Genomic DNA, 1153433 nt, shown 5'->3' with positions numbered 1-1153433 from the left:
CACCACACAGGGCAAACCCTGTGAAAATTATATTTGGATTAAATGTTAATAACCCCTCTATTTGGAGTAAATAATATACACCACAGGACACTATCACTGGTCTGATGCAGGACAACACAGCGACATGGTAAGGGACTTATTATAGAACACCACTGGACATATGGCAGCAGAGGACACCACCACTGTGACTGGTCACTGGACTGACTGAAGCACAGGACACTACCACTGGTCTGATGCAGGACAACACAGTGTCACTGTAAGGGACTTATTATACATCAGCACTGGATATATGGCAGCAGAGGACACCACCACTGTGACTGATCACTGGGCTGACTGATGCACAGGACACTACCACTGGTCTGATGCAGGACAACACAGTGACACTGTAAGGGACTTATTATACAGCAGCACTGGACATATTGCAGCAGAGGACACCACCACTGTGACTGGTCACTGGACTGACTGATGCACAGGACACTACCACTGGTCTGATGCAGGACAACACAGTGACACTGTAAGGGACTTATTATACATCAGCACTGGACATATGGCAGCAGAGGACACCACCACTGTGACTGATCACTGGACTGACTGATGCAGGACAACACAGATATTTAATTAAACAGCAGCACTGGGCATATGGCAGCAGATGACACCACCACTGTGAATGGACACTGGACTGACTGATGCCCAGGACACTACCACTGGTCTGATGCAGGACAACACAGCAACACTGTAAGGGATTTATACAGCAGCACTGGACATATGGCAGCAGGGGACACCACCACTGTGACTGGTCACTGGACTGACTGATGCAGCTAAGACACTACACTGGACTGAGCAGCACAAGACAGCACTATAATCGCCACCCCACTTTCCCGCCTGCACAGACACTGAGGACCGAAACACGTCCTCTCACTACACTCTCGAGGACTGGAGTGAAAATGGCGGTTACGCGCAGCTCCTTATATGGTATCCAAACCCCGCGAGAATCCGACAGTGGCATGATGACGTTTTGCCTCGTTCTGGTTTCTGAGTGAGGCGGGGAAAACCGAGCTGGGCTCGACTCCGAGCTCGGGATGTGAAGTTTGGCAGGGTTTGGCTCTCTGAGAACCAAACCCGCTCATCTCTAAAGAACACTGGTAATAAAAACAATTATAATTATAAATTTATCATGGAGTAAAATTGAGGTTCTTAGCACAATTTTGGCCAGAGATGGACGCAGGCCCCAAATCAGAGATGGACCCTGGACGGACCTCCTTCAAACTACATTTTTAAATGATACTTTTATTATTAAAAGAAAAAAAATGTTTATAATTTAAAAAATTTATTTCACAAAAAAGAAACAAAGAAATATAACCCACAATATGTCCCTTTAGTATTGCCTCAATCGACAATATGACCCTGCAGTTGAACTATTCCTAAATATGCCCCCAAAATTAGCATTGTCTATATATAATGGGTGCAAGAACTGCACACCCTACGACCATTCACTATATCAGTGCTACAGAAATCAAATGTACAGTATAATGGCGCAGTCACCATTTTACCAAAGATCTGCATACTGTATGTGCAGTACTGAAATCGCTGAGTACTGAGATCGGTGCATGTGCAGCACATTCTGGCACAGTTCCAGAGCTTAGTCGAGAGTAAAGCATGTTCATGCCTTACAAGGGAAGCCTGGGAAGTGGAGCTAGAAAATGGGTTCTCAAACTCGGTCCTCAGGAGTTGGACCCCAAACAGTTTATCCAGCGGTGAGGTCAGTGGCTGGTGAGGCACTACAGCCATAATGTCCAGCGAATCTGCCGATGACCCCTACCGCCGCCGAGTAAATGCCCGCTACTGACCCTGAGTCGATGCCCTGTGCCACCGCCAATGGCTTACAAACTCACCCACCATCAACTGACCCAGCCCTCCGCCACTAATTTGCATCTCAGTCCGATGCCGCCAATGCCCGCTGCCTGCCTGCTCATCATACTTGTGATATATTGTACATTTTTATAGAAAAAAAATAGTGTTTGGGACTGGGAAGGGAGTGGGAGGAGGACATGAATGCAATTTTGTTGTCCAGTACATCCATTAACTTAATGGAAAAGGGTCTGAATGGGTTAAAAAAAAAATGCGTGAGGTCCCCCCTCCTAAGTGTAACCAGCCTCGGGCTCTTTGAGCCGGTCCTGGTTGTTTAAATACTGGGGGAAAATTGGACAGGGGTTCCCCGTATTTAGACAACCAGCACCGGGCTCTTAGTCCGGTCGTGGTTCCAAAAAATACGGGGGACAAAAGACGTAGGGGTCCCCCGTATTTTTGAAACCAGCACCGGGCTCCACTAGCCAGGGACATAATGCCACAACCGGGGGACACATTTACGTGGGTCCCTGCGGCCGTGGCATTACCCCCCCAACTAGTCACCCCTGGCCGGGGTTCCCTGGAGGTGTGGGGACCCCTTAAATGAAGGGGTCCCCCCCTCCAGGCACCCAACGCCAGGGGCGAAGCCCGATGCTGTCCCCAGCACCCCTAGGTGGTGGGTGCCAGGCTGATAGCCATAAGTGTGTAAAAAAAAGAGTATTGTTTTTTGTTGTGGAACTACAAGGCCCAGCAAGCCTCCCCCGCTTGCTGGTACTTGGAGAACCTCAAGTACCAGCATGCGGGGAAATAACGGGCCCGCTGGTACCTGTAGTTCTACAACAACAAAAATACCCAAATAAAAACACAACTCGCACACCGTGACAGTAAAAGTTTATTAAAAACACACTTACACACTCACATATACTTACCTACATCCCACGCCGGTCACGTCCACTTGTCCAGTAGAATCCAATAGGTGGTTCCTGTAAAAATAAAAGAGAGATTACTTACCTACATCCCACGCCGGTCACGTCCACTTGTCCAGTAGAATCCATATTGGAACCAGGCACCTGGAACAAGAATAGAAATAAATACTTACAGGAGAGAGAGAGAGAGAGAGAGTGAGAGAGAGAGAAGTCCCGGTCTCACTCACAGCTCACAGACAGCTCCCGGCCCATTGCTTAGCAACGGGACGCGCCTGGCAACACAAGTCACAGTGCCGCAGGCAGGAAGGAGGCGGCAGCGGCTGGAGGCGGAGGGCCAGGAGGAGAGGTGAGCACTACGGGGACAAGACAACACAAACATACAAGCATAGAACTCACCCCTCACTCCTGCTTCAGGCTCGTCGCTCCAACGCCAGTCACAGCCGCCGGGTCCCGCCGCCTCTTCCCCCTCCAGCGTCGTGTTGGTGATTGGACAGCGGATCCAGCACTGGATCCGCTGCCCAATCACAGGTGCCTCGCTGACATGGGGGTGGTGTCCCTGTCAGCGAGGCACTTGTTTCAGTGCCGCTTTCCTGCTTTGTTTCAATGGGCTTTTACAGCCCAGTGTTTGGCCCCGCCCCCCGCTCTGCCCCGTTCCCATTATCCACGGGAGGCACTGCTATCAGTGCCTCCCAAAGTCATTTAAATGCATCAAATTATTAGAATTAAATAAAGAAGATACTTATGACACAGACTATGTGTCATAAGTATCTTCTTTGTATGATTCTAATAATTAATCACAGGGGAGGCACTGCCTCCTCTGCCTCCCCTGACTGCACGTCCCTGAGTTTATCCTTCCAGGTCTCCTCACAGAATAACCTATGGATCTTTTAAAATGTGTCAGTGAGTATTTAATACACCTGTTCACCTGCTAGGTGACCAGAAAAATTTGAACTTTTTGGGGTCCTGAGGACTGAGTTTGAGAAACTAGTGTCTAGAAAACATTTCCATTATCTGTGACTGTCACTGCATCCAAGGGCGTAGTCACCATAGGTGCAGGCAGTGCAGCTGCTATGGGGCCCAGAGCTGAGAGGGGCCCACCTTCCCTGTCAGAGTTACATGTGTTATATACATTTTTGCCATTGGGTGGTACGTAGGGGTCCTTTCAAACTTTTTCCTTGGGGCCTGCAATATATCTAGGTATGCCCGTGGAACTGCTTATTGTAGTGTGGTATAAAATGAACTGTAGGGCATTATAATGTTATATAATATGAACCGGGCACTGTAATGAGGCACAATATGAACAGGGTGCACTATATATCATAATGTGAATTGGGGGTACTGTGCGGTATATTGTGTACTGGCAGCTCTGAAATGTGACATAGGGTGAACTTAAGCACTACTACGATTCATAAAAGAAATTAGGGCACTACTATGGTTCAGAAAATGAACTAGGATACTATTACAGGGCATAACAACTGCTGCAGAGAAGTGTCTCTCTAGAAGCATTGAAATGGGGACCCTTCAAAATGTTGCTATGGGGCCCACAAAGTTCTGGTTATGCCCCTGACTGCGTCCATACATGTAAGTATCACCTCCTTATCTGCTCTTTGTGGTTTTGAATGATAGCAGCATGCTGTACACCCCATAAATCTTGTTGCCCCATTTGGCAGCACTGGTCAAACAGGTCTTGAGCCAGCCCTGTGACATATATTTATTTTTACATCATTGGGAACTTCCTACAACAGATGGGGACTATGTTAGGTCAGTATGGGGCTGATTCCACCCTCCTCTGAATCTCTGCTGGAACAGATTCCTAATACAGCAATAGTGATCTATAACCGGATGGCATGCAAGCTAGAATTAGATCACTATTATAATGGGCCCTACACATTGGCAGATAACACTGAACGATATGAATGTTCTCCATCATCAATGAATGAGAACTCATTCATATCATTCAGTGTGTAGGCACCAACGATGCACGATGCGTGGCCCAGCACTCGTTCTTCGTTGGTGCCCTGTCGCTTATGCATGCAGGCCAATATGGACAATCTTGTCCATATTAGCATGCACTGCTATGGAGCCGGGTGATGGGGGGAGTGAAGAAACTTCACTCCTCCCGTCACCTCCCCCCCCCCCCCGTCTCTGGGTCGCCCGCCAGCCGCATCGGCCGCCGGGCACCTCAGCGGAACATCGGCGAGTGTGTAGGGCCCTTAAGTCATCTATTCCAGCAGAGATGGACGTGAGACAGAAGGTGCATACACACGTGAGATTCAGGCTAACCCTGATTCTCACTATGCGACAGGAGCTAGGTCGACATCGCAAGCACATAATGACTGTACTTGCGATACTGACTATGTGCGATTTTGGCTAAGTGGCAATTTTGACTATCTTTTCTACGATAGTCAAAATTGACTTGCCTGCACAGTCTATCTAGGCTTGTGATGCCGACCGCGCTGGACTGTGCATCGGCATCGAATCGGGATCGCAAGGTGACTTTCAACTTGCGATCTGCACTAACTTTTCTTACGATGTTGACTATATAGTCAAAATCGTAAGAAAATATCTCACAGTGTGTACACACCATTAGATTAGACCACTTCACACAGATCTGGACTCCTAATATGTAAAAAAAAAAACGTAGAAAGAAAGGAAAAAAAAAAAATACAGTAAAAGACTTTGGTATGACCCCGTGTCTCTCTCAAGCTGGCAAAGCCCACAGAACATACGATACAATACAATACATTTATTGTCATTATCAACAAAAATTGACAACGAAATTCAATTTGTACAACACACCAGATGATGATAAAAAGTTAGGACATATGTATAATTAGCGCACACAATAACACACATGAGAGATGACACATTATTCCCAATGAGTGTTAAACATGCACACAGCAGTTGGAAAGAAGCTATCCCATAGCGATCCTTCACTGATCTAAAACGCATGCCAGGGGGCAACTTTGTAAAAGATAAGCAGATGGATGGCTAGAATCAGACAGTAGCTCTATTTGTCAATCTTGCTGCAAAGAGATCTTTAACAGTCTGCAACTGAATAATTTTACCGGCTGAGTGAACCAAACGCTCCAGCTCTTCTTGCTTGCGGGCAGTACAGTTTCCATACAAGACTATACTTACGTAGCAACGCCCACACCTGCAACTGTAAGATGGCGAAGGAAAATAAGCGTTGGTGTATCTTTCTCCAGCAGGGTCCACAGGTTATCCACAGTATAACAATGGGATATGATGAAGCGACAGTGGATTTGCACCAATCGGTCAAAGCTTTCCGGCCTCCCAGCATGCAATGGGCCTGTCCATATATCCCCGCCTCCTGTCTCAAGCAAGTCAGTTTTTTGTTTGGTGCGGCAGGAGCCGGACCATAATCAGAGGGCTGCTGGTTTTTAGCAGCCCTAAGTTTTCTTGTTTTATTTTTATAGTCTTACTATTTTTCAGAGCAATCTTTCTAAACAGCAACTTATACGTATCTTAGAAAGAGTCACTCCAACAACTCTCCGCCGGGTCGCGACAACGCTTACCCACGAGTACAGTGCTGTTTTGGCGGGCGTCTGTGTCGGATATACTAGCAGGTCCAGCAGACGTTACCAGGCTGTGGCCGGAGCACGGGGAGAAGGTAAGGCATCGGTTCCACTTAGAAGGGGAATACGGACACAGCCGCACTGTTTTGGGAGGAGACTACCAAACAGTCGCTGACGCGGCTGCCACCTCGGGTGCACCAGCACTAGGCCTTAGGGATCATAGGCTCCAGGAATAGTATGAGGCCGCGATCCCTAGGGTTGACGTCAGCAGTGGGGAGTCAGATGCTCTCCCGGATCATGACCAGTTTCCTCCGAGTCTCCCGCCATGAACTGTTTCCTGCTTCCGTCGCATACGCTGTACACGAAGGGGACCCAGTCGCAGCATAGGCGGCTGTGTGACTGGTGCGTCTCTATCTACCTTTTTGAGTATGAATAGTTAGATAAGTGCCTATTGCATATGAGTCTGTATACATTTACTGTTGTTTCTTTCACAATGCGTCTGAATACGGTAGATCTGTTGAAAAATGATGCAGTAATATGTTCTCTACATACTTGAAATGTAGTTGTAGTTGATGATGTGCTGATATTACTTATTATACTAATGTATAACATGTGACTAACTGCTAGTGTGATTGCTGAATTTACTATATTCTGTCAGTTTTGTTCTATTCCGATCCTCAATGCTGGTGCATGGGTAGGTTCGGATTGTATGTCACTTTAAAAAGCTTAAAGTGATTACAGTCACAAATTGTGTAGTACACTGTGGAAGTGTTGATTAAGATTGTAAGCTTGTGAGCAGGGCCTTTCTACCTCTATGTCTGTCTATTTTTACCCAGTTTTGGTCTATTACTGTTGTTCTAATTGTAAAGCGCAACAGAATATGCTGCGCTATATAAGAAACTGTCAATAAATAAATAAACAATAAATTTATCATGTCTAAGAGCGGCAAAGGTGAGGAAGATACACTCACAGCAACACCAACACTCATATCATGTTTGTATTGCAAAGCTGTGTTATCCTCTCAGGATTTGGTTCAGGATGGTTTGTGTGCAAATTGTTTTAGCTTTCACCAGGGGTTCTTGAAAAATGCAAGACAGATTCAGCTGTAGGTTGATCCACCTTAGGCTATGTTTGCATGGGTATGGGTCGTTGGATACACACAACTTAGGTCGACAGTCATTAGGTCGACTATGGACAATAGGTCGACAGGGACAATAGGTCAACATGGTCATTAGGTCGACATGTACCAGGTCGACAGATCAAAAGGTTGACATGGGTTTTTTGACTGTTATTGACTGTTTTTGACTGTTTTTGGCATCGTTTTCTTTGTAAAGTGATGGGGAACCCCTATTAGTGCACCGTGTCTCCTCGCATGGCTCACTTCACTCACCATGCTTCGGACAAGGTAACTTGCTCCACTACCACTTCGCTCAGCACAGGTTACCTTTCCAATATAAAGTATGAAAAAAATCCAAAATATAAAATTGTGAAATCTTGACCTTTTGACCTGTCAACCTAGTACATGTCAACCCAATGACCATGTCGACCTAATGACCATGTCGACCTAATGCATGTCAACCTTCATTGGTCGACCTAATGACTGTCAACCTAAGCGAGTGCAAACGACCGTATCCCGTTTGCACAGACTTTATCTAGTATAGCTGGAAGGATAATTCCTCCAACTCCTGTACCTGGGATAGGTTACACGATTAACCCTTGCATGCAGCTTCCCACTTGTGGTGTATCACTTCCAGCAGCTGCCTCTCAAAAGAAACAGGCTGATAAGCCGGTGGTAAGTAAATCTTCATCCTCACAGGCTACACATGGTTCAGACGAGGATTCATCGGAGGATGAAAGCTCAATTAATTCTACTTCGGCATACGTAGAGGAGGAGAAAGGTCTTAGCTCAGTGGATATAGCTGTGTTAATTAAAGCAATGAAAGCCATTGTATCCTTCAAGGATTCAGCAGAGCCTGTGTTAAAAACCAAGGCACGTGTGTTTAAACATCCCAAAACAGTTAAGACTGAGTTTCCAGGGTCAGATCAGCTGACGGAAATCATGGAAGAGGCTTAGGCTACGCCTAATAAAAAGTTTAGAATTCCTAAGAAATGGAATTCCAATTACCCTCTTCCAGCTGGGGATTGTTTAAAAAGGGAGGTGGCTACTAAAGTAGATACGCATGTGATTCGATTAGTGTTAAATTCTACATTATCTTTGCCTTCAACATCATTAAATGATGTCACGGATAGGAGAGTGGATGGTTTTCTAAAATCCATTTTTTCCCTGTCTGGGGCAGTCATAAGGCCAGCCATGGCTTCAGCTTGGATGTCAAAGGCAGTGGCTGCCTGGGCTGATGCATTGGAGGGGGATTTTTCAATAGCATCTAGAAAGCAAAAATCCCATATAGCACATATAAAACAGGCTGCAATGTTCTTGGAAGAAGCAGCATTGGATATGGGTACTATTGCCTCCAGGGCATCAGCTTCAACAATAGCTGCTCGTAGAGCAGTTTGGCTATGTACGTGGAAAGCTGATTCAGATTCTAAGAAGGTTTTGGAATCTTTGCCCTTTTCTGGAGATATTCTTTTTAATAAAGAATTGACAAATATTTTGGAGTCAGAAGCAGACTCCAAGAAAGTAAAGTTTCCTTCCACATACAATTTCAAACCTAAAGTTCCGGCTTTTCGGTCCTATCAGTCTCAAGGAAAAGCTAAAGGTAAAAGTGATATCAGGCAGTCCCAATACAAAAAAAGTCTGTTAAGACTAAAAAGCATTGGGCTACCACAGGACCGGTTGGTGAAACAGATAAGCCATCAGCCTGATGTGGCGGGCCTCCACCTGGGGGATCCCAGGGTGAGGGGCCGACTTTTTCAATTTGCACAGATCTGGCTGCAGTCTACAACAGATGCCTGCGTGCAGGAAGCGGTATCTCTAGGTTATGTGTTTGCCTTCAAAAAGCACCCTCCTCGAAGGTTTTTTCGTACCAGCCTGTCTCGGGTAGAGAAGAAGGCCAGGGCTTTGTTAGAGGCAGTTCAGAAATTGCTTCAGTCAGGAGTAGTCATTCCAGTTCCTCATGCACAACGAGGACAGGGGTTTTACTCCTGCCTGTTTTTAGTTCAGAAGCCAAATGGGTCATTTCGGCCCATTCTCAATCTCAAGTGCTGAACAAATACATTTGGGTACCTTGGTTTCACATGGAGACTTTACGTTCCATCATTTTGGCCATGGAGCCAGGGGATAATATGGTATCCCTGGATATACAGGATGCTTACCTACATGTTCCTATAGCACTGTCCCATCAGTACTATCTCAGGTTTGCTATCCTCCAACAGCCTTTTCAGTTCCAGGCCCTACCTTATGGGTTAGCCACAGCCCATATAGTATATACCAAGATTATGGTGGTAATGGCAGCTTATCTCCGCCAGCAGGGGATAAGAATTTTTCCATACATCGATGATTGTTTAATCCTGGCACAGTCGCAGGAATTGCTCCTATGTCATCTGCATCAGACAATAATGTGTCTGCAGAAGCATGGGTGGCTCATAATTTGGGCAATTTCGTCTCTGGTTCCGTCAAAGTGGATGACTCACTTGGGGGCTGTACTGGATTCAAGTCTTCAGAGAGTAATGTTACCCCTGAACAAGATATCCAAGGTTCAGTAAAGGATTCAGGACTTGCTACACTGTCAATGGTATCCATTCACGCCGCAATGCATGTGATGGGTTTGATGGTGTCAACATTCGACATGGTGGAGTATGCACAATTCCACTCGAGGCCTCTGCAGCGTCTGATTCTTGCCAAATGGAATGGGTTGCATCAGACGATAAAAACACAGACTATGGTTCTTACAATAGAAATAAGAAGGTCATTAGCCTGGTGACTACAGAAATCCCATCTGGACAAGGGGAGACCCTTTTGGATATCAGATTGGGAAATTCTGATGACAGATGCCAGTCGCCAGGGCTGGGGAGTAGTGTCAGGAAGGTTGTAGTTCCAGGGGCAATGGACCAAGGAAGAAGGTTGCCTGACAATAAATATATTGGAACTTTGGGATTCAGGCAAAGGACATTCTTCGGGAAAACCAGTCCAGATTTGCTCGGACAATGCGATGGCAGTAGCGTACCTCAACCATCAGAGAGGAACTCGCAGCTAAAAAGTGATGACAGAGGTAAGTCACATACTAAAGTGGGCAGAACTTCATCATCCAGCCTTGTCCGCAGTGTCTGTTCTGGGAGTCCTAAACTGGAAAGCGGACTCTCTCAGTCAACACGTCAATCAGGCAAGCGAATGGGCTCTACACCCGGAGGTCTTCCAGACTCTAGTAGACAAGTGGGGGTTGCCAGAGATAGATCTCATGGCATCCCATCTGAACAACAAAGTTCTCACACACGGGTCAAGAACAAAGGATCCCACAGCGATCTTTGTGGATGCTTTTTCGGTGAGATGGGCTTTCATCTGGCTTATGTGTTTCCTCCAATCACCCTATTACCCAGGGTGGTGAGAAAGGTAAAACAAGGGAAAGGTGCCTTGATACTAATAGCTCTGGCTTGGCCTGGAAGGCATTGGTACACAGATCTGCAGAGAATGTCATTGGATGCTCCACTCCTGTTCCCTCAACGTCCAGATCTACTGATGCAGGGTCCTTGTTATCACAGACATCTGGATGAACTGTCTTTGATGGCGTGGGTCTTGAAACCTCTACCCTGAAGTCAAGAGGATTCTCACAACAGGTAATTTACACTATGCTCAGAGCAAGGAAACCCTCCTCAGCTCGCATTTGTCACTGAATATGGCAAACCTATATTCATTGGTGCATTGAATGGAAAATGGACATAAAGTCTGTCAGAGTTTCCAGGGTCTTAGCATTACTTCAGGCAGGAATGGATAAAGGTTTGAAGGAGGCTTCCTTGAGAGTGCAAGTGTCAACATTGACTGTATGGTTCCAAAAGAAAATTGCCAACTTACAGGATGTGTGTATTTTTTTCCATTGCGCATTCATCCTCCTTTTGTTCCTCCTACAGTGCCTTGGGACTTAAGTCTAGTCCTGAAAGCCTTTCAAGTTGCCCCATTTGAACCACTTAATAAAGTGGATCTTAAATGGTTGACAGCTAAAATTCTCTTTCTACTGGCTATGGCATCAGCTAGAAGAGTATCAGATTTAGGGGCATTATCATGTCATTCCCCATTTCTGATTTTTTTTTACCAGATAAAGCAGTTCTCAGAACTAGATCTGGGTATCTTCCGAAGGTGGTGTCTAAATTCCGCCTTAATGAAGAAATTGTAGTCCCGGCTTTCCAGGTACTGAGCCTTTCTACAGGAGATGCATCGCTGGATGTGGTCCGTGCATTAATGTTCTTCGTGGATCGTACCAGTGCCATGAGAAAGGCAGATTATCTTTTCATTCTCTACGGATTTCACAAGAGATGATGGCCGGCTGATAAGCAGACACTGACAAGATGGCTTCAGATGACGATTTCAGAAGCATATTCTCAAGCTGATCTCCCTGTTCCGGCTAATGTCTCTGCTCACTCTATTCGTAAGATTGGTCCATCATTGGCAGCACAATGTGGTGCTTCAGCAGAACAGATATGTAAGGCAGCCACATGGTCTTCCATTAACACATTCATTAGACATTATGCCATGGATACCTTTGCCTCTCATGACGCTGATTTCGGGCGAAGGATTCTCCTGTCCAATCAGGAGCGTCCGCACCAGTAAATTGCTTTGGGATATTCCATTGTTATCCTGTGGCTAACCTGTGGACCCTGCCAGAGAAATATACGTTATGGTAAGAACTTACCGTTGATAATGCTATTTCTCCTAAGTTCACAGGATCCACAGGGATCCCACCCTGACGCACCTGATTTGAGGATCCTTTTACTCACTAACCTCTTCCTTCTTGTACAGAAGGGTTTGCATGTGTGTTCTTATCGCCTGATTAGGGCTATCTATGATGCTCCTGCCTTGAGCTTTGGAATACAACTGATTTGCCTGAGCCAGGAGGCGGGCATATATGGATGGGCCCGTTGCATGCTGGGAGGCCGGAAAGCTTTGAGCAATTGGTGCAAATCCGCTGTCGCTTCATCATATCCCATTGTTATCCTGTGGATCCTGTGGACTTAGGAGAAATACCGTTATCAATGGTAAGTTCTTACCATAACTTATATTTTTAACTATTGCCTTTTTAACTATTTTAACTATCACTTGTGCATGTCTTTCACGGTTTATGTTTTCCCAAACCTCACTTTTTTTCTGTAAACTCCGGGCCCTTTTGCTGCTCCTCCACAATAAAGATTTTTGCACATAGGTGCTTTAAATTATGTGTCCTTTGTTTACGTGTTAAATAATTGGATATTGATTTTCAATTCACTTATTTCTATTTTTCATTTTAGCTGCAATGTGATGCGGGTGAGTGCAAAAATGAGTGGATTCAATTATTTCCTTCTGCATGACAGGTGTCATCCATTACACGTGCCCAGGATAAACTCAGCATAGAGATCTGGTTACTGCTTTTCACGCTGAACTCTGCTCTATAATTATCATTTAGTAATGCCAAATGATTTGGCCACCAGGTGGCACTGTTTTGCTGCTATATAAGAATAGCATGTTTTTACACTGTTACAGTCATTATGGCAGTTTCCAATTGAAACATACTGTATGATAATACAAAAAAGAAGCCTTTATATTATATTGACCAATTCTGTTTGATTGCTGTAAAATAGTGAAAAAATGGGCTCTTAGGATAGTTACCCAGTGGTTTAAAAATAGACAAATAGGCCTTTATGAATATGTAGCTACACATAACACTTACAACTCCTTAAGACTTAAGAAGTGGAGTAGGTAGACAACCTGCTGCATATGCAAATAAATGCACTTCTCCCTTCTCCATGCGTGCGCTAGTAAATTACAGCTAGTAAACTAATGGACAATTAGAAAAAAAAGTATGGTTGGCCCATGAAATTCATAACCAGCACTAGAACTTGGGATGTTCCCTCTAAAGCATTGGTCTTCAACCTGTGGCCCCCCAGCTGCTGTGAACTATACATCCCAGCATGCCCTGCTACAGTTTTGCTATTAAGGCATGATAAAAGTGTGGCAGGGCAAGCTGGGATGTGTAGTTCCACAGCAGCTGGGGTCCACAGGTTGAAGACCCATGCTCTAAAGTGATGGTGCGAAGGGTCCCCTTTTAGACAGACTACACTAGTGACCTGCAGTGCGGTTTTCCATGCTATTTGGAATGGCTGGTAAATGAGGAGACCTGAGGACTCGCTACTATTCTCACAAACCAATAGAGGTTAATTCATGTGTAAAAAAATAAATAAAAAATGTTAGTCTCTTCCATGTATCACCTTGTCCATAAGCTGAAATAAGGAACAGACATGCTGTAGGTACGATTGAAATTAATAAATACAATTTAAATAAAATATTTATTTTCAGTAATCTAATAAAATAAATATTGTATAATATGTCATGTATAAGGGGCCAAATGTAAAAGGAAGAAAGTGCTGAAATGGAGGAGAGCAGTGATGTATTGTCTCTTCATGGGCAGTACTCTAGTTATGAATGTGATGATAGGGAGCAATATAATAAGTGAAGGAAAGATGAGGAAATATATTTTCTTTAGCAAAAATGGCATACGAAGCAGATTATATTACTTACTTAAATTACTTTTGTCAGTCACAATAGCATGGGTTTCTAACAAATGAATATAAAATCATCTTTATGGTGGAAGTTATTGGCAGAGAGAAACAGGCTGTGCTGTTATTGCAAGTTATAGGTAATTGTCATATTTTCCTAATGATCCTTACAAAATGTTCACATACTGTATATTATAATTTGTGGCAGTGTTTCTAACCTATTCATTAAACCAAATAAATATTATGAGCTTTGTGGCATAATGGTTAACATTACTGCCTCACAGGCCTGAGGTCATGAGTTAAATTTCTGACCAAGGCACTATTTGTGTTGAGTTTGTATGTTTTCTATGTGTTTTCATGGGTTTCTTAAGGTGCTCCGGTTTACTCCCACATTCCCAAAAATACCTGTACTGGTAGGTTACAGCACTAGTGTGCAGATGTGTGTAGATGTGGCAGGAATATGGGTTGTAAGTACCACTGTGGCAGGGACTGATGTGAATGACTGAAATATATTCTGTAACAAGCTATATAAAATGTGTGCACTATATATATATATATATATATATATATATATATATATATGATAATAAAAAATAATATTTTGAGGGCTTTTGGGTAAATCTATTTGTAGTTACAGCACTATGGATAGAATGTACAGGATGTACTCCTTTTTAGATAACTGTCGCTATCTGCCTGGTTATAACAGTTGGTGCTTTCTGTTTTTACCTCTTCAGTTGCTGATCAGTGTTCTGCACTGTGGGACTAAAGCATGTGATAACACAAGTTAGTATACAGAGACCAGCCAGACCTAGTTACTTATCAGCCATATGGTGTCCAAGTTAGATCCATAAAAACAACAATATATATAAAGCCGTTCAGTCTGTCACCTTCTCTAAACCAATCTGGTTGTACAATTCCAATCCCTATCTCATGTAGCCAATTTTAGTAATTTTATGATTATGTAAAAATTAAGTCCTCAGTCCTGCTGCTTGGCTTTACAGGCACTCCCAGGGGGAAAATGAGGGATGAAGGAATTTTACCAATTAAGCCTCTTAAATACGAGGTATAAAACTGTAAATATGTCAATATTTGATGTACCACATGGCAGGCAGAGAGACAAGCTGTTACAATTTGGTTTATTCCTTGACCACCAGAGTTTATTATCTGTGGTGAGGAAAATTTTGTTTACAGACATTCATGTCATTCAAAACCGAATACAGGTACTATAGATTAAGGTTCCAGGCCCCTCTAAAAATGAAAGTGTCTTTAACATGGGTGTGGTACAAAATATCTACACCAGACTGTTGACATGGTCTGAAAGTCGACATTCAGAATGTCAACATATGACATTGTGCTTGTCGACAGTCAGATGCCATCTTAATGTTTTTCAGTATTTAAGCCCTAAGCCTGACCATAACCTTACCCTAACCCTAAACCTAACCCTAACAATGACATGTACTGTCAACAATCACAATGTCAACATAATAAATACATACCCATATACATTAAGCAATTTGGTTACCTTTAAGAATAAACATGATGTGGTTACATTTTCATTATGATTTGAATGCAAAGTTCTATTAATGATTAAAAATTTTCTAATTATCATATAACAACCATATCAAGCATGGCCCCATGTAATGAGCAGAGAAATAGTCTATAACCCTGCCACTGATTTTTCTATCTCATGTGACAACAGAGGAGCAGGTTCATTCAGGGCCGGTGCTAGGGTGTTCGGCGCCCCCCTGCAAACTATAAATTTGCGCCCTCCCATATTCCTTTGGCGCGCGCCAGGAAAAGGGGTGTAGTCTCACAAGGGGCATGGCAACACAATAGTACACCCATTTAAAATTACGCCAAAATGTAGCACAATCTTATTTATCTTATACGTAATGCCCCACCCGTAGTAGTAGCGTCCTTATGCATAATGCCCCCCAAGTAGTATTAGCGTCCTTATACATAATGCCTCCCCAGTAGTAGTAGCATCCTTATACGTAATTCCCCCCAGTAGTAGTAGCGTCCTTATACGTAATGCCTCCACCAGTAGTAGTAGCGTCCTGATACGTAGTGCACTCCAAGTATTAGTAGTGTCCTTATACATAATGCCCCCCCAGTAGTAGTAGCGTCCTTATACATAATGCCCCCCCAGTAGTAGTAGCGTCCTTATACGTAATGCCCCCCAGTAGTAGTAGCGTCCTTATACGTAGTGCACTCCAAGTAGTAGTAGCGTGCTTATACGTAGTGCACCCCCAGTAGTAGTAGCGTTCTTATACGTAATGCCCCCCCCCCCCAGTAGTAGTAGTAGCGTCCTTATACGTAATGGCTTCCCCAGTAGTAGTAACATCCTTATACATAATGCCCCCCAGTTTTAGTAGTGTCCTTATACGTAATGCCCCCCAGTGGTAGTAGCATCCTTATACATAATGCCCCCCAGTAGTAGTAGCATCCTTATACATAATGCTCCCCAGTAGTAGTAGCATCCTTACAAGTGATGCCTCCCCAGTAGTAGTAGCGTCGTTATACGTAATGCCCCCCCAGTAGTAGTAGCGTCGTTATACGTAATGACCCCCCTGTAGTGGCGTCCTTATACGTAATGCCCCCCCAGTAGTAGTAGCGTCGTTATACGTAATGCCCCCCTGTAGTGGCATCCTTATACGTAATGCCTCCACCAGTAGTAGTAGCGTCGTTATACGTAATGCCCCCATGTAGTGGCATCCTTATACGTAATGCCTCCACCAGTAGTAGTAGCGTCGTTATACGTAATGCCCCCCCTGTAGTGGCGTCCTTATACGTAATGCCCCCCCAGTAGTAGTAGCGTCGTTATACGTAATTCCCCCCTGTAGTGGCGTCCTTATACGTAATGCCACCCCTGTAGTAGTAGCGTCATTATATGTAATGCCCCCCCTGTAGTTGCGTCCTTACACGTAATGCACCCCCCCAGTAGTAGTGTCCATAAAGCACGTGCGTGCACACACAATTCACACATATAGACGCACACACACACACACACACACACACACACACACACACACACACACACACACACACACACATTTCTCAGTCACCCTCCACTTACCAAAGACACTGTCTCCCTCAGTACAGCACTGCAGCAGCCTGGTCCGTGTAGCTCCGCCCCTTCTGTCCCGTTTAGCTCCGCCCATTCTGGTCCGTGTAGCTCCGCCCCCTCCTTTGCTATGTATCGAGCCACTGACACAGACACACAGGTGAGGGGAGGAGGGGAGGAGTGAGGGGAGGGGGGGAGTGGGCTTTTCATGCTGCCAGCGCCGCACAGCCGCTGGCAGCAGCAGCAGCAGTGGGGACAGGACGGCGCAGCAGGGAAGGGATGCAAAGCAGGGTGGGCGCCTCTCCCTCCCAGCGCCTCCCTGCACTGCATCCCTTCGCTGAGCGGGTAGCGCCGGGCCATACTAATCAGGTAGAATCTTGAAAGAAGTCAGAATGAAATATTTCCAAGAATGTCGACTTTTTTGGGCCTAATTCAGACCTGATCGCTAGGGTGTGTTTTTTGCATCCCTGCGATCAAGTAGAGGCCGCCTACAGGGGGAGGGTATTACTGTACCTTTTTGAAGTTGTGCGATCGCATTCGTTGGCAGAGCTGCACAAACATAAGTTTGTGCAGTCTCTGCACTGCCCAGGACTTACTCAGCCGCTGCAATGATTAGGGCCGGAGCTGACGTCAGAAACCCTCATTCAAAACGTCAGGTCCCATCTACGTTTTTCTGGACACTCCCTAGGAATGGTCTGTTGCCCCCCACAAACGGCCTCTTCCTGTCAATCACCTTGCGATCGCCGGTGTGCTTGTAATTTTCGCACCATTCCATCGCTGACCGGCGATCCCCCTTGCTGCGGTCTGTCGAGCCTGCGCATTGCGGTGCATACTCATGCGCAGTTCAGACTCGATTGCCCGCTGTGCAAAAATGCACAGCAACGATCAGGTCTGAATTTACCCCCTTTGTTTGCAGTGGTAGCCGAATAAATGTGCACCACAGGGTGGTTTATAAATGGAAGGCTGAGCTATTAGAGAACCTCCTCACAAAACTTCATACGCTTGGTACATCATTACTTTTATGTATTTGTTTTCTATTAAATGTGCTATTGCATCGGTAAATTCTGTGGGGGGAATTCAATTCAGCATGATGTGCTGCCAGGCATCGCCATGATCATTGGCTGTGCATGTATCAGCCATTTATGGTTGCCCCGACATCCCAGTTTTTGTACGCACCTCTCTGGGGTTTTATTAGGTGCATTTGGGTTTTGTATGAAGTGGAAGGAACTGTGGTAATTATTAATAAAGAAAATGATTAAGGAATGATTTCAAAACATGTAGCTCTACAAGAGACATACTGTTACAGGCGGCCATTACTATACTGCTCCTTTCCCCCATTATCTCTTTATGTAAACCCATGAAACATAGGTGTAATGAGACATTTGTGGGCCTGATGGCAAAATATTGAAAATGTCCCTATGTACCACCCAAGGATCAAACTGCACATGCACAGGGAAGGTGCCCCACTCCAGCTGCGACCACCATCGCTACTGCACCCCTACTAATATGGTTGATACTTGTTTTGCTGTAAATAAGTCCTACACTTACCCAGGCCAGTCCTATAAGAATTCCATTGCCAGGTCTCTGCTGCCAAGTAGCTTATTTAAAGTATTATCTATGAGTCATTCTGTAAACAAATCAATATGAATGACATTACTAATAAATAGCATGATATCGCTAAGGCATTCAAATATCATTATGCCAGTGCCATCACTAGGGTGACACCTAAATGATGTAACCTGGGAGCAGGTGCTGCGCGGTAACATCACAATGTAGTGCTCGGCTCACAGTCACTGAGGAGGAGCCAGCACGGCAGCACATAGCCTACCTTGTGGTCCCAGTCCCATGAAGATATTGGATTCCCAGGCAGCTCCTGGTTTAGAGGTTCACTGTGTGCTGACTCTGTTACCGGTGCACCTAAGACACAGAGGCACAACCTCCGACATGTGACTTCTGTGCATGCAGGGCTCCACTGCGCTGCTTCTTCTCTTTGGCGTCCTTAGTACATGGACATGCCCCTGAGTGTCCCCAAGTGTGGGTGCCCTATTGCAACCCCAAACTCAACTGTGCCACCACCACAGCATATTCCTCCTCCAGAGGAACTACTATCAACATACAGCAGTAAAAACCATCTTCATTTTTATATATCTGAATTTTCCACCTCTGGTTACACTTATCACACACCAAGAATGTTTGTCTGCAACTGTGATTCTGTCTGCAATGCGTGCTGCTAAATAGATTGCTGAACATACTGTACCCCCCCCCCCCCCCCCCCCTCAAATGTACCATTTTAGCCGGTACAGTACCGTCTTTTTATGGTCTGCACCAGCAAAAACTGGGGCTGTGCCATTTGTAAGGTGATGCAGCATCTGGATTTGAGTAGCAGCACTGCAGGGACATGGACAGGGACAGACGGCTCCCTTCATCCTTCACTGACAGCGCTGCAGCCCTCATGCCCCCTTACCCATGGCTATGCCCTTCTTATCCATGGCAATGCCACCTCTACCCATGGCCATGTAGCTTTTATTGTACTGGTAAATGTTTGAGGGGATGATACTGATGAATACACCTTCCCCTGAGCCAGAGTATGTAGTATTTAAGAACATTATTGACAATGCCTGCAGTCAGTGCCTTGGTTTGCATTTGTTAAGAATGCATTTTAAGGATGTAAATGGAAATATGCAGTTAACACCACAGTTTGAACTGTATTTGGCCTTTAGACTAGTGTAGATTCTAAAATATATTTTTTTTACAAACCCTGCAGCTCAGGATCATTATGTGGCCTCTCCTCACTTCTGCCATGAGAACACCAGGACCCGGCCTACTGATGCCAACACTGGTGCACCCATACACTGGTGCACCACAACAGCCGGCATACCCTGGTTCCAACAGGGTTATCACTACATCCTGTACCTGCTGCATTACTGTTTACCCTGTTTCTACCTTGTTAATAAAGCAGTTCTCTTGTTAAGTCATCTGCCGTATGGACTAGCTTCCATTTGCACACCACTGACATCTACCACTGTAGTGTCTGCTAATACTTTGCAGAGTTGCAGATATGACACAATGACCCTGCCAGTGCCAGTTGCAGTGCCTCTTAAGGTAAATTAATCCACTATGTGATATTGCATGGCAGGGTTGGGGGGGGGAGTGGGGGGGGGGGGGGGGGTCTGTTGGTTAGCAGGTTTTAAAATATAGAGCGGTCAACTTCATTGGTGAAAACCTGCAGAAATTAGTTGCCCTGAGCCCCACAGACCTTAATCCAACCCTGCATGCTTTTGTTGCAGGAGGTCTAAAGGACATATGTAAGGTCTCTACCACCGGAGGCACTGTGCACTTGGCATATTGAACAGCAACGCTCAAATTATGGTCAGTTCACGCTGTATCAACATTAAAATATGTAAATGTAAATACATTTTGGCTGTGCATATAATATTGTAATTTGAAGGTATAACTTTAATTTTGTTAGATAATTATGTCACTACTCTTGTCATTACATTCAGTTATATACAAGAATTATGGTTTATGAGTACAAACAACATTACTAAGGATTCTGTATGGTCTGATGGAGGAGGGGTCAATGGATTGGGATGAAGTGTGTGTGTGTGTGTGTGTGTGTGGGGGGGGGGGGTAACACCTCAAATTACTGCACTGGGTGACATCACCCCCAGTGATGCCACTGCGATTATACTGCTTGTCAAGAAAGAACTAAAAATCAAAACAATTTCCTACAAAATATAATGGCAAATGGCATCTATCTTACTTGCTTACCAACTATATGCAGCAAATATGCCATTAGAGATCTCGATGTACCTCGGGTGCATAGGTGTTGGAACAGAAAGGGGGGCAAAGGGGCAGCTCCCACCGCCAAAATATTTGAGACACGCCAATCATTGTACTGGGACGCAGGTCAGTGTCAGGATGGAGATGATCCCCTTTCCAGTTGCTCCACCTCTTACCTCCACACAACCCCTCTCCGCTCACCTCCAGGGCCCTCCTCCCATCTGCACCCAGATCCAGCCCCTAGTTACTAGTTACTGTGGGCTGGCCTGGTACCTCCTCTGGGAATAGACTTCATCCTTCTTACCTCCCACTTCATACGTTCCTTTCCTCTTCCTCCAGTGACAAACCGTGATAAGCTATCCAGTAGTGAAAGGAGGACATAACCCTTTAGCGAGTTGTTAAATGGGGCCCTATGTACTGTATGTTCTTTTTACCATAAGCTGTAAACATGTGTTACTCATTTCATTTTCTCTTTACCAGAAAGGCAACCATATGATTTTTTAAATCAATCGTATAAGAAGAGATGTATCATATATAGGCCCAGATTTATCAAGCCTAGGAGAGTGACAAAGTACCAGCCAGTCAGCTACTAATTGCCATGATACAGGCTGTGTTTGAAAAATGACAGTTGGGAGCTGATTGGTTGGTATTTTATCACTGTGTAATTTATCACTCTCCAAGGCTTGATAAATCTGGGCCATAGCTTGTACACTGATTGACTAAATGTCTTCAGTTAGAAAATATGACCTTATTTTTTATCTGTGGTACAAGGGCTAGTTGTGTAGCATCCACTGCTCACATAATGTGTTGAAAATTAGGAATGTTATGACACTTCTGCTTTATCCACACATGGGTTTCCTCATCCAATGGCAAATGTGTGTTCTGTCTTCTGTGCAATAAGAATGACCGCAGTACCCACTTGTGCACACAACTAAATGTAAACTGGGACATTCCTGCCGCCACAACTACTGTGGTCTGGAATAATCCAGAAGCACAGAAATGTAACACCACCAACAATTTAGTCAGTGGCTATATTGTTGAAAGGATGCTGACCTTTGACTGTAGGTCATTCTGCATAATGGCCAGAGTTTTCAAGTTGACATGAGGTGGGAGCTTAAATTGTTATATCACCTCTGTCAAGCATCCCAAAGAGGCTTCAGTGCGACCTGTAGACTCACTCCCTAATCCCTATGCCTCACCAAAACTTTTTGTTGGTGCAGCTGCCACTGGCAGTGTCTCTCCTGTGCGTCTTATGCTGTGCTGTATACGTATATGACACAAAAACACACACAGGAAAATATGTTAGGTGTGATGTAATATGTAGAGCAGCAAGGAGAGAGTGTCCTCCCAATCTGTGGTGGATCCAGAAGGGTAGGGTGAGCATTGCACTCATCCCACCCCTATAACACTTCTTCCCAGTCCTTTACTGTTGGCCACTGTACAGCTGCTCAGCCGCAGTGGCACATCATGCAACGAGAGAGAGGAGACTGTTGTTGGTCAGCATCATAAACCTCCCCGGACTCTCCCCAGATCAACACGTAGTGGGGGATGCCGCTGAGTAGCAGCAGTCACCTCTGTCTCCCACATGATGTGCAGCTGCGCTGCTATACAACAGCCAGCAGTAGTGGGCAGGGGAGAAGTGTTAGAGGGGGGAGGGACCGCAATTGCACTGAAGGCTCCTCCCCCCCACAATCTGTACCTGCTCCCTACCTTTCTCTCTGCAGGACTCTGCAGCCCATGGGTAGGTCAGAGTGCCAGTACCTGAAAAGCGGAACTGTTCACCCCAAATTGGTGAAGCTGTGATGACAAGTACAGCTCTAAACCTCATGATTAGCTATTCTCCCCCTATATGTTTAACTAAAGTAACTTATCCCTTATTACCATATGCTAGATTATTGACTTTTAGGGGGGGGATTCAATTTTTTTTTGGGTGCCCGAAAGGAGAAATTCAATTATTCTGCTAATTGGGCGCGAGTGCCACAGGTGCCCATGAGTTGTGCTCAGTGGCGTAACTAGAAATTTTTCTCCCCCAAGCCAAAAAATTCTTCAGCGCCCCCCCCCCCCCCCATGCCCCATAATTAAGAGCAAGAAAGGGCTAAATATGCGCGCGCCTAAGGCGCGCGCCGCAAAAAGGGGCGTGGTTTTGTTGGAATGGGCGTGGTTTCTCATAAAGGGGCGTGGCATTGCAGGAAAAGACTACCTTATACCCCAGTTTTGCAACCTGCACGCCCAGACGTTAGCCACCACAGGAAAGAAAAATAATCCTGATTCATGCCCCTTACATTATTTGTCATTTTTCCTCCTTATAGTAATGCCCAGTATACATTATTCCACATACTGCAATGGCCCTTAGACATTATGCCACACACAATAATGCACATGACACAATATGCACACACCGTAATGCCCCAGACATATTATGCCACACACTGTAATGCCTGTGACACATTATGACAGGAATCGCAATGCCCGTTATACATTATGCTACACACTGCAATGCCCCTGATACATTATAGCACATACAATGCCTGTGACACATTATGACACACACCGCAATGTCCGTGATACATTATGCCACACACTGCAATGCCTGATACATTATAGCACATACAATGCCTGTGACACATTATGCCACACACTGCAATGACCTTGAGACATTATACCACAATGCCCGTGATATAGTATACCATACACCGTAATGCCTGTGACACATACCGCAATGCCCTGCCCGTTATACCCTATGCCACACACCGCAATGCCCGTTATGTATTATGCCACACTGCAATGACCCTGAGACATTATACCACATATCACAATGCCCGCGATATAGTATACCATACACCGTAATGCCTGTGACACATTATGACACACACCGCAATGTCCGTGATACATTATGCCACACACCGTAATGCCCATTACACATTAAGTCCTACAGTAAGGCTTCTAATTACTTTTCAATTACCTGCTCGTTGTCAGGGGTTTCATGCACTGGGTGTCATGCTCGTTGCCAGGGGTTTCATGCTCTTGGTTCCATGCACGGTGCCAGGGGTTTTCATGCTCAGGGTGTCATGCTCGTTGCCAGGGGTTTCATGCACTGGGTGTCATGCTCGTTGCCAGGTGTTTCATGCACTGGGTGTCATGCTCGTTGTCAGGTGTTTCATGCACTGGGTGTCATGCTCGTTGCTAGGAGGTAGTCCTTGTTGCTAGGGCTGTGCTCCCAGTGCCACATATGTCCCCAGTGCCAGATATTCCCCCCCAGTGCCACATATGCCCCCAGTGCCAGATATGCCCCCAGTGCCATATATTCCCCCCCAGTGCCACATATGCCCCCAGTGCCGGATATTCCCCCCCAGTGCCACATATGCCCCCAGTGCCAGATATTCCCCACCAGTGCCAGATATTCCCCCCCGTGCCATATATGCCCCCAGTGCCATATATTCCCCCCCAGTGCCAGATATGCCCCCAGTGCCAGATATCCCCCCCCAGTGCCATATATGCCCCCAGTGCCAGATATTCCCCCAGTGCCAGATATTCCCCCCCAGTGCTATATATGCCCCCAGTGCCAGATATCCCCCCCCCCAGTGCCAGATATTCCCCCAGTGCCAGATATTCCCCCCCAGTGCCATATATGCCCCCAGTGCCAGATATCCCCCCCAGTGCCAGATATCCCCCCCCCAGTGCCAGATATCCCCCCCCCTGCCATATATGCCCCAGTGCCAGATATTCCCCCCCCCCCAGTGCCAGATATTCCCCCAGTGCCAGATATTCCCCCCCAGTGCCATATATGCCCCCAGTGCCAGATATCCCCCCCCCAGTGCCAGATATTCCCCCAGTGCCAGATATTCCCCCCCAGTGCCATATATGCCCCCAGTGCCATATATTCCCCCCCCCCTGTGCCAGATATTCCCCCCCAGTGCCAGATATACCCCAGTGCCAGATAATCCCCCCCCCAGTGCCATATATGCCCCCAGTGCCAGATATCCCCCCCCAGTGCCAGATATTCCCCCAGTGCCAGATATCCCCCCCCCCAGTGCCAGATATCCCCCCCCCAGTGCCAGATATTCCCCCAGTGCCAGATTCCCCCCCCCCAGTGCCAGATATTCCCCCCCAGTGCCAGATAATGCCCGCCACCGCTGCTGCCGCTTGTTGGAGGGACACGGAGGGCACAGCGGCTCCTGTGTCCCTCCTGCATCATCTCCGGCGGCCGCGGGTCTAATAGGGGGAAGTGCCGGTTCGTGAGCCAATTAGAGCTCACGGACGGCACTTCCCCCTATTAGACCCGCGGCCGCCGGAGATGATGCAGGAGGGACACAGGAGACGCACACGCTGTGCCCTCCGTGTCCCTCCAACAAGTGGCGGAGGGAAGGAGAAAGCAGACTGACATGCGGACGCTCGTCCGCATGTCAGTCTGCTGTAAATCAGTGGCGCCCCCGCAGCCCCTCGCCCCCAAGCCACCGCGAGGACTGCGGGGGCAGTAGTTACGCCACTGGTTGTGCTCACACCCTCCTGAGGTGGCAAGCAGAAATCTGCAAAAAGCTGGACTTTTGAAAGCCTGAACGCAGCGCACCTGGGTGGTCATTCCGAGCTGATTGCTAGCTGCTTTCGTTCGCAGCGCCGCGATCAGGCAAAAATCCGGCAGTTCTGCACATGCGTATGCAGCACAATGCACACGCGCGTCGTACTATTACAACGAACGATGTAGTTTCACACAAGGTCTAGCGAAGCTTTTCAGTCGCACTGCTGGCCGCAGAGTGATTGACAGGAAGTGGGTGTTTCTGGGTGTCAACTGACCGTTTTCAGGGAGTGAATGTAAAAACGCAGGAGTGCCAGATAAAAACGCAGGCGTGACTGGTGAAATGTAGGCGTGGCTGGCCGAACGCAGGGCGTGTTTGTGACGTCAAAACAGGAACTAAATAATCTGCAGTGATCGTAAGCTAGGAGTAGGTCTGGAGCTACTCTGAAGCTGCACAAAATTATTTTGTAGCCGCACTGCGATCCTTTCGTTCGCACTTCTGCTAAGCTAAGATACACTCCCAGAGGGCGGCGGCTTATCGTTTGCACGGCTGCTAAAAGCAGCTAGCGAGCGAACAACTCGGAATGAGGGCCCTAGTGTAAAGTGACTAAACCCAGTGCATTTGTGTGTGACATGCGCAAAAAGAACAAATATTTGAATAACACACATGTGACGGGAGATCAGGCGCGAGAGCAGGTGAAAAACAATTGAATCGCTCCCTCTTTACCAAATTACATGCCTATGGGCCTATTTTAGACTTGACCGCAGCAGCAAATTTGTACACTAATGGTCAAAACCATGGGGGTAATTCCAAGTTGATCGCAGCAGTAATTCTGTTAGCAATTGGGCAAAACCATGTGCACTGCAGGGGAGGCAGATATAACATGTGCAGAGAGAGTTAGATTTGGGTGTGGTGTGTTCAATCTGCAATCTAATTTGCAGTGTAAAAATAAAGCAGCCAGTATTTACCCTGCACAGAAATAAAATAACCCACCCAAATCTAACTCTTTCTGCACATGTTATATCTGCCTCCCCTGCAGTGCACATGGTTTTGCCCAACTGCTAAAAAAAATTCCTGCTGCGATCAACTTGGAATTACCCCCCATGTGCACTGCAGGTGGGGCAGATATTAGTGATGAGCGGGTTCGGTTCCTCGGAATCCGAACCCCCCCGAACTTCAGCCTTTTCACACGGGTCCGAGGCAGACTCGGATCTTCCCGCCTTGCTCGGTTAACCCGAGCGCACCCGAACGTCATCATCCCGCTGTCGGATTCTCGCGAGGCTCGGATTCTGTCGCGAGACTCGGATTCTATATAAGGAGCCGCACGTCGCCGCCATTTTCACACGTGCATTGAGATTGATACGGAGAGGACGTGGCTGGCGTCCTCTCCGTTTAGAATAGAAATAAATAGAGAGTGAGAGTGAGACACTTGATTTACTGGAGCTTAGGAGTACTCAGAGAGTGCAGAGTTTACTAGTGACTGACCAGTGACCACCAGTGCAGTTTTATTATTATTTAATATAATCCGTTCTCTGCCTGAAAAAAAACGATACACAGTGACACAGTATACCATATCTGTGCTCAGCCTCAGTGTGCTGCATCATCTATGTATATCTGACTGTGCTGAGTGCTCACTGCTCACACAGCTTAATTGTGGGGGAGACTGGGGAGCGGTTATAGCAGGAGTACATTAACAGTGCACACTTTTGCTGCCAGAGTGCCACTGCCAGTGTGACTGACCAGTGACCACTGACCACCAGTATATTGTGATTGTCTGCCTGAAAAAGTTAAACACTCGTCGTGTGGTGTTTTTATTCTATAAACGCATTCTGCTGACAGTGTCCAGCAGGTCCGTCATTATATAATATATACCTGTCCTGCAGTAGTGATATATATATATTTTTTATATCATTATCATCCAGTCTATATTAGCAGCAGACGCAGTACGGTAGTCCACGGCTGTAGCTACCTCTGTGTCGGCAGTCGCTCGTCCATCCATAATTGTATACCACCTACCTGTGGTGTTTTTTTTTTTTTCTATCTTCTTGATACTAGTAGCTTACTTTAGGAGTCTGCAGTGCTGACAGTGTCCAGCAGGTCCGTCATTATATAATATATACCTGTCCGGCTGCAGTAGTGATATATATATATTTTTTATATCATTATCATCCAGTCTATATTAGCAGCAGACGCAGTACGGTAGTCCACGGCTGTAGCTACCTCTGTGTCGGCAGTCGCTCGTCCATCCATAATTGTATACCACCTACCTGTTGTGTTTTTTTTTCTATCTTCTTGATACTAGTAGCTTACTTTAGGAGTCTGCAGTGCTGACAGTGTCCAGCAGGTCCGTCATTATATAATATATACCTGTCCGGCTGCAGTAGTGATATATATATATTTTTTATATCATTATCATCCAGTCTATATTAGCAGCAGACGCAGTACGGTAGTCCACGGCTGTAGCTACCTCTGTGTCGGCAGTCGCTCGTCCATCCATAATTGTATACCACCTACCTGTTGTGTTTTTTTTTTTTTATCTTCTTGATACTAGTAGCTTACTTTAGGAGTCTGCAGTGCTGACAGTGTCCAGCAGGTCCGTCATTATATAATATATACCTGTCTGGCTGCAGTAGTGATATATATATATTTTTTATATCATTATCATCCAGTCTATATTAGCAGCAGACGCAGTACGGTAGTCCACGGCTGTAGCTACCTCTGTGTCGGCAGTCGCTCGTCCATCCATAATTGTATACCACCTACCTGTTGTGGTTTTTTTTTCTATCTTCTTGATACTAGTAGCTTACTTTAGGAGTCTGCAGTGCTGACAGTGTCCAGCAGGTCCGTCATTATATAATATATACCTGTCCGGCTGCAGTAGTGATATATATATATTTTTTATATCATTATCATCCAGTCTATATTAGCAGCAGACGCAGTATGGTAGTCCACGGCTGTAGCTACCTCTGTGTTGGCAGTTGCTCGTCCATCCATAATTGTATACCACCTACCTGTGGTGTTTTTTTTTTTTCTATCTTCTTGATACTAGTAGCTTACTTTAGGAGTCTGCAGTGCTGACAGTGTCCAGCAGGTCCGTCATTATATAATATATACCTGTCCGGCTGCAGTAGTGATATATATATATTTTTTATATCATTATCATCCAGTCTATATTAGCAGCAGACGCAGTACGGTAGTCCACGGCTGTAGCTACCTCTGTGTCGGCAGTCGCTCGTCCATCCATAATTGTATACCACCTACCTGTTGTGTGGTTTTTTTTTTCTATCTTCTTGATACTAGTAGCTTACTTTAGGAGTCTGCAGTGCTGACAGTGTCCAGCAGGTCCGTCATTATATAATATATACCTGTCTGGCTGCAGTAGTGATATATATATATTTTTTATATCATTATCATCCAGTCTATATTAGCAGCAGACGCAGTACGGTAGTCCACGGCTGTAGCTACCTCTGTGTCGGCAGTCGCTCGTCCATACATAAGTATACTAGTATCCATCCATCTCCATTGTTTACCTGAGGTGCCTTTTAGTTGTGCCTATTAAAATATGGAGAACAAAAATGTTGAGGTTCCAAAAATAGGGAAAGATCAAGATCGACTTCCACCTCGTGCTGAAGCTGCTGCCACTAGTCATGGCCGAGACGATGAAATGCCACCAACGTCGTCTGCCAAGGCCGATACCCAATGTCATAGTACAGTGCATGTAAAATCCAAAACACCAAATATCAGTAAAAAAAGGACTCAAAAATCTAAAATAAAATTGTCGGAGGAGAAGCGTAAACTTGCCAATGTGCCATTTACCACACGGAGTGGCAAGGAACGGCTGAGGCCCTGGCCTATGTTCATGGCTAGTGGTTCAGCTTCACATGAGGATGGAAGCACTCAGCCTCTCGCTAGAAAAATGAAAAGACTCAAGCTGGCAAAAGCACAGCAAAGAACTGTGCGTTCTTCGAAATCACAAATCCACAAGGAGAGTCCAATTGTGTCATTTGCGATGCCTGACCTTCCCAACACTGGACGTGAAGAGCATGCACCTTCCACCATTTGCACGCCTTCTGCAAGTGCTGGAAGGAGCACCCGCAGTCCAGTTCCTGATAGTCAGATTGAAGATGTCAGTGTTGAAGTACACCAGGATGAGGAGGATATGGGTGTTGCTGGCGCTGGGGAGGAAATTGACCAGGAGGATTCTGATGGTGAGGTGGTTTGTTTAAGTCAGGCACCCGGGGAGACACCTGTTGTCCGTGGGAGGAATAGGGCCATTGACATGCCTGGTGAAAATACCAAAAAAATCAGCTCTTCGGTGTGGAAGTATTTCAACAGAAATGCGGACAACATTTGTCAAGCCGTGTGTTGCCTTTGTCAAGCTGTAATAAGTAGGGGTAAGGACGTTAACCACCTTGGAACATCCTCCCTTATACGTCAGCTGCAGCGCATTCATCATAAGTCAGTGACAAGTTCAAAAACTTTGGGCGACAGCGGAAGCAGTCCACTGACCAGTAAATCCCTTCCTCTTGTAACCAAGCTCACGCAAACCACCCCACCAACTCCCTCAGTGTCAATTTCCTCCTTCCCCAGGAATGCCAATAGTCCTGCAGGCCATGTCACTGGCAATTCTGACGAGTCCTCTCCTGCCTGGGATTCCTCCGATGCATCCTTGCGTGTAACGCCTACTGCTGCTGGCGCTGCTGTTGTTGCTGCTGGGAGTCGATGGTCATCCCAGAGGGGAAGTCGTAAGACCACTTTTACTACTTCCACCAAGCAATTGACTGTCCAACAGTCCTTTGCGAGGAAGATGAAATATCACAGCAGTCATCCTGCTGCAAAGCGGATAACTGAGGCCTTGGCATCCTGGGCGGTGAGAAACGTGGTTCCGGTATCCATCATTACTGCAGAGCCAACTAGAGACTTGTTGGAGGTACTGTGTCCCCGGTACCAAATACCATCTAGGTTCTATTTCTCTAGGCAGGCGATACCGAAAATGTACACAGACCTCAGAAAAAGACTCACCAGTGTCCTAAAAAATGCAGTTGTACCCAATGTCCACTTAACCACGGACATGTGGACAAGTGGAGCAGGGCAGGCTCAGGACTATATGACTGTGACAGCCCACTGGGTAGATGTATGGACTCCCGCCGCAAAAACAGCAGCGGCGGCACCAGTAGCAGCATCTCGCAAACGCCAACTCTTTCCTAGGCAGGCTACGCTTTGTATCACCGCTTTCCAGAATACGCACACAGCTGAAAACCTCTTACGGCAACTGAGGAAGATCATCGCGGAATGGCTTACCCCAATTGGACTCTCCTGTGGATTTGTGGCATCGGACAACGCCAGCAATATTGTGTGTGCATTAAATCTGGGCAAATTCCAGCACATCCCATGTTTTGCACATACCTTGAATTTGGTGGTGCAGAATTATTTAAAAAACGAGAGGGGCGTGCAAGAGATGCTGTCGGTGGCCAGAAGAATTGCGGGACACTTTCGGCGTACAGGCACCACGTACAGAAGACTGGAGCACCACCAAAAACGCCTGAACCTGCCCTGCCATCATCTGAAGCAAGAAGTGGTAACGAGGTGGAATTCAACCCTCTATATGCTTCAGAGGTTGGAGGAGCAGCAAAAGGCCATTCAAGCCTATACAACTGAGCACGATATAGGAGGTGGAATGCACCTGTCTCAAGCGCAGTGGAGAATGATTTCAACGTTGTGCAAGGTTCTGCAACCTTTTGAACTTGCCACACGTGAAGTCAGTTCAGACACTGCCAGCCTGAGTCAGGTCATTCCCCTCATCAGGCTTTTGCAGAAGAAGCTGGAGACATTGAAGGAGGAGCTAACACAGAGCGATTCCGCTAGGCATGTGGGACTTGTGGATGGAGCCCTTAATTCGCTTAACAAGGATTCACGGGTGGTCAATCTGTTGAAATCAGAGCACTACATTTTGGCCACCGTGCTCGATCCTAGATTTAAAACCTACCTTGGATCTCTCTTTCCGGCAGACACAAGTCTGCTGGGGTTCAAAGAACTGCTGGTGAGAAAATTGTCAAGTCAAGCGGAACGCGACCTGTCAACATCTCCTCCTTCACATTCTCCCGCAACTGGGGGTGCGAGGAAAAGGCTCAGAATTCCGAGCCCACCCGCTGGCGGTGATGCAGGGCAGTCTGGAGCGACTGCTGATGCTGACATCTGGTCCGGACTGAAGGACCTGACAACGATTACGGACATGTCGTCTACTGTCACTGCATATGATTCTCTCCCCATTGAAAGAATGGTGGAGGATTATATGAGTGACCGCATCCAAGTAGACACGTCAGACAGTCCGTACTTATACTGGCAGGAAAAAGAGGCAATTTGGAGGCCCTTGCACAAACTGGCTTTATTCTACCTAAGTTGCCCTCCCACAAGTGTGTACTCCGAAAGAGTGTTTAGTGCCGCCGCTCACCTTGTCAGCAATCGGCGTACGAGGTTACATCCAGAAAATGTGGAGAAGATGATGTTCATTAAAATGAATTATAATCAATTCCTCCGTGGAGACATTCACCAGCAGCAATTGCCTCCACAAAGTACACAGGGAGCTGAGATGGTGGATTCCAGTGGGGACGAATTGATAATCTGTGAGGAGGGGGATGTACACGGTGATATATCGGAGGATGATGATGAGGTGGACATCTTGCCTCTGTAGAGCCAGTTTGTGCAAGGAGAGATTAATTGCTTCTTTTTTGGTGGGGGTCCAAACCAACCCGTCATTTCAGTCACAGTCGTGTGGCAGACCCTGTCACTGAAATGATGGGTTGGTTAAAGTGTGCATGTCCTGTTTATACAACATAAGGGTGGGTGGGAGGGCCCTAGGACAATTCCATCTTGCACCTCTTTTTTCTTTCATTTTTCTTTGCGTCATGTGCTGTTTGGGGAGTAGTTTTTGGAAGGGCCATCCTGCGTGACACTGCAGTGACACTCCTAGATGGGCCAGGTGTTTGTGTCGGCCACTTGGGTCGCTTATCTTAGTCACACAGCTACCTCATTGCGCCTCTTTTTTTCTTTGCGTCATGTGCTGTTTGGGGGGTGTTTTTTGGAAGGGCCATCCTGCGTGACACTGCAGTGCCACTCCTAGATGGGCCAGGTGTTTGTGTCGGCCAATTGGGTCGCTTATCTTAGTCACACAGCTACCTCATTGCGCCTCTTTTTTTCTTTGCGTCATGTGCTGTTTGGGGGGTGTTTTTTGGAAGGGCCATCCTGCGTGACACTGCAGTGCCACTCCTAGATGGGCCAGGTGTTTGTGTCGGCCACTAGGGTCGCTTATCTTAGTCACACAGCTACCTCATTGCTCATCTTTTTTTTCTTCTTAGCGTCATGTGCTGTTTGGGGAGTAGTTTTTTGAAGGGCCATCCTGCGTGACACTGCAGTGCCACTCCTAGATGGGCCAGGTGTTTGTGTCGGCCACTAGGGTCGCTTAGCTTAGTCACACAGCTACCTCATTGCGCCTCTTTTTTTCTTTGCGTCATGTGCTGTTTGGGGGGTGTTTTTTGGAAGGGCCATCCTGCGTGACACTGCAGTGCCACTCCTAGATGGGCCAGGTGTTTGTGTCGGCCACTAGGGTCACTTAGCTTACTCACACAGCTACCTCATTGCGCCTCTTTTTTTTCTTCTTTGCGTCATGTGCTGTTTGGGGAGTAGTTTTTTGAAGGGCCATCCTGCGTGACACTGCAGTGCCACTCCTAGATGGGCCAGGTGTTTGTGTCGGCCACTAGGGTCGCTTAGCTTACTCACACAGCTACCTCATTGCGCCTCTTTTTTTTCTTCTTTGCGTCATGTGCTGTTTGGGGAGTAGTTTTTTGAAGGGCCATCCTGCGTGACACTGCAGTGCCACTCCTAGATGGGCCAGGTGTTTGTGTCGGCCACTTGGGTCGCTGAGCTTAGTCATCCAGCGACCTCGGTGCAAATTTTAGGACTAAAAATAATATTGTGAGGTGTGAGGTGTTCAGAATAGACTGAAAATGAGTGGAAATTATGGTTATTGAGGTTAATAATACTTTGGGATCAAAATGACCCCCAAATTCTATGATTTAAGCTGTTTTTTAGGGTTTTTTGAAAAAAACACCCGAATCCAAAACACACCCGAATCCGACAAAAAAAATTCGGTGAGGTTTTGCCAAAACGCGTTCGAACCCAAAACACGGCCGCGGAACCGAACCCAAAACCAAAACACAAAACCCGAAAAATTTCCGGTGCTCATCACTAGCAGATATAACATGTGCAGAGAGAGTTAGATTTGGGAGGATTATTTTGTTTCTGTGCAGGGTAAATACTGGCTACTTTATTTTTACACTGCAATTTAGATTTCAGTTTGAACACACCGTACCCAAATCTAACTCTCTCTGCACATGTTTTATCTGTGTCCCCCCCCCCCCCTGCAGTGCACATGGTTCTGCCCATTAGAGAACAAATTTGCTGCTGCGATCAGGTCTGAATTAGGCCCAATGTTTGGTAAGGAGATGTACCCACAATGTCGACATTTAGAATTACAACATTCATGTCGAAATGTGGGTCAACATCTGCAAAATGTTGGAGTTAGGGTTAAAGCTGGGCACTGGGGGGTGTGTTAGTGTTAGTCAGTGGGAGGGATGTTAGGGTTAGGCAATAGGGGGAGGGTTAGAGGTAAGTTATACATATAGAAGTGCAACAGGACATCATAAAGACATCATCGTCAGAGCAGAAATTACTTTTTGCTCCCTATATTTTTTCTCCACTTTTGTTCCCCCTCCACATGTGACAGAGGTGCCCTAGTGGGCCCTTGCTATATTCATCCCAACGCCAGAATATCCATTAGGTAACCTAAATTCCAGTACAGTGACTACAAAAGTCGAAAACTGCCATCTTTCCGACAGACGCCAGCTTTCGACTTTAATTGAATATACCCCAGAGGATCCTTCCCAGCTGCCAGGCATATGCATACAAAATGCAGCTACAGAATTGTATCGGCTAGGAGGGCACATGGCACCCTGCCCCCCCCCCCCCCCGGCCCAGCCCGTCACTGAATGTACCGCAGTTGAACTATTTAGTTACATCATTACACGTTTGGCTCCATTTAGCTTTCTGGTCAAAGACGTTTTCTAATAACGGTGCACGATCACATTCTCACAGAATGTAGAGGAGTTTGCAGAAGCAATCAGGACTACAGTACATAGCCTGCCTTATTCTAGAACATGCAGGAGTGAACAGAGCTTGGTGTTGTAAGGCAGTTCATTCTAAGTACGGAATTTGTTTTGAAAATATATTTTGCTCTGATTAATAAAGTATAAGGGGGTCCTGTAAGTAATTGCATGCATTGTTTATTGATACGTCCAGCCCTAGGAGAGGTCGGGGGTTGGACAGGGTCAAAATTTGTCAAGAGCCAAGATCGTAACCTTTTTCACACTGGATTTGTACAGATTTTGATCGGTGAAACTTATTTGTTTTTAACATTTAGTAAAAAATAGAAATTTTTTTTTATCACGCAACCAGATTAAATTGACATCTACTGCAATGATTGTGACATCTACTGCAAATAAGTATAATAGAAAGATGACTCTTATTGTCAGTAGGATATTTTTAGTGTGTAAAGTATGTTCCAGTATTCTTGAAGATGTAATGTTATATTTAATTATCCAACACATATGACATGCAACATTTAAATATTCATTTATTATTTTTCACAAAACACCATCAGTGATGAAGAAGGAGCCTGAGGACGGTGGCCCAGACAACCTCAGCATAAAGAGACCCTCCCCGCAAGTGGGGAACTAGCTCCTCCAGAAAGAGGAGTCACACCCACTGAAGTTGAAACCACACAACCCTGGAAGAAGTGCCTCACCCCAGCAAGAGGAATCTAAATGATTAGATGAGGAGCCCAAATCCATGCAAGCGGAGACCATTTATTGTACTGTTTATAAGTGAATGTTCACATAATAATTAAATTACAAAAAAAGGTAATTTTATTGTATATACATTTATTGTTCAATTTATTTCTACGTTTATTTGCCAATACTACAGTATGCTGTTTAGACTGGCCAATTAGTAACCAAAAATACAAAATAAAAATGTATTAGAGAAATAATAAGTGTCTTGTAAAAATCGTTTATTGAGGCAATTACATAACTTTTTCTGTATATAATAAATGTATATAATAAATGTACCCTTTGTTTTGCCAGCTTAACAATTATTTACTTTGTTACATTATCAGTACATATACAGAAATTAAGTCTTATCTCATGAGTGACCAAAATCAAAATGTTTTAATCAATCTATGTTTTAGAAGTGTGTATGTTAATGTTTTTTGATATTATGCAAGGTTACAGTAAATTAAGACCAAGACATACAGTATATCATGAGGTTCATTATGTGGATACAAGTGATTGGACATGGAATACAAATAGATCAAAGAGAGTTTATTGATGTCAATACTTTGTAGGTTGACCACGTGCAGTGATTACTGCAAGTACCCTTCTTGGCAAACTGTCCACAAGTTCCAGAGAAACAAGCAGGCAGTGTGTTTTGCCATTCTGCTTTATGTACAGTAACCAACTGTGACACTGATAAAGGTTGAGTTAGCCTAGAATGCTCCAATTCGTCCCGGAGGTTCTCCGTGGGGTTAAAATCTGGGCTCTGAGCTGGACAGTTCTGTACCAAATTTTCTGTATACCAGTCTAGCATCACCCTGGAAACAATGACAGGTGGCATTGTCGTCCTGATAACAACATTCATTGTTTCCGTAGATCTGCCACAATATAGGGAGCACAGGGTTATCGAGAACATCTCTGTACTTTTCAGAGTTAACATGACCATGCACTACAACCAAACCATACCAAACCAACTAAAACAGACCCACAGCATAATGACACCACCTCCATGCTTTCCTGTAGATACTGTACTCTCTGGTGTCAGACGTTCTCCTGGTAATTGCTAAACCCAAACATGTCCATCTGGCCTAAAAAGTGTAAATTGTAATTCGTCACTCCATAACACTTGATGCCATTGTTCCACTGTACAGTTTTTGCACTCTTAACACCATTGTAAGCACTGGGCTGCATTTTTCCTTGTGATTAGAGGTATATGAGCAGCTGATCGCCTATAATATCCAAGTGCATGGGCCTCCCTATAAAGTGTTCTTGTTGAAACTGGCACATTAGTGGCCATTTGGAACTTGTGTGCAATGGTATGCATGGACTGACTCCTGTTCTTTTACAGATCCTTAGTTGCAGTTTGAGGGGTCTTCCAGGGCAAGGTGCATTACTGCAATGACCATTCTTCTTCCATGCATTAATGACAAACGTTACAGTGGCTTTAGGAACCTTCCTAACATCTGCAATGCTTCTCACACTCATACCTCTGATTGAACTGAATATGATGATCCCCTTATCAAGGGGGTAGCTCCTTCCGGCAAGCCATTTTGTTAGCAAATGAGCTAATCAGTGCCCCTCTACCCATTATATACAGTACCTACACAAACACATGTCTGCTGCTGGAGCACACCATTTCACTTGCGCAGGGGCGACCCGACCGATCAGTTTTGTCTACATAGTGTACATTGGGGGTAATTCCAAGTTGATCGCAGCAGGATTTTTGATAGCAACTGGGCAAAACCATGTGCATTGCAGGGGAGGCAGATATAACATGTGCAGAAAGAGTTAGATTTGGGTGGGTTATATTGTTTCTGTGCAAGGTAAATACTGGCTGCTTTATTTTTACATTGCAAATTAGATTGCAGATTGAACACACCACACCCAAATCTAACTCTTTCTGCACATGTTATATCTGCCTCACCTGCAGTGCACATGGTTTTGCCCAGTTGCTATCAAAAATCCTGCTGCGATCAACTTGGAATTACCCCCATTGTGACATTACTCTTCTCATACCCAATCTATCTAACAGAGCTCAGATCCAGGCCCTCCTCACAGAGTAGACCACATTAGCATTGGGCCAGATTTAGGCAAACAAGGAAAAGGAGATGAAAGCATGTTTTTGTTTTTGCATTTTTATCCTCTTGTTATTAATGCTATACTCACACATGTGCAGCCTGGTGGCTGGGCATCAAGGCTGAAACTAGGATTTTTGGCACCCGGGACAAGGCAGTAATTTGACCCCCCCCCCCCAACACTCAATCAAATTACACCACATACTATATCACACATTCGAGCCCCTTAGTCCCAACATCAATATGCCACAGTAGTAATGCCCTTTAGAGCACATTATTTCACACATTATAGCATCCCTTATACATCTTATGTTACACAGGGGATCGGTATGTGATCCCAGCGCACAGGATGCCGGCTGTCAATATACCGACACCGGTATCCCATGTGGCAGAATGCCGGCAAGGGAACTAGTGCAATAAAGCCCTTTGAGGTCTCTCTGCGCTAACCATGCTGCGGGCTCGGTAGCTTTGCTTGCCACAGTTTCTATTCTCACTACATGGGTGTCGTGGACATGGACACCCATAGAGGGTGAATCACCTACCTCACCGGTATTCCAGTGGCGGTATGGTGACCCTAACAATATGTTGGGAAGTTTACCACTGCGCACACAGGGAGCCGCAAAAATTGATTAGTGTATGTGTGTACACCTACCACACCAAATCAGAGCCAGGACACATTGGGATCAGTAGCACCAGTCTTCAGCACAACCAAGAACTCATCGTTAACAAGGATCCCCTGGAGTTTTTGCACTTACCTGATCATTAGAATACCACTTTTAGATTTTAATATCTCTTTATTTTATGGGATCTTTCCCCCCTAAAACTTACAACTTACATCTCTCTTACGCCTAGAAATATTGGAAGTATCTTGGATTCCGCATACAGAAGGGAAGGGGGATAAGCAGAAAAGAAACCTTTATGTGCAAGTTGAAGCAGATCAGACTGTAAGTTTGGTATGTTAGTTATCCATGTGGGTCTACATCACTGGTGGTGTAGAATGATATAGTGCAGGGCCGTAACTACGTGAGTGCCAGGTGTGCCTGGCACACAACGCATTTGCCCTGAGGGCGCAACGACCAGCGGCATGTAATGAGTCAAATTGACTCATTACATGCTGCCTCTGCTGTGTGCGCCGTGCTGGGGAGAGCTGCAGCGGCGGAGTCAGCGGAGAAGGAGGGAGGGGGACTGGAGTTGCAGCAGCCAGGGCCGGATTAACAATGGGGCTGATGAAGCTGCAGCTCCAGGCCCTTCATCAAAATAGGCCTACAGCATTCTGAGGTACTGCTGTAGACAGGAATAGTTTTTTCCTGCTACAGAATACTGCCAGCGCAGCCACCGGAGCCCCCCTTGTCCTGCCAGCACAGATCCCTCCTCGAGTACCCCTCTGGCAGCTCAGCCGGTGGATCACTCCTCTGCCAGCAGCAGCAAGGTGACCTCCTTCCACCAGAGACCTACTTCCTCTGCTAGCACGGCCGCTGGAAAACAACACTTCTCCCCCTTCTGCCAGCATGGCCCACAGAGACTCGATACCTATGCTAGCACTAGCGCAACTGCTGGATCAATTCCCCCCCCCCTGCCAGCGGCAGCGCCGCCGCCGGAGACCTACTTCCTCTGCTAGCGCGCCCGCCGGAACACTCCTCCCCGTTCTGCCAGCGCGGGCCATGGAGACCAGCACAGCCGCCGGAGCACCTCCCTCCTTCCATGGATCAAACACCAGCATAGTCTGTGTGGCAGCGAGTGGGAAACTTAACTTGTCCTTCCTGCGCTGCATAATAGTGTCTTATAGCCTCCTACAGGCTTTGTGAAGCAATATAGGTGCTACGACACCACCCAACATAACTCTAAGGAGGCAGTCCAGCTCAGTTGAAGTAATTGCTGATTGGGTCAGGTAAGTCACAGGCCTGTGTTAATCAGTTGTTGTGATGGTCACACTGTCATCAGGTGGGTGCACACTGGCATCAAATGTGCTCAGAGTGTACTTGGCCATCTGGTAACGAATAGTGGTGTTGATTACTTTTGCCTCAATCGCTCAGTAAGTGTGCTGATAACATATGTGTGGGCGGGGGAGTGTGGCTTAGCGGGACGCACATTCTATTTATTAAACTGATAGGGAGGAACATTATGTTGAAAAACTAAACCAAACATATATGATTATTATTCTACTGAAGGGAGTGCATAATATTAGTAGACTAAAAGGGGCACAGATTATTATTTAGAAAACTATGATGTGTCCTTTGAGAGCTGGCCAGTACCCCAATAGTTTATGTCAATACTTACCCAATGGCTGATCACACCCTGCGGCCCCCTGCTATTGTATTCCCCAGGTGGGCCCGTTATGCCCCAGCGGGTAATTGCTTGGGACCAATATTCTAGCAGATTAATGTTTTGATTTTTATGCTACTGTATGTAATCAGATTTTATGATGCTTTTAAGTAAAGCACCTTCCACCATATCAGTAGTCACACACCTGACATGCTGGTCACAACTGCTGCAGTGGATACAATAGGCCCTTCATAAATTTCAGCTCCAGGCCCATGTGGACCTTAATCTGGCACTGGCAGCAGCGCTATGTAATTAGTAGTAGCGCCGCTGCAGCAGTCCCCTCTCCTTCCGTATTGGCTGCCCGGCGCTGCTGTGAATGCTGGGATGTGGTTCATACATGCCAGCATTCACAGTGGCGTCAGGCAGCCAATACGGAAGGATAGGGGACTGCTGCAGCAGCACCTCTACCAATTACATAGCGCAGCTGCGGCTCCAGTCCCCCTCCCTCCTCCTCCACTGCCTGCACCGATTGGATCTGCCAGCACGAGGAGCGATGGTAAGTATCTCTCTCTCTCTCCCTCTCCCTCTATCTATTCTGAAAAAGGGGGACGCTGTCTGCCGTAATGTGTAAAAAAGGGGATGCTGTCTGCCGTAATGTGTAAAAAGGGGGATGCTGTCTGCCGTAATGTGTAAAAAAGGGGATGCTGTCTGCCGTAATGTGTAAAAAAGGGGACGCTGTCTGCCGTAATGTGTAAAAAAAGGGGAAGCTGTCTGCCATAATGTGTAAAAAGAGGACACTGTCTTCCATAATGTGTAAAAAGGGGGACGTTGTCTGCCGTAATGTGTAAAAAGAGGACGCTGTCTGCCATAATGTGTAAAAAGGGGACGCTGTCTGCCGTAATGTCTAAAAAGAGGACGCTGTCTGCCGCAATGTGTAAAAAAGGGGATGCTGTCGGCCGTAATGTGTAAAAAGGGGGACACTGTCTGCCGTAATGTGTAAAAAAAGGGGAAGCTGTCTGCCATAATGTGTAAAAAGAGGACACTGTCTGCCATAATGTGTAAAAAGGGGGACGCTGTCTGCCGTAATGTGTAAAAAGAGGACGCTGTCTGTCATAATGTGTAAAAAGGGGACGCTGTCTGCCGTAATGTCTAAAAAGAGGACGCTGTCTGCCATAATGTGTAAAAAGGGTGACTGTCTGCTGTAATGTGTAAAAGGGGCTCTACCTGGTGTAGTGGCGCTACTGTGCAGCGTAATTTGAAAAATGGAGACTACTGTGCACTGTAGTATGAATTGGTATTATTTTGTGGCTACGCCCCTCCCCTGTGAAGCCACGCCCCTATTTTTTTTTCACACCTACGGCGCGCACTGCCTTTATCTTGCATGGGGGGGGGGGTGCAAATGCCATTTCTTGCACACAGCGCTAAAATGCCTGGTTACGGCACTGATATAGTGCAACCACGGGTGTTGGTGAACTATAAAAGAAACCTTTATGAATGATTCTCACTTCACTTTGGTGTGAGTACGGTACAATATTCTGCCTATATATTCTACAAGGAAAGACAGCTGTATAGAGAATTCACTTCCTGTATAATTCATTCTGGTTGAAAAAAACATACTTCACTATATTGGCTCTTTGTGTGTTTTTTCATTCTTCTCGAGAGTACGAGTTGGAGAAATCCATGTCGGGAACATCAAGAAAGATCCGGCCATACAGGGGGGACATACACGCGTTGACTCTTATCTACAGAGACAATCTTATATAGAGACTTCATATTTATGAACAATTCAATTATTAACTCTAATTGGTGAGCCCAGAAATATATGGTTGTGTTTTTTTCAATTCCCTAGGTATGGTGAACCTGTTGGGATCCCGGCGTCGGTATTAAGACAGCCGGCTCCCGACGAGTGTTATGCTAACTGCATACCCTGCACAGTAGTAATGCACCATATATACATAATACCACACATTAGTAATACTCTTTTACTCAAGTTCAGAAAATGGGACCATAGGAGAAGGGAGGAGAGAGAGATGGGAGAGAGTAGAAAGAGGGGTGAGGGAGAGACAGAGCGAGGAGGGAGAGAGTAGAAACTATTCCCAGCTAGCAAGAAGTAAAAATGTAGGTGCAAAGTATAATCCAGTACAAAATGTAAAACAATACAATGGGCTTGGTGAAGCTTAAAAAGTGTAATTTATGCCATATAATGTATTGCCGACAACCATGACAAGCAACGAATTTAAAAAGTCAGTATAGAAAACAGGTTGGGAATGAAATGCCGGCGGTCAGAATACCGGGCGTGACGTCCCACTGTTTAGAATGCCGACAGAGGTCGGGAAAGAAGCTAACCTTCTCCCCCGTATCCCCTATCCCTCCCTTACTGCAGCCTAATTCTCCCTTCCCCACAGCCTAACCCTAGCACTCCCCGGTGGTGCCTAACCCTCCCTCCCTGAGGCCTTAAGCTAACCGGATCCCTAGAAAACACCTTCATGACCTAACCAGAATGTGACTGACTTTAGCAGTAATGTATTGTTATCATTATCTTATAGTCTATGTGTTTAGCTAGTAATTAGTGTGAAAGGTTATTGAAAATATGCGATCAATTTTGTTGCATAATTAAAAAAAATAAAACAAACATACAATTGGAACATATACTGTATATCTGTGCATTAACATAATATAGAGCAAGCTCTATTCCATTATGACTTTAAGCCGAGGCATCTGTCCCTTGTCCAGTTTCGATGACCCACCTGCCGTTTATATTAATTGTTGGGGGTCCTCAGTGCAGAGCTCCTCCTTGCTGGCTGCACTAACCTGTTGCACGGTCAGGAAAGGGGGGGGGGGGGGGGGTCAGGGTGTCCTCAGCGCTGAGCTCCTCTCTGCCAGCTGCTCAAACTAGTCACGTGGAGGGGTCCTCAGCGCTGAGCTCCAAGTCGCACTGGTCGGGGTCCACTGCGACGAGCTCCCAGATGCACGGGGGTGTCTTCAGTGCCGAGCTCTCACACACATGGGGGGCACCGAGCTTCAAGTTGCACAGTGGGGGGTCCTCAACAGTGAACTCCCAGGCGCACAGTGCGGGGGATGGAGGGGGTTGGGGGGTTAGTCTTCAGTGCAGAGCTCCCAGTCTCACGCATGGTTCCTCAGCGCTGAGTTCCTCCCTGCTGGCTGCTCCGACAAGTCGCACGGGCGGGTCCTCAGCGCCAATCTACTCTCTGCCGGCTGTGCCCTTGCCGACAAGGCTAATACTGAGCTGGCGGGTGACTGCGGCTGCTTCACCTTGAGATGTCACTCGGCCCCATGTCGCACATCAGCACAGGGAGCCGGAGACAATGGAGAAGTGCCCCCTTTTATTGCAGGAGCCCGGCGGCAACCGACTCCATTGACTCTGGCAGTTCCGCCACCGGATGGGCGCTTATCGGAACTTGTGCCAACTGAAGAGACAGTTGTTATTGCCGCAACATGCGAATATGAGAAATTATAATTAACGTGGAAAAATTACCACATTAATAACCAAATTCTAGCTATCGTTTTCTATTGTATCCTAGAAAATGATAGACAGAATTGGATTAGTTGCTATGAGCAACACCTCCAATTGTCTGTTTTAGAGGCTTTAGTAACTCTACCCCTAAATCTATGTATAAAATCTGTGTTCGGGTGGCACATGTTAACTATTGTGCAGTGCTGGTATCGTCTCTCTGACATACTGCTCTCATACATTTTAAGGGATTGTTTTCACTTGGATGTTTACTGCGGTGATTCCATGACTCTGACCATTGATCTCTGACTACCTGTTCCCACCAGCTGATGGTAGAGCATACTATGAAGACTCAAGCAGACCATCTGCCATAGGGATCAATGATATTCCTAGGAAGCTAGGAACATAATGTGCGATCCAGACATTCAAAACGAGGAGCAAAACCTAAAAGTAAGTGTGAATGAGCCCTAAAGCTGGCAAAGTCAAAGCCTTTCATCACCCACAAACTGTTTAGTTGGTCCAGTATTGCTGGTAGGATATCCTTTGGTGAATATTTAACCAGATAGCATAGCTTCATGATATATTTTCTTATAGTGAGATGTGGGTTGTTTTGTAATTGAGAAAAAGGGAAAAATGTCAGGGACCCACTAAAACAGGGTCCATTCCACGTAATCTCTATTGGGGATTCGACTGGTGTGCTAGGAATATTATAGACCATTTGTCCAAGTGTAAAGTAAATTCAAGTAAAATAATAAATACCAGTCATTATATTTTAAATACTGGCATTTGTATTGCTCTAGCATAATTCCAAATCCTAAATCTAAATCTACATAAATGGGCTAATTTAGACTGGATCGCTGCAGCGATCATAGTCTGAATCTTTTTGTGGAGTGCGCATGCGCAGCGGTCACACTGCACGTGCGCACTCCTGGAGCCCAGTGAGATGCTATGAGCATCTCTGGGCTGTGATCGCCTCTGCCTGATTGACAAGCAGAGGCGGTCGCGGGGTGGGAGGGGGCGTGCCAACGGTGTTATAACGCCGTTGGCAGGGCACAGTCCGAACATCAGAGGTGTGTCTGGACTGTTGGGGGAAGCGGCCCGTGGCGGCTTTGTGATGTCACACGCAGCCGCTACGACCCGGAACGCAGCCAGTAGCTCCCTTCTAGAGCACAGAAGCTGCGCTGGCATGGAGCTACTCATCAGGTACAAAAGCATCACCTATGTGCGATGCTTTTGTACCTGGGCGGGGGGTTAGGGCCTAACATGCGGGGCCAACTAGCCGTGTGCTGGGCGTTCCCCCGCATGTCAGAGTAAATGATCATAGATGTAACTCTGAATTACCCCCAGAGTTGTTACCCGACCTATACCTACTCCAAACAAAGGCTAAATAAACTAGGTTCAATCTCTAAATTGATTCTGTCCTTAATGGTCTAAATTATATTGCTCCTCAGATTATAAGAACTACTCTAATGCAGAATAATTTGTACCAATGGAAATGTCATTACCTTAAAAAAAATTACATTGAACTTTCAGAATCAAAAGTATCTTATTTTTGTGTTTAGATAAGAGGATTTGCAGCCCACTAATGGCCCTCATTCCGAGATGTTCGCTCGCTAGCTGCTTTTAGCAGCATTGCACACGCTAAGCTGCCGCCCTCTGGGAGTGAATCTTAGCTTAGCAGAATTGCGAATAGAAATTTCTTAGCAGTTTCTGAGTAGCTCCAGACTTACTCCTACACTGCGATCAGTTCAGTCAGTTTCGTTCCTGGTTTAACGTCACAAACACACCCAGCGTTCGCCCAGACACTCCCCCGTTTCTTCAGACACTCCCGTGTTTTTCCCAGAAACGCCAGCGTTTTTTCGCACACGCCCAGAAAACGGCCAGTTTCCGCCTAGAAACACCCACTTCCTGTCAATCACACTCCGATCACCAGAACAATGAAAAATCCTCGTTATGCCGTGAGTAAAATACCTAACTTTTGTGTAAAATAACTAAGCGCATGCACTCTGCGAACCTTGCGCATGCGCAGTAAGCGACTAATCGCAATATAGCGAAAATCGGCAACAAGCTAACAACTCGGAATGACCCCCAATGTCTTTAACAAAGCCTTGGAGCTGTGTTTAGTATTTGGGGTTAGTCTAGAGATTAGTGTTCAGGGATAAACATATTAAGGAGATCATTGGTCCTATCAAGTTACCATAAGACGGCTTAAGTGTTGTCATCTGAATTCCATACCAAAAATTCATCAGTTAGAGGTACAGTTACTGTAACAGTGTGTGACAACAGCTGTGATTGGGATGATCACTTCTTATTGTGGAACCTGTTTGTGGTGCTAGATATGAAAGCCGTCAAATCTTCAGGAAATTACATAGAAGTATTGAATAATTAAAAATCGATGTATTTCTAAATTATTCTGGAAATTAGCTTGCTGCCCCACACTTCCACCACTGTATGTGCCGCTGCTGCATGGCATAGCCTGACTCTAGGAGCAGGCTGCTTAAAAGGTGTGCACACATATGGGTATGATATGTCAACATTCATGTCAACATTCACCATGTTGACAAAACAATGTCGACATGTTTGCAATGCCGTTATTGAACATGTAGACAGTGATGAAATGTCGACATGTTAGAATGTCAACATAACGCCCCTGGTGGTCTAGTGGTGACTTAGCTATCTCCCGGGTCCCAGCAGTTTTGTGACTGTCACTTATGGGTTAGACTTATGATCCTCTGGCATTTGGATGAGTAATTCTGCCCTATCCCTAACTCGAATCCCAAGCCCTAACTCTCCCTCTAGTGTCTAACCCTAACCCCTACTCTGCAGCTTAACCTCACCCTTTAGCCCAACCGTAACCCTCCTGCCCGCTGCCTAACCGTATTGTCCGACAGTGTCGACACTTCACCTGTATACACATTGCATGTTGACATTTTAACAATGTCAACATCATAACTGGCAACATTGTGGTGTCAAAATTATGAATTTTTGCATTGTTGTCTACCTTTTGACTACACCCACAGTAGCTTATGCATCTGATCTCTTTACTCATGTTCCACTTTTACCCATGTTGTAAATCATTTATTTTATGTACAGTACTATAAAGGAATTTGCTATTGGGCATCAAACTAGATAACCCTCTCTAATACAGCAGAAGTAACTCTCACATACATGCAAACAATAAGTGATTAGATTTGTTCATAAAAGTATAATATATACCTAAGTAATGAATAAAGGATCAATCAGTATCAGGGGAATGTTTGCAAACATTTAGTCACAAGGATTTCATTAGTGTAAGTGACTGTCATCATCATGATCACCATCATCTGCTATTTGCAGTTGCACCTGACTACCAACAAATAATTCAGCTTTCCTGGGGATAAATGAGTGTAAACACGGTCTTACTGTACTTTGCCCATGCTAGAGCGTCCACACCTACCTGGCCCACGCTAGAGCACCCCTGTTATGCCCATCCAAGCATAGGACACATAAGTTGGGTCACACAAATTCATGACAAATACTCTACACTGACTAACATATTAGGCTACGGCCACACATAGGGGCCAAGCGGGTACAGTTTAGTGGGACCCGTTTGGCCGGAAGGAGAGTGCACATGGGCGCCTATGCAGGTTGGGCCGGACAACGGGATTTCAATGTGAACACATACCACTCCGGAGGAGCTGCGCGTCCCTGTCTGTCAGCGTCTGTGTCTACTGCAGAGGGAAAATGGTGCTGGTGAGCTGCTGGATCATCTCATAGTGAAGGCCCTGCCCCTTCAATGGCGCGCAGTCTTCCCGCTTTTTTTATACTGGCTGAGCTAATCTGGTGCTTAAAATGGAGAGAAAACCGTTTTAAGGCTGTTTTTGCCAGTGTGGGTACTGTGTACAGTGTACTGAGATGCAGCTGGGTACTGTGTCTGGAGACGCATTCCGCACCAGTTAGTAGCCATGCGTCTCCGTACCCGGGACGCTGGCTTAGTACTCACCACTCTTCATTCTTTTGGCCCTGTTAGGGGTGGTGGCGTGCTGTGGGAATGTACGCTCACCGTGGTGGGACTTGCAAATAGTTCCCTCAGGAGCTCAGTGTCCTGTCAGCGGGGAACGAGACCATTAACCCTTCTGGAGATTGGGCCGTTCCCCCGCCTAAGTCCCACGAAGCAGGCAGTCTGGTGCCATCCAGCCCTGTCTGAAAATAACAAACATATAAAATAAATGCAGAAAACTCTTCAGGAGCTTCCATAAGCGTGAGGGAGGATCAAGCCCACACTATCAAATTCTTATAGTGTGTCCTAGTGGACCCATCTATACCCCATGGTATTAAACGGAACACCAGTATCCTCTAGGACGTAAGCGAAAATAATTTACCGGTAGGTAATTAAAATCCTATTTTCAATGTTAAGATGTTTCCTCAAATATCATTGCAGCATACCGTGTAGCGGGTGCCATGCAACTCACGCCCGCTCCTTGCGTTGTAAGTCCCATTATAAGTTGCGTTATAAATGTAACGTCACATTATAATTGTAAAGTGTATACTACTTTCTGTCCACCAGATAGCGCTTTTCCTAAACTGAACAGCGCGTGCCTAAATAGCCAATGGACCCTTCCTAGCGCCGCCTGCTAATTGGCTGACATTTATTGTGACTATAAAGAACCATAAATCCCCTTCTACAGAATACAATTCCATGCTGCCGCCCTGTTCACACTATTCATTTTGTTGTTACATTGTGTACTAAGGTGGTCATTCCTAGTTGTTCGCTCGATAGCAGTTTTTAGCAGCCGTGCAAACTCTATGCCGCCTCCCACTGGGAGTGTATTTTAACTTAGCAGAAGTGTAAACGAAAGGATCGCAGAGCGGCTACAAATTTTTTTGTGCAGTTTCAGAGTGGCTTCAGACCTACTCAGCACTTGCGATCACTTCAGACTATTCAGTTCCTGTTTTGACGTCACGAACACATCCTACGTTCGCCCAGCCACGCCTGCGTTTTTCCTGGCACGCCTGCATTTTTTTTCGAACACTCCCTGAAAATGGTCAGTTGACACCCAGAAACTCCCTCTTCCTGTCAATCACTCTGCGGCCAGCAGAGCGACTGAAAAGCTTTGCTAGACCTTGCGTGAAACTACATTATTCTTTGTAATAGTACGACGCGTGTGCGCATTGCGCCGCATACGCATGCGCAGAAGTGCCCTTTTTGCCTCATCGCTGCGCAGTGACCGAAAGCAGCTAGCGATCAATTCGGAATGACCCCCTAAGTTCTGGATTTTATTAGCATATACAGCTTTATTACCTCAGAGAGCATTTCAGGTTTTGTTGCTATCAAATGGATAGAAACATGTAATCCACTGTACCACTGGTTCCTATCTCATAAATATGACTTCCAGAAGGTCTCCATTGCTGTGCCACTATGCTTGTCGGATTCAATCTGACTTTTTTTTTAAACTGGGCTGCAAATCTGACACAATACATCACATATAAACTAGGGGTACAAAGTCTTACCACAGATGGCTGTGGCCTAGTGAATACAGTTACCAGCTGCAATGCATGTTTGATCCCCTGCGGGGTGTACAATAATAATTTTTTTTAAATGTATATATATATTTTTTTATTCAATAAAGTTATTTGCTACAGTATGTGTTCACACAGTGCGGCTGTGCCGCACTGAGTTACATTGAAATACTGTGTGTCACTGGCCGGATCCTGTTCTGCGGTATCCCACAGAACAAGATCCGTGTGAACACAGAACCCCCCTCCCGGCCAAGCGGGTCCAATTCAACGGGACCTGCTTGGCCGCTATGTGTGGCTGTAGCCTTACTCACACTGCATAAGCTTCATATTTAGGTCTGCAAGGTGAAATGTGAAGAATAAGTTGTACTAATTCTGTGTCTAGTAAAGGTGTCAATAGTAATTTTGGACAAAATAATACAAAATGTTGAGCCTAAATGAAAAGGTCTAGAGAGTCAGCGGCCAGTAGTGAGAGAAAAGAAATGCTAATGTAGCAACTTCGGCTTTTATCAAATAAGCATGGCGATATTTAAAAGATTAAACTAAATAAACAAATAAACTAATATAAAAAATCATCAGACTAGGCATCTAGATGGGCAACTTTGCTCTGTTGTTTTCATCAATTTGTATTTTTTCTGTGTTTCTTTGATAGAGGCAGCCAAATCAGTCCTTTTACTAATGGTAGCAAGTCAATTTCCTTTGTCATTATAGACACCATGCCATTAACCTCCGCTTCAGCTCAGTTGTTTGTGGCCTATGTGTTCTATTGTACACCTTTTGCTGTTCAATTGCATTTGCCAAGCTCATGTTATTTCCTTTAAGTTACATTGAATTATCATCCATTATGTGTATTGCTTGAAATTGGTATTATGTGATATCTGAGCAAAGCTGTGGACAATGTATTGCAAAACTATGGCTAATTATACAAAATGTACTAAATATTACATTTTTAATTCAAGAACATTAATAGGCTTGCTAGGCCCCTTGGAGCAGGGGTTCTCAACAACGGTCCTCAAGGAACACCAACAGTCTAGGTGTTTAGGCTAGCCATACAGTACTTCATCACAGGTGACTCAATTAGCACCTCAGCTATTTTGATTTACCCATATGTGCTCAAGCATGAATATCACTAGAACCTGGACTGTTAGTGAGCCTTGAGGACCTAGGTTGAGAAACCCTTCCTTAGACCATAAGCTGTTAGCTAAAGTATAAATAAATTAAAAACATAACTAGACAAACATATATTATATCTGCATGTAAGAAGCATCTATTTGGAAATCAAGAAACTGACACACAGATAATATTACTTTACAGTATAAACATTACACTTGGTTCTATCTATCTATCCTATTTATTATACTTTCTTTTTAGGGGTTATTAATAACATAAATGCAGAAATATTGGCTTGGTCAGCCATTTTAAAGAAAATTTGCTTCTGCAACAAATTGAATAAGAGGCCGAAAAGCTGGCACTGGCATGTATTCCTAGGGGTATCCGGTCTCTAGGTCGACAAGACTTAGGTCGACACTGTCTAGGTCGACCGCTATTGGTCGACAGTACATAAGCGCTTCCTGCGTGCCGCCAAGTGAGCATGATGAGATTAGATTGAGTAAAACTGAAAATATTGTGTTGGACTGAGAGCATCTGCACAACATGTCTATTTTAATTTTAACCAATGATACTTTCCTTTTAAATCCTTTTAATTTGAACAAATATTGTCCTGCTAGCTAAAACCAAACTGTTGCGCAAACTGGCAAAGTGATAAATATTATTTAAAGGTTAAAAGGGGAATAAAATAACATGAGAAAACAAGTCTTGTATCCATTTCCTGCTAATTTCAAAGGCTTCTCCGACCCTTTCCTCCTACTCATGCTTTCAAAGGCTGCACTACAAATGGGATGGCAGATTCTCGTTCTTAGGAAGTAGATTCCCACATGAGTGTCCTAACATATATCCCAATAAAGTTTTCCACAGCAGGACGCCCCATACTTAATAGGGGAAGGAGCACGGACTAAAGAATTAACACACAAATGTCACATCTTTAAGGTAACTAAGAGGAGCCTCATTACAGCTATAAAAGTGTTAAGCAACTGTAGTATTATTCTGTAAAACAACTGCTTCTCTAGCTGGTGTTTGCCATGAATCATCATCATCATTATTATAACTATATAGTATTTATGATCATTTATATAGTATTTGCTCCTTATCACCACAAGATGGATCTTATCACATATAAATATTGTGCTGTCCAATGAAGCATTTATTTTTGTAGCATATCTGCCCCCCCTGCAGTGCACATTGGAGGTCATTCAGACCCTATCGCACACTGCATTTTTTCGCAGCCGTGTGATCGGGTCTGAACAGTGCATGCGTGTGGCCCACAATACGCAGGCGCGCCGGGCAGTGACGAATCTAACAAAGAAAGCGATCACACCAGCAATCGCAAGAAGATTGACAGGCAGAAGGCGTTCGTGGGCGGCAACTCACTGTTTTCTGGGAGTGTCCGGAAAAACGCAGGCGTGTCCAGCCGTTCTGGAGGAGGATTCCTGACGTTACCACTTGTCTGGATCGTCGCAGCGGCTGAGTAAGTCCTGGGCTGTGCAGAAACTGCACAAACTTTTGTTTGTGCAGCTCGCTGCACAGCCGATTGCACCCCTGCAAAGAATTTACCCCCTTCCCTGTAGGCGGTGACTACCTGGTCGCAGCAGTGCAAAAAATAGCCTGCGTGCGACCAGGTCTGAATTAGGCCCATAGTTTTGCCCAACTGCTAACAAATTTGCTACTGAATTAACTCTGAATTAGGCCCATTGTGGTTAATCTTTTGTGTATATCGTAGTTATACAAAACTAATTTGTCAGAAAATTCAAAACAATGTATGCAGATTTATGATAAATTACAGTATGTACAAAAAAATAAATCACTGACAATTGCAGCTCCACACCACTTGTGCCCATTGTTCAGATAATAAGCCTGCTTTTAATCCAATTATAATTACTTGCATTCATCTGCAAATATAAGCACATACAGTACTTGCCAACTCTCCCTGAATGTTAGGGAGACTCCCTGAAATAGTAGCAATCTCCATGACATTCTGAAGACTCTGGCAATTCCCCTGAATTTACTGTATCCACAATGTGTAGCTGTTTTATACTATGAAACAGAAATCAGAAATATATGCATTCAGTGCTATTTCCCGCATTTGATATAAGGCACAATGATGCCAATGCATACATGCCTCTCATGGCCACTTATCTGGAACCACTTGTTAGTAAAACACAATACATGAACAACATCTGAAATGTATCAGTGCATATGTCAAGTAGATCTTACTGAGCAACAATGCTCAACGAAGTATAAGACCACTTTAACATCACACACTGGGGCCTAATTAATGTTTGTGCAATGTTCACGCAAGTGAGTGATTATTGGCAGACTGCGCATGAGTCAAGGTGCCGCTGCAATCCCGCTTGCAATAAGAATTTCATGGGAAAGTGATCAACAGGTAGTGACCATTTGTATGTGTTAGCGGGGAGTGGTTATCCGGACGTCAGCTGCAGGCTTGTGCAAAAACATGTTGTCTGCGTCTCTACTACCATTTCCAGTTTGCATAGCCATAGGTCAACCCTTAGCCCTGTTTTAACCAGTGGGCTACACTTCCTAAACTTAGTTTACAGAGGGTTCCTCCAGAACCCACTTCAGCTATGGCCACCGCGTATGCATGGTCAGGAGACCGCGCATGCCCAGGTGTCCTAGCACTGAAGTGAACATCAGATATCAGCCATAATCAAATCTTCATTCTTTCACCTGAGGAACATAGCCAGAATAAAGCACTTAATTCCCTCAGAAGATCTGCCAAAAGACATACATGCGTTTGTATCATCTCGATTAGACTATTGTAATGCCCTCTACCTTCGTCTTCCAGCAAAAGAATTGCATCGCTTACAGCTGGTACAAAACACTGCTGCCAGGCCATTAACCAACCAGCCCTGTTCTAGCCACATAACACCCATCCTCTACTCCCTTCACTGGCTGCCTGTAAGATGGCAAATCATCTTCAAGATTGGCTTACTGAGTTTCAAAGTGCTACATGACCAGGGCCCAAGGTACCTGAAGCAGCTACTGACCCCATACTGCCCCACTCGATTACTGTGATCTGTAGATGAAGGACTTTTAGCAGTACCTAGAAACTCCCGTAATTCATCTGGGGGTCAAGCTTTTAGCCATGCGGCGCCAACTCTATGGAACTCACTTCCCGCACAGTGCGAGAGGCCCCAACTATAGAATCCTTCAAAAATAGACTCAAGACTTTCCTGTTTACTCAGCAATTCCATAATGTTCCTTTAGTATTTTCATGCTTCTGTATTTTATGAAAAGCTTTTCTGTGCTTCATTGTTTCTGTACTATATTATACTATGTACCTGTTAAGCGCCTTGAGTCCTATTGGAGAAAGAATGCTATATAAATAAAATTCTTATTAATTATTATTATGATTATTATTATCTGTCCCAGCGTATGCTCCTTTTTACATCTTACATCTTGCCCTTATTTTGGGAGCTAATATCGCGCCCAGATTGAATTGCAAATGCGATTATTGATATTATTTTTTCCTGCAGAGTAAATACTGACTGATTTTGCATGCAGACCACAAATACTGGGCAGTTTTGTTTTTACACAGTAATTTAGATTTGAGTTTAGACATACCCATCCCAAATATAAATCCCTATACACATTTTCTATATGCAAATTACTTTTACATGGTTGCTCATTTTTGGAATATACCTTTTTCTAGTGTCACTCAAATGAATGCTTTTATTGATGGTTATCTATTCTTCAGTCCAGTGGTGTCGGTAGACAATAGCAATGAAATGTTAATGTTATCCTTGTTATCCTTCAAATATAGTTGCAGGTTTCTAGAAAAAGGGCAAAACTTCTTGGAACCAGTGGCCTAATTAATGGTTGTAAGCAATGGCGATTATCAGCAGACTGTGCATGTGCTGCAAACGCAATTTGCATGCTTCAAGTGCAGCTGCAATCTCACTCACAATGAGGATTTCATGGAGAATGAATGACAGGAAGTGACCATTTGGAGGTGTTAATGGGGAGTGGTTGATAAAACGCAGCCGTGTCATGGCCTTTTTTTGCGGTGTGTATCTGCTGCTGTCTGCAAGCCCATACAGTACGTGCAAAAACATGGTTGCTACTGCTGTGTCCAGTCTGCGTAGCCATAGGCAAACCCTTAGCCTTGACGTGCCTCATTTCTTCGTATAGGCTGCGAATGTGTACGCAGTTGCAAAGTTTTTGATGGCTTCGGTGGGCGTCTCTTTTCATTTCTGGATGCCAGCTTTACTTGCTAACAGTAGCAGTTCCATAGGGGTGGTATTTAGTTTGCCAGCTGTTGGGATCCCGGCGCACAGTATACCGGCACTGGAATCTCGACACCCGGCTTACCGACACCTTTTCTCCCTCTTGAGAGTCCACGACCCCCCTGGAGGGAGAATAGATAGCGTGGCACACTATGCGCGCCACCGTGCCCACAGTGTGGTGAGTGCAGCGAGCCAGCAAGGGGCTCATTTGCGCTCGCCCAGCTGTCGGTATGCCAGTGGTCGGGATTCCGGCGCCGGTATGCTGGCCACTGGGATTCCGGCCACCGGCATACCATACTAAAATGGGCTTATAGAGGACTGCCGCGCCCCACTGGTTCTAGCAGTTCCTGGTTTCGAGTGGATTTCGAAACCAGGAACTGCTAGAACCAGTGGGACCACTCTAAAGATACCTTTACATACAAGTCCCCACATTGTCTAGTGTGAGTTGGGTACGCCCACTATTCTTCTTTCCATCTGTTCAATCTGTGTGGGAGTGACCGTGTATGAAAGTATACTGATAGAAGAAAAGATACCTTTATGTGTTTTCACCTTCCTGTATGGATGTGAGTACGGTACGCACTCCCCCACTAGAAGGAATAAATTTAGAGGAGTCAATCTCTTCTCAACAGTCACCTCGTGTAACGCACTCACTACACTATCTATTGTTCTATCTCCTTGTTTCACTCCCGAGGTCAAGAACTATTTAGGACCCTGTTTGGAGGAAGAGGAGAAAAAACACAGTGATCCTAAAGATACCTTTATACAATGGGTACATCACGTTTTCACGTGAGTACGGTACGCACTAAGCAATTGCTATTTCACAAGACCCCTTAAAGATATATAAAGGCCTACGTATAATTTCGCCCGGTCTTTTCTATCTCTCTGTCTCCAACCTTTTGAGGATAAGGCCCATCCTGGTATCCCGGTCGGATGCATAGGAGAAAATACGGGGAACAGATACCAAAGATACCTTTATAGGAGAGGCACATCACGTTTAAACGTGAGTACGGTACGCACAAAGTCATTTTCATTCTAATCTGCTAGGATTGGGACCACTCTAGAGGCACTGTTATACACAGGTCCATTCACTATCCCACCACGCACTCCCTCCATAGAAGAAAAAGGAAATAGACGTCCTTCTTTTACTACGAACTTACTACACTATTAGTTGTCTTTTTCCACTTTTCCCCGAGGATACGTATCTACTGAAGACTCTACTCGGAGAAGTAGGAAGAAAGACAAGAATGAAATTCTAAAGACATTATTATAAGAAGGGTCTATCACGTATTAACGCGAGTACAGGACACAATAGGCCGACGTGCATATTTTTTATGAAGAGGAACTGAGAAATACAACACACTTTTCATCAAAGACTTGGCATCCTAAAACCAATTTCTTGATAGGTATTATTTGATGAGCGCAGACGTGATTTCTCATTTGTTTTGGGCATACCATACTACACCCGTTCCATAGCCTAGAAAATCACAATTGTAATTGCATTTTCGTACAAACATGAAATAGGCCCCAAGTGCATACATATATAAACCTGCACTGCAGTCTGAATTTAAAAATATATAAGTGATATGCTGGAGGAAATTTTATAACTATTTTGTTAATAGTAAACTATCTAACATTTATTACATAACAATATTCACATAAAGAAGTTGTAGAACTATACATCTGTGTTATACAGTAATAAAATCCTACAATAATATTCTTAGGGGCCCATGTAATAATAATCAAAATTGCCTCCATAGACATAAAACACCTACCATGGTGGTAGCCTTCAGGATCAAGTTCTGAAAGGCTTCTTGCTGCTTGGTACATAGGGTCAGACTGCAGTCCCGTTAAGAAAAATGGGGCCCCTGGCACCGCTGCTAGTACCGCCTCTGACCCTGCAGCCCTTTCCCAACACCATCACCCCTCAGTCATAGCAGTCCTCATTTTGGTGCTCCTATGCCTTATATTTTAAATAGGAAAAGTGTGCACATTTGGTGCGCAGCCCAAAAAGGGGCATGTTCTTTTGGGAAGAGGCATGGCCACAGAATAGTACTCCCAATTCAAATTACGCCACACAGTACTGCAACTTTATTCACTTTATATCATGCAATAGTGTCCCTTCTTCACGATACATTACACAGTAGTACCACTTTAACTTATATACGTTACTAATCAAAGTAGTGCCCCTTATTCACATTACATCACACTGAATTGCTCCTTATTTACATTACACCATACCATATTGCTCTTTATTCACATTAGACCACACAGTAGTACCTTTTCTATACATTACGCCACACAGTAGAGCACCTTAGACACATAATGCCACACATTAGTAATTCCTTTATACACATAATACCACACAGTAATGCTCCTTGCCCATATGACACACATTAGTAAAGCCTTTATACACATAATACCACACAGTAATGCAGGCTTGGACTGGCCCACAGGGGTACTGGGGAAACCACCGGTAGGCCCCACTGCCTGGGGGGCCCTCCTTCTCTAGGAATCAGGTTCTAGACTGTGCACTTGAATTATATATTATACATATATTACTTTATACTGCACAGGATTATGATGTATTCTCTACAGTACCTTGCTGTCATTAATCTGGCACATTATCATGCATGCACTAGCATTAATTACTATATAAATTATCAAGCAGTCCAGACCAGGTACTCTATAATGGTTACCCAAACCTCTGTGGTGGCTGGCCACACCCCCTTCAGTGGCTGGCCACACCTCTAATCATGGGCCCCTACCACTGTATACCCCCGGTGGGCCCTTCATGCTCCAGTCCGACACTGCAGTAATGCCTCTTACACATATGACACATATTAGAAATGCATTTGTCACAACTGAGGGTCTGGGCTGACAGGAGGAAGCCTCAGTTGTAGGGGCTGGAATAAACTTAAACCTGGGAGGTTTAATCAGACCCCTGGACATGTAAGTGTAGAGAAGAAGGATCACCCGAAGGTGTGACCATGACAACCAGGATAAAAGTCAATAAAAGCTTTATTAACAAGTTCCGTATTTTACACAGCAGTGGTAAAGAATAAGCAGTGATAAAATTATACAGTTCCTGGATAACTATGAACTTGGCTGGAGCCACAGAGCACTGGTAGGATATGGATCAGATGTTAAAGTCCCATAGATGGATTGTCCTTACCAGGCCTGTCTGTAGTAGTGAAGGTAGCCAAGGAACACGTTAGCAGATGTAATTCTTGGAGCTGGATCACTGTAGCTGTGTATGCTGGATGGGACCAGCCGGATGATGTAAACACGGAGTGGATGCTGGATGGAACCAACCTGGAGATGAAGACACGGAGTGGATGCTGGATGGAACCAGCCAGGTGATGAAGACACGGAGTGGATGCTGCATGATGCTAGGGAGCGTGGAAACAGGAAAGGTGAAAGTGGATACCGGTGGTTAGTGGATACTGCTGGTAAGTAGGAATCCGCTGGAACAACACCGGCGCTTTAAGGAAGCTGCATACTGCTGGAAGCTGGCCGCTGGAAGCAGATGGGTTAATAGCTGGAATAGCCACGGAGGACTGCAGAGTTAGGCTGCACCGCAGGATGGAAAGCAGGTGCGGGTCTCTTAGTGGAGGCTGGAGACAGGAGCTGGAACCTGGAGAAACCACCACAGGAGAGAGAGACTGGAACTAGGTTTGACAACCAAAGCACTGACCATTTCCTGGTTCAGGCACAGGATACTTATACCTGCTGCAAGGCAGGCATTGGCTGATCAATCATGCAGATTCCACAGCGCAGCGGATTGGTGGAGATTGAACATGTGACTGAAACCAACATGGCTGCGCCCATGTTAGTACTTGGAGGGAAAGTTGGTTTTGAAAGCCATGTGGAAACTCAGCAGCAATGGCGGCGCAGGCCGCGGAGGACAGGAGACGCCAGACTGACAACTGCACACTGGGACACATGGATGACAGCGGAGGCCGCGGCAGGCATGAGGCACCACTCTGACAACCTGTATACTGGAACACAGGAACGGCGGCGGAGGCCACGGAGGACGAGAGACGCCATTCAGAGATCAAACATGGCGCCGCTGTGACAGCGTCTCAGAGTGACAGCAGGAAGATGCAGAGTATGGACATCAGCAACACAGATGAGATCCTGCCCTGGAACGCTGAGCCAGCCTCAGGAGACATCTGAAAGGCAAGTAATGGCGTCCCGATACCCGGATCGTGACAGCATTTATACACATAATACCACACAGCAATGCCCCTTATACATATGACACAAATTATTAATGTCCTTTTAAACATAATGCACCTTACACATTATGCCAACTTTTCTTAATGCCCTTATTCACATAATGACACAAATAATGCCCCTTACACATATGTTGCACATTATTAATGTATTTATACACATAACACACATAATGCCCCTTACACATATGCCGAACACTATTGCACAATAAATGTACACTCATACAGCCACTAACACTGTGACCTCTGCCTCTGCTTGGATACAAATGTGTCCTCATACATCTTGCCTCAATATGCCCTGCAGTTCACGTATAACTCTGCTAACAATGTTTGCCTTTTATTGCAGAAAATGTGTCTTATTTTCATTGCTATGTGGCTGTGCGACTGTGGCTGTATCTGCATACAAAAATGCTATGTTGCAGTGATTTCCATGCGTACACTGTAACGTAGCATTTCGTATGCAGATATAGCCACAGTCACACACAGAATAAAGACATACTGCATATCATTTTAATCAGCAGAATCTGCTTGAGCCCCTAGGCTTTTCCAAATGCCTTAGGCATTTGCCTAGTTTCCCTATGCCTAGGGCCGGCTCTCACTGCAGTCTGCAGTTCCAATTAGACTTTTTTGTGAAATCTCTTGCATTAGGCTAATGGTACATAGCAGTGATACATGTAGTTTCTACAGAATTTAATGAAAAATGGACTTGATAAACATGCTCCTAAAGTTCTTACGTAAACCCAGCTGGTGTTAGCAGAAGTAATTATGGCACTAGTACAGACTCTTATACCCCTTTTACCATGCCAGCATAAACACGGGTATTTGCACATGAAGTGCATAACCCGTGTTGCTGTGCGCTGTAAAAAGGCCAGTGACCCAGTATCCCAACTCGGGTAGCTTGCAGGGTTGAACACGGGTTCAACCTGACAAGCGGTGATGTGGAAACGGGAAGCCGGGCCGCATCGACCCGGCTCCCGTTTACAGTGTATGGACAGGCGGCACTTGAAGATCATGTGATCTCCGAGCGCCGCCCCCACTGCATCACCGGCGATGTGCCAGGTTGGAAAGTGCAGTGGGAAAAGGGCCTGAGGCGGGTCGCAGCCGGGTAGCACCCATGTAAGGCTCCTGGCTGCGATCCGCCTTGTTGGTATAAAAGCGGTATTAAAGTGATGGACTAGTTCAGAGCAATTCTTGTAATATGTTAGAGCATTTAAAGTTCAGTATTGGAGAAGTAGAGCAGAAGTTTAAAATGTAGTAGCAGAAGTTAAATGTATTCATATTAAAGTAATCTTATGGAACCACTTGTGTCTCAGTGGAACCTCCAATAGGCATTTGCAGTCCCTCCTGATTTCCAATGCCATAGCCTTTAATCTCAAATGCCGTAATGGATTCAAACAGTTCCAGCCCCTGATGTGCTAAGACTACCTAATAGTACTTTCAGGTCTGGGCACATGGGTAATAGGCATAAGGTTCAGGAGCATTGCCCCAAGTAGATTTATGCCTTCTTGGCTACAGTAGCTAATGCCATCTACAGATGACGTTAGCTGTTGTAGCCTATGGGCTACTTTTAGCAAAAACTCCCCATGAGGGATTTGCTTGTGTGGACAGCAGACTGGATATGCACAGAATGGCTCCCAGCTCCTGAAGTACAAGCGAAAGCATCACATTAACAATCCCTCCACTTTTATACACCGTAGGGACGTGCTTTTTTTGAATATCCAGTTCATGTGGGTGTTTCTTCATACATCACAGCAATCTAGAACCTGATAATAAATATGCAGCATGGTGCTGATATACCCTGCAGTCCGCCAGTGGCGACAGGAACCTATATATATATAATTATGCAGTTAAGGTACTGTTAGGGAATTTCAGCTCAATTGTGTAAGACTACTAGAGCCCAGGAGAAGGTCTTCTGACTATAACAGCCACCCCTTTGGGTTTGATGAACTTAGTGCTTAGGTGGCCACCAGGACTTACACATCTAGCAGTAGGGGCTTACTCAATTTACTGGAGGGTTATTGTCTGGAGTGGTAGCTACATGCAAATGCAGAATGGAATGGAAACAGTTAACAGGAGATTGAATGTGGAATACTAGAAGTGTTCAGGATACTGGAGCAAGGTGGGCAGGGATCTCTCAGCATAGAGATAAGCAGTTTGTGGCTGTGAACTTTACTATAAGAGAGTAATGTTAGGCCGGGAGTGCAGCACAATACTTTAGTACAGGTTAAAAGCAGCTGATTGGCGAGTACACAGATCTGTAACAGAACTTGAATGCAGTACAATACTGTAGCACAATCAGTGGCGTAACTTCATCTTCATTGTTCGGAGGCAGGATAAATGTTGTGTCCCCCCCCTTCAAAAAATTATTTGTATAAACTGACTCCTTGTCCTGACTGAGTGATAACCCCCCTTCCCCTGTGTGAGCCATGCACCCCTCCCCCCCCCCACACACACACACTTCTGTGTGAGTGAAATCACCCTCTTCCTCCTTTTCTGAGCCATGTCCCCCTTCCCAGAGAGACAGAGAGAGGGAGAGAGACGGGGGTGGATGGGGGGGGGGTGGGGGCTGGATAAAGACAGGGACACAGAGTGTCTCCCCTGTGCCGGGAAACTCTAGGTGTGAGAACACAGCCGCCCAGCCACGTAAGGAGGAGCATCAGTGTGTGGCACCCCCGGTGCCCGTCTTCATCACCCAGTGTCCCGCAGAGTGGCAGAAGTTTCCGCGCATCTCACCCTGTGCTGTTCCCTCTTTCTCCCTACTGTTGCACAAATTGCTGAAAAAGTTATTGCTGGGTATGATAGAACACATAATGGATCACAGCGGGCTGTGTATGGGCTGAGTAGTTGCACACTGGTCAGAGTGCCCATGCTGACCCCTGTCCACCAACGAAAATGCCTCCAATGTGCACATAAGCATCAAAACTGATCATGTAGCAATGAAAGAATTTGGCCTGGCCTGATGAATCATGTTTACTTTTATATCATGCGGATGGGCAGGTGTATGTGCGTCATTTACCTGGGGAATAGATGGCACCTGGATGCACTATGGGACGAAGGCAAGCTGGTGGAGGCAGTGTGATACTCTAGGCAATGTTTTGCTAAAACATCTTATGTCCTCGCATTCATGTGGTTATTACTTTGATATGTACCACCTACTGAAACACTGCTGCAGACCAAGTACACCCTTTCATGGCAACACTATTTCCTGATGACACTGGATTCTTCAGCAGGATAATGTGCCATGCCACACAACAAGGTTCTGCAATGGTTTGAGGAACATGACTGAGCGTTCAAGATATTGACTTGGCTTCCGAATTCCCCAGATCTCAGTCTGATCAAGCATCAGTGTGATGTGCAGGGAAAACAAATCTTAAAGCATCTGCGGTTAACACTTTGGTATCAGATAACACAGAATACCATTAGGTCTTGTGTAGTCCATGCCTCAACAAGTCAGAGCTGTTTTGGCAGCATGAGGGCAACCTACTGAAAATTAAGCAGGTGCTTTTAATGTAGCTGAAGGGTGTATACGCTAGATGGTTGTATACTGTAATATGCTGCATTGCTAGTGGAAGCAGTGGCGGTGGATAGGTGCAGGTTAGTGTTGCCGATGGTGCCTAATGGACACCACCTACAGACATGCATTGCTTGTTGGTGCCTGGCACTCACCACTTTTATATAATAATCTGAGGTTTAACCAATCAGGGCAAAGAAGAACTGGATTTACCTTTAAAAACAAAATTAAAACATGTATTCTTGTCACAGCCAAAGCTCCCTACGGGAGTGATGAGTAGGGAATTTGGCTGAAAATAGCATTAGCTACACATTCCATAGCCTGGTAAATCCGATGGAGCCTGCTTCTGCTGTCGGAAATGTGAGGACAATGACAGATATTGATCCCTTCATGCTACATTCAGGGGATCCTTAATATGTGCAGGTACCTCCTGAAAATGGGTGTTTATCCTGCAAAAACTAGTTGAAAAATATGTCCCTTAATGAGAACTGCATTAGGTCTTGTAAAGGCCAAATACAGTACATGCCATTGTAAATATAAGGTTCAATTATCTAGAAAAAACATTAGATCTGTTACCCCAACCGCTGAATTGGATTGGCAGGTGGGCAAATCTTGACGTACAGTACTTCTTATAGAAACTGCCAGCTGTTATAATGGACAAATGCATTAGGGTTTTTAAATCAGTGGACAACTTCATTTGTGGCTTTATTGGACTGGTGCTACCAGCTTGCCAAGCTGCAAAAACTATGTTGTGGATGGACTAACCTTTGGAGACAAGTCCTAAGTGATCAGCGGCACTTTTCCTAATTATTTACCATGGTGGTAGACAACCTTGCAATACTGACAGTATATGTCTTGTCAGCTGCGGAATGGTAAATGAAAGCCTTGGACCAACCGCAGTCACCTGCTTCCCTGGAGATCACATATGAGTTTTTCTCCCATTTACTTTTTAATTGCTTAGTTGATCTATTTATTAAAAATCCAGAATTTCAATATGTGTGTCAGTACAGTGACTCCACTGCTATCCTGCTGTCTTTTTGTCTTTATTATTTGTTATTTTATGCTACAGTATTATGGGCTTTGATATACATGTTCATATATTGTGAATTTGAAACTTAATTTGTTACATTATGCTTCAATAAAAGAAAATTGTTTAAGGGGGAAAAAAATCCAGAATTTAATTTAGTAATAATACCAGCATCTAACTCTGGATCCATCTCTGGAATAACAATATCTGGATATTTTCTTACATTGAATATACAGGGGGAGTGGCTCTAGACTGCACACACTGAGATTTATAGTATTACGCATAGAAAAATTGGATGTAGATGTAGTATGCAATCATTACTACTCAAAATGTAAGTATATATTACAATTAAATATCATATAAGAGGTTGTTAGCATATATTTGGCCAATGATAGGGGCCTGCCCACCACACCTCTTGTCAGGGAAAGTCCCTAACACTCCCCCAGAGGGCACCCTCAAACCAGCCCAGACCAAAAAACCCCATGAGCATCACAGTAATGAAATATAGCAGTGAAGTGTTACAGAGTATCAGGTCTGTGAAAGCAATTACTCAGTGTTGAGAGTGTTACAAGAGCATTCCACATCTATGGAAGGAAACCTGGGACAACCTTGCGCAGCGAAGCTGCGCCCAGCTAAAAAGGTGCATGGCTTATGAAAAAGAGGACATGGCTTCGCAGCGAGCCACGTCCCTGTTTTGGTCACTGAGTTGGCATGCCCTGTGAGCTGCTGGCATGCCCCCAGTTCCTCTGTCTCCCATGAATAGACGCTGTGCACATGCGCACAGTATCTATTGACCACTGCTCTGCCAAGCAGGGCAGAGAGTGACAGGAGAATCCCAACTGCCCCTCTCCCTGCAGGACACTGTCCCATGAACATCGGGACAGTTGGGAGATATGCAAGAGTCAAAAATGTGTTAAAAAATACATGGACAAAAAAACAAAGAAAGAAAGTGATATAAAATGTGAATGTAAGTGTTAAATGGTGACACCCTGAAGTGGCCCAGCCGGAATAGCTCACCCAGCACAGCAGGTATCGCAAGGGGCAGCTCTTATAGCATTGCAATTCTAATTGCACATATGCGATTAGTATCAATGAGATATTTGGTAGTATGTTTCCGCCTTCTTAGTACATCCCAGGCTAGGTATGCTGCTGATTAAGCGCCTGATTCAGAGGTGGACACAGTTGCAGGCATCATTACGGTTTTTCCAGAATCGTGGCTGCGATAACACACAAATGCTAGTTTTACCCTTCCCCTTTTGTACTAGCATGGGTTGGAATGTGCAAGCCCTGAGACGCACACTTTCAGTGAGCATAAACAGTGTAAATACACTAGTGGTTCCAAACAATCCACCATCGGCGCATCATTGCAGTCACCATCAACACTTTCACGAATCTGTGGAAGGTGTAGGGTCCCCTTCTGAGTTCCAGCTAAACATGGCCTCTGTGTGTTACGATCCTGATACTCAGGACAGGGGAGATCTTATGTAGTGAGTCCTGAGCACCAAGACGGAATGCTGGGATTGGGAAATGGGAAGGAAATAGCCCCTAGCACCCTACCTCCGTTGTCTTACCCATGTTATCAATGCACGCCTGAACGACTATGGTTTCTTGGGCCCATGGCAGCCGCGTTTGAAGGGCAGATTAGGTCTGCTCAACTCCGATGCCCCCTCAGGTCTTAAAGAGAGACAAGGCGTGAACTGAGACAGGGTAATAACAAGGGGACCTCTAACTGAAACAACCACGCTAGGGGCTATAAACTACCTAAAAACGAAATGTATGTGCGGCACGCCGCCAAAGGAAAAGAACTACAAAGAAACCACTGTCCACTCCCCCACACGGCACCGCCGAGTTCCGGGGAGGACAGTGAAAGTGGAAACCTCCGCAAATGCACCAATTCACAGTGAAGTAAACACTAAGCGGCATAGGCCGCAACACGCGGCAGAAGCCGCTACTCACGAAACCGGGCGAGAACCCCAGATGACAGAAACAAGTTCGCAAGGACTAGAAGGATTCCCAGGACCGGCTTCGGACCTCCAAATACCAGAGGGCAGGGAGCAAGATCCACCAAACACGGCTGACAGGAACAGAGTTCTGCAAGGCAGGAACAGCATACAAGAAGCTATCACCGACGGGGCTGCAGTGTGCTGGCTCACATAAAAAGGCCCTGCTGGCCAATAACAGGAGGGCCAGCAGGACCAGCCCCCAGACCCTAATTACTAGTTGGCGTGCAGCTGCCCTGCTGCACGAGCAACCTAATTAACTATTCTTAGCAACGGGGAACGCGGTCCACCTGTGGCGTCCCCGTTGCTATGCACCCGGCGGCCCTGCATGCACGGCGTCCTGCGTTGCCAGGGACCCGGCGGCTATCGTGTGCACGGCGTCCTGGCGTTGCTAGGCGCCGTGCGGGGGACAGGGAAGGAGAGAGGCGCGGCAGCCGTAACCGCTGCTCAGTCAGGGCAAGGCCGAAGACCGCCGCGCCTAACAGTACCCCCCCCCCCTTGAGGAGGGGTTAAAGAACCCCTAGAGCCAGGTTTCTGAGGAAACTCCTGAAAGAATATCCTCTTAAGCTTAGGAGCATGTAAATCCTTATCCAACACCCAAGATCTTTCTTCAGGGCCATAACCTTTCCAGTGGACCAAAAAATAGAGCCGACCCCGAGAAAGCTTAGAATCTAAAACCTTCTCCACCAAGAACTCTTGTTGCCCCTGAACATCCACCGGAGATCTACCCTGGGAAGTCCTCCGAGGAAATCTCCTGGAAGAAAAATACTGTTTCAATAGAGAACAGTGAAAAGTATTGCCAATTTTGAGAGATCTCGGCAAGCGTAGCCGAAAAGCAACGGGGTTGACCTTCTTAATGATAAGGAATGGTCCAATAAATTTGGGTCCCAATCTAGCCGAAGGTTGTCGGAGCTTGATGTTGCGAGTTGACAACCATACCTTATCTCCCACCTTAAAAGTGCAAGGACATCGGAGCCTATCAGAAAATTTATTTTCTCGGAAGGCAGCTTTTCTCAAGGCAAGGTGCACCTTTCTCCAAATTGTTCTGAGATGGGAGGTTAAGGTCAACGAGGAGACTGGAGAATGAGGAAAAAAAGAGTTGGCTCTAGGATGAAAGCCAAAGACCGAAAAGAATGGGGACTCCTTGGTGGAAGAATGACAAGAGTTATTATAAGCAAATTCGGCTAAAGGAAGAAATTCAGACCAATCATTCTGGAGTTTGGCCGAATACAACCGTAAATACTGTTTTAATGACTGGTTAACTCGTTCGGTTTGTCCGTTAGATTGTGGATGGTACCCAGATGTTAAAGAGAGTTTCATATTTAATGAGGCACAAAAACGTTTCCAGAAACGAGCAATGAATTGCGGACCCCGATCAGAGACAATATCACTGGGCAACCCATGGAGCCTGAACACATGACGGAGAAACAAGACTGCCAACCCTTGAGCAGAGGGTAATCGGGGAAGAGCAATGAAATGAGCCATCTTACTAAAACGATCTACTACCACCCAAATGACTCGAAATCCGGCTGAAAGAGGAAGGTCCACCACGAAATCCATGGCTATATGTGACCATGGCCTGAGAGGAACGGCTAAAGGTACGAGTTGCCCGATCGGCAATGAACGAGGAACCTTTTGCCGTGCACAAACCTGACAGGAATGGACAAATTCCCTTACATCTTTAGAAAGACTAGGCCACCACACCGAGCGAGAGACTAACTCCAAGGTCTTAGTGATACCTGGATGACCAGAGACTTTGTTAAAACAGTGCTTCTCAGAAATTCAGGGACAAAGAGACGATCAGCAGGAGTAAGTTTAGGAGCCTGCTGTTGAAGCTGGACTAACTGAGTAAATAAATCCTGTGTGACGCCTGCCCGGATGAAAGATGATGGAACTATGGGGGTAGTAGCAGGATGGTTATTGTGAACCGGAAGAAAACAACGTGACAGGGCATCAGCTTTAGTATTTTTGGAACCTGGCCTGAAGGTGATAATAAACCTGAAACGAGTAAAAAACAATGCCCAACGTGCCTGCCGAGCATTAAGCCGTTAAGCTGAATCAATATACTGCAGGTTCTTATGGTCAGTAAACACTGTAATGGTATGCCTAGCTCCAGTGGCGTAAGTTCGCCCCAGTCGCCCGGAGGCATGATAAGTGTTGGTGCCCCCCCCCCCCCCCCCCTCCTACACACACGCCCTTCATATGTAGCTATCCGGCACTCATGTTGAACAGTAGTAGCGTGCTCAGGTGCCTTTCCCAATAGTAATATATATACACATACAAAGTGGACGGCACTCCAAGTCAGTCATCACAATAAAATAGACACCAGCATACCATTATAGCAAATCTACAGTACTCCCTCACCCACTAGCGTGTCACAATGTAGATGCTTTGGCGCAGTGGTGTGCCGATATACAGTATATATATAAACAACACACAAACGCCACTTTCAAGAACAATACAGCAGGGGATTAAGTCCGACTGCCCTGGCGCAGTTAATAACAATCCCCATAATTATAGGGATTGATGAGAAGGGCTCCATGTGTAGGCTACACAACAGCTCTTCTTCCTATTTTAACACCATAAGTACCTGTGTAGCAGCCTATAAAGTGGGTGACCCCCGCATCAGCAGTGTGTGGATGGGCTCCGCAGCAGAATGACGGAAGACGCAGAAATAACTCTGATATCCCGCTCAGTATAGGGGGCACAACGTCCAGTGACTGCTCTCTACACTCTCACATACAGCAGGCAGGGTGGCGGACGTGGAGAATTAAGCAGATGTTCATCACAAGGCTTTCTCTCCTAGCATTAGTCCTGATCACAGTTCAGGGACAAATCATAGGGAAGTGTGGAGGTGGCAGGTCACACTGGAGAAGGAGGAGGTGGATAGCAGCTCCCAGGACTCTAGTCTGCACTCCTTCTCCCCGGCCAGAGGCGAGAACCAGACAGCTGTACTATTGCGAGACCTGTCACATAGAATTTGATGGCAGATAAGAAATACTTGGCCAATGTAGTCTGCCCCTGTACACTCATGTACTAGGGTTAATATTTGTTGGGAGCCAAATAACCTACCTATCCAGAGTACCTGGTGGTAACCACGCCAGCAATGGGAGACTATACAAACTCTACACAGTCAGGGCCATGGCGGGAACAGAACCCATGACCTCAGTGCTGTGATGCATAATGATAACCATTACACCGTCCACACAAAAGGGAGTATGCAAGTCACTGTATTCCATGGACACTAACATACTGCGCACTGATACAGTAAATGATAATACTATATATATATATATATATTCATCTTGTGGTTCAGTACTCACTATTGTATATGCAGTTGCCTGGGTGCCCTTGCTGATAATGATGTATATAAGTGTGGCGTCCTTTCCTTAGATGCTCCCAACACCAGGTGAGAGATACTGCATGGCACTCCAGGACTTATTTAAATCAATAAACTTTTACCGCAATATATCAACGATTCTGGGTTATATATTGCAGTAAAATGTAATTGATTCAAAGACGTCCTGGAGTGCCATGCAGTATCTCTTACCTGGTGTTGGGAGCATCTAGGGATGTCACACTTTGCCTATATCTATATCTATCTATCATCTATCTCTATCTATCTATTTATCTATATATTTTATTTTTTTATAGGACTGTGAGCCTGACACTCCTTTGAGGGTACAATGAATTCTTGCTGTGGTGCCCTCCTTAGGTCAAAGCAACGGTCTCATATAGATGTAGAATTCAGTGGCACTCCACAGACTTCTATACAGTTAATACTCCATACTTTATTTAATTCATGGATTAATTATTTATTATTAATATATTCAAGTCTGTGGAGTGCCACTGAATTCCACATCTCTCTCTCTCTCTCTATACATTTACTTATTCTGGTGCCCCCACAAGAAGTTTTAATATATTGCTGGGAGGTGCTGCACTTAGGATCCCTTCAGTAATGACACACACAGCAGCACCTTTATATAATCAATATTTCAATCTGGTACTATAGATTGTCATCAGGTATGGTATCCTGGTGACAATCTATAGTACCAGATTGAAATATTGATTATATAATGGTGCTGCTGTGTGTGTCATTATTGAAGGGATCCGAAGTGCAGCACCTCCCAGCAATGTATACAATAAGACCCCCACCCCGCGCGCGCGCCCCCCAATCACCGGCTTTCGGCACGCACGATTATGTGACCATCACAAGGAAGGGTAAGTGAGGCTGCCCTGGACCTCCACTTACCCGCAGAGCCGGAGCACACAGCGGCTGGCCGGTGGGATTTTCCCTCAGAACGCTGAGGGTGCTCATGCTGCTACGAGCTCCTCCTCTTCCGGTGACAGGTTCCAGGCTGCGAGTAGCTCCTCCAGTCCTCCTGATCTGCGGGCTCCCCCTGACACTGACACGAAAGCTCCTCTTCAGGAGTCAGGCAGCGGGAGACAGTGTGGAGGAGATGCGCCCCCTTGAGGCCAGGAGCCCGGCGGCAGCCGACTCCACTGCCTCCCAGAGTTCCGCCCCTGCCTAGCTCCCTCCAGCCAATGCCTCCACTCCTCGAAAGCCCATTTAACTGCCAGCAATTCTCGATTACCAACGTCATAGTTGGATTCTGCGGAGGAGAATTTCCTGGACATGAAGGCACAAGGGTGTAATTCCTGAGACTCCGGATCTTCCTGAGATAGGATAGCCCCCACTCCAACCTCTGAGGCATCTACCTCGACTATAAAGGGGAGCTCCGGGTTAGGGTGCCTGAGAACAGGAGCCGAGACAAAGGCCTGCTTTAAGGCCCGAAAGGCAGACTCGGCTGCAGGCGACCAATTGGAAGGGTCCGCTCCTTTTTTAGTCAATGCTACTATAGGAGCGACCAAATCAGAAAAGGTATGAATGAACCGCCTATAATAGTTTGCAAACCCTAAAAAGCGCTGAATTGCTTTTAAATTTGTGGGTTGCGCCCAATTAAGGATGGCCTGGAGTTTTTTCGGTTCCATGAAAAATCCCTGGGGAGAAATAATATACCCCAAGAAGGACACTTCCGTGATGTGAAAATCACATTTCTCTAGTTTTGCGTATAAATGATTCTCCCGTAGTTTTTGAAGAACCAGACGCACATGGGTAATATGTTGTTCCATAGACTCAGAATAAATCAAAATGTCGTCTAAATAAACGACAACGAACTTTCCAAGAAAGTCACGAAGAACATCATTGATGAGGTCTTGAAATACCGCAGGAGCATTTGACAGCCCAAAGGGCATCACCAGGTATTCATAATGACCCGACTGTGTGCTGAAAGCCATCTTCCACTCATCCCCAGATCTTATTCGGATGAGATTGTAAGCTCCTCTAAGATCGATTTTTGAGTAGATAACGGCAGAGCGTAACTGATCAAAAAGTACTGAAATCAAAGGCAAAGGGTAGGTGTTTTTAACAGAAATTTTATTCAGAGCCCGAAAATCAATACATGGGGGTTTATTTACTAAGATTCGTAATTTTCAGAATCATGTTCAAGTTCAATCACGACTGACATCGACAGTGTAAAACTGCAACTTTTTGAATTGATTACGATGGATTTACTAAGCTGTCGTATTCGGGTTTTTCTTTTCTTCCGATGTCGATGTCATTCGTGGTTTTTTACCTATTTTTACGGCAGTGATTAGCAAAACACTGCCGACTTTTTTTACAATCAATCTCGGCCGGATCTGTGTGATCCGTGCTGGGTTTTTTTTTTTTTTTTTAATTAAACACTGTAAAATAATAAAAAAAAATGCGTGGGGTCCCCCCTCCTAAGCATAACCAGCCTCGGGCTCTTTGAGCCGATCCTGGTTGCAGAAATATGGGGAAAAAAATGACAGGGGTTCCCCCATATTTAAGCAACCAGCATCGGGCTCTGCGCCTGGTCCTGGTCCCAAAAATACGGGGGACAAAAAGAGTAGGGGTCCCCCGTATTTTTAAAACCAGCACCGGGCTCCACTAGCTGGACAGATAATGCCACAGCCGGGGGTCACTTTTATATAGTGCCCTGCGGCCGTGGCATCAAAAATCCAACTAGTCACCCCTGGCCGGGGTACCCTGGGGGAGTGGGGACCCCTTCAATCAAGGGGTCCCCCCCCCCAGCCACCCAAGGGCCAGGGGTGAAGCCCGAGGCTGTCCCCCCCCATCCAATGGGCTGCGGATGGGAGGGCTGATAGCCTTTGTTGTAAAAGAAAAGATATTGTTTTTAGTAGCAGTACTACAAGTCCCAGCAAGCCTCCCCCGCATGCTGGTACTTGGAGAACCACAAGTACCAGCATGCGACGGAAAAACGGGCCCGCTGGTACCTGTAGTACTACTACTAAAAAAATACCCAAAAAAAGACAAGACACACACACCGTGAAAGTATAATTTTATTACATACATACACACATACATACATACTTACCTTAAGTTCCCACGCAGGTCGGTCCTCTTCTCCAGTAGAATCCAAGGGGTACCTGTTGAAGAAATTATACTCACGAGATCCAGGGGTCCAGGCTCCTCGGGAAATCCAGGGGTAATCCACGTACTTGCATAAAATAAGAAAACGGAAAGCCGAGCCACGAACTGAAAGGGGCCCCATGTTTTCACATGGGACTCCTTTCCCCGAATACAAGAAACCCACTTTGCCTTCTGGCTAAGTGGGTTTCTTCAGCCAATCAGGGAGCGCCACGTTGTAGCACTCTCCTGATCAGCTGTGTGGTCCTGTCCTCACTGACAGGCAGCACACGGCAGTGTTACAATGTAGCGCCTATGCGCTACATTGTAACCAATGATGGGAACTTTCTGCCCTGCGGTTGACCTAAAGTGACGTCACCGCTGAGCAGAAAGTTCCCATCATTGGTTACAATGTAGCGCATAGGCGCTACATTGTAACACTGCCGTGTGCTGCCTGTCAGTGAGGACAGGACCACACAGCTGATCAGGAGAGTGCTACAACGTGGCGCTCCCTGATTGGCTGAAGAAACCCACTTAGCTAGAAGGCAAAGTGGGTTTCTGGCATTCGGTGAAAGGAGTCCCATGTGAAAACATGGGGCCCCTTTCAGTTCGTGGTCGGGACACCGTTTTTTTATTTTTGGCAAGTACGTGGATTAACCCTGGATTTGCCGAGGAGCCTGGACCCCTGGATCTCGTGAGTATAATTTATTCAACAGGTACCCTTGGATTCTACTGGACAAGAGGACCGACCTGCGTGGGGCCATAGGTAAGTATGTATGTATGTGTGTATGTAAGTAATAAAATTATACTTTCACGGTGTGTGTGTCTTGTATTTTTTTGGGTATTTTTTTAGTGGTAGTACTACAGGTACCAGCGGGCCCGTTTTTCCGCCGCATGCTGGTACTTGTGGTTCTCCAAGTACCAGCATGCGGGGGAGGCTTGCTGGGACTTGTAGCACTGCTACTAAAAACAATATCTTTTCTTTTACTACAAAGGCTATCAGCCCTCCCATCCGCAGCCCATTGGATGGGGGGGGACAGCCTCGGGCTTCACCCCTGGCCCTTGGGTGGCTGGGGGGGGGGACCCCTTGATTGAAGGGGTCCCCACTCCCCCAGGGTACCCCGGCCAGGGGTGACTAGTTGGATTTTTGATGCCACGGCCGCAGGGCACTATATAAAAGTGACCCCCGGCTGTGGCATTATCTGTCCAGCTAGTGGAGCCCGGTGCTGGTTTTAAAAATACGGGGGACCCCTACTCTTTTTGTCCCCCGTATTTTTGGGACCAGGACCAGGCGCAGAGCCCGATGCTGGTTGCTTAAATATGGGGGAACCCCTGTCATTTTTTTCCCCATATTTCTGCAACCAGGATCGGCTCAAAGAGCCCGAGGCTGGTTATGCTTAGGAGGGGGGACCCCACGCAATTTTTTTAGCAAAAATAAGCACTTTCACACCCCTTCCCACTGATATACATGCACGGATCTCATGGATCCCTGCATGCATCTCAAATCACGGATAAAAAAAGCAGGTCTGTTTTTTTTTAGGACTTTTTTACGAGTTGTAATTTTTCACGGCAGTGTTTTGTGTTTTTTTGCTTTGCACTTCTTAGTAAATGACCGAGATTCATACTTAAACAGCCGCGTTTTGACCGATGGTGTATTCATTCGTAATTTTTTACCTGACCTTGCAAAAAATTACGAATGCCCTCATCACTGCCGTGATTAGTGCTTAGTAAATTACCGAGATGACACTTTGATGAAAAAACGGCATCTCGGTCAAAATCGGGAGCTTAGTAAATATACCCCAGGGTCTGAGCGACCCATCTTTTTTCTCAACAAAAAAGAATCCTGCACTCAAAGGAGATTTCGAGGGCCTAATGAAGCCTTTTTTCAGGCTTTCCTGGATATAATTATCCATAGCCGTGGTTTCTGGCCCGGAGAGGGCATATAATCTCCCCTTAGGTAAAGTGGCCCCGGGAACTAAATCTATAGCGCAGTCATAGGACCGATGGGGAGGCAGAACGTCCGCATTACCCATTGGAGAAAACATCAGCAAAATCCTGATATTCCAAAGGAATAAGTTCTGGGGTAACTGCCGCAACCCGGACTGGATGGGAAATACACTCCTTAACACAAAAAGGACCCCATTGGGAAATCTCCCCAGACCGCCATTCTATGGTGGGATTATGAAAGGCAAGCCAGGGGTGACCCAAAACTACTGGAACTGCCGGACAATGTGTAAGGTAAAATTCTATTTCTTCTGAATGTAGGGCCCCCACTGTCAGCAATACTGGAGGTGTGCGGTGAGTAATATCCCCATTGGAAAGCGGACCCCCATCTAAGCCATGCATGGTGATACGTCTATCTAAGGGTATCTGTGGAACGCCTAAAGCCTTAGCCCAAGCTAAATCCATAAAATTTCCTGCAGCTCCACTGTCGACGAAGGCCAGCACCAACGAACTGAGGCTGCCAAAGGAAATCTTTACCGGAACTAATAGAGAATTATTTGAGGAGATTAACTGCAGACCCAAGTGAACCCCCTCACAATTCACTTGGTCAGAGCGTTTCCCGGCTTGTTCGGGCAGTTACGTGCGATATGTCCCTTACCACCACAATACAAACAAAGACCAGAACTTAACCTTCTGGTTCTTTCCTCTGGGGACAGCCGGGAGAGACCCATTTGCATGGGCTCCTCGACGTCCTAAGGAAAAGTATATACACATGGATTAGGCCTAAAAGTTGTTCCTCTTTCAGCCCTCCGCTCTCGGAGACGACGATCAATTTTAATAGCGAGCTCCATGAGTTTGTCTAGAGTCTCAGGAGCGGGGTACTGAAGGAAATTGTCTTTAATAACTTCCGACAAACCGAGGCGAAACTGACTGCGCAGGGCCGGGTCATTCCAGCCACAGTCGTTCGACCAACGGCGAAATTCGGTACAATACACCTCTGCTGGATTTTTGCCTTGCTTAAGGGCACGCAGGTGACTCTCAGCTGATGCTTCTCTATCTGGGTCGTCATATAAGAGACCTAAGGATTTAAAAAAGGCGTCTACTGATAACAAAGCAGCATCATCCGCTCTTAGCCCAAACGCCCAGGTCTGTGGATCACCCTGAAGTAGAGACATCACAATCCCGACCCGCTGAGACTCAGTACCAGAGAAACGGGGCTTTAAACGAAAATAAAGCTTCCAAGCTTCCTTAAAATTAAAAAAATCCTTTCGGTTACCCGAAAAACGGTCAGGTAAATGCATCTTTGGTTCTGGAACCATACTCGGGGAGGCTCGCAAAAGATCTTCCTGCGATCTCACCCGAAGAGTAAGGTCCTGAACCATCTGAGTTAATTCCTGTATTTGGTTAACCAAAAGCTGACTGGGGTTTGGCCCTAAACCTGCCGGATTCATGAGCCCGAATTTCTAGGCCCACCAATACAACGGAAAAAATTAAACCCCCCTTTTTTTTTTATGTGGGCCGATGATTATGTTACGATCCTGATTCTCAGGACAGGGGAGATCTTATGTAGTGAGTCCTGAGCACCAAGACGGAATGCTGGGATTGGGAAATGGGAAGGAAATAGCCCCTAGCACCCTACCTCCGTTGTCTTACCCGTGTTATCAATTCACGCCTGAACGACTATGGTTTCTTGGGCCCATGGCAGCCGCGTTTGAAGGGCGGATTAGGTCTGCCCAACTCCGATGCCCCCTCAGGTCTTAAAGAGAGACAAGACCTGAACTGAGACAGGGTAATAACAAGGGGACCTCTAACTGAAACAACCACGCTAGGGCTATAAACTACCTAAAAACTAAACGTATGTGCGGCACGCCGCCAAAGGAAAAGAAACCACTGTCCACTCCCCCACACGGCACCGCCGAGTTCCGGGGAGGACAGTGAAAGCGGAAACCTCCGCAAATGCACCAATTCACAGTGAAGTAAACACTAAGCGGCATAAGCCGCAACACGCGGCAGAAGCCGCTACTCACGAAACCGGGCGAGAACCCCAGATGACAGAAACAGGTTCGCAAGGACTAGAAGGATTCCCAGGACCGGCTTCGGACCTCCAAAGTACCAGAGGGCAGGGAGCAAGATCCACCAAACACGGCTGACAGGAACAAAGTTCTGCAAGGCAGGAACAGCATACAAGAAGCTATCACCGGCGGGGCTGCAGTGTGCTGGCTCACATAAAAAGGCCCTGCTGGCCAATAACAGGAGGGCCAGCAGGACCAGCCCCCAGACCCTAATTACTAGTTGCCGTGCAGCTGCCCTGCTGCACGAGCAACCTAATTAACTATTCTTAGCAACGGGGAACGCGGTCCACCTGTGGTGTCCCCGTTGCTATGCACCCGGCGGCCCTGCACGCACGACGTCTTGCGTTGCCAGGGACCCGGCGGCTATCGTGCGCGCGGCGTCCTGGCGTTGCTAGGCACCGTGCGGGGAACAGGGAAGGAGAGAGGCGTGGCGGCTGTGACCGCTGCTCAGTCAGGGCACGGCCGAAGACCGCCGCGCCTAACACTGTGGTTGCGGGACTGCATCCTAGAATGCAGCTACTTGCACTGACGTGCCAACAAAACTCACATAGCACCAGTGACGTGTGGTGAGGTGAGGCAGAGCTTTTCCTGTCATACTAACGTATACAGTTTTGACTACATAAAGTATACAAAACATACAAAGACTATAGTAGAAATATCTTCTTTGTTTTATTCTAATAATTGTTATAGTCAAAACTCTGGAGTAAAAAGTCTATGACAGGTGAGGCACATCTCTGATCAAAACTCAGAAAAATTTCCAATAGTATATATTGCTGTACCTTTATATAATGCCCACATGTACCTTTTGTTCATATACTGTATTGTGTGTAAATCTGTCTCTGGTACTAGCCAGTACCTCCCCAGCCATTTACCTCACTGAATATCCCTGCATAACAAACCCATGAGACAGGCTTTTTTTTCATTCACTTCAAGCCACCACCCAGGAATGCCCATGGTTTTGCCTCGCCATTCCTAATGCCGGCAATCTCATATCCCATATGCAACTGTTTTTTTGCGCATACACAATAGCAAATAATCGATCAACAACGGAAACATCGGCATTGTGTTCCCCTCTATGGTACGTGCATTGTATTATCATTCAGTTTATGTATTATGAGCTGCGCTCCTATTAGAGTCATCTAATTTTCCAAATCCTATAGAAAACAAAAGCAGATTAATACAATATCAGAATTTGCGCAGTGAAACAGAAAAAGCTGCCCAGACACACTGTTCAGTGGGGGAAAAAACACCAATTCCCCATGGTACAAAGGAGAAAAAATGGTGAACCGAGTGGAATTCATAAGTTCACTTTGCACTTGCAGTCATCATGTATTGTATGTTTTTATCAATAAATATGTATTTGTGATTTTACACCTATTGCTATTCAGCCAGTTTGTACACCACCCCTCAGGGTATTGCCCCATTTCAGGGGTATTAGGATCCCGCTTTGGGGTCCTTTATACATCCGTACGGATTTAGCGCCAGTGACACTCGGTTCACCATTTTTTCTCCAAATCCTATAGAAACAAAGCATGCACAGTCACACATGTTCACCCATGTTCCTGCACTACCATTTATCTGACCCTCTTATAGAGTAACAATGTATAATTTGAGTGTATGGTCTGAAACTTGCCATTAGAGGAGGGGTGGTGTTCTCAGGTAGTGGGGCCTACAAGGGTGTTCCCCTGTATTCCTGTGGGCCGATCCAACCCTGCATTCTATAAAACTATGTATAAAAAACAGTAAAGAAAAAAAAGGATATTAATTACCTAGGTAAACCCTTTTCTCATAGTCCATAGAGGATACTGAGGTCCACATTAGTACCATGGGGGTCTAGACGGGTCCACTAGGAGCCATAGGCACTTTAAGAATTTGATAGTTTGGGCTGGCTCCTTTCTCTATGCCCTTCCTACCAGACTCAGTCTAGGAAACTGTGCCCAAGGAGACGGACATACTTTGAGAGAAGGATAGAAAAGATAGTGGTGAGATTCCGAACCAGCACACACAAACTAGAGAAAAGCTAAGCTAATCAAACTTTAAACCAGGAACAGTAACCGCTGAACCAACAATACGTAACCAAGTAACAGTGCAGGAAAACTAAGCACTGGGTGAGCTACAAGAAAAGGATTTACCGGTAGGTAATTAAAATCCTATTTTCTCTTATGTCCTAGAGGATGCTGGGGTTCATTTAGTACTATGGGGATGTACCAAAGCTACCAGTATGGGAGGGAGAGTGCTGAGGTTCCTGCAGAACTGATTGACCAAACGTAAGGTCTTCAAAGGCCAAAGTATCGAACTTGTAGAACTTAGCATACGTGTTTGAACCTGACCAAGTAGCTGCTCGGCAGAGCTGTAAAGCTGAGACACCCCGGGCAGCCACCCAGGAAGAACACACTGACCTAGTAGAGTGGGCCTGTACAGATTTTGGACACGGCAACCTGCTGTGGAATAAGCTTGCTGGATAGTAAGCCTGATCCAGCGTGCAAATGTCTGCTTTGAAGCAGGACACACACTTTTATTTGGATCATAGAGAACAAACAGTGAGTCAGATTTTCTGTGACAAGCTGTCCGCTTCACAGAGATCTTCAAAGCCCTCAGAACATCCAAGGACTTTGAAGTAGCAGAGGTGTCGGTAACCACCGGAACCACAATTGGTTGGTTGATATGAAACGCAGACACCACCTTTGGAAGAAATTGCTGACGAGTTCTGAGTTCAGCTCTATCTTCATGAAAAATCAAATAGGGGCTTTTGTGAGACAACGTCCCCAGCTCCAACACGCGCCATGCGATGCCAACAGTGTGACGGCCTTCCATGTAAGAAACTTGACGTCAACATCCTGTAAAGCTCAAACCATTCTGATTGCAGGAACTGCAACACCAGTTGGAGGCACAAAGGGTGGTTGGATATGCAGAACCCCCTTCAAAAATGTCTGAACCTCAGGGAGAGAAGCCAATTGTTTCTGGAAGAAAATGGATAAGGCCAAAATCTGGACTTTTGTGGAGCCCAAACGTAGGCCCACATCCACACCTGACTGCAGAAATAGGAGAAAATGTCCTAGTTGAGATTCCACCACAGGAAATTTTCTGTTCTCACACCAAGAAATGTATTTTTTCCAAATAGGGTGGTAATGTTTAAACGTTACCCCCTTTCTGGCTTGTTTCAGGGTTGGGATAACCCTATCCGGGATCCCTTTCCGGGCTAGAATTTGATGCTCAATCTCCATGCCGTCAAACGTAGCCATGGTAAGTCTTGATAGACGAACCTGTTGTAGAAGGTCCTTGCGAAGAGGTAGAGGCAACGGGTACTCTAGGAGCATCTCCAGTAGATCCGCGTACCAGGCCCTTCTTGGCCAGTCCGGAGCAATGAGAATTGCCTGAACCTTTTCCCTTTTTATTCTTTTGAGAATTTTTGGGATTAATGGAAGTGGTGGAAACACGTACACCATCTAGTAGACCCATGGAGTCACCAGAGCATCCAATGCCACTGCTTGTGGGTCTCTCGACCTGTAACAATACCGCTTGAGCTTCATGTTGAGACGAGAGACCATCATGCCGATTTGTGGCATCCCACACTGACGTGTCAAGCACCTGAACATCTCTGGGTGAAGGCCCCACTCTCCTGGGTGGAGGTCATGTCTGCTGAGGAAGTCTGCTTCCCAGTTGTCTACTCCCAGGATGAAGATTGCCAACAACACCACAGCGTGTCTTTCTGCCCAGAGGAGAATCCTTGTCACCTCTGACATTGCTGCTCTGCTCTTTATTCCTCCCTGTCAGTTTATGTAGGTACCGCCGTCACATTGTCCGACTGAACCTGAATGGCTTGATCTTGAAGAAGTTGTGATGCCTGCAGAAGGTCGTTGCATATGGCCCTTAGTTCCAGAATGTTGATTGGAAGGATGGTTTCCTGACTTGACCATTTTCCTTGGAACTGTTCCCCTTGGGTGACTGCTCCCCAACCTCTGAGGCTTGCGTCTGTGGTTAGAAGAATCCAATTTTGAATCCCGAACCTTCGGCCCTCAGTCAGGTGAGAAGTCTGAAGCCACCACAGAAGAGAAATCCTGGCTTTTGGTGACAGACGGATTCTCTGGTGCATGTGAAGATGCGACCAGGACCATTTGTCCAATAGATCCAGAAGGAAAGGGCCTTACGTAGAAACTTCTGTACTGCAGTGCCTCGTAAGAGGCTACCATCTTCCCCAGGAGTTGAGTGCATACATGCATCGATATCCGGGTTGGTTTTAGAACATCCTGTACCATCGACTGGATTATCAATGCCTTGTCTAAAGGAAGGAATACCTTTTGTGCCTCCGTATCCAGTATCATCCCCAGGAATGGAAGCCTCCATGTTGGTTCCAGATGAGATTTTGGTAGGTTCAGAATCCACCTGTGATCCCGGAGTAGTCGAGTTGAGAGGGCAATGTTGGCCAACAACCTCTCCCTGGTTGGTGCTTTTATCAGCAGATCATCCAGTTATGGTATTATGTTCACTCCTTGTTTGCGCAGGAGAAACATCATCTCTGCCATTACCTTGGTGAAGACCCTCAGTGCCGTAGAGAGGCAAAATGGCAGGGCTGGAACTGGTAGTGACAGTCCTGTAATGCAAACCTTAGATAAGCCTGATGAGGCGGCCAAATCGGAATATGAAGGTATGCATCCTTGATATCTAGAGACACCTGAGATCACCGCTCTCAGAGACTCTGTCTTGAACTTGAACACCCGTAAGTACGGGTTCAACGACTTGAGGTTTAAAATGGGCCTTACTGAACCGTCTGGTTTCGGTACCACCAACAGGTTGGAATAATAACCTTTGTTTTGCAGTTGAAGTGAACTGGAACAATGACCTGAGTTTGCACAAGTATTTTAATTGCTTTCTGTAAAGTCATACTTGCTTCTTGAGAAGTTGGTAAGCCTGATTTGGAGAATCTGTGAGGTGGGAGTTCCTGAAACGCTTGTCTGTATCCCTGGGCGATAAGATCTTTGACCCAGGGATCCTGGCATGATGTTGCCCATATGTGACTGAAATATCTTAAATCGGGCTCCCACCTGCCTGTCTTCTAGGCAGTGCAGACCACCGTCATGCTGAAGGCTTAGAGGAAGCAGAACCGGGTTTCTGTTCCTTTGAACCTGCAGTTGTTGGTTTTCTGGGTTTACCTCTATTGCCTTTGAAGGCCGTAGAAGAACCTTTGGTTTTATTTTTAAATATTGCCATCCGAAAGGACTGCAGCGTTGGAGCCGAGTAGGTTTTTCTAGCTGGGGGAGCTGCGGAAGGAAGGTATGTAGACTTATCTGCCGTAGCCTTGGAAATCCACGTATCTAGTTCAGCTCCAAACAGGGCCTCACCTGTAAATGGTAGGTTTTACACGCCTTTCCTGGACTCCGCGTCCACAGTCCACTGGCGTAGCCATAGGCCCCTGCATGCTGATACAGCCGTGGCGGTATTGCGTGCATTGAGCAATCGTATTTCTTTTATGGCCTCTACCAAAAAATTTGAAGAGGAGGCTGCCCTAGGGACAGGTAAGACTATCTTACATGACAACCTGGATACCGATGCATCAACAATCGGTGGGTTTTCCCATATTTTTTCTATCATTCTGAGGGAAAGGGAAGGATGTGAGTAATCTCTTAGGGATCTGAAACTTTTTATCAGGATTAACCCAGGTCTCCTCAAACAGAGAATTCAATTCTTTTGATGCAGGAAAAGTAGCAGAGGATATCTTTTTTACATTAAAATAAGACACCTCATCCTCCTCTGACACCTTATCAGGAATTTGCAGAACGTCTCTAATAGCTTCTATCAGAGCCTGTATTCCCTGTGACAGAGCTGCGGTCTTCCTGTTTTTTTATACTGGCTGAGGTTTATAATGTGCTTTACAGTGGGTTAGAACCCCTGTAAGTTGCTGTCAGTGTGCGTATTTTGTATTTTAAGGCTTCAGCTCGCCCCTCACAGCGGAACACACATAGTATGCCTCTGAAACCTGGAGCCACAGCCTGCCTGTCAGTGCTGTATCTCCATACCCTTATGCCGCCATCACTGGCGGCTACTCGCTAACCAGGACGCCGGCTTTCTACTCACTACTCTTCTCACTTCTGGCTCTGTTAGGGGTGGCGGCATGATGCAGGAATGTACGCTCGCCGTGGTGGGGCTTGCGAATAGTTACCTCAGGAGCTCAGGGTCCTGTCAGCAGGGAACGGGACAATTAACCCTATGGGAGGTTGGGTCGTTCCCCCCCCCCCCCCCTAAGTCCCACAAAGCAGGCAGTCTGGTGCCAACCAGACCTGCCTGAAAATAACAAATAGAAAAATAAATGAAGAAAATTCTTCAGGAGCTTCCCTAAACGTGACCGGCTCCTCCGGGCACATTTTCTAAACTGAGTCTCGTAGGAGGGGCATAGAGGTAGTAGCCAGCCCACACTATCAAATTCTTAAAGTGCATATGGCTCCTAGTGGACCCATCTATACCCCCATGGTACTAATGTGGACCCCAGTATCCTCTAGGACGTAAGAGAAATTGACATTTTAAGATAATCAACTGGGGAGGGGGCTGCTGGGAGGCTACAGGGGGTGCTAGGAGGTGCTAGAGCTGCTAGTAGATGTAGTTCTCCCTAATTATGCATTTTAACAAATTACAATACACACATTCACAAGATACTTGTAAAAAATTAAAGTGCTAAGTTTCAATTATCTTAAAATGTCAATTTTTTGCTTCTCTAAACCTCGTTCCCAAATGAATCTGCCCCTTAATGTGGCTGGAGTTGACCAAAGTGCAGAATTTATTCTCAGGGACAACTTTACAAGGGTCCTTTCGCATGTCACGTCTAAATAAAATATTTTCATGTCAGGAGGAGAAATTACTAATATCGTCTACAAGAAAATCATAGAAGACGTTAGCTAAAAAAGGCTATTTGCATAAATTCTAAATTGCTCCCATGCGAAGCCATGTCTGGTCACTAGTATTATATATTTATACAATCAGTTTCTGATTTACTATCCAGAAAACTTTAATTTTCTATATAATGTTTTTTTCCCATGTAATACATACAGCAGTTCGATAATCTTTAGGTCGACACTGCCTTTGTCGGAGCCTAATTGCTGGCGCTAGTGTACCGACAATGAGAATATACAACTTAGAAGCATTGTAACAGTGTTGCTAATATTAATTTAAACATGCTTAAAAGTAGCATGTTAAAAGTAGCATGTTTAAAGTTATACCAGTGATACCGGTAAAATACTGTACTTCAAGTAGCATAGTATCCTTATTGGCATAATGGTGATGGCAAAGTGGCTCTGACATATGCAGTATTGAGATGATTGTCGATATTACAACTGCATACCTTTTTCCCATACTTTGACACTAAATAAACTAAACGAATCAAGAACAAGACAGAGTGGCCATATACAGTGGCCATTCTGAACTGTATATATACAACGTTACTTTTCCTGTGTCAGTAAGCAAAAGAATCAGTCAAAATTAAACCCCATGGAGCGCTAGGCGAGATTCTGGTTTGGGGTCTTCATCCTCCAATTCATCTAAGCAAAATCTTTTTTCCAGATAAACTACTGTAAATAATTGCCCCCTCCCCCCCCCCCCCACTCAGACATTAATACCTATCCAACATATTATATATAATACCCCCTTCCAAATACCTTTAATTCTCCGTAAGAAACGTACCTATCTTTTAAAGATGGTGGATGAATGAATATCAGGATAAGGGGGGATTCCAACCCGGATAAGGAGGTGGATACGTTTTTAGGCAGTCACTGGTATCAGTCGGACATAGCAAATGCAGCATGGAAACCACACAAATATAACCAGTTGTTGTAACAAGGGTAGCAGAAGAAACAGCAGAACATAGCTTGGGAGCCTGCAGGGGTGGAAAGTAGGACGGGATGGTCACAACAAATCTTAAAGTTAATTGCCTTCTCCTTAGTTAGTCATGTGGGTCTGGTTGTTGCTTCATCTGTAACTATATACTTCTGAAGAATCTTGGGAGTGAGGCAACATATGCAACACAGTATATGAACACACTAAGGGGGAATGCAATCTGGCTGGCATGCTGGATGCCATGTGCAATAGACTACCATGAATGGCTGCACAGTGCCAGTAACTAGATTCCGCCAGTGAGTGGTAACCATAATGCTCCTCCAGGGAAGACAACCTGTTCTAGTATGAACAAAAATAAAAATAACCTTCACTAGAATAAATAGCAATTTAATCAGTTGAACAAATCCATATTTGAATAATAGATGAGACAAATATTTCTGCCTTTAGCCATTGCTTGGTAAATTATTAGTACCATTTTAAATATAGCTCAACCCCCTTGAACTCATTTTATAGGAAAACTACTAATTCTACTTTATCATTGGTTCACATCATACTAGCCGGGCAAGTAATCATCTTTTTCACAATATCTCCATATGTGGCCCTTTTAAAGGTTAGAGTCACAAGGCCACACCCCTTTTTGACCATGCACACCTTCAAAGCACCCCAGAGTCCTGATTGTCATTTCCAAGATTTTGGGAGGTATGTAACAATGCATAATTTGAGTGCACAGTCTGGAACCTGACCCCTATGGGAGGGGCCCATGGGCTCCTGTACACCTGTGGGCCAGTCTGACCATGGGTGGAGACTGAAACACTTGTTATTATGATCAGTCATCAAATGAATAGAGATTATTTTTTTTTATATATACACTGTACTCACCAGAAGCCACAGTCTTAGTCAGCTGGCAGAGCTGATACAGCCTCAGATAAATTCTCCCATGAGGATGCAGCTGCTGCTGATCTCCACGGGTCAGAGGAGCATGTGATGGTCCATCACATCCTCCTCTGACCCCTCTGCAGTGTCTTGTGGGCTTTACCCAGTAGCTGCTAGTCCCCGTCAGTTGTGTATCATTAGATAATCAGTGTCCTGCGGGTTTTTAAAATTATGTTCTGTGATTACAGAATATAAAGAGAGTTTCAAAAGCAGTTTTAATAGATTACCAACTCCACGATTTGGTATCTAGCAGCAAAATATTGAACAGATAAACAATATTTACTTTCTATAGGCAGGGCTGAAGTTAAATGAAAGCATATACCAGACGGTTTCTTTTTTTTTCTTCTTAAAAACAGCTTTCCACTTTCACAACCTACATTTACTATGTATCGGCCCATGCAAGAGACCAAATCTCTGCATTAATTTCAAATGGGATACATTCAGCATGCCACCGGCTGGGATGCCGACACTTTCAGCATGTCGGTGGAAACGTAAGAATGCCAGGGACTCTTAGGGTTAGGCCACGTGGGAGGGGAAGGGGGGGTTAGGTTTAAGCACCACTGGGGAGGGTTAGGGTTAGGGGGGTGAGGAAGGTAAGTATACTTCCCGAACCCCTGTCAGGATATTGGGGGTTATTCCGATCGGGTATGTCCTGCACAGGCGTGTCGCTGCGGGCAGCGACAAATTGAATGAAGAAAATTGAAAGGAAGAGGCCGGCCGGAGGTGTCAACTCACCGTTTTGAAGGCGTGTCCAGGCAAACGCAGGCGTGTCCAGGCGAAAGCAAGCGTGTTAGCCATTTCCTGGGAGGGCTCCTGACTTCAGCTCAGGACAAGATCATCGCAGCAGGTTAGTCCTGAGCTGTGCAGAAACAGCACAAACTGCACAGCGAATCCCCCCTCCCCTGTAGGCGGCGACTACCTCATCGCAGCAGTGCTAAAAGTAGCTTGCTAGTGATCAGGTCGGAATGAGGGCCATTATTCATTGGGCTGCTGCTGCCGGTCGGTATCCTGAACCCCAGTAAAACGTATCATACCCTTTTTCAAATAGCATTCATTTTTTAAATGCAAAACACACCTGGTATTAACTTAACTTTATTACTGTTTTAATTTGCAAAGTCAAAAACGCTGAAATTCGTCTACTTGCAAATCTAGACTAGCTGCATTAATATTGCAATGTATCATACCAAAATTTGCTGGCATTGTGCCCTAAAGAGTTTGTAGTCAGATTTCTCAGACTTCCAATAATGTAATACTTGTTTAACATTTGCACTGGAAAAAGGCAAGCATAATAAATAAATCAACACTTTTCACAAATTTGAAAAAGCAGGTTTACGTGTTACATTCTGGATAGAAAATAATGCAACTACAGTAGTTCTATTGCACATTGGAGGTGATTCAGACCTGAACACACACAGGCGTTTTTTTGCAGTGCTGCGATCAGGTAGTTGCCGCCTACAGGGGAGGGGGTAAACGCTTTGCAGGTGTGCGATCGCTTGTGCAGAGAGCTGCACAAACAAAAGTTTGTGCAGTCTCTGCACAGCTCAGGACTTACTCAGCCGCTGCAATGATCCGCCCAGGAGCTGACATCAGGAACCCTCCCTACAAACTACTGGGCACACCTGTGTTTTTCCGGACACTGCCAAAAAATGGTCAGTTGACACCTACAGAAGGCCTCTTCCTGTCAATCTTCTTGCGATCCCCAGTGCAATCGCTTTCTTTGTAGATTCCGTTGCTGTCTGGTGATCCCCGTTGCCGGCGCCCAACGCGCCTGCGTATTGCGGTGCATACGCATGCGTAGTTCAGACCCGATTGCACTGCTGCAAAAATAGCTAGCGTGCGATCGGGTCTGAATGACCCCATTGTGTTATTGACTCCACACCAGGTAAATCCAGAAGACTTTGCTTCTGCTATTCTGCATATGTGATGGGCCGCTGAATGCCTAAACCCCTCACAGGAAAAAGGCACCTACAGAACTGCAGGGGTTAATGGACCAGCCGGTTGCTAGGCAACCCAGGCCGGCAGGAGGACCGCAGGGATTGGCTACCCGAAGAGCAGGAGAAGGAAGGGGAAGTTGGCGCCGAGAGTGCAGCGGGGATGGAGAGGAGCAGGAGGACTGTGCGGCTGATGTCAAGAGCCGCCTGCGGGAGACGGAGCCGAGCGCCGCTGACCGCGGCTATAGCGCTAAAGAGCCGCGAGCAGGAGAGCTACCGCCAGAGCCGCCAGTACCGAGTCGCACAGGAGAGAGAGAGAGACGGAGAGTGATGTCACGCCCGGCCGCCAGGCAGAGAAGAAGACCCGCTGCTGCTGGAGGCTGTGCGCCGGGGAGACGGAGAGTCGTGCTGCTGGAGACCCCAGAGGAGACGCTGGAAGCAGAGACCGCAGCTGTGGGTGAGGTCAGGTCAGAAAGGTCTGGGGTAACTGCCAGGGACAGGATTTCCCACACGGGGGAAAATCGCTGCTTACCACTGTCAGGGTGCCGGGAAGTCCACGCAATACAGCCAGCCCTCTCACCCCCTTTCTCTTCCCCTGCTGATTAGTGTAGGGGCCATGTGCCCTCACTGAGTAAACCCTCTCCACAGCAATAGAGACTATATTGAAGGGTGTAACCTGGGATTACCCCGCTACCTCAGCCTTTATCAGCTCAATACCGACACTGTAAGCATTCAAGCCTGCATAGTAACACCTGCCGGCCCAGCGGAGCATCACCAATAACTTCCACCCTTTGTGTTTCTACCGGTACCTATTCATGCACTAGGATCCCACCAGGGATAGTGTTTAAAGTGATCCCAATACCTTGTGTGATTATTAGGCACCTCACATTGGCTTATACTGAACTTCTCTGGATTTTGTATAGGTCCAGAGACTGCCGTTGCTAGACCCACAGCGCCATCTAGTGGCATATTAATATACTGTTTGAACATTCTTGAACCAGGCTTTCTGAACGATGCTTTCGGTATTGATGTTTGGAAAAGCATTCATGTTGATGTGATATGTATATAATGCATTTACTATGTGATACGAGATGATGTGCCTTACCGTAGTGTGCCAGGTTTCCTAACCAGCAACTCAAGTTACTTAAAACAGAGACCACCTGATTGCAGTAAGTCTTTGTTACCGTATCCCACTGTAATTGAACCTTGTGTATCTTGGGGTGTTCAACAGACAAAGAGGAAGGGGGTGCAAATCCCCACCCCTATATTCCCTTCCGCACAATGAAAATTACCTGTAACCATCCCTGAACCTATCTGGTAATAAAATTCAGAGAATTAGTCACAAATGTTTGCAAACACATGTTTAGCTGCTGGCCACTTCACAGCTTCTCTGATACAGCAGTCCTAACCTACATAATAGCAGTGCCCACATAGGGCCATGTAATTTGTCACAGTAGGCCTCATGATAAAACCTATTACTAAAACACTTCCAGACAGAGAGCTAACTTACCCGGGAGCCACCCCCAGGATCTCCCATTGGCACTACAAGGAACAGCATGCCTTCCAAATGCTGCACCCATTCAATGTATCTTGGGGTGTTGTCCGTACTGGGGTATCTCCGTCCTTCTGTCCAAATTCTGTACAGGTGTTCTACACAGATCCTGGCAGGTACCGCGATGAGTGAGGATTGAATGACCAGACGGGTTAAAACAGGATGGACGTGAAACTTCAGTTTTGCCGCTATCATTTCACACTTGGCGTCACGAACAGGATACGAACAAGATGACAGATCTACGGGGGTTCCCGCTACTCCCACATCAGCATCCGGCAGGAGGATGCTACCAGCGTCAGCCGGGCAAAGAAACACAACTAACATGGCAGCATCACCGTTGACTATGCCATAATATTTTGGAGCACCATGGTTACCATCATATGCAGGAAAACAAGTTCCGGGTTCGAGTACATTCAAAGAATTTAAAGACAAGATGTATTCCATGTTCCGCCTGTACCCACTAACCGTAGAACAGAAAATAGAGATCGTGATGGGTCAATTGATGGATTCGGCACTCCGGGAAGTGAAGGCATGGGAAAACAGTGAAAAGAAGACCGTCGAATGCATCTTCAAGAAGCTGGTGACCATATTTGACTGCCAGACCATAGCGGAATTAAAGAGCCGCCTTTATGCGAGGAAACAAAAACCCGACGAATCACTGCAAAACTTCACGCTGGCCCTACAAGAAGCTGCAAAGGCTATACGGGCCCTGGATGAACGAGAAGTCGAAGGGATAGACAAAACATTAACAGACCTGTTTGTGGAAGGGGCAAGAGGAGAGACAATTCGCTCTCAAATGCGCATGGAGAGATGACAGCAACCAGCGAGCTCCTTCCCCGAATTTAAAGAGATGGTGCTGCAGATCCTTGGGAAAAATCAGAGCAATAATGTCGAGAAAGACACGTCTTCAGAGTGGAGTGAAGAGAACAGCTACAGAGAAACCGCGCCGCTCAGGAAGCCAGACGGACTAACCCAAGTAGGAGCGGTCCTCCAGCAAGCGCAAGCCTAAGCCTCCCCGGGACCAGATTATATGGAAACGCTCAATCAGAAGCTGGCGGAGATGACAACAATGAATCTCTCCCGAATGAAACGAAGGATGGATGGGTTCGACAGGGACCAAGATAGGAATAGACGCTGAGAATAACGTCAAGAACGAGGTGGGCGGAATCGTCCTTGCTGGGACATGGTAAGAGAATTTGGCCGAATACCCACCGACCAGTTTGACTCTCAGGGGAGCCCGATATGCAGAGGGTGTCGACAAAGTGGCCATATCGAAAGGAACTGCCCTGCGGCTGCTTTAAACGAGGAACTCCCGAGGCAATGGACCAACCTTCGGGAGAGGAACCAGTAAGTGGTCCACTGCCCCAAGAATGGTCCAGGTATGTCGGAGAGTGCCCGCACCTGAAGATTTGTATCAATGGAATTGAAATGCCAGCTCTGTTGGATACTGGGTCACAAGTCTTCACTATCCGGATCACCGAGTTCCTTCAGCACTGGGACGAAACTGCCATTGTGCCCCCACCAACCACCTGGCTGCATCTGCTGGCCGGCAATGGGCAACCCATAATGTATCAGGGTTACTGGGAAGCGGACACAAAAATTGGAAACGCAACATTGCCCAGGCAATCTTGTCACCACTGCTCCTAACACTCACCTACCTCCCATCATCCTGGGCATGAATGTCTTGAAGAACTGCCCTGATGAGCTAGTGGAAGCCCTTCGGCAGGAGATGCAGATAGCATCCTCGGTGGAGCGGAGAGCCTTGCAACAGACGGTGCACCTGTTGGAGAGGGAGAAGAAATTCACCAACCATCGAGGGGAGGTTGGGAAGGCCTGAATCGCCGACCACCGGTCTATCCTCTTGAGACCGAACTCCGAACATGTAATTTGGAGTAGGGCGAGAATAGGTCCAGGAGGACGAGATTATGAAGCCTTGGTGGAACCCTGTGACTCGGAGGGCCAACAATCCTTCGTGGTGGCGAGAATGCTAGCAAAGGTGGAACATGGAAGAGTGCCAGTACGCATATTGGGCCCAATTCTGAGTTGATCGCAGCAGAAAACTTGTTAGCAGTTGGGCAAAACCATGTGCACTGCAGGGTGGGCATATATAACATGTGTAGAGAGAGTTAGATTTGGGCGGGGCTTGTTCAAACTGAAATCTAAATTGCAGTGTAAAAATAAAGCAGCCAGTATTTACCCTGCACAGAAACAAAAAAACCATCCATATTTAACTCCCTCTGCAAATGTTATATCTGCCACACCTGCAGTGCACATGGTTTTGCCCAACTGCTAAAAAGTTTTCTGCTGTGATCAACTTGGAATTACCCCTCATTGAACCCGCATCCTTATGCTATTAGACTACAGAAGCACTGCCTGGTGGTGAAAATAAGCTCAATTGACTTCCAAGACATTGTGGGCCAGGATGTGACCACAGCTGCCCAAGAGATGGCGACTGAGGGGCCGTCGACAACGGGTCAAGAACCCCCATGGTGGGCTGATATTCAGGTCAGGGACGCAGATACCCCCAACGAACAGAAAGCGGGAGTATTACGAGTGGTGCAGCGGAATGCAGCAGCTTTTAGCCAATACCCATCTGATTTTGGAAGAGCCGACAAAGTGTACCATCATATTCCTACAGGGACGACCCCTCCTATCAAAGAGAGACACCGACCCCTTCCCCCAGCCTTGTACCAGCATGTGAGGAAGATGATAGCGGAGATGAAAGACACAGGAGTTATCAAGGAAAGTCACAGCCCATGGGCAGCCCCGCTAGTGATCGTTAAGAAGGACGGCAGCCTCCGCTTCTGCGTTGATTACCGCAAGCTCAATGCGGCTACCCATAAGGATGCCTACCCGCTTCCTCAGATTGTAGAGTCCTTGATGGCCCTGAAAAATGCTGCATACTTTTCGACCATTGACCTCACCAGTGGATACTGGCAGATTCAGATGGCCCCCAAGGACATGGAAAAAACAGGCTTCACAACGCCGATGGGTCTGTTTGAGTTCGAAAGGATGCCTTTCGGGCTTTGTAACGTGCCCGCCACATTCCAACGCTTCATGGAACACTGTCTCGGACAGCACAACTTCGAAATATTCCTGCTATACCTCGATGACGTAATAATTTTCTCGAAGAGTTACAAGGACCACTTGCAACATCTAGAAGAAGTGTTCCAACAACTGACAAAATGTGGTCTGAAACTTAAGCCAACGAAATGTCACCTGCTCAAACCCAAGGTCTAGTACTTAGGCCACGTCATCAGCATGGAAGGCGTGATGCCCGACCCTGAGAAGGTCCAAGTTGTTCGGGACTGGCCAGTGCCGAAGACCATCAGGGATGTCCGAAGCTACCTCGGGTTCGTGGGCTACTACAGATGCTTCGTGGAGCACTTTGCCAAAGTGGCAGCCCCGTTGCACGAATTGTTGACAGGCCAATCCGGCCACGAGAAGAGGGGATCATCACCAGTGCAGTGGGGCGAAGAACAACAACAGGCCTTCCACCAGTTAAAGACCTCCTTGACAGAAGCCCCGCTATTGGCTTATCCTGATTACGAGCAGCCGTTGCAAGTCTGCACAGACGCCAGCCATCGTGGATTGGGAGCCGTATTGTCCCAGGTGCAGAATGGGTGCGAGAGAGTAATCGCATATGCCAGCAGAGGATTACGCAAAACAGAACGGAATTGCGAGAATTACAGCGCTTTTAAATTGGAACTGCTCGCCCTAGTCTGAGCCGTCACAGAAAAATGTAAACACTATCTCGCTGCTACACCATTTATCATCATGACGGACAACAACCCATTGGCGCACCTGTCCACCGCCTTGCTCGGCACCCTTGAACAGCGATGGGTATCACGGCTCGCCAATTTCCAATATACTGTGTCCTACAGAAGTGGGAAGTCCAACGGCAATGCCGACGCTCTGTCCCGGTTGCCCACCACCGATGTGGCGGAGGAAGGAAGAGATGTTGAGGAAGAAATAGAAGCCCCAGTCTTCAAGACCTCGAGGAAAAGATGGACAGTCACCTCAGATCCATTAGCCGTCATGGACCGACAGCGATCAGATTTGTCCGAAGCCCCTGCTGTAGACTGGGAAGCGATCCAGTGACAGAATCCAGTGCTGAAGGAACTCACAGCCCTCCTCCGACAGAACCACCAGCTGATCCGGGCACAACGTGCGGAAGCGGATCCGGAGCTGGTAAAGTTACTGCGACATCTGAGACAACTTCACCTGAAACAAGGCATCCTAGCACGTACCAGTATTGACCCCGTGACTCACCAGACAGTGGACCAAGTGGTTGTTCCTAGGAAACAAGCAAACTTTCTACTTACCGCCTACCATGACAAATCAGGGCATTTTGGTACACAAAAAATGGAATCCATCTTGCGTACACGGTACTACTGGATAGGCCTGCATGATGACGTAGAACGATGGTGCCGGGACTGTATCCCCTGCAACCTGAAGAGGCACCCGGATGCACATCAGAAGGACCATTTGCACCCCCTCAAGAGTCACCGTCTGCTGCAAATTGTCGCTCTCGACCACATGAAACTAGAGCCCAGCCCAAGCGGACACAACTATGCCTTAACCATGACCGACCACTATAGCAAGCTCTTAGTGGTGGTCCCTGCGAAAGACCTGACTGCCAAGACTACGGCCGAACTATTCCTGAAACACTTTGCCAGGCCCTACGGATATCCCGAGTGTATACTGACTGACCAAGGGCCTGCCTTTGAGTCGCAGCTATTCTACGAACTGTGCTCCTACTATGGCTGCCAGAAAGCAAGAACGACAGCATGCCACCCACAGGGGAATGGTTTGTGCGAGAGAGCTAACCAGACCCTCAATGGGATGCTCAGAAGCCTACCAGCTGGAGACCGTGCCCGTTGGCCGACCTTGTTACCCGAACTTGTCTACCTCTACAATAATGCGGAACATTCCTCCACCAGTTTCACACCATACTAACTTATATTTGGTCGACAAGGTAAACTGCCTCAAGACCTAGAGCTTGCCCCCGCGCCAATGTCTTCTGCCCCTCCACAAACCAACTGGATCCGTGAGCATCAGAGGAGAATTGAAGCAGCCAGAGAGCTGGTGGAGATGCGGATAAGAACCGCCCGACACCGCCAAGAGAAGAATTACAATGCAACATCCATCCTATGCCTCTATACGTGGGTGACCTTGTTTGGAGGAAAAGGAATCACCGCACCAGTAAGTGGGACACCATGTGGGAAAACGCACCCTATGTCGTCGTCAGCATCCCGGGGGGAGAACGGTTCACCTATGAGATCCGCCAAGGTCAAGATGGGCCCGTCAGTGTTGTCTCCAGAGAGCAACTCAAGCCTTACACCTCCGAGGTATCACCAGAAACAGCAAACTCACCTGCGGCAGAAGGGCGGGGATCCCCGGGGGGCATACCCTTACTCAACCCCATGGAGCTCTTACTCTTTATGTGCAGTGAGCTCAGCGTCTCATGACACCCTCGTTCCCATGGTAAATGAGCCCTTAGCGGGTCAGAATCAGCCCAATCCAGTCACTACCCATAGTGAGAACAGAGTCCCGCCCTCCAGGTACAGGGAATAAGCTAATACTTGATCTGTAAATACGTTTGTTTAGAAATGCATATGTATGTTGGTACTCAACTTGGTTATGTTCACCTGTTTACTACTGTTCGCGTCTTGAAAGACTGTGGCCTGGACTTTTAGCATGTGGCCAAATGCGTGAGGACACGCAACCTTCCAGAGGGGGAATATGTGATTGGCCGCTGAATGCCTAAGCCCCTCACAGGAAAAAGGCACCTACAGAACTGCAGGGGTTAATAGCGGCCGGTTGCTAGGCAACCCAGGCCGGCAGGAGGACCGCAGGGATTGGCTACCCGAAGAGCGGGAGAAGGAAGGGGAAGTTGGCGCCGAGAGTGCAGCGGAGATGGAGAGGAGAGGAGCAGGAGGACTGTGCGGCTGATGTCAAGAGCCGCCTGCGGGAGACGGAGCCGAGCACCGCTGACCGCGGCTATTGCGCTAAAGAGCCGCGAGGAGGAAAGCTACCGCCAGAGCCACCAGTGCCGAGTCGCACAAGAGAGAGAGAGAAATGGAGAGTGACGTCACGCCCGCCCGCCGGGCAGAGAAGAAGACCCGCTGCTGCCAGAGGCTGTGCGCCGGGGAGACGGAGAGCCGGGCTGCTGGAGACCCCAGAGGAAACGCTGGAAGCAGAGACCGTAGCTGCGGGTGAGGTCAGATCAGAAAGGTCTGGGGTAACTGCTAGGGACAGGATTTCCCACACGGGGGAAAAGCGCTGCTTACCACTGTCGGGGTGCGGGTAAATCCACGCAGGCAACTGAGACCATCGTGAACCACAGGCAGACGGAGGAACATAGTGTGGGTGGAAAGTACCACTGGAACACAGGTACCCACCCACCCCCTTTCTCTTCCCCTGCTGATTAGTGTAGGGGCCATGTACCCTCACTGAGTAAACCCTCTCCACAGCAATAGAGACTATATTGAAGGGTGTAACCTGGGATTACCCCACTACCTCAGCCTTTATCAGCTCAATACCGACACCATAAGCATTCAAGCCTGCATAGTAACACCTGCCGGCCCAGCGGAGCATCACCAATAACTTCCACCCTTTGTGTTTCTACCGGTACCTATTCATGCACTAGGAACCCCACCAGGGATAGTGTTATTAGGCAGATTATTAGGCGCCTCACATAGGCTTATACTGAACTTCTCCGGATTTTGTATAGGTCCAGAGACTGCCATTGCTAGACCCACAGCGCCATCTAGTGGCATATTAATTTACTGTTTGAATATTCTTGAACCAGGTTTTCTGAACGATGCTTTCAGTATTGATGTTTGGAAAAGCATTCATGTTGATGTGATATGTTTATTATGCATTTACTATGTAATACGAGATGATGTGCCTTACCGTAGTGTGCCAGGTTTCCTAACCAGCAATTCAAGTTACTTAAAACAGAGACCACCTGATTGCAATAAATCTTTGTTACCGTATCCCACTGTAGTGAACATTGTGTATCTTGGGGTGTTGTCCGTACTGGGGTATCTCCGTCCTTCTGCCCAATTTCTGTACAGGTGTTCTACACAAATCCCGGCAGGTACCGCGATGAGTGAGGATTGAACGACCAGATGAGTCGAAACAGGACGGACGTGAAACTTCAGGTACGCCGCTATCATTTCACACATAAAATTGAGCATCATTCAACACCCATTCTTTTCTTTCAAGCACTCTAATTAAATCTAACAGTGTAGGGAATTGAAACGACTGTGTTTGTAAAGATCATGATGCATAAAAGTTTTAAATCAGAATTTCTATTTCTCTTCTATGAAACATTAGTTGATCTTCAAACATTAAAGTATATTCGGTGAGAAAATCCAAGTGCATAAGAAGCAAGTTTTCTGGTCTTGCTAGGATCTTCAAACACAAGATCGGTGACAGCCATAATGCTTCCCACTGTTCTAGTACTCTGGCAACACATTCTTTAAGTGAAAGCCAGCAAGTCTGAGCACTTTTTAGTCGTTCATGGACACGTGCATCAACAAAAACCTGAAATTCACCATTCGTCTGTTGATGCTTAAAACGTTGGCTGGAATAACTTAATACAAACTAAGTTACATCTTCCAAGAAGTTTAAGCTGCAAGATGTTACATTTACCATGGAAATTACAATGCAATGCACTTTCACCTAAACTCATCACGGAATGTGTCACTACAGAAGCCAATAATGTTTTCGCTTGCCGCTTGGTAACTAGTGCACTATGAAAATACTGGTTTTAATTGCCACATATATAGATTTTACCCCTGAGTCAGCTATTTCCACATGATCTAACGCATCACTTTCAACATCAAGGTTATTTTTACAAAAAAGTACACAGTCAAAGATTTTTTTATTTTTATTTTATCAGAAACATCAGTTCTGCCATATATCGCAATAAAATATGCCAGATCTTTACATATAGATTGCAATACTTAGCGCAAGGTGATAATACAGTATATGGCATTGATTGTCTTCAGCTTTATCTTTTTCTGTGTCCTCTTTATTTAATGAATTCTTAAGGAACTTAACAAATGCTCCTACTTTTGCCATAAGTATTTCCTGTGCCACCATAAAACGACACATTCTGGCTTCCAATACTATGCTCTCAGTGTCTGTACCTATTCCCGCTGAATAAATATGTCTAGCTTTGCAAATTAATACTTGATCAAGGTTTCCATGTTTTTCACCTTTTAGGGTTTGTAGGGGCTCAGGCAATTATGCGATTCCTCATTGCTTTGATTACTTTAATTCATTGTCTGACAGAGGTTATCATAACAATAGCCATACTATTTTGGGACAATTACAGAGGGAATACTCCAAAATATCATAATGTTAGGTTCAGGTGAAAACATTTAAGATTTATGTAAAATAAGGAAGAGGAAACTATTATCTAATTTGGAGCACTCCAAACAATAAGGATCAGGAAGGAACTATGACTTATTCTCTAAGGACATTACAGCCTGCAGGACAAATGACATCAATGTAAATGCTTCCAGTCCAACATAATAAAGACAGGAAGTAAATTGGATGTCTTCTGTTTTTTTATGTAATAAAAATCAAGCAAGCAATATCACAATCCTCTACAATAAGCACTATAGTAAATATATTATACTGTAAAGCAGAGGTTCTCAAGTATCCGGACTATAGATCTACACTAAAAAGGTCTACAGTCAATAGGTCTACCACTAATGGTAGACATGCATTAGGTGGACAAGGTCAAAAGGAGGACAAGACAATGGTCGACACACATATGGTAGACACTAGTTTTTTCTTCTTTTTTGTCAACTTTTTCATACTTTACTAATTATGTTGACTACGATTGGGATTAGTAACCTGTGCCAAGTGCAGCAGTAGTGGAGCGAGGCTCGTTGCCCGAAGCATGGTGAGCGATTGTGGTGCACTCATAGGGCTTGTTGTGGCAGGAAAGTGACAAAACACCCCCCCCCCCACCAATTTTTTTTTTAATTGTGTCTATCTTTTTGTGTCAACCATTTACATGTCGACCTTTTGACCCTGTCGACATTTCTTACTGTCTACCTATTCTAGGTCAACCTGTTGTCCCGAACTTTTGACCCTGTCGACCTAATGCATGTCTACCATTAGTGATAGACCTATTGACTGTAGACCTGTTACCTAGCTACAATGTTATTGTTTGAATTGCGACTGTAGTAAGTACAGAAAACCAACTGAACGGTTTAGACAAGACATTTCATTTTATTCTAATTTACCTACTGTGATTTTGTTCAGAGCTGTTACATAATTACCTTCACAAAATATATTATGCATAATAATTTGATAAAACAAGAGAATGATTTAAATGAACATATCAATCTCCCTTGAGAAATGTTATCTAGACTATATAATAAACGGGAACCGGATTGAAAGTCGACAGTAACAAGGTCGACAATGTCTACCTAGAACATGTCGACCTAAAGACCCTGTCGACCTAGACCATGTCGACCTAAAGACCCTGTCGACCTAGACACCCTGTCGACCTAGTTACTGTCAACCAATAGTGGTCGACCTAGACATTGTCGACCTAGTTACTGTCGACTTTCAATACCACACCCATAATAAACACATAGGGGTAAATTCAATTAGGAGTGAGTTTATATTATGAAACCTGTATACATTGCACAAATGTGCGCACCCGAGAAATGCTGGATTCAATTACAAATGGCAATTTGCAATACTAATGGCAAGGTTGCGCAACTTTTCTACAAAATGCAACCTGAGATACAGTATGTGCATGAAAAAGTGGGGAAACCATTCTGGAACCCAAAAAGGTGAGGTGGCAACTGAGACAGCAGGACCATATAAAAGGTTGTTAATGTTCATAAGGAAAATACTGAAGGTTTTTAAAAGGTGTCAAATTATATTTTTGCACATTTTATTAAATATGAAAAATAATGGCAAGCATTTTTTATTAAGTGAAAGTCTTTCCAACATTTTGGAGTACACATATATGTCTGTTTAGTAATGTCTCAGTGTTTATATAGAAGTTTGTCTACAATCTTCAAATTCATCTACAAGTTAAAAAACTCTTGCCCCACATCATTTAAACTATTATTGAGAATTTTAGAGAAATTTGCCCGAAAACTGGTGTGTCTTTATAGCCCACACATGGCTAGTTCTAGCCCTTGTGGTGCCCCGGGCAAAAATAGGGGTGTGGATTCATAAAGGGGCGTGGTCATGTGCCCCCTGTAGAGTTGTGCCCCCTGTAGAGTTGTGCCCCCTGTAGACTTGTGCCCCCGTTTGTGCCCCCTGTAGAGTTGTGCCCCCGTTTGTGCCCCCTGTAGACTTGTACCCCCGTTTGTGCCCCCTGTAGACTTGTACCCCCGTTTGTGCCCACTGTAGACTTGTGCTCCCATTTGTGCCCCCTGTAGAGTTGTGCCCCAATTTGTGCCGCTTGCAAAAAAAAAAAAAAAGAATCCATTAATACTCACCATCCCCGCTCCTGATTCACGACCGCTGCTTACCTCCATCTCTATCTCCGGCCACCGGCGCCGCTCCTCTGATCTATGGGAGAGACGTCATGATGTCTCTCCCATAGCACAGCATAGACACTAGAGGTCAATTATGACCCCTAGTGTCTATGTGCCGCTCCCACAATGCCGTGCGGTGCATCGCGCACCACACAGCTGTGACAGCACAGCACCAGGGGGCACCACCAGTGGCGGATCTTGATATGGTGGCGGCGCCCTCCGGAAGGCAGCGCCCCAGGCAAAAATCCTGTGTGCCCGTAGCAAGATCCGCTACTGAGCCGACACTATGTTATTTAAACCCCTCTAAGTACGTCATTATTCATTATGAGGGGTACACCAGAAGTTCTGTACTGTGTCCTGACATTTTTACTTTATAATAAAGATTTTCCGTGCCTTTTCACCTGCTCAGTGGGGTGTGCACAAACAAATGAGAATTTCCTCTGAATAAGCAATGCAAGTTTGGAATTGAATTGCAAAAGAAATTTGCAGTGTGAGCTTGCTGTAACCAGTTGGGTCCTATGAGTTTACTCGCAGGACCCAACTCACACCTAATTGAATTGATCCTACATAGCAGCAACTTGTTTCTGTCCCTCTATACTGCCGTTTTAGTGCAATATGTGCATATTAAAGCCTGAAAGCTAACAACATATAGTATGTTCTTATACCAAAATCTTTTTCTCTTTTTCCATGGACATATCTCCGCCAGTCATCTCATCTGGTGGAAAAAGAGAAAAAGATTTTGGTATAAGAACATACTATATGTTGGGACAATTCTTAATGCATTGAGTATTCTTTATTTTTAGTTTATGGAGTTGGTGACTCTGTCAGTTGAATCATTGCTGCTTTGAAGTCAGAGTCGTAACTGTGGGAGGCAACGGAGTCGGCTGCCGCCAGGCTCCTGCTTTGAAGGGGAGCACCTCTCCTCTCATTCCATGTTCAGCGACACCATTCAATTATTGACAGCTACCTCTATCTCTTCCGTGGCTAACTCGCCTCCCCCACTAGTCCCTGCACCTTTCAAGTCACAACCTCTTTATTATACAGTAGGTGCACATTTTAAAAGTGTCATATTCAGAATTAGAACCTTTTCACCCCCTTAGGAGTCAAATGTAAAAAAAAATCCCTGCAAATAACTGTCACAGGTTCCATGCAACTTACTGATAGAGCTATTTGCTCCTGTATAGGAAGCATGGGAATTACAGGAGCAAATGCCTCCATCAGTAAGGTGCCTGCTTCCAGTATAACAGGTCATGTGTTCTAATCCTGGGTATGATGCTTGTAAAATAAATGTCAGAGAAATAATCTGCAGTGTGAGTGACTGAGCAGATCTATGTAGTGTGTGGCTGCATATATCTGTCAAGTTGCAATGGTTTTGAATTGAAAAATCTAAGTAGCTTCATATAACTAGAATCTGCAACATTGCTACGCGGAAGGTAATAGGTTGATCAGTAAGGTGTCTACCTTCCATGTAGCAGGTCATGGGTTCTAGTCCTTTGTATGACTGCTAAGAAGTGTGTGTATATATACATACATATGTTTTTCTAGATGTGGGGAGGGGCACCAATATTTATCTTGCCTCCGAGCAACTGGGATAAACTTACGCCACTGTCTGAAGTACTGTGCCAAAGGATTGGTTTTCTGTTTTTTTGTAATTGTATAAGAGAACTATTTTAATTATTATGAGACTGCATTTATACATATAGTGCATCTGGAAATTATTCACAGCGCTTCACTTTTTCCACATTTTGTTATGTTACAGCCGTAATCCAAAATGGAATAAATACATTTTTTCCCTCAAAATTCTACACACAATACCCCATAATGACAACGTGAAAAAAGTTTTTTTGAGATTTTTGCAAATTTATTCAAAATAAAAAAACTAAGAAATCACATGTACATAAATATTCACAGCCTTTGCTTAATACTCCATTCCTCTTTGCAGAATCTCTCAAGCTCCATGAGGTTGTATGGGAAGTGTCAGTGCACAGCCATTTTCAGATCTCTCCAGAGATGTTCAATTGGATTCAAGTCTGGGCTGTGGCAGGGCCACTCAAGGACATTCACAGAGTTGTCCTGATTGGCTCTCAGCCAATCAGCGTCTCCCCATAGTCTACTATGGGCAAGATGGATGCCCCCACAGTGCTAATAGTGCAGCTGCCCACACTGCTGACACTGACACCTGCACTGCCGACACTGCCAATACTGCAAGCACTGTAAAAACTGGCAGCACCCCTGCACTGAGGACAATTCCAGCACTCCCACACTGACAACACTGCCGGCACCACCGCACTGAGGGCACCGCTGGCACCCCTGCACTGGCGACACTGCCGGCACCACTGCATTGAGGAAACCGCTGACACGACTGCACTGCGACACTGCCGGCACCACCGCACTGAGGACACCACTGGCACCCATGCACTGCCAACACTGTGGGCACCACCGCATTGACAACACAGCTGACACCCCTGCTCTGCTGACACTACCGGCACCACCACACTGAGGACACCGCTGGCACCGCTGACATGACGGCATTGCGACACTGCTGGTGCCACCGCATTGAAGACACCGCTGGCACCCCTGCACTGCCAACACTACCGCATTGAGGAAACCACTGACACAACTGCACTGCAACACTGCCGGCACCACCGCACTGAGAACACAGCTGGCACCCATGCACTGCTGAAACTGCTGGCACCACCGCACTGAGGACACCACTGGCACTCATGCATTGCCGACACTGCCGGCATCACTGCATTGAGGACACTGCTTTCACCCGTCCACTGCCGACACTGCTGGTACCACTGCACTGAGGACACCGCTGGCACCCCTGCACTGCCGACACTACCACACTGAGGACACCATTGGCACCCCTGCAATGCCGACTCCACCACACTGAAAACACAGCTGACATCCCCGCACTGAAGACCCTCTTACACAGAAGTGCACTATTGGTGTATCTAACCTGCACTGTATCCGACCTGCACTGTAACCTGTGCTGTATCTAACCCACACTGTATCCGACCCACATTGTATTTGACCTGCACTGAAACCCACGCTGTATCCAACCCGCATTGTATTAGACCCGCACTGTATCCAACCCACACTGTATTTGACCTGCACTATAGATTTTGGAGAGCTGCTTGAAATAAAGGCTGCTTGATCAGGGCTTTACATGGGCACAGAGTGCCAGTCATCAGTGACACAGGCCCCAGGAGGGAGGTACAGACTGGGCACTGAGAATAGGCATGTGCACTTGTGTAGGGTGCATCAATGTCTGCTATTGCTATTTGGTTTCAGGTTTTTTTTCTTTGCTGTTTGGTAACTACTTTAGAGCAATGATATTCTACACACGATTCTCAGGAAATTTCTGTGTTGGATTGTTTTCTATTGATAGTACTTGTGAGTTGGTCTGATTGGTTATTGCTAATACAGTATTAATTTGTAAAACATATTTAAACAGAAAGAACTGCCGTGTGTTTGTGCCGCTGCTCTGTTGCCTAGTTTTGGCCTATGTTGGTGAACAATATTGTGAGCAGTGAGGTGGTCAAAATTTACTGGAAATGAGTGGAAATGAATGATATTGAGGTTAATAATACTATCTATAGGAACAAAAACACCCCCACATTCTGTTATTTTAGCTGTTTTGATGATTTGTTAAAAAATATACAGATCCAAAACCAAAACCTGCAAGGGTGGTTTTGCCAAACCAATCCAGGTCCAAAACACGAAGGAGATCCAGATCCAAAACCAAAACACAAAACCCGAAAAAAGGCCCAGAGCACACCCCTAATATATCTCCATAGGAGAACTGTACACTTTCTTATCGTTGTGCTAGTTGGCATATTGCTCACATTTTACACTTATGTTATAGTGTATACTATATATGATATATGTTTTTGTCTAGTGTGAGTCCTTATTTACTTAAAAATAAAAGTTACGTTTTAATATAATGAAAGGATGTCCCATCAAAAAAAAGTTTTCTTTTCCTTTGTTCTTTCTTTTTCTCTGCATTTTCACTACTCTAGGGAGAACCAGCTACCTTGATATTCAATGTTTATATATGCTTTAGTAAATTGTATTACATTTATCCCAATTCTTACTTTTGATGTGCCCACACAACCTCCCTCTTTATCTATATTTTACACTATGTGAACTGGTGTAATCCCAGCTCATAACGTTATACTCTTACCATTTATATGTGCACAGTTAGGGAAAATTAGTATACGGGCACAGCTTGTACTATGGGCCTAATTCTGAGTTGATCGCAGCATCAAATTTGTTAGCAGTTGGGCAAAACCATGTGCCCTGCAGGAGGGGCAGATATAACATGTGCAGAGAGAGTTAGATTTGGGTGTGGCGTGTTCAAACTGAAATCTAAATTGCAGTGTAAAAATAAAGCAGCCAGTATTTACCCTGCACAGAAACAAAATAACCCACCCAAATCTAAAGGTCCATACGCACTTAACGATAAAATGAGCGACGTCGCTCATTTTCCCCCTCCTTGAGCGACGTTGCTCATTTTATCGTCAAGTGTGTATGCCGCCAGCGACGACTGATGCGCAGCCCCGCGGGTTGGCAATGATCGTCACTGTCGGTAGGGCATGCATGAAGGATGTGGACTGTCGTCCACGACCTTCATGCAGGGCTGGCGGAGACGTGACGTCACTGAGCGATATGAGCGGTCATATCGCTCAGTGTGTACAGGCGACCGCCGACCGGCCGGCCCGGGAGGGGGAAACATTAGACGATGTCGCTCACAGAGCGACATCGTCTAATGTGTACGGACCTTATCTCTCTCTGCACATGTTATATCTGCCCCCCTGCAGTGCACATGGTTTTGCCCAATTGCTAACAAACTTGCTGCTGCGATCAACTCAGAATTACCTCCTATATGTGAGCAGTGGTGAGCACAAAGCATATTTGGTACATTTCAGTATCATATGCACAGACATTGGCATTTCTATAATGGGTGCAATGTGTGCGGTGCACACGTGTCCCTGGGCCTGGGGGGGCCCACACATTGCACCTATTTTAATACTTACCTTACCGGAGTCCAGCGGCCGGCAAAGCCATCGCGGCGGAAATCGCCATAAAAATGGCTGCCGTGCATGCACGGTAACTAAATTGGTCTTCGGATCATGTTTCCGGAGACCTGTGCATGCACAGTAGACTCCAGCACAATGCTGGAGTCTACAGCGCCGTACAGAGGGGGGCCTACCAGGAAGTGTACATTGACCCTCTCCTCTGTTGAAACGCCCCTGTGCACAGTGGTTGTTGTCTTACAGCTCTTGGGTTATGGGTTCCATTCCCGATGAGGACCCTATCTGTATAGAGTTTGCAAGTTGTGTTTGTATGTTTGTGTGGGTTTCCGCAGACTTCTCCAGTTTCCTCCCACACTCCAAAACATTGTGGCAGATTAATTAGCTAATATGGGCCTTAGTGTGTGTTGATTGTGCGCCTCTGTGTTATAGAATTGAGCTTGCTTCAATTGGGGAGGAACTAATGATGAAAATTCTCTGTATGCAGTATATATATATATAAAATCACGACAGCACTCAAAGCCTATGTATATAAAGCAAAAAATGGTGGTGCAAGGCAGCAATAAATATAAAACACTCACTTCTCCAGCATTGCAGAAAAAGTAGACAAGCCAGCACTCACGTGTAGATGAAAGAAAAGCAGGATTTATTCCTTAACCAAACGGCATGGTGAAGTACAGCAAATACAGCAAACACAGCCCGACAGCTGTTTTAACCGACTGGTCTTCCTCAGGGGCTAACCGCACTGTTGTCAGAACTAGTGATGTGCACCTGACATTTTTCGGGTTTTGTGTTTTGGTATTGGGTTCGGTTCCATGGCCGTGTTTTGGGTTCGGACGCGTTTTGGCAAAACCTCACCGAATTTTTTTTGTCGGATTCGGGTGTGTTTTGGATTCGGGTGTTTTTTTCAAAAACCCCTAAAAAACAGCTTAAATCATAGAATTTGGGGGTCATTTTGATCCCATAGTATTATTAACCTCAATAACCATAATTTCCACTAATTTTCAGTCTATTCTGAACACCTCACACCTCACAATATTATTTTTAGTCCTAAAATTTGCACCGAGGTCGCTGGATGGCTAAGCTAAGCGACCCTAGTGGCCGACACAAACACCTGGCCCATCTAGGAGTGGCACTGCAGTGTCACGCAGGATGGCCCTTCAAAAAAATACTCCACAAACAGCACATGACGCAAAGAAAAATGAAAGAAAAAAGAGGTGCAAGATGGAATTGTCCTTGGGCCCTCCCACCCACCCTTATGTTGTAAAAACAGGACATGCACACTTTAACGAACCCATCATTTCAGCGACAGGGTCTGCCACACGACTGTGACTGAAATGACTGGTTGGTTTGGGCCCCCACCAAAAAAGAAGCAATCAATCTCTCCTTGCACAAACTGGCTCTACGGAGGCAAGATGTCCACCTCATCATCATCGTCTGATTCATCACCCCTTTCACTGTGTACATCCCCCTCCTCACAGATTATTAATTCGTCCCCACTGGAATCCACCATCTCAGGTCCCCGTGTACTTTCTGGAGGCAATTGCTGCTGGTGAATGTCTCCATGGAGGAATTGATTATAATTCATTTTAATGAACATCATCTTCTCCACATTTTCTGGAAGTAACCTCGTACGCCGATTGCTGACAAGGTGAGCGGCGGCACTAAACACTCTTTCGGAGTACACACTGGAGGGAGGGCAACTTAGGTAGAATAAAGCCAGTTTGTGCAAGGGCCTCCAAATTGCCTCTTTTTCCTGCCAGTATACGTACAGTCCGTGCCTACTTGGATGCGGTCACTCATATAATCCTCCACCATTCTTTCAATGGTGAGAGAATCATATGCAGTGACAGTAGACGACTTGTCAGTAATCGTTGGCAGGTCCTTCAGTCCAGACCAGATGTCAGCATCAGCAGTCGCTCCAGACTGCCCTGCATCACCGCCAGCGGGTGGGCTCGGAATTCGTAGCCTTTTCCTCGCACCCCCAGTTGCGGGAGAATGTGAAGGAGGAGATGTTGACGGGTCGCGTTCCGCTTGACTTGACAATTTTGTCACCAGCAGGTCTTTGAACCTCTGCAGACTTGTGTCTGCCGTAATGAGAGATCCAAGGTAGGTTTTAAATCTAGGATCGAGCACGGTGGCCAAAATGTAGTGCTCTGATTTCAACAGATTGACCACACGTGAATCCTGGTTAAGCGAATGAAGGGCTCCATCCACAAGTCCCACATGCCTAGCGGAATTGCTCTGTTTTAGCTCCTCCTTCAATGCCTCCAGCTTCTTCTGCAAAAGCCTGATGAGGGGAATGACCTGACTCAGGCTGGCAGTGTCTGAACTGACTTCACGTGTGGCAAGTTCAAAAGGTTGCAGAACCTTGCACAACGTTGAAATCATTCTCCACTGCGCTTGAGACAGGTGCATTCCACCTCCTTTGCCTATATCATGGCCAGATGTATAGGCTTGAATGGCCTTTTGCTGCTCCTCCATCCTCTGAAGCATATAGAGGGTTGAATTCCACCTCGTTACCACCTCTTGCTTCAGATGATGGCAGGGCAGGTTCAGGTGTTTTTGGTGGTGCTCCAGTCTTCTGTACGCGGTGCCTGTACGCCGAAAGTGGCCCGCAATTCTTCTGGCCACCGACAGCATCTCTTGCACGCCCCTGTCGTTTTTTAAATAATTCTGCACTACCAAATTCAAGGTATGTGCAAAACATGGGACGTGCTGGAATTTGCCCAGATGTAATGCACTCACAATATTGCTGGCGTTGTCCGATGTCACAAATCCCCAGGAGAGTCCAATTGGGGTAAGCCATTCTGCGATGATCTTCCTCAGTTGCCGTAAGAGGTTTTCAGCTGTGTGCCTATTCTGGAAAGCGGTGATACAAAGCGTAGCCTGCCTAGGAACGAGTTGGCGTTTGCGAGATGCTGCTACTGGTGCCGCCGCTGCTGTTCTTGTAGCGGGAGGCAATACATCTACCCAGTGGGCTGTCACAGTCATGTAGTCCTGAGTCTGCCCTGCTCCACTTGTCCACATGTCCGTGGTTAAGTGGACATTGGGTACAACTGCATTTTTTAGGACACTGGTGAGTCTTTTTCTGACGTCCGTGTACATTCTCGGTATCGCCTGCCTAGAGAAGTGGAACCTAGATGGTATTTGGTAACGGGGGCACACTACCTCAAGAAATTGTCTAGTTCCCTGTGAACTAACGGCGGATACCGGATGCACGTCTAACACCAACATAGTTGTCAAGGCCTCAGTTATCCGCTTTGCAACAGGATGACTGCTGTGATATTTCATCTTCCTCGCAAAGGACTGTTGGACAGTCAATTGCTTACTGGAAGTAGTACAAGTGGTCTTCCGACTTCCCCTCTGGGATGACGATCGACTCCCAGCAGCAACAACAGCAGCGCCAGCAGCAGTAGGCGTTACACTCAAGGATGCATCGGAGGAATCCCAGGCAGGAGAGGACTCGTCAGACTTGCCAGTGACATGGCCTGCAGGACTATTGGCTTTCCTGGGTAAGGAGGAAATTGACACTGAGGGAGTTGGTGGTGGGGTTTGCGCGAGCTTGGTTACAAGAGGAAGGGATTTACTGGTCAGTGGACTGCTTCCGCTGTCGCCCAAAGTTTTTGAACTTGTCACTGACTTATTATGAATGCGCTGCAGGTGACGTATAAGGGAGGATGTTCCGAGGTGGTTAACGTCCTTACCCCTACTTATTACAGCTTGACAAAGGCAACACACGGCTTGACACCTGTTGTCCGCATTTCTGTTGAAATACTTCCACACTGAAGAGCTGATTTTTTTGGTATTTTCACCAGGCATGTCAATGGCCATATTCCTCCCACGGACAACAGGTGTCTCCCCGGGTGCCTGACTTAAACAAACCACCTCACCATCAGAATCCTCCTTGTCAATTTCCTCCCCAGCGCCAGCAACACCCATATCCTCATCCTGGTGTACTTCAACACTGACATCTTCAATTTCACTATCAGGAACTGGACTGTGGGTGCTCCTTTCAACACTTGCAGGGGGCGTGCAAATGGTGGAAGGCGCAAGCTCTTCCCGTCCAGTGTTGGGAAGGTCAGGCATCGCAACCGACACAATTGGACTCTCCTTTGGGATTTGTGATTTCGAAGAACGCACAGTTCTTTGCTGTGCTTTTGCCGCAAGTCTTTTCTTTTTTCTAGCGAGAGGATGAGTGCTTCCATCCTCATGTGAAGCTGAACCACTAGCCATGAACATAGGCCAGGGCCTCAGCCGTTCCTTGCCGTAAATGGCATATTGTCGTAAATGGCATATTGGCAAGTTTACGCTTCTCCTCAGACGCTTTTAATTTTGATTTTTGGGTTATTTTTTTATTGATCTTTTGTGTTTTGGATTTTACATGCTCTGTACTATGACATTGGGCATCGGCCTTGGCAGACGACGTTGATGGCATTTCATCGTCTCGGCCATGACTAGTGGCAGCAGCTTCAGCACGAGGTGGAAGTGGATCTTGATCTTTCCCTATTTTTTTAACCTCCACATTTTTGTTCTCCATATTTTGCGCACAACTAAAAGCCACCACAGGTATACAATGTAGATGGATGGATAGTATAGTATTATATTACTTATGGACGACGAGTGACGACACAGAGGTAGGTACAGCCGTGGCCTACCGTACTGGTGCTTATATATATAATATACTGTATAACGGACCTGGTGGACACTGTCAGCAGACTGCTAAACTAGGATGAAAAAAAAAAAAACACCACAGGTATACAATGTAGATGGATGGATAGTATAGTATTATATTACTTATGGACGACGAGTGACGACACAGAGGTAGGTACAGCCGTGGCCTACCGTACTGCTGCTTATATATATAATATACTGTATAACGGACCTGGTGGACACTGTCAGCAGACTGCTAAACTAGTATGAAGAAAAAAACAACAACACAAGTATACAATGTAGATGGATGGATAGTATAGTATTATATTACTTATGGACGATGAGTGCACTGACGACACAGAGGTAGGTACAGCCGTGGCCTACCGTACTGCTGCTTATATATATAATATACTGTATAACGGACCTGGTGGACACTGTCAGCAGACTGCTAAACTAGGATGAAGAAAAAAACAACAACACAGGTATACAATGTAGATGGATGGAGAGTATAGTATTATATTACTTATGGACAACGAGTGCACTGACGACACAGAGGTAGGTACAGCCGTGGCCTACCGTACTGCTGCTTATATATATAATATACTGTATAACGGACCTGGTGGACACTGTCAGCAGACTGCTAAACTAGTATGAAGAAAAAAAAAACACCACAGGTATACAATGTAGATGGATGGATAGTATAGTATTATATTACTTATGGACGACGAGTGACGACACAGAGGTAGGTACAGCCGTGGCCTACCGTACTGCTGCTTATATATATAATATACTGTATAACGGACCTGGTGGACACTGTCAGCAGACTGCTAAACTAGGATGAAGAAAAAAACAACAACACAGGTATACAATGTAGATGGATGGATAGTATAGTATTATATTACTTATGGACGACGAGTGCACTGACGACACAGAGGTAGGTACAGCCGTGGCCTACCGTACTGCTGCTTATATATATAATATACTGTATAACGGACCTGGTGGACACTGTCAGCAGACTGCTAAACTAGTATGAAGAAAGAAAAAAAAACAGGAGTGTTTTTCAGGCAGACAAACGTATACTGGACTGGTGGTCACTGTCAGCAAAACTGTGCACTGTACTCCTGCTATAACTGCTCCCTAGTCCCCACAATTAGGCAGTGTGAGCAGAGCAGTGCACTCAGCACAGATATATCATGCAGCAGTGCAGCACACTGAGTGAGCACAGATATGGTGGTCGGAGCGTTTTTTTCAGGCAGAGAAACAAAGGATTAAACTCACTGGTGGTATAATCAAAACCCTGCACTGTACTCCCTAACAGCTGCTCCCCGTCCCCAATCCTCCCCACAATTATAACTAACTAAGTCACTCTGTGTTCTACTATAACGGAGAGGACGCCAGCCACGTCCTCTCCCTATCAATCTCAATGCACGTGTGAAAATGGCAGCGACGCGCGGCTCCTTATATAGAATCCGAGTCTCGCTAGAATCCGACAGCGGGATGATGACGTTCGGGCGCGCTCGGGTTAACCGAGCAAGGCGGGAGGATCCGAGTCGCTTGGACCCGTGTAAGAAAAAGGTGAAGTTCGGGCGGGTCGGATTCCGAGGATCCGAACCCGCTCATCACTAGTCAGAACACGAAATATAAGCCTCAAATGGCACCACAATCAACCCAGCAGCATCAGGACGTGGGCTGAGACAAGTCCGGGCATGTCTAATGCATCCCCTGCTGTCTCCTCCCACTCCATGACACTGGTAACCAAGCTAAACAAACCCGGTGTCATGCATAGCAACGGCTCCGGAGCGTGGCAAAACGTGCGGCGGGTGGTCTCAGCAGCCTGACTAGTAAATGGCATGCTGATAGTGAGGGGAATTGCAAGGATGCTGTATATCAAAACAAAAGTGAATGAAATGAAGTGATGTGTTGTGTTTAAAAAAAGTAAAAGGAATAGTGCTGAAGCTCAGCAGAACAGGGTTCCCTGAAAGTGCCGGCTAGAAAGTGCAAGGTGCAAAAAGCAGGAAGGAATGACAGGTCTAATAGAAATAATAGCAGGTGACACAAGGACAACCCTCAAAACAACCTACTGCAAAGCTATGCCCACTTGTTACGGCGATCAATATAAATAAGAATATATGTGCAAAAAGAATCCAAACTGCCCTATTGAGGAGAAAACCCACAGAATGCACAATGTCCGCTGCCTTGTGGTATTAAGTGAGTGATGTACAGCGCCCAGTATTCACAGATCGTCACCGATACTGGTACTGACTGGGCCCAACACTGCTTAGTTTCCAAGATCAGCCAGAATTGGACGTTTGCAAGTGTGGTATGGCTGTAAATATTACTAGACCAACATATGTTGTCTACCGGGGAATCCCATAGAGGCAGCTGGAATCTGATACTGCTAAATGCAACACCAAAGATGGACAATAAGCTGCACATAGTGAGCAAGAGAGGGTCTGCATGGTGGATGTTGAAAGCGAGGGTGAAAGGAAAGGTGTCACTGCTAGTGAAGTGGGGACCTGTCAGGATCGAGTCTCTAGATATATAAAGACACACGGCGGTGTCTGACAGCACATAGCATGCAAAGAACATCAATGACAGGACACACGGCGGTGTCTAAGAAAATTAAACCAAACAGCGGAATGCAGAGTCCAACAAAAAGTCACTATAATATGTCACAGGAAACAACCTAAACAAAAATCTTCATTGAGGCCAAACGGAGTAAGGCAATTAAGTCTGTGTATCCATTGTAGTTCTCGTTGTAGCAAAATTCTGTCCCAATCACCACCACGTTGTAGGGGCGGTATGTGATCAATGATACAACATTTGAGCTGGTTAACAGTATAATGTGCATCCTTGAAGTGTCTTGCGACCGGTAAGTTAGTAAAGTCTTTTGAGGTGTCTGTAGCAATTAGGCACTTCTTGATAGATGAGCGGTGTTGGCTGAGCCGTTCTTTCATCATTCTACTAGTCTTGCCGACATACAGACGGTTGCATGGGCATATCAAAATGTAAACAACAAATCTACTGTTACAGTCCAGCCCACATTTGATGGAATATTCCCTCCCATCAGTGGGATTTTTGAAGCGATTGCCTATTATCAGAAAAGAGCAATTTGAACATCCTGTACACTTAAATACTCCCGGTGTAAGCCAATTGGACATCTGTCTAGGTTTCCACTGTGAAAAGTCTGTCTTGACCAAAAGGTCCTTGAGATTCGGTCCTCGTCTATAAGCAAATCTTGGTTTTAGAGATAAGTCTTTTTTCAATGTCGGATCACTGGAGATCAAATGCCAATGTTCCCTGATGCGGTTACGTATAAAGGCTGATGCCGTGGTGAACATCCTGGAAAAATTGAGCCTATCCCGATCTTTATTGGTAGGATCAGTTTTCACATGTAGAAGTTCAGTTCTGTTAAATTTCTCAATCCACGATAAAGCATTATTGATTTCATTCTTGGAGTATCCTCTGTCCAAGAATCCCTGGCACATAGATTCCAAAGCTCCTGGTAATTCTGTTGGATTAGAGGTGATTCGTATCACCCTCAGCAGTTGAGAGAAAGGCAAGCCCTTTTTCAAAGGCGCTGGATGAAAACTGGAGTGCAATAAAAGAGTGTTACGGTCAGAGTCCTTACTGTTGATTGAAGTTAGCAATGTATTATTCTCCTTTTTGATGGTCACATCCAAAAAATTAATTTGTGTTTTACTGAAGGTCAAACTGAATCTGATGGTTCCAGGGAGGGCGTTGAGTTCATTGATGAATTCCAAAAGATGTTCTTCACTGCCTTGCCAAATAAAAAATAAATCATCGATGTATCGTACAGAAAATGCTAAAAAGTGACAAAAACGTGAATTACCAATGATGTGCACCTGCTCATATGCTGCCATAAAAATGTTGGCATAAGAGGGCGCCATGTTAGAACCCATGGCGGTCCCTTGTTTCTGCAAGTAGAAACAATTTTCAAAAAGAAAATAATTTTTGTTGAGGATGACATCAATGAGTAACATAAGAAAGGAGACTGGCGGTCCAAAATATGCATCGCTGTTGTTGAGAAGATCTTTGCATGATTCAATACCCTGTATATGGGGGATGTTGGTGTAGAGACTGGGTATGTCCAAAGTGACAAGAAAGGTATCCTCTGTCACACTCTGCACTCCTTCTAATTTCCTCATACAGTCAGAAGTGTCCTCTATATAGCTGGATGTTCTCCTAACCAGTGGTTGTAGATAAAAGTCGACCAATTGGGAAAGGGGCTGACACAGGGACTCTCTGGCCGAGATAATAGGTCGTCCAGGAGGCTGAGTTAGTGATTTGTGTATTTTTGGAAGTGTATACAAAAATGGAATTTTGGGATGTGTGGTGGTCAAAAATTCAGCTGTGCTTTGATTGATATAGCCATTGTTGAGGTCTATTTGTATAATAGAGTCAATCTCTGTTTTGTACACTCCTGTTGGATCGTAAGTGAGTTTCTGATAACACATGGTATCCGAGAGCTGGCTGTTGGCCTCCCATATGTAGTAGTCGTAATCAAGGAGTACGATTCCTCCGCCTTTGTCCGCAGCTCTGATGATTAACTGGGTGTCATTGTGCAATGAGTCAATGGCTTTTCTCTCTCCCAATGTGATGTTGTGATGGTGATGGTTAATTCTTTGGTTGGCGATGTATGGAATGGTATCCCTTTTGAGAACCCTCATAAAAGTGTGTAAAGAAGGGTTTTGTGATGGTGGGTCAAATAGGCTTGGCTTTTTTGGTAAACTTGACTGGTTGGTTGAGGATGTTGATCCTGAATCAAGGTTAGTTCCTGCAAAAAAATCTTTAAGCCAAAGTTGCCTGCAAAATTTGTAAAGATCCACATTCCATTTAAATTCATCCTGTGTTACTGTGGGAACAATGATAGGCCTTTGTTCAGAATGGACAGTTCGTCAGGTGTTAAGGAATGCTGGGACAGATTGAAGACTACCATTTCTAATTGTGTTTTTGTTGTCTTTTCCTTTCTTTTTCTCCCACCTCGACGGGTGGGTACAGCGGGTTTTTTGGCGGTCTTCTATTCCTGGAGGATCTCGGTAAAGATGTAAAGTTTTGGCCAGAGGTAGATGGAGCGTCTGAGTCACTTGCCGAAGTTTGGGACTGGCTGTCAATGTCTGTAAAGGGTTGTATAGGTCTTCTGCCACGTTGGAACTGTGGTTTATATCTTCGGGGTTCACTACGCGAAAGCCAAGGATATACCATGTTATCCTTGTAGTCCAATTCGACCTATTTGTACTTGTTCTTTTTGAACTTCAGCAAATCACCTTTAAATGTATCTATGTTCTTGTTAAACTTGGACAGAAGCTCACTATCTGGGGTTTGGATTGACTTAAATACGTCTGATGCTTCTAATTCGGAGATGTCCTTCCTGATATCATTCAAATCAATGTCTGCCTGTTCAATCACCAGCAGCATTAAGGCAAATGAACACTTATTCAGTATGTTGCACCATCTGGTGCAGAAATCATTGCTATGTCTTCCCAGTGTGGGTTGGTTACGCAACCTGAACCCCCTGGGAATAAATTGCTCTTTATAATATTGCGATAAGGTAAATCCATGGAGTTGAAGTTCAACTTCCCGTTTCTTTAATCTTAGGAGATCACTGATAAACTCCTCCGGGCTGTCAGTGTGAAAGGCCAGTGAATCAGTGTCATCAAAGAGAATGCGTTCTGCATCAGCATCATTAAACTGTAGCACAGATGTAATTTCCTTACTGGTAGACATTGAAAAAAAGAAAAACTATAATGAAAGATATTTGTTTGCTCAGACTAGCACAGGCGTGCTTGGTCACACACCACAAGGCTGTGTATGTGCAAAAAAGATACTGGTAACAAGAAAACAAGAAAAAAATACTGGAAAGTCAATTATTAACCGAGGAGAGAACATGTAAACTCCACGGGGCAGGTGCACATCAAAAAATTGAGTAACAATAGGAAATCACGACAGCACTCAAAGCCTTTGTATATAAAGCAAAAAATGGTGGTGCAAGGCAGCAATAAATATAAAACACTCACTTCTCCAGCGATGCAGAAAAAGTAGACAAGCTAGCACTCACGTGTAGATGAAAGAAAAGCAGGATTTATTCCTTAACCAAACGGCATGGTGAAGTACAGCAAATACAGCAAACACACCCCGACAGCTGTTTCAACCGACTGGTCTTCCTCAGGGGCTACTGTTGTCAGAACACGAAATATAAGCCTCAAATGGCACCACAATCAACCCAGCAGTATCAGGACGTGGGCTGAGACAAGTCCGGGCATGTCTAATGCATCCCCTGCTGTCTCCTCCCACTCCATGACATTGGTAACCAAGCTAAACAAACCCAGTGTCATGCATAGCAACGGCTCCGGAGCATGGAAAACGTAGCAGTGGCCCGACATTGGCAGCATAAGAGGTATAACATACCGTGTAGCCATGGCAGCATCAGTGGGTAGCAGAGTTGCTGTACTACAGAGATGGAATAACAGAATGAATGGGTCAATGCAGTGTACTGAGTGTGGTAGGCTGCCTGTCATGTTTTTGGTGGGGCCACATGACAACACATAAACCAGGCCCCCGCAGACACGTTGGCTTACCAGTAATCTTCCTGGTGAGCCCTATGGCCTTTCCGCCTCTGTGTCATTGGCGCTTCTATCAGGGACGTGCAGTCAGGGGAGGCAGGGGAGGCAGTGCCTCCCCTGTCATTAATGAGTAAAATAATACAAAGAAGATACTTATGACACATAAGTATCTTCTTTATTATTTTACCTATCATTATATATGTTAAAATCACTTTGGGAGGCACCGATCGTGGTGCCTCCCGTAGTGATTAGGAAAAGTATGGGGAGCGGGGGGCGGGCACAGGCGGGCCCTAGCAATGGGCTGGAAAAGCCCATTGAAATAACATGGGAAAGCGGCACCATTAGTGGTGCCGCTTTCCTACAGGGACGTGCTTTCAACCTATGAAAGCACGTCCCTGTGAGTGAGGCCACAGTGATTGGCCAGCGGATCCGTCACTGTATCCGCTGTCAATCACTGTATGGGGCGGCATCGTTACCTGCGGAGGTGCGGCGGCGGAGGTACGGGAAGCGGCAAGCCGGGCGGCGGAGGTACGGGATGCGGAGGTACGGGATGCGGAGAGGCGGGCGGCGGTAGCGGCGGCGGTAGCAGAGTTTTGGCAGCGGAAGCGGTACCCATTTCAAAAATGGCGCCTCAGCGTCATTTTTGAAATTCAAGATGGCCGCCGTGAGCCAATCATGGCTCGCCGCGTCATCACCCCGCCCCCTCCCGCTGACTTATATAAGTCAGCGCGAGGCAGCGGCTGTCAGTCCGACGGCGGAGGAGGAGCGGAGAAGAGCTCCTGAAGACGCCGTGGAAGTCCTGGATGGGCGGCGGCTATGCAAAAGAGCTTAGCAGCCGCCGCCCACCAGGTGAAGATGCTGGAAGTCCTGGGAAGGCGGCGGCCATGCAAAAGAGCTTAAAGGCCGCCGCCTCCCAGGTGAAGACGTCGTGGAAGTCCTGGATGGGCGGCGGCTATGCAAAAGAGCTTAGCAGCCGCCGCCCACCAGGTGAAGACGCCGGAGGAAGACCACAGAAGCCCTGGGGAGGTGGCGCCCTCCCAGGTGAAGACGCCGGAAGCCCTGGGAAGGCGGCGGCCATGCAAAAGAGCTTAAAGGCCGCTGCCCCCAGGTGAAGACCCAGTTTAATAAAGGATTTTTTAAAGAATGTGTTGTGTTTTTTTTTTTATATTTTCTTTACAGGTGGACTACAGGTGCCAGCGGGCCCTTTATGTCCGGGCATGCTGGCACTTGTGGTTCTCCAAGTGCCAGCATGCTGGGGCAGGCTTGCTGGGACCTGTAGGCCACCTGTAAAGAACAATATTACTATTCTTTGCAGGTGGACTACAGGTGCCAGCGGGCCCTATATGTTCGGGCATGCTGGCACTTGTGGTTCTCCAAGTGACAGCATGCTGGGGCAGGCTTGCTGGGATCTGTAGGCCACCTGTAAAGAACAGAACATACAATGAACCCCGCACCCACCGCCACCAGGGGTGCGGGGCATAGCACTGGGCTATCAGCCCAGTGCTGGTTGTTGCTCGGGAGGGGGGACCCCATTTTGATTTTTTGGGGACCCCACTTTCCGAGGAATTCCAGCCCTGGGCTGACTGGTTTGGGGGGTGTTTAATGGCATGGCAGGGGGACCCCACACTGAGTGTCTCCCCTGCTATGGCATTATCCCCCCTGGCTGGTTCTGCCTGGTGCTGGTTTTAGTGGTGTGGGGGGGACTGCACTTTTTTTTTTTTTTTTGGGGGGGGGGGGCGAGTTTTGCTGCAGTGCCTCCCCAGGCCCTGACCTCACCGCACGTCACTGGCTTCTATAAAGGGTGCACACACTGCACGCATATTTTAATACTCACCTATCTGGAGTCCAGCATCGGGCGCTACTCTCGCTGCGAAAATTGCAGCCAAAATGGCCGTGACTCATGTGCAGTAGCCAAATTGTTCTCAGGAACATGGCAGGCGGCATGTTTCCGGAGACCTGCGCATCTGCAGTAGACTCCGCAACATTACCAGAGACTACTGCGCCATGCAGAGATGGGGGCCATCCTGGAGGTGCACACGGGCCTCCTCCTCTGTTAAAGCGCCCCTGCTGTGTGTGTGCGTGTTTGTGTATATATATATATATATATATATATATGGTGTATTAAAAGCATCACGCAATATATCCCAACGTTTTGGGGCTGTCACAACCCTTTGTCAAGGTGAACAACAATGAAACTAGTGAACAATCTTGCCTAAAAACCTGGAGAAGCCCGCCAATTGCTCAGCACCACCCAGAGTCTCATATCCTGGCCTCAGTTCCGGCGCCTTCCAAATGCGTTATTGGCAACGTAGCACCGGGTTGTCATGAAAACACAGACGCCCGGCGCCGCTGTTACAGAACCCCATATGGTAACCCAGATAGATATTAGTGGTTTGGTATTGGCACCAGGGCAGTGGCCACAAAGCGGTTTCTGTATAGATTTATAGACATATAGGAGACACGAGATTCTCTGTGCAAATCATGACTGGTTTGTAAGGGGCCCACTGCGTATATAAGGTGAGTCAAATTGTCATCCACAGTGTCCTGTCCACCCTTGTGAATAGTGCCGTGTTAGATATCAGAGCTTAGGGGGTCATTCCGAGTTGATCGCTCGCTAGCTACTTTTAGCAGCCGTGCAAATGCATAGTTGCCGCCCACAGGGGAGTGTATTTTCGCTTTGCAGAAGGGTGAACGCCTGTGCAGCCGCGCGGCAGCAAACACATTTTGTGCAGAACAAGACCAGCCCTGTAGTTACTTATTCTGTGCAATGATTGCTGCAACGAGTGACATGGTAATGATGTCAGATATCTGCCCAGCAAACGGCCGGCCACTCCTGCGTTTTCCCAAACACTCCCAGAAAACGGTCAGTTGCCACCCAGAAACTCCCACTTCCTGTCAATCTCCTTGCGTTTGGCTGTGCGATTGGAATTGTTGCTAGAACCAGTGCAAAACCACAAAGGACTCCATACCCTTACGACGCGCGTGCGCATTGCAGTGCATACGCATGCGCAGATTATCCATTTTTTCATTGAACGCTACGCAGCGAACAACGGCAGCTAGCGATCAACTCGGAATGACCCCCTAAATCCGATCACTTTCGCTGTGATCAGCCTGTCATATGATTAATCATTGGTGCTAGTGTAATAAGATAATAAAGCAGTGGTTCTCAAACTGTGTTCCGTGGCTCCCTGGGGTGCCCAGGACACTTGCAGGGGTGCCTTGGATTGGTGGTCCAGGACCAATTCAAATTATTTATTGTCAATGTAATAGGCAAAACCAGTGCTGGTGGTTTCCAATCATAAAATATGTGGACAAACAGAAGCAAATCCTGTCCCTCACCACACAACTGACTCTAAAGGCCCATACACACTTGACGATAAAATGAGCGACGTCGTTCATTTCAGCCCTCATCAACGACGTCGCTTATTATATCGTCAAGTGTGTATGCATCCGATGACCACCGATGCGCGGCCCCGCGGGACGTTAACGACCCTCGCTTATCTGTGGAGCATGTATGCTCAATTTCCACTATGGTCGTTACCGACCAGAGACGTCGTTGAAAGTGTATGGTGTGAACGACCAACGACCAAGCCACTGTTCACCAGCCCTGTTCCCAGCTGATTATTTTAATAAACTGTTCAGCTTGGATGCTTCAACGATGAATGGTCTTTGGTCGTTGGAAGTGTGTATGCTCATGTCGTTTGCTCAGCTGTTCAAGGGAAGTTCAAGGGAAGTCGTTAACGACGGTCGTTAACGACGTGTGCATCTTCAAGTGTGTATGGGCCTTTAGGATGACATATAAACTAGAGATGAGCGCCTGAAATTTTTCGGGTTTTGTGTTTTGGTTTTGGGTTCGGTTCCGCGGCCGTGTTTTGGGTTCGAACGCGTTTTGGCAAAACCTCACCGAATTTTTTTTGTCAGATTCGGGTGTGTTTTGGATTCGGGTGTTTTTTTAAAAAAACACTAAAAAACAGCTTAAATCATAGAATTTGGGGGTCATTTTGATCCCATATTATTATTAACCTCAAAAACCATAATTTCCACTCATTTTCAGTCTATTCTGAATACCTCACACCTCACAATATTATTTTTAGTCCTAAAATTTGCACCAAGGTCGCTGGATGACTAAGCTAAGCGACACTAGTGGCCGACACAAACACCTGGCCCATCTAGGAGTGGCACTGCAGTGTCACGCAGGATGTCCCTTCCAAAAAACCCTCCCCAATCAGCACATGACGCAAAGAAAAAAAGAGGCGCAATGAGGTAGCTGACTGTGTGAGTAAGATAAGCGACCCTAGTGGCCGACACAAACACCGGGCCCATTTAGGAGTGGCACTGCAGTGTCACGCAGGATGTCCCTTCCAAAAAACCCTCCCCAATCAGCACATGACGCAAATAAAAAAAGAGGCGCAATGAGGTAGCTGACTGTGTGAGTAAGATTAGCGACCCTAGTGGCCGACACAAACACCGGGCCCATTTAGGAGTGGCACTGCAGTGTCACGCAGGATGTCCCTTCCAAAAAACCCTCCCCAATCAGCACATGACGCAAAGAAAAAAAGAGGCGCAATGAGGTAGCTGACTGTGTGAGTAAGATTAGCGACCCTAGTGGCCGACACAAACACCGGGCCCCTTTAGGAGTGGCACTGCAGTGTCACGCAGGATGTCCCTTCCAAAAAACCCTCCCCAATCAGCACATGACGCAAAGAAAAAAAGAGGCGCAATGAGGTAGCTGACTGTGTGAGTAAGATTAGCGACCCTAGTGGCCGACACAAACACCGGGCCCATTTAGGAGTGGCACTGCAGTGTCACGCAGGATGTCCCTTCCAAAAAACCCTCCCCAATCAGCACATGACGCAAAGAAAAAAAGAGGCGCAATGAGGTAGCTGACTGTGTGAGTAAGATTAGCGACCCTAGTGGCCGACACAAACACCGGGCCCATTTAGGAGTGGCACTGCAGTGTCACGCAGGATGTCCCTTCCAAAAAACCCTCCCCAATCAGCACATGACGCAAAGAAAAAAAGAGGCGCAATGAGGTAGCTGACTGTGTGAGTAAGATTAGCGACCCTAGTGGCCGACACAAACACCGGGCCCATTTAGGAGTGGCACTGCAGTGTCACGCAGGATGTCCCTTCCAAAAAACCCTCCCCAAACAGCACATGACGCAAAGAAAAATAAAAGAAAAAAGAGGTGCAAGATGGAATTGTCCTTGGGCCCTCCCACCCACCCTTATGTTGTATAAACAAAACAGGACATGCACACTTTAACCAACCAATCATTTCAGTGACAGGGTCTGCCACACGACTGTGACTGATATGACGGGTTGGTTTGGACCCCCCCCAAAAAAGAAGCAATTAATCTCTCCTTGCACAAACTGGCTCTACAGAGGCAAGATGTCCACCTCATCATCACCCTCCGATATATCACCGTGTACATCCCCCTCCTCACAGATTATCAATTCGTCCCCACTGGAATCCACCATCTCAGCTCCCTGTGTACTTTGTGGAGGCAATTGCTGCTGGTCAATGTCTCCGCGGAGGAATTGATTATAATTCATTTTAATGAACATCATCTTCTCCACATTTTCTGGATGTAACCTCGTACGCCGATTGCTGACAAGGTGAGCGGCGGCACTAAACACTCTTTCGGAGTACACACTTGTGGGAGGGCAACTTAGGTAGAATAAAGCCAGTTTGTGCAATGGCCTCCAAATTGCCTCTTTTTCCTGCCAGTATAAGTATGGACTGTGTGACGTGCCTACTTGGATGCGGTCACTCATATAATCCTCCACCATTCTTTCAATGGTGAGAGAATCATATGCAGTGACAGTAGACGACATGTCCGTAATCGTTGTCAGGTCCTTCAGTCCGGACCAGATGTCAGCATCAGCAGTCGCTCCAGACTGCCCTGCATCACCGCCAGCGGGTGGGCTCGGAATTCTGAGCCTTTTCCTCGCACCCCCAGTTGCGGGAGAATGTGAAGGAGGAGATGTTGACAGGTCGCGTTCCGCTTGACTTGACAATTTTCTCACCAGCAGGTCTTTCAACCCCAGCAGACTTGTGTCTGCCGGAAAGAGAGATCCAAGGTAGGCTTTAAATCTAGGATCGAGCACGGTGGCCAAAATGTAGTGCTCTGATTTCAACAGATTGACCACCCGTGAATCCTTGTTAAGCGAATTAAGGGCTCCATCCACAAGTCCCACATGCCTAGCGGAATCGCTCCGTGTTAGCTCCTCCTTCAATGTCTCCAGCTTCTTCTGCAAAAGCCTGATGAGGGGAATGACCTGACTCAGGCTGGCAGTGTCTGAACTGACTTCACGTGTGGCAAGTTCAAAGGGCATCAGAACCTTGCACAACGTTGAAATCATTCTCCACTGCGCTTGAGACAGGTGCATTCCACCTCCTATATCGTGCTCAATTGTATAGGCTTGAATGGCCTTTTGCTGCTCCTCCAACCTCTGAAGCATATAGAGGGTTGAATTCCACCTCGTTACCACTTCTTGCTTCAGATGATGGCAGGGCAGGTTCAGTAGTTTTTGGTGGTGCTCCAGTCTTCTGTACGTGGTGCCTGTACGCCGAAAGTGTCCCGCAATTTTTCTGGCCACCGACAGCATCTCTTGCACGCCCCTGTCGTTTTTTAAATAATTCTGCACCACCAAATTCAAGGTATGTGCAAAACATGGGACGTGCTGGAATTTGCCCATATTTAATGCACACACAATATTGCTGGCGTTGTCCGATGCCACAAATCCACAGGAGAGTCCAATTGGGGTAAGCCATTCCGCGATGATCTTCCTCAGTTGCCGTAAGAGGTTTTCAGCTGTGTGCGTATTCTGGAAACCGGTGATACAAAGCGTAGCCTGCCTAGGAAAGAGTTGGCGTTTGCGAGATGCTGCTACTGGTGCCGCCGCTGCTGTTCTTGCGGCGGGAGTCCATACATCTACCCAGTGGGCTGTCACAGTCATATAGTCCTGACCCTGCCCTGCTCCACTTGTCCACATGTCCGTGGTTAAGTGGACATTGGGTACAGCTGCATTTTTTAGGACACTGGTGACTCTTTTTCTGAGGTCTGTGTAAATTTTCGGTATCGCCTGCCTAGAGAAATGGAACCTAGATGGTATTTGGTACCGGGGACACAGTACCTCCAACAAGTCTCTAGTTGGCTCTGCAGTAATGATGGATACCGGAACCACGGTTCTCACCACCCAGGATGCCAAGGCCTCAGTTATCCGCTTTGCAGTAGGATGACTGCTGTGATATTTCATCTTCCTCGCAAAGGACTGTTGGACAGTCAATTGCTTGGTGGAAGTAGTAAAAGTGGTCTTACGACTTCCCCTCTGGGATGACCATCGACTCCCAGCAGCAACAACAGCAGCGCCAGCAGCAGTAGGCGTTACACGCAAGGATGCATCGGAGGAATCCCAGGCAGGAGAGGACTCGTCAGAATTGCCAGTGACATTGCCTGCAGGACTATTGGCATTCCTGGGGAAGGAGGAAATTGACACTGAGGGAGTTGGTGGGGTGGTTTGCGTGAGCTTGGTTACAAGAGGAAGGGATTTACTGGTCAGTGGACTGCTTCCGCTGTCACCCAAAGTTTTTGAACTTGTCACTGACTTATTATGAATGCGCTGCAGGTGACGTATAAGGGAGGATGTTCCGAGGTGGTTAACGTCCTTACCCCTACTTATTACAGCTTGACAAAGGGAACACACGGCTTGACACCTGTTGTCCGCATTTCTGTTGAAATAGTTCCACACCGAAGAGCTGATTTTTTTGGTATTTTCACCAGGCATGTCAACGGCCATATTCCTCCCACGGACAACAGGTGTCTCCCCGGGTGCCTGACTTAAACAAACCACCTCACCATCAGAATCCTCCTGGTCAATTTCCTCCCCAGCGCCAGCAACACCCATATCCTCCTCATCCTGGTGTACTTCAACACTGACATCTTCAATCTGACTATCAGGAACTGGACTGCGGGTGCTCCTTCCAGCACTTGCAGGGGGCGTGCAAATGGTGGAAGGCGCATGCTCTTCACGTCCAGTGTTGGGAAGGTCAGGCATCGCAACCGACACAATTGGACTCTCCTTGTGGATTTGGGATTTCGAAGAACGCACAGTTCTTTGCGGTGCTACTGCTTTTGCCAGCTTGAGTCTTTTCATTTTTCTAGCGAGAGGCTGAGTGCCTCCATCCTCATGTGAAGCTGAACCACTAGCCATGAACATAGGCCAGGGCCTCAGCCGTTCCTTGCCACTCCGTGTGGTAAATGGCATATTGGCAAGTTTACGCTTCTCCTCCGACAATTTTATTTTAGGTTTTGGAGTCCTTTTTTTACTGATATTTGGTGTTTTGGATTTGACATGCTCTGTACTATGACATTGGGCATCGGCCTTGGCAGACGACGTTGCTGGCATTTCATCGTCTCGGCCATGACTAGTGGCAGCAGCTTCAGCACGAGGTGGAAGTGGATCTTGATCTTTCCCTAATTTTGGAACCTCAACATTTTTGTTCTCCATATTTTAATAGGCACAACTAAAAGGCACCTCAGGTAAACAATGGAGATGGATGGATACTAGTATACAATTATGGACGGACTGCCGAGTGCCGACACAGAGGTAGCTACAGCCGTGAACTACCGTACTGTGTCTGCTGCTAATATAGACTGGTTGATAAAGAGATGTCGTAGTATGTATGTATGAAGAAGAAAGAAAAAAAAACCACGGTTAGGTGGTATACAATTATGGACGGACTGCCGAGTGCCGACACAGAGGTAGCCACAGCCGTGAACTACCGTACTGTACTGTGCCTGCTGCTAATATAGACTGGTTGATAAAGAGATGTCGTAGTATGTATGTATAAAGAAGAAAGAAAAAAAAACCACGGTTAGGTGGTATACAATTATGGACGGACTGCCGAGTGCCGACACAGAGGTAGCCACAGCCGTGAACTACCGTACTGTACTGTGTCTGCTGCTAATATAGACTGGTTGATAAAGAGATGTCGTAGTATGTATGTATAAAGAAGAAAGAAAAAAAAACCACGGGTAGGTGGTATACAATTATGGACGGACTGCCGTGTGCCAACACAGAGGTAGCCACAGCCGTGAACTACCGTACTGTACTGTGTCTGCTGCTAATATAGACTGGTTGATAAAGAGATGTCGTAGTATGTATGTATGAAGAAGAAAGAAAAAAAAACCACGGGTAGGTGGTATACAATTATGGACGGACTGCCGAGTGCCGACACAGAGGTAGCCACAGCCGTGAACTACCGTACTGTACTGTGTCTGCTGCTAATATAGACTGGTTGATAAAGAGATGTCGTAGTATGTATGTATGAAGAAGAAAGAAAAAAAAACCACGGTTAGGTGGTATACAATTATGGACGGACTGCCGAGTGCCGACACAGAGGTAGCCACAGCCGTGAACTACCGTACTGTACTGTGTCTGCTGCTAATATAGACTGGTTGATAAAGAGATGTCGTAGTATGTATGTATGAAGAAGAAAGAAAAAAAAACCACGGTTAGGTGGTATACAATTATGGACGGACTGCCGAGTGCCGACACAGAGGTAGCCACAGCCGTGAACTACCGTACTGTACTGTGTCTGCTGCTAATATAGACTGGTTGATAAAGAGATGTCGTAGTATGTATGTATAAAGAAGAAAGAAAAAAAAACCACGGTTAGGTGGTATACAATTATGGACGGACTGCCGAGTGCCGACACAGAGGTAGCCACAGCCGTGAACTACCGTACTGTACTGTGTCTGCTGCTAATATAGACTGGTTGATAAAGAGATGTAGTAGTATGTATGTATAAAGAAGAAAGAAAAAAAAACCACGGGTAGGTGGTATACAATTATGGATGGACTGCCGAGTGCCGACACAGAGGTAGCTACAGCCGTGAACTACCGTACTGTGTCTGCTGCGACTGGATGATAAATAATGATATAAAAAATATATATATATCACTACTGCAGCCGGACAGGTATATATATTATATAATGACGGACCTGCTGGACACTGTCTGTCAGCAGAATGAGTTTTTGATAGAATAAAAAAAAAAACACCACACAAGTGAAGTCACACGACAAGTGTTTAACTTTTTCAGGCAATCACAATATAGTATACTACTAACTATACTGGTGGTCAGTGTGGTCAGGTCACTGGTCAGTCACACTGGCAGTGGCACTCCTGCAGCAAAAGTGTGCACTGTTTAATTTTAATATAATATGTACTCCTGGCTCCTGCTATAACCTATAACTGGCACTGCAGTGCTCCCCAGTCTCCCCCACAATTATAAGCTGTGTGAGCTGAGCACAGTCAGATATATAATATATACATAGATGATGCAGCACACTGGGCTGAGCAGTGCACACAGATATGGTATGTGACTGTCTTGTACTCCTGGCTCCTGCTATAACCTATAACTGGCACTGCAGTGCTCCCCAGTCTCCCCCACAATTATAAGCTGTGTGAGCTGAGCACAGTCAGATATATAATATATACATAGATGATGCAGGCATGCAGCACACTGGGCTGAGCAGTGCACACAGATATGGTATGTGACTGAGTCACTGTGTGTACCGTTTTTTTCAGGCAGAGAACGGATATATTAAATAAAACAACTGCACTGCTGGTGGTCACTGTGGTCAGTCACTAAACTCTGCACTCTCTTCTACAGTATCAGCCTCAGGTCAATCTCTCTCTCTCTCCTAATCTAAATGGAGAGGACGCCAGCCACGTCCTCTCCCTATCAATCTCAATGCACGTGTGAAAATGGCGGCGACGCGCGGCTCCTTATATAGAATCCGAGTCTCGCGAGAATCCGACAGCGTCATGATGACGTTCGGGCGCGCTCGGGTTAACCGAGCAAGGCGGGAAGATCCGAGTCGCTCGGACCCGTGAAAAAAAACATGAAGTTCGTGCGGGTTCGGATTCAGAGAAACCGAACCCGCTCATCTCTAATATAAACACAACTGAATTAATGTAATATTTCTTTTTACATTTCTCAGTAAGAAACTTTTGGCCTAGTGGTGCCATGAAAAAAATTCTGATACTCTAGGGTGCCACGATTCCAAAAAGTTTGGGAACCACTGTAATAAAGTGTTCAATCAAATTACGTGAGTCTTTTAGAAGTAACCTAAATGTGTCAACTGAAGTAAATTAGTGTGTAGTGTCAATAATAAACGTGTGTAAAGAAAAATTAAGTGTTGTGGCCCCAACGGGTAATGTGTCTTGATGTATGAAATATCTCTTGGGGACCCTGTTGGAAAAAACTGTCACTATATGCTGTTACATGTAATATATAGGAATCACTTATGATGTATTACACAGTGTACCCTCCTGGGAGCATATCTGAATGTACATCCACTATCCTGCTTTTGATTCAAAAGTCTCCAAGTGCCACAGTCATCCTTTTTTCTCTAACGTCCTAGTGGATGCTGGGGACTCCGTAAGGACCATGGGGAATAGACGGGCTCCGCAGGAGACTGTGCACTCTAAAGAAAGATTAGGTACTATCTGGTGTGCACTGGCTCCTCCCTCTATGCCCCTCCTCCAGACCTCAGTTAGAATCTGTGCCCGGCCAGAGCTGGGTGCTCCTAGTGGGCTCTCCTGAGCTTACTAGTAAAGAAAGTATTTTGTTAGGTTTTTTATTTTCAGAGAGCTTCTGCTGGCAACAGACTCTCTGCTACGTGGGAATGAGGGGAGAGAAGCAAACCTACTAACTGTGGCTAGGTTGCACTTCTTAGGCTACTGGACACCATTAGCTCCAGAGGGATAGAACATAGGACCCTAACCTTGATCGTCCGTTCCCGGAGCCGCGCCGCCGCCCCCCTCGCAGAGCCAGAAGTACAGAAGCAAAGAAGACTTTGAAATCGACGGCAGAAGACTCCTGTCTTCACTAAAGGTAGCGCACAGCACTGCAGCTGTGCGCCATTGCTCCCACAGCACACCCGCACACTCCAGTCACTGTAGGGTGCAGGGCGCAGGGGGGGGCGCCCTGGGCAGCAATTAAGATACCTGATGGCAAAATACACATATATTCAGTCAGGCACTGTATATAGGTGCGAGCCCCCGCCATTTTTACACATGAGACGCGGGACAGAAGCCCACCGCTGAGGGGGCGGGGCCTTCTTCCTCAGCACACCAGCGCCATTTTCTCTTCACAGCTCCGCTGGAAGGATGCTCCCCAGGCTCTCCCCTGCAGTATACAGGTGCATTAGATAAAAAGGAGAGGGGGGGGGGGGGGGGGGGGGGCACATAAATTTAGGTGCATACATATATAATATAAAAACGGCAGCTACCGGGTAAACACTACAGTACTGTGTAATTTCTGGGTTATATAGCGCTGGGGTGTGTGCTGGCATACTCTCTCTCTGTCTCCCCAAAAAGCCTTTGTGGGGTCCTGTCCTCATTCTGAGCATTCCCTGTGTGTGTGCAGTGTGTCGGTACGCCTGTGTCGACATGTTTGATGAGGAAGGATACGTGGAGGCAGTGCAAGTGCAAACAGATGTGGTGTCGCCCCCGACGGTGCCGACACCGGATTGGATGGATATGTGGAAGGTGTTAAATGATAATAGAAGCTCCTTACATAACAGATTGGATACAGCTGTAGCCTTGGGACGGTCGGGGTCTACACCCATGCCTGCTCCCACAGCGCAGAGGCCGTCAGGGTCTCAAAAGCGCCCAATATCCCAGTTAGTTGACACAGATGTCGACACGGACTCTGATTCCAGTGTCGACGACGATGAGGCAAAATTGCAGCCTAAAATGACTAAGGCTATCCGCTACGTGATTGTGGAAATGAAGGCTGTATTACACATTTCTGAGGAAAATCCTGTCCCTGACAAAAGGATTTATATGTATGGGGAGAAAAAGCAAGAAGTGACTTTTCCCCCGTCACATGAATTGAATGAATTATGTGAAAAAGCGTGGGATTCCCCGGATAGGAAGCAAGTGATTTCCAAAAGATTGCTGATGGCGTATCCTTTCCCGCAAACGGACAGGTTACGCTGGGAATCCTCGCCCAGGGTAGACAAGGCATTGACGCGCTTGTCTAAAAGGGTGGCCCTGCCGTCTCAGGATACGGCTGCCCTTAAGGATCATGCAGATAGAAAGCAGGAAGCTATCCTGAAGTCTGTTTATTCACATTCTGGTACACTGCTGAGGCCTGCCATTGCTTCGGCGTGGATGTGTAGTGCGGTAGCGGCATGGACGGATACTCTGTCTGAGGAGATAGATACCCTGGACAGAGACTCTGTTTTGCTGACCCTGGCGCATATCAAGGACACGGTCCTATATATGCGGGAAGCCCAGAGGGATATTTGCCTGCTGGGTTCTAGGGTAAATGCAATGTCCATCTCTGCCAGAAGGGTCTTATGGACTCGGCAATGGACAGGGGATGCCGACTCAAAAAAGCACATGGATGTTTTACCTTATAAGGGTGAGGAATTGTTTGGGGACGGTCTCTCGGACCTAGTATCCACTGCTACGGCTGGGAAGTCAAATTTCTTGCCTTATGTACCTCCACAACCTAAGAAAGCACCGTATTACCAAATGCAGTCCTTTAGCTCGCAAAAGAGCAAGAAAGTCAGAGGTGCATCCTTTCTTGCCAGAGGCAGGGGTAGAGGAAAAAAGCTGCACCACGCAGCCAGTTCCCAGGAACAAAAGTCCTCCCCGGCTTCCACTAAATCCACCGCATGACGCTGGGGCTGCACAGGCGGAGCCAGGAGCGGTGGGGGCGCGTCTCCGAAATTTCAGCAACCAGTGGGTTCGCTCAGAGGTAGATCATTGGGCTATTTAAATTGTATCTCAGGGATACAAGCTGGAATTCGAAGTGACCCCCCCTCACCGTTACCTAAAATCGGCCTTGCCAGCTTCCCCCATGGAAAGGGAGGTAGTGCTGGCGGCAATTCACAAACTTTTTCTCCAGCAGGTGGTGGTAGAGGTTCCCCCCTTTCAAAGGGGAAGGGGCTACTATTCCACTATGTTTGTGGTACCGAAACCGGACGGTTCGGTCAGACCCATTCTGAATTTAAAATCCCTGAACATCTATCTGAAGAAATTCAAATTCAAAATGGAATCGCTCAGAGCGGTCATTGCAAGCCTGGAAGAGGGGGATTTTATGGTATCTCTGGACATCAAGGATGCTTACTTGCATGTCCCCATTTATCCGCCTCATCAGGAGTACCTCAGGTTTGTGGTACAGGACTGTCATTACCAATTCCAGACGTTGCCGTTTGGCCTGTCCACGGCACCGAGAATTTTTACCAAGGTTATGGCAGAGATGATGGTGCTCCTTCGGAAGCAAGGGGTCAAAATGATCCCATACTTGGACGATCTCCTCATAAAGGCGAGGTCCAGCGTAGCACACTCTCAGGAAGTGTTGCGTCGACACGGTTGGATTCTGAACATCCCAAAGTCGCAGCTGATTCCTACGACGCGTCTGCCCTTCCTGGGCATGATTCTGGACACAGTCCAGATGAAGGTGTTTCTCCCGGAGGAGAAGGCACAGGAGCTCGTGACTCTGGTCAGAGACCTCCTAAAACCAAAACAGGTATCGGTGCATCACTGCACGCGAGTCCTGGGAAAAATGGTGGCGTCATACGTAGCCATTCCATTCGGCAGATTCCATGCGAGGATCTTTCAGTGGGATCTGCTGGACAAGTGCTCCAGATCGCATCTTCAGATGCATCGTCTGATCACCCTGTCCCCCAGGGCCAGGGTGTCTCTTCTGTGGTGGCTGCAAAGTGCCGACCTCCTCGAGGGCCGCAGGTTCGGCATACAGGACTGGGTCCTGGTGACCACGGATGCAAGCCTCCGCGGATGGGGGGCAGTCATTCAGGGAAGAAACTTCCAAGGGTTATGGTCAAGTCAGGAGACTTGTCTGCACATAAATCTGCTGGAACTAAGGGCCATATACAACACCCTGAGTCAAGCGGAGCCTCTGCTTCGAGACCAACCAGTGCTGATTCAGTCAGACAACATCACGGCGGTCGCCCATGTAAACCGCCAGGGCGGCACAAGAAGCAGGGTGGCAATGGCGGAAGCCACAAAGATTCTTCGTTGGGCGGAGAGTCACGTGCTAGCACTGTCAGCAGTGTTCATTTCGGGAGTGGACAACTGGGAAGCAGACTTCCTCAGCAGACACGACCTCCACCCGGGAGAGTGGGGACTTCATCAGGATGTCTTCACGCTGATCGCAGATCGATGGGAACTGCCACAGGTGGACATGATGGCGTCCCACCTCAACAAAAAGCTAAAAAGATATTGCGCCAGGTCAAGGGACCCTCAGGCGATAGCTGTGGACGCACTAGCAACACCGTGGGTGTTCCAGTCGGTCTATGTGTTTCCTCCTCTTCCTCTCATACCCAAGGTGCTGAGAATAGTTAAAAAAAAGAGGAGTGAGAACAATACTCATTGTTCCGGATTGGCCAAGAAGGGGCATTCTGGATGAAGTTATTCCTACGCTGATAAAGGCTAGGAAGGACGTGACAGCAAAACATTATCACCATATATGGCGAAAATATGTTGCTTGGTGTGAGGCCAGAAAGGCCCCTACAGAGGAATTCCAGCTGGGTCGATTCCTGCACTTCCTACAGTCAGGGGTGACTTTGGGCCTAAAATTAGGGTCCATAAAGGTCCAGATTTCGGCCCTATCCATTTTCTTCCAAAAAGAACTGGCTTCACTGCCTGAGGTTCAGACGTTTGTTAAGGGAGTGCTGCATATTCAGCCCCCTTTTGTGCCACCAGTGGCACAATGGGATCTTAATGTGGTGTTGGATTTTCTGAAATCCCACTGGTTTGAGCCACTTAAGACCGTGGAACTAAAGTATCTCACGTGGAAAGTGGTCATGCTGTTGGCCTTAGCATCGGCTAGGCGTGTGTCAGAATTGGCGGCTTTGTCATGTAAAAGCCCCTATCTGATCTTCCATATGGACAGAGCAGAATTGCGGACTCGTCCACAATTTCTGCCAAAGGTGGTGTCATCTTTTCATTTAAACCAACCTATTGTGGTGCCTGCGGCTACTCGTGACTTGGAGGACTCCAAGTTGCTGGACGTAGTCCGGGCTTTGAAGATTTATGTCACCAGAACAGCTGGAGTCAGGAAGACGGACTCGCTGTTTATCCTGTATGCATCCAACAAGCTGGGTGCTCCTGCTTCAAAGCAAACTATTGCTCGCTGGATCTGTAACACGATTCAGCAGGCTCATTCTGCGGCTGGATTGCCGCATCCAAAATCAGTGAAAGCCCATTCCACAAGGAAGGTGGGCTCTTCTTGGGCGGCTGTCCGAGGGGTCTCGGCTTTACAGCTTTGCCGAGCTGCTACTTGGTCGGGATCAAACACATTTGCAAAATTCTATAAGTTTGATACCCTGGCTGAGGAAGACCTTGTGTTTGCCCATTCGGTGCTGCAGAGTCATCCGCACTCTTCCGCCCATTTGGGAGCTTTGGTATAATCCCCATGGTCCTTATGGAGTCCCCAGCATCCACTAGGACGTTAGAGAAAATAAGAATTTACTCACCGGTAATTCTATTTCTCGTAGTCCGTAGTGGATGCTGGGCGCCTGTCCCAAGTGCGGACTTTCTGCAATACGTGTATATAGTTATTGCTTAATAAAGGGTTATTGTTATGAGCCATCCGTTGAGTGAGGCTCGGTTGTTGTTCATACTGTTAACTGGGTAAAAAGTTATCACTAGCTGTACGGTGTGATTGGTGTGGCTGGTATGAGTCTTACCCTGGATTCCAAAATCCTTTCCTTGTAATGTCAGCTCTTCCGGGCACAGTTTCCTTAACTGAGGTCTGGAGGAGGGGCATAGAGGGAGGAGCCAGTGCACACCAGATAGTACCTAATCTTTCTTTAGAGTGCCCAGTCTCCTGCGGAGCCCGTCTATTCCCCATGGTCCTTACGGAGTCCCCAGCATCCACTACGGACTATGAGAAATAGAATTACCGGTGAGTAAATTCTTATTTTATATATATATATATATATATATATATAGATAGATAGATAGATAGATAGATAGATAGATAGATAGATAGATAGATATAGATAGATATACTTAAAATTAATATGTAAAATAACAACAATATGTCAATACTGCTGGACACACTTTGCCTTATATAAAAAGAGAGAAAACAGCCAAGGAGCAGTCGAAACCCTATTGTGGTGGTGTCGCATTGGATTTCTGCACATAGTTTTACTGAACATTTAATAAAATAATTTTTAGTTGCGGTAAAGGCATAATGGTAGAGGAGAAGTTTTTATAGGATCTACTTACTGTGAAAAGGGGCACATGGCCTTCGCTACTCTGCAAAAGGACCTGATTTTAATGGGCCTTTTATTGGGACCATTCTGTACCTTCCAGAAACACTCTGTAAGAAAGAATTTTAAAAATGGGTAAAAAATTAGGAATTGAGTCATACAATAAAACATAGCTTTAAAATTGAAAGGTAAAAGCATTTACATTTAAAAGAAAACTCACTCCTAACTGAATTATGGGCCTAATTCCGAGTTGATAGTAGCCATGCAAAATTTTGCACAGCTACGATCATTTACTCTGACATGCGGGGGGATACCCACCACAGGGATAGTCCGCCCCGCATGTCAGGCCCTAACACCCCCTCCCTCACACACAAGTACAAAAGCATTGCACGGCTGCAATACTTTTGTACTTGAACAGTAGCTCCCTACCTGCGCAGCTCTTGCGCGCTGGCAGGAAGCTACTCGTCGCTGTCCGGGTCGCAGCGGCTGCATGTGACATCACACAGCCACCGCGGGCCGACACTCGCACAGTCCGGGCACGCCTCCAGTTCCCCAACCATGCCCCGTAAATGCCGGACCACCGCCTCCCACCCAGCGACCGCCTCTGCCTGTCAATCAGGCAAGGCAATCGCTATCTGTATGAGAACGCACAGCAGTGATCAGGTCTGAATTAGGCCCTATATTAGGCCCTTTTCTATTATTCTTATTATTATTATTAATAATAATAATAATAATAATAATACTACATGTAGCAGAAAAATATATGTTACGGTAAGAACTTACCGTTGATAACAGTATTTCTCCTAAGTCCACAGGATCCACAGGATAACAATGGGATATGATGAAGCAACAGTGGATTTACACCAATCGGTCAAAGCTTTTCGGGCCTCCCAGCATGCAACGGGCCCGTCCATATATGCCCGCCTCCTTTCTTAGGCAAATCAGTTATATTCCAAAGCTCAAGGCAGGAGCATCATAGATAGCCCTAATCAGGTAATAAGAACACACATGCACACCCTTCCGTACAAGAAGGAAGAGGTTAGTGAGTGAAAGGATCCTCAAATCAGGTGCGTCAGGGTGGGATCCCTGTGGATCCTGTGGACTTAGGAGAAATACCGTTATCAACGGTAAGTTCTTACCATAATGTATATTTCTCCGGCAGGGTCCACAGGTTATGCACAGGATAACAATAAGATTTCCCAAAGCAATTTAGTGGTGGGGACGTGCCTGACTGGACAGGAGAATCCTTCGCCGGAATTCAGCGTCATGAGAGGCAAAGCTATCCAAGGTATAATGTCTAGAGAATGTGTTAATGGAAGACCATGTGGCTGCCTTACAAATCTGTTCTGCTGAAGCACCACGTTGTGCTGCCCATGATGGACCTACTTTACGAGTACAGTGAGCAGAGACATTAGCCGGAACAGGGAGATCAGCCTGAGAATATGCTTCTGAAATCGTCATCCGAAACCATCTTGCCAGTGTCTGCTTATCAGCAGGCCATCCTCTCTTGTGAAATCCGTAGAAAATGAAGACAGAATCTGTCTTTCTGATGGCACAGGTACGATCCACATAGATCCTTAATGCACGGACCACGTCCAGCGATGCATCTCCTGCAGATAGGCCCGGTACCTGGAAAGCAGGGACTACAATTTCTTCATTAAGGTGGAATTTAGACACCACCTTCGGAAGATACCCAGATCAGGTTCTGAGAACTGCTTTATCTGGATAAAAAAATCAGAAATGGGGAATGACATGATAATGCCCCTAAATCTGATACTCTTCTAGCTGACGCCATAGCCAGTAGAAAGAGAACTTTAGCTGTCAACCATTTAAGATCCACTTTATTAGGTGGTTCAAACGGGGCAACTTGAAGGGCTTTCAGCACTAGACTTAAGTCCCAGGCACTGTAGGAGGAACAAAAGGAGGATGAATGCGCAGCATTTCCTGGAAAAAAGTACACACATCCTGTACGTTGGCAATTTTCTTCAAACCTTTATCCATTCCAGCCTGAAGGAATGCTAAGACCCTGGAAACTCTGAAAGACTTAGGGTCCATTTTCCGCACACTGCGCCAATGAATATAGGTTTGCCAAATTCGGAGATAAATGCGAGCTGAGGAAGGTTTCCTTGCTTTGAGCATAGCTTGAATTACCTGTTGTGAGAATCCTCTTGACTTCAGGATAGAGGTTTCAAGAGCCACGCTGTCAAAGACAGTCAATCTAGATGTCTGTGATAACAGGGACCCTGCATCAGTAGATCTGGATGTTGAGGGAGCAAAAGTGGAACATCCATCGACATCCTCTGCAGATCTGTGTACCAATGTCTTCTGGGCCAAGCCAGAGCTATTAGTATCACGGCACCTTTCCCTTGCTTTATCTTTCTCACGACCCTGGGTAATAGGGTGATTGGAGGATACACATAAGCCAGATGAAAATCCCATCTCACCGACCGGGCATCCACAAAGATCACCCTGGGATCCTTTGCTCTTGACCCGTATGTGAGCACTTTCTTGTTCAGCCGGGACACCATGAGATCTATCTCTGGCAACCCCCACTTGTCTAATAGAGTCTGAAAGACCTCCGGGTGTAGAGCCCATACACTTTCTTGAATGGTGTGTCGACTGAGTAAGTCCGCTTCCTAGTTTAGGACTCCCAGAACGAACACTGCGGACAAGGCTGGATGATGAAGTTCTGCCCACTTTAGTATGTGACTTACCTCCTTCATTGCTTTTCGGCTGCGAGTTCCTACCTGATTGTTGAACTACGCTACCACCGTCACATTGTCCAAGCGGATCTGGTCTGGTTTTCCCTGAAGAATGTCCTTTTCCTGAATCAGTGCCATGTATATGGCCCAAAGTTCCAATATATTTATTGGCAGGCAACTTTCTTCCTTGGTCCATTGCCCCTGAAAACACAACCTTCCTGACACTGCTCCCCAGCCCTGGAGACTGGCGTCTGTCATCAGAATTTCCCAAACTGATATCCAAAAGGGTATCCCCTTGTCCAGATGTGATGTTTGTAGCCACCAGGCTAATGACCTCCTTATTTCTATCGTAAGAACCATAGTCTGTGTTTTTATTGTCTGATACAACCATTTCATTTGGCAAGAATCAGACGCTGCAGAGGCCTCGAGTGGAATTGTGCATACTCCACCATGTCGAAAGTTGACACCATCAAACCCATCACGCGCATTGCTGCATGAATGGATACCTTTTGACACTGTAACAAGTCAGGAATCCTTGACTGAACCTTGGATATCTTGTACAGAGGTAAAATTACTCTCTGAAGACCTGAATCCAGTACAGCCCCCAAGTGAGTCATCCGTTGTGACGGAACCAGAGACGATTTTCCCAATTTATGAGCCACCCGTTGTTCTGCAGAAACGTTATTGTCTGTTGAAGATGATGTAAGAGCAATTCCTGTGTCCTTGCCAGGATTAAATGATCATCGAGGTATGGAAATATTCTTATCCCCTGCTGGCAGAGATAAGCTGCCATTACCACCATAATCTTGGTAAATACTCTGGGAGCTGTGGCTAACCCAAAAGCTAGGGCCTGGAACTGAAAATGCTGTTGGAGGATAGCGAACCTGAGATAGCACTGATGGAACAGTGCTATAGGAACATGTAGGTAAGCATCCTGTATATCCAGGGATACCATATAATCCCCTGGCTCCATGGCCAAAATGATGGAACGTAGCGTCTCCATGTGAAACCGAGGTATTCAAATGTATTTGTTCAGTACTTTGAGATTGAGAATAGGCCAAAATGGCCCATTCGGCTCCTGAACTAAAAACAGGTTGGAGTAAAAACCCTGTCCTCGTTGTGTAGGAGGAACTGGAATGACTACTCCTGAGTGAAGCAATTTCTGAACTGCCTCTAACAAAGCCCTGGCCTTCGTCTCTACCTGGTACAAAAAAACCTTCGAGGAGGGTGCTTCTTGAAGGCAAAAACATAACCTAGAGATACTGCTTCCTGCACCCAGGCATCTGTTGTAGACTGCTGTCAGATCTGTGCAAAGTGAAGAAGTCGGCCCCCCACCCTGGGGTCTCCCAGGTGGAGGCCTACCACATCAGGCTGATGGCTTATTATCTATTTTCCCAACCGGTCCTTTGGTAGCTCAATGCTTTTTAGTCTTATCAGACTTGTTGTATTGGGGCTGCTTGCCATCACTTTTTCCTTTATCTTTTCCTTGAGACTGATAGGGCAGAAAAGCCGGAACTTTAGGTTTGAAATTGTATGTGGAAGGAAACTTGACCTTCTTGGAGTCTGCTTCTGACTCAAGAATATCTGTCAATTCTTTACCAAAAATAATATCTCCAGAAAAAGGCAAAGATTCCAAAACCTTCTTAGGTTCTGAATCAGCTTTCCACATACGTAGCCAAACTGCTCTGCGAGCAGCTATTGTTGAAGCTGATGCCCTGGAGGCAATAGTACCCATATCCAATGCTGCTTCTTCCAATAACATTGCAGCCTGTTTTATATGAGCTATATGGGATTTTTGCTCTCTAGAAGCTATTGAAAAATCTCCCTCCAATGCATCAGCCCAGGCGGCCACTGCCTTTGCCATCCAAGCTGAAGCCATGGCTGGCCTTATGACTGCCCCAGACAGGGAAAAAATGTTTTTTAGAAAACCATCTACTCTCCTATCCGTGACATCCTTTAATGATGTTGAAGGCAAACATCCCCTGCTGGTAGAGGATAATTGGAATTCCATTTCTTAGGAATTCTAAACTTCTTATTGAGCGTAGCCCAAGCCTCTTCCATAATTTCCGTCAGCTGATCTGACCCTGGAAACTCAGTCTAAACTGTTTTGGGACATTTAAACCCTGGTTGCCTTGGTTTATAACACAGGCTCTGCTGAATCCTCTAAGGATAGAATGGCTTTCATTGCTTTAATTAACTCAGCTATATCCACTGAGCTGAGACCTTCCTCCTCCTCTTCATATGCCAAAGTAGAATTTATTGAGTTTTAATTTCCGATGAATCCTCATCTGCATCATGTGCATCCTGTGAGGGTGAAGATTTACTTACCACCGTCTTATCAGCTTGTTTCTTTGAGAGGTTGCTGCTGGAAGTGATACCATAGGTGAGGTGCTGCATGTAAGGGTTAATAGTGTAACCTATCCCTGGTACAGGAGTTGGAGGAATTATCCGTTCAGCTACAGTATACTGGATAAAGTCTGTGAAAACATAGCCCAAGGTGGATCCATCTGCACCTGAATCTGCCTTGTATTTTTCATTAACCCCTGGTGAAAGCTAAAACAATTTGCACACAAGCCATCCTGAACCAGATCATGAGAGGATAACACAGCTTTGCAAGACAAACATGATATGAGTGTTGCTGTGCTGTGAGTGTACCTTCCTCACCTTTGCCGCTCTTAGACATGATAAATAATCAACACTTCCATAGTGTACTACACAATTTGTGACTGTAATCACTTTAAACTTCTTAAAGTGACATACAATCCGACCCTACCCATGCACCAGCATTGAGGATTGGAATAAACAAACTGACAGAAATTTAGTAAAGTCAGCAATCACACTAGCAGTCAGTCACATGTTATACATTAGTATAATAAGCAATATGAGCATATCATCAACTACAACTACATTTTAAGTATGTAGGAGAACATATTATTGCATCATGTTTAAACAGATCGAACGTATTCAGATGCAATGCGAAAGAAACAACAGTAAATGTATACAGACTCATATGCAATAGGCACTTATCTAACTACAAAGAAATATAAGTAGGCGCTAGTGTACTGGCTATGAGACAATGATGATATTAATACTGACTGCAGCTTCACTTATTCGAGGTGCTGAGCCTCAAAAAACACTAAAATTATAATAAAAACCACAAAGAGAAGCGCTGTCACTAGAAGTATTAATATATTTTATTAAAATAACCTTAATCACATTATTAAGAATTATAAGAAAACCTAAACATCATGTGACTTTAAAAAATACCTTGGCAGCAAAACATCAATCATTTAAAAATGTAGCAATTCGTATTCCTCACTGAGGACCTCCTTTGGAACAATGTATCAATCTACCCTCTAAATGATATATAGTAACTCTTGTAGTTAAAAGGAATTCCTTAAGATAAGCTCCATGCGTGGGCTAATTGAAACACTTGAGACCATATACTGGTTGAGGGTTTGAGAGTTCATCCGTGGTGCGTATAGGAATTATTCACATTAATATTATCCGCTCAATTATTTGTGAGATCCTTATTAGCCCTTAATTCCCAATGATGCCGTCCAGAATTGACAAGCTTTTCTTAAGGAAGCTTATATTAGCACAATAACAGATTAAGCATACACCGCTATTTGGAAGTCTGTTATTATGCTTAACCCACCTTATGCAGTATGACAACAGTTACTTTATGTCCGTAGAGCGCCGGCTGCCCACTCTTGGATACTGCAATAAGATGAACAGGGCTTGTAGGTGATAATAGATGGAGCGCTCACAATCTCATTCAGAGCGGCATGAACATTCAAACACTATAACGCTCTCTCACCACATTCCATAAGGCTTCGTCAGGAACATGCTGTTGGCTGTCATGAGCTGAATGTCCGTTTGGTGCGGTCAGCCAAGTGCCGAGCAAGTGCTGGGTGAGACACTGAGCGGCGGAGGCCGTCAGGGATGTGCTGCTGGAATCAGTCTCTGTTTGTAATGGTCAGCAGGATGCCGGGCAGAATGTCGGGCAGTGTAACCGGACGGGATGCTTGACGCGTTTTTCAGCCTCAATCCTGGGGCTGTTTCCTCAGAAGTACCTTGATACATTGTTCCAAAGGAGGTCCTCAGTGAGGAATACGAATTGCTACTTATCTAACTATTCGTACTCAAAAGGTAGATAGAGACTTAGGGGGTCATTACGAGTTAATCGTAGCTGTGCTACATTTAGCACAGTTACGATCATGTTTCCAGACATGCGGGGCGCACAGGGCTAGTCCGCCCCGCATGTCAGTGCCCCCCGCACAAATACAAAAGCATCGCACAGAGGCGATGTCTTTGTATCTGTGGAGTAACTCCCGGCCAGAGCAGCTCCTGCGGCTGGCCGGGAGTTGTGTGTCGCTACCGCTGGTCGCAGCGGCTGCGTGAGACGTCACGCAGCCGCAGCGCCATGCCCCCCCCCCAACGGTCCGGCCACGCCTCTGTCTCAGAGGCGATCACTGGGCACCAACGACTGCCATGCGCCGGCGCACTGCGGCGCTGGCGCATGTGCAGTTCCGTCCCGATCGCTGCGCTACGACAAACTGCAGCAAGCGATCGGGTCGGAATGACCCCCTTAGTGCTGTATAACTCGTACTCAGTAGAGTGGGATACAGGGAGACTCACCTCGCTTCCAACACCGATCAATACGTTAGCGAACGCTGAGTGGATCCCGACGCTACTAGTGTACACTGCCACTCCATGAACCTATAGTGAACACAGACGTTCAGTGAACCCGGATGCACCAGTCACACAGCCGCCTATGCTGCGACTGGGTCCAATATGTGTACAGCGTCTGAGATGGAAGCGGGAAACAGTTCTTGGAGGGAGACTCAGAGGAATCTGGTCATGAACAAGGGGAGGGGCAACCAGGGGAGCATCTGACTCCCCACTGCTGACATCAACACTACGGATCGTGGCCTCATTCTATTCCTGGAGCCTCTGAAACCTAAGGCCTAGCGCTGGTGCACCCGAGGTGGCAGCCGCGTCAGTGACCACAGACTGGTAACGTCTGCTGGACCTGCTAGTATATCCGACACAGACACCCGCCGAAACAGCACTGTACTCATGGGTAAGCATTGTCGCAACTCGGCGGAGAGTTGTTGGAGCGACTCTTTCTAAGGTACGTATAAGACGCTGTTTAGAAAGAACACTCGAAAAATATTAAGACTATAAAAATAAAATAAGAAAGCTTAGGGCTGCTAAAAACCAGCAGCCCTCTGACCATGGTCTGGCTTCAGCCGCACCAAACAAAAAACTGATTTGCCTGAGCAAGGAGGCAGAGATATATGGACGGGCCCATTGCATGCTGGGAGGCCAGAAAAGCTTTGACCGATTGGTGCAAATCCGCTGTCGCTTCATCATATCCCATTGCTATCCTGTGGATAACCTGTGGACCATGCCGGAGAAATACATGCAAATCTATAAAAGCAGTAACTTAAGTGGGCTTTCCATGGTCTTATATAGCAGTGATGTGCGGTGAGGTAAATGGTTCAGGAGACACGTCACTGCTATATAGTCACCATTGTCATTGTTATAAAAATATTTATTTCCAGTACTGATAATGCTATTTATTTATTTTTCTACTCTGACCCTGATGTTGTACACTGCTCACTTGCCCGTTTGTGTCTTGTACGGAAACAAGTTGTTGGGTCAACAGTCTGGAGTATCCACTTGGCTCTCCTGCATCCATGATGGAGCTTAATGTGGTACCCTGGCACCTTACAGTTGAAATGCAGCTACAGTGGATCTTCATTCTTCTCAGACAATGACTCCACAAGCTTATCCACCTCAGGCTGTAGAAGAGAGGCTAGCCAGTAAAATTACATAACGTGATATCCCTAATAAATAGAATAAGCAAGTAGATTTATTAAAGCGTCTGTAAGTGGACATACAGTAAGTCATGCAGGACACTGCATGGACACCATACTGATCATCATACATATGGCAAGCAACTTGACACAAATGGAAAATGACAAATACAAGACAGTAGTTTGCAATACATAGTAAATAGGCAATGGGCAATAAATGTTAGGAATAGTAAAATAAGCTTCTTTACCTTAACATCTGCAGCACTTCTTTGGCTGTGACTAGGGAAAATGCAGCTTCTCAATTGCTTCAATACTATAGATTCGAAACACGCAATAACCTTCACAAAAAACACACATAATGAAACAGCACAACAGAATAATACTCAGCACACTAGCAAAAACTCCAGACTGATCATTTACTTTAAAGTGAAACCAATATTTTTTCATTGGTGTACTCTTGCTAGATGGTTACTGCATGTACTTGTAATCTACAGTAGGCAAAAGTAATAGGATTAGCATCTAATTCTGCTCTTTCTTGATTCAATAGCTTTGACTTTCCAGTGATAGGACACAATAAACACAGTTCCACTTCCAGTAGCACAACTATCTTCTGCACTATCTCAGTGCCAAAGTGCACATTAATCAGTTTATAATTCTCTCACAATATGCTAATAGAATCAGTCACTGGTTCAGTAGTAGCTTAAACAGGACATATATCAAACTGTCAGCATATTCAGATCATACTTTCCTACCTGACCCTCTCCATGAGGGAGAAAATGCTCTGTTTCTGGACTTTCCTGGTAATGTATGATTGCCATCACCTGTGGTGAAACACCTTTCTTATCAATTAACTAGCTCACCACAGGTGATGGCAATCATACATTACCAGGAAAGTCCAGGAACAGAGCATTTTCTCCCTCATGGAGAGGGTCAGGTAGGCAAGTATGATTCAGATCTCTTGCTCAGTCTCTTGTAAATGTTAGTTTATCTGTACTTTCAATACACTTTCAATATACTGTACTTTCATTAAGCTCTCAGAATGCTTTCAGTAGGCTTTCAATATGTTTTCTATCTGCTCTCAATAGGCATGCAACAGGGACATCTCGCTGTAACTCACACAGCCTCCACAGATCTCTGCTGCATCCAGTGGCAGACATAAAGAGTAGTGGACCAAAGATGCAACAATATGTAGTGCCCCTCCCTCCCTTTGGCGCATGCCCAAACAATGTGGCCTGGTCTCATTGAGAAGGGGTGTGGCCACACAATAGTATCCCCAACTCAAAGTACACCACCACAGTAGTGCAACCTTATTCACATTACACCAAAAAGAAGTACTGCTTATACACATTACACCACACAGTAGAGCTCTTATAAACTTTATGACACACAGTAGTACTTCATATACACCTTACATTACGAAGTAGTGCTCCCTATACACCTTATGCCACACAGTAGAGTTCCATATACACATTACCCCACACAGTAATTCCCCTTTTGCACATTTCACCACAAAATAATAACCCTTATACACTTTATGCCACACATTTGTGCCCCTTATACACTTTATGCCACACAGTAGAGCTCGTTATACACATTATGCCACAGAGTAATGCCCCTTATAAACATTACACCACACAGTCATGCTCCTTATACATGTTATGCCACACAGCAGTGTTCCTTACACACCTTAAGCCACCCAGTAGTGCTCCTTATGCACATTATGCCACACAGTACCACTCCTTACACATTACACCACACTGTAGTGCTCCTTATACACATTATGCCACCGCTAGTTCCTCCACTGGCTGCATTTCCCCAATGCTGTCATACTGTCCTCCACATCTTAGACTTATGGTGGGTACACACTGGCCGATATATCGGCCATTCTCTTGAACGGCCGATATATTGTGGGTCCGTCGGCCAGTGTGTACAGCTGATATGTCTGTGAACTCTGTTGTTCACAGACGTATCGTGTCGGCCCCATAGCACAGCCGACGGGCAATATATCTACCAATATATTGGCGCATCGCTGTGTGTGTACTGGCGGTCGGCCGACCGCCCGTACACATGCTGCGGCAGCCGGCGGTGACAGCTGAACAGGTCGGGCGTGTGTACACGCCCGCCCAGTTCATGACATCAGTCCCTGATGGATCGGACAGTGTGTATGCTCAACACACTGCCCGATCCGTCCATAAATATATCTGCTGATCAATTGATTGGCAGATATATCTACCAGTGTGTACCCACCTTTACTATGCTGTGGTCTCCGCCGGGTGCTGGGCAGAGATCAGAGAAGCATTGAGCTTCCCTGCAGTTTCTGCACCGATGTTCGGGTTGCGCCATCCTCCATGGAGAAGTGGGAAGCGGAGCTTTTTGATCCTTCATGAATTGCATTCACCATACTAAAGTATGGTGAAGCGATTCAGCCACGGAGCGGACATGCCACTGGAGAAGTCAGGAACTTCTCCACGGTATCCCGCTCTGTGAATAGCCCAAAGCAGGGAAAAGTCCTGTTTTCCGCAAAACAGGGCTTTTCTCTGCTACATGAATAGACCCCTAAATCCTGATATACCTAAGAAAATTATCAACAGAGGAGCTCTAGTACTTTTTGCAACTATCAACATTTAATTCATACTGTGTTGTTAGCCCCTCATTTCATTAGAACTGTACCTTTTTAGGTTTGTGCTACGAGAAATTATGAGGCTTGTCCAAAGCTGATAATGTAAAGATTATGCATTGCCACACATAGGGCTGATCATTAGTTGCATGCTGATGCGACTGCTTTACTGTCTTTTGCAGCAGTTACACCTGCGACTATATGCTAATGCTAATATCAGCCCTTCCCCTGGCATACGTATGAATGTGTAACTGAGATAGCTGCCCACTTTGAGCATCTTTTGACGGTGAAATCTTGCTTGGTGTGTTTTTATTACACCATCAGAATTTGCACTAGTCCTGTGGTAGGTGCAGTTTATCCATCTGAGTATGGCCTCCAATGTAAGCAATTTAACAACAGAGTTCATTACCAATAAATTTCCAATACTTTTCACACATATTATACATAAGCGTCTCAATGACAATTGTGCCTCTATCCATGCACACAGTGTAATATAAGGCCCGTATAATGCAAGCGTTTTTAAGGATGCTCATGAACACACAGTAACACAGCTGCATGCAACCCTGTGAACATCAGCATTGGGTGCAACTTAGAATCAGGTCCATAAAGAGTGTATAACAGAGAATGTAGGTTGAACAATATACATACAAAGCTTCCCATCTGTTTTACCCATTTCGTGACTGTATCCTACCCTATCTGGTAAACCTGTCAGTAGAAAAAGTAACATCACCACAATCCTAAATACCCCCCATACTGTATGGAGGTGGTCACACCCCCTACCATTTTATTGCTCTGGGACCTAGCCCCTTAAGAGCAAGCAATCAGCTGCTAATGAGCTTTCAGAAGTCATTTCCCTCCTGAGTTTTTGTAAATTCCTCTAATTAGATGTCCAGCTACCTCCTATTTTGATGTGATCTCCATGTGGAGCTGCAAAAGGTGTTGATGTTCACACTTTAGTAGTTTCACAAATAAACCATTGCAAACAGATGCTGGAGCACAAGATGTCAAAGTTTTGTATGAAGTCACATTATAATATTTCCTGTCAATCTTTAGCCTTCAGGTTCAAGCACTAACTAATAATGGCTCAACTTATACACTACATATGATAGTTGCCAACTGTCACTGATTTACTATGATGTAATTGTGTCGCAGAATGATACTGGGGCTGATTCAGAGTCATACGCAAAGTGGCCATAGGTGTGGCTTGGAAATTAATGTGGATCTCTGTCCTTATTCAGAGTCAGCTACTGTATATCTATGCAGCTGCATCGTCCTAAACACCCGCGTTTGAAAATATGTCAGCACTATCAACTTGCATTTGAAACAGAGTTATCCGTGGTGCAATAGATCCATTGGAAGTTACCCAGTCAGCCAACTTTAGATTATTCTTACTATTAATAACTCACTGAGGAACCAAAAGTTAACATACCTGTACAATCATGTGTTTCATTCTTTTAAATTTGTCAAAAGCAGTTGCAGTGTCCCCTCACAAATGTTCCACATAAAGACATTGGTAAATGTAATTTCTTATCGTTTAATGCGACCACAATCTAGAGATCAACATTTCAATTTTACTTAGAAATTGTCATCAGGATTTCTAAGTAAAATTGAAACGTTGATCACTAGATTGTGGTCGCATTAAACTTCTTCCACTCGAGTCCCGCACATTGGATATATTGCTTATACCCTCTGGAAAGTGAGGGCACCGGGGGCAGTTACCACTCAACATACTGGAGTGCCAGACCTGATCTACATTTTATATATATATATATATATATATATATATATTACAATTCCTTAGACAAGTTTTACAATTACTGTTTATGGTTAGAAGCAAATATGCCACATTCAGCACATACTAGGCACAGCAAGATAATTTACACCTACTGTTCGTGCTTACTCAGTGATAAAGATCACACTGTGGATAGGTCTGCTGTTCAGTGCAGCTAATTAATATTGACAGTGATGAAACATCTTCAACAGTCTGTGTCTGTCCCTATGCGTATCTCCACTGAATTAGACCAAAGAGGTCTAAGCAGATGGTTTTGATGGAATACCTTTGCTGTATAGTCCAATTGCTGTGCACAATATATGTTATTGTTAGTAGAGTGTCTGTTACATTTCCAGGTAGTACAAATGCAAGTAGTACTAATGCTTCTCTTAGTAAAAGCAATACTGCTGGATGAAAATTTGTAACAACTATACCACATCCCTCCAATTTGGCAATATGCTCTGATAGCGGCCAATCAATGAACATCAATTAAAGTAAATTAAAATAAATAGTAAAGATCAAACTTTTTACTAAACATTTTATAAATTAAAAAAATGTTTTTGTAAAGTGCTCAAATAGTAGCCCTACAGTCTGTGAATAGTTTGAGTGTTTTCATATATAGATGTGGCTGCAGCAGAGATATCACAATCAACTTGATGCTGACAGCTGCTGTATCTTCAGCTAGTAGGAAATAAATGTAATTTACGCATGTTTATGTATGTTTCAGATGCTCAGTCAGATTTAATTGCTTCGATATTTGATAAGACGAGCACTGTTAAATTGAAGGATACTATATGTACTGTTCAGGCACTGATACTGAAAGTACTTTATATAGGGACAGCTTAGCTTACCACCATTTTCTTCAGAATCGGCTCTGCAACCCTTGTTCTCTGGAATCAAATCCTGAAAAGGAGCTTAATCATTACATTGGGGTAATTCAGAGTTGATCGCAGCAGCAAATTTGTTAGCAGAGAGTGGGTGGGTTATATTGTTTCTGTGCAGGGTAAATACTGGCTGCTTTATTTTTACACTGCAATTTAGATTTCAGTTTGAACTCCCAAATCTAACTCTCTCTGCACATGTTATATCTGCCCCCTCTGCAGTGCCCATGGTTTTGTCCAACTGCTAACAAATTTGCTGAGTCCCCTTTTACACATTACGGCAGGTAGAGTCACGAAAGAGAGAGAGAGGAGGGAGAGAAAGATAGGATTGGGAGGGAGAGAGAAAGAAAGGTGGCAGGTAGAGAGAGAGAGAGAGAGAGAGAGAGAGATAGAGAGAGTGGTGCGAAGGAGACAGAGAGAGGGGGGAGAGATGGAAGAGGGTTAGAGATGCTGTGGCTTAATTTACATGAGCTGCGGCAAACAGCAGCAGTGGTGCAAGTAGAAAAAATGTCTTATAGGCACTGTGTGTGTGCGCGCACCAAAAAAAATGGACGTGGCCAAATGCCAATAGGCGGGGGCCAGATACACATATGACCCCAATAGTGCCAGATATACATTGCCCCCACAGTGCCAGATATACATTGCCCCCACAGTGCCAGATATACAATTTCCCCACAGTGCCAGATATACAATGCCCCCACAGTGCCAGATATACATTGCCCACAGTGCCAGATATACATTGCCCACACAGTGCCAGATATACATTGCCCCCACAGTGCCAGATATACATTGTCCCCACAGTGCCAGATATACAATGCCCCCACAGTGCCAGATATACATTGCCCACAGTGCCAGATATACATTGCCCACACAGTGCCAGATATACATTGCCCCCACAGTGCCAGATATACATTGTCCCCACAGTGCCAGATATACAATGCCCCCACAGTGCCAGATATATTTTGCCCCCCTGTGCCAGATATACAATGCCCCACTGTGCCAGATATACAATGCACCCCTGTGCCAGATATACATTGCCCCACTGTGTGCTCATTGCCCCCCCACCCCTTACCACTGGCTCTGTTTCTTCTGTGTGAGGCGAGGAGAGAGCAGCGCCTCCACTGCCCCTCAATTCTCTTTGATGCCCGGTCTCAATCTCCAGCGGCAGCGGCGGCAGGGTCAATCTGAAATGAGGCGCTGGTTCATTAGCCAATCAGAGCTCGCGGACCGGCAGCCAATCAGGAGCTGCGGCTGCCGGTCCGCGAGCTCTGATTGGCTAGCAAACCGGTGCCAGATTGACCCCGCCGCCGCTGGAGAGTGAGACCAGGCATCAAAGAGAATTGAGGGGCAGGAGAGGCACTGCGCTCTCCTCTCCTCACCTGTGGGCGGGATGTACTAACCTCCCCCGCCGCATTATTTGGCTTTTCTCAGCGCTCTTTGGGCGGGATGTACTAACCTCCCCCGCCGTGTTATTTGGCTTTTATCAGCGCTCTTTGTATAATCTTTGTGGCTACTGGTCACCGCACCGCTGCCCGGCGCTAGTTGTTGCTCCCCCATGCTCTCCGTCTTCATTCTCCTCTCTGTCAGCTGCCTGCCAGGAAGCTGTGACAAGTGCGCATGCGCAGCTGACAGGGGGAGCGCAGCGCTAACCAAGCTCTACAGAGAGTGGAGGAATCAGGGGCCGCTGCGGTGATGAAGCGGATGGCAGCAGAGCCGGGCAGCAGAGCGGTGACCAGTAGCCACGAAGATAATTCAAAGAGCCTGAGAAAAGCCAAATAACCCGGCGGGAGAGGTTAGTACATCCCCCCCCGCTGTATGGTGGACGGCCTGGCGGTAGGGCGTACCGGCTGGGAATTTCTTACCGGTACGCCGTAACGCCCCATACCGCCATACTTGCAATGCTGAACAGCAGCCACTAGGCTCCAGTACCTGGAAGTCCCTCTGTAGGAGGGGGTAGAGCACATGGGGGAGAGACATGCACACAGGTACCTATGTAATGGTGGCAATAGTGCACTCACTCCAGCGGCCAGTCAGAGTGGATGCGGATGGTGCGCCCACAGTGCAAATGCGCTGTGTGCTAAGCACCATCCATCCACACCTAGTTACGGCCCTGGCCAAGAGGAGGTGGATTCAGAGGAACGAACACTGAAAGAGCTATTAAATAGATAGGTTGAGATCCAAGAAAGGGCTGTGCTCTGAAGACCTAGGGACTGTAGTGTTTGTATGAGAAGAAAGTGGTCAACAGTTTCAAAAGCAGCATATAGATCAAGTAGAATAAGAAGTGAGTAGTGGACTTTAGCTTTAGTAGTGACCAGATCATTCACTACCTTAGTCAATGATGTTTCTTTGGAGTGTTGGACACGAAAGCCTGACTGAAGTGGGTCTAATAAGTTGTGTGCATTAAGAAAGTGTGTGAGATGAGTGTTGGCAAGTCTCTCAAGCAGCTTGGAAGGGCATGAGAGCTAAGAAAATGAGATTTATGGTAAGAACTTACCGTTGTTAAATCTCTTTCTGAAAGGTAAGTATTAAAATGGGTGCAATGGGTGCGGTCTGGGCCCCCCCTGGACCCAGGGGGCCGTGTGCACCACACCCATTGCACCCATTATAGAAAAACCAATGGGCCAGGGTCTGCTTGTGAGCAGGCCAGCCACGTGCAGTTCTCTTCACGTAGATACGGAGAGCCCATACCACATCCAAAGACCGCTCTTTGGAAGACAAGTCAGGAGGGGCAAAGGCCGGAATCACGATCTCCTGATTAAGGTGTAATGAAGACACCACCATAGGCAAGTACCCAGGACGCGTTCTAAGAACCGCCCGGTCACGGTGAAAAATTAGATATGGGGACCTACAAGACAAGGCACCCAGATCCGACACCCGTCTAGCAGAGGCAATAGCCAGCAGAAACAATACCTTAAGAGAAAGCCACTTAAGGTCTGCAGATTCAAGGGGCTCAAACGAAGACTCTTGCAATGCCTCTAGAACCACCGACAAGTCCCAAGGAGCCACAGGCGGGACATAAGGAGGTTGAATCCACAACACACCCTGAGTGAACGTATGAACATCAGGTAAAGTCGCAATTTTTCTCTGGAACCAAACCGACAAGGCAGAAATATGAACCTTGATGGAGGCCAGATGAAGGCCCAAGTCAAGGCCCTGTTGTAGAAAAGCCAAATAGTTTGGCTGTACTAAACTTGTAAGTGTCATGATTATTAGTGGCACACCAAGCAAAGTAAGAATTCCAGACCCTATGATAAATCAGAGCAGAAGCCGGTTTCCAGGCCTTCAACATAGTTTGAATGACCGCCTCAGAAATTCTCTTGGCCCTCAAGACGGAAGCTTCAAGAGCCACGCCGTCAAAGCCAGCTGGGCCAGATCCTGGTAGACATGAGGGCCCTGAACGAGGAGGTCTGGTCGTTGTGGAAGCAGAAGAGGACGCTCGAACGATAGACCCTGAAGGTCTGAGAACCAGTGCCATCTGGGCCACGCTGGAGCGTTCAGAAGTAGGATTCCTCCTTCTTGCTTGAATTTCCTTAGTACTCTGGGCAGGAGTGACACCAGAGGGAACACGTAGGGCAGCCAAAAGTTCCATGGAATTGCCAGTGCATCCACGAATGCTGCTTGAGGATCCCTTGTCCTTGCTCTGAAGACCGGAACCTTGTGATTGTGTTGAGACGCCATAAGGTCCACATCTGGCAGGCCCCACTTGTCCACTAGGAGTTGAAATACTTCTGGATGGAGGCTCCACACTCCAGCGTGTACGTCCTGATGCCTGAGGAAGTCCGCTTCCCAGTTTAGGACCCCCGGAATGAACACTGCCGATATGGCTGGCAGATGGCATTCTGCTCACTGAAGAATTCTTGATACTTCCCTCATTGCCATGCGGCTGCGAGTGCCGCCTTGATGATTTATGTACGCCACCGTGGTGGCGTTGTCCAATTGTACTTGAACAGGTCTGTTCTGTATTAAATGCTGGGCCAAGTTCAGAGCATTGAACACTGCCCGCCGTTCCAGAATATTTATCGGGAGTAGAGACTTCTCCTTGGTCCACCGATCCCTGAAGGGAGTGTTGCTCCAACACCGCGCCCCAGCCTCTCAGACTGGCATCCGTCGTCAGAAGGACCCAGTTGGAGATCCAGAAGGGACGACCCCTGCTCAATCGTTGGTCCTGAAACCACCAGCTCAGTGACAGACGGACCTCCGGAGACAAGGAGAGCATGTGAGACCTGATGCGGTGAGGCAGGCCATCCCACTTGGCAAGAATCAATTTCTGTAGAGGGCGGGAATGGAATTGAGCGTACTCCACCATGTCAAAAGCCGACACCATGAGACCTAGCACTTGCATCGCTGAATGTATCGACACTTGCAGATGAGATAAGAAGTATCGAATCCTGTCCTGAAGTTTCCTGTCCGCTGGTTGTGAGTGTCTAACAACGCCCCCAGGTCCATCATGCTCTGAGCAGGGACCAGGGAGAATTTCTTCTAGTTGATGAGCCACCCATGGGCTTGCAGAAACTGGACCGTCAGATCCAGATGGCGTAGGAGAATTTCTGGGGAATTCACCAGGATCAACACGTCGTCCAGATACGGCAGGATCCTGACACCTTGAAGGCGGAGTACAGCCGTCATTACCGCCATGACCTTGGTGAAGACTTGCGGAGCCGTGGTCAAACCAAAAGGTAATGCCTGAAATTGGTAATGGAGGTTGCCAACCGCAAACCTCAGGTACTGCTGATGCGACACTGCAATGGGAATATGCAGGTAAGCATCCTGTATGTCCAGGGAGACCATATAATCCCCAGGTTCCAAGGCCAGAACAATAGAGCGAAGAGTTTCCATACGAAACTTGGAGACCCTCACAAATTTGTTCAAGGACTTGAGGTTGAGAATGGGACGAGAGGACCCATTCGGTTTCGGGACTAGGAACAGCGGTGAGTAGTACCCCTTGCCTTTCTGAGCCAGAGGCACCTGTACTACCACTCCTGTGTCCAGGAGAGACTGTACCAGCTAATAAAGACTTTTTGCCTTCACCTGATCCGAAGGGACGTCTGTCAGGGAAAATCGATGAGGGGGACGATTCTTGAAGGATATGGAGTAACCTCGAGTGACGACTTCCCGTACCCAGGCATCGGAAGTGGTCTTCAACCATTTCTGGGTAAATCCAAGAAGTCAGCCCCCCACCCTGGGATCCCCCAGAGGGAGGCCCGCCCCGTCATGCAGCAAGCTTGTCAGTTTTGGAAGCAGAATGACGGGCAGCCCAGGCTCGTTTAGGTTTGGGCTTAGTGGGTTTGAAGTGCGAGCCCGTTTCGGGTACGCCTGACCCTTTGCTTTTCCTGAAGGACGATAGGAGCGAAAGATAGTGCTCTTAGCCTTCGGCACAGAAGGAGCAGTACTAGGTAGACAAGCTGTTTTAGCAGAGGCTAAGTCAGCCACTATCTTATTGAGGTCTTCTCCGAAAAGAATGTCTCCCTTAAAAGGGAGCACCTCCAGGGTTTTCTTAGAGTCTAGATCTACAGACCAGGACCACAACCAGAGAATCCTACTGTATGCCCTTGCTGTCCCTCTCTCTGTCACTTTTCCTGTCCCTCTGTCACTCTCCCTATCACTAAGTCCCTACTGTCACTCTGTCACTCTCCCTGAATTTTGTCTCATTCCATATGGCATAATGTGAATTTCGGCTTATTTTGTGTGCTGTAATGTGAATTTCGTCTCATTCTGTGTGCTATAATGTGAATTTTGCCTCATTCTGTGTGCTATAATGTGAATTTTGGCTCATTCGTTGTGCTATAATGTGAATTTCGGTTCATTGTGTGTGCTATAATGTGAATTTCGGCTCATTCTGTGTGGTGTAATGTGAATTTCGGCTCATTCTGTGTGCTATACTATGAATTTCGGCTCATTCTGTGTGCTATAATGTGAATTTCGGCTCATTCTGTTTACTATAATGTGAATTTCGGCTCATTCCATATGCTATGATGTGAATTTTTCGGGTCATACCGTGTGCTATAATGTGAATTTCGTCTCATACCGTGTGCTATAATGTGAATTTCGGCTCATTCCATGAGCTATAATGTGAATTTCGGCTCATTCCATGTGCTATAATGTGAATTTTCGGCTCATACCGTGTGGTATAATGTGAATTTTTGCCGGCTCATACCGTGTGGTATAATGTGAAAGGGCCACCAGTACTAGATAGGAAAAGGGGTCCTACTATTGTGGTGTATAAGGGGTATATGGTGTGGTAAACTACACGCCCTCTTTTGAGTGACCACGCCCCCTTTTCCAGAGCGCACGTCGAATTACAACCTTCACTTTTCCATACTCCCACTTAAAAATTTCCACTTCAACCACTGTATATACAGTATATATATATATATATATATATAGTATAAATACAGCACTGATCACGCACCCATATCAGTAGCCCCCATCACACCCCCACAACCCTTACGGAAGTACACAATAGGCCCTTCGAAAAATTTCAGCTCCAGGCCCATGAGGACCTTAATCTGGCACTGATCAGAACAACTTTCCTCCAACCATCCAACTGACCAACCGCCCAACTTGTCTGTTCAACTAAAACTGTGCCCCACACACCAACCAATTTTTTTTCATCAGACCAGCCAACAGCCAACTTTTTTAGCACACCATCCAACTTCTCTCCAACTTGTGATGTCACAGTGTCTGCCTGCTTCTGCATGTTTGGAATAAATAATGGGTTGTTTTTTTAAAGAAAAAAACTTTTGCATGTTTTTTTAATAAAACTGGGCAATTTTTTTTTTAAATAACAGTGAAGGATTTGGACAGGGGGCAGGTAACTGTAAGGGCTAGGGGTGCTGGGTAACAAAGGGGGTAGAATACAGGGAGGGGACACTATGGTGCTGTTGCCAGATCTCTTAAATATTTCAAAGCAGCTTTTGCTTCAGCCTGTCTTCAACATGAAATCAAAATGATCCTGGTGATAATAAACAGCACCCCTGTACCTTTTAAGGACGTTTTCATTAGAGATGAGCGGGTTCGGTTTCTCTGAATCCGAACCCGCCAGAACTTCATGTTTTTTTTCACGAGTCCGAGCGACTCGGATCTTCCCGCCTTGCTCGGTTAACCCGAGCGCGCCCGAACGTCATCATGACGCTGTCGGATTCTCGCGAGGCTCGGATTCTATCGCGAGACTCGGATTCTATATAAGGAGCCGCGCGTCGCCGCCATTTTCACACGTGCATTGAGATTGATAGGGAGAGGACGTGGCTGGCGTCCTCTCCGTTTAGACACTTGATTTACTAATTTTGGGGAGCATTAGGAGTACTCAGTAGTGTACAGTGCAGAGTTTTGCTGATAGTGACCAGTGACCACCACTTTTATTTATAATCCGTTCTCTGCCTGAAAAAAGCGATACACAGCACACAGTGACTCAGTCACATACATACCATATCTGTGTGCACTGCTCAGGCTCAGGCCAGTGTGCTGCATCATCTATATATATTATATATCTGTCTGACTGCTCAGCTCACACAGCATATAATTGTGGGGGAGACTGGGGAGCACTACTGCAGTGCCAGTTATAGGTTATAGCAGGAGCCAGGAGTACATAATATTATATTAAAATTAAACAGTGCACACTTTTGCTGCAGGAGTGCCACTGCCAGTGTGACTAGTGACCAGTGACCTGACCACCAGTATATAATATTAGTAGTATACTATCTCTTTATCAACCAGTCTATATTAGCAGCAGACACAGTACAGTGCGGTAGTTCACGGCTGTGGCTACCTCTGTGTCGGCACTCGGCAGCCCGTCCATAATTGTATATACCAGTGACCTAACCGTGGTTTTTTTTTCTTTCTTTATACATACATACTAGTTACGAGTATACTATCTCTTTATCAACCAGTCTATATATTAGCAGCAGACACAGTACAGTGCGGTAGTTCACGGCTGTGGCTACCTCTGTGTCGGCACTCGGCAGCCCGTCCATAATTGTATATACCAGTGACCTAACCGTGGTTTTTTTTTCTTTCTTTATACATACATACTAGTTACGAGTATACTATCTCTTTATCAACCAGTCTATATATTATCAGCAGACACAGTACAGTGCGGTAGTTCACGGCTGTGGCTACCTCTGTGTCGGCACTCGGCAGCCCGTCCATAATTGTATATACCAGTGACCTAACCGTGGTTTTTTTTTCTTTCTTTATACATACATACTAGTTACGAGTATACTATCTCTTTATCAACCAGTCTATATATTAGCAGCAGACACAGTACAGTGCGGTAGTTCACGGCTGTGGCTACCTCTGTGTCGGCACTCGGCAGCCCGTCCATAATTGTATATACCACCTAACCGTGGTTTTTTTTTCTTTCTTTATACATACATACTAGTTACGAGTATACTATCTCTTTATCAACCAGTCTATATATTAGCAGCAGACACAGTACAGTGCGGTAGTTCACGGCTGTGGCTACCTCTGTGTCGGCACTCGGCAGCCCGTCCATAATTGTATATACCAGTGACCTAACCGTGGTTTTTTTTTCTTTCTTTATACATACATACTAGTTACGAGTATACTATCTCTTTATCAACCAGTCTATATATTAGCAGCAGACACAGTACAGTGCGGTAGTTCACGGCTGTGGCTACCTCTGTGTCGGCACTCGGCAGCCCGTCCATAATTGTATATACCAGTGACCTAACCGTGGTTTTTTTTTCTTTCTTTATACATACATACTAGTTACGAGTATACTATCTCTTTATCAACCAGTCTATATATTAGCAGCAGACACAGTACAGTGCGGTAGTTCACGGCTGTGGCTACCTCTGTGTCGGCACTCGGCAGCCCGTCCATAATTGTATACTAGTATCCAATCCATCCATCTCCATTGTTTACCTGAGGTGCCTTTTAGTTGTGCCTATTAAAATATGGAGAACAAAAATGCCACTCCTAGATGGGCCCGGTGTTTGTGTCGGCCACTAGGGTCGCTAATCTTACTCACACAGCTACCTCATTGCGCCTCTTTTTTTCTTTGCGTCATGTGCTGTTTGGGGAGGGTTTTTTGGAAGGGACATCCTGCGTGACACTGCAGTGCCACTCCTAGATGGGCCCGGTGTTTGTGTCGGCCACTAGGGTCGCTTATCTTACTCACACAGCGACCTCGGTGCAAATTTTAGGACTAAAAATAATATTGTGAGGTGTGAGGTATTCAGAATAGACTGAAAATGAGTGTAAATTATGGTTTTTGAGGTTAATAATACTTTGGGATCAAAATGACCCCCAAATTCTATGATTTAAGCTGTTTTTTAGTGTTTTTGGAAAAAAACACCCGAATCCAAAACACACCCGAATCCGACAAAAATAATTCGGTGAGGTTTTGCCAAAACGCGTTCGAACCCAAAACACGGCCGCGGAACCGAACCCAAAACCAAAACACAAAACCCGAAAAATTTCAGGCGCTCATCTCTAGTTTTCATCAGCTGAGTTTACCGTAACTGTAATGTAGGCAACCATGACCTTTTACCCATATAATGGACTTTGAGGACTAAAGACACTAGTTAGTTGGAGCTCTGCATCCTATCAGTTTGTTTATTGGACCCGGCACGTGCTGGACCACCTCAGTATCCACTCCTGCTCAGCCCCACTCTCCTTTCTGGGCAGCCCCGCCCCTCTCTGTTGCCCCTCCCCTCTCAATGGCTGATTTGTGCATTTTTTAAAGTAAAAACATATTAAGCAAAGGAATTTCAAAGGAATTAAACGCAAAATGCAAAACGAGTGGGAAAAAGGGTGTATTCGGGGTAATTTGAGGCCTTTTTATCTTTTAAACCACAAAATGTAATAGTAATTATTGTACCAGTTAAGCTAATTGAAAACTTCAAAATGTTTAATTAGTCACTGGGGTGGGGTGGGGGGGGGGGGGGGGGGGGGGGTTAGCAAGGGGGTTTAAAGCAAGAATTTTTACCTTTAAATTATTTTTCCCACCTTTTCACAACCTCAGGAGGGCACGCAATTGTTTTCTGATTGCTTCAATGCGAGTTTGTAATTGGACTGCAAAATAAATAAGCAAATTTGCAGCTAAAGGACCTAATTCAGAGATGGACGCTATTGCTTCGAATTCAAAATCGGGCGATTATTGGCCACATGCGCATGCGTTATGAATGCAGAGTGCATGTGCTTGTAGAGCAATGCATCCACAAGTAGCGTAGGCTGGAAATACAGCTGCAAAACGTCCACAACTGGAAACTAAGAGAAAAGGGTGAAACAGGATATTAACCAGGGTGTGCCAACATTTGCACTGCATAGGGGTGTATATATCTGTAATGTGGGTTTGCATACATTAATAACTGGCACAGAAGCTGGAGTCAAGCGGGAAGATTTGCAATGCGTTTTCTGAGTAACTCCTGGACGTCCTCTATTTCCTAGCTTCCACAATGCATACTTTCACAATATCGATGTTAGAGAAAGACTGCACGTCGTCTATTAGTGCAAGTAATTTGCCTTTCTAATCAATGTTAATTGGTCTCTTAGCATTGTTTTTTGTCCCGTACTGGTTTTTCGTTTTTATTTCTCTTACGTCCTAGAGGATACTGGGGTCCACATTAGTACCATGGGGTATAGACGGGTCCAGTGGCGGATTTAGTGGGGGCACCAAGGCACGTGCCCCCCCTGTCATTTTAATTGATTTTTTGGATTGACAGCGCCACTGTGCGCACCCGCCCCCGGCACCCGACATGTCCCCCTCCTCCCCTGTCACCTGCTGCTGCTGCTGCTCTGCCCACGTGTGTTCCTCCTCCTGATTGGCTCCCTGGAGAAATGTGACATGTAGTCAGTGCAGAGGAGCCGAGCAGGAGGAGGAGCTTCACAGATCCAGCCCGCCGCCACCGCTGAGGGACAGCGCAACGCCGCCGCCGCTGGGGATCTCTACTACCGATCTGCGGCGTGGTGCTGTGCTCCCCACTGACACCACGCCGTGTACGCTGTGTAGTGAAAGTGTACTACTCACACTCTCACTCTTAGCCGGCGGCGCCGATCCTCCCCTTCCTAATAACCAAAGGGAACCTGGCGCCCGCACGTAATGTGAAGACATCACGCCATCCGCTGCAGCTGTCTTCTCCTGTACCCTTAGGACCTGTACCCGCCGTGCGCTGTCGGCTCCTTCCAGTCCTCGGGTACCAGCCAGTGGGGCAAACCTGCTGTAAGGTATTTGCTACAAAATAATTAGTGCCTTGACTATGATATAATACTACAAGTGCGTGGACTGTAATATAATGCTACAAGTGCCTGTAATATAATGCTACAATGCACTTTATTATAGTCCATGCACTTGTAGAATTATATTATATCCCATGCATTGTAGCATTATATTACAGGCACTTGTAGCATTATATTACAGTCCACGCACTTGTAGTATTATAGTAAATGTGATGCCGGGAGGGAGGGATATTGTCAGGGAATGCTTCATTATTTAGATTATTTTGAATAAGAAAGCATCGTTTTTTGAAAATAGTACGTACAGTAACATCATGTGTATATAATATATAGTATGTACAGTAACATCATGTGTATATAATATATATATTTTTCTTTCCTGAAACAAATGTTTTGTCCCTGTATCTCCACCTCAACCCCCTCACCCTCCCTGTATCTCCACCTCAGTGTCCCTGTCCTCATCCTGTAACTCCCCCCTCAGCGCCCTTACTCTCACCCTCCCTGTATCTCCCCCTCAGCACTCCTACCCTCACCCTCGCTGTATCTCCCCTTCTGCATCTTTACCCTCACCCTCCCTGTAACTCCCCCTCAGAGCACTCACCCTCTCTGTAACTACCCTCAGCGCCCTTACCCTTACCCTCCCCGTATCTCCCCCTCAATGCCCTTACCCTCACCCTTCCTGTGACTCTCACTAAGCATCCTCACCCACTCGATACTCACATTGAGCACTTGACCACACACCCTCACACATTGGTCACACCCACTGAAACTTGGTCATGCCCACTCCACTTCTAACTCCACCCCTCCTTGATAACACAAACACTTATGGTGCTCCCCCCTGTAATTTTTTTCTGGATCCTCCCCTGGACGGGTCCACTAGGAGCCATGGGCACTTTAAGAAATTGATAGTGTGGGCTGGCTTCTCCCTCTATGCCCCTCCTACCAGACTCAGTTTAGAAATTGTGCCCGGAGGAGCCGATCACACTTGGGAAGCTCCTGAAGAGTTTTCTGCATTTATTTTCTTCTTTATTGTTTTCAGGCAGGTCTGGATGGCACCAGACTGCCTGCTTCGTGGGACTTAGGGGGAGGGGGAACGGCCCAACCTCCCTAGGGTTAATGATCCCGCTCCCCGCTGACAGGACACTGAGCTCCTGAGGGTTCTATTCGCAAGCCCCACCATGGAGAGCAAACAGACCTGCAGCACGCCGCCACCCCTAACAGAGCCAGAAGTCAGTAGAGTGGTGAGTAAGTGGCCAGCGTCCCGGTTAGCGGGTCGCTGGCTGTAATGGCGGCACAAGGGTTGGAGCGCAGCGCTGACATGCAGGCTGCGTTCTAGGCTTTAGAGACACTGTAGTGACCGCTGTGAGGGGTGAGCTGATACCACACTGGCAACGCACTACTGGGGTTTTAACCCACTGTAGAAAGGAATAATTACCTCAGCCAGTATAAAAACCCGGGAAGATTGCGCGCCATTAAGGGGGCGGGGCTTCACTCTGAGTGGATCTGGCAGCTCATCATCCCCATTTTCCATCTGCAGATATACACAGGCAGATTGACAGGGAAGTACAGCTCCTCCACAAGGACTCCAGAACACCTCAGCGGTACCAAGGGGTCATAGCGCGGGGGGGGGGGGGAGCAATATTTGGTGTACTAAGCCATATTAAGGGTACTTAGTTTGCGACCCAGCTAAACTGGTTATTTAACATTGTAACATAGTAACATAGTATATGAAGGTTGAAAAAAGACAATTTGTCTATCAAGTTCAACCTATTTGTGGTCTCCTATGCAGGATTATTTTGGTCTAAATTTTGTCTGATGCTGATGTCAGCCGTTGTGTTTTATTCCTCTTTTCTCTAACGTCCTAGAGGATGCTGGGACTCCGTAAGGACCATGGGGATAGACGGGCTCCACACAGGGCCGGATTAACAATGGGGCGGATGGAGCTGCAGCTCCAGGCCCCCCATTGAAAATAGGCCCACAGGCTCCAATTCAATGCAGCCAGTGATGACAGGAAGAAATATTCCTGTCATCACCAGCAGCACAGCTCCCTCACCTCCCAGCTGCTCAGTAACCTCCATCACAAACCAGCTGGGCGAAGCTCCGAGTTCCGACCACGAAACTGGCTGGCTGCACCTGCCTCTGAATCTTCCGAGTCTCCGCCCCCTGACCCGTCCGAGGCTCCGCCCCATACTGCTGAAGCTCCGCCCCCGATGTACTGTAGAACTGGCTTCCTCTTCACCATGTACCCTGTCAGAAGAGCAAGGTAGGTGGTGGGGTGGTGTCAGAACATCAGTACATATATAATGTACAGTAACAGGACAGGGACAATAGGTTAAATAATTATATTATAGAGGAGGAGGCAGGAAGCTCAAGTTATATAAATATATAAAGGGGGGATAGTTTGCATAGGTTAAATAAACATATAAGGGGGAACAGGCCCACAAGTTCAATATAAAGGGGGTCAGGAGGTGCAATTAAAATATAAAAGGGGTAATGTGGTTATAGCGTAAATAAATATATATAACTGGGGCAAGGGACAACATAAATATGTAAGGGCTCATGTGGCATAAATTAATAAAAGCACATCTTAATATCTTATTTAAGATGAGAGTAGCATAAGTAAATATACTAGGGGGGCGGGCACAAGGTAAATAAATACATAGGGGGGAGGTACAAGTTAAATTAATATATAAGAGGGGATGGCACTAGTTTATAAGGGGGTACAGGAGGCACAATTTAAATAAATATAAATGGGGGTGCAGGTAGCAGAAAATTATTATTGGGGGGGCGCAGGGGCAGTCTATGGGGGCTTGCTGCATGTGTTAAGGCCCGTACACACTGGCAGACAGACCCGCGATGTATCGGCTGTTCAAGAGAACGGCCGATATATCGCGGGTCCGTCGGCCAGTGTGTACGACCGATACGTCTGTGAACTCCGTCGTTCACAGACGTATCGCTTCGGGCCCGCAGCACAGCCGACGGCTAATATATCTACCGATATATTGGCGCGTCGCTGTGTGTGTACGGGCGGTCGGCCGACCGCCCGTACACATGCTGCTGCGGTGGCCGGCGGTGATTGACAGCTGAACTGGGCGGGTGTGTGTACACGCCCGCCCAGTTCCTGACGTCAGTCCCCGACAGATCGGGCAGTGTGTATGCTCAACACACTGCCCGATCCGTCCATAGATATATCTGCTGATCAGTTGATCGGCAGATATATCTTTCCAGTGTAAAGCCACCTTAAGACTCATAAGGGGAGATTCAAATGTTTGAAAAGTCAGTTGGGTGTCTGTTTTTTCCTATCTAATAGACAGGACAGACACCCAACTGACTTTTCAAACATTTGAATATCCCCCATAGACTGTGTTTCTTCCACAAGTTTTATGGTGATTTTCTTTAAACCAGGCTGCTGTTGCTGTTGGTTAATGTAGGGTGAGCCTGGTATTGCTTATGTCATAAATGGATTGATAATCTGAAAGTGTATTATAGAGGGGAGGAGCTCTCTCCTATTAAAGGTCATTTATGTGTCATAAAATTATAGATGACTCCATTTATTCACAGCACTGAGGTTGTGGGTTTGATTCCCACCATGTGTCTGTGTGGAGTTTGTATATTCTTCCCTTGTGTGGGTTTCCTCCGGGTACTCCGATTTCCTCCCACAGGTTGTTTCCTGACATAAATTAACCTTTGTGTGTAAGTGTGTGCGTGTACAGTACATGAGGTAGGGAATATAGAGTGTAAGTTCCACTGGGGCCAGGACTGATATGAATGGCCCGATATTCTCTGTAAAGTGCTGCGGAATATGTGTGCGCTATATAAATAACTGATAATGATAATAATAATAATTTTTCTTTGCCAGCAAATGCAGTTCAGTGGTGGTTTTATACAGTGAGATACTAAAATCATTTTATTCTGTGATCTAAGGTGGTCATTCAGAGTTGATCGCTAGCTGCTTTCGTTCGCAGCGCAGCGATCAGGCAAAAAATCGGCACTTCTGCACATGCGTATGCGGCGCAATGCGCACTCGCGTCGTACTATTACAACAAAGGATGTAGTTTCACACAAGGTCTAGCGAAGCTTTTCAGTCGCACTGCTGGCCGCAGAGTGATTGACAGGAAAAGGGCATTTCTGGGTGTCAATTGAACGTTTTCAGGGAGTGAGCGGAAAAACGAAGGCGTGCCAGATAAAAACGCAGGCGTGGCTGGAGAAATGTAGGCGTGGCTGACCGAACGCAGGGCATGTTTGTGACGTCAAAACAGGAACTAAATAGTCTGAAGTGATCGTAAGCTAGGAGTAAGTCTCGAGCTACTCAGAAACTGCACAAAATTATTTTGTAGCCGCTCTGCGATCCTTTCGTTCGCACTTCTGCTAAGCTAAGATAAACTCCCAGTGGGAGGCGGCATAGCGTTTGCACGGCTGCTAAAAGCAGAAGCGAGCGAACAACTCGGAATGACCACCTAAGTAATAGCAGTAAGGTGAATGTGACATATATTAATAATACAATGTAGAGCCATAGTTATTGTTGAAGTGCTGTGATAGGTAGCAATAGCCCACTTTAATCTACACTGCTGCTTGTCACATTTTCGTCTCGCCCTATGGTATTGGCCTGCCCCCTCCCAAGCCTAGAGCACCATAGTATGGAGGGCACAGCCCTGTGCCCTTAGCCATCGGCGGAAAAAATGTTCCAGCCTGTGCTGGACTTATCTTCTAGGTCAGAGGCAGCCTGGGATTCCCTCAGACACTCCTCCCACTCTCCCGTCTCCTCCTTTTTTGCATTGAGCAGGAAAACACACTACAGTGCGAGGTGTGCTGTGTATGATGGCGGGGAGCACAGGCTATGGATTGATAGCTACCCCCCCACCCCAACACTTGTAGTTCAAATAGTCATAAACTGCTCACCTGTACTGTGTCTGGGCATAGAAAGAGTGAATTACCAGAGAAAGACCAATGGTAATGCATTTACCTAATTTGTGTTTCCAGAGTGGGCTTATTTAATAACCAGTATTATAGCATTCCTGCAGACTTTGAAAGAATAGTTTTCAAGGAGCTCCATTTTCTTATTTCCCTTATTTTTCACAGTGGCTGCGCAGCCTGCAGGGGTAGTGTGGGCAGACATGGAAACATGTGAGGAGCAGCTGCAATACCGTAGACCTGCTCTGTCTGGCATTTACTGAACGCTGCAGCTGTAAAGTAAGGTGGGTAAAGGAGGAGAGGACGGGCCAGAAAGTGAGGGATAGCTCAGAGCAATGGAGGAGAGGAGGTGCCGGAGTATGAGGGATAGAGCAGGTGATGGAGGAGAGCATGGGGCTGGAGTGTGAGGGAAGGAGCAGGTGATGGGGGAGAGAAGGTGCCGGAGTATGAGGGATGGAGCAAGTGATGGAGGAGATGGAGGGCTGGAGTATGAGGGAAGGAGCAGGTGATGGAGGAGAAGAGGGGCCGGAGTATGAGGGATGGAGGAGAGGATGGGGCCGGAGTGTGAGAGATAGAGCAGGGTGATGGAGTAGAGGATGGGGCCATAGTGTGAGGGATAGAGCAGGGTGATGGAGGAGAGGATGGGGCCGGAGTATGAGGGAAAGAGCAAGTGATGGAGGAGAGGATGGGGCCGGAGTATGAGGGAAAGAGCAAGTGATGGAGGAGAGGATGGGGCCGGAGTATGAGGGAAGGAGCAGGTGATGGAGGAGAGGAGGGGCCGGAGTGTGAGAGATAGAGCAGGGTGACGGAGGAGGATGGGGCTGGAGTGTGAGGGAAGGAGCAGAGTGATGGAGGAGAGGATGGGGCCGGAGTATGAGGGATGGAGCAGGTAATGGAGGAGAGGATGGGGCTGGAGTGTGAGGGAAGGAGCAGAGTGATGGAGGAGAGGATGGGGCCGGAGTATGAGGGAAGGAGCAGGTGATGGAGGAGAGGATGGGGCTGGAGTGTGAGGGATAGAGCAGGTGATGGGGGAGAGAAGGTGCCGGAGTGTGAGGGATGGAGCAGAGTGAGGAGAGGGGGAGCCAGAATGTGAGGGAAGGAGCAGAGTGATGGAGGAGAGGATGGGGCCAGAGTATGAGGGATGGAGCAGGTAATGGAGGAGAAGATGGGGCTGGAGTGTGAGGGAAGGAGCAGAGTGATGGAGGAGAGGATGGGGCCGGAGTATGAGGGAAGGAGCAGGTGATGGAGGAGAGGATGGGGCTGGAGTGTGAGGGATGGAGCAGGTGATGGGGGAGAGAAGGTGCCGGAGTGTGAGGGATGGAGCAGAGTGAGGAGAGGGGGAGCCAGAATGTGAGGGAAGGAGCAGAGTGATGGTGGAGAGGAGGTGCCGGAGGCCGTAGGGGGGTATGCGGGTAATGAGGCAAAGTCTCAGCTTTAGTACATTTTTATATGCCATCAGACCATCCAGATGCCCCTTACATGCCTTCAGGTGCATTCATATATCCATATATGTCATCACACACTTCCACATGCCCCTTATTGTATATACCATTAACCCAACCCCTGCTCTGTGGAAAGGCTTGTCTTTTTTAAGTGCTGCTTGGATTTCTAAGTGTGAGTTTTAAACAGCAAAAAGGTGAACTCTGATTAATCTCTGTCTATCCATATAGGGCTAGTAATATTGTGAGAGAAAGTTAATCTGAATCTGATTGTTTGTATCTATACTGTTTCTTTTTTGTTTTAATATATCTGTACTGGGTTTTTTTGGAGGGGAAAAAAAAAGTGTGAGGTGAAAAGTCAGAGGGGTTAACTCAGGTGTGAGTAATCAGGAGGAGGAGGGGCTGATTAAAGCAGCTGGCTGAGCCTATATAAGCAGTGATTAGACTCTTTGGAGTGTGCTCTGTGGAAAGGCTTTTCTTTTTTAAGTGCTGCTTGGATTTCTAAGTGTGAGTTTTTAACAGCAAAAAGGTGAACTCTGATTAATCTCTGTCTATCCATATAGGGCTAGTAATATTGTGAGAGAAAGTTAATCTGAATCTGATTGTTTGTATCTATACTGTTTCTTTTTTGTTTTAATATATCTGTACTGGGTTTTTTTGGAGGGAAAAAAAAAGTGTGAGGTGAAAAGCCAGAGGGGTTAACTCAGGTGTGAGTAATCAGGAGGAGGAGGGGCTGATTAAAGCAGCTGGCTGAGCCTATATAAGCAGTGATTAGACTCTTTGGAGCGTGCTCTGTGGAAAGGCTTGTCTTTTTTAAGTGCTGCTTGGATTTCTAAGTGTGAGTTTTAAACAGCAAAAAGGTAAGTTAGAATACAGAAAAAGGTGAGTTTTATAATACACAATCAGGAACACACATTTGCAGTACCATTAAACTTCTGGTGAGGCTGCAAGGGGCTGACCTTGTGAGTGAGTGAGAGGGTCTCTTACTTGGAGTAGCAGAGGGGCTGTGATTGTGCGTGTGTGAGGGGCATTTTTTTTTTTTTTGCAGGAGCTGGAAGCCGAGTGAAAAGGAGGTGCAGTGAGCTGGAACAACTGCATCTGCTAAGTGGAGTATAGGTGCTGCAGGAGAGAGTACTACGGCTGCATAAAAGTGAAGGACCAAGACCCGCACAAAGATAGATAAGTATAAGCCAGCTTAATTATTGTATAAGTGAGATTGTTTGTCTTCTACTTTTTATTTTTGCTGTTTTTTCTTTGAGAGTAACAGGGAGTTAGACCTTACAAACAATATGGGAGGGGCTGTGATTGGGGACCTCACTCAGTGCATGTCGTGCAAGATGTATGCACACCTGGAGCTACCGGCCCAGTGTGATTACATCTGCACGAGGTGTGTGCGAACTGTTGCCCTGGAAGCCCAGGTAACTGATCTAGAGCAAACCGTTACGCGACTGAGGGAGATTCACAATCTCGAGCGTAGTTTAGACAGAACGGTGGAGGAGTTGCGGGAGGGGTCACTGGTAGAACAGGATGATGATCAGGTAGCCAGTTGGGTCACAGTTAGAAGGAAGAAAAAGAGGGGGAGGCTCGACATCTCCGAACTATCAAACCCGAACAAATTTGCCCGATTGGACGAGGAATCGGAGGATGATAGTGAAGAAATGACGTGCCGGAGGAGACTGCTCCCTCTAGCATCCAGAGGAGCGGTCCCTCTGGCGCGGTTGGGATAAAAGATAGAGAGGTACCTAGTCAGATGGTGGTGGTAGGGGATTCTGTCATCAGGAAGGCAGATAGGGCAATCTGCTACCGGGACCGTGATCGCCGTACAGTCTGTTGTCTCCCGGGTGCTCAGGTACGGCACATCGCGGACCGGGTAGATAGATTGTTGGGAGGGGCTGGGAAAGACCCGGCGGTCTTGGTGCACGTTGGCACCAATGACAAAGTTAGCGGAAGGTGGGATGTCCTTAAGAAAGACTATAGGGACTTAGGAAAGAAACTTAAGGCAAGGACATCTAAGGTAATATTCTCGGAATTATTACCCGTGCCACGCGCTAGTCCAGGGAGGCAGAGGGAGATTAGGGAGGTAAATGTGTGGCTTAGGGATTGGTGCAGGAAAGAGGGGTTTGTGTTCCTGGAACACTGGGCGGACTTCTCAGTCAGGCGCCATCTCTTTTGTCGTGACGGATTGCACCTGAATGAGGAGGGGGCAGCGGTGCTGGGGGGAAGGATGGTTAGAAGGTTGGAGGAGATTTTAAACTAGGAGCCTGGGGGGAGGGTTTAGCTAGAAACTACGGGTCATGCAGTGAGAATAGTGGGGATGGCGGTAGTAAACGAAATGGGGGAGAAGTTGGGGGGAGGGTAAGAGCAGGCGGTAAGGTTACTAACATGGGTACTAAAAGAGATTTTACCAAAGCACTAACCAATGACGATTACAGGTCATCATTGCTACATAAGGTGAAAGATGTCCCTAACGCAAGGGAAAATACTTATCTTAGTTGTATGTATGTAAACGCCAGAAGCATTACTGGTAAAAAGGGTGAACTAGAAATACTTGCAGCAAGCAAACAGTATGATATTATAGGCATTACTGAAACTTGGTGGGATGAATCTCATGATTGGACAGTCAATCTGGAGGGCTATACACTGTTTAGGAGAGACAGACTAAATAAAAATGGTGGAGGGGTGTGTCTTTACGTAAAGCCGTTTTTAAAACCTGATATACGGGAAGATATTCAGGAGGGGACTGTAGACACTGTCGAGACATTATGGGTAGAAATTGCATGTGGGGAAAAAGGAATAAAAAAGTTAGTATTGGGTGTATGCTATAGGCCGCCTGGTATCAACGCATCTGATGAAGAATTGTTACTAAAGCAAATTGAAAGAGCAGCAGGAGTAGGAGACATAGTAGTGATTGGAGATTTTAACTATCCAGAGATAAACTGGAAAAACGATTCATGTGGTACTGCTAGGGGAAATATGTTTTTAAACACACTTAATGATAACTACTTAGTCCAACTAATTGAGGAACCAACTAGGTACAATGCAATCTTAGACCTGGTATTAACAAACAATGGGGATTTGGTATCAGGTATTATAGTAGGGGAACCCATAGGAAACAGCGACCACAATATGGTCACATTCAATATCAGTTTCTACAAGCAGCCCTATACTGGCTCAACTAGGACTCTAAACTTTAGCAAAGCAAATTTTGAAAAGATGAGGGTATTTTTCAGGGATATTGAATGGGAAGGTTTGTTTTCAGGAAAAAATACTACGGAGAAATGGGAGGTACTAAAATTCCTGCTAGCTAAAAATACACTCAAATTTATTCCTATGAGTAGCAAAAAAAGGAATAAAAATCATAAACCGATGTGGCTTAACAAAAAGATTAAGGAACTTATGGGCAAGAAAAGGCGAGCATTTAAAAAAATACAAATCTGACGGGGAAGCAGAGTCATTTCAGCACTATAAGGAATGTAACAAAATTTGCAAAAAGGAAATAAGAGCGGCTAAAGTAGAAACTGAAAAACTAATAGCAAAGGAAAGCAAAGCGAATCCCAAAAAATTATTTAAATACATTAATAGCAAGAGATTAAAGAAGGAGAGTATAGGCCCTTTAAAAGACAAGTTGGGAGTCTTAAGCAAAAATGATAATGACATAGCGGACACACTAAATGAGTTTTTTTCAACAGTATTCACTAGAGAGGACCCATTTCAGGGACTGACACACAATCTCAATAATGAGAATATCCCACTGATAGGTACTTATTTAAGCGAGGAAGTAGTCTGTGACCGATTAAAACATTTAAAGATTAATAAATCACCAGGGCCCGATGGTATTCACCCAAGGGTTCTAATGGAGCTTCACTCTGAACTGGCAAAACCGCTATCTTTGATCTTTAAGGATTCAGTTATATCAGGTATCTTAACCATTACTGGTTAAGATACAATTTAATGACACAAACATACAGGCACAAACACCCCTTACTCTCAGATACCACTTACTGATACAGATTCCCCTTACTAACACAGATTCCACTTACTGACACAAATGCACTGACAGAGGCACACTTACTGACACAGGCACGCTAACTGATACAAACACACTTACTGACACAAACAGCCCTTACAGACATAGACACCCTTACTGACACAAACACCCTTACTGACACAGACACCCCTTACTGACACAAACACACTTACATAAACAGACACCCCTTATTGACACGGACATCCACTACAGATAGCACTTACTAACACAGACACCCCTTCCTGATACAGATTCCACTTGCTGACAAACATACTGCCAGTCACACTTACTGACACACTTTTTGACACAGATACCCCTTACTGACAGACACCACTTACTGGCAGGCAGACACACACACACACACACACACACACACACACACCACAGATAAACTTACTGACACAGACACCACTTAAATATGGGAGAGGAGACCCCAGGGCCTGGTGTATGCTGCAACTCGCCGGGTTTTGCACACCTGCTTTGATCTGACATTCATGGAGGCAGGGGCAGATTGGGATGGAAAACCAGCCAGGGACATTTCTGAAGTAGCCCTAAATAGGGGGTAGAGTCTATGAGGGGACGAGGCCCATGTGGACCTTAATCTGGCACTGGCTTCACAGGAGACATGGGCACTTTAAGAAAGAACTTGACTCTGGGTGTGCACTGGCTCCTCCCTCTATGCCCCTCCTCCAGACCTCAGTTTGAGACGGTGCCCAGAGGCAGATGGGTGCACTGCAGGGAGCTCTCCTGAGTTTCCTGCTAAGAAAGTAAAAGAATTCTCAGGGAGTATCCTTTCCCTAATGGGGCCAGGATATGATGGGAATCTTCCCTTAGGGTGTACAAGGCATTGACACGTTTACCCAAAAAGGTAACGCTGACTTTACAGCTATCCTCAGGGATCCTGCAGATAGCATGCAGTAAAAGTACTTTGAAGTCCATTTACACACATTCTGGTACACTATTCAGACCGGCGATTGTGTCGGCATGGGTTTATAGCGCTGTAGCAGCGTAGACAGATATCTTATCAGCGGAGATTGAAACCCTAGATAAGGATACCATGTTATTGTCCCTAGTATATATATATATATATATATATATATATATGTATATATATGTATATATATATAAATAAACGTATATATATTTATATGTAAAAGTTGTTGTCTTATATATATATATATATATATATATATATAAGACATGCCCAAAGAGACGTTAGTCTACTGGGTTCTAGAGTCAACGCTATGTCGATTTCTGCTAGACGTGTCCTGTGGCACATGCAATGGACAGGTGATGCCGACTAAAGGAGGCATATGGAGTTGTTGCCTTACAAGGGTGAGGAATTGTTCGGAGAGGGCCTCTCGGATCTCGTCTCCACGGCTACGGCAGGTAAATCAAATTTTTTGCCATATATTCCTCACAATCTAAGAAAGCGCCTCATTATGAAATGCAGTCCTTTCGTTCCAATAAAAACAAGAGAGCACGTGGTTCGTCCTTTCTTGCCAGAGGTAAGGGCAGAGGGAAAAAGCTGCACAACACAGCTAGTTCCCAGGAACAGAAGTCCTCCCCGGCCTCTGCTAAATCCACCGCATGACGCTGGGGCTCCCCTGAGGGAGTCAGCTCCTGTGGGGGCACGTCTTCGACTGTTCAGCCACGTCTGGGTCCACTCACAGGTAGATTCATGGGCAATAGAAATTGTTTCCCAGGGTTACAAGCTGGAATTCGAAGAAGTGCCTTCTCGCCCGGTTTTCAAATCGGCCCCACCGAAACAACCCCTGGAAAGGGAGATAGTGTTACATGTGATTCAAAAATTGTGTCTGCAACAAGTGGTGGTAGGGGTTCCCCTGCTTCAAAGAGGGCAGGTGTACTACTCAACTCTGTTTGCGGTTCCGAAACCGGACGGTTTGGTCAGACCATTTTAAATTTAAAACCCCTGAACCTTTACTTAAAACGGTTCAAGTTCAAGATGGAATCACTCAGGGCGGTCATCGCCAGCCTAGAAGGGGGAGATTTTTTGGTATCTCTGGACATAAAGGATGCATACCTGCATGTCCCCATATATCCTCCTCATCAGGCGTACCTGAGATTTGCGGTACATGATTGTCATTACCAATTTCAGACGTTGCCGTTTGGGCTTTCCACGGGCCCGAGAATTTTCACCAAGGTAATGGCGGAAATGATGGTGCTCCTGCGCAAGCAGTGTTAGGCGCCGGGGTCCGCTCGTCGGTGCGGCCCGGCGCCTAGCAACCAGGGACGCCGTGCGCGTTCAGCCGCCGGCTCCCTGGCAACGCTAGACGCCGGGCGCACAGAGCCGCTCTGACCTTAGCAACAGGGACGCCACGTTCAGCCGCGTTCCCCGTTGCTGGGTCTGTCCTAAATTATCTGATTATGTGCTGGCCGTGCAGCATGCAAGCTGCACGGCATTTCCATTGATTACCCTGTCTGGATCTTGATTGGAGGGTTCCTGAATAAAGGCACCCTCAGGACTTCTTACAGACGCCGGTGATAGCTTCCTGTTTGCCTGTGTCTGCTACAGAGAGTGTCCAGTCCTGCTCAATCCGGTTGTTCCTGTCCTCAGAGATCCTGTACTCGGAAGTTTGCCATCTATTCCTGGAGTCTGACCGAGCACCTTTAACATCCTGTGGTGTTCGTGAGTCGCGGCTCAGCCGTGTGTTGCGGCTTGTCCGCTTACTGTTTATTATTTAGTTAATTTGTGTTCTGGAGCTTTTGCGGAGGATTCCGCTCCCACAGATCCACTCTGGTATCCAGCGGTGCTGGATAGGAGTAACGGATCAGTGGTTCTTTGGTTGTCCTTTTCCCTGGCGGCTAGTCCGCACATACCTTTGGTTAAAGTTAGTTAGCTTGTAACCCCTGGCCTGGTTGCTTAGTCAGAGGGCCCCTTGTTATCACCCTGTCTCGGATTTCCCTTTGTCTCCCATTAAGACCTGCGGGGGCATCGGGGTTGGGCATACATAATCCGCCCTTCGAACGCGGCTGCCATGGGCTCAAGCAACCATAGTCTCGCAAGGGATTTCTGATAACACGGGCGAGACAACGGAGTTAGGGCGCCAGGGGTTACTAGGCTCTCCTGCTCCCACAACCAGCATATCTTCCCAGTACTCAGACCTCTGCCATAAGATCTCTTCTGGTCTGGAGTACGGGAATCATAACATTATCACCGGCCCAAACAAAAGAAAAAATTTAAATTAACAGGAGTTAATTTTTTCACTTATTCAGTTGGGAGATTTTGTCGGCCTCATGAATCCCGCCGGTATTGGGCCAAATCCTGGCCAGCTTCTAGTTAGTCAGATTCAAGAACTTACTCAGATGGTTCAGGATCTGTCCCTCCGGGTGAGGTCACAGGAAGATCTGTTACGGACTTCCCCGAGGGTCATCCCTGAACCAAAAATGCATCTGCCTGACCGTTTTTCTGGGGATAGAAAACAGTTTTTTAATTTTAAAGAGTCTTGTAAACTTTATTTTCGTTTAAGACCAGTCTCCTCAGGTACGGAGGCTCAGCGGGTTGGAATTATTATTTCTCTGCTTCAGGGGGATCCTCAGATCTGGGCTTTTGGTTTAAAGACAGACGATCCGGCCTTATCGTCTGTAGACGCCTTTTTAAAATCTTTAGGGCTATTGTATGACGACCCTGATAGAGAGGCGTCCGCTGAGAGTCAGTTGCGTGCTCTTAGACAGGGTAGGAATCCCGCAGAGAATTATTGTACGGAGTTTCGCCGTTGGTCGAACGACTGTGGATGGAATGACCCAGCCCTGCGCAGTCAGTTTCGCCTCGGCTTATCTGAATCTATAAAAGACAGTCTCCTTCAGTATCCCGCTCCTGAGACTCTCGATAAACTCATGGAGCTCTCTATTAAGATAGATCGTCGGCTCAGAGAGCGGAGGGCTGAAAAAGGGGCATCTGTCGGGTCTTCTCCTTGTGTGCTTTCCATTCCTGTAGACATGGAGGAGCCTATGCAGATAGGTCTCTCCAAATTGTCTCCTGAAGAAAGAACCAGGAGGCAAAATTCTGGTCTTTGTTTATACTGTGGAGGTAAGGGACATTTTGCCCGTAGTTGTCCGAACAAATCGGGAAACTTCCTGACCAAGTGAGTTGTGAGGGGGTTCACTTTGGTCTGCAGCTCATCTCCTCAAATAATTCACTGTTAGTTCCTGCTAAAGTTTCCTTTGGCAGCCTCTGTTCCTCGGTCTCTGCTTTTGTGGACAGTGGAGCTGCAGGGAACTTTATGGATTTAACATGGGCCAAGGCCTTAGGTATCCCTCAGTTAACCTTGGGTAGGTGTGTCACCATGCATGGTTTAGATGGGAGTCCCTTGTCCAATGGGGTTATTTCTCTAGGTACACCTCCTGTTTTACTCTCGGTGGGTGCCCTGCATTCTGAAAAGATTGAGTTTTTCCTTACTCATTGTCCAGCAGTTCCTGTGGTTCTGGGTCACCCTTGGCTGGCCTTTCATAATCCCATCATTGATTGGCAGTCGGGGGAGATCTTACAATGGGGTACCATCTGTAGTAAAGAATGTATTACGCTTCCTATCCGAGTAGCTGCCGCCGTTCCTGCACCCATTCCTGAGGAATATCAGGATTTTGTCGACGTGTTTTCCAAGGGCAATGCGGATATTCTGCCTCCCCATAGGCCTTACGATTGTGCCATTGAGCTAATTCCTGGTGCCACGTTGCCTAAAGGAAGGTTATATGCATTGTCTGGTCCTGAAACTGTGGCCATGAATGAGTATGTGAAAGAAAGCCTTGGGAAAGGGTTTATCAGGCCATCTAAATCCCCATTAAGTGCAGGTTTCTTCTTCGTAGAGAAGAAGGATGGTTCACTCAGACCCTGCATTGACTTTAGAGCTTTGAATAAAATCTCAGTAAAGAATACTTACCCTCTGCCGCTGATCTCTGTCCTCTTTGATCAGCTACGTTCGGCTGTGATTTTTTCCAAAATTGACCTTAGAGGAGCATATAACCTCATCAGAATCAAGTCAGGGGATGAGTGGAAAACGGCATTCAGTACTCAATCAGGCCACTATGAGTATCTGGTTATGCCATTCGGCCTGTCAAACGCTCCGGCAGTTTTCCAGGATCTCATTAATGATGTGCTCCGTGAATTTCTTGGAAGATTCGTTGTAGTCTACTTAGACGATATTTTGATATATTCTGACTCTGAAGAACAACATGTTACCCAGGTGCGTCAGGTGCTAAAGAAATTACGTGAAAATCACCTATATGCCAAACTGGAGAAGTGTGAATTTCATGTCACGGAGGTATCCTTTTTAGGGTACATTATTTCCCCTCGGGGATTCCGTATGGAACCGAAGAAGCTCCAAGCCATCCTTAGTTGGGCGCAACCCACCAATTTAAAAGCAATTCAGCGCTTTTTAGGGTTTGCAAACTACTATAGAAGATTTATTCACTCTTTCTCTGACCTAGTTGCTCCCATTGTGGCACTTACTAAGAAGGGAGCAGATCCTACCAATTGGTCATGTGAAGCTGAGTTATCTTTTCAGGCCTTGAAACAAGCCTTTGTCTCAGCCCCTGTCCTTAGACATCCCAACCCAGAATTGCCTTTCATTGTTGAGGTTGATACCTCGGAGGTTGGAGTAGGGGCTATCCTTTCTCAGAAGGATCCAGATTCCCTTGAATTACATCCTTGTGCCTTTATGTCCAGGAAATTCTCATCTGCAGAATCCAACTACGATGTTGGTAACCGGGAATTGCTGGCTATTAAATGGGCTTTCGAGGAGTGGAGGCATTGGCTTGAAGGAGCGACCCATACCATTTCAGTTTTGACTGATCACAAAAATCTTCAATACATTGAATCTGCCAAACGACTGAATGCCCGGCAGGCTCGTTGGGCTTTATTTTTTACTCGTTTCAAATTCATTATCACCTTCAGGCCAGGTTCCAAGAATACTAAGGCAGATGCCCTGTCACGCAGTTTTCTTCCAGTTCAAGACAACAGTCCTGTTACTCCCATACTTCCGTCTTCAGTCATTCGGGCAGGCCTCACACAGGATGTATTTACCCAGTTAAAGCTGCTTCAACATCAAGCTCCTGGAAATACTCCTGCTGGTCGTCTTTTTGTCCCTGAGTTTTTGAGAGCTACTGTTTTGGCGGAGTTTCATGATAGCAAGGTTGCCGGGCATCCGGGAATCGCTAAGACTTTGGAATTAGTCTCCCGCTCAGTATGGTGGCCTGGTCTTTCCAAAGACATTAAAGAGTTTGTTTTTTCTTGTCAGGTCTGTGCACAGCATAAAGTTCCCCGTTCTTTGCCTATAGGTCAACTTATGCCCTTGAATGTTCCCCTTAGGCCATGGTCGCATATCTCCATGGATTTTGTGGTGGACCTCCCTCTGTCAGCCGGATGCCGAGTCATATGGGTGGTAGTGGACCGTTTTAGCAAGATGGCCCATTTCATTGCTCTTCCCCGATTGCCATCTGCCCAGGGATTGGCAGTCTTGTTCCTCCGCCATGTTTTCAGACTCCATGGCTTACCCACTGATATTGTCTCTGACAGGGGTCTTCTTCCATTGGCGGAGTTTGCTTATAATAATGCCTGTCATTCCTCCACCAATGTGTCTCCATTTTTTGCAGTTTTTGGTTTTCACCCCAGAGCTAATTCATTTTTTCAACATTCCTCTGTCTCCTCTCTGGCCCTGACCTCTCATCTTAAACTTATTTGGAAAAAAGTGCACCTGGCTCTCAGAAAAGCAGCATTCCGGGAAAAAAGATTTTCTGACAGACTCCGGCGGCCGTGCACTTTTAAAGTAGGAGACAGGGTGTGGTTGTCGACTCGCAACATTAAACTCCGACAAACCTCAGCCAGATTGGGTCCTAGATTTATTGGACCATTTCTCATTATCAAAAAAGTCAATCCAGTTGCTTTCCGGTTACGCTTACCAAAAACTTTACGGATCGGAAATACCTTCCATTGCTCATTGCTTAAACCTTATGTTTCGTCCAGTAGATTTCCTCGTAGAATATCTCAGGGGAGATCTCCAGTAAATGTACAGGGTCAGCAGGAGTTCTTGGTGGAGAAGGTTCTCGATTCCAAGTTGTCCCGGGGTCGGCTTTATTTTTTGGTACATTGGAGAGGTTATGGGCCAGAGGAAAGGTCTTGGGTCCTGGATGAGGACCTTCATGCCCCAAGGCTCAAAAGGGCATTTTTTCGAGAATTTCCTCAGAAACCTGGCTTTAGGGGTTCCTTGACCCCTCCTTGACCCCTCCTCAAGGGGGGGGTACTGTTAGGCGCCGGGGTCCGCTCGTCGGTGCGGCCCGGCGCCTAGCAACCAGGGACGCCGTGCGCGTTCAGCCGCCGGCTCCCTGGCAACGCTAGACGCCGGGCGCACAGAGCCGCTCTGACCTTAGCAACAGGGACGCCACGTTCAGCCGCGTTCCCCGTTGCTGGGTCTGTCCTAAATTATCTGATTATGTGCTGGCCGTGCAGCATGCAAGCTGCACGGCATTTCCATTGATTACCCTGTCTGGATCTTGATTGGAGGGTTCCTGAATAAAGGCACCCTCAGGACTTCTTACAGACGCCGGTGATAGCTTCCTGTTTGCCTGTGTCTGCTACAGAGAGTGTCCAGTCCTGCTCAATCCGGTTGTTCCTGTCCTCAGAGATCCTGTACTCGGAAGTTTGCCATCTATTCCTGGAGTCTGACCGAGCACCTTTAACATCCTGTGGTGTTCGTGAGTCGCGGCTCAGCCGTGTGTTGCGGCTTGTCCGCTTACTGTTTATTATTTAGTTAATTTGTGTTCTGGAGCTTTTGCGGAGGATTCCGCTCCCACAGATCCACTCTGGTATCCAGCGGTGCTGGATAGGAGTAACGGATCAGTGGTTCTTTGGTTGTCCTTTTCCCTGGCGGCTAGTCCGCACATACCTTTGGTTAAAGTTAGTTAGCTTGTAACCCCTGGCCTGGTTGCTTAGTCAGAGGGCCCCTTGTTATCACCCTGTCTCGGATTTCCCTTTGTCTCCCATTAAGACCTGCGGGGGCATCGGGGTTGGGCAGACATAATCCGCCCTTCGAACGCGGCTGCCATGGGCTCAAGCAACCATAGTCTCGCAAGGGATTTCTGATAACACGGGCGAGACAACGGAGTTAGGGCGCCAGGGGTTACTAGGCTCTCCTGCTCCCACAACCAGCATATCTTCCCAGTACTCAGACCTCTGCCATAAGATCTCTTCTGGTCTGGAGTACGGGAATCATAACAAGCAGGGTGTCACAATTATCCCGTACTTGGACGATCTTCTCATAAAAGCGAGATCACGGGAGAAGTTGCTGAGCAGCGTATCACTTTCACTGAATGTGTTACAGCGACACGGCTGGATTCTCAATATTCCAAAGTCGCAGCTGAATCCTACAACACGTCTGCCCTTCTTGGGCATGATTCTGGACACAGACCAGAAAAGGGTTTTTCTTCCGAAGGGAAAAGCGCAGGAACTCATGACTCTAGTCATGAACTTGTTGAAACCAAAACAACATCATTGCACTCAAGTTCTGGGAAAGATGGTGGCAACATACAAAGCCATTCCATATGGCAAGGGCCTTCCAATGGGACCTGTTGGACAAATGGTCCGGGTCGTATCTGCAATTGCGTCAGCGGATAACCCTGTCCCCCAGGGCCAGAGTATCTCTCCTCTGGTGGCTAAATAGTGCTCACCTTCTAGAGGGCCGCAGGTTCGGCATTCAGGACTGGATCCTGGTGACCACGGACGCGAGCCTCCGAGGTTGGGGAGCGGTTGCACAGGGAAGAAATTTCCAAGGACTTTGGTCAAGTCAAGAGACTTGTCTTCACATCAACATCCTGGAACTAAGGGCCATATACAACTCCCTACGTCAAGCGGAGATCTTACTTCGCAATCGACCAGTTCTGATCCAGTCAGACAACATCACTGCAGTAGCTCATGTAAACCGCCAAGGCGGCACAAGGAGCAGAGTGGCAATGGCGGAAGCCACCAGAGTTCTTCGCTGGGCGGAGAATCATGTAAGCGCTCTTTCAGCAGTGTTCATTCCGGGAATGGGCAACTGGGAAGCAGACTTCCTCAGCAGACACGCTCTGCATTCGGGAGAGGGGGGACTTCATCAGGAAGTCTTCACGCAGTTTGCAAGTCGGTGGGGACTACCCCAAATACACATGATGGCATCCCGTCTCAACAAAAAGCTACAAAGGTATTGCGCCAGGTCAAGAGACCCTCAGGCGGTAGCTGTGGACGCCCTAGTGACACCGTGGGTGTTCCAGTCGGTATATGTGTTTCCTCCTCTCCCTCTCATACCCAAGTTGTTGAGGATAATAAGAAAAAGAGGAGTGAGAACAATTCTCATTGTTCCAGATTGGCCACGAAGGACCTGGTATCTGGATCTGCAAGAAATGCTCACAGAAGATCCGTGGCCTCTTCCTCTAAGGCAGGACTTGTTACAACAAGGTCTCTGTCTGTTCCAAGACTTACCGCGGCTGCGTTTGACGGCATGACGGTTGAACGCCGGATCCTAGTGGAAAAAGGTATTCCGGATGAGGTCATTCCTACGCTAATAAAGGCTAGGAAGGACGTGACATCTAAACATTATCACCGAATATGGAGAAAATATGTTTCTTGGTGTGAGGCCAGGAATGCTCCTACGGAAGAATTCCACCTGGGCCGTTTTCTTCACTTCCTACAAACTGGAGTGAATTTGGACCTAAAATTAGGCTCCTTTAAAAGTTCAGATTTTGGCCTTATCCATTTTCTTTCAGAAGGAATTGGCCTCATTACCTGAAGTACAGACTTTTATGAAGGGTGTACTGCATATTCAGCCTTCTTTTGTACCTCCGGTGGAGCCTTGGGACCTTAATGTGGTGTTAAGTTTCCTTAAGTCTCATTGGTGTGAACCACTTAAGACAGTGGAGTTGAAATATCTCACCTGGAAGGTGGTCAATGAACCAAACTATTGTCGTGCCGGTGGCTACACGTGACTTGGAGGATTCCGAGTACCTGGATGTGGTCAGGGCTTTGAAAATGTACGTGGACCGAACGGCTAGGATCAGTAAAACAGAAGCACTGGTCGTCCTGTATGCAGCCAACAAAGTTGGCGGCCCTGCTTCAAAGCAGACTATTGGTCGCTGGATCTGTAATACGATTCAGCAGGCGCAATCTACGGCAGGATTGCAGTTACAAAAATCGGTTAAGGCCCCTTCAACTAGGAAGGTGGGCTCTTCTTGGGCGGCTGCCCGAGGGGTCTCGGCACTACAGCTGTGCCAAGCTGCTACTTGGTCGGGTTCAAACACCTTTGCAAAATTCTATAAGTTTGATACCCTGGCTGAGGAGGACCTCCTGTTTGCGTAATCAGTGCTGCAGAGTCATCCGCACTCTCCCGCCCGTTTGGGAGCTTTGGTATAATCCCCATGGTCCTTACTGAGTCCCAGCATCCTCTAGGACGTTAGAGAAAATAAGATTTTAAACCTACCGGTAAATCTATTTCTCGTAGTCCGTAGAGGATGCTGGGCGCCCGTCCCAAGTGCGGACTACTTCTGCAAGACTTGTATATAGTTATTGCTTACATAAGGGTTATGTTATAGCTCATCGGTCCTGGACTGATATTATATGGTTGCTTTCATACTGTTAACTTGGTAGTTTATCACGAGTTATATGGTGTGATTGGTGTGGCTGGTATGAATCTTGCCCTTGGATTAACAAAAATCCTTTCCTCGTACTGTCCATCTCCTCTGGGCACAGTTTCTCTAACTGAGGTCTGGAGGAGGGGCATAGAGGGAGGAGCCAGTGCACACCCAGAGTCAAGTTCTTTCTTAAAGTGCCCATGTCTCCTGTGGAGCCCGTCTATCCCCATGGTCCTTACGGAGTCCCAGCATCCTCTACGGACTACGAGAAATAGATTTACCGGTAGGTTTAAAATCTTATTTTCAAAGTAACTATAGTGCGTGACTACTCACCATAACCCTGGATATCCTTATCCATTAGGAATTTATCTAACTCATTCCTAAAGTTGTTGACTGAGTCCGCCATTACAACTACCTCAAGCAGAGAATTCCAAACACGTATTATCCTTACTGTGAAAAAACCTTTACGCCGCATTGTGCGGAATCTCCTCTCCTCTAACCTAAGCGAGTGTCCACGTGTCCTCTGTGCTGATCTTACCAAAAACAGGTCCCGCGCAAGCTCTGTGTATTGTCCCCTTTTATATTTGTAGATGTTGATTGTGTCCCCTCTTAGTCTCCTCTTTTCCAGTGTAAACATGCCTAGCCTTGCAAGCCTTTCCTCATCTTCCAGCGTCTCCATGCCCTTAATTAGTTTGGTCGCCCGCCTCTGAACCTTTTCTAGCTCCAGGATATCCTTTTTGTAGTATGGTGCCCAAAATTGCACACAGTATTCAAGATGTGGCCTCACTAGTGATTTATATAATGGGAGTATAACACTCTCGTCCCTTGCATCAATTCCCCATTTTATGGATGCTAATATCTTAATAGCCTTCTTTGCTGCAATCCTACTTTGGGTACTGCTGCTTAGTTTGCTATCTATGTAAAACCTAAGTCCTTTTCCAATACAGAATCTCCTAATATTACCCCATTTAGTATGTAGGTGTAATTTTTGTTTTTGCTACCACAGTGCATTACCTTACACTTGACTGTATTGAAATGCATTCTCCATTTGGCTGCCCATGCTTCTAGTTTAACTAAGTCGAAGAGACTCAGCATCCCCCTTCGTATTTATAACCTTACATAATTTGGTATAGTATGCAAAAATTGACACCATGCTCTCTAGACCTACTGTTAGGTCGTTAATGAAAATGTTGAACAATAGTGGTCCTAGTACAGACCCTTGTGGCACACCACTTAGCACTTCAGTCCAATTTGAAAATGATCCATTAACCACAACGCGCTGCTCCCTATTATCTAACCAATTTCTGACCCAAGTGCATATTGTGCTCCCTAGCCCTGTTTCTTTGTAGCTTATAGATAAGTTGCATGTATGGTACTGTGTCAAAAGCTTTGGTAAAGTCTAAAAAGATTACATCCACCTCCTTCCCTGATCAAGGTTCGCAATTACTGTTTCATAAAAGCCAAGTAAATTGGTTTGACATGATCTGCCCTTCACAAATCCATGTTGATTACTTTTAATGACCTTATTGACTTCAAGGAACTTCTGAATACTATCCCTTAGAATACCTTCCAATACTTTCCCCACTATAGATGTAAGACTAACTGATCTATAAGTACCCAGTTCAGCTTTACTTCCCTTTTTGAATATTGGCACAACTTCCACTATACGCCAGTCTTTGGGAACCATACCTGATATAACTTAGTCTTTAAAGGTCAAAAATAGCGGTCTTGCAAGTTCAGAGTGAAGCTCCATTAGAAACCTTGGGTGAATTCCATCGGGACCCGGTGACTTATTAATCTTTAAATTTTTTAGTCGGTCACAGACTACCTCCTCACTTAAATAGGCATTTATCAGTGGGACATTATCATTATTGAGATTGTGTGTTAGTCCCTGAATTTGGTCTTCTCTTGTAAATACCATTGAAAAAACTCATTTAGTTTGTCCGCTATGTCATTATAATTTTTGACTAAGACTCCCAACTTGTCTTTTAAAGGGCTTATACTCTCCTTCTTTAATCTCTTGCTGTTGATGTATTTAAAGAATTTTTGGGGATCCGCTTTGCTTTCCTTTGCTACTAGTTTTTCAGTTTCTACTTTAGCCGCTCTTATTTCTTTTAAATCTATTTAGCTATAGGGGCGCTGTAGCTGGCTCCATTATACTCTGTGTCTCCTTAGGAGGGCTCTGTGTGAGTTAATTGTGTTTTTAACTTGTTTCCAGTGTGTGTGGGTCCTGCACATTCCTGATAAGGTATCAGAGGACGAGGAGGAATCTTATTTTAATGTGAAATAGAAATCCTCAGCTACTTTCCCTGCATCTAAGGAATTAAATTCCCTATTTGAAGCAACTTGGGTAAATCCTGACAACAAGTTTCAGGTCCCAAAACAGTTACTCACATCCTTCCCGTTTCCTCAGGATGATAGGAAAAAGTGGGAAAACCCACCGATAGTTGACGCATCGGTTTCTAGGCTGTCTCGTAAGATAGTTTTACCTGTTCCTGGGGCAGCTTCCTTGAAGGATGCTGCAGACTGCAAGATTGAGACCACTCTCAAATCTCTGTACACAGCTGCGGGGGTGGCCCAGAGACCCACTATAGCTTGTGCATGGATCTCTAGGGGCATTTCAAAGTGGTCAGGTAATCTAATTAACGGGTTAGATTTCTTATCCAGGGGGGAGATAATTTTATTCCTACAACATATACAGGATTCTGCTAACGTTATGGTGGAGGGCATATATTAAATTGGTTTACTCAATGCACACACCACTGCCATGGCAGTGTCAGCACGCAGGGGCTTGTGGCTACGCCAGTGGACTGCAGATGCGGATTTCAGGAAAGGCGTGGAAAGCCTACCTTTCACAGGTGAAGCCCTTTTTGGAGATGAACTGGATCCGTGGATATCCAAGGTTATGCCGGGTAAGTCTACATACCTTCCTTCCGCAGCTCCCCCAGCTAGAAAATCCTACACTGCTCCAACTCTGCAGTCCTTTCGGATAGCGAAGTTTAAAAGCAAAACCAAAGATTGTTCTATGGCCTTCAAAGGCAATAGAGGTAAACCCAGAAAACAAGCATCTGAAGGTTCACAGGAACAGAACCACGGTTCTGCTTCCTCTAAGCCTTCAGCATGACGGTGGTCCGCACTGCCTGGAAGACAGGCAGGTGGGAGCCTGTTTGAGATTCTTCAGTCACATATGGGCATGGTCATGTCAGGATCCCTGGGTCAAAGATCTTATAGCCCAGGGCTACAGACTTGAGTTTCAGGAACTCCCTCCTCACAGATTCTTCAAATCAGGCTTACCAGCTTCTCAAGAAGCAAGTATGACTTTACATGAAGCAATTCAAAAACTGGTACAGACTCAGGTCATTGTTACAGTTCCACTTCAACTGCAAAACCAGGGTTATTATTCCAACCTGTTTGTAGTTCCGAAACCGGATGGTTCAGTAAGGCCCATTTTAAATCTCAAGTGTTGAATCAGTATTACGGGTGTTCAGGTTCAAGATGGAGTTTCTGAGAGCGGTGATCTCAGGTCTGGAAGAGGGGGAATTCTTGGTGTCTCTGGATATCAAGGATGCATACCTTCATATTCCGATTTGGCCGCCTCATCAGGCTTGTCTAAGGTTTGCCTTACAGGACTGCCACTACCAGTTCCAGGCCCTGCCATTTGGCCTCTCTGCGGCACCGAGGGTGTTCATCAAGGTAATGGCAGAAATTGTTTCTCCTCCGCAAACAGGGATAAACATAATACCATACCTGGACGATCTGCTGATAAAAGCTCCATCCAGGGAGTGGTTGTTAGTCAACATTGCCCTCTCAACCTGACTACTCCAGGATCACGGGTGAATTCTGAACCTACCAAAATCTCATCTGGAACAAACACGGAGGCTTCCGTTCCTAGGGATGATACTGGATACGGAGGCACAAAAGGTATTCCTTCCGTTGGAAAAGGCATTGGTAATCCAGTCAATGGTGCAGGATGTTCTGAGACAAACCCGGATATCGGTGCATCTATGCATTTGCCTTCTGGGAAAGATGGTAGCCGCTTACGAGGCACTGCAGTACGGAAGGTTTCACGCAAGGCCCTTCCAGCTGGATCTGTTGGACAAATGGTCCTGGTCGCATCTTCACAAGCACCAGAGGATCTGTCTGTCGCCAAAAGCCAAGATTTTTCTTTTGTGGTGGCTTCAAACTTCTCACCTGACCGAGGCCGAAGGTTCAGGATTCAAAATTGGATTCTGCTAACCACAGATGCAAGCCTCAGAGGTTGGGGAGCAGTCACCCAGGGGGAACAGTTCCAAGGAAAATGGTCATGTCAGGAAGCCATTCTTGCAATCAACATTCTGGAACTAAGGGCCATATACAATGTCCTTCTACAGGCATCACATCTTCTTAAAGATCAAGCGATTCAGGTTCAGTCAGACAATGTGACGGCAGTAACGTACATAAACCGACAAGGCGGAACGAAGAGCAGGGCAGCAGTGTCAGAGGTAACAAGGATTCTCCTCTGGGCGGAAAAATATGCTGTGGCGTTGTCCGTGATCTTCATTCCGGGAGTAGAAAACTGGGAAGCAGACTTCCTCAGCAGACATGACCTCTACCCAGGAGAGTGAGGCCTTCACCCGGAGGTGTTCGAGTACTTGACACATCGGTGGGGAATGCAACAAAAACCACATGATGGCCTCTCGTCTCAACAAGAAGCTTAAGCCGTATTGTTCCAGGTCGAGGGATGCTCTGGTGACTCCATGGGTCTACCAGATGGTGTACATGTTTCCACCACTCCCATTGATCCCAAAGATTCTCAAAAGAATAAAAAGGGAAAAGGTTCAAGAAATTCTCATTGCTCCGGACTGGCCAAGAGGGGCTTGGTGTGCGGATCTACTGGAGATGCTCCTAGAGGACCCGTGGCCTCTACCTCTTCACGAGGACCTTCTCCAACAGGGGCCATTCATCTATCAAGACTTACCACGGCTACGTTTGACGGCATGGAGGTTGAGCATCAAATTCTAGCCCAGAAAGGGATCCCGGATACGGTTATTCCAACCCTGATCCAAGACAGAAAGGGGGTAACGTCTAAACAAAAAAATATGTCTCTTGGTGTAAGAACAGGAAATTTTCTGCGGTGGAATTTCAACTAGGACGTTTTCTCCTTTTTCTGCAGTCAGGTGTGAATATGGTTCTACGTTTGGGCTCCATAAAAGTCCAGATGTCGGCCTTATCCATTTTCTTCCAGAAACAATTGGCCTCTCTCCCTGAGGTTCAGACATTTTTTGAAGAGGGTTTTACACATCCAACCGCACTTTGTGCCTCCTACGGCACCTTGGGATCTCAACATGGTGTTACAGTTCCTTCAATTGGAATGGTTTGAGCCTTTACAGGACATTGACGTGGAAGGCCGTCACGCTGTTGGCCTTGGCTTCTGCGAGGCGTGTGTCGGAGCTGGGGGCATTGTCTTACAAAAGCCCCTGTTTGATTTTTCATGAAGATAGGGCTGAGCTCAGAACAGTCAGCAATTTCTTCCAAAGGTGGTGTCGATGTTATATCAACCAACCTATTGTGTTTCCAGTGGTTACCGACACCTCTGCTACTTCAAAGTCCTTGGATGTTGTGAGAGCTTTGAAGATCTCTTTGAAGCGGACAGCTCGTCATAGAAAATCTGACTCGCTGTTTGTTCTCTATGATCCCAATAAAATTGTGTGCCCTGCTTCAAAGCAGACAATTGCATGCTGGATTACTATCCAGCATGCTTATTCCGCGGCAGGTTGCCGTGTCCAAAATCTGTACAGGCCCAATCTACTAGGTTGGTGGGTTCTTCCTGGGCGGCTGCCCGGGGTGTCTCGGCTTTACAACTCTGCCGAGCAGCTACTTGGTCAGGTTCGAACACGTTTTCCAAGTTCTACAAGTTCGATACTTTGGCCTCTGAGAAACTTCAGTTTGGTAAATCAGTTCTGCAGGAACCTCAGCACTCTCCCACCCAGTTTGGGAGCTTTGGTACATCCCCATGGTACTAATGTGGACCCCAGTATCCTCTAGGACAGGGGTGAGGAACCTCAGGCCCGCGGGCCGTATAAGGCTCGCAAAGCCACTTGATCCGGCCCGGCCAGGCTCACCTAATTGAGGGAGATGCTGGGCGCCCGCTGAGATTTTGTTACCAGCGGGCGCCCGGCTCCTTCTCCTCACTCCTGAGCTTGCGCTTCCGGCTCAGGCAGTGTACATGTACGGCTCTTTGGCGCTATGGGAGAGATGTCAGGCGGAGAGCAGAGGTCCGGAAGCAGGAGCGGGGCTGGGGAGTATTGTGGGTTTTTTTTCTTTCAATGTGTGTGTGTAAGCAGCGCTACTAGGGAGGCATATCTAATGGGGCATAACAACTGACTGGATGCATATCTAATGGGGCAGAACAACTGACTGGGGGCATATCTAATGGGGCATAACAACTTACTGGGGGCATATCTAATGAGGCATAACAAGTGACTGGGGGTATATCTACTGGGGCATAATAACTGACTGGGGACATAACTACTGACTTGGGGCATAACTACTGGGGGCAGGCTCATTTTTAAGTTGATAATTTTTGTATGGCCCCGAAGGATTTTATAAATATCCAAATGGCCCTTGGTAGAAAAAAGGTTCCCCACCCCTGCTCTAGGACGTAAGAGAAAATAGGATTTTAATTACCTACCACTAAATCCTTTTCTCGTAGTCCGTATAGGATACTGGGCACCCGCCAGTGCTTCGTTTCTTCCTGAACTGTTACTTGGTTAAGTATTGTGGGTTCAGCGGTTGCTGTTCCAAGTTTAAAGTTTGGTTAGCTTGGCTTTCCTCTAGTTTGTGTGTGCTGGTTCGGAATCGCACCGCTATCCTCTTGTATCCTTCTCTCAAAGTATGTCCGTCTCCTCGGGCACAGTTTCTTAGACTGAGTCTGGTAGGAGGGGCATAGAGGGAGGAGCCAGCCCACACTTTCAATTTCTTAAAGTGCCCATGGCTCCTAGTGGCCCCGTCTATACCCCATGGTAGTAATGTGGACCCCAGTATCCTCTAGGGACTATGAGAAAAGGATAGGTAATTAAAATCCTATTTTTACAATTGCTGCAATTAAAAATGGTAAACGAGAAACATTTTAAACACATCTGCTTAATTATCTCATCATACTTTTGCATTATGTTATTTTCTGATGTGGATTTTCTAACCATGGGGTATATTGACTAAAATTTCGTGTTTGTCCGATTTGTGTTTTTATTTCTAAGTCCCAACACGGGAATTTACCAAGCACAAATCTCAGCAGTGTTGGTGCAATTCGTAATGGTTTTCCCAGCTAAGTTCAGAAATACGAATGAATAGACCATCGGTCAAACGCGGCTGTTTGTTCATACAACACGGGAATTTACTATTTATCCGTATTTGGGTGTTAGTCTCTGAATGCTCAAGTGCGGGTGTATTTTTTTGCGAATCATTAAAAACAGCAGCAAAAAAATAGACCTGTGTTTTCCAGGCGAGTTTGGATAATCATTCACGGATCAGTGAGATCTGTGCATGGTTATCTATGGGAAAGGGTCTGTTTAGTGTAAAAATTGAAAAAAAAAATTGCGTGGGGTCCCCCCTCCTAAGCATAACCAGCCTCGGGCTCTTTGAGCCGGTCCTGGTTGTAAAAATACAGGGAAAAAATTGACAGGGGTTCCCCCATATTTTAACAACCAGCACAGGGCTCTGCGCCTGGTCCTGGTGCAAAAAATACGGGGGACAAAAGACGTAGGGGTCTCCCGTATTTTTTCCACCAGCACCGGGCTCCACTAGTCAGAGAGATAATGCCACAGCCGGGGGACACTTTTATATTGGTCCCGGCAGCCCTGGCATTAAATCACCAACTAGTCACCCCTGGCCGGGGTACCCTGGAGGAGTGGGGACCCCTTAAATCAAGGGGTCCCCCACTCCAGCCACCCAAGGGCCAGGGGTGAAGCCCGAGGCTGTCCCCCCCCCCCCATCCAAGGGTGGCGGATGGGAGGCTGATAGCCTTTTGTGTAAAAAAAAAATATTGTTTTTTGTAGCAGAACTACAAGTCCCAGCAAGCCTCCCCGCAAGCTGGTACTTGGAGAACCACAAATACCAGCATGCGGGGGGGGAAACGGGTCCTCTGGTACCTGTAGTTCTACTACAAAAAACAATGGTGGTCATTCCGAGTTCTTCGCTAACCTAATTAGAATGTCTGACTTGCAAATGCATGTTTCTTAATAAGATGCATTTATCTTTGAAAAAGTTACCTTTTCCATACATAGGGCCTAATTCAGATTGGATCACAGTAAGAGATTCAACTGCAATAATTGCTAAAAGGATGCGTGCGCATGTGCAGTGGACATCCTGCGCATGCGCCCACATTCTCTGCGGGGGGCTGCAGAAAATGCGATCACTTCTGCCTGTCAATCAGGCAGAGGCGGTTGCAGGGCGGCAACGATCCATTTCCTAGGCAGAAACGGGGCATTGCGGGGGGGGGGGGGGGGGTGCAAACGGGAGCGGCGTTTTAGAAACGGGGGCAATTCTAAAAAATTTTATTTGACTTTGTGTCACTATGTGTTAATTTGTTAATATTTTCAAATTTACAGTATATTGTTTATAAAAAAATGTGTTGGTGGTTTTTATTTCTATCTATCTATCTATCTATCTATCTATCTATCTATCTATCTATCTATCTATCTAATGTGTAGTGAAACATTTGTGTACAGAACAATTAAGGCATCAGACAACTAATTTGTTTTGTTTGATGCCTTAATTGTTTAATTCAATAGTATTACTACATTAAATAGTTAAATTGGGCGCTAATCAACTAGTGGGGCAGACAACAGAAGGAAAAATGGATAGTAAGCGGTACCAATGTTTTGTGAAATGCGTATCCAACTAATGCCGCCGCAAAGCCTCCCCTTCACCTTCCGTAGTTCCCTTCTTTATTCTGTATTTTTGTTACAGTAATAAGTTGCGGATAGGGGCATGTATTATGTGCATATGCAAATGTTGCAGAGATACGCAATTTTCTCAGCAATAGCATTCAACTCTGAATAACAGACAAACATCTGTTAAAATATATTTTTGACTAATATTGTTTTGATATTTTTATACAGATATTCATAGGAGAATTACCTGTGTTATATCATGCATATCATGCATATATCAATCTATGAGGGGGGGTATCCAATTACCCGCGGTCGATGACCATGGGTAATTGTATAGCTGGGGACTATTCTATTAGCCCCCGATACGGCCGGATAACCCCCTCATGCCGGCACTTATCACAGAATAGGCTAATCCGCGATAAGGGTCTGCCAGAGCTACAATAACATATGGATCCCATGTGTTTTAGCACAATCACGGATCTGTTTTCAGAAGATGAAAATGGACCATAATTGGTTAATGTGATAATGACCATCGGTCATTAATCACGATATCCATCCGGAGTTAATTGGATACCCCCCTATTTATAATAAATCTATATACAATAAGCATTTGTAACCCATTCCTTTGTAGATACACATACTGTATGTTCTGTTTATTTATACAGATGTTTAGCTTACCTTGAATATTCATTACCAGTAAGATGTAAGACTTAACAGTCTCTGTTTTTTCATTCCTATAGGCCAGGCATTCACAACCTCAGTCCTCAAGGCACACTAACAGTCCAGGTTTTAGTGATATCCATGCTTGAGCACAGATGACATAATTAGTACGGCACATATGCAGGGTTGGACACGGGTTAGACACGCTGGAAGGAGGTTGTGTAAATAGGTTAGCCGGGTCAGCCGACCCGGCACCCATTTACAGCATGGCAAACCTCTAGTACCGCAGTGTCCGGCGGGCGTTCGGGAGGCTGGGGGTCACGGCGCACGCTGTCTATGCAGACAGCGGCGCCATGCTGGTTGCCATGCTGCGGCTGGAGACATGGCACATGCTGTCTATGCAGACAGCAGCGCCATGTCTGGTGCCTGGAAGCGCCGGAGGCTGGGGGCAGCACAGCAGCTTCCAGATTGCTGTGCTTGCCTCCGGCGAGACGCTCCGGAGTCCCGATCTGCATTGTGGGCCGGCGCTTGGGGATGACATCATCTCTAAGCGCCAGCCCACAAGACACAGCACCAGGGTGCAGTGTAAACGGTGCCGATCTGGGAATATCCCGGATCGGCACTGCAGTGAAATGGGGGGAGTCCCGGGTCTGACCCGGCTTGGAACCGTGTTCCCAATCCTTGGTCAGACCCGGGATTTTGGTGTAAAAGGGGTATTAGTGTCAGAGACGTGCAGTCAGGGGAGGCAGTGCCTCCCCTGTCATAGTAATTAAAATAATAAAAAAAGATATTTATAACTAGAGATGAGCGGGTTCGGGTCTAAGAGAACCAAACCGTACCGAACTTCACCATTCGAGTCCGGTTCCGAGCCAGGCTCGGGTTTTCCCGCCTGACTCAGAAACCAGAACGAGGCAAAACGTCATCATCCGGCTGTCGGATTCTCGCGGGATTTGGATTCCATATAAGGAGCCGCGCGTCCCCGCCATTTTCACTCCAGCATTGGAGAGTGTACAGAGAGGATGTGTCTGCGTTCTCTCAGTGTCCTCAGTGTCCATGGCTTGTGCTGAATCTGTGCTTCTGTCCTCTGCTGCCACATGTCCAGTGCTGTCCAGTGGTGCTGTGTTGTGCTGCATCAGTTCAGTGGTGGTGTATTGTACTGCATTAGTCACAGTGGTGGTGTCCTTTGCTGCCATATGTCCAGGGTTGCTGTATAATAAGTCCCTTACAGTGTTGCTGTGTTGTCCTGCATCAGACTAGTGGTAGTGTCCTGGGCATCAGTCAGTCCAGTGACCATTAACAGTGGTGCAGTGCCGTAACTAGGCATTTTAGCGCTGTGTGCAAGAAACGGCATTAGCCCCCCCCCCCCCCACCCATGTAAGACAGGGGCAGTGCGCGCCGCAGGCGTGCAAAAAATATATAGGGGCGTGGCTTCATGGGAAGGGGCGTGGCCACAAAATAATACCAATTCATACTACGGTGCACAGTAGTCTCCATTATTCAAATTACGCTACAGAGCCCCTTTTATACATTACGGCAGACAGCGACCCCTTTTTACACAGTACGGCAGACAGCGACCCCTTTTTACACAGTACGGCAGACAGCGACCCCTTTTTACACAGTATGGCAGACAGCGACCCCTTTTTACACAGTATGGCAGACAGCGACCCCTTTTTACACAGTATGGCAGACAGCGACCCCTTTTTACACAGTATGGCAGACAGCGACCCCTTTTTACACAGTACAGCAGACAGCGACCCCTTTTTACACAGTATGGCAGACAGTGGCCCCTTTTTACACAGTACGGCAGACAGTGGCCCCTTTTTACACAGTACGGCAGACAGCGACCCCTTTTTACACAGTATGGCAGACAGCGACCCCTTTTTACACAGTATGGCAGACAGCGACCCCTTTTTACACAGTATGGCAGACAGAGACCCCTTTTTACACAGTACGGCAGACAGCGACCCCTTTTTACACAGTATGGCAGACAGTGGCCCCTTTTTACACAGTACGGCAGACAGTGGCCCCTTTTTACACAGTACGGCAGACCGCGTCCCCCTTTTTACACATTGTGGCAGACAGCGTCCTCTTGGTAGTGTCCTGCTCCTCCATGAACGCACAGCCACTCCATCTTCCTGCAGACTGACCCACCGCCAGGTACAGCAGCAGCAGCTTCACAGTCCCCTGCAGGCAGACCAATCAGCAGCAGCAGCGGCGGTGGGTGAGGGGACACAGACTCTGCCGCCGCCAGCGGGAGTAGGAACACAGGCAGCGCCGGCTGCCAGCGGGACACAGGCGGCGTCGCCGCCAGCGGAACACAAGCGGCGCTGCCAGCAGGAGTAGGGACACACGCAGCGCTGCACGCTGTAGTGGACACAGGCGGCGCTGCACAAGGGACACAGCCGGCGCCAGCAGCAGCAGCAGTGAGTCTGGCTGTGGGCTGTGCAGAATGCAGATAGCGGCCGTGCGGGTGTGTTGCAAGATGGTGCGCCTGTAGTGCATTTGCGCTGTGGGCAAGGCACCATCGGCACACACCTAGTTACGGCCCTGCAGTGGTGATGTTCTCTGTTGCCATATGCCCAGTGCTGCTGTATAATTATCTGTGTTGTCCTGCATCAGATCAGTGGTAGTGCCCTGGGCATCAGTCAGTCTGATGACCATTCACAGTGGTGGTGTCCTCTGCTGCCATATGTCCAGTGCTGCTGTATAATAAGTCCCTTACAGTGTTGCTGTGTTATCCTGCATCAGACCAGTGGTAGTGTCCTGGCCATCAGTCATTCCAGTGACCAGGCAGTCACAGTGGTATACGTTGTTGCTATATGTCCACTGCTGCCGTATAATAATAACAACAGCAAGTCCCTCACAGTGTTGCTGTGTTGTCCTGCATCAGACCAGTGGTAGTGTCCTGGCCATCAGTCATTCCAGTGATCAGGTAGTCACGATGGTATACGCTGCTGCTATATGTCCACTTCTACAGTATTATAATAATAATAATAATCAGTGGTCGAAGTGGAAATTTTGAAGTGGGGTAAGGAAAAGTTAAGGATGCAATTATACGTGTGCGGAAGGCGTGCTTGCGCTCCAGAAAAGGGGGCATGGCCACTCAAAAGGGGGCATGTCCAGTGTAGTAGAACCCCTTATACTAACTAGTACTGGTGCCTCTTTCACCTTATAGCACACGGTACGAGACGAAATTCACAATTTAGCACATGGTACGAGCTGAAATTTACATTATAGCACACGGTACGAGCCAAAATTCACATTATAGCACACTGAATAAGCCAAAATTCACATTATAGCACACTGAAAGAGCCGAAATTCACATTATAGCACACAGAATGAGCCGAAATTCACATTATAGCACACGGTATGATCCACAATTCACATTATGCCATACGGTATGATCCGCAATTCACATTATGCCACACGGCATGATCCACAATTCACATTATGCCACACGGCATGATCCACAATTCACATTATGACACACGGCATGATCAACAATTCACATTATGACACACGGTATGATCCACAATTCACATTATGACACACGGTATGATCCACAATTCACATTATGACACACGGTATGATCCAAAATTCACATTATGACACACGGTATGATCCACAATTCACATTATGACACACGGTATGATCCACAATTCACATTATGACACACGGTATGATCCACAATTCACATTATGACACACGGTATGATCCACAATTCACATTATGACACACGGTATGATCCACAATTCACATTATGACACACGGTATGATCCACAATTATGGGAGAGGGAGAGTGACAGCAGGGACATAGGGGCAGTGACAGGGAGAGTGACAGCAGGGACAGTGACAGAGAGAGTGACAGCAGTGACAGGGAGAGTGAGACCCCTACCTATCCCCTATTGATTATAGGCACATTGCCCCAGGGATAGGTTGGAGTGACCTGGGCCTTGCGCCCAGATCACCCTTAATCACCTGAGGGGGGACACTTATTAACTGGGCCTAGCACCCCCTAACTGCGCACAGGCCAGGGGCCTGACTTCACCCACGGGCCTAGCACCCACCTAACATGGGGCCATTTGGGTGACCTGGGCCTAATGCCCAGGGTCACCTTGTTTACCTAAAGGGCCACTCAGAACTAGGGCCTTATGCCCTCTACATGGGGACAGGCCTAATGCCTGAATTAACCCCACGGGCCTAGTGCCCGCCATCTGCGCCACAGGCCTATAGCCTGATTGTGCCCACGGGCCTAGTGCCCGAACCCTGATGGTCTAGGGAGGGGGGTGGACAGGTGCCCTCACCGAGGGCCTACCTGTGCTGGTGGAAGAGGCATCAGGGGGGAGCATTGTTAGCTCTTTTTCTTTCCACCCCTGGTGGCCTCTCCAGCCCTCAGCTTCTGTCTTCTGCTGCTGGCCCATCCTGGCCAGCGGCACCGCCTCTTCTGTCTTCTGCCGCTGGCCTTTCCTGGCCAGTGGAGCCAGCTTCTATCTTCTGCCGCAGGACGTTTTCCTCCTGGAGCGCGTCTTCTGGCCTCTTCCACGGTCACCGGAGCTCTTCGCCGCTCTTCCGCGCGGCCTACTCTCTTCTCCTCGTCCCAGCGGCATCTGACGTCAGATGCTGGGGGTGGGGCCTATGACGCGGTGAGCGCTGATTGGCTCATCGCGGCCTCCTGTGATTGGCCGCCAATCAGTAAGCCACGTTTGGCTCACAGATGGCGCCAATCTTTAAATGCCTCCGCTGCTGCAGCCTCATCGGCACTGGGATCAGACACTTGATCCCAGCACTGTCCGCCACCACGTCCTGTCGGTCCAACAGCGCTGGGGACAGACACACTGCCCCAGCGCTGTCTGCTGCAGAGTCTGCTGCTATTAAACAAAAAACAAACTTCCGGGTCTGTGGAGAAGTGGCGGTATGCCATACCGCCGCATACCGCTCCACTTCGACCACTGATAATAATAATAATAATAATAATAATAATAACAACCACAAGTCCCTCACAGTGTTGCTGTGTTGTGCTGCATCAGACCAGTGGTAGTGTCTTAGCCATCAGTCATTCCAGTGACCAGGCAGTCACAGTGGTATACGATGCTGCTATATGTCCACTGCTGCTGTATTATTATTATTATAATAATAATAATAATAATAATAACAACAACAAGTCCCTTACATTGTTGCTGTGTTGTGCTGAATCACACCAGTGGTAGTGTCCTGGCCATCAGCCATCAGTCATTCCTGTGCCGCATATTGTGTTATATAACTCCAGAAACATAATGGAGAACAAAATTTTGGAGGATAAAATAGGGAAAGATCAAGAACCACTTCCTCCTAGTGCTGAAGCTGCTGCCACTAGCCATGACATAGACGATGAAATGCCAACAACGTTGTCTGCCAAGGGCGATGCCCAATGTAAAATAGTAGAAGGCATGTAAAATCCAAAAAGCCAAAGTTCAGTAAAAAGACCCAAAAAAGAAATTTAAATGGTCTGAGGAGAAACATAAACTTGCCAATATGCCATTTACGACACAGAGTGTTCATGACTAGTGGTTCAGCTTCACATGAAGATGGAAGCCCTCATAACTGAGGCCTTGACACTTGTGTTGGTGTTAGACGTGCGTCCGGTATCCGCCATTAGTGCAGTGGGATTTAGACCATTGAAGGAGGTATTGTGTCCCCAGTACCAAATCCCATCTAGATTCCACTTCACTAGGCAGGCGATAGCGAGATTTTGCCATTTAATTCCAGTGATTTGGACGTATAATTCCAGTGATTTGGACGTATAATTATTAATTACAGTGATCTTGCCAATAAATTCCAGTGATTTGGACATATAATTACAGTGATCTTGACAATTAATTCCAGTGATTTGGACGTATAATTATTAATTCCAGTGATCTTGCCAATTAATTCCAGTGATTTGGACGTATAATTACAGTAATCTTGCCAATTAATTCCAGTGATTTGGACATATAATTACAGTGATTTGGACGTATAATTATTAATTATAGTGATCTTGCCAATTAATTCCAGTGATTTGGACGTATAATTACAGTGATCTTGCCAATTAATGCCAGTGATTTGGATGTATAATTACAGTGATTTGGACATATAATTATTAATTCCAGTGATTTTGCCAATTAATTCCAGTGATTTGGACGTATAATTACGGTGATTTTGCCAATTAATTCCAGTGATTTGGACGTATAATTATTAATTCCAGTGATTTTGGCAATTAATTCCAGTGATTTGGATGTATAATTCCAGTGATCTTGCCAATTAATTCCAGTGATTTGGACGTATAATTACGGTGATTTTGCCAATTAATTCCAGTGATTTGGATGTATAATTATTAATTCCAGTGATTTTGGCAATTAATTCCAGTGATTTGGACGTATAATTCCAGTGATCTTGCCAATTAATTCCAGTGATTTGGACATATAATTCCAGTGATTTTACCAATTAATTCCAGTTGGAATTGTTTGTGTCGCTTGGCTTAGTCATACAGCTACCTCATTGCACCTCTTCGATATCTTTGCATGAGGTGCTGTTTGGGGACTAGTTTTTGAAAAGTGCCATCCTGTGTGACACTGCCGTATGAGTCCATGGGTACTGCTATATTAGTCCTGGGGTACTGCCGTATAAATCCACCAAATGCAGATTTTTTTTAAAGTGACTGGAGCATGCTGGAGATGCTGTCAGTGGACCGAACAATTGCAGACCACTCTCGACAATTGCGGCCCACTCTCGACATTCAGCCATTGCGTGACACTACTTTATGGGCCAGGTGGTTGTGTCACTTAGCTTAGTCATACAGCAACCTCGGTGCACCTTTTTTTTTTCTTTGCATCATGTGCTGTGAGGGGCCTTATTTTTTAAATATCTGCCCTGGTGTCTGCCACTGCAGTGCCACGCCTAGATGGGCCAATTGTTTGTGTCGCTTGGCTTAGTCATACAACTACCTCATTGCAATTCTTTTTCTTCTTTGCATGATTTGCTGTTTGGGGCCTATTTTTTATATCTGCACTCCTGTCTGACACTGCAGTGCCACTCGCTTAGCTTAGTCATCCAGCAACCTCGGCGCAACCTTTTGGCCTCAAAACAATACTGTGAGGTGTTCAGAATAGACTGGAAATGAGTGGAAATGATTGTTGATTTTAGCTGTTTTTATGTTTTTTTTTTCAAAAATCATCCAGGTCCAAAACCAAAACCAAAACTAAAACACAAAAAGGTGGTTTTGGAAAAACCAAGCCAAAACCAAAACACGAAAGTGGAATTAGAACCAAAAACAAAACACAAAACATGAAAAGTGCCAGCCGCACATCTCTATTTATAACACAGAGTCTGTGATAAATATCTTCATTTATTATTTTAACCATTCCCCCCCTAGAAAATCCCTGCATCTTTGGGTGGGAAGCAGCGGGAGACGTGCCTCCCGCTGCTAACATTAAAGTCCGGGCAGCGGGGGGCGGGCAGGGCGAAGCAATGGGCTGTAAAAGCCCATTGAAATTGTATGGGTAAGCGGCACCTATACTGGTGCCTCAATGACAGGGGCGTGCATTCAGCCCACATGAATGCACGCCCCTGTCAGTCCCCCAGATGTGATTTAGCCAGCGGATCCAGTGGATCCGCTGGCCAGCGGGCACATGAGGTGGCGCAACGCGATGGGCATCGTGGCGGCGGGACCCGGCGGGGAAAGGGTGGCTGGCGGTAGACCTGGATCCGAGAGGATCCAGCCTCTGCCAGCCACTCTGCAGAGTTCGGCAGCGGAGAGCGGCTTCCAGTTTCAAAAATGGCGCCTCAGCGTCATTTTTGAAATCCAAGATGGCTGCCACGAGCCAATCACGGCTCGCCACGTCATCATCCCGCCCCCTCAACTGGCTTATATAAGCCAGTGGCGAGGTAGCAGCGGTCAGTCCGGCGGCGGTGAGGGAGCAGTCAAGAGCTCCTGAAGACCTAAGACGCCGGAAGCCACGGGGAGGCTGTCGTCCCCCAGGTGAAGATGCCGGAAGTCCTGGAGTGGGGGTGGCCATGCAAAAGAGCTTAAAGGCCGTCTCCCCCAGGTGAAGGTCCTGCACAATAAAATATTAAAACATCAGGTGTTGTGTTTTTATTTAATATTTTCTTTACAGGCGGACAACGGGGGCCAGCGGGCCCTTAATGTCCGGGCATGCTGGCACTTGTGGTTCTTCAAGTGCCGGCATGCTTGGGCAGGCTTGCTGGGACCTGTAGGCCGACTGTAAAGAACAATATTAGTATGCCATGAACCCCGCATCCACCTCCACCAGGGGTGCCCCATACTGAGTGTCTCCCCTGCTATGGCATTGTCCCCCTGGCTGGTTCAGCCTAGTGCTGGTCTTTGTAAAAGAAGGGGAACCCTATACTGTTTTTTTTTTCGTTTTTTTTTTGGAGGGGAAGGTGAGGTGGCGCCAGTGCCTCACCAGTCACTGCACTCTCCGCACGTCACTGGTTAGTGTGCCTGGAGGGCCAAGGTTGTGAATGCCTGCTATAGGAAACTGGGGACAGGATTACTGCCACTGTTAAAAACATTCATGCTAACTTGTTGCTTGTGTTTTCATGGTAACAAGCCAGCAATATCTGAAATCGCCATATTTACTAAAAGAAACATCTGTTTCATTTACAGACCATTTATGGAAAATCCTACACATAATCAAAATAAGGTATATGCTCCAGGGTCCAAAAATGAACAACTCTTTATGTTCTCTTAGAAAATATATTCTATAGCCAAAATTATTGCTGTTGGCTCCGTTATGTTAGCTTATTACATTTGCAATGTACAGTTATTTACATATAATGTTATTTGTGCATGAACTGAACATGTAATCATGTTTCATATGAAAATTAACAGTCTGAACAACATGAAATAGTCTTCAAGCAGTGCATATTTTCAGGATTTCTTTACATTACTGGCAACTTGAGCAAAACCCAAAAAATAAAATCTGAATTGTCATACATTACAGAAAAAGTTTACATTTACACAAGCAATAGCGATTAGAGGCTTTTGTCTATTGCCTATTGCCTAGTAAGATGTGGAACATTAAAGGACTAAGCTGGAAGATACTGAAGACATACAATGCTTGGGAGCACTGGGGGTCATTCCGAGTTGTTCGCTCGTTATTTTTTTCTCGCAACGGAGCGATTAGTCGCTAATGCGCATGCGCAATGTCCACAGTGCGACTGCGCCAAGTAAATTTGCTATGCAGTTAGGTATTTTACTCACGGCATTACGAGGTTTTTTCTTCGTTCTGGTGATCGTAGTGTGATTGACAGGAAGTGGGTGTTTCTGGGCGGAAACTGGCCGTTTTATGGGTGTGTGTGAAAAAACGCTACCGTTTCTGGGAAAAACGCGGGAGTGGCTGGAGAAACGGAGGAGTGTCTGGGTGAACGCTGGGTGTGTTTGTGATGTCAAACCAGGAACGACACTGACTGAACTGATCGCAGATACCGAGTAAGTCTGGAGCTACTCAGAAACTGCTAAGAAGTGTCTATTCGCAATTCTGCTAATCTTTCGTTCGCAATTTTGATAAGCTAAGATTCACTCCCAGTAGGCGGCGGCATAGCGTGTGCAAAGCTGCTAAAAGCAGCTTGCGAGCGAACAACTCGGAATGACCCCCCCCTATCTTTATATGAGAGAATATCTGTGTACACTATAAATATGGGGCTGATTCAAATAAGGGGCTTTTGCACAGCTAGAGGCTAAAGTGACAGGGGCAGGAGGTTGGAAAGACAAGAGGCTGGCATGACAGGTGGCAGGAGACTGGAGAGACATGGGGCAGGAGGCTGGAAAGACAGGGGACTGGAGTGACATGGGACAGGAGGCTGGAGTTACATAGGCAGGAGGTTGTAGTGGCAGGGGGCAGAAGGCTGGATTGACATGGGGAATGAGGCTGGAAAGACAGGGGGCTGGAGTGACATAGGCAGAAGGAAAGAGTGACAGGGGGCTGGAGTGACATGAGCAGGACAGTGGAATGACAGGGAACAGGAGGCTGTAAAGACAGGAGACTTGAGAGACTGGGGGCAGGAGACTGGTGAGACATGGGGCAGTAGGCTGGAAAGATAGGGGTCACAAGGCAGGAGAGACACAGGGGAAGGAGACTGGAGAGACAAATGGAGCTTGAGTGGACAAAGGGGGCAGGAGGTGGCACATGGGGCACTGTCTGTCCAGGGAGGATCAATTTCTTCAGAGGTTACTCATAGCAGAGAAAGCACCATATAGGTCAGGTGTATTTTTATTTAGTACACACATCTTTTTAGTTTTACCCAGTCCGGGATTGGAGGGGCTCAGCTGGGGTCTGGGTCAGTTGCTGAGGGGGACATTGTTCCCTTTGCGGCATTGCTGAGTGGGACAAATGTCTAATTTATAGCCATGCGGGGAAATGTAATAGGGTGTGAGAACCAGTAAGGGAGAGATTTTGTGAGAGTTCTCCAGTTTTTTTAAGTTGCAATCACTTACATGGCAAAATCAACCTGGTTTGGCCATGTAAAAATGATTGCCACTTTAAAAAACACAGAACTTTCACAAAATCTCTCACTTCCTGATTCTCACACCCTATTACATTCCACCCTGATATCTGATGGGTTTCAGTCTGTCACGTAAAATCTCTCTCTCTCTCTCTCTCTCTATATATATATATATATATATATATATATATATATTACACGGGTCCGAGGCATACTCGGATTCTCCCGTATGGCTCGGTTAACCCGAGCGCGCCCGAACGTCATCATCCCGCTGTCGGATTCTCGCGAGATTCGGATTCTATATAAGCAGCAGCGCGTCGCCGCCATTTTCACTCGTGCATTGGAAATGTTAGGGAGAGGACGTGGCTGGCGTCCTCTCCGTGTATTGTTGATGCAAATATTTGTGCTTGCTTATTGCTTAATTGTGGGGACTGGGGAGCAGCTGTATATTAATAATATAGGAGGAGTACAGTGCAGAGTTTTGCTAATCAGTGACCACCAGTATTATACATTCTTTGCCTGAAAAACGCTCCATATCTGTGCTCAGTGTGCTGCATATATCTGTGCTCACACTGCTTTATTGTGGGGACTGGGGACCAGCAGTATTATATAGGAGGAGAACAGTGCAGAGTTTTGCTGACAGTGACCACCAGTATACGTTGTCTGCCTGAAAAACACTCCATATCTGTGCTCAGTGTGCTGCATATATCTGTGCTCACACTGCTTTAATGTGGGGACTGGGGACCACCAGTATATTATATAGGAGGAGTACAGTGCAGAGTTTTGCTGACAGTGACCACCAGTATACATTGTCTGCCTGAAAAACACTCCATATCTGTGCTCAGTGTGCTGCATATATCTGTGCTCACACTGCTTTATTGTGGGGACTGGGGACCACCAGTATATTATATAGGAGGAGTACAGTGCAGAGTTATGCTGACAGTGACCACCAGTATACGTTGTCTGCCTGAAAAACACTCCATATCTGTGCTCAGTGTGCTTCATATATCTGTGCTCACACTGCTTTATTGTGGGGACTGGGGACCACCAGTATATTATATAGGAGGAGTACAGTGCAAAGTTTTGCTGACAGTGACCACCAGTATACGTTGTCTGCCTGAAAAACACTCCATATCTGTGCTGCTTTGTAGTATATAGTAGGAGTACAGTGCATAATTTTGCTGACCACCAGTATATAATATATAGGAGTACGGTACAGAAGGCCACTGCTGTACCTACCTCTGTGTCGTCAAGTATACTACCCATGCACACCTGTGGTGCATTTAAGTTTTGCACAGTTTGCTGACCACCAGCATATAATATATGGCATTACGGTACAGTAGGCCACTGCTGTACCTACCTCTGTGTCGTCAAGTATACTATCCATCCATACCTGTGGTGCATTTAAGTTTTGCACAGTTTGCTGACCACCAGTATATAATATATAGCATTACGGTACAGTAGGCCACTGCTGTACCTACCTCGGTGTCGTCAAGTATACTATCCATCCATACCTGTGGTGCATTTCAGTTGTGCGCAGTATATATAGTAGTAGGCCATTGCTATTGATACTGGCATATAATTCCACACATCAAAAAATGGAGAACAAAAATGTGGAGGTTAAAATAGGGAAAGATCAAGATCCACTTCCACCTCGTGCTGAAGCTGCTGCCACTAGTCATGGCCGAGACGATGAAATGCCATCAACGTCGTCTGCCAAGGCCGATGCCCAATGTCATAGTAGAGAGCATGTAAAATCCAAAAAACAAAAGTTCAGTAAAATGACCCAAAAATCAAAATTGAAAGCGTCTCATGAGAAGCGTAAACTTGCCAATATGCCATTTACGACACGGAGTGTCAAGGAACGGCTGAGGCCCTGGCCTATGTTCATGGCTAGTGGTTCAGATTCACATGAGGATGGAAGCACTCATCCTCTCGCTAGAAAAATGAAAAGACTTAAGCTGGCAAAAGCACAGCAAAGAACTGTGCGTTCTTCTAAATCACAAATCCCCAAGGAGAGTCCAATTGTGTCGGTTGCGATGCCTGACCTTCCCAACACTGGACAGGAAAAGCTTGCGCCTTCCACCATTTGCACGCCCCCTGCAAGTGCTGGAAGGAGCACCCGCAGTCCAGTTCCTGATAGTCAAATTGAAGATGTCACTGTTGAAGTACACCAGGATGAGGATATGGGTGTTGCTGGCGCTGGGGAGGAAATTGACAAGGAGGATTCTGATGGTGAGGTGGTTTGTTTAAGTCAGGCACCCGGGGAGACACCGGTTGTCCATGGGACGAATATGGCCATTGACATGCCTGGTCAAAATACAAAAAAAAAATCAGCTCTTCAGTGTGGAATTATTTCAATGACAGGGGCGTCCAAGAGATGCTGTTGGTGGCCCGAAGAATTGCGGGCCACTTTCGGCATTCAGCCACCGCGTGCCGAAGACTGGAGCACCACCAAACACTCCTGAACCTGCCCTGCCATCATCTGAAGCAAGAGGTGGTAACGAGGTGGAATTCAACCCTCTATATGTTTCAGAGGATGGAGGAGCAGCAAAAGGCCATTCAAGCCTATACATCTGCCCACGATATAGGCAAAGGAGGGGGAATGCACCTGACAAAAGCGCAGTGGAGAATGATTTCAACGTTGTGCAAGGTTCTGCAACCCTTTGAACTTGCCACACGTGAAGTCAGTTCAGACACTGCCAGCCTGAGTCAGGTCATTCCCCTCATCAGGCTTTTGCAAAAGAAGCTGGAGACATTGAAGGAGGAGCTAAAACAGAGCGATTCCGCTAGGCATGTGGGACTTGTGGATGGAGCCCTTAATTCGCTTAACCAGGATTCACGGGTGGTTAATCTGTTGAAATCAGACCACTACATTTTGGCCACCGTGCTCGATCCTAGATTTAAAACCTACGTTGTATCTCTCTTTCCGGCAGACACAAATCTGCAGAGGTTCAAAGACCTGCTGGTGAGAAAATTGTCAAGTCAAGCGGAACGTGACCCATCAACAGCTCCTCCTTCACATTCTCCCGCAACTAGGGGTGCGAGGAAAAGGCTAAGAATTCCGAGCCCACCCGCTGGCGGTGATGCAGGGCAGTCTGGAGCGAGTGCTGACATCTAGTCCGGACTGAAGGACCTGCCAACGATTACTGACATGTCGTCTACTGTCACTGCATATGATTCTCTCACCATTGAAAGAATGGTGGAGGATTATATGAGTGACCGCATCCAAGTAGGCACGTCAGACAGTCCGTACGTATACTGGCAGGAAAAAGAGGCAATTTGGAGGCCCTTGCACAAACTGGCTTTATTCTACCTAAGTTGCCCTCCCTCCAGTGTGTACTCAAAAAGAGTGTTTAGTGCAGCCGCTCACCTTGTCAGCAATCGGCGTACGAGGTTACTTCCAGAAAATGTGGAGAAGATGATGTTCATCAAAATGAATTATAATCAATTCCTCCGTGGAGACATTCACCAGCAATTGCCTCCAGAAAGTACACAGGGACCTGAGATGGTGATTTCCAGTGGGGACGAATTAATAATCTGTGAGGAGGGGGATGTACACAGTGAAAGGGGTGAGGAATCGGAGGATGATGATGAGGTTGACATCTTGCCTCTGTAGAGCCAGTTTGTGCAAGGAGAGATTGATTGCTTTTTTTTTGGTGGGGGCCCAAACCAACCAGTCATTTTAGTCACAGTCGTGTGGCAGACCCTGTCGCTGAAATGATGGGTTCGTTAAAGTGTGCATGTCCTGTTTATACAACATAAGGGTGGGTGGGAGGGCCCAAGCACAATTCCATCTTGCACCTCTTTATTCTTTCATTTTTGTTTGCATCATGTGCTGTTTGGGGACAATTTTTTTGAAGTGCCATCCTGCCTGACACTGCAGTGCCACTCCTAGATGGGCCAGGTGTTTGTGTCGGCCACTTGTGTCGCTTATCTTAGTCACACAGCGACCTTGCTGCGCCTCTTTTTTTCTTTGCATCATGTGCTGTTTGGGGACAATTTTTTTGAAGTGCCATCCTGCCTGACACTGCAGTGCCACTCCTAGATGGGCCAGGTGTTTGTGTCGGCCACTTGTGTCGCTTAGTGTAGCTAGGGTATTCTTTTAGACAATTTGATATTTGCGCAATCCCAAAAAGCAGCCTATAAGGAAAACACAAACCCTAGGAGTCTCTCTCCAAGGAACTCCAAACAATAGTATGCGAGAAGAAAAGAATTGGGAATGCGTTCCTTCTGGCGCTAGTAAACACACTTCTGCCAGTGAAATCACAACCACAACTTAATTGTGCACAGAACAAAAACAAATGGATAAAGGGTATTCCTTATCTTATATAGATATCCAGACGATTCGTTCTCAGTAGATAGGACTATTCCATTCATAAATTCACATGTGAATAAAAAAGAAGTATCATGTGTAATAAAATTACAACATCTTTAATACAGACATACAATAGTGACATAAAACCGAAAACATGTGAAAACTGGCACAGTCCTTTGTGAAGGAGAGTCAGAATAATTACCAGCAGGTCTGAGTACCAATAAAAGTACTCAAACAAGTTCTTAATAAGTTCCCAATCGCCTCTCCGGAAAAAGCAGACTGGAGCTCGTTCCTGGTAATCGTTCAGCAATCCAGATGTAATAGCAGAGACTGTACTGCAGACCCCTCAATAACCAACGCGTTTCCACCTGCTTTGCTGCAGGTCTTTTTCAAGGTGAGATGAGGGGCAGTCTGTTAGTCCAGAATTTAAATTCCCATTCAACCAATCCTGGTTCTGATCCATTCAATAATCACAGCTGTATGTATTAATCCAATTATCATGGATATGGAGTACCAATAGTAATTGCGTCGTGTCACTTCCGGGATTCTGAGCCAATCGGTTTCTATGGTGACATCCAGGGGCTCCCGCCCTCCATTTCCGCCAACCAGCCCCAGGCACATCTGCCAGCCGTGGCCGGAACTACGTATCCTGTAACCGTTTGAATCCTCCCTGTCCCGCTGCGCCAGCCGGAACCGGAAGTCCCGTCCGTCGACTTCCGCCAACCACGTCTACTTGCTACTTGATTTCACTGGCAGAAGTGTGTTTACTAGCGCCAGAAGGAACGCATTCCCAATTCTTTTCTTCTCGCATACTTGTGTTGCTTAGCTTAGTCACACAGCGACCTTGGTGCAGCTCTTTTTTTCTTTGCATCATGTGCTGTTTGGGGACTATTTTTTTGAAGTGTCATCCTGTCTGACACTGCAGTGCCACTCCTAGATGGGCCAGGTGTTTGTGTCGGCCACTTGGGTCGCTTAGCTTAGCCATCCAGCGACCTCGGTGCAAATTTTAGGACTAAAAATAATATTGTGAGGTGTGAGGTGTTCAGAATAGACTGAAATTGAGTGGAAATTATGGTTATTGAGGTTAATAATACTATGGGATCAAAATGACCCCCAAATTCTATGATTTAAGCTGTTTTTGAGGGTTTTTTGTAAAAAAACACCCGAATCCAAAACACACCCGAATCCGACAAAAAAATTTCAGGGAGGTTTTGCCAAAACGCGTCCGAATCCAAAACACGGCCGCGGAACCGAATCCAAAACCAAAACACAAAACCCGAAAAATTTCCGGTGCACATCACTAATATATATATAATATATATATAGGGATGTGCGGTGAGCGAAATGGCTCAGGAGGCATTGGTTAGCACCAGACCCAGATTTTCACGTAATATATGAGCAAAAGGGTACATGTGGGCAATATCTACAGGTGCAGCAGTATAAACTCCTGCAAATTTGGTGGGTATTGGTCAGAGATGTGCGGAAAAGATAGACCTGCCATAGACTTTTTACTCCTGAGTTTTGGCTATAAAAATGATTAAATCAATACAAAGAAGATTTTTCAAACAAATTCTTTGTATTTTTCATATACTTTATACAGTCAAAACTTTGGCACAAACGTTAGTATGACAGGAAAGGCTCTTCCTTACCTTCCTCACCCCACCGCACATCACAAAATGTATATATATATATATATATATATATATATATATATATACAAAACAGTTCCAAATATTGGAGGGTGCACTCTCACGTCTCAAAAGTATTAGTTTCCAAACATTGTCTTTATTATAAAAGCAGCCTTATAGTCGACGTTTCGGTTCGAAATAGAACCTTTCTCAATGCGACACAGGTATACAGTATATACACACAATGCTGATTCCATTATTTCATAGAGAGAAAAGGTTGTGTATCTATAATAACTGTACTTTCAGTGCAGGTCAATAACCACATCCCAAACATGTAGCAGACATATTCCATCTCGCCATTATGGTCATGTTATCAAGAATTTAGAATGACATGTCCACTGTGTATCAGCATAATCCAAGGGAGATGCAAAAAACAGTCAATTCCATGTAAGTCAGATGGAGATAGGTATGGCACCATGTGACATCTTTCTGGACTGACTTGCATGCCAGTCCAAATCCAACTAGCTTTTACAGTAAATGCTCAAAACCACAGGCCAAAACCTTTGCTGTAGCACTAAAAGCACAAATGAAGCATTAAATATTTTGTTCAAGGCACTGGTGGTGCAACCCATGCCAATTCACAAGTGTATAATACTTGTTAAGGTGGTTTGTAGAGCATGAAGAGATGCACATAACATATTTGGTCTTGACCACTTCTCTATCTATACCCCACAGTGGATTTGAATAAGAGGGACCAGCAGGTGCCTAAATTTTCAAGTTTATTAAATAAAAAAAAAAAGCATCAGATTTGTACTACAAATGACAATTATACAAATCACAAATTGTTTTAGACATTATTTCAATGCAAATAGCATTTTCAAGACTTTGGGGGTCATTCCGAGTTGTTGGCTCGCTAGCAGATTTTAGCAGCATTGCACACGCTAGGCCGCCGCCCTCCGGGAGTGTATCTTAGCTTAGCAGAATTGCGAATGAAAGATTAGCAGAATTGCGAATAGAAAATTCTTAGCAGTTTCTGAGTAGCTCCAGACTTACTCCTACATTGTGATCAGCTCAGCCCGTTTCGTTCCTGGTTTAACGTCACAAACACGCCCTGCTTTCGGCCAGCCACTCCCCCGTTTCTCCAGACACTCCCGCATTTTATCGTGGCATGTCTGCGTTTTTCCGCACACTCCCAGAAAATGGTCAGTTTCCGCCCAGAAGCACCCACTTTCTGTCAATCACACTCCGATCACTTCAACGATGGAAATTCTTTGTTCGGACGTGAGTAAATCTACTAAGTTTTGTGCTAAAATACTAACCGCATGTGCACTGCGTACCATGCGCATGCGCATTTTCGCCTTAATCGCTCCGTTGCGAAAATCGGCAAAGAGCGAACAACTTGGAATGACCCCGTTTATTTAAAAAAAAACTTCAGACAAATAGGGCCTGATTCTGAAGTGGGGTTAAAGCAAAATAGAACAGTAACTTTGCAACTTGAGAAGACCATGCTGCACTGCAGGTGGGGCAGATTTCAAATGTGAAGAGAGATTTGGATTTGACCAAACAAAACTGTCATTAAGCAACTATTCTTATAAAAGCCTACATCTGACTATCTGGTCCAGAGGGCCGATTCAGACCTGATCGCTGTTGTGCGAAATCACACAGCGGCCAATTATCGAACGACTGTGCGTGTGTATGCACCGCAATGCGCAGGCGCAATGCCAAACAGCAACAGAATGGTGTAAAAATTTCCATCGCTAGACGTACGCAAGGTGACTGACAGGAAGCGGACATTTGGAAGTGGCAACTGCCCGTTTTCTGGGAGTGTCAGGGAAAATGCTGGCAATCCCAAGCGTTTTCAGGGAGGGTGTGTGACGTCAGCTCCGGCCCCGAACAGCCTGTTTCTATCGCACAGTAGGAGTAAGTCTTGGGCTGCGCACAAACTGCACAGACTGGAAAAATCATTCAATGGTGAGTGAGTTGTGAACGGATTTGCAGCTGCCTGGTGACGTTTTCACACAGCGTACACGTGCATTCACACACTGGCACTTTGTGGGCGGCAACTATCTGATCGCAGCCCTCTGCAAATTTGCAGAGGGCTGTGACAATGCTAAATTCCCTTGTCGTATAAACAACCCTTTATGAAGTCTAAGAACACTGTACGCTGTTTACTTAAGAAGTACCGTAATGGTACGCTAGTTGCGTAACGATCGCTTAGCCGTAGGCGAGACGCTCAAGCGTCACGTTCGCTCACGGCCCAGTGATCACAAGACACGTTATTGGCTATGACTAGAGTAATGATTCGCTATGGCATAGCGGACGCTCGAGACCACGAGGAGATCACCAGCGGCGCAGACGCTCACAACGCTATACCTTTATGTCTAAACCTTATACCAATGAAATTCACAGAATACCTTAATGTGAGTACAGGGTGTAAGTGCAACCTTGTGTAACCTGACTAACTACAAAGCTGCTTGAGCGTCACCGACGCTCAAGTGAACACTTAACACTATAAGAAATACACAGATACTGGTTTAGGGTCCAAAGCCTATTAACTGTATTATATCTAATATACTCGTAAAAGGGGATAACAGTACAAATGATACACTACAATGTAACAGAGACTTCCTAACCAAAATACAATACTATCTAATACAATACAATACTAGTCTAGGGGAGATGTGAGAGAAAAGAGAAAGGAGAGAGAGAGAGAGAGAGAGAGAGAGAGAGAGATTGGCTCACAGTAAGACAATATGATTACGGAGAGAAACTTACGCACAAGGGTAAACGATCGCATGCGCCTGAACATCCAGCACCCGATTTTCAGCAATGAGAACCGTTGAAGAGTGAGCTGGATGTGGTCGGCCTGTCTATTTATGCCCCACACACAATGCAATCCTACAGTCCCTACAATCCCATTGTCCATTGGACGTCGGAATTCGGCCCTGCATCATAACAAAAGGTCATAGGTTGATTCATACAGGTGGGCTGTGACGATTTCAAACAGCTCAGGTGGGTGGGGAACTAGGTTTCCCGCCGCATACCTGAGTATGAGTAAATAATAGAAATGGACATAAACTTCTTATGTCCATAACTATTCGCACGAGCGATTAATACGCTCCAAACCAACACCGGAATATTGCTATTTAAATACTCTTCCGATGGGTACCAAACACTACTGCATGACTCCTGTTAGACCCTTCCTACGATACAAAGAGGGATTCCTCAGCTCAGGGACATTCTATATTAACCAAACTTTCAGAATCTATCAAAGGGACCATGATCTACAAACTACATTAATTATGAAAATATGTAACGAATGAGTCGCACGCTACGACTACATAAACTCTACCGTAAATACGCATACCGTGCGCCCGCGGGTGCACGCTATTGCGGGTATGCGCCTTCACGGGAGAGCGTACGCATGCGCAGCACGGACCAGTGTGCGGTGCAAATATGGCAACGTGTATAGGGATATTTTTCTGACTTTGACAGTCCACCCTTTGGCAGTCAATAATAACTGCCACCTTCTAAAACATTTCAAAAGGAGAAAAATATATGTCAGGGGTTAATTCATTTCCATGGTTGGGTGAGGGAGGAGAGAGGAGTAGGTGTGAAGAGGGTATGACCTAGTGTGATAGCAGAAGCATGTGTGTATGAGTCCATGTTTGGAGGGTCATGTATCATCGTGCCGTACGTGTTGTAAATCAAGCTTCGAGGTATTGCGAAGTATACATTTGAATTCCTTCTTATCCTGTGGTACAGGTCTGTGGATGGGCTGTCAAACTTTACCGAGCTCTTTTCGGATTTTGAACAAAATGGGGAGCACATTTTAGTTGATGATACATGAATGGGGGAGGTATGTGGTTGCTGATATCTGTGCCTGTATTCCCTATCGTCTATGTGTGTCATTACCTGAGGGTTGTAGAGATGAAGATAAAGAACACTTATGGAAAATGCAATGATATTCTATGTCAGGGAAATGTACATCTGTCGTCGAAGTTGTGTTCGGTATCTGTTGAGAGTCGTCTTCTTTGCGCTGTATTGCTCCTTGGGCATGAGCAAATAGCTTTGTCAGAGCCATCGGATTTACAAAAAAATGTTGGGCTAGCGTGAGTTTAAAAGTACTAGGGAAACTGGGGATCCATGGCAAAGTTCATCAAATGTCCATTTCTCAAGTGGTCAAAACTTCATCTTTGGTGCTTGTCTGTTGTCTGTATAGCGTCTCGTCAACTTCCTCGTCCAAGGGGGTCTTTGTATCTTGGAGAAAAGCAGAAAAACAGGTGAAAGAAACGGACCGTATAATCGCATTTTCATCACATCCTGGTTTCTATCATTGGGTCATAAATCAAATCCAGGTTAATTACAGCTTCCTCACTCCTCAAACTCATCACTCTTGTACTTTGTTTGCACCTCATTAAAGCCTGCCCGCATCTAAATATCAATCCAATAAATATAACAACACCTAAGATACATAGTAGAAACTTTCCAACATCCATTATGACTCCTTGAGCCCAGTCTCCCAAACCGGAGAACCAATTTCGCGGGTTCAACCATGACACCCAACCAGTCAGCTCATTACCTACAGCAGCAAGAGTGAGATTGTGTTTTCGGCGAAATTCCCACTTCAATTGGAGAATGTCGTCCATCTTTTGGTCTATGACCTCTACCGGATCCTCGGTGCTATTTGTGATATACGTGCAACACTTTATGCCGTACTGTGTTGCCAATGTAACACAATATCCGCCTGTTACTGCTGTAAGATAATTAAGAACCATCCTATGCTGAACTAGTTCCGTTTTGTAAGCTTGAAGTTCTCTTCCAGTGTATCTAAACGTGTCATCATACATTTCAGTGATATTATCTAACAAATTGGCGAGTGCGGAAATGTATCTATAATTCATCACTCCCCGAGCGGTACGAGTGAAATCTAACGCTACCAGAACCTGAATCCCGGTGGATTCATGGATAAGATCAGAGGCCGGATGCTCTAACCTTTCTGACAGTTGTCTTTTAACTCGGTGCTCGTAATGAGTGTGAGTATAAGGAGCTTGGGCACCACGGTGTATGTCCTTCATTTTGTCATGTGTAACAGTCATCACTTCAGGCAATACTTTTCCAATATAACACAATCCTTCAGAGTTTGGGGCAAGCCACTTGTACGCCTTTCTCCCGCATATGAAATATGCATCATCGGGGAGAACATATGGGACAGAGAAGGACATTACCATATTACACACCTTCCAGGTGAACTCTCCTGACCCTAATTCTTCCATCTGCTTAATGCACGTATCAGTTTGTACGATATGTGCACAGTATCCTGGTGATACCTCTCCAACTCTAGTAATCCTATTTCCTAAGGTATATCGATACCGGAAAGATTTTCCTCTACTGGCTATGTGGCGTACAAGCTCTGTATCTGTAGGCATTCTATCTGCTCTGTGTGAGAAGGTCATGGTAAGGTTGCTCCATGACACTTCCCAATTTCCCGGCTTACGGGGATTGGAGATATTAAAACATAAGAGGGACCTATCCACATGGTATTGGTGGAGCTTCAAACTAGGAGGGCTGGAGATGTTAAATCTCCGGTCCACCGGTCTCCCACCACTTAGCTCAAGTACCTCCCCTAACGTTAAAGGAAATGGTACTAGCCCTGATTTGCTATGACCCTGAGGTACTTGAGAGCATACCCAACAATCTGTTTGGTTTAACACGTTACCCACTAAGGAGTGATAGTCACTCAATGGGTGCCGGTCTATATGGATATTAAAACTGGATTGGCATTTCTTTATGCATCCATCTTCAACCAGATTATCACAGAGCCTACAGATACAATTTTCTTCAGCTAACAATCCATCACAATTTCTTCTATCGGATCGTTTTCTGATACTCGCCTTTGCTTGTTGGTTTGGTTGATCTTGGAAAACTACGCCTCCATCATCATAATCGGAACCCATTCCAGAACCTCTCTCGACCTCTATGGTACTCCCGCCGGAACAGACTGCTCTGGTCAACATCACGGTTAACATCAAAATCCGGATCACAGTCTCTTGGGGCAAGTCCATCTTTGAGGAGGAAATAGAGAAGAATGAGAAGGGGGAAAAAGAAATTTCAAGGAAGAGGGGATGGGAAGTGGAGAAAAAACAATAAAAGGGAGAGGGGAGTCGACAACTGCTTTCGGTCTTCAAGGCTCAGGTGCCGCCTCAGTCCTCCTGGAACAGACACTCCAGTGATACAACCTCTACCGTCTGTTCCTTATCACGGGACTTCTCTGGATCAGCAACCTTTTTGCAGTGGGATGAATGGACCCAAGTCTCTCTCTCAGCAACCTTCAATGCTGTGGTGCTAGTCAATAAGACCTGGTATGGTCCTTCCCATCTATCAATAAGACAACCTGAGCGTAGAAAATTTCGTATCATTACATAATCCCCAGGTTCAATGTCATGACAATTACTATCTGGTAAATCAGGAATCACCAACTTCAGATTAACATTTTGATTCCTCAACTGTTTACTCATGTTAATCAAGTACTTTACAGTTACTTCATTGTTACATTTCAAATCATCCTGAGGGTTAATCATGACATGCGGTTGTCGACCAAACAGAATTTCAAAAGGGGACAGATTAAGAGGGGACCTGGGAGTGGTTCTGATGCTATACAAAACAATGGGTAAAGCTTCTGGCCACGTCAATCCTGTCTCTGCCATTACTTTACTCAATTTATTTTTAATAGTGCTGTTCACTCTTTCGACCTTCGCGCTCGCCTGTGGACGGTACGGAGTGTGCAGCTTGCTATCAATTCCCATCAACTTACACATTCCTTGAAAGACATCACCTGTAAAATGGGTACCCCTATCACTTTCAATGATTCTAGGGATACCATATCTACATACAAATTCCTGCACAATTTTCTTAGCTGTAAACATAGCGGTATTTGTAGCTGTTGGGAAAGCTTCGACCCAATTCGAGAAAACATCTATACAAACAAGTACATATTTCAAATTTCGACATGGGGGTAATTGAATGAAGTCGATTTGTATTACCTGGAAAGGGCCGCCGGCAGGTGGGATATGGGATGGTTCTGTAGGTATTGCCTTTCCAATATTCTTTCTCAGACAGGTAAGGCATGACATTGCTCTTTTACTCGCATGAGAGGAGAATCCTGGGGCGCACCAGTATGCTCTTACCAATTTGCACATCCCCTCCTTGCCTAGATGAGTCAGCCCATGAGCTGCTTCAGCCAGACATGGAAGGTATGCCCTGGGGGCCACTGGTTTACCATGTCCATCCGTCCAGAGCCCTGAGGACTCCTGGCCATATCCCTTTGCCTTCCAGACTGCTCTTTCCTGTGTGGAACACAAATTCTGCATCTCACACAACTTTTGTGTGTTGATGGTATTAAATACCATCAGTTGTGTGGTGTCTGTCTGTATGGGGGTAGCAGCTGCAAGCTTTGCGGCTTCGTCTGCTCGGCTGTTACCAAGGGATACTGGGTCTTGGCTATATGTATGTGCTTTACATTTGATAACAGCCACTCTGTCGGGTTCCTGTATCGCTGTTAGAAGCCTTTTTATATATGCTGCATGCGCTATCGGTGTACCAGCTGCCGTCATGAAATTTCTGAGGCGCCATAGGGCTCCGAAATCATGTACTACCCCGAAGGCGTATCTAGAGTCGGTGTAGATATTGGCTGACTTACCCTTAGCCAATTCACATGCTCTGGTTAGGGCGACCAGTTCAGCAACCTGGGCTGAGTGAGGTGGGCCTAGTGGTTCCGCTTCTATGGTGTTTTGGTCATCTACGACTGCGTATCCAGTACACAAGTCTCCCGAGTCTGACTGTCTATGACAACTACCGTCAGTGTAGAACGTGAGTTCTGCATCTTCCAGTGGATTGTCACTGATGTCAGGCCTTGCGGTAAAATTTTGGGTCAAATATTCCATACAATCATGTGTATCTTCCTTTGCATTAAATCCTCCTTCCCCATCACTCTCACCTTCCACCCTTTGTGTCTGACCAGGCACACCTGGTAGAAATGTTGCAGGATTTAATGCGCTGCATCTCCTTATGGTGATGTTTACTGGGGCCATTAATGCCAATTCCCATCTTGTAAACCTTGCTGATGAGACGTGTCTGGTTTGGGCAGAATTCAATAAGGCAGATACCGCATGCGGTGTATGGATTGTGAGGTTGTGGCCTAGCACGACATCTTCGCTTTTCGTCACTAGCAATGCTATCGCCGCAACGCTACGCAAGCATGTGGGGAGGGATCGCGCTACCGTGTCTAGCTGGGCGCTGTAGTATGCGACTGGCCTGCTGGCGTCACCGTGTTTTTGGGTTAGTACACCTGCTGCGCACCCAGCACTTTCTGTTCCGTATAGTTCAAAGGGTTTCCCATAGTCTGGCATACCTAGTGCTGGTGCCTGCGTTAGACACTGTTTGAGTCTCTCAAATGCTGTTTCAGATTCGTCTGTATGCGAAATCCGATCAGGTTTGTTTGAGGAGACCATTTCCTGCAAAGGTAGCGCCAATATGGAAAACCCTGGGATCCAATTACGGCAATACCCACACATTCCTAAAAACGTCCTGATCTGTTGCTGGGTTTGTGGCAGTGTCATGTCTCTAATGGCTTGGATTCTATCAGCGGTCAGGTGTCTCAGTCCTTGTGTTAGACAGTGTCCCAAATATTTTACCTTAGTTTGGCATAATTGTAACTTGTCTTTGGAAACCTTGTGACCTGTGTCTGAAAGATGAAACAGGAGCTGTTTCGTATCCTTCAGAGATGCTTCCAGTGAATCTGAACACAGTAATAAATCGTCCACATACTGTATCAATACTGATCCACTGTCTGGTTGGAAAGACTGTAAACAATCATGCAAAGCCTGAGAAAATATACTTGGACTATCTATGAAACCTTGGGGTAACCGAGTCCACGTGTATTGGACTCCTCTGTATGTGAATGCAAACAAATATTGGCTGTCAGGGTGCAGAGGTACCGAAAAGAAAGCGGAGCAGAGGTCAATAACAGTGAAAAATTTGGCAGTGGGAGGAATTTGCATTAGGATGACAGCTGGATTAGGCACTACGGGGAACTGACTCTCAACTATTTTGTTAATCCCCCTTAGATCCTGCACTAGCCTGTAACCCCTCCCCCCACTCTTTTTAACAGGGAAGATGGGACTATTTGCTGTGCTGGACGTTCTTACTAGAATGCCCTGTTGTAGCAAGCGCTCTATTAGGGGAAAAACTCCTAACTCCACCTCTGGCTTCAGAGGATACTGTGGGATTTTTGGAGCTATCCTACCATCTTTTACTTGTACAATTACTGGAGCTACGTTTGCCATTAATCCAGTGTCCTGTCCATCTTTTGTCCAAAGTGACTCTGGTATCTGAGATGTCATCTCTTCTACTTGGGATGGATTCCTATTTGTCATAATGGAATGTGACATTAATTTTGATGGGGAGTCTAACATGTCTCGTACCTCCTGAGCGTGATTCTCAGGTATGTCCAAGAATACACCTTCAGGAGTACAATAAATGACGCAACCCATTTTACATAGTAAGTCTCTACCCAGGAGATTAGTTGGTGCCGATGCAGCCAGCAAAAAGGAATGCTTGGTATGCAAAGGCCCTATTGTAATCTCGGCTGGTTTGCTTACAGGGTAGTGCTGGACTACTCCTGTTACTCCCATGGCTGGAATTGTCCTACCAGTGGTTCTCATGCCCACTGTCGAATTTATCACTGACTTGGCCGCCCCTGTGTCTACAAGAAAGTTTAAAGTTTTACCAGCTACATTGATTGCAATCTCTGGTTCACTTCCAAGACTGGCAATCAACTTAACTGGCTGCAGATTACAGGTATGGCCACACCCCTATTGGGTATGTTGACCTCCCTGAATCCCGCTGGCAGCGACTACTTGTGAGGGGGTTAGCTGGGAACTACCAGAGGCATGCCAATCTCTGTTCGGGGGATATCTTTTTGTTTCCCCTGTATGTGGCTCAAAACTCCGCCTCTGTGGACCCTGCTCCCAATGTCGTGTGTCGTGTCGTTGTCTAGGGGGTTGAAAAGATCTTTGTACACTCTTTGTTCTACATTCTCGTGCATAGTGTCCCGGTCTGTTACAAGAAAAACATGTCATTACACTTGCCTTACCCACAGGATTCGGTGGTACATACGCAGGCTGCCTTGTGGTCAGCGCCTGTATACTTACGGACATCAACTTATCACTTTGCGACTCCCTGTGCCTAGTGATGTTTCTGTCGTGATCAATAGCAGCCTCTCTCAATGTGGACACTGACAGACCTCGCCAACATGGTTGTGTGGTCTGTACCCTAGCTTTTAATGTTTCTTTCAAACCATCCATTAGTACAGATACTGCTACTTCTCGATGGTTTGGGTTGGTCTTAATGTCTTCTATACCAGTGTACTTTGCCATTTCTAATAGTGCCCGGTGAAAATATTCTGTTGCCGTTTCGGACTCCTTTTGCTTAATGGAGAATATCTTGTTCCATTTAACAACGGCTGGGAAATACTCTTTTAGCTGTAAATTTATCCTTTTTACATTATCCTTGTTGTACACGTCTGTAAGCGGTACATCTTTATCCAATGCGCAGTCAACTAAGAATTGAGTTGCGTCGACATTGGAAGGTAAACAAGCTCTTAGCAGTATCTGCCAATCCTTGTTGTTGGGTTCTACAGTGTTACCTAGATCCCTGATGTATTTTTGGCTAGCAACTAAGTCTTTCCTGGGGTCAGGAAATTCGGACACTATTGTTCTTAATTCCATTCGGGAAAATGGAGTGTACATGGCAATGTTCCTTATGGGAGTGGCTCCAGACACATCTGTTTTTCCATTGGGAACTGCTATTACCCTTACAGGAGCAATTCTAACAGCCTCATTCTGCGTAGATTCTACAACTTGTGGTACAATTGTTTCAGTGTAGTGCATGGTGCCGTACTTACCCGTTGACACGACCTCACCTATCCCTCCGCTAGGGGCTTTCACTAATCTCGTGGGTGTCGCTGTGCCTACTGTGGTCTCTGCTATGGTGGCCGCAAGAGAGAGAGCTGAAATTGTTGCCGAATCTTCTTCTTGATCACACTCCTGAGGAAGGTTCAAAACAGGGTACAACTTGCACGGGTTAATAATAGCATGAGTTACTTGGTTAACATCATTTACATTTACAGGGTTACTAAGTGTTTGTGTTTTACAACCCAGTGCGTTTCTCTCCGCAATCAACTTCTCTCCTGCAATGTATGGTGGAGGAGGAGCTGTGGCTATCAGCTTCCTGACTGCCCCAGATCCTGCCGCCAGAGCCAAACCTCTCTGTATCTCACCTTCCTGGTGCCATAACTGTAAATAATCATGATGTTGAATTCGTCTCTTTGTTGATCTTACGAGACATATCCTCCTCCTTAAATTTTGTAACACTTCTGGACTGAAGCTACCTATTCTTGGGAATTTGTCCCTGTCTTGTACAGTCATTCTCTCCCATTCATCACATAAAACCTCTGTGTGACTTCCGTATTTTTCACACATGATGTATCTTGCCGACCCGACTGGTCGGTTCTCTGAATCAACCCGAACCGAGGTTGATCGCCCCCTACCTGAACAACTGGCCCCCATAATCTGCAGGTGTTGCTTATTCCTCCTTGGATCTTTATATCAAGGTTTTCAGCGAACCCTTACAGCAAACCAAATTATTCAAAAATAGGCCGGCGGTGGCGGTTTACCGAGTACCCCACTCACTCGCCCACCTCGACCAATACGACCTGATCACACCGACGTGGTGCTGGCGTACTCGATACAGGGCCCTACCAAAAGAACCTTCGGTTTACTGGAACATATGAGGGTTACCCGCAGGACACTTACTCTTTCCAGTAAAGGTGGGGTTGTTAGATAGTTCCTGAGTGACCAGCGAACTTCCCTTTAAAAATAAAAAATTACACAGATCACGTCAGAATGTACAAATAGCGTTTGTGACCACTTTACTCTAATGGTATTAGGTCAGATTACTAACTACTGCACACAATTACGTGCGGTCCAATCGTTCAGTACATAAGCACTACCTGTTATGTACTGAGAGATTTAATGGAATCGATGTTTCCGGCCGCGATTCCTTCAGCAAGAGCTTATGGCCTATATGGGTTCTGCACCAACACCCCAGGCGTTGTGCCTCTTGTACCTTTATAGCGGACCTCTTTGTCTATTTTACCTGTTACCTTATGACCTCCTGGTCTGTTACCGTCTGTTAATGACCTCCTGGTCTGTTACCTTATGGTCCGCTATACTCTAATGCTCAAATATTATTTAACCAAGGATGCCTCCCTAGCCACCGTATATGTCACTTACACGTGTGTCCCTTGACGAGTACCCGACTTTCCTTTTGGTTCAACCTCTAAGTTATATAAACTTATGTGATAAAAACACACTCACTCAACACATGTACACTTTGTTTCTATATCTATTTCTGCGCAGAAATTGTCTTCAGTCCAACTGTGTTACCAATTAGGAGCAGGATCTGTTAAACTAAATTTCAGATTTTTCCAAAAATAGATTTGCGTTATTTACCGCGTCGCGTTATTTACCGCTGTGCGTTACTTATCGCCTTTGCGCTAATTATCGCTTTGCGCTAATTCAACTTTTCGTGACTTGAGCTACGTGGGCGTAACCAGACGCTACGTTGCGTAATGTACGCTGCGTGCGTCTGCCGTTTGGATTGCGTACGCAAGTCTTTTGTTAGGGACACGTGTACGCAAAACAAAGATCCACCGTAACACAATTTCTACCTTTATCAATGTAGATGATCCCTGATCATCTACCGCACACCACACTGACTGCCTTATCTCCCAGACAAGCCGTGTGTTGGTCTATACTTTAACTATTACCTCTACTATGAAATAACAGCAAATCTCTTTTAGCACTTTCTATCAACTATAAAACTTGGCAAACAGGAATAGTGATATACGAAATTTGAAAAAGAAATGCAGATAAATGTATGCGTGCGTGTATACGCAAGACAGAAGAGAAATAAAACAGTTTTAAAAGACACAAGCGTTTTGTTCTTACTTCCGGTTCCCGGATTCCTTCAGCACTCTTTATCTAAGCGAAGCAGACGCTTATCCCGTCAGCACTGCGAGACAACCTCCCACCCTTTGCTGGGGGGATAATGTCTGCTGATCTACCTAGTGCAGATATAAGAAGGATAGGACGAGTCCCCAATTGACAATGCTAAATTCCCTTGTCGTATAAACAACCCTTTATGAAGTCTAAGAACACTGTACGCTGTTTACTTAAGAAGTACCGTAATGGTACGCTAGTTGCGTAACGATCGCTCAGCCGTAGGCGAGACGCTCAAGCGTCACGTTCGCTCACGGCCCAGTGATCACAAGACACGTTATTGGCTATGACTAGAGTAATGATTCGCTATGGCATAGCGGACGCTCGAGACCACGAGGAGATCACCAGCGGCGCAGACGCTCACAACGCTATACCTTTATGTCTAAACCTTATACCAATGAAATTCACAGAATACCTTAATGTGAGTACAGGGTGTAAGTGCAACCTTGTGTAACCTGACTAACTACAAAGCTGCTTGAGCGTCACCGACGCTCAAGTGAACACTTAACACTATAAGAAATACACAGATACTGGTTTAGGGTCCAAAGCCTATTAACTGTATTATATCTAATATACTCGTAAAAGGGGATAACAGTACAAATGATACACTACAATGTAACAGAGACTTCCTAACCAAAATACAATACTATCTAATACAATACAATACTAGTCTAGGGGAGATGTGAGAGAAAAGAGAAAGGAGAGAGAGAGAGAGAGAGAGAGAGAGAGAGAGATTGGCTCACAGTAAGACAATATGATTACGGAGAGAAACTTACGCACAAGGGTAAACGATCGCATGCGCCTGGACATCCAGCACCCGATTTTCAGCAATGAGAACCGTTAAAGAGTGAGCTGGATGTGGTCGGCCTGCCTATTTATGCCCCAACACACAATGCAATCCTACAGTCCCTACAATCCCATTGTCCATTGGACGTCGGAATTCGGCCCTGCATCATAACAAAAGGTCATAGGTTGATTCATACAGGTGGGCTGTGACGATTTCAAACAGCTCAGGTGGGTGGGGAACTAGGTTTCCCGCCGCATACCTGAGTATGAGTAAATAATAGAAATGGACATAAACTTCTTATGTCCATAACTATTCGCACGAGCGATTAATACGCTCCAAACCAACACCGGAATATTGCTATTTAAATACTCTTCCGATGGGTACCAAACACTACTGCATGACTCCTGTTAGACCCTTCCTACGATACAAAGAGGGATTCCTCAGCTCAGGGACATTCTATATTAACCAAACTTTCAGAATCTATCAAAGGGACCATGATCTACAAACTACATTAATTATGAAAATATGTAACGAATGAGTCGCACGCTACGACTACATAAACTCTACCGTAAATACGCATACCGTGCGCCCGCGGGTGCACGCTATTGCGGGTATGCGCCTTCACGGGAGAGCGTACGCATGCGCAGCACGGACCAGTGTGCGGTGCAAATATGGCAACGTGTATAGGGATATTTTTCTGACTTTGACAGCTGCGATCAGATCTGAATTAGGCCCCAGGCCTCTTCTTCCATGAGGTTATGACATCACATGTGAGGGAACAGAGGGGTTGGTCCAGGGCACATTAGTGCACTGCTACAGCACTGCTTTTATATATACATAAATGTGAAGGTCATAATTGCGAAGTAGAAATGTAGCATTTTTAATCAAAAAAGTTATGCCTCCAAAAGTTGGCACCTATGTCACGTCGCCGACCTGAACCATCCTAGTTATGGCACTGAAACGTAGTTATTTGCTATATAAGGATATTATGTGATACTTAAAAATGCAGTGCTCTGTGAAAGCAAGTAATAGTACACTGATAACAGAACAGGTATATTCTCTGTGAAGCGCTGCGGAATATGTGTGCGCTATATAAATAACTGGTAATAAATAAAAATATTGTTCAAGAGTAAATTTGAGGTAAATTACCCAGCACTAATGATAGGCAGAATATGGGGGAGATGTACTAAGCCTTGGAGAGTGATAAAGTGGCGAGAGATATATTTGGGTAAATGCACTATAATGGCACTTATTGTATAGCTTATACTGCTTCACGTCTTATAGAGGCAAAGCAGGAAACTGTAACCAACAAGATGTGTTAATTAGAGATGAGCGGGTTCGGTTTCTTTGAATCCGAACCCGCACGAACTTCACTTTTTTTTTCACGGGTCCGAGCGACTCGGATCTTCCCGCCTTGCTCGGTTAACCCGAGCGCGCCCGAACGTCATCATGACGCTGTCGGATTCTCGCGAGACTCGGATTCTATATAAGGAGCCGCGCGTCGCCGCCATTTTCACACGTGCATTGAGATTGATAGGGAGAGGACGTGGCTGGCGTCCTCTCCATTTAGATTAGATTTAGAAGAGAGAGAGAGAGAGAGATTGCTGTGATACTGTAGATTAGAAGAGAGTGCAGACAGAGTTTAGTGACTGACGACCACAGTGACCAGTGACCACCAGAGACAGTGCAGTTGTTTGTTTTATTTAATATATCCGTTCTCTGCCTGAAAAAAACGATACACAGTCACACAGTGACTCAGTCTGTGTGCACTGCTCAGCCCAGTGTGCTGCACATCAATGTATTGTATATAAAGCTTATAATTGTGGGGGAGACTGGGGAGCACTGCAGGTTGTTATAGCAGGAGCCAGGAGTACATGATAAATAATATTATATTAAAATTAAACAGTGCACACTTTTGCTGCAGGAGTGCCACTGCCAGTGTGACTAGTGGTGACCAGTGCCTGACCACCAGTATATTAGTAGTATTGTATACTATCTCTTTATCAACCAGTCTATATTAGCAGCAGACACAGTACAGTGCGGTAGTTCACGGCTGTGGCTACCTCTGTGTCGGCACTCGGCAGGCAGTCCGTCCATCCATAATTGTATTATAATATATACCACCTAACCGTGGTTTTTTTTTCATTCTTTATACCGTCGTCATACTAGTTGTTACGAGTATACTACTATCTCTTTATCAACCAGTGTACAGTGCGGTAGTTCACGGCTGTGGCTACCTCTGTGTCGGCACTCGGCAGGCAGTCCGTCCAACCATAATTGTATTATATACCACCTAACCGTGGTTTTTTTTTCATTCTTTATACCGTCGTCATACTAGTTGTTACGAGTATACTACTATCTCTTTATCAACCAGTGTACAGTGCGGTAGTTCACGGCTGTGGCTACCTCTGTGTCGGCACTCGGCAGGCAGTCCGTCCATCCATAATTGTATTATATACCACCTAACCGTGGTTTTTTTATACCACCTAACCGTGGCAGTCCGTCCATAATTGTATACTAGTATCCAATCCATCCATCTCCATTGTTTACCTGAGGTGCCTTTTAGTTCTGCCTATAAAATATGGAGAACAAAAAAGTTGAGGTTCCAAAATTAGGGAAAGATCAAGATCCACTTCCACCTCGTGCTGAAGCTGCTGCCACTAGTCATGGCCGAGACGATGAAATGCCAGCAACGTCGTCTGCCAAGGCCGATGCCCAATGTCATAGTACAGAGCATGTCAAATCCAAAACACCAAATATCAGTAAAAAGCCTCTTTTTTTCTTTGCGTCATGTGCTGTTTGGGGAGGGTTTTTTGGAAGGGACATCCTGCGTGACACTGCAGTGCCACTCCTAGATGGGCCCGGTGTTTGTGTCGGCCACTAGGGTCGCTAATCTTACTCACACAGCTACCTCATTGCGCCTCTTTTTTTCTTTGCGTCATGTGCTGTTTGGGGAGGGTTTTTTGGAAGGGACATCCTGCGTGACACTGCAGTGCCACTCCTAGATGTGCCCGGTGTTTGTGTCGGCCACTAGGGTCGCTAATCTTACTCACACAGCTACCTCATTGCGCCTCTTTTTTTCTTTGCGTCATGTGCTGTTTGGGGAGGGTTTTTTGGAAGGGACATCCTGCGTGACACTGCAGTGCCACTCCTAGATGTGCCCGGTGTTTGTGTCGGCCACTAGGGTCGCTAATCTTACTCACACAGTCAGCTACCTCATTGCGCCTCTTTTTTTCTTTGCGTCATGTGCTGTTTGGGGAGGGTTTTTTGGAAGGGCCATCCTGCGTGACACTGCAGTGCCACTCCTAGATGGGCCCGGTGTTTGTGTCGGCCACTAGGGTCGCTAATCTTACTCACACAGCTACCTCATTGCGCCTCTTTTTTTCTTTGCGTCATGTGCTGTTTGGGGAGGGTTTTTTGGAAGGGACATCCTGCGTGACACTGCAGTGCCACTCCTAGATGGGCCCGGTGTTTGTGTCGGCCACTAGGGTCGCTTATCTTACTCACACAGCGACCTCGGTGCAAATTTTAGGACTAAAAATAATATTGTGAGGTGTGAGGTATTCAGAATAGACTGAAAATGAGTGTAAATTATGGTTTTTGAGGTTAATAATACTTTGGGATCAAAATGACCCCCAAATTCTATGATTTAAGCTGTTTTTTAGTGTTTTTGGAAAAAAACACCCGAATCCAAAACACACCCGAATCCGACAAAAATAATTCGGTGAGGTTTTGCCAAAACGCGTTCGAACCCAAAACACGGCCGCGGAACCGAACCCAAAACCAAAACACAAAACCCGAAAAATTTCAGGCGCTCATCTCTAGTGTTAATATCTCGGCCGCTGTTGTGCTGGAGTGAGAATCCTCTTCCATCGATCCGTGACAGCAGGGCTGCCATCAGAAAAGATTGGACCAACGACTGGCAAATTAGGCAGGGTCCTCCCACCACATATACTGCCCAACAGCTGCTATACACTGCCCCATAGTCACACACACACACACACTGCCCTATGGACACACACACTGCCCCATAGTCACACACACACTGCCCTATGGACACACACACTGCCCCATAGCTACACACACACTGCCCTATGGACACATGTGTGTGCGTCTATGGGGCAGTGTGTGTGTCTATAGGGCAGTGTGTGTGTAGCTATGGGGCAGTGTGCCCCATAGCTACACACACACTGCCCTATAGACACACACACTGCCCCATAGACGCACACACACACACATACACATATTGTCCCAAAGATGGATCAGAACTATGGTTGACCCCTGGCAGCGCAGCCTGGCTGAGCTGTCAGGCTGTCCGCCGTCATTTTTTTAATCATAGTGGATGCGTATGACGTCACGCAGCCGCCATGGAAACGGTCCCGGCCGGTCCCTGTTTGGAACATCTGCCCCCACTACCTGCGACAATAGCCCCCCAATGGCCGCTGCTGTCAATCACACTGCGGCTGCATCCTTCCTGGATGCTGACGCAATGTGCAAGGTTACACATGTGCACTGCGACCAGTGAGCGTGAGCAGACCACACGAATGCAGCCACTGCATCACAGACACATGATTGCGTTTGGGTCTAAATTGGGCCCACAGTCCCATAGACACACACTCAGCACACAGTCCCATAGACACACACACTCAAACACACACACTGTCCCATAGACAGACAGACAGACACACACACACACACACACACACACACACACACAACTGACTAAAGTGTCTCCTTGAGCTCCCCTGCGCACCGGCAGGCAGCCATGGAAGGACTGAGCCTCGGCAACTCCTGATTAGCTGCCGGTCCGCGAGCTCTGATTGGACCACGGCCGGCTCTATAGTCATGATATTGCCGCGGCTCTGTCCCTCTGTGGCTGCTTGCTGGTGTGCAGCTGGCCCGGACCCCGATCCACACTTCTGCCACCCAGGCCCCATCTCAGTCAGGGCCCGGGAATGAAGTCCTGACTGTCCCTCCTTGATGGCAGGGCCTACCTGCCAGCACCACAGCACATCAGCGTAGTGTGTCTTACCTGCCTGTCGGATCCACTGCACATACGCAAGGACTCATAACCATCACAAGATCTTCTGTGTGCAGCGCAGACCACAGCAGCCACTGCAGGTTAGTACACATATCGGCAGGTAATACCTGCCTATGGGGTGTATTCAATGCATGTCGGATCTTTTCCAATGGAAAGGATCCGACAATGCAGTTCTCGACAATGTTAATCTGACTTTTTCTGAAGTCGGATTGCCATTGTCGAAAACAGGGCTAAAAGCTGTCGGATTTGGCCGCAAATCCGACAAAACACGTGGATCCGCGGGTAGTCCACCGATTCACGTGTATTCTGACAAGTCGGAATTGCCGACCTGTCGGAAAAACGCCAGCCCCGTTCAATAAGTCAAATCACAATTCAACCTGAAAAGTCTGAAACTGCTGTCTTTCCGACAAGACGGCAGTTTCCGACAAGAATTGAATACACCCCTATATGTGAAAAAACGATAAACAGCAAAAGTGCGCTTAGCATTTTTTAATACAGCTGAAAGATTTTTTGTCGGTGCTGGCAAACTTGCTAGATGTTTGCAGATAACGTAGAGAAAAGTGATTTTTCTCTATGTAATCTGCTTTCATACATACCTTATAAGTGTCAAAAAAAAACGCTGGTTATAGCGCATTTGACACTTACCAACTCTTACATGTTCACCAGGGCCAGTTCTACACCTTGTGGCGCCCAGTGCGAAAGTTTCCACTGGCGCCCCCCCCCGGCAAAACAATTAGTCACACGTCAAAAAGTAGGGGCGTGGCCAGTAGCGTCCTTGGTGCGGGCAAGCAGTGCCTGCGCCCGGGGCGCTGCGGCCTGGGGGCGCGGCCGTAGTCACCCCGCAGGCACCGTCGCCTTCCCGCACCCCGCTCCCCCGGCTGCAGCAGACGTTGTGGGCTGTGTGGGCGTCCGCTGCAGCCGGCTCCAGGGACAGACACTAGAGGTCAGTATTGACCTCTAGTGTCAGTGCGGCGCTGCTATGGGAGAGCCGGCGGCCAGACGGGGCAGCAGCAGCGGTCGGGAGCGGGGCAGTGGTAAGTATTATTTTTTTTATTTTTGTGTGTGTTTGACTGGGGGCACAGCAACAGGAGGCACAGCAGCAGGGGGCACATCAACAGGAGGCACAACAGCAGGGGGCACAACAGGGGGCACATCAACAGGAGGCACAGCAGCAGGGGCACATCAACAGGAGGCACAGCAGCAGGGGGCACATCAACAGGAGGCACAGCAGCAGGGGGCACAACAGGGGGCACATCAACAGGAGGCACAGCAGCAGGGGGCACATCAACAGGAGGCACAGCAGCAGAGGGCACAACAGGGGGCACATCAACAGGAGGCACAGCAGCATAGGGCACAACAGGAGGCACAGCAGCAGAGGGCACAACTATTGGGGGCACAGCAGCAGAGGGCACAACTATTGGTGGCACAGCGACAGGGTGCACAGCAGCAGAGGGCACAACAGGGGGCACAGCAGCAGAGGGCACAACTATTGGGGCAAAGCAACAGGGGGCACAACTACTGGGGCAAAGCAACAGGGGGCACAGCAACAGAGGGCACAACTACTGGGGGCAAAGCAACAGGGGGCACAACTACTGGGGGCACAGCTACTGGGGGCAAATCAACTGGGGGGCACAACTACTTGGGCATAACTGTGGCCACGCCCCTCACCTATGAAGCCACACCCTTATTTTTGGCGCGCACCTCCAGCGCACACAATTTTTTTTTGCTGCGGGGGGGTGCCAGTGGAAACTTTCGCACTAGGCGCCACAAAGTGTAGAACCGGCCCTGGGCGTGGCCACAGTTATGCCCCCAGATTTGCCCCAAGTAGTTGTGCCCCCCAGTTGATTTGCCCCCAGTAGATTTGCCTCCTGCAGCTGTGCCCCCAATAGTTGTGCCCCCTGTAGCTATGCCCCGTCGCTGTGCCCCCTGTTGTTTTGCCCCCAGTAGTTGTGCCCTCTGTTGCTTTGCCCCAGTAGTTGTGCCCTCTGTTGCGGTGCCCCCTGTTGCTTTGCCCCCGGTAGATTTGCCCCAGTAGTTGTGCCCCCTGTTGCTTTGCCCCCAGGAGTTGTGTCCCCTGTCGCTGTGCCCCCAGTAGTTGTGCCCTCTGCTTCTGTGCCCTCTGTTGTGCCCTCTACTGCTGTGCCCCCAATAGTTGTGCCCTCTGCTGCTGTGCCCCCTGTCAAACACACACAAAAATAAAAAATAAATACTTACCACTACCCCGCTCCTGCTTCCCGACCGGCTGCTGCTGCTGCTCCGTCTGGCCGCCGCGGCTCCTCTCTATGGGAGAGACGTCATGACGTCTCTCCCATAGCAGCACCGCCCAGACACTAGAGGTCAATACTGACCTCTAGTGTCTGTCACTGGAGCCGGCTGCAGTGACGCCCACACAGCCCACGGCATCTGCTGCAGCCGGGGAGCGGGGTGCGGGTAGGTGGCGGTGCCTGCGGGCGAAGGCACTGCTTACCCGCACCAAGAACCTCTCCTGATGTTCACCTAATAGTAACTTGCAACTAGAGATCTGCGGCGGGCACTTTTCGTGTTTTGGTTTTGGTTCTGGTTCCATCCTCGTGTCTTGGAACTGGATTGGTTTTTCCAAAACCACCCTTTTGTGTTTTGGTTTTGGATCTGGATGATTTTTTTTAAAAAATATAAAAACAGCTAAAATCACTGAATTTGGGGGTAATTTTGATTCTATGGTATTATTAACCTCAGTAACATTCATTTCCACTCATTTCCAGTCTATTCTGAACACTGCACACCTCACAATATTGTTTTTAAGCCAAAAGGTTGCACCGAGGTGGCTGTATGACTAAGCTAAGCGACACAAGTGTGCGGCACAAACACCTGGCCCGTGTATGGAGTGGCACTGCAATGGCAGACAGGATGGCAGGTATAAAAAAAATAGGCCCTAAACAGCACATCATGCAAAGAAGAAAAAGAGGTGCAATGAGGTAGCTGTATGACTAAGCTAAGCGACACAAGTGTGTGGCACAAACAACATGGGACGTGGTGGAATTTGCCCAGATGTAATACATGCACAATATTGGTGGCACAGGAGAGCGAACCCCTAAATCACACACACACGGCAAAGCCTGTAAAATTAATTTGGATAATAATAACCCTTTTATTTGGAGCTATTATAATGATATGCAGCACTGGATTTATACAGCAGGATCACTGGAATTATACACCAGTACCACTGGAATTATAAGGCAGGACCACTGGAATTATACGGCAGTACCACTGGACTTATATGGCAGTACCACTGGACATATACGGCAGTATCACTGGACTGGACTTATCGCCAATACCACTGGAATTATATGGCAGGATCACTGCAATTATACGGCAGGATCACTGGACTTATACGGCAGGATCACTGGAATTATATTGAAGGATCATTGGAATTATACGGCAGGATCACTGGACTTATACGCCAGTACAACTGGAATTATACGGCAGGATCACTGGACTTATACGCCAGTACCACTGGAATTATACGGCAGGATCACTGGAATTATATGGCAGTACCACTGGACTTATATGACAGTACCACTGGACATATATGCCAGTATCACTGGACTAGACTTATACACCAGTACCGCTGTACATATACGGCAGTATCAATGGACATATACGGCAGTATCACTGGACATATACGGCAGTACCACTGGACATATACAGTAGCACAGGGACACCACCACTGGACTGATGCAGGACAACACAGCACCACTGCAGTGGACAGGACTTATACAGCAGCACTGGACATATGGCAGCAGAGGACACCACCACTGTGACTGGACTGATGCAGCACAATACACCCCCATTGAACTGATGCAGCACAACACAGCACCACTGGACTGGACGTATACAGCAGCACTGGACATATGGCAGTAGAGAACACTACCACTGTGACTGCACTGATGCAGCACAAGACACTACCACTGGACTGATGCAGCACAACACAGCACCACTGGACTGGACTTATTCAACAGCACTGGACATATGGCAGCAGATGACACCACCACTGTGACTGCACTGATGCAGCACAAGACAGCACCACTGGACTGGACGTATACAGCATCACTGTACATATGGCAGCAGAGGACACCACCACTGTGACTGGACTGATGCAGCACAAGACACTACCACTGGACTGATGCAGCACAACACAGCACCACTGGACTGGACTTATTCAACAGCACTGGACATATGGCAGCAGATGACACCACCACTGTGACTGCACTGATGCAGCACAAGACAGCACCACTGGACTGGACGTATACAGCATCACTGTACATATGGCAGCAGAGGACACCACCACTGTGACTGGACTCATGCAGCACAAGACACCACCACTGGACTGATGCAGCACAACACATCACCACTGGACTGGACGTATACAGCAGCACTGAACATATGGCAGCAGAGGACACCACCACTGTGACTGGTCTGATGCAGCACAAGACACTAACACTGAACTGATGCAGGACACTGAGAACGGAGACACGTCCTCTCTCTACACTCTCCAATGTCGGAGTGAAAATGATGGCGACGCGCGGCGACTTATATGGAATCCAAACCCCGCGATAATCCGACAGCGGGATGATAAAATTTTGCCTCGTACTGGTATCCTAGTCCGGCGGGAAAACCTGAGCCGGATTTGGAGCTGGGCTCTGGTAGTGAAGTTCGGTAGGGTTCGGTTCTCTGAGAACCGAACCCGCTCATCTCTACTTGCAAGCCAATAGTAACTTGCAACAATTCTATGAGACATTTAACATAAATACATTTTTTGAGTTTGACCGGAAAAAAGCACCTAAATACGTTATCTCAGCAACTGTTTGTCACATCTATAACTTCTGTTCTACTTAATTAAGAAAGTTACATTAAGGTGAATTCTTTAAACAACTAAAGGGGGGTACTCACGGAGAGATCCGTGCTTAATTTCTAAGCAATCTGACTAGATTGCTTAGAAATTAAGCACAGATCTGTCCGTGTGTATGCCCCCCGCGTGTCGCTACTAGACTGGCATGCATGCAGGCACAATCTAGTACATCGTTCACTTCACCGCTGTGTGAAGTGAATGCCCCCCTCGCTCAGCACACATCTCCCCATGTGTACCCCCCTTTACTGTACCAATTTGGCACATGAGCAGATAACATGGTGGCTATTTTGGATTTAGTTATCAAAGGGAAAAAATGTTCCACCCTAAACATCAAGGAGCTATTTCTGGCCATAGCACTAAAAATGTAGCACCTCATAGCGAATGATTGTTACAAAAAAGAGCCATATGGCAAATGAGGGAGAGCAAGCTTCCCCTTTAATTGTGTTTCTTACTCATGCATAAAGAGCACAATGCACAAGATGGTAAGAGGAAGAGGCTATATTACATTTGGTGCTACTGTAAGCACTGAGAATGAGTGTGTCCTGAATGTGTGCCTCCCATGTACTTACAATTAGGAAAAGAAGTTGTTATAAAATCCATGCACCAAACAAAATGTAGATGGGAAAGAAAGTAAATATAAATATGCTACCTACAGAGTGATTCTGCCGTGGGCATGCATATACAAAGGGAGAACACTGAATGATTCTGTCACTCAAAACATTTATGTCTTTATCCAGTGTCTTTATCCAGTGGTTGCAACAGATTTGGTGTCTATTTGTCTTGGTTAACTTTCTATATAATATAAAAATATAATTTAATATAAGCAGATCTTGATTCCAGTCCTCGATAGCTATTAATAAGCAATAGTGTAGTTATCTCTGAGTCAGGGATCCATAGAATTACAAAATCTGGGATAATAACAACTTCCTATAATTTGGAAGGGATTCAGTACGATATGCCGGCTGTCGGGATCCCGGCGGGCAGGAGACCAATGCCGGGATCTAACAGCCTGAATACCAACCGATCGCCGCGCTTAGGTCGCCACAGGGTTATATTCACCCTTGGGTGGTGGCGTGGACTACCACCCGAGTGGAGATTCCGGGCGGCAGTCGGAAGTATTCCACCGGGTGTTGGGATTCCAGCATTGGTATCCTGACAGCCGGGATCCCGACAGTCGGCAAATTGACTGCCTCCCTTTGGAAGAGAAGGAATTCTTAGCTAATAATAAGTCAATCTGCTGATTTTCAGAGACTTCTATTGATTGATTGATTGATTGATTGATTGATTAATATTTACAAACTTACAATCTATAGGGAAATAGGCATTGATACACAAGGATAAGTGCAGCATATTGCACATTGGTACTGCCAGATTGCAGACAGAGGTTCTTGTTGAGCTGTATGATCCAGTAACACAGTAATGTTGGGCTGGGGTCAGTGGAATGTGTAAGTGTAGAAAGAGAATATAAGTACAGTTATGTGTGGATGTATAATGGAAGCTAGTATTTAACCATACCTGAAGTTTACCTGAACGTTTCTTCAACTAATACTATATTGTTCTTTGCAGTATTATATATTACTGTTTGTCTTAGGGGATACATATTATAGAGAGAAAAGCCCTATGTATGAAATGGTGGTAACCCCTTTTTCTAAATATTTTGCCAACAGAACGGGTTGTTAATGCTTCTCCAAAATATATTAAAAGGCAGCCTTCAGCTACACTACTGCCATAGGGCCTAATTCAGATCTGATCACACAGCACATTTGTTAGCTAATGGTGATGGGGGGATTCAGACCTGATCGTAGCTGTACTAAATTTAGCACAGCTACAATCATCCACACTGACATGTGGGGGGACGCCCAGCACAGCGCCGATGCTTTTGTACTTGAAGAGTAACTTCCAGCCAGTAACTCCTGCGTGCTGGCAGCGAGTTACTTGTCGTTGTGATGGTCGCAGCGGCTGCATGTGACGTCACGCAGCCGCTGCGGCCCGCCCCCCGCACAGTCCGGCCACGCCTGCATTGGCCGGACCACGCCCACAAAATGCCCCCTCCCACCCAGAAACCACCTCTGCCTGTCAATCAGGCAGAGGCGATCGCTGGGCTACGACAGCCGTCGGCTGTCTGGCATGCGCCAGCTCATGTGCACTTCTGACCTGATTGCTGCGCTCCGATGAATGGCAGCGTGGGATCAGGTCAGAATGACCCCCACATGTGCACTGCAGGGGGGCAGATATAACATGTGCAGAGAGAGTTAGATTTGGGTGTGGTGTGTTCAAACTGAAATCTAAATTGCAGTGTAAAAATAAAGCAGTCAGTATTTACCCTGCACAGAAACAATATAACCCACCCAAATCTAACTCTCTCTGCACGTTATATCTGCCCCACCTGCAGTGCACATGGTTTTGCCCATTAGCTAACAAATTTGCTGCTGCGATCAGATCTGAATTACCCCCATAGCGAGTAATAGCGATGAAGTGTTATCGGTACTAACCAAGGGCATAGCTATTATAGGTGCAGGCAGTACAGCTGCTATGGGGCCCAGAGCTGAGAGGGGCCCATCTTCCCTGTCAAAGCTACATTTGCTACTGTACATACATTTTTCGCCATTGGGAGGTTCCTTGGGGCCTGCTATATATCTAGGTATGCCCCGGGACCTGCTCATTGTAGTGTGGTATAAAATGAACTGTAGGGCATTTTAATGTTATACACTGTATACTGTAATATGAATCGGGGCTCTGTAATGAGGCACAATATGAACGGGGAGCACTATATATAATGTGAATTGGGGGTACTGTGTGGCATAATGTGTACTGTCAGCTCTGAAATGTGACATACAGAACTGTAGGGTGAACTTATTCACTATTATGATTCATAAAAGAAAGTTGGGCACTACTATGGGGCATAACATTAAATAAGCCTCTGCTATGGTTCAGAAAATGAACTACAGTACTGTAGGACACTATTATAGGGCATACAATTAACAACTGCTGCAGAGAAGTGTCTCTCTAGAAGCATTGGTACGGGGGACCCTTCAAAATATTGCTATGGGGCCCACAAAGTTCTGGCTACGCCTACGCCCCTAGCACTAACTAAGTGAGCTTTCTATTGCTTGTACTCTAACACAAACTGCAATCAGAGGATGGCACAGCCCAGTAGCCAGCAAATCCTTGTGCATGCGCCATCTGTTCTGAATGAAATCTTGTGGTTTTGCAACATCTTTTGCATGGCTCCCAGGACCTATTCCATACCACATCATTCTAGGGTGATGAGTTACCTCTTCAGTGACTTCCATTTTAATCCTTTTCAGTTTTGGGGGGTGAATCAAATTAGCTGCAGGATTTGCGGTGCATGGAATAGCTCTGGGTTTCACGCAGATAAAACAACTAACCCATTAATTCCACGTAACATGTGGAATTGATGGATTTCCCTGTGCGTTAATTCCCAGAGGGTGCCTTTTATCACAGACTTTTCCTCACAGCTCCTGAAGTATCCCTCTGTAGTTTAACGCATGAAATAAACCCCAGTAATTGAATCGGCGGCCACAGTTAATTCCCGGCAGTAATTGGATTCCCCCAATGTGTTAACATGTAGGACACCACTTAGCAAGAAAAGCGGTTTGTTAATATATTGACCCTTTATGTCCTTATCTATCAAGCCTAATACATGCTCATGAACAGGGGGGTAAAAGGCAGAACACGGTCAACTTCATGCTTGAGTGTCCCTGATTTTTCTCTTCGTGGCACAGTACAAGTGACATCAGAACTGGAGGACACAAGGGGATGAGACTGCAGAAATACATGGGTGGGGAGGATGGAGAGATGCGGCGTGTAGCAGGAGGTTGAGGCTTCAGAGACAAGAATGGCACTGGATAGACACAGGAGGGCTGAGGCAAAGACTTGTTTGAATGGACTCCATTAAAAAAAATTACTTAGTGGGGTGTCAGCTCGAGCATGTGTAGATGAATCAAAATAGTGGTAACACTGCTCTTATTGCTGCCAGCTAGTATCAACAAGCATCTAAGTATCAATCAAATGCTATGGTAATATTTTCTTACTATGACTGATTATATGTTGCTGTGATAAATGCTGATTCCTTTGTTTGTTTGTTTGTTTGTTTGTTTGTTTGTTTGTTTGTTTCGATAGACTGCATTGCATATTACATCTTACATATTACAACCTGTGTCCCGAGAAAAGACAAACACAGTATTTTAATATTTCCTTCATCTATATATATAAAAGGCAAAAAAGGAGATTGACTCATCATGAAATCTCTTAAACCACAAGGCCTACACACTTGAAACTTGGCAGGTAGCTTCTCCTTAGGTCCCAGGTGCTTGCCATGAACTGGTTTTACGAATGTCACTGCCCATTCACGGAAATTGCCAAAAATGGATGTGTGTATGTATGTATGTATGTATGTATGTAAGTAAGTATGTGTATATGTATGTTCCAGCATAACTCCGGAATGCCTACAGCAATTACACCAAACTTAATACACATATGACTTACAATCTGGGAACAAACACTGTGGGGGTAACACACCCCTAGCGGGGGACAGCAGCACAGAGTATATCAGGAGACAGCATAACTCCGGAATGCCTGGACCAATTTACACCAAACTTGGTACACATAAAACGTACAATCTGGGAACAAATACTGTGGGGGTAAAACACGCCTATCACCCGTAGGGGGGACAGCAGCACAGAGTATATCAGGAGGCAGCATAACTCTGGAATGCCTGGACAAATATACACCAAACTTGGTACACCTATGACTTACAATCTGTAAACAAACACTGTGGGGGAAGACACCCCTAGCACCCCTATGTGTGAGGCAGCAGCACAAAGTATTTTAGAAGACAGCATAACTCTGGAATGCCTGGAGCAATTTACACCAAACTTGGTACACATATGACTTACAAACTGGGAACAAACACTGTGGGAGTAAGAAACCCCTAGCACCCCTAGGGTTGGGACAGCAGCACAGAGTATATCAGGAGACAGCATAACTCCAGAATACTTGGACCATTTTACACCACACTTGGTACACATATGACTTACAATCTGGGAACAAACACTGTGGGAGTAAGACACCCCTAGCACCCCCAGGGGTGAGGCAGCAGCACAGAGTATTTCAGCACACAGCATAACTCTGGAATGCCTGGAGCAATTTACACCAAACTTGGTACACATATGATTTACAATCTGGGAACAAACACTGTGCAGGTAAGACACCCCTACCTCCCTTAGGGGTAAGGCAGGAGCACATCAGCACACAGCATAACTCTGGAATGCATGGTGCAATTTACACAAAACTTGGTGGTACACATATGACTTACAATCTGGGAACAAACACTGTGGGGGTAACACACCCCTGGCCCAGCAGCACAGACTATATCAGGACATGAATGATAGGACTGATGTGAATGGCCAAATATTCTCTTTGTAAAGCGCTGCGGAATATGTGTGCACTATATACCGTATATACTCGAGTATAAGTCGACCCGAATATAAGCCGAGGCACCTAATTCTACCACAAAAACCTGGGAAAACTTATTGACTCGAGTATAAGCCTAGGGTGGGAAATGCAGCTCTAGCCGTACACAGCCCTCAGTGCCAGATATGCCCTCATAGTGCCAGATATGCCCCCACAGTGCTGCCAGATATGCCCCCACAGTGCTGCCAGATATGCCCCCACAGTGCTGCCAGTTATGCCCCCACAGTGCTGCCAGATATGCCCCCACAGTGCTGCCAGATATGCCCCCACAGTGCTGCCAGATATGCCCCCACAGTGCTGCCAGATATGCCCCCACAGTGCTGCCAGATATGCCCCCACAGTGCTGCCAGATATGCCCCCACAGTGCTGCCAGATATGCCCCCACAGTGCTGCCAGATATGCCCCCACAGTGCTGCCAGATATGCCCCCACAGTGCTGCCAGATATGCCCCCACAGTGCTGCCAGTTATGCCCCCACAGTGCTGCCAGTTATGCCCCCACAGTGCTGCCAGATATGCCCCCACAGTGCTGCCAGATATGCCCCCACAGTGCTGCCAGATACGTTCCCTCCCCAAGTGCCAGGTATGCCCCACAGTGCTGTTACTTACCCCTCCGTCGATCCCGCGCTGTCTTCTGGAGGGACACGAAGCACACAGCGTGCGCGGCTCTCCTGTGTCCCTCCTGCATCTTCGGCGGCCGCGGCGGGTCTATTATAGGAAGTGCCGGTTCGTGATCAGAGGTCACGAACGGGTATTTCCTGTAATAGAACCGCCGCTGCTGCCGCCGGAGATGCAGGAGGGACACAGGAGCGCCGCGCGCTGTGCGCTCCATGTCCCTCCTTCACACTGCTCTGCCTCTGCCTGCACTGACTCGAGTATAAGCCGAGGTGGCTTTTTCAGCACAAAAAAAAGTGCTGAAAAAGTCGGCTTATACTCGAGTATATACGGTAAATAACTGGTAATAAATAATAAATAAATAATGATATGTCAGTGATGACATGGCTGCATGTGACAGTGACATGATGTGAGCAGGGGAATGGAGGTAGCATGAACCCACACACTGAAAGTTATATAGTGGAAGTAGTAGGGTCCCCCAGCAGCACAGAGTATATCAGGAGATGCATAATGTGCTGCACTATATAAGAAACTGTAAATAAATCGATAATTTCACAGGAGCACCGACATGATGTGAGGAGGGGAATGGAGGCAGCAAGAAGCCACAGACTGAGAGTTGTATAGAGGGAAGAGCAAGGTACCTTGGGGGAACAAAAAGGGGTCCGGCCACTACACAAAGTAGGTCAAGGAAGCAAGATATGCCTGTTTACTAGATTTCCAACCAACGTGAATTAACAAACACCTATAATTCTAATTTACCATCCTCATGCCGTAGCGAAGCATGGTATTCAGCTAGTAAGCCCATATAATATTGAAGAATTGCAACTCATGCTAAGATGTACCTGTACATTACATGTACATGTATAATTAGTTATCTATGAAAAATCTGAATGCGCAGCTGGATAAAAAAAAAACCCCCATCATTTTCATGGTGTGTGTGTGTGTGGGGGGGGGGGGGGAGGCATGCACTATTGATCTCTAAAATGAATTATATTATGAGAAATATTTAAAACAAAATTCACTTCAGGGCCAACAAATACTAGGCACATGAAGGTTACACAAGGTCTGGACAAGGACACAGGCTTGACAGATGTGTAAACGAGTAGCAGGTTGTGGGGAAGAGCTATTGTCTTCTGAAAAGGACCCTCAAACAGTTTGATGCACACTTTACAATTCAGTGCTGAGAGAGGACTCAATAATCAGTGCAACCTTCCCTAGTCGCCTTTCATCCTAGTTTACCTCCCTCCACATCAAATTCAGAATGCCTAATTTCCTCCCCCGCCTTGCAGTAACAGGTCCTGATGTGTTCACACTAGAGGTCATTTATGATGTGTAAAGGATGTGAACTGCAAATTATTATTTTTATTCACAACAGCACCTTTCTCTTCCTCCTGACATTCTCCTAGGTACATGCCCGCATTGTGGACATTGGAGACACCTTCACAAACTTTATAAAAGTTGAGGTTTGCAGGCATTCAGAAAATCAGGATGAACACTGCACAAGTTCAACCTCCTTCATTAAGCAAACATGAACAGTATTTTATCCAAGTTCTTCTTAGTTTAGCCTCATACAGTATATAATTAATAATCAAAAGTAATGTCTATATCACATGTAGCATCTTTGTGTATCTGAAGTCTATGCTTACAGTGGGCAAAGTATGCTTAGAAATGTGCTTCTCCATTTAAGTGCAAGTGGAAGGTGCAAAATGCACCCCACTAATAACAAGATGAAACCTATTTCCACCAACTCCGATCTGGGGCAAAATGCAAGTGTTTTTGCAGCATGCTAAGGAACGCCAGCAGCAACGGGTAGCCTTCACCCAATTATATTATTGTAATAACAAAGTGATATCTCATTTTCACATGGATCTACAAAACTGGGCGCACCCTTGTCTTCAGTTTATACTTGGTAGGGAGCATCCTTGCTCCAGCCAATTATTCCCATCTGCATCGTTTTGTACCCGACAAATGGCAACATCTTGGCCTACACATCCCTATGTTTTTGTGTTAAAGTAGGTACACTTGCACAATTCAAGATACACGATGCCACCACAGATCATTTTGAACTGCACCTTACCACTGTTGTGCATTGATAATCACTTACTCTGCATCCAGTTACCTTAAAAAGAGAATTTATTTATCATTAGAAATCAAAATTACAAAATTTTAGCTTAATAATCTTTTTCTTTCTCGTTAGTCAAAATAGCAGTACAGACAATGTGACAGAAATCGTTACAGAAATGTATGCACACAAATGTTTTCTCATTGTTTACGGTGCTACAAGTGTATGGGATACTAATAGTTACAGGAAAGTGGACACAACAAGAGTCACATACAGTATACACAAAACACAGGAGGAAAGGGAACCCATAGCTGCTTATTTAAATAGTGCAATATACAAAACAGGTAAACTAGAGACATACAGCTTAAATACACACACACACACACACACACACACACACACACACACACACACACACACGACTGTTATGAGAAACAGTAAGCAAGACATCTTGATATATGAGAAGCAGTTATCCTGGGAACTCCTGTTTCTCTATGCAGAAGCTATAATAAATAGTTGCCATATGCTGTGCACAGATGCTGCCTTGAAAAGCGTGTCCTGTGCAGCGGCCCAGGGTTTCTCAGAGTCAGGTCCTTTATTAAATGATTGGCTCACTGCAATCTGAGCCACAGCCTCGGGTTAGGTAGGCTGCTGTCACTCTTCTGAAAGGGAGCTCACAATACTGAATGCATTTCAAAGAATGGACTCTCTATTTACTTTGTTTCTCCTTTTTTTAGTAGTAGTATTTTTTTTCTCTGTTTGAAATGGTAAACCACATTAATCGCTCTAATACAGTTGGAAAATGTTATACAAAGTGAAGTTTGTGAAGTTGAGGACTTTATCATGTTGACCAAAAGTAGATCAATAACAAAATAAACATGAATATCATTTTTGCTTTTAAATTCTGAAAGTTATACTTACAGGTAGTTCGTATCACTATGTATTTATCATATGTTACATGAATATAAGTACCATGCCACTTTATGCCGCTCTATGACTAACACATGACTAACACATCTACAATTAGAGGAAACTGGAATATACAACTATGGAAATACAGTATGTTGGTTTATTATTATTATTATTATTATTATTATTTATTTACAGTTTCTTGTATAAAGCAGCATATTCCGTTGCACTTTACAATTGTTACTTTAACTTTAATAACTGTTCTGTTCAGTTAAACTGTGTAGCACTCTGTACTGTGTCATTATACCATAAGCTATGCTGAGATGTACTAGGCAACTATATGCTACTCTGTGAATCCACATTTGTTTTGAGAAGCATCCTATTGATCTGTTAGTCAGAAGAATCAAATACATTTATTAAAAAACCCTTGAACTTGAATAATTTCCCCCCATACTATGTCTCTTATTGATTCTTCAATTAGATGTTTTAACTTTGTTTGAGGTTATTATATATATTTGGGGTTGAGCATATTACCATATAGTAATAGTAATATGGTTTTAATCCTAAAAAACACGTACTTCGTATTCTCTCCTGAAGGGAATTTAAATCCAATATTACCAAGGAGTTCTAGACTAAACATGTGAAAGAAGAGTTCCTTGACTGAACTGGAAAGATGAGTCAAGTCCTAAGCAAGCCATGATCAGATAAACAAAAACCTAAATAAGAGACATAGTATATGTGTTTTTCAGGATTAAAACCATATTACTATATGGTAATATGCTCAACCCAAAAAACATATATTAACCTCGAACAAAGGTAAAACATCTCATTGAAGAATCATTCATTCACCCCACTCATGGACAATAGGATAGTAACGAACATGCAATGACCCTTGCCTGCAGCCAATAGCCTTCCCGTTTCTGATGGGAAAGTGCAAAATGTATGCACCCACAATTGAGGCCTGTCAGCTTATTGACAAGAAAGGACATTAATCTTAATAGGCTTTTCAGTAGTCTTCTACTCTATTATATAATTTGGTTAGACACCTCCAGACACTTACAGCTGTGCGTAGCTGCTGTAGTGAAATCAAGGAAGAGGAGATGTGACTATTTTATTCAATTTTAATTCATAATTACTCATAGAAAAAGGTGCAGATTCATTGAGGTCACACTCCTCTAAATTCTAATGCAACAGTTTCCAGATTAGCTGTATGGGGGGAGGGGGCTGATTCCTGACCCCCAAAAAGCACTCTGATAAATTCCCTGGATGATTCTCCCTATATTGCTCCCTACTATAACTACATATAAGATTCTTTGTAAGAAAGACAAATAATTAGTTTTGAAATGACTGTACATTACCATCACCTCCTTATGTGGCAGAAAATGCCATCCCCTCCTTAAGTGACAGAAAGTCCAACATTGTATTATAAAGAGCTCCTTTACAAAGGGAAGGGGGCCCTAATTTGCAGGCCTTAATTAGGTAATGAGGTGCTACTCTGCTTGAGACTTAATACAGTGTACAGAGGGAAAAAGTAGCAGGTGCACTATCTCACACTAGCTCAACCTGTTATAACCAGAGGCATTTAGCATATTCCTGGCCAGGGCTATGAGCTTACCCACCGCATCAAGGTAGCCTCTCATTGGGTAAGTCCCTAACACTAACTATAGGGGTTCAGGTCCAGGGGGCGGGATACCCCAGAGCCACCCAGCCAGACAACCCCAGGGCATCGCAAGAGTGATACAAATAAAGGGTTAAAGAGGTAGGAGCAGCTGCTGCTGCGTGTATGAGTAATGTGAGGAGTAAAAGAAAATGATGTGAAAGTGTTACATATATATAAAACAAACTATAAGTGCCATAGTGTAATTAAATAGTGTAAGGTTGCGATGCCCCAGGGACGTCCAGCCACGGCAGGTACAGGGAGCCTCGCACCCCAGAGAATCCCCCCAATATTGACTGCCATAGTAAACAAAATGTAGGAGTCTTACCTCAGTGTGCTCATTCCACATATGCAGGCCAGAGTGCTAGACTATTCAAAATCAGTGAGGACTTACCCAATGAGAGGCTACCTTGATGCGGTGGGTAAGCTCATAGCCCTGGCCAGGAATATGCTAAACGCCTCTGGTTATTACAGGTTGAGCTAGTGTGAGATAGTGCACCTGCTACTTTTTCCCTCTGTACACTAAAGAGCTCCTTTATGCTGATACCATCTTTCTTTTACACACTTAAGACAGTTCTCCTCTATCCTTTGCAGTGGCGTAAGTTCGTCACAGTCGCCCGGAGGCAAGATAAATATTGGTGCCCCCCTATTTCCTATATTAAGATAAATATATGTATGTATGTGTGCGTGTGCATAACTGCATATATATATATATATATATATATATATATATATTGTATGGAAAGCCCGGCACTCCCACAGCTGGCTACATGCCCTGGTGCCCTCAGAAGGGTATGAACACAGAAGTAAACAAACTCGGCACTCGGGGACTAATAGAAGAATCAATGTATTAAGCAATACAAGATATCCATCAACGTACGGGGAATTCAACCCCTTTCTCAAGATGTGCAAGTGTCAAAAAGAGAGAAAGGGGTTGAATTCCCGAAACGTTGATGGATATCTTGTATTGCTTAATACATTGATTCTTCTATTAGTCCCCGAGTGCCGCAGTTTGTTTATTTCTGTTTATATATAGATAGAGAGATAGAGAGATAGGTGTGTGTGTGTGTGTGTGTGTGTGTGTGCGTGTGCGTGTGCGTGTGCGTGTGTGTGTGTGTGTGTGTGTGTGTGTGGAGTGTTCTAAAAAAAAATTATATACTGTATTTATACATTTAATTGTCTTTTATTTTAAATCACACATTTCTTAGCAGTCATACCCAGGATTAGAACCCATGACCTGTTACACTAACAGCAGACACTTTACTGATGGAGCTATTTGCTCCTGTAGAGTAAGCATGAGAATTCTAACTATATGAAGTTACATGTAATTGTCTGAGAAGTATCTTCATATAGTTAAAATTCTCACATTTCCTATACAGAAGCAAATAGCTCCATCACTTAGGTGCCTGCTTCCAGTGTAATAGGTCGTGGTTTCTAATCCTGGGTGTGATACCTGTGAAATGTGTATTTACAGTATAATAAAAAAGGGTGTGATTTGTAAGGTACAAGACCAGTGAGGAAGTCGGCCACTGAAAAGACAGTGACAGTTATCAATTAACTTAATTCAATGGTGTCACAGAATGGGAGGAGAGGTGCTCCCCTTCAGAGCAGGAGCCTGGCGGCAGATGACTCTGTTGCCTCCCAGAGTTCTGCCTCTGATCCTTTGTCACACATAAGTCTCACATACAGTAAGTCTCTTGACTTTGCATACATGTATATCTCCTGTGAGGTACATTTTTTAAACAAATCAATTTTTTCTACACATCTTTAAGTCAACATTTCCATTTACTTCATTTCAGCTGCCTACCTGAGAAACTTGTCTAGTTCTCTTTCATCCTTCTTAAAGTGAGCTGCTCAAAACGGCAAAGCACATTCAATATGTGGTCCACCTGGTGATACTATGATTTCATCACATGTGGGTATCACTGCCTCCTGATAACTCTCTCACTGGACCAACCACTTCATCTCTACCTTTCTGTGTATGACACCCTTGTGCCTGTCCCCTTCCCACTAGACCGTAAGCAGGGCCTGATTTTCCGATTTCCCCATTCATCTAACCTGTATTCCCTGCATTATATTTAACATGTGTTCTGTTATTCACTGTCCAGCACTGCCAATTTTGTGTCATCCTGCAAACAAATCTTAATAATAATTATAATACCCATATTTATTCATCCCACAATTTTATACACCTTGTTGCACCCACTGCCTGGCACAAATGTATCCAATTTACTTTGTAATTAGCATAGCTTCACTGACTTGATCTATCTTAAGTTTCATCTGTCATATCTCAGCCCTCTAAACTATTTTGTCTGAGTTTTCCTGTAGCAAGTTGCTATCCTGTGTTAATAACCCTACATAGCTTAGTGTCATCAGCAAATATTGGCACTTTATCTTCCAGTGCTAGGCCATCTACTTACCTTGAAAAAGACCCAGGTACGGATTGAAACGCGTTGGTAGGAGGGATTCAGTGGTGTTGAGTTTCTTTCACTTACCAAGAGGGAGCAGAGGTCCAGGGAGCAATTCCGGAGCGCAGACTGGTGGTACATCATTCCTCATACTCCTATAGACGTATGCTAACCAACTTATTACTTCTGGTAATTGACTCAATTCTATCATCACTAACACTGCCCGATGAGTGTCATTTTAAAAGGGAGGACTTCGGTTTTATATTTTACGTATTGCAAATTGCCATCTGGTAATTGTTTTGGTTTTATGATTAAGGATTCCAGAGGGGATCAGGTGCTGGTTTTACGTTTAGGTGTGTTATAAATAAAAATCGTATTATGCTATGCGGCTTTTTCTGTTTTTCCTCTATGAATACATGATATACCTGAGGTGCATTCCTTGTGAAGAAACCTACATGAGGACTACTGTAAGGAGGGGAGACTTATGCTGATTGATTTAAGATTCTGGTAATTGATTGAATTCTACCACAACTGGTGTTGACTCACAGGTGTCATCTTTTAAAAGAGGGCTGTGGCCATAGTATTGAACTCACTCTATCGCCATCTGGTAATGGTCTAGGACTCATTATTTAGGATTCCGGAAGGAATCGTTAATTTTTCAACTTTGTTATACGGAAATTAGAACGTATTACGCTATGTGGTTTTTCTATCTTTCATGATTCATTAATATACTGGAGACACATTCTGCAAGGAATATTGTGGGACGTCCACTGTGAGAAGGAGAGAGGAGAACGACGCAGCTATATACTGCCTTGATTTATGAAGCTAAGGAACGTATTCATCCTTCGCATTATATACCAGCGCCTGTATAGAGATTGCTTATCTTTGATTTACATATATGCATATTTAGGAGTGTGGAGAAATTCTCCTATTAGCAATTTTACAGGGGCGGCTAGTATTCGCGCACATTAGGACACACCAACATCTTCATATAAATAGACTCTAAGATGCCCAGTCACCCTCTGAGGCTGTTCAAGGTGATCTGAGATGCAGCAGTGGATCTGAGAAGCCAGCAGTGGGCGTCCCTATGGCACAAAAATGTAAAATAACGAAGTTCCACTGACCCTCTAACAGATCTCTATGTTGCAAAGTCAGTGGCGCCAAGTCTAAAAAACCTTACTGACAATTGTTTTAACAATGATATATACACGGTCGAATCACATTATTCTGACCACCTCCTACATTTGATGTCGGCAGTGCGTAGCCCATGAAGTACGTCACATGTCATGCGCTGGCTTGGTGGGTATATAAGGTGTGTGATGATAGGCCGTCTGCTCACATATCACTCGTTGCTGTCATGGGTAAAAGGGGCGATTTATCTGAGTTGCAATAAGGAGTGATTATCAGCTTTTGAGCTAAGGGTGGCAGTATTTATAAAACAGCGCAGCTTGTGAACTGTTCGCGTGCTGCTGTGGTGAATGTGTATCGTGACTGAACAAATGGCAGCATTGCGAATAACCATCACGGAAACTACGGAGCACCATGTGCCATTGATGTGATAGGTTAACGATAGCTACGAAGGTGCATGAGGGCCGACTGACACACTACAGTGTATGAACCTGGGGGCTCCAGATGTGTGTGTCTACTCTAAAATGACAGTTCAGCCTGTCTAGCTGCTGTCCGTGCTGCACATGGTGGTTACTCTGGCTATTAGCTGGTGGTCATAGTAATGTGATTTGACAATGTACAATGATATTAGCTGAAATTGAATAGAAAATGCACAAAACTGTAATACTAGTGAGAACAGATTTTATACCGCCATTGATCACCCTCATTAAAGTTTGCATTTCAGGTAGATTTTGTGTATTGTCACTTTCTTCTGGTATTTTTTTTCCTGTATCCCCCTCACCCTCCCCACATCCAGTCTCCATTGCATCCTAATGTGAAACATTGTATTTTAAAGTAAAAAGGTGGCATATGTCTAGCTGGCTGAAAGGTAATATTGGCAGAAGCAATGGAAAGACCGCTCTTTTCTGTGAAGTCAGGGAGTGCAGCTGCTGCAGTGTTAAATCAGGTAACAGCTGGGCTATTACTCTGCTCTGCCTGTGCTGCTGTTGTGCTGCTCTCACTGCTGTTGTGACTCAGAATGCATTTCAATGCTCTCTGGTCAGTGGCACCTCTATTGTGCACCTCTGAAGCGTGCTCAGAGGCTGACACATCAAAGGCAGCACAGGCCACTGTGAAGGGCAGGCAGATCGGATGGCAGGATTATTTTAAATGCACCCTCTATATGGGGGATGGGGGGGGGGGGGGGGGAGCTTTCTTCCTTTACTTTAAACTTTCTGCTGCAACAGAGAATTTAAACCCATTACAGTTTAGTAGTAAGCATCTTAGAGATTATGCCATGAACTGCATGGATAAATATGCCTTTGTTTATACATTCTAGGTAAATAACACAACTAAAGACTTCTGCCTGTGCTTGTAGCACAGTAGCATATCATTATACTAATTTGCTCTGAGTGCAGAATGGTTTGTATTTCACTCGTATATAAGTATGACCACTTGCTGAAGGGATAGAAAGAAAGAAAGAAAGAAAGAAAGAAAGAAAGAAAGAAAGAAAGAAAGAAAGAAAGAAAGAAAGAAAGAAATATAACCAGTTATTAATTTATTTAATTTAGAATCAATGATTTAGCTTTAGTTGCCATTTTACATTAGTTTGTAAACATCATTTTAACTGTAAAAATTAAGTAGCATAAATGTTTACGGTCGTTTTATCCACTGACAAGTTACCTTTTATCCTGACGGTGTCCTATGCAGTATAAAAATCTGCATGCCATAGAAGTTTGATGGACATTCTGACAGTTGTCGTTACTTTTAGATAGGGCAGTACAGATGGTGTAATGGTTAGCATTACTGCCTCACAGCACTGGGGTCATGGGTTTGATTCCACCAACTGTGTGGAGTCTGTATATTCTCCCCGTGCTTGCGTGGGGGTCCTCCAGGTACTCTGGTTTCCTCCCACAATGCAAAAATATACTGGTAGGTTAATTGGCTTACAGCATAATTCACCCTAGCGTCAATGTGTACATGTGGTAGGGAATATAGACTGTAAGCTCCACTGAGGCAGTGACTGATGTGAATGGCCAAATGCTCTCTGTGAAATGCTGCAGAATATGTGTGTGCTGTATAAATAACTGGTAATTAATAAATATAGGACTGTGTTATTGATATGGTAGTGATACCACACTGCAGATATGACTTGTAGTGGCATCTAGTTACAAGGAAGACTTTCAGTAAGTAGTATTGTGCAGACAAGTATGAAAAAACTGTTTTAGAATATGTGGAAGCAATGCACAAAAAGTATAATATTGAAAAACAAATATTCAGATACTGTATATAGGTCCCCTATCCAGAAACCTTTTATCCAGAGACTTCTAAAAAGCAGTACAAAAGGAAAGTAAGTAGGTGTTCTGTCATAATTTCACACACACACACACACACACACACACACACACACACACACACACACACACACACACACACACACACACACACACACACACACACACACACACACACACACGTGCTCAATGGGTAACTCTATTGTAATGTCATTACATAAGGAGTGTAAGAAAGGTAATTTTTATATAATGTACTTGAGCTAAAATTTTATTTCAATACTTTGTGGTTTTTTTCTAAAGCTGGAAAACACTTGTTCAGACAAATTGGTTACCGTAAATCCATTTGATTTAACGATTATGGGCCCGATTCAGACCTGATCGCTGCTGTGCGTTTCTGCACAGCGGGCAATTATCGATAGACTGAGCATGCGTATGCACCGCAACCACACGCACATCACCAAACAACAACAGGCATTGTCGAACCGCACAAACTGGTGCGAAAATTTCAATCGCACAGCCATTCACAAGTTGATTGACAGGAAGAGGCCGTTTGTGGGTGGTAACTGACCATTTTGTGGGAGTGTCAGGTAAAACACAGGCGTTCCCAAGCATTTTCAGGGAGGATATGTGACGTCAGCTCCGGACCCGATCAGCCTGTTCTCATCGCACTGTGGGGGTCATTCCGACCCGATCGCTTGCTGCAGTTTGTCACAGCACAGCGATCGGGTCGGAACTGCGCATGCGCATGCGATCGGGTCGGAACTGCGATTAGCTAGCGATCGTCTTGGAGACAGAGGCGGTTGCTAGGCGGGAGGGGGCTAAATGGCGGCGTTAAGCCGCCGTTTAGGGGGAGCGGTCCGGCCAACGCAGGCGTGGCCGGACCGTTGGGGGGGCGGGCCGCGGCGGCTGCGTGACATCTCACGCAGCCGCTGCGGCCAGCGGGAGCGACGAGCAACTCCCGGCCAGCCGCAGGAGCTGCGCTGGCCGGTAGTTACTCCTCAAATACAAAGGCATCGGGGGGGGGGGGGGGGCGGCACTGACATGCGGGGCGTCCCCCCGCATGTCTGAGTTAACAATCGTAGCTGTGCTAAATTTAGCACAGCTACGATCAACTCGGAATGACCCCCTGTAGGAGTAAGTCCTGGGCTGCGCACAGACTGCAAAGGGGTAAAAACATTTGATGCTGAGTGTGGTGCGAATGGATTTGCAGCTGTCCGCTGACTGAGGGATATTTGTAGCACAGTGTACACATGCGATCGCACACTTGCAAGAGCAAATTTACACTTTCCTTGGGCGGCGACTATCTGAACGCAGGACAACAAAATAAGCAGCCCAGCGATCAGGTCTGAATTAGACTTTATGTCTCAACGACAGTTTTGATCCATTACATATGAAAACTAACAAAAACTGTTTGGTTAAATTTGTGATTGAACCAATTTGTCTGAACGACAATTTTTTTGTCTATTTTCCAGATTACCAGAATTTCATTCCAACCAGCCAGATCTGGCAGAAAAGTTGCCAGATAATTGTATAGTGTATGCCCAGCTTTTAGTAATGCATTTACAAAACTGCCCTTTAAAATATGGTGGGTAAAATAAAAAAAAATTGTGGGTTTTGAAAATCCATTGCTTAGTAAATGTGTCCTTATAGTATGAAACATTTGTTTCTGGTTTTCACAGAGAATACAAAAATACCAAAAGCCTTTGCTTTTTGTTACTTGCATATTGTAAATGGCAAACAACTTGGGTTCTCAGATTTGACTTTTTCAATCAACTTGGGATACTTATGTAACCTAATGTCCAACATGTCAGCCCTCATTTACTGTTTTGTGTGTCAAATATAATTAATAATTACAGGAGAAAATTCCTGATCAGGAATGTAATGGTTCAAAGTTGACAGACATTATAGTGGGGCACAATATTATTATTATTATTATTATTATTATTATCTACAAAATCTAATGAATTGAACATGTATCTTCTAAAATAGTGATACTCTCCATATACAGATTTATTTCTGTATATCAGTCTACTGAACATTAGTATTCCACCATGATAAAAGTGCAGCAACTGGGAGGAGTGCCTCCTGCTCTTAACATTTTTTTAGTTTTTAAACCTATTGCTGTACAATGCCCTTCCTGCTACTCAGCAAAACGTGTGTTAAGGGGATTTACATGACACTATAGGTGGCCGTGCAGAGAAAAAACAGCTTTAAGCTAGATCGATATTACTGTGACAGCTGGAAAATTATCTCTAACAATGCTCCCCAGTCCCAAATTCAAAGGCAATGTCTGCTCCCCTTTGTGTCTTCTAAACCTTTCACCTTTTAAGCGGTGCTGAGGCAAGCCACACTCACAGAAAGACAGCTCCAGGAGCCATTTATTTTACCGCTCAGTTTGTTTAAGTATCTGATAAAATGGCAACTGTGATGTGTTCTACATATACTATCTATAATACATTTATGTACATATGGGTAACACACATGGCTGGACATGGAAACAGCATCTCTAGAAACAGGTAGATTGCAGACAGCCTCTTTCCAGCTCCTTCCCAGATCAAGTGCTGGGCCATGGTTGTAGATGGTTAGGCTTTCTGTACTCTACATATGTGTTTTCTGTTTTCACTAGTTACAAGCTCGTCAAAATGACGGACACCAGGGCTGGATTATAGGTGTGACAGTCACTACTTACATAGGAGGCAAGAGCTGACAGATTTCTAGAAGTCCTGCTGCTGGGAGTTGGGGCTCTGTCATGCTGACTGTGTGTAAGTGTTGGGGTGTAGCGTTAGCTTTCTATATATATAGATGCTGTATATCTGTAAAGGGTTGGGATTCCGGCAGCAGAATGCCAGCAGGGAAGGCCCCTTGCAGGCTCGCTGTGTTTGCCACGCTGCGGGCTCAAGTTCTATTCTCATTCTATGGTTGTCGTGGACACCCACAAGTGGGGATAGTCCCTATTGGTCAGCATGCCGACCATCTGGATTTTCAGGGGGCAGGATGTAGGGGTAGGTATTGTAACTGGCAGTCTCCTGACCACCGGTCACATAACCGCATCCCCTGTAAAGTGCAGGCTATAATGATGGTGCACTATATACACCAGTACTGACACATGTATACTCCCCAGTCCCTGCACTTCTTCCAGCCAGTCTGGGGGTAGAGGACACCAGTAGCCACCAGCAATTGGCTGGAGTGTCTTTGCATGGCCTGTGTGGGGTGTGGGAGGGGTGAGCACAGGACCCCATTCCTCAGCCGCGCTCAGTATATATAAAGCAGCTAAGCCAATTATCTGTTTCCTCTTCACCCGGAACATCTGCAGCTGCAGCACCGACTCCTCCTCCTCCTGGTCACCACCCTGCTCACCCCACACAGGGTCTCACCTCTTCCTGTCAGACTGATTCACCTTCTCCCCGCTGGTAAGTGGTCACACTAGTCCTCGGTGCCTCCGTTCTGAGCGCTGTGGGACTGTGTGGTGGTTCCTGCATCCGTTTCCTGGTTACTGCTGCAACTTGGTGCCAAGTCCCAGGATGGCAAGTAACCTGGGGTTGCAGCATAGTATGTGGAGGGGCGTTTATAGGGGCAGTATATGGCGTATGCGGTTAATTTACCACCTGTCGGGATCCCGCCATTCAGGATTCCGTCAGGCGGCTAAATGCTGGCCATCAGAATCCCAACTGCAGCCACGTATTACCATTTGGTGGTTTGTCCATGCTACGAGTTGGAATATAACCCGTGGCGAGCTAAGCTCACCACCAGGCCCAATATGTGGCAAGTGCAGTGAGCCCATGAGGGGACTCACTGCACTCGCTGCCGGTATGCCGGCTCCCGGGATGCCGCTGTCGGGATACTGACAGCCGGCATCCCAACAGCCGGTATATTGTATGTATTCCATATATGGTAAGGGGTGCAGAATATGAAAGAGGATGGGAGTGCAGTGTATATAGGAGCAGTGTACATAGGGTTTGTGCCTGTGTCCCGAATGGAGCTCTGTTGGGTGCCCTCAAGTGGCTGCCACCGGCCGGTGACTATATTGAAAAAATCTGCATCTCTCTCTCGATCTGTCCCACAACCCTCTCTCTCCTCCCAGTCCCCATCTGCCCCAACCCTCTGCCCACTCTCTTTCTCCCCTAGTCCCTCTCTGCCCCTACCCCACTTTCCACCCCCACAGTCTCTATCTGCCCTACTCTCTCTCTCTCTCTCTCCCCAGCCAACTCTCTCTGTATGCAGCAAGTGTGAAATAGTCAGATCAGTATTGCAGTATTAGTATTAGCAGCAGCAAAGTAGGAGGCTGTAACAGCTCCCTGCAATATGCTTTCACTTTCAGCTGTGAGTCATTTGATCCATGTGGTGGTCCCTAGTGGCTGCCATACACATAACAGTGGTGAGGAGCAGCCTTAGCCTTTTATTATATAGGATTATATACTTTAAAGGGGCACTTGCACTGACTTGAAGCATTAGGCTTATATTAAATATGGCATATTGTGTACTGTAAATTTTAATGTTATTAGGAATCACCACAGTATCGTCATTGTATCATTTATACATGTCATAGAATGACAAGGTGACTTTCAATCAGTGGAGGCTTCAGATGTGGGGCTGCAGTGCAGTCCAAAATTCAAACAGAGGAACCACACCAATTGCCACCTCAAATGCTGCCAAACTTTGCCGGCCGGAACTCATGGGCAGTTGGTGTATCTCCCCTATTTGAATTTTTGGGCCCACATCTGGAACTGCCACTGTTTTTAATATTCTATATATTAAAAGGCTAATTCCGCTCCTCACCTTTCTAGGGGGAATCAAGTGTTCTGCATGCCGACAGCCACTAGATGGCCCCCAATAGAGCAATTCAAGTGTAGCTACGTTCTGGTGCACACAGCCACCAGTGCTGACATTACTGTTATGTTGTTCCGTCATTTTGGCGGGCTGGTAACTAATCTGTAATAATTTGAAATGAGGTGCAAAGGGTAGTATTTATATAACACAGGCACCTAATCACCATCTATGTATATAAAGTTGTTGTCTGATATACAGTAAAATAGTTTGTCACATTTGAGTGAGCATCACACCTAATCTGCATGACACATTCCCCGAACTCCCACATTCATGCTACAGCCACGATAACAAGACTGAAGATGACTGGGAACGGGAAATAAATATAACGGGATGGGAAGGAGTGGGACAGGGTGGAGTGGGGACGGTTGAGATGGCCTGTCAGATGCCATGTCCATTTACTAGTATATTATGTATACTACTGTATGTATGCATATTTAGAGAGAGGGAGCGCAAGAAGGAAATGCACTGAAATAGATACAAAGGAGGTTATTTAATTGTAGGCTATCTCTGCAAAATGCATTGGAACGCTGTTGGTATGGTTGTATACCAGAACTTCACAGCCACGAACATCAAAGAAAATTAGCAATGTTAAACTACCATAGTTCTTGGTGATGGGGGTAATTCCAAGTTGATCGCAGCAGGAATTTTTTTAGCCGTTGGGCAAAACCATGTGCACTGCTGGGGGGGGGGGCAGATATAACATTTGCAGAGAGAGTTAAGGGGGGTACTCACGGAGCGATCGCTGCTTAAAATCTAAGCAATCTGACTAGATTGCTTAGATTTTAAGCACGATCGCTCCGTGTGTAGCCCCCTCAGCGATAGCGATGCGCGGCCCCGCGCATCGCTATCGCTGCTGCTAGATTGACCTGCATGCAGGCCAATCTAGCGGGTTGCTCACTTCACCCGCTGGGTGAAGTGAGCGGCCCCCCGTCTCCCCCCGCACGCTCAGCACAGATCGCGCTGTGCTGAGCGCCGGGAGAGATGTGTGCTGAGCGGTTCGCTCAGCACACATCTCTCTGACATCGGCCAGTGAGTACTGGCCTTTAGATTTGGGTTGGTTATTTTGTTTCTGTGCAGGGTAAATACTGGCTGCTTTATTTTTACACTGCAATTTAGATTGCAGATTGAACTCACCACACCCAAATCTATCTCACTCTGCAAATGTTATATCTGCCCCCCCTGCAGTGCACATGGTTTTGCCCAACTGCTAAAAAATGTCCTGCTGCGATCAACTTGGAATTAGGCCCCATGTGCGCACCCAAACATCGCAGCTGCACATCGCCAAGCCCTGAATTACCCCCAAATACAGGATAAAATATATACAGACTGGAACAAAGACTTATAGAAAACATTAATATTATTTTATTTATTTTGATTTATTTTTTATTAACAACAGTGTCTTCTTTCCACACCACTTCACACATTCTCAAAACTCCACCTTCCTACCAGTGCTTTTTGGTAATATGCCAAAATCAGTGTTCCCTAGCCATCCTGCTACCTTTGCAATAGTATTAGAGACACAGCACAGCTGCTCGCTGCAGCTACCATTTTATAGGGAACCTGCTAATAGGGTTATATATATAATAGAGTTAAGGTTTCTGAGGGCCCCAGGGAACTAACTTGTGGGGAACCCTACCAATAAATCTGTCAATAGCATATGCTGGCAATGTCATTAAAAAGTAAAATGTGTAAATAATCTCAGCAGCACAAATGCAAAAAAACATACTATAGTGTCCCCAGATCACATTTTGCCACACAGAAACCCCAGTGTCGGACTGGGGCATGTAGGGCCCACCGAGGGAATACAATGGTAGGGGCCCATGTTAGGGATGTGGCCAGTCTGCAGAGGGGGTGTGGCCTGCCACCTCATTGGTTTGACTAACCATTAGAGAGTGCAATGTCTGGGCCCCTTCATAAATATATACAGTAAATTCAGCTGCTGCATGCATGAAAATATGCCAGATTAATAACAGCAATGCACTGTAGAAAATACACCATAGTGTAGTATAAGGTAATGTGTATAATGTACACAGTAGCGCCCACCGGTGGTTTCCCCTGTACCCCTGTGGGCCAGTCCAAGCCTGAGAAACCCCAATTCATATGTGTCACAGTACTCCCCATGTTGGTGATGTAGCTATGTGTGGGGGCTCCTATGTGACCACCCCGGCTGCCACATTGTTAATCCAACTCCAGTTATATTTATAATCAGTGCTTTTTGACATATGAGTTTGGAAATTGAGCTATCCTTGTATTATTGCCGTATATTTACCTGAAGATGGATCTACAAAAGATTTTGTGAATAGTGGTTTGCTCGCCATGCTTTGGGCCCGGTGGCGATCTTAGCTGTGGCTTCGCTCGCCGCAGGTTCTATATTGACTCGGTTGGGGACGTGGACCCACCAATTGAGTGGGAATTCCGGTCAGGCTTCGGGAATATGGCTGACAGGATAATGCCAGGATCCCGATAGCCAGCATTTTACCTGCATTCCGTCTAAATTGTGTAGGTATTGTTTTATGTCGCTGCCTGGCTGGTTTTCTATGAACAGTGTGCTGGCTTCAACTTCCTTGTATAGGAGAGTTATTACAAAGAAGCACATGTTTAGTTTCCTTGTGTCTGGATATAAATAAGTTATTTTAGCTGCTGTCCAGAGATTTGTTTTCATGGTGTTACACAACTGAAGGATCCTCTTCTTTGATTAGTCTGTATTCTCCAAACAGCTAGAACACCCCTCCAGCAGGTCTTCTAGCCTATAACAGACGATTTTCCCTTAAGGCGCTATATGCCTACCAGTACTGGGATGCCACCAGGACTTACGCCACTGGAGGTAGTACAACTTAATCAAGACATTAAAACTAAACTAAAAGTCCATAGAAAAGATAACACTGCGGAGAGGAAGGAGGCCTAAAGCATAGGAAATATGTTTGGCATGTTTAGAGTATGAATAAGGAAGAGGATTTTACTGAAGAAAAGGAGGATAAACAATAGACACTAAAACACAGAATTCTCCCAAACTCTGGGCAGCATTCGGTAGAAGGGAGTACATAAAGAATACAAACAGACAATACACTAGAGCAGTGGTTCCCAAACTTTTTGAATCACAGCACCCTAGAGTATTAGAATTTTTTCACGGCACCCCTAGGCCAAAAAAATTAGAAAGCAATATTAAATTAAGTAAATTGCATTTATTTGTAATCCTTCTTTTTTGCTTCTATTTGTCCACATATATATGATTGACAGCCACCAACCCAGGGCACCCCTGCAAGTCTCCCAAAGCACCCCAGGGTGCCACGGCACACAGTTTGAAAACCACTGCACTAGAGAAATAAGTTAGGCCAAGCAACAAAGAGATATTGCCACTGACAGAGGGAGTACTGAAGGTATACAGGTGAGAAAGATAGCAGAGGAAACACAAGACTGTATAGCAAAAAGACAAGTAGTAATATCAGAAATAACAAAAGCAACAAGACAGATTATGCAACTAACACAGAGTTGGATGCTGATAATTATGTAACTGGCACAGAGCTGGATGCAGGATTACTGCTGAGTTGGATGCTGATAGTTATGCAACAGACACAGAACTGGACACAGGAACACTGTAGAGGACAGTAGAAGAATAACTAGACAAAGGAATCCATGGCTAATACTAGAACCTAGAGACAAGGGCTCCGGCTGCAACCAGGAACTATGACCAGCAAGGAGTGAGAGACAGACAACACATATACAGTATAGAAGAAAAGAGCCAATGGGAGTCAAAGCACAGCCAGCCTCCCCTAATTACCAACTCTCTGCAGCTGTGCTGCTGCACATCCACCAGGCTCCTGACTTTCACAAGAAACAGGCTGGAGTCAGGTAACAAAGCATTCCCAACAGGTGTGCTTTTACAGACAGTAGCCAACTTCCAGGCTGCTAGGAGTCAGCAAGAAGCACAAACAGAAATGAGCCGCAGCAGTGACTCATAACAGATAGTCAGCACTTGACTGACTCTGTGCGCTCATGGATTTTCTATACTCAAATTAGAATGGATGGCATAGGAGACAGAGGACCAAGACCAATGAACCATGCAAACCATGGGCCCAAGTTGGGATTCCAAAAGTGGGTTCAAGAACCATATTGTATGGGGGGTCAACATCATTGTGTGCTATGTATATAAAGCAGAAGTTCAGATTGCTTTTGCATTGTTTAGGTTAGATTTAGCTGCAATTAAGACCTCCTGTACAAGCACATAGCAATGGATGGATTGTTTATAGTCACACTAGTGCGCTTATATTAAACAAATGAAGTATGTGAAGTATCTGAAGTCTGTTCTATTTCAAACGCTGGCACTGGAGCAAATTAATTCAAATTTTAGTGCATTATTAGTAATAAGGATCTAGGATAGGATTATAGGTCATGAATGGGCAAACACAAAGGGGAGAAAGACTAGCTCACAAAGGGCGTGACAAGCATCTAACCAGTGGCGGATTTTACCTATGGCTGCAGCCCCCCCCCCCCCCCCAATAAAATCCAAATCCACCACCATGGCTCATGTCAGCGAGCCAGATGCAATCCGTGAGGCTGGCATTTACTTCCTACTGGAAGTTCTACATGCCAGTCACCTGCAGGACAGGCAGTCCCACTGAAAGGTGTTTCTTCCTTCTGGGACTGCCAGACCGGGCTGCGATTAGCAGAAGGCTGGCTTGCTCTAGGATACTGCTTCCTACCTCTCAGCCCTACCCAGCTTCTATGGGCTGTAGCGGATGCAGTCCATGGAAGCGGGGGTTTAGATACAGAGGTGGCTCCTGTCTGGATGGAGGAGGGGGACTGCCGTTGGCAGTCTTTCGCTCAGGCTGGAGAATGGCCAGGCTGTCAGAGGAGCTGACTCTGGAACAGGCAACATACAACTGGCCATGGGAGAAGCAGTCATTCCTCAGATCTACCCCAGCCACTTTCAAACTCTGCCCCTGAGCTTCGTTAATGGTCATGGCATAGCAGACCTTTACCGGGAACTGCAGCCGTTGGAACTGGAAATGGTAGTGTGATGGGATCAGAGGAATTCTTGGATTGATTATGGCGCTGAGGAGAATAATCTGCCTCCTTCTCTGCCCCGTCCCGCCTCTGATGCTGCCCTGCTCAGTGCTGTAAATTCTGGGACAACAAGCTAAGCTCCGCCTGCTGCACGTTAAATATGTAGGGTTTGCAGGGATCAGCTGACTCTATTCCAAAGGGCCCTAGGTCTCCTTGCTTAGCTTCCCGCTCTCCTTACAGCTCCTCCTTTGAGGAAGTAATGAGTCTTTTTTGAATATTTTTGAATATTTGCCACATGCTTTTTCTGGCACTTAGTCTAACCATGGGTATAGGGAGTGCAGCTGTTATGGGGCACAGAAATTGCAGTGACCCGCCTTCCCTGTCAAATGTACACGTGTTATATAAATTTTTCACCATTATGTGGTCCATAGGGACCCTTACAAACTATTGCCTTGGAGCCTACGATGTATCTACCCTGGACCTGCTCATGGTAATGTGGTGTAAAATGAGGCCATTATAATATTGCATAAAATGAACTGGGGCACTGTAATGAGGCACAATATGAAGTAGAGGCACTATAGTGTGGCATAATATGATCTGGGGCACTGTAATGTAACATAATATGAACTAGGGGCACTGTATGTCATAATGTGAGTTGGGGGTACTGAGTAGTGTAAGCAGCCCTACAATGTGACATAATGGGAATTAGTGTCCTACAATGGTTCATAAAATAAATTAGGGAACATACATGGGGCATAACATATACTAGTGCACTACTATTGCTCAGAATATGAAGTAGGACACTATTATGGGGCATAAAATGAACAACTACTGCAAAGAGATGTCGTTCTAGAAGCACTGGGACAGGGGCCCCCTCAAAATGTTTCTACGGGCCCACAAAGTAATGTTTTCTCATATACTGGCAAAGATACAGTATAATTACAGGGCTAAGGGCCGGATTCAGAGATGGATGCAGATCGCTGCATACACAGCCAGATCTGCGTCCATCTCCTCACATGCTGGGGGATCCGCTGCACAGGGAAGGCCACCCAGCATGTGTGACGGGCCGCCTCATGATGCATCTGCAATTAAATTGTGAACGCATCAAACTAAAGGCCCCCATCCATTAGTGCGATATTGCCTGTTTTTACGCGATAGAGACAAATTGCTGAGTCAGATAGCATGAAAAGTGACACATTGCATGTCCTTTTCTTGCAATTGTGATACGATGCGCTTTCCTGTGTGTCTCCCATCGCAATTGCAGATCACACGGGTTGCACGTTATATTTATCTCAATCTCACGGAAATAGGTGCACATCACAGTGCATTAGTTAGATTGCATGAGATAAATCACAAGATAATAATACACTCAGTAGCAAATCGCAATCGCAGGGCTCCTGGGAAGCTCCCGGCCAGATTGCAGGAAAAAAGGATCCAACTCATTGCTGAGATAAATCTCGCCAGTGGATGAGGGCCTTAAGGTTGTCCCCTGGCTGCACTGTCAGATGGTCTGCCTCCATTTTTTTTAACTGGAGTGACTGCGCGTGATGTCACAAAGCTGCCTTGAAAATGGTCACAGCCCCCCCCCCCCCCCCCCAACACCCACCTCTGTCAATCACACTGCGCCTGCATCCTTCCTGGATAATCAGCACCTAACTGCCATATTACAGGCGGTGTTTGAAACATTTCCGTTAGTTGCTGATTGACTGGTACTTTGTCTCTCTCCACTATATCACTCTCCAAGGCTTAGTACATCTGCCCCAGTATGACATAAAAATATAAAATAAAATAGTCAGCAGCATGGTCTGTTAGTGTTTAACATTAGCAGATTTATTTAGGGTAGTATATAAGGTCAAAATGAATGAATATGTGGGGAAAGGACTGTAGTTAACATGACTTAGGGGGTAATTCAGAGTTGATAGCACCAGCAAATTTGTTAGCAGTTGGGCAAAACCATGTGCACTGCAGGGGGGGCAGATATAACATGTACAGAGAGAGTTAGATCTGGGTGGGTTATATTGTTTCTGTGCAGGGTAAATACTGGCTGCTTTATTTTTCCACTGGAATTTAGATTTCAGATTGAACACACCCCACCCAAATCTAACTCTCTCTGTAAATGTTATATCTGCCCCCCGCAGTGCACATGGGCCCTCATTCCGAGTTGTTCGCTCGTTGCCGAGTTTCGCTATATTGTGATTAGTCGCTTACTGCGCATGCGCAAGGTTCGCAGAGCGCATGCGCTTAGTTATTTTACTCAAAAGTTAGGTATTTTACTCACGGCATAACGAGGATTTTTCATCGTTCTGGTGATCGGAGTGGGATTGACAGGAAGTGGGTGTTTCTGGGTGGAAACTGGCCGTTTTATGGGTGTGTGCGGAAAAACGCTGCCGTTTTTGGGAAAAAACGCGGGAGTGGCTGGAGAAACGGGGGAGTGTCTGGGCGAACGCTGGGTGTGTTTGTGACGTCAAACCAGGAACGAAACTGACTGAACTGATCGCAATGTAAGAGTAAGTCTGGAGCTACTCAGAAACTGCTAAGAAATTTCTATTCGCAAATCTGCTAATATTTCGTTCGCAATTCTGCTATGCTAACATACACTCCCAGAGGGCGGCAGCCTAGCGTGTGCAATGCTGCTAAAAGCAGCTAGCGAGCGAACAACTCGGAATGAGGGCCATGGTTTTGCCCAACTGCTAACATATTTGCTGCTGCAATCAACTCTGAATAAGGCCCCTAGTTTTTTTATGTTTAATGTAAAACATTGAGCCTATAAACAAGTAGTATTTAGAGCAGAGGTTCTCAAACGCGGTCCTCAAGGCACCCCAACAGTCCAGATTTTAGTTATATCCATGGCTCAGCATGGATGGTTAGATCAAATTGACTGAGGTGCTAATGAAATCACCTGTGGTCAAGCATGGATAAACGTAAAACCTGGACTGTTGGGGTGCCTTGAGGACTGCGTTTGAGAACCCCTGAATTAGAGTGATGTTCTCAGCATTGAAGATCAGCTAAACCCAAGGTACAATAGCACTACAGGTAATTTGTACAGTGCCGCTACTTAAGGTGCAATGATGAGGGAAATGGCACAACCTCTAGCCCTGCTTAAAGTGCCTGGTGCAACAAAGGGTGCAGGGTCAAAGGAGAAGAGAGGTTAAATTAGAGAGAACTTGCTACTTACAGTCATTATTAATAAAAATATTTAGTAGGGAATTTATACATGTGAAGGAGAAAGGTGGTGCCTCATTGGGCACAAAATAAGACCAATTACAGCATAGCCCATACCTATAGTAAGAGTTCACAGTACACATTTTAAAAAAGGGGTCAAAATTAAAATGTAATTGCATAAGATGACAAGGGGGGAGGGGCGGGGAGCTAATTAATACCACAAAAAACAAACATGAACTCTGCCTTTTCTTTTCTTTTTTGTTATTTGAATAGACATTGGGAATCACAAGTTGGCAAGGCAAATTAGAAAGACCGGTTTTGCCATGCTGTTTTAAAGGAATCCCATCTGCTGTTACGCAAGCCGATGCTTCAGTTGTCTGTGACAACAGTGTAATGAGTAACCCAAATTATTAGAATTTAATTAGCTAATCGAGAGTTCTATCAGCCTAACACCTGCAAGCTTTCATACAGTGAGAATGGGTATAAAGTGCCCAGCTAATTAATTTCTTCTGGCCAAGAGCTGTAAGAGAGAAGACCACTTTCTCACTTTTGCTTTCCCCTTTGCACATTGTTCTGCCGCTGTTTCACTAACCAGCAGATGTTTCTTTCTGTAATAATTTTGCCAACAATATATTTGGATGTATTGTTTGATTTTTAAGCATATGTTGTTTATTTTTAAGTCTTTGCTTGACATATATGATTGCTGTGATAATCATACAAAGTACTGCAGGCAGCCAGTAAGGGAGAGATTTGTTAAAGTTTGAAGAGAGATAAAATACCAACCAATCAGCTTGTAACTGTCAATTTTTAATACACAACCAGTAAAATGACAGAAGCTTACCGGATAGTGCTTCATCTCTCTCCACACTTTGATAAATTTCTCCCTTAGTTTCCTCTTTAAATGAGGGAGAGAAATAAAGAAATATATGACAAACACGTGTGGAAAACACACAGACAGTGGGGTATATTTACTAAGCTCCCGATTTTGACCGAGATGCCGTTTTTTCTTCAAAGTGTCATCTCGGTTAATCTCGGTCATTTACTAAACACTAATCACGGCAGTGATGAGGGCATTCGTAATTTTTTGCAAGTTCAGGTAAAAAATTACGAATGAATACACCATCGGTCAAAACGCGGCTGTTTAAGTATGAATCTCGGTCATTTACTAAGAAGTGCAAAGCCAAAAAAGAACAAACACTGCCGTGAAAAATTACAACTCTTAAAAAAGTGCTAAAAAAAAACAGACCTTTTTTTTTTATTCGTGATTGGATAGGCATGCACGGATCCATGAGATCCGTGCATGTATATCAGTGGGAAGCGGTGGGAAAGTGCTTATTTTTTAAAAAAAAATTGCGTGGGGTCCCCCCTCCTAAGCATAACCAGCCTCGGGCTCTTTGAGCCGATCCTGGTTGCAGAAATATGGGGAAAAAAATGACAGGGGTTCCCCCATATTTAAGCAACCAGCATCGGGCTCTGCGCCTGGTCCTGGTCCCAAAAATACGGGGGACAAAAAGAGTAGGGGTCCCCCGTATTTTTAAAACCAGCACCGGGCTCCACTAGTTGGACAGATAATGCCACAGCCGGGGGTCACTTTTATACAGCGCCCTGCGGCCGTGGCATCAAAAATCCAACTAGTCACCCCTGGCCGGGGTACCCTGGGGGAGTGGGAACCCCTTCAATCAAGGGGTCCCCCCCCCCAGCCACCCAAGGGCCAGGGGTGAAGCCCGAGGCTGTCCCCCCCCATCCAATGGGCTGCGGATGGGAGGGCTGATAGCCTTTGTTGTAAAATGAAAGATATTGTTTTTAGTAGCAGTACTACAAGTCCCAGCAAGCCTCCCCCGCATGCTGGTACTTGGAGAACCACAAGTACCAGCATGCGGCGGAAAAACGGGCCCGCTGGTACCTGTAGTACTACCACTAAAAAAATACCCAAAAAAACACAAGACACACACACCGTGAAAGTATAATTTTATTACATACATACACACATACATACATACATACATACTTACCTTATGTTCCCACGCAGGTCAGTCCTCTTCTCCAGTAGAATCCAAGGGGTACCTGTTGAAGAAATTCTACTCACCAGATCCAGTGGTCCAGGCTCCTCGGCAAATCCAGGGATAATCCACGTACTTGAATAAAACAAAAAAACGGTTGCCCGACCACGAACTGAAAGGTGACCCATGTTTGCACATGGGTCACCTTCCCACGAATGCCAGAAACCCACTTTGACTTCTGGCTAAGTGGGTTTCTTCAGCCAATCAGGGAGTGCCACGTTGTAGCACTCTCCTGATCAGCTGTGTGCTGCTGTCCTCACTGACAGGCAGCACGCGGCAGTGTTAAAATGTAGCGCCTATGCGCTACATTGTAACCAATGATGGGAACTTTGTGCCCTGCGGTTGACCTAAAGTGACGTCACCGCTGAGCAGAAAGTTCCCAGCATTGGTTACAATGGAGCGCATAGGCGCTACATTGTAACACTGCCGTGTGCTGCCTGTCAGTGAGGACAGCAGCACACAGCTGATCAGGAGAGTGCTACAACGTGGCACTCCCTGATTGGCTGAAGAAACCCACTTAGCCAGAAGTCAAAGTGGGTTTCTGGCATTCGTGGGAAGGTGACCCATGTGCAAACATGGGTCACCTTTCAGTTCGTGGTCGGGCAACCGTTTTTTTGTTTTATTCAAGTACGTGGATTATCCCTGGATTTGCCGAGGAGCCTGGACCACTGGATCTGGTGAGTAGAATTTCTTCAACAGGTACCCCTTGGATTCTACTGGAGAAGAGGACCGACCTGCGTGGGAACATAAGGTAAGTATGTATGTATGTGTGTATGTATGTAATAAAATTATACTTTCACGGTGTGTGTGTCTTGTGTTTTTTTGGGTATTTTTTTAGTGGTAGTACTACAGGTACCAGCGGGCCCGTTTTTCCGCCGCATGCTGGTACTTGTGGTTCTCCAAGTACCAGCATGCGGGGGAGGCTTGCTGGGACTTGTAGTACTGCTACTAAAAACAATATCTTTTATTTTACAACAAAGGCTATCAGCCCTCCCATCCGCAGCCCATTGGATGGGGGGGGACAGCCTCGGGCTTCACCCCTGGCCCTTGGGTGGCTGGGGGGGGGGGACCCCTTGATTGAAGGGGTTCCCACTCCCCCAGGGTACCCCGGCCAGGGGTGACTAGTTGGATTTTTGATGCCACGGCCGCAGGGCGCTGTATAAAAGTGACCCCCGGCTGTGGCATTATCTGTCCAGCTAGTGGAGCCCGGTGCTGGTTTTAAAAATACGGGGGACCCCTACTCTTTTTGTCCCCCGTATTTTTGGGACCAGGACCAGGCGCAGAGCCCGATGCTGGTTGCTTAAATATGGGGGAACCCCTGTCATTTTTTTCCCCATATTTCTGCAACCAGGATCGGCTCAAAGAGCCCGAGGCTGGTTATGCTTAGGAGGGGGGACCCCACGCATTTTTTTGGGGGATTTTACATTGTTTAATTAAAAAAAAAAAAAAAAAAAGAACCCCAGCACGGATCACACAGATCCGGCCGAGATTGATTGTAAAAAAAAACGGCAGTGTTTTGCTAATCACTGCCGTAAAATTAGGTAAAAAAAAACGAATGACATCGACATCGGAAGAAAAGAAAAACACGAATACGACAGCTTAGTAAATCCATCGTAATAAATTCAAAAAGTTGCAGTTTTACACTGTCGATGTCATTCGTGATTGAACTTTGACCTATTTTCGGAAATTACGAATGTTAGTAAATGTACCCCATTGTATCAATGTGTAAGTTAGTTTGGGGGAAAAAACTGAAATTCTGGCTGTGTTCATTTGTTGTTTTACTGCTTCATGTAAAAACTTTAGCAGCCATCAAGTTATCATCCAAATACAAAAAATACATTTTGGCAATTAGTATTAGCACAACTAATCTGGAGGAATTTAAACGTTTTAAAAGGGTTTGCTGTAATATAACACCATTAGATGAATTGTTGATGATTACACGTCATCTTTCCAGCTTTCTAGCATTCTAATTTACACAGAACACATATCCATGTTCTAAAAGAAATGTCAGATACAGTACTGAATGGTGGTTGAAAGTAGTTTAAGTTCCTCTCACTTTAAAAATACCTCTTGCAAACAGGGGTGTAGAGAGCACAGGTAGGCCCACCACAGACTGCTACTGCTGACAGGTATGGAGGCGGGGGGTGACAGCGGACTCAGGCCCCTCATCAGGCCTGGGTAATTAGTACCCACTAGGCCCCTCTCTCTGCGGCAGTGCTTGCAAATCCACAAATGAAAAAATTATTCATTTTCATTCTAGAAATTATTGTGTACAGTAAACTAGCAACAGCAATATAAAAATTGGGGGGGGGGGGGGGGGGGGGTTGAATGCTTTGTTATTCAGTGAATCAATATTACATACTGAAACATTTTGAATAAAGCAGAGGTTCCCAATCTTTTTTTAATCATGGCTAGCCTAGAGTATCAGAATTTTTTTCACGGCACCCCTAAACCCAAAGTTTCTTATTGAGAAATTTAGAAACAAATATTACATTAAGTAAATTGTGTTTATATGTCATCCTTATGTTCAATTGTGTGGTGAGGGATAGTATTTGGACAGTATTTGTTTTTGTTTGTCCACATATTTTTTTGATTGACAGCCACCAGCTCTGATTTTGATTATTACATTAACCATAAAAAAATCAGAATTGGTCCTGCACCACCAATACAAGTCACACCTGCAAGTGCCCTGAGGCACCCCAGGGTGCCTAGGAACACAGTTTGAGAACCACTTGGCTAGGGAATTATAAATCATTTTTATACAGCACAATGAATCAAATATAATTTTTTTCCATTTCAAAATATGTGCAACATTGTTTTTTTTGTAAGAAAGCATTCATACATCCAGTGTAACTGATGGCAGTTTATAGATCTTTGTTGGGACAAAGGTCTCTTTGAGACTCAAAATACTGTATTGACTGCAATGAGTGACCTTGTTCATGCACCTCAAATGTTATACAGTACATGTAAACAGAAAATGGTGGAGGGAAACTTTTTAAACACGGTGAGTTTAAAAAAAATGCAATTACAGTTAACATCAAATAAAAAAAGAGGTGGCACAATTTTTTGTTGCAATTTTAATTTATGCCCTTGGGATTGTTAACCCCTTTGCTCTGGAGGTCAATTGTGGTTCGTCGTCCACATAGACCTTACAACTGCTGATCATGAAACCCGCTTGTCATCCACAGCAAAGTACCCATGAGATTAGGCCATTATTCTCTGGTGCACCAACACCACCTTTTTTTTCTTTTTACTTTAAAAGTTTTAAAAAATGTATGGGGAGGGACTTTAAGTTCTTCTATCTCCCCAACCCAGGCAACTAAAGAGATGGGGTACCCATGTTTTGAAAGCGGGGATATTTTGCCTTGTAATCAGTGTGATCACCAGGAAAAACTTCTTGCACTACAGAAAAATCATGGAGTCCAAGGATGCGGGAAAGTCTCAATGAAATCACCCATTTTAGGAAGAGGTGGGTCTCCTTTTTCAAATGATGGATCTCCTTAGTACAGGCATGTCCAAACTGCGGCCCTCCAGCTGTTGTTAAACTACATATCCCAGCATGCCCTGACACAGTTTTGCTGTCAGAGAATGCTAAAGCTGTGTCAGGGCATGCTGGATGTGTAGTTTCTCAACAGCTGGAGGGCCACAGTTTGGACATGCCTGCCTTAGTACTTATTGTCTGGTGGCCTGGTGAACACAAGACACTACTATAATGTGCTACGGAAAATGTATACATATATACATACACATGACTATACATATATTGCACACCCCAAATGCAAACAGTTATATATGTATGCATATATAAATACATAGAAATATATATCTTGAGAAATTCCAACTACATACTAATCACTAATCAGGCAGCTTATCTTGACTGTTGAAGTTGCAGTATACATGTTAATCTAGTAGATAGCGCATCAAGACAAAAAAATACTTACTCCCTCCAATGTCGGCATTTTCAGTATCGGAATGCCGCTGTCGTTCATGTGATCGTTAGCATCCCAACCACCAGCATAACATATGTATTCCCACAATAATAGATGCCACTACTCACTTTGTAAAATTAGTTCCACATCAATAACAGACATCCAAATGAGTGAAGTGGCGGGCAAACGCTAGTATATGAATATAAGGATTGACTGCACTAACTTTTATTTATAATCCAATCTAATCAAGTGATAATTACAGATGTTGCTAATAGCCAAGAATGTCTGTCTCATATTGGCTTACAGTATGTTGTGGACCGCAGCTCCATTTCAGGAAGAAAACTTTTGGATGTCAAGGGGGACATCTGGGTATTCAGAGCCCCCTGACTCCCCCCCCCCCCACCACCACCACCACCATACACACACACACACACACACACACACACACACGCACGCACAAACATGTGCCACTGAAACACAGGCCTGCATTTTTTGTACACTATATGCAGAAAAGACATATTCTGAGGAAAGCATTATTCAGGAAGCAGCATAGAAAGTCTTTTGTCTTCATGCTATTAAGTTTTTCATTCTTTGCTACTTGATTACTTTTACCAATCCTCCATTTTGTCCAAACAAATAATGAAGATGGTGATGTTGGATAGAAGCACATTAATGACATTCATTTACATTTTTTGCAGTTTAGGACATGGTAACTCACAACGACTAAGGTAGGTCTACCTATAGATACAGCCCTGGGATGAAAGGATGAAAGTAAGAGAGTTTAAAAAGTAGGCATAGCACAGAGTACTAATGCAAGATTACTGTTAAACTAATACAGAAAGATTGTGCATGTACTTGCATAAAAAACGTCATGTTTTAAAGCCTTTAAAAAAAAACACACTTCCCTGTAAACTAAAGTAGAAAATCCAAACTTGTAGTTGTCTCCATTGATAATTGAAACAAATTATAACATAATTGTTACATACACATAACCATTTATCTCTAAATCTATATATTTATATCTACAGGTATCTATCTGTCTGTCTGTCTGTCTGTCTGTCTGTCTGTCTATCTATCTATCTAATGTGATTATGTTGATTATGTCCACATCATGAATTAAACTATTATGGAATAAATATTGACAGCGCATTTCACCATTCCTTAACATGGACAGCAGCGTAACCAGAGCAGAAATGTTTACAGGGGCACTAGCCACCCAGTTTCATGTTGTCCTGGTTACAGGACCTCTTCATCAACTCAGCTAACAGATGGTCAGTGAGCAACAGGCAGCATATGTTCCAATAAGCACTGACATTGGCACAGATGGAGGGCGGGCAGTGGGCTGGCCCTGAAACATAACCCTACATTTCCTTCTCTTTGGAGCGTCATTGTTGCAGCTTATACAGGGAAGATTAGCAAGAAAAAGTGAATGGGAGGTATTAGTAAACCGCTGAAGAACTGATTACTTACACTTCACTGTGCAAGATTTTTTTTCTTCTCCTTCTTTCTTTTACTTTTTGTTAAACTCTATTTAACTTAACCAGTCTGCAACACTGTTTACAACGCTGAGCATCACAAAAGGTGGGCTGGCCGGTGCTTCATGTGTACAATGACTGAGACACTCTCACAGAGGCACTAATTATAGATGGAGTTTTCAAACGGGTTGGTTTTTAAACAGACAGACAAATAAAATGGAAGTTGTTCAGCAGAGCTTTTCAGGCATTGTTCCCATAGTTTGGAGAACACCAATCCCTTCAAGGATTCCTGTTTGATAGCCTTGTTTCTTTATAGAGGGATACTGTTTTGCCATGTGTTATACTGCCATGATGCAAGATACTCACTATGCATATAAAATGTATTTTCTATTTTATGTTTCTATTACAACAGTGATGTTTATAAGCCACCAAATGCAGGTCTAAAGTACAGATTATTATAGTCTTGTTTGTGAGGGTCTGCTAATATAGACACATGTAACCCAATGCTTGTGTAGCACTCTGTTATACATCACAATGAAGAAGAAGAATTATGTGGCTAAAACATACCCTATACTTACCTAAATCCAAGGTGTTTTTTTTAATCACACTGCTTGATTTATATATATATATACAGTCCATGTATTCCGGCTCTCCATTGGAAGAAGATAGCTGCTCCGGGTGCCTTTGTAAAACAATTACATACCCATACACTAGACGTGGCACTCCTGGAGTCTTTTGAAATGAAACTCGTCAACAGGCAGTTTAGTAGAACGTTTCATTGCCAATTTTTATTTAGGCATTTTCCTCAGGTTAGATAGATATATAGATATATATGTATATAGATATATATATATATATATATAGATAGATAGATAGATAGATAGATAGATAGATAGATAGATAGATAGATAGATAGATAGATAGATAGATAGATATGGAAAATGCATGGTGCCGGCGGTACCAAGTTGCGGAAGGGGGAGGACACAATGCTCTGTTCCTGCACTTCCTTGCCAGTGGAAGTTGCAGAGCAGTCCATTATTCAAATAGTGGAGCAACATCCATATCGCTGGGTGTGGCTCCCCTTTTTGAATAATGGATAATGGACTGCCCTGCAACTGCTACTGGCAAGGCAGTCCAGCCTCATGGTTCAGGAGATTTTGTGATGAGTCAGTGGTATGTATATATATATATATATATATATATATATATATATATACCGGATATAAGTACTTAACTGACCTATTTCCAATCAGGAGAGGATAGTGTCTCAATTATCAGAGGTTAACCTGTCACTTGAACTAAACATTGCCAAACCTCTCAAAGAGCAATTGGGGGAAAGGAGAGATAGATATTTTGACTCTTAAATGCATTAAAGGAAAGCTTGATAGTCAGCAACTGCTTATCTGCTGTGTAAAGGGTACCGACATCAGTGGCGTGCAGTGAGGTCAGTGGCTGGTGAGGTGTGCAGCCATAATGTCCACTGAGTCCCGCCAGTGTTTCAAACCACCGCCGGGCCAATGCCCACTACTGCTGCCGCTAATGGGCGCTGCCCCTGCCAACGGCCTACAAAATCACCACCATCAACTGCCCGGCCCTCAGCCGCTAATCTGCATCTCAGTCTGATGCTGCCGCCATTGCCCGCAGCCTGCCTGCACATCAAACTTGTGATGAGCGGGCAGCTAATATATTGTCAATTTCTCTTACGTCCTAGAGGATGCTGGGGTTCACATTAGTACCATGGGGTATAGACGGGTCCACCAGGAGCCATTGGCACTTTAAAAGTTTGAGAGTGTGGGCTGGCTCCTCCTTATATGCCCCTCCCACCAGACTCAGTTTAGAAAATGTGCCCGGAGGAGCCGGTCACAGCTAGGGGAGCTCTACAGAGCTTTTCTAGTTAAAGTTATTTTTAGAGTTTATTTTTTTTACAGGAGGCTGTTGGCAACAGCCTGCCTGCAACGAGGGACTAAGGGGGGGAGCAGTGTCCGCCCTGCGGGGTCTGAGCCACTGTCTCCGCTGACTGGACACTGAGCTCCAGAGGGGTCTGATCGTTCTCCGCCACAGGGGACCGTTCGCCCCAGCAGCATGCCGCCAACCCCTTACAGAGCTGAAGAAGTGGTGAGTAAGTCACCGACCCCCCTAGCAAGCGGGGGGCCAGCGTGAAGATGGCGGCAATGGGGAGGGAGAGCAGTATTAACTGCGCTCCTGTGAAGGTTCAGCGGCACATGGTACGGCGCTGTGAGGGACGCCCTGAGCCAGCGCTTACCCCCACACTGGTCCACAAGTCTGTCGGGGTCCGTGGATCTCAGCCAGCAAGTTTTACCTCAGGCCAGTATAATCTATGAAGAGCGGGAAGACAGCACCATTAATAGGGCGGAGCTTCTCCTCAGAGCGGACCCAGCAGCATTCCAGCGCCATTTTCCTGCCTGCACAGCGCTGGATGGAAGAACAGGTCCCTCCACAGCAGCTCCAACTGTCAGTTCCAACTGTCAGTACACGGTACCAGGGGGCTGTAGAAGGGGGAGGGGAGGCTGTAAACCGACTGTGTCTCCTATTAAGGGACACAGTCTGCGCTGACAAGGGGTCTCCCTTTGCTGAAAGCGCTGTGTGTGGGTTGGCTCCGATCTCTGTGTCTCTCTTGCCATTCTTGGGGGGGGAAACTCTGTCTGCCCCCACCTGTGTGTGTGTGGAGTGTTTGATGGTCTCCTTTAGCTATGTCCAGGGACACTGTGTCATATGCTGCAGAGGATTTATCCTCCCAGGATGATCCCATTTCATGTAATCAGGATAGCACCGGTTTAGCACAGATACAAGGGAACCAGAGTGGTTTTCCTCTATAAAATCTTGGATTTCTCAGATTTCTGACAGGGTTGCAAGTAATGAATCTGCAACCCAGGTAGTACAGAGCTCTATGGCAGTATGGCCTGGTTCTGGTACCTCAGGACGCTCCGTTATATACCCCCACAAACGTGCGCTTGTGCATGTCACACAAGACGACACGGATACCGATTCTGACACTACAGATGGTGATGGGCATGTGTTGCGGGGGTCCGCATCTCTTGCAAAGGGGGTGCAATTGTTGATAGAGGCTATCAGGGATGTGTTAAATGTTAATGATACCACACCTGAGCAGGTTGAGGAGGCTTTTTTCACTGAAAATAAAAAAGCCTTGCTAACCTTCCCTGCGTCAAAGGAATTGAATGCTATATTTGAAAAAACATGGGTAAACCCTGAGAAAAAATTACAGATCCCTAAAAGGGTCCAGGTGGCATTTCCTTTCCCTGAGGAGGATAGGAAAAAATGTGAAAAGCCGCCAATTGTTGACGCCTCTGTATCCAGACTCTCAAAGAAGGTGGTTTTACCTATTCCAGGATCTACCGCCTTAAAGAAGCTGGCTGATAGGGGCCATATTATGTCCCACTATTGCTACTGCATGGATTGCAAAGGCAATGTCACAACTGAGGGCTGGTGCTGACCAGGGGGAAGCCTCAGTTGTAGGGGCTGAGGTATATGTGTACCTGGGAGGCAGTACAGGGTTCTTAGATATGCAGGGAACCTTTAGAACAAATGCCCGAAGGCGTGACCAAGACAACGAAGGAAAGTTCAAAGGTTTATTAAACACAGTTCAGAGGAATACTGATGTCTTGGTACAGGTAACAGGAATCACAGTTCAGAGAAATACTTGGGATCGATGACGGAACACCGATGGTGACTTGGAATCTATGACGGAACACCGATGGTTACTTTGGGATCGATGGCGGAACACCAATGGTTACTGGAGATCGATGATGGAACACCGATGGAGACTTGGGATCGATGGCGGAACACCGATGGAGACTTGGGATCGATGGCGGAACACCGATGGAGACTTGGGATCGATGGCGGAACACCGATGGAGACTTGGGATCGATGGCGGAACACCGATGGAGACTTGGGATCGATGGCGGAACACCGATGGAGACTTGGGATCGATGGCGGAACACCGATGGAGACTTGGGATCGATGGCGGAACACCGATGGAGACTTGGGATCGATGGCGGAACACCGATGGAGACTTGGGATCGATGGCGGAACACCGATGGAGACTTGGGATCGATGGCGGAACACCGATGGTGACTTGGGATCGATGGCGGAACACCGATGGTGACTTGGGATCGATGACGGATCACCGATGGTGACTTGCGATCGATGGTGGAACACCGATGGTCACTGGAGATCGATGGTGGAACACCGATGGAGACTTGGGATCGATGGCGGAACACCGATGATTACTGGGGATCGATGGCGGAACACCGATGGTTACTGGCAGGACAGGGCACCGCTGGAAGCTAGAAGCTGGAAGCCGGTCTCAGGTAACTGCCAGTCACAGGATGCAATGATGAGACACTGCAGAGTCAGGCTGTACTGCAGAGAAAGTCCATGGGAGGACTGCACACTGGAATCACTGAAGACAATTGAAGCACTGACCATCTTTCCAGCCCAGGAACAAGATATTTATACCAGCTGGGAAACAGGGATTGGCTGGCTGATTAAGCAGAGTCTAGAGTGCAGCTGCTGGGTAATTAGGTAGAAACCAGAGTGCAGCTGATTGGCTGAAAAGTAACATGTGATGAAAACAAACATGGCTGCGCCCATGTTTGAACTTGGAGGGAAAGACTGTTTGTAACTTGCATGTGAGCTTTAACCATGAAGCTGCCAGAATCACAGTGAAGAGATTTGAGACAATGAGATGCAGCGTGCTGTATGCAGACAGTGCAGATGGAATCCAGGCTTGGAACACTGGGACAGTCTCAGGAGGCATTTGGAAGGTAAATATTGATAAGGAATTACCTGAATCGTGACAGGCAATAGTAAAGTGGTCGGCTACCTTACTTGAGGATTTGGATACGATGGATAGGGATGACGTTGTATTTACATAACATACATGATTCTGCAGGTTTTATGGTAGAATCCATGAAAGGCCTGGGTTCCATTGCTGCGGGAATATCTTCCATGTCTGTTTCAGCTCATCGGGGACTGTGGCTGCGCCAGTGGTCGGCCGACTCGGAATCCAGAAAAAGTGTGGAGTCCCTATACAGGTCAGGCTCTCTTTGGGGAAGCTCTAGATGCGTGGATATCAACTGCTACAGCGGGTAAGTCTCCGTTTCTTTCCTCAGCAGCACCCGCTCCGAAGACATCTTTCTCTTCATCTGCAACGCAGTCCTTTCGGCCTAACAAGCCTAGAAAGGCCAGAACTTCCAATACCTTCTTTAGGGGAGGTCGGGTTAAGTCCAAGAAACCTGCCGTTGCAGGTTCCCAGGAACAGCGTTTTCCAGCGGCCGTGCTAGCAGAGGAAGTAGGTCTCTGGTGGAAGGAGGTCACCTTGCTGCTGCTGGCAGAGGAGTGATCCACCGGCTGAGCTGCCAGAGGGGTACTCGAGGAGGGATCTGTGCTGGCAGGACAAGGGGGGCTCCTGCTTTGGGTACGCCAAAGTCCTCCGCATGACGGTGGACTGCACGCCCTGGTGGTGAGGCCAGTGGGAGCGAGACTGGAATTTCAAAGTCTCCCTCATCATCGCTTTTTCAAGTCAGGCTTGCCAACTCTGGCATTCATTCCGAGTTGTTCGCTCGTTGCCGAATTTCGCTATATTGCGATTAGTCGCTTACTGCGCATGCGCAATGTTCGCAGAGCGCATGCGCTTAGTTATTTTCCTCAAAAGTTAGGTATTTTACTCACGGCATTACAAGGATTTTTCTTCGTTCTGGTGATCGGGGTGTGATTGACAGGAAGTGGGTGTTTCTGGGCAGAAACTGGCCGTTTTATGGGTGTGTGTGAAAAAACGCTGCAGTTTCTGGGAAAAACGCGGGAGTGGCTGGAGAAACGGGGGAGTGCCTGGGCGAACGCTGGGTGTGTTTGTGACGTCAAACCAGGAACGAAACTTACTGAACTTATCGCAGTGGCAGAGTAAGTGTCGAGCTACTCAGAAACTGCTAAGAAATTTCTATTCGCAATTTAGCAAATCTTTCGTTCGCAATTCTGCTAAGCTAAGATACACTCCCAGAGGGCGGCGGCTTAGCGTGTGCAATGCTGCTAAAAGCAGCTAGCGAGCGAACAACTCGGAATGAGGGCCTCTGTTGGAGGACAGCACTGTACTACAAGACGCTGTCCAAAAGCTGGTAGAGGCACAGGTCATTGTGCCAGTACCACCTCACATGCTGAACAGTGGTTACTATTCGAAACTTTTCGTGGTACCAAAACCGGATGGTTCGGTCAGGCCCATTCTGAACCTAAAATCATTGAACCCCTTTCTAAAGGAGTTCAAGTTCAAGATGGGGTCTCTCAGGGCGGTGATATCAGGTCTGGAAGAAGGGGAATTCCTGGTATCCCTGGATATCAAGGATGCGTACCTCCACATTCCGATCTGGCTGCCGCATCAGACTTATCTCCGCTTTGCATTGCTGGACTGTTCCAGGCACTGCCATTCGGCCTCTCCACAGCACCGAGGGTGTTTACCAAGGTGATGGCGGAAATGATGATTCTCCTCCGCAAGCAGGGTGTGAACATCATTCCATATTTGGACGACCTGCTGATAAAGGCATCGTCCAAGGAGAGGCTGCGGCAGTCCATTGTTCTCACAACATGACTGCTCCAGAGTCACGGTTGGATTCTGAACCTTCCAAAGTCACATTTGGAACCAACCCAGAGGTTGTCATTTCTGGGAATGATCCTGGATACGGAAGTGCAGAGGGTGTTTCTTCCACAGGAAAAGGCGTTGGTGATACAAGCCATGGTCCGCGATGTCCTGTAGCCACCCCGGGTGTCGGTTCATCAATGCATTCACCTATTGGGAAAGATGGTGGCTCTCACGAGGCTCTCCGATATGGGAGGTTCCACGCTCGGACCTTCCAACTGGATCTCCTGGACAAGTGGTCGGGATCTCACCTTCACATGCACCAGAGAATTCGTCTGTCGCCAAAGGCCAGGATTTTACTCCTCTGGTGGCTCCAATTGCATCACCTTCTGGAGGAACGCAGGTTCGGGATTCAGGGCTGGGTCCTTTTAACCACGGATGCGAGCCTTCGGGGCTGGGGAGCAGTCACTCAAGGAGTAACCTTCCAAGGACGGTGGTCAAGCCTGGAAGCCGGCCTGCCCATCAACATCCTGGAACTAAGAGCCGTCTACAACGGTCTTCTTCAGGCGGCCCCTCTTCTGAGAATTCGGGCCATTCAAGTGCAGTCGGACAACGTAACAACAGTGGCTTACATAAACCGATAAGGCAGAACGAAGGCAGAGCGGCAATGTCAGAGGTGACAAGAATACTCCTCTGGACAGAAAAGCATGCTTTAGTGCTGTCAGCCATCTTCAGTCCGGCTGTAGCAACTGGGAAGCAGACTTCCTCAGCAGACACGATCTCCATCCAGGAAAGTGGGGACTCCATCTGGAGGTGTTCAAGGAAATAACAGATCTTTGGGGTTTACCCCAAATAGACATGATGGCCTCTCATCTCAACAAGAAGCTTTGACGTTATTGTTCCTGGTCGAGGGACCCATAGGCAGTGGCAGTGGATGCTCTGGTGTCTCCGTGGGTGTTCCAGTCAGTGTACGTGTTTCCACCACTTCCACTCATCCCAAGAATCCTAAAGCTCATAAGGAGAACAAGGGTTCAAGCGATCTTCATTGTCCCAGACTGGCCAAGAAGGGCTTGGTACGCAGACCTTCTGAATCTACTGCAAGAAGAGCCGAGGCCTCTTCCTCTTCGGGAGGACCTGCTGCAGCAGGGGCCGTTCGCCTATCAAGACTTACCGCAGTTACGTATGACGGCATGTAAGTTGAGCGCCTGATTCTTGCTTGGAAGGGCATTCTGAAGAAGGTTATTCCTACCCTCATACAGGCTAGGAAAGGGGTAACGTCTAAACATTACCATCGTATTTGGAAGAAATATGTCTCTTGGAAGTTTCCTACGGTGGAATTTAAACTGGGACGTTTCCTCCTCTTCCTGCAAGCAGGAGCGGATATGGGCCTGAGTTTGGGTTCTGTGAAGGTCCAGATTTCAGCCCTATCCATTTTCATTCAGAAACAATTGGCTGCCCTCCGTTAGTTTCAGACCTTTTTGAAGGGAGTTCTGCATATTCAACCTCCCTTTGTACCGCCTACGGCACATTGGGACCTTGACGTGGTGTTGCAGTTCCTCCAGTCAGATTGGTTTGAACCTCTACAGGAGGGAGAGGTCAAATTTCTTACATGGAAGGCGGTCATTTTGTTGGCATTGGCTTCTGCTAGACGTGTGTCCGAGCTGGGGGCTTTATCCTGTAAAAGCCCTTACTTGATCTTCCATGAAGATAGAGCTGAGCTCCAGACTCGTCAGCAGTTTCTTCCGAAGGTTGTGTCGGCATTTCATATCAACAAAACTATTGTAGTGCCAGTGGCTACTGACTCCTCAATTACCTCAAAGTCCTTGGATGTCGTAAGGGCTCTGAAGATATATGTGAAGAGAACTTCTCGTCATAGAAAGTCGGACTCTCTGTTTGTCCTCTATGATCCCAAGAAAATTGGGTGTCCTGCTTCTAAGCAGACTATTTCTCACTGGATTAGGTTCACTATCCAGCACGCTTATTCTACGGCAGGGCTGCCTTGTACAAAATCTGTTAAGGCCCACTCTACTCGTAAGGTGGAGTCTTCCTGGGAGGCTGCCCGGGGTGTCTTGGCAGTGCAACTTTGCTGATCTGCAACTTGGTCTGGGTCGAACAGGTTTGTAAAGTTTTACACGTTCGATATTTTGGCCTCTGATGATCTGAAGTTCAGTCAATCAGTTCTGCAGGAGCCTCAGCGTTCTCCCTCCCGTTCTGGGAGCTTTGTTACATCCCCATGGTACTAATGTGGACCCCAGCATCCTCTAGGACGTAAGAGAAAATAGGATTTTGGTTACCTACCGGTAAATCCTTTTCTCTTAGTCCGTAGAGGATGCTGGGTGCCCGCCCAGCGCTTCGTTCTCCTGCAAATGTTATTTGGTTCAGTACAACTTCATTTTAGTTGAGTACTGCATTGTTACTTGGTAAGTAATGTTTCAGCTGTTGCTGAGTAGTTCAAGCTAGTTGACTTGACGTGCCTTGTATGTGTGAGCTGGTATGAATCTCACGGGTGGTCTTCAGTTTGCCGGCTGTCGGGATCCCGGCGCACAGTATACCGGCGCCGGAATCCCAACAGCCAGCATACCGACACTTATTCTCCCTCATGGGGGTCCACGACCCCCCTGGAGGGAGAATAAAATAGCGTGGCGCGCGTAGCGCGACACCGTGCCCGCAGCGTGGCAAGCGCAGCGAGCCCACAAGGGGCTCATTTGCGCTCGCCACACTGTCGGTAAGCCGGCGGTCGGGCTCCCGGCCCCGGTATGCTGGTCGCTGGGAGCCTAACCGCCGGCATACCATACTACACCCGAATCTCACCACTATCTGTGTATAATCCTTCTCTCAAAGTATGTTGTCTCCTCGGGCACAGTTTCTTGACTGAGTCTGGTGGGAGGGGCATAGAGGGAGGAGCCAGCCCACACTCTCAAACTCTTAAAGTGCCAATGGCTCCCAGTGGACCCATCTCAACCCCATGGTACTAATGTGGACCCCAGCATCCTCTACGGACTACGAGAAAAGGATTTACGGGAGAGAGAGGTGGAATATGGGGAGATAGGAGAAATATGGAGACTGGAGGAATAGGGGGAGACGATAGAGGAGGAATAGGGGGAGACTGGAGAGATAGGGAGGAGGAGCAGGGGGGCAGACCGGGAGTAGTAGTGGAAAGTGGGGGACAGGATTGGAGTAACAGTAGTGTAGAGTAAGGGGTCAGGCAGGGAATAATAGAAGGGGGGGCAGGATGGGAGTAGTGGTGGGAAGAAGTGGGCTGGAAGGACTTGGCGAAGTTAGAATAAGGTGAAAAAGGATCTCACCTCCTCTTAGACAGCTCCCGGGTCCCAGCCACCATTGCTCCCTCCATGCTGATGGTGATGGTCCCCACAGTGCAGCACAGATATTGAGCACTGATCCGGAGAATAGAACTGAGTCTGACTTGGAGCTGCAAGATACCGCTATGGCCTACTGTACTGTACTACTATATACTGGTGGTCACCACAATGCAGCACTATACTACTATATACTAGTCCCCACAATGCAGCACACTGAGCACAGATATTGAGCTTTTCAGGCAGAGAATGTAGCCATGTCCTCTCCGCTCAATCGACAATGCACGAGTGAAAATGGCGGCGGCGCGCGGCTCTTTATATGGAATCCGAATCTCGCGAGAATCCGACAGCGGGATGATGACATTTTCCCCCGTTCGGGTTTTTCGTGTTAGGCGGGAAGAACCGAGGCTGCCTCAGACCCGTATAAACCACGTGAAGTTCAGGGGGGGTTCGGATCTCGACGAACCGAACCCGCTCATATCTACTATATACCATCCAATGGTGAAAAATATATATAATTGTTAGGCGCCGGGGTCCGCTTGTCTGCGCGGCCCGGCGCCTAGCAACTAGAGACGCCGTGCGCGTACAGCCGCCGGCTCCCTAGCAACGCTAGACGCCGGGCGCGCTGAGCCGCACGGACCCTAGCAACGGGGACGCCACTGGCGGACCGCGTTCCCCGTTGCTAGGCTTTAGGAAATTAAGATATTCACCTGCTCTCTGGCCGTGCAGCAAGGCAGCTGCACGGCATTTATTCTAATCAGCCTTTAGCAGCTGATTGGAGGACTCCTTGTTAAATACACTCCCAGGGCTTCTCACAGACGCCGGTAATAGCTTCCTGCATGCTGCCTTTGTTTGCTGAGAGTCTGTTTCCAGTCCTGCTGTATCCGGTCATTCCAGTCCTCAGAAGTCCGGTATTCGGGAGTTGTCATCTCATCCCAAGAGGTCGTTTGGTTCCCTGGAGTCCTGACTGATCACCGTTTTATATCCAGTGGTGTTCGTGAGTTGCGGCTCTGCCGTGTGTTGCGGCTCAGCCGCTTTACCTTTTATATTTTGTGTTTGGAGCATTTGCGGAGGGTTCCGCTTCCACAAGTCCTCTCTGGTACTCGGCGGTGCTGGGTAGGAGAATTGGACAAGTGGATATTTTGGTTGTCCTTTTCCCTGGCGGTTTCTCCGCACATATTATAGTTTTGAGTTTGCTTAGCCCCTGGCCTGGTTGTTTAGTTAGAGGGCCTCTTGTTATCACCCTGTCTCGGGTTTCCCTTTGTCTCTCATTAAGACCGGGGGGCATCGAAGTTGGGCAGACATAATCCGCCCTTCAAACGCGGCTGCCAAGGGCTCAAGAAACCATAGTCTCGCAGGGGATTTCTGACAACACGGGTGAGACAACAGAGTTAGGGCGCCAGGGGCTATTTTCCTGTCCTGCTCCCTTCCCCAGCATTCCGTTCCAGTGCTCCGGTCCTTGCCATAAGATCTCCTCTGACCAGAGTGCTGGAATCATAACAATAATACTGTACATGCAACTCTGACAGGGAAGGACAGGTGAGCACCTCTCAGCACTGGGCACAGCTGCACTCCCTGCACCTATGGTAGCTACTACGCCCTTGTCTTAGGTAGTACAGTATTCCCTGACATTCCGTTACTGGGTGTCAATTCTTATATTCATAAAATGAAAGTGAGCTATTTTTATATTTTGTTTATCATTTTACATTTTAACTGTGAATGCTGTTTGGTTACACACTGCACTGAGACATACATATATAACATGATAACATTCACAGTGAGTTTTGCTCCGACTAACTAATGTGAAATACGATCAGCCCCTCATTTACATTTGTGCCTTAGGCCACCTTTTCTGTGCCACTGCATAGTCCCCTGCTGTCTTTTGTACAGCATAACACCATTTGTGTATGGTAAATACACTGAAAGGTTTCATCCACAACTGAACCAATGGTTAAATGTTTATATTACAGTATGTGCATAATAAAGTCCTGAAATAAAATTGAATAGAAGTAGATGACATGCAAACTGTGCAGAGTGTTTGGCCTTTATGAAAATCCAATCCTGAAGACACAAGAAAGAGTTCCTTGATTTCTTCTTCATATTCTACATACTGTTATGACAAACCTGTACCTCTTGTGTCTCTCCAATGCAAACATTTAGCATTTTTAGTAAAATGTTACCATAAATTATAAATTATTGTGTAGCAAAATTCTCTTACCATGATACCAGGACACTTGCTTCAATAAGACTTTGTCCTGGCAAATAGCAAAAAATTAAGTGAAAAAATGTAATCACTTTACTCCTGGCTGCAGAGCTTGCTTGCCTACTGCATATCCAACCTAAAACAATGCGACTGCCATAGGTATCAGCGGTCTGCTGCGGTACTCTCATATACTGTAAAATAATCCTGATACATATTGTGGCAATCCTCCAAAATCATCTGTTTTCAGATTATTGACTGCAAAAATACCTTGATAAACAGGTCCCAAAGCATACTTTCCTACCTGACCCTCTCCATGAGGGAGAAAATGCTCTGTTCCTGGGCTTTCCTGGTAATGTATGATTGCCATCACCTGTGGTGAAAGACCTTTCTTATCAATTAACTAGCTCACCACAGGTGATGGCAATCATACATTACCAGGAAAGTCCAGGAACAGAGCATTTTCTCCCTCATGGAGAGGGTCAGGTAGGCAAGTATGTCCCAAAGTCTCCTCTGCACTTTTATATGACATCATTAGGTACAGCCTAACAGCAAATTGTTTTATCATCTCTGCATTTATATTATCTATGCAGATCTCTACATCAAAAACTTGTACAGCAATAATATAAGTTATAGTCAATTCATTTTGAATAGCTTTTTATGACCACAATGTGTTATGATTTCTTCACTATATTTAGGCCCTCATTCAGGTTCTGTCGTTAAATAACAAAAATTGCAGACAGCTGTCTGAGCATTCCCGAAGTCGGCAGCGTGCATGCGTGGACTTCTGCATTGCGATCGCATCCTTCAGGGATTTTATTGACAGCGGCGGGCGTCAAGGGGGCGGCAACTTGGCATTATGGGGGAGTGGTCTGAACAAAGCAGGGATGTCTGGACCGTTTTAGGAGCGGCTGCGTGATGTCACACGCATCCGCTGCAATGTCGAAAATGCTGGTACTGCATCTGTCTACGCAGCCTGGTGGTCAACCTTTATTTCTGATTCTGCAATGGGATCACAATTGATTGGGATTAGCATGCCCTGTGCTGGGCAGCCCCCAGCATGCGATCGGAAGCAGTAGCATATTCTGCTTTTTAGCAGAATCTGCTACTGAATAAGGTCCTTAGTCTATTGTAACTTGCTTTGTTATATAATACATACACAAGGGTTACAAAGCAGCTGTTTTCCTCTGAAATGGCATTTTCTGTGAAATTAATATCTCCTGAGGGATGTCAGATCCTTAGACATAGGCTACAGCCTGCCATGTTAACATGTTCCAATCAGTGTTTTTAGAGCAGAGTTGTAGATAAGAACATTGACTATTTAACAGCGTTAAATAACATGTTAAATAAAACATTAACATGGAATTTCCTGTCTATTTCTATGTTGTTTTTTTTTGTTCTGTTAATGTGCATTCTTTTGTTCCTAGATGGTCACTAATGTTATTTTAACACATTTATGTAACCAATATTGTCTTATGGGATTGGAATGCCCATTGTACTTCCTATGTAAATAAAGTCAACAGGGTTTGGTTGACTCACTTCCCAGTGGCAAAAATTCACACTGAAGTAAGGCTGCCCAATGCCTCTCGTAACCTGCGGTAGTTTCATAAAAGCTATTGCTGGCCATATATTTATATCTACAATTCTCAGGAGCCAGTTCCAATTTGCCTACATATGTGTCACCAGATCATTGGTACATCAAACATTTCTGTACTACAGTGTTTCCCAGCTGCAGTCCTCAGAGAACAATGTATAGCTGGCCGATCCAGCGAGTGACAGGACCCTGCATCAGCAAGCGCATACACTTTCCAATGCAGGATGCCATGATGCATTTCATCAACATGACATCAATAGCTCTGTCTTCTGGTTGACCCTGCAGCAGGGCCAACCAGAAGACATAACTGATGACTGCGGGAGCGCACAAATTGGGCATATACACTGCCTGATATGCCCAATTTGTCTTTACTATTTGCCTGGAAATTATAAATTGGCCCGATATCGGCATAGTGTGTACCATAAATTTCATAGTTGATGCACAAATGCATTCATTACTGGCTGACTCATTTAATAGATCCACAGGTGGAGCTAATTATTTAAATTATGCTTGCAATACATTAGACCAACTTTCCTCCAACCATCCAACCAACCATCCAATTTGCCTGTACAACTAAAGCTATACAATTATCTGGCAGATCAGCCAGATATCAGCTGATCTGCCAGTTAATTTAATTGTACTGTATATTGCCGTGACCAATCAGTGCTGATCCGTTGGGTAGGCATGCTGAAATTTTCCAACATGATCGACTAATTTGTTGCGCAGTGTGGTCTTTACCGACAGATCGACACACTGCACACATACATAACAGTAGTAGGCATGTGTATGGCTTGGTTTGTCCTGCCCCTCTGGCTCTCACTACTATGGTGCTGGTGTAAGTAAAGAGTAAGTAAGAAGAAAAGATCCCCCCAGCTGTCTGCCCTCCCAGCCGGTATCTGTTCTTGCTCCCGGTGTGCAGGGACCTGCAGCAGTGTCTATGTCCCCATCTTCCACCCTCCCATTGGTGTGCATGAGCTGGAGAGGCGAGTTTGGCTGCACACTGTGAGTTTGGCTGCACTCTTCCACTGCGCTGTCATAAGACAGGAAGCACAAGGATGTGATTGGACACAGTGTGAAAAATGAATCGGGAGCCTGGCCTGACACGTCATGCTCCCATTCTGCTAAAAGTACCACTCAATTGTGGGAATAGTGTATGGAACCCTTGCGCTAACGGGATCAGTATGAAATACCTACAGTCAAAATCCTGATTGACCGACGGTCAAACAATTGACCGACGGTCAAAATTTCCGACAAAGTCAAAATACTGACAAGGTCAAAATACCGACATTTAATATACCGACAAGGTCAAAATACAGACATTTAAAATGTCGACAGGTCAGAAAGTTGACACAAGTTTTTCATTGTTTTTGTGTGTGCATGTCGACATAGGTTGACATGGACACTGTTTAAGTGTACTGCGCCCCCTCGCATAGCTCGCTGCACTTACCATGCTTTGGGCATGGTACCTCGCTGCGCTCGGCACACTATTGTATTCCCCCTCCAGGTCCACTGGGGTGGTGAAGTATGAACAAGTCGGTTTCAATATAAAAATCATGAAAACCTCATGTCGACTTTTTGACTTGTCAACATTTTAAATGTCGGTATTTTGACCTTATCTGTATTTTGAATGTCGGTATTTTGACCTTATCTGTATTTTGAATGTCGGTATTTTGACCTTGTTGGTATTTTGAATGTCGGGATTTTGAGCTTGTCAGGATTTTGACCTTCGGTCAATGGTTGTCGGGATTTGATTGTAGGTAAATTGACCGCATCCCACGCTAACAATAAATATATTTGGATGTGTTCCCAAATATGGTGACATATTGACAAATAAATAATATGCATAAAAATGCTGTACACATTAATATGGACATAAAAATATCAAGTCATAAATAATGTGCATAAATCAAAGCTTTTTGCCATTCCATAAATATGCAGTAAAACAATAGTCCTTGTGCAAAGAGAGTCTCTTACAAGTCTTTTAGACAATGTCCTTTCTGTGAGGTGGAATAACTGCTATGGGGTGTATTCAATAGATGTCGGATGCTTTCCGACGGAAAAGATCTGACATCTGAGTATTCGGTGAGTGGCCAAATCCGACAAAACACATAGATCTGCGGCTAATCCGAATTTGACGATTTATCGGAAAGGATTTAATAGGTTGGAACCCCTTCCGACCTAAAAAAGTCGGAAACTGACATCCTTCCAACAAGACAGCAGTTTCCGGCTTCAATTGAATACCCCCTATGTGGTTTGTGTGACCATACCATAATGCTTATCAATCGTGGGCTTTGTAGCAATAATAAGTTTGACACTGTTAAACCTTATTATTATTCAGATGGCAATAGCCCATTGTAGCCTGTGGACTACAGTAGTTCCAGAGGGTTCACCTGGAAGCTAGCTAGCTCCCCATGATGCTAATATACTACTGTACATAGTTCACGGAGGAGGCTCCCTAAAAGATGTTTTACTATGAGTCCCAGCATGCCCTGCACCCTAGAAACTTGCAGGGCATCTGGGATTAGATCCACAACAGCACTTTAGCAACTACAGTAGGTATGTTCCTGGTCATGATGCCCTGCAGTGGTCTTAGTAGTGATTCTATTCTATTTTTTTTTTAACCTATTTGACGAACAGAATGACTACAGCTCCCACAATTCTGAAGGACTAGATAAGAAAAAATGTGATTGGCAGCTGTGATTTGTCCACTGAGATCCCTCTATGCATGCAGCGGCAAGCACAGCAGTCAGTTCACAACAGGTCTGAGGCTCATTTGTCATGCTGACTAGTACTAGTTGTAGGAATACTAGGGTCAGGCCCTCGTCTTGTTTGGGCCCAGGACTCCAGTTCCGACAGTACCCCCATGATGGCAAGCCTGTAGGGAACCCTGATAATAAACTATATTTCGCTAGCAGGAGCTCTTGCACAGATTTTCTACATGTCCCATGTCAACTATGCCTGGAAGCTGGCACCTATACAGGTCCCTGGTCTCAGGAGAAGGGGCGGGGCTAAGTAGTCATCTTAAAGCTGAAGTGCAGGGCTTGCTCCAGGTGGGCTCTGTTGCTGATGAGTAAGGGGCCCTGTAATTGTTAGAGGCACCTGTATAGGTGTGTAGTCTGGGCACATTCATTTTGATAATATACGGGATAGGACGTGTGGACAAATCAGTTACATGCACAAATCCAATAAGTGTCCTGCTTACCTTTATCACTGTTACCAGAGGCACTTTAAGAGAGGAGGGTGCCCATGTGCAGACTCCGATTGTGCCAAAGTCTACTCTGGGAAAACATGGTGCCCACACCTTGTTCCCAAGGACATCTCTATTGAGCATGCACAAATGACTGTACAAGTGCTGTGGAGGCCATTTCCCAGTGATAAATGTAGCTTTGCAGGCAGCTAGCATCGGGCTGAGGGAGCGGTAAGTATAATTAAATGGCATCCATTAGTATAGTGAAATTTGCACCCATTATAGATACACCAGTGACTGTTACTATTATTTTAGGGAGCATGCAAAGCCATAATTAGGTGTGTGCTGCCGCACAGAGCACAAGGCCAGAAGTGACACAGCACAAAGGCTTTGTGTGGGCAGCACCATTGCTGCTCCGCGGCCCTTCTAGCTAGCAGTGTGCATGGAATGCACCCTACATTCAAGATCACTGCAGCAGTGCCACTAGAGCATCCTACAGATGCTCCAAATGGGCAGTCCCTGCTGCCAAACAGGTGTCCTGAGGATGCCCCATTAAGCGCTGTACGTATCGGACCTACACTACACTAACTGCCAGCTGCCACACACACACACACACACACACACACACACACACGCACACGCACACACACACACACACACACACACACACACACACTGGCCCTCATTCTGAGTTGATCACACCAAGCAACTTTTTGCTGCTGGTGCGATCAACTATTCTCTGCCTGTGGCAGGGCCGTAGCTAGGAAGGGGCTAAGGGGGATTTGAAGGGGGCGCCAAGGAGTTACGGAGGAACAGGTTTTTTGTTTTGTTTTTTACCGGCAATCCTGTGCTGCTCCAGTGAGGCAGCAGGCAGCACCCTTGGCAATGTCTCTGACCCACCTGTCTGCCCACAGCTGGCTCCAACGCTGTATGGGTGAGCTCCAGTACCTGGGATCTCTTCTATGCCGGCTACTGTCTTAAACTCTCTTCTTTGCCACGCAGTGCTGCGACTAGCGTGCGGTGCACCGTACAAGCTATACAAGTGCACTGTGCTCTCAGTTAGCAGTATCAAGCTACGCTTTGCCTCCCAGATGGGAGGATTTGGTGTAGCTTATAGGGAGATGTAGTGTAGTGGTGTAGTGTACCATATAGGGTATGTAGTGTAGTAATGTATTGCAGTATATAGGGACATGTAGTGCACTGATGTGGTGTAGCATATAAGGGGATGTAGTGTAGCATATAGGGTATGTAGTGAGGTGCATATGGGCATGTAGTGTAGTGATGTAGTTCAGCATGTAGGGGATGTAGTGCAGTGGATAGGGGAATGTAGTGCAGTGGATAGGGGAATGTAGTGCAGTGATGAAGTGTTATGCTATGGTGCAATGTGCTGGGACACACAGTGGAGCATGTAGTTGAACACGCTGGCAGGGCATGTGATGCATACTGTAGGGCATTTGAGGCACATAGGGGAATATTGTCCAATAGTATCCCCCTTTTTTCAAATTTCCTGGTAATCTGATATTTTAGTCTGACAGAGTTTGTTTTACTTTTTTTTTTTTTGGTGGGGGCGCAAACTATTGCCTTGCCCCGGGTGATGAAAATCCTAGTTTCGGCCATGGCCTATGGGGGAATGTATTTTAGCATAGCAGGGCTGCAATCTCTCAAAACTAGACCAGCCCTGGACATACTTACCCTGCGATGGATCCAGCGATGATGGGCCTGGCTTTGACGTCACTCCTCCACCCTCCGTTTGCCTGGACACGCCTGCAATTTGCTTGCCACTCCCTGAAAACGGCAGCAAACGGTTGGTTGACGCCCCGGAACGCCCTCTTGCTGTCCATCTTCTTTGCGGTCGCGCTGCGACCGCTTTCTTCTCTGTAAGCGCCGTTGCCCGGCGACCCCTGTCGCCGGGCAACATCGCGTGTGCGCACTGCACATGCCGCGCATGCGCATTCTTGACCCATTCGCACCACAACGAATGACCCCCAATCCAGGGCATATACAAATATGGTGGCCCTTGAAAAATGTTATGAATTTTTATTCTTTTTAAGGGGCAGAAATAAAACCTGCACATACATTTGAAATACATGCAATTAACAGTGTCCCTTCCTGGTAATTAGATTTTGATTCTGGAGGATTCCTTCCAGGTATAAAAAGTGTAAATCTACGCTAAATGGTCTGTGCGGTGTAAATGTCTAAGTGCATGATGTTGTATTATATAATGTTACAAAATGGATGAATACTATGGGGTATATTTACTAAGATTCGTAATGTTCAGAATTTGTTTGAAGTTGAAACACGACTGACATCGGTAGTGTGAATTTGCAACTTTTTGTTTTTTTTACGGCTCATTTACTAAGCGTTCGTAATTTATGTTTTCGTATTTTCCGGTGTCGATGTCATTCGTATTTTTTTTAATGTGTTCGCGGCCAACTCTTGTTTTCCCGGCTGAATTTTGTGGGTTTTTTTACGAATTCGTATCTTTAAATTCCACGGCAGTGTTTTTGACCCTTCCCTGTGCGGAGCCTTATTCCGCATGAAGTTGTTGGTGCGACTAATGTGCGGGATTCGGATCGTCCTAGGCCTGATGGTGAGTGTATTTTTACTAATCTGTTATATCTGCATATGTGTTTATGTCTAATTAGTATTTTTCAAATGATATTGTATTGTTAATATATTTTTATGTTCTAAATTGATTATCTTTTTCTGTGTGTTTTTAATATATTTTGTGTTTGTACAGTGAGGTGTTAGGTAGTATTGGGGTTTTTTTTGTGAATTTTGTTTAATGTCTGCTGTTTTTTACTTGTCTTTGTGGCCAATATGTTAGTGTAGATGGCTAAGTATTGTATGTTTTGTTTAAATGTTAAAATATTTTTTTTTAGTTTTTTTTTTTTTTTTTTAAGTAAAAAATACTCATAAATGTAATAATGTAAAATATATGTTAATACATGTGTGTATATTCAGCTGTTGGCCCTGGAAAATTAGACTACTTGGCTATGTTTTTGTCTTTGGAAATGGAACCACATTAGTCTGTTTTCAAAAAATGAACCAAACCATAGTTTCAACATTTATTGTTAGAAACTGTACCCATAATGTTAAACATATGTCCACATCACAAAATGTTGCTGCTTACAAAAGTGCACACTGTAATGAAAGGTCAATGTATCATTTTAACAGTACGAAAGCAAGCCTCCACTTTCAGAACAAAAGCAACACTGTCAAGAGCTGTGGATGCTGGCGATACAGGTAACGCAAAAACGACACCTGTTAATGTGTCCACCACAAAAAAAAAAAAGTATAATGTTTGCAATAATCCATAGGAACTGCAACTTCGCATCACAGTCCACAAAGACGTCCTTCACAGGGGTCTGGCAGCCACACGAGCAGGCCTAGCAAGAGACGTCGTCCTGATGTCGCACCAACACCAGCATTAAGCCCACCCCCACGTCGTATTTCAACTGTGTTGCCTCAGCCACCAGAACACATTTTGGAGAGTACTCAATCACAGGGTCCATATTCCCCTCAGCTGTCTGGTGAGTAAACACAAAACACAAATTACACATCAGCCAAAAAATGTAATAATCATAGTACTTATCCACAGCAGCAAGCACATGGCTTGCAAATTGTTTAAATTCCAAAACCATTTTTTTGATAATTTAAAAATAAAGTGTTCTCTTGCGCCTTACAGTAGTTTTTTATTTATTTTTATTTATTAAATAGTAAAATATTGAGCTTCAGGTAGTTTCACACCCTTTCACAATGGTGATAGAATTCATATTGTCATTTACTGTTTTATATTTTAATGGTTGTACGATATGGCGGGTGACAAATCACTTTTTTTCATGGTGTAAACTTTATTCCTCTGTCTGTTTGTTTCGTAAGTGTGTTATTTGACAAACGTGTCCACTTTTGTTTTAAAGTCATTTTTGACAACATAAAAACCATCACAATTTGACTTTTTGATTGTGTATACGAGTCTAGGTGAACATCCTAATTTGCTATATAAAAATGTTTGACAAACAAGTCTAGAAAGTTAAACTAAATATCAAAATCAACATAATGTAAAAAAAACACTCAAATGTTGTCCCCTTAAACCCCATACAGAACCAGACTTCATGCCCCCGGAAGCCCAGCAGGAATCTGACCAAGAAACATACACCATACAACTGCAAGCAATAGATGTTCACCAACCAAGCACGCCTCAGGAAAGTACCCCGCCACCTCAAATGTCACCACACCCACAATTGAGCCAAACAACCCCACCAACCTGAGCCATCCTTTTGGTCAACATGGAACCAACAACAGGCACAGAATATTGATTGCCTACGCACACACACCCAATACCTAGCCTGTCTGCCCCATCATCTACCGAGACTGTGTAGAAACACAAGCAGGCTCAATGTCCAGCTATGCAAAGTCGCAAACAGTATGGAGCAGATTAGAGCAGATAACAGCCAACTTATTGTTACCTTTCAGCGCATAATGGATGAGCAACACCGACATCAACAGGCCCTCATTCAGTTAATTCAAAGTAATCAAATTATATCAGAAACCATGTCTCGCATCATAGACAACAACACAACAGCCACAACACAACTTACCGCAACCCTGGCAAACCTCAGCCAAAATATTAATTTGTTGGCACAACACCAACAAGGTTCCTGCTCAGGAACCAACACACCTACACAGACCCCAATTTCATCACCAGTTCGAAGATCCAGCCGAACCCGCTCCACTGCCCAAACCAAACCCACGTCAGCCACCAAAGAACAGCCTAAGAAATAGTCCACCCTGCAGCTGGATACACATTGTTGACAAAACTAGGTCTACACAATAGCAGTTATTTGTAATGAAAACACATGTTGTACAGTAATAAATGTGAAAAGTGATTGATGTGCAATGTGTTATGTGTAAAAAACTGTCAGTGTAAGAGCAAATTTCTTAGAGTTAACACTCACATGTGTTGGGAATATTCTAGCATCATCACTAACATGAACGTAAACCACATCACAGCCATAATTATGTTTCAAAAATTTTGAAAGGTTGGTGTTAGTCAATGTATGTATGGCTAATTGGCACACAATACTAAATGTCCATTATGTTGTGCTAATGAGGTAACATTTGAAACACAGCTTTAGAAGAAAGTCGACACACAACAAACACAAACAATAGGCTAAACAATAATGGTTGTTAGTGCATACTAAATTATTATGTAGTATTGTGGCAAACATTACCTTTGAATGTGTTTAAAAAACTTTGAACATTATAAAGACATAATTACTTCCCAAAATTGCTATACAATTAGCTAAGTAACTGATACCCAACAGTTAGACATAAACACATATCAAGCAAATAAACAACACTCAGCTGACTAGCTCAAGAGGGAGCAAGAGCCACATTACTACTGAAAAAACATTGGTGTGCCTTAATTGTTCATACAAAGCACACAGGCAAATTTACTTACCACTAAAATGTGCCAAAATCAGGTCTTGCCTTATCTGCCTCCCTATATCTGTACTCACGGTGTCGTCAGATGTTTCTAACTCCTCTGCTTGCTGACTGTTTTCTTCATCAACATCATCATCTGGCAGATGTTGCTGCAAACACATGTTATGAAGAAAACAGCAGCAGAACACAATCCTAGTCACCTTTAAGGGACTATACAACAAAAGCCCGGCAGACTTATCCAGACACCGAAACCTTGATTTCAGTACACCAAAACATTGTTCTATCACATTCCGCGTAGACGTATGTGCATGATTGTAATTGTGTTCAGCAGGGGAATCAGGGGCGGACAATGGAGTCAGAAGCCAAGAGTAGCAGCCATAACCCCCATCACCTGAAAAACAGAGATTAGCAGCATTGTAAAACATTGATGCACAAACACAGTGCTAACATAATATGCAGGTTGAGGTAAGCACAAAATAAAACACAAATACTTGGTACATACCCATCAGCCAGCCATCCGGCATTTCTCCAGCCTCAAATTTATCAAAGAGAGATGACTGACTGAGGATGAAGGAGTCATGGCAGCCGCCAGGGTAACCCGCAACAACACTCATAATTTTGAGTTTTGCATCACAAACCACCTGGACATTAGTTGATTGGCGAAAATGTCTATTTATATAAATATATTGCCTGCCCCTAGGTGGTCTCAGCTCAACGTGTGTGCAATCTATGGCACCCAGCACATTTGGCATGCCAGCACGGTCATAGAAAGCTACCCTGACTGCATACCACTGAGACTCCTGGGTAGGGAAGCTGATAGAGACATCTATGTGTGGTTCAAATGCATCCAAAACCTGAGTGTACAGTCAAACATATAAGGTGAGTGTCTTAAGCAGTTTGTTCAAATATACTGTTATAAAATCACATTACACAATACAGAAATGGCCCATAGAGGAGTATGTATGGTTTGCCTCACCTGATTTAAATATTTTGAAAAGGTGGGCTGTGAGATTCCTATTACATCGCCTGTCACAGCCTGAAAGCTGCCAGTAGCCATAAAGTGCAACACAGCCAGGAGTTTGTGCAGGCCTGAGACAGAGCGAGAGCGTGCTGTCTCAGGGTCTAGGTCCAGTTTGACTAGGTCATACAGACGGAAAATGTTGGTCCTATTTAGCCTGAACATCTGTATGACCTGGCCATCGGCCAATGCGTTTAAGTTCAAACGCCCCCTAAAAAAACGAGTCCTGCGCAGCCTCCGCGGCACCTGTACATCCTGCTGACCATGTTCACTTTCCTGGCCCTGGTTTCTTGTAGCCGCATGGAGCAGTCTCAGGAATCCCACAGCAAAACCAAATTCACTGCTACACACGGCAGCAGCCATTTCAGAGGGGTTCACTACGGCTGGCCGGCGGTCGGGCTCCCGGCGACCAGCATACCGGCGCCGGGAGGCCGACCGCCGGCTTACCGACAGTGTGGTGAGCGCAAATGAGCCCCTTGCGGGCTCGCTGCGCTCGCCACGCTACGGGCACGGTGGCGCGCTACGCGCGCCACACTATTTTATTCTCCCTCTATGGGGGTCATGGACCCCCACGAGGGAAAGTGTCGGTATGCCGGCTGTCGGGCTCCCGGCGCCGGTATACTGAGCGCCGGGAGCCCGACCGCCGGCATACAGAAGACCACCCATTTCAGAGTGATTTATTTGGCAAATGTGCTGGCCCACCTTTTAAAGGGCCAAAAATGCAGGTGTGATTAATGATGAAGTCGGAACACATGTAAACACGCTTCTCAAAAGCAGGTCTACTTTTTTCCCGTGTTTTTTTACGAATTGTATTTTTTTTACGAGCGCAAATGCTCTTTCTCGGTAGAGATTTCAAATACGAATGCATAGTAAATGACCGAGTTCTATACCTAAACAGCCGTGTTTGACCAATGGTGTATTCATTCGTATTTTTACAACACAGCCGTAATAAAAATACGAATGCCCTCATCACTGCCATGATTTGAGTTTAGTAAATTCCCGAGATGACACTTTGATGAAAAAACACCATCTCGGTCAAAATCGGGAGCTTAGTAAATATACCCATATGTGTATATAAAAATATACATGCAATTCACTATAGACATTCCATGGCCACAGGAACGGATTTTCCACCAGGCCCTATGGGCCTTAGGGGGCCCACTTACTACGCAATTAAAAAATATATCCTGGGATGGGGTAGGCTATAAGGCCATAATTAGAGAGTTCTGCCAGGACAGTTCTGCTCAAAATTACAGTATGGTAGTGGCAGAGCTTGAGCTTCCTGTACAGTGCTTTGTACTCTTAACCAATCACAGGACCTTGTCCTATACACCTCCAGTCAGGACTCAGCACACCCAGCTCAGACTCTTCCTTCACAGCAGCATGGGGCTGAGGATGAGATATACTGACAGCTGTGCAGGAAGCCTGACACATGCAGTATACAGTAGCGAGCTAGACACATGTAATATATAACATATTACAGATGAGCTATGGACAGTGGTCAGGTCACTGAGAATATAGTGATCAGTCTATTTCAGGTGTATGATATCAGTGTGACTTCAGTAGAGTGATCAGTGTGAAATAGTGGTATGATATTAGTGTGGCCTATGCAAAACCGTGCCTTGTATATTATTACTGTTTAAAAAAAAAATCTGAGTTCAGGCAGGAACCTGCACCTCCAGCCAACTTGGACTTCAATACAAATGGAAATGTAAAATTAACAGTACATTTTAAAAATATATTAATATCCTTCAGTTTTAACAGATCAGAAGTCGTCTTTTCAAGCAACTGCCAGCATCGATCCACCAGCTCCATCTACCACCAGTATCAATCCTCCAACTCCATCCACCACCAGTATCGATCCTCCAACTCCATCCACCACCAGTATCAATCCTCCAACTCCATCCACCACCAGTATCAATCCTCCAACTCCATCCATCACCAGTATCAATCCTCCAACTCCATCCACCACCAGCATCGATCCACCAGCTCCATCCACCACCAGTATCAATCCTCCAACTCCATCCATCACCAGTATCAATCCTCCAACTCCATCCACCACCAGCATCAATTTTCCAACTCCATCCATCACCAGTATCAATCCTCCAACTCCAACTCCATCACCAGTATCAATCCTCCAACTCCATCCACCACCAGCATCGATCCACCAGCTCCATCCACCACCAGAATCAATCCTCCAACTCCATCCATCACCAGTATCAATCCTCCAACTCCATCCACCACCAGTATCGATCCACCAGCTTCATCCAACACCAGTATCAATCCTCCAACTCCATCCACCACCAGTATCGATCCACCAGCTCCATCCACCACCAGCATCAATCCTCCAACTCCATCCACCACCAGTATCGATCCTCCAACTCCATCCACCACCAGTATCAATCCTCCAACTCCATCCACCACCAGTATCAATACTCCAACTCCATCCACCAGCAGTATTGATCCACCAGCTCCATCCACCACCAGTATCAATCCTCCAACTCCAACTCCATCCTCCACCAGTATCAATCCTCCAACTCCATCCACCACCAGCATCAATCCTCCAACTCCATCCACCAGCAGTATCGATCCACCAGCTCCATCCATCACAGTATCAATCCTCCAACTCCATCCACCACCAGCATCGATCCACCAGCTCCATCCACTAGCAGTATCAATCCTCCAACTCCATCCATCACCAGTATCAATCCTCCAATGCCATCCACCACCAGCATCGATCCACCAGCTCCATCCACCACCAGTATCAATCCTCCAACTTCATCCATCACCAGTATCAATCCTCCAACTCCATCTACCACCAGCATCGATCCACCAGCTCCATCCATCACCAGTATCAATCCTCCAACTCCATCCACCAGCATCCACATGTTTTAGCATTAAGGTGCTGGTACTGTAGGTCACATAGAAGGCTCAGGAAAAGATTCATTGAGGCAGGACACAGTGATGATATGAGTGACCGTCTAACAGTTCTAATCAACTTCTGAATAAGTGTATGAATGAGTATGATGTGATTGGAATAAGTTTTGCAGCCAAAATGAGGTACTGTAGCTGGACCAATGTTTCTAGGGTGATGCTGAGCAGCTAATGACTGAGGTGCTATGTTGGTGAGGTTGGTAGTCACAACATTATCTGTGAAATGCCTCCAAGACTACAACTAGAAAGCTTTATGCACATCTATCCTGCACTACAGCATATGATGCCTCAACGATATAGGTTCAGCTCCCAGGGCCGACATTTTTACAGTAGTGCCACAACACAGGGGTAATTGTACAGCCAGAGCAGCAAAACAGCACTACACCTTCACCTGTGGAAACGGGTGGTATTCATGTGACCGCCGGTCAGCTGACCGACAGTCACATGACCTCCTCCACCAGCCCGACGGCTCACTATCCCGACGGTCGGCATGCCGACCAACAGGGACTATTTCCACTCGTGGGTGTCCACGACACCCACAGAGTGGGAATAGAACCCGTGGCAACTGCAGGTCGCCACCGAGCCCGCAAGGGGCTTGCTGCACTCGCCCCTCCCCGCCGGGATCCCGGTAAGCTGACCGGCGGTTGCCTGACCGCCGGTCAGCAGTACTACACCCGTGGAAACACCTCTCCTCAACAGCCATCAAATTATGAGGAATTCTAGATTTTTGTTAAAAGTCACAGAAGTTTATAATGTTTGGAAATATGTTTTATGGCCTTTTGATTTATGCAGATAAAATATTTCTAACAGTATAAAACATTGGGCATAATTCAAGGTGGATCACAGTGTGCAATCCAACCGGAATTATTGAGAAAAAGATGCGGGTGCATGCGCAGCGCCTGTCCTGTCAATCAGGCAGAGGTGGTTGCGGGGCAGGGGGGCAGGCAACGTTCCATCTTCAGGGAGGAGACGGAGTGTTGCAGGGGCGGAGCCGGACGAACAGGGCAGTGCGGTGCAAATGGGGGCATGTCGAGGGTATGATCAAGGCAGCTGCGTGACGTCACACGCTGCTGCCGATATCGGGAAGATGGCGGCGGGCATCCTGGGGGCACAGCTAAACTGCACCGGCAGGAGGCTTCCAGAGTTTCTGCTAACAAACAGAAATTGCGATGCTTGTTTAAGGGGGGAGGCTCCAGTCAGCATGCTGGGCAGCCTTGCTCAGTGATGGGCGGCCACCGGCATACGCTCCAAAGGATAGCAAATTCTGCTAATTTGCAATCCTTACTGAATTAGGCCCACTGTCTATATATGTACTTCTGAATTTTCCATATAATCACTTCAATCCACAGCTGAGTACTTTCTGTGTACTTGTGTTGACCTGAACTTTATGTAAATTATTTAAAAACCCCTGTGAATATAATAAAGCTACAGACATTGTAGACAGATAATTGGGCTGTCGGGGGGATAAAAATCTGTCAGTGTATGGCCAAGATGCTAAGCATACACTGTACAATTATCTGGCAGATTTGACTGGTTAGAATGAAAATCTGGTAATGGATTTGAGCAAATGACAATTGACCATTTGCCCCCAAACACTGGTAAATGGACAATAGTCTGTTATTCAGACAAATTGGTTAAATCACAGCTTTAACCAATTTGCATGAACAATAGTTTTTGTCTGTTTTTCAGTGTCGATTATCATGTGCTTTCAGCCAGTACCAGATTTTCATTCCAACCAGCCAGGTGTGGCAGATAGACCCTAGAGCAGTGGTTCCCAAACTGTGTGCCTAGGCACCCTGGAGTGCCTCGGGACACCTTGTAGGAGTGCCTTGGATTGGTGGTCCAGGACCAATTCAAATTATTTTTGGTCAATGTAATAGTCAAATCTAGTGCTGGTGGTGCTAATACTAAAATATGTGGACAAACAGAAGCAAATCTTGTCCCTCACCACACAATTTAACTTATGGATGACATATAAACACAATTTACTATACTTAATATTCTTTCTAAATGTCACTCTCATTAAGAAGCTTTTGTCCTGGAGGTGCCGTGAAAAACAATTCTGATGCTCTAGGGCACCGTGATTCCAAAAAGTTTGGGAACCTCTGTCCTAGAGTCTCAGTGGCTGTAGTCTCACGCTGCATGTGTTGTTGTGCTGGACAGAAATTGTCCTTACGTGTCAGGCAGGACATCGGGGGCTGCAGGCCATAAGGCTACATCACCCAATATTCATATTTAATTATTATACTCATACTCATAGGCAGGTGCACGGTGCCCCAGTCGGTGCTGTTTATATATATATATATATATATATATATATATATATATATGTATAGAGAGAGAGAGAGAGGGGGAGGGAGAGAACTTTTGCTTGTGGCCCACACAACAAGACTTAAGGCCCATACACACTGGGCGATTTTGAGCTAACAGCAGGTCACTTTTGGTGTGTTGAGCTGCTTTCAGTTTAAAGCCGCCCTGTGGGTATGCACAAGCGATGAGCGGTGAGCGCTCATGCGCGCTCCTGCTTCATTGCTGGCGGCCGCCATTCATCTACTGGTATTACCAGTAGATGAACGGTGGGGTGAGCTTCTTTATATAGCGTCCTGCTATGGAAAGCTGCTCACAACCGCTGACATCGCTAGGCAGGGGGGGAGAGCGCTCAGTGTGTATGCACTGTGCGCTTTTCAGCCCAGCGATGTCAGCGATCATCGCTGTGCATACACGCTGGCCAAAAACGCCCAGTGTGTATGCACCTTTAGACCTTGATAATTCAGCCCAGTTGGGATTTTGAGTTTGACATGCCTGATCAACAGTATCTTCAGTACACTGTGAATTGATTGGTGAAAGGAGTTGGCATAATAAATACCCTCTGCCAGTGGCCTATCAATTATTTACAGCTCTGTCCAGTCTGATGTATGAACATCTTTAAATATTAGTAATGTCTGTGCTGCCATACTTCAGTCTACTGGTGAACAGTTACTTAAACTTATTATTAAAAAAGGGGAGTAAGTCAATTGAAAACACTGAAACTGCAGGTCAAGGCTCCTGTGCTGTCTTCCACTGATCCGGGTTCCCGTCACTCTACACTCAGTGTGCCATGCGGGAGCTGGAAGGTGGACTCTGCTAGCTGCCACCTGACAAAAACTGGGCATACCGTACTACAGTAATCAAACTCAAAATAAACTACAGCTCCCGACAGCCCTGTACACTGACACCAGTAACAGCGGCTCCTGCCCACATTCAGCCCTGTCGGCAGCACCCTGGGACCCACTGGGACCTAAGTGATTGCTGTCACAGAGGGAGGGGGTGTTAGGGGCTATTAAAGTGACCATCTTGGCACCCCATCTAATCTGGTACCTGTGGCACGTGCCCCCAATAGTCAGAGGAGTGTAGAGGAGAGTTTAGGCGAGTTGGTGTGTTAGTGGATTTTGCTGTATTCGATATCTGAGTGGTCATATTTGAGTGTAAGTTGTCTTGTTTACTTTGTTTTGTTTTTTTCTAAGTGTGTGTAATATATTAGTTTTGTCCACTCAGTGGTGGTCATTCCGAGTTGTTCGCTCGCTAGCTGCTTTTAGCAGCTTTGCACACGCTAAGCCGCCGCCTACTGGGAGTGAATCTTAGCTTTGCAGAATTGCGAACGAAAGATTCGCATAATTGCGAATAGAAATTTCTTTGCAGTTTCTGAGTAGCCCGGGACTTACTCTGCCACTGCGATCAGTTCAGTCAGTTTCGTTCCTGGTTTGACGTCAAAACACACCCAGCGTTCGCCCAGACACTCCCCCCCGTATCTTCAGACACTCCCGCGTTTTTCCCAGAAACGGCAGCGTTTTTTCGCACACGCCCAGAAAACGGACAGTTTCCGCCCAGAAACACCCACTTCCTGTCAATCACAGTACGATCACCAGAACGATGGAAAATCCTCGTTATGCCGTGAGTAAAATACCTAACTTTTGAGTAAAATAACTAAGCGCATGCGCTCTGCGAACCTTGCGCATGCACAGTAAGCGACTAATCGCAATATAGAGAAAATCGGCAACGAGCGAACAACTCGGAATGACCACCAGTGTTTCTTTTTGTGTGTCTGTGGTGTGTGTTGTTTGCGTAGTGGTAGAGGTGGTTTGTGTTTGTTAGCCTTTTTTTTAATATGTGTTCTGTGGTTGTTTTGTGAGGTGGAGTTGGAGAGGAGTTTATCTAGCAGACAGGGGCGAATTGGCCATTGGGCTCACAGAGAAGATTTCCGGTTGGCCGATGTACATGTGGGGCCTGTTTTGTTTGTTGACATGTGAGGGGTGGTGCTGTTGCCATGGTTACACGGCATACCTCTGGTACTGCCCATGTGAGGCCACTTCTAAAAAAATTTCTAGGGTCCTTTCAGTTCCCAATCTGCCCCTGTCCGACTTTGAAAGAAAGTCCAATGGAATATGCTAGTGCTGCATAAATGTTAATAAATTAATAAATAAATGAGTATAAAGATCAGCGATTTTCAACCGCTGTGCCGCGGCACACTAGTGTGCCGTGAGCGATATCTAGGTGTGCCGCCACCAGTCAGAGATGCTCCCCGCCACTGCCCGCCAGACAGATCCGTTGCCGCCTGCCAACCAGAGAGCCGCCGCCCGCCGCAATCAATAGCCGGCTCGGGCAGCGCTGTGCTGTGTGCACTTCCGCGTGCGTGACCTATGAGTCATGCATGCGGAAGTGCACACTGCACAGCACTGCCTGAGCCGGCTATTGATTGCGGCGGGCGGCAGCTCTCTGGTTGGCCACGTCTCATTCCTGCCTGAAGTGCCTGCTCGCCCGTTCACTGGCCTCTCCACGTCGCATTCCTGCCTGGAGTGCCCGTCCGTCCACTGGCCACTGCAGCTTCTCCATCCATGCTGCCATCACAGCATTACAGCTGCAGGTTTTAAATTTAAAATAAAAAATTTGTTTATTTATGTAAGCAATGTTTGGAATCACTGGGGGGGAGGGGGGGGATGTGAACAGCAGGGATTATTATTGGGGGCAGTGAGTGGAATTACTGGGGGGACAGTGTGTGGTAGAATCACTGGGGGAACAGTGTGTGGCATTATTAAGGAATAGATATGTTTTACTGACAAACGGGATGTTGGCTGTCAGTATACCGACAGCGGCATCCCGTCTGTTTAATTACTGTGGGGGCCAATGTGTTTTTTTTCCCGTGGCGCACTGATGGTGTGCCTTGGCAATTTTAAAATCTTATGAGTGTGTCGCGAGTTGAAAAAGGTTGAAAATCACTGATATAGATGTTACAGCAAATAATTATAAAACCTCTTGGTGTCACTGGGCCTTTCAAACAGCAGTGTAAATTTGAAAGAAATTGTAATACCAAAAGCAATTTTATAAAAAAAAATCCCCACTGTGGGGGCCAAATTGTTTTATTGTTTTCTGGGGGGCCAAAGCGTGTGTGTTTTTTTCCTGTGGGGGTAATGTGTTTTCTTTTTTTCTTGCGTCTGAGTTGCACCACGCATGCATGCATGCAACGCAATGGTGTTTGTACAGAGTTGCAGTACAGAGGCAGACGAGATGTAGTCATGTGACAATCCCAATGGTTGGCATGCCGACCAACAGGGACTTTTCCCACACGTGGGTGTCCATGATACCCATTGTGGGAATAGAACCCGTGGCGACCGCAGGTGGCCATCGAGCTTGCAGTGTGGTGAGCGCAGAGAGCCCGCAAATCCCACAGTCAGCGGGTAGCTGCAAATCCGTTTGCACCTCGCTCAACCATTGAATGATTTTTCTTCTGTGTGCTGTCTATGCGCAGCCCAGGACTTACTCCTACAGTGCAATGAGAACAGGCTGATAGGGAACGGAGCTGACGTCAAACACCTTCCCAGAAAACGCTTGGGAATGCCTGCGTTTTCTCTGACACTCCCAGAAAATGGTCAGTTACCACCCACAAACGGCCTCTTCCTGTCAATCAGCATGCGAATGGCTGTGCGATTGGAATTTTTGCACCAGCCTGTCCCTGACCGGCGATGCCTGTTGTTGTTTGCCGATGTGTATGCGCATTGCAGGGCATATGCACGCGCAGTCTATTGCTGATCGCCCACTGCATAGCAGCGATCAGGTCTGAATCACCCCCCAATGTTTCTTTTGTTGCAGGGAAAGACATATCTATTAGCAGGCAGTGGCGGATCTAGACTTAACTTTTAGGGGGGGCGGTTTAAAAATGATGACTCCTCCCCCTAATCATAGCTCCTCCCACTTAGAAATGCCCCTCTCGTTCGCTTCTAAAATTTCCTATTGTTACCAGTTATTGGAGAGAACCCAGCGCACTGGTGATACAGACTGGCGAATTGCCATTCCTGCATGCATCTGCACATTCGTAGATCACACATGCACAATCATGCAGCCTAGATTTGGGCTCACAGTCCACTTTCAGAGAGGAATTAAAAAAAAAAAAGTGAAATAAATTTACTTTAACAGTTAAAAATGCTTTATATAAATACTAATTTCTTTTAATAGATCCTGTGATGGCATAAGTAATAGGACAACAATGGTACACATTATAGCACACAGTATGAGCTGAAATTCACATTATACCACACAGAATGAAACGAAATTCACATTATAGCACACTGAATGAGCCAAAATTCACATTGTAGCACACTGAATGAGCTGAAATTCACATTATAGCACACTGAATGAGCTGAAATTCACATTATAGCACACTGAATGAGCCGAAATTCACATTGTAGCACACTGAATGAGCCGAAATTCACATTGTAGCACACTGAATGAGCCGAAATTCACATTGTAGCACACGGTATGAGCCGAAATTCACATTATAGCACACTGAATGAGCCGAAATTCACATCATGCCATGGAATGAGACAGCAGGGACATAGGGACAGGGAGAGTGATAAAGGGATAGGGAAGGTGACAGGGAAAGTGACAGAGTGACAGGGAAAGTGACAGAGTGACAGATCTAGACAGCTTACCTACATACAACGAGGCAATTACAGATTTTAGCTCCTCTCTCCGTGCCCGCTCCTCCGCTGCTGTAAAAATGGCGCCAGGCTGCCCCTGAATGAATCCTTGGTATCCACAAATGCCTACTGCGCATGATAGTGTTTGTCATTGCGCATAGGTATCATATCACTGAGGAGGAGGAGCCGGAGCGGCTGAGACAGGGTGTCTATGCTCCCTTCGTGATCAGGACCTGGAAGGTCCTCTCCATGAAGGGAAAATAGACGCTAGCGCTGGGACTGGGGAGGGGAGCCAGGCGCAGCGGAGAAGACAGTGAGTAACACACTGCTTGCTCCGGCCTCCGGCCTCCGCCCCCCTGCACTTACTATTCTCTCAGCGGCAGCGGGTGCGGGCGCGGCGGCTGTGTTAGTGCTGCCGCAGCCCCGCAGGTGCTGGTCATCGTGGTAACCGGACCCGCCGCAATAGGTGTAGGGGGGGGGCGTTCGCCCTTTTCGCCCCTGTCTGTATCCGCCACTGCTAGCAGGTTTCACATTTTATGAAGTGGTTGTATTTAAACATTTTGGGCTACCCTGAGTTAAGCTGTACTTTCACTTTTGCTCATGGTTGTGATATACATTTGCACAGTATATTGATTTTCAAAATATTGATTGGTGTAGCACAGTAACAACAACAGTTTAATGTTTTCCCTGCCCATAAGAAAACAGCAGCCACTGATATTGTACATGTCAGATTTGTATCTGTTATTTCTTTAATACAATTTTATCAAAGTATGAGCTTTGCAGCAAAAATGGACCTGTGTATTTAAAAAAAACATGGGGGAGGGCGGGGGGGGGTTGCCTTGTAAACAATAGTTTTGCCTTGTAAATAATGCCGCTTTAAAAAACCGTCTGAGATTGGCCGGCATCCCGCACCTCTGGCAAACTCAGACCCTATAACATATGCCCCAAGGTTTACATAATCACTGTGCGATTTATTAATATATACATTTTTCTCAATTTTTCACAGCACCACAGCCTCCCATAGTCACCCCACAGGGCAAGCGCAGACTGGGGATGAGGAACAGGCTGGTAAATACACAAAGTCTTTCTCCAGTATACTATGTAAAGATGTTTTTAAGACATTAAAAATTGTTTCCATTGTAGGTCCATCCATTGCTTGGATCCTTTGGGATCTTCAGAGGACAGGGCTGGCCATGCTCACCACATCTGCAAGGTGAGTCTGTGACTATAACAAATACACAATAACATTAAACACTACATAATTTGGCACAACAAAAGCACACACACAACATTTCTCCAGGATACATTATGCTCTTTGGAGGGAAAAGAGGACAGTCAGACTGCTGTACACATTTACACATAGAGCTACTCTAAAGGGGGGTACTCACGAAGCGATCGCTGCTTAAAATCTAAGCAATCTGACTAGATTGCTTAGATTTTAAGCAGCGATCACTCCGTGTGTAGCCCTCACAGTGATAATGATGCGCAGCCCCGCGCATCGCTATCGCTGGTGCTAGATTGGCCTTGCAGGCCAATCTAGCAGGTCACTCATTTCAACCGCTGGGGGAAATGAGCGGCCCCCCCGTCTCCCCCCGCACGCTCAGCACACATCGCGCTGTGCTGCGCGGGGGGAGAGATGTGTGCTGAGCGGTTCGCTCAGCACACATCTCTCCCCAAATCGGCAGGTGAGTACTGGCCTTTAGGCATTCACTTACACAGCAAACTTACGGTGTATACACACTATACGATTCAGTCCAGGAGCAATATCTCATAGTGTTTCCCCTCCCGGCCCGGTGTGGCATGTGTATAATGGACACTACTATGGTGTGGCATGTGTCTTATGGCCACTACTACTACTAACAAGAAACAAGCCTTTGTGAAGGATCATGAATGGGACAGATTCTGTGGTAGGAGTCTTGGTTGTGGGAAATCCGTCCCTAGTCCTGATGTACGATATGGCCAGCTTTACTGAGAAAACGTGTAAAACATGCACTGATAGGAGATACTGAGGACGGGAGCTAGGAACCACTGCTGTACTAGGACTGAGAATCAATGTAATTAAAACACCATGGATGTCATTTCTGAATCATTGTGGCCCACCCAAGTAATAAACCAAATATTAAAATCTGAAATTACCATTAAATGTGAAGTTGTTTTTTTTATATGATTTCTGTTTACTTACGTTTTATTTTTTTTTACCTACTTGCTGTTGGTAGTAATTGCAAATATGCAAGATTGGTTATTAATCATTTTTTTTTTATAAAAAACATAGTACTTGACTAAAAAAGCGTAACACAAATAAAATACCATGCCAAGCGCTTGCTTTATTATATATGCAAGAAGTTACACAAGTCATCCTAATCAAACATAAGCTATTTATCATTTCTTTTTTTCTACCCCTAATTTATGATATCTGATCTAAGATATAGTTAAATACAAGTGTCAGTGGTTATGTGTTGCAGGCTCCTGTAGAGGTTATAAGGCCAGGGTGTTGATGGTTATTCCCAGAGACAGGGAAATCAGTCATGCTTCTTCCTATTGAGCGAGAAACAGATCTATCTGGTGCATGATAGGCAACGACACAGAAACATAATTAGTGTTGACAATCCTTGTCCTGATGGTCTATAAACAGTTAATCTCCCCTCTCATCTCAGGAATGATGTGAAAGATCATCCCACAGTGTGAATTTGCTTATGGGCCATACCAAAGGTGAGAGGATTCTTTAATTCTGCATAGGTCATAAACAAATACACTCTGATCACAAATTATTATTTTACTAAATGCTGATCCACATGTAATCAAAGATAATATTAATATCACGGTCATAGACAGATAAGTGCATGGACTTGTAAATGAGACATTGATGGGCCAAATTTGGCAGATGGACTAGTCTCAGTGGGGGTTATTCAGGTTTGTTAGCAAACCAAAAAAGCACACTAATGGGCAAAACCATGCTGCAGTGCAAGTGAGGCATATGTAACATGTGCAGAGAGAGTTAGATTTGGGTGGGTTATTTTGTTTTATGTGCAGGGTAAATACTGGCTGCTTTATTTTTACACTGCAAATTAGATTTCAGTTTGAACACACCACACCCAAATCTAACTCTCTCTGCACATGTTATATCTCCCCCCCCTGCAGTGCACATGGTTTTATCCAATAGCAAGCCTTTTTGCTTTGCTAACAAACCTGAAAAATGCTCAATGGGGGTAATTCAGATCTGATCGTAGATGTGCTAAATATACGATCATATACATATACAATCAGTTTCTCTGACATGCGGGGGGAAGCCCAGCACAGGGCTAGTCTGCCCCGCATGTCAGGCCCTAGTCCTACCTTCCCCCCCTTCCCCGCAAGGGTGCAAAAGCATCGTACGGCGGCGATGCTTTTGCACCCGCTGAGTAGCTCCCTGCCTGCGCATCTGCCGCCACCCGCCCCCGCAGTGGTCTGGCCACGCCTGAATTGTCTGGACCGTGCCCCAAGAATGGCATTCTAACGCCATTGGCACACCCCCTCCTGCCCCGCGACTGCCTCTGCCTGTCAATCAGGCAGAGGCGATCGCAGCTTTTAGCATCTCACTGGGCTCCTGGGGTGCGCACAAGCAGTGCGCACTCTGCAAAGGGCTTCAGACTACGATTGCTGCAGCAATCAAGTCTCAATTAGGCCCAATGTTCCTTAACTCTCCGATATGTTCAAATTGGTAAAAATATAGATTTATCTGACGATACTGAACTTACAGTATATTTGCATAGGTACACAGACAATAATGTATTAATTAAAATCGGAAACATTTAAAGCTATGTTTAATACATTTATGTTTGTATTTTTTTTAAATACTTTTATATATACAGGAGTTTGTAGTGTCTTAAAAATGTACAGAATGGGTCATGCGCAGGTGCACCACCATTGGAAATGTACACAAGCAAACCATTGCAGGAGCCCCAATATCGGAGATGTTTTCAAATAATCACAGGGGCACCATCAGAGATGCAAATCATCACAGATGCCCTACCATCGGAGATGAGCGCAAACCAGAATTAGAGGAACCACAGTAGCTTCTTACATGTGGTATGTTTTGTCCAATAGAAAATCAGCAGGAAGTGGTAGTCAATTTTTGGATGATTTTTTACCAAATTTTGATCATATTTGCTGTCGTTTTTTAATGGAACTGACAAAAACCAACTGAGTTAAGACTTTTTAAAAATCGGACAATATCAACATTGGTTTTTGTGAGGGTTTTTGTTTTTAAATATATCTTAAATCAACTGTTGGTAAATATTTTGTCCCTGAAACAAGGGACCTAATTCAGATGTGGTTGGAGGTGCTATCGCTGCTTCTTACAAAGAAGGTACTTATATGGTAGTGCAGCAGTAGGCATCACGCATTACTGATCTGAGCTGCATCCAAGGATGCAATATCGGGTTATCTGCGAACTGCGTGATCCATTGTGTCATGCAAGCTGGCTGCCGCAGTATCTGCCAAGAGGCTAGGAAATCGCCATACTCAGATGGAGATCCTGGCTTCATCCCACCCCCGTCCACAACTGGGACTCCTTCACAAAGGGAAAGAGCAGGGCCCAGTAACAAACTCCAATTTGAGATAGAGAATCAAGATTTAAAAATATTGTATTTTGGAAGTTTGATGAATTTATGTACCCATACTAGTATAGGTATGTAGTGTAGCATATAGGGGAATGTAGTGGAGTGATGTAGTGTAGCATATAGGGTATGTAGTGTAGTGGTGAAGTGCAGAGTATAGGGGCATATAGTGTAGTGATGTAGTGTAATGTATGGGGAAACACAGAGGGACATGTAATGGAACATGCTGCTGGGGGGCTATGTGACTGAGATGTTATAGGCATTTTGGGCACACAGGGGGCATGTGGGGAACACACTGCTCAGGCCCAGGGCTGGATTAAGCTTTGCGGGTGCCTGGGGCACTTAAAACAGGGGGGCCCCGGTGGAAAGTGGGGGATGTATATTAGATTGTGCATACCTGCCAACATGTCCCATTTCAGGAGGGGCAAATGCTCTCTACCTGGACTTCCCTCTTAATATATGATTGATGTCACCTGTGTTGATATAGTTAATTGATAAGAAAAGTGTTTCAACACAGGTGGGAGGAACAGATTGTGTATATTAAATTTAACCCAATGGTGTATATTAGTTTTAAACTAATAGTTTAATAATGCTTGGGTACTGTTTATACAGTAGCTCCACCTAATTGAAAGACAACTATTTTATAACATTTTCTTGTACTGGAACAAAACTTAACTTACACACTGGGACAGGACTGAGGAGGACTCTCGTTATGTCTCTCTCTCTAGACCCAAATGGTTTAGTTGAATAAAAGTTTACACAGGACTCAGACACCCAGGCGGGGAGGAGGAGAAGCTGGGATCCCTGTGTCACTTACAGCTCTCTCCACCCTCCTATCTCTCCCCTGGTCAGAAAACTCAGTCGGTAACTAATGAAACATGATATTCCTGTGTCTCTGCCTGCACTGCATACTGTCCTGCTCGCATTCCGGCTCTTGCATTCATAATAATAATAATAATAATTAATAATAATAATAATTTTATTTATATAGCGCTCTTTCTCCAATAGGACCGAAGGCGCTTAACAGATACATAGCATAATATAGTACAGAAAATAATAAAGTACATTTTCATAAAATACAGAAGCATGAAGATACTAAAAGGGACATTATGGAAATGCTTGAGTAAACAGAAAAGTCTTGAGTCTACTTTTAAAGGATTCTATAGTTGGGGCCTCTCGCACTGTGCAGGGAAGTGAGTTCCATAGAGTCGGAGCCGCATGACTAAAAGCTCGACCCCCAGATGAATTACGGTAGATTCTAGGTACTGCTAAAAGTCCTTCGTCTACAGATCGCAATAATCGAGTGGGGCAGTATGGGGTCAGAAGCTGTTTCAGGTACCTTGGGCCTTGGTCATGTAATGCTTTGAAACTCAGTAAGCCAATCTTGAAGATGATTCGCCATCGTACAGGCAGCCAGTGAAGGGAGTAGAGGATGGGTGTTATGTGGCTAGAACGGGGCTGGTTGATTAATAGCCTGGCAGCTGTGTTTTGCACATCACTGTGTGATGATTCAGAGGGAAAGCTAGTGATATTCAGTGTGCTTTGGCCGGGGGGTGGGGGCGAGGGGGGGGGCTGACACAGGGGGGCCCAGGGTACAGTAAGCCCTGCATCCCCCCTTAATCTGGCTATGCTCGGCCCATGTGGTAGAGATACTTAGGGCATTTGGGGCACACAGGGCAATATTGTCCAATAGTATCCCCTTTTTTATAAGTAATTGATAATCATAATAATTAATATTTTAGTGTGATGCGACACCAAATTACTGCCTTCCCCATGGGTTATGAAAATCCTAGTTTCGGTCCTGAGGCTGTGCTGATGCAGTTGAGAGCTGTGCATAACGGAAACCAGTCTGATATCAGATTGATCTCTTGCAACAAAGATAACGCTAGTACAAATGTGCGCTGATAATGATGATGACTATTTTAACAAGCAGATGTATAGAGGCGGTGTCATTACGTAAATGCATACAACACTGTATATGGTTAAATATCCATATTTAGATCTGTGCATGTAATAAGGCCACACTTGTGGCTGATTTGCTTACAAATCTGCATCTGCCACTCTGTGTGATGATACTGAAATATACTGTACTTCGAAATAACACACACACACACACACACACACACACACACACACACACACACACACACACACACACACACACACATATATATATATTAGTAATAATTTCTATATTAGTCAAATACTGTACAATTACTGTACCAATTGTACTGTAAAATACTGTACCAAGACTGCCCAACTGGTGACACCTTGGCAGCTTGATGCAACATTCAGTGGGGTCAATTTAAGTAGGTGTGAGTTGGGTCCTTGTAAGCCATTCTCATGGCATTGATTTTCTAGATGAAATTTGCGTTCTCTTACATCCTAGGGGATACTGGGAATCCATTTAGTACCATGGGGTATAGACAGATCCACTAGGAGCCATGGGCACTATAGAAGTTTGATTGTGTGGGCTGGCTCCTCCCTCTATGCCCCTCCTACCAGGCTCAGTTTAGAAAATGTGCCCGGAGAAGCTGGTCATGCTTATGGAAGCTCCTGCAGAGTTTTCTTCATTTATTTTGAAAGTTTGTTATTTTCAGGCAGTACTGGATGGCACCAGCCTGCCTACTTTGTGGGACTTAGGGGGGGAACGGCCCAACCCCACTAAGGGTTAATGGTCCCGACTCTAGCTCCTGAGGGAATTATTCGCAAGCCCCACCACGGCGAGCGTACATTCCCGCAGCACACCGCCACCCCTAACAGAGCCAGAAGAATAAAGAGTGATGAGGACTAAGCCGGCGTCCCGGTTAGCTGGTTGCCAGCCATTATGGCAGCATGAGGGCACGGCTTCTAAATGGGACGAACGGAGTCTCCTGACTAAGTACACTGTAGTGTACATAGTACCCAGACTGGCACTACAGCCATAAAAGGAGGCTTACTCCATTTTAGGCACACAGACACATAAAGCCAGTATAAAGAAGAGCGGGAAGACCACATGCCATTGAATGGGCGGGGCTTCACTATGAGTGGATCCAGCAGCTCACAAGCGTCATTTTCCCTACTGAAGCTGACACAGATGCTGACTGACAGGGATGCGCAGATCCTCCGGAAAGCCTCCAGTTTACCTCTGAGGTACCAGGGGATTATAGCAGGGGGGGGGGGGGGGGTCATTTCTAGTGTACTAAGTCCCTAATGTAGGCACTTAGTCAGCAACCCAGCTAAGCTTGGCATTAGCAATAAGGGTGCCGTGTGCTGGTTCCATATTCTCTCTGTGTCTCTCTGGAAGGGCTCTTTGTGGGTTATTTGTGCTTTTAACCTTTTCCTGTGTGTGTGCTGTCACTGCTGCAGTATGTCAGGTAAAGAGTGTATTTCATGTAAGGTACAGTGTTCCTATTCTCCAGGAAGTTTACTCGTGTGTACTCAGTGTAGTATCCCTTCTCAGGATAGTGGGGCAGAACCAGCATGGCTGGATTCCGTTAGAGGAATGATTTCCACCATTTCTACAAAATTATCTCGTAATGAGAAGAAGAAGCAATACTTAAGACAGTCTATGGCTGAGTTTTTGAAAAAGGAATCAGTACCCAGACCAGCGTCTCAGTCCTCTACCATTTGTCCGCAAAAACGTACATTGGCCCATATCCTGCATTCTGACTCTGATAATGAAGGGTCAGAAATGGAGGAAGGTGAGGCGCACATAGAGGTAGGGGAGGGTATTCTGTCACATGGTGTAGAGGCTTTAATAGATGCTATCAGAGACATTCTAAATATCCCTGATAAGGTGACAGAGGAGAGTGAGGAATCTTACTTTAATATAAAGAAAAAATCTTCAGCCACTTTTCCTGTGTCACAGGAACTAAATAGAAGAACCATAGATTAATCCAGATAAGAAATTTCAAATTCCTAGATGGTTATCATCTTTTCCTTTTCCTCCTGAGGATAGGAAAAAATGGGAAAATCCACCGATAGTGGATTCGTCAGTCTCCAGGCTCTCACGTAAAATTGTATTGCCTGTCCCTGGTGCAGCCTCCCTAAAAGTTGTGGCTGATCACAAGATTGAGACTACATTCAAATCTTTGTACACTGCTGCTGGGGTAGTCCAGAGACCCACTATAGCATGTGGGTGGATTACACGAGCCATTGTTAAATGGTCGGGTAATTTAATTGAGGGGTTCCTGCAACATATACAAGACTTTATGGTGGAAGTCATAAAGGAGATAGGTTTGCTTAATGCACACACTACAGCTATGGCAGTGTCGGCACGCAGGGGTTTATGGCTACGTCAGTAGACTGCTGATGCGGACTCCAGGAAAGGCCTGCCTTTCACAGGTGAGGCCTCATTTGGAGATGAACTTGACAGATGGATCTCCCGAGCTACTGCGGGTAAGTCCACATACCTACCTTCTACAGCTCCGCCAGCTAGGAAGGCCTACTCAGGACCCAATTTACAGTCCTTTTGGACTGCCAAGTTTAGGGGCAAGGCCAGAGGTTCTTCTACCACCACCAGAGGTGCTAGAGGTAAACCACGCAAACCAGCGCCTGCTGGTTCACAGGAACAGGGCTCAGGTTCTGCTTCCTCAAAACCTTCCACATGACAGTGGACCACGAGGCCTGGAAGACAGGCAGGTGGGACAAACATGCACAAGAATCAAAATGTGGTTTCTGTGCTGACCAGTAAACTGCAGCCACACAGCTTAAAGGAGAACACCTATAAATCTCCACAGGACACTAATGCAAAAAAATAAAACTGTGTGTAGGCGCTGTTCACTTGCAGTATACTGTTCTTAAATCCTTCAATATTCGTGAGTGGTACACCAGGAAACACACCCTCTTAATTAAGAACTTACATTAGGGTTCTCACCCGCAGACCAAACAAGGTATCTTTAACCCCCGATATAATTTCTACAGTATATAATAGAACGGGATAACTTCATAACATATGATCACTTACATATGAATTCTGTCACGCGTTCACATAAGGGTATCTTTAGTAAACAGCTGTCCAGTCTAATGTACGCTCCAAAAAGCTGATGTTTACTATTAAAAGATGATATACAGTAAAATCACGAAGTTTGCAGCACAGCAAGAACAACACTGGGAGTCTGGTGCGGGAACTGGTCTCCACTTGCAGCTAAGTCTGGCTGCAGTCACAGACACAGTATAGATGATATGCAGCTGCAGTCACTACTGAAGTTCATTGCTGATGCTGGTTACAAATAACGGCAGATCTCTAACATGTTTTGGGGATTCCTATCCCATTTATCAAAGAGTGCTGCTTGCTCCAACAGTTCAGGTGGGAGCCCGGCTAAAATTCTTCAGTCACATCTGGACAAAATCGTGCCAGAATCCCTGGGTCATAGACCTTATATCCCAGGGCTACAGACTGGAGTTCCAGGAGCTCCCACCTCACAGATTCTTCAAATCAGGCTTCCCAGTTTAGCAAGAGGCAAGTATAACCTTACAGGACGCCATTCAAAAACTGTTAAAGACCCAGGTCATTGTTCCAGTTCCACCTCATCTACAAAACAAGGGATACTATTCCAGCTTGTTTATAGTACCGAAACTGGACGGTTTGGTACGGCTGATTCTGAACCTCAAGTCATTGAACCCGTACTTACGAGTGTTTAAGTTCAAGATGGAGTCTCTGAGAGGGGTGATCTCAGGTCTGGAGGAGGGGGAATTCCTACTGTCTCTGGATATCAAGGATGCGTACCTTCACATTCCGATCTGGCCGCCTCATCAGGCTTACCTTCGGTTTGCACTGCAGGACTGTCACTAACAGTTCCAGGCCCTGCCATTTGGTCTCTCTACGGCACTGAGGGTGTTTACCAAGGTGATGGCAGAGATGATGATTCTGCTCCGCAAACAAAAAGTGAGCTAAATTCCGTACCTGGACAATCTTCTGATAAAGGCTCCGTCCAGGGAACAGTTGTTGGAGAACATTGGTCTCTCAATCAGACTTCTCCTGGCTCATGGGTAGATTCTGAACCTACCAAAATCTCACCTAGAACGAAGGCAGAGGCTTCATTTCCTGGGAATAATACTGGACACAGAGTCTCAGAAAGTGTTCCTTTCCTTGGAAAAGGCAATGGTAATCCAATCGATGGTCCGTGCCGTCTTGAAGCCGACCCGGATCTCTATGCATCTTTGCATACACCTTCTGGGAAAAATGGTGGCTTCTTACGAAATTCAGTTCGGAAGGTTTTCATGCAAGGCCCTTCCAGCTGGATCTGTTGGACAAAAGGTCCGGATCGCATCTTCACATGCACCAGAGGATTTGTAAGGCACCAAAAGCCAGGATTTCCCTTCTTTGGTGGCTACAGACTTCTCACCTAGTCGAGGGTCGGCGGTTCGGGATTCAGAATTGGATTCTGCTAACCACAGATGCAAGCCTCAGAAGTTGGGGCACGGTCACCCCGGGGGTACAGTTTCAGGGAAGATGGTCAAGTCAGGAAGTCATCCTTCTGATAAACATATTGGAACTCAGGGCTATCTACAATGCCCTTCTGCAGGCCTCATCTCTTCTTCAGAATCAGGCCATTCAGGTCCAGTCGGACAATGTGACGACGGTAACGTACATAAACTGACAGAGCGGAACGAAAAGCAGAGCCGCAAGGTCAGAGGTGTCAAGAATTCTCCTCTGGGTGGAAAAACATGACGTGGCATTGTCGGCAATCTTCATTCCGGGAGTAGACAATTGGGAAGCAGACTTCCTCAGCAGACACGACCTGCACCCGGGGGAATGGGGTCTCCACCCGGTGGTGTTCCAGTTATTAACAAATCGACATGATGGCCTCTCGACTCAACACAAAGCTCAAGCAGTATTGTTCCAGGTCGAGGGACCCACAGGCAGTAGCGGTAAACGCTCTAACTCTGTGGGTCTACCAGCTGGTGTACTTGTTTCATCCCATTCCTCTGATCCCAAGAATTCTAAAAAGAATAAAAAGGGGAAAAGGTTCAAGCAATCCTCATTGCTCCGGACTGGCCATGAAGGGCCTGGTATGCGGATCTTCTATATATGCTAAGCGAAGATCCATGGCCTCTGCCTCTTCGAGAGGATCTTCTGCAACAGGGCCCGTTCATCTACCAAGACTTACCACAGCTATGTTTAACGGCATGGAAGTTGAACGGCTGATTCTAGCCAGGAGAGGGATCCCTGACAAGGTCATCCCGACTATGATCCAAGCCAGAAAGGGGGTAACGTCTAAACATTACCATCGTATTTGGAAGAAATATGTCTCTTGGTGTGAGAGCAGACAATATTCTGTGGTGGAATTTCTTCTGGGATGTTTCCTGATTTTTCTGCAGTCGGGTATAGATGTAGGCCTACGCCTAGGCTCCATTAAATTTCCGATTTCGGCCTTGTCTATTTTCTTTCAGAAACAATTGGCTTCTCTCCCTGAGGTCCAGACATTCTTGAAAGGTGTTCTTCACATCCAAACTCCCGTTGTGCCTCCTACTTAACCTTAAGATCTCAATTTGGTGTTGCAGTTCCTCCAATCAGACTGGTTTGAACCGTTACAGGAGGTGGACGTAAAGTATCTTACGTGGAAGACCGTCACACTGTTGGCCTTGGCTTCAGCAAGACATGTGTCAGAGCTGGGGGCGTTGTCTTACAAGAGCCCCTACTTGATTTTCCATGAGGACAGAGCTGAACTCAAGATTCATCAGCAATTTCTTCCTAAGGTGGTGTCTGCGTTTCATATCAACCAACCTATTGTGGTTCCAGCTGTTATGGACACCTCTGCTACTTCAAAGTCTTTGGATGTCGTTAGGGCTTTGGAGATCTATGTGAAGAAAACAACTCGTCACAGAAAATCGGACTTGCTGTTCGTTCTTTATGATCCCAATAGAATTGGGTGTCCTGCTTTGAAGCAGTCCATTGCACACTGGATCAGGCTCACTATCCAGCATGTTTATTCCACGGCAGGTTTGCCAATTCAAAAATCTGTTCAAGCCCACTCTACTAGGTCGGTGGGTTCCTCTTGGACAGCTGCCCGGGGTGTCTCAGCTTTATAGCTTTGCCGAGCAGCTACTTGGTTGGGTTCGTACATGTTTGCTAAGTTTTACAAGTTTGATACTTTGGCCTCTGAGGACCTTCAGTTTGGTCAAACAGTTCTGCAGGAACCTCAGCACTCTCCCACCCGGATTGGGAGCTTTGGTACTTCCTCATGGTACTAAATGGATTCCCAGTATCCCCTAGGAGGTAAGAGAAAATAGGAATTTAATCCCTTTTCTCCTAGTCCGTAGTGGATACTGGGGTCTTATACTTTAGTACCATGGGGTATAGATCGAGTCCACTGGAACCTGGCACTTTAAAAACTTTTAGTGTGTGCATGTGTGTGTTGACCCCTCCCCTCTATGTCCTTCCTATCAGACTCAGTCTAGGAAACTGTGCCTGAGGAGACAGACATAATCTGAGAGAAGAACGAAACAGCGGTGAGGCAATAAGCCAACACACAACCACAAACGAAAGGAGGGCGCTAACCAGAACAGTGGATAGCAACACCAACCTAACCAGGATAGCACAGCTATCCCAACAACAGAAGAGGACCGCAACATCGGTCCAACCAAAAACTTACACAGGTAAGCAGGAACGAAGCACTGAGGTGGGCGCCCAGTATCCACTACGGACTAGGAGAAAAGGAATTACCGGTAGGTGTTAAATTCCTATATTCTCTTACGTCCTAGTGAATACTGGGGTCTTGTACTTTAGTACTATGGGGAAGTCCCAAAGCTCCCAAATGGGCGGGAAAGTGCTGAGGCCCCTGCAAAACCGCCTGACCAAACTGAAGGTCATCCTTGGCCAAGGTATCGAACCTACAGAATTTAACAAACGTGTTCGAACCAGACAAAGTTGCAGCTCGGCACAATTGTAGGGGTGAGACACCCCGGGCAGCCGCTCAGGAGGACCCCACCGACCTCGTCGAGTGGGCCTGAATAGACGACGGCAAGGGCAGAGCCGCCGAAGTATAGGCCTGTTGAATGGTCAACCTGCACCAACGAGCAATAGATGGCTTAGAAGCTGGCCGACCAATCTTGGAGGCATCATAAAGGACAAACAGCGAGTCAGATTTCCAATGACGGGCCGTCCTTTTGTCATAAATCTTTAGAGCCCTGACCACATCCAAGGACTCAGGGCCCACAGAAGCATCAGACAACACTGGAACCACAATAAGCTGGTTCACATGAAAGGCAGACACCACTTTAGGCAAAAACTGAGGACGGGTCCGAAGTTCCGCGCTGTCTTCATGAAAAATCAAGTAAGGGCTTTTACAGGATAAGGCCCCTAATTCAGAGACACGCCTGGCAGACGCCAATGCCAATAACATCACTGTCTTCCAGGTGAGAAATTTCAACTCCACCCTATGTAAGGGTTCAAACTAGAGATGAGCGGGTTCGGTTCCTCGAGATCCGAACCCCCCCCCCCCGAACTTCACCCATTTTACACGGTTCCGAGGCAGCCTCGGATCTTCCCGCCTTGCTCGGTTAACCAGAACGCTGTCAAAGTCAGAAAAATATCACGCTACACACTGCCATATATGCACCTCATGCGAGTGCCTGCTGCGTGTGCATGAGCCCTCCCGTGCGTGCGCATACTCTCAGTTGCGTGCACCCGCAGGCGCACGGTATGCGCATTTACGGTAGAGTTTGTGTGCGTCTAGCGGGCGACTCAATCGTAACATATTTTATTCATATAATGTATTTTGTAGATTATGGTCCCTTTGATAGAATCTGAAAGTTTAGTTAATGTAGTATGTTCGGGGACAAAGAGATCCCTCTTTGTTTGATACGAAGGGTCAGACAGGGGTTACACAGTGGTGTTTAGTATCCATCGGAAGAGAATATAATTAGCAATATTCCGGTGTTGGTTTGAAGCGGATTAATCGCTCGTGCGTATAGTTATGGACATAAGAAGTTTATGAACATTTACTATATTTGCACTTTATTACCCATGCGGCGGGAAACCCAGTTTCCCACCCACCTAAGCAGTTAGGAATAGTCACAGCCCACCTGTATGAACCAACCTATGACCTTTTGTTATAATGCGAAGACGAATTCCTGTGTCCAATGAACAATAAGAATGTAGGGACCATTGTACTGTATTGTGTGTAATGTATAAAAGGACAAGCCGATCTGGGCCAGCTCTCTACTCTCTTCAACGGTTCTCATTGCTGATAATCGGGAGCTGGATATCCAGAAAGGCGCTTGCGATTGTTTCCCTTGGTGCGTAAGTTCTCTGCAACCATATTGTCTCTTATTTAATGTTATAAGCCATTCTCTCTCTCCTTCCCCCCTGTAAATGTATTTGTATCTGTATTGTATTTTATGTGTAGTGATTCGGTTAGGTATTTTATGTTATCTTGGTAGTGTATAACTTGTATTGTATTATTCTTTTGCAATTGAACGTTCATTCATTTCCTTAAAAGGCGTTAGACCCTTAGACCGGTATTTGAGTGTTTATTATATTGCTAAGGGGTTCTCAGAGCGTCACATACGCTCATACAGCTTTTAAACTAACAAGGTTACACTGTGTTGCATTTACACCTTATCACTGCACAAGGGTTTACAGTATAAGTACATTGTATATGGTATAGTTATAAAGGTTTAACTCTGTGAGCGTCAGCGGCGCTTGTGATCTCCTCGTGGTCTCGAGCGTCCGCTACGCTGATAGCGTATCATTACGTTAGTCGGCAGCCTATAGCGTGCTTGCCTTTACGCTCTAAGCCGTGAGCGAACGTGCCGCTCGTGCGTCTCGTCCACGGCTAAGCGTTCGCTACGCTACGTGCGTACTCTTACGGTATTCCATACGCCAATTGCGTACTGTGTTCTTTAACCTTTTAGAGTGTTTTATACAAGGTATAGAATAGACATTGTCAATTGGGGACTCGCCCGTTCTTCACATATCTGCACTAGGTAATTCCAGCAGACATTATCGGTCAGCAAAAGGCGGGAGGTAATATTCCTCGTACTGCTGACCAGATAAGCGTCTGCTTCGCTTAGTAAGGAGTGCTGAAGGAATCCGGAACCAAAAGGTAGGAAAAGTACGTTATTGTCTTTTAAAACCTGTTTAGTTTCTGTTTTGCGAACGTAAGCAATAAGCATACACATCTGTATTTCTTGTTTAGTATTGTTTTCGTGCCTCATTCTCCTGATTGCCACATACTAGTGATAAACGTGTTGAGACATTTGTTGTTATTAATAGTTAAAAGTAATATTTAAGGGAATAATTGTAAAAGGCACGCACACAATCTCGCCTAGAATACAAGGGAGATTTGAGTGGTGGTCAGTGAAGGATTACTGTTAAAGATCATTCACATTGATAAACGTGTAGTGTGTAACTGTGGACGTACTTGGTCTGTGTACACGTGTCCTTACAAGGGCAGGGCGTACGCATCAAGGGTCGACGCACGGAGCGTGTATTATGCAACGGAGCGTACGGATACGCCCACATGATACAAACCGCACGATAGTATTGTTTAGTAAGCGATAAGGAAGTAACGCGAAAAAAAATAACACAAATCTATCTCAAATCCAAAAGTTTAAAAGTTAAAAGGTAAAGACTTTCTCTGTTGCAATTCTTCTGGGTTAAGCTAATACCGAATGAAAGGATTTCTGCGCAGAAATAAAAATTAAAGTGTACATGTGGTAAGAGTGTGTGTATATATAAGATTTCTCTTTTATTACGGAAGTGGGAACCATAGGCCAGTAGAAAGAGATACACCAGCGAGAGTGATATCGTGGGGTGGCTTGGGAGGCGTCCCTTGTTAGATTCGACACATTAATGAGCAGTAGAGTCTGCTGTACATAACAGACCAGGAGGTCACAGACCAGGAGGTCACAGACCAGGAGGTCACGGACCAGGAGGTCACGGAACAAGAGGTTCAGGTACAGCAGACTAGAAGTAGAGAGCACAACCGAAGAGGGGTTGGTGCGAGACCCATATAGGCCAAAGAAGCTCATCAGCAGAAATTTTCAATTCCACTGATCGTTCCGCACATAAGATTAGTTGCTTGTGTGCAGATACGATTGTACCGCATGTGATTGTGTGCATTGGCGTGTCTTGAATTCAGAAGAACGCTACTTGCACATTGTTAACGTGATTTGTGTAATTTTTTTATTTTAAGGGAAGTAGCCTGATCACTCGGGGACATTCCAACAACCGATACTTGCTGGGGACTGGAAGGTCCAACACGCCCCAGTAAATAAAGGTTCATAGGGGCCCTAGGTTGGGTACAGCAGCTCTGGGAACAGTGATTGCAGTACTGGCCAACGTGGGCGGAGTTAAGTGGGCGGACCTCGAGGCAAAACCCCCACCGCAGCCTTACCCCGGACATTTTGGTTTTCTGTGAGGGTTGCCGGAGACCCTGATTGGAAGTCAGAGGTAGTGAAAGCAACGCCTGCAGAGATGGGGGCCGCTTGTTCAGGTAAGGGGCGATCAACCCTGGTTCAGGTTGATTTGAAACCGATCGATCAGGTCGGCAAGGTCATGTGTGAGAAATCAGACCAAGATGGTCATCACACAGAAATATTATGCAATGAATGGGAAAGGATGACTGTGCATGACGGGGAAAAGTTTCCCCGGGTAGGTAGTTTTAATCCAGAAGTATTACAGAATTTAAGGAGAAGAGTGTGCCTGATTAAATCTTCAAAAAGGCGTATTAGACATTATGATGATTTAAAATTGTGGCAACAGGAAAGTGAAATGCAAAGAAATTTAACTTGCATATCTGACTCTCATCTTGGGAAGAGAGACATGGCAATGGAGAGGATTATGGTTGCAGAGAATGGCGCAATGGTGTACGATAAAAAGGCACTTAGCAACTGTATTATTGATGATAAGACTAATTGTAATAAACGTAACGATGATAATTGTAATACTGTTAAATGTACAACTATTAACCCATGCAAGTTGCACCCCATGTTAAACTTCCCTCAGGATTACAAACAAGAAAGTGAGCCCAGCACGATGTCGGTACCTCTTCCAGAAGCCATCCTACAAGACATCCAGGTGGACGCGACCAAATCGGTAAAGGCAGTAATCAAACCCCCTAACGGAGGGTCAGGTGAGGTCGTGTCCACAGGTACGTACGGTGTTATATATCACGCACAAACAAATGTACCTCATATTGTAGAACCAACACAAGGTGATGTAATTGAATTTAGTCCTGTCAGGGTGATCACAGTCCCCAATGGGAAGACTGACGATCAGGGAAGCATTCCCGTCAAGGACAGTGCAATGCGCCGTCCCTGGTCCCGGATGGAATTGAGAGCAATTATGTCTGAATTCCCTGATCCTAGGAAAGATCTAGTTGCATGTCAGAGATTTATTAAAGAACTAGGAAACTCAACAGAACCCACCAACAAAGATTGGCGGACAGTGCTGAGGGCATGTTTGCCCTCCAGTGTTGACCCTGCGAAATTTATTGCTGATTGTAAATTAAACACAGAGGTACCTCATACGGAGGAACACAATCAGGAATGTATTAAGCAGATCAACCAACAGTTAGCAGTATATTTCCCAGCCATTGCCAAGTGGAACAAAATCCTCTCCATAAGACAAGGAGAAAGGGAAAGTACTTCTGACTACTTCAATTGAGCACTGCAAGTAATGGCTAGAGACACTGGGATCACAGACATCAAAACAAATGCACAGCATAAAGAAGTAGCGGTTAAGTTATTAATGAATGGTTTAAAGGAGGTGTTGAGAACAAGGGTACAGACCACCAACCCAAACTGGAGAAATATCTCGGTGGCTACATTAAGAGAGGCCGTTATTGATCATGATCAGAACATCACCAGACACAGGGAGTCACGGAGTAATAAGCTGATGGCCGTAAGTATACAGGCTCTAACCAAAAGGCCACTCCAGCATAAGCCCCAAACCCCTGCGAGAAATTCAAATGTGGTAGTCTGTTACTATTGTCATAAAGAGGGACACTTTGCAAGAGATTGTAGATCGAGAAAAATACAAAAGTCATATCAACCCCCTAGACATGAATATGAGCAAAGTTATGACACACCAAATTATAATCAGGGATCATATAGGAAGAATTTTGGGCCACACCCATGATATGTAGTCAGGAAAAGGTGATCATTAGGACTGATGGTAAGCCTGAGGTAACGGTTAACAAATTGGGAGGTCATTCCTTGAGGACACAGGAATGACCGGGTAAAATTTGTAATGTATCTGTGAAATGTTTTATTTTTTCCCATCTCTGACGGTCATCAGCAGGACTCAAACATTGCATAGCTACTTGGTCTTTGCAGAAGTCTACCAAACCCCAGCATGACCTACCCGCATCAATGTATCCTGGCCAGATACAAAGGGTGGAGTATGGAGGTGCTGGTGGGAGGGACTGAGCAAGGATACCATTGGACATGTAGATATGACAGCCTGATGATGAACGGCAGATCTGACAATGTTTTAAAATGTTTGAAAAATGTTTTTTTCCTGTTGTTGTTTATTGTTGGTTTATGTAATATATATGTATATGAATTGTTCTCTCTCTCTTTTGTTTTTTTTTTGTTTTCTCTCTTCTCACTCATGTTTTCATGTTTTAAAGATGGTATGTCACACATCAGATAGACAAATGGTGATGCAAGATTTATTCTCCTTACAGAAAGAGCGCTGGTTTGGAAGAAGTATTGTATCACCAGAATGTTCGGTTGGAAGACTGAGAGACAGCACCTTTGAGATGACAGCAGAACAAGAAGAACAACAAGACTAGAGAACTAATTATCGTAACAAGTTTCTCTCCCCCTCAAACTGTTTTTCTGTACCCCCATTACAAATTTCTCCTTTTCTCCTCCTGTAAGATGGACTTGCCCCAAGAGACTGTGATATGGATTTTCCTGTTGACCATGATGTTGACCAGAGCAGTCTGTTTCGGTGAGAGTACCAGTGAGGTCGAGAAAGGATCCAGAAAGGTTCTGATGACAGAGACAGAGGCGTAAATTTCCAATAGCAACACAATCACCGAGCAAAGGCGAGTACCGGAAACGATCTAGCAGCCATGTTATTTGTAAACATTGTGAAGGATTGTTAGCTAAAGAGAACAGCATCTGTAGACACTGTGACAGTATAGTTGAGGATGGGGGTATCAAGAAATGTCAGTCCAGTTTTAATATCCACATGGACCGACATCCATTGAGTGACTATCATTCCTTAGTGGGTAAAGTGTTAAATCAGACAGATTGTTGGGTATGCTCTCAAGTACCTCAAGGCCATAGCAAATCAGGATTAGTGCCCTTCCCTTTAACTATAAGGGAGGTACTTGAGCTAAGTGGTGGGAGGCCGGTGGACAGGAGGTTTAATATCTCCTGTCCTCCTAGTTTGAAGCTCCACCAATATCATGTGGATAGATCCCTAGTATGTTTTAACATTTCCAATCCCCGAAAGCCGGGAAATTGGGAAGTGTCATGGAATAACCAAACCATGACCTTTTCATAATGAGCCGATAGAATGCCTACAGATACAGAACTTATACGCCACATAGCCGGTAGTGGGAAATATTTCCGATATAGGTATACCCTAGGAAGTAGGATCATGAGAGTTGGAGAGGTATCACCAGGATACTGTACACATATCGTACAAACTGATACGTGTACTAAACAGATGGGAGAATTAGGGTTAGGAGATTTCATATGGAAAATGGGTAATATGGTAATGTCCTACTCCGTCCCATATGTTCTCCCCGATGATGCATATTTCATATGCGGGAGGAAGGTGTATAAGTGGCTTGCCCCAAACTCAGAAGGGTTATGTTATATTGGAAAAGTACTGCCTGAGGTAATGACGGTAACACATACAAAAATGAAAGATATTCACCGCAGTGCCCAAGCTCCTTATACTCACACTCATTACGAGCACATCGTTAAACGGCACCTAATAGAAAGAACAGAGCATCCGGCCTCTGACCTGATCAATGAATCCACCGGGATTCAATTCCTAATCGCGTTAGATATCACTCGTACCGCCAGAGGAGTGATAAATTATAAATATATATCTGCGCTTGCAAATTTATTAGACAATATCACTGAAATGTATGATGACACATTCAGGTATACCGGAAGGGAGCTCCAAGCTTATAAAACAGAACTGGTTCTGCATAGGATGATTCTCAATTATCTCACAGCTGTGACAGGCGGGTATTGTGTTACCCTAGCGACTCAGTATGGAATAAAGTGCTGCACATATATTACAAACAGCACCGAGGACCCGGTCGAGGTCATAGACAAAAAGATGGATGACATTTTGCAATTAAAATGGGAGTTCCGAAGGAAACACAATCTCACCCTTGCCGTTGTGGGTAATGAGCTGACCAGTTGGGTGTCATGGTTGAACCCACGAAATTGGTTCTCTGGTTTAGGAGAATGGACTCAAGGAATTATCATGGATGTAGGGAAATTTCTTTTGTGTACTCTGGGTGTCATCATATTGGTCGGTCTGATATTTAGATGCGTTCGGGTTTTAACAAAGTGTAAACGTAGCGCCCGAGTGATGAGTTTAAGAAGTGAAGATACTGTAATAACAACGACTGATTTGGTTTATGACCCAACGATAGGGACAATGGCCCTCATTCCGAGTTGATCGGTCGCAAGGCGAATTTAGCAGAGTTACACACGCTAAGCCGCCGCCTACTGGGAGTGTATCTTAGCATCTTAAAATTGCGACCGATGTATTCGCAATATTGCGCTCACAAACTACTTAGCAGTTTCTGAGTAGCTCCAGACTTACTCTGCCTGTGCGATCAGTTCAGTGCTTGTCGTTCCTGGTTTGACGTCACAAACACACCCAGCGTTCGCCCAACCACTCCCCCGTTTCTCCGGCCACTCCTGCGTTTTTTCCGGAAACGGTAGCGTTTTCAGCCACACTCCCATAAAACGGCCTGTTTCCGCCCAGTAACACCCATTTCCTGTCAATCACATTACGATCGCCGGAGCGATGAAAAAGCCGTGAGTAAAAATACTATCTTCATAGCAAAGATACTTGGCGCAGTCGCAGTGCGAATATTGCGCATGCGCACTAAGCGGAATTTCACTGCGATGCGATTAAAAATACCGAGCGAACGACTCGGAATGAGGGCCAATGTTGTGATGAAAATGTGATTCCACGGTCCGTTTCTTTCACCCGTTTCTCCTTTGTTTTCCTCCAAGGTACAAAGACATCCGCTTGGAAGAAGAATTTGACAACCTTTTACACAGACAACTGATGGACTATGCCATAGACCCCCCATATCCCTAGTACCTTTAATTTTACGCTAGCCCAACGCTTTTTGTAAGTCTATGGACATTGAAAAAGCTTTTTGCACACCGTCTATAGCAAAAGCATCGGGAGACTACAGTCAACATGTACATCGAGACAAGACAAGACAAGACCTCAATCGGCAAATGTATATTAAACTCACATAGTTTATCACTGCATTTACCATAATTGTTCTTTATCTTCATCTCTACAACCTTCAGGTAATAACACACATAGTCGATAGGGAATATAGGCACAGATATCAGCACTCACATATTCCCCCATTCATGTATCATCAACTAAAATGTGCTCCCCCATTTTGTTGCAACCAAAAGCCGAAGAGAGCTCGGTAAAGTTTGACAGCCCATCCACAGACCCGTACCACGGGATAAGAAGGAATTCAAATGTATACTTCGCAATACCTCGAAGCTTGATTTAAAACACGTACGGCACGATGATACATGACCCCCCAAACATGGATTCATACATACATGCTTTTGCTATCTCACTAGGTCATACCCTTTTCCTACCTTCTCCTCTCCTCCCCTACCCAATCATAGAAATGTATTATACATGACATATATTTTTCTCTTTTTGAACTGTTTTAGGAAGTGGCAGTTATTGGTGACTGCCAAAGGGTGGACTGTCAAAGTCAGAAAAATATCACGCTACACACTGCCATATATGCACCTCATGCGAGTGCCTGCTGCGTGTGCATGAGCCCTCCCGTGCGTGCGCATACTCTCAGTTGCGTGCACCCGCAGGCGCACGGTATGCGCATTTATGGTAGAGTTTGTGTGCGTCTAGCGGGCGACTCAATCGTAACATATTTTATTCATATAATGTATTTTGTAGATTATGGTCCCTTTGATAGAATCTGAAAGTTTAGTTAATGTAGTATGTTCGGGGACAAAGAGATCCCTCTTTGTTTGATATGAAGGGTCAGACAGGGGTTACACAGTGGTGTTTAGTATCCATCGGAAGAGAATATAATTAGCAATATTCCGGTGTTGGTTTGAAGCGGATTAATCGCTCGTGCGTATAGTTATGGACATAAGAAGTTTATGAACATTTACTATATTTGCACTTTATTACCCATGCGGCGGGAAACCCAGTTTCCCACCCACCTGAGCAGTTAGGAATAGTCACAGCCCACCTGTATGAACCAACCTATGACCTTTTGTTATAATGCGAAGACGAATTCCTGTGTCCAATGAACAATAAGAATGTAGGGACCATTGTACTGTATTGTGTGTAATGTATAAAAGGACAAGCCGATCTGGGCCAGCTCTCTACTCTCTTCAACGGTTCTCATTGCTGATAATCGGGAGCTGGATATCCAGAAAGGCGCTTGCGATTGTTTCCCCTGGTGCGTAAGTTCTCTGCAACCATAGTGTCTCTTATTTAATGTTATAAGCCATTCTCTCTCTCCTTCCCCCCTGTAAATGTATTTGTATCTGTATTGTATTTTATGTGTAGTGATTCGGTTAGGTATTTTATGTTATCTTGGTAGTGTATAACTTGTATTGTATTATTCTTTTGCAATTGAACGTTCATTCATTTCCTTAAAAGGCGTTAGACCCTTAGACCGGTATTTGAGTGTTTATTATATTGCTAAGGGGTTCTCAGAGCGTCACATACGCTCATACAGCTTTTAAACTAACAAGGTTACACTGTGTTGCATTTACACCTTATCACTGCACAAGGGTTTACAGTATAAGTACATTGTATATGGTATAGTTATAAAGGTTTAACTCTGTGAGCGTCAGCGCCGCTTGTGATCTCCTCGTGGTCTCGAGCGTCCGCTACGCTGATAGCGTATCATTACGTTAGTCGGCAGCCTATAGCGTGCTTGCCTTTACGCTCTAAGCCGTGAGCGAACGTGCCGCTCGTGCGTCTCGTCCACGGCTAAGCGTTCGCTACGCTATGTGCGTACTCTTACGGTATTCCATACGCCAATTGCGTACTGTGTTCTTTAACCTTTTAGAGTGTTTTATACAAGGTATAGAATAGACATTGTCAACGCGCCCGAACGTCATCATCCCGCTGTCGGATTCTCGCGAGATTCGTATGCTATATAAGGAGCCGCGCGTCGCCGCCATTTTCACTCGTGCATTGGAGATTGAACGGAGAGGACGTGACAGTGTTCTCTCCCTGAAAAGCTCCGTAATCTGTGCTCAGTGTGCTGCAAATATCTGTGCTCAGTGTGCTGCAAATAATCTGTGCTCAGTGTGCTGAAAATATCTACGTTCTCTGCCTGAAAACGCTCCATATCTGTGCTCAGTGTGCTGCAAATATCTGATCAGTGTGCTGCATTGTTGGGACTGGGAACCACCAGTATATAATAATTATAGTAGTACAGTACAGTAGGCCATTGCTGTATCTTGCAGCTCTGTGTCACTGCACGTATCCATTCCATATCTGTGCGGCATTTTTGTGAGCAGTATATATAGTATTACAGTGCAGCATTTTGGTGACCCAACAGTATATAGTTGTGTACAGTAGGCCATTGCTGTATCTTGCAGCTCTGTGTCACTGAGTGCACGTATCCATTCCATATCTGTGCGGCATTTTTGTGAGCAGTATATATAGTATTACAGTGCAGCATTTTGGTGACCCAACAGTATATAGTTGTGTACAGTAGGACATTGCTGTATCTTGCAGCTCTGTGTCACTGCACGTATCCATTCCATATCTGTGCAGCATTTTTGTGAGCAGTATATATAGTATTACAGTGCAGCATTTTGGTGACCCAACAGTATATAGTTGTGTAAAGTAGGCCATTGCTGTATCTTGCAGCTCTGTGTCACTGCAAGTATCCATTCCATATCTGTACAGCATTTTTGTGAGCAGTATATATAGTATTACAGTGCAGCATTTTGGTGACCAGCAGTATATAGTTGTGTACAGTAGGCCACTGCTGTATCTTGCAGCTCTGTGTCACTGCACGTATCCATTCCATATCTGTGCGGCATTTTTGTGAGCAGTATATATAGTATTACAGTGCAGTATTTTGGTGACCCAACAGTATATAGTTGTGTACAGTAGGCCATTGCTGTATCTTGCAGCTCTGTGTCACTGCACGTATCCATTCCATATCTGTGCGGCATTTTTGTGAGCAGTATATATAGTATTACAGTGCAGCATTTTGGTGACCCAACAGTATATAGTTGTGTACAGTAGGCCATTGCTGTATCTTGCAGCTCTGTGTCACTGCACGTATCCATTCCATATCTGTGCAGCATTTTTGTGAGCAGTATATATAGTATTACAGTGCAGCATTTTGGTCACCCAACAGTATATAGTTGTGTACAGTAGGCCATGGCTGTATCTTGCAGCTCTGTGTCACTGAGTGCACGTATCCATTCCATATCTGTGCTGAATTTTTGTGAGCAGTATATATAGTATTACAGTGTAGCATTTTGGTGACCCAACAGTATATAGTTGTGTACAGTAGGCCCTTGCTGTATCTTGCAGCTCTGTGTCACTGAGTGCACATATCCATTCCATATCTGTGCTGCATTTTTAGTGAGCAGTATATATAGTATTACAGTGCAGCATTTTGGTGACCCAACAGTATGTAGTTGTGTACAGTAGGCCATTGCTGTATCTTGCAGCTCTGTGTCACTGAGTGCACGTATCCATTCCATATCTGTGCGGCATTTTTGTGAGCAGTATATATAGTATTACAGTGCAGCATTTTGGTGACCCAACAGTATATAGTTGTGTACAGTAGGCCCCTGCTGTATCTTGCAGCTCTGTGTCACTGAGTGCACGTATCCATTCCATATCTGTGCGGCATTTTTGTGAGCAGTATATATAGTATTACAGTGCAGCATTTTGGTGACCCAACAGTATACATATATAGTACAGTACAGTAGGCCATTGCTATTGATATATTACTGGCATATAATTCCACACATTAAAAAATGGAGAACAAAAATGTGGAGGGTAAAATAGGGAAAGATCAAGATCCACTTCCACCTCGTGCTGAAGCTGCTGCCACTAGTCATGGCCGAGATGATGAAATGCCATCAACGTCGTCTGCCAAGTACGATGCCCAATGTCATAGTAGAGAGCATGTAAAATACAAAAAACAAAAGTTCAGTAAAATGACCCAAAAATCTAAATTAAAATTGTCTGAGGAGAAGCGTAAACTTGGCAATATGTCATTTACGACATGGAGTGGCAAGGAACGGCTAAGGCCTTCTCCTATGTTCCTCATGACTAGTGGTTCAGCTTCACATGAGGATGGAAGCACTCATCCTACCGCTGGAAAACTTAAAAGACTTAAGCTGGCAAAAGCACAGCAAAGAACTGTGCATTCTTCTAAATCACAAATCCCCAAGGAGAGTCCAATTGTGTCGGTTGCGATGCCTGACCTTCCCAACACTGGACGGGAAGAGGTGGCGTCTTCCACCATTTGCACGCCCCCTGCAAGTGCTGGAAGGAGCACCCGCAGTCCAGTTCCTGATAGTCAAATTGAAGATGTCACTGTTGAAGTACACCAGGATGAGGAGGATATGGGCGTTGCTGGCGCTGAGGAGGAAATTGATAAGGAGGATTCTGATGGTGAGGTGGTTTGTTTAAGTCAGGCACCCGGGGAGACACCTGTTGTCCGTGGGATGAATATGGCCATTGACATGCCTGGTCAAATTACAAAAAAAATCCCCACTTCGGTGTGGAATTATTTCAACAGAAATGCGGACAACAGGTGTCAAGCCATGTGTTGCCTTTGTCAAGCTGTAATAAGTAGGGGTAAGGACGCTAACCACCTCGGAACATCCTCCCTTATACGTCACTTGGAGCGCATTCATCAGAAGTCATTGACAAGTTCAAAAACTTTGGGTGACAGCGGAAGCAGCCCACTGACAACTAAATCCCTTCCTCTTGTAACCAAGCTCCTGCAAACCACACCACCAACTCCCTCAGTGTCAATTTCCTCATTAGACAGGAAAACCAATAGTCCTGCAGGCCATGTCACTGGCAAGTCTGACGAGTCCTCTCCTGCCTGGGATTCCTCCGATGCATCCTTGAGTGTAACGCCTACTGCTGCTGGAGCTACTGTTGTTGCTGCTGGGAGTTGATCGTCATCCCAGAGGGGAAGTTGGAAGACCACTTGTACTACTTCCAGTAAGCAATTGACTGTCCAACAGTCCTTTGCGAGGAAGATGAAATAACACAGCAGTCATCCTGCTGCAAAGCGGGTAACTCAGGTTTTGGCAGCTGCGTTGGTGTTAAACGTGTGTCCGGTATCCACTGTTAATTCACAGGGAATTAGAGAATTGTTTGAGGTACTGTGTCCCCGGTACCAAATACCATCTAGGTTCCATTTTTCTAGGCAGGCGATACAGAGAATGTACACAGACGTCAGAAAAAGACTCACCAGTGTCCTAAAAATGCAGTTGTACCCAATGTCCACTTAACCACTGACATGTGGAGCAGGGCAGACTCAGGACTATATGACTGTGACAGCCCACTGGGTAGATGTATTGCCTCACGCAGCAAGAACAGCGGCGGCGGCACCAGTAGCAGCATCTCGCAAACGCCAAATCATTCATAGGCAGGCTACGCTTTGTATCACAGCTTTTCATAAGAGGCACACAGCTGACAACCTCTTACGGAAACTGAGGAACATCATCGCAGAATGGCTTACCCCAATTGGACTCTCCTGGGGATTTGTGACATCGGACAACGCCACCAATATTGTGCGTGCATTAAATATGGGCAAATTCCAGCACGTCCCATGTTTTGCACATACATTGAATTTGGTGGTGCAGAATTTTTTTAAAAACGACAGGGGCGTGCAAGAGATGCTGTCAATGGCCCGAAGAATTGCGGGCCACTTTCGGCATTCAGCCACCGCGTGCCAAAGACTGGAGTACCAGCAAACACTCCTGAACTTGCCCCGCCATCAGATGAAGCAAGAGGTGGTAACGAGGTGGAATTCAACCCTCTATATGCTTCAGAGGATGGAGGAGCAGCAAAAGGCCATTCAAGCCTATACATCTGCCTACGATATATGCAAAGGAGGGGGAATGTACCTGACTCAAGCGCAGTGGAGAATGATTTCAATGTTGTGCAAGGTTCTGCAACCCTTTGAACTTGCCACACGTGAAGTCAGTTCAGACACTGCCAGCCTGAGTCAGGTCATTCCCCTCATCAGGCTTTTGCAGAAGAAGCTGGAGAGATTGAGGGAGGAGCTAAAATGGAGCGATTCCGCTAGGCATGTGGGACTTGTGGATGGAGCCCTTAATTTGCTTAACCAGGATTCACGGGTGGTCAATCTGTTGAAATCAGAGCACTACATTTTGGCCACCGTGCTCGATCCTAGGTTTAAAGCCACGTTGTATCTCTCTTTCCGGCAGACACAAGTCTGCAGAGGTTCAAAGACCTGCTGGTGAGACACTTGTTAACTCAAGCGAAACGTGACCCGTCAACAGCTCCTCCTTCACATTCTCCAGCAACTGGGGCTGCAAGGAAAAGGCTAAGCATTCCGAGCCCACCCGCTGGCGGTGATGCAGGGCAGTCTGGAGCGAGTGCTGACATCTGGTCCGGACTGAAGGACCTGCCAACGATTACTGACATGTTGTCTACTGTCACTGCATATGATTCTGTCACCATTGAAAGAATGGTGGAGGATTATATGAGTGACCGCATCCAAGTAGGCACGTCAGACAGTCCGTACGTATACTGGCAGGAAAAAGAGGCAATTTGGAGGCCCTTGCACAAACTGGCTTTATTTTACCTAAGTTGCCCACCCTCCAGTGTGTACCCCAAAAGAGTGTTTAGTGCAGCCGGTCACCTTGTCAACAATCGGCGTACGAGGTTACTTCCAGAAAATGTGGAGAAGATGATGTTCATCAAAATGAAGGGGGGGGGGATGTACACAGTGAAAGGGGTGATGAATCGTACGATGAGGAGGAGGTGGACATCTTGCCTCTGTAGAGCCAGTTTGTGCAAGGAGAGATTGATTGCTTCTTTTTTGGTGGGGGCCCAAACCAACCAGTCATTTCAGCCACAGTCGTGTGGCAGACCCTGTCGCTGAAATGATGGGTTTGTTAAAGTGTGCATGTCCTGTTTATACAACATAAGGGTGGGTGGGAGGGCCCAAGGACAATTCCATCTTGCACCTCTTTTTTCTTTAATTTATCTTTGCATCATGTGATGTTTGGGGCCAATTTTTTTAAGTGCCATCCTGTCTGACACTGCAGTGCCACTCCTAGATGGGCCAGGTGTTTGTGCCGGCCACTTGGGTCCCTTAGCTAAGTCATCCAGCGACCTCGGTGCAAATTTTAGGACTAAAAATAATATTGTGAGGTGTGAGGTGTTCAGAATAGACTGGAAATGAGTGGAAATTATGGTTATTGAGGTTAATAATACTATGGGATCATAATTACCCCAAAATTCTATGATTTAAGCTGTTTTTGAGGGTTTTTTGAAAAAACACACCCGAATCCGAAAGACACCCGAATCCGACAAAAAAATTTCAGGGAGGTTTTGCCAAAAAGCGTCCGAATCCAAAACACGGCCGCGGAACCGAATCCAAAACCAAAACACAAAATGGATGCATATGAAGAACTCCCTTCAGGAAAGTCTGTACTTCTGGTAACAGGGCAAGTTGTTTCTGGAAGAAAATAGAGAGCGCCGAAATCTGGACTTTAATGGAGCCTAGACGTAAGCCCATATCCACTCCCACTTGCAGGAAAAGCAGAAAACAACCAAGTTTAAACTCCACAGGAAAAACCTTTCTACTTTCACACCAGGAAACATACTTTTTCCAGATACTATGATAGTGTTTTGACGTAACCAGCTTCCTGGCCTGGACCATGGTTGAAATAACCTGAGAGGGGAGACCTTTCTTTGCTAGAATCTCCCTCTCAACTTCCAAGCCGTCAAACGTAGCTGCTATAAGTCTGGATAGACGAACTGACCTTGCTGAAGAAGATCGTCTTGGAGCGGCAGAGGCCAGGGATCCCCCAGAGACATGGTCAATAGGTCCGACTACCACGCCCGTCGAGGCCAATCTGGGACAATTAGAATTGCCTGAACGCTTTCCCTTCTTAGTCTTTTGAGAACCCTTAGGATTAGCGGTAGCTGAGGAAACAGTTACACAAACTGGTACATCCACGGTGTCGTCAGCACGTCCACTGCTATAGCCTGCAGTTCCCTCGTTCTGGAACAGTAACAGCATAGCCTCTTGTTGAGTCGAGAAGCCATCAGATCTATCTGTGGACAGCCCCACTGGTGAATTAACTGTTGAAACACCTTGGGACGTAGGCCCCATTCCCCCGGATGGAAGTCGTGTCTGCTGAGGAAGTCCTCTTCCCAGTTGTCCACTCCCAAAATAAATATGGCAGAGATGGCCCTTGCATTCACCTCTGTCCAGAGGAGGATCTTCGACGCCTCTCGCATCGCCGCTCTGCTTCTTGTTCCCCCTTGTCGGTTGATGTCCGGCTGAACCTGGATTGCCTGATCCTTCAGGAGATGAGAAGCCTGCAGAAAAGCATTGTAAACTGCCCTGAGTTCCAGGATGTTTATTGGTAGGGCAGATTCCTGCCATGACCAAATCCCCTGGAACTGGGCCCCTTGGGTTACAGCCCCCCAACCACGGTTGGATATTGAAACTCCTGCCCTCCACCAGGTGAGGAACCTGTATCCACCATAAGAGAGAAATCCGGGCTTGCGGGGACAACGTCACTTCCTGATGAATGTGAAGGTGAGACCCTGACCATTTGTCCAGCAGATCCAGCTGAAATGGTCGGGCATGAAATCTGCCATATTGGATTGCCTCGTAAGTAGCCACCATCTTGCCCAGTAATCGGATGCAAAGATGTATGGATACCTTGCGAAGACCGAGCACCGAGCGAACCATAGCCTGGATAGTCAAGGCTTTGAAACACCTTTTGAGACACAGTATCCAGTATCATTCCCAGGAACTGAAGACGTTGGGTCGGTTCCAGGTGAGGCTTCTGAAAATTTAGGATACACCCATGATCCGTCAGTAGTCGAGTCGTCAGATCGATGCTGTCCAGCAGACGCTCCCTGGATACAGCCTTTATTAGGAGATCGTCCAAGTAGGGGTCTATGTTTACTCCCATCATGCGCAGCTGCAGCATCATCTCCGCCATGACCTTGGTGAAAACCCTCGGAGCTGTGGATTATCCAAATGGGAAGGCCTGAAACTGGAAATGGTCATTCAATATGGTGAACCTGAGGTAAGCCTGATGAGGGTGCCACATGGGAATGTGTAGGTAAGCATCCTTGACATCCAGAGATACCAAGAACTTCCCCTCCTCCAGCGCGGACACCACCACCCGCAGGGATTCCATCTTGAATTTGAATACCCGCAGATACGGGTTTAGAGACTTAAAGTTCAAGATGGGGCGCACCGAACCGTCTGGTTTGGGTACAACAAAAAGACTGGAGTAAAAACCCCGGTTGCGTAACTGAGGAGGTACAGGCACCACCACCCCTGTCTGCAAAAGCTTCTGAATAGCCTCTTGCAAGGTAACTCTTGCTGCGGGTAAAGCTGGTAAGCCCGACTTGAAAAACCTGTGAGGAGGGAGTGTCTGGAATTCCAGCCGGTATCCTTGGGAAATGAAGTCCCTCACCCAAGGATCCCGGTAGGACTCCGCCCACACGTGGGCGAAGTGTTGAAAGCGAGCACCTACATGAAATGCGCATCTCCGCTGGGGCCAACCATCACGCGGAAGGCTTAGAGGCAGGAGATCTGGTGGTCTTGTCCAGGGAGACGCAGGTGCAGGTTTACGGGACTAACCACGAGATCCTCTGGAGGTGGTAGAGGCCCCTCGGCCCCTGCCTCTGAACCTTGCCACATGAAAGGACTGCAAGGAGGGTCCGGTGTAAGAACGTCTAGCAGGCGGCGCAGCCGACGGCAGTTAGGTAGACTTACCCGCCGTAGCCTGGGAGATCCATTTATTTAATTAATCTCCAAACAAGGCATCACCTGTAAAGGGAAGATTTTCTACACCCCTTTTGAAGTCGGCGTCAGCTGACTATTGACGTAACCACAGAGCCCCGTGGTCCGAAACAGCCATAGCAGTAGTGCAGCCATTTATCTTACACAACTCCTTAATAGGTCGCTCATAAAGTTTGCAGCATCCTGTATATGTTGCAGCAGAGTAATGACCTCATCCCAGGGTAGAGAGTCTAAACCTTCAATAACAGTGTCAGACCACCTGATTACCGCCGGAGAAATCCACCCACAAACTATTGTGGGTCGCTGTGCCACGCGCGCTGCTGTATAAATTGCCTTGAGTGTAGTCTCAATCTTATGGTCAGCCGACTCCTTCAGGGATACAGCCCCTGGTACCGGTAGTACTAATTTTTTGGACAGTCTGGATACAGATGTATCGACCGACGTTTTTTTCCCCCATATCTTCTTGTCCTTAGCAGGGAGGGGAAAAGTAGTTAAAAACTACTGAGGGATCTTAAATTTTTTATCAGGGTTTAACCAAGCCTCCATGGCCATGGAGTTTAACTCCTTAGACACAGGAAAAGTTGCTGAGGTCTTTGGTCTAACATTAAAATATATTTACTCATCTGGTTCCGCCTCCTGATCTGGTATGTGGAGGATCTCTCTAATAGTAAAGATGAGAGTCTCCACTCCAGGGGACAGAGAGCTGTCCTCATCCATATCATCATCATCCACATCCGGCTGATCTGAGTCAGAATCAGACTGTAATACCTGAGGCAGTGCGCGTTTATGGGATACCACTAGAGGGGGCTGATAAGCCTTCTTGGCATCTTCAGCCTTAGCCACACAATCAATAGATTGTCTTAGCACCTGTCTCTCTCTTTTAGCAGCCACCAATTCTGAATTTACATTCTGAATCATGCTTTTGAAGCTATCTAGCCAGTCAGGTGCCTGTGAACTGTGTCCCTGTGGTGACAAAGAACATTGTTCACACATGAGTGACCCCGCTGAAGAGGGGGTTGAGTTACAAGCAGTACACATAACCATGTCCACGGACATTTTAGACAACCGTAATACAGCTTAGTCCACTGACTAACACCTCCACACAGACCCTAGAGAGCCCCTGGAGTGACACTGAGGAGCGAACACCAGCACACAGAAACACAACAGCACAAAGTGTTGAAAATAATTAAAACACATAATTGCCGCCAACACTGCATAGGGGACTCGTTAACCATCTATTAGAGGGTGGCTGCTAGCACCTCAGGAGCTCAGTGTCTGGTCAGCTGGGATTACGAACCATTAACCCTCAGGAGGTTGGTTCGGTACCCCGTCTAAGTCCGCCACGAAGCTGGTAGTTTGGTTGCCAACCAGAACTACCTGAAAATAATAAACTTAAAAGAAAAATCTCTGGAGCTCCAGAGAAGTGAACCCGGCTCCTCGGGCACATTTTTCTAAACTGAGTCTGATAGGAAGGGCATAGAGGGGAGGAGCCAGCACACACATACACACACTAAAAGTTTTGAACGTGCCAGGCTCCAGTGGACCCGATCTATACCCCATGGTACTAAAGTACAAGACCCCAGTATCCACTAGGACGTAAGAGAAAATAGGATTTTAATTACCTACCGGTAAATCCTTTTCTCCTAGTCCGTAGGGGATACTGGGTACCCGCCCGGTGCTTTGTTCTTCCTGCTCTGTTACTTGGTTCAGTAATGTTGTTTGGTTCAGCTGTTGCTGTCCCTGTTTGCAAGTTTGGTTAGCATGGCTTTCCCCTTGTTTTGGTTGTGCTGGTTCGAATTCTCACCACTTTCCTTTTTTATGTCCTTCTCTCAAAGTATGTCCGTCTGCTCGGACACAGTTTCCTAGACTGAGTCTGGTAGGAGGGGCATAGAGAGAGGAGCCAGCACACACAATCAAACTTATATAATGCCCATGGCTCCCTAGTGGACCCGTCTATACCCCCATGGTACTAAATGGATTCCCAGTATCCCCTACAGACTATGAGAAAAGGATTTACCGGTAGGTAATTAAAATTAAAAAAAAATTGTGCAAACCCCCTGAACAGGTGAAAAGTGAGAAAAATCTTTTTGCTAATGCACAAATATCAGGACACAGGGCCTAATCTAGACCCGAACGCTGCAACGGCAGCGATCGTAACCTGAAGCCCTTTTGGTTGTGCACATGTGCAGTGGCCACACTGCGCGTGCGCACACAGTGAGATGCGAAAACATCTCACTGCTGCGCTCGCCTCTGCCTGACTGACAGGCAGAGGCTTTCGAGGGGCGGGAGGGCGCATGCCCATGGCGTTAGAACGCAATTGGGGGGGTGCGGTACGGACAACGCAAGTATGTCCGGACCGTTACTGTAGTGGGCTGGGGCGGCTGCATGACATCACACGCTGCGACCGCTGCGACCCAACACATGGCGGGTAGCCACCTGCCAGTGTAGCTAGGCTGCGCAGGCAGGGAGCTACTTGGCGGTTGTGAAAGCATCGCCACCGTGCAATGCTTTCACACCTCTGTGGGGGGGAGGGGGGGCCTGACATTAGGAGCGGATTAGCCCTGTGCTGGGCATCCCCCCGCATGTCAGAGAATCTGATCATAGATGTGCTAAATTTAGCGCATCTACGATCAGGTTTGAATCACCCCCACAGTGCAGAACCTCTGGTGCACCCCTCCAAATGAATAACTTTACACTTGGACGGGTTTAAGTAACATAATTTGGCCATTAAAGACATATCAGTTTTCAGATCAATTCTCTAAAATCATCAATAATGGGAACTTGTAGATGAGAGGTAAAAGAACTTTTTTACATACTTTAATAAAAACACAGAAAAATTACTATACAGACATTTTTCTGTACCCCAAAGGGTTCAGTATGATTTCCTGGAGGCCCACATCAGCGGCATACTGACAGCGGCATCTCGGCCGCTATAATGCCGGAAGCGGGTGATCGCAAAGGGTACCTTTGCGAGCTCGCTGCGCTCACCATGCTGCGGGCTTGGTGGCTTGCTGCACTCGCCACAGGTTCTATTCATATTCTATGGGTGTCATGGACACCCACAAGTGGGAATAGTTCTGTTGGTCCGGTATTACGGCTGCCAGCATTGCAAGCTGTTGGGATTCAGGTGTCGGTATCCTGACCGCAGGGATCCCGACAGCCGGCAAATTAAACTTATACCCCCCAAAGTGCTGGAAAGACGTTAATTTGATGAAAATGTGTGACACCTGTTTGCTATCATCTTTCAACCATTTATAAAAAAAAAAAGTGCAAACATCATCCATTTGACACCTTTTAAAAACCACTAGTACTTTCCTTATGGCCACTAACAGTCTTCTATATGGTCCTGCAATCTCAGTTGTTACCTGTTTGGGGTCCAGAATGGTTTCCCCACTTTTTCATGTACTTCTCCCAGGTTGCAGTTTGTAGAAAAGTCATGCAACCTTGCTATGGCACACCCGAGAATTGGCATTTTTAATTGGATCCTGCAATTCTCAGGTGTGCACATTGCGCGATGTATGCGAGTGACATAATACAAAACTTGTTTTTGCAAATTCGTACCTGATTGGGTTGACTGCAATACGTTTTGTTGGGTTTTCTTTAGCCATGTGTGATCTCTTTTACCTCAGCAGACTTACATCACGATTTAGTAGTTTCAATCCAGCATACACATTTTTATACCATGTATGCAATCATTTGCATCAAAACTCACAAAACGTGCAGTTTATCAGCCAAATGTAATAAGTATTAAGCTACTTAATAATCAGTAAGTAAAAAATAGCTTTACACTTAGTATAACATGCTCAGGGTTGTATATACATGACATGTTTGTTTTTTGGATAAAGGGGACAATACTGTCTGCTTTAGAACAAGTTTTTAAAAGTTATTGTTTAATAATGCAAAATGGAAAACATCAAATCCCATGTATATGCTAAAGAGATTACTTTTTATTTATATGAAGAATCCTAAAATATTGGTAAATTTTCTTATTCTAAAAAATAACTGTAAAATATTAAATAACATATGGGGAAATATAAAAGTGTTTTACAACTGGCAGTCTTACAAATGTTTGAGTTTTCCTTAACAAAGGGCACAGCTGCAAAGATTGTCTTCCCAGAATCTTTGTGTCGATTTGTTGCGCTCTGATCGATCATTATGGCAGGAAACGAAGCTTAAAGAAAGATTAAAGACACACATCTTCTAATCCTCAGGTTGTGTCTGCACCCAGCAGGAGCCAATGAGATTGCATGCATAGTGCATCTAATGACCCCTGCTGAGTGCAGATCATTCTTGCTACAAGATTTGCTTACTGTTAAAGAGACTGATATGATGCTGAAAAAAGTTGTAGCAGGGACTTCTGGGATTTTTATTCTTAATCAACTCTGCTGTGTTAAGTCCTGGTCTAATCTTTTTTTTTCCGAAGAACCAACATAACTAGCGCTGTTGTTCTGATATTGCCCCAAAGACAGATCAGTGTTCTGTTTTTACAGCAAGCAATGTATGTAGATTCTTAAGTGATAGAATCAGTGCCAGATAAAGGTCCACGTGGGCCTGGAGCTGAAATTTAGGAAGTGCTTATTATGGGCCATTGCAGGTAATGTGATCAGCGCCATAGAGAAATTCTTCCAGGTGGGTAGGGAGGTATGGTGATATACTATTCACTGCACTACCTCCCCACACTACATAACTATACTACCTTCCCACACTACATTTCCACACTATATCCTTGCACTACCTCTCCAAACTACTCCCCACACTACATCACTATGCTACCTGCTCACACTACATCTCCAGGGATCAGTATGATTTACCGATGATCGGGATGCTGGCCGTCAGTATACCGACAACAGTATCCTGATCAACAGTATGCCGGACGCTGGGCGAGCGCAAAGAGTCCCCTTGTAGGTCTCCTGCGGGCTCGATGGCTCACCACAGGTTCTATTCCCACTCTATGGGTGTCGTGGAAACCCACGAGTGGGAATAGCCCCTGTTAGCTGGGATTTCGGCTGTTGGCATTGTCAGCGATCAGGATCCCGACGTCGGGATCCTGACCGCCGGGATCCGGACTGCTAGCAACTTGACTGCATACCCATCTCCACACTATACCTCCCACACTACATCACTATGCTACCTCCCCACACTACATCCCTGCAGAATATCACTATGCTACCTCCCCATACTACATCTCCCACCCTCTGCTACACAAAGCAGAGAATCATAGCTTTGTACAGCAGGAGGTTGGGCCACAATAATGCAGTTCACATTTTAGCTCCTAGTTTTTCAATTGACAAAAGAGTGATACTTTCATTAAAAACATCTGTTTTAAGAAATTATTTTTCCTTATGCATATGGATTAGTTCGAAGCTTCTCTCCAGAAAGAAAAACACACAAACAAATTTTCTTTAGGTATGAGAAACCTTAGTAACTACCAATCAACCTCTGACAAGGAACATATCCGGAAATGCTTCCATTCCACTCCACACTGGTATGAAAACCGTATGATCCCATAGAACTCGCCTATCATTATTTGATTGTCCCCTTTGTTTACTCACTTGACACATATTTGCACATATACGCTTCTTATTTAATATATATTATATAATACCATTTATATTAATGTTATCAATATTACCTACATTATGTTAATATAATATGTATATGTATGTGTTTACACATACTTCTTGTAACATTCTTCAGTGATGTGCGTTTTGTATGTTATTTATTCCAATAAAACATTTTTAAAAAATAATAAAAAGATCAATAGAATAATGAGAAATGTGTCCTATAACACAGCTAGAAAACACAAAGATACTTCATAGCACATAACGCATACATACTCAGTAGAAATCCTACACATACACAGATGTGAAAAGATTGTAGACCAATATCTCTGAATCTGGCTTTATATACACAGTATTTACAATAACTAAAATCTTTATCGTTATTCCAGGGGTTGAGGTAAAGGAAAGACATTTTGGGTTTTCTGTATCTCAGGTTATATCAACAGTTCTGCAAACAAGGTACAGTTATCCGTATGAATGTATTTTACTACAAATATACAAAGAAAATATGTGCACTTCACTGGTTAAACACTTGTATTCCATAGCATAAACAGTTTGTGTTTGTTTGGATAATCTGTGCTGTAATCCTAATTGGGTCTAATCCTGCACAGAAAATTTCCTTCTGCAGTGATCCGGAGAGACCTTAGTGACAGTGATGTGCTCTGACACAGCTCTCTCCCAGATCTTGAAAGATCAAGGCGTTCACAATGCACTATCACTGCTACCATCAGAGCAGCTAATGTCCTTAATGGGCCAAATCTCTCTTCTATTAACAGCTGCTGGTGCTATTTATTTTAGGACGAGTGGTACTTTAGTTCTTGTAAAAAAGCAATTACGGGCTTCTTAAATGTTGTTTATATTTCATTTACTGTAAAGTTAAATAGTGCTGACTTGTGGGTTCCCCACACATTGTTTCATTTGCTTGTCTGTGTATCCCAAGGAAGTGGCCACTGCAGGCCATGTTTGTGTGGAAGAAAAGGGCAAGAGAATAGCATGACCCCAACTTTTCAATACCAAACTTAGAAAACAGCTAGTTACATGTATGGATGAATTTTGTCTGTGCTAACACAGTAATACACTTGCTCCAGTTAACTCTATCATTAATCGATCAACCAACCAACAATCATTAAATGCTAGTTTTCAACAAATTATTGACTATCACACTACAACCTGATTTAGAGTATGCTAAAATATTGCAACTTGAAAGTAAATGTATTTATTAAAATGTATTTATATAGCAGCAGCATATTCACATATATCCCTATAATTGCATCCTAACATATATATTTTTAATTACAAAGATTTTTCTATACAAGCATCCCAAAACATTATACTAGTTTGTGGCCTAAACAAAACATACTTTAAGCATATCTTGATGTGGTTGCATTAAACATATGCCAGTTATGAACATCAATTTATTGATGTGACTGCTGTTTTAAGTTAAATCAATAAAGACTTGCTCCTCTCCCCAATATTGTAATGAGAACTAGTACTTTACTCTAATAAACATAATGGGAGTACAAAAATCGTTGGGATTGCCTGCAAAATCGGCAACCAGCACCAATACTGTGTTGGTTACACTATAACGAGATAAACTTATAGCATACTACCCAACATTTGGAAGGTGGCATATGGGACTTTAAGTGGCCCCATGGTATGGGGAGTGACTGTGCATCATGTCCTCATTTTTTCATCACATTGGGGTATGGCCAGTGCTTTCCGAGCTGCTGGGCTGCATCCAGTACTTCTGCAGCACTGCTTTGCGGTAGGTGAGAGAGATCTCCCAGCCATCCCATCCATTCTTCCCATGTGATACTGTGGCAGTCCCACTTTTTGGGATGGTTGGTAGGTCTGTTCTAATGAGTAAGTATTACCCACCCATAAGGTGAACCTAACCTGATCTAGTCAGCCCAAGTCCCACAGGAAATGAGACATTAAAAAGGTGAAATAATGGAAATTTGCATTACGTTTAGGATTGTCCTTCTTTGTATTTTATATTCTATATTACACTCTTTTACTCTAAGTTTAGTTAGGTTTAGACACTGGGGGGGGGGGGGGTGTAGCCGTAGCTGACACCCCTGAAGAGTTAGCCCTAGCTGACACCGCACCAAGGGTTACGGTAGGGGAGGGGTAGAATACTTACTTACCCCTGTCCGGTGCCAGGATTCTTACTGTTGGGATGCCACTGTCGGCATTTCATACCTAACCTCTTTCCCACATGGGTGACTACTCAGGTGAAGCTGGTGACCCACTAACACACTGTAACTACTGTATGTATATATATATATATATATATATATATATAGTTGCATAGTTTCTGAAGGTCAAAAAAAGACAATTTGTCCCATGCAAGGGCATAGGATTTGATGGATGAAAAATGTTGTATTACAGGTAAGACACCAGCTTACCTGTAATACAAAATTTGTCATCTATCAAACCCTATGCCCTTGCGGTAAAAGTTACATAGGTAAAATGGAGAAAACATTTAAGGAGTGGATGGCGGCCCATCAATATTCTATTAGGCTGGCCATCACAAAAGGCGACAGTGAACAGCCTGTCGCTAGACATTTTTGTAAATCTGGACATTCGTTATCAACTTTACGGTATAGAATGATAGACCACATACCGCCTATGCCTAGAGGGGGCAATAGGTCCCTTAAATTATTACAGCATGAATCTGAATGAATATTCAGATTGGGCACCTTAAGCCCTATGTGTTTAAATGAACAGCTTGACTTATATAGCTTCATATGATACATTTAATTATGTATTGTTGTTTTTCATCATAGATCATTACCAAGGAGAATAGTGTAATGGCTTTAATAGACATGTTGAAACATTTAATTATTTATGATCAGTATCGGTTGTATTGTAATTGTATAGTTAAAAGATCACTGTGCATATTAGTGTCCAGCTTCATATGATTGGAATCTGAGTAGCCGATGTATATTGGATATATATGTTCTTTAACCTATTGTGTTTCTTGTTGCAGCAATCTTTTTGTATATGTTGCTATGTGATGTTACACCAGCCCGCCCTTGTGAGGCATGTGCTTGGATGATGTCACACGTGATGTATTGCCGAACACGTTGGAGGTCCCGCTCCTGGCAACGGGGATACATTAATAAAGGTGAGCTTTCTATGCATGTCTAATGGGGGTCATTCCGACCCGTTCGCACGGAGCGGTTCTTTGCTGCGGGTCGAATGTGTCGGGACTGCGGCTGCGCGGCGCCTGCGCATCATTACACTGTCGCCGGGCAGCAACGCCGCCAGCGCAGAAACTGATCGCAGTGGCGATCGCATGAAGATGGACAGGCGGGAGGCGCTTCGGGCGGATACTCAACGTTTTCAAGGCGTGGTGGGTCGAACTCAGGCGGATCCAGGCTTTTGGAGGGCGGATGTCTGACGTCAATCCTGGGACCTTCGTTGCTGGATCCGTTGCATAGGATAAGTAACTCTTACCCTGGTCTTGTTTGCAGGAAACTTTTTTAGCATAGCAGGCCTGAACAAGAGATCGCAGCCCTGCTATGCTAAAATACACTCCCCCATAGGCGGCGTCAGGTTGATCGCACGAGCAGCAAAAAGTTGCTACGTGCGATCAACACGGAATGAGGGCCAATGTCTTTTGAAAGTGCCGTGATGCAAAATAAATAGGCACTGAAACGTTATTATCATATATGCCTGCTTGAGTCTCGATATAATAGTCTGTGAGTGCCGCACCTGGATCCATTACTTTTCCATTGCCTACAAATCATGACTGACGCATGAAACCCACTGATTCCATGTAAACTGTGGAGTCAATGGGTTTTTATTGCGATGTTTAATTTTGCCATTTTTACACAGACTTTTCCTCGCGACTCATGGAGCCCTGCTAGCCTGCATCTAAAATTGCCACTGCTCACCTTCCCTGTGGAGCCCTCCCAGGCTACAGAGAGGATGAGGTGCTGGGAAACTGAAGTCGTGATGGTTATGATGTTCTGGCCATCGATGGTCGTGATGTTCCGACCATCAATATCTGTACCAATGATTGTGGGGTTTTATTTTTATATTTTTTTTATGTTTTTTTATAGAAGTGTATTGGATGTACAGTACTTTAATTAAATGTTCTTCACCTAATTTAATCATAAAGAAATTGACAATTTCTGAGCAATTTTGGAAAAAAATTAGTCAGTTTAATCCGGCATTTTAGTTTTCTCTGTATTTAGTTACACGAATAGTGCGGAGAAATCACTGATTTCTCCACCTTTTCATTTCTCCTGTCACATTCCTGCAGCGTCCATTGGATTTAATGAATAATAGTTATATAGATGAGAGACGTGAAGCTCATTTGTTTATGGCGTTATGTGTCTTTTTTTCCTGCACAAACATAGAAAAGTAGAGAGTAAGGAAGAGGCTCACTTTTCTCTGCTCCCCCTGGATGGCTTCCCTTTCTGATCAGCGCATGCACAGAGCATGCATACTTCTTCCACAAATGCTAAAGATGTTTAAAATCTCTGCCTGTTACCGCAAGGACTTTCATGGCATCAGGGCAGAACCTAGGAAACAAGTCACAATGCTTCAATCTTAAATGTAGACATAGCAATGCATAAATCAATCACATCAGGTTTGGTACTCTGCATGTGCAAATAGTGTACTTTGGGGGTCATTCCGAGTTGATCGCTAGCTGCATTTGTTTGCAGCGCAGCGATCAGGTTAAAAAATGGAAGTTCTGCGAATGCGTATGTGGCGCAATGCGCACCCGCGACGTACGGGCACAACGAACGATATACTTTTGCACATGGTCTAGCGATGCATTTCAGTCGTACTGCTTGCCGCAGAGTGATTGACATGAAGTGGGTGTTTCTGGGTGGCAACTGACCGTTTTAAGGGAGTGTGCGGAAAAAGGCAGGTGTGCCAGGAAAAACACAGGCATGGCTGGGCAAACGCTGGGTGGGTTTGTGATGTCAAATCCGGAACTGAATAGTCTGAAGTGATCGCAAGCGCTGAGTAGGTTTTGAGGTACTCTGAAACGACACAAAAAATTTTTGTAGCCGCTCTGCGATACAACCGTTCGCACTTCTGCTAAGCTAAAATACACTCCCAGTGGGCAGTGGCATAGCGTTTGCATGGCTGCTAAAAACTGCTAGCGAGCGATCAATTCGGAATGACCCCCAATATTATTACAGCAATCAATCATTTGTGCATAGGAATGAAACATATATAGGTTGGATAAAATAAAAGTTGAATAATGCATAATCGGTTAAATGACATACAGTATAATACTGTGCATATGAGACTGTTATTACTAGTGTAGGGGTGGTCTTCAGGTTGCCGACTGTCGGGATCCCGGCGCACAGTATACCAGCGCCGGAATCCCGACAGCCGACATAACAACAGATTTTCTCCCTCGTGGGGGTCCACGACCCCCCTGGAGGGAGAATAAATAGCGTGGCGCGCTTAGCGTGCCACCGTGCCCGCAGCTTGGCGAGCGCAGCGAGCCCGCAAGGGGCTCACTTGTGCTCGCCACGCTGTCGGTATGCTGGCTGTCGGGCTCCCGGAGCCGGTATGCTGGTCGCCGGGAGCCCGGCCGTCGGCATACCATACTACACCCCTAGTGTAGCAATCAGCAATACAAGTGTATAAATGGACCGTGTGCAGTTTAAATAGTCTCGGTTCAATGTTGTTTCTTATGTAGGCTATACATGGTATGTAGGTATAAACGGTATACATGCTGTTATGGTAGTGTACAAGGGTGCTCTGTTCTGGAGGGCCAGCGTCCGTACCCCTTAGGTTGCACTTACCTCCAGATGAGCAGTGGAATGGCCTTCCAAAGGGTTGCAGCCCGCAATGTTTCACTGCCCCATCCGATGCCTGTGATGACCGGTTACATCAGCCCGCCCTTGTGAGGCATGCAGGTTTATACACCAGGCTGGGTACAGAGGGGACCGCCGGTTGCCACGAGACTTTCAGAAACTGTTCTCATGGGATCACAAGGTTCCTGGTTGTTTCAGCAGCAGTGTCCTAGGCGCTCAACTCACTTCAGTGGTTAAGATGATTAATGGTGCAGTCCAGTGTGTGGGATTGTCGGTTGTAGTAAATGTGGTGTGTGCCACTGTACCAGCGCCCCCTCAAATCCTGTGCCTGAGGCGCATGCACCCCTAGCCCCCCCTAGTTGTGGCCCTGGTGGCACATAAATAAATACAATTATGGAGATAATAGCAAACCAAAAAAGCTGTGATTTTGTGCCAATTTTTGTATTGTTTTTTTTACATACAGGTGAAACTCAGAAAATTAGAATATCGTGCAAAAGTTCATTTATTTCAGTAATTCAACTTAAAAGGTGAAACTAATATATTATATAGACTCATTACATGCAAAGTGAGATATTTCAAGCCTTTATCTGTTATAATTTTGATGTTTGTGGTTTACAGTTTAAGATAACCCCAAATCCAAAATCTCTGAAAATTAGAATATTACATAAAATCAATAAAAAAAGGATTTTAAATACAGAAATGTTGGCCCTCTGAAAATTATAATCATGCATATGTACTCAGTACTTGGTTTGGGCCCCGTTTGCATGAATTACTGCCTCAATGTGGCGTGGCATGGATTCTTTCAGCCTGTGACACTGCTGAGGTGTTATGGAAGACCAGGATGCTTCAATAGCGGCCTTCAGCAATTCTGCATTGGTCGGTCTCATGTCTCTTATCTTTCTCACCCGTGATACCCATGTGGAAGTGAACCTGCTGCTTAGCCTTGACACCAAACTCGGGTATCTCATCTAAATTGGCCACATACCTAATTATAAAGTGATCTCGCGAACTGTAACCCTGTAGAGCATCGTGGCTCAGATAGATTGCATAGATGCGATTATTTTTTTATGGATCAAGTATCTCACTTGTCTACTGTGTAGCTACTTTTTGTATTATGTGTAATCTTATCCAGGCATTGCCTGTTCTACCCAATGTAACCTATGTAGTATGCCCAAGGTGGCTGTCTCGTCTGGTACCTTGGTTGGCAGAATAAATAATCCTTGGAATTTGTGACCCTAAAAATGACTGTCTTAAGTCAGTATTAGCTTTATGGTTTTCTGTATTTTCTGCAAATCTGATTCTTTGCTTTATATCACACTTGCCAACTCTACCAAAACTTGTGGGAGGCTCACGATTTTTGGGGTAGCCCCCTGCACCCCCGGAAGAGCAGGCAGTACTCCCGCATCCTGCCTGCACTCTAGTGATGCAGGCAGGACGAAGAGATACTCCGTGGTATTCGCGGGTCTGTATGGTGGGGGTGGGGCTAAAATGCCACGAATCGTAGCATTTTCCCGATGTGGGGGCTTGATGATGTCACAACCTGGCTCTGCCCCCGAAGTTCCCTGCAGCATCGCCTCTCCACTCCAAGAAATGAAGTAGATAAGTATGCTTTATATTCATAGTTGCTATCAGGGGTGTAGCGAAGGTGGTTCCTGTGGAACGCGAGCTCTGGGTGCCAACAAAGTTAGAGGGTGCACTGCTGTCAAACCCCCCCCCCCCCCCCTTTCCTTCCCGCAGGCCACTGTACTGGCAGCCGCAGAGCAGGAGACGCAGAGGGGTGCACACTGACTCAGAGAATAGGTAGGGAAAAGGGCAGGCCAGTGGCAACAACAGGAGACACTGACAGCTGGCACATGGCAGAGCTCTGCCCGCCTTTATATGTCTCAGTCTGCCTGTAGCAGGGTTACTTCTGTCCTGCAGCACCACTCTCTTCCCCCGCTGCTGCAGCGCCTCTCTATTTTCTGGAAGCTGCAGTACATGTCTCTACTTCAGATGCTGCAGCAGCTCTCTCTGCCCTAACTGCTGCAGCACCTCTTGCTGCCCCAGCTTCTGCAGATCCTCTTTCTGCTCTAGCTGCTGGATTATCAGGTCTGGGATGGCAGTTCTAGGGTATTTTGGTGCATTATTTACATCGAGAGTTTGAAGGAGGGGGGTTCAGATCTATGGGGGAGTCACATTTGAGATTTTTTTTCTTTGAGGTATTGGAGGTTTGTTAGGAAAGGTTAGCTGGGGCATATATAGTGGTTTTAATTAATTTAAATTAAACAAGTAAATCGTTAAATACAGCTACTTCCATAGCGGCTCTACCATGGTGTAACGTGTATAAGGGGCTCAACCATAGTGTTGCATGTATAAGGGGTACTACTGTGTGGTGTAATGTGAATAATGGACACTATTGTGCAGTATAATGTGAATTGCTACTATTATGTGGCCACACACCTTCCCAATGAAGCCATTATTTATTTATTATTACCATTTATATAGCGCGCACATATTCTGCAGCACTTTACAGCAAATATTTTTGCCATTCACATCAGTCCCTTCCCCTAGGCAGCTTACAATCTATGGGCCTAATTCAGACCTGTATGCTGCAGTGGCAGCATTCGCAGGCTGAAGGCCGGCGAAGTGTGCCCACGCGCAGAAGTCACACTGCGCGTGCGCACACAGAGAGATGTGACGGCATCTCACTTGTGCGATCGCCTCTGCCTGATTGACAGATAGAGGCGGTCGCGGGGCGGGAGCATGTCGGCATTGATGGGACGGTGTTGCAGCGGCGTTGGTGGGACATGGCCCGGACTGTTGCTGGGGCGGGTTGTGGTGGGTGGATGATGTCACACGCAGCCACTGCGCTCAAAAACATGGTGGGCAGCCGTCTGCATTTGCAGCCAAGCTGCGTAGACAGAGGGCTACTCGGCAGGTGCGAAAGCATCGCCACCGTGCTATGCTTTCGCATGTCTGCGGGGGGAACGGGCTGGATCTGGCATGCGAGGCAGACTTGCCCTGTACTGGGCGTCCCCCCGCATGTGAAAGATTGGGTCTGAATTAGGCCCCATATTCCTTACCACACACACGTGCGCACGCACACACACACACACACACACACACACACACACACACACACACACACACACACACACACACACACACACACCAGGGTTATTTTTGTTGGGAGCCATTTAACCTACTAGTATATATATTTTTTTATTTTTTATTTTGGGAGGAAACCGGAGTACCCGGAGGAAACCCACGCAACTACGGGTATAACATACAACCTCCACACAGTTACGGCCATGGTGGGTATCGACAGGGAAGTTTCTAGACAAATTTGCATGCGCCGAAAGTGAGGGGGAGTGACCTCACTAAAATGGATGTGGTCTCACTAAATGGGCATGTCCTCGCAGGAAAAGACTACCTTACACCCCAGATTTTGACACTGCACCAACAGACCTCAGCCACCACAGGGGAAAAAATTAGAATTTACTCACCGGTAATTCTATTTCTCGTAGTCCGTAGTGGATGCTGAGAACTCCGTAAGGACCATGGGGAATAGCGGCTCAACTAAAAGAAAGCTTTTAGACTACCTGGTGTGCACTGGCTCCTCCCACTATGACCCTCCTCCAAGCCTCAGTTAGGATACTGTGCCTGGAAGAGCTGACACAATAAGGAAGGATTTTGAATCCCGGGTAAGACTCATACCAGCCACACCAATCACACCATATAACTCGTGATACCATATCCAGTTAACAGTATGAAACATAACTGAGCCTCTCAACAGATGGCTCATAACAATAACCCTTTAGTGAACAATAACTATGTACAAGTATTGCAGACAATCCGCACTTGGGACGGGCGCCCAGCATCCACTACGGACTACGAGAAATAGAATTACCGGTGAGTAAATTCTTATTTTCTCTGACGTCCTAGTGGATGCTGGGAACTCCGTAAGGACCATGGGGATTATACCAAAGCTCCCAAACGGGCGGGAGAGTGCGGATGACTCTGCAGCACCGAATGAGAGAACTCAAGGTCCTCCTCAGCCAGGGTATCAAATTTGTAGAATTTTGCAAACGTGTTTGCCCCTGACCAAGTAGCAGCTCGGCAAAGTTGTAAAGCCGAGACCCCTCGGGCAGCCGCCCAAGATGAGCCCACCTTCCTTGTAGAGTGGGCTTTAACTGATTTAGGATGTGGCAGTCCCGCCGTTGAATGCGCCAGCTGAATTGTGCTACAAATCCAGCGAGCAATAGTCTGCTTAGAAGCAGGAGCACCCAGTTTGTTGGGTGCATACAGGATAAATAGCGAGTCAGTTTTCCTGACTCCAGCCGTCCTGGAAACATAAATTTTCAAGGCCCTGACTACGTCCAGTAACTTGGAATCCTCCAAGTCGCTAGTAGCCGTAGGCACTACAATGGGTTGGTTCAAATGAAAAGCAGATACCACCTTAGGGAGAAACTGGGGACGAGTCCTCAATTCTGCCCTATCCATATGGAAAATCAGATAAGGGCTTTTAAATGACAAAGCCGCCAATTCTGATACACGCCTGGCCGAAGGCAAGGCCAATAACATGACCACTTTCCACGTGAGATATTTTAGATCCACGGTCTTTAGTGGCTCAAACCAATGTGATTTTAGGAATTTCAACACCACGTTGAGATCCCAGGGTGCCACTGGAGGCACAAAAGGGGGCTGAATATGCAGCACTCCTTTTACAAATGTCTGAACTTCAGGTAGTGAAGCTAGTTCTTTTTGGAAGAAAATCGACAGAGCCGATATCTGTACCTTAATGGAGCCTAATTTTAGGCCCATAGTCACTCCTGCCTGTAGGAAGTGCAGAAATCGACCCAGCTGAAATTCCTCTGTTGGGGCCTTATTGGCCTCACACCAAGCAACATATTTCCGCCATATGCAGTGATAAAGTTTTACAGTTACATCTTTCCTGGCTTTAATCAGCGTAGGAATGACATCCTCCGGAATGCCCTTTTCCTTTAGGATCCGGCGTTCAACCGCCATGCCGTCAAACGCAGCCGCGGTAAGTCTTGGAACAGACAGGGCCCCTGCTGCAGCAGGTCCTGTCTGAGCGGCAGAGGCCATGGGTCCTCTGAGATCATCTCTTGAAGTTCCGGGTACCAAGCTCTTCTTGGCCAATCCGGAACCACGAGTATTGTCCTTACTCCTCGTTTTCTTATTATTCTCAGTACCTTTGGTATGAGAGGCAGAGGAGGGAACACATAAACTGACTGGTACACCCACGGTGTCACTAGAGCGTCCACCGCTATCGCCTGAGGGTCCCTTGACCTGGCGCAATATCTCTCTAGTTTTTTGTTTAGGCGGGACGCCATCATGTCCACCTGTGGCCGTTCCCAACGATTTACAATCAGTGTGAAGACTTCTGGATGAAGTCCCCACTCTCCCGGGTGGAGGTCGTGCCTGCTGAGGAAGTCTGCTTCCCAGTTGTCCACTCCCGGAATGAACACTGCTGACAGTGCTAGCACGTGATTTTCCGCCCATCGGAGAATCCTTGTGGCTTCTGCCATTGCCGTCCTGCTTCTTGTGACGCCCTGTCGGTTTACATGGGCGACCGCCGTGATGTTGTCTGACTGGATCAGTACCGGCTGGTGTAGAAGCAGGGGTTTTGCCTGACTTAGGGCATTGTAAATGGCCCTTAGTTCTAGAATATTTATGTGTAGGGAAGTCTCCTGACTCGACCATAGTCCTTGGAAGTTTCTTCCCTGTGTGACTGCCCCCCAGCCTCGAAGGCTGGCATCCGTGGTCACCAGGACCCAGTCCTGTATGCCGAATCTGCAGCCCTCTAGGAGATGAGCACTCTGCAGCCACCACAGCAGAGACACCCTGGTTCTTGGAGACAGGGTTATTAGCCGATGCATCTGAAGATGCGATCCGGACCATTGGTCCAACAGGTCCCACTGAAAGATTCTGGCATGGAACCTGCCGAAAGGAATTGCTTCGTAAGAAGCCACCATCTTTCCCAGGACTCGCGTGCAGTGATGCACCGACACCTGTTTTGGTTTCAGGAGGTCTCTGACTAGAGATGACAGCTCCTTGGCTTTCTCCTCCGGGAGAAACACTTTTTTCTGGACTGTGTCCAGAATCATTCCCAGGAACAGTAGACGTGTCGTCGGAACCAGCTGTGACTTTGGAATATTCAGAATCCAACCGTGCTGGTGTAGCACCTCCTGAGATAGTGCTACTCCTACCAACAACTGCTCCCTGGATCTCGCCTTTATTAGGAGATCGTCCAAGTACGGGATAATTAAAACTCCCTTTTTTCGAAGGAGTATCATCATTTCCGCCATTACCTTGGTAAACACCCTCGGTGCCGTGGACAGTCCAAACGGCAGCGTCTGGAATTGGTAATGGCAATTTTGTACCGCAAATCTGAGGTACTCCTGGTGAGGATGATAAATGGGGACATGCAGGTAAGCATCCTTGATGTCCAGGGATACCATGTAATCCCCCTCGTCCAGGCTTGCAATAACCGCCCTGAGCGATTCCATCTTGAACTTGAATTTTTTTATGTATGTGTTCAAGGATTTCAAATTTAAAATGGGTCTCACCGAACCGTCCGGTTTCGGTACCACAAACAGTGTGGAATAGTAACCCCGTCCTTGTTGAAGTAGGGGCACCTTGACTATCACCTGCTGGGAATACAGCTTGTGAATTGCCTCTAGCACAGCCTCCCTGCCTGAGGGAGTTGTTGGCAAGGCAGATTTGAGGAAACGGCGGGGGGGAGACGCCTCGAATTCCAGCTTGTACCCCTGAGATACTACTTGCAAGATCCAGGGATCCACCTGTGAGCGAGCCCACTGATCGCTGAAAATTTTGAGGCGGCCCCCCACCGTACCTGGATCCGCCTGTGGAGCCCCACCGTCATGCGGTGGACTTGGAAGAAGCGGGGGAGGACTTTTGCTCCTGGGAACCTGCTGTTTGTTGCAGCCTTTTTCCCCTACCTCTGCCTCTGGACAGAAAGGACCCGCCTTTTCCTCGCCTGTTTTTCTGGGTCCGAAAGGACTGTACCTGATAAAACGGCGCTTTTTTAGGCTGTGAGGGAACATGGGGTAAAAATGCTGACTTCCCAGCTGTCGCTGTGGAAACTAGGTCCGAGAGACCATCCCCGAATAACTCCTCACCCTTATAAGGCAAAACCTCCATGTGCCTTTTGGAATCTGCATCCCCTGTCCACTGCCGAGTCCATAAGCCTCTCCTAGCAGAAATGGACAATGCACTTATTTTAGATGCCAGCCGGCAGATCTCCCTCTGTGCATCTCTCATGTATAAGACTGAGTCTTTTATATGCTCTATGGTTAGCAGAATAGTGTCCCTGTCTAGGGTGTCAATATTTTCTGACAGGGAATCTGACCATGCAGCGGCAGCACTGCACATCCATGCTGACGCAATAGCTGGTCTAAGTATAATGCCTGAGTGTGTATATACAGACTTCAGGATCGCCTCCTGCTTTCTATCCGCAGGCTCCTTCAGGGCGGCCGTATCCGGAGACGGAAGTGCCACCTTTTTAGACAAACGTGTGAGCGCTTTATCCACCCTAGGAGGTGTTTCCCAACGTGCCCTATCCTCTGGCGGGAAAGGGAACGCCATTAGTAATTTTTTAGAGATTACCAATCTTTTATCGGGGAAAGCCCACGCTTCTTCACACACTTCATTTAATTCTTCAGATGGGGGAAAAACTACGGGTAGTTTTTTCTCCCCAAACATAATACCCTTTTTAGTGGTACCTGGGTTTATATCCGAAATGTGTAACACCTCTTTCATTGCCTCAATCATACACCGAATGGCCCTAGTGGACATTAGATTAGACTCATCGTCGTCGACACTGGTATCAGTATCCGTGTCGACATCTGCGTCTGCCATCTGAGGTAGCGGGCGTTTTAGAGCCCCTGATGGCCTTTGAGACACCTGGGCAGGCACGAGCTGAGAAGCCGGCTGTCCCGCATTTGGCATGTCGTCAAATTTTTTGTGTAAGGAGTCGACACTTGCACGTAATTCCTTCCATAAAACCATACACTCAGGTGTCTGCCCCGCAGGGGGTGACATCACTTCTATAGGCATCTGCTCCGCCTCCACATAATTTTCCTCATCAAACATGTCGACACAGCCGTACCGACACACTGCACACACACCGGGAATGCTCTAACAGAGGACAGGACCCCACAGAAGCCCTTTGGGGAGACAGAGAGAGAGTATGCCAGCACACACCAGAGCGCTATATAATGCAGGGACTAACTGAATTATGTCCCCTATAGCTGCTATAATATTTACTGCGCCTAAATTTAGTGCCCCCCCTCTCTTTTTTACCCTTTTCTGTAGTGTAGACTGCAGGGGAGAGCCAGGGAGCTTCCTTCCAGCGGAGCTGTGAGGGAGATTCTTTCTAAGAGCTCAGGAGAGCCCCTAGTGTGCATCCAGCTCGGCCGGGCACAAAAATCTAACTGAGGCTTGGAGGAGGGTCATAGTGGGAGGAGCCAGTGCACACCAGGTAGTCTAAAAGCTTTCTTTTAGTTGTGGCCAGACTCCTGCGGAGCCGCTATTCCCCATGGTCCTTACGGAGTTCCCAGCATCCACTAGGACGTCAGAGAAAACAAATTCCACCATATTAAGCCCCTTACCATATTATGCCACACACTGCAATGCCCGTGATACATTATGCCCTACAGTAAAGCTTCCAATTACTTTTAAATTACCTGCTGGTTGCAAGGGTTTCATTCGCTGGGTGTCATGCTTGTTGCCAGGGGTTTCATGCGCTGGGATCCATGCTCGTTGCCAGGGGTTTCATGCTCTAGGACAGGTGTCATGCTCATTGCCAGGGGTGTGTAATGCTAGTTGCCAGGAGTGTGTAATGCTATTTGCCAGGGTTAATGCTAGTTGCCAGGGGTGTGTAATGCTAGTTGCCAGGGGTGTGTAATGCTAGTTGCCAGGGTTAATGCTAGTTGCCAGGGATGTGTAATGCTAGTTGCCAGGTGTTATGCTCATTGCCAGGAGTGTGTATTGCTAGTTGCCAGGGGTGTGTGTAATGCTAGTTGCCAGGGGTAATGCTAGTTGCCAGAAGTATGTAATTCTAGTTGCCAGGGGTAATACTCGTTGCCAGAGGTGTGTAATGCTAGTTGCCAGGGGTGTGTAATGCTAGTTGCCAGGGTTAATGCTAGTTGCCAGGGGTGTGTAATGCTAGTTGCCAGTGGTGTGTTATGCTAGTTGCCAGGTGTTATGCTCATTGCCAGGAGTGTGTATTGCTAGTTGCCAGGGGTGTGTGTAATGCTAGTTGCCAGGGGTAATGCTAGTTGCCAGAAGTATGTAATTCTAGTTGCCAGGGGTAATACTCGTTGCCAGAGGTGTGTAATGCTAGTTGGCAGGGGTAATGCCAGCGCGCCAGCGCCCGCCCACTAGCTGGCTAGCTAGCTCCAGTCCAGCCAGCTCCTCGGCCTGCTTGCATCCTCCGCTCCCCCTCCTCCTTGTCATACTGTAGCACTCCACTCCGGGGGCGGAGTTTTGCAAAATTATGCGTTGTGTCGTGACGTCACAACGCAAACACATCATTACGCATATCTCCGCCCCTGGAGTGGAGTACTATGTCAGGGAGCAGGGGGAGCAGAGTCCGGTCAGGAGAAAAGTGCTGCGGCGGGCGCTCTCCATGCATTCACACGGCTCACCCGCTGCTAGATACGGCACTGGGTCTCGAACCCATTACCTCAGTACTGAGGCAGTAATGCTAACCATTACACCAACCGTACTGTCATGCCCCTAAATTCAGGTTAAAAGCCTTCTGCACGCACTGACCCTATTTTAAAAAAGGGGGGCACCCAAAGGAAACTTTCACCTGGTCGCCAAATTAGGATTTTTAAATATTGTTTGTTTCAAATGTAACGTGTTGGCTAGGTCCCCAATTCAGTACAGGAGAGGAGGGCGCAAACACATACCCTTGCTCCGGGCACCATGGCGCCTAGCTTCTAGTCTGGTTGCTATATTTTCTGTTGGTGTGTTATGAAATGTTGACGTTCAGAATATCGATAGTAAGAATGTTCTGAATGTTGTGCATGAAATATTCAAGAATATTTATTTCAAGGGTGAAAATCTCATGTATTCACTGGATTATACAGACGTCACTCCTGAGATTTACATGACATCAAACTATAGCACATGCAATCGTTGTTCTTCTCTAGAATGATGTAGGATGATAATTGTATATAAGAAATGGCTATTATGATTAATTTTCCAACCCGCATGACAACTATATAACCATATAAATAAAGGATAATAATAATAATAATAATAATAATAATAACTACTTTACACTTAAAAGCTTTTTGTAAAAATCTGATTTATAATTTTCATACCTTTTGTAAACATGGCAAAATAGTATTTCATGTCTTTGCTAATGGACTGAAAAGTGTTCAGGTTTAGCTGTCATATTTATATGTAGATTTTTTTTCAAATGAGCAACAAGGCAACAAGTGCACTGCTATTCTTTGTACAGACATTAGGTTCCAAAAGCTCTGTACGTATAGATAACTATTCAGTTGTTCCAAACGGGTTGGTGCTGGGTGACCGGCAGTGGGGATCCTGACAGTCAGCATACCGACCCCAGGATCCCAGCTGCAGAATGCTGGTGAAGGGGGGGGGGGGGGGGAAGCAGCGCAACAAAGCCCCTTTCGGGCTCTCTGTGCTCACGCGGCAGGCTTGGTTGCTCGCTACGCTCGCCACAGGTTCTATTTCCACTCTATGGGTGTCGTGGACACCTGTGAGTGTGAAAAGTCCCTGCTGGTCGTCATGCCAACTGTAGGGCTTTTGATCGCTCGGGATTCTGGCGTTGGCATGGTGACCGCCAGGATAACCGGAACCCGTTCCACACACAGAAAGTCTAGAACTAGGCACAGGACAGAGGAAGTCATGCACTGGGACCAGAAGAGAGGAAATACAACACTGGGCACAATTCTAGCTTGCAATGACACGAAGTCTTGCAGTGGCACTGAGCAGAAGAAATTTAGCACTTGGCACAGAACTCTAGCTGTGGAATTCTAGCTCTGTGCACACTACAGAGGAAGTCCTGCATTATTCATAGAGAACAGTGGAAATCCAGCAGTGGACACAGAACAGAGGATTGGGCCTAGAGAACTTTGGAAATCTAGCACTGCACACAGGGCCTAATTCAGAACTGAGAGCAAAAGCAAATCTTTCCCTAATGGGCAAAACCATGTGCACTGCAGGTGGGGCAGATATAGCATGTGCAGAGAGAGACTGGCTGCTTTATTTTTACACTGTAATTTAGATTTCAGTTTGAACACACCACATCCAAATCTAACTCTCTCTGCACATGTTATATTTGCAAGAAAAAAAGCAATTGGTTTCCCCAGCACCCTGAATGATAACAGTAACCTTTTTTCTTGCTCAGAAATACCCCTTCCTTTCGAGCACCTGAATGATATCACTAAGCTAATTGAGCATTTACCAATCTATATGCATGTTATATTTGCCCCAGCTGCACTGCAACATGGTTTTGCACATTAGAGAAAAAGTTTGCTGTTGCAATCAGGTCTGAATTAGGCCCACAGAACAGAGGAATTCTAGCTCTGGACACAGAACAGAGGAATTCTAGCTCTGGACACAAAACAGAGGAAGTCCCGCACTAGGCATATAACAGAAAGGTTTTAGCATGGGGCATAGAACAAGGAAATCTAGCACTGGGAACAGAACACAGGAAATCTGTTGGCAGATTGCTGAACAATTCTTATAAAAATGATGTGATAATGCCACAGAACACAAGGGGCTGGATGTAATGCTGTCCGAGTTGGCCAGAGGTGCGGATTCCTTGTTGTTTTTTAAAGCGTTAATCATTTACAAAGCAAAGCCATGCCACGTAAATGATTGCTTCTTTAAAAAAAAAATTTGTACAAGGAACCCACTCCACCGGCCAGCTCAGATGGCATTACATCTAGCCCAATATCACTGTTGGGTTGCTGTGCAGAAACTGCTCACCACACCTGGCAATACAAATTTAGCTGTGCTGCAGAAAGTACAGGCAATCAACCATCAATAAGTGAAGGACGGTAAAATGGTCAGGAGAGCCTCCCTTAACCATGTTCTTGATAAAAGGGCTTGTGCATGTGTGGAGCCAAAGCAAAGAACTCAGTGGTACATTCAACTAGCTGTGATTTTTGTGGTAAAAATTACTGCAGACATTGTGACCAGTTTTTCATTACTGCAGGTATGCGCTCTACCAATTACTGTGGTATTCAATTGAAAAACAATATCTCCATCTGTACCAGACATGATCAGGACACCGGCAGCCGCATACTGGAAATTATTCTGCATGCTTCAAAGTGAGTGACTAGCTGTGCTGGGACTTGTGGAAGGCAATTAGGGAAGAGTGTGGGTGGAAAGGCTGCAGCTGGATGCCATAGCCACAGCTGTACGGTCCATAGTCATAGTTTAGTTCAGGGCTGGGGAATCTTCGGCTCTCCAGCTGTTGCTGAACTACACATCCCAGCATGCTCTGCAACAGATTTAGCATGGCCACATAGCAAAACAAATAGCAAGGCATGCTGGTATGTATAGTTTAACAACAGCTGGTGGGCCGAAGGTTCCCCACCCCTGGTTTAGTTTAAAGCTAAAAACGAGTTTTATGGTAAGAACTTACCTTTGTTAAAACTCTTTCTGCGAGGTACACTGGGCTCCACAAGGATTGGACAATGATGTGTAGAATAGGATCTTGATCCGAGGCACCAACAGGCTCAAAGCTTGACTGTTCCCAGAATGCACAGCATCACCTCCGTTATCACCCCGCCTCCCAGCACAGGAGCTCAGTTTTTAGTTAACCAGCCCAATGCAGTAGCAGGAAAAGAGACGACAACGGTTAGTAGCCACATACACCACACCCTTACGACAGGAGAAGTGTCAGCGGCTAATGCCATACCAACCCAAAGAAGCTAAGTGCGTCAGGGTGGGCGCCTTGTGGAGCCCAGTGTAACTCGCAGAAAGAATTTTAACAAAGGTAAGTTCTTACCATAAACTCATTTTCTGCTGCGGGGTACACTGGGCTCCACAAGGATTGGACAATGGGGATGTCCTAAAGCAGCTCCTTATGGGAGGGGACGCACTGTAGCGGGCACAAGAACCCGGCGTCCAAAGGAAGCATCCTGGGAAGCGGCAGTATCGAAGGCATAGAACTTTATGAACGTGTTCACAGAGGACCACGTAGCAGCCTTGCACAATTGATCAAGGGTCGCACCACGTTGGGCCACCCAAGAAGGTCCAAGAGACCGAGTAGAATGGGCCGTAATGTGAGCAGGAGCAGACAGACCAGTCCTCACATAAGCATGTGCAATCACCATTCTAATCCATCTGGCCAGGGTCTGCTTGTGAGCAGGCCAGCCACGTTTGTGAAATCCAAACAAAACAAAGAGAGAATCAGATTTTCGAATAGAAGCAGTTCTCTTCACATAGATACGGAGAGCCCGTACCACATCCAAAGGCCGCTCTTTGGGAGACAAATCTGGAGAGATAAAGGCCGGAACCACAATCTTCTGATTAAGGTGGAACGAAGAAACCACCTTAGGTAAATATCCGGGACGAGTCCTAAGAACTGCCCAGTCACAGTGAAAAAACAGATATGGGGAACTACAAGACAGGGCACCCAGATCCGACACTCTTCTAGCAGAAGCAATAGCCAGCAAGAACACCACCTTAAGGGAAAGCCACTTAAGGTCAGATGAACCAAGGGGTTCAAATGGAGGCTCCTGCAACGCCTCCAAAACCACCGACAAGTCCCAAGGAACCACAGGCGGGTCATAGGGAGGTTGGATACGCAACACAGCCTGAGTGAAAGTATGAACATCAGGTAAAGTCGCAATTTTTCTCTGAAACCACACCGACAAGGCAGAAATATGAACCTTGAGGGAGGCCAGACCCAGGCCCAAATCTAGGCCTTGCTGCAGAAAAGCCAAAAGTTTGGCTGTACTAAACTTGGAAGCGTCATAATTGTTAGATGCGCACCAAACAAAGTAGGAATGCCAGACCCTATGATAAATCCGAGCAGAAGCCGGTTTCCAGGCCCGCAACATAGTTTTAATGACCTCTTCAGAAAAACCCTTAGCCCTCAAGACGGAAGCTTCAAGAGCCACGCCATCAAAGATAGCCGGGCTAGGTCCTGGTAGACACAGGGGCCCTGAACGAGGAGTTCTGGGCGTTGTGGAAGTAGAAGTGAACGGTCCAGCGATAGGCCTTGCAGGTCTGAGAACCAGTGCCGTCTGGGCCACGCCGGAGCTATGAGAAGCAGATTTCCTCTTTCTTGCTTGAACTTCCAAATTACCCTGGGCAGAAGTGACACCGGAGGGAACACGTACGGCAGCCAAAACCTCCACGGCACCGCCAGCGCATCCACGAATGCTGCTTGAGGATCCCTTGTCCTTGCTCCGAAGACCGGAACCTTGTGATTGTGTCGAGACGCCATCAGATCTACATCTGGAAGACCCCACTTTTCCACTAGGAGTTGAAACACTTCTGGATGGAGGCCCCACTCGCCGGCATGTACGTCCTGACGACTGAGAAAGTCGGCTTCCCAATTCAGGACTCCCGGAATGAATATTGCCGATATGGCCGGTAGATGGCGTTCCGCCCAACGTAGAATCCGTGAGACTTCCTTCATTGCCAAACGGCTTCGAGTGCCGCCTTGATGATTTATGTAAGCCACTGTGGTGGCGTTGTCCGACTGTACTTGAACAGGACGATTCTGAATTAAATGCTGGGCCAGGTTCAACACATTGAAGAGCGCCCGCAATTCCAGAATGTTGATCGAGAGGAGAGATTCCTCCTTGGTCCACCGACCCTGAAGGGAGTGCTGCTCCAGCACCGCGCCCCAACCTCTTAGACTGGCATCTGTCGTCAACAGAACCCAGCTGGATATCCAGAAGGGACGACCCTTGCACAATTGTTGGTCCCGGAGCCACCAAAGCAGCGACAGACGGACCTCCAGAGTTAATAAGATCACTTGAGATCTGATCCGGTGAGGCAGGCCGTCCCACTTGGCTAGAATCAGCCTCTGGAGGGGGCGAGAGTGAAATTGAGCATACTCCACCATGTCGAATGCTGATACCATGAGGCCCAGCACCTGCATTGCCGAATGTATCAACACTTGCGGACGAGAAAGGAAGCAACGAATCCTGTCCTGAAGCTTCAGGACTTTCTCCTGAGACAAGAACAACCTCTGGTTGTGAATGTCCAACAGCGCTCCCAGGTGCACCATGCTCTGAGCAGGGACCAGGGAGGATTTCTTCCAGTTGATGAGCCACCCGTGGGCTTGCAGAAACCGGACAGTCATATCCAGATGACGTAGGAGAAGATCTGGGGAATTTGCCAGGATTAACAAGTCGTCCAGATACGGCAGTATCCTGACCCCTTGACGGCGGAGTACTACCGTCATCACCGCCATAACTTTGGTGAAGAGTGGCGGAGCCGTTATTAAACCAAAAGTTAATGCCCGAAACTGGTAATGGATGTTGCCAATAGCAAACCTCAGGTATTGTTGATCCTGTATGTCCAGGGAGACCATGTAGTCCCCAGGTTCCAGGGCCAGAACTATACAGCGAAGAGTTTCCATACGGAACTTGGAAATCTTCACAAACCTGTTCAATGCCTTGAGATTGAGAATGGGCTGGGAGGACCCATTTGGTTTCGGGACTAGAAACAGCGGAGAATAGTACCCTCTGAGCAAGAGGCACTTGTACTACGACTCCTGTATCCAGGAGGGTCTGTACCACCGAGTGTAGAGTTTTTGCCTTTGTCTGGTCCAAAGGGATGTCTGTCTGGCAAAATCGATGAGGGGGTCGGTTTTTGAAGGCTATGGTGTAACCTCGAGTGACGACTTCCCGTACCCAGGCATCTGAAGTGGTCTTCAACCATTCCTGGGTTTACCCTAGAAGCCGGTCCCCCACCCTGGGATCCCCCAGGGGGAGGCCTGCCCCGTCATGTGGCAGGCTTATCGGTCTTGGCAGCTGGCTGACGGGTAGCCCAGGCTCTTTTGGGCTTCGGCTTGCCAGGTTTGGAAGTGCGAGCCTGCTTATGGTACGCCTGACCTTTTGCTTTACCTGAAGGACGAAAGGACGTACCTTTAGCCTTCGACACAGAAGGAGCGGTACTTGGCAGACAGGCAGTTTTGGCAGTAGCCAAGTCAGCCACTATCTTATTTAAGTCCTCCCCAAACAGAATATCTCCCTTGAAAGGGAGTACCTCCAGGGTTTTTCTAGAGTCCAGATCCACAGACCAGGATCTCGGCCACAATATCCGGCGAGCCAGGACTGACGTAGTAGAGGCCTTGGCTGTTAGGATACCGGCATCAGAAGCCGCCCCTTTAATATATCGAGAAGCTGTGACAATATACGACAAGCATTGTCTAGCATGGTCAGAGGAGATTTCAGCTTCTAAGTCCAAGGCCCATGCTTCAATAGCCTCTGCAGCCCATGTAGCTGCAATAGTGGGCCTTTGTGCAGCACCCGTGAGGGTGTAAATCGCTTTCAGACAACCCTCCACACGTTTATCCGTAGGTTCTTTTAGAGACGTGACGGTAGTGACAGGTAGAGCTGAGGAAACCACCATCCTAGCCACATGTGAGTCCACTGGAGGAGTCGTTTCCCAATTCTTAGACAGCTCTGGCGCGAGGAGATAGCGAGTCAGCATCTTCTTTTGAGGCACAAACTTCGTACCCGGGTTTTCCCAGGGTTCCTGACGTATATCCACTAGGTGATCAGAGTGAGGTAAAACTTGTTTAACCACCTTCTGACGCTTGAACCTATCTGGTTTCTTAGGAGGGACGGATGGCTCGGGATCATCCGTAATCTGCAGAATTAATTTAATATCCTCCAAAAGATCAGGAACATCCACATGTGAACTACCCTCCCCATCAGCCGTATCTGAGTCAGAACCTGTGGGGTCAGTATATGTGCCGTCTTCATCAGACGAGGTGTCAGTGACGGCAGTGGATTGAGAGGAGACAAGCGCTCGCTTAGAGGACCTCTTGGACTTAGGCAAGCGTTGGTCAGACTTTTTAGTAGTCAAGGACTGGTTCAACTTCTTTAATTGAGCAGATAAATCGTCCACCCACGGCGGGTTAGCTGCAGGGACCACATACAGTTGTACCGGCATTGAGGGTCCCATAGGGGGTGTTAGTTTATGAACTAGCGTATGTAGAAGCGTGGAAAAAGCGGCCCACGGTGGGTCAGTATGTGCCTCCGCTGCCACAGTCCCACTGGGGAGCAAGGAGCCCCCAGAACCAGAGCCCACAGCTGCTATATTCTCCTCATATTTGTCTGTGGCTTCAGCAACACCAGCCATGTGTTCCGCCTCAGAACCGTTACCCTCAGAAGCAGACATGATATAACTTGCAGCATGAGGTAACACAGTACAATTATCAGCAGCACTATACCTCTAAACCCAAACCCCTGCGCAGTGTAGTCAGCACTAGCAGAGATAAAGGAGAGGTATGGTGACTAAATATAGAGAAAAATACGTAATACAGTATATCTTTGTGAAAATCCTATATTAGATAACACCTGACGCACCAAGCCGACTCAGGTTATGGAATATAGGGATAGCAAGATGAGTGAAAGACACGAAATGGACACCACTCAGCTATCCATGCACACACAAATAGTCACAGTTTGTACAGTGCAGAGGTTATTACTGACAATAACACTGCACTGGACTAGCTTTCACAGCTATATAACAATAGATATAACAGTACACAGTAAGAACTGGATGTATATCACAGGGTAATTGTACTATATAACCCTGACTAAATGCACTCTTTCTTAACTATCACTGTCTAAAAAGGCAGGTAGAATACTTAAGTGCCATGTAAAGGCACAGCGCTGACAACCAGGCGGCTTTACATAGGAGGATTTGCCAAAGCAGTCCCAGGAACAGTGAGCTGAGGAATAATGGCGCCGCAGACACTGACTGGGAGTGAGGAAAAGACAGATATGCAGCTCCAGGGCGGGAACACTTGCTAGAAATGGCGCCCTGGGGCTGGGGGAGGGGCTTCAGGTCTAAGCCTTATCCCCTCTGCTGGCAAAACCACCGGGTACTGTGGGCGATATAAGAATTGCTTTAGAGAGAAAACCTGACCTGCGCCCATGCCCTGGTGATCTAGTGGGATCGCCTGTACTGCCACAGTGTCCACCGCCAGTGCGCGTGGCCCGCCTCCCACTGACCGCGCCGGATCGCGATAAAGACCGGGTCCCTCAAGCACACTTACCACCTCCCGAAGCACGGCCACGCGATCCTGGAGAGCCCCAGCCGTGTGTCTAACGTGAAGAAAACCGGAGCCCCCGCTGTAGGTATCCGGCAACAAGGGCTTGGGAGTGTACAGCGCCGCTGGGGAGAGCTGGAGCTGCAGCCGTGAACCACTGACATGTAACACTGCTGATGCCTTTGAAGTCTTCACTTTTTACCTCATAAAAAGCTTTTCTTAGGGCTGCTTGGAGCAGCCCCTCTGTTAAGTGCCTGCTTACTGCAGCACCAACTTACAAAAACTGAGCTGCTGTGCTGAGAGGCGGGGTGATATAGGCAGTGGCGCACCCAGGGGGGGTTCCGAGTACCCTGAAACCCCCCTCCACTAAAAAAAAATATTTTTTTTTAATTTTTTTTTAGCTGCATGAGTATTATTAATGGCTGTCTAGCGTCCTCTGCAGCCTGCTGTCTTCCTGGTGGCACTTGTAAGTGCAGTAAAAGTTTACTTTATTTTAATTATAGTACATATATTTAGTATATCCATGTGCATACATATATACACATGTATATACATGCATACATACATACATACATATAAACACACACACATATGATATATACATGTGTATATATACGTGTACTGTATGTGTGTGTATGTATATATATATATATATATATATATATATATGGAGGAATTGGTGAAAATAAGCGCCCAAGAGTGTTAATTATAAAACAAGGTGAGTATAATGAAGGTATCGATGGTGGGTATATTAAAACCAGTTATAAAACTTATCTGAAAAATCAGAGAAGCTGAATTCAGGCGATGCTCCTTTGCTGCTTAATACATGTTAAAAAAGAAGAAGAACGGACATAGTGTGTACTGTTTTTTTGTACAATATCAAGATATATCACTGGCTATGTAACGTTTAGGCTTAATTAGGGAAATTGCATATTCCCAAGTATGCAATCAATATATAGCCTAGGCAGTGTATATATAAAAAGATAAAGTATTTAATACACAAAAATGACATAAAAGTACATAAAAATACATAAAAACATGAAATGGCTGTATATCATGCGTACAGGATAAAAGATTATATCGAGCTTATCTGTCCATAAATAACTGGAATGCATGCGTACAGAATTCAAGATGATAAATGGCTTATCTGTCCATTAGAGGAAATGTCAGCAGGTAGTCCCAACGCGTTTCGTCCGTCATCAACAGGATAAGTTTTATAACTGGTTTTAATATACCCACCATCGATACCTTCATTATACTCACCTTGTTTTATAATTAACACTCTTGGGCGCTTATTTTCACCAATTCCTCCAAATCCATATGTGTGCATGCCAAGCACATTTTTCTGTATTATAAGCTGCCACTCATTTAATAGTTTGAGAAGTGTTTTTATTCTGTATTTTATATTGATAATTTATGTATACAAAAGGTTTTTTTAATTTTAAGTTATAAAAAGCACATAGCCGCACCTAAGCGCCGTAGACTTTACTTCTATATATATATATATATATGTATGTATGTTTAATATGCTATGTATATGTGTTTATGTATGCATGTGTGTATATATATATATATATATATATATATATATTATATATATACACACGGTATAAATATGTGTAGATATGTATTATATATATATATATATATATATATATATATATATAGATAGATAGATAGATAGATAGATACCCTTGTAGTAGCCGGCATTCGGAAGGCCTCCGTGTGCTTTCTAACTCAGGTGCCATCCTATGAGGTTTCCACCTCCATCACTATCCCATGTAAAGAAGGCGGCACTCAGATACTTGAAGGTGCAAAAGAATATTTAGTAAACAAGCTGCAGAGTTATATCAACGTTTCGGGGCGCGCAGCCCCTTCATCATCCTGATGAAGGGGCTGCGCGCCCCGAAACGTTGATGTAACTCTGCAGCTTGTTTACTAAATATTCTTTTGCACCTTCAAGTCTCTGAGTGCCGCCTTCTTTACATGGGATATATATATATATATACACACACAGACACACTAGTTTTACGGACCCAGCATATACTGGGCCACCTCAGTCCCCACCCCCGTGATTGGCTCCACCCAGTTCTGGCAACCCCCCCCATGCAAATCCTGGGTTTGCCACTGATAGGAGGCGGCGCTGTGCATTCTGGGAACAGTCAAAGCTTTGAGCCTGTTGGTGCCTCGGATCAAGATCCTATTCTACACCCCATTGTCCAATCCTTGTGGAGCCCATTGTACCCCGCAGCAGAAATAGGGTTTATTTCCCATTTTTCTCACAACTCATAAGGCAGATACAAAAAGCTGTGTTAATCTATATTGAAATTAATGTGACTAAATTTCACCCCAGCAATTGTATAGAAAAAACTTGCAGGAAAAACACTTGCACTCAGTTGTATATGCCCCTATAAACCTAAGTATTTGATAATGGCGTGGGACACATTTAGATGTCATGGTACATGTGGAGGTAATTTTCCAATGCTAATCACTATTTAATGGTGCTGAGGAATCAGTTTCACCCCATGTTACACTATTTATTTTCTGATGGGAGGAATGTCTTCTAGAATGACAATAATGTCTCCGTTACCCACAGAGCTTGTGTGTTTAGCCAGTGGTTTAATGAGCATGACACTGATTTTATGCATATATCATGGCCTTCTCAGTCACCAGGGGGGTCATTCCGAGTTGTTCGCTCGCAAGCGGATTTTAGCAGATTTGCTCATGCTAAGCCGCCGCCTACTGGGAGTGAATCTTAGCATCTTAAAATTGCGAACGATGTATTCGCAATATTGCGATTACACACCTCGTAGCAGTTTCTGAGTAGCTCCAGACTTACTCGGCTTCTGCGATCAGTTCAGTGCTTGTCGTTCCTGGTTTGACGTCACAAACACACCCAGCGTTCGCCCAGACACTCCCCCGTTTCTCCGGCCACTCCTGCGTTTTTTCCGGAAACGGTAGCGTTTTTTTCCCACACGCCCATAAAACGGCCTGTTTCCGCCCAGTAACACCCATTTCCTGTCAATCACATTACGATCGCCAGAACGAAGAAAAAGCCGTGAGTAAAATTCCTAAGTGCATAGCAAATTTACTTGGCGCAGTCGCAGTGCGGACATTGCGCATGCGCATTAAGCGGAAAATCGTTGCGATGCGAAGATTTTTACCGAGCGAACAACTCGGAATGACCCCCCAAATCTGAACCCAATCAAGCATTTATGGGATATCCTTGGACAGCCTGAGGCATCATTTACTACAACCGGGGGTATATTTACTAACTGTCGATTTTGTTTGTTTTTGTTCGATGTTAGATCGATTTTTAAAACGATTTTAATAGATGTTGGGCTTCCAGGGTTAAAACACACATTTACTAACATTTAAAAATTAATAGAAAAGATATCATCTGCTGTGTTTTAACCCTGGAAGCCCAAATCGATTAAATCAATCTAACATCGAATAAAAAACAAATAAAACCGACCTTTAGTAAATATACTGCCTGGTGTCAGTTGAATGTACTTTTTGAGGAAGAATGGTGCAGCATCCCTACTACATAATAACAGGAACGTTTACATTCATTGCTGTTGCACATTCACTACACAGAGGGGGTCATTCAGACCCGATCGCTGCTGTTCATTTTCGCACAGCAGCGATCGTGTCTGACCTGCGCATGCGCCGGCGCCGCAATGCACAGACGTGAGGCCCTGCCAGCGCCAGCAGGTATATATATATATATATATATATATATATACACACACACACAGGAGAGAGAAAGAGGGAGGAGAACTGGAACTCACTATATGGCATCAATAAGCTAACACCTGTTATCTCCCCAAAAAACAAGTGGCCAAATATGGTGGCACCGAAAATGTGGTAAGCAGTATATATATATATATATATATATATATATATATGTACCACACACACACACACACACACACACACACACACACACACACACACACAGTATACAATAGCTTTTTGGCTGCAGCTTCGCCTGCGTGGAAATCTTAATGCAATTTTCATTGCACCCATCTTCAAGTTTAAGTTCACTACCCATCCCCTAAAATAATTAGCGTGAAGATACATAACCTATATGTTTACGTACAGTCTACGGAACATATCCATTTTCAAAATGCGATCAGCTTAGCGACCCCGAAAACTATGTCTTTGACAATAATGTCAGTCATTTTGGACATTTTATTTTTAACCCCTTCTCTCCCACCATGAAAGGGACTGAACTTGGACTTAAACGGCATTGGGAGTGTCACTAGTCATCTCTGCTACCCCGAACACTATGGGCTTTTACATGTCACCCCCTTCCCACTCCCACCCCTAGGGGTGTCTTGCCCCCACAGTTTTTTTCCCAGATTGTAAGTAATATGTGTACCATGTTTGGTGTAAATTGCTCCAGGCATTCAGGAGTTATGCTGGAACATACATCCATCCATCCATCCATTTATATATATATATATATATATATATATAGAGAGAGAGAGAGAGAGAGATTAACACAGAAATATCCCAATGGGAAGCAGGTGGCACTTGGAGTCTTCTTAAAAGGCACATTTTATTTCTCTACATTTGCCAGTTCATCAGGAGACACAGATATGTCCGCTTCAGTCATTGCCATGCTGCGTAGACACAGGCACACACATTGTGGCAGCACTATGCCCCGCAAGGCTGTGTACACTCGCACCCACTTGTTTCCCAAACAGTGCATATAGATCATGAGTGTGAGCGAATGCACGCCCCCAAAAATTGCAACGACGGAAGCGGACACATCTGCAACTCACCAATGAACAAGCACAGTTTAAAAAGCCTGCTCACACAAGTTACACATCTGAAATGAGTGGCTAGTTAGGCACAATTAGAAAAAATAGGATTTTAATACCTGCCGGTAAATCCTTTTCTCTTAGTCCGTAGAGGATGCTGGGGACTCCAAAAGGACCATGGGTTATAGACGGGATCCGCAGGAGACATGGGCACACTATAAGACTTTGAATGGGTGTGAACTGGCTCCTCCCTCTATGCCCCTCCTCCAGACTCCAGTTAGAAAACTGTGCCCAGGGAGACGGACATTTCGAGGAAAGAATGTATTGTTTAAACACGGTGAGTGTCATACCAGCTCACACCTCGAACATGCCGCAGAACGTGGCATTCAAAAGAACACCAGCCGACGGCATGAAAGATATACAGCAATATGCTGGCCGAAAATGTAACACAACCTGTGTGTAAACACGACCAATAATAGCATACCGCATGCCATGGTATGAATAACTTCAGCAACAGACTTGACTGAAAAGAAACACCACCTGAGTGTAACCACCAATAGCGCCCAGCATCCTCTACGGACTAAGAGAAAAGGATTTACCGGTAGGTATAAAAATCCTACTTCTCATACGTCCTAGAGGATGCTGGGGACTCCAAAAGGACCATGGGGTTTATACCAAAGCTCCAGACCGGGCAGGAGAGTGTGGACGACTCTGCAGCACCGATTGAGCAACATGAGGCCCTCATCAGCCAGGGTATCAAACTTGCAGAACTTAGCAAAAATGTTTGAACCCGAACAAGTAGTTGCTCGGCAAAGTTAAACCGCCGAGACTCCTCGGGCATCCGCCCAAGAAGAGCCCACCTTCCTGGTAGGATGGTCCTTCACCGACTTCGGTAACGGCAATCCAGCCGTAGAATGAGCATACCGAATCGTATCACAGATCCAGCGTGTAACAGTCTGCTTAGAAGCAGGAACCCCAATCTGGTTGGGAGCATACAGGATAAACAGAGGCTCTGTTTCCCCAATCTGAGCCGTTCTGGCGACATAAATATTCAAAGCTCTGACTACATTGAGAGACTTCGAATCAGCCAAAGCTTCAGCAGCCACAGGCACCACAATAGGTTGGTTCATGTGAAACGCAGAAACCACTTTCGGCAGAATTTGTTGCCGAGTTCTCAATTCCTCTCTATCCACATTGAAGATGAAATAGGGCTCTTGTGAGACAAAGCCGCTAATTCCGACACCCGCCTTGCGGACGCCAAGTCCTACAGCATGACCACTTTCCAAGTGAGAAATTTTAACTCAACCTTTCGTAAAGGTTCCAACCGGTGTGACGTAAGAAATTGCAACACCACGTTAAGGTCCCATGGTGCCACTGGGGCAACAATGGAGGTTGGAAGTGCAGCACCCCTTTCACGAACTTCTGGAAGGGTGGCCAATTATTTTTTGAAAGAAAATTGATAAAGCCTAAATCTGCACTTTAATGGAGCCTAACTTTAGGCCTGCAGCCACACCTGTTTGCAAAAAATGGAGACAACGACCCAGCTGAAATTCTTCCGTAGGAGCTCTCTTGGATTCACACCAAGACATATACTTCCTCCAAATACGGTGGTAAAGCTTCGCCGTTACTCCTTTCACAGCCTGAAGCAACGTGGGAATGACTATACCGGAAATACCCTTTCGGGCTAGGACATGGCGTTCAACTGCTATGCCGTCAAACGCAACCACGGTAAGTCACGATAAACGCCCGGACCTAGCTGTAACAGGTCCCTGTCGTAGAGGAAGAGGCCAGGGATCTTTTATGAGTAAGTCTTGAAGATCTGGATACCAAGCCCTCCTTGGCTAGACCGGAACAATGAAGATCGCCTGAACCTTTGTTCTTCTTATGTTTATCACCTTCGGAAAGAGTGAAAGTGGAGGGAACATATAGACCGACTGAACACCCACGGTGTCAGGAGGGCGTTCACTGCTACTGCTTGAGTGTCCCTTTACCTGGAACAATATCCCTGAAGTTTCTTGTTGAGGCGAGACGCCATCATGTCTAATTGAGGAATTCCCCAAAGACTTGACACTTCTGTGAAAACTTCTTGATGAAGACCCCACTCTCCCGGATGGAGATTGTGTCTGCTGAGGAACTCTATTTCTCCATTGTCTACACCCGGAACGAAGACCGCTAATAGAGCGTTTACATGCCCTTTCACCCAGCGGAAAACTTTTGCTGCTTTGCTCCTCGTTCCGCCCTAGTGGCTTACTTACGCCACTGCTGTTAAGGCGTCCGACAGAATTAAGACGGGCAGATCGTGAAGAAGATGTTCCGTTGTAAATAGCTCTTAATTCAAGAATGCTTATTGCAGACAAGCTACCCGGCTTGACCTTTTCTGGAAATTCTTCGCCTGGAAAGACTGCTCCCCAGCCTCGGAGACTTGTATCCATGGACACCAGGATCTAATCCTGGATCCTGAACCTTCGTCCCTCTAGGAGGTGGAAGCCACCACAGGAAAGATATCCTGGTTCTGGAAAATAGGATTATTTTCCGGTGCATGTGCAGGTGAGACCCAGACCACATGTCCAACAGGTCCTGCAAAAACCACTCTGGCATTTGACCTGCTCACCGAATGGCCTCGTAGGCCGCAACCATCTTCTTCATCAACGGAACGTATTGATGGGTTTACATTGTAGCAAATCTGAACCGACTCTGGATCCTCTGATCTCTTTCCACAGGAAAAAACAAACTCTCAACAGTTCAGTATCTAATCTTATTTCCAACTCCGACATCTGCGTCGTCGGGAACAACAGCGATTCTCTGTGTTGAAGACTGTCAGAGAGAAACAACGATTTGTACCACTTGTTTCCAGACTTCGCCGTAGTCAGGAGAGCGTCCCAGTACAGAATAATAATGGCTCTTACTATTGAAGGAAAACCATCATACTGCCATCACCCAGGTAAGCTCCATGCGGATGAAACCGCATTTAAACCCTCTTTCTATTTTTAGAGGTTGGAGATCCCTGCCCTGAGAGATTCCATTTTGTAGTTCAACTTCTTAAGTAGAAATCCTTTGGGATTGTTCTGACCGAGCTGTCCGGGCTCAGAAGCACGAAAAAACTTGTATAACAGTTTTTTTGTTTTTTTTTGTGACAGGGACAGCAGGCCAATGTCCTGATCCTGACCCAACTCTTGTATGGCGTCGCATACTACCTTCCCGTCCAGGGAAGAATCGGTAAGCTCTATTTTGAAACATCAGTGAGGGGAATCATCTGGAACCTCCAGTATGTCCCCCTTTGGACTCCATTCTTAACTCACTGGTCCAAGTCCATTCCAGGACTTACTGAAGAGTATAAGATGAGTTCCCACCTGTGTGGGCTCCAGCAAGATAGACCCAGCGACATGCGGTGGATGTGGTAGAAACAGAGGACGATATCTGCTTCTGCAACTTGAAAAGTCTGCAGACCTCTTACCTTATCACCTTCCTCCACCTGCAAAGAAAGGGGAAAAAACGGTATCCCACCGGTCAAAATGACTGCATCCTACAAAAAATGCGTCACCAACCGTTGTGAGGGACATAGCTCAAGAAGGTAGACTTACCAGTGGTATCTGCCGAGATCAACTTAACCAAGCCATCCCCAAACCAGGTAACACCTTCCTAGGGAAGATACTCCAGTATTCCTCGGAGCCAGCCTCAGCATGCCCTTGGTGAATCCACCACGCCCTCCTAGTCGAGAGGGCCATGGAAGTGGCCCACGAACCCAAGAGGCCCCATACCTCTCGTATTCGCACGGCAGCATGCTGCAATGTTCTAGAGAAGACCCAGCTTAAGGAATATCCCCTCTCTCTAGGGTAATTATATCGGATACCAAGGTAACCGACCATTTCTGAATGTAAGCACTCACCCATGCGTATGTAATGCAAATATCATCAAAGCATATCATTAAAATATCACTTAGCTTCCTGTGTACGATCCTTTGTGACAGGGCCCCGTGCAGACCAGGGGTTGACTTTCACTTTATTCTATCCACGGCGGGAAAAGAATAAACACTCGGACTCCTCGTGAGGATTCGAGACCATCTTGTCACGGCTGACCTAGAGCTTTATCAACAGAGCAACCAGCACATGAGAAGGAATAACTTTACTTCAGCATTCATTAGAAATAGTAATATTAATATCCATATTTAAATACACATATACACACATATTCTATATATATATACATCATACATATATGTATTTTGTCAGGAACAGCAGGGTCCCTAGTGACATTAATGTGTTCTGAATGTGTATGAACATGTACTGAATGCCAATGTTGTGGATCTAACCAGGAACATTATGGTCTACATAAGACATAGTATTCGTCGACAACAGGGAGTAGTAACCGGGTAAATAACATTCTTGCGACGCCGAGGGGTTTGAGGGAAATATATACATAATTTTAATATCACTCCCCCACAAATATTACCATGTCTGTGCTCAAGCTACAGCTCAATGGAACCGTACCATATATATATATATATATATATATAGATATATAGATATATATACAGGTTTTTTACATTATCATGTTAATTTACACCCAGTCATAACAGTTGGTGCCGACAGGGTCACCCACATACGACTGTGTCTCCCATACAGTGTTTACTTTGGAAAAGCTTACAACTACCGATATGCTGACACGTCATCTACTGACTCAAGTACCATCAGGAGTCGGCAATGCCAACAGAGGGATTCCCATAGTTGTTTGTGGCAGAGTGCTCACACATGTCGACACGTGTACTAAATCGCTATAATGGGTAGATTCCAGTATTTGACAGGGAAAACACAGAAACTTTTAACAACTCATGTACACACGCTTATTATATATATATATATATAGTGCTTCATATATGAACCCATAGTGCGCTAAACAACTGTGCCCCCCTCCATTTTACACTGTTAGTTGTACCACAGTGTTTTGGCGGGGCCAGTGTCTCCGTGAGGAGAAAATGGCGCTGTACAGAGTTGTGAGGGCTAAGCCACGTCCCCTTCTCGGCGTGCTTCAGTCCCGCTAATTTTATACTTTTGTATACTTGCGGGGGTCAGTATACAGTGCCTATGCACTGTATACCTCTTTGCCAGGCATGTATATGAGGTATTTTTGCTGTCCAGGGCAGGGCACCCCCCCTGCGCCCTGCACCCTTGTAGTGCCGCTTGTATGCGGGGACAATGGCGCGCAGCGCGACCACTGCACGGTACCTCAGAGACCCTGAAGTCTTATGCCGTCACTGAAGTCTTCTGTTCTTCCTTTACTCACCCGGCTTCTTTCTTCTGGCTCTGTGAGGGGGGTGATGACGCGGCTCCGGGAACGAGCAGCTAGGCGAACCAAATGATCAGACCCTCTGGAGCTAATGGTGTCCAGTAGCCTAAGAAGCAGAGCCCTTGAACTCAGAAGAAGTGGGTCTGCTTCTCTCCCCTCACTCCCAAGATGCAGGGAGCCTGTAGCCAACAGGTCTCCCTGAAAATAATAAACCTAACAAAGTCTTTTCAGAGAAACTCAGGAGAGCTCCCCTAGTGTGTGTCCAGTCTCTCTGGGCACAGAGTCTAACTGGAGTCTGGAGGAGGGGCGTAGAGGGAGGAGCCAGTTCACACCCAGTCAAAGTCTTATAGTGTGCCCATGTCTCCTGTGGATCCCGTCTATACCCCATGGTCCTTTTGGAGTCCCCAGCATCCTCTAGGACGTATGAGAAATACATAGAATTGAGGCTCAAAGCAAATGCTGGCACAAATAATGATAAATAATTTCAAAACATGCAGACTCCGAAGGCCACCTGCTTCCCCTTGGGATTATTTGGTGTTACATTGCTTATGAGGATGGCAACAGAGTTATAAGATAGTGAGTCAATTTGTGAGTGCCAAATCTGTCTACAATACTAGTGTGTGTGTATGTATGTATGTATGTATATATATATATATATATATATATATATATACATACATATACACATACATATTTTAAATATACTTCACACATGTATCATGGCCAATAGTGAGAGCAGATGTTGTTAAAACTTGCAGTCACCCTTACCTGGGCAAGCTTGTTGACAGCATGTTTGACCCACTTTTGAACACGATATTGCATCACCCAACGCTTTTCGCCATAACATGACTTCCTCAGTGGAGTACAGTTTACACAAGTGAACCTCCAATGTACATTTGAGTTTTCAATTCAAACTGATAATGAAACATCCTTTGTAAAGGTACCTAGTGTTCAAAGGCTGGCTGGTCATATCAAAAGGCTGTGGACCTTTCAGTTATGAAGTTTCTGAGTTAGATCCCATCTTTCTTTGCACCAGTGCACAGCTCTTTAGAAAGAAAATGTATGTGTGTGTGTATGTATATATATCTATACGGTCAAGTCACATTATTATTAGGGATGAGCGGGTTCGGTTCCTCGGAATCCGAACCCGCCCGAACTTCATGTTTTTTTACACGGGGCCGAGCGACTCCGATCTTCCCGCCTTGCTCGGTTAACCCGAGCGCGCCCGAACGTCATCATCCCGCTGTCGGATTCTCGCGAGGCTCGGATTCTATCGCGACACTCGGATTCTATATAAGGAGCCGCGCGTCGCCGCCATTTTCACACGTGCATTGAGATTCATAGGGAGAGGACGTGGCTGGCGTCCTCTCCGTTTATAGAGAAGAGAGTGAGACAGTAGAGAGAGACACAGTAGTAATTTTGGGGAGCATTAGGAGGAGTACTAGTTACTTGCTGAAGTGATAGATAGTGTGACTGTATATTATCTGACTTGTGGGGGAGACACTGACAGTGGGGAGCAGTTAGAGTCTGAGAGCAGGACTCAGGAGTACATATAACGTACAGTGCACACTTTTGCTGCCAGAGTGCCACACTGCCATTGTGACCACACTGACCACCAGTATAATATATATTGTGATTGTCTGCTTAGGAGTACTACTTGCAAGTTGCTGATAGTGTGACCAGTGACCTGACCACCAGTTTAATATATATATATATATATATATATATAATTGTATATAATATATATATAATATTGTATACCACCTACCCGTGGTTTTTTTTTTCTTTCTTCTTTATACATACTACTATAGTAGCTTACTGTAGCAGTCTGCGGTGCTGCTGAGCTGACAGTGTCCAGCAGGTCCGTCATCAGTCATTACATAATAAATATATATACCTGTCCGGCTGCAGTACTAGTGATATTATATATATATATATATATATATTGATTTCATCTCCTTATCATCCAGTCTATATTAGCAGCAGACACAGTACGGTAGTCCACGGCTGTAGCTACCTCTGTGTCGGCAGTCGCTCGTCCATCCATAATTGTATACCACCTACCCGTGGTTTTTTTTTTTTCTTTCTTCTTTATACATACTACTATAGTAGCTTACTGTAGCAGTCTGCGGTGCTGCTGAGCTGACAGTGTCCAGCAGGTCCGTCATCAGTCATTACATAATAAATATATATACCTGTCCGGCTGCAGTACTAGTGATATTATATATATATATATATATATATATATATATTGATTTCATCTCCTTATCATCCAGTCTATATTAGCAGCAGACACAGTACGGTAGTCCACGGCTGTAGCTACCTCTGTGTCGGCAGTCGCTCGTCCACCCATAATTGTATACCACCTACCCGTGGTTTTTTTTCTTTCTTTCTTCTTTATACATACTACTATAGTAGCTTACTGTAGCAGTCTGCGGTGCTGCTGAGCTGACAGTGTCCAGCAGGTCCGTCATCAGTCATTACATAATAAATATATCTACCTGTCCGGCTGCAGTACTAGTGTGATATAATATATATTGATTTCATCTCATTATCATCCAGTCTATATTAGCAGCAGACACAGTACGGTAGTCCACGGCTGTAGCTACCTCTGTGTCGGCAGTCGCTCGTCCATCCATAATTGTATACCACCTACCCGTGGTTTTTTTTTTTCTTTCTTCTTTATACATACTACTATAGTAGCTTACTGTAGCAGTCTGCGGTGCTGCTGAGCTGACAGTGTCCAGCAGGTCCGTCATCAGTCATTACATAATAAATATATATACCTGTCCGGCTGCAGTACTAGTGATATTATATATATATATATTGATTTCATCTCATTATCATCCAGTCTATATTAGCAGCAGACACAGTACGGTAGTCCACGGCTGTAGCTACCTCTGTGTCGGCAGTCGCTCGTCCATCCATAAGTATACTAGTATCCATCCATCTACATTGTTTACCTGAGGTGCCTTTTAGTTGTGCCTATTAAAATATGGAGAACAAAAATGTTGAGGTTCCAAAATTAGGGAAAGATCAAGATCCACTTCCACCTCGTGCTGAAGCTGCTGCCACTAGTCATGGCCGAGACGATGAAATGCCAGCAACGTCGTCTGCCAAGGCCGATGCCCAATGTCATAGTACAGAGCATGTAAAATCCAAAACACCAAATATCAGTAAAAAAAGGACTCCAAAATCTAAAATAAAATTGTCGGAGGAGAAGCGTAAACTTGCCAATATGCCATTTACCACACGGAGTGGCAAGGAACGGCTGAGGCCCTGGCCTATGTTCATGGCTAGTGGTTCAGCTTCACATGAGGATGGAAGCACTCAGCCTCTCGCTAGAAAAATGAAAAGACTCAAGCTGGCAAAAGCACCGCAAAGAACTGTGCATTCTTCGAAATCCTAAATCCACAAGGAGAGTCCAATTGTGTCGGTTGCGATGCCTGACCTTCCCAACACTGGACGTGAAGAGCATGCGCCTTCCACCATTTGCACGCCCCCTGCAAGTGCTGGAAGGAGCACCCGCAGTCCAGTTCCTGATAGTCAGATTGAAGATGTCAGTGTTGAAGTACACCAGGATGAGGAGGATATGGGTGTTGCTGGCGCTGGGGAGGAAATTGACAAGGAGGATTCTGATGGTGAGGTGGTTTGTTTAAGTCAGGCACCCGGGGAGACACCTGTTGTCCGTGGGAGGAATAGGGCCGTTGACATGCCTGGTGAAAATACCAAAAAAATCAGCTCTTCGGTGTGGAAGTATTTCACCAGAAATGCGGACAACATTTGTCAAGCCGTGTGTTGCCTTTGTCAAGCTGTAATAAGTAGGGGTAAGGACGTTAACCACCTCGGAACATCCTCCCTTATACGTCACCTGCAGCGCATTCATAATAAGTCAGTGACAAGTTCAAAAACTTTGGGCGACAGCGGAAGCAGTCCACTGACCAGTAAATCCCTTCCTCTTGTAACCAAGCTCACGCAAACCACCCCACCAACTCCCTCAGTGTCAATTTCCTCCTTCCCCAGGAATGCCAATAGTCCTGCATGCCATGTCACTGGCAATTCTGACGAGTCCTCTCCTGCCTGGGATTCCTCCGATGCATCCTTGCGTGTAACGCCTACTGCTGCTGGCGCTGCTGTTGTTGCTGCTGGGAGTCGATGGTCATCCCAGAGGGGAAGTCGTAAGCCCACTTGTACTACTTCCAGTAAGCAATTGACTGTCCAACAGTCCTTTGCGAGGAAGATGAAATATCACAGCAGTCATCCTGTTGCAAAGCGGATAACTGAGGCCTTGACAACTATGTTGGTGTTAGACGTGCGTCCGGTATCCGCCGTTAGTTCACAGGGAACTAGAAAATTTATTGAGGCAGTGTGCCCCCGTTACCAAATACCATCTAGGTTCCACTTCTCTAGGCAGGCGATACCGAGAATGTACACGGACGTCAGAAAAAGACTCACCAGTGTCCTAAAAAATGCAGTTGTACCCAATGTCCACTTAACCACGGACATGTGGACAAGTGGAGCAGGGCAGGGTCAGGACTATATGACTGTGACAGCCCACTGGGTAGATGTATGGACTCCCGCCGCAAGAACAGCAGCGGCGGCACCAGTAGCAGCATCTCGCAAACGCCAACTCTTTCCTAGGCAGGCTACGCTTTGTATCACCGGTTTCCAGAATACGCACACAGCTGAAAACCTCTTACGGCAACTGAGGAAGATCATCGCGGAATGGCTTACCCCAATTGGACTCTCCTGTGGATTTGTGGCATCGGACAACGCCAGCAATATTGTGTGTGCATTAAATATGGGCAAATTCCAGCACGTCCCATGTTTTGCACATACCTTGAATTTGGTGGTGCAGAATTTTTTAAAAAACGACAGGGGCGTGCAAGAGATGCTGTCGGTGGCCAGAAGAATTGCGGGACACTTTCGGCGTACAGGCACCACGTACAGAAGACTGGAGCACCACCAAAAACGCCTGAACCTGCCCTGCCATCATCTGAAGCAAGAAGTGGTAACGAGGTGGAATTCAACCCTCTATATGCTTCAGAGGTTGGAGGAGCAGCAAAAGGCCATTCAAGCCTATACAATTGAGCACGATATAGGAGGTGGAATGTACCTGTCTCAAGCGCAGTGGAGAATGATTTCAACGTTGTGCAAGGTTCTGCAACCTTTTGAACTTGCCACACGTGAAGTCAGTTCAGACACTGCCAGCCTGAGTCAGGTCATTCCCCTCATCAGGCTTTTGCAGAAGAAGCTGGAGGCATTGAAGGAGGAGCTAAAAGGGAGCGATTCCGCTAGGCATGTGGGACTTGTGGATGGAGCCCTTAATTCGCTTAACAAGGATTCACGGGTGGTCAATCTGTTGAAATCAGAGCACTACATTTTGGCCACCGTGCTCGATCCTAGATTTAAAACCTACCTTGGATCTCTCTTTCCGGCAGACACAAGTCTGCTGGGGTTCAAAGACCTGCTGGTGACAAAATTGTCAAGTCAAGCGGAACGCGACCTGTCAACATCTCCTCCTTCACATTCTCCCACAACTGGGGGTGCGAGGAAAAGGCTCAGAATTCCGAGCCCACCCGCTGGCGGTGATGCAGGGCAGTCTGGAGCGACTGCTGATGCTGACATCTGGTCCGGACTGAAGGACCTGCCAACGATTACGGACATGTCGTCTACTGTCACTGCATATGATTCTCTCACCATTGAAAGAATGGTGGAGGATTATATGAGTGACCGCATCCAAGTAGGCACGTCAGACAGTCCGTACTTATACTGGCAGGAAAAAGAGGCAATTTGGAGGCCCTTGCACAAACTGGCTTTATTCTACCTAAGTTGCCCTCCCACAAGTGTGTACTCCGAAAGAGTGTTTAGTGCCGCCGCTCACCTTGTCAGCAATCTGCGTACGAGGTTACTTCCAGAAAATGTGGAGAAGATGATGTTCATTAAAATGAATTATAATCAATTCCTCCGTGGAGACATTGACCAGCAGCAATTGCCTCCACAAAGTACACAGGGAGCTGAGATGGTGGATTCCAGTGGGGACGAATTGATAATCTGTGAGGAGCGGGATGTACACGGTGATATATCGGAGGATGATGATGAGGTGGACATCTTGCCTCTGTAGAGCCAGTTTGTGCAAGGAGAGATTAATTGCTTCTTTTTCGGTGGGGGTCCAAACCAACCCGTCATTTCAGTCACAGTCGTGTGGCAGACCCTGTCACTGAAATGATGGGTTGGTTAAAGTGTGCATGTCCTGTTTATACAACATAAGGGTGGGTGGGAGGGCCCAAGGACAATTCCATCTTGCACCTCTTTTTTCTTTCATTTTTATTTGCGTCATGTGCTGTTTGGGGAGTGTTTTTTGGAAGGGCCATCCTGCGTGACACTGCAGTGCCACTCCTAGATGGGCCAGGTTTTTGTGTCGGCCACTAGGGTCGCTTAGCTTACTCACACAGCTACCTCATTGCGCCTCTTTTTTTCTTCTTTGCGTCATGTGCTGTTTGGGGAGTGTTTTTTGGAAGGGCCATCCTGCGTGACACTGCAGTGCCACTCCTAGATGGGCCAGGTGTTTGTGTCGGCCACTAGGGTCGCTTAGCTTACTCACACAGCTACCTCATTGCGCCTCTTTTTTTCTTCTTTGCGTCATGTGCTGTTTGGGGAGTGTTTTTTGGAAGGGCCATCCTGCGTGACACTGCAGTGCCACTCCTAGATGGGCCAGGTGTTTGTGTCGGCCACTAGGGTCGCTTATCTTACTCACACAGCTACCTCATTGCGCCTCTTTTTTTCTTCTTTGCGTCATGTGCTGTTTGGGGAGTGTTTTTTGGAAGGGCCATCCTGCGTGACACTGCAGTGCCACTCCTAGATGGGCCAGGTGTTTGTGTCGGCCACTAGGGTCGCTTAGCTTAGTCATCCAGCGACCTCGGTGCAAATTTTAGGACTAAAAATAATATTGTGAGGTGTGAGGTATTCAGAATAGACTGAAAATGAGTGGAAATTATGGTTTTTGAGGTTAATAATACTTTGGGATCAAAATGACCCCCAAATTCTATGATTTAAGCTGTTTTTTAGGGTTTTTTGAAAAAAACACCCGAATCCAAAACACACCCGAATCCGACAAAAAAAATTCGGTGAAGTTTTGCCAAAACGCGGTCGAACCCAAAACACGGCCGCGGAACCGAACCCAAAACCAAAACACAAAACCCAAAAAATTTCAAGTGCACATCCCTAATTATTATGACCACTTCCTACTTTTGACGTTGGCAGTGCACAGCCCATGAAGTACATCAGTTGTTGTAGACTGACTTGGTGAGTATATAGGGTGTAAGATAGGCTGTCTACACGCATATCACTCATTTCTGTCATGGGGCGATTTACTTGAGTTCAAAAAGGTTGTCGGCTTTCGGGCCAAGGTTGGCAGTATTTTTGAAACAGCGCAGTTTGTAAACTGTTCACATGCTGCTGTGGTGAAGGTGTATCATGACTGGACAAATGGCACCACTGTGAATAACCAACGTGGAAACTGCGGAGCACAACGGGCCATTGATGCAAGAGGTAAACATCGGTTACGTACAGTAGGTGCATGAGGGACGACCGACACGCTACAGTGGATCAGCTCAGTCAAAATAAACCTGAGGACTACCACTTGTATCCAAAATTACAGCCGTTACTCACTCACTCACTCGCTGACTGACATCACTAATTCTCTTACTTCCCGATATATTAGGAATTTGAAATTTAACATAGATATTCTTCAGGTGGGGAATAGGAAAACTACGTAACTAGAATTTTAATAAACCTCCCCTAAGGGGATGAAAAGGGGGTTGACATAATGACGTCATTACCGATGTGTGGCATGCGTTCGGTGAACGATAACGCTCAAATGGACAATCAGAGCAACATTTGGATTGCACCTCCAGTGTGTAGAATTTAATAAATGACAAAAATAGTTCTGTCACTTTTTAACGTATCTGCTACGGGTGCTCCTTGGGTAACGCAAAGAACAATAGATTAATATCTACTTACAGTAAGACGTCTCAAATTTACATCTCTATAGATTTACCAAATTTTTAACACTCATTTGTATTTAAAACTGAAAATCAGAAACTCTCGTACGAAGAACGGGTAGAACTGCTAATATATATATATATATATATATATATATAGTATCAGTCGCAAGTTTGGACACACTTTCTCATTCACTTGGATGAGACAATGTGTCCAAACTTTTGACTGGTACTGTGTGTGTGTATATATATATATATATATATATATATATTTATAGTTTATAAGCCTATGATTAAGAAACTGTAAACTCTCTGTATTCGTATTGTTATTTTCCCATTCCACAAAAATAACTTTGTTACGATCATAAAACTGTTACTTTGTAAAGGATCATTTGGTGGAAACATCGTTTTGAACTTGTACCCAATACCACTGTCTCAGATCCTGCACATATCCTGGTATCCATTTGTCTTGTCAAATTGAATTTCCCTTATGCTTACATTTTCTGGACTCTCACTGGTGATCCAATAAATCCCTCTACCTATGGCAATTTCTCAACTGGTAGGCTCTCATTTATTGCCTAACACCAAAAGTAGATCCATCCTGCACATTTCTGAAAATTTTTATTTTCATGAACTCTCATCAATGATTCAGGAGATACACTTACTGAAACATCAGTGACATACTACCAAACCATACTGCATATGCCCAATCTTGTCCGATCTTGGAAGCTACAGTATACAGTATAGGGCCTAGCCAGTACCTGGTGAGAGACCACCAGGGAATACCCAGTTTAGTAGGTCAGGGCTATTGGAACAACTCCAGTCTAATGTTGACAGCAGATTCACCTGTATCTTTTTCTTTCTTCAGCCATTCTTTGGCATCAACAATAAGATACCAGGCGTTACACCTAGTGACTCTGGCCTAACTTTCCACAAGTTTGCATAAAAATCTTTGCTTATCATCTTTGGATACAATTTTTATTCTTAACGAGGTTGCGCTGAGCAGAGTCCAATTCAGGACCCATCTTATATGTTCCTTTCTCGCTGCGCATTACCCAAATTAGGGAGTTGGATTGTGAATAACTTAATATTTATTATATTCTGCTGCCTAAATGCCAACACTGATCCTATATGTTTATGCTCTTAATAGGAGACTATATTTCATTGTAACCTAATAAAGGTTATGGTTTAATCTCTACATATTACTATCCAGATAAAAAAAATATTTTCCCAATTTTTTTTGAAGAGTGCACGAAAAAAGAAGTCTTCTTCTTCTCAAGGGCCCTCATTCCGAGTTGATCGCAGCAGTTCATTGCATCGCAAACGGCAAAAAATTGCACACTGCGCATGCGCAAAAGCAGAAATGCGCTTGCGCAAAGGGAGCGATACGACGCTTGTGCAAAATTACTAACTGAAAATAAGCTCGTACTACATCACCGAAAACAGGAAGTGACAGAGGCGTGGCAGAGGCTCGGCTTCGCTATCTAACGAAATGGGCATGAAAGTGGGCGGCTAGTGTGGGAGTATGCAACCGACAGTAGGCGTGTTTTGTGCAGAAATGCGTAGCCGATGGTAAAAATTACACAACAAATGTTCGCTATCTTGATGCAGCCGAGGAGTAAGTCTGCAGATACTCAGCACTTGCGAAGTACTGTTACAAGTGTGTCTGCCCTAATTAGCAATTAACTGGCCAATGAATTCACCTGTTGACCAATTACTTGCCAAACACTGCAGTTACAAAAGACTCCAAACAGCAATTGTATGCCCGCATAACAATTTTATTTTTACCAGGTATAAATCTGACACACTCACAAATAATGCACTGTATTTTATTTATTTAGCTAAATACTTTGATGTTAACTGCATGTTTTAATTATTTGCTGAATACTTTGCAATTTAATCAAGTATGAATAAACCAACTTATAAACTACATCAGCTAAATGTACTCTACATAGACATCTTACTTTGTACATACCAAATAACATGAGCAACATAATGCAGCCTACACTTAATGTTATTGTGGGAATATGTGTCCATATCTAATACTATGTGTTTTCAAGAGTGCATAACCTAAAAATAAAACACACAAACAAGTTTTTTTTTAACTTCAAAAAATAAAGTAAAGCAGCAACACAACATGGCTACAAATGAGCATCACATACAAAGATAGACATAGCAACAAGCAGATGCCAGAGCCAAATCTGATATAGCAGAACCCAGTACTATGGTAACCCCATCTTCTGTCAAAATATGATGTTTAATATTTACTAAGTATATGTTCTGAACCCCCAGCCAGACGATACTTTTAGGGGAACTGAGGTCGATTCTGGAACCAATACACAAACCCTAACATACACAGCACGCTAGGAAGGGGAAGATGGCTCAGGTGTAGACGAAAATAACTCGGAGGCTACAATTTTTTTACCCCAAAAAATACCCTTTCACTTTGAGGGAGTTGTACATTCTGGCCACACAAGCAAAAAAAAAAAAAACATCGAGGCAACATGTCAAACATGGGTGCTGGCCATCTGGAGAGACATCACTTTCTCTTCTTTTTCCCCGCCTGATGTTGTTCTTCCTGGCTCGGTCTGCGAAGCGACCTTCGAGGGCCCTGCCCAGTGGGATGTTCTTCCTGGGCAGAGGGAGGGGAGGGAGCAGATGTGGCTGGCTCTCTGCCACTGTGGGCAAGGCAGCCAGCGATGTCCTGGAGCCCTTGCAGAATGGAATTGGCAATTTGTTGGAACGAGGAGGCGAGTTGCTCTTGGCCCTGCCTGATCTCTGCCAGACCTTGGCAGAGTTGAGCTACACAATGCTCCACAATGTTTCTGTGCTCAAGGAGCCGGACAGGTATCTGGCTTACCTCCCGGATCATCCTGTCCTGAAAAGCATTCAGGCTCTCACCATACCTGGCAATTTGAGACAGGATGTCCGGGATTGCAGAGGGTTGGGTTGGGGGGGGGGGGAAGGGGGGGCGGCAGTTGGAATCTGGACGGATGGAATCTGTGGTCCCACAGTGGCAGAGACACTAGGTCCCCCCACCTCAGCCTCAGCCATATAACCCTCCTGTGACTCTACCTGCTCACCCACCTGTGCTGTGTTATGTTAAAAGCAAATAGAAGAATGTTAGGAAAAAGGGAAGAAAAAAACAACATTAGACTTTTGGAACCACTAAATGTAATTTTTCGGAATATGTGTGTAAACTTACCTGGCAAGTCATGTGGATTCACTATTTCAGGCAGGTCCGTGTCCATATGAGACACCCCACCCTCCTCCTCGTAGCTCACACAGTCCATCGCCAGCTCCTCAAGATCTGTGTATTCCACAGTGGCAGCTGGACCTCCCCCTGTTGCCCTCGAGGCATTCCACTCCGCAGACCTCTTGCCCTTCAGGCGGGATTTGAAGTCGGCACAACTACATATGTGATTAGAATTAGGGGCAAGGGACATAAAAGTTATGAATACCTGTTTTAATTGATAGTACACGTTATGTATTTGGTTGCTATAGGCAACATCACATCTAGCTAAGTTTGTAATAATACTTGGGTCAGAAAATGGTGTGTCAATATACACTTACCGTCTAACTTCCTGTGAGGTGCGGACAATTGAGCCGACTTCATTAACAGAATCAGTGATGTCCCTCGAGATTCGATCTTTGGATGCAGCACCCATGTTTTTGCTGCTTCGATTAATTTTTTCCATGGCCTGTGTGACCAAAACACGTAACTCCCTCTTAGTGAAGGCGGCTGTCTTCTTTTTTTTTTGGATGTAGCCTGTGAGCTATCGTCCTGTCCCTCCTCACCGTCTTCCTCTTCACTAGCTGCTTGTGTACTTTGGGTTTGAGATGGTAGGCCTGAATCTCCCTCAGTTTCCCCAGTATTTATGTCTGGCAGGGGATTCACTCCTAACTCCTGTATATCAGAAGATGGAGTTTGAAAAGTACTGGGTCCTGCACTTCAAACATCCGCAGTGGCAGCTTCCAGCATCTGCCTTCGCAGTGCTAGGCGCCTATGTGTCAAAGCGGACATCTGCTGCTGCACCATGTCCATCTATGCTGCCATCTGCTCACGAGTAGCCATGTTGCTGGTGGCATGTGTGTTTGCACAGGTGTCTAGTGATTTATAGCTGCGTGTGATTTCCAGTGCGGTAATTCGCACAGGTGTCAATTATGCTAATACTTCCAGTAATTGTTGTACTGGCTATTTAAAACCCTTGGCTGCAGCCTGTGTGAGTGGGTGTATGATGAGAAATCATGAAGCAAGACACAAGCAAGGTGGACGTGGTGCCTAGCACATTTCAGAGTGAGTTTTTATTCTAGTATATAGCATAAAAATTAGCATTTGTTAGCTTGCACATTTCTTACTGTTGTGTGGCGGATGGCGTATTTATCACATCTGTTTTTTGTATTTTCTAAACAATTAGTATATTACCAAACCAAGTATGTATGGGTGTGCAATGGTCCTTTGTAGTGGTTTAAAATGTTTTTTTTTGTATGGTGTTTAATGTTTATTTTATTATATTTGTTTACATGTAGTATCTAATAGTTATGTTACCTGTAATTTGCAGTGTGGCCGTTTTAGTGCTGAGAGTGGGTTTTTTCATCCTTATTGCCCATTTCTCTCTCTTGTAGGTGTCTCTATTGTTAATTTGTTATATCATATATTTGGATAGCCGAAGTAGGCCAGTTTTCTGTTGTTCTTACCAACCAAGGGGTAAATTTACTAACATTCGTAATTTTCCGTTTGAGGTCAAAGTTCAATCACGAATGACATCGAAAGTGTAAATATGCAACTTTTTGAATTTATTACGACTAATTTACTAAGCTGCCGTATTCTGCATTTTCGGTTTTTCCGATGTCGATGTCATTCGTTTTTTTAGGCAGTGTTTTACGTGAGTGACTTGTAAAACACTGCCGACTTTAATACAATGAATCTCGGCCGGATCTGAGAGATCCGTGCTGGGCTTCACTGTGCACCTTGTAAAAAAAAAAAAAAAATGTTTAAACTTAAAAATAAAATTGCGTGGGGTCCCCCCTCCTAAGCCAAACCAGCCTCGGGCTCTTTGAGCTGGTCCTGGTTGCAAAAATATGGGGAAAAAGTTGACAGGGGTTCCCCCATATTTAAACAACCAGCACCGGGCTCTGCGCCTGGTCCTGGTTCCAAAAATACGGGGGACAAAAAGCGTAGGGGTCCCCCGTATTTATGAAACCAGCACCGGGCTCCACTAGCTGGACAGATAATGCCACAGCCGGGGGTCACTTTTATACAGCGCCCTGCGGCCGTGGCATTAAATACCCAACTAGTCATCCCTGGCTGGGGTACCCTGGAGGAGTGGGAACCCCTTAAATCAAGGGGTCCCCCCCTCCAGCCACCCAAGGGCCAGGGGTGAAGCCCGAGGCTGTCCCCCCCATCCAAGGGCTGCGGATGGGGGGCTGATAGCCTTTGTTGATGAAAGTGTTGAATATTGTTTTTAGTAGCAGTACTACAAGTCCCAGCAAGCCTCCCCCGCAAGCTGGTACTTGGAGAACCACAAGTACCAGCATGCAGTGGAAAACCGGGCCCGCTGGTACCTGTAGTACTACTACTAAAAAAATACCCCAATAAAGACATAAGACACACACCTTGAAAGTATAACTTTAATACATACATCCACACCACCATATACACATACTTGCCTTATGTTCACACGAGGGTCGGTCCTCTTCTCCATGTAGAATCCATGGTGTACCTGTTGAAAAAATTATACTCACAAAATCCAGGGTAGAAGGCTCTTCTGCTTGTAATCCATTTGACCGAAAGTAACCTCACCGCTGACCACAAAGTTCCCACCATTGGTTACAATGGAGCGCATAGGCGCTACATTGTAACACTGCCGTGTGCCGCCTGTCATACACTACAGGAGCACACAGCCAATCAGGAGGGTGCCACAATGTGGCGCTCCCTGATTGGCTGATGAAACCCTCTTAGACATAAGTCAGAGGGGGTTTCTGGCATTCGGGGAAAGGGGTCCCATGTGAAAACATGGGTCCCCTTTCAGTTCGAGGTCGGGTGTCCGTTTTTTTATTTTGACAAGTACGTGGATTACAAATGGATTACAAGCAGAAGAGCCTTCTACCCTGGATTTTGTGAGTATAATTTTTTCAACAGGTACACCATGGATTCTACATGGAGAAGAGGACCGACCCTCGTGTGAACATAAGGTAAGTATGTGTATATGGTGGTGTGGATGTATGTATTAAAGTTATACTTTCAAGGTGTGTGTCTTATGTCTTTATTGGGGTATTTTTTTTCACCCCAGGCCCTTGGGTGGCTGGAGGGGGGGGACCCCTTGATTTAAGGGGTTCCCACTCCTCCAGGGTACCCCGGCCAGGGGTGACTAGTTGGGTATTTAATGCCACGGCCGAGGCTGGTTTGGCTTAGGAGGGGGGACCCCACGCATTTTTTTCTAACAAATTCAAACATTTCCCACCCCTTCCCATTGAAAAACATGCACGGATCTCATGGATCCGTGCATGCCTATCCAATCACGGTAAAAAAAAGCAGGTCTGGTTTTTTTTAGCACTTTTTCACGAATTGTATTTCAGCACGGCAGTGTTTGGCTATTGTCGGCAGTGTTTGTGATTTGCACTTTTTAGTAAATGACCGATTTCTACCAAATTGCTGGCGTATTTGACCGATGGTGTATTGATTCGTGATTTTTTCCTAGGACTTCCAAAATATTACGAATGCCCTCATCACTGCCGTGATTTTTGCTTAGTAAATTACCGAGATGACACTTTGAAGAAAAAACGGCATCTCGGTCAAAATCGGGAGCTTAGTAAGTATACCCCCAAGTGTTCATTTATTTTCTGAGCAGGTAAGTTGCCTGTCCCTGGGTGGCATGGTGTGGGTTTGGTGAGAGTGTGTATGTTATTTCTTATTCCCATTTCTCTCTCTTGTAGGTGGCTGTATTGTTATTTTTTTGCCGAAGTAGTCCTGTTTTGGTTGGTGTTTTTGTGCATAGTTTTGTGTTTGTTTTCTGAGCAGGTAAGTGGCCTATTTTTTTGTTATTGTTTTGTTTTTGTGTTAAAAACTAAACATACTTAGTAGTTATTTCATATCTTGTTGCAGTAATTATATGGGTATGTTTTTTTTTCAAAAATTCATTGTTATTTGTGATGGTAACCTAAGTTGTAGGAACTTAGCTAACTGTGGCTTAATGTTTTTTTTGGGGGGTTTTTTTTCCGTATTTTCATCATGAAGATATGGAGTACGCTCCTGCAGTAAGTGAACACCCATACACTTTAAAAAAAATTTTTTTATGTGAATGTGTGGTGTTAATTGTGTGTTTTAATGATTCTTACCTTCATTTGAAGTTGGTGATGTCCATTCATGTGGCAGCGGAAGCCCTCCCACCCCAACCCACGGAACCACTCTTACCCCAACCGGCGCAAGCCCTCCAACCCCAACCGGCTCCTCATCCTCCAAGGCAACGGAGGCGTGCAAGGCCACCAATTTTCCGTACCCGTGTCCTCCTTTTTGGGATGCCTGATGATGTTGTGTTGCGCAGATACAGACTGCCACCTCATATAATCCTAGACACTCTCTCCATAATAGAGAGTGATCTAGAACAATCCATTAGGTATCCTACAGCAATACCAGCATTGACACAATTCCTTGCTGTGTTACATTTTTTGGCCACTGGTTCGTACCAGCATGTCGTTGGAGATCTGGTTGGCATGTCGCAGGGCGGCGTGTCAGCCAAGCTTTTCTAACCCGAGTAAAGCAATTTATATCAATGCCTTTGGATGTTGGTGCCCTGGCTGTGGTGAAGCGGCAATTTCAGGAAGGGGGTAGTCGCTTCCCACACGTTATTGGAATTGTGGATGGGACACATGTTGCTATTGTTGCGCCAAGACATAATGAAGAAATCTTTAGAAACAGGAAACTGTTTCATTCTCTGAATGTAATGGTTGTTTATGGCCCATCCCTCCAGATCCTTTCCCTGAATGCTAAGTTCCCTGGGAACTCCCATGATGCCCATGTCATTAGACAATCAGGGATATGGCAAAGAGTAAGAACGATGGAAGGCCAAGACATGTGGCTATTGGGTGAGTTTTGTAATTTTCATAATTTGAACAGTCATATTGTTGGAATTACATTCTTTAATGTTTTTTTTTATCCTTTTTCTATTCTCATATTATCAAACAGGAGACCGTGGATATCCTTGCACTCCCTGGCTCATGACTCCCTACAGTAAACCCAGGCCAGGACCACAGACGGCATTTAACTCCGCGCTTACTGCCACTAGACAGCTGGTGGAGCGCACGATTGGTGTTCTTAAAAGGCGTTTTGTGTGCTCCACCGCACTGGTGGCGACATCATGTATTCGCCGGAGATGGTAAGTAAAATTGTGGTCCTGTGCACTATCCTACATAACATCGCTGTAAGAAGTCGCGTAGAGCTTCCCCACATGGAGGAATTGCCGGATGAGGAGCCTGGGGTTGGCCGGACATTCCGTGGGGGGAGTGTGTACCGCCGGTGGAATGCTGTAAGGGCTCTAATTGTGCGGGATTATTTCAGGTATTGTGATTATTTTTTATTTAGTTTTGTCTCCCAAAACTGTCTGTACGTTTTTTTTTTTTTTTGGACTGATGGCATTTATGTAGCTTGGTAAAGTTCAGAGTGTGTTGCTTGTTTTTTTGTGAGTATTTTTTATTGTTTCAGTACATAATTAATCTGTAATGTTCTCCTTATCATGTTTGTTGTGTAAGATTGATGTAGACAATGGTTTTTTTTTGTTTTTTTTTTTATTTGGGTTAATTGTGTTATTAACCAACATTTTTTTTTAATTATGTTTGGCTTGTGCATCTGCTTACAATAAAAATTACACATCTGTTCCTAAAAATCAAAAACTTTGTGACTTTGTGTAGCTGATTGTTCCTGCAAAATGTGGTGAGTACACAGATTGTAACACTTACTTGTGTATTGTGTTTTTTTGGTCAAACTTTTTGTGCTTTCTCTCTCTTTCTCTCTCTCTCTATATCTAAAAATAAAAAATAAAATATATATATATATATATATATATATATATATATAGCCTTTCCATGGTGCGGCACTCTTGCTTGTTTCAGAAATAAACGGACTATAGTCCTTCTTGCTTCAACGTTTCAATTTTATTAAATTGTCTTCAGGAAGTAATACTACAATACATACAACACATTTATATAGACATACCACTTAAGGAGAATGAGTACCTCATGTGAAACAAATCATCCCAAACACAGGTGTGTGAATAATTCTGACATCATCAGCCTCAGACAGGAGTCGATCACTATGACCTCAGCGTGAACGGTTGTCATGGTAACAACCCAGGTGGGTAAATCAACCAACACATATAAATGTAAATCACTAACATTACTAAAAACTAAATAAACCTAATCACAACACCTATTGTGCAGAACATATTTTTGTTAAAAAGGGGAATGGTTGTACAGATTTAAGATGCAACACTGCCTTGCTATATGCACTAAAATAATTAACATTTCAATGTCTGAATACAAAGTCAGTATGCTGTGACCAATTTATCAATTAATGTTAACAGATTAATAGGTATCCTAATACTAAACCTATTATAACTTAATTTGGATTATCACACCACTGCTTAATACTATTTATCTGAATATCACTTCTGATTAACCACCTTGTAAATGTTATAATAACAATTTTCAAAGAGATGTTTTATCAATAATCACAATTGATTATAAAATCTTTTATAAGCGGGTGCAGCGATGTTGTACTAACACAAGTATTTACTGAATACCAAAATTATCACCATGCCAATATGAAATGCTATGTTTTCCTATCGTAAATTAGAGTAAGTGATACATTCATTTAACCCCTTTGGAGATAATACATTTAGTCGGTGTATCCATCTAGCCTCCAAACGTAATAATTTCAAAGATCTATTACCACCACGTATATTAGGTAAAACAGTATCGATCATGCGGTATCTCAGCCAAGTCTCTGCATCTTTGAATGACCTTTTATGTGCTGACAATATGTTCTGAAATGAAGAGATTTTACCCCTGATGAAGTCTTGGAACAAGACGAAACGCGTTGGGTTATTTATCTATCTATTATCTGATGTTACCTCCGAATCTACAATAAGGAGAAGGAGGAAATCGTAGTGATATATCTACGCTTTTTCCTCATCACTACAAACTGATTGTTCAAATTGTGCGACAAATGTAAATGTATCAACTCTGTATACTTATGAACATTTGTGTCAGGTTTATATGTTGTTTTAATAAATTTTTATGTTAGTATTTGTTATCTGACGTAATTTATCCAGAGAGTACTGTAAGTCCGTTTTTAGGTATGGCGTTGATATAACTCCCTTGGCGCCATCTCCTCTATTTCGTTTCATATATATATATATATATATATATATATATATATATATATATATACTTATATGTTTCTGAATACCGGAAAAATATTACTGGTATATGTGTGTGTATGTATCTATATAACTATCTAGAGACATATATATAAACATAGTCATGTTGTTGTTTTTTTGCTTTTATCCTACAAACCTACAATGCTAGTAATTTAGAAGCATGACTTTAGAATACAAATTTTAATCAATAAGTGTGTGTGTGTGTGTGTGTATGTGAGTGTGTGTGTATGTGAGTGAGTGTGTGTGTGAGTGTGTTTCCGCGGGTGTGAATCTCCGCTGATGCTAACTGTACACTGTCCTGCACATTAATGTACACATATCAATAAAGTTTAATACAGATGACACCATACAATTACAACCAATCAAATGCCACCGCACACTATAAATATATGCCCATGTATGGAAAATGCCATTGGCCCAATGCGCGCAGCTGCCTTTTCACGCCGGGAGCTGCGTGTGCTAATAGCGGTCATGGACCGCCGCGTAGGCCGCACAGGGCCCTTTATACCCAATAGAGTTAAGCGCGAGGCCTACGCGGAGGTCTGCCGCATACTGCGGACACACACCCGGACACGGCGCAGCATCATACAGCTCGAAAGGCGGTGGAGTGACCTCCGCCGTCGCACGCCGGAGCTGTTGGCGGAGACGCAGTAAGTTAAACACATTACATAAAATATGATTATTACACTGAGATTATTTGCAGAATATTTTAATGTTAAAAATGCACATTTTCACTAAGAAGTGCTATAGTTAGAGAATTAGCAGACAGTGTAATTACACTATTGTAGCACAAACCTTACACAAGTTTCTACATTGTGTGTGGTTATGGCTTGCAGTACTGAGTGTGTAGCAATGTGCTTGTGAAAAAGTTAATGTTGTTGTACTGAGTTGCTACACAGGCTGTCGGCTGAACACAATAACTTGCTCTGTGTATTTAACATGGTACATAACAATGTCGTTTTGAAATGCTGATGTTTTTTTTAAAGACACAACCTAATTATTACATATGTCATTCTAGGGCAAGCACAACGGCGAGCAGCGGCTGCAAGGCGGCAAATGGGAAGGGCAGCCCAATCCCCTTCTCCGCCCCCTCCCCTTCTGTGGCCCAAACACCCTCTCTGCCCCCCTCCCCCTCTTTCCCACTCCCCCTCTTTCCCAATCCCCCTCTCTGCCCCACTCCCCCTCTGTGGCCCAATCCCCCTCTCTTTCCCAATCCCCCTCTCTGCCCCACTCCCCCTCTTTGGCCCAATCCCCCTCTCCGCCCCATTCCCCCTCTGTGGCCCAAACAACCTCTCCACCACCCACCCCCTCTCTTTCCCAAGCCACCTCTCTGCCCCCCACCCCCTCTGTGGCCTAAACCACCTCTTCACCACCCTCCCCCTCTCTTTCCCAAGCCACCTCTCTGCCCCTCTCCCCCTCTGTGGCCCAACCTCTCCACCACCCTCCCCCTCTCTTTCCCAAGCCACCTCTCTGCCCCCTCCCCCTCTGTGGCCCAAACCACCTCTCCACCACCCTCCCCCTCTCTTTCCCAAGCCACCTCTCTGCCCCCCTCCCCCTCTGTGGCCCAACCGACCTCTCCGCCACCCTCCCCCTCTCAATCTGACCCACCCTCTGTAACCCTCCTCCCCCTTCCATCCTTTCCCCAATCCACCCTCCTTCCCCCATCCTGCCTCCTTCCCCCATCCAGCCACCATCCCCCATCCAGCCATCATCCCCGCCTTCAGAATGGGCAGCAGAGGCCCCGGAGCCACTTCAGGGAGGTGGTCAAGTGGCAGAGGACAGTAAATTCACACACATTGACATTTCATTTTTAAACTTATTTAACTTCACATTCTAATAAATGCAGTGTTGAACTGGGGCCAATCTTTTGCCTAGGTAAAATGTTTGTCTTCTTCATCATGGTATGGATGTTGCATTTACATTTGTGTGAGGAACATTAGATGTACAGTGTCTACGTCTGCAATGTTGAGGATGCCCACTCTAGGTCGACACTCATTATGTCGACAGGGTTGCCTGGACAACAGGGTTTGTATGTGCCACATTATCTGCAAAACAGTTAGACCTGAGTGGAGTTTAGTATGTTGTTTGACTTTTACACTTGTGCCTGGGTATTCCAATATTTGCACATTGAAGTCGCATGCTTCACTTTGTTAGGCAGGCTAAGGACACAGTGATTTGTGTTGTGAAAGTTACACTCCTACAGTACAATTTTGTTTTTTACATTTTAAAAGCTGTTTGACCTTATGTAGTAAGGCAGGCTTTCAGGAAGTGTGGGCATGCTAGGATATGTTGTCCTTCTGAAGATGTTGATACGCAGTGTGATGATGCAGGGCCAACCCCAAAAAAGATAAGTGTGCTTCACTCCAGATGTGAATGAATCCTAACATGGTGTTACACTTACTAAGATGGTAGTTCTAGTTAAGATGGGATGTTGACCAATGCAACCAATCAGATTATACTTGTACATTTTTTGGCCCCTTCTACAAGATAATATGTTGAATTTGATTGGTTGCTATCGGCAACGTCCCATCTTAAATAGAATTCCCATATTAGTAAATGTACACCATGGTGTGGTACACTTTCTAAAAAAAACAAAACAAAAAAAAAACATTGCTGAGCAGGCTTGTGTGTTGTTCTGCTACTGTTTTATCCTTAAAACATCCATGATGTAGTCACTTTGCCATTGAAGCAGGCCTGTCCAAACTGCGGCCCTCCAGCTATTGAGATACTACACATCCCAGCATGCCCTGACACAGCTTTTGCATTCTCTGACAACAAAACTGTGTCAAGGCATGCTGGTACATGTAGTTTCCCAACAGCTGGAGGGCCGCAGTTTGGACATGCCTGCATTAATGTGTGCTTTGTGCCATGCTTGTATAATAGGTAATGTGAGGAAGTTAGTAATGTTTATTTTGCCTCTTAATTTCAGATGTTGCAGTTGGAGATACAACATCATTTGCGGGCATTCTGGCCAGCATGCAACACCACATTCAAGCCTTGTTGGCCAATGTGGAGCTTCTGCAAAAATTTTGTTAATTATACTTGTTTAATTAAAAAAAAAAGTTAAAGTCTACAAAAAAATTTCTGTTCCTAAATAAAAAAAAATGTATTTCAAGTTAAGCGGGTGTTTTGTTTATTAATGCAATAAAGGAAAAGCAGATTGGTTAGCAGAAATTGGTTCCCTTAAACATTTTACACATCTAACTTAAGATGCTTATTTTTAATTTAAAACCAAAAACAAAAAAAATAGAGTTAGGAGCTTATTGTTTATAAAAACATCTAAACACATTTATTCACAAATTACACCACTACACAAAAATAAACAAATTAGCATTAGACCAGGCACATTTACCACATCTATATTTTTCTTTTATACATTTCAATGTTGATGGCCAATTATGCCTACAAAGTGTTCTTCAGGTATTCTTTGAAGACTTAATTGGTCATGACCATTATCAGTCATTACACTAATTGTAATCGTAATTGAGGAAGGCTTGTGGAGTTTTAACTGAAAGATGTAATTTAACTTAAAAAAAAAAACCCATTGCTGTGCGGTTTTTAGCAAAAGCGTGTGCAATTTTAAGAAGAATGTGTAAATCTACGAAAAGTTAGTATTTTTACGATGAGGTTTGTGTTAATGCGATGGTTTTGCATTACTGCAATGTAATTTGGCATACGCCTACTTTGTGTAATACTGCGTACGAAATAGCAAAAATACGTTGGGGGCGGATATTCGCTATTGTGCAACGTGTTCGCAATATTGCGAATATGTTGTGCAAACGAAGAAAATAGCGATCAACTCGGAATCACCCCCATAGTACTTAGATAATGGAAGGACAGACGTTCAAGATAGCTGGTCAAGCTCGTCCCCCACAGGTAGAGCACCAAACCCAAACCTGTTTCCATAACATAACTTACACCTTGACAAGTTGGCAATGAATTTCAGCTGCTGATTTTCCCTTTTGATGCAGAAATCTGATCATACTTTGCAATGTTTGACCATGTTCCTGCATGTCCTGTCATCTTGCAACTGATGTTGGGACAGTATGACGGATATGAGGCGCAGTCTAAAGGTTTTGAGAGGAAGCAGTGGTCTACCTGCTCTGGCCTGGTGGGAAATTAGAATGAAATAGAGAACATTACACTGGTGAGAGGTCTTGTTACCTTAGTTATTGAACCACCCTCGTAATAATATAGAGTATGCTAAAACGGTGTAAAAGTCATGGACAAAGTCTTCAGTTTTGAGAAATCCAAGTAAGAATGTATCATAAAAATGACTCAAGCCACTAAAAGCCAATGAATGTTTGGTACTTATTACTAATATATACTGGGCAATCAAGCATTGCAGCCCACCCTGGTGTAATAGACTTATAATAGCTCTCCATCTAAAAATATTATTTCAGGCTTGAGCAAATAGCATTGATGCTTTTTTGTCCTTGCTGTTTTATAAATATTTCTTCAAGTCAGCGGACAAATGAGTAGGAGCTGATTTTCACCCCTCTGCAGCTAAACATTTGTGTCAGTCACTGTAGCATATGGTAAAAAAGGTGTTTTCTTTCTTGAGGTGAAGTGTTGAGTAAAGTTAATGTGAAATTGGATTCCCATATTTCACAGTTGCTCTGTGGTGTCTGAGCTGAAAGTATTAAAGTGGTAAGTATCAAAGTGCAGTTTACTATGCAACTGCCATCAATCATACATGGTTTTCAACTCACAAAACGCATACTTTATTAATCTGTTTTTGTTAAATAAAACATACCTTGTGTAGTTTATTATCCAACTACACATGGTGTAAGTGCTGGTGTCCAAACTGAAGATCATGCAAATACTGTTTGATCTGGATTTAAACAAATGTATTGCGCATGATTTTAACATACCGTAAGTATATTTCAGATAAGCCTTTTAGGAGTATGCATCTTTGTACATCCCACAGGCCTGGTGCAAGCTAATGTGATGATGACGACTGTGCTCTGGTTTCATATGTATACTATACTTAAAGATGTACATATTCAAAGATGCATGTAAACGTGGCCAGAATTTATTATTAATCTGTTTCAGTTTTCAGAGTTTGCTGAATATAAGGCAGCCTCATCAGGCACCTAATAATGAATGGACCTATTACTTTAAACATGCAGAAACTAGCGTTTCCACATATGTACCAGGCCCATTAAGGATGAAGACTAGGATTAGGGATAGAGGGGAAAATACAGGACCTTATTCAGCTTCAGTTGCAGTTTTGCTAATTTAGCAAAACTGCAACGGCTAGCACTCGCATGCTAATGGCTGCTAGTGATGCGACTGCAATTCAGTTGTGATTGCATTGCAGACCCGGCAAAATAAGGGTAGCCCCCTGCCTGTGCAGCCTAACTGCAAGGCAGGCGCAGCACGGGTATCTTTCCTGTCATAGCGGGCCCACGTTTTTGGGCCTCGCAACAGCGTGTTGCCGTCCCCACTCCGCGAACGCCTCTGTCTGTCAATCAGACGGAGGCGTTCGCATCACTGAGATATGAACACATTTTCCTGTTCGTGCACGCACAGAATGAGACCAGCGCATGCGCACTGAGTGTAAAACATGGATAATTCGGCGATCCAAGCTGAATAAAGCACACAGTAATTACTGGAACACAGCTGCTGAAACACCACCACTGGAACGGACACTCACGTGCCCTCTGGCTCCTGGATGAAGACGCTGGAGCAACTGCAGCCACCGGGACAAGGTAAGACACCGCTAGAGCACCAAGGACCATTTGTTGACAGTTCATTGTGTTGACATGTTTTTCATGTACACATTATGAATGTCAACATGATCACTGTTGACATGCTGAGCATTTCGACATAATTGTCAACCAGTTGTACCCAACCCTTGTACAGAATGTATCCTGTTGCAATAAAGATGTAAGTAGATTCACTATATGACTTTTCATACAGACAGCAATTGTCTAGATTTATATTCCTTTGTGATTTTATACTACCCCCTCCCCCCTTTGTTTTCAGTATTATCATTTGCAGTAAGCGCTGTGTATTCATCTACGGTCCCCCTAACTGACCCAAGTATCCATTTGGGACAGCTTGAACTTTGTTACTGTGAAAAACTGCCTATAGTGCTGCATTAGCCGTCTATCTATTCATATCATTAGTTAGGAGCATTACGTCTCCCACATCAATGAGTTAAATTTGTTACTGTTTACTTAGTTTCACCATTCTTTGTTGATCTGTACAATTGCCACATTGGAAACATATATAGCTGTTACATTGTACACATTGATCAAGCTCTATTCAACACCAAAACATAACTAAAAACTTCATAAACAGGGATTACTATATCATTTATTTATTATTTATTACAAATAGGAAGAGTGAGACATCATTTAGAACATTCATCTAGAGCTGAGCGCAGTGTTACACTTGTTTTGCATATATTGTTAGTAGGAGAGATGACCTACAAACACCAGCAGCTCGCTAACCCCACTAGTCTAAAGGGGGGTACTCACGGGAGAGATGTGTGCTGAGCGATCTTAACACAGACCGCTCAGCACACATCTCTCACCCCGCTCAGCACAGAGCGATGTGCTGAGCGAGGGGGAAAGCCGACGGGGGGGCCGCTCACTTCACACAACGGTGAAGTGAGCGACCCGCTAGATTGAGCCTGCATGCAGGCTCAATCTAGCACCGGCGATAGCGATGCGCGGGGCCGCGCATCGCTATCGCTGGAGGGCATACACATGGCAGATCCGTGCTTAAAATCTAAGCAATCTAGCAAGATTGCTTAGATTTTAAGCACGGATCTCTCCGTGTGTACCCCCCTTTAGCCTCTCTATGCCCAGGTAATCCCACCCTTGCATCTAAACTGTATATACAAGTTTGTAAAAAGTGTGAAAAAACAACAACTTGTAACTCCCTCCTGCAAGTTCAGAAACCCCTTTCCATCAATACACTTCAACATACATGTTCCACATTATTTAACCCATTTTTCATTTTTAGACAAAATCACAAGAAAAAGTAAGTCTATATTGCCCATATTTTACTATTTAAAAACTTCTAAATACATTGTTATTTATTGGAGAGCTGTCCCACAGTATGTGTCATTTTTACAATACGATTAGGATTTCTTCCTACTTTTCACATACTCTGGAGGTGCCGCGTTAACATCCACTGAAACATGTGTTAACATGGCTTTTGCCAGCAGTAAAAAGTTGTGCCAACTACTTAATGGCTAATTGACTTTGGCCCTAAATATCAAACATTAAATACAATAGGAGTACATACGTAACAGTTAACTGTAGAAATTATAAAACATACTGTGTATCATTCATGAGCAAGAAGAATTAAAAATGCCCAGAAAAAACCCCATAGCTTAAGGGTCACTAAACATAAAATACAATTTGTCTTATATAAAATAGAAAATACTGTATATGCAAGTTTCGAGAACTTTGTAGAAAATAAGGTATCTGAGAAAGAAATGTGATCTGATAATGTCGATTTATATACAGGAATGAAAAGCTATACCTTCTATACTCTCTAAACACACTTTAAACCTTTATCCGCTGCGGCCGCTATACTTGGTACACACGCTACGTACTTTTTAAGCTATTAGCGTACAGAGTCCCGTACGATGTACGGACTCTGTGTACAAATGCCGCGCTGACGGTACAATGCACCCGCAGCGCGTACACACCCAATTAATACGCTTTAAACCTTATACAGCAATGCAATGCGTTACTAATACACTTTTAAACCATAGCGGGGAAAGCAAGACACAACACTGATTTGTAGTTAAATCACTGGGTTCCGACACCACAGCGTAATATTGCTGAAAGGGGGTTACAATATATACAATACAATATAAGACAATATAACAGAATAATGGCTACAGTCAATGGTACATACGTGAGTATATTCGCGTGCGCTTCCCGGTCTGGTCCTCCGTAATCTAATAGATAACGTTGTGAGTCTTGTGCCAGACCAGGCTGCAGCAGGCTTTATTTATACAATTCTTCCAAAAGCAATACAATGGATACTGTACTCCCTTTGTCCATTGGACACAGGAATGCACTTTTACAGTACAGGAGAGGTCATAGGTCGATTTGAATTGGTGGGCGATGTCTGTTCTAACTGCTCTTGTGGGTGGTCTCCGCTGGATTCCCGCCGCAAATATAATGTACAGTAAATACAGTTTATATCTATATTCTGCTTCTGCACATAACTATCCGCAGGAACATGCGATCTTCCTCAATCCAACACCGGTATGTTACCCTTAAAATACCCTACAGCTGGATACCAAACACCACCTTATTACCTTGTTCTGTCCCCTCCTATTCTGTAAAGGTGAATCCCCTTGTTCTGAAACCATTTAAACTGTTGTTATTTTCTGGTGTGGTGCAGGGGGACTATGTGTACATTGTGCACTATTTGGAGTAAATATGTAATGTGTTTTGATAGCTCTCCATGCATTCACAAACTGTACCGTAAATACCCATACCACGCGCTGATGCGCACGACCGCGGGAGCGACCATACGAAAATTGCGAATATGTGCACGCACAGCAGAACAAGTACACGTGCGGAGGCCATCTGTGTGTAGTTCGTACGTGATGTGTGTACTGCAATATTTTTCGACTTTGACAGATCATTTTGGGAATTATTTTACCTTGCACAGTAGAAATCCAATTGAAGGATGCTAGTGCAACTTTTTACAAACATTTGTGAAATAAAAAAATAAAAAACAGCTGATACCAAAGAACAATTGATACCAGAGAACAATAACTATATCACACACATACATTTCTACCATAAATACTATTTAAAAAATGTAATAAAAGGCAAATTGTATTTTATGTTTAGTGACCTTTTATATCACATAACAACTGGATGCCAGAGTGTTATTTAATTACTCCTACTTCTCTTTGCTAAAATTATTAGTTTTCTCAGTAAAAATATTTAAATAGAAACAAGAAGAAAATAGATAGTAATGAAGTTAGATTTGATAATAGACTAGATTTGTAAATTTGCTGTGTGTTGCAGCTGCTAGACTCCATAATCCTTGGATTAAGTTTAAAAAAAATGGCCAATTTGTTTTAGCAGTTCTAGGTTTTAAATAAGAATAGTAAATTGAGCCAGTTATGTTCAAGTTAAATTTAAAAAATAAAGGACACTTGCAGAAATCTTTTGATTCTAGCAAAATTAGTATGTCAAATCTGATCTGGTGGGATCAGTATCAGTATGGAATTTGTGCTTACCTAAGTAGAAAATGCAAGTCTTGGAATTATTATTAAGTATTCTGAAATATTAATTTCACACTTAACTGACAATTTCTCCCCCCAAAAAAGCTCAGAAATTGTCAGGAGGTTTTTATGAGTGAATTAGGTGAACATGAATTTAACCTTATCCAAAATCATTTTAGTTAAAAAAAAGATAAAAAAAAAAAAAAAGATAATTTTTTCCTCAAATATCGGAACTTCGGACCGGAAGATTGGTAACAACATTACTTTTTACACCCAAGACAGCCGCCAGGTACACGGGGGGGGGGGGCTGGGGGGGGGCTTGGTTTACACTTTCCCAGCGGCTGCCATTGTCTGCATCCGCTTGGTGGGGGTTCCTGCCGTGCTGACCGATCAGCAATGATCGGCAGCACGGCAACACTGAGGGGAGGGTGCAGGGAGACAGAGGGACCTTCCAGTCCCTCTGACAGCAGCAGCGGAGGGAAGTTTCTCTTCCCTGCCGCTGCAAATACTCTCTATCTGACTGGTCACATCCTGTGCGACCGAGGTCAGATAAGACACTTGCTGGTATGATCGCATCTGATGCGACCATGCCAGGCAAGTGGTTAACTACATGATACAGGTTGAGTATCCCATATCCAAATATTCCGAAATACGGACTTTTTTGAGTGAGAGTGAGATAGTGAAACTTTTGTTTTTTGATGGCTCAATGTACACAAACTTTGTTTAATACACATAGTTATTAAAAATATTGTATTAAATGACCGTCAGGCTGTGTGTATAAGGTGTATATGAAACATAAATGAATTTTGTGAATGTAGACACACTTTGTTTAATGCACAAAGTTATAAAAAATATTGGCTAAAATGACCTTCAGGCTATGTGTATAAGGTGTATATGTAACATAAATGCATTATGTGCTTATATTTAGGTCCCATCACCATGTTATCTCATTATGGTACGCAATTATTCCAAAATACGGAAAAATCCGATATCCATAATACCTCTGGTCCCAAGCATTTTGGATAAGGGATACTCAACCTGTAACAATATATTTACATTAGTTTAAATGGTTGCAATAAAGTTATTAAAATGTGGGGAAATGATAAATGAATAACTTTCATACTTTTTTTTTATACCCCTTTCACACCGCACAAATAACCCGGTATCGACCCGGTATATTGCTGGGTCGACACGGGTCTCTGTGCGGTGTGAAAGGGGCCATGGACGAATTCTCAAGTCGCCTGACCCGGTAATTCAACCCAGGAATAAAGCGCTGCCTCTCCTCCCCCAATGTCGGCTCCATCTCCCGCCGCTATGGTACCTCCCCCCCCCCCCCCTCCCCGGCATATTGTCGGGTTAGGAACGCAGTGTGAGAGGTCCAATGCTGGGTCCCATCCGGCATTGCAATGTGAAAGGGGTATTAATAATCTCAGGAATTTGCTGATGTTTGAAGATGACCCTGTTAAAGTTATTATTGATCAAGTGAGAATGATCAATTATATTATTTCAAGATTTGTGTCAAATATACACGGTCGATATAATATATGATATAATAATGTGACTCGACCATGTATGTTTACTTGAATGCTATAGCATGTGGCTCTGACTTTTCAGCAAATGCAAATCAGAAATGATCAGGAAATTGAGCACACAAAATTTATATAGACAGTTATTCTTGGTTACAGTTATAGATTCTAATTTAAAAAACAATCTGCATAAATACATTAGACATAATATCCAAATGGTCAGGCCAACAATTGTTATGTGATAGGCTGATCTTAATATGATTTCTACAAACATCATAACCAAATATAGGCACATACAAGAATCATATACCACTAGCATTTGTAAAGCTGGGTACACACCTGGCTGACCTATATAACGATTTGTAAGTGCATACATACTTACCAATCATCCTCCCAATATGTTGTGTCTGACGTCAAAACTGGGCGGCATTTTTGCTCGAACGGCTGATATGTCGGTATCTGGTCTCTAGGTTGACCACACTTAGGTCAACAGTCACTTGGTCAACATGCATTAGGTCGACAGGGTCTCTAGGTCAACGTGACAATAGGTCGACATGAGTTTTTCACGATTTTTTTCATTTTTTAAAACTTTTCATACTTTACGATCCATATGGACTACAATTGGGAACGGTAACCTGTGTCAAGCACAGGTTAATAGCCTGACAGCTGCATTTTGCACCGTTTGCAAGTGGTGCAATTCTTGCTAGAGAGACCAAGGTAGAGGGCATTGCAGTAGTTTAGGCGTGGTGATACAAAACGACTTTAGGTAGATCTTCTGAGGGAATTAAGTGTTTTATTCTGGCTATGTTCTTCAGATGAAAGAATGAGGATTTGATTGTGGCTGATACCTGATTGGTTATGAACCAATATGGAGACCCCATGTAGGTTAGGTTGGTAAGCAGAGTTAAAGGGCCACCTCATCTAAATTTTGTTAAGAGCTAAAACCTTACTACCCACAAGATGAGTCTCCATTAAACATACAATATCAGATTTAAAGGATTTCAGATGAAACAAGAGCCTTTTAAACTTGCTATTCATTCCATAAAAATGGAATACCACAAGAGAGAGCAAAATGGGAAGAGACTACCCATGAGCTGTAAATGAACCTTACACTGTCAAACATGACATAAAAGCACAAAATAAAAATACACTTGAACAAGGAAAAGTGAACAAAACATTATATAAACCTAATCCATCCAACCAAACCACCCACTCTGTATGGTAAATACCAACATCATTTATCTATCCAGTATCCCAAACTAAAATAAATATTTCTCCGTATTCTGATATAACAGCAATTATTAACATGCTGCCTGTTCACAGTTGGATTACTCTGCAACTGGGTAAGGGTTAACCCCCCTATCATCCTTCTAATGTCACTGTATTTTTAGGTGAGGGGTGTTCAGGTGGGCCTGACTGTTTTACTTGTCCTGAGTCTAATAATTTCTTATGGCATCCCAGGTTCCTAAAGTGGAAAACTGCACCAAGTGAGGGGTGACAAGAGGCATTAAATACTCATAAACTGCTTAGAAGTTTCAAAGTTGTAACGTGCTCCAGTGCTCAAGGGTGACTGGATGGTAATTTATTAATCTCATTATTACAATAGTTCCACATATATTGGGGAAGGGGGCAGTATATAAAAAGTAAAAAAAAAATATAGTCTGTGTCCACTCTGGGGCCAATTCAGATCCTGGGGGATCTGCGTCCTGATGCGCAAAGTACTGATATTCGCATGTGTGAAATTGTCCGGCACATGATGCAGTACGGCATTAGACTATCATTGATTGACAGTCTGATGCCATTTGGGTGCAGGGAGCGGGTGGCGAGGGCCTCCGTTTGTGAATACAGAGGCATGTCACTGCTGTTGAGGGGGGGTAAAAGAGGCTCGTTGGACGGCGATATCTTAGCCTCTTATGAGGATCTCCAACAGGTGGCTTGGCTACCCTATGGGTGCCGCAAACCCCCGATGGTGTCTCAGTGATTCACTGCTTCGTCTTAGGGTGCCGCCCGGATCACTACTGCAGGAGGAGGCATCTACTTGTAATAGACGCCTCCTGTGCATTTACATAGCTGTAGCTACTCCAACTGCATCTGAAATTCTGAATTAGCCCATTTATTACGTATACCTGTTCCATTTGATACAAGTTAAACACAATGAAGCATTAAAGATACAGTTCTGGGCCTGCACTTAATTAAAATATTTAATCAGCCACAACAACATAATGCATAAAAGCATGCAGACACGTCTCTACAATTACAGAAAATGGGTTGCAAAACATAAAGCATCAAGGGAGCTACAGTGCTATACATAAAAAAATGCATGTTGATGAGAGAGTTCAAAGAATGGCCAAACTGAGTCAAACTGACAGTAATGTGACAGTAATTCAAATAGCCAGGTGCCGCAACAATTGGTATGCAGAAGAGAATCACTGAATGCACAACATGTAAATCTTGAAGAGGATGAGCTACAAGAAGACTCCACTGGGTTCCACTCATGCCAGCTATGAAGTTCAGAAAATTGAGGCTCACCAAAACTGGACAGCTGAAAATTGGAATAAAGGTTGTCTGGTCTGACGAATCTTGATTTCTAATGAGACAATGCAGATGGTAGGATCAGAATTTGGGATAAACAACATAAATCAATGGATACACTCTGCTTGTGTTTCAGGCTGGTGGTGTGATAGTGGAGGGAATGCTTTATTGACACACATTAGGTACTTTGAAACTAATTGTTTAGTAGAGTAAGGTTGTTGACCATGCGCATCCCATTATGGCCACAGGATGTACAAGTCTAACTTCCAATGGCTACTTTGCAGTAGTACAACGCACTAAGGGGGTGATTCTGAGTCGGACGTAATTGCAGTAGTGGCTGTGTCTGCTGATGTAGCCATTACTTTGTCTTTATGGTAATGCAGTTGCTGATGGGTATCCTATTAAGATGACCACAGGCTGCGGCACAATTCCGCCAATGTGCATACAAAGATGCACTATTGGCATCTCCATGCAATTTTGTTCTCCGTCCCATGGCAGAAAACATTGGGACACATGCACAGAGGGACAACACTGGGCATTTGAATCATAGTTTACGTCACACATAACACATCACCTCAAGCTAGTTCCACAAGCATGACAATGAGTTCAGTGTACTCCAGTGACCTCCACATTCAAAGATAGTAATACAATAGAGCAATGGGAGAATAACAGCATGCATGTGCAGTTGAGTAATATGAAGCAACTGTGTGATGCTATCATGTTACCATGGATTAGAATCTGCAAGGAATGTTTCCAGCACCTTGCTGAGTCCACGGTATGAAGAATTCAGGCTGCTCTGTCCAAAGGTTCTACCTAGTACTAGAAAGGTATACCTAAAAATGTGGCCACTGTGTGTATACTTACCTAGTGTCTAGTAGCTCATGATCCAACATAATCCATATGGTTAAAAATGAAATGCCTTATTTCTGAAATGGACTGTTCATGAAGAGCTCCCAACACGAGATGAGTAAATGTGTGATAGACGGCCTATTTCATAGATAGATAGCCAATCAGGACGATCCGTGAAATATGAGAGACCACTACCTGTACAGTTGACAGACTCACCTGACATTAAATGATTTCTAATTCCTAAGGAGCACACAGTGTAGGCAATTGGGTTTACATTTGTAACCCATATGCATTATGTGAGATCCATACTATACTATACTATACTATATATTGTTTGCTTTCCCTAATTACATTTCACAACTATAATTTGTCATTTTGATTACTTTTTAAACGTAACTGAAATGTCTCAGGTCTTTTAAATAAAATGAATAATATGGTGGATATGGCATTGCAATATAAGGTAACCTTTATTTTTATTTAATGAAGGAAACTCTTGTGATGTCAAACAGCCACAGAGCCAGTTTTGGAGATGTATGCAAACCCAACGGTTTGCATACATCTCTGATGTTTTAAGATCTTTGCATGTGCAGATCTCTGACTGTGATGGCGGTCGCAGTGTCCCCTAAGCCACAGCATGATTGACATCCTGTGACTGTTTGGGGTCAGGTAATGGGTGGTGATAACCAATGTTTCAGAAAGCACTCCCATTTTTTGGGCGTGTCGAGACAATGCAGTTTCACTGGCCCGGGTGCGTAAACACACTGGCCATCCAGAGTAAACTGAGATGACTGATGCTCACACAGAGTGATCGATGCTACGTCTTTAGACGCAGCAGTGGATCCCAAAAGCTGGCAAGCCTAGTCTGTTTAGACAAGACGGCTCTTGCAGCATTAGAAGATTTTACCACAGTCATTCATTGTAGTGGCTGTGCTAATGTGTCCGTTTCTAAATCAGGCCCATAGTTACCAAAGTTACAGTTGACATATTACCAATTTAAAAAGACACATATAAACAAATAAAAATATTTTATCAAATACCTACTGTATATAATTTTATGTTCATTCATCATTGATTAGAAAACTGATGCCCTCTTCTTCTCTGGCCTCTGTGCCACGATCTTTGCCCTGCTTAAGTAAGGAAGAACAGAAGGAGTGTTTTGTAAAATGTACACTATACCCTACAATTTGAGGATAGTTTTAGTGCACTCTGCTGCAGTACATTCACAATCAGCCATTGCAATACCGGCACAGATCCTATAATCAATACTATTTTCAAAAGCCTAAATACCAATAGATCTGTAAATAATAAAGTCTCTATTTCTACTCACATAATCTTCACAAACATAAAGAATCAAACTACCAGATGTTGACATTTTATGCACCACTTTAGGCCGAATTTTATAGCCATTTAATCCATTATGTAACATAGAAACACAGAAACATAGAATTTGATGGCAGATAAGAACCACTTGGCCCATCTAGTCGGGTGTAGTAGGGTATGCCGGCGGCCGGGCTCCCGGCGACCAGCATAGCGGCGCCGGCATATCGACAGCGTGGCCACGCTACGGGCACGGTCCCTCCAGGGGGGGTCATGGACCCCCAAGAGGGAGCAAAAGTGTCGGTATGCCGGCTGTCAGGATTCCGGCGCCGGTATACTGTGCGTCGGGATCCCGACAGCCGGCAAACTGAAGACCACCCCATCTAGTCTGCCCCTTTTTTTTACCATATTTTTATCTCAAACCTTATTTGATCCTTATTTCTTTGTAAGAATATCATAATGTCTATCCCATGCATGTTTAAATTGCTCTACTGTCTTAGCCTCTACCACCTCTGATGTGAGGCTATTCCACTTGTCCACTACCCTTTCTGTGAAGTAATTTTTCCTCAAATTTCCCCCGAACCTCCCCCCCTCCAGCCACAGTGCATGTCCTCGTGTCCTATTGCTTCTCTTCATTTCAAGAATGTTTCCCTCCTGGACTTTGTTAAAACCCTTGATATATTTGAAAGTTTCTATCATGTCCCCACTTTCCCTTCTCGTCTCCAAACTATACATATTGAGATTTTTTTAGTCTTTTTGGGTATGTTTTGTGATGTAGGCCATGCACCATTTTAGTTGCCCTTCTTTGTACAGCCTCTAATGTATTAATATCGTTTTGAAGATACGGCCTCCAAAATTGAACACAGTATTCTAAATGAGGCCGTATGATATACCTCCCCCTATATCCCGCACCCTCACAATCCCGACGGTCGGCATGCTGACCAACAGAGAATATTCCCACTCATGGGTGTCCACGACACCCATAGAGTGGGACCCCCGCCCCCCGCCAGCATTCCACTGCCGGGATGCCGGAGGAGGTATACTCACCGGCTGGGTCATGCATACCACACCCGTACCAATGACCTACACAGTGGCATTATAATTTATTTCATTCTGCTGCTGATTCCTCTCCCACTGCAGCCAAGTATCTGACTAGCCTTCCTCATTGCTTTGTTACATTGCTTACCTGCCTTTAAGTCACCTGAAATAGTGTCTGCTAGATCGCTTTCCTCCTCAGTAGTTTCCAGTATAGTGCCATTAATATTATATTTAGCCTCTGTATTTTTGAGACCCAAGTGCATGATTTTGAATTTTTTGGCATTAAACTGTAGTTGCCACACTCTTGACCATTCCTCTAGTCTACCTAGATCTTCAATCATTTATTTTACCCCTCCTGGTGTGTCTACCCTGTTGCATACCTTTGTGTCAACTGCAAAAAGGCATACATTCCCTTTAATGCCATTTGCAATGTCAACAAGATATTAAAAAGCACTGGTTCAAGTACAGATAACTGGGGTACTCCACTGGTAACATTTCTCTCCTTTAAATGCACTCTATTTACTATAACTCTCTGTTTTCTATCCTACAACCAAGATCTTATCCATTCAACAATCTTAGGGGGTGATTCAGACCTGATCGCTGCTGTGCTATCAGCGACTAACTGAGCATGCGTATGCACCACAATGAGCACACGTGTCGGCAAACAACAGGAATCGCTGTCAGCGACAGGCTGGAGCGAAAATTCTAATCGCACAGCCATTCGCATGCTGATTGACAGGAAAAGGCCTTTTGTGGGTGGTAACTGACCATTTTCTGGGAGTGTCAGGCAAGTATTCCCGTTTTCATGGAAGATTTGTGACGTCAGCTCCATCCCCGATCAGTCCATTCTGAACGCACTGTAGGAGTAAGTCTTGGGCTGCGCACAGACTGCACACACTGGTTAAAACCATTCATTGGTGAGTGAGGTGCGAACAGATTTGCAGCTGTCCGCTGACTGAGGGATTTTTAGCAGCTCGGTATACAAATGCAATCGCACACTTGCATGGCGAATATACACTCCCCTTGGGCAGCGACTATCTGATTGCAGATCAACAATTTTAGCAGCCCAGCGATCAGATCTGATTATCCCCTTAGTATCCAATCCCAAGCTTTTGAGTTTATTTAGTAGTCTGCGATGTGCAACAGTGTCAAAAGCCTTACTTAAGTCTAGAAAGCTTTATCCACAGCTCCACCAAAGTCAATAAGGTTTGTTTGACATGATCTCGCCCCGGTGAATCCATGCTGTTTGGGATCCTGTAAATTGCTGCATTTGAGATAATCTACAACTCTTTCTTTTAAGAGTGTTTCCATCAATTTCCCTACTACTGATGTAAGACTCACTGGTCTGTAGTTGTTTGCCTCTTCCTTGCTTCCACTTTTGTGCAGTGGGACTACGTTCGCTCCTGTAGTTAATGACTGGTTGAATAATTCTGTTAATGGTGCTACCAGCACTTCTTTAAGCTCTTTTAGTATCCTTGGATGTATCCCATCTGGCCCCATAGATTTGTCCACTTTCAGCTTTGAGAGTTCTGTTAGGACCTTCTCCTCTGTAAATGTACTTGTTTCATTTTCCTGAATATCCCTGCAACTTAACTGTGGCCCCTTTCCCTCTCTTTCACTAGTGAATACTGAGCAAAAATAATTATTAAGATGATAAAGATGATCTGCTATTACACTGTCTCCCTCAACAAGACTCGCAGTCTGTTTTTAATTTTATTATTCCGCCTTTTGTTTTTCTCCTATCGCTTATATACCTAAAAAAGTTTTGCTTCCTTTACCCACTCACTGGGCCATTTTCTCCTCAGCTTGTGCCTTTGCACATCTGAATAGCTTCTTAGTTTCCTTCTGTCTAACAAGATACTTTGTCTTCATTATTTTGTGTCTGCTTATATTTCCCAAAAGCCATCTTTTTTGCTTTCACAATACTTGCTACTACTTTCGCAAACCACACTGGCTTCCTTTTCCTTGTGTTTTTCCTAACACTTTTGATACAAAGGTCTGATGCCCTTAATATTGCTATTTTTAATGTTTCCCACCTCTCCTGCCCTGCTTCCAAGTTCGTCCAGTCTGCCAAAGAATCGCTTACACATTTTCCCATCCCTACAAAATCAGCCTTTCTAAAATCTAACACCCTTGTTTCTGTATGGGATGAGTCAGTCTATGTCTTTATGCTGAACCATACTGCTTGAAGATCACTGGATCCCAGGTTTTCACCCACTTTTACATCAGATATTCTGTCTCCATCTGTAAGTCTAATGTTTCATTTTCCTGAGTGGGCTCCCCCACCAATTGGTACAGGGATACTACGTGCAGGGAGTTTAAAATGTCCCTACTTCTACTGGAACTAGCAACAGACACCTCCCAGTTTACTTCAGGAAGATTAAAGTCTCTCATGATTATTATGTACTGTACAGTATAGGGAAACAATACTTATTTGAAATATATTCAGTTTAGGCAATGTCCTGATATTTTCAAATGTATATTAGCAAATGTGATTTGCTAATTATAAAATTAAGTTAAGCATGAATTAAGGACTTTTAGCTAATCAGTCATTAAAGTACCCTCATTCTGATATATTAGTCACATGGTGGCCAACTGGCTCCCAATGATTCCTTACTGTGCTAGAGACATAAGTTTGTTTCCAAAAAGATCACTGCCTGTATCATTACAGATGTGTCCTCATACATCATCACTGTAGTCGCGCCAAACAGCCTCTCTTGGCGCGCCAGGTCCCATGAAAATCTTTTAGTGTCGAGTGTCTTTTTTGCTGAAAATGTGTCTTAGTTGCAACGCTAAGCAACTAGGACACACAAGGAGAATGTGCTGATTAATTTGATATATGACATATCCGTATTTCACTGAGTCTCTGAATCTGTGTAGTGTCACGCACCTCGGGCAGCGGCGACCGCGCTTGTCCCTGCGGGTGGCCTGGTCTGCCCGGCGCCTCTCTTCTCCTGGCGGTCTCCGGCTTCGGGTCGGCGCGTCCCTCCGGCGGCTTCCCGGAAGCAAGGACGCCACCATCATAAGCGAGGGCAAGGAGGCGGAGCAGGTCTGACGTCACCTGCCTGCTCCTCCAATCAGGCTAGGGCGGGGGATTTAAAACCAGACACCAGGCAGAGATCCGGTGCCTGAGTATCTTCGTTTCTCCTGCGGAAGCTGTGATTCCAGAGCTCCCTCGTCCCTGTGATATCCTGTGCCTCCAAGCATCCTGTGCCTCCAAGCATCCTGTGCCTCCAAGCATCCTGTGCCTCCAAGCACCTCCGTGCCTCCAAGTACCTTCCTGCCTCCAAGCACCTCGTGCCTCCAAGCACCTCCGTGCCTCCAAGTACCTCCGTGCCTCCAAGCACCTCGTGCCTCCAAACACCTTGGTGTCTCCAAATACCTCCGTGCCTCCAAGCACCTCGTGCCTCCAAACACCTTGGTGCCTCCGAACACCTCTGTGCCTCCAAGCACCTCTGTGCCCCCAATTACCTCGTGCCTCCAAGCACCTCCGTGCCTCCAAGCACCTCGTGCCTCCAAGCACCTCCGTGCCTCCAATTACCTCATGCCTCCAAGCACCTCCCTGCCTCCAAGCACCTCGTGCCTCCAAGCACCTCGTGCCTCCAAGCACCTCGTGCCTCCAAGCACCTCGTGCCTCCAAGCACCTCCGTGCCTCCAATTACCTCGTGCCTCCAAGCACCTCGTGCCTCCAAGCACCCTCGTGCCTCCCAGCACTCCCAGCACCTCAGTGCCTCCAACACCACAGTGTCTCCAACACCACAGTGCCTTCAATATCTCAGTACCTCAGCCTTCAGTATTTCTACAAGTCTTGTCTTTCAGGAGACCCTTAAGAATTCCTCTGTGCTTCCTGCCTGCCGTCTTAATCCTGCATGAGGAAGACCTACATCCGGCCATCTCTACTGCGACCCAGTAGCGGTTCCTCTTCCCTGTCATCGGAAGAAGCCCCAAGTCCACAACACTCCCAAACCAGGTCAGTGATAGTATACTCAGGTCCCATGGACCCGGGGAATCGGAACACGGACTCAAGTGCCATCCAGAATCTGGCTTCTCGAGTACAAAGTCAGGAAGCTGCACAAGGCCAGGTGATGCAGTACCTCCAGCAGTTGTCCGGGCGTCTGGATCAGATTCAGGCGTCTCTAGCCTCAGTAATTCCGGCACCTGTTCCAGTAGTCGCACCAGTCGCCGTTGCCAGCAATGTTCAACCATCGGCCGGTATCACTCCACGCCTTCAGCTGCCTACTCCGTCCCGCTATAATGGGAATCCTAAAAATTGTCGTGGTTTCTTGAACCAATGCGAGGTACATTTCGAGCTACTTGCACACAACTTTCCTACAGACCGGTCCAAGGTAGCATATATTATTTCTCTGCTGGAAGGTTCTGCTTTGGATTGGGTGTCTCCATTATGGGAACGATCTGATCCCATGGTTTCCAACTATACCAACTTCATCTCGTCCTTTCGAAGGATTTTCGACGAACCCGGCAGAATGACCACTGCTTCTTCCGACTTGCTCCGTGTTCGACAGGGCGCCCGTTCCGTGGGTCAGTACATGGTTCATTTCCAGACCATTGCTTCCGAACTACGCTGGAATAATGACGCCCTGAGAGCTGCCTTCTGGAATGGTCTTTCCGACCGGCTGAAAGATGAGCTGGTTACCAGAGATCTGCCGGATCCATTAGAAGATCTGATTTCCCTTTGCGTCAAGGTGGATCTTCGGATGCAGGAGCGTGGAAGAGAACGTAGCCGTCCGGATCGTTCCAGGATCCGGAATCCTACTCCTAGACCAGTGGCCTCACCTACCTCAGATGAGCCCATGCAAATTAACCGATCCCGACTGTCTCCGGAAGAACGACAGCGTCGTCGTGAGGGTAAACTCTGCCTTTACTGTGGAGCCACGGATCATTTTCTTAAATCTTGTAAATCTCGTCCGGGAAACGGGCAGGCCTAGCTTGTTCCGGAGGAGTCAAGCTGGGGGTTACGACAAAAGCTTCTCCAACTTCGGACTGTTTGCTTCCAGTAACTCTAGTCTCCGATTCAGTCTCCAAGTCTTGTGAAGCCCTATTGGATTCCGGAGCTGCAGGGAACTTCATTTCTTCCTTCTGTGCCCAAAGCTTGGGTTTAAAGTTACGGCCTATCGAGCGGCCAATTTCACTGACGGCTATCAACGGGACTAGAATTTCCAAAGGTCTTATAATGTGGCGCACGGGGCCAGTTAAGCTGCAGGTCGGGGCTCTACATCAGGAAGATTTGGAACTCTTGGTAATCCCAGAAATGCCCCATGATCTGGTTCTTGGAATGCCTTGGCTAAAAAGTCATAATCCCCACATCGACTGGAAGTCGTCACAAATTCTGTCCTGGAGTTCCTTTTGTCACACTAATTGTCTTACTCCTGTTTGTCCGCTCCGTGTCACCTCCAAAACGGATGAAGAGCACATTCCGGAGGCATATCAAGGGTACAAGGACGTATTTTCGGAACAAGCTGCTGACCTGTTACCACCTCACAGGCCTTGGGACTGCCCTATTGACCTTGTCCCAGGGAAGACGCCACCCCGTGGTCGCACATATCCTCTGTCTCTTCCCGAGACTCAAGCCATGTCGGAGTATATTAAGTCCAATATGCTCAAGGGATTTATTCGCCCCTCTTCCTCCCCTGCTGGTGCGGGCTTCTTTTTCGTGAAGAAAAAGGACGGGGGGTTGAGACCATGCATCGACTACCGCGGCTTAAACGACATTACTATTAAGAATAAATACCCCTTGCCACTAATCACAGAATTATTTGATAGGGTTCGTGGTGCCCGCATTTTTTCCAAACTCGACTTGAGGGGAGCTTATAATCTTATACGCATCCGAGAGGGGGATGAATGGAAGACTGCCTTTAATACCCGAGATGGGCATTACGAATACTTGGTGATGCCGTTTGGTCTTAGTAATGCTCCCGCGGTTTTCCAGGGATTCGTCAATGAAATCTTTCGTGACATGCTGTATCAGAGTGTTGTGGTATATTTGGACGACATACTGATCTTTTCCAAGAATCTTGTCGAACACAGGACTCAAGTCAAAGAGGTGCTCCACCGTTTACGAGAGAATCATCTCTATGCCAAGCTTTCCAAATGTACCTTTGAAGTAACATCTATTCCGTTCCTCGGTTATATCATCTCGGGGACGGAGCTTCGCATGGATCCGGAAAAGCTGTCTGCCATTCGTGACTGGACTCAGCCTCTTTCTTTGAAAGCAATACAAAGGTTCCTGGGCTTTGCGAACTACTACAGGAAATTCATTAAGGGTTTCTCCACCATTGTTGCGCCCATTACCGCCCTGACGAGGAAGGGTTCTAATCCAAGTTTGTGGCCTCCGGAAGCCATTGTAGCTTTTTCTCACTTAAAGTTAGCTTTCATGACGGCTCCAGTTCTCCAACAACCAAATTTCGATGAACCCTTCTTCTTAGAAGTTGATGCATCTTCAGTCGGGGTTGGGGCTGTTCTCTCCCAGTACTCCTCTGATAAGAAATTACATCCGTGTGGCTTCCATTCTCGTAAATTCTCTCCGGCCAAACGAAATTACACTATTGGAGACCAGGAACTCTTGGCTATCAAATCTGCCTTGGAAGAGTGGAGATATCTTCTGGAAGGGGCTAAACATGTGTTTACCATCTACACAGATCACAAGAATTTGCTGTACATCAAATCCGCACAATGCTTGAATCCTCGCCAGGCGAGATGGGCACTTTTCTTTTCCCGATTCTCGTTCCTTATCAAGTACCGGGCCGGGACTCTCAATATTAAAGCAGATGCGCTTTCCCGTTCACAAGTTTCCACAGACGAGGATGAACCTCCTGAGCGGGGTTTAATTCTGAATCCAGTTTCTGTCTCTGCTGCTTTAACTACTCCAGCTCCTCCTCCTGGAAGAATGTCCGTACCAGCTAGATTCCGGCCAGGAATACTACTGTGGGTCCATAGCTCCAAGTTTTCCGGTCATCCCGGTGCCCAGAAGATGTACAAGTTTCTGCAAAGGTCTTACTGGTGGAACACCATGAGGAAGGATGTACAAGATTGCGTTAATTCTTGTCCCCAATGTACACAACATAAATCTCCTCGTCTGCCTCCTGCAGGGTTACTTCGTCCTCTGCCTATCCCTGTGAGACCCTGGACTCACATTTCCATGGACTTCATCACTGACTTGCCCTGTTCCAAGGGTTGCAACACCGTTTGGGTTATCGTTGACCATTTTTCAAAGATGGCACACTTTGTGCCTTTGACTGGTCTCCCGACAGCACCGAAACTGGCTCTACTGTTTATCCGAGAACATTTTCGTTTGCATGGGTTGCCACAAGAGATTGTTTCTGACCGTGGAGTACAGTTCACCGCCAGGTTTTGGAAAGCCCTCTGTTCAACCCTACAAATTAAACTTAAGTTTTCGTCCTCTTATCATCCCCAAACAAATGGTCAAACGGAACGAGTCAATCAAGATCTAGAGACTTTTCTTCGTTTGTATCTCTCTCCTTCACAGGACAACTGGGTGGAGTTGTTGCCTTGGGCGGAGTTTGCCCATAACCATTTGTTTCATTCTTCCACTGGGGAATCACCATTCTTCGTCAACTACGGGTTCCATCCCCGTGTTCCAGAATTTCCAAGCCTTCCGATAGTAGAGGTTCCTGCTGTAGCGTCCACTCTACAACACTTTGGACAAATTTGGAGAAAGGTTCATGCTAATCTTAAGAAGGTTTCTGTCCGGTACAAGTTCTTCGCAGATAAGAAACGGCGAGCCGCACCTCAATATAAAGTTGGGGACAGGGTATGGCTGTCCACACGTAATCTCCGGTTGAAGGTGCCCACCATGAAATTCGCTCCAAGGTTCATCGGTCCTTACCCGGTGCTACAAGTCTTAAATCCTGTGGTCTGTAAACTGGGTTTGCCTGCTCATCTTCGAATACCTAACGCCTTTCATGTTTCTCTACTCCGTCCCCTCATTCTGAATCGGTTCCACTCAGCATTCCCTAGGCCAACGTCTGTAGTGGCAGAAGCTGGAGCGGAGTTTGAAATCAAAGCTATTCTTGACTCTCGTTATCTTCATAAAAAATTACAGTACTTGGTGGACTGGAAGGGTTATGGTCCTGAGGAGAGAAGTTGGATTGAGGCTACTGAAGTAACGGCTCCTCGTCTGGTTCGGATCTTCCACTCCAAACATCCGACTAAGCCCGGGAAGTGTCCAGGGGCCACTCCTGGAGGAGGGGGTACTGTCACGCACCTCGGGCAGCGGCGACCGCGCTTGTCCCTGCGGGTGGCCTGGTCTGCCCGGCGCCTCTCTTCTCCTGGCGGTCTCCGGCTTCGGCGGCGGGTCGGCGCGTCCCTCCGGCGGCTTCCCGGAAGCAAGGACGCCGCCATCATAAGCGAGGGCAAGGAGGCGGAGCAGGTCTGACGTCACCTGCCTGCTCCTCCAATCAGGCTAGGGCGGGGGATTTAAAACCAGACACCAGGCAGAGATCCGGTGCCTGAGTATCTTCGTTTCTCCTGCGGAAGCTGTGATTCCAGAGCTCCCTCGTCCCTGTGATATCCTGTGCCTCCAAGCATCCTGTGCCTCCAAGCATCCTGTGCCTCCAAGCATCCTGTGCCTCCAAGCACCTCCGTGCCTCCAAGTACCTTCCTGCCTCCAAGAACCTCGTGCCTCCAAGCACCTCGTGCCTCCAAGCACCTCCGTGCCTCCAAGTACCTCCGTGCCTCCAAGCACCTCGTGCCTCCAAACACCTTGGTGTCTTCAAATACCTCCGTGCCTCCAAGCACCTCGTGCCTCCAAACACCTTGGTGCCTCCGAACACCTCCGTGCCTCCAAGCACCTCCGTGCCCCCAATTACCTCGTGCCTCCAAGCACCTCCGTGCCTCCAAGCACCTCGTGCCTCCAAGCACCTCGTGCCTCCAAGCACCTCGTGCCTCCAAACACCTCCGTGCCTCCAAGCACCTCGTGCCTCCAAGCACCCCCGTGCCTCCAAGCACCTCCGTGCCTCCAATTACCTCGTGCCTCCAAGCACCTCGTGCCTCCAAGCACCCTCGTGCCTCCGAGTGCCTCCCAGCACTCCCTGTACTCCCAGCACCTCAGTGCCTCCAACACCACAGTGTCTCCAACACCACAGTGCCTTCAATATCTCAGTACCTCAGCCTTCAGTATTTCTACAAGTCTTGTCTTTCAGGAGACCTTCAAGAATTCCTCTGTGCTTCCTGCCTGCCGTCTTAATCCTGCATGAGGAAGACCTACATCCGGCTATCTCTACTGCGACCCAGTAGCGGTTCCTCTTCCCGGTCATCGGAAGAAGCCCCGAGTCCACAACACTCCCAAACCAGGTCAGTGATATGTAGGAAGTGCTACAATGTGTTACGGTCCGCTACCCTGGATCAAATTAACCTCCTACATCTAGCATCCTGGTGTGCCCTGCGGTTATCTGTGCATGCCATGTTTACTGGATTACCATGTGCGCGACATAACCTGCATTGCTGTTCCCTGTTTGACAGTGTGACTAGGCCCAGCACAGCATGTGATTGCTCCTGCACCTATCCGTGTTCTGTATTATTCCACATGATCACTGCAGCCTATACACTCCCAAGTTATATTTACTGACTTACTGGTTCCTGGCCTGCAGCTTGCCTGCAGACTTCCCGAGGTTCCTGTTTTCAACTCTGCTGATTCCATTCTCCTCACAATTACAGCTTTGCCTATAATTCAAGTCCATTGCTGCTTCCAGCTGCACTTCACTGATTATCGGACTCTCAAAAGTTCTCAAATTCTCAGCGCTTCTGGAACTGGGATGCAGTTAAAATACCGGCTGTCGGGATCCTGGCGTTCAGTAGACCGATGCTGGAATTGAAAGCCTATGAAATACCACCAGACGGAATCCCGACCTCCGTAGGGTATTCCCACTTGGTTGGTAGGTCCCCGCCACCAACGGAGTGGGAATATAACCTGTGGCGAGTAAAGCGAGACACCGGGCCCGAAGCGTGGCGATCGCAGCAAGCCCGCAAAGGGACTTGATGCCTCGCTGTCAGGATTTCAACAGACAGAATGCCGCTGTTGGTATACTGACAGCCGTCATCCCAACTGTCGGTAAAACATACCTATTCCCTGAATCCTATTACTGAATTCTACAGTCTTGTTTGTGCCTGCATCCCAGTGCTGCTGTAACGTCTCTCCTGATTGTGCCTTACACCTGTGGAGCCTCAGCTAATCTACTACCAGTGTGCTGTTACCTTTGAAGCAAGTTATTCATCTACTGCATGTGCAAGCGCCAGCCTAATTATTGAACTCCCATTCATTAGGACATTATCATTCCAGTCCTATCCTGCTAGCTAAGTAATCTCCTGTCATCTCCTGTATTCCTTTGTAGTGAGCACAAATTAAAGTTTGGTCATCTCCACAGTTTTTTATCTCAGTGTAAGCACTTTATACTCAGATGCAGGCAGAAATGTAATAGGGTCTGAGTATTTTGTGCAGGACAAACTCACATCTTCTTGCACATAAAGAGGTGTGAGTTTGCCCAAAACTCAGCCAATGTAATAGCCCACGAGTTTTTAGGTGCCAAGCTATTACATTGGGACAAGTATGTCCGAGTTTTCTCGTATGAAAACTCGCACATTGTAATGTGAGTTTCATTACAAGTAATGTCAAGTTTTACAGAAGCATGCACAGATCAGTGGGATTTGTGCATGCTTCTGTCAGTAAAGCTTAGAAATAATAAAAAAGAAAATGATGTGGCGTCCACCCCCCAAATACATAACCAGTCCTGGACACATTGAGCCTGTCCTGGTTGAAAAAATACAGGGGGAAAAATGACTGAGGTCCCCCTGTATTTTACCAACCAGCACCAGGCTCTTGGACCAGTTCTGGTTTAAAAAATATGGGGAAAAAAGAAATAGGAGTCCCCTGTATTTTTGAAACCAGAACCGGGCTCTACTAGCCAGGAAGGTAATGCCACAGCATGGGGACATGCTTATATGGGTCCCTGCGGTCGTACCATTACCAGCAACTAAAAAGCCCTGGCCAGGCTTCCCTGGGGGAGTGGAAACCTGCTTATTGGGTTAACCACAAGGTTAATAGAGCCAAGTGCTGGTTGTTAAAATACAGGAGTACCTCGGTCATATTTTACCCTGATTTTTTTCAACCAGGACTGGCTCAAAGTGCATGACCTGGTTATGCTTTTGGAAAGAGGGGGACAGATAACGTCATTGAATTTTTTTTTTTTAACTATTTGTAAATTTTTACAGAATTATGCACTGATATCACTGATCTGTGCATGCTTCTGTCAAGCCTATAAAAGCTGGTCTATTTATATGCAAGTTTTTGGCGGAGCTATATGTTTTCCTATGGAAAACATCTGCATCCGAGTTTAAACTGTGTGTGTTGCGGGAGACCAAAAAATATGCAAGTTTGCATGTTCTCAGACCCTATTACATTGGTCGAGTATCAAAATGTGCTTGAAAACGGGGCTGTTTCCTGGGATTTGGTTTCGACTGCCTTTGCTCACGCTGACTTATCAGGATTAATAGTATCAATAGTGACCTCAATTATCCTTGCAGTCTGCGGTAGACTGCAGGTTCCCACCACAGACTAAAATGGGGATTCCCCCCCTCCCCCCATTATAGCCTATGCGCTCAGTTTCACTGACAGGCCGGGAGTGCACAGCCAGTCAGGAGAGCGCTATGATGTGGTGCTCCCTGATTGGCTGGCGGGTCTCTAAGTGACAGAAGTTACAAGGGGACCAATGGATCCCCTTACGTCCGGTGGACTGCGCCGAGAACACAGCGCCCAAAGGCGGCATCCGAGGACGCAAAGGTGTCAAAGGCATAAAACCTGACAAAAGTGGCAGCTGTGGACCACGTAGCTGCCTTGCAAAGCTGTTCAGCCGAGGCTCTCCGGCTAGCAGCCCAAGAAGGACCAACAGAACGAGTGTAATGGGCCGTAACCCTCGCAGGGAGAGGAAGATTGGCTGCCATATATTCATGCTGGACAGTCAAACGGAGTAATCGAGCGATAGACTGCTTCATAGCAGGCCATCCCCACTTGTGAGAGTCATAAAGGACGAACAAAGCAAACAAACTGCGGAGGTCCTTAGTCCGGTCGACATAAATCCGGAGAGCCCGCACCACATCTAGTGTAGCCTCCAAAGCCGAGGAGACAGAAAAGGCTGGGACCACGATTTCCTGATTGATGTGGAAACGGGAGAAGGATTGAATGATCCGAATGGAACACCAGAAAAGGGGAGAGCCAGGATAAGGCGCTGAGGTCAGAAACACGGGGAGCAGATGAAATGGCCAGAAGAGATACCGTTTTCCACATGAGCCATTTAAGCTCGACCTTGTCCAGAGGTTCAAACGACACTGACTGAAGGATACGAAGGACCAACGATGGAACAACCGGAGGCACAAGTGGTGTAGATGGAATACACCCTGCAAAAAGGTCCTAACATCTGGCAAGTTAGCCAGCCGGCGTTGAAAGAGGACAGAAAGGGCAGAAACCTGGACCTTGAGGGAAGAAAGGCTAAGGCCCAGATCAAGCCCGACTGGAGGAATGCCAAAAGCCGTGAAAGGCAGAAAGACCGCAAGCTAAACTGCCGCTGGGAACACCAAGAGAAGAAAGACTTCCAGACTTGGTAATAAACACGGGATGAAGACGGTTTCCTAGACGAAGCATGGTCGAGATAACCTTCCGAGAAAAGTCCTTCTTTCTCAGGACGGATGTCTCAAGAGCCACACCGTCAAAGCCAATCTGTCGAGATCCGTATGTAGACACAGGTCCTGGGACAAAAAATCCAGCCGCTGTGGAAGATAGAGCGGGGCGTCGATGGAGAGACGCTGCAGATCCAGATACCATCTGCAACACCGCTAATCTGAGCCGATGAGAATCATTGTGTCCCCCTCCAGCTTGAACTTGCTACCGGCAACAGCATTAAGATTGTAGGAAAGACATATACCAGTGGAAACTCCCATGGAACTGTTAAGGCGTCCACCAGGAAGGCTGCCGGATCTCTTGTGCGAGCTCAGAACCTTGAACTGTTGTGATTGTGCCGACACACCATCATGTCGATGTCTGGAAGTCCCCACGAACCAACAACTGAAAGACCTCCGGATGGAGAGTCCATTCTCCGGAATGAACGTCCTGGCGACTTAGGAAGTCCGCCTCCCAGTTGAGGGCTCCCGGGATGAATATTGCAGACAGTGCGGGAAGATGCCGCTCTGCCCAATGGAAGATGTGCGTGGCCTCTCGCATTACCCAGCAACTGCGGGTGCCACCCTGTTGATTTATGTAAGTGACTGCGGTCGTGTTGTCCAATTGAATCTTGACTGGTCGACCCTGAAGGAGAGATCGCGCCGCTCAGAGGGCTCTGTATATGGCTCTGAGCTCCAGGACACTGATGGGAAGCTTGCATTCCTGAGCAATCCAATGTCCTTGGAATGTATACTGGTCGGAGACTACACCCCATCCCCGCAGGCTGATTTCCATGGTGAGCAGGATCCAAAAGGGGCATCCCTGATTCAGGTTGGACCAAAGAAGCCACCACGAAAGGGAGTACCACACGTCTATGGACAGGACAATTGACTGTCCTGCAATGTGCAGGTGGGATCATTCCATTTGGCTAGCACTTCCAACTGAAGAGGTCGTGAATGGAACTTTGCGTACTCCACCATGTCGAAAGTGCCACCATGGACTCCAGGATGCACATACAAGCCTGTATGGACACCCTGCGGTGAAGAAGAAAACATTGAATCTTGGATTGAAGACTTCAAATTTTGTCCACTGGAAGGAAGATGCGTTTGAGCCGCAAATTGAGCAGGACTCCCAAATGTAACACCTCCTGCGAAGGCACCAAGGATGATTTGCTCCAATTTATCTTCCAGCCGTGAGATTGTAGAAGATTCACCGTAAGCTGAATATGTTGAAGTAGTACCTCCCGGGACTGGGCTATGAGGAGCAGGTCATCCAAATAAGGAAGGATCCGTACACCCCTGCGATGTAGTCTGGACGCCATGACTTTCATAAAAACCCGAGGTGCCGTTGACAACGCGAATGGCAACACCTGAAATTGGTAATGGTCCTGTTGAATGGCAAACCTGAGGAACTGCTGATGACTGGTCCAAATTGGAATATGCAAATAGGCATCCTGAATGTCCAGTGATGCCAGAAAGTCCCCGGCTCCAAGGTGAGGATAATCGCGCGGAGGGACTCCATGTGGAACTTGGGAATTTGCAGAGCCTTGTTTAACAACTTTAAATTTAGTATAGGGCGGTAACAGCCATCCGGCTTCCGCACCAGAAACGGTGCTGAATAAAATCCCTGTCCTCTCTCGGACTGAGGATCCAGGATAATCACATTGGCGGCCAGAAGGAAATTAACCGATCCCCATAGAGCTTCTGCTTTCCCCAGATCCGCTGGGCTGGGAGACCTGTGGAAAAGAACCTGAGACGAGAACGCTTCTGAAAGGATAGTCGGCCTCCCACCCTGGGGTCCCCCAGGGGGAGGCCCGCCCCGTCACTCGGAAGATTTTTCAGTCTGTTTGGGAGCTGGGCGTCTGGTAGCCCATGGCTGTTTAGTGCGGGGCTTGGCTCCCTTGGATGGGGCCTGGTACCGTGAGGAAGCCTGACCCTTAGCTCTTCCATGCAGGCGAAAGGAATGAAATGTAGTTCTGGCCTTGGACAGAGCTGCAGAAGGGAGGAAGGTGGTCTTGGCCTCCGCTAAAGTTGTGACAATCTTATCCAGACCCTGTCCAAAGAGAGTATCTGCAGAAAAGGGAAGAGCCTCCAGAACATTTTTTGTGCTGGCCTCAGCACACCAGGACCGGAGCCAGAGCGCCCGTCTAGCAGTATAGTTGCTGCCAATACCTTGGAGGTTAGGACCCCGGTATCCATAGCTGCTTCCCTCAAATAGGTGCTAGCCTGTTTGATATTGAGCACGTGGGTCAGCAATTCCCGTCTGCTAGTACCAGACAAAACACCTTGTTCCAACTGTTCTGTCCAGTTATCGATGGCCTTGGCAACCCAGGCTGAGGCCTGGGCAGGACAAGCCACCGCCCCAGCATGCGAGTAAGCCGTTCTCAGGAAAGCTTCCAACTTCCGATCCGTAGGGTCCTTTAGGGAAGACGTGTTCGGAATGGGAAGGACTGAAGATCTCAGCAATCTGGCCACATGGGCGTCCACCGGAAGAGGAGTTTCCCACTTAGCACACTTTTTAGGAGGTAGTGGGTAAAAGGAATCCATGCGCTTAGACACTGCGGAAGTCACCTACCCAGTCGCCGGTGCTGCCACCGCCTGGGCTGGGCGGAGGAGTAACTATGCAGGTATCCAAGGGATGCATCATAGTTACTCAGAAAGATCCATTCTGTAACCAGGAGCTAAGTTTAGCTCCCCACCGCAAGGTGCCCAGCTCCTGCCATGCACCAAAGAAAAAAACTGGTGGGCTGCGGTCAGGGTATAGGAGAGGAGGACTGAGGGCTGCTGGGAAGAGTTCTGTAACTCTTTGGTGCCCAGACTCAGTCCTCAGCCTTCCTATACCCAGCGTTTATCCCTGTGCCCCCTAGTGGACGAAGACTAAATACAATATATATTTTTTTTACACACAAAGAAGCTATAAAGTCACCACCCACAGCCCAGGGGTGGCGACCATAGCCCCGAGCTTCATCCCTGGTCCTTGGGTGCCTGGAGGAAGGTACCCCTTTATTTGGGGGGTCCCCACTGCCCCAGGGAACCTCGTCAGGGGTGACTAGTTGGGAGGTAATGCCACGGACGCAGGGACCTACATTGATGTGTCCTCCAGCTGTGGCATTACCTCCTTGACTAGTGGGGCCGGTTTAAAAAATACGGGGGAACCCTATGTCCTTTTCCTCCGATATTTTGGAACCAGGACCGGTCCAAGAGCCTGGTGCTGGTTTTTCAAATACTAGGAATTCCTATGCAATTTTCCCCCGGTATTTTAATAACCAGGACTGGCTCAAAGAGTCCTGGTTATATTCAGAAGGGGTTACCCCACACAATTTATGTTTTTCTAAACTACTTAAATACTGTACACAATGAAGCCCTCTACGGGGATCTCAATGATCCCGCCGGGCTTCATGGTGTCATGGTGTTTTACTAAACTCCCCTGTAAAACACTGCCTGACAATACGATTGCCATCGACATTGGTAAACTTAAATTGAAAAAACATGGTGGTTTAGTAAATTATCGTGTGTTTTGTTCCTCAAAAATTTGCAATCTCAAATGGCCGATGTCAGCCGAGATTTATCACGGCTGAAATCAGCAGCAACATGAATCTTAGCAAATTTACCCCTATGGCTCTTTTTAAATTACTTTTAACAATACTAATACGCTAATATTGAGATAAAAGTAATAACATAAATATGTTACATATGTTGTCTCTACTATTTGTATTGTCTGTAACGAATGCTTTCTTCAATAAAAAATTTTTTTCTTTAAAAAGAAAATAATTTTACCTGGATTATATCTGCCATATTCATAACTCTCGGGCAAATTTCCTCTACCTTCATATTCATACAAAGGATCAAGCTGTGACCATTGCTCTATGTAAAAAAGGAAAAATCAAGCAAGATAAATGCAGACATTAATTATTACATGCCTTGAGAATGTTTATAACGATTGGTGTAGGAAAGTTTTGGAATAATGGGGCAGATGTATTAACCTGGAGAAGGCATAAGGAAGTGATAAACCAGTGATATGTGCAAGGTGATAAAGGCACCAGCCAATCATCTCCAATATGTAAATTAACCGTTAGGATTTGATTGGCTGGTGCCTTTATCACCTTTATCACTGGTTTATCACTTCCTAATGCCTTCTCCAGGTTAATACATCTGCCCCAATGTTTGGATACAGATTTTTTTTTTTTTTTTTTTTTGCTGGGATTGTCAATGGTTTTTATTTCAATTAGATATAAATTACCTTGATGTCCTGCTTGATGCCTTGAGATATTACTCCAATCATTTATTTTGCCCCTGTGTTCATGTGGAGGATTACATTGCCTGTATCTATTGTAGAAACTACCAGACATTGCTGAAAAACAAAGTTGCATGTGTTATTTAAACAGTAGTAATAATTTAATTTATATCGCTATTTTCTCCAAAGGACGCAAGACGCTTTAAAGATGCCATGAATTCAGGGCTGGATTAACAATGGGGCGGATGGAGCTGCAGCTCCAGGCCCCCCACTAAAATAGGCCCCCACTAAAATAGGCCCACAGATTCCCTGCAGTGCAGATAGTGTTGACGGGAAAAAACCTTTTCTCCTGTCATCACAAATAGCATTCCCCCAATTCGAGTCCAGTAACAAACTTTGCCAAGCCGTTAGCAACCACCCACCCTCCGTGTGGCCCCAAGCTCCACCTCAGGTCCGCAATAAGCTCCACCCCCTTATTCCGTCTGCAGCTGAACCTGATTTCCCAGTTCCTCTCACATAGCATCCAAAGCTGTGTCCCCGGACTATTATAAGCTTCGCCCCTTGGCCCTTCCTCTTCTCGATCCCCCGTCACCTGAAGCTCCATCCCTGGGCCATGCTAAGCCCTGCCCCCTGAGTCATCTGCTCCTGAGCACTCCGTCGCCTGAAGTACGCAGCATTGTCCCACTCGCCCTGCTTCAGCTGCCAGTCCTGTACTTGAAAAGATTAAATATGCCAAGAAGCAGTGGTGTGAGGTGTTCTGCAGCTGCTGTTTGTCATTGGCTGCCCTACGCTCTGCGTCTAGAGGGTATCTGCTGGCAGCATCATGGCAGCAGTGGTGTAACGATAGCAGGGCAGGGGCCCTGGGCACTGGCCTGTGTGGAGTGCTGGAGCAAGGATTGTTAAACATACTGATCACCCACCCATGGCCGCATGCAAAGCAGCAAGCTGGGGTATGCATTGCGCCTCATACAATACCCGGAGACCTGTGAGCTCCGAGAGGAAGGGGCAGTCATCGGTCAGAGCAGCGGGACCTGGAGGTGTGCTGGGACCTGGAGGAAGGGTAGCCGCTGACTGTGCTAGTGTCCTGACTCCTCAGACACGCCCCCTCCCCTGGCATGGCCGAACTGCAGGAAGGCTTTGGAGAAAGAGAGTGGGAGCTGCTACAGATGAGTGTGAGGTAAGCAGAGCAGGTGTTTGTGTACAAGGGGCCAGCATCAGCATTTATCCCCCCATACAGCCGCCAGCCCCCCTTCTGTATCCCGTGTAATCCATCTAGCTTGTTACCTTCTCATCATCTGTACCGTTCTGCCTGCTGTGCAGCTTCTCATTATCCCATCCCTCACTTACTGCCTCACCTACACTCCAAGATTAATTTCCTTATTCACTACCTCTCTCTCTAACTTCCCCAGGTCTCTCTCTCTCTCTCTGTCTGCCCTTGGTCTCTCTCTGCTCCAAGTGTCTCTTTCTCTCTGCTCCAAGTCTCTCTCTCTCTCTCTCCTCTATGTGTCTCTCTCTCTCTCTGCTACATGTCTTTCTCTCTGCTTCAGGTGTCTTTCCCATGAATCTTTGTTGTCCTCCCTGACTGGAGGTTCTTTGCTCTGTATGTAAGGGCTTTTAACAGGAATGACAATTGCCCTGGGTCCTGTGTGTGCGTCCCAGTGGGATGTTCTGGGTACTATATAATTGGCGCGGGCACCAATTTTTTTATTTGCCCTGGGTGCCATCAACCCTAGTTATGCCTCTGCATGGCAGTAAAGATAACTATTGAGGCACTCTTTGAGGATAGCAGAACATAAAAATAGATAAATGTATATATATATATATATATATATCTGCCTGCAGCTTGCTGCCTGATTTATCCTATTCCAGGGGTCTTTTCTATGATGCTCTCTGTAATATACGGTGATCTCCGATGCTTTTTGTAATATGCAGTGTTCACTGCTGCTCTCTGTATAATACAGTGGTCACTGATGCTCTCTGTAATATACAGTGGTCACTGATGCTCTCTTTATAATACAGTGCTCACTGATGCTCTCTGTAATATACGGAAGTCACCGATGCTCTCTGTAATATACTGATATAGGTATCTATAATAATAATAATAATAATAATAATAATAATAATAATAATTATTATTATTATTAATAATAATAATAATTTTATCAAATATCCTAATCAGTGACTTTTTCTAGAAACATAAAATTTATCACTGGTAAGTGATAACACTGCTATCTGGTGAAGGTTTCCCTACAGCCTTTGCATGGGGAAGCCTATTTAACTAATATCGTAGTGCTACTTGCACCACCACATTACCAGTTCTGTTAGCGCCATCTCAGGATGGCGTTGACAGTTTAAAACATTTTTATTTTTATTTTGTTGTATGTAAAAACTTTTTTTTAGTTTTGTATCATCTTAAATATTTTTTATTTAAAAATGTATTTGTATTACTTAATTAAAAAGTAAAACTGAAAACCCAAATTGGCTCATGAATGCACATCAGCGAAGCATTAAGTAAACCCTTACCATCCTAGTGCAGTATTGCCATTATAGCTATTTATTTTCTAAAAAGACAATAGGTAAGTAGGTAGTTACGTTTATAATTTACTGCAGTGGCTAGAAATGTGGGATGAACACTGCAATAAATATGGCAATAGACAGTGGATAATTTTGGAATTTATTTTTATTAATTAAAACTATTCTAGCACTCAAGGAAAGGCAGACAATACAGTGCTCACCCTTTCACACAAAAAAACCCAAAACTTTTTCTTGTTATACAGAAGCTACACTATAAAGTGATTGAAGGTAGGCACCATCTATGCCCTCCATAGAGAGAGCCTACGTTTGAAGTCCTCTGCTGTTCTATAGAGACGTCACAGAGCTGCACTTGTAGCCTTTGGCCAGTGCAGATGGGGGCCACTGCTGGGGCTGTAATGAGTCTCCTGTTATGTGACAGCTGTGCTTGCAGTCCTGGTGCATAACTCACTTACGCAGCAGAAGAGCACAGCCATCTTTTACTGATCCTTCTGTGTGATGGTCTCCTCAAAGGGCAAATGTAAATCAGCGCCCACCACTGATGTGAGCTGGCCGAGTTGGGTACTCAGCTTTAGGTGCATGATGGGAGAGTTTGAGGAAACCACTGAACACATGTAGGCCTGGCCCTTAGGGCCTAATTCAGACCTGATTGCAGCAGCAAATTTGTTAGCTAATGGTCAAAACCATGGTGGTCATTCCGAGTTGTTCGCTCGCTAGCTGCTTTTAGCAGCATTGCAAACGCTAGGCCGCTGCCCTCTGGGAGTGTATCTTAGCTTAGCAGAATAGCGAACGAAAGATTAGCAGAACTGCTACTAAATAATTCCTTGCAGTTTCTGAGTAGCTCCAGACCTACTCCTAGATTGCGATCAGCTCAGTCCGTTTAGTTCCTGGTTTGACGTCACAAACACGCCCTGCGTTCGGCCAGCCACTCCCCCATTTCTCCAGACACTCTTGCGTTTTTGCCTGACATGCCTGCGTTTTTTAGCACACTCCCAGAAAACGCTCAGTTACCACCCAGAAACGCCCCTTTCCTGTCAATCACTCACCGATCAGCAGAGCGACTGAAAAGCGCCGCACAAACAACAGCAAAACTGCTACGTTTTTAGTTAAATAACTAAGCGCATGCGCGCTGCGTACCATGCGCATTTAGCAGCAAATTGCAGCATAGCGAAAATCGGCAACGAGCGAACAACTCGGAATGACCACCCATGTGCATTGCAGGGGGGGCAGATATAACATGTGCAGAGAGAGTTAGAAAAATACATGCAATCGCCTGGTGGTTGATGGCAGACAAGTAGTGCCCCCGAGAAATAATGTCTCCCCTGTCCCCCCTAAATCCAGCGCTGCTGCAGCGACACACAATAGGCCTTTCATGAATTTCAGCTCCAGGCTCCTGTGGACATTAATCTGGCACTGCATGAACATATAAGGCACCGGGATAGCGCTGCTTCCTCACATTTCAGATTCCATGGGTTCGATTCTAACCGTAGAATGACTATGTAAAGTATGTTTGGATCCAGGGCCGGACTGGCCATCTGGCACTTCTGGCAAATGCCAGAAGGGCCGATGGCCACGTGGGCCGGTCCAGCGGTCACTGAGACGCGCTGCCGCTCAGTCCGGCGGCAGCGCGTCTCAGCTGTCAGGATTGGAGAGCTGTGCGGGACGGGGGTGAGAGCGCCGGGCGCCCGCCAGCACGACTGTGTCTGGCGCGGCGCGTATAGCGGACTTCAAAGCAGCCGCCGGTTCGTGAGCCAATCAGAGCTCGCGGACCGGCAGCCAATCAGAAGCCGCCGGTCCGCGAGCTCTGATTGGCTCACGAACCGGCGGCTGGTTTGAACGCTATACGCTGCCGCGCCAGACACAGCCGCGATGGCGGGCGCCCGGCACTCTCATCCCCGTCCCTCACAGCCCGGAGGAGGAGGAGCAGCAGCAGCAGCAGTGCAGCAGCGGTAAGCAGCTGCAGCACTGGCTGCTGTGGGGGCAATTGTATACCTGGCACTGTGGGGGCAATTGGCTGGCACCGTGGGGCAATTGTATACCTGGCACTGTGGGGGCAATTGGCTGGCACTGTGGGGCATTTGTATACCTGGCACTGTGGGGGCAATTGTTTACCTGGCACTGTGGGGGCATCTGTATACATGGCACTGTGGGGGCATCTGTACACCTTGCACTGTGGGGGCATCTGTATACCTGGCACTGTGGGGGCATTTGTATACCTGGCACTGTGGGGGCGTTTGTATACCTGGCACTATGGGGGCAATTGGCTGGCACTGTGGGGCATTTGTATACCTTGCACTGTGGGGGCAATTGTTTACCTGGCACTGTGGGGGCATCTGTATACATGGCACTGTGGGGGCATCTGTATACCTTGCACTGTGGGGGCATCTGTATACCTGGCACTGTGGGGGCATTTGTATACCTGGCACTGTGGGGGCATTTGTGGATCTGGCACTGTGGGGGCATTTGTATACCTGGCACTGTGGGGGCATTTGTATACCTGGCACTGTGGGGGGCATTTGTGGATCTGGCACTGTGGGGGCATTTGTATACCTGGCACTGTGGGGGCAATTGTTTACCTGTCACTGTGGGGGCAATTGTTTACCTGGCACTGTTGGGGCATTTGTATACCTGGCACTGTGGGGGCATCTGTATACCTGGCACTGTGGGGGCATCTGTATACCTGGCACTGTGGGGGCATTTGTATACCAGGCACTGTGGGGGCATTTGTATACCTGGCACTGTGGGGGCATTTGTATACCTGGCACTGCACTATCGGGGGCATATAATGTAAATTTCGGCTCATACCGGGTGCTGTAATGTGAATTTTGGCTCATACTGTGTGGTATAATGTGAAAGGGGCAGCAGTACTAGATAGTATAAGGGGTCCTACTATTGTGGTGCATAATGCGTACAAGGGGTGTATGGTGTGGTAAACTACACTGAAGGCCACGCCCCCTTTGAGTGACCACGCCCCCTTTTCCGGAGCGCGCTTAATTACAAACCTCACATTTCCATACCCCCACTTCAAAATTTCCACTTCAACCACTGGTTGTGTATATTTTAATAGAGAATGATGTACGCCTGTATGTTGTTAGAATATTAATTATATTTGTAAGAACATAGACTAATAAGTGTGAGGAGTCAGGAATAGTAAGGGGAGGAGTCACAGGGGTGGGCCTGTGTGCTTCAAAAATGCCAGGGCCTATTTTTAGTCCCAGTCCGGCCCTGTTTGGATCACTGGCGTATCTATAATGGGTGCAGTGTGTGCGGTGCACACGGGCCCCTGGACACTGCACCCATTTCTTCTATATACTTACCTTTCTGGTATCCGGATGTGGGTACCTTCTTCTCGCAAGTTCCTTTGCTGGCAGCCGCGCTGTTAGTGCTCTGTCTGAGCACTAGAGACTCTGGCGCAGTCTCTAATGCCAGAGTTTTCGGGGACTTGCGCATGCGCTGTAGGCTCTGGCACTGTGCCAGAGTCTCAGAATGAGCGGTAACAGCGCTGCTGCCGGCTACGAGATGGGAAATGAGGGGGCCCACACCCGGACACTGCACACAGGTCCCCTCCTCTCTAGATACGCCCCTGGTTTGGATGGTATCCTCTGGGTGTCCCTCTATCACCTTTCACAATCCCAAAAAGTACAGTAATGGTAGGTTAACTGGTACTGCTGAAGTTAAACTTAGCGTGTGTGTGTGTGTGTGTGTGTGTGTGTGTGTGTGTATGTATGTGTGTTAATGTGGCTGGACATACAGATAGTAAGCTCCATCAAGGCAGGAACTGGTGTAATGATGTGAATGATCAAATATCTCTTTAGTACTATGTAATAGGTAAACGCTATATAAATAAAGCTTATGGTTAAATAATAAGGTTGATGATATGTAAATATGGGATGCAGTTAGGTTCCCGACAGACGGGATCCCAGCAGTCGAAATACCGATGCTGGAATCCCGACAGCAGTCAAAATGCTAGTGATCAAAATCCCGATCACTACCCGGTATTCCCAGTAGGGTGGTGGTCCACGAGGGAGAATATAATAGCTCGCCACTGAGGGGACACGCTGCGCTCAATGTCGGGATTTTGACTGCCGGTATTCCGGCGTCGGTTTTTCGACTGCCGGGATCCCGAGTGTCGGGAAATCATACTGAATCCACCTTATTTTTGTTTTTTTTTACATATTTTTATTGATTTTTCAGAAAACAGCATATAACAGAGCTTTCAAAGAAAAAGGAGACACATCCACCATCAAATAGAACATAATGGTAATAATATAAAGGGCTTACAGTCATTAGGTCGACAAGACTTATGTCAACAGTCATTAGGTCGACCACTATTGGTCGACATGCACTAGGTTGAAATGGTCATTAGAAGAAAAACAAATGATCTCTGGTATATACAGTATGTGCGCCTAAACTAAAAAAAAAAATTTGGTAGAAAGGAAAAATGTACTCCCCTGATTTATGTGATTCTTGAGATGTTCCACTTGTCTCTTTAGATGATGTGTAACACGAAAGAGAACAAAAACACAAATCCTTGTGTAATACTATTGGGTAAAATTGCACATTCAAATGAGGAAGTAGCACCTCACTAATAGTGATGAGTTTCAATCGGGGTTTTATACCCCTACATCCAATCAGAGAGTAGGGAGTGGATTTTACTTAGAGAACCATCGCCATATAAATTTCAGGGGATGCCCCCTTCAATATAAAACTCACAAGTGAAAAGCTTGTATAGGGGCACATAGAATAATTCAATCGCACCAGTGCAGGATATCAGTGTCAGGGGATGCCCCCTCCAATAAAGGACTTACAAGAAAAAAAGTTGTATGTGAACACATAACATGATACACCTTGACAAAGATCCCTGGAGGATTGAAACGCGTAGGTGGGGGGACCTGTGCCACGGAAAGGATGCTATCCGGTGAGAAGAGACTTCTGGGATTGATTAAACGGGGCCCCGTTTTTTCATAGCTACCATCTGATTCCTGGGCTATCTCCAATCCGGGTATGCTCCTTAAAGATTTTTAAGAGAGTTGTTTTTAATAAAAATTTATTTTTATGAGTGAAAAATTGGCATATCATTCCACTTTTTTCTGAAACCGGATTTTTGCTAAACTAAGGCGAGAAACATACCAGCCCACACCACAAACACACCGTACAACTGGATTAGCAAGAATACCAGATAACAGTATGAACTAACAACAGCAACAAGCAGAACACAACTGATACACAACCTTTGTGCAACCGAAAACAACAAGTATCAATACAAACTGCAAGAAACAGTCCGCGCTGGGATGGGCGCCCAGCATCCTCTACGGACTAGGAGAAAAGGATTGACCGGTAGGTATTAAAATCCTATTTTCTATTACATCCTAGAGGATGCTGGGGACTCCAAAAGGACCATGGGGTCTATACCAAAGCTCCAGACCGGGCGGGAGAGTGCGGACGACTCTGCAGCACCGATTGAGTAAACATGAGGTCCTCCTCAGCCAGGGTATCAAACTTATAGAACTTAGCAAAAGTGTTTGAACCCGACCACATAGCTGCTCGGCAAAGTTGAAGTGCCGAGACCCCTCGGGCAGCCGCCCAAGACGAGCCCACCTTCCTGGTAGAATGGGCCTTTACTGACTTCGGCAACGGCAACCCAGCCCAAGAATGAACGTGCTGAATCGTATTACAAATCCAGCGTGCAATGGTCTGCTTGGAAGCAGGTTTTCCAATCTTATTGGCGGCATACAGGACAAACAGTGTTTCCATTTTCCTAACAAGAGCCGTCCTGGCGACATAAATTTTCAAAGCTCTTACGACATCAAGAGATTTTGGGACTGCCACAGCCTCCGTAGCCACAGGTACCACAATAGGTTGATTTATGTGAAACGAAGAATCCACCTTCGGCAGAAATTGTTGACGAGTCCTCAATTCCGCTCTATCCACATGAAAAATCAAATACGGGCTCTTGTGAGACAAAGCCGCCAATTTTGACACTCGTCTGGCAGAGGCCAAAGCCAAAAGCATGACCACTTTCCAAGTGAGAAACTTTAACTCAACCTTTCGCAAAGGTTCAAACCAGTGAGACATAAGAAACTGTAACACCACTTCAAGATCCCACGGTGCCACGGGTGGCACAAACGGAGGATGGATATGCAACACTCCCTTCACGAAAGTCTGAACCTCAGGAAGGACGGCCAATTCTTTTTGAAAGAAAATAGATAAAGCCGAAATTTGCACTTTGATGGAACCCAATTTCAGGCCTGCATCCACGCCTGCCTGCAAAAAATGGAGGAACCGACCCAAATAAAACTCCTCCACAGGAGCCGCTTTGGTTTCACACCACGACACATATTTTCTCCAAATACGGTGATAATGTTTTGCCGTGACCTCCTTTCTAGCCTTAAGGAGAGTGGGGATGACCTCCCCGGGAATACATTTCCGAGCTAGGATCTAGCGTTCAACCTCCACGCCGTCAAACGCAGCCACGGTAAGTCCGGGAACACGCAGGGCCCCTGCAGCAACAGGTCTTCTCGAAGAGGAAGGGGCCAAGGATCTTCTACTAGTAACTCCTGAAGATCCGGATACCAGGCCCTCCGTGGCCAATCGGGAACGACGAGCATTGCCTGAACCCTTGTTCGTCTTATAATCTTCAACACTGGAATGAGAGGAAGAGGAGGGAACACATACACCGACCGAAACACCCACGGAGTTACCAGGGCGTCCACTGCACTGGCTTGGGGGTCCCTCGACCTGGAACAATACGTCGGAAGCTTCTTGTTGAGGCGAGACGCCATCATGTCTATTTGAGGAATTCCACAATTCCTTGTTACCTCTGCAAACAACTCTTGATAAAAAGACCACTCTCCTGGATGGAGATCGTGTCTGCTGAGGAAGTCTGCTTCCCAGTTGTCCACGCCCGGAAGGAAGACTGCTGACAGAGCGCTCACATGCTGTTCCGCCCAGCGGAGAACTCTTGTGGCCTCCGCCATTGCCGCCCTGCTCCTTGTTCCGCCTTGGCGGTTTACGTACGCCACCGCTGTTATATTGTCCGACTGGATCAGGACAGGGAGACCCTGAAGAATGTTCTTCGCCTGCAGGAGGCCTTTGTAAATGGACATAACTCGAGAACATTTATGTGGAGACAAGATTCCTGGCTTGACCATTTTCCCTGGAAACTTCTTCCTTGTGTGACTGCACCCCAGCCTCGGAGACTTGCATCTGTGGTCAGCAGGACCCAGTCCTGGATTCTGAAACGGCGTCCCTCTAGAAGGTGAGAAGTGTGCAGCCACCACAGGAGAGAAATCCTGGTCCTAGAAGATAGACTTATTTTCTGGTGCATGTGTAGGTGAGACCCGGACCATTTGTTCAGCAGATCGCACTGAAACACCCGGGCATGAAACCTGCCAAACGGAATGGCTTCGTAAGCCGCAACCATCTTCCCTAGCACTCAAGTGCATTGATGAATCGACACTCTTGTCGGTCTCAGAAGTTCCTTGACCATGGTCTGGATTTCCAGAGCTTTGTCCGCAGGAAGAAACACTCTCTGTAGTTCCGTGTCTAGAATCATGCCCAAGAAGGGCAGACGATTTGTCGGGATCAACTGAGACTTCGGCAAATTTAGAATCCAACCGTGATGTCGCAGAACCGACAGGGAGAGTTCCACATTTCTTAACAACTTTTCCTTTGATCTCGCCTTTATCAGGAGATTGTCCAAGTACGGGATAGTTGTGACCCCCTGCTTGCGAAGGAGTACCATCATTTCCGCCATTACCTTGGTAAAACCCTCGGGGCCGTGGAAAGCCCAAACGGCAATATCTGAAATTGGTAATGACAATCCTGCACCGCAAATCTTAGGAAGGCCTGATGAGGAGGATATATCGGGACGTGTAAGTAGGCATCCTTTAAGCAATCCTTTTTCCAAGCACTCATCTCTTCTCAGTCCTCCTGTCCACGCCGTCTCTTTGAAACTTTCAACACTCTCCTTCGCCCCCCTCCTCCTCCCCTCCCATCCTCCCTCACTGCCACTGACTTTGCCTCCTTCTTCATCTCCAAAATTGAGGATATCCGACACGACATCTCCCGCCGTCACCCCTCTGCTACCCCCCTGCCCCCTTTATCCCTCCCCTCCATCTATCCCACCCTGTCCTCCTTCCATCCCACTTCAGAAAAGGAAGTCCACTCCCTCATCTTATCCCCCCCCCCACCACCTGCCCCCTGGACCCCCTTCCCTCCTGTCTTCTCCGCTCCCTCTCCCCCACTGCCTGCTCCCACCTTGCTCACCTCTTTAACCTGTCCCTCTCCACCGGCATCTTCCCCTCACCATTCAAACATGCTCTGGTCTCGCCTATTCTCAAAAAACCCAACCTCGACCCCTCATCACCCACTAACTACCGCCCCATCTCTCTTCTCCCTTTCGCCTCCAAATTACTTGAACGACTAGTCTACAGCCGTCTCACAAGCTACCTCTCTGACAACTCCATCCTCGATCCACTACAATCTGGCTTTCGCCCACTCCACTCAACTGAGACTGCCCTGGTGAAAGTCACCAATGACCTGCTTTCGGCCAAATCCAGGGGCCACTTCTCTCTGCTCATCCTTCTGGACCTCTCTGCTGCCTTTGACACCGTAGATCATCCTCTCCTCCTCAGCACACTCCAAAACGCTGGCCTCTCTAGCACTGTCCTTGACTGGTTTTCTTCTTACCTCACTAACCGCTCCTTCTCTGTGTCTGCCTCAAGCACCACCTCACACCCTTCCATCCTTCCTGTTGGTGTCCCTCAAGGTTCTGTCCTTGGACCCCTTCTGTTCTCCCTGTACACCTCTTCCCTGGGTGCGCTCATTAACTCATTTGGCCTTCAATACCACCTCTATGCTGATGACACACAATTCTACCTCTCATCTCCTGATCTGTCCCCCTCTGTCCTCTCTCAGGTTTCCAGCTGCCTCTCTGCAATCTCCTCCTGGATGTCTGAACGCTCTCTAAAGCTCAACATGGACAAAACGGAACTCATCATCTTCCCCCCATCCAGAGCAACACCCCCGACCAATATCTCCATCATTGTTGACAACACCACCATCTCCCCCATTCCCCAACTCCGCTGCCTGGGCGTCACTCTTGACTCCTCCCTCTCCTTTGCACCTCACATCCAAGCTCTGGCACAATCCTGTCGTTTCCAGCTACACAACATTGCTCGTATCAGGCCATATCTCTCCCAGAGTGCAACTAAACTCATCATCCACTCACTAGTCATCTCACGACTTGACTACTGCAATGTCCTCCTCACTGGCCTCGCTTGCTCCCATCTTGCTCCCCTCCAATCTGTCCTGAACTCCGCAGCTAGGCTTATCTTCCTCTCCCGCCGCACCACATCTGCCACTCCCCTTCAACAAAATCTACACTGGCTCCCATTCCCCTACAGAATCCTCTTCAAACTCCTCACCCTCACATACAAGGCCATCTCTAATTCCACTGCTCCCTACATCTCCAACCTCCTTTCCCTTCATACTCCCTCCCGCCCCCTACGGTCGACTAATGACCGTCGCCTCTCCACCACCCTGGTCACTGCTTCCCATGCACGAGTTCAGGATTTTGCCCGTGCTGCACCCCTTCAGTGGAACGCACTCCCCCGCTCCATTAGACTCTCCCCAACCTTGCAAAGCTTCAAACGAGCACTAAAAACCCACCTATTCATCAAAGCATACCCTCCCGATGCATAACCCAGTGTTTAAGCCGCGCCTCCATCCCCCTGCCTCATGCCGTGAACATCTCAGCTTTGCTTGCATACTGTCATCAGGCTACCTCCCACTTACCTGCACCTCTTGTCATCTGTCTGTCACCCCTCCCCAATAGATTGTTAGCTCTTCAGAGCAGGGCCCTCTTTCCTCTTGTTATCTAAGCCCTCGTCTCAACACATTTCACTCACAGCTCTCCCCTACTCAACGACCATCTTTATCCTGCTAGTAAAGGCTCATCTCCATCTATGGCCACCAGCCTCTAGTAGTACGATGATCACTCCCTCAATACTTACATCTTAGCTGTATTATGTCTTGAGAATGTGTGGTGCTCTGTTACCTGTACTCTATTTCTGTTATTTATTTACTGTAATGCAATGTTTTGTCCCCTGTACTGTCCTTTGTACGGCGCTGCGAAACACATGTGGCGCCTTATAAATAAAATGTAATAATAATAATGTCGACTGACGCCATAAAATCCCCCCCTTCTAGGCTGGAGATCACAGCTCGAAGAGATTCCATCTTGAACTTTAAAGTTTTCAGTATGGATTGAGGGATTTTAGGTTCAGAATCGTTCTGACCGAGCCGTCCGGCTTCGGCACTACAAAGAGGCTCGAATAGAACCCTTCCCCCCGTTGGGACGGGGGAACCGGTACAATGACCCTCTGTTGACACAGCTTTTGTATCGCAGCATTTACTACTTTCCTTTCTGGAAGAGAAACTGGCAAGGACGACTTGAAAAAGCGGGGGTGGGGGGGGGTATCTCCTGAAACTCCAGTTTGTACCCTTGGGAGACTATGTCCTTGACCCAAGGATCCAGGGCCGATTGAACCCAAACCTGACTGAAGAATCGGAGACCGCCCCCCACCGGCACGGACTCCCGCAGGGGATCCCCAGCGTCATGCGGTGGACTTGGTAGAGGCGGGGGAGGACTTTTGGTCCTGGGTACCAGGCACGGCAGGTGACCTCTTTCCCCTTCCTCTACCCTTTGAAGCGAGGAAGGACGAGCCCTTTCCTTTTTTGTATTTATTAGGCTGAAAGGACTGCATCTGATAATGGGGAGCCTTTTTCTGTTGTGTGGGAACATAAGGAAGAAAAGATGACTTACCCGCAGTAGCGGTAGACACCAGGTCAGCAAGGCCATCACCAAACAAGACACTACCTTTAAAAGGAAGAGCCTTCATAGCTTTCTTGTAGTCGGCATCAGCATTCCATTGATGAATCCACAGCGCCCTCCTGGCCGAGACCGCCATGGCATTGGCTCTTGATCCCAAGAGGCCAATATCCCTCGCCGCATCCTTTAGGTAATCTGCAGCGTCCTTGATATAACCAAGAGTCAAAAGAATATTATCCTTATCAAGGGTATCCATATCAGAAGCTAAATTATCAGCCCACTTAGCAATAGCACTACTCACCCACGCCGACATCACAGCAGGTCTGAGTAATGCACCAGTAGTAACAAAAATGGCCTTCAACTTCGTCTCCTGTTTGCGATCCGCCGGATCCTTGAGGGCAGCCGTGTCAGGAGACGGAAGCGCCACCTTTTTGGACAATCGGGATAGAGCCTTGTCCACATTGGGTGACGACTCCCATTTCTCCCTGTCGTCAGAGGGGAAAGGATATGCCATAAAATTTCTCTTGGGAATCTGACACCTTTTGTCAGGCGACTCCCAAGCCTTTTCACAAAGAGCGTTCAGTTCATGAGAGGGGGGAAACGTCACCTCAGGTTTTTTTCCCTTATACAAACAAACCCTCTTATCTGGAACAGGGGGCTCTTCAGAAATATGCAAAACATCTTTAATAGCCACAATCATATACTGAATACTCTTAACTACCTTTGGATGTAAAGTAGCCTCATTGAAAACGACACTGGAATCCGAGTCTGTGTCGGTATCAGTATCTGCCATCTGGGCAACGGAACGTTTATGTGACCCTGAGGGGGTCTGTACCTGAGACAAAGCGTCCTCCATGGATTTTCTCCATGTTTGTGTCTGAGAATCTGATTTATCCAGCCTCTTAGACAATAAAGCCACATTTGCATTCAGTGCACTCAACATATTCACCCAATCAGCAGTCGGCTGTGCCGACATAGTCATTCCCAAATCTTTTTCTGCACCCCCAGTAACTTCCGAGGAGGAACACTCAGCCTCAGACATGTTGACACATAGTACCGACACACCCACACTCACACCGGCCAAATAAAGGGGACAGACCCACAGGGAAGCCTGTAGAGAGAACACAGAGGGAGTATGCCAGCTCACACCCCAGCGCCCATATACTACAAACAAATAATATATGGTGTTTGCGCTGTAATATACATATAAGCACCAAATTGCATGTGCCCCCCCCCCGTTTTGCTCCCTTGTTACTTGTAAGGAGCCTGGAGGACCGGGCCAGCGTCTCTGCAGCGGCTGTGGAGAGAGAAAATGGCGCTGGTGAGCTGTGCGGCTAAGCCCCGCCCCTTTCCGGCGCCCTGTAGTCCCGCTCAAATTTGAATTTTGTATACTGGCGGGGGTATCGTATACGGTGCCCGGGCACCGAATATGCCTTGTGCCAGTGTAAAAAAGCCTTCAGTAACTGCTGCCCAAAGCGCTCCCCCCCAGCGCCCTGCACCCTGTGAGTGCCGTTGGTGATGTGTGTGGGAGCATGTACCTCCGTCACTGAAGTCTTCTGTCGTCTGAAGCCTTCTGTTCTTCTAATACTAACCCGGCTTCTCTCTTCTGGCTTCTGTGAGGGGGGTGACGGCGCGGCTCCGGGAACAAGCAGCTAGGCGCACCAAGTGATCGAACCCTCTGGAGCTAATGGTGTCCAGTAGCCTAAAAAGCAGAGCCTTTGAACTAAGAAGAAGTAGGTCTGACTTCTCCCCCTCAGTCCCACGATGCAGGGAGCCTGTAGCCAGCAGGTCTCCCTGAAAATAAAAAACCTAACAAAAGTCTTGCCAGTGAAACTCAGTAGAGCTCCCCTAGTGTGTGTCCAGTCACTCCTGGGCACAGAATCTAACTGAGGTCTGGAGGAGGGGCATAAAGGGAGGAGCCAGTTCACACCCAGTCAAAGTCTTTTAGTGTGCCCATGTTCCCTGGATCCTGTCTATACCCCATGGTCCTTTTGGAGTCCCCAGCATCCTCTAGGACGTAAGAGAAATGTAAATAACACATGTAACTTTGGCAGGAAAGGTGGGCCGCTCTCAGCACTGGGCCCTATACTAGTTGCACTCCCTGCATCTATGGTAGATACGGTCGTGGCTGAAGGCTCTTTCACCTTTACATGACATGAGTTGAATATTTCTTATCTTGTTTGCCCTGTACCATTACAATTCTCATGCCTTTACATACTTTATTTCCCTAAACTGACTGTAACCTTCTGCAAATCAAGGACATTGCTAGGATCTGAACCAGAGTGCCAATGAGAAAATCTGACCATAGGTCATTCAAAATGTTATTTTTAAAATAAAAAATATATGGGTTTTAAGTTTTCCTCGCTGATTCGGAAGAAAGTGAAGGAGGACACATCACTTCAGCTGCCAACTTGCTCACCAGGAGCTCTTTACATCTCTTAAGATCTGAGTCGTTTGGAAAGAAAGACAATGCATAGGACTTGAACCTAGGATCAAGTACGGTTACCAAAATGTAGTGATCCGATTTCTAGATATTGTCAACCCTTGTATCCCCACTTAGCAAAAAAAGGGCTTGATCTACAAGTCCGGCATATTTTGCAGATTTGCCTTGTTTTTTCTTCTCCTTTAATTTCTCCAGCTGTTTTTCCTAAAGCCTAATTAGGGGAACCACCTGGCTTAAGCTAGCAGTGTCGGAACTGACTTCACAGTTCTGACAGAAGTGGCTACTTCGAAGGGTTTGAGCACCTTGCACAAGACAGAAAGTAACTTCCAGTGTGCTGGGCTGAGGTACATACCACCCCTTCCTCTCCCAAAGTCATGGCTCGGTTGTATAGCTATGAATGGCTTTATGCTGCTCGTCCATCTGCTGAAGCATATGAAGGGTGGAGTTCCACCTTGTCACCACCTCTTGCTTCAGTTAATGGAAGAGCAGATTCAACTCTTCTTGCAGCTGTTGCGGAATGCCGAAAATGCCCCCAAATCTTTCGGGCCACAGACAGCATCTCTTGCATGCTCCTGTCATTTTTAAACAAACGCTGAACCACCAGGTTTATCATGTGAGCAAAACAGGGGATGTGTTGGAATTCACCCAGCTGTAATGCTTTCACAATATTATTGGCATTATCCGAAATTACAAATCCTGAGGAGAGTCCAAGTGGGTTAAGCCATGTTGCTATCACATCCCTTAGTTTCTCTAAGAGGTTGTCAGAGGTACGTCTCTTAGTAAAGCCGGTGAAACACATAGTAGCCTGCCTTTGAATGAGCTGGTGATGTTTGCTAGATAGTACTGCTGCTGCTGCTAAAGGTGATTCAACTACCCAGTGGGCTGTCACACTCATATAATCTTTAGTTTGCCTACTCCCGCTTGTCCACATATCTGTGGTTAGGTGGACATTGGCTACAATGGCATTTATTAGGCCGTGAATGAGGTTTTTCTTAACATCCTGGTATAGCCGAGGAATGGCCTTTCTGGTGAAATGGAACCGAGATGGAATTTGGTACCATGGACATGCGGCCTCCATTAACTGCGTAAAGCCTACTGAACTGATGGCAGATATTGGACGCAGATCTGTTACTATCCAGGCAGTCATGGCGTCAGTGATACGCTGTGCGACTGGGCGAGAACTGACATACTTGTTTCACCTTGCCAAGCATTGCTGAACAGTCAGTTGTTTTTGGGAAATACTACTAGTACTAGCAGTTTTCTTGTTCCACTTCTGGGATGATGAACTACCCCCAGCAGCAGCAGGCCTTGCACTTAAGGATTCTTCTGCGGAATCCTGGAAAGGGGAGGATTCACCTAGTAATAACAAACTGGTTTCACGACCATCTCTGGTCAAAAATGAGGATATTGAGGTTATTAATGAAGGTGTTGGTGGTGGGGATCGCAGCTGCTGGTTCTAGTAGAGAGAAGAAAGACATTTGCTGCTGGACTGCTTGTTATTTTCTTAGCACCAGTTTCTGACACCCTACACCTGCTATAAGCTCGCTGCAGATGACGTAATAGCGTGGAGGTTCCTAAATGCTTAATGTCCCTACCTCTACTTATTTGGTTTCCATAAAGGATACAGATGGCTTGGCAAATGTTGTTAAGATTTGGGTGAAAATAATTCCACACATAGGAGGTGGATTTGTTGGTCCGATGCCCAGGCATGACAATGGCTGTCTTATCATGGGCAACAGATGCTTCCACTTGTGCCTGACTTATACATACACATCCTCATTCTCATCCTGAAGATCCTCATTAGTTCCATCGTCTGCTACACAAATACGCCCCTCATCCACTTGTATCTCCACGGTGACATCTTCAACAGCTAGGTCACCAGCAATACTTATGCTGCTCATCTCCACACATACAGAGGGAGCAGTAACGGTAGAAGGCAGCTTCTCTGAGAGTTTAGGCTCACACATATGAATTGGGGACGCAATTGGACTCTCCTCAGGGATTTTTTACATTTCTGTTTCTGAAGTTCAAACAGTTTGTTTTGCTGTCTTAGTGGTTTTCAGTTTTTGTACAACTCTAAAGTTTGAGTGACAAGGTCTTGTATTGTCACGAGAGGCAGAAGATGCCTCACTAACAGTTGCAGAATTATCAGTCATAAATATAGGCCAAGCCCTGGGTCTTTCCTTGCCACTGCGTGATGTGAATGGCATGTTGGCAATTTTACGTTTTTCTGCATAAACCAACTTTCTTTTTCTTACTGCTTGAGGTCTTTTTTTTCTTTACCAGTTGTGTAAATTGTCTATGCCATTGAGCATCAGCTTTAGTACTAGATTACATTATATCGGCATCATGACTGGTGGAAGCAGCTGGAGCGCTAGTATTTGGTTCTGTAAACTGATTGTTACCCATTTTTTAATTCACAGATAACAATTCACAAATCAGGGGTGCAGTGAACACAACAAACAATGTAAAGACGAGCAAACAAAGTATTTTTATTGGTTTTATTTTTGGGGGGGACGCAGATTGTGCCACACTGCGTTGAGTCATACAGTTTTAACACATGGTACTAAATACAAGTAACTATGGTGTACTAGTGTGCATTTATTTTGCACACAACAAACAATGTAGAGAGCAAAGAATTGTTTTTTATTTTTGGGGGGGATGCAGCTTGTCCCACACTGCGTTGAGTCAGACCGCTTTAACACACGGTACTAAATACAAGTAACTATGGTGTACTATTGTGCATTTGTTTTGCACACAACAAACAACGTAAAGAAGAGAAAAAAAAAAGATTTTTGTTTTATTTTTTTGGGGGGACGCACTGATACAGCCCTGATTGACCCTGACAGACCCTGATGGCCACTGACTGACAGAACTGTGATGAGCGTCTGACATAGGCCTGACTGACCTTGACACACCCCGATAGCAATGTGATGGACGCACTTACACAGCCTGATTGACCCTCACAGACCCTAATGGCCACTGACTGCAAGCACTGTGATGGATGTTCCACTTCTGACACAGCCCTGACAGACCCTGATGGCCACTGACTGCAAGCACTGTGATGGATGTTCCACTTCTGACACAGCCCTGACAGACCCTGATGGCCAGTGACAGCAGAGACTCTGACAGCCTGCCCTGAAAAGGACAGACTGACAGCACCCCACAGCAGAGCTCCTCGCAGCGTGGAATCGTGCAGGAAAATGGCGCCGAGCTGCGTGGCGTCGAGCCTTTATAGACTCGAAGTTTCACAAGAAATCCAACATGGGATGATGACGTTTGGCCTCTTGTGCGCTCCTGAGCTTGTCGTTACGTTCGTGGGCCGGGCTCGTGAACTCTCGAGACAGGCATGTTTAGAGCTGTTCTGATTCCACGGAATCAGAACCGCTCATCTCTAAAGATAGTACTAATTATTTATCTTAAAATGAATAATTATGGGAGCCTCCTATTAAGAATGATGCTCCCATTTACACAACTATTATTATGTTATCTGGGTGTGGATGTATAATGGGTATTATAGGCACCAGTCATCTCTGATGGGGGTGCTGGGTGATCTGGCCATTAGCTGCAGTGCGGCCGTGTCATTAATATACTCTGACAAGTCACTGCTGCTGACTCACTGAACTGAGCACAGATGCAGACAAGCAGTCTCCGTCCACAGTGTGATACAGCCGGCTATGTGCGTCAGCACGGTTGTATCACAGACTGATTTGTTGCTAACTGTGGACCTTCAGGGCTTCCATAGCTCTGTAGGACACAGTAGAGTGTGGATAACATGACCATGGCTGCTGTCGACAGTCATAGTCGAATCACCACCATGGTCATAGCCTCATAAGCTGCTTACCACAAGGGCATTTCTTGCAAGGAGGCAGCCCAGATTACTAGATGACAGAATGGCCTGGGGGCACATGGCACCCTGCCCGCCACTGCACACTTACATGTTCCATCTCCCACACTTCTGCTTCAGCCTCACTGGTATAGCTGAGCTAATCAGTGAGCCCAGCACTGTCGGAGAGAAGGCTTCCACTTGATAACAGCCTGTGATTGAGTTCTGCCTTAGGTAGAAGCTACTTGGCCCCCAACCCCTCCTCCCCTGAATTTCTACTCACTGGAAATTTAATATTCTCAGTCTGATAGCACTGATGACTCATTTAAGATTCAATAGCTGTCAATAAGGATGGAGCGTAACCATCAGCAAATAATGTGAAAAATGAACCAGGGTCCCTTCTATGGGGCATAAAACTAACAACCCATTAGGATGGGGACCCTTTCAAAGTGTTTATTGAAGTCTCTCCTTAGTTTGATGATTTTACTTGTAGCTCATGCAACTAGAAATAAAATAATACAAATACACAATACTTGTTCATAAGCGTCTAGTACAGTACCTTGGTCTTTTGGTTGCTTCTTACGAACAGATTGCCACTCATTTCTTTCACTTTCATGTTCACTTTGCGGACCATAATGAGACTGCTCACCTGACTTGCCTGCAGTAAATAAATAAATAAAATATGCAATTTGTACACAGTGAACTAAGGGGGTCATTCCGACCTGATCGCATGCTGCTGTTTTTCGCAGCGCAGCGATCAGGTCACTACTGCACATGCGTATGCACCGCAATGCGCAGGCGCGTTGTACGGGTACAAAGCGGATTGATGCTGTGAGATGGATTTAACGAAGAATCCATTCACATAGCCGATCGCAAGGAGACTGACAGGAAGAGGGCGTTCGTGGGTGTCAACTGACCGTTTTCTGGGAGTGTTTGGAAAAATGCAGGCGTGTCCAAGCGTTTGCAGGGCGGGTGTCTGATGTCAATTCCGGCCCCAGACAGGCTCCAGTGATCACAAGGGCTGAGTAAGTTCTGAGCTACTCAGAAACTGCACAAATTGTTTTTGTACTGCTGGGTTGCACATTCGATCGCACACTTGCACAGCAAATATACACTCCCAAGTGGGTGGCGACTATGCATTTGCACGGCTGCAAAAAGTAGCTAGCGAGCGATCAACTCGGAATGACCCCCTAAATCTTGACATATACTGTATAATGACTGCTATTTATCTGGTTTCATGCACACACCAATAGTTAATTAGATAAGGGTAAATCAGCCAGTGAATTAACACTACCAGTGAATTAACATTTTCAGGTTTAAAGTATTAAAGCAAGATTTAATTTTCTCATATAATAATAACAAGTCTCTACTTTTATGCTCTAAAACCTTATTATATTAGGTAGATTCTGATTTGATCCTGAACTCACTTGACTTGGTTGTAAATGGATTTCTGTTTCTGGTTTGAATGAGTCTGAATTGCCTTTCCCTCAAAATACAGGTTGAGTATCCCATATCCAAATATTCCGAAATACGGAATATTCCGAAATACGGACTTTTTTGAGTGAGAGTGAGATAGAGAAACCCTTGTTTTTCGATCACTCAATGTACACAAACTTTGTTTAATACACAAAGTTATTAAAAATATTGTATTAAATGACCTTCTGGCTGTGTGTATAAGGTGTATATGAAACATTAATGAATTGTGTGAATGTAGACACACTTTGTTTAATGCACAAAGTTATAAAAAATATTGGCTAAAATAACCTTCAGGCTGTGTGTATAAGGAGTATATGTAACATAAATGCATTCTGTGCTTAGATTTAGGTCCCATCACCATGATATCTCATTATGGTACGCAATTATTCCGAAATACGGAAAAATCTGATATCCAAAATACGTCTGGTCCCAAGCATTTTGGATAAGGGATACTCAACCTGTAATAAGGTAATGTGCTGCCTAATTTATACTAAAACGTTATAAAATAACAATTTACAGTGTTTAAACCTCAATATATAAGGGTAAAATTAAAAGGGTTAAAATTTGATACCCTGGGGTAAATTTACTAAGGTCCCGATTTTGATCGAGATGCCGTTTTTTCTTCAAAGTGTCATCTCGGTAATTTACTAAACTTAAATCACGGCAGTGATGAGGGCATTCGTAATTTTTGGGAAGTCCAACAAAAAAAATACAAATGAATACACCATCGGTCAAAACGCGGCTGTTTAAGTATGAATCTCGGTAATTTACTAAGAAGTGCAAAGCAAAAAACAAACAAACACTGCCGTGAAAAATTACAACTCGTAAAAAAGTGCTAAAAAAAAACAGACCTGCTTTTTTAATCCGTGATTGTATAGGCATGCAGGGATCCATGAGATCCGTGCATGTATATCAGTGGGAAGGGGTGGGAAAGTGGTTATTTTCATTAAAAAAATTGCGTGGGGTCCCCCCTCCTAAGCATAACCAGCCTCGGGCTCTTTGAGCCGATCCTGGTTGCAGAAATATGGGGAAAAAATTGACAGGGGTTCCCCCATATTTAAGCAACCAGCATTGGGCTCTGCGCCTGGTCCTGGTTCCAAAAATACGGGGGACAAAAAGAGTAGGGGTCCCCCGTATTTTTAAAACCAGCACCGGGCTCCACTAGCTGGACAGATAATGCCACAGCCGGGGGTCACTTTTATATAGTGCCCTGCGGCCGTGGCATAAAAAATCCAACTAGTCACCCCTGGCCGGGGTACCCTGGGGGAGTGGGGACCCCTTCAATCAAGGGGTCCCCCCCCCCAGCCACCCAAGGGCCAGGGGTGAAGCCCGAGGCTGTCCCCCCCCATCCAATGGGCTGCGGATGGGGGGGCTGATAGCCTTTTGTGATAATGAAAAGATATTGTTTTTAGTAGCAGTACTACAAGGCCCAGCAAGCCTCCCCCGCATGCTGGTACTTGGAGAACCACAAGTACCAGCATGCGGTGGAAAAACGGGCCCGCTGGTACCTGTAGTACTACTACTAAAAAAATACCCAAAAAAAGACAAGACACACACACCGTGAAAGTAAAGATTTATTACATACATGCACACAAACATACATACATACTTACCTTATGTTCACACGCAGGTCGGTCCTCTTCTCCAGTAGAATCCAAGGGGTACCTGTTGAATAAATTCTACTCACCAGATCCAGGGTCCCAGGGTCCTCGGGGCAACCATTTGTAATCCAGGTACTTGAATAAAATAACAAAACGGATACCCGAGCCACGAACTGAAAGGGGCCCCATGTTTTCACATGGGACTCCTTTCCCCGAATGCCAGAAACCCACTCTGACTTCTGTCTAAGTGGGTTTCTTCAGCCAATCAGGGAGCGCCACGTTGTAGCACTCTCCTGATCGGCTGTGTGCTCCTGTACTGAGTGACAGGCGGCACACGGCAGTGTTACAATGTAGCGCCTATGCGCTCCATTGTAACCAATGGTGTGAACTTTCTGCTCAGCGGTGACGTCACTTTAGGTCAACCGCAGGGCAGAAAGTTCCCACCATTGGTTACAATGGAGCGCATAGGCGCTACATTGTAACACTGCCGTGTGCCGCCTGTCAGACAGTACAGGAGCACACAGCCGATCAGGAGGGTGCTACAACGTAGCGCTCCCTGATTGGCTGAAGAAACCCACTTAGACATCAGTCAGAGTGGGTTTCTGGCATTCGGGGAAAGGAGTCCCATGTGAAAACTAGAGATGAGCGCCTGAAATTTTTCGGGTTTTGTGTTTTGGTTTTGGGTTCGGTTCCGCGGCCGTGTTTTGGGTTCGAACGCGTTTTGGCAAAACCTCACCGAATTTTTTTTGTCGGATTCGGGTGTGTTTTGGATTCGGGTGTTTTTTTCAAAAAACACTAAAAAACAGCTTAAATCCTAGAATTTGGGGGTCATTTTGATCCCAAAGTATTATTAACCTCAAAAACCATAATTTACACTCATTTTCAGTCTATTCTGAATACCTCACACCTCACAATATTATTTTTAGTCCTAAAATTTGCACCGAGGTCGCTGTGTGAGTAAGATAAGCGACCCTAGTGGCCGACACAAACACCGGGCCCATCTAGGAGTGGCACTGCAGTGTCACGCAGGATGTCCCTTCCAAAAAACCCTCCCCAAACAGCACATGACGCAAAGAAAAAAAGAGGCGCAATGAGGTAGCTGTGTGAGTAAGATTAGCGACCCTAGTGGCCGACACAAACACCGGGCCCATCTAGGAGTGGCACTGCAGTGTCACGCAGGATGGCCCTTCCAAAAAACCCTCCCCAAACAGCACATGACGCAAAGAAAAAAAGAGGCGCAATGAGGTAGCTGTGTGAGTAAGATTAGCGACCCTAGTGGCCGACACAAACACCGGGCCCATCTAGGAGTGGCACTGCAGTGTCACGCAGGATGTCCCTTCCAAAAAACCCTCCCCAAACAGCACATGACGCAAAGAAAAAAAGAGGCGCAATGAGGTAGCTGTGTGAGTAAGATAAGCGACCCTAGTGGCCGACACAAACACCGGGCCCATCTAGGAGTGGCACTGCAGTGTCACGCAGGATGTCCCTTCCAAAAAACCCTCCCCAAACAGCACATGACGCAAAGAAAAAAAGAGGCGCAATGAGGTAGCTGACTGTGTGAGTAAGATTAGCGACCCAAGTGGCCGACACAAACACCGGGCCCATTTAGGAGTGGCACTGCAGTGTCACGCAGGATGTCCCTTCCAAAAAACCCTCCCCAATCAGCACATGATGCAAAGAAAAAGAAAAGAAAAAAGAGGTGCAAGATGGAATTGTCCTTGGGCCCTCCCACCCACCCTTATGTTGTATAAACAAAACAGGACATGCACACTTTAACCAACCCATCATTTCAGTGACAGGGTCTGCCACACGACTGTGACTGATATGACGGGTTGGTTTGGACCCCCCCAAAAAAGAAGCAATTAATCTCTCCTTGCACAAACTGGCTCTACAGAGGCAAGATGTCCACCTCATCATCACCCTCCGATATATCACCGTGTACATCCCCCTCCTCACAGATTATCAATTCGTCCCCACTGGAATCCACCATCTCAGCTCCCTGTGTACTTTGTGGAGGCAATTGCTGCTGGTCAATGTCTCCGCGGAGGAATTGATTATAATTCATTTTAATGAACATCATCTTCTCCACATTTTCTGGATGTAACCTCGTACGCCGATTGCTGACAAGGTGAGCGGCGGCACTAAACACTCTTTCGGAGTACACACTTGTGGGAGGGCAACTTAGGTAGAATAAAGCCAGTTTGTGCAAGGGCCTCCAAATTGCCTCTTTTTCCTGCCAGTATAAGTACGGACTGTGTGACGTGCCTACTTGGATGCGGTCACTCATATAATCCTCCACCATTCTATCAATGTTGAGAGAATCATATGCAGTGACAGTAGACGACATGTCCGTAATCGTTGTCAGGTCCTTCAGTCCGGACCAGATGTCAGCATCAGCAGTCGCTCCAGACTGCCCTGCATCACCGCCAGCGGGTGGGCTCGGAATTCTGAGCCTTTTCCTCGCACCCCCAGTTGCGGGAGAATGTGAAGGAGGAGATGTTGACAGGTCGCGTTCCGCTTGACTTGACAATTTTGTCACCAGCAGGTCTTTCAACCCCAGCAGACTTGTGTCTGCCGGAAAGAGAGATCCAAGGTAGGCTTTAAATCTAGGATCGAGCACGGTGGCCAAAATGTAGTGCTCTGATTTCAACAGATTGACCACCCGTGAATCCTTGTTAAGCGAATTAAGGGCTCCATCCACAAGTCCCACATGCCTAGCGGAATCGCTCCGTGTTAGCTCCTCCTTCAATGTCTCCAGCTTCTTCTGCAAAAGCCTGATGAGGGGAATGACCTGACTCAGGCTGGCAGTGTCTGAACTGACTTCACGTGTGGCAAGTTCAAAGGGCATCAGAACCTTGCACAACGTTGAAATCATTCTCCACTGCGCTTGAGACAGGTGCATTCCACCTACTATATCGTGCTCAATTGTATAGGCTTGAATGGCCTTTTGCTGCTCCTCCAACCTCTGAAGCATATAGAGGGTTGAATTCCACCTCGTTACCACTTCTTGCTTCAGATGATGGCAGGGCAGGTTCAGTAGTTTTTGGTGGTGCTCCAGTCTTACGTGGTGCCTGTACGCCGAAAGTGTCCCGCAATTCTTCTGGCCACCGACAGCATCTCTTGCACGCCCCTGTCGTTTTTTTAAAAATTCTGCACCACCAAATTCAAGGTATGTGCAAAACATGGGACGTGCTGGAATTTGCCCATATTTAATGCACACACAATATTGCTGGCGTTGTCCGATGCCACAAATCCACAGGAGAGTCCAATTGGGGTAAGCCATTCCGCGATGATCTTCCTCAGTTGCCGTAAGAGGTTTTCAGCTGTGTGCGTATTCTGGAAAGCGGTGATACAAAGCGTAGCCTGCCTAGGAAAGAGTTGGCGTTTGCGAGATGCTGCTACTGGTGCCGCCGCTGCTGTTCTTGCGGCGGGAGTCCATACATCTACCCAGTGGGCTGTCACAGTCATATAGTCCTGACCCTGCCCTGCTCCACTTGTCCACATGTCCGTGGTTAAGTGGACATTGGGTACAACTGCATTTTTTAGGACACTGGTGAGTCTTTTTCTGACGTCCGTGTACATTCTCGGTATCGCCTGCCTAGAGAAGTGGAACCTAGATGGTATTTGGTAACGGGGGCACACTGCCTCAATAAATTGTCTAGTTCCCTGTGAACTAACGGCGGATACCGGACGCACGTCTAACACCAACATAGTTGTCAAGGGCTCAGTTATCCGCTTTGCAGTAGGATGACTGCTGTGATATTTCATCTTCCTCGCAAAGGACTGTTGAACAGTCAATTGCTTACTGGAAGTAGTACAAGTGGGCTTACGACTTCCCCTCTGGGATGACCATCGACTCCCAGCGGCAACAACAGCAGCGCCAGCAGCAGTAGGCGTTACACGCAAGGATGCACCGGAGGAATCCCAGGCAGGAGAGGACTCGTCAGAATTGCCAGTGACATGGCCTGCAGGACTATTGGCATTCCTGGGGAAGGAGGAAATTGACACTGAGGGAGTTGGTGGGGTGGTTTGCGTGAGCTTGGTTACAAGAGGAAGGGATTTACTGGTCAGTGGACTGCTTCCGCTGTCACCCAAAGTTTTTGAACTTGTCACTGACTTATTATGAATGCGCTGCAGGTGACGTATAAGGGAGGATGTTCCGAGGTGGTTAACGTCCTTACCCCTACTTATTACAGCTTGACAAAGGGAACACACGGCTTGACACCTGTTGTCCGCATTTCTGGTGAAATACCTCCACACCGAAGAGCTGATTTTTTTTGGTATTTTCACCTGGCATGTCAACGGCCATATTCCTCCCACGGACAACAGGTGTCTCCCCGGGTGCCTGACTTAAACAAACCACCTCACCATCAGAATCCTCCTGGTCAATTTCCTCCCCAGCGCCAGCAACACCCATATCCTCCTCATCCTGGTGTACTTCAACACTGACATCTTCAATCTGACTATCAGGAACTGGACTGCGGGTGCTCCTTCCAGCACTTGCAGGGGGCGTGCAAATGGTGGAAGGCGCATGCTCTTCACGTCCAGTGTTGGGAAGGTCAGGCATCGCAACCGACACTATTGGACTCTCCTTGTGGATTTGGGATTTCGAAGAATGCACAGTTCTTTGCTGTGCTGCTTTTGCCAGCTTGAGTCTTTTCATTTTTCTAGCGAGAGGCTGAGTGCTTCCATCCTCATGTGAAGCTGAACCACTAGCCATGAACATAGGCCAGGGCCTCAGCCGTTCCTTGCCACTCCGTGTCGTAAATGGCATATTGGCAAGTTTACGCTTCTCCTCCGACAATTTTATTTTAGGTTTTGGAGTCCTTTTTTTTCTGATATTTGGTGTTTTGGATTTGACATGCTCTGTACTATGACATTGGGCATCGGCCTTGGCAGACGACGTTGCTGGCATTTCATCGTCTCGGCCATGACTAGTGGCAGCAGCTTCAGCACGAGGTGGAAGTGGATCTTGATCTTTCCCTAATTTTGGAACCTCAACATTTTTGTTCTCCATATTTTAATAGGCACAACTAAAAGGCACCTCAGGTAAACAATGGAGATGGATACTAGTATACAATTATGGACTGCCTGCCGAGTGCAGACACAGAGGTAGCCACAGCCGTGAACTACCGTACTGTACTGTGTCTGCTGCTAATATAGACTGGTTGATAAAGAGATAGTATACTCGTAACTAGTATGACTATAAAGAAAGAAAAAAAAACCACGGTTAGGTGGTATATACAATTATGGACGGGCTGCCGAGTGCCGACACAGAGGTAGCCACAGCCGTGAACTACCGCACTGTACTGTGTCTGCTGCTAATATATAGACTGGTTGATAAAGAGATAGTATACTCGTAACTAGTATGTATGTATAAAGAAAGAAAAAAAAACCACGGTTAGGTGGTATATACAATTATGGACGGGCTGCCGAGTGCCGACACAGAGGTAGCCACAGCCGTGAACTACCGCACTGTACTGTGTCTGCTGCTAATATAGACTGGTTGATAAAGAGATAGTATACTCGTAACTAGTATGTATGTATAAAGAAAGAAAAAAAAACCACGGTTAGGTGGTATATACAATTATGGACGGGCTGCCGAGTGCCGACACAGAGGTAGCCACAGCCGTGAACTACCGCACTGTACTGTGTCTGCTGCTAATATAGACTGGTTGATAAAGAGATAGTATACTCGTAACTAGTATGTATGTATAAAGAAAGAAAAAAAAACCACGGTTAGGTGGTATATACAATTATGGACGGGCTGCCGAGTGCCGACACAGAGGTAGCCACAGCCGTGAACTACCGCACTGTACTGTGTCTGCTGCTAATATAGACTGGTTGATAAAGAGATAGTATACTCGTAACTAGTATGACTATAAAGAAAGAAAAAAAAACCACGGTTAGGTGGTATATACAATTATGGACGGGCTGCCGAGTGCCGACACAGAGGTAGCCACAGCCGTGAACTACCGCACTGTACTGTGTCTGCTGCTAATATAGACTGGTTGATAAAGAGATAGTATACTACTAATATTATATATACTGGTGGTCAGGTCACTGGTCACTAGTCACACTGGCAGTGGCACTCCTGCAGCAAAAGTGTGCACTGTTTAATTTTAATATAATATTATGTACTCCTGGCTCCTGCTATAACCTATAACTGGCACTGCAGTGCTCCCCAGTCTCCCCCACAATTATAAGCTGTGTGAGCTGAGCACAGTCAGATATATATATACATTGATGCAGCACACTGGGCTGAGCAGTGCACACAGATATGGTATGTGACTGAGTCACTGTGTGTATCGTTTTTTTCAGGCAGAGAACGGATATATTAAATAAAACAAACAACTGCACTGTCTGGTGGTCACTGTGGTCGTCAGTCACTAAACTCTGCACTCTCTTCTACAGTATCACAGCCTCAGGTCAATCTCTCTCTCTCAACCCTAATCTAAATGGAGAGGACGCCAGCCACGTCCTCTCCCTATCAATCTCAATGCACGTGTGAAAATGGCGGCGACGCGCGGCTCCTTATATAGAATCCGAGTCTCGCGAGAATCCGACAGCGTCATGATGACGTTCGGGCGCGCTCAGGTTAACCGAGCAAGGCGGGAGGATCCGAGTCTGCTCGGACCCGTGAAAAAAACATGAAGTTCGTGCGGGTTCGGATTCAGAGAAACCGAACCCGCTCATCTCTAGTGAAAACATGGGGCCCCTTTCAGTGCGTGGCTCGGCTCTCCGTTTTGTTATTTTATTCAAGTACCTGGATTACAAATGGTTGCCCCGCGGACCCTGGGACCCTGGATCTGGTGAGTAGAATTTATTCAACAGGTACCCCTTGGATTCTACTGGAGAAGAGGACAGACCCTCGTGTGAACATAAGGTAAGTATGTATGTATGTTTGTGTGGATGTATGTAATAAATCTTTACTTTCACGGTGTGTGTGTCTTGTATTTTTTTGGGTATTTTTTAGAGATGAGCGGATTCGGTTTTACTCGGTTTTACTCGGTTCTCAAAACCGAATCTTATTGGCTCACGGATGTCACGTGTTTTGGATAGCCAATAAGATTCGGTTTTGAGAACCGAGTAAAACCGAGTAAAACCGAATCCGCTCATCTCTAATATTTTTTAAGTAATAGTACTACAGGTACCAGCGGGCCCGTTTTTCCGCCGCATGCTGGTACTTGTGGTTCTCCAAGTACCAGCATGCGGGGGAGGCTTGCTTGGACTTGTAGTACTGCTACTAAAAACAATATCTTTTCATTATCACAAAAGGCTATCACCCCCCCCATCCGCAGCCCATTGGATGGGGGGGGACAGCCTCGGGCTTCACCCCTGGCCCTTGGGTGGCTGGGGGGGGGACCCCTTGATTGAAGGGGTCCCCACTCCCCCAGGGTACCCCGGCCAGGGGTGACTAGTTGGATTTTTGATGCCACGGCCGCAGGGCACTATATAAAAGTGACCCCCGGCTGTGGCATTATCTGTCCAGCTAGTGGAGCCCGGTGCTGGTTTTAAAAATACGGGGGACCCCTACTCTTTTTGTCCCCCGTATTTTTGGAACCAGGACCAGGCACAGAGCCCGATGCTGGTTGCTTAAATATGGGGGAACCCCTGTCATTTTTTTCACCATATTTCTGCAACCAGGATCGGCTCAAAGAGCCCGAGGCTGGTTATGCTTAGGAGGGGGGACCCCACGCAATTTTTTTTATGATTTTACACTGTTTAATTTATAAAAAAAAAAAAAAATGAACCCCAGCACGGATCACACAGATCCGGACGAGATTCATTTTTAAAAAGTCGGCAGTGTTTTGCTAATCACTGCCGTAAAAAACTGAAAAAAAAAAAACGAATGACATCGACATCGGAAAACCCGAAAAGGCAAAATACGGCAGCTTAGTAAATTAGTCGTAATAAATTCAAAAAGTTGCAGTTTTACACTTTCGATGTCATTCGTGATTGAACTTTGACCTGAAACGGGAAAATACGAATGTTAGTAAATTTACCCCCCTGAGTTGAAAAACTAAGTGGATTTTCATGGATAAAGTAAAAGGGGGGTGTTCATTTACTGGATGACATCATCAGGCTTTTTTCAGTAAATGAACAATTTGTTTATTTATTTGTTGTTTTTTTACAGTTTATTCTTGGATGTTCCTAAAAAAACTAATTGGAATAAAAATTACTTAAAAAAAAACATAATATTGAATATAGCCAGTAATTGAACACCGTTTTTAATTGTGTTCTATGAATGGTTGATATCTGTTCATTTACTGGGTTGAATTTCCCCAGATGTTTGACATTGTTATAGGCGTATTCCTTTTTTATAACCAGATAGATTTTGGGAACTAATATTTGGCCAGAGCCTACAAGAGGTTTAGGTACAACCAAGAAGAGGTGTCTGCTGCTGTGGAAGCTATTATCAGTGGCACTCTAAAGCTGGGTACACACTACACGATGTAACAAATGATGTGACCGTCGTTCCAATGTCACTAAATCGCACGATGTAGAGCATGCACACTATGCAATCTTACAAATGACGGCCCGATATATCATGTTGTAGGAGTGTACGAGAACGGAAGGACAGAATAGGAGTGTAATGGGTTAAACCCCATAGGCTGGGGGTGGGCCTGTAGGGGGCATCACGTGTTAAGATTCTTGTCCTATAGGGGTTGAGGGGTTACTGTAGTGTAGTGTTAGTGTAGTGTTAGTCTGTAAGTGGGTTGAGTCAGCCTCTTTTATTTCAAACTTCCCAGCCCCCTTTTTCCTAATTTTGTGGCAGTTTGATTTGGACAGTTCATAGTCTGCTCTTTTTTGGAGGGGAGGGGGGGGGGGAGGATGTCAAGTTGCCTGTTTTTGATTAGGAAATTGGTTGGAGGTAAATTGGTGGTTGGTTTCTTGGATGTGCTCACCTTCGTTGACTGTTATACATCTGCTGGACCACCTTTATGGAGGCAGCCTCATCACCCGTATGGGTGGGTAGTCAAGAAGAAGGTTGAGTGGATCCCCGTTTGTGTTTTAGATGGTTTACTTCAATTGTTGTAGAGTGGGATTTGTGCAGTCGGTCAGGGTTGTTTATAGCCGATCTTTCGGTGCCACCATAATTTTTTATGTGATTTTATTATTCAGGCTTTAAAACATAATAGTTGATCCAAATAAATAGCTGACAATTTTCTGCCAAAATACATGCCCCCATGTCTTTATTTCAATGTTAGATTGGTTTATATTTGATGCACACACAGGGCAAACCTCAGCCGCTAGGAGGTTTAGCTCCTGTAAACTATGGGTCTTATTCAGATGTGGACAGAGGTGCTATCTCTGCTGCTTACATGGAAGCATGAGCAATACAGTAGCACTAATATGTTAATGCAATATAAGATGTCTGATATAAGTAAACGCCTCCTACTTGCATAAGTGATCCAAGCTGCGTCCTAGGCTGCGGCATGTGATCACCTGTGGCACCATCAGCCGGCTGTCTGACCCATGGGGTCACGCAAGCCATCCGCTGTAGATACAACAAAGAGGCCAAGATATCTCAGTCTTCCAACAGAGATGCTGGCCACTTCCCTCCCCCAAAATGGAGGCAACACGCGGCCTCCGCCACCTCCTTGGCCCCAAACATCAGTGGACTGTCAATCGCTGACAGTCTTCAGCCGTATGTGCAGTACAGGTCCGGCGCATGAGCAAAATAAAGAACATTGGTACATTGCGCTATGCACAGCACCTTCGTTCACATCTGAATCATGTGCGCACATACACATCTGAATCATGTGCGCACATACTACACTATGTGCACCACATTCTACCATCTGATGTGCAGCATATCAGATGTGACTATTTGTTGAGCGATGGCTGAAATTGGCAGATTGGGGGTACACACTATATGGAGTACTTTTTCTAAAAGTTCTAAAAATGAAAAGCGGTGATGTTGCCCATAGCAACCAATCAGATTCTGTCTATCATTTCTCTATTGCATCCTAGAAAATGATAGACAGAATCTTATTGGTTGCTATGGGCAACATAACCACTTTTTATTTTTAGTAACTTTAGTAAATTTACCTCTAAGATGGCCATCGCCATCTGCTTTGCAACTAATACTAAAGTATAGTTGGGCATACACTATACAATTAAATCCAAATACTTGCAATCAGTGCACACCCTCTGGGATACTATATAGCAGGGCTGGCCAAACCAGTCCTCGAGATCTACCAACAGTTCACATTTTCCAGACCACCTAGCTGGTGCACAGGTGTAGTCATTACTAATTAAGATGTGCTGCATTCATTCCTAACTAACAATTCTACAGATCTCCAGGAGGCCTGGAAAACATGAACTGTTGGTAGATCTCGAGGACCGGTTTGGCCAGCCCTGCTATATAGGATTAATATACTTCTTATTTTCTGTCCATACAATCTAAGTTATTGTCTGGACAAAACCTGTCGTTCAGACAAATTGGTTACATTTCAGATTTAACCAAACTGTATGAATGACAATTTTTGTCCGTTTTTCAGTGTTTAGGAGAAAATGGGCTATTGTCATTTGCTCTAATCCACAGGTTCTCAAACTCGGTCCTCAGGACCCCACACAGTGCATGTTTTGCAGGTCTCCTCACAGAACCACAAGTGAAATAATTAGCTCCACCTGTAGACCTTTTAAAATGTGTCAATTAGTAATTAATACACCTGTGCAAGTGCTGGGTTACCTGCAAAACATGCACTGTGTGGGGTCCTGAGGACCGAGTTTGAGAACCTATGCTCTAATCCACAGGTTCTCAAACTCGGTCCTCAGGACCCCACCCAGTGCATGTTTTGCAGGTCTCCTCACAAAATCACAAGTGAAATAATTAGCTCCACCTGTAGACCTTTTAAAATGTGCCAGTAAGTAATTAATACACCTGTGCACCTGCTGGGTTACCTGCAAAACATGCACTGTGTGGGGTCTTGAGGACCGAGTTTGAGAACCTATGCTCTAATCCATTACCAGATTTTCATTCCAACCATCCAGATCTGGCAGATGATCTGAGAGATAATTGTAAAGTGTATGCCCAGCCATAGATTGTAAGATCGCAAGAGCAGGGACTTCTTTCCTCATGTGCCTTTCCTTTCTTATTTACACTATCTTATACTGCATACTCCCTTTGACGGCACCTAACCCCGGGTTTTCTATACATGTCCTATTTTGTCCTGTACTGTAAGTGCTGCTTTCTTGTTTGCTCTTTTTATTATGTACTGTGTAATGGGCGCTGTGGATCCCTTGTGGCGCCATATAAAAAAAGGATAATAGTAATAATAATAATAATAGAAACCAGTGGCGGAACAAGCAAGCGGTGGGCCCAGGTGCGACAAAATGCTTTGCCCCCCCCCCCCATCCAAGTCCACCCCATGGGCAGTGCGCACCGTAGGCGCGCGCAAAAATACATAGTGGCGTGGCTTCGTGGGGAAGGGGTGTGTCCACAAAATAATACCAATTCATAAAACGGTGCACAGTAGTCTCCATTCTTCAAATTACGCCGCACAGTAGCACCACTACACCAGGTAGAGACCCTTTTACACCTTACAGCGAACAGATTCCCCTTTTTACACATAACGGCAGACAGCGTGCACTTTTTACACATAACGGCAGACAGCGTGCACTTTTTACACATTACGGCAGACAGCGTCCCCATTTTACACATTACGGCAGACAGCATACACTTTTTACACATAATGGCAGACAGCGTGCCCTCGTTACACATAGCGGCAGACAGCATCCCCTTTTTACACATTACGGCAGACAGCATACACTTTTTACACATAATGGCAGACAGCGTGCCCTCGTTACACATAGCGGCAGACAGCGTGCCCTCGTTACGCATAGCGGCAGACAGCGTGCACTTTTTACACATTACGGCAGACAGCGTCCCCATTTTACACATTACGGCAGACAGCATACACTTTTTACACATAACGGCAGACAGCATCCCCATTTTACACATTACGGCAGACAGCATACACTTTTTACACATAACGGCAGACAGCGTGCCCTTTTTACACATTACGGCAGGCAGATTCTACCTTTTTACACATAGCGGCAGGCAGATTCCCCATTTTTATACATAGCGGCAGGCAGATTCCCCATTTTTACACATTGCGGCAGGCCGATTCCCCCTTTTTACACATTGCGGCAGGCAGATTCCCCATTTTTACATTGCGGCAGGCAGATTCCCCCTTTTTACACATTGCGGCAGGCAGATTCCCCATTTTTATACATAGCGGCAGGCAGATTCCCCATTTTTATACATAGCGGCAGGCAGTCCCCCCTTTTTACACATAGCGGCAGGCAGTCCCCCCTTTTTACACATTGCGGCAGGCTTATTCCCCCTTTTTACACATTGCGGCAGGCAGTCCCAACAAATAAAAAAAGAAAGAGAAAGAAAGAAAGAAAGAAAGAAAGAAAGAAAGAAAGAAAGAAAGAAAGAAAGAAAGAAAGAAAGAAAGAAAGAAAAATTATACTTACCCTCTCTGTTGGCTCAGGCTCCTTGTGCAGCTTCCCGGGCAGTAGAGAAGAAGGAGGAGGGAGGTGGAGGAGGGAGCCGCAGCAGCGCTGTGTTATTGGTGGAGGCGCTGCTGCCCCTCTGCTTCACTATAGGCTGTTCTCAGAGACAGCCTATAGTGAAGCAGAGGAGCAGCAGCAGCAGCGCCTCCACCAGTAACAAAGCGCTGCTACGGCTCCCTCCTTCACCTCCGTCCTCCACCTTACCCCGTACCGCTGCAGTGCGCGCCGCTCCTCTCCTCTCTCTCCGGGTGGCTGTGCGCTGCGGGCAGCGGTTGCCCGCAGCGCACAGCGGCATGTAATGAGTCAGTTTGACTCATTACATGCTTGGGCCCCTGAACAGAGGCGGGCCCCAGTGCAACGCACTGCTTGCACTGCCAGTAGTTCCGCCTCTGATAGAAACATAGAATTTGATGGCAGATAAGAACCACTTGAGCCATCTAGTCTGTCCCTTTTTTAACCACATTGTTATCTCAAACCCTATTTGATCCTAATTTCTTAGTAAGAATATCCTTATGACTAATCCCATGCAAGTTTAAATTGCTCTTAACCTCAACCACCTCTGCTGGGAGGCTATTCCACTTGTCCACTACCCTTTCTGTGAAGTCATTTTACCTCAAGTTTACCATGAACCTACTTCCCTCCATTTTCACTGTATGGCCTTGTGTTCTATTACTTTTTCTAATTTGAAAAATGCCTCACTCCTGTACCTTGTTAAAACCCTTGATGTACAGGATTTGAAAGTTTCTATCATGTCCCCCTTTCCCTTATCTGTTCAAAACTATACATGTTAAGATCTTTTGGTAAGTTCTGTGATGTAGGCCATGCACCGTTTTAGTTGACCTTCTTCGTACCATCTCTAAGGTATTAATATACTTCTGAAGATAATACCTCCAGAACTGAACACAGTATTCTAGATGTGGTTGTACCAATGACTTATACAGTGGCATTATTACTTCGTTCTTTCTGCTGATGTTGCTGATTCCTATGCAACCAAGCATCTGACTTGCCTTCCTTATTGCTTTATTACATTGCTTACGTGTCATTAAGTCACCTGAAATGCTGGGCGGTTGCTGTTGGGGTGCCAGGTGCTGCAGCCTCACCTGTGGAGGTGGAGGGCCTGGAGACAAACACCACATAGTACGGATGGTGTAATGGTTAGCATTACTGCCTCACAGCACTGAGGTCATGGGTTCGATTCCCACCATGGCTCTAACTGTGTGGAGTTTGTATATTCTCCCCATACTTGCGTACTTGGGTTTCCTCCGGGTACTCCGGTTTCCTCCCACAATCCAAAAATATACCGGTAGGTTAATTGGCTTCCAACAAAAATTGACCCTAGTGTGAATGTGTCTGTGTGTACATGTGATAGGGAATATAGATTGTAAGCTCCACTGGGGCAGGGACTGATGTGAATGGCCAAGTATTCTCTGTAAAGCGCTGCGGAATATGTGTGCGCTATATAAATAACTGGTAATAAATAAATAAAATAAATCGTGTCTACAAGATCCCTTTACTCTTCAGTAGTTTCCAATACAGTGCCATTAATATTATATTTAGACTTTTTGAGACCCAAGTGCATGATTTTACATTTTTCGACATTAAACTGTAATTGCCACCTTATTGAATACTCCTTCAGTCTACCTATAGCATCAATCATTTTTTTTCACCCTCCTGGGCAAAATAGGCATACTTTCCCTGCAATACCATTTGCAATGTCACCAAAAAAGATATTAATTGCACTGTTGCGAGTACAGATCCCTGGGGTACTCCACTGGTAATATTTCCCTCTTGTGAATGCACTCCATTTACTACAATTCTCTATGTTTTCTATCCTGCAACCAAGATATTTTCCATTCAACCATCTTAGTTTCCAATCCTTTGCTTTCAAGGTATCCAATCCCATGGTTTCAAGGTTTACAATCCCATACTTTGAAGACATTTTTTTTCATCATTTCTCATTACATCACCATAATGAAAATCTTACTTTGATTTGAAACACAGGAAATAAAACTACAAAAAAACAAAACAAGAACAAGCAAAGAAGAAGCCATACTGAGGCAGCTAAAAATCAGGAATTAGGAAAAATAGAAAAGGCAAAACTGTGTCAAAGGCAAGCTCAAAAAAGTGAAGACCTCTTGGAAACATAAAACTACTGAACTTCAAACATTTATTTTATCTATTTACAGTTTCTTATATAGTGCAGTATATTCCGCTGCGCTTCACAATTGGAAACAACAGTGATAAAACAAACTGGATAATAACAGAAAGTCATAGAGGTAGGGAGGCAAGCTTACAATCTACAGGAAAATTGGAAGGCTCCACAAGGATAGGCACTATCTATAGCATCACCTGACTGATGAATTTTCACTACCCGAGTCAAGTGGTGACACTGAGACGGTAAGCAGTTAGCAATGGGGGTCCAACGGAGCAATTCAACTGATGATTGGATCAAGTGCGAATGCCCGGGGTAACCACATTTCTGCTTGCAGCTTCCTGATGTGGTGCAAAATGTCCATGGTTTGGGCGCTCAAATAGTACTTCACACATAAACCCAATGCTTTTGAGATGACAAGTGCGGTAATTAATGGACACTCAAAACAATTGAATTGCTCTGTCAGGCTCCCATTACTTATTGCGGCACTCAAAAAAACTGAATTTCCACCTGGAAATTGAAGCAAATTAAAATGATATAAATGGAGGCCAACATTTGGTCAAAACTTAATATATTAATGACTATGTTACTGTAGAATATGAGGGAAAGTTTTATACAGGAATAGTGAAAAATAAAATCCATAACCAAGTTGAACAAGCTAAGTATGCACCATTACCATGTTAAGCTTGATAATGGCCCTAGAAAGAGGACAGGATATGGTACAACAATAACATGGTGAAGGATATGACTTATACAGTATTCCAGAAATAGTTAAATATAGGTAAAAAGATGCTCAATAGCATTTAAACATTAAAATATATCTTTCTTCAATTATAATGAATCTATTTGCAGTATATCATACTTTGATATAACATACCATCTATGTAAGCTGATGTTCTGCTTTTGTTTTAATAATATAAGCCAGTGGTTCTCAACCTCGGTCCTCAAGTACCCCCAACAGTTTATGTTTTCCAGGTCACCCAGCAGTTGAACAGGTGTATTCATTACTCACTGACACATTTAAAAAGACCCACAGGTGGAGCAAATAATTTCACTTGCAATCCTGTGAGGAGACCTGGAAAACATGAACTGTTGGGGGTACTTGAGGACCAAAGTTGAGAACCACTGGTGTAAGCTACAGGGTTCATTCACTGGTCTAGTGTGTTCATTTACCGGCTTTGTGTGTTTAATCACTTGTAATATCTTTACCTTACTTTTTTGTGGTTGTAAAATTCTATTAACAACAGTCTTTAAAACTACAATTTCTTCTAAAAGTAGATAAATTAATGATGATGGCACAAATCACAATATTTAATTTATGTTGTATCTGCTACACACACCATCCCCATAAACAGGAGAATTAGTAAAATGGTAGTGTTTGAATTGTGCACCTGCAACCTTGTCTTTGTATGCAGTACTGAAAGGTATCCGTAGAGTCACACCTCTCATTACCGGTGTGCACCCCAAGACCCCTCCCCTGTATACCTAATTCTGTGTATTTACATACACAATAGAAGGCCGGAGATCCCTTCTGCCTGGTGGTAGCACCCACGCCCACCTGTCCTATATACAGTAATGGTTTTAATTAGGTTCCTGACATTTCTTAGACTGCATGCAGAGCAAGGTGAGTCCTGCACAAATGTATATTAGATTGTCAGAAGGGCGGTGGATTTCTGGGGCAAGGGTCCCCCTGGACTGCTGTGGCTGTTTGGCCTCTGGAGCAACACAGGTTAACACTTATTTTCATATTTCCTTTCATCCTTATTGTGTGTTGTTTCACTGTAACTCATTACCCACCTTCACTTCTCACTACTTTACCTCTCACTACTTTATTTCTCACCTCATTACCTCTCACTAATCTACCCCTGCTGCTTTCAGCAGCCTCTCTCACTAACCTATCTTCACTTTTTTTCACTATATATACTGTATTTTCACTCTAGTGTTGCCCTAGGGTCAGTCAGCTGCTTGGTTTTGGGGTGTCCAGCGCTCTAGATTTGTACCCCCCCAATATGTTAAGGACTTGTCCGATTAACGAGGTCACCTGGACGCGCTGGGTAAGCTGTTATTTATGGCCATGACTATGCGAAGAACCTCGCTCAAAATGCAAAATATTATTGCAATGATTATTACTAATAAATTGGTAGTGTTTCAATTGTGCACCTGCAACCTTGTCTCTGTATGCAGTACTGAAAGGTCTCTGCAGGGTCGCACCGCTCATTACTAGTGATGAGCGGGTTCGGTTTGTCGGGATCCGAACCCCCCCGAACTTCACCCTTTTTACACGGGTCCGAGGCAGACTCGGATCCTCCCGCCTTGCTCGGTTAACCCGAGTGCGCCCGTACGTCATCATCCCGCGGTCGGATTCTCACGAGATTCGTATTCTATATAAGGAGCCGCGCGTCGCCGCCATTTTTCACTCGTGCATTGGAGATGATCGTGAGAGGACGTGGCTGGCGTCCTCTCAGTTTCTATGTTCAGTGGGCTGCAAATTATGCTGCAAATATCTGTGCTCAGTGTGCTGCAAATATCTGTGCTTAGTGTGCTGCAAGTGCAAATATCTACGTTCTCTGCCTGAAAAACGCTCCATATCTGACTGTGCTCAGTGTGCTGCAAATATCTGTGCTCAGTGTGCTAATTGCTTTATTGTGGGGACTGGGGACCATCAGTATTATATAGTAGGAGGACAGTGCAGAGTTTTGCTGACCAGTGACCACCAGTATTATACGTTCTCTGCCTGAAAAACGCTCCATATCTGTGCTGCATTGCAGTATATAGTAGGAGGACAGTGCAGAATTTTGCTGACCACCAGTATAACTATATATATAGCAGTACGGTACAGTAGTCCACTGCTTTACCTCTGTGTCGTCAAGTATACTATCCCATCCATACCTGTGGTGCATTTCAGTTTTGCACAGTTTGCTGACCACCAGTATATAATATATAGCAGTACGGAACAGTAGGCCACTGCTCTACCTACCTCTGTGTCGTCAAGTATACTATCCATCCATACCTGTGGTGCATTTCAGTTTTGCACAGTTTGCTGATCACCAGTATATAATATATAGCAGTACGGTACAGTAGGCCACTGCTCTACCTACCTCTCTGTCGTCAAGTATACTATCCATCCATACCTGTGGTGCATTTCAGTTTTGCACAGTTTGCTGACTACCAGTATATATAATATATAGCAGTACAGTACAGTAGGCCACTGCTCTACCTACCTCTGTGTCGTCAAGTATACTATCCATCCATACCTGTGGTGCATTTCAGTTTTGCACAGTTTGCTGACCACCAGTATATAATATATAGCAGTACGGTACAGTAGGCCACTGCTCTAACTACCTCTGTGTCGTCAAGTATACTATCCATCCATACCTGTGGTGCATTTCAGTTTTGCTGACCACCAGCATATATAATATATAGCAGTACGGTACAGTAGGCCACTGCTCTACCTACCTCCGTGTCGTCAAGTATACTATCCATCCATACCTGTGGTGCATTTCAGTTTGCACAGTTTGCTGACCACCAGTATATAATATATAGCAGTACGGTACAGTAGGCCACTGCTCTACCTACCTCTGTGTCGTCAAGTATACTATCCATCCATACCTGTGGTGCATTTCAGTTTTGCACTATTTGCTGACCACCAGTATATAATATATAGCAGTACGGTAGAGTAGGCCACTGCTCTACCTACCTCTGTATCGTCAAGTATACTATCCATCCATACCTGTGGTGCATTTCAGTTTTGCACAGTTTGCTGACCACCAGTATATATAATATATAGCAGTACGGTACAGTAGGCCACTGCTCTACCTATCTCTGTGTGTCAAGTATACTATCCATCCATACCTGTGGTGCATTTCAGTTTTGCTGACCACCAGCATATATAATATATAGCAGTACGGTACAGTAGGCCACTGCTCTACCTACCTCCGTGTCGTCAAGTATACTATCCATCCATACCTGTGGTGCATTTCAGTTTGCACAGTTTGCTGACCACCAGTATATAATATTTAGCAGTACGGTACAGTAGGCCACTGCTCTACCTACCTCTGTGTCGTCAAGTATACTATCCATCCATACCTGTGGTGCATTTCAGTTATGCACAGTTTGCTGACCACCAGTATATAATATATAGCAGTACGGTACAGAAGGCCACTGCTCTACCTACCTCTGTGTCGTCAAGTATACTATCCATCCATACCTGTGGTGCATTTCAGTTTTGCACAGTTTGCTGACCACCAGTATATATAATATATAGCAGTACGCTACAGTAGGCCACTGCTCTACCTACCTCTGTGTCGTCAAGTATACTATCCATCCATACCTGTGGTGCATTTCAGTTTTGCACAGTTTGCTGACCACCAGTATATAATATATAGCAGTACGGTACAGTAGGCCACTGCTCTACCTACCTCTGTGTCGTCAAGTATACTATCCATCCATACCTGTGGTGCATTTCAGTTTTGCACAGTTTGCTGACCACCAGTATATATAATATATAGCAGTACGGTACAGTAGGCCACTGCTCTACCTACCTCTGTGTCGTCAAGTATACTATCCATCCATACCTGTGGTGCATTTCAGTTTTGCACAGTTTGCTGACCACCAGTATATATAATATATAGCAGTTCGGTACAGTAGGCCACTACTCTACCTACCTCTGTGTCGTCAAGTATACTATCCATCCATACCTGTGGTGCATTTCAGTTTTGCACAGTTTGCTGTCCACCAGTATATAATATATAGCAGTACGGTACAGTAGGCCACTGCTCTACCTACCTCTGTGTCGTCAAGTATACTATCCATCCATACCTGTGGTGCATTTCAGTTTTGCACAGTTTGCTGACCACCAGTATATAATATACAGCAGTACGGTACAGTAGGCCTCTGCTCTACCTACCTCTGTGTCGTCAAGTATACTATCCATCCATACCTGTGGTGCATTTCAGTTGTGCGCAGTATATATAGTAGTAGGCCATTGCTATTGATATATTACTGGCATATAATTCCACACATTAAAAAAAAGGAGAACAAAAATGTGGAGGGTAAAATAGGGAAAGATCAAGATCCACTTCCACCTCGTGCTGAAGCTGCTGCCACTAGTCATGGCCGAGACGATGAAATGCCATGAACGTCGTCTGCCAAGGCCGATGCCCAATGTCATAGTAGAGAGCATGTAAAATCCAAAAAAATAAAGCTCAGTAAAATGACCCAAAAATCTAAATCAAAATCGTCTGAGGAGAAGCGTAAACTTGCCAATGTGCCATTTACGACACGGAGTGGCAAGGAACGGCCGAGGCCCTGGCCTATGTTCAAGGCTAGTGGTTCAGCTTCACCTGAGGATGGAAGCACTCATCCTCCTGCTAGAAAACTTAAAAGAGTTAAGATGGCAAAAGCACAGCAAAGAACTGTGCGTTCTTCTAAATCACAAATCCCCAAGGAGAGTCCAATTGTGTTGGTTGCGATGCCTGACCTTCCCAACACTGGACGGGAAGAGGTTGCGCCTTCCACCATTTGCACGCCCCCTGCAAGTGCTGGAAGGAGCACCCGCAGTCCAGTTCCTGATAGTCAAATTGAAGATGTCACTGTTGAAGTACACCAGGATGAGGATATGGGTGTTGCTGGCGCTGGGGAGGAAATTGACAAGGAGGATTCTGATGGTGAGGTGGTTTGTTTAAGTCAGGCACCCGGGGAGACACCTGTTGTCCGTGGGACGAATATGGCCATCGACATGCCTGGTCAAAATACAAAAAAAATCACCTCTTCGGTGTGGAATTATTTCAACAGAAATGCGGATAACTGGTGTCAAGCCGTGTGTTGCCTTTGTCAAGCTGTAATAAGTAGGGGTAAGGATGTTAACCACCTAGGAACATCCTCCCTTATACGTCACCTGGACCGCATTCATCAGAAGTCAGTGACAAGTTCAAAAACTTTGGATGACAGCGGAAGCAGTCCACTGACCACTAAATCCCTTCCTCTTGTAACCAAGCTCCTGCAAACCCCACCACCAACTCCCTCAGTGTCAATTTCCTCCTTACACAGGAAAGCCAATAGTCCTGCAGGCCATGTCACTGGCAAGTCTGACGAGTCCTCTCCTGCCTGGGATTCCTCCGATGCATCCTTGAGTGTAACGGCCTACTGCTGCTGGCGCTGCTGTTGTTGCTGCTGCTGGGAGTCGATTGTCATCCCAGAGGGGAAGTCGGAAGACCACTTGTACTACTTCCAGTAAGCAATTGACTGTCCAACAGTTCTTTGCGAGGAAGATGAAATATCACAGCAGTCATCCTGCTGCAAAGCGGATAACTCAGGCCTTGGCAGCCTGGATGGTGAGAAACGTGTTTCCGGTATCCACCGTTAATTCTCAGGGAACTAGAGACTTGATTGAGGTACTGTGTCCCCGGTACCAAATACCATCTAGGTTCCATTTCTCTAGGCAGGCGATACCGAAAATGTACACAGACGTCAGAAAAAGAGTCACCAGTGTCCTAAAAAATGCAGTTGTACCCAATGTCCACTTAACCACGGACATGTGGACAAGTGGAGCAGGGCAGACTCAGGACTATATGACTGTGACAGCCCACTGGGTAGATGTATTGCCTCCCGCAGCAAGAACAGCAGCGGTGGCACCAGTAGCAGCATCTCGCAAACGCCAACTCGTTCCTAGGCAGGCTACGCTTTGTATCACCGCTTTCCATAAGAGGCACACAGCTGACAACCTCTTACGGAAACTGAGGAACATCATTGCAGAATGGCTTACCCCAATTGGACTCTCCTGGGGATTTGTGACATCGGACAACGCCACCAATATTGTGCGTGCATTACATCTGGGCAAATTCCAGCACGTCCCATGTTTTGCACATACATTGAATTTGGTGGTGCAGAATTATTTAAAAAACAACAGGGGCGTGCAAGAGATGCTGTCGGTGGCCCGAAGAATTGCGGGCCACTTTCGGCATTCAGCCACCGCGTGCCGAAGACTGGAGCACCAGCAAACACTCCTGAACCTGCCCTGCCATCATCTGAAGCAAGAGGTGGTAACGAGGCGGAATTCAACCCTCTATATGCTTCAGAGGATGGAGGAGCAGCAAAAGGCAATTCAAGCCTATACATCTGCCTACGATATAGGCAAAGGAGGGGGAATGCACCTGACTCAAGCGCAGTGGAGAATGATTTCAACGTTGTGCAAGGTTCTGCAACCCTTTGAACTTGCCACACGTGAAGTCAGTTCAGAAACTGCCAGCCTGAGTCAGGTCATTCCCCTCATCAGGCTTTTGCAGAAGAAGCTGGAGACATTGAAGGAGGAGCTAAAACAGAGCGATTCCACTAGGCATGTGGGACTTATGGATGGAGCCCTTAATTCGCTTAACCAGGATTCACGGGTGGTCAATCTGTTGAAATCAGAGCACTACATTTTGGCCACGTGCTCGATCCTAGATTTAAAACCTACGTTGTATCTCTCTTTCCGGCAGACACAAGTCTGCAGAGGTTCAAAGACCTGCTGGTGAGAAAATTGTCAAGTCAAGCGGAACGTGACCCGTCAACAGCTCCTCCTTCACATTCTCCCGCAACTGGGGGTGCGAGGAAAAGGCTAAGAATTCCGAGCCCACCCGCTGGCGGTGATGCAGGGCAGTCTGGAGCGAGTGCTGACATCTGGTCCGGACTGAAGGACCTGCCAACGATCACTGACATGTCGTCTACTGTCACTGCATATGATTCTGTCACCATTGAAAGAATGGTGGAGGATTATATGAGTGACCGCATCCAAGTAGGCACGTACGTATACTGGCAGGAAATAGAGGCAATTTGGAGGCCCTTGCACAAACTGGCTTTATTTTACCTAAGTTGTCCCCCCTCCAGTGTGTACTCCGAAAGAGTGTTTAGTGCAGCCGCTAACGAGGTTACTTCCAGAAAATGTGGACAAGATGGTGTTCATCATAATGAATTATAATCAATTCCTCCGTGGAGACATTCACCAGCAATTGCCTCCAGAAAGTACACAGGGACCTGAGATGGTGGATTCCAATGGGGACGAATTAATAATCTGTGAGGAGGGGCATGTACACAGTGAAAGGGGTGAGGAATTGGAGGATGATGATGAGGTGGACATCTTGCCTCTGTAGAGCCAGTTTGTGCAAGGAGAGATTGATTGCTTCTTTTTTGGTGGGGGCCCAAACCAACCAGTCATTTCAGTCACAGTCGTGTGGCAGACCCTGTCGCTGAAATGATGGGTTTGTTAAAGTGTGCATGTCCTGTTTATACAACATAAGGGTGGGTGGGAGGGCCCAAGGACAATTCCATCTTGCACTTCTTTTTCTATCATTTTTCTTTGCATCATGTGCTGTTTTGGGACTATTTTTTTGAAGTGCCATCCTGCCTGACACTGCAGTGCCACTCCTAGATGGGCCAGGCGTTTGTGTCGGCCACTTGGGTCGCTTAGCTTAGTCACACAGCTACCTCATTGCGCCTCTTTTTTTCTTTGCATCATGTGCTGTTTGGGGACTATTTTTTTGAAGTGCCATCCTGCCTGACACTGCAGTGCCACTCCTAGATGGGCCAGGTGTTTGTGTCGGCCACTTGGGTCGCTTAGCTTAGTCACACAGCTACCTCATTGCACCTCTTTTTTTCTTTGCATCATGTGCTGTTTGGGGACTATTTTTTTGAAGTGCCATCCTGTTTGACACTGCAGTGCCACTCCTAGATGGGCCAGGTGTTTGTGTCGGCCACTTGGGTCGCTTAGCTTAGTCATCCAGCGACCTCGGTGCAAATTTTAGGACTAAAAATAATATTGTGAGGTGTGAGGTGTTCAGAATAGACTGAAAATGAGTGGAAATTATGGTTATTGAGGTTAATAATACTATGGGATCAAAATGACCCCCAATTCTATGATTTAAGCTGTTTTTGAGGGTTTTTTGTAAAAAAACACCCGAATCCAAAACACACCCGAATACAACAAAAAATTTTCAGGGAGGTTTTGCCAAAACGCGTCGGAATCCAAAACACGGCTTCGGAACCGAATCCAAAACCAAAACCCGAAAAATTTCCGGTGCACATCACTACCGGTGTGCACCCCAGGACCCCTCCCCTAAACAGGAGAACTCCCTCAACTGTTCATTCACTAGACAATTGACCCTAAATAATAAGTAATAAACAATAACAAACAAGTGTGATATTGTCTAAAAAGATATATAAAAAATTCTCTCAAATTAAACCGTTATATCATAGTGCTAACACAGTAAATTATTTAAGATGAATTATAATGATGAGTAGTAAATGTTACTCAAATGCATTTTAACAATAATACAAGACATGTCTGAAAATAGGATTTTAATACCTACCGGTAAATCCTTTTCTCTTAGTCCGCAGAGGATGCTGGGGTCATCATAGAACCATGGGGTATAGACGGGATCCGCAAGAGACATGGGCCTTTTAAGACTTTGAAAGGGAGTGAACTGGCTCCTCCCTCTATGCCCCTCCTCCAGACTCCAGTTATAGAACTGTGCCCAGGGAGACGGACATTTCGAGGAAAGGATTTATTGTTAAACTAAGATTCATACCAGCTCATACCTCAAGCATGCCGCACAACGTGGCATTCAACAGAACACAAGCCAATGGCATGAACAATTGCAGCAACATGCTGACAATAAACGTAACACAACATGTGTGTAACCACAACTAATAACTGCAGATACAGTACGCACTGGGACAGGCGCCCAGCATCCTCTACGGACTAAGAGAAAAGGATTTACCGGTAGGTATTAAAATCCTATTTTCTCATACTTCCTAGAGGATGCTGGGGTCATCATAGAACCATGGGGTTATACCAAAGCTCTAGAACGGGCGGGAAAGTGCGGATGACTCTGCAGCACCGATTGACCAAACTTAAGGTCTTCATCGGCCAAGGTGTCAAACTTGTAGAACTTTGCAAATGTGTTTGACCCCGACCAAGTAGCTGCTCGGCAAAGTTGCAATGCCGAGACCCCCTGGGCAGCCGCCCAGGATGAGCCCGCCTTTCTAGTAGAAAGGGCCTTCACCGATTCCGGTAACGGCAATCCAGCCATGGAATGAGCATGCTGAATCGTGTTACAGATCCAGCGTGCAATGGTCTGCTTGGAAGCAGGACACCCAACCATGTTGGGAGCATACAGGACAGATAGAGCCTCTCTTTTCCTAATCTGAGCCGTTCTGGTGACATAAATCTTCAAAGCTCTGACCACATCCAGAGATTTTGACTCAGCGAAGGCGACAGTAGCCACAGGCACCACAATAGGTTGGTTCATGTGGAAAGAGAAAACCACCTTCGGTAGAAATTGTTGACGTGTCCTCAATTCAGCTCTATCTTCATGGAAGATCAAATAAGGGCTTTTGTGAGACAAGGCCGCTAACTCAGACACCCGCCTTGCAGATGCCAAGGCCAACAGGATGACCACTTTCCAAGTGAGGAATTTCAACTCCACCTTCCGTAAAGGTTCAAACCAATGTGATTGAAGGAACTGCAACACCACATTAAGATCCCATGGTGCCACTGGAGGCACAAATGGAGGTTGGATGTGCAACACGCCTTTCACGAAAGTTTGAACTTCTGGAAGGAAGGCCAATTGTTTCTGAAAGAAAACCGATAAGGCTGAAATATGTACCTTAATTGAGCCTAACTTTAGGCCCGCATCCACACCTGCTTGTAGAAAATGGAGAAAACGTCCTAGCTGAAACTCTTCCATAGGTGCCCCCTTGGATTCACACCAGGAAACATATTTTCTCCAAATATGGTGGTAATGTTTAGACGTTACCCCTTTTCTGGCCTGAATAAGTGTGGGAATGACTTCACTGGGAATACCCTTACGGGCTAGGATTTTGTGCTCAACTGCCATGCTGTCAAACGTAGCCGCGGTAAGTCCTGATACACGCACGGCCCCTGTTGTAACAGGTCCTTGCGCAGCGGAAGAGGCCAGGGATCTCCTATGAGTAATTCCTGAAGATCTGGATACCAAGCCCTCCTTGGCCAGTCTGGGACAATGAGGATCGCCCGGATCTTTGTTCTTCTTATGATCTTTAGAACCTTTGGAATGAGAGGAAGTGGAGGGAATACATACACCGACTGAAACACCCACGGTTCACCAGTGCATCCACTGCAATTGCTTGAGGGTTCCTTGACCTGGGACAATATCTCTGAAGCTTCTTGTTGAGACGAGATGCCATCATGTCTACTTGAGGAACTCCCCAACGACTTGTCACCTCTGCAAAGACTTCTTGGTGGAGGCCCCACTATCCTGGATGGAGATCGTGTCTGCTGAGGAAGTCTGCTTCCCAGTTGTCCACTCCTGGAATGAAGATCGCTGACAGAGCGCTTGTATGCTTTTCCGCCCAGCGGAAAATCCTTGTGGCTTCTGCCATTGTTGCTCTGCTTTTCATTCCACCCTGTCACAACTGAGGGTTTAGGCTGACAGGAGGAAGCCTCAGTTGTAGGGGCTGAAATGAAATTAAACTTGGATGGTTTAATCAGACCCCTGGACATGTAAGTGTAGAAGGATTACCCGAAGGTGTGACCATAACAACCAGGTTAAAAGTCAATAAAAGCTTTATTAACAAACTCCGTGTTGAACAACAGTATTCACAGTTAATAAAAGCAGTGGCAAATAATACAGTTCCTGGATCACTATAACCATGGAAGGTATCACAGAGCACTGGTAGGTTGAGGAACAGATGTTAAAGTCCTTTGATGGAATAACCTTACCAGGCCTGGCTGTAGTAGTGAAGATAGCCGAGGAACACGCCAGTAGAAGTATTAGATGAAGTTGGTAACTTGAACAGACTGTTGTAGATACTGGATGGAACCAGCCAGATGGTAGAGACACGGAGTGGATGCTGAATGGAATCAGCCAGGTGATGAAGACACGGAGTGGATGCTGGATGGAACCAGTCAGGTGATTAAGACACGGAGTGGATGCTGGACGGAACCAGTCAGGTGATGAAGACACGGAGTGAATACTGTAAGATGCTAGGAAGCGTGGAAACGGAAGAGTTGAAAAGAGGTTACCGGTGGTAGTGGATACTGCTGGTAAGTAGGGATCCGCTGGAACAACACCGGCACTTTAAAGAAACTAGATACTGCTGGAAGCTGACCGCTGGAAGCAGATGAGTTAATAGCTGGAAGCTGGAATAGCCATGGAGGACTGCAGAGTCAGGCTGCACCGCAGGATGGAAGGCAGGTGCGGGTCTCTTAGTGGATGCTGGAGACAGGAGCTGGAACCTGGAGAAACAACCACAGGAGAGAGAGACTGGAACTAGGTTTGACATTCAAAGCACTGACCATTTCCTGGTTCAGGCACAGGATACTTATACCTGCTGCAGGGCAGGCATTGGCTGGCCAATCATGCAGATTCACAGTGCAGCGGATTGGTGGAGATTGAACATGTGACTGGAACAAACATGGCTGCGCCCATGTTAGTACTGAAGGGAAAGTTTGTTTGGAAAACCATGTGAAAACATAGCAGCAATGGCGGCGCCGGCTGCGGAGGACAGGAGACGCCAAACTGACAACTGCACACTGAGACACATGGATGACAGCGGAGGCAGCGGCAGGCATGGGGCACCACTCTGACAGCCTGCATACTGGAACACAGGAGCGGCGGCGGAGGCCGCGGAGGATGGGAGACGCCACACTTGATTCAAACATGGCGCCGCTGTGACAGCGTCTCAGAGTGACAGGAGGGATATGCAGAGTGTGGACATCAGTAACACAGATGAGATCCGGCCCTGGAACGCTGAGCCAGCTTCAGAAGGCATCGAAAAGGCAAGTAATGGCGTCCAGATACCCGGATTGTGACACACCGTGACGGTTTATGTACGCCACTGCTGTTACATTGTCCGTCTGGATCAGTGCAGGCAGATCTCGAAGAAGATGTTCCGCTTTCAGAAGGCCGTTGTAAATGGCTCTTAACTCCAGAACATTTATGTGGAGACAAGTTTCCTAACTTGACCATCTTCCTTGGAACACTATAAATTGGAGGGTTCTGCGCACTGAGTGTCTTTATTCTATAGCTAGCCGGGGTGTGCTGCTCGTTCTGATGGGTGTTCCAACCCACCTATACGTAAATGGAGAAGCTTAGTGGATATACCACAATAGAACTGCGCTCAACCCCTAAGGTGTGTGGGTTTAGCTGACGAATGCACATCAGATGTAATAAAGGATAATGTATGAACAGACCCAAATTTGAGTTTGCACTTGGATATAGAAATCACAAAAATAACAATATGATGCAAATTAATTGTTGTGAGCCACTGTATTTATTGTATACTGGCCAATCTAAAGGTGTGCGGTTAATGCCCAGGGTGGGCGATATTGTCTCTTATAAAGTTCATGCAGGTGGGCGATATTGTCTCTTATAAAGTTCATGCAGGTTATAATACAGACTGCGGCGTCCCGCACATCTGCTGTTGAAAAGTCTTTAGGAAAAAATAATAATAATAACAACAAATGCTGGTAAAAAATCTTTAAAACCTTCACGATGCCCTGAGCTTACAGTGGTGGCATAAGTGGGGTAAAAAAGGGTGTCTCCGGACTGGTTTCCCCTCTCTGCCCCTGCTGCCAGTGGTGCGTCCTTGTTCAGACGCCCCCCCGGGTGCAGGTCGGTCAGAGAGGTGGACCTGTCTAGTGGCGGGGAAAGGATTCAGATGCCGCTCTGCAGAGCGGCTAGCTGCGCCACTCCCACCGCTTACAGAGAACTCACCTGTCGCCCGCTCCAGCCGCACGCCGCCATCCGGCACCGGCTTCCTCCGCTGTCTGGTATCCTAGCAGCGCTGCTGGCTTCCGGGTTGGACTGGTCACGTGGCCGGGTCTTTTCGATGTGGGAAAGAGTCTTCCTGATGAAGTCTTTGAATCTGTAGTAGTTCTTTCTTTGTAGTTTCTCCAACGCGTTTCAACCTTTCGGTCTTCCTCTGGGAGTGCTTGAAGTGTCTAGATTGACAAGATTTATATGTTTCTGAGGGGGCCATACCAGTTCTGATTGGATGAAGGGTTGTATCAATGATTGGGCCTCTGACCTATCTATCAAACTAGACCTGTTCTGATTTGTATGTTTCTGAGTGGGCCATACCAGTTCTGATTGGATGAAGGATTGTATCACTGATTGGGCCTCTGACCTGCCTATCAAACCAGACCTGTTCTGATTGGATGAAGGATTGTATCACTGATTGGGCCTCTGACCTGTCTATCAAACCATACCTGTTCTGATTTGTATGTTTCTGAGGGGACCATACCAGTTCTGATTGGATGAAGGATTGTATCACTGATTGGGCCTCTGACCTGTCGATCAAACTAGACCTGTTCTGATATGTATGTTTCTGAGTGGGCCATACCAGTTCTGATTGGATGAAGGATTGTATCACTGATTGAGCCTCTGACCTGTCTATCAAACCAGACCTGTTCTGATTGGATGAAGGATTGTATCACTGATTTGGCCTCTGACCTGTCTATCAAACCATACCTGTTCTGATTTGTATGTTTCTGAGGGGGCCATACCAGTTCTGATTGGATGAAGGATTGAATCACTGACTGGGCCTCTGACCTGTCTATCAAACCAGACCTGTTCTGATTGGATGAAGGATTGTGTCACTGATTTGGCCTCTGACCTGTCTATCAGCAGGAGAACTACAATCCTTCATCCAATCAGAACTGGTATGGCCCACTCAGAAACATACAAATCAGAACAGGTCTAGTTTGATAGACAGGTCAGAGGCCCAATCAGTGATACAACCCTTCATCCAATCAGAACTGGTATCGCCCCCGCAGAAACATATAAATCATGTCAGTCTAGACACTTCAAGCACTCCCAGAGGAAGACCGAAAGGTTGAAACGCGTTGGAGAAACTACAAAGAAAGAACCACTACAGATTCAAAGACTTCATCAGGAAGACTCTTTCCCACGTCGAAAAGACCCGGCCACGTGACCGGACCAACCCGGAAGCCAGCAGCGCTGCTAGGATACCAGACAGCGGAGGAAGCCGTTGACGGAGCGCGGCGTGCGGCTGGAGCGGGCGACAGGTGAGTTCTCTGTAAGCGGTGGGAGAGGCGCAGCTAGCCGCTCTGCAGAGCGGCATCTGAATCCTTTCCCCGCCGCTAGACAGGTCCACCTCTCTGACCGACCTGCACCCGGGGGGCGTCTGAACAAGGACGCACCACGGGCAGCAGGGGCAGAGAGGGGAAACCAGTCCGGAGACACCCTTTTTTACCCCACTTATGCCACCACCGTAAGCTCAGGGCATCGTGAAGGTTTTAAAGATTTTTTACCAACACCAGCATTTGTTATTATTATTATTTTTTCCTAAAGACTTTTCAACAGCAGATGTGCGGGACGCCGCAGTCTGTATCATAACCTGCATGAACTTAATAAGAGACAATATCGCCCACCTGCATGAACTTTATAAGAGACAATATCGCCCACCCTGGGCATTAACCGCACACCTTTAGATTGGCCAGTATACAATAAATACAGTGGCTCACAACAATTAATTTGCATCATATTGTTATTTTTGTGATTTCTATATCCAAGTGCATACTCAAATTTAGGTCTGTTCATACATTATCCTTTATTACATCTGATGTGCATTCGTTAGCTAAACACACACACCTTAGGGGTTGAGCGCAGTTCTAATGTGGTATATCCACTAAGCTTCTCCATCTTCCTTGGAAGTTTTCTCCCATTGTGACTGCCCCCCAGCCTCGGAGGCTTGCATCCGTGGTCACTAGGATCCAGTCCTGTATCCCGAACCTGTGCCCCTCTAGGAGGTGAGAGCTGTGCAGCCACCACAGGAGTGATACCCCGGTCTTGGAAGACAGGATTATCCTTCGGCGATTGTGTAGTAGGGACCCGGACCACTTGTTCAACAGATCCCACTGGAACACTCTGGCATGGAACCTGCCAAACTGAATGGCCTCGTAGGCCGCAACCATCTTCCCCAGCAACCGAATGCATTGATGGATTGACACTCTTGCTGGTTTCAAAATTTGTTTGACCAGACTCTGAAGTTCCAGAGCCTTTTCCACTGGAAGAAAGACTCTCTGCAGTTCTGTTTCCAATATCATTCCCAAAAACGACAACCGCGTCGTCGGAATCAACCGTGATTTTGGCAAGTTTAGGAGCCAACCATGTTGCTGAAGAACTGTCAGGGAGAGTGCAACGTTTTGCACCAACTGGTCCCTTGATCTCGCCTTGATCAGGAGATCGTCCAAGTATGGGATAATCGTGACTCCTTGCTTCCGAAGGAGAACCATCATCTCCGCCATCACTTTGGTGAAAATCCTCGGAGCCATGGACAGACCAAACGGCAACGTTTGAAATTGGTAATGACAATCCTGAATTGCAAACCTCAGGTAAGCCTGATGAGGAGTATAAATGGGGACATGTAAGTAGGCATCCTCTATGTCCACCGACACCATAAAATCCCCTTCCTCCAGACTGGAAATCAAGACTCCATCTTGAATTTGAATCTTTTAAGGTAGAAATTTAGGGATTTCAGGTTTAGGATTTGTCTGACCGAGCCGTCCGGCTTCGGGACCACAAACAGGCTCGATTAAAAACCTCCTCCCTGTTGTGACTGGGGAACCCTGACGATAACTTGATTTTGACACAACTTTTGTATTGCGTCGCAAACTACTTCCCTGTCCGGAAGAGAAGCTGGTAAGACCGATTTGAAAAAACAGCGAGGGGGAACGTCTTGAAACTCCAGCTTGTACCCTTGGGATACTATTAGTAAAACCCATGGGTCTAGGTCCGAACGAACCCAAAACTGACTGAAGAGTCTGAGACGTGCCCCCACCGGTGCAGACTCCCGCATAGGAGCCCCAACGTCATGCAGTGGAATAGGCAGAAGCCTGGGAGGACTTCTGCTCCTGGGAGCCTGACAAGGCTGGTGATCGTTTACCTCTTCCCCGTCCTCTAGTAGCAAGGAAGGAAGAACCTCGGCCCTTTCTGTATTTATTGGGCCAAAAGGACTGCATCTGATAGTGGTGCATTTTCTTTTGTTGTGGAGGAACATAAGGCAAAAAAAATGACTTACCCGCGGTAGCTGTAGATACCAAATCATCAAGGCCGTCACCAAATAAGGTGTTACCTTTATATGGTAGAGATTCCATACTTTTCTTGGAATCAGCATCAGCATTCCATTGGTGAATCCACAACGCTCGCCTAGCTGAGACTGCCATGGCATTGGCCTTTGATCCCAAAAGACCAATATCTCTCGCAGCTTCCTTAAGGTATGCTGCAGCGTCCTTGATATAACCCAGTGTCAAAAGGATGCTATCCCTATCTAGGGTATCTATTTCAGAAGACAAGTTGTCTGCCCACTTTTTCGATAGCACTACTCACCCACGCAGACGCAATGACAGGTCTGAGTAGCGTACCTGTGGTCGCATAAATGGACTTTAACGTAGTTTCTTGTTTACGATCCGCAGGATCCTTAAGGGCTGCCGTGTCAGATGATGGGAAAGCCACCTTTTTAGACAAACGTGAAAGGGCCTTGTCCACCGTGGGAGGTGACTCCCACTTTTCCCTATCCGCCGAGGGAAACGGATAAGCTACAGTAATTCTTTTGGGAATCTGAAACTTTCTGTCAGGACCTTCCCAGACTTTTTCAAATAGAGTGTTCAGTTCATGAGAGGGAGGAAACGTTATCTCAGGTTTCCTTTCCTTATACATACAGACCCTTTTATCAGGGACAGCCGGGTCCTCAGTGATATGTAATACCTCTTTAACTGCCACAATCATGTACTGAATGCGCTTTGCCAAGTTTGGATCTAATCTGGAATCGTTATAGTCGACACTGGAATCAGTGTCCGTGTCGGTATTAGTGTCTGCCAACTGGGCCAACGTATATTTCTGTGACCCCGAGGGGACCTGGACTTGTAATAACATATCCTCCACAGACTTCTTCCATGCCTGGGTCTGAGACTCAGACTTGTCTAATCTCTTACCAATACGAGCCACATTAACATTCAAAGCATTCAACACATTTACCCAATCAGGAGTCGGCGGTGCCGACATGGTCACCCCCACTTCCTTTTGTGTCTCTAATACCGCCTCCTCCTGTGTAGAGCACTCAGCCTCAGACATGCCGACACACGTGTAATAAACACCCACCGACACACTGGGCTTATAGGGGACAGACCCACAGGAAAGCCTGTCAGAGAGACACAGAGGGAATTTGCCAGCTCACACCCCAGCGCTCAATCAGCGGTTCTGAAGCGCCTAATAATTGCCCCAGACCTGCAGCGCTTTTAATATAAGGTATATTGCACCAAATTAGCTAGTGCCCCCCCCCCCCCCCCATTTTGCACCGATACTTGGCAGTGTGAAGACCAGCGTCTCTGCAGCCTGGTGTTGAGGAAATGGCGCAGAGTGAGCTGCGAGGACGAAGCTCAGCCCCCTTAATGGCGTGCTTCCGTCCCGCTTCTTTTACTATATGATTATACTGGCGGGGGTTAGGACAGTGCCTCGGCACTAATGTCCCCTCATGCCAGTGTCCACTGAGGATGTATTAGCTGCCCAGTGCGCCCCCACCCCCGCGCCCTGCACCCTGTAGTGCCGTGTGTATGTGGGAGCTTGGCGCGCAGCGTCCGAGCGCTGCGTGGTACCTCAGAGAACGCTGTCACTGAAGTCTTCTTTTCTTCTGCAACTCACCTGTCTTCTGACTTCTGGCTCTGTAAGGGGGTGACGGCCGGCTGCGGGAGTGAGCATCTAGGCGTACCCAGCGATCAGCACCCTCAGGAGCTAATGGTGTCCTGTAGCCAGAAGCAGAGCCATTGAACTCACTGGAAGTTGGTCATACTTCTCTCCCCTAAGTCCCACGAAGCAGGGAGACTGTTGCCAGCAGCCTCCCTGAACATAAAAAACCTAACAAAAAGTATTTTCAGAGAAACTCAGTAGAGCTCCCCTGTAGTGCGTCCAGTCTCACTGGGCACAATTCTAAAACTGGAGTCTGGAGGAGGGGCATAGAGGGAGGAGCCAGTTCACACCCTTTCAAAGTCTTAAAGTGCCCATGTCTCCTGCGGATCCCGTCTATACCCCATGGTTCTATGATGACCCCAGCATCCTCTAGGACGTATGAGAAAACGGGATGCAGTCAAAATGCCGTCTGTCAGGATCCCGACGCCGGAATCCAGGCAGCCGGCATTTAACCAGCGGCAGGAATACCGACACCTTACCATAATTCCCACATGGTTGGTGGGCGCATGCCACCAACCGAGTGGGAATAGAACCTGCGGCGAGCGAAGCCGGCATCCCATCAGCCGGTATTACATCCCGGATCCCTGAAAACAGAAAACATTATTTCCTTTGACAACATAACCACTTTCTTTTATTAGTATACAGCATTTTTCCAAATGAACCTAATTCAACCCATTGTAGTCACTAGTTAAACACACTGTGAAAGTCTACAGTGACTTAAACAGTAGTAACAAATGCCAGGCACTAACTTGAGAACGCTCTTGTTTGCTATTTAAAAAAAAAAACGAGCTCAAAGCTAGAAATGCCCTCATCAAACAAATACAAAATTTACATATACACACAGGATATATAAAAGGGTTTTATTTTGATGGTATTACAACACAGAATCCTTTAAATGTGTAATATATTTTGGAACATTGTCTAGAGAATATGAATATAGGAAACACTCCCAACTGTGTAACTCATTATCACTGGGGAAACAAATAAGGGGAGAAAAATACTGACACTGGATATTTGCATCTCCCAATTACATTACAAAAATGACTCACCTGGGTGTACATACACTCCCCTTCAGTTTAATACTACTACTAAGTTTATTTATGTAGCCCATTTCTCAAGCAGGGCTCAAAGTGGATTAACAAGCATCAAAAACATAGCACAGAGGTTTAGCATTACAGCATGAAGAAAACCAAAAGCAGTGAACATAATGGGCATAATGAACTTAATGTAGGGTTATTGCAGCCATTTTGGGCATGCTACATAGGTTACCCTGGCTGGAACAGGCAATGCCTAGAAGATATTACACAAAATAGGGAAGCTGCAGTGTACTAAAGCTAGAGGCAAAGACCTTACATACCAATCGGTTCCAATAAATTTTTGCCCCACCTACGGACGATCCAGGTGATATAGCCATCTTGGGTGCTCTACAAAGGTTACAATGTGTGAAGGAAGCCATACAAGGAACTAAGAAATATATGTGTGACAGACATCTGATATACAATATGCACTATATAAATAAATCTATGTGTTGTTCACCACACCCAAAAAAGAACCATCCAAGGCAGCCATCTGGGGCGCACTGCGTAGAGAATTGGAGGTTTTCTTATTGGGAAGCATGGAATCACAATGACTGATATTCTATGAAAGTGGATAGGGATAGCATGACGTTAAATAGGCACAGAAAAAATGCAAAAAGGGAAATTGTTAGAAAAAACATTCATTGTAATGGTCCCTACACATTGGGGGTCATTCCGAGTTGATCGCTAGCTGCCGTTGTTCGCAGCACAGCGATCAGGCAAAAAAATCGGCTTTTCTGCGCATGCGTATGGGCCGCCGTGCGCACGCCCGAAGTACTTGCACACAAAACTACTGTATGCAGTTTTACACAAGGTCGAGCGACTCATTTCAGTCGCACGGCTGATCGGTGAGTGATTGACAGGAAAGGGGCGTTTCTGGGAGGTAACAGACCTTTTTCCTGGAGTGTGCTAAAAAACGCAGGCGTGTCAGAAGATAACGCAGGCGTGCCTGGGGAAACGGGGGAGTGGCTGGCCGAACGCAGGGCGTGTATGTGACGTCAAAACAGGAACTAAACTGTCTGCAGTGATCGCAAGGTAGGAGTAGCTTTGGAGCTCAGAAACGGCATGAAAATTTTTTCGACCAGTCCTGCTAACCTTTCGTTCGCACTTCTGCTAAGCTAAGATACACTCCCAGAGGGTGGCGGCTTAGCGTTTGCACTGCTGATAAAAGCAGCTAGCAAGCGATCAACTTGGAATGAGGGCCATTGCGCGATCTGCCGCCGTGCTGCACGACAGCGGATACGGCTGACGGGCGACCCGGCGGTGTGCGCGCGGGGGGAGGGGGGCAATGACGTCCCCGTCACCTGGCTCCATAGCAGTGTAGGCAAATATGGACGAGATCATCCATATTGGCCTGCATGCACAAGCAACGGGGCACCAGCGATGACCAGCGCGGGGCCGCGCATCGTTCATCGCTGGTGCCTCCACACTCAAAGATATGAACGGTATCTCGTTCATTAATGAACGAGATTGTTCATATCTTTGTTTATTATCGCCCAGTGTGTAGGGCCCATAACAATTGAACATTTTCTATAATAGATACCGTATATACTCGAGTATAAGCCGACTTTTTAGCACTTTTTCTTGTGTTGAAAAAGCCCCTTCGGCTTATACTCGAGTCAGTATTTAGGAGGGACACGGAGGGTACAGCGCTCGGCTCTCCTGTGTCCCACCTGCGTCTCCGGCGTGTGTGTGTTAAAGGAAGTGCACGAACCGGCACTTCCTTTAACACACACACGCCGCTGCCGCCGGAGATGCAGGAGGGACACAGGAGAGCCCCGCGCTGTGCCCTCCGTGTCCCTCCTTCAGAAGACAGCGCGGGAGCGACGGAGGGTAAGTAACTGGCACTGTGGGGCATATCTGGCAGCATGAGGGCATATCTGGCAGCATGAGGGCATATCTGGCACATCTGGCACTGTGGGGCATATCTGGCAGCATGAGGGCATATCTGGCACTGTGGGGCATATCTGGCAGCATGAGGGCATATCTGGCACTGTGGGGCATATCTGGCAGCATGGGGGCATATCTGGCACATCTGGCACTGTGGGGCATATCTGGAAGCATGAGGGCATATCTGGCATTGTGGGGCATATCTGGCAGCATGAAGGCATATCTGGCACTGTGGGGCATATCTGGCACTGTGGGGCATATCTGGGAGCATGAGGGCATATCTGGCACTGTGGGGCATATCTGGCACTGTGGGGGCATATCTGGCAGTATGAGCAGAGGTAGAACTCTGGGAGGCAACGGAGTCATCTGCCGCCGGGCTCCTGCACTAAAGGGGGGCACCTCTCCTCCCATTCTGTGACACCATTGAAATAAGTTAATTGATAGCTGTTGCTGTCTTTTCAGTGGCTAACTTCCTCACTGGTCCCTGCACCTTACAAATCAAACCCTCTTTATTATACTGAATATACACATTTTACAAGTATCACACCCAGGATTAGAAACCACAACCTATTACACTGGAAGCAGACACCTTACTGATGAAGCTGTTTGCTCCTGTATAGGAAATATGAGAATTATAACGATATGAAGATACTTCTCTGATAATTACACGTAACTTCATATAGTTAGAATTCTCATGCTTCCTCTACAGGAGCAAATAACTCCATCAGTAAAGTGTCTGCTGTTAGCGTAATAGGTCATGGGTTCTAATCCTGGGTGTGTCTGCTAAGAAATGTGTGATTTCAAATAAAAGACAATCAAATGTATAAATAAGTATATACATTTTTTTCAGAACACTCCACACACACACACACACACACACACACACACACACACACACACACACACACACACACACACACACACACACACACACATTTATCTTAATATAGGAAATAGGGGGGAACCAATATTTATCTTGCCTCCGGGCAACTGTGACGAACTTACGCCACTGAGCATGAGGGCATATCTGGCACTGTGGGGGCATATCTGGCAGCATGATGGCATATCTGGTATATCTGGCAGTATGAGGGCATGTCTGGCACTCTGGGGGCATATCTGGCAGTATGAGGGCTGTGTACGGCTAGAGCTCCATTTCCCACCCTAGGCTTATACTCGAGTCAATAAGTTTTCCCAGGTTTTTGTGGTAAAATTAGGTGCCTCGGCTTATATTCGGGTCGACTTATACTCAAGTATATACGGTAATTATGCAGTTATACCTTTAATTTTCTGCCAATCTTAAAAACAAAATGTAAATGCTTTTCCCTAAATAGTTTCTTTCTATAATGCTGAATTAATTGATTTTTTAATTTTGATTTACTTCACTTTTATAGCATTTTTCCATTTGTTTTCACTAAATATATTTTACTTATACTTCTGTCATTTATGTACCACTTATATTTCCCAACAATTTGCATACAGTTAAAAATATCTTTTTTTTTATTTTTATTATTTGTTTATCATAAAATACAATGGCAAAGAAACAAGTTTAAGAACCTGCTCATGCAGTGAGTTTAAAAGTTTTCATATGTAAACAGAGAGAAGATCTATTCATCAGATACACTCTACACAATGTAGAGACTCGGACTCGGATCCCAGAACGAGGCAAAACTTCATCATCCCGCTGTTGGATTCTCGCAGGTTTTGGATTCCATATAAAGAGCCGTGCGTCACCGCCATTTTCACTCCAGACTTGGAGAGTGAGGGAGACAGACCTCTGTCTCTCTGTGAGTGGTGGCGTCGGGTGGGATCAGTGTGTGCTCTTTAGGGGTGCTGTCCTGTGTGCTGTTAGGGGTGCTGTCCTGTCACTGTGGTGTCCTGTGCTGGTAGGGGTGCTGTCCTGTCACTGTGGTGTCCTGTGCTATTAGGGGTGCTGCAGCTGTACATGGGTGTTGCTGTCCTGTCACTGTGGTGTCCTGTGCTGTTCTGTCACTGTGGTGTCCTGTGCTGTTAGGGGTGCTGCAGCTGTACATGGGTGTTGCTGTCCTCTCACTGTGTTGTACCGGGGCACTGTCTTGTATGCTATAATATTACAGGGGTGCTGTGAAAATAAAGGTACACTGGCCCTGTCTTGTATGCTGTAAAATTACAGGGGTGCTGTGAAAATAAATGTACACTGGTCCTGTTTTGTATGCTGTAAAAATACAGGGGTGCTGTGAAAATAAATGTACACCTGTCCTGTCTTGTATGCTGTAAAAATACAGGGGTGCTGTTGTTAAAAAAAGGTATACTGGCCCTGTCTTGTATGCTGTAAAATTACAGGAGTGTTGTTAAAATACAGGGGTACTGGCCCTGTCTTGTATGCTGTTAAAAATACAGGGGTGTTGTTAAAGTACACTGGCCCTGTCGTGTATGCTGTAAAATTGCAGGGGTACTGTGAAAATAAAGGTACATTAGCCCTGTCTTGTATGCTGTAAAATTACAGGGGTGTTGTTAAAATACAGGGGTGCTGTGAAAATAAATGTACACTGGCCCTGTCTTGTATGCTGTAAAATTACAGGGGTGCTGTTGTTAAAGAAAGGTATACTGGCCCTGTCTTGTATGCTGTAAAAATACAGGGGTGCTGGTTCTGTCCTGTTTGTTATTAAAAATAGAGGGGTGTTGGAAAGGTACACTGGCCCTGTCTTGTATGCTGTAAAATTACAGGGGTACTGTGAAAATAAAGGTACATTAGCCCCGTCTTGTATGCTGTAAAATTACAGGGGTGCTGTGAAAATAAATGTACACTGGCCCTGTCTTGTATGCTGTAAAAATACAGTGGTGCTGTGAAAATAAATGTACACTGGCCCTGTCTTGTATGCTGTAAAAATACAAAGGTGCTGTTGTTAAAATAAAGGTACGCTGGCCCTGTCTTGTATGCTGTAAAATTACAGAGGTGTTGTTAAAATACAGTGGTGCTGGCCCTGTCCTGTATGCTGTAAAAATACAGGGGTGCTGGTTCTGTCCTGTATGCTATAAAAAATGCAGGGGTGCTGGTTCTGTCCTGTATGCTGTAAAAAAACAGGGGTGTTGTAAAGGTACACTAGCCCTGTCTTGTATGCTGTAAAAATACAGGGCTGCTGTTGTTAAAATAAAGGTATACTGGCCCTGTCTTGCATGCTGTAAAAATACAGGGGTGCTGTTGTTAAAATAAAGGTATACTGGCCCTGTTTTGTATGCTGTAAAATTAAAGGGGTGCTGTGAAAATAAATGTACACTGGCCCTGTCTTGTATGCTGTAAAAACACAGGGTTGCTGTGAAAATAAAGGGGCACTGTTCTGTGTGCTGTAATAATAAAGGGGTGCTGTCCTGTGAAATGGAGAACAAAAATTTGGAGGAAACAATAGTGAAAGATCAGGGACCACTTTCAGTTCCTAGTACTAGTGCTGCCACCAGTCATGACATTGACGATGCAATTCCATCACTGTTGTCTGCTAAGGCCGATACCCAATGTCATAGAGGGCATGTAAAATCCAAGAAGCAAAAATTAATAAATAAAAAAAAGAAATGATCTGATAAGAAACATAAAATTGGCAATATGCTATTCACGACAAAAAGTGGCAAGAAAAGGCTAAGATCTTGGCCTATGTTCATGACTGGTGGTTCAGCTTCTGAAGATGGAAGCCCTCTCCTCCCTCTCGAAAAATTAAAAAAATAAAGCTTGTTAAAGCACAGTAAAAAACAACTGTGCGTTCAGAGATATCACAAATCCCCAAGGAGAGTCCAAGTGTGTCCACGGTTGCGATGTCTAGGCCTTACCTTCCCAAGACTGTATGGGAAGAGGAGGCTCCTACCACCATTTGCACGCCCCCTGCAAGTGCTGGGAGGAGCACCGCCAGTGCAGTTGCTGTTACAGAGATTGAGGATGTCACTGTAGAAGTACACCAGGATGAGGAGGATATTGGTGTAGCTGGCGCTGAGGAGGAAGTTGATGATAAGGATACTGATGGTGATGTGGTTTGTTTGAATAAGGCACCAGTGGAGACAGTTGTTGGCCATGGGATGAAAAAGCCCATTGTCATGCCTGGGTAAAATATCAAAAATCCACCTCTTCGGCGTGGATTTATTTCTCTGTGAGGAAGAGGATGTAAACACTGAAGGGGGTGAGAAATAGGAGCATGAGGACGACATCTTGCCTCTGTAGAGCCAGTTTGTGCAAGGAGAGATTAATTGCTTATTTTCTGGTGGGGGCCCAAACAAACCAATCATTTCAACCACAGTTGTGTGGCAGACCCTGTCGCTGAGATGATTGGTTTGTTAAAGTGTGCAAGTCCTGTTTATACAACATAAGGGTGGGTGCAAGGGCACAAGGACAATTCCGTCTTGCACATCTTTTCTTTGTCTGCCCAATCAGTCCAGGGGTTCTGCCCCACTGCCGTTTAAGTCCAGGGGTCCTGTTGCCTGTCTGCTGTGCAATTCTTCAGGGGTGTTGCCTATCTGCTGAATAAATCCAGGGGTGTTGCCTATCTCCTATATAAGTCCAGAGGAGCTGCCATATGGGTGCTGCTGTACTTGATCCTAGGTTTAAATTAAATCCTAAAGCAGAATATGAAACAAACTTCAACATCACAACCAGATTTATGAAAACATATAGCCGCAAAAGGTGGAAATGGAAATTGCAATTTTGACGAAGTGTTTTCCAATAAAGTGGGAAGAGATCACATTTGTGGTCAACATCAGTCAGACTCAGAATAGACATAATCATAATCCAGCGGAACATGACATGGCAACATCTCCTACTTCATTTTCTCTGGCAACTGCCAGAGAAAACTAGATTTTCCAAACACACCTACTGTATGTCTATATGTCTGCCATATAATTCCAGGAGTGCCCTGTCTGAACCCACTCATCTCTAGTAGATATATCTTCTAGTGTGCACTGTGTACCCAGCAATAGAGGTTCTTCGCAATTATTTCATGTTAGGGACTCGAATGGATCCAATTTGTCAACCTCAATTTTGATTTATTATTAATGTTCCACATTTTGGGATTATTTACAAGATACGCATTTGTTGTAAAGGGTTCTTTTCCTTCATTTTTGTAAATGTTTTCTCCTTAATAATTGTACAATATAAGGGTTATCACAAGACCTTGCGCTGTTAGAAGAACAGAGTTTCAGTCATCTTGCATTGTATCAGTTTTCCATTGCACCGCAGCACTAGATGGGCCAGGAGCTCCTGTGAGGCACAGTTACTGAATAAGGGCCCAGTATTGAGTCTCATGGTGGCTTACAGCCAGGAAGATGTCTGGCTTGCCAGGCTAAGGCATGCTGTTAGCACAGAGGTTAGCATTGCTTCCTCCCACAGTCCTACTTGTAATATGAAATGAGTTTCAACTAGAGTGGTAAGCTCCACTAGGGTAGGGGATGAATAACAAAATATTCACTGCACAGTCCTGCTTAGTACTGTACTGAACCAACCCGAACTCAACTTGCCCGATCAGGGGCTGCTGTGGGGATCACGAGGGGCTGCTAAAATAAGATTTTACTTACCGGTAAATCTATTTCTCGTAGTCCGTAGAGGATGCTGGGGACTCCGTAAGGACCATGGGGATAGACGGGCTCCGCAGGAGACATGGGCACTTTAAGAAATAATTTAGTTCCTGGTGTGCACTGGCTCCTCCCTCTATGCCCCTCCTCCAGACCTCAGTTAGAGAAACTGTGCCCAGAGGAGATGGACAGTACAAGGAAAGGATTTTGTTAATCCAAGGGCAAGATTCATACCAGCCACACCAATCACACAGTATAACTTGTGATAACTACCCAGTTAACAGCATGAAAACAACATATCATCAGTGCAAGACCGATGCAACTATAACGTAACCCTTATTGAAGCTATAACTATATACAAGTATTGCAGAAGAAGTCCGCACTTGGGACGGGCGCCCAGCATCTTCTACGGACTACGAGAAATAGATTTACCGGTAAGTAAAATCTTATTTTCTCTAACGTCCTAGAGGATGCTGGGGACTCCGTAAGGACCATGGGGATTATACCAAAGCTCCCAAACGGGCGGGAGAGTGCGGATGACTCTGCAGCACCGATTGAGCAAACATGAGGACCACCTCAGCCAGGGTATCAAACCTATAGAATTTTTCAAAAGTGTTTGAACCCGACCAAGTAGCAGCTCGACACAGCTGTAGTGCCGAGACCCCCCGGGCAGCCGCCCAAGAAGAGCCCACCTTCCTAGTGGAATGGGCCTTGACCGATTTTGGTAACGGCAATCCAGCCGTAGAATGCGCTTGCTGAATCGTGTTACAAATCCAGCGAGCAATAGTTTGCTTTGAAGCAGGGGCACCAATCTTGTTGGATGCACACAGGACAAACAGCGCTTCAGTTTTCCTGACTCTAGCCGTTCTGGCCACGTAAATTTTCAAAGTCCTGACCACATCAAGTAACTCGGAATCCTCCAAGTCACGTGTAGCCACAGGCACCACAATAGGTTGGTTCATATGAAAAGATGATACCACTTTCGGCAGAAATTGCGAACGGGTCCGCAATTCTGCTCTATCCATATGGAAAACCAGATAGGGGCTTTTATGTGACAAAGCCGCTAATTCTGACACACGTCTAGCCGAAGCCAAGGCTAATAACATGACCACCTTCCACGTGAGATATTTTAATTCCGCCGTTTTAAGTGGTTCAAACCAGTGTGACTTTAGGAAACTTAACACCACGCTAAGATCCCAAGGTGCCACCGGAGGCACAAAAGGAGGCTAAATACGCAGCACTCCTTTTACAAACGTCTGAACTTCTGGTAGAGAAGCCAACTCTCTTTGAAAGAAAATGGATAGGGCCGAAATCTGAACCTTAATGGAGCCTAAGTTTTAGGCCCAAATTCACTCCAGTTTGTAGGAAGTGAAGGAAACGGCCCAGATGGAATTCTTCCGTAGGAGCATTCCTGGCCTCACACCAAGAGACATATTTTCGCCATATACGGTGATAATGTTAAGATGTCACGTCCTTCCTAGCCTTTATCAGCGTAGGAATGACCTCATCCGGAATGCCTTTTTCCGCTAGGATCCGGCGTTCAACCGCCATGCCGTCAAACGCAGCCGCGGTAAGTCTTGGAACAGACATGGGCCCTGTTGCAACAGGTCCTGCCTTAGAGGAAGAGGCCACGGATTTTCTGTAAGCATTTCCTGCAGATCCGGATACCAGATCCTTCGTGGCCAATCTGGAACAATGAGGATTGTTCTCACTCCTCCTTTTTCTTATTATTCTCAACCCTTGGGTATGAGAGTAAGAGGAGGAAATACATAGACTGACTGGAACACCCACGGTGTCACTAGGGCGTCTACCGCTACTGCCTGAGGGTCTCTTGACCAGGCGCAATAACTCTGCAGCTTTTTGTTGAGGCGGGACGCCATCCTGTCTATCTGTGGCAGTCCCCACCGAACTGCAATCTGTGCGAAGACTTCCTGATGAAGTCTCCACTCTCCAGGACGTATGTCTGGTGAGGAAGTCTGCTTCCCAGTTGTTCACTTCCGGAATGAACACTGTTGACAGTGCTCTTACATGATTCTCCGCCCAGCGAAGAATTCTGGTGGCTTTCGCCATCACCACTCTGCTCCTTGTGCCGCCTTGGCGGTTTACATTAGCTACTGCGGTGACGTTGTCTGACTGGATCAGAACCGGTTGGTCGCGAAGAAAGGTCTCCGCTTGACGTAGGGTGTTGTATATGGCCCTTAGTTCCAATATGTTGATGTGAAGACAAGTCTCTTGCCTTGACCAAAGACCTTGGAAATTTCTTCCCTGTGTGACTGCTCCCCAGCCTCGGAGACTCGCGTCCGTGGTCACCAGGATCTAGTCCTGAATGCCGAATCTGCGGCCCTCTAGAAGGTGAGCACTCTGCAGCCACCACAGGAGAGATACCCTGGCACTGGGGGATAGGGTGATCAACTGATGAATCTGTAGATGTGACCCGGACCACTTGTCCAGTAGGTCCCATTGAAAGTCCTCGCATGGAACCTGCTGAAGGGAATGTTTTTCCCAGGACTCGAGTGCAGTGATGCACTGACACCTGTCTTGGTTTCAATAGGTCCCTGACTAGAGTCATGAGTTCCTGGGCCTTCTCTATCTGAAGGTAAACCCATTTCTGGTCTGTATCCAGAATCATACCCAAGAAGGGCAGACGAGTTATAGGAACCAACTGTGACCTCGGGAAATTGAGAATCCAGCCGTGTTGCTGTGACACCTTCAGCGAAAGTGACACGCTGTTCAACAACTGCTCTTTTGATCTCGCCCTTATTAGGAAATCGTCCACGTATGGGACAACTGTGACTCCTTGCTTGCGTAGGAGCACCATTATTTCCGCCAATTACCCTGAAATTGGTAATGACAATCCTGTACCGCAATTGTCAGGTACGCCAGATGGGGTGGATAAATGGGAACATGAAGGTATGCAGCCTTTATGTTTAGATACACCATCAAATCCCCCCCTTCCAGGCTGGCGATGATCGCTCTGGGCGATTCCACTTTAAATTTGAACCTTTTCCCGTACAGGTTCAGAGATTTTAATTTTAAAAATAGGTCTGACCGAACCGTACGGTTTCGGGACTACAGCCAAGGTTGAGTCATATCGCCTTCCTTGTTGCAGGAGGGGAACCTTGAGCACCACCTGTTGGAGATACAATGTGTGAATTGTATTTAATATTATCTCCCTTCCTGGATAAGAAGCCGGTAGGTCCGATAAGGAAAAACCGGCGAGGAGGCACCTTTTCGAATTCCAGCTTGTAACCCTGAGAAACAATATTTTATTGCCCCGGGAACCACCTGTGAGTGAACTCCGATGTGGCTGAAGAGTCGAAGACGTGCTCCCACTGGGGCGGACTCCCTTAGCGGAGCTCCAGCGTCATGCGTTGGATGTAGTAGAGGCCGGGGAGGACTTCTGTTCCTGGAAACTAGCTGTGCCCTGTACCCTTACCTCTGGTAAGAAAGGACGCTCCTCGTACTTTCTTGTTATTCTGCGACCGAAAGGACTGTATTTGATAATGTCGTGCTTTCTTAGGCTGTGAGGGAATATAAGGCAAAAGATCAGAATTACCAGCTATAGCTGTGGAGACCAGGTCCGAGAGCCCTTCTCCACACAATTCCTCAGCCTTGTAAGGTAAACCTTCCATATGCCTCTTTTAGTCGGCATCACCTGTACATTGCATGTTCCACAGGACACTTCTAGCAGAAATCGACATAGCGTTGACTCTAGAACCCAGTAGACTAATGTCTCTTTGGGCATGTTTTATATATATATAAGACAGCATATTTTATATATATATATATATATATATATATATATATATACATATACTAGGGTCAATACCATGGTATCCTTATCTAGGGTTTCAATCTCCGCTGATAAGGTATCTGTCCACGCTGCTACAGCGCTATAAACCCGTGCCGACACAATTGCCGGTCTGAGTAGTGTACCAGAATGTGCGTAAATGGACCTCAAAGTACTTTTACTGCAAGCTATCTGCAGGATCCCTGAGGATAGCTGTTAAGTCAGCGCTACCTTTTGGGTAAACGTGACAAAGCTTTCTGTCTGTCTGTTTTTACCCAGTTTTGTTCTATTACTGTTGTTCTAATTGTAAAGCGCAACGGAATATGCTGCACTATATAAGAAACTGTTAATAAATAAATAAATAAATAAATAAATAAAGCTTTGTCCACCCTAGGGGAAGATTCCCATCGTATCCTGGCCCTAGTAGGGAAAGGATACTCCCTGAGAATTCTTTTTGGGAAGCTGCAGCTTCTTGTCTGGAGATTTCCGCTCTTTTTCTTCATGAGAGGAGGGAAATTTACCTCAGCTTTCTTCCCCTTAAACATGTGTACCCTCGTGTCAGGGACAGATGAGTCATCAGTGATATGCAAAACATCTTTTATTACAATAATCATATATTGAATACTTTTCTGCCAGTTTTGGCTGTAACTTTGCATTATCGTAGTCGACACTGGAGTCAGACTCCGTGTCGATATCAGTGTCTATTATTTTGGATAGTGAGCATTGTGAGACTCTGAAGGTCTCTGCGACATAGGGACAGACCTGTGTAGATTCACTGTCTGTTCACTAATCTTTTGTGCAATAAATTTACCTCAGCACTTTATTTCACATATCCAATCAGGTGTCGGCGTTGTCGACGGAGACACCACTCACACACACATTTGCTCCATCTCCTCCTTAGGAGAGCCTTTTACCTCAGACATGTCGACACACACGTACCGACACACCACACACTCAGGGAATGCTCATCTGAAGATAATTCCCCCACAAGGCCCTTTGGAGAGACAGAGAGAGAGTATGCCAGCACACACCCCAGGGCTATATGACCCAGGAAAAAACACAGCAATTTAATGTTTACCCAGTAGCGCTGTTATTATCTGCGCCGAATTATGTGCCCCCCCTCTTCTTTAAAACCCTCTCTTCTACCGTGGTATAAGCAGGGGAGAGTCCGGGGAGCTTCCTCTCAGCGGTGCTGTGGAGAAAAACATGGCGCTGGTGAGTGCTGAGGGAGAAGCCCCGCCCCCTCGACGGCGGGCTTCTGTCCCGCTAAAAGTGTAAAATTGGCGGGGGCTCATGCATATATACAGTGTCCAGCTGTATATATGCTCCTTTTGCCAAATAAGAGGTTTATATTGCTGCCCAGGGCGTTGCGCCCTGCACCCTTACAGTGACCGGAGTATGTGAGGTGTGTGGGAGCAATGGCGCACAGCTGCAGTGCTGTGCGTTACCTCAGTGAAGATCATGAAGTCTTCTGCCACCTCTGAAGTCTTCTTTTCTTCTCATACTCACCCGGCTTCTATCTTCCGGCTCTGCGAGGGGGACGGCGGCGTGGCTCCGGGACGGACGGCGAGGGTGAGATCCTGCGTACCAATCCCTCTGGAGCTAATGGTGTCCAGTAGCCTAAGAAGCAGGACCTAGCTTCAGAGAGTAGGGCTGCTTCTCTCCCCTCAGTCCCACGATGCAAGGAGTCTGTTGCCAGCAGAGCTCCCTGAAAATAAAAAACCTAACAAAATACTTTCTATCAGTAAACTCAGGAGAGCTCACTGAAAAGCACCCAGCTCGTCTGGGCACAGTATCAAACTGAGGTCTGGAGGAGGGGCATAGAGGGAGGAGCCAGTGCACACCAGGAATTAAATTCTTTCTTAAAGTGCCCATGTCTCCTCCTGCGGAGTCCCCAGCATCCTCTAGGACGTTAGAGAAAACATCTAAGAGGCTGCTTTATTTAAAAATAAAATATGAATACAATAAACAAGACACACAGGTATGCTCACATGCGTGTAACTTGGACATACAGGTATGCTAACATGCGTGTAACTGGGAGCTGTGAAAATGAAAATAAGGCATCTGCCACAAAATATGTAAATAAAAAAGCAATAAAAAAAAGGGGAAAAAAGAAACCAATGAGATTTTCACAAAATAAGTCTCCAGACTCCTGTCGCTGAAATGATTGCTTTATTAAACTGTGCATGTCCTGTTTAAACAACATAAGGGTGGGTGCGAGGGCCCAAGGACAATTCCATCTTGCACCTCCTTTTTACATTTGCATTATGTGCTCTTTGGGGCCTAGTTTTTAAAACTGCCATCCTGTCTGACACTGCAGTGCCACTCCTAGATGGGCCACGTGTTGTGCCGTCCACTTGTGTCGCTTAGCTTAGTCGAACTACATCGGTGCAACCTTTTTTGATAAAAACAATATTGTGAGGTTTGAGGTGTTAAGAATAGACTGGAAATGAGTGTAAATGAATGTTATTGAGGTTAATAATTAAAAATATTGTAGGATAAAAAATAAAAAAAAATCTGTGATTTTAGCTGTTTTTATATTTAAAAAAAAAAAAAAATCCAGATCTAAAACCAAAACCCAAAAGGGTGGTTTTGGCAAAACCAATCCAGAACCAAAACACGAATGGAGATCCAGATCCGAAACCAAAACACAAAAAGTGTCCGGCCCACATCTCTAATTCTGCTGTTGTATTAAGACTGCATAAGCAGCAATAGTTATTAATTGTATCCCTTGTTATGCAATGGTTTGCACTTTTTTCTTGTTTTGTCTGCATTGCTCCTGTTTATGTACTATATGAGGTGCTATGGATCTCTTGTGGTGCCATATTAATAAATATTTGCTAGCCTATGTGCCCAGTTTCAAACGTGCAAAGGTATGCTGGGCGGAACATTTAACCTCTTTTCACCCCATTAGGAGTCGAATTTGCAAAAATCCCTGCAAATAACTGTCACAGTTAAGACAACCCAGCAGGTCAAATGGTCCAGGTCACCCAGCAGGTGCACACGGAGAGTTCACCAACTCACATTTTTCAGAGCACAATGGTGATACATTGTAAATGGCAGGCGGACGTTTTGCCACACAACTCCGAAGCAAAGCGCCAATTACAACGGCAATATTTTTTTGCAAAGCTATGGACCAAGACCTTTCATTTTGTATATGATATGCCCTGCTCAGACAACAGTATCATAAAAATATTTCACTCATAAAAGTCATCCTTCTGCTATTAATAATAATAACTTGTATGTCATGTGGAAAACGCACTTTTGCAAAGGGCACCTCATTCCACCATTCCAAACACCTAGGTGCACTACTTTGCATATTCATCTCCTGACAGTGGAGAGCAGACAAGTACTTTGATGTGTCATGGGTGCATCATTTATTTACATTTATGAAAAACCAAGGTAACACTGCAGCACACATCTAGTGTGTTTCACAAAGCAGGACCACTAACAGAATTAGCAGCTTTTAATTACTATGCTGGATTTGTCTGTACAAGGAATATGGAGAAATTTTTGTTCTTGCCCACGCAGCAATATGGTTAGGTCTGCAAATGAATGCACTCTGTAGCTGTACTCTATGCAGCTAGGATTAAGTCATGACAATGCTAATGTCATTTGAGTATAAAGAAAAGGAACACATTTGAATCAGAGTTGTGTTTAATTCAGGATCGAGTCAATAAAGTAAAACAGAAAGAAAAAGAAAATCCATTAGACACATGAAGGGAAGTGTTTTGGATGTACTTATAAATCACACAGTTATTCCATTTATGATACTGAAATTTTCACTCATCACTCACATGGCTATGCTATTGATGTAAGTGATATGTACCTCTATAAGCTGAACTAATGGCTCAGCAACTTTCTATGCTTGTCACCTCAACAAATAGCTTTAGAAAAACAAATATTACCTGGTCTTTCTATGCAATGTGTGAGCCCCATAGATTTCAACATCAGGTCAGATCTTGATTTGACATTACCCAAACAGAAAACTGCTGGATGTTTTAGTGTTTCAACGTATTCTTTCCTTGCACAAAACCTTCAACATCCAACTCATAAATAAATTCAGATTGACCATTTTCTGTAATGTCCATCACTCACACGCACATGGCCGGATCCAACTAGGGGCGACAGGGGCGGTCGTCCAGGGGCCCCCACACATTAGGGGCCCCCACCCTCTCCCCCTGCATTGTGCCTGCCGCCGCTAGCCCTGCTTTGAGCCCACCACTGCTGATTGCAGCAGCAGCGCAGGCAGTCATACATTGCAGAGATAGCGGTGCAGCGCCAGCGGTATTTCACATTAGGAGCCAGCTGCGAGCCAATAGGAGCTCACGGACGGCAGCCAATCAGGAGCGGACGGCTTATATATAGAGCTCCATGTCCCGCTCAGGCACTACCTTGACCCCCACCCACCCACAGTATTGTCTTTATGTCCCCCCTCAGAGCAAGCCCTGCCTCCCCAATCACCAGCAGTGTGTATGTCTCTATGTCATCGTCCCCTTCCCCCTATAATTCACCAACAGTGTATGTCTCCATTGCTCACCTCTCCAGTCACCAGTGTCTCTGTCTCCATGCCTCCCTACCCACCCCATCAGTTACCTGTGTGATTTTTCTTTTCTTTTCCCTCCTTCCTTTGCCTGCATCTACTGTGTCCCCACCACCCACTTTTTCCCTGTGCCCCTCACAAACACTTTTCCTCTTGCCCTGACCCTAATCCCATCCAGGGGGGGCCCTGCCTATTTTGTATTTTGTCAGTCCTGGGAACCACAATTTCTGATGGCTGCCCTGCTGATTTCCCCAGTACGCGGCCACTGGCCAGCTCCGTCCGCTGAGCTGCTGAGTCAGACGTCAGAGACTCTTGCAGGATTTCACTCACCACCGCTGGCATTTCTGTGATGTCCAGGAGCTGAGAGTGAGGCGACGCAATTTTACTCTCAGCTCCTTCCTCAGCGACGCTGGCTGTGTGTGAGTGACTGGCCGGGACTGGAGCTGCTTTGTTTTCTGTGGCGCCGGACCCCCCCCCCCCCCACGGCTTCCCCTTGTGGTGCAGCAGCTCAGCTGCTTGCAGCATTGAGGGGCCTGGGCTACACCTGAGTGTTATTTCTTGTCAATTCCATGTTATTAATATTATATATATATATATATATATATATATATATATACACACACTGTATAGTATACAAACACAGCACTGTGTCTGGCTGTAGCACACAGCAGCCAGACCCAGTGCTGTGTTTGTATACTATATAGTATATAATATAGATACATGTATATATACTTTATTTTTATAACATTGTTATTATATCACTTTTATTGATAGGGGCCCCCACAAGTTGGTTGTCCAGGGTCTCCACAGACCTTAATTTGGCCCTGCACACCATGTCTAGTGTAGTATGTAGTTCTGGGTAGGGAGGGAATGTTTTTAATGACTAAAAGGAGCCCCAATTATTGATTTCTCCACTTTATCAGTGTTGTGTAGTTATTTCTTGATGTTTTCAAAAGCATTTGCAATCCACAAGAATAATATAACAATGTAAAGATAGCATTATTATTAACAGTCACTTTTCCTACAGTGAAGGGTTCCGATGGTTTTGTAAGGGTGGGTATTGATATACTGGCGCCCGTCATTCCGGCAGTCAGAATCCCGACCGCAAGATACTGAATGCATCCCTTCTGTAATGCTGTGGCACACATGTTCTTGGCATAGTTTGGGCGCAGTCGTTGTCAGTGCCTGCTCCAACCTATAGACTTATGAGGGGCTGCATTGCTTAGCTAATGCTGGTTATACACAATACACCACATACAGATAATCTACTGTAATCACCTTAAGATATGGCAAACAGTCACACTCCCATAACAAGCCCATCTCCATGCATCTGAAAAGCCACCGGCCAGGAGCACCCCAATAGATTTGCAATATATTTCGGGCATTTCAATCGCTACTGCGGCTCTGTAAGTATACATTGTGAGACACATGTGCAATAAGACTTTTTAGTCATTGTAAGATAAATGCACAAAAAAACAACTATTTGCGCGAATATCTGAATTGTGTCTAATGAAATAATTTTCCTTACTAAAGTCATAAGATTCAATTTTTACCTGGAAAATGAATCCTACAATATTAGTAAGGACAATTATTTTATTACACTAAGCCACTATTATAAAAAAAAAAAAAAAAACAATATTTATAACAGTATAATTGATATTTAATGTATCTGTGACTTATTTTATATAACATTAAATAGTGAGTGTTTGCTCATGCACAGCTACAATGAACAGCTACTAGGGCTGCGCAATTAGCAGCCCCTAGAACAATATTATACTTGCCGAATCAGCACATTGTGGGCTTTCTGCTGGAAGCTCATACTACTAATCGCACTCTGGACTGGCAGTCACACAGAGGGAGACGATTCCTCCCTCTGAGACTGCCAGCTCTGTGTAAGATGATGAGCAGGAAGAGCTTCCAATCAGAAGCCACTGCACAACCATCTTTGTCTCTTCCTAGCTACCTGATAATAATCACTGGGGGCAGACCCAAATGCCAGGGCAGGGTCAAGTGCCCAAGTGGCAGACTGATACTGGGGTATCAGCAGAGTGGTGGATTTTGGCTGGGGGTGTGTGCTGCAGTCCTGATGGCAATCCTAGAGGGCATTTACAATACTAATTGCTATAATTTTTACACAGTAATTATCACAACCCTCTTTATTTTGTCTTTGACGGGAGAGGTGTCTTCCACAATGACAATGCCCCTGGATGCGTTCAAAATCCCGGCAATCGGGATCCCGACAGTCAGAATACTCACAGCAGGATCCCAACAGAATCCCGACGGATCCTGGAGGGGTTGGGGTTAAGCACTAGGTGGGGGCTTAGGGTTAGGCTGCAGGTGTGGGGGAGGTTAGAGTTAGGCTGAGGGTGGGGTGGTAGTTAGGTTAGGCTGCGGGGGTAGTGGGGGTGGTTTAGTGTTAGGGTAAAAATACTTACCAGGATGTGTCCTTTTTTATATCGTAACCTTTTTTATTTTACTCTTGCTATTTCAATAAATACTGGCCTGAGTACCTGGATAAAGCGAGTATGTGATCCTGATTCCATCAAACAAGATACTTGTGATATGACTTATTACCAGCAGGAAGCTGTGAGTGCGATATTAGTGACATGCCTGATTATCAGCTTGAGTTTTTCTTGTGGGAGGTAACCCCAATAAAATATATTAAGCATCCGGGTGGGGTTTTAGAGAAAATACACATTAAAGAAAAAGTCTGTATTATGTAAAAGTCTGTATTAAAAAGTCTCTATGATAATACAGACACCGTTTGTTAAAAAAACAGGATTACAGGATTGTCTGATTTTTTTTCTCTCTCTTTCATGTTATAACTCAAACCCTCTATAAAAAGAGGAGTTTCCAGTTAACAGGGGAGTACTACTTGTATTTTATTACTAGCTGTTCTACCCGTTCTTCACACGGAAGTTTCTGATTTTCACGGTTGCACATATACATGAGTGTTAACAAATTGGTAAATCTATAGAGATGTAAATTTGAGACATGTTAATGTACGTAAATATAAATCCACAGTTCTTGGCGTTACCCGAGGAGCACCCGTAGCAGATATGGTAAAAAGTAACAGGACCATTTTTGTAGTTTATTAAATTCTACACACCAGAGGTGCAATCCAAATTTTGATCCGACTGTCCGTTTGCGCGTTATCATTTATGCAACGCAAGCCACGCATCGGTAATGATGTCATTATGTCAACCCACTTTTCATCCACTTAGGGGAGGTTTATTAAAAATCTAATTATGTACATATATGAAGAATACCTGTGTTAAGTTTCAGCTTCCTAACATACTGGGAAATAAGACTTTTAGTGATGAGTCAGTGAGTGAGCGAGTGAGTGAATGAGTGAATGAGTGAATGAGTGAATGAGTGAATGAGTGTTGTCACATTTACAGTATATATATATATATATATATATATATATATACACATACATACACACACGATATATGCACCGGTACTTAGGTTGCCACATGGACTTAAACTTCTAGCAGTAGGGGCTCACACGATAGACTAGAGACCACGAGACACAAACTGGGGTTCACGCACAGGAGCAAGGTGGGTAAGGTCAGATCTTGAGCAGGTGAGGCACCGCTGTATGGAATACAGGCACTGTGCAGAGGACTTGCAGGCACTGTACAGATGATATGCAGACGCAGTGCAGTTGGTATATCTCTACAGACTGAGAACGGGTACTCTGGAGTGGGAGATTAGGGGGTTAACGCACTAGGCTGGAGGACGGTACAGGCAGGGACCAGCTGTGTATAGGGATCAGCTCTGCCCAGTGCTGCATGATGGGAGGCCATAGGATATTTAGGGCCTAATTCAGTAAGGATTGCAAATTCTGCTAATTAGCAGAATTTGCAAACCTTTTGTTAGCATGATGGGGGCCGCCCAATGCAGTGCAAGGCTGCCCAGCATGCTGACCGCCGCCACTACCCCCTTTCAACAAGCAGAAATTACGATTGCATCGCAATTTCTACTTGTTAGCAGAAATTAAGGATGCCTCCTGTGGGTGCAGCTTAGCTGCGTCCGCAAAAAGGCCTGCCATGTTACGTCATGCAGCCACTGCAATCGCGCCCCCCACCACGCCCCATTCACAACACACCTCCTCCAATTTGCCATCCTCCGCCCATGCAACGATCCGTCTCCTGCCTGGAAACGGAGTGTTGCCACCCCTGCCCCGCGACCGCCTCTGCCTGGCAGAAGCGATCACAAGCGACTTAGGCCCACATTCCGCCTATGGGGGGGTGTATTTTAGCATAGCAGGGCTGCGAACACTTGTGCAGCCCTGCTATGCTCAGAAAGTTTCACACAAAACAAGACTAGCCCTAGACCTACTTACCCTGTGCAACGGATGCAGCGATGCAGGTCCCGGCTTTGATGTCAGACATCCGCCCTCTGTTCGCCTGGACACGCCTGCGTTTTTCTTACCACTCCCCGCAAACGGCTGGAAACGGTGAGTATCCGCCCCGAAACGCCTCCCGCCTGTCCATCTTCTTGCGATCGCTGCTGCGATCACATTTGTCGCTGGTGGCGTTGTTGTCCGGCGACGATCGTCGCCAGGCAATGACACGCGTGCGAAATACGTCCGCCGCATATGCGCATTTCCTGCCAGTTTGCACCACAGCAAAGAACCGCTGCGTGCGAACAGGTCGGAATGACCCCCTTAGTATGTAAGTGTGTGCATGTACATGTCTTTAGAGCAGACTAGATGGGCAAAGTGGTTATTATCTGCAATCAAATTCTCTGTTTCTCTGGGCCTAATTCATGTTTTTACTCAAATGCAATTGCAATGGCAAATTCTCTGGGCTATGGAACTGCAAATGTACGCAATTGAAGCTGCTACCCAAGAATGAAACGAGACGCCTATCGGAGCAATCGCAATCATATTCGCAAATGTATTCGTAATTGTGCACACAATTACGGAGAACATCAAAGCTAAGTGTTGGTCTGTAGCTACGCAGACTGGCCACAGCAGTCGCGACTCAGGCACCATGTACTTGCATGTGCGATCACGTAGCCAGGGGCATTTTAACAGCGGAGAGGGCCGTGTGCAGACTACGGGTGGGCCCCTTCCTCTCTTTAGCGTATCAGACTCAGGCACAATGCCATTTTGCCGGTGATTTTAGCTCATGATGCGGGACTCCAGAAAGGTAAGTAATTAAACATGGGTGCAGTGTACAAATGAAGGTACAGGGTACAACCTTGCGCTGGATTTAGAAGCAGCAACAAGAAACTTTCTAGTGTTACCAAACCTAGAAGGAACCAAGTGGACAAATAAAATTGATATGACATGTGCTAAACAAAGAAGAGTAGATACTTATATTTTAAATGTCTTCAAGCTCAAAGTCCAAATAAATGGTCAGAGACTTTATTCCTTTCCCTGCTTTCTTGTCATACCAGGCTGTAAAATTTCCTCCAAACAGTTATAATATGAAAAAGTCAGAAAAACAGAATATTCTCCAATGTGTAGTCAGTTATTTCAAATAAAACTTTAGTCACATAAGTCTCAGTTCTAAGGGTTAAATTAATAAAAATCCTCCATAAAGTGTGAACGCAATTTCTGGTATGGGACCACCCAAGGTGTGTGTGGGTCATAAGATAATGCCCTCCCCTCCCCATAGGATATGACACTCAAAAACAAACGTTTGTATGGTTAAAAATGGAAAGGTATTTTATTTGAGTGGACACATAAATATAAATACATAAAACACACTTGGACATAGATAAAAAGGACCTTACACTAGTAGATGTTACTTTCCCACAGTCAAAGATAGTAAAGAATGAAAAAGGGGCCCAATAATTCTCACCACTCTGCTGGGTTATACTAATGAAGGCCTCTATGTCCAAAAAACCATGCCACCAACGCGTTTCAACTACTTTGGTCTTCCTCAGGGTGATGGTGTGTGGGGGATCCCAGAGCAATTTATTTAAACTCTGTGCAGTCCCTCCACCTCATTTAATTGATGTGTGTCATACGTGCATTTATCAATAGCTCAACACAGGGTTACTAAGCATCCTATTGTAGTGGATGTAGATGTGATGCCTCTCATAATGAGCAACCATACAACCATACAAAAAGGTCATAATAAACATATAAAACATATTTCTACTGTAGAAAAAATAACACATTTCTGCCAACAGCAGTTTTTAATGGTGTTCCACCGGCTATTGGAGACGGAAGCTTGCGTTCAAAGAGCCAGGGATAATGTAAAGAGAGTGTGTTGTTTTAGTCCAAAACTGGAAATGTGTTTATTCCAGACTAAAAACATAACTAGATCTTTAAATATAGTGAAATATGTATTGTTAACAGTACCCACTAGATATAAATGTGTTTTAAAGAAAAATTCATATGTTTACAGAATGCATAACATTTGCATATAATAATGAGTATTCTAGGTAGAACCTAAGAAAATAAACTTACTGTATGATTAAAACAGATAAAATGGAAGGAATACTAATACAAGGAAGAGTCCTGTATGGAGTATACATGGATCACAGAAACCATGTAAGTTCGAATTCTGCGTTTAAACCTAAGGGAATTAATGTCATGTACAGTATATACTTTCTGTTCGTGCCAGCACTGTGCTTGTGTCTTTTTTTCTCAAATTTCCATAGATTTTTTTTAATACCAATAACTAGGAAATAGACTCCAATGAACATTTGTTTTTTTTCTTTAAAATGGTTCGATAGATTGTGTTTATCGAAACCATTTTTTTTATATTGCGTGTGTGTTCACCCCATCTTTCCCGGAGAAGGCTTGATGTTCGTCCCACCTACTGCAAATTACAGCTACATTGGATCAAATAGATGCAGTTCTTGTTATTGTACGTGATGAATTCCTTTATCGGGTATTTACTACCATTTACTGTGGATACGATTTCCAGCCCCTTCTGTGGGGTGTTATATTATACAGTCATGGAAACCAACTGTTTCACTCTACCCATTTTCTTCTCTAGAAGAACGCCTTTCAATAAACTGGATCTCAGATTGTTTGCTTTTTTAATAAACAAACTGGGGTCTATCAGGGATAATTTCCTTGGATTGCTTCTCAGTATACGCCAATATTTCTATTATCGTTTGTTTTCTATTTCTTGGTATTGGCTGTTATATTGAGTAATAAATTATCTTTGTACTTTAATCGTGTTGTTCGTTCTGTTTTTCTTATGTCGTTTACCGTATCTTCTATCTCACTATCTTTATATCCCTTTTCTACAAATCTTTTTTTCATTTCTATCGCTTGTTTGTCAAACACACGCACATTGGAACAATTCGTTCTTATCCTTTATACTTGACTTTTTGGTATTCCTTTAAGCCATGTTGGATGGTGGTTACTTGTCCTGGGTATGTAGGTATTATCCGTAAGTTTTATATAGTTTCTTGTCTCAATGCAGTTATTTTCAATAGATACAGAGGTTCAAGAAATGTACTTCTTTCTTACTGATTTCGAAGGTGAGGTTTATTGTTATATGTATTAGTGTTCAGTGTGTCACAAAAAAAATTCAAATCACTTTCCTCCCCTCGCCAGATGGAAAGGATATTATCTATATATCATTTCTACATCCTGATGTTATTAATGTAGTTGTTGTTGTTCCAGATGCATTGGTCTTCCAAGTATCCCATGAACATATTGGCATACGCGGGAGCAAATCAAGTGCCCATTGCCATACCTAGTACTTGCTGATAGTAATGATCCTTATACCAGAAAAAATTGTTTGTAAGAATAAACTCAATGGACTTCTTCAGGAATTCGATTCTACTTCCCTCAATATTACTATTTTTTAAGTGGTATTCCACTGTATTTAATCCCATCATGGGGTTAATAATGGAATATAGGGATCCAACAACTGCTGTGATGAGAATATCCCCTTATTTATTATTAGCAGTTTCTTATATAGCGCAGCATATTCCGTTGCGCTTTACAATTAGAACAACAGTTATAGAACAAAAACACAAAAAGACAATTTGAGTGAGTGCGCTGTCAGCGGCAGCCGGTATAGGGATGGTAAGTCCCTAAACAGTAATACAAAGCAGAGAGAAATATACTGGCGCCGGCTGGATCTCAAAAATGAAAGAACGGAAACAGTTGTATCAATTAAAAAATAAAATAATACATTTATTAAATATAAAAAATAATAATAATAAGAGTGGGTATAAATATCTGATATAATATCAAGAGGGTATTTAAAATTCAGCAGTTGAGAGTCACTCAATTTATCCTATGACCACTTGTATTTTCATTAGGCAGTGAATACTGGTATTCTGGCTAGAACTCAGTCCTCCTTGGTATCCTCACAAAATTTCAAATATGGATATTACCATGGTCTCAGATGAAAGGCCCCTTGGTTCTCGTTAGCAATTCGAGGTCCAATAGCAGCAGGGGAATGAGGAGACTTCAGATGGAAAGTGATGGTATGGATCCTGGAGGATTCAAAGTCCAATTATTGCCAGATATTCCAAAAGGTGGTTTGAAGTGCCAGTGGTCAGGGAGGAGTATATCTCTGTAGCTCAACGCGTTTCGCTGGACTAGATCACCGCCAGCTTCCTCAGGAGCATGTGTGTATAGAACAAAACTGGGCAAAGACAGACAGAGGTAGGAAGGCCCTGCTCGCAAGCTTACAATCTATAGGGAAATAGGCATTGATACACAAGGATAGATGCTACCTGTTACATAATGGTTCCCCAGATTGCTAGGTTCTTAATGGGTTGTATGATATGATCACCCAGCAATGTTGGAAGACAAAATGTGAGGTTATGTGGACTGTACAGAGGGGATGTAACAAGTCTTCCCTTGTTATATCCTTAAGCGTATTGAGTACATTGATGGTGCCTTTTAGATATGATTTAATTAATACCACTTCTTGCTGTAGATGATCAATGAATTCTGATAAATTTGCAATTATGGAATCTGTACCTGCGCCGATTGGTCGTCCCGGGTGATTTTCTCTTTTTTTTTTTTTTAAATCAATTTTAAGAAGTAAATAGAAGACAGGTACACTTGGGTTTTGATTAATAATGAAACCAACTTCGTTCTCAGATATGGTGTTCAGGTATTTGTATTTCCCTATGAAAGTTTCCATTTCCTTTGGATCCTTGTACTAGGATCACCTCTTCAAACCTTATACGTGGTCTTATCATTTAACTGGTGCGTCTTGCTCATAATCCTCTTTATTGATCACTACAATTCTCCCTCCTTTATCCGCTGGCTTTATGTGCGGTGTTGCCCCCCTGGACCGAACGGCAGGAGTGCACCTCACACACTGCACCGATTATAGATATGCCAATGTAACAGCCATCAGAAGATACACACCCCGAAAACGGCCATGACACAGCTCATTTTCCAATCACTCCCATTAAAATCCTTACTAACACCTCCAGATGGCCACTTCCTGTCATTCAGTCTACAACAAAGTTCTCAGTGCGAACGGGATTGCAGCTGCACCATCGTGCATGTGCATTGCAATCGCAGCACATGACCAGTTTTCCAATAATCACTCTGTTGAGTGAACGACGGTCATTACGTACAAACATGAATTAGTCCCTGAGGGGCATATGTATTAATGTTCCTTAAATCCTGGGTCCCGCTTCGCCACATTATCACGGTGAACCGTGGACCATTTTCGCCCAAATGTATGAAGCTACTTTGATCCATTAATGGAGTACATTATAGCAGCCCTCTGGTGATAGGAGAGCTCCGTGTTTTCTCCTACCCACAGTTGTCATGTCCTCGCGCCTCTGTCCCGGTTGTGTGACCCAGCTCTCCCTGCATCTTTGTCCCAGCGCATGAGCCGGCTGCGTGGGCCAGCTCTCCCCGCTTCTGTTTTCACGCATGCGCCGGCTGTGTGCGCCCGATCACCTATGACTTTGTCCTTGCGCATGCGCCGGCTGTGTGTCCCAGCTCTCCCCGCGTAAGGACTTCAATAAAGTTGATTGAAAAGACACAACCCCCCCCCCCCCCCCCCCCAAAAAAAAAAAAATCCCTACAACAGGACGGCAGTGCCAGTGTAGAGTGCCGATATCGATGAGGGCCGAAAACGAAGCGGGCGCCGGTAAAAAGGTGTGATACATCAGCTAGCACGCTGAACACATACCAACGGCTGGTGGAGATGAAAAAGCCTGAGGCGCTTTGCGCCACAGGCTTTGTGCACACATCGCTGCAATCATACATGTGTGGACACGGAATCTGCAGCACTTAGCGTCCATGGATTTCGATATGCTCCCTATCGCCGCTTAATACATCTGCCCCTTTGTTTCTAAAACAGACAAGTGGTTGTGTCGCCTATATCAACCAATCACATTCTAGCTATTGTTTCTCTATTGGATTCTAGAAAATTATAGAGAGAATCTGATTGGTTGCAAATGGCAAGACCGCCACTTGTTTGTTCCAGAAGCTTTAGTAAAGCTACTCCCAGGTATCAACCATGATCAAACCTTTTTTCTTTCATCTGCGGAATATAGCCAGAATCAAGCACTTGATTCCCTCAGAAGATTTTACTGCACTCATATTTGTATCCTCATGCTTTGACTATTGTGATGCTCTCTACCAGGGTCTCCCAACAAAAGAATTGACTGCTAGCAGCTGGTACAAAATGCAGCAGCCAGGTTGTTATCAAATCAGCCCTGTTACAGCTACACTGCAACCATTTTCTACTCTCTTCAACTGTATGTAAAACGGTAAATCTATTTTAAGCATAGCAAACTGACTTTCAAATCCCTATATAATAAAGGTCCATGGGAATTTGAATTAGCTTCTTATACTGCCACTTGCTTACTTCAATTAAAAGATGATGGACAATGATTAGTACTCAGAATCTCCCAAATGTAATTTGGGAGTTGAGCTTTTAGCTTAGTGGCTGACTCTCTGGAACTCTCTGCCTCACACAGTTCAAGTTGTCTCCACTCTAGAAATCTTTAAAAGCAGAGTTACCTGTTTGCTCAATCATGTCATCAATGCCCCTTTTATTATCTATTAAAAAATAAATTATTGAAAAATAAATAAATACATAAATAAATAATCCAAGTGCTTAGTTTTCTGTACTCTATTAATTAAGTTTATTTACCAGGTACCAGGTGTTTTTTTAATCTGCATATGTAAGGGTGGGAACACACTAGGCGATGTGCTCTAAGAGTGCCAGTGTGTTTCCTTCCCTGCCAGGGCGGTCGTCGGCAGTGCATACACACCGAGCGATATGCAAACGATATCGCTCAGTGACATCATGCCGCGGCCGGGCCGTGCATGCAGTTTTTGGATGACAGTCCAAATTGAGCTGAACGCACGGATGACAGTCAGGTTCATTAATGACCTGCGGGGCCGCGCATCACTCCTCGTTGGGCAACGTACACACTAATCGATATGGTAAACGACATTGCTCAGGAAGGGCAAAATGCGCAACATTGTTTATTTTATCAGCAAAAAAAATGATAGAGAATCATTTTAATGTTTTCTCCCACATTTCCTTTGTTTTTGAAAATATATGTACTGTACTGCATTAAGATCATCACACTCTGGCATGATTGTGCTATTAAGCCCTACCCCCTACCAGATCTGAACAATGTCAACTATTTGGGGTAGAAGTCATCCCACTTATTTGAAAACCTGCAGTGCTGGGGTACATATGAGGGGTGTGTGGGGTGACTTAAGCAGTAGAGGGTTTAAACTGTATGAGTTCTTTAAAAAAATGCAATTTTTTTTAAAAGACATACGTTACAAAATATATACAATATGAAATGCTTATGTATTTGCTAAAAAACGCAATTAATTTATTAACACTAATAAACATATCCATAGCTTAACAGAAAGAGGGTACATTATCCAATATATACATTTATAATGGTGGCAGCGCTCAATAGGTATTAAAATTGAGCCTAGCACCTTAAATGGTAAGAGTTGTCCAACCTCATATATACAAATAGATTGGCAGTTTAAGAGCCCTGGGTTACTATTAGTGGTGGAAAGCAGGTCCTATAGCAAAATATTCACACACCCTCCTTTACCTCCTGATCACGGCCGTATGGCCTTCAGCCTTCTCCTTCAGCAGTCCCAGCAGACTCAGGGCCTAATTCAGACTTAGACGCTGCTACGACAGTGGTCGCAGGCTGAAGGCTGCTGAAACGTGCTCAAGCGCAGTAGCTGCACTGCACGTGCGCACACTTAAGAGAGCGCCTCTGTCTGATTGACAGCAGGCGTTTACAGGGTGAAGGGGTCATCGCGGCGTTAAAGGGTGTCAGGGCCGAGTGTTTTTGTGAATCCGTTAACCCTGGACCAATCAAAGGTGTAGGTTCTGGTGTATGATGAAAGCAGGGAGGAGCAAGAAAGTTCAGTTTCATATATTTATTAAAGGCAACAATTCCAGTAAGGAGTTAAATGACAATTATTAGTCACCATATATATACTAACGTATTGCAATGAATGGTATAATGATAAGCAGGACCCCTCCCCTTTAGAATGTAAGCTCTCACGAGCAGGGCCCTCTTCCCTCATGTGCTTATCCTTTCTTACTTTAATAATCTTCAACTGCATCAACTCCAGCAGTCTTCTGCCACCTGATACTTATTCCAGTGTCATCTGCTGATGTTTATTTATCCTGTACTTGTCCTATACTGTCATCAACTGTAAGTTGCTGTTTTCCTGTTTGATTATTTATGTACTCTGTAATTGGGTGCTGCGGAACCCTTGTGGCGCCATATAAATAAAGGATAATAATAATAATAATAATAATAATAACAGTCTTAAAGATGCATTGAAGAAATGTTCATACAAGTGAGTTTAAACAGGCTTGTGAAGAATTGTCCAAATGAAGCTATGACTGATGCCAAACTGTAAGGAGTGTTAACTGGATATTGTAGACATAAATGAATAACTGTAGAGATTTGTACTGAAGCTTAAAGGTTAAACTGGAAGGCTGTGAAGAATTGTCCTTGATTGCAGCAACAATGAAAATACAATACTGAATAGAATACTTGTAAATTGTGAAGATGCACTGTGAAACTGCAGCAGATGACAATGATGAAGAATGAGTTAAACTGAGAGCTGATTAAACGAGCACCTGAGTTTAGTAGAATTTTCCAAAGGCTGTGTGATTGAAGCAGGCAGACAGGGTAACCTCTCACAAGACTCTGGAAATCCACCTGTTATCACTGGGAGAGCGATTGACTGACAGCACAGCAGGGAGCTGGTGGATCTTTTGCAGTGAAGGCTGCAGGCAGACCTCTGGGAGCAGAGGCAATATCTGGACCACTGGAATCACACAGAAAACCACGGAGAGAGCACAGAGCTAGGGTACACAGTAGCTACAAAAAAGCACTGGCTCACAGTAACATAATCCCAGCCTACTTAAAGGTAGCACAAGCACGGGATTGGCTAACACTTACCCACAGGTGTTTCACAAGTGCTCTCAGGTGCTCATTTGGTCTCCAACATGGCCACTTCCTATACTGCAGACACACAGCGATACCTTTGGCCATTTGGTCCCCGCACTCCCAGCTCCCAGAACCTGCATCACCTCTGCCGCTGACCACGCCGCATCCCCACATGGCCGCACAGCACCGCGAGCAACCGTGCAATGGACGGACCCCAGAACCCACAGAGGTGAGTGATCGGTGCATGACAGTACCCCGCCCCCCTTTAAGGGTGGACTCCGGACACCTTTGAGCTTTGTCAGGATTCTTGGAATAGATTTTTGTACCAGTCTTGGAGCATGAATATCTTCGGCAAAAACCCAAGACCTCTCCTCCGGACCATAACCCTTCCAATCAACCAGAAACTGCAGACGTCCATATCGACGACATAAGTCCACAATCACCTTAACCTCAAATTCCTCATCCTGTAAAGAGTAAACTTTAGGAGGTTTGGACAGGGCAGAACGAAACTTATTGAGAATCAAAGGTTTCAACAACGATGTATGAAAGGCGTTAGGAATTTTCAAAGAAGGTGCAACTTGACTTTGTATGACACTGGATTGAGTACCTTTTCAATGGGAAGTGGACCAATAAACTTGGGAGCAAACTTCTTAGAAGGAACTTTGAACTTAAGATTGAGAGTAGAAATCCAAACTTGGTCTCATACCTTGTAGTTTGGTACAGCCTCACGTTTTCTATCTGCGAAAGATTTATAACGAGCAGAGGATTTAATCAACGATTTGCACACACAACTCCAGATTCTAGACAAACGTTGAAGCACTTGATCTGCTGCTGGAACCTCTTGAGCTGGCAACGGATGGAACTCTGGCACACGAGGATGAAAACCAAAGTAAGTATAAAATGGCGTAGATTCTAAAGACGAATGAAAGAGATTATTATGGGCGAATTCTGCCAATGGAAGGTAGTCAATCCAATCATCCTGTGAGAATGATATGTATAACCGGAGAAAGGTTTCAAGATCTTGATTTACTCTCTCAGTTTATCCATCTGTCTGGGGATGATATGCCGAAGAAAAATCCAACTTAATGTTTAAAGATGAACAAAGCGACCTCCAAAACTTGGCAACAAACTGTGTTCCCCGAACAGAGATGATCTCTCGAGGAAGGCCATGCAACGTAAAGATCTCAGAAATGAACAATCTGGCTAGTGAAGGGGCTGATGGTAATCCAGTTAATGGAATGAAATGCGCCATTTTCGAAAATCGATCCACTATCACCCAAATGGTATTCCGCCTTTTTGATGGAGGTAAATCGAAATCCATTGAGATATGAGTCCACGGTTGTTTGGGTATAGATAACGGATGTAACAAACCTGGAGGAGAAACCCTTGGACTCTTATGTTGGGCACATTTAGGACATGCTGCTATAAACTCTTGAACATCGGCTTTGAGACGTGGCCACTAGTAAGACTGTTGAATAAATTTGAGAGTCTTTAGGGCCCCAGGATGACCCATGAAAGATGAAGAGTGAGCCCAAGTAAGTAGTTGTTTTTGAAGGTTTGTGGCGACAAAGGTTTTGCCAGGCGGAGGAACTGGGACCGGAGAAGTTCGAGTCGTTAGAAAGGACATAGGACTCACAATGGCTTGATTCGTGGTAGCATCATTTGATTCAGAAGAATTGAAAGACCGAGAAAGGGCATCTGCTTTTTTGTTTTGAGACCCTGGACGATAGGTGAGCTTAAAATTCAATTGGGTGAAGAAAAGAGCCCATCGAGCTTGTCGTGGATTCAAACACTGAGGCGCCTGCAGATAAAGAAGATTCTTATGATCAGTATATACTGTAATGGGGTGTTGTGCTCCCTCTAAAAGGTATCTCCACTCCTCAAACGCCAATTTGATGGCAAGTAATTTCTGCTCCCCAATTGCTTAATTATGTTCGGCCGGTATTACCTTATGGGAGAAATATCCGCAGGGATGGACTTTTTTATCTTCAAAGACTTGTGACAACACAGCTCCCACTGCTTCCGTAGATGCGTGAAAGGGACTGTTCAAATCTGGCTGTCAGAAGAATGAGGGCTGACAGAATGGCTTGCTTTAAATCGGAGAAGGCTTTGATTGCTTCAGAAGACCAGTTCGTAGGATTTGCTCCCTTGCACGGATGCGGATTAAATTGTAGGCTCCATGAAGATCTAATTTTGTAAATACGGTAGCTCCCTTTACCCGCTCAAATAATTAAGGAATTAACGGCAATGGGTACTTGTTCTTCACAGTGATCTCATTAAGCCCGCGATAATCTATGCATGGTGGTAAACCACCGTCTTTATTCTTAATGAAGAAGAATCTGGCTCCTGCAGGTGAGGAAGATGGTCTAAAAAATCCTTTGGTTAAATTCTTTTGTATACAATCAGACATAGCTTGAGTCTCTGGGATGGACAGCGGAAAAATTTGCCCCCTAGGAGGTGTTTTGCCCGGCACCAAAACGATTGGGCAGTCCCATTCGCGATGAGGGGGTAAGGAGTCTGCCGCTTGTTTACTGAAGACATCCACAAAAGATACATAGACTGACTGACTGGAGGGGTATAATTGAAGCGAAACAGTCCTTGGTACAAGATTCACCCCACAAAAGAATTTCCATGGTATGCCAGTTGAATTGTGGATTATGTTTCTGCAGCCAAGGTAATCCAAGTATCACATCATGAGAGGCTTTGGGAATCACGAGGAAGGAAATATATTCGGAATGGAGCACACCAACTTTCATCTTGAGACATGCTGTTCGATGAGTAATTATGACGTCTGGAATTCGACTTCCATCCACTGCTGTAACAGCAACTGCAGATGAGACAGGCACCATCACTAGAGAAACCGTTGTGGAAACCGAGACAACCAGAGCTGGAACTTGAACTTGTGGTGTCTTTATAGCCGTATGAAGAGCCTCCAAACGATCTGCCATAGTTTGCATAAACTGAACTATTTGTGTCTGTATGGACTCCTGATTTTCCAGTCGGGAAAGGATGTTTACCGTAGCACCGCCTCCTGCGAATTGGTCACCCGATGGATCCATGTGCTTACTGTCAGGGCCGAGTGTTTTTGTGAATCCATTAACCCTGGACCAATCAAAGGTGTAGGTGCTGGTGTATGATGAAAGCAGGGAGGAGGAAGAAAGTTCAGTTTCATGCATTTATTAAAGGCAACAATTCCAGTAAGGAGTTAAATGACAATTATTAGTCACAATATATATACTAACGTATGGCAATGAATGGTATAATGATAACCAGTAACAGTCTTAAAGATGCATTGAAGAAATGTTCATACAACTGAGTTTAAACAGGCTTGTGAAGAATTGTCCAAATGAAGCTATGACTGGTGCCAAACTGTAAGGAGTGTTAACTGGATATTGTAGACATAAATTAATAACTGTAGAGATTTGTACTGAAGCTTAAAGGTTAAACTGGAAGGCTGTGAAGAATTGTCCTTGATTGCAGCAACAATGAAAATACAATACTGAATAGAATACTTGCAAATTGTGAAGATAACACTTGAAGCACTGTGAAACTGCAGCAGACGACAATGGTGAAGAATGAGTTAAACTGAGAGCTGATTAAACGAGCACCTGAGTTTAGTAGAATCTTCCAAAGGCTGTGTGATTGAAGCAGGCAGACAGGGTAACCTCTCACAAGACTCTGGAATTACACCTGTTGTCAATGGGAGAGCGACTGACTGACAGCACAGCAGGGAGCTGGTGGATCTTTTGCAGTGGAGGCTGCAGGCAGACCTCTGGGAGCGGAGGCGATATCTGGACCACTGGAATCACACAGAAAACCATGGAGAGAGCAGAGCTAGGGTACAGTGTAGCTACAACAAAGCACTGGCTCACAGTAACATAATTCCATACTGCAGACACACAGCGGTGCCTTTGGCCATTTGATCCCAGCATTCCCGGCTCCCAGAACCTGCATCACCTCTGCCGCTGACCACACCGCGTCCCCACATGGCTGCACAGCACCGCGAGCAATCGTGCCGGCAATGGACAGACCCCAGAACCCACAGAGGTGAGTGATCGGTTCGTGACAAAGGGGTGACAACTTATTGTTGGAGGGGCATGGTCGTGACAATGCAGGCATGTACGGACAATTTGCGGGGTGGGCCGCGGTGGCTGAGTGACTTCAGACGCAGCCGCTGCGACCCGAAAAATGATGGGTAGCCGCCAGTCAGAGGGCTACTTGAAACATACGAAACCATCACCGCAGTGCGATGCTTTTGCATGTCTGCGGGGGTGGTGGCTTTGGATCGGGCAGGCGGGGCAGACTTGCCCTGTGCTGGGCGTCCCTTCACATGTCTAATGCTGGGTACACACTGGCAGATATATTGGCCAATCAGTTGGTTGTCCAATATATCTTTTGCTGATCTGCAGGTGTGTACAAGCAATATGTCTGTGAAAGACGTCTTTCACAGATATGTTGCATCTGCTGTGCAACACAGCAGATGGCCAATATATCTGCAGATATATTAGTGCATCTTTCAGTGTGTATGAACAATCCCCATCTGCATATATAGCTGCAGATAGATTGAACAGCAGATATATATTTAAGATATATTGGTGCATCTTTCCGTGTGTATGAACAACCACCATCTGCAGATATATCTGCAGATCAATTGAACTGCAGATATATCTGCTAGTGTGTACCCAGCTTTAGAATCTGATCGTAGATGTGCATTTCTTCGCACATCTACGATCAGGTCTGATTTACCCCCTCAGTCTCTCCTCACTGACTGGACGCAGCAGGCTCAGCATGGCTACTCCCAGCATCAGTGAGGAGAGGAGGATCTAGCAGGGACAGCAGATGTGCCTGCAGCAGGACACTGCTAAGAAAGAAGCTGCCCAGAGGGATCAGGAGGCGCCCTGTGCCATATAGCAGCCGCACCCCCTCCACCTATGCCTATGGTAACTAAGGTTATTATAATTAGAAACAACGGGTGTTCAAAGTTTATGAGGAACTGGGGATTCCTGATCTATGTACATATGTATGTATATGTCACATCTACAGTGTTTGTACATATTCACTTACTTCGGGATGTGTCTATAAAAAAAACTGTGTGACTAGGTAGTGATTATACTCTAGCTAGAAAAAATGATGTGCTTTTTAAAAAAAATAAACTGTCTATTTAGGACGTGCTTAGGATCCAACAGTCAGAATCCTGGCCCGGGGGGGGGGGGGGGGGGGGGGATATTAGGGATTGTGATCATCGGGTTGCAGGTGTTGGTATACTGACAACTGGCATCCCAAGAGCCAGGACATGCTGTCACACTACCGAAGATAAATACAGAGCACATAGTATCAGTGACTACTTAAGACATGATAATAAAGACTTAAGGTGGGTACACACTGGCCGGGTCCGTCGGCCAGTGTGTACGGGCGATGTCTGTGAAATCCGTCTTTCACAGACATATCGCGTCGGCCCCGCAGTACAGCCGATGGCCAATATATCTACCGATATATTGGCGCGTTGCTGTGTGTGTACGGGCGACCAGTACACATGCTGCGCCAGCCGGCGGTGATTGACAGTTGATCGGGCAGTGTGTATGGTATGCTCAACACACTGCCCGATCCGTCCATAGATAAATCTGCCGATCAATTGATTGGCAGATATATCTATCAGTGTGTACCCATCTTTACACTGTAAGAGGGTTTTACTAACCCGTATTGATCCATTGCATCTGCTGTCTGCAGGATTCATGTGAGGTGTGTGTGTGTGTGTGTGTGTGTGTGTGTGTGTGTGTGTGTGTGTGTGTGTGTGTGTGTGTGTGTGTGTGTGCGTGCGTGCGTGATGATTGTGCTGATGAGTTTAAGTACAGGATCATTTATAAAATATACAATGCTGGTTGTAACCCGGCAACATGGAGTGCCTCCGCCCTGGCCCCGAGGTCCTGAGAGAGCCCCAAAGTTCACATGCACAAAACGCTTTGAGTTCGACCAGCCGCCCGCAAGGAGACAAAAATATAAAAATTATCAAGCCACCCCTCCCTGGTTAACAGGAAGACCACAGTGCTACAATTTGCAGACGTTTAGGGGGTGGGGCCAAATGCTACGAAGTATCGCCTCTATGAGACCTGTGCTGTGTAGTCAGGTAGTGTCTATCCTGCTCGCTCCCACTCCCTCTCTTTCCCTGTCCTCCTCTTGCACCCCTCTCTGACACTCTCGCCCTGACACTGTTTCTCTCTCTCTCCCTGCCGCTGTCTCTCTCTGTCCCTGCCACTGTTTTTCTCTCCCTCTCTCTGACAATGTCTATTTCTCTACATGACACCGTTTCTCCCTCTCTCCCACCCTGACACTGTCTCTCTTTCTCTGTGTCTCTCTCTCCCTGAAACTGTGTCTCACTCCCTGACACTTTCTCTCTCTCTCCCTGACACTCTCTCTTTCTTTCTCCTTGGCAATATCTCTCTTTCTCGCTCTCTCCCTGACAATGTCACTTTCTCTCTCTCTCTTTCTTTCCCTGACACATTTTTTCACCCTCTCTTGCTTCCCTCTCGGTCTTTCTCCCTCCCTCCCACTCTCATTCACTCCTGCTTACTCTTCTCCCTCTCTCTTGTTCCTCCCCCTCTTTCTCTGACACCCTCTCTCTTTTGCTCTCTCCTCTCACTTCCTCCATTCCCTCTTTTTTAATTAAACCCTCTCTCTCGTTTTGACACCCTCTCCCTATCTCTCCTTGACACACCCCTGTCTCTCTTTCTCTCACCCTGACACCCTTTCTCTCTCGCTCCTCCCTTTCTCCCTGATACCCCCTTTCTCTCATTCTCCCTGATCCATGTACCGGGCCTCAAGATTTCTGTTGCCAGCCCTGCCTACTTGCAGCCTGCATGCATAATGGTATCAGAAGAGCTTAGGAGGCCATAATGTGGAAACAAAAACAAGTTAAACCAGTTCATTGTTCTAGTCTCTCTCATACTGTACTTATGTGGCTATGTACCCAATGTGCTTCATCCTTTGGTAGGACTTCCTCATAAACTCTGAACAAAATAGTGGGCTTATTAGTTAATTGATGTTTATTTTCTCACACAACATTTTGAGTTGGAAATCAGTCATTACTAAGCTAACAACTGCTTAGATATTTTAAATTGAGTTATAACACTCAGAAGATTATGGTTTATTTAAAAAAAATTAAATGCACTTTCTCCTTTTCATTTGATGGCATCCTTTTAAGATGACAAAATAAATGATCCTGCATTGATATATAAGGGTGACATGTCCACTTATAGAAACATCAGTTAGAATGTTGAAACAGCACATGCATTGCTATAAATACAGTGACTGAAACAATAGCTGTTATTATTGGATGTAACAGAACATTTTAGTATGTATACACAGCAACAATTTAACAATGTACCGTACCTTGCTACAACCGACAATATTTATTGCAAAATAGGGTGAGCATTTTAGTCAAGTGGTAACAATTGAAGAGCACACTACCAACATTAGCCACAGGCAGAGTAAATAACAGTTTTTATTTTGCAAACACATATTTAGCTTTTAGGAAGCAAAGCTTATACAATCATTGTTTGAGAAACTCTGCAGACTTTTACTCACCAGGTAAAGGACCACTTGTGCTCTTCAGGCCAGGTTGCAAGATCCTATTCTGTGCTGCACAAGCATCAGTGATCATAGTCCGCAGTTTCATGAACTGAGCAATGCTCTCCTAAAAGCAAATTAATTCTACAATGATAACATGTTCAAAAGACCAATACATTGAAAAAAATCACATAGTTTAGTAGATTATATTTTGCATATTTTCACATGTACCGAAATGGACACTTTCAGGTGTAGTGGTTTATTTACTAAGTCTTGGAGTGAGATAAAGTGGATGGAGATAAAGGTCCTGATGTATGATCCTCCATTATGGGGTAGAAGTGTTATCTGCACTGATAATGTTTCTACCCCATGTACAGTAAGTCTGCGGCGGTGTTGGCATGTGACAAGCTATGCACCCCTGTCATTATCGTCACTGCTATTTATTAAGATATCACACCGATATGCAGGCCAATGCAAGAATGGTCCGTGGCACTGACCGTTCCAACACCTGCAGCTATCAATTTCGATAGCTGCAGGTGTCGTTGTCCATACACAACAGGAGGGTCAGCGCTGTCCCTGGCTGCGACAGCTGCCGGCTCTGGGCTGCATGTGAGATCTCGTGATGCATGCAAGATCTCGCGTATGCCCAGTGAGCCGGCAGGGGCAGAGACACAGCGCCTCAGCACTAGGCTGATGCACTGTGGGGGGCTTGGTAGAGATCGCCGGAGGGGGGAGTTTTCACTCCCCTTCTCCAGCAGCCAAGGTGTTCTTACATCTCGGTGCTAGTTCTTCCTGCTTTGTCTCAGTAAAGAGGCGAAGTGGGAAGAGCCAAACCAGCATGATATGTGCCAGTATCATACATCTGCCCCAAAGTACCAGCCAACCAACTCCTAACTGTCCTTTTTCAAACACAGTGGGGTAGGTACTATAGCGGCAGAGATAGTACCTCACTTCTTTACAGGAAGGTACATCAACGAGATGTAAGAACATCTCATTTGCCGATCCCCGCTAGATAGTACAGCGCATCAGCCTAATGCTGATCACTGATGTGCTATGTCTCTCCCCCGTCCAACTCCAGGGCGCATCTTTTAGACAGCAGCGCCAATAATGACAGGATAATAGCGCCCCTGTCACTGAGCACACACCGCCGCATTAATACATAGGGGAAGCTGTGTCAAGGTACATAACGAGCGCTGATACCTCTTCCCCCTATACTGGCTGTTCATACGTAATGCACTTAATTTAACGTCTGTCGGGATCCCGGTGGTCAATCTACCAACACCAGAATCCCCACAGACAGGGAAATGCCAGCAAATGGAATCCTGACAGAAGCTCGGTATTCCCACTCAGTTGGTGGTCCATGCCACCAACCGAGGAGGAATATAATAGTGTGGTGAGCAAAGTTCGGCACCAGGCCCGAAGCGTGGCGAGCGCAGCAAGCACAGGAGGCGACTCACTCCTGGGATCGGTCTCCTGACCGCTGGTATTTCATAAGGAATCTGTTCATAAATCTACCCCAGTGTCTGTAACATTGCAGTTAGGAGCTGATCGGTTGGTATTTCGGTCCACTTTATCTCTCTCCAAGGCTTAGTACATAGACCCAATAATTTGCTTGCATATACCCAACTGTACAGAAAGCAGGTATGTACAAATCATTTTATTACAGTACTATATATAAAGTGGTGTAGGAGGAAAATCTTACTATCCCTCTATCTTTTAAATTAGTACATATACTTATGAAGGCAATGGTTTACTGACTGATGAAAGCATCAAGGGGATTTTTGGATGTGTCTAGAGTGAAAGCTTTACACACAAAGGGGGAAATGTAATAAGGTGTGAGAATCTGAAAGGGAGATATTTAGGGAGATTTCTCCTTTTTTAAAGTGGCAATCATTTACATGGCAAAATCAACCTGTTTTTGCCACGTAAATGATTGCCACTTAAAAAAAAAAAAAAAAGGAGAAATCTCCCAAAATTATTTATTTATTATTTATTTATTAACAGTTTCTTATATAGCGCAGCAAATTCCGTTGCGCTTTACAATTGGATATAACATTGATATAACAAACTGGGTGCAAACAAACAGTCATATAGAGGTAGGAAGGCCCTGCTCGCAAGCTTACAATCTATGGGGAAATAGGCATGTGTACACAAGGAAAGGTGCTATCTGTTGGATAGTTGTCCGCCAGATTGCAAAGGTTCTTGGTGGGCTGCATGATATGGTCATACAGCAATGATGAACCGGGTTCGAGAGGAAGGGAAAGTGAAGAATGAGAAGGCATGTGAGGATATGTGTGGGCGGTTATGTGGGCGGTTCTGGAATTTGATATGCTTGCCTAAAGAGGTGAGTTTTCAGGCAACGCTTGAAGGTTTGGAGACTAGAGGAGAGTCTTATTGTGCATGGTAGGGCATTCCACAGAGTGGGTGCAGCCCGATGAAAGTCCTGCAATCGTGAGTGGGAGCGAGTAATGAGTGTGGATGAGAGAAGCAGGTCTTGTGAAGAGCGAAGAGGTCGGGTTGGGAGATATTTTGAGATAAGCGAAGTGATGTACGTTGGTGTAGTTTGGTTAATGGCCTTGTGTGTGAGTAAAAGTATTTTATATTGAATGCGGTAGAGTACAGGTAACCAATAGAGGGACTGACAGGGTGGATCTGCAGACGATGAACGTCTAGTGAGGAAGATTAGCCTCGCCGCTGCATTCAGAATGGATTGTACTGGTGAGAGTCTTGTTTTGGGAAGACCAGTTAGGAGACTATTGCAATAATCAATCCGGGAGATAATGAGAGCGTGGATTAGTTTTAAAATCTCTCATTTCCTGATTCTCACACCCTATTACATCTCCCCCCAAAATGTTTTATGCCAGGAATTTGAATAGATGTGCTGTATATGTATGCTTCCTATCTTATTATGTATGAGTGCGTAGACCACTTGTCTGTACAATACACTATTCCAAATTTATAGTGCTGATAAAAATTTTTTTTACTGTGCCACTGAGCTATAGATTCTTTATTTTCACTTATGTTGCTGTTTAAAGAACTTTAGTAATAGTTATTTTTGATTTCAGTAAGGGTCCTATGTGTCCCAAGTTTGAACTATTTGAAAAACCATGCTTGATCTGGGTTGTGTATGCCCGTCTATTCACTTACATGTCTATCAATATCTGACACACAGAGGCACCCTGAAAGGTCTTACACAATGATAAGTTATGAAGTACATATGAGATTTTGTATTGGACTATTGCTAAAAAGGTGGACAAGCTTTGTGATGATAAACCATTAATCATAGAACCTTGCAGAGATGTATTTGCACAGGTGCCTTTGGAATGCAGAACCAATCACGGTAAGAAAGACAAATATCCTTTCCTACATACTTAAAGTATGTTCTGTAGTGTTCAGGATTTCAGAAATGAGTGTCTCAGCATAATTACTGATTTGAAAACAGGTAAACAGAATGTTTAAGTCAACAACAGGTACTGTCATGGAATACATAAATAAGCTTTAGTTGTATCTGTCACTTAACCTTCAATACTGAAAAGCTCAGCCTGAGAAGGAAATGAGAAGTGATTGCACAGTGCAGTACACGATAGCCCGACAAAGCATTCAATTCATGTTACTGAGATCACACTACTGCCAAAGTACTTCAATAAATTTACATTGCGCAATATGCAGTACAGTTAAAAACAGAAATATCAAAGTGTTTTGAGACAGAGCAATACAGATATACTTGCATAAAGGGATTGCCATAAATTCAGATTATAAGTAAAGAGGTTCCATTATCTAAATAAAACAATATATCACCATTAATAGCAATGAGAACTGGCGGTAAGTTTATCAAGTAACAATTTGGTTAATTAAATGTTATTTAGGCAGTTTTCAAATTGCAATATTTATTAATGATAATATCCCCAGACCATTACAAAAGTGCAACTTTGAAACCAGAGACGTAAAAAATATAAACTGACAGATATATTAACCAGCGGTTTCACAAACTACTAGAGATCGAAGCACTTACAAGGAGCAACAGATGTGAACTGAGATAATGGCCATTATGCCCATCTAAAAAATAGATTGTCAGCCAATCAGGAATGCCAGACGATGAGACCAAGGAGACAGAGGAGATGAGACTGCTCCAGATTGACTAATAAGTAGGCAGCCATTCCAAACATTCCAAACATTAACTCATTTTGCGTATGATGCTTCTTCTGACTTCATCTTGCCTCAATTCGGGCTTTCTTTTTTAGTGGGGTTGGAGCTAAATCATCAGCGACCTATTTTCTTTTACGTCCTAGAGAATGCTGGGGTCCACATTAGTACACAGGGGATGTTCCAAAGCTCCCAGAATGGGAGGGAGAGCGCGGAGGCTCCTGCAGAGCTGATTGACTGAACTTCAGATCATCAGAGGCTAAAATATCGAACTTGTAGAACTTTGCAAACGTGTTCGACCCAGACCAAGTTGCAGCTCGGCAAAGTTGTAAAGCCGAGACACCCCGGGAAGCAGCCCAGGAAGACCCCACCTAAGAGTAGAGTGGGCCTTGACAGTCGTAGGACACGGCAATCCTGCCGTAGAATACGCATGCTGGATAGTGAACCTGATCCAGCGAGAGATCGTCTGCTTAGAAACAGGACACCCAATTTTCTTGGGATCATACAGGACAGAGAGTCCGATTTTCTGTGACGAGCAGTCCTCTTCACATAGATTTTCAGAGCCCTTACAACATCCAAGGACTTTGATGAAATTGAGTAGTCAGTACATAGCCACTGGCACCACAATAGGTTGGTTGATACGAAATGCCGACACAACCTTCGGAAGAAACTGCTGACGTGTCCGGAGCTCAGCTCTATCTACGTGGAAGATCAAGTATGGGCTTTTACAGGACAAAGCCCCCAACTCCGACACACGTCTAGCAGAAGCTAAAGCCAACAACATGACAGCCTTCCATGTAAGAAATTTGACCTCAACCTCCTGTAGAGGCTCGAACCAGTCTGATTGGAGGAACTGCAATACCACGTTAAGGTCCCAAGGCGCCGCAGACGGCACAAAGGGAGGTTGGATGTGCAGAACTCCCTTCAAAAAGGTCTGAACCTCAGGGAGGGCAGCCAATTGTTTCTGGAAGAAAATGGATAGGGCAGAAATCTGGACCTTCACAGATCCCAACCTCAGGCCCATATCCACACCGGCTTGTAGGAAGAGGAGAAACCGTCCTAGTTGAAACTCCACCGCAGGAAAATTCTTGGACTCACTGTTTAGACGTAACTCCTTTCCTAGCCTGTATCAGGGTAGAAATAACCTTGTTCGGAATACCCTTTCGAGCTAGTATCAGGCGTTCAACCTCCATGCCGTCAAAAGTAGCTGCGGTAAGTCTTGATAGGCGAAAGGCCCCTGCTGCAGTAGGTCCTCCCGAAGAGGAAGAGGCCTCGGATCTTCCAGCAGAAGACCCAGAAGATCCGCGTACCAAGCCCTTCTTGGCCAGTCCGGAGCAATGAGGATTGCCTGAACTCTTGTTCTCCTTATGAGTTTTAGAACTCTTGGAATGGGAGGAAACACGTACACCGACTGGAACACCCTCGGAGTCACCAGGGCATCCACCGCCACTGCTTGCGGGTCCCTCGACCTGGAACAATACCGCCAAAGCTTCTTGTTGAGACGAGAGGCCATCATGTCGATCTGAGGTACGCCCAAAAGATCTGTTACCTCCTTGAACACTTCGGATGGAGACCCCATTCCCCTGGATGGAGATCGTGTCTGCTGAGGAAGTCTGGTTCCCAGTTGTCTACTCCCGGAATGAAGATTGCTGACAGCGCCAACGCGTGCTTTTCTGCCCAGAGGATGGTTCTTGTTACCTCTGACATTGCAGCTCTGCTCTTCGTTCCGCCCTGTCGGTTTATGTAAGCCACTGATGTCACATTGTCCGACTGCACTTGAACGGCCCGATTTCTCAGAAGATGGGCCGCTTGGAGAAGACCATTGTAAACGGCTCTTAGTTCCAGAATGTTTATCGGCAGGCCGGCTTCCAGACTTGACCACCTTCCTTGGAAGGTTTTTCCTTGAGTGACTGCGCCACCCAGCCCCGGAAACTTGCATCCGTGGTTAGAATAGAAGGATCACCATCTTTCCCAGAAGGCGAATGCACTGATGAACCGACACCTGGGTTGGTTTCAGTACATTCCGGACCGTCATTTGAAGCACTAATGCTTTTTCCCCTGGAAGAAACACCCTCTGCACTTCCGTGTCGAGGATCATTCCAAGAAAGGACATTCTCCTGGTTGGTTCCAAATGAGATTTTGGAAGATTCAGGATCCAAACATGTTCCCTGAGAAGCTGGGTCGGGAGCGCTATGGACCGCAACAGCTTCTCCTTGGACGATGCCTTTATCAACAGATCGTCCAGATACGGAATATGTTCACCCCTTGTCTGCGGAGGAGAGGCCAAATGGTAGGGCCTGGAACTGAAAATGACAGTCCAACAGTGCGAATCGAAGATAAGCTTGATGCGGCTGCCAAATCGGAATGTGGAGGTACGCATCCTTGATATTCAGAGATACCAGGAATTCCCCCTCCTCCAGATCTGATATCACTGCCCTTAGAGACTCCATTTTGAACTTGAACTCCCTCATAAAGGGGTTTAGTGATTTTAAGTTCAGAATGGGCCTGCCCGAACCATCCGGTTTCGGTACCACGAAAAGGTTCAAATGGTAACCTTTGTTTTGCATATATGGTGGTACTGTCACAATGACCTATGCCTCCACCAACTTCTGGACGGCTTCTTGCAGGACAGTCCTCTCTCGCAGCAGAGCTGGCAAGCCTGATTTGAAAAATCGGTGAGGAGGGAGATTCTGAAATTCCAGACTGTACCCCTGAGACACAATATCTTGCACCCAGAGGTCCAGGCCGGATGACTCCCAGACGTGACTGAAATGCCTGAGTCTCGCTCCCACCAGCCCCACCTCCAGGGTGTGCAGTCCACCATCATGTGGAGGACTTTGGTGTACCTGAAGCAGGTTTCTGTTCCTCGGAACCTGCAGCCGCAGGTTTCTTGGACTTGGGCCGACCTCCCAGAAAGAAGGTGTTGGACGGCTTGGCCTTTCTGGGCTTGGTAGACCGAAAGGGCTGTGATGTAGCTGAAGAAAAGGGTTTCTTTGGAGCAGGTGTAGCTGAGGGAAGAAAAGGTGACTGACCAGCCGTAGCCGTGGAGATCCACGCATCTAACGCTTCCCCAAAGAGAGCATGACCTGTGTAGTCTGCACACTTCTCCTGGATTCTGCGTCAGCAGACCACTGGCGCAACCACAGTCCTCGACGAGCTGATACAGACATGGAAAAAATTCCCACAGCCATGGAACCCAGGTCTTTCATGGATTCTACCAGAAATCCTGCCGAATCCTGAATGTTATGTAAAAACAATTCAACATCACATTTCTCCTTAGTATACAAGTCTTCAAGTAACGTGCCTGACCACTTTACTAGAGCTTTGGCAATCCAAGCACTGGCAATAGTGGGACGTAGTATTGCCCAAGAAGCCGTGTACATGTATTTGAGTGTATTATCAATTTTACGATCATCCGACTCTTTCAAGGCGGTAGATCCTGGAACGGGATCAGTAGTAAATCCCGCTGGACGGGATCCCGGCGGTCGAAATACCAACGCCGGAATCCCGACCACACAATCCCCACAGGGGTGGCGAGCGGAATGCAACCCCTTGCGGGCTTGCCTCGCTTAGCTCGGCACACTATGATATTCTCCCTCTATGGGTGTCGTGGACACCCACGGAGGGAGAATATGTCGGGATTGTGCCGGTCGGGATTCCGGCGTTGGTATTTCGACCGCCGGGATTCCGTCCAGCGGGATGTTGACCGCATCCCCCTGGAACAGGTAAAACCACCTTTTTTGAGAGTCTGGATACTAAGGCGTCAACAATAGGCGGGTTTTCCGATTTTTTCCTATCCTCTACCAGGAATAAATGCCACCAGAACCCTTTTAGGTATCTGGAATTTTTTATCCGGGTTTTCCAAAACCTTTTTAAAAATAGCATTTAATTCTTTTGACGCAGGGAAGGTTAGCGAGGCTTTCTTGTTTTCAGCGAAGTAAGCCTCCTCAATCTTCTCGGGTGTTGTATCAGCAATATTCAACACATCTCTAATAGCTTCCATCATCAACTGCACCCCTTTAGCAAGAGATGCTGCCCCCGCAACACATCCCCGTCACCGTCTGCAGTGTCAGAATTGGTATCCGTATCATCTTGCATGATCTGCGCAAGAGCACATTTATGTGAATATACAGCGGGGAGCCCTGAGGTACCAGAACTGGGCCAGACTGCCATACAGTTCTGTAAAGCCTGAGTTGCAGATTCATTTCGTGAAACCCTATTTGAAATCTGAGAAATCATAGATTTGATAGAGGATAACCACTCAGGCTCCCTTGCTGGTATCTGTGCTAAACCAGTGCAATCCTGATTACATGGAATGGGATCATCCTGAGAGGACATATTCTCTGCAGCATATGACCTGGACATTGCTTAATGGAGACCACACACACTCCACACACACACAGTGGAGGACAGACAGTTTCACCCCCAAGAATGGCAAGAGAGACACAGAGATTGGAGCCAACCCACACACAGCGCTTTTAATGTAAAGGGAGACACCTACTAGCGCTGACTGTGCACCTTAATAGGTTACACAGTCTTATTGCAGCCTCCCCTCCCCCCTTCTACAACCCCCTGGTACCGTGAGAGATAGCTGGAGTTGCTGTGGAGGGACTTGCTCTTTCTGGACAGCGTTGTGCAGGCAGGAAAATGGCGCTGAACACGGCTGGGTGCTCTGAGGAGAGGCTCCGCCCCAAAAATGGCGCTGTCTTCCTGCTCTTCACAGGATTATATTGGCCTGAGGTAAAATGCTGGCTGAGATCCACGGACCCCGACAGGCTTGCTGACCAGTGCAGGGTTCAGGCGCTGGCTCAGGGCGCCCCTCACAGCGCCGCACTAAGTACCGCTGAGCCTCCGAAGCGCAGTTAGTACTGCGCTCCTACCCTGTTGCCACCATCTTCACACCGGCCCCCCGCTTGCTAGGGGGGTCAGTGACTCACTCGCCACTGATCTTCAGCTCTGTAAGGGGGTGGCGGCATGCTGCTGGGGTGAGCGATCCCCTGTGGCGGGGAATGATCTATCCCCTCAGGAGCTCAGTGTCCTGTCAGCGGAGTTAGTGGCTTAGACCCCGCAGGGTGGACACTATTCCCCCACTTAGTCCCACGAAGCAGGGAGGCTGTTGCCAGCAGCCTCCCTGTAAAATAATAAACTCTAAAAAAAAAACTTTACTAAAGAAGCTCTGTAGAGCTCCCCTAGCTGTGACCGGCTCCTCCGGGCACATTTTCTAAACTGATTCTGGTAGGACGGGCATAGACGGAGGAGCCAGCCCACACTCTCAAACTCTTAAAGTGCCAATGGTACCTGGTGGACCCGTCTATACCCCATGGTACTAATGTGGACCCCAGCATCCTCTAGGACGTAAGAGAAATGGGGGGTGCTCCACATTACTGCCTTGCTGCGGGTGACAAAAATTCAAGTTTTTGCCCTGCCCAGATGGTGCATTTAAAACAGAGTTTTCCTGAGACTGCAAGGAAAAATCTGTGTTAAGTTCAGCATTTGGGTCTTACTGGGCAGACTAGTGGCACTCAATTGAATATCTCAGGGCAGAATTGGGTCTTCTCTATTAGGTATAAAGAATTCTCAAAAATATGGTTTCAACCTTAGAGATCAAAGCAGCTATTTTGTGTTTTAAAACAATGTTTGCTAATTTATATAAGTTTTTGTTATTATTTCTATTTATAAAACAAAAACTTACTAACGGAATACCACTAACTTTTGTGGTAAGAATCTCCAAACTCAATCCTCCAAACAGGTGCAATGAAACAAAATTTCCTGTAATTCAATCATTTTCAGTGAGGCTGTTACAGTTTATTTTTAACCTTTTTATACTATTTTTGCATTTGTTAAATCTCCCATGCTGCTCTCGTTTCCTTGTGTGTTTTTTTGCCCCAATACATTATGTTAGAATTAGCATGGATGTATAAGTAGTATAATTAGTGGATGTGCTATGGCTGTTTTCTACCCATTTGAGACAAGACTTATTTTCATTGTTTTGCACTGCACTGGTTTCAGATAGAATAAACTTTTAATTTGTTAATCTACCCTCAACAAATGATTATTCTTTTTTTTATGAGATAAGTGTTTCAGTTGATATAGTAATGAAATGGGCTATCGAGTACAGATTTGAGGGTAAATTTACTACAGTTTCAAAACATGAAAAGTGGAGGCGTTGCCCATAGTAAAGAGGTTCTAGCTATCATGTTTGCATTGCATTCTAGAAATTATATAATAATCTCATACCTCCCAACTGTCCCAATTTTCGCGGAACAGTCCCATTTTTTTGGGACTGTCACGCTGTCCTACCTGCGGGCTGCAGTGTCCCACAGTGGTAGTGGTGGTGGTGGTGGGGGGGGGGGGGGGGGGGGAGGCAGTTGGGAGGCTCCTGTCACTGCTGCTCTGCTTAGCTGTGCACATCTATTCACGAGTGACAGAGGGAGAGGGGGCATGCCAGCAGCTCACAGAGTGCTGGGCATGCCCCCTCAATGACGGAGAAGGAAGGCGTGGCTTACAATTGCGGCATCGTCGTGAAGCTGCGCCCCCCTTTTCTGAGGCCATGCCCCTTTTTCGGGAGCACCGCTTCAATAGGTAAGAATGTTGGGAGGTATGTAATCTGGCTGGTTGATATGGTTGCTTGTCTATTTAAGAAATGTTTGTAAAGCTACCCCTAAGGCTGGGCACACACTTGGCGATATGCACCTGATAAATATCGTCCGATCCACCGGATTGGACGATGTATGGTTCACATCGCCCAGTGTGTATTCAGTATATCGTTAACGATGCGCGCTCCCGTGGGTCATTAACGAGGTACAATATTTTAGATTTCAACTTGAAATCTATAGATATTGTACAAGACGGCATGCACCCACATCCAGGTGACGAGAAGCAAGCAATGTCATTCAGTGTGTATGAACGATATTGTTTCTAATGTGTCATAGACAAGTGTGTACCCAGCCTAAGAGTAAAAAACGCGCAAAAAATATATACATTTTCAGAATTTGTCCAATGAATACTGTTGCATACTAAATTATTTGACCAATTCTACCAAGGACAGAAAATTATAGAGGCCTGGCACTTCTGTACAGGACAAAAAATATACAGTAGAATGCTGACTGAACAGGTAATAGATTTAGGGACCAAATAACATGGTTTTGCAAAAGCACAAGGTAGAAATACTGCAACAGTGAAAGGAGTGTGAGTCCTGTATGCTCCCGGAACTCCTTCATAATGTCCCATATATCGTTTAGAATTGGAAGTGCATTGGGGCAGATGTATTATCCTGGAGAAGGCATAAGGAAGTGATAAACCAGTGATATGTGCAAGGTGATACACGCACCAGCCAATCAGCTCCAATATGTAAATGAACAGTTAGGATCTGATTGGCTGGTGCCTTTATCACCTTGCACATATCACTGGTTTATCACTTCCTTATGCCTTTTCCAGGTTAATACATCTGCCCCATCCCTTATTTCTATTCTCCATAAAACAACAACAGAAATTCCCTAGGCAGTAAATCACCCACTGTCAGTATACTATACTATATTTGTAAATTTACAATGTTTATAAAACAAAGCAAGATGTTTAATGTGCACACACTCATTAAGATCCTGGTTGTATATTTTCACAGAATCATTCTCTTATATGGCTTGTTTTTGCTTTACATTTTTTGGGAGGGAATGTTTGTTGAGTAAGGCATTTCATGTTAAATCTCTCCTACATAAATGTAAACAATAAAATAAAAAAAATAATATTTACAGTAATAACATGATATTAGACAATCTAATCATACCTAACCTCATAACTACCTCAACTACAAAAGCAGATCCGCAGTTGTTTCAGCCAATGCACATATACCCACATCTAAACGTAATATGTGTACATTACTCCCAGGAGTTATAGATAAAAAGTTATTATTTACATTTAAGAACAGTTAACAGCCAAAAATGAAAGAGAATGCGTGACATTAGAAATGTAATATTGTTCCATGCATGCTGTCTCTGGTTAGTAGAAAGATCACCAAGTGCATAATATTTAGCCCCCTGGGCTGCAAACTGTGTTTTCAGTTGAAACACTGAACAACTTTCCTGTACATTAACTAAAAAACAGTCCTCTTACAAGAAAAACTTCATGTCTGTTCCTAAGATTACAATAATCATAAAAACAGGTTATTCCTATGTTCCTAATGAAACAAGTTTCAAAGTGGATAGCTTGTAAGGAAAATGCTCATTTATTATCTAAAACAATACATTTTGAAGCAGTTAGAGGACGCACTGTGTGCCATTATTAATGAGAACCAGTGGAGGGCAGCCACAATGTATTATAAATCCATCCTGTCAGATTGATTATTGGTACTATACATTCAAATGTACAGTAAAACAACCAGTTTCCGCTAGATGCACTCACTGCTACTTATTTCTGTCTGCAATTGCTAAAAACACAACAATGTGACAGCAATCTCTCATTTGGTCTATAATCTAAATTGAAGCTGCCAGGGATTGAACACTGTGACTGTAAATAGGATAAGAATGAAAATCTAAATTAATCCATGTTACAGACCTTGGCCGTTGCCATTGGAAAGAAAAAATATTTGGTAATAGTAAAAATATAGACGATATGGTAAGAACTTACCGTGATTTCTCTTATGTCCACAGGTATCCACAGGATAACAGTGGGATATGGTTGAGCGACAGCGGAAATGGCACCAACACGGTCACGAGCTTTCTGGCCTCCCAGGATGCATCGGGGCCTTCACCATATAGTCCCGCCCACTGACTCAGTCAAAACAGTTCTTTCCACAGCGATTTAGGCAGGAGCATCAGGTAGAGACCTGTTTAGGCGATAAGAACACCCATGCATACCCTTCCATACAAGAAGGAAGAGGTTTAGTGAGTGTCAAGATCCTCAAATCAGGTGCGTCAGGGTGGGATCCCTGTGGATACCTGTGGACATAAGAGAAATCACGTTATCAACGGTAAGTTCTTACCATAACGTCTATTTCTCTGGCTGGGTTCACAGGATTATCCACAGGATAACATTGGGATTCCCAAAGCCAATTCTAGTGGTGGGGACGCTCCTGATTACACAGGAGGACCTTTTGCCCGAAGTCTGCGTCATGAGCGGCAAAAGTATCCAAGGCATAATGTCTAATGAATGTGTTTATGGAAGACCATGTGGCTGCCTTACATATTTGTTCTGCTGAAGCACCCTGTTGTGCTGCCCATGAAGGACCTACCTTACGTGTAGAGTGTGCAGAGACATTAGCCGGAGTATGGAGATCTGCATGAGAATAAGATTCTGATATTACCATTCGGAGCCATCTCGCCAGCATCTGTTTACTAGCAGGCCATCCTCTTCTATGAAATCCGTAGAGGATGAAGAGAGAATCTGTTTTCCTGATGGCACTAGTACGATCTATGTAGAGTCTTAAAGCTCGGACTACATCCAGCGACGCTTGTCCTGCAGATAGTCCCGATACCTGAAAAACTGGGACTACAATCTCTTCATTCAGGTGAAACTGTGACACCACCTTTGGAAGATAACCAGATCTCGTTCTGAGAACTGCTCTGTCTGGAAAAAACTTAGGAAAGGAGACTTACACGATAACGCTCCCAAATCTGACACTCTTCTGGCTGACGCCATTGCCAGTAGAAAAAGTACTTTAGCCGTTAACCATTTAAGATCTGCTCTCTTAAGTGGTTCAAACAGAGGACCCTGGAGGAATTTAAGAACTAAATTCAAATCCCAAGGAGCTGCAGGAGGAACAAATGGAGGTTGAATATGTACCACTCCCTGAAAGAAAGTACGTACATCCTGTAAATCAGCAATCTTTCGCTGAAACCATACAGTTAACGCTGATACTTGAACTCTCAAGGAAGCCACTTTCAAACCTTTATCCAATCCTGCTTGAAGGAAATCCAAAATCCTGGATACTTTAAAAGATCTTGGATTCAAATTTTTTCCAGTACACCAATATTCTATGATACACACGAGCTGAAGAAGGCTTTCTTGCGCTAGGCATAGTTTGGATTACTTGTTTTGAGAATCCTCTAGCTTCTAAGATAGAGGTTTCAACAGCCACGCCATCAAAGACAGGCGATCCAGATGACTGTGACAACAAGGACCCTGCATTAGCAGATCTGGATGTTGAGGGAGCAATATTGGTGCTTCCACGGACATACTCAGAAGATCTGTGTACCAATGCCTTCTTGGCCAAGCTGGAGCTATTAGAATTATGGCTCCCTTTGCTTGCTTTATTTTTCTCACTACTCTGGGTAACAGAGATATTGGAGGGAACAGATACGCCAGATGAAATTTCCATTCTCCGCTCCGGGATCCTTTGTTCTCGATCCGTACCTCTGAACTATGTTGTTTAGACGAGACGCCATGAGATCTATATCTGGTAGACCCCATCTGTTCACTATTGCCTGAAACACTTCTGGGTGTAATGCCCATTCGGTTTCCTGAATGGTGTGTCGACTGAGAAAATCTGCTTCCCAGTTCAGTATACCTGGGACAAATACCGCTGACAATGCTGGGAGATGGAGTTCTGCCCATCTTAGAATGGGAGTTACTTCCTCCATTAGTCTCTTGCTGTGAGTTCCTCCTTGATGATTGAGGTACGCTACTGCTGTCGCATTGTCCGAGCGAATCTGGACCGGTCTTCCTTGCAGACTGTCCTTTGCCTGAACCAAAGCCATGTAAAGGGCCCTTATTTCCAACAGATTTATTGGCAGGCGACTTTCCCTTGCGGTCCATCTTCCCTGGAACCACAGGCTTCCGAGTACCGCACCCCAGCCTTGCAGGCTGGCATCTGTTGCCATTCTTTTATCCAAAAGGGTCTCCCCTTGTTTAAATGGTCTGTCTGTAGCCACCACGCTAGAGACCTTTTTACTTTTACTGGAAACTTTATCATCTGCTTTTTTATCGTCTGATGATTTCCGTTCCATTTGGTCAGAATAAGGTGCTGCAATGGTCTGGAGTGGAATTGCGCATATTCCACCATGTCGAAGGTTGATACCATCAGACCCAACAGTCGCATTGCTGCATGGACTGACACTGTCTGGGCGTGCAACGCTTCCTAAGCCATGACCTGCACCTTGACTATCTTTTTCTCTGGTAAGAGAACTTTCTGTAGGTCTGAATCCAATATGGCCCCCAAATGAACCATCCGCTGTGATGGATTCAGAGACGACTTTTCCCAATTTATGAGCCACCCGTGTCTCTGTAAACAAACTATTGTCTGTTGAAGATGGCTCAAAAGTAAATCCTGCGAATGTGCTAGGATTAACAGGTCGTCGAGGTATGGGAATATTCTTATCCCCTGTTTGCGCAGACAAGCTGCCATAACCACCATAATTTTGGTAAACACCCTGGGTGCTGTTGCTAGCCCGAAGGGCAAGGCTTGGAACTGAAAATGCTCCTGGAGGATGGCAAACCTGTGGTAACACTGATGAGACAGTGCTATAGGCACATGTAGGTAAGCATCCCGTACATCCAGAGATACCATGTAATCTCCCGGTTCCATAGCCAACATTATGGAGCCTAATATCTCCATGTGGAACCTTGGGATCCAAATGTATTTGGTCAACATTTTCAGATTGAGAATTGGTCGATATGACCCATTTGGCTTCTGGATCAGAAATAGATTGGAGTAAAACCCCTGTCCCCTTTGTGATGGAGGTACTGGGACAATCACACCCGACTGCAGTCATTTTTGGACTGCTTCTTGCAGGGCTTTGGCCTTCGACTCTATACGAGACGGGCTGGTACAAAAAAATCTTTGAGGAGGCTGCCTCCTGAATGGGAACCCATACCCCTGAGATACCACCTTCTGCACCCAAGCATCTGTTGTTGACTGCTGCCATATGTGTGCAAAATGAAGGAGTCGGCCCCCAACCCTGGAATCCTCCAGGCGGAGGCCCGTCTCTTCAGGCTGATGGTTTCTGTTCAGGCTTGGAAGCTGGCTTTTTGCTAGCCCACTGCTTCCTACCTCTGGTTTTGAACTGGGGTTGCTTAGGCTCCTCTTTAGCTTTCGCTTTGCTTTGCCAACGAAAAGAGCGAAACTTTGGACCCTTGGACTTAGGGTTATAGGTAGCCGGAAATCTGACCTTCTTTGATTCAGCCTCTGATTCTAGGATATCAGATAATGGTTTCCCAAACAATATATTACCAATGAAAGGCAATGCTTCCAATTCTTTCTTGGATTCCGCATCTGCTTTCCAGGTACGTAGCCAAACTGCTCTGCGAGCGGCTACTGTAAAGGCTGAAGCTTTAGAAGCAACTGTACCCATATCAATTGCTGCTTCTTCTAAGTATTGGGCAGATTGTCTTAAACGGCTAAAAAGATCCTCTTGTTCCGTAGTAGGAGAAGAGATGCCCATTGCCTTTGCTACCCAGGCCGAAACCATAGCAGGTCTTACCACTGCTCCTACTAGAGAAAATAAATTTTTCAAGAGGCTATCTACCCTTCTGTCTGTGACATCATTTAGTGAGGTAGATGACAGTGGTAAAGCAAATTTATGCACAAGTCGCAGAACATGTGCATCTACTTTTGGAGGAACTTCTCTTTTTGAACACTCCACATCTGGAAATGGATAATAAGAATCCCATCTTTTCGGAATCTTATATTTCTTACTGAGCGTTGCCCAAGACTCATCCATCATTTCCGTCAGCTCATCTGACGCTGGGAATTCAGTTTTAACTGATTTTGTGCGTTTAAACACAGGTGCTTTAGATTTTAACACTGTCTTGGCTGGCTCTTCCAAAGAGAGAACAGCCTTCACAGCATTAATAAGTTCAGCTACATCTTCTGAACTAAAACTCTGCGACTGATCATCATACGGAGTATTTGAATATACTGTATCATCATCTGTTGTATCATCTTGTGTAGTCTGCCACAAAGACGCATCTGTCTTAGTCTTACCTGTCCCTTGGTTGCTTGTAGAGGCTACTGGAACCAAGCCGTAGGAAGGGAGCTGCATGTATGGGTTAATAGTGTAACCTAACCCTTGAGGTGGTGCTACCGGAGTTAACCTGTCCGCTATTGAAGATAGAGTCTTTGCGAACATATTCCATGGTGGTTCTGTTGGTGGTTGAACCACCTCCTGTTTTTCACTTTGCTGAAAAGCAAAACAGTTCGCACACAAGCCCTCATAAGTGACCAATTGGTCCATACCAATTAACCCTGTTTTACAAGATAAGCATGTTAGGGATGTAGGAGTGCTTGATAAATTCTCCTCGTCACTTTTGCCGCTCACAGACATGGTAATAACCTGTTAATGACTACACAATTTGTGACTGAAAATTACCTATATATAAGTATATAGAAGTGAGATCAATCTGACCACAGTGCACCTGAATTGAGGGTCAGAACAGGACTGACATTACACAGAAAAGTCAGCACACATACTAGCAGTCAGTCACATGTCAAAGCATTAGACATTGTCATATGAGAATACAACCCCCATAACAACTTATAAATAAGTAGGAAAATTATACTTGTTTTAATTGGTTCTTTTTCAAACATAACATGCAGAAAACACAGTAATATACAGATCTCATATGCAATAGGTACTAAAAATTATCAATTCATACTAACAAGTAGAGAGCATTTTTAGTACTGTATACCCTTCCTCTGGAGAGCGGGATACAGGGAGACTCACCACACTTCCATATCCAAGCAAATGCGCTCGTAAGACGCTGAGTGGATTCAGACGCTACTGATGTACACTACCACAGCTGTAATTGATAACGGACACAGTCGCTCACTGACGGACACGGACGCTCAGCAACTTCCACGTGTATGCAGACGCTAAGGCCTGCGACTCGGTTTAGGCGGGATCTCTAGTGTACACAACCGCAGCGTCTAAGCTGTGACCGAGTACCCTTGTGGTAGCATCTGAGACGGAAGTGAGGTAATTCAGTTCAAGGACGGGAGACGCCCGGAAACTGGTCATGAACCCGGAGGAGGGGCGACCAGGAGAGCGTCTGAATCCCCCTGTTGACTTAAACCCTAAGGATCGCGGCCTCTACCTAGTCCTGGCGCCTATGATCCCTAGAGCGTAGCGCTGTCGCACTCGAGATGTTCGGCACATCAACACACTGTTTGTAGTCTCCACCAATACAGTGTAGCTGTGTCCGGACCCCCCTAGTAACAGGAAATCCATAGACTTACCGTCCCCCCATGCTCCGGCCACGGCCTGGTTACGTCTGCTGGACCTGCTAGAATATCCGACACAGACGCCCATCAAGACAGCACTATTACCGTGAAGGTAAGCGTTGTTGTGACCCGGTGGGGAGTTGTTAGAGCGACTCTTTCCAGTATACGTTTAAGACGCTGTTAAGAAAAGTCGCTCAAAAAAAACATAGTAAGTCTATAAAAATAAAATAATAAAAGCTTCAGGCTGCTTTTCTCAGCAGACAACAGACAAAGAGGATGGGGGGTGCAAATCCCCAACCCCCAAATTCCCTTCCGCACACTGAGAATTACCTGTAACAATCCCTGAACCTATCTGGTAATAAAATTCAGAGAATTCGTCACAAATGTTTGCAAACACATGTTTAGCTGCTGGCCACTTCACGGCTTCTCTGATACAGCAGTCCTAACCTACATAATAGCAGTGCCCACATAGGGCCATGTAATTTGTCACAGTACGCCTCATGATAAAGGCTTTTACTAAAACACTTCCAAACAGAGAGCTAACTTACCCGGGAGCCACCCCCAGGATCTCCCATTGGCACTACAAGGAACAGCATGCCTTCCAAATGCTGCTCCCATTCAATGCCTCATGCACACAAGCAGACAAACAATTAGGAAAGATTGAGCAGCTTCCTAATTGTTTGTCTGCTTTTCTCAGCAGCCCTGTGACCATGCGGCATCCTGCCGCACCAAGCAAAAAACTGATTTGACTGAATCAGTGGGCGGGACTATATGGTGAAGGCCCTGATGCATCCTGGGAGGCCAGAAAGTTCGTGACCGTGTTGGTGCCATTTCCACTGTCGCTCAACCATATCCCAATGTTATCCTGTGGATAATCCTGTGGACCCAGCCAGAGAAATATACATATTTTAAAATGATTTACATTAATAAACAGCAGATCATTTGCGTTCTATGCTGTCTCAGTCGTAAAAGGCATGATCTGTTTAAATTGTTGTTATACTTAAAATTAGAAGATTGTGGCTTTTATGTAGCAAAATATATTTATTTTAAATAGGGGTGAAGCCATTTTTTATGCAGGCACAATTTACTGCTCTTTATAAAGCCCAATTTTCTTTTCTACATAAAACATTATTTTCTGGCTGTAATCAGTCAGTGCAGTGCAGTAGTAATCTGAAAATGTTTTCTGTCACACTGCGGGCAATGAACCAGCCAGGTTGTTTCCGACTTACTAAATGTTGACTGCTGAAATCTTGTCAGTTTTAGAATCCTGCACCGTATTTCATTTAGCCCTAATTCTTTAAGCTCCTTTTTTCATTTGTACACTATTGTGCAGACTACTTCGGGTTTTAAGGCCCATACACACTAGCTAGCATAGTCTGGGACACTAACGGTTAATTTAAATAATGGTCTGGCATTACAGAGTGGCTATTACGATGAATATCGTTCATATCATTCACCAGTCATTCATCATTCACCACGTACACACTGAACAATATACACTTTTACATGAACGATATAGGCAAAGTTCAGATGACAAAAACCCTAGCTGACAACGGGCGGGGGTGCGCATTGTTCATTGCATACACACTGGACTATATTGTGAACTATATCACTCACAAAGCCCAAAATGAGCGATATAGTCACAATATTGTCTAGTATGTATGTGTTATGCACACCAGTGCCAGAAGGAATGTACTGGTGTCTGAACGGTGAGGGATGCAAAACAAATGAACTCACAGACAGACTGGGGAATATGACATTACATACACAGAAGGTGATAGGGTAACAAAATAAACACAAAGTGAACAGAGAAGCCCAAAGGCTAAGAAACTGGGTGTCTCCCTAGTATTAGGAATGCTCAGATGGAAAGAAGTGAGATGTAGTGATTTAATACGTAGAGAACCCGAAATGCTGTTGCTATGGGCAACAGCAAAACCCTAAAGGGTTACCAACGGGTGTGGCAGTAAACTCCTTGGTCAGAGATGGAATAATAGACACAAGGAGAGTCTCCACAATCCTAGTCCTCACTTGCAGTGCACTGGTTCAGCTTACTGCAACTAAACTGACACCTGAACACCTTGCACAGTGAGAAAGGATTTTGGCAGGCAAGTCTGAGAATACAGCCGCAAACTTGCTAGGTTCACAGAAGAACCCCAGCAGGTTAAACGACTGACTCCAGTCTTACTGCTAGGTCTGGATTGGCAGAGTGTAATACCAAATCCCAAGGCCTATTTGCAGTAAGCAACAAACAAATACAAAGTTTACACAGTACTAGCTAGCTTTCAGGAACTGACTAACCAACAAAGATTCAGCAGCATCTGCCTAACCTGAGAAGGTGCTGTCCACGCCCCACTCAGACCTCACAGACTGTGAGCACAAAAACCAGCACCGGATCCCCTGCCGTGAACAGAGCCTGTAACCACTGCACAGCAAAAGACCCGAACCGGAGTATCAGCTACGCTCAGGTTACTCCGCTAGCACTTGTCTCCCGGTTGCCATGACGACGTGGCAGCACAGAGCAGGAGACCCTAACAGTACCCCCCCTCTGACGAGGGGTCAAAGAACCCCTACCACCGGGTTTATCGGGGAACTGCGAGAAGAAAGAGCGTAACAGTCTGGGGGCATGAAGATCACAACTGCGCACCCACGACCGCTCCTCCGGGCCATACCCCTTCCAGTGCACCAAAAATGACAGCCGACCCCGAACCATCTTGGAGTCAAGAATCCTTTCAACAACAAACTCCCTCTGGCCACGTATCAGAAGAGGGGAAGGTCTTCCACTGGAAGAAGGATTACTAATCGCCCGTTTTAAAAGGGAACAATGAAATGTTTTATTGATACCCAAAGAACGGGGTAGATCTAACTGAAATGCCACCGGATTGATAACCCTAGTGATCTTATAAGGACCGATGAACCGGGGGCCTAACTTATGAGATGGCTGTCTCAACTTCAAATTCTTGGTAGACAACCAGACTAAGTCTCCTAATTTGAAGCTGCAGGGTCTTTTCCGCTTATCAAAAACCCTTTTGGTCACTAATGACACAGACACAAGGGCTTTCTTCACTTTCCTCCAAATACCTCTAAGGACCGAAACCACAGAGGAACCACCAGGCGTGCAGTCCAGGGGGTCAAAAGAATTGGCCTTAGGATGATGCCCATACACACAAAGGAAGGGAGAGATCCCTGTAGCAGAGTGAGCCGCGTTGTTATAGGCAAACTCCGCCATGGACAGATGAGCAACCCAGTCAGTCTGACACTTGGAGACATAACACCTGAGGAACTGCTCCAAGGACTGATTCACCCTTTCAGTCTGCCCATTAGACTGCGGATGGTAGCCTGACGACAAGCTGACAGAAATCTGAAGATCGGAACAAAATGCCCTCCAGAATTTGGCCACAAACTGGGATCCGCGGTCAGAGACCACATCAAGTGGCAACCCGTGGAGGCGCACAACATGCAGCATAAATAATTCAGACAGGCGTCTGGCCGATGGCAGCCCAACCAATGGAACGAAGTGCGCCATCTTCGAAAACCTGTCAACGACAACCCAGATGGCTGTCATCCCCGAGGATTTGGGCAAGTCCACCACAAAATCCATTGAAATGTGGGTCCATGGCTTAGATGGAATAGAGAGTGGATGTAATGGGCCAACAGGAACCCCTCTAGGAGTCTTACTTCGGGCACAGATGTCACATGCCCGAACCCACTGATCCACATCCCTAGCCACCGAGGGCCACCACACCGCCCTAGATAGCAACTCCCGAGTTCTGGCAATACCCGGGTGACCTGCCGACTTCTTGGCATGGAATTCCAGGAACACTCGCTGTCTTAACCTAGGAGGCACAAACAAAAGACCTACCGGAAGGTCTGGAGGAGCCTGCTCCTGTGCGCTAAGGACTAATGACAAGAGGTCCTGGGTAATGCCACTTTAATACATGATGGGGACACAATGGGCAATGGCTCCTCGGTGGTCTCCTGGATTGGAGCAAAACTCAGCGAGAGCGCATCAGCCTTGATGTTTTTTGACCCAGGGCGATATGTTATCAAAAAATTAAAGCGAGCAAAAAACAAAGCCCATCGTGCCTGCCTGGCATTGAGGCGCTTCGCTGACTCTAAATATGCCAAATTCTTATGGAAGGTGAGAATTGAGACCACAAACTAAGCCCCCTCAAGCCAGTGTCTCCACTCCTCGAGTGCATCCTTAATAGCCAACAATTCCCGGTTACCCACGTCATAATTCATCTCGGCAGGCGAAAATTTACGGGAAAAGTAAGCACAGGGATGAAGGCGATTATCAGACACCCCCATCTGAGAGAGCACTGCCCCAATACCCATCTCAGAGGCATCCACCTCCACCACAAAAGGACGCTCTGGATCTGAGTGTCGCAGCACCTTGGCCGAGACAAATGCCCTTTTGAGACGGGCAAAAGCAGCTTTGGCCTCACAAGACCAGTGAGCAACATCCGCCCCTTTCTTAGTGAGTGCCACCAAGGGCGCCACTATAGACGAAAATCCAGCGATAAATCGTCTATAAAAATTCGCAAAGCCCAGAAAACGCTGAAGCGCCTTCAAACTAGTGGGCTGCACCCAATCCAGGACTGCCTGTACCTTGGAACCCTCCATTTGGAAACCTTCTGGGGAGATAATATATCCTAGAAATGCGATTTGCTGAACTTCAAATTCGCACTTCTCCAGCTTCACCCCAAGCCGGTGGTCTCTGAGTTTCTGGAGGACTAAGCGTGCATGCTTCCGATGTTCCTCCAGGGAATGGGAGAAGATTAGGATGTCATCTAAGTATACAACTAAGAATCTATCCAAATATTCCCTGAGCACATCGTTCATGAAGTCCTGGAAGACTGCCGGGGCATTACAGAGCCCAAAAGGCATCACCAAATATTCATAATGCCCTGAGTGGGTATTAAAAGCAGTCTTCCATTCATCCCCCTCTCTTATTCGGATTAGATTGTACGCACCGCGTAGGTCAATCTTAGAAAAAATGGTGGCAGTACGAAGCTGGTCAAACAAGACCGAAATGAGAGGCAGTGGGTATGAGTTTTTAATCGTGATACGGTTCAATTCCCTGAAGTCGATGCAGGGTCGCAACGAACCGTCCTTTTTACCCACGAAGAAGAACCCCGACCCAACTGGAGACTGTGAAGGTCTGATAAATCCCTTAGCCAAGTTCTCCTGAATGTACTCTGCCATAGCCTGAGTCTCAGGACGTGACAGGGAGTACAACCTGCTCTTGGGAAGCTTAGCATTCGGCAACAAATCAATGGCACAGTCATAGGGGCGATGGGGAGGTAGTACCTCTGCAACCCTTTTGGAGAACACGTCCGCAAAATCTGCATAACATCCTGGCAATCCTGGCAAACTTAGCTGCGAAAGCCTGACTGGAAGGCTCAAGCAACTTTTGAAACAATCAGTACCCCAACTAAGAATCTCCCCAGAGACCCAGTCAAATTGAGGATTGTGGGCCCTTAACCAGGGTAACCCCAACACCAATGGGGCAAACGTACAGACAGTCACATAAAAGGACAATTTTTCAGAGTGTGTGGCTCCAATAAACAAAGAAATCTGGCTAGTGCAAGAGGTAATTTTACCCTGGGATAATGGTTCCCCGTTTAACCCACAAGTCTCAATTTCCGATGCCAAGGGTACTAAGGGAACAGAGTGTTTCAGGGCGAATTGGCGGTCCATAAAAACCCCGTCGGCCCCACTGTCCACAAAGGCCTCAGTCTTGACAGTTTGACCGAGGATCTTCAAGGTCACCGGAATGATAAAAGTCTTCTTGGGAAATTCTGACTTCTGGCCTGACAGGATATTTCCCATCACCCTCAGGCCCTGAAGTTTTCCGGCTTTTCTGGGAATGATACTACCACATGACCTTTATTCCCACAGTACAAACATAACCCCTGCTGTCTCCTCCGCGTCTTCTCACGCGAGGAGAGGCGGGTAGCCCCAATCTGCATAGGCTCCTCGGAAAATTCCTCAGAGTCTGAGGTTCCCTTGGGAAAGAAGGAAACCTCGGTCTCCCTTTCAAGCCTGCGCTCTCTCAGCCGTCTATCCACCCGAATGGATAACTGCATGAGCTGATCCAAGCTATCAGGCAAGGGATATTGTACCAGTTGGTCTTTTAACTGGTTAGAAAGACCTCTTCGGTACTGGTGTCTCAGGGCTGGGTCATTCCACTGGGTATCATGGGCCAACCTCCGAAACTCCGTACAATAAACCTCAACTGGCCTTCGCCCTTGCTTAAGGATCGAAATCTGAGCCTTGGCTGAGGCCGTATTGTCAGGGTCATCATACAACATGCCCAGTGCCGTAAAAAAAGCATCAACACTTTTAAGCGACGGACAGTCAGGCTGCAACCCATATGCCCTGACCTGTGGGTCTCCTTGTAGCAAGGAAATCACTATGCCCACCCGCTGAATCTCCGACCCAGAAGACTGAGGCCTAAGCTGGAAATATAGCTTGCAGCTCTCCTTGAAACAAAAGAACTGCGAGCGATCTCCAGAAAAACGATCCAGGAGATTTACTTTCGGCTCCTTAACCCCTGAAGGTACTGCTGCTGCGGGAGCTCCGCCAGCGGCCTGCGAGGTGTGCATTTTAATGGACAAATCATTAAATTGTCGAGTCAGGACCTGCACCTGATCGACCACCTGTTGCAAAGTATTTTGAGGGGTATGCTCCATATTCCCACAAAATTTCAACAGGAGTATTAGGCTGCTGAATATGTTATGCACACCAGTGCCAGCAGGAATGTACTGGTGTCTGAATGGTGAGGGATGCAAAACAAATGAACTCACAGACAGACTGGGGAATATGACATTACATACAAAGAAGGTGATAGGGTAACAAAATAAACACAAAGTGAACAGAGAAGCCCAAAGGCTAAGAAACTGGGTGTCTCTCTAGTATTAGGAATGCTCAGATGGAAAGAAGCGAGATGTAGTGATTTAATATGTAGAGAACCCGAAATGCTGTTGCTAAGGGCAACAGCAAAACCCTAAAGGGTTACCAACGGGTGTGGCAGTAAACTCCTTGGTCAGAGATGGAATAATAGACACAAGGAGAGTCTCCACAATCCTAGTCCTCACTTGCAGTGCACTGGTTCAGCTTACTGCCACTAAACTGACACCTGAACACCTTGCACAGTGAGAAAGGATTTTGGCAGGCAAGTCTGAGAATACAGCCGCAAACTTGCTAGGTTCACAGAGTAGCAAAAGAACCCCAGCAGGTTAAACGACTGACTCCAGTCTTACTGCTAGGTCTGGATTGGCAGAGTGTAACACCAAATCCCAAGGCCTATTTGCAGTAAGCAACAAACAAATACAAAGTTTACACAGTACTAGCTAGCTTTCAGGAACTGACTAACCAACAAAGATTCAGCAGCATCTGCCTAACCTGAGAAGAGGGTTTATATAGCAGCTGCTGTCCACGCCCCACTCAGACCTCACAGACTGTGAGCACAAAAACCAGCACCGGATCCCCTGCCGTGCACAGAGCCTGTAACCACTGCACAGCAAAAGACCCGAACCGGAGTATCAGCTACGCTCAGGTTACTCCGCTAGCACTTGTCTCCCGGTTGCCATGACGACGTGGCAGCACAGAGCAGGAGACCCTAACAGTATGGGCCTTTAGATTATGTAGGGGAGATATATAAAACCTTTGAGAAAGATAAAGTGGAGAAGTTGCCCATATCAGCTCTTAACTGTAATTTTATCCATCTGCGCGAGACAAATGTTAGCTAGAAACTGATTGGTAGCTATGCCCAACTTTATTCCTCTCGAAAGTTTGACACATCATCTTTGGGTGTTTATTACATGAAGGTCTTACACAGTAGATAAACTATCCAGCTTTACATGGGGTGAGCTGTATGCAACATAGAACCATGATACTAAAGAGATCACTGACTTAGACTGGGTACCCACTTGCGGATGTACATCAAATTGCCATGCAAGATTCCCCCCCTCCCCCGCGCAAGCGAAATCAGTCATACACGCTGAACAATATTATTTACTATATTGTCACTGACGGCACCCGGCCGTATCCAGTAAGGTACAATGGGTATAATTCCAACCCGTTCACACGCAGTGGTTCTTCGCTGCGGTGCGAATGGGTCTGGACTGCGGCTGCGCGGCGCCTCCAATGTGTACGCGCGTCGTCAGGTAGCGATGCCGTCAGCACTGAAGATTGACGGCGGGGAGGCGTTCTGGGGCATCTACTCACCGTTTTTCAGGCATGGTGAGGTGAACACAGGCGTGTCCAGGTGTTTGGAGGGCGGATGTCTGACGTTAATCCCGGGACCTTCGTCACTGGATCCATTGCACAGGGTAAGTAGGCCTGACCCTGGTCTTGTTTTGCAGGAATCTTTTTTAGCATAGCAGAGCTGCACAAGCGATCGCAGCCATGCTATGCTAAAATATACTCCCCCATAGGCGGCGTCAAGTTGATCGCACGAGCAGCAAAAAGTTGCTACGTGCGATCAACTCGGAATGACCACCAATATCTTTAGATTTCATGGTAAAATCTAAAGATATTGTACATCGTTAATAACCTGCAGGAGCGTGCATCGTTAACTATATAGTGAATACACACAGGACGATGTGAACAATATATCATCCGAACCACCGGATTGGACGATATATCGGGTGCTTATCGCCAAGTGTGTACCCCAGCCTTAGAGTAATTCACTTAAATGGAGGAAGCACATGTATTAAAAAGAGCATTATTTTTGCCTTCTGCAATTCAATGGGCTTAGTGACTGCAATTACATAGTTTATATGTACACTTACTGCCTTACTGTGTATTGTGGTAATCATAGGAGAACCTACAATTGTTTAAAAAAAACTTGTAAATAGTAGTATTGTTTAAATGCAAATATTGCATATTATAAATATTTGAACATTTCTGTAGTAAGGATTAATGTACACTGAACTGAGGTCATCGATTATCATTTGTTGTCTCTGCTTGTTCATTTTATTGAAAATATTGATTTAAAAAATAAAAAATCTGCGTAACTGTCACCTGTCCCTAATTTAAAGAGATAGTATTGGTTTGTCCCATTTTATTTAATATAGAACAAAAGTACTACTCTTGCCATGTATCTTATCTGTACCTTATCTGATGTTTTACAATCTGTGGAACAGTATAATACAGTATAATAAATAATTGTATTATGTGCTATTGCCAATAAAAGCATACTTAAACCATGAAATAATCACACACTTCAAAGAGAATGAAGGATTAATCTTCACTCAAGAACATAATGACTTCCATCTAGAACCACTAGCACAGATAAAGCCATAGTTGCAAAAGTCATAAATCCAATGTGCAGAGAACACCTGTCTGCAATACACCTTCACTATCAGACGATTTTCTTTACTGTATGATTAATAAAGGCTCGTGTTTGCCCACCTGTAACCATAATAACCAATTGTGTACTTGCCGGTAATAATGTCATGTTTACAGACAGTACTTCATATCGGTGTACACCGTGCCAAAAATTAATTGATACAGTATATAGGTCAATTGTGATCTCACTATAGTATGATTAAATGTATTTTTCTCACTGTTTTTGTTAAGATCTCCTCCAAAGGTCTCTGTCTATGACACTGCAGGTACTTCTGATGAAAGAGTTTCCCATCAAATGTGTTCCATGGCATCAAATCGACCATTTTAAACGGATAACTGCAGGCACAATTGGCCCCCATCAGGGTAACCAGCCCTCGGAGATAGAGAAAAGCAAGGTGAACTGCTCTGGAATCCACATAAGGAAGCTAAAAATGAAACAAAAGAAATATTACATAAACAAGATTTGACTAATTAATTGAATTCATTCTATTTGGCTGTTTATATTTAATTGTAACACTGAAATAATGTACTGGTCATATAGAAGTTTAACCATGCGTATGATGCTGAATTGTAGCATCACTAACATATTAAGATATCATTCTTTTCCTGCATGATCTTTAAGTATATAAAGTATTAGAGACCTAAATGAACATTCCTTGGAATGTAAGATTTAGCTATATAAACCTAGACTGGTAACGACTCCCAAGACCTGACGATTGTTATAATTCTTCACGGAAATCAAAATACTCTTCCTCAGAAAGTATGGCTATGTGAGCTTTCTAGGACAAAAGACACATTGGCCCTAGAAGTGTGCACTTAAAGGGGTCAATCAAATTAGATGCGATTTGTACGTGGATGCAAGTAAGTGCAGCGCTATGTGGAACTTATGATACCACGGTATTAGTTGATCTGCAAATCTGTGGCAAGATAGGCTGCATAATAGTAACTTGCTCCCTCGCTTGCGGTGTCGAGTTGATTGGCTTAAACCCTATATTTCAATGCCTATGGCCATAAATTACTACATAACCTTCTGTAGTAACATATGCATTTGTTTTCTTTACTGTATCTTTAAAATAGCTTTTAACCACAGGTGTTTTTACTCTCAAGTAAACACACAAAGCCAGCATAGCAACTGGCAAATCTATATTATTTCACCCAAATAGTTAACCACACCTTGCAGCAATAGCCCCTTCATTTTGTTCTGCTGGAATCTTATACATTGTTTACTTTTGAGTTACGTAATATATTTCTGTCACCTGTGTAATTCCGCCTTAGTGGCAGGACTGCATTAGGGAAAAGGTTTCATTAAATGCAAACGCTATTTATATAAATAAAAACTAATTGATTAAAATATATTTATTATTGGTTTTTAACATTGCACTCAAAGCTTATAAAATCTATACTTATAATAAAGTTGTAACGTTGTATCTGTACAAAAAATAGTTTTTGAAGAAATGTACTCTTTGGGACTGTGTATGAACTATGGAGACAAAAAAAATAAAATAAATCTGAATTATTGTTTGTCTGTTTGTTCCGGCATTACGCAAACACTAAAAAAAAATTATAATCACATTTTCACTATTTAAAGAAACAGAGGTATGTATTATCTCAATGGGCATGATTCAATTCGAAAACAGTTGAATAGCGTCCGGAATTAGGGCTATTCAATACAGCGCAGAGAATGCCTGTTCTTCCAGACTAAACAAGTATGTTTTGTCGGGAGAACCTGCTAAGGGCAGAAATCAGCATTGCTCCAGCCCTTTTTGTCGGATTTCTGCTCGCACCCCTCCAGGGGTGCAAGAAGAAATCCAGTTGTCAGGTGTCACAGGGTGCTGTATTGAATAGCCCCGGGAGGTAATTCCCGGCGCTATTCAACGGTCATCGAATTGAATCATGCCCAATGTGACAACAGGGTGAGGAACAATAATGAAAAAAACAGACGCCTGACACTGTCTGTCTGTCTGTCTATCTATATATACATACACACAGTACTGTGCAAAAGTATTAGGCAAGTGTGGAAACAATGCTGCAAAGTAAGAATTCTTTCAAATATAGAAGTATTTTGTGGGTACACTGTACACGATTCGCTCTGTGAGCGATATCGTCTAGTGTTTTCCTGGGCGGCTCTGCGTATTTGCAGAGGTCTGCGATCAGATAGCTGCTGCCCATAGAGAGTGAAAACCCGCCCCGTGCAAGTGTGCAAATGCATGCGTACGCCGTGCAAAAACTTTGCCAGACTGTGGATGATATAGTCCAAATTGAGCTGCATGCACAGATGACGGTTACATAGTTAACGACCCGTGGGAGTGTGCAACGATATAGTGCATACACAATAGGCAATATAACAAACGATATCGCTCAGAAGGGTAAAAATTTAAAATATTGCCTAGTGTGTAAGCACCTTTATAGCTTACTTTTATCAATTAACAAAATGCAAAGTGAATGAACACAAGAGGAATCTAAATCAAATCAATATTTAATGTGACCACTCTGCCTTCTAAACAGCATCAATTCTTCTAGGTACATCTTCTGTGGATGTAGGCTTGCTCATATCCTTCCATCTCTTCAAGTCATCCAGACAGACTCGATGATGTTGAGATCAGGGCTCTGTGGGGGACATATCATCACTTCCAGTACTCCTTGTTCTTCTTTATGCTGTAGATAGCCCTTAATTACATTATCTGTATGTTTTGGGCACACTTTTGATTTAATTGAAGAAATTAAAATGTAACCTTTATTTTAATCACACTTGAAAACATGAGGAATAGACATACATTTACATAAATAGGAGTATAAATAGCAATTTAGCCCAAAAAATACTATGCAAGTGAAAATATAGTTTTCCTTATATTGTATAATAGTTCTTGCACATGCAGTGGGGGATATTTATAGGAAAGGAGCTAATTGGGCTAAAAATAAACTCCAATATTGTATTAGTACCTCAATTTGATATATAGCCTCTCCTTTCTTGGGTACCAAACTCAATGTTGTGTGTTAAAGTAAAAATACCTACGGGTACCTAGTATTCCCTGGTGGTCTCCAATCCAGGTACTGGCCAGGCCCAACTGTGTATTTCTCAGCATTGAGGACACCATTAATCCTGACCAAATCACCAACTCCATTTGCTGAAATGCAGCCCAAAACTTGCAAAGAACCTCCACCATGCTTTACTGTTGTCTGCAGACACTCATTATTGTACCACTCTCCAGCCCTTCGGCAAACAAACTACCTTCTGTTACAGCCAAGTATTTAAAATGTTGACTCATCAGTCCAGAGCACCTGCTGCCATTTTTCTGCACCCCATTTCATATGTTTTCGTGCATAGTTGAGTCGATTGGCCTTGTTTCCATGTAGAAAATATGACTTTTTGGCTGCAATTCTTCCATGAAGACCACTTCTGGCCAGACATCTCTGAACAGTAGAAGGGTGTACCTGGGTCCCAATGGTTTCTGCCAGTTCTGAGCTGTTGGCACTGCTGGACATCTTCTGATTTCGGAAGGAAGGAAGCATGATGCGTCTTTCATCTGATGCACTAAATTTCCTTGGCTGACCACTGCGTTTGCAGTCCTCAACATTGCACGTGTCTTTGTGCTTCTTCAAAAGAGCTTGAACAGCACATCTTGAAATCCCAGTCTGCTTTGAAATCTTTGCCTGGGAGAGACCTTGCTGATACACTATAACTACCTTTGTCTTGTTGCTGTACTCAGTCTTGCCATGGTGTATGAACTGTGAAATGAAACGGTCTTCCACATCCTCATCTTTGTTGCAGAGTTTGGCTGTTCCTCACCAAGTTTTAGGCCTCCTACACAGCTGTTTCTGTTAACGACTGTGTTTTAACCTACCTATGAAAACGATGATCATATCACCTGTTTGGTATGATTGGTTAATCATACACATGACTATGGGCCTAATTCAGATCCCGTCGCTGATGTGCGAAAATGTCTTTTTGCACATCTATGCATGCGCGTACCCTGGTAGTCCCATGTGCAAGGTTCTAAACTGTGTTCTCTGCAGAACGCTGTTAAAGACCTGGATGGGTGGCGGGAACGGCGCATTGGCACTGTGTTTTGTGGGTGTCGACACTCCATTTAAGGGGCACAGTCCGGACAATGGAGGCGTGTCCGAATCATTGCAGCTGCAAGACATCACACACAGCCGCTGCGACCAAAAACATGGCGGGTAGCAGTTTGCATAGGCAGAGGGCTACTCGAAACATGCAAAAACATTGCCGCTGTGCAATGCTTTTGCATGTCTGCGGGGGGGGGGGGGGGGGGGGACCGCATGCGGGGCAGACTTTCCCCATGCTGAGCGTCCTTCCGCATGTTAAAGAATTTGATCGTAGATGTGTGTTTTTACGCACATCTACGATCAGGTCTGAATTAATCCTACAAAATCCCTGACTTTACGCAAATGTACCTAGAAGAATTGATGTTGATTTAAAGGCAAAAGGTGGTCACACCAAATATTGATTTAGATTTCTATTCTGTTCATTCACTTTGCATTTTGTTAATTAATAAAAATAAACAATTAAAATGTGTATTTTGGAAAGAATTCTTACTTAACTGCATTTTTTCCACATCTGCTTAAAACTTTTGCACAATATATACACACACAATATATATATATATATATATATATATATATATATATATACTTCACACCCCGAATACAAACAGTTATACTGTATATATATTCATATATCAATACAAAAAAATTATATATCTCAAGCTCTATTTCGCAGGAAAATTCTGATTAAGGGGTCAATTCAATTAGGTGTGCAATGTGCTATTGCTGTAGCGTTTCAACGCCGGCAACGGCACCTGATCTTGCATCCTTCGCAGGCTGGTTTCAGCCCGAACTCCCACAAAATTACTCAGAGCCCTATGGGATGGCGAGCACTGTCGTGGGAGTTTCAGCCGACGTAAAGTTTGGCCACTGATACGATGACTTGCACCCGCAAGATCATTGTGGATAATTAGATCAATACCTATATATTAATCACTAATCAGGCAGGTTATCTTGACTCATGAAGTGGCAGCATACATTTTAATCCAGTAGATAGCGCATCAAGCATCTTTTGTGATAATTCCTGAAGGAAAAACTGCAACTATTGTTTACAAAGACATTTTGTGATCAATGTCTACATTATAAAATATACATCACAATATTAGATGCCATTTCTGTCTTTGTAAAATTAGTTTTGCTGAGCAATAACAGGCATCCACGCGAGTGAAGCTGCGAGCAAACGCTATTGTATAATATTTAGAGGTTATTAGTATGAAAAAATATGGAATTTAGTGCATTTTATACAAAAGTAATTGCCTCTACCATAACCTAGAATGCAAAAGTATATTGGTTTAATGCTTAGAGAACTGGCCTAATTCTCATCCAGGGAAACTTGGGAGAGGTAATTTGTAGGATCAGAAAAGAAAGAGTTTTTTTGGGGGGGGCTTTATGCACAAGTGCTAAAATGTTACTTTTATTAACACATATTTAAAATCTAATTTATGTAAACATATCAAACACTAGTGGAGAACGGATCTCCTCTGGCTGCTTGGATCCCCCAGAGTGATGCAGAGGTCTCTGAGCGCTGACATCACTACTGGAATCACGCCCCCAGAATGCCATGTTGCCGGCAATTTGGAGCACATGCTCCATGAAGCACAGTGTTGCCTTCTGCATTTGTGTGTGTGTGTGTGGGGGGGGGTTTGCGCATGTATGCATATGGGGGTGGGTGCGGGGGGAACGAAGCAGGTGATCAATCACTAGTGGGGGTAGAGGAGGAATAATATAAAAAAAACCGTTGGAGGGGCAAAAGGGATTAAATAATAAAATAAAAACAAATATTGGCCACAGGGTGGGGGGTGGGGGGGTGTCACATTTTCTTTAAGCAGGGGGGTGGTTTGTATGGGTGGTTTGTAAAACTTTTTTTTTTTAACTAAGGGGGTGTTGGGGTCCTACTATTACATTTTTAGACCACTAGGGGAGGGGGTCAATTGGCAATAAGTAATAAATAAAATGACAATTTCTGAGCAGTTGTGTGGGGAAAAATAGTCAGCTGAGTGATTAAAAAGGAGAAAAACAAGTTTTATGGTAAGAACTTACCTTTGTTAAAACTCTTTCTGCGAGGTACACTGGGCTCCACAAGGAAAGACATAGGGGTGTAGAGTAGGATCTTGACCGAGGCACCAACAGGTGAAAAGCTTTGACTGTTCCTAGAATGCATAGCGCCGCATCCTCTATAACCCCGCCTCCCTGCACAGCAGCTCAGTTTTTAGTTAACCAGCCCAATGCAGTAGCAGGAAAAGAGACAACAACGGTTAGTAGCCACATACACCACACTCTCACGACAGGAGAAGTGTCAGCGGCTAATGCCACACCAACCCAAAGAAGCTAAGTGCGTCAGGGTGGGCGCCTTGTGGAGCCCAGTGTACCTCGCAGAAAGAGTTTTAACAAAGGTAAGTTCTTACCATAAAACTCGTTTTCTGCTGCGGGGTACACTGGGCTCCACAAGGCAAGACATAGGGGATGTCCTAAAGCAGTTCCTTATGGGAGGGGACGCACTGTAGCGGGCACAAGAACCCGGCGTCCAAAGGAAGCATCCTGGGAAGTGGCAGTATCGTAGGCATAGAACCTTATGAACGTGTTCACAGAGGACCACGTAGCCGCCTTGCACAAATGTTCAAGGTTCACACCACGCCGGGCCGCCCAAGAAGGTACAACAGACCGAGTAGAATGGGCCGTAATGTGAGCAGGAGCTGATAGACCAGCCCTCACATAAGCATGTGCAATCACCATTCTAATCCATCTGGCCAAAGTTTGCTTGTGAGCAGGCCAGCCCCGTTTGTGAAATCGAAACAGCACAAAGAGAGAATCAGATTTCCTAATAGAAGCAGTTCTCTTCACATAGATACGGAGAGCCCATACCACATCCAAAGACCGCTCTTTGGGAGACAGATCAGGAGAAACAAGTGCCGGAACCACAATCTCCTGGTTAAGGTGGAACGAAGAAACCACCTTAGGTAAATATCCGGGACGAGTCCTAAGAACCGCCCGGTCACAGTGAAATATCAGATATGGGGAACTACAAGACAAGGCACCCAAATCCGACACTCTTCTAGCTGAAGCAATAGCCAGCAGACACACCACCTTAAGGGAAAGCCACTTAAGATCAGCTGAAACAAGAGGTTCAAATGGAGACTCTTGTAACGCCTCCAAAACCACCGACAAGTCCCAAGGAGCCACAGGCGGGACATAGGGAGGTTGGGTACGCAACACGCCCTGAGTTAAGGTATGCACATCAGGTAAGGTAGCAATCTTTCTCTGAAACCACACTGACAAGGCAGATATTTGAACCTTGAGGGAGGCCAGACGCAGGCCTAAGTCCAGGCCCTGCCGAAGAAAGGCCAACAGCTTGGCTATACTAAACTTGGAAGCGTCATAATGGTTAGATGCGCACCAAACAAAGTAAGAATGCCAGACCCTATACTAAATCCGAGCAGAAGCCGGTTTCCGGGCCCGCAACATAGTTTGAATGACCACCTCAGAAAACCCTTTAGCCCTCAAGACGGAAGCTTCAAGAGCCACGCCGTCAAAGACAGCCGGGCTAGGTCCTGGTAGACACAGGGGCCCTGAACGAGGAGGTCTGGGCATTGTGGAAGTAGAATTGGAAGCTCTGACGATAGGCCCTGCAGGTCTGAGAACCAGTGCCGTCTGGGCCACGCTGGAGCTATGAGAAGCAGAATTCCTCTTAATTGCTTGAACTTCCGAATTACCCTGGGCAGGAGTGACACCGGTGGGAACACGTACGGCAGCCGAAACCTCCACGGCACCGCTAGCGCATCCACGAATGCTGCCTGAGAATCCCTTGTCCTTGCTCCGAAGACCGGTACCTTGTGATTCTGTCGAGACGCCATCAGATCTACGTCTAGAAGGCCCCACTTTTCCACTAGGAGTTGAAACACTTCTGGATAGAGGCCACACTCGCCGGCATGTACGTCCTGACAACTGAGAAAGTCCGCTTCCCAATTCAGGACTCCCGGAATGAATATTGCCGATATGGCCGGTAGATGGCGTTCCGCCCAATGTAGAATCCGTGAGACTTCCTTCATTGCCAAACGGCTTCGAGTGCCGCCTTGATGATTTATGTAAGCCACTGTGGTGGCGTTATCCGACTGTACTTGAACAGGACGGTTTTGAATTAAATGCTAGGCCAGGTTCAACGCATTGAAGACCGCCCGCAATTCCAGAATGTTGATCGAGAGGAGAGATTCCTCCTTGGTCCACCGACCCTGAAGGGAGTGTTGCTCCATCACCGCTCCCCAACCTCTGAGACTGGCATCTGTCGTCAACAGGCCCCAGTCGGATATCCAGAAGGGACGGCCCCTGCACAATCGTTGGTCCTGGAGCCACCAGTGCAGCGACAGACGGACCTCTGGAGTTAATGAGATCATGTGAGACCTGATCCGGTGAGGCAGGCCGTCCCACTTGGCTAGAATCAGCCTCTGGAGGGGGCGAGATTGAAATTGAGCATACTCCACCATGTCGAATGCTGATACCATGAGGCCCAGCACCTGCATCGCCGAATGTATCGACACTTGCGGACGAGAAAGGAAGCAACGAATCCTGTCCTGAAGCTTCAGGACTTTCTCCTGAGACAAGAACAACCGCTGGTTGTGAGTGTCCAATAGCGCTCCCAGGTGCACCATGCTCTGAGCAGGGACCAGGGAGGATTTCTTTCAGTTGATGAGCCACCCGTGGGCTTGTAGAAACTGGACAGTCATATCCAGACGACGTAGGAGAATTTCTGGGGTATTTGCCAGGATTAACATGTCGTCCAGATACGGCAGTATCGTGACCCCTTGACGGCGGAGTACCACCGTCATCACCGCCATAACTTTGGTGAAGACTCGCGGAGCCGTAGTTAAACCAAAAGGTAACACCCGAAACTGGTAATGGAGGTTGCCAATCGCAAACATCAGGTATTGCTGATGTGACACTACTATAGGAATACGCAGGTAAGCATCCTGTATGTCCAGGGAGACCATGTAGTCCCCAGGTTCCAAGGCCAAAACTATAGAGTGAAGGGTTTCCATACGGAACTTGGTAACTTTCACAAACCTGTTCAATGCCTTGAGGTTGAGAATGGGCTGGGAGGACCCATTCGGTTTCGGGACCAGAAACAGCGGAGAATAGTACCCCCGGCCACTCTGAGCAAGAGGCACCTGTACTATGATTCCTGTATAAAGGAGGGTCTGTACCACCGAATGTAGTGTTTTCCTTTGTCTGGTCCAACGGGACGTCTGTTAGGCAAAATCGATGAGGGGGACGGTTTTTGAAGGCTATGGCGTAACCTCGAGTGACGACTTCCTGTACCCAGGCATCTGAAGTGGTCATCAACCATTCCTGGGTACACCCTAGAAGCCGGCCCCCCACCCTGGGATCCCCCAGGGGGGCCCCGCCCCGTCATGCGGCAGGCTTATCGGTCTTGGAAGCTGGCTGACGGGCAGCCCAGGCTCTTTTGGGCTTCGGCTTGCCAGGTTTGGAAGTGCGGGCCTGCTTGTTGTACGCCTGACCTTTTGCTTTACCTGAAGGACGAAAGGGGCGAAAGGAAGTACCTTTAGCCTTCGAGACAGAAGGAGCAGTACTTGCCAGACAGGCAGTTTTGGCAGTAGCCAAATCAGCCACTATCTTATTTAAGTCCTCTCCAAACAGAATATCTCCCTTGAAAGGGAGTACCGCCAGGGTTTTTCTAGAGTCCAGATCCACAGACCAGGATCTCAGCCACAATATCCGGCGAGCCAGGACTGATGTAGTAGAGGCCTTGGCTGCTAGGATACCGGCATCAGAAGCCGCCGTATATCCACTAGGTGGTCAGAGTGAGGTAAAACTTGTTTAACCACCTTCTGACGCTTGAACCTATCTGGTTTCTTAGGAGGGGCAGATGGCTCGGGATCATCCGTAATCTGTAAAATGAACTTAATAGCCTCCAAAAGATCAGGAATATCCACATGTGAACTACCCTCCCCAACAGCAGTATCTGTGTCAGAATCTGTGGGGTCAGTGTAAGCGCCATCTTCATCAGATGAGGTGTCAGTGACAGCAGTGGATTGTGAGGAGATAAGAGCTTGCTTAGAGGACCTCTTGGTCTTAAGCGAGCATGGGTCAGACTTTTTAGTAGTCAAGGACTGGTTCAGCTTTTTAATTGAGCAGATAAATTGTCCGCTTAAGGCGGGTTAGCTGCGGGGACCACATACGGTTGCACCGGCATAGGAGGTCCCATAGGGGGTGTTAGTTTAGTCACTTGCGTATGTAGAAGCGTGGAGAAAGTAACCCACGGTGGGTCATTATGTACCCCCGTTGCCACAGTCCCACTGGGGGGCAAGGAGCCCCCAGAACCAGAGCCAACAGCTGCTATAGTCTCCTCATAGGGGTCTGTGGCTTCAGCAACACCGGCAGTGTGTTCAGCTCCAGAACCGTTACCTTCAGAAGCAGACATGATATAACTTGCAGTATCAGGTAACACAGTACAATTGGCAGCAGCACAATACTTCTTACCCAAACCCCTGCGCAGTTTAGTCAGCACAAGCAGACATACAGGAGAGATATGGTGACTAAAATCACAGAGAAAAATACGTATTAGAGTATATCTTGTGAAAATCCTATATAATTATAAAACCTGATGCACCAAGCCCCCTCAGGTTATAGAATATAGGGATAGCAAGTTGTGTGAGAGACACGAAATGGAAAACCACTCAGCAAGCTAATGCACACATATAGTCACATGTAAACAATGCAGAGGTTATTACTAGTGATGAGCGGGTTCGGTTTCTCGGAAACCGAACCCACCCGAACTTCACCCTTTTTACACGGGTCCGAGCCATACTCGGATTCTCCCGTATGGCTCGGTTAACCCGAGCGCGCCCGAACGTCATCATCCCGCTGTCGGATTCTCGCAAGATTCGGATTCTATATAAGCAGCCGCACGTCGCAGCCATTTTCACTCGTGCATTGGAAATGTTAGGGAGAGGACGTGGCTGGAGTCCTCTCCGTTTATTCATTGTTGAGTTGATGCAAATATTTGTGCTTGCTTATATCATTGTGGGGACTGGGGAGCAGCTTTATATTAATATAGGAGGAGTACAGTGCAGAGTTTTGCTGATCAGTGACCACCAGTTTTATCCGTTCTCTGCCTGAAAAAAACACTCCATATCTGTGCTCAGTGTGCTGCATATATCTGTGCTCACACTGCTTAATTGTGGGGACTGGGGAGCAGCTGTATTATATAGCAGGAGTACAGTGCAGAGTTTTGCAGACAGTGACCACCAGTATACATTGTCTGCCTGAAAAACACTCCATATCTGTGCTCAGTGTGCTGCTTTATTGTGGGGACTGGGGAGTCGGGACCACCAGTATAATATTATATAGGAGGAGTACAGTGCAGTTTTGCTGACACAGTGACCACCAGTATATATAGCAGTACGGTACGGAAGGCCACTGCTGTACCTACCTCTGTGTCGTCATTAAGTATACTAGTATCCATCTACATTCTAATTCTATACCTGTGGTGCATTTTAGTTTTGCAGTTTGCTGACACAGTGACCACCAGTATATATAGCAGTACGGTATGGAAGGCCACTGCTGTACCTACCTCTGTGTCGTCATTAAGTATACTATCCATCTACATTCTATACCTGTGGTGCATTTTAGTTTTGCAGTTTGCTGACACAGTGACCACCAGTATATATAGCAGTACGGTACGGAAGGCCACTGCTGTACCTACCTCTGTGTCGTCATTAAGTATACTATCCATCTACATTCTATACCTGTGGTGCATTTTAGTTGTGCGCAGTATATATAGTAGTAGGCCATTGCTATTGATACTGGCATATAATTCCACACATTAAAAAATGGAGAACAAAAATGTGGAGGTTAAAATAGGGAAAGATCAAGATCCACTTCCACCTCGTGCTGAAGCTGCTGCCACTAATCATGGCCGAGACGATGAAATGCCATCAACGTCGTCTGCCAAGGCCGATGCCCAATGTCATAGCATGTAAAATCCAAAAAACAAAAGTTCAGTAAAATGACCCAAAAATCAAAATTGCAAGCGTCTGATGAGAAGCGTAAACTTGCCAATATGCCATTTACGACACGGAGTGGCAAGGAACGGCTGAGGCCCTGGCCTATGTTCATGGCTAGTGGTTCAGATTCACATGAGGATGGAAGCACTCATCCTCTCGCTAGAAAAATGAAGAGACTTAAGCTGGCAAAAGCACAGCAAAGAACTGTGCGTTCTTCTAAATCACAAATCCTCAAGGAGAGTCCAATTGTGTCGGTTGCGATGCCTGACCTTCCCAACACTGGACGGGAAGAGCTTGCGCCTTCCACCATTTGCACGCCCCCTGCAAGTGCTGGAAGGAGCACCCGCAGTCCAGTTCCTGATAGTCAAATTGAAGATGTCACTGTTGAAGTACACCAGGATGAGGATATGGGTGTTGCTGGCGCTGGGGAGGAAATTGACAAGGAGGATTCTGATGGTGAGGTGGTTTGTTTAAGTCAGGCACCCGGGGAGACACCTGTTGTCCGTGGGACGAATATGGCCATTGACATGCCTGGTCAAAATAAAAAAAAAATCAGCTCTTCGTGTGGAATTATTTCAACACAAATGCGGACAACAGGTGTCAAGCCGTGTGTTGCCTTTGTCAAGCTGTAATAAGTAGGGGTAAGGACGTTAACCACCTCGGAACATCCTCCCTTATACGTCACCTGCAGCGCATTCATCATAAGTCAGTGACAAGTTCAAAAACTTTGGATGACAGCGGAAGCAGTCCACTGACCACTAAATCCCTTCCTCTTGTAACCAAGCTCCTGCAAACCACACCACCAACTCCCTCAGTGTCAATTTCCTCCTTACCCAGGAAAGCCAATAGTCCTGCAGGCCATGTCACTGGCTAGTCTGACGAGTCCTCTCCTGCCTGGGATTCCTCCGATGCATCCTTGAGTGTAACGCCTACTGCTGCTGGCGCTGCTGTTGTAGCTGCTGGGAGTCGATCGTCATCCCAGAGGGGAAGTCGGAAGACCACTTGTACTACTTCCAGTAAGCAATTGACTGTCCAACAGTCCTTTGCGAGGAAGATGAAATATCACAGCAGTCATCCTACTGCAAAGCAGATAACTCAGGCCTTGGTAGCCTGGGCGGTGAGAAACGTGGTTCCGGTATCCACCGTTAATTCAGAGGCAACTAGAGACTTGATTAAGGTACTGTGTCCCCGGTACCAAATACCATCTAGGTTCCATTTCTCTAGGCAGGCGATACCGAAAATGTACACAGACGTCAGAAAAAGAGTCACCAGTGTCCTAAAAAATGCAGTTGTACCCAATGTCCACTTAACCACGGTTATGTGGACAAGTGGAGCAGGGCAGACTCAGGACTATATGACTGTGACAGCCCACTGGGTAGATGTATTGCCTCCCGCAGCAAGAATAGCAGCGGCGGCACCAGTAGCATCATCTCGCAAACGCCAACTCTTTCCTAGGCAGGCTACGCTTTGTATCACCGCTTTTCAGAAGAGGCACACAGCTGATAACCTCTTACGGAAACTGAGGAAGATCATCACAGAATGGCTTACCCCAATTGGACTCTCTTGGGGATTTGTGACATCGGACAACGCCACCAATATTGTGCGTGCATTACATCTGGGCAAATTCCAGCACGTCCCATGTTTTGCACATACATTGAATTTGGTGGTGCAGAATTATTTAAAAAACGAGAGGGGCGTGCAAGAGATGCTGTCGGTGGCCCGAAGAATTGCGGACCACTTTCGGCATTCAGCCACCGCGTACAGAAGACTGGAGCACCACCAAACAATCCTGAACCTGCCCTGCCATCATCTGAAGCAAGAGGTGGTAACGAGGTGGAATTCAACCCTCTATATGCTTCAGAGGATGGAGGAGCAGCAAAAGGCCATTCAAGCCTATACATCTGCCCACGATAAAGGCAAAGGAGGGGGAATGCACCTGACTCAAGCGCAGTGGAGAATGATTTCAACGTTGTGCAAGGTTCTGCAAAGCTTTGAACTTGCCACACGTGAAGTCAGTTCAGACTCTGCAGAGGTTCAAAGACCTGCTGGTGAGAAAATTGTCAAGTCAAGCGGAACGTGACCCGTCAACATCTCCTCCTTCACATTCTCCCGCAACTGGGGGTGCGAGGAAAAGGCTAAGAATTCCGAGCCCACCTGCTGGCGGTGATGCAGGGCAGTCTGGAGCGAGTGCTGACATCTGGTCCGGACTGAAGGACCTGCCAACGATTACTGACATGTCGTCTACTGTCACTGCATATGATTCTCTCACCATTGAAAGAATGGTGGAGGATTATATGAGTGACCGCATCCAAGTAGGCACGTCAGACAGTCCGTACATATACTGGGAGGAAAAAGAGGCAATTTGGAGGCCCTTGCACAAACTGGCTTTATTCTACCTAAGTTGCCCTCCCTCCAGTGTGTACTCCGAAAGAGTGCTTAGTGCAGCCGCTCACCTTGTCAGCAATCGGCGTACGAGGTTACTTCCAGAAAATGTGGAGAAGATGATGTTCATCAAAATGAATTATAATCAATTCCTCCGTGGAGACATTCACCAGCAATTGCCTCCAGAAAGTACACAGGGATCTGAGATGGTGGATTCCAGTGAGGACGAATTAATAATCTGTGAGGAGGGGGATGTACACAGTGAAAGGGGTGAGGAATCGGAGGATGATGATGATGTGGACATCTTGCCTCTGTAGAGCCAGTTTGTGCAAGGAGAGATTGATTGCTTCTCTTTTGGTGGGGGCCCAAACCAACCAGTCATTTCAGTCACAGTCGTGTGGCAGACCCTGTCGCTGAAATGATGGGTTCGTTAAAGTGTGCATGTCCTGTTTATACAACATAAGGGTGGGTGGGAGGTCCCAAGGACAATTCCATCTTGCACCTCTTTTTTCTTTCATTTTTCTTTGCATCATGTGCTGTTTGGGGACAATTTTTTTGAAGTGCCATCCTGTCTGACACTGCAGTGCCACTCCTAGATGGGCCAGGTGTTTGTGTCGGCCACTTGTGTCGCTTATCTTAGTCACACAGCGACCTTGGTGCGCCTCTTTTTTTCTTTGCATCATGTGTTGTTTGGGGACTATTTTTTTGAAATGCCATCTTGCCTGACACTGCAGTGCCACTCCTAGATGGGCCAGGTGTTTGTGTCTGCCACTTGTGTCGCTTAGCCATCCAGCGGCCTCGGTGCAAATTTTAGGACTAAAAATAATATTGTGAGGTGTGAGGTGTGAGGTGTTCAGAATAAACTGGAAATGAGTGGAAATTATGGTTATTGAGGTTAATAATACTATGGGATCAAAATGACCCCCAAAATTCTATGATTTAAGCTGTTTTTTAGGGTTTTTTGAAAAAAACACCCGAATCCAAAACACCCCCGAATCCGACAAAAAAAATTCGGTGAGGTTTTGCCAAAACGCGTCCGAATCCAAAACACGGCCGCGGAACCGAATCCAAAACCCGAAAAATGTCCGGTGCACATCACTAGTTATTACTAACAATAATACTGCACTGGACCAGCTTATATAGCTATGTAGTCAATAGATATAACACTGCACAGTAAGAACTGGATGTATATCACAGGGTACTTGTACCAGAGAACCCTGACTAAATGCACTCTTTCTTAACTAACACTGTCTAATTGACATGTAGAATACTTAAGTGTCAAGTAAAGTCACAGCGCTGACAACCAGGCGGCTTTACACAGGAGGATTTGCCCAAGCAGTCCCAGGAACAGTGTAGCTGAGAGAAATGGCGCCCAAACACTGGCAGGGAGTGAGGGAGAGACAGCTATGCAGCTCCAGGGCGGGAACTTTTGCTGTAAATGGCGCCCTGGGGCTGGGGCTCCAGGTCTAAGCCTTATCCCCCTGCTGGCAAAAGCACCGGGTACTGTGGGCTACTAGTAAAGCGGTTTTAAGGGAAAACCTGACCTGCACCCATGCCCTGGTGATCTAGTGTGATCGCCTGTACTGCCACAGTGTTCACCGCCAGCACACGCTGACCGCGCCAGATTGCGATCCCGGAGAGCCCCCATCGTGTGTGCCTGACTTTAGAAGAAAACCGGAGCCTCCTGCTGTAGTTACCCGGCAACCAGGGCTCGGGAGTGTACAGCGCCGCTGGGGAGAGATGGAGCTGCAGCAGTGAATGTCACTAGACATGAACACACTGCAGCCCTTGAAGTCTTCACTTTTCTTCTCAAAAAGCTCTTCTTAGGGCTGCCCAGAGCAGCCCCTCTGTTATGTGCCTGTTATCTGCGGCACCAACTATAAAACTGAGCTCCTGTGCAGGGAGGTGGGGTTATAGAGGAGGCGGCGCTATGCATTCTGGGAACAGTCAAAGCTTTTCAGCCTGTTGGTGCCTCGGATCAAGATCCTACTCTACACCCCTATGTCTTTCCTTGTGGAGCCCAGTGTACCCCGCAGCAGAAACTGCTGTACACTTTTATGTATCGATGCTGTACCTGCCTAATTCCTATGTTTAATATATGTTCATATCAGTCATATGTTTTCTTGTGTGTGCTTCACTAACACACACACACACACACACACACACACACACACACACACACACACACACACACACACACACACATTAAGTGACAGGAATCACATAGACGGAGTATAATCCAACACAATTTATTTCCACCTCAGGCAGGGGGCAGCTTTACATGCAGGTTTTGCAGGTCTGGCTTTACGGGCAGTTCTTAAGACAGCAGTATAACATTCCAAGTTCTGGTAATCACAAACAGTGCATATTCCAAATGGCTCCAATCTATTGCCACTTGCTGGCATTGGGAGCCATGACCTACTGAGGAAAGTAAGACAGCAGATAAGGTGCAGTAATTAGCCCAGCTGTGGCTTACAGCAAACTCAGCCAAAACCCTGAGAGCAGGCTAATTAGTACCTTCACCTGCAAGAGGTTGATATACGGTGTATCAGCCCGTGTGCGGCTTCCTCCGTTCGCCGCCCCTCCTCTCTGCCGGCAGCGGCATGGCGCTGAGAGTCTGAACTCTAGAGGGCTTCGACTCTACTGTGCATGCGCAGATCTCCAGGAAAATGGCACGGCAGCCATTTTCCCAGTGATTTCTCTACTACGCACATGCAGAACTCGGTCAATATGTCCACGGCGCCATTTTCACTGAGTTTTAACAGCGCTGCTGACATTGGCGCGGGAATCCAGAGGGGTAAGTACTCCAAAAATGGGTGCAGTGTGTGCCCCCCTGGACTCAGGGGCCCATGTGCACCGCACACACTGCACCCATTATAAATACGCCAGTGTGTATCAGTACTTTATGTGTTGTGAGACACTGTGATTTACTGACTGTGAGTACTGTGCATATGACTCTGGGGGGTCAGTCCGAGTTGATCGCACGTAGCAACTTTTTGCTGCTCATGCGATTAACCTGATGCCGCCTATGGGGGAGTGTATTTTAGCATAGCAGGGCTGCGAACGCTTGTGCAACCCTGCTATGTTAATACAGTTTTAAGCAAAACAAGACCAGGGCTGCAGTTACTCACCCAGTGCGACAGATCCAGCGATGAAGGTTCCGGTCCTGACGTCAGACATCTGTGCTCCAAACGCCTGGATCCGCCTGCGTTAGACTCACCACGCCTGGAAAACTGAGTATCCGCCCCGGAACGCCTCCCGCCTGTCCGTCTTCTTGTGATCGCCGCTGCCATCACATTTCTTGCTGGCGGCAACGACGTATGTGCGCAATGTGGCCGCTGCGCATGCGCATTTCCGACCCATTCGCACCGCAGCGAAGAACCGCTGCGTGCGAACGGGTCGGAATGACCCATGTTTGTGGTTGGAGCATTTTGTCCTACTATATTTTGAGAGACGACACTCTACCTTGCTCTCCTCACAATATATATATAAAATTAACATCTTGTAATTGATTATTCACTGACAAAGCCAATGTGGGGTTTAATACCTGAAAGCACATATTAATGTGCTGTTATACTTTTCCAATTGTATCCTTTCATATTCAGCACTTAAAATATTTAATAGTAGCTAATACAGTATACTTAGAATGAACTGTTCAGTGGTGCAAATTTACTGTAAGTTACTACTGTAAGTTACTGGCAGGCCGCTACTCGCAGTGTCCCGGGTCGCAGAGGCTGCGTGTGATGCCACATAGCTGCCGCGGCCCACCCCCGCAATGATCCGGACTCGCCTCCGTTTTTTGGACCGCATTCTAACGCCATTGGCACGCCCCCTCCCACCCTGCGAACGCCTCTGCCTGTCAATCAGGCAGAGGCGATTGCAGTCCAGAGATGCTTTTAGCATCTCACTGGGCTACCGAGGTGCACCCTAGCAGTGCAGCTGCTGCGCATGCGCACTCCAGTTAATAGAGTTAATTAAATTAGCGCACACACTTGTCAGAAAAATATTCCCTTAGATGGTCAAGTCACTGAACTTATCTATATGTCAGGATCTTCTCCAGAATGGAACCCGATCAAGCATTCATGGGATATTCTGTAATGATCTAATGATCTTGGATGCATTGTCCACCACCATTACCAAGCCGTCCGTTGTGTGACTTCTTGTGTAAGAAAAGAGCTGCATCCCTCCTGAACAATTCCAAATACAGGTATGACTTGACTGAGACATGGACACAAATGCAAGCTATACTGCGATCATGTACATACTGTAGCAGATCTGTGAAAATATGCTAATGCTGCAGCCAATATCTTCTGCGCAGAGACGCCCACTGACAGCATCTCTGATCTGCCGCTTGTGTATATAGACGGTTGCACATCGGCTGCATCATCAATCATCTGAGCAACCCTATAGTTGCTCAGAATGTCTGTTGCAAGTAAGCCGCTGGTGCTGCATATGAATTTGCAGTTGCTGGCTCAGACAAACCCCTGAAATGATCAAGACACACCAGTGTTTTTTAAGCCACCCTCCATTACCTCTCACAATGGTCACTACACATCACTCACTTTGCGAATAAACCCTCACTTTGTTCACCGTTGCCAAACAATTGCCACGCTTGCGCACTGCGACTGTGATGCATGTGCAGCACAAAAAAATAGCTAAACTGCACAAACATCAGCACTCTGGGGGTAATTCTGAGTTGATCGCAGCTTCAAGTTTGTTAGCAATTGGGCAAAACCATGTGCACTGCAGGCGAGGCAGATATAACATGTGCAGAGAGAGATAGGTTTGGGTGTGGTGTGTTCAATCTGCAATCTAAATTGCAGTGTAAAAATAAAGCAGCCTGTATTTACCCTGCATAGAAACAAAATAACCCACCCAAATCTAACTCTCTCTGCAAATGTTATATCTGCCCCCCCTGCAGTGCACATGGGCCCTCATTCCGAGTTGATCGCTCGTTAATTTTTTTTCGCAACGGAGCGATTAGTCGCTAATGCGCAATGTCCGCACTGCGACTGCGCCAAGTAAATTTGCTATGCAGTTAGGTATAGCATTACAAGGTTTTTTCTTCGTTCTGGTGATCGTAATGTGATTGACAGGAAGTGGGTGTTTCTGGGCGGAAACAGGCCGTTTTATGGGAGTGTGTGAAAAAACGCTACCGTTTCTGGGAAAAATGCGGGAGTGTTTGGAGAAACGGGGGAGTGTCTGGGCGAACGCTGGGTGTGTTTGTGACGTCAAACCAGGAACGACAAGCACTGAACTGATCGCACTGGAAGAGTAAGTCTCGAGCTACTCAGAAACTGCACAGAGAAGTCTTTTCGCAATATTGCGAATGTTTCGTTCTAAAATTTGATAAGCTAAGATTCACTCCCAGTAGGCGGCGGCTTAGCGTGTGCTTGCGAGCGAACAACTCGGAATGACCACCATGGTTTTGCCCAACTGCTAAAAAATTTCCTGCTGCGATTAACTTGGAATTACTCCCTCTGTGTACACATCTCAATCAGGCCCAATATAACTATGCATATAGGAAATAGTTACTGCATGTGGTGGGCCAGAGCCCTACTAAATAATTTTATATTGGTGTTTTCATTTTGTCTACATTGTGCCAAACTTACTTACACATAGACATGAAAAAAAGAAAATAAAAACAGTGGTTTACTTTTCACTCATGTGTAGAAACCAACAAAATGATCTATGCATTTACTAGCATGCAATAATACATGAAAGACTAAAGTTAGGAAGTAGATATTTGTCCACAGTTTATATTTGAATTCATGCATTAAGCCACCAACCCTGGTCAATCTGATTAACTGTACTTACACCATATTGTGGTCATGCAACAACTATTTACAGTACCAGTGCCACTACCTACTATATACTGTATGTGGGGTTGTTCTCTTTGTTACTTGTAGGTACCTGACACATTAAACACCTGTTGTATTGTTAATGAAATGTTAAAATACCATAATTGTAGGTTATGGACTTAAAGTATGTGTTTACATTTGTCCTCAGAAATGTTTCTGTAACTGCTACTGCTATAAATATCTTACACGGTTAGCTTACATGCTGCCTTTCATAGAATTAAAGAGGTTTTTCCAGACAGCATAACAGACTCATCAACATGATACCTTCCACCAGGCACAAAATGCTCTGTTCTTGGGCTTCTCACCTAATTTTCAATTGTGAGGCTCATCTTCCTGATATCAGCTAGACCAGTGGTTCTCAACCTCGGTCCTCGTCCTCAAGTACCCCAACAGTTCATATTTTCCAGGTCTCCTCAAGTGAAATAATTAGCTCTACCTGTGAATCTTGTAAAATGTGTCAGTGAGTAATGAGTGCACCTGTGCACCTGCTAGGTGACCTGGAAAACATGGACCGTTGGGGGTACTTGAGGATTGAGGCTGAGAACCAGTGAGCTAGACTGCAGAAGATGAGCCCTATTTGATCACGTATAGCGTGCCGCTCCAAATAACTTACCTTGACCCCATTGGTCCAGGAGACCTTTGGGAACTCCCTGCAGCTGGCGGTTGTAAATTCAGAATGAAAATTGTAGGAAGAGAGATCTTAAGTCCCTCTATGTCCCCCACCACATCACATAGAAAGATGGGGGTACACTTTTGCGAAACAGGATTACCAGACAATAACCCCCTGCAATATAGAAAAATACTGTAGTTCAGGCATGGGGGAAGAGCTCTCCCAACCTGGTTACAAATAATTAAGGGACACCTCCTTCCCAGAGAGGTCGATCCCCTCTTTCAAATGTAGTGGTCCCTTTGTATTTATTGTCTGGTGATCCCTTGAAGTGCTGGTACGAAATGCAGCTGCCAGGCTATTAACCGACCAGCCCCATTCCAGCCACATAACACCCATTCTCTCTCTACTTCCTTTACTGGTTGCCTGTAAGGTAGCAAATCGATATCAAGATTGGCTTACTGACTTTTAAAGCCCTTGATTACCAGAGCCTAAGGTACTTGAAGCAGGTTCAAATTCTTTACTGCCCGCCTTGATTGCTGCGACCTGTAGATGAAGGACTATTAGCAGTACCTAGAATCTCCCTGAATTTATCTAGGGGTCAAGCTCTCAGCTTTGTGGCTTTGACTGTATAGAACTTTCTGCCCCACACAGTTTGAGAGGCCCCATCTCCTATATAATTGCCCAGATCTGTCAGTCTGTGACTGTGTGGCTAACGCTGGGAGGAGTCACAACGCCCAGCGTGAGTCACAGAGTCAGTGGCTGGATGCAGGCCATGATGTGAAAGGCGGCCATTGGGAGCATGCACTGTATGCTATATGAAGATGATGGGGGCGGGGGGATTCCCTATTCCGACATCCCAGCCTCCACTCTCCCCACCCTAAGGAAATGATGCGCGGACGGTGCCTCCCCCGGACCCACCCATATCACTTACCTACCCACTGTATGGAGGCAGCCCGTCCCCAGCACACTGCCCGCACTGGCCCCGCAGCCGCCAGCACCTCCTCCGCCCTCCCCCACCTCACGTCCAGTGGCCTCGGACCCGCTGCTGCTGCTGGCCTCACCAAATCTCCCTGGGTAACTCTCACGAGGTCTGGGGGCGGCTCTTGGGTCCACTTAATGGGGACACGCAGCAGCGGCAGCCCCAGCACCAGGCTGAGGAGGCTCCCCTGACTCTGTGTGCATGTATAGGGCTACTGCTATAGATATATATATATATATGCACCCCAGCAAACATCCCCTCCCCCACACGCGGCACCACTGCACCCGCCCCTCCCCCACTCGTGGCACCCCCGCACCCAACCATCCCCCACTTGCGGCAACACAGCACCTGACCCTCCCCCACCCGTAGCACCCGGTCCTCCCCCACCTGCAGCACCCCTGCACCTGACCCTCCCCCACTCGCGGCAACACAGCACCCGCCCCTCCCCCACCGGCGGCACCACAGCACCCGACCCTCCCCACCGGCGGCACCCCTGCACCACCTAACCCTCCCCCACCAGCACTACAGGGACTGAGCACCATTTCCTACCCCCGTACTGGTGTGATCTGAGCCCGGCCAGTACTCCCTGACTGCCGCCGCCATCATGCACAACCTCCGCACTGCTGAGAGGCCACCATCAGAACATCGCTGTCGGCAAAAGGCCCTGCGCCGCATACTCTCTGAGCCCCGGAGCCTCCTCTGCGCGTTAATGTTACAGAAGTGCCTCCCCGCCACAGCCGTGCCCAGATCCCCAGAGGCCTTGACTTCGCAACACAACACCTGGGATGCCGGCCTGGAAGCCCCGAGATGGCTAATGTAACAGATAGAGTGGGTGATATCACGGAGGGTAATGTCTGGACTCTGAATCAATGTGAAAGGTGAGAGTGCTGTGCAGTGCAGTGGGTGTGCAATGTCACTGACACTGCACAGCACTCTCACCTTTTACATTGATTCCGCTAGTCAGTCAATTCTGCCAGCCAGTCACTATTGTTAGCACCGGTGTCCCAACGCGACGCATTACAGGGAAGTAGGCGCACTAAATAAACTACATCTCCCAGCAGCCATTAGCGCCGAAGCATTCCGGCGCTAAGGGCTGCTGGGAGCTGTAGTTTATTAAGTGCACCTTCTTACCTGTAATGCGGCGCGTTGGGACACTGGCGCTAACAATAGTGACTGGCTGCTTGGCCGCTGTGCGAGTCTCCGGGAGAGCCACTGTCAAAGGGAGGACAGCAGTTTAGCTGCTTCCAGGAGGAGAAGCATTATTCGCCCCTCCCCCACTCGCAGTACCTCCAGGCCCATCCGCGGCACCCCCACACCCACCTCCAGCACCTGCGGTGGCTCCGGACCCTCTACCCCACCCGCAGCACCACTGCACCTACCCCTCTCCTACCCGCGGCACCCCCACAACTGCTCCTCCCCCACCTGCTGTGGCTCCGGACCCCCACCTGCGGCACCCACGCACCCTCCCCCAACAGCTGCACCATCGCACCAGCCCCTCCCCCACCCACGGCACCCCCGCAACCAGCCATCCCCACCCGCGGCACCCCTGGACCTCATCTGAGTCTCCCCCGCACCCGCCACTCCCCCAACCACAGCACCTACTACGTGATTCATCAGGCCCTGCGTGTGCTGTTCACGCCGCTGCAAGGGGCATCGACCCCTTAACCATCGCACGCCCTTTGTCCATGCAATATTTAACCACTCACACAATTATGATTGGAGATAATACTCCAAATAATAAAAATATTGCACGCCACAAGGGCGTGCAAGGGTTAAGGGGTTGTAGCCCTTTACGACGGTGTGAAGAGCGCCCGTAGGGCGTGATAAATCACCTAGAATATGTATATATATATATATATATATACACTGCTCAAAAAAATAAAGGGAACACTAAAATAACACATCCTAGATCTGAATGAATGAAATATTCTTATTAAATACTTTGTTCTTTACATAGTTGAATATGCTGACAACAAAATCACACAAAAATTATCGATGGAAATCAAATTTATTCACCCATGGAGGTCTGGATTTAGAGTCACACTCAAAATTAAAGTGGAAAACACACTACAGGCTGATCCAACTTTGATGTAATGTCCTTAAAACAAGTCAAAATGAGGCTCAGTAGTGTGTGTGGCCTCCACGTGCCTGTATGACCTCCCTACAATGCCTGGGCATGCTCCTGATGAGGTGGCGGATGGTCTCCTGAGGGATCTCCTCCCAGACCTGGACTAAAGCATCCGCCAACTCCTGGACAGTCTGTGGTGCAACGTGGCGTTGGTGGATGAAGCCCAGATGTCCCAGATGTGCTCAATTGGATTCAGGTCTGGGGAACGGGCAGGACAGTCCATAGCATCAATGCCTTCGTCTTGCAGGAACTGCTGACACACTCCAGCCACATGAGGTCTAGCATTGTCTTGCATTAGGAGGAACCAAGGGCCAACCGCACCAGCATATGGTCTCACAAGGGGTCTGAGGATCTCATCTCGGTACCTAATGGCAGTCAGGCTACCTCTGGCGAGCACATGGAGGGCTGTGTGGCCCCCCAAAGAAATGCCACCCAACACCATTACTGACCAACTGTCAAACCGGTCATGCTGGAGGATGTTGCAGGCAGCAGAACGTTCTCCTTGGCGTCTCCAGACTCTGTCACGTCTGTCACATGTGCTCAGTGAGAACCTGCTTTCATCTGTGAAGAGCACAGGGCGCCAGTGGCGAATTTGCCAATCTTGGTGTTCTCTTGCAAATGCCAAACGTCCTGCACGGTGTTGGGCTGTAAGCACAACCCCCACCTGTGGACGTCAGGCCCTCATACCACCCTCATGGAGTCTGTTTCTGATCGTTTGAGTAGACACATGCACATTTGTGGCTTGCTGGAGGTCATTTTGCAGGGCTCTGGCAGTGCTCCTCCTGTTCCTCCTTGCACAAAGGCAGAGGTAGCGGTCCTGCTGCTGGGTTGTTGCCCTCCTACGACCTCCTCCACATCTCCTGATGTACTGGCCTGTCTACTGGTAGCGCCTCCATGCTCTGGACACTACGCTGACAGACACAGCAAACCTTCATGCCACAGCTCGCATTGATGTGCCATCCTGGATGAGCTGCACTACCTGAGCCACTTGTGTGGGTTGTAGACTCCGTCTCATGCTACCACTAGAGTGAAAGCACCGCCAGCTTTCAAAAGTGACCAAAACATCAGCCAGAAAGCATAGGAACTGAGAAGTGGTCACCACCTGCAGAACAACTCCTTTATTGGGGGTGTCTTGCTAATTGCCTATAATTTCCACCTGTTGTCTATTCCATTTGCACAACAGCATGTGAAATTGATTGTCAATCAGTGTTGCTTCCTAAGCGGACAGTTTGATTTCACAAAAGTGTGATTGACTTGAAGTTACATTACAAATATATAGGGGGACAATATACAGATCTTGCGCAGGACCTGTTTTTGGTTAGATCAACACAGAGAACTCCTGGACACTCGCTCAGGTTAGAGGAGAGGAGATTCCGCACAATACGGCGTAAAGGCTTTTTTACGGTAAGGACGATACGTGTTTGGAATTCCCTGCCTGAGGGAGTTGTAATGGCCGACTCAGTCAACACCTTTAAGAATGGGTTAGATAAATTCCTAATGGATAAGGATATCCAGGGTTACGGGGCATAGTCACGCACTATGGTTATTATAAAAAAGAGGGGTAAAACGTAACGGCAGTCATCAACTTCAGTCAAAATTTTACACAAAATAATCGTGCGTAGGAGACCACAAATAGGTTGAACTCGATGGACAATTGTCTTTTTTCAACCTTAGATACTATGTTACTATGTTACTATCCAAAATCAAATGGAAGTAGGAAAAGTTGATTGCTATTGTAAGTGATAAATTGGCAAATTAGCAAGTTGTTTTTAAGCATTTTCCCTTCATAATTGACATAGTGTTACTGGTCTGGCATTATTTTATTCACTTTTAGGATATATTACCTAATTATTTGTATCCCATGATTCTTATTTTTGATGTTATTACTTTAGTAATGAAACATTTTCTGAATTATGTCATTTTAATGCAGCATAAACATTAAACATGTACCCTATCACTTCTTAAATAAAAAATACCAAGGGGGGAATTTAATAGGACGTGAGAATCAGAAAGTGAGAAATTTTGTGAGAGCTTACCTGTTGTTTTTTTTTTTTTTTTTTTAAAGTGGCAATCATTTACATGGCAAAACAACCTGGTTTTACCATGTAAATGATTGCCTCTTTTAAAAAAACAGGAGAACTCTCACAAAATCCTTCACTTTCTGATTCTCACACCCTATTACATTTCCCCCTAATACCGTGTTTGATCGTCTGGTACTCTACTTTTCTCTCAATCTATACCTCATCTCTTGGTAAACAAATTAGCTCTTTTGGATTTCAGTATCATCTGTACGCAGATATTAAAATCTACCAATCCTCCCCAGATTTGTCTCTTTCTGTATTGGTCTGTGTCACTGAATGCCTTTCTGCCGTTTCATTTTATATGTCATCTCGCAACCTTAAACTTAATATTTCCAAAACAGAGTTAATTATATTTCCACCGGCCAATAGTAGTTACCAGCCTGATATCTCTATAACGGTTGAGAACTCGACAACCAATCCCACCCCACAAGCTCGCTGCCTAGGTGTCCTCCTTGACTCTAAACAGTCCTTTGTTCCCCACATTCAATCTGTCTGAAAATCATGTTACATACATCTAAAAAAAATGTCGAAAATACGACCATACCTTACACAAGACACTGCAAAAACTGTAATCCATGCTCTCATTATCTCCCGAATTGATTATTGCAATAGTCTTCTTACTGGTCTTACTAAAAATAGACTATCACCACTACAATCCATTCTGAATGCAGCTGCGAGGCTAATCTTCCTCGCTAGACGTTCATCGTCTGCAGATCAATTCTGTCAGTCCCTCCATTGGTTACCTGTATTCTACTTTATTCAATATAATATACTTTTACTCACACACAAGACCCTTAACCAAACTACACCTATCTACATCTCTTCGCTTATCTCAAAATATCTCCCATACCAACCTCTTCACAAGATCTATGTCTCTCATCCACACCCATTACCCGCTCCAACGCTCTATTGCAGGACTTTAGTTGGTCTGCACCCACTTTGAAAAATGTGCTACCACGCACAATAAGACTCTCCTCTAGTCTCCAAACCTTCTAGCATTCCATGAAAACTCACCTATTCAGGCAAGCTGATCAAATTCCAGAATCGCTCACATAACCTTCATAAGCTTTCCTATCCAGTTATATCCCCATTGTACAGTCCACATATATCCTCACATATTTTCTCTTACTTCACTTTCCCATGTTACTGACCCCGGTTTATCATTGCTGTGTGGCCATATCATGCAGCCCACCGAGAACCTTTGCAATCTGGTGGACAACTATACTGCAACAGATAGCACGTATCCTTATGTATCAATTCCTATTTCCTTATAGATTGCAAGCTTGCGAGCAGGGCCTTCCTACCTCTATGACTGTTTGTTTCCAATTGTAAAGTGCAACGGAATTTGCTGCGCTATATAAGAAACTGTTAATAAATAATTAATAAATAAATAAATATCACAATTAGATTACTATTATTCACAAATAGATGCTAAACATAGGTTCACATTAATGTAATAATGCAAATACTGGGGTCAGGGAAACCGCAGCCTGCACCAACCCTGAAGACTGGTATTTGTACAGCATAGACTGACCTAAAACCACATGTGGTTTTCTCTGCCTGTTTCTAAATGATCACAATTTGTTTGTCATACAGGATGCTGCTACCATTGTATTTGACCTCCATTTGTATTCTATACCATCCTAAAATCCACACCTGGCATGACTTTTTTTTTTAAATTATATTTAGCGCTGAACAATTCATATTAACTACTGTGATGGTGGGATATCTTATGCTGAAACCCCTGGCCTTGGTATTTTCCAGAAGGAGTCTTCCCATGTATAATATGACCATTTACATACAGTAACCCTTTCTCTGCATGGCCCAGGTATTCCCCTCAGCTTTGCAAAGTAATTCAGATATGTTTTGTGTACAACAAGTGTTTCATATATTTCAAATATTGAACTTACTAAAACTAGCCGGAAAACTTACTAAACAGCAGAACTGACCACTGCATTTAAAAGTGCAACAATAATAAATGCAAGGGTTATGAATTCAGAATGGATTGCTCAGTTTAGGTTGCAACCTAAGGGGCTAATTCAAGTTGAATCGCAAATCTTGTTCCAACCGGAATTTTTGCGTTCGCCTTGCATGTGCCTATATTTACTGCGGGTACACAGTAATTCTGAACGCCTCTGCCTGATTAACAGGCTGAGGCTGAGGCGTTCGCGGGGCGGAGGGAGGAGGCAACGCTCCGTTTCCAAGGTGGCAGCGGCAGAGAAGCGGGTGTGGCGGCTTCCGAACGGAAGCACACAGCCTCTCCGATCAAAAAGATGGCGGCGGGTCTCCTGCCGCTGCAGCCAGGCTGCGCCGGCAGGAGCCACCACAATTTCAGCGATCAGGCTGAAACTGTGGTGCGATCGCAATTTCAATGCAAATGCAGTGGGTGGGCTGCATGCTGGATGGTCTTGCCCTGTGATGGGCGGCCCCCAGCATGCGAGCAAAAGGACTGTAAATTCTGCTGTCTAGCAGAATTTACAATCCTTACTGAATAGAGTCCTAGGTCTCCAATATACAGTATGATATAGTAATCCATTTGACTTCATTATTTAAAAACATTTATTGTACACATTTTGCTGTCCACAGCAATATATGCAGTATTCTATATTTGAGAATTGTTCTATACCAATAACTGATACTCCCAAGAGTGGGGTATATTTGGTTCCTAAACTTTAGAATCAATTATGTGGACATACAGTTAGTATCTATCTAATCAGAATGCCATTGCTGGCATCACGAAAAGGAACACAATACCAGCAACCGGGATCCCGATCGAGTGACTGCCGCAGAGGCACCCAGTGCGGCACTGCAAAAAGGGAGTGGTGGTTAGGTTTAGGCTGCGGGAAGAGGGGGTTAGGGACCACAGGGGATGGATAGTGTTAGGCTGCGCAGAGGGAGAGGGGGGGGTTAGGCTGCAGTAAGGGAGGGTTAGGGGGTGAGGGGTAGCTTGCTTCCCGACCTGGGATTCTGAAAACAGCGGGATGCTGTGGTCGGTATTCTGACCGCCAGCATCCCACCCACCAGCATTTCAGCCCCAACCCCTATCTATCTATCTATGAACAAATGCAGTGGAACTCAGAGGCTTAAAAAAAAAGCTTATATTAACTCACATCGAAGCACAGGGAACTCCAGGACTATTGGGGTGAGACTCCCAGAGCCTTCAAGAGGGTCTTCCGCCAATAACAACCCCCCACTGGTCACAATACCGACGCTGGGATCGGGAACGATGAATAGCCCGCTGCCTGTCGGCATCCCGACCAACAGGGACTATTCCCCCCCCCCCCCGCCATCTAAAGGCTGCAATCCCGGCATCGGTATGGTGTCCGGCAGTCTCCCAGCCACCGGTAACCCAAGCCGAACCCAAATATATTACTTTTTGTTTCTTGTGATTTGCATGTGTTTATTGATTAGGCGGCTGTCCTCTCTCTAATTGTAGTAGAGAGGGATTTGATTCTGCTCAGATACTGTCTGAAAGGGTTTTACTTAAATAGATTAATCGATGATATTGAGGTAACCAACACAGATCAATCAGACAATAAAATTAGGGTAGTAACATATTGGTGCTGCTCCCAAGAGTCGAAAAAGGCAGCATGTCTAAACTATAATAAAAAGAAGAACTATGATGTTGTGGCAGTCTTACGTTAAGCAGAAAAAGTTTTTTTAAATATAACTTTTATAAGTAGGTATTAAAATAAAGTGTTAACTATCATATTAGCCAGTTAATAAAGGTATAGAATTACATACATGTAGAGTAAAAATTCTATACTTCTAACAAAGTTTGAGAGATTATCATAGTTATGAATAGAAAACTATCCTGCAAATCACAAGGATAGATGGCTGTGTTGATGATACAGAAGGTGTTGTATATGTTTCAGAAAAATTGTTAAAAAAATGTAAAAGGAAAATTACATAAGATAAACATTCCAATGGTATGATCGGGTGATGTAAATGTGGAGAACCTTCTGGTATATCTGCATTAAAGGTTAAAATAACCAGAAAAAATGTGTCTCTCAAAGAATAGCAATCCTGGTAGGGCTAGCGATAGGGGGGTCAAAGGGGACACTTGTAACGGGCCCCGAGACACCAAGGGGACCCAGATCCTCAGAAATCTTGGGAGTCAAGTTCCTGTGTCCCCCTTGCCTGTGCCGTAGTGATTCATATTGGCCGGTACGTGGGTCCTGGCTGCACACAGCGGGCAATGTTCAGCCTGCTAGTTGCACCAGGGGAGGACTCTGCGTTGCTCCTGTCCTTTGCAGCCTTATGGAGCTATGTAGTGTCGGTATCCCAATGGAGGCTAGAGATGGAGCAGCCTTGCTGCCCGGCGATGACAATGAGAGCCTGCCAGACAGGGTGTCCCCGCTGACACATTGGAGCAGGAGGCGTGGCAGGAATCTTGGAGCACTCGTCATGTATCCGGTAGACTCTGTCAAGGTATGGAGGGGGCGAGTCCATACAGTGACAGGTATGATGGCGCTCTGCATGGGGAGCAGTGTGGCTGCAGCAGGGCATTATGGCATATGTATGTACGTATGTATGTTTGTGTATATAATATATATTTACACAGGACGTTTTTAATACATCTATAGCACAAATTAACTCTTTTTTTTTGCAACAGTATAATAGTATCTCTGTATAGATTGTCTGTCCTGACCTGTAGCTATCCATTGCTGATATACAGGGGATAGTACAGTTACCCTACTTACTGTATTAGTAGTAAGTGGGCAGATATGGCATGCATAAAGGCAAGCACTTGTATAATGGTTGCACATATGAGGAATGCTGATATATTTAATACGTTTAAATGGAACGAAGCATTAACCCTTCTCATACGCAGATGTCGGTACCCAGAGTTGTGGGGGCAAACTAATGATGGCAGGGGCCCGCATCCACCTGATGCACCTACTCTATCAGATGCATATTAAGGGAGATGGTGAAAGGCGGGTGGTAGGATGCTTATGTTGAAGTGCATAATTTTCATTTTTTTTATTTAAAGTCAATTTAGTATAGGAAAGGGAATTCCCCGCTGTACAGTTACCCAAATAGTTTGATTCTTCTAAAACATATTTGTTTTACTCGTCCAAAACAGCAGCTACAAACATAGTATTGCATCATAGGCTGTACGACTGGTGTAAATGGTTAGCATTAGTACTGTACCTTACAGAACAGAGGTCATGGGCTCAATTCCAAACATGGACATAATTGTGTGGAGTTTGTATATTCTCCCCGTGCTTGCGTGGGCTCCTCCGGACACTACCAATTCCACCCACAATCCAAAAATATACAAGTATATTAACTCCTAAGAAAAAATAACCCTAGTGTGTGTGTATGTGTACATGTACATGGGTAGACTAGATGGGCCAAGTGGTTCTTATCTGTCATCAAATGCTATGTTTCTATGTTGCATGCAGAAAAAGGAGGAACGGGAGCCAGCTGGCCAGCTGCCAGTAGCTGGCACAATAAAATTTGTTTTGTGCTAAGTCCGATGCAGCAAGCCAGACATCATGATGCCATGCTACAGGGCAGTGAGCAGAGGAGCCAAACTGCCTGTGAAGATGGAACAGCATATTCAGCAGTGCATGCAGCAGGAAGTGTTGGCTGGGTCTGATGGCGGAAACACAGGGGGTTTCTTGGAGACACAGGAAGGCTGAGCTGCAAGAGGAAGGGGAGGCTGAGGGACACAGGTGAATGGGGAAGCTGAGAGACGCATGGGAACGGGGAGGCTGAGAGACACAGAGGGAGGCTGTGAGACATATGGGGAAGATTAAGATGGAGTGATACAGGTGAGGAATGAGGCTGGAGAGAGACGAGGGTAATGAGCATATGGCCATACAGCCTATACCTATATGTCGGATAGGGTATCCGGTTGATAGACAGTGTCTAATTAGACAGTCAATAGATAGACACCAGGGGGTAAATTTACCTCGATGGGAGTTCTATTTAAGATGGGATGTTGCCCATAGCAACCAATCAGATTCCAGGTATTATCTTCAAGAAGGTGCTAGATAAATGAGGAGAATGTGATTGGTTTCTATGGACAACATCTCATCTTATATAGAACTCTCATCTTAGTAAATGGGACAGGGCAAAAGGTCGACATGAAAAAGGTAGACAGTACAAAAGGTCGACAGGGTCAAAAGGTCAACAGGGTCAAAAAGTCGACATAAAAAAGATAGACAATTTTTTTTTTACATTTAACATGTTTTTGGACTATTTCATACCTTCTCTATCCATGTCGGCATAGAGTTGGTTATAAACCTTATGGCGAGCGCAGAGAGCCACCAAGCCCGAAGCGTGGCGAGCGAAGCGAGCCCCACGAGGGTTTGCCTTTCTACAATTGGGGGTCCAAGATGACAAAACTATCCACACAAACCACAAAAATGCAAAAAACATGGTGTCTACCATTTTCATGTCGACCTTTTGACCCTGTCAACATTTTGTACTGTCTACCTTTTTCATGTCGACCCTTTGACCCTGTCGACCTAATATCTGTCTAACATATGGTGTCTATCTATTGACTGTCTAACTAGACACTATCTTTTATACCACACCCGTCGGATATGGGGCCCCAAGATTTCTGTTGCCGGAATGTATATTAAATACACATAAGTGTGGATGTAGCCTGCCTGTGTGCATCAGTGGTATGCATTCAAAGGAAAGAGCATCAGAAATCGTAACAATTCCACTGAGTTTTTATTGCCCACCTGTGTGCCTATTGGCAGTGAACAGATGGTTGAGAGCATTTTAAGTGGAGCAGATTTCTTAAAAGAAAGATGGAGCAATTGAATCTGCTTTGCTAGGGCATTCCCTAGTGATCCCTGTTGAAGTGGCCAGCACAGAGGAGACTGGGAACCCCCTCACAATGAGAGTTCAAGGAAAAAGATAAGACTGGAGATATAGCAGACTGTCTCAAATACAAATAAAATGATTGATGCTATGAGCAGGAGAGTGATGACACAATGGAATGGGTGTGAAAATAATTGAATACCACCCAATATGTGTGTTTATTGTAATCCAGATAATCACAGCAATTGTATATTTGGTTGTCAGACTTGAATGAATAGGCATTCAGGCAACATAAATTATATATCACAGAAAAATTGGATAAATACATATATTACCAGGAGCTATGTTGTGGACCAGACCGGGCTCAAAACTGAATGTGGAATAGGCTTGTTCATCTGGCCTAATAAGATGCTTGATACTTAATTTTAATACATACCTATAAAATTTATATTTGAAAACCTTTTTCTACTTAATGTAAGAAGGCCCCAACAACAGAGTCCTTCTTCAATGTCCTTGAAACAAATGACACATAGCTAAGGAATTATCTCTTGCTTTGTTCAGAAATCAAGTATTAGTAAACCCCCATGTAGGAATCCTGTGTTTGCACCTTAACAAGTGGTAACATTTTTAAAATAATACTAAAATATAACCAGTTTAACCAAGTGTTCCTGTATCGTAAATATAACATTATTAGCTGAAAAATATAATTTTGTTTAGTGAAAAGAACAAAATCCTCACAAACCAAGCATCAGATTCCTACAATAAATTTCAATTGCTTAGGTAGGTTAAGCCTTACACAATTGGCCTGGTAAGTGGAATTCTACTTGTCGTGTAGACTCCCAGCTAAACCATAGCTTCAAACAACAGATGGCAACTTTAGCTGCCCTCAATCAGCATTAACCAATAGCGTGTTGAGCGACATGTAGTTTGCTAAAGGGATGTCTGGCTCTACAACAGCCACTATTTCCAAAACATGCTTAAGGATCATTTGTAAAGTTGCATCTTCTTAACTGCTGCCATTAATCTAAGCCTTTCCTGCTTACGTAAGCTTGGTGAATAAGCAATTTGACTTGAAAGAAGGAACAGACCCTTGCCAATATCTAAAGGTACAGAAAACCAGAAAAACTTGTTTTTTTAAATACCTCTAGTAGCACAGTAAATATTTAACCGTAAACAGTCAGACTGTTTGGTGTTGATATGCACAGGAAGGCTGTTCTGCTGACTTTATTGCCAGTGCGTGTAAAGTGATGCCTCTCAACAAAATGGAAACCTCCTATTTTTAGGCCAACTTTGTGGAACTCTGCAAAGTGTTGACAAATATTGTTCCATTTTGCTTTATTGCTCTATTGGCACTGTGATGTAAACAAACAAGAATTTAATATAAGCAAAATAAGCAGAGTGCTCCTACTGCTCATACTTGCTGAAAAATAGTTTCCACACAGGTGAAATCCTGTGCTCCCAGGTTTTAGACCTTACTATATTTTAAACTACTGTTAGCTTAATGCCCAACAGCATTTTTGTCACTCTAAAATACAGACACTTTAATTTATATGTATGGATTATATTGAAGGATAAATTAATGCTATAGTGTTATAACTTGTGTTGGCATGGGGGTAATGGTATGAGGAACAGAACATGCTGACGAGTGACAAAAAAACTAAAATGTAACCCTAGCATGAATGTGTGAGAGCTCCACTGGGGCAGGGAGTGATGTGAATGACCAAAATATTCTCTGTAAAGCGCTGCGGAATATGTGCGCGCTATATAAATAATTAGTAAGAAGTAAATAATAAAATGTACAGCATTAGGAACTTCTTCTGAACTGCCACACTTCAATTTTTATTTGAAGATTATTTAATTGTTAACTTTTCCCTACATTTAACATTCGCATGTATAGATTGAAATATAGATATAGTGGACATATTACTAGTTAGCTTTAATTTCTAAACATATTAATGTATGACCCATATACAAAAGGTGCAAGTGGGCTACTCATTAACAGCCTAGTGTCCCAATGGTGTGACAAGTAATTATGTCATTATGTTCCTGGTCAGTGAATTGCAGGCTTGAATGGTGTAGTAATAATAATATTAACACATTTTATTTATATAGCACTTTTCTCCAGCAGGATACAAAGTCGCTTTACAAGCATTAAAAACTTAACACAGAGGTTTAGTACTACAGCACAAAGAAAACAAACCAAAAAACAATTAAACATATTGAACATAACGAGTACAATGAGCATAATGCAGGTTGGTACCAGATGAAGCAGCCATTTTGGGCACACTACATAGATTACCCTGGGTGGAGTAGGCGATGCCACATAATGGGGAAGTTGCCGTGTATTAAAGCTAGAGCCTCACATAATAATAAGTTCCAAGTATTTTTCATCCCATCCATGGGAGTACCAGGCGAGGCAGCCATCTTGGGCACACTACAAAGGTTACAATGTGTCAGATAAGCCATACATGGAAATAAGACATACAGTATAAGGGTGACTGAAATGTATGTAATATGATATGCAGTGAATGAATAGAGCCATGTGTTGTTCACCCCGCCCAATCTAAGGCCGCCATCTGGGGTGCACTGGGTTACATCTGGCATGTTGCAATAGGTGGCAGGAGTATGACCTCCAGATGGAGGAGAACATAAAATAAAATAAAATAGAGAAACTGAATTCAAATCCATAAAACTGCAGTATTAAAACAATGGTAACAGTAATATAAAAAAAATGGTAAAGTTAATATCAACTTAAAAATAAAATCACTTGAGTTTGCGGTCTTCTCACAACCAGCAGTTTGTTGAGTTCAACTAGGCCTCAGCACAAAACTGCCCCGGAACCCAGTCTAATGGTTACCATTACTGCCACTACCATTGGGGCCTTGGGTTCAATTTGCACCACAGCCCTAACTGTGTAGTGCTTGCCGCGGGTTTCCTCCGGGAACTCCAGTTGTGTCCCACAATCCTAAAATATACTGGAAGGTTAAATGGCTCCCAACAAAACTGTAAGCCCCACTGAGGCAAGGACTGATGCCAAATATTCTCTTTAAAAGCACTACAGAATATATGTGCGCTATATATTAAGTAACTGTTAATGAATAAATACTCCTAAATGATTGGAATCTTGAGAAAAATGGCATACTGCCAATTATTAGTTCCAGGAAAATGCAAATCTAACATTATCTATTGACAACAATTGGACACACTCATCAAGGGGGGTGGTCTTCTGTTTGCCGGCGGTCGGGCTCCCGGCGCTCAGTATACCGGCGCCGGGAGCCCGACAGCCGGCATACCGACACTTATTTTCCCTCGTGGGGGTCCACGACCCCCATAGAGGGAGAATAAAATAGTGTGGCGCGCGCAGCGCGCCACCGTGCCCGTAGCGTGGCGAGCGCAGCGAGCCCGCAAGGGGCTCATTTGCGCTCGCCAAGCTGTCGGTAAGCCGGCGGTCGGGCTCCCGGCGCCGGGATGCTGGTCGCCGGGAGCCCGACCGCCGGCCAGCCGTAGTGAACCCACCAAGGGCTCCCTTGTTAATAAATAATAAAATAAAGATAGTAAATTCAATGGAATATTTATTCAATAGAACACTCAATATACATCAGTATAAAAATTGTATTGTTCAGTTGGTGAGGATAGTCCTGGGGTAAACTGCTAAACCCTGTGACTGTACCTTGAAATGAAGGACAATTGGTATCTATGTAATGCACTGTAGGATTATGAAAATGGATCAGTAGTCACTACAGAGAGAAACATTTTATTGATAGGGATGTAACCAGAAGTTTGTTGGCCCTATAGCATCATATTGAAGAGGACCCAGTCTCAATGATTTCTGAGATACATGTCTCAGCAGCAGCTATTAATTTTATGCCCTGTGCAATAGTTCACTTTCTGAACCATAGTAGTGCCTAGTTAATATTATGTCCCATAGTAGTGCCCTAATTAATTAATTAATTTTATGTGTCACACTGTAGGGCTGGCAGTAGACATTATACAACACAGTACCCCCATTTCACATTATGAACTTAGTGTCCCGTTCATATTATGCCACATTACAGGACCCCCTGTTCATATTATGCCACAAATTATGTCACGTTAAAATGCCTCAGTTCATATTATGCCACATTATCGTGCTTCCATGTTATACTGTGTCACATTACAGTGCCCCAGTTTTTATTATATAACATTATAGTGCCCCCCACATTTAAAATGAGAAGAACAGGTTGTGACACATTACAGTGCCCTCCTTCCAGTTCATATTGTGCTAAATTACAGTGCCCTCCAGTTCAAATGATGCCACATTACAGTGCACCCTTATCATTATAACATTAACTGCACATACCTCTCACTGAATATGTAATGCCACACAAATCAGGCTAGGCAATGGATCAGACCCAATTGATTAGCAGGCAAATATGGGAAATTGGTACGCAGCTTTATTAGCCTCTGGGCCCCATAGCAATGTCACCTCTTGCACACACTATAGTTATGCCCACGGTTGTGGAATCATTGTTAAGGCCCATACACACTAGAAGACTTGGACTATGTGGAAGATAAGCAATTTCCCTTGAACTCCCTGACAAACAAGATTGAGTGTACACACTGAGCTTTTTTTTACAAACAATCTGATGTATGATCTGCTCTGCTGGGAATGAAGGGATTGAGCTGCATGGACGACTGACAACCTACTTCCAATGACCACAGGTGTGCGCATCGTTCATCATTTGCTGTGTACATAATAGAATGATTTGAACGATCTGAACAATTTAATCGCTCGCAACCATCGTTATCGCTCATATCTATGAAAAATATCTTCTAGTGTGTATGGGCCTTTACTCTCTTACCCATAATGTACACCAGTGACCGCTTATAATAGGGGAGTCTGAAAATAATCCGGGGCCAGACCATCCCAATTCAAACAAAGTTGTACACAAAAGAGTGTTTCAACATGTAGAGGGAGTGAGAGGTAATGTTTCAATGAGCAGAGACGTTCTCATTTTCACTTTATTGCTATAAAGCTATAAAGGACCATTTATCAAATAATATTTGTCCCCGAAAACAACTGTTCTCAGGGATTAGTCGCAAATATTAAGTATCCCTGGAATGTGTAAAGGAGGAATCACAGCAGGTATCTCTGATGCCCTCCGCCGGAAATGGCCTCACACGTAGGCACAGGATTCCCGGCAGCCCGCAGAGCACATCACAGGGATGGGCTCATTTCGGAGCCCCCCTTCTTGCGAGTGCTGGATGATACATTCATCCGAAGGGATAGATCCCATCCAGATTGCATTTAATATGCAATCTAAGATAAATGGGCCCTTAATTTAGGTGAAGGACTATTATTCAAATGAAAATGTATATTCAAAAGTGCTCAAGAGAACCTCTCAGGTGTAAGAATGTTTGGCATAATGTTTTGTGCACTATACAGATGTCATTCAAATCCCACCCTACGCCTTTCCCTCTCTCAAACACATTTGCCATATTATTTATTATCAATTATTTATATATCACACTCATATTCTGCAGCACTTTTACAGAGAATAGTCATTTACATCTGTCCATACCCCAAAGGAACGTAAAATATTTATTTCCTACCACACGAAGGGTTAGTTTTTTGTTCTTAATATCCAATTATCCCAACAGTACGTTTTTCGGACTGTGGCAGAAAACCCACGCAAACATGTTGAAAGCAAACTCCACAGAGATAGAGCCTTGGTGGGAATAGAACTCATGACCTCAGTACTGTGAGGTAGCAATGCTAACCACTACTTTGATTATGCTACAGTATATACTTGTGATGGGCACAGACCATAACACACTTTCATATGGAATATGCAATGGTCATAGACAATGTCTGAGTCATGCTTTCTAATAAAGATTATTTGCATTTGCAACTAACTTTTTATTTTTAGATTTTCATAGCATTTACAAAAGACAAAATAAAGGGAAAAGGGAAAAAAATAGGTTCAAATATATTTTACACATCTAAGACTGAATATAAACAATAAACCATCTAGACATCAAAAGAGCCACTCAGATCCTGCCACTAATGCGGCTCGTAGCAGCCGCATTACGGCTGTGCAGTCACACACATTGCGGTCACCCCCCCCCCCCCTTCCCGATCGATGGATGCAATGTGATTGTCAGTAGCAAAAGTTTCCTGGGCAGCGGCACGGCGTTGGGAGGTGGGGCAAATGGAGGCGGGCGGGGACCGTTTTCGGGGTGGCTGCCTGACGTCACACAGAGCCGCTCAAAAAAAAGAAAAAAATGGCCACTGACCGCCTGACACAAGGGGTCAACCTTAGATTTCATGTGTTCGAAATTAGGACTCCCGCATTTCAATCCCAGATCCCAGGATACAAAAACGGCCAGGGATTGGTCAATTTACAGTAACAGTTATTGCTGTTGTCAGCACAGCACATTTTATTAGGGGGTGCACCGTCGGAGGGACGTGTCTAACACCACATATTGGGCGTGTCCAGCATCGCCTTTCCGGCGTGTCTAGCACCACCTATTGGCACTCAATGCCAGAGCTGGCCCTAGGCATAGCAAACTAGGCAAATGCCTAGGGGCACAAGCATCTTATGCTTATTAAAATAATATGCGGCATGCCTACATTCTGTATCTGACTGTGGCTGTATCTGCATACGAAATGCTATGTCACAGTGTATTCCTGGAAATCATTGTAACATAGCATTTCAAATGAAGATACATCCACAGTCGCACACAGTATATAGGCATGCCGCATATCATTTTAATAAGCAGAAGCTGCTTGTGTATCACATAGCAGTGCAAATAAGTGGCATTTTTGGCAAAAAAAGGTGTACAACGTTACTAGAGCTCGCATAGAGCTGCCACCTGACTCACGGCAGGGATCTCCTGCTGCATGGCGTATTGAGGCAAGATGTATGAGGACATATCCGTATCCAAGCAGAGGCAGCAGAGGTCACAGTGTTAACGGCTGTGTGAGTGCTGTGTACAGGTGGGTTGGTTGTGCAATAGTGGGTGGTCAGCATATGTGTAAGGGGCATTATGTGTGTCATGTGTATAAATGCATTAATAATGTGCAGCATATGTGTAAGAGGCACTATGTGTGTCATTATGTGTATTAGGGCATTAATAATGTGCAGCATATGTGCAAGGGACATGGGTGGTCATTCCGAGTTGATCGCTCATTATTTTTTTTTCGCAACGGAGCGATTAGTCGCTAATGCGCATGCGCAATGTTTGCAGTGCGACTGAGCCAAGTAAATTTGCTATGAAAAAACGCTGCCGTTTCTGGGAAAAACGCGGGAGTGTCTGTAGAAACGGGGGAGTGTCTGGGCGAACGCTGGGTGTGTTTGTGACGTCAAACTAGGAACAAAACTGACTGAACTGATCGCAGTGGCAGAGTAAGTCTCGAGCTACTCAGAAACTGCTAAGAACTGTCTATTCGCAAATCTGCTAATCTTTCGTTCGCAAATCTACTATGCTAAGATTCACTCCCAGTAGGCGGCGGCTTAGCGTGTGCAAAGCTGCTAAAAGCAGCTTGCGAGCGAACAACTCTGAATGAGGGCCATTATGTGTACAGTGGGGCAAAAAAGTATTTGGACAGCCACTGATTGTGCAAGTTGACCCACTTAAAAAGATGAGAGAGGGCTGTAATTTCCATCATAGGTACACTTCAACTGTGAGAGACATAATCTGAAATAAAAAAAAAAAATAGGAAATCACATTGTATGATTTTTTTAAACAATTTATTTGTATATTCTTGCGGAAAATAAATATTTGGACAATCAAAAAGTTTAACTCAATACTTTGTAATATAACCTCGGTTGGCAATTACAGAGGTCAAACGTTTCCTGTAGTTCTTGACCAGGTTTGCACACACTGTAGCAGGTATTCTGGCCCACTCTTCCATGCAGATCTTCTCTGGATCTGTCATGTTTTGTGGCTGTCGCCGGGCAACACGGGCTTTCAACTCCCTCCACAGATTTTCTATTGGGTTGAGGTCTGGAGACTGGCTAGGCCACTCCAGGACCTTGAAATGCTTCTTACAGAGCCACTCTTTAGTTGCCCGGGCGGTGTGTTTGGGGTCATTGTCATGCTGGAAGACCCTGCCACGTTCCATCTTTAATGCTCTTACTGAGGGAAGGAGGTTTTTGCCCAAAATCTCACGATACATGGCCCCATTCATCCTCTCCTTAATACGGATCAGTCGTCCTGTCCCCTTTGCAGAAAAGCAGCCCCAAAGCATGATGTTTCCACCCCCATGCTTCACAGTGGGTATGGTGTTCTTGGGATGCCATTCATCATTCTTCTCCCTCCAAACACGGCACGTGGAGTTTATACCAAAAAGTTCGATTTTGCTCTCATCTGACCACATTACATTCTCCCAATCCTCCTCTGGATCATCCAGATGGTCACTGGGAAACTTTAGATGGGCCTGGACATGTGCTGGCTTAAGCAGGGGGACCTTTCGGGTGCTGCATGATTTCAATCCATGACGGCGTAGTGTGTTACTAATGGTAACCTTTGTGACTGTGGTCCCAGCTCTCTTGAGGTCATTGACCAGGTCCCCCCGTGTAGTTCTGGGCTGATTCCTCACTGTTCTCAAGATCATTGATACCCCACGAGGTGAGATCTTGCATGGGGCCCCAGGTCGAGGGAGACTGTCAGTGATCTTGTATTTCTTCCATTTTTTTTATAATTGCGCCAACAGTTGATCTCTTCTCACCAAGCTGCTTGCCTATTGTCGAGTAGCACATCCCAGCCTTGTGCAGCTCTACAATTTTGTCCCTGGTGTCCTTAGACAGCTCTCTGGTCTTGGCCATAGTGGAGAGGTAGCAGTCTTACTGTTTGAGGATGTGGCAGGTGTCTTTTCTACAGATAACCAGTTCAAACAGGTGCCATTAATACAGGTAACGAGTGGAGGATAGAAGAGCTTCTTAAAGAAGAAGTAACAGGTCTGTGAGAGCCAGAAATCTTGCTGCTTGGTATGTGTACAAATATTTATTTTCCACGAGAATATACAAGTAAATTATTTAAAAATCATACAATGTGATTTCCTGTTTCCCCCCCCCCCCCAGATTCTGGTCTCTCACAGTTGAAGTGTACCTATGATGGAAATTACAGAACTCTCTCATCTTTTTAAGTGGGTCAACTTGCACAATCGTGGCTGTCCAAATACTTTTTTGCCCCACTGTATATGGGCATTAATAAAGGTTGGCATAATGTGTAAGGTGTGTTATGTTTATAAGGACATTAATAATGTGTGTCACATGTCTAAGGGGCATTACTGTGTGGTATTATATGTATAAAGGCATTAATAATGTGTGGCATTATTTTAATAAGGTGCTCTATTGTGTGGCGTAATGTATAGAAAGGGCCCTACTGTGTGGTCTAATGTGAATAAAGAGCAATATGGTGTGGTGTAATGTGAATAAGGGGCACTACTGTGAGGAGTAAAGTATATAAAGTAAAGTGGTACTACTGTGTGATGTAACATGAATAAGGGACATTATCGCATGATATAATGTGAATAAAGTTGCACTACTGTGTGGCGTAATTTAAATTGGGGTTACTATTGTGTGGCCATGACCCTTTCAAGCAAGAACACACCCGTATTTAAAACACCAAAATGAGGACTGCTATGGGTGAGGGGTGAAGGCGCTTGGAAAGGGTCAGAGGCGGAACTAGCGGTGGTGCTAGAGGGCACCAGCCAAAAACTTGCCTAGTGCATCATATTGGTTAGGGACGGCTCTGCTCACTGTAATATAAAACATCTCTCAGCCACATCATCATCTCCTTCCTCTCAGCCATGCCATCTCCCCCCTGCGTCTCTCAGCGACACCATAATCTCCTCCCTGCACTGTCTCTCAGCCACACCATCATCTACTCCTTGCATCGTCTCTCAGCACACCATCAACTCCTCCTTGCAGCGTCTCTCAGCCACACCATCATCTCCTCCCTGTGTTGTCTCTAACTACACCATCAGGGCCAGACTGAGACTAAAATAGGCCCTGGCATTTTACGTCAACATCCGGCTCCTGGAATATACTCCTCCCCTTACTATTCCTGACTCCTTCTACTTTACTTTCTTCTAAGCTCTAAAAATATAACTTGAACATTAGAACATCTGGCCATTTGTGAGATAATATGAATGATAACTCACAAACTTTTCTTTCCCTCATGGTTAGTGGTTGGGTGAAGCCATTTATTTTCAAACAACTGTGTTTACTCTTTTTAAATCATAATGACAACAGAAACTACCCAAAATGTTGTTCGTGTAAATCGGCCAACACAAAAATAGGCGAAAGAGTGAATAACTCGTTGGCAAAAAAATTACTGCAGTCTAATGCTACCACCTCCCCTGCAACAGCGGCGGAGATACTGACTCAGAAGAGTACTGTAAACATGTACATAGCAGCGGAAACACGTACTACATGTGCCACAACCCTGTACAACACGATTCCTGTTTCTTTTAAGAACCCTCTTGTATATACACCTCATATATATATGTATACACCCTCGTGTACATGGACATCCCATCCTTCACATATACATCCCTGTGTATACACACATACCCCACCCAAAAAACATATAAACACCCCTGGTACCACACATATGTGTATGTATATTTATATTTACACACACACACACACACACACACACACACACACACACACACACACACACACACACACACTGTCAGTGCAGCAGCCAGCAGGAACAGCACTGTAACTCGCCCAGACTGATCAGCAGCAGGCAGCACTGCAGCAGTACAGGACAAGAGGATCATCATTCACCACGCTGCCTCCTAGCAGCAGTGCTCCGTGGTTTAGCAGCATCTATGTGACATCATGTGTTGCGACGTCTCATGGTGCGGAGGAATAGATGAGACATTAAGAGATGCAGGGAGGGCAAGTGAAGCATTCACCTGTGCCGCCAGATAACGATGGTGCTTGATCTACAGGGGAAAGGGGGTCAGGGGGTGCAGTCAGGGGGTGGAGCTTCCGATGGCCGCTTCCTGTCTACAACAGCACAGTCACACTTGGCTCCTTGAGTTACAGGTGCAAAGTGTGTGGCGTGCGTACCCGGCCACATACTTGCACCACTGGTGGCTCTCTAAATTAGGATGTGCCTGTACACACTGTGTGCACGTCTATGATTTTGGTGTATCTTTGATTATTACTTGTTCTGTTGACAGAGGCAGATTGGGAACTTAAAATGGTCCTGGAAATTTTTTTAGAAAGAGACCTCATATACTGGGGTGGTACTAAATCAATGTTAGGCAGGGACAATACAAAAGTAGGCTGGGTAAGTACACTGTTAGCCTTAGCCCAGGGGTGGACAATTATTTCAGCTGGGGGGCCATTTAACAAGTTTGAGTAAATTGTCCAGATAAGCACAAAAAAATATTCTGCCCACCCTGGAGTTGAAGTATGATAAATGAAGAGCAAGTATTAGTATTGACTCAGTAGCTGGATGTCAGAGTCCGAATGACAAGAATACACTGTTGCACAGCTTATTTGGAAACCAAGGCGGCAATTGTTTTCTCACACCTACAGTGTTGGGCGATATTCAATTGTTTGTGCTGCAGGATGCCCATTACTTATTGCCCATGACATGCCCAAATGCACTGGGTTTAGATGTGAAAAGCAGCTAAACCCATGCAAACTGCTGGGCGGACTGCGTTTGGATTCCCAAATGCCAGACTTTGGCAGATTTCTGCTCAACACCTAAGAGTGCGATCAGAAATAATGGGCGCCTGCGGCACAAACAATTTAATAGTGTGGCGGGAGCTGCAGACGCGGTAAAACAATTGAATTCCTGTCCTGTCCAGCAGTCTGTCTTCACATGTAGTCCATGGTTCAGCTGTAGAAGTCATGATATCAGAAACTGAAAGAGATTACTAAATACAAGATGATGAAGGAGTGAGTAGGGTACAATCTTCGGCAGTAGCTCAGATCATTAGTATATCTGCTTGCACATCTACAGCTACAATGTGATTCGTTGCAGGACAGATCTGTGAAGTACAGATATGTGGGGTGCTGGATACTGCCCCTTGCTATTTTACACAATCGTCCCCCTTTCCATGTTACAGACTTTTTATGTCACACAGTCATCGACTTTCCCATGTCACACTTACCCCCTCTTCACATCTTACACAGTTATTCAAATTCCCATATTACACAGTTATTTACCCCCCCCCCCCCCCTCATTAAACCTTTCCTACGTTAAAGTTAGGCTATGTGCACAGTAGTACGATGTGCACCCCATCCGATATTGTATACAATTTCTCGACATGCAATATCGAGCATCCACACTATATGATGAAGCAATAAGATAACATGAAATTATATTTTATGGGGCTGGAGTTGTTTGTAAGGGAGCACAAGAGGAAGGAGGGGGGTCCAGGCTGACGTCATGCCCTAAAATCGTATAGCTGTATGTACACACTACAAAAAAGCTCACAATATTTAAGCATCAAGACTGCATGCAGGTCAGATGTTGGATGTCAAATGCGACCCAAGTGGCTGCGCATCATATGATAAATCGTGTGTACACACTATGCGATATTGTATGCAGTCAGACAATATCAGCAATATTGAATGCAATATCTCAGTGTGTATGCAGCCTGTTACAGTCATCCCCATTTCCTTGTTACACAGTTGCCCAACTTCCCATGTTATAGATACTTTCCTTTCCATGTTACACAATAATGTAACAAAATTACTAGCAAGTTACTTATACAATGAATTCTTTAAACATAAATTTACTTCCATAAGAGTAAGACACTGCTGTTTAATCAGAAACAAAGAAACAGTTTTGCTTGGAGGATTTGAAACAACAATGTACTGATTAGAGGGTTTTAAAACAGGTTAGATATGATACATGTAGAAAATAATAATTTTTAGCGCCAAACTCTGTAACCAAACATTCTTTTATGGAACTGTCAAGACCGGTTTGACTCACATTGTTATGTCCCTACACTAAACTAAAAGTATGCGGAAAGTTTGTGAAAGTGAACAAGCACATTTTCAGCTCCACTACTATATGTCTTTCTGCAAGGGGAAATCACATGCATTTGTTCTGGCGGCAAAAAATGCTTTAAAAATCTGCCCTTTACAAAAATCTACTATGTAGTGGGCACAAATTTACTGTTTAAGAAACCAAACAAGGCAAGGACATCTAAGATAATATTCTCCGAAATATTACCTGTGCCACGCACTAGTCCAGGGAGGCAGAGGGAGACTGGGGAGGTAAATGTGTGGCTTAGAGACTGGTGTAGGAGAGAAGGGTTTGTGTTCCTGGAACACTGGGCGGACTTCTCAGTCAGACGCCATCTTTTTTTGTTGCGATGGATAGCATCTGAATGAGGAGGGGGCAGCAGTGCCGGGGGGAAAGGTTAGAAGGTTGGAGATTTTAAACTAGGTGCCTGGGGGGAGGGTTCAGCTAGAAACTACGTGTCATGCAGTGAGAATAGTAAGGATGAAGGTAGTGAACGAAATGGGGGTGGAGAAGGGGGGAGGAAAAGAGCAGGCGGCAAGGGTACTAACGAGGGTATTACCAAAACACTAACTAATGCAGATTATGGGTCATCATTACTGCATATAGAAAATGATGTCCCTAGCACAAGGGGGAATATTTATCTTAATTGTATGTATGTAAACGCTAGAAGTCTTACAGGAAAAAAGGGGAAACTAGAAGTCCTTCCAGCAAGGAAAAAGTATGATATCATAGGCATTACTGAAACTTGGTGGGACGAAGCTCATGATTGGACAATCAATCTGGAGGGTTATACGCTGTTCAGGAGAGACAGATTATATAAATGGGGTGGAGGGGTATGTCTTTACGTAAAGCAGTTTTTAAAATCTGATATACGGGAAGATATTCATGAGGGGACTGTAAATACTGTTGAAACGTTATGGGTAGAACTTGCATGTAAGGAATCAAAAAGATAGTATTAGGGCTATGCTACAAGCCAAAATTGCATGTAAGGGATCAAAAAAGATAGTGTTAGGGCTATGCTAAAAGCTGCCTAGTATTAACTTGTCTGACGAGGAATTGCTACTGAAGCAAATTAAAAAAGCGACAGGATGATGTAATAGTGATGGGAGATTTTAACTATTCGGAGATTAATTGGACAAATGATTCTTGTGATACTGCTAGGGGTAATATGTTTTTAAACACACTAAATCATAACTACTTACTTCAACTAATCGAGGAACCAACTAGGTACAATGCAATCTTAGACCTGGTATTAACAAACAATGGGGAATTGGTATCAAATATAATAGTAGGGGAGCCCATGGGAAACAGCGACCACAATATGGTCACATTCAATATCAGTTTTCATAAGCAGTCCTATATAGGCTCAACTAGGACTCTGAACTTTAGAAAAGCCAACTTTGACATTATGAAGGAAGCTTTAAGAAACATTGAATGGGAAATTTTGTGTCAAGGTAAAAATACTACGGAAAAATGGGAGGTACTAAAAACGCTGCTCAATAATTATACTCGTAAACTTATTCCCATGGGCAGCAAAAAAAGGAGTAATAATTCCAAAGCAATGTGACTTAACAAAAAGATTAAAGAACTAATGGGCAAAAAGAGGCGAGCATTCAAAAAATATAAATCAGACGGAAAAGCGGAGTCATTCCAGTACTACAAGGATTGTAACAAAATATGCAAAAAATAAATGAGTGGCTAAAATAGAAACTGAAAAGCTAGTAGCAAAGGAAAGTAAATCAAACCCCAACAAGTTTTTTTAAAATACATCAACAGCAAAAGATTAAAGAAGGAGAGTATAGGCTCTTTAAAGGACAAAGTGGGCATCTTAATCAAAGATGATAATGACATAGCTGAATAATTAAATTCGTTTTTCTCATCAGTAGTCACAATAGAGGATCAGATGGCGGCATTTACACATAACCTCAGCAACGATAATGTCCTACTACTAAGTACTTATTTATGTGAGGAAGTAGCTTGTGACAGATTAAAAAAAAAAATTAAGATTAACAAATCCCCTGGTCCTGACGGAATTCACCCAACGGTTCTCATGGAGCTACACATTCCGAATTAGCCAGACCCCTTTATTTGATTTTCATTGACTAAAGGTGTGTAAACACGGTGAGATATTTTCTTGAGATTTTGACTATATAGTCAAAATCTCAAGAAAAGTTAGTGCAGATAGCAAGGTGAAAGTCACCTTGTGATCCCGATTCGATTTCGATGCACGGTCCTGCCAGGTCGGCATCGCAAGAAAAGATAGACTGTGCAGGCAAGTCAAGCCTTGCAATATCGGTGTACTATCTAGTTCATCTCGCATGTCAATTACATCTCACATAAGCCAAAATCTCACATAAGCCAAAATCGTAAGCACACATAGTCCATATCTCAAGAAAAGTTAGTCAAAATCGGTGGTGCTGGGCTCCGGGGAGTTCAAGGGAAATAGCATAGTCAAAATCGGCCATAGCAAGGACCTCACCGTGTGTACACACCTTTACTTACATCAGTCATGGTTCCCAAAGATTGGCGTACAGCGGAAGTAGTGCCGATATTCAAAAAGGGAAGTAAATCTGAATCAAGTAACTATAGACCAGGTAATCTTACATCTATAGTGGGAAAAGTACTGGAAGGTATTTTGAGGGATAGTATACAGAAGTTCCTAGAAGCCAATAAGGTTATTCATAGGAACCAACATGGATTTGTGAAGGACAGATCATGCCAGACAAACTTACTAGGCTTTTATGAAACAGTTAGCGCGAACCTGGATCAGGGTAAAGAGGTGGATGTAATCTTTTTAGACTTTGCTAAAGCTTTCAACACAGTACCGCATATGGGACGTATCTACAAGTTACAAGGACTGGGGCTAGGGAGCACAATATGAACTTGGGTTAGTAATTGGTTAGATAATAGGGTGCAGCGAGTTGTGGTAAATGGAACTTTTTCAATTGGACTGAAGTACTAAGGGTCTGTACTTGGACCACTATTGTTCAATATTTTCATAAATGATCTGGCAGTAGGTCTAGAGAGCAAGGTGTCAATTTTTGCAGAAGACACCAAACTGTAAGGTTATAAATTTGGCGGGGGATGCGGAGTCTCTTCAGAACGATTTATTTAAACTGGAAGCATGGGCAGCAAAATGGAGAATGAGGTTCAATACAGACAAGTGTACAGTAATGCACTTTGGTAAAATTAGGGCACTCTGTACTGGAAAAAGACTTTGGTGTTCACATAGATAATAAACTTAGCATCAGTACCCAAAGTAGGATTGCAGCAAAAAAGGCAAACAAGGTATTAGCATGCATAAAGTGGGAAATTTATGCAAGGGATGAGAGTGTTATACTACCATTATATAAATCTCTAGTGAGGCCACATCTTGAATACTGTGCACAATTTTGGGCACCATAGTAAAAAAAAGGATATCCTGGAACTACAAAAGGTTCAGAGGCGGGCAACCAAACTGATTAAGGGGATGGAGATGCTGGAATATGAGGAAAGGATTGCTAGGCTAGGCATGTTTACATTGGAAAAGAGGAGATTAAGAGAGGACTTGATTAACATTTACAAATATATAAGAGGACAATATACAGAGCTTTCGGAGGATCTGTTTTTGATAAGATTGACACAGAGGATATGTGGTCACTCGGTTAGGTTTGAGGAGATTTCGCACACATAGGTTAAAAGGTTTCTTCACAGTACGAACAATATGTGTTTGGAATTCCCTGCCTGAGAGAGTAGTAATGGCAGATTCGGTCAATACTTTTAAGAATGGGCTTCATTCCTAATGGATGAGGTTATACAGGGTTATGGTGGGTGGATCACGCACTACAGTTAACAAAAGGGGAATAACCACAACGGCCGACATTCACAACAGATAATATTAGTTCTAAAAATAATACAGCGTTGGAGTCCAAGAAAAGGTTGAACTCAATGGAGATATTGTCTTTTTTCAACCTCAGAAACTATGTTACTATGTTACATAGGTTAGACAATGCAATAAATGGAATGTGAAAACCATCAAATCCATGGATATTCCAGCATGTGTATTTTCTAATATGCAGTAATAATGTAGCTTTCCTAAGAGTCAACACATTTTGTTAATATTTGGAAAAGCAGTAGGTATAAAAGGAATGTCAGCAGAATCATTGCATTACATCATGACTTTTTTGTATGCTGCTCAGAGAAGCTATAGCACAACTGAACCTTTTACGCAGAGATTAAAGGGGTGTTGGTAGCAACATTAACAGAATTATATAACCATTCACTATCTACAGGAGTAATTCTAGAGGACTGGAAAAGAGCGAACGTAGGTGGTCATTCCGAGTTGATCGCTTGCTAGCTGCTTTTAGCAGCATTGCAAACGCTAGGCCGCCACCCTCTGGGAGTGTATCTTAGCTTAGCAGAAGTGCGAATGAAAGATTAGCAGAACTGCTACTAAATAATTCCCTGCAGTTTCTGAGTAGCTCCAGACCTACTCCTAGATTGCGATCACCTCAGTCCGTTTAGTTCCTGGTTTGACGTCACAAACATGCCCTGCGTTCGGCCAGCCACTCCCCCGTTTCCCCAGCCACTCCTGCGTTTTTCCCTGGCACGCCTGCGTTTTTTAGCACACTCCCGGAAAACGCTCAGTTACCTCCCAGAAACGCCCCTTTCCTGTCAATCACTCCCCAATCAGCAGTGCGACTGAAATGCGCCACACGAACACCAGCAAATCTACTAAGTTTTGTGTTAAATAACTTAGCGCATGCGCGCTGCGTACCATGCGCATGCGCATTTTCCACCTAATCGCTGCGTCGCAAAAAATGGCAACGAGCGAACAACTCGGAATGACCACCGTAGTCCCACTGCACAAAAGTGGAAGCAAGGAAGAGGAAAGCAACTACTGACCAGTGAGCCTTACATCAGTAGTAAAAGAAATTGTACATTATCTCAAATCCAGCAATTTACAGGATTCCAAAAAGCATGAATTTACTGGGAGATCATGTCAAAAAAATCTTACAGACTTTTTTTTGACAGGGTGACTAAAGTAATAGATAAAAGGGGAAGGGGGCATAGGTATAGCTTATCTAGACTTTAGTATGGCTTCTGACACTGTCCCACATCACAGAATGTTAAATAAATTTGAAAGCATGGGATTGCATACTGTAATACTGTGATAGAAACACCGGTAAAGTAATAAACGGGAGATAGTTATAGCAGGTTTCTGGCCTACGTATTTTAAAACCCCAGGAAATGTTTGTTTCTGTTAAACAGACTTGATTAGAGTTCGGGCTTTTACTAAAAGCTGGATAAGGGTATGGGTGTGAGAAAGAAGGGAGGGCTCCACCCATAGGGCCCATTTTGGATTTTTAGGCCTTCTGCCTAAAAGCAGGTTAATGAGTGCCTGCACTTGTAAGACTGATACAAGCTGTGTCAGGGCTTGGGTCAGGGCCTCACTACCTGGGAAAAAAGGCAGCAGGCCTGTTATGAGACACTGTGATTTACTGACTGTAAGTAGTGTGTATATCTCTATGTTTGTGGTAGGGGCAATAGGTCCTATCACTTTGAGAGAGGAAATCTATGCTGTTTAGTAAGTGCCGAGATGGGCAAGGAGTTATTTTTACACACTATCCTACACACTAACACTAAGATAGTTAAATGGATAAGATCTTGGTTGCAGGATAGAAAACAGAGAGTTGTAGTAAATTGGGTGCATTCACAGGATGGAAAGGTTACCAGTGGAGTACCCCAAAGATCTGTACTTGGACCAGTGCTTTTTAATATCTGTATTTGTGGCACTGCAAATGGTATCGAAGGGAAAGTAGAGTTGTATCCTCATACTTCTTGCCACAATAGACCACGTAGTGAGAGGTGGCTGGTGTGAGTGAGCTGGCAGGTCCCATTTAATTCCGTTAGCGTCGGGCAACTTTGTTTTGCTGAAAATGCATCTTATTCCACAAACACTCTACTGATTCAAATATGTGGTATACCGATATACTCTGTGCGTCTGCGGCTGTAGGTGATATGAAATGGTACGTTATAGTGTTTTCAAGGCATGGCATGACTAGAAGGGCTGTTTTACGTGCAGGAAGGCTAGATCTAAGGGGACACATCTTTATAACACAAATACAGTGCCTTGCAAAAGTATTCACCCCCCTTTGCATTTTTCATGTTTTGCTGCCTAACAACCTGGAATTAAAATGAACTGTTTGAAGGTTTGCATAATCTCATTCACAGAACATGGCTACAACTTTGAAGATGTTTTTTTTTTTATTGTGAAGCAAACAACAAATAGGACAAAATAACAGAAAACTTCAGAGTGCATAATTATTCAACCTCCTAAAGTCAGTACTTTGTAGAGCCACCTTTTGCAGCAATTACAGCTGCAAGTCACTTTGGATAAGTCTCTATGAGCTTGCCACATCTTACCACTGGGATTTTTGCCGATTCCTCAAGCAAAAACTGCTCCAGCTCCTTCATGTTGGATGGTTTCCGCTTGTGAACAGCAATCTTCAAGTCTGACCACAGATTCTCAATTGGATTGAGATATAGGCTTTGACTAGGCCATTCCAACACATTTAAATGTTTCCCCTTAAACCACTCGAGTGTTGCTTTAGCAGTATGCTTCGGGTCATTGTCCTACTGGAAGGTGAACCTCCGTCCCAGTCTCAAATCACAGGCAGACTGAAACAGGTTTTGCTCAAGAATATCCTGGTATTTAGCACTATCCATCTTTCCCTCGACTCAAAACAGTTTACTAGTCCCTGCTGCTGAAAAACATCCCCACAGCATGATGCTGCCACCACCATGTTTCACTGTGGAAATGGTGTTCTTGGGGTGATGGGATAAGTTGGGTTTGCGCCAGACATAGCGTTTTCCTTGGTGGCCGAAAAGTTCAATTTTAGTCTCATCTGACCAGAGCACCTTCTTCTATACATTTGTGGAGTCGTCCACATGCCTTTTGGCAAACTCAAAATGTGCCTTCTTATTTTTAACACTAAGTAATAGCTTTTTCCAGCCACGCTTCCATAAAGCCCAGCTCTATGGAGTGTACGGCTATTGAGGTCACATGCACAGATACACGAGTCTCTGCTGTGGAACTCTGCAACTCCTTCAGAGTTACCTTTGGTCTCTGTGCTGCCTCTCTGATAAATGCCCTCCTTGCCCGGTCTGTGAGTTTTGGTGTCCGGCCCTCTCTTGCCAGGTTTGTTATGGTACCATGTTCTTTCCATCTGAAGATGATGGATTTGAGGGATCTGGGGGATGATGGATTTGAGGGATCCGAGGGATGATGGATTTAAGGGATCCGGGGGATCATCAAAGATTTGGATTTTTTTTTTCATAACCTAACCGTGACTTGTACTTCTCAACAATTTTGTCCCTGATTTGTTTGGAGAGCTCCTTTATCTTCATGGTGTGATGCCTCTTGCTTAGTGGTGTTGCAGCATCTGGGGCCTTTCAGAAAAGGTGTGTTTGTACACTTAGATTGCACACAGGTGGACTTCATTTCACTAATTATGTGACTTCTGAAGGTAATTGGTTGCACCAGAAGTGGTAGAGGCTAATACAGTACAGCAATTTAAACATGCACAGGATAGACATACAGTAAGGATATCCTTACAAATAAATAAGGATCAAATAGGGTTTGCGGAAACAATATGGTTAAAAGAGGGGCAGACTAGGTACAAAGGCAAACGCGCTGGGTGTAGGGTTGTGTTTCCAGTTGCCCAAAACCTTTCTTCTTAGCCAATGATTCAAATTATGACCACAAAAGTAATCATAGTATATACTATTGCTTTTGTGGTCAGAATTTGAGTCTCTCAGATTAAGGGACAAAGAGGAACTGCTGCACTTGCCCAGTATAGCAACTTCTTCTACCACGTTTGCTGTGTGTGGAGATCTGAATGCTCCATCAGTGCACTGAGAGAGTAGCTGCCAGGAAGAAGAAGCAGGTGCCTTACCATGAGGTGTGAGAATGTGTGCTTAGAAGTGGAGTTCTGTCTCCTACTGGTTCAGTTATTTTATTTGTTTATTTATTATGGAAAGTTTAACCTTTTATTGACCTCTTATCTTTATAGTAGTTAAATATACTGAACTGTTAGTGTGCCTTGAGGACCGTGGTTGGGAAACACTGGCCTATACAATCTACACCATCTAGTGTTAATCACTGATACTGTATTCCATACACTAGGTCCTTCAACAGCTCCCCCCTAACTCCTGCACTTGCTCCGGTTTTCTGCAGGGCAGAAGATTATTTCCATTTGGAAACCCCCTTTATAAATCCTACGTAAGCCCCTGAGATGGGCCGTGTGGTTCTTATCTGCCGTCAAATTCTATGTTTCTATGTTTTCCATGCAATAGTTGACAGTGGGCCTGATTCAGAGATGGACGCTATAGCAAGACGATGCGTCTTTGTATGCAGCAACTGTCCTATACGTAAAAGCAGTAGGAGGAGAATGAATAGAAAAATGTTCACAGGCTTTAGTGATCCACTGCTGTGTCTGAGGACGCAGCACTGGATCATCTGCATGAATATCAATCATCTGAGTAACCCTCAAGTTACTCAGGATGACCAGGAAATTCATGTTACTGAAGCCAGTAAAGCTGTGTCTAAGAACAGAGAACGCTTATAGGTCCACCAATAATTTGGTTTCTATAGATTCAATCATGCCAAATGTACCATGTTTTCTCATGTGATAGTCTGTTTTGTCTGTGGTCTCTAAAAAGAGGATTTTGGTACTTACTGATAAATCTATTTCTCTGAATTCACTCGGGGACACTGGAGATCAGACAGCTGGGGTGTGAAGAGTGGAGACCGGGGGTGGCACAATATATGTAAAACAACTGAAGTGCACAGCCACCCCCCTTCACGCCCCCCTGTCCCTCCAGTTTGAAAAATTGACGGAGCGAAGAGGGAACATGAAAGAAAAACATTTGGGAAGGAACCAACCACGCCATCATGTTAAACATCAACCAAGCAACTATAATGGTTATCTGGAAAACTTGTTTGAGACAAAATAACAAGAATACGCAGTCTGGCAGCATCGAGGTGGGCATCCAGTGTCCCCGAGTGGATTCAGAGAAATAGATTATCGGTAAGTACCAAAATCCTCTTTTCTCTGTCACCCACTAGGGCACTGGAGATTAGACAGTTGGGGATGTCCCACAGATACTCCCCATGGGCGGGAGTGCTGTCTGAAGCCTGCAAAACCAAACGGACAAAATTTTAATCCCTAGCCACAAAAGTATCAAATTTGTAGAAGCTAGTGAACGTGTGTGTCGAGGACCAAGTTGCTGCTCTACAAAGTTGGGCAGTCGAAGCTTCTCGGGCAGCCGCCCAAGAAGCTCCTACCAACCTGGTGGTATGAGTACCCACCCGAAATGGGACTCTCTTACCACTGGAGACATACGCTTATCTGATGGAGAGTCTTTGTAGCTGGCCAACCCCTCTTGGGACCATTATACAGCACAAACAAAATGTCTGACTTTCTAAGGGAACTTGTAGCCAATATGTAAACCCTTAATGCCCTGACAACATCCAGGGAACAGTCCCCTTCTGACACTTGAAAAGATGTGACCACAAATGGTTGGTTTATGTGAAACCCGAAACCACCTTAGGCAAGAACTCTGCCCTGGTACGAAGTTCTACCCTATGCTCGTAGAAAATAATAAAAGGACTCTTACAGGATAGGGCTCCCAATTCCGATACCCTCCTTGCCCAAGCCAAGGCAAGCAGCAAGACCGTCTTCCAAGACACATATTTAAGATCTGCCCTTTCCACAGGTTCGAAAATATATACGTTATGGTAAAAACTTACCATTGATAACGGTATTTCTCCTTAGTCCACAGGATAACAATGGGATATGATGGAGCGACAGCGGATTTGCACCAATCAGTCAAAGCTTTCTGGCCTCCCAGCATGCAATGGGCCCGTCCATATATTCCCGCCCCCTGGCTCAGGCAAATTAGTTGTATTCCAAAGCAGAAGGCAGGAGCATCATGTAGAACCCTAACCAGGCGAGAAGAACCCACATGCACACCCTTCCATACAAGGAAGAGGTTAGCGTTAGTGAGTAAGAAAGGATCCTCAAATCAGGTGCGTCAGGGTGGGATCCCTGTGGAACCTGTGAACTTAGAAAAGTAAGTTCTTACCATAACGTATATTTCTCCGGCAGGGTCCACAGGTTATCCACAGGATAACAATGGGATTTCCCAAAGCAGTTTAGTGGTGGGGACGCTCCTGATGCATAGGAGAACCCTTCGCCCGAGTTCAGCATTGTGAGAGGCAAAGGTATTCAAAGCATAATGTCTATTGAATGTGCAAACGGCAGACCATATGGCTGCCTTACAACCCTGTTCTGTTTAGGCACATCACATTGTGCTGCCCAAAAAGGACCTACCTTACGGGTAGAATGAACAGAGACATTAGCCAGAAAAGGGAGATCAGCTTAGAGAATATGCTTCTGAAATCATCCTCTGAAGCGATCTTGCCAGCATCTGCTTACCAGCCTGCCATCCTCTCTTGTAAAATCCATAGCGAATGAAGAGGAAATCTCTTTCCTGATGGCACTGGTATATATCATGTAGATCCCTTATGCACGGATCACGTCTAGTGATGCATCTCCCGCAGCGAGGCCCGGAACATGAAAAACCGGGATAATATTTTCCTCGTTAAGGTGGAACTTAGTCATGACCTTGGAAATATACCCAAACCTAGTTCTGAGAACTGGTTTATGTGGATAAAAGATAAAAAATGGGGAACAACATAACCATGCCCCTAAGTCTGATATTCCTCTAGCTGACACCTTAGTCAGTAGAAAACACATTTATGATCCATTTTAACCAATGGTTCAAATTGGGCAACTTGAAGAGCTTCAAGCACTAACACCCGTCCCATGGCACTGTAGGAACAACCAGAGGCTGAATGCGCCGCATAACCTGGAAAAAAGCACGCACATCCTGTAAGTTATTTAGTTTTGGAACCCTACAGTCAATGCCAACCCTTGCTTTTTCCAAGGGAGCCACCTTCAAAGTTTTATCCATTCGTGCCTGAAAGTATGCTAAGACACCAGAACTCTGAAAGATCTAAGATCCAACCTCACTGTAAGCCTGAACATAGGCTTGCCATATTTGGTGATAAAGGTGAGCTAAGGAAGGGTTCCTTGTTCTGACCTTTTGTTTAAATCACCGGTTGCGAGGAGGGGGCGCTGGCTGTTGTGGAGGGTGGAAGTGCTCCCAGTCAGCTCCTGAGGATTTGGCCCTATTAATCCTCTCTCCCCACCTGCCCTCTACCTAGAGGTTGCCAGGGCATCTCCTGCGAACCCCCCCCCCCCCCCGTATTAAAGACGCTGCTGTGGGGTACCCGCGGAATCGGGGAGTGCTTTTAAACACTTGGGATTGCGGCCTTCCCCCAGCAAGAAGCCGGGGCCTAGAGTTGGAAGCCGACCCGGGCTGGCCGTCCGGAAGCTGGACCTGCTGCTGTGTGGCCGCTAACGGGCCCAATCTAACTGCTGCCGTCACCTCTCTATCCCCTGCACCTCCGTGACTGGGGACCATCCGTCGGAGGGGAACGTTGCTTCTCCGAGCCCGGGGAGCGGGCGGCGGCCGCCTCACCTGCCGTCCCCTGGAGACATTGTGCCGGAAGCCGCGCCTCTCTCCCCGCAGCTCCTGCATCCTCGCTGAAGCCGGAGACCCTCGGCACGGTGCTGTGGGCTGCTCCGGCCTCACGGTCCTCTCCCCCGGCGGCCGCATTCCCTCCGCTCCCTCTCTGCTGAACGCTCCGGAGCCCCGTTCGCGGGTGGCGCGGCTGGGCCTCTGATCCCCGGAGATTGGGTTCTGGTCCTGGCGGGGCTCACGCAGCGGGGACGGAGCGGGCCTGGGTGTCCCCTAAGAGGCTGGGGTCTGGAATTAACCCTCCCAGGGCTGTGAATTTGCAGGAGGCCGGAGCTTATTTGTCGAGCTGGGATCCCCTTTCTGCCCCCACTGTGCCCTGCAGTGCTCCTCTTGTCAGCCACCTCGCTGGGTCAGTAGTCCCCCAGAGCCCCCCTGGGCCGGGCCCCCACCATCAATGCTAATCTCACCCTTGCTACCTGGCTGACCACCATCGGTGACTGAATCCTGCCCCTGGAGAGTTTGTGGAGGTCAGCTCTTCCTCCACACCTGTGCTGTGAGTAACCCTCCCTGTTCTGTGCTAGCTACTGTTGCTCTACATTTCTGTGCTGCCAGCTCCGCACTGTTCAGCTACACAGGCACTTCAACATCTGGGTGATTCCACGGGATACTGTGCTGTGATTTTTGCTCTATTTCAACCCCCCCTTACCGTTGGCAGGGCACTTTATTGCTTGTCTGTTTCTCATTTACATACTCCCGGGCGTCTGCTCCAGGGTCACTGACGAGATGTGAGTGCGGCTGCTCTCCACTGGCTATGCTGTCTAACTAGCAGGGGAATGTGTCCCCCGTCATCCTTCTAGACTATGGTGTTGTCCTTTTGAAATGGTCCTTTCATTCATCCTCCCCTGATGGCCAGAGGCAAGAAAAATCAACAGGGAAAATCCGCCAGGTCTACACGCAGTACTTAGTCACAATTGAATCTCCGATCCTACCAGGATACAGGTAGTGATCCGCCCACAATGGCTTCCTCTCCCCCGACTGAAGATCTACGGGCTCAAATGTCCCAACTGCGGGGAGAAATTGGGGAAATTTTGACCCACGTCCGCTCCCTCCCTTCTAAACAAGACATGCAAGCTCTTGAATGCCGACTCCAGGACTCTATCCAGACCCAGATGTCATCTGTACAATCTGATATTAAACATTTGGGTTCCCGAATTGTCACTCTTGTGGAGGAAAGGGACACAGTAGAGGACCAACTACTTCACCTTCGTGACGCGGTCGCTCAGCAGGGCTCGGACATGGAGCTGATGCAGAATAAATTAGATGACCTGGACAATAGAGGCCGTCAAAATAACATTAGAGTCCGGGGCCTCCCTGAAACGGTTCCTCCATCCGGCCTTGTTGACGCTCTCACCAAAATATTCGGCGAGATCCTGGGTCTGGACCCCGCTGACTCGATTGAATTTGACCGGGCTCATAGAGCCCTCAGACCGAAAGGGACGTCATCTGCCCGAGGGACGTCATCTGCAGACTCCACTATTTCTCACAGAAAGAGGAGATTCTCCGCAAGGTACGAGATTTAGAGGGAGTCGATTTTAATGGTACTCGAATCCAAATTTTTCAAGACCTTTCCTGGCGTACGCTCCAACAGCGGAGGCTGTTGAAGCCTTTGACGGAAGTGCTGCGCAAACGTGACCTGAAGTACAGATGGGGTTTCCCGTTTTCCTTACAAGTGTCCCATGCTGGTAAGGTCCTCTCTCTCAAATCCCCAGTGGATCTGACTGGATTCTGCTCTGCGTTGGGATTAGAAGATATTTCCCTCCCTGATTGGCGAGCTTTCACTCTCCCCACTCTGGCCTCTGCCAATCCACCCAGAAGAGAGAGATGGCACAAGGTCCAGATTCCAAAACGGAAATCCAAAAGCGAAGACCCTCTCCAATTGGTGGATGCCACCTGACGGGAGTGCAACTGCAGGGCTTTCCTAGTCCTAATTCAAAATCTGTTTTCGACAGTCTCCCATGTCAGATCTACGGATTGACCCCCTTGTGAGACTTATTTGCTTGGTTTCTCTGTTGTATTTGCCTTAGGGCCTCAGATATGTGTTATTTTTTCTCCCCTAGCTCCCCAAGATGTTTGAGAGTAAATGTACTCCGTTTCTCACCATCGTACTATGTCATAGATTTCAACTATTGCTCTATATTTAGGCCTGGAACCTTATTCTTACGAGTTTATTCAACTAAATCATGCTCCACGTTTCCGCCCCTTAAACCCTTCCTCCCTTCCCCCCTTTTTTTTATTTTATTTGTCTCTGCCCTGAAAGGACACTTGTTGTTATTTTTATTGTTAATACTATTATTGATATTGTTATTATTCCTGGATGACATGGCCAACACCAGTTTCCTTGGCTAATCACGTCTCGCTCAAAATGTTTTTTTTTTTTTTAGGATGGCAGGGCCGCGGCCCCCTAGTGTACCCCCCACCGCTACGGTTTTTCCGAGACAGAGGCACCCTTGCGGTTCCTTTTCTGTCCGGATGCGGTATCTTATTGTTCGATTTATTCTGCTCCCCACCTCAGAACCTTTCAGCAGCATCCCTTGGGTGATTTTATATATATATATATATATATATACACACCTGTATTGACAATCAGTGAGATCTTGGCGCTATAGCCTGCACTTCCTCCGCCTGTCCGGGTCCGTCTAGCTGCTTTTCCACTGCACGCTGGACGCCTTCCACTGACTGTCACGCCTGCCGTCGGTTAAAGCCCAGTGCCTTCGGCGGTTACCATCTGGCTCAGAGACACAAACTGCTGGTACCAACTCTCTCTCCTCTGTGAAACCGTTGCACTCGGTGGTGGAATGCTGCAATCAGCGGTGCTAGACCTCACTGCGTGCCTGTTGTGGGGAATGAGGGTGGGCCCCTTATACCACCAGTACTCACTGTTTGTGAATTCTTTTAGTGAGCAGCCAATCCCTTGCACCGGGATCTGTGTCTCACAAATACTCCAGAGAGTATCTTAGTGTAACCTGCTCCCTCCTTTAGTGAGGTGGGAATAGGCCACTGCTATCTTGAAATACACATCTTATTTGGAGCCAGAGCTCCCTGATGTGCTTCCACCTCCTCAGCACAATTTTTCAAACTGGAGGGACGGGTGAAGGGGGAGGAGCCAGCTGTGCACTTCAATTGTTGTACATATATTGTGCCACCTCCGGTTTCCATTCTTTACAACCCAGCTGTCTAATTTCCAGTGTACCCTAGTGGATGGAGTTTAGTTTAGGATCTTTCAATATTTGTAATTAGCAATAATAGGATTTTAATACCTACCGGTAAATCCTTTTCTCTTAGTCCATAGAGGATGCTGGGAACTCCAAAAGGACCATGGGGCATAGACGGGATCCGCAGGAGACATGGGCACACTATAAGACTTTGAATGGGTGTGAACTGGCTCCTCCCTCTATGCCCCTCCTCCAGACTTCAGTTAGAGAACTGTGCCCAGGGAGACGGACATTTTGAGGGAAGAATTTATTGTTTAAACACAGTGAGTGTCATACCAGCTCACACCTCAAACATGCCGCAGAACGTGGCATTCAATAGAACACCGGCCGACGGCATGAAAAATATACAGCAATATGCTGACCAAAAATGTAACACAACCTGTGTGTAAACACGGCCAATAATAACATACCGCATGCCATGGCATGAATAACGTCAGCAACAGACTTGACTGAAAAGAAACACCACATGAGTGTAACCACAACCAATAGCTGCAGATCCAGTACGCACTGAGACGGGCGCCCAGCATCCTCTACGGACTAAGAGAAAAGGATTTACCGGTAGGTATTAAAATCCTATTTTCTCATACGTCCTAGAGGATGTGGGAACTCCAAAAGGACCATGGGGTCTATACCAAAGCTCCAGACCGGGCGGGAGAGTGCGGACGACTCTGCAGCACGGATTGAGCAAACCATGAGGTCCTCATCAGCCAGGGTATCAGACCTGTAGAACTTAGCAAACGTGGTCGACCCAGTCCAAGTAGCAGCTCGGCAAAGGTGAACCGCCGAGACTCCTCGGGTCTCCGCCCAAGAAAAGCCCACCTTCCTGGTAGAATGGGCCTTCACCGACTTCGGTAACGGCAATCCAGCCGTAGAATGAGCATGCCAAATCGTATCCCAGAACCAGCGTGCAAAAGTCCGCTTAGAAGCAGGTGCCCCAATTTAGTTGGGAGCATACAGGACATACAAAGCCTCTGTTTCCCCAATCTGAGCCGTTCTGGCGACATAAATATTCAAAACTCTGACTACATCGAGAGACTTCAAATCAGCCAAGGCTTCAATAGGCACAGGTACCACAATAGGCTGGTTCCTGTGAAACTCAGAAACCGCCTCTGGCAGAAATTGTTGCCGAATTCTCAATTCCGCTCTAACTACCTGGAAGATTAAATAGGGGCTCTTGTAAAGCCGACAATTCCAACCCCCGCCTTGCGGACGCCAGGGCCAATAACATGACCACTTTCCAAGTGAGAAAATTTTACCTCAACCTTTCGGAAAAGTTCCAACCAGTGTGACATAAGAAACTGCAACACCACGTTAAGGAATGGTGCCACTGGGAGCACAATTGGAGGTTGTATGTGCAGCACTCCTTTCATGAAGGTCTGAACTTCTTGAAGGGAGGCCAATTCCTTTTGAAAGAAAATTGATAAGGCCAAAATCTGCACTTTAATGGAGCCTAACCTTAGGTCTGCATCCACACCTGCTTGTAAAAAAAATGGAGAAAAACGACCCAGCTGAAATTCTTCCGTAGGAGCCTTCTTGGATTCACACCAAGAGACATACCTCTTAAAGTTTCGCTGTTACTCCTTTTCTAGCCTGAAGCAATGTGGGAATGACTTCACCGGAAATACCCTTTCGGGCTAGGATATGGCGTTCAACCGCCATGCCGTCAAACGCAGCCGCGGCAAGTCCTGATACATGCCCGGTCCTCGCTGTAACAGGTCCTCTCGTAGAGGAAGAGGCCAGGAATCTTTCAAGAGCATGTCTTGAAGAACTGGATACCAAGCCCTCCATGTCTAGACCGGAACAATGAGGATCGCCTGAACCTTTGTTCTTCTTATGGTTATCACCTTTGGAAAGAGTGAAAGTGGAGGGAACACATAGACCGACTGAAACACCCACGGTGTCACAAGGGCGTCCCCAGCTATTGCTTGAGTGTCTCTTGACCTGGAACAATATCCTTGAAGTTTCTTGCTGAGGCGAGACGCCATCATGTCTAATTGAGGAATTCCCCAAAGACTTGTCACTTCTGTGAAAACTTCTTGATGAAGACCCCACTCTCCTGGATGGAGATTGTATCTGCTGAGGAAGTCTATTTCTCCATTGACTAATACCAGAAACGAAGACCGCTAATAAAGCTTTTACATGCCTTTCCGGCCAGCGGAAAATTTTTTCGGCTCCTGCCATTGCCGCTTTTCTCCTCGTTCCGCCCTAGCGGCTTGCGTACGCCACTGCTGTTAAGTCGTCCAACAGAAATAAGATGGGCAGATCGCAAAGAAGATGTTCTGTTGTAAATAGCTCTTAATTCCAGAATGCTTATTGTAGACAAGCTTCCCGGCCTGCCCTTTTCCCCTGGAACTTCGTCCCCTGGAAAAACTGCTCCCCAGTCTTGGAGACTTGTATCCATGGACACCAGGGTCTAATCTTGGAACCCGAACCTTCGTCCCTCTAGGAGGTGAGAACTGTGAAGTCACCACAGGAGAGATATTCTATCTTGGAAAATAGGATTATTTTCAGGTGCATGTGCAGGTGAGACCCGGACCACATGTCCAACTGGTCCCGCAAACCACTCTGGTATTTGACCTGCTCACCGAATGGCCTCGTAGGCCGCAACCATCTTCTTCATCAACGGAACGTATTGATGGGTTTACACTGTTGCAAATATGATCTGACTCTGGATCCTCAACTCTCCACAGGAAAAAACAAATTCTCAACAGGTCAGTATCTAGTCTTATTCCCAACTCCTACATCTGCGTCGTTGGGATCAACAGCGATTTCCTGTGTTGAAGAACTGTCAAAGAGAAACAATGATTTGTACCGCTTGTTTCTTGACCTCGCCGTAGTCAGGAGAGCGTCCCATTACAGAATAATAATGGCTTTCACTATTGAAGAAAAAACATCATGCTGCCATCACCCCGGTGAAATGACAATCACAATCCTGAATAGCAAACCCAGGTAAGTTTAATGCGTATGAAACCGCATTTAAAACCTCTTTCTTCTTCTACAGGCTGGATATCCCTGCCCTGAGAGATTTCATCTTGTAGTTCAACTTCTTAAGTAGAAATCTTTTTTAGGATTGTTCCGACCGAGCTGTCCGGCTCAGAAGCACGAAAAAGCTGGAATAACAGCTTTTTCCTTTTTTTTGTGACAGGGACAGCAGGACAATGTCCTGATCCTGAACCAACCCTTGTATGGCGTCGCATACTACCTCCCTGTCCAGAGGAGAATCGGTATGATCTATTTTAAAAATCAGTGAGGGGAAACATCTGGAAAACTCGAGTATGTCCCCCTTTTTACTTTATTCTTAACTCAATGCGTCAAGTCCATTCCAGGACTGACTGAAGAGTATGAGACGAGTTCCCACCGGCGTGGGCTCCAGCAAGATAGACCCAGCGACCTGCGGTGGATGTGGTAGAAAATAAGATTTTACTCACCGGTAAATCTATTTCTCGTAGTCCGTAGTGGATGCTGGGACTCCGTAAGGACTAGCGGCTCCGCAGGAGACTGGGCACAACTAAAGAAAGCTTTAGGACTACCTGGTGTGCACTGGCTCCTCCCACTAAGACCCTCCTCCAGACCTCAGTTAGGATACTGTGCCCGGAAGAGCTGACACAATAAGGAAGGATTTTGAATCCCGGGTAAGACTCATACCAGCCACACCAATCACACCGTATAACTCGTGATACTATACCCAGTTAACAGTATGAAATATAACTGAGCCTCTCAACAGATGGCTCAACAATAACCCTTTAGTTAGGCAATAACTATAAACAAGTATTGCAGACAATCCGCACTTGGGATGGGCACCCAGCATCCACTACGGACTACGAGAAATAGATTTACCGGTGAGTAAAATCTTATTTTCTCTGACGTCCTAAGTGGATGCTGGGACTCCGTAAGGACCATGGGGATTATACCAAAGCTCCCAAACAGGCGGGAGAGTGTGGATGACTCTGCAGCACCGAATGAGCAAACTCTAGGTCCTCCTCAGCCAGGGTATCAAACTTGTAGACTGTTGCAAAAATGTTTGAACCCGACCAAGTAACAGCTCGGCAAAGTTGTAAAGCCGAGATCCCTCGGGCAGCCGCCCAAGAAGAGCCCACTTTCCTCGTGGAATGGGCTTTTACAGATTTATGGTGCGGCAGTCCAGCCGCAGCATGTGCAAGTTGAATCGTGCTACAGATCCAGCGAGCAATAGTCTGCTTAGAAGCAGGAGCACCCAGCTTGTTGGGTGCATACAGGATAAATAGCGAGTCAGTTTTCCTGACTTCAGCCGTCCTGGAAACATATACTTTTCAGGGCCCTGACTACGTCCAGTAACTTGGAATCCTCCAAGTCCCAAGTAGCCGCAGGCACCACAATAGGTTGGTTCACATGAAAAACTGATACCACCTTAGGAAGGAATTGGGAACGAGTCCTCAATTCCGCCTTATCCATATAAAATACAGATGAGGGCTTTTGTATGACAAAGCCGCCAATTCTGATACACGCCTGGCCGACGCCAAGGCCCACAGAATGACCACTTTCCACGTGAGGTATTATAGCTCCACGGATTTAAGTGGCTCAACCCAATGCGACTTCAGGAAATCCAACACCACGTTGAGATCCCACGGTGCCACTGGAGGCACAAACGGGGGCTGACTATGCAGCACTCCCTTAACAAAAGTCTGAACTTCAGGCAGTGAAGCCAGTTCAATTTTGGAAGAAAATCGATAGAGCCGAAATCTGGACCTTAATGGAACCCAATTTTAGGCCCATAGTCACCTCTGACTGTAGGAAGTGCAGAAACCGACCTAGCTGAAATTTCTCCTTTGGGGCCTTCCTGGCCTCACAGTACGCAACATATTTCCGCCATATGCGGTGATAATGGTTTGCGTTCACTTCTTTCCTAGCTTTAAATAGCGTAGGGATAACTTCCTCCGGAATTCCCTTTTCCTTCAGGATCCGGCGTTCAACCGCCATGCCGTCAATGCAGCCGCGGTACGTCTTGGAACAGACAGGCCCCCTGCTGCAGCAGGTCCTGTCTGAGAGGCAGAGGCCATGGGTCCTCTGAGATCATTTCTTGGAGTTCTGGTTACCAAGCTCTTCTTGGCCAACCCGGAACAATGAGTATAGTTCTTACACCTCTCCTTCTTATTATTCTCATTACCCTGGGTAAGAGAGGCAGAGAAGGGAACACATACACCGACTGGTACACCCACGGTGTTACCAGAGCGTCCACAGTTATCGCCTGAGGGTCCTTGACCTGGCGCAATATCTTTGTAACTTTTAGTTGAGGCGGGACGCCATCATGTCCACCTGTGGCCTTTCCCAACGGTGTACAATCATTTGGAAGACTTCTGGATGAAGTCCCCACTCTCCCGGGTGGAGGTCGTGTCTTCTGAGAAAGTCTGCTTCTCAGTTGTCCACTCTGGGAATGAACACTGCTGACAGTGCTAACACATGATTTTCCGCCCATCGGATAATCCTTGTGGCTTCTGCCATCGCCATCCTGCTTCTTGTGCCGCCCTGTCGGTTTACATGAGCGACCGCCGTGATGTTGTCTGACTGGATCAGCACCGGCCGGTGTTGAAGCAGGGGTCTAGCCTGACTTAGGGCATTGTAATTGGCCCTCAGTTCCAGAATATTTATGTGTAGGGAAGTCTCCTGACTTTTCCATAGCCTTGGAAGTTCCTTCCCTGTGTGACTGCCCCCCAGCCTCGAAGGCTGGCATCCGTGGTCACCAGGACCCAGTCCTGTATGCCGAATCTGCAGCCCCCTAGAAGATGAGCACTCTGCAGCCACCACAACAGCGACACCCTGGCCCTTGGAGACAGGGTTATCCGCCGATGCATCTGAAGATGCGACCCGGACCACTTGTCCAATAGATCCCACTGGAAAATCCTTGCATGGGACCTGGCGAATGGAATTTCTTCGTAAGAAGCTACCATCTTTCCCAGGGCTCGCGTGCATTGATGCACCGACACCTGTATATGTATTAGGAGGTTTCTGTCTAGAGACAACAACTCCTTGGACTTCTCCTCCGGGAGAAACCCTTTTTATCCTGTTCTGTGTCCAGAACCATACCCAGGAACAGTAGACGCGTCGTAGGAACCAGCTGCGACTTTGGAATATTCAGAATCCAGCCGTGCTGTTGTAGCACTTCCCGAGATAGTGCTACTCCGACGAACAACTGCTCCCTGGACCTGCCTTTATAAGGAGATTGTCCAAGTACGGGATAATTATTTCGGCCATTACCTTGGTAAATACCTCGGTGCCGGGGGCAGACCAACGGCAACGTCTGGAATTGGTAATGACAATCCTGTACCCCAATATTGAGGTACTCCTGGTGAAGAGGGTAAATAGGGACATGCAGGTAATCATCCTTGATGTCCAGTGATACCATGAAATTCTCCAGGCTTGCAATAATCGCCCTGAGCGATTCCATTTTGAACTTGAACCTTCGTATATAAGTGTTCAAGGGTTTCAATTTTAGAATGGGTCTCACCGAACCGTCTGGTTTCGGTACCACAACATTTTGGAATAGTAACCCCGGCCTTGTTGAAGGAAGGGTATCTTGATTTCACCTGCTGGAAGTACAGCTTGCGAATTACCGCCAGTACTACCTTTCTCCGAAGGCAGCAGGCAAGGCTGATGTGAGGTAACGGCGAGGGGGAGTCGCCTCGAACTCCAGCCTGTATCCCTGTGATACTAGAGATCCACCTGTGGGCAAGCCCACTGGTCCCTGAAGTTCCCGAGACGCGCCCCTACCGCACCTGTCTCCACCTGTGGAGCCCCAGCGTCATGCCGTGGACTCAGAGGAAGCGGGGGAAGATTTTTGATCCTGGGAACTGGCTGCTGGTGCAGCTTTTTTCCTTCTTCCCTTGTCTCTGTGCAGAAAGGAAGCGCCTTTGACCAGCTTGCTTTTCTGAAGCCGAAAGGACTGTACCTGAAAATACGGTGCTTTCTTAGGCTGTGAGGAAACGTGAGGTAAAAATTTTTTCTTCCCAGCTGTTGCTGTGGATACGAGGTCCCAGAGACCATCCCCAAATAATTCCTCACCCTTATAAGGCAGAATCTCCATGTACCTTTTACAGGCAGCATCACCTGTCCACTGCCGGGTTTCTAATACCCTCCTGGCAGAATGGACATTGCATTAATTCTGGATGCCAGCCGGCAAATATCCCTCTGTGCATCCTTTATATATAAGACAACGTCTTAAATATGCTCAATGTTAGCAAAATATTATCCCTGTCTTAGCGTATTAATATTAACTGACAGGGTATCAGACCACGCTGCAGCAGCACTATTTATGCTGAGGCAATTGCAGGTTTCAGTATATAACCTGAGTGTGTAAATACAGACTTCAGGATCGCCTCCTGCTTTTTATCAGCAGGTTCCTTCAAGGTGGCCGTATCCTAAGACGGCAGTGCCACCTTTTGACAAACGTATGAGCGCCTTATCCACCCTAAGGGATATCTCCCAACGTGACCTATCCTCTGGCGGGAAAGGGTACGCCATCAGTAACTTTTTAGAAATTACCAGTTTCTTATCGGGGGAAACCACGCTTCTTTACACACTTCATTCATTCATCAGATGGGGGAACAAAACACTGGCTGCTTTTTCTCCCCAAAAATAAAACCCCTTTTATGTGGTACTTGGGTTCATGTCAGAAAATGCGTAACACATTTTTCATTGCCGAGATCATGTAACGGATGTTCCTAGTGGATTGTGTATATGTCTCAACCTCGTCGACACTGGAGTCAGACTCCGTGTCGACATCTGTGTCTGCCATCTGAGGTAACGGGCATTTTTTGAGCCCCTGATGACCCTTGAGACGCCTGGGCAGGCGCGGGCTGAGAAGCCGGCTGTCCCACAGCTGTTACGTCATCCAGCCTTTTATGTAAGGAGTTGACACTGTCGGTTAATACCTTCCACCTATCCATCCACTCTGGTGTCGGCCCCACAGGGGGCGACATCACATTTATCTGCCTCTGCACCGCCTCCACGTAACCTTCCTCATCCAACATGTCGACACAGCCGTACCGACACACCGCACACACACAGGGAATGCTCTGACTGAGGACAGGACCCCACAAAGTCCTTTGGGGAGACCGAGAGAGAGTATGCCAGCACACACCAGAGCGCTATATAATGCAGGGATTAACACTATAACTGAGTGATTTTTCCCCAAATAGCTGCTTGTATACATATATTGCGCCTAAATTTAGTGCCCCCCCTCTCTTTTTAACCCTTTGAGCCTGAAAACTACAGGGGAGAGCGCTGAGGGAGAAGCCCCGCCCCTTTTTCGGCGGACTTTCTCCCGCTTTTTCTGGAATACTGGCAGGGGTAATTTTACATCTATATAGCCTCTAGGACTATATATGATGTAGATTTGCCAGCCAAGGTGTCATATATTGCCCTCAGGGCGCCCCCCCAGCGCCCTGCACCCATCAGTGACCGGAGTGTGAGGTGTACATGAGGAGCAATGGCGCACAGCTGCAGTGCTGTGCGCTACCTTGGTGAAGACCGAAGTCTTCTGCCGCCGATTTTCCGGACTCTTCATGCTTCTGGCTCTGTAAGGGGGACGGCGGCGCGGCTCCGGGAACGAACACCAAGGTCGGGTCCTGCGGTCGATCCCTCTGGAGCTAATGGTGTCCAGTAGCCTAAGAAGCCCAAACCGCCACCTGTTAGGTAGGTTCGCTTCTTCTCCCCTTAGTCCCTTGCTGCAGTGAGTCTGTTGCCAGCAGATCTCACTGTAAAATAAAAAACCTAAATATACTTTCTTTCTAGGAGCTCAGGAGAGCCCCTAGTGTGCATCCAGCTCAGCCGGGCACAAGAATCTAACTGAGGTCTGGAGGAGGGTCTTAGTGGGAGGAGCCAGTGCACACCAGGTAGTCCTAAAGCTTTCTTTAGTTGTGCCCAGTCTCCTGCGGAGCCGCTAATCCCCATGGTCCTTACGGAGTCCCAGCATCCACTTAGGACGTCAGAGAAACAGAGGACGATATCTGCTTCTGCGAACTTGAAAAGGCTGCAGACCTCTTACCTTTTCACCTTCCTCTACCTGCAAAGAAGGGGAAAACAAAACGGTATCCAACCGGTCAAAATTACTGCATCCCACAAAAAATGCGTCACCAACCGTTGTGAGGGAACATAGCTCCAGACAGTAGACTTACCAGTGGTACCTGCCCAAACCAGGTTACACCTTCATAGGGAAGATACTCCAGTATTACTCGGAGTCAATGCATACCTCTTGTAGTCTCACGGCAGCATAATGCAATGTTCTAGATAAGACCCAACGTAAGGAATATTCCATCTTTCCCCAGGGTAAATAAATCGGATAACAAGGTAACCGACCATTTGTGAATACAAGCACTCCCCCATGTGTATGTAATGCAATTATCATCAAAACACAAAATTAAAATATCACTTAGCTTCCTGTATACGATCCTTAGTGACAGGGCCCCGTGCAGACCAGGAGTTGACTTTCACTTTATTCTATCCACGGTGGGAAAAGAATAAACACTCGTACTCCTCGAGGAGATGTAAAACCATCTCGTCACGGCTGACCTAGAGCTTCATTAACAGAGTGACCAGCACATGAAAAGGAATAACTTTACTTCAGCATTCAATAGAAATCGTAATATGAATATACATATTTAAATACACATATACACACATATTCTATATATACATCATACGTATATGTATTTTGTCAGGAACAGCAGGGTCCCTAGTGACATTAATGTGTTCTGAATGTGTATGAACATGTACTGAATGCCATTGTTGTGGATCTAACCAGGAAACATTATGGTCGACATAAAACATAGTATTCGTCGACAACAGGGAGTAGTAACCAGGCAAAATAACATACTTGCGACCCCAAGGGGACTGAGGGAAATATATATATATACATAATGTTAATATCACTCCCCCACAAATACTACCACGTCTGTGCTAAAGCTACAGCTCAAGGTATCCGTACCATACACACATAAATATATATATATATATATATATATATATATATATATATACATACACAGGTATAGGGTTTTTTTTTTGTTTTTTTTGTTAATTTACACCCAGTAATAGATTTGGTGCCGACGGGGTCACCCACATCTGACTGTGTCTTCCCATACCGTGTTTACTTTAGAAAAGCTTACAACTACCGACATGCTGACACTTCATCCACTGAATCAAGTACCAGCAGGAGTTGGCAACGCCGACAGAGGGATCCCATAGCTGTTTGTGACAGAGCCATTACACATGTCGACACACGTGCACTACATCACTATAATGGGTAGAATCCTGACAGGGAAAACACAGAAACTTCTTTACAACTCATTAACCACACGCACCTTTATACATATATAGTGCATCTTATATGAGCCCAGAATGCACTAAGCAACTGTGCCCCCGTCCGTTTTACACTGTTAGTTTTTTTCACAGCATTTTGGCGGGCCAGCGTCTCTGTGAGGAGAAAATGGCGCTGTATAGAGTTGTGAGGGCTAAGCCAGCTGAAGCCCCGCTAAATTTTCACCGTTTTTTACTGGCGGGGGTCTGTATACAGTGCCTATGCACTGTATACTGCTTTGCCAGGATATTATATGAGGTATAATTGCTGCCCAGGGCGCCCCGCCCCCGTACCCTGCACCCGTGTAGTGCCGCCTGTGTGTGGGAGCAATGGCGCGCAGCGCGACCGCTGCACAGTACCTCAGAGACCCTGAAGTCTTCTGCCATCACTGAAGTCTTCTGTTCTTCTAATACTCACCCTGCTTCTTTCTTCTGGCTCTGTGAGGGGGGTGATGGCGCAGCTCCGGGAACGAGCAGCTAGGCGAACCAAGTGATCAGACCCTCTGGAGATAATGGTGTCCAGTAGCCTAAGAAGCAGTGCCCTTGAACTCAGAAGAAGTAGGTCTGACTTCTCTCCCCTCACTCCCACGAAGCTGAGAGCCTGTCGCCAGCAGGTCCCCCTGAAAATCAAAAAACCTAACATAAAGTCTTTTCAGAGAAACTCAAGAGAGCTCCCCTAGTGTGTGTCTAGTCTCTAGGGGCACAGAGTCTAACTGAAGTCTGGAGGAGGGGCATAGAGGGAGGAGCCAGTTCACACCCATTCAAAGTCTTATAGTGTGCCCATGTCTCCTGCGGCTCCCGTCTATACCCCATGGTCCATTTGGAGTTCCTAGCATCCTCTAGGACATATGAGAAATGTAATTTACTTATATCCCTTTCAGACCGCCACCTTTGAACATGGGTTATGGGCACATGAGCGCACATAACCCGTGTTCAGGTGCGGTCTGAAAGGTGCAAGGGTTGAAATACTGGGTCATGTTTGAACCCTGGTCGCGAGCAGGGTTGAACTCGCGTTCAACCCGGCACACTGTGCGGTGTGAACAGAAGTGGGGTCGATGCGACCAGTTTCCCATTCACTCTCTGTGTACGGGTGACACTTGGAGATCATGTGATCTCTGAGCGCCACCCCCGATGCGTCACCGCTGACCTCACTAACCCGGTAATAGCCGGGTTGCAGACAGCGGCAGCGGGGCGCCTGAGGCGGGTCGCACACTGGGAGCTCTCATGTCAGGCTCCTGTGTGGGACCCGCCTCATACGGTCTGAAAGGGGTATTATTGAGCGATCCAAGACAAATGCATCATATTGACTGCACCATATGTCCCTTAAAATCAAGGTTCATGGAAAACAGAAGAAACATCCTCAACAAATGCGTGAACCAAAGTGTGCCCAGACCCTTTATGGAATATCATGCTGGAGACCAGACTGGTTTCAAATTGGTGGGGGTAGAGCATATCCCTGCCATCAGTAGGGAAGGGGACAGGTTTAGGAACCTCTGCAGGCAAGAGGCAGCCTGGATTCTTAAAATATAGACCCTAAAACCTCAAGGCTTGAATGAAAACATTAACCTAAACATTATTTAATAGTGAGTATATATTTAGTCTGAAGGGCATTTATGGGGCATGTGAGAAGTGCTGATGGATTTCCAATCTCTCATCTCTGCTCAAGCCTCTAACCCCAAGCAACTTTTTAATACATTTAAATCACTTCTTATCCGTCCCTCACCAATCGCACCAGCCACTATCAGTGTGCAAGATCTTGCTTCCCATTTCAAGGACCAGATTGATAAGATCCAAAATTAAATGGTATGCTCTTCTACAGCTACTGACCTGCTCAATTCCCTTCCTGAACCCCCTAACACCTTCTCTTCATTTGATCCCACAAATGAAGATGAAGTATCTGCACTCTCCTGCCTACTCTAGTACCTCTCCTCTTGATTCTATACCCTCACAAATTAGTAAATCTCTGTCTCCTGTGCTCATCCCAACCTTAACTAACATCTATTATCTCTCTCTGTCTACTGGTATCTTTCCTTCTCTGTACAAGCATGCAGTGATTACTCTCATTCTGAAAAAAATAAAAATAAATTCTGACCCTGACGGGTAAATTTACTAAGATGGGATGGGATGTTGCCCATAGCAACCAATCAGATTCTACTTCTCATTTAGCACCTTCTAGAAAATAATACATGGAATCTGATTGGTTGCTATGGGCAACATCCCATCTTAAATAGAACTCCCATCTTAGTAAATCTACCTCTAACTCTCTCTCAAGTTACCATCCAATTTCCAGCACCAATGCCCTCACACACTTTCTTAACTCACAAAGCTTACTGGACCCACTTCAGTCAGGATTTCGTACCCAACACTCCACAGAGACAGCACTGACTAAAATAGTGAATGATCTGGTCACTGCTAAATCTAAAGGCCATTACTCACTACTTATTCGCCTTGTTCCCTCTGCTGCTTTTGCCACTGTTGACCACTCTCTTCTCATAAAAACACTAAAATCCCTAAGACACAGCCCTTTCTTGGTTCTCATCCTACCTATCTAATCGCTCTTTCAGTGTTTGTTTCTCTGATTCCACCTCCTCTTCACTACCTCTCTCAGTTGGAGTACCGCAAGGCTCAGTCTTAGGTCCTCTGCTTTTCTCAATCTATAGCTCATCTATTAGCAAACTAATCAGCTCTTTTAGATTTCAGCATTATCTGTATGTGGATGATACTCAAATCTACCTATCCTCTCCAGACTTGTCTTCATCTGTATTGGACCGTGTCATTGAATGCCTTTCTGTCATTTCTTCTTGGATAACATCTCGCGTGTCGGGGGTGCGATCGCGAACATGGCGGCGGAACTCCTGCGGGCCCAGCTAAGCTGCACGGGGAGGAGGCATCCGCGGTTTCTGCTAACAAGCAGAAATTGCGAAGCGTTCGCAATTTCTGCTTGTTGAACTGGGGGAGGCGGCGGTGAGCATGCTGGGCGGCCTTCCCAGCGATGGGCGTCCCCCAGCATGCAATCCAAAGGATAGCAAATTCTGCTATTTAGCAGAATTTACTATCTTTACTGAATAAGGCCCACTATCCAGGCTTCACCCACTCTGTGGAATGCCCTCCCACACAATAAGCTTCACCTCTAGACTCCAAACCTTTAAATGTTCCCTGAAAACTCACCTCTTCAGACAAGCCTATCAAATTCCAGACCCACCCACATAACCTTCAATGCTTACATATCTAATTACATCCTCTCTGTACAGTACACATAACCTCATATATTTTGTCTTTCTTTACTCTCACACCCTCCTAACCCTTGGCAAACATTGCTGGTTGATCATATCATACAACCCATTAAGAACCTAGCAATCAGGTGGACCATTATGCAATAGTAAGCATCTATGCTTGTGTATCAATGCCTATTTCCCTATAGATTGTAAGCTTGTGAGCAGGGCCCTCCTACCTCTATGTCTGTCTGTTTTTGCAGTTTTTTTTTACTGTTGTTCTAATTGTAAAGCGCAACGGATTATGCTCTGCTATACTGTTAATAAATAAATAAAATAGTCACTCACATTCACGATTGCAGGACTTTTTTTCAGGCTGTACTCACTCTCCTCTACACAATATGGCTCTCCTCTAGTGTTCCCTGAAATCAGGCTAGATTATCAAATACCAGAACCACAAACATAACCTTCATAAATATTTCTACCTAATTGTACTCCCTCTGTACAGTCCACACATATCCTCACATAATTTGGTTTTCCTCAATTTCACGTCCTCTTGACCCCTGGTCAACATTGCTGTGTGACCATACAGTCCACTAGTGCTATTTATGTAGGAAAATAGGTTCAGAAACTGTGGGCAGGGCAGAGGTAGGTGATGTGCGTGGAGCTACCAAAGGAGCGGGGCATCAATTGGTGCATAAACTTTTTTATTTTTAAACACATAATGCTCCCAGCAGCGCCAGATACACGGAATGCCACCGGCAGCGCTAGATACACAGAATGCCACCGGCAGCGCCAGATACACAGAATGCCACCGGCAGCGCCAGATACACAGAATGCCACCGGCAGCGCCAGATACACAGAATGACACAGGCAGCACCAGACACACATTGCCCCCAGCAATACCAGACACACAGTGCACTGTGTATCTGGTACTGCTGGGGGCAATGTATATCGGGCGCTGCCGGTGGCATTCTGTGTATCTGGCGCTGCCGGTGGCATTCTGTGTATCTGGCGCTGCTGGGAGCATTGTTTATCTGGTACTGCTGGGAGCATTATGTGTTAAAAAAAAAAGTTTATGCACCAATTGATGCCCCACTCATATGGTAGCTCCACCCACATCACCCACCTCTGCCCCAACCACAGTTCCTGAACCTATTTTCCTACAAAAAGCAGCGCCAGATACACAATGCCTCCAGCAGCACCAGATACACAGTGCCTCCAGCAGCACCAGATACACAGTGCCACCAGCAGCGCCTGATACACAATGCTCCCAGCAGCGCCAGACAATCAATGCCGCCTAGTAGTACCAGGTACACAGTGTCAACAGCAGCACCACTTAACAATACCCCAAGTAGTGCCAGATACACAATGCCCCCAGTATAGCGTTGCTCACCTGTTCCTGCTGCCTCTGAAACTGCTCCCGCTTCTGCTGCCACTGCTTCCGCTCCCACTCGTGCCAATGCCTGCTACTGAAGGGAGAGAACGACCACACATCTCTACTTCCCCCCACTGTGTCCCGTCTCCGGTGGCCATTCAAAATATGGTGCCGGTTTGTGAGCCAATCAAAGCTCACGGGCCAGCAGCCAATCAGGAGCTGCCACTGCCGGTACGCGATCTCTGATTGGTTGATGGCCAAGCAACATTTTAAATGGCCGCCAGAGACTGAGACACAGTGAGGGGCAGGAGAGACGCAGGAAGCGGCGGCAGCAGCAATGACAACAGGGCAGGCCGCAGACACTCCGGAATGCAGAGAGAGAGAGAGAGAGAGAGAGAGAGAGAAAGATAGACCTGTGAAGTGCAATTGAGTGTCTATTAGTGTCAGATAACTAGATGTGGTGAGTTTATTCACCCTGTGGTGTTCAATAAAAGTAGACCAATATCTTATCTCACTCAGGTAATCTTCGGTCAAATTACCCACAGGTATAGGTATATAAAATGCAAACAAAGATGATGAACCATAGTGTGTACCATAAAAACTGTATATAAATATAATTGCTTCTAATTAGGAACAGAGCTAGTCCCATTTAAAAATATTGTGAGCAAATTTCTTCCAATAAATTACAGTTATAATACAATATTCCAGCAGCAATTGTAGGTAACACACGTACAAGACTTAAAAATCAAATAGGCTTATCTGTCTGCTATGGAAGTATCAGGTGTGTAGTCAGAGTCAGTTCCAATGTGTTTCGTCCTTAGGTTTGGACTTCATCACGGGGACTAGGTCTGGTCCTAATTAGGTAATTTTTTACTAATTGCCCTCCGCAACCAGCACAATGTGTCACAATAGCAATCAGCATTCACAGTATCTCCCTTGGTGAGGAAAAAACAAAAAAGCATGCCCTTGTCCTAAAACACAGTTACCATCTTTGCTAATGAATTTCATGGAAAGGTGTTGATGATTTGTCTTCAGTGTCATATCACTGCAGGCAACTGCACTCACTCCTCAGGGTACCGAGTCAAGTGCACGAGAGACAATCCCATCCTACTGGTTTTGAGAACTTCTGTGAGTTGCTTTGGTACCCAACCTAAACACTTTTTTCTGTACCCCAGTTACTCATAAACGATGTTGTGCATAGTACCCATTGAGATGTTCAGTTTTGCAGCAATATCACTAAATCAAATGTGTCTGTCCTCCTGAATCAGACCTTCAAGGCGGCACAAATAGTCATCTGTGGTGGATGTCCTTGGCCAGTCAGATCACTGCTCATCTTGGATGTCTGCCCTGCCTTTAGCAAACAGTGCAAAAAAAACCCAAACCTGTTTCCTTGACATAACTTTATCACTGTATTACTTGACAAGTTGGCTATGAATTGCAACTGCTGATATACCCTTTAGATGAAGAATTCTGATCACACTACGGACTCAATGTTTGACCATGTTTCTGCCAGCCCTGCCATCCTACAAGTGTGTTGGGACAGTATGACTGATACAAGGCGCAGTCTAATGGCCTTGAGGGGACACAGTGGTCTACTTGCGCTGTCCTGGCAGGAAATTAGAATGAAATAGAGAACATTACACACATGAGGTCTTGTTACCTTACTTCCTGAACCACCCTTATAGATATATATATATATAAATATACACACACACACACACACACACACACACACACACACACACACACACACACACACACACACACACTACATATAGTGAGAGAGAGAGAGAACATTTCAATGCATGCCAATCAATATGCTATCGTGCTTTATAATGGGATCTGTTTAATTTGCAGACTGTCGGGACCCCGGCAGTCAGGATACCAATGCCGGAATCCCAACAGCTGGCAATACCGCCAACCAGAATACCGGTGCTACAGAACTATTCCCACTCATGACACCCACAGAGTGGGAATAGATTCTGTGGCGAGCGCAGCAAGCCCACAAGGGGAATCTTTGCGCTCGCCCCACTGCCGACATACTGGCGGCCAGGATGCCGGCCGCCGGTAAATCATACTGAATCCTTTGTAACATATTTTCCTGTCTTATAGTTTATAATATTAGCAAAGTGTGCTTCTGATAACAATCAGTGAGATCAGAGTAATCAATAAAGCAATGAAATAGCAAAATATATGCATGCAGAATTAAGCAACAGTTTGGCTTGCTAAGGTGACAGAATTGCCAAGGATAGGTTGTTCTGGCACAACATTTAGCATGATAGGCCTTATTAGTACACTATGTATGATGTCAACATTTAACCTCCCTTCCTGAGTATGGGAGTCACCCTGCTCAAACTTATTACAAAGGCACCTAGCCCTTCCTGGCTTCCTCAGGGAGTAATGCCAAGCTACATAACTTCCTGCGAGACACCACTCTCCAGTGTTAGGGGTAAAGCCTTATCCTGATTTAACCCCTTACTTGCTAAGGCAGAGTAACAATACACATCTCTATTTCACATGCCATAGTTACCGGACATTGAATGTGCATAAAACTATACCCACAGATAATGGGTGCTACTGGGGTGTGATAACCAGACAGTTCTACATTATTTGTGAAACCCCTATTAGTTCCACAATATCAACAGAAACTTCACTATTGGCACCTTACAGATACAACACCTTTTTTTTTTTTTTTTTTTTTATCATCCTAAGAGAGCATTATGGTGCTTATTACATGTTCTAGGACTTATAAAACAGATAATGGTTACTGTATTATATTATATAAGGGCAGCAGTTGATTTACCTTCGGACACAATACCGACGGTCATAATCCCAACAGCCTTTAACCGACATGTTTAAGATGTCAACATAGTCAGAATACCTACATTTGAAATGCCAACATGTGTTTTAAAATAAGAATTTACTTACCGATAATTCTATTTCTCGTAGTCCGTAGTGGATGCTGGGGACTCCGAAAGGACCATGGGGAATAGCGGCTCCGCAGGAGACTGGGCACAAAAGTAAAAGCTTTAAGACTACCTGGTGTGCACTGGCTCCTCCCCCCATGACCCTCCTCCAAGCCTCAGTTAGGATACTGTGCCCGGACGAGCGTACATAATAAGGAAGGATTTTGAATCCCGGGTAAGACTCATACCAGCCACACCAATCACACCGTACAACTTGTGATCTGAACCCAGTTAACAGCATGATAACAGAGGAGCCTCTGAAAAGATGGCTCACAACAATAATAACCCGATTTTTTGTAACAATAACTATGTACAAGTATTGCAGACAATCCGCACTTGGGATGGGCGCCCAGCATCCACTACGGACTACGAGAAATAGAATTATCGGTAAGTAAATTCTTATTTTCTCTGACGTCCTAGTGGATGCTGGGGACTCCGAAAGGACCATGGGGATTATACCAAAGCTCCCAAACGGGCGGGATAGTGCGGATGACTCTGCAGCACCGAATGAGAGAACTCCAGGTCCTCCTCAGCCAGGGTATCAAATTTGTAGAATTTAGCAAACGTGTTTGCCCCTGACCAAGTAGCTGCTCGGCAAAGTTGTAAAGCCGAGACCCCTCGGGCAGCCGCCCACGATGAGCCCACTTTCCGTGTGGAATGGGCTTTTACAGATTTTGGCTGTGGCAGGCCTGCCACAGAATGTGCAAGCTGAATTGTACTACAAATCCAACGAGCAATAGTCTGCTTAGAAGCAGGAGCACCCAGCTTGTTGGGTGCATACAGGATAAACAGCGAGTCAGATTTTCTGACTCCAGCCGTCCTGGAAACATATATTTTCAGGGCCCTGACTACGTCCAGCAACTTGGAATCCTCCAAGTCCCTAGTAGCCGCAGGCACCACAATAGGCTGGTTTAAGTGAAATGCTGAAACCACCTTAGGGAGAAATTGAGGACGAGTCCTCAATTCTGCCCTGTCCGTATGAAAAATTAGGTAAGGGCTTTTATAGGATAAAGCCGCCAATTCTGAGACACGCCTGGCTGAGGCCAGGGCTAACAGCATTACCACTTTCCATGTGAGATATTTTAAGTCCACAGTGGTGAGTGGTTCAAACCAATGTGATTTTAGGAACCCCAAAACTACATTGAGATCCCAAGGTGCCACTGGAGGCACAAAAGGAGGCTGTATATGCAGTACCCCCTTGACAAACGTCTGAACTTCAGGAACTGAAGCTAGTTCTTTTTGGAAGAATATTGACAGGGCCGAAATTTGAACCTTAATGGACCCTAATTTTAGGCCCATAGACAGTCCTGTTTGCAGGAAATGCAGGAAACGACCCAGTTGAAATTCCTCTGTAGGGGCCTTCCTGGCCTCACACCACGCAACATATTTACGCCAAATACGGTGATAATGTTGCACAGTTACATCCTTCCTGGCTTTGATCAGGGTAGGGATGACTTCATCCGGAATGCCTTTTTCCTTCAGGATCCGGCGTTCAACCGCCATGCCGTCAAACGCAGCCGCGGTAAGTCTTGGAACAGACATGGTCCCTGCTGGAGCAGGTCCTTTCTTAGAGGTAGAGGCCACGGGTCTTCCGTGAGCATCTCTTGAAGTTCCGGGTACCAAGTCCTTCTTGGCCAATCCGGAGCCACGAGTATAGTCCTTACTCCTCTCCTTCTTATGATTCTCAGTACCTTGGGTATGAGAGGCAGAGGAGGGAACACATACACTGACTGGTACACCCATGGTGTTACCAGAGCGTCCACAGCTATTGCCTGAGGGTCCCTTGACCTGGCGCAATATCTGTCCAGATTTTTGTTGAGGCGGGACGCCATCATGTCCACCTTTGGTTTTTCCCAACGGTTCACAATCATGTGGAAGACTTATGGGTGAAGTCCCCACTCCCCCGGGTGGAGATCGTGTCTGCTGAGGAAGTGTGCTTCCCAGTTGTCCACTCCCGGAATGAACACTGCTGACAGTGCTATCACATGATTTTCCGCCCAGCGAAGAATCCTTGCAACTTCCGTCATTGCCCTCCTGCTTCTTGTGCCGCCCTGTCTGTTTACGTGGGCGACTGCCGTGATGTTGTCCGACTGGATCAGCACCGGCTGACCCTGAAGCAGAGGCCTTGCCTGACTTAGGGCATTGTAAATGGCCCTTAGTTCCAGGATATTTATGTGAAGTGACGTTTCCATGCTTGATCACAAGCCCTGGAAGTTTCTTCCCTGTGTGACTGCTCCCCAGCCTCTCAGGCTGGCATCCGTGGTCACCAGGACCCAGTCCTGAATGCTGAATCTGCGGCCCTCTAGAAGATGAGCACTCTGCAACCACCACAGGAGAGACACCCTTGTCCTTGGAGACAGGGTTATCCGCTGATGCATTTGAAGATGCGATCCGGACCATTTGTCCAGCAGATCCCACTGAAAAGTTCTTGCGTGGAATCTGCCGAATGGAATCGCTTCGTAAGAAGCCACCATTTTTCCCAGGACCCTTGTGCATTGATGCACTGACACTTGGCCTGGTTTTAGGAGGTTCCTGACTAGGTCGGATAACTCCCTGGCTTTCTCCTCCGGGAGAAACACCTTTTTCTGTACTGTGTCCAGAATCATCCCTAGTAACAGCAGACGTGTCGTCGGAATCAGCTGCGATTTTGGAATATTTAGAATCCATCCGTGCTGTCGTAGTACTACTTGAGATAGTGCTACTCCGACCTCTAACTGTTCTCTGGACCTTGCCCTTATCAGGAGATCGTCCAAGTAAGGGATAATTAAGACGCCTTCTCTTCGAAGAAGAATCATCATTTCGGCCATTACCTTGGTAAAGACCCGGGGTGCCGTGGACAATCCAAACGGCAGCGTCTGAAACTGATAGTGACAGTTCTGTACCACAAACCTGAGGTACCCTTGGTGAGAAGGGCAAATTGGGACATGGAGGTAAGCATCCTTGATGTCCAGAGACACCATATAGTCCCCTTCTTCCAGGTTCGCTATTACTTCTCTGAGTGATTCCATCTTGAATTTGAACCTTTGTATGTAAGTGTTCAAGGATTTCAGATTTAAAATAGGTCTCACCGAGCCGTCCGGCTTCGGTACCACAAACAGCGTGGAATAATACCCCTTTCCCTGTTGTAGGAGGGGTACCTTGATTATCACCTGCTGGGAATACAGCTTGTGAATGGCTTCCAATACCGCCTCCCTGTCGGGGGGAGACGTTGGTAAAGCAGACTTCAGGAACCGGCGAGGGGGAGACGTCTCGAATTCCAATTTGTACCCCTGAGATACTACCTGCAGGATCCAGGGGTCCACTTGCGAGTGAGCCCACTGCGCGCTGAAATTCTTGAGATGGACCCCCACCGTGCCTGAGTCCGCTTGTAAGGCCCCAGCGTCATGCTGAGGACTTGGCAGAAGCGGGGGAGGGCTTCTGTTCCTGGGAAGAGGCTGTCTGCTGCAGTCTTTTTCCCCTTCCTCTGCCCCGGGGCAGATACGAGTGGCCTTTTGCCCGCTTGCCCTTATGGGGATGAAAGGACTGAGCCTGAAAAGACGGTGTCTTCTTCTGCTGAGAGGTGACCTGGGGTAAAAAGGTGGATTTCCCAGCCGTTGCCGTGGCCACCAGGTCCGATAGACCGACCCCAAATAACTCCTCCCCTTTATACGACAATACTTCCATATGCCGTTTGGAATCCGCATCACCTGACCACTGTCGCGTCCATAACCCTCTTCTGGCAGAAATGGACAGCGCACTTACTCTTGATGCCAGAGTGCAAATATCCCTCTGTGCATCTCTCATATATAGAAATGCATCCTTTAAATGCTCTATAGTCAATAATATATTGTCCCTGTCCAGGGTATCAATATTTTCAGTCAGGGAATCCGACCAAGCCACCCCAGCACTGCACATCCAGGCTGAGGCGATTGCTGGTCGCAGTATAATACCAGTATGTGTGTATATACTTTTTAGGATATTTTCCAGCTTCCTATCAGCTGGTTCCTTGAGGGCGGCCGTATCAGGAGACGGTAACGCCACTTGTTTTGATAAGCGTGTGAGCGCCTTATCTACCCTAGGGGGTGTTTCCCAACGCGCCCTAACCTCTGGCGGGAAAGGGTATAATGCCAATAATTTTTTAGAAATTAGCAGTTTTTTATCGGGGGAAACCCACGCTTCATCACACACCTCATTTAATTCATCTGATTCAGGAAAAACTACGGGTAGTTTTTTCACACCCCACATAATACCCTTTTTTGTGGTACTTGTAGTATCAGAAATGTTCAAAACCTCCTTCATTGCCGTGATCATGTAACGTGTGGCCCTACTGGAAAATACGTTTGTTTCCTCACCGTCGACACTGGAGTCAGTGTCCGTGTCTGGGTCTGTGTCGACCACCTGAGGTAACGGGCGCTTTAGAGCCCCTGACGGTGTTTGAGACGCCTGTACAGGTATTAACTGATTTGCCGGCTGTCTCATGTCGTCAACAGTCTTTTGTAAAGTGCTGACACTATCACGTAATTCCTTCCATAAGACCTTCCAGTCAGGTGTCGACTCCCTAGGGGGTGACATCACTAATACAGGCAATTGCTCCGCCTCCATACCATTTTCCTCCTCATACATGTCGACACAACGTACCGACACACAGCACACACACAGGGAATGCTCTGATAGAGGACAGGACCCCACTAGCCCTTTGGGGAGACAGAGGGAGAGTTTGCCAGCACACACCAGAGCGCTATATATATACAGGGATAACCTTATATAAGTGTTTTTCCCTTATATAGCTGCTGTATAGATTTATCTGCCAAATTAGTGCCCCCCCTCTCTTGTTTTACCCTGTTTCTGTAGTGCAGGACTGCAGGGGAGAGTCAGGGAGCTTCCCTCCAACGGAGCTGTGAGGAAAAAATGGCGCCAGTGTGCTGAGGAGATAGGCTCCGCCCCCTTCTCGGCGGCCGTTCTCCCGCTTTTTTATGGAAAAACAGGCATGAGTTAAATGCATCCATATAGCCCAGGAGCTATATGTGATGCATTTTTTTGCCCCCTAAGGTGTTTATATTGCGTCTCAGGGCGCCCCCACCCAGCGCCCTGCACCCTCAGTGACCGGAGTGTGAAGTGTGCTGAGAGCAATGGCGCACAGCTGCGGTGCTGTGCGCTACCTTATTGAAGACAGGACGTCTTCTGCCGCCGATTTTTCCGGACCTCTTCTGCTCTTCTGGCTCTGTAAGGGGGACGGCGGCGCGGCTCTGGGACCCATCCATGGCTGGGCCTGTGATCGTCCCTCTGGAGCTAATGTCCAGTAGCCTAAGAAGCCCAATCCACTCTGCACGCAGGTGAGTTCGCTTCTTCTCCCCTTAGTCCCTCGATGCAGTGAGCCTGTTGCCAGCAGGTCTCACTGAAAATAAAAAACCTAAAACTAAACTTTTTTCTAAGCAGCTCAGGAGAGCCACCTAGACTGCACCCTTCTCGTTCGGGCACAAAAATCTAACTGAGGCTTGGAGGAGGGTCATGGGGGGAGGAGCCAGTGCACACCAGGTAGTCTTAAAGCTTTTACTTTTGTGCCCAGTCTCCTGCGGAGCCGCTATTCCCCATGGTCCTTTCGGAGTCCCCAGCATCCACTAGGACGTCAGAGAAATAAATTTTTGCCAAAAAACAGACTTGTTCCTACTTTGCCATCCCAGTGGACCTGGAGGGAGAATATAATAGTGTGCCGAACGCAACGAGGCACTGTGCCCAAAGCATGGCGCAGTGAGCCATGCGAGGGGACGCGGTACACTCAGACGTTGTCCATGTCAACCTATGTCGACATTGACATAACCCAGAAAAAATCATGGCATTTCAAATGTCAGTATTCTGACTATGTTGGCATTTTGAATATGTTGGCATGATGAATGTCGGTATTTTGACCGTGTCGGTATTTTGGCTGTAGGACAATGGCTGTTGGGATTATGACCGTTGGTATTGTGTCCGTTGGTAAATCATACTGAGAGTGAGGGAACAGTACTTAAATGTGCAAGAAACAGATAACACACTAATAGTGGTTGATGTAGAGTTAAATCCATTTTACATGAAAAAAAAAATGTAGTCATAAATTGCACCTGACTAAAAATGCATTTTGCTGAGCCACTCATTTTGAGATGCACCCACCTCTTTAGGAGGTAAAAAGTGTGTACCAGGATTATGACAGGTGAAAAAAAAGTATATGCACCATGTTTACACTGGGATAAAACAACAGCATACAGTATGCACTTGGCTTGAGCTAGGAGATGTGGCTTGACATTGGGGGTAATTCAGACCTGATCGCTACTGTGTTTTCGCACAGAGTGCGATCAGATCTGAACTGCGCATGCGTCTAAGCCGCAATGTGCATGCGGGATGGACCGCAGCAACGGGGATCGCCAGTCAGCGACGGGATTGTGCAAAGGATCCATTCGCGCGGGCGTTCGCAAGGAGACTGACAGGAAGAGGGCGTTTTGTGGGTGTCAACTGACCGTTTTCAGGGAGTGTCCGGAAAAATGCAAAAATGCAGGCGTGTCCAAGCGTTTGAAGGAAGCGTGTCTAACGTCAAATCTGACCCCGATCAGCAGCGGCTCAGTAAGTCCTGGGCTGAGCAGAGACTGCACAAAATCGGTTTGTGCAGCTCTGCCACACATCCGAACGCACCCTGTAGGCGGCAACTATCTGATCGCAGGGCAGCAAAACACACAGCCCAGCGATCAGGTCTGAATTACACCCCATTGTTAGTAGTAATGGGGTCATACCGAGTTGATCGTAGCTGTGCTAAATTTATACGATCATGTTCCCAGACATGCGGGGGGACAACCAGCACAGGACAAGTCCGCCCCGCATGTCAGTCCGCCCTCCGCCCCCCTCACAAGTACCGGGAGTTGGTCGTCGCTACGACTGCATGTGACGTAACGCAGCTGCTGCAGCCCGCCCCCTGCACGGTCCGGCCACGTCTGCGTTGGCCGGACCACCCCTTATAACGCCGCCGTGCCGCAACCTCCCACCCAGCGACCGCCTCTGTCTATCAATCAGGCAGAGGCGATCGCTAGGGAGGGAACGACGGCCTTCGGCCATCCGGCATGCGCCAGTGCACTGCGGCGCCGGCGCAGTTCCGACCCGATCGCTGCGCTGCGATAAACTGCAGCGAGCGATCGGGTCGGAATGACCCCCTAAATGCTAAGCTGACAGTAGCAAATATGTGCATAACATAGTAATATAATGTAGTGTCATGTATATAAGACTGGACAGTTTGAGTCTGGATAGCATTTATTATGTAAAATACAATTAAACTTGGGTGCAAAGACAAAATAAATGTACTAATTAAGTTCAAATAAATCCGAATAACCCATCTTCCCATTTAAATGAAAATTGTCCGCCTTGCTTTGGACCAAAGAGAAGTATCAATCGAATGGTGTGTATACACTGTCTAGCAGCCACATTAATAAGTCAGAAGTGACTGCCGATAATCATCTTTTGTGTTCCAGCAGCCATTAAGATAAAACGCTTCCTGAAACACCATATACATAGGTTTACTCATAAACAAGATATAATTATATTTTATTCAGATATTGGTAACAATAAGAAAAGATACAATAGGTTTACAATCTTATTTATTAAACCACAACACACTGTATGTTGATTGCTGACAGGCAGCGTTGCTCTACAGGTGATGTGTGCTATTTGTACACCTTATTTTACTGTAGTCACCAAATTCCATCATGAAACATACATATAAGCAGTATTCAGCACCATTCTATAGGCAGAGTGCGAACTGCTATTTTAGGGGGAAAAAATTGAAAATGGAGGGAAATGGAAGAATGTCTCCCTTCCCCCACCTCTCCTGCAGGGCCATCTGCCTTACCCAGTGAAAGCTCAGGCAGATGTGAGACTTGCATTCCAACCTATGACTAACAATGAAGCTGCTGACAGGTGCAGCCAGCCAACAGCAGATGATAGGCAGGTGCGCGTGCCGTTGCTTACTTTCTACAGCTTTCCTCTATTCTGTCCCGCCCTTTAAGCAACACCTGCCGCTTGTGGACACAGGTCAGCTACAAAACACTGTTAATTCTGGCCGCGCCCAGCTTGGCTAACACTCAGGTCAGGACCTGAACTCTGCTACTTGCCTTCCTGTAAATGAAAAAAAATCACTTTTGTTAAACAAACAGGAGAGAAATAATAGAGGTGTAATGAGGCGAGCTTGGTTATTAACAGTTATACAGTGTATTGTCTGTCTTAATTAACCTACAGCCTCAAAGTAACGTAATACAGGTAATTACTGATATAAAGATATTTCTCAGTAGTTCTGACACACAGTTGTTTATTGACTTAACACATATAATGCTGCTTTCAAATAATTATATAGAAGGTACTTAAATATCAACTAAAATTATTCAGACATCATAATTATGATAAACATAAATTCATAGCCTGATCTAATAATAGTCCCCAACCCCACGGGGCACATACAACCCGGGTGCCAGACTTGAGAGGGGAACTTAAGGAAGCAGCAAAGCCACAGAGCTGCTACACACCTACAAGAAGTGCACCACAAGCAAATTAAAACTTCTGCTCCACCTTTCAGCCCGCCTGGCGTGTGGTAATCACGAAAGAGAGGAGCTGCAAACAGACAGGCTGCAGTGGCACTGCCACAAGGTCTCCAAGGACAAACAGTGCTTCTGTTTTCCTAACCCGAGCCGTCCTGGCTACATAGATTTTTAAGGCCCTGACTACATCCAGGGACTTGGAATCCTCCAAGTCACCCGTAGCCACAGGCACCACAATAGGTTGGTTTATATGAAATGAAGAAACCACCTTAGGCAAAAATTGAGGACGAGTCCTCAACTCTGCTCTATCCATATGGAAAATCAAATAGGGGCTCTTGTGAGACAAAGCCGCAAATTCGGACACCCGCCTTGCACCTTCCATGTGAGAAATTTTAATTCAACCGTTTGAAGAGGTTCAAACCAGTGAGACTTCAGGAACCGTAACACCATGTTAAGGTCCCATGGTGCCACTGGGGGCACAAAAGGAGGCTGGATGTGCAGCACTCCCTTTACAAAAGTCTGGACTTCTGGGAGAGAAGCCAATTCCTTCTGAAAGAAAATAGACAGGGCCGAAATCTGTACCTTAATGGAGCCTAACTTTAGGCCCATATCCACTCCTGTCTGTAGAAAGTGGAGAAAACGGCCCAGATGGAAATCTTCCGTAGGAGCATTCTTGGCTTCACACCAAGATATATACTTCCTCCAGATACGGTGATAATGTTTCGCCGTCACCTCCTTCCTAGCCTTTATCAGAGTAGGGATGACTTCCTCTGGAATACCTTTCCCAGCTAGGATTCGGTGTTCAATCGCCATGCCGTCAAACGTAACCGCGGTAAGTCTTGGAACACGCAGGGCCCCTGTTGCAACAGGTCCTCCCTGAGAGGAAGAGGCCACGGATCTTCTGTAAGCATATCCTGAAGATCTGAATACCAGGACCTGCGAGGCCAATCTGGAACAATGAGGATTGTTTTCACGCTTTTTTGTCTTATGATTCTCAATATTTTTGAGATGAGAGGAAGAGGGGGGAACACATAGACCGACTGAAACACCCAAGGTGTCACCAGGGCGTCCACCGCTACTGCCTGAGGGTCCCTTGACCTGGCACAATACCTCCGAAGCTTCTTGTTGAGGCGTGACGCCATCATGTCTATGTGAGGAATTCCCCAAAGACTTGTTATCTCTGTAAAAACATCTTGATGAAGTCCCCACTCTCCTGGATGGAGATCGTGTCTGCTGAGGAAGTCTGCTTCCCAGTTGTCCACTCCCAGAATGAAGACTGCTGAAAGAGCGCTTACGTGATTTTCCGCCCAGCGAAGAATCCTGGTGGCTTCCGCCATTGCCACTCTGCTCCTTGTCCCGCCTTGGCGGTTTACATGAGCCATGGCTGTGACGTCTGATTGAATCAGAACCGGTAGGTCGCGAAGAAGATTCTCCGCTTGTCATAGGCAGTTGAATATGGCCCTCAATTCCAGTACGTTGATGTGTAGACAAGCCTGCTGGCTTGACCACAGCCCCTGAAAATTTCTTCCTTGTGTGACTGCTCCCCATCCTCGGAGGCTCGCGTCCGTGGTCACCAGAACCCAGTCTTGAATGCCGAACCTGCGACCCTCCAGAAGGTGAGCACTTTGCAGCCACCACAGGAGAGACACCCTGGCCCGGGGGGACAGGCTTATCTTCTGATGTATTAGTAGATGGGACCCTGACTACCTGTCCAGGATGAACAGACACTCTTTTTGGTTTTAGCAAGTCTCTGACCATGTTCTGGAGGTCCTGGGCTTTTTCCATCGGGATAAAAACCCTCTTCTGTTCCGTGTCCAGAATCATGCCTAGGAATGATAGTCGAGTCGTTGGAATCAATTGTGACTTTGGCAGATTGAGAATCCAACCGTGTTGTTGTAGCACTCTCAGGGAGAGCGACACGCTCTTCTGCAATTGATCTCTCGATCTTGCTTTTATCAGGAGATCGTCCAAGTATGGGATAATTGTGACTCCCTGCCTGCGCAAGAGCACCATCATCTCCGCCATCACCTTGGTTAAAGTCCTCGGGACCGTGGAAAGCACAAACGGCAACGTCTTAAACTGGTAATGACAGTCTCGTACAGCGAATCTCAGGTACGCCTGATGAGGAGGATATATGGGGACATGAAGGTATGCATCCTTTATGTCGAGTGACACCATAAAATCCCCCCCTTCCAGACTGGAGATCACAGCCCGGAGCAATTCCATCTCGAATTTGAACTTTTTCAAGTACAAGTTTAGGGATTTTAGATTTAAAATGGGTCTGACCAAACAATCCGGCTTCAGGACCACGAACAGGGTCGAAAAGAACCCTTTCCCCTGTTGGACTAGGGGAACCTTGACAATCACTTGCTGTTGACAGAGCTTTTGAATTGCAGCTAACACTACTTCCCTCTCTGGGGAAGTAGCTGGCAAGGCCGACTTGAAAAATCGGCGAGGGGGCACCTCTTCAAATTCCAGTTTGTAGCCTTGGGATACAATATCCATCGCCCAAGGATCCACGTCTGACAGAACCCAGATCTGGCTGAAGAGTCGAAGACGTGCCCCCACCGGTGCGGACTCTTTCAGTGGAGCCCAAGCGTCATGGGGTGGATTTAGTAGAAGCCGGGGAGGACTTCTGCTCCTGGGAACTAGCCGGAGCTGGTGCTCTCTTTCCTCTACCCTTACCTCTGGCGAGGAAAGATGAGCCCCGACCTCTTCTGGACTTATGCGACCGAAAGAACTGCATCTGATATTGTGGAGTTATCTTTTGCTGCGGGGGAACAAAAGGCAAAAAGGTAGATTTACCCGCGGTAGCAGTGGCAACCAGGTCCGCGAGACCTTCCCCAAATAAAACTTCACCTTTGTATGGCAAAACCTCCATATGCTTCTTTGAGTCGGCATCACCCGTCCATTGGCGGGTCCACAGGGCTCGCCTAGCAGAAATCGCCATGGCATCGGCACTCGAACCCAGCTGCCCAACGTCTCTTTGAGCGTCCCTCATATATAAGACTGCGTCTTTAATGTGGCCTAAGGTCAATAAAATGGTATCCCTGTCTAGGGTATCAAGGTCAGCTGACAAGGTATCTGTCCAAGCTGCAACTGCACTACACACCCATGCCGATGCTATTGCCGGTCTGAGCAAAGCACCTGTATGCGCATAAATAGACTTTAAAGTAGTTTCCTGTCTGCGATCAGCAGGATCCTTGAGGGCTGCCGTGTCCGGAGACGGTAGCGCCACCTTCTTGGACAGGCGTGTTAAAGCCTTGTCCACCCTGGGAGAGGATTCCCAACGTACCCTGTCCTGTGCAGGGAAAGGATACGCCATAAGAATCCTATTGGGAATCTGCAGTTTTTTATCTGGAGTTTCCCAAGCATTTTCAAATAACTCGTTAAGCTCATGGGATGGGGGAAAAGTTACCTCAGGTTTCTTTTCCTTATACATGCGCACCCTCGTGTCAGGGACAGAGGGGTCATCTGTGATATGCAAAACATATTTTATTGCCATAATCATATAATGAATACTTTTGGCCACCCTTGGGTGTAACCTCGCATCATCGTAGTCGACACTGGAGTCAGAATCCGTGTCGGTATCAGTGTCTGCTATTTGGGATAGGGGACGTTTTTGAGACCCAGAAGGGCCCGGTGACCCAGTCGAAGCCGTGGATTGACTCCCTGCTGTTTCCCTGGACTCTGCTTTGTCCAATCTCTTATGTAATAAGGTCACATTTGCATTTAAAACATTCCACATGTCCATCCAATCATGAGTCGGCGTTGCCGACGGAGACACCACAATCATCTGCTCCACCTCCTCCTTAGCTGAGCCTTCCGCATCAGACATGCCGACACACTCGTACCGACACCCCCACACACACAGGGATATAGTTAAAAGGAGACAGTTCCCCAATAAGGCCCTTTGGAGAGACAGAGAGCGAGTATGCCAGCACACACCCAGCACCAACTGACACTGGAAAAGAAACTCACAGATAATAGCACTTTTATATTAATCACTGTGTTAATACACTCACTGCGTCTTACAAGTGTCCCCCCTCCTCTTTTCAGTAGTGATGTGCACCGGACATTTTTCGGGTTTTGCGTTTTGGTTTTGGATTCGGTTCCGCGGCCGTGTTTTGGATTCGGACGCGTTTTGCCAAAACCTCACCGAAAATTTTTTGTCGGATTCGGGTGTGTTTTGGATTCGGGTGTTTTTTTCAAAGAACCCTAAAAAACAGCTTAAATCATAGAATTTGGGGGTCATTTTGATCCCATAGTATTATTAACCACAATAACCATAATTTCCACTCATTTCCAGTCTATTCTGAACACCTCACACCTCACAATATTATTTTTAGTCCTAAAATTTGCACCGAGGTCGCTGGATGGCTAAGCTAAGCGACACAAGTGGCCGACACAAACACCTGGCCCATCTAGGAGTGGCACTGCAGTGTCAGGCAGGATGGCACTTCAAAAAAATTGTCCCCAAACAGCACATGATGCAAAGAAAAAAAGAGGCGCACCAAGGTCGCTGTGTGACTAAGATAAGCGACACAAGTGGCCGACACAAACACCTGGCCCATCTAGGAGTGGTACTGCAGTGCCAGGCAGGATGGCACTTCAAAAAAATAGTTCCCAAACAGCACATGATGCAAAGAAAAAAAGAGGCGCACCAAGGTCGCTGTGTGACTAAGATAAGCGACACAAGTGGCCGACACAAACACCTGGCCCATCTAGGAGTGGCACTGCAGTGTCAGACAGGATGGCACTTCAAAAAAATTGTCCCCAAACAGCACATGATGCAAAGAAAAAAAGAGGCGCACCAAGGTCGCTGTGTGACTAAGCTAGTATACTTGACGACACAGAGGTAGGTAGAGCAGTGGCCTACTGTACCGTAATGCTATATATTATATACTGGTGGTCAGCAAACTGTGCAAAACTGAAATGCACCACAGGTATGGATGGATAGTATACTTGACGACACAGAGGTAGGTGGCCTTCCGTACCGTACTGCTATATATACTGGTGGTCACTGTGTCAGCAAACTGCAAAACTAAAATGCACCACAGGTATAGAATGTAGATGGATAGTATACTTAATGACGACACAGAGGTAGGTACAGCAGTGGCCTTCCGTACCGTACTGCTATATATAGTATACTGGTGGTCACTGTGTCAGCAAACTGCAAAACTAAAATGCACCACAGGTATAGAGTGTAGATGGATACTAGTATACTTAATGACAACACAGAGGTAGGTACAGCAGTGGCCTACTGTACCGTAATGCTATATATTATATACTGGTGGTCACTGGTCAGAAAAACTCTGCACTGTACTCCTCCTATATAATATTATACTGGTGGTCCCCAGTCCCCACAATAAAGCAGCACACTGAGCACAGATATGGAGTGTTTTTCAGGCAGACAACGTATACTGGTGGTCACTGTCAGCAAAACTCTGCACTGTACTCCTGCTATATAATACAGCTGCTCCCCAGTCCCCACAATTAAGCAGTGTGAGCACAGATATATGCAGCACACTGAGCACAGATATGGAGTGTTTTTCAGGCAGACAACGTATTACTGGTGGTCACTGTCAGCAAAACTCTGCACTGTACTCCTCCTATATACAGCTGCTCCCCAGTCCCCACAATTAAGTAATAAGCAAGCACAAAATATTTGCAATGCATCAACATAAACGGAGAGGACGCCAGCCACGTCCTCTCCCTAACATTTCCAATGCACGAGTGAAAATGGCGGCGACGCGCGGCTGCTTATATAGAATCCGAATCTCGCGAGAATCCGACAGCGGGATGATGACGTTCGGGAGCGCTCGGGTTACCCGAGCCATACGGGAGAATCCAAGTATGGCTCGGACCCGTGTAAAAAGGGTGAAGTTCGTGGGGGGGTTCGGTTTCCGAGAAACCGAACCCGCTCATCACTACTTTTCAGCCCTGTGTCACTGTGTTCAGCAGGGGAGAGACCGGGGAGCCAGCTTCTCTGCAGATCTCTGTGGAGAAAATGGCGCTGGTTAGTGCTGAGGGACCAAGCTCCGCCCCCTCCAGCGGCGGGCTTCACTACTTTTCAGCCCTATGTCACTGTGTTCAGCAGGGGAGAGACCGGGAAGCCAGCTTCTCTGCAGATCTCTGTGGAGAAAATGGCGCTGGTTAGTGCTGAGGGACCAAGCTCCGCCCCCTCCAGCGGCGGGCTTCGGTCCCGCTCAAAGTATCACAAAACTGGCGGGGGATTTATAGAATTACTGCCTCTGCAGTGTCTAACCTTATAATGCCAGAATTAGAGGTTTTTATTGCTGCCCAGGGCGCCCCCCCTGCGCCCTGCACCCATCAGTGCCCGCTAGTGTGTGTAGTGTGTGGGGGCAATGGCGCGCAGCGTTACCGCTGCGCGCTTACCTCAGTGAAGATCTGAAGTCTTCTGCCGCCTTGAAGTCTTCTTTTCTTCTTAGACTCACCCGGCTTCTATCTTCCGGCTCTGCGAGGAGGACGGCGGCGCGGCTCTGGGACGAACAGCGAGAGGAGACCTGCGTTCCGACTCCCTCTGGAGCTAATGGTGTCCAGTAGCCTAAGAAGCAGAGCCTATCACTTAAGTAGGTCTGCTTCTCTCTCCTCAGTCCCACGATGCAGGGAGCCTGTTGCCAGCAGTGCTCCCTGAAAATAAAAAACCTAACAAAATTCTTTATCAGAGAAAATCAGGAGAGCTCCCCTGTAATGCACCCTATCTCCTCTGGGCACAGGATCTTACTGAGGTCTGGAGGAGGGGCATAGAGGGAGGAGCCAGTGCACACCCATTCTAAAGTTCTTTATAGTGCCCATGTCTCCTGCAGAGCCCGTCTATACCCCATGGTCCTTATGGAGTCCCCAGCATCCTCTAGGACGTAAGAGAAATAGGATTTTAAAACCTACCGGTAAATCCTTTTCTCCTAGTCCGTAGAATATGCCGGGGACTCCAAAAGGACCATGGAGTATAGACGGGATCCGCAGGAGACATGGGCACACTAAAATACTTTGTCTGGGTGTGAACAGGCTCCTCCCTCTATGCCCCTCCTCCAGACCTCAGTTATAGGAACTGTGCCCAGGGGAGACGGACATTTCGAGGAAGAGGATTTTTGTTACACTAAGGGTGAGATACATACCAGCTCACACCACAAACACACCGTACAACTGGATTAGCAGGGATACCAGATAACAGTATGAACTAACAACAGCAACAAGCTGAATATAACTGATACACAACCTTTGTGTAACCGAAAACAACAAGTATCAATATAACTGCAAGTAACAGTCCGCACTGGGATTTACCGGTAGGTTTTAAAATCCTATTTTCTCTTACGTCCTAGAGGATGCTGGGGACTCCAAAAGGACCATGGGGTCTATACCAAAGCTCCAGACCGGGCGGGAGAGTGCGTACGACTCTGCAGCACCGATTGAGCAAACATGAGGTCCTCCTCAGCTAGGGTATCAAACTTATAGAACTTAGCAAAAGTGTTTGAATCCGACCACATAGCTGCTCGGCAAAGTTGAAGTGCCGAGACCCCTCGGGCAGCCGCCCAAGATGAGCCCACCTTCCTGGTAGAATGGGCCTTTACTGACTTCGGCCCAAGAATGAGCGTGCTGAATCGTATTACAAACCCAGCGTGCAATAGTTTGCTTGGAAGCAGGATTTCCAATCTTGTTGGAAGCATACAGGACAAACAGAGCTTCCGTTTTCCTAACAAGAGCCGTTCTGGCGACATAAATTTTCAAAGCTCTTACGACATCAAGAGATTTTGGGACTGCCCCAGCATCCGTAGCCACAGGTACCACAATAGGTTGATTTATGTGAAACGAAGAAACCACCTTCGACAGAAATTGTTGACGAGTCCTCAATTCCGCTCTATCTACATGAAAAATCAAATATGGGCTCTTGTGAGACAAAACCGCCAATTCTGACACTCGTCTGGCAGACGCCAAGGCCAAAAGCATGACTACTTTCCAAGTGAGAAACTTTAACTCAACCTTTCGCAAAGGTTCAAACCAGTGAGACATAAGAAACTGTAACACCACTTCAAGATCCCACGGTGCCACGGGTGGCACAAATGGAGGATGGATATGCAGCACTCCCTTCACGAAAGTCTGAACCTCAGGAAGGGCGGACAATTCTTTTTGAAAGAAAATAGATAAAGCCGAAATCTGCACTTTGATGGAACCCAATTTCAGGCCTGCATCCACGCCTGCCTGCAAAAAATGGAGGAAACGACCCAAGTGAAATTCCTCCGCAGGAGCTGTTTTGGTTTCACACCACGACACATATTTTCTTCAAATACGGTGATAATGTTTTGCCGTGACCTCCTTTCTAGCCTTAAGGAGAGTGGGGATGACTTCCCCGGGAATACCTTTACGAGCTAGGATTTGGCGTTCAACCTCCACTCCGTCAAACGCAGCCGAGGTAAGTCTGGAAACATGCATGGCCCCTGCAGTAACAGGTCCTCTCTTAGAGGAAGCGGCCAAGGATCTTCTATGAGCAATTCGTGAAGATCCGGATACCAGGCCCTCCGTGGCCAATCTGGAACGACGAGTATTGCCTGAACCCTTGTTCGTCTTATGATCCTCAGCACTCTTGGAATGAGAGGAAGCGCGGGGAACACATACACCGACTGAAACACCAACGGAGTTATCAGGGCGTCCACTGCACTGGCTTGGGGGTCTCTTGACCTGGAACAATACCTCGGAAGCTTCTTGCTGAGGCGAGACGCCATCATGTCTATTTGAGGAATTCCCCAACGCCCTGTCACCTCTGCATGAAGGGCCCACTCTCCTGGATGGAGATCGTGTCTGCTGAGAAAGTCTGCTTCCCAGTTGTCCACGCCCGGAAGGAAAACTGCTGATAGCGCGCTCACATGCTGTTCCGCCCAGCGGAGAACTCTTGTGGCCTCCGCCATTGCCAACCTGCTCTTTGTTACGCCCTGGCGGTTTACGTACGCCACTGCTGTTATGTTGTCCGACTGGATCAGGACTGGTAGACCTTGAAGAAGGTTCTTCGCTTGCAGAAGGCCGTTGTAAATGGCTCTTAACTACAGAACATTTATGTGGAGACAAGATTCCTGGCTTGACCATTTTCCCTGGAAACTTCTTCCTTGTGTGACTGCACCCCAGCCTCGGAGACTTGCATCTGTGGTCAGCAGGACCCAATCCTGGATTCTAAATCTGCGTCCCTCTAGAAGGTGAGAACTTTGCAGCCACCACAGGAGAGAAATTCTGGTCCTGGAAGATAGACTTATTTTCCAGTGCATGTGCAGGTGACACCCGGACCATTTGTTCAGCAGATCCCACTGAAACACCCGGGCATGAAACCTGCCAAACGGAATGGCTTCGTAAGCCGCAACCATCTTTCCTAGCACTCGAGTGCATTGATGAATCGACACTCTTTCCGGTCTCAGAAGCTCCTTGACCATGGTCTGGATTTCCAGAGCTTTGTCCGCCGGAAGAAACACTCTCTGTAGTTCCGTGTCTAGAAGCATGCCCAAGAAGGGCAGCCGAGTTGTCGGGATCAACTGAGACTTTGGCAAATTTAGAATCCAACCGTGATGTCGCAGAACCGACAGGGAAAGTTCCACATTTCTTAGCAACTTTTCCTTTGATCTCGCCTTTATTAGGAGATCGTCCAAGTACGGGATAATTGTGACCCCTGCTTGCAAAGGAGTACCATCATTTCTGCCATTACCTTGGTGAAAACCCTCGGGGCCGTGGAAAGCCCAAACGGCAACGTCTGAAATTGGTAATGACAATCCTGCACCGCAAATCTTAGGAAGGCCTGATGAGGAGGATATATCGGGACGTGTAAGTAGGCATCCTTTATGTCGACTGACGCCATAAAATCCCCCCCTTCTAGGCTGGAGATCACAGCTCGAAGAGATTCCACCTTGAACTTGAAAGTTTTCAAGTATGGATTAAGGGATTTTAGGTTCAGAATCGGTCTGACCGAGCCGTCCGGCTTCGGCACGACAAACAGGCTCGAATAGATCCCCCCCCCCCCCTGTTGGGACGGGGGAACCGGTACAATGACCCTTTGTTGACACAGCTTTTGTATCGCAGCATTTACTACTTCCCTTTCTGGAAGAGAAACTGGCAAGGCCGACTTGAAAAAGCGGTGGGGGGTATCTCCTGAAACTCCAATTTGTCCCTTGGGACACTATGTCTAAGACCCAAGGATCCAGGGCCGATTGAAACCAGACCTGACTGAAGAATTGGAGACGGCCCCCTACCGGCACGGACTCCCGCAGGGGAGCCCCAGCGTCATGCGGTGGACTTGGTAGAGGCGGGGGGGGACTTTTGGTCCTGGGTGCCAGACACGGCAGGTGACCTCTTTCCCCTTCCTCTACCCTTTGAAGCGAGGAAAGACGAGCACTTTCCTTTTCTGTATTTATTAGGCCGAAAGGACTGCATCTGATAATGGGGTGCCTTTTTCTGTTGTGTGGGAACATAAGGAAGAAAAGATGACTTACCCGCAGTAGCGGTAGACACCAGGTCAGCAAGGCCATCACCAAACAAGACACTACCTTTAAAAGGAAGAGCTTCCGGACTTCCGGTTCCGGCGCCCATGTGAGGAGAAGCTGATTGCTGCAGCTCTCCTGCACCCTCGGTAACCGGAGCACATAGCGCCTCCTGCTCGCGGCTTTTCTCCGCACCTGGCGCACACTACCTGTGGGAAAGTGCTGGGGACTGGATGGAAAGGTTTCTGTCCTCCCCCATGCCCCCTAAAGCCCAGAGATCGAGGTCTGAAAAACGGCCAGGGGAATCCAAGATGGCCGCCGCACCTAGTTCACAAACGAGTCTGCAGGCTGCTGGCAGCATTAAACAGGCTTCTGCAAAACACATTTCTCCCTCAGGTGAGCCTGACTGTTCCCCTGCCTCTCCAGTGACTTATGCTGATGTAGTGAGAGCTGTTAGGGATGCCATGGAGCCTATCATGGATGCACATGCTGCTAAAATGCAGCAGGCAGTAAAAGACCTAAAATCCCAAATCAAGCAGTTATCTAAGACTGTTCTTACAAATGAACAAAGGCTGGGGGAGACTTTTCAAGATGTTGGGGATCTTAAACACAGATATGATGAGCTCCAGAAATCTCACTTCCAGCTGCTGAACAAGGTTGACGATCTTGAAAATAGATAGAGGAGATCGAATCTTCGGGTGCTGGGGCTCCCTGAGTCACTGAAAGGTCCTGATTTGACTCTTTTTTTTACAAACGTCCCTCCTTGATTTGTTGCATATCCAAGATGAATGCACTGGCTTAGTTATCGAGAGAGCCCACAGACTGGGTCCCCCACGTTCTTCACCTAATAGCAGACCACGTGTGGTTATATTTAAATGTCTGAACCTTCTCCATAAGGAGGCAATATGGACGGCATCCAGGAGGCATAGGAATTTACAATGTGAGGGAGCTCGTTTGGCCATTTTCCAGGACTACTCCGCAGAGGTATCCCGGGCACGTCGGGAATTTACCCCCCTTTGCTCCCGTTTGGTAAAGGCGAATAAAAAAATTTGCTCTACTCTTCCCTGCAAGACTACGCCTGTTTGATGGAAATTCTTTCCGGGACTTTACAAATCTTGCAGATGCAGAGGCTTATGTTTCTGAGGCATCCAAGGCAGATGACGACTCCTCTCAGGCGGATGACACCCTGGATCGAGATGGCTGAGTATTGCTCCTGGACTTCTCTGTTTCCGGTTATGTCTGCCAATTTAATTATTGCTGTAGAATCTGCTGCAGGTGTTTTTTCCCCCAAAAGAGACTTTGGTCTTATACAGCGGGCAGAACCTTTTTGCCTTGTTTTCTGTTTTAGATTTTTCTTATTCATCTGTTGTCTTATTGTGGCTATGTAATCTTTCTAGAATGGTTATATATGCTTAGCGGAGATATCTCCCCCTACTTCTTATGTGACAGGCTGCGTTTTTCTTTTTCTGTAACATACTCTGTGTGCTCTGATATTTTCTTGTTATTTTTCCTATGTATATTTTCATATATTATGTTGCCGAGGGTGGGTAAGGGCGCCCCCTCCCTCATTTTTCCTCAGGTTTTTATAAGTCTGGCTGGCTCATTGGCGGTCTATGACGGCCTCTGTGCTTGCTTGAACCGGTTGTTCTCGTTTTCTGAAGTTATGATTGTCCTTAGCAGGACTCTCTTCCACAATGTTAATGTTATATTTTGTGTGTTTTCTATGTTTCTGTCCCTCTTTTCTTCTCCCCCTCCCCTTCTCCTCCTAATGTGTCCACCCCGGTATGATTTGTATCCGTTTTTCGGCGGCTGTAGATATCATGATTACTGCGCAGGTTTTCAGGTTTTCCCAGTTCATTTGATGCATGGCTAGTTTGAGTGTCGGCACGTGGAATGTTGGAGGGATCAACTCCCCAGCTAAACGCAGAAAGATTTTGCTCTATCTTCGGAAGGTGGGGATGATGTTGTTTTCATTCTGGAATCTCACCTTATGCCAAATGAGGTGGTAAAACTGAACACTATGGGTTGGTCTGAGTTAGCCTCTTCCTCCTTCTCTTGTAAGGCTAGGGGAGTGATTATTTTAGCACGGTACACGGTCCCTATCTCTGTCCATGCGATTTTAGATGACACTCAGGGTCGGTATGTACTGGCAGATGTCACATTGTATGCTTCCAGGTTCCTACTTTGTAATATCTATGCTCCTAATCAGTACTCTAAGCAATTTTATACGAACATGGTCACTAAGCTACTAAACTACTGTCAAAGTCAGAAAAATATCCCTATACACGCTGCCATATTTGCACCTCACACTGGTCCGCGCTGCGCATGCGTGCGCTTTCCCGTGATAGCGCATACCCGTTGTTGCGTGCACCCGCTCGCACTCGGTATGCGTATTTACGGTAAAGAGTATGTAGTCGTAGCGTGCGACCCAATCGTTACATATTTTCACAATTAATGTAGTTTATAGATCATGGTCCCTTTGATAGATTCTGAAAGTTTGGTTAATATAGAATGTCCCTGAACGGAGGAATCCCTCTTTGCATTGAACGAAGGGTCTAACAGGAGTCATACGGCAGTGTTTGGTACCCATCGGAAGAGTATTTAAATAGCAATATTCCGGTGTTGGTTTGGAGCGGATCAATCGCTCGTGCGAATAGTTATGAACATAAGAAGTTTATGTTCATTTACTATTATTTGTTCTTACTTAATCATGCGGCGGGAAACCTAGTTTCCCACCCACCTGAACAGTTGGAAACAGTCACAGCCCACCTGTATGAAACAACCTATGACCTTTTGTTATAATGCGAAGCCGAATTCCTGTGTCCAATGGACGATAAGATTGTAGGGACCATTAGATTGCATTGTGTGTGGAGCATAAAAGACGGGCCTGTGGCATCCAGCTTACACTTCTCTTCAAACGGTTCTCATTGCTGATAATCGGGAAGCTGGATGTCCAGAGGCGCTTGCGATCGTTTCCCCTTGTGCGTAAGTTTTCTCCGTAATCATATTGTCTTACTGTGAGCCATCTTCTCTCTCTCTCTTCTCTCTCTCTCTTCTCTCTCTCTCTCTCTCTCGTATATCCCTTTAAGTATATTGTATTATATTATATTTCCTGTGCAGTTATCTGGTTAGTTGGTTTATGTTATACTGTAGTGTATGCTTTGTACTGTGATTCTTTTTGCAAGTAATAGTCATAATACATATAATAGGTTTCGGACCCTAAGCCAGGTATCTGTGTATTCTTTATAGTGTTAAGTATTCTCTGAGCGTCGGTGACGCTCAAGCAGCTTTGTAGGTAATCAGGTTACACAAGGTTGCACTTACACATTGTCTCCACACTAAGGTTTACTGTGTATTTCATTGCTGAAGGTATAGATATAAAGGTTTAACGTTGTGAGCGTCTGCATCGCTGGTGATCTCCTCGTGGTCCCGAGCGTCCGCTACGCTATAGCTAATCATTACGTTAGTCGGCAGCCAATAGCGTGCCTGCCTGTGATCACTAAGCCGTAAGCGAACGTGACGCTTGAGCGTCTCGACTACGGCTGAGCGATCGCTACGCAACTTGCGTACCTTTACGGTACTTCTTACGTAGATAGCGTACAGTGTTCTTAGACCTCTTAAAGGATATTATATAAGATAAAAATTCAGCTTTATCAATTGGCGGCTCGTCCTATCCTTCACATATCTGCACTAGGTAGATCAGCAGACATTATCCCTCAGCAAAGGGCGGGAGGTTGTCTCGTAGTGCTGACGGGATAAGCGTCTGCTTCGCTTAGATAACGAGTGCTGAAGGAATCCGGGAACCGGAGGTAAGAACAAAACGCTAGTGTCTTTTTAAACTGTCTATTTTTCTTCTGTCTTGCGTATACACGCACGCATAAATATATATCTGCATTTCTTTTTCATTTTTCGTATATCACTATCCTGTCTGCCAGTTTTATAGTTGATAAAAGTGCTAAAAGAGATTTGCTGTTATTTCATAGTTTAAGAATAGAGGTAACATAGTTAAAGTGTAGACAAACACACAGTTTTGCCTGGGAGATAGGGCGAAGTCAGTGTGGTGTGTGGTAGATGATCAGGGATCATCTACGTTGATAAAAGTATAAATTGTGTTACGGTGGATCTTTTGCTTTGCGTACACGTGTCCCTAACAAAAGACTTGTGTACGCAATCCAAAGGCAGACGCACGCAGCGTACATTACGCAACGGAGCGTCCGGTTACGCCCACGTAGCTCAAGTCACGATAAAGTTGATTTTTAACGCAACGCGATAAGTAACGCAAAGCGGTAAATAGCGCAACAGGCGATAAATAACGCAAGTCTATTTTTGGTGTCCGAAATTTAATTAACAGATCCTGCTCCTAATTGGTAACACAGCTGGGCTAAAGAAAAATTTCTGCGCAGAAATAGAAATAGAAACAAAAGTGTACATGTGGTGAGTGAGTGTTTTCATACATTTATACAATTTGGAGGTTGAACCAAAAGAAATCACAGAGTACTCGTGAGGAACATACGTGTAAGTGACATGCACGGTGGCTAGGGAGGCATCCTTGGTTAAACACAATATTTGAGCATTAGAGTATAGCGGACAAGTATAGAACAAGACCAGGAGGTCAGACCAGGAGGTCGTATAAAAGCAAGACCAGGAGGTCAGACCAGGAGGTCGTATAAAAGCAAGACCAGGAGGTCATAGTAGACCAACAGGTCCAGGTACAGTAAACAAGGAAGTTCGCTATACAGTCCACAGGCACAACACCAAAAAGGGTTGGTGCAACACCCATATAGGCCATACAAGCTCGCTGAAGGAATTCGCAGCCGCAATTTTCGATTCCATTGGTCTTTCCGTACATAAGTTTAGTTGTTTGTGTACTGAACGACTGGACCGCACGTAATTGTGTACAGTAGTTAGTAATCTGACCTAGTACCATTAGAGTAAAGGGGTCACAAACGCTATTTGTACATTCTGACGTGATTTGTGTAATTTTTTATTTTTCAAGAAGGGAAGTTCGCTGGTCACTCAGGAACTATCTGACAACCCCACCTTTACTGGAAAGAGTAAGTGTTCTTCGGATAACCCTCACATGTTCCAGTAAACAAAGGTTTTTATAGGTGCCCTGGGTCGAGTGCGCCAGCACCATATCGGTGTGATCAGGTCGCATTGGTCGGCGTGGGCGAGCGAGTGAGGTGCTCGGTAAACTTCACCGCCTACCTATCGTGAATAATTTGGTTTTCTGTAAGGGTTCGCTGAAGACCCTGATATAGAGATCAGAGGTAGAGCAAGCGGACGCCTGCAGGTTATGGGGGCCAGTTGTTCAGGAAGGGGGCGATCAACCTCGGTTCGGGTTGACCCTGTAAACCGTCCAGTAGGATCGGCCAGGTATGTAATGTGTGAGAAATATGGAAGTCACACAGAGGTTTTATGTGATGAATGGGAGAGAATGACGGTACAAGACAGGGAGAAGTTCCCAAGAATAGGTAGCTTCAGCCCAGAAGTGTTACAAAATTTAAGGAGGAGGATATGTCTCATAAAATCAACAAAGAGACGAATCCAGCATTATGATTATTTACAGTTGTGGCAACAGGAAGGTGAGATACAGAGAGGTTTGGCTCAGGCGGCAGGATCTGGCTCTAACAGAAAACTGATTGCCACAGCCCCGCCGCCACCATACATATCAGGAGAGAAGTTGATTGCGGAGAAAGACGCACTAAGGTGTAACGCACAATCACTTAGTAACCATGTAAATGTTAATGATAATGTTAACCCATTAACCCATGCAAGTATTAACCCGTGCAAGTTGTACCCTGTTTTGAACTTTCCTCAGGAGTGTGATCAAGAGGACGAAGCGACAACAATTTCAGCGCTCTCTCTAGCGGCCACCATAGCAGAGACCACAGTAGGCACAGCAACACCCACGAGATTAGTGAAGGCCCCTAGCGGAGGGATAGGTGAGGTCGTATCGACTGGTAAGTACGGCACCATGCATTATACTGAAACAATTTCACCACAAGCTATAGAATCTACACAGAATGAGGTTGTTAGAGTTAACCCCGTTAGAGTAATAGCAGTTCCCAATGGGAAAACAGATGTATCAGGAGCCACTCCCATAAGGAACATTGCCAAGTACAGCCCATTTTCCCGAATGGAATTAAGGACCATAGTGTCTGAATTCCCTGACCCTAGAAAAGATTTAGTTGCCAGTCAAAAATATATCACAGACCTAGGAAACACTTTAGAGCCCAATAATAAAGATTGGCAGATATTGCTAAGAGCTTGTTTACCCTCCAATGTCGACTCAGCTCAATTCTTAGCCGATTGTAGACTAGATCAGGATGTACCTCTTACAGATGTGTACAACAAAGATAACGTAAAAAGGATAAATTTACAGTTAAAGGAGTATTTCCCAGCAGTTGTTAAGTGGGGCAAAATATTCTCCATTAAACAAAAAGAGTCAGAAACAGCTGCAGAATATTTTCACCGGGCACTATTAGAAATGGCAAAGTACACTGGTATAGAGGACATTAGGACAAACCCAAACCATCAAGAAGTAGCAGTATCTGTACTAATGGATGGTTTAAAAGAAACATTAAAGGCAAGGGTACAGACCACGCAACCATGTTGGCGAGGTCTGTCAGTGTCCACTTTGAGAGAGGCTGCTATTGATCACGACCGAAACATCACCAGACACAGGGAGTCGCAAAGTGATAAGCTAATGTCAGTAAGTATACAGGCTCTGACCACAAAGCAGCCTGCGTATGTACCACCAAACCCTGTGGGTAAGTCAACTGTGGTAACATGTTATTATTGTCACAAACAGGGACACTATGCACGAGACTGTAGAGTGAGAAATATGCAAAAATCTTACCAACCCCCTAGACAACGACACGACACACGACATTGGGATCAGGGTCCACAGAAACGGAGTTATGAGCCACATACAGGGGAAACAAAAAGATATCCCCCGAACAGAGACTGGCATGCCTCTGGTAGTTCCCAGCTATCTCCCGCACAAGTAGTTGTTGCCAACGGGATTCAGGCAGGTCACCATACCCGATAGGGGTGTGGCCATACCTGTAATCTGCAGCCAGTAAAATTGATTGCCAATCTTGAAAGTGAACCCGAGATCGCAATTAATGTAGCTGGTAAAACTTTAAACTTTCTTGTAGACACAGGGGCGGCCAAGTCAGTGATAAATTCGACAGTGGGCATAAGAACCACTGGTAAGACAGTTCCAGCCATGGGAGTAACAGGAGTAGTCCAGCACTACCCTGTTAGCAAACCAGCCGAGATTACAATAGGACCTTTGCATACCAAGCATTCCTTTTTGCTGGCTGCATCGGCACCAACCAATCTCCTGGGAAGAGACTTACTGTGTAAAATGGGGTGCGTCATTTATTGTACTCCTGAAGGTGTATTCTTGGACATACCTGAGAATCACGCTCAGGAAGTGCGAGACATGTTAGACTCCCCATCAAAATTAATGTCACATACCATTATGACAAATAGGAATCCATCTCAGATAGAAGAGATGACATCTCAGATACCAGAGTCACTTTGGACAAAAGACGGACAGGACACTGGATTAATGGCAAACGTAGCTCCAGTAGTTGTACGAGTAAAAGATGGTAGGATAGCTCCAAAAATCCCACAGTACCCTCTGAAGCCAGAGGTGGAGTTAGGAGTTTTCCCAGTGATAGAGCGCTTGCTACAACAGGGCATTCTGGTAAGAACGTCCAGCACAGCCAATAGTCCCATCTTCCCTGTTAAAAAGAGTGGGGGGAGGGGTTACAGGCTAGTGCAGGATCTAAGGGGGATTAACAAAATAGTTGAGAGTCAGTTCCCCGTAGTGCCAAATCCAGCTGTCATCCTAATGCAAATTCCTCCTACTGCCAAATTTTTCACTGTTATTGACCTCTGCACCGCTTTCTTTTCGGTACCTCTGCATCCTGACAGCCAATATTTGTTTGCATTCACATACAGAGGAGTCCAATACACGTGGACTCGATTACCCCAAGGTTTCATAGATAGTCCAAGTATATTTTCTCAGGCTTTGCATGATTGTTTACAGTCTTTCCAACCAGAGAGTGGATCAGTACTGATACAGTATGTGGACGATTTACTGCTGTGTTCAGATTCACTGGAAGCATCCCTGAAGGATACGAAACAGCTCCTGTTTCATCTTTCAGACACAGGACACAAGGTTTCCAAAGACAAGTTACAATTATGCCAAACTAAGGTAAAATATTTGGGACACTGTCTAACACAAGGACTGAGACACCTGACCGCTGATAGAATCCAAGCAATTAGAGACATGACTCTGCCACAAAACCAGCAACAGATCAGAACGTTTTTAGGAATGTGTGGGTATTGTCGTAATTGGATCCCAGGGTTTTCCATATTGGCGTTACCTTTGCAGGAAATGGTCTCCTCAAACAAACCTGATCGGATTTCGCATACAGACGAATCTGAGATGGCATTTGAGAGACTTAAACAGTGCCTAACGCAGGCACCAGCACTAGGTATGCCAGACTATGGGAAACCCTTTGAACTATACGGAACAGAGAGTGCTGGTTGCGCAGCAGGTGTACTAACCCAAAAACACGGTGATGCCAGCAGGCCAGTCGCATACTACAGCGCTCAGCTAGATACGGTAGCGCGATCCCTCCCCACATGTTTGCGAAGCGTTGCTGCGATAGCATTGCTAGTGACAAAAAGCGAAGATGTCGTGCTAGGCCACAACCTCACAATCCATACACCACATGCAATAACAGCCTTATTGAATTCTGCCCAAACCAGACACGTCTCATCAGCGAGATTTACAAGATGGGAATTGGCACTAATGGCCCCCGTAAACATCACCATAAGGAGATGCAGTGCATTAAATCCTGCAACATATCTCCCAGGTGTGCCTGGTCAGGCACAAAGGGTGGAAGGTGAGAGTGATGGGGAAGGAGGATTTAATACAAAGGAAGACACACATGATTGTATGGAATATTTGACCCAAAATTTTACCGCAAGGCCTGACATCAGTGACAACCCACTGGAAGATGCAGAACTCACGTTCTACACGGACGGTAGTTGTCACAGACAGTCAGACTCGGGAGACTTGTGTACTGGATACGCAGTCGTAGATGACCAAGACACCATAGAAGCGGAACCGCTAGGCCCACCTCACTCAGCCCAGGTTGCCGAACTGGTCGCCCTAACCAGAGCATGTGAATTGGCTAAGGGTAAGTCAGCCAATATCTACACCGATTCTAGATACGCATTCGGGGTAGTCCATGATTTCGGAGCCCTATGGCGCCTCAGAAATTTCATGACGGCAGCTGGTACACCGGTAGCGCATGCAGCTCACATAAAAAGGCTTCTAACAGCGATACAGGAACCCGACAGAGTGGCTGTTATCAAATGTAAAGCACATACATATAGTCAAGACCCAGTATCACTTGGTAACAGCCGAGCAGACGAAGCTGCTAAGTTAGCAGCTGCGACCCCCATACAGACAGACACCACACAACTGATGGTATTCAATACCATCAACACACAGAAGTTGTGTGAAATGCAAAATTTGTGTTCCACACAGGAAAGAGCGGTCTGGAAGGCAAAGGGATATGGCCAGGAGTCCTCAGGGCTCTGGACGGATGGACATGGTAAACCAGTGGCCCCCAGAGCATACCTTCCATGTCTGGCTGAAGCAGCTCACGGGCTGACTCATCTAGGCAAGGAGGGGATGTGCAAATTGGTAAGAGCATACTGGTGCGCCCCAGGATTCTCCTCTCATGCGAGTAAAAGAGCAATGTCATGCCTTACCTGTCTGAGAAAGAATATTGGAAAGGCAATACCTACAGAACCATCCCATATCCCACCTGCCGGCGGCCCTTTCCAGGTAATACAGATTGACTTCATACAATTACCCCCTTGTCGGAATTTGAAATATGTACTTGTTTGTATAGATGTTTTCTCGAATTGGGTCGAAGCATTTCCAGCGGCTACAAATACCGCTATGTTTACAGCTAAGAAAATTGTGCAGGAATTTGTATGTAGATATGGTATCCCTAGAATAATCGAAAGTGATAGGGGTACCCATTTTACAGGTGATGTCTTTCAAGGAATGTGTAAGTTGATGGGAATTGATAGCAAGCTGCACACTCCGTACCGTCCACAGGCGAGTGCGAAGGTCGAAAGAGTGAACAGCACTATTAAAAATAAATTGAGTAAAGTGATGGCAGAGACAGGATTGACATGGCCAGAAGCTTTACCTATTGTTTTGTATAGCATCAGAACCACTCCCAGGTCCCCTCTTAATCTGTCCCCCTTTGAAATCTTGTTTGGTCGGCAACCGCATGTCATGATTAACCCTCAGGATGATTTGAAATGTAACAATGAAGTAACTGTAAAGTACTTGATTAACATGAGTAAACAGTTAAGGAATCAAAATGATAATCTAAAGTTGGTGATTCCTGATCTACCTGATAGTAATTGTCATGACATTGAACCTGGGGATTATGTAATGATACGAAATTTTCTACGCTCAGGTTGCCTTATTGACAGATGGGAAGGACCATACCAGGTCTTATTGACTAGCACTACAGCATTGAAGGTTGCTGAGAGAGAGACTTGGGTCCATTCATCCCACTGCAAGAAGGTTGCTGATCCAGAGAAGTCCCGTGATAGGGAACAGACGGTAGAGGTTGTATCACTGGAGTGTCTGTTCCAGGAGGACTGAGGCGGCACCTGAGCCTTGAAGACCGAAAGCAGTTGTCGACTCCCCACTCCCTTTTATTGTTTTTCTCCACTTCCCATCCCCTCTCCCCTCAAAATTACTTTTTTCCCCCTTTTCATTCTTCTTCGTCTCCTCCTATAAGATGGACTTGCCACAAGAGACTGTGATCCGGATTTTCCTGTTGACCATGATGTTGACCAGAGCAGTCTGTTCCGGCGAGAGTACCATGGAGGTCGAGAGAGGTTCTGGAATGGGTTCTGATGATAAAGATGGAGGCGTAGCTTTCCAAGATCAACCTAACCAACAAGCAAAGGCGAGTATCAGAAAACGATCCGATAGCATTGATCATAGAAGAAATTGTGACGGATTGTTAGCTGAAGAAAACTGTATCTGTAGGCTTTGTAACAATGTCATTGAGGATGGGTGCATAAAGAAATGCCAATCCAGTTTTAATATCCATATGGACCGGCATCCATTGAGTGACTATCACTCCTTAGTGGGTAATGTGTTAAACAAAACAGATTGTTGGGTATGCTCTCAAGTACCTCAGGGTCATAGTAAATCAGGGCTAGTACCATTTCCTTTAACGATAGGGGAGGTACTTGAGTTAGATGGTGGGAGACCGGTGGACCGGAGGTTTAATATCTCCAGCCCTCCTAGTTTGAAGCTCCACCAATACCACGTGGATAGGTCCCTATTATGTTTTAACATCTCCAATCCCAGAAAGCCGGGAAATTGGGAAGTGTCATGGAGTGACCACACCATGACCTTTTCACACAGAGCAGATAGAATGCCTACAGATACAGAGCTTGTACGCCACATAGCCAGTAGAGGAAAATCATTCAGGTATAGATATACCTTAGGAAATAGGATTACTAGAGTTGGAGAAGTATCACCAGGATACTGTGCACATATCGTACAACCTGATACGTGTATTAAGCAGATGGAAGAATTAGGGTTAGGAGATTTCACCTGGAAGGTGTGTAATATGGTAATGTCCTTCTCCGTCCCATATGTTCTCCCCGATGATGCATATTTCATATGCGGGAGAAAGGCGTACAAGTGGCTTGCCCCAAACTCTGAAGGATTGTGTTATATTGGAAAAGTATTGCCTGAAGTGATGACTGTAACACATGACAAAATGAAAGACATACACCGTGGTGCCCAAGCTCCTTATACTCACACTCATTACGAGCACCTTGTTAAAAGACAACTGTCAGAAAGGTTAGAGCATCCGGCCTCTGATCTGATCCATGAATCCACCGGGATTCAGGTTCTGGTGGCGTTAGATTTCACTCGCACCGCTCGAGGAGTGATGAATTATAGATACATTTCCGCACTCGCCAATTTGTTAGATAATATCACTGAAATGTATGATGACACGTTTAGATACACTGGAAGAGAACTTCAAGCCTATAAAACAGAACTGGTACAGCATAGAATGGTTCTTAACTACCTCACAGCAGTGACAGGCGGATATTGTGTTACATTGGCAACACAGTATGGCGTGAAGTGTTGCACGTATATCACGAATAGCACCGAGGATCCGGTAGAGGTCATAGACCAAAAGATGGACGATATTCTCCAATTAAAGTGGGAATTTCGCCGAAAACACAATCTCACTCTTGCTGCTGTGGGTAATGAGCTGACTGGTTGGGTGTCATGGTTGAACCCGCGAAATTGGTTCTCTGGTTTAGGAGACTGGGCTCAAGGAGTCATAATGGATGTTGGGAAGTTTCTCCTATGTATCTTAGGTGTCGTTATATCGATTGGATTGATATTTAGATGCGGGCAGGCTTTAATGAGGTGCAAACAAAGTACCAGAGTGATGAGTTTGAGGAGTGAGGAAACTGTAATTAACCTGGATTTGATTTACGACCCAACGATAGAAACAATGATGTGATGAAAATGCGATTATACGGTCCGTTTCTTTCACCTGTTTTTCTGCTTTTCTCCAAGATAAAAAGACCCCCTTGGACGAGGAAGTTGACGAGACGCTATACAGACAACGGATTGACCAAAGAAGAAGTTTTGACCACTTGAGAAACGGACATTTGATGAACTTTGCCATGGATCCCCAGTTTCCCTAGAATTCTTAAACTTACGCTAGCCCAACATTTTTTTTGTAAATCTGATGGCATTGACAAAGCTTATTGCTCACGCCTAATGAGCAAAACAGCGCAAAGAAGACGACTTTCAACTGATACCGAACAAAACTTCGACCGACAGATGTACATTAACCTGACATAGAATACCACTGCATTTTCCATAAGTGTTCTTTATCTTCATCTCTACAACCCTCAGGTAATGACACACATAGTCGATAGGGAATACAGGCACAGATATCAGCAACCACATACCTCCCCTATTCATGTATCATCAACTAAAATGTGCTTCCCCATTTTGTTACAACTGAAAGCCGAAATGAGCTCGGTAGAGTTTGACAGCCCATCCACAGATCCTTAATACGGGATGAGAAGGAATTCAAATGTATACTTCGCAATACCTCGAAGCTTGATTTACAACACGTACGGCACGATGATACATGACCCCCCAAACATGGACTCATACACACATGCTTCTGCTATCTCACTAGGTCATACCCTCCTCACACCTACTCCTCTCTCCTCCCCTACCCAACCATGGAAATGAATTAACCCCTGACATATATTTTTCTCCTTTTGAAATGTTTTAGAAGGTGGCAGTTATTATTGACTGCCAAAGGGTGGACTGTCAAAGTCAGAAAAATATCCCTATACACGCTGCCATATTTGCACCTCACACTGGTCCGCGCTGCGCATGCGTGCGCTTTCCCGTGATAGTGCATACCCGTTGTTGCGTGCACCCGCTCGCACTCGGTATGCGTATTTACGGTAAAGAGTATGTAGTCGTAGCGTGCGACCCAATCGTTACATATTTTCACAATTAATGTAGTTTATAGATCATGGTCCCTTTGATAGATTCTGAAAGTTTGGTTAATATAGAATGTCCCTGAACGGAGGAATCCCTCTTTGCATTGAACGAAGGGTCTAACAGGAGTCATACGGCAGTGTTTGGTACCCATCGGAAGAGTATTTAAATAGCAATATTCCGGTGTTGGTTTGGAGCGGATCAATCGCTCGTGCGAATAGTTATGAACATAAGAAGTTTATGTTCATTTACTATTATTTGTTCTTACTTAATCATGCGGCGGGAAACCTAGTTTCCCACCCACCTGAACAGTTGGAAACAGTCACAGCCCACCTGTATGAAACAACCTATGACCTTTTGTTATAATGCGAAGCCGAATTCCTGTGTCCAATGGACGATAAGATTGTAGGGACCATTAGATTGCATTGTGTGTGGAGCATAAAAGACGGGCCTGTGGCATCCAGCTTACACTTCTCTTCAAACGGTTCTCATTGCTGATAATCGGGAAGCTGGATGTCCAGAGGCGCTTGCGATCGTTTCCCCTTGTGCGTAAGTTTTCTCCGTAATCATATTGTCTTACTGTGAGCCATCTTCTCTCTCTCTCTTCTCTCTCTCTCTCTCGTATATCCCTTTAAGTATATTGTATTATATTATATTTCCTGTGCAGTTATCTGGTTAGTTGGTTTATGTTATACTGTAGTGTATGCTTTGTACTGTGATTCTTTTTGCAAGTAATAGTCATAATACATATAATAGGTTTCGGACCCTAAGCCAGGTATCTGTGTATTCTTTATAGTGTTAAGTATTCTCTGAGCGTCGGTGACGCTCAAGCAGCTTTGTAGGTAATCAGGTTACACAAGGTTGCACTTACACATTGTCTCCACACTAAGGTTTACTGTGTATTTCATTGCTGAAGGTATAGATATAAAGGTTTAACGTTGTGAGCGTCTGCATCGCTGGTGATCTCCTCGTGGTCCCGAGCGTCCGCTACGCTATAGCTAATCATTACATTAGTCGGCAGCCAATAGCGTGCCTGCCTGTGATCACTAAGCCGTAAGCGAACGTGACGCTTGAGCGTCTCGACTACGGCTGAGCGATCGCTACGCAACTTGCGTACCTTTACGGTACTTCTTACGTAGATAGCGTACAGTGTTCTTAGACCTCTTAAAGGATATTATATAAGATAAAAATTCAGCTTTATCACTACTCTGAAATTCCTATAATCTTGGGTGGAGATTTTAATTTATATTCTTCTCCAACCTTGGATAAATCCCCCCCCCCTCGCTCTCTCCCCTCGTTACCACGTATTGGTATCCCCTATATTTGCTCGCAGTTGTCCTTAGTGGATGTGTGGCGCGCATGCTACCCATTAGAAAGGGAATTTACATGCCTCTCAGCTGCGCACCACACGTTCTCGAGGATTGATTATCTGCTGTTATCTGACTCCTTTTTCTCAAAAGTGGCTGACTCTAAAATTGAGGATATCTGTATTTCGGACCATGCTTTATGCTGGATGAAATTGATGCTCCTCTCAGAAAAATCCCCTTTTCGCTCCTGGCACTTTCCCTCTCATTTAAGTGGCTCTCTGAAATTCCGCTCCTCATTAGATGCAGCGTGGCAGGATTATCATACGCATAATGGAGAAACTCTGAGTGAGGATCCTGCTCTTTTCTGGCAGGCGTAAAAATCAGTTATTCAGGGGCACATTATGTCCTATAGTAAAAAAAGGGATTTAGATTTAAACTCACAATATTTGGAAGCCCAGATGGCTCTTACTCACTCTTTTCAGGAATTTAAATCCTCCCCCTCCCCTTCTACTAGGGAACGGTACCTTACACAAAAAACACTGTTTGATACCCTCCTTTCTCAAATGGAAGCTAAATATTCATTTTCAAGAGACTGCAGCATTTACAGATATGGCAATAAGTCTGGCAAACTGTTATCCTGTTTGTTAAAAGGCAGACACCCTAAAGTGGTCATTCACTCTCTGCTCACCCAAGGTGGGGACAGAGTACGGACCTCGGCCGAGATTGCTGAGGTGCTACAGTCTTTTTATACCACTCTTTATTCACGTCCTGTTATTAACCAGACCCACAAGTCTAGCTTTTGGTCTTCTACTGATCTGCCTCAAATGTCAGAGTCGCACTGTACCTCTCTTCTTGCACCTATCACCACTGAGGAAGTTTCTTTAGCAATAGCTGGACTGAAGACTGGGAAGACTCCGGGCCCTGACGGTTTTGCCAATGACTACTATAAAATACTAGACTGTGCGAACCTCTTTCTGTCTTATTTAATTCTTTTATGCAGGGTGCTTCCTTGCCCCAATATTTTAATTCCGCGGTCATAAAGGTTATCCCGAAGCCTGACCGGGATCCTGAGTCTCCCAGTTCTTATCGTCCGATCTCCCTTCTAAACACGGATTATAAATTGTTCACTAAAATCCTCTCGAATAGACTCAAATTCATAGTCCCTGATATAGTTCATACAGACCAGACTGGATTTGTCTGGGGTCGGCAATCAGTGAGCAATATCCGAAAGGTCTTGACTGTTATGCAGGCCTTTCAGCTTTCCAAACCCACTGACACTAATGTATTATTGTCACTTGATGCCGAAAAGGCGTTCGACCTGGTCACCTGGGACCATCTGTATGAAACGCTTCACCGCTTTGGTGCACCTGAGACCTGATGACTTTGTCTCTCTTATTTCCCGATTATATGAATCTCCCTCCACTCAAGTTTTGGGGAATGGTATCCTCTCATCCCCTTTTCTTTTCCAGAGTGGCACACGTCAGGGCTGCCCCTTGTCACCTTTATTATTTGCCTTAGCTTTAGAACCCCCAGCTGTTTCCCTGAGAAATTCTCCCAGATTTACAGGCATAAAAATAATGGACACCATGGTAAAATTATCACTGTATGCTGACGACATGCTTCTATTTATTTCTCAGCCTGATACGTCCATCCCTGCGATTGTCTCCCTGATTGAGCAATTTGGTTCCTTTGCGGGATACAAAATTAATATATCTAAATCCGAGCTTCTCCTCCTTTCAGGAGACTCTTCCCTCTTTCCATTACACCCGGTCCTGTCCCGATTCCCAGTGGCTCGAGATAGTCTTAGATATTTAGGAGTTCAGATCCCTACTTCCCTCCCACATCTATATGCGGTTAATTTTGGTCCTATTTTGTCCAAGGTGTCTAAAATCCTTACAGACTGGGCGTCTCTGCCCTCGTCTCTTATGGGTCGCGCAGAAGTTGTTTTTCCCAAGATTGCTTATTTTCTTCTTATGCTCCCTATTGCCCTTGTTGAGAAAGATGTCCTTTTTCTTAAACAGTGTTTCACTAGATTTCTATGGGCAGGTAAACGACCAAGGGTCCCCTACGCTAGGTTACAGCTATTACGTGAAGAGGGAGGTATGGGAATCCCGGATCCTGTTCTATTTAGTAGAGCAGCGATGTACCGGTATATCACAGACTGGCTTTGGGGCAGATCAGTATTTACGAACTTGCCACTTGAACTGGCCGTATTCCATCCTTTCTCCCCTGCTGCACTCTTACACACCCCAAACTTCCGTCTCCCATCTGAGATAAAACATAATATTCTATTTTGGCATACATATCGAGCATGGCAGGCCACTCACACTAAAGCCCAGAGAAAACCTGACACCTCTCTTCACACTACGTTTTGGGGTAACCCATGTTTCCTTCCTGGCCTTGATAACGCACATTTTTTGAGTTGGAGAGAAAAGGGGATCGCAGCTATTAGAGACATATACGACCCAGGAGGCAACGCAGTGCTTTCTTTCTCTGATATCCAGATAAAATTTGGTATTTCCCACCGGGAATTTTTTATGTACCTGCAGGCTAGACACTTTGCTCAATCCCAGTCTCACCCAATGATTTCTGAGGCTACCACAGACCCGCTGCGCACCTTAATAGTGCTTACTAAAGATTGTCCTTACCATCTTAGTTACTTCAGAAACACCTTTAGGGTCTCATATAGAGACCGGCTCTGGGATTCCGCGTTGTCTTCATGGGCCAGAGATATCCCCAATATGGGATCGTGCGCTGAATTGTTAGATAACATTTTACCCACTTTTAGGTTCTTATACTCTGCCTCTTTGCAAGAGGTTCACTTGAAGATGCTCCAAAGGGCATATATAGCGCCTAATCAGAGGGCACACATGGTCCCAGACGACACTGGCTGTTGCATCAAATGTACTGCGCAGAGTGCCACCTTGTACCACAATATGTGGTCTTGACGGAAAATATCTAAGTTTTGGTACAAGGTGGTCTCTTATCTCAACACAGTATTTAACTTACGGTTAATAAAACGCCCGAGGGCTTGTTTGCTACTTGATTTTAGGGAGTGGTCTCTTGGGCCCGAAGATAGAGACATTGTTCCGGTACCCTCTGTTATCCTGACAATTGCCAAGAAACAAATTCTTAATAATTGGATCAAACCGTCTACCCCTTCTTTGATGGCTGTGAAACACATGACCCTCCGGATTATTTATTTTGAGAGGCGTGCTACTCTTCCTGATATTGAATTGGGGGTCAGGCGATTTGCCAAGAAGTGGGAGAAGTATATTGATACCCTAGACTCTGATGTACAGTCGTTCATCTATAAACTTTTTGAGACCACAACGTGGTATCTATATAGACAAATCGATAGGGCCTCTGACAACCTAGGCCCATGTACTGTTCCCTTGGGGCCCCCTGCTGTTTTCTTAGGAAATGCAATTATATTTATTTTAATACCCCATGCTGTATGTTTAGTCTGATGCCATATGGGTACTTAACCTTCTCTTTGGTTAGAATGGCTAAACATGCCTGAATTACTTCTTTAATATTTTTACTTAGGACTTCTTTGGCCGCTACTCATTCATGATATGATACTTGTATTGTTTTCCCCATTTGTTTCCCCCCCCCCCCCCCCCCCTCCCCCCTCCTGTCTGTCTTCTTTACTGACCTTTCGGGTATACTGATGTCCTGTGAATCCTCAGGTAGAATTGTATGCTTAGCCTTAGGTATATGGTGATTTCTTATGCTAAGACGCACGTCGGTAATGTTTTCATCATTTCCTAGACCTCATGTAGGTTAAGATTGTTTATCCTTTACCTCTTACTCAAGCCTACAAGTACCGACTATGTATCTGTTGTCTCACTGATGTGGCTTAAAAGCACCTTACGATGGATTATTGTAACTATACCGGTTTCTCTCCGGTTTTTGGTATGTCTGTATCATGAAGGTCTTCCATGTTCTTGTATTTCTATAAAAAATCTAATAAAAATTGTTGAATTAAAAAAAAAAAAAAAGGAAGAGCTTCCATAGCTTTCTTGGAGTCGGCATCAGCATTTCATTGATGAATCCACAGCGCCCTCCTGGCCGAGACCGCCATGGCATTGGCTCTTGATCCCAAGAGGCCAATATCCCTCGCCGCATCCTTTAGGTAATCTGCAGTGTCCTTGGTATAACCAAGAGTCAAAAGAATGTTATCCTTATCAAGGGTATCCATATCAGAAGCTAAATTATCAGCCCACTTAGCAATAGCACTACTCACCCACGCCGACGCCACAGCAGGTCTGAGTAATGCACCAGTAGTAACGAAAATGGCCTTCAATGGCGTCTCTTGCTTGCGATCCGCCGGATCCTTGAGGGCAGCCGTGTCAGGAGACGGAAGCGCCACCTTTTTGGACAATCGGGATAGAGCCTTGTCCACATTTGGAGACGACTCCCATTTCTCCCTGTCGTCAGAGGGGAAAGGATATGCCATAAAACTTCTCTTGGGAATCTGCCACCTTTTGTCAGGCGACTCCCAAGCCTTTTCACAAAGAGCGTTCAGTTCATCAGAGGGCGGAAACGTCACCTCAGGCTTTTTTCCCTTATACAAACAAACCATCTTATCTGGAACAGGGGGTTCTTCAGAAATATGCTAAACATTTTGAATAGCCACAATCATGTACTGAATACTCTTAACTACCTTTGGATGTAAAGTAGCCTCATTGAAATCGACACTGGAATCAGATTCTGTGTCGGTATCTGTATCTGCCATCTGGGTAAATGCCCGTTTTTGTGACCCTGAGGGGGTCTGTACCTGAGACAAAGCGTCCTCCATGGATTTCCTCCATGTTTGTGTCTGAGAATCAGATTTATCTAGCCTCTTAGACAATAATGCTACGTTTGCATTCAATGTACTCAACATATTCACCCAATCAGCAGTCGGTTGTGCATTCCCAAATCTTTTTCTGCGCCCCCAGTAACTTCCTCCGGGGAGGAACACTCAGACTCAGACATGTCGACACGCAGTACCGACACACCCACACCGGACAAATAAAGGGGGCAGACCCACAGGGAAGCCTGTAGAGAGAACACAGAGGGAGTATGCCAGCTCACACCCCAGCACCCATATACTACAAAACAAATAATATATGTTGTTTGCGCTGTAAATATACACATATAAAGCACCAAATTGCATGTGCCCCCCCCCCCCCCCCCCGTTTTGCTCCCTTGTTACTTGTAAGGAGCTTGGAGGTCCGTGCCAGAGTCTCCGCAGCGGCTGTAGAGAGAGAAAATGGCGCTGGTAAGCTGCACGGCTAAGCCCCGCCCCTTCCCAGCACGCTGTAGTCCCGCTCAAATTTGAATTTCTTTATAGTGGTGAGGGTATCGTATACGGTGCCCGGGCACCGAATACGCCTCTTGCCAGTGCAAAAAAGACCCTCAGTAACTGCTGCCCAGGGCGCCCCCCCAGCACCCTGCACCCTGTGAGTGCCGTTGGTGTGTGTGTGTGGGAGCATGGAGTGCAGCGCGACCGCTGCGCTGTACCTCCGTTACTGTAGTCTTCTGCCGTCACTGAAGTCTACTGATCTTCTAATACTCACCCGGCTTCTTTCTTCTGGCTTCTGTGAGGGGGGTGATGGCGCGGCTCCGGGAACGAGCAGCTAGGCGCACCAAGTGATCGAACCCTCTGGAGCTAATGGTGTCCAGTAGCCTAAGAAGCAGAGCCTTTGAACTAAGAAGAAGTAGGTCTGACTTCTCTCCCCTCAGTCCCACGATGCAGGGAGCCTGTAGCCAGCAGGTCTCCCTGAAAATAAAAAACCTAACAAAAGTCTTTTCAGAGAAACTCAGTAGAGCTCTCCTAGTGTGTGTCCAGTCACTCCTGGGCACAGAATCTAACTGAGGTCTGGAGGAGGGGCATAGAGGGAGGAGCCAGTTCACACCCAGTCAAAGCCTTTTAGTGTGCCCATGTCTCCTGCGGATCCCGTCTATACCCCATGGTCCTTTTGGAGTCCCCAGCATCCTCTAGGACGTAAGAGAAAAATGTTTTATGCGTCAAACAATTAATTGAACTCAGGTTAATTCAAGCAAAGAATAATTAGGAAATGTTTCATCTTGGCATTTATGTTATATATTTCAACCTATTGAAGTTTGTTAATTTAGATGGTCCATGTGTGTAAACATGACTTGCTATGAATTGATTCAATAGGTTTTTGTCTATCTTTGCAGCAGTGGGTATATACTCTGCAGCTCTTATATACCATAGGTTCGCAAAGTTGGTCTTCAGGACCCAAACAGTTAACTTTTTCCAGGTCTCCTCGCAGAATCACAAGCGACATAGGGCACAGAGGTCAGCACAGCGAGGCACGCAGATTGCTGATTATCGGGAATCTGTAGCTGCGCAAGGCCTGTTCTGCACCTTGCGCCCATAGTTCCCCTCTGATTGTCAGGCAGTGGCGTTGAGGGGCTGGGGAGGGGGCGGAGGGAGAACTGCGTTCCTAGAAACGAGGCACGCATTTGTCCCTCCCTGGCAGGATCTAAAGTTGGGAGATATGGTCTAGGTCTGGATGGCAGAACTTAACTATGGGCCTGATTCTGTGGTCGTAGCAAGCAAAAAAAGCAAGTATCTTTGTATCTGAAACAATCCATGTGGCAGTGCAAGGATACATTCTGCATACAGGGCAGGGTCTGACTGCCCATCTAGCAAATGCCAGAAGGTCCGGTGGTCTGATGGCTCCGTCTGGCCACACAAAGATAAGGACTGACTGAGCATCAGAAATACGGGGGTGTGCTGCGAGGCAAGACCCCTGTGAGCTGTAGCCACGCCCCCTTTCTGCAAGCGTGCTTACTGTATGTCAGAGTACTTGGGTTTTGGGAATCCGGACTTGCGGCTTGAGGCTCAGTGTCGGCAACCTTTGACAGGATTAGCCGGGCAGGCTGTATTAAGGTCTTTTTCATATGTCTCCTATGAAGGTACTGCTGGTGATGTGGTTTGAAAGACTGTGGAAGCAGATGGTTCGGCAGAACCTGATTGCCCGAGAACAAACGCCTGACGGAACCCCGGAGGTAGGTCGACTGGAGGCTAGGACAAACTGAGGTTCACTGAGAGCGTAGGGTATCAGGAGAATCAGCAAGTGTGTCGATGTGACCAGGAATTTCAGAAATAGAAAGAATTCCAGGAACTGGATGCTACAATAGCACTGCTGTGGAGCACAGATTAACTAGCACACACAAGGCTGTGTGAGAGACGTTGCACTGGCGATCTCTTACCCAGAAAGCCTCAGATTCATACCTGCAGGCTGTTTCTCATTGGCTTTGCTAGCCTTGCTGGTCACTGGGTGAATTTGGTCAGCTGACCATTCCAAGATGGCGGCACCCATGCTGCAACTCTGCAGCTGAAAGCTGCACACACACTCGCTGCTGCCTCTGCCCCCTGGCCTCCCAGACCTACCTGCAATCTGTGACCACCGCCAGCAGCCTGCACCCCTCCGGAGGGACCACGCCAAGGCGTTGGACGGGTAAGTACCGAGACTCCTGGAACCCGATCCGCCGGACCGTGACACCATAGGGCTGTAATGCAGCTCCAGTCCAGGACCGTACTACAGTTCAAGTCCATCCCTAATGGTTAAGTATTGCTTGTTATTGTATGTAGCCCACAAATGCTGGACAACTTTATTTGTAAACTGCAATTTAGATCTGAGTTTGGACACACCCCTTTCAAATCTAAATCTCTCTGCATATTTTACAAATGGCCCACCTGCACTACAACATGGTTTTGCCAAGTGAACAAAATGCCTAATGCGGAGATGTATGTAAATATCAATTCTTGTAAATCTGCACATGTGCAGGAGCTGCTCACCAATGAAAGGTAGTAGATGTTGCAAACTCACGATGATAGAATGCATTCTGGCATGTACTATAGGATTGGGTGCTACCCAGAAAAGAGGTGCAGAGTCTAATGTGCCAAGTCTTTTTACTAGGGACCCCTGCAAGGTGGTTTGGGCCATAACAGCCTACCCAACCTTCTGCAGGAGACTCCCTGAAAAAGCAGAAATCTCCCTGACTCCCTGAATAGAACTTACCCCTATTATATAGCTGTTACATACTTAGGGGTGAAAATAAATCAGAGCTAAATACATTCAAATGGGATCATCAGTGCCATTTCCCTGTATTGGTTATAAGGAACAATGATCATTATAGCTACATGCTTTTTAAATAAGGTGTCTCATGGTATATGGAACCTCTTGTAAAAAAACAATACACAAACAAATCCTGCGAAATATCAGTGTCTTTTCTTCAACAAGTAGATCTTACTAACTTTGGGACTCATTTACATTTGGATGTACTTTATGTCATTTTTATGACATGCCTCTCCGATGTAGCAGTACATGTCTGCACTGATAGGTGTTACTTTCATAATCTCCCTGAAATTATTTTTCAAAAGTAGACAAGTATGGGTTTGGACTTCTCTATATGGGTTCCTAAGGACAGGGCTGGTAGAAACTGGAGCTAGAAACAAATTATTCGCAGTGAGGCAAGCAGTGGTGTAGTCATCAGACTGGGTCAGAGTCAGATGGACTCATACAGTAAAAGGGTCAGGCAGGGAACAGGGCACTGGAATAAGAGATCAGTAACAGAATTACATCTACAAACACACAAGGAAGCACTAGAGTTTAAAGCATGGTTTGGGAGCCTATATTCTGGCAAAGTATAGTGCCCAACGATCTCCTTTTATAGGATGGAGACTTGAATTTGGCAGGAAATGGGTTGACACGTGGCGCACCTGGCCCTTTACATTGCAGAGCAGTCCAAGAATTCCTATGGGGCCACAGCTGCCTGTTAGCCTCCGGGAGAAGAGCTGCAGCAGCTGGAGAAAGAGCCAGCAACCAGAGGGGGGACACACAGCCAGCCAGAACAACTCACTGCAGCGGGCACACCCACAGTCAGCTTCCGAAGACGCTGAAATACTGCTTGGTGCATCTGCAGAAGCAACATCGAACCTTGCACCAGCCCTATGGTAGATGCATCCAAATCTTTAGTCTCTGTATAAACGCCATCGAGACGCATGCATGGTGCGACTACACACCAACAAAAAACATTGCTCCACTGCTTCTACATTGTCACTCCATCTGACTCAGACCCTTGGTCTCTTTGTGTGTTGAGCAAAAAAAACACTATCATGTACAGTATGGTTTACTAGCTAGGAAAAGTGTAGAGATTATATAACAATGTAGAATAAATAATACTTATAGTATCGCTAGACTTCATGCAAGTTCTCTTGCGTCTCTTGAGTATAAAATACAGCACATGGAAAACATTGTTTGACTCAATGTTTGTTTGTGAAAAATGTGCTCTCTACACACATATATTATAAAAATTAGTCTATATACTGAATTAAAGATATGATCCAATAAATATGTCAGTGAAATACATCAAACTAAGTTTTGCACAAGCTGATATGTTAAAGTAAACCATGGCAATGCTTTGTAAGAAATAATTGTACATTTGACAGAATGGCGAGTTTCAGCTACTGTTACCACACAAGGAGACAGGGAAATGACTTGCCGGAAGATCCTGGCATGATTGTGCTAGACATGACTGCTTGTGTCCCCTGTTCCCCCAGCATGGGCTCTATGCCAAAACCACAGAAAACTAATGAAATGTTAAGTGCATGGAGCAACAAGCAACACTAAATTCAGACCATATGTCGTTTATCAGGCTTAGGCAACCAGTGGCTATCCAGCTGTTGCTGAGCGATTATGCTGAGAAGACTCTTCTAGCTACAGGTTGCCTAGGTTTGTTCTACAGTACATCACAGTATGAGTGATCATATCACACATCAACAAATTAATCATATAGGGGTATATTCAATTGCAGTCAAAAGCTGCTGTCTGTCGGAAAGATGGAAGTTTTCGCCTTTTTTAGGTCGGAAGGGGGTTTCTGACCTATTCAATAGACCTCAGAATTTTCCAACAAGTCGGGAATTCTAACTTACCGGAAAGCACGTGGATCGGCGGAATAGCTGCCGATCCGCGTGCTTCTGTTGAAAACGGGGCCAAATCCGACAGGTTTTGGCCCCGTTTCCGACAATCTCAATCCGACTTTTAAAAAAGTTGGATTGACATTATCATTACCGCACCAAACCTGCCGGGTTTGACCCAGCAGCTATTGGGAGCTGAGAGGAGGAGACGGGGGAAAGCAGGAACCCAGCGGCTGCAGCAGCGAAGCAGGAGGATGGGGCACCGACACCGCTCACGGCAGCGTCCACCCGGCTCCAGCAAGCGAGGTCCCGCTTGCTCGAGCCAGGTGGACGGTGCCATGAGGTCTGTCGGCGGTGCCCCACCCTCGTGCTAAGCTGCTGTAGCCGCTGGGTTCCTGCTCTCCCCCGTCTCCTCCTCTCAGCCCCCTCATCTCCTCAATCCGACTTTTAAAAAAGTCGGATTGAGATTGTCGGCAACGGCCAAGTCCTGTCGGATCCATTCCGACAAATGCATCTATGTAAACTCTTTTTATGTAAAAAGGTTACTATCATGTATGGGTGTTTTTCCTGTACTATTAGTTACTATTATATATTACTCATACACAGGATATGTTATGAGGTAGAACATTGTGATTCCAACATTTAATATGTTGGGATAAAGCATACATGTATGTAAATTTAAAGAATGTACTTGATAAATGCTAGCGGAATCTGATTTTCCTGAACATTTTTTATGGGCCCACATATGGTATCTTGATGGAAGTCTGTAAATCTGCACTTTTCAAAATGCACACTAGAAGAAAGCACTTTTTCCAATAAATAATATCTGACAAAGGCTCCTATTCAGGTTGGATCGCAATACAGGTTGAGTATCCCTTATCCAAAATGCTTGGGACCAGAGGTATTTTGGATATCAGATTTTTCCGTATTTTGGAATAATTAGATACCATAATGAGATCTTATGATGATGGGACCTAAATCTAAGCACAGAATGCATTTATGTTACATATACACCCTAAACACACAGCCTGAAGGTAATTTTAGCCAATATTTTTTATAACTTTGTGCATTAAACAAAGTGTGTGTACATTCACACAATTCATTTCTGTTTCATATACACCTTATATACACAGCCTGAAGGTCATTTAATACAATATTATTAATAACTTTGTGTATTAAACAAAGTTTGTGTACATTGAGCCATCAAAAAACAAAGGTTTCACTATCTCACTCTCACTCAAAAAAGTCCGTATTTCGGAATATTCCGTATTTCGGAATATTTGGATATGGGATACTCAACCTGTAGTACAAAAATCGCAACGGAGTGATTTTTGTACCTACTGCGCATGCTCTGCGTTCGCACAGTGCATGCGCAACTGGAAAAGTGCGATTGCATCCTGGAGGGATGCGATCACACTTTGATTGACGGCAGGGGGAGGGCAGAGACGTACCGTTGCGGGTGAGCAGTCTGGCCAATGCAGGCGTGGGCAGACCATCTTCGAGGCGGCTGAAAAAATTGGCCTTCGCGCCCCTCAGCATGCGATAGAAACGGTTGCAGGTTCTACTTTTTAGCAGAATCTGCAATCAAACTTGAATGGAGTCCAAAACAGGGGGCACAGCAGCAGAGGGCACAACTACTGGGTGCACGGCAACAGAGGGCACAACTATTGGGGGCACAACTACTGGGGCAAATCTACTGGGAACATAGCTACAGGGGGCACAACTACTGGGGGCACAGTAACAGGTGCACAACTACTGGGGGCAAAGCAACAGGGGGCACAGCGACGGGGCACAACTACTGGGGCAAATCTACTGGGGGCATAGCTATAGGGGACACAACTACTGGGGCAAATCTACTGGGGGCATAGCTACAGGGGGCAAAACAACTGGGGGGCACAGCTACTTGGGGCAAATCTGGGGGCACAGCTACTGGGGGCATAACTGTGGCCACACCCCTCCCCTATGAAGCCACGGCCCTATTTTTTGACGCACGCCTCCGGCGCCAGTGGCGTAACTACTGCCCCCGCAGTCCTCGTGGTGGCTTGGGGGCGAGGGGCTGCGGGGGCGCCATTGACTTAGCACAGATTGACATGCGGACGAGCGTCCGTATGTCAATCTGCGGTCTCCTTCCCTCCGCTGCTGTGTTGGAGGGACACGGAGGGCACATCGCGCGCCTCTCCCGTGTCCCTCCTCCTGGCTCTCCGGCCGGTCTAATAATGGAAGTGCCGTTCGTGAGCTCTGATTGGCTCACGAACCGGCACTTCCTTTAACAGACCCGCCGGAGAGCCAGGAGGGACACGGGAGAGGCGCGCGCTATGCGCTCCGTGTCCCTCCAACACAAAGGAGGGGGGAGGGGGAGCAGGCACTGAGGAGGGCATATGTGGCACTGTGGGGGAATATCTGGCACTGGTGGCATATACCTGGCACTGTGGGGGAATGTCTGGCACTGGGGGGGAGCAGGCACTGAGGGGGCATATGTGGCACTGTGGGGGAATATCTGGCACTGGGGGCATATACCTGGCACTGTGGGGGAATATCTGGCACTGAGGGGAGCAGGCACTGAGGGGGCATATGTGGCACTGTGGGGGAATATCTGGCACTGGGGACATATGTGGCACTGGGGGGGTATATTTGGCACTGGGGGCATGTACCTGGCACTGTGGGGAAATATCTGGGACTGGGGGCATATACCTGGCACTGTGGGGGAATATCTGGCACTGGGGGGAGCAGGCACTGAGGGGGCATATGTGGCACTGTGGGGGAATATCTGGCACTGGGGGCATATACCTGGCACTGTGGGGGAATATCTGGCACTGAGGGGAGCAGGCACTGAGGGGGCATATGTGGCACTGTGGGGGAATATCTGGAACTGGGGGCATATGTGGCACTGGGGGGGAATATCTGGCACTGGGGGGCATATGTGGCACTGGGGGGGTATAGTTGGCACTTGGGGCATGTACCTGGCACTGTGGGGGAATATCTGGGACTGGGGGCATATACCTGGCACTGTGGGGGAATATCTGGGACTGGGGGCATATACCTGGCACTGTGGGGGAATATCTGGCACTGGGGGCATGTACCTGGCACAGTGGGGGAATATCTGGCACTAGGGGCATATGTGGTACTGGGGGGGTATATTTGGCACTGGGGGCATATGTGGCACTGGGGGGGTATATTTGGCACTGGGGGCATGTACCTGGCACTGTGGGAGAATATCTGGCACTGGGGGCATATGTGGCACTGGGAGCACGACCCTAGCAACAAGCACTACCCCCTAGCAACGAGCATGACACCCAGTGCATGAAACCCCTGGCAACGAGCATGACACCCTGAGCATGAAAATCCCTGGCACCGTGCATGGAACCAAGAGCATGAAACCCCTGGCAACGAGCAGGTAATTTAAAAGTAATTAGAAGCCTAACTGTAGAACTTAATGTGTAATGGGCATTACGGTGTGTGGCATAATGTATCACGGACATTGCGGTGTGTGTCATAATGTGTCAGGCATTACGGTGTGTTGTATACTATATCACGGGCATTGAGGTATGTGGTATAATGTCTCAGGATCATTGCGGTGTGTGTCATACTGTGTCACAGACATTGTATGTGCTATAATGTATCAGGGGCATTGCAGTGTGTAGCATAATGTATAACGGGCATTGCGATTCCTGTCATAATGTGTCACAGGCATTACGGTGTGTGGCATAATGTGTCGGGGGCATTACAGTGTGTGCATATTGTGTCATGTGCATTATTGTGTGTGGCATAATGTCTGAGGGCCTTTGCAGTATGTGGCATAATGTATACTGGGCATTACTTTAAGGAGGAAAAATGACAAATAATGTAAGGGGCATGAATCAGGATTATTTTTCTTTCCTGTGGTGGCTAACGTCTGGGCGTGCAGGTTGCAAAACTGGGGTATAAGGTAGTCTTTTCCTGCAATGCCACACCCCTTTATGCGAAGCCATGCCCATTTAAACAAAACCACGCCCCCTTTTGGCGGCACACGCATGTTTGTCCCTTTACTAGTGCCAATTATGGGGGGGGGGCGCCAAATAATTTTTTGGCTTGGGGGAGAAAAATTTCTAGTTACGCCACTGTCCAGCGCACACTGTTTTGACGTGGGGGGCGGGAGGGGGGCGCGCTAGTGGAAACTTTCGCACTGGGAGCCACAAGGTGTAGAACCGGCCCTGATTGTTTTCACTAATAAATATGTATGTTTGCTTGTATGCAGTTGCGATGGGCCAGCCCCCTATCCACAGGATTGGTTTTCTACTCGTCATCATTATCTCTGCTTCTTTCACCAGTCTTTACTTGATAGAAATTATATGACTAAAAACAGGTATATTTACACTTATCTCAAATCCTGCACAGCTGACTGTTCCATAGAGATACATTCAACTACACTACAACCGAATTACACCCCCTGAGTCGCAAGTGGAGATGCAATTGAAATGTTAATAACTCTGCACTGCCTGTACTTATGTACTCTCGGTTCCGGAACATGCTCAGTGCGAAAATACACAATATGTGCTCCACAAACAGGCTGACATCATACTTGCCTATTCTCCTGTAACGGCTAGGAGGCTCCCGAAAATCTGATAATACTCCCAGCCACCCGGAATAGTGGGTAAGTCTCCCACATCCCACTCAACCCCGCTGAATCGCATCATGGAAGCCCCCCCCCGCCCCCACTTTAAAGTGCCAGTAATGTGGGCATTGTAAAGCAGGGGGCAGGGCTACAATAATGCAATCTTTTGTACCTGTCGACTTTTCCCACTGTCGACCTAATGCATGTCGACAATTTGGTGTCAACCCATTGATTGTTGACCTTAACATTGTTGATCCATTGGTCCACACCCGCCCATTATATTTATTAGCAAATAGGGAGTAAGAGGTATATATTCACTAAAGATCAGTTTTCATTGATTTTAAATCAATCCAAATCAATCTAAATCAACATTGTGTTTCAAGGGCTAAAAAGCACATTTACTAACATTTATTATACATTTAATTTCAAATGTTAGTATATGTGCAATTTATACCCTGAAACACAGCATCAAGCTAGACTGATTTGGGTAGATTTAAAATAGATAAAAATCTACCTTTAATTAATATACCCCTATGTGCCAATATCTGCCATATGCACATATCTGTGGTGTAGTATGTGATATTGTATTGAGTGGTGTATTAAACTTGTGATACATCAATACTTATTTAGGTTTAGCTGTAGCTTTTTATTGCATTCTTAGCTGGAACACCAGTGTTATATTGCTGAAAGACAACTGTTAAGAAATGAATGCTGGCCGGCCATCAGTAAACATACGTTTTCACTTCTTTTGCATGGCTTATTTCCAAATCATTAACAACACAATGATAAGAGACATGGAAAGGAATTATAGGGAAAAATAAGAATAGCAGCATTTTTGTGACCTACAGTGGGTTAACAGTCTGGTTTAGATTCTGTCTCCATTGCATTTCAGGAAAAGGATTTCCCACGGAAACCATCTTCCTTCGTCGCGTCAAGGAGGAGAGCAAAAAGCAAACAGCAGCCATCATTTCTCCACAGTCGATCAGTTCCAACCAATATACTGTACACATGCAAAAGGAGATTATTACTACTCCCAACTTTGTAAAAGTAAACCCCATTTTGTTGTCCTTGAAATTAGTGGTACTGCAGAATGACTAATGACAACACAACATACCAATTTAATAGAGGTGTGGATTGAAAGATAGACAGTATGTATATCTATATATATATCTATATATATATCTATATATATAAAAGAAGTAAATAAGTTGAAACCAGATGGTCGACAGTCAAAAGGTCAACATGCAAATGGTTGAAACAGAAAAGGTTGACACTTTTTTTTTGTTATGTAAACCCTAATCCTAACCCTCCCCCTAGTGCCTTACCCTAACTGTCCCCTTCTGCAGCCTAACCAGTACCTGCCGCAAGTGCATTACCCTAAACCTACCCTGAAAATAATGAAAAACAATGTGCTAACCCTTTGCATGTCGACCTTTTGACCCTATTGACCTAATGACTGACTGTCTATTTATCTATCATCTGGATACAACTTAATAGGAACTAGTGACATCAGTGAGGCATCTATTTTGTGGACTGTATTCTACAAAATCGAAGTGGCATATTGGTTTGTCTCAAAAAATGATTGCATTTACTATCTGTTGTGACCCGATGGTTTACGTACAAATCCGATGGTTAGTGGTCTGTGCATGTGCAAGACCCATTCTGCGCATGTGCAGAACGTGTCTTGCGATATGACTCTTAGCTCCCCCTCAGCATGATTGACATGCTGTGGTGCTTCGAAGGCAGAGAGGGTGCGGGAACCAGCACTGTTCTTCAAAATGGGCATGTGACACCCCAATTTTGTAGCTGTTTTCCTGCGACTGTGCAATTCATACAAATCGGAATCATGCCCATACAGCAGTATGGTGACAGCAGAGATAAAAATTCTGACCAGTTAAGTAACTATCTTGCAACAAATACAAAGCAGTTTGGAGACATTACATCTGCAATAAGTTTATATAATAATCTTAATAATAATACATTTACAAGGCAAAACCAGGTTTATTGTGCCTTGTAAATGATTGCCACTTTAAAAATACGGACACGCTTGCCGCAATTCCCTCTATTATCAGTGCCATTTATTGTGGCGTGCGACACGTGTGGTCGCACAGGGTGCCTGCCGCGGCACTTTAGGTGTCTCATGGTGCTTCCCCTCCTCCCTGTGATTACGACTCCGCTCAGAGGCGGAGTTTCGAGCAATGACTCGTTTGCGTTGTGACGTCACGACGCAAACACGTCATTATGCGAAACTCCGCCTCTGAGCTGAGTAGTAATGATGGGGACGAGGGGGAGCACCATGAGACACAGCAGTAGCAGCAGAACCTGACTGGTGGGTGGGAGGGAGGAGGAGAGGGGGAGATGCTGGCGGGATGGCTGGCACTGTACACACCCCTGACAACGAGCACTAAACAGCCCTGGCAACTAGCATTACACAGCCCTGGCAACTAGCATTACACAGTCCTGGCAACTACTATTACACAGCCCTGGCAACGATCATGACACCCATCCCATAGCATGAAACCCCTGGCAACAAGCATGGATTCCAGAGCATGAAACCCCTGGCAACCAGCATGGAATCCAGAGCATGAAACCCCTGGAAACCAGCATGGATCCCAAAGCATGCAACCCCTGGCAACCAGCATGGATCCCAAAGCATGCAACCCCTGGCAACCAGCATGGATCCTGGAGCATGCAACCCCTGGCAACCAGCATGGATCCCAGAGCATGCAACCCCTGGCAACCAGCATGGATCCCAGAGCATGCAACCCCTGGCAACGAGCAAGGATCCCATTTCAGCGAGGCCACGTTCCCTTGCCCTACTGGGCTGCACACAAAAATTAGCAAGGACAGAGGTACTGTACAGTAAGTGCAGCATATAGAGGCATTGGGCTGGATTCAAATGTTATCGCGCCCGGCGGCGGTAATCTAATGTTACTGCCGACAAGTGCGACAAGTTCATTTCAGCTCGCTACCCCCAGAAGTAGCGAGCTGAAATGCGCATAAAGAGACACGTTTGAGCGGGTCTTTTCACGACTGCACCCATTAGTTTAGTTGGGTTTAGGTGCTTTGCGCACCTAAACCCGACTGTACTGGGTGCGATATGGGCAATAACGGGGGTCATTTGAATATAGCCCCTCTAGATTTGAATTCCCCCCATTGACTTGATCCTTATTGAATTCCTCACAGTTATTTTATGCTTAATGTTTTAATGCAGACATTGGGCAGTATTCAAATGATATATCAAGCCCAATCTCCTTTCTAAAATGCTCCCCTTTATTGCGCATATTGCGCCCATAGTAATCAGGTTTAGCTGTGTAAAGGGTTGGGTGCCTCGATACCCGAGGGGTAGCAAGCTGAAATGATTATACCATGCTCCCGAGGGCAGAATCAGAACGGGTGAAGAAGGGGCTGGAAAGAATTGAATACCGCCCATTGTCTGTAAAATTCATTCAACAGAACATAGGGGCTAATTCAGAAGTTATCGTTAGGGTGCGTTTTTTGCATCCCTGCGATCAGGTAGTCGCCACCACAGGGGGAAGGGGAAATCGCTGTGCAGGGGTACGATCACATGTGCAGGAGAGCTGCACAAGCAGGAGTTTGTGCATTCTCTGCACAGCCCAGGACTTATTCTTCCAGTGTGACGATCAGGGTCGGAGATGACATCATAAAAACTCCCTCCAAACGCTAGGTCCCTCCTGCGTTTTTCCGGACACTCCTCTTAAACGGTCAGTTGCCACCCACAAGCGGCCTCTTACTGTCAGTCACTCTGCGATTGCCTGTGCAATCGCTATTTTTGTACCATCACATCGCTGCTCTGCGCTTCCCGTCGCTGCGGTGCATACACATGTGCAGATCAGACCTGATCGTGATCAGGTCTGAATCGGCCCCATAGACAAGTAGCTCAATGAACAGGATCGATATGTGATCCCTGCAGACGGGATGCCGGCAGGCACAATACCATCTCCGGCATCCTAATGGTCAGGTTCCCGACAGGGGTGAGGTAAGTATTCAACCTCAACTAACCCTCCTTTACCGCAGTCTAACCCCAACACCTCCACCCTTAGTGCCTAAACCTAACCCCCACTCCCCTCCATTGGTACCTAACCCTAACCGCCCCTTCCTCCCCGCAGCATAACCCTAATCCCTCCCCCCTCCCAGCCCCCAGCCTAACCCCACTGCAGCCAAATGCTAACACTCCAGGAACTACTTGCCTTTGGGTTCCCAGCTGTCAGTATTACTGCATCGGGATGATGACCTGGTCGGGCTTTCAGCATCGGTGTTCTGATGGGTATTGGGATTCTGGCCAGGATCTTGAACATATACTCAATGAACATGTACCTTATTATAAATACAACTGTGATATACTGCAGGTAAAAGCTTAGATAAGTGCGCATTAAAACAGAGAGTGAAAAAGGGTGTACATCCACAAACACTCAAGCAAAAAGATACTTGCACAAATAAAAAAGCGCTCTCAAAGTAGACACGTTTGTAAATGTGGGTAAGCACCAACGTGACCAATTCAAACACCTGTGTAATTGCCTAGTTAAAGAGAGGAAGTGGAGAGTGTCCAGAATTAAAGGAATGTGACAGTAATTTAAATAATCATATGTTACAAAAATGGTTTGCAGAAGAGTCTTTGAACACATAAGGGGTAATTCAGACCTGATCGCTCGCTAACGGTTTTTGCAGCGCTGCGATCAGGTCAGAACTATGTATGCGTATGCACCGTAATGCGCAGGCGTGTCGCACGGGTACAAAGCGGATGGGTTTTATGAAGAAACCATTTGCACAGCCGATCGCAAGGAGATTGACAGGAAGCAGGCGTTTGTGGGTGGCAACTGACCGTTTTCAGGGAGTGGTTGGAAAAACACAGGCGTGTCCAAGCGTTTGCAGGGCGGGTGTCTGACGTCAATTCCGGCCCCGGACAGGCTGAAGTGATCGCAGCGGCTAAGTCCTGGGCAACTCAGAAACTGCACAAAGTTTTTTGTACCGCTTGGCTGCACATGCGATTGCACACTTGCACAGCTAAAATACACTCCCCGGTGGGCAGCGACTATGTGAACGCAGAACTGCAAAAAACAGCTAGCGAGTGATCAGGTCTGAATTACCCCCATAGTGCATTGGACATTGATGTGTAAGGTGTACAGTAGCAGAAGCCACACCAGGTTCCACATCAGTCAGCTAAGAAAAGAAAGATATGGCTTCAGTAGGCGCAGGCTCATTAAAAAGCGGACAGCTGAATTTTTTACTGGCTACTTCCAGCAGCATAAAGCACAATGTGAAAAGTAAATATAATCTCAAGCAGGTTGCACGAACATAACAACCTCGGTGTCCATTAACCACTTAACTGACAAATATTTTCCCAAAATCAGCTGAGAAATTGTAAAATTTTTATATGATTGAATTAGGTTAAAAACATTTATTTAAAATGTATTCAATACAGTTTTCTTTAAAAAAGAAAAATACATACACACACACATGGGGGGGAGGGGGGTGCTGCCGGGCTGACTGATCAGCGGTGAATGGCAGCACGGCAGGCACTGGGGGAAGGAACCAGGAAGCAGAGGGACCTGCGATACCTTTACAGCAGCAATTGCAGGAAGTTTCTATTGACTGGACGTATCAGATGCGACCATGTCAGGGAAAGCCCACCCTGGTGTGGTCGCTTCTGATGCGTCCATGCCAGGCAAGTGGTTAATGACCAACACAGTGAAAAGACTTCAGTCTAATAAAGCACCTTTCTGGTGTGATGGAATAGGAGATTTGCAGCATGAATATGCAGCCGACAAATCTGCAGTAACTGTGTGTTGCTGTCATGCCACCATGGACCAGAATCTCTTAGGAACATTTTCTACACCCTGTTGAATTGATACCACAAAGAATTCTGCCTGTGTTGCTGTCAAAGGTAGAACATAATAAAGTGACCACTGTGTGTATATTTAAGTAGAACACTTATGCAGAGCTGATGTGAGTGCAGCAACATTAATGGATACAGGGCCTAATTCAGACCTGATCGTAGCAGCAAATTTGTTAGTAGATGGGCAAAATCATGGGCGTAATTCAGGCCTGATCGCTAGGCTGCGTTTTCTCACAGCCTGCGATCAGGTCCGAACTGCGCATGCGTATGCACCACAATGCGCAGGCATGACGGACCACAGCAACGGGGATCGATGCATAGAGACGGGATGGTGCAAAAAAAGCGATCGCACGGGCGATCGCAAGGTGACTGAAAGGAAGAGGGTGCTTGTGGGTGGCAACTGACCATTTTCAGAGTGTGTCTGGAAAAATGCAGGCGTGTCCAAGCATTGGAAGAGAGGGTGTTTGATGTCAGTTCCAGTCCTGGACAGGCTGAAATAATCGCAGCGGCTAAGTAAGTCCTGGGCAGCTCTGCTACACATGCGTTCGCACACTTGCACAGTTAAAATACACTCCCCCAGTGGGCGGCAACTATTTGTTCGCATGGCTGCAAAAATCGCTGCCCAGCGACCAGGTCTGAATTACCCCCCATGTGCACTGCAGGGGGGGGCAGATATAACACGTGCAGAGAGAGTTAGATTTGAGTGGGGTGTGTTCAAACTGAAATTTAAATTGCAGTGTAAAAATAAAGCAGCCATTATTTACTCTGCACAGAAACAATATAACCCAGGCAAATCTACCTCTCTCTGCACACACATGTCATATCTGCCCCCCCCCCCTCCCCTCCTGCAGTGCACATGGTTTTGCCCATCTACTAACAAATTTGCTGCTACGACCCACAGTTTGACTGGCCATTCAAAATCTAAATGAATTTATAATCTAGTCTTGGCCATTATTTTGTACTAAAAAATGTGTTCACACTTACTGAGCATGGAATGTCTATTACATGACTGGCTATGTGACCTGCCTCTGGTACTCAATCAGGAGTTACCCATTAGCAATACAAATAGTAGGGACATGCAATTCTACTTTATACAGTATGTGCAAGTGTGCCTACGAAGCTAGGTACACACCTAAAGATTTATCTGTCCAATCTGTCTGGTGGGAACAAAAATCTGGTAATGTATGGGAGCAAATGATAATTGGTCATTCAGTAAAATTGGTTAGAGCCGTATGATTTAACACATGTATCCGAAAAATTTTTTTGCCAGTTTTCCAGCTATTGGGAGCAAATGGTTGATTGTCAATTGCTCCCATACATTACCAGACTTTTGTTCCTACCAGAGTGGACAGATAAATCTTTAGGTGTGTACCTTTTAGGTACATACACGCTTCATGGTCCTTAGAACGGGTAGCAGTTGATTTACCGACGGACACAATACCAACGGTCATAATCCCGGCAGCCCTTGACCCACAGTCAAAATATTGACATGGTCAAAATACCGATATTCATTATGCCAACATGTTCAAAATGCCGATATAGTCAGAATACAGACATTTGAAATGTAGACATGCATTTTTAAGGAATTTTTGCCCAAAAACAGACTTCATACTTTACCATCCCAGTGCATCTGGAGGGGGAACACAATAGTGTGCCGAGCGCATCGAGGCATGAGAGGAGACGCAGAACACTTAGATGGTGTCCATGTCGACCTATGTTGACACTGGCACAACCCCCCCCCCCCCCGAAAAACTCATGTTGGTATCTTGACATGTCAGCATTTCAAATGTTGGTATTCTGATTGTCTGCATTTTGAACATGTTGTCATAATGAGTGTCGGTAATGTGACCGTGTCTGTATTTTGACTGTAGGTCAATGGCTGTCGGGATTATGACCGTCTGTATTGTGTCTGTTGGTAAATCATACTGAATCCCTTGTAACTAACCCCGGAAAATAAATCTGTCTATATTGGTGAATTTTGGCATCTACCTAAAAATGAGTATGATAGAAACAAAAAAGACAACACATTAAAAATGTCCAACCTACTTCCTCTTTATGACCACTACCCATCTTTGGAATTAACTTTAGCACTGCATGTGACACTTTTAGGTGTTGTAGGTGTTTTTACATTGCTTAGTCTGCACTATGCGTCTGTAAGTAATTGCGCAATGTACAACATGTCATTTTTACATAGGCATGCAAAAGTAGGTACACTCATGCGCCCAATCAGTTTTCTGCACCGAACACTACAGATCAGCCAAACTTCTCCCAGCAGTGCAAACTTGGGTACCACTGCAAACACTATAGCTTTATCCCCCAAATAGATGCACTTCCTCATATAAACAGGTTCAACTGCACAAGCATAGAATGCCAAAACGAACAACACTAATTGGCCGGAATTAAGATACTTGTGAATAAAGCTTTTCTTATTTTATGCCATATGCCTGATTTGCACTTTAAAATTTGGGATGGATATACATACTATTATAATACTGGAGTGGGGCTGCATTGAAGATGCGATGATGGCTGTTAACATGTTTGGAAACATGTGAAAGATCTTTCTGTATATGAAACAGCTAGAGAAACAGTAGACTGTATAGAACAATAGCAGTGGACAAGAATGCAGGCAGTTTTGAGAAGAGGAAGTGACGAGGATGTATTTAGAGAAGATGTAGACTACACTTTTTACTGCATTTAGTAAAAGAATTTCCTGGGAACAAATACATTTCATTTCAATTCTTTTCAATGGGATATAATTCTTTTGTTAATTGCTTTCTCGGTTAGCACTATAATTCTCAAGACCAAATTAACAGTGCTTTATTTAAAATGTAAAGACGGTAGGCATCACACCAGAGAAAACACAAACATTCCTCAAATATATAAAGGTTGCTGATTTAAATTCAAATGCAAAATAATACACTGCTCAAAAAAATAAAGGGAACACTAAAATAACACATCCTAGATCTGAATGAATGAAATATTCTTATTAAATACTTTGTTCTTTACATAGTTGAATGTGCTGACAACAAAATTACACAAAAATTATCAATGGAAATCAAATTTATTAACCCATGGAGGTCTGGATTTGGAGTCACACTCAAAATTAAAGTGGAAAAACACACTACAGGCTGATCCAACTTTGATGTAATGTCCTTAAAACAAGTCAAAATGAGGCTCAGTAGTGTGTGTGGCCTCCACGTGCCTGTATGACCTCCCTACAACCCACACAAGTGGCTCAGGTAGTGCAGCTCATCCAGGATAACACATCAATGCGAGCTGTGGCAAGAAGGTTTGCTGTGTCTGTCAGCGTAGTGTCTAGAGCATGGAGGCGCTACCAGGAGACAGGCCAGTACATCAGGAGACGTGGAGGAGGCCGTAGGAGGGCAACAACCCAGCAGCAGGACCGCTACCTCCGCCTTTGTGCATGGAGGAACAGGAGGAGCACTGCCAGAGCCCTGCAAAAAGACCTCCAGCAAGCCACAAATGTGCATGTGTCTACTCAAACGATCAGAAACAGACTCCATGAGGGTGGTATGAGGGCCCGACGCCCACAGGTGGGGGTTGTGCTTACAGCCCAACACCGTGCAGGACGTTTGGCATTTGCCAGAGAACACCAAGATTGGCAAATTCGCCACTGGCGCCCTATGCTCTTCACAGATGAAAGCAGGTTCTCACTGAGCACATGTGACAGACGTGACAGAGTCTGGAGACGCCAAGGAGAACGTTCTGCTGCCTGCAACATCCTCCAGCATGACCGGTTTGGCAGTGGGTCAGTAATGGTGTGGGGTGGCATTTCTTTGGGGGCCGCACAGCCCTCCATGTGCTCGCCAGAGGTAGCCTGACTGCCATTAGGTACCGAGATGAGATCCTCAGACCCCTTGTGAGACCATATGCTGGTGCGGTTGGCCCTGGGTTCCTCCTAATGCAGGACAATGCTAGACCTCATGTGGCTGGAGTGTGTCAGCAGTTCCTGCAAGACGAAGGCATTGATGCTATGGACTGGCCTGCCCGTTCCCCAGACCTGAATCCAATTGAGCACATCTGGGACATCATGTCTCGCTCCATCCACCAATGCCACGTTGCACCACAGACTGTCCAGGAGTTGGCGGATGCTTTAGTCCAGGTCTGGGAGGAGATCCCTCAGGAGACCATCCGCCACCTCATCAGGAGCATGCCCAGGCGTTGTAGGGAGGTCATACAGGCACAAGAAGGCCACAGACACTACTGAGCCTCATTTTGACTTGTTTTAAGGACATTACATCAAAGTTGGATCAGCCTGTAGTGTGTTTTTACACTTTAATTTTGAGGGTGACTCCAAATCCAGACCTCCATGGGTTAATAAATTTGATTTCCATTGATAATTTTTGTGTGATTTTGTTGTCAGCACATTCAACTATGTAAAGAACAAAGTATTTAATAAGAATATTTCATTCATTCAGATCTAGGATGTGTTATTTTAGTGTTCCCTTTATATTTTTGAGCAGTGTATAAACGCAACAATCGTTTCTAGTGCTTTGTTCTAGATGTTGGAAATGTTGAGAAACAAGATCTACTGCTGAATATGAATACTGAATTTCAATATTTTAATTTCATTTATTCCAAGAATCATCTTAACGTAAGCACTGAGGTATAATCATTTAACTGTACAAAGAGGTCTAAGTGATATTTCCAGTAGAGAACATGGTCATCATAACTACTTCATGATCTGGTATACTTTCATCACTACTCACTCACTGCAACAAATTTATGAGTATAACATACAAACAAAAGGTGAAAAAAAAAATAGAGATGAAACGGGTTCGCATTTCAGAGATCCGAACGTCCACGAACTTCACGATACGAGTCGGGAACAGAGTCCGGCTCGGGACTTCCCGCCAGACTCGGATCCCAGAACGAGGCAAAACGTCATCATTCCGCTGTCGGATTCTCGCGGGTTTTGGATTCCATATAAGGAGATGCGCATCGCCACCATTTTCACTCCGGACTTGGAGAGTGAGGGAGACAGACCTCTGTTTCTCTGTGGGTGGTGGCGTTGGGTGGGGTCAGTGTGTGCTCTTTAGGGGTGCTGTCCTGTGTGCTTAAGGGTGCTGTCCTGTGCTGTTAAAGTTACTGTACATAGGTGTTGCTGTCCTGTGCTGTACAGGGGCACTGTCCTGTATGCTGTAAAAAAATACAGGGGTGTTGTATAAATAAAGGTACACTGGCCATGTCTTGTATGCTGTAAAAATACAGGGGTGTTGTTAAAATACAGGGGTGCTGGTCCTGCCCTGTATGTTGTAAAAATACAGGGGTGTTGTTAAAATAAGGGTACACTGGCCCTGTCCTGTATGCTGTAAAAATACAGGGGTGTTGTTAAAATAAAGGTATACTGACCCTGTCCTGTATGCTGTAAAACAACAGGGGTGTTGTTAAAATACAGGGGTGCTGGTCCTGTCCCGTATGCTGTAAAAATACAGGGGTGTTGTTAAAACACAGGGGTGCTGGTCCTGTCCTGTATGCTGTAAAAATACAGAGGTGCTGTGAAAATACAGGGGTGCTGTGCCCCTGTCTTGTACGCTGTAAACATACAGGGGTGTTGTTAAAATAAAGGTACACTGGACCTGTTTTGTATTCAGTAAAAATACAGGGGTGCTATGTCCCTGTCTTGTATACTGTGAAAATACAGGGGTGTTGTTAAAATAAAGGTACACTGGCCCTGTCCTGTGTGCTGTTAAAATACAGGGGTGCTGGTCCTGTCCTGTATGCTGTAAAAATACAGGAGTGCTTTGTCCCGGTCTTGTATGCTGTAAAAAATACAGGGGTGTTGTAAAACTAAAGGTACACTGGCCCTGTTCTGTATGCTGTAAAAAAAAAAGAGGTGTCATTAAAATACAGGGCTGTTGTGAAAATAAAGGGGCACTGTTCTGTGTGCTGTAATAATAAAGGGGCGCTGTCCTGTGAAATGGAGAACAAAAATTTGGAGAAAAAGGTTGTTAAAGATCAGTTGCTGATATTAAGTTTGAGGATGTCATTGTAGAAGTACACCAGGATGAAGAGGATATTGGTGTAGATGGCGCTAAGGAGGAAGTTGACAATGAAGATTCTAATGGTGATGTGGTTTGTTTGAATAAGGCACCAGTGGAGACAGTTGTTGGCCATGGGATGAAAAATACCATTGTCATGCCTGGGCAAAATACAAAAAAATCCACCCCTCTGGAGTGGAATTATTTCTGTGAGGATGAGGATGTAAACACTGAAGGGGGTGAGGAATCGGAGGATGAGGACGACACCTTGCCTCTATAAAACCAGTTTGTGCAAGGAGAGACTAACTGCTTCTTTTTTTGTGGGTGCCCAAACAAACCAATCATTTCAGCCACAGTCATGTGGCAGATCATGTCGCTAAAATGATTGGTTTGTTAAAGTGTGCATGTCCTGTTTATACAATATAAGGGTGGGTGGGAGGGCCCAAGGACAATTCCATCTTGCACGTCTTTTCTTTGACTGCCACATCATTCCAGGGGTGCTGCCTAATATGGGGTGCTGCCCCTCTGCCCTATCAGTCCAGGGGTGCTGTTACCTGTCTGCTGTGCTGTGTAATTCTCCAGAGGCGCTGCCGTATAATTCCAGGGGTGCACTATCTGAACCCGCTCATCTTTAGTAGATATATCTTCTAGTGTGCACTGTGTACCCAGCATTAGAGATAAGTTCTTCTCATTTATTTCATGTTAGGGACTCAAATGAATGGCTCCAATTAGTCAATCTTAATTTTGATTTATTATTAATGTTCCACATTTTGGGATTATTTACAAGATGCGCATTTGTTGTACAGGGTTCTTTTCATTTTGTAAATGTCTTCTCCTAAGTAATTGTACAATAAAAGGGCTCTGTAGGGTTATCGCAAGACCTTGCAGTGTTAGAAGAACAGAGTTTCAGTGATCTTGCAAAACAACAGCTTTCCATTGCACTGCAGCACTAGATGGGCCAGGAGCTCATGTAAGGCACAAACAGTTACTGAATAAGGGCCCAGTATGGAGTGTCATGATGGCTTACAGCCAGGAAGATGTCTGGCTTGCCAGGCTGAGGCATGCTGGTGGCACAGAGGTTAGCATTGCTTCCTCCCACAGTTCTACTTGTAATATGAAATGAGTTTGGACTAGAGTAGAAAGCTTCACTAGGGCAGGGGCTCAATAACAAAAAATTCACTGCACAGTCCTGCTTAGTACTGTACCGAACCCACCCGAACTAAACTTGCCCGATCCAGTGCCTCTGTAGGGGCTTGCGATGGGCTGCTAAAACATCTAAGGGGCTGCTTTATTTAAAAATAAAATAAACAAGACACACAGGTATGCTCACATGCGTGTAACTGGGAGCTGTGAAAAACAAAAATAAAGCATATGCCACAAAATATGTAAATAAAAATGCAATAAAAAAAATGGAAACAAAGTAACCCACGATATTTTCACAAAACAAGTCTATAGACTCCGTGGAGGGGAAAATATCCAATCTTGATCCTGTGGTATATCCCAGTTTATTTGCATACCAGCATAAAATCCGAGATTATCTTAATCCATAAAAATGGAGAAGGGGGTACAAATTCGGTGGCTTTGGCCCCTAGTTGTCCAGTAATGTGGTAATTATATATTTGCTTGGTTAAAGTACTTTCTGTTCCACACCAAGATAGGAGTGGAGGTGAAAGCTTGTGTGTTGTTCCTGATTGCGTGTGCCTCTCTAATTTTTAATCACCTTCTTGACACTGTCCTCTTCCTCTTGCCTCTCCTCATAATGTGAAAAGTCATCAAATATGGAGGTGGTATGTTTGTAGCTAGCTATGATTCAGACCACCTGTCATTGAAATGATGGGTTTATTAAATTGTGCATGTCCTGTTTAAACAACGTAAGGGTGGATGGGAAGGCCCAAGGACAATTACATCTTGCACCTCTTTTTTTTCTTTGCATTACGTGCTCTTTGGAGCCTAGTTTTTAAATCTGCCCTCCTGTCTGCCACTGCAGTGCAAATCCTAGATGGGCCAGGTGTTTGTGCCGCCCACTTGTGTCGCTTAGCTTAGTCATCCAGCTACCTTGGTGCAACCTTTTGGCATAAAAACAATATTGTGAGGTGTTCATAATAGACTGGAAATGAGTGGAAATTAATGTTATTGAGGTTAATAATACTGTATGAACAAAACAAAAAAAACCCCGAAATTCTGTGATTTTAGCTGTTTAATTTTTTTTTCGAAAAAATCCAGATCCAAAACCAAAACACGAAAGGTTGTTTTTGGCAAAACCAATCCAGATCCAAAACACGAACGGAGCTACAGATCATACATATGTACTGTATTCATGGGGCTTTGATACGGGAGATGGGATCTCCAAACTGCAGGCCCCACAGTTTGCCTAAGGTATATATTCAGTAAGATTATACAAATAAGACAAAGCAACAGATTGTATACAAATACAATTGTTCAAATGTGATACATTTTATTTAGCAGAACAGTAAACTGACCTGTTACCATGATAGGTGAAATATATGTGTCAGCATGTCTTAAGGGGGGTACTCACGGAGCGATATTCTAAGCAATCTGACTAGATTGCTTAGAATATCGGCAGGATCGCTCCGTGTGTAGCCCCCTCGGCGATAGCGATGCGCGGCCCCGCACATCGCTATCGCCGCTGCTAGATTGGCCTGCATGCAGGCCAATCTAGCGGGTCGCTCACTTCACCCGCTGGGTGAAGTGAGCGGCCCCCCCCGTCTCCCCCCGCACGCTCAGCACAGATCGCGCTGTGCTGAGCGGCAGGAGAGATGTGTGCTGAGCGGTTCGCTCAGCACGCATCTCTCCTTGATCGGCCCGTGAGTACTGGGCTTTACTGTTAATTAAAATACTGAAATACACATGGAAAGTATTGAAAGATTTTATTCTGTGCATTACACATACCCGATATGCAGGGCCGGCTCCAGGCATGTTCCACTTGAGCGGCCGCGCAGGGCGCCACCCTTAGTGGGCGCCGCTATTTGGGGCCGTCATATTGTGTCCACATACCTGGAGCCGGCTCTGCCCTGATCACAGCTGTCCGCCCCGGCTCTCAGCAGTGGCCGCCATGATGGGGGAATGTTGTGGGCGGGCCAAGGCCAGGCTCAGTGAATTTGTGCGCGGCGCCTGGCCAGCCCGAGCAGCCCCGCCTCCCTTTCGACACACCCACCGCCTGTCTCCAGCTACTGTGCTCTAGTCATCCCCTTCACCTCCCCAGAATGCCGGTGCAGGCACAACGTCATTGCGCACGGCAGTCTGGGAGAGGAAGCGTTGGTGGGAGAAGAGAGGACCGAGGAGCGGGAAGAGCGAGGAGCAGCGGCATCCGCAGTGACAGTGCATCCTGTATTGTATTCGCCCGCCCATCCACCTACAAGCAGGTCTGCAATCTGCCTGCCTGAGCCCCTGGCCCCGTGGAGGCATCCTGCCAGTCCAGGTTCCCAGCAGCAGCACAGCACACGGCCAGAATGAGCACTTCAGGGAGAGTGCTGCCCCCCAGCCAGGGTGAGTCCGGATGTATACATACCCTGGCTAACTCTTTCAGTCTCACTCTCTGTCCTCACCCCCCCCCCCTCTCTTTTCTTGTCCTCACACCCCTCTTCTCTTTTGTATTCACTCCCCCCTCTTTCTCTATTGTCCTCGTATCTCTCTCTTTTGTACTCAGACCCTCTCTCTCTTATACTAACCCTCTTTGTCATTACCCCCCTCTTTGTCGTTACCCCCCTCTCACTCTTTTGTCGTTACCCTCCTCTCTCCTTTGTCGTTACCCCGTCTCTTTTGTTGTTACCCCCCCTCTGTCTCTTTTGTTGTTACCCCCCCTCTGTCTCTTTTGTCGTTACTCCCCCTCTGTCTCTTTTGTCGTTATCCCCCTCTGTCTCTTTTGTCCTTATCCCACCCTCTCTCTTTTGTCCTTATCCCACCCTCTCTCTTTTGTCCTTATCCCACCCTCTCTCTTTTGTCCTTACCCCCTATCTCTCTCTCTTCTCCTTACAGTACCTCTCTCTTGTCCTCACCTCTCTCTCTCGTCTTGTCCTCACCTCTATCTCTCTCGTCCTCACCCCCCTCTCTTGATCTATCTCCCTCTCTCTCATCCTCACTCCCTTTCTTTTGTCCTCATCCTATCGCTTTTTTGTCCTCATCCTCTCTCTCTTGTCCTCACCCCCCCTTTTGTCCTCACCTCTCCTCTCTCTTGTATTCACCTCTTTCTCTTGTCCTCACCTCAACCCCCATTTTGCCCTCACCTCCCTCTCTCTCTTGTCCTTACCCCTCTCTCTCTCTCTCTCTCTCTCTCATCGAAGCGTACAGCATGGAGAGAAGACCTAGGAGCAGCAGCACGGCGATGAGTGATGTCGCGTGGTACTATATGCGGCTGGCCGCCCACAAGCACCCGATCTGCAGCCTGCCTGCCTGAGACCCTGGTCCTGAGGAGGAGTCTAGCCAACCATGCAGTCCGGGATCCCAGCAGCAGCACAGCACACAGCCAGCATCAGCACTGCAGGGAGAGTGCTGCCCCCCTGACCAGGGTTAGTGCGGATGTATACATGCCCCGGCTGACTATCTGTCTTCACCCACACTCTCTCTGGTCCTCTGTCCTCACCAGGGCCGGCTCCAGGCATGTTCGAGTCGAGCGCCCGCGCAGGGCGCCACTCTTAAAGGGCGCCGCACGCTGGCGCCGACATGTTGGATCCTGGAGCCAGCCCTGTCCTAGCCCTGCGCGCGCCGCGCTGTTCGGCGCCGGCGTCTGATGTAAGACACTGGCGCCGCACAGCGCGAACAGATAACTAGGGCACAGGCGCCGCACAGCGCGCCTGCCTGCAGCTGCATTCTCCCTCCCTCATCGCCGGCGCCCGGCACATCAGGTATTCAGGGGACATATGCGGCACAGTGGGGGAATTGATTTTTCTGTCACTGTGGGGGCATATCTGGCACTGGGGGCATTAAGGTATCTCTCTCTGTGGGGGCATATCTGGCACTGGGGGCATTAAGGTATCTGGCACTGTGGGGGCATATCTGGCACTGGGGGTATTAATGTATCTGGCACTGTGGGGAATATCTGGCACTGGGGGCATTAATGTATCTGGCACTGTGGGGGAATATCTGGCACTGGGGGCATTAATGTATCTGGCACTGTGGGGGCATATCTGGCACTGGGGGCATTAATGTATCTATCACTGTGGGGGCATATCTGGCACTGGGGGCATTAATGTATCTGGCACTGTGGGGGAATATCTGGCACTGGGGGCATTAATGTATCTGGCACTGGGGGCATATCTGGCACGGGGCAATAATGTATCTGGCACTGTGGGGGGCAATAATGTATCTGGCACTGTGTGGGCACTTATGCATCTGGCACTGGGGGCATTTATGTATCTGGCACTGGGGGCATTTATGTATCTGGCCCTGTGGGGGCATATCTAGCACTGTGGGGGCATTTTTATATCTGGCACTGTGGGGAAATATCTGGCACTGTGTGGGCATTTTTATATCTGCCACTGTGGGGACATATCTGGCACTGTGTGGGCACTTATGTATCTGGCACTGTGTGGGCACTTATGTATCTGGCACTGTGTGGGCACTTATGTATCTGGCACTGTGGGGGCATTTATGTATCTGGCACTGTGAGGGCATTTATGTATCTGGCACTGTGGGGGCATTTATGTATCTGGCACTGTGGGGGGCATATCTGCACTGTGGGGGCATTTATGTATCTGGCACTTTGGGGGCATTTATGTATCTGAACTGTGGGTGCATATCTGGCACTGTGTGGCCATTTATGTAGCTGGCACTGCTGGGGGGCATGTCACGTGTAGCTGGCACTGCAGGGGGGGCATGTCACGTGTAGCTGGCACTGCTGGGGGGCATGTCACGTGTAGCTGGCACTGCTGGGGAGCATGTCACGTGTAGCTGGCACTGCTGGGGGGCATGTCATGTAGTGTTCCCGCTAGGCGTCTGTGGCTAGGCAATGTGTCTCAGTGCTCTCCTTGGTGCAATGTGTCTCAGTGCTGTGCCTGACGCAAAGTGTATAGGAGGTTCTACCTGGTGCAGTGTATATTAGCTGCACTACTGTGTGGTGTAATGCAAATTGCCACTATTATGTGGCCACGTACCTTCCCCACGAAGTAACTCCCCTTAATTTTTGCTGCGCGCCTTCGGCGCGCACTGTCCATGCTTTGGCGTATAGGTATGGGAACAACAAGCAGTATGTACATCATTTTGCCCTCCTAACTTAAAAATGTGCCCTCCCTGTGATCAGCACCATGCCCTAAAAAGTGAACACTATCATGTGTAGCTGGCACTGCTGGGGGGCATGTCATGTGTAGTACACTGGCACTGCTGCGGGGCATGTCATGTCTAGCTGGCACTGATGCGGGGCATGTCATGTCTAGCTGGCACTGCTGCGGGGCATGTCACGTGTAGCTGGCACTGCTGGGGGGGCATGTCACGTGTAGCTGGCACTGCTGGGGGGCATGTCATGTCTATCTGGCACTGCACATTATGTGTATCTGGCACTATACTGGAGACATTGTGTGTAAGGAACACTACTGTGGCTATGTGTAAGGCTGCTAATTGTGTGAACATATATTTATAGTTTGAGGATATGAAGTTACGAGGCCACGCCCACTTTTCCGGGAGAGCGCGCGCCGAAGGCGCGCGCATGGGGGGGGGGGGCTTTTACATTTTCTCGCTCAGGGTGCTAGTAGGCCTGGAGCCGGCCCTGCCGATATGTATGTGTAATGCAGAGAAGTCAAATTATCTGCACTTAAATGACATTGGATAAACAACCAAAAAGATATAAGATAAAGGTTACGATGGTAAATTGTTATAAATATATTTAGTCTTACTAAGTAGGTACTTAAAAAATTCATGTTTATGACTACAGAACAAGTAACCTTACTATAGCATATTATTATACATAAAAGTCTGTGGGGTATATGCAATTGCGGTCGAATTGCCGCAAATGTAAAAAAACGGGGCATTTTCGACAAAAAAAACCTGTCGAATTGGATTCGACAATACAATATAGTACTTTTCAACAAAAAAACCTGCCGTTTCAGATTCGACTTTTTGCAATTCGCCATTTCTCAAATTCGACATGTCTGAAATGGTAAAAATGCGGCTTTTCGACAAAAGTATATTCAATTGAAGAATGTCGATTCGACAACAGTGCTTTTCGACAGTCATTTCGTCAATTTCATTCCGCCTCATTTTGCTGTCGTGATCTAATAAAAATTTTTTAAAATAGAAAGGATTATCTACTTGGTTTGTCTATTTAGGAGCCACAAGTATTATTTAATATACTTTTTAGAAGAATATTTTTTTTTTTACTGACTAAAATAATATGGAGAGATCAGTGCATGTTTTTCAGTGGGAAGAGGTGGGAATGGGTTAAAATTCTTGAAAAAAATTGCGTGGGGTCCCCCCTCCTAAGCATAACAAGCCTCGGGCTCTTTGAGCCGGTCCTGGTTGCAAAAATACGGGGGGGGGGGGGGGATGACAGGGGATCCCCCGTATTTTAACAACCAGCACCGGGCTCTGCGCCTGGTCCTGGTGCCAAAAATACGGGGGACAAAACACGTAGGGGTCCCCCGTATTTTTAACAGCAGCACCAGGCTCCACTAGCTAGAGAGATAATGCCACAGCCGGGGAACACTTTTATACCGGTCCCTGCGGCCGTGGCATTAAATCCCCAACTAGTCACCCCTGGCTGGGGTGCCCTGGAGTGGGGACCCCTTAAATCAAGGGGTCCCCACCCTCCAGCCACCCAAGGGCCAGGGGTGAAGCCTGAGGCTGTCCCCCCATCCAAGGGTGGCGGATGGGAGGCTGATAGCCAAGTGTCAAAAAAAAGAGTATTGTTTTATGCAGCAGAACTACAAGTCCCAGCAAACCTCCCCCGCAAGCTGGTACTTGGAGAACCACAAGTACCAGCATGCGGGGGGGAACGGGCCCGCTGGTACCTGTAGTTCTACTACAAAAAAACTACCCAAATAAAAACAGTACACACACACCGTGACAGTACAACTTTATTACATACATGCACACCAACATACATACACACATACTTACCTATGTTGACATGAAGGCTCGGTCCCCTTCTCCACGTGGAATCCACGGGGTACCTGTAAATAAAATTATACTCACAACAATCCAGTGTAGATTGGTCCTCTTCTTAGTTTGTAATCCACGTGCTTGGCAAAAAAAAATAAGATTTTAAACCTACTGGTAAATCTATTTCTCCTAGTCCGTAGAGGATGCTGGGGACTCCGTAAGGACCATGGGGTATAGACAGGCTCCGCAGGAGATAGGGCACCTAAAAAGAACTTTTACTATGGGTGTGCACTGGCTCCTCCCTCTATGCCCCTCCTCCAGACCTCAGTTAGAGAACTGTGCCCAGAGGAGATGGACAATACAAGGCAGGATTTAGAAATCCAAGGGCAACATTCATACCAGCCCACACCAATCATACCATGTAACCTGGATCATACATAACCAGTTAACCATATGAACAATAACAGTAACGGTCCAAGACCGATTCCAACTATAACAGAACCCTTATGTAAGCAACAACTATATACAAGTCTTGCAGAGTTTCCGCACTGGGACGGGCGCCCAGTATCCTCTACGGACTAGGAGAAATAGATTTGCCGGTAGGTTTAAAATATTATTTTCTCTTACGTCCTAGAGGATGCTGGGGACTCCGTAAGGACCATGGGGTTTATACCAAAGCATCCAATCGGGCGGGAGAGTGCGTATGACTCTGCAGCACCGACTGAGCAAACGCTAGGTCCTCATCAGCCAGGGTATCAAACTTGTAGAATTTAGCAAAAGTGTTTGACCCCGACCAAGTCGCCGCTCGGCAAAGCTGTAATGCCGAGACGCCTCGGGCAGCCGCCCAAGAAGAACCCACCTTCCTAGTGGAATGGGCCTTAACCGAATTTGGTATCGGCAATCCAGCCGTAGAATGAGCCTGCTGAATCGTATTACAAATCCAGCGAGCAATAGTCTGCTTCGAAGCAGGTGCGCCAATCTTATTAGCAGGATACAGGACAAACAGAGCCTCTGTTTTCCTAATTCTAGCCGTCCTGGCTACATAAATCTTTAAGGCCCTGACTACGTCCAGGGATCTGGAATCCTCCAGGTCACTTGTAGCCACAGGCACCACAATAGGTTGATTCATATGGAATGAAGAAACCACTTTAGGCAAAAATTGCGGACGTGTCCTCAATTCAGCTCGATCCACATGAAAAATCAAGTAGGGGCTCTTGTGTGACAAAGCCGCCAATTCTGACACTCGCCTTGCTGATGCTAAGGTCAACAACATGACCACCTTCCAGGTAAGAAATTTCAACTCAACCTTGTTAAGCGGTTCAAACCAGTGTGATTTTAGGAACTGCAACACCACGTTCAGGTCCCATGGTGCCACTGGAAGCACAAAAGGGGGCTGGATGTGCAGCACTCCCTTTACAAACGTCTGGACTTCTGGAAGAGAAGCCAATTCCTTCTGAAAGAAAATCGAGAGGGCCGAAATCTGTACCTTAACAGAGCCTAATTTCAGGCCCATATCCACTCCTGTCTGTAGGAAGTGGAGAAAACGACCCAGATGAAAATCTTCCGTAGGTGCATTCTTGGTCTCACACCAAGACACATACTTTCGCCAGATACGGTGATAGTGCTTTACCGTCACCTCCTTCCTAGCCTTTATTAAAGTAGGGATGACCTCTTCCGGAATCCCCTTTTTCGCTAGGATTCGGCGTTCAACCGCCATGCCGTCAAACGTAACCGCGGTAAGTCTTGAAATACACAGGGCCCCTGTTGCAACAGGTCTTCCCTCAGAGGAAGAGGCCAGGGATCTCCTGTGAGCATCTCTTGTAGATCCGAGTACCAGGCCCTTCGAGGCCAGTCTGGGACAACGAGTATCGTCTGTACTCTTCTTCGTCTTATGATCCTCAACACTTTTGTGATGAGAGGAAGAGGAGGAAACACGTAGACCGATTTGAACACCCACGGTGTTACCAGAGCGTCTACTGCTACTGCCTGAGGGTCCCGAGACCTGGCACAATACCTCCGAAGCTTCTTGTTGAGGCGTGATGCCATCATGTCTATTTGAGGAGTTCCCCAAAGACGCGTTACGTCTGCAAAGACTTCTTGATGAAGTCCCCACTCTCCTGGATGGAGATCGTGTCTGCTGAGGAAGTCTGCTTCCCAGTTGTCCACTCCCGGAATGAAGACAGCCGACAGAGCGCTCACGTGATTTTCCGCCCAGCGAAGAATCCTGGTGGCTTCCGCCATCGCGACTCTGCTTCTTGTCCCACCTTGGCGGTTCACATGAGCCACTGCTGTGACATTGTCTGATTGAACCAGAACCGGTAGGTTGCGAAGAAGACTCTCCGCTTGTCGAAGGCCGTTGTAAATGGCCCTGAGTTCCAACACATTGATGTGTAGACAGGACTCCTGGTCTGACCACAGTCCCTGAAAATTTCTTCCTTGTGTGACTGCTCCCCATCCTCGGAGGCTCGCGTCCGTGGTAACCAGGATGCAATCCTGAATTCCGAACCTGCGACCCTCCAGCAGGTGAGTACTTTGCAACCACCACAGGAGAGACACCCTGGCCCCTGGGGATAGAGTTATTTTCCGATGTAAGTGCAGATGGGACCCGGACCACTTGTCCAGAAGGTCCCATTGAAAAGTCCTTGCATGGAACCTTCCGAATGGAATGGCCTCGTAGGCCGCCACCATTTTTCCCAGAACTCAAGTGCATTGGTGAACTGACACCCTTTTCGTTTTTAGCAGGTCTCTGACCATGTTCTGGATGTCCTGGGCTTTCTCCACTGGGAGAAAGACCTTCATTTGTTCCGTATCCAGTATCATACCTAGGAACGTTAGTCGAGTTGTCGGAATCAACTGTGACTTCGGTAGATTTAGAATCCAACCGTGTTGCTGGAGCACTCTCAGAGAGAGCGCCACACTGCTCAGCAATTTCTCTCTGGATCTCACTTTTATTAGGAGATCGTCCAAGTATTGGATAATTGTGACTCCATGCTTGCGCAGGACCACCATCATTTCCGCCATTATCTTGGTGAAAATCCTCGGGGCCGTGGAAAGCCCAAACGGCAACGTCTGAAATTGGTAATGACAATCCTGTACAGCGAATCTCAGGTATTCCTGATGGGGGGAATATATGGGGACATGAAGGTACGCATCCTTTATGTCCAGAGACACCATAAACTCCCCCTCCTCCATATTGGCTATTATTGCTCTGAGTGATTCCATTTTGAATTTGAATCTTTTTATGTACAGGTTTAGGGATTTCAGATTCAAAATAGGACTGACCGAACCGTCCGGTTTCGGGACCACAAATAGGGTTGAGTAGTAACCTCTTCCCTGCTGGTTCAGGGGAACCCTGATTATTACTTGCTGTAGACACAGCGTTTGAATTGCAGCTAAGACTACATCCCGTTCCGATGTGGAAGCTGGTAGGGCCGATTAGAAAAATCGGCGCGGGGACACCTCCTCGAATTCCAGTTGGTAACCCTGGGAAACTATTTCCAACACCCAAGGATTCAGGCCTGAGCTGACCCAGGCCTGGCTGAAAAGTCGAAGACGTGCCCCCACCGGTGCGGACTCCCTCAGGGGAGCCCCAGCGTCATGCTGTGGGCTTCGGAGTAGCCGGGGAGGACTTTTGTTCCTGGGCACCTGCCGAAGCAGGTGCTCTTTTGCCTCTGCCCTTACCTCTGGCGAGGAAGGAGGATCCCCGACCTCTTCTGGGCTTGTGCGACCGAAAGGACTGCATCTGATAGGGTGGTACTTTCTTTTGCTGTTGGGGAATATATGGTAAAAAGTTTGATTTACCTGCTGTAGCTGTGGAAACCAGGTCCGTCAGCCCATCCCCAAACAATACATCTCCCTTATAGGGTAGAACTTCCATATGTTTTTTGGAATCTGCATCACCCGTCCATTGGCGAGTCCATAAGGATCTTCTCGCAGAGATAGACATGGCATTGGCCCTAGAAGCCAGCAAACCAATGTCCCTTTGAGCATCCCTCATAAATAAGACTGCGTCTTTAATATGGGCTAGAGTTAAGAATATAGTATCCTTATCCATCTTATCAAAATCAGCTGTCAGCTCATCTGTCCAAGCTGAAATCGCGCTACACACCCATGCCGACGCAATTGTCGGTCTAAGGACTGCTCCAGTATGAGAATAAATACACTTTAAGGTAGTCTCTTGCCTGCGATCTGCAGGGTCGCTAAGGGCAGCTGTGTCAGGAGACGGTAGCGCCACTTTCTTGGACAAGCGCGTCAGGGCCTTGTCCACAGTGGGAGGTGATTCCCAACGCTCCCTGTCCTGTTTAGGGAAGGGGTATGCCATATAAATTCTTTTGGGCATCTGCGGTCTCTTTTCCGGAGTCTCCCAAGCTTTTTCAAAGAAATCATTTAGTTCATGAGATGTGGGAAAATGTATAATCTGTTTCTTTCCCTTAAACATGTGCACCCTTGTGTCGGGGACCGAGGGTTCATCCGCAATATGCAACACATCCCTTATTGCCACAATCATACACTGAATGCTTTTTGTCACACTAGGGTGCAATTTCACTTCGTCATAGTCGACACTGGAATCAGAGTCCGTGTCGGTAGTAGTGTCTTGTGTTAAGGGATGCTTTTGAGACCCCGACGGGCCCTGTGAGTCGGTCCAATCCGAGGACTGACACCCTGATGTCCCCCCCTAATTCAGCCTTATCAAGCCTCTTATGTAAGGATGCCACACTTGCATTCAACATATGCCACATGTCCATCCATTCCTGAGTCGGCACAACCGACGGGGACACACCACTCATTTGCTCCACCTCCTCTTTAGGAAAGCCTTCCGCTTCAGACATGTCGACACCACGTACCGACACCCCCCACACACAGGGATTAACCTATAAGGGGACAAAACCCCAACCAGGCCCTTAGGAGAGACAGAGAGAGAGTATGCCAGCACACGCCCAGCGCTTAATAACCCTGGAAAAAATATGACCAGATAGCGCTTTTATATATAAAATGACCAGATTCCCACTCACTGCGCTCAAAATGCCCCCCTCTTTTTTCCAGCCTGAATGTTCAGCAGGGGAGAGACCAGGGAGCCAGCGTTTTCCTTATGCAGCTTCTGTGGAGAAAATGGCGCTGGTTAGTGCTGGGGATCAAGCTCCGCCCACCCGACGGCGGGCTTCGGTCCAGGTGATTTTTTTATAGAAAATGGCGGGGGATCGTAGAATTACTGTCCGGCAGCCTAATCTACCTTGTCAGTGCCCAAATGTGAGGTTTATTGCTGCCCAGGGCTCCCCCCTTCCCCTGCACCCTTCAGTGCTGCTCTGTGGGTGTGAATGGGAGCAATGGCGTGCAGCTTACCGCTGCGCGCCTCACCTCATGAAGATCTGATGTTTTCTGCCGCCTATGATGTCTTCTGCCTTCTAATACTCACCCGGCTTCTATCTTCGGCATCTGTGAGGAGGACGGCGGCGCGGCTCCGGGACGAACCACAGGTGAGACCTGTGTTCCGACTCCCTCTGGAGCTAATGGTGTCCAGTAGCCTTAGAAACAGAGCCCAACTGTTAAGCCAGCCCTGCTTCTCTCCCCTCAGTCCCACGATGCAGGGAGCCTGTTGCCAACAGGACTCCCTGAAAATAAAAAACCTAACAAAATTATTTTTCAACAGAAAACTCTGGAGAGCTCTCTGCAGTGCACCCATTCTCCTCTGGGCACAAGATCTAACTGAGGTCTGGAGGAGGGGCATAGAGGGAGGAGCCAGTGCACACCCATAGTAAAAGTTCTTTTTAGGTGCCCTATCTCCTGCGGAGCCCGTCTATACCCCATGGTCCTTACGGAGTCCCCAGCATCCTCTAGGACGTAAGAGGGGAAAAAAATGCAAAACACGATTCACGCACTGAAAGGGACCCATGGGACCTTTCCCCGACTGCCGGGACCCCCCGTGACTGCTGTCAAAGAGGGTCCCTTCAGCCAATCAGGGAGCGCCACATCGTGGCACTCTCCTGATTGGCTGTGCGCGTCTGAGCTGTCAGGCGGCGCATAGGCGCTCCATTATATTCAATGGTGGGAACTTTTCGGTCAGCGGTTGACCGCGAGAGTGACCCCACTTAACCTCGCGGTCAACCGCTGACTGCAAAGTTCCCACCATTGAATATAATGGAGGGTTTTTTTAACACTTTTGTGCCGTCCATGAAGTCGAATCCAGGACGCATACTATTCGTCAATTGGTCCGTTTTTCGACAGCAGGACTGTCGAATCCGTTTTTTATTGAATATGTCGAATTCGGGTCCCGGCGGTCGGGATTCGACTGTCGAATTGTGTCAAATCCAAAAACGGTCGAATTCCAGCCGGAATTCGACCGCAATTGCATATACCCCTGTATATTTTACTACACCTGACCAGTACGAGTCTTTTCTTTTGCTGCCAGTAGTCAAATTTCAAAAATCCTTTGTCTTGCATCTCTCCTAGCTGTCGAACTCTGCAGAATATCGTGGTGACTGATAAAGGGCTGGGTACAGGATCCCGACAGTCTGGATGCCGACGGTCAGAATACAGTTAGCGGCATCCCCACAAGTCAGAATCCTGACAACTCTTGGTAAGTAACCTAACCCTACCCCTCTCTCTAACAGGTATACTTGTAATTGTAGGGAAGCCAACTACATCCCCGTATGATAACAATCAATCTCAAAACTTGAAACACAAGCCTTATGGTTAGACTTGCAAAACTGAAAAATGCCATATACAAATTAGTGATTATATTTCATTCAGTTATTTCAGGTAATTGAATTATGGTTATTTCTGTCAGTTATTACAGTTAATTTCATCCAATTCCATCCAGTGGAAGGCCCAGAACAGGCTCCCTGAGTCCAGGTTCTGTCCAGCATACACCAATGCTAGGTACAATAGGGGCGTCAAGTCGTCAACCCCCTACTATGTCTTCCGGGATCCACTGTTGCTACTCTGAAATTTTCATCCAAATCCATCCAGTGGGAGGCACAGAACAGGCTCTTTGGGTCAAAGTTCTGGCCAGCATACACCAACAGGAGGTCCGACCGGGACTCTATACCTCTTAAAACCTGGCCAGGATGCAACTGGACCTCCTCGCGTTGGTTTCATCCCAATTAGTGCAGGGGTGTCCGAATGCATAACCGGACCAGACCAATAAATTTTATATCTAACATACTAGTTGAATACCCGTGCTTCGCTACGGAATTTAAAGAATAATGCCAATCTTTGTCAGGCCGCACCTCTGGGCTTCCCCGGATTGATGCTGTTGAAATGCTGGTGCTGAGAAAAATCCACCTTCTTCTCTGCCCCGTCCCATCTCTGATGCTGCCCTGCTCAGGGTTGTAAATGCTGGGATGACAGGCCAAGCTCCGCCAGCTGTATGTTAAATATGTAAGGTTTGCAGGCTGACTCTATGTCAAAGGGCCCTAGGTCTCCTTGCTTAGTTTTGAAAGTAAAGTATGCCTCTGCCCCACCTGTATGTGCCTCTGCCCCTACCCGTGTGTGCATCTGTCCTTACCCGTAGGTGCCTCCGCTCATACCCGTATGTCTATGCCCCTACCCGTGTGTGCATCTGTCCCTACCCGTGTGTGCCTCTATCCTTACCTGTGGGTGCCTCTGCTCCTATCTGTGGATGCATCTATCCTTACCTGTGGGTGCTTTGCCCCTACCCATGTGTGCCTCTGCCCTTACACATGGGTGCCTCTGCCCTTACACATGGGTGCCTCTGTGTAAATTGCTCCAGGCATTCCAGGGTTATGCCGAAAACTATGGATTTTTACATGTAACCCCCTTCCCACCCCCACCCCTATGGGTGCTAGAGGTGTCTTACCCCCACAGTATTTTTGTCCAGATTGTAAGTCATATGTGTACCAAATTTGGTGTAAACTGCTCCAGGCATTCCAGAATTATGCCCGAAAACTATGGATTTTTACATGTCACCCCCTTCCTACCCTCACCCCTATGGGTGCGAGGGGTGTATTACCCCCACAGTCTTTTTGTCCAGATTGTAAGTAATATGTGTACCACATTTGGTGTAAATTGATCCAGGCATTCCAGAATTATGCCCGAAAACTATGGATTTTTACATGTCACCCCCTTCCCAACCCCACCCCTAGGGGTGCTAGGGGTATCTTATCCCCATAGTATTTCCTTCCAGATTGTAAGTCATATGTGTACCAAGTTTGGTGTAAATTGCATTCCAGAGTTATGCTGAAACTTACATACACACACACACACACACACACACACACACACACACACACACACACACTAATGTATTAATATATATATATATATATACTGTATATATATATATATATATATATATATGGAGCTGCACTCATCTAGTGCGGCTCCATCACAGGCGTGCACTCCCAGCGGGCCTAGGCGATCCAGCGCCTAGCCCCGCTACGGGAGTCCACAGAGATGCTCCCATTAAAGTGAATAGGGCGTGTGCGTGTCACGGGCGCGTGCCCCAGACTCTGCAATGGGAACGCCCAGGCACAGATGGAGCCACGATTAGCGTCGCTCCATCTGTGTGTGTGTATATATATATATATATATATATATATATATATAATATATATGGTGTACTATGCAGTGATGGAGAAGATTATAATAAGTAGCAGCAGTTCAGTCCACAGAAAATGGTAAAATGTCCCTGGAAGTACTGTTAATGGTGCAGGTCATTTTGGGAACCGCACACAGGAGGTTGTAAGAGTAGACGACTGTAGCAGCAGTGCTGAATGATAGTGCAGGAAATATGGAGATAGGATGATTCGGTTAGTACACACTAGGACATGTGTGTCTGCAACAGCAACTGCAGTACCTGGACAGTCAGCAGCAGCTCATAACACAGATGACATGAAGTGTGGATACTGTATGCAGGCAGTGGTGGATTTAAGGGTAATAAAACCAGCCTGCAGCTATAACTTTTTTTTGTTTTTAAGGTTTTTATTTTATGTTTTTATCACTATATAAGAAACTGTTAGTTAATAAATAAATAAATAAATAAATACATACATGTTAACTACAGTTTGGACAGAATGCCAGTCTGACTTCCATAATGTTCTTACAGTAAATGCAGAGCCGGCCCTAACCAATACGATGCCCTAGGCAAGATTTTGGCTGGTGCCCCCTAGCCCCACTGCTGGTTCCGCCTCTGACCTTGCACCGCTTTCCCAGCACCACCACCCCTCATCCATAGCAGTCCTTATTTTGGTGTTTGTACCCCCTATATTTTAAATAGGAACAGTTCGCACATTTGGCGCACAGCCCAAAAAGGGGTGTGTTTTTGCTGGCAAGGGGCATGGCCACACAATAGTAACCCCAATTCCAATTATGCCACACAGTACTGCAACTTTATTCACAATTGATCATGCGATAGTGTCCATAATTTATATTACATCCAACAGTAGTATCACTTTACCTTATAAACATTACTCCTCACATTAGAGCCCCTTATTCACATTACATCACACTGAATTGCTCCTTATTCACATTATACCACACCCTATTGCTCCTTATTCACATTAGACGACACAGTAGTGACCTTTCTATACGCAATGCCACATAGTAGAGCACCTTATACACATAATGCCACACAGTAATGCCCCTTACACGAGACACATTATTAATGTCCTTATAAACATAATGCGCCTTACACATTATGACAACCTTTATTAATGCCCTTTTACACATAATGTCCCCTACACATATGCTGCACATTCATAATGCCCTTATACACATAATGACACACAGTGCCCCCTACACATTTGCTGCACATTATTAGTCCCCTATACACATAATGACACACATACAGTAGTACCCTGTGTTACACATATGCCGCACAGTACCCCTTACACATATGTTGCACATTATTAATGCATTTTTACATGACACACATAATGCTCCTTACACATATTCAGAACACTACTGCACAACCAACCCACTCACATGCACACAACACTCACGCTGCCACTAACACTCTGTTTGGATACAGATGTGTCCTCATAAATCTTGCCTCAATGCTAACGTCAGGTACATTTTTTTTATGAAAATGCATTTTATTTGCATTGCTGTGTGGCTAGGATGCACAAGCAGCTTCTGCTAATTAAAATTATATGCAGCATGCCTATATACAGTGTGATACTGTGGCTGTATCTGCATATGAAATGCTACACACAGAATATAGGCATGCCGCATATCATTTTAGTCAGCAGAAGCTGCTGATGCCCCTAGGCATATCAGATGCCCTAGGCAATTGCCTAGTTTGCCTATGCCTATGGCCGGCTCTAAGTAAATGGTAAAGGCTTTCCAGGAAAACACTGTAACACAGTATTTCATATGCAACAGAGCTGCAGTGGCATCTAGAATATAGGTCCTCATTCCGAGTTGATCGCTCGCAAGGCGATTTTAGCAGAGTTGCTCACGCTAAGCCGCCGCCTACTGGGAGTGTATCTTAGCATCTTAAAATTGCGAACGATGTATTCGCAATATTGCGATTACAAACTACTTAGCAGTTTCAGAGTAGCTCCACACTTACTCGGCATCTGCGATCAGTTCAGTGCTTGTCGTTCCTGGTTTGACGTCACAAACACACCCAGCGTTCGCCCAGACACTCCCCCGTTTCCCCGGCCACTCCTGCGTTTTTCCCGGAAACGGTAGCGTTTTTTCCCACACGCCCATAAAACGGCCTGTTTCCGCCCAGTAACACCCATTTCCTGTCAATCACATTACGATCGCCGGAGCGATGAAAAAGCCGTGAGTAAAAATACTATCTCCATTGTAAAATTACTTGGCGCAGTCGCAGTGCGAATATTGCGCATGCGTACTAAGCGGAATTTCACTGCGATGCGATGAAAAATACCGAGCGAACGACTCGGAATGAGGGCCATAGGCATGCTGCATATCATGCTGCTTGTGCAGCTTATTCAAATAGCGATGCCAAGATGCTTGCACCAATGCAGCAGGATTACTATTCTGAAGTTGAATAAGCAAAACCATCCATCAAGATTACTGGCCTGTGGCGACATGCCAGTCAGAAAATCGGCAGCAATGGGTGAGTTAAGAGGGTCTGAGAACCCACAGTGTGACACCTTGGCCTTTATATATGTTGTATACCAAAAAAGAAGAGGAAAAGACTCTCGTTTTTTGGGGGGCACTCATTGAAAAATATTGCAGAAAATCTAACTTTTATTAATTACCATTAAAAGCTGTTGCCACCAACCAGGACTGGGACATAAACATACACACATAAATACAAAAATGACAAAACAACAGAAAACAACAAAAAAATGTCAAAAAAACCACACCTAGGTTTGCGTGTGGTATGAACACGCCATGGGAAGATATGCCTGACGCAGTCAGGGCCAATATGATAAATACTGACACTAGTTCCTGCAACAGTTAGCCTTAACAGTCCCCTAACAGAAGGAGACAAATAGTGGGCTGGTATAGTCGACTAACACAGGAAACAGAAACACTGTAGATAGATTTACCATCAATACTTCAGTCTCTCGTAATAAATGCTACTGGCCAGGGCCGGTGCAAGGTTTCTCGGCACCCTAGGCAAAACTTCTGCCTTCTGCCCCTTCCCCCTACCCACCCTTCAGATGAAAGGCATGCTGCTCTCACCCCCTCCCCCCTACTCTGTTAAATGTCTACTGTTCTATCCCCCCAAAATCTGTGTGCATGTTGCTGCTCATCCCCCCAGACTGTGTGCATGCCTGCTCCTTATCTCCTCCCCCCCTTCACCCCCTCACCACACCGCTGCTCTCGCTCTCTTTCCTTATCAATGCAGAGAATGCACTGTGCAGCCACCTTACCTGCAGGCTGCAGTGCAGAGATGGAACTGAGTAGTCTGTGAAAGAGCCTGGAATGAAGAGCAGTGCTCCATGTCACCCCCAGCCAGGACTCCAGGAGCTGTCAAAGTTACTGCCTGTGCCGGGTGGAGGTGGAGCTGGAGGCTGCAATACGGGAGCTTAGCAGCCACGGCTACTGTAAGATACGCATTCTGGGGGATTGCAGTTGCTGTGAAAGGTAGGACTATGCTACCTTTTTTAGGCAGCTGTAGCAGGCCGCCCCCTCATGTCCCAGTGCCCCTAGGCAGCTGCCTAAAGCTGCCTAGTGGAAGCTCCGGCCCTGCTACTGGCGTAGAGTAAATAAGTAACAATGATGGTTTAGTGTGTGTTCAAACTTCATGGTAAGTGCAGTCTCCCCATAGATTGCATGTCATTGGTTCCTATAAAGAGGTAGTAGCGAAAAATCATAGTATTTATTCAGGATCTAGGATATAAATATCCATAATATAAACAAAAAATAATAATAATAATAATCTTGTAAATGTTACAGTGCAAATACTGTTAATTTTCTCAGTGCAGTAAACCGGTAAGCCTTATATTAGTAAATAATTTCTTGGTATCGAGTATCCACTATAAATAACACCCTGATCCGTATCTCAGGTACAGGCAGGCTATTACTAATTGAAGTTGTCTGGGCAGACGTATCTAGTATGCCTCAAAAACAAGCTGTAGCAAAATATGTATATATATATCTATATGTATATATATGTATGTGTATATATGTATATATATAAATATGTATATATATATCTATCACTATTGCTCTTCATATATATCCATCATTTCAATATGCAGGAATCAATGTAACCAGGGTAAATATCCAATCTATCCTCTGACACATGTGTCATATTGGTGAGTTAGAGAGGTGAAGAGCAAATGAGCTGCTGCAGATTGCAGAAAAGGGGAAGAAAAAGGCACTCCTATCATAGATGTAGTGGGGTGGCTACTGTTCACTGTGTGACATGCTTTAATACAGTGAATGAGCGTGTCCCATCTGCACCTAAGGGTTAGAAACAGGTAGAATGCTTCTGCTTTTGAAAAGATCACCCACGGGCACCCTGATGTAACAGCGCAGGATGTCCTCTGAGTTCTCCTTGCGACAATGAGAGAGCATTGAAAAAAGCGAGATTTAAAGATACATGTTATGAGTAAGATGAAATAAAGTGCACCAATCCCCTTATGAGTGTATGCTGCTTCCTTGCATGTGTAAATACAATGATGCAAGGTGAGCGGTACCTCTTTTTTGCCTATAGTGCCTGGAAGAAAGTAGTTTGGTAACAGTGCTGGGACCCTAATGGTAGTAAAGGTCCTGATGCCGCAGGGTATTGCAGGATCCGTTACCCACCATGTGGACCCGCCGGCTGTCACTCGAATGGAAAGGTACCTAAGATTGCGCGTGGATATCAGGGTGTGTGGTTCCGGCTCTGGCTGCACTGCACTGAGTCTCCTCAGACAGCTGTTTCGCTTTCTGGCTTCCTCAGTGGGACCTTTATATATGTTGAACAGCAGCATTCTTGTAATTTTTGAGTTGCTTTAATAAAACAAATTCAGTCCTTTTTCTTCCTTCTTCATAACACTAAGGCCCAAATGTATTAAGCATTAACAAGAGATAAATGTGAGGCGCATAAGGAGAGATAAATGACAGCTCCTAATTCATTTTTCAAACACAGCATGTGACATGGCAGTTAGGAAGCTGATTGGCTGGTCATTTATCTCTCATTATGCGTTTCAGAATTATCTCTTGTTAATGCTTAATACATTTGGGCCTTAGAGGTGACCATTCACAGTGCCTGAGGGTTTCTTATCCTTTCTTGAGTGGCTTGCCTATACTACCTTACACTCTTTCTTTCCTTACACAACTGAATTGATCCTCTTCAGCCAGGATTTCGTTCCCTACACTCCACTGAGACTGCACCGACTAAGGCGGTGAATGATCGTTGGTAAAAGTGATCATTTGGTCATCACTCACTTCTTATCCCCGTGGATCGCTCTGCTACTTTTGACACTTGGACCATTCTTTTCTCATGCTATTAATACTTTCGCTAGGTCTTCAGGACACTTTCCTGTCCTAGTTCTTATCAGCTCACACCTTTAGTGTGCTCTACTCTGGATCCATCTCCACTCGGGTGTAGTACGGGTGACCGGCAGTCTCCTGACTGCCGGTCACCTTACCGACGCCGGGATCCCGGCAGCATACCGACGCCGGGATCCCGGCGGGGAAGGGCGAGTGCAGCAAGCCCCTTGCGGGCTCGCTGCGCTCGCCACGCTGCGGGCTCGGTGGCGACCTGCGGTCGCCACGGGTTCTATTCCCACTCTATGGGTGTCGTGGACACCCACGAGTGGAAATAGTCCCTGTTGGTCGGCATGCCGACCATCGGGACAGTGAGCAGTCGGGCTCACGGAGGAGGTCATGTGACTGTCGGCCAGCCGACCGGCGGTCACATGACTACCACCCCTCCACTCTGCTTCCTGTACAAGATGGAGTAGCACAAGCTCTCGTGCATTTTAGTATCATCTCTATGCAGATGATACCCACATTTACTTTTGCTGATCTCTCTCACACTGTAATGGCCCTGGTCACTGGCTGTCTTCATGCCATTTCATCTTGGATGCTCTATTACAACTTAGAAATTAATCTCTCAAAAATGGAGCGAACAATGGAGGTCATTCCGAGTCGTTCGCTCAGAAAATTTCTTCGCATCGCAGCGTTTTTCCGCTTAGTGCGCATGCGCAATGTCCGCACTGCGACTGCGCCAAGTAAATTTGCTATGAAGTTTGGATTTTTACTCACCGCTTTTTCTTCGCTCAGGCGATCGTAGTGTGATTGACAGGAAATGGGTGTTACTGGGCGGAAACAGGCCGTTTTATGGGCGTGTGGGAAAAAACGCGGGAGTGGCTGGAGAAACGGAGGAGTGTCTGGGCGAACGCTGGGTGTGTTTGTGACGTCAAACCAGGAACGATAAGCACTGAACTGATCGCGGATGCCGAGTAAGTCTGAAGCTACTCTGAAACTGCTACGAGATGTGTAATCGCAATATTGCGAATCTTTCGTTCGCAATTTTAAGAAGCTAAGATTCACTCCCAGTAGGCGGCGGCTTAGCGTGTGCAATACTGCTAAAATCGCCTTGCGAGCGAACAACTCGGAATGAGGGCCAATATTCCCACCAGTCAAACCTCACTACCTGCTCCCATTCAGAGTTATAAGACTGTTTTTCAGGCTGTTCCCACTCTGTAAAATGCCCTTCATCACACAACAAGAACTTCTTCTAGCCCCAAACCTGTAAAGTCACCTCTAAAGCTGCTTATTAAATTCTAGAAACATCCTGCATTCTAAAGATGTAATTTAAAGGATGCAGATTTAGAACCAAAATTGAAATCCCATCTCTCCTTTCTTTACAGGTAAAAACCATCCTCACGTTTATATATCTGACTTTTCCCTCTCTCTCTCTCTCTCTCTCTCTCTCTGGCTTCACTTTTCACAACCCAAGAAAGTTTCTCTTTCTGAAACTGTGATCCTGACTGCAATGCAACACCCCTTCTGTTAATTGGATTACTGAAGACACCTTCACCCTGTGCCAGATAATACAGAAGCTCATTCAGGTGTGGTTGTTCTTGCTGCTGCTATCTTTTGCTGTATGCAATTGCGATTATATGCTAATATGGCCAGAAGCTAACCTGAGCATTCTGTCCAACAGCGTGTAATTGCCGATACATCTGTACCATCGTCACAAATTGGGTCATGTCAGAGTCTTGAGTGCCTCTGAAGACGCACAGGCTGAACTGCTGTCCCAGGATTCAGAGAGCTATTCAGTAGCAAGTAAGACCTCAACTGCTAATTTATGCACACCCAGAAAACTGCGTCTGAACGGTAATGACACGTCTGCATTTACCCAACCACTCCCCATTACCACCCTCAAATGCTGTCTTCCTGTCACTCACTCTGTGGCTAATTCCTTGTTGCACCGCTATAGCAAATCAATTGATACACGTGTGCACTGCGGCTCATATGCACGTGCAGAAAGAAAACATCAACCAATGTGTGTACAATAGCCACTTTGAGACCGCACCTGAATGAGGCCCACAGTGTGTAGTATTTAAGAGAATCATTTTCAAGACCTTCAATCATGCCTTGGCCTGCATTTGTGAAGAACCAGAGCTTGAACTGGATTTGGAGTACTTTACCTTTAGGAAGATACTATGGGGTATATGCAATTGTGGTCGAATTCCGGCTGGAATTCGACCGTTTTTAAATTCGACACAATTCGACAGTCGAATCCCGGCCGCCGGGGCAGGAATTCGACATACTCAATAAAAAACGGATTCGACAGTCCCGCTGTCGAAAAACGGACCAATTGACGGATATGTGCGTCCTGGATTTGACTTTTCGGATGGCACAAAAGTGTTTAAAAAACCCCGAAAAAAAATGCGTGGGGTCCCCCCTCCTAAGCATAACCAGCCTCGGGCTCTTTGAGCCGGTCCTGGTTGTAAAAATACGGGGGGGGAATTGACAGGGGATCGCCCGTATTTTTAGAATTAGCACCGGGCTCTGCGTCCGGTCCTGGTGCCAAAAATACGGGGGACAAAAGACGTAGGGGTCCCCCGTATTTTTAACACCAGCACCGGGCTCCACTAGCTGGGGAGATAATGCCACAGTCGGGGGACACTTTTATACTGGTCCCTGCGGCCGTGGCATTAAATCCCCAACTAATCACCCCTGGCCGGGGTACCCTGGAGGAGTGGGGACCCCTTAAATCAAGAGGTCCCCCCCTCCAGCCACCCAAGGGCCAGGGGTGAAGCCCGAGGCTGTCCCCCCCATCCAAGGGCTGCGGATGGGGGGCTGATAGCCTTGTGTCAAAGAAAAGTATATTGTTTTTTGCAGCAGAACTACAAGTCCCAGCAAGCCTCCCCCGCAAGCTGGTACTTGGAGAACCACAAGTACCAGCATGTGGGGGAGGGGGAACAGGTCCGCTGGTACCTGTAGTTCTACTGCAAAAAAAAAATTTGTAAACCTACCGGTAAATCTATTTCTCGTAGTCCGCAGAGGATGCTGGGGACTCTGTAAGGACCATGGGGATAGACGGGTTCCGCAGGAGACATGGGCACCCTAAGAAAGACTTTAGACCTGGGTGTGCACTGGCTCCTCCCTCTATTCCCCTCCTCCAGACCTCAGTTAGAGAAACTGTGCCCAGAGGAGACGGACAGTACGAGGAAAGGATTTTTGTTAATCCAAGGGCAAGATTCATACCAGCCACACCAATCACACCGTATAACTTGTGATAAACTACCCAGTTAACAGTATGAAACAACATAGCATCAGTGCAAAACCGATGCAACTAAAACATAACCCTTATTTAAGCAATAACTATATACAAGTATTGCAGAAGTAGTCCGCACTTGGGACGGGTGCCCAGCATCCTCTACGGACTACGAGAAAAAGATTTACCGGTAGGTTTAAAATCTTATTTTCTCCTTAGTCCTAGAGGATGCTGGGGACTCCATAAGGACCATGGGAATTATACCAAAGCTCCCAAACGGGCGGGAGAATACGGATGATTCTGCAGCACCGATTGAGCAAACATAAGGTCAGAGGTTCTCAAACTCGGTCCTCGGGGGCACACACAGTGCATGTTTTGCAGGTCTCCTCACAGAATCGCAAGTGAAATAATTAGCTCCACCTGTGGGCCTTTTAAAATGTGTCAGTGAGTAATTAATACACCTGTGCACCTGCTGGGTTACCTGAAAAACATACACTGTGTGTGCCCCCGAGGACAGAGTTTGAGAACCTCTGCATTAGGTCCTCCTCAGCCAGGGTATCAAACTTATAGAACTTTGCAAAGGTGTTTGACCCCGACCAAGTAGCAGCTCCGCAATCCAGCCGTAGAATGCGCTTGCTGAATCGTGTTACAGATCCAGCGAGCAATAGTCTGCTTTGAAGCAGGGGCACCAATCTTGTTGGTCGCATACAGGATAAACAGTGATTCTGTTTTTCTGACTCTAGCCGTTCTGGCCACGAAAATTTTCAAAGCTCTGACCACATCAAGGGACTCGGAATCCTTCAAGTCACGCGTAGCCACAGGCACTACAATAGGTAGGTTCATATGAAAGGATGATACCACTTTTGGCAGGAATTGAGGACGGGTCCGCAATTCCGCTCTATCCATATGGAAAACCAGATAGGGGCTTTTTCGTGACAAAGCCGCCAATTCCGATACTCGCCTAGCCGAAGCCAAGGCTAATAACATGACCACCTTCCAAGTGAGATATTTCAACTCCGCCGTTTTAAGTGGTTCAAACCAGTGTGACTTAAGGAAACTTAACACGTTAAGGCCCCAAGGCTCCACCGGAGGTACAAAAGGAGGCTGAATATGCAGCACTCCCTTCACAAAAGTCTGTACTTCTGGGAGAGAAGCAAATTCTTTTTGAAAGAAAATGGATAGGGCCGAAATCTGAACCTTAATGGAGCCTAATTTTAGGCACAAATTCACTCCAGTTTGTAGGAAGTGAAGGAAACGGCACAGATGGAATTCTTCCGTAGAAGCATTCCTGGCCTCACACCAAGAAACATATTTTCGCCATATACGGTGATACTGTTTAGATGTCACGTCCTTCCTAGCCTTTATCAGCGTAGGAATGACCTCATTCGGAATGCCTTTTTCCGCTAGGGGACGGCGTTCAACCGCCATGCCGTCAAACGCAGCCGTGGTAAGTCTTGGAACAGACATGGCCCCTGTTGCAACAGGTCCTGTCTTAGAGGAAGAGGCCACAGATCTTCTGTAAGCATTTCCTGCAGATCCGGATACCAGGTCCTTCGTGGCCAATCTGGAACAATGAGGATTGTTCTCACTCCTCTTTTTCTTATTATTCTCAACCCTTGGGTATGAGAGGAAGAGGAGGAAATACATAGACTGACTGGAACACCCACGGTGTCACTAGGGCATCTACCGCTACTGCCTGAGGGTCACTTGACCTGGCGCAATACCTCTGTAGCTTTTTGTTGAGGCGGGACGCCATCATGTCAATCTGTGGCAATCCACACCGACTTGCAATCTGTGCGAAGACTTCCTGATGAAGTCCCCACTCTCCGGGACATAGGTCGTGTCTGCTGAGGAAGTCTGCTTCCCAGTTGTCCACTCCCGGAACGAACACTGCTGACAGTGCACTTACATGATTCCCCGCCCAGCGAAGAATTCTGGTGGCTTCCGCCATCGCCACTCTGCTCCTTGTGCCGCCTTGGCGGTTTACATGAGCTACTGCAGTGACGTTTGACTGGATCAGAACCAGTTGGTCGCGAAGTAAGGTCTCCGCTTGACGTAGGACGTTGTATATGGACCTTAGTTCCAAGATGTTGATGTGAAGACAAGTCTCTTGACTTGACCAAAGACTTTGGAAATTTCTTCCCTGTATGACTGCTCCCCAACCTCGGAGGCTCGTGTCCGTGGTCCCCAGGATCCAGTCATGCATGCCGAACCTGCGGCCCTCTAGAAGGTGAGCACTCTGCAGCCACCACAGGAGAGATACCCTGGCCCTGGGGGATAGGGTGATCAACTGATGAATCTTTAGATGTGACCCGGACCACTTGTCCAGTAGGTCCCATTGGAAAGTCCTTGCATGGAACCTGCCGAAGGGAATGGCCTCGTATGAAGCCACCATCTTTCCCAGGACTCGAGTGCAGTGATGCACTGACACCTGTCTTGGTTTCAATAGGTTCCTGACCAGAGTCATGAGTTCCTGGGCCTTCTCCATCTGAAGGTAAACCCATTTCTGGTCTGTATCCAGAATCATACCCAAGAAGGGCAGACGAGTCATAGGAACCAACTGTGACTTCGGGATATTGAGAATCCAGCCGTGTTGCTGTGACACCTTTAGCGAAAGTGACACGCTGTTCAACAACTGCTCTTTTGATCTCGCCCGTATTAGGAGATCGTCCAAGTATGGGATAACTGTGACTCCTTGCTTGCGTAAGAGCACGATCATTGCCGCCAATTATCTTGAAATTGGTAATGACAATACTGTACCGCAATTCTCAGGTGTGCCTGATGGGGTGGATAAATGGGAACATGAAGGTATGCAGCCTTTATGTCTAGATACACCATAAAATCCCCCCTTTCCAGGCTGGCGATGATCGCTCTGAGCGATTCCACTTTTAATTTGAACCCTTTCAAGTATAGGTTCAGAGATTTTAATTTTAAAATAGGTCTGACCGAACAGTCTGGTTTCGGGACTACAGCCAAGGTTGAGTAATATCTCCTTCCTTGTTGCAGGAGGGGAACCTTGAGCACCACCTGTTGGAGATACAACGGGTGAATTTTATTTCTCTAACGTCCTAGAGGATGCTGGGGACTCCGTAAGGACCATGGGGATAGACGGGCTCCGCAGGAGACATGGGCACTTTAAGAAATAATTTAGTTCCTGGTGTCCACTGGCTCGTCCCTCTATGCCCCTCCTCCAGACCTCAGTTTGATACTGTGCCCAGACGAGCTGGGTGCTTCTCAGTGAGCTCTCCTGAGTTTACTGATAGAAAGTATTTTGTTAGATTTTTTATTTACAGGGAGCTCTGCTGGCAACAGACTCCCTGCATCGTGGGACTGAGGGGAGAGAAGCAGTCCTACCCTCTGAAGCTAGGTCCTGCTTCTTAGGCTACTGAACACCATTAGCTCCAGAGGGATTGGTACGCAGGATCTCACCCTCGCCGTCCGTCCCCCTCGCAGAGCCGGAAGTTAGAAGCCGGGAGAGTATAAGAAGAAAAGAAGACTTCAGAGGCGGCAGAAGACTTCATGATCTTCACTGAGGTAACGCACAGCACTGCAGCTGTGCGCCATTGCTCCCACACACCTCACATACTCCGGTCACTGTAAGGGTGCAGGGCGCAACGCCCTGGGCAGCAATATAAACCTCTTATTTGGCAAAAGGAGCATATATACAGCTGGACACTGTATATATGCATGAGCCCCCGCCAATTTTACACTTTTAGCGGGACAGAAGCCCGCCGTCGAGGGGGCGGGGCTTCTCCCTCAGCACTCACCAGCGCCATGTTTTTCTCCACAGCACCGCTGAGAGGAAGCTCCCCGGACTCTCCCCTGCTTATACCACGGTAGAAGAGAGGGTTTTAAAGAAGAGGGGGGGCACATAATTCGGCGCAGATAATAACAGCGCTACTGGGTAAACATTAAATTGCTGTGTTTTTTCCTGGGTCATATAGCGCTGGGGTGTGTGCTGGCATACTCTCTCTCTGTCTCTCCAAAGGGCCTTGTGGGGGAATTATCTTCAGATGAGCATTCCCTGAGTGTGTGGTGTGTCGGTACGTGTGTGTCGACATGTCTGAGGTAAAAGGCTCTCCTAAGGAGGAGATGGAGCAAATGTGTGTGTGAGTGGTGTCTCCGTCGACAACGCCGACACCTTATTGGATATGTGAAATAAAGTGCTGAGGTAAATTTATTGCACAAAAGATTAGAGAACAGACAGGGAATCTACCCATGTCTGTCCCTATGTCACAGAGACCTTCAGAGTCTCACAACGCTCACTATCCAAAATAATAGACACTGATATCGACACGGAGTCGGACTCCAGTGTCGACTACGATAATGCAAAGTTACAGCCAAAACTGGCAGAAAAGTATTCAATATATGATTATTGTAATAAAAGATGTTTTGCATATCACTGATGACTCATCTGTCCCTGACACGAGGGTACACATGTTTAAGGGGAAGAAAGCTGAGGTAAATTTCCCTCCTCTCATGAAGAAAAAGAGCGGGAATCTCCAGAGAAGAAGCTGCAGCTTCCCAAAAAGAATTCTCAGGAAGTATCCTTTCCCTACTAGGACCAGGATATGATGGGAATCTTCCCCTAGGGAAGACAAAGCTTTGTCACGTTAACCCAAAAGGAAGCGCTGACTTAACAGCTATCCTCAGGGATCCTGCAGATAGCTTGCAGTAAAAGTACTTTGAAGTCCATTTACACACATTCTAGTACACTACTCGGACCGGCGATTGTGTCGGCATGGGTTTATAGCGCTGTAGCAGCGTGGACAGATACCTTATCAGCGGAGATTGAAACCCTAGATAAGGATACCATGTTATTGACCCTAGTGTATATATATATATATATATATATATATATATATATAAAAGATGCTGTCTTTATATATATTTATATATATATGAAACATGCCCAAAGAGACATTAGTCTACTGGGTTCTAGAGCCAACGCTATGTCGATTTCTGCTAGACGTGTCTTGTGGAACATGCAATGGACAGGTGATGCCGACTAAAAGAGGCATATGGAAGGTTTACCTTACAAGGCTGAGGAATTGTGTGGAGAAGGGCTCTCGGACCTGGTCTCCACAGCTATAGCTGGTAATTCTTATCTTTTGCCTTATATTCCCTCACAGCCTAAGAAAGCACGACATTATCAAATGCAGTCCTTTCGGTCGCAGAATAACAAGAAAGTACGAGGAGCGTCCTTTCTTACCAGAGGTAAGGGTACAGGGCACAGCTAGTTCCCAGGAACAGAAGTCCTCCCCGGCCTCTACTACATCCAACGCATGACGCTGGAGCTCCGCTAAGGGAGTCCGCCCCAGTGGGAGCACGTCTTCGACTCTTCAGCCACATCTGAGTTCACTCACAGGTGGTTCCCGGGGCAATAAAAAATTGTTTCTCAGGGTTTCAAGCTGGAATTCGAAAGGTGCCTCCTCGCCGGTTTTTCCTTATCGGACCTACCGGCTTCTCCCCCAGAAAGGGAGATAATATTAAATACAATTCACACATTGTATCTCCAACAGGTGGTGCTCAAGGTTCCCCTCCTGCAACAAGGAAGGCGATATGACTCAACCTTGGCTGTAGTCCCGAAACCGTACGGTTCGGTCAGACCTATTTTTAAAATTAAAATCTCTGAACCTATACGGGAAAAGGTTCAAATTTAAAGTGGAATCGCCCAGAGCGATCATCGCCAGCCTGGAAGGGGAGAATTTGATGGTGGCTGCATACCTTCATGTTCCCATTTATCCACCCCATCAGGCGTACCTGACAATTGCGGTACAGGATTGTCATTACCAATTTCAGGGTAATTGGCGGAAATAATGGTGCTCCTACGCAAGCAAGGAGTCACAGTTGTCCCATACTTGGACGATCTCCTAATAAGGGCGAGATCAAAAGAGCAGTTGTTGAACAGCGTGTCACTTTCGCTGAAGGTGTCACAGCAACACGGCTGGATTCTCAATTTCCTGAGGTCACAGTTGGTTCCTATAACTCGTCTGCCCTTCTTGGGTATGATTCTGGATACAGACCAGAAATGGGTTTACCTTCAGATAGAGAAGGCCCAGGAACTCATGACTCTAGTCAGGGACCTATTGAAATTAAGACAGGTGTCAGTGCATCACTGCACTCGAGTCCTGGGAAAAACATTCCCTTCAGCAGGTTCCATGCGAGGACTTTCCAATGGGACCTACTGGACAAGTGGTCCGGGTCTCATCTACAGATTCATCAGTTGATCACCCTATCCCCCAGGGCCAGGGTATCTCTCCTGTGGTGGCTGCAGAGTGCTCAACTTCTAGAGGGCCGCAGATTCGGCATTCAGGACTAGATCCTGGTGACCACGGACGCGAGCCTCCGAGGCTGGGGAGCAGTCACACAGGGAAGAAATTTCCAAGGTTTTTGGTCAAGTCAAGAGACTTGTCTTCACATCAACATATTGGAACTAAGGGCCATATACAACGCCCTACATCAAGCGGAGACCTTTCTTCGCGACCAACCGGTTCTGATCCAGTCAGACAACGTCACCGCAGTAGCTCATGTAAACCGCCAAGGCGGCACAAGGAGCAGAGTGACGATGGCGAAAGCCACCAGAATTCTTCGCTGGGCGGAGAATCATGTAAGAGCACTGTCAACAGTGTTCATTCCGGAAGTGAACAACTGGGAAGCAGACTTCCTCACCAGACATACGTCCTGGAGAGTGGAGACTTCATCAGGAAGTCTTCGCACAGATTGCAGTTCGGTGGGGACTGCCACAGATAGACAGGATGGCGTCCTGCCTCAACAAAAAGCTGCAGAGTTATTGCTCCTGGTCAAGAGACCCTCAGGCAGTAGCGGTAGACGCCCTAGTGACACCGTGGGTGTTCCAGTCAGTCTATGTATTTCCACCTCTTCCTCTCATACCCAAGGGTTGAGAATAATAAGAAAAAGGAGGAGTAAGAACAATCCCCATTGTTCCAGATTGGCCACGAAGGATCTGGTATCCGGATCTGCAGGAAATGCATACAGAAAATCCGTGGCCTCTTCCTCTACGGCAGGACCTGTTGCAACAGTGCCCATGTCTGTTCCAAGACTTACAACGGCTGAGTTTGACGGCATGGCGGTTGAACGCCGGATCCTAGCGGAAAAAGGCATTCCGGATGAGGTCATTCCTACGCTGATAAAGGCTAGGAAGGACGTGACATCTTAACATTATCACCGTATATGGCGAAAATATGTTTATTGGTGTGAGGCCAGGAATGCTCCTACGGAAGAATTCCATCTGGGCCGTTTCCTTCACTTCCTACAAACTGGAGTGAATTTGGGCCTAAAACTTAGGCTCCATTAAGGTTCAGATTTCGGCCCTATCCATTTTCTTTCAAAAAGAGTTGGCTTCTCTACCAGAAGTTCAGATGTTTGTAAAAGGAGTGCTGCGTATTCAGCCTCTTTTTGTGCCTCGGGTGGCACCTTGGGATCTTAACGTGGTGTTAAGTTTCCTAAAGTCACACTGGTTTGAACCACTTAAAACGGCGGAGTTAAAATATCTCACGTGGAAGGTGGTCATGTTATTAGCCTTGGCTTCGGCTAGACGTGTGTCAGAATTAGCGGCTTTGTCACATAAAAGCCCCATCTGGTTTTCCATATGGATAGAGCAGAATTGCGGACCCGTTCCGAAATTGCGACCCAATTCCGAAAGTGGTATCATCTTTTCATGTGAACCAACCTATTGTGGTGCCTGTGGCTACACGTGACTTGGAGGATTCCGAGTTACTTGATGTGGTCAGGGCTTTGAAAATTTACGTGGCCAGAACGGCTAGAGTCAGGTAAACAGAAGCACTGTTTGTCCTGTATGCATCCAACAAGATTGGTGCCCCTGCTTCAAAGCAAACTATTGCTCGCTGGATTTGTAACACGTTTCAGCAAGCGCATTCTACGGCTGGATTGCCGTTACCAAAATCGGTCAAGGCCCATTCCACTAGAAAGGTGGGCTCTTCTTGGGCGGCTGCCCGGGGGGTCTCGGCACTACAGCTGTGTCGAGCTGCTACTTGGTCGGGTTCAAACACTTTTGCTAAATTCTATTGGTTTGATACCCTGGCTGGGGAGGACCTCATGTTTGCTCAATCGGTGCTGCAGAGTCATCCGCACTCTCCCGCCCGTTTGGGAGCTTTGGTATAATCCCCATGGTCCTTACGGAGTCCCCAGCATCCTCTAGGACGTTAGAGAAAATAAAATTTTACTTACCGGTAAATCTATTTCTCGTAGTCCGTAGAGGATGCTGGGCGCCCGTCCCAAGTGCGGACTTCTTCTGCAAAACTTGTATATAATCATTGCTTCAATAAGGGTTACGTTATAGTTGCATCGGTCTTGCACTGATGATATGTTGTTTTCATACTGTTAACGGGGTAGTTATCACAAGTTATACGGTGTGATTGGTGTGGCTGGTATGAATCTTGCCCTTGGATTAACAAAATCTTTTCCTTGTACTGTCCATCTCCTCTGGGCACAGTTTCTCTAACTGAGGTCTGGAGGAGGGGCATAGAGGGAGGAGCCAGTGCACACCAGGAACTAAATTCTTTCTTAAAGTGCCCATGTCTCCTGCGGAGCCCGTCTATCCCCATGGTCCTTACGGAGTCCCCAGCATCCTCTGCGGACTACAAGAAATAGTTCACCAGTAAGTAAAATCTTATTTTTATATTATCTCCCTTTCTGGGGGAGAAGCCGGTAGGTCCGATAAGGAAAACCGGCGAGGAGGCAGCTCTTCGAATTCCAGCTTGTAACCCTGAGAAACAATTTTTATTGCCCAGGAATCCACCTGTGAGTGAACTCAGATGTGGCTGAAGAGTCGAATACGTGCTCCCACTGGGACGGATTCCCGTAGCGGAGCTCCAGCGTCATGCGGTGGATTTAGTAGAGGCCGGGGAGGACTTCTGTTCCTGGGAACTAGCTGTGCCCTTACCTCTGGTAAGAAAGGACGCTCCTCGTACTTTCTTGTTTTTCTGCGACCGAAAGGACTGCATTTGATAATGTTGTGCTTTCTTAGGCTGTGAGGGAATATAAGGCAAAAGATCAGAATTACCAGCTATAGCTGTGGAGACCAGGTCCGAGAGCCCTTCTCCACACAATTCCTCAGCCTTGTAAGGTAAAACCTCCATATGCCACTTTTAGTCGGCATCACCTGTCCATTGCATGTTCCACAGGACACGTCTAGCAGAAATCGACATAGCATTGACTCTAGAACCCAGTAGACCAATGTCTCTTTGGGCATGTCTTATATATAAGAGAGCATCTTATATATATATATATATATATATATATATATATATTTGGAGGAATTGGTGAAATTCAGGCGATGCTCCTTTTGACGCTTAATACATGTTAAAAAAGAAGAAGAAGAGCAGACATAGTGTGTACTGTTTTTTTGTGCAATATCAAAATATATCACTGTATTTTTATGTCATTTTGTGTATTAAATAATTTATCTTTTATACATACACTGCCTAGGCTATATATTGACTGCATACTTGGGAATATGCTATTTCCCTAATTAAGCCTAATGTTACATAGCCAGTGATATATTTTGATATTGCACAAAAAAACAGTACACACTATGTCTGCTCTTCTTCTTTTTTAACATGTATTAAGCGTCAAAAGGAGCATCGCCTGAATTTAGCTTCTCTGGTTTTTCAGATAAGTTTTTTAACTGGTTCTAATATACCCACCATTGATACCTTCATTTATATTCACCTTGTTTTATAATTCACACTCTTGGGCGCTTATTTTCACCAATTCCTCCAAATCCTTATGTGTGCATGCCAAGCACATTTGTATGTATTATAAGCTGCCACTCATTTAATATTTTGAGAAGTGTTTTTATTCTGTATTTATACTTTATCTATACAAAAGGTTATTTTAAATTTAAGGTATAGAAAACACATAGCCGCACCGAAGCGCCGTAGACTTTACTTATATATATATATATATATATATATATATATATATATATATACTAGGGTCAATAACATGGCATCCTTATCTAGGATTTCAATATCCGCTGATAAGGTATCTGTCCACGCTGCTACAGCGCTATAAACCCATGCCGACACAATCGCCGGTCTGAGTAGTGTACCAGAATGTGTAAATGGATTTCAAAGTACTTTTACTGCATGCTATCTGCAAGATCCCTGAGGATATAGAAACAGACAAAATCAGCTGCGCAAAGTATCAGGGAAAGGACAGTACAATTTTAGGAGAACCGATGTATGTATATAAATTGATTTATTAATGAAAAAGCATAAAATAGCAGTAAAAGATGACATAAAATTGTTGGATATAAAAAGGCACACCTTGACTAAGTTTATCCGTTTAAACAGACACCAAATTGTGTCGGTTCTCTATATGGAAGTCCACAAAAGGAAATAAAGTCCAGCTGTTTGTTGGAAAGCAATAGATGGTAATAGCCGTAATGTTATTACTGGAAGTGAATGATCAGTGCAGTAGACATCCCATAATAATAAATTGGGGGAGTGATCCAGTGTTATTTATTGTTCAATTACCTCTCCTTAGGTGGGCTGGTCCAAAGCCGAGCGTCCTCGGCGATGTGTCCTGCAATGCCCACTGTGCGAATGCCGCAGGGGAGAGGGAGCCGTGGATTCACTGTAAAGTGTATGCCGCGTGCTGGTTTATCCGGCTAACGGGGAGCCGTATGTTGATACGGGTGGCCTAACTAGTTTCGTCACGTGACCCGTGACTTTCCTTTGAGAAAGTCACGGGTCACGTGACGAAACTAGTTAGGCCACGCCTCCTGTCTGCACACCTGCCGAGGTATCCGATTTGAAAGCATTAGCGGGTTTGTTCTCCCCGCAAGCCGTCCTTCATCTCCACAGAGATCCCAGAATAGCCGCGGATCTGAATTCTCGAGCCGCCCGTATCAACATACGGCTCCCCGTTAGCCGGATAAACCAGCACACGGCATACACTTTACAGTGAATCCACGGCTCCCTCTCCCCTGCGGCATTCGCACAGTGGGCATTGCAGGACACATCGCCGAGGACGCTCGGCTTTGGACCAGCCCACCTAAGGAGAGGTAATTGAACAATAAATAACACTGGATCACTCCCCCAATTTATTATTATGGGATGTCTACTGCACTGATCATTCACTTCCAGTAATAACATTACGGCTATTACCATCTATTGCTTTCCAACAAACAGCTGGACTTTATTTCCTTTTGTGGACTTCCATATAGAGAACCGACACAATTTGGTGTCTGTTTAAACGGATAAACTTAGTCAAGGTGTGCCTTTTTATATCCAACAATTTTATGTCATCTTTTACTGCTATTTTATGCTTTTTCATTAATAAATCAATTTATATACATACATCGGTTCTCCTAAAATTGTACTGTCCTATCCCTGATACTTTGCGCAGCTGATTTTGTCTGTTTCTATATTCTCCAACCAAACACCCACATAGTGTTTTTCAGCCGCGCATGTATCAGGGTAATTTGATTATTAGCCTCCTGCAATTGAGGCGCTGTAGAAGCAGTCTTCTGTTTTTTCTCTTTTAGATCCCTGAGGATAGCTGTTAAGTCAGCGCTTCCTTTTGGGTAAACGTGCCAATGCCTTGTCCACCCTAGGGGAAGATTCCCATCGTATCCTGGCCCTAGCAAGGAAAGGATACTCCCTGAGAATTCTCTTTGGGAATCTGCAGTTTCTTGTCTGGAGTTTCCCGCTCTTTTTCTTCATGAGAGTGGGGAAATTTACCTCAGCTTTCTTCCCCTTAAACATGTGTACCCTCGTGTCAGGGACAGATGAGTCATCAGTGATATGCAAAACATCTTTTATTACAATAATCATATATTGAATACTTTTCTGCCAGTTTTGGCTGTACTTTGCATTATCGTAGTCGACCCTGGAGTCAGACTCTGTGTCGATATCAGTGTCTATTATTTTGGATAGTGAGCGTTGTGAGACTCTGAAGGTCTCTGCGACATAGGGACAGACATGGGTAGATTCCCTGTCTGTTCTCTAATCTTTTGTGTAATAAATTTACCTTAGCACTTAATTTCACATATCCAATCAGGTGTCGGCGTTGTCGACGGAGACACCACACACACACATTTGCTCCATCTCCTCCTTAGGAAAGCCTTTTACCTCAGACATGTCGACACACACATACTGACACACACAGGGAATGCTCTTTCTGAAGACAGTTCCCCCATAAGGCCCTTTGGAGAGACAGAGAGAGAGTATGCCAGCACACACCCCAGCGCTATATGACCCAGGAAAAAACACAGCAATTTAATGTTTACCCAGTAGCCCTGTTATTATCTGCGCCGAATTATGTGCCCCCCCCTCTTCTTTAAAACCCTCTCTTCTACCGTGGTATAAGCAGGGGAGAGTCCGGGGAGCTTCCTCTCAGCGGTGCTATGGAGAAAAACATGGCGCTGGTGAGTGCTGAGGGAGAAGCCCCGCCCCCTTGGCGGCGGGCTTCAGTCCCGCTCAAAGTGTAAAATTGGCGGGGGCTCATATATATATATATATATAATAAGAATTTACTTACCGATAATTCTATTTCTCGTAGTCCGTAGTGGATGCTGGGGACTCCGTCAGGACCATGGGGAATAGCGGCTCCGCAGGAGACAGGGCACAAAAGTAAAAGCTTTAGGATCAGGTGGTGTGCACTGGCTCCTCCCCCTATGACCCTCCTCCAAGCCTCAGTTAGGATACTGTGCCCGGACGAGCGTACACAATAAGGAAGGATTTTGAATCCCGGGTAAGACTCATACCAGCCACACCAATCACACTGTACAACCTGTGATCTGAACCCAGTTAACAGCATGATAACAGCGGAGCCTCTGAAAAGATGGCTCACAACAATAATAACCCGATTTTTGTAACAATAACTATGTACAAGTATTGCAGACAATCCGCACTTGGGATGGGCGCCCAGCATCCACTACGGACTACGAGAAATAGAATTATCGGTAAGTAAATTCTTATTTTCTCTGACGTCCTAAGTGGATGCTGGGGACTCCGTCAGGACCATGGGGATTATACCAAAGCTCCCAAACGGGCGGGAGAGTGCGGATGACTCTGCAGCACCGAATGAGAGAACTCCAGGTCCTCCTCAGCCAGGGTGTGCCCCTGACCAAGTAGCAGCTCGGCAAAATTGTAAAGCCGAGACCCCTCGGGCAGCCGCCCAAGATGAGCCCACCTTCCTTGTGGAATGGGCATTTACATATTTTGGCTGTGGCAGGCCTGCCACAGAATGTGCAAGCTGAATTGTACTACACATCCAACTAGCAATCGTCTGCTTAGAAGCAAGAGCACCCAGTTTTTTTGGGTGCCTACAGGATAACAGCAAGTCAGTTTTCCTGACTCCAGCCGTCCTGGAAACCTATATTTTCAGGGCCCTGACAACATCTAGCAACTTGGAGTCCTCCAAGTCCCTAGTAGCCGCAGGTACCACAATAAGCTGGTGCAGGTGAAACGCTGACACCACCTTAGGGAGAAACTGGGGACGAGTCCGCAGCTCTGCCCTGTCCGAATGGACAATCAGATATGGGCTTTGTGAGACAAAGCCGCCAATTCTGACACTCGCCTGGCCGAGGCCAGGGCCAACAGCATGGTCACTTTCCATGTGTGATTTGAGGAATCCCAGAACTACGTTGAGATCCCACAGTGCCACTGGAGGCACAAAAGGGGGTTGTATATGCAGTACTCCCTTGACAAACTTCTGGACTTCAGGAACTGAAGCCAATTTTTTCTGGAAGAAAATTGACAGGGCCGAAATTTGAACCTTAATGGACCCCAATTTGAGGCCCATAGACACTCCTGTTTGCAGGAAATGCAGGAATCGACCGAGTTGAAATTTCTTCGTGGGGCCTTCCTGGCCTCACACCACGCAACATATTTTCGCCACATGTGGTGATAATGTTGTGCGGTCACCTCCTTCCTGGCTTTGACCAGGGTAGGAATGACCTCTTCCGGAATGCCTTTTTCCCTTAGGATCCGGCGTTCCACCGCCATGCCGTCAAACGCAGCCGCGGTAAGTCTTGGAACAGACATGGTACTTGCTGAAGCAAGTCCCTTCTTAGCGGCAGAGGCCATGAGTCCTCTGTGAGCATTTCTTGAAGTTCCGGGTACCAAGTCCTTCTTGGCCAATCCGGAGCCACGAGTATAGTTCTTACTCCTCTACGTCTTATAATTCTCAGTACCTTGGGTATGAGAAGCAGAGGAGGGAACACATACACCGACTGGTACACCCACGGTGTTACCAGAACGTCCACAGCTATTGCCTGAGGGTCTCTTGACCTGGCGCAATACCTGTCCAGTTTTTTGTTCAGGCGGGACGCCATCATGTCCACCTTTGGTCTTTCCCAACGGTTCACAATCATGTGGAAGACTTCCCGATGAAGTCCCCACTCTCCCGGGTGGAGGTCGTGCCTGCTGAGGAAGTCTGCTTCCCAGTTGTCCACTCCCGGAATGAACACTGCTGACAGTGTTATCACATGATTTTCCGCCCAGCGAAGAATCCTTGCAGTTTCTGCCATTGCCCTCCTGCTTCTTGTGCCGCCCTGTCTGTTTACGTGGGCGACTGCCGTGATGTTGTCCCACTGGATCAATACCGGCTGACCTTGAAGCAGAGGTCTTGCTAAGCTTAGAGCATTGTAAATTGCCCTTAGCTCCAGTATATTTATGTGGAGAGAAGTCTCCAGACTATATCACACTCCCTGGAAATTTTTTCCCTGTGTGACTGCTCCCCAGCCTCTCAGGCTGGCATCCGTGGTCACCAGGACCCAGTCCTGAATGCCGAATCTGCGGCCCTTTAATAGATGAGCACTCTGCAGCCACCGCAGAAGAAACACCCTTGTCCTTGGAGACAGGGTTATCCGCTGATGCATCTGAAGATGCGATCCGGACCATTTTTCCAGCAGATCCCACTGAAAAGTTCTTGCGTGAAATCTGCCGAATGGAATCGCTTCGTAAGAAGCCACCATTTTTCCCAGGACCCTTGTGCAATGATGCACTGACACTTTTCCTGGTTTTAGGAGGTTCCTGACTAGCTCGGATAACTCCCTGGCTTTCTTCTCCGGGAGAAACACCCTTTTCTGGACTGTGTCCAGAATCATCCCTAGGAACAGCAGACGTGTCGTCGGAAACAGCTGCGATTTTGGAATATTTAGAATCCACCCGTGCTGTCGTAGAACTACTTGAGATAGTGCTACTCCGACCTCCAACTGTTCTCTGGACCTTGCCCTTATCAGGAGATCGTCCATTTTCTTTGAAGAAGAATCAACATTTCGGCCATTACCTTGGTAAAGACCCGGGGTGCAGTGGACAATCCAAACGGCAGCGTCTGAAACTGATAGTGACAGTTCTGTACCACGAACCTGAGGTACCCTTGGTGAGAAGGGCAAATTTGGACATGGAGGTAAGCATCCCTGATATCCAGGGACACCATATAGTCCCCTTCTTCCTGGTTCGCTATCACTGCTCTGAGTGACTCCATCTTGATTTGAACCTTTGTATGTAAGTGTTCAAATATTTCAGATTTAGAATAGGTCTCACCGAGCCGTCTGGCTTCAGTACCACAATATAGTGTGGAATAATACCCCTTTCCTTGTTGTAGGAGGGGTACTTTGATTATCACCTGCTGGGAATACAGCTTGTGAATTGTTTCCAATACTGCCTCCCTGTCGGAGGGAGACGTTGGTAAAGCAGACTTCAGGAACCTGCGAGGGGGAGACGTCTCGAACTTCCAATCTGTACCCCTGGTATACTACTTGTAGGCTCCAGGGGTCCACTTGCGAGTGAGCCCACTGCGTGCTGAAACTCTTGAGACGACCCCCCACCGCACCTGAGTCCGCTTGTACGGCCCCAGCGTCATGCTGAGGACTTGGTAGAAGCGGTGGAGGGCTTCTGTTCCTGGGAATGGGCTGCATGCTGCAGTCTTCTTCCCTTTCCTCTATCCCTGGGCAGATATGACTGGCCTTTTGCCCGCTTGCCCTTATGTGGACGAAAGGACTGAGGCTGAAAAGATGGTGTCTTTTTCTGCTGAGATGTGACTTGGGGTAAAAAAGGTGGATTTTCCAGCTGTTGCCGTGGCCACCAGGTCCGATGGACCGACCCCAAATAACTCCTCCCCTTTATACGGCAATACTTCCATATGCCGTTTGGAATCTGCATCACCTGACCACTGTCGTGTCCATAAACATCTTCTGGCAGATATGGACATCGCACTTACTCTTGATGCCAGAGTGCAAATATCCCTCTGTGCATCTCGCATATATAGAAATGCATCCTTTAAATGCTCTATAGTCAATAAAATACTGTCCCTGTCAAGGGTATCAATATTTTCAGTCAGGGAATCCGACCAAGCCACCCCAGCGCTGCACATCCAGGCTGAGGCGATCGCTGGTCGCAGTATAACACCAGTATGTGTGTATATACTTTTTAGGATATTTTCCAGCCTCCTATCAGCTGGCTCCTTGAGGGCGGCCGTATCTGGAGACGGTAAGGTAACGCCACTTGTGATAAGCGTGTGAGCGCCTTATCCACCCTAAGGGGTGTTTCCCAACGCGCCCTAACTTCTGGCGGGAAAAGGTATACCACCAATAATTTTCTATCGGGGGAAACCCACGCATCATCACACACTTCATTTAATTTATCTGATTCAGGAAAAACTACAGGTAGTTTTTTCACACCCCACATAATACCCTTTTTTGTGGTATTTGTAGTATCAGAAATATGTAACCCCTCCTTCATTGCCCTTAACATGTAACGTGTGGCCCTAAAGGAAAATACGTTTGTTTCTTCACCGTCGACACTGGAGTCAGTATCCGTGTCTGTGTCGACCGACTGAGGTAAATGGGCGTTTTAAAGCCCCTGACGGTGTTTGAGACGCCTGGACAGGTACTAATTTGTTTGCCGGCCGTCTCATGTCGTCAACCGACCTTGCAGCGTGTTGACATTATCACGTAATTCCCTAAATAAGCCATCCATTCCGGTGTCGACTCCCTAGAGAGTGACATCACCATTACAGGCAATTGCTCCGCCTCCTCACCAACATCGTCCTCATACATGTCGACACACACGTACCGACACACAGCACACACACAGGGAATGCTCTGATAGAGGACAGGACCCCACTAGCCCTTTGGGGAGACAGAGGGAGAGTTTGCCAGCACACACCAAAACGCTATAATTATACAGGGACAACCTTTATATAAGTGTTTTCCCTTATAGCATCTTAATATATAATCATATCGCCAAATAAGTGCCCCCCCTCTCTGTTTTAACCCTGTTTCTGTAGTGCAGTGCAGGGGAGAGCCTGGGAGCCTTCCCACCAGCAGTTCTGTGAGGGAAAATGGCGCTGTGTGCTGAGGAGAATAGGCCCCGCCCCCTTTTCGGCGGGCTTCTTCTCCCGTTTTTCTGACAACCTGGCAGGGGTTAAATACATCCATATAGCCCCAGAGGCTATATGTGATGTATTTTTAGCCAGCATAGGTACTTTCATTGCTGCCCAGGGCGCCCCCCCCCAGCGCCCTGCACCCTCAGTGACCGTTGGTGTGAAGTGTGCTGAGAGCAATGGCGCACAGCTGCAGTGCTGTGCGCTACCTCATGAAGACTGAGAAGTCTTCAGCCGCCGATTTCTGGACCTCTTCTCTCTTCAGCATCTGCAAGGGGGTCGGCGGCGCGGCTCCGGTGACCCATCCAGGCTGTACCTGTGATCGTCCCTCTGGAGCTAGTGTCCAGTAGCCTAAGAAGCCAATCCATCTTGCACGCAGGTGAGTTCACTTCTTCTCCCCTAAGTCCCTCGTTGCAGTGAGCCTGTTGCCAGCAGGACTCACTGAAAATAAAAAACCTAATAAAACTTTTACTCTAAGCAGCTCTTTAGGAGAGCCACCTAGATTGCACCCTTCTCGGCCGGGCACAAAAACATAACTGAGGCTTGGAGGAGGGTCATAGGGGGAGGAGCCAGTGCACACCACCTGATCCTAAAGCTTTTACTTTTGTGCCCTGTCTCCTGCGGAGCCGCTATTCCCCATGGTCCTGACGGAGTCCCCAGCATCCACTTAGGACGTCAGAGAAATATATATATATATATATACATACACACACACAGTGTCCAGCTGTATATATATCTCTTTTGCCAAATAAGAGGTTTATATTGCTGCCCAGGGCGCCCCCCCCTGCGCCCTGCACCCTTACAGTGACCGGAGTATGTGAGGTGTGTGGGAGCAATGGCGCACAGCTGCAGTGCTGTGCGTTACCTCAGTGAAGATCATGAAGTCTTCTGCCGCCTCTGAAGTCTTCTTTTCTTCTCATACTCACTAGAGATGAGCGGGTTCGGTTTCTCTGAATCCGAACCCGCCCGAACTTCATGTTTTTTTACACGGGTCCGAGCGACTCGGATCTTCCCGCCTTGCTCGGTTAATTCGAGCGCGCCCGAACGTCATCAACACGCTGTCGGATTCTCGCGAGGCTCGGATTCTATCGCGAGACTCGGATTCTATATAAGGAGCCGCGCGTCGCGGCCATTTTCACACGTGCATTGAGATTGATAGGGAGAGGACGTGGCTGGCGTCCTCTCCGTTTAGAAATTAAAATAGATAGGAGAGTGAGAGTGAGACACTTCATTTACTTACTGGAGCTTAGGAGGAGTTATACTAGTGACTGATGACCAGTGACCTGACCACCAGTGCAGTTTTAGAATTTATTATTATTTAATAATCCGTTCTGTTCTTGTTCTCTGCCTGAAAAAAACGATACACAGTGACTCAGTCACACTCACATACCATATCTGTGCTCAGCCCAGTGTGCTGCATCATCTATGTATAATATCTGACTGTGCTCACACAGCTTAATTGTGGGGGAGACTGGGGAGCAGTTATAGGTTATAGCAGGAGCCAGGAGTACATATTAAACAGTGCACACTTTTGCTGCCAGAGTGCAACTGCCAGTGTGACTGACCACTGACCACTGTGACCAGTGACCTGACCACACTGACCACCAGTATAGTATATTGTGATTGAATGTCTGCCTGAAAAAGTACACTCGTCGTGTGACTTGTGTGGTGTTTTTTTATTCTATAAAAATTAAAAAACTCATTCTGCTGACAGACAGTGTCCAGCAGGTCCGTCATTATATAATATATACCTGTCCGGCTGCAGTAGTGATATATATATATTTTTTATATCATTATTTATCATCCAGTCTATACTAGCAGCAGACACAGTACGGTAGTTCACGGCTGTAGCTACCTCTGTGTCGGCACTCGGCAGTCCATCCATAATTGTATACCACCTACCCGTGGTTTTTTTTTCTTTCTTCTTTATACATACTACATCTCATTATCATCCAGTCTATATTAGCAGCAGACACAGTACAGTACGGTAGTCCACGGCTGTAGCTACCTCTGTGTCGGCACTCGGCAGTCCATCCATAATTGTATACCACCTACCCGTGGTTTTTTTTTTCTTTCTTCTTTATACATACTACATCTCATTATCATCCAGTCTATATTAGCAGCAGACACAGTACAGTACGGTAGTCCACGGCTCTAGCTACCTCTGTGTCGGCACTCGGCAGTCCATCCATAATTGTATACCACCTACCCGTGTTTTTTTTTTTCTTTCTTCTTTATACATACTACATCTCATTATCATCCAGTCTATATTAGCAGCAGACACAGTACAGTACGGTAGTCCACGGCTGTAGCTATCTCTGTGTCGGCACTCGGCAGTCCATCCATAATTGTATACCGCCTACCCGTGGTTTTATTTTTCTTTCTTCTTTATACATACTACATCTCATTATCAACCAGTCTATATTAGCAGCAGACACAGTACAGTATGGTAGTCCACGGCTGTAGCTACCTCTGTGTCGGCACTCGGCAGTCCATCCATAATTGTATACCACCTACCCGTGGTTTTTTTTTCCTTTCTTCTTTATACATACTACATCTCATTATCAACCAGTCTATATTAGCAGCAGACACAGTACAGTACGGTAGTCCACGGCTGTAGCTACCTCTGTGTCGGCACTCGGCAGTCCATCCATAATTGTATACCACCTACCCGTGGTTTTTTTTTCTTTCTTCTTTATACATACTACATCTCATTATCATCCAGTCTATATTAGCAGCAGACACAGTACAGTACGGTAGTCCACGGCTGTAGCTACCTCTGTGTCGGCACTCGGCAGTCCATCCATAATTGTATACCACCTACCCGTGGTTTTTTTTTTTTCTTCTTTATACATACTACATCTCATTATCAACCAGTCTATATTAGCAGCAGACACAGTACAGTACGGTAGTCCACGGCTGTAGCTACCTCTGTGTCGGCACTCGGCAGTCCATCCATAATTGTATACCACCTACCCGTGGTTTTTTTTTCTTTCTTCTTTATACATACTACATCTCATTATCATCCAGTCTATATTAGCAGCAGACACAGTACAGTACGGTAGTCCACGGCTGTAGCTACCTCTGTGTCGGCACTCGGCAGTCCATCCATAATTGTATACCACCTACCCGTGGTTTTTTTTTCTTTCTTCTTTATACATACTACATCTCATTATCATCCAGTCTATATTAGCAGCAGACACAGTACAGTACGGTAGTCCACGGCTGTAGCTACCTCTGTGTCGGCACTCAGCAGTCCATCCATAATTGTATACCACCTACCCGTGGTTTTTTTTTTCTTTCTTCTTTATACATACTACATCTCATTATCAACCAGTCTATATTAGCAGCAGACACAGTACAGTACGGTAGTCCACGGCTGTAGCTACCTCTGTGTCGGCACTCGGCAGTCCATCCATAATTGTATACCACCTACCCGTGGTTTTTTTTCTTTCTTCTTTCTTCTTTATACATACTACATCTCATTATCATCCAGTCTATATTAGCAGCAGACACAGTACAGTACGGTAGTCCACGGCTGTAGCTACCTCTGTGTCGGCACTCGGCAGTCCATCCATAATTGTATACCACCTACCCGTGGTTTTTTTTTTCTTTCTTCTTTATACATACTACATCTCATTATCATCCAGTCTATATTAGCAGCAGACACAGTACAGTACGGTAGTCCACGGCTGTAGCTACCTCTGTGTCGGCACTCGGCAGTCCATCCATAATTGTATACCACCTAACCGTGGTTTTTTTTTCTTTCTTCTTTATACATACTACATCTCATTATCAACCAGTCTATATTAGCAGCAGACACAGTACAGTACGGTAGTCCACGGCTGTAGCTACCTCTGTGTCGGCACTCGGCAGTCCATCCATAATTGTATACCACCTACCCATGGTTTTTTTTTTCTTTCTTCTTTATACATACTACATCTCATTATCATCCAGTCTATATTAGCAGCAGACACAGTACAGTACGGTAGTCCACGGCTGTAGCTACCTCTGTGTCGGCACTCGGCAGTCCATCCATAATTGTATACCACCTAGTCCTACCCGTGGTTTTTTTTTTTCTTTCTTCTTTATACATACTACATCTCATTATCATCCAGTCTATATTAGCAGCAGACACAGTACAGTACGGTAGTCCACGGCTGTAGCTACCTCTGTGTCGGCACTCGGCAGTCCATCCATAATTGTATACCACCTACCCGTGGTTTTTTTTTCTTTCTTCTTTATACATACTACATCTCATTATCATCCAGTCTATATTAGCAGCAGACACAGTACAGTACGGTAGTCCACGGCTGTAGCTACCTCTGTGTCGGCACTCGGCAGTCCATCCATAATTGTATACCACCTACCCGTGGTTTTTTTTTTCTTTCTTCTTTATACATACTACATCTCATTATCATCCAGTCTATATTAGCAGCAGACACAGTACAGTACGGTAGTCCACGGCTGTAGCTACCTCTGTGTCGGCACTCGGCAGTCCATCCATAATTGTATACTAGTATCCATCCATCTCCATTGTTTACCTGAGGTGCCTTTTAGTTGTGCCTATTAAAATATGGAGAACAAAAATGTTGAGGTTCCAAAATTAGGGAAAGATCAAGATCCACTTCCACCTCGTGCTGAAGCTGCTGCCACTAGTCATGGCCGAGACGATGAAATGGCAGCAACGTCGTCTGCCAAGGCCGATGCCCAATGTCATAGTACAGAGCATGTCAAATCCAAAACACCAAATATCAGTAAAAAAAGGACTCCAAAACCTAAAATAAAATTGTCGGAGGAGAAGCGTAAACTTGCCAATATGCCATTTACCACACGGAGTGGCAAGGAACGGCTGAGGCCCTGGCCTATGTTCATGGCTAGTGGTTCAGCTTCACATGAGGATGGAAGCACTCAGCCTCTCGCTAGAAAACTGAAAAGACTCAAGCTGGCAAAAGCACCGCAAAGAACTGTGCGTTCTTCGAAATCCCAAATCCACAAGGAGAGTCCAATTGTGTCGGTTGCGATGCCTGACCTTCCCAACACTGGACGTGAAGAGCATGCGCCTTCCACCATTTGCACGCCCCCTGCAAGTGCTGGAAGGAGCACCCGCAGTCCAGTTCCTGATAGTCAGATTGAAGATGTCAGTGTTGAAGTACACCAGGATGAGGAGGATATGGGTGTTGCTGGCGCTGGGGAGGAAATTGACCAGGAGGATTCTGATGGTGAGGTGGTTTGTTTAAGTCAGGCACCCGGGGAGACACCTGTTGTCCGTGGGAGGAATATGGCCGTTGACATGCCTGGTGAAAATACCAAAAAAATCAGCTCTTCGGTGTGGAAGTATTTCAACAGAAATGCGGACAACAGGTGTCAAGCCGTGTGTTGCCTTTGTCAAGCTGTAATAAGTAGGGGTAAGGACGTTAACCACCTCGGAACATCCTCCCTTATACGTCACCTGCAGCGCATTCATAATAAGTCAGTGACAAGTTCAAAAACTTTGGGCGACAGCGGAAGCAGTCCACTGACCAGTAAATCCCTTCCTCTTGTAACCAAGCTCACGCAAACCACCCCACCAACTCCCTCAGTGTCAATTTCCTCCTTCCCCAGGAATGCCAATAGTCCTGCAGGCCATGTCACTGGCAATTCTGACGAGTCCTCTCCTGCCTGGGATTCCTCCGATGCATCCTTGCGTGTAACGCCTACTGCTGCTGGCGCTGCTGTTGATGCTGCTGGGAGTCGATGGTCATCCCAGAGGGGAAGTCGTAAGCCCACTTGTACTACTTCCAGTAAGCAATTGACTGTTCAACAGTCCTTTGCGAGGAAGATGAAATATCACAGCAGTCATCCTGCTGCAAAGCGGATAACTGAGGCCTTGACAACTATGTTGGTGTTAGACGTGCGTCCGGTATCCGCCGTTAGTTCACAGGGAACTAGACAATTTATTGAGGCAGTGTGCCCCCGTTACCAAATACCATCTAGGTTCCACTTCTCTAGGCAGGCGATACCGAGAATGTACACGGACGTCAGAAAAAGACTCACCAGTGTCCTAAAAAATGCAGTTGTACCCAATGTCCACTTAACCACGGACATGTGGACAAGTGGAGCAGGGCAGGGTCAGGACTATATGACTGTGACAGCCCACTGGGTAGATGTATGGACTCCCGCCGCAATAACAGCAGCGGCGGCACCAGTAGCAGCATCTCGCAAACGCCAACTCTTTCCTAGGCAGGCTACGCTTTGTATCACCGGTTTCCAGAATACGCACACAGCTGAAAACCTCTTACGGCAACTGAGGAAGATCATCGCGGAATGGCTTACCCCAATTGGACTCTCCTGTGGATTTGTGGCATCGGACAACGCCAGCAATATTGTGTGTGCATTAAATATGGGCAAATTCCAGCACGTCCCATGTTTTGCACATACCTTGAATTTGGTGGTGCAGAATTTTTAAAAAAACGACAGGGGCGTGCAAGAGATGCTGTCGGTGGCCAGAAGAATTGTGGGACACTTTCGGCGTACAGGCACCACGTACAGAAGACTGGAGCACCACCAAAAACTACTGAACCTGCCCTGCCATCATCTGAAGCAAGAAGTGGTAACGAGGTGGAATTCAACCCTCTATATGCTTCAGAGGTTGGAGGAGCAGCAAAAGGCCATTCAAGCCTATACAAATGAGCACGATATAGGAGGTGGAATGCACCTGTCTCAAGCGCAGTGGAGAATGATTTCAACGTTGTGCAAGGTTCTGATGCCCTTTGAACTTGCCACACGTGAAGTCAGTTCAGACACTGCCAGCCTGAGTCAGGTCATTCCCCTCATCAGGCTTTTGCAGAAGAAGCTGGAGACATTGAAGGAGGAGCTAACACGGAGCGATTCCGCTAGGCATGTGGGACTTGTGGATGGAGCCCTTAATTCGCTTAACAAGGATTCACGGGTGGTCAATCTGTTGAAATCAGAGCACTACATTTTGGCCACCGTGCTCGATCCTAGATTTAAAGCCTACCTTGGATCTCTCTTTCCGGCAGACACAAGTCTGCTGGGGTTGAAAGACCTGCTGGTGAGAAAATTGTCAAGTCAAGCGGAACGCGACCTGTCAACATCTCCTCCTTCACATTCTCCCGCAACTGGGGGTGCGAGGAAAAGGCTCAGAATTCCGAGCCCACCCGCTGGCGGTGATGCAGGGCAGTCTGGAGCGACTGCTGATGCTGACATCTGGTCCGGACTGAAGGACCTGACAACGATTACGGACATGTCGTCTACTGTCACTGCATATGATTCTCTCAACATTGAAAGAATGGTGGAGGATTATATGAGTGACCGCATCCAAGTAGGCACGTCACACAGTCCGTACTTATACTGGCAGGAAAAAGAGGCAATTTGGAGGCCCTTGCACAAACTGGCTTTATTCTACCTAAGTTGCCCTCCCACAAGTGTGTACTCCGAAAGAGTGTTTAGTGCCGCCGCTCACCTTGTCAGCAATCGGCGTACGAGGTTACATCCAGAAAATGTGGAGAAGATGATGTTCATTAAAATGAATTATAATCAATTCCTCCGCGGAGACATTGACCAGCTGCAATTGCCTCCACAAAGTACACAGGGAGCTGAGATGGTGGATTCCAGTGGGGACGAATTGATAATCTGTGAGGAGGGGGATGTACACGGTGATATATCGGAGGATGATGATGAGGTGGACATCTTGCCTCTGTAGAGCCAGTTTGTGCAAGGAGAGATTAATTGCTTCTTTTTTGGTGGGGGTCCAAACCAACCCGTCATATCAGTCACAGTCGTGTGGCAGACCCTGTCACTGAAATGATGGGTTGGTTAAAGTGTGCATGTCCTGTTTATACAACATAAGGGTGGGTGGGAGGGCCCAAGGACAATTCCATCTTGCACCTCTTTTTTCTTTAATTTTTCTTTGCGTCATGTGCTGTTTGGGGAGGGTTTTTTGGAAGGGACATCCTGCGTGACACTGCAGTGACACTCCTAGATGGGCCCGGTGTTTGTGTCGGCCACTAGGGTCGCTTATCTTACTCACACAGCTACCTCATTGCGCCTCTTTTTTTCTTTGCGTCATGTGCTGTTTGGGGAGGGTTTTTTGGAAGGGACATCCTGCGTGACACTGCAGTGACACTCCTAGATGGGCCCGGTGTTTGTGTCGGCCACTAGGGTCGCTTATCTTACTCACACAGCTACCTCATTGCACCTCTTTTTTTCTTTGCGTCATGTGCTGTTTGGGGAGGGTTTTTTGGAAGGGACATCCTGCGTGACACTGCAGTGACACTCCTAGATGGGCCCGGTGTTTGTGTCGGCCACTAGGGTCGCTTATCTTACTCACACAGCTACCTCATTGCGCCTCTTTTTTTCTTTGCGTCATGTGCTGTTTGGGGAGGGTTTTTTGGAAGGGACATCCTGCGTGACACTGCAGTGCCACTCCTAGATGGGCCCGGTGTTTGTGTCGGCCACTAGGGTCGCTTATCTTACTCACACAGCTACCTCATTGCGCCTCTTTTTTTCTTTGCGTCATGTGCTGTTTGGGGAGGGTTTTTTGGAAGGGACATCCTGCGTGACACTGCAGTGCCACTCCTAGATGGGCCCGGTGTTTGTGTCGGCCACTAGGGTCGCTTATCTTACTCACACAGCTACCTCATTGCGCCTCTTTTTTTCTTTGCGTCATGTGCTGTTTGGGGAGGGTTTTTTGGAAGGGACATCCTGCGTGACACTGCAGTGCCACTCCTAGATGGGCCCGGTGTTTGTGTCGGCCACTAGGGTTGCTTATCTTACTCACACAGCTACCTCATTGCGCCTCTTTTTTTCTTTGCGTCATGTGCTGTTTGGGGAGGGTTTTTTGGAAGGGACATCCTGCGTGACACTGCAGTGCCACTCCTAGATGGGCCAGGTGTTTGTGTCGGCCACTAGGGTCGCTTAGCTTAGTCATCCAGCGACCTCGGTGCAAATTTTAGGACTAAAAACAATATTGTGAGGTGTGAGGTATTCAGAATAGACTGAAAATGAGTGGAAATGATGGTTTTTGAGGTTAATAATACTTTGGGATCAAAATGACCCCCAAATTCTATGATTTAAGCTGTTTTTTAGTTTTTTTGGAAAAAAACACCCGAATCCAAAACACACCCGAATCCGACAAAAAAAATTCGGTTAGGTTTTGCCAAAACGCGGTCGAACCCAAAACACGGCCGCGGAACCGAACCCAAAACCAAAACACAAAACCCGAAAAATTTCCGGCGCTCATCTCTAAATTACTCACCCGGCTTCTATCTTCCGGCTCTGCGAGGGGGACGGCGGCGCGGCTCTGGGACGGACGGCTAGGGTGAGATCCTGCGTACCAATCCCTCTGGAGCTAATGGTGTCCACTAGCCTAAGAAGCAGAGCCTTTCAACTCACAGAAGTAGGTCTGCTTCTCTCCCCTCAGTCCCTCGATGCAGGGAGTCTGTTGCCAGCAGGCTCCCTGAAAATAAAAAACCTAACTAAAATACTTTCTGTCAGAAATCTCAGGAGAGCTCTCTGAAAGCACCCAGTCTCCACTGGGCACAGTATCAAACTGAGGTCTGGAGGAGGGGCATAGAGGGAGGAGCCAGTGCACACCCAGATCTAAAGTCTTTCTTCGGGTGCCCATGTCTCCTGCGGAGCCCGTCTATCCCCATGGTCCTTACGGAGTCCCCAGCATCCTCTAGGACTAAGGAGAAATACCCAAATAAAAACAGTACACGCACACCGTGATAGTAAAACTTTATTACATACATGCCGACACACACATACTTACCTATGTTCACACGCCAACCTCTGTCCACTTCTCCAAGTAGAATCCACGGTGTACCTGAAAATAAAATTATACTCACCAAAATCCAGTGTAGCTGTGTCCTGTTCTTTTTTGTAATCTACGTACTTGGCAAAAAAAGAAAATGCATTACCCGGACCACGCACTGAAAGGGGTCCCATGTTTACACATGGGACCCCTTTCCCCAAATGCTGAGACTCCTGTCACAGAGGGTCCCTTCAGCCAATCAGGGAGCGCCACGTCGTGGCACTCTCCTGATTGTCTTTGCGCGTCTGAGCTGTCAGACGGCACATCGCACATACCGCTCCATTATCTTCAATGATGGGAACTTTGCGGTCAGCGGTGAGGTTACCCACGGTCAGCAGTGAGGTTACCCGCGGTCAGCCGCTGACCGCGAGTGACCTCACCACTGACCGCAAAGTTCCCACCATTGAAGATAATGGAGCGGTATGTGCGATGTGCCGTCTGACAGCTTAGACGCGCACAGCCAATCAGGAGAGTGCCACGATGTGGTGCTCCATGATTGGCTGAAGGGACCCTCTGTGACAGGAGTCACGGGGGGTCTCAGCATTCTGGGAAAGGGGTCCCATGTGTAAACATGGGACCCCTTTCAGTGCGTGGTCCGGGTAATGCGTTTTCTTTTTTTGCCAAGTACGTGGATTACAAAAAAGAACAGGACACAGCTACACTGGATTTTGGTGAGTATAATTTTATTTTCAGGTACACCGTGGATTCTACTTGGAGAAGTGGACAGAGGTCGGCGTGTGAACATAGGTAAGTATGTGTGTGTCGGCATGTATGTAATAAAGTTTTACTATCACGGTGTGCGTGTACTGTTTTTATTTGGGTATTTTTTTTGCAGTAGAACTACAGGTACCAGCGGTCCCGTTTTCCCCTCGCATGCTGGTACTTGTGGTTCTCCAAGTACCAGTTTGCGGGGGATGCTTGCTGGGACTTGTAGTTCTGCTGCAAAAAACAATATTATTTTCTTTGACACAAGGCTATCAGCCCCCCATCCGCAGCCCTTGGATGGGGGGGGGGGCAGCCTCGGGCTTCACCCCTGGCCCTTGGGTGGCTGCAGGGGGGACCCCTTGATTTAAGGGGTCCCCACTCCTCCAGGGTACCCCGGCCAGGGGTGACTAGTTGGGGATTTAATGCCACGGCCGCAGGGACCAGTATAAAAGTGTCCCCCGGCTGTGGCATTATCTCTCCAGCTAGTGGAGCCCGGTGCTGGTGTTAAAAATACGGGGGACCCCTACGTCTTTTGTCCCCCCGTATTTTTTGCACCAGGACCGGACGCAGAGCCCGGGGCTGGCTCTAAAAATACGGGGGATCCCCTGTCAATTTCCCCCCCGTATTTTTACAACCAGGACCGGCTCAAAGAGCCCGAGGCTGGTTATGCTTAGGAGGGGGGGGACCCCACGCATTTTTTTTCTTGATTTTAACCCATTCCCACTGAAAACCATGCTCTCTCTATTTTAGTCAGATAAAAAAAAAAAATATTCTTTTAAAAAATATATAAATAATATTTGTGTCTCCTAATAGACAAACCAAGTACATAATCCCTTCTAATATAAATATATATGCTATTAGCAATAAAAAAACACAAAAAAAACATGTCCTTAAATTTTATTAGATTCCGCCAGCAAAGTGAGGCGGAATGAAATTGACGAAATTACTGTCGAAAAGCACTGTTGTCGAATCGACATTCTTCAATTGAATATACTTTTGTCGAAAAGCCGCATTTTTACCATTGCAGACATGTCGAATTTGACAACTGTCGAATTTCAAACAGTCGAATCTGAAACGTCCGTATTTTTGTCGAAAAGTACTGTATTGCATGGTCAAAAAAAAAATTTGTGTCGAAAATGCCCTGTTTTTCGACATTTGCGGCAATTCGACCACAATTGCATATACCCCTATATGTATCGAAACGTGTTAGCAAGGAGGGTTGGTGCAGTATATATTGGGACTTATCCTTGTTGTTGGACGGTGCAATCCAGGGATGCCTGTTCGGTCCATTTACCCACTGCCTTGTTTGTCTACTGTTCTGCATAGCAGACTATTCCATCGGGTGAGACGTCAATTACTACTGTTTGCTCATGATATTTTGTTGGATGTTAATAAATACAGTATTACACTATTGGAGTATTTTCCCATTTCTTTTGTTTGGATATATGCTGGAGGATTGGTTATGAGGAGACAATATGGTGGCCAAGATTCCATGTGGGTGTGACCCTCCCCTTCTCATGTGTTCATGTCTACTATCCATGTAGACTATACATTCTGGTAGGAGGCTACTAGTCATTATTTATTTGAATTATTTTTTTAATCACAATACTGCCATATGAGATGTTCTTTATTTTTTTCCATATATAACAGAGTCCGGAAACCCACAGAGACGGTGAAACTACAGGAAGAATGAAGTTGTTTAAAGACTTATTATTAAGGAACTCCATGTTGTATTTTCAGCTACAAATAGAATCTAATTGGTGATACTCTGCTTGTACACTAAACCGATGGTTAGCATACAAGTCCGTGGTGGGGACACTGCACATATGCAGGACCTGTTCTGCGCATTTGCAGAACGGTTCCTGTGTTCTCGCATGCAGTGCCCCCTAAGCCCCAGTTTGATTGACAGCCTGAGGACGTTTGGGGATAGGGAAGCGACCGGGTTCGTTCCTCAAAATGGAAGCGTTTCTGTCTCAGCTAAGGTCAGCAAAAGTTACTGACCTTAGCTGTGTATCTGAGACAGAAATCTGAGTAACCTGATGGTATGAAGGTGACCCGGTATTTTCACCAGACGCCTGCTGCTGCATTAGCATATTCCCTCTTCCCTGCGGCTGTGCAATATCGTACAACTTTGAATCAGGCTCTAAGTTCATTATGTAGATTACTGAACGCCCATTGCTTTTTTAGTTTGTTTTCCTCAGAGCATTAACTAGACATTTTGGTGACCTTTGCCAGAAAGATAATTGGTATCTCCTCCCAATATTCAATATAGGGATAGTGCACACCGAGGCACGTGCCAAAAACATAGGAGTGTGGCTTCATGAGGATGGGGTGTGGCCACAGAATAGTACTAATTCACATTACTCCGTACAGCGGTGTCTGTTAGTCACATTACACCACAAATCACGTCATTCTTTTGAGTCTGTGTCTTTACAGTTCTCTTTCATCTAGTATTGAGCCCCATCTTGGGCTCGTGGGGATTGTAACATGCAGGTTCGCAAATGTACCTCACATAAAAGCTGCTTACTCCTCAGTTAACCCTTTACAATTCATATGATTTAAACTTACATATGTTTTTAATATGCCTTCTGCAGTGGAGACAAATACAGGCAGTAGATGCTGGCGGGTTGTCTGTCAAAACAAAAAAACTCCTCTGTTTCATGAATTTGGTTGGCAATTATAAAAGTTGGGGCAAGAAGCAAACATTTCAGGACAATGATATACAGTGGGGCAAAAAAGTATTTGGACAGCCACCGATTGTACAAGTTGACCCACTTAAAAAGATGAGAGAGGTCTGTAATTTCCATCATAGGTACACTTCAACTGTGAGAGACAGAATCTGAAAAAAACCCAAGGAAATCACATTGTATGATTTTGAAACAATTTACTTGTATATTCTTGTGGAAAATAAATTTTTGGACATCTAACGAGCAGCAAGATTTCTGTCTCTCACAGACCTGTTACTTCTTCTTTAAGAAGCTCTTCTATTCTCCACTCATTACCTGTATTAATGGCACCTGTTTGAACTGGTTATCTGTATAAAAATAAGATTTTAAACCTACCGGTAAATCTTTTACTCCTAGTCCATAGAGGATGCTGGGGACTCCGTAAGGACCATGGGGTATAGACGGGCTCCGCAGGAGACATGGGCACTATAAAGAACTTTAGAATGGGTGTGCACTGGCTCCTCCCTCTATGCCCCTCCTCCAGACCTCAGTTAGAGAAACTGTGCCCAGAGGAGATGGACAAAACGAGGAAAGGATTTTGTTAATCTAAGGGCAAGATTCATACCAGCCCACACCATCCACACCGTATAACATGGAATATACGCAACCAGTTAACAGTATGAACAAAACAGTATCAGCTAAAGACTGATCTCAACTGTAACATAACCCTTATGTAAGCAACAACTATATACAAGCCTTGCAGATTTTGTCCGCACTGGGACGGGCGCCCAGCATCCTCTACGGACTAGGAGAAAAAGATTTACCGGTAGGTTTAAAATTTTATTTTCTCTTACGTCCTAGAGGATGCTGGGGACTCCGTAAGGACCATGGGGTTTATACCAAAGCTCCAGACCGGGCGGGAGAGTGCGGACGACTCTGCAGCACCGACTGAGCAAACGCAAGGTCTCATCAGCCAGGGTATCAAACTTATAGAACTTTGCAAAAGTATTTGAACCCGACCAGGTAGCTGCTCGGCAAAGCTGTAAAGCCGAGACGCCTCGGGCAGCCGCCCAAGAAGAGCCCACCTTCCTAGTGGAATGGGCCTTTACCGAATTTGGTAACGGCAATCCTGCCGTAGAATGAACCTGCTGAATCGTGTTACAGATCCAGCAAGCAACAGTCTGCTTCGAAGCAGGAGTACCAACTTTGTTGGCTGCATACAGGACAAACAGTGCTTCTGTTTTCCTAACCCGAGCCGTCCTGGCTACATAGATTTTTAAGGCCCTGACTACATCCAGGGACTTGGAATCCTCCAAGTCACCCGTAGCCACAGGCACCACAATTGGTTGGTTCATATGAAATGAAGAAACCACCTTAGGCAAAAATTGAGGACGAGTCCTCAACTCTGCTCTATCCACACGGAAAATCAAATAGGGGCTCTTGTGAGACAAAGCCGCCAATTCGGACACCCGCCTAGCAGACGCCCAGGCCAACAACATGACCACCTTCCATGTGAGAAATTTTTATTCAACCGTTTGAAGAGGTTCAAACCAGTGAGACTTCAGGAACCGTAACACCACGTTAAGGTCCCATGGTGCCACTTCGGGCACAAAAGGAGGCTGGATGTGCAGCACTCCCTTTACAAAAGTCTGGACTTCTGGGAGAGAAGCCAATTCCTTCTGAAAGAAAATAGACAGGGACGAAATCTGTACCTTAATGGAGCCTAATTTTAGGCCCATATCCACTCCTGTCTGTAGGAAGTGGAGAAAACGGCCCAGATGGAAATCTTCCGTAGGAGCATTCGTGGCTTCACACCAAGATACATACTTCCTCCAGATACGGTGATAATGTTTTGCCGTCACCTCCTTCCTAGCCTTTATCAGAGTAGGGATGACTTCATCCGGAATACCTTTCCCAGCTAGGATTCGGTGTTCAACCGCCATGCCATCAATAGTAACCGCGGTAAGTCTTGGAACACGCAGGGCCCCTGTTGCAACAGGTCCTCCCTGAGAGGAAGAGGCCACGGATCTTCTGTGAGCATCTCCTGAAGATCTGAATACCAGGCCCTTCGAGGCCAATCTGGAACAATGAGGATTGTTTTCACTCTTTTTTGTATTATGATTCTCAATATTTTTGAGATGAGAGGAAGAGGGGGGAACACATAGACCGACCAAAGGTGTCACAAGGGCGTCCACCGCTACCGTCTGAGGGTCCCTTGACCTGGCACAATACCTCCGAAGCTTCTTGTTGAGGTGTGACGCCATCATGTCTATGTGAGGAATTCTCCAAAGACTTGTTATCTCTGTAAAAACTTCTTGATGAAGTCCCCACTCTCCTGGATGGAGATCGTGTCTGCTGAGGAAGTCTGCTTCCCAGTTGTCCACTCCCAGAATGAATACCGCTGACAGAGCGCTTACGTGATTTTCCGCCCAGCGAAGCATCCTGGTGGCTTCCGCCATTGCCACTCTACTCCTTGTCCCGCCTTGGCGGTTTACATGAGCCACGGCTGTGACGTTGTCTAATTGAATCAGAACCGGTAGGTCGCGAAGAAGATTCTCCGCTTGTCGTAGGCCGTTGAATATGGCCCTCAATTCCAGTACGTTGATGTGTAGACAAGCTGTCAGACTTGGTTTTGTCTGTGTCCCCGGAGGGGGCGCTAGTGGGTCAGTGGAGGTGGATGGGAGAAAACGAGGAGGCTGGATTATGTTTCTGCGCATGAGCGCAATGATATTTATTAAACAGATGGTTCACAAAACGGCAGCAGAAAATAACAGTAGGAAATGCAAATGTCAATTGTACAGCGTGGCAGCTGAAAGTCTATGGTAACAGAATGAATGATGACTGATGAAATAATAACCGGTAGTGATGATAACAGATGAGTGATAATTTGGCAGAGAATATTCTGGTATGGGAACCAGAGCAGATTAAAACATGGAACCAGCAGAGATGGTGTTGTATAGCAAACCTGGTAGCAGAGGCAGGAGTCTGACTCACAGTGCAGGTGATGAGGCACTGGCAGCAAGCAAGCTGTATCACAGGTGGAGAGATGGAACACACCTGGAGTCAGTCTCTACTGCTAGGCTGAAGCACACAGAGATGGTGATGAGTGTGAAGCCTGTAGATGGAAGCAGGTATTGCTGGGGCTTGAAGTTCCACGGAGCTGTGAAAAGTAACCAGGAGTACAAAGTCTCAGGTAGAAAGCCAGGAACACGGAACAGCAGGTAGGTATCCAGGTACACGGAGGAAACAGGAACCAGATCCTTACACATGAGTCGCAGGAGTGACACAAAGTTCAGGATGCCTGCAGACTGATCCTGCAGCTTCATATATACCCCTTGTTGAACAGTCATTGGTGGAGTGAGGAAAAGTGGGTGCGGCCAAGCACCGGATTGGCCGCCGTATGCTGACTGCTGGAGGCTGTCATGGCGGCACCCATGCCGCGGCCTAGCGGGAACGCGGCGTGCTACACGCCCGCTATCACAGGAGCGCTCCCAGGCCCAGGATGGCGTCTGATGGCAGAGACGCGGATGACAGATGAACGCAGGGACCCAGGACGGAGTCCGCAGCGGCGGACAGATGTCAGCTTGGTGAGTCGATTCCTGACAGTACCCCCCCCCTTTAAGGGTGGGCACCGAACACCCACGTGGCTTGGAAGGATGAGTGTTATGGAAGACACGGACCAACCTTGGAGCATGGACATCCAACGAATTCACCCAACTTCTCTCCTCTGGGCCATAACCGGACCAATCGACAAGGTATTGAAGATGTCCATACCGGCAACGGGAATCCAGAATCTTGCCAATCTCGAACTCCACGCCCCGCTGAGTTCGAACTTTGGGGCCAACTGGAAGAGCTCTTTGGAAATGATTCAGGACTAAAGGTCTGAGGAGAGAAACATGAAAAGCATTAGGTATTCGCAGAGAAGGTGGTAACTTCAGCTTGTAGGCCACAGGGTTGATGACTCTTTCGACAGGGAAGGGGCCAATGAAACGTGGTGCAAATTTCATAGACGGGACCCTAAGACGGAGGTTCCGGGTAGACAGCCAAACCTTGTCCCCAGGTTTCAGGCTAGGAACTGCGCGTCTTTTGCGATCAGCAAAGTATTTATACCGGCTGGAAGCCTTTTTGAGAGAAATGTGAATCTTCCTCCAGATTGAAGAAAACTGACTCAGGGCAGTAGTGGCAGCAGGAACATCCATGTGAGGGAGTTCTTGGAAGTCTGGAACACGAGGATGTTGCCCATATACTGCAAAGAATGGAGTTGTCTCAGTAGCAGTGTGGTAGCGGAAGTTGTGGGCAAACTCGGCCCATGGGAGCAGATCAAACCAGTCATCCTGAGAAGATGAAACATACAATCTTAAAAATGTCTCTAGTTCTTGATTTACCCTCTCTGTCTGCCCATTCGTCTGAGGGTGGTAAGATGACGAGAACTTCAGTTTAACCTGCATGGCAGAACAGAGAGCCCTCCAAAACCTCGCTACAAACTGTACACCTCGGTCGGATATTATTTCTGAGGGTAGACCATGTAAGCGGAAAATCTCCCGTAGGAAGATTTGGGCGAGTTTTGGGGCAGAAGGAAGACCCTGGAGAGGAACAAAATGGGCCATCTTGGTAAATCTGTCCACTGCAACCCAGATGGTATTGTATCCTTGAGAAGGAGGAAGGTCGGAGATAAAGTCCATGGACAGGTGTGACCAAGGGCGACTAGGAATAGACAATGGTTGTAACTGACCTGCTGGAGACTGACGAGGAGTCTTGTGCTGCACACACTTAGGACAGGATGCTACGAAATCCTTGATGTCAGCTTTCATCTTTGGCCACCAGTATGTCTCAGAAAGGAACTTGAAGGTTTTCAGGACACCGGGATGACCAGTGAACTTGGATTGATGGGCCCAAGACAGCAACTTGGGACGGAGTTCTGGGGAAACAAAAGTCTTACCAGGAGGAGGAGCTGGGGAGACTTGAGATGCAGCAAATACCACTGGACTCAGGATGGAATGTGGAACTGAGTCAGGCGTTTCCTCTTCGGATTCCATAGATCGGGATAAGGCGTCAGCTTTAACATTCTGCGAACCTGGGCGGAAATGAAGCTTAAAGTTAAAACGTGAGAAAAACATAGCCCACCTGGACTGGCGAGGATTAAGGCACTGGGCTGCCTTTAAATATAGCAGATTTTTATGATCCGTGTAGATGTTGAACGGATGTTTGGCCCCTTCCAGGAGATACCTCCATTCCTCGAGGGCCAGCTTAATCGCCAGTAGTTCTTGATCTCCAACGGAGTAGTTAGCTTCTGCAGGGAGGAATTTACGAGAATAAAATCCACAGGGGTGGATTTTCCCATCGGTTCCCTTCTGGGAGAGAACAGCTCCAACTCCAACTGTAGAGGCATCCACCTCCAACTCGAACGGCCTGTTTACATCTGGCTGGGACAGAACTGGAGCAGACATAAAGGCCAGCTTGATCTTCTGGAAGGCCGCTAAAGCCTCTTCTGACCAGTTGGAATGGTCTGCCCCTTTCCGAGTTAAGTTGGTAATAGGAGCGATGAGAGTGGAGAATCCCCGAATAAATTTCCTATAGTAGTTGGCAAATCCCAGGAACCGCTGAATAGACTTGAGAGAATTTGGAATGGACCAATTGGCAATGGCTTCCAACTTTGTCGGGTCCATCTGGAGATCCGATCCGGAAATTATATAACCCAGGAAGGGTATAGAGGAAACTTCAAAGGTACACTTGGATAGTTTACCGTAGAGCCGGTTCTCACGAAGACGTCGGAGGACTTCACGGACTTGTAGACGATGAGAGGGAAGATCTTGGGAGAAGATGAGGATATCATCCAGATAAACAACGAGGTATTTATACAGAACGTCACGGAAGATTTCGTTCACAAAGTGTTGGAACACTGCTGGGGCATTACTCAACCCGAATGGCATTACCAGGTACTCGTAATGACCATCTCGAGTGTTAAAAGCTGTCTTCCATTCGTCACCACTCCGGATTCTGATGAGGTTGTAGGCACCGCGGAGATCTAGCTTGGTGAAGATGCGGGCTCCTTTAACTCTGTCAAATAATTCGGTAATGAGTGGTAATGGATAACTATTTTTAATGGTAATGTCATTGAGACCCCGGTAGTCAATGCAAGGACGCAGTCCTCCATCCTTCTTTTTAACAAAGAAGAAGCCTGCACCAGCGGGTGATGATGAAGGACGGATGAATCCCTTCTGTAAATTTTCCCGGATGTAGTCGCTCATCGCTTCAGTTTCAGGAACAGATAACGGGTAGGTACGCCCCCTAGGTGGCTTCTTGCCAGGAAGGAGATCGATGGGACAATCCCATTCTCTATGGGGCGGCAGGACATCCGCGGCCTTTTCACTGAAGACATCAGAGAAATCTTGATAAGCCGCAGGAAGACTTGACTGGGTTTTTACTTCAGTAGACTTGATTGGACAAACTTGGGCTAAACAGGACTGATGGCAATGTGAACCCCATGAAGTAAGTTGTAACGTTGACCAGTCAAACTGTGGATTGTGTAGCTGGAGCCAGGGCATGCCCAAAACGATCTCCTGGGTGGCTTGAGGAATGACTAAGAACTTTATTAATTCTGAGTGTAGGAACCCAACTCCCAAAACCACTGGTGCAGTTTGGTGAGAAATATTCCCCTTGGAGATTCGGCTACCATCCACGGCGGTAATGTAGACTGGGTAAGAAAGTTCACATACAGGCAAGCAAAATTTATTTACCGCAGCTTGGGTGATGAAATTTCCTGCGGCTCCACAGTCCACTAATGCTGATGCAGACTGAAGCCCAACTGAAGTCTCTAAAGTCACAGGAAGGATAAGGTCTTGATTAGAAGGAGCTTGTCTAGAAGATCCCAACTTGACTCCTCCTTTACAAGTCAGGATCTGGCGTTTCCCGAACGCACTGTGCAGGAATTAATCTGGTGACCTGCAGCCGCACAATAAAGACAAAGTCTCTCACGAAGTCTTCTTGACCGCTCCTCAGGAGTTAGGCGGGACCTATTTATTTGCATAGGCTCATCAGAAGGTGGAGACTGGAACTGTACGGAAGGTATCATCCTTGCTCTGCGTGGCTCACTCCGAGCACGTTCATTGTTGCGTTCGCGGATGCGAGAGTCCAACTTGATGCACAGGGAAATTAAATCAGACAATTGTACAGGAAGATCGCGGGTTGCCAGTTCGTCCTTGATCCGATCAGAGAGTCCATGCCAGAAAGCTGCTACCAGGGCTTGATTGTTCCACTGAATCTCTGCGGCCAACGTCTGGAACTGGATGACATATTGTCCCATACTACGGGTACCTTGACGAAGTTGGATTAGGTCTGCAGAAGCTGATGTTGCACGACCAGGCTCGTCAAAGATCCGTCTGAAGGTTGACACGAATTCTGTATAGTTGTTAATCAGAGGGTCGGCACGTTCCCACAGAGGAGACACCCAACTCAAAGCAGATCCAGAAAGTAGAGAGATGATGTAGGCAACCTTGGATCTTGACGTGGGGAAATTATGTGACAACAATTCAAACTGGATTTCACATTGGTTGAGAAACCCGCGACATAACTTTGGGCTGCCATCATACTTGCTTGGCCGTCTTGACCATCCAGACGGGAGACCAGATTTTGCAAGGCCTCTGACCCCACACTCCGTCCACCATCCGAGTCCATCGATCCTGAACTTACTGTCAGACTTGGTTTTGTCTGTGTCCCCGGAGGGGGCGCTAGTGGGTCAGTGGAGGTGGATGGGAGAAAACGAGGAGGCTGGATTATGTTTCTGCGCATGAGCGCAATGATATTTATTAAACAGATGGTTCACAAAACGGCAGCAGAAAATAACAGTAGGAAATGCAAATGTCAATTGTACAGCGTGGCAGCTGAAAGTCTATGGTAACAGAATGAATGATGACTGATGAAATAATAACCGGTAGTGATGATAACAGATGAGTGATAATTTGGCAGAGAATATTCTGGTATGGGAACCAGAGCAGATTAAAACATGGAACCAGCAGAGATGGTGTTGTATAGCAAACCTGGTAGCAGAGGCCGGAGTCTGACTCACAGTGCAGGTGATGAGGCACTGGCAGCAAGCAAGCTGTATCACAGGTGGAGAGATGGAACACACCTGGAGTCAGTCTCTACTGCTAGGCTGAAGCACACAGAGATGGTGATGAGTGTGAAGCCTGTAGATGGAAGCAGGTATTGCTGGGGCTTGAAGTTCCACGGAGCTGTGAAAAGTAACCAGGAGTACAAAGCCTCAGGTAGAAAGCCAGGAACACGGAACAGCAGGTAGGTATCCAGGTACACGGAGGAAACAGGAACCAGATCCTTACACATGAGTCGCAGGAGTGACACAAAGTTCAGGATGCCTGCAGACTGATCCTGCAGCTTCATATATACCCCTTGTTGAACAGTCATTGGTGGAGTGAGGAAAAGTGGGTGCGGCCAAGCACCGGATTGGCCGCCGTATGCTGACTGCTGGAGGCTGTCATGGCGGCACCCATGCCGCGGCCTAGCGGGAACGCGGCGTGCTACACGCCCGCTATCACAGGAGCGCTCCCAGGCCCAGGATGGCGTCTGATGGCAGAGACGCGGATGACAGATGAACGCAGGGACCCAGGACGGAGTCCGCAGCGGCGGACAGATGTCAGCTTGGTGAGTCGATTCCTGACACAAGCCTCCTGGCTTGACCACAGCGCCTGAAAATTTCTTCCCTGTGTGACTGCTCCCCATCCTCAGAGGCTCGCGTCCGTGGTCACCAGAACCCAGTCTTGAATGCCGAAATGCGACCCTCTAGAACAGTGTTTCCCAACCGCGGTCCTCAAGGCACACTAACAGTCCTGGTTTTAGTGATATCCAGGCTTGAACACAGGTGACTTAATTAGTACCTCAGTTATTTTGATTTAACCATCTGTGCTGAAGTCTGGATATCACTAAAACCTGCACTGTTGGTGTGCCTTGAGGACCGCGGTTGGGAATGCCTGCTCTAGAAGGTGAGCACTTTGCAGCCACCACAGGAGAGACACCCTGGCCCGGGGGGACAGACTTATCTTCTGATGTATTAGTAGATGGGACCCTGACCACTTGTCCAGGAGGTCCCACTGAAACGTCCTTGCATGAAACCTGCCGAAGGGAGTGGCCTCGTAGGCTGCCACCAATTCCCCCAGAACTCGAGTGCATTGATGAACAGACACTCTTTTTGGTTTTAGCAAGTCTCTGACCATGTTCCGTGTCCAGAATCATGCCTAGGAATGATAGTCGAGTCGTTGGAATCAATTGTGACTTTGGCAGATTGAGAATCCAACCGTGTTGTTGTAGCACTCTGAGGGAGAGTGACTACGCTCTTCTGCAATTGATCTCTCGATCTTGCTTTTATCAGGAGATCGTCCAAGTATGGGATAATTGTGACTCCCTGCCTGCGCAAGAGCACCATCATCTCCGCCATCATCTTGGTGAAAGTCCTCAGGGCCGTGGAAAGCACAAACGGCAACGTCTGAAACTGGTAATGATAGTCCCGTACAGCGAATCTCAGGTACGCCTGATGAGGAGGATATATGGGGACATGAAGGTATGCATCCTTTATGTCGAGTGACACCATAAAATACCCCCCTTCCAGACTGGAGATCACAGCCCGGAGCGATTCCATCTTGAATTTGAACTTTTTCAAGTACAGGTTTAGGGATTTTAGATTTAAAATGGGTCTGACCGAACCATCCGGCTTCGGGACCACGAACAGGGTCGAATAGAACCCTTTCCTCTGTTGGACTAGGGGAACCTTGACAATCACTTGCTGTTGACGCAGCTTTTGAATTGCAGCTAACACTACTTCCCTCTCTGGGGAAGTAGCTGGCAAGGCCGACTTGAAAAATCGGCGAGGGGGCACCTCTTCAAATTCCAGTTTGTAGCCTTGGGATACAATATCCATCATCCAAGGATCCACGTCTGACAGAACCCAGACCTGGCTGAAGAGTCGAAGACGTGCCCCCACCGGTGCGGACTCTTTCAGTGGAGCCCCAGCGCCATGCGGTGGATTTAGTAGAAGCCGGGGAGGACTTCTGCTCCTGGGAACTAGCCGGAGCTGGTGCTCTCTTTCCTCTACCCTTACCTCTGGCGAGGAAAGATGAGCCCCGACCTCTTCTGGACTTATGCGACCGAAAGGACTGCATCTGATATTGTGGAGTTTTCTTTTGCTGTGAGGGAACAAAAGGCAAAAAGGTAGATTTACCCGCGGTAGCTGTGGCAACCAGGTCCGCGAGACCTTCCCCAAATAAAACTTCACCTTTGTATGGCAAAACCTCCATATGCTTCTATGAGTCGGCATCACCCGTCCATTGGTGGGTCCACAGGGCTCGCCTAGCAGAAATCGCCATGGCATCGGCACTCGAACCCAGCAGCCCAACGTCTCTTTGAGCGTCTCTCATATATAAGACTGCTTCTTTAATGTGGCCTAGGGTCAATAAAATGGTATCCCTGTCTAGGGTATCAAGGTCAGCTGACAAGGTATCTGTCCAAGCTGCAACTGCACTACACACCCATGCCGATGCTATTTGCCGGTCTGAGCAAAGCACCTGTATGCGCATAAATAGACTTTAAAGTAGTTTCCTGTCTGCGATCAGCAGGATCCTTGAGGGCTGCCGTGTCCGGAGATGGTAGCGCCACCTTCTTGGACAGGCGTGTTAAAGCCTTGTCCACCCTGGGAGAGGATTCCCAACGTACCCTGTCCTGTGCAGGGAAAGGATACGCCATAAGAATCCTTTTGGGAATCTGCAGTTTTTTATCTGGAGTTTCCCAAGCTTTTAGAAATAACTCGTTAAGCTCATGGGATGGGGGAAAAGTTACCTTAGGTTTCTTTTCCTTATACATGTGCACCCTCGTGATATGTGTGATATGCAAAACATCTTTTATTGTCATAATCATATAATGAATACTTTTGGCCACCCTTGGGTGTAACCTCGCATCATCGTAGTCGACACTGGAGTCAGCATCCGTGTCGGTATCAGTGTCTGCTATTTGGGATAGGGGACGTTTTTGAGACCCAGAAGGGCCCGGTGACCCAGTCGAAGCCTTGGATTGACTCCCTGCTTTTTCCCTGGACTCTGTTTTGTCCAATCTCTTATGTAATAAGGTCACACTTGCATTTAAAACATTCCACATGTCCATCCGATCATGAGTCGGCGTTGCCGACGGAGACACCACAATCATCTGCTCCACCTCCTCCTTAGCTGAGCCTTCCGCATCAGACATGCCGACACACTCGTACCGACACCCCCACACACACCAGGATATAGTTATAAGGAGACAGTTCCCCAATAAGGCCCTTTGGATAGACAGAGAGAGAGTATGTCAGCACACACCCAGCGCCAACTTACACTGGAAAATGAACTCCCAGATAATAGCGCTTTTATATTAATCACTGTGTTAATACACTCACTGCGCCTTACAAGTGCCCCCCCCCCCTCCTTTTTCAGCCATGTGTCACCGTGTTCAGCAGGGGAGAGACCGGGGAGCCAGCTTCTCTGCAGATCTCTGTGGAGAAAATGGCCCTGGTTATTGCTGAGGGACCAAGCTCCGCCCCCTCCAGAGGCGGGCTTCGGTCCCGCTCAAAGTGTCACCAAACTGGCAGGGGATTTATAGAATTACTGCCTCCACAGTGTCTAACCTTATAATGCCAGAATTAGAGGTTTTTATTGCTGCCCAGGGCGCCCCCCCTGCGCCCTGCACCCATCAGTGCCCGCTAGTGTGTGTAGTGCGCACTTACCTCAGTGAAGATCTGAAGTCTTCTGCCGCCTTGAAGTCTTCTTTTCATCTTATACTCACCCGGCTTCTATCTTCCGGCCCTGCGAGGACGACGGCGGCGCGGCTCTGGGGCGAACAGCGAGGGGAGACCTGCGTTCCGACTCCCTCTGGAGCTAATAGTGTCCAGTAGCCTAAGAAGCAGAGCCTATCACTTTAGTAGGTCTGCTTCTCTCTCCTCAGTCCCACGATGCAGGGAGCCTGTTGCCAGCAGTGCTCCCTGAAAATAAAAAACCTAACAAAATTCTTTATCAGAGAAACTCAGGAGAGCTCCCCTGTAATGCACCCTATCTCCTCTGGGCACAGGATCTAACTGAGGTCTGGAGGAGGGGCATAGAGGGAGGAGCCAGTGCACACCCATTCTAAAGTTCTTTATAGTGCCCATGTCTCCTGCGGAGCCCGTCTATACCCCATGGTCCTTACGGAGTCCCCAGCATCCTCTAGCACGTAAGTGAAAGACACCTCTCCACACCCTCAAACAGTCAGACTGGTACCTCTCCACCATGGCCAAGATTAGAGAGCTGTCTAAGGACACCAGGGATAAAATTGTAGAGCTGCACAAGGCTGGGATGTGCTACTCGACAATAGGCAAGCAGCTTGGTGAAAAGAGATCAACTGTTGGCGCAATTATTAAAAAATGGAAGAAATACAAGATCACTGACAATCTCCCTCGACCTGGGGCTCCATGCAAGATCTCACCTCGTGGGGTATCAATGATCTTGAGAACGGTGAGGAATCAGCCCAGAACTACACGGGGGGACCTGGTCAATGACCTCAAGAGAGCTGGGACCACAGTCACAAAGGTTACCATTAGTAACACACTACGTAGTCATGGATTGAAATCCTGCCATGCCCGAAAGGTCCCCTTACTTAAGCCAGCACATGTGCAGGCCCGACTAAAGTTTGCCAGTGACCATCTGGATGATCCAGCGGAGGATTGGGAGAATGTAATGTGGTCAGATGAGAGCAAAATCACATTTTTTGGTATAAACTCCACTCGCCGTGTTTGGAGGGAGAAGAATGATGAATGGCATCCCAAGAACACCATAACCACTGTGAAGCATGGGGGTGGAAACATCATGCTTTGGGGCTGCTTTTCTGCAAAGGGGACAGGACGACTGATCCATATTAAGGAGAGGATGAATGGGGCCATGTATCGTGAGATTTTGGTCCAAAACCTCCTTCCCTCAGCAAGAGCATTAAAGAAGGAACGTGGCTGGGTCTTCCAGCATGACACTGACCCCAAACACACCGCCCGGGCAACTAAGGAGTGGCTCCGTAAGAAGCATTTCAAGGTCCTGGAGTGGCCTAACCAGTCTCCAGACTTCAACCCAATAGAAAATCTGTGGAGGGAGTTGAAAGTCTGTGTTGCCCGGTGACAGCCCCAAAACATGACAGATCTAGAGAAGATCTGCATGGAAGAGTGGGCCAAAATACCTGCTACAGTGTGTGCAAACCTGGTCAAGAACTACAAGAAACGTTTGACCTCTGTAATTGCCAACCGAGGTTATATTACAAAGTATTGAGTTAAACTTTTTGATTGTCCAAATACTTATTTTCCGCAAGAATATACAAATAAATTGTTTAAAAATCATACAATGTGATTTCCTAGGTTTTTTTTCAGATTCTGTCTCTCACAGTTGAAGTGTACCGATGATGGAAATAACAGACCTCTCTCATCTTTTTAAGTGGGTCAACTTGCACAATCGGTGGCTGTCCAAATACTTTTTTGCCCCACTCTAGCTATAAATGTGCACATATTGTTGTCACATCAATGTATGTGACTACCCCAAAATACACATGTACCCACCCAAAATACACATATATGGACCCACAGAGCCACACCAGTGTACATATGCCTAACCCCTGATTAAGAAACATCAGAGTATATACGGCATATGTATTCTCTATGTCAAATGCCAAACATACCACCATGACTCCTTCTCCAACCCATCTTTAAGACTGTGTGCCAATTCAGGAATCTTAAATTCATGTGTGCTAACCCACTAACCACGTGTTCATGTGCTCACCCATTTACACCAAATGCACACACGTCCAGCCACATCAACTGCAAAGTATGCTTACCGTCAATTCCACTAACCAGATCTAGGAAAATAATGTCACTCCGATAACTCCTTGGGGCATTAAAGGAGGTAACCAAGTTAAGGGGTCCAGAGATCAGAGTTCAGTGGGAGTCAACATCAGCATTTGGCAGAGCTGCACTCGGGAATGTGGATGAGCAGGGGGGGACCTTCAGGAGAGGGGGCGGAGCAGAGCTGCCCGCTGTAATGTGTAAGGGTAGCAGTGCGCCCGGCAGAGAAGGAGCCAGATGCACTGCTATTATTATACATTGCAGCAGGTGCCAGGTGGCACACAGCAGCGGCATCCAGGATCGCGAGTAGATGTGGACGGTGTTGTGCCCACAGGGCGAATGCGCTGTGTGCCAAGTAGTGTCATCACCACCCTAGTTATGGCCATGGTTTTCCTCTTGCTGTAATACTAAACCTTTGTGCTATGTTTTTGATGCTTATAAAGCGACTTTTAGCCCTGCAGGAGAAAAGTGATATATAAATACATACTAGCAGAGGCAATAGCCAGCAGAAATAGGACCCTGGCTGTGAGCCATTTAAGGTCTACTGACTCAAGAGGTTCAAATGGAGACTCTTGCAGGGCATTCAGGACAACAGACAAATTCCATGGAGCCACAGGAGGGACATAGGGAGGTTGAATCCGCAGAATGCCCTGAGTTAATGTATGAACGTCGGGTATAGACAACCTTTTTTCTGAAACCACACCGACAAGGCAGATATGTGAACCTTGAGGGAGGCCAGACAAAAGTCCTAAATCCAGGCCTTGTTGCAAAAAAGACAGAAGTCTGGAAGTACTGAATTTGTAAGCATCGTAATTCTTAGCAGCACACCAGGTGAAGTAAGAATTCTAGACCCTATAATAAATCCGCGCAGATGCCGGTTTGCGGGCCTTCAGCATAGTTTGGATGACTGCCTCAGAGAATTTTTTGGCCCTCAGGAGTAAAGCTTCAAGAGCCATACCGTCAAAGCCAGTCTGTCCAGGTCTGGATAGACACAAGGGCCCTGAACGAGGAGGTCTGGGCGTTGAGGAAGTAGAAGAGGATGCTCTATCGATAGACCCTACAGGCCTGAGAACCAATGGCGTCTGGGCCATGGTGGAGCGACTAGAAGTAGTATTCCTCCTTCTTGTTTGAACTTCTGTAGTACCCTGGGCAGGAGTGACACTGGAGGGAATAGGTAGGGCAGCCGAAAGTTCCATGGAATTGCCATAGCGTCCACGAACTCTGCTTGAGGATCCCTGGTTCTTGATCTGAAGAATGGAACTTTGTGATAGTGTCGAGACGCCATCAGGTCTACATCTGGTAGGAAAAGAATAAGAAACGGAAGCGCAATGTAGCAGGGAAAATTATGGAGACCGAGAGCTGACGTGTATGAAAAAAAAGGGGGTTTATTTAAACAATATAATAAAAACATATATATAAATGCAATTACTAAAACTTAATTGATACCATGAGGTAATATAACTTGGCACCCTAATGGTATGACTGTGAGATCTATCAAACCAGTAATGTGGCTAAATAGCAGCAATGGTAACAGTGTATCCGATAGGTATACTTGATTTTGTTTCTACGTGAGAAAGGAATCCACAATCACATTAAGTGGATACAGTTCCGCTTTCCACTAATAGGCAGTGTGCAACTGTTGCACTCCCGGAATACAAGTGATATTTACCGTACTGGAAATTAGCTCAATCAACAGTGCAAAAGTAAAATACCTCTCTGTGGGCTGGTACAACCTAGTATCCTCGGTTGATGAGTCCTGCAATGCCCACCACATAGCTGTATGGAGAGGAAATTAATACCACCAAGTGGATGCGGGAGGCTGGAAGCCGCATGCTGAAGAGAGGCAGCCTTCAGGGATCACAATGCCGGTGCGGATCATGCTGATCGGAGACTGGCTGCTGCTGTGACGGGTGCATGGTTCAAGGTATCAACAGATACAGGAATCCTAACGCATTTTGTCACGTGCGCCCTGTGACTTTTTCATACACGTTGGCTCTCAGTCTCCATAATTTGCCCTGCTACTTTGAGCAGCCGTTTCTTATTATTTTTCTTATCCGTTATTTAAACACATACACAGTGTTTTTACGACAGTGCATAATATCAGGGTAATATTATTACATTACTGTGAAATTTACAGGCGCTGTTAAGCAGTTATTGTTTTTCTACATCTGGTAGGCCCAACTTGTTCACTAGGAGTTGAAAGACTTCCTGATGGAGACTCCACTCTCCAGCGTGCATATCCTGAAGACTGAGGAAATCAGCTTCCCAGTTGAGGACTCCCGGAATGAACACTACTGATATTGCCGGCTGAAGGCGTTCCGCCCAACAAAGGATTTTTGACACTTCCATCATTGCCATTCGGCTTCGAGTGTCGTCTTGATGGTTTATGTACGCCACCGTGATGGCATGGTCTGACTGTACTTGAACAGGCCTGTTCTGTATCAGAGGCAGGGCGAGAGACAAAAGTATTGAACACTGCCTGCAATTCCAGAATGTTTATCGGGAGGAGTGATTCCTCCATGGTCCACCGACCCTGGAAAGAGTGTTGCTCCAACACGCGCCCCCATCCCTTCAGACTGGCATCCGTAGTCAGTAGGACCCAGTTGGGGGTCCAGAAGGGACGGCTCCTGCTCAACTGCTGGTCCTGTAGCCACCAGGTCAGCGACAGGCAAACCTCCGGAGTCAAGGAGATCATGTGAGACCTGATCCAGGCCATCCCACTTGGAAAGGATTAACTTCTGTAGAGGGCGGGAATGGAATTTAGCGTACTCTACCATGTCGAAAGCCGACACCATGTGGTCTAGTACTTGCATCACTGAGTGTACCGACACTCTTGGGCGAGAAAGAAAGTATGTAATCCTGTCCTGAAGTTTCAGGACCTTCTCTGGAGAAAGAAACAGCTGTTGACTGTGTATGTCTGGTAGTGCCCCCAGGTGCACCATGCTCTGAGCAGGGACCATCGAGGACTTCTTCCAGTTGATGAGCCACCTGTGAGCTTGTAGGAAGTTTACCATCAGTTTTAGATGACTGAGGAGGACATCGTGGGAGTTTGCCAGAATCAGCAAATCGTCCAGATACAGCAGGAACCTGACTCTCTGGCGACAGAGATGAGCCGTCATTATGGCCATAACCTTGGTGAAGACCCGAAGGGCCGTGGCCAGTCCAAGCGGCAGAGCCTGGAATTGATAGTGAAGGTTGCCAATAGCAAACTGCAGACATTGCTGATGCGATATGGCAATAGGCATATGCAGGTAAGCATCTTGTATAACCAGGGATACCGTATAGTCTCCGGGTCCATGGCCAGTACAATTGAGCGCAGTGTTTCCATATGGAACTTGGACACTCTCACAAACTTGTTCAGTGATTTGAGGTTAAGAAAAAGCCGGAAAGTCCCATCAATTTTCGGGACTAGAAACATGGTCGAGTAGTATCCTCTGCCTCTCTGGGACAGAGGTACCGGCACTACCACTCCTGTATCCAGGAGGGAACACATAACCATCAGTAGAGCTTGCGCCTTTAACAGATCCGAAGGGATAACCGATCTGCAGAACTGGCGAGGGGGACGTCTCTGGGAAGAGACTGCGTACTCGTGAGAAACAACTTCTCGCACCGATGCATCTGAAGTGGTCATTAACCAGACCTGGATGAATCGTAGAAGTTGGCCCCCCACCCAGGGGGAGGCCTGTCCCGTCATGCAGCAGGCTTGTCATGAGAAGCAGGCTGACGAGCAGCCCAGGAACGTTAGGCCTTGGGCTTAGTGGTTGTTGGGAGCACAAGACAATCTCGGGTATGCTTGACCTTCGCTTTCCCTTAAGGTCGAAAGCAGAGAAAAGTGGTACCTTTTGCCTTCTGTGCAGAAGGAGTAGCATTTGTGAGAAAGGCAGTCTTAGTAGCCGCCGATTCAGACCCCATTTTTAATTAGGTCTTCCCCAAATAAGATGTCCCCATTAAAAGGGGAATACATCCAAGGACTTTTGGAGTCCAGGTCCACCATCAACGACCTCAACCACAGAATACGACAAGCTAGGACAGACGTACTCGACGCCTTGGCAGCCAACACACCCGCCTCAGGGGACACCTCCTGATGAAGAAAAAGGTGGCGGTGGTATTGTGAGACAGGGAATGTCTGGCATTGTCAGATATATCCTCGGGCAGCTCTTCCTCTAATGCCTGATCCAGTCATCAATCTATTTTGCAGCACAAAGAGGACACAATCGTGGTCTATGTACAACACCTGTAAGGGAGTAATAGACTTCAGGCATCCCTCCACGCGCTTACCTGTCGCCTCCTACAGTGAGGGGACAGTGGTGAGAGGCAGAGTGGACGACACCCGATGGGTGACACATGAGTACATTAGCAGTGAATTACCTAGTCGTTATATAATTCTGCAGGGGGAGGATATTGAGCTAATGCCCGTTGTATACAGGGGGAATGTCTTCCCTGGATTAGACCAGGAGTCTTGTCTGATGTGCACTTAATGGTCAGATTGTGGTAACAGTTTTTATTACCCTCTTTGCTTAACCACAGTAAGGTAATCCACTTATCATCAGTGATTTGTAGGATTTGTTACCCAGTAACCACAAGGGAAGTGGTATCATTTTGCAATGGAAAATACTTGTCAGAAACACCTAATATAGGGACTGACAGGACAGCATGAACACACTCTCTTCAGATAAAATATCAGAGAGATTATTGGATAGGGAGGAAGAAGCAGCCCGCTCAGATGACCCAGAGACATGAGAGTGACCTGGAATAGGGTTTTGCCTGACCAGGGAATGAGTCATACGCTACAATCCGTGAGGTTAAATTTTTCCCACCCAAAGCGGAGTAACCATGGGGACATCAGAGACCTTAATGTTACAGGTGGTCCCATGGGGGGCATAAAGCGTTCAACTAGAGAACCCAGTAGGTTTGAGAACGCAGGTTGGCTCCTGATTAAATACAAGAGCTGCGGACTGACTGGGTGATGTATGAGACATAGCACACAGACCATCACACAAAACTTCCCCCTCAGGTAAATCCGTTGCGCATGCACTGCAGGATGCAGGAGCGTCCCCAGATTTACTGCCCTACATGTTAAACATTATACACAAATGCAACAGAGAGCGGTTTAGTACGATGAAGCCAGACAGAGTACAATACCTGTGAATAAATCCGTTAGCATGTGACTGAGTACCCAGTACTCAACCCCTGCGAATATATTCGGTATTATGTGACTGAGTACACAGTAGAATACACGTAATAGGTAAATACTGTGACGCTCTATATATGGACCCAGACGCACCTAGTCCCCAGGGTACAGTATACAGTGATGGATAAATCTAGAATACACCGGAGTGAAATCACATAGCAGATACAGGCACACACAATCACGTTTGCAATGCAGATAATTATTTTCATGACAATAAAATTGCATTGGATTATTATATGAACAAACACACACACACACACACACACACACACACACACACACACACACACACACACACACACATATATAAAAAAAATGCGCGGTCTGAGACCGGATGTATATATCAGAATACTCGTACAATATATTCTGGCACAGGTACACTTGTTCTTATCTAACGCTGTCTTATTACCAACATCTAGAATACTTAAGTGTTTGTAAAACCACGGCGCTGATAAATCAGGCGGATTTACAAAGGAGACCTTGCCCTGCAGTCCCAGAGACCAGTTGCATCTATTAGAGAAAATGGCGCCCAGCGTCTCAGTCAGGGAGTGAGGGAGAGTGTGAGGCAGCTCCAGGGCGGGAACACCAGCAGTAGATGGCGCCCGGAGCTGGGGGAAGAGCTACAGGTCAAGCGCCTTTTCCCCTATGCTGGTCTTCACCACCGGATATTTTGCTATCCGACCTGTGCTCCCATGCCCTGGTGGATATAGTGGGGTCCCTGCTCTGTCACAGTGTCCACGCCAGCGTCGCGGTCCGTCTCCTAAGACCGCAACCGGAACGTGATTTAATGGTGGATCTGGCCTGGGGGATCCTCTTACCTCCTCCCTTAGTAGCAGCCACGCGATCCAGGAGAAAGTCTGCGGTGGTGTGCCTAGAGCCGGAGCGTCTCCGCTGCAAGTACCCGGTAACAGAGCCAGCAGGAGTATGTGACGCTGCTGGAGCCGCAGCACAGTATGTCACACTGACATATGAAGTGCTGCAGCCCTTGAAGTCTTCTAAAAAGCTTTTTCAGGGCTGCCTACTGCAACCCCCTGTTAAGTGACCTGCTTTTGCAGGCAACAACTCGAAAACTGAGCTCACAGTGCCTGGAGGCGGGATTATAGAGGAGGACCCGTAATGCATTCTGGGACAGTCTAAAGCTTTAGCCTGTTGGTGCCTCTGGATCAAAATCCATTTCTACACTCCGATGTATTCCCTGTGGAACACAGTGTATCCCGCTGCAGAAATAAAAGTTAAGTAAAAAAAAAATAAGAATTTACTCACCGGTAATTCTATTTCTCGTAGTCCATAGTGGATGCTGGGAACTCCGTAAGGACCATGGGGAATAGCGACTCCGCAGGAGACTGGGCACAACTAAGAAAGATTTAGGACTACCTGGTGTGCACTGGCTCCTCCCTCTATGCCCCTCCTCCAGACCTCAGTTAGGATACTGTGCCCGGAAGAGCTGACACAATAAGGAAAGCATTTTGGAATCCCGGGTAAGACTCATACCAGCCACACCAATCACACCGTATAACCCATGATACTATACCCAGTTAACAGTATGAAAAATAACTGAGCCTCTCAACAGATGGCTCTAAACAATAACCCTTTAGTTAGGCAATAACTATATACAAGTATTGCAGACAATCCGCACTTGGGATGGGCGCCCAGCATCCACTACGGACTACGAGAAATAGAATTACTGGTGAGTAAATTCTTATTTTCTCTGACGTCCTAGTGGATGCTGGGAACTCCGTAAGGACCATGGGGATTATACCAAAGCTCCCAAACGGGCGGGAGAGTGCGGATGACTCTGCAGCACCGAATGAACAAAAGCAAGGTCCTCCTCAGCCAGGGTATCAAACTTGTAGAACTTGGCAAACGTGTTTGAACCCGACCAAGTAGCAGCTCGGCAAAGTTGTAAAGCCGAGACCCCTCGGGCAGCCGCCCAAGAAGAGCCCACTTTCCTCGTGGAATGGGCTTTTACAGATTTAGGATGCGGCAGTCCAGCCGCAGAATGTGCAAGTTGAATCGTACTACAGATCCAGCGAGCAATAGACTGCTTTGAAGCAGGAGCACCCAGCTTGTTGGGCGCATACAGGATAAATAGCGAGTCCGTTTTCCTGACTCCAGCCGTCCTGGAAACATAGATTTTCAGGGCCCTGACTACGTCCAGCAACTTGGAATCCTCCCAAGTCCTTAGTAGCCGCAGGCACCACTATAGGTTGGTTCAAATGAAAAGCAGATACCACCTTAGGAAGAAATTGGGGACGAGTCCTCAATTCTGCTCTATCCATATGGAAAATCAGATAAGGGCTTTTACATGACAAAGCCGCCAATTCTGACACACGCCTGGCCGAAGCCAAGGCCAACAACATGACCACTTTCCACGTGAGATATTTTAGTTCCACGGTTTTAAGTGGCTCAAACCAATGTGACTTAAGGAAATCCAACACCACGTTGAGATCCCAAGGTGCCACTGGAGGCACAAAAGGGGGCTGAATATGCAGCACTCCCTTAACAAACGTCTGAACTTCAGGCAGTGAAGCCAGTTCTTTTTGGAAGAAAATCGACAGAGCCGAAATCTGGTCCTTAATGGCACCTAATTTGAGGCCCATAGTCACCCCTGACTGTAGGAAGTGCAGAAATCGACCGAGCTGAAATTCCTCTGTTGGGGCCTTCATGGCCTCACACCAAGCAACATATTTGCGCCATATGCGGTGATAATGTCTTGCGGTCACATCTTTCCTAGCTTTAATCAGCGTAGGAATGACTTCCTCCGGAATGCCTTTTTCTTTTAGGATCCGGTGTTCAACCGCCATGCCGTCAAACGCAGCCGCGGTAAGTCTTGGAACAGACAGGGCCCCTGCTGCAGCAGGTCCTGTCTGAGCGGCAGAGGCCATGGGTACTCTGACATCATTTCTTGAAGTTCTGGGTACCAAGCTCTTCTTGGCCAATCCGGAACCACGAGTATAGTTCTTACTCCTCTCCTTCTTATTATTCTCAGTACCTTGGGTATGAGAGGCAGAGGAGGGAACACATAAACCGACTGGTACACCCACGGTGTCACCAGAGCGTCCACAGCTATCGCCTGAGGGTCCCTTGACCTGGCGCAATATCTTTTTAGCTTTTTGTTGAGGCGGGACGCCATCATGTCCACCTGTGGCCTTTCCCAACGGTGTACAATCATTTGGAAGACTTCTGGATGAAGTCCCCACTCTCCCGGGTGGAGGTCGTGCCTGCTGAGGAAGTCTGTTTCCCAGTTGTCCACTCCCGGAATGAACACTGCTGACAGTGCTAACACATGATTTTCCACCCATCGGAGAATCCTTGTGGCTTCTGCCATCGCCATCCTGCTTCTTGTGCCGCCCTGACGATTTACATGGGCGACCGCCGTGATGTTGTCTTACTGTATCAGCACCGGCTGGTGTTGAAGCAGGGGTCTTGCCTGACTTAGGGCATTGTAAATGGCCCTTAGTTCCAGAATATTTATGTGTAGGGTAGTCTCCTGACTTGTCCACAGATCTTGTAAAGTTTCTTCTCTGTGTGACTGCCCCCCAACCTCGAAGGCTGGCATCCGTGGTCACCAGGATCCAGTCATGTATGCCGAATCTGCGGCCCTCTAGAAGATGAGCACTCTGCAGCCACCACAGTAGCGACACCCTGGCCCTTGGAGACAGGGTTATCAGCCGATGCATCTGAAGATGCGACCCGGACCACTTGTCCAACAGATCCCACTGAAAGATCCTTGCATGGAACCTTCCGAATGGAATTGCTTCGTAAGAAGCCACCATCTTTCCCAGGACCCGCGTGCAGTGGTGCACCAACACCTGTTTTGGTTTTAGGAGGTCTCTGACTAGAGACGATAACTCCTTGGCCTTCTCCTCCGGGAGAAATACTTTTTTCTGTTCTGTGTCCAGAACCATCCCCAGGAACAGTAGACGCGTTGTAGGAACCAGCTGCGACTTTGGAATATTCAGGATCCAGCCGTGCTGTTGTAGCACTTCCCGAGCTAGTGCTACTCCGATCAACAACTGTTCCCTGGACCTCGCCTTTATAAGGAGATCGTCCAAGTACGGGATAATTAAAACTCCCTTTTTTCGAAGGAGTATCATCATTTCGGCCATTACCTTGGTAAATACCCTTGGTGCCGTGGACAGACCAAACGGCAACGTCTGGAATTGGTAATGACAGTCCTGTACCACAAATCTGAGGTACTCCTGGTGAGGAGGGTAAATGGGGACATGCAGGTAAGCATCCTTGATGTCCAGTGACACCATGTAATCTCCCTCGTCCAGGCTTGCAATCACAGCTCTGAGCGATTCCATCTTGAACTTGAACCTTCTTATATATGTGTTCAAAGATTTTAAATTCAAAATGGGTCTCACCGAACCGTCCGGTTTCGGTACCACAAACATTGTGGAATAGTAACCCCGTCCTTGTTGAAGGAGGGGCACCTTGATTATCACCTGCTGAGAATACAGCTTGTGAATCGCCTCCAGCACTGCCTCCCTGTCCGGGGGAGCTGTCGGCAAGGCAGATTTGAGGAAACGGCGAGGGGGAGACGTCTCGAATTCCAGCTTGTACCCCTGAGATACTACCTGTAGAATCCAGGTATCCACCTGTGAACGAGCCCACTGGTTGCTGAAATTCTTGAGACGGGCCCCCACCGTACCTGGCTCCGCCTGTGGAGCCCCAGCGTCATGCGGTGGACTTAGAGGAAGCGGGGGAGGACTTTTGTTCCTGGGAACTGGCTGTATGTTGCAGCTTTTTCCCTCTACCTCTGCCTCTGGGCAGAAAGGACGCGCCTCTAACCCGCTTGCCTTTCTGGGGCCGAAAGGACTGTACCTGATAATACGGTGCTTTCTTTGGCTGTGAGGGAACATGGGGTAAAAATGCTGACTTCCCAGCTGTTGCTGTGGAAACGAGGTCCGAGAGACCATCTCCAAACAACTCCTCACCCTTGTAAGGCAAAACTTCCATGTGCCTTTTAGAATCAGCATCACCTGTCCACTGCCAAGTCCACAATCCTCTCCTGGCAGAAATGGACATTGCGTTTATTTTAGATGCCAGCCGGCAAATATCCCTCTGTGCATCTCTCATGTATAAGACTGCGTCTTTAATATCAGAATCAGAATCAGCTTTATTGGCCAGGTATACTTACGTATACTAGGAATTTGTCTTCGGTTTGCTATACAACAGCCAAGTAGGTAACAGGTAAGCAGGTGTGTGTGTGTGTGTGTGTGTGTGTGTGTGTGGGGGGGGGGGGGCAAGTAAAGTTACACAGATAGGTATACCGTAGGGACACAAGTGAGTTAAATGTACGTCTAGTCAGTCAATGGTCAGGAGTTCAGCAGGCGGACAGCTTGGGGAAAGAAACTTTTGAGGCTTCTGGTGGATCTGGCGGGGACAGCCCTGTAACGCCTGCCTGAAGGAAGCAAGTTAAACATGCTGTGGCCGGGGTGTAGCTGGTCTTTTACTATCTTCATTGCCCGCTTTTTAGCTCTGGACAAGTACAGGTCCTGGACTGAGGGAAGGTCGGCCCCGATGATCTTCTCTGCGGTTCTGACCACCTTTTGGAGCCTGCATATGTCCCTCGCGCTGGCGGTGCTGTACCATACGAGTATCGAGGAGCACAGTACCGACTCCACAATCGCGGAGTAGAAGAGGAGCAGGAGCTTCTGTGGGATGTTGAACTTCCTTAGTTGCCTGAGGAAGAACAACCTCTGCTGCGCTTTCCCAACTGTGGCGTCAGTGTTGGACCCCCATTTAAGGTCCCTGGAGATTGTGGTCCCTAGAAACTTGAAGGAGTCCACTAGCGATACCACACTGTCAGCAATCGTTAGCGGAGGTGCACTAGATGACTTCTTCCTGAAGTCCACTATCATCTCGACAGTTTTGAGGGGGTTGAGGTCAAGGTTGTTGTGGATGCACCACTGGGCCAGCCGGTCTACTTCCCGTCTATAGGCCGATTCGTCCCCATCCTTGATGAGGCCGATGACAGTGGTGTCATCGGCGAATTTGATGATCCTTACTGATTGCGCCTCTGAGGTACAGTCATTTGTGTACAGGGAGAAGAGCAGGGGTGAGAGGACACAGCCCTGAGGGGCCCCTGTACTGATGGACCGCGCTTGAGAGGTGAATTCCCCCGCTTTCACCACCTGTGTCCTATCTGTCAGGAAGTCTATTATCCAGGAACAGGTAGCTTCTGGGACCCCTAGGTGAAGTAATTTGGGGTGGAGGATGCTGGGGACGATTGTATTGAAGGCCGAGCTGAAATCGACAAACAGGACCCTCGCGTAGGTACCGGGAATGTCTAGGTGCTGTAGAATGTAGTGCAGGCCCAGGTTGACTGCATCCTCGACACACCGATTCGAGCGATAGGCGAACTGCAGGGGTTCCAGTTGGGGGCCAGTCACAGTTTTCAGGTGATTCAAAACCAGACGCTCGAACGTTTTCATGACCACAGACGTCAATGCTATCGGCCTGTAGTCGTTCAGGTTCGTGATAGTGGGTTTCTTGGGGACCGGGACTATAGTAGACCTTTTGAGGCAGGAAGGGACTTTCTGTAGCTCCAGCGATTTATTGAAGATCTTGGTGAATATGGGGGCGAGCTGACCCGCGCATGCTCTTAGGGCAGATGGTGACACTCCGTCATGACCCGGAGCTTTCCTGGTTTTGGTCCTTTTGAACAATGCCTCCACCTCTTCTTGGGTGACTTGCAGTGCCTGGGGTTGGCCGTCGGTGTTCGGGGCATCGTAGAGGTGATTGTTTGGGTTGCAGGGGACTTCTTTTGCGAACCTGCAATAAAAGTGGTTCAGTTCATCTGCAAGGTCTTGGTGCATGGCGGTGGACTTTGATGTTTTCCTATAGTTGGTTATGGATTGCATTCCTTTCCATACAGATACGGGGTCATTGGTGGAGAGATCGTTTGTCAGCTTGTCCGAGAACCGCTTTTTTGCTAGCCTAATTCCTTTAGTCAGAGAGTTCCTAGTACGGTTGTATAGTGCTCTATCACCGCTGCTATAGGCCTCCTCTTTGGCTCGACGAAGTTGCCTGAGCTGGGCATTGAACCAGGGCTTGTTGTTGTTGTAAATGCGGTAAGTCTTGGTAGGTACACACATGTCCTCACAGTAGCTGATGTAGGATGTGACAGTGTCTGTCAAGTCATTCAGGTCGGTTGCCGAGGCTTCAAAGACCCCCCATTCCGTGCAGTCAAAGCAGGCCTGGAGCTTCATCTTGGCCTCATTGGTCCATTTCTTGACAGTCTTAACGACAGGCTTAACTGCTCTCAGCTTCTGTGTATAGGTAGGGAGTAGGTGGACGAGGCAGTGGTCAGATAGGCCGAGTGCAGCACGCGGGATAGACCGGAAGGCAGACTTGAGGGTAGTGTAGCAGTGATCAAGGGTGCGCCCTTCCCTAGTGGGACACGTGACTTGTTGTTTGTACTTAGGTAGCTCCTTGCTCAGGTTAGTTCTGTTGAAGTCACCCAGTACTATAAGCAGAGAGTCTGGGTGTTTTTGTTCTATGTCGGATATACATATGGCCAGGTGGTGCAGGGCTTCGTTCGCGCAGGCGAGGGGGGGGATGTACACTCCCACAAGGACAATTGAGGCAAATTCCCGGGGGGAATAGAAGGGGTTGCAGTTGATACTCAGCATCTCCAGGTGAGGGCTGCATGATTTGCCTATGATCGTGACATTGGTGCACCATCCATCGTTGATGTAGAAGCAGATGCCACCACCCTTCGTTTTTCCTGAGAGAACCTTGGAGCGATCGGCCCTGAAGAGACTGAAGCCCGGCAGAGACATCGGGTTGTCCGCAATATGGTCGTCCAGCCACGTCTCCGTAAAGCAGAGGATAGATGACCCTGTAATGCCTGACCCTGCGCTGCCCAGAAGGAGGGACAATTCGTCGAATTGTCTATGCTCTATGGTTAGCAATATAGTGTCCCTGTCTAAGGTATCAATGTTATCTGACAGGGAATCTGACCACGCAGCTGCAGCACTGCACATCCATGCTGAAGCAATAGCTGGTCTCAGTATAATACCTGAGTGTGTATATACAGACTTCAGGATAGCCTCCTGCTTTCTATCTGCAGGCTCCTTTAGGGCGGCCGTGTCCGGAGACGGTAGTGCCACCTTTTTTGACAGACGTGTGAGCGCTTTATCCACCCTAGGGGATGTCTCCCAACGTGACCTATCCTCTGGCGGGAAAGGGTACGCCATTAGTAACCTTTTAGAAATTACCAGTTTCTCATCGGGGGAAACCCACGCTTCTTCACACACTTCATTTAATTCATCAGATGGGGGAAAAACCACTGGAAGCTTTTTCTCCCCAAACATAATACCCGTTTTTGTGGTACCTGGGGTAATATCTGAAATGTGCAACACATTTTTCATTGCCGTAATCATGTAACGGGTGGCTCTATTGGAATGTACACTAGTCTCATCGTCGTCGACACTGGAGTCAGTATCCGTGTCGACATCTGTGTCTGCCATCTGAGGTAGTGGCCGTTTTAGGGCCCCTGATGGCTTTTGAGACTCCTGGGCAGGCACGGGCTGAGAAGCCAGCTGTCCCACATCTGCTATGTCGTCAAACCTTTTATGTAAGGAGTTGACACTGTCGCGTAATTCCTTCCACATGTCCATCCACTCAGGTGTCGACCCTGCAGGGGGTGACATCACATTTATCGGCATCTGCTCCCCCTCCACATAAGCCTCCTCATCAAACATGTTGACACAGCCGTACCGACACACCGCACACACACAGGGAATGCTCAGACTGAGGACAGGACCCCACAATGTCCTTTGGGGAGACAGAGAGAGAGTATGCCAGCACACACCAGAGCACTATATATATAGGGATTCACACTACCCACAGTGATTTTTCCCCTATAGCTGCTGATATTACACAGATTGCGCCTAAATTTAGTGCCCCCCCCTCTCTTTTTTACCCTATGTAGTCTGGAAACTGCAGGGGAGAGCCTGGGGAGCGTCCTTCCAGCGGAGCTGTGAGGGAAAATGGCGCCAGTGTGCTGAGGGAGATAGCCCCGCCCCTTTTCCGGCGGACTTCTCCCGCTTTTTTATATGTATATCTGGCAGGGGATTTTACACACATATATAGTCTTAATGACTATATTATGTGTTTATTTTGCCAGCAAGGTACTATTATTGCAGCCCAGGGAGCCCCCCCCCCAGCGCCCTGCACCCATCAGTGACCGGAGTGTGTGGTGTGCATGGGGAGCAATGGCGCACAGCTGCAGTGCTGTGCGCTACCTTGATGAAGACCGAAGTCTTCTGCCGCCGATTTCCAGGAACGTCTTCTTGCTTCTGGCTCTGTAAAGGGGACGGCGGCGCGGCTCCGGGACCGGACGACCGAGGCTGGGCCTGTGTTCGATCCCTCTGGAGCTAATGGTGTCCAGTAGCCTAGAAGCCCAAGCTAGCTGCAAGCAGGTAGGTTCGCTTCTCTCCCCTTAGCCCCTCGTAGCAGTGAGTCTGTTGCCAGCAGATCTCACTGAAAATAAAAAAACCTAAATTATACTTTCTTTTCTAGGAGCTCAGAAGAGCCCCTAGTGTGCATCCAGCTCGGCCGGGCACAAAATTCTAACTGAGGTATGGAGGAGGGGCATAGAGGGAGGAGCCAGTGCACACCAGGTAGTCCTAAATCTTTCTTAGTTGTGCCCAGTCTCCTGCGGAGCTGCTATTCCCCATGGTCCTTACGGAGTTCCCAGCATCCACTAGGACGTCACAGAAAGAAAAAAAAAGCTATGAAGTACAAGGTATTATTTCCTGATAATGCATACTGGGTGTCCTTTATGAAAAGCACGTAAATCTACTTTTAAGGGCCTGTGCTTACAAATGACTATCCATAAAGCAGGGTCATATTTCATTTGCGAAGCCAATACACAAGATCAATGCCATTTTAATGGCGAGACTCAAAAGCACATGACTCTCATACAACTGAAAACCTATTAAGCATAACCTAGTATCAACTATGGCCCACCTCCACCATTATCGAGAAGGCACGTATTTCAACAACCTCTGTGGTTATGTATATATCTGTCCATTTTACACGGATTAAATTGCATAGAGTGCTATGAAAATCTGGAACACAAAGCTTGTAGAATATATACCTCTATCAGCTCATTTCAATTTACTGATCTCAAAGCAAAACTTCATTTTTGGGGATCTTGTTGACAATAACATCTAGTCTGTCGCAGTGAGGAACTAGTGAACTAGCAATCCTCTTGTGTAAAATTTTCTTGCTGAATCTTTCTTTATATATACACATGCACAATCCTGTAGTGAAATACGCACACTCTAATACAGCATTTTTCAACCGCTGTGCCGCGGCACTCTAGTGTGCCGCCAGCAGTTGTCAGGTGTGCTGCAGCCCGCCATCCGCCGCCCACCAGAGATGTCCTACATAGTGCTCCAGCGCCCGCCGACAGTGCTCCGCTCCCCCCCTCCGCCTGTCAGATACTTGGATCCATCTGCTGTCGGGCTCGGCCAGTGTATTCAGCTCTTCTGCTGCCCGTCCCGTTACCTTAGGTGACGTGCTGTGACACATAGGTCATGCACGCCACGTCACATTCCCGCCCGCCTGCTAGTGTGAGCTGCTGCCTGCGGACTGCTCTGTTGTCTGCTCATCCTGCCCAAAATAAACACGACTGCGGGTTGGCATTATTGTGGGGGCAGTGTGTACAATTACAAGGGAAGAGACAGTGCGGAATTACTGGGGGGGGGGGGCAGTGTGGAATTACAGTGCGGGCCAGTGTGTTTGATTTATAACTCTGGGGGCCAATGCATTGGTCCCCCCCCCCCCCTACCTTCCGTGGGAGACGGATAGCGTGCCTTGGCAATGTTAAAGTCTTGTTAGGTGTGCCGCAAGTTGAAAAAGGTTGAAAATCACTGCTCTAACACAATCAGTTTTAGGTGACATCATAATGTCAGTAGGTGGATAATTCCGCTGTGTTTCCGGTTCTTGCATTACCCTTACGGTTGTTAAAAATCAACAATTTGTCATAGCAAATTTACTTTGTAATAATGTGCCTTTTTATCGCTCTGCGTACAAATTAACTATTGCTGAAAAGATTTAATCTTCCGCAAATCTACTATGTTAAAAAATAGGCATGTGTGCAATAGAGGTTATTTAACATCACAATTGCTTTTGCATTTCTTTTGCACAGTTGGTTGGTAAAATGACCTCCACTGTCAACCTTGGATGCTTAAGCTATTTTATAACGGAGTGCTGAGGGATGCAGTATGTGCACAGAGATTATTATGTGGAAGGAAATAATTTATCTTCTCTGAAATCCTAGCCGCCTTCCTCTGCCACCTCTCTCACACTAAATAATTCCTTTTCAATGACCAGGGTATCATGGAGCTCAATTATGTATACCACTTAAAGAACAAGATCTACTTACAGTAATAAGATTATATGTGAAACATGCAAGGGGATCAGAGACGCTTTGTCAGGCAAATATAAGCATACAGTATATGCTACTGGAGGTGAAAATCATTAATGAATTAATATTACAACGCCATGTGTATGTTTAAAACATGAAATACAACGTACAAACAAAACTGATTTCTGCTACTCTATTAAATGTTACTCTGCTTGCTATCCAGTAGCTCTAGGTTTGCTGCCAAACACTCTTCACACACCTACTGCATAAAGAAGACCAAGGTACAGATGTATTGTAGCAGCACTTATTGTGCCTATAAAGCTCTTCCTGCTTTGCCAGTAATCGAGGTGAAACAAAAAACCATAACAACGATATGTATGAACATATTGGCCACCACAGTGGGGGGTAGAAAATAGGATTTTAATTACCTATCGGTAAATTATTTTCTCGTAGTCCGTACAGGATGCTGGGGTGCATATTAGTACCGTGGGGTATAGACTGGTCCACTAGGAGCCACAGACACTTTAAGAGTTTGAGTGTGTGGGCTGGCTCCTCCCTCTATGCCCCTCCTACCAGACTCAGTCTAGAAACTGTGCCCGAGGAGACGGACAACTTCGAGAGAAGGATTTTACACAGATAGTGGCGCGATTCACACCAGCTCACACATACAAGGCAAACCACGATAACGAGCTTGAAAACTCAGCAAAAGCTGAATAACATTACTTAACCAAGTAACAACGCAGTACGTAACTAAGAACAAAGCAGTACTGAACCAAGTAACCACTGCAGGATAACAAAGCGCTGGGCGGGCGCCCAGCATCCTCTACGGACTACGAGAAAATTTGAATTTTAATACCTACCGGTAAATCCTTTTCTCTTAGTCCGTAGAGGATGCTGTGGTCACATCAAGAAACATGGGATATAGACGGGATCCGCAGGAGAAATGGGCACTTTAAGACTTTCAAAGGTTTTGAACTGGCTCCTCCCTTTATGCCCCTCCTCCAGACTCCAGTTATAGGAACTGTGCCCAGGGAGACGGACATTTAGAGGAAAAGGATTTATTGTTAAACCAAGGTGAGATATATACCAGCTCACACCTCAAGCACGCCGTACAACATGGCATTCAACATAACGCAAGTCAACGGCATGAACAACGTCAGCAACAGGCTGACTAAAAACGTAACACAACATGTGTTGAAACGTAACAAAAAACTGCAGATACAGTACGCACTGGGACGGGCACCCAGCATCCTCTACGGACTAAGAGAAAAGGATTTATCGGTATGTATTAAAATCCTATTTTCTCATACGTCCCAGAGGATGCTGGGGTCACATCAAGAACCATGGGGTTATACCAAAGCTCTAGAACGGGCGGGAGAGTGCGGATGACTCTGCAGCACCGATTGACCAAACATGAGGTCCTCATCATCCTCATCATCCAGGGTATCAAACTTGTAGAACTTCGCAAAGGTGTTTGAACCCAACCAAGCAGCCACTCGGCAAAGTTGTAATGCCGAGACCCCCCGGGCAGCCGCCCTGGACGAGCCCACCTTTCTGGTAGAATGGGCCTTCACCGATTTTGGTAACGGCAATCCAGCCGTAGAATGAGAATGCTGAATCGTATGACAGATCCAGCGCGCAATAGTCTGCTTGGAAGCAGGGGCCCCAATCTTGTTGTGAGCATACAGGACAAATAGAGCCTCCGTTTTCCTAAACTGAGCCGTTCTGGCGACATAAATTTTCAAAGCTCTGACTACATCGAGAAACTTCGATTCCAGCAAGGTGTCAGTAGCCCTGGCACCACAACAGGTTGGTTCACGTGGAACGACGTAACTACTTTCGCCAGAAATTGCTCAACTCTGCTCTATCTTCATGTAAGATCAAATAAGGACTCTTGTGAGACAAGGCCACTAATTCAGACACCAGCCTTGCGGATGCCAAGGCCAACAGCATGACCACTTTCCAAGTGAGGAATTTCAACTCTACCTTCTGTAAAGGTTCAAACCAATGAGATTGAAGGAATTGCAACACCAAGTTAAGATCCCACGGTGCCACTGGGGGCACAAAGGGAGGTTGGGTGTGCAACACGCCTTTCACAAAAGTCTGTACTTCTGGAAGGGAAGCCATTTGTTTTTGAAGAAAACCGATAAGGCTGAAGTTTGAACTTTAATTGAGCCCAACTTTAGACCCGCATCCACACCAGCTTGTAGAAAATGGAGAAAACGTCCTTACTGAAATTCTTCCGTAGGAGCCTTCCTGGATTCACACCAAGACACATATTTTCTCCAAATACGGTGGTAATGTTTAGACGTTACTCCTTTTCTGGCCTGAATAAGAGTGGGGATGACTTCCTTGGGAATACCCTTTCGGGCTAGGATCCGGCGTTCAACCGCCAAGCCGTCAAACGAAGTCGCGGTAAGTCTTGGAACACGCACGGTCGCTGCTGTAACAGATCCTCCCTCAGAGGAAGAGGCCAAGGATCTCCTAGGAGTAATTACTAAAGATCTGGATACCAAGCCCTCCTTGGCCAGTCTGGAACAATGAGGATCGCTTGAACCTTTGTTCGTCTTATGATCTTTATCACTTTTGGAACGAGTGTAAGCGGAGGAAACACATACGCCGACTGAAACACCCACGGTGTCACTAGGGCATCCACTGCTATTGCTTGAGGGTCTCTCGACCTGGAACAATATCTCTGAAGTTTCTTGTTGAGGTGAGACGCCATCATGTCTATTTGAGGAATTCCCCAAAGACTTGTCACTTCTGCAAAGACCTCTTGATGAAGACCCCACTCTCCTGGATGGAGATTGTGTCTGCTGAGGAGGTCTGCTTCCCAGTTGTCCACTCCTGGAATGAAGATCACTGACAGAGCACTTGTATGCCTTTCCGCCCAGCGGAGAATCTTTGTGGCCTCTGCCATTGCCGTTCTGCTCTTTGTTCCGCCCTGGCGGTTTATGTACGCTACTGCTGTTATGTTGTCCGACTGAATCAAGACGGCCCGATTGCGAAGAAGTTGTTCCGCTTGCAGAAGGCCGTTGTAAATGGCCCTTAACAGGACACCCAACCTTGTTGGGAGCATACAGGACAAACAGAGCCACTGTTTTGCTAATCTGAGCCGTTCTGGTGACATAAATCTTCAAAGCTCTGACCACATCCAGAAATTTTGACTCAGCGAAGGCGTCAGTAGCCACAGGCACCACAATAGGTTGGTTCATGTGGAAAAAGGAAACCACCTTCGGTAGAAATTGTTGACGTGTCCTCAATTCTGCTCTATCTTCATGGAAGATCAAATAAGGGCTCTTGTGAGACAAGGCAGCTAACTCAGACAACCGCCTTGCAGATGCCAAGGCCAACAGGATGACCACTTTCCAAGTGAGGAATTTCAACTCCACCGTCTGTAAAATAAGAATTTACTCACCGGTAATTCTATTTCTCATAGTCCGTAGTGGATGCTGGGGACTCCGTAAGGACCATGGGGATTAGCGGCTCCGCAGGAGACTGGGCACAACTATAAAGAAAGCTTTTAGACTACTGGTGTGCACTGGCTCCTCCCACTAAGACCATCCTCCAGACTTCAGTTAGGATACTGTGCCCGGAAGAGCTGACACAATAAGGAAGGATTTTGAATCCCGGGTAAGACTCATACCAGCCACACCAATCACACCGTATAACTCGTGATACAATACCCAGTTAACAGTATGATAACAACTGAGCCTCTCAACGGATGGCTCAACAATAACCCTTTAGTTAAGCAATAACTATATACAAGTATTGCAGACAATCCGCACTTGGGATGGGCGCCCAGCACCCACTACGGACTATGAGAAATAGAATTACCGGTGAGTAAATTCTTATTTTCTCTAACGTCCTAAGTGGATGCTGGGGACTCCGTAAGGACCATGGGGATTATACCAAAGCTCCCAAACGGGCGGGAGAGTGCGGATGACTCTGCAGCACCGAATGAGCAAACTCAAGGTCCTCCTCAGCCAGGGTGTCAAACTTGTAGAACTTAGCAAACGTGTTTGACCCCGACCAAGTAGCTGCTCGGCAAAGTTGAAGAGCCGAGACCCCTCGGGCAGCCGCCCAAGAAGAGCCCACCTTCCTCGTGGAATGGGCTTTTACTGATTTAGGATGCGGCAGTCCAGCCGCAGAATGTGCAAGCTGAATCGTACTACAGATCCAGCGAGCAATAGTCTGCTTTGAAGCAGGTGCACCCAACTTGTTGGGCGCATACAGGATAAAGAGCGAGTCAGTCTTTCTGACTCCAGCTGTCCTGGAAACATAGATTTTTAGGGCCCTGACTACATCCAACAACTTGGAAGCCTCCAAGTCCTTAGTAGCCGCAGGCACCACGATAGGTTGGTTCAGATGAAAAGCTGATACCACTTTGGGGAGAAACTGGGGACGAGTCCTCAATTCTGCCCTGTCCATATGGAAAATCAGATAAGGGCTTTTACATGACAAAGCCGCCAATTCTGATACACGCCTGGCCGAAGCCAAAGCCAACAACATGACCACTTTCCACGTGAGATATTTCAAATCCACGGTTTTCAGTGGCTCAAACCAATGTGACTTTAGGAAATCCAACACCACGTTGAGATCCCAAGGTGCCACTGGAGGCACAAAAGGGGGCTGAATATGCAGCACTCCCTTAACAAAAGTCTGAACTTCAGGTAGTGAAGCCAGTTCTCTCTGGAAGAAAATCGATAGAGACGAAATCTGGACCTTAATGGAACCCAATTTTAGGCCCATAGTCACCCCTGACTGTAGGAAGTGCAGGAAACGGCCCAGGTGAAACTCTTCCGTTGGGGCCTTCCTGGCCTCACACCACGCAACATATTTTCGCCATATGCGGTGATAATGGTTTGCGGTTACTTCTTTCCTAGCTTTAATCAGCGTAGGAATGACTTCCTCCGGAATGCCCTTTTCCTTCAGGATCCGGTGTTCAACCGCCATGCCGTCAAACGCAGCCGCGGTAAGTCTTGGAACAGACAGGGCCCCTGCTGCAGCAGGTCTTGTCTGAGCGGTAGAGGCCATGGGTCCTCTGACATCATTTCTTGAAGTTCCGGGTACCAAGCTCTTCTTGGCCAATCCGGAACAATGAGTATAGTTCTTACTCCTCTTCTCCTTATTATCCTCAGTACCTTTGGTATGAGAGGAAGAGGAGGGAACACATAAACCGATCGGTACACCCACGGTGTTACTAGAGCGTCCACAGCTATCGCCTGCGGGTCTCTCGACCTGGCGCAACATTTTTCTAGCTTTTTGTTTAGGCGGGACGCCATCATGTCCACCTGTAGCTTTTTCCACCGGTTTACAATCATTTGAAAGACTTCTGGATGAAGTCCCCACTGTCCCGGGTGGAGGTCGTGCCTGCTGAGGAAGTCTGCTTCCCAGTTGTCCACTCCCGGAATGAACACTGCTGACAGTGCTAACACGTGATTTTCCGCCCATCGGAGAATCCTTGTGGCTTCTGCCATTGCCGTCCTGCTTCTCGTGCCGCCCTGTCGATTTACATGGGCGACCGCCGTGATGTAATCTGACTGGATCAGTACCGGCTGGTTTTGAAACAGGGGTTTTGCCTGACTTAGGGCATTGTAAATGGCCCTCAGTTCCAGAATATTTATGTGCAGGGAAGTCTCCTGACTTGACCATAGTCCTTGGAAGTTTCTTCCCTGTGTGACTGCTCCCCAGCCTCGAAGGCTGGCATCTGTGGTCACCAGGACCCAGTCCTGTATGCTGAATCTGCGGCCCTCTTGAAGATGAGCACTCTGCAGCCACCACAGCAGAGACACCCTTGACCTCGGAGACAGGGTTATCAGACGATGCATCTGAAGATGCGATCGGGACCACTTGTCCAACAGGTCCCACTGAAAGGTTCTTGCATGAAACCTGCCGAATGGAATCGCTTTGTAGGAAGCTTCCATTTTTCCCAGGATCCGCGTGCAGTGATGCACCGACACCTGTTTTGGCTTTAGGAGGCCTCTGACTAGAGATGACAACTCCTTGGCCTTCTCCTCCGGGAGAAACACTTTTCTCTGTTCTGTGTCCAGAACCATCCCTAGGAACAGCAGACGTGTCGTAGGGACCAGCTGTGACTTTGGAATGTTTAGAATCCAGCTGTGCTGTTGTAGCACTTCCCGAGATAGTGCTACCCCTACCAACAACTGCTCTCTGGACCTCGCCTTTATCAGGAGATCGACCAAGTACGGGATAATTAAAACTCCCTTCTTTCGAAGGAGTATCATCATTTCAGCCATTACCTTGGTAAAGACCCTCGGAGCCGTGGATAGACCGAACGGCAACGTCTGGAATTGGTAATGACAATCTTGTACCACAAATCTGAGGTACTCCTGGTGAGGATGGTAAATGGGGACATGTAGGTAAGCATCCTTGATGTCCAGTGATACCATGTAATCCCCCTCGTCCAGGCTTGCAATAACCGCCCTGAGCGATTCCATCTTGAACTTGAATTTTTTTATATATGTGTTCAAGGATTTCAAATTTAAAATGGGTCTCACCGAACCGTCCGGTTTCGGTACCACAAACATTGTGGAATAGTAACCCCTTCCTTGTTGAAGTAGGGGCACCTTTACTATCACTTGTTGTGAATACACCTTATGAATTGCCTGTAACACTGCCTCCCTGCCTGAGGGAGTGGTTGGCAAGGCAGATTTGAGGAAACGGCGGGGGGGAGACGTCTCGAATTCCAGCTTGTACCCCTGAGATACTACTTGAAGGATCCCGGGATCCACCCGTGAGCGAGCCCACTGATTGCTGAAGTTTTTGAGACGGGCCCCCACCGTACCTGGCTCCGCCTGTGAAGCCCCAGCGTCATGCTGTGGACTTAGAGGAAGCGGGGGAGGACTTTTGTTCCTGGGAACTGGCTGTATGCTGCAGCTTCTTTCCCCTACCTCTTCCTCTGGGCAGAAAGGACGCACCTTTAACCCGCTTGCCCCTATTGGGCCGAAAGGACTGTACCTGATAATACGGTGCTTTCTTTGGTTGTGAGGGAACATGGGGTAAAAATGTAGACTTCCCAGCTGTTGCTGTGGAAACGAGGTCCGAGAGACCATCCCCGAACAACTCCTCACCCTTATAAGGCAGAACTTCCATGTGTCGTTTGGAATCTGCATCTCCTGTCCACTGCCGAGTCCATAACCCTCTCCTGGCAGAAATGGACATTGCACTAATTTTGGATGCCAGCCGGCAAATATCCCTCTGTGCATCCCTCATGTATAAAAGTGCGTCTTTTATATGCTCTACGTTTAGCAATATAGTGTCCCTGTCTAGGGTATCTATATTTTCTGACAGGGAATCTGACCACGCAGCAGCAGCACTGCACATCCAGGCTGAAGCAATAGCCGGTCTCAGTATAACACCTGCGTGTATATATAGATTTCAGGATAGCCTCCTGCTTTCTATCAGCAGATTCCTTCAGGGCGACCGTAGGGGATGTTTCCCAGCGTGACCTATCCTCTGGCGGGAAAGGGTACGCCATTAGTAACCTCTTAGAAATTACCAGCTTTTTATCAGGGGAAGCCCACGCTTCTTCACACACTTCATTTAACTCTTCAGATGGTGGAAAAGCTACTGGTAGTTTTTTCTCTCCAAACATTATACCCTTTTTTGTGGTACCGGGGGTAACATCAGAAATGTGCAACACATTTTTCATTGCCTCAATCATGTAACGTGTGGCCCTACTGGAAGTTACATTAGTCTCATCGTCATCGACACTGGAGTCAGTATCCGTGTCGACATCTGTGTCAGCCATCTGAGGTAGCGGGCGTTTTAGAGCCCCTGATGGCTTTTGAGACGCCTGGGCAGGCACAGGCTGAGAAGCCGGCTGTCCCACAATAGGTATGTCGTCAAACCTTTTATGCAAGGAGTCGACACTGTCGCGTAAGTCCTTCCACAGCACCATCCACTCAGGTGTCGACCCCGCAGGGGGTGACATCACGTTTACAGGCATTTGCTCCGCCTCCACATAAGCCTCCTCATCAAACATGTCGACACAGCCGTACCGACACACCGCAAACACACAGGGAATGCTCTGACAGAGGACAGGACCCCACAAAGCCCTTTGGGGAGACAGAGAGAGAGTATGCCAGCACACACCAGAGCGCTATATAACACAGGGATCCCACTATCAATGAGTGTTTTCCCTTATAGCTGCTTTTTTATATATATCATATATATATATTATCTATACTGCGCCTAAATTTAGTGCCCCCCCTCTCTTTTTTACCCTTCTGTAGTGTTCAGACTGCAGGGGAGAGCCAGGGAGCTTCCTTCCAGCGAAACTGTGAGGGAAAAATGGCGCCAGTGTGCTGAGGGAGAAGCCCCGCCCCCTTTTCAGCGGACTTTCTCCCGCTTTTTCTGGAATACTGGCAGGGGTAATTTTACATCTATATAGCCTCTAGGACTATATATGATGTAGATTTGCCAGCCAAGGTGTCATATATTGCCCTCAGGGCGCCCTTCCCCCAGCGCCCTGCACCCATCAGTGACCGGAGTGTGAGGTGTACATGAAGAGCAATGGCGCACAGCTGCAGTGCTGTGCGCTACCTTGGTGAAGACCGAAGTCTTCTGCCGCCGATTTTCCGGACCTCTTCGTTGCTTCTGGCTCTGTAAGGGGGACGGCGGCACGGCTCCGGGAACGAACACCAAGGTCGGGTCCTGCGGTCGATCCCTCTGGAGCTAATGGTGTCCAGTAGCCTAAGAAGCCCAAACTACCACCTGTTAGGTAGGTTCGCTTCTTCTCCCCTTAGTCCCTCGCTGCAGTGAGTCTGTTGCCAGCAGATCTCACTGTAAAATAAAAAACCTAAATATACTTTCTTTCTAGGTGCTCAGGAGAGCCCCTAGTGTGCATCCAGCTCAGCCGGGCACAAGAATCTAACTGAAGTCTGGAGGAGGGTCTTAGTGGGAGGAGCCAGTGCACACCAGTAGTCTAAAAGCTTTCTTTATAGTTGTGCCCAGTCTCCTGCGGAGCCGCTAATCCCCATGGTCCTTACGGAGTCCCCAGCATCCACTTAGGACGTTAGAGAAAGGTTCAAACCAATGTGATTGAAGGAACTGCAACACCACATTAAGATCCCATGGTGCCACTGCAGGCACAAACGGAGGTTGGATGTGCAACACGCCTTTCACGAAAGTCTGAACTTCTGGAAGGGAGGCCAATTGTTTCTGAAAGAAAACCGATAAGGCCGAAATCTGTACCTTAATTGAGCCCTATTTTAGGCCCGCATCCACACCTGCCAGTGGCGGATCTAGACTTAACTTTTAGGGGGGGGGGCGGTTTAAGAATTATGACTCCTCCCCCTAATCATAGCCCCTCCCACTTAGTAATGCCCTTCCCGTTCGCTTCTAAATTTCCTATTGTTGCCATTACTAATAAAATGTTGCCAGTTAGTGGAGAGAACCCTGCGCACTGGTGATACAGACTGGCGAATCGCCATTCCTTCCATCAGGGGTGGTACAGGCTAAGACAGTAGGGCAATTTAAACATGCATGGGATAGACATAAGGATATTCTTACAAAGAAATAAGGATCAGATAAGGTTAGAGATAAAAAATAATGTAAAAAAAAAAAAAAAGGGGCAGACTAGATGGGCCAAGTGGTTCTTATCTGCCGACAAATTCTGTTTCTACAGCACACAGAATGAGCCGAAATTCACATTATAGCACACTGTATGAGCTGAAATTCACATTGTAGCACACAGTATGATCCAAAATTCACATTATAGCACACTGAATGAGCCAAAATTCACATTGTAGCACACAGTATGATCCAAAATTCACATTATAGCACACTGTATGAGCCGAAATTCACATTATAGCACGCAGAATGAGCCAAAATTCACATTATAGCACGCAGAATGAGCCAAAATTCACATTATAGCACACTGAATGAGCCGAAATTCACATTATAGCATACTGTATGAGCCGAAAATTCACATTATAGCACGCAGAATGAGCCAAAATTCACATTATAGCACGCAGAATGAGCCAAAATTCACGTTATAGCACGCAGAATGAGCCGAAATTCACATCATAGCACACTGAATGAGCCGAAATGCACATCATAGCACACTGAATGAGCCGAAATGCACATCATAGCACGCAGAATGAGCCGAAATGCACATCATAGCACGCAGAATGAGCCGAAATGCACATCATAGCACGCAGAATGAGCCAAAATTCACGTTATAGCACGCAGAATGAGCCAAAATTCACATTATAGCACGCAGAATGAGCCAAAATTCACGTTATAGCACACTGAATGAGCCAAAATTCACGTTATAGCACACTGAATGAGCCGAAATTCACGTTATAGCACACTGAATGAGCCGAAATTCACATTATAGCACACTGAATGAGCCGAAATTCACATTATAGCACACTGAATCAGCCGAAATTCACATTATACCACGCAGAATGAGCCAAAATTCACATTATAGCACACTGACTGGGCCGAAATTCACATTATAGCACGCAGAATGAGCCAAAATTCACATTATAGCACGCAGAATGAGCCAAAATTCACATTATAGCACACTGAATGAGCCGAAATTCACATCATAGCACAATGTATGAGCCGAAATTCACATTACAGCATGTAGAATGAGCCGAAATTCAAATTACAGTACACTGAATGAGCCAAAATAATGCAGGGACATATACACTTTAGTTAGAAGAGGGGGGAGACATGGAACACAGGCACTTTAGCTAGGAGCGGAGGGGGGAGACATGGAACACAGAGGGGGCACACACACACACTTACTTTAGTTTGGAGGGTAGGAGACATGGCATACACTGACAGTGACACCTGCTGCAGCCAGCAGCAATGAGGAGTCGGATGGAGGCCGGGTGTCGCGGGGAGAGAGAGAGCGTCCTGACGCGCGTACAGGAAGGAGGGGGCGTGGTCAGAACAGAGGCCGCTCAGCCGCTGTATGCGCGTCAGGACGCTCTCTCTCTCTCACCTTTCCCCGCCGCGCTGCACTGCTCTCCACCTCGTTCCCAACACCGCGGCGGGACCCGGCCTCCATCCCGGTGCCGGTATGTGTAGGGGGGGCGTTCGCCCTAATCGCACCCCCGCTAAATCTGCCACTGACACCTGCTTGTAGAAAATGGAGAAAATGTCCTAGCCGAAACTCTTCCGTAGGAGCCCCCTTGGATTCACACCAAGAAACATATTTTCTCCAAATACGGTGGTAATGTTTAGACGTTACCCCTTTTCTGGCCTGAATAAGTGTGGGAATGACTTCACTGGGAATACTCTTACGGGCTAGGATTTTGCGTTCAACCACCATGCCGTCAAACGTAGCCGCAGTAAGTCCTGATACACGCACGGCCCTTGTTGTAATAGGTCCTCGTGCAGAGGAAGAGGCCAGGGATCTCCTATGAGTAATTCCTGAAGATCTGGATACCAAGCCCTCCTTGTCCAGTCTGGAACAATGAGGATCGCTTGAACCTTTGTTCGTCTTATGATCTTTATCACTTTTGGAACGAGTGGAAGCGGAGGAAACACATACGCCGACTGAAACACCCACGGTGTCACTAGGGCGTCCACTGCTATTGCTTGAGGGTCTCTCGACCTGGAACAATATCTCTGAAGTTTCTTGTTGAGGCGAGACGCCATCATGTCTATTTGAGGAATTCCCCATAGACTTGTCACTTCTGCAAAGACCTCTTGATGAAGACTCAACTCTCCTGGATGGAGATCGTGTCTGCTGAGGAGGTCTGCTTCCCAGTTGTCCACTCCTGGAATGAAGATCACTGACAGAGCACTTGTATGCCTTTCCGCCCAGCGGAGAATCTTTGTGGCCTCTGCCATTGCCGTTCTGCTCTTTGTTCCGCCCTGGCGGTTTATGTATGCTACTGCTGTTATGTTGTCCGACTGAATCAAGACGGCCCGATTGCGAAGAAGTTGTTCCGCTTGCAGAAGGCCGTTGTAAATGGCCCTTAACTGCAGAATGTTTATGTGTAGACAAAGTTACTGGCTTGACCATCTTCCCTGGAAGCTTTCCCCCTGTGTGACTGCTCCCCAGGCTCGGAGACTCGCATCTGTGGTCACTAGGATCCAGTCCTGGATCCTAAACCTGCGTCCCTCTAGGAGGTGAGAGCTGTGCAGCCACCACAGGAGTGAGATTCTGGTCTTGGAAGACAGGATTATCCTTTGGTGCATGTGCAGATGGGACCCGGACCACTTGTCCAACATGTCCCACTGAAACACTCTGGCATGGAATCTGCCAATCTGAATGGCCTTGTAGACCGCCACCATCTTCCCCAGCAACCGAGGGCATTGATGGATCGATACTCTTGCTGGTTTCAGAATTGGTTTGACCAGGTTCTGAACTTCCAGAGCCTTTTCCTCTGGAAGAAAAACTCTCTGTAATTCTGTGGCCAGAATCATTCCCAAAAACGACAGCCGTCTCGTCGGAACCAACTGTGATTTTGGCAAGTTTAGGAGCCAACCATGTTGCTGCAGAATTGTCAGGGAGAGCGTAATGTTCTGCAGTAATTGGTCCCTGGATCTTGCCTTTATCAGGAGATCGTCCAAGTACGGGATAATTGTGACTCCTTGTTTGCGCAGGAGAACCATCATTTCGGCCATTACTTTGGTGAAAAACGGCAACGTCTGAAATTGGTAATGACAATCCTGAACTGCAAACCTCAGGTAAGCCTGATGTGGAGGATAAATGAGAACATGTAAGTAGGCATCCTTTATGTCTACCGACACCATAAAATCCCCCTCCTCCAGACTGGAGATCACTGCCCGAAGACATTCCATCTTGAATTTGAATTTTCTCAGGTAGAAATTGAGGGATTTGAGGTTCAGGATTGGTCGAACTGAGCCGTCTGGCTTCGGGATCACGAACAGGCTCGAATAAAAGCCTTCTCCCTGTTGCAACGGGGGAATCCTGACAATGACTTGATTGTGACACAATTTTTGTATTGCGGCGCATACCACCTCCCTGTCCGGAATAGAAGCTGACAAGGCCGATTTGAAAAATCGGCGAGGGGGGAACGTCTTGAAACTCCAGTTTGTATCCCTGGGACACTATTTCTATAATCCATGGGCCCAGAACTGACTGAAGAGCCTGAGACGTGCCCCCACCGGTGCGGACTCCCGCAGAGGAGCCCCAGCGTCATGCAGTGGATTTGGCAGAAGCCGGGGAGGACTTCTGCTCCTGGGAACCGGCCACGGCCGGTGATCCTTTACCTTTTCCCTTTCCTCTAGAAGCAAGGAAGGAAGACCCTCGGCCTTTTCTGTATTTATTGGGCAGAAAGGACTGCATCTGATAGTGGTGTGCTTTCTTTTGTGGTGCAGGCACATAAGGTAAAAATGATGACTTACCCGCGGTAGCCGTAGATACCAAGTCAGCGAGGCCGTCACCAAACAATACACCACCTTTATACGGTAGAGACTCCATAACTTTCTTAGAGACAGCATCAGCATTCCGTTGATGAATTCACAATGCTCTCCTAGCTGAGACTGACATGGCATTGGCCCTTTATCCCAAAAGGCCAATATCCCTTGCAGCTTCCTTTAGGTAGACTGCAGCGTCCCTGATATAACCTAGTGTCAAAAGAACGATATCCCTATCCAGGGTATCTATTTCAAATAACAAGTTATCTGCCCATTTTTCGATAGCACTACTCACCCACGCAGATGCAATGGCTGGTCTGAGTAGCGTAACCGTGGTGACATAAATGGATTTCAATGTATTTTCCTGCCTACGATCCGCATGATCATTTAGGGCTGCCGTGTCAGGGGACGGAAGAGCCACCTTTTTGGACAGCCGTGATAGAGCTTTGTCCACAACGGGTGGTGACTCCCATTTTTCCCTATCCCCAGAGGGAAACGGATACACCACTGGAATCCTTTTGGGAATCTGAAACTTTTTGTCAGGATTTTCCCAAACCTTTTCACAAAGCATGTTCAGTTCATGAGAGGGAGGAAACGTTACCTCAGGTTTCTTTCCTTTATACATACAGACCCTAGTATCAGGAACAGTAGGGTCCTCAGTAATATGTAATACGTCTTTTATTGCCATAATCATGTACTGAATGCTCTTTGCCAGTTTTGGATCTAATCTGGCATCACTATAGTCGACACTTGAGTCAGAGTCCGTGTCGGTATCCGTGTCTGCCAGCTGGGCAAATGTACGTTTTTGTGACCACGAGGGGGTCTGGACTTGTAACAACACATCCTCTACGGATTTCTTCCATGCCTGGTTCTGAGACTCAGATTTATCCAATCTCTTATTTATCAGAGCCACATTTGCATTCAAAGCACTCAAAACATTCACCCAATCAGGTGTCGGCGGTGCCGACAGGGTTATTCCCACAGCCGTTTGTGTCCCTAACATAGTCTCCTCCTGGGAAGAGCACTCCGCCTCAGACATGCCGACACACGTGCACCCAACACACCCAGACACACTGGGCCTATAGGGGACAGACCGACAGTAAAGCCTGTCAGAGGGACACAGAGGGAGTTATTGCCAGCTCACACCCCAGCGCTCAATCCCGGTCTGAAACACCACAGAAAATGCCCCAGACCTGCAGCGCTTTTATAATTAACATATAATGCACCAAAATAACTGTGCCCCCCCCCCCCCCGTTTTTCACCCTGATACTTATGCAGCAGTGTGAGGAAGGACCGGCGTCTCTGCAGCCTTGTGTAGAGAAAATGGCCGGGTTGTGTGCTGTGAGGGCTAAGCTCCGCCCCCCGTAATGGCGCGCTTCAGACCCGCTCTTTTAAAAAAAAAAATTATACTGGTGGGGGTCCGGACAGTGCCTTGGCACTATGTACGCTCTTGCCAGATACTTACAGAGGTCATATATGCTGCCCAGGGTGCCCCACCCCCCACGCGCCCTGCACCCTACAGTGCCGCTGTGTAGTGGGAGCATGGCGAGCAGCGTGCGAGCGCTGCAGTACCTCAGAAGCCGTCACTGAAGTCTTCTTTTCTTCTTCTACTCACCTGTCTTCTGACTTCTGGCTCTGCAAGAGGGGTGACGGCGGGCTCTGGGAACGAGCATCTAGGCGTACCTAGCGATCAGACCCTCAGGAGCTAATGGTGCCCTGTAGCCAAAGAAGCAGAGCCTTTAAACTCACAGAAGTAGATCTGACTTCTCTCCCCTAAGTTTCATGAAGCAGGGAGACTGTTGCCAGCAGTCTCCCTGAAAATAAAAAACCTAACATGAATATTTTTCAGAGAAACTCAGTAGAGCTCCTTAGAGTGCATCCAGTCTCACTGGGCACAGATTCTAAACTGGAGTCTGGAGGAGGGGCATAGAGGGATGAGCCAGTTCACACCCTTTGAAAGTCTTAAAGTGCCCATGTCTCCTGCGGATCCCGTCTATACCCCATGGTTCTTGATGTGACCCCAGCATCCTCTAGGATGTATGAGAACAGGATTTACCAGTAGGTAGTTAAAATCCTATTTTCTATTACGTCCTAGAGTATGCTGGGGTCCATATTAGTACCATGGGGATGTACCAAAGCTCCCAGAACGGGAGGGAGAGAGCGGAGGCTCCTGCAGAACTGATTGACCAAACTTTAAGGTCCTCAGAGGCCAAAGTATCGAAAGTATCGAACTTGTAGAACTTAGCAAACGTGTTCGACCCAGACCAAGTAGCCGCTCGGCAAAGCTGTAAAGGTGAGACATCCCGGGCAGCCGCCCAGGAAGATCCCACCTTACGAGTAGAGTGGGCCTTAACAGATCTTGGACATGGCAATCCTGCTGTAGAATAAGCATGCTGGATAGTGAACCTGATCCAGCGAGAGATAGTCTGCTTAGAAGCAGGACACCCAATTTTCTTGGGATCATACAGGACAAACAGAGAGTCCGATTTTCTGTGATGAGCAGTCCTCTTCACATAGATTTTCAGAGCCTTTACAACAGCCAAGGACTTTGAAGCAATTGAGTAGTCAGTAGCAATTGGCACCACAATAGGTTGATTGATATGAAAAGCTGACAAAACCTTAGGAAGAAACTGCTGACGTGTACGGAGCTCAGCCCTATCTTCATGGAAGATCAGGTAGGGGCTTTTACAAGACAAAGCCCCCAACTCCGACACACGTCTAGCAGAAGCTAAGGCCAAAGTGACAGCCTTCCACGTGAGAAACTTGACCTCAACCTCCTGTAGACGCTCAAACCAATCCGAGTGGAGGAACTGTAACACCACATTTAGATCCCAGGGTGCCATTGGTGGCACAAAGGGAGTCTGGATGTGCAGAACCCCATTCAAGAAAGTCTGAACCTCAAGGAAAGAAGTTAGTTGTTTCTGGAAGAAAATGGATAGGGCCGAAATCTTGACCTTTATGGATCCCAACCACAGGCCCATATCCACACCAGCTTACAGCAAGAGGAGAAACCGTCCCAGTTGAAACTCCACCGTACGAAAATTCTTGGATTCACACCAAGATACATACTTTTTACAAATGCGATGGTAATGTTTAGACGTTATTTCTTTCCTAGCCTGTATCAGGGTAGGAATAACCTTGTTCGGAATGCCCTTCCGAGCTAAGATCTGGTGTTCGCGGTAAGTCTTGATAAGTGAACGGCCCCTGTTTCAGTAGGTCCTGCCAAAGAGGAAGAGGCCTCGGCTCTTCCAGCAGAAGACCCATAAGATCCGCGTACCAAGCCCTTCTTGGCCAGTCCAGAGTAATGAGGATTTCCTGAACTCTTGTTCTCCTTATGAGTTTTAGAACTCTTGGAATGAGTGGAAGTGGAGGAAACACGTACACCGACTGGAACACCCACGGAGTCACCAGGGCATCCACCGCCACAGCTTGCGGGTGTCTTGACCTGGAAAAATACCTCTGAAGCTTCTTGTTGAGACGGGAACACTGGGCGGACTTCTCAGTCAGGCGCCATCTCTTTTGTCGTGACGGATTGCACCTGACTGAGGAGGGGGCAGCGGTGCTGGGGGGAAGGATGGTTAGAAGGTTGGAGGAGATTTTAAACTAGGAGCCTGGGGGGAGGGTTTAGCTAGAAACTACGGGTCATGCAGTGAGAATAGTGGGGATGGCGGTAGTAAACGAAATGGGGGAGAAGTTGGGGGGAGGGTAAGAGCAGGCGGTAAGGTTACTAACATGGGTACTAAAAGAGATTTTACCAAAGCACTAACCAATGACGATTACAGGTCATCATTGCTACATAAGGTGAAAGATGTCCCTAACGCAAGGGAAAATACTTATCTTAGTTGTATGTATGTAAACGCCAGAAGCATTACTGGTAAAAAGGGTGAACTAGAAATACTTGCAGCAAGCAAACAGTATGATATTATAGGCATTACTGAAACTTGGTGGGATGAATCTCATGATTGGACAGTCAATCTAGAGGGCTATACACTGTTTAGAAGAGACAGACTAAATAAAAGGGGTGGAGGGGTGTGCCTTTACGTAAAGCCGTTTTTAAAACCTGATATACGGGAAGATATTCAGGAGGGGACTGTAGACACTGTTGAGACATTATGGGTAGAAATTGCATGCGGTGAAAAAGGAATAAAAAAGTTAGTATTGGGTGTATGCTATAGGCCGCCTGGTATCAACTCATCTGATGAGGAATTGTTACTAAAGCAAATTGAAAGAGCAGCAGGAGTAGGAGACATAGTAGTGATGGGAGATTTTAACTATCCAGAGATAAACTGGAAAAACGATTCATGTGATACTGCTAGGGGCAATATGTTTTTAAACACACTTAATGATAACTACTTAGTCCAACTAATTGAGGAACCAACTAGGTACAATGCAATCTTAGACCTGGTATTAACAAACAATGGCGATTTGGTATCAGGTATTATAGTAGGGGAACCCATAGGAAACAGCGACCACAATATGGTCACATTCAATATCAGTTTCCATAAACAGCCCTATACTGGCTCAACTAGGACTCTAAACTTTAGCAAAGCAAATTTTGAAAAGATGAGGATATTTTTCAGGGATATTGTATGGGAAGGTTTGTTTTTAGGGAAAAAAAATACTATGGAGAAATGGGAGGTACTAAAATTCCTGCTAGCTAAAAATACACTCAAATTTATTCCTATGAGCAGCAAAAAAAGGAATAAAAATCATAAACCGATGTGGCTTAACAAAAAGATTAAGGAACTTATAGGCAAGAAAAGGCGAGCATTTAAAAAATACAAATCTGATGGGGAAGCAGAGTCATTTCAGCACTATAAGGAATGTAACAAAATTTGCAAAAAGGAAATAAGAGAGGCTAAAGTAGAAACTGAAAAACTAGTAGCAAAGGAAAGCAAAGCGAATCCCAAAAAATTCTTTAAATACATTAATAGCAAGAGATTAAAGAAGGAGAGTATAGGCCCTTTAAAAGACAAGTTGGGAGTCTTAAGCAAAAATGATAATGACATAGCTGACACACTAAATTAGTTTTTTTCAACAGTATTCACTAGAGAGGACCCAATTCAGGGACTGACACACAATCTCAATAATGAGAATATCCCACTGATAGGTACCTATTTAAGCGAGGAAGTAGTCTGTGACCGATTAAAACATTTAAAGATTAATAAATCACCAGGGCCAGATGGTATTCACCCAAGGGTTCTAATGGAGCTTCACTCTGAACTGGCAAAACCGCTATCTTTGATCTTTAAGGATTCAGTTATATCAGGTATGGTTCCCAAAGACTGGCGTATAGCGGAAGTAGTGCCTATATTCAAAAAGGGAAGTAAAGCTGAACCAGGTAATTATAGACCAGTTAGTCTTACATCTATAGTGGGGAAAGTATTGGAAGGTATTCTAAGAGATAGTATTCAGAAGTTCCTTGAAGTCAATAAGGTCATTAAAAGGAATCAACATGGGTTTATGAAGGACAGATCCTGTCAAACCAACTTACTTGGCTTTTATGAAACAGTAAGCGCAAACCTAGATCAGGGTAAAGACGTGGATGTAGTCTTTTTAGACTTTGCCAAAGCGTTCGATACTGTACCACACATGAGACTTATCTACAAGCTACAAGAATCAGGGCTAGGAAGCACAATATGCACTTGGGTCAAAAACTGTTTCGATAATAGGGAGCAGCGCGTTGTGGTTAATGGATCTTTTTCAACTTGGACTGAAGTGCTAAGGGGTGTGCCGCAAGGCTCAGTATTAGGACCGCTATTGTTCAATATTTTCATTAACGACCTAACCGAAGGTCTAGAGAGCATGGTGTCAAGTTTTGCAGATGATACCAAATTGTGTAAGGCTATAAATACAGAGGAGGATGCCGAGTCTCTTCAGAACGACTTAGTTAAATTAGAAGCATGGTAAGCCAAATGGAGATTGCGCTTCAATACAGACAAGTGTAAGGTAATGCACTGTGGTAACAAGAACATAAATTACACCTACCTACTAAATGGGGTAAAATTAGGGGATTCTGTACTGGAAAAGGACTTAGGTGTCCTCATAGATAGCAAACTAAGCAGTAGTACCCAAAGTAGGACTGCAGCAAAGAAGGCTAATAAGATATTAGCATGCATAAAACGGGGTATTGATGCTAGGGACGAGAGTATTATACTCCCGTTATATAAATCACTAGTGAGGCCACACCTTGAATACTGTGTACAATTCTGGGCACCGTACTACAAAAAGGATATCCTGGAGCTAGAAAAGGTTCAGAGGAGGGCGACCAAACTAATTAAGGGCATGGAGACGATGGAATACAAGGAAAGGCTTGAAAGACTAGGCATGTTTACATTGGAAAAGCGGAGACTAAGAGGGGATATGATCAACATCTACAAATATATAAGGGGACAATACACAGAGCTTGCGCGGGACCTGTTTTTGGTTAGATCAACACAGAGGACTCGTGGACACTCGCTCAGGTTAGAGGAGAGGAGATTCCGCACAATACGGCGTAAAGGCTTTTTTCACGGTAAGGACAATACGTGTTTGGAATTCCCTGCCTGAGGGAGTTGTAATGGCGGAATCTGTCAACACCTTTAAGAATGGGTTAGATAAATTCTTAATGGATAAGGATATCCAGGGGTATGGTGCATAGTCATGCATTAGTTACTATAAATAGGGATAAAATGCAACTGCTGACAGCAGCATCAGTCAGAAATTTTAGTCAAATCATCATGCATAGGAGACCACGAATAGGTTGAACTCGATGGACAATTGTCTTTTTTCAACCTCAGATACTATGTTACTATGTTATGAGGACATCATCTCCTGGATGGAAATCGTGTCTGCTGAGGAAGTCCGCTTCCCAGTTGTCTACTCCCGGAATAAAGATTGCTGATAGCGCCAACGCATGTTTTTCTGCCCAGAGGATGACTCGTTACCTCTGACATTGCAGCTCTACTCTTCGTTCCACCCTGTCGGTTTATGTAGGCCACCATCATTACATTGTCCGACTGCACTTGAATGGCTCGATCTCGCAGAAGATGAGCCGCTTGGAGAAGATCGTTGTAGACAGCTCTTAGTTCCAGAATGTTTATTGGCAAACTGGATTCCAGGCTTGACCACCTTCCTTGGAAGGATTCCCCTTGAGTGACCGCACCCCATCCCCGGAGACTTGCACCCGTGGTTAGAAGGATCCAGTCCTGAACCCTGAACCTGCGGCCCTCCAGAAGGCGAGGCATTTGTAGCCACCAGAGGAGTGAAATCCTGGCTTTTGGCAACAGACGTATCCTCTGGTGCATGTGTAGGTGAGATCCCGACCACTTGTCTAGGAGATCCAGTTGGAAGGACCGAGCATGAAATCTTCCGTACTGCTCATAGGAGGCAACCATCTTCCCCAGAAGGCAAATGCACTGGTGAACCGATACCTAGGCTGGCTTCAGGACATCCCGGACCATTGTTTGAATCACCAATGCTTTCTCCTCCGGTAGAAACACCCTCTGCACTTCCGTGTCGAGGATCATCCCCAGAAAAGACAATCTCCTTGTCGGCTCCAAATGTGACTATGGAAGGTCCAGGATCCAACCATGTTCCCTAAGCAGATGAGTCGTGAGAGCAATGGACTGCAACAACGTCTCCCTAGACGATGCCTTTATCAGCAGATCGTCCAGATACTGAATTATGTTCACCCCCTGTCTGCGGAGGAGAACCATCATCTCTGCCATCACCTTGGTGAACACCCTCGGTGCTGTGGAGAGGTCGAATGGCAGTGCCTGAAATTGATAGTGACTGTCTAACAGTGCAAATCTGAGATAAGCCTGGTGTGGCGGCCAAATCGGAATGTGGAGGTACGCATTCTTGATATCTAGGGATACCAGAAACTCTCCCTCTTCCAGACCTGAGATCACCGCTCTAAGAGACTCCATTTTGAATTTGAACACCCTCAGGTAAGGGTTCAACGATTTCAAGTTCAAAATTGGTCTGACCGAACCATCCGGTTTCGGTACCACGAAAAGGTTTGAATAATAACCCTTGTTTTGCATATGAGGTGGAACTGGGATAATGACCTGTGACTTTTCCAATTTTAGGATGGCTTCCTGTAGGATAGCCCTGTCTGTCAGCAAAGCTGAAAAGCCTGATTTGAAGAATCAGTGAGGCGGGAGTTCATGAAACTCCAGTTTGTACCCCTGGGACACAATATCCTGTACCCAGGGATCCAGGCCGGACGATACCCAGACGTTGCTGAAACGTCTGAGCCTCGCACCCACCAGCCCGCAGGCTGTGCGGTCCACCGTCATGCTGAGGATTTTGAGGAACCAGAAGTAGGTTTCTGGTCCTGGGAGCCTGCGGGTGCAGGCTTTTTGGATTTTGCACGACCACCTCTAAAGAAGGTGGTAGGAGGCTTGGACTTTTTTGTCCTAGCGGTCCGAAAGGACTGCGATGCAGCTGAAGAAAATGGTTTCTTCGTAGAAGGTGTAGCAGAGGGAAGAAAAGGTGACTTACCCACGGTTGCCGTGGAAATCCATGCATCCAATGCTTCCCCAAATAGAGCCTGACCTGTGTAGGTCAGGCTCTATTTGGGGAAGCATTGGATTCCGCGTCTGAAGACCATTGGCGTAACCAGAGTCCCCTGCGAGCTGAGACCGACATGGAACATATCCGTGCAGTCTGCGTACACAGGTCCTTCATGGATTCCACCATGAACCCTGCAGAATCCTGTATGTTACGTACTAATAATTCAATGTCACTTCTATCCATTGTAGCTAAGTCCTCTAGTAACGTGCCTGAACACTTTACAATGGCTTTAGAAATCCATGCACAGGCAATAGTGGGCCTTAACACCACTGCTGAAGCAGTGTATATGGATTTGAGCGCAGTGTCATTCATATGATCAGCCGGTTCTTTTAACGTGGTAGACCCAGGGACAGGTAAAACCACCTTCTTTGACAGTTTGGAAACAGATGCGTCAACTATGGGTGGGTTTTCCCATATTTTCCTATCCTCCTCAGGGAAGGGAAAAGCAACCAGAACTCTTTTTGGGATCCAGAATTTTTTCTCCGGGTTTTCCCAGGATTTTTCAAATATAGCGTTTAATTCTTAAAACGCAGGGAAGGTTAGTGCGGCTTTCTTATTGTCATTGAAGTAAGCCTCCTCAGCCTGTTCAGGTGGCGTGTCAGTAATGTTTAACACATCTCTAATGGCCTCAATCATGAGCTGCACCCCCTTTGCAAGGGATGCCGCCCCCCTCAGCACGTCCCCATCACCGTCTGATGTATCAGAGTCGGTATCCGTGTCATCTTGCATAATCTGGGCAAGTACACGTTTCTGTGGGAACATGCTAGGGGATTTTGCAGTAATAGGAACAGAGCCTGACCAAACTGCCATAGATTTCTTTAACACCTGAGTTTCAGTCTCCGTATGAGCTACCCTAGTAGAGAACTGAAAGATCATTCCCTTAATAGAGGTCAACCACTCAGGCTCAGTAATAGGGATCCGAGACAAGACATTACATTCCTGTGTACATGGAATGGATTCCTCCTCAGAGGAAATATCCTCTGCAGCAGATGACACAGAGTCCCTAGACATGGCTATGTGAGACAACAAACACCCACACACACCAGGAAAATGTCAGACACAGTTTCCCCCCAAAGTATGCCACAGAGAGACACAGAGATTGGAGCCAACCCGCACACAGCGCTTCCCTAGGTAGATGATACAACTACCTAGCGCTTACTGTGTACCTTAATAGACTACACAGTATTTACACAGTCTCCCCCCCCCCCCCCTTCTACAACCCCCTGGCAATGTACAGGATAGCTGGAGTTGCTCGGAGGGACAGCTCTCCCTGTCAGCGTCTCTGTAAAGGATCTGCAGGCAGGAAAATGGCGCTGAATGCTGCTGGGTCCGCTCAGAGGAGAAGCTCCGCCCCCTGAACATGGCGCTGCTTCCCGCTCTTCATTTCTTTGTACTGGCCTGAGGATTGCTGCTGGCAGTGTAATTGAGGTCCCTGACCGGCTTGTGACCAGTGTAGGGTATCAGCGCTGGCTCAGGGCGCCCCTCACAGTGCCGCACTATGTACCGCTGAGCCTCCGGAGTGCAGTTAAATACTGCGCTCCCACCCTGTTGCTGCCATCTTCACACCGGCTCCCGCTTGCCAGGGGGGCCGGTGACTCACTCGCCACCGGAATCTTCTGGCTCTGTAATAGGGTGGCGGCATGCTGCGGGAATGAGCGGTCGCCTGGGGCGGCTAACGCTCATCACCCTCAGGAGCTCAGTGTCCTGTCAGTGGAGATAGTGGCTCAGACCCCTCAGGGCGGACACTACTCTCCCCCTTAGTCCCACGAAGCAGGGAGGCTGTTGCCAGCAGCCTCCCTGTGCCTAACTTTACTTTAAAAAAAAAAAACTAAAGAAGCTCTAGGAGTTCCCCTAGCTGTGACCGGCTCCTCCGGGCACAATTTCTAAACTGAGTCTGGTAGGAGGGGCATAGAGGGAGGAGCCAGCCCACACTCTCAAACTCTTAAAGTGCCAGTGGCTCCTAGTGGACCCGTCTATACCCCATGGTACTAATATGGACCCCAGCATCCTCTAGGACATAAGAGAAAACTCCCTCCTTTGGTAATATTTGAAAGTCCTGCAGTGCATCAGCCTAATGTCGGGAAATGGGATGTAGCCGCAGGTTGTACGATAAGTATATTATCATTTTTTAAGAATATCTAATTTTCGGTCATTAGAGGTTTGCAGATTATCTACTCAAAGAAGCATTGTTTTTTTCTACACTAAAATGATAACGAAGTTCACTTATTTGTTTAATCACACACTATTTATTAAGGACATAGTGACCTCCAAAACACTACCATTACTTGAAGTCTCCAGTGCAGACCAGGTAGCATTCTCCCTAGAAAAAACCACAAAGGGTTAACTTGGTAGTCGGTACTGTGTGTCTAGTTGCATTGGGAGCATAACCCTTTGTTCTGTGCAACAGATACTGTACCTTTTTGACTGCATCAAGCATTCTCAGACTGCCTAGACCAGGGAGGATAGCTTTGTATCCCTCAGCCAGTGATACAGTACTAAGCTGAACTCTGTCCTATTAAAGCCATACCACCATGGGAACTGTACCGGGGTTAAAAGGCAAGTTCACCTACCAACATTTTCTCTCACTGTAGGGACAGCACTGTCAAAGGCTCTTATTGGGCTAGCCAGTGATCGAAGCTTCAAAGCCTTCACTGACTGTCACTTTGCTCCTGTCAAATACAGAAAGAGAGTGAACTTTTTTCATATTCTGGAACTAGTGGAGGAGGATATGGGGACTCAACATCCAGACACGCTGCCAGTGGACTTTGTGAATACAGCTTAGTTGTGTAGGGTTGTTTAACAAGCTTTGTGCTGTGAGCCTCCTGTTGTTTATTATGTACAGTGGTTTTTATGATGTGTGTTTGTAGTATAATCATACCTTCCAGCTGTTTGTCTAAGTGATTCCAATGTCCTCAGTAAGCACATAAGACTGCCTTTGGTGGACCAGCTACGTTGAGCAGAAAAATAGTGACCATTATGGTATCTTAACAGTTTGTACTTTCTCATAGAATCGCAAAACAAATTGGCTCAGCACCACTCTACAGGCCTGCAAATTGCGGCAAAATGCCACAAGGTGCGGGGCCTAGTGATGTAAAGTGCCTGGCTGCACCCCCATCAACAACCTCCAGTCCTGCTGCATTTTAGTCTCCTAAAGTGTAAGTCAAACAAGTGTGTGTGTGTGTGTGTGTGTGTGTGTGTGTGTGTGTGTGTGTGTGTTACAGTAAGATTCCTACCATGTACTGTAGATAGAAAGAAAAATTGCCCCTAAAGTTGTATATAAGTGCGTATGCTCTTCTTTCTTTCATGGTAGAAATAAATTGTATCTATCCAGCTAATTAATATATATATATATATATATATATATATATATAAATATATATAAATTTTCATATGCAGACATACATTCACCCCCTGTCTGATGAATTTCTGCTAATAAAGAAAAGATTATTGTGAAGACTGGTGAGTGCTCCTGTTTACTGGATTTAGATTGGAATTGATGGATCACGATAATTCATCACTCTATGGAAGTCACCCCAGCATATGTGGATAAGGCCAGAGTGTGGACTGTTTTGGAAGTATAAATATATATATATATACCACCGTACACACATACGCTGTACTTCCGAAATAATGTGGATACCACAATGATAACCGTTATTAAGTGTTATTTGAGACCTGCAGCACACACCTTCAAAAATATATCAAAGGGAGTTCTTGGCAATGACACATACAGAATAATTTCTTTCAGGTTTTCCAAAAGGTGGAGAAAGTAAATTCTCCTCCCAATTGGAGAGTAACCCGCACCAGGATATAACTGTCCTGATAGTTTCTATACTTGGGGTACCTTTATATTAAGTAATACCACTATCACAATTAAGTGAATAAATCGTGGGACATTCTAAAGGTAATTATAGGTGCTACCAACTGATTTAGGTCAAGGAATAAAGTCAAATCCCCAAAGGGAGGGGAAAGAAAAAAGAAATCAGTTTTTTTGTGCGGTGCACACAACCCAATATCCAATATATTAAAATAATTTTTCTTTATTGATAAATTGTTAAAAAATCCCTATGTTATTCGTATTTATAGGCAAAATTGCCACACTTAATATTTATTAATTTTATGTATAATTAAGGATATTAATCAGACTAGTATTGTCCTTAAATTTGTAATCAAGCGAAGTAATAAAAGATAGTAAGGAAAGTGAAAAAGAATGAAAATTAAGTGAATAAAGATTAAAAACAAAGCTGGTGTGTCGAGTGCCTTTTGTATTTGTGTAATAAGATGGTCCTAATGTGCGTAAACCGTACTGGTTCCCACTGAGTTATATTGACATAAAAGTTCTTACTGGGAAGTACGTGAATATTTAAATGCAATAATACTCATTACTGGGATGTATTCCACAGATGCAATATGGTATTAATAATTATGATAGTAGATGTGTGTCGGTTAACAGATGATTTCAGACAAAGACACAGATCCTATATTGTAATAGTTATTGCAAGTTCCACACGGTCCCATCCCTGGGGTGTTGCATATTATGCCTGCAGAGTTCGTTTACTCAAGGTGATTTATTGTGTCTTTTGTTGTGGTGCGAAAGATATATGTGAGGCAAGAGATAAGTCACTCAATAGAGCACCCAAAGTTGCCACACTACCCACATCAAGTGCTATATAGGCACAGTTGCCTGAGTAATATTGGCAGGCTGGACTGTGAATTTGCTATAAAATATTATTATAACTACAATGTCCTGCTAAATCACCACCTTTAATTTCCCATGTGATCTGTGACTCAGAAAAGACCCAAAGATAGTCAGTTGACACAGTAATTTGGGCCAGCAATAACTCCTATGTGATCATCCAGCGCCCCATCTGGTATGATGTGCGCGATTTAAATATATCACCGTGCAATCTGTAGTTGCAGTTAGTGCCTCTATAGTTGGATTCTTGCTTTCTGCTGCTAATATTGCGCAGTTCTCATTCTCATTAATAGAGATCTCGATCCAACTCAATCCATATGTTTATACACTTGATAATAAGCGTACTCCTGCTAGATGTTTAGCGGTGCAGTGATTGCTTTCAAGTGTCTAACAGTCGTATATATTATTGCAATTAGACAGGCAATTACATCGCTCATCTGATATGCTGTATGCAGGTTGATGATAACACATTCACCTATGTTTTTAATTGCTATAAACTCCACCTATAAGTTTGGCAGTGCAGTGATTGTTATGGTGCAGCACATCAGTGAAATGTCACAATGGAGATTATTGATTCCTGAGGATACTGCTGTAAGTTTGGTAGACAGGCGATGTAATTGCCTGTCTAATTGCAATAATATATACGACTGTTAGACACTTGAAAGCAATCACTGCACCGCTAAACATCTAGCAGGAGTACGCTTATTATCAAGTGTATAAACATATGGATTGAGTTGGATCGAGATCTCTATTAATGAGAATGAGAACTGCGCAATATTAGCAGCAGAAAGCAAGAATCCAACTATAGAGGCACTAACTGCAACTACAGATTGCACGGTGATATATTTAAATCGCGCACATCATACCAGATGGGGCGCTGGATGATCACATAGGAGTTATTGCTGGCCCAAATTACTGTGTCAACTGACTATCTTTGGGTCTTTTCTGAGTCACAGATCACATGGGAAATTAAAGGTGGTGATTTAGCAGGACATTGTAGTTATAATAATATTTTATAGCAAATTCACAGTCCAGCCTGCCAATATTACTCAGGCAACTGTGCCTATATAGCACTTGATGTGGGTAGTGTGGCAACTTTGGGTGCTCTATTGAGTGACTTATCTCTTGCCTCACATATATCTTTCGCACCACAACAAAAGACACAATAAATCACCTTGAGTAAACGAACTCTGCAGGCATAATATGCAACACCCCAGGGATGGGACCGTGTGGAACTTGCAATAACTATTACAATATAGGATCTGTGTCTTTGTCTGAAATCATCTGTTAACCGACACACATCTACTATCATAATTATTAATACCATATTGCATCTGTGGAATACATCCCAGTAATGAGTATTATTGCATTTAAATATTCACGTACTTCCCAGTAAGAACTTTTATGTCAATATAACTCAGTGGGAACCAGTACGGTTTACGCACATTAGGACCATCTTATTACACAAATACAAAAGGCACTCGACACACCAGCTTTGTTTTTAATCTTTATTCACTTAATTTTCATTCTTTTTCACTTTCCTTACTATCTTTTATTACTTCGCTTGATTACAAATTTAAGGACAATACTAGTCTGATTAATATCCTTAATTATACATAAAATTAATAAATATTAAGTGTGGCAATTTTGCCTATAAATACGAATAACATAGGGATTTTTTAACAATTTATCAATAAAGAAAAATTATTTTAATATATTGGATATTGGGTTGTGTGCACCGCACAAAAAAACTGATTTCTTTTTTCTTTCCCCTCCCTTTGGGGATTTGACTACATACAGAATAATGTTCATGCAGAGAAAACAGAAGCCAGTACATCCATAGAAAAATGCTGTTACAGTATATCCAAGTCATCAGGTGCATTGACAAAGTGAATATCAAAAAGTGCAATAGTCATGGTAGCAGCTCAGGAGGATAGCTCGCCTGTTTATTCTCTGAAACTTTAATACGTACAGTATACGCAAGTAGCTACTGCTCATGTAAATGCTATTCGTTACTTTAAGCCTTCTCATGACTATTGCACTTTTTGATATGCACTTTATCTGTGAATGCACCTGATGATTTGAATATGAAAGCATCTTCTATGGATGTGCCGGCTCCTGTGTGTGTGTGTGGGTCTCTCTCTCTCTCTCCATATATATATATATAGTAACAAGAACAATGGAATAGTATTTGAAGAGCAGTATATTAGCCCCAGGTTTCTAACCTATGTATTTTAAAACCCCAAGAAAGTGTTTAGTTGTGTTGCTAACAGCTTTTGCAATATATAACAAAGCTATGTTCTGTAAAAACCATACTTCCCTATTGTGTAAACAGTATAAACAATGCATTTTCACTTGAAGTCAATGAGCAGGACAGATGTTAGCTGAGGGAGAGGTAAATTTAGCCTTTGATAAAAAGATATCCATTCCTCCATTCTAAAGGGGGGTACTCACGGGAGAGATGTATGCTGAGCGATCTTAACACAGACCGCTCACAGCACACATCTCTCTCCCCGCTCAGCACAGCGCAATGTGATGAGCGAGGGGGAAAGCCGACGGGGGGCCGCTCACTTCACACAACGGTGAAGTAAGCGACTTGCTAGATTGAGCCTGCATGCAGGCTCAATCTAGCACCAGCGATAGCGATGCGCGGCTATTGCTGGAGGGCATACACACGGCAGATCCGTGTTTAAAATCTAAGCAATCTAGCAAGATTGCTTAGATTTTAAGCACGGATCTCTCCGTGTGTACCCCCCTTAATGGCGAAGTACACTCACTATTTACATCTCAAATGGTACATAATGTCTGAACTGCAGGCCATAGCGAGGCACCAAATTAAACACCTATCCACTCAATTTGCATTGCCACCTGAAACTTTGAGACTGAACATAAAGGTCATGTCTACTAGAAGCACAGTACAGCTTTCATATTTAGAAGCAAAATGTCATACATACCATACATACATACATACATACATACACACACACAGTGTCGGACTAGCCCACAGGGGTACAGGGGAAACCACCGGTGGGCCCCACTGCCTGGGGGCCCCATCCCCTCCTCTAGTGATCAGATTTTGCCCTTGAATTACACATTATGCATATGTTACATTATACTGCACAGGACTATGGTGTACTTTCTATAGTGTTATTAATCTGGTACAGTACATTATCATGCATGCACTAGCGGTATTTGCTATATATATATATATATATATATATATATACATACATACATACATACATACATATATATGTGTGTGTATCAAGGGGCCCAGAACATGCACTACTGGTTAGCCAAGCCTCAAAGTATGGGCCCCTGTCACTTCATTTTCCCGGTGGGCCCTCCATGCCCCAGTCCGACACTGTACATACAGCAAAATTGGAATTTTAGTCACTTACCATTGAATCCTTTTCTCTTAACCACTTAACTGACGATTTTCCCAAAAACAAAAGCTCCGAAATTGACGTTTTTTTTTAATGAGTGAATTAGGTGAAGAACATGAATTTAACCCTATCCAAAATGATTTTAGGTAAAAAAACAGAAAGAAAAAAAAATGTTATTTGTAAAAAAAAAAATTGTTTTCCCCAAACATTGAAACATTGATCAGGAACATCGTGACCTTAGATTTTAGGTCCCGGTGAGCTGCCAGGTACACAGGGGGGATCTGGGGGTGGCTTGGGGGGATTGTTTTACCCTTACCAGCGGCTGCTATTGTCTGCAGCCGCTGGGGGATCCTGCCATGCTGACTGATCAGCAATGATCGGCAGCACAACATACACAGAGGGAGAGTGCAGGAAGGCAGAGGGACCTTTCTGGTCCCTCTGACAGCAGCAGTGGAGGAAAGTTTCTATTCCCTGCCGCTGCTAACACTCTCTATCTGACTGGTCACATCCTGTGCGACCAGGTCAGATAAAGCACTTGCAGGCATGGTCACATCTGATACGATCATGCCAGGCAAGTGGTTAAGCAGGCTGGATGACACTGGACCATTGGCATTGCAGGTTGGGCTAGAGTTTGGCACTTAAACAACTGCGCTCCTCCCCCCCTGCAGCCCCATTATGCCAATACTTCTTTAAAAGATTACGGTAATGGAGTCATAGTAACCCAGTGAAACAATCAAACAGGGAAAATATGGTCAAGAACCAAAAGCTTGCACAACTGAGCATTATGCAGCAAATGCAGTGTCTCCCAGCCTGCTTTAGAAAAAAGTACTCAATGGTAAGTGACCAAAAATCCTATTTTCTCTTGCAGGAAGGCTGGACGACACAAGACCATGCGATGTTCAACAGCCACCCCCAGGGGAGGGAATGCTGAGGCTGCCTGACTGGAGAACTGTACACCCGTAGCGGGCGTTGCCGAAGGAAAAAAAAATGCGTGGACAGAGGACCTGGTAGCTGCATAAAAATGATGCTCTGCTGAAGCCCTGTGTCGCGCTGCCCAGGAGGTTGCCACAGCCCTAGTGGAATGCGCTGATGCCCGGTCTGGAACTGGTCGTTCCATACAAGTATAGGCTGGAATGATGACTGAGCGGTTATTATGCGCAATGGTCTGCTCAGTAGCCGACCAACCTTGCTTATGTGTGTTGATAAGCAGAGAATGTGTGCGGCGGACAAAAGAAGTTATGTTCAAGTAAATCCGCAGAACTTAGACTACATCTAGCAGAGTCAGATCACTTCAGTCTCGAGAAGTTGTTGAAGTATGAAACACCGGAAAAATTATTTTAAGTGGAAAGCTGAAATAAACGTCGGCTGGAATGTAGGAACTGTACAGAGAACCGCTTCATTGTTATGGCAGTCGAGAAAAGGCAGCTTGCAAAATAAATCCCCTAACTCGCAAAGAAGGCGAGCTGAGGAAAAAGACATAAGGAAGACCAGCTTCCAAATAAGGAACTTAAGATCTGCTAAAACTAAAGGCTCAAAAGGAGCCTGATTGAGAGCAGACAGAACCAGATTAAGGGGGTCATTCCGACTTGATCGCGCGCTAGGTTTTTTCGCTGCACAGCGATCAGGTCAGAACTGCGCATGCGTATGCACCGCAATGCGAAAGTGCATCGTACGGCTACAAAGCGGATCGTTGCTTGGCGATGGATTGTATGAAGAATCCATTCGCACAGCCGATCACAAGGAGATTGACAGGAAGAAGGCATTTGTGGGTGTCAACTGACCGTTTTCTGGGAGTGTTTGGAAAAATGCAGGCGTGTCCAAACGTTTGCAGGGCGGGTGTCTCACGTCAATTCCAGGGCCAGACAGGCTGAAGTGATCGCAAGGGCTGAGTAAGTTCAGAGCTACTCAGAAACTGCACAAAATGTTTTTGCACAGCTCGGCCGCACATGCGATCGCACACTTGCAAAGCAAAAATACACTCCCCTGTGGGAGGCGACTATGCGTTCGCACAGCTGCTAAAAACAGCTAGCGAGCAATCAATTCGGAATGACCCCCTAAGATCCCCCAGTGCTACAAGGATACACAACTTCTCTGTTAAAAAAGGGGCAGAAGGGCCAAGCCCTGCTGGAAATAAATTGATTGGGCCAAAACTGTATTTTCAAAGAACAAAGCATTTAACTAGCTTCCAAACCCTCCTGAAGGGAGGACAAAAAAACGAGAGGGGCGAAACTTGTATGAACTCTTCTTTGTTCACACCACAAGATGACCAAATCAGAACGTGAAAATACGCATTACAGACGTAGCTAGGAAAATATTTGGACCGATGGGCTCCGTGGGACACTAGGTAAGCATGTGTGTGTGTAAGTGTGCATGTATGTGTAACTAAATTTGTACTTTCAGGGTGTGTGTGCTGTGTGGAACTACAGGTACCAGCAGGCCCATTAATTCCCCACATGCTGGTACTTGTGGTTCTCCAAGTACCAGCAAGTGGGGAGGCTTGCTGAGACTTGTAGTTCCACACCAAAACACAATTTTGGCTATGAGCCCCCCCATCCACTGCCCGGGGGGGGGGGGGCAGCCTTGGGCTTCACCCCTGGCCCTTGGGTGCCTGGAGGAAGTGATGCTTTGGCCACAGGGACCTATATAAAAGTGTCCCCCGGCTGAGGTATCACCTCCCTGACTAGTGGAGACCGGTGGTGGTTTTTAAAAATACGGGGGACCCCTACGTCTTTTGTCCACAGTAATTTTGGAAACAGGATCGGCCCTAGAGCCAGGTGCTTGTTGTCTAAATACTAGGGGACCCTACTCAATTTTTCCCCGGTATTTAAACAACCAGGACCGGCTCAAAGAGCCCGAGGCTGGTTATGCTTAGGAGGGGGAACCCCACACAATTTTGTAAAAATTTTTTTTTTTTACAATTTCAATACTGTACACAATGAAGCCCTGCACGTATCTCACTGATCCAGCTGGGCTTCACTGTATTATTCAGTAAGGTTAGCAAATTCTGCTAATCAATGCCAAAGCCATGTTCTATTGCCTATGGCCGACTGACCTGTAGTGGATGCTCCACCACTAAAGGAGGAGCGAAAAGCTTGGAAATGTGCCCACCCCTGCTGTTTAGGGGCAGCCACTGAAGGGAAAGTGCTTTTACTCCCTGGTAGTCCGAGCAATAATGGTGTCTAGTTCTGGAAGGCCCCCACGAAACAGAAGTGCTTCTAATGAACATTTTGACTCCGAAACCACAATCCAAGCAAGAAGCCAAAAAGCCCTTTGGCCGAGACAGCCGTAGCTGAAGCTTTGGAAGTCACCAGAGCGCCATCTTGCACAGCCTCTGACACATATTCAGTTGTACTGCAAAGCTTTTTTGCTAATTCCTGTAGGGCATTCCTTGGCGAATCGCTGTGAAGGCAACTAGTTTGTCAGCCCATGACTCCATGGCTCGAGCCACCCAAGCCCAGGTTAAGTTCAGATAAGAACTCTGGAGAATATAAAAATGGTCCTGAGACAACCTTCTATCTTTTTATCTAGTGGATCTGTAAAGGTTGCACGCCCTCATTCAGCAGTGATCGCATTTGCAAACAGACGCGATTATAAAAAATGAAAAAGCAGTAGGTGTTAAACACTTCCTTGCTGCATTTGCGATCCCATCGCTGCGACCGGGTATCAATATCATAACCAATTATCGCAATGTTCCCCACAAACGGCCAGCAGAGTAACGTAGGCTGGGCGTCGCAGGAGACCTTGCGAGGCCAAGAAATCTGCTTATGGAGGGCTGCCTGCGATCATGTGCAGAGCAGGTCCTGCGCCGTTTCCCAACAATCGCGAAACTTGCGCAGGTGATCGCTTGTGCAAATCACTAATGGAGGCAGAGGAAAGGAGAACATTTTAACTGGTGTCTTCTAGGCCTCCTCAATGAGATTTGGACAGATCCGAAAGAGACAAGAAAGTAAGGACCGTCTTGCGTCTCAGCGTGAACGGACAGGCAGACTCTGCTTGGGAATCCATATGTAAACAGTCCAGCGAGGGGCACACAGTAGCAATGATGTTCTCAAAGCTCAGAATTTAAAGCTACAGTAACTTATGTGCCAAACTCCAGCCCAACATGCAATCCCATGGTCCATTGTTGCCTGGCCTTGTTACAAGAGATACATAGAAACAGAGAAACATAGAATGTGACGGCACATAAGAACCACTTGGCCCATCTAGTCACCCCTTTTTTCACATATTTTTACCTCAAACCTTATTTGATCCTTATTTCTTTGTAAGGATATCCTTATGTCTATCCCGTGCATTTTACATTGCTCTACTGTCTTAGCCTCTACCACCTCTGATGGGAGGCTATTCTACCTGTCCACTACTCTTTCTGTGGAGTCATTTTTCCTCAAATTTCCCCTGAACATACCTCCCTCCAGTTTCAGTGCATGTCCTCGTGTTCTAATACTTCTCTTCATTTGAAGAATGTTTCCCTCATGGACTTTGTTAAAACCCTTGATATATTTGAAAGTTTCTATCATGTCCCCTCTTTCCCTTCTCTGCTCCAAGCTATACATGGTATGTTTTGTGATGTAGGCCATGGACCATTCTAGTTACCATTCTTTGTACAGTCTCTAATGTATTAATATCCTTCTGAAGATCTGGTTTCCAGAATTGAACACAGTATTCTAGATGAGGCCTTACCAATGACCTATACAGTGGCATTACTACTTCTTTCTTTCTGCTGCTGATTCCTCTCTCTATGCAACCAAGCATCTGACTAGCCTTCCTCATTGCTTTGTTACATTGTTAACCTGCCTTTAAGTCACCTGAAATAGTGACTCCTAGATCCTTTTCATCCTCAATAGTTTCCAATATAGTGCCATTAATATTCAGTATATTTAGCTTTTGAGATTTTTGAGACCCAAGTGCATGATTTTTGTATTTTTTTGGCATTAAACTGTAATTGCCATGCTTGACCATTCCTTTAGTCTACCTAGATCCTCAATCATTTGTTTTACCCGTCCTGGTGTGTTTACTCTGTTACATACCTTTGCAATGTCACCAATAAAGATATTAAAAAGCACTGGTCCAAGTACATATCCCTTGTGTACTCCACTGTTAACATTCCCCTCATGTGAATGCACTCCATTTACTACAACTCTGTTTTATATCCTGCAACCAAGCTATTGAGTTTATTTAGCAGTATGCAATCTGGGACAGTGTCAAAAGTCTTACTAAAGTCTAGACAAGCTATATCTACTGCTCCACCTTTATCTATTACTTTAGTCACACAGTTAAAAAAGTCAATAAGTTTTGTCTGACATGATCTTCCCCCAGTGAATCCATGCTGTTTGGGACCCTGTAAATTGCTGGATTTGAGATAATCTACAACTCTTTCTTTTAAGAGTGTTTCCATCAATTTCCCTACTACTGATGTTCGGTTTACTGGTCGGTAGTTGCTTGCCTCTTCCTTGCTTCCACTTTTGTGCAGTGGGACTACGTTCACTCTTTTCCAGTCCTCTGGAATTACTCCTGTAGCTAGTGACTGGTTGAATAATTCTGTTAATGGTGCTACCAGCACTTCTTTAAGCTCTTTTAGTATCCTTGGATGTATCCCATCTGGCCCCATTGATTTATCCACTTTCAGCTTTGAGAGTTCTGTCAGGACCTCCTCCTCTGTAAATGTACTTGTGTCTTCTACTAACTATAGGAACAATTTGTTAAAATAATAGTCCAGTCCTTAGGATTTAACAGCCTAATTCAGCATGAATCCATTACTGTGACATGTGGGGGGATGCCCAGCAGAGGGCAAGTCCAGCCACATGCAGGCCGTGCAGGGACCCCACTTTATCCAGCAGGGCAAGGAGCACAGGTCGGATTTACTAAAATCCATTTAGTACAGGGTCCATAGTACCCGGTGGTGAAGTCCATCAGAGGGGATAAGGCGCTGACCTGTAGCCCCTCCCCCAGCCCCAGGCACCATCTACAGCAGATGTTCCTGCCCTGGAGCTGCATCTCTCTCTCTCCCTCACTCTGTGTCAGCGTTTGAGCACCATTACACAGAGCTGCGCTGATCCTGGGACTGCTGGGCACTGTCTCCTCTGTAAAGCCGTCTGCCTCATCAGCGCTGTGCATTTACAGGACACTTAAGTATTCTACATGTCGTTTAGACAGTGTTAGTTAAGAACAAGTGCATAACTACAGGAATATTTAGTACAAGTATCCTGTGATATAAATCCAATCTTTGCTGTGTATTGTTATATCTATATACCTTTACTTAGTGGTGCAGTTTGTACTACTTAGTAATGCTAGTCCTGTGCAGTTTTATTGTTTGTAATAATGTCTGCATTGTACATGTGACTGTGTGTGCCAATAGCTGCTGTGTGGTTCCCAATCCATGTATCTCACACATATTGCTATCCCTATATTCTGTACCCTGACGGGGGCTAAGTGCATCAGGGTCCTATATATATATATATATATATATATATATATATATATAGTGTTTCACAGGATATACTGTTTGGTATTTTTCTCTGTGTATTTCAGTCACCTTAGACCACTTAAATCCTCTGCATTGCAATCACACTCCACAGGTTTTTTTTTGTCAGGTACTCTGTTTGGCTATATTGTACTGTTACACCCTAGGGCAGGCCTGGCCAACCTGTGGCTCTCCAGATGTTGTGAAACTACACATCCCAGCATGCCCTGCCACAGTTTTAGCCTTCCCTAATAGCAAAACTGTAGCAAAGCATGATGGGACTTGTAGTTTTACAACAGCTGGAGAGCCACGGGTTGGCCAGGCCTGCCCTAGGGCTACATTCTCCAATAATGTCTGCGTCACAGGGCGGGAGATCTGTGGCTGATCCTGCGTCATGCAGTGCTGATGCTGCAGATTTATGAGGAAAATATTCCAGCTCAGGGTCCAGGTATTGAGGGTTCTGTACCTTTCGGTCAGCCTGCAGCACCGGTGGCACACCAAGATTCACCTTAAGCTGCTTTTACGGACTACGCTAGTAACGAGACTTGCGTCCCTGCGGGACCTCCTGTGCCTGTACAATCACATATTGTCCCTGTTGTAAATCCACCATGGGTGTATTCTCTGTCGACTCAGTTACAGCAGTTAAATCAGTCTTTGGTTAAACAAAAGCCTGACCCTCGCCCTCCTAGGACCAAAGGGTCATCTAAGCGGGCAATATCTTCCTCACAATCCACGCATGTTTCAGATACTTCATCCGATGAAGATGGCGTATATACTGAGCCATTAGAAACTGATGCAGATGCTTCTGATGGGGAATCTACAATGCAGGTGGATGTTCCTGACCTCTTGGAGGCTATCAAACTGATTCTTCATATCGATGATGAAACTGAACCTCCAGATACGCCTAAGAAACCTGATAAGTTCAAATGTCAGAAGGCTACTAAATTAGTTTTGCCACATTCTGACTATTTAGTTGACATACGTCAGGAATCCTGGGAGTCTCCAGGAAAGAAATTCTCCCTGCCTAAAAAGATGCTAGCTCGTTATCCTCTCGCTGCAGAGTTAAGTAAAAATTGGGAAACACCGCCGCGATGTTGCACGTCTGGTGGTGTCTTCTACTCTGCCTGTCACTACCGTCACCTCTCTGTAGGAACCGACGGATAAGCGTGTGGAGGGTTACTTGAAGTCTATTTACACTCTTGCGGGCGCTGTACATAGACCTACTATAGCGGCTTCTTGGGCTGCAAAAGCTATTGAAGCCTGGGTTCAATAGCCTCATATATTACCACAGCTTCTCATTACATTCAGGAGGCGGCCTCTGATGCCGGTGTGCTGGCAGCCAAAGCATCAATAACGTCCATTCTGGCTCGCCGGATTCTCTGGTTGTGGCCCTGGTCTGTGGATCTGGACTCTAAAGAGACCTTGGAGGTGATTCCTTTTAAGGGAAACATCCTTTTTGGGGAAGATCTGAACGAGACTGTTGTTGACTTAGCGTCTGCTAAAACTGCATGTCTGCCGAGTAATAATCCTTCAGCTCCGAAGTTTAAGAGTACCTCCTTTCATTACATTCAACCTCCAAGTAAAGCAAAGGGTCAGGCATACCCAAATCAGGCTCACACTTCCAAAACCTCTAAGCCCAAACATAAACTTTTCTGGGCTGCCCGTCAGCCTGCTTCCAAACCAGACAAGCCTGCTGCATGACGGGGCAGGCCTCCCCCTGGGGGACCCCAGGGTGGGAGGCCAACTTCTGCGTTTCGCCCAGGTATGGTTACAGACCACTTCAAACACCTGGGTGAGGGAAGTAGTCGCTCACGGATACGCCATCTCAAGAAACGTCCCCCTCGCCAGTTTTGCTCGACAAATATCCCTTCGGATCCATTGAAAGCAAAAACTCTACATTTGGTGGTACAATTTCTCATGGGCACAGGAGTGATAGTGCCGGTGCCTCTGTCTCAGGGAGGCAGGGGGTACTATTCAACGCTGTTCCTAGTTTCGAAACCGAATGGTTCCTCCCGGCCCATTCTCAACCTCAAGTCTTTGAACAAATTTGGGAAGGTATCCAAATTCTGTATGGAAACTCTTCGCTCTATTGTTTTGGCCTTGGAGCCCAAGGACTATATAGCATCCCTGGACATACAGGATGCTTACCTGCATATACAAATTGCCATGTCGCATCAGCAATATCTGAGGTTTGCTATTGGCAACCTACATTATTAATTCCAGTCTTTGCCTTTTGGACTGACTACTGCTCCGTGAATCTTCACCAAGGTCATGGCGATCATGACGGCCCTTCTCCGCCGTCAAGGTATCAGGATCCTGCCGTATCTGGATGACTTGTTGATCCTGGCAAACTCCACAGGGGTTCTCCTCCGTCATATGGAACGGACGGTCCAATTCCTGCAAGCCCACGGGTGGCTCATCAACTGGAAGAAATCCTCACTGGTCCCTGATCAGAGCATGGTGCACCTGGGGGCATTATTGGACACACACTACCAACGATTGTTCTGGTCTCCGGAGAAGGTCCTGAAACTTCAGGACAAGATAAGATGCTTCCTATCTCGCCCACGTCTGTCGATACACACGGCGATGCAAGTACTAGGCCTCATGGTGTCAGCTTTCGACATTGTAGAGTACGCTCAATTTCATTCTCGCCCTCTGCAGCAGTTAATCCTTTTTAAGTGGGACGGCCTGCCTCACCGGATCAGGTCTCATATGATTTCCTTGACTCCGAAAGTTTGTCATTCTCTGAGCTGGTGGCTCCAGGACCAACAATAGAGCAGGGGTCACCCCTTCTGGATCTCCAACTGGGTCCTCCTAACGATGGATGCCAGTATGTGGGGTTGGGGCACGTTGTTGGAGCAACACTCTCTTCAGGGTCGGTGGACCAGGGAGGAATCTCTCCCTCCGATAAACATTCTGGAGTTGCGGGCCGTGTTCAATGCTCTGAAGCTTGCCCTGCCTCTGGTACAGAACAGGCCTGTTCAAGTACAGTTGAAGAACGCCACCACGGTGGCATAAATAAATCCTCAAGGCGGCACACGAAGCCACATGGCAATGACGGAAGTGTCAAAGATTCTTCTATGGGCGGAACGCCATCCGCCAGTCATATCGGCAGTGTTCATTCCGGGGGTCCTCAACTGGGAAGCGGACTTCCTCAGTCGTCAGGACGTACACGCCAGAGAGTGGAGCCTTCTTCCGGAAGTCTTTCAACTCCTAGTGGACAAGTGGAGCCGACCAGATATAGACCTGAAAGGGTCTCGACAAAATCACAAGGTTCCGGTCTTCGGAGCAAGGACAAGGGATCCTCAAGCAGCATTCGTGGACGCGCTGGCAATTCCATTGAACTTTCGGCTCATGTATGTGTTTCCTCCGGTGTCACTCCTGCCCTGGGTAATAAGGAAGTTCAAGCAAGAAGGAGGATTATTACTTCCAATTGCTCCAGCGTGGCCCAGACGGTGTTATGATTCCAGCACTCCTGACCGGAGGAGATTTTATGACAAGGACCAGAGCGCTGGAATGGAATGCAGGTAACGGGAGCAGGAAAGACTAGTTGCCCCTGGCGCCCTAACTCTATTGTCTCACCCGTGCTATCGGAAATCCCCTGCGAGACTATGGTTTCTTGAGCCCCTGGCAGCCACGTTTGAAGGGCGGATTATGTCTGCCCAACTCCGGTGCCCCCCGGTCTTAGTGAGAGACAAAGGGAAATCCGAGGCAGGATGATAACAAGAGGACCTCTGACTGACAACAGGCCAGGGGCAACAAGCTAACTAACAAAACCTGAAGTATGTGCGGAAACCCGCCAGGAAAAAGGACAACCAAAATCCACTTGTCCAATACTCCTACCCAGCACCGCTGGATACCAGAGTGGACCTGTGGAAGCGGAACCCTCCGCGAAATGCTCCAAAACACAAATAATAAATAATAAAGCAGACAAGCCGCAACACACGGCAAAGCCGCGACTCACGAACACCACTGGATGTTATACGGTGATTAGTCAGGACTCCAGGAATAAGATGACAACTTCCGAGTTCAGGACTTCCGAATACTGGAATGACCGGATACAGCAAGACTGGAACAGACTCTCAGCAAACAGAGACAGCATGCAGGAAGCTATTACCGGCGTCTGTGAGAAGCCCTGAGAGTGCATATGAACAGGAGTCCTCCAATCAGGTGCTGACAGGGCTAATTACCTACATGCCGTGCAGCTGCCTTGCTGCACGGCCAGGAAACGGGTGTAGGTTCATTAAACCCTGGACCCAGCAACGGGGAACGCGGTCCGTCAGTGGCGTCCCCGTTGCTAGGGTCCGTGCGGCTCAGTGCGCCCGGCGTCCAGCGTTGCAAGGGAGCCGGCGGCTGTCCGCGTACGGCGTCCCTGGTTGCTAGGCGCCGGGCCGCACCGACGAGCGGACCCCGGCGCCTAACAGTACCCCCCCCTTGAGGAGGGGTCAAGGAACCCCTAAAGCCAGGCTTCCAAGGAAATTCCCGAAAAAATGCCCTCTTGAGCCTTGGGGCATGAAGATCCTTATCCAGGACCCAGGACCTTTCCTCTGGACCATAACCTCTCCAGTGAACCAGAAAATAAAGCCGGCCCCTGGACAACTTGGAATCGAGAACCTTCTCCACCAGGAACTCCTGTTGTCCCTGTACATCCACTGGAGATATTCCCTGAGAGATCTTCCGAGGAAATTTATTGGAAGAAATGTATGGCTTCAACAGGTAGCAATGAAACGTATTACCAATCCGAAGAGATCTTGGTAAACGTAACCGGAAAGCAACTGGGTTAACTTTTTTAATGATATGAAATGGTCCAATAAATTTGGGTCCCAACCTAGCTGAAGATTGTCGAAGTCTAATGTTACGAGTCGACAACCATACCCTATCTCCCACCTTAAAATTGCAAGGACGTCGGAGCCGGTCAGAAAAAAATTTCTCTCGAAAGGCCGCTTTTCTGAGAGCAAGGTGCACTTTTTTCCAAATGGCTCTGAGATGGGAGGTTAAGGTTAGCGAGGAAAGTGAGGAATGTTGAAAAAAAGAATTAGCTTTGGGGTGAAAACCAAAAACTGAAAAGAATGGAGACACGTTGGTGGAGGAATGACAAGAATTATTGTAAGCAAACTCCGCCAATGGAAGAAACTCGGACCAATCATTCTGGAGTTTGGCTGAGTACAAACGCAAATACTGTTTCAATGATTGGTTAACTCGCTCGGTTTGCCCGTTGGACTGTGGGTGGTAACCAGATGTTAATGACAATCTCATCTTTAATGAAGCACAAAAACACTTCCAGAATTGTGCAATGAATTGTGGACCCCGATCAGAAACAATATCAGTGGGCAACCCATGAAGTCTGAAAACATGGCGGAGAAACAACACTGCCAATCCTTGGGCAGATGGCAGTCGGGGAAGGGCAATGAAATGAGCCATCTTGCTAAAACTGTCTACTACCACCCAAATGACTCTGCATCCAGCTGAAAGGGGAAGGTCCACCACAAAATCCATGGAAATATGAGACCATGGCCTGAGAGGGACATTCAAGGGCATAAGTTGCCCCATAGGCAAGGAACGGGGAACCTTATGCTGTGCACAAACCTGACATGAAGAAACAAACTCCTTAACGTCTTTAGAAAGACCAGGCCACCATACTGAGCGGGAGACTAACTCCAATGTCTTAGAGATCCCTGGATGCCCGGAAACTTTGTTATCATGGAACTCAGTCAAAACAGTAGCTCTCAAGAACTCAGGGACGTAAAGACGACCAGCAGGAGTATTTCCAGGAGTTTGGTGTTGAAGCTGTCTTAACTGGGTAAATAAATCTTGTGTGAGGCCTGCCCAAATGACTGAAGATGGAAGTATGGGAGTAACAGGACTGTTATCATGAACCGGAAGAAAACTGCGTGACAGAGCATCTGCCTTGGTATTCTTGGAACCTGGCCTAAAGTTATAATAAATTTGAAACGAGTAAAGAACAAAGCCCAACGAGCCTGCCGGGCATTCAGCCGCTTAGCTGATTCGATGTATTGCAGATTCTTATGGTCAGTCAATACTGAAATGGTATGTGTTGCTCCCTCCAGCCAATGCCTCCACTCCTCGAAAGCCCATTTTATTTCCAGTAATTCCCGGTTACCAACGTCATAGTTGGATTCAGCGGAGGAGAATTTCCTGGACATAAAGGCACAAGGATGTAGTTCCAGAGACTCTGGATCCTTTTGAGATAGTATAGCCCCTACTCCAACCTCCGAGGCATCAACCTCCACAACGAAGGGCAATCCTGGATTGGGATGTCTGAGGACTGGAGCCGAGACAAAAGCTTGTTTCAAGGCCCGAAAGGACAACTCCGCTTCACGCGACCAGTTGGTAGGATCCGCTCCTTTCTTTGTCAGGGCCACAATGGGAGCAACCAGGTCGGAAAAAGAATGAATGAACCTCCTGTAATAATTTGCAAACCCTAAAAAGCGCTGAATTGCTTTTAAATTGGTGGGTTGCGCCCAACTAAGGATGGCCTGGAGCTTCTTTGGTTCCATGAAAAATCCCCGAGGGGAAATAATGTACCCTAAAAAAGATACCTCCGTGACATGAAACTCGCATTTTTCCAGTTTGGCATATAGATGATTCTCACGTAACTTTTGAAGAACCTGACGCACCTGGGTAACATGTTGTTCAATAGAGTCAGAATAAATCAGGATGTCGTCTAAGTAAACGACCACGAATTTCCCTAGAAAGTCACGGAGCACATCGTTAATGAGGTCCTGGAAAACTGCTGGAGCGTTAGACAAGCCGAACGGCATCACCAGGTACTCGTAGTGACCCGACTGAGTACTGAAGGCTGTCTTCCACTCATCTCCGGACCTGATTCGGATGAGGTTATACGCTCCTCTTAGATCAATTTTGGAAAAAATCACAGCCGAACGCAGTTGATCAAAGAGGACAGAAATCAGCGGCAGAGGATAAGTATTTTTAACTGAGATTTTATTTAGGGCTCTATAGTCAATGCAAGGTCTGAGCGAGCCATCCTTTTTCTCCACAAAGAAGAAGCTTGCACTTAAAGGAGATTTAGATGGCCTAATAAATCCTTTCCCTAGGCTCTCTTTAACATAGTCATTCATGGCCGCAGTTTCTGGCCCGGATAAAGCATATAACCTTCCCTTTGGCAATGCGGCACCAGGAATTAGCTCAATGGCGCAATCATAAGGCCGATGGGGAGGCAGAATGTCTGCATTGCCCTTGGAGAACACATCAGCAAACTCCTGGTACTCCACAGGAATGAGTTCAGGAATGGCAGCAGCTATTCTGACTGGAAACGAAATACATTCCTTATCACAGAAGGCACCCCATTGAGAAATCTCCCCTGACCGCCAATCAATGGTGGGATTGTGAAAGGCCAGCCAAGGGTGACCCAGAACCACTGGAACTGCTGGGCAATGGGTAAGGAAGAACTCGATTTTTTCAGAATGAAGAGCTCCTACCGTAAGTAGTACAGGGGGTGTACAGAGGGAAATAACCCCATTGGACAGTGGACTCCCATCTAAGCCATGCATGGTGACACACCTACCCAAAGATAACTGAGGAATGCCTAAGGCCTTAGCCCAAGTTAAATCCATAAAGTTTCCTGCGGCTCCACTGTCGACAAAAGCCGACACCGAGGAACTGAGGCTGCCAAAGGAAACCTTAGCTGGGACTAAAAGGGAGTTATTCGAGGAGATAAGCTGCAGACCTAGGTGAACCCCCTCACAATTCACCTGGTCAAGGCGTTTCCCGACTTATTCGGACAATTACGAGCAAAATGTCCCTTACCCCCACAGTACAAACAAAGACCAGAGTTTTGCCTTCTGGCTCTCTCTTCAGGAGACAACCGGGAGAGACCCATCTGCATGGGCTCCTCTATGTCCTCAGGGATGGAATATACACATGGAGATGACCTGACCGATGCTCCTTTTTCAGCCTTCCGCTCTCTGAGACGACGATCAATCTTAATAGAAAGCTCCATGAGTTTATCGAGAGTCTCAGGAGCGGGATACTGGAGGAGACTGTCTTTAATAGATTCTGATAAGCCGAGGCGAAACTGACTGCGCAGGGCTGGGTCATTCCAGCCACAGTCGTTCGACCACCGGCGAAACTCCGTACAATAAACCTCTGCAGGATTCCTACCCTGTCTGAGAGCGCGCAATTGACCTTCAGCGGATGCCTCTCTATCAGGGTCATCATATAACAGTCCTAAAGACCCAAAAAAAGCGTCTACTGACAAAAACACCGGATCATCTGCTTTTAAACCAAATGCCCAAGTCTGGGGATCCCCCTGGAGCAAAGAAATAATAATCCCGACCCGCTGAGATTCAGTACCCGAGGAGATCGGTCTTAAACGAAAATAAAGTTTACAGGATTCTTTAAAATTAAAAAACTCTTTTCTATCACCAGAAAAACGGTCAGGCAAATGCATTTTTGGTTCAGGAACTACCCTCGGGGAAGTTCGTAAAAGATCTTCCTGCGACTTCACCCGAAGGGAAAGATCCTGAACCATCTGAGTAAGTTCTTGAATCTGACTGACTAAGAGCTGACCAGGATTTGGTCCTAACCCTGTTGGATTCATGAGGCCGACAATTTCTTACAAAACTGAATAAGAAAAAATTAAACTCCGTTTAATTTTAAGTTTTGGTATGGCCGGTAATAATGTTATGATTCCAGCACTCCTGACCGGAGGAGATTTTATGACAAGGACCAGAGCGCTGGAATGGAATGCAGGTAACGGGAGCAGGAAAGACTAGTTGCCCCTGGCGCCCTAACTCTATTGTCTCACCCGTGCTATCGGAAATCCCCTGCGAGACTATGGTTTCTTGAGCCCCTGGCAGCCACGTTTGAAGGGCGGATTATGTCTGCCCAACTCCGGTGCCCCCCGGTCTTAGTGAGAGACAAAGGGAAATCCGAGGCAGGGTGATAACAAGAGGACCTCTGACTGACAACAGGCCAGGGGCAACAAGCTAACTAACAAAACCTGAAGTATGTGCGGAAACCCGCCAGGGAAAAGGACAAACAAAATCCACTTGTCCAATACTCCTACCCAGCACCGCTGGATACCAGAGTGGACCTGTGGAAGCGGAACCCTCCGCGAAATGCTCCAAAACACAAATAATAAATAATAAAGCGGACAAGCCGCAACACACGGCAAAGCCGCGACTCACGAACACCACTGGATGTTATACGGTGATTAGTCAGGACTCCAGGAATAAGATGACAACTTCCGAGTTCAGGACTTCCGAATACTGGAATGACCGGATACAGCAAGACTGGAACAGACTCTCAGCAAACAGAGACAGCATGCAGGAAGCTATTACCGGCGTCTGTGAGAAGCCCTGAGAGTGCATATGAACAGGAGTCCTCCAATCAGGTGCTGACAGGGCTAATTACCTACATGCCGTGCAGCTGCCTTGCTGCACGGCCAGGAAACAGGTGTAGGTTCATTAAACCCTGGACCCAGCAACGGGGAACGCGGTCCGTCAGTGGCGTCCCCGTTGCTAGGGTCCGTGCGTCTCAGTGCGCCCGGCGTCCAGCGTTGCCAGGGAGCCGGCGGTTGTCCGCGTACGGCGTCCCTGGTTGCTAGGCGCCGGGCCGCACCGACGAGCGGACCCCGGCGCCTAACAGACGGCATTGGTTCTCAGACCTGCAGGGTCTCTCGATAGAGTGTCCTCTTCTACTTCCGCAATGCCCAGACCTCCTCGTTCAGGGCCCTTGTGTCTACCAGGATCTAGCCCGACTGGCTTTGACGGCAAGGCTCTTGAAGCTTCAGTTCTGAAGGCCAAAGTATTTTCTGAGGCGGTCATTTAAACTATGTTGAAAGCCCGTAAACCGGCTTCGGCTCGGATTTATTATAGGGTCTGGAATTCTTACTTCACCTGGTGTGCGGCTAAGCATTATGATGCGTACAAGTTCAGTACTGCCAAACTTTTGGCTTTTCTGCAACAGGGCCTGGACTTAGGCCTTCATCTGGCCTCCCTCAAGGTTCATATTTCAGCCTTGTCAGTATGGTTTCAGAGAAAAATTGCGACTCTGCCTGACATTCATACTTTCACTCAGGGTGTTTTAAGGATTCAACCTCCCTATGTTACTCCTGTGGCTCCTTGGGATTTGTCGGTTGTTCTGGATGCCCTACGAGAGTCTCCGTTTGAACCTCTTGAGTCTGTGGACCTTAAATGGCTTACACTTAAGGTCTTATTTTTGCTGGCTATGCTATTGCCTCTGCTAGAAGGGTTTCAGACTTGGGTGCCTTATCCTGTCGGTCACCCTTTCTGATTTTTCACTGTGACCATGCGGTTCTTAGAACTCGCCCTGGTTATCTGCCAAAGGTGGTGTCGTCTTTCCACCTTAACCAAGAGATTGTGGTTCAGGCCTTTATATCTCCCGGTTTGTCCTCTAAAGAACGGTCTTTGGATGTGGTACGTGTTCTCCGTATATATATATATGGGAAGAGAACCGCCTCTCTTAGGAGATCTGATTCTCTCTTTGTCCTTTTTGATTTTCAAAAACGTGGCTGGCCTGCGAATAAACAGACCTTGGCCAGATGGATTAGAATGGTGATTGCACAAGCTTATGTACAGGCTGGACTTCCAGCTCCTGCTACTATGAAGGCCCATTCTACTCGGTCTGTTGGACCTTCTTGGGTTGCCTGCCGTGGCGCGTCCCTAGAACAATTGTGAAAGGCGGCTACGTGGTCCTCAGTGAACACGTTCATTAAGTTCTATGCCTTTGATACTCCCTCCTCCCAGGATGCTTCCTTTGGACGCTGGGTTCTTGTGCCAGCTACAGTGTATCTCCTCCCATGAGGAACTGCTTTAGGACATGCCCGATGTTATTCCCTGTGGAATACCAGTGTACCCCGCTGTAGAAAAGGAGATTTATGGTAAGACTTACCATTGTTAAATCTCTTTCTGCGAGGTACACTGGATTCAACAGGGCGCCCACCCTGACACACTTAGCTTCTTTGGGTTTGTATGGCATTAGCCGCTGGTACCATCTCCTGTCCTGTGGTGCCTATGGTGTAGTATGTATTTCCAGGATGTGCTATACACACGCAGATAACAGAGTTGCGTACCAGATTATGGCTTGTATTAAAGCATATCAGTCCCCTATTTCATAGGTTCAATCCGATCTCACAACCAGTTGTAAGTGCAACCTGTGCCATTCTTAACTGCTGGCAGTAGATGTATCGGTTGTAACCACTCTCCAAAAAATCCTGCATTTGGAGTACTCCGGATTGGGCACAGAATCAGGTACATAAACAGAAGCTCTTAACAGACACAGTGTAGACTGGAACACCCAGAATCAGGCACTTGCAGAGAAACAGCAGGCTCAGAGCATGACAGGATTACACAAACTGCCAGCAGTCAAGAAGGGCACATGTGGCACTTACAACTGGTTGTGAGATTGGACTGAACCTATGAAATAGGGGACTGATATGCTTTAATACAAGCCATAATCTAGTACGCAACTCTGTTATCTGCGTGTGTATAGCACATCCTGGAAAGACATACTACACCATAGGCGCTTGTTCTTCTCCTCTATTTTGCAGAATTTTTGGGGCACTTATACCTCGTGACACCATGAAGAACTGAGCAGCCACCCAAACAATTGGAAGGTGTTAATATAGGACTATTCAGTCTGGTTATTTGACAGTACCCTGTGGATTATACATCAGGGCACAGGAAGTGAGACATATAACTCACTTCGGACCTTTGTGATACCCGTTGGACTATACGTTGTGGTACGGGACTACTGAGTTAAGATAAGCGCACTGATCTATACATGTACTTGTGATATATATATATATATATATATATATATATATATATATATATATATATATAATACAATATGATTGGACCGGCACTCTCACTGGATTGGTGAGATGTGCTCTGTTGCCCTCTGGATCGAATTGATACAATGGTCTACAAGCAGGCAGCGGCACTCGAAGATTTGAGAAAAAAAACGTGTATTTACATACACATAGCAATCCAACATTTCGGGGCTGCAACAAGGTAACAAATTTAAACATGTAACATATCTTTATACCATAGAAAAAGCCCGCCAGTGCATTTCATTCCTCCACTGCTGCTGGATTTCCTATTACTGTAGCTCTCTTGGATGTTATTGCCCCTCATGCGGACCTTTTATTGAATAACGGTCATTCATATACCAGCATATAGATCCTCTTTCTCTACTGCTGTTGGTACAGCTTATACCCCTTTTATACTGACAATTTTATCCCGGGATTTTGCACACGAACGCGCATCATTCTGGGATTTTTGTCAGTGTGAAAGGGTACAGGGACAATTTCCCGGGACGAGCATCCCGGGATTTCAACCCAGGTCTCGACCTGGGTTTAATCCGGGACCGTCCCTGGAAGCTGTGCAGTGTGAACGGGTTTACCGGGTCAAGGCGACCCGGCACCCGTTCTCTGCATAGGAGGAGGCGGTGCTTGGAGAAGATTATCTCCAAGCAACGCCACCGGTAGAGTCAGCGGTGACGTCACCGACCCGGCAATATGCCGAGTCGGGCTGCTAATGTAAAAGGGTCATTCCCGGGAATGTGTCCCGGGAAATATACCGGGACACATACCCAGGAATGACCTCGGCCTGCGAGTGTAAAAGGGGTATTAGTGAGATACAAATTGTCAGCCAGGTAATAAATCATTTACAAAGAAATGTCCTTTGGTCACAATAGTATGCAGATGCAGTGGTTTCCTCCAGTCTTTCTTTTATTGTAGACATAAGGGGACATTTACTAAGCAGTGATAAGAGCGGAGAAGTGAGCCAGTGGAGAAGTTGCCCTTGGCAACAAATCAGCACTGAAGTAACATCTATAATTTGCATACTATAAAATTATACAGAGCTGCTGATTGGTTGATGGAGCAACTTCTTCACTGGCTCACTTTTCCGCTCTTATCACTGCTTAGTAAATGTCCCCCTAAGTCCTTCATATTTTATAATTTGTCTTAAGAAGGGAGGTTAACAATTACCTCAAATTTGGAAGCAGCAGCCCAACTAATTAGTATACATAATTTTCCATTGCCACTAATTAGACCAGCCCCTTTAAGGGAGTTGTTTTGTGGTTACTATCCTTAAAAGCCTGCACAGATCTTATTGCTGACTGATGGCAGATTCTCGTCAGGATAAGCGCTTCAAAACTGATGGGCATTGATAGCAGATAATATATGACAGTCAAAACCAATACTTAGTAAATACTGTTACTTTCGACACTAAACTTCCGTCGATGCTTGTTGGTTTTGAATTGAAGCAAAAGCCATCGCTAAGTAAATTCAAATTCACCCCATATTATAGCCATATTCTGGTCACATATGTAAAGCAGTACTCACGTATCACTGCAAAAGTTTACCTTTTTTTTTTTTTTTTACTTTTTGCCCACAACCAAGTGGCACAGGAAATTTTGATTCAAGCTTGAAGTGGGACACTGTGAGCCCCAAAACAGAGGTTAAATCAGGGAAGGTGTGTGTGTCGGGGAAGTGGGGGGGGGGGGGGGATCCGGAAGGGGGAGGAATGGGGGAGGGATGTAATAAGTCTGTTTGCAAACCCTCCCCTACAATCCCCCGTGCACAGGATGAATAGACTACTGCTGCTACTGTGCTGGGTTGAGGAGAGAGGGGTGTGGATTTATTAGAGCTACACTAAAAAGGTCTACAGTCAATAGGTCTGCCATTAACGGCAGACATGCATTAGGTTGACAGGGTCAACGGTCAACAAATAATAGGTAGACAGTAGAAAAGGTAGATGGTCAAAAAATTGATAGGGTTAAAAGGTCGACATGGAAATGGTTGACACAAAAAAGGTAGACACAAATGTATTATTTTTTTTGGTCTTTTGTCACAAACAAGCCCCATTAGTGTATCACGTCCCCTCGCATGGCTCACAAGCTTTGGGTAAGGTGCCTCGCTCCACTACCACTGCGCACGGCACAGGTTACTATTCCCAATCATAGACCACGCAGATAGTGAAGTATGAATAAGGTTGGGAAAAAAAAAACACAAAAACTTTTGTCGACCATGAGTGTCGACCTTTTGAATTGTTGACCTTTTGACCCTGTCGACCTAATGCATGTTTACCACTAGTGGTCGACCTATTGACTGTAGACCTTTTTAGTGTACTGCAGATCTATAGACCGGATACTGGGGGAAAAAGCCGATGTTGCTGATGACAGATAAGGGGGGGTTGGACCTTGGCCCCTCTAACAAGCCCAGACAATTAGTACCCTCCTCCTCTCGGTGGCCTTTGGTACTGCCATTATCGCTGGCCATTGTTTTTTTTTTTATCCAGATTCTAAAACTAGGATAGCACAGACAGTACCCAGAATATTTTGCCAGGAAAAAGACACCTGTACCACAAAGAAGCAGGGTAACACTATCCTTACGATACAGTATATGAATATGAACTTTTGGCCTTGGTCAGGTAATAAACCATATCTAGCAAAGGATTTTATAACTAAGATAAAATGTAAAAGTCATTTACAACCACAAACTATTGTGGGGATGAAAAACATTTCTAGTTGTCTAAATGCGTGTAACTAGGTGTGTGCGGAAGGGGCACCACACACAGCGCTGCAGGGTAGGTGGCGCAGTTGGCGGCACTTGTCAGTTATGTTTTAATTACTTTCACTTGCAGCTACCCCCCCCCCTTTTTGAAGCCCCTGTCTCCTACCCTGACCCCTTCTGTTGCTAATACCTATACAACATTCATGAACTCAACTTGAGATTTCTTTGTTATTCAGTCACACTATCATTTATTACATCTCAAGATGCTGACATACCCGGGATTCTAAACTATTGCCTGTGCATTGCAGTCAGACAATCTATTCATTGAGCTATCTGCCCTTACATAGAAAGTTAGAGAATTATATCTATTTGAAGCTTACCTTGTACTTTGTGAAAAAAATGATCAGCATTGCAGATGAGCAGATCTATGTAGTGCAGGCCTGGCCAACCCGTGGCTCTCCAGCTATTGTAAAACTACAGGTCCCTGAATGCCCTGACATGGTATTAGGATTTCTGAAAAGTAAAATTGTAGCAAGGCATGCTGGAACTTGAAGATGGAGAGCCACATGTTGGCCAGGCCTGATGTAGTGTGTGGCTGCAAGAGATTGGATGTGTGACTGCACACGACATAGATCTGTTTTTATGTAGGATAGCTCAATGAGTAGAGTGTTTGATTAAAATTCAACAGGTTAAAGGTTTGAATCCTGGGTATGGCAGTATTTTGAAATGTGTTATTTAATAAAGGGTATTGTAAATGAATAACAATGAGCTCTAAAGTTAAGTGAATAAATGTGGTATCTTGCAGTGGTCTATAAATGTGTGTATTATATATAATTCTCTGTCTGGCACAGGGCACCAAAAAGTCTAGATACGGCTCTGCATGCCCTACCTCTTGCAACTGGAAACATGATGTGTAAAAGCTTTACTTCTAAGTTCATCCTACCACCACTTTAGGACCAGTCTTTCCTTAATTTCAACTGTTTTCTTCTGTTAAAATACTGATTAACCTCATTTATGTTTGAAATTAATCATGAGAGTGAGGGGCATCAGGACTCTCTCTGTGGTATCTGTCACTTTTTATGCTTTTGAGTGTTTGCAATAAATTAGTAGGAACATGCCTAGAAATGAAGTTCCAATTATCTCCACAATCTCCAAGGATGTGCAAAAATTAAGTTCTTTTAAAAATGTACAACATTTTAATGAAGCAGTGAACCCAAAAAGTAATAGCAAGCTGGACATTGAACAGCAGTTTTATTATTTGCATTATATAAATTTTAAGCTAGGCCTGCAACTCTGCAAAAGGATGAGTGCGATGCTGTATGGGTTAATTGCATAAATTGTTAGAAAATAAATATACGTTTTTGTAAAATAAAATGTGATTCAAGACACATTTTTTCTCATCAATGAGGTTCAATGTTGTAGTCCAAAAATGAAGTAGCAAAATTGAAAAAGAAACTAAATGCACCAAATACACATTGCACTTTAGGGGCAACTAAAGTGTTCCTGTTAGACACCTTGTATATTATTATTTCATGATTGAGACAGGTCCCTGGAAACTGAAAATGTTTGTCTGAAAATCAATGATTCACAAACTTTTTGATAATGTGTCACATCAAGCAAATTACTCATTTATAACATACCTACGTGGAAAATTCATAAAGATCGATTTTGATTGATTTATTTTTTTTCAATAGATCAAAATCGATGTTGTACTTCCATAGCGAAAACACACATTTATTAATATTTAAAAATGTATATAAAAAAAAATCACCTGTTAGCAAATGTGTGTTTCAGCCCCTGAAACCCAACATGTATTGGGATTGATTTTCATACATTTAAATTGATTACAATCAACTTTTAGCAATTTTTTCCCTATACGAAACATTTAAACATTAAATGACAAAATCTAATTCAATATAAGCCGAAGCCTAAGCGTAAAAAAAATATTTTATGTTTTACTTATATACTGTACTGGATGTTGGCCATTTTGCAGATATAAAAAAATATTTCAAGAAATTTTCCCTATCAATATAATGTGTGGAGATACATTAAAGCTGATATAAAAATGTGTAGATACAATGGTTGATGTAGATATTCGAGGACACTATAAAGAAATGAAAAAAAAAAAAAAATACAGTAAAAACAAATACTACTCAGGTAAAGCAACACATTAAGGGACATATGTACGGAACTGCTGTTTTATGGTGGATATTTAGATTTATTTTTTTTACGTACGTAGGGAAACCCACATGGACAGTGGTGGTTATATTCGCTATCCTTACAAGTTAGTTCCCCTGCATTTTGGAGTTCTTCATATTTCTGAAAAAAAATCCTCTGTGGAATCTGACAGTGTACACGTGCACAGTACACTGTCTGTTTCTGGAACTGCTCCTAGCTCCGGGCAGAGGCTGCGCGAGAGGGTTCGTAAATAATCTCTCTTCTGCTACTTTAACTCCATAGATTTAATGCAGTTTACACCCTATTTTCGGGGTTTAGTACATAGTGGTCAGATCATAGTTTCCACTGATGATAATAATGGGGACTGTAGTGCTAATTAGAACTCTGCAGGAGAATTCTGTGAAATATTCTGCATTATGCTATGACTGCATAGGGGGAATTTAATTAGGCACAATATTATTTTTGTGCGGTAAAAACGGGACTTTACTGCAATTTATTTTAACAAGATTTTTTATCTAGATAACTCAATTAACTCCCCGTCCCAGTTTTGCTACACAAAAAAACAAACTGTTTTTGTGCAAAAACACACAGGATTCCGGTATAAGTTCCTGAATCCATGAGTTTTTGTGATCTTGGCCGCAAAAATGGATCAGGTATTGGGCATTTTTTATCTCTCCTGCCTCCTGATACTGCCAGCTTTCTGGGCTAATTGATCAGCCCCCGGAGGATCAATTAGCTGCGGCAATATACAGTGGCTAATTAAATTTCCCCCTTAGCAGCAATACATAAAATTATGCAGAAATTGCAGCTTCTACATAACTTTATGGCAAAATAGGATGTTTGTTCACTTACCATTGAATCCTTTTCTCTTAAGCAGGCTCGGCGGCACTGCACCATGAGGATTGCAGGTTGGGCTGGAGTTTGGCACTTAAACTACTGTAGCTTTAAATTCTGAGCTACGCCCCCTTACAACCCCATCACCAGAGACCAGCAATGGAGTAGCAGTAACCCAGTGAAACTGTGAGAACAATCAAACAAAAGTAGCAGGGAAAATATGGTCAAGAACCAAAACCTTGAATGACTGAGAGAGGGAAAGAATGCAGTATTACCTGGCCTGCTTATGAGAAAAGGATTCAACGGTAATTCAACGGCAAGTGACCAAAAATCCTATCTTTTCTTCCAGCAAGGCTGGGTTACACTGGACCATGGGACGCTCAACAGCTGTCCCCAGGGAAGGAAACACTCAGGCTGCCTGACCGGAGAACTGTACGCCCATTTTGGGCATCACAGGATGCAAAAAACCTGAAAACCTGTGGACAGAGGACCTGGTAGCTACACAACAGATCTGTTCTGATGAAGCTCCGTGTCACGCTGCCCAGGAGGTCACCACCACCCTGGTGGAATGCGCCAATATTCGGACTGTATAGTATACTAGTATAGGCTAAATTGATGACTGAGTGGATCCAATGATTAGTAGCCAGGCAACCGCGTTTATGGGCATCGTAAAGAACAAGCAGAGAATCTGTACGGTAGACAGAAGTTTTGACCAAGTAAATCTGCAGCGCTCAGACTACATCTGGCACAACCAGATCATCTCGGTTTTAAGAAGTTTTCAAAAGATGAAATACCAGAAAAACAATTTCTTGGTTTAAGTGGAAAGCCAAAAAAACCCTCAGCTGGAATGTAGGCATTGTACGGAGAACCACTCTTTCATCACGGAAGACGACAAAAGGCGGCTTGCAAAAAGAAACTCTTAACTTAGAAACACGTGGAGCTGAGGCAATAGCCATAAGGAATATCAGCTTCCAAGAACTTAAGCTAAAGATCTACTGCAGCTAAAGGCTCAAAAGGAGCTTGTCCGAGAGCCAATAGGATCAGATTAAGATACTACAGTACTATTAGCTGACAAAACGGTAGTTGAAGACGTACTCCACTCTGTAAAAAGATTTGGACCTATGGCAGAAGGGCTAAATTCCGCTGGAAATAAACTGACAGGGCCAAAATGTGTACTTTCAAAGAACAAACCTTTAAACCAGCTTCCAAACCTCCCTGAAAGAAGACCAAAAAATAAGAGAAGCGAAACTTGATGTGTGAACCCTTCTCTGTTCACACCACAAAATGTAGATCTTCCATACTCTGTGGTACCTGTGTGACAAAACTGGTTTTCAGGATCGTGTCATAGTGCAGAATACACAGGGACAGATACTCTGTCTCAAAAGTGAATCTGTTAAAGTCAAACTAGGAAGGTCCTCCTGGAGAAACGCCACTTGGGCAATGTGACCAAGTTCTGTAGGTCTTGCAAGAAAACTCTCTGGAGATAGGTGTCGAAGATCACCCACAGAAGCTGACAAGGAAGTAGATGTGACTGTCGACATAAAGGATCCATCCGTGATCCTGAAGTACTTGGATCGTGCGATCTAGGTGCTGTTGTAACTGTGAAGCTGAACCAACTTTCACAAGCGGATGGTCCAAATGAGGTATGACTGTGATACCTTCTTTGCGCAGTAAGCACACCATCACAGACATGATTTTGGTAAAAACCTGTGGAGCCCTTGCTATTCTGAATGGTAGTGCCTAGAATTGGTAGTGATCCAAACTAACAGCAAAACAGAGGAGAGAATGATTACCTGACCAAGTCGAAACGTAAAGATATGAGTCCCTGACATCCAGTTAAGCCAAATAATCATTGGTCTCCATGCTGTGGATCAATGATCGAAGAGATTCCATTTAAAAATCTACCAATAACCTGGTGTTCAAAGCGCAAAGATTTAAGATAGACCTAAATGAGCCATTTGGCTTTCAAACAAGGAACATGTTGGAGTAAATAAGATTTTAAACCTAGCGGTAAATCTTTTTCTCCTAGTCCGTAGAGGATGCTGGGGACTCCGTAAGAACCATGAGGGTATAGACGGGCTCCGCAGGAGACATGGGCACTATAAAGAACTTTTAGTATGGGTGTGCACTGGCTCCTCCCTCTATGCCCCTCCTCCAGACCTTAGTTAGAGAAACTGTGCCCAGAGGAGATGGACAATATGAGGAAAGGATTTTGTTAATCTAAGGGCAAGATTCATACCAGCCCACACCATCCACACCGTATAACATGGAATATACGCAACCAGTTAACAGTATGAACAAAACACAGCATCAGTCAAAGACCGATCCCAACTGTAACATAACCCTTATGTAAGCAACAACTATATTACGTGCGCCCATCATCCTCTACGGACTAGGAGAAAAAGATTTACCGGTAGGTTTAAAATCTTATTTTCTCTTACGTTCTAGAGGATGCTGGGGACTCCGTAAGGACCATGGGGTTTATACCAAAGCTCCAAACCGGGCGGGAGAGTGCGGATGACTCTGCAGCACCGATTGAGCAAACGCGAGGTCCTCATCAGCCAGGGTATCAAACTTGTAGAATTTTGCAAAAGTGTTTGAACCCGACCAAGTAGCTGCTCGGCAAAGCTGTAATGCTGAGACACCTCGGGCAGCCGCCCAAGAAGAGCCCACCTTCCTAGTGGAATGGGCCTTTACCGAATTTGGTAACGGCAATCCAGCAGTAGAATGAGCCTGCTGAATCGTGTTACAGATCCAGCGAGCAATGGTCTGCTTAGAAGCAGGAGCACCAACTTTGTTGGCTGCATACAGGACAAACACAGCCTCTGTTTTCCTAACCCTAGCCGTCCTGGCTACATACATTTTTAAGGCCCTGACTACATCCAGGGACTTGGAATCCTCCAAGTCATCCGTAGCCACGGGCACCACAATAGGTTGGTTCATATGAAATGAAGAAACCACCTTAGGCAAAAATTGAGGACGAGTCCTCAACTCAGCTCTATCCACATGGAAAATTAAATAGGGGCTCTTGTGAGACAAGGCCGCCAATTCCGACACCCGCCTTGCAGATGCCAAGGCCAATAACATGACCACCTTCCAAGTGAGAAATTTTAATTCCATTGTTTGAAGAGGCTCAAACCAGTGAGATTTTAGGAAACTTAACACCACGTTAAGGTCCCACGGTGCCACAGGGGGCACAAAAGGAGGCTGGATGTGCACCACTCCCTTCACAAAAGTCTGGACTTCTGGGAGAGAAGCCAATTCCTTCTGAAAGAATATAGATAGGGCCGAAATCTGTACCTAAATGGAGCCTAACTTCAGACCCATATCCACTCCTGTCTGTAGAAAGTGGAGAAAACGGCCCAGATGGAAATCTTCCGTAGAAGCATTCTTGGCTTCACACCAAAATACATACTTCCTCCAGATACGGTGATAATGTTTCGCCGTCACCTCCTTCCTAGCCATTATCAGAGTAGGGATGACTTCCTCCGGAATACATCTCCCAGCTAGGATTCGGTGTTCAACCGCCATGCCGTCAAACGTAGCCGCGGTAAGTCTTGGAATACGTAGGGCCCCTGCTGCAACAGGTCCTCCCTGAGAGGAAGAGGCCACGGATGTTCTGTGATCATTTCCTGAAGATCTGAATAACCGGCCCTTCGAGGCCAATCTGGAACAACGAGTATTGTCTGTACTCTTTTTCGTTTTATAATTCTCAATATTTTTGAGATGAGAGGCAGAGGAGGGAACACATAGACCGACTGAAACACCCATTGTGTCACTAAGGCGTCTACCGCTACTGCCTGAGGGTCCCTTGACCTGGCACAATACCTCTGAAGCTTTTTGTTGAGGCGTGACGCCATCATGTCTATTTGAGGAAGTCCCCAATGACTTGTTATCTCTGCAAAGACTTATTGATGAAGTGCCCACTCTCCTGGATGGAGATCGTGTCTGCTGAGAAAGTCTGCTTCCCAGTTGTCCACTCCCGGTATGAACACCGCTGACAGAACGCTTACGTGATTTTCCGCCCAACAAAGAATCCTGGTGGCTTCCGCCATCGTCACTCTGCTCCTTGTCCCGCCTTGGCGGTTTACATGAGCCACGGCTGTGACGTTGTCTGATTGAATCAGCACCGGTAGGTCGCGAAGAAGATTCTCCGCCTGTCGTAGGCCGTTGTATATGGCCCTCAATTCCAGCACGCTGATGTGTAGACAAGCCTCCTGGCTTGACCATAGCTCCTGAAAATTTCTTCCTTGTGTGACTGCTCCCCATCCTCGGAGGCTCACGTCCGTGGTTAACAGAACTAAGTCCTGAATGCCGAACCTGCGACCCTCTAGAAGGTGAGCACTCTGCAGCCACCACAGGAGAGACACCCTGGCCCTGGGGGACAGGCTTATCTTCTGATGTATTTGTAGATGGGACTCTGACCACTTGTCCAGAAGGTCCCACTGAAATGTCCTTGCATGGAACCTGCCGAAGGGGATGGCCTCGTAGGCTGCCACCATTTTCCCCAGAACTCGAGTGCATTGATCAACAGACACTCTTTTTGGTTTTAGCAGGTCTCTGACCATGTTCTGGAGGTCCTGGGCTTTTTCCATTGGGAGAAAAACCCTCTTCTGTTCCGTGTCCAGAATCATGCCTAGGAATGATAGTCGAGTCACTGGAACCAATTGTGACTTTGGTAGATTGAGAATCCAACCGTGCTGTTGTAGCACTCTAAGGGAGAGCGACACGCTCTTCAGCAATTGATCTCTCGATCTCGCTTTTAACAGGAGATCATCCAAGTACGGGATAATTGTGACTCCCTGCCTACGCAGGAGCACCATCATCTCCGCCATCACCTTGGTGAAAATCCTCGGTGCCGTGGAAATCCCAAACGGCAACGTCTGAAACTGGTAGTGACAGTCCTGTACAGCGAATCTCAGGTACTCCTGATGAGGAGGATATATGGGGACATGAAGGTAGGCATCCTTCTCTTATGTAATAAGTTTACATTTGCATTTAACATATTCCACATGTCCAACCAATCATGAGTCGGCGTTGCCGACGGAGACACACCAATCATCTGCTACACCTCCTCCTTGGATGAGCCTTCCGCTTCAGACATGCCGACACACACGTACCGACACCCCCACACACACAGAGATATATCTATAAGGGGACTGTTCCCCAACAAGGCCCTTTGGAGAGACAGAGAGAGAGTATGCCAGCACACACCCAGCACCAACTGACACTGGAAACAATTTCCCAGATATAGCTCTTTTTTATATATAATCGTGTAATACACTCACTGCGCCTTACAAGTGCCCCCCCCTCTTTTCAACCCTCTGTCACCGTGCTCAGCAGGGGAGAGTCCGGGGAGCCAGCTTCTCTGCAGTGCTCTGTGGAGAAAATGGCGCTGGTTAGTGCTGAGGGACCAAGCTCCGCCCCCTCCGGCGACGGGCTTCGGTCCCGCTCAATTGTATTAAAAAAATGGCGGGGTATTGATATATACACTGCCTCCGCAGCCTATATCCACATAATGCCATCCATAGGTTTATATTGCTGCCCAGGGCGCCCCCCTGCGCCCAGCACCCATCAGTGCCTGTTCAGTGTGAGTAGTGTGTGGGAGCAATGGCGCGCAGCGTTACCATTGCGCGCTTACCTCAGTGAAGATCTGAAGTCTTCTGCCGCCTTGGAGTCTTCTTTTCTTCTTATACTCACCCGGCTTCTATCTAACGGCTCTGTGAGGAGGACGGCGGTGCGGCTCTGGGACGAACGGCAAGGGGAGACCTGCTTTCCGACTCCCTCTGGAGCTAATGGTGTCCAATAGCCTAAGAAGCCTATCACTTAAGTAGGTCTGCTTCTCTCTCCTCAGTCCCACGATGCAGGGAGCCTGTTGCCAGCAGTGCTCCCTGAAAATAAAAAACCTAACAAAATTATTTTTCAGAGAAACTCAGGAGAGCTCCCCTGTAGTGGACCCAATCTCCTCTGGGCACAGGATCTAACTGAGGTCTGGAGGAGGGGCATAGAGGGAGGAGCCAGTGCACACCCATACTAATAGTTCTTTATAGTGCCCAAGGCTCCTGCGGAGCCCGTCTATACCCCCATGGTCCTTACGGAGTCCCCAGCATCCTCTAGGACGTAAAAGAAAAACAGTTTCCATTATAGCAGAGGAACTGGGGAGATGACACCGTCCAAAAGGAGAGAATTGATAGCCTTGTCCAACGCCATGCTTTTCTCAGCATCCAGGGGAAGAGTGGTGGCAAAAAAACACCATGGTGGTGGACCCCTGAGGTCGATGATGTAACCTCTGGAAATGATGCCCCGCACCCAGTCATCTGGAAACGACTCTGCCAAATGGTCTTTGAACCGGAGCAACCGCCCTCCTACAGGTGACCATACTGGGTGTTGAGGGTACGCGTCAGGTGCTAGGCTTCTTTGTAGCCTTTGCTCCTAAGTGCCAGTTGGCACCAGAAAATCTGCCCTTCAATGCTGAACCCCTGCATGGGAAGAAGACCCATGAATGGAGGAGCAAAAAGGTCAGAAGAGTGGACCCCGCTGTTTAGAGGCAGTCACTGGCAGAAAAGTGCTTTTTTCCCTGGTAGCCTGGGGAATATAGTTCTGGTCCAAAATGAAAGCCTCCACCAAGCGGAAGAGCTACCAAGGAAATTTTTGATTCCAAATCCGCAGTCTAAGCATGGAGCTAAAGAGCCCTTCGGGCTGAGACAACCGGAGCGGAAACGTTGGAAACTACCTGAGCACATCTGCAAAGCTGCTCTGCCAGTTCCAGAAGGGAATTTCTTTGCGAATCGCTGTGTAGGCCCCTCAATGATTTCGTTGACCCAAGTCTCCATGACTTGAGCCACCAAAGTCAAGGCTAATTAAGGTCGTTTAATGACCCCGGAGCCTATAAAAATGGGCTTGAGACAACCATCATCTTTTTATCTAGCTGAACAGTAAGTGCCCTGTGCATACCTACAGTAAAATAGCAACAGTAGTGTCAACCTTGGGAGGCAGTTCCCTCTTGGATACATGATCCGCTGGCAGTGGATAAAGTTGAGCAAATTTGAGAGGAATGGAGAACTTTCAATCATGCCTCCTCAATGAAATGAGACAGATCCGAGGAAGACGGGAAAGAAACTATCTTCTTGCGCCATCGCATGAACGGACCCACTGCTTGGGAATACACATCTAAACAATCCGAGTGCTATAATGAGGTTCTACATGTCATTACTAAATTAAAATGTTCGACGTCCATTTCCTGAAAATCACCCTTCTCCTCCTCCAAAACTTCCAATGGAGCCCTAGAAGGAGGACAATGTTTATGCACCACTCGCAGCTGAGGATCCTTGAAAAGCATTTCAAATAACAGGAAACTTTTCGAAACCCTGACGCTGTATGCTCCATGGTATGGAGCCACGGAGGATCAGACAGCGATTGGGGAGTTGTATCGCCAGGAGCAAGCGACTGGGAGACGCACATAGAGGGAACACTCCTCCCACTGAAGAGGTTCCAGCCTTATCAAGTCAGAGGCCAACCAATCCGGCATCTGTGCCCACGTTGGTTCTGCAAGGACAGACACAGAGGCCCCAGAAGTCTGCATGACATTAGACCTCGCTTGACAGAGTCCATCTGTCTATCTGATAATTTAATATTCTGCTGGGCACAAGAGAAACACAATGCCATATAGTAGGTGCGCTTTTTGGTTTGACGTATTTGGCTTGGCCCATCATATTCCCTACATGCTCTCACTATGTATAGTAGACGCAGGCAAAATCAATTTCCAGATCTAAAAAAAAAAAAAAACACACAGATCTCACTAATCCTCCTCCCATAATTACCAGTACAGCAGTCAGAAATAATAGATTGTCAGCGTTCGGGGTCTTACCGGAACGCTGGGGCCGCGGGGCGGGCTTCACGGGCGGCCGGGCAGCGGCGGTGGAGGGCTGAGGCGCTGGGTTCAAGGGTACAGACAGCGGTAATGGCGTTGAGGGGGTCGGACACCGCTGCAGCAGCTCACTCTCGCTAAGCTGTTGCCTAGGAGACCAGGGGCAGTGAGCAGCATGTTGTCAGAAAAGGTCTGCATTACTGGGCGCCGCCATGTTGGAGACCAAGTTTCTGAAATAATTCCTGTTCCTAGTTTTACAGCCAATCCAGGGAGACTTCTTCCTATAAAAGGGGGCTGGTTTAGGACAGGGATGCCAGTGCTTCAAGTTACAACCCTGTTGTAGGTGCTTTAGCCTGTGCTCCCAGGATTCCTGCTGTATTCTGGTACTTCTAACCCTGCTTTGCCAGTTCTCAGTTGCTGCTGCAGTCTGCTGCTGCCCGTGGAGACGCTCTTGGAAAACCCGGTTCAGTAAGACCCTTTGGGCACGGACGACCCCGGGTCTCTTGCCTCGTCCTCCAAGTCACAGTCCACAGATTCTTGCTTCCAGCCAAGTCCTCGAACCACCATTCACAGTCCTCAGCTCGTTATCTCCAGCTTCATCTTTCAAGCCACAGTCTACAGTTCTCAGTCACCAGTCACGACCCAAACTACCGTCCACAGTTCTCAGCTCCTCTACCGCAGTTTCATCTCATAAATCGCAGTCCACGGTTCTTGTCTTCAGCCTCGTTTTACTCTCACCCACAGTTCTTTGTCTACGACCACGTTCTCAAGTCACCGTTCATCAACCTCAGTTTTCTACCTCTGCTCTGTACATAATAAATAATTTCGATTGACTCTTAAACTCCGCCTACATCCTTCATTGCTCCGTATGCCATGCAAAGGAACTATATCCAACCCCCTCATTTTGTTCTTCCCCAGCATGCTACCTCCTTGGGCAAGTCTCAACTGCCGGATCCCCAAACTTTGCTAGACGTGACATAGATAATATAAAATGTTCGAATACTTCTTCCCGTGGAAGAGGAGAGCTTGTAGAGGGGAGGAGCAGCGTTGACTAGTAGCAGTGTAGCACAAGATCCTGGAGAAAGCCTGTAGTTTCACTTTAGTTTCTATTCCTTAAACCAGGCTGGTTGGCACGCTCTCTGTAATAGACCCGCCCCTGGAAACCTGGCAAGATGGCGCTATCCAGGACAACTCTGTCTCTAAAAGAGTGAGAGCATGCACCGTTTGTCCCAGGGTCTAGGCTATCTCTGCTGACACCGGAATGCTGTCGGGGGCTGCAGTGCACCCCTCCCCCCCCACTGCGGCTGCAAATCAGTGAGCTGACAGACAGCTCCTGCAGTAACTGCACTCTCACTGTGCGCGCACTGCTACAAGTGCACAGACACCTATATACAAAAGGAATAAAAGAACATTACAAATAAAAACAAAATAACTAAGCTATAAAAGGGGCTGCCACAAGGTGGCCTACTTCATCAGGCACCTAAAGAAGACTGGCATGATGGGCTAACAGGGTGGGGGAGCTCAGAATTTAAAGCTACAGTCATTTAAGTGCCAACCTTCAGCCCAACCTGCAATCCCCATGGTCCAGTGTCGCCCAGTCTTGCTAAAAGAGAAATAATGTTGACAAAATATGCCCCATCAAACATATTTTAATTATACTTTAACTATAAATCATACATTAAAAAAGGATTGTCATTTGCAATTCATATAAAAAGTACAGTCTAGAACAAGCATTACTGATTTTGATCTTCGTTTCTATATTAAAAAAGCATTTTATTGACCCATCTCAATTTTTCAATCAATTAATTATTGCGCATGTCATTTATATAAATGTGTGACAAAGACTGCTGTATGTTTACCTTTGCACAACTAACGTCTATCAGCAGACAAAATCATTGTAGGGTACTTTCTGAAATGCATTGCAAGGTCAGCACAAAGCTAATGTAGAAGTACTATATATAATGTACTGTCTGTACCTGCAGGCTTTTTAGCTGGGATGCAGATATCCCTGGAAGGACCAAGGCTTGGGCTAGGAATGCTTCTACATCGGTTAGGCTCAAACTGTCCACCTGGTGATACAAAACAACAAAATGGGTGTAACCATAGTGAAGGGAAAAAAACACATTATTATCACTGTTTTGTTTGCAAATGGGTCCCACACAGGAGTCCCAGACAGCACATTACATTCATAGCTTCAGGGAAAAGTATCTGAGATATCACCACATTAGCCTTAGAAATTCAGATAAAAGGAGACAAAAGGCTATATCCAAACTTAAAAATGTGTCTGGAGGCTCACTTACTAGCCACACCCAAGTGCACTTTAATTGTCTTTTTCAATGGGCTAAAGGGGCTTTAGCTGATTTACCACATAGAAAAATATCTGCTTCTTTAAATTAGTATAATAACCCATTTGTGTGTTGGATCGGTATGTTTTACCACCCAACAGGATGCTGGCTTTCAGTATATACCGACAGCGGCATCCCATCTGTTGGCATGCTTCAGCTCTGCCACAGGTTGTATTCCCACTCGGTTGGTGGTGTGGACCCACCAAACCAACCGAGTGGGAATAACATGCAGTGGTTGAGATTACGTCCGGCGGTATGTCACCAGCTGTCAGGATTTTGGTGAACGCCGGGATCCCAACAGTTGGTATTTTAACTGCATGCCTTCTGTGTGTTTTCTGTATGTCTCCTGCTGATGATCACAAATTATTATTTGCTGCTTATTGGCTATTCCTAAATGTGTTTGAAAAATACAGCCAGTGTACAGGATGTATCAAGCCTGGGAGTAGTTGCACAAAGCAACCAATCAGCTTCTATTATTTCAAAGACTGTGCTAGATAAATTACAACAAGCTGACTGGTTGCTTTAAACAACTTCTCAACTTTATAACGCTCCAAAGCTTGATAAAGATATGTCCTCATACATTTAGCCTTAATACGCCATGCAGCAGAACAAGTATGGCACAAGTGAGCTGACCGTTCCTGTACAATTCTGCTGTCGGGTGTCTTTTTTGCCGAAAAAGGAGATTTATGGTAAGAACTTACATTTGTTAAATCTCTTTCTGCGAGGTACACTGGGTTCCACAGGGAATAACATTGGGGTGTAGAGTTGGATCTTGATCCGAGGCACCAACAGGCTAAAAGCTTTGACTGTTTCCAAGATGCACAGCACCACCTCCTCTATAACCCCGCCTCTGTGCACAGGAGCTCAGTTTTGTTAACCAGCCCAATGCAGCAGCAGGTAAGAGAGATAACAACCGTTAGTAGCCACATATACCACATTCTCACGACAGGAGAAGGTACCAGCGGCTAATGCCATAAAAACCCAAAGAAGCTAAGTACATCAGGGTGGGCGCCCAGTGTACCTCGCAGAAAGAGATTTAACAAAGGTAAGTGCTTACCATAAATCTCCGTTTCTGCAGCGGGGTACACTGGGGTCCCACAGGGAAAAACATCGGGGATGTCCTAAAGCAGTTCCTCATGGAAGCTGGTTTACGGGCTTTCAACATAGTTTGAATGACTGCCTCAGAAAATCCTTTGGCCCTCAGAACTGAAGCTTCAAGAGCCTGGTCGCGTTCTCCGACTGTACTTGAACAGGCCTGTTCTGTACCAGAGGCACGGCAAGCTTCGGAGCATTGAACACAGATTCCTCCCTGGTCCACCGACCCTGAAGAGAGAGTGTCGCTCCAACACCGTGCCCCAACACCGCATACTGGCATCCGTCGTTAGGAGGACCCAGTTGGAGATCCAGAAGGGACGACCCCTGCTCAATCGTTGGTCCTGGAGCCACCAGCTAAGAGACAGACGAACTTCCGGAGTCAAGGAAATCATGTGAGACCTGATCCGGTGAGGCAGGCCATCCCACTTGGAAAGGATTAACCGCTGCAGAGGGCGAGAATGAAATTGAGCGTACTCTACCATGTCGAAAACCGACACCATGAAGCCTAGTACTTGCATCGCCGTGTGTATCGACAGACGTGGGCGAGATAGGAAGCATCTTATCTTGTCCAGAAGTTTCAGGACCTTCTCCGGAGACCAGAACAATCGTTGGTTGTGTATGTACAATAATGCTCCCAGGTGCACCATGCTCTGATCAGGGACCAGTGAGGATTTCTTCCAGTTGATGAGCCACCCGTGGGCTTGCAGGAATTGGACCGTCAGTTCCAGATGACGGAGGAGAACCCTGTGGAGTTTGCCAGGATCAACAAGTCATCCAGATACGGCAGGATCCAGATACCCTGACGGCGGAGAAGGGCAGTCATGACGCCATGACCTTGGTGAAGATTCACGGAGCAGTAGTCAGTCCAAAAGGCAAGGCCTGGAATTAATAATGTAGGTTGCCAATAGCAAACCGCAGATATTGCTGATGCGACATGACAATTTGTATATGCAGGTAAGCATCCTGTATGTCCAGGGATACCATATAATCCTTGGGCTCCAAGGCCAGAACAATAGAGCGAAGAGTTTCCATACAGAATTTGGATACCTTCCCAAATTTGTTCAAAGACTTGAGGTTGAGAATGTCCCGGGAGGAACCGTTCAGTTTCGGAACTAGGAACAGCGTTGAATAGTACCCCCTGCCTCTCTGAGCCAGAGGCACCAGCACTATCACTCTTGTGTCCAGGAGAAATTGTACCACCAAATGTAGAGTTTATGCTTTCAATGGATCCGAAGGGATAATTGTCAAGCAAAACTGGCGAGGGGGACGTTTCTTGAGATGGCGCATACGTGAGCGACGACTTCCCTCACCCAGGCATTTGAAGTGGTCTGTAACCATACCTGGGCGAAACGCAGAAGTTGGCCTCCCACCCTGGGGTCTCCCAGGGGGAGGCCCGCCCCATCATGCAGCAGGCTTGTCTTTTTTGGAAGCAGGCTGACGGGGGCATTTAGGTTTGGGCTAAGAGGTTTTGGAAGTGCGAGCCTGTTTTGGGTACGCCTGACCCTTTGCTTTATCTGGAGGTCGAAACGAACGAAAATAAGTACTCTTAGCCTTTGGAGCCGAAGGAGAAGTACTGGGCAGACATGCAATCTTAGCTGAAGCTAAGTCAGCAACAATTTTGTTGAGATCTTCCCCAAAAAGAATGTTTCCCTTAAAAGGGATCACCTCCAAGGTCTTTTTAGAGTCCAGATCTACGTATCGGGACCGCAACCAGAGGATCCGGCGAGCCAGAATAACCGTAGAAGATGCTTTGGCCACCAGGATACCTGCATAAGATGCCGCCTACTGAATATAATGAGAGGCTGTAATAATGTATGAAAGACACTGTCTAATATTATCAGGAAAATCAGACGGTAGTTCCGCTTCAACTTCCTGAACCCAGGCCTCTATAGCCTTAGCAGCCCAAGAGGCCGCAATAGTGGGCCTATGTACAGCTCCAGCAAGAGTGTAAATGGACTTCAAGCAACCATCCACACGCTTATCCGTCGGTTCCTTCAGCGAGGTGACGGTAGTGAAAGGCAGTGCAGAGGACACCACCAGACGTCCAACTTGTGAATCCACCGGTGGAGGTGTTTCCCAATTTTTACTTAACTCTGCAGCGAGAGGATAACGGTCTAGCATCTTTTTAGACAGAGCAAATTTCTTTCCTGGATTTTCCCAGGATTCCTGACAAATGTCAACCAAGTGGTCAGAATGAGGTAAAACTAATTTAGTAACCTTCTGACGTTTAAACTTATCTGGTTTCTTAGAGGTAACTGGAGGCTCTTCGTCATCATCGATTTGAAGAATCAGCCTGATAGCCTCCAAGAAGTCAGGAACATCCACTTGTGTCAGAGATTCCTCGTCAGAAGCATCAGCATCAGTGTCTGAAGGGTCAGTGTAAGCGCCATCTTCATCGGATGAAGTATCCGAAACATGTGTGGATTGTGAGGAAGTACTGGCCCGTTTAGAGGACCCCTTGGTCTTAGACGGGCGAGAGTCAGGATTTTGCTTAGCCAGAGACTGATTTAATTGCTGTAACTGAGAAGAGTATCTGCCCATGGCGGATTAACTGCCGGGACAATATGTGGCTGTAATAGCACAGGAGGTCCCATAGGGGGCGCGAGTCTAGTTACTAGTGGTCCGTAAATTAGAGAAAGCATCCCAAGGTGGGTCTTGATTTGCCCCCATTGCTGCAGACTGACCAGGGGGTATAGAACCACCTGTACCTAAACCCTCAGCTGCTATGTTTTCCTCTGAGTAATCCGTGGCATCAGCACCTCATGGTGCAGGATCAGCCATAGATCGACCACCCTGTTTAGCAGATATTATATGTAAGCGTAACCTTAGTGTGTAACAGTACAATATAAGACAAATTACCTGACAATAAACCCCTGTATAGTGTGACTGCACAGCAGAGCACAAACAGAGGATTTAAGAGGTATGTGGTGACTGTAAAAACACAGAGAAAAATACCAAAGTAGTATATCCTGTGAAAACCACTATATTATATGAAAACCCTGACGCACTTAGCCCCCTCAGGGTACAGAATATAGGGGTAGCAATATGTGTGTGATACACGAAAGAGAGATCACACAGCAGCTATTGGCACACACTCAGGTCACATATACAATGCAGAAATTATAACAAACAATAAAACTGCACTGGACTAGCAATACTAAGTACAAACTGCACCACTAAGTAAAGCTATATAGGTATATAGATATAACAATGCACAGTAAAGACTGGATGTATATCACAGGGTACTTGTACTAAATATCCCTGAATGTATGCACTTGTTCTTAACTAACACTGTCTAAATGACATGTAGAATACTTAAGTGTCCTGTAAATGCACAGCGCTGATGATGCAGGCGGCTTTACAGAGGAGACATCACCCAGCAGTCCCAGAATCAGCTCAGCATGTGTGTAATGGTGCTCAAACGCTGACACAGAGTGAGGGAGAGAGAGAGATGCAGCTCCAGGGCAGGAACATTTGCAGTAAATGGCGCCTGGGGCTGGGGGAGGGGCTACAGGTCAGAGCCTTATCCCCTTGCTGGACTTCACAACCGGGTACTGCGGGGCCTATTAAACTGGATTCTGAGGTAATCCGACCTGTGCCCTGGTGGTCTAGTGGGGTCCCTGTACAGCCACAGTGTCCACGCCAGCGCGCGTGCCATCTCCTAGAAACTGCGGCGGGTCGCGGTTTTCAGCGAGTCCCACCTGGGGGACCCTCTTACCTGCTCCCTGTAATGCAGCCACGCGATCCTGGAGAGCGGCGGCAGGTGTCTGTGTGCCTGAAGAGAAACCAGAGCCCTCCACTGTAAGTACCCGGCAACCAGGGCGCAGGAGTATACAGCACCGCTGGGGGAGATGAGGGAGCCACAGCATGATATATCAAACTGACATATAGCACTTTTAAGTGCCTGTGCTGCGGCCCTTGAAGTCTTCTTTCTTCTAAAAAAGCTCTTTTCAGGGCTGCCTAGCGCAGCCCTCCCTGTTAGCTGCCTGCACTGCAGGCACCAACTTACAAACTGAGCTCCTGTGCACGAAGGCGGGGTTATAGAGGAGGTGGCGCTGTGCATCTTGGGAACAGTCAAAGCTTTTAGCCTGTTGGTGCCTCGGATCAAGATCCAACTCTACACCCCAATGTTATTCCCTGTGGAACCCAGTGTACCCCGCTGCAGAAATTTCATCTAATTTCAGTGCATGCAGGAGACTGTGCTGATTAATTTGATATGTGGCACTTGTATATCTGTGTGTGACTGAGTCTGTATATGAAGCACCAAAGAACTTGGTATGGAAAAAAAACATGGCCTTTGCATTGTAGCATTTTGTATGCAGATTCAGAGACTCAGAGGCACAGTTTTCTGGTATACCCTTAGTGGCATCGCGATAGGTCTAGGACACATTTTCAGCAAGAAAGATGCCCGCTGCTAACAGAATCTCATGGGACCTGGCGAACCAAGAGGAGCTACAGTATTTGGTGCGACTGCAGCAAAGATGTTGGGCACATGAGGACACATCTGTACATCATAGAAACATAGAATTTGACTGCAGATAAGAACCACTTGGCCCATCTAGTCTGCCCCCTTTTTTTTTATCTCCTCCAGAATCCATTTTGATAGTAATAACAAGCATACAGTACTGCAACAAAGTTTTTTACACTAACATAAAAGTAAATGACAAAAAATTAAGCAAAACCTTTAAAAGAAAAACATTTTTAAACTTAAAAATAAAAATATGACATAAAAATCTATGTCATAATATAAGTGAATAATTCTAAACAATTGACACTTTAGTTACTAAACATGTTTTTTAGTGAGCACCATTCTAACATGACAGAACAGTTTTTGAAGCATGGGGAAGTTGTTCGCTAGCCTTAGCTAGCCGCCAGTATTGTCGGTCGCAGTGCCCTGTAAATTGTAGCATGATTGTCTTGCATACACAGGCAGCATTTGCATCCACCTCTGAATCAGGCCCAGAGCGACAATAGAACACTTTATGTTACTAATAAAGTAATCCTAGTCAAGAATTCTACTGGCTTTTATCACCGTTTATACCTCGTATCTAAAACTAAGATTCCAGGATCCATCTCTTTACTGTGGTTGATATTAATTTACCATTCGTTCTGCATTCATTATAGCTTTGCGTTCCACATGCATTATTTTTGTCAGGAATCGACTTACCACAGCTGCATCTGTCCGGGGTCCCTACGTTTTGCTGTCACTGGTCTCCCTGTTGCTGGATGTCATCCTGGGCCTAGGAACGCTCCTGTTGTCAGCGGGCGTGCATGCACGCCGCGTTCCCGCCGGGCCGCGGCATGGGCGCCGCCATGACAGTTTTCCTCGGACTGTTGCGTGAGCCAATCCGGAGCTTGGCCGCACCTCCTCGTTTCCATTCCAGCCAATGCCTGCAGACCGGGGGGTATATCAGAACAGCAGGGTGAGTCAGCCCTTGTTTTGGACTTCGTGTCACTCCTGCGACCCGTGTGTCTGGCTCCGCTCTCCAGTTCTCCTGTGTTCCAGTCTACCTTCCAGCGTTGTTCCGATACCAGCACCAGCAATCCCTGCATCTGTTATTAAGCTCCACACCTTTAACAGCTACAGTGTGCTCCAGCTCTCTGCAGTAGAGACTCTTCTCCAGGTGCATCTCATTATCTACACCTGTTCATCAGCCTGCAAGCTGCCAGTGTTATTCCCAACTGCACTGTGAACTTTACACTTGTCTCCTGCATCTGCTACCAGGCTTGCTACTTCCAATACCATCTCTGCTGGCTCCACGGTCCAACTATCTTCGGTTCCCATACCGACATATCGATCCCCTGATCGATTATACAATTATACAGTCATTGCCAGAGACTCTCAGCTTCTACGCTGCACAACTACTACTGCATTTATTTTCTGTTACTGCCAAGTTTTCCTGATGCCTTATTGTTTAACGTATTGTTTAATAAAACCACATTGCGCACATGCGCAGGAATCTAATCCGGCATCCTCACTTTTTCCATCCTACCTCCACTGACCCACTAGCGCCCCCTCCGGGGACACAAACCGAACAGAATCTGACAATTTTACATGAATTAAGTGTGAGATTCAAACCTTTAACCTATTCATAAGAACACTACATATTTGTTTCACCCCTACTGGGGTAATCAAACTGTGAGGTCAGACTCAAATTCCTAGAATGAACCCTTAAAAAAAGCCTAAACATGGTCTCCTCCAGTTTGGTGGAGACTGATTATGAAATTGAGACAATATATTCTAAATGGCTTTTTATTAATAGAGGTAAGGGTGGACCTCTCCTCAGGATCAAATACCATCCAATAAGCAAGACAATAAAAAGTGACCCCCAAGCCATTTAGAACATATCTTCTCAAGTTCGGAATCAGGCTACAGCAAAACTAGAGGAAGCTTGGACAATCTTCTAAAATGCAATGTCTGGCAAACATATTTCTATAAATAGATAACTGCAAATTTATGTTCATGAAACTCCTAGCGAGTGGAGCCCCCACTTAGCGTGTTTTACTGCAATGTGATCATACAATCATGGCTACCATGGCCATAAAGCTTGAAAAGATGGCACAGATTTGTAAATCTATGCTGCTGCTATTTCCTTCATTTGTTTACTCTAAATAGTCATTTTTTTGCTTAAATGAATTACCTTACTTTCATGTAAGACTCACAGAACTATAAAATGTGGGGGCATATGCAGATGAACAATTCTGAACTGCATACCTGCACTAATTATTTCATCTTACGTTGAATACAATTTAACAACTGCACCAAATAATCAAATTCTAAATGAAAAATTGTCCACATTTGGGTGACCTAAACTTGCACTAATGGATTTGAGGAAATTTTAAGGGTTCTGCATGCAACTTATGCATTCTGGAGCATGCAGAAGAGAAAACAATTAGCCTGGTGGCCTAAGGGGTCTATTTACTAAGCCATGGAGAGAGATAAAATATCAACCAATCAGCTCCTGACATTTTTCAATCACAGCCTGTAACATGGCAGTAAGGAGCTAACTGGCTTGTACTATCCATTTCATCTCTCTCAAAGGCTACGTAAATAGACCCCTAAATGTGCACCTACAACAGGAGTATGTATTGTATCTACTTGAACTGCTGAATGCAGAATATAACCACAGAGCAGAGAGGCTGGCAACAAGGGGAGTCCAACTGGTGTAAAGGTGTTAAACAAAAGAGGTTGTCAAACACTGGACAACCCCATTACCAGTAAGTTTTTTTTAAACAACAAAAATCCAGTTATGTAATTTTATCAAGAAAAAAATAGCCATGCAAACACTTTTTGTTGTCCATAGCAAATTATATCATGGGGAATTGTGTAATCGAAGTGACTTTAACCCAGTGTAAATTTGCAAGAAGGATCAAGGACCCTCGTACCTTTGTGTGCCTGTTATTACCCAATTTTATTACTGTTCTATTACAGTTGTATTCCCAGTTGTTAAGTATGGGGTAATTCAGAGTTGATCGCAGCAGCAAATTTGTTAGCAGTTGGGCAAAACCATGGGGCTGATTCCGACCCGATCGCACGCTGCACTTCCTCGCAGCGGTGTAATCAGGTCTGGTGTGCGCATTGCGCGCGTCGTTGCTCATCGGGCAACGATGCTGACTGCGAAGAAAGCAGTCGCTGGGGTGACCGCAAGATGATTGACTGCCGGAAGGCGTTCCGGGGCGGCAACTCACCGTTTGGAGCTGTTTTCGGGGAGTGGTAAGAAAAACGCAGGCGTGTCCAGGCAAACGAAGGGCGGATGTCTGACGTCAAAGCCGTGACCATCATCGCTGGACACATCGCACAGGTAAGTATGTCCAGCCCTGGTCTTGTTTTGAGTGAAACTTGTTTAGCATAGCAGGGCTGCACAAGCGATCGCAGCCCTGCTATGCTAAAATACACTCCACCACAGGCGGAGATTAGTTGATAGCACCAACAGCAAAAGGTTGCTTGGTGCGATCAACTCGGAATGAGGGCCCATGTGCACTGCAGGTGGAGCAGATATAACATTTGCAGAGAGTTAGATTTGGGTGGGTTATATTGTTTCTGTGCAGGGTAAATACTGGCTGTTTTATTTTTACACTGCAATTTAGATTTCAGATTGAACACACCCCACCCAAATCTAACTCTCTCTGCACATGTTATATCGGGAACCGATCTCTAGGTCGACAAGACTTAGGTCGACAGTGTCTAGGTCAACCACTATTGGTCTACAGTAAGTATTAAGTAGGTCGACATGGTTTCTAGGTCGACAGGGACTCTAGGTCAACATGGGTTAGGACAACATAAAAAAAGGTCGACATGAGTTTTTCACATTTTTTTCTTTTTTTGAACTTTTTCATACTTTACGATCCACATGGACTACAACTGGGAACAGTAACCTGTGCCGAGCGCAGTGACGACACCCAAATCATGTCGACCTAGAATCCCTGTCGACTTAAGTCTATTCTATCAAACATACCACACCCGTTATATCTGCCCCCACTGCAGTGCACATGGTTTTGCCCAACTGCTAACAAATTTGCTGCTGTGATCAACTCTGAATTATCCCCTATCTAAGTATTCTAGCGTGCAAGAGTCTTTGGCCAAGGAAAATAATTAATAAAAGACAAAATGTAGTGAAATAATTAAAATATTAATTCATAATAATGTTTCACATGATATTGTAACTATACATTCTCAAAATTATATATAATTTTATAATAAAACATAAATTTCAGATTAACTTTGCCTTTCATCAATGTGTCCTCCTTTGGCGCGTATCACTGCTTTACATAATTTAAGCATTCGAGACACCAACTTTTCTAAAGTTTGGTAAGTTATGCCTTTCAAGGCCTCATTCAGACATTCATCAAGTTTTTAGTATTTGCTGGAGCCATTACACAAACTTTTAGGTCAAATTCATCCCAGAGTTTTTTAATGGGATTGATATCAGATGACTAAAGAAGCCATGACATAATTTGAACTTTCTACTTTTCTTTACTTTTCAAATAATTGATACACACAGTTTAGAAACGTCCTTAAGGTCCTTATATTGTTGTATGATGAACCCCTTTCCAATATTTTGAGGTTCAACTTGGTACAGCGTGATACTGTGGTATCATTTCTTATCCAGAGTTGATTTTATTTTAACTAAATCTCCAAACTTTCCTCCATCAAAACCATCCCAAATCATGACATGGCCATGTTTAACTGTATGATTTATACAATTATCTAACACACATTCTCTGACCATTCCTCGAACATACTGACATCTTCTGGCTCCAAAAAGTTCAAATTTGGACTCCTTGGTCCAAAATGCTTTTTCCCATTCCAATAGAGCAGGCATTCCCAACCACGGTCCTCAAGGCACACCAACAGTGCAGGTTTTAGTAAATATCCAGGCTTTAGCACAGATGGTTAAATCAAAATAACTGAGTTACTAATTAAGTCACCTGTGCTGAAGCCTGGATATCACTAAAACCTGCACTGTTAGTGTGCCTTGAGGACCGAGGTTGGGAATGCCTGCAATAGAGGGTTCTTTGACCAATCAAAGGCATTTTACTTTATTTACAGACCTCAACAATGGTTTTCTGCAAGCTATGCGCCAATTCAGACCTACATTATGCAGACAGGTGTGATATCCGTGACCGCCGGTAAGCCGCAACGGGTTTTATTCCCAGTCTATGGATGACACCACTAGTGGAAATAGTCCCTGTTGGTCATCATGCCGACCGTCGGTATTGTGAGGGGGCAGGATGTAGGGGGAGGTTTTGTGACTGGCGGCCTCCTGACCGTCGGTCACATAATTACATCTTTTAACTGTACCAACTGATACTGGAGTTTGTATAATTTTATTAAGTTCTTCTTGATTGTAGTTGCTGGGAATCTTCGGTTTCAAGTACTCATTATGGTAATGTATTTATCTTCCCATTTTGATGTACACCTGGATTATCCAAATTGCTTTTAGTCAAGTTTGTACCTATTTTTTTGTATAAAGCTAATTTATATGTTACACTAGACCAGACATGTCACACTCACGGCGGCCCACATCACATACTTTTGCGGTCCAAATTTACATTTTCTAAAACAATTGAATGCGGCCCGCCACCACCAAATAAGTTACTATTGGGAAATCTGCCGTGATTGGAGCTTAACTCCGATCGGGCAGCATTTACCGTTCTGCAAATGCACAAGAAGATAGTGATGGAGATGGGAAAATGTCCACGGGGGAGCTGCTGCACATGCCCGGCCTTTGCAAAACTCTGCCCCCCTTCGCATCCTGTCAGCATGGCACCATTTGTACTGAAGCTGTCACGCCCTATATGTCTGACTGCCCTGTGTACCAAGCTGCCCTAATTGCAGGAGGATTCTTCCAGAATCTGGATAATAAAAAAAAAAGTCTCTCAACAAAGAAGGCAAATTGGAGGGGATACCAGGGAGCATGTGGCTGGGCTGGAGGGACAGAAGGGGCTAGTAGTGACACATTTTACTAGCTCACACTGATATGTATTATACAGGAGAGGAGACCTTAATTGATATATAAGGGGAATTAACACAGCTCCCAGCTCACACTGATATGTAGTAATATTATTATTATTATTATATAGGGGGAGGGGACAGCATAGTTATATATGAGAGGGAATAACACAGCTCCCAGCTCACACTATTAAAGTTGTTTTCTACCCAATACTTGACAGCTCTTCGATTATACTTCATTGTTGGTTTTTCTAATAAACCATTCAAAATTGCATATAAGACTTTTTTTTCTTATGGCCCACACAAGACTTAGACCTTGATTATTTGGCCCACTTGGGACTTTGAGTTTGACATGCCTGCACTAGCCTGTACATTTTTTAATTTATTAGCAATTTGTCAATGCATATAGCCTTCATCAGAAAAAGTTTGAATATTACCACACAATTCAAGTGATTCTTTTCTTCATTTAGAAAAAGTTATGGTTGTTATTATTATTGATTTTAACACTGTAAAAATAGAATTTTAATTCGGTAAATCCTTTTCTCGTAGTCCGTAGAGGATTCTGGGGTCCACATTAGTACCATGGGGTATTGACGGGTCCACTAGGAGCCATTGGCACTTTAAGAGTTTGAGAGTGTGGGCTGGCTCCTCCCTCTATGCCCCTCCTACCAGACTCAGTCTAGAAACTGTGCCCGAGGAGACGGACATCTTCGAGAAAAGGATTTAACACAGATAGTGGCGAGATTCATACCAGCTCACACACAAGGCAAAACAAGCTAACCAGCTTAAAAATCAGCAACCGCTGAAACATTACTTACCAAGTAACAATGCAGTACGTAACTAAAAACCAAAGTTAAATAACCACTGCAGGAAAACAAAGCGCTGGAATGGCGCCCAGCATCATCTACGGACTACGAGAAAAGGATTTACTGTTAGGTAATTAAAATCCTATTTTCTCTTACGTCCTAGAGGATGCTGGGGTCCACATTAGTACCATGGGGATGTGCCAAAGCTCCCAGAACGGGAGGGAGAGCGCAGAGGCTCCTGCAGAACGGATTGACCAAACTTTAAGGTCCTCAGAGGCCAAAGTATCGAACTTGTAGAACTTTACAAACGTGTTCGACCCAGACCAAGTAGCCGCTCAGCAGAGTTGTAAAGCCGAGACACCTCGGGCAGCCGCCCAGGAAGAACCCACCTTACGAGTAGAGTGGGTCTTAAGAGACGTAGGACACGGCAAGACTGTCGTAGAATACGCATGCTGGATAGTGAACCTGATCCAGCGAGAAATCGTCTGCTTAGAAGCAGGACACCCAATTTTCTTGGGATCATACAGGACAAACAGAGAGTCCGATTTTCTGTGACGAGCAGTCCTCCACACATAGATTTTCAAAGCCCTTACCACATCTAAGGACTTTGATGAAATTGAGGAGTCAGTCGCAAATGGCACCACAATAGGTTGGTTGATATGAAATGCCAAGACAACCTTAGGAAGAAACTGCTGACGTGTCTGGAGCTCCGCTCTATCTTCATGGAAGATCAGGTATGGGCTTTTACATGACAAAGCTCCCAACTCTGACACACGTCTAGCAGAAGCTAAGGCCAACAAAGTCACAGCCTTCCACGTGAGAAACTTGACCTCAACCTCCTGTAGAGGCTCAAACCAGTCCGACTGGAGGAACTGCAAGACCACTCAGGGAGAGCAGCCAACTGTTTCTGGAAGAAAACGGACAAGGCCGAAATCTGGACCTTTATGGAGCCCAAGCGTAGGCCCACATCCACGCCTGCTTGTAGAAAGAGGAAAATCGTCCTAGTTGAAACTCCACTGTAAGAAACTTCTAGGATTCACACCAAGACACACTTTTTCCACATTCGATGGTAATGCTTAGGACGTTACACCCTTCCTAGCTTGAATCAGAGTAGGAATGACTTTGTTCGGAATGCCTTTACTGAGCTAAGATCTGCTGTTCAACCTCCATGCCGTCAAACATTGCTGTGGTAAGTCTTGATAGGCGAACGGCCCCTGTTGTAGGTGGTCCTCACAAAGAGGCCTCGGATCCTCCAGCAGTAATTCCAGAAGATCCGCGTACCAAGTCCTTCTTGGCCAGTCCAGAGCAATGAGGATCACCTGAACTCTTATTCTTTTTATTAGTTTGAGAATCCTTGGGATGAGAGGAAGTGGAGGAAACACATACACTGACTGGAACACCCACGGAGTTACCAGGACGTCCACCGCCACTGCTTGTGGATCCCTTGATCTGGAACAGTACCTCCAAAGCTTTTTGTTGAGGCAAGAGGCCATCATGTCTATCTGAGGTACACCCATCTGCTTGTTACCTCTGCGAATACCTCCTGGATGGAGATCGTGTCTGCTGAGGAAGTCCGCTTCCCAGGTGTCTACTCCCGGAATGAAGATCGCCGACAGTGCCACTGCGTCTCTTTTGTCATGACTGTGGTTTTTGTGAACCCGGTGTTAGTGAAGTCTGTGCGGACGACTGGAGGACTAGGTGAATATTAGGCTGGTCTGTAGGAATCAGTGAGAAAAAGGAGAAATCCCTGACCAGGGATCGAACCTGGGCCTCGGCAGAGGAAGCCGTATCCTGACCACTGGATCACCACGGACTTTGATAGCAGGATGATGAAAGTATAGGTGAGACTGAACTGGATATAGTGTCACAGGAGTAGGTGCTTATGTACTCGAGGTTACTGGCGAGATAGTAAGATGGACTGGTTACTGGTGAGACTGAGAACCGGGCTGGTTACCGGTGAGACTGGGACGCAACTGTAATCCGGGCTGGTACCGGATATAACTGGAAACGCAACTGAAAATAGAATGATGACTGTGGCTGTGACTTTAGGACGAGGCTGAAGAACACTGCGGCTGTGACTTTAAGATGAGACGGTAGAATACTGCAGCTGTGGTTTTAAGATGAGATTGTGGAATACTGCGACTGTGACTTTAAGATGAAACTGTAGAATACTGCAGCTGTGGCTTTAAGTTGAGACTGTGGAATACTGCGACTCTGACGTTAAGATGAAACTGTAGAAATACTGGATATCAATAGTAACACAACTGTAACCCAGACTGGGTAGCAAAGGAACAGAGTTCTACAGGAAATGAAGTACAAGTGTTACCTTTAGGGAGCTCAGCTTCTAAGCTCACACAGAGCTGTGTGTGACATGAGGAACTGGCAGAGTTTCCAACTCAAGTCTCCTGACTTATACTTCCTGGTCCTTGGTGATTGGTAAGCAGTGTCAGGTGATTCAGAGAGTCTCAGGCTGGCACAGGATTGGACAGCTCTGGGTCAGGTGAACAATCACTGTCATGTGAGTACTCTAGACTAGGCTGTGATGTGGAGTGAGGCCTAGCAGGCCGAAAGAACACTGAAGCCTGAACTTCTGCAAACAAACAGAGGATGCTGGCTTTTAGGCCTAAACTTCAGATTGCTGAATTCAGACTCACACAGAAGATTAATCACCACAGGTGGAGCTCGTTTACTCTTACCTTCCAGGCAGAGAACTCAGGACTCGGGAAACTCATGGTATTGACAATCTGTTTATCCCAGTGGGCAGAAAGATGCAGGATCCAGGACAGAGATGGCCGAGGTAAGTCACTAAATATGAGAACTACAGTGAGGATCGTGACATCTTTCTGCCCAGAGGAGGATTCTTATTACCTCTGACATTGCAGCTATGCTCTTCGTTCCACTCTGCCTGTTTATGTAGGACACTGCCGTGAAATTGTCCGACTGAACCTGAATGGCTTGATCTCGCAGAAGATGTGCCGCTTTTAGAAGGGCATTGTATATGGCCCTTAGTTCCAGAACGTTTATTAGGAGGATGGATTCCAGACTTGACCACTTTCCTTGGAAGATTTCCCCTTGGGTGACTGCTCCCCAACCTCTGTGACTTGCTTCCGTGGTTAGAAGGATCCAATTCTGAATCCCGAACCTGCGGCCCTCTAGTAGGTGAGAAGGCTGCAGCCACAATAGGAGTGCAATTCTGGCTTTCGGCGACAGGCGTATCTGCTGGTGCATGTGAAGATGTGATCCGGACCACTTGCCCAGGAGATCCAGTTGGAAGAACCTTGCATGAAATCTTCCGTACTGCAGAGCCTCATCAGAGGCTACCATCTTTCCCAGAAGGCAAATGCACTGAAGAACCGATACCCGGGCTGGCTTAAAGACATCCCACACCATTGATTGGATCACCAACGCTTTCTCCAGTGGTAGAAACACCCTCTGCACTTCCGTGTCGAGTATCATCCCCAGGAAGGGCAGTCTCCTTGTCGGCTCCAAATGTGACTTTGGAAGGTACAGGATCCAACTGAATGATTTTGGAGTAGTCGAGTTGAGAGAGCAATACACTGCAACAGCCTCTCCCTGGAAGATGCTTTAATCAGGAGATCGTCCAGATATGGAATTATGTTCACTCCCTGCAAGTGGAGAAGCATCATCTGTGCCATGACCTTGGTGAACACCCTCGGTGCTGTGGAGAGGCCAAATGGCATTGTCTGGAACTGATAGTGACAGTCCAGCAGCGCAAATCTTAGATAAGCCAGGTGAGGCGGCCAGATCGGAATGTGAAGGTACGCATCCTTGATATCCAGGGATACTAGGAATTCCCCCTCCTCCAGACTTTAGATCACCGCTCTCAGAGACTTCATCTTGAATTTGAATACCCTCAAGTAGGGGTTCAACGACTTTAGGTTTAATATTGGTCTTATCGAACCGTCTGGTTTTGGTACCACAAACAGGTTTGAGTAATAACCCTTGTGTTTTAGGTGAGGTGGAACTGGAACAATGACATTTGTTTGCACCAATTTTTGAATGGATTCCTGTAGCCTGATTTGAAGAATCTGTGAAGTGGGAGTTCTTCAAATTCCAGTCTGTAGCCCTGGGTAAGAATATCTTTTACCCAGGGGTCTAGGCATGAAGACACCCAGACGTGACTGAAATTTTTTAGTCTCGCCCCCACCTGTCCGATCTCCAGGCTGGGAGGTTCACCGTCCTGCTGAAGATTTTGAGGAAGCAGAAACTGGTTTCTGTTCCTGGGAACCTGTTGGTGCAGGTTTTCTGGACTTTTCCCGACCTCCTCTAAAGAAGGTGGGAGGGGGTTTGGATTTTTTAAATTTTGCGGTCCAAAAGGACTGCAGTGTAGGCATAGGATAAGATTTCCTAGCCGGTGCTGCTGCGGAGGGAAGAAAGGTTGACTTACCCGCAGTCGCCGTGGAAATCCACGCATCAGGACAGGACCAAACAGGACCTGACCTGTGAAGGGTAGGTTTTTACACACTTTTCTTGGATTCTGCATCCGCAGTCTATTGGCATAGCCAGAGTCCTCTGCGTGCTGAGACTGCCATGGAAGTAGCCCTTGCATTAAGCAGGCCAATGTCCTTCATGGCCTCCACCATGAAACCTGCAGAATCCTTTATGTGACGTAAAAACAAGTCAATGTCACTCCTATCCATAGTATCTAATTCCTCCAGTAATGTGCCTGATCACTTTACTGTGGCTTTAGAAATCCACTCACAAGCAATAGTGGGCCTTAAAGCCACACCTGTAGCAGTGTAGAGTGATTTGAGCGTAGTCTCAATCTTGCGGTCAGCCGGCTCATTTAAAGCGGTTGAACCAGGGACAGGTAAAATCACCTTTTTTGACAACCTAGATACAGAAGCGTCTACTCTAGGTGGGTTTTCCCACTTCTTCCTGTCCTCTTCAGGGAAAAGGAAAGCAATGAGAATTCTTTTAGGGATCTGGATTTTTTTCTCTGGGTTTTCCCAGGATTTTTCAAACAAGGAGTTTAACTCCTTAGAAGCAGGGAAGGTAAACGAGGATTTCAATTTATGGTAAAATAAGTTTCCTCTTCCTCAGAAATATGCAAACCATCCCTAATGGCTTCAATCATTAGTTGCACCCCTTTAGCAAGAAATGCATTCCCAACCCCCCCCCCCCCCCCCCCGCCCCCCGGATATCCCCATCACGTTCCCTGTATCAGAGTCGTTATCAGTGTTAGCTTGCATTACCTGTGCACGTGTACGTTTTTGTGGATATGTAGGTGGGTTTTTAGATGAAGTAGTGGCGGCTGAATACATCATATCCTCCACAGATTTTTTCAAAACTGTGTCTTTCTCAGTATGTGACATCCTTGTTGAAATCTGGGATATAATTCCCCTTAAAGAATCCACCCATGCGGGTTCGGATTCAGAAGGCTTAGAAAGTATATTGCAGTCCTGAGTACATGGAATAGACTCTTCAAGAGAAGATAAACACTCTGCAGCACAGGACACAGAGTCCTTAGACATAGTAATGTGGGATTTTCACACTTATACACACACACCGGAAAATGTAGGACACAGTTTCCCCCAGAGTACCTTAAGAGAGTCACAGAGTATAAGGAGCCACACTGCGCCTCTGTAGGCTGTTATTATAATAAAAGCCCGGCGCTAACTAGTTAATCTTAATAGGGTAGATAGTATGTTTAACAAACTCCCCCCGTCTATAACACCCTAGTACCGTAGAGGTAGCGTTGGAGTTAAGTGGAGGGCAGCGCTCCCTATCAGCGTCCTTGTTCTATGATCTGCAGAGAGAAAATGGCGCTGGTGAGTGCTAGATCCGTTCTGAGAGGAAGCCCCGCCCCCTGTAATGGCGCGCGGCTTCCCGCACTTATTATTTATACTGGCCTGAGGATTTTGTGTGTTAATAGCGGGATTAGCCCCTGTTAACTATGTGACCAGTGCAGGGTTAATGCGCTGGTTCAGGACGCCCCTCAAGCGTCTAAATGTGCATGTTGCTGAGCCTTCCAGGAGCGCAGCCTGTCAAAGCTGCGCTCCAACCCTTGTGCCGCCATACCCGCCGGCGACCCGCTAACCACTCTTCTTTCTTTTGGCTCTGTTAGGGGGTGGCGGCCGTGCAGCGGGAGTGAGCGGTCGCCTCGTGGGCTTGCAATCAGTAACCTCAGGAGCTCCGTGTCCTGTCAGCGGAGTAAAGAACTATTAACTCCATTAATCTGGTTCCTACTCCCCCCTAAGTCCCACGAAGCAGGGAGGCTGTTGCCAGCAGCCTTCCTGTAGATTAACTAACTCTTGAAAACAATAAAGCTAAGAAAACTCCTAGGAGCAACCCTTGTTGTGATCGGCTCCACCGGGCACATTTTCTTTTTTTTAACATTACATTTTTTATTGAGTTTTCATACAGATTACATGTACATTTAAATTGGTAGGTAAAATCAAGTGGGGGGGGGGGGGGGGGACACATACATAACAGAATTAATAAAGACATGGGGGAGTACATACCAGGGATATCGCAGTATAACAATGAAATCGTAATATAGTAAAAGACAACAAGTCTGCTTCATTTAGTAAATTAAGGCCCGGTATAAACCGGAGAGTGAAGCACTGAAAGGTCTGGAATGTCAGTTGGGATGCCAAATGCACCCGTCTGGCCCAAGCTCTCCCTGTAGAGGGACCATTTAAACCATTTCTTACTAATGGAATTATTTCCTGGGGAGTAATTGCCCTCTGCTGTTTCAAAAAATAAGATTTTACTTACCGATAAATCTATTTCTCGTAGTCCGTAGTGGATGCTGGGACTCCGTCAGGACCATGGGGATTAGCGGCTCCGCAGGAGACAGGGCACAAAAATAAAGCTTTAGGATCAGGTGGTGTGCACTGGCTCCTCCCCCTATGACTCTCCTCCAAGCCTCAGTTAGGATACTGTGCCCGGACGAGCGTACACAATAAGGAAGGATTTTGAATCCCGGGTAAGACTCATACCAGCCACACCAATCACACCGTACAACTTGTGATCTGAACCCAGTTAACAGTATGACAAACGTAGGAGCCTCTGAACAGACGGCTCACAACAATAACAACCCGATTTTTTTGTAACAATAACTATGTACAAGTATTGCAGACAATCCGCACTTGGGATGGGCGCCCAGCATCCACTACGGACTACGAGAAATAGATTTATCGGTAAGTAAAATCTTATTTTCTCTGACGTCCTAGTGGATGCTGGGACTCCGTCAGGACCATGGGGATTATACCAAAGCTCCCAAACGGGCGGGAGAGTGCGGATGACTCTGCAGCACCGAATGAGAGAACTCCAGGTCCTCCTTAGCCAGGGTATCAAATTTGTAGAATTTTACAAACGTGTTCTCCCCTGACCACGTAGCTGCTCGGCAGAGTTGTAATGCCGAGACCCCTCGGGCAGCCGCCCAAGATGAGCCCACCTTCCTTGTGGAATGGGCCTTGACAGATTTAGGCTGTGGCAGGCCTGCCACAGAATGTGCAAGTTGAATTGTGCTACAAATCCAACGAGCAATCGTCTGCTTAGAAGCAGGAGCACCCAGCTTGTTGGGTGCATACAGTATAAACAGCGAGTCAGATTTTCTGACTCCAACCGTCCTTGAAATATATATTTTCAATGCTCTGACAACGTCCAGCAACTTGGAATCCTCCAAATCGCTAGTAGCCGCAGGCACCACAATAGGCTGGTTCAGGTGAAACTCTGAAACCACCTTAGGCAGAAAGTGAGGACGCGTCCGCAGTTCTGCCCTGTCCGAATGGAAAATCAGATATGGGCTTTTATACGATAAAGCCGCCAATTCTGACACTCTCCTGGCTGAAGCCAGGGCCAGTAGCATGGTTACTTTCCATGTAAGATATTTCAAATCCACCGATTTGAGTGGCTCAAACCAATGGGATTTGAGAAAATCCAAAACTACATTAAGATCCCACGGTGCCACTGGGGGCACAACCGGGGGCTGTATATGTAGTACTCCTTTTACAAAAGTCTGGACTTCAGGAACTGAAGCCAATTCTTTCTGGAAGAAAATCGACAGGGCCGAAATTTGAACCTTAATGGACCCTAATTTGAGGCCCATAGACAATCCTGTTTGCAGGAAATGTAGGAATCGACCCAGTTGAAATTCCTCCGTCGGGGCCTTCCTGACCTCACACCACGCAACATATTTTCTCCAAATGCGGTGATAATGTTGTGCAGTCACCTCCTTCCTGGCTTTTACCAGGGTAGGGATGACCTCTTCCGGAATGCCTTTTTCCCTTATGATTCGGCGTTCAACCGCCATGCCGTCAAACGCAGCCGCGGTAAGTCTTGGAATAGACACGGTCCCTGCTGAAGCAGGTCCCGTCTTAGAGGTAGAGGCCACGGATCTTCCGTGAGCATCTCCTGAAGTTCCGGGTACCAAGTTCTTCTTGGCCAATCCGGAGCCACGAGTATCGTTCTTACTCCCCTTTGCCGTATAATTCTCAGTACTTTTGGTATGAGAGGCAGAGGAGGAAACACATACACTGACTGGTACACCCACGGTGTTACCAGAGCGTCCACAGCTATTGCCTGAGGGTCTCTTGACCTGGCGCAATACCTGTCCAGTTTTTTGTTGAGGCGAGACGCCATCATATCCACCTTTGGTTTTTCCCAACGGTTCACAATCATGTGGAAGACTTCTGGATGAAGTCCCCACTCTCCCGGGTGTAGATCGTGTCTGCTGAGGAAGTCTGCTTCCCAGTTGTCCACTCCCGGAATGAACACTGCTGACAGTGCTATCACATGATCTTCCGCCCAGCGAAGAATCCTTGCAGCTTCTGCCATTGCTCTCCTGCTTCTTGTGCCGCCCTGTCTGTTTACGTGGGCGACTGCCGTGATGTTGTCCGACTGGATCAACACCGGCTGACCCTGAAGCAGGGGTTTTGCCAGGCTTAGAGCATTGTAAATCGCTCTTAGCTCCAGTATATTTATGTGAAGAGATATCTCCAGGCTTGACCATACTCCCTGGAAGTTTCTTCCCTGTGTGACCGCTCCCCAGCCTCTCAGACTGGCATCCGTGGTCACCAGGACCCAGTCCTGTATGCCGAATCTGCGGCCCTCTAACAGATGAGCACTCTGCAACCACCACAGAAGAGACACCCTTGTCCGTGGCGATAAGGTTATCCGCTGATGCATCTGCAGATGCGATCCGGACCATTTGTCCAGCAGATCCCACTGAAAAGTTCGTGCGTGGAATCTGCCGAATGGAATCGCTTCGTAAGAAGCCACCATCTTTCCCAGGACTCTTGTGCATTGATACACAGACACTTTTCCTGGTTTTAGGAGGTTCCTGACAAGTTCGGATAACTCCCTGGCTTTCTCCTCCGGAAGAAACACCTTTTTCTGAACCGTGTCCAGAATCATTCCCAGGAACAGTAGACGTGTCGTCGGGTTCAATTGAGATTTTGGAAAATTCAGAATCCACCCGTGCTGTTGCAGCACTACTTGGGTTAGTGCTACTACGTCTTCCAGCTGTTCTCTGGACCTTGCCCTTATCAGGAGATCGTCCAAGTAAGGGATAATTAATACGCCTTTTCTTCGCAGAAGAAACATCATCTCGGCCATTACCTTGGTAAAGACCCGAGGTGCCGTGGACAATCCAAACGGCAGCGTCTGAAACTGATGACAGTTTTGCACCACGAACCTGAGGTACCCTTGGTGTGAAGGGCAAATTGGGACATGCAGGTAAGCATCCTTGATGTCCAGGGACACCATAAAGTCCCCTTCTTCCAGATTCGCTATCACTGCTCTGAGTGACTCCATCTTGAACTTGAATTTTTGTATGTACAGGTTCAAAGATTTCAGATTTAGAATAGGTCTTACCGAGCCGTCCGGCTTCGGTACCACAAATAGCGTGGAGTAATACCCCTTTCCCTGTTGTAGGAGGGGTACCTTGACTATCACCTGCTGAGAAAACAGCTTGTGAATGGCTTCCAATACCGTCGCCCTGTCTGAGGGAGACGTTGGCAAAGCAGACTTTAGGAACCGGCGAGGGGGAGACTTCTCGAATTCCAACCTGTAACCCTGAGATACTACCTGCAGGATCCAGGGGTCCACCTGTGAGCAAGCCCACTGCGCGCTGAAATTCTTGAGTCGACCCCCCACCGCTCCTGAGTCCGCTTGTAAAGCCCCAGCGTCATGCTGAGGGCTTTGCAGAACCCGGGGAGGGCTTCTGTTCCTGGGAAGGAGCTGCTTGCTGCCCTCTCTTACCCTTTCCTCTGCCTCGGGGCAGATATGACTGTCCTTTTGCCCGCTTGTTCTTATAGGACCGAAAGGACTGCGGCTGAAAAGACGGTGTCTTTTTCTGTTGGGAGGGGGTCTGAGGTAAAAAGGTGGATTTCCCGGCAGTTGCCGTGGCCACCAGATCCGATAGACCCACGCCAAATAATTCCTCCCCTTTATACGGCAATACTTCCATATGCCGTTTGGAATCCGCATCACCTGACCACTGTCGCGTCCATAAACTTCTTCTGGCAGATATGGACATCGCACTTACTCTCGATGCCAGAGTGCAAATATCCCTCTGAGCATCTCGCATATAAAGAAAAGCATCCTTTAATTGCTCTAAAGTCAATAAAATACTGTCCCTATCCAGGGTATCAATATTTTCAGTCAGGGAATCCGACCAGACCACCCCAGCACTGCACATCCAGGCTGAGGCGATGGCTGGTCGCAGTATAACACCAGTATGTGTGTATATACTTTTTAGGGTAGTTTCCAGCCTCCTATCAGCTGGATCCTTGAGGGCGGCCGTATCAGGAGACGGTAACGCCACTTGTTTTGATAAGCGTGTGAGCGCCTTATCCACCCTAGGGGGTGTTTCCCAGCGCGCCCTAACCTCGGGCGGGAAACTTTTTTGAAATTAGCACTTTTCTATCTGGGTTAACCCACGCTTCATCACATACATCATTCAATTCCTCTGATTCAGGAAAAACTACAGGTAGTTTTTTCACACCCCACATAATACCCCTTTTTGTGGTACTTGCAGTATCAGAGATATGTAAAGCCTCCTTCATTGCCGTGATCATATAACGTGTGGCCCTACTGGAAAATACGTTTGTTTCTTCACCGTCGACACTAGATTCAGTGTCCGTGTCTGGGTCTGTGTCGACCGACTGAGGTAAAGGGCGTTTTACAGCCCCTGACGGTGTCTGAGACGCCTGGGCAGGTACTAACTGGTTTGCCGGCCGTCTCATGTCGTCAACTGATTTTTGTAATGTGCTGACATTATCACGTAATTCCATAAACAAAGCCATCCATTCCGGTGTCGACTCCCTGGGGGGTGACATCACCATTACCGGCAATTGCTCTGCCTCCACACCAACATCGTCCTCATACATGTCGACACACACGTACCGACACACAGCAGACACACAGGGAAAGCTCTATTGAAGACAGGACCCCACTAGCCCTTTGGGGAGACAGAGGGAGAGTTTGCCAGCACATACCCAAGCGCTATAATATATATGGGAACAACCCTATATAAGTGTTGTATCCTTATAGCAGCTTAAATATAGTAATATCGCCAAAAAAAGTGCCCCCCCTCTCTGTTTTACCCTGTTTCTGTAGTGCAGTGCAGGGGAGAGTCCTGGGAGCCTTCCTCACAGCGGAGCTGAGCAGGAAAATGGCGCTGTGTGCTGAGGAGAATAAGCCCCGCCCCCTATTTCGGCGGGCTCTTCTCCCGGAGTTTGTGAGATCTGGCAGGGGTTAAATACATCCATATAGCCTCAAGGACTATATGTGATGTATTTTTAGCCATAAGAAAGGTATTATACATTGCTGCCCAGGGCGCCCCCCCCCAGCGCCCTGCACCCTCAGTGACCGCTGTGTGAAGTGTGCTGACAACAATGGCGCACAGCTGCAGTGCTGTGCGCTACCTCATGAAGACTGAAAAGTCTTCTGCCGCCTGTTTCTGGACCTCTTCAATCTTCGGCATCTGCAAGGGGGGTCGGCGGCGCGGCTCCGGGACCGGACTCCATGGCTGGGCCTGTGTTCGATCCCTCTGGAGCTAATGGTGTCCAGTAGCCTAAGAAGCCAATCCATCCTGCACGCAGGTGAGTTCACTTCTCTCCCCTAAGTCCCTCGATGCAGTGAGCCTGTTGCCAGCAGGACTCACTGAAAATAAAAAACCTAAAAACTTTTTCTAAGCAGCTCTTTAGGAGAGCCACCTAGATTGCACCCTGCTCGGACGGGCACAAAAACCTAACTGAGGCTTGGAGGAGGGTCATAGGGGGAGGAGCCAGTGCACACCACCTGATCCTAAAGCTTTATTTTTGTGCCCTGTCTCCTGCGGAGCCGCTAATCCCCATGGTCCTGACGGAGTCCCAGCATCCACTAGGACGTCAGAGAAACATAGTGTTGATGGACTCTATTTTCTATCATTGAAATATTGGGGATGACCGCTGACTTCCATTTGGAGGCAATGGCGGCTTTAGAGGCTATGAGGATATGGCCTAAGAGATATCTATCAGCGCAAGACATCTCCTTCTCGTAATAGTGGAAGAGTGCCAAAAGGGGGTCTGGCAGAAGGACAACTCCTAGTATGTGGGAAATGAACAAGAACACCTCACTCCATAGCGCTCGGATTTTCGGACATAACCAAAAAATATGTAGAATATCTCCCACCATCCCGCAATCTCTCCAGCAACTAGCGGAGATATCAGGCCAGATCTTGTGCAAACGGTCCGGCGTTAAATATACCCTGTGAACCAGTTTGTAATACATTTCACAATGGTTTACGCATTTGGAGATTCTAAAACAGGATTTAAAGATATCTTTCCAGACATCTTCAGTGAAGACTGCAGGGAGATCTTTTTCCCATTTAGTCTGTGCGGGGAATACCCCATGGTGGGATTCGATCACAAGATGCTGGTACCATCTAGATATACCTCTCCTATTGCCGCTAGGCACTAGAAGTGACATCAGTATTTTAGGGAAGTCAGTATGTGGGACTCGACTGGGAGAGCAGCTTTGAAGCCAATGTCGCAATTGTAGATATTTATGAAAATCTTGTTTGGGTACCTGAAATTGTTCTTGGAGTAGGGAGAAGGGGACTAAAGCGCCCTCTTGAAGAACATCTTTTAGAATGGTGAGACCCAAGTCCCGCCAGTGGTGTAATTGCAAATCTGGGATCGATAGGGCTATTGCATGGAGAGACAGCTGGGGGGAGGGCAGAGCACCAGGAGGGAGAGACCTAGTCACGTCCTTCCATGCCAACAGCGTTGCATGGATTGCGGGGCACTCAGCAACTCTAGCTGGGAGTGATTTGATGGGCAACCATAACAAGTCTGATAGTGTAAAGGGGGATATTGCGTCCTGTTCAAGGGATACCCATGGTTTAAAATTGCCCTGAGTGAGCCAATCTCTAGCCTGGGAGAGTAAACAAGCAATATGGTATCTCTCTAAATCTGGATATGCGACTCCACCGGCACACTTTGGAGCGGTTAATGTAGATTTCGCTATTCTCGGCTTTGAGCCCCCCCATATATATTTAGTTAATAGACGATTGAATCTATTACAAACATCTTTGGGGAATGTCCTTGGGATGGTACGGAAGAGATACATCAATTTTGGTAAAAGAACCATCTTCGCAGCTGCCACCCGTCCGACCCACGGGCACATTTTCTAAACTGAGTCTGGTAGGAGGGGCATACAAGGAGGAGCCAGCCCACACTATTAAACTCTTAAAGTGCCAATGGCTTCTACTGGACCCGTCATTACCCCATGGTACTAAATGGAACCCCAGCATCCTTTAGGACGTAAGAGAAATTAATAAATGATAGTTGGTGTCAGATAAGTAGTGTCTCAGAAAATGCTGATCAAACAAAAAAACGGAGGATCTGTTCTATGAATTAAAATGCCTTGTAAATAATAGGTCAGAAGAGAATGGACTGGACTTGGTTAATCTTTCAGGAAGGACACAATAAGATGAACCTTGATGTGGATGGGCTACAGTAGCAGTTGAAAACAGTGAATTCCAACCACTTCAACAAAGAACTCGAGAGCGAGGCTACAGAAGGACACAGGCTCACAAAAAGTGGACAGCTGATTATTGGAAAACACCTGGGGGTCTATTCATGTAACAGTGAAAAGCTCTAAATCAGTGACAACATGGCCTTTTGTCCTATTCAGAGAAGGGGTTGCTGAGGAGAAATCTCAGAATTCCCCTATACAGTAGTACGGGGAAAGCCCTTCACACCTGCACTGACTTGATCAGTCACATGCCTTCAGCTGTGCTAGGCTACATGAAGAAAATACTGAAAACAACAGATAATACACATTTTTGTTTTAACTCTGCAGCACATTGTTCCTATTGCCACAAATGCAAAACTTAAATAAGAACGTTACCTGCACTGCGATATATACAAGTAGGCAGCATGTAACAGCAAGAGAGCTACTAAGGCTGCTGAATTCCTCTGTCCATCTTTCTACATTGAAACAAGCCAGGCATGTGTAAAAGCGTTGTCTTTGAATATCAGGCTCTTCAGAGAGCCAGAGCCTCCTGGCAGTTGGTGTTCCACCTACACATATACAATAAAACATTTTAGTCAACAGTAATTCTTGCCACCTGTAAATATAGTTCCTTTACTTTGATTAAACACATAGGGTGGAATTCAACTGATGGCAAACGGATTTACCTGGTCAAATTCGCACGACACCTGATGCACTCTACGGCAGCAGGACCTTGCTCAAAAGTCTTTGCTACCACAAACGGTAGTAAGCACTTTTGAGCAAAAGTGCTGCTAATTGGGCAGGGGGAAGAGTGCAAATCGGGCTGCCACTGCCACTTCTGACATCTAAATTTCCCCCATTGACTAAAGACAATAAAAAAAAAGATTTATGGTAGACTTACCATTGTTAAATCTCTTCCTGCGAGGTACATTGGTTCCACAGGGAAAACATTGGGGTGTAGAGATGGATCTTGATCCAGGCACCAACAGGCTAAAGCTTTAGACTGTCCCAGGATGCAATGGGGCCTCCTCTTCAACCCCACCTTCAGCCACTGTGAGCTCAGTTTCGTTAACCAGTCCAATGCAGGAGCAGGTAAAAGAGAAGGCTGATGTTAGTCACATAGAACCACAGTCTCACGACAGGAGAAGGGACAAGCGGCTAATGCCATAGAAACCCATAGAAGCTAGGTGCGTCAGGGTGGGTGCCCTGTGGAACCAATGTACCTCGCAGAAAGAGATTTAACAATGGTAAGTCTACCATAAATCTCCTTTTCTACAGCGGTGTACATTGGTTTCCACAGGGAAAACATTGGGGATGTTCTAAAGCAGTTCCTCATGGGAGGGGTCGTGCCGTAGCGGGTGTGAGAACCCGGCATCCAAAGGAAGCATCCTGGGAGGCGGAAGTATCAAAGGCATAGAACCTAATGAACGTGTTCACTGAGGACCACGTAGCCGCCATGCACAATTGTTCAGCGGACGCGCCTCAGGGGGCCGCCCAAAATGGTTCAACAGAACGAGTAGAATGGGCTTTAATAGCAGCAGGAGCTGGAAGACCAGCCTGTGCATATGCTTGTGTAATCACCACTCTAATCCATCTGGCCAATGTTTGCTTGTTCACAGGCCAGCCACGTTTGTGAAAACCACAAAGTGCAAAAAGGGTATCTGACCTCTGAATAGAGGCAGTCCTCTCCACGTAAATATGGAGAGCCCGTACCACATCCAAAGACCGCTCTTTGGAGGACAATCCAGAAGAGATAAAAGCCGGAACCACAATCTCTTGGTTAAGGTGGAAAGATGACACCACCTTAGGTAGATAACCAGGGCGAGTTCTAAGAACTGCCCAGTCACGGTGAAAAATCAGAAAGGGTGGACGACAGGATAAAGCGCCTAAGTCCGACACCCTCCTGGCAGAGGCAATAGCCAGTAAGAACAGGACCTTGACCGTAAGCCATTTAAGGTCCACTGACTCAAGAGGTTCAAATGAAGATTCTTAGAGCGCATTCAGGACAACAGACAAATCCCATGGAGCCACAGGAGGGACATAGAGAGGCTGAATCCATAAAACACCGAGTGAAAGTGTGAACATCAGGAATAGATGCAATTTTTCTCTGAAACCACACCAACAAGGCAGATATATGAACCTTGAGGGAGGCCAGACGAAGGCCTAAATCCAGGTCTTGTTGTAGAAAAGCCAGAAGTCTGGAAGTACTGAATTTGTAAGCATCGTAATTCTTAGCAGCACACCAGTTGAAGTAGCATTCTGGGAGGCGGAAGCATCAAAGGCATAGAACCTAATAAACGTGTTCACTGAGGACCACGTAGCCACCTTGCACAATTGTGCTGTGGACACGCCATGACAGGCCGCCCAAGAGGATCCAACAGACTGAGTAGAATGGGCTATAATAGCAGCAGGAGCTGGGAGTCCAGCCTGCACATAAGTTTGTGCAATCACCATTCTAATCCATCTGGCGAAGGTTTGCTTATTCGCAGGCCAGCCACGTTTGTGGAAACCAAACAGTACAAAGAGGGTATCTGACCTCCTGATAGAGGCAGTCCTCTCCACATATATACGGAGAGCCCATACAACATCCAAAGACCGTTCTTAGGAGGACAATTTGGAAGAGATGAAGGCTGAAACCACAATCTCTTGAATGAGGTGAAAAGATGACACCACCTTAGGTAAATAACCAGGGCGAGTTCTATGAACTGCTCAGTCAAGATGAAATATCAAAAAGGGTGGATGACAGGACAAAGTGCAGAAGTCTGACACCCTTCTAGCAGAGGCAATAGCCAGAAGAAACAGGACCCTGGCTGTGAGCCATTTAAGTTCAAATGGAGACTCTTGAAGGGCATTCAGGACAACAGACAAATCCCATGGAGCCACAGGAGGGACATAGGGAGGTTGAATCCGCAGTACGCCCTGAGTTAATGTATAAAAGTCGGGTATAGATGCAATTTTTCTCTGAAACCACACCAACAAGGCAGATATGTGAACCTTGAGGGAGGCCAGACGAAGTCCTAAATCCAGGCCTTGTTGCAAAAAAGCCAGAAGTCTGGAAGTAATCATAATTCTTAGCAGCACACCGGGTGAAGTAAGAATTCTAGACCTTATAGTAAATCCGCGCAGATGCCGGATTGCGGGCCTTCAGCATAGTTTGGATAACCACCTCGAAGAAACCTTTGGCCCTCAGGAGTGAAGCTTCAAGAGCCACGCCATCAAAGCCAGTCTGGTCAGGTCCGTGTAGACACAAGGGCCCTGAATGAGGAGTCATCGGCATTGAGGAAGTAGAAGAGGACGTTCTATCGATAGACCCTGTAGACCTGAGAACCAATGCCGCCTGGGCCATGCTGGAGCGACTAGAATTAGTATTCATCCTTCTTGTTTGAACTTCCGCAGTACCCTGGGCAGAAGTGACACTGGAGGGAACACATATGGCAGACGAAAGTTCCATAGAATTGGCAGTGCATCCACGAACGCTGCTTGAAGATCCCTGGTTCTTGATCCGAAGACTGACACTTTGTGATTGTGTCGAGACGCCATCAGGTCTATATCTGGTAGGCCCCACTTGTCTACTAGAAGTTAAAAGACTTCCTGATGAAGACTCCACTCTCCGGTGTGCACGTCCTGACGACTGAGGAAATCCGCTTCCCAGTTGAGGACTCCCGGAGTGAACACTGCCGATATTGCTGGCAGATGGCGTTCCGCACAACAACGGATTTTTGACACCTCCATCATTGCCATGCGGCTTTGAGTGTCGCCTTGATGGTTTATGTACACCACCGTGATGGCGTGGTCTGGCCGTACTTGAACAGACCTGTTCTGTATCAGAGGCAGGGCGAGAGACAAAGCATTGATCATTGCCCCAACCCCTCAGACTGGCGTCCGTAGTCAGTAGGACCCATTTGGAGATTCAGAAGGGACGGTCCCTGCTCAACTGCTGGTCCTGTAGCCACCAGGTCAGCGACAGACGAACCTCTGGAGTAAAGGAGATCATGTGAGACTTGATCCGATGAGGTAGGCCGTTCCACTTGGAAAGGATTAACCTCTGCAGAGGGCGGGAATGAAATTGAGCGTACTCTAACATGTCGAACGCTGACACCATGAGGCCTAGTACTTGCATAGCCGAGTGTATCGACACTCCTGGGCGAGACAGGAAGTATCTGATCCTGTCCTGAAGTTTCAGGCCCTTCTCTGGAGACAGAAACAGCCGTTGGCGGTGTGTGTCCAGTAGTGCCCCCAGGTGCACCATGTTCCGAGCAGGGACCAGCAAGGACTTCTTCCAGTTGATGAGCCACCTGTGGGCTTGTAGGAAGTCTAACATCAGGTGTAGATGACTGATGAGGGCATCGTGAAAGTTTGCCAGAATCAGCAAGTCATCCAGAAATGGCACGATTCTAACTCCCTGGCGACGGAGATAGGCCGTCATCACGGCCATAACCTTGGTGAAGATCCAAGGTGCCATGGCCAGTCTAAACGGCAGAGCCTGGAATTGATAGTGAGGGTTGCCAATAGCAAACTGCAGATATTGCTGATGTGATATGGCAATAGGTATATTCAGGTAAGCATCTTGTATGTCTAGGGATACCATGTAATCTCTGGGTTCCATGGTCAGTACAATTGACCGCAGTGTTTTCATACGGAACTTGGGACACTCTCACAAACTTGTTCAGTGATTTGAGGTTGAGTATAGGCCGGAAAGACCCATTGGGTTTCGGGACTAGAAACAGGGTCGAGTAGTATCCTCCGTCCCTCTGGGACATAGGTACCGGCACTACCACTCCTGTATCCAGGAGGGAACGCACAACCAGACGTAGAGCTTGCGCCTTCAACGGATCCGAAGGAATAACCATTGTGCAGAACTGGAAAGGGGGACGTCTCTTGAAAGAGACTGCGTACCCGAGAGAGACAACTTCTCGCACCCATGCATCTGAAGTGGTCTTTAACCAGACCTGGGTGAATCGCAGAAGTCTGCCTCCCACCCTGGGGTCCTCCAGGATTGTTTTGCATTGGGCTTGGTGGTTTCGGTCTCGGGAATGCCTGACCTTTTGCTTTCCCTTGAGGCCGAAAGGAGCGAAAAGTGATACCTTTTGCCTTCTGTGCAGAAGGATTAGTATTCGGGAGAAATGCAGTCTTAGCAACCGCTAAATCAGTCACAATCTTATTGAGATCTTCCCCAAATACGATGTCTCCCTTAAAAGGGAGTACCCCCAAGGTCTTTTTGGAGTCCAGGTACAACTTCCACGACCTCAACCACAGAATACGGCGAGCCAGGATGGACATAGTTGATGCCTTGGTCGCTAGCACACCTGCCTCAGAGGACGCCTCCTGAATGTAATAGGCGGTGGTGGTAACGCGAGACAGGTACTGTCTGGCAATGTCCAATATATCCTGAGGCAGCTCCTCCTCTAATGCCTGAACCCTTTGCTTCAATTCCTTTTGCAGCCCAGGAGGCTGCTATAGTGGGTCTATGTACAGCCCCTGTAAAGGAGTAAATAGACTTCAGGCAACCCTCCACACTCTTATCTGTCTGTTCCTTCAGTGAGGTGACAGTAGTGACATGTAGAGTAGATGACACCACGAGACGGGTGACATGGGAATCCACCGGTGGTGAATTTTTCCACTTGTTATACAACTCAGAAGGGAGAGGATAACGAGCTACCATTTTTTTTAGATAGGGAGAATTTCTTTCCTGGCGAAGACCAGGGTTCTTGACGAATGTCTACTAAATGGTCAGAATGCGGTAATAATATTTTAGTTACCTTCTGATGTTTAAACTTATCAGGTTTCTTAGACACAGTAGTGGGATCCACATCATCATCTATTTGTAGAATTTGCTTAATAGTAACCACTAGGTCAGGAACATCAACCTGAGTTGTAGAGTCCTCGTCAGAAGCAGCTGTATCGGTGTCTGACGGGTCAGTATACTCCCCTTCCTCATCAGAAGAGATTAGTGGATTGTGAGGAGGAAGTGGCCCGCTTAGATGACCCCTTGACACCAGAGTGACGTGGGGTAGGTTTACATCTAACCAAAGATTGATTCAATTGCTGCAACTGGGTAGACAAATTATCTGTCCAAGGCGGATTTACCATAGGGACAATATGTGGCTGCAATGGCACAGGAGGTCCCAAAGGGGGCGTAAGGCTTGTCACAAGCGTATTGAGCATAGATGAGAACGCTGCCCAAGGTGGCTCCTGATTGGTTACAGGAGCTGCAGACTGACTGGGAGATGTATGGCAGATATTACACAGGCCATCATACAAAGCTTCCCCCTCAGGCAAGTCCCTGGCGCATGCACTGCATGATACAGGAGCGTCCGTGGATTTCCCGCCCTTTGTGTTAGACATTTTAGTGAATGTAACCGCAGAGCGTACGAGTACGATACAGCCAGACAGAGTACACTATCTGTGAATAAATCCCCTAGTACAGTATGTGACTACATACACAGTACACAACACCAGCGAATAAATCCGGTAGTATGTGACTGAGTACACAATAAAATACACTTGACGGTAAATATTATGCAGCACTATATATGAGACCCTGACGCACCTAGTCCCTTAGGGTACAAAATACAGTGATAGACACAGCTGTGATACACTGAAAGTGAAGTGAAATCCACACAGCAGATACAGGCACACACGGTCACAGTGACAATGCAGATAATTATTGTAGTAAGACAATAAAACTGCACTGGATTATTATATATATATATATATATATATATTTTTTTTTTTTTTTTGCAGGAAAATATAGAACAGCGCCTACGTATATCTATTAAGACACAGTGGTGGGTGTTTAAAAGAATTTATTTTCTAAAAACCCTTTTTACTTAGCACAACACACCTCATAAGTGGATGAGTGGCAGCTCCTATACAGTATGTAAAGATTAAGAAAATTGAGTAAATAGAAGCGCCTACTAGTGTCAGTGAAAAAACCTGTGAGCTCAGGTGTAGTAAATAAAACAATAGGTAGCAACTTAGCTTAAAAAACTTTCGGGCTGATGACTCTTAGAAGCAGGACATGTGATAAAAAGAGATAAAAGCAACATAGTGTGTACTGTTTTTTGTTTTTTTTTACAAAAGCTCAAGAATTAGGAACTCTGCTAGTTCCAATAATTATTAGGAGAGCAAGGTAAAATAAAAACAGTGACAATTTAATAGGCACAGTCCTGCCACAAATGCAGGTAACAAACGTACAAGATTAAAAAATATAAGCAGCTTATCTGTCCGTTAATGCAGGCAACAAACGTACAAGACTGAAAAATATAAACAGCTTATCTGTCCGCATATGGGAAGTCCAAGGGGTGAGCATCAAGTCCCTGTCCCAACGCGTCTTGCGTCTTGTCCTAATGTGAGGACTTCATCAAGGGAATGCCTGACCTTATGCTTTCCCTTGACGCCGAAAGGAGCAAAAAGTGATACCTTTTGCCTTCTGTGCAGAAGGATTAGTATTCGGGAGAAATGCAGTCTTAGCAACCGCTAAATCAGTCACAATCTTATTGAGATGAAGTCCTCACAATAGGACGAAATGCGTTGACAGGTCCCGTCTGGGAGATTTTCTTCCCTTCTATAGCAGCCATGCGAACCAAGACCGTGTGCCTAGAGCCGGAGCGTCTCCACCGCAAGTACCCGGGAACAGAGCCATTGGGAGTATGCAACGCCGCTTGGGAGGTAACAGAGACGCAGCACAGAATGTCACCTTGACATGTAAGTGCTGTGTCCCTTGAAGTCTTCGAAAAGCTTTTTCAGGCCTGCCCAGTGCAGATTCCCTATTAAGTGACCTGCTTCTGCAGGCACCAACTCGAAAACAGAGCTCACAGTACCTGGAGGCGGGGTTGTAGAGGAGGCACAAATGCATCCTGGGACAGTCTAAAGCTTTAGCCTGTTGGTGCCTGGCTCAAGATGTTTTCCCTGTGGAAACCAATGTACCCCGCTGCAGAAACACAGTTTGACCTGCGTTTACCTACTGTGAACCTATCCACAGTAAACGTGGCATACAGGCAGGCAGATACATGACAAATACTATTTAAAATAAAACTGAAAACTGGCTTTGTCGGTTAATCTAAAAAATATATAATTAATTCAAATGTATCGGAACAAAATAATTAAATGGGTCTTTAACGGACATTTCAACAACCATTTTATCTAAAATGAATGGTGACTAATGGCTTGCAGGCATTGTCAGGTGCTGAAAGGCAGTAGGGATATATATACAAACATTCTTTTGCATGTTAGGCCAAAGGATGTCACCTTTTTAAATGCTTTATGAACAAGAGAACACCAACCTGATTGAAAACTGACCCTACTTTCAAGTCAAGTTAAATATATGTTTGTTTATTTCTGTGTCTGGCATACTTGGTGTAACTTCAGTTCCATTCATGGGGCAGGCTTGGGCCAAATGTCTGCCCAGGGATAACACTGAACTTGTGCAAGGCTTGTGCTTCTAAGGAATGTAAACTATACGGCAGAAGGCATAAGTCTTTGTAATGTCATGGAGTAAAACATATCACTCAGGAAAAAGAAAAGAAAGATTAAAGTTGACAATGACCCCATGACAGTGGACGTCAAGTGCTTATAAAAGGAGATTTATTATTACGATAGATATGCCAGTAATTTCCTGCACTCCTAAACATTAATAATGAATAGGAAAATGCAAAAAAAAAAAAAAAAGGAATAAACCCCACATTTCTTTGTTTTAAGTGAACAGACTACAAAATAAATAAATAAAAATCACAAATAAATAATTTGAAACTACCCGTTAGATCAAAATGTCAATATTCATGTAGATTTGCCCAAATCTGTTAATCCCACAAAATGTCACTAATTGCAGGATAAGATCTATATCACCCTGAAAGCCACTAAAACTATCATCCACACATTTATTTCCCACCTTCAGTAAAGTATCTACTCTTTGGCCTAACCCACTGCCACCTTGCCCATCTATAATCTATGCTCAACTCCACTGTCAACTTATTTTCTTCTCCTGCTCTCTCTCTGCTAATTTTCCCAATAGTTACCGATTCCATCCAGAATAAAATTCGAAACTCGCTTGTCAAAATCTACAACCTTGAATAGATAGCATGACGAGGTGATTCAACACTAACAAAATGTCTTTTGGGAGTTCCTATTTAAACTGCCATAAATGAGAACAGGCTAGAGTGATTATTTTGCAAGTGAACATACATCTGCATAAACTACAATGCAATCCAGGTAGTCAGTGAGCCACATAGACATGCAGTATATTATACAAAGTGCATATAATTGACATTCCTTATTTTATTTTTTGTTAATCATTAAAATAATTGAAACAAAATGGTAGTACCAAAAATCTGCTTGGACATAACATTACATATGTGAACTTCATACCTCTCAGCATTGTAGGTGAGCAGATTGGGGCAGGAGGTGTGGCCATGCCTTAAAGATGGCAAGTCTGCACCAGGGTGGACCTACCGCGATCAGAACATGGAATACCGATCATAACAGCAGGACAGAACCCTTAAATCAGGACAGACCCACTAAAATCAGGATGGTTCGGAGGTATGAATGTTGCAGGACTGCCAATGACATGGATTTAGAAATAACACTAATGATTTCAGATTCATAAAGTACCTGAATTTCAGCTTTATCTGTCTAATTCAGTATATCTCACCTGGTATGGAAAGTGGCAGTGCTGGAACAAGGTCTGGCCGTTGCAGCAGATTTCCGGGGTATACATACCACTCATGGACTATAGGACATGTACCAGGGGAACCTAAAATTACAGAAAAAAAACAAGAATTATGCTATTTACCAGTTAAAACTCTTTCTCTGACTTCATCTGGGGGACACTTCAGTACACGAGCGTAGAGTGGTATATAGGCATCAGAATGTAAAAAATTTAGTGCTTTAAAAGCTCCTCCCCACTAACCCCACCTCAGTTTGAACTTAAAGAGCCTGAAGGACAGTTTAAAGAACAACTATTTCCATCTTACTCATATAGTCAACAAATGAGGGATGGACCCAACTGTCCCCCAGATGAAGTCAGAGAAAGAGATTTAACTGGTTAATACCATAAATCTTATTTTCTCTTCCTACATCTAGGGGACACTTCATTACACATGGAAATGTACAAAAGCTACCCTTAGGGGAGGGCATGTACATACTACATCCAAAGTCAGATTCACTGGACGCAAATTTCTAAAAACTGTAAAATCTGGTGAATATATGGGTCAAGATCCTTATAGCTGTACTACATAACTGCTCTGCAGATGCCCCATTCTGAGCTGTCCCTGAAGTATCCACTGAGCAAGTGGAATGAACTGAACTCTAACTGGAACAACTCAATCAGCCGCTGTATATGGTTGCTTAATTGTGGCCATAATTCATCTAGCTATCACCTGTTTAGATGCTAGCCTAGCCAACCTCCTTCTAGCATCAGAGGAATCAGTCTTTCCCATACCTGACCAAGTATTTTCTAATACTTTGAAAACATCTAAAAAGGGACAATTTCCTTGCTAACTGACTTGTCTGATTCAGAAAAAGAGGAAAACACTATTTCTTGATTAAATTAAGTCAGACACTAAGTTAAAAGAGAGACATGTACGAACAGTGCTCTAGTTATAGATGACTAGATATGAAGATTTACAGGATAAAGCTCCTAATTCTGACACTTTTCTGGCTGATGTAATGGCCAGGAGAAAATAGGATTTTAATACCTACCGGTAAATCCTTTTGTCTTAGTCCGTAGAGGATGCTGGGGTCACTTCAAGAACCATGGGGTTTAGACGGGATCCGCAGGAGACATGTGCACTTTAAGACTTTCAAATGGTGTGACCTGGCTCCTCCCTCTATGCCCCTCCTCCAGACTCCAGTTTAAGGAACTGTGCCCAGGGAGACGGACATTTCGAGGAAAGGATTTATTGTTAAACCACGGTGAGCATCTTACCAGCTCACACATCAAGCATGCGGCAGAACGTGGCATTCCACAGAACACAAGCCAACGGCATGAAGAATTTGCAGCAATATGCTGACAAAAATCGTAACACAACCTGTGTGTAACCACAAATAATTACTGCAGATACAGTACGCACGGGTGTAGTACAGTATGCCGGCGCTTGGGCTCCCGGCGACCAGCATATCGGCGCCGGGAGCCCGTCCGCCTGCATACCGACAGCGCGGCATGCGCAAAGGAACCCCTTGCGGCAATGGTGGAACGCTACGCGCGCCGCACTATTTTATTCTCCCTCCAGGGGGGTCGTGGACCCCCACGAGGGAGAATAGTTGTCGGTATGCCGGGTGTGGGGATTCCGGCGCCGGTATACTGTGCGCAGGAATCCCGACATTTGGCATACAGAAGACCACCTAGTACGCACTGGGATGGGCGCCCAGCATCCTCTACAGACTAAAAGAAAAGGATTGACCGGTAGGTATTAAAATCCTATTTTCTCATACGTCCTAGAGGATGGTGGGGTCACTTCAAGAACCATGGGGTTATACCAAAGCTCTAGAACGGGCGGGAGAGTGCGGATGACTCTGCAGCACCGATTGACCAAACATGAGGTCCTCAGCGGCCAGGGTATCAAACTTGTAAAACATTTCAAAAGTGTTTGAACCCAACCAAACAGCTGCTCGGCAAAGTTGCAATGCCGAGAACCCCCGGACAGGTGCCCAGGACGAGCCCACCTTCTAGTAGAATGGGCCTCCACCGATTTCGGTAACGGCAATCCAGCCGTGGAATGAGCATGCTGAATCGCACTACAGATCCAGCGCGTAATGGTCTGCTTGGAAGCAGGATACCCAATGTTGTTGAAAAATACAGAACAAACAGAGCCTCTGTTTTCCTTATCTGAGCCGTCCAGGAGACATAATTTTCAAAGCTCTAACCATAGCCAGAGACTTTGACTCAGCGAAGGAGTCAGTAGCCACAGGCACCACCATAGGTCGGTTCCTGCTGAAAAAAGGACAACACCTTCGGCAGAAACGTTGATGTGTCCTCAATTCAGCTCAGTCTTCATGGAAGATCAAATAAGGGCTCTTGTGAGATAAGGCCCCTAACTCAGACACCCGCCTTGCAGATGTCAAGGCCAACAGGATGACCGCTTTTCAAGTGAGAATCAGCAACTTCACCTTCTGTAAAGGTTCAACCACGTAATTGAAGGAACTGCAACAACACATTAAGAACCCAAGGTGCCACTGGAGGCACAAATGGAAGGTAGCCGCGCAACACGCCTTTCACGAAAGACTGAACTTATGGAAGGGAAGCCAATAGTTTTCGAAAGAAAATTGCCAATGCTGAAAACTGGACCTTAATGGAGTCCAATTTCATGCTGCATTCCCTCCAGCCCGTAGGAAATGGAGAAAACACCCTAACTGAAACTCTTCCATTGAAGTTTTCTTGGATTCACACCAAGACACCTATTTTCACCAGAGACGGTGGTAACGTTTAGATGTTACTCCTTTCCTGGCCTGAATAAGAGTGGGGATGACTCCCTTGGGAATACCCTTTCGGGCTAGAAACCGGCTCTCAACAGCCATGCCGTCAAACGTAGCCGTGGTAAGTCCAGGTACACGCACGGCACATACTGTAGTAGGTCCTCGCGAAGAGGCCCAGGGTCTTTTTTTTTTTTTAATTCCTAAAGATCTGGGCACCAAGCCCTCCTTGGCCAGTCTGGGCAATTACATTTTTCCCGAAACCTCGTTCATCTTATGATCCCGAGAAGTTTTGGGAACGGTGGAAGTGTAGGGAATACATACACTGACCGGAATAGCCACTGGGTCACCAGTGCATCTTTTGCTATTGTCCAGGAACAATATTTCTGAAGCTTCTCGTTGTCTCATGTCTATTTGAGAAACTCCTCAAAGACTTATCACCTCTGCGAAGCCTTCTTGGTGGAAGTTCCACTCTCCCGGCTGGAGATCGTGTCTGCTGAGGAAGTCTGCTTCACAGTTGTCCACTCCTGGAATGAAAATTACCGACAGAGCCCTTACATGTTTTCCTGCCCAGAGGAGGACCTTTATCACCTCTGCCATTTCCGCTCTGCTTTTCGTTCCGCCTTGCTGTTACATTATCCAACTGGACTTGTATCCGTGGTTACCAGGACCCAGTCCTGAACTCCGAACCTGCGTTCCTCTAATAGGTACGAGCTGTGTAGCCACCACAGGAGTGAAATCCTGGCTTTCGACAACAGGACTATCTTCTGGTGCAGGTGTAGGTGGGATCCACTTTACCAACAGGTCCCACTGGAATACCCTGGCATGGAACCTGCAAAACTGTATGGCCTCGTAGGCCGTCACCATCTTTGCACTGATGGATCGATACTCTTGATGGTTTCAAACCTAGTATCACCATTTTCTGGATTACCAGAGCCTTTTCCACCAGAAGAAAAAATAAGATTTTACTTACCGATAAATCTATTTCTCGTAGTCCGTAGTGGATGCTGGGACTCCGTAAGGACCATGGGGAATAGCGGCTCCGCAGGAGACAGGGCACAAAATAAAAGCTTAAGGATCAGGTGGTGTGCACTGGCTCCTCCCCCTATGACCCTCCTCCAAGCCTCAGTTAGGATACTGTGCCCGGACGAGCGTACATAATAAGGAAGGATATTGAATCCCGGGTAAGACTCATACCAGCCACACCAATCACACCGTACAACTTGTGATCTGAACCCAGTTAACAGTATGATAAACGCAAAGGAGCCTCTGAAAAGATGGCTCACAACAATAATAACCCTAATTTTTGTAACAATAACTATATACAAGTATTGCAGACAATCCGCACTAGGGATGGGCGCCCAGCATCCACTACGGACTACGAGAAATAGATTTATCGGTAAGTAAAATCTTATTTTCTCTGACGTCCTAGTGGATGCTGGGACTCCGTAAGGACCATGGGGATTATACCAAAGCTCCCAAACGGGCGGGAGAGTGCGGATGACTCTGCAGCACCGAATGAGAGAACTCCAGGTCCTCCTCAGCCAGGGTATCAAATTTGTAGAATTTAGCAAACGTGTTTGCCCCTGACCAAGTAGCTGCTCGGCAAAGTTGTAAAGCCGAGACCCCTCGGGCAGCCGCCCAAGATGAGCCCACTTTCCTTGTGGAATGGGCTTTTACTGATTTTGGCTGTGGCAATCCTGCCACAGAATGTGCAAGCTGAATTGTACTACAAATCCAACGAGCAATCGTCTGCTTAGAAGCAGGAGCACCCAGCTTGTTGGGTGCATACAGGATAAACAGCGAGTCAGATTTTCTGACTCCAGCCGTCCTGGAAACATATATTTTCAAGGCCCTGACAACGTCAAGCAACTTAGAGTCCTCTAAGTCCCTGGTAGCCGCAGGTACCACAATAGGTTGGTTCATGTGAAATGCAGAAACCACCTTAGGTAGAAATTGAGGACGAGTCCTCAATTCCGCCCTGTCAGAATGAAAAATTAAGTAAGGGCTTTTATGTGATAAAGCCGCCAATTCTGACACACGCCTGGCTGAAGCCAAGGCTAACAGCATCGACACCTTCCATGTGAGATATTTTAAGTCCACAGTGGAAAGTGGTTCAAACCAATGTGACTTTAGAAAACTCAACACCACATTGAGATCCCAAGGTGCCACTGGAGGCACAAAAGGAGGCTGTATGTGCAGCACCCCTTTTACAAATGTCTGAACTTCAGGTACTGAAGCCAGTTCTTTCTGGAAGAAAATCGACAGGGCCGAAATTTGAACCTTAATGGACCCTAATTTTAGGCCCATAGACAGTCCTGTTTGTAGGAAATGAAGGAAACGACCCAGTTGAAATTCCTCTGTAGGGGCCTTCTTGGCCTCACACCACGCAACATATTTACGCCAAATGCGGTGATAATGTTTTGCGGTTACGTCCTTCCTGGCTTTGACCAGAGTAGGGATGACTTCTTCTGGAATGCCTTTTTCCCTCAGGATCCGGCGTTCAACCGCCATGCCGTCAAACGCAGCCGCGGTAAGTCTTGGAACAGACAAGGCCCCTGCAGTAGCAGGTCCTTTCTTAGAGGTAGAGGCCACGGTTCGCCCGTGAGCATCTCTTGAAGTTCCGGGTACCAAGTCCTTCTTGGCCAATCCGGAACCACGAGTATAGTTCTTACTCCTCTCCTTCTTATGATTCTCAGTACTTTTGGTATGAGAGGCAGAGGAGGGAACACATACACTGACTGGTACACCCACGGCGTTACCAGAGCGTCCACTGCTATTGCCTGAGGGTCCCTTGACCTGGCGCAATATCTGTCCAGTTTTTTGTTTAGACGTGACGCCATCATGTCCACCTTTGGTTTTTCCCAACGGTTTACAATCAGGTGGAAGACTTCTGGGTGAAGTCCCCACTCTCCCGGGTGAAGGTCGTGTCTGCTGAGGAAGTCTGCTTCCCAGTTGTCCACTCCCGGAATGAACACTGCTGACAGTGCTATCACATGATTTTCCGCCCAGCGAAGAATCCTTGCAGCTTCTGCCATTGCCCTCCTGCTTCTCGTGCCGCCCTGTCTGTTTACGTGGGCGACTGACGTGATGTTGTCCGATTGGATCAACACCGCCTGACCCTGAAGCAGAGGTTTTGCTTGACTTAGGGCATTGTAAATGGCCCTTAGTTCCAGAATGTTTATATGAAGAGATGTTTCCATGCTTGACCACAAGCCCTGGAAATTCCTTCCCTGTGTGACTGCTCCCCAGCCTCTCAGGCTGGCATCCGTGGTTACCAGGATCCAATCCTGAATGCCAAATCTGCGGCCCTCTAGTAGATGAGCACTCTGCAGCCACCACAGGAGAGACACCCTTGTCCTTGGCGACAGGGTTATCCGCTGATGCATCTGCAGATGCGATCCGGACCATTTGTCCAGTAGATCCCACTGAAACGTTCTTGCATGGAATCTTCCGAATGGAATCGCTTCGTAAGAAGCCACCATTTTTCCCAGGACCCTCGTGCACTGATGCACTGAGACCTGGCCTGGTTTTAGGAGGTTCCTGACTAGCTCGGATAACTCCCTGGCCTTCTCCTCCGGGAGAAACACCTTCTTCTGGACTGTGTCCAGAATCATTCCTAGGAACAGTAGACGCGTCGTTGGAATCAGCTGCGATTTTGGAATATTTAGAATCCACCCGTGCTGACGTAACACTACCTGAGATAGTGCTACTCCGACTTCTAACTGTTCCCTGGATCTTGCCCTTATCAGGAGATCGTCCAAGTAAGGGATAATTAAAATGCCTTTTCTTCGTAGAAGAATCATCATTTCGGCCATTACCTTGGTAAAGACCCGAGGTGCCGTGGACAATCCAAACGGCAGCGTCTGAAACTGATAATGACAGTTTTGTACTACAAACCTGAGGTACCCTTGGTGAGAAGGGTATATTGGGACGTGGAGATAAGCATCTTTGATGTCCAGAGACACCATATAGTCCCCTTCTTCCAGGTTCGCTATCACTGCTCTGAGTGACTCCATCTTGAATTTGAACTTTTTTACGTAAGTGTTCAAGGATTTCAGATTTAAAATTGGTCTCACCGAGCCGTCCGGCTTCGGTACCACAAACACCGTGGAATAATACCCCTTTCCTTGTTGCAGGAGGGGTACCTTGATTATCACCTGCTGGGAATACAGCTTGTGAATGGCTTCCAAAACTGCCTCCCTGTCGGAGGGAGACTTTGGTAAAGCAGACTTCAGGAACCGACGAGGGGGAAACGCCTCGAATTCCAGTTTGTACCCCTGCGATACTACCTGTAGAATCCAGGGATCCACTTGCGAGTGAGCCCACTGCGCGTTGAAATTCTTGAGACGGGCCCCCACCATATCTGAGTCTGCTTGTAAAGCCCCCGCGTCATGCTGAAGACTTGGCAGAAGCAGGGGAGGGCTTCTGCTCCTGGGAAGCGGCTGCATGGTGCAGTCTTTTTCCTCTTCCTCTGCCCCGGGGCAGAAAGGAGTGGCCTTTTGCTCGCTTGTACTTATGGGAACGAAAGGACTGAGTTTGAAAAGACGGTGTCTTTTTCTGCTGATGTGAAGTGACCTGGGGTAAAAAGGTGGATTTTCCAGCCGTTGCCGTGGCCACCAGGTCCGATAGACCAGCCCCAAATAACTCCTCCCCTTTATACGGCAATACTTCCATGTGCCGTTTGGAATCCGCATCCCCTGACCACTGTCGCGTCCATAACGCTCTTCTGGCAGAGATGGACATAGCACTTACTCTTGATGCCAGGGTGCAAATATCCCTCTGTGCATCACGCATATATAGTAATGCATCCTTTAAATGTTCTATAGTTAACAAAATATTGTCCCTATCCAGGGTATCAATATTCTCGGTCAGGGAATCCGACCATGCGACTCCAGCACTGCACATCCAGGCTGAGGCGATTGCTGGTCGCAGTATAACACCAGTATGTGTGTATATACTTTTTAGGATATTTTCCAGCCTTCTATCAGCTGGTTCTTTGAGGGTGGCCGTATCAGGAGACGGTAACGCTACTTGTTTAGATAAACGTGTGAGCGCCTTATCTACCCTAGGGGGTGTTTCCCAACGCGCCCTAACCTCTGGCGGGAAGGGATATAATGCTAATAATTTTTTAGAAATTAGCTGTTTTTTATCGGGGGAAACCCACGCTTTATCACACACCTCATTTATTTCCTCTGACTCAGGAAAAACTATTGGTAGTTTTTTCACACCCCACATAATACCCTTCTTTGTGGTACTTGTAGTGTTTGCAAATTGCTGACATTATCACTTAATTGTTTAAATACAATCATCCAGTCAGGTGTCGACTCCCTAGGGGGTGACATCACCAACACAGGCAACTGCTCCGCCTCCACATCATTTTCCTCCTCATACATGTCGACACACGCGTACCGACACACAGCACACACACCGGGAATGCTCTGATAGAGGACAGGACCCCACTTAGCCCTTTGGAGAGACAGAGGGAGAGTCTGCCAGCACACACCCAGCGCTATATATATATACAGGGATAACCTTATATAAGTGTTATTCCCTTATAGCTGCTGTTATTATCGTTATTTGCTGCCAAAAATGCCCCCCCTTCTCTTTTTTACCCTGATTCTGAAGCAGGACTGCAGGGGAGAGTCAGGGAGCCGTCTTTCCAGCGGAGCTGTGAGGGAAAATGGCGCTTGTGTGCTGAGGAGAAAGGCTCCGCCCCTTCACGACGTCCTTATCTCCCGCTTTTTTGTGTAAAAATGGCAGGGGTTAAAATACATCCATATAGCCCAGGAGCTATATGTGATGTATTCTTTTTGCCACCTAAGGTATATACTGTTATATTGCGTCTCAGGGCGCTCCCCCCCAGCGCCCTGCACCCTCAGTGACCGGAGTGTGAAGTGTGCTGAGAGCAATGGCGCACAGCTGCGGTGCTGTGCGCTACCTTAGTCTGAAGACAGGATGTCTTCTGCCGCCGATTTCACCGGACCTCTTCGTCTCTTCTGGCTCTGTAAGGGGGACGGCGGCGCGGCTCCGGTGACCCATCCAGGCTGAACCTGTGATCGTCCCTCTGGAGCTAATGTCCAGTAGCCTAAGAAACCCGATCCACTCTGCACTCAGGTGAGTCCGTTTCTTCTCCCCTTAGTCCCACGATGCAGTGAGCCTGTTGCCAGCAGGACTCACTGAAAATAAAAAAACCTAAACTAAACTTTTATTCTAAGCAGCTCAGGAGAGCCACCTAGATTGCACCCTTCTCGGCCGGGCACAAAAATCTAACTGAGGCTTGGAGGAGGGTCATAGGGGGAGGAGCCAGTGCACACCACCTGATCCTTAAGCTTTTATTTTGTGCCCTGTCTCCTGCGGAGCCGCTATTCCCCATGGTCCTTACGGAGTCCCAGCATCCACTAGGACGTCAGAGAAACTGGTGGAACTACCCTGTCCAGAATCAGTTCGAAAGAAACAAATCTTTCCTGGAAAATTTATGATTCAACCGTGTTGTTGGAGTATGGACAGGGAGAGAGCAATGTTTTGTACCATGCGCTCACTGGATTTCGCCTTTATCAGGAGATCTTCTAGATAAGGAATTAAATTGACTCCTTCTTGACGCAGGAGGACCATCATCTCCACCATCACTTTGGTGAAAACCCTCGGCGCCGTGGAAAAAACCGAAAGGTAACGTCTGGCGTCTTGAAATTCCAGTTTGTACCCCTGGGACACTATTTGTAACACACCGGGATCCAGGTCAGATTGACTCCAATCCTGACTGAGCTGTTTTTAGATGTGCCCCCACCCGAGCTACTTCCCGCGAGGGATCCCCAGCGTCATGCTGTGGACTTGGCAGAAGCATGGGTAGACTTCTGTTCTTGGTAACCTGAAGCCGTTGTAGACATCTTCTCGCTGTACTTACTGGGCCGAAAAAGGACTGCATGTGAGGGTGATCCTTTTGCCAGTGCAGGTGCAGAGGGCACAAATGTCGACTTACCTGCGGTAGTCGCTGAGACCAACGTCGCCAGTCCCTCAGCAAATAAGGCCTCACCTTTGTATAGGAGATCCTCCATATTTCTCTTGGAATATGCATCCGCGTTCCATTGGCAAATCCCCAACGCCCGCCGAGCCGATACTGCCCTGGTAGCGGCTTGTGAACGCAAAGGTCCAATATCTTTCATTGCTCCTAGCATGTATGCGGCAGCTTCTTTGATATCTCCTATCTTAGGGAGTATTCAATCGTATCAATTTCTGATGACACGCTTTTTTACCATTTTTTTTTATTTAATTTTTTATGCGAGACACCCACGCACAAGCAATAGTGGGCCTGAGCAGTGCACTCTTTGCAACCTAAATGGATTTGAATATAGTTTTCACATTTCGGATTGCCGGCTCTTTTAGTGAAGCCATGTCAGGTGCAGGGAGAATTACCTTCTTTGTCACCCTAGACAGTGCACTATCTAACACAGGGGGTGACTGCTGGGAAAGAAAATATTAAGCTCGTGGGAGGGAGTCTTATTTGATCTATTACCCTGGAATCCCCATCGGCGACACAGGACTCAGAGTCCGTGTCAGTAGCAGTAGTCATAACATTTGTAAATGGACTTTATGTGACCCAGAGAGGGTCGCCTGCAGATGGAAGAACAGAATGCTGACAAAACACATCTTCTACATATCCAGCATGCAGCCTTATCTAATCTTTGATATGATGCATACTACCACGTATTTCTTTCACCCATGCAGGCTCTAGGTGTGTCGGTAGCATCACCACCTTACAACTCTGTGTCCCTAAAATGTCTTCCTCCAGGGAGGAACTCCCTGCCTCAGACATGTCCCACACATGTACCACACACACTCACAGACACACTGGGGCTTATAGGGACCAGACCTCTGTCAGATGGACACAGAAAGGAAAATCCAGCTCACACCCGAGCACCAAGCACACCCATCTGTGAAACATACAATTGAAAACAGACCTGCAGCGCATTTATACATAATACAAACATATACATTGCCCCCCCCCCCCCCCTCTTTGCACCCTGATACATGTCAGTAGTGAAGGGAGGACAAGCGTTTCTGTGAGGAGAAAATGGTGCTGATTAGTGCGCTGGCTTAGAGAGGAAGAAGCCCCGCCCCCTTAATGGCGCGCTTCACCCGTTCTTAAATCCAGAGTTAATTATACTGGCGGGGGTAGGACAGTGTGCCTTTTGCCATAAACAAGGATTTATGTTGCCAAGGGCGCCCCCCCCCCCCTGCGCCCTGTACCCTGCAGTTGTCAGCAGTGTGTGTGTGAGCTGTGAGGAAGAAGCTACGGCTCCTTAATGGCGCGCTTCCTTCCCGCAATTTTCAACAAATATCTATACTGGCAGGGGTTAGGACAGTGCCTTGGCACTAATGTCCCCTCTTGCCAGTGTCAAAATGAGGATTTATATGCTGCCCAGGGCGCACCCCCTCCCCCAGCACCCTGTAGTGCTGCTGAGGGAGCATGGCGCGCAGCGTGCGATCGCTGTGCGGTACCTCAGAATGCAGTCACTGAAGTCTTCTGATCTCCTTCTACTCACCTGTCTTCTGACTTCTGGCTCTGCAAGGGGGCTGACGGCGGGCTCTAAGAACGAGCATCTAGGCGTACCTAGCGATCAGACCCTCAGGAGCTAATGGTGTCCTGTAGCCAAAGAAGCAGAGCCTTTAAACTCACAGAAGTAGGCCTGACTTCTCTCCCCTAAGTCCCACGAAGCAGGGAGACTGTTGCCAGCAGTTCTCCATGAAAAGAAAAAAACTAACATAAGTCTTTTTCAGAGAAACTCAGTAGAGCTCCTCAGAGTGCATCCAGTCTCACTGAGCACAGATTCTAAACTGGAGTCTGGAGGAGGGGCATAGAGGGAGGAGCCAGGTCACACCATTTGAAAGTCTTAAAGTGCCCATGCCTCCTGCAGATCCAGTCTATACCCCATGGTTCTTGAAGTGACCCCAGCATACTCTAGGACGTATGAGAAAAACAGTTTCCAATTTACCCATTTAGGATTTACCTCCTCATCTACAGGCTCAAAACAATTAAACTGAAGAACTGTCAACAAGAGATTTAAATCCAAAGGCTCTATTGGATGCCTATACAGTATATTGGTTGTATATGTAAAATATATACAGCACTGTGCAAACGTTGAAGGCAGGTGTTGTAAAATACTGCAACTGCACACAGTTTTTGAAGGAACTTGGCAGGGAGGTTGTCCCAAACATCTTGGAGAACAACAGATCTGTGGATGTAGATTTGCTCAAATACTTCTGTCTCTTCATGCAATCCCGGGCAGACTCTATGATGTTGAGATCAGGGCTCTGTGAGGGCCATATCATCACTTCTGGGACTCCTTGTTAAACTATTAATACGTCTATTTTTTAAAAGCATTCTTACTTTGACGCATTTTTCCAAACCCGCCTAAAACTTTTGCACAGTACTGTACATGGTAAGGTGATATATAGAAAAATAGCAATTTCATAACTGGTTGTACATCACACATCTCCACTCAAGATACAGTTTTACAAATAACATTTTTCATATAGAATATACCTTGCTACAACATACAATTAAAATGTCAGCTTTAGAGCACAGTATTTAATTGCTAAAGTTCTGGAACACAGCAAAAAAGGAGATTCTGATCTATGTTTTATATCAGGCCTGGCCAACCTGTGGCTCGCCGGGTGTTGTGAATCTACAAGCACACCCTCCCACTGATTAACCGATACAGCATGAAGGGACTTGCAGTTTCACAACAGTTGGTGAACCACAAGTTGGCCAGGCTGTTTTATGATCCACAATTGCTAGCTACAGTCACCCATTCATCACACTGTATGTGTCTTAGCCACTCGTGTAACAGTATCTGATTGTTGATACTCTCCGGAGTAAATTCAATTTGGTGGAATGTGCTGCGATGCTTGGCTGTGCACACGTCTGCCATATACGAAACTTGCCACATCCCTTGTTTTCCTGAGTATCTATATGGGTGCAAAGAAAAACTAGTAATGTTGATGGCTGTTATGTGCAGTCCTCAAGGCCGAATTAAGGTCTGATGGGGACCCTTGGCAACAAACTTGTGGGGGACCCCTATCAATCACTACATATATATATATATATATATATATATATATATATTTGTAGTACAGTGTGTTTGTTTCTTACAAGTCCAGTGCATGCCGCCTCTATCGCAATACCTACCTGAGTTAATTGAGGAGGGCACCGGGATCGCTGTGTGGAATAATTGTGAGTGTCAGGAACCGCTGCTCTATATATATATATATATAATTTTTAAAGGTAAAAATATTTACCTTTTTACCTCAAAGGAGGAGCCCTAAGGAGAGCAAAAAGCTAAGCAAGGAGACCTGGGGCCCTTTGGAATAGAGTCAGCCTATCCCTGCAACATACAGTGGGTGGAGCTTGGCCTGTCGTCCTAGCACTTACAGTACTGAGTAGGGCAGTATCAGAGGCAGGAGAGGGCAGCGAAGGAGAGGCGGATTATTCTCCTCAGTGCCAGCCTTTTGACAACATCAATCTGGGGAAGGCCTGCCCAGCGGTGCGGCCTGACAAAAATTTGCAGCGACAGGCTGTGATAAACTAATAACCTATCCCATTTTCTAGAAACTAAGACACAGAGGGGTAAATTTACTAAGATGGGAGTTCTACTTAAGATGGGATGTTGCCCATAGCAACCAATCAGATTACAGGTATTATCTTCTAAAAGGTGCTAGATAAATGAGAAGTAGAATCTGATTGGTTGCCATGGGCAACATCCCATCTTAAATAGAACTCCCATCTTAGTAAATATACCCCAGAGACTACAGATTCCTGCACAATAAAATCTTTGTGATTATACTTGAAATTCTGTAGCGAAGCACAATTATTCAGCTTATATATATATATATATATATATATATATATATATATATATATACACACATACACACACACACGCACGCATACAGTATATGGTCCCAGCTCAGTCGTGGGTGATACTGAAACCTGCCAGACAGTGACACCGCACCCCGTACCTCCTCCTACCTGCACAGCCATTTGTTCACCCGTCATACCTACCAATTCTTAAGGATGGATGAAGCCACCGGGGCCTGCACTCGCTGGAGCAGATGGCAGGCTGTGCAGTTGCCCGCAGATGATGCTAAGCCTGCACTGGGAGCAAGCAGACACTGGCCTGTTATGGCGGCCGCCATGCTTCCGTGTTGCGCAAAAGCGGAGAGAGGGCTGCCCATGTGGAGTGGTTGCAGCGTGAGCATTCTGTAGCATTCCAGTATGCAGCATTGAGCCTTTGCTGGGCCACCGTGGGACGCCATCCCCTTTCTTCACTGCTGCCCGCTGCCGAATAGGGGGAAGAATGGAGACAGAGCTAAATGCTGTGCTCTGATTTTAATAGTGCTGTCTGTCACCCCTCCTTTAATCCAGAACTGCCCATTCTGGAGTACCACATCACAGCATAGCCACAGCAGCATTACAATAATAACAGTATACCACAACTCTAGAGTGCAAAAACAGTAAGTGTTATATTAATGAATATACAGAATTACTAAGGTTTTTCCTTGATTCACTGAAAAGTTATAATAGGAATACTCAGCTTTTAGCAAGGCCTCTTTAACATTCACTTAACAAAGGAAATAAAAACTTTGACAGCTTTCACATCTTGCTCTTCTAATATGATGCAAAAAAGAAGTCTACTCTGTCCAAAAAGTTTGTTTCGCTTACATATTACTATGTTTATTTAGTGACTTAAATACACAGGGTGGGGGATTGGAGGGTGTATCAAAGTATTCTTTCTTATACGATTTTAAAACAAACATCATTATCCATTAATCTTCGATTTGCGTAAGTCACAGTTAGGTCCACCTTATTAGCAGGAGAGCACTAACAAGGTGGGTGGCTTATCATATATTTGCAAATGTGTGTAACTAAGAAACATACATCTATTTTGTACAAACAGAAGAGCAACTCTATTGGTTTACTGCTCTGTGCTGAGGGATTTCTGTTTTCTTATTTGAAACAGAATATTACGTAAAAACCATTCCCTCCTAATTTAACTCTTTGCAGTGCATCCAATTTTTACATATAGCTTTATAATATACCTCTTAGGAAGCGTATCTTTGGGCACCCTATACTTGATATTTATTGATAATTAATTCTTAACTGCAACTTAATACATGACTGACAAATAACTGGCAAGGTGGGCCATAAAGTTACATCCCAAATCCCTGTTCTGCCAATAACGATCGGTGGATATTGATGATCGGTGATCCGGTGAAGAATTGGGGGGAAAAAATGCATGTTAAAAATCCCATGCTCCTGATAATTATTTGGTCAGAATCGGTGACTTGAGGCTTTCCAACACAATGGATTTCACCAATCCCCCGACCCAGGCATTGGGAGATCTGGAAATTGCCCCCATACTCCCCTAATGTATAGTCACCTTAACATAGAACTACAATACATGGTTACAAATCAGTTGTTACTGTTGAAAAAAAAACACTGCATATTATGATACATTTTAGGAGTTAGAGAGCCTGGGAATTTGATACATCTGCTGGGTACATACTTGTCCAACCGGTAGATCCGACATTAAACAAGTGTGTATCCTCAGCCGACCAAGTCGTTTACCAAATCCTGGTCACCTGTCGGGTATCCTGGGTTTTTTTTTACGCTTACGAACAAGAAAACCCAGCCGCCGACCAGACGACCAATGTTGTAGTGTACAGGCTGCTGAGACCAGTGCTTGTGACCGATCTCCATTCCCAGCAGGTCAGCACACCACAGGCGTCACATCGGTGCCGTATCCGGAGGGATCCCGGCACCATCCACCAATGTGGCACACCCGGCTGAGGCAGCAGGCACGGCAGCCGGACACGGCAGAGGGCCTGGATCCTGAGGGATCCAGTCCCCCTCAGTCATTACTGCAGAGTTTGACAGTGGGCATAGGGTACAATGGCAGCATGTCCAGTTTGAAAAATGGTGCAACAATCTGTGATTGGCTGGCTAGAGGCACCATTATTAAAGTTTAAGATAGCTGAAGCGAGCCAGGCATCGCTCCGCCCTCTTGTGGCAGGTAATATTAGTCAGTGCGACGCAGCGGCTGTTAGTGTGACAGCAGGGAAGTGGCGAGCAAGAGCTCCTGAAGGCAGAAGAAGCTGGATGTCCTGGGGAGGCATACAAAAAAAATTAAAGGTCGCCGACCACCGAAGTGTAGAAGTCTAAAGAGACACTGCAATTCCGGGGAGGTGTCGGACACCCATAAGAGCTTAAAGGACGCAACCCCACAGGTGAAAGTGCTGTCTAATAAATTATTGCAGCGCTAGGTGAAAGTTTTGTATTAACATAGTAACATAGTTGGTGAGGTTGTAAAAAGACCAGTAGTCCATCGAGTTCAACCTGAGTTATATTATTTTCCTTTTTTCTATTCTGGTTAAAGACTATATCCTCGGATATCTTTTTTTTTAGAAATTTATCAAACCCATTTTTAAACGCATTGACTGAGTCCGCCATTACAACCTTCTCTGGCAGTGCATTCCATATTCGTATTGTCCTTACAGTGAAGAATCCCTACCTGCGCTGAGTACGAAATTTCCTCTCCTCAAGCCTTAGTGGATGTCTGCACGTTTTGTGTAAGGGTCTCTTAATAAACAAATCACCTGATAGCTCCGCATATTGCCCCTTTAAATATTTGTAAATAGTAATCATATATCCTCTTAGTCGTCTCGTTTCTAGTGTAAACATATCTAACCTAGAAAGCCTCTCCTCATAGTCCAGTGTCTCCAACAACTTAATCAATTTGGTAGCTCGCCTCTGAACTTTTTCAAGTTCTAACATGTCTCTTTTATAGTGTGGCGTCCAGAACTGTACACAATACTCAAGAAACGGTCTTAACAATGATTTATACAGTGGCAGGATTGCACTCTCATCCCTTGTCTCAATTCCCCTTTTAATGCATGCTAACACCTTATTTGCCTTTGTTGCTGCACTTTGACACTGTAAACTGCTTCTAAATCTACAATCAATGAACACCCCCAAATTTTAATATTCTCAATACAGGTAGTCTACAGGTGCCAGCGGACCCATAATGTTTGGGCATGCTGCCTATTGTGGTTCTCAAAGTGCTGGCATGCCAGGGCTGGCCTTTTGGGACATGTGGGCTGACTGTAAAGAATATTAACATACCAGGTACCCCACATACACTGCCACCAGGGGTGCGGGGCATAGTCCTTGGCTTTCAGCCGAGGGCAAGTTGTTTGCCCGGAAGGAAGAACCCCATTTTGTAATTTTTTGGATTCCCCACCTTTAGAGGATTCCAGCCCTGGACTAATCAGTTTGGAGTTGGGTAATGTAACGGCAGAAGGATCCCACACTGTGTTCCCCTGTTCAGCATGGTGACGGTTATTGGAAAATAGGGGGAATTCCACACTGGATTTCCCCTAAATTTCCATCACCAGATCAGACCCATATCCAGGCCTAGATATAGATTTGTAGGGGGAAGTCCCTTTTTATTCAAGTGAAACAACCATAAATTATTCAAAATCCCTGTCCCCATCTCCCAGCTACAATATTAAAATCCCCCTTCAACACTGCTGTCAATATATTCATCCCATTCCCCTACATTATAATGAATCCATCATACTGCTAAAAATTTGGACAAGTGTAGAACTGGTATTGTATTAAGAATCTGTAATCAGGGCTGCAGTAGGATTATATACACAGTCTGCTCTAAAGTCCGATTGTATGTATACTCAGCTAAAGCCAAGACAAAATTAATTCTGGATCATGGGATAACAATAATGTTCCAATTGAAGATACCCCCAGTATACATCATATAATTAATACAGCCTTGTTCCCTTTTTTGTGTTATTAATTTGATATGTACACTATATCCCCCACTCACTACCTGTGCTTGGTTCCTTTGGATTGTTCCACTAACTGTGTAGTTCAGGAGAGTGTGAATATACAACAATTGCTGGAAACATGACTGAGCTAAACATATAAATGAAAACACCTCTGTATATCCCACCGTTGATTTGTAAAGAAAAATGTTAAAGAGAATGTTTAACCCATACAGAGTAAACCATTAATGTTTGTGTTAAACAGATTAAAGATAAGGGATTTCCATGGCCAAATGTTTAGCAATGTTTTCAAAACTGCCTTTTAAACACATTTTTAAAAAAGTGTGTCCCATTTTTTACAGTCATAATAAGAAAACACTGATGTAAGTGCAAAGAAATGTACCTCTCAAAGAAAGAAAAAACAAACAATTATTTCTGCAATTTCCTTTCAGGCGCCTGAAGTAGGTCCGCACTATGCATCAAGATTTATTGTATGTCCTATAGTGGATAACAATATATTGCTTTCAAACATTTATCTTATACAGGTTATCGATTATTTATATATGCAGCACTTTAAAAGGGGTGTGAAATAATTTTCTGGATGCACAGAAAGTATATTTACAAACAAAATGATCACTGCATTTTTTCAAAGTATTTGCCAGAGGAGTCTATGAAAAGTTGCATGCGCTCAAAGGGGGTCATTCCGAGTTGTTCGCTCGTTGCCGATTTTCGTAACGGAGCGATTAAGGCAAAAGTGCGCATGCGCATGGTACGCAGTGCGCATGCGCTAAGTATTTTAGCACAAAACATAGTAGATTTACTCACGTTCAAACGAAGAATTTTCATCGTTGAAGTGATCGGAGTGTGATCGACAGGAAGTGGGTGTTTCTGGGCGGAAACTGACCGTTTTCAGGGAGTGTGCGGAAAAACGCAGGTGTGCCAGGATAAAACGCGGGAGTGTCTGGAGAAACGGGGGAGTGGCTGGCCGAACGCAGGGCGTGTTTGTGACATCAAACCAGGAACGAAATGGGCTGAGCTGATCGCAGTGTAGGAGTAAGTCTCGAGCTACTCAGAAACTGCTAAGAATTTTCTATTTGCAATTCTGCTAATCTTTCGTTCGCAATTCTGCTATGTTAAGATACACTCCCAGAGGGCGGCGGCCTAGCGTGTGCAATGCTGCTAAAATCTGCTAGCGAGCGAACTCGGAATGACCCCCAAAATCTCTTGCTAAAGCAAGCAGTCTCCTTTTCATCAACAGGTAAACTGAACAGTTGTTACTGCCAGATGCAAGTGATATCTGATTCTATCGCAAAGCAGTGTTTATATTGCATAGGTAAATTGAACAGTCACTACTCCCATTGGATGCAAGTGATATTTGATTATAATTGTATAGCAATGTTTATATTGCGTAGGTAAAATCTGAATAGCTGTTATAAGTTTGTTTAAATATGAGATGTTAAGAAACTATAGTGAATAAGTGCAGTATACTGACCTTGCAATGATTAGATTTGATTAGTACCTTTTGCTGAGGGAGGAGAATGTTCAGAGGGTGGTGGGAGTTGAATCTGGGTGCACACTTCTGTAGCCTTATTTATTTTAGTTTAGAGTTGGCAGTCGGTGTGTGTAGTTCTAAAGTGTAATGAGTTTTTGGGTGATAGACTGGAGGGAAACATAACAAACCAACACCACTACAGATGGACTGAGTTAAAGCCACAAAAGTATGTAAGTCATTTCTCATGCTGCAAAATCTACTCTGCATCTGCATCTCGTGTTTTTAAACTGAGAAGTCCTCCCCATTCAGCATGCAACAAAATCCAAACTACATTTCTCTCTTCTGCAAACTCATGTATGTTTTTAAAGCTTTTGATGTAATGACTTGTTTATAATTGGTATATTACCTATGTTGTTCAGTGAGGGTGTGTATTGCGTGACCGGCGGTCAGCATACCAAAGCTGGCATCCCGGCAGCGGAATGCCGGCGCAGGGGGGTGAGTGCAACAAGCCCCTTGCGAGCTCGGTGGCGACATGGGTTCTATTCCCACTCTATGGGTGCCGTGGACACCCATGAGTCGGAACAGTCTCTGTTGGTTGGCATGCCGACCGTTGGGATTGTGAGGGTGTAGGATGTAAGGTCTACATAACTGCATCCCTTCAGTGAATCATTTTATTGTTGCATGCTGCCTGTTTACCTAAACACAGTGCTAATTATCTCCTTTGATCATTTGGCCAGTTGTGGTCAGGAGTAGCCTATCTTAATGCTCACGAATAGTTACAAGATATCAGACATATATGTGGGTGAGAACCTAAGATCCAATGACCATGAAACAGAATGGTTTAGTATAAAGGAAGAGTCCAACTCATGCCACACAAAAACAAATGTTTTGGATTTTAGGAAGGAAGACTTTGCAAAAAATGGGAAGATGTATTAGTGATTCACTGGCAGATTGGAGTACGAAAGCAAAATAGATGGCCTTTAGGAAATATAAGCAGACTCAAAATAATAATGCCAAAGAGGTGTATCTTTAGAGATAGAAGGATGCTAAGGTGATCAGGCATGCAAAGGCAAAAGCTGTGGAGAAAATAGTGCAGTCAGTAGATAAAGGGGGTAAAATGTTTTTTTATACGTATATAAGTTAAAGGAGACAATTAAATGGAGGAATAGTAAAACTTAAGACAGAGAGTGGGAGTTTGGTTAAGGGAGACAAGGTAATAGCACATCATCGAAATAATTATTTTTGCTCAGTATTCACTACAAAAGGAAAGTTGAAGGGGACACAGTTGCGAGGACACTGATACTAATAAGGTAGATGAAAAAGAAGTACATTTACAGAGGAGAAAATCCGAACAGAACTCTCAAAACTGAAAGTGGGATAAATCAATGGGGCACAGATGGGATACTTTCAAGGATACTAAAAAAGCTTAAAGATGTGCTGGTAGCACCATTAACAGAATTATTCAACCAGTCACTAGCTACAGGAGAAATTCAGAGGACTGTGTGAATGCCAAATTGCTTTCTCACAAATATTTAAAATGCCTGCTCTAATATATATTGTAAACGCCTGCACCTCTTATTACCATATCCCATGAATGTGCGCTATATATCGCAAAACACTGCATCCCATAAGAGAAAACAATACACCCACACATTATCTGAGTTCCAAAGCTCATTGATGTATATATTTGTTATTAGAAGGATATGCATTCAATATATTACAAAGTACAGTATACCTATAGTTACATGGTTACAACTCACACAGTAAGCAGTTAAAACATACAGTTACAGTTACATACAGTTACAGGCCAGCATACAATACCATTATCTTTAAGTTATATAAATTTGTCTTTCCATATCACTCTCTCTCTCTCTGTAATTAAATGCAGGAACTGGTCTGCCAGCAACTCCTTCATCCCCTGGTACCAAAAAAGCAACTGCCCTACTGTGTGGTCAGCAATGTGTTATCTAGTTTCTGGGGGAGGGGACTCACTCATTCATGATGAGTCACTAGTCTCTTTGTATATGCTGAACAGGTTCAGCCTTGGGGACGTCCAAAGGGGCTGGCTTGAGCTTCCTGTCTACTACCTGTTTGGAATATCTATTGTTCTAATAAAAGTGATTTTAGCTTACATACATATAATCATAATTATTTGTTGCAATGTCCTACAACTTTATAACAAGTATCAAATGAATCTACACATTAATCTAGTTGCTTTAATAGTAAATATGACCGGTCTATCTTGTTTCGTTCAAATAATACACATACATGACATTACTTCATTATATATCATTTTAAATCATCATGATGTCTGGCGCTTGATATTAGTATAGTTATGTACTGTATGAAATAAGTGTCGAATCCATCTCTGTGGCATGTCCGTGTAAATGCGTGTGTTACCATATATGGCTGTGCTCGCTGCGCGTATTTGCAAGTATAGCGACTTATGTGTGTGTAGTCTGTATGTTCTTTTTATGTAATATTTTTGACTTCAACAGTCCACCCTTTGGCAGCAAACAATAACTGCCATCAATTATTAACATAAGAAAAAAATATTCCATACAATAATCGGTGACCTAGACACAAGTATGTATGCATTTCGCAAATCAGACACTTTCACTATATTTGGGGAAGACAGGGAGGAGGACGAGACATCCTCTATATGCACTCGGCGGTCACGGGACCACTGGTTGGGTGTGGGACAACATTCAACCTATAGAGTATGCTGGGACAGTGTTTTGGTCTATAATGTCTGATTTGCGATGAACAATTCACACATACATGTACCTACGTCTTTGTACACTGATGTTTGGATTCGATTGAGGTACTACTGGGTAGATGAAGAAGACACAAACAAATCGTGACAGTGACATATAAAATTTCCATGATCTACATATTCCTATCATTTTCTGAACATTGTTTCCATTTCTGGAACGTATGCTAGGTCTGTTTAATCATAGAACAAGGGTTATAAGTAGTGTCCTTCCTAAATAACATAAACCTTCGGAGTTCGGGGAGAGCCACTCATAAACCTTTCTTCCACATCTATTAATGAACTCTTTATCTGCAATGTGTGAATAGCCATTGTCGGATTGTTCCTGATTACCTCTGAACTCCATAACTACTAGAACTTTGATTTTTCTCTGACTTTAACAAACTGATCGGCTAATCCTGGGATCCTATAATGAAATCACTTCTTCCTCCAGAACCAGTTCCAGTCCCACACTCGACTCCTCATAAAAAAACCTTGCAAAAATAGAATATCCTGAAAGAAAATGTATGTCAGCGGGAAAGAGAGAAAAGAGAAATAGAACAAAACAACTCTTGTTCATAACAAATCAATTACAATGACTGGTCTTTCTGCAATCCTTTAGTACGCTCAGGTAGTGTTCAACAGTGCCGCCTCTCAGTCTTCACGGAACAGAGTCTCTAGTGATACGAGGTTCTCTTTGCCTTGCTCCTTGAAGACACAGTTCACTTGGAACACACAGTTCACTTTGCTCTCCACCTTGCTCTTTGAACACACAGTTCACTTCGAACACACAGTTACCAAACTACACAAACTCGATGAATGTGAGCAATAAACTACTTTGTCACGAGTTCTCTCCGGGTCAGCGACCTTCTTGCAGTGGGACGAGTGGACCCAAGTCTCTCTTTCGGCGACCTTTAGTGCTGTCAACAAAACTTGGTATGGTCCTTCCCACCTGTCTATTAGGCAACCTGAGCGTAAGAACAATCACACAGTCTCTTGGTTCACAATCAAGACAATTAGTATTTGGCATACCAGCAATCAACAGTTTCAAGTTCTTTTGTCAAGTTCTCAAATGCTGGCTCATCTCAATAAGGTACTGTACTGTCACCTCATTGGTGTATTTCTGATCATTGTGCGGATCAATCATGACATGAGGTTGTCTTCCAAAAACAACAACAAAAACACAAATACCAAAACCAAAACAAATTTCGAAGAGGGTGATTCGTTAAGTGAAGATCTGGGAGTGGTTCCGAAGCTACATAATACTAGTGTCAGTATCTATGATCACAATAGTACAATTTCAAGCTTTGCTCCTACTTCTAGGGATACCATTATCTACACACAAATTTCAGCGCAATTTTCCTTTGCGGTAAACACAGCAGCATCCGTGGCGGCAGGAAATTACTCTACCCAGTTTGAGAAAACATCAGTGCACACCAATACATAACAATAATTCCTAAAGGGTGTTAACTGTACGAAGTCGATTTGTATTTCCTGAAAAGATCCGTCTGCAGGAGGGATATGGGATGGCTCTGTTGGTATTGCTTTACCAATATTCTTCCTCAAGCAAGCAAGACAGGTCATTGCTCTCTTACCTGCATGAGAATAGAATCCTGGCGCACACCAGTAGGCTCTCATCAGCCTGCACCTACCCTCTTTGCCTAGATGAGTCAGACCGTGTGCCACCTCAGCTAGACTCGGAAGGTATACTCTGGGGGCTACTGGCTTACCGTGTCCACCTGCCCACAGTCCTGAGGACTCCTGGCCATACCCCTTTGTCCTCCAGACTGCCTTTTCCTGTAGGGAACACAATTTTTTTGTATCTTAATTTAACTATCGTGTGTTTGCAATGTAGAGTACCATGAGCATAACTCAAAAAAAAAAAAAAAGAAATCTCTAGAGGAGAGAAAGAAGAAGAAAATGAAAAAGAAAATGTCAGGTTTGCCATTCACCAACAGGCATATCAGTGTCTATACAAAATTTCCCTTCACCAGTATTCCCATTCTCCACCCTTTGTGCATGACAAGGCACACTGCAGTAATACTGGTGTCATCGTGCTGTTAAGATATACTGGGTTCGGGCAGAACTCTGAAGGACCTAGGAAAGTGGAGTTTGAACTGTACTTGGGTCCATGTATTGTCCCACCCTGTGTGAATGCAAAAGATGAAGAGGAAAACTGTAGAGAAACAGAATAGAGGTTGGTGACAGATGAGTTTGTAGAGGTGAAGAAGATTTTATAAAAATTTGACAACTGGATTGGGCACTACAGGGAAGTGATTCTCTACTTGGTTTACTCCCCTTAAAAAAAATTCTGTGTTTGTCATATCACTATTGGGACTATCCCAGCCATCAATCCAGTGTACTGTCCATCCTAAGTTCATAGGGAACCCGGTATCTGTGAGATAATTTCCTCTACCTGTGATGGACATGCACCTAGAACAGTAGAATGTGACATTAGTCTTCGTGGGTGTCTAACATACTTTGTACTTCCTGAGCAGGAGCATAGTATATGTATATCATATCTAACAAAATTAAGTTAATCAGGGGCCATTTCTGCTAGGAAAAAGAAGCAAAAGTTTAGAGGCCCCATCTTAACCCCAGCAAATTTTGTCAAAGGGTAATGTTGCATTTATTTTGTTCTTCCCATTAGCCAAATCTGAGTTTTCTATATGGCTTATAATTCCTTACTATATGTCCCTTGGTCACGTCTATGTGATTAATAATGTGGCTTGTGTTTTCTGTCTAGGGGATCTGTATTGACTATGTGTCCTACTACTCCTACAATCTCTGGCAAAATGCCCTTCCTTCCTACAAGTGTAACATATTATTGACCATTAGGGATCTGGGGTTTGGACTGATGGGTCTTTCCTGTATGTGCCAGTATACTTACCGTCCTTAACCTCTCCACCTGTTGTTCTCTGTGCCTAGCACTATTCTTGTGATGTTCAATAGCACACTATCTAAGATTAGCTACTGTGACCCCTTTCCAATTTTGCAAAGAAGTCTGCACCCTGACACTCAATGCCTTATTGAGCCCGTTCATTTGCACAGAGACAGCCACCTCCCATTTGCCGAATTAGTGTTTACCAGTGGTCTTATCCAGATGGAGAGTTTTCTATTACTGCAAGAGACAAAAAAAAAAAAAAAGTTAAACAAGCTTCTAGGTCATGCGAAGTATTTCATTCAATCCTTCTCATCCCGTATTAAGAGTCTGTACATGGTCCAACAAACATTTCCGAGCTCATCTTTACTAGGGGCAATACTAGGAATGAATACTTCTTATATGGTAACTGAAAGAAATACCCGGGGGTTACCTTGTCTCTGTCCGCTTTCCTACTGGCAAATACTAATGTGCGGACAGATTTTTCTCCATTTCTGACGTTACTTTCTTGATTTTTGTTTTTGTTTTATTTTTGGGTTTTACTATATATGTACACAAATGATACCATACTTACCAGTTCCACTGGTCTCAGACACTTCCCCCACAGGCTACTGCTCTTCTTTTACCGGTTGGATACTCCTCTGGGTGCATGAGAAATGGCTGAAAACAATCAGGTCACCTTCTCCTCCTACATAAAACTTCAACATTCATTAGTACATATATAGGTTACAGTCATATTTTTCATATTTTTATTATTTTCTATAGTTTGTATGCTGGCCGTAACTGCTTCCACATCTACATATGGCGGTGTATTTGCATTCTCTTTTTTTTCTTCCTACTTGTTTATTGTTGCTACAAGTTCAAACAGTTCTTATATTTCCATTCTTGTCTTATATGACTTTGGTTAGAAATACCACCTGCAATACCTTAGGATCAAACTCACCAACCCCTCTTGCTGCCACAGGTTTAAACACTTTGTATGTCTGACCCTTTGTTTTCGGGATTTTATCAGACATAGTCTTATCCTTAAGTTCTACAATACCTCTGGTTCAAAACTGCCCACCCTAGGGAATGGTACCCTATCTTTGTCAGTCATACATGACCATTCATTGCAAAAAGCCTCCGTGTGTGAACCATACTTTTAACACATAATAAACCTTGTGACCCTCTTGGTCGCAATTCTGACCTTTTCGGTCCCTCTTCTTCAGCCTGAACCCTAGCTACTAAACGCCCACTGCTTGTGCAATTGGATCCCATCGCTGACTTTTTGCCAATAAACGCAATCCCCAATGCACACCGCAGATAGACGGTGAAAGACACCTAGCGCTTTCACTCGCTCCTTCTCCGCTGAGTACCACGACTCACTCCAATAGTGACCACCGCGTACCCAGTGAGGCCCTATTTAGTTTCTATTTACTGGAAGTGTTAGGAGTGACTTACCTTTTTCAGTAAATATCTGCCGCTGGAGATTTTCCTGAGAGAGACCAGCGAAAACTCCCTATACACTTATACACAAATCACGCTTGCGTATGCTCTATACAGCGCTGATACCGCGATTTTACGCAAAAAGCTCGTAAAAGGGGTACCAAGTTGAGCTATATATCGCACCCACAAACGCGCGGTCCAATCGCACAGCGTATAGGTACTTGTTACCTATCTGCCGTACAACCACGGGTCGATGTACAAACTGCGACCCTCAGCTCGGAGCGTAACAAAAAACCTTTTTACTTCAATACTACACAATGCACAATTCCCTATTACGCTCCTCTGCAAATCTCCTCACGATTTGCGTATTTCAATCTATATTAACGTGAGTCAGCCGCCTCACGCCACCAAGCCTCCTCTTACTTGGTGTACCACGGGACCCGATTCCCGGAGTTCAAAACCACTCACTCCTACGTTCGCTCACTCAAATACACTTTGGTTTTTCTGTACAGAAAATTTTAATTCATTCAGATAGGCAGCTTTACCCCAGAGGAAATACAGTTTAATCAAAAGTTTTATACTAATATGCTTTAGAAACCGAGTAGTTTTGTGCTATTGAAGCATGGCTACTGTCACACCTTTGAACTTAAACGACACTATTGTGTAATTTGTACTTATCGCCCGCACTTCTTACGCACTTTCCGTAAACACGCGACCGTGCGTGTCTTTTTACGCTGCTTGCGCAGTCCTGTACTTTGTCCGAGACACGTTTACAAAACCCTGCGTCCGCAATAAAACAAATCACCCAGCTCTACAAATGTGAACAATACTAATTACTATTGCCCACTAGACACAACTTGTTCTGTATAAACTTTAATGCAGACCTGCCTTTGTGTCTTTACACTTACTTCCTTAAAATACTGTTATTTCAAATTTACCTATATAGCAACAAATTAATCCTATTTCAAACAGATCTATAATGACTCAAGCAATAATCAATGATTTAAATGATATGATTCAGATTGGATAGCTATCTTGCAGAACATACACTGATATTAATATACACATAATTATAATAATATTATATATATGTACCATTCACTGGTCTCCTATGAGACACCTTGCCTCTTATTTGCATATCAAAGCTATTTGCTTTTCCCTGCTAAGAAAAAGCAGTTACACAGGTTAATTTGCATTTCAATGGCTATCTTATAGTAAGCAGAGTCTACAAGTCTTGGAAGGAAAAAAAAAAACCCTTTCTTTCCTTTTTCTATCTGTGCAATTTCTTATCCCAAGCCAAGCATTTATCTTACCATTTACTCTCACTATGCCCAATTGAAACTAATTGTAATTGACTATGGCATGGGTTAAATAAATTAATTGGTAACTCATAAATGGTGTTTGATGTGACCAAGGAAAGCTGATTGTTCTGGGCAGAATAAAAATCAGCTATTTAGAAAATGACCTTCCTAAAATGGCCACTGCTCCTCCCCCTTCCACATCCATGAGGTTTACACAAAATTGTGGACAGGCCATGTGGTTAGTCCAAAATGGAGGACAGACCATGCGGCTTCCTTTGTCACAAAGAAATCACACATTATACAAGCACCAGAAGTTATTTTAGGCCTGAGTTTAAAAAAACAAAACTATATCAAGGCTATGCAGCAAATTTTAAATGTAATTTTAACCCTACTTAACAGATAAACAATCCAATCTGAATCAAACACAATATGACTTATTTGAACTTTGTTTTGCAACAATAAAAATACATTTTAGCATCTTAAATATTATGAGAAACGCATTGTCCCTTGAAATTTCATATCATTGGCTTACTGATACCACAACAATGTTATTTTCATCAGCATCGCGATGCGTCCATCGGAGCCGGTCAATTACAGCCGCATTTGTCATGTACAGTGCATCATTAAGACCCTGATATCCCGTAAGAGCCCCCATCTGTGAATGCCAAATATTTAAAATGCCCGCTCTAATATTAATTGTAAACGCCTGCACCTCTTATTACCATATCCCATGAAAGTGCGCTATATTTCGCAAAACACTGCATCCCATAAGAGAAACAATACACCCACACATTATCTAAGTTTCAAAGCTCATTGATGTATATATTTGTTATTAAAAGGATATGGATTCGATATATTACAAAGTACAGTATACCTATAGTTACATGGTTACAACTCACACAGTAAGCAGTTAAAACATACAGTTACAGTCACAGTTACATACAGTTACAGGCCAGCATACAATACCATTATCCCTAAGTTATATAAATTTGTCTTTCCATATCACTCTCTCTCTCTCTGTAAATAAATGCAGGAACTGGTCTGCCAGCAACTCCTTCATCCTCTGGTACCAAAAAAGCAACTGCCCTACTGTGTGGTCAGCAATGTGTTATCTAGTTTCTGGGGAAGGGGACTCACTCATTCATGATGAGTCACTAGTCTCTTTGTATATGCTGAACAGGTTCAGCCTTGGGGACGTCTAAAGGGGCTGGCTTGAGCTTCCTGTCCACTACCTGTTTGGAATATCTATTGTTCTAATAAAAGTGATTTTAGCTTACATACATATAATCATAATTATTTGTTGCAATGTCCTACAACTTTATAACAAGTATCAAATGAATCTACACATTAATCTGGTTGCTTTAATAGTAAATATGACCGGTCTATCTTGTTTCGTTCAAATAATACACATACATGACATTACTTCATTATATATAATTTTAAATCATGATGTCTGGCGCTTGATATTATTATAGTTATGTACTGTATGAAATAAGTGTCGAATACATCTCTGTGGCATGTCCGTGTAAATGCGTGTGTTACCATATATGGCTGTTCTCGCTGCGCGTATTTGCAAGTATAGCGACTTATATGTGTGTAGTTTGTATGTTCTTTTTATGTAATATTTTTGACTTCGACAACTGTAAAAAAGTGAATGTAGTACCACTGCACAAAAGTGGACTGTCGTTGGAACGATAACCTGGCAGTGTGTGGGATCAAACGATTATCAGCCGTTTGCTCCCACACGCTAAAAAACTTCCAGAAACATTCGGTCCAACTAGTTGGGAAAATCAAACCTGTTTGATTTTCCTAAATTATCGTTCATGTGTAGGGGGAACTTTCCCCACAAGTGAAATAAAAGTAGGCGGAGACTGACCAGCAGTGTCCACCTACTACTTCACTATCATTCAGCCCAGGATCCCCGGCAGCGGCAGTACTTCACTGCTGCCCTACCAGGACCCCGAGCAGTGGCGGCAGAGCAGGAGGAGAACCAGGGGCATCAGCGGCAGTACTTGACTGCTGCCCGGCTGCCTGTTAATCCCACAACGCTGGTACTGTGGTGCGGTAGCTGTCTGGATTGGTCTGATAGCCGGTACCCCTCACAAAGCTGCCAGACTGGCAGATCCCCCCGCGCACGCGCGGTCACGCATACTACCCCTGCAATCACCGCTATTACGGCATCCCCGCAACCCACCACATGCGATTGCGGCATCCTCATACTCCCCCACACACGATCGTGGCACCCTCCCCTCCCGTGGCAGTCTATCGCTGCAGTCGGCTGCAGAAGAGGAGGATGATCGGTGCTGCTGCTGGAGAATGAGGACAGGCACCCGCGATTGCTCCTCGATGACAGTCCTTGAAAGCTGGGGCTTCCTGTTAGCCTGGCATCGTGGTGGCAGTGGTGGAGTAACATAGTAACATAGTATCTGAGGTTGAAAAAAGACAATTGTCCATCGAGTTCAAGCTATTCGTGGTCTCCTATGTATGATGATTTGTCTAAAATTTTTGACTGATGCTGATGTCAGCCGTTGCATTTTATCCCTTTTTGTAGTAACTATAATGCGTGACTATGCACCATAACCCTGGATATCATTATCCACTAGGTGTGTGCAAGGAGGAGCAGCAGTTTGCAGCAGACCATCACTGCAGGATTGCCCCTACCCCTGTTAGTGTCTGTCTCCTGCTGTTGGGCACTGGGTAGGAGGGGAGCTGAGCATCAGGAGAGGAGAGCTGGGCATTAGGAGATGGGAGCTGGGCATCAGAAGGAGAGGGGAGCTGGGCATCAGAAGGAAAGGGGAGCTGGGCATCAGAAGGAGACTGGAGCTGGGCATGGGAGGGAGAGGTAAGCTAGGCATCAGGAGAGGGGAGCAGGGTATGGGAGGGAGGGAGAGGAGAGCTGGGCATCAGGAGAGGGGAGCAGGGTGTCGGAGCAGAGAGATGAGAGCTGGGCATCCGAAGGAGGAGAGGAGAGCTGGGCATGGGAAAAAAAAGGGTAGCTGGGTGTCGGAGGGCAGAGACGGGATCTGGGCTTTTTAGGTGGGAAACTGAAGCTGGGCATCTGAGGAGAGAGAGGGAAGCTAGGCATCGGAGTAAAGAGACAGATAATACATCCCAGGAATTCCAGTATTTGTGGATACTCCCACGAGAAAACAAGAAGTTGCAGCTTTCCCTTTCACCAGGCCATGCTGACAACTGTAGTTTAACAATCACAAAATTAATTACACTGACTTCTACAAATAAAACTTAACAAATGCTAAGACCAGTAGTTCACTATTTAAAAAACCCCAAAACCTAACATTTATGCAAAATATGCAGAAGTAGGCAGAACCTGTCTGCCTACTTCTGTGACATCACAAGTTGGAGAGAAGTTGGCTGGCCTGATGAAAAAGTTGCTTTGCTGTGTGGGGCACCGTTTTAGTTGGACAGAAAAGTTGGACGGATGGTCAGTTGGATGGTTGAAGGAAAGTTGATCTGATGTATGGCTAGCATAAGACTCAAAATTGAAAGAGATATATGATACGCTTGTTATCTTGGAGTGTCTCAGTCAGAGTATGAGGACACACCTGTACCCTCATCAGGGGGTGGGCAGAGATCTGACACCCACTCCAGCTCATGTCTATAGTTGGGACCAGAAGATGACCGTAACAGTATACTATAGATGAAGGAAAGCATGTCCCATACAAGGGGGCGATTGAGACTTTTTTTATTTGTAATGGCTACATACAGTAGTGAGGCTGTATAGTGGGGCTGCATAGTGTTGAGCGGGGATATGTGTGACCTATCTGAAGACGGTAAATAACAGTTTATTGGACTAGTGAGAAGAATATCTTGGTGTACATTCTGAAGTGAACAAAGAGTTTCATAAATGTATGATGGGGTATATAGTGTCAAACAGGCTGAATTTAGATGCACAAGTTCTCACACTTGAATTGTGAATCAGAGAGTGGGTAATTAAGTGAAGATAATGTGTGCCTGAGGTCTAGGAAGACCCCATATATAGGAGAGGTAGGAGGAAACAATTTGGTTTTTCTATGTCCACCCTCACAGTGGCGTTAGGAGAAACAAAATGTAGCCATGCTTATTTCTTTATTAAGACAAATTTGGTTTATTTTATTGGATTACCTATCAATTACAGATCTCTTTGCAACATTCATAAAAATAATGTGTGGCAGGGAAAGGTTAGACTAAAGTAAATCAAAAACATCTACCCAAAAACTACAGGATTTATTTACAATATTTTATATTAATATTAAATAATATTTTATTTACAGTATTTACAATACTATTTATTACCAGTTATTTATATAGCGCACACATATTCCGCAGCGCTTTACAGTGAATATTTGGCCATTCACATCAGTCCCTGCCCCAGTGGAGCTAACAATCTATGAGGGCTGATTCAGCATTAGCCGCTATTGTGCTGAAATCGCTATTAGGCAATTGTTGTTTAAATCTTAGCATAATTCAAAAAAATCTTTTTTCAAATAGTCTTATTTTCTTAAAGGTAAATTCAAACACTATAAAACCAACCAAATAAAGCTTCTAAATAAAACAATGAAACTCTCTTCGTACAGCATCAGTTCGGCATTTCAACAACTATTCAACATTCCACCCATTAATGTTGAAGGAAGTGTTTCTCACTCCTTGCCATTCCTCCAGCCTTTAGAGGTTGAGTTAGCTACAGTACTTCAGCAAAACACTTTGTGGGAGATATACTGTATCAAAGTTTGGAGAGAGATAAAGTGGAGGGAGATAAAGTACTAACCAATCAGCTTCTAATTGTCAATTTACCGCCTGTGTTAGAAAAAATAAGAATTTAATACCTACCGGTAATTCCTTTTCCCTAGTTCGTAGTAGATACTGGGGTCTTGTACTTTAGTACCATGGGGTATAGATCTGGTCCACTGGAGCCTGGTACTTTAAAACTTTTAGTGTGTGCTGGCTCCTCCCCTCTATGCCCCCCCCCCCCCCCACCATACTCAGTCTATGAAAACTGTGCCCAAGGAGACAGATATGATATGAGAGAAGAAAAAATACAACAGCGGTGAGGCAACAAGCCAACACACAACCAGAAACGAAAGGAGAGTGCTAACCAGAACAGAGGATAACAACACCAACCTAACCCGGATAGCACAGCTATCCCAACAGAATGGGACCGCAACGCCCAGTATCCACTACAGACTAGGAGGAAAGGATTTACCGGTAGGCATTAAATTCCTGTTTTCTCTTACGTCCTAGTGGGTACTGTGGTCTTGTACTTTAGTACCATGGGGAAGTCCCAAAGCTCCCAAACGGGTGGGAGAGGGGCGAGACCCCTGTAAAACCGCCTGACCAAACTGAAGGTCATCCTTGGCCAAGGTATCGAACCTATAGAATTTAACAAACGTGTTCGAACCAGACCAAATTGCAGCTCGGCACAACTGTAGGGCAGATATACCCCAGGCAGCCACCCAGAAAGACCACAACGACCTCGTTGAGTGGGCCTGAATAGACGTCGGCAAGGGCAGAGCCGCCGAAGTATAGGCCTGTTGAATGGTCAACCGGAGCCAATGAGCAATAGATTGCTTAGAAGCTGGCCAACCAATCTTGGAGGTATCATAAAGGACAAACAGCGAGTCAGATTTCCGATGACGTGTCATCCTTTTGACATAAATCTTCAGCGCCCTGACCACATCCAAAGACTCAGGACCAACGGAAGCGTCAGACAAAACTGGAACCACAATAGGCTGATTCACATGAAAAGCTGACACCACTTTCGGCAAAAACTGAGGATGGTTCCTAAGTTCCGCCCTGTCTTCATGAAATATCAAATAAGGGCTCTTACAGGATAAAGCCCCCAATTCAGAGATACGACTGGCAGATGCCAAAGTCAATAACATCACCGTCTTCCAGGTGAGAAATTTTAACTTCACCCTATTTAAGGGTTCAAACAAGTCCAATTGGAGAAAGGAAAGAACCACATTGAGGTTCCACGGAGGTACAAAGGGCAGTTGCATATGAAGAACTCCCTTTAGGAAAGTCTGCACTTCTAGCAACAAGGCAAGCTGTCTCTGGAAGAAAATAGAGAGCACAGAAATCTGGACTTTGATGGAGCCCAACCATAGGCCCATATCCACTCCCGCTTGCAGGAAAAGTAGAAAACGACCAATCCGAAATTCCACGGGAGAAACCTTTCTACCCTTACACCAGGAAACATACTTTTTCCAGATACAATGGTAATGATGTGACATAACCATCTTCCTGGCCTGGACCATGGTGGAAATGACCCTGGAGGAAAGACCTTTCCTAGCTAGAATTTCCCTCTCAACTTCCAAGCTGTCAAACGTAGCCACTGTAAGTCTGGATAGACGAACGAACCTTGTTGAAGAAGATCGTCTCGGAGCGGTAGAGGCCAGGGATCCTCCAGAGCCATGGTTAAGAGTTCCGAGTACCAGGCCCTTCAAGGCCAATCCGGGGCAATTAGAATTGCATGAACGCTTTCCCTTCTTAGTCTTTAGAGAACCCTTGGGATTAGCGGTAGAGGAGGGAACAGGTATACAAACTGGTACATCCACGGCGTTGTCAGCGCGTCCACTATAAACGTCTGTGGATCCCTCCTCTTGGAACAGTAACGGCATAGCTTCTTGTTGAGTTGAGAAGCCATCAGATCTATCTGAGGACAGTCCTACTGGTAAATTAGCTGTTGAAACACGTGGGGATGTAGGCCCCATTCCCCCAGATGGAGGTCGTGCCTGCTGAAGAAGTCTGCTTCCCAGTTGTCCACTCCTGGGATGACTATAGCTGAGATGACCCTTGCGCTGGCCTCCGCCCAGAGGAGGATTTTTGATACCTCTCTCATCGCCGCTCTGCTTCTTAATGCCTCTTGTCGGTTTATGTACGCCACAGCCGTGGCGTTGTCCAACTGAACCTGAATCGCATGATCCTTTAAGAGATGAGAAGCCTGCAGAAGAGCATAGTAATTTGCCCTGAGTTCCAGGATGTTTATCGGCAGAGCAGATTCCTGTCTTGACCATATCCTCTGGAACTGGGCCCCTGGGGTCACAGCTGCCCATCGCCGGAGGCTTGCATCCGTTGTCAGTAGAATCCACAAGTAGATATTGAAATTCCTGCCCTCTACCAGGTGAGGAACCTGTAACCACCATAATAGAGAAATCCGGGCTTTCGGAGACAAGGTCACTTCCTGATGCATGTGAAGGTGAGAACCCTGACCAGTTGTCCAGCAGATCCAGCTGAAATGGACGAGCATGAAATCTGCCGTATTGGATTGCCTCGTAAGCAACCACCATTTTGCCCAGTAATCAGAAGCAAATATGTATGGATACCCTGCAAGGACTGAGCACCAAGCGAACCATAGCCTGGATAGTCAAGGCCTTGTCCATCGGGAGAAACACCTTTTGAGAAACTGTATACAGAATCATTCCCAGGAACTGAAGACGTTGGGTCGGTTCCAGGTGAGATTTCTGAAAACTCAGGATCCACCGATGATCTGTAAGCAGGCGAGTCATCAGATCGATGGTGTGCAGCAGATGCTCCCTAGACACAGCCTTTATGAGGAGATTGTCCAAGTATGGGACTATGTTCACTCCCATCATGCACAGTTGCAGCATGATCTCTGCCATAACTTTGGTGAAGACCCTTGGAGCTGTGGATAATCCGAAGGGTAAAGCCTGAAACTGGAAATGGTCTTCCAATATGGCGAACCTGAGGTAAGCCTGATGTGGTGGACACATGGGAATGTGTAGGTAAGCATCCTTGACATCTAAAGACACAACGAACTCCCACTCCTCCAGAGCGGACAACACCGCCCGCAGGGATTCCATCTTGAATTTGAACAGCCGCAGATACGGGTTTAGAGACTTCAGGTTCAAGATGGGGTGCACCGAGCCGCCTGGTTTGGGAATGACAAAAAGACTGGAGTGGAAACCCCTGTTGCATAAAGGAGGAGGTACAGGAACTACCACCCCTGTCTGCAAAAGTTTTTGAATAGCCTCGTGCAAGCTAACCTTTGCTGCGGGTAAAGCTGGTAAGCCCGACTTGAACAACCTGGGAGGAGGGAGTGCTTGAATTTCCAGCAGGTATCCTAGGAAAAAATAGGATTTTAATTACCTACCGGTAAATCCTTTTCTTATAGAGCCCTTACAACTGTGATTTTCAACCTTTTTTTACTGGCGGCACACCGAACAATATTTTACAATTGCCAAGGCACACCATCAGTTCCCCACAGAAAAAAAACACACACATTGGCCCTCATAGTAAAAAAAATTCCAACCATACATTGGCCTACACAGAAAAAACAATCACATTGCTCTCTACATAAATCCTATTGCTCCCCACAGGAGAACTAAAATAACAAATATTAGCCCCTACCGGTCAGCTGTCCTCCTACCTGTCCCTCAGTGGCGGGGATTGTTCATGGGTGCGGTTCATCAAATCGACAGTGTCTAGGTCGACAATGTTTAGGTTGACCACTATAGGTCGACAGTCACTAGGTCGACATGGATGGAAGGTTGACAGGGTTTCTAAGTCGACATGTGCTAGGTCGACAGGTCTAAAGGTCGACATGAGGATTTTTTTTTTTTTTTGGTGTCGTTTTCTTCGCAGAGTGACCAGGATCCCAAATTAGTGCACCGCGTCCCCTCGCATGGCTCGCTTCGCTCGCCATGCTTCGGGCATGGTGCCTTCGCTCCGCTACCGCTTTGCTCGGCACACTTTACCGTTCCGATTGTAGTCCACGTAGATCGTTAAGTATGAAAAAATTAAAAAAAATTAAAAAAATGTGAAAAACTCATGTCGACCTTTAGACCTGTTGACCTAGCACATGTCGACCTAGAAACCCTGTCGACCTTCCATCCATGTCGACCTAGTGACTGTCGACCTATAGTGGTCGACCTAAACATTGTCGACCTAGACACTGTCGATCTTCAGACCGGATCCCATTGTTCATAGTGGAGTGCTGCGAATACTGAGCAGCGGGTGGTCGGGCAGCTGTGGATGTGGGTGGGCAAGGAAAGCTGTGTATGCAGGCGGAAACTGGAATATGTGAATGCAGGTGGGTGGACTGGCTGGCTGGTGATACGCGGCGGCCGTGACCTATGATATCACACCGCCATGTCTTCAAGGCATACGTCACGGCCGGAGCACGACTGATCCTCTAAGAAGAGCCCGGGCCAACAGTTCACTCTGAAGGTGCAGGAAGCTGCTCTGGCTCCGCGGCACACCTTGCAACTGGTCGCGGCACACTAGTGTGCCACGGCACACTGGTTGAAAAAGCCTGCCTTACAACATCCAAGGACCTTGATTTAATTGAGGATGTCAGTACCCGCTGGCACCACAATAGGCTGGTTAATATGAAAAGTCGACACAACCTTTGGAAGGAACTGCTGACGCGTCCAGAGCTCAGCTCTATCTTCATGAAAGATTAAGTAGGGGCTTTTACAAGACAAAGCCCCCAATTCCGACACACGTCTAGCATGATAGCCTTCCACGTGAGAAACTTGACATCAACCTCTTGTAAAGGCTTGAACCAATTCGATTGTAGCAACTGTAACAGTACGTTAAGATCCCAGGGTGCCGTAGGAAGCACAAAGGGAAGCTGGATGTGCAGATCCCCTTTCAAGAAAGTCTGAACCTCAGGGAGGGAAGAAAATGGACAAGGCCGAAATCTGGACCTTTATGGATCCCAAATGCAGGCCCACATCCACACCTGCTTGCAGGAAGAGGAGAAATCGTCCAAGTTGAAACTCAACCGTAGGAAACTTCGATTCACACCAAGACACATACCTTTTCCAAATGCGATGGTAATGCTTTGACGTTACTCCTTTCCTAGCCTGTATCAGGGTATGAATGACCTTGCTTGGAATGTCCTTCCTAGCTAAGATCTGGCGCTCAACCTCCATGCCCTCAAACATAGCCGTGGTAAGTCTTGATAAGCGAACGGCCCCTGTAGCAGAAGGTCCTCGCGAAGATGAAGAGGCCTCGGCTCTTCCAGCAGTTATTCCAGAAAATCCGCGTACCAAGCCCTTCTCCGCCAGTCCGAAGCAATGAGGATTGCCTGAACTCTTGTTCTCCTTATGAGCTTTAAAATCCTTGGAATGAGTGGAAGTACAGGGAACACTGATTTGAATACCCATGGAGTTACCAGGGCGTCCACCGCCACTGTTTGCGGGTCTCTCGACCTGGAACAGTACCTCCAAAGCTTCTTGTTGACACGGGAAGCCATCATGTCTATTTGAAGTACACCCCAACGACATGTCACTTCCGTGAACACCTCCGGATGGAGACCAAGCTCTCCTGGATGGAGATCGTGTCTGCTGAGGAAGTTCGCTTAACAGTTATCCACTCCCGGAATGAATATCGCTGACAGCGCCACCACGTGCTTTTCTGCCCAGAGGATGATTCTTGTTACATTGCAGCTCTGCTCTTCATCCTGCCCTGTCGGTTTATGTAGGCCACTGTCGTTACATTGTCCGACTGTACTTGAATGGCCTGATCTTGTAGAAGGTGTGCCGCATGTAGAAGACCGTTGTACATGGTTCTTAGTTACAGGATGTTTATTGGAAGAATGGATTCCAGATTTGACCACCTTCCTTGGAAGGTTTCCACTTGGGTGACTGCGCCCCAACCTCTGAAACTTGCATCCATGGTTAGAAGGATTCAGTTCTGAATCCCGAACCTGCGTCCCTCGAGAAGGTGAGGCAGCTGTAGTCACCACAGGAGTGAAATCCTGGCTTTCTGCGACAGACGTATCCTCTGGTGCATGTGTAGGTGAGATCCCGACCACTTGTCCAGGAGATCCAGTTGGAAGGACTGTGCATGAAATCTTCCATATTGTAGAGCCTCATCGGAGGCAACCATCTTCCCCAGAAGGCACTGATGAACCAATACCCGGGCAGGTCTCAAGACATCCCGAACCATCGTTTTTATCACCAACGCTTTTTCCACCGGTAGAAATACCCTCTGCACTTCCATGTCGAGGATCATCCCTAGGAAAGACAATCTCCTTGTTGGCTCCAAATGTGACTTTGGAAGATTCAGGATCTATCCGTGTTCCCTGACCAGTCGAGTCCTGAGAGCAATGGACTGCAACAACCTCTCACTGGAAGATGCCTTTATCAGCAGATCGTCCAGATACAGAATTATATTCACCCCCTGCTTGCGGAGGAGAATCATCACCTCTGCCATCACCTTGGTGAACACCCTCGGTGCACTGGAGAGGCCATATAGCAGTGCCTGGAACGGACAGTGACAGTACAACAGCGCAAATCTGAGATAAGACTGGTGTGGTGGCCAAATTGGAATGTGGAGGTACGCATCCTTGATATCTAGAGATACCAGAAACTCTCCCTCCTCCAGCCCTGAGATCACCGCTCTCAGAGACTCAATTTTGAACTTGAATTCCCGTAGATAAGGGTTTAACGACTTCAGGTTCAAAATTGGTCTGACCGAACCATCCGGTTTCGGTACCACGAATAGGTTTGAATAATAACCCTTGTTTATCAGATGAGGTGGAACTGGGACAATGACAACTGACTTTTCTAATTTTTGAATGGCTTCCTGAAGGATAGCCCTGTCTGTCAGCAAAGCTGGCAAGCCTGATTTGAAGAATCAGTGAGGTAGGAGCTCTTGAAACTCCAGTCTGTACCCCTGGGACACAATATCCTGCACCCAGGGATCCAGGACGGATGACACCCAGACGTGACTGAAATGTCTGAGTCTCGCTCCCACCTGCCCATTCTCCAGGCAATGAGGTCCACCGTCTTGCTGAGGATTTTGAGGAAACAGAGGCAGGCTTCTGTTCCTGGGAACCTGTGGGTGCAGGTTTTTTGGATTTTGCTTGATCACCTCTGAAGAAAGTGGTAGGAGGTTTGGACTTTCTAGCCTTTGCGGTCCGAAAGGACTGCGTTGTGGACATAGAAAAGGGTTTCTTCATCATCTGAGTGGCTGAGGGAAGAAAGGTTGATTTACCAGCGGTTGCCATGGAGATCTATGCATCCAATGCTTCCCCAAATAAAGCCTGACCTGGGAAGGGTAAATTCTCCACACTTCCCCTGGATTCCACGTCGGCAGACCATTGGCGTAGCCAGAGTCTCCTGCGTGCTGAGACAGCCATAGACGATGTCCTTGCAGTCAGATTACCCAGGTCCTTCATGGCATCCACCGTGAACCCCGCAGAATCCTGTATGTTACGTAATAAAATGTCAATGTCACTTCTATCCATAGTATCTAATTCCTCAAGCAATGGGCCTGATCACTTTACTATGGCTTTAGAAATCCATGTACAGGCAATAGTAGGCCTTAACGCCACGACTGAAGCAGTATATATGGATTTGAGTGTAGTCTCAATCTTGCGGTCTGCCGGTTCTTTCAATGCAATAGACCCAGATACAGGTAAAACCACCTTTCAGTGAAATAAGCCTCCTCAACCTGCTCAGGGGGCTTGTCAGTAATGTGTAAAACATCACTAATGGCCTCAATCATGAGCTGTACCCCTTTAGCAAGGGAAGCCTCAACCCCTCGCATATCCCCATCACCGTCTGCCGTGTCAGAGTTGGTATCCGTGTCGACTTGCGTAATCTGGGCATGGACACATTTCTTTGGGTATATACCTGGGGATTTTGATGAAGTCGTGGGGACAGAACCAGACAAAACCTCCACAGATTTTCTTAAAACCTGTGTTTCATTATGGGCTATGCTAGAAGAAATCTGGGATAACATTCCCTTAATGGAAGCCAACCAATGTGGCTCAGATTCAGAAGGCTGATACATGATATTACATTCCTGAGTACAGGGAATGGATTCCTCTGGAGAAGATACATATTCTGCCGCACAAGACACAGAGTCCCGGGACATTGTTATGTGAGAAATTTGCATACACACACACACACAGGAAAATGTCAGACACAGTTTCCCCCAAGTACCTTCAGAGAAACACGGAGTTAAAGGAGTCAGCACACACAGCACCCCAGTAGGCAGATATAAAATAACTGTCTGGCGCTGACTGTGCACCCTTAATAGACTACACAGTTATATACAGTCTCCCCCACTTCTACAACCCCCTGGTTCCGCACAGGATAGCTGCAGTTACGTGGAGGGGCAGCGCTCCATGTCAGTGTCTCTTGGTGTGGATCTGCAGGGAGAAAATGGCGCTGGTGAGCTGCTGGGTCCGCTCTGAGAAGCTCTGCCCCCAAACATTGCGCGTCTTCCCGCACTTTGAATCTTTATACTGGCCTGAGGTAATGGCGCTAGTAGCGGTACCCAAGTCCCTGATAGCCTGAGTGACCAGTTTTTCAAGGGTATCACGCTGGCCCAGGGCACCCCTCACAGTGCCGCATCTGAGTACCTCTGAGCCTGTCCGGAGCGCAGTGTCAGAACTGTGCTCCCACCCTGTTGGCCGCTATTCACACCGGCTCCCCGCTTGTCTGGTCAGCGGTGACACACTCACCACCGCGATCTTCTGGCTCTGTTAGGGGGTGGTGGCATGCTGCGGTAGTGAGCGGTCGCCTCGGGGGTTAACGATCATCACCCTCAGGAGCTTATTGTCCTGTCAGCGGAGACAGTGGCCATTAACCTCAGAGGGTTGGACACTACTCTCCCCCTAAGTCCCACGAAACAGGGAGGCTGTTGCCAGCAGCCTCCCTGTGCCTAACTACTCTTAAAAAAAAAAAAAAAAAACAGAGAAACTCTAGGAGCTCCCCTAGCTGTGACCGGCTCCACCAGGCACATTTTCTAAACTGAGTCTGGTAGGAGGGGCATAGAGGTAGGAGCCAGCCCACACTATCAAACTCTTAAAGTGCCCATGGCTCCTGGTGGACCAGTCTATACCCCACGGTACTAATATGGACCCCAGCATCCTCTAGGACATAAGAGAAATGAGGTCTCTCACCCAAGGATACCGGCAGGACTCCGCCCACACGTGGACAAAGTGTTGTAGGTGAGCACCTACCTGAAAGTCGCCTTGTCGCTGGGGCCATCCATCACGTGGAAGGCTTTGCGGCAGGGGATCCGGTGGTCTAGTCAAGGGAGACATACTTACCTGCCGTTGCTTGGGAGATCCATTTATTAAGTTCGTGACCAAACAAAGCATCACCTGTAAAGGGAAAATTTCTACAACCTTTTTGGAATCAGTGTCTGCCAACCACTAACGCAACCACAGAGCATGCGCGCCGAAACAGCCATAGCAGTAGTGCAGCCATTAATCTTACACAACTGCTTAATAGACTCGCTCATAACATTTGCAGCATCCTGAATATGTTGCAGCAGAGTAACTACCTCATCTCGGGGCAAAGAGTCCAAACCGTCAATAATGTTATCAGACCACTAGACTATTTGCCCTGGAAATCCACCCACAAAAAAGTGTGGGGCGATGAGCAGCGCCTGCTGCCGTATATAATGCCTTAAGCGTGGTTTCAATCTTATGGTAAGCTGGCTCTTTTAGGGATATAGCCCCTGGGACCAGCAGTACCAATTTCTTAGACAGTCTGGGCACAGACGTATCGGCGGACAGGAGGTTTTCCCATATCTTCCTGTCCTCAGCGGGAAAGGGAAAAAATAGGATTTTAGTTACCTACCGGTAAATCCTTTTCTCGTAGTCCGTAGAGGATGCTGGGGTCCATATTAGTACCATGGGGTATAGACCGGTCCACCAGGTGCCATTGGCACTTTAAGAGTTTAATAGTGTGGTCTGGCTCCTCCCTCTATGCCCCTCCTACCAGACTCAGTCTAGAAACTGTGCCCGAGGAGACGACATACTTCGAGAGAGAGAATGACACAGATAGTGGCGAGATTCATACCAGCTCACACAAACATGAAAACCCGGCCAATAAGCCGGAATAACTTCAGCAACAGCTGAAACAGCAAATAACGCAGAACTTACCTAGGAACCAGGTAACGCTGAACCAGAAAACCAATGCAGGAGAGCGAAGCGCTAGGCGGGCGCCCAGTATCATCTATGGACTACGAGACAAGGATTTACCTGTAGTTAACCAAAATCTTATTTTCTCTTACATCCTAGAGGATGCTGGGGTCCATATTAGTACCATGGGGATGTACCAAAGCTCCCAGAATGGGAGGGAGAGTGCAGAGGCTCCTGCAACACTGATTGACCAAACTTGAGGTCATCAGAGGCCAAAGTATCGAACCTGTAAAACTTGGCATACGTGTTCGACCCAGACCAAGTAGCTGCTTGGCAGAGTTGCACCGCCGAGACACCCCGGGAAGCCGCCCAGGAAAAGCCCACTTTACGAGTAGAGTGGGCCTTTACGGAATTCGGACACGGCAATCCTTCCATGGAATAAGCATGCTGGATAGTGAACCTGATCCAGCGTGAAATCGACAGCTTAGAAGCAGGACATCCAATTTTCTTTGGATCATAGAGGACAAATAGAGAGTCACTTTTCCTATGACGAGCCGTCCTCTTCCCGTAAATCTTCAAAGTACTCACTACATCCAATGCCTTTGAAGCAATTTAAGGAGTCAGTAGCCACTGGCACCACAATAAGTTGGTTGATGTGGAAAGCCGACACAACCTTAGGCAGGAACTGTGGAGGAGTCCGAAGTTCTGCCCTGTCTTCATGGAAGATCAGATAGGGGCTTTTACAAGATAAAGCCCCCAATTCCGACACGCGTCGTGCAGAAGTCAAGGCCAACAAGGTGACCACCTTCCACGTGAGAAACTTGAGATAAGCCTCCTGTAGAGGCTCAAACCAAGCAGAATGCAGGAAATGCAACACCACATCAAAATCCCATGGAGCCGTAGGCGCCACAAAGGGAGGCTGGATCTGCAGAACCCCTTTCAAAAAGGTCTGAACCTCAGGAAGAACAGCCAATTGTTTTTGAAAGAAGATGGACAAAGCAGAGATCTGGACCTTGATGGAGCCCAGTCTCAGTCCCATATCCACCCCTGCTTGCAGCAAAAGGAGAAAACTTCCAAGTTGAAACTCCACCGTTGGAAACTTCTTGGCCTCACACCAAGAAACACATTTCTTCCAAATGCGATGGTAATGCTTAGACGTTACCCCCTTCCTGGCCTGTATCAGGGAAGGAATGACCTCACTCGGGATACCCTTCCGAGCTAAGATCTGGCGTTCAACCACCATGCCGTCAAACGAAGCCGCGGTAAGTCTTGATAAGCGAACGGCCCCTGCAGAAGCAGATCCTCCCGAAGAGGTAAAGGCCGTGGATCTTCCAGCTGAAGATCCAGCAGATCCGCGTACCAAGCCCTCCTTGGCCAGTCCGGAGGAATGAGGATTGCCAGAACCTTTGTTCTTCTCACGAGCTGAAGAACCTTTGGTATCAGAGGAAGTGGTGGGAACACATACACTGACTTGAACACCCACGATGTTACCAGTGCGTCCACCACCACTGCCTGTGGGTCTCTTGACCTGGAACAGTACCTCCGTAGCTTCTTGTTGAGGTGGGAGGCCATCATGTCTATGTGAGGAACCCCCCTCCAACCGGTTACCTCCTCGAACACCTCCGGATGGAGGCCCCACTCCCCTGGATGGAGATTGTGTCTGCTGAGGAAGTCTGCTTCCCAGTTGTCTACGCCCGGAATGAAGATTGCAGACATCGCCACCGCGTGCCTTTCTACCCAGATGAGGATTTTTGACACCTCTGCCATGGCAGCTCTGCTCTTCGTTCCGCCTTGTCGGTTTATGTAGGCCACTGTGGTCACGTTGTCCGACTGCACCTGAACAGCCCAATCCTGTAGGAGGTGTGCTGCTTGCAGAAGGGCGTTGTAAATGGCCCTGAGTTCCAGGATGTTTATTGGGAGAAGCGACTCTTGATCCGACCATCGTCCATGAAAGGGTCCCCCAGAGCGACTGCTCCCCAACCTCTTAGATTTGCATCTGAGGTTAAAAGGATCCAGTCTTGAATTCCGAACCATCGCCCTTCCAGAAGGTGTGGAAGTTGTAGGCACCAGAGGAGTGAAATCCTGGCTTTCAGAGACAGGCGTATCCTCTTGTGCATGTGTAGGTGAGAGCCCGACCACTGGTCCAATAGGTCCAGCTGAAAGGGTCGAGCATGAAACCTGCCGTACTGCAGAGCCTTGTAGGCTGCAACCATCTTCCCCAGAAGGCGGATGCATGATGAACTAATACCCGGGCAGGCTTTAGGACCTCCCGTCCATTGCTTGCATCACCAACGCTTTCTCCACCGGGAGAAATACCCTCTGCACTTCCGTGTCGAGGATCATTCCCAGGAAAGACTGCCGCCTTGTCGGCTCCAGATGAGACTTTGGAAGATTTAGGATCCAACCGTGCCTCCTGAGCAGCCGCATTGTGAGCGTGATGGAAAGCAACAACCTCTCCCTGGACGACGCCTTGATCAGGAGATCGTCCAGATATGGTTGCGGAGGAGAACCATCATCTCTGCCATCACCTTGGTGAAGATCCTCGGTGCTGTGGAGAGGCTAAACGGTAGCGCCTGAAACTGATAGTGATTGTCCATCAGCGCAAACCATAGATATGCTTGATGCGGCTCCAAATGGGAATGTGGAGGTAAGCATCCTTGATGTCCAGGGACACCAAGAACTCCCCCTTCGACATGCCTGAGATGACAGCTCTCAGAGATTCCATCTTGAATTTGAACTCCCTGAGAGAAGGATTGAAAAATTTTAAGTTTAGAATACGCCGTACCGAGCCATCCGGTTTCGGTACCACGAAAAGGTTCGAATAATAACCCTTGTTCCGCTACTGAAGTGGGACCGGAATAATGATCTCTGACATCACCAATTTTCTGATGGCCTCCAGAAGAATTGTCCTGTCTGCCAGCAGGGCTGTCAAGTCTGACTTGAAGAAACGGTGAGGCGGGGATCATGAAACTCTAGTCTGTACCCTCTGGACACTATATCCAGAAACCAGGGGTCCAGGCCAGACGACACCCAGACGTGGCTGAACTACCGGAGTCTTGCCCCCACCTGACCTTCCTCCAGGCCTGGCTGTCCACCGTCATGCGGAGGACTTAGGGGTATCAGAAGCGGGCTTCTGGGCCTGGGAACCTGCGGGAGCAGGATTTTTTCCTTTGGCATGACCACCTCTGAAGAAGGCGTTAGAAGGCTTATTCTTTCTCTGCCTCGTGGGTCGAAAGGACTGTGACGTGGTAGATGAAAAAGGCTTCTTCGTAGCCGGTGCAGCTGAGGGAAGAAAAGGAGACTTACCCGCGGTAGCCGTGGCAATCCACGCATCCAGCGCCTCCCCAAAGAGAGTCAGACCCTTGTATAGTAGGCCCTCCACACACTTCCTGAATTCTGCATCCGCAGACCAGTTGTGCAGCCAGAGATCCCTGCGAGCAGAGAGGGACATGGAAGAGATCCCCGCAGCCATGAAACCCAGGTCCTTCATGGAATCCACCAGAAACCCTGCAGAATCCTGAATATTACATAAAAATAAATCAACGTCACCTTTGTCCAGCGTAGTCGATTCCTCCTGCAGAGTGATTGACCACCTGGCAATAGCTTTAGCAATCAAAGCACAGGCTATAGTAGGCCGCAATATAGCCCCTGAAGCCGTGTAAATGGATTTCAGCGTAGCATCCACCTTGCGATCTGCCGGGTACTTTAACGCGGTAGATCCCGGGACCGGTAATACCACCTGCTTGGACAGCCTGGATACAGAGGCGTCGACTATCGGCGGGGACTCCCATCTCTTCCTATCTTCCTCTGGGAAGAGAAAAGCCACCAACACACTCTTGGGAATCTGGAATTTCTTTACCAGAGTTTCCCATGCCTTTTCAAAGATAGCATTCAATTCTTTGGATGCCGGGAAGGTGAGGGGGAGCTTCTTATTATCCGTAAAGAAAGCCTCCTCCACCTGTTCCGGAGCTGTGTGCGAAATGTGTAAAACATCCCTAACAGCCTCAATCATCAACTGCACCCCCTTGGCAAGTGATGCCATCCCCCGCAACACATCCCCATCACCGTCTGCAGTGTCAGAGTCTGTGTCCGTATCATCCTGCATACTTGCAAGTGCACGTTTATGAGAATGTACCGCAGGGGATCCCGAGGAGGCAGAATCAGACCATACCACCATAGAGGACTGGAGGACCTGAGTGGCATGCTCAGTCCTAGCAACCATATCAGAAATCTGAGAAATAGTCCCCCTCAGAGAGACTAACCATTCTGGCTCTCTAGCTAGGATCTGCGCTAAAACAGTGCAATCCTGATTATATGGAATGGAGTCTTCCTGGGAAGACAAATCCTCTGCAGCATATGAAACAGTGTCCCTAGACATGTTGTCACACACACTCAAACACCCCACAAACACACAGGGTATTATGTAGACAGAGTTTCCCCCCCAAGAATGGCAGAGAGACACAGAGATTGGAGCCAACCCACACACAGTGCTTTTCAGGCAAAGGGAGTCCCTTCCCAGCGCTGACTGTATCCCTTAATAGGTGACACAGCCTTTAAGCAGCCTCCCCTCCCTCTTCTACAGCCCCCTGTACCATACAGACTGCTGGAGAAAGCTCTGCAGGGACCTGGATCCAGTGAACAGTGACTGCAGGCAGGAAAAATGGCGCTGAACGCTGCTGGGTCCGCTCTGAGGAGAAGCTCCGCCCCATTCAATGGCGCTGTCTTCCCGCTCACATGAGGATTATACTGGCCCGAAGGATTGTGCTGACCTGGATCCGCAGACCCAGACATGCCTGAAACGACCAATGTAGGTTCCGGAGCTGGCCCAGGGCGCTCGCTCCCAGCGCTGCACCGCAGTACCGCTAAGCCTTCCAGAAGCGTGGGTAAGACCGCGCTCCTGACCCTGTAGCCACCCTCCTCACACTGTCCCCCCCGCTTGCAAGGGGGGACAGTGACTCACTCGCCACTCTTCAGCTCCTGAGGGGGTGGCGGCTGGCTTCCGGGGCGAGCGTTCCCCTGCGGCGGGGCGCGATCAGACCCCTCTGGAGCCAACGTCCAGTCAGCGGGAACAGTGGCTCAAGACCCCGCGGGGCAGACAGTGTTCCCCCCCTTCCCCCAGTCCCACGCTGCAGGGAGGCTGTCGCCAACAGCCTCCCTGTAAAATAAAAAAACCTGAAAAGGAAGAAAAATACTCTCTACCAAGAGAACTCTGTAGAGCTTCCCTAGCTGTGACCATATCCTCGGGCACATTTTCTAAACTGAGTCTGGTAGGAGGGGCATAGAGGGAGGAGCCAGCCCACACTATTAAACTCTTAAAGTGCCAATGGCTCCTGGTGGACCCGTCTATACCCCATGGTACTAATATGGACCCCAGCATCCTCTAGGACGTAAGAGAAAAGTGGTTAAAAACCTCTGAGGAAATTTAAATTTTTTATCAGGGTTTAACCATGCCTCCCTGGCCAGGGGGTTTAACTCTTTAGACACAGGAAATGTCACTGAGGCTTTTGGTTTAACATTAAAATATAGGCCCTCATTCCGAGTTGTTCGCTCGGTATTTTTCATCGCATCGCAGTGAAAATCCGCTTAGTACGCATGCGCAATGTTCGCACTGCGACTGCGCCAAGTAACTTTACTATGAAGAAAGTATTTTTACTCACGGCTTTTTCTTCGCTCCGGCGATCGTAATGTGATTGACAGGAAATGGGTGTTACTGGGCGGATACACGGCGTTTCAGGGGCGTGTGGCTGAAAACGCTACCGTTTCCGGAAAAAACGCAGGAGTGGCCGGGGAAACGGTGGGAGTGCCTGGGCGAACGCTGGGTGTGTTTGTGACGTCAACCAGGAACGACAAGCACTGAAATGATCGCACAGGCAGAGTAAGTCTGGAGCTACTCTGAAACTGCTAACTCGTTTGTAATCGCAATATTGCGCGTACGTCGGTCGCAATTTTAAGAAGCTAAGATTCACTCCCAGTAGGCGGCGGCTTAGCGTGTGTAACTCTGCTACATTCGCCTTGCGAGCGAACAACTCGGAATGAGGGCCATAACTCCTCATCTGGCTCTGACTCCTGATCCGGTATGTGAAGGGCCTCTCTCACAGCGAAGATGAGGGCCTCCACCCCTAGGGACAGAGAGCTATACTCATCCATATCATCATCATTATCTACATAAGGCTGATCAGAATCAGACTGGAGCACCTGTGGCAGTGAACGTTTTTGTGAAACCATTAGATGGGGCTGAGAAACATTCTTTGTATCTGCTGTCTTGGCCACAGAATCAATAGAATGCTTCAACACCTGTCTCTTCCTTTTAGCCGCAACTAATTCTGAAATAACATGCTGGATCATGCTGGTAAAGCTGTCCAGCTAGGCAGGTGCCTGTGAACTGTGTCCTTGTAGAGACAAGGAACATTGGGGGTCATTCTGACCCGATCGCATGCTGCAGTTTTTTGCAGCGTAGCGATCGGGTCAGAACCGTGCATGCGCCGGCGCATGGCTGCCCGTCGCTACGCTACGATCGCCTCTGTCTGATTGACAGACAAAGGCGGTCGATGGACGGGAGGGGGCGAAACGGTGGAGTGGCCCGCAGCGGCTGCGTGACGTCACACGCTGCCGCTGTGGGCCAAGGAGCGATGAGTAGCTCCCGGCCAACACGCTAAAGCTGCGCTGGTCGGCAGCTACTCTTGGAGTGCAAAGGCATCGCCGCTGTGCGATGCCTTTGCACTTTTACGGGGGGGGGGGGGGGGGGGCAGCACTGACATACGGGATGGACTAGGCCTGTGCTGGGTGTCCCACCGCATTTCTGAGTTCATGATCATAGCTGTGCTAAATTGCTACGATCAACTCGGAATGACCCCCATTGTTCACACATGAGTGACCCCGCTGAAGATGGGGATGAATTACAGGCAGAACAAATAACCATGTCTACAGACATTCTTCACCCTGTAAAACAGCACAGCCCACTGACCAAACACCTCCACACAGACCATAGAGAGCCCCAGGAGGAACACTTGAGGAACGGACACCAGCACCCAGAAATACAGCAGTATAAGAGTAACCAGCGTGTATGACCAGCAATGATCATCTATAGTCATCGATGATCGCTGACATCGCTGGGCTGAAAAGCGCTGAGTGCATACACACTGAACGCTTTTCCCCACTGCCCAGCGATGTCAGCGGGGGTGAGCAGCTTTCCATAGCAGGACGCTATGGAAAGCCGCTCACCCCGTCGTTCATCTACTGGTGATACCAGTAGATGAACGGCGGCTGCCAGCGATGAAGCGGGAGCGCGCATCAGCGCTCACCGCTCATCGTTTGGCCATACACACTGGGCGGCTTTGAGCTGAAAGCAGCTCAAAACACCAAAAGTGAGCTGCTTTCAGCTCAAAATCGCCCAGTGTGTATGGGCCTTAAGTGTATGACCTGAAAGGAGTGCAGCGGCGCTATCGCTAGTGTGCTTCCCCCCCCCCCCCCCCCCCCCTGTCTAAGACCCCCTGGTACCAGTCCTGCATCAGCGTGGGTCTCTGGAGGAGCAGCGCTGTGTGCAGCTTTATCCGCAGCAGCAGGAAAATGGTGCCTTCCCACCTCAGGTACCGCTCCGGGAAGCCCCGCCCCCTGTAATGGCGTGCGGTGCCTGTTAATAGATTATACTGGCTATGTCAAAAATAGAGATATACAGTACTCCCAAAGTCTTTCTGTGACAGTGAGCACTGAGGGGCGCCTGCCCTTTGCCAGTTCGTCCGCGGCGGGCACCGCAGCTCAGGGCCCGTGACCACCGCACGACCTGCTGCCAAAACTGCACCAGGGACCCGCTAACCGAGACCCCGGTGTAACCCTCACCGCACCTGTATCTTCGGCATCTGTTAGAGGGTGGCGGCTAGCTGCTGGAGTGGGCGCACATACTAACAATGTGTGATCAGTACCTCAGGAGATCAATGTCCTATCAGCTGGGATTACAAACCATTAACCCTCAGGACGTTGGTTCGGTATCCCCTCTAAGTCCCACGAAGCAGGTAGTCTGTCTGCCAAGCAGAGCTACCTGAAAATAATAAACTAAATTAAACTTGAAGAAAAAATCTCTGGAGCTACAGAGAAGTGCACCCGGCTCCTCGGGCACATTTTTATATATCTACTAGGACCTAAGAGAAATGACAGTTTGGAGCCGATTGGTTAGCGCTTTATCTCTAAGGTTTGATAAAGCTTTACCTTTGAGGGAAAAATACCACATAATTTTCCTTTAATGCAAAAGTTGGTTTCTCTTGGCCAGTGTTCCCCTGGATTATTCGGCAAAAATAGGATTTTGATACCTACCGGTAAATCCTTTTCTCCTAGTCCGTAGAGGATGCTGGGGTCCACTTCAGTACCATGGGGTTCCGCAGGAGCCATGGGCACTTTAAGACTTTTTCAGCATGTGAACTGGCTCCTCCCTCTATGCCCCTCCTCCAGACCTCAGTATAGGAACTGTGCCCAGGGAGACGGACATTTCGAGAAAAGGATTTACTTTTAAGTTAATGGTGAGATTCATACCAGCTCACACTTCAACCATGCTGCACAACATGGCATTCAACAAAACATATGCCAAAGGGCATGAGCATTACAGCAAACGTGCTGAAAACCTTTTCAACAAATTAACAACTGCAGATAAAGTACGCACTGGGCTGGGTGCCCAGCATCCTCTACGGACTAGGAGAAGATGATTTACCGGTAGGCATCAAAATCCTGTTTTCTCATACGTCCTAGAGGATGCTGGGGTCCACATCAGTACCATGGGGTTATACCAAAGCTACAGTACGGGCGAGAGTGCGGATGTTCCTGCAGCACCGATTGATCAAATTTTAGGTCCTCATTGGCTAAGGTGTCAAACTTGCAAATCTTAAAAAACGTGTTTGTCCCTGACCAAGTAGCTTCTCGGCAAAGTCGTAATGACGAGATCCCCCGGGCAGCAGCCCAGGACGAGCCCACCTTTCTAGTAGAATGGGCATTCACCGACTTCGGTACCGGCAATCCTGCAGTGGAATGAGCGTGCTGAATCGTACTTCTGATCCAGCGCGCAATAATCTGCTTAGAAGCAGGACACCCAAACTTGTTGGGAACATACAGGACAAACAGAGCCTCTGTTTTCCATATCCGAGCTGTTCTTGCGATATAAATACTCAAAGTTCTGACCACCTCCAGAGACTTCGAACCAGCGAAGGTGTCAGTAGCCACTGGCACCACAACAGGTTGGTTTATATGGACAGAAGAAACCACCTTTGGAAGGAAATTCTGACGAGTTCTCAACACAGCCCTATCTTCATGGAAGATTAAGTAAAGGCTCTTGTGAGACAAGGCCCCTAACTCAGACACCCTCCTTGCGGATGCCAAGGCCAACAGAATGACCACTTTCCAAGTGAGAACTTCAACTCTAGCTCCTGGAGAGGTTCAAACCAATCTGATTGAAGGAACTGCAACACCACTTTAAGATCCCATGGTGCCACAGAAGACACAAATGGAGGTTGGATGAGCAAAACCTCTTTCATGAACGTCTGAACTTCTGGAAGGGAGGCCAATTGTTTCTGAAAGAAAACGGACAAGGCCGAAATCTGGACGTTTATTAAACCCAATCGTAAGCCCGCATCCACACCCGCCTGGAGAAAATGAAGAAAACGTCCTAACTGAAACTCTTCCGTTGGAGCCTTCTTGGTTTCACACCAAGATACATATTTTCTCCAAATACGGTGGTAATGTCTAGACGTTACTCCTTTCCTGGCCTGAATAAAAGTGGGAATGACTTCTTTGGGAATACCCTTCCGGGCTAGGATCCGGCGCTCAACAGCCATGCCGTCCAACATAGCCGCGGTAAGTCTTGATTATGTCTTGATATACGCACGGCCCCTGCTGGCAGCAGGTCTTCGCGAAGAGGAAGAGGCCGAGGATCTTCTATAAGCAACTCCAGAAGATCTGGATACCAAGCCCTCCTTGGCCAGTCTGGGACAATGAGGATCGCTCGAACCCCTGTTCTTATGATCTTGAGAACTTTCGGTATGAGTGGAAGTGGAGGGAAGACATACCGACCGAAACACCCACTGGGTCACTATTGCATCCACTGCTATTGCTTGAGGGTCTCTCGACCTGGAACAATATCTCTGAAGCTTCTTGTTGAGACAAGATGCCATCATGTCTACTTGAGGAACTCCCCAAAGACCTGTCACCTCTGCGAAGACTTCTTGGTGGAGGCCCCATTCTCCTGGATGGAGATTTTGTCTGCTGAGGAAGTCTGCTTCCCAGTTGTCTACTCCCGGAATAAAAATTGCAGACAGAGCTCTTGCATGTCTTTCTGCCCAGAAGAGAATCTTTGTCACCTCTGCCATTGTCGCTCTGCTTTTCATTCCGCCCTGGCGGTTTATGTACGCGACTGCTGTTACATTGTCCGACTGGATCTGTACGGGTTGATCTTGAAGATGTACCGCTTGTAGAAGGCCGTTGTAAATGGCTCTCATCTCCAGAACGTTTATGTGAAAACAAGTTTCTTGACTTGACCAATCTTCCTTGGAAGCTTTTCCCCCTGTGTGACTGCCCCCCCAGCCTCCGGAGACTTGCATTCGTTGTTACTAGGACCTAGTCCTGAATCACGACCCTGCGTCCCTCTAGTAGGTGAGAACTGTGTAGCCACCACAGAAGCGAAATTCTGGCTCTGATTGACAGGATTATCCTCTGACGCATGTGGAGATGGGATCTGGACCACTTATCCAACAGGTCCCACTGGAATACTCGGGCATGGAATCGGCCAAACTGTATGGCCTCGTAGGCCGCTATCATGTTACCCAACAACCGAATGCATTGGTGAATCGACACTCTTGTTGGTTTCAGAGAAGAACAATTCCAGACGCGCTGTCACAGCTGCCAGCAAGGGATTGTCAGTCCCAATACAGAGTTTTTACAACAAAAGGCAAGTAAGCCGGCGCTGGCTGTCTTTCCAATAATTAAAACAACTATGGATGATTGAAAAACACTTGTATTTATTAACTGACACTAATTAGTGAATAAAAACATGAATAAAATATAAAATTTACATAATCATATAAAATTAAGGGCATATATGGAGCTGAGAAAAAAAAAATTCAAATGTGCTGCTAATGAGTGTCCACTGAGGATCCCGGACTAGAACACTGGACAAAAGTTCCCTGGGGAAGAGAAATGGAATACAGCTGGTTTTACCCGTATAAGCGGAGGCTTCCAATTGCTTTTGAAAACAGCAGGCGAGCTGTATCACTTGTATTCAAGCTGGGTCTCTCCGATGAATGCTGTAATTGATATGTCCCACAGAGAACAATTCCAAGGCAGGTGTTCCAAAATAGATTGTCAAAAGTCCATATCTGGATCCTGTGATGAAGTGGAGCACTGGTGATAGTGGTGACGGCAGCTTTTTCACACTTAACGCGTTTCCCTAGGCACGGTCACCTAGCTTCATCAGAAGTAGAGCTCCCACTGATTCAGAGATCTATTTAAACCCTATTTAATCACCTGATGCCCAACAGGTGTGTAACAGGTGTATAACAATAATGAGTAATCAATCATCCATAGTATTTATAAAAACTATAGTTTTGCAATTTCACTAATCCCATTTAATAGATAGAGTGTGTGTAGGAGGCAAACCCACAAAAAATGTATATATATATGTAATCCATAAACATAAATAAAAATAAAACTGAATAGGAAAGGTGTTAAAGGTCAGTGCAGTCACATGACCTAATTCCGGACTCTTAGTTCTATAGATTTTCCATGTAAATCTCAGAAATCCCTATGTTATGTATATCCAAGCCTACAGACCTTACCAATGATATTAAGATCACTTTTATATATATGATAGCCAAGTCTCGATGTTCCGTCCTGCGGCCCCGTGCAGCCCGGTCACGTGACTGGCAATGGCCAGTGAATGTGGCCTGGCGGAAGTAACTCGGTTGCTAGGCAACCCGTGTATACTCCGGCGTGCGGTGTCCGGACCGGGGTTGTTTAGTTGCTAAGCAACCCCAGTGAGCGTCGTCGCGATGCGCGACGACGTCACTCGCCTGTCATGTGACTCACAGGGCGGGACTTCAAGGACGGAAAAGCGGGCATATCTTGCCCCCCTGTGGGCATATAAGGAACATAGATCACATATGAAAATCTTGAAAATGGGATACATAAATATATAAATCGTTGTTTTTAGCATATGGTGACACTTCCAATTATATTGAATACTTATAATTTCTGGTTCTTACGATAAGAGATTATCTTCAGATCAAATGTTATATGAGATACATGCAATATTAATCAGATAATACTCATATACTAGAACTATATGAGACAGTTATACATAATGCAGATTCAATCGATAACATCTTTCGGATCTTCCTTAGATCTCCTCAGGATATATATTTTGATACAGGGCACACATAAGATAATAATAGTACTAATGGTAGCAATTAGTAATGCTTGCTTGATAATAAATAAAATTTAGACATTAAAGATATATGATTTTTTATACATTTATATAGAACCCAAAATGGGAGGAGGGGGGGGGGGGGGGAAGGGGGCGGGAGGGGCGGAGACCAACACAAGAAGAGAAAGGGGACGGTACAAATGGATGGAGCTTTGTTTTTCTCACAGAACCTGTCATCTTCGCTATGATTGGGTGGCTATCCGGCCGTGGGGGGTCCTCTGTTAACAGAGGTGTCCCAAATATCCTTAGATGTGCCGGATATACGCACTACCCAGGCGTGCTGACAGGGATAAACCACCGTCCCGTCCAGGTTGTGCGTGGATGCCTCCACGGCCGAACAGACCACACACAGGTGTCACAGAGTTGTCACCTGTACCAACCACAGACGACAGATGTTCAAATTTATTGAGAGATAAGAGTTCAACATGACATATCCCAATGGTTTTATATTACTATATTTAGTTCCATTGTCTCATTTAAACCAGTCGGGTGTACTGAATTGAACTGTAACATCCAATATATCTCTCTCTTACATAAGGTTGTATATCTATCTCCACCTCTCACAGTAGGTGCCACATGTTCTAAAGCTAGGATTGAAAGGCATCCAGGATCTTTCTGATGTGTGTTTAAGAAATGACGAGATACACTATGCTTGAGGAAGCCTTTAGCAATATTTCTTTTGTGTTCCATGAACCTGGTGCGCAGTTTCCTGGTGGTGCGACCTACATAATATAAGGGGCAACTACACCAAAGTAAATAGATGACATATGAGGAATCGCAATTCATAAATGATTTAATTAAATATACATCAGTTTTGTTTGGTAGATCTACAGACACTGTTTTTCTTGGTGTATGTGTACAAACTTGGCATTTATTCTTACCACAGTGGAAGAAGCCAAGTGGTTTCTTTGTCAACCATTCGGATCCTGACATATATTGTCTCTTTTTATCATCCTTATCTATTGTTTTCAAATGGCTAGGTGCCAAGAGAGTTTTTAGTGACCTATTCTTTCTATATATTATTTGTGGTACTTTAGGTAATGTATCTGTCAACATACGATCTTGTCTCAGGATTTTGAAATTTCTATTTAGTATGTTGCGAATCTGTCCTGCACAACTGTTAAATTTGCATATAAATGCCGAACTTCTATCCATTTTTTCCCCATATTCTTCTTTCCTAGAATTGTATTGTAGGAGGCTATTTCTTTCCAAACTAGAAACCTCTATAAATGCCTTTTGTAGAAGGTTATCGGGATAACCACATTCCCTGAAAGATTTAAGTAAACTTTCTGCTTGTTCGACAAAAGTATCAAAGTTGGAACAATTCCGCCTCAGGCGAATGAGTTGTCCCTTAGGGATGTTTTGTTTCCAGGGTCTAAAATGTGAACTCGTGAAGTGTAAATAAGAATTGGTGTTTGTTTTTTTATTAAATGTGGATGTGATTATTTTGTTATCAATAATCTCAAGGTTTACATCCAAAAAATTAATTTTGGAAGTGTGAAAAATGGAAGTAAAAGAAAGATTATATTCATTACAGGAAAGGGACTGAATAAATTGTGTCGCAGAATTAAGGTCCCCATCCCAAATAATAAATAGATCATCAATATAGCGCCCGTAGAGGACCAGGTTCTTCGCCCAGCCACCATCCCACACATGGGTTTGTTCGAACTCCCCCATGTATAGGTTGGCAAAGCTGGGCGCGAACCTGGTCCCCATGGCTGTGCTCATCACCTGTAAATAAAATGCACCGAGAAACAAAAAATAATTATGTGAAAGGATAAAAGAAATGGACGTGATGAGGAATGATTTTTGTTCCTCACTGAGGTCATCATCGGAGTCCAATCTCCTTTTAATAACCTCACACCCCAACTCATGAGGGATGTTTGTGTACAAAGCAGAAACATCTAAAGTGAGAAAAGCATAAGAGTCTCTCCATGTGATGGTGTTAATTAAATTCAAAAAATGTGTCGTGTCTTTGATATGAGACCTCAGTGAGGACACTCGAGATTGTAAAAAGGAATCAACATAGAATGAGAGGTTGGAAGTCAAAGAGTCAATGCCAGAAATAATAGGTCTCCCGGGAGGTGCAGTGATGGATTTGTGAATTTTAGGAAGATAATAGAAAACAGGAATGTGAGGATGTGCAGGGTATAAAAAATTATATGTATCTCTGGTAATAACTCCAGACTCTAAGGCTCTTTCTAATAAGGTTTTAAGTTCTAACTGGAATTTTATGGTCGGATCCCCTTTAAGTACACTGTAGTGCTCTTGATTACTTAGTTGTCTTAAAGACTCACTTATATAGTCTGAACGGTCAAGGATTACTATCCCCCCCCCCCCTTATCGGCTTCTTTTATTATGATAGTGTGATCTTCTGTCAATATTTTTATTGCTTCTTTTTCCTTTCTATTTAAATTAGATGGTTGTTTTTTATCATAATACTTTTGACACATATCTCTAAAGTCCTCCAAAGTAATACGATAAAAGGACTCGATAGAACTACTCTTAGCACTAATTGGGAAAAAATCCGATTTTTTCTTAAATTTATCTCTGTTCTTTATATCAAAGATTTTTTCCTCAGTTCTAATGGGATTTTCTGATTCTGTGTTCCCTTCCTGCAATAGACTCTCTAAAGTGTTTATAAGGATGGTGTCTGTGCTGTCTAGTACTATAGGGATAGATGTATCCTGTGTCTCTTTTAATCGTTTATTTGCAAAGTAACGTTTGCGACAGAGCGTACGTACAAATCTGTTCAAATCAACATATAGATCGAACAGGTTTGGCCCCCTGGTAGGGGCAAATTTAAGTCCCTTCTCCAGGAGTGCCAATTCAGATTTAGTTAGTTGTTTGGAAGAAAGATTAAAGACTTTTTTATGATTTCTATTTTGATCTATACTAAGGGCTTTTTTAGTCTTAGTGATCCCATGGGCATGTTTGTTTTTTAATCGTCCTCCTCTGGTTCCTCTAAGCTTGGGTTTCTTGCTCTTTTGTTTCGAAAGGCTGCTCTCTGTTTCTTTGATGGGGATTCCCACCTGTTGAGTCTGTGTTCCCTGTCTAAAAAATGATCCTCTCTACTTCTAATTTTGCTTCTATAGGAATCTGCAATAGAGGATTCTGCTTGATCTGAATAATGGCCTAGAGAGTGTTGATATTCTTTCTTTCTTGCTCCCATTTGTTTAGGTGACCTTCTAGAGTTATCAAAATGGTCAAGAGGTTCAAATCTATTTTTATGTTCAAATGTTTCCCTTCTAGTGTTAGACTTTTGTCGTGGGTGATCTCTTTCCCTCCCCTGAATATTTCTAGGGGTACCTGGTCTACGGGTTTGTTTATAGTTATTCCTATAGGTTCTAATTTGATCATTTTTATAATCAAAAGAGTCCCTCTTAAATTTCCTATACTTGTTATCCATCAAATTCTTTTCAAAATTAATGACTCTTTCATTAATACGTTTATCCTTTTCTTTCAATTCTGTTAATGACATGTATTTATCCATTGATTTTTTCAAAGAGTCTATTTCTTTTTCAATTTGTTGGACCTTAAATGCTCTGAATTTAATGATGGTTTTCATGAGGGCTAATGAGCAATTGTCCAACAGATTATCCCACTCCTTCTGGAATTCAGGATAATCAGAGAAAATAGAATTTTTGAATAGTCTAAGACCCCTTGGTACCATCCCCTTATCTAGATAGTTCTGCAGATTGGTGCTGTCTAACCAATTCCTTGATTCATTTTTTAAGAGATCCTCAAGAGCATAGAAATCCTTATTCATATCACACAATTCAGAATCAGGTTTATCTATCATTGAATCACCCCAATTGGTCATATAGGTTTGCCTCCTATCGCTACTCTCTTTAAAATTGGAAAAACAACTCATGACTGCTGCGTCTGGATATAGACAAAAAAAGAAAAAGAGAAGAACAATTCCAGACGCGCTGTCACAGCTGCCAGCAAGGGATTGTCAGTCCCAATACAGAGTTTTTACAACAAAAGGCAAGTAAGCCAGCGCTGGCTGTCTTTCCAATAATTAAAACAACTATGGATGATTGAAAAACACTTGTATTTATTAACTGACACTAATTAGTGAATAAAAACATGAATAAAATATAAAATTTACATAATCATATAAAATTGTTGGTTTCAGAATCCATTTGACCATTCTTTGGATTTCCAGAGCCTTTTCTACTAGAAAAAATACCCTCTGTACTTCTGTGTCCAGTATCATCCCCAGAAAGGACAATCTATGACTTTGGAAAGTTATGATTCAACCGTGTTGTTGAAGTACTGTCAGGGAGAGTGCAATGTTCTGCACCCACCTTTCCCTGGAGCTCGCTTTTTATCAGGAGATCGTCCAGGTAAAGGAATTATATTGACTCCTTGCTGTCGAAGGAGGACCTTACCTCCGCCATCACCTTGGTGAACACCCTCGATGCCGTGGAGAGTCCGAACGGCAGCGTCTGAAATTGGTAATGACAATCCTGTATTGCGAATCTCAGATAAGCTTGATGTGGAGGATAAATGGGAACATGTAAGTAGGCATCTCTTATGTCTACCAACACTATGAAGTCCCCTTCCTCCAGACTGGAAATCACTGCACTCAGAGATTCCATCTTGAACTTGAACTTTTGCAGGTGGAAATTCAGAGTTTTCAGGTTTATAATCGGTGTGACCGAGCCGTCCGGCTTCGGAACTGGGAATAGGCTTGAGTAAAATCCTTGTTGTAACAAGGGAACCATGTTGATCAATGACTTGATCCTGACACAATTTTTGTATTGTTGCTGCTACTACTTCCGTCTGGGATAGAAGCTGGTACGGTCGATTTGAAAAATCGGAATGAGGGAATGTCTTGAAACTCCAGTTTGTACCCGTGGGACACTAATTTGTAAGACCCACGGGTCCAGGCCAGATTGAACCCAAATATGACTGAAGAGTTTCAGACGTGCCCCTAATTGAGCGGACTCCCGCAAGGGAGCCCCAGCGTCATGTTGAAGATTTAGCAGAAGCAGAGGTTTATATCTGCTCCTGTGATCCAGGAGACGCTGTGGATTTTTTCCCCTTTTCCCCTTCCTTTACCCTTTGTAATTATTGGTTCGAAAGGACTGCATCTGAGAGTGATGTGTCTTTTTCGCCGGCGTAGGAGCATTAGGCAAGAATGTCGACTTACCTGCGGTAGCCGCAGAAACTAACGCATCCAGCCCATCTCCAAACAAGGCCTCACCTTCATACGGGAGAGCCTCCATATTCCTTTTGGAATCTGCGTCAGAATTGGTTTCTAGCATGTACACAGCAGCGTCTTTGATATGACCTAACGTTTGGAGTATCTCGTCTCAATCTATTGTGTCCATGTCTGATGACAAGTTTTCTGACCACTTTTCAATAGCACTACTCACCCACAGGCAATAGTAGGCCTGAGTAGTGTCCCATTGGCCACATAAATAGATTACAACGTATTCTGTAACTTGCGGTCTGCCGGCTCCTTAAGTGAAGCCGTACCAGGCGCAGGGAAAATCACCTTGTTAGTTAACCGTGACAGGGCGAGGGCGTGGCCACGGTGGCATCAGGGTAGGAAGCAGGGTGAAGGAGCTCCCTGGACGATCACTCCTGTTTCCATCTTAACCCCCTTTCCGGAGCTGTCCTCCTGCACAGTCTGCCTCCTGAGCCTCTGGGGCAGCGGCGTGCGCCCTTAGCTGCCTTCTCCGAGCGTCTCCCCAGCCGCGCCGGCCGCCACACGTATTTCCGGCCTAGGCCGCCGGAGCATCCCCGGCCTCAATTTGCGGGCGCCAGGACGCGCTGCCGCGGGCGCGCGCGTACCCGCGGGGGAAATATCGGTGCTGTACACTGCCTGGAGTACGCGGCACCCCCCTGCACCCTGAATAACTGCCTCCCTACATTTGTCCCCCAGTGCCTGGGCTCCTAGGTCTGCGGGGGGAGTGGGGAGGCTGTGGGCCTGGTGGCCATTTTGGAAGCAGCTCCATAAGCATTTACCCCTATTGTACTGCACTGGGACACTGAGGAGCCTGTGGGGCTGGCTGAGGTGTCCCTGGGCACACTCTCCTGCTCTCTAATAAACTGCCACCCACTACCCATTGACTCTACATTTACCCCTGGGCCCTCCTGACCCACATCACCTGTTTCTTCACTGGCTGTTGGGGCGCATTTGACACTATGTTTCTTTCTTACTGCTGGGCCTTCTGACACTAAATATTTGGGACCTGTGTGCCGCCTGTGCCCAATTGGATCCGTGTCGTACCTGGTCGGCGGTTCCAACTCTGCTAATATGGTGAGGGACAGTCAACGCGCGGCTGCGGCCAAGTTGGAGAAGTTTGCACACCAGCCTACCACCCAGCCGGCGCGATCATCTCCTAAATCGTCCCCTCCTGCCCGCCCTGATCCCCCGGCCGGGGCCGAATCGGATGCGGCTAAGCAGCCTTCTGCTCCATCCATTCAGCAGGTAATGGAGGCTATAGCGGCTAGCGAACAACGCTTGTCGGACAAAATGGAAAGGGTGCAGTGCGATCTGTCCTTGTTGCGTCAGGATGTCCAACGTATCCGGGAGAGAGTGGGTGAAGCCGAGATGAGGGTTTCTAATCTGGAGGATCTCTGCGGCCCCCTGAAGCAATCCGTGTCGGCAGTCTCTCAGCAGGTCTCCACAATGCAATCCAAGCTTCTGGATATGGAGGGGCGCCTCCGTAGAAACAACGTGCGGTTTGTGGGCCTGCCTGAAAGGGAGGAGGGGGCACATTCTGAAGATTTCCTGGAGTCATGGCTCAAGGAGGCATATGGTGCAGAATCCTTCACCTCCCAGTTTGCGGTGGAACGGGCCCACAGAGTTCCTTTCCAGCCCTTACCTCCTGGTGCCCCTCCACGAACTTTCATCGCAAAATTTATGCATTACAAAGACCGGGACTCTGTGCTACGCCTGGGCCGCACGAAGGGCCCTCTGCTTCGGAATGGTGTCAGGGTGTCGGCATTCCCGGACTTTGCAGAGGATGTCCAGAAAGACAGGGCCCAGTTCCTGCCTATCAAGCGGCGCCTTCGTGATTTGAATCTTCCCTACTCGATGCTATTCCCCTCCAGGTTACGTGTGGTGGCGGACGGGGAAACTAAGTTCTTCGGTTCTCCAAGGGAGGCGGCGGCCTGGCTGGACAGATATGCTCCGGGCGTCCGTCAACTCGCTCCGGACTGATATCCTGTTTTCCCTCCTACATGAACACAAAGCATGCAAGTATATGTCCGGGGAGCACCCTTCTGTTTTGGTGGTTCTGGACTTTGTTGCGTAGTGTTACATACACTTAGGGTTCCTATTTGCACTGGGACTTTAGGTCCTATGCTACGCACAAGTTTGTCGTAGGCACTTGTATCTCCAGGGTTGGGTTTTGTTAGGGATAGGTGTATTCCACTGTTTGGGAAGGTATACGGGGAGGGGTGTTGGTATTTGGGTATTGCTTGTTTCTGTATGGGATCTGTTTTTCTTTTTTTAGTTTATTGTTTTCTATATTTCTCTATTTTTTTCTGTGAGGTACTGATGTGTTGTTTTGACCGGCTAGGTTTGTGGCCCGGGGTCTGTGGACGGCAGGGTCTGCGGGATAATGCTTTCTATGGGCGGGCAGATGCGCGGACGATTTTGATTGAAGGGTCCCTTTTCCACCTTGCGAGGTACATATGTGATGTGTCCCAAATGGCCGTACAGACGCCATGCCTGCCTTAAAATTTTTGGCGTAGAATGTCCGGGGTATCAACAATAAAAGTAAAGCGATCCCTGGTACTTAAAATGATTAAGAAACATGACCCGGACATTGTCTGTCTGAGTGAGACTCATTTAGAGGGAAATAGACTGCTGTCGCTCCGCAGACCTTGGGTGGGATGGGCGTATCATTCCTCTCATTCCTCCTTTTCCCGAGGGGTGTCAGTCATGATAAAAAGAACTGTCCAGTTTGAATTGATTACGGTAAATACCGACCCCTATGGTAGGTTTGTGTTCCTGGAATGCAAATTGAATTCCTGTCATTTCTTCCTGCTATCAGTATATATTCCTCCACCTTTCTCGTATGATGTATTGCAGAAAGCCATCTCCTTTATTGCCTCTTCCCCCCAAGCCCCTGTTATTTGCTTAGGGGACTTTAATAACGCGTTAAACGTCTCTCTTGATAGGTGGAAGTCCCCTTCGGCTCCCGGGGTAGGGGGTACCCAGTCTAAATTTGCAGACTTTCTGAGTAATATGCAGTGGGTGGACGCTTGGAGGGTACGGCATCCTGCACTTAGACAGTTCTCGTGCTTCTCCGGCACACATGGCTCATTCTCCAGAATTGACCTGGCCCTGGTCTCCCCTGAGCTCCTGCCCAGAATCTTAGATGTTCACTACGAGGCGCGGGGGGTGTCCGACCATTCACTCTTGCTGTTATCTTTGGAGGTGGAGTGCCAGAGGGGACAGTCGTATTGGAAGATACATCCATCCTGGTTAGCTCAGTTGGGCGACTGCTCGGATTTGACAACACAGTGGGAGGGTTTTTTTGCGGATAATGTGGGCTCGGCCCCGGCTCCTGTCATATGGGACTCATTTAAAGCCTTTCTACGTGGTACACTGATAGGTAAAATTGCTGCACATAAATTGTCATGTAGGGAGAAGGAGAGGACACTTGAATCAGAGTTTAGGGACCTCGAGATCAGTTATCTGGCAGAGGGCACCTCTGCACTTAAGACGCAATGGCTGACGGCTCAGGAGGCATGGCTGGCTCATCTCTCAGATAAAATCGCGCGCTCCTTTTTGTTTCGGGCCACTAATTTGTACATGCAGGTGAAGAGACCGGGAAGCTTGTTGGCCCATTTGGTACATCACGACCGGCCTGGGTCTACGGTTGCGCAGATGTCTGGTCCTGATGGCTCCATTGCAGACAACACCCCAGATATTGCGCAATTGTTCCTTTCATACATCAGGGATCTGTATGAGTCTCGACTGACGTGCTCTGCGGCAGACTTGGACATATATTTAAATAGTGTACCCCTCTCCAGACTCTCCCCCGAGGCTTGCAATTTTCTGGAGGCGCCTTTGACTTTGGAGGAGGTGTCCGCGGCAGTGGGCATGTCCCCCAGTGGCAAGTCTCCGGGCTGTGATGGCATCCCCACTGAGCTGTATAAAACACATATAGAGTTCTTTGGCCCCAAGTTGCTTACTATGTTTACGGACACGTTTGCTGCTAACCAACTTCCTCCCTCAATGTCCGAGGCTGTTATTATAGTACTGCCGAAGCCCGGCAAGTACCCCAGACTCTTGGAGTCCTATAGGCCAATCTCCCTCATTCCTACTGATGCTAAGATCCTGGCAAAAATTTTGGCAGTTCGGCTCAACTCGGTTATTAAGTCCATAATACATCAGGATCAATCCGGCTTTATGCCGGGTATGTCCACGTCCATTAACTTGCGCAGGCTGTATACTATTCTGCAAGCTCCTCATACCTTCCCCTCGGACTCGGTCGTGGACTCTTTGTACGCGGCTAAGGCATTCGATACCGTTGAATGGTCCTACCTGTGGGGAGCCATGAAATGCATGGACTTTGGCCCTAACTTCATACAATGGATCAGACTGCTATATCAAAATTCTTGTGCCAGGATCTTGGTAAATGGTTATATTTCGCTCTCCTTTACCCTGTCTCGGGGTACTAGACAGGGGTGCCCCCTCTCTCCTGCCCTATTTGCTATAGCCATAGAGCCTTTGGCCTGCCTGATTAGGACACACCCGGACATTGGGGGAATCGTCACGGGCCCTTGTGTAGACAAAATAGCCCTTTATGCGGATGACCTACTGTTATTCCTACATGATTATGCTGTTGATATGCCTATATTGCTGCAGGTCATTGAGGAATTCGGCGGCTTTTCTGGTCTCCGAATCAACTGGCCCAAGTCATTTATTATGCCCGTCATTGGTTCTCCTCCCCAGGTCCCGTAGCTCTCCTTGCCGCTATGCTGGACGGATCAGTTTAAATATCTTGGAATTCAAATCACGAATAACCCTTCTGATTTTATACCCCTGAATTTAGACCCATTGACTCAACTGATTATACGCAAGTCGAGAGCTTGGTGCAAGCTTCCGTTGACGGTGACTGGCAGGGTTAGTCTAATTAAAATGATAATTCTACACAAACTATTATATATTGTCTTGCAATCCCCGGTATATATCTTTCCGTCCTTTTTTAGGAAACTGAATGGTATATTATCATCCTTAATCTGGGCCAACAAAAGGCCTAGGATAAAGCTGAATACTCTCACTAGGCTGAAAGCGGATGGAGGTTTAGCCTTGCCCAACTTTCAACTGTACTACTTTGCATCTCAGTTATCACACCTTAGCACCTGGATACAGGGCGGGGATGCCGGCACTTTACAATGGGCATTTCTCCAGTGTTACTACCCGGGTCTCTCTCCGGTGCAGGTTTTGCTGAGTGGAAGGGTTTCTCTGTACTCTCCCCCTATTGTCTTCCAGGCCATGAAGATCTGGCTTGCTTTGAGAAATCTGCTTGGGTTTGATGGATTGGACCCGGATACTCCCCTCTGGCACTCTACTTCACTACCCGAGTTGGGGGCTCTTGAAGGCGGGGTGGTATGGGCTCCATACTCCATTGTCTCCATATCCCAATTGTACAGGGATGGTACGCTGAAATCGTTTCAGCAGTTGCAGGAGGAATTTGGTCTACCTAATTCTTACTTTTTTAGATTCCTACAACTCCGACACGCCTTACAATCACAATTTCGGGACTCACCCCTGGCGCTCCTTCATTTCCCCATAAAGACCTTTTAAAGCTCCCTGGGACGGGTTAGGGTGATTTCCTTTACGTAATCGTACCTATTGGGGACATTTCATGCAGACCCTTTCTCGGGACTTCGTGAGCGCTGGGAGGGCGACCTGGGCCCCATAGGTGAGGAGGACTGGAAGCTTGCCCTGGAGTACCCGGGTATGGTGACTAAGTCACTCTGATTTCAACAAATACAGCTCTTCATTTTGCACAGATCCTATATGACACCAGCTCGGTTAGCCAGGTTTGGGGCTGGCACTACAGCTGTTTGCCCTAAATGCGGGGCCGATGGGGGATCCTTTTGGCACCTTGTGTGGGAGTGTTCGTCCATTCAGGTGTTCTGGTCTGGGGTCAGGTCGATTCTGGAGCACACGGGGATGCCTGGGAGTATGTTGACCTCAAGATTCTGTGTACTGGGAATGGGGGGTCCTGCTTCGGGGTCCAAGTGGGAGGGCCTTTATGCTCGTAGTATCTGTGCCCTGGCCAAAGTGTGCATTGCGCGGTCATGGATGGCCCCGTGTTGCCCTTCTGTATCAGCTTTTAAGGCTCTGGTTAATGACACTCTCCTTAAAGACCGCTATGTATACATGAAAAACAACGCCATTTCCAAATACGAGAAAATATGGTCCCCTTGGACTACTTCTGTATACTCCTCCCCAGCTCTTGCGCTATGGGGGAGGTGTAGGCCCTGGGCTCATACAAGGCCAGGTCGTGATATTAATCATTACTTCATATACCTCACCTATTGTATTGTAATACTGCTCCCTGATGTTTTTTTCTTTCTTTCTCCCTTTTTTTTTTTCATGTTCTAGAAATTTCTGTAGGCCATGTTATGGCCTACTAGTTGGAGTTGTAATTGGCAAATAACTGGGGAGAAAATTAAAAATGTTTAATATGTGAGTTATGACCTGTTTACAGACATTAGATTTTCTTTGCACCGTGAGCTTAGTGTTAGTATGGGAAAAATTGTACATGTGAAGTAATGTACCTTGTTTTTCGAGATCACGTATGCTATAAACTGCTGCATTGCCTGTACTGAATTATTCGATTTCCCATGTCTACTGATATGTCTGTATTGGTGATCCTTTTATGAATAAATAAAATCTATTATTTTTTTTTAAATCGTGACAGGGCACTGTCTAAAATGGAGGGTGACTCCCACCTTTACCTGTCCTCTGCAGGGAAAGGGTAAGCTGCCTGAATTCTTGTGGGAATCTGAAATTTCCCTTCGGGTTAAACCAGACTCCCTCAAAGAGACTGTTCAGCTCATGAGATGGAGGGAAAGTTACATTCATTTTCTTTATTAAAGCAAGCCTTCTCCTGTGGTAAAGGAGGGGGCTCCGTAACTTCTAACACCACCTTTATAGCAAAAATCATGTATTGAATGTTTTTCGCTAACTTTGGATCTATTCCCCTGGAATTACTAGTGTCAACACAGGAATCAGAGTCCGTGTCGGTATCAGTTTGTACTATGTGCAAATTACCTTTTATGTGACCCAGAGGGGTTCCCTGTGGATGAAAAGGCAGAACTATTCAAAATCACATCTTCAACAGATTTTTTTCAGTTTTCTGCATGAGACTCAGACTTATCCGATCTCTTACTGATATGATTCACACTATCACGTAATTCTTTCACCCAGTCAGGCTCTTGGTGTGACGGCAGCGCCACCACATTACAACTCCTGTATCCCTAAAATGGCTCCCTCAGAGGAAAAGCTCCCTGCCTCAGACATGTCACACACGTGTACAATCACACCACAGACACACCGGGGCTTGTAGGGGACAGACCCACAGTAAAATATGTCAGAGGGACACAGAAAGGAATTGCCAGGCCACAACTCAGCGCCTAAAGAAAAAAATCCCTGTGTCGTGTACTTTGTACACAGAGACAAAATCCCTGTGACGTGTACTGTGTACACAGAGACTTTCCACGCTATATATATATCGCCAATAATTGGTTATAGTACCACAACATATACTCCCCCCCCCCCTTTTTTTGACTTTGATACTAGAATCAAAAGTTGCGAGGGGGATCAGCGTTTCTTCCTCTGCTTTTTGCTGGAAGAAAATGGCGCTGAGCAGTGTGCTGGCTGCCTGAGGAAGAAGCCCCGCCCCCTGCAATGGCGCGTTTTTCCTCAGCTATTGAGCTAGATATTTATACTGGCGGGGGTGTAGGACTGTGCCACAGCATCATATGCCACCTTTTGCCAATGAGTGTAGGTTTCATGCTGCCCAGGGCGCCCCCCTACCCCCCACACCCCGCACCCTGCTGTGCACTGTGTTATGGAGAGCATGTTCGCGCAGCGTTCCTGCTCGCTGTGCGGTACCTTAAGCCATCACGATGACCGGAGATCCCTCTCTGCAGACCTCCGGTAATACTACTCACTAGTCTTCTGACTTCTGGCTCTGTTAGGGGGGTGACAGCATGCTGTGGGAGTGAGCGCATAGCCGCAGCTAGTGTTCAGTACCCTTCAGGAGCTAATGGTGTCCTGTCAGCAAGAAGCAGAGCCATGAAACTCTTTAGGAAGTTGGTTCCTACTTCTTCCCCCTAAGCCCCACGAAGCAGGGAGACTGTTGCCAGCAGCCTCCCTGAAAATAAAAAACCTAACATAAAGTATTTTAGTGAAATTCAGTAGAGCTCCACTAGAGTGCGACCAGTCTGCATGGGCACATTTTCTAAACTGAGGTCTGGAGGAGGGGCATAGAGGGAGGAGCCAGTTCACACTCTGAAAAAGTCTTAAAGTGCCTATGGCTCCTGCAGAACCGTCTATACCCCATGGTACTGAAGTGGACCCCAGCATCGTCTAGGTCGTATGAGAAATCTTGATTTCCCTCATCACCCTCAATTTCAAGCTGGCTCAATTTACCCCACAGCCACTATTTTGGAATGTAATGAAAAAAACCAAGGTCTAGTGCTCTGTAATAAAGCAAAGGGGTTGTCAGACCCCACAAATGTCAAGAAACAAGAAATAATAAAAATCCAGCACTAGTATAAATAAATATATGGTAAGAAAAATTCACATTTATTAAAATTACAATAAAGCTAAATAAATAAAATCACAAGGTGTACCACTAGTTGGGACGCAGGTGTATTGGTAACAAAGTTGTATGATCAGAATGACTCCTGTATTAATCAATATTTAAATTAGGATTTTTGTGTCCATAAAGGATCCAATTTTAGCAGCGAGGTATTACCAGTACATATATTTTTAGACCTGGATACATTTGCTTTGACATAAAAATCATTAAACATGACATTCTAAACCTTAAACATTAATTCTAAGCCTGTAGAAAATTTACTTTGAAAAGCATGAAGGGTGCTTCCTAAATGTATGAACACATAATAAAAGTATACAGCCTTGATACAGGGGGAAGGTCATCTTACCCAGTGGCTCATCTTGCCCCACTCTGTGATGTCGCTTGTAGTGGCTATCTGTTGACCATTGATAGTTGAACCCAGGTATTTAAAGGTATCCACGTGTTCAATAATGTTTCCATCTAAGTTTATCTGCATATATGCGTAGTTCCAGTAAAAAAGTACTATTTCCATATAAAGGAGGCGCTGCTGAAGGCTGCTAGAACCTCTGATGAGTTGGCAGAGATCCTAGGAAATCTTGAGCTATTGGGCGACCTCTCTCATGCTACCTCCGCTAAACAATGTTCCTTCCAGTCTCTCACCACTGCTATACAGAAAGGCTAACATACTCTTTGATGGTTTTTCTCTAACTGGTTGCTGGGTATGAAAGTCCTCTCAGAGAGAAACTGAGACATCTTCAAGTTCCTCTCCTGATTGTGGGGTTCAGCAGGACTGGTCCATGGTGTGCCCGCCGGCCTGAGTTCTGGTTCCTCTTCACGTGTTTGTTGTGGCTGCCTTGTTTTTAGCCTAGCCATGTATTTTCCTACATTTGCAATCTTTTATATTCAGACAGGCTTATTGTGCATGTTGGGTATGCTCATGGGGAGTCCTATGTTTGTGTATGTTGTGTGTTCAAATGCTCAGGTTTCCTAGCGCGCAACTGAAAAGTTATTTTGCCCACTTAGATTAAGCCACTTCATGTGTGGTGATCTACTGGTTTGCTTATCTAACTGTATATATGGCAGAGGTTCTCTAATGCAGTCCTCAGGGCACACCAACAGTCCAGGTTTTAAGTTTAAGTTTATCCATACTTGGGCACACGTGACTTAATAAGTACCTCAGTCAATTTTGAGTTAACCATCTGTGCTGAAACATGGAAATACCTAAAACCTGAACCGTTGGGGTGCCTCTGTCCTATGGCATACCCTGTTACTGTGTCCATTCTCTTAAAGACTTATTTTATTTAAGTGTTAGCTTAGATATACGGATGTTGGCTGTTTTCTATTAATGCCCGAGACTACTGCGCACACAGGTGATGGGAGACGGGCTGTTATCGTGCCATCCGTTTGCTACAGCACAAGCTGAGGGGAAAGCGGACAAAGAAGCGTGTGCAAAATATAACTCCAGGGGTGACAATGAGCCTAATTCAGACCTGATTGCAGCAGCAAATTTGTTAGCTAATGGGCAAAAACATGTGCACTGCAGGTGTGGCAGATATAACAATTGCAGAGAAAGTTAGATTTTGGTGGGTTATTTTGTTTCTGTGCAGGGTAAATACTGGCTGCTGTCATCCAGGACGGAGCTGACGTCAGGATCCCTCCTTCGAAACGGCTAGGCATGCCTGCGATCGGATGGACACCCCCTGAAAACTGTCAGTTGACACCTGCAATAGTCTGCTTGGAAGCAGGACAGCCAATCTTTTTGTGATCATACAGGACAAACAGAGCCTCTGTTTTCCGTATACGAGCTGTTCTAGCAACATAGATTTTCAAAGCTCTAACCACATCTAGAGACTTTGAATCAGTGAATGTGTCAGTAACTACTGACACCACAATAGGTTGGTTTATGAGAAAAGCAGAAACCACCTTTGGAAGAAAATGTTGGCGAGTCCGCAACTCTGCCCTATCTTCATGGAAAATCAGGTAAGGGCTCTTGTGAGACAAGGCCCCCAATTCAGACACCCGCCTTGTGGATGCTAATGCCAAAAACATCACCACTTTCCAAGTGAGAAACTTCAACTCTATCTTTTGAAGAGGATCAAACCAATCCGATTGAAGTAACTGCAATACCACGTTAAGGTCCCATGGTGCCACTGGAGGCACGAATGGAGGCTGGATGTGCAGAACCCCTTTCACGAAGGTCTGTCCCCCTGGAAGAGAGGCTAATTGTTTTTGGAAGAACACTGACAAGGCCGAAATTTGGACCTTGATTGATCACAATCGTAGGCCCATCTCCACACCATCCTGCAAAAAATGGAGAAAACGTCCTGAGTGATACTCTTCCGTAGGAGCTTTCTTGGATTCACACCAAGACACATATTTTCTCCAAATACGGTGGTAATGTTTTGACGTTACTCCCTTTCTGGCCTGAATAAGTGTGGGGATGACCTCCTTAGGAATACCCTTCCTGGCTAGGATACGGCGCTCAACAGCCATGCCGTCAAAACGTAGCCGCGGTAAGCCTTGGTACACACACAGCCCCTGCTGTAGCAGGTCCTCCCGAGGAGGAAGAGGCCGAGGATCTCCTATGAGTAACTGCGGAAGATCTGGGTACCAAGCCCTTCTTGGCCAGTCTGGGGCAATAAAGATTGCTCAAACCCTTGTCTTTCTTATGATTCTGAGTACTTTTGGGATCAGCGGAAGTGGAGGGAAAACATACACTGACGGAAACACCCACTGGGTCACCAGTGCATCCACTGCTACTGCTTGAGGGTCTCTCGACCTGGAACAGTATCTCTGAAGCTACTTGTTGAGACGAGACGCCATCATGTCTATTTGAGGAACTGCCCAAAGACTTGTCACCTCTGCAAAGACTTGCTTGGGCTGGTGAGATGGGATAACAATGCAGTACTGTGAGTGTCTGCAGTGTATCATCAATCTATAATACCTGTAGTTCACCAGAACATATTTTAATTTTTCATTTATAATAATATTCATAATTAACCCTTTCCTTTATACAATTGGGGATACTGCATTATTTTACGTGTTCAATAAAATTTGGCTTTAAGTCACCAGACATTATACACTGTCACTACTACCATACTAACGAGTGCGCCAACTATTGTCATATCACACAAACTTTTAATAAAATACAATTAAAAGATTACAAATATAACGCTTACCATTGCCAGTGCCAAGAAGAATTGCATAAATATGCTGACGGGCAGTTCTAAAGACCAGAGCTTGTCCTGGGATCTGTGGGTCATTTTCATCCTCCAAAGTATTACTACAATCACTCACTCCAAGACACAGAACATTGCAGATCATGCTATTCTCTCCTTTGTAGTGCTGACATAATGCAATCTGTTCACAGCAACAAAAGACAAATAAATAAAAAGTCACAATGTGTTTTTTCTACATATTTGTTTTAAAAGTGATGTAAATGGATGGTACTTAACATTTAAGGCAGTGGTTCTCAAACTGTGTGCCGTGGCACCCTGGGGTGCCTCAGGGCATTCGTAGGGGTGCCCTGGGTTGGTGGTCCAGGACCAATTCAAATTATTTACGGTCAATGTAATAAGAAAAACCTGTGCTCTTGTCTGCCAATCATAAAATATGTGGAAAAACAGAAGCGAATCCTGTCCCTCACCACACATTTAAACCTAAGGATGACATATAAACACAATTTACTTAATTTAATATCACTTCCTAAATTCCTCAATAAGAAACTTTTGGCCTAGGGGTGCTGTGACAATAATTATGATACTCTAGAGCGCAATGACTCAAAAAAGTTTGGAAACCACTGATTTAAGGCCAGATACTTACGGCGCAAAGAAAAGTGCTTGCAGCCTCTGATTTTTAAGCTTGGAAATATTCAATTACAAGCACTTTTGCTTGCATAGTAAAATCTCAGCTAATGCGCGTTAACCAATAGATTCTGGGATAAGTGCCCGCAGCTATGTGTTAAGGGGGGTACTCACGGAGCGATATTCTAAGCAATCTGACTAGATTACTTAGAATTTTAGCATTATCGCTTCGTGTGTGTACCCGCTACAGCGATAGCGATGCGCAGCCCCGCGCATCGCTATCGCTGGTGCTAGATTGGCCTGCATGCTCCTCCCTCTCTGACACTCTCTCTCTCTCAATGCCTTTCTCTCTTGTTCTCTCTCCCTCTGTCTCTTCCTCTTTTTCTCCCTGACACTCTCACATTTTCTCTTTTTCTCTTTCTCTTCCTCCCAGACACTCACTCCTCTCCTGCTCCTTTCCCCTCTTCCTGACACTCTCTCTCTCTCTCTGACACTGTCTCTCTCCTTGACACCCTCTCTCGGACACCCTCTCTCTCCCTTTTTGTGTCTCCCTGACACAATCACTTTCTCCCATCTCTTTTTCTCCCTCCCTGACACTCTCTCTCACTCCAGCTCACTCCCCTCCCTCTCTCTGGCATCCTCTCTCTCTATAACACCCTCTCTCTCATCTCACCTCTTTCTCCCCCCCCCCTTTTCTTCTCTGTCATGCTCCTCTCTTTCTGCACCCGACAAACTCTTTGTCTCTCTCTCTCACTCTGTCTCCTGGGCTATGAAGTGACAATGGCGTGGGTGCCCTTTCAGGATTTTGCTATGTGGCCCACAAAGTTCTAGTTACGCCCCTGGATTTATCCTTTTTTTTTTTTACGGACAAATTAGTGCCCTTTTAAAAAAAAAACACAAGCTTATCAAAGGAACTCTTTGCAGGGTGTCTACTCCAACTCAAGGGCCTCCGCATAATTTATTACTTTCTGGACTTGCCAAAAGCAGAAGAACATTAGGCTTGATTCCCACCCACCTTGTTGATACAGGGGTGAAAGCCATGGCTCAGTGATCTGAGCATGGACAGCACTACAGGAAAAACTGGAATTATATCACCTCTAGGCTAGGATTAAGCAAAAGGCTTAGCCAAGCCACTGACTTTTGCTAATTGTATTGTGTATTCCAGTGAGATTGTATATACAGATATCTATTTTTGCTATAAAATAAAAGGAAAATACTATCTTTCCAGTTGTTTTGTCTGAGTGATTCCAAATTCACTGGGTACTTGGTTCCCTCAGCTAGGATAGAAGGATGACTTAAGTGACCAAATAGACAAGTGGACAATGGGGATCCGGTCAGGATCCTGACAGTCGGAATTCCAGCAGTCGAAATACCTGCACCGGAATCCTGACACTGCTTGGAATGTTGGTGCCCTGAATGATATCACAGTCCCAGCGCCGGCATCCCGTCAGCCGGGATCCCGCACAAGTGACTGCCAGGCCGATAGAGAGGTAAGCCGTGAAGGGGAAGGGTGGAGGGTAGGTTTAGGCTGTGGGGAGAGGGTTAGGCTGCGGGGAGAGGGGGGGGGGGGGGGGTTAGGTTTAGACACCCACAGGGAAGGTTTAGGTTAGGCTGCGGAACGTGGGGTTAGGTTTAGGCTGCTGTAAGGGAGGGTTGGGGGTTAGCATACTTACCCGATGGGATGCCATGGTTGGTATTCTGACTGCCGGCATCCTGGAGGCCGGAATTTTAGCCCCAACCCGGACAATGGCCCTCATTCCGAGTTGTTCGTTTGCTAGCTGCTTTTAGCAGCATTGCACACGCTAAGCCGCCGCCCTCTGGGAGTGTATCTTAGCTTAGCAGAATTGCGAACGAAAGATTAGCAGAATTGCGAATAGAAATTTCTTAGCAGTCTCTGAGTAGCTCCAGACTTACTCAGCCATTGCGATCAGTTAAGTCAGTTTCGTTCCTGGTTTGACGTCACAAACACACCCAGTGTTCGCCCAGACACTCCCCCGTTTCTTCAGACACTCCCGCGTTTTTCCCAGAAACGCCAGCGTTTTTTCGCACACGCCCAGAAAATGGGCATTTTCGGCCCAGAAACACCCACTTCCTGTCAATCACAGTACTATCACCAGAACAATGAAAAATCCTCGTTATGCCGTGAGTAAAATACCTAACTTTTGTGTAAAATAACTAAGCGCATGCGCTCTGCGAACCTTGCGCATGCGCAGTAAGCGACTAATCGCAATATAGCGAAAATCGGCAACGAGCGAACAACTCGGAATAAACATAAACCTGAGAAATAGCAAATTACTAAAAAGAGTGATGACAATTTTAGCTGTATTTCTACTTATTAGGAGAGTTTGCTCCTGGAAAACTAATACTTTGGCTGATTTCTATTTCTTATGTTAAATTTCCCAGGACTGGCAAATTCTGTGTCCCTGGATCTGTACACACAGGCTGGGAAGGTGTCTCTTTTGAATACAGGAACTTAGGTGACGGGATGTAGGATCTACACATGAAAGAGTGTACTCAGTATAATGGATGTAGAGTCTGAAGGTAGAACAAAATGAGCCAAAGGACTGAAGTATTAACTTGGACTGGACTGGAATCAGACTTGGACCAAACTGGAGTCAGAGACTTGAACTGGAATGGAGTCAGAAACTGGAGGTACACTAGAACCAGACATAGACCGGACTGGAATAAGAAACTTGAAGCGGAATGGAGTCGGAATCTGGAACTGGACTGGAACCAGACTTGGACCAGATTGGAACTGGCTGGAGTGAAGCTCAGGAAGCTAGCAGTGTTCATAGAATGCAGGTTTTTGCTGGAATAACTGCAGACTGCTGGAAACAGGAGCAATATGGAACCTGTGAGACTTGGATCAGTCAGCTTTATTACTCTGGTTGAAGATCTGTAGCTTCTGAATGTGTATAGCTCAGAGGGAATATATATGATTTACTGATGGCCGGGACACCGGCTGTCATGCAGGGCGAGCACTAAGAAGCCCCTTGCGGGCACGGTGGCTCCCTCTATGGGTGTCATGGACACTCAGAGGAAGAAAAGCCTGTGGTGCCGGGATTCCGGCAGCATTTCACTACCTGTTGGGATTTCGGGATCCCGACAGGTGGTCTCATGATTGCCTCCCGCTCAGAGAGCAGTCAGGGAGAATACCAACGAGGCCGGATAGCAGGAGGCAGCTTGAAGACCAGATCACTGATGCAAGGATGAACTGCAGGTGCACTCTGTAGCCAGAAGCTGGAAGCAGTCACCTGAAGTCAGGACACACTGGTAAAAAGAAACGTTGCACTGACAGTCTGCAGAGGCTCTGGACACTGGCTTTATAGGTTAAGACAGGAGCGGATAGGCTGTCAGTGTCATGAGACTAGAGTCTGGTTTCAGATTGGCTGGAGACCAGTCAGGTGATATTGTCCAACTTGGCAGTGGAAAAATGGCAGGCAGGAGACAGGAAGAGAATGCCAGGACCATGTGGAGCATGGCAGTGCAGCACAGGAACAGCAAGAGGAGTCCCCACAGAGCTCCAAGACGCGCTGTGAGATGGCATGGGGATAAGTGCTGGAGCACTAGACACTTTGTTTCTGACAAAATGTATGTAATTGCTGAGTAAGATCTAGCCATTACGATACAGTGTTAAGAATGGTTGCAAGAAAGAAACTAGTTTATACTATTTATATTAGATGCACGGTGGAGAACATTATACATGAGTTCATATTCTGTAAAATAATTTGTGTTACACATATAACAAACAATGTACATGTGCAATGTTGAAGGAGTGATAAAAGCTTTGTGTATGTGTTAATTTTGTTAAATGCAGCATTCATTGGAAATGCCCTGCATCAGTTATAACGATTTACATTTTAAAAAAAAGTGTGTTAAGTTTTTTTTTGCATATTAGGAGACTGAGCTACATTAAGTATCTCAGACTTGCACAGAACAAGAGACACTAAAATTTAAACAGCATCTTTCACACAATGAGAACTTGTAAAAAAAAAAACACTTTTGCTGAATTCAAAATGTGTTTCCACAGAGATTAAAGGAAATTGCTGGCAATAAATTGATTAAAAATAAGTCAATTTATATTCATGTAAAATAAGAAAACACTATCTAAACTATGAGGATACTTCAGCATCCATGTAGAACACCCTTTGCATGGCATGTTAGTTAAAAACCGATATAAAAATAACAGTATACTGCCTCAAATAGACATTTAAAAAAAAAAACAGAAAAAAAACAACAACAATAAAATCATTAAATACATCTTTACATAATTTTTCCTCAAATAGGAAAATGGAGTGGGCAGGAGACAGGAAGAGAATGCCAGGACTATGTGGGTCATTCCGACCCGATCGCATGCTGCAGTTGTTCGCACTGATTGACAGGCAGAGGTGGTCGCTGGGGGGGAGGGGGTGGCACGGCGGCGTTTGGCGTGGCCGGACCGTGCTGGGGGGCGGGCCACAGCGGCTGCGTAATGTCACATGCAGCCGCTGCGACCCGGGGCAGCGACAAGTAACTCCCGGCCAGCCATAGGAGCTGTGCTGCCCGAGAGTTACTCTTTAAGTACAAAAGCATTGCCGCTGTACGATGCTTTTGTACTTGTGCAGGGGGGGCTGGACTGATCTGCGGAGCGGACTAGCCCTGTGCTGGGCGTCCCCTCACGTCTGGCAAGATGATCGTAGCTGTGCTAAATTTAGCACAGCTATGATCAACTCGGAATGACCCCCTATATACGGATGATAGAGCTATAATGTCTAGGTAGACAGTCAATAGGTCGACCGGTACAAATGGCTGACATGTTTTACCAACATCTGCTTGATTTACTGTCCACTTGGACAGCTACTGGGAACAGTAACCACTGGTCAAGTGATAGCAGAGAGAGCAACCTTGCCCGAAGTGTGGCAAGCGAATCAAACCCGTGAGGGTACACTTTTGGACTGATGGCGGTCATATAACATGGTATATACAAGATGTGGCCTTAAAAACACAAACCATTTTTGTATAGACCATTGTCATGTCAAATTTTTGTACCTGTCTACCTAATGCATGCCGACCATATGTTGTCGACCTATTGATTGTCTACCTAGACATTGTAGATCTAATATACCACACCCCTGTATCTTATATATAAAATTCATTGGTCTGTTAGTTTGTTTGTCTGTCCATTTCAGGGCTTGGCTTGATGTGTGTACCCAGTATAGGTTAAGAGAAAAAAGGAAATAAGAGCGGCTAAAGTAGAAACTGAAAAACTAGTAGCAAAGGAAAGCAAAGCGAATCCCAAAAAATTATTTAAATACATTAATAGCAAGAGATTAAAGAAGGAGAGTATAGGCCCTTTAAAAGACAAGTTGGGAGTCTTGAGCAAAAATGATAATGACATAGCGGACACACTAAATGAGTTTTTTTCAACAGTATTCACTAGAGAGGACCCAATTCAGGGACTGACACACAATCTCAATAATGAGAATATCACACTGATAGGTACTTATTTAAGCGAGGAAGTAGTCTGTGACCGATTAAAACATTTAAAGATTAATAAATCACCAGGGCCCGATGGTATTCATCCAAGGGTTCTAATGGAGCTTCACTCTGAACTGGCAAAACCGCTATCTTTGATCTTTAAGGATTCAGTTATATCAGGTATGGTTCCCAAAGACTGGCGTATAGCGGAAGTAGTGCCTATATTCAAAAAGGGAAGTAAAGCTGAACAAGGTAATTATAGACCAGTTAGTCTTACATCTATAGTGGGGAAAGTATTGGAAGGTATTCTAAGAGATAGTATTCAGAAGTTCCTTGAAGCCAATAAGGTCATTAAAAGGAATCAACATGGGTTTATGAAGGACAGATCCTGTCAAACCAACTTACTTGGCTTTTATGAAACAGTAAGCGCAAACCTAGATCAGGGTAAAGACGTGGATGTAATCTTTTTAGACTTTGCAAAAGCGTTCGATACTGTACCACACATGAGACTTATCTACAAGCTACAAGAATCAGGGCTAGGAAGCACAATATGCACTTGGGTCAAAAACTGGTTAGATAATAGGGAGCAGCGCGTTGTGGTTAATGGATCTTTTTCAACTTGGACTGAAGTGCTAAGTGGTGTGCCGCAAGGCTCAGTATTAGGACTGCTATTGTTCAATATTTTCATTAACAACCTAACAGAAGGTCTAGAGAGCATGGTGTCAATTTTTCCAGATGATACCAAATTGTGTAAGGCTATAAATACAGAGGAGGATGCCGAGTCTCTTCAGAACGACTTAGTTAAATTAGAAGCATGGGCAGCCAAATGGAGAATGTGCTTCAACACAGACAAGTGTAAGGTAATGCACTGTGGTAACAAGAACACAAATTACACCTACCTACTAAATGGGGTAAAATTAGGGGATTCTGTACTGAAAAAGGACTTAGGTGTCCTCATAGATAGCAAGCTAAGCAGTAGTACCCAAAGTAGGACTGCAGCAAAGAAGGCTAATAAGATATTAGCATGCATAAAACGGGGTATTGATGCTAGGGACGAGAGTATTATACTCCAGTTATATAAATCACTAGTGAGGCCACACCTTGAATACTGTGTACAATTCTGGGCACCGTACTACAAAAAGGATATCCTGGAGCTTGAAAAGGTACAGAGGAGGGCGACCAAACTAATTAAGGGCATGGAGACGATGGAATACAAGGAAAGGCTTGAAAGACTAGGCATGTTTACATTGGAAAAGCGGAGACTAAGAGGGGATATGATCAACATCTACAAATATATAAGGGGACAATACACAGAGCTTGCGCGGGACCTGTTTTTGGTTAGATCAACACAGAGGACTCGTGGACACTCGCTCAGGTTAGAGGAGAGGAGATTACGCACAATACGGCGTAAAGGCTTTTTCACGGTAAGGACAATACGTGTTTGGAATTCCCTGCCCGAGGGAGTTGTAATGGCGGAATCTGTCAACACCTTTAAGAATGGGTTAGATAAATTCCTAATGGATAAGGATATCCAGGGGTATGGTGCATAGTCATGCATTATAGTTACTATAAATAGGGATAAAATGCAACGGCTGATAGCAGCATCAGTCAGAAATTTTAGTCAAATCATCATGCATAGGAGACCACAAATAGGTTGAACTCGATGGACAATTGTCTTTTTTCAACCTCAGATACTATGTTACTATGTTACTATATTGACACAGCTAAATGTAACTAGCGTGGAGGCTTGATGTTATTCCTTCACATCGACTAAATGGTGGAGGGGTAACTATAATGTGCTGTAACAGGTAACTAATAGACTGAAGACAAGGTGATCACAATAACAAGAGAGGAGGCTCTCTGTATAGTGGCTGGTTACAGCTGAAAATGATGCTGATGGGCAGCTGACTCAGTGGAATTTCTAGCTTACTGTAGTGGTAACACAGACAGAGTCTGCTGGTTGCAGAAGGGCAGGAACTGGATACTGGCTGGCTGCAGTAATAACTAAGGATGGCCATCGACCACCAATGATTCCTACTCATCGATGATTTATGGCCAATGTCGAAGGCTTTTGCCATCGATGGGAGAGAACCAGATGGTTTCCCTCCATCGATGGCACAGCATAAACAAATAATAGGATTTTAAATACCTACTGGTAAATCCTTTTTCTCGTAGTCCATAAGGGATATTGGGGACACATTAGTTTGATGAGTATAGACGGGGTCCAAAGGAGCTAGTGCACTTTAAATTACTTCCACTGGGTGTGCTGGCTCCTCCCCTCTATGCCCCCTCCCTCAGGCAGTTATAGGTAAGACAGTGCCCAAAGGAGAAATTACATACTTGAGAGAAGGAACATAACAACGAGAAGTGTGGTGAGATTTATAAACCAGAACACCATAACATAACTGGGCCAGCAACATCTGGCAACAGAAACAGCAACGGCTGAACAGGTAACACCTAACAGAGAACCTGCAGAAAGTCACTGTACAGAGGCGGGCGCCCAATGGTGGTCATTCCGAGTTGATCGCTAGCTGCATTCGTTCGCTGTGCAGCGACGAGGCAAAAAAACTGCACTTCTGCGCATGCGACGCAATGCGCACACGCGCGACGTACTTTTTACAATGGCCGATGTAGTTTCACACAGGGTCTAGCGAAGCTTTTCAGTCGCACTGCTGACCGCAGAGTGATTGACATGAAGTGGGCGTTTCTGGGTGTCAACTGACCGTTTGCAGGGAGTGTTCAAAAAAACGCAGGCGTGCCAGGAAAAACACACGTCAACACAGGAACTGTATACAAACAATAAATAATCACCTGCGCTCCTTACTTACAATCAGGCTGCGGAAATCAGACGTGACTTACACCAATCACCAAAATACAATAAAAACACAAATGAGATTTCTGCGCACTGATCAAGGGTACAAGGCACTTAAAAATGAATGAAATAAATAACCCTTCCGGGTATAGACGTTTAAAATAAATCTGGTAAACAAAAAGAGTCTCAATAAAATCAATTATCAAAAAAATATACTATGGTTAGTCTTTGTGTTGATCTCTCTTAATGATAATAAATCAGACTAAAGATTAGACATGATGTCCCAATAAGATGATTTTTCCAACAAAGTCAGACATAAAGTCTTTTATCTGGTCTCGTTCTTGGTCCTCCAATCGTTTAAAAACTTGAACGTGATAAAACTTAGATTCAGTCAGCACCACCGTGATTTAATTCTTTGTCTCTGTCCTCAAGCAATGGTACATGAAAGACAAATAACGGGGGATCATAGTGCAGACTTATAAAAAAGTTTATTTAAACACGTATACAATTAAAAAAGACTTAGCATGCGTACCCTCAGTGACCTTCGGTGGAAGGCACAATTTTAGGCGTATAGGGGTGATTAAAGAAGCTTCCCCTATTGAGCTTTACCTTCACCGAGTCCTGGGCCGCAGGAAACACCAACGCGTTTCAACCGGTAGGTCTTTATCAAGGTGTGTAAGGTGCATGGAGGACCAGATATTTAAAGGAAAATATAGCCACACCCATTTCCTGTTGTAATGGGCGGGACTAGTCAGTGAAAAGTATGAAACCAAAAATACAATGATGTCCCTTCATTATATTGTGGTAGAATTACTATCCACAGTGGTTAAAATTAGCCCGTTATCTATAAATTGGGCTTTACAGACGTAAAATGGGATAAAATCACTAAAAACACGCCGTGCGTTCCAACCCCTGGAACGCATGGCGTCACTTCCGGTTCCGCCGGAAATGTCACGGCGGCTCATGCGTTCTGCCCGTTGATCTACGTGTCACCTCCGGTAGTGACATCGCGGGTGGCTAACAGTGGGTGGGAGTGTAACACACTCTCTATTCTTACTCAAAACTGTTTGTGGGCCCACTTAGAAATAAAAATCGCTAACAAGCACGCCATGCGTTCCAACCCCTGGAACGCATGGTGTCACTTCCGGTTCCGCCGGAAATGTCGCGGCGGCTCATGCGTTTCACCCGCTAATCTATGCAGCTTCACTGCCGGTTCTGCCGGAAGTGGCATCGCGGGTGGCCAGCGGTGGGTGGGAGTGTAGTGCACTCTCTATTCTTTACATTAACCAGTGTGTGTGCACCATTTTTAGTGAGGGCAGAAAAACCATTCTTTCCCAAAATGGAAAAGAATCACTGCATAAAACAGCAATTAGTAAACGGCATATATCAACAGTCGTGGTTCCCCTATTATATACAAACAGCATAGTATATATTATGTGACAAGAACACTGGGATAGTGTTTGAGGGCAGGTATATTTGTCCCAGGTTCTTGTCTTACATGTTTTAGAAAATGTTAACTTCTAGGAAAAATGCTTTTTGTTTTGTCTGAACCTTTTCAGTTTGCTGTAAAAGCTGGGTAAAGGCTCTGAGAGAGAGATAAGGCGAGTTCTAGACATTGGGCCCAGTTCGGGTCTTTGGCCTCACAGAGGGCTAATCAGGGTTTCAGCTGTGTAAGAGTGTTATAGTGCTTCTAACCTGATTAGTATGGGCAGACTGCCTGGGAAGGCTGCAGGATCTGTGTGTGAGAGACACGCTTTCTGATGCAAGTAAGCTATACAGTATGTACTGAAGAACTCTGCGTTTTGTTTAGTGACAGTTAGGAATATCTTATGTTTAGTTAGTGCCGGACAGGCAAGGTATTTTTATTTTGGGGTTTGTTTTATTTTCTGTTTCAATAAAACTGGCCGGGGTCAGTTGTACCAGAAACTGGACTTGTGTTGTTCCTCAGCTGCTGCGTGCGGCCATATTCCCCAGGAAAAGGCGCCTTGCACCCCTACAGTGTTACAACTTGGTGGAGAATGCGAGCACACCGTTCTGCGCATAAGTGAAAGCAGCAGCTTTGTGAGGCCTGCAGAAAACGGTGGTTTATGCAGATACAGCCCAGTGTGAAGTTACTGAGACTCACCCCTGAGGGTTTGATATATGTCCTGGGTGAAAGCAGCTACAAAGCCGCCTGAAAAATCTGTCGACATGGAGGATCTGCTTAAAGCCTTGCTGCAAGCTACAGCGGCTCAGCAGGAGGCCAACCGACAGCAGCAGGTGGCAATGGAGGAAAATAGGAGACAACAGCAGGTGGCAATGGAGGAAAATTGGAGACTACAGCAGGAGGCCAACAGACAGCAGCAAGTGGCAATGGAGGAAAATAAGAGACAACAGCAGGCAGTTGTTGATGAACTTTACAGGCAACAGCGTCAGGATAGAGAGGCCTTAGCAGAAGTGGTGCAGAGACTTGCAGCTCGGGTTGGAGATGTGGCCGTCAGTGCTCCAACCAGCTCTAGTTCTATACGGGCCAGTCACTTCCTGCAGAAAATGACAGAGGCTGATGATGTGGAGGCCTATCTGACCACGTTTGAAAGGACTGCCGAGCGTGAGACCTGGCTGAAAGCACAGTGGGCCAGTCTGCTGGCACCTTTCCTGTCAGGTGAGCCCCAAAAAGCTTACTTTGATTTAAGCCCTGCTGAGGCTCGGGACTATGATAAACTAAAGACTGAGATCCTGACCCGCCTGGGAGTCACGCTGTCAGTACGAGCACAACGGGTGCACCGTTGGCTGTACGCCATGGAGAAGCCTCCGCGCTCCCAGATGCACGACCTTATTCAGCTAACAAAAAAATGGCTACAGCCAGAGACATTAACTGGTCCCCAGATGGTGGAAAGAGTCGTCATGGACCGCTACTTGAGATCTTTGCCCATGGTCCTGCGCAAGTGGGTGAGCCATGGAAACCCGGGTACTGCTGACCAATTAGTGGACATGGTAGAGAGGTATTTGGCAGCAGAGGAACTACTGATGACCACCCAGCAACCCATAGATCCTCGACAGCGCCCTTCAGTAAAGACTGGTAAGACTGTTCCGTGGGAAAACGTTGCTGGGCGGTTAAGAGAACGCAAGGCTGGAGAGACTGTAAACACTGGCCCTGGAAACAGGCCAATGGGGCTAGAACGGTCTATGCTGCCCAAACGGGTTGATAATCGTGTGATTAAATGTTTTAGGTGTGGTATGCCAGGTCATGTTATTGCCAATTGCACAGTCACGCAAGAACCCATGCAATGTGATGCTGCCTTTGAATGTCGCAGAATGTCTTTCTTTGCTAGGTTAGCCTGTACTGTGGTACCTTCACCTGAGCTGGAAAAACAAATGTGTGATGTGTTCTTAGAGGGTAACCGGGTAGAGGCCTTGCTAGATTCAGGAAGTTTAGTTACCCTCGTGAAAGCTGGGTTAGTGAACCCCTTAAAGGTCCAGCAAATACCTATTGGGGTAACTTGCATACATGGGGATACCCAACATTATGCCACTGCTGAGGTGAATATAGAAACTTGTTGTGGGTCAGCAATAGTTAAAGTGGGACTGGTCCCTACCTTGGTGCATGAGGCCATAATAGGGAGGGATTTTCCTCATTTTTGGAAACTGTGGGAATCACGGTTATCTACAGATGTGAGAAGTAAAAAGCCAGTTGATAATACCGGTGATTTTATGGATGTACGTGGGTCTTCGGAACTTTCTGGCCCTTTGCCTTTTGCTAGTTTGGCTGGGGAAGTGACAGATGGGGAGTCCAGTGAGGACCCTCTTGCTGGGAACAGAGACATAGTAGTTAGAACTGAAAGCGTGCCTGACCTGGAGGTAAAGAAGGATCTGTTTGCGTCTGAACAGTTAAAGGATCCTACCTTAATAAAGGCTAGAGAGAATGTTAAGATTGTTAATGGGGAACCTGTGGTACCAGGTGACAGGGTTACGTATCCCCACATGGCCATCTGTAATGAGCTCTTGTACCACATTGTCAAAAGGGGTGAGGATGTGGTGGAACAGTTGGTAGTTCCCCAGCCTTATCGGAGAACGGTACTAGATTTAGCTCATAGTCACGTTACCGCAGGACATTTAGGGGCAGAAAAAACCACTGAAAGAGTTTTACAAAGGTTCTTTTGGCCAGGGGTTTATAAAGAAGTGTCTGAATATTGTTCTTCCTGTCCTGAATGCCAGTATCATGCCCCTAGACCCCATTTCAGGAGCCCACTAGTTCCCATGCCTATTATAGAGGTCCCGTTTGACAGAATAGCCATGGATCTCGTGGGGCCCTTGTTAAAGTCTGCTCGGGGCCATCAGTATATCCTGGTAATTATGGACTATGCCACTCGATATCCTGAGGCTGTCCCTTTACGCACTATCACAACCAAGGCGATAGCTAGGGAGCTGGTGCAGGTATTTAGTAGAGTGGGAATACCAAAAGAAATTTTGACTGACCAAGGTACTCCATTTATGTCAAGGATCATGAAAGAATTGTGCAAGTTATTTAAGGTCACTCACCTCAGGACGTCCATCTACCATCCCCAAACTGACGGGTTGGTGGAAAGGTTTAATAAAACATTAAAAAGTATGTTAAAAAAGGTTGTTGAGAGAGATGGGAAAAACTGGGATTGTTTGTTGCCCTACTTGTTAATGGCCATCAGAGAAGTTCCTCAGTCCTCTACGGGGTTTTCTCCATTTGATTTGTTGTATGGTAGACACCCCAGAGGGCTGTTGGATATTGCCAAAGAGACGTGGGAAGGACAGCCCACTCCTTATAGAAGCGTTATTGAGCATGTAAACACAAATGCAGGATAGGATTGCAGCCGTGGTACCTGTTGTCAGAGAGCACATGGAACAGGCCCAAAGTGCTCAACAGAGGGTCTATAACCGGAGTGCCAAGATACGGGAATTTGCTCCTGGAGATAGAGTTCTTGTTTTGGTACCCACTGTGGAAAGCAAATTCCTAGCTAAATGGCAGGGTCCATTTGAGATTAGGGAAAAAGTGAATGAGGTTAATTACAAAGTATACCAGCCGGGAAAGAGAAAACCCGAACAGATCTACCATGTTAACTTAATCAAACCCTGGAAAGATAGGTTGTCTCTGTCAGCGGAGCCTTGCCCTTCGGTGTCTTCACCCCGGTTGCTTCCCGCAGTGAAGGTGTCAGAGACATTATCAGCTGATCAGAACAATCAGGTTAAAGAATTTCTCATCCAAAATAGGGAGGTATTTTCAGAGCTGCCTGGCCGAACGACCATAATAAAACATGACATTGTCACAGAACCAGGGGTCAGGGTTCATTTAAAGCCATATAGGATTCCTGAAGCTCAGCGAGAAGCTATTTCTAAAGAAGTTAAAACCATGTTAGAACTTGGAGTCATAGAGGAGTCTAACAGTGAGTGGTCCAGTCCCATAGTGCTCATCCCGAAGCCCGACGGTAGCATACGCTTCTGTAATGACTTTCGTAAGTTAAATGAGGTGTCCAAGTTTGACGCATACCCCATGCCCCGTGTGGATGAGCTTGTAGAAAGGCTGGGAACAGCCAGGTTTCTCACCACATTGGACCTGACCAAAGGTTACTGGCAAATACCTTTATCTGATAGCGCCAAAGAAAAAACAGCCTTTTCGTTTCCGGAGGGGCTGTACCAGTATAAGATGTTACCCTTTGGGTTGCATGGGGCTCCAGCAACCTTTCAACGGGCGATGGATAAAATTTTGAGGCCCCATAGAAAATATGCAGCTGCCTATTTGGATGATGTGGTAATTCACAGTAAAGACTGGGGGTCCCATTTGGTTAAAGTACAAGCAGTACTGGACTCAATCAGAGAGGCAGGGTTAACTGCTAACCCAAAGAAGTGCTGCCTCGCAATGGAGGAGGTCAAATACTTGGGCTTCACCATAGGCAGAGGTCTGATTAGGCCCCAATTGAATAAAGTTGATGCTATTCAAAACTGGCCTCGTCCAGTGAATAAAAAACAGGTAAGGGCTTTTTTGGGAATTACTGGGTACTATAGACGGTTTATTCCCAATTTTGCGACCACAGCGGTGCCGTTGTCAGACCTTACCAAAGGGAAGCAGTCAAATGTGGTGAAATGGAACCCTGATGCAGAAAAGGCGTTCCAAGCGTTAAAAGTGGCTTTGTGTTCACAACCGGTGTTGATAACACCAGATTTTTCAAAAGAATTTGTGGTACAGACAGATGCCTCAGAGGTAGGGATAGGTGCTGTGCTGTCCCAAACCAGAGATGGGGACGAACACCCTATCATTTATTTGAGTAGGAAACTCAATGAGCATGAAAAAAGGTATGCCATTGTGGAAAAGGAGGCTTTGGCCATTAAGTGGGCACTAGATACCTTGAGATATTACCTCTTGGGTAGACAATTCAGACTAGTGACGGATCATGCCCCTTTAAAATGGATGTATGTAAATAGAGGCAAGAATGCTCGGGTAACTAGATGGTTTCTAGCGTTGCAGGATTTTAAGTTTACTGTTGAATATAGACCGGGAACACAATTGGCCAACGCAGATGCATTGTCTCGCATCTTCTGTTTGGGGGCTACAAGTGTTCCGGCCCCTAGGTCGAAACAGGGGAGGGGGATATGTGACAAGAACACTGGGATAGTGTTTGAGGGCAGGTATATTTGTCCCAGGTTCTTGTCTTACATGTTTTAGAAAATGTTAACTTCTAGGAAAAATGCTTTTTGTTTTGTCTGAACCTTTTCAGTTTGCTGTAAAAGCTGGGTAAAGGCTCTGAGAGAGAGATAAGGCGAGTTCTAGACATTGGGCCCAGTTCGGGTCTTTGGCCTCACAGAGGGCTAATCAGGGTTTCAGCTGTGTAAGAGTGTTATAGTGCTTCTAACCTGATTAGTATGGGCAGACTGCCTGGGAAGGCTGCAGGATCTGTGTGTGAGAGACACGCTTTCTGATGCAAGTAAGCTATACAGTATGTACTGAAGAACTCTGTGTTTTGTTTAGTGACAGTTAGGAATATCTTATGTTTAGTTAGTGCCGGACAGGCAAGGTATTTTTATTTTGGGGTTTGTTTTATTTTCTGTTTCAATAAAACTGGCCGGGGTCAGTTGTACCAGAAACTGGACTTGTGTTGTTCCTCAGCTGCTGCGTGCGGCCATATTCCCCAGGAAAAGGCGCCTTGCACCCCTACAGTGTTACAACTACTACATGAATTATCAATGTGGGTTAACAAAAAAGGACCACACCATTTCTTCAGGATTATGGTGACATAGGAAATGTGCAGCAAATTAAAAACCAATTCTTCTTAAAACATGTACATTAAAAATGGTGCATTAAATAATCAAGGAATGATATTCAAAGCTGGATGTATGGTACAGAGGAAATAATAGTCGAAATACCCCCATTACTGTATCATTCTAACATATTAGAGAATGAAATATTTCTATTTATAGTTTTAGCACGGGACCCTTAACAAATCCTTCAATGTCATTTTTGTATGATATTATATTCAGGGGCAGAAATTAGAGGAAAAAGGAATCTGACACATGGGTGGATGGACCTTCAATTTGGTTATAAGAACCACTTCAGTTCAAAGTCTACATTTAGACCCCATGGGTCCAGTGTTTTGATCTCATGGATGGCTCTCATCTCCGCTTTGGCCAAAAAAGTCTCTATCCCTTTTGTTCTCCAGTGTCCATCTATTTTTTTGATTCCTATTATATTTTTGATGTGATCTGGGGAACATTGATGCTTTAATGAAAAATGTTGAGAAAGGGAGTGATTGGCGAAACCTTTTTTTATATTTCTTAAATGTTCAGCCCATCGTTCCCTCAATTTCCTTGAGGTCTTTCCTATGTATTGAAGACCACAACTGCATTCAATTAGATAGATGCAGTTGGGACTATTGCACGTGATGAATTCATTGATTTTAAAAATTTTCTTTGTGGTATTAGAGATGTATTCAACCATTTTCGTGGGTTGTTTGGTATGAGTAATACAAACAACACATGAGCCACACCTATGAAAACCCTTTGTTTTTATTCGACCTGTTCTTTTCTCTGGGACGGCGCTCTTCACCAATCTATTTTTTAAATTAGGCGCTCTCCGGTAAACAAATCTAGGTTTAGGGGGAATGATGTCTTTTAAGATGGGGTCTTGCTGCAACAAATGCCAGTTTTTTCTTATAATGTGTTCAATAGTTTTATATTCATTATTAAAAGTGGTAATAAACGGAACCTGGGGTTTCTTCTTGTCCTGAGTTTTTTCCTTATATGTCAGAAGAGATTCTTGAGTTATTACTTGAAAATCTTCTATAGTTTTTTCAATTGTGGTCTTTTCGTAACCCTTAACGAGTAACTTATCTTTCATTTCTTTAATTTGGTCAGTGAAAACTTCTTTATTGGTACAGTTCCTTCGTACTCTTTGAATCTGGCCTTTGGGGATGTTCTGTAACCATCGTGGATGGTGATGGCTTGTTACCTGGATGTAAGAATTACTATCAGTAGGTTTGGAGAAGTTGCGAGTGGCTAGAGATTCCCCTTCCTTGTATATTACCAGATCTAAGAAGCTTACTTCCATAGGACTAATGTTGAATGTTAGTTGAATACTGTAAGGGTTGTTGTTCAATGTCCTGCAGAAATCCTCTAGAGTCTCCATTTCTCCTGTCCAGATAAAAAGGATGTCGTCTATAAAGCGTATCCATAGGGCGATGTTCTCTTTTAAGGGGTTATTATGCCCCTGAATATAATATCATACAAAAATGACATTGAAGGATTTGTTAAGGGTCCCGTGCTAAAACTATAAATAGAAATATTTCATTCTCTAATATGTTAGAATGATACAGTAATGGGGGTATTTCGACTATTATTTCCTCTGTACCATACATCCAGCTTTGAATATCATTCCTTGATTATTTAATGCACCATTTTTAATGTACATGTTTTAAGAAGAATTGGTTTTTAATTTGCTGCACATTTCCTATGTCACCATAATCCTGAAGAAATGGTGTGGTCCTTTTTTGTTAACCCACATTGATAATTCATGTAGTTATATATACTACGCTGTTTGTATATAATAGGGGAACCACGACTGTTGATATATGCCGTTTACTAATTGCTGTTTTATGCAGTGATTCTTTTCCATTTTGGGAAAGAATGGTTTTTCTGCCCTCACTAAAAATGGTGCACACACACTGGTTAATGTAAAGAATAGAGAGTGCACTACACTCCCACCCACCGCTGGCCACCCGCGATGCCACTTCCGGCAGAACCGGCAGTGAAGCTGCATAGATTAGCGGGTGAAACGCATGAGCCGCCGCGACATTTCCGGCGGAACCGGAAGTGACGCCATGCGTTCCAGGGGTTGGAACGCATGGCGTGCTTGTTAGCGATTTTTATTTCTAAGTGGGCCCACAAACAGTTTTGAGTAAGAATAGAGAGTGTGTTACACTCCCACCCACTGTTAGCCACCCGCGATGTCACTACCGGAGGTGACACGTAGATCAACGGGCAGAACGCATGAGCCGCCGTGACATTTCCGGCGGAACCGGAAGTGACGCCATGCGTTCCAGGGGTTGGAACGCACGGCGTGTTTTTAGTGATTTTATCCCATTTTACGTCTGTAAAGCCCAATTTATAGATAACGGGCTAATTTTAACCACTGTGGATAGTAATTCTACCACAATATAATGAAGGGACATCATTGTATTTTTGGTTTCATACTTTTCACTGACTAGTCCCGCCCATTACAACAGGAAATGGGTGTGGCTATATTTTCCTTTAAATATCTGGTCCTCCATGCACCTTACACACCTTGATAAAGACCTACCGGTTGAAACGCGTTGGTGTTTCCTGCGGCCCAGGACTCGGTGAAGGTAAAGCTTAATAGGGGAAGCTTCTTTAATCACCCCTATACGCCTAAAATTGTGCCTTCCACCGAAGGTCACTGAGGGTACGCATGCTAAGTCTTTTTTAATTGTATACGTGTTTAAATAAACTTTTTTATAAGTCTGCACTATGATCCCCCGTTATTTGTCTTTCATGTACCATTGCTTGAGGACAGAGACAAAGAATTAAATCACGGTGGTGCTGACTGAATCTAAGTTTTATCACGTTCAAGTTTTTAAACGATTGGAGGACCAAGAACGAGACCAGATAAAAGACTTTATGTCTGACTTTGTTGGAAAAATCATCTTATTGGGACATCATGTCTAATCTTTAGTCTGATTTATTATCATTAAGAGAGATCAACACAAAGACTAACCATAGTATATTTTTTTGATAATTGATTTTATTGAGACTCTTTTTGTTTACCAGATTTATTTTAAACGTCTATACCCGGAAGGGTTATTTATTTCATTCATTTTTAAGTGCCTTGTACCCTTGATCAGTGCGCAGAAATCTCATTTGTGTTTTTACAGGAACTGTATAGTCTGAAGTGATCGCAAGCGCCAAGTAGGTATTGAGCTACTCAAACTGCACAAAACTTTGCCGCCACTCTGCGATCCTTTCGTTCGCATTTCTGCTAAGCTAAAATATACTCCCAGTGGGAGGCGGCATAGCGTTTGCACGGCTGCTAAAAACAGCTAGCGAGCGATCAACTCAGAATGACCACCAATTTCCCTTAGGGACTACAAGAAAAGGATTTACCGGTAGGTATTTAAAATCCTATTTTCTCTAGCATCCATAAGGGATATTGGGGACACATTAGTATGATGGGGATGTCCCAAAGCTTCCAGAATGGGTGGGAACGTGCGGAGACATCTGCAGCACCGCCCGCCCAAACTGGGTATCCACTTTGGCCAGGGTATCAAATTTGCAGAACTTCACAAAGGTGTTCTTCCCTGACCAGGTAGCGGCTCGGCATAGTTGCAAGACCGAGACTCCACGGGCAGCCGCCCATTAAGAGCCCACCGATCTAGTAGAGTGGGCCTTTAGAGACTTAGGAACAGGTAAGGTTGCCGACAAATAGGCCTGTTGAAAAGTAAGTCGAATCCAACGAGCAATGGACTGCTTCAAAGCAGGGCAACCCTTCTTCTGCGCACCATAGAGCACGTACAAGGAATCAGTCTTTCTGATCCGAGCTGTACGCCTGACATAGATCTTCAAGGCACGCACAGCATCCAATGCCCTCGGAGGAGCAGAAGCGTCAGAATAGGTTAGAATCACAATAGGTTGATTCAGATGAAACGTGGAAACAACCTTCGGCAGGAACTGCTGTCTAGTCCGGAGCTCCACTCTGTCCTCATAAAAGACCAAATACGGACTTTTATACAATAAGGCCCCCAATTCTAAGACCCGTCTAGCAGAAGACAGGGCGAGTAACATCCTCGTGAGGTATTTGTCTTCTACCGTCATCAGAGGTTCAAACCAGGAGGACTGTAGAAATTGTAATACCACATCCAAATCCCAAGGAGCCGTAGGCGGCACAAACGGAGGTTGGATGTGAAGCACCCCTTGCAAGAAGGTCTGAACTTCAGGCAGTATAGCCAACTTCTTTTGGAAAAGATTGAAAGAGCTGAAATTTGAACCTTAATGGATCCCAGACGTAAGCCTTGATCCACTCCAGCCTGCAGGAAACTAAGGAATCTTCCCAAGTGAAAATCGGCAGATGGATATGTGTGTTCCTCGCACCAGGAGATGTATCTCCGTCAGATATTACGATAATGTTGTGACGTCACAGGATTTCTGGCTTGCACCATAGTGGCAATTACCTTTTTGGTCAAACGAAGCCGCTGTAAGTTCGGGTAGACGAACGGGCCTTGTTGAAGAAGATCCTTTCTGAGTGGTAGAGGCCAAGGGTCTTCGACGGACATGTCCAGAAGATCCGTGTACCACGCTCTCCGGGGCAAGCAGAATTGCTTGTACTCCTTGATGCTGGATTCTCTTGAGCACCTTTGGGATCAACGGAATCAAAGGAAATATGTAGACCAGCTGGTAAGGCTAAGATGACGTCAGTGCATCCACTGCGCACGCCTGAGGGTCTCTGGTTCGCGAGCAATAGAAGCAAAAGTTTCTTGTTGAGGCAAGACGCTATCATGTCAATCTGGGGGCAACACCACCGGTCGATGATCTGTTGAAACACTTGAGAATGTAGGCCCCACTCCCCTGGGTGGAGATTGTGGCGACTCAGGAAGTCCGCTTCCCAATTGACCACTCCCGGAATGAAGACTGCGGACTGTGCTAGTGCATTTCTTTCCACCCAGAGGAGTATTCTTGATACTTTTCGCATGCAGGCCCTGCTTTTTGGCCCTCCTTGTCGATTAATGTACGTCACAGCCGTGGCGTTGTCCGACTGTACCTGGATTGCTGGATCCCGTAGCAGAAGGGAGGCCTGAATAAGGGCATTGTATACAGCTCAAAGTTCCAGGATGTCAATGGGAAGTAGGGCCTCTTGGGCAGACCACCTGCCCTGGAACTGTACTCCTTGGGTGACAATCTCCCATCTTCTGAGACTTGCATCCGTCGTGAGGAGACTCCAATCCTGAATTCTGAAGCGTCGACCTTCCTGGTGATTGGAAGACTGCAGCCACCACAGGAGTGAAATCCTGGCCCGGGGTGACAGTTGAATCATCCGGTACATCTGAAGATGGGAACTGGACCACTTGTTCAGGATGTCCAGTTGAAAGGGTCTGGCATGGAGCCGTCCGTACTAGATGGCCTTGAACGAGACTACCATCTTTCCCAACAATCTTATGCAAAGATGAATGGAAAATCGAGTCGGCGCAAAACCATGCAAACCATTTCCTGGAGAGTTCTCACTTTGTCCTCTGGGAGGAACACTTTCTGCGCTACAATATCCAGTAGCATTCCCAGAAACAGGAGCAGCTGAGATGGCTCCAGGTGGGACTTCTGTAAATTGAGGATCCACCCGTGGTGTGACAGAAGGTGTATAGTGCGATCTACATGGAGCAGTAGGAGCTCCCTGGAACTCACTTTTATCAGGAGATCGTCCAGGTAAGGGACCACGTTGACTCCCTGGACCCTGAGCTGGAACATCATTTCTGCCATCACATTCGTGAATACCCTCGGAACTGAAGATAGGCCAAGGGTAATGCCTGGAACTGGTAGTGATCGTTCAGCAGGGCGAACCTCAAATAGGCCTGATGCGGCGGCCAAATTGGGATATGGAGGTAGGCATCCTTGATATCCAGGGACAGTTGCAGGGGTACTGGAACAATGACTTGGGACTGGACCAACTTTGTGATGGCCTGCAGTATCGCAACACGCATATTTTCCAAAGCTGGTAAGCTTGATTTGAAAAATCGTTGGGGAGGAGAACCGTCAAACTCCAGCTTGTAACCCTGAGAAATAAGGTCCCTTACCCAGGCGTCCTGGCAGGAACTTTCCCAAATGTGGCTGAAGTGACTTAACCGGGCTCCCACCTCGAGATCCTGCCGGGGTGGGTGGGCACCGTCATGCTTATGTCTTTGCGGAAGCTGAACTGGTGCTCTGTTCTTGAGAGCCGGCAACTGCTGGTTTCTTAGGTTTACCCCTGGTGCCTCTAGCTGTATTTGATGCACCTCTGGCCCTAGATTGAAATCTGGTGGACCGAAAGGACTCAGTAGACGGTCCTGGGTAGGTACATCTAGTGGGCGGAGCCCCCGAGGGAAGAAACGCGGATTTCCCAGCAATAGCTTTGGAGATCCATGCGTCCAATTCGCCTCCGAAGAGCCATTCACCTGTAAAGGGAAGAGATTCCACATTACGATTGGAGTCAGCATCTGTAATCCACTGACGCAACCATATGGCTCTGCGTGCTGACACAGCCATAGCAGTTGTTCTAGCATTAATATTGCCAATCTCTTTTAGGGAGTCACAGAGGACTTTTGCCGTGTCCTGAATGTATTTTAGTAAAGTCACCGTATTAACTAGGGTCATGTCACCCGAGAGACCCTCCTGAAATTGAGTAGCCCAGGTGTGAATTGCATGCGTCATCCAGCAGCCTGAAATGACCGGTCTTTGAGATACCCCTGCACCGATTTCTAAACTGCCTGTGGGAGGGGGCATAGAGAGGAGGAGCCAGCACACCCAGTGGAAGAAATTTAAAGTGCAATGGCTCCTTTGGACCTCGTCTATACCCGTCGTACTAATGTGTCCCCAATATCCCTTATGGATACTGGAGAATTTTTTTATTTTTTTTTGCAAGGTGCCAGCGCATAGGTCCACCCCTGCCACCTGCAAAACCCCGCCCCAAGGGTGTGATTGGCCCACGGGTCATTCACTGAAATAACAGTAATAACCATTGAGGAGTGAAACTATCGATGGTCTCCCATACCATAGTTGGTGACCATCGATGGCCACTCACAATTTCACCATCGATGGCAAACTATCGATGGCGAACACACCGTTAGCCATCCCTAGTAATAATACAGGCTGAATACTGCTGGCTGCAGTGAAAGCAAAATTTGGACACTGGCTGGCTACAGTAATAACACAGGCTGAATACTGCTGGCTGTAGTGAAAGCACAAACTGGACACTGGTTTGCTGCAGGCTGAACACAGACTGGCTGTGGAGCACAGCAACAAGCTACTTACTCATTTTACTGACTTGTTGCACTGGCGCTTGCTGTCCGCTGCTGAACCCTTCTTATAGGGGCTGAAGGTAACTGACTGGCATTTGGATTGAAACCCACCCTCGGTCCAGTTGGATCCTGATCAGGATTTAGGATTGGACCTCCTGTTAGTGTACGCTGGGAAGAACTTTGACACTGGAAGCCTGTTCTCAGCTTTCCACAGAATGGATTTGGATGAAAACTTTACAGAGTGGTAATCTTGGATCCTAGAAGACATACTAGGGGGTTGGGGTCCTGGTTAGACCTCCTCTTAGTATTCACCAGGCAGAACTTTGACCCCGGTGAGCCTGTTCTGGGCCTTCCACTGGATGGATTTAGATGAAAACTTTAATGAACTGTGATAACCTACCTAAATTTAATGACCTGAAATGACTGGAATAACGATAAATCAATTACCTAAAATAACTGACAGAAAAGGAGCTGGGAAGACAAAAAATAGGATTTTAATACCTACCGGTAAATCCTTTTCTCAAGGTCCGTAGAGGATGCTGGGGTCATCATAGAACCATGGGGTATAGACGGGATCCGCAGGAGACAGGGGCACTTTAAAACTTTCAAAGGGTGTGAACTGGCTCCTCCCTCTATGCCCCTCCTCCAGACTCCAGTTATAGGAACTGTGCCCAGGGAGAAGGACATTTCGAGGAAAGGATTTATTGTTAAACTAAGGTGAGATTCATACCAGCTCACACCTCAAGCATGCCGCAGAACGTGGCATTCAACAGAACACAAGCCAACGGCATGAACAATTGCAGCAACATGCTGACAATAACGTAACACAACATGTGTGTAACCACAACTAATAACTGCAGATACAGTACACACTATGACAGGCGCCCAGCATCCTCTACGGACTAAGAGAAAAGGATTTACCGGTAGGTATTAAAATCCTATTTTCTCATACGTCCTAGAGGATGCTGGGGTCATCATAGAACCATGGGGTTATACCAAAGCTCTAGAACGGGCGGGAGAGTGCGGATGACTCTGCAGCACCGATTGACCAAACTTAAGGTCTTCATCGGCCAAGGTGTCAAAATTGTAGAACTTTGCAAATGTGTTTGACCCCGACCAAGTAGCTGCTCGGCAAAGTTTCAATGCCGAGACCCCCCGGGCAGCCGCCCAGGATGAGCCCACCTTTCTAGTAGAATGGGCCTTCACTGATTCCGGTAACGGCAATCCAGCCGTGGAATGAGCATGCTAAATCGTGTTACAGATACAGATCCAGCGTGCAATGGTCTGCTTGGAAGCAGGACACCCAACCGTGTTAGGAGCATACAGGACAGACAGAGCCACTGTTATCCTAATCTGAGCCGTTCTGGTGACATAAATCTTCAAAGCTCTGACCACATCCAGAGATTTTGACTCAGCGAAGGCGTCAGCAGCCACAGGCACCACAATAGGTTGGTTCATGTGGAAAGAGGAAACCACCTTCGGTAGAAATTGTTGACGTGTCCTCAATCCAGCTCTATCTTCATGGAAGATCAAATAAGGACTCTTGTGAGACAAGGCCGCAAACTCAGACACCCGCCTTGCAGATGCCAAGGCCAACAGGATGACCACTTTCCAAGTGAGGAATTTCAACTCCACCGTCCGTAAAGGTTCAAACCAATGTGATTGAAGGAACTGCAACACCACATTAAAATCCCATGGTGCCACTGGAGGCACAAACGGAGGTTGGATGTGCAACACGCCTTTCACGAAAGTCTGAACTTCTGGAAGGGAGGATAATTGTTTCTGAAAGAAAACCGATAAGTCCGAAATCTGTACCTTAATTGAGCCCAATTTTAGGCCCGCATCCACACCTGTTTGTAGAAAATGGAGAAAACGTCCTAGCCGAAACTCCCTTGGATTCACACCAAGAAACATATTTTCTCCAAATACGGTGGTAATGTTTAGACATTACCCCTTTTCTGGCCTGAATAAGTGTGGGAATGACTTCACTGGGAATACCCTTACGGGCTAGGATTTTGCGTTCAACAGCCATGCCGTCAAACGTAGTCGCGGTAAGTTCTGATACACGCACGGCCCTTGTTGTAATAGGTCCTCGTGCAGAGGAAGAGGCCAGGGATCTCCTATGAGTAATTCCTGAAGATCTGGATACCAAGACTTCCTTGGCCAGTCTGGGACATTGAGGATTGCCCGGATCTTTGTTCTTCTTATGATCTTTAGAACCTTTGGAATGAGAGGAAGTGGAGGGAATACAAACACCGACTGAAACACCCACGGTGCCACCAGCGTATCCACTGCAATTGCTTGAGGGTCCCTTGACCTGAAACAATATCTCTGAAGCTTCTTGTTGAGACGAGATGCCATCATGTCTACTTGAGGAACTCCCCAACGACTTGTCACCTCTGCGAAGACTTCTTGGTGGAGGCCCCACTCTCCTGGATGGAGATCGTGTCTGCTGAGGAAGTCTGCTTCCCAGTTGTCCACTCCTGGAATGAAGATCGCTGACAGAGCGCTTGTATGCTTTTCCGCCCAGCGGAAAATCCTTGTGGCTTCTGCCATTGCCGCTCTGCTTTTTGTTCCGCCCTTACAGTTTATGTAAGCTACTGCTGTTACATTGTCCGACTGGATCAGTACAGGCAAATCTCGAAGAAGATGTTCCGCTTGCAAAAGGCCGTTGTAAATGGCCCTTAACTCCAGAACATTTATGTGGAGACAAGTTTCCTGACTTGACCATCTTCCATGGAAGTTTTCTCCCATTGTGACTGCCCTCCAGCCTCGGAGGCTTGCATCCGTGGTCACCAGGATCCAGTCCTGTATCCCGAACCTGCGCCCCTCTAGGAGGTGAGAGCTGTGCAGCCACCACAGGAGTGATACCCTGGTCTTGGAAGACAGGATTATCCTCCGGTGCATGTGTAGGTGGGACCCGGACCACTTGTCCAACAGGTCCCACTGGAACACTCTGGCATGGAACCTGCCAAACTGAATGGCCTCGTAGGCCACAACCATCTTCCCCAGCAACCGAATGCATTGATGGATTGACACTCTTGCTGGTTTCAGAATTTGTTTGACCAGACTCTGAAGTTCCAGAGCCTTGTCCACTGGAAGAAAGACTCTCTGTAGTTCTGTGTCCAATATCATTCCCAAAAACGACAACCGCGTCGTCTGAATCAACTGTGATTTTGGCAAGTTTAGGAGCCAACCATGTTGCTGAAGAACTGTCAGGGAGAGTGCAACATTTTGCACCAACTGGTCCCTGGATATCGCCTTTATCAGGAGATCGTCGGAGAACCATCTTCTCCGCCATCACTTTGGTGAAAATCCTTGGAGCCATCTTCTCCGCCATCACTTTGGTGAAAATCCTTGGAGCCGTGGACAGACCAAACGGCAATGTTTGAAATTGGTAAGGACAATCCTGAATTGCAAACCTCAGGTAAGCCTGATGCGGAGGAGAAATGGGAACATGTAAGTAGGCATCCTTTATGTCCACCGACACCATAAAATCCCCTTCCTCCAGACTGGAGATCACTGCTCGGAGAGACTCCATCTTGAATTTGAATTTCTTTAGGTAGATATTTAGGGATTTCATCAAGGCCATCACCGAATAAGGTCTTACCTTTATATGGTAGAGACTCCATACTTTTCTTGGAATCAGCATCAGCATTCCATTGGTGAATCCACAACGCTCGTCTAGCTGAGACTGCCATGGCATTGGCCTTTGATCCCAAAAGACCAATATCTCTCGCAGCTTCCTTATGGTATGCTGCAGCGTCCTTGATATAACCAGGCGTTAAGAGGATGCTATCCCTATCTAGGGTATCTATTTCAGAAAACAAGTTGTCTGCCCACTTTTCGATAGCACTACTCACCCACGCAGATGCAATGACAGGTCTGAGTAACGTACCTGTGGTCGCATAAATGGACTTTAACGTAGTCTCTTGTTTACAATCCGCAGGATCCTTAAGGGCCGCCGTGTCAGGTGACGGGAGAGCCACCTTTTTAGACAAACGTGACAGGGCCTTGTCCACAGTGGGGGGTGACACCCACTTTTCCCTATCCGCCGAGGGAAACGGATAAGCTACCGTAATTCTTTTGGGAATCTGAAACTTCCCAGACTTTTTCAAATAGCGTGTTCAGTTCATGAGAGGGAGGAATCGTCACCTCAGGTTTCCTTTCCTTATACATACAGACACTTTTATCAGGGATAGCTGGGTCCTCAGTGATATGTAGTACCTCTTTAACCGCCACAATCATGTACTGAATGCTTTTTGCCAGTTTTGGATCTAATCTGGAATCGTTATAGTCGACATTGGAATCAGAGTCCGTGTCGGTATCAGTGTCTGCCAACTGGGCCAGTGTACGTTTCAGCGACCTTGAGGGGACCTGACTTTGCAATAACATATCTTCTACAGATTTCTTCCATGCCTGGGTCTGAGACTCAGACTTATCTAGCCTCTTACTAATAAGAGCCACATTAGCATTCAAGGCGTTCAACACATTTACCCAATCCGGCGTCGACGGTGCCGACAGGGTCACCCCTGCAGCCGTTTGTGTCCCTAATACAGCCTCCTCCTGGGAAGAGCCTTCAGCCTCAGACATGTCGACACACGTGCACCAAACACCCACTGACACACCGGGCATATAGGGGACAGACCCACAGTAAAGTCTATTAGAGAGACACAGAGGGGATTTGCCAGCTCACAACCCAGCGCTAAATCAACGAGTCTGAAATCATCAAGAAATTGCCTCAGACCGAAAGCGTTTTTACTATCACATATATATTGCACCAATTGACCTGCCTCCCCCCCACCCCACCCCCGTTTTGTACCCCTGGTACTTGACAATGTGAGGAGGACCAGCGTCTCTGCAGCCTGCGGAGAGGAAATGGCGCCGTGAGCTGGAGGAAGAAGCTCTGCCCCCTTAATGGCGCGCTTCTGTCCCGCTTTTTTTGATATTTATACTGGCGGGGGTTAGGAATAATAAGTGGAATAATGAGGATGATTTTAGCTGCCCAGGGCGCCCCCCCCCCTCCCCCCTGCACCCTGTAGTGCTGTGTGTGGGAGCTCGGCGTGCAGCGCGGGCCCGCTGCGCGGTACCACAGAAAATGCCTTCAGTGAAGCTGAAGTCTTCTTTTCTTCGGTAACTCACCTGTCTTCTGACTTCTGGCTCTGAAAGGGGGTGACGGACGGCTGCAGGAGTGAGCATCTAGGCGTACCCAACGATCAGCACCCTCAGGAGCTAATGGCGTCCTGTAGCCAGAAGCAGAGCCCTTGAACTCACTAGAAGTTGGTCATACTTCTCTCCCCTAAGTCCCACGAAACAGGGAGACTGTTGCCAGCAGCCTCCCTGAACATAAAAAATAAGAATTTACTTACCGATAATTCTATTTCTCGGAGTCCGTAGTGGATGCTGGGGTTCCTGAAAGGACCATGGGGAATAGCGGCTCCGCAGGAGACAGGGCACAAAAGTAAAGCTTTCCGATCAGGTGGTGTGCACTGGCTCCTCCCCCTATGACCCTCCTCCAAGCCAGTTAGGTACTGTGCCCGGACGAGCGTACACAATAAGGGAGGAATTTTGAATCCCGGGTAAGACTCATACCAGCCACACCAATCACACCGTACAACTTGTGATCTAAACCCAGTTAACAGTATGATAACAGCGGAGCCTCTGAAAAGATGGCTCACAACAATAATAACCCGATTTTTGTAACTATGTACAAGTATTGCAGATAATCCGCACTTGGGATGGGCGCCCAGCATCCACTACGGACTCCGAGAAATAGAATTATCGGTAAGTAAATTCTTATTTTCTCTATCGTCCTAGTGGATGCTGGGGTTCCTGAAAGGACCATGGGGATTATACCAAAGCTCCCAAACGGGCGGGAGAGTGCGGATGACTCTGCAGCACCGAATGAGAGAACTCCAGGTCCTCCTTAGCCAGGGTATCAAATTTGTAGAATTTAGCAAACGTGTTTGCCCCTGACCAAGTAGCTGCTCGGCAAAGTTGTAAAGCCGAGACCCCTCGGGCAGCCGCCCAAGATGAGCCCACCTTCCTTGTGGAATGGGCATTTACATATTTTGGCTGTGGCAGGCCTGCCACAGAATGTGCAAGCTGAATTGTATTACACATCCAACTAGCAATAGTCTGCTTAGAAGCAAGAGCACCCAGTTTGTTGGGTGCATACAGGATAACAGCAAGTCAGTTTTCCTGACTCCAGCCGTCCTGGAACATATTTTCAGGGCCCTGACAACATCTAGCAACTTGGAGTCCTCCAAGTCCCTAGTAGGTGCAAGGCACCACAATAAGCTGGTTCAGGTGAAACACTGACACCACCTTTAGGGAGAGAACTGGGGACGAGTCCGCAGCTCTGCCCTGTCCGAATGGACAAACAGATGTGGGCTTTTTTGAGAAAAAACCACCAATTTGACACTCGCCAGGTCCAGGCCAGGGCCAAGAGCATGGTCACTTTTCATGTGAGATGCTTCAAATCCACAGATTTGACTGGTTTTAAACCAATGTGATTTGAGGAATCCCAGAACTACGTTGAGATCCCACAGTGCCACTGGAGGCACAAAAGGGGGTTGTATATGCAATACTCCCTTGACAAACTTCTGGACTTCAGGAACTGAAGCCAATTCTTTCTGGAAGAAAATCGACAGGGCCGAAATTTGAACCTTAATGGACCCCAATTTGAGGCCCATAGACACTCCTGTTTGCAGGAAATGCAGGAAACGACCGAGTTGAAATTTCTTTGTGGGGCCTTCCTGGCCTCACACCACGCAACATATTTTCGCCACATGTGGTGATAATGTTGTGCGGTCACCTCCTTTCTGGCTTTGACCAGGGTAGGAATGACCTCTTCCGGAATGCCTTTTTCCCTTAGGATCCGGCTTTCCACCGCCATGCCGACAAACGCAGCTGCGGTAAGTCTTGGAACAGACATGGTACTTGCTGAAGCAAGTCCCTTCTTAGCGGCAGAGGCCATAAGACCTCTGTAAGCATCTCTTGAAGTTCCGGGTACCAAGTCCTTCTTGGCCAATCCGGAGCCATGAGTATAGTTCTTACTCCTCTACGTCTTATAATTCTCAGCACCTTAGGTATGAGAAGCAGAGGAGGGAACACATACACCGACTGGTACACCCACGGTGTTACCAGAACGTCCACAGCTATTGCCTGAGGGTCTCTTGACCTGGCGCAATACCTGTCCCGTTTTTTGTTCAGACGGGACGCCATCATGTCCACCTTTGGTATTTCCCAACGGTTTACAATCATGTGGAAAAAACTTCCCGATGAAGTTTCCACTCTCCCGGGTGGAGGTCGTGCCTGCTGAGGAAGTCTGCTTCCCAGTTTCCATTCCCGGGATGAAACACTGCTGACAGTGCTATCACATGATTTTCCGCCCAGCGAAAAGTCCTTGCAGTTTTTGCCATTGCCCTCCTGCTTCTTGTGTCGCCCTGTCTGTTTACGTGGGCGACTGCCGTGATGTTTTTCCCACTGGATCAATACCGGCTGACCTTGAAGCAGAGAGGTCTTGCTAAGCTTAGAGCATTATAAATTTACCCTTAGCTCCAGTATATTTATGTGGAGAAAAGTCTCCAGACTTGATCACACTCCCTGGAAATTTTTTTTTCCTTGTGTGACTGCTCCCCAGCCTCTCGGGCTGGGCTCCGTGGTCACCAGCATCCAATCCTGAATGCCGAATCTGCGGCCCTCTAGAAGATGAGCACTCTATAACCACCACAGGAGAGACACCCTTGTCCTTGGATATAGGGTTATCCGCTGATGCATCTGAAGATGCGATCCGGACCATTTGTCCAGCAGATCCCACTGAAAAGTTCTTGCGTGAAATCTGCCGAATGGAATTGCTTCGTAGGAAGCCACCATTTTTACCAGGACCCTTGTGCAATGATGCACTGTTTTTAGGAGGTTCCTGACTAGCTCGGATAACTCCCTGGCTTTTTCTTCCGGGAGAAACACCTTTTTCTGGACTGTGTCCAGAATCATCCCTAGGCACAGCAGACGTGTCGTCGGGATCAGCTGCGATTTTGGAATATTTAGAATCCACCCGTGCTGTTGTAGCAGTATCCGAGATAGTGCTACTCCGACCTCCAACTGTTCCCTGGACTATGCCCTTATCAGGAGATCGTCCAAGTAAGGGATAATTAAGACGCCTTTTCTTCGAAGAAGAATCATCATTTCGGCCATTACCTTGGTAAAGACCCGGGGTGCCGTGGACAATCCAAACGGCAGCGTCTGAAACTGATAGTGACAGTTCTGCACCACGAACCTGAAGTACCCTTAGTGAGAAGGGCAAATTTGGGACATAGAGGTAAGCATCCCTGATGTCCCGGGACACTATATAGTCCCCTTCTTCCTGGTTCGTTATCACTGCTCTGAGTGACTCCATCTTGATTTGAACCTTTGTAAGTGTTCAAAAAATTTTTAGAATAAGTCTCACCTAGCCTTCTGGCTTCAGTACCACAATATAGTGTGGAATAATACCCCTTTTCTTGTAGTAGGAGGGGTAATTTAATTATCACCTGCTGGGAATACAGCTTGTGAATTTTTTCCCATACTGCCTCCTTGTCGGAGGGAGACCTTGGTAAAGCAGACTTCAGGAGCCTGCGAAGGGGAAACGTCTCGACATTCCAATCTGTACCCCTGGGATACTACTTGTAGGATCCAGGGGTCCTGTACGGTCTCAGCGCCATGCTGAGAACTTGTCAGAAGCGGTGGAACGCTTCTGTTCCTGGGAATGGGCTGCCTGCTGCAGTCTTCTTCCCTTTCCTCTATCCCTGGGCAGATATGATCTTATAGGGACGAAAGGACTGAGGCTGAAAAGACGGTGTCTTTTTCTGCAGAGATGTGACTTAGGGTAAAAACGGCGGATTTTCCAGCAGTTGCCGTGGCCACCAGGTCCGATGGACCGACCCCAAATAACTCCTCTTCCTTTATACGGCAATACACCTTTGTGCCGTTTGGAATCTGCATCACCTGACCACTGTCGTGTCCATAACATCTTCTGGCAGATATGGACATCGCATTTACTCTTGATGCCAGAGTGCAAATATCCCTCTGTGCATCTCGCATATATAGAAATGCATCCTTTAAATGCTCTATAGTCAATAAAATACTGTCCCTGTCAAGGGTATCAATATTTTTAGTCAGGGAATCCGACCAAGCCACCCCAGCTCTGCACATCCAGGCTGAGGCGATCGCTGGTCGCAGTATAACACCAGTATGTGTGTATATACTTTTTATGATATTTTCCAGCCTCCTGTCAGCTGGTCCTTGAGGACGGCCCTATCTATAGACGGTACCGCCACTTGTTTTGATAAGCGTGTGAGCGCCTTATCCACCCTAAGGGGTGTTTCCCAACGCGCCCTAACTTCTGGCGGGAAAGGGTATACCGCCCATAATTTTCTATCGGGGGGAACCCACGCATCATCACACACTTTATTTAATTTATCTGATTCAGGAAAAACTACGGTAGTTTTTTCACATCCCACATAATACCCTCTTTTGTGGTACTTGTAGTATCAGAAATATGAAACACCTCCTTCATTGCCTTTAACGTGTGGCCCTAATAAGGAATACGTTTGTTTATTCACCGTCGACACTGGATTCAGTGTCCCTGTCTGTGTCTGTGTCGACCGACTAAAGTAAATGGGCGTTTTAAAACCCCTGACGGTGTTTTTGAGACGTCTGGACCGGTACTAATTGTTTGTCGGCCGTCTCATGTCGTCAACCGACCTTGCAGCGTGTTGACATTATCACGTAATTCTCTAAATAAGCCATCCATTCCGGTGTCGACTCCCTAGAGAGTGACATCACCATTACAGGCAATTGCTCCGCCTCCTCACCAACATCGTCCTCATACATGTCGACACACACGTACCGACACACAGCACACACACAGGGAATGCTCTGATAGAGGACAGGACCCACTAGCCCTTTGGAGAGACAGAGGGAGAGTTTACCAGCACACACCAAAAACGCTATAATTATATAGGGACAACCTTATATAAGTGTTTTCCCTTATAGCATCTTTTTTATATATTTCTAACGCCAAATTAGTGCCCCCCCTCTCTGTTTTAACCCTGTTTCTGTAGTGCAGTGCAGGGGAGAGCCTGGGAGCCTTCCCTCCAGCCTTTCTGTGAGGGAAAATGGCGCTGTGTGCTGAGGAGATAGGCCCCGCCCCTTTTTCGGCGGCCTCGTCTCCCGCTCTTAACGGATTCTGGCAGGGGTTAAATATCTCCATATAGCCTCCGGAGGCTATATGTGAGGTATTTTTAGCCAAAATAGGTATTCATTTGCCTCCCAGGGCGCCCCCCTCCCAGCGCCCTGCACCCTCAGTGACTGCCGTGTGAAGTGTGCTGAGAGGAAAATGGCGCACAGCTGCAGTGCTGTGCGCTACCTTTAGAAGACTGAGGAGTCTTCTGCCGCCGATTCTGGACCTCTTCTTACTTCAGCATCTGCAAGGGGGCCGGCGGCAAGGCTCCGGTGACCATCCAGGCTGTACCTGTGATCGTCCCTCTGGAGCTGATGTCCAGTAGCCAAGAAGCCAATCCATCCTGCACGCAGGTGAGTTCACTTCTTCTCCCCTAAGTCCCTCGTTGCAGTGATCCTGTTGCCAGCAGGACTCACTGTAAAATAAAAAACCTAAGCTAAACTTTTCTAAGCAGCTCTTTAGGAGAGCCACCTAGATTGCACCCTTCTCGGCCGGGCACAAAAATCTAACTGGCTTGGAGGAGGGTCATAGGGGGAGGAGCCAGTGCACACCACCTGATCGGAAAGCTTTACTTTTGTGCCCTGTCTCCTGCGGAGCCGCTATTCCCCATGGTCCTTTCAGGAACCCCAGCATCCACTAGGACGATAGAGAAAACCTAACAAAAATAGTATTTTTCAGAGAAACTCAGTAGAGCTCCCTGTAGTGCGTCCAGTCTCACTGGGCACAATTCTAAAACTGGAGTCTGGAGGAGGGGCATAGAGGGGGGAGCCAGTTCACACCCTTTCAACGTCTTAAAGTGCCCATGTCTCCTACGGATCCCATCTATACCCCATGGTTCTATGATGACCCCAGCATCCACTAGGACGTATGAGAAATATAGTGTACCAAAAGCCTGGAATAGCAACACTGATAACAAGGAAAACTTTAAACCCACCTCGCAATGTAATATTATTATAAAACTGAACAGAAAGGAAAACTAGTGGATTAGGAGGGATACTGGCAACACTCCAACAACAACAACAAAAAAAGACACTGGGCAGTCACCTCATGGGTGTGTTGGACGAGCTGTTAAGCTCCTAATTATTGACAGTTACAGGCAACTCATTGATAACTTAATAACGTGAAGATTTTAACCCGGACAACACCGGGTAATTCAGCTAGTTTAATATCAAAAGAAATCCACAGTGATTGACAGCTCATAACACTAACCTGATATAAGTGGATGTACTACGATATACCGGCGCTCGGGATCCCGGTGCCCAGCTACCGGCGTCGGGATCCGGACCGCCAGAATATCGGCTGCGGGCACGGTGGCACGCTATTTATTCTCCCTCGCGGGGGTGTCGTGGACACCCCAAGAGGGAGAATAGTTGTCGGTATCCCAGCGCCGGTATGCAGAGCGCCGGGATACCGATAGCCAGGATATCGAGTGCCTCTCGCTATAAGTAGATTGTCTTACAAGCCAGTATATTTTATCAAATTGTATATATAGCTAGCTTTATGATTTTATTATTCACATAATTTATTAGCACTCAATTATGTAAAAGTATATCTGAAGAGGAGTACCCTTCACATACTTAGAGAGCATATTAGAGAGTATACTTATATTAGGCCATAAAAGTTTCACCACCCATAAACAATGCTCTGTGTACTGGGACCTAGATGGCTGTACTACCTCCCCCAGAGTAATGGTAATTCCAGCTTTTAGTGTGTATGCATGTCATGTGAATTTGATTTACAAAAGGCTTTGCAAAAGTTGAATTATTGAGTCACATCATTTTCACACTTTCATGTTGGATTTCATCTCTCTTTAATTTACAGCGTCTATTTATTTTAAAATCTGTCAAACCAGTAAAAACATGAAAGGCATTTCCTGCATAGTATAGCATCACAACTTGTCACAGATGACTGACTAGTGGAAGTAAGGTCGATCACAAAACAATAACATACAGTGGGGTTGATGCAGAGTGAGATTGAGCATGCCCAGAAACGCAAATACACGCATTTATGTAGACCTGCAGGATTCCGGTACTTGCACATAGGCAGAGCATGCTGGACACAGACCCATAGAGGGCTGAGAAAAATGCAAATGCACTGAAGATGCTGTAATGCTGGCCATCAGCCCTGGCAAATTGCTTGTTATTAGCTGAGAACTGATTACCTATGACAAGGCTGTTCTTCCTTGGTTGGGTATTTATTATGCTTTTGTGGCATGTTATGTAAAAATAAAAATTACCATGACAATTGTTCTTACTGTATAAAAGAAGTTATTGAGGTTAAATTGATGGCTAAAAGCGAACACACAATTTACTAGCAAAATAAATTGTTAAAAACATAAGTGCATGTGACATAAGCTGCAGTTGCCTACATCAGGCATAACACAGTTTAAAACTGCAATTTGTGGGGTAAATCAGACCCAATATAGGTATGTACAGTAGAGGTGGTCAACCACACAGTTGTGTTTTTAGCAGGGACAGAATTATGGGATTGTAATTAGTGAGAAACCATCAGCTAAAATAATGTACACATACAATTTTACTTGCAAAATGACAGTACACAAACAAATTCGAAGTGTCATTCACATGTAAGATTAATATACAAATTTTAAATCTGCAGTTAGCTGTGCTTCTGATTCCGGAGTACAGCTCCGAGCAGCTCATGGCATACTTCCTTTTTTATTTTTTTGTTTGGATCACACTTTGTATTAAAAGAGGAAGATGTGCCTTGATAACGAATAAAAAAAAGATCTGGATCTTAATAAATATAGCTATCCTCTGGATTACAATGTATTTCCCTTTGGATTAAAAATACCTGCTATGTTTTGGATCTCACTTCTGATTACAGTTGCATTAAATTACATCTGTTTACAGTTGAATTAAAAGAAAACATTGAATGTCCTCAAAACAGTTTCCTTTGAGTTACAAATGAATCAAATTTCCACTTGGAGTAAAAAAGCATGAATGCTAACGGTTTGCGGAAGATGCAAGGAAGCCAATTATATCATACAGTGTTAATTGAAGGTATCGGGAATTGCTTCATTTGATGAAACTCTTTAAATAAATTGTCCAGATTATTATAAATACAAATTGAGCCTCCTATAGTCAAATTCCAAACACACACACGCACACATATAAATATACAGATGATAGTCTTTCTAGGTGTGGGAATACTGGCTTCTACTTTAGCTGATCTGAGTTTACTTCAACTTATTTATTTATTTTTATATTGAATTTTTATTGAAGTTTTACAATGTATAAACATCATAATATGGGGGGAAAACATATAGAAGAGATGGGAAAGGGGTAAATAGGTACACATAGTTAAATAGGTACACAGCATAGTATGGAGATTCAAAGTCACATTAACACTTCAACATGCCATCCAGAGATTCCATTAACAAGTACACTGATATCAAAGGTATCACAGTATATTAACATTGAATCTGAGGCCTAAGTGGGGGAAAACTCCCTAGCTCTTTTTCAAGGCTCTGTAGTTATTCCACTAAGATGAGGACAATTGGCAGAGGAATAATACGCTGCTCCGGCCATTTCAAACTCACAATATGAATGGACCACATTTTCTATAGCATCCACTGATGGGATTAAAGTTGTGCGCCAATGGTGTGCTATTAATATTTTAGCTGTGATGAGTATATGACTCATTATATACCCGTCGTTACTTCACATATCCCCGTAATATAAATGGAGCACAGCAAGTTTTGGGTGAGGATTTACGCGGAATCCTAAGACTCTGGAGATGAGAGAGAAAACGGAAATTCGTAGGTTTGCCAATAGTGGGCAAGACCAAAAGATATGGTATATTGTTCCCACACTGCCTCAATTACACCAACATGCATTTGGTACATCTGGTTTCATTGCATGCAGACAAACCGGGGTGAAATACAGTCGATGCATAAGCTTATAAAATGCCTCAATATAAGATAAGCACTTAAGAGAGACGAAAGCAGGACTGAAAGACCGTACTCCACTCCTCGTCCGTAATCGTACATGCAAGATCCAACTCCCGCTTGACCTGAAAGGAATGTTTCTGGAGGGTCTGAGGGTTGATAATATAATTATACCATTTAGTTATACCCCCTCTGCTATCTTTCCTAGTTAATAATTCACGGATATACTTTGGGATAGGGAGAATTTTATGGGGAGACGCGGTAGACTGCGAACACAAATGTCTTAATTGTAGCAATTTGAAAACGTCCTTATGTGATATTGAAAACTGAGATTACATTTTGGCAAAGGAAAAAAGATGGCCTTCTTCTGAAATTTCAATAAAGGACACTATTCCTTAATTGACCCATGTGTAAAGCTTCATATCCGGAATGAGTGTCGCCAACCCAGCTAAAGTCAGATCAGAAGATGGAAGTAAACTATTGTCTAGCTTGGTTGACAGTTCTAGCCAGACTTTCCTCGTGGCCTGCACAATAGATTATTTATTAATAAAGGTATTACCCACGTTTGCAGGTAGCCATAACAAATCAGTTAAAGGGAGAGGATGTACCATACCCCTCTCAAGACAGACTCATGGTTTGGGATCATCTCCGTTAAACCATGCACCAGTTTGGTTGAGAATACTAGCCGCTTGAAATGAGTGCAAATCCGGGTAAGCTAGGCCACCTTCAGATTTAGGAAGCAACATCATTTTTTGGGCTAATCTCGGTTTCTTGTCACACCAAACATATATAGTAAAAACAGAGTTGAACTTTGCTAGTAGAGAACAAGGAATGGGGATGGGTATACTGTAGTTCTGAACAAGTATAATATTGTAAGTAGTAACATCATTTTTACCCCTGCTACACGCCCCATCCACGACACGTGATACATCATCCAATCTGAAGACAGCTGGGAAAACTTTTGTAAGAGAGGAGAGTAAGTCGCTAAAATGAGGTCAGACATTTTTGGGGTGATCTGGATACCCAGATATTTAAGGCTTCCATTCTGCCAGTCAAACAGGTAGAGCGCCTTCAAAGCGTCCAATAAAGTCGGAGGAAAATTTGTGGGAAGGGCCTCTGTTTTAATTTTATTCAATTTGTAGTAAGATATTTTGGAAAATACATCCAGAACCACATGGTGGTGCTGTAATGATAAAAAGAGGGTCTACCAACGTAAGTAAAATATCATCTGCAAATAGACAAACTTTATAAAAACCTCCATATCATTCTGGACCCTTAATTGAATCACATGTTCTAATCTTTTCTGCAAGAGGTTCTATCGCAAGGGCAAATATGAGAGGAGACAGGGGGCATCCTTGGCGGATACCATTGGTAATCGCAAACTTCTGTGACAACAGCACATTCACAAACACTCGTGCTGAAGGATTGGAGTATATAATAGAGTGCTAATATAGAGGTCAGTAATCTACCTGTAAAACCAAATTTGCATAAGACGGCCCGTGGATACCCCCAATGAATCCAGTCAAATGCCTTCTCCGCATCCAACGAAAGCAAAACAAGTGGAGCATCTGACTCAGATAAGGCATCTAACACATTAATGACCCTTCTGGTATTGTCCAGAAATAGTCTACCCGGAACGAATCCTACTTGATCAGGATGAAGTAACGACAGGAGCAAAGGGCTAATTCTATTGGCAATAAGTTTGGCGTATATTTTAATATCCATGTTGAGGAGGGCTATCGGGCGATAATTAGACATATGTATTGGATTTTTACCAGATTGTGGGAAAGCTATTATATGAGCCTCCAGCATTTCCTGCCGGGAACTGGCCATTGTCGGAAGCATAATTTAACACCGAAGCCAGAGTGGGAATCAGAGAATATTTAAAGCATTTATAAAATTTGTTGGTATATCCGTCTGGACCCGGAGCTTTATCTAGGGGTAGCGAGTCAATAACTAGCCCTATTTCTTCGCAAGACCATGGTCTCTCTAATGTCAAGATGGTTTCAGAGTCTATTGAGGGCATTGATTTCTTTTAAAAATGCTTCAATATCGTCAGAAGAAGGCTGCGGAGTTGACGGGTCTCCCTTTAAATTATATAGGGCAGAATAAAAATTAGAAAAAGCATTGGCTATATCAGCCGGATCTGTGACTTTGATAGATTTTAAATTAGAAATTACCTTCACACGCTCTCTTGCTTGCTTCCCCCATAATTTCCTTGCCAGCGTCCTGCCCGCCCTGTCTCCTTGTACATAGAATTTTTGTTTTAACTTAAATAGATTTTTATGGGCTTCAAGGGACAATTTGTTTAGTTCATCGAGTGCATTAAGGAGGTTGCGGTAGATGTTTATTAGATGGTGAGGCTTTCAAACAGTTGTCTAAGTCTGCTAGTCTCTTTTCTAGATCTTCCTGATGCATACGAGATGCCCTACTAATGCGAGCTGCCGTTTGTATTGAAGTTCCCCTAATAACGGCTTTAAGGGGGCACCAGTTGGTAAAATGAGACGTGTCAACCGGGTTATTTGCTTCTAGAAATAAAGTGATTGCAAAATGGATTGTTTCGCTTCCATATCTTCTAGGAAATAAATGCCTAAGCGTCAAGGTCTAGGGGGACTTCTCATCATAGAAATTTCCCAACGTAAGAAAAGAGCAGAATGATCCGACCATGCCACTGGCAGGATAGAAGCCATTTTCACCTGTTGTAACGTTCAATTATCTGACAGAACCATATCTATTTTTGAATAAGAGCCGTGGACATGTGAAAAGAAAGTCTAATCCCTAGTAACTGGATTCTTCGCTCTCCAAATATCATAGAGGTCATATTCAAAAAGTAAATGCCTGAATGACTGGGAGTGATCACGTGCCTGGAGGGAACGAACAGAGTGCTGGGTAGCCGATTTATCCACTGTGGGATCAAGGACCATATTAAAATCACCCAAGATCAAAACTGAACCTACTCTATGTTTCTGCAACATGTTACAAAACTTCCTCAAAAATTGGGTCTGTCTGGAGTTCGGGACGTATAGTAACGCCAGATTGACAGGTTTGTCTTCCAGTTTCCCAGCTAAAATTATATATCTGCCCTCCTGGTCCGAGACCTGTTTATCCACAGTAAAGTTACAAGATTTAGAAATTAACACAGCAGCTCCTGCTTTCTTTTTGCAGGACTTTTGGCAATATAGCAGCGTGGGAACTTAGCCTTAGTAAACGAAGGGGGTGAAGTACTAATAAAGTGTGTTTCTTGAATAGCAAACACATGTGCCTTATTTTTAGCTAAATGATTTAAGGCCATTCTGCGCTTGGTGGGCAAATTCAGGCCCTTAATATTTAAAGAGAGAATATTAACCATAAGATGACGACGGTGAGTAATTGCTAAATAAAATTAATCGCGTCATCGAGAATTTGAACATCGTTATATTATTATGTACCAGGATCATTACCCAACATATCAAAGTAGGGAAATTTTTAGGAAAAAGTAGGGGGGTGGGGTGGGGGAAGAGATAAAAAAAATAAAAGAACAAAACGCAACTCATGGATGCCATCTGAGGTTGCCGGAAAGGACAACACAAGGGTGTCATGGCAGGGCTTCTCGCCCTCCCTCGCTCCCTAAGACATAAGGGCTATAGGAAAGGGAAACTTTTTTCATATATTGAAAACACGGTAACATCAATATTAATCAAAAGTAGCAAAGTGTCGCAATCAACATGGCAAACAGTAATAACCAACGGATGCATTCTCCAAGATGGGAAAATTTAACCATAAGCCATCCCAGTCAAATCTCCTCCAGGATTTAAGAAGGTGCTCAAGGACATAACCGCTCAAAGACAATGCACCATGAGTAAATAATAACCATATCCATAACATGTTTTAAGAAATAAAAATAACAAAAACACAGTACCGCAAAGACAGGAGCGGGTCAACGCAAAGATGCCTGGGCAGTACAATAAACCAAACATCCTCATTATCGATTGAGAGTAGCATTAGGCGACCCTGAAAGAGCCGGTGCAAACTTGTGCATCTCTTATGGTGTTTTCCTAAACATATCTAAAATAATTAAATTATCCTAAGTGATATTACAGAACACGTTCAGTTTGAAAGAAAAACAATAACAGTCTATTGGAATCAATCCCATACGACCTGAAAGTTAGTGTGGGTGGATCCTGTTCAGACCACCAGCAACTGTCCAGTCTTGATCAACTTTAAGTTTTCTTGGGACTTTACTTGGGACATCCTCCAAGTTCCATTTGACTAGGAGCTGCATTCCCCACATCCGGGGTCGAAATTGCCGTTGTGAAGCCATTTTGTCTAGTAAGGAGCCTGGTTGGAAAGTCCCACTTGTATGGTATCTCAGCTTTCCGAAGAGCTCTAGTAACTGGAAAGAAGGGCCGTCGTATAGCTAGAGTTGCCGGTGAAAGAAAGATCGCCAAACACCTGGAGGTCCCCAAGAATAGGAGATGAGATGTACGATAGCATCACGGCCCGGAGAATTTGTTCCTTTATATGGAAAATAGGATTTTGATTACCTACCGGTAAATCCTTTTCTCGTAGTCCGCAGAGGATGCTGGGGTCCACATTAGTACCATGGGGTATAGACGGGTCCACCAGGAGCCATTGGCACTTTAAGAGTTTGAGAGTGTGGGCTGGCTCCTCCCTCTATGCCCCTCCTAACAGGCTCAGTCTGGAAACTGTACCCGAGGAGACGGACATCTTCGAGAGAAGGATTTAACACAGATAGTGGCGAGATTCACACCAGCTCACACATACAAGGCACATCAAGCTAACTAGCTTGAAAACACAGCAACTGCTAAAACATTACTTACCAATTAACAATGAAGTACATAACTAAACAAAGTTGTACTGAACCAGATAACGGTTGCAGGAAAACGAAGAACTGGGCGGGCGCCCAGCATCCTCTACGGACTACGAGAAAAGGATTTACCGGTAGGTAACCAAAATCCTATTCTCTCTTACATCCTAGAGGATGCAGGACACCCAATTTTTTGGGGATCATACAGGACAAACAGAGAGTCCGATTTCCTGTGACGAGCAGTGCTCTTTACATAGATTTTCAAAGCCCTCACAACATCCAAGGACTTTGATGAAATTTTGAGTCAGTAGCCACTGGCACAATAGGTTGGTTGATATGAAATGTCGACACAACCTTCGGAAGAAACTGCTGACGTGTTCTGAGATCAGCTCTATCTTCGTGGAAGATCAAGTAAGGGCTTTTACAGGACAAATCCCCCAATTCTGACATACGTCTAGCAGAAGCTAAGGCCAACAACGTGACAGCCTTCCATGTAAGAAATTTGACCTCAACCTCCTGCAGAGGCTCAAACCAGTCCGACTGGAGAAACTGCAACACCACGTTAAGGTCCCAAGGTGCCGTAGGTGGTACAAAGGGAGGTTGGATGTGCAGAACTCCCTTCAAAAAGGTCTGAACCTCAGGGAGAGCAGCCAATTGTTTTTGGAAGAAAATGGACAGGGCCGAAATCTGGACCTTCACAGATCCCAACCTCAGGCCCATATCCACAACTGCTTGCAGGTAGAGGAGAAAACGTCCCAGATGAAACTCCACCGCAGGAAATTTCTTGGATTCACACCAAGAGACATATTTCTTCCAAATATGATGGGATTGTTTAGACGTTACCCCTTTCCTAGCCTGTATTAGGGTAGGAATGACCTTCTTCGGAATGCCCTACCAAGCAAGTATCAGGCGCTCAACTTCCAAGCCGTCAAACGTAGCCGCGGTAAGTCTTGATAGGCGAACGGCCCCTGCTGTAGCAGGTCCTCCCGAAGAGGAAGAGGCTTCGACTCTTCCTGGAAGAGATTCAGAAGGTCCGCGTACCAAGCCCGCCTTGGTTCAAGCAATGAGTTCAAGAGTTCAAGCAATGGTTCAAGAGAGTTCAAGCAATGAGGATCGCTTGAACTCTCGTTCTACTTACGAGCTTTAGAACTCTTGGAATGAGTGGAAGTGGTGGAAACACGTACTCCGACTGGAATACCCACGGAGACACCAGGGCGTCCACTGCCACTGGTTGTGGGTCCCTCGACCTGGAACAATAGCGTTAAAGCTTCTTGTTGAGACAAAAGGCCATCATATCTATTTGGGGTTACCCCCAAAGGTCTGTTATTTCCTTGACACCTCCGGATGGAGACCCCACTCCCCTGGATGGAGATCGTGTCTGCTGAGGAAGTCTGCTTCCAAGTTGTCCACTCCCGGAATGAAGATTGCTGAGAGCACCAACGCGTGTCTTTCTGCCCAGAGGATGATTCTTGTTACCTCTGCTATTGCAGCTCTGCTCTTTGTTCCGCCCTGTCCGTTTATGTAAGCCACCGTCGTTACATTGTCCGACTGTACTTGAATGACCCGATTTCTTAGAAGATGGGCCGCCTGAAGACCGTTGTAGATGGCTCTTAGTTCCAGGAGGTTGATCGGCAGGCCGGCCTCCAGACTTGACCACCTTCCTTGGAAGGTTTTCCCCTGAGTGACTGCACCCCAGCCCTGAGGCTCGCATCCGTGGTTAGAAGGATCCAGTCCTGAATCCCGAACCTGCGGCCCTCCAGAAGGTGAGGCAATTGGAGCCACCAGAGGAGTGAAATCCTGGCTTTTGGCGACAGACGAATTCTCTGGTGCATGTGGAGATGAGATCCTGACTACTTGTCCGGGAGATCCAGCTGGAAGGCCCGAGCATGGAACCTCCCGTACTGGAGAGCCTCGTAAGATGTATTATTTATTTATTAACAGTTTCTTATATAGGGCATCAAATTCCGCTGCGCTTTACAACTGGACACAATTAGAAGACAAAAGGGCCCTGCTTGCAAGCTTACAATCTATGGGGAAATATACATTGATACACAAGGATAGGTACTATCTATTGCATAGTTGTTCACCAGATTGTAAAGGTTCTTGGTGGGCTGGATGATATTACATCACAGCAGTGATGAACCAAGTTCAGAGGAAAGGAAAGTGAAGAAAGAAAATATGTGGGGGATGTGTGGACTATACTGTGAGGATATAATTGGATAGGAGAGCTATGAAGGTAATGTGAGCGGTTCTGGAATTTGATAAGTTTGTCTGAATAGGTGAGTTTTCAGGGAACGCTTGAAGGTTTGAAGACTAGAGGAGAGTCTTATTGTACATGGTAGGGCATTCCACAGAGTGGGTGCAGCCCGAAGAAAGTCCTGTAATCGTGCATGGGAGCAAGTAATGAGTGTGGATGAGAGACGTAGATCTTGTGAAGAGCGAAGGGGCGGGGTTGGGAGATATTTTGAGATAAGTGAAGAGATGTATGTTGGTGTAGTATGGTTAATAGCCTTGTGTGTAAGTAACAGTATTTTATATTGAATACGGTAGAATACAGGTAGCCAATGGAGGGACTGACAAAGTAGGTCTGCAGACGATGAACATCTAGTGAGGAATATTAGCCTCACAGCTGCATTCAGAAATGATTGTAGTGGTGAGAATCTCTACTTAGTAAGACCAGTAAGAAGACTATTGCAATAATCAATGCGGGAGATAATGAGAGCATGGATTAGGGTTTTAGCAGTGTCTTGTGTAAGATATGATCGTATTTTGGATATGTTTCTTAGATGCATGTAACATGATTTTGAGACAGATTGAATGTGGGGAGCAAAGGACAATTCTGAGTCAAGTATGACACCTAGGCAGCGAGCTTGTCGTGTAGGGCTGATTGTAGAGTTCTCAACAGTGATAGAAATATCAGGTTGGTAATTGCTATTGGCCGGTGGAAATATAATTAGCTCTGTTTTGGAAATAATAGGATTTTGGTTACCTACCGGTAAATTATTTTCTCGTAGTCCGTAGAGGATGCTGGGGTACATATTAGTACCATGGGGTATAGACGGGTCCACCAGGAGTCATTGGCACTTTAAGAGTTTAATAGTGTGGGCTGGCTCCTCCCTCTATGCCCTTCCTACCAGACTCATTCTAGATACTGTGCCCGAGGAGACGACATACTTCGAGAGAAGGAATTACACAGATAGTGGCGAGATTCATACCAGCTCACACAACAGGCAAATCCGGCCAACATGCTGGAACAACTCAGCAACAGCTGAAACACAGAACTTACCTAGGAACCAGGCAGTACTGAACTATAAAAACCAATGCAGGAAAACGCAGCGCTGGGCGGGCGCCCAGCATCCTCTACGGACTATGAGAAGAGGATTTACTGGTAGGTAACCAAAATCCTATTTTTTCTTAAGTCCTAGAGGATGCTGGGGTCCATATTAGTACCATGGGGATGTACCAAAGCTCCCAGTATGGGAGGGAGAGCGCGGAGGCTCCTGCAACACTGCTTGAACAAACTTGAGGTCATCAGAGGCCAAAGTATCGAACTTGTAAAACTTGGCAAACATGTTCGACACAGACTAAGTAGCCGCTCGGCAGAGTTGTACAGCAGAGACACCCTGGGCAGCCGCCCAGGAAGAGCCCACTTTACGAGTAGAGTGGGCCTTTACAGATTTTGGACATGGCAATCCTGCCATGGAATAAGCATGCTGGATAGTGAACCTGATCCGGCGTGAAATCGACTGCTTAGAAGCAGGTCATCCAATATTCTTGGGATCATAGAGGAGAAACAGAGAGTCACTTTTCCTATGACGAGCCGTCCTCTTCACATAAATCTTCAAAGTCCTCACTACATCCAAGGCCTTTGAAGCAATTGAGGAGTCAGTAGCCACTGGCACCACAATAGGTTGGTTGATATGGAAAGCCGATACAACCTTAGGCAGGAACTGTGGACGAGTCCTAAGTTCCGCCCTGTCTTCATGGAAGATCAGATAGGGGCTTTTACAAGATAAATCCCCCAATTCCGACACGCGTCGTGCAGAACCCAAGGCCAACAAAGTGACCACCTTCCACGTGAAAAACCTGAGATCAGCCTCCTGTAGAGGCTCAAACCAAGCAGAATGCAGGAACTGCAACACCACATCAAGATCTCAGGGTGCCGTTGGCGCCACAAAGTTGTCAGGTTCTGTTTAGTTTGTGTTCCCGGAGGAGGCGCTAGTGGGTCAGTGGTAGTAGGATGGAGGAAGTGAGGAGGCCGGATTGGATTCCTGCGCATGTGCGCAAAGTTGTTTATTAAACAATAAGTTGAAACAATATGGCAGCAGGAATACTAAATAATAACAGTAACAATGCAGTTGAGAATGTGCAGCGTGGAAGCTGAGAGTCTATGGCAAAGTTTGTATGATAGGTTCAATCGATCAGGGGATCGATGTGTTGGTATGGGAACCGATAGTTCTTGGGTTGTGGAGCCAGCAGAGATGATGGTGGGAATAGCAAGGCTGGTAGCAGTTGCAGGAGACAAGCGTTAAAGTTCTCAGTGCAGTTGGAAATAACACTGGCAGCTTGCAGGCTGATGAACAGGTGTAGATAACGAGATGCACCTGGAGGGAAGTCTCTACTGCAAAGGGCTGGAGCACACTGTAGCTGGTAAAGGTGTGAAGCTTGATCAGAGGTACCAGGAATGCTGGTGCTTGTGGTTCCACGGTAGTACAGGTTCAAACTGGAAGGCAGAGCAGGTACACGGAGGAACTGGAGAACGGAACCAGACACACAGGTCATAGGAGTGACACGAAGTCCAGGACAAGGACTGACTCACCCTGCTGCTCCTGATATACCCCCCGGTCTGCAGGTATTGGTTGGAAGTGAATGAGGAGATGCGGCCAAGCTCCGGATTGGCTGATGCGGTAGTCTGATGGAAACTGTCATGGCGGCGCCCATGCCGCGGCCCGGCAGGAACGCGGCGTGCATGCACGCCCGGCGACAACAGGAGTGTCCCCAGGCCCAAGATGACATCCGGCGACAAGGTGACCAGTGACACCGAGACGCAGGGACCCCGGACGGAGACCGCACTGACGGACAGATGCAGCTGCGGTAAGTCGATTCCTGACAGTACCCCCTCCTTTACGGGTGGGCACCGAACACCCACGTGGCTTGGAAGGATGAGTTCTGTGGAAAACATGGACCAACCTTGGAGCATGGACATCTGTAGCATTTACCCAACTCAGGACCATAACCGGACCAGTCAATGAGGTATTGCAGACGACCGTACCGGCAACGGGAATCCAGAATCTTCTCTATTTCGAACTCAATGCCCCGTTGGGTTCGTATTTTGGGGCCAACTGGAAGAGCTCTTTGGAAACGATTCAGGATCAAGGGTCTAAGGAGAGAGACATGAAAGGCATTAGGTATCCGCAAATAAGGAGGCAATTTGAGCTTGTAGGCCACAGGGCTGATGACTTTGTCAATGGGAAAAGTACCAATGAAGCGTGGTGCAAACTTCATCGATGGCACTCTGAGACAAAGGTTCAGAGTGGAAAGCCAAACCTCATCATTGGGTTTTAGGCTGGGAACTGCACGTCTTTTGCGGTCGGCAAAGAACTTGTATCGACTTGAGGCCTTTTTAAGGGAAACATGAATTATCCTCCAAGTTGACGAAAACTGACTTAGAACAGAAGTGGCTGCAGGAACATCGATGTTAGGTAGGTCTTGGAAATCTGGGACACGAGGATGTTGCCCATATGCAGCAAAGAAGGGGGTGGTTTCCGTGGCAGTATGATAGCGAAAGTTAAGAGCAAATTCAGCCCACGGAAGCAGGTCTACCCAGTCATCTTGGGAAGATGAAACAAAGTCTCAGGAAGGTCTCCAATTCTTGATTTACCCTTTCCGTCTGTCCATTCGTCTGAGGGTGGTAGGCTGACGAAAACTTAAGGTTAACTTGTAGGGCAGAACAAAGGGCTCTCCAAAATCTTGCCACGAACTGAACTCCACGGTCAGATATAATTTCAGCAGGCAGTCCATGTAAGCGAAAAATCTCCCGTAGGAAGACTTAAGCAAGTTTCAGAGCAGAAGGAAGACCTTGGAGTGGAACAAAATGGGCCATTTTGGTAAACCTGTCGACAACTACCCAGATGGTATTGAATCCTTGAGAGGAGGGTAGATCGGAGATAAAGTCCATGGACAGGTGTGACAAGGGACGGCTGAGTACTGATAACGGCTGTAACTGACCTGCCGGAGACTGACGGGGAGTCTTGTGTTGGGCACACTTGGGGCAGGATGCCACGAAGTACTTGATGTCGACCTTCATTTTCGGCCACCAGTAAGTTTCAGACAGGAACTTGAAAGTCTTTAGGACACCAGGATGCCCAGTGAACTTAGACTGATGAGCCCAAGACAGCAACTTGGAACGAAGCTCAGGAGAAACAAAAATCTTTCCAGGAGGCGGAACAGGAGTAACTTGAGACGAGGCAAACACAACTGGATTCAAAATGGAATGCGGAACTGGATCGGACATCTCCTCTTCGGATTCCATGGAACAGGACAGAGTATCAGCTTTGGTATTCTGAGAACCTGGGCGGAAATGAAGCTTGAAGTTGAAACGAGAGAAGAACATAGCCCACCGGGACTGGCGAGGATTAAGACACTGGGCTGCCTTTAAGTAGAGCAAGTTCTTGTGATCCGTGTAGATGTTAAATGGAAACTTTGCCCCTTCCAGGAGATACCTCCACTCCTCAAGGGCCAGCTTGATCGCCAGTAATTCTTGGTCACCAATGGAATAATTAGCTTCTGCAGTAAGGAATTTGCGAGAGAAGAACCCACAAGGATGAATCTTCCCATCAACCCCTACTTGGGAGAGAACAGCTCCAACTCCCACTGTAGAAGCATCTACCTCCAACTCGAATGGCTTGTTAACATCTGGTTGTGACAGAACTGGGGCGGACATGAAAGCCTGCTTGATTTTCTGAAACGCAGCCAAGGCATCTTCTGACCAGTTGGAATGATCTGCCCCTTTTCGAGTTAAGCTGGTAATAGGAGCAATGAGAGTTGAGAATCCTCTGATGAACTTCCTATAATAACTAGCGAACCCCAGGAATCGCTGAATGGACTTGAGAGTACTCTGACCCCACACTCTGACCACCATCCATCGGTCCTGGACTTACTGTCAGGTTCTGTTTAGTTTGTGTTCCCGGAGGGGGCGCTAGTGGGTCAGTGGTAGTAGGATGGAGGAAGTGAGGAGGCCGGATTAAATTCCTGCGCATGTGCGCAAAGTTGTTTATTAAACAATAAGTTGAAACAATATGGCAGCAGGAATACTAAATAATAACAGTAACAATGCAGTTGAGAATGTGCAGCGTGGAAGCTGAGAGTCTATGGCAAAGTTTGTATGATAGGTTTAATCGATCAGGGGATCGATGTGTCGGTATGGGAACCGATAGTTCTTGGGTTGTGGAGCCAGCAGAGATGATGGTGGGAATAGCAAGGCTGGTAGCAGTTGCAGGAGACAAGCATTAAAGTTCTCAGTGCAGTTGGAAATAACACTGGCAGCTTGCAGGCTGATGAACAGGTGTAGATAACGAGATGCACCTGGAGAGAAGTCTCTACTGCAAAGGGCTGGAGCACACTGTAGCTGGTAAAGGTGTGAAGCTTGATCAGAGGTACCAGGATTGCTGGTGCTTGTGGTTCCACGGTAGTACAGGTTCAAACTGGAAGGCAGAGCAGGTACACGGAGGAACTGGAGAACGGAACCAGACACACAGGTCATAGGAGTGACACGAAGTCCAGGACAAGGACTGACTCACCCTGCTGCTCCTGATATACCCCCCGGTCTGCAGGTATTGGTTGGAAGTGAATGAGGAGGTGCGGCCAAGCTCCGGATTGGCTGATGCGGTAGTCTGATGGAAACTGTCATGGCGGCGCCCATGCTGCGGTCCGGCGGGAACGCGGCGTGCATGCACGCCCGCCGACAATAGGAGTGTCCCCAGGTCCAAGATGACATCCGGCGACAAGGTGACCAGTGACAGCGAGACGCAGGGACCCCGGACGGAGACCGCACCGACGGACAGATGCAGCTGCTGTAAGTCGATTCCTGACAAAAGGGAGGCTGGATGTGCAGAATCCCTTTCAAAAAGGTCTGAACCTCAGGGAGGACAGCCAATTGTTTTTGGAAGAAGATGGACAAAGCAGAGATCTGGACCTTAATGGAGCCCAATCTCAGTTCCATATCCACCCCTGCTTGCAGGAAAAGGAGAAAACATCCAAGTTGAATTTCCAAATGCGATGGTAATGTTTAGACGTTCCGAGCTAAGATCTGGCGTTCAACCGCCATGCCGTCAAACGTAGCCGTGGTAAGTCTTGATAAGCGAACGGCCCCTGCAGTAGCAGATCCTCCCGAAGAGGTAACGGCCTTGGATCTTCCAGCAGAAGATCCAGTAGATCCGCGTACCAAGCCCTCCTTGGCCAGTCCGGAGCAATGAGGATTGCCAGAACCTTTGTTCTTCTTACCAGTTAAAGAACTTTTGGTATCAGAGGATATGGAGGGAACACATACACTGACGGGAACACCCATGGTTTTACCAGTGCGTCCACCGCCACAGCCTGTGTGTCTGGACCAATAACTCCGCAGCTTCTTGTTGAGGCGGGAGGCCATCATGTCTATGTGAGGAACCCCCCACCAACCGGTTACCTTCTCGAACACCTCCGGGTGGAGGCCCCACTCTCCTGGATGGAGATCGTGGAGGCTGGGGAAGTCTGCTTCCCAGTTGTCTACTCCCGGAATGAAGATTGCCAACATTGCCACCGCGTGTCTTTCTGCCCAGAGGAGGATTCTTGACACCTCTGACATGGCAGCCCTGCTCTTCGCTCCGCCTTGTCGGTTTATGTAGGCCACCGTGGTCACGTTTTCCGACTGCACCTGAACAGCTCAATCCTGTAGAAGGTATCCTGCTTGCAGAAGGGCGTTGTACACGGCCCTTAGCTCCAGGATGAGTATTGGGAGAAGGGATTCTTGATCCGACCACCTTCCCTGAAAGGTTTCCCCAGAGAGACTGCCCCCAACCTCTTAGACTTGCATCTGTGATTAAAAGGATCCAGTCCTGAATTCTGAACCTTCGGCCTTCCAGAACGTGCGGAAGTTGTAGCCACCAGAGGAGTGAAATCCTGCTTTTCGGCATGTGCAGGTGAGAGCCCGTCCACTGGTCCAATAGGTCCAGCTGAAAAGGTCGAGCATGAAACCTGCCGTACTGCAGAGCCTTGTAGGCGGCAACCATCTTCCCCAGAAGGCGGATGCATTGATGAACCGACACCCGGGTAGGCTTTAAAACATCCCGGACCATTGTTTGAATCACCAATGCTTTCTGCACCGGGAGAAAAACCCTTTGCACTTCCGTGTCGAGGATCATTCCCATGAAAGACAGCCTCCTTGTCAGCTCCAGATGAGACTTTGGAAGGTTCAGGATCCATCCGAGCTGCCTGAGCAGCTGTGTCATGAGCGCGATGGATCGCAACAACCTCTCCCTGGACGACGCCTTGATCAGGGGATCGTCCAGATACGGAATTACGTTCACCCCTGCTTGCGGAGAAGAACCATCATCTCTGCCATCACCTTGGTGAAGATCCTTGGTGCTGTGGAGAGGCCAAACGGCAGCGCCTGGAACTGATAGTGATCGTCCAACAGTGCAAACCTGAGATATGCCTGATGCGGCGACCAAATGAGAATGTGGAGGTAAGCATCCTTGATGTCCAGCGACACCAGGAACTCCCCCTCCGTTAGACATGAGATAACAGCTCTCAGAGATTCCATCTTGAATTTGAACTCCCTGAGATAAGGGTTCAAAGACTTTTAAGTTTAGAATAGATTGTACCGAACCATCCGGTTTTGGTACCACGAAAAGGTTCGAATAATAACCTATTACTGCTATATATATATATATATATATATATATATATATATATATATATATATATATATATATATATAATATATAACTATCTACTGCTGAGGTGGAACTGGGACAATGACCTCTGACACCATAAATTTTCTGATGGCCTCCAGAAGAATTGTTCTGTCCGCCAGCAGAGCTGTCAAGCCTGACTTGAAGAAACGGTGAGGTGGGGGATCCTGAAACTCCAGTCTGTACCTCCTGGACACTATATCCAGGACCCAGGGGTCCAGGCCAGACGACACCCAGACATGGCTGAACTGCCGGAGTCTTGCCCCCACCTGACCTTCCTCCAGGCTTAGCTGTCCACCGTCATGCAGAGGACTTAGGGGTATCAGAAGCGGGCTTCTGGGCTTGGGAACCTGCGGGGGCAGGTTTCTTTCCTTTGGCACGACCACCTCTGAAGAAGGTGTTCGAAGGCTTGTTCTTTCTAGATCTCGCGGGCCGAAAGGACTGTGACGTGGCTGATGAAAAGGGCTTCTTCGTAGCCAGGGCAGTGGAGGGGAGAAAAGGAGACTTACCCGCGGTAGCAGTGGCAATCCACGCATCCAGCGCCTCCCCAAAGAGAGCCTGACCTTTGTGTGGTAGGCCCTCCACATACTTCCTGGATTCCGCGTCTGCAGAACAGTTGCACAGCCAGAAACCCCTGCGAGCCGAGACGGACATGGAGGAGATCCCCGCAGCCATGGAACCCAGGTCCCTCATGGAATCCACCAGCAACCCTGCAGAATCCTGAATATTACGTAAAAATAAATCAACGTCACCTTTATCCATCGTAGTCGATTCCTCCTGCAGAGAGATTGACCACCTGGCAATAGCTTTAGCAATCCAAGCACAGGCTATAGTAGGCCACAATATAGTGTAGCATCCACCTTGCGATCTGCCGGGTCCTTTAACGCGGTAGATCCCGGGACCGGTAACACCACCTGTTTGGACAACCTGGAGACAGAGGCGTCGAGTATTGGTGGGGACTCCCATTTCTTCAAATCTTCCTCTGGGAAGGGAAAAGCAACCAAGACTCTCTTGGGAATCTGGAATTTCCTTTCCGGAGTTTCCCATCCCTTTTCAAAAACAGCATTTAATTATTTGGATGCCGGGAAGGTGAGGGGGGCTTCTTAGTATCTGTAAAGAAGGCCTGCTCCACCTGTTCCGGAGTTGTGTCCGAAATGTGTAAAACATCCCTAACTGCCTCAATCATCAACTACACCCCCTTGGCAAGTGATGCTGACCCCCTCAACACATCCCCATCACCGTCTGCAGCGTCAGAGTCGGTGTCCGTGTCATCCTGCATAATTGCAAGTCACGTTTGCGAGAATGTACCGCAGGGGACCCCGAGGAGGCAGTATCAGACCATACAACCATAGAGGACTGGAGGAACTGAGTGGCATGCTCAGTCCTAGCAACTCTATCAGAAATCTGAGAAATAGTCCCCCTCAGAAAGACTAACCATTCTGGCTCTCTAACTGGGATCTGTGCTAAAACGGTACAATCCTGATTACATGGAATGGAGTCTTCCTAGGAAGACAAATCCTCTGCAGCATATGAAACAGTGTCCCTAGACATGTTGTCACACACCCACCAAACACCCCACAAACACACAGGGTACTGGCATACAGAGTTTCCCCCCCAAGAATGGCAGAGAGACACAGAGACTGGAGCCAACCCACACACAGCGCTATTAGAGTATAGGGAGACTTAATAAGTGACACAGTCTTCACACAGCCTCCCCTCCCTTCTACAACCCCCTGGTACCGTACAGATAGCTGGAGTCGCTCTGGAGGGACCTGTGTATCCACTGGCAGTGAGCTGCAGGCAGGAAAATGGCGCTGAACGCTGCTGGGTCCGCTCTGAGGAGAAGCTCCGCCCCCTTAATGGCGCTGTCTTCCCGCTCCTTGAAAGATTATGCTGGCCGGAGGATTTTGTGCTGGCCTGGATACGCAGTCTCAGACAGGCTTGTTGTGGTCAATGGAGGGTCCGGAACTGGCCCAGGGCGCCCCTCCCAGCCCCGCACCGCAGTACCGCTGAGCCTTCCAGGAGCGCGGTTAAGACTGCACTCCTACCCTCTAGCCGCCCTCTTCACACGGTCCCCCCGCTTGCAAGGGGGGACAGTGACTCACTCGCCACACTTCAGCTCCCTGAGGGGGTGGCGGCTGGCTGCCGGGGCGAGCGTTCCCCTGTGGCGGGGCGCGATCGGACCCATCTGGAGCTCAATGTCCAGTCAGCGGGAGCAGTGGCTCAAGAACCCGCATGGCGGACACTGCTCCCCACCCCCCCTCAGTCCCTCGCTGCAGGGGGGCTGTCGCCAGCAGCCTCCCTGTAAAATAACAAGCTCTGAAAAAAGAAAGAAAAAACTTTTTCTAAGAGAACTCTGTAGAGCTCCCCTAGCTGTGACCGGCTCCTCCGGGAACATTTTCTAAATGGAGTCTGGTAGGATGGGCATAGAGGGAGGAGCCAGCCAACACTACTAAACTCTTAAAGTGCCAATGGCACCTGGTGGACCCGTCTATACCCCATGGTACTAATATGGACCCCAGCATCCTCTAGGACGTAAGAGAAATTAAGTTTGATGTGGCAAGATGACATCCAAGATGAAATGGCAGAGAGGCATTCAGTGATCCCGCCCCAATACAGACAGAGACAAATCAGGGGAGGATAGGTAGATTTGAGTATCATCTGCGTACAGATGATACTGAAATCCAAAACAGCTGATTAGTTTCCCAAGAGACGAGGTATAGATTGAGAAAAGCAGAGGACCACCATATTTCCCAAAAGGCGAATACATTGATGAACCGACACCCGGGCTGGCTTCAGGACGTCCCGGACCATTGTTTGTATCACCAACACCTTTTCCTGCGGGACAAACACCCTCTGCACTTCTGTGTCGAGGATCATCCCCAGAAGAGACAGCCTCTGGGTTGGTTCCAAATGTGATTTTGGAAGGTTCAGAATCCAACTGTGGAGTCTGAGTAGTTGGGTTGTGAGAATAATGGACTGCAACAGCTTCTCCTTGGACGATGCCTTTATCAGCAGATCATCCAGATATGGAATGATGTTCACCCCTTGATTGCGGAGGAGAATCATCATCTCTGCCATCACCTTGGTGAACACCGTCGGTGCTGTTGAGAGGCCGAATGGCAGGGTCTGGAACTGGAAATGACAGTCCAGTAATGTGAAACGGAGATAAGCCTGATGCGGCAGCCAAATCGGAATGTGGAGGTACGCATCCTTGATATTCAGGGATACCAGGAATCCCCCCTCTTCCAAACCTGATATCACCGCCTGGAGAGACTCTATTTTGAACTTGAACTCCTTTAGAAAGGGGTTCAGTGATTTTAAGTTCAGAATGGGCGTGACCGAACCATCCGGTTTCGGTACCACGAAAAGGTCCGAATAGTAACCTGTGGTTTGCAAATGAGGAGGTACTGGCACAATGACCTGTGCCTCCACCAACTTCTGGACAGCCTCTTGTAGGACAGTTCTGTTTGCCAGTAGAACTGGCAAGTCTGATTTGAAAAATCGGTGAGGAGGGAGATTTTGAAATTACAGCCTGTATCCCTAGGACACAATATCTATCACCCAGGGATCAAGGCCGGACTATACCCAGACGTGACTGAACTGTCTGAGTCTCGCTCCCATTGGCCCCACCACCAGGCCGCGCGGTCCACCGTCATGCGGAGCACTTTGGCGTACCTGAAACAGACTTTTGTTCCTGGGAACCTGTGGCAGCAGGTTTCCTGGATTTAACTCGACCTCCCCTAAAGAAGGTATTGGCCTTTCTAGGCTTGTTAGGCCAAAAGTACTGTGATGCTGATGAAGAAAAGGATTTCCTCGGAGCAGGTGCAGCTGAGGAAAGAAACGTAGACTTACCCGCTGTAGCCGTGGATATCCATGCATCAAAAGCTTTCCCAAAGAGAGCCTGACCTGTGTAGGGTAGGGACTCCATGCTTTTCCTGGATTCCGCGTCAGCTGACCACTGGCGCAGCCACAGTCCCCAACGAGCTAAAACAGACATGGAAGAGATTCGCGCAGTCATGGAACCCAGGTCTTTCATGGATTCTACTATAAAACCTGCTGAATCGTGAATGTTACACAATAACAATTCAACATCACCCTTATCCATCATATCCAAATCCTCAAGTAAGGTGCCAGAGTACTTTACTATAGCTTTTGCAATCCATGCACTAGTAATAGTGGGACGCAATATGGCCCCCGAAGCGGTGTACATTGATTTAAGTGTATTATCAATTTTGCGATCAGCCATCTCCTTTAAGGCGGTAGATCCCAGAATAGGAAAAACCACCTTTTTTGAGAGTCTGGACACAGATGCGTCAACAATTGGCGGGTTTTCCCATTTTTTTCTATCCTCTTCAGGGAAAGGGAACGCCACCTGGACCCTTTTAGGGATCTGGAATTTTATCTCAGGGTTTTCCCATGCTTTCTCAAATATAGCATTTAATTCCTTTGACGCAGGGAAGGTTAGCGAGGCTTTCTTATTTTCGGTGAAAAAAGCCTCCTCAACCTGCTCAGGTGTGGTATCAGTAATATTCAACACATCCCTGATAGCCTCTATCATCAATTGCACCCCCTTTGCAAGAGAGGCAGACCCCCGCAACACATCCACATTACCGTCTGTGGTGTCAGAATCTGTATACGTTAGGGTGCATCGAACGCCCCGACATTCGGAATGCTTGCTGTCCCTATTCTTAAAATGTACCTTTTTAGCATAGAAACTGTGCAAATTTTTTTTGATGTACGATTGGACTTAGGTGGTCCACCTCCACACCCAAAAATTGTCAGTATCTTGGTACTAAAGCACGTGTATTGTATTATACAAAACAACTAACTTTAGCAAAACTAAGCCAACTTTTGTATGTGTGCCATGAATGCGTGTCTTACATTTATTTAAGAACATAAGAACGTAACAAAGAAAGGGAACAGCATGAAGCCTCATGGGCCTATCGTGGCTGTTCCCATCCAAATCACAAATCATTAATCAAATCATTATTTCTTTTTCAGATAAAATAAATAGAAATGTATAGAAATAAATAGAAATAAGATAAAATAAATAGAAAAATAGAAATTAATAGAAATCTTTAATCATCAGGGGCATGGTGGGCCACATAAATATCATCTCAGATTCTTCAAAATTGGTATGCAATATGTCCTTAACAATTGTAAAAAATGTAGCATGGGGACAAATAATTTTTCCTACTTTTAAAAATTTATGGGGCGTTTGATGCACCCTAGTATCCGTGTATATAACGGAGCGTCCTGAGGTACCAGAATCGGGCCATACTGCCATAGAGTTCTGTAATACCTGGGTTGCAGATTCATTACTTGCAACCCTGTCTGAAATCTGAGAAATCCAAGATTTGATAGAAGAAAACCACTCAGGTTCCCTTGCTGGAATCTGTGCTAAACCAGTGCTATCCTGCTTACATGGAATGGGGTCATCCTGGGAGGACATATCCTCCGCAGCAAATGACACAGTGTCCCTGGACATAGCTAAAGGAGACCACCAAACACTCCACACACACAAACACACAGGGGAGGGCAGACAGAGTCCCCCCCCCCCCCAAGAATGGCAAGAGAGACAGAGATTGGAGCCAACCCACACACAGCGCTTCTAACCAAAAAGAGACCCCTTTTCAGCACTGACTGTGCACCTTAATAGGATACACAGTCATATCGCAGCCCCCCCCCCCCCCTCCCTTCTACAACCCCCTGGTACCGTTTACAGATAGCTGGAGTTGCTGTGGAGGGACCTGTTTCTCCTGATCAGCACTGTGCAGGCAGGAAAATGGCGCTGAATGCTGCTGGGTCCGCCCTGAGGAGAAGCACCGCCCCCAAAATGGTGCTGTCTTCCGGCTCTTCCACTGATTATACTGGCCTGAGGATTGAGTGCTGGCTGAGATCCGGGGACCGCGACAGGCTTTTGGACCAGTGTAGGGTGTAGCGCTAGCTCAGGGCGCCCCTTACAGCGCCGCACCATTTACCGCTGAGCCTTCCGGAGCGCAGTTAATACTGCGCTCCTACCCTGCTGCCATCTTTATACCGACCCCCCGCTTGCTAGGGGGGTCGGTGCCTCACTCGCCAGCGATTCTTCAGCTCTGTAAGGGGGTGGCGGCATGCTGCTGGGGGCGAGCGATCCCCTGCAGCGGGGAACGATCTGACCCCTCAGGAGCTCAGTGTCCTGTCAGCGAAGTAATTGGCTCAGACCCCGCAGGGCGGACACTACTCCCCCCTTATTCCCACGAAGCAGGGAGGCTGTTGCCAGCATTCTCCCTGTAAAATAATAAACTCTAAATAAAACTTTTCTAGGGAAACTCAGGAGAGCTCCCCTAGCTGTGACCAGCTCCTCCGGGTACATTTTCTAGACTGAGTCTGGTAGGAGGGGCATAGAGGGAGAAGCCAGCCCACACTCTCAACAGTGCCAATGGCTCCTGGTGGATCAGTCTATACCCCATGGTACTAATGTGGACCCCAGCATCGTATAGGACGTAAGAGAAATAGTGTAAACGCATCAGAGTGTCTCTTGGAACATCTTTCAGTGCATTCCTAGCCTTCGGAAGCCGGTGAAACCGATCTAGCAGGAAGTCATTGATGGAGATGGTAGGCAAAAGTTTCATGAATAGATCTGTTGCATATTGTTTTAGGTCTGAGCTAGATACAGATTCAGGGATACCCCACAATTTTATATTATTTCGAAGTTATCTGTCTTCCAGGTCGTATGCTTTCCATCTCAAGTCCTCAACCTCTGTCTGTAAGTCCTCACAGCGTGTAATCAGTTCGTTATGAGATTTAACAGCTTCCTCCAATTTGTTTCCAAGGTGATCAGTGCACTGACCCAGAGCATCCACCGACTGTTGACATGTCTGTAAAGCCGCTGTGAAGTCAGATTTAAAGGGAGACTAAGTTGTTTCAAGGAACCATGCGTGAGAGGCGCATCATCAACCCACGTCGTAATTCATATTTGCATCTGAAGTGGTTCGATCAGAGGTTATTCCTTTCGACATGGGTTCCACCATTCCAGAGCCTTTTAAATTGTGAACAGGGGGTAAGTGTTTGAAAATAATTCACTGACGGAACTGAGGGCGGATCTTTCTGACGTTTAGGCGGCATGACCTGAGAATCCTATAATTCTGAAAAAATAGCTGAGAATACTTAGAAAAAATAGGATTTTAATACCTACCGGTAAATCCTTTTCTCCTAGTCCGTAAAGGATGCTGGGGTCCACTTCAGTACCATGGGGTATAGACAGTTCCGCAGGAGCCATGGGCACTTTAAGACTTTTCAAAGGGTGTGAACTGGCTCTTCCCTCTATGCCCCTCCTCCAGATCTCAGTTATAGGAACTGTGCCCAGGGAGACGGACATTTCGAGGAAAGGATTTACTTTTAAACTAATGGTGAGATTCATACCAGCTCACACCTCAACCATGCCGCACAACATGACATTCAACATAACACACGCCAACAGGCATGAACCATTTGCAGCAACATGCTGAAAACAAATGTAACACAACTTCTGTAACTATAATGAACAAACTGCAGGTAAAGTACGCACTGGGTCAGGTGCCCAGGATCCTCTACGGACTAGGAGAAAAGGATTTACCAGTAGGTATTAAAATCCTATTTTCTCATACATCCTAGAGGATGCTGGGGTCCACTTCAGTACCATGGGGTTACACCATAGCTCCAGTACGGGCGGGAGAGTGCGGATGACCCTCCAGCACCGATTAACCAAACTTGAGGTCCTCATCGGCCAAAGTGTCAAACTTATAAAAATTTAGCAAATGTGTTTGACCCTGACCAAGTAGCCGCTCGGCAAAGTTGTAAAGCCGAGACGCCCCGGGCAGCCGTCCAGGATGAGCCCACTTTCCTTGTAGAATGGGCCTTCACCGACTTCGGTATTGGCAATCCTGCCGTAGAATGAGCGTGCTGAATCGTACCTCTGATCCAGCGCGCAATAGTCTGCTTAGAAGCAGGACACCCAATCTTGTTGGGAGCATACAGGACAAACAGAGCCTCTGTTTTCCGTATCCGAGCTTTTCTTGCGACATAAATCTTCAAAGCTCTAACCACATCTAGAAACTTTGACTCAGTGAAAGTGTCAGCAGCTACTGGCACCACAATAGGTTGGTTTATGTGGAAAGATGAAACCACCTTTGGAAGAAAATGTTGGCGAGTTCTCAACTCCGCCCTATCTTCATGGAAGATCAGGTAAAGGCTCTTGTGAGACAAGGCCCCCAACTCAGACACCCGCCTTGCGGATGCAAAGGCCAAAAGCCTCCCCACTTTCCAAGTGAGAAACTTCAATTCAATCTCCTGCAGAGGTTCAAACCAATCTGATTGAAGGAACTGCAACACCACATTAAGGTCCCATGGTGCCACTGGAGGCACAAATGGAGGCTGGATGTGCAGAACCCCTTTCACGAACGTCTGAACTTCTGGAAAGGAGGCCAATTGTTTTTGAAAGAAAACTGATAAGGCCGAAATCTGTACCTTGATTGACCCCAATCTAAGGCCCGCATCCACACCAGCCTGCAGAAAATGGAGAAAAATGTCCCAACTCAAACTCTTCCGTAGGAGCCTTCTTGGATTCACACCAAGACACATATTTCTCCAAATACGGTGGTAATGTTTAGACGTTACTCCTTTCCTGGCCTGAATAAGAGTGGAGATGACTTCCTTGGGAATACCCTTTCGGGCTAGGATCCGGCGCCGTCAAACATAGCCGCGGTAAGTGTTGATACACACACGACCCTGCTGTAGTAGGTCCTCTCGAGGAGGAAGAAGCCGAGGATCTTCTATGAGCAACTCCTGAAGATCTGGATACCAAGTCCTCCTAGACCAGTCTGGGGCAATGAAGATTGCTCGAACTCTTGTTCTTCTTATTATTTGGAGAACTTCTGGAATCAGTGGAAGTGGAGGGAAAACATATACCGACCGAAACACCCACTGGGTCACCAGTGCATCCACTGCTATTGCTTGATGGTCTCTCAACCTGGAACAATATCTCTGAAGCTTCTTGATTAGACGAGAAGCCATCATGTCTACTTGAGGAACTTCCCAAAGACTTGTCACCTCTGCGAAGACTTCTTGGTGGAGGCCCCACTCTCCTGGATGGAGATGGTGTCTGCTGAGGAAGTCTGCTTCCCAGTTGTCCACTCCCGGAATGAAAATTGCTGACAGAGCTCTTACAGGTCTTTCTGCCCAGAGAAGAATCCTTGTCACCTCTGCCATTGCCGCTCTGCTTTACGTTCCGCCTTGCATGTTTATGTACGCGACTGCTGTTACATTGTCTAACTGGATCTGCACGGGATGATCTTGAAGAAGATGTACCGCTTGTAGAAGGCAGTTGTAAATGGCTCTCAATTCCAGAATGTTTATGTGACGGCAGGCTTCCTGACTTGACCATTTTCCTTGGAAGCTTTCCCCCTGTGTGACAGCTACCCAGCCTCGGAGACTTGCATCCGTGTTTACCAGGACCCAGTCCTGAATCCCGAACCTGCGTCCCTCTAGTAGGTGAGAACTGTGTAGCCACCACAGGAGCGAAATCCTGGCTTTTGACGACAGGATTATCTTCCGGTGCATGTGTAGGTGGGATCCGGACCACTTGTCCAACAGTTTCCACTGGAATACTCTGGCATGAAATCGGCCAAACTGTATGGCCTCGTAGGCCACTACCATTTTCCCCAACAACCGAATGCATTGATGGATTGACACGCTTGTTGGTTTCAATATTTGTTTGCCATTTCCAGAGCCTTTTCCACTGGAAGAAATACTCTCTGTACTTCTGTGTCCAGAATCATCCCTAAAAAGGACAATCTTGACGTTGGTTCCAACTGCGACTTTGGAAAATTCATGATCCAACCGTGTTGTTGGAGCATTGACAGAGAGAGTGCAATGTTCCGCACCGACTGTTCCCTGGATCTCGCTTTTATCAGGAGATCGTCAAGATAAGTAAAATTATATTGACTCCTTTTTGACGAAGGAGGACCATCATCTCCGCCATCACCTTGGTGAATACCCTCGGTGCCGTGGAGAGACCGAACGGCGTCTGGAACTGGTAATGGCAATCCTGTAACGCGAATATCAGATAAGCTTGGTGAGGATAAATGGGAACATGCAAGTAACCATCCTTTATGTCTACTGACACCATGAAGTCTCTCTCCTCCAGACTGGAAATCACTGCCCTCAGGGATTCCATCTTGAACTTGAACCTTTTCAGGTTTAAAATTGGTCTGACCGCGCTGTCCGGCTTCGGAACTATGAATAGGCTTGAATAAAAACCTTCTCCTTGTTGCGACAAAGGTACCAAGATAATGACCTGATCCTGACATAATTTTTGAATTGCCGTTGTTACTGCCTCTCTTTCTGGAAGAGAAGCTGGCAAGGTCGATTTGAAAAATCGGCATGGGGGACGTCTTGAAACTCCAGTCTGTACCCCTGGGACACTATTTGTAAGACCCACGGGTCCAGGCCAGATTGAATCCAAATTTGACTGAAAAGTTTCAGACGTGCTCCCACCCGAGCGGACTCCCGCAAGGAAGCCCCAACGTCATGCTGCAGATTTGGCAGAAGTAGGGGTTGACTTCTGCTCCTGGGATCCTGGAGATGCTGCGGATTTCTTTCCTTTTCCCCTTCCCCTACCTGCAAAGAAGGGGGAACCTTTGGCCATTTTGTATTTGTTGGGCCGAAAGGACTGCATGTGAGAGTGATGTGTCTTTTTCGCCGGTGCAGGAGCATAAGGCAAGAATGTCGACTTACCTGCGGTAGCTGCCGAGACTAACGAATCCAGCCCATCACCAAATAAGGCCTCACCTTTATACGGGAGAGCCTCCATATTTCTTTTGGAATCTGCATCAGCATTCCACTGGCGAATCCACAACGCCCTCCGAGCCGATACTGTCATGGTAGCGGCTGTTGAAGCAAAGGGTCCAATATCCTTCATAGCTTCCAGCATGTAGCGGCAGCGTCTTTGATATTACCTAACGTTAGGAGTAACTCATCTCTATTAATCGTGGCAATTTCCGATGACAGGTTATCAGACCATTTTTCAATAGCACGACTCCCCCACGCGCAAGCAATGGTGGGTCTGAGCAGCGTACCATTGGCCACATAAATAGATTTTAACGTGGTCTCCATTTTGCGGTCTGCCGGCTCCTTTAGTGAAGTAGTCCCAGGTGCAGGGAGAATCACCTTTTTGTTAACCGTGACAGTGCACTGTCTAACACAGGGGGTGACTCCCATCTTTTCCTGTCCTCTAAAGGAAAAGGATAAGCAATCTGAATCCTTTTGGGAATATGAAATTTCTTTTCAGGATTCACTCCCTCAAAAATAAGAATTTACTCACCGGTAGTTCTATTTCTCGTAGTCCGTAGTGGATGCTGGGTACTCCGTAAGGACCATGGGGAATAGACAGGCTCCGCAGGAGACTGGGCACTCTTAAAAGAAAGATTAGGTACTATATCTGGTGTGCACTGGCTCCTCCCTCTATGCCCCTCCTCCAGACCTCAGTTAGGGAAACTGTGCCCGGAAGAGCTGACATTACTAGGAAAGGATTTGGAATCCAGGGTAAGACTCATACCAGCCACACCAATCACACCGTACAACTTGTGATAACTAAACCCAGTTAACAGTATGAAAACAAGAATGAGCCTCATTAACAGATGGCTCATAACAATAACCCTTTAGTTACGCAATAACTATATACATGTATTGCAGAGAGTCCGCACTTGGGACGGGCTCCCAGCATCCACTACGGACTACGAGAAATAGAATTACCGGTGAGTAAATTCTTATTTTCTCTGACGTCCTAGTGGATGCTGGGTACTCCGTAAGGACCATGGGGATTATACCAAAGCTCCCAAACGGGCGGGAGAGTGCGGATGACTCTGCAGCACCGAATGAGCAAACTCAAGGTCCTCCTCAGCCAGGGTATCAAACTTGTAGAATTTTGCAAAAGTGTTTGAACCCGACCAAGTAGCAGCTCGGCAAAGTTGTAAAGCCGAGACCCCTCGGGCAGCCGCCCAAGAAGAGCCCCCTTCCTCGTGGAATGGGCTTTTACTGATTTAGGATGCGGCAGTCCAGCCGCGGAATATGCAAGGTGAATCGTGCTACAGATCCAGCGAGCAATTGTCTGCTTTGAAGCAGGAGCACCCAGCTTGTTGGGTGCATGCAGGATAAAGAGCGAGTCAGTCTTTCTGACTCCAGCTGTCCTGGAAACATATATTTTCAGGGCCCTGACTACGTCCAATAACTTGGAATCCTCCAAGTCACGAGTAGCCGCAGGCACCACAATAGGTTGGTTCAAATGAAACGCTGATACCACCTTAGTAAGAAATTGAGGACGAGTCCTCAATTCCGCCCTGTCCATATGGAAAATCAGATATGGGCTTTTACATGACAAAGCCGCCAATTCTGACACACGCCTGGCCGAAGCCAAGGCCAACAGCATGACCACCTTCCACGTGAGATATTTTAGCTCCACGGTCTTAAGTGGCTCAAACCAATGCGATTTTAGGAAATCCAACACAAAGTTGAGATCCCAAGGTGGCACTGGAGGCACAAAAGGGGGCTGAATATGCAGCACTCCTTTAACAAACGTCTGAACTTCAGGCAGTGAAGCCAGTTCTTTTTGAAAGAAAATGACAGGGCCGAAATCTGGACTTTAATGGATCCCAATTTTAGGCCCATAGTCACTCCTGACTGTAGGAAGTGCAGAAATCGACCCAGCTGAAATTCCTCTGTTGGGGCCTTCCTGGCCTCAGACCAAGCAACATATTTTCGCCATATGCGGTGATAATGTTTTGCTGTCACATACTTCCTAGCCTTCATCAGCGTAGGAATGACTTCATCTGGAATGCCCTTCTCCATTAGGATCCGGCGTTCAACCCACATGCCGTCAAACGCAGGCGCGGTAAGTCTTGGAACAGACAGGGCCCCTGCTGTAGCAGGTCCTGTCGGAGCGGCAGAGGCCATGGGTCCTCTGAGATCATCTCTTGTAGTTCTGGGTACCAAGTTCTTCTTGGCCAATCCGGAACGATGAGTATAGTTCTTACTCCTCCCTTTCTCACTATCCGCAGTACCTTGGGTATGAGAGGAAGAGGAAGGAACACATAAACCGACTGGTACACCCACGGTGTCACTAGCGCGTCCACAGCTATCGCCTGAGGGTCCCTCGACCTGGCGCAATATCTTTTTAGCTTTTTGTTGAGGCGGGACGCCATCATGTCCACCTGTGGCCGTTCCCAACGGTTTACAATCAGCTTGAAGACTTCTGGATGAAGTCCCCACTCTCCCGGGTGGAGGTCGTGTCTGCTGAGGAAGTCTGCTTCCCAGTTGTCCACTCCCGGAATGAACACTGCTGACAGTGCTAGCACGTGATTCTCCGCCCATCGAAGAATCCTTGTGGCTTCTGCCATTGCCATCCTGCTTCTTGTGCCGCCCTGTCGGTTTACATGGGCGACCGCCGTGATGTTGTCTGACTGAATCAGCACCGGTTGGTTTTGAAGCAGGGGTTCTGCTTGACTCAGGGCATTGTAAATGGCCCTTAGTTCCAGAACATTTATGTGTAGGGAAGTTTCCTGACTCGACCATTGTCCTTGGAAGTTTCTTCCCCGAGTGACTGCCCCCCAACCTCGGAGGCTTGCATCCGTGGTCACCAGGACCCAGTTCTGTATGCCGAATCTGCGGCCTTCGAGAAGATGAGCACTCTGCAGCCACCACAGCAGATACACCCTGGCCCTCGGGGACAGGGTGATCAACCGATGCATCTGAAGATGCGATCCGGACCACTTGTCTAATAGATCCCACTGGAAGATCCTTGCATGGAATCTGCCGAAGGGAATTGCTTCGTAAGAAGCTACCATCTTTCCCAGGACTCGCGTGCAGTGATGCACCGACACCTGTTTTGGTTTCAGGAGGTCCCTGACCAGAGATGATAATTCCTGGGCCTTCTCCTCCGGGTGAAAGACCTTCTTCTGTTCTGTGTCCAGAATCATGCCCAAGAACAGCAAACGCGTCGCAGGAATCAGCTGTGACTTTGGGATATTTAGAATCCAGCCGTGCTGATGCAGCACTTCCTAAGATAGTGCTACGCTGACTAGCAACTGCTCTTTGGACCTCGCCTTTATCAGGAGATCGTCCAAGTACGGGATAATTATAACTCCCTTCTTTCGTAGGAGTATCATCATTTCGGCCATTACCTTGGTAAATACCCTCGGTGCCGTGGACAGACTAAACGGCAATGTCTGGAATTGCTAATGACAGTCCTGTACCACAAACCTGAGGTACTCCTGGTGAGGTGGGTAAATGGGGACATGCAGGTATGCATCCTTGATGTCCAGCAACACCATAAAATCCCCCTCTTCCAGGCTTGCAATAACTGCCCTGAGCGATTCCATCTTGAACTTGAACTTCCTTATATAAGTGTTCAAGGATTTTAAATTTAGGATGGGTCTCACCGAACCGTCTGGTTTCGGTACCACAAACATTGTGGAATAGTAACCCCGCCCCTGTTGAAGGGGGGGTACCTTGATTATCACCTGCTGAAGGTACAGCTTGTGAATAGCCGCCAGTACTACCTCCCTTTCTTTGGGAGTAGCTGGCAAGGCCGATTTGAGGTAACGGCGAGGGGGAGTGGCCTCGAACTCCAGCTTCTATCCCTGAGATACCACTTGCAGTACCCAGAGATCCACCTGTGAGCGAACCCACTGGTCGCTGAAGTTCCGGAGACGCGCCCCCACCGCACCAGGCTCCACCTGTGGAGCCCCAGTGTCATGCGGTGGACTTAGTGGAAGCAGGGGAGGATTTTTGTTCCTGGGAACTGGCTGTCTGGTGCAGCTTTTTCCCTCTCCCCTTGCCTCTGGGCAGAAAGGAAGCGCCTCTGATCCGCTTGCCTTTCTGGGGCCGAAAGGACTGTACCTGGTAATACGGTGCTTTCTTAGGCTGTGAGGAAACCTGAGGTAAAAATGTCGACTTCCCAGCTGTTGCTGTGGATACGAGGTCCGAGAGACCATCCCCAAACAATTCCTCACCCTTATAAGGCAAAACCTCCATGTGCCTTTTAGAATCAGCATCACCTGTTCACTGCCGAGTCCATAATACTCTCCTGGCAGAAATGGACATTGCATTAATTCTAGATGCCAGCCGGCAAATATCCCTCTGTGCATCCCTCATATATAAGACGACGTCTTTAATATGCTCTATGGTTAGCAAAATAGTATCCCTGTCGAGGGTATCAATATTATCTGACAGGGTATCGGACCAAGCTGCTGCAGCACTACACATCCATGCTGAAGCAATTGCAGGTCTCAGTATAGTACCTGAGTGTGTATATACAGACTTCAGGATAGCTTCCTGCTTTCTATCAGCAGGCTCCTTTAAGGCGGCCGTATTCTGAGACGGCAGTGCCACCTTTTTTGACAAGCGTGTGAGCGCCTTATCCACCCTAGGGGAAGTCTCCCAACGTAACCTGTCCTCTGGCGGGAAAGGGTACGCCATCAGTAACCTCTTAGAAACCACTAGTTTCTTATCGGGGAAACCCCACGCTTCTTCACACACTTCATTCAATTCATCCGATGGGGGAAAAACCACTGGTTGCTTTTTCTCCCCAAACATAGTACCCTTTTTAGTGGTAGCCGGGTTAATGTCAGAAATGTGCAACACATTTTTCATTGCCGTAATCATGCAACGGATGGCCCTTGTGGATTGTACATTTGTCTCATCGTCGTCTACACTGGAGTCAGACTCCGTGTCGACATCTGTGTCTGCCATTTGAGGTAGCGGGCGTTTTTGAGCCCCTGATGGCCTTTGAGACGCCTGGGCAGGCACGGGCTGAGATGCCGGCTGTCCCACTGCTGTTACGTCATCTAACCTTTTATGTAAGTAGTTGACACGGTCGGTTAATACCTTCCACATATCCACCCACTCTGGTGTCGGCCCCGCAGGGGGTGACATCACACTTATCGGCACCTGCTCCACCTCCACATAAGCTTCCTCATCAAACATGTCGACACAGCCGTACCGACACACCGCACACACACAGGGAATGCTTTGACTGAGGACAGGACCCCACCAAGTCCTTTGGGGAGACAGAGAGAGAGTATGCCAGCACACACCACAGCGCTATATAACCAGGGATCTACACTAAAGCGAGTGATTTTTCCCTATAGCAGCTTATTATACACAGTTTGCGCCTAAATTTAGTGCCCCCCTCTCTTTTTTACCTTTGAAGCCTGGAAACTGCAGGGGAGAGCCTGGGGAGCTGCCTTCCAGCGGAGCTGTGAAGAGAAATGGCGCCCGTGTGCTGAGGAAGATAGCCCCGCCCCTTTCTCGGCGGACTTCTCCCGCTTTTTTATATGCTTTATGGCGGGGGATTATGCACATATACAGTTTATTAGCTGTATTATGTGCTATTTAGCCATGTAAGGTACTCTAATTGCTGCCCAGGGCGCCCCCCCCCCAGCGCCCTGCACCTATCAGTGACCGGAGTGTGTGGGAGCAATGGCGCACAGCTGCAGTGCTGTGCGCTACCTTAATGAAGACCGGAGTCTTCAGCTGCCGATTTTCAACTTCTCTTCGGTTCTTCTGGCTCTGCAAGGGGGACGGCGGCACGGCTCCGGGACCGGACGACCGAGGACTGGGCCTGTGTTCGATCCCTCTGGAGCTAATGGTGTCCAGTAGCCTAAGAAGCCCAAGCCCAAGCTAGCTGCAAGCAGGTAGGTTCGCTTCTCTCCCCTCAGTCCCACGTAGCAGTGAGTCTGTTGCCAGCAGATCTCACTGAAAATAAAAAACCTAACAAATACTTTCTATCTAGGAAGCTCAGGAGAGCCCCTAGAGTGCATCCAGCTCTGGCCGGGCACAGATTCTACCTGAGGTCTGGAGGAGGGGCATAGAGGGAGGAGCCAGTGCACACCAGATATAGCACCTAATCTTTCTTTTAAGAGTGCCCAGTCTCCTGCGGAGCCGTCTATACCCCATGGTCCTTACGGAGTACCCAGCATCCACTAGGACGTCAGAGAAAAGAGTATTGAGCTCATGGGAAGGAGGGAAAGTTACCTTACATTTCTTTTCCATATAGAAATAAGCCTTCTCCTGAGGTACAGTAGGGGCTTCCGTAACTTCTAAGACCTCCTTTATAGCAACAATCATATATTGTATGTTTTTTTGCCAATTTAGGCTCTATCCCCCTGGAATCACTATCGTCAACACAAGAATCAGAGTCCGTGTCGGTATCAGTATGTACAATGTTTGCAAACGGTCTCTTATGTGACCCAGAGGGGTCGCCTGCGGATGAGACAGCAGAACCCTGAAAAATCACATCTTCAACTGATTTTCTCCAGCTTTCTGCATGAGACTCAGACTTATCTAATCTCCTACTGATATGATTCACACTATCACGTATTTCTTTCACCCATTCAGGCTCGTGGTGTGCCGGCAGCGCCACCACATTACAACTCTGTGTCCCTAAAATGGCTCCCTCAGGGGAAGAACTCCCTGCCTCAGACATGTCACACACGTGCACAAATACACCACAGACACTCCGGGACTTATAGGGGACTTATAGGGGACAGACCCACAGTAAAATCTGTCAGAAGGACACAGATAGGAGCAGCCAGCTCACAAACCCAGCGCCAGTAACACAATGCCTGTGAAACATAAAATGCCCACTGACATACAGCGCTTTTTTATAATGTAAATACACAATGTAAAGCACCAATTTCACTGTGCCCCCCCCCCCCTGTTTTGCACCCTGATACTTGTATTCAGTAGTGGAGGAGGACCAGCGTTGTCTCTGCAGCCTGAGGAGAGAGAGAAAATGGCGCTGAGCAGTGTGCTGGCTGAGGAGGAAGCTCCGCCCCCGCAATGGCGCGTTGCTCCTCAGAGATTCTGATATTATTATTTATACTGGCAGGGGTAGGGCTGTGCCTCGACATCTTATGCCCCCTTTCTACCGGTTTTATAAGGTTTTATTTTTTTTCCCAAACAGTCAGAGGAACTTTACCCTTCACTCTTTCCCTTTAACCCTCCACTTATATTTTTTCCTCTCTGTCATTCTCCATGTCTAAACTCTCTTATCAATAGCACATTTATACAGCTTTCACATCGCAAACCCTGCTTTTAAAACGTTTCTTAAAACGGGTCTGAGCAGTTAAACCCCCTTCACATCACATATTGTAACCGGTATATTACCATTTCATTACCATTTTGGTACCTTTCACACTGAACCCGTTTCACCCATAGAAAACAGTGGTTGTCATTTTAAATGGACTTTTCTGGCCCATACATTATTAATAATTATTAATTATTAATTATTTGGCTAGTCATACGATGGAACCCAGCAGCTTCAAGCATCTTTACCATGTTTTTGAAGATTACTGCATCCTTCACTGTCCCAGTGATTTGTCTACATATTTCTTCATCCCCTCTGATCCTAAGCAGCTCCCTAACCTCCTCATCACTCCAATTTGCCATTTTAAACTGTATTCTGTATAATAAAATGCTTCTTCACTCTCATGTGTTTCCTCTAGTTTATTTCCTGCTTCTGCCTGGTGACATCACGCATGGAGACAGCCTATCACCTTCTGTGATTTGGAAATACCGTTTCTGAGCCTTTCACATTGCACAATGAAACGGGTCTGAACCGTGTAAGACCATGCTTTTTAACCGTTTTAAAATACTGGCATTCTGTAACCGGTAAATTCAATGTGGAGCTTTCAGACCGCAGCTAGACCAGTTTTGGAAGGCTTAAAAACCGTCAATTTACCGAGTTATAGCTGCGGTGTGAAAGGGGCATTAATTCTCCCTTGTGCTGCTTTTCAGGTGCCTTCTTTATATATATATATATATATATAGTAGAAAAAGTATAAGACCTTTCTCGCGCTAAAGATATGAAGAGCTACACCGTAGGGGAAGTACCCCCTGTTAGACGGGGTACAACGGTTACGAATAAAAAAAGAAATCGAGTTTCCCCAGGGAGCTAGTGATATTATTTGGTATATCAAGAGTTTTCACTTCAAATAAAAAATCATGAGAAATAGACTTATTTATTTAATAAAATACAGTAAAATAAGCTGTATCACAATATGTCCAAAGTGACAATCAACAAAGTTTCGTACAAATATTTGTGTTGGTAACAATTCAGTCACATAACATGATAATTGATCCTCCTTGAAGAGATGACAAAAACCGCTGTCTTAACCCAACGCGTTTCGTCCTACGGACTTCATCAGGGGTTATATTTATAATCAAAGGATCACAGTATGGACAAGCAACTTAGCGTGTCTTCAAAGGTAAATAAAAACACTTAAAAGTGATATCGAACTAGATCACACCACATGGGATATCAATTAAGCACATTAGATGTAATTCATTCTGTGTTTATCCACTGAGCCAAACTATGTTTGGAGATTTCTGAGAGCAATTGTATTTAAACCACTTGTGTTGAAAAATAGCTCATAGAGCAGCTTTTCACTAAATCGCATCCAAACGTAGATTTTACACAAGGCAGAAAACTGTAAATGTACCTCTCTGCATCCAGTAATGCTCCTAGCTGCTGCACACCTTATATTATATATATATAATAAGATTTTACTTACCGGTAAATCTATTTCTCGTAGTCCGTAGTGGATGCTGGGGACTCCATAAGGACCATGGGGAATAGACGGGCTCCGCAGGAGACAGGGCACTTTAAGAAAGAATTAGGAATACTGGTGTGCACTGGCTCCTCCCTCTATGTCCCTCCTCCAGACCTCAGTTAAGGAAACTGTGCCCGGAAGAGCTGACAGTACAAGGAAAGGATTTTGGAATCCAGGGTAAGACTTATACCAGCCACACCAATCACACCGTATAACTCGTGATAAACTTACCCAGTTAACTGTATGAATAACAACAGAGCATCAGATAACCCTGATGCAACCATAACATAACCCTTATTGAAGCAATAACTATGTACAAGTATTGCAGAAGAAGTCCGCACTTGGGACGGGCGCCCAGCATCCACTACGGACTACGAGAAATAGATTTACCGGTAAGTAAAATCTTATTTTCTCTAACGTCCTAGTGGATGCTGGGTACTCCGTAAGGACCATGGGGATTATACCAAAGCTCCCAAACGGGCGGGAGAGTGCGGATGACTCTGCAGCACCGAATGAGCAAACACAAGGTCCTCCTCAGCCAGGGTATCAAACTTCTAGAACTTTGCAAAAGTGTTTGAACTTGACCAAGCAGCCGCTCGGCAAAGCTGTAATGCCGAGACCCCTCGGGCAGCCGCCCAAGAAGAGCCCACCTTCCTTGTGGAGTGTGCTTTTACTGATTTTGGAAGCGGCAATCCAGCCGCAGAATGAGCCTGCTGAATCGTGTTACAGATCAAGCGAGCAATAGTTAGCTTTGAAGCAGGAACACCCAGCTTGTTGGATGCATACAGGATAAACAGCGACTCAGTTTTCCTGACTCTAGCCGTTCTGGCTACATAAACCTTCAAAGCCCTGACTACATCCAGTAACTCGGAATCCTCCAAGTCACGAGTAGCCACAGGCACCACAATAGGTTCATATGAAAAGATGACACCACATTTGGCAGAAATTGCGGACGAGTCCGCAATTCTGCCCTGTCCATATGGAAAACCAAATAGGGGCTTTTATGTGACAAAGCCGCCAATTCTGACACACGCCTAGCCGAAGCCAAGGCTAATAGGCATGACCACCGTCCACGTGAGATATTTTAACTCCACGGTTTTAAGTGGCTCAAACCAGTGTGATTTCAGGAAACTCAACACAACGTAAAGATCCCAAGGTGCCACTGGAGGCACAAACGGGGGCTGAATATGCAGCCCTCCCTTTACAGACGTCTGAACTTCAGGTAGAGAAGCTAGATCTTTTTGAAAGAAAATGGATAGGGCCGAAATCTGGACCTTAATGGACCCCAATTTTAGGGCCAAAGTCACTCCCGACTGTAGGAAGTGAAGGAAACGGCCCAGCTGGAATTCCTCTGTAGGGGCATTCCTGGACTCACACCAAGCAACATATTTTCGCCGTATACGGTGATAATGTTTAGCCGTCACGTCCTTCCTAGCCTTTATTAGCGTAGGAATAACCTCATCCGGAATCCCTTATTCTACTAGGATCCGGCGTTCAACCGCCATGCCGCCAAACGCAGCCGCGGTAAGTCTTGGAACAGCCAAGGTCCCTGCTGCAACAGATCCTGCCTTAGAGGCAGAGGCCATGGGTCTTTTGTGAGCATTTCTTGCAGCTCTGGATACCAAGTCCTTCTTGGCCAATCCGGAACAATGAGTATTGTTCTCACTCCTCTTTTTCTTATGATTCTCAGCACCTTGGGTATGAGAGGAAGAGGAGGAAACACATAAACCGACTGGAACATCCACGGTGTCACCAGTGCGTCTACAGCTATCGCCTGAGGGGCTCTTGACCTGGCGCAATACCTCTGTAGCTTTTTGGTGAGTCGGGATGCCATCATATCCACCTGTGGCAGTTCCCACTGACCTACAATCTGCGCGAAGACTTCTTGATGAAGTCCCACTCTCCCGGGTGGAGGTCGTGCTTGCTGAGGAAGTCTGCTTCCCAGTTGTCCACTCTCGGAATGAACACTGTTGACAGTGCTCGTACGTGATTCTCCGCCCATCGAAGAATTCTGGTGGCTTCCGCCATCGCCACCCTGCTCCTTGTGCCGCCTTAGCGGTTTACATGAGCCACTGCGGTGATGTTGTCGGACTGAATCAGCACCGATTGGTTGCGAAGCAGGGTCTCCGCTTGACTTAGGGCGTTGTATATGGCCCTTAGTTCCAGGATATTGATGTGAAGGCAAGTCTCCTGACTTGACCACAGCCCTTGGAAACTTCTTCCCTGAGTGACTGCCCCCCACCCTCGGAGGCTTGCATCCGTGGTCACCAGGACCCAGTCCTGAATGCCGAACCTGCGGCCCTCGAGAAGGTGAGTACTCTGCAGCCACCACAGAAGAGACACCCTGGCCCTGGGGGATAGGGTGATCAGCCGATGCATCTGTAGATGCGATCCGGACCACTTGTCCAACAGATCCCATTGAAAAGGTCCTCGCATGGAACCTGCTGAAGGGAATGGCCTCGTATGACGCCACCATCTTTCCCTGGACACGAGTGCAGTGATGCACCGACACCTGTTTTGGTTTTAAGAGGTCACTGACCAGTGTCATGAGTTCCTGAGCCTTCTCCGTCGGGAGAAAAACCTTCTCCTGGTCTGCGTCCAGAATCATGCCCAGGAAGGGCAGACGCGTTGTAGGAATCAGCTGCGACTTTGGAATATTCAGAATCCAGCCGTGCTGTTGTAACACTTCCCGAGAGCGTGCTACACTAATCAACAACTGTTTTCTGGACCTCGCCTTTATGAGGAGATCGTCCAAGTATGGGATAATTGTGACTACTTGCTTTCGCAGGAGCACCATCATTACTGCCATTACCTTGGTAAACACTCTCGGTGCCGTGGACAGACCAAACGGCAACGTCTGGAATTGGTAATGACAATCCTGTACCACAAATCTGAGGTACTCCTGATGAGGTGGATAAACGGGTACATGAAGATAAGCATCCTTTATGTCCAGAGACACCATAAAATCCCCCTCCCTTGCGATGACCGCTCTGAGCGATTCCATCTTGAACTTGAACTTTTCAAGTATATGTTCAGGGATTTTAAATTCAGTATGTGTCTGACCGAACCATCTGGTTTCGGGACTACAACATGGTCGAATAATAACCCCGTCCTTGTTGAAGGAGGGGAACCTTGACCACCACCTGTTGAAGATACAATTTGTGAATTGCAGTTAACCCTGTTTCCCTCTCGGGGGGGGGGGAGCCGGCAGGGCCGTCAGTGAGGAGGCATCTTCTCAAAGTCCAGTTTGTATCCCTGAGACACAATATCTATTGCCCAGGGATCTAACAGGGAGTGAACCCACTTGTGGCTGAACTTACGAAAGCGTGCCACCTGTGGAGCCCCAACGACATGTGGTGGATTTTCGTAGAGGCCGGGGAGGACTTTTGTTCCTGGGAACTAGCTGTGTTGTGCAGCTGGTTTTCTCTGCCCCCGCCTCTGGCAAGAAAGGACGCACCTCGGACTTTCTTGTTTCTTTGTTCGAAAGGCTGCATTTGATAATGACGTGCTTTCCAAGGCTGTGCAAAAATACAAGGCAAAATATCAGAATTACCAGCTATAGCTGTGGAGACCAGGTCCGAGAACCTTTCTCCACACAATCCTCAGCCTTCCATATGCCACTTAAGTTGGCATCATCTGTCCATTGCATATTCTACAGGATACATCAAGCAGAAATCGACATAGCTTTGCCTCTGGGACCCAGTATACTCATGTCTCTTTTGGCATGTTTTATGATATATATCTCTTAAGACAGTATCTTTAATATATATATATATACCAAAATGTGCACGCTATCTGCAGGATCCCTGAGAATAGCTAGGGCTACCTTTTGGGAAAACGTGACACCCTAGGGGAAGATTCCCATCACATCCTGGCCCTAGTGGGGAAAGGATACTGCCTGAGACTTCTTTGTGGGAAGCTGCAGACTCTTGTCTGGAGATTCCCGCTCTTTTTCCTCATGAGAGGAGGGAAATTTACCTCAGCTTCTTTTCCCTTAAAATGTGTACCCTTGTGTCAGGGACAGATGAGTCATCAGTGATATGCAAATCATCTTTATTACAATAATCATATATTGAATACTTTTCTGCCATTTTGGCAGTAACTTTGCATTATCGTAGTCGACACTGGAGTCAAACTCCGTGTCGATATCAGTGTCCATTATTTTGGATAGTGAGCATTGTGAGACTCTGAAGGTCTCTGCGCCATAGGGACACACATGGGTAGATTTCCTGTCTGTTCTCTAATCTTTTGTGCAATAAATTCACCTTAGCACTTACACATATCCAAACAGGTGTCGGCGTTGTCGACGGAGACACCCTCTCACACACATATTAGTTCCATCTCCTCCTTAGGGGAGCCTTTTACCTCAGACATGTCGACACACACGTACTGACACACCACACACACAGGGGATGCTCTATTTGAAGACAGTTCCCCCTCAAGGCCCTTTGGAGAGACAGAGAGAGAGTATGCCAGCACACACCCCAGCGCTATATGACCCAGGAATCACACAGTAACGTAGTGTTAACCCAGTAGCTGCTGTATATATTGTTTTTACGCCAAATTTATGTGCCCCCCTCTCTTTTCACCCTCTTCTATAGTGCTTCTGCAGGGGAGAGCCTGGGGAGCTTCCTCTCAACGGAGCTGTGGAGAGAAAATGGCGCTGGTGAGTGCTGAGGAAGAAGCCCCGCCCCCTCAGCAGCGGGCTTCTGTCCCGCGATTTTGTGTAAAATAATGGCAGGGGATCATGCATATATACAGTGCCCAACTGTATATATGCCCACTTTGCCAAGAGGTCTCTAATTGCTGCCCAGGGCGCCCCCCCCTGCGCCCTGCACCCTACAGTGACCGGAGTGTGTGGGTGTAATGTGGGAGCAATGGCGCACAGCTGCAGTGCTGTGCGCTACCTCATATGAAGACTGGAGTCTTCTGCCGCCGCTTTTGAAGTCTTCTTGGTTCTCACGCCGGCTTCTGGCTCTGCGAAAGGGACGGCGGCACGTCTCTGGGATCGGACGACCAAGGGTGCGTTCCTGTGTTCGATCCCTCTGGAGCTAATGGTGTCCAGTAGCCTAAGAAGCACGACCTATCCGCAGTTAATAGGGCTGCTTCTCTCCCCTCAGTCCCACGTAGCAGAGAGTCTGTTGCCAGCAGATCTCTCTGAAAATAAAAAATCCTAACAAAATACTTTCTATCTAGCAAGCTCAGGAGAGCTCACTAAAGTGCACCCAGCTCGTCCGGGCACAGATTCTAACTGAGGTCTGGAGGAGGGACATAGAGGGAGTGCACACCAGTATTCCTAATTCTTTCTTAAAGTGCCCTGTCTCCTGCGGAGCCCGTCTATTCCCCATGGTCCTTACGGAATCCCCAGCATCCACTAGGACGTTAGAGAAATATATATATATATATATATATATATATATATATATATATACACACATACACACACACACACACGAGTCATTGTACGGGGGTTACGCCTCTTAGGAGACGGACCACATTTTGTTCTTATTCAGAGATGTTTTGTCTGATGTTGCTATTTTTTTTTTTTTTTTTTAATACAGTATGTTGAACCAATTTCTCTGATTTTTTTTTGGTCGATGTTTGTTATCGACTTGTTACAGATTGACAATTCTGAAATTGTCTATTTTTCTCAATAAAAAGTTTATGATTAAGAAAAAAAAAAAAAGCAATGGAACTCATTAATTGGAATGATTACTGCTGCTTCAGGAAGCCAAACACAGCTCCTGACCGCTCCCTCTATGTAAGATGCTGCCCAAGAATCAGTGTCATTACCTTTTAATCCCTGTCAGTTTATCTCCCCACCAGTAGCAGTCACAGCCACTGCCTGAAAAATAATCCGGAGGGCTTGCCAAGTAGCAGAGTAATAGTGCTGCAGCCCCTGCAGTGATGGTACGACAGGGAGGTAGCTCCCACTGATAAAGTGCAGGAGGATAGAGGCAGCGACAGAAGGGAACGCAGAGCGCATCCGGCGCCTCCCACTCCAGCAGCAGCCACTCACCGAAGACCCGGCTCCGAGTCTCAGCCGGGCGGTCCTCTACGGGCGGCGAGTGTGTGAAGCCATTCGGTGTTCCAGCGGCAGGAGGAATGAGCTCACACTAATTCCCACATCTGTAAAACCTGACTAAAGTTACTACATTTAGTTATGGGGGGGGGGGGGGGGGGGGGGGACATTTTGCTATTTGAAATTTTGCCTTTTTATAGAAGCTAATTGAAAATGGGACCAATATGCAATATTATAAGTTGCACAAACGTAAATTGTGCATTAGAAGTATTGTTATATGCAGTATGTTAACAAAAATATATGGCTATATCACAGAAAAATGTAATCACAGGGTGGAATTCAGTTTATCACAGCTCTCACTAATGAGCAACCGACAGACCAATTCAATTATTTTTGGCGCTCATTAGTTATTGCGCTTGTTGTGCACAAATGCACTGGGTTTAGCTTCGAAAATTGGCTAATCACTTCCTAATTTAAGCACTCAAATTGCCGTTTGGACTTTTCACACATTTCTACTTACCATCTCAGGAGGCTGCGAAGCAGGAATGACAGCGCAAGTGGCACTCAATTCTAACCAGAGCAACAACTGAATTGCTCAGTCAAGTGTCCATTTGTTAAAGCCACAATAAAAATAATTAACACCCCACCCCCAACAACATCCAGAGTAACTGCATATGTAAAGCTTTATTACCGTCCTGGAGCGTCCTCCCCCCCCCCCCCCCCCCCCCCCCCCCCTCTCTCCCTAAAGCCCCTGGCCTGCTACGTGCAGCTGTTTTTCCGCAAGGTTCCTGTTGCTAGTCTCCCAGCCTTGGGTGAAAGCTGGGGCATTTGCTGCTGCAAAAGCAGGTCTGATTCTGACTGGTCCTCATGCCTAACTCCCTCTCTCACAGCCAGGGGCAAACTGAAATGTTAAGCAACTCAGGTGGTGGTGCAGCTTATAATATTATTATAGACACTGTTTTCCTTTATTAGATGTTGACAATTTGGAATTAGAACATTAATACAGGTTGAGTATCCCTTATCCAAAATGCTTGGGACCAGAGGTATTTTGGATATGGGATTTTTCCGTATTTTGGAATAATTGCATACCATAATGAGATATCATGGTAATGGGACCTAAATCTAAGCACAGAATGCATTTATGTTACATATACACCTTATACACACAGCCTGAAGGTAATTTTAGCCAATATATTTTATAACTTTGTGCATTAAACAAAGTGCGTGTACAGTCACACAATTCATTTATGTTTCATATACACCTTATACACACAGCCTGAAGGTCATTTAATACAATATTTTTAATAACTTTGTGTATTAAACAAAGTTTATGTACATTGAGCCATCAAAAAACAAAGGTTTCACTATCTCATTCTCACTCAAAAAAGTCCGTATTTCGGAATATTCCGTATTTCGGAATATTTGGATATGGGATACTCAACCTGTATATTACTAATTTTAACTGCCAAACACCTTTTGATGTTTCATTTTGTCATGTAGATCACAAAAACTTAATACACTTAAAGCAGCTACGAGTGCAAGGTTATAGCATAAAAAAAAAAAAAAAATACCTGGACAATCTCCTGATCTTGGCAGACATAGGTTGTTCCCTCAAAGGGCTGTGATCTTGAATAAATCCAAGGAGAACTTTGCTGTGGCAGTACATAGGATTCTATTCCCTTTTGCAGCAATGTCATATCAAATCCAGGGTACAACATCTTCTCTACCTCTTTAAGACCATGTGGCAAAAGTTGTATACTGGAAATAAAAGAAGCCACAGCCCTAATAACATTGGCCTTGTTATGTTTGTTACCGTGTGAAGGATATGATGCCATGCATTTTCTATGAAAGCTTTCCATTATTTTCTCTGGAACAATGTCATTGCCAAGAAGACAGGCAAGAAGAGGCAGGTCTGAAAGACCGAGGCCCAGTTCTCCACAAAAGGATTCTCTTGAGTACATTAGAGTGACCAGATTATCTAAGCAAAGTTTGTTAATGGAAAAGTATGGGGCAGTGTTGAAGATGAGATAGTCACTATCCTCCCCTAAAATTCCAAGACAATTATGTTTCAGGGCATATGCAGCAACTTCATAATCTCCTTCAACTTGTGAACAAATTATTTCCTGACCAAGAGACATTAAAGCAAATCTTGTAAAAGTAGATATTCCAGAAGGAATAAAGAACATATTCCGACCAGGCTGCTGCCTATGAGACTTAACGAAGGAGAAAATTTTGGAAACTTCTTTGTTGTTCTGTAACCGCCGTTTAACCCATTCTGCTCTCTTCTTCTCCTCTATAACACCATCAAAAACAAATACAAGTCGAATACCAGCATTCTTAAAGGCGGTAATGAAGTTATGTAAACTGTCAAGATATTCCTTCCACTGGCCTCCATGAACCCAACCATTTGGTGTGTACCAGGTGCGTAGACAGCACATTGCATCAACGACAACAGTAGGAGCACAATCCGGATAAGAAGACATGTGCCTTTTAGCTAAAGTACGTAAGTTGACTGTGCTGCAAACATTGAGACACTGATTCTGCACAAAACCCTGTAGTCCTTTGATGCCCATTGCTGATAAAAAAAAATGTTGAAACAAAAATCAACCTGTGATGAGACAAAAAGCAGATTAATATACATAAACACTTGGAAAACCTATAACAAAACATTTCAAATATTATTGTTGTTCAAAGGGTTAAATATCTTTTGAGATCAGCATTACTCGTTGGGGCTCTGTGTCTAGGTGTGGTGAACATCGAGGCAGCTCTTGACTTATACATCATGCATGTCGGCAGTTTCTTTTTATCCCTCTATCAGCCTCAGAAACATTATGTGGGAGATGTATCAAACCTTGGAGAGAGACAAAATACCAACCAATAAGCTTGTGTAATTTTTCAAATACAGCCTGTAAAATGGAAGTTAGAAGCTGATAGGCTGGTACTTTATCTCTCTACGAGGCTTGATACATATGCCCCTAAATGAGCGTGAAAGTAAAATTGTGGACTTGTGGAAAATGTTAAATTAACAGAATAAGATTTACCCAAAGGACACAATTTATTATAGGGTAAGAATAACAGTGCAGGGTAGATTGCTTTTTGGACAATATTCTTTGTAAAAAGGTGTTGCTATAGGATAACATGTTGTTTAGAACAGAAATGTCTGTTTGCCCATACATATATAGAATAATAATCCTGTCCTGAGCTATAGTAAGGATTGTTAATACTATAGTGGAAATTCAATTAGCAGCAGTCATTTACCGCACGATAAATGATCCCCCAAGGCTATTCAATTAGCACTGAAGTGAGCCCCCCAGCTTCAATTTGTCCCTGTTTGAAAATCTTTGAAAAGATTTTCTATGTTTTATTTGTTAGAGATTACAATCACAATCTAGAGGGGGGCACAATGCAGGGGAAGTAATCAGGAGTGGTCTTCCAGGTTCAGGCAAAAGTGAAAACTGGGTTTTGAATCACTGCTTGAAAAATTGTAGGTTGTTGGAGAGTCTAGGTGGGAAGAGGCATGGATTTCCATAATTGTGGAGGCAAAAGTGGGAGGAGATAAGGAGAGTAGAGAAAAGTTGAAGGTCAGAGGTGAAACAGAGAGGTCATGTTGGTGCATAAGTAGTGATGAGGTAAGAGATGTTTTAAATGGAAGCATTGATGAGGGTAAGCAATGTGAAGTGAATTCTGGAAGGAAAAGGGACAGTACGGATGGTGTAATGTTAGAATTACTGCCTCACACCACTGACGTTATGGGTTCGATTGCCATGGCCCCTACTGTGTGGAGTTTGTATATTCTCCCCTTGTGTGGGTTTCCTCCGGGTGCTCTGGTTTCCTCTCACAATCCACAAATAAACTGGTAGGTTAATTGGCTCCCAACAATGTGTGTGTGTGTGTGTGTGTGTGTACACATGTAATAATAGGATTTTAATACCTACCGGTAAATCCTTTTCTCTTAGTCCGTAGAGGTTGCTGGGGACTACAAAAGGACCATGGGGTATAGACGGGATCCCAGGAGACATGGGCACTTTAAGACTTTAAATGGGTGTGAACTGGCTCCTCCCTCTATGCCCCTCCTCCAGACCTCAGTTATAGGTACTGTGCCCAGGGAGACGGACATTTCGAGGAAAAGGATTTTTGTTAAACTAAGGGTGAGATACATACCAGCTCACACCACAACACACCGTACAACGTGGCTTTTAACTAAATACCAGTTAACGGCATGAACCAAAATCAGCAACAGGCTGATCTTAACCGAAACACAACTTTTGTGTAACATAAACAATAACTAATAACAAGTACTGCAGATAGAGAAGCATCCTCTACGGACTAAGAGAAAAGGATTTACCGGTTGGTATTAAAATCCTATTTTCTCATACGTCCTCGAGGATGCTGGGGACTCCAAAAGGACCATGGGGTTTATACCAGGGTTGCCGACTTCTGGGCTGCTCTCTCCGGGAGAGAGCAGCCCGTCGGCTCAGCAGGGGGATGGGGGGGGGGTGCCTGAGGTGACGTGCAGGGGGCGGGCCAGAGGCGTAACGGGGGTGGGGCAGATGCAGAACGGGGCGGGGCTTCCAGGCAGCGTCATTTAAGCCACGCCCCCCGCTGTGTAATGCCGCAATTACCGGCATTATACAGCAGGGGGCGTGGTAACGATGACGCGATTCAACAAGAATCGCGTCATCACCTGCCCGGACCGCCCACTTTACTCGTTAAGTGGGCGGCGGGCAGGGGGTGACCCCCGTAAATCGGGAGACTTGCCTGCTCTTCCGGGGGGCCGGGAGGGTCACCCGTTTTTCGGGAGCCTCCCGGCCATTCCGGGAGGGTAGGCAAGTATGGTTTATACCAAAGCTCCAGACCGGGTGGGAGAGTGCGGACGACTGTGCAGCACCGATTGAGCAAACATGAGGTCCTCATCAGCAAGGGTATCAAACTTGCAGAACTTAGCAAAAGTGTTTGAACCTGACCAAGTAGCTGCTCGGCAAAGCTGAACCGCCGAGACTCCACGGGCAGCCGCACAAGATGAGCCCACCTTCCTGGTAGAATGGGCCTTCACCGACTTCGGTAACGGCAATCCAGCCGTAGAATGAGCATGCCGAATCGTATTACAGATCCAGCGTGCAATAGTCTGCTTAGAAGCAGGAGCCCCAAGTTTGTTGGAAGCATACAGGATAAACAGAGCCTCCATTTTCCTAATACGAGCCGTTCTGGCTACATAAATTTGCAAAGCTCTGACTACATCGAGAGACTTTGAATCAGCCAAGGCTTCAGCAGCCACAGGCACCACAATAGGTTGGTTCATGTGAAACGAAGAAACCATCTTTGGCAGTAATTGTTGACGAGTTCTCAATTCCGCTCTATCCACATGGAAGATCAAATAGGGGCTCTTGTGAGACAAAGCCGCTAATTCCGACACCCGCCTTTCGGACGCCAAGGCCAAAAGCATGACCACTTTCCAAGTGAGAAATTTCAACTCAACCTTCTGTAAAGGTTCAAACCAATGTGACTGAAGGAACTGCAACACCACGTTATGGTCCCACGGTGCCACAAATGGAGGTTGGATGTGCAGCACATCTTTCACGAAAGTCTGAACTTCTGGAAGGGAGGCCAATTCTTTTTGAAAGAAGATTGATAAGGCCGAAATCTGCACTTTAATGGAGCCAAACTTTAGGCCAGCATCCACACCTGCTTGCAAAAAATGGAGAAAACGACCCAGCTGAAATTCTTCCGTAGGAGCCTTCTTGGATTCACACCAAGACACATATTTTCTCCAAATATGGTGATAATGCTTTGCCGTTACTTCCTTTCTAGCTTTAAGCAGAGTGGGGATGACTTCCTTGGGAATACCCTTCCGAGCTAGGATTTGGCGTTCAACCGCCACGCCGTCAAACGCAACCGCGGTAAATATTGGAACACGCATGGCCCTTGCTGTAACAGGTCCTCTCTTAGAAGAAGAGGCCAGGTATCTCCTATGAGTAATTCCTGAAAATCCGGATACCAGGCCCTCCGTGGCCAATCTGGAACAATGAGTATCGCCTGAACCCTTGTTCTTCTTACGATCCTTATCACCTTTGGAATGAGTGGAAGTGGAGGGAACACACATACCGACTGAAACACCCACGGTGTCACCAGGGCGTCCACTGCACTGGCTTGAGGGTCCCTCGACCTGGAACAATATCTCTGAAGCTTCTTGTTGAGGCGAGACGCCAACATGTCTATTTGAGGAATTCCCCAATGACTTGTCACTTCTGCAAAGACCTCTTGATGAAGACCCCACACTCCTGGATTGATAAAGCTGCAGGACCAGCAGCAAAACGCGTCAGAAAGGAAGCCATTGGAATTTACTGCCTAGTGTGTCCGGACCAGGACTGGACTTTGTTTTAGCAAAACAGCTGTGGTGAATACCATCAACAGGAATACCACGAATCCTCTACATCTAATGAGGACCCGCAAGTTTGAACTTTCATATGAGTTAATCTCAAGGGACTATACCTCCAGCGGATATATGTGGTAAATAACTGTTTACTTGTGGACTGCGCTGTCAGCCCTGTGCGAACAAATCACCTATCTGCTATCCGGTCTTTACCAAACAGGAACGGATCACACAGAAAAAAACAGTTATTAATCTGAGCCTTTTTAGTTTTTAGTGATATTTTTTGTTTCATATATGTGGATGCTTATGTCAGTTAAGCGATTTTATGGTCTATTATATATTAATAATTATTACTCAATCTTTCTCTTTCTATTTAAGTAATTGTTTATTAGCGCTGCTACCTGTTTTTTTTTCTTTTGTGCTCTAATCTGGGTGTGACTACCCCATATATTTAGCAGCAGCTTTAGAGAAACAGCACATTAAAGCGCCCGATCTTTTATCTCTTTGATAAATATTCCTTTTGGATGGAGATCGTGTCTGCCGAGGAAGTCTGCTTCCCAGTTGTTCACGCCCGGAATGAAGACCGCTGACAGAGCGCTTGCATGTTTTTCCACCCAGCGGAGAACTTTTGTGGCCTCCGCCATCGCCGCTCTGCTCTTTGTTCCACCCTGGCGGTTTATGTATGCCACTGCTGTAATGTTGTCCGACTGAATCAGGACAGGTATCCGGCGAAGATGTTCTGCTTGTAGAAGGCCGTTGTAGATGGCTCTTAATACCAGAATGTTTATGTGCAGACAAGCTTCCTGGCTTGACCATTTCCCTTGGAAAATTTTCCCCCTGTGTGACTGTTCCCCAGCCTCAGAGACTTACATCCGTGGTCACGAGGACCCAATCCTAGATCCCGAACCTGTGTCCCTCTAGGAGGTGAGAACTTTGGAGCCACCACAGGAGAGATACTCTGGTCCTGGAAGATAGGCTTATTTTCCGGTGCATGTGTAGGTGAGACCCGGACCACTTGTCCAACAGGTCCCACTGAAACACCCTGGCATGGAACCTGCCAAACAGAATGGCTTCGTAGGCCGCCACCATCTTCCCCAGCACCCGAGTGCATTGATGAATCGACACTCTTGCCGGTTTCAGAATCTCCTTGACCATGTTTTGGATTTCCAGAGCTTTTTCTACTAGGAGAAACACTCTCTGCAGTTTTGTGTCCAGGATCATGCCTAAGAATGACAGCTGTGTTGTCGGAACCAACTGTGGCTTTGGCAAATTTAGGAGCCAGCCATGTTGTTGCAGGACTGTCAGGGAGAGTGCAACGTTTCTTAGTAACTGCTCCTTTGATCTCGCCTTTATCAGGAGATCGGCCAAGTACGGGATAATTGTGACACCCTGCTTGCGCAGGAGCACCACCATTTCCGCCATTACCTTGGTGAAAATCCTCGGAGCCGTGGAAAGACCAAACGGCAACGTCTGAAATTGGTAATGACAATCCTGAACAGCAAACCTCAGGTAAGCTTGATGTGAAGGATATATTGGGACATGTAAGTATGCATCTTTGATGTCGACTGACGCCATAAAATCCCCCCCCTTACAGACTGGAGATCACTGCTCGGAGAGAATCCATCTTGAATTTGAATCTTTTCAGATGTAAATTGAGGGATTTTATGTTCAGAATCGGTCTGACCGAGCCATCCGGCTTCGGGACCACGAACAGACTTGAATTTAAACCTTCTCCCCGTTGTGACGGGGGTACCGTGACAATGACTTGATGTTGACACAGCTTTTGTATCGCAGCGCATACTATATCCCTTTCCGGAAGAGAAGCTGGCAAGGCCGATTTGAAAAAACAGTGAGGGGCACGTCTTGAAATTCCAGTTTGTACCCTTGGGTCACTATTTCTGGTACCCAAGAATCTAGGGCCGAGCAAGCCCAGACTTGACTGAAGAGTTGAAGACGTGCCCCCACCGGTGCGGCCTCCAGCAGCGGAGCCCCAGCGTCATGCAGTGGTTTTGGTAGAAGCCGGGGAGGACTTCTGCTCTTGGGAGCCTGCCACAGCCGGCGACCTTTTTCCCATTCCCCTACCTCTAGCAGCAAGGAAGGAGGAGCCTCGTCCTTTTTTTAATTTATTAGACCGAAAGGACTGCATCTGATAATGGGGCATTTTCTTTTGATGAGCAGGGTCATAAGGTAGAAAAGAAGACTTACCCGCGGTAGCTGTAGATACCAGGTCCGCGAGGCCCTCACCAAACAAAACACCGCCCTTATACAGCAAAGACTCCATAGCCTTCTTAGAGTCAGCATCACCATTCCATTGATGAGTCCATAATGCTCTTCTAGCCGAGACCGCCATGGCATTGGCCCTTGATCCCAAGAGGACAATATCTCTCGCAACCTCCCTGAGGTAGACTGCAGTGTCCCTGATATGACCCAGTGTCAAAAGCATGCTATCCCTATCCAGGGTGTCTAATTCAGATGACAAGTTATCTGCCCACTTTTCAATCGCAGGTCTGAGCAGCGTACCTGTAGTGATAGAAATAGATTCCAAGGTAGTTTCCTGCTTACGATCCGCAGGCTCCTTTAGGGCTGCCGTGTCAGGGAACGGAAGCGCCACCTTCTTGGACAATCGTGCTAGAACTTTTTCCACAGAGGGCGTTGACTCCCACTTTTCCCTGTCCTCAGAGGGGAACGGATATGCCATAAGAATCCTCTTGGGAATCAGTAACTTTTTGCCAGGAATTTCACAGGCCTTTTCAAAAAGAGTGTTCAGCTCATGAGAGGGAGGAAACGTTACCTCAGGTTTCTTTCCCTTAAACATACAGACCCTAGTATCAGGAACAGCCGGGTCTTCCGTGATATGTAACACGTCTTTAATTGCCACAATCATGTACTGAATGCTCTTAACCAGTTTAGGATTCTATCTGGCATCACTATAGTCGACACTGGAATCCGAATCCGTGTCGGTATCTGTGTCTGCTATTTGGGTAAACCGTTTCTGTGACCCTGAGGGAGTCTGCGTTTGGGATAAAGCATCTTCCATGGATTGTCTCCATGTTTGGTTCTGAGCCTCAGATTTATCCTATCTTTTATTTAACAAAGCCACATTTGCATTCAAGACACTCCACATATTTACCCAATCAGCAGTGGGCGGTGCCGACAGATTCACTCCCCCACTCTGTTCTGTCCCCATTCCAGCCTCCTCCTGGGAAGAGCATTTAGCCTCAGACATGTCGACACACTCGTACAGACACCCACTACCACACTGGGCTATAGGGGACAGACCCATAATAAGGCCTATTAGAGAAACACAGAGAGAGTATGCCAGCTCGCACCCAGCGCCTATCCTGGTCTGAAAGTATATATATATATATATATATATATATATATATATATATTAAACAACCCAGACCTGTCAGCGCTTTTTATAATAATAATAAATCAACACACCACATTGATGTGTGTGTCCCCCCCCCCCCGTTTAGCACCCTGTTACTTGTGACAGAAGTGTAGGAGGCCAGGACCAGCATCTCTGCAGCACACTGTGAAGAGAAAAATGGCGCTGAATAGAGCTGGGAGGACCAAGCCCCACCCCCTGAATGGCGTACTTATGTCCCGCTATTTCTTTATACTGGCGGGGGTCTGTATACAGTGCCTAAGCACTATATATTACTTCTGCCAGGCTGAACTTGAGGCAATATTGCTGCCCAGGGGGCCCCCCCCTGCGCCCTGCACCCATGTAGTGCCGCTTGTGTGTGGGAGCAATGGTGCGCAGCGCGACCGCTGCGCAGTACCTCTGACACTGAAGTCTTCTGTCGTCTTTACTGAAGTATTCTGTACTTCGGTTACTCACCCGGCTTCTTTCTTCTGGCTCTGTGAGGGGGGACGACGGCGCGGCTCCGGGAACGAGCAGCTAGGCTATACAAAGTGATCAGACCCTCTGGAGCTAATGGTGTCCAGTAGCCTAAGAAGCAGAGCCTTAAACTCACAGAAGTAGGTCTGCTTCTCTCCCCTCAGTCCCACGAAGCAGGGAGCCTGTTGCCAGCAGTGCTCCCTGAAAATAATAAACCTAAATCAAGTCTTTTTCAGAGAAACTCAGGAGAGCTCCCCTGTTGTGTGTCCAGTCTCTCTGGGCACAGAATCTAACTGAGGTTTGTAGGAGGGGCATAGAGGGAGGAGCCAGTTCACACCCATTTAAAAAGTCTTAAAGTGCCCATGTCTCCTGGGATCCCATCTATACCCCATGGTCCTTTTGGAGTCCCCAGCATCCTCTAGGACGTATGAGAAATAGGTAATTTAGAATGTCAGGGCAGTGACAGGTTCACATCAGGGACTGATGTGAATGGCCAAATATTCTCTCTGTAAAGCGTTGCTTGTGTGTGCTATATAAATATCTATTAATAAAGAATACATAAAAGGAAGTCAGTGTAGGGAATTACTAACACCACTTTCATGTTGCCAAAATAACCCAAGGTTATTACCGGGTCGAGGTGCAGTGAAAGCGCGAAAGTGAATAACCCAGGTCGAGTAACCCAGCATTTCAACCCAGGTTAAAATAAGAATTTACTCACCGGTAATTCTATTTCTCGTAGTCCGTAGTGGATGCTGGGAACTCCGTAAGGACCATGGGGAACAGCGGGCTCCGAAGGAGGCTGGGCACTCTAGAAAGATTTATGACTACCTGGTGTGCACTGGCTCCTCCCACCATGACCCCCCTCCAAGCCTCAGTTAGGACACTGTGCCCGGATGAGCTGACATAATAAGGAAGGATTTAGAATCCCGGGTAAGACTCTTACCAGCCACACCAATCACACCGTACAACTCGTGATACTATATCCAGTTTGACAGTATGAAAACAACTGAGCCTCTCAACAGATGGCTCAACAATAACCCTTTAGTTAACAATAACTATTTACAAGTATTGCAGACAATCCGCACTTGGGATGGGCGCCCAGCATCCACCACGGACTACGAGAAATAGAATTACCGGTGAGTAAATTCTTATTTTCTCTGACGTCCTAGTGGATGCTGGGAACTCCGTAAGGACCATGGGGATTATACAAAAGCTCCCAAACGGGCGGGAGAGTGCGGATGACTCTGCAGCACCGAATGAGAGAACTCCAGGTCCTCCTCAGCCAGGGTATCAAATTTGTAGAATTTTGCAAACGTGTTTGCCCCTGACCAAGTAGCTGCTCGGCAAAGTTGTAAAGCCGAGACCCCTCGGGCAGCCGCCCAAGATGAGCCCACCTTCCTTGTGGAATGGGCATTTACAGATTTTGGCTGTGGCAGGCCTGCCACAGAATGTGCAAGCTGAATTGTACTACAAATCCAGCGAGCAATAGACTGCTTAGAAGCAGGAGCACCCAGCTTGTTGGGTGCATACAGGATAAACAGCGAGTCAGATTTTCTGACTCCAGCCGTCCTGGAAACATATATTTTCAGGGCCCTGACAACGTCTAGCAACTTGGAGTCCTCCAAATCCCTAGTAGCCGCAGGCACCACAATAGGCTGGTTCAGGTGAAACGCTGACACCACCTTAGGGAGAAATTGGGGACGAGTCCTCAATTCTGCCCTATCCATATGGAAAATCAGATAAGGGCTTTTACATGATAAAGCCGCCAATTCTGACACTCGCCTGGCTGAAGCCAAGGCCAATAACATGACCACTTTCCACGTGAGATATTTCAGATCCACGGTTTTTAGTGGCTCAAACCATGGTGATTTTAAGAAACTCAACACCACGTTGAGATCCCAAGGTGCCACAGGAGGCACAAACGGGGGCTGAATATGCAGCACTCCTTTCACAAATGTCTGAACTTCAGGTACTGAAGCTAGTTCTTTTTGAAAGAAAATCGACAGAGCCGAGATCTGTACTTTAATGGAGCCTAGTTTTAGGCCCATATTCACTCCTGCTTGCAGGAAATGCAGAAATCGACCTAGTTGAAATTCCTCTGTTGGGGCCTTTTGGGCCTCGCACCATGCAACATATTTCCGCCATATGCGGTGATAATGCTTTGCCGTAACATCTTTCCTGGCCTTAATAAGCGTAGGAATGACTTCTTCCGGAATACCCTTTTCCTTTAGGATCCGGTGTTCAACCGCCATGCCGTCAACGCAGCCGCGGTAAGTCTTGGAACAGACAGGGCCCCTGCTGTAGCAGGTCCTGTCTGAGCGGTAGAGGCCACGGGTCCTCTGAGAGCATCTCTTGAAGTTCCGGGTACCACGCTCGTCTTGGCCAATCCGGAACCACGAGAATTGTGTTTACTCCTCGCTTTCTTATTATTCTCAATACCTTTGGTATGAGAGGCAGAGGAGGGAACACATAAACCGACTGGTACACCCACGGTGTCACTAGAGCGTCCACAGCTACCGCCTGAGGGTCCCTTGACCTGGCGCAATATCTTTTTAACTTTTTGTTGAGGCGGGACGCCATCATGTCCACCTGTGGTTTTTCCCAACGGTTTACCAGCATCTGGAAGACTTCTGGATGAAGTCCCCACTCTCCCGGGTGGAGGTCGTGTCTGCTGAGGAAGTCTGCTTCCCAGTTGTCCACTCCCGGAATGAACACTGCTGACAGTGCTAGTACATGATTCTCCGCCCATCGGAGGATTCTTGTGGCTTCTGCCATCGCCATCCTGCTTCTTGTGCCGCCCTGTCGATTTACATGGGCGACTGCCGTGATGTTGTCTGACTGGATCAGCACCGGCTGGTGTAGGAGCAGGGATTTTGCTTGACTTAGGGCATTGTAGATGGCCCTTAGTTCCAGAATATTTATGTGAAGGGAAGTCTCCTGACTCGACCATAGTCCTTGGAAGTTTCTTCCCTGTGTGACTGCCCCCCAGCCTCGAAGGCTGGCATCCGTGGTCACCAGGACCCAGTCCTGTATGCCGAACCTGCGGCCCTCTAGAAGATGGGCACTCTGCAGCCACCACAGTAGAGACACCCTGGTTCTTGGAGACAGGGTTATTAAGCGATGCATCTGAAGATGCGATCCGGACCACTGGTCCAACAGGTCCCACTGAAAGATTCTGGCATGGAACCTGCCAAAGGGAATTGCTTCGTAAGAAGCCACCATCTTTCCCAGGACCCGCGTGCAGCGATGCACTGATACCTGTTTTGGTTTCAGGAGGTCTCTGACTAGAGATGACAACTCCCTGGCTTTCTCCTCCGGGAGAAACACTTTTTTCTGGACTGTATCCAGAATCATACCCAGGAACAGTAGCCGTGTCGTCGGAACCAGCTGTGACTTCGGGATATTCAGAATCCAGCCGTGCTGGTGCAGCACCTCCTGAGATAGTGCTACTCCCACCAACAACTGTTCCTTGGACCTCGCTTTTATTAGGAGATCGTCCAAGTACGGGATAATTAAAACTCCCTTTTTTCGAAGGAGTATCATCATTTCCGCCATAACCTTGGTAAATACCCTCGGTGCCGTGGACAGTCCAAACGGCAGCGTCTGGAATTGGTAATGGCAATCCTGTACCACAAATCTGAGGTACTCCTGGTGAGGATGGTAAATGGGGACATGCAAGTAAGCATCCTTGATGTCCAGGGATACCATGTAATCCCCCTCGTCCAGGCTCGCAATAACCGCCCTGAGCGATTCCATCTTGAACTTGAAATTTTTTATGTATGTGTTCAAGGATTTCAAATTTAAAATGGGTCTCACCGAACCGTCCGGTTTCGGTACCACAAATAGTGTGGAATAGTAACCCCGGCCTTGTTGAAGTAGGGGTACCTTGATTATCACCAGCTGGGAATACAGCTTGTGAATTGCCGCTAGCACCGCCTCCCTGTCTGAGGGAGCAATCGGCAAGGCAGATTTTAGGAACCGGTGGGGTGGAGACGCCTCGAATTCCAGTTTGTACCCCTGAGATACTATTTGAAGGATCCAGGGATCCACCTGTGAGCGAGCCCACTGATCGCTGAAATTCTTGAGGCGGCCCCCCACTGTACCTGGCTCCGCCTGTGGAGCCCCAACGTCATGCGGCGGACTTGGCAGAAGAAGCGGGGGAGGACTTTTGCTCCTGGGAACCTGCTGTTTGTTGCAGCCTTTTTCCCCTACCTCTGCCTCTGGATAGAAAAGACCCGGCTTTTCCACGCCTGTTTTTCTGGGTCCGAAAGGACTGAACCTGATAAAACGGCGCCTTCTTAGGCTGTGAGGGGACATGGGGTAAAAATGCTGGCTTCCCAGACGTTGCTGTGGAAACTAGGTCCGAGAGACCATCCCCAAATAATTCCTCACCCTTATATGGCAACACTTCCATGTGCCTTTTAGAATCTGCATCTCCTGTCCACTGGCGAGTCCATAAGCCTCTCCTAGCAGAAATGGACAATGCACTAACTTTAGATGCCAGTCGGCAGATTTCCCTCTGTGCATCTCTCATATATAAGACTGAGTCTTTTATATGGTCTATGGTTAACAGGATCGTGTCTCTGTCTAATGTGTCAATATTTTCTGACAGTTTATCTGACCACGCAGCGGCAGCACTGCACATCCAAGCTGACGCAATAGCTGGCCTAAGTATAATGCCTGAGTGTGTATATACAGACTTCAGGATCGCCTCCTGCTTTCTATCAGCAGGTTCCTTGAGGGCGGCCGTATCCGGAGACGGTAGTGCCACCTTTTTAGACAAACGTGTGAGCGCTTTATCCACCATAGGAGGTGTTTCCCAACGTGACCTATCCTCTGGCGGGAAAGGGAACGCCATTAGTACCTTCTTAGGAATTACCAATTTTTTATCAGGGAAAGCCCACGCTTCTTCACACACTTCATTTAATTCATCTGATGGGGGAAAAACTACGGGTAGTTTTTTCTCCCCAAACATAATACCCTTTTTAGTGGTACCTGTATTTATATCAGAAATGTGTAACACCTCTTTCATTGCCTCAATCATGCAGTGAATGGCCTTAGTGGGCATCAGGTTAGACTCATCGTCGTCGACACTGGTGTCAGTATCAGTGTCGACATCTGGGTCTGCGGTCTGAGGTAGCGGGCGTTTTAGAGCCCCTGATGACCTGTGCGACGCCTGGACAGGCACGAGCTGAGAAGTCGGCTGTCCCACATTTGGCATGTCGTCAAATTTCTTATGTAAGGAGTCTATACGTGCACTCATTTCTTTCCATAATCTCAACCACTCAGGTGTCTGCCCCGCAGGGGGTGACATCCCTTCTAAAGGCATCTGCTCCGTCTCTACATCATTATCCTCATCAAACATGTCGACACAGCCGTACCGACACACCGCACACACACAAGGAATGCTCCAACAGAGGACAGGACCCACAAAAGCCCTTTGGGGGGACAGAGTGAGAGTATGCCAGCACACACCAGAGCGCTATATAATGCAGGGACTAACTGAGTTATGTCCCCTATAGCTGCTTTTTCTATATAATTTATACCGCGCCTAAATTTAGTGCCCCCCCTCTCTTTTTTTACCCTTTTCTGTAGTGTAGACTGCAGGGGAGAGCCAGGGAGCTTCCTTCCAGCGGATCTGTGAAGGAGAAATGGCGCCAGCGTGCTGCAGGAGATAGCTCCGCCCCTTTTCCGCTGACTATTCTCCCGCTTTTTTCTGGATTCTGGCAGGGGTATTTTCCACATATATAGCCTCTGGGGCTATATATTGTGGTATTTTTGCCAGCCAAGGTGTTATAATTGCTTCTCAGGGCGCCCCCCCCCCAGCGCCCTGCACTCTCAGTGACCGGAGTGTGAAGTGTGTGTGAGGAGCAATGGCGCACAGCTGCAGTGCTGTGCGCTACCTTGGTGAAGACTGATGTCTTCTGCCGCCGATTTTCCGGACCTCTTCTTGCTTCTGGCTCTGTAAGGGGGACGGCGGCGCGGCTCCGGGACCGAACACCAAGGACTGGGCCTGCGGTCGATCCCTCTGGAGCTAATGGTGTCCAGTAGCCTAAGAAGCCCAATCTGGCTGCAAGCAGGCGAGTTCGCTTCTTCTCCCCTTAGTCCCTCGCTGCAGTGAGCCTGTTGCCAGCAGGTCTCACTGAAAATAAAAAACCTAAATCTATACTTTCTTTCTAAGGGCTCAGGAGAGCCCCTAGTGTGCATCCAACCTCGGCCGGGCACAAAATCTAACTGAGGCTTGGAGGGGGGTCATGGTGGGAGGAGCCAGTGCACACCAGGTAGTCATAAATCTTTCTAGAGTGCCCAGCCTCCTTCGGAGCCCGCTGTTCCCCATGGTCCTTACGGAGCTCCCAGCATCCACTAGGACGTCAGAGAAAAGAGGTGTTAAACCCGGGTTGGACCCGTGTCGCTGTGCAGTGTAAAATACCCCTTTCACATCTCCAATGCCGGATCCCACTTGGGAATTGGAAACAGGTCCATCCCGGGTGTGATCCGGCATTGGAGACTCTGCTACCACTTTCACTGGCTGTCCGACCCGGCAATATGCCAGATGGGTTGCCATACTGGCAGGGGGCGGAGCCAGCTGCCGGGGTGGAGGCGGTGCTGGGAGATGAGCTCATCTCCGCGCCGCCTCTCCCCATGTAGTAAACGGGTCCCGATTCGCATCGACCCGGGAATCCGTTTACGCTGCCACTGACCCGGTATTCATCCCGGGAATAACCATTCTCATTACCCATGTTGAATTACTCGGTCAGGCGACCAGGGAATTCTCATGGGTCCCTTTCACATCGCACACTGACCCATGTCGACCTGAAAGGGGTAAAAGCCTCTGTACTGGGATATTCAACCCGAGTCTCAGAAAAAGGTGACGACTGGCTGTTTATGTGTCTGCTCAGAGCAGTCCCCAGCTCCTACTTTTATTTCCTTTGAAACCTCATCAATGTGAGCCAGAAAAGTCCATTTTAAATCACATCACAGTGTTTAACATGGGTGACCCAGGTTCAGTGTGAAAGGCACCAACCCTCGGGTTGAAACTGCAATGTGAAATGGTCTGAGGCTGCTTTGACCCGGGTCGGACCTGGGTCTGCGATATTAAAGCGGTATAAGAGGAGCCGTAGATGAGGAACAGCAGTATTGATGAAGATGAGCATGTGCATGGATTGAAGAGGGGAGAGTCAATGCTAGCAAGAAGGAAATTGCAGTAGTCTGAGCATTGGACAAGTTTGTAGGTTACTTCCTGAGTGAAAAAGGTGTGAAAGTTGGCTACAGTGGCGGATCCGGGAGGGGGGGGGGGGGGGGGTTACGCGTGCCCGTGCCCCCCTGTCATTTGTGGCCTCCGTCCGTCCCCCCCAGCGCCGCATAGGGAGATGACAGGCGCCCGCTGAGATTGTGTTACCAGCGGGCGCCCGTCTCCCTGCACAGCGGCAGCCGGAGGCAGGAGCTCAGTACTGAGCTCCAGCTTCCGGCGCTGTCACTGTGCGGCGTGCGCTATGGGAGAGACGTCAGTCATGACGTCTCTCTCATAGTGCTGACTGAGGAGCGGACGCCCAGGGAGGAGGAGGAGGACTGCAGCGGTCTGGAAGCGGGAACGGGGCTTGGTAAGTATGTTCCGTTTTCCCTTCCTCAGTGCAGTGGGGGCATCTACTGGGGGCAAACTACGGGGGGGGGACACTACTACTGAGGGGCATCAACAAGGGACATTACTACTGGGTGGGGGGGCATTATTACTGGGGGAGCATCTACTGGGGGCATTACTACTGGGGGGCATCAACAAGGGGCATTACTACTGGGGGGCATCAACAAGGGGCATTACTACTGGGGGGGGCATTACTACTGGGGGGGGCATTACTACTGGGGGCATCTACTGGGGGAGTTACTACTGGGGGGGCATTTCTACTGGGGGCAAACTACTGGGGGGCATCTACTGGGGGTATTACTACTGGGGGGTCATCTATTGGGGGCATTTCTACTGGGGGCAAACTACTGGGGGGCATCTACTGGGGGTATTATTACTGGGGGGGTCATCTATTGGGGGCATTACTACTGGGGGCAAACTACTGGGGGGCATCTACTGGGGGTATTACTACTGGGGGGTCATCTATTGGGGGCATTACTACTGGGGGACATTTCTACTGGGGGCAAACTGCTGGGGGGCATTATTACTGGTGGCATCTACTGGGTGTATTACAACTGGGGGCATTATTACTGGGGGGCATCTACTGGGGGGGTCATCTATTGGGGGCAAACTCCTAGGGGGCATTACTACTGGGGGACATTATTACTGGGGGGCATCTACTGGGGGCACACTACTGGGGGACATTATTACTGGGGACCAACTACAAAGGGGCTAATTACTGGGGGAAAACTACAGGAGGGCATTACTACTGGCGGCGTAACTACAGGGGCATTACTACTTGGGGGCTAAACTACAGGAGGGCATAACTACAGGGGCCAAACTACTGGGGGATAACTACAGGGGCCAAACTACTGGGGGCATTACTACTGGGGGCTAAACTACAAGGGGGGCATAACTACAATGGGACAAACTACAGGGGGGCATTACTACTGGTGGCTAAACTACAAGCAGGCAAACTACTGGGGGCATTACCACTGGGAGGCTAAACTAAAGAGGGGGGGGTAAACTACTGGGGTCATAACTGCAGGGGCATAACTACTAGGGCGCTAAATGACTGGGGGCATTACTACAGGCAACATTACTACTGGGGGAAATACGGGCATTGCATAAGGGGCACCACTACTATGGGGTCTATATAAGGGGCACTACCAGTACAGTGGACATTGCATAATGAGCGCTACAACTGTGGGCATTGTATAAGAAGCGCCACCTCACATGCACCTGAAGCCGCACGCAAATGTACTTGCCCCTTCCATGGTGCCCCCCCTATCATTTTCTTCTGGATCCGCCCCTGGTTGGCTATGTTGTTAAACAGAAGGACTATGAGATTGACAATGTATTAGGTGAAGCGGAGGGAGGAGTCAATAATAACACCAAGAGATATAGAGGTGAACTAAATGTGGTCAACTAGGAGGGTGATGGAGGGAAAGGTAATATTGGAAGGCAAAAGATAATGAACTAAGATTGATCTATCAAGAAACAGTTGGGACATCCAGGTGGAGACTGCAGAGAGGCAGTTAAACATGCGGGTTAATATAAAAGAGAGAGGTTAGGGGAGGGGCAGTTGATTTGGATGTCACCTGTGCAGAGGCGGTGGAGATTTCGTGGTGGATGGTGTCTATTTTGCCCATAAACTCAGTGGCAAAGTCATGAGCAATTAGGGAAGAAACAATAGTATTTGGGAGCACGGTTGACACTAGTCAGAGATTTAATTCATGAAATATCACTCTATGCGGTTATTTATCATAAAAAGAAAAAAAATCTCATAAAACACAATAAACAATTCATATATCCATTTAAAAAATTCTTAATAAAACATGATTCATCATTTCACTGAAGATAACTTATTAGGCTTGAGGGGGATATCTTATTGCTCTCCCTGTTTGCTTGTATCCATATATATCATCAGAAGTCCCAATTAGTGTGGATAATAACATTCAGTTCAAGTATCTCTATTTAGATGGACTCAAATAGTTCAACTTATTTGTAATGACTTCTGCCCACCTTTTCCATAAATGATTATGGGTAATTGCAGCTCTTTCGCACACTGTGATTTCTGGTACTGCAGTCCTTTTAAACACTGATCAGCCCTGGGTTCCACATGAATGGCAAGTCCCTCTTACCCGCTGCTGCTGGCTCTGACGGATTTTAACAGCGCTGGTGGTGATGGGACAGTAATGAGCAAGCTCCTGTAATATGTAACGCGTTTCTCCACCCGTTTAGATTTTTCAGTGGCTTCCTCAGACATTAGGGAATTAGGGAAAAAGCACTGTTAGACACTTTGGAAAAGTAATTTGAAGTAGGTATGTTCAGAGAGAGAAAGCTGTTTAGTACGAGTACAGGATTAATTGAATTTGGATGTAGTGAGTGTCTGAGCGTGATTTTATCCATGTTTGAAGGTAGCAAGTATATAAGAACTGCCAGGGTATGGTCTGGAATGCCAGAGATGATGCACAGTTGCTAGGTCTGCATCATTATGGACATTTAAGTGTGTGGAGTTGTATACAAAGACAGTATCAATAAGGTAAAACAGGGGGGGGGGGGGCTTGGCACAGCATGGAGTAGGCAGCAGGCTGCTGTAGCTCCCTATTCTTCATCCTTGAACCCATCCTTAACCCCAGTGTTTTTGGAATTCACACTCATCTGCTGCTGTGTGAACCTCTCCTTCACCCCCTGAGACATCTGGCGCTGCTGTGCGTCTTGTACCTGCGGAGATTTGGACATTGTGGAGGGACCTGCCGGCCCACAGCAGCGCCTTCTGCCCTGCTTGTGACCTCTCCCTGCACAAGATACTCTCCTCTCCCCTCTCTGTGGTGCTGGGACACATGCTCCATTATTAACTGCTGCTGGCAATTACAGAGGCCCACTGCTTCCCACCCAGTGTGCTGCAGTATATAGGTTTGTGCCTGGGCCCTGCATTGGGCTGGTTGCCTGAATCTCTCTCAATATATTTGGATTACAATTCTGCTGTGCTGCACTGCCTTCTATGAATACTGACCGTGCCCTGTTTATCTTGGATCCTGTTTGATAACACTCAGGGGTGCATTTTGTGTTTCTTAATTCCCTGAAGCAGCTACTGTACTCCAAGCTTCACTATATAAGACTTTGCCACTCTCTTTGTGTTTATTTACTCTTTTTTTCCTGAAGAGATTATTCCTCCTGCAGTGCTATGGGAAAAACCGGCAATGCTGCTGCCACTGCTGCGCGCTTGGAAAGATTTGCTAGAAATCCACGTGGGCAGACACCCCCGTGCACCCAGGCTATACCGCCTCCCTCACAGCACGCTTCGGAGGAACCCTCTGTTACTGATGTTATGCAATCCACACAGCAAATTCTGCAAGCCATCAACACGTCTAAGACGAGGGTGATGGACAAGATCGGCCAGGTTCAGGCTGACATCTAAATTATTTGTCATGACATGCAAAGGCTGTGTGAGCGTGTGGGGGGGTGTAGAGTAACGTGTCTCTGACATTCAAGATGTGACTGCACCACTCAAGGATAGTGTCGCTGACCTTTCATCCCAGATGGCTGCTATTAAAACCAAGTTGTCGGATATGGAGGGCCGCTTACGAAGAAATAACGTACGCTTTGTGGGGCTGCCTGAGCGAGCTGAGGGTACACATCCAGAAAAATTCTTGGAGGACTGGCTACTCAGTGTGTTTAAAAAAAGATGACTTTATTGCACAATTCGCGGTGGAGCGCGCACATCGTTTACCCTTTCAGGTCCCCCCTCCCGGTGCCCCAGCGCGCACCTTTATTGCCCGCATGCTCCACTTCAAGGATCGGGATGCCATTCTCCGCCTGGCCAGGTTGCACGGTCCGCTGCAGTTCGATAACCACTCTGTGTCTGTTTTCCCTGACTTTGCTATGGACGTACAGAAATCCAGGTCCCAATTTCTTCAGGTCAAACGAAAGCTGAGGGACAGGCAGATTCAGTATTCGATGCTGTTGCCTGCCAGACTGCAGGTGATATATGAGGGCTCTACCCATTTCTTCAACTCTCCGAGAGAGGACGAGGCATGGCTGGAGCAGAGACCCCGTGCACCTTGCTAAATGGAGCTCCTATTGTACCGCCAGTTTATTCTGTGGTTTTTTCTCACTCTCTCTCTCAGGTTTTTCTTTTTTTAATTATGTGAGAGTTCATATGGTTGACTATTGTATGTGAAGGTTTATTTGTATGTCTTTTTACCGGGGGCCACTCTCCTTTACAGGGAGCCCTTGCTGTGATATAGTAGTTGGGGGTGTCTACTCCTAAATGTTCCCTTTTTACAACCTTTACTATTTACGTTTTTTTTTTTTTTAGTTTAGGTAACGGGAAGTTTAGTTGGGGATATAGGTATATCTAGGTTCTTGATGGATGTACAGGGTGGGGGGTGGTTGGGTTGTTGCTGTTTTATTGTTTTTTTGCTTAATTATTGGTATTTTTTGTTATGGTCAAGTACTGCTGGTGATTTAAGGCTGCAATGTATCTTCAAAGTCATGGTGGATGTGTTCTGGCGTCCTTGTTTCTCGACTGCTCTGAACTTTTTCTCTTCCTCTCTTTTGCGTATTTGTACACCTGCTGCTCTGATCTACATGTGCTCTGATGAGGTATTCTCTTTCATTGTGTCATTTCACCTTTTTCTCCTTTTCTCTTCTTTTCTCCTGTTTTCCAGTCTAACGTCTTTCAATGTTGGTAGCATCTGAGGGCCTTCACCTACTCGGCTGGAACGTGAGGGGCCTTAACAATAAAATAAAGAGAGCATTGTTCCTGTCGCAAGCTAAAAAATATAAGGTGGATATTATTTGTTTTTCGGAGACTCATTTGGTTGGTGGTAAGACGAAGGCCCTGAAAAAACAGTGGGTCGGATGGCGGTTTCATTCTACCTTTTCACAAAATGCCAGGGGGGTGTCTGTACTTATCAGAAAATCTGTACATTTTCATTTAGCTCATAGTCAGGTGCATCAGTATGGTCGCTTTGTTTTTCTTAGAGCCTTCGTTAGCTCCACCCTTCTACATATTCTTGCAGTATATGTCCCCCCCCCCCCCCCCCCCACCTTTACAATAATGATGTTTTTGCGACAAGCTATGTCGTTTGTTGCATTGTCACCGTCTACTCCCACCATCTGTATTGGTGACTATAATAGTGTAATGGACTTATCTTTAGATAGGTGGAGAGAGAACCCCCATACTGATCTATCATCTCCTTCTCCTACCCCCTTATCTAATTTAACTACTGAATTGGGATTAATTGATATTTGGAGGGTCCGGTTTCCCCATGAGAGCCAATACTCTTGCTATTCGGCTACTTTTAATACATTCTCCCGTATTGACCTGGCCCTCATATCACCGGATTTGACCCCTAAGGTAACTCAGATTAAATACTTACCCAGAAGGATTTCCGACCATTCACCTGTCTTGTTGGTCTTAGATCTTTTGTCTCCCCATGGGGTCTTGATTTGGAAACTTAACCCATTCTGGCTGTCCTGAATGGGTGATGGAGCTGATTTGCTTGCTGACTGGCAAGACTTCCAGGATTTTAACACCTCCTGCCCTACCCCTACTGTTAAGCATGATGCATTTAAAGCCTCTATCCGTGGCTCCCTTATTAAAAGGGTGGCTGCTAGTAAAAGGTCTAGTAGGGAAGAGGAATCCTGCCTTGAAAAAATCTGTTGTCAATTAGAAGCCGACTATATTTTGCACAAATCCCCCTCCTTGCATGCTAGCTGGGAGACGGCCAGACGGGAGTGTACGACGTTTCTTTTAGATAAATCCAAGCGTCAGTTATTGTTCTCCAAGCATTCTCTATACTCACAGGTGGAGATTGGGGGTAGTTATCTCGCCTTCCTATCTAGGGAAGAGAGAAGTAGTATTTCTGTCCAACAGGTGTGTGATCCCCAGGGTGTTACGAAGTACTTGTGCCCTGATATTACTGAAGTATTTTTTGATTACTACTCTTCGCTGTACGGGTCTAAAGTGTCTTATACAATGGATCAACTGAGAGACTCTCTCTCCCATATACAATTGTGCCGACTGTCTCTGGAATCTGTTGAATATTTGGATTCCCCATTCACCACTGAGGAATTAGATGCTGCTATAACATCGTTCCCCAATAATAAGGCTCCCGGGTGTGACGGAATACCCATTGAATTGTACAAATGGTTTAAAGAATTATATACCCCTTATTTGGTTGAGCTATTTAACACTTTGTTTGAATACGGTTCTTAGCCCCCCTCAATGTCTGAGGCTATAATAATAGTAATTCTTAAGCCAGGTAAGGACCCCACCTCCCCGGACTCCTATCGCCCTATCTCCCCTATTATCTACAGATGTAAAAATTTTGGCAAAAATGTTAGCTGTTCGTTTAAATAAAGTTGTTACATCTATTGTCCACTGTGACCAAACGGGTTTTATGCCGGGGTAGTCTACGGTACAGAACCTCCGAAGACTCTTTTGCCATCTGCAGAGAGGGGACCAGTCCGAGTCGGGGGCAGTGGTGGTGTCCCTGGATGCTGCCAAGGCCTTTGACTCGGTAGAATGGGGGTACCTGTGGGAAGTGCTTCATAAATTTGCATTCGGTCCTAAATTTGTTAGGTGGGTCCAGTTGCTCCATTCTTTCCCGGCCGCTCGTGTTTCAGTCAATGATCATGTGTCACGACCCTTTTCACTGGAGAGGGGTACGAGGCAGGGCTGCCCACTCTCTCCGGCCCTATTTGCCCTTGCCATTGAACCGCTAGCTAGTTGCATACGTATGTCCCCGGACATTGTAGGCATTAAGGTTGGGAGCCATGTTGATACTATCGCACTATTTGCTGACGATATGCTTTTATTTCTTAATGATTCTGAGAATTCGTTACTCACTATGTTGCAGTTAGTTAATCATTTTGGAACTTATTCTGGTTTACAGATAAATTGGAACAAGTCCAATATCTACCCCCATATCTGGTGATCTCCCTGATGTGACGGACTCCTCTTGCCCGCTGCAGTGGGCCCTCCAGTTTAAATATTTGGGGATTTGGATCTCTCCTTGTCCGCAGGACTATGTTGCGTTAAATGTGGAGCCTGTGACACATAATTGTAAAAAGAAGGCTCACCTGTGGAAGAAGCTTCCTCTCACTGTGATGGGCCGTATTAATTTATTAAAAATGTCTATCCAACCCAGGTATCTGTATGTATTTTTTCCTCTATTGACAGCGTATTGAACTCTTCTGTTTGGGGAGGCGGTGCGCCTAGGGTGGCTATGAAGGCCCTGGTTAAGTCCAAGTTAGATGGAGGTCTTGGCCTCTCTAATTTGAGACTATACTACTTGGCCTCTCAGCTGGTTTACCTTTCTTGTTGGCTCCTGGATGCAGGTGGGGACACATTGTTGGGGTTCTATGCCGAGTGGGTGGAGTCTCCTCTCTCTCTACTTCATTTTTTGCTATCTGGCTCTACTCTCTCTGGTCTTCCCCCTATTCTTAGACAGGCTCTTCTGGTCTGGCGATTGGCGCACACCTTTTTTGACTGGCAAGACATTGATACTGATACACCCCTGTGGTTTAATGCCTCTTATAGGGAGCTACTGCCCCTATCCTCTGATACTTTATGGAGGCGGATGGGACTTACAATATTTGCTCAGCTTTATGATAATGGTATTCTTAAATCATCTGAGCGGCTACGTGGCGACTATGCTATTGCTAATACTGCTTTTTTTCACTACCTCCAGCTGCGTCATGCACTGCAGGCGCAGGTGGGTATGGCCCCCTTAACTATATCGGTGTATCCAGTCAGGAAACTGCTCCTTTCGTTGGGGTCCAGGGGACACATATCTCTGATTTATGCCACATTGAATGTGCAGGTTAATTCTCATCTGTTTGACCCCTTGAAACTTAAATGGGAAGGTAATATTGGCGATCTCTTCAATGAACAATGGATACAGATTTTGGGATCCATTCGTTATACTACCCCGTGTGTTCGGTATCAGCAGGTATATTTTTATACCTTACTTAGAACATATCGTACCCCAGTAATGTTGTATAGTGCACATCTTCGCTCTGATACCTGTTGTCCGAAGTGCAATGGGGAGGGTGCTGACTTTTGGCACCTATTATGGTCATGCCCAAGGTTGGCACCATTTTGGGCTGCAGTTTGGAATGATATTGTCCTTACAGAACCATCATTGCCAGTAATGAACTCTAGATTGTGTCTGTTCGGGTTAGACCTTGAAGAGACGCATTCTCTGGTCATATATCGTTATGTACTATGCTTAACCACTCTGGCAAGAGTCTTAATAGCCAGAAAATGGTTCTCCCCTGAATTACCCAATATATCTCATTGGCGGGCTCTGGTCAACGAGGTTTCTGGCCATGAACGAGCAATGTTTAGATCTAGTGACATGCTGGTTAAATACTCTAATAAATGGGATAGATGGAATACGTCAGCTCTTGGAGTGGGTGAGACGTGATGGAAAGGGGAAGGTATCCTGTGTAATGTATATTGTAGCTAATACGGAATGTGATGTTATGCCTGTTTGCTCTGGGGCGGTGCGGGAAGCATGGATGCTTTAGAAATGACTCCTTATTGTTGTATTGACTATATATGTATGCGATATGTTGCCTGCTACATGTCATATCTTGTTTAACAGATATACTGTAAATCCAATGTCATTGATGTTTTTGATATACTATTTTTGTACTTGACCCGTTTGTTGAGCTAGGTTTAGCTGCTGAATGTTTTTTTGTTTGTATATGTAAAACACTATCAATAAAAAATTACTGAATTAAAAAAATAAATAAGGTAAAACAGAGAAAGAGAGGGGAAGAAGGAGAGGTGGAGTAGTAAATGGGTCAATCCCATTAAGCTTTTGCTGTGTGTGCATGGATTTATGAGAAGTCACCATCACAGTGGATAGGAGAAGAGGTCCATAGGTAGAGGCCATTGGAAGAGGAGAGTGTGAGAAGTATAGAGGCTACAGTGCCACTAGGTGTTTTACTGTGGATGTTGAAATCCCTCAGAATGAGAGTGGGTATACCAACTGTAGCCAGGGGCGTAACTCCCTGAGGCAATGGAGTCACTTGTCTCCGGACTCCAAGCCCTGAAGGGGCACCTGCATGTACAGCAGCACCTGTGTGGTTCCCAGCAGGATCCAAGTGTGACCGCTGCTCTTACAACGTAGCTCTGCGGCGCACCTACTGCTGCTGCAGAGTTAATCAGCTCTGTCCCAGGAGCACTGCAACAGTGGACAAGATACTGTAGTTAATGCCTGGTACTGCTCAGCCTGCGCTAAAGCAAGCAACAGTGCACCCACCGCTGCTGCTGGTTTATGTAATAGTACTCGCCGGTGAATGCTGATTTTGCATGCTGCAGACGACAAAATCACAGCATAGCTGGAACCCTGCCAATTCACTGCGGGCTCTGGTCCTTGTATACCGGCTGATATTGCCATCTATAACATTCTGTAAGTCGTGCTTATATATATAATATATATATATTTATTTATTATTATTATTTTTTTAAATATATATTTATTTATTTTTCGTTGTTTTTTTTTTTACGGGGAGGGCACCAAACCCCAACTTGCCTCTGGACGACTGGGATGAACTGACGTCCCTGACTGTAGCCACATAATCATCAACCACCTCCAAAGCTGCAAGTGGGAACAATCCCAACATTTGAACACATCTCATGCCGTAGGCTTTTGATTTATCATACTGGATAAAGCAAAAGCCTATGGAGTGAGATATGTTTTCAAATTTCAGATTCCTCTATCCATATGTACTGAGTAAAAGACTGTAGCTAAATGAAGAAACATTTCAGAGCCCTGATAACCACTGCAGCATAACACATTATGTAATTGCTTAACTTTTGGCAGTCATTTACTCTTAAAACTGCACTAACATCTAGTTATTCAACCTCAATCCTAGTACATCCTAGTTTCTTCAGGTAACGCAAAACTGCAAAATTAATTTTGTTACCCAGCTTTAAAAGGCAATAGTGAGTGCAGTTAGCAGGAAAAACAAACACAGGCCACAGCCCCCTGATTGGAGCTCTTAAAAGGTTCTGCCCACATCTTCACCCCAGTTTTCTGACAGTCTCTAACTAAGGCCACTTTGAAAGCTCTGCATTTTCTTGTTATGTCATGCCACAAGCTATTGTGCAGACAAACACTATCTGCAACCTGTTTAAGGACGTTAGGATGGGCATTGATAACTAATATTTATGAATTATCGATATCCCAGACAGACACATTGTGATATTTTTGTCATATCGGCTCGCTTGACACATTGGGACGGATGTAATGATGACTGAGATCGCCGGAGGTGCGAGATACAAGGCAAACCATGCCTTGGAAGTGATTTCCCCCACATGTGGATCACTTCTCCCATTTACAGCTGGAGTGCCAAGGTTCCCCATCACTGCCATATAGTATATTGTTCCCAACCCGGCTCATTTCAGAGCAGCAGCCCCATGCCCCAGGTCTGTTATAGACTGTGCATACGCAGTAGTAAATAACCTCATTTAATCAAATTTTATTTTTTTACATTTTTATGTATCACTTTGGATATGCAATCCCTTATCAATCCAGAATATCGATATGGGCCGATTGGTAATCCCTACTCAAAGGTGTGCATCCTTTATTTCGCTTGAGCAATACAGTCTTGTTAAGATAAATATGTATAAGTATGCTGTAATGCAGGATTGGCCAAAGCATTGAACGCCATCGACATCCAACAGCAGTTAACAGAAATCAGCTGCCCACCATTGCCTTGTTGGTACCCGGTACTTACTGCTGGGTGCCCCTGTATCCAGACTCCTTCCTTCTCCTCAGCAGTCTTCATCCTTGTGAAACTCGATTCATGCAACATCACACATATTATGTATCATGATACGATATTATCTGTCAGTATCTGGATTGAAAACCCACTGCTGCTCTGCACTGCTGGAGAGTTATGTGCAGGAGATGGACTGCCAAAACAGAGGTAAGACAGTAAGGGTGCGTACACACTAGGCCATTGGTTCTCAAACTCGGTCCTCAGGACCCCACACAGGTCACGTTTTCCATGTCACCCAGCAGCTGCACTGTGTACCGAGTTTGAGAACCTGTGCACTAGGCAATATCGCGTATGATCCGACCAGTTCAGAACGATATCATCTAGTGTGTATAGACAATATATCGCATGATGCGCACTCCCACGGGTCATCTTCAACATCACACATCGGACCTGCATGGCCCGACGTGCGATATCGCAGACGAGGGACAGGCTGTAGAATACAGCATGCCGACCCCATTGCACCCGACATCAGCAAGTGTGTATGCACTTGCTGATGTCAGGTCCCGTCTCAGACGACAGTGCATCGTTTGCGATGTCTCAGAGTGTGTACGCACACTAAGTTACCTACTGCGGAGGGTGGAGGCACAGCTTTATGGTGCGGTGGAGACACAAGGCACATTGTGCCTATACTGCTGAGGAGGGGGGGGGGGGGCACTTTTCAGCTATACTGATGGGGAGGGGGAAGCATATTGCAGTTATTCTGATGGGGAGATGAGTAGGCACATTTCAACTATACTGATATGGAGCTGTATTGATGGTGAGGTATGGACAGTGCTTCAAGTTATCCTAGAGAGGTGGTGGAACTCACCCCCCCCCTCCCCCCGGCACCCATGCAATAAAGGTATTTTGTGCACCCAAAAAAGGGGCGTGGTCTCAAAAAGAAAGAGACATGGTCACACAATAGTATCCCCAATTAAAATCATGCCACACAGTAGCACAATCTTATTCACATTACACCACATAGTAGTGTCCCTTATTCATGTTATGACACACATTAGTGTCCCTTATACACAAAGTCTACAGTAGTAGCACCCTGCAATACACATAATGCCCACAGCAGTAGCGTCCCTTATACAATGTCCACTGTACTGGTAGTGCCCACAGTGGTAGTGCCCCTTTTAAAGAGCCCATAGTAGTGGTGCCCCTTATGCAATGCCCCCAGTAGTAGTGCCCCTTATGTCCCCAGGAGTGATGCCCCTTATGAAGTGCCCCCTTTACAATGTCCTCATTAGTAGTGCCCCAGCAGTAATGCCCCCAGTCGTTTAGCCCTCCCCCCCCCATAGTTATGCTCCCAGTGGTAATGCCCATGCGGTTATGACCCCTGTAATTTACCCCCCACTTTAGTTTAGGCCCCCCAGTGGTAATGCCCCCAGTAGTTTAGCCCCTGTAGTTATGCCCCCAGTAGTTTAGCCATCATGTAGTTTGCCCCATGTAGTTTAGCCCCCAGTGGTCATGCCCCTTGTAGTTTAGCCCCTGTAGTTACCCCCTTGCAGCTTGCCCCCAGTAGTAATGCCCCCTTATAGTTAGCCCCCAGTAGTAACGCCCCCTTGTAGTTTGCCCCCTTGTAGTTTGCCCCCAGTAGTAACGCCCCCTTGTAGTTTGCCCCCAGTAGGTGCGCCGCTGATACACTGACACTCAAAACATAATAAAACAAACAAACACCATACTCATCAAGCCCCGCTCCCGCGTCTGACCGCTGCAGTCCTCCTGGCGTCCGCTACTTGGCACTATGGGAGAGACGTCATGACGTCTCTCCCATAGTGTACACTGACAGAGCCGGGAGCCAGAGCTCAGTAGTGAGCTCCTGCCGCCAGCTTCCGTTGTGGAGAGGGAGCCGGGCGCCCGCTGGTAACACAATCTCAGCAGGCATTTGGCATCTCCCTGCGGCGTCGGGCACACATCAGGTTTGGTGAGCCGGAGGAGGTGGAACTGCGTTCCGTCTCCAAGTGGAACTGACAAAATGCAGTTCCGCCCCATTCCGGCTCACTTTAACCCCTGGATATGGAGGCACATTGTAGCCATACTGATGGGAAAGTGAGGAGGTACCTTGCAGCTACAGTATACTTATGGGTTTGGTAAGGATGCCCATTTCAGCTATACTAATTAAGAGGTGATTAGTTAGATTGCAGCTATATGAATGGGGAGGTGAGAAGGCATATTGCAGCTATACAGATGGAGAGATGACAAGGCACATTTCAGCTATACTGATTGGGAGGTGAGGAGGCACATTGCAGCTATACTGATGGGGAGGTGAGGAGGCAAATTGCAGCTATACTGATGGGGAGGTGAGGAGGCAAATTGCAGCTATACTGATGGGGAGGTGAGGAGGTACACTGCAGCTATACAGATGGGGAGGTGAGGAGGCACATTGCAGCTAGCTGGCTAAAAAGTGTTTCCCCTTTGCCGCTAGGCCATTCACCCTTTTGCCTACAGTACAGGTAAATACCCCTACTTGTCAGACCGGAAAAGATTTTTGGTCTTTAGAGTACAGTAGATCACTAAATTCAAAAGTCTGGCCATCCCTATTGTAATAAGAGTTCTTTATTTCCCAATTTACATCACTGATGTATAGTGCTAATGCAGAACTTCCCAGGACATATTTTGCCTAATGCTGACATTAAGGGGTTACAAATAACAGCCAGATTAACAATAACACTTATCTCACAAAATAAATCATAAAATAGTGTTACCTGTGTACTGGGGGGGTGACCAAATCAGTGGGGCATGTCCACACCTGTCTGAAAAAAATCAATCTAAAAAGACTATGGGCTCCAATTAACAAGTAGCCTTAATACAAGCGGGACATGTTGTTTAGTATTGTAGGGAGACTAACGAATATGCCGCTTGTATTTAGCATTACTTACCTCAACAGTAAAGTCCAGTTACATCCCCCTCCTGGTAGCCTAACACTGTTAGAGTCAGGCTTCTGTGTCAGCCAGTCTGTGCATGCACATGACTCTCACCCAGGGGGACCCGTCAGTGCCTGGAAGACTGCACTTAGGCCCTCATTCAGCATAGATCGCATTTGTAAAGCTGCTCACAGGCAGCTTTGCAAATGCAATCCATACTAATGCTAATGCAGTAGGTGTTTAACACTTCCTTGCTGCATTTGTGATCCCAGCACTGTGACTGCGTCGGAATGTTCCCTGCAGACTGCCAGCTGAGTAAGCCTCTGCTTACTCAGGCTGGCCGTTGCAGGGGCCCTTGCGAGGCCAAGAAATCTGCGTCTCGGACGCCGACTATGGCCTCACCGGGATCCGGTCTCTAGGTCGACAGTAACTAGGTCAACCACTATTGGTTGACAAGGTTTCTAGGTCGACAGGTCAAAAGGTCCACTTGAGTTTTTCACGATTTCTTTTTTTTAACCTTTGCAAACTCAACGATCCACGTGGACTACGATTGGAACGGTATTCTATGCCGAGCGAAGCAAGGCACCTTGCCCGAAGCATGGCAAGTGAAGCGAGCCATGCGAGGGGGCACGGTGCACTAATTGGGGTTCCCGGTCACTCTACGAAGAAAACACCACCAAAAAAAACATTAAAAAACTCATGTCGACCTTTTGACCTGTCGACCTAGTCCATGTCAACCTAAAGACCCTGTCGACCTAGAGATCCTGTCGACCAATAGTGGTCGACCTAGACGCTGTCAACCTAGTTACTATCTACCTTCCATACCACACCTGGCCTCACCACCCCCAGAAAATGGGAGCAACACGCCCCCATTTCCGGGAACGCCAGCCATCTCCACCCCATGAACGCTTCTGTCTGCCACACACAAGACCCGCTCTGCAAATGTGCATTATGGGTTCTGCGCAGTTTATCGATAATCTGGAAACTGCGCAGGGGATCACATGAGCGATTCATGCTGAATGAGGGCCTTAAGATGACAAGCTGCGTTGGTTCTACATTTCTGGCAATGGGTACCATACTGTTCTTGCCATCTATTAATGGCGTAAGCAATACACAGTGACAAACAACGTAATCTTCGTTTACCTGATGGGAGGATTGCTATAGGAGTTATGTCTCATATGTGTTGCACCCTCAGCAGTTAGCCCCTGGACCCCAACGAGCCCCTCCAACATGCCCAGGTAATTAGTACCCACTCTGCACCCCTGCTCCGATGTCAGAAGGCACGACACAGGATTACTACATACTTGCCTACCTGACCCTCTCCATGAGGGAGAAAATGCTCTCTTCCTGGACTTTCCTGGTAATGTATGATTGCCATCACCTGTGGTGAGCTAGTTAATTGATAAGAAAGGTGTTTCACCACAGGTGATGGCAATCATACATTACCAGGAAAGTCCAGGAACAGAGCATTTTCTCCCTCATGGAGAGGGTCAGGTAGGCAAGTATGGTCATTATTAGGATTTGCAGACTGGCAATATAAGAGAGGCACAGGATTCCTACTTTCTGTAGCACATAGATCAGCATTTCTTTTATCCATGTGACGATAAACTACATCTCCCATAATGCACTGGGTCGCCGACAATTTACAGCACCATAGTCGCTTTGCGCATAGGGGCTCTCACATATGATAATGACACTCACAAGCACTATACTGCGCTCACCTGAGGTTACACAGTGACAGCGCTTTCTATAGTCCTCGGCCTTCCGCTTCCGGGATGTGCTCATGATGTCACGGGGACGTCTGCAGAGCAGTGAGAGCACGGTTGGTTCTAAATCTGAGTGGGGCAAGGGACCTTTGACGTCACCAGGGGCGGAGCCACGTCACTAGGGAGAGGAGCCACGGGTAACAGGGTATCCGAAAAGTACGCTCGCCGCCGGGTTACTAAAGGTAGAAGTTGGTGGCGTGGATAGTAGAATAACTATCCCGCTGGCCTTGCTCCTCCCCCTGGTGACGTGGCTCCTCCCCCTGACGTCATAGTTCCCTTAGGCCACTTGGATCTAGCATCTACCGTGAGAGCACTGTCGGTGTCATAGCACCACAGCTTAGCCTTGATCCCATGTAAAACATGCGCAGAAGTAGTGTGACGACAGCTATTTCTCTCCGTAATTTATTGTATTTTATTATACGCATATTCTGTTGTATTCTATTTATATTATAATTAATTTGCTGAGTAAATAATAGCCCCTCCTGGGTGTATTTATATATTCCAGTGTCTAATCATGGTAAGGTATTCCAGTGTCTAATCATGGTAAGGTATTGAGTGACTAGTCGTAACAGTGTTTTGTTATTGTCCTCTTCAGTGTCTCTTCAGTTCATATAAAAGATGTGCATAGAGACCCATTGCCATTTATTTAATACTTGCAGGCAAACAGTTTTAAGAAATTTTTGTGCCTAATGCGTCTGTCATTAATTAAAGCATTAATGGAAACGGGTGTACCTCAAAGTAAGTGGAGTCTAACACCTTTCTGGTTTAGTTAAAATTAATTTCTCTAACGTCCTAAGTGGATGCTGGGGACTCCGTAAGGACCATGGGGAATAGCGGCTCCGCAGGAGACTGGGCACATCTAAAGAAAGCTTTAGGACTATCTGGTGTGCACTGGCTCCTCCCCCTATGACCCTCCTCCAAGCCTCAGTTAGATCTTTGTGCCCGAACGAGAAGGGTGCACACTAGGGGCTCTCCTGAGCTTCTTAGTGAAAGTTTTAGTTTAGGTTTTTTATTTTCAGTGAGACCTGCTGGCAACAGGCTCACTGCATCGAGGGACTAAGGGGAGAAGAAGCGAACTCACCTGCGTGCAGAGTGGATTGGGCTTCTTAGGCTACTGGACATTAGCTCCAGAGGGACGATCACAGGCCCAGCTTGGATGGGTCCCAGAGCCGCGCCGCCGGCCCCCTTACAGAGCCAGAAGGCAGATGAGGTCCGGAAAATCGGGGGCAGAAGACGTCCTGTCTTCAACAAGGTAGCGCACAGCACTGCAGCTGTGCGCCATTGCTCTCAGCACACTTCACACTCCGGTCACTGAGGGTGCAGGGCGCTGGGGGGGGGCGCCCTGAGACGCAATAAAAACACCTTGGATGGCAAAAAAATGCATCACATATAGCTCCTGGGCTATATGGATGCATTTAACCCCTGCCAGAATACATAGAAAAACGGGAGATAAGGCCGCCGATAAGGGGGCGGAGCCTATCTCCTCAGCACACTGGCGCCATTTTCCCTCACAGCTCCGTTGGAGGGAAGCTCCCTGGCTCTCCCCTGCAGTCACTACACTACAGAAAGGGTTAAAAAAGAGAGGGGGGCACTAATTAGGCGCAGTATTAACTATACAGCAGCTATAAGGGGAAAAACACTTATATAAGGTTATCCCTGTATATATATAGCGCTCTGGTGTGTGCTGGCAAACTCTCCCTCTGTCTCCCCAAAGGGCTAGTGGGGTCCTGTCCTCTATCAGAGCATTCCCTGTGTGTGTGCTGTATGTCGGTACTTTTGTGTCGACATGTATGAGGAGAAAAATGATGTGGAGACGGAGCAGATTGCCTGTAATAGTGATGTCACCCCCTAGGGGGTCGACACCTGAGTGGATGAACTGTTGGAAGAAATTACGTGACAGTGTCAGCTCTGTATAAAAGACAGTGGTTGACATGAGACAGCCAGCTACTCAGCTTGTGCCTGTCCAGACGTCTCATAGGCCGTCAGGGGCTCTAAAGCGCCCGTTACCTCAGATGGCAGATATAGACGCCGACACGGATACTGACTCCAGTGTCGACGGTGAAGAGACAAATGTGACTTCCAGTAGGGCCACACGTTACATGATTGAGGCAATGAAAAATGTTTTACACATTTCTGATAATACGAGTACCACCAAAAAGGGGTATTATGTTCGGTGAGGAAAAACTACCTGTAGTTTTCCTGAATCTGAGAAATTAAATGAGGTGTGTGATGATGCGTGGGTTTCCCCCGATAACAACTGATAATTTCTAAAATGTTATTGGCATTATATCCTTTCCCGCCAGAGGTTAGGGTGCGTTGGGAAACACCCCCTAGGGTGGATAAAGCGCTCACACGCTTGTAAGGGCTCTACCCTCTCCTGAGATGGCCGCCCTTAAGGATCCTGCTGATAGAAAGCAGGAGGGTATCCTAAAATGTATTTACACACATACTGGTGTTATACTGCGACCAGCAATCGCCTCAGCCTGGATGTGCAGTGCTGGGTTGGCGTGGTCGGATTCCCTGACTGAAAATATTGATACCCTAGATAGGGACAGTATATTTTTGCCTATAGAGCATTTAAAAGATGCATTTCTATATATGCGTGATGCACAGCGGAATATTTGCCGACTGGCATCAAGTCTAAGTGCGTTGTCCATTTCTACCAGTAGAGGGTTATGGACACGTCAGTGGTCAGGTGATGCGTATTCCAAACGGCATTTGGAAGTATTGCCTTATTAAGGGGAGGAGTTATTTGGGGTCGGTCTTTCAGACCTGGTGGCCACGGCAACAGCTGGGAAATCCACGTTTGTACCCCAGGTCGCCTCTCAACATGAGAAGACGCCGTATTATCAGGCGCAGTCTTTTCATGGACAAGCGGGCAAAAGGTTCCTCATTTCTGCCCCGTGACAGAGGGAGAGGAAAAAGGCTGCAGAAATCAGCCAGTTCCCAGGAACAGAAACCCTCTCCCGCCTCTGCCAAGCCCTCAGTATACGCTGGGGCTTTACAAGCAGAATCAGGCACGGTGGGGGGCCCGTCTCAATGAATTTCAGCGCGCAGTGGGCTCACTCGCAAGTAGACCCCTGGATCCTTCAGGTGATATCTCAGGGCTACAAATTAGAATTCGAGACGTCTCCCCCTCGCCGTTTCCTAAAGTCGGCTTTACCGATGTCTCCTTCTGACAGGGAGACAGTTTTGGAAGCCATTCACAAGCTGTATTCCCAGCAGGTGATAATCAAGATACCCCTCCTGCAACAGGGAACGGGGTATTATTCCACACTGTTGTGGTGCCGAAGCCGGACGGCTCGGTGAGACCGATTCTAAATCTAAAATCTTTGAACACTTACATACAGAGGTTCAAATTCAAGATTGAGTCACTCAGAGCAGTGATTGCGAACCTGGAAGAAGGGGACTACATGATGCCTCGGGACATCAAGGATGCTTACCTTCATGTCAAAATTTACCCTTCTCACCAAGGGTACCTCAGGTTTATGGTACAGAACTGTCACTATCAGTTCAGACGCTGCCGTATGGATGGTCCACGGCACCCCGGGTCTTTACCAAGGTAATGGCCGAAATGATGATATTCCTTCGAAGGAAGGGAATTTTAGTTATCCCTTACTTGGACAATTCCCTGATAAGGGTAAGATCCAGGGAACAGTTGGAGGTCGGTGTAGCACTATCTCAGGTAGTGTTGCGGCAGCACGATTGGATTCTCAATATTCCAAAATCGCAGCTGGTTCCGACGACTTGTCTTCTGTTCCTAGGGATGATCCTGGACACAGTCCAGAAAAAGGTGTTTCTCCCGGAGGAGAAAGCCAGGGAGTTATCCGAGCTATTACACAAAGGGGGCGACCCGGCACCGGTCTAAAAATAGTTTTTGATTACAGAAAAACCAAATTTGGACAATTTTCAAGTAAAATCTTTAATATAATGTCCAGTTTGGGGGTGCGCCCAGAGCCAGTGACATATGCATAAACAAAAGGGAGAAAGAAGAAGGCTCATTGCATATGATGTGTGGTATGTGACTCCAACAGCAGCATCACCATTTGTTCCTATCCTTTTCTTTCTTTACCCTGGTATATCCTTTGATTTGTTTCTATTATTACTCATTGCCATAATAGCTGTTATTCCTTCATTAGGATTATGACAGAATCTAAAATCAATTGACTTAATTGATCTCATTAACACAGATCATCTGTACTGGCCGGGTGAGAAAGGGTTTATGACTTGCAGTGTCTCTACCCCTCTCCATCTCATTTCCTGAGGCAGGACCAGAACATTTTTATCTGGGATCATTCACATCTCCTCAACCAGGGGCAATTATATTCTTAATATTTCCAAATAAATTTTGTTTTATCTGCTGACTAATCAACCTAGTGTTATTCATTCTAGTTATTTAACTACCATTAATGAGTGCGCCCACACAAGAGCCTTCTTCTTTCTCCCTTTAGTTATCCGAGCTAGTCAGGAACCTCCTAAAACCGAGCCAAGTCTCAGTGCATCAATGCACAAGGGTTCTGGGTAAAATGGTGGCTTCCTACGAAGCAATCCCATTCGGCAGATTCCACGCAAGAACTTTCCAGTGGGACCTGCTGGACAAATGGTCCGGGTCGCATCCTCAGATGCATCAGCGGATAACCCTGTCACCAAGGACAAGGGTGTCCCTCCTGTGGTGGTTGCAGAGTGCTCATCTTCTAGAGGGCCGCAGATTCGGCATTCAGGACTGGGTCCTGGTGACCACGGATGCCAGCCTGCGAGGCTGGGGAGCAGTCACACAGGGAAGGAATATCCAGGGCTTATGGTCAAGCCTGGAGACATCACTTCACATAAATATCCTGAAGCTAAGGGACATTTACAATGCTCTAAGCTTAGCAAGACCTCTGCTTCAAGGTCAGCCGGTGTTGATCCAGTCGGACAACATCACGGCAGTCACCCACGTAAACAGACAGGGTGGCACAAGAAGCAGGAGGGCAATGGCAGAAGCTGCAAGGATTCTTCGCTGGGCGGAAAAATCATGTGATAGCACTGTCAGCAGTATTCATTCCGGGAGTGGACAACTGGGAAGCAGACTTCCTCAGCACGACCTCCACCCGGGAGAGTGGGGACTTCACCCAGAAGTCTTCCACATGATTATAAACCGTTGGGAAAAACTCGACAGGTATTGCGCCAGGTCCAGGGACCCTCAGGCAATAGCTGTAGACGCTCTGGTAACACCGTGGGTGTACCAGTCAGGGTATGTGTTCCCTCCTCTGCCTCTCATACCCAAGGTACTGAGATTGATAAGATGGAGAGGAGTAAGCACTATATTCGTGGCTCCGGATTGGCCAAGAAGGACTTGGTAACCGGAACTTCAAGAGATGCTCACGGAGGATCCGTGGCCTCTACCTCTAAGAAGGGACCTGCTCCAGCAAGGACCCTGTCTGTTCCAAGACTTACCGCGGCTGCGTTTGACGGCATGGCGGTTGAACGCCGGATCCTGAAGGAAAAAAGGCATTCCGGATGAAGTCATCCCTATCCTGATCAAAGCCAGGAAGGATGTAACCGCAAAAACATTATCACCGCAATTGGCGAAAATATGTTGCGTGGTGCGAGGCCAGTAAGGCCCGACGGAGGAAATTCAACTGGGTCGATTCCTACATTTCCTGCAAACAGGCGTGTCTATGGGCCTGAAATTGGGGTCCATTAAGGTTCAAATTTCGGCCCTGTCAATTTTCTTCCAAAAAGAACTAGCTTCAGTCCCTGAAGTTCAGACGTTTGTAAAAGGGGTACTGCATATACAGCCTCCTTTTGTGCCTCCAGTGGCACTTTGGGATCTCAATGTAGTTTTGGGTTCCAAAAGTCACATTGGTTTGAACCACTTAAATCTGTGGAGTTAAAATATCTCACATGGAAAGTGGTCATGCTGTTGGCCCTGGCCTGGGCCAGGCACGTGTCAGAATTGGCGGCTTTATCCTGAAAAAGCCCTTATCTGATTTTCCATTCGGACAGGGCGGAATTGAGGACTCGTCCTCAGTTTCTCCCTAAGGTGTTTTCAGCGTTTCACCTGAACCAACCTATTTGTGGTGCCTGCGGCTACTAGGGACTTGGAGGACTCCAAGTTGCTAGACGTTGTCAGGGCCCTGAAAATATATGTTTCCAGGACGGCTGGAGTCAGGAAATCTGACTCGCTGTTTATCCTGTATGCACCCAACAAGCTGGGTGCTCCTGCTTCTAAGCAGACTATTGCTCGTTGGATTTGTAGTACAATTCAGCTTGCACATTCTGTGGCAGGCCTGCCACAGCCAAAAATCTGTAAATGCCCACTCCACAAGGAAGGTGGGCTCATCTTGGGCGGCTGCCCGAGGGGTCTCGGCTTTACAACTTTGCCGAGCAGCTATTTGGTCAGGAGCAAATACGTTTGTAAAATTCTACAAAATTGATATCCTGGCTGAGGAGGACCTGGAGTTCTCTCATTTGGTGCTGCAGAGTCATCCGCACTCTCCCGCCCATTTGGGAGCTTTGGTATAATCCCCATGGTCCTTACGGAGTCCCCAGCATCCACTTAGGACGTTAGAGAAAATAAGAATTTACTTACCGATAATTCTATTTCTCGTAGTCCGTAGTGGATGCTGGGCGCCCATCCCAAGTGCGGATTGTCTGCAATACTGGTACATAGTTATTGTTACCAAAAAATCGGGTTATTGCTGTAGTGAGCCATCTTTTCTAGAGGCTCCTCTGTTATCATGCTGTTAACTGGATTCAGATCACAAGTTGTACGGTGTGATTGGTGTGGCTGGTATGAGTCTTACCCGGGATTCAAAATCCTTCCTTATTGTGTACGCTCGTCCGGGCACAGTATCCTAACTGAGGCTTGGAGGAGGGTCATAGGGGGAGGAGCCAGTGCACACCAGATAGTCCTAAAGCTTTCTTTAGATGTGCCCAGTCTCCTGCGGAGCCGCTATTCCCCATGGTCCTTACGGAGTCCCCAGCATCCACTGCGGACTACGAGAAATAGAATTATCGGTAAGTAAATTCTTATTTTATGCGGCATCTATAATTAGTTGCCATGTGCAACGGTTCCGGTATGAATGATCGACCATGTTATGGTCGACAGTCATTAGGTCGACCACTATTGGTCGACATTGACATGTGAACGGATACCATGTGCAACACCACCAATTTCTGTTGCATTAGTTATCAAAAATGTACCCAGTTATCTTTTTTTCAAGGATTAAGCTGGTCATACACTATACAATTATCTGTCAGATAATCTGCCAGATCTGGCTGGTTGGAATGAAAATCTGGGAATGTATGAGAGCAAATGACAATTGGCCATTTGCGCACAAACACTGGAAAATGGATAAAAACTGTCGTCCATACAAATTGGTTAAATTCCAGACAGGTTTTGTCCATTTTCAAGTGTTTGGTAGCAAATGTTTTTTTGAAATTTGCTCTCATCCATTACCAGATTTTAATTCCAACCAACCAGATCTGGTAGATTATCTGACAGATAATTGTATAATGTATGCCCATCTTAAGTCTAGGGATGGAGAATGGAAGTGAATGGTTAGCAACTATCGCTGTTCCAATTTTACTTTTCGATGCTGTATGTACATTGGGAATCTTTATATTACTATTACTGTATAAAGAAGTATACTTATACAAGACTTTCCATCTGGGGCTGTTTTACATACCGTATTTTTCGGACCATAAGACGCGCCTGACCATAAGACGCACCTAGTTTTTAGAGTAGGAAAACTGGAAAAAAGTAAAAGTAAGTAAGTAAAATATATTCTGACCTCTAAGAGATATTTCTGTGATTTCTCAGTGCAGCCTTCTGTCAGAGCCAACAGACACACACACACATCAGAGCCAGCATACACACACACACACACACACACACTGACAGTACCAGTGGTTCCCTGCGTCTCCTGAGGAGGGAGGAGGTGGGGGGGAGCGGGGGAGTCACATGACACCTGCTCTGCTGCTGAGATGTGGCCGCTCTGCGCTCTGCTGATGACGGCGCAGCAGCAGCAGCATCCAGGACCCGCCGCTACCCGCCGGCCGCCGCTACCCGACAGTACCAGTGGTTCCCAGCGTCTCCTGAGGAGGTGGGGGGGTGCGGGGGAGTTTACATGACGCCGGCTCTGCTGCTGAGATGTGGCCGCAGCAGCATCCAGGAACCGCCGCTACCCGCAAACGTCTTATTCGCTCCATAAGACGCACATACTTTTCCCCCCACATTTTTGGGGAGAAAAAGTGCGTCTTATGGTCCGAAAAATACGGTAATTGCGTTATTTATGGGATCTGGACTATCAGTCGATAGTCATATGGTAGATAGGCGCAAGGTCGACATGGACAAATGTTATGACATGGCCACACTGGAAAAGGTCAATATGACAATGGTCGACACACATATGGTCGACACATGTTGTTATTTTTTTTTTCATGTTTTGGACTTTTTCCGTCCTTGACCATCCATGTCACAAATTAAAATCTTTAGAAGCCTTGTGACGAGTGGAGTGGAGCAAGACACCGTGCCCGAAGCGTGGCAAGCAAACACGTTTCTACAAACGGCGGTCACAGATGAAAAAACTATCCACACTAACCCCAATAATGCAAAAAAAAGTGTGTTGTGTTGACCATTGTCATGTCTATCTTTTGACCCTGTCGACCTTTATCAGTGTCGACCTTTTGTCCAGGTCGACCTTTTGTCCATATCGACCTTGTACTGTCGACCATATGAGTTTGACCTAATGACTGTAGACTTACTGAATGTCTGAATGTATATCTTCTATTCCATTCCTGACCTTTATATAGTGTCAGGCCGCGAGGGGGGCAGGTTATTAAAATGATATGTGGAATGCCTATTTCTCTAACGTCCTAGTGGATGCTGGGGACTCCGAAAGGACCATGGGGAATAGCGGCTCCGCAGGAGACTGGGCACAAAGTAAAAGCTTTAGGACTAGCTGGTGTGCACTGGCTCCTCCCCCTATGACCCTCCTCCAAGCCTCAGTTAGGATTTTGTGCCCGAACGAGAAGGGTGCAATCTAGGTGGCTCTCCTGAGCTGCTTAGAGTAAAAGTTTAAATAGGTTTTTTTATTTTCAGTGAGACCTGCTGGCAACAGGCTCACTGCATCGAGGGACTAAGGGGAGAAGAAGCGAACTCACCTGCGTGCAGAGTGGATTGGGCTTCTTAGGCTACTGGACATTAGCTCCAGAGGGACGATCACAGGCCCAGCCATGGATGGGTCCCGGAGCCGCGCCGCCGGCCCCCTTACAGAGCCAGAAGAGTGAAGAGGTCCGGAAAATCGGCGGCAGAAGACGTCCTGTCTTCAATAAGGTAGCGCACAGCACCGCAGCTGTGCGCCATTGCTCTCAGCACACTTCACACTCCAATCACTGAGGGTGCAGGGCGCTGGGGGGGGCGCCCTGGGACGCAATGAAAATACCTTAAATGGCTAAAAATACATCACATATAGCTCCTGGGCTATATGGATGTATTTAACCCCTGCCAGTTTTCCACAAAAAAGCGGGAGAAAGGCCGCCGAAAAAGGGGCGGAGCCTATCTCCTCAGCACACAAGCGCCATTTTTTCCTCACAGCTCCGTTGGAGGAAGGCTCCCTGACTCTCCCCTGCAGTCCTGCACTACAGAAACAGGGTAAAACAAGAGAGGGGGGGCACTAAATTGGCATATTAATATATACAGCAGCTATATTAGGGAAAAACACTTATATAAGGTTATCCCTATATATATATAGCGCTCTGGTGTGTGCTGGCAAACTCTCTCTCTGTCTCCCCAAAGGGCTAGTGGGGTCCTGTCCTCTATCAGAGCATTCCCTGTGTGTGTGCTGTGTGTCGGTACGCTGTGTCGACATGTATGAGGAGGAAAATGGTGTGGAGGCGGAGCAATTGCCTGTGTTAGTGATGTCACCCCCTAGGGAGTCGACACCTGACTGGATGGTCTTATGGAAAGAATTACGTGATAGTGTCGGCACTTTACAAAAGACTGTTGACGACATGAGACAGCCGGCAAATCAGTTAATACCTGTACAGGCGTCTCAAACACCGTCAGGGGCTATAAAACGCCCGTTACCTCAGGTCGATACAAACACTGACACGGACACTGACTCCAGTGTCGACGGTGAGGAAACAAACGTATTTTCCAGTAGGGCCACACGTTACATGATCACGGCAATGAAGGAGGTTTTGAACATTTCTGATACTACAAGTACCACAAAAAAGGGTATTATGTGGGGTGTGAAAAAACTACCCGTAGTTTTTCCTGAATCAGATGAATTAAATGAGGTGTGTGATGAAGCGTGGGTTTCCCCCGATAAAAAACTGCTAATTTCTAAAAAATTATTGGCATTATACCCTTTCCCGCCAGAGGTTAGGGCGCGTTGGGAAACACCCCCTAGCGTAGATAAGGCGCTCACACGCTTATCAAAACAAGTGGCGTTACCGTCTCCTGATACGGCCGCCCTCAAGGAACCAGCTGATAGGAAGCTGGAAAATATCCTTAAAAGTATATACACACATACTGGTATTATACTGCGACCAGCAATCGCCTCAGCCTGGATGTGCAGTGCTGGGGTGGCTTGGTCGGATTCCCTGACTGAAAATATTGATACCCTGGACAGGGACAATATATTATTGACTATAGAGCATTTAAAGGATGCATTTCTATATATGCGAGATGCACAGAGGGATATTTGCACTCTGGCATCAAGAGTAAGTGCGATGTCCATTTCTGCCAGAAGAGGATTATGGACGCGACAGTGGTCAGGGGATGCGGATTCCAAACGGCATATGGAAGTATTGCCGTATAAAGGGGAGGAGTTATTTGGGGTCGGTCTATCGGACCTGGTGGCCACGGCAACGGCTGGAAAATCCACCTTTTTACCCCAAGTCACCTCGCAGCAGAAAAAGATACCGTCTTTTCAGGCTCAGTCCTTTCGTCCCCATAAGGGCAAGCGGGCAAAAGGCCACTCATATCTGCCCCGGGGCAGAGGAAGGGGAAAAAGACTGCAGCAAACAGCCTCTTCCCACGAACAGAAGCCCTCCCCCGCTTCTGCCAAGTCCTCAGCATGACGCTGGGGCCTTACAAGCGGACTCAGGCACGGTGGGGGCCCGTCTCAAGAATTTCAGCGCGCAGTGGGCTCACTCGCAAGTGGACCCCTGAAACCTGCAGGTAGTATCTCAGGGGTACAAATTGGAATTCGAGACGTCTCCCCCTCGCCGGTTCCTGAAGTCTGCTTTACCAACGTCTCCCCCCGACAGGGAGGCGGTATTGGAAGCCATTCACAAGCTGTATTCCCAGCAGGTGATAATCAAGGTACCCCTCCTACAACAGGGAAAGGGGTATTATTCCACGCTGTTTGTGGTACCGAAGCCGGACGGCTCGGTGAGACCCATTTTAAATCTGAAATCCTTGAACACTTACATAAAAAGGTTCAAATTCAAGATGGAGTCACTCAGAGCAGTGATAGCGAACCTGGAAGAAGGGGACTATATGGTGTCTCTGGACATCAAGGATGCTTACCTCCATGTCCCAATTTGCCCTTCTCACCAAGGGTACCTCAGGTTTGTGGTACAGAACTGTCACTATCAGTTTCAGACGCTGCCGTTTGGATTGTCCACGGCACCCCGGGTCTTTACCAAGGTAATGGCCGAAATGATGATTCTTCTTCGAAGAAAAGGCGTCTTAATTATCCCTTACTTGGACGATCTCCTGATAAGGGCAAGGTCCAGAGAACAGTTAGAGGTCGGAGTAGCACTATCTCAAGTAGTACTACGACAGCACGGATGGATTCTAAATATTCCAAAATCGCAGCTGATTCCGACGACACGTCTGCTGTTCCTAGGGATGATTCTGGACACAGTACAGAAAAAGGTGTTTCTCCCGGAGGAGAAAGCCAAGGAGTTATCCGACCTAGTCAGGAACCTCCTAAGACCAGGCCAAGTGTCAGTACATCAATGCACAAGGGTCCTGGGAAAGATGGTGGCTTCTTACGAAGCGATTCCATTCGGCAGATTCCACGCAAGAACTTTTCAGTGGGATCTGCTGGACAAATGGTCCGGATCGCATCTTCAAATGCATCAGCGGATAACCCTGTCTCCAAGGACAAGGGTGTCCCTCCTGTGGTGGTTACAGAGTGCTCATCTCCTAGAGGGCCGCAGATTCGGCATTCAGGATTGGGTCCTGGTGACCACGGATGCCAGCCTGAGAGGCTGGGGAGCAGTCACACAGGGAAGAAATTTCCAGGGCTTGTGGTCAAGCATGGAAACGTCACTTCACATAAATATCCTGGAACTAAGGGCCATTTACAATGCCCTAAGTCAGGCAAGACCTCTGCTTCAGGGTCAGCCGCTGTTGATCCAGTCGGACAACATCACGGCAGTCGCCCACGTAAACAGACAGGGCGGCACAAGAAGCAGGAGGGCAATGATGGAAGTGGCAAGGATTCTTCGCTGGGCGGAGAATCATGTGATAGCACTGTCAGCAGTGTTCATTCCGGGAGTGGACAACTGGGAAGCAGACTTCCTCAGCAGACACGATCTTCACCCGGGGGAGTGGGGACTTCACCCAGAAGTCTTCCACATGATTGTGAACCGTTGGGAAAAACCAAAGGTGGACATGATGGCGTCCCGCCTCAACAAAAAACTGGACAGATATTGCGCCAGGTCAAGGGACCCTCAGGCAATAGCTGTGGACGCTCTGGTAACACCGTGGGTGTACCAGTCAGTGTATGTGTTCCCTCCTCTTCCTCTCATACCAAGAGTACTGAGAATCATAAGAAGGAGAGGAGTAAAGACTATACTCGTGGCTCCGGATTGGCCAAGAAGGACTTGGTACCCGGAAATTCAAGAGATGCTCACGGAAGACCCGTGGCCTCTACCTCTAAGAAAGGACCTGCTCCAGCAGGGACCATGTCTGTTCCAAGACTTACCGCGGCTGCGTTTGACGGCATGGCGGTTGAACGCCGGATCCTGAAGGAAAAAGGCATTCCGGATGAAGTCATCCCTACCCTGATCAAAGCCAGGAAGGATGTAACCATACAACATTATCACCGTATTTGGCGTAAATATGTTGCGTGGTGCGAGGCCAGGAAGGCCCCTACAGAGGAATTTCAACTGGGTCGTTTCCTGCATTTCCTGCAAACAGGACTGTCTATGGGCCTCAAATTAGGGTCCATTAAGGTTCAAATTTCGGCCCTGTCAATATTCTTCCAAAAAGAACTTGCTTCTGTTCCTGAAGTTCAGACGTTTGTCAAGGGAGTACTGTCACGATCCGGGTATCTGGACGCCATTTCTTACCCATCAGATGCCTCCTAAGGCTGGCTCAGCGCTCCAGGACCGGATCCCATCTGTTATCCTGATGTGTACATTCCTGTATCCTCTCCTGTCACTCTGGGACGCTGTCACAGTAAACGCCATATTACACCTGGCATGGCGTCTCCCGCGGCCTCCGCCGCCGTCCCTGAACTTCTGCATGCAGAGTGTCTGAGTGGCGATTACGTCAGCCGCGGCCTCCGCTGTGTCCGCGTGGTTGGATGTGCATCTGTCAGCTTGGCGCCTCCTGTCTCCGGTGGCCGGCGCCGCCATTACTGTTTTCATTACCACATGGATTATAAACCAAACTTCCCTCCAAGTGTCTGCATGGGCGCAGCCATCTTGGATTCTGTCAGCTGATCATTTCCACCAATCTGTTGTCAGTATTGATAATCTGCATAATTGCCTAGCCAATCCCTTCCTTGCTGCAGGTATAAATACACTGTGCCTGAGCAAGGAAGGCGTCAGTGCTTTGGTTGTCAAACCTAGTTCCTGTTTGTCTCTCTCCTGTGATTGTCTTCCAGGTTCCAGCTCCTGTCTCAAGACTTCCACCATAGAGACCCGCACCAGCATTCCACCTGCGGTGTAGCCTGACTCTCCAATCCATTGTGGATTCATCTGTTTCCAGCTACAACATTACCTGCTTCCAGCTCAGCTTCCAGCAGAGTACAGCTTCCCTTAAAGGGCCGGTGTCCTTTCTACACTTTACCACTCTCCACCGGTATTATTATTTCTCCGCTCTCAAGTTCTACATTTCAGTTCATATTTCATCGCTCCCAAGTTCATTTATTATTTAACTGGTTCCAGCCAGTATCCACTCCGTGCTAACAACAGTCTGGTTCCAGCCAGTATCCACAGCAGCTGTTTTATCTTCAGCAACCCAGCTTTTCCTGGAACACCAGCTGGCACAATCCTGGGTTATCTCCATTGCTACAGTCGGGCCTGGTAAGGACTTTCCATCTAGAAGATCATAAGAACTATCTCACACTACCAGTGCCCTGTGGCTCCTGCCATCCTGTAGTACCCAGGAACTGTATTTATTCTTTGCTGACTTTTACGTTTTCTTTTACTGCTGCTGTGTTGCGGAGTTGTCATAATAAACATCATTGACTTTTATCCAAGTTGTCGTGGTCACGCCTTCGGGCAGTTATTATTCATGTTACTTACATGTCCAGGGGTCTGATACAGCCTCCCAGGTTCCGGTACATCTCAGCCCCTACAACTGAGGCTGCCTCCCGTCAGCTCAGGCCCTCGGTTGTGACAGTAAGCACTGACCTAATGAATCCAGCCGGAGACCAGGATCAAGCGGCCAGGCCGATGCAAGAACTGGCAGCCCGACTAGAACATCAGGAGGCTGCACAGGGCCACATCATCCGCTGTCTCCAGGATCTCTCTACTCGGCTGGATGGGATTCAGACAACTCTCCGTGGATCAGGCGCGTCTGGTGCGTCAACCACAGTGACTCCAGCTATAACCCCACCCACCTTACCCATTTCTGCTCCACGTCTTCATCTTCCAACGCCAGCAAAATTTGACGGATCTCCAAGATTCTGCAGGGGATTTCTCAACCAGTGTGAGTTTCAGTTTGAGCTACAACCTGGCAATTTTCCCAGTGACCGTACAAAAATTGCCTACATTATTTCTCTTCTCAGTGGCTCAGCCCTTGATTGGGCATCACCGTTATGGGAGAGGTCCGACACCCTGCTATCTTCCTACACTGCCTTCGTGTCAACATTCAGGCGCATCTTCGACGAGCCAGGCCGGGTAACCTCAGCTTCATCCGAGATTCTCCGTTTACGCCAGGGGTCACGTACTGTAGGACAATATCTGATACAGTTCCAGATCCTGGCATCCGAACTGGCATGGAACGACGAGGCCCTGTATGCTGCATTCTGGCATGGCTTATCTGAGCGTATTAAAGATGAGTTAGCTACCAGAGACTTACCTTCTAAGTTAGATGAGCTAATCTCACTCTGCACGAAAGTTGATTTACGTTTCAGAGAGAGAGCAATTGAGCGTGGAAGATCATCTGCTCCAAAATCTTCTGCTCCTCCTCCTCGCCAACTGTCACCAACTAAAGATGAGCCCATGCAAATTGGCCGTTCCCGTTTAACTCCTGCTGAGCGCCGAAGACGTCTCTCCAAGTCTCTTTGTCTTTACTGTGCAGCTCCGTCTCACACCATCAATGCCTGTCCCGAATGTCCGGGAAAACTCCAAACCCTAGCTCGCCCAGGAGAGGGCCGGCTAGGAGTAATGATCTCCTCTCCATCTCCTCATGATTGTAATCTCCCAGTGTCGCTCCAAATTGCTCAACGTTATCGGAACGTCATTGCCCTCCTTGATTCCGGAGCAGCTGGGAACTTTATTACCGAAGCCTATGTTAAACGGTGGTCCCTACCCACCGAGAGACTTCCTTCGTCCATCTCCTTAACTGCCGTGGATGGCAGCAAGATTTTTGATGCAGTTATTTCCCTAAGGACTCTACCAGTTCGTCTGAGAGTGGGAGTTCTTCATTCTGAATTTATTTCTTTTTTAGTGATTCCAAGAGCCACACATCCTGTGGTCCTGGGCCTTCCATGGCTCCGTCTTCACAATCCTACAATTGATTGGACGACTACGCAAATCCTGGCATGGGGTTCCTCCTGTGCTGAGACATGTTTGTTTAAAGTATTGCCTGTCTGTTCTTCCTCCCCCAGGTCGTCTGATGTTCCACCTCCTCCATATCAAGATTTCACGGATGTGTTCAGTAAAGCTTCTGCTGATATCCTTCCTCCTCATAGAGAATGGGACTGCCCGATTGATCTCGTTCCAGGGAAGGTTCCACCTCGAGGCCGAACTTATCCGTTGTCTCTGCCTGAGACGCATTCTATGGAGGAATACATTAAAGAGAACCTAGCAAAGGGGTTCATTCGACCTTCTTCTTCTCCAGCCGGCGCAGGCTTCTTTTTTGTAAAAAAGAAAGATGGTGGTCTGCGGCCGTGCATCGACTACAGAGGTTTGAACGACATTACCATCAAGAACCGTTATCCTTTACCCCTGATTACTGAGCTCTTTGACAGAGTTAGCGGAGCTACCATCTTTACAAAGCTGGACTTGAGAGGTGCATACAATCTCATCCGGATCCGTGAGGGTGACGAGTGGAAGACCGCCTTTAACACCCGTGACGGACATTATGAGTACCTCGTCATGCCCTTCGGATTGAGCAATGCTCCAGCTGTCTTCCAGCATTTTGTCAATGAGATCTTCAGAGACATTCTATACCGTCATGTCGTGGTCTATCTAGACGATATCCTCATTTTTGCCAACGATTTAGAGGAACATCGTTTTTGGGTTAAAGAGGTTCTGTCCCGTCTCCGTGTCAATCATCTCTATTGCAAATTAGAAAAATGCGTCTTTGAAGTCAAGTCCATTCCGTTTCTAGGGTACATTGTGTCCGGTTCCGGACTAGAGATGGATCCTGAGAAACTACAAGCAATCCAAAATTGGCCGGTACCCTTAACCCTCAAAGGGGTCCAGAGGTTCTTAGGGTTCGCCAACTATTACCGAAAGTTTATACGAGACTTTTCCACCATTGTGGCGCCTATTACTGCTTTCACTAAGAAGGGTGCTAACCCGTCCAAATGGTCTGAAGAAGCCATGCAAGCTTTTCATCTTTTAAAACAAAGGTTCATCTCTGCGCCTGTTCTGAAACAGCCTGACATCGACTCTCCTTTCATCTTAGAGGTGGATGCCTCCTCCGTTGGAGTAGGAGCGGTGTTATCTCAGAGGGCTAAAGATGGCCATTTACACCCTTGCAGTTTCTTCTCCCGGAAGTTCTCCCCAGCTGAGCGCAACTATGCCATTGGCGACCAGGAGTTGCTAGCCATCAAGCTCGCTCTAGAAGAGTGGAGGTATCTGTTGGAGGGAGCTTCTCATTCAATCACCATACTTACAGACCACAAGAACCTTTTATACCTGAAGGGCGCACAATGTCTCAACCCTCGTCAGGCCAGATGGGCACTTTTCTTTTCCAGGTTCGACTTTAAACTCCAGTTCTGTCCGGGCTCTCAGAATCGCAAGGCCGATGCCCTTTCCCGCTCATGGGAGCAAGAAAATGAGTCAGAGTCTTCAGACAAGCATCCTATTATAAATCCGTTGGCATTCTCCACGGTAGGGATGGACTCTACGCCCCCATCAGGGAAAAGTTTTGTGAAGCCGATGCTAAGGAAGAAGCTCATGCATTGGGCCCATGCTTCCCGTTTTGCCGGACATACAGGTATCCAAAAAACCCTGGAGTTTATCTCTAGGTCCTATTGGTGGCCAACTCTGAAAAAGGACGTCTTGGAGTTTATTGCATCTTGCCCAAAGTGTGCCCAACATAAAGTATCCCGCCAGTCGCCTGCGGGGCAACTGGTTCCACTATCCGTTCCCCGTCGACCATGGACCCACTTGTCGATGGATTTCATTACAGACTTACCCATGTGCAACAAGTTCAATACCATCTGGGTGGTAGTTGACCGGTTCACCAAGATGGCACACTTCATTCCTCTCACCGGTCTACCGTCAGCTTCCAAGTTGGCTCAAGTATTCATACAAGAGATCTTCCGACTCCACGGTCTTCCTGAAGAAATTATCTCAGATCGAGGAGTTCAATTCACAGCCAAATTCTGGCGAAGTTTATGTCAAGTCCTCCAAGTCAAGCTAAAGTTTTCCACGGCTTACCATCCTCAGACCAATGGTCAAACCGAGAGGGTGAATCAGGACTTGGAGGCCTTCCTCCGCATCTATGTGTCCTCCTCTCAAGATGACTGGGTTCAATTACTTCCCTGGGCCGAGTTCTGTCATAACAACCAGTATCATTCTTCATCTGCTTCAACACCATTCTTCACTAACTTTGGATTCCACCCTAAAGTCCCTGAGTTCCAACCGCTTCCAGCAACTTCTGTTCCCGCAGTGGATATCACCTTGCATCAGTTTGCCAATATCTGGAAGAGCGTACGATCAGCTCTGCTCAAGGCATCGTTCAGGTACAAGAAGTTTGCGGATAAGAAGCGTCGAGCAGTTCCTGCTCTCAAGGTGGGTGATCGGGTATGGTTATCCACGAAGAATTTGAGGTTAAGAGTTCCCAGTATGAAGTTTGCACCTCGCTATATCGGTCCTTTCAAGATTGAACAAGTCATCAATCCTGTTGCTTACAGACTCCAGTTGCCTCCCTTCTTAAAAATACCCAGGACATTCCATGTTTCCCTGTTGAAACCGCTGATCTTGAATCGGTTTCATTCCTCACTTCCTCCAACTCCGAAAGTCCAAACTCAACGAGGCGTTGAGTATGAAGTGGCCAAGATCCTGGACTCACGTCACCGTTACGGTCAACTACAATATCTTATTGACTGGAAGGGTTATGGTCCTGAGGAACGTTCGTGGACCAATGCTTCTGATGTCCATGCTCCTGCCTTGGTCCGGAGATTCCATTCCAAGTTTCCTCAAAAGCCAAAGAAGTGTCCTGGGGCCACTCCTAAAGGGGGGGGGGGTGCTGTCACGATCCGGGTATCTGGACGCCATTTCTTACCCATCAGATGCCTCCTAAGGCTGGCTCAGCGCTCCAGGACCGGATCCCATCTGTTATCCTGATGTGTACATTCCTGTATACTCTCCTGTCACTCTGGGACGCTGTCACAGTAAACGCCATATTACACCTGGCATGGCGTCTCCCGCGGCCTCCGCCGCCGTCCCTGAACTTCTGCATGCAGAGTGTCTGAGTGGCGATTACGTCAGCCGCGGCCTCCGCTGTGTCCGCGTGGTTGGATGTGCATCTGTCAGCTTGGCGCCTCCTGTCTCCGGTGGCCGGCGCCGCCATTACTGTTTTCATTACCACATGGATTACAAACCAAACTTCCCTCCAAGTGTCTGCATGGGCGCAGCCATCTTGGATTCTGTCAGCTGATCATTTCCACCAATCTGTTGTCAGTATTGATAATCTGCATAATTGCCTAGCCAATCCCTTCCTTGCTGCAGGTATAAATACACTGTGCCTGAGCAAGGAAGGCGTCAGTGCTTTGGTTGTCAAACCTAGTTCCTGTTTGTCTCTCTCCTGTGATTGTCTTCCAGGTTCCAGCTCCTGTCTCAAGACTTCCACCATAGAGACCCGCACCAGCATTCCACCTGCGGTGTAGCCTGACTCTCCAATCCATTGTGGATTCATCTGTTTCCAGCTACAACATTACCTGCTTCCAGCTCAGCTTCCAGCAGAGTACAGCTTCCCTTAAAGGGCCGGTGTCCTTTCTACACTTTACCACTCTCCACCGGTATTATTATTTCTCCGCTCTCAAGTTCTACATTTCAGTTCATATTTCATCGCTCCCAAGTTCATTTATTATTTAACTGGTTCCAGCCAGTATCCACTCCGTGCTAACAACAGTCTGGTTCCAGCCAGTATCCACAGCAGCTGTTTTATCTTCAGCAACCCAGCTTTTCCTGGAACACCAGCTGGCACAATCCTGGGTTATCTCCATTGCTACAGTCGGGCCTGGTAAGGACTTTCCATCTAGAAGATCATAAGAACTATCTCACACTACCAGTGCCCTGTGGCTCCTGCCATCCTGTAGTACCCAGGAACTGTATTTATTCTTTGCTGACTTTTACGTTTTCTTTTACTGCTGCTGTGTTGCGGAGTTGTCATAATAAACATCATTGACTTTTATCCAAGTTGTCGTGGTCACGCCTTCGGGCAGTTATTATTCATGTTACTTACATGTCCAGGGGTCTGATACAACCTCCCAGGTTCCGGTACATCTCAGCCCCTACAACTGAGGCTGCCTCCCGTCAGCTCAGGCCCTCAGTTGTGACAAGTACTGCATATACAGCCTCCTTTTGTGCCTCCAGTGGCACCTTGGGATCTCAATGTAGTTTTGGGATTCCTAAAATCACATTGGTTTGAACCACTCACCACTGTGGACTTAAAATATCTCACATGGAAAGTGGTAATGCTGTTAGCCCTGGCTTCAGCCAGGCGTGTCTCAGAATTGGCGGCTTTATCCTATAAAAGCCCTTACCTAATTTTTCATACGGACAGGGCAGAATTGAGGACTCGTCCTCAATTTCTTCCTAAGGTGGTTTCAGCATTTCACTTAAACCAGCCTATTGTGGTACCTGCGGCTACTAGGGACTTGGAGGATTCCAAGTTGCTGGACGTAGTCAGGGCCCTGAAAATATATGTTTCCAGGACGGCTGGAGTCAGAAAATCTGATTCGCTGTTTATCCTGTATGCACCCAACAAGCTGGGTGCTCCTGCTTCTAAGCAGACGATTGCTCGTTGGATTTGTAGTACAATTCAGCTTGCACATTCTGTGGCAGGCCTGCCACAGCCAAAATCTGTAAAAGCCCATTCCACACGGAAAGTGGGCTCATCTTGGGCGGCTGCCCGAGGGGTCTCGGCTTTACAACTTTGCCGAGCAGCTACTTGGTCAGGGGCAAACACGTTTGCTAAATTCTACAAATTTGATACCCTGGCTGAGGAGGACCTGGAGTTCTCTCATTCGGTGCTGCAGAGTCATCCGCACTCTCCCGCCCGTTTGGGAGCTTTGGTATAATCCCCATGGTCCTTTCGGAGTCCCCAGCATCCACTAGGACGTTAGTGAAAATAAGAATTTACTTACCGATAATTCTATTTCTCATAGTCCGTAGTGGATGCTGGGCGCCCATCCCAAGTGCGGATTGTCTGCATTACTTGTACATAGTTATTGTTACAAAAATCGGGTTATTGTTGTTGTGAGCCATCTTTTCAGAGGCTCCTTCTGTTATCATGCTGTTAACTGGGTTCAGATCACAAGTTGTACGGTGTGATTGGTGTGGCTGGTATGAGTCTTACCCGGGATTCAAAATCCTTCCTTATTGTGTACGCTCGTCCGGGCACAGTATCCTAACTGAGGCTTGGAGGAGGGTCATAGGGGGAGGAGCCAGTGCACACCAGCTAGTCCTAAAGCTTTTACTTTGTGCCCAGTCTCCTGCGGAGCCGATATTCCCCATGGTCCTTTCGGAGTCCCCAGCATCCACTACGGACTATGAGAAATAGAATTATCGGTAAGTAAATTCTTATTATTCTGTGTGTGACTGCGGCTGTATCTGCATATGAAATGCTACGTTACAGTGTATTACTGGAAATCACTGTAATGTAGTATTTCGTATGCAGATACAGACAAAAAAGAAGCCCAACGTTAGCAGAGCTGCCAGTTGACTCATGCCAGGCATCTCCTACTGCTGGCATATTGAGGCAAGATGTATGAGGACAAATATGTATCCAAGCAGAGGCAGAGGTCACAGTGTTATCATCCATGTGAGTGCTGTGTGCAGGTGGGTTGGTTGTGCATTAGTAGTGTTCGGCATATGTTTAAGGGGCATTATGTGTGTCATGTGTATAAATGCATTAATAATGTGCGGCATATGTGTAAGGGGCACTATGTGTATCATTATGTGTATAAGTGCATTAATAATGTGCGGCATATGTGTAAGGGACATTATGCGTATAAGGGCATACATAAAGGTTGGCATAATGTGTAAGGCACATTATGTTTATAAGGACATTAATAATGTGTGTCATGTGTAAGGGGCATTACTGTGTGGTATTATGTGTATAAAGGCATTACTAATGTGTGGCATTATGTGTACTAGGTGCTCTACTGTGTGGCGTAACATATAGAAAAGGCACTACTGTGTGGTCTAATGTGAATAAAGAGCAATATGGTGTGGTGCAATATGAATAAGGTGCAATTCAGTGTGATGTAATGTGAATAAGGAGCAATTCAGTGTGATGTAATGTGAATAAGGGGCACTACTTTTAGGAGTAACATTTATAAGGTAAAATGCTACTACTTTGTGATGTAACGTGAATAAGGCACACTATCGCATGATAAAATGTGAAGTTGCACTACTGTTTTGCGTAATTTGAATTGGGGGTAGTATTGTGTAGCCATGCACAACCCAGCAAGAACATGCCCCTTTTTGAGCTGTGCGCTGAATGTGTGCACTGTTCCTATTTAAAATATAAAGGGTAGGAGCACAAATATGAGGACTGCTATGGGTGAGGGGTGATGGTGCTGGGAAAGGGGTGCAGGGCCAGAGCCGGAACTAGCGGCGGTTCTAGGGGGCACCAGCCAAAATCTTGCCTAGGGCATCACATTGGTTAGGGCCGGCTCTGATTACTAAGCAAGTCTATCAAATTGCTGAACCGCCCACATAACCAGAAGCAGTCATATCTAATGTCATCTTATCAGGACTGTCTTTGCAATCTGGTGGGACCGCTATTCTATAGATAGTGCTTATCCTTATGTATACTTTTTTTCCCCTATAGATTGTAAGCTTGCGAGCAGGGCCTTCCTACCTCTATGTTTGTCTGTCTGTTATTACCCAGTTTGTCTTATCACTGTTTCCAATTGCAAAGCACAACAGAATATGCTGCGCAATATAAGAAACTGTAAATAAAAATAAAATAAACTTGAGGACTAGAGTTGAAAGTCCATGGTTTAAACTGGGTACACACTTGTCCAGTCATCTGTGGATCTTACTCCAGACCATGCTGTTTATGAAATCCTACTGTGGCCCTGGTCACAGATTCTACATCCAATCTATGCGTACACACCTGTCCAAGATTAGCCTTGCAGCTGCATTCAGAATGGATTGTAGTGGTGAGAGTCTCTTTTTAGGTAAGACCAGTAAGAAGACTATTGCAATAATAAATTAGGGAAATAATGAGAGCATGGATTACACTTTTTGCAGTGTCTTGTATGAGGTATGGTCATATTTTGGATTTTTTTTTAGATTTATGAAGGAAGATTTAGAGACAGATTGAATGTTGGAAACAAAGGTCAGCTCAAGCATACAAAATCAAGGCAGTGGCGCTCCGGATGAGTAGAAGAGTCAGTCCATTGGGAGAGGCTGAGAGGAAAGGGGGTCGGAAAGAGTAGTTTAGAGGCTTGAGCAGCAGATTTCAGAATATAAATTGCGATATTGCAATCACCCATGATGATGGTGGAGAGGTCTGAAGATAGGAAGTTAGGGAGCCGTGCAGAAAAATCTTCCAGAAATTGTTTGGGTTGCCCAGGTTGGGGATAGATAGCTGCAACATGCAGATAGAAAGGAGTGTAAATCTTGATAGAATGAACTTCAACTGATGGTAGTATATTCCAACCCCACCTCCTTTATTGTTGCAGGGCCTGAAGGTGTGTGTGAAGTGGAGACCAGTGTGTGACAGTGCTGCTGGGGAGGCTGTGTTTGATTGTGTGAGTCATGTTTCTGTTATAGTCAGCAGGTTGAAGTTGTTAGAAATGAAGATGTCATGGATGGCTGTTAATTTAAGCATTCATTCCATAAGGTACGTTTTAGTGATTTGGAAGGTGATGGGAAACGTAAGATGTTTATGAGGTTTGCTGGATATATATACTGCTGCGAATCAGGTGTATGCGGTTGGGGCCATAATTTGGTGAAATGTCACCAGCTAGTAAAGGTAGGAGAGAGAGATAAATATAGTTGTAAGTCAATGGTGAATGTTTTTTTGTGGTAAAGGGTTTGTGGATGTTATTGTCAATGCATAAAGATAAGTAAAAAGATAAAGTGTTAATAAGAGGGTATCTGGCATTAAGACATTAGCAGCAGATCCTTTAAGTCCTGTATGATGCAAGGTGAGGACTTTGTGACTTGGAGCTGTTTTAACAGCACATCCTACAGATGCTTGATCGCATTGAGATTTGGGGTATTTGGAGACCAAGTCAACACCTTGAACTCTGTTTCATGTTTCATGCAGTGATAGCGCTGTATGGTGATAAAGCAGGATACATCTATTACAAGCAGATGCCTACTGTTACAATAGTGATCCAACCTTTGTCCTGGGATCAGGCACCCACCATGGGTCAGTTTACGGTACCCATGATGCAGTGCAAGCCACCCACCACAGATGCCAGGAATTCTCCATCCAAGGACAGAGATCCCTGACCTTTCCGCTCCCCCTAAACGGCAGCAACACTCCTTCGTATTCACAAATGAACTCCGCACCCTTCCCACCCCACAAAACAGCATCAGACTGTCCATCAATGACAGTCTGATGCCAGTCTACATCCTATGTTGCAGGACCCGTTTTTGCATGCACAAAATGAGTCCTGTGCGTGCGCAAAGTACCTAAAATCTGTACTCTGCGGCGATGGGCGTAGGTGCAACTACACCTGAATTTGGCCCTTTGGAAAAAACAGCTCCCTTCTCTTTAGATCATCTCTTCAACTTGTGGCCCTCCAGCTGCTGTGAAACTACACATCCCAGCATGCCCTGCCACAGTTTTGCTATTAAGGTATGCTAAAACTGAGGCAGGGCATGCTGGAATGTTTAGTTCCACAGCAGCTGGAGGGCCGCAGGTTGAAGACTCATGCTTTAGATAGTCAATCAGCTTTGCGATTGTTGCAAGCATGAAAGAAGTTGCAAGAATGTCAGCAGTGAGCTTAAGCAGCGAGGATCACTTACTTCTTACTAAGACGATTCATAGGGCTCTATTTACAAACTTTTCATATTGTGAAGTGTAATCTTTTGAAATGTCTTGCCTATTATTGTTGCAAAATTTTGTTTTATTCAAGAACACTCACCCCTATAGCAAAACAAAACAAAAGTATGTCCTCAGCGATGCACTTAATCCAGACTTGCTGACTTTCTGGCTGTCCCCTCCGGTAGGGAGCAGCCAGGTCAATGCAGCAGGGAGCGTGGCATCAGGGTAGTTGGGAGGAGCAGGGGCGTATAGGCGCAATCACATCATTGTGACTCCTGCTATAAAGTGCTCAGATTATTCGGCATTGTAGAGCGGGAGGGAGGGCTATGATGATGAAATTTAGCACAAAACACATCACTGCCCCTCCCCATTTCACTAGGTAAGCGGACAGCTGCGAGGGTGTATGGTGGTGTGTGTCGGGGGCAGGTTGGGGGTTGGGCTGACTTGATGTTGGCATGCTCTGGGAGACTTTCTGGATGTGCCACCTGATTTTCGTGAGCCTCCCGGCCATCCTGGGAGGGTTGTCGAGTATGGCTTAATCCAGCGAAAGAGGTATTAGTGAAGAAGGGCCTGATTCTGAGAGTCACGCAGACGCGGATGCTTTTCTGGTCACGGTAGCCTACTTACTACTTTATGCTAATGCTGGCATCCACCTGTTTATGGCAAATATTTGTGATTCTGCATTCGGAAGCACATCCCTCCTACTGTTTTTACGTCTGGAGCTGCAACCCTCATTATCAGTATCAGGAATCACACCCACAGTATGCTGTATGCCAAAAGATCCATCAGAAACAATTGTACCATCTGCATTCGCACACGACGAATAAGCATGGAAGTTGAAAACAGGAAGATAGTATACAGTACTTAACTACTTTTCTCCCCCAACGAGGCTCTATAAGAGATCCAGAGATAGCATTAGGATCTGGAGAAGAGAAATGTTCTTTGAATTTCAGATGACTGCTTTCCAATACTATTGTATAACGAAGCAATATTTGCTCTAAATAGGGAGACCACTGGCGAAATTTGAGATTTCCACATGATAACCCACTCTGTTCATATGTTGAAGCAGTGAAAAGTCCCTTTATCCTAGGGAATGATTGATAAAGGACTCCACGCTGCTTTATGAACAGAGGCCATAGAAAGCTGGGTATGGTGCCTTAAGTGCCCCACACCTCAGTAAATAGACACCTACATAGTGGCTATTATAGGCTATACTTACCAGAGATCTATATATCAGCTCGTTTTCCCTGTACCGGGCTACTCATTAAGCCTATGCATAGGGATTGACTTTGGAAAATGGCCTTCGAAAAGTGGTGGCAATGCCACTATTGCAACATGCCTGCGATGGCATGTAGCCATCACCTGGCAATCATTAATAGTTTAACTATCATTATCCACAGTTGGGTGCACACAGCTTATTTTAGATTAAACAGCCATCAGATGGTCATTGGAAGGCGTGTGATGGGAACACATCTTCAGGAGCTGCCTAGGCTTTGGATGATTTATGTCCTCCCCTGCTCCACTCTGTAGTTCGAAGCTCTAATTGTCTGCACTTGTTGAAACAAAGTATTTTGTTACCAGTGGCCCCCGTGTCTGATCTTTAGGTCCCAATGATTAATCCTCTGTCCCACAATCGGGTTTTGATGCAGATCTTCCGGTCCTTTCCCTCATCTTATGCCAGCTGTACTGCCACTCAGCTGTGAACTACCACAATCTGCTGCAGCTGAAGCATTCTCTGATCACAATGGAAACCCAAGTGCCACTTCTACACTCACTGAGCTCTCTTTTCTCTGTTTTCTGTTAAGCTAATTATCTTTGTATTTCCGTGTTTAAAATCTAGATTTTAAGCAGGGATCTGCCGTGTGCATGCCCCCCAGCGATGCATCGCTATCGCCTGCATGCAGGCTCAATATAGCGGGTCGCTCACTTCACCGTTGTGTGAAGTGAGCGGCCCCCCGTCCGTCTGTCCCCTTGCTCAGCACATCGCGCTGTGCTGAGCGGTGGGAGAGATGTGTGCTGAGCGGTCTGTGTTAAGATCGCTCAGCACACATCTCTCCCGTCAGTACCCTCCTTTACTCTGCATTTAGTGGCTGCATTGGGTTCTATGGCTCCTTATCACCTGCTACTATCTCAGAGAATTCCATATCTGGATAGCTGATTAAGCATTATAATTGACGATGAGGAAATAGCTGATCCTTGTTACCTTACCTTGCTATCTTACTAATAGGCCCTACACACTGGCAGATAAAACAGAACGATATGAACGTTCTGTGTGCAGGCACCAGCGATTAACGATGCACGGCCCCGCGCTCGTTAATCGTTGGTGCCCCGTCGCTTATGCATGCAGGCCAATATGGACGAGATTTTCCATATTAGCGTGCAGTGCTATGTAGCCGGGTGACGGGGGGAGTGAAGAAACTTCACTCCCCCCGTCACCTCCCCCCCGCCGCCGGTCGGCCGTATCCGCCGTCGGCCAGCTCGGCGGCGGATCGGTATGTGTGTAGGGCCCTTAAATCTATGCACTAAAAATGAAAAAGCAAAGCCAATGCAAAATGAACCTATAAGACTCACAGACACCTGGAGCTAAATGTAAAGCAGCAATAATTTACAAAGAAAAACCAGGTTGGTTTTGTATTGTAAATGATTGCTGTTTTAAAAATATTTCTCTGACGTCCTAGTGGATGCTGGGAACTCCGTAAGGACCATGGGGAATAGCGGCTCCGCAGGAGACTGGGCACAAAAGTAAAAGCTTTAGGACTACCTGGTGTGCACTGGCTCCTCCCCCTATGACCCTCCTCCAAGCCTCAGTTAGATTTTTGTGCCCGAACGAGAAGGGTGCACACTAGGTGGCTCTCCTGAGCTGCTTAGTGAAAAAGTTTAAGTATAGGTTTTTCTCTAACGTCCTAAGTGGATGCTGGGGACTCCGTAAGGACCATGGGGAATAGCGGCTCCGCAGGAGACTGGGCACATCTAAAGAAAGCTTTAGGACTATCTGGTGTGCACTGGCTCCTCCCCCTATGACCCTCCTCCAAGCCTCAGTTAGATCTCTGTGCCCGAACGAGAAGGGTGCACACTAGGGGCTCTCCTGAGCTTCTTAGTGAAAGTTTTAGTTTAGGTTTTTTATTTTCAGTGAGACCTGCTGGCAACAGGCTCACTGCATCGAGGGACTAAGGGGAGAAGAAGCGAACTCACCTGCGTGCAGAGTGGATTGGGCTTCTTAGGCTACTGGACATTAGCTCCAGAGGGACGATCACAGGCCCAGCCTGGATGGGTCCCAGAGCCGCGCCGCCGGCCCCCATACAGAGCCAGAAGGCAGAAGAGGTCCGGAAAATCGGCGGCAGAAGACGTCCTGTCTTCAACAAGGTAGCGCACAGCACTGCAGCTGTGCGCCATTGCTCTCAGCACACTTCACACTCCGGTCACTGAGGGTGCAGGGCGCTGGGGGGGGGCGCCCTGAGACGCAATAAAAAACACCTTGGATGGCAAAAAATGCATCACATATAGCTCCTGGGCTATATGGATGCATTTAACCCCTGCCAGAATACATAGAAAAACGGGAGATAAGGCCGCCGATAAGGGGGCGGAGCCTATCTCCTCAGCACACTGGCGCCATTTTCCCTCACAGCTCCGTTGGAGGGAAGCTCCCTGTCTCTCCCCTGCAGTCACTACACTACAGAAAGGGTTAAAAAAGAGAGGGGGGGCACTAATTACGCGCAGTATTAAAGATACAGCAGCTATAAGGGGAAAAACACTTATATAAGGTTATCCCTGTATATATATAGCGCTTTGGTGTGTGCTGGCAAACTCTCCCTCTGTCTCCCCAAAGGGCTAGTGGGGTCCTGTCCTCTATCAGAGCATTCCCTGTGTGTGTGCTGTATGTCGGTACGTTTGTGTCGACATGTATGAGGAGAAAAATGATGTGGAGACGGAGCAGATTGCCTGTAATAGTGATGTCACCCCCTAGGGGGTCGACACCTGAGTGGATGAACTGTTGGAAGGAATTACGTGACAGTGTCAGCTCTGTATAAAAGACAGTGGTTGACATGAGACAGCCGGCTACTCAGCTTGGGCCTGTCCAGACGTCTCATAAGCCGTCAGGGGCTCTAAAGCGCCCGTTACCTCAGATGGCAGATATAGACACTGACACGGATACTGACTCCAGTGTCGACGGTGAAGAGACAAATGTGACTTCCAGTAGGGCCACACGTTACATGATTGAGGCAATGAAAAATGTTTTACACATTTCTGATAATACGAGTACCACCAAAAAGGGGTATTATGTTCGGTGAGGAAAAACTACCTGTAGTTTTCCTGAATCTGAGAAATTAAATGAGGTGTGTGATGATGCGTGGTTTTCCCCCGATAACAACTGATAATTTCTAAAATGTTATTGGCATTATATCCTTTCCCGCCAGAGGTTAGGGTGCGTTGGGAAACACCCCCTAGGGTGGATAAAGCGCTCACACGCTTGTAAGGGCTCTACCCTCTCCTGAGATGGCTGCCTTAAGGATCCTGCTGATAGAAAGCAGGAGGGTATCCTAAAATTTATTTACACACATACTGGTGTTATACTGCGACCAGCAATCGCCTCAGCCTGGATGTGCAGTGCTGGGTTGGCGTGGTCGGATTCCCTGACTAAAAATATTGATACCCTAGATAGGGACAGTATATTTTTGCCTATAGAGCATTTAAAAGATGCATTTCTATATATGCGTGATGCACAGCGGAATATTTGCCGACTGGCATCAAGTCTAAGTGCGTTGTCCATTTCTACCAGTAGAAGGTTATGGACACGTCAGGGTCAGGTGATGCGTATTCCAAACGGCATTTGGAAGTATTGCCTTATTAAAGGGAGGAGTTATTTGGGGTCGGTCTTTCAGACCTGGTGGCCACGGCAACAGCTGGGAAATCCACGTTTGTACCCCAGGTCGCCTCTCAACATGAGAAGACGCCGTATTATCAGGTGCAGTCTTTTCGTGGACAAGCGGGCAAAAGGTTCCTCATTTCTGCCCCGTGACAGAGGGAGAGGAAAAAGGCTGCAGAAATCAGCCAGTTCCCAGGAACAGAAACCCTCTCCCGCCTCTGCCAAGCCCTCAGTATGACGCTGGGGCTTTACAAGCAGAATCAGGCACGGTGGAGGGCCCGTCTCAATGAATTTCAGCGCGCAGTGGGCTCACTCGCAAGTAGACCCCTGGATCCTTCAGGTGATATCTCAGGGGTACAAATTAGAATTCGAGACGTCTCCCCCTCGCCGTTTCCTAAAGTCGGCTTTACCGATGTCTCCTTCTGACAGGGAGACAGTTTTGGAAGCCATTCACAAGCTGTATTCCCAGCAGGTGATAATCAAGGTACCCCTCCTGCAACAGGGAACGGGGTATTATTCCACACTGTTGTGGTACCGAAGCCGGACGGCTCGGTGAGACCGATTCTAAATCTAAAATCTTTGAACACTTACATACAGAGGTTCAAATTCAAGATTGAGTCACTCAGAGCAGTGATTGCGAACCTGGAAGAAGGGGACTACATGATGTCTCGGGACATCAAGGATGCTTACCTTCATGTCAAAATTTACCCTTCTGATCAAGGGTACCTCAGGTTTATGGTACAGAACTGTCACTATCAGTTCAGACGCTGCCGTATGGATGGTCCACGGCACCCCGGGTCTTTACCAAGGTAATGGCCGAAATGATGATATTCCTTCGAAGGAAGGGAATTTTAGTTATCCCTTACTTGGACGATTCCCTGATAAGGGTAAGATCCAGGGAACAGTTGGAGGTCGGTGTAGCACTATCTCAGGTAGTGTTGCGGCAGCACGATTGGATTCTCAATATTCCAAGATCGCAGCTGGTTCCGACGACTTGTCTTCTGTTCCTAGGGATGATCCTGGACACAGTCCAGAAAAAGGTGTTTCTCCCGGAGGAGAAAGCCAGGGAGTTATCCGAGCTAGTCAGGAACCTCCTAAAACCGAGCCAAGTCTCAGTGCATCAATGCACAAGGGTTCTGGGTAAAATGGTGGCTTCCTACGAAGCAATCCCATTCGGCAGATTCCACGCAAGAACTTTCCAGTGGGACCTGCTGGACAAATGGTCCGGGTCGCATCTTCAGATGCATCAGCGGATAACCCTGTCACCAAGGACAAGGGTGTCCCTCCTGTGGTGGTTGCAGAGTGCTCATCTTCTAGAGGGCCGCAGATTCGGCATTCAGGACTGGGTCCTGGTGACCACGGATGCCAGCCTGCGAGGCTGGGGAGCAGTCACACAGGGAAGGAATATCCAGGGCTTATGGTCAAGCCTGGAGACATCACTTCACATAAATATCCTGAAGCTAAGGGCCATTTACAATGCTCTAAGCTTAGCAAGACCTCTGCTTCAAGGTCAGCCGGTGTTGATCCAGTCGGACAACATCACGGCAGTCACCCACGTAAACAGACAGGGTGGCACAAGAAGCAGGAGGGCAATGGCAGAAGCTGCAAGGATTCTTCGCTGGGCGGAAAAATCATGTGATAGCACTGTCAGCAGTATTCATTCCGGGAGTGGACAACTGGGAAGCAGACTTCCTCAGCACGACCTCCACCCGGGAGAGTGGGGACTTCACCCAGAAGTCTTCCACATGATTATAAACCGTTGGGAAAAACTCAACAGGTATTGCGCCAGGTCAAGGGACCCTCAGGCAATAGCTGTAGACGCTCTGGTAACACCGTGGGTGTACCAGTCAGTGTATGTGTTCCCTCCTCTGCCTCTCATACCCAAGGTACTGAGATTGATAAGATGGAGAGGAGTAAGCACTATATTCGTGGTTCCGGATTGGCCAAGAAGGACTTGGTAACCGGAACTTCAAGAGAAGCTCACGGAGGATCCGTGGCCTCTACCTCTAAGAAGGGACCTGCTCCAGCAAGGACCCTGTCTGTTCCAAGACTTACCGCGGCTGCGTTTGACGGCATGGCGGTTGAACGCCGGATCCTGAAGGAAAAAAGGCATTCCGGATGAAGTCATCCCTATCCTGATCAAAGCCAGGAAGGATGTAACCGCAAAACATTATCACCGCATTTGGCGAAAATATGTTGCGTCGTCCGAGGCCAGTAAGGCCCGACGGAGGAAATTCAACTGGGTCGATTCCTACATTTCCTGCAAACAGGAGTGTCTATGGGCCTGAAATTGGGGTCCATTAAGGTTCAAATTTCGGCCCTGTCAATTTTCTTCCAAAAAGAACTAGCTTCAGTCCCTGAAGTTCAGACGTTTGTAAAAGGGGTACTGCATATACAGCCTCCTTTTGTGCCTCCAGTGGCACTTTGGGATCTCAATGTAGTTTTTGGGTTCCAAAAGTCACATTGGTTTGAACCACTTAAATCTGTGGAGTTAAAATATCTCACATGGAAAGTGGTCATGCTGTTGGCCCTGGCCTGGGCCAGGCGCGTGTCAGAATTGGCGGCTTTATCCTGTAAATGCCCTTATCTGATTTTCCATTCGGACAGGGCGGAATTGAGGACTCGACCTCAGTTTCTCCCTAAGGTGGTTTCAGAGTTTTCACCTGAACCAACCTATTGTGGTGCCTGCGGCTACTAGGGACTTGGAGGACTCCAAGTTGCTAGACGTTGTCAGGGCCCTGAAAATATGTTTCCAGGACGGCTGGTGTCAGGAAAACTGACTCGCTGTTTATCCTGTATGCACCCAACAAGCTGGGTGCTCCTGCTTCTAAGCAGACTATTGCTCGTTGGATTTGTAGTACAATTCAGCTTGCACATTCTGTGGCAGGCCTGCCACAGCCAAAAATCTGTAAATGCCCACTCCACAAGGAAGGTGGGCTCATCTTGGGCGGCTGCCCGAGGGGTCTCGGCTTTACAACTTTGCCGAGCAGCTACTTGGTCAGGAGCAAATACGTTTGTAAAATTCTACAAAATTGATACCCTGGCTGAGGAGGACCTGGAGTTCTCTCATTTGGTGCTGCAGAGTCATCCGCACTCTCCCGCCCGTTTGGGAGCTTTGGTATAATCCCCATGGTCCTTAGAATTTACTTACCGATAATTCTATTTCTCGTAGTCCGTAGTGGATGCTGGGCGCCCATCCCAAGTGCGGATTGTCTGCAATACTGGTACATAGTTATTGTTATTGTTACCAAAAATCGGGTTATTGCTGTAGTGAGCCATCTTTTCTAGAGGCTCCTCTGTTATCATGCTGTTAACTGGGTTCAGATCACAAGTTGTACGGTGTGATTGGTGTGGCTGGTATGAGTCTTACCCGGGATTCAAGATCCTTCCTTATTGTGTACGCTCGTCCGGGCACAGTATCCTAACTGAGGCTTGGAGGAGGGTCATAGGGGGAGGAGCCAGTGCACACCAGATAGTCCTAAAGCTTTCTTTAGATGTGCCCAGTCTCCTGCGGAGCCGCTATTCCCCATGGTCCTTACGGAGTCCCCAGCATCCACTACGGACTACGAGAAATAGAATTATCGGTAAGTAAATTCTTATTTTTATTTTCAGTGAGTCCTGCTGGCAACAGGTTCACTGCACCGAGGGACTAAGGGGAGAAGAAGCGAACTCACCTGCGTGCAGAGTGGATTGGGCTTCTTAGGCTACTGGACATTAGCTCCAGAGGGACGATCACAGGCCCAGCCATGGATGGGTCCTAGAGCCGCGCCGCCGGCCCCCTTACAGAGCCAGAAGACAGAAGAGGTCCGGGAAATCGGCGGCAGAAGACGTCCTGTCTTCAATAAGGTAGCGCACAGCACCGCAGCTGTGCGCCATTGCTCTCAGCACACTTCACACTCCGGTCACTGAGGGTGCAGGGCGCTGGGGGGGGGGCGCCCTGAGACGCAATAAAAACACCTTAGATGGCGAAAAATACATCACATATAGCTCCTGGGCTATATGGATGCATTTAACCCCTGCCAGTTTTTCCTTAAAAAAGCGGGAGAAAGGCCGCCGAGAAGGGGGCGGAGCCTATCTCCTCAGCACACAAGCGCCATTTTCCCTCACAGCTCCGCTGGAAGGACGTCTCCCTGACTCTCCCCTGCAGTCCTGCACTACAGAAACAGGGTAAAACAAGAGAGGGGGGGCACTAATTTGGCAGATTAATCAATACAGCAGCTATATAAGGGAAAAACACTTATATAAGGTTATCCATGTATATATATAGCGCTCTGGTGTGTGCTGGCAAACTCTCCCTCTGTCTCCCCAAAGGGCTAGTGGGGTCCTGTCCTCTATCAGAGCATTCCCTGTGTGTGTGCTGTGTGTCGGTACGTTGTGTCGACATGTATGAGGAGGAAAATGGTATGGAGGCGGAGCAATTGCCTGTAATAGTGATGTCACCCCCTAGGGAGTCGACACCTGACTGGATGGTCTTATGGAAGGAATTACGTGATAGCGTCAGCACTTTACAAAAGACTGTTGACGACATGAGACAGCCGGCAAGTCAGTTAGTACCTGTCCAGGCGTCTCAAACACCGTCAGGGGCTCTAAAGCGATCGTTACCTCAGATGGTCGACACAGACACGGACACTGACTCCAGTGTCGACGGTGAGGAAACAAACGTGTTTTCCAGTAGGGCCACACGTTACATGATCACGGCAATGAAGGAGGTTTTGAACATTTCTGATACTACAAGTACCATAAAAAAGGGTATTATGTGGGGTGTGAAAAAACTACCCGTAGTTTTTCCTGAATCAGATGAATTAAATGAGGTGTGTGATGAAGCGTGGGTTTCCCCCGATAAAAAACTGCTAATTTCTAAAAAATTATTGGCATTATACCCTTTCCCGCCAGAGGTTAGGGCGCGTTGGGAAACACCCCCTAGGGTAGATAAGGCGCTCACACGCTTATCAAAACAAGTGGCGTTACCGTCTCCTGATACGGCCGCCCTCAAGGAGCCAGCTGATAGGAAGCTGGAAAATATCCTAAAAAGTATATACACACATACTGGTGTTATACTGCGACCAGCAATCGCCTCAGCCTGGATGTGCAGTGCTGGGGTGGCTTGGTCGGATTCCCTGACTGAAAATATTGATACCCTGGACAGGGACAGTATATTATTGACTATAGAGCATTTAAAGGATGCATTTCTATATATGCGAGATGCACAGAGGGATATTTGCACTCTGGCATCAAGAGTAAGTGCGCTGTCCATTTCTGCCAGAAGAGGGTTATGGACGCGACAGTGGTCAGGTGATGCGGATTCCAAACGGCATATGGAAGTATTGCCGTATAAAGGGGAGGAGTTATTTGGGGTCGGTCTATCGGACCTGGTGGCCACGGCAACGGCTGGGAAATCCACCTTTTTACCCCAGGTCACCTCTCAGCAGAAAAAGACACCGTCTTTTCAAACTCAGTCCTTTCGTCCCCATAAGGGCAAGCGGGCAAAAGGCCACTCATATCTGCCCCGGGGCAGAGGAAGGGGAAAAAGACTGCAGCAGGCAGCCTCTTCCCAGGAACAGAAGCCCTCCCCCGCTTCTGCCAAGTCCTCAGCATGACGCTGGGGCCTTACAAGCGGACTCAGGTACGGTGGGGGGTCGTCTCAAGAATTTCAGCGCGCAGTGGGCTCACTCGCAAGTGGACCCCTGGATCCTGCAGGTAGTATCTCAGGGGTACAAATTGGAATTCGAGACGTCTCCCCCTCGCCGGTTCCTGAAGTCTGCTTTACCAACGTCTCCCTCCGACAGGGAGGCGGTATTGGAAGCCATTCACAAGCTGTATTCCCAGCAGGTGATAATCAAGGTACCCCTCCTACAACAGGGAAAGGGGTATTATTCCACGCTGTTTGTGGTACCGAAGCCGGACGGCTCGGTGAGACCTATTTTAAATCTGAAATCCTTGAACACTTACATACAAAGGTTCAAATTCAAGATGGAGTCACTCAGAGCAGTGATAGCGAACCTGGAAGAAGGGGACTATATGGTGTCTCTGGACATCAAGGATGCTTACCTCCATGTCCCAATTTGCCCTTCTCACCAAGGGTACCTCAGGTTTGTGGTACAGAACCGTCACTATCAGTTTCAGACGCTGCCGTTTGGATTGTCCACGGCACCCCGGCTCTTTACCAAGATAATGGCCGAAATGATGATTCTTCTTCGAAGAAAAGGCGTCTTAATTATCCCTTACTTGGATGATCTCCTGATAAGGGCAAGGTCCAGGGAACAGTTAGAGGTCGGAGTAGCACTATCTCAAGTAGTACTACGACAGCACGGGTGGATTCTAAATATTCCAAAATCGCAGCTGATTCCGACGACACGTCTGCTGTTCCTAGGGATGATTCTGGACACAGTCCAGAAAAAGGTGTTTCTCCCGGAGGAGAAAGCCAGGGAGTTATCCGAGCTAGTCAGGAACCTCCTAAAACCAGGCCAAGTGTCAGTGCATCAATGCACAAGGGTCCTGGGAAAAATGGTGGCTTCTTACGAAGCGATTCCATTCGGCAGATTCCACGCAAGAACTTTTCAGTGGGATCTGCTGGACAAATGGTCCGGATCGCATCTTCAGATGCATCAGCGGATAACCCTGTCTCCAAGGACAAGGGTGTCTCTCCTGTGGTGGTTGCAGAGTGCTCATCTTCTAGAGGGCCGCAGATTCGGCATTCAGGACTGGGTCCTGGTGACCACGGATGCCAGCCTGAGAGGCTGGGGAGCAGTCACACAGGGAAGAAATTTCCAGGGCTTGTGGTCAAGCATGGAAACGTCATTTCACATAAATATCCTGGAACTAAGGGCCATTTACAATGCCCTAAGTCAAGCAAGGCCTCTGCTTCAGGGTCAGCCGGTGTTGATCCAATCGGACAACATCACGGCAGTCGCCCACGTAAACAGACAGGGCGACACAAGAAGCAGGAGGGCAATGGCAGAAGTTGCAAGGATTCTTCGCTGGGCGGAAAATCATGTGATAGCACTGTCAGCAGTGTTCATTCCGGGAGTGGACAACTGGGAAGCAGACTTCCTCAGCAGACACGACCTCCACCCGGGGGAGTGGGGACTTCACCCAGAAGTCTTCCACATGATTGTGAACCGTTGGGAAAAACCAAAGGTGGACATGATGGCGTCCCGCCTCAACAAAAAACTAGACAGATATTGCGCCAGGTCAAGGGACCCTCAGGCAATAGCTGTGGACGCTCTGGTAACACCGTGGGTGTACCAGTCAGTGTATGTGTTCCCTCCTCTGCCTCTCGTACCCAAGGTACTGAGAATCATAAGAAGGAGAGGAGTAAGGACTATACTCGTGGCTCCGGATTGGCCAAGAAGGACTTGGTACCCGGAACTTCAAGAGATGCTCACGGAGGACCCGTGGCCTCTACCTCTAAGAAAGGACCTGCTCCAGCAGGGACCCTGTCTGTTCCAAGACTTACCGCGGCTGCGTTTGACGGCATGGCGGTTGAACGCCGGATCCTGAAGGAAAAAGGCATTCCGGATGAAGTCATCCCTACCCTGATCAAAGCCAGGAAGGATGTAACCGTGCAACATTATCACCGTATTTGGCGTAAATATGTTGCGTGGTGTGAGGCCAGGAAGGCCCCTACAGAGGAATTTCAACTGGGTCGTTTCCTGCATTTCCTGCAAACAGGACTGTCTATGGGCCTAAAATTAGGGTCCATTAAGGTTCAAATTTCGGCCCTGTCAATTTTCTTCCAGAAAGAACTGGCTTCAGTTCCTGAAGTTCAGACGTTTGTCAAGGGGGTACTGCATATACAGCCTCCTTTTGTGCCTCCAGTGGCACCTTGGGATCTCAATGTAGTTTTGGGGTTCCTAAAATCACATTGGTTTGAACCACTCACCACTGTGGACTTAAAATATCTCACATGGAAAGTGGTAATGCTGTTAGCCCTGGCTTCAGCCAGGCGTGTCTCAGAATTGGCGGCTTTATCCTATAAAAGCCCTTACCTAATTTTTCATACGGACAGGGCAGAATTGAGGACTCGTCCTCAATTTCTCCCTAAGGTGGTTTCAGCGTTTCACTTGAACCAGCCTATTGTGGTACCTGCGGCTACTAGGGACTTGGAGGACTCCAAGTTGCTGGACGTAGTCAGGGCCCTGAAAATATATGTTTCCAGGACGGCTGGAGTCAGAAAATCTGACTCGCTGTTTATCCTGTATGCACCCAACAAGCTGGGTGCTCCTGCTTCTAAGCAGACTATTGCTCGTTGGATTTGTAGTACAATTCAGCTTGCACATTCTGTGGCAGGCCTGCCACAGCCAAAATCTGTAAAAGCCCATTCCACAAGGAAAGTGGGCTCATCTTGGGCGGCTGCCCGAGGGGTCTCGGCTTTACAACTTTGCCGAGCAGCTACTTGGTCAGGGGCAAACACGTTTGCTAAATTCTACAAATTTGATACCCTGGCTGAGGAGGACCTGGAGTTCTCTCATTCGGTGCTGCAGAGTCATCCGCACTCTCCCGCCCGTTTGGGAGCTTTGGTATAATCCCCATGGTCCTTACGGAGTTCCCAACATCCACTAGGACGTCAGAGAAAATAAGAATTTACTTACCGATAATTCTATTTCTCGTAGTCCGTAGTGGATGCTGGGCGCCCATCCCAAGTGCGGATTGTCTGCAATACTTGTACATAGTTATTGTTACAAAAATCGAGTTATTATTGTTGTGAGCCATCTTTTCAGAGGCTCCTCTGTTATCATGCTGTTAACTGGGTTCAGATCACAGGTTGTACGGTGTGATTGGTGTGGCTGGTATGAGTCTTACCCGGGATTCAAAATCCTTCCTTATTGTGTACGCTCGTCCGGGCACAGTATCCTAACTGAGGCTTGGAGGAGGGTCATAGGGGGAGGAGCCAGTGCACACCAGGTAGTCCTAAAGCTTTTACTTTTGTGCCCAGTCTCCTGCGGAGCCGCTATTCCCCATGGTCCTTACGGAGTTCCCAGCATCCACTACGGACTACGAGAAATAGAATTATCGGTAAGTAAATTCTTATTATTCCGACTCGAAAAAAGTCCCGCACCTCCTGCAGCTCGGAGGCTATTACATTTATCCTGTAGCCTCACTTTTGGTATGCACCAGTTCCTCAGAACACCTACTCCTGACTCACTTGCTGTGGACACACATACCTCCCCCTCTCACTGATGGCTGTGCCACACCAAGATTCTTTTCTCTGGCCTCTCTTGATTAACCTAAAGTCCTTGCCTCATTAACAGGATTGATGCCTTTAAAATAGGATCTGAAGGATAACCTGTTATCTGTCATCTTACTATTACAATGTCACAGAGGAAATAGACACTTCAGAAACTTTCAAAGAGCAGAGGGACCAAATTTTCCAGAATCTTTCTTGGAACACTGCTCATCAGAAACGCCTACTTCACCCTCTAAATATCAAATATAAATGGAGCTGCACCATGAGCCTCTAAGTCCAGCAAAATGGCACACATGCTGTTGTTAATGACCCCGAAGACCTGGAGTTTTTCTGTGAACCTCTCGAACTGGATAAGGCTTTCTGCTCATTTCAGTCTGGAGCTCCGAATAGTGCCACGATCCGAGAGATAGCTACTGACCAGAATTAGAAGAGGCAGAGAGTGCCATCTAGCCCCATTTCACCTGAGACCCTTTTACATTCGACATTAGCTGTTAGATCATAATGTTTCAATAATTTATAGCTAGACAATCTGTTTCTTGTCTATTGCTCTTTCATTTTTGCATCATAGTAAGTTTATGGTTCTATCTTGTCTCATGAATTCTTCCTTAAACCAGATGGAGGTCCTTGTTTTAGAGAGATGGTGCTGACCAGATGACTCCTTTCAATTGAGCCATCTTAGGTTGAGCCACAAGTTGTAATTTTTAAGGGTAATTTTCTTCTTTCTCTTTATATTTTTTTTTTTCTGCAGCTGGATACACTGGTATTCCACAGCGAATAACATCGTGTGTAGAGTTGGATCTTGATCCAAGGCCCCAACAGGCTAAAGCTTTGACTGTTCCCAGGATGCGCTGCACCGCCTCCTCTATAGCCCCGCCTCCAGGCACTGGAGCTCAGTTTGTAAGTTGGTGCCTGCAGTGTAGGTCACTAACAGGTGGGGCTGCGCTAGGCAGCCCTGAAAACAGCTTTTTTTAAAAGACTTCAAGGGCTGCAGCACTTTCTATGTCTTTATGACACTTTCTATGTCTTTCCATCACCTCCCTCAGCGGCGCTGCATACTCCCGCTGCCTGGTTCCCGGGTACTTGCAACGGAGACACACCGGTTTTATCAGGCACGCCACCACTGTTATTCTTCAGGATTGCGTGGCTGCACTTGAAGGGGTAGGTAAGGTAAATCGCGATCCGGTTGCGGTCCCTGGAGACAGACCGCGCCACTGGCTTGGACACTGTGTCGCACAGAGACCCCACTATATCCACCAGGGCAAGGAGCGCAGGTCGGATTGATTAAAATCCATTTGCAAAAGACTCCACAGTACCCGGTGGTGAAGTCCAGCAGAGGGGATAAGGCGCTGACCTGTAGCCCCTCCCACAGCTCCGGGCGCCATCTACTGCTGGTGTTCCCGCCCTGAAGCTGCATCTCTCTCTCTCTCCCTCACTCCCTGAAGAGATTTTGGCGCCATTACATAGCTGGGCTGATCTCCGGGACTGCTGGGCACTGTCTCCTCTGTAAAGCCGCCTGTATCATCAGCGCTGTGCATTTGCAGACACTTAAGTATTCTACATGTCATTTTAGACAGTGTTAGTTAAGAACAAGTGTCCTGTTATCTGAATATTTAGTACAAGTATTCTGTGATATACATCCAGTGTTTACTGTGCATTGTTATATCTGTATACATGCCTATATGTAATTACTAGTCCAGTGCAGTTTTATTGTTATATGTGATAATTCCTGTATTGTACCTGTGACTGAGTGTGCCTATAGCTGCTGTGTGGATTCCACTGTATTACTAGCTGCCTTTTGCGCACTGTTGGGAACTTCATCTCTCTTGCTATCATTGTCCCTTTCTTTTCCATTTTGAAGTTTCCTTTGTGCAGCAATTATGTTTAATTATCGAGATAACAGGAAAGCAACTTTGGAAAAAGTTTTTAGAGATTCGGAAGAATCCTCTCCTGTGACGGATGAGGACCTAGATAATGTCATGAGGAGATTAGAAAATGTGTTATTGAAGGAAAATCGGATCTGGTGGGAGACAGTGACCCTGGAAAGGTATGTCTCCCACCAGATGGTTCCAAAGGGCCTTGTCATTACAAAAAATGCTTCATTTACCACAGCAAGTGACAGTTTTAAAAAGGGGTGGCAGTCGATCTTGAAGGAGTGCTCTATCTCCCTAATGAACCTGATTATTGGGGATAGAAAAGAGGAATTGAGTAAATTAGAAGAAGAGATTAGATCCTTGAGAGACTTGACCATACCTTTTTTAAACACACAGGAATATAAAGAGCAGGAGAAAAGGATAGAAATGAATATTAATAAAAATGAAAGAATTATAACTGACCGTAAAGTTAAAAAATTTAAAAGAGATGTAGCATTGACCAAAGAACGTGAGGTAAATAAAGATATAGAGAAAGAAGGGAAACTAGGTGAGGCGCCGGTGACCCATAGGAGAAAACTTCCTGAAAGGGTTTTTAGGACTCCTGTACAGAATAGGGATTGGACCCCGCAACAAAGGAAGAAAAGCAACCCTCCCGCCAACAAATATAGACCCCCTTTTAAACAATTTAGGGAGAGATCCCAACAATACAGTGAGAACTTCAATGGAGATGTGCCCCCATATAGAGAAGGAGGAAGAGTAGAGAGTAGGCTGCGAAATATCCACAAAAGGGAGGAACCACGTTCCTATTGGAGAGGTGGAAATGTGGAGAATAGAGGTGATCAAGAGAATGAGATCCCCAGAAGGGGAACATGGGGGACCAATAGATTCCATGCACTGAGGGAGGAAAATTAGACCCCACAGACCTCTTTTTTAGAATGGAACAGGAACAGATACAGATGATTAAACGTAAACAAAGAGGGAAGAGGGGGGAGGGTACTAAGAAAAAGTTAAAATCACGACTCAGGAGAAAAAAATACAAAAAGGATAGAACTAACCTTAAACAGAAAAAGATTGACAATAGGGGAACCAGTGATATTGACCGAGAGAAAGGTAAGGTCAAGATCTTTAACCTGAGTTCCCATCTATTGACAAGGGAAGAGATTTCGGTCCTGGAAAAGGGCTTAAAATATGCCCCCTCCAACACCATTAATAAATTTGCCACCTTTGTCGATTTGCAGAAATACATAAGAAAACTGACTGTTAAAAAGTTTTTTTTGAGCAAAGAGACAGATACGAATATGGTGGAGGAGCAAGTTATAACAACTCCCTTTAAGCCCAGGTCTGTTTTTTACCCAGCCCACATCAAAGGTAATTTTTTGGAAACCTTTTTCACATTAGTCCATGATGATCTGACCAAGATTGATGTTAGTAGTGGAAAATTCAACTTCACCTATAAAGAAAGACAGGCACTAAAAAACCTTAAGGACCTTCCAGATTTGGTGATCAAACCCGCCGATAAAGGCGGGGGGGTGGTTGTAATGGACAAAATCAAATATGAAACAGAAGTGCTACGTCAATTGGGTGATAGGTAGTGATGAGCGGATTCGGTTTTACTCGGTTTTACTCGGTTCTCAAAACCGAATCTTATTGGCTCACTGATGTCACGTGTTTTGGATAGCCAATAAGATTCGGTTTTGAGAACCGAGTAAAACCGAGTAAAACCGAATCCGCTCATCACTAGTGATAGGACCACCTACCACAGACTAAGGTCTGACCCAACCGTGAGCATTATGGACAAACTCAACACTCTAGTAGAAAGATTTGTACTACGGGGAGTGTTAACAGAGAAAGAACAAAAATTTCTCATCAATCCGGAGCCAGTGATCCCGGTGCTATATGTTCTCCCCAAGGTCCATAAGGATATAAGTAATCCTCCGGGGAGACCTATAGTGTCCGGGATAAACTCCATCACGGCAGGATTGTCTGAACTTATAGATTATTATCTTCAACCCCTGGTTTTGACTAACAAATCCCATTTAAGGGACACCACTGCCGCTCTAAGACTACTGGAGGGGATTACATGGCAAAATGATTACATTTTGGTTACGGCCGACGTACGGTCTCTGTACACCATTATAGACCACCAGGAAGGGATCAAAGCCGTTAGAAAATTTCTACAGAAAAGTGATTTGAGTAAAGGTTTACAAGAATTCATTCCAGAAGGAGTAACCTTCATTTTGAATAATAATTATTTTTCTTTTGAGAATGATTTCTATTTACAGAAGATCGGGACCGCGATGGGCACCAGGTTCGCCCCAAGCTACGCAAATATATTCATGGGCAGTTGGGAGGCAGAATGTATTTGGAATGACCATCAGTTTGGGGAGAACCTGATATCGTGGTCCCGATATATAGATGATGTCCTCTTCCTGTGGAAAGGGGATGAGAGCTCTCTAAGAGAATTCTGTATGTATTTGAATGATAATTCATTAAACATCGAATTCAGTTTCACTAGCAGTAGAGAATCCATCAACTTTTTGGACATCACGATTTATATAGAAGGGGGCCTGATTCAGACAAAGACATATACCAAACCTACAGATTCTTTAAGCTACATTAAGGCCACGAGTTGTCACCATCCCAATTGGCTTCACACTATCCCACTTGGACAATTGAAGAGAGTGAAAAGGAACTGCTCTAAAACAGCTGTATATCAAGATCAGGCCAAAGAGATGCAAACCAATTTCTCTCTATGTGGTTACAAAGAAAGCACCATTCATAGAGCAGCAGAAGATATAGATAAGATCGAGAGAAAATCTCTCTTAGAGAGGAAGCAGAAAAGGGATGATGCGGGAAAACAGAACAAGTTTGAATGGGCTTTCGTGACCACTTTCTGTGGCCAGTTTAAGACTATAGAGAAGATCTTTTCCAAACATTGGGGAGTGTTACAAAAAGACCCTGTTCTGGGACAATGTCTTCCAGACAAACCCCGGTGCATATACAGGAAAGCCCCCAACCTAGGGAACTGCCTCGTCCGCAGTGCTATGCCTCCAACAATACCAGTGGGAATCACAACTAAAGGTTTCCACAGATGTATGAACTGCATAGCATGTAGAGAGATTAAAATGGAAAACCAAAGTAAAACTAGTGAGGTGATTATTAATGGAAAAAAAGTGATTGTTGGGGATTTCATTACATGCAACACCAAGAGTGTTGTGTATGTGATAGAATGCGATTGTGGTCTCTATTATACAGGGAGAACATCAAGAGCCCTCAAAATACGCCTGGGAGAACATTTAAGGAATATTAAAAAGGGCCTTGAGACCCATGCCCTCTCTAACCATTTTAAAAAACAACATGGATGCTCTATAGCAGCCATCAGACGTTTTGTGGGTGTTAAATGGGTAAGAGGACATTGGAGAAGGCGGGACCTCCCAAATCAATTAGCTAAAGCGGAAATGAGGGCAATTTATGAGTGGGGGACCCTCCAACCTAAAGGCCTAAATTTTAGAATTCGAGGTGAAGTGGTTCCTATAGATTTGGTTTATGCTTTATGCTTGATGTTCATATTAATCATTATGTGTATGTACACGTTTTATAGATAAAAGTTGACATGTGTTTTTAATGTATCCTATTAGGTTAAATATTAAGATCATAGATGCCAGTACCCAGTCCTTATGATACATGATCGCGGCTTGAGACGCGTCACTATAGCAACGGATGACGCGTCTAACCTTTTGGCCATTAAACGATCAGGAAGAATAAAAACCATGTGACCGGTAACTGAGGAGGAGACTCCGAGTAACAGCCGTAATAAAGTTCCGCAACAAGAGGCCAGAAGTGGACACGGCTGAAACGGAAGAGACTGATGGAACGCATGATGTAGTTCTCTGCATGGCATCACGGTAACCATGGTGAGGCGGAACCGGAAGATCGCGTCACCCGATTTACGTAATGTGATTGGAGTTTCCATGGATACCACAGGGTAATGAGAGGCGGTCCTAGCACTTGTATCCACGGACTCTTAGTTGAAATCTGTATAGGGATCAGCTGTGCTGGGACCAATAGGATTCGAGTGCGGGACTTTTTAAACTGGATGGACGACTAGAGAGACATTCACATTTTGAGCTGACCTTGAGAAAGACCCGTGGAGGGTCGTAACGCGTGGGTGCTCCATTTGGGACTTCTGCCTGGTGTGGACGACAAGGAGAGGAGACTAATACGGCTGACGTGAGAACCTTGCCATTGAGGAACCCCGGTGCTGCAGCCTGGTGATTTTCCCTGTTTGGACTTGAATCCAATCCACATCTATATGAGCTTGTTTCTTCCAAAATCCGGTAATTAGTCTACCTTCTGTCGAAGACCCAGAGTGTTTTACCCATATTCTATGCTTACCACATGTGTGGTGTATTTTTAACTTGCTTTTAGTTATTGTGTGTCATAAATCTTTTAAACACTATTTTGCATTCATTTCTTTTTCACGGTACTGAACACGTGATTGAGGTTTGAGAATCTCCCTACATACGGGAAGGTTAAAAGGAGGCGCAGGACCCCTGATAAACGAAACAATACTACTGTCTAGTAAGGCGCTGGTTGAATGGTATACCACGTATCGTATATATTCTGTTTGTATTTTGTATAGGAGGTGGGAAAAGTCTCCTGTGGTGCACTGTATTACTAGCTGCCTTTTGCGCACTGTTGGGAACTTCATCTCTCTTGCTATCATTGTCCCTTTCTTTTCCATTTTGAAGTTTCCTTTGTGCAGCAATTATGTTTAATTATCGAGATAACAGGAAAGCAACTTTGGAAAAAGTTTTTAGAGATTCGGAAGAATCCTCTCCTGTGACGGATGAGGACCTAGATAATGTCATGAGGAGATTAGAAAATGTGTTATTGAAGGAAAATCGGATCTGGTGGGAGACAGTGACCCTGGAAAGGTATGTCTCCCACCAGATGGTTCCAAAGGGCCTTGTCATTACAAAAAATGCTTCATTTACCACAGCAAGTGACAGTTTTAAAAAGGGGTGGCAGTCGATCTTGAAGGAGTGCTCTATCTCCCTAATGAACCTGATTATTGGGGATAGAAAAGAGGAATTGAGTAAATTAGAAGAAGAGATTAGATCCTTGAGAGACTTGACCATACCTTTTTTAAACACACAGGAATATAAAGAGCAGGAGAAAAGGATAGAAATGAATATTAATAAAAATGAAAGAATTATAACTGACCGTAAAGTTAAAAAATTTAAAAGAGATGTAGCATTGACCAAAGAACGTGAGGTAAATAAAGATATAGAGAAAGAAGGGAAACTAGGTGAGGCGCCGGTGACCCATAGGAGAAAACTTCCTGAAAGGGTTTTTAGGACTCCTGTACAGAATAGGGATTGGACCCCGCAACAAAGGAAGAAAAGCAACCCTCCCGCCAACAAATATAGACCCCCTTTTAAACAATTTAGGGAGAGATCCCAACAATACAGTGAGAACTTCAATGGAGATGTGCCCCCATATAGAGAAGGAGGAAGAGTAGAGAGTAGGCTGCGAAATATCCACAAAAGGGAGGAACCACGTTCCTATTGGAGAGGTGGAAATGTGGAGAATAGAGGTGATCAAGAGAATGAGATCCCCAGAAGGGGAACATGGGGGACCAATAGATTCCATGCACTGAGGGAGGAAAATGAGACCCCACAGACCTCTTTTTTAGAATGGGACAGGAACAGGAACAGATACAGATGATTAAACGTAAACAAAGAGGGAAGAGGGGGGAGGGTACTAAGAAAAAGTTAAAATCACGACTCAGGAGAAAAAAATACAAAAAGGATAGAACTAACCTTAAACAGAAAAAGATTGACAATAGGGGAACCAGTGATATTGACCGAGAGAAAGGTAAGGTCAAGATCTTTAACCTGAGTTCCCATCTATTGACAAGGGAAGAGATTTCGGTCCTGGAAAAGGGCTTAAAATATGCCCCCTCCAACACCATTAATAAATTTGCCACCTTTGTCGATTTGCAGAAATACATAAGAAAACTGACTGTTAAAAAGTTTTTTTTGAGCAAAGAGACAGATACGAATATGGTGGAGGAGCAAGTTATAACAACTCCCTTTAAGCCCAGGTCTGTTTTTTTACCCAGCCCACATCAACGGTAATTTTTTGGAAACCTTTTTCACATTAGTCCATGATGATCTGACCAAGATTGATGTTAGTAGTGGAAAATTCAACCTCACCTATAAAGAAAGACAGGCACTAAAAAACCTTAAGGACCTTCCAGATTTGGTGATCAAACCCGCCGATAAAGGCGGGGGGGTGGTTGTAATGGACAAAATCAAATATGAAACAGAAGTGCTACGTCAATTGGGTGATAGGACCACCTACCACAGACTAAGGTCTGACCCAACCGTGAGCATTATGGACAAACTCAACACTCTAGTAGAAAGATTTGTACTACGGGGAGTGTTAACAGAGAAAGAACAAAAATTTCTCATCAATCCGGAGCCAGTGATCCCGGTGCTATATGTTCTCCCCAAGGTCCATAAGGATATAAGTAATCCTCCGGGGAGACCTATAGTGTCCGGGATAAACTCCATCACGGCAGGATTGTCTGAACTTATAGATTATTATCTTCAACCCCTGGTTTTGACTAACAAATCCCATTTAAGGGACACCACTGCCGCTCTAAGACTACTGGAGGGGATTACATGGCAAAATGATTACATTTTGGTTACGGCCGACGTACGGTCTCTGTACACCATTATAGACCACCAGGAAGGGATCAAAGCCGTTAGAAAATTTCTACAGAAAAGTGATTTGAGTAAAGGTTTACAAGAATTCATTCAAGAAGGAGTAACCTTCATTTTGAATAATAATTATTTTTCTTTTGAGAATGATTTCTATTTACAGAAGATCGGGACCGCGATAGGCACCAGGTTCGCCCCAAGCTACGCAAATATATTCATGGGCAGTTGGGAGGCAGAATGTATTTGGAATGACCATCAGTTTGGGGAGAACCTGATATCGTGGTCCCGATATATAGATGATGTCCTCTTCCTGTGGAAAGGGGATGAGAGCTCTCTAAGAGAATTCTGTATGTATTTGAATGATAATTCATTAAACATCGAATTCAGTTTCACTAGCAGTAGAGAATCCATCAACTTTTTGGACATCACGATTTATATAGAAGGGGGCCTGATTCAGACAAAGACATATACCAAACCTACAGATTCTTTAAGCTACATTAAGGCCACGAGTTGTCACCATCCCAATTGGCTTCACACTATCCCACTTGGACAATTGAAGAGAGTGAAAAGGAACTGCTCTAAAACAGCTGTATATCAAGATCAGGCCAAAGAGATGCAAACCAATTTCTCTCTATGTGGTTACAAAGAAAGCACCATTCATAGAGCAGCAGAAGATATAGATAAGATCGAGAGAAAATCTCTCTTAGAGAGGAAGCAGAAAAGGGATGATGCGGGAAAACAGAACAAGTTTGAATGGGCTTTCGTGACCACTTTCTGTGGCCAGTTTAAGACTATAGAGAAGATCTTTTCCAAACATTGGGGAGTGTTACAAAAAGACCCTGTTCTGGGACAATGTCTTCCAGACAAACCCCGGTGCATATACAGGAAAGCCCCCAACCTAGGGAACTGCCTCGTCCGCAGTGCTATGCCTCCAACAATACCAGTGGGAATCACAACTAAAGGTTTCCACAGATGTATGAACTGCATAGCATGTAGAGAGATTAAAATGGAAAACCAAAGTAAAACTAGTGAGGTGATTATTAATGGAAAAAAAGTGATTGTTGGGGATTTCATTACATGCAACACCAAGAGTGTTGTGTATGTGATAGAATGCGATTGTGGTCTCTATTATACAGGGAGAACATCAAGAGCCCTCAAAATACGCCTGGGAGAACATTTAAGGAATATTAAAAAGGGCCTTGAGACCCATGCCCTCTCTAACCATTTTAAAAAACAACATGGATGCTCTATAGCAGCCATCAGACGTTTTGTGGGTGTTAAATGGGTAAGAGGACATTGGAGAAGGCGGGACCTCCCAAATCAATTAGCTAAAGCGGAAATGAGGGCAATTTATGAGTGGGGGACCCTCCAACCTAAAGGCCTAAATTTAGAATTCGAGGTGAAGTGGTTCCTATAGATTTGGTTTATGCTTTATGCTTGATGTTCATATTAATCATTATGTGTATGTACACGTTTTATAGATAAAAGTTGACATGTGTTTTTAATGTATCCTATTAGGTTAAATATTAAGATCATAGATGCCAGTACCCAGTCCTTATGATACATGATCGCGGCTTGAGACGCGTCACTATAGCAACGGATGACGCGTCTAACCTTTTGGCCATTAAACGATCAGGAAGAATAAAAACCATGTGACCGGTAACTGAGGAGGAGACTCCGAGTAACAGCCGTAATAAAGTTCCGCAACAAGAGGCCAGAAGTGGACACGGCTGAAACGGAAGAGACTGGTGGAACGCATGATGTAGTTCTCTGCATGGCATCACGGTAACCATGGTGAGGCGGAACCGGAAGATCGCGTCACCCGATTTACGTAATGTGATTGGAGTTTCCATGGATACCACAGGGTAATGAGAGGCGGTCCTAGCACTTGTATCCACGGACTCTTAGTTGAAATCTGTATAGGGACCAGCTGTGCTGGGACCAATAGGATTCGAGTGCGGGACTTTTTAAACTGGATGGACGACTAGAGAGACATTCACATTTTGAGCTGACCTTGAGAAAGACCCGTGGAGGGTCGTAACGCGTGGGTGCTCCATTTGGGACTTCTGCCTGGTGTGGACGACAAGGAGAGGAGACTAATACGGCTGACGTGAGAACCTTGCCATTGAGGAACCCCGGTGCTGCAGCCTGGTGATTTTCCCTGTTTGGACTTGAATCCTATCCACATCTATATGAGCTTGTTTCTTCCAAAATCCGGTAATTAGTCTACCTTCTGTCGAAGACCCAGAGTGTTTTACCCATATTCTATGCTTACCACATGTGTGGTGTATTTTTAACTTGCTTTTAGTTATTGTGTGTCATAAATCTTTTAAACAGTATCACACTATTTTGCATTCATTTCTTTTTCACGGTACTGAACACGTGATTGAGGTTTGAGAATCTCCCTACATACGGGAAGGTTAAAAGGAGGCGCAGGACCCCTGATAAATGAAACAATACTACTGTCTAGTAAGGCGCTGGTTGAATGGTATACCACGTATCGTATATATTCTGTTTGTATTTTGTATAGGAGGTGGGAAAAGTCTCCTGTGGTGCACTGTATTACTAGCTGCCTTTTGCGCACTGTTGGGAACTTCATCTCTCTTGCTATCGCTGTGTGTATTCCACTCTTGTGTATCACACGTTTGCTGTCACTATATTCTGTACCCTGGGGAACTAGGTGCATCAGGTTCCCATATAATATATAGTGCTACACAGGGTATACTGTTTGTATTTCTCACTGTGTTTTTCAGTCACCCCACACCACATAAATCCTCTGTTTCTGCTCTGTATTTACTGTCACAAACACAGGGGATTATTTGCTATTTTCTCTATCGTCCTAGTGGATGCTGGGGTTCCTGAAAGGACCATGGGGAATAGCGGCTCCGCAGGAGACAGGGCACAAAAGTAAAGCTTTCCGATCAGGTGGTGTGCACTGGCTCCTCCCCCTATGACCCTCCTCCAAGCCAGTTAGATTTTTGTGCCCGGCCGAGAAGGGTGCAATCTAGGTGGCTCTCCTAAAGAGCTGCTTAGAAAAGTTTAGCTTAGGTTTTTTATTTTACAGTGAGTCCTGCTGGCAACAGGATCACTGCAACGAGGGACTTAGGGGAGAAGAAGTGAACTCACCTGCGTGCAGGATGGATTGGCTTCTTGGCTACTGGACATCAGCTCCAGAGGGACGATCACAGGTACAGCCTGGATGGTCACCGGAGCCTTGCCGCCGGCCCCCTTGCAGATGCTGAAGTAAGAAGAGGTCCAGAATCGGCGGCAGAAGACTCCTCAGTCTTCTAAAGGTAGCGCACAGCACTGCAGCTGTGCGCCATTTTCCTCTCAGCACACTTCACTCGGCAGTCACTGAGGGTGCAGGGCGCTGGGAGGGGGGCGCCCTGGGAGGCAAATGAATACCTATTTTGGCTAAAAATACCTCACATATAGCCTCCGGAGGCTATATGGAGATATTTAACCCCTGCCAGAATCCGTTAAGAGCGGGAGACGAGGCCGCCGAAAAAGGGGCGGGGCCTATCTCCTCAGCACACAGCGCCATTTTCCCTCACAGAAAGGCTGGAGGGAAGGCTCCCAGGCTCTCCCCTGCACTGCACTACAGAAACAGGGTTAAAACAGAGAGGGGGGGCACTAATTTGGCGTTAGAAATATATAAAAAAGATGCTATAAGGGAAAACACTTATATAAGGTTGTCCCTATATAATTATAGCGTTTTTGGTGTGTGCTGGTAAACTCTCCCTCTGTCTCTCCAAAGGGCTAGTGGGTCCTGTCCTCTATCAGAGCATTCCCTGTGTGTGTGCTGTGTGTCGGTACGTGTGTGTCGACATGTATGAGGACGATGTTGGTGAGGAGGCGGAGCAATTGCCTGTAATGGTGATGTCACTCTCTAGGGAGTCGACACCGGAATGGATGGCTTATTTAGGGAATTACGTGATAATGTCAACACGCTGCAAGGTCGGTTGACGACATGAGACGGCCGACAAACAATTAGTACCGGTCCAGACGTCTCAAAAACACCGTCAGGGGTTTTAAAACGCCCGTTTACTTTAGTCGGTCGACACAGACACAGACAGGGACACTGAATCCAGTGTCGACGGTGAATAAACAAACGTATTCCTTATTAGGGCCACACGTTAAAGGCAATGAAGGAGGTGTTTCATATTTCTGATACTACAAGTACCACAAAAGAGGGTATTATGTGGGATGTGAAAAAACTACCGTAGTTTTTCCTGAATCAGATAAATTAAATAAAGTGTGTGATGATGCGTGGGTTCCCCCCGATAGAAAATTATGGGCGGTATACCCTTTCCCGCCAGAAGTTAGGGCGCGTTGGGAAACACCCCTTAGGGTGGATAAGGCGCTCACACGCTTATCAAAACAAGTGGCGGTACCGTCTATAGATAGGGCCGTCCTCAAGGACCAGCTGACAGGAGGCTGGAAAATATCATAAAAAGTATATACACACATACTGGTGTTATACTGCGACCAGCGATCGCCTCAGCCTGGATGTGCAGAGCTGGGGTGGCTTGGTCGGATTCCCTGACTAAAAATATTGATACCCTTGACAGGGACAGTATTTTATTGACTATAGAGCATTTAAAGGATGCATTTCTATATATGCGAGATGCACAGAGGGATATTTGCACTCTGGCATCAAGAGTAAATGCGATGTCCATATCTGCCAGAAGATGTTATGGACACGACAGTGGTCAGGTGATGCAGATTCCAAACGGCACAAAGGTGTATTGCCGTATAAAGGAAGAGGAGTTATTTGGGGTCGGTCCATCGGACCTGGTGGCCACGGCAACTGCTGGAAAATCCGCCGTTTTTACCCTAAGTCACATCTCTGCAGAAAAAGACACCGTCTTTTCAGCCTCAGTCCTTTCGTCCCTATAAGATCATATCTGCCCAGGGATAGAGGAAAGGGAAGAAGACTGCAGCAGGCAGCCCATTCCCAGGAACAGAAGCGTTCCACCGCTTCTGACAAGTTCTCAGCATGGCGCTGAGACCGTACAGGACCCCTGGATCCTACAAGTAGTATCCCAGGGGTTCAGATTGGAATGTCGAGACGTTTCCCCTTCGCAGGCTCCTGAAGTCTGCTTTACCAAGGTCTCCCTCCGACAAGGAGGCAGTATGGGAAAAAATTCACAAGCTGTATTCCCAGCAGGTGATAATTAAATTACCCCTCCTACTACAAGAAAAGGGGTATTATTCCACACTATATTGTGGTACTGAAGCCAGAAGGCTAGGTGAGACTTATTCTAAAAAAAATTTTGAACACTTACAAAGGTTCAAATCAAGATGGAGTCACTCAGAGCAGTGATAACGAACCAGGAAGAAGGGGACTATATAGTGTCCCGGGACATCAGGGATGCTTACCTCTATGTCCCAAATTTGCCCTTCTCACTAAGGGTACCTCAGGTTCGTGGTGCAGAACTGTCACTATCAGTTTCAGACGCTGCCGTTTGGATTGTCCACGGCACCCCGGGTCTTTACCAAGGTATTGGCCGAAATGATGATTCTTCTTCGAGGAAAAGGCGTCTTAATTATCCCTTACTTGGACGATCTCCTGATAAGGGCATAGTCCAGGGAACAGTTGGAGGTCGGAGTAGCACTATCTCGGATACTGCTACAACAGCACGGGTGGATTCTAAATATTCCAAAATCGCAGCTGATCCCGACGACTCGTCTGCTGTGCCTAGGGATGATTCTGGACACAGTCCAGAAAAAGGTGTTTCTCCCGGAAGAGAAAGCCAGGGAGTTATCCGAGCTAGTCAGGAACCTCCTAAAAACAGTGCATCATTGCACAAGGGTCCTGGTAAAAATGGTGGCTTCCTACAAAGCAATTCCATTCGGCAGATTTCACGCAAGAACTTTTCAGTGGGATCTGCTGGACAAATGGTCCGGATCGCATCTTCAGATGCATCAGCGGATAACCCTATATCCAAGACAAGGGTGTCTCTCCTGTGGTGGTTATAGAGTGCTCATCTTCTAGAGGGCCGCAGATTCGGCATTCAGGATTGGATGCTGGTGACCACGGAGCCCAGCCCGAGAGGCTGGGGAGCAGTCACACAAGGAAAAAATTTCCAGGGAGTGTGATCAAGTCTGGAGACTTTTCTCCACATAAATATACTGGAGCTAAGGGTAAATTTATAATGCTCTAAGCTTAGCAAGACCTCTGCTTCAAGGTCAGCCGGTATTGATCCAGTGGGAAAAACATCACGGCAGTCGCCCACGTAAACAGACAGGGCGACACAAGAAGCAGGAGGGCAATGGCAAAAACTGCAAGGACTTTTCGCTGGGCGGAAAATCATGTGATAGCACTGTCAGCAGTGTTTCATCCCGGGAATGGAAACTGGGAAGCAGACTTCCTCAGCAGGCACGACCTCCACCCGGGAGAGTGGAAACTTCATCGGGAAGTTTTTTCCACATGATTGTAAACCGTTGGGAAATACCAAAGGTGGACATGATGGCGTCCCGTCTGAACAAAAAACGGGACAGGTATTGCGCCAGGTCAAGAGACCTTCAGGCAATAGCTGTGGACGTTCTGGTAACACCGTGGGTGTACCAGTCGGTGTATGTGTTCCCTCCTCTGCTTCTCATACCTAAGGTGCTGAGAATTATAAGACGTAGAGGAGTAAGAACTATACTCATGGCTCCGGATTGGCCAAGAAGGACTTGGTACCCGGAACTTCAAGAGATGCTTACAGAGGTCTTATGGCCTCTGCCGCTAAGAAGGGACTTGCTTCAGCAAGTACCATGTCTGTTCCAAGACTTACCGCAGCTGCGTTTGTCGGCATGGCGGTGGAAAGCCGGATCCTAAGGGAAAAAGGCATTCCGGAAGAGGTCATTCCTACCCTGGTCAAAGCCAGAAAGGAGGTGACCGCACAACATTATCACCACATGTGGCGAAAATATGTTGCGTGGTGTGAGGCCAGGAAGGCCCCACAAAGAAATTTCAACTCGGTCGTTTCCTGCATTTCCTGCAAACAGGAGTGTCTATGGGCCTCAAATTGGGGTCCATTAAGGTTCAAATTTCGGCCCTGTCGATTTTCTTCCAGAAAGAATTGGCTTCAGTTCCTGAAGTCCAGAAGTTTGTCAAGGGAGTATTGCATATACAACCCCCTTTTGTGCCTCCAGTGGCACTGTGGGATCTCAACGTAGTTCTGGGATTCCTCAAATCACATTGGTTTAAAACCAGTCAAATCTGTGGATTTGAAGCATCTCACATGAAAAGTGACCATGCTCTTGGCCCTGGCCTGGACCAGGCGAGTGTCAAATTGGTGGTTTTTTCTCAAAAAAGCCCATATCTGTTTGTCCATTCGGACAGGGCAGAGCTGCGGACTCGTCCCCAGTTCTCTCCCTAAAGGTGGTGTCAGTGTTTCACCTGAACCAGCTTATTGTGGTGCCTTGCACCTACTAGGGACTTGGAGGACTCCAAGTTGCTAGATGTTGTCAGGGCCCTGAAAATATGTTCCAGGACGGCTGGAGTCAGGAAAACTGACTTGCTGTTATCCTGTATGCACCCAACAAACTGGGTGCTCTTGCTTCTAAGCAGACTATTGCTAGTTGGATGTGTAATACAATTCAGCTTGCACATTCTGTGGCAGGCCTGCCACAGCCAAAATATGTAAATGCCCATTCCACAAGGAAGGTGGGCTCATCTTGGGCGGCTGCCCGAGGGGTCTCGGCTTTACAACTTTGCCGAGCAGCTACTTGGTCAGGGGCAAACACGTTTGCTAAATTCTACAAATTTGATACCCTGGCTAAGGAGGACCTGGAGTTCTCTCATTCGGTGCTGCAGAGTCATCCGCACTCTCCCGCCCGTTTGGGAGCTTTGGTATAATCCCCATGGTCCTTTCAGGAACCCCAGCATCCACTAGGACGATAGAGAAAATAAGAATTTACTTACCGATAATTCTATTTCTCGGAGTCCGTAGTGGATGCTGGGCGCCCATCCCAAGTGCGGATTATCTGCAATACTTGTACATAGTTACAAAAATCGGGTTATTATTGTTGTGAGCCATCTTTTCAGAGGCTCCGCTGTTATCATACTGTTAACTGGGTTTAGATCACAAGTTGTACGGTGTGATTGGTGTGGCTGGTATGAGTCTTACCCGGGATTCAAAATTCCTCCCTTATTGTGTACGCTCGTCCAGGCACAGTACCTAACTGGCTTGGAGGAGGGTCATAGGGGGAGGAGCCAGTGCACACCACCTGATCGGAAAGCTTTACTTTTGTGCCCTGTCTCCTGCGGAGCCGCTATTCCCCATGGTCCTTTCAGGAACCCCAGCATCCACTACGGACTCCGAGAAATAGAATTATCGGTAAGTAAATTCTTATTTTTTGTGTGTTTGTCTGGCTATATTGTACTAATACATCCTAAGGCTACATCCCACATGATGTCTGCTACACAGGGTGGGATATCCGCGGATGCTCCTGCATCATGTAGTGCTGTCGTCACGGATTCACCAGTGGGGGAAGTGTTAGCTGCTGGTTCAGGCGCCGGGGGTCATATATCACCCAGTCCGTCTGTGTCACATGTGGTCAATCAAGACCCACCTTGGGCAGCTTTTTCAAATATGCTGACTATGCTTGTAACGTGTCTCACGCCCACTGTGGGGCCTCCTGTGCCATTACAGCCACATATTGTCCCTGTAGTTAATCCGCCATGGGCAGATACTTTGTCTACCCAGTTACAGCAATTAAATCAGACTTTGGTTAGACAAAAGTCCACCCCATGTCCCTCTGGGACCAAGGGGTCATCTAAGCGGGCCATTTCTTCCTCACAATCCACTAATATTTTGGATAATTTTTCAGATGAAGATGGGGAATATACTGATCCGTCAGACACTGATACAGTTGCTTCTGATGAGGAATCTGCAACCCAGGTTGATGTTCCTGACCTTGTGGAGGCTATCAAGCTGATTCTCAAAACTGATGATGACATTGAGCCTCCTGTTACATCTAAGAAACCTGATAAGTTTAAACGTCAGAAGGTTGCTATAGTAGTTTTACCACATTCTGACCTCTTAATAGATATACGTCAGGAATCCTGGTCTTCTCCAGGAAAGAAGTTCTCCCTGTCTAAAAGGATGCTAGCTCATTATTCTATCCCTGCGGAGTTGAGCAACAAGTGGGAATCTCCACCGCCGGTGGACTCTCATGTCGCCTGTCTTGTTATGTCCTCTACTCTGCTGGTCACCACTGTCACCTCACTGAAGGAACCGACAGATAAGCGTGTGGAGGGATGCCTGAAGTTTATTTACACTCTTACCGGTGCTGTACATAGATCCACTATGGCTGCCTCTTGGGCGGCAAAAGGAATTGAAGCATGGGTTCAGGCAATTGAGGAGGAGCTACCTCAGAATTTTTCTGACACTGCCAGACAATATCTGTCGTATATTACCACACCCTCTCACTATATTCAGGAGGTGCCCTCTGATGTAGGTGTCATGGCGGCCAGGGCTTCTACTACGTCTATCCTGGCCCGCCGTATTCTGTGGTTGAGGTCCTGGAAAGTGGACCTGGACTCTAAAAAGACTTTGGATGGACTCCCTTTCAAGGGATACATCCTGTTTGGGGAAGATCTGAATAAGATTGTGACTGACTTGGCGACGGCCAAGACTGCATTTCTCCCAAATATTAATCCTTCTACTCAGAAGGCTAAGAGCACCACTTTTCATTCCTTTCAACTTCCAAGTAAAGCAAAAGGTCAGGTGTACCCGAGACAGGCTCATACTTCCAAAACCACTAAGCCCAAATTTAAACAATCCTGGGCCGCCCCTCAGCCTGCTTCCAAACAAGACAAGCCTGCTGCATGATGAGGCGGGCCTTTCCCTGGGGAACTCCAGGGTGGGTGGCTGACTTCTGCAGTTCGCCCAGGCCTGGTTAAAGACCACTTCAGATGCCTGGGTGCGGGAAGTTGTCTCTCACGGGTACGCAATCTCTTTCAAGAGACGTCCCCCTCGTCAGTTCTGTTCAATGGTTATCCCCTTGGATCCGTTGAAAGCGCAAGCTCTTTACCTGGTTGTACAATCTCTGCTGGAAACAGGAGTGGTAGTGCTGGTACCACTGTCCCAGAGAGGCAGGGGATACTATTTGACCCTGTTTCTAGTTCCGAGACCGAATGGGTCTTTCCGCCCTATCCTCAACCTCAAATCATTGAACAAGTTTGTAAGAGTGTCCAAATTCCATATGGAAACTCTGCGGTCTGTTGTGCTGGCCATGGAACCCGAGGACTATATGGTATCCCTGGACATACAGGATGCTTACCTGCACATACCGTTGCCATTTCGCATCAGCAATATCTGCGGTTTGCTATTGTCAACCTTCATTTTAAATTTCAGGCTCTGCCGTTTGGACTGGCCACGGCACCTCGTATTTTCACCAAGGTACTGGCCGTGATGACGGCTTTTCTCCATCGTCAGGGAATCAAAATCCTGCCATATCTGGACGACATGCTGATTCTGGCGAACTCCCAAGATGTCCTCCTCAGTCAACTGGAGATGTCGGTCAACTTCCTTCAAGCCCACGGGTGGCTCATCAATTGGAAGAAGTCTTCGCTGGTCCCAGCTCGGAGCATGGTGCACCTGGGGGCGCTGCTGGACACACACAGCCAAAGACTGTTTCTGTCTGCGGAGAAGGTCTTGAAACTTCAGGACAAGATCAGATGCTTCCTCTCTCGCCAGAGAGTGTTGATACACTCTGCGATGCAAGTACTAGGCATCATGGTGTCGGCTTTCAACATGGTAGAGTACACTCAATTTCATTCCCACCCTCTGCAGAGGTTAATCCTTTCCAAATGGGATGGCCTGCCTCATCGGATCAGATCTCAAGTGCTCTTCTTGACTCCGGAGGTTCGTCTGTCACTGAGCTGGTGGCTACAGAACCAACAGTTGAGCAGGGGCCATCCCTTCTGGATCTCCAACTGGATCCTCCTGACAATGGATGCCAGTCTGCGAGGTTGGAGCATGGTGTTGAAGCAACACTCTCTCCAGGGTCGGTGGACGAGGGAGGAATCTCTCCTCCCGATAAACATTCTGGAATTGTGGGCAGTGTTCAATGCGTTGACACTGGCCCTGCCTCTGGTACAGAACAGGCCTGTTCAATAACAATCAGACAACGCCACCACGGTGGCGTACATAAATCATAAAGGTGGCACGCGAAGCCGCATGGCAATGATAGAAGTGTAAAAAATCTACCAATGGGCGGAACCCCATCTGCCAGCCATATCGGCAGTGTTCATTCCAGGAGTCCTCAACTGGGAAGCGTACTAGCTAAGTCATTAGGACGTGCATGCCGGAGAGTGGAGTATTCATCCCGAATTCTTTCAACTCCTAGTGGATAAGTGGGGCCTACCAGATGTAGACCTGATGGCATCTCGACACAATCACAAGCTTCCGGTCTACGGAGCAAGGACAAGGGATCCTCAAGCAGCATTCGTGGATGCACTGGCAATTCCATGGATCTTTCGGCTGCCATACGTGTTCCCTCCAGTGTCACTCCTGCCCAGGGTAATACGGAAGTTCAAGCAAAAAGGAGGAATACTACTTCTAGTCACTCCAGCGTGGCCCAGACAGCATTGGTTCTCAGACCTGCAGGGTCTATCAATCGAGCATCCTCTTCTACTTCCTCAACACCCAGCCCTCCTCGTTCAGGGCCCTTGTGTCTACCCCGACCTGGCCAGACTGGCTTTGACGGCGTGGCTCTTGAAGCATCACTCCTGAGAGCAAAAGGATTCTCTGAGGCGGTTATTCAAACTGTGTTGAAAGCCTGTAAAAGCTTCAGCTCGTATTTATTACAGGGCCTGTAATTCTTACTTCACGTGATGCTGCTAAGAATTATGATGCATATACGTTCAAAACTCCAGACTTTTGGCTTTTCTACAACAAGGCTTTTCTACAACTTGGGCCTTCGTCTGACCTCCCTCAAGGTTCATATCTCTGCCTTGTTGGTGTTGTTTCAGAGAAAAATTGCGTCTCTTCCTGACGTTCACACTTTCACTCAGGTTGTTCTACGGATTCAGCCTCCCTATGTCCCTCCTGTGGCTCCATGGGCTCTGTCTGTCGTCTTAAATGCCCTGCAAGAGTCTCCATTTGTACCTCTTGAGTCTGTGGACCTTAAATGCCTTACGCTTAAGGTCGTGTTTCTGTTGGCTATTGCCTCTGCTAGGAGGGTGTCGGATTTAGGCACTTTGTCCTGATCACCCACCCTTTCTGATTTTTCACCGTGACCGGACAGTTCTTCGAACTCGCCCAGGTTATTTGCCTAAGGTGGTATCATCTTTTCACATTAACCAGGAGATTGTGGTTCCGGCCTTCCTCTCTTCTGGTTTGTCCTCCAAAGAAAGGTCTTTGTATGTGGTACAAGCTTTCCGTATTTATGTGGAAAGGACTGTCTCTATCAGGAGGTCAGATTCCCTTTTTGTACTTTTTGGTTTTCACAAATGTGGCTGGCAAGCAAACCTTGGCCAGATGGATTAGAATGGTGATTGCACAAGCCTATGCACAGGCTAGGCTCCCAGCTCCTGCTTCTATCAAAGCCCATTCTACTCGGTCTGTTGGACCTTCTTGGGTGACCCGTCGTGGCACATCCGCAGAAAAATTGTGCAAGGTGGCTACATGGTCCTCAGTGAACACATTCATCAGGTTCTATGCCTTTGATACTTCCGCCTCCCAGGATGCTTCCTTTGGACGCCGAGTTCTTGTGCCCGCTACAGTGCGTCCCCTCCCATGAGGAACTGCTTTAGGACATCCCCGATGTTATTCCCTGTGGAATACCAGTGTACCCCGCTGCAGAAAAGAAGATTTATGGTAGACCTACCATTGTTAAATCTCTTTCTGTGAGGTACACTGGATTCCACAGGGCGCCCACCCTGATGCACTTAGCTTCTTTGGGTTTGTATGGAATTAGCTGCTAGTCCCATCTCCTGTCGGAAGAATGTGGTTCTATGTGATTAACATCTACCGTCTCTCTTACCTGCTACTGCATTGGGCTGGTTAACAAAACTGAGCTCCAGTGCCTGGAGGTGGGGCTATAGAGGAGGCGGTGCAGTGCATCCTGGGAACAGTCAAAGCTTTAGCCTGTTGGTGCCTCGGATTAAGATCCAGCTCTACACCCCGATGTTATTCCCTGTGGAATCCAGTGTACCTCGCAGAAAGAGATTTAACAATGGTAAATCTACCATAAATCTCATTTTATCAGCTCAGCCATTTCCTGTCCTCTCCACTAACCTCACCCTCTCATAGTTGGACTCAGACCACCTCCTCCCTACACCTTTCATCTTGTTTGTTTGTTTTAAACTCTTTATTTAGTCAAAGAGAGACAACTGAAATGATACATTGACAAGAGCATTAAAGATTGAAACAAGGCTCTCAGTTTTTACAAATAACTGGGTAAAGGGAAATTTTAGATACCACAAAATCCAAAAAGGGGAAAGAAAAGAGCTAGAAAAATTAACTGAGAGAGGATCGGGGATAAAGAAAAAGAGACAAAAAGGGCAAGAAAAGAAAAGGAGGGTCAACTTAAAGAAGAGAAGGTAAAACAAGACAATATAGAATATCTTGAGACAAATTGTGTAGTAGTAACTCACTGTGGCTCCTGTAGGGAGGATGAACCGTCAAAGGAATAGAAAAATTCCATCATCACTAGTCGGTGACTACTTAGGATGATGAGTTATGGTATATAGCCAGGGACCCCACACCAGATCAAATTTGTGGGGACAGTCATGTAGGTAATATGTGAATTTTTTCCATATTCTCAATGAACCAAATATACAGTGGAATATAATATTATTATATAATATAATAATATAATATATTATAATATATAATATAATAGTATAATATAATATATAATATAAATATTCAGTGCCGAAACAGTTTGGGCTGCAAAGGATTTCCAGTTTCCAGCATTTAAGGATTTTGCAGCTGCTAGAATATGGGAGAATAGTTTGTTCAGGGAGAAATCTATATCCTGGAAGGGGCGAGCAAGCAAAAACAACCATGGGTCCAGAGAGAGTGGAACGCCTGAGAGGGACTTCAACAAATTAAGAATTTTATTCCAAAAAGGAACAATAAGGGACAAGTCCACTAAATATGAAGGAGGGTACCCCTCTCACCACAGTTCCGCCAGCATATCGGAGTACAGGAGGGAAACATTTTAGGTAGACTGTCAGGGGTATAGTACCGGGATCCGGTCTGAAGATCGACAGTGTCTAGGTCGACAATGTTTAGGTCGACCACTATAGGTCGACAGTCACTAGGTCGACATGGATGGAAGGTCGACAGGGTTTCTAGGTCGACAGGTCTAAAGGTCGACATGAGTTTTTCAAAAAAAAATTTTTTTTGGGGATTTTTTCATACTTAACGATCCACGTGGACTACGATTGGAACGGTAAAGTGTGCCGAGCGAAGCGGTAGCGGAGCGAAGGCACCATGCCCGAAGCATGGCGAGCGAATTGAGCCATGCGAGGGGACGCGGTGCACTAATTTTGGATCCCGGTCACTTTACGAAGAAAACGACACAAAAAAAAAAATCCTCATGTCGACCTTTAGACCTGTCGACCTAGCACATGTCGACCTAGAAACCCTGTCGACCTTCCATCCATGTCGACCTAGTGACTGTCGACCTATAGTGGTCGACCTAAACATTGTCGACCTAGATACTGTCGATAAAACGAACCACACCCATAGTACCACCTATAAAATAGTTTATAGGAGGTTTCCTTGATTAAACTCTTAGCAATACCTTCTCTCACCTCTTCCCAACACGAGTCATCTGGAGGTCATCCCACTCTAGTTAATGATGGACCTGTGCAGCAGAGGTGACCTCGATCAGCAAGAAATAAATGTGAGAGATCATACCTCTACCAAGAAGAGTCTTAAGACAGAGTCGCTCAAAAGGTCTTCATGTGAGGGAGAGACATGAGGAAATTACAAATATGAAAATATTCAAAAAAAGGGGGCACTAATGAAGGAAATTTACTTTGATCTCATCTAAAGTAGCCCATGTCACAAACGGATACCCAATTTGTAATATAGTTTAAATTGTAAGGGAGAGACTCCAGAGGAAAAGCCGGATTATCCCAAAGAAAGGTAAGAGGAGAGGGAGAGGAGGATAATTTATACCTTACAAAAGAGTAGTTGCATAATGAAAGATGAAATTTAAGAGAAGGGAGAAGATTATTCAAAGAGATTTTGTGAACCTCATCTAGCCCCCATAAAGAAACCAAAGAACGGGCACCCAATGAAAAGGTAAATGGATAAAGCAAAAATACCAGCGCTAAGAGTCATTTTAACCAAAGTATTGATAAGAAACAATTGGATCAGTTAATCAGTGTTTTTATTTTACTTATTTAATATAAAATGATATTATTAAAACATTACTAAAACCGTAATGGAGACTAAATAGTCAATAACAGCATATGAATAAAAAATGCGGAAAACATTAATTAATCCTGTATGGCTCTGAAGTGATCAAAATAGTAGATTTTGCTGATAGGAACAATACCATTAATTTAAAAGATCCCGGACTTAAGTGGAAATCCGCTCCTCCTCAAATAGCAGTAGAAAGCACAGCCAGCTGGTAATACCCTAAATATATTCGTCTGTGTAGGTGATTGAAGGGGTTTCCATAGATTGCTGGAAGTGCTCAACACAGGAGGTATCTGCGGTTTTTGTATTCCAATGGGAAAGAAAAAGTCCTTATCCAGATCGATATTAAATGGTGCAAGAGTTCCTCAGCATAGGCCTTAACGCGTTTCCCTGGACTAGGTCGTCCAGCTCCCTCAGAAGTGAATCTTAAAGACACTGGGAGCCATTTTTATACCTCACTAATGGTTAATTGTGCAGCAGCTGTGACAGCTCTAATTAACTGATCCTTATTTTAAAACAAACATTAGTAAACTTTTTTAGGAAGGCAGTCCTAAACCACTTATAATACATGTTTTAAAAAGTAGTTATTAGATGGCAAACCATAATATATAGAGAAAAAAACAAAACAAAAGCACATATGCAGGTCATGTGACCAATCTGTCACTCATTGATATCCTAATTGGTATCAGATGTGTGGTGAACCTGCTAGTAGGTCCATTGTGCCCCAGGGTCCGTCGGGACGCCCACCCATATACTATCATAGTGTAAGAATGAATTAGTATTGGTTTCTTTTGTGTATGTGGAAGTAACAATTCTATTGTCGACTATTTCAAGTGCCACATCTAAAAATGTGATCGTAGAGGGGTGAAAGTGTGAAGTGAAGGTTAAATTATAAGTGTTATTATTGAGAGACGAGATAAATGAAAGTGCTGTATCATAATCCCCATCCCAAATGATACAGCACTTTCATTTATCTCGTCACACTTTCACCCCTCTACGATCACATTTTTAGATGTGGCACTTGAAATAGTCGACAATAGAATTGTTACTTCCACATACACAAAAGAAACCAATACTAATTAATTCTTACACTATGATAGCTCTCATTATAAACCATGGAAACAAAATATACCCAAAAGTCAATTAATGAGATTACTTCGAAACTGCACGGAGATCGAAACTTTTGATCACCAGGCAGATACCCTTATGGAGTCTTTTATGAGACGTGGATACCCAGACAGCATGTTACAAAGTGCACTCGAAGAGACCCGCAACCTAGATAGGAATACTCTTCTGATAAATAAAATAGAGATCAGTAAAAAGAATAATTCAGATAAAGATGAAGAATCCATTATTAATAGAAATCTATCATTTATCTGCAAATACAATACATGTGCAGGTGAAATTAAAAATATCATAAGGAAAAATTATAAAATACTGAGATATGATAATATTTTGGGAACTATTATCCCCTCTAATCCTAAAATTATTTATAAGAGGAATAAGTCTTTGAAACTAATACTAGCCCCAAGCCATCTGAGGAGCATTAAAGAAAATACAGATGATACTGAGAGTACAAATTGGCTAACCTCAATGGGAAAACCATGTGGTTTCTTTCAATGTGGACATAAAAAATGTACCACCTGCCAATATGTGGGGAGAAGAACAACCCAGGTAGAGATACCATACAAAAAGGAGATACATATTATAAAATCCTTCATTAATTGTAACTCCTCTTATGTAGTTTACCTACTAACCTGCAGCTGCAATCTCCCATACATAGGACGTACTAACAGACCGCTAAAAATACGGTTTTTAGAACATCGAAGAAATATACTTAGAAAATATATGAAACACAGCGTCTCGAGACATTTTTGCCTGAAACATAATGGTGATCCGGAAACTCTAAAACTTTTAGCTTTAGAGACTATATATCCGACAGCAAGAGGGGGGGATAGATATACCAACCTATGTAAAAGAGAAGTTTTTTGGATGCTTCAATTTAACTCCGTATACCCCGATGGTTTAAATGAAAGTATGGAGATTAATTCCATTATATGAATATCCCTTAGTGGTATACAGGGCCGTAACTACGTGTGTGCCAAGTGGGCTTGGCACACAACGCAGTTGCCCTGAGGGCGCACGGCCAGCGGCATGTAATGAGTCAAATTGACTCATTACATGCAGCCTCTGCTGTGTGCGCCGTGCGCCGCGCTGGAGGGAGAAGAGACCAGCGCCGGGCAGCGGACAAGGAGGAGGAGGGAGGGGGAGCAGGGAGCCGCAGCAGCGCTATTTCATTGGTAGTAAGCGCCGCTGCAGCATCCCCCTCTCCTTTTGTATTGGCTGCCCGGCGCTGCTATGGATGCTGGGATGCGGTTCCTTCATCCCAGCATCCACAGCAGCGCCAGGCAGCCAATACGGAAGGAGAGGGGGATGCTGCAGCGGCGCTTACTACCAATGAAATAGCGCTGCTGCGGCTCCCTGCTCCCCCTCCCTCCTCCTCACCTCACTGCCTGCACCGAGAGGGAGATGCCAGCACGAGGAGCCTGTCAGCGGGGAGAATGTAAGTATATCCCTCTCTCTCTTTCTCTCTCTCTCTCTCTCTCTCTCTCTCAGGGGGACTCCGTCTGCCGCAATGTGTAAAAAGGGGGCCTGGCTGCCGCAATGTGTAAAAAGGGGGCCTGGCTGCCGCAATGTGTGAAAAGGGGGCCTGGCTGCCGCAATGTGTAAAAAGGAGGACCGGCTGCCGCAATGTGTAAAAAGGAGGACCGGCTGCCGCAATGTGTAAAAAGGGGTCATGGCTGCTGCAATGTGTAAAAAGTTGTCCTGGTTGCCGCAATGTGTAAAAAGGGGGACTGGCTGCCGCAATGTGTAAAGAGGGGGACTGGCTGCCGCAATGTGTAAAAAGGGGGCCTGGCTGCCGCAATATGTAAAAAGGGGGCCTGGCTGCCGCAATGTGTAAAAAGGGGGCCTGGCTGCCGCAATGTGTAAAAAGGGGTCCTGGCTGCCGCAATGTGTAAAAAGGGGTCCTGGCTGCCGCAATGTGTAAAAAGGAGGACCGGCTGCCGCAAAGTGTAAAAAGGAGGACCGGCTGCCTCAATGTGTAAAAAGGGGTCATGGCTACCGCAATGTGTAAAAAGTTGTCCTGGCTGCCGCAATGTGTCAAAAGGGGGACTGGCTGCCGCAATGTGTAAAGAGGGGGCCTGGCTGCCGCAATGTGTAAAGAGGGGGACTGGCTGCCGCAATGTGTAAAAAGGGGGCCTGGCTGCCGCAATGTGTAAAAAGGGGGCCTGGCTGCCGCAATGTGTAAAGAGGGGGCCTGGCTGCCGCAATGTGTAAAAAGGGGGCCTGGCTGCCACAATGTGTAAAAAGGGGTCCTGGCTGCCGCAATGTGTAAAAAGGAGGACCGGCTGCCGCAATGTGTAAAAAGGGGTCCTGGCTGCCGCAATGTGTAAAAAGGAGGACCGGCTGCCGCAATGTGTAAAAAGGGGTCCTGGCTGCCGCAATGTGTAAAAAGGGGGACTGGCTGCCGCAATGTGTAAAAAGGGGGACTGGCTGCCGCAATGTGTAAAAAGGGGGACTGGCTGCCGCAATGTGTAAAGAGGGGGACTGGCTGCCGCAATGTGTAAAAAGGGAGACTGGCTGCCGCAATGTGTAAAAAGGGGGACTGGCTGCCGCAATGTGTAAAGAGGGGGCCTGGCTGCCGCAATGTGTAAAAAGGGGGACTGGCTGCCGCAATGTGTAAAAAGGGGGCCTGGCTGCCGCAATGTGTAAAATAAAAAGGGGGACTGTCTGCTGTAATGTGTAAAAAGGGGGACGCTGTCTGCTGTAATGTATAAAAGGGGCTCTACCTGGTGTAGTGGCGCTACTGTGCAGCGTAATTTGAATAATGTAGACTACTGTGCACCGTAGTATGAATTGCTATTATTTTGTGGCCACGCCCCTATAAATTTTTCACGCGCCTATGGCGCGCACTGCCCCTATCTTACTTGGGGGGGGGGGGGGGGGGCGCCACTGTCGTTTCTTGCACACAGCGCTAAAATGCCTAGTTACGGCACTGGTGATATATATGTATTGAGATTTATGGTCTTTACCCATTCCTTTCCATGTTTTTTCGCATAATGATTCTAACGATGTGTAGACAATAATAACATAAAAACTGTGTTAATGAAAAATTCTCCTTTCTGCCCAGTATTTATGCATAGTGCCCTATATATGCTTCTCAGGACCCTTTATATTTACTCTGAACAACTCTCTATCTAAAAATCTACAATAGATATAAATATAAAATCTTCTAAAACTCTCTTCTTTACTCTCTTTTTTCCTTTCTGTATTTATATACATATATGTATATGAGATTACCGAAACTACATCAACTATACAACTGTTTTTATATTATATCGATATATGCAAGGTGAAACCCGTGTGTGTTGTCTGTAGCCAGGTAACACATTCACGAAAGGTGTGGCGGACCGCTAAGATGGTCCGATCACGTGTCCACTCTGGGGCACGTGATGTTGTCCCAGGGAGCGTTGGGTGCGCTCCACTCATGCGTTTCACGGGCGTCTTCCGGTCCCTGACCGGCGAGACGTGGTGGCGTGTGACGGAGCGTGACACAGGTGCGCTCACCCAGTATATGGGTGGGCGTCCCGACGGACCCTGGACACAATGGACCTACTAGCAGGTTCACCACACATCTGATACCAATTAGGATATCAATGAGTGACAGATTGGTCACATGACCTGCATATGTGCTTTTGTTTTGTTTTTCTCTATATATTATGGTTTGCCATCTAATAACTACTTTTTAAAATATGTATTATAAGTGGTTTAGGACTGCCTTCCTAAAAAAGTTTACTAATGTTTGTTTTAAAATAAGGATCAGTTAATTAGAGCTGTCACAGCTGCTGCACAATTAACCATTAGTGAGGTATAAAAATGGCTCCCAGTGTCTTTAAGATTCACTTCTGAGGAAGCTGGACGACCTAGTCCAGGGAAACGCGTTAAGGCCTATGCTGAGGAACTCTTGCACCATTTAATATCGATCTGGATAAGGACTTTTTCTTTCCCATTGGAATACAAAAACCGCAGATACCTCCTGTGTTGAGCACTTCCAGCAATCTATGGAAACCCCTTCAATCACCTACACAGACGAATATTGAGAGTCATCTTTTTCGTGGAACTGTGGATGAGGTATATTTAGGGTATTACCAGCTGGCTGTGCTTTCTACTGCTATTTGAGGAGGAGCGGATTTCCACTTAAGTCCGGGATCTTTTAAATTAATGGTACTGTTCCTATCAGCAAAATCTACTATTTTGATCACTTCAGAGCCATACAGGATTAATTAATGTTTTCCGCATTTGTTATTCATATGCTGTTATTGACTATTTAGTCTCCATTACGGTTTTAGTAATGTTTTAATAATATCATTTTATATTAAATAAGTAAAATAAAAACACTGATTAACTGATCCAATTGTTTCTTATCAATACTTTGGTTAAAAGGACTCTTAGCGCTGGTATTTTTGCTTTATCCATTTACCTTCTGGAGGTCTGACAAACCCCTTCCAGCAGCTGTGACTTTTCAGTGGGTCTTTATTTATTTTACCCAATGAAAAGGTCCCCATATTTATCCAAGCGATGGATCCAATAGGAGCTAAAGAACCTACTTATTTTGCTTAAATGGCTCACCAAATAATATTTATCTTCGTTTTAAAGCTTCTTTTGATAGTGCCCTTTGTCTTTCTCATTTATTCCATAATGTTAAGCCCCATACACACGGGGAGAGGTGTGTGCTGAGCGATCTATCAGTGACCGCTCAGCACACATCTCTCTACCCCCGTGAGGACCTGCAGATTGTGCCAATCTAGCACTGGTGATAGCGCCGCGCAGGGCCACGCATCGTTATCGCTGTGTGGCATACACACCGAGGGATCCATGCTTAGCTTCTAAGCAATTTAGTCAGATTGCTTAGAATTTAAGCACTGATCTCTTTGTGTATACCCCCCTGAAGTCCTTCATGCTGTTCCTGTGTCCTGCTACTGCTTCTTTAAGCTACTTTTCACTTACCTTGGATCAAGGGACAGTAACCATGGGTGTAACTGGGGGGGTGGTAGTGCGCCCCGGGTGCAAAATCTGAGAGGGAGCAGAAATGTGTGCTCTGCCTCCCTTCCCTGCTCTTAGCCCTAAGGGGCTACCTTCTGCCGGGTCCTGGAACAGTTACTGCAGGTTCCCGCTCCCCAGCACCACCAATGTGCAATTCTGGAAAACTCCTCACCTCAACCCCTGGCTAATGAATCAGCTGCTCACACATTCCTGTGCCTCTATAAATTATGTCTGCCCCCAGCCCTGTTCCCCAGCTCTGGATTTGAGGGAGCATGTTTGCAGCAGCTCTCACCCTATAATAAATCTACACTCTGCAGCTTCTGTCTCTCTCCTGCTCAGGGCCTCCCCACACTGCTGAAAATGCCCTCACCCGCCCACATGCATGTACTTGTACATGGGAGCAGCAGCAGGCTCCAAACAGTTATCATCTGACATCTGCCTACCGCAGGTACCAGTGCGCGGAGAAGTTTCTGGTCAAGCATAAAAGTGGCCGGTATTCGTCTCCCTAGTGCTGCTACTGCATGATGAGCAGCCTTTGCCGTGTTCTCAGGGCCATAACTGGGGGGAGGGCTAGGGGGTATGTACCATGGTCAGAGCCACAGCTATTGCTCAACCATAGCCAGTGGGTTGCTGGCATTGGGGAGAGGGGTTTAAGAGTTGGGGACCCTGGCATTGGGAAGAGGGTGCAGTTATTTAGAGGGTGCCACTAGGTTAGCAAACTGGAAACCCTGATAACGTTTATTTGTTACCAGCTGAATTGAGTATTTCCGTGCGTATAACTTTAATTTTGAAGGACTTCCTGGTAAACTAATTAGACTTACAACAGGACATGCTCCGCCCGCCACTGGCAATCTTTGTCAGGCCGCACCTCTGGGCGGGCCTTCCTCAGATTGATGCTGTCAAAAGGCTGGCACTGAGGAGAATAATCTGACTCCTTCTCTGCCCCGTCCCACCTCTGCTAGCTTTTTGCCCGCGGCTTCGCCCGATATCTTAACCCAAAAAGACTATTTTCATTGCGCCCATCACTATTCATCTCAGCGACCCCGAAAGCTATGAATTTTTACATGTCACACCCTTCCCACCCCTAGGGGTGCTAGGGGTGTCTTACCCCCACAGTATTTTTGTCCAGATTGTAAGTCCTATATGTAACAAGTTTGGTGAAGTATTTTCATTGCACCCATCACTATTCATCTCAGCAACGCCGAAAACTATGGATTTATACATGTGACAGATATCCTAGTTTTGGCCCTGGAGTAACTACACCTGTTTGACCTGTTTACTTGGGACGGCTCTTACCGTATATACTCGAGTATAAGCCGACTTTTTCAGCACATTTTTCTGTGCTGAAAAAGCCCCCCTCGGCTTATACTCGAGTCAATGGCTGCAGCAGACGCCGTGGGCTGTGTGGGCGTCCGCTGCAGCCGGCTCCAGGACAGACACTAGAGGTCATTATTGACCTCTAGTGTCTGTGCGCGTTGCTATGGGAGAGACGTCATGACGTCTCTCCCATAGAGATGATCGGGTGCCGGGGAGCGGGCGGCCGCACAGAGCGGCGGCCGGACGGAGCGTGCGGCCGGATGGAGCGAGCGGACGGACGGAGCGGAGCAGCGCAGCAGCAGAAGAAGCGGTCGGGAAGCAGGAGCGGGGCAGTGGTAAGTATTGTTTTTGTGTGTGTTTGTGTGTTTGTAAGCGGCGACGGGGGCACTGCAACAGGGGGCAAAGAAAGAAGGGGGCACGCAACAGGGGGCAAAGAAAGAAGGGGGCACTGCAACAGGGGGCAAAGAAAGAAGGGGGCACTGCAACAGGGGGCAAAGAAAGAAGGGGGCACTGCAACAGGGGGCAAAGAAAGAAGGAGGCACAACTACTGGGGGCAATGAAAGGGGGCACAACTACTGGGGGCAATGAAAGGGGGCACAACTACTGGGGGCAAAGAAAGAGGGGCACAACTACTGGGGGCAAAGAAGGGGCATAACTACTGGGGGCAAAGCAACGGCAGCATGTTTTTATCTGGCACTGTGGGGGGATATCTGTTACTGGGGGTATATGTGGCACTGGGGGCACAACCCTAGCAACAAGCATTACCCCCTGGCAACAAGCATAACACCTACCGCATGAAACCCCTGGCAACGAGCATTACACCCTGAGCATGAACACCCCTGGCACCGTACATTTCCCACCCTAGGCTTATACTCGAGTCAGTCATTTTTCCCATTTTTTTGTGGTAAAATTAGGTATCTCGGCTTATATTCGGGTCGACTTATACTCGAGTATATACGGTACTTGGGATTGTTTAGATAATGATTTCCCTGTATAGTTTCTTAGCTGCAGCATTTTCTTTGGTGTCTTGTTAATCCTGTTGTTTTGTTAATGCTGTTGCTCATTGCACTATGTTTTATGACCCTGTAGGTGCTTTGTTCCTACAACCTTGGCTGTGCTTTCTAAATGATATGTCCAATCTCGTGACCACTCTTGATCCCTTTTCCCTATTTTTTTTTTTTTTACTTTTTATTTCACCTTATTTTAAACAGGCTGGCACTATTTATTCACAGTAGAGCCACTTGCTGGGGGTGGTCCTCCACCCACCTACCCTGGAGGGAACTCTATTTGTTCTTTTACTGTTGAATATTTTTTTATTTATGCATAATTCTTATTTCTCATACCTAGAGGATGCTGGGGTCCACATCATGACCATGGGGTATAGACGGTTCCGCAGGAGCCATGGGCACTCTTAAGACTTTTCAATGGGTGTGAACTGGCTCCTCCCTCTATGCCCCTCCTCCAGACCTCAGTTTTAGAAATGTGCCCAGGCAGACTGGATGCACTCTGAGGAGCTCTACTTGGTTTCTCTGAAAAGTCTTATGTTAGGTTTTTTATTTTCAGGGAGAACTGCTGGCAACAGACTCCCTGCTTCGTGGGACTGAGGGGGCAGAATTAGGAACCAACTTCCTGAAGAGTTTCATGGCTCTGCTTCTGGCTGACAGGACACCATTAGCTCCTGAAGGGTACTGAACGCTAGCCGTGTCTAGATGCTCACTCCCACAGCACGCCGTCACCCCCCTCGCAGAGCCAGAAGTCAGAAGACAGGTGAGTAGAAGAAGACAGATCTTCTATCAAGAAAAGTGACGGCTGAGGTACTGCGCGGCTGGCGGGAGCGCAGCGCGCCATTGCTGCCAACACACACAGGCACTGCAGGGCGCGGGAAGCGGGGTGCCCTGGGCAGCAAAAATACCTATAAACTGGCAAAAAGGGGGCATAAGATGCCTCTGGCGCAGCCCTACCCCCGCCAGTATAAATATTATAAAAGATTACTGAGTGAAAAATGCGCCATTGCGGGGGCGGAGCTTCTTCCTCAGGCAGCCAGCACACTGCTCAGCGCCATTTCTCTATCCTCAGGCTGCGGAGACAATGCTGGTCCTTTCCCCCACTTCTGACTACAAGTATCAGGGTGAAAATAAGGGCTGGCACAAGCGTTTTTGGTGCATTACAAGTGTGAATTACTGTGTAAAAGCGCTGCTTGTCTGTGGGCATTCTGTGTTCACAGGCATTAGATACTGACGCTGGGGTTGTGAACTGGCTGCTCCTAAACTGTGTCCCTCTGACAGATTTTACTGTGGGTCTGTCCCCTATATGTTCCAGTGTGTCTGGGTGGGTGTTGTACACGTGTGTGACATGTCTGAGGCAGGGAGTTCCTCCCCGGAGGAAGCCATTTTAGGGACACAGAGTTGTAATGTGGTGGTGCTGCCGACACACCAAGAGCCTGCATGGGTGAAAGAAATACGTGATAGTATGCATCATATCAATAGGAGATAAGATAAGTCTGAATCTCATGCTGAGTGCTGGAGAAAATCTGTGGAAGATGTGATTTTTCAGGGCTCTGTTCTTCCATCTGCAGGCGACCCCTCTGGGTCACATAAGAGACCATTTGCGAATATTGTGAATACTGATACCGACACGGACACTGATTCTTGTGTCGACGATAGTGACTCCAGAGAAATAGATCATAAATTGGCTAAGAATATACAATATATGATTGTGGCTATAGGGGAAGAGCTGGAAGTCATGGAAGCCACTCCTGTACCTCAGGAGAAGGCTTATTTCTATAAAGAAAAGAAATCTAAGGCCACTTTCACTCCTTCCCACGAGCTTAATACACTCTTTGAAGGGATGTGGGTGAATCCCGAAAAGAAATTTCATATTCCCAAGAGAATTCAGATAGCTTATCCTTTCCCGGTGGAGGACAGGAAAAAATGGGAGTCACCCCCTGTGTTAAACAGTGCACTGTCCAGGTTGACAAAGAAAGTAATTCTCCCTGCACCTGGTACGGCTACGCTAAAAGAGCCAGCAGACAGAAAGATGGAAACTACATTGAAATCCATTTATGTTGCCAATGGTACGCTGCTCAGGCCCACTATTGCCTGTGCGTGGGTGAGTCGCGCTATTGAAAAATGGTTGGAAAGTGTGTCATCAGAAATTGACACGATTGATAAAGATGAGATACTCCTTAAGTTAGGGAATATCAAAGACGCTGCCGCATACATGCTAGAAGCAATGAAAGATATTGGACTCTTGAGTTCACAAGCCGCTACCATGGCAGTATCGGCTCGGCGGGTGTTGTGGATTCGCCAGTGGAACGCGGATGCAGATTCTAAACGAAACATGGAGGATCTCCCATATAAAGGTGAGGCCTTATTTGGCGATGGACTGGATGCGTTAGTCTCAGCGGCTACCGCAGCTAAGTCGACATTTTTGCCCTCTGTGCCTGCACCGGCAAAAAAGACCTATCACCCACACATGCAGTCCTTTCGGCCCAATAAATACAAAAAACCTTCTTTGCTGGTAGGGGAAAGGGAAAGAAGTCCACAGACAGCGGCTTCAAGTTCCCAGGAGCAGAAGTCTAACCCTACTTCTGCCAGATCTTCAGCATGACGCTTGGGCTCCCTTGCGGGAGGCCGCTCGGGTGGGGGCACGTCTAAAACTGTTCAGCCAAGGTTGGATTCTGTCTGGCCTGGATCCCTGGGTGTTACAAATTGTATCTCAGGGATACAAGCTGGAGTTTCAAGACGTTCCCCCATGCCGATTTTTCAAATCGACCTTGCCAGCTTCTCCTCCAGGCAGAGAAGCAGTAACAGCGGCAAACCAAAAATTATGTCAGGATCAGGTCATAGTCCTGGTACCTGTGTCACAAAAAGGGGAGGGATTTTATTCAAGCCTTTTTGTAGTTCCGAAGCCGGACTGCTCGGTCAGACCGATCCTAAACCTGAAAAATATGAATTTCTACTTGAAACGTTTCAAGTTCAAAATGGAATCACTGAGAGCAGTGATTTCCAGTCTGGAGGAGGAGGACTACATGGTGTCTGTAGACATAAAGGATGCTTACCTGCATGTTCCCATTTACCCTCCTCACCAGGCCTATCTGAGATTTGCGGTTCAGGAATGCCACTACCAATTCCAGACGTTACCTTTCGGTCTCTCCATGGCACCGAGGGTATTCACCAAGGTGATGGCGGAGATGATGGTTCTCCTGCGTCAAAAAGGAGTCATTATAATTCCTTATCTGGATGATCCAGGGAGCAGTTGTTACAAAACATCACACTCTCCCTGTTGATACTCCAACAACACGGTTGGATCATAAATTATCCAAAGTCACAGTTGGAACCGACGACAAGGTTGTCTTTTCTCAGGATGATCCTGGACACAGAAGTTCAGAGAGTATTTCTTCCGGTGGAAAAGGCTCTGGAAATCCAGAAACTGGTAAAACAGTTATTGAAACCATCCAGGGTGTCGATCCATCAGTGCATTCGGTTGTTGGGGAAGATTGTGGCGGCCTACGAGGCCATACAGTTTGGCAGTTTCCATGCCAGAGTGTTCCAGTGGGACCTGTTGGACAAGTTGTCGGGTTCCCACCTACACATGCACCGAAAGATAATCCTGTCGACAAAAACCAGGATTTCGCTCCTGTGGTGGCTACACAGCTCTCGCCTACTAGAGGGACGCAGGTTCGGGATTCAGGACTGGCTCCTGGTAACCACAGATGCAAGTCTCCGAGGCTGGGGAGCTGTAACTCAAGGAGAAAGCTTCCAAGGACAATGGTCAAGTCAGGAAGCCTGCCTTCACATAAACGTGCTGGAACTGAGAGCCATTTGCAACGGCCTTCAACAAGCGGTACATCTTCTTCAAGATCATCCCGTGCAGATCCAGTCGGACAATGTAACAGCAGTCGCGTACATAAACAGGCAGGGCGGAACGAAAAGCAGAGCGGCAATTGCAGAGGTGACGAAGATCCTCCTCTGGGCAGAAAGACATCTAAAAGCTCTGTTGGCAATATTCATTCTGGGAGTAGACAACTGGGAAGCAGACTTCCTCAGCAGACACGATCTCCATCCAGGAGAGTGGGGCCTCCACCAAGAAGTCTTCACAGAGGTGACAAGTCTTTGGGGAGTTCCTCAAGTAGACATGGTGGCATCTCGTCTCAACAAGAAGCTTCAGAGATACTGTTCCAGGTCGAGAGACCCTCAAACGGTAGCGGTGGATGCGCTAGTGGCCCAGAGGATTTTCCCGTCAGTGTATGTCTTCCCTCCACTTCCGCTGATCCCAAAAGTGCTCAGGATCATAAGAAGAACAAGAGTTCGAGCAATCTTCATTGCCCCAGACTGGCCAAGGAGGGCTTGGTACCCAGATCTTCAGGAGTTGATCATAGAAAATACTCGGCCTCTTCCTCTTCGCGAGGACCTGCTACAGCAGGGGCCGTGCGTGTATCAAGACTCACCGCGGCTACGTTTGACGGCATGGCTGTTGAGTGCCGGATCCTAGCCCGAAAGGGTATTCCCAAGAAAGTCATCCCCACTCTTATGCAGGCCAGGAAGGGAGTAACGTCGAAACATTACCACCGTATTTGGAGAAAGTATGTATCTTGGTGTGAATCCAAGAAGGCTCCTACGGAAGAGTTTCACTTGGGACGTTTTCTCCATTTTCTACAGGCTGGTGTGGAGGCGGCCCTCAGATTGGGATCAATCAAGGTCCAAATTTCGGCCTTGTCGGTGTTCCTCCAGAAACAATTGGCCTCTCTTCCAGAGGTTCAGACCTTCGTGAAAGGGGTTCTGCACATCCAGCCTCCATTTGTGCCTCCGGTGGCACCATGGGACCTTAATGTGGTGTTGCAGTTCCTCAAATCGGACTGGTTTGAGCCTCTACAGGAGATAGAATTGAAGTTTCTCACTTGGAAAGTGGTGATGCTTTTGGCTTTGGCATCCGCACGGCAGGTGTCTGAATTGGGGGCCTTGTCTCACAAGAGCCCTTACCTAATCTTCCATGAAGATAGGGCAGAGTTGCGAACTCGTCAACATTTTCTTCCAAAGGTGGTTTCTTCTTTCCACATAAACCAGCCTATTGTGGTGCCAGTAGTTACTGTCTCTAGATGTCGTTAGGGCTTTGAAAATCTATGTCGCTAGAACAGCTCGTATACGGAAAACAGAGTCGTTGTTTGTCCTGTATGCTCCCAATAAAATTGGGTGTCCTGCTTCCAAGCAGACTATTGCGTGTTGGATCAGAAGTACGATTCAGCACGCTCATACTACGTCTGGATTGCCGTTACAGACGTCGGTGAATGCCCATTCCACTAGGAAGGTGGGCTCATCCTGGGCGGCTGCCCGGGGGGTCTCGGCATTGTAACTTTGCCGAGCAGCTACTTGGTCGGGGTCAAACACATTTGCAAAATTCTACAAGTTTGACACCTTGGCTGATGAATACCTCAAGTTTGGTCAATCGGTGCTGCAGGGTCATCCGCACTATCCTGCCCGTACTGGAGCTTTGGTATAAACCCCATGGTCATGATGTGGACCCCAGCATCCTCTAGTAACTGCAGCCCTGGTCTTGTTTTGCTTAAAAATTTTTTAGCATAGCAGGGCTGCACAAGCGTTCGCAGCCCTGCTATGCTAAAATGCATTCCTTCATAGGCGGAGATTAGTTGATGCTGGGCACCCGTCCCAGTGCGTACTTTACCTGCAGTTTAGTTATTAGTGTTACACGAGTTGTGTTATCTTAGTTCAGCATGTTGCTGCAATTGGTTCATGCCTGTTGGCGTGTGTTATGTTGAATGCCATGTTGTGCGGCATGGTTGAGGTGTGAGCTGGTATGAATCTCACCACTAGTATTAAAGTAAATCCGTTCCTCGAAATGTCCGTCTCCCTGGGCACAGTTCCTATAACTGAGGTCTGGAGGAGGGGCATAGAGGGAGGAGCCAGTTTACACCCATTGAAAAGTCTTAAGAGTACCCATGGCTCCTGCGGAACCGTCTATACCCCATGGTCATGATGTGGACCCCAGCATCCTCTACGGACTAGAAGAAAAGGATTTACCAGTAGGTATCAAAATCCTGTTTTTTCTACTGCTGTTATTTTTTATCTCTGCTACCTTTGATTTAACTTTCCTTTCCTCCTCACATACCCCACATTTTAAGCTGTATAAACAGTCTATCCCATGGACCTCTCTGGGCCTTGGGGGTCATTCCGAGTTGATCGCACTTAGCAACTTTTTGCTGCTGGTGCGATCAACTAATCTCCGCCTATGGAGGAATGCATTTTAGCATAGCAGGGCTGCGAACGCTTGTGCAGCCCTGCTATGCTAAAAAGTTTTAAGCAAAACAAGACCAGGGCTGCAGTTACTCACCCAGTGCGACGGATCCAGCGATGAAGGTCCCGGTCCTGACGTTAGACATCCACCCTTCAAACGCCTGGATCCGTCTGCGTTGGACTCACCACGCCTGGAAAACGGTATCTGCCCCGAAACGCCTACCGCCTGTCCGTCTTCTTGCAATCGCCGCTGCAAGCATATTTCTCGTTGGCGGCGGCGCTGCCCGGCGACAATCAATGAAGCGCGTGTGCAATGCGGCCACCGTGCATGCGCATTTCCGACCCATTCGCACCGCAGCTGGTATGGTCGGTATGTTAGTAAATGTATTGTTTTTGGTCAAGTATTTATTTTTTATGAATGTGTGTGTCATCAACCGTGGTCAGCCATCCTGTCTAGCAAATATATTAGAGTAGATTGAATCTCTGCATTCCACAGTACTTATTGTAGGTGGCAACATGAAATGGTTACTGGATCTCACACAATGCCCTCCGATTCTCCTGCCGGTACAACCAGAGGAAGAGACACACTCTGTATGATACCTGAAAACTATGCTGATGTTAGGGACTATGGGGGAGATGTACTAAGCAATGATAAAAGTGAAGAAGTGAGGCAGTGGATAAGTTGCCCATGGCAACCAATCAGCATTGATGTAACATTTATAATTTGCATACTATAAACATATACAGAGCAGCTGATTGGTTGCCATGGGCAACTTCTCCACTTTTATCACTGCTTAGTACATGTCCCCCTATGCATTTTATTCATGAATTCACAATACCTACGTATAGTTTGGCTACTTCTTCATAGGTCACTAGAATCTCTCCCTAATGAAAAAAATAAATTAATTAATTAATTCTGAATAATGCTGAAGAATTGTTCTGATGTGAAGCCAACCCCAACTCTTGGTGAAGCTCTGTCGGAAGTATGAGTTAGCAACTTCATTCTACTATTTCTCATGTCAAATATGTAGATTCTACTGGAACATCCTAGAATAGTATGTAAAATAGTATTGTGGCATAAAGAGTAGTTTGCCACAGACTGTTATGAGAGAGAAAAAACAAAAAGTAGGTATCACTTATCCGGCGCTGTTGTTTGAAAGACGATCTATAAATACAATTCTGGTCTGGCTCTTTCTCGGAGCAATGACAGTTTACCCAGATGGTATATGAAAAAATAAAAGGAGTTTATATAGTGAAGTACAATTAAAACACCTTTAATGACATAAAACACATAATCTATTTAGCTCCACACAGAATGCATAAGCAGCAATTCGTCCAGCGACAGATATAATGAATGCAATTACCAGAGTTTTTTGAACTGAGAAATCAGTTCGAATCAGCACATGAAAGGTGAGTCCAGGGCACCCTCGGTGTCAAATGATGCTGTAATCAATTCTCCGGTATCACAGTCACACAGCTGTCCTGGGCGGCCTTTACTGTCACCTCCGACGCGTTTTCACCCCTAGTCTGGGGTCTTTTTTAAGGAGTCTGTATGTGGAGCTTCCAAATGTGTGAATATTTAAATGACCTCTAACCAATAGTCACTCTCCGGTCGCAGCTGATATCTATTACAATCATTTTCCTAACAGTCCCCCGATCAGCTGCGGCCGCGATGTGTTTCCATAGTGACATGACATCACTTCCGCTAACGGACCTGGATAAACTACATCTCCCATGATGCTTGTCGCGGTTAGTGTCCGTTTCTATGGTATTCCTGAGCGTCACTTCCGCCCCGTGGCGTTTTTCCTCCTGTAGTGATTTTGTTGTCCGTTGCCCCGGAGACGGCGCCGCCCAGGGATCAGCCTCTCACCGTCCGTTTTTATAGAGATGTCATCCTGAGTAATATTACAATAATAAAACAAAACTGTTTAAAGTATTGAAAACCTATTGCACATTATATATGCTGCATAATTTAATAAGCACATATCTGAATTAAAAACATAATAGCATAGTGCAAATAATGACGTTATGTAATGAATGAGAGTAACTTTTTAAAAATTTTCTTAAAATCTATGATAAATATAGCTTCAATATAAAGTGACTTTGCTAGTCAATAAAGTGCTTATAATGAAGTACCAGTGCTGAAAGTGCTAGTGTTAAGAAGGAAGGACATATGCTGGAGGGTGGGTCTAATTCTTTATAAAGATAGGAGACAAAAAAGATTTCTATAAGAACCACTTAATCTCAAAGTCCAAATTGAGGCCTCCTGGTTTTAAGGTCCCCAACTCAAAAATGAGTTTCATTTCCGCCTTTGCTAGTTGGACAGCCAGGTCTCTTTGTCTGCGATTTCCTGGTATATGTTTAAGACCAAAGAACCTTCTGATTTCAGACGTCTTACTGTTATGTTTTAGTCTGAAATGTTCAGACAAGGCATGGGTTTGTAGGCCCTTCTTTATATTTCGTAAATGTTCTCCTAATCTAACTTTAAGTGGTCTTGACGTTCGTCCTATATAGTATAGACCACAGGTGCATTCAATCCCGTAACTTACATTCTTGACATTACATGTTATAAACTCTCTTATTTTCTCTATTTTACCATTAATTGTTACTTCCATCAGTTTTTTGCTATCCCCTTTGACTCCTTTGCAACTGATGCAGGATCCGCATCTGTAGAAACCTTTAGATTGTGTTGTGCCTGATTTGGTTTTATCTGAGGGTAGTAAACTCTTTACCACCTTTGAACCTATGGTGGGCGCTCTTCTATAAATGCATTTATAATAATAATAATAATAATAATAATAATTTTATATATATATAGCGCTCTTTCTCCAATAGGCCTCAAGGCGCTTAATTTAGGTCTGTTAGGTAATAGCTCCTCTAAAATGGGGTCTCTCTTTAGAATCCCCCAGTGTTTTGTTAAAATATTTTCTAAATGTTTATATTGACTGTTGTAGGTGGTCACAAAGGCCCAATTATAAGCTGATGAGTTGTCTTTTGATTTAGGCTTCTTGGTCAGTAAGTGCCTCCTGTCAATGTTGTCTACTTGATCAGTGGCTTCCTTAATGAGGTTCTCTTTGTATCCAGAAGCTACAAATTTATCCCTCATTGATTCCGCCTGTTGGAGGAAATTATAATTTTTTGAGCAATTGCGTTTTAATCTCCTAAATTGGCTACCTGGGATTGATCCCAGCCAATTGGGATTGTGGCAGCTCATTACTTGAAGAAACGTGTCTGAATCCGTTGGTTTGGTAAAACATTTAGTGTGTATGTGACCATCTTCTACAAAAAGTGTAATATCTAAAAAATTGACTGTAGTGTCACTGCTTACAAATGAGAATTCAATATTAAAATCATTGGCCTTAAGATAGAGAAAAAACTCCTCAAGAGATTCTTTGCCGCCTTTCCATGTAAAAAACACGTCATCTATATAACGTGACCAGGACACCAGCTTCGCTCCAAAAGGGTTATTGTTCCATATTTTCTTATTTTCCCAACAACCCATAAAAATGTTGGCGTAACTTGGAGCGAACCTGGTGCCCATGGCGGTTCCCACCTTTTGTAAGTAAAAATCATCGTTATAAAGGAAGTAGTTGTTCGTCAGGATAAAATGGACTCCTTCACTGATAAATTCTTGTAGTTTGGTTTCTAACTGACTTTTTTCTAAAAAAGATTTGACCGCTTTTCCCCTTTTTCATGGTCAATAATTGAGTACAGCGAACGGACGTCTGTAGTCACCATTAGGAGGCCTTCTTCCCATGGAATGGTTTCTAAAAAGTTTAAAAAATCCATAGTATCTTTGAGGTGGGATTTATTTTCTAAAACCAGGGGCTGTAAATAAAAGTCGATAAACTCAGATAAGTTGACAGTGACCGAATTGATGCCAGAGACTATCGGTCTCCCTGGGGGGTGGGTGGGGTTTGTATGGATTTTTGGAAGAACGTATAACCGGTATTATGGGAATCTGAATTCTTTCTCCCCTAATACCTGGATCTTTTTATATTTTTCCAGTAGATTCCCCAAGTTCTTTAATATCCCATCCGTGGGGTCTGTACGGAGTTTGTGGTATGTGCCTCTATCATCAAGTTGTTTCAAAACCTCCTGGTTGTACCATGACTTAGTCATAATAACAATACCCTCCCTCCCCCCCCCTTGTCTGCTGGCTTAATTACTAATTCTGAGTTTTCACTCAGATTTTTTAAGCCCAATCTTACCTTCCTGGTAAAATTAAATTTGATGTTTCCTCTGTCGAGGGTCTGTATCTCATCAGTGCAAAGGATTAAGAAAGTTTCTAAAAAATTCCCCCTCATATGTACAGGGTTAAAAACTGATTTTGGTCTAAAATGTGTGTCCTGGGAATCATTTTCTAGAATTTCACCATTAATTTCTTTATTAAGGTAAAACTTCATAATACTTAATTTCCTAATGAATTTATTGAGATCCACAAAGGTGGTGAACTTATTTAGTGGTAGGGAAGGGGCATACTTAAGGCCCTTCTCCAATACCTTGATCTCATCCTTTGATAATAAGTGGTCGCTGAGGTTGAAGATTTCGTCCTTGCCTCACCTATAGTGGATGAATCCTTTTCGGTTTGTGGATTATTCATCTTTCTTTCCTTCTGTTTGCTTTACATTTATTTTTTTATTTAATCCTTTTCTTGGGTTTTCCCCCTATACAGCCTCTCTTGGTTTTTACAACTGTACGTTGGCGTTTTTTTCCTCTATTCCTTTGATTTTGAATCCTATTTGCAGTCCTATATGATTGTCCCTGATAATCTCTATGGCGGTACATATTATTCCTACCGAAATATTGGGGGTTTCTTTTGATATCCTTCTCCTCTCTATATTGGTGTTGTCTCCAATCATCGTAATTGTTATATGTAATTCTCCCTCCCTATTTACCTCCCTCACTTTTCTGTTCTCTATTTATATTATTTTTCCTTTTATTATCTTGTCTGGGGTTGATTTTCTTTTCCCAGCCCAACGGTTTGTTACCCCTTCTGTTATTTCTCCACCGTAATGGAGTTACCATATTAAGAGGACTATCCTCTCTGTCTATGGGAATGGGAGTGTCTTCCTCCTCGTCCATAGAGTCTGTGTCGTCCTCCAATGATTGAGTGTATTTTTTGTCCCTCTTGAATTTGCGGACTTTTCTTTCTATGATGGCCTCTTCATTCTTTTTTATACTAGTCTCTACTCTCTTTTCGAGTTCTTTAAATTCCCGTGTATCACGCAGTGGGGCAACTGTCTCTCTAAGTTTGGTTATTTCTGTTTCCAGTTTTACCAACTCTTTTTTGCGGTCTTCTACAATTAATTTAATAAGAGAGAAAGAGCAAGTTTCTAAAATCTCCTCCCACCTGCTTTTAAAATCCTCGCTAGCAGACGTAAAAGATGCTGCCTTGTGTACCCTTAATCCTTTCGGTATTATATGGTGGGAGAGGTATCTTTCTAATGTTACTGTCTTCCACCATATTCTACTCTCTTTCAGTAGTGTCTGTTCAATTTTTTTCATAATACTGTCTAGATCTTCATCTATCAGTACAATAGAATCACCATCCTCTCTGAAAACATATTCGAAAGTTGATTTTCTGTTTTCTCGACATTTAAACATATTAAAGCAGCACCTGACCTGTCTCACAGGAGGAAAAGCAATTACTGGTACCCAAAAGAGATGTGAAACTAGGGTCTAGTGCGCTAGAATGACACTATGCAGCCAGATATGTAGAGTACCAAAACAGGAGTATTCCTTCAACCTCCACCACAACGTGCAAAAAAAACAAAAAGTAGGTATCACTTATCCGGCGCTATTGTTTGAAAGACGATCTATAAATAGCTCCGAGAAAGAGCCAGACCACAATTGTATTTATAGATCGTCTTTCAAACAACAGCGCCGGATAAGTGATACCTGCTTTTTGTTTTTTTGCACGTTGTGGTAGAGGTTGGAGAAATACTCCTGTTTTGGTACTCTATGTTATGATCCAGACACTCAGGTCAGGGGAGATCTTATACTGTGAGACCTGAGTGCCAGGACGTAATGCTGGAAAGGGGAAACGGAATGGGAATAGCCCCTGGCGCCCTACCTCCGTTGTCTTACCCGTGCTGTCAGTTCACTCTTGCGAGACTATGGTTTCTTGGGCCCATGGCAGCCGCGTTTGAAGGGCGGATTACGTCTGCCCAACTCCGATGCCCCCTCAGGTCTTAATGAGAGACAAAGAGTGAACCAAGGCAGGGTAATAACAAGGGGCCCTCTAACTAAACAACAAGGCCAGGGGCTACTGGCTAACCTGAAACTAAAAGTATGCGCGGCTTACCGCCAGGGAAAAGAACAACCAAAATAATCCACCTACACGGCACCGCCGAGTACCGGAGAGGACTATGGAAGCGGAAACCTCCGCAAATGCTCCAATGCAAGAAAACAATACTAAAGCGGCCTAGGCCGCAACACGCGGCAGGGCCGCCACTCACGAAACCAAGTGAGAACCTCAATCGACTGCCACAGGTAAATGAGGACCAGGAGAATTCCTTGGGACCAGGTGACAAACTCCAAGATTCAGGAACTCAGAGAACTGGAGGGACCAGACACAGCAGACCAGGAACAGACGTTCACCAAACATGAGCAGCATGCAGAAAGCTATCACCGGCATCTGTGTGAGGCACTGAGGAGGCATTTAACAGGGAACCCTCCAATAAGAGCACAGAGCCTAATTACAATAAATGTCGTGCAGCTGCCTTGCTGCACGACCAGAGAAACATGTGTGAACACTTTAATTAATCAATCCCTGCAACGGGGAACGCGGTCCGCTGTGGCGTCCCTGTTGCTAAGGTCCCAGCGGCTCGGCGCGCCCGGCGTCCTAGCGTTGCTAGGGACCCGGCGGCTCAGCGCGCACGGCGTCCCTAGTTGCTAGGCGCCGGGCGGGCAAGGAGGAGGTTGCAGTGGCCGCGGTCGTCGCTCGGAGACGGACCGAGCGACGCCACGGACCGTGGCGCCTAACAGGACCCCCCCTTGAGGAGGGGTCAAAGAACCCCTAAAGCTGGTTTCTGAGGAAACTCCTGAAAAAATAATCTCTTGAGTCTAGGGGCATGAAGATCTTTATCCAGGACCCAAGATCTTTCCTCCGGACCATAGCCTTTCCAGTGAACCAAAAAATAAAGCCGGCCCGAGAAATTTTTGAATCTAAAACCCTCTCTACCAAGAACTCCTGTTGCCCCTGAACATCCACCGGAAATCTACCCTGGGAAGTCCTCCGAGGAAATCTCCTGGAAGAAAAATACTGTTTAAAAAGGGAACAGTGGACAGTATTTCCAATTCTGAGAGATCTTGGCAAGCGTAGCCGAAAAGCAACTGGGTTGACCTTCTTAATGATAAGGAATGGTCCAATAAATTTGGGTCCCAATCTAGCCGAGGGTTGTCGGAGCTTGATGTTGCGAGTTGACAACCACACCTTATCTCCCACCTTAAAAGTGCAAGGACGTCGGAGCCTATCAGAAAATGTCTTTTCTCGGAAGGCAGCTTTTCTCAGGGCATGGTGCACTTTTCTCCAAATTGCTCTGAGATGGGAGGTTAAGGTCAACGAGGAGACTGGAGAATGATGGAAAAAAGAGTTGGCTCTAGGATGAAAACCAAAGACTGAAAAGAAAGGAGACTCCTTGGAAGAATGACAAGAGTTATTATAAGCAAATTCGGCCAAAGGAAGAAATTCAGACCAATCATTCTGGAGTTTGGCCGAAAATAAGCGTAAATATTGTTTTAATGACTGGTTGACTCGTTCGGTTTGCCCGTTGGACTGTGGATGGTAACCAGATGTTAAAGACAGTTTCATATTCAATGAGGCACAAAAACGTTTCCAGAATCGTGTGATGAATTGCGGACCCCGATCAGAGACAATATCAGTGGGCAAACCATGGAGCCTAAACACATGGCGGAGGAACAAAACTGCCAACCCTTGAGCAGAGGGTAATCGGGGAAGAGCAATGAAATGAGCTATTTTACTAAAACGGTCCACTACCACCCAAATGACTCGAAATCCGGCTGAAAGGGGAAGGTCCACCACGAAATCCATGGATATATGAGACCATGGCCTGAGAGGAACGGCTAAAGGTATGAGTTGCCCGATCGGCAACGAACGAGGGACCTGTGCACAAACTTGACAGGAACGGACAAATTCCTTTACGTCTTTTGAAAGACTAGGCCACCACACCGAGCGAGAGACTAACTCCAAGGTCTTAGTGATACCTGGATGACCCAAGACTTTGTTGTCATGAAATTCAGCTAAAACAGTGCCTCTCAAAAATTCAGGGACAAAAAGACGATCAGCAGGAGTAAGTCTAGGAGCCTGGTGTTGAAGCTGGTTTAACTGAGTAAATAAATCCTGTGTGAGACCTGCCTGGATGACTGAAGATGGAACTATGGGGGTAGTAACAGGATTGCTATTGTGAACCGGAAGAAAGCAACGTGACAGGGCATCAGCTTTCGTATTCTTGGAACCAGGCCTGAAGGTGATAATAAACCTGAAACGAGTAAAAAACAATGCCCAACGTGCCTGCCGAGCATTAAGCTGTTTAGCTGACTCAATATATTGCAGGTTCTTATGGTCAGTAAATACTGTAATAGTATGCCTAGCTCCCTCCAGCCAATGCCTCCACTCCTCGAAAGCCCATTTTACTGCCAGTAATTCCCGATTACCAACGTCATAGTTGGATTCTGCAGAGGAGAATTTCCTGGACATGAAGGCACAAGGATGTAATTCCTGAGACTCCGGATCTTCCTGAGAAAGGATAGCCCCCACTCCAACCTCTGAGGCATCAACCTCAACAATAAAGGGGAGCTCCGGATTAGGGTGTCTGAGGACAGGAGCCGAGACAAAGGCCTGCTTCAAGGCCCGAAAGGCAGACTCAGCTTCAGGCGACCAATTCGAAGGATCCGCTCCTTTTTTAGTCAAAGCTACTATAGGAGCGACCAGGTCAGAAAAGGTATGAATGAACCGCCTGTAATAATTTGCAAACCCTAAAAAGCGCTGAATTGCTTTTAAATTAGTGGGTTGCGCCCAATTAAGGATGGCCTGAAGTTTTTTCGGTTCCATAAAAAATCCCTGGGGAGAAATAATGTACCCCAAGAAGGACACTTCTGTGATGTGAAAATCACACTTCTCAAGCTTAGCGTATAAATGATTCTCTCGTAGTTTTTGAAGAACCAGACGCACCTGGGTAACATGTTGTTCCATAGACTCAGAGTATATCAAAATGTCGTCTAAATAAACGACCACGAACTTCCCAAGGAAGTCACGGAGACCATCGTTGATGCGGTCCTGAAAAACCGCAGGAGCATTTGACAGGCCAAACGGCATCACCAGGTATTCATAGTGACCCGACTGAGTGCTGAAAGCCGTCTTCCACTCATTCCAGATTTTATTCGGATGAGGTTGTAAGCTCCCCTAAGATCGATTTTTGAAAAGATCACGGCGGAGCGTAACTGATCAAAAAGCACTGAAATCAATGGCAAAGGATAGGTGTTTTTAACAGAAATCTTATTCAAAGCCCGAAAATCAATACATGGTCTGAGTGACCCATCTTTTTTCTCAACAAAGAAAAAACCTGCACTCAACGGAGATTTCGAAGGCCTAATAAAGCCTTTTTTCAAGCTTTCCTGAATGTAATTATTCATGGCCGTGGTTTCTGGCCCGGACAGGGCATATAATCTTCCCTTAGGCAAAGTGGCACCTGGTACTAACTCTATCGCACAGTCATAGGACCGATGGGGAGGCAGAATGTCCGCATTGCCTTTGGAGAACACATCGGCAAAATCTTGATATTCCACAGGAATAAGTTCTGGGACGACTGCCGCAACCCGGACTGGATGGGAAATACATTCCTTAACACAAAAAGGACCCCATTGGGAAATCTCCCGAGACCGCCAATCTATAGTGGGATTATGAAAGGCAAGCCAGGGGTGACCCAAAACTACAGGAACTGCCGGACAATGTGTAAGGTAAAATTCTATGTCTTTAGAATGTAAGGCCCCCACTGTCAGTAATACTGGAGGTGTGCGGTGAGTAATTATCCCATTGGAAAGCGGACCCCCATCCAAGCCATGCATGGTGATACGTTTATCCAATGGTATCTGTGGAATGCCTAAAGCCTTAGCCCAAGCCAAGTCCATAAAATTTCCTGCAGCTCCACTGTCGACGAAGGCCGACACCAATGAACTGAGGCTGCCAAAGGAAATCTTAACAGGAACTAATAGAGAATCATTTGAGGAGATTAGCTGCAGACCCAAGTGAACCCCCTCACAATTCACTTGGTCAGAGCGTTTCCCGACTTGTTCGGGCAGTTGCGAGCAATATGTCCCTTACCACCACAATACAAACAAAGACCAGAACTTAATCTTCTGGTTCTTTCCTCTGGGGACAGCCGGGAGAGACCCATCTGCATGGGCTCCTCGACGTCCTCAGGAAAGGTATAAACACAAGGATTAGGCCTAAAAGTTGTTCCTCTTTCAGCCCTCCGCTCTCGGAGACGACGATCTATTTTAATAGCAAGCTCCATGAGTTTGTCGAGAGTCTCTGGAGCAGGGTACTGAAGGAGACTGTCTTTAATAAGTTCAGACAAACCGAGGCGAAACTGACTGCGCAGGGCCGGGTCATTCCAGCCACAGTCGTTCGACCAACGGCGAAATTCGGTACAATACACCTCTGCTGGATTTTTACCTTGTTGAAGGGCACGCAGGTGACTCTCAGCTGACGCCTCTCTATCTGGGTCATCATATAACAGGCCTAACGATTTAAAAAAGGCGTCTACAGATAACAAAGCAGGATCATCTGTTCTTAACCCAAACGCCCAGGTCTGTGGATCACCCTGGAGCAACGACATAACAATCCCAACCCGCTGAGACTCAGTACCAGAGGAACGAGGCCTTAAACGAAAATAAAGCTTACAAGCTTCCTTAAAATTAAAAAAATATTTTTGGTTACCCAAAAAACGGTCGGGTAAATGCATCTTTGGTTCTAGGACCACACTCGGGGAGGCTCGCAAAAGATCTTCCTGCGATTTCACCCGAAGAGTAAGGTCCTGAACCATCTGAGTTAGTTCTTGAATTTGGTTAACCAAAAGCTGACCGGGATTTGGCCCTAACCCTGCCGAATTCATGAAGCCGAATTTTACTCTCACCAAAACAAAAAATTTAAAAAATTAAACCCCTTTTTTTTAATGTTTTGGGCCGGTGATAATGTTATGATCCAGACACTCAGGTCAGGGGAGATCTTATACTGTGAGACCTGAGTACCAGGACGTAATGCTGGAAAGGGGAAACGGAATGGGAATAGCCCCTGGCGCCCTACCTCCGTTGTCTTACCCGTGCTGTCAGTCCACTTTTGCGAGACTATGGTTTCTTGGGCCCATGGCAGCCGCGTTTGAAGGGCGGATTACGTCTGCCCAACTCCGATGCCCCCTCAGGTCTTAATGAGAGACAAAGAGTGAACCAAGGCAGGGTAATAACAAGGGGCCCTCTAACTAAACAACAAGGCCAGGGGCTACTGGCTAACCTGAAACTAAAAGTATGCACGGCTTACCGCCAGGGAAAAGAACAACCAAAATAATCCACTTGTCCACTCTCCTACACGGCACCGCCGAGTACCGGAGAGGACTTTGGAAGCGGAAACCTCCGCAAATGCTCCAATGCAAGAAAACAATACTAAAGCGGCCTAGGCCGCAACACGCGGCAGGGCCGCCACTCACGAAACCAAGTGAGAACCTCAATCGACTGCCACAGGTAAATGAGGACCAGGTGACAAACTCCAAGATTCAGGAACTCAGAGAACTGGAGGGACCGGACACAGCAGACCAGGAACAGACGTTCACCAAACATGAGCAGCATGCAGGAAGCTATCACCGGCGTCTGTGTGAGGCACTGAGGAGGCATTTAACAGGGAACCCTCCAATAAGAGCACAGAGCCTAATTACAATAAATGTTGTGCAGCTGCCTTGCTGCACGACCAGAGAAACATGTGTGAACACTTTAATTAATCAATCGCTGCAACGGGGAACGCGGTCCGCCTGTGGCGTCCCCGTTGCTAAGGTCCCAGCGGCTCGGCGCGCCCGGCGTCCTAGCGTTGCTAGGGACCCGGCGGCTCAGCGCGCACGGCGTCCCTAGTTGCTAGGCGCCGGGCGGGCAAGGAGGAGGGTGCAGCGGCCGCGGTCGTCGCTCGGAGACGGACCGAGCGACGCCACGGACCGCGGCGCCTAACACTCTACATATCTGGCTGCATATTGTCGTTCTACCAAATCTAGCACTAAAGTGCACTCATCTTGGCGTCCAGTATCACCGCTTCATTCACTCCACTAACTGTTCACCTGCTTCACGCCTGCTGTTCTTCTTGTTCCTATAGTGGAGGATTACCTGCTACTTATCCTTATAGTCACATGATTGCTAACATGACACTTGGCACCAAGATTCAAATATACAGCCCTACATAAATCTCATTCTGATATAAGAACAGTGTCAGAGTATTAGTTTCCACTCCTGATTTCCAGCATTCCTTTTTGTTCTCATCTTCTATACGTGTTTGACCCGGCTGGCCTCCTGATTTCACTTTGCCTCATCCTTGGCTCTAGTACTCCTGTTATTCTGACCTTCACCATTCTCTGGTGTTTACCTTTGGCATGTCCACACCAATTCTGTTAGACCATTCTCTTACCCAGACCACCACACTAAGAACCTTTTCAGAGTCCCACAAATTGATCTTTTAATAAGTAAGCTCTATTTACCGAGTAGGCTTTTTATAACATTACTTCTAAATATCCTCTTTCACAAAATCTCTAAGTCAAAAATGAAGACAGTGGTCGAATAGTATACCTACAGTAAAGCTGCAATAATAAAGCTTTTTGTAATGCATATATATTAGTCTTCCATGACGTGACAACTACATGACCAAATAAAATTGTTTGCATCTTTTTTTTATTTTTTATAAAGAACGTGCTTGATACCACTTCATGTCATCTGTATCTAATTGTAATTCTAAAAAGTGCAACAAAATATGCTGAGCTATGTAAATAAAATCCATTTTGGATGTAAAATAAAAATTCCTTTCTTTATTGTTGAAGTAAACCTTAATAGATATCATTGTAATGCCTGCTTTTTTGTCCATTAATGTACTGTAATTCCTCCCTCTTCGTAGAAATATACTGTATTTGTATAACTATGGACAGTTTTTGATCCTTTACAATACTTTAATCTGGTAGTAAAATTTATCTAAAAACATAAAATAATTATTTTGGCTGTAGGTGGAATTTGTTTGAAAAGAAAGCAAAATATTTAAAGCTGCTAAGCCCCTATCATGAGGTATGGCTATACAGAGGTCTGTCACTATCTAGTAATCCAATTGAAGCCAAATAAATTCTATTAATTACTTTTAAACAGCAGTTGAGTCTAAAATCCCCTTTCACAAGATCACAAAAATATATCAGTATAACTGCTGGATAGAACTTTGAGGAGGAATGTCCAGTTATTTCTTGGTGATTGAATGCTCCAAGAGTTTGTTGCAAGTGGTTTTCCATAAAATGTTCCTGCCAGGGCCTGATCACCTGATCATGCTGCAGCCTGGAGCGCTGGGTCCTGGGGGAGGGCGCAGCGCCAGCACAATAGATTCATTAGGTGGTTTTTTTTTTACTGTGCGGTCCTACGGCAGTGCGCCTAACGTCGGCACCGTGATTGTCTGCGCCACTCCCACACTCACTGCTGCAGACAGTCTGCAGAGCAGCGATGACTGATTCAGTCATCATCGCTGCTGAGCACTGCCGGATGTCAGGCTCTGGAGCCTTATCTCCGGCGGGTGCTCCCGCGGGTTACCGCCACGCTGGTTGGCGCGGCTGCGGCGGCAGGTCCCCCTGGACGGATGTGCGGCTGCCAAGGGCCGGGGGCCGAGAGTCTGGAGAGCCGGGCGCTGCGGCGGGGATCACTGCGGTAAGGTCCTCTAGTGGTGACACAGTATAGTGTGTCAGAGACAGAAGCTGGCTAAAGCTGTGTGCTAACAGCTAAGTATGTCTCCTGTGCTGAGGGCAGCCATGTTGGAGACCAGAGCATTACCAATGAAGTTCCCAATCTGTGTTCAGCCAATCCTGCGGTTTCTCTCCTTACAAAAGGGGGCTAGCTCAGTGGGAGAGTGCCAGTGCTTCAAGTTACCTCCTTGTGAAAGGTTCTCCAGCTCTGTGCTCCCAGGTTACTTCTGGTTCCCTGGTCCTGGTTGCTCTCTCATCCATCGGTTACTTAAATGCTGCTGCAGTCCTGCTGTCTAAGTCCGTTGCCACTCGTGGAAGCGCTCACAGGGTCCCAGGTCGTAGAAGAGCTCTAGGTGCTAACGGTGGTTCCCGCAGATGTCTTAATTTCTTCAAAGTCCAAGTTCTTCAGCCTCGTCTTTCAATCACAAACCACAGTCTTCATTTCTTCAAAGTCCAAGTTCTTCAGCCTCGTCTTTCAATCACAAACCACAGTCTTCATTTCTTCAAAGTCCAAGTTCTTCAGCCTCGTCTTTCAATCACAAACCACAGTCTTCATTTCTTCAAAGTCCAAGTTCTTCAGCCTCATCTTTTAATCATAAAACACAGTCTTCAGTTCTTCTTTACTGGAGTTCTTCAGCTTCACTCTTCAAGTCATTTAACCATAGACTCTAATTCTTCCAGTTTGTTCAATATCTCCAATATTCGTGTACAGCCTGATTATTCAGAAAAACTACAGTTATCTTCCTACGAAGTCCTCCTTTTCTTTACGCCCTCCGGCCAACATTAACACTTAGGTTGGCTTCCACCCCATGAGGAGGAATTACATTCAGCCACCTCGTTTACTCTCCTCACAGGTAGCTGTCCCTTCAGCCAAACTCGGTTGTCGGAACCCCAACTTACGACGAGCGTGACACCGGAGCTGCAACGTCTTCCACGACTGGCCCCTCCTCACTCCGTTCTGCTTATGCTGCTGCGTGATGACAGAGAATCTGACATGCATAGTAGGCATTCCACTCCAGGATGCTGAGAGAGCCATCAGGGTGCCAGTTTCTTTTTTTTCTTTTTGTAAATAATTTTTATTGAATATTATCAATATCACAAAGTACACCTGTTGTATTTTTGTAGGTGTACAAAAATACAAATAGTAGAAACTCGGAAGTATTCACACAATAAATTGCAATTCAAAATATGGCATACAACAGTAGTTATACATTAGAAAAAAAGGGGGGGGGGAGACAAAAAAGAGCAGAAAAAAGGAAAGAGAAGAAAAGGAGTCCCACAGCACAATCAACTGGGCAATTAGTAACCGCAGAAAAGGAAGTGAAACACTCATTGAGAGTGTCATCTATTGCAGAGAATTGTAATGATTAGATTCTTTGTAAGCCAACCATAGATACCATATGGTGGTGAAGGCTTGATTCCTGGAAGCTAGGGAATAAACAAGGTAATCCATAGCCATGTAGTGATCCATGCGGGCACATCACTCTGACCGCCTTCGAAGCATTGAGAATATGGTGCAAAATTGACTTTTTATACTGGGATTTGGGCCTACATAGTAGATTTGGTAACCAAAAGCTAGGGCCAATGGGTAACTGCTCCTGAAGTATAATGCCTGCCACTTCTGCCACTTTTTGCCAAAAACCCCGAAGTATAGGACATTCCCACCATATATGGAGGGGAGTTCCAATAGCTTCCATACATCTCCAACAAGTGTTGGGAACCCCAGGATACATTTTAGCCAGCAGATTAGGGCAGCGATACCAGCTGGAGAGCACGTTATAATGAGTTTCTGTAAGCAAAATATTTACAGATGAAGAGAACATGTTGCTAAATATTTCTGGCCAATCACCCTCCCCAATCAAACCACCGAGGTCGGATTCCCAGTCTTTAATGAATATTGGTTCAGAGGGAAATGTCTCGGGTGGGATTGGTATAGACATAAGTTCTCAAACTGAGTTGTTACATGTCTGAAAGTGGCATGGGAGCATAATTCTAGCAGGAAATGCTTAAGTTGCAAATACCTCCAAACTTCCTTATCTGGTAGGTCCCATTTGGCTTGAATTGCAGGGAAGCTTAAAATACCAGACGGGTCTAAAAGCTGTTCAATTTGATGGATACCACTGTGACACCACAACCAAGAACGACGAGGGAGGAAGAAGAAATTCCCAGGTGGGAATGCAGGATTACCAAACAATGGCGTAAGTGGTCAGGGAGTGGGGGATACGGTTATTAGGTCGACACCACTTAGGTTGACAGTCATTAGGTTGACCACTATTGGTCAACATGCATTATGCCAACATGGTCACTAGGTCGACATGGTCATTAGGTTGACAGATCAAAAGGTCGACATGAGTTTTTCACATTTTTTTTTCAATTTTTTACCCGTTTCATACTTTACGATCCACGTGGACTACAATTGGGAATGGTAACCTGTGCCAAGCGCATCGGTAGCAGAGCGAGGCACCTTGCCCGAAGCATGGCGAGTGAAGCAAGCCATGCGAGTGGACATGGTGCACTAATTGGGGTTCCCCCTTCACTTTACGGAGAAAACGACACCAAAAAAAGTAAAAACCTTGTGTCGACCTTTTGACCTGTTGACCGAGCACATGTCGACCTAATGACCATGTCAACCTAGTGACCCTCTCGACCTAATGCATGTCGACCAATAGTGGTCGACCTAATGACTGTCGACCAAAGTTGTGTCGACCCAATGACCCATTCCCGCGAAAGGAGGGGTTGGGAATCCAAACACCGCCAACAGGAAATTATAGGCCCAATTAGAGGATGGGGAGTAGGAGGGAAAGCGGATAGCCATGGGAGATCTTGTTGAAAAGAAGGGAGAGAAGCAAGTTCAATGTCCACCCATTGTTTCCCATCAGATCGGCGTCCCCACTACAATACTCTGGTAAGAAACACTGCATGATAACAAACAATGGGGATTTGGTATTATGTATCATGGTAGCGGAGCCCATAGGAAACAGCGACCACAATATGGTCACATTCAATACTGTATCCGTTTTCATAAACAGTCCTATACTGGCTCAACTAGGACTCTGAACTTTAGCAAAGCCAACTTTGACATGATGAGGGAAGCTTTAAGGGATATTGAATGGGATATTTTGTTTCTAGGAAAAAATACTACAAAGAAATGGGATGTATTAAAATCACTGCTAGCTAAAAATACTCTCAAATTTATTCCTACGAGCAGCAAAAAAGAGCGGCTAAAGTAGAAACTGAAAAACTAGTAGCAAAGGAAAGCAAAGCGAATGGCAAAAAATTCTTTAAATACATCAATAGCAAGAGATTAAAAAAGGAGAGTATAGGCCCTTTAAGAGACAAGTTGGGAGTCTTAATCAAAAATGATAATGACATAGCGGACAAACTAAATGAGTTTTTTTCAATGGTATTCACAAGAGAGGACCAAATTCAGGGACTAGCACACAATCTCAATAATGATAATATCCCACTGATAAGTACTTATTTAAGTGAGGAGGTAGTCTGTGACCGATTAAAACATTTAAAAATTAATAAGTCACCGGGTCCCGAAGGAATTCTCCCAAGGATTCTAATGGAGCTTCACTCCGAACTTGCAAAACCGCTATTTTTGATCTTTAAAGATTCAGTTATATCAGGCATGGTTCCCAAGGACTGGCGTATAGCGGAAGTAGTGCCTATATTCAAAAAGGGAAGTAAAGCTGAACCGGGTAATTATAGACCATTTAGTCTTACATCTATAGTGGGGAAAGTATTTGAAGGTATTCTAAGGGATAGTATTCAGAAGTTCCTTGAAGCCAATAAGGTCATTAAAAGGAATGAACATGGATTTGTGAAGGACAGATCATGTCAAACCAACTTACTTGGCTTTTATGAAACAGTAAGTGCGAACCTTGATCAGGGTAAACAGGTAGATGTAATCTTTGTAGACTTTGCCAAAGCTTTTGACACAGTACCACACATACGACTTATCTATAAGTTACAAGAAAGAGGGCTAGGGAGCACAATATGCACTTGGGTTAAAAATTGTTTAGATAATAGGGAGCAGCGCGTTGTGGTTAATGGATCATTTTCAGATTGGACTGAAGTGCTAAGTGGTGGGCCACAAGACTCGGTACTAGGACCACTATTGTTCAACATTTTCATTAGCGACCTAACAGAAGGTCTAGAGAGCATGGTGTCAATTTTTGCAGACGATACCAAATTGTGTAAAGTTATAAATACGGATGAGGAGGCTGAGTCTCTTCAGAACGACTTAGGTAAAACTAGAAGCATGGGCAGCCAAATGGAGAATGCGCTTCAATACAGACAAGTGTAAGGTATTACTGTGGTAGCAAGAACAAAAATAACATCTACATATTAATTGGGGTAAAATTAGGGGATTCTGTACTGGAAAAGGACTTAGGTGTTCTCATAGATAGGAAACTAATCAGCAGTACCCAAAGTAGGATTGCAGCAAAGAAGGCTAATAAGATATTAGCATGCATAAAATGGGGAATTGATGCAAGGGACGAGAGTGTTATACTCCCGTTATACAAATCACTAGTGAGGCCACATCTTTAATACTGTGTATAATTTTGGGCACCATACTACAAAAAGGATATCCTGGAGCTAGAAAAGTTTCAGAGGCGGGCGACCAAACTAATTAAGGGCATGGAGACGCTGGAATACGAGGAAAGGCTTGCAAGGCTAGGCATGTTTACACTGGAAAAGAGGAGACTAAGAGGGGACATGATCAACGTCTACAAATATATAAGGTGACAATACACAGAGCTTGCGCGGTACCTGTTTTTGGTAAGATCAGCACAGAGGACTCGTGGACACTTGCTTAGGTTAGAGGAGAGGAGATTTCACACAATGCGGCGTAAAGGCTTTTTCATGGTAAGGACTATATGTGTTTGGAATTCCCTGCCTGAGGGAGTTGTAATGGCAGACTCAGTCAACACCTTTAAGAATGGGTTAGATAAATTCCTAATGGATAAGGATATACAGGGTTATGGTGCATAGTCACGCACTATAGTTACTATAAAAAGAGGGATAAAATGCAACGGCTGACATCAGCATCAGACAAAATTTTAGACCAAAATAATCCTGCAGAGGAGACCACAAATAAATTGAACTCGATAGACAAATTGTCTTCTTTCAACCTTAGATACTATGTAGAAAGTGTGAAGTTGGAAGCCACCTTGGTGTTTCCTTTTATACAGTATGTCATGCTTAAAACTAGGTCTATGGCCCGTCCAAATGTAATCCCTAATATTTTGGTGGAGTGCTTCAATGAAAATAGATTGGGTATGAAGAAGGTAAAGAACTCTAGGGAGGACGTTCATTTTGATAACACCGGTCTGTCCCAGCCATAAAAATCTTCTTAGCACCCCACACAGAGAGATCTGATTGAATTTTGGCCAGGATGGGTGAAAAATTAGAGGAACATCTTTTAGAGAGGTCCTTAGTCAGAATGACCCCAAGGTATTTGAGCTGAGTAGGGTGCCAAGAGAAGAGAGGTATGGATTGGAGTACCTGCAAGCTTTTCTGATCCACCGAAAGATTCAGGGCCACAGATTTAGATAGGTTGACTTTGAAATTAGAAAGGGCTCCGAAGCACCTGAATTTAGGAATAATGTTAGGAATAGTAGTCAAAGGATTGGATATAACGGCTAATAGGTCATAGGCAAAGAGGGCAAGTTTGTATTTCCTATTCCCCACATTCATCCCCACTATATTAGTATTTTGTCTAATGGCCCTCACCAAGGGCTCCATGCAGAGTACAAAAATTAATGACGATAAGGGGCAGCCCTGACAAGTGCCATTTGAGATTTGGATGGGGTTGGAGAGTTCCCCATTAACCCGAACTCAGGCAGAGGGGGTAGAATATAGCGGTCTTATTCTCTGGAAACCTACCCGACCCAGGCCCACAAGTTCCATAACCCCCAGTAAAAAGTCCCAGTCCACCCTATCAAACGCCTTCTCTGTGTCTGTAGATAGAAGAATAGTCTGGAATTCATACGTAGAGGCAAAATGTTTTAAGTCTGGTATTTTGGTGGTATTGTCCTTGGCCTCATGGCCCGGGACAAATCCCACATGATCTGGATGAATCAAATTTGGAAGATGCACTTTCATACGGTTAGCTATCAGCTTAGCGTACAGCTTCAAGTCAACATTTAATAGAGAGATTGGCCTATAACTGGAGCACTGAACTGGGCCCTTATCCTACTTGGGGATGACCGAGATATGAGCCAAGAGAGATTGAGGAAAAAAGGGGAACCGGTCCGAGACTGTTACGTTCCTCAGAACTGGAGAGATGTTGCGAGGTGAGTTCAGAGCACCAGGACGTGACGCTGAACTAAGGAGTGGTACGGGAATAGCCCCTAGTACCCTACCTCCGTTGTCTTACCCGTGTGGTCAATTCACGCCTGAGTGACTATGGTTTCTTGTGCCCACGGTAGCCGAGTTTGAAGGGCGGATTAGGTCTGCCCAACTCTGATGCCCCCAGGTCTTAAGGTGAAACAAAGCGTAAACCGAGACAGGATAATAACAAGGGGACCTCTAACTAAAACAAACAGAAGCTAGGGGCTACTAACTACCCTGAAACTAAATATATGTGTGGCACGCCGCCAAAGGAAAAGAACAACAAAAGATACCACTGTCCGTTCCCCCACACGGCACCGCCGAGTTCCGGGGAGGACAGTGAAAAGCGGAAACCTCAGCAAAAACCACCAACACAAAGGTAATACAAGGATTAAGCGGCCTAGGCCGCAACTCGCGGCAGAAGCCGCTACTCACAAACCGGGAGAGAACCCCAAGTAACGAGAACCCACGGATGACTGCAACAGGTTTGTTTGGGACAGGAAGGATTCCCAGGACCGGCTTCAGAACTCCATGACACGGGAACACAGGGAGCAGGATCGACCAGATACAGCTAAACCAGGAACAGACGTTACCAGGCAGGAACAGCATACAGGAAGCTATCACCGGCGTCTGTGCCAGGTACTGAGGGAGAATTTAACAGGGAACCCTCCAATAGCTGCAGCGAAGCCTGATTAGTAATGTCGTGCAGCTGCCCTGCTGCACGACCAGAGCTAACAGGTGTAATGATTGGCAGGAAGCAATGGGGAACGCGGTAGTCAGTGGCGTCCCCATTGCTAAGAGTCCGGCGGCTAAACGCGCACGGCGTCCTAGTGTTGCTAGGGACCCGGCGGCTCAGCGCGCCCGGCGTCCCAGCGTTGCTAGGGACCCGGCGGCTCAGCGCGCACGGCGTTCCAGCGTTACTAGGCGCCGGGCGGGCAGGGAAGGAAGTGCGGCGGCCGTGAGCGTCGCTCGGAAACAGACCGAGCGGCGCCGTGGACCGTGGCACCTAACAGAGACCTGGTTAAAGGCACGGAGCATCAAAGGAGATAAAGTCTCACCAAACATCTTATAATATGCGATAGGGAACCGATCCGGCCCAGAGCTTTTGCCATTAGGGGTGGACTTAATTACCTCTTCCTCAGAGGTAAAGGGGACCTCCAACAATTCCACCTCATCTACTGTGAGTGTTGGGAACTTGACTTCTCGAAGGTAATCCCTAATAGATGTCCTACGGCGTAGGTTATATAATTGGTAATAAAATTGCTGAAAGGCCCCGGCTATTGCTCTTGGTGTGTGGCAAGTCTGGCCAGTATCCGATTTCACATGAGCAACAAACGCATCTGCACGCTGGGCTCGTAAAGGCACTAGCCAACATTTTACCAGGTTTGTTCCCCAACAAAAAGTAATGGTTGCGACATTTACGAGCATCTATTTTGATTTTATCCGACATATATGAATTAAGCTCTTTGCGAGCTGCTAGTAGAGAATTGAGAGTATCCTCGGAGAAAGAGGTCTTATGCAACAGCTCGAGAGAGTGAATTTTCACTATCAGGGCGTCCCTAGCAGCTAAGCGCTGTTTTTTTCAAGTAGGCACCTAGTTGAATAAATTTACCCCATATGACACACTTGTGCGCCTCCCAGATTGTCACCATAGAGCAGCGTTTTTCAACCGCTGTGCCGCGGCACACTAGTGTGCCGCCAGCGGTTGTCAGGTGTGCCGCAGCCCGCCGCCTGCCACCCACCAGACATGGTTTACACAGTGCTATGCCGCCCGCCCGCTTACAGCCAACAGTGCTCCGCTGCCGCCCTCGTCCTCCCAGAGATACCTAGGTCCGTCTGCCGTCGGGCTCAGGCAGCGTATTCAGCACTTCCGCGACTTGGCTATGACCTATGGTGACGTGCTGTGACACATAGGTCACACACGCCACACCTCATTCCCGCCCGCCTGCTGGTGTGTGCTGCCTGCGGACCAAGAATAAACAGGACTGCAGGTTACCATTACCTTGGGGGCAGTGTGTTCTATTACAGGGGAGGGGGGCAGTGTGTACTATTACAGGGGAGCGGAGGCAGTTTGTACTATTACAGGGGAGGGGGGGCAGTGTGTACTATTACAGGGGAGGGGGGGCAGTGTGTACTATTACAGGGGAGGGGGGCAGTGTGTACTATTACAGGGGAGCGGAGGCAGTGTGTACTATTACAGGGGAGGGGGAGCAGTGTGTACTATTACAGGGGAGGGGGGGCAGTGTGTACTATTACAGGGGAGGGGGGCAGTGTGTACTATTACAGGGGAGGGGGGGCAGTGTTTACTATTACAGGGGAGGGGGGGCAGTGTGTTTGATTTATATCTGTGGGGGGCAATGTATTTGATAATGGGGGCCAATGTGTTCAATAACTGGGGGCCAATGTGTTTGTTAACTGTGGGGGCCACCGATCTTGAAATCTGTGGGGGCCAGTGTGTATGTTTTTTGTTTTTTTTCCCGTTGGAGGCAGAAAGCGTGCCTTGGCAATTTTAACGTCTTGTTAAGTGTGCCGCGAGTCAAAAAAGGTTGAAAATCACTGCCATAGAGGCATCATAATTATAATTGGTGAGAGCATACTCAGCTATTGTGTCCCTAATCTGCTGTTGGCAATGTGGATCTTGCAGGAGATGCTCGTTTAATCTCACAGGGGGCCGAGGTGGAGGTAGGTAAAGATAAAGTTATGGAGACGGAAGCACGATCCATCCAGGAGATAGTACCGATATGGGAATCTGCTACTAAATGCCAAAATCTGTGAGAGACAAACAAGTAATCAGACAAAGGAGGCGGAATAGTCGTTTTGGATAAAAAACAATATAAAATTGAAGTGAACAATCTCCTATCAGATACCACGACGTATGCACAGCTCATTGAGAACGCCACAAAACAATATCAAAGAGAATTAAGAGAGCTACTGGACGAAGGTTTGGCGATTGGGATACTAACATAAAAGGAGTACAACTTCCTTTACATGGAAAATCCACACATACCAACCTTCTATCAGCTTCCAAAACTACACAAAAGTATGGAAAATCCACCAGGACGCCCCATTGTTTCAGGGATCAATTCCCTCACAGCAAATTTATCCAAATATGTAAATCAATTTCTTCAAAATATCGTACAATCACAAAAAAAAAAACGATCTTAAGGACACAATGAGTATATTACAGATCCTGGAAAACGTCCAGTGGCAAGACAACTTCATCCTCTGCACCAGTGATGTTAAATCACTTTATACGTGTATTCAACACGACAAAGGGTGTGAGGCGTCAAGATTATTTTTGTCATCTGAAACCCTTACACCAAACACCCAAATTAACTTTCTAATAAGTTTTATCAATTTTATTTTAAACCACAATTATTTCTGGGACAATGGCACATTCTATAATCAAAGGAGACAGCGATGGGAAGCTCTTTCGCGCCCAGTTGCGCAAATTTATTTGTTGCCAGGTTGGAAGAAGAACACATATGGAACAACAACCTCTTTTCCCACCACATAACATTATGGAAACGCTACAAGAATTTCTAGAACACATCAATAGCAATACATATGGTCTAGAATTTACCTGTCACCAGCAGAACAATGATTGTGTATCTTGATTTAGAAATATTCATACAGGACAATTTCATACATACAAGGACTCATACAAAAAATGTCAGTGGCAATAATGCACTATCGGTAACAAGCAATCATCATAACAAGTGGTTACAAAACATCCCTGGGGGACAATTTCGACATTTGAAAAGAAACTGCTCACAACAATCAACTTTTGAAGAACTCTCCAGACAGATGAAGAAAAAATTAATAGAAGAGGCTACAAAGACGAAAATCTCCAGAAAGAAATAGAAAAAATTATTCCACTGGACAGAAAAAAACTAATAAACTATAAGAAAAAAGAACAAGGTCAAGATTTCAGTACCGCATTCATCGCACAATTTAACAGCCAGCACTTAGCCTTCGAACAAATATTGAAAAAACATTGGCACATTCTGCTACTGGATAGACAACTCGCAACAGTTATTCAGGACAACCCACGCCTTATCTACAAAAAAGCAACATCATTGAAATAACAACTAGTGAGAAGTTACATACCCGTACCTAATGAACATGAAATCAAAGAAAAGAATAAAGGACCATATTACTGTCTAAATTGCATAGCTTGCAGAACCACAAAAAAACTCACCACAAAACCTGTTACGAATTTTATTTGCAATGTAACAAAAAAGGAATACAAATTGAAAGATAAAATATCATGTGAATCAGATAGTGTTATTTATCTCTTACAATGTCCGTGTGGACTACAATATGTGGGACAGACAAAACAAAAATTAAAGGTACGAATTGCTGAGCACATTTACAATATTAAAAAAGGTTTTCAAATGCACAGTGTCTCAAAACATTTCTGTGACCACCATAATTGTAACCCAGAGGGATTGCAATTTATAGGCATCCAGAAAATAATTCCTTACTGGAGAGGAGGGGACATTTGTCAACAATTAAAAAGAAAAGAATCTCAATGGATCTTCTATTTACAAACATTAGAGCCTGTGGGCTTAAATATAGACTTTAATTCAATTCCTTTCTATAAAGTATTTTCTTAATTACACTATTTACTATTTAATGATTTCATTTATTTATGCATCCACAACTATCACTATTTATTTTTTATATACCCCACATATCTATTAAATATTACCTGAAAGCGCAAATACCTGTTATTTATTCTTTTAAATATAAAGAAACAACTGTTTTTTATCAAGTTTTTTATTGATACCAATTAACCAAATAAAAGTTTTAAATAAAAAGGAGACCTCAGATCAGAACCACCATCCTCGACAAAGGGCCCAATAGCCCGAAACTCCTTGGTTTAGCACTACAGAGATCAGATCCGACACTCGAGTATGTCATCCCCACCGCGCCAACGGAAGTGAGACGGAGAGGCGCCGTAAGCATCAGAAAGGTAGGCAGTGGTAGGGACAGTTAGCTAGGCTCTGTCACATTACCTCCGCAGACCTTATTCCAAGCGGTCCTGACCG

The 1153433-nt window shown here is 46.1% G+C and overlaps 1 protein-coding gene and 1 long non-coding RNA gene across 5 annotated transcripts; one reads left to right on the top strand and one right to left on the bottom strand.

The window, feature by feature from the left end:
* The first annotated feature begins 17255 nt into the window (after positions 1-17255).
* On the top strand, positions 17256-35438 carry LOC134911653 (uncharacterized). The gene is made up of 4 exons (XR_010176742.1): positions 17256-17381; positions 19777-20114; positions 20300-20381; positions 35025-35438. It is a non-coding gene; the product is annotated as an uncharacterized LOC134911653 (long non-coding RNA).
* Positions 35439-400257: 364819 nt separating this feature from the next.
* FAM120B (family with sequence similarity 120 member B) lies at positions 400258-1050776 on the bottom strand. Of its 4 annotated transcripts, XM_063917695.1 has the most exons (14): positions 1050489-1050776; positions 1037132-1037362; positions 1018843-1019879; positions 939345-939525; positions 867611-867712; positions 858358-858530; positions 831268-831360; positions 542465-542671; positions 514613-514721; positions 440919-441017; positions 420731-420841; positions 420268-420354; positions 402493-402578; positions 400258-400657 (listed from the first exon to the last, which is right to left on the bottom strand). In XM_063917695.1, exons 3-13 carry the CDS (start codon positions 1019842-1019844, stop codon positions 402517-402519), a joined length of 2226 nt encoding a protein of 741 aa, XP_063773765.1. In that variant the 5' UTR covers positions 1019845-1019879; positions 1037132-1037362; positions 1050489-1050776; the 3' UTR covers positions 400258-400657; positions 402493-402516. The 4 variants fall into 4 exon arrangements, with proteins under 4 accessions (XP_063773765.1, XP_063773764.1, XP_063773767.1 ...); XM_063917694.1 differs by lacking the exon at positions 1037132-1037362; XM_063917697.1 differs by lacking the exon at positions 1037132-1037362 and having other exon boundaries at positions 402493-402575.
* Between the last annotated feature and the right edge of the window lie 102657 nt (positions 1050777-1153433).

Source organism: Pseudophryne corroboree, chromosome 4, assembly GCF_028390025.1.
Source record: "Pseudophryne corroboree isolate aPseCor3 chromosome 4, aPseCor3.hap2, whole genome shotgun sequence".
Classification (NCBI taxonomy): Eukaryota; Metazoa; Chordata; class Amphibia; order Anura; family Myobatrachidae; genus Pseudophryne; species Pseudophryne corroboree.
The sequence above is the reverse complement of the archived record's forward strand: the minus strand, read 5'-3'. Positions and strand labels throughout refer to the sequence as shown.

Coding starts and splice junctions, on each gene's coding strand:
- FAM120B (XM_063917695.1), bottom strand. CDS start 1,019,844: ATGGGCATCAAAGGACTACAGGGTTTTGTGCAGAATCAGTGTCTCAAT. Junction 858,531..867,610: donor ACTGCCACTTTCCATACCAG/GTGAGATATACT, acceptor GTATATGTGTAG/GTGGAACACCAACTGCCAGG. Junction 441,018..514,612: donor CACAAGTGGTCCTTTACCTG/GTGAGTAAAAGT, acceptor TATTTACTGCAG/GCAAGTCAGGTGAGCAGTCT.